Below are 1,112,471 nucleotides of genomic sequence, written 5' to 3'. Positions count from 1 at the left end.
GGGACAAATGGAGAAACCCCAAGCGTTTCCGTTTTACATGTCATGTGCTGAAAGCCCCATGTCTTACTCTATTTAGGTGTTTGTAACTGAGGCTAGGAGTGAGATTTGTTTGACAGAATACAGGGGTGTTCTGTACAGTTTTCCCATAAAGATTTATTTGAACATAGGTTGCATGAAAAAAATATGGTGATTTGTTTTAAACTTGGAGGTTCAATGTATGCTTCACTTTACTCTGCTAGGAAAATAGTCCCAGGAAAGGCTAATCAACCTGAAGTTTCCTGACTTCCTCCTGAATTACCTGCTAGCTTCTTAAACTGTGGAGTTTGACTTCCTTCTGAACAAAGCTTGTGAGTGAAATGATCAGCAGGAACACTGTTTGTTGTGGTGTGAGTCTTTGGAAGCAGTTCTGTTTGTGATCAACTAGTGATTGTGCCAAAAAGATTAGTATATTCAGAATGATGACTGATACCCACTTTAAAATATTAGAAGGAAAAATGATGCTTAGTGGAAAAAGGCACACTTTTACTATGGGGCATTGAAAGTGAGGAATACTCTTGTAGCTTAATATAAGTATATTTTAAAAGTCTGAAGTGGCTTTGCGGTGCTGTTTGTTAATTTCATCTGACTTGTAGTAAACCAAGGCTGGAATTCACTTAAGCCAGTTAGGAATGTGTAACTGAGAGATACACATTTGTGACTGGTTTGTATACATGATCCGTATGTGCCACATATCCGTCTCATACCAGCAATCTCTGATGTGAGGGGGAATTGCAACAGGGCCCTGCTTCTGGCTGTTGCACCAGAGAGCAGTCATGGGAGGGGAGGAACGTCAATCAACTGCTTTCCAGGCAGCAGCTGCTACCCAGTGGGGTTTGGAAGTATGGGATATGACACACTGTGTAGCTACATAACTATGATGCATTTGTAACTGCCTTAGTGAATTGCAGTCCAAATTCATAATTGGGTTCAAAGGAAGAGGGGGTTCCTTTTAAAGGAACAGTTAAAAGGGAGCTGCGTACCTACTTCTAGTTGTGGCAAAATTCTTCCCAGTGGGTCTAGGACAACCAATTAGGAGAGGATTCTGCACAACTCCCCATATCAGCATATATGAAGTCCAGTATTCCACATGGAAATTAAATAACTTTAACAGGCCAGTGTAAAAATATCAGGAAGATTTTGCCCTCCTGTGGGTTTTTTAAAAAATATCTCCCTATATCAGGTTTTTTTTTAATTCCAGCGGAAGCCAGAAGATACATAATGTCTTCCTTTGTTGTGTCTTGATCTTGTGGCCAAACAAAACGCTACCTAAAACACAAGAGCTGCTACCCAAAATAGTGCCCCTTTTCTCGCCACGTAATAATCAAATGTGTAATTTATTTTTCTCTCTGCACCTCTGTGCCCACTTGTATCCCACCCTCCAGTGACACATGGGTCATTTGGTTCATGACTACACATTTTTTAGGAGTAGGGGGATCTCTTTTGCATTGTAACTGTATATTTATGATCGTATTTCATTCTTTTCTTAGGAGGTGGGATTTTCAATATGATATTATTCCTTTAGGAACCACTGGGCATTTAAAGTATATGTATGCTCAGCAAGAGGACGCTGGTGCTATTTTTCTATTACTTGGTTTATACATACCTAACAACGAATACCAGATGCTGTAGGCTGTATTTCAGTGGAAGGAACTGGCAGAACCACCACTAAATATTCGTTGCCTAAAAAAACTCCATGAAATTCATGGGATCGCCATAAGTCGACATGTGACTTGAAGGCACATATACATACAATATCTTGTTTCCCAGTTGCTAGCCTCACACATTCAGCATAAATTCTCTGAATTATGTTTTTTATCATTTGGAAGCACAAATTTAAGATAGTTGAATTCAGCTTTGTAAGTGTGCTCCAAATTTTTCAGGACTTATATATAAACTCCTCCGAAGGGTTGGTGATCAGACCATGTACTGAGAGATGGATGAGAGAGTACTGTTTTACAATTTTGAATTAGTCCAAAGAGTGACTTTCACAATGGTTCTTCAAACAATTTTACTACTGGTTGTTGATAACTCGTCCCCTCCCAGATTATTCTTATGCTCTTCATTATTCATGCCAGTGTTTCCATATTCAGTGTACACATGAGACTTCAGTATGTCAGTTAATAGGTTACAAATGTCAAATTAGTCTGAACATTTTCAAAAGGATACACACTAAGACAAAATTGACTTTAGGACACAGAGAAGCTCCTGTTTGAGCGCATTAGCTTGTATTCCTTTATCACACATAATTGAGATAGAAGGTTTTTTGGGGAAGTTTGGAGATATATGAAATGGTGTCACAGAAAATTTCTAAGTACACGGTGCTTGTGATGTAGGCAGAGTGAGGTGCCTTCTTAGTCCTATTTGTAATCCCTGTCCTGGATGGGAAATGTCTTCATACTTGGAGCTATCCCATGTTAACAGTTTAGCATGCCATCCCCAAGGCACCAGTAACCTACTAGTGAATAGATCTGCACATATACAGCTTTGTCAAGCTGAGAAGTACCAGAACAGGTAAACTTGTGCTATTTCCTCTATACCCCTAATTAATACAACTTGGTTTCTCTGTATTATATATATATTTTAAAGAAGTAATAGGGCACTTTAAGTCAATTATTTTAAGTACCGTGACATCCCTTCTCCTTTCCCCATCTGCACTTTAAACTCTGTGGCTATTGGTAGGTGTTACATTTGGAAGGATTTGACTTAGATGGAAAATAGCAATGAGCAATGTTAACATTGGTGTTTCACTGCTGTATCTTGCATCCTTGGAGGCAAAAGTATTGCATATTCTTTCTCCTTGGTACACCCAAACCTCCAATAGTGTGAAAGCAATACTCTGTGTGTACTTGGAGCACCACTCATTTTTAACCCAGGCATATGTTACCTAGAAGGCTGGCATGCTGTGGTGGAATGAGGATGCTAGCATTTCTAGTATACACAGAACCTTAGGTTTTAAGGGCAATTAAGATAAATATCGAGGGGATTGAAATTATCTAAATTTAAAACTAATGCACATGTATTCTTTACTTATTTTGTGTCCCAGATTTGTTTCTCTTCTATTGGGCAATAACTCACTTATTCAAACTTGGTGTGAACTAGGATGCTAGCATCTTGAATACTACCAGACAAGCAAAACATATGTAGAATGACAGAGCCAATTAGACAAGGTTCTTAAGAGTGCTATGCTATTGCCTTGCATACATGCTTTATAGTCTTATATTCTGCACATGGCCATATCCAAGATGATAGCAGGATGGAAAATCTGGACTTTGAATCATAGTTGTAATACTCCACATGATGGCACCTAATCCCACCTTCTGGAGCCTAACTGTTGATGAAATAAGTGAGAATTTGAGAAAAGGACAGTTGGAAATGTCGGATTTATGGGAAATTCTCCCATCAATTCTTTTGGAAGTTTAACATTAACTAACATGTTAAATATAGTTTTGCTCTGTGTCAGAGGAATTTGATGTTGATTTCTCTCCCTCGTTCCCAGTTAAAAGCAAACGAAACACCATCAGGCACAACATTTTAAATTATTGCTCAGTAAGTCTGAAACAGTTAAGATTTACAATGATTAATTTTCTGTTGGAGTGCTGAACCTTTCTATTTGCTTTGTATTGTAGAGCAGAATTCATACTTCAATCTTGAAGCAAGCTGAAATATAATGCAGTTTTCTGCAGTGTTTGTTAGCAGAACTGCCCAGTATATATTTTAATAACCATTTTTCAAAACCTAGGCCCGTTACATTGTTTTAGTCTCCCAATGCTCTTCATGCTCATGGAGGGAGAAAGAAAGGGAGGCAGGAGAGCTGTGATTTTGTAGGCAGGTGTTTTGGTGTGGATGGAAGGAAAATAAAATAACAATGAAAATAAAGACATGTGCAAACATATTTAAAGCAGTTTAGCAAAAACAAAACAAAACCCGAGCACCTCTCATTGAACAGCTTTAAAAATGTGAATGAAAACTTAGCAACTTGGTTAGCACTCTGAAAAAGAAATTCTATAAATGTATACTTGAAATTCTGTTTGTATTTTAAGAAGAAATGCATTTCCTCTTTAACACTGTGTAAAAGAAATGTTATGCATGTGAGTGGTTTGAGAATTAAATGGTTTAATACCCAAAGCTGGAGAACACTCTCATTTGTCCTTGTCTGATTGTAGTCTTCCCCACTGCTTCTTCAGAATAAGTCACCTTTGAGCCCAAACAGACAGGCTTCTGGCCTTTTAGGACGCATGCATCATTTAAACAGCATACCTCCAAAGTGACTCGAAGCAGCTTTATTTTGGCCTGTCTGTTTGGGCCCTTAAACTCTTGTGAGCTCTTTTGAGCTTTTTTCACAGATTGGTGATCTCTGGTCTTTCAGGAGAAAAAAATCATCCCAGCCCTCTTTACATACACCTTCACCATCAGGGGTTGCTTATATTTTGGTAGGGCCTTTCTTGGCAGCTCACCAGCCAAGTACAGCTCTTACTGTGGGAGACGGCCAAACAAAGAACAACATATGACTGATTGGTTTTCTTTGTCTTAGTCGCTATCAAGTAGTTCAAGCCCACCCTTCTTGGTTATACAGAGGCTTTTTCAGAAACCCAAAATATTACAAATGCATGATGAAGGGCAAATGATATTTTTTTTTAAAATAGCAGGCTCCAGAATTTTCATCCGTAATTTGCAAATGATTTCTAAAAAGGCAATTCCACAGAAAAGAGATTTCACCTAAACATTAGGTGACAGTAAGAGCTGTTTGACCATGGAACACACTCGCTTGGAGAGTGGTTGAATCTTTGGAGGTCTTTAAACAGAGGCTGGATGTTCCAGTATGTCCTACATGTTCCAGTATGCCCTATAGGGTAGAAATGTAGGACCAAAATGTTCATTTGAGTAACAAACAAAAAAAGGGTTCTTTTGTGGGTTTTTCGGGCTATGTGTCCATATTCTAGGAGAGTTTCTTCCTGACGTTTCGCCAGCATCTGTGGCTGGCATCTTCGGAGAATGCATTTTCTCAAGATGCCAGCCACAGATGCTGGCGAAACGTCAGGAATAAATGCTTCTAGAACATGGACACATAGCCTGAAAAACCCACAAAAAATTATGGATGCCAGCCATGAAAGCCTTCAACTTCACATTAAAAAAGAGGGGCTTTGTGTCAGGGTGACGTGTCACAATACAATAGATATAAGGAAGCACTTTTATTAGCTAGACATGGACATGCCCAGAAACAGAAGGCAAGGCCATCACAAAACAACTAATGGATTAAGAGCATGGATCAGCAACTCTGCCCATAAAGAGGATTGAGTTGATGGCTACCTCCCGTATTAACACCATGAAAGGTCTGTTGGCATTGAAGACAAGTTTGTTCAAAGGAAACGAACGGCCTGTGATCATGACTGCTGTGGCAGCCGCTGCCTCACTGCCTTCCTCATTCACCTGCCAAATGAATAAAGATACACGTCAAAATATATCATTTTTGAGTTTGAAACCACTGAAGATGCCAGTGGAAGTAAGGTTGTTTTCCAAAAAGGTCCCTACTAGAGATCATCCTCATCAGGGTTGCAATTAATTGGTTACATTATTATAGCTGAAAAGGCAACAAGATGAGAAAAACCAAATGCTTAGGGGTGGTCAAGGCATGGTTATAAGGGGAGAGTAGGACTGTAGGCCAAACCTTCTCCATTATTTCTAGGGTGAACTGTCAATAGGCTCCTGGAACAGAGACATCTTGCAATCAGACCTGACCCTGATATTTTAGCTGCAAATCCATCATTCTGTCTTTCAGCACAGGTCTTCAGTCTTAAATGAAGTTGATATTTATTTAATTACCAAAGGGCTCAGAACTATATGGAAGTGCTCTAAGAAGCCCTGCTCCCTAATTTCAAATAAAAGGGACAAATGCATGCTGTTAAAACTATTGCTAAAATACCCTTGAAAAAGAATAAACTGAGTGGTGAAATGGTTTGACAAGACTGGAAGGATCTGGATGCAAATCCTCACTCAGCGCTCACATATCGCTCACCAGGGCCAACCAATCACCACACTTTTCTTATAGGTTTGCAGTGAGTATAAAAGACTGAGGGGAGAAGCACCATGAGCTCCTGGAAAGGATAAAATAAAATGTAATACTAGATATATAACAATACAATATGTGAGATTTTAATTTGTTTGATTATGAAAAAAATTAATAAAGATATTAATTTTTAAAATGTAATACTGGATATAAAATTCATAGTTTGTCCTCTTTGGTACCCAGTTTCCAGTGTTGGGGCATCTTATGGAGAGCTCCACAGTTGCACAGCTGGACTGAATTTCATGACTACTTGTATTTTAAACTCATCTGACATTCTGTCTTTTGGTCTCTATAGCTCTATAGCACAAAAAAAGAGAAGGGGTGGATTTGGACCTGGCTTTGCTTACCTCAAGGGAGGCTTTGTGGAACGCTTCTGATACATAAAAGTTCATTTGGGATCCTGTAATTATACCTGAAAAAGACAAGACAGGTAGAAGTAAATAGAAAATGAGCAAACTGTATTTCAGGAGAATATAAAGGGCCACCAGAGTTTGATGGACGAATGAAGATATCTCTACATGTAGATATCTCTACAATTATTCTGTGACGGAAATACTCTATTCTGGAAGTCTGTCAAAAGATGATGAAGAACATACACCTGGGACAGATGACAGGTTAAGCCTCTGGCAGTGCTCTTCTTCCACAGGAAAGGGGGGGGGGTGCTGAGAGAGGCTGCAAAGGGTCAACAGTGGAGAGGAGGCAGCTATAGGGCTTTTCTGCAACTAGCTAAATGGCAGAGCCAGTTGTTAACAAATGAAATGCGGGGAAGGTCAGAAGCAGATTTTGGCCTGCAGGGTATGGTTGATGGTGTCTGATCCCCCAACTCAGAGGGACACAGGCTGGACCTCTCCAGAGGACCTTGATGGATGTTTCTATGTCGATGGTCTAAGACTCTGATCTGATGGATCATACAAACTATGCTGTTGTTGCTAACTGCTGTTAAGACAACAAGACAACTTTGACTTATGGTGGCCCTATGAACGAGAGAGCTCCAAGTCACTCTATCAACAGCCCTGCTCAGGTCTTACAGGGCCTTGGTTCCTTGATTGAGTCTAATAGTGCATCTGCACTGCAGAAATAATGCATTTTGACAACACTTTAACTGACAGGGCTTAATCCAAGCCTGTTTTTCTTACAGTGTATTTTGCATACATGTAGAACAGATAGGGTGAAAGGTTGCAGCCTTGTCTGACCCCTTTGCCAATTAGGAAATAATCTTTTTCTCCATATTCTGTTCTAACAATAGCCCCTTGTCCTGAGTACAGATTCCCCATCAGCACTATCAGATGTGTTGGCATTCCCATGTCTTTACATGGATGTTCGGGTCCCATTAAATACATCAGCGCAGGAAAATGGTGTCCTTTAGATAAAATAGCAAAGTTAAGGGTTTGCTTTATGTAATTTTGTGTATTTTTAAAATATTTTCAAGCCATGGATAAGGAATCCGTGGAATTGGAGAGCCGACTGTATTAATCTTTAACTGTATCTTTAGTTTCTGGAGGGATGTATAAGCATAGCAGGAAGTGAAAAGATATGGCCTAAATCCTCTAAAGGCACCTGATCTTGTCTAATCTTGGAAGCTAAGCAGGGTCAGGTTAAGTACTTGGATGGAAGACCATCAATGAATACTAGGGGCTGTATATATTGCACATGAAGGAACTGCCAAAACTACCTCTGAGTGTCCCTTGCCTAAGAAAACTATATGTCAACAGGCGATTTGAAGACACATACATACCAGTGAGAAGATACAGGCAAATATAGGTACAGAGACAATATGATCAGCAAAATGGTGTTGCAGATCATGAAAAAGTGAAAATTGAAGCTTAAACTGTATGTGTGCTACAAGAAAATCAGTCAGCCTAAAGTGTCTGCATAACAACTGTGTCTAGAAATCCACAAATACTTGGACAACTTCAACAGGAAAGAAGAAATGGTGAAAGTAAACAAAGTTTGGCTACCAGTCATGAAAAACACAAAAATCAAAACTCAAGCAAACTAACACCAACCAGGCTCAAGGGGTTTCTCTGCAAACAACGGATTACCAATTAAATAGACGCAAATTCCCCTCCCCATAACACACCTCCAGGCTCTGCCATTCAACACAATGCAACACGCAAGTATCTCTGTCATTAACATAGAACCACTTCTCCCAAGAGTCCCACAGGTATATATACTCCACACACTTCCATGCCTCCAGCCTCTGAAGATGCCAGCCACAGATACAGGCAAAACATCAGGAATAAATTTGTCCAGAATGCAGCCACATAGCCCGAACCACCAGAGTCTGAGACTTTCAGTTATTACAACATTTGAGGTTTTTAAAAACTAGATGCCAGATTCAGATCTAAGCCTAGCTAAATTGATTGGGATCACTGCATACCCGCCAACTGTCCCAATTTGACAAAGACAGTTCTAATTAATCCCTGTCATCTCACTTTTTCAGTTGCTTTTAAAATGTCTGTTTCTCTCTCTTCCTTCAGCTTACCTCAATTGCGGCCAACTGAATTTTAAAGTACAAAGGTAGTTTGCATCAATTAACCCAACAATGAAGGAAAGGAGAGGAGGGAGCAGAGTCTTGCCCATCCCAGTTGGCCCAGGCAAAAACAAATTGCTGCAATCTCTCCTAGCTTGTGCCATCTTTACCACACTCTGGTGTAGATTTTCCACTTTTTTTGTCCTGGTTTTCATCTATGAAATGAAGGATACGCCACTCGTTGGCTGCAGAGAGGCACCCTCATGCCATCAGCTGGGTTCAGGTGTGGAGGAGGTGTGGAGGAGGAAGGAAGAGCTCAGCAAAAGAAAAGAGAGGATGATGTCAAGACTTTAGGCTGCAGTCCTATTACCAAGAGGGAGTAAAATGTGAGGCAATTCATGAAACTTCTCTATGTATCTTTTGTCCAGATGCAACTGGAGTTTCTGCAGCTGATAATATGAAGTATTGTGATAGGAGGGAAGGGAGAGAGAGAGAGAATAAAAATTGGGGTTGGAAGCTCCCAGGCACCATCTAGCTGCAACTGCACAGTCTGTAAAAGGAAACAGTCACCATCCTGGACACTGTAGATCAAGGAGGGCAATGGCTGATCCTTTCTTCAGGCTGTGTGGTCTCATTAAGAGGGGGGCCAGGAGCTCTCTGACCCCCGGCACTAGCTGAGAATTATACAGTTGGAACTAGCGGAAGCCCAGCTAAGATATTTTTGTATGGGTTTCCATTCCACCAGTAGATAAACAGGATATTGGCTTATATTATATCAAAACAGTAAAAAAGGGAAATAAAAGGACTGAAGGTGTTTTGGGCCAGGGGCCATTATGTAATTTCAAAAATGCAGAAAATGTAATTTTCAAATTAAAATAGAAATGTATTTCAGGAGTCATGCATTTGTACAGGTCTATGTACAGGTTTGCACTAGGCAGCAGCAACAACAATGACAACAACAACAACATGGATTCTTCAGGACTGACCTGGCAGACTGGCATGTTCAGGGTCAAAGAGATCCTTCAATCCCATTTGTTGTAGTTTTTCCTTCAGGCTGAAGCTGTCTTCTATTTGGAAGCGGGGCAAATGCACTGACAGAGAGACCTCCTTCAGGGAGTTCAGCCACCCTTCCAATATATCTGATGTCAGCTCCTGTTCCACCTGAGCCAGACGTGTGTGCATAAAGGGCAAGATGAGGACCATAGTAATATCATCCCCTTTGTAGGGCAGCTCCAGCACCTGCACCTGGGACCCTGGAATGGAGGCATAGCGGAAGGAAGCTTCCTGATACATTGTAGGCACTTGGCAGGAATCTGAAGGTGTTTTGAAAAATAGTTCTGCCTTTGTGTTTTCGATGGGGAACTTGGATTTCCAGTGGCCCTGTGACAGAGCAAAAGAAAATAGAACATTCAGACCAAAACATTCAGATCACTGGACTGCCCTGTGCAACTCAGTTCAGTTCAATTGTTACCTGTGTCATACAAACTCATGCCCTATTAGGAAATTGCTAAAAGTGTGGGGGAAGGATACCCCTCCTGGATCTATATCACAACTACTAGCACAGATTACGTCCTAAACAAAAATACCTAAAGATTTGTGGGGAACGCCACTCACAACTCCACACTGTGTATACAGGATGATTGGATAATACAGATTAAGAAATTGGTTGTGCTCATGTTCAAACAGCATAAGCAGACACCCCTAGAAAATGAAGCCGAAGGCTTTCATGTCTGGCATCCATACTTTTTTGTGGGTTTTTTGGGCTATGTGGCCATGTTCTAGAAGAGTTTCTTCCTGACGTTTTGCCAGCATCTGTGGCTGGCATCTTTAGAGAAAGATGCTGGTGAAACGTCAGGAATAAACTCTTCTAGAACATGGCCACATAGCCCAAAAAACCTACAAAAAACCCTAGAAAGATTTGGACACACAAATTAATCTTCTCCATCAATTTGTACTGAAGTGTACACTTATACTGGTGACCTTGGTCTTCCAGATGTTTTGGACTTCATCACCCAGAATTCCTGATTGTTGGCCAAGCTGGCAGAGACTTCTGGGAGCTGAGGTTCAAAACATCTGGAGGACCAAAGTTTGGGAACCATTGACTTATACCATGCAAGGTTGTGCAGAGATCCATCCAACTTTCATGAATGGGTCTTCCCCTCTGTCTTCTCCAACCTCACAGTGTTCCAGACAATGGCTCATGGGGGACAGAGTGGGCAAACCTGGCAGAGAGCTCTAGAAAGCACTAGGGCTCAAGCTTGGCATGAAGCAGGTATACTTTAACTGGGCCTGGAGGCTGTAATCTGAATTTTAAAAAAACAAAAAAACACAAGATTTCCCCTCTTCCAGCACAGAGCTGTGCAACAAGGCTCTCTTTAAGAATAGAATGGGGAGATTGGCACAATTTTTTCTAGAACTGGTAGTCAGAAAGACAGAAAATGCGGTTTCTTCTTCTGTGACACGTTCTCTAAAGGACACAAGTCCCAGAGTCCCTTCAGCCCTGTGCAAGCTTTCATAATGCCTGTCCTCCTTAAATATCTGTCCGCACTGGGCCTGCTCCCTCACTTCCTGTCCTTACTGTTTTGAGTGGTCAAGTCTAAAGACAAGTGGCCAAGTCCAAAGCTGTGGCATCCCTGCCTGGGGTGTCACCCAGTGTGGAGGTGGAGCTTCGAAAGATGGGCCAAAAGGGTGCCCACCACACTAGCCCTGTGCCATTCTACTCAGGAGAAGGTGGCATGGTGTGGGGGGCACTTTCTCTAGGGAGAAAGTCACAGCTGGAGAAGGAGGAATAGAAGCAGGTGTGTGCACATATCCTTGCTGGCTGCTGCATCCCAAACGTCCAGGAAAAAATCCTGGGACAGAGGAGGAGGAGGAGGAGGAGGAGCATTCACATACCCTTTCCAGGTGCTCCATCCTGGGCTTTTTCCCTGGAGAGGAAGCTCCAGACAGAGCGGTCTGCAAGGGTACATGTCTGCTCCTCCTCCTCCTTCTTTCTGTCACAGGCATTTTGGAGCAGCCAAAAAAAGGGGGGGAGGGTCCAACTGGGTGTCACCCCTCTTCTTGGTGTCACACAGTGTGGCTTGAAACCCCTCTCAACCCTCCCAGTGACATCACTGGACTAATGTTTCCTTCAGTGTGATTAGAGCTCTCATTTTGTTTAGGAACCTTGATTTTTCAGGGTCCTGAGTTACATGAAAAGTTCTGCTCATGTTCAGATGAACAACAACTAAGAAGCAGAGCCCTCCCTCCAGTCCATCTAGTGCCATCCAGCCATGGAGGGAGAAATTCAGCCCAGCTCCATCAAGCCTGGCCTAGATTAAGAAGCAGAGCCCTCCCTCCAGTCCATCTGCCTTGGTCCAGGCCTCAGAGGGAAAGAAGAAATGCTGGACCTGATCCCTTTCCCCGCCACCACCATTCCCTTCTCCTTTTGTGTCATGTCTTTTTAGATTGTAAGCCTGAGGGCAGGGAACCATCTAATGAAAAATAATTATAATTGTAAGCTGCTCTGAGAGCCTTTAGGGCTGAAGGGCAGGGTATAAATACTGTAAATAAATAAATAATAACAAATAACTCTTCAGAACTCCCTGTCAACATGGGGCAGTGAGGAACTGACTCAGGAGAAGCTCTGGCACATACAGTATGGACGCTGAGCACTGGGGCAAAGTGCAACAGCCCCATTCTCATCCCCATTACAAGCTCAGACAGGCTGCATCTGCACTGCAAAAATAAAACAATTTGAAGTCAAAGGCTTTCATGGCCAGCATCCATAGTTTTTTGTGGGTTTTTCGGGCGATGTGGCCATGTTCTAGAAGAGTTTCTTCCTGATGTTTTGCCAGCATCTGTGGCACAACAAACTACAGTTCCCAGAATTCCATAACATTGAGCAATGACAGTTAAAGTGGTGTCCAATCAGATTATTTTTGCAGTGCAAATTCAGCTGCCATTACCCAAACAGCAACTGAAGACAATTGCATAATGATCAGTAAAGGAGTCTCCAGAGCACAGCTAACTGGCTTACTTGATCCCAAGGAAAAGAACAATGGCTAAAAAGCCATTGTTACTCATGTATAAATGTTTAAAAAGTAAGTCAGTTCAGCCAGAAATAATATTCATACACCTTTTATAATTCACATTCTATAGTGTATTTTTCATACCTTAAAGTAGATGGTATTGATGAGTACCAAAACTGTGGTGGTATCAATGCCTCCTTCTGGAATCACTTCCATTATGTGTTTCTCTGTTTTATTTGCCACCCAGTTGTTAATGAATGCTCTAGACAAGTCTGGCTTCTCCTAAAAACAGGCAGCATGAGGGGAGGAAGAATGAAATCTCACAAGTGTCATCAAAAGAACAAATAATATAAAAAGAAGAAGAGGAGGAGGTGATGTCACCAAAAGCTCTAAGAGGACAACTTCTGTAAAATCTGAAATTGTACCTGACAAACAATTTGCATATTCTGTCCTCTGATTTTGCTAATTCTGTCCTCCACAGACTATTTCGCAGCAATGAAGAATTAAAGACAAACCCACCAACCTTTGGGGGGGGGGGGGAATCAGTGGCTGACAAGAACCAGTTTCCTATTGGTAATACACATAACCTGAGATTATGCAACTCTAAATCCTTTTCAGGATGTTGCAGAAAGGTGTTCAAGTGGTGTGTGTACTGGCTACAACTGCCAACCATTCAAAAATGTTCTCTGGCTTTTCTTCGTGAACGAAGATTCAGGAAGAACTTATCCCATGCTTTCTACAAGCGCGTTGATGACTAAAAAGGCCAATCCGAGATAAACAAGTCCGGTTGCAGAAAGCACAGCAGAATGTCTCCTTGGTTGATATTTCCAAGTTGTAGTTCTTTCTGTGTTTCTCTTCGAGACTCATTCGGCATGAGTTTTCGAAAAAGGCTGCAGCGTCATGGATTGTGCGTCTCCATGCCTCCCGGTGTGAGGCCAGGGCAGACCATTGTTGGTGATCAATTTGGCCAAGCCTGAGACGTTGTTTCAGGGAGTCCTTGTATCTCTTCTTTGGGGCACCCCTCTTACGCTGACCTGTGGCGAGTTCACCGTAGAATACTATTTTTGGGAGGTGATGGTCCTTCATCCTAGAAATGTGTCCTGCCCAGTGCAGCTGCGTCCTCAATAGCATGGCCTCAATGCTGGTGGTCCCTGCTTGCTCAAGGACAGCAACATTTGTCACATAGTCCAGTGTATGTTTAGAATTGTGCGTAAACAGCGCTGATGAAAGCGTTCAAGGAGTCGTAGGTGTTGGCGATAGGTGACCCATGTTTCAGACCCATAAAGGAGAATAGACAGTACAATGGCTCTATACACAAAATATACAGCCCAGCAAAAATTAAATTAAAAACCCAAGGAAATTCAGGCAGGGTAGGGGTTTTTTTTCTATATAAAATGGTATTTAATAAATATTTAATAAAACCTTTGCAACATTCTTGGGAAAAAGGCAGCCTAGCTGAAGCACAATGGAAGATACCAAGGTAGTTAGGAAGGAGTTTGGAGGGAATCCACAGACATGCTGCATTTGAGGAATATGGAGGGGGGGGGAGTTGAAGTTGCCAATACAGGCAGACCTCAATTAACAAAATAGATGTATTCTTCAACATTACTTCATTAACAGAATATTTGGTGCCAGAGTAGAAATAGCACGGAAAGAATAATCAGTATGTTTCATTTCAGTTTTTATTCCAAACTAACAGTATGCACATCAGTGGCATCACTAGGGCTGGAGTCACCCGGTGCGGTAAATCATTGACCTCCTCCCATATACCACACCCATACAGAATCCTTAGTAATGTTTTTGTACTAATTTATTCTTAAATTGTAATTTCCATGTATCTCTGAATAGCTGTGACATAAACAACTAGCAAAATTAAAATTATACCCTTAAATTACAAAATCATGCACATAGAGTAAAGGCGTTTACATATACAGAGTTTCATGTGGTTAAAGCGAACATTTGATAAAATGTGATGTGCTCAAGAAAATTTTTAAAAATCAATTTTTAAAAAAATGAGCCTCACCCCACTTACACCATCTCTTCAACATTTTAAAGAGATACAGGCAAATGCCACAGGTTGTTCTGCCAAAAGGCAGATGTCTGAGGAGCTATGGTGTCACCCCCTTTTAGGGTATCACCTAGTGTGGTCCACATCCCCCAGACCCCCTTGTAATGCCACTGGTGCACATGTGAAATGAAACAACCAGGTCAGGTAAGCCTAATATAAGTAAATAAAAACATTTTGAACCTCCTATAGACCACTTGAAAGTTTCTCCCAAAATGCTTCTAGGCATTCCCCCCCTTCCTTTCACTAGCTTCTGCTTTTGTTTTGATTTCCTTTTTTGGTGGCCAAACATAGCTCTATGCTTATTTTTAACATGCTAGGGGCAGCTGATGAGGAAGGTTAATTCGCTTCCTGTCTTTCTCTGTGTTTCCTGTTCCTTGTACACTCAGCAAGGAATTCTAGAGGGAGCTGTTGTTACTTTGCCAGTTGTAGGTGGGCACACATCTAGAGGAGGATTGGCTAAAAAGGTTCCCATTTCGCCCCACCTCAGGCTTTATTGCATAGTTTACCACTGACACTCTGTTGCAAATCAGTAACTAAACGTCTGTGTTTCTTCCATTCTTCACCCGACTCCCAATTCCAGTGTGTGTAAAAAAACAAACAAACTTCCAGCTAAATAGAGGATTAGGAAAAAAAGTGGTGGAGAGACAAAGACTTTGTAAAAAGGAGCTTCTTTGTCAGAGGCTTTGTTATCTGAGGTATGCTTGCAGTGAGTACACCAGTAAGTATCCTGCAATTACTACCTAAGTAATTCAAGATAAAGGTAAAGGTAGTCCCTTGACATACATGTCTAGTCGTGTCCAACTGTAGGGGGCACTGTTCATCTCTGTTTCTAAGCCAAAGAGGACTGCTCTGGTGATCATGTGGCTTCACTGAACGCTGTTACCTTCTCACTGAAAAGTGGTACCTATCTATCTACTTGCATGCTTTTGAACTGCTAGGTTGGCAGAAGCTGGGAATCATCCTGTTCAGAGAAGCCTTCCCAGGCATTGCATAATTGTCGCTTACTATTTGATGTTCTTTTGGTGCCTGTTTATCAAACCATTTCCTGTATTGCTATGTACTGTATATGCATTATCCTACTTGAGAGTATGTATTTTCCCTGGAAGAAGATTAACCATCCATTATGAAGCCAAGCCCTCCCTCCAGTCCATCTGCCTTGGTCCAGGCCTTGGAGGTAGAGAGGAACTGCTGGACCTCTTACCTTTTCCCTCCACCACTCCCTTCTCCTTTTGTGTCATGTCTTTTTAGATTGTAAGCCTGAGGGCAGGGAACCGTCTAATTAAAAAGATTGCATGTACAGCGCTGTGTAAATTTACAGCGCTTCATAAATAAAGGTTAATAATAATAATAATAATGACAGCAGATTTATTCACTGCTCTTAGCACCAGCAATCTAGCACATTTATGACTCACCTTGAAATTTAGTGGCCAGAGTTTGGCTCCATAAACGACCTCACTTATATTTTGGTAGGTTTCATTGAAAACGAGGGATTTCTCCCCAAAGAGTCGGTTGGCCGATATCAGTTCCGAGGATTTGTTGATTTTCTTGTAAAGTCGGCAGTTCAGTTTGGCAAAGAAGAAGTGGATCTGATCTGAAGTCTTCGCTGAAATAGTGTCAAACTTAAAAACCTGGAGAAGCACAAACCAGAAAGGCGGTTGGGACCTTTTTTGGGGATCTCAGAAAGATAGCAGGTTCTTGAATACAACTGCCATGGAGCCAGATTAATTCACTGCAGCACTTGAACAGAAAAGGGTACAATTTCATATTAAAACAACAGTTTGCTTTCCTCCCTTTCGTGAGGAGAGTTTAAGGGAATCCTAGACATGTGCAAGAAAACCAACTTAGCCAAATATGAGATTTGCCAAAGGATGTAGGAAGCCTAGAAAATTCAGCGAAGAACATGCTCTTTCCCTACTTGACTCTAAAGCCACTGCACTCACTCTGGCCATGGGTCTTATGTGAGAATGAGTGTAAGTAATATCAGGAGAGACAGGGAGGGCACAACCACCAGCAAGTTATCTTGAAATTAAAATAAATACTATTGAAATAAATAAGAGCTGAGTAAGGGTCCTGAATATTGAACATATCTTGTAAGCCTCAGAATTAGGTATGCCACGCCTCCTGATTTGCTCCAGAAAAATTGTCAGGATCCATAGCCATACAGAGAAGAAACCTCCTTTACTTTTGGTGATGGAGAGCTTGTGATTAAGAGTCAAAATAGACAGGACACACTCTCTCAGATAATGTGGGAGAAGATAGGATTTCCCCCATTCCACGGATAACTAGAAAAGTGTAGGGGATGCTTATTCCCTAGAATTAATTGATTTGACCTCAGGTTTAGAAATCTGAATGTGGGGGTCTGGGGAGGTGGAATCAGGATGCTCTGGGTAATAATCAAGATACAACATAGCATTTCCATTTCCAATGAGAACCATTTCCAATGAGAAAATACATTATAGTCAGTTACCTGAAGACATATTTGATTTTATTTTGCTGTCCCTTTACCTGCACATATACAAGTTTAGCCATGCCCACCCCTGAACTTGGTGGCTAAACAAAAGCTAAGCTAAACTGAGGGTTGGAGTCAGATTATTTCACACTTTTATGACAAAAAAAGTTAAAAGGATCGATGTTGTTCTTCAAGTCATTTCTGACTTATGGGGCTTTTTTGGCAAGTTTCTTTAGAGGGGGTTTGCCATTGCTATCCTCCAAGGCTGGGAGAGTGTATATTGCCCAAGGTCACTAAGTAGGTTTACATGGCTCAGCCAGGATTCAAACCCTGGTTTCCAGAGTCATAGTGCAATGCTCAAATCACTATACCATGCTGGTTACCCAATATGGGGATATAGGCCTGGGACAGATGGGCACTTTGTGGTGTGGTGGTGGCGCAACTAGGATTAGGGACCGTGTGGCAACCGCACGGTCCCTAACTGTAGCATGGACTAACAGGGCTATAATGGTGGTGCCATGTGTACATGGGCGCCACCATTATGATGTACATTATGACTTGCTGTGCATAACCTTAGGAACTCTGCATGGGACAGACAGACGTGAAACAATCAAGCAACCAGAAAACATCCCCACATTACCGTCATGAGCTGTTGAAGGGTGTTGCCACAGGCCCCTAACTTGGTCATGGCAAAGGCTGTGGAGATACTGATGGGTGACATGAAGATGTTCTCATTGGCATTCTTGGAGCTGATCAGGTTCTTGTAGAAAATGGCAGCAAAGCGGGAATTGGCCTTGGACAGCTCCCAGACACGGGGGTTGGTAAAGGTGGGGATTGTTTCTGGATCGGAACCAGAGCCTGGACCCTCTTGTGATTTCTTCTCAGGATCACGGTAGATGCAGATTGGATTTACAGGGATATCTTTCGGCTTGGCAGTACATATATCCTCCACTAAGCGGTGCTGAGTGGCTACAGGAGACCACACACAGATGAGAAATAGCAGTAGGAGCTGCATCTTCCTATAAATGGTGGTTAGAGAATAAAAACAGATATGAAGAAGAAAATAAACACACAATGAAACACCCCCCCACACACACACTTCTCACTAAAAAGGCCAAACAAAGCTTAATGGAGAAGAGTTGCCATGATACGGGAAAGCTTTAACTATTTAAATATCTTCATTGTTTAAAGTTATATAACTCATCCATGGTCATTACATTCGTTTTCTTGATCTTCAACTGTAAACTTATATTTATACTTTTCCCCTTGACTTTCTTCAGTAATAGTCCCAGGTCTTTGTTATTTCCTGCAAGTAGTATGATGTCACCTGCATATTTTAAATCATTGATGCTCCTTCCTCCAATTTTCATGCCTCCTTCCTCCCAGTCTGATCCTGCTGTACATTTTATATGTTCAGCATACAAGTTAAACATTTGCCTGACCCCCTTGCTAACAAAAACATTTTGCTCCTCCATATTCTGTCCTAATGGTAGCCTCTTGTCCCGAGTACAGGTTACAGGATAATCAAATGTTGTGGCACACCCATGACTTGAAGAGCAATCCATACTTTCCCATGATCTACATAATCAAAGGCTTTGCTATAAATCTATAAAGTACAAGCTGATCTACTTGATCTTTGCTATCATGTACAAGCACAAGCTGTTACATCCATTTTAAATAAGCTGTACCCTCCCTTTGTTTTTAGTGAAAGTAGCTATAAATTTTGCAGTTGTTTTCTGGCCATCTGTCGGGGATGCTTTGATTTAGATTTCCTGCATGGCAGGGGGTTGGACTGGATGGCCCTTGTGGTCTCTTCCAACTCTATGATTCTATGATTCTGCTTTAAAAAGTTTTAACACAGAACAGGAATCTCTTACCTCCTTCTTGTCCTTCTCTCCTGTGAAATATGACAAGCACAAGCCTGGTGTGTGTGCTTTAAAGGAAGATTATCCCAATCAACCAGTTGGAAGATTTTCTGGCTCAGTTTTCTGCTTTCTGCCAGAGCCGAAACAAGGACAGGGGAGGGAAAAGGGATTGAGAAGGCCATAAAGATCAAAGGCAAATGACCTTTAAATCAGGTTATGCAAATAGTGGAGCAAAGCAATGTTTAAGTTGAGAGCAGTTTTAATGTTCAACTTGGTGATACCAAATTGCAGAGCTCAATAATGCTGAAGAACTGGCAATGGGGAACAGTCATTTCAGAAGTAAGCTCTCTGCTTTGGCCACAAAATGTGTGCTGCAGTGGACCGAGCCCCTTATCATGTTGCTGCAATTTGGTCAACACTAATGTCTTCACGAGGCAAAAAAGAGCAAAGGAAAGAGCACTCAGCAGACCCGCTCTCTTTAAGGGCCCTGGCATTAGAATTACAACTCTGACTAAAACCCTATAACAAAAGTACTTCTTGTTTCGGTGGGCTGAGGACAGGATGAGGAGGGATCTAGGTGGAGTACCATAAGGTGTGGGTAAAACTGATACAGTCCGACTCTACTAGTAGTATCAGCTATACTACTTTAACAGTCGTACTATGATATTCCAGGGGGTACGGAGAAATGTACTGTGGGGCTGGGATGGGGTTTCTAATAATGTCCAGCCAAACTTCCAGCGTTTCACAAAACTATAACCCCACAATTCAGGCGTAAAGTGTGAGGGCAAATTATACTTATATACTTATAGTCCAAATGTTCTTAAGAATTTCTATCCCACTCCTCAAAAATATTTAGGAGATGGTTTATAAAGGTAACAGTTTCCTCTTAGACATGACTATCAAGTTGTGACCAACCATACGGGGCAGTGTCCATCTCCGTTACGTAGCCAAGGGAGCCAGCATTGTCAAAGACAACTCTGTGGTCATGTGGCCAGCATGACTTAATGCAGAGGTGCCACCAAAGTGGTACCTAGTCATCTACTTGCACTTTTACATGCTTTTGAACTGCTAGGTTGGCAGAAGCTGGGACTAGTGATGGGAGCGCACTCCATCCTGTGAGACTTGGGTCTCAAACTGCTGATCTGCCAATCCTGTGATCATCAGAGTCAGCATGTTAACCACTAAGCCACATAATAAAAATAGTCAATGTGCCAATGCAGCATACCTGTTAAAACAGTAAAGTGCCTACTTTGTTACTACTTTCACAGGTTTCTGGTGTGTACTGAATTTGTAATAAGCTTCAGAGTTTACTTGCCAATGACCCAACTGTAACAATCCTGCCTTACTGGGAAACAAATTCCAGAATTAATACTGGGATAGAGTGGATCTGTAAATATATTTTGTCTTTTAGAAGTGAGGTTTCATGTAACAGCAGAGGTTTCTAGTTGGTGGCATTTAACATGAAAAATATGCTGAGTTCTATGAGTTCTTTGACAGTTCAGAAATTATTTGCATTTACTAAACTAACATACTATGAGAGCCAGCATGGTGCAGTGATTTGAGCATTGGATAATGACTGTTAAGACCAAGGTTTGAATCCCTTTCTGGCCATGGAAACCCATGGGGTTACTTTGGGTAAGGCATACTCTCTCAGCTTCAGAGGAAGGCAAAAGCAAACCCCCTCTGCTTGCCAAGAAAACCCAGCAACAAATTCACTTTAGGACTGCCATAAGTCAGAAACAACTGGCACAAGGCAACAAACAACAATGAAAATACTGGGTAAGGTCACCCCATAGTTAGAAATACTCAAAGAGAAGGGAGGTCATGGTGCATGGGAGTTTCTTAAAGGTGACATATTAAATTCCAATGAGAAAGAAAAGTGGGAACTGTCTAAAGAAACCAGGATAGATATACAAAGAACTTAAAAGAGACGTGTAGGAAAAAGAAAAAGGGGGAAATCATTGAGGAGGAATACAAACAAATAGCCAGAACATATAGGGGGAAGTCAGAAAAGCTAAAGCTCAGAATGAGCTCAGGTTTGTCCAAAAGATTAAAAATAATAACTATAAATTATAAGATGATTGACTGATTGATTGATTGACTGATTGATTATATATTCGCAGCAAGAGGAAGAACAAAGATGACAGAATTGGGGGCATACTTATCAAATTTGTAGATGACACTAAAGTAGGAGGCGTAGCTAACACCCCAGAGGGCAGGATCAAAATTCAAAATGACCTGAATAGAGTAGAAAGCTGGGCCAAAGCTTAACAAAATGAATTTCAACAGGGAGAAATGTAAAATACTGCACTTATGGCAGAAAAATGAAATGCATACATATAGGATGGGGGACACCTGGCTGAATGAGACTATGTATGAAAGGGATCTAGGAGTCCAAGTAGACCACAAGTTGAACATGAGTCAACAGTGTGATGCGGCAGCTAAAAAGGCCAATGCAGTTTTAGGCCATATCAATAAAAGTATAGTGTCTAGTTCAAGGGAAGTAACAGTGCCACTCTATTCTGCTTTAGTCAGGCCCCACCTGGAATATTGTGTCAAGTGCTGGGCACCACAATTCAAAAAGGACATTGAGAAACTAGAGCGTGTCCAAAGGAGGGCGACTAAAATGGTGAAGGGTCTGGAAACATGTCCTATGAGGAACGACTTAGGGAGCTGGGGATGTTTAGCCTGGAGAAAAGAAGGTTACGTGGTGATATGATAGCCCTGTTTAAATATTTGAAGGAATGTCATATTGAGGAGGGAGCAAGCTTGGTTTATGCTGCTCCAGAGAACAGGACCCAGAATGATGGATGCAAGCTACAGGAAAAGAGATTCCAGCTCAACATTAGGAGGAACTTCCTGACAGTAAGGGCTGTACGACAGTGAAACAAACTCCCTCAGAGTGTAGTGGAGTCTCCTTCCTTAAAGGTCTTTAAACAGAGGCTGGCTGGCCATCTTTCGGTTATGCTCTGATTGAGAGTTCCTGCATGGCAGGGGGTTGGACTGGATGGCCCTCTTCCGATTTTATGAAAGAAATGGCAGGGCCACTGCAGAGATGGTGAGATGCTAGCAGAGGGCAAATAAGGCTGAATTGTTTCATACCTTCTTTGCTGCACAGATCCTCATGTAGCTGGCTCACCCCAAACCAGTTATGCAGCCATCCATGTAAGTGATGCCTTCACACTTCAAGGGATGGGTTGCCCACACTCCAGTCAGGCGGCAGAGATAGAGGCCCTCCAAGCGATCCTAGAATATGAGCCCCTTAACTATTCCCTAGCCATATATACCGGTTTGGACTGGACTGCCAATAACTGTAAACCCCTATAGACTCTCCCCCACTCCTGCTATTACATTTAGCTAACCTCCAGAAAGGACACTCACAGTTAAAGGAGCTGCTAGCCACTGCAGGCAGAAATTCTTTAGGGCACTGAGATAGAAAAGAGGGAAGGAATTATCTGGGCTGTAGATAGGCAATGAAGTCTCCACTGAGTAGTTATCATCGAGGTCTGAGGAGACTAAGTCAGTTTGTCCATGAGCAGGAACACGAGAGAAAACAGGCAACTTTAGAAAGGGTACAGGAAACAGGTTGGTAGCCCAACATGCATTTAGGAGGTGGAGCAATGGGTAGAAAACGTACCATGGTTAATGAAGACTACAGTGACACACACCTTGATTACATAATATTTGGTATACTGTAACATACTCTACATGAAGTTACCTCTGGAAACTGGTTGGAAACTTCAGCAAGCTGAAAATGCTGTGGCCAAGCTATTGACTGGTGCTGGCTGCTGGGATCATATGACCCTGCACCCCAACTCTTGTTGAAACAACTTTGCTGGCTGCCATTTCATTTCTGAGCACAATTAAAGAGTGCTGTTTTTAAATTTTAAAGTCCTACATGGCTTGGGTCCAGACTATGTGAAAGACTTTGGGACTTGACAGACTGCCCCTTTTAGCGCTGGACCAGGGCCACGATCTGGCCTTTCCATGGCACAAAAAAGGAGCTGCAAAAAGTGGATTTTTTGCAACACAGAAAGGGCACCATAGCCGCTAGTGTTGCAGCTTTTTAACACTCCTTTGGCACTGCACAGTATCATGCCAGTATGGGTGGAGAGGGGTGTGCATCATGCGGAAGCCATGCCCCAAATCCACCCCCAGGCCAGGGACGTGGCTAGGATTTTAGGAAGGGGGGGTCCAGGCTAAGTGCCACCATTATAATGGGGCTTGGGTGTGGCGGTGCAGCAGCACACACCATTCATTTTTCTAATGGAAGGGGGGGGGGTCCGGACCCCAAGAACACCCCCATTGGCTACGTCCCTGCCCAGGCTGGCTTTTATCTCCAGTCTGTACACCCGGATTATCTCCCTACAGAGGCCAGCACAAGCTTTAAGATCTACCGGGGATAGCTTTTTCTTGGACCTACCACCTTCATGGCATACCTGGTGAGGGAACAGGAGACACCTCTTTTCCAGGGATGCTCCCAGGCTGTCAAACTCCCTTCCAAGGGAAGTCTGGTTGGCCCCCTCCCTGCTCTTTTTCCTGGCAGGTGAAGATGTTTTTATTCAAGCAGTTTTAAACCAAGTAGTGGTTTTAAACCAAGTAGTGTCTATTGTGTGTTCTATTTTATTTTTTATATCTTTAATTAGTAATTATGTTTTAAATGTGTTTTTATCTATTTAGTAATTATGGTGTTTAATTTTTTAAAAAAACTTTTTAAAAAGACATATCTCCTCATGTTACCTGATGGGACTATTCCATATATTGCTCTGAAGAATGAATAGTATACTTAATTCATCTACATCATATTCAAGGACAAAGAAGGGACTGTATTCTCTATATGGACATATATTATTGTATGTATAGAATCATAGAATCGTAGAGTTGGAAGAGACCACAGGGCCATCCAGTCCAACCCCCTGCCATGCAGGAACACTCAAAGCATCCTGACAGATGGCCATCCAGCCTCTGTTTAAACACCTCCGAGGAAGGAGACTCCACCACTCTCTGAGGGAGTTTCTTCCACTGTCGATCAGCCATTACTGTCAGGAAGTTCCTCCTAATGTTGAGGTGGAATCTCTTTTCCTGCAGCTTGCATCCATAGCTCCGGGTCCTAGTCTCTGGAGCAGCAGAAAACAAGCTTGCTCCCTCCTCAATATGATATCCCTTCAAATATTTAAACAGGGCTATCATATCACCTCTTAACCTTCTCTTCTCCAGACTCAACATCCCCAACTCCCTGAGTCTTTCCTCATAGGGCATGGTTTCCAGACCCTTCACCATTTTAGTCACCCTCCTTTGGACATGCTCCAATTTCTCAATGTCCTTTTTGAATTGTGGTGCCCAGCACTTGACATAATATTCCAGGTGGGACCTGACCAAAGCAGAATAAAGTGGCATTATTACTTCCCTTGATCTAGACACTATACTTCTATTGATGCAGCCTAACATTGCATTGGCCTTTTAGCTGCCTCATCACACTGTTGACTCATGTTCAACTTGTGGTCTACTAGGACTCTCAGATCCCTTTCACACGTAGTTTCATCTAGCCAGGTGTCGCCCATCCTATATGTATGCATTTCATTTTTCTGCCATAAGTGCAGTACCTTACATTTCTCTGTGTTGAATTTCATTTTGTTAGCTTTGGCCCAGCTTTCTAGTCTATTCAGGTCATTTTGAATCTTGATCCTGTCCTCTGGGGTATTTGCTACTCCTCCTAATTTGGTGTCATCTGCAAATTTGATGAGTATGCCCCCAATTCTGTCATCCAAGTCATTGATAGAGATGTTGAATAACACTGGCCCCAGGACAGAGCCCTGTGGGACCCCACTGGTCACTTCTCTCCAGGATGAAAAGGAGCCATTGTTGAGCACCTTTTGGGTTTGGCCGGTCAACCAATTACAAATCCATGTAACAGCTGCCTTGTCTAGCCTACATTTCACTAGCTTGTTTGCAAGAATGTCATGGGGAACCCTGTCAAAAGCCTTACTGAAATAAAAATATACTATATCCACAGCATTCCCTTCATTTAACAAGCTGGTGATTTTATTTAAAAAAAGAGTTTTGTCTGGCATGACTTCTTTCTCTGAAATCCATGTTGACTTTTTGTGATTATGGCATTGCTTTCTAGATGTTCACAGACTCTCTGTTTAATGATCTGCTCTAGAATTTTTCCTGGTATTGATGTCAGATTAACTGGACGATAACTGTTGGGATCCTCTTTTTTCCCCTTTTTGAAGATGGGGACAACGTTTGCCTTTCTCCAGTCTGCTGGGACTTCTCCTGTTCTCTAGGAGTTCTCAAAGATCATTGCCAATGGCTCCGATATTACATTTGCCAGTTCTTTTAATACCCTTGGATGGAGTTCATCTGGTCCTGGAGACTTATATTCATCTAGATTAACCAGGTGTTCCTGTACTATCTCCTTACATTTCTCTGTATTATGTGATGAAATTCCTCATCCTCAGGTTGAGCACCCTTTGTCTTTTCTGAGAAGAATGAAGCAAAGGTGTTGAGTAATTCTGCCTTTTCTCTGTCCCCTGTTAGCATTTTGCTGTCTTCTCCACATAGTGGCCCTACCGTTTCCTTCTTTTTCCTTTTGCTGCAGACATATCCAAAAAAGGCCTTTTTATTGTTCTTAACCTCTCTAGCAAGTCTGAGTTCATTCTGCGCTTTAGCTTTTCTGACTTTACTCATGCTAACTATTCGATTGAATTCCTTTTTGGTGATTTCCCCCTTTTCCAATTTCTTATACATGTTCTGCTTAAAACTTATTAACTTGTTGTTATTGTTATTATTATTATTATTAGCTCAGTTGAAAGTTCCTTAGCCATTCATCCTGGGTTCTTGAGACATCTCCCATTTTTCTTCCTCATTGGAACTGTTTGTGCCTTCAGTATCTCCCTTTTGAGAAAGTCCCATCTGTCTTGAACTCCCTTCTCTTTTAGTATTCCTGACCACGGGATCATCATTCTTTAAGTTTACTGAAATCAGCTTTCCTAAAGTCTAGAATGCATGTCTGACTATGCACAGTGTCTGCTTTCCATTGTATAACAAACTCCAGAAGAACATGGTCACTTCCACCTAATGATCCCACCACTTGTATCCCATTAACCAAGTCATCCCTATTGCTTAGGATCAGATCTAACATAGCTGATCCCCTTGTTGCCTCTTCCACTTTTTGGAAAATGAAATTATCTTTGAGGCAAGTGAGGAATTTGCTAGACCTTGAGTATTAGGCTGAGTTTGACTTCCAGCAAATATCAGGACAGTTGAAGTCACCCAGTAACAAGATAAACAGAAGGGAGGCAAAGTCATCACCAAAAAGTGAAAGAGTCACTGATGAAACATTACAAATATCACGATACCTGAAACTGGACACAGGAGCTACACAAGGCTGAGGCAGTTTGAAAGGGGAAGGTGGGGCAAGAAACCATTTTGACATGTGCCATTTATTTACTACACAATAGTCATCAAGCACATAAAAGAACTCCAAAATGTACATTAAAACAACACTAACATTTCTTTGTAAAAGGGTTCATTCCTCTTAAACCATCACTTTCTGCTCCTCAAACTGACTGAGCCACCCCTTCAAATAATAATAATAATAATAATAATAACAACAATAATATATATCCTCCAAATCGAGGATCATTACACAAGGTCTTAGAAGGAGGAAAGGTCTGGGGGAAACTTTTTGTCTCAATCAGCAATCCAAACTTCTAAAAGACTGTTCGAGTGCATACCTCCTTTACTGTGGACTTTTTATTTCTCCATGAAAGTATACAGTATGTCTTTTGAGGGTGGGAGGAATGAGAGAGGCCTATTAGAGGACAATGACAGAGGGAGACAAAGGGTTAAGGGAAAGAATGCGAGATATAACAGTGGTAAAATCTGTGAACTTTAAGCAAATTCACCAACTTGCTTGAAATCTGTCTTGGAGTCTTTATTATCAGCATCACCTAAGACTATTTTTTTTAAAATTTTTATTTTATTTTTTGTTAAATATACCTCTGCAGGGCACAATCACATACAATCAATACGATTGGTAAATTACATGAGCTTTATCCCAAGCATATATGCACCAAAATGTCAAAAAAGTTATTTAAAAAAATGAACTCCACCCAAAAAGGTGATAATGACTTAAGAATGTCTCGGGGAGACTGGTACAATCCTAAAAAGACCAAAGGAAACTTGGCTTAATCCCCCCTCCCCTCATGTACACAGAGAACCATAAAGGATGCACACACATATAAAGAAATTCCACAACTGGAAATGGCCAGGGGGCTCTTGAAGGGAAAGCGGAGAAGGTTTGATGAACAAAAATAAGGAGCACAATCTAGATTACTGACTGCCAGTCTTTGAAAAGTAATAAAAATGCCACCATGCTACTGATAAGGTTGCCTTCAAGGAAAGGGGTACATGGTTAGCAAAGAGGCTGCTTACATAGCAAGCAGAGACTGCAAGGCAATTGTAAACTCACAATAGGCAGCAGAGAATCCCTTTATGGGTGTGTATAGAGCTTAAAACACAAAGCTGTAAAGACAGCTGGCAACATAGTTTGCATTACTAGTAAATCATGCTCCCCATCCCTGGCTGTCTTACCTAATGCTACACTTGGAAAGAGCGCCTATGTAAATCCAGTTGTGGGATTCTGATCCAGTTACACAATCTGGTTTTGGATGCCAAAGACTTGTGAGTATTGTCTGCCACAACAAACTAACATTAACAACAAGAGGGCACAGAGGTGGTCTTCTTGCACTCATCCCACACATTCAGTGGAACTTGAGTGGAAGATATTCCCACTTACAGTTGTGCCAAACAACACTTTACCATACACAAAAGCAAACAAATTTTGTTTATAGCAAACACCAAATACTCCACAGGATTTTGTTTTATAAAGATATGTATACATGTAACATCAGCATGTCTAATACTTTAATTTTCAGAGAGAGAGAGAGAGAGAGAGAGAGAGAGAGAAATTGCATTTTTAAGTATTACATTTTTTCTTTTAGAAAAAAACCCAAGCTGTTAATATTTTTCACCTAAAATTAGATAATTTTGTTTGTGAAAAAAAGCATCAAGGTGGCCATACATATGCAAGTTATTTAGACACAGGCAACTTATATTAGTCATCAGAACAGAAGCTATTCAGTCATCAATTAGTAACTGTAGCTATTATTAAAATCTTAATGTATCATCACAATGAAAACTGGGAGTGATCACTGCCTCTCAAAATCTCAAGGAGAAATGAAAATTTTTGAGCAATAATATTTCATTAAAACAGCCAAGACTCTACTGCCATATCCAACACAATGTATATATCACAGAAACCCCATTGCGGGGGACAATGTGGACCTAGTGATCTATCCTTCTAGTAAATACAGAACCATCTTTGGGCTGATTAGGCAAAATCAAAATTCTTGTCACTTTTTAATTTTAATTAATTAGCTGATGAGTACTCAACAAGTTATCCTGGAAAACACAGAGTGCTATTTTCAAAGACTTGCTGCTGAACGTTCAAACTGAATTCCAAAAAAACTCAAGGTCAGGCTATAAACTGGGGTGATGGTGAATTTGAAAGAACCCTTCTTTTGGTAGAGCTTTGTGGATTCCTACTCTATGACCACAAAATCTTGTTCTGCTCCCTCTAAAAAAATCTAGTTAGCTGCTATTCATGTCCTACAAATGCTTGACTAACTACAATTTCTAAACATTAAATTGTGGTTCATTTTAACCAACAATTCATTCAAAGAAGCTAGTATAATAAACTACAACTTGCAGCTGGCATTTCAACAAACCAGAGATTAGTCGGAGTTTTGCCAGGTTCACAGAAAATGACAAGCTGCATTTAATATGAAACTCAATTAAAAGCTTCCACTCTCATGGCTGGCTTGAGAGGGAAATGTGAGCCTGATTCTTGATGTGATTCATGTTTTTAACACTAAACCATGAATTACCAATATTGTCCAAATATGCTCAATGTGTAATTCTTTACTTCTGGTTTTCTGGAACAAATCATTGTGGAGATTGGATGTATAATATAACTGCTGGCAATAGTTACCTCAATGCCACTGAGTTTAATTAATAATATTAATTTTTGACTTAGTAAAAGATACTAAACCAAGCAAATATCTAGACATTTGATCTGGGTAGGTTTGTCAGATCATAATCTGGAGGTTCTGTCTGCCTCCATTTGTTCTGAGAGAAGGGGAGAAAATACACACCACTCCTATCCAATACACTATAGACTATAGGTGTAAAATTAGGAGTCCTGCTTACAGGAGCACGCAGGTTATGGGGACAGATACTGCTGCCTGCGTAACTTGAAAGGAATAGGCAGGTAGCAAGATTACAACCTGGCCAGTCTACCTCAGGAAACCAAAAAAAGGTAAATTCCATAGAAAGAATACAGAAACACATAGATCATAATGAAAGATATGGCTAAGACTGAGGATAATAGCTAGGAGAATAACTCCTTGAACTGTTTATTTTTAAAAACAACCCATGCTTTTAAAGTCAGCAGAACTGTAAATACAGTGCTTTTTCACTTAGATACTACTGTCTTTATGGTGAATACACTGATGAGTCTCTGAACAGATGGGCTGCTGTTAAGCTTGACAAGCAGATAGATGAGTATAAGATGTCACATTTCCAGGATACAACTTAGCACACTTTCTGCAGCAAAGCACCACAGATGTATCTGGGAAAATTAGCATGTAGTGTGTTTGTATGCATTTGTTTCTGCAAATCTCATTCCATTTAGAGGGTACTTCTATTTTTCGGTCTTGTTTCAGTTGTTGTTTTTTTTTAAATCCTTATATTAAGTTTACTGTGCTGCAATAGAAAATTTAAAGCAGGAAAAATGAAATTAAATAGACCAGTTTTTAGAAAAAACAAGCCCTTTCTCTGATAGTTGTAAACTGAAGTGGGAGAATGTTCGAGAATTGTTGAAAAATGGATAAAGGTATTAGATTAAATGGCTGCAAGTGTGCTGATGCTTAAACACATCATTTCTGAAATGTGCTTATAATTCACCATCACTATTTTGTAAGGCTTGACAGTCATGAGCTTTTACATTTTTCTATCACTGTTAATAGCTGAAAACATAAAACACCACAAGATTTCAAATTCAGCCTGGCTAGTCCAGTAAAATAGTAGAAAAGGAAAATTAAAACAAAAACAAACAAATAATGAAATACAAGTCTTTGGCTCTCCTTGAAGAAAAAGGCTATTTTCCCAGATTTATACAGACCCCCTCATTTGCCTACCAGTAGGGGCAATACCACAATTGTTCATCATTGAGTAATAACATCATTAGAAAAGGCAACTTCACAGAAGTTATTGGCTAAGCAAATTCATCTGAATGCTATATTTTGAGGCAGCAAGCTGTCAACAGGTATATGATCATGGAAGATGATAGGGCATGTCTGAAGAGGACATATGAAAGGACAAGAGGGAAGAATAGAAAAGTCAGAATGCATTCTGCAACCCCTGAGTGGCCAAAAACATTCAAGTGACTTTGATAGGCTAAGAACAAAAATGTTTTAAATGTGCATGAAAGGGAGCAGGAATTAAATTTCTGCATACACCTAGTCGTTGTTTTAATGTCATTCTGAAATCTGGGCCATTAGCTAATTTCTTTAAAATTTACCTGCAGTCTGTCATAAAACTTGCTTGACATTAAATCATCAAGCAGTTTTTAAATTAGACAGATTGCAAAGCCTACTTTACAATGTAATAGCAGCTATGTATGAGGGGCCACATCTCATTCATCTCAGTGCATTTTAGCAGTGTTTAAAGTGAATAAGGGATTTAAAAGAAAAATAATAAACACCACAGTGGAAAGAAAGTGTTAATCCTAAAATGCTTCACTAATCACATCTGTGAGTCTGATTCTAATTTTCTCACAGAACAGTGTGTCACAAACCTAGGCTCATATACAAAAAAGGTTAAGTAGTCACCTATGATCATGGCATAGACATGCACATGTATTATTTGTTTCAATCTTTCCTCACTGATTGAAGGCAAAGATTTTCTGAATTGTTCAGTGACCAAAAGGATAGGATTTGAAGCTGATGGCAAGACAAACAGATTTTGGAACCTATAGGTGGTTTCAAAAGCCAAACATGTTATGGACTTCATACATCAACCTGAATTCTACCACTGGATAGAAACCACAAATGAGGGGAAACATTCCTTTGATGCAGGGGGATCTCCAGCTGATTTTATATTTCTAAAGTTTATATACTAATTTCAATTCAAGATTCAGAAAATAGGAAGCCACTCAGTTATTGCACAGGAGTTGTTTCTTAGTATTTCTTCCATCTTTGTTCTTACATGGAAGAAAGGATTCCTATCTTGCCCACATATTAAATGGTACTGCAAAGTTTTAGTATATGGACACAAGAAAAAGATTACAGTAATGCCAGGTGGGAATTACATTAATACAGATTCTCTCACTTAAAAGACAGTACATTTCACCTAAACTTCTCTTTTCTTCATTTGCTATGTGCTCACCTTTACATTTCACCAAAAAAGGAGAAAGAAAACAGGAAACTAAGCCAATATCAATGGGGTTTACACAGGTTAAACAAAACTATTTGCTTGTGTAAACAGGACATTAACCTAAATAGAACACTGCACACAAAGTACAACTACAGGAAGGCAGTGAGACAAATACTAAGAGGTTTCATTTTCAAGCTCACATTGAGCACGTAATTTTATAGCAGAAACCTCTTCACTTGTGTCAATAATACCATTTTCACACATTCTCTTCATATTTCAATTAATAGATGTACAGTATGGAGTTCAGGAATGTGTATACCTGTATTATCCTTGCCCACAAATGTGCCCATACAGCATGCCTGTGCCAACTGTGAGCTTGCTATCTACAATTTGAACTTCTACAGACGGCAAGCCCCAGCTTTTTCAATGGGTGCAGTGCATGTGCATGTGAAGGTGCAAGCAGGCATGCACGCTAATTGAAAAGAACAGGATTTAAGTTCTTGGCTTTTTTGCTATCTACAGGGGGGTCTGGAACGGATCCCCCATGGATAGCAAGGGCGTACTGTATAATGTACAGCCATATGAATATTTGAAATGGGCTAATGAACACATGTAGGTAAGGAACAGCTGGGCTTGAAGAATGATCCTGCTCTATATAGTTACTATACATTAATATATATCTTTAAACATACACACCTTAGCAGTATGAAAATTTATATTCTCTCTTCCCTGTAGTTAGTAAACACTAATTAGAACAGAAAAACATCTCCTTTCTAATATATGAGGTTTAATTTTCTAAATAAAAAAAAAACAATATTCTGGACTAGGCCAATCATATTAAGAATAATGCTTTTGGTTAATGGAAAACATGTACTGCATTGTGAGAAAAGAGATGAAAAAGAATCTTTATAAAGAAAGTTAGTCAGATTGATTGTTTCATTGCTTTCTTGATACTATTTTGTTTGCCTCGTTAAGAAAGTGGAAAGTTGTGATGGACATTCTCAACCTAGCAGTTCTTATAAAGAAAAGTTATTCTACCAGACATTAATGGAAGGGTGTGGAGGTGATAGAATGAAGGGAAAGTATTTCTGATATATGATATAGTGTAGTTTAAGAGAAGTGGAAGAGAGAGAAAATACCATTTGAAAGTTCTTTTCAATGCCTCTACCTCCCAGGTGTTTTATAACAGCTGCCTTCATGTGAAAAATTATTAAAATACCCCCCTATATATGTGTATATACAGATATAACTGCATATATATGTTTGTGTATATATACATACATAGTTATTTATTTTTTAAATAAAAATGAATGCTCGAATCCCAAGCCACTATGTGTATCAGATTTTTAGTCAGTGAGATCTGCAGGGTAGAATCCAATTCAATGTGAAATAGTATATAAATGTGGTGCCTTGACTAAGCAAATTAAATAATCACTACTCAGAAGAGTGTTCTGCTTGGACTCTCCTACTGGTAGGCAACAGAGGACTGTATCCTCTCCCATTTTGTTTTATCATATAGATGCAAAACAGCTGAAGGATGTTTTTACTCTAAGGGAAGAAAAATAACCTAAAACAAGATTAATAATCTTCTGCTTTTACCCAACCAAAGCAATGCTTCAACTTATTACATAGCCAGTGTTTTCTGAGATTTACTAGTCCAATTAATATATAGAAACAAGTCTAAAAGATGCATGGAAGCTTTTAAAAAGATTTCCACTCAGAGTTTCTCAGCCCATATAAAAACAGGAGAGAATGAGGAAAAAGTCAAAATTGCATAGCCTGCAACAGTGGCATTTGAAGAGCAGTTATAAAAGCAATGGAATCTAGAGAAACAAGAAGATTTTCCATCTTATGTAGGTCCAGAAGAGTGTTGCTTTTAAGACAGAACTAGTAAAAATAGAAATTAGAACTTTGATTTTCTTGGAGGCCAACTGTCCCTTTTATCCAGAGAAGGCTCTGACTGTGCAATGAATTTCCCCTCAAAATGGGTCAGTAACGTCTAAGAACAAGTTTAGATACAATCAAGACTGTAAGAGGAAATGCAAAGTAGAAGGGGTGTGCATTTCTCATTTCTACGCTTTACCATCACATAAAAAAAAAAAATCAAACTTTTAACAGCTCTCTGCATGTGCTGATGACAAAGCTTCCTGACATTATAATATCATTCAACACCCACTCTCAAGATGCACTAAACAATGCAGAAGCTGTTTTGGACATACAAAAGAAGCAAGGAAAGTGACCTTTACTTCTCATCCTAATCCCCACATCTTTATCTCATTTAAATCCATCCTACACTTATTTCCAGATTAATCCTACTTAGATGGTCGTCGTCTTTCATCTACACATCAATGCAGCTACTATACAGGTGCTGCCTTTCAAAAGTGTATTTTATATCAGATGAACAGCTAAGCACTGCTACACACTTCAGAAATCAGTTAAAAATCATTTCAGCTCTGAGGGGTTTTTTTCCTGTTCTATGACATTTACTATTGCTGAGGTGACATAAAATGCTTCACAACCTAAAGCATCAAACCATTAAAAATATTATGGATAATGACAGGATCTAGCATCTATGAGGAGAGTTACTTTCCAAAATTCTGCTACACAGGAACAGGAAATTTAGAGCTTCCTACTTCATCTCGCATTTCCTATTTTCTTTTTAACTCACAGAAAGCAATGGTGAGTGAGCCTGTTATGGAGAGGAGAAAAGAGGCCTAGAAGGAATTATACACTGGGTATGTAATAATACCAAAATAAAAGAAAAAAATCTACCTCATTAAGATCATACAATTAATCAAACAGAGTGTGTGTGTGTGTCTATATATATAATATCTGTTTTTTAAAGCCCTGGCATCCAAGGCATCCAAAGTTATTAAAATAAAGTTCATTCACAGAACAAAAACAAATTTAATCTGAGTTGCTTGCAGATACTGCTAATTTTCATTTTTTTTTAATTAAAAAATGTGTTAATGTGAACTATGTGCAGGGTTTGTTTCTACTAGTGGTGTTGTGCACATTGTCTCAGGCCCTGCTGTTGTTGCAGTTCTTGCTCATTGTCTCCCATTGTCCCAAGGAAGGGAAGTTGTAACCCTTGACAGAAGTGGAGGGACATTTCTCATTCCTTCAGGGAGCAGAAGTGGGCGCAGCTCCAGTCCTCTGTGTGTCCTGGTCATCTCCTCCCCCTTCAGTATCCTCCGACAAGCTCAGAGCTGTAGTTTTGTTTGTGAGAAGGCCAATATTTTCCTGGGTTGAAGCTGATCCATTTGGAACATCATTGCTGAGGAATTAATTCCAAAAAGTGAAATGAACATCAATAGCAATGGAGTAAGGAGAGATGAGAGAGAAACTGAATAAAGTTCAGAACCTGAACGTGATTGGTTCTATTATGCCAGGTTGCCCCCATTAATAATAATATGGCTTTATCTATGATGAGAAGTTTGTGACACAACAGCAAACACAGCTTTAAGAGTCACAGTAAAGGCCCTAAATTCTCACTGAAGACAAACATGTATGTTGAAGTGAAGTGGAACTGGTTTCAAATCATATTTCTGACATTGTTTAATTTTAGGGTGAAGCATGTCTGTCAAAACCAATTTTATCAAAATTTTAAATGAATTTTAATATAGTAAAACAAGATCACACATAAAAAGAGGATATCATTTGCAAGTGTTTTGCTTGCATTGTAAAAGTGAGTGCATATTTATTTCCATTTCCTCAATTTGCCTAGTATGTTGCATCCATTTGGAATTTGTTTGGAACCTGTTTGCAATTACTTCCCCTTCAAAAGAGCTACCCGCAAGTACTTGAAAATGAGGATAGTACATAAGATATTTTACTATCCATGTTAGCTGATCAGCCACGCCATGGACAACAAGTACATAGAATCAACTTACACAACATGCAGCCCAATAAGCCAAAGGCAACCCATTAAGGCTTGCATGTGCAATTAATCTCCTGCAACTGAAAAACAGAAGAGCTTGTCAAGCATTTGGCACAACATGTGGCAAGCAGGCAAGTGTGATCAGAGGTTGTACTGCCCTGATATAGTATATTTATTAGTTTTAACACAGCCCCACATGATAATATTTCTAAAGTGCTAGAACCACTGTCATGCTGAGATTGCTAAGGCAGAAGGAATGGTACAACTAAAAGCAAGATTCAGTCTCCATGGGGAAAGTATTCTGAGGATTCTGATGAAGCAAATGCTCTTTCTTTCTTTCTTTCTTTCTTTCTTTCTTTCTTTCTCATCTTCCTGCAGCTTTGCAAGCTTCCAATCACACCTGCAAGTTTAAAGCATTAAGCCTAACATATAATATCACAATCTAAGTTAGTTCTACCAACAAGGCTGTTTTGTTACCTGAACGTCACTCCAAGATCCTCGGCTGGAACCTTGCTTTGTTGTCCATTTTCTGACTGCTTACTGGCACCTAGTTTGCTTTTGATATCCAGTGAGGACTGGCTTTCCTTGGGGAAGGAAAAGAAAAACAATTTACCATTTAGAAAAGCTTCTACAAACTTGATACACACCTAAGGGGAAAAAGATAACTGTAGTACACTAGATTAAATTATACAGCCTGACTCACACAAAAGCCACAATGCAGGGGAACATAAGCCTGGTCATACCTGTACTTATCTATTTCATCAAGATATGAAATTTTCCAAACACACATGTATGAAGCTGCAAAGACCAAGGAAGTCTAAATACTATTCCCCTTTAAAGGGTGTTGTTTCATTGCAACCTGCCACAGAGCAGGCATATGGGCTTATTTGTTGTCAATGCCATTGTCCACCAATATTCAACTGTATAATTCTTTGTTTATGAAGTTAAACAAAACTGCATAGGCTACCTAGGTCAAAATATTTTAAACAAATTATTTCAGACTCAGTAACATTGAGATGAGCTAACAGTGGCAACAGACATTTATCAGGACACCTCCCTATAAAGTTAAAAAAACAACAACATTACAAGTCACCAAGCAGCAGCAGCAGCAACAGCAGCTTAAATACTTTTTGCTCCCCTACAAAATACTCACCATGCTCAACTCTCGAGTTCTCTTCCCGATTTCTCTCTCCACCTGGTGCAGCTCCAAGCTCAGTTGTTCACTTGAGATTATTCCAGGCCACTTAGGAGGAGGAGGTGGTGGTGGTGGGGGTTGTGGTTGACCCGACAAGGTGTTTGCCTCCCTCTGCAACAGCAGCCTGTTATTAACAGCCTAAATGCACAAAGCCAAGCACATACATAACTGAGCACACCATGCAGATAATGGGAATCAGGCCAAACTTCAGGATTATTGCTTGGTTTCCAAAACAATTTGCAACCTACCTGCCTCTCATAAGCAATTTACAAATTGGCCATTATTCCAAAAAATGTTTTACTAACTGTTACTAGTGAATATCAAGGCAATTTCACATCAGAAATATAGGTTATGAAATATGCTGCCCTTTCGAAAAACATGAAACACCTCCCATTTTTCCTCTTCGTTGAAACAGATCGAAATTGTGCCTTCAGTATCTCCCTTTTGTGAAACTCCTATCCATCCATCCTTCCCTTTTACTATTCCTAACCATGGGATTACCCCCAGAATTTCCATGAGTTTACTGAAATCAGCTTTCGTAGAGTCTAAAATGTGTGTCTGACTATATCTGGCTTCTCCTTTCCACTGTATAACAAACTCCAGGAGAACATGATCACTCCCACCTAAGGATCCCACCACTTGCACCCCATTAACCAGGTCATCCCTGTTGGTTAGGATCAGATTTAAAATGGATGATCCCCTTGTTGCCTCTTCCACCTTTTGAACAATTAAACTGTCTTCCAGGCAAGTGAGGGATTTGCTAGATCTTGAGGATTTGGCTGAGTTTGATTTCCAACAAATATCAGGATAGTTGAAATCACCCATCACTACTATATCTCTCTTATTTGAGAGAGTGGTCATCCAATTCCTCTATCTGACTTGGGGGTCTCCCACAATGACATCCCTGTTGTTTCCCTCCCCTTTCATTTTTATCCAGATGCTCTCCACCTGGCTTCCAGGATTTAAGTTCTGGATCTCTTTACAGGTGTAGGCATCCCTGACATATAATGCTACTCCCCCTCCTTTCCTGTTTGGCCTATTTCTCTTTAAAAGGTTATATCCCTCTGTTACTACATTCCAATCATGAGACTCAACCCACCAGGTTTCAGTGATGCCTATTATATCGTATTTGCTATGTTGTGCTAGGAGTCTTGAATCCCGAGACATATATGTACCCAAAAGACATCTGAAGTGAAATGCCTGATTTAATATATAATTATACAAATGAGGATTGGTTTGAACAATTTCATCCTCAAGATTCTACTATCACTGAAGTATTTAGATGTAATAATTTAAAAGCATACTGCTCAATGTTCAGTGTCCAATCAATCATAATTATAACAATGGAATATAATAATTTAGTGGGTAATTTCAAACCATCAAATTCTCCTCTATTACAGCATCAGCAAAGGCAGGTATGCAAGAATTAACACAGCTTTGTCTCTTGTTGTTGAACAGGAGCACAAGAAATGTTGAGCAGAGAATACTGGGAATACCTGAACTGAAGTAGCTGTAGGCTCTCTAACAGACTGCCACAATCTCTTCAAAAGGATATTGCTATTATTAGATTAACAGGTACTATAGTGTCAGTACCCAGATTGTTGGGGGAAATTAGCTTAGACTTGGTAAACTGCTTAGGGAGTGCTTAAATTCACTGATAAGTGGTATAGAAATGTACTTGATTTTGCTGTAGTTATCACTATGGTTCATTGCTGTTATCAGAAATGTAAATCATCTCAAGAAATCAAATCCAGTTATGACTTCTAGGACAACTTTACAATAACTTAATTAAGAAGGAAGGATCAGTCAACATATGTAAGAAACAAACAAACAAATGCAGGAACTTCACTACCTAGTATCTCAGTACCTAACTGCTTTGGAGAACAGAGACATGAAACAAATTTACTAATTTCAGAAGACTGTGATTTAGAGCCCCTACACATGTGTGTGCGGGACAGAGAGAGAGAGAGAGAGAGAAATAATATGAACACAAGAGCAGGTGAGAGACAGTGCAGGTGCATGCACACATAGGCAAAGGAAATGTTGGACACATATAATGACAAACACAGAATTTGCAGTCTTCAAGCAACTGTTGTGTTACTCAGTTTATATCTACTGCATATACTCATGTATAAGCCTAGAAATGTAAGTCAAAGAATTGACCCCACAGGTCATATTAAGTACTGTATCTTAACCACAAGCCATCCACAGGTCATTTTAAGTACTGTATCTTAACCCTTATTTAAAAGAAGGAACCATTCCCTGGTGAAAGGGGTATAATCTGTAATGGAAGCATGACTCTCCCCCCTTCTCATCCATCCAGCCTTAAGAGTGAGCACAAACAGTGTCAACATTTTGTAACATCTTTGACATTGTTTTGCTTTGCTTCCTTCATTAGATCTTTTGTAATATGCTCCTAAATTTTACCCTCTACTTATCCACAGGTCATATCAAAATCCATAATTTCCCCCCAAAAACTTGCCCTCAATTTATACATGAGGTCAACTTATAGTTGAGTATATACAGTAATTATTGTGATGTAAAAATCACATTTCAAATTGCTAAACAACAGTGAAAAGGCCATCATTTTAAATGAAATAAAATTACTGAATATACAGTGCTCCCACATCATACGCGGGCGCACTATACACAGCTTTCAGCCTATGCTGAAAGCCATGTGACGGAAGAGGAAACAGCACATGTACCCATGGTGCTCATACCATGCCGTGTGCAAGAGCCCCACTGTTTTCAATGGGGCTCAAGCATACACGCAATCTGCCCCATCCGTTAGGGGTGGGGTCCTAACGGATCCCGTGTAAGGCAAGGGCACACTGTAATATGCTTCATTATAAATACAGTGTGCCCTCCCCTTATGCAGGGATCCCTCTGCGTAAGGGGAAATCAGTGTATGTTGAAGCACCATAGAAACTAATGGGGCTCGCGCTCGTGGTGTGTGGTGGCACGGTGGTACGGGCGCGTGCCCCATTAGTTTTCCCGGGGCGCACAATAGGCTCTTCCCGCGCAACTTTCAGCATATACTGAAACATGGGCGCGCTGTATATGCTTCAGAAAAGCATATATTTATATTTCCACTGCTATCTTTCTGTTTCACATCCAGTTCTTGATTTATAAAGGAAGAAAGGAAGAGAAATAGGGGGAGAAACATATATCTACCTCCAGTCCTCTTGTCTGTTGGCTAATCTGATGGTTTAATTGCTGCAGTTCAAGTCGAAGTTGTTGTTCTCTTTCAGAGGAGGGCAAAGGCTTCCCATGGCCAGCCACATCAGTCATAGACAATCTCTCTCTTTGGAGACAAAGAATTTTTTTGTTAATAAGCATGATTAGCTCTCTCTTTTCAAGGTATAAATAAAAGATAAATGACTAACAGGTTCAAATACTCTTACCTGTCACTAAGGCGTCCCTGAGAAGGTATGTTTTGATGGGGTGAATATGGCGAGCCTCCCCATGTATTGTGTGATCCATAAGGATTGTAATCTATAAGACAGTTGGAAAGGTGTAAATAAAAAGGGTTTATTAAAATTATTCATATTAAAATAATTCCAAAACAGATACTGATGCCGTATTTTTAAGACAGCCTTGTATGCAATGTTAACTTTGGAGAAAAAATGTTACAACAGAAGATCACTGTTATCTATCCATTTTCTTTTATCTTTTTAACACTGGAAATATAAAACAAAAATATTTGTGGGTCATACTTTTGATCTCTTTTAAACAGCAATCAAACAGTTGTTATTAAATATTTCATGTGTAAGGGGTGAGAAGGAATGACAATGATAAAGAAATCCTAATGTTCCAATGGGTGCATGAACAGGACTGAAAATGGCTTGAGAGTTTCAAAATATCTATTCAAATCTTCAACATAGAGTGAAGTTTGCAGAGTGAACAAGAAGACTGGCTGTCTACCACTATTGAAGAACTAAGGCCTGTTTCAGACTGCCAAAATAAAGCTGCTTCGGGTATCTTTAGAGGTATGCTGTTTAAATGATGCATGCATCCTAAGAATCCGGAAGCTGCACCAAAGCTGCACTTCAGTGCTTAGGAATGGAGTGTGGCTTTGGTGCGACCTCCGGACTCTTAGGACCCATGCATCATTTAAATAGCATACCTCCAAAGAGACCCAAAGCAGCTTTATTTTGGCAGTCTGTAACAGGCCTAAGTTAACTCACCAACAGAGGCTTTTCTTCATATTGCCTTCTGTACATAGGAAGTACATATGGAATTGGTACACCGTCATTAAATAAGCCATTTGCATATTTGTTTTTGTTAACTGCTGTCAAGTCAACTTTGACTTATGGCAGCTCAACGAATGAGACCTCCAAGTCACCCTATCATCAACCGCCCTACTCTGGTCTTACAGACTCAGGGCTGTGGCTTTTTGTGCCATTCATTGCCTTAGTACATATGGTGTGCCAGGATCATGTGGCCAGCTGCCAATATATGTATACAACATACACAATGGATATATGTACATGGGTTGAAATTTATGTTCTTTAGTCCTGTTTTGTGAATTTCAAATAGTATTAGAGAAAGAGAGAGAGAGATTTGGCAAACTCCTATTTTCCACTTTTGCAAAAGAGTTCCTCCACTTGCTTTGCATTTGTCTCTGAGATGACACAGGACAGCTCTAATCCAATTCACCCTGTAAATCAGTGGTTCCCAACCTGTCGGTTGGGACCCCTTTGGGGGTCGAACGACTCTTTCACAGGGGTTGCCTATGACCATTAGAAAACACATATTTGCATGTAGCAATGAAAATAATTTTATGGTTGGGGGTCACCACAACATGGGGAACTGTATTAAAGGGTCGCGGTATTGGGAAGGTTGGGAACCACTTAAAATGCTGTAATAAAGGGCTGAGATCCAAAGTTTAGCCATATCCAAAGGGACTGTGTTAACTAGGTGAGTGGTGTTTGTTTTAATCTGAATACTTGGCACATCCGTTTTTGGATTCTCCTCAATTTTTCAAATGATTTACTATGTAACATATGGGTTCAAGAAACACTTACTATACAGTTCTTTGGACCCTAGGTAAGAGTTTATATTAATATATTTCCTAGCTTGTTGCTATATTATTACAAAAATATTCAGTCTAAGGAAGAGGTGCATGAAGCTCAAAACTTGTAAATTACAAATCAGATAAAGAGTTGTTATGGACAAAAAAAATTAATGAAATTGGAGAAGTAGATTTGAAATTTGAGAAAATTGTTAAGTCAGAAGATAATCATAAAATTAGTAAATATTATAAAGCAATACTGAAATTAGACATGGAAGAAGATTTGGTCAAACCCCAAATGGTAAAATGGGCCCAAAATATTGGACAGAATATAAATTTGGAACAATGGGAAAAATCATGGACAAAAAGAATAAACTATACTTTAAGTTACAATGTAAGAGAAAACTTCTACAAAATGCAGTACAGATGGTACTTAACCCCGTACAAATTAGCTAAGATGAATAAAAATTTGAATAATTTGTGTTGGAAATATGAAAAAGAAACGGGCACCTTTTTATCATCTATGGTGGGAATGTAGGTATGCAAAGATTTATTGGAATAAAATTCATGAAAAAATGGAAGAAATCTTAAAGATAAAATTAAGTAAAGACCCTAAAAGATAATTGTTAAGTATTAACCAGTAAGAGGAAATTGAGAGAAAACATGGAAGATTAATGTTTTACATGGCAACAGCTGCTAGAATGTTGTATGCATCCAAGTGGAAAGAAAAAAATATCTCCAGATGTAAAAGATTGGTTATATAAATTGATTGATTTTATGGAAATGGATAAATTAACACAATTCTGCAAAAGAAATCTATTGAAAAATTCAAAAATGACTGGAATCCTTTGATTTATTACTTGAAAAACAAAAGGGGAGAAAACTGGGAATTTGGGCTGGATTAATAAAAAACTACAAAGTGTATAGATGTACAGGAATGAAAAACACCAAATTACAATTATGACACTATTTTTGTTCTGTTTAAAATTATGCAGAATTTTTTTTTCTTTTTGATACTCTATAGGGAGAAAAACCAATATTGTAATATATCAGTATAACTTGAAAAGTAAGGAAGATTTGTTTAAATGTGTAGTGTTTTTTATTGTTAAACTTTTAAATGTAATATGTATGGTTTGTTAGGTTGTATGTTTTGATTTTATGTTTTATACTAAATAAAGAATATTAAAATAATAAAAAATTGTAGATTACAACTGTATGATTTTAATAACACATAATTGCAAACTAGGGCCTAAATACGCTAATGGTTCCAGATTCTTTCTGGAACCATTTTGGAAGCTAAGCCGGGTCAGTCCAGATTAGTACCTGGATAGGAGAACACCAACAAATACTGAGTGCTGTAGGAGATACTTCAGAAGAAGGAACTGTCAAAACCACCTCTTAATATTCTTTGCCTAAGAAAACCATATGAAATTCATGGGCTCACCATAAGTTGAAAGCTGACTTGAAGGCACATACATACATACAGTAGTTGTAAACTACTGACCAGGGAGGTTGTGAAAAAACCTGAAACAACTCTGAAATAGGAGCAAAAGAACAAAGAGTAGCCAACTAAGAGATTAGTGGTATAAATCTATGTCTATGTCTATACACAGTAAACCCCATTCAATTTAAATTGTGCTGTGTATGGAAAAAGACACTATTTAGTTACAGTATGTATAGAAGAGAAGAATGACCTCCAAGTGAAAGGCTGTAGGGAGGAAGCTTCAAGATTAACTCCTAAGTTTATTATCTGTAGTTAGTGGGTAACTGGTGTTATTTCATACCATTCTCTCTTTTGTTCTCCACTTCTAGCTAGTTTATGCTTAAAGCAGTCCATTATCACAACTGAGCCAAAGTACTGGTGTGTGCTGGTGTAAACAATTATATTGGGGTGCAGGAAGACCTGGAAGGCATAAACTTTATACCTGAAATATTAACTGGTTTCGTAGAAGCCCCTTGAACTGTCATGGCTTGCATGGGACCAGGGTTCTGGTACATTGCTTTGGATGTACGTGAGATGGCACCAAACCTTGATACAGTAGGACGATCTCCAAATGGAATAAGATCATCATCACCAGTTTCTGCCGCTCTCCTTTGCAAATCCAGCCGCTGATCTCGCATCCCCTTGCTATCTAAGTTCTGGGTAGACAGACAGAAAAACAGGAGATATATAAACTTCTCTACTTTAGCTACATTTTTCCAGTTCTCATTTCACATTTACTGTACAAACAAGTATATTTTAGTAATTATTATAAGCAGTGAGACCCATCATTTCTTCACCAGAATGCAGCATTACCCAGACAGGTAGTGAGAGGAAAGAAAAGAAGACAGTCAATTATAAATTCACACCCTTCTTCTGGTTCAGCAAACACCTACCTAACTGCTGACCTCCTCCCCAAATCTTGTTTCCTGCAAATGGAGTGGCAAAGGGTATCATTTTAACTCAGCACTAAACATAAGCACAGGCTGAGTGGAATTTTATGAAGTGAACTGGCAGTTGCCCCATCCACCTCTGGCTACCCTATTTAAGGGACTTCCCACCAAAACCCGCCAGTTCCAATTAATGCTGATGCAGCCATCCATGTGAACCAGCAAGACACAATGAGATGGTGGGATTGAGTGAGTTCACAGATGACCACCTGAAGAACTATACTTACAGGTATACAACCTGTCCCTTTTTCTTTTTAGACTCTGTGACTTACACAACTGGGAGACTAGCAAGCTACAAGAAGTAGGATGCATGACTTTTGGTGCAAACAAGCTAACTTTACTGAAACAAAGTCAACATGCACCACAACCCCCTGCCCCAACAGTCATACAACAATCAACATGGTTTCAAAGGGAAAAAGCTCCAAAAATGTAAAACACAGTACCGAAATAAAGGTGGATTCAAAAGCATTCAGCAACAAATTACACAAGTAGAATGCAACAATACATTCATGTAAGGAGTGACCAAAGAACAGCTTTCCCAAAGACGATAATGACTCAAGACTTCGAGTCCACTCTGTAATGTGAAATAAAATTCATAGGTTGGAATCAAGCAGCTGCACAGCCAATGTCCTTGATCAAAACACCAGCCAGGAAAGCATGGGGGGCAGCAACTGCCCTTGAGGAATAAGCTCAAACTCGAGATGGAGAGTTGTGGGGAAGAGAGGGAAATTGGAGGTTTCTATTCCCTTTTTTTGCAAGCCTTGAGGAAACTTCTGGGGAAGGAAGGGAAATTGGAGGTTTGTGTCCACATTTTGCATGCCCAGACTGTGACCCTCGGGAGAGGTCCAGAGAGGGAGAAGGAGGGAGTGAAGTGATGTTTCGCCCCCTCCATTTAGATCCTTTGTTACATGCCCCTGAGTTTGGCCCTCAACTTATCCATGGGCCCTCAACTTATCCACTTATCAAAACTTGCCCTCGACGTATACATGAGGTCGACTTATACACAAATATATATGGTATGTCTTCCTTCCCCTGGCAAAACAAAGAGAACTCCTGTGAAAGGGTTGAACTGAAACATGAAAACAGGCATCTTTCAGTCCTGAGTTGTATACCATTTGCCAGGTTGCATTAAAGGAAGGAAAGAGTTAAGAGACACCACCCTGAAGCAACATGGACAAATGCACTGGTTTACGCCTCTCAAATCCAAAATTGGCCTCAGACCTCCATCATTTTTGGTGATGGTAAAGTACCGGGAAAAGAAACCTTGATGTTTCTATCAGTAGAAAACCAGCTCAAAACTTTTTTTTTTTGCAAGATGGTATCTACCTCTTGAAGTAGAACGATAGAAGTGGTACATCGGAAGAATCCTATTGGAGGATAGGAATCTAATTTGATGTCATAGCCTTGCCTCATCATGTTGAGAATCCAGGAATTCATGGTGATGGGGCTCCATGCTTGATGGTAGTTTTTGAGCTGGTCATGGAACCGAGGAGACGCCATTAGTGGTATAGTGGGCATAGGTTCTAGAACATTCAGGACAGGGTGCTGTGGAAAGTTCAGCTGCTGATGTGTCATCCAACAGAAAGCCAAACCCAGCATTTTGAGATGTCACTGGACTTTTTCTTCATCTGCCTGGATTCAAACTTCTGGCTTGGATGACTTCTGAGTAATTGGAGCAGCTTGTCAGCAACTGCAACAATATCTCAACCTGGAGGTACTGTAGGACCTTTTGGAAGACCATCTATACTTGTAGCTAACATACTTGTATTTAGAAGATGATTAGACCAGCAGGTTGAAACTGAACTTCCTTGCCGTCAACCACATTTTATGAGTGTGTTCCAACTTGATATTAGTCTCAGAGTTGAAGAAACTGTACCCATCAAAGTGAAGGTCATCTATAGCAGCATGGGCTTCACTGGAGAAGCCTGTTGAATGGAGCCAAGCATAGCAATAGAGAGCTACTGCACCAGGCATCATCTTACCTCCGCAGTCCATAATACGACAAGAGGTCATACTCTTGATGACCCACCAGTTTATGAGCTTTGGACTGCAGGAGAGAGCCACTCAATGATCCTCATTAAGAGCTTGTTCAGAAACAGAGTCATCTTTTGACACAGGATCTAAATGTATGCTCCCATACAAGCCAAGTGGTTAGAGATCTTGGAGATGAGAGCAGCCGACAAAAAGAATTTCCTCTTCAGAGCATCAAGCTTCTTGAATTCTTTGCCCACTGGTGTCAAATGCAGACAGTGTGAAGCTTAAACAATGATTGAATATGGTTTCAGATGCTGCCCCAGAGGAGGAAAGGTTGAATAATCCACTTTGTAATCTCTAACTTGTTTGACATGGATGGAATCAATGACGAGGTTGACCATGACTTATTAATAACTTGCATTAGGAAAAGGCACATCGTTAAGTGGTGGTTTGTGATTGAATCTGGTGAAAAAAACAATTCTCAATTGTAGTTTGTTGCTCTTGCACCTGAATGGCCATCTTAGCCATCTGAAGCAGCTGATCCACAAATACCTTGACATCATCTGTTGGCGAGGATGAGTCTATGGCACCAAATTTGTGGGCACAACCACAAAGTCTGAATCTGAACCTGACTCTGACGTTCCTGAAGTGGAGGAAAGCTGGACAATCTGGCTTAATACAACTATGGTTGAGGCAGAATGCAGAGTCTTGCCTTTGGACTTTGCCATAACATCCTGAACTGGAAACGCTCAGGATAGAGCTTGCTCCTGAGTAGTACTGGCCTTATTGGATGCTTGTACCTTCATTCTTTCACCTTGTTGAACAGAATGATGTCATCTACGCTTCAATCGGGTCAAATAAACCTCATTCCCACAGTGGCGACCATACTGCTCAGAACAGCTTACACCAGTTGAAGAACTTCCTGCAGAATAATAGGAATTCGAGGAAGGAGATCTTTACCTGTAGTAGCTATAATTTTTATGACCATGATCACTGCCATGCTGGGATTGTTGGTGTTGTTTACTCCAGTAATACAGCTAAGAGAAAGTTCTAACTGTATCTGAACACGAGTGGAACGGGGGCAACATCGAGCAGAATGGGGGCAATGTCGATACGGTGAGGGAATTGTAGGAAGAGGCTGAGAACGACCCAAGTTTTGGGCCAGAAAAATGAGGCCATTATTCTAATTATCAAGATAATCTCAGTAACTACTGTGCAATTCTTTGGAGAGACCGGCAGTGGGGAAAGAGCCATTTCTCTTTCCATCACCTGTGTGATGATCATTTCCTGTGAAAAGGGGAGGAACATCTAAATGTGGGTTGGTCTGTCCACTTCTCCATATGGGCCACAGCGCTTTTGCCAGATGGCAGCACAGGCTCCCCCAGTCTCTTTTGTCTTTCCGCTAGATCTTCCTGCTGGTCAGGGACTAATGAGATTCTCTGAAGGCCTCCTTCTTGTCCCGGCTGCAGAGAACAATCCTCTGCCACCAGTACTGATTATTGCTGTTCTGTCTCCAGCTCTGGCCCATGCCAGACTGGGTATGTGGGGTGTGCCTTAGCCACAGCATGGAAAAATGGTGCCTCACCCAATGGCTATGCAGACCCCCCCAGCTTATACTGCCCTCTGTTTTACCCTCCAGGGGCAGGGGGAGGTCAGATGACGCCTGCTTCTTCTTCAGCATGGGTGAACTACCCTAACTGACTGAAAGCTTCCTTTCATTGTACCCTTTACACATGGCCCTGAGTGGCGAAGGGCAGGAAAATGACCTGAGGCGAAGAAGAAAGCTAGTCTACAGGATAGGACTAGTTAGGAAGGGTGAAGGAGTTTTAGGACTTCAGGCTTTAAAGACGTTTGAGAGAGACTGAGAGAGAGAAAGAGAGAGAGACATAAAGGGAAAATCCTCATAATGGTAACTGGAATGGAGCAATGAAAATGTGTGCAAATGGAGAGAAGGCAGGAACAAAGACTGGTGAAGTTGAAGGCTTTCATGGCCGGCATCCATGGTTTTTTGTGGGTTTTTCGGGCTATGTGGCCATGTTCTAGAAATTTTCCTTCCTGACGTTTTGCCAGCATCTGTGGCTGGCATCTTCAGAGAATGCTTGCCTGGAAAAAAAGTGTGTGTGCGCGCGCACACACACACACACACACTGTGTGAGGGTGGGAATGCAGGAGTGATTTGCATGTGTATTGTTCTGTGCTGATGGCCGGCCTAAGGCTGGGAGGCTACTGCAAACGAGGATTAATGTCTGCTAATGATCCCCAATTAGCAGACATTAATCCTCTTTTGCATTAGCCTCCCAGCCTGAGGCCAGCCATCAGCACAGAACAATACACATGCAAATCACTCCTGCATTCCCATGCTCACACAGTATACACACACACACACATATATATATATACACACCCACTTTTTATCCAGGCAAGCATTCTCTGAAGGAGGTTTCTCTCACCTTCACAGGGAAAACCACAGCCTGATAAAAGGTGATTTCAGACGCAACTTCTTGGAGAGGAGTGGAAGCCTCCACAACCATAGTAGCTTCAGCATCAGAGGAAGAAGGTTGAGGAAAAGTGTGTTCCTTCAATTTCCTCTTCTTTTTGTGCTTGTGCACTGACTGCATCTCCACAACAATAGACCTGCCCAAGGTTGGTGGTTGATGGTGTGTAGACTTCTTGTCAGTACTATTGTGGGACTTTTTCATTGGTGTACAAATAGTCTCCACCATGAACACTTAGCCCTATGTTTGGAAGGCCCAACAGCTGTTGAGACTGAAGTCGGCTTCCTTTCCACACTTGTTGATGTTGTCCTATTTTGAGGTCGAGGGTTCACACCAAGAGTCTGAACATCCTCCCTTGATGTCAAAGGACTTGTCGACACACAGTCTCCTGCAGTTTCAGGGCCTGTTCATACAAGAGAGCCTTCAGCTGAAGATCCCTGCTACGTCTAGCCTGTGATGCAAAGGCCAAGCAGTGCACACACAAGCCAACAACCAGGGACTTGCCCAAACACTGGAGGCATTTCAGGTTCCCAACCTGATTTGGGATCCTGGTGCCGCGTTCAACACATTTCTTGAAAGAAGCCAGCAGTATTCAAGAAGACTGAAGGACTAGCTGATAATTCAAGAAAGGATGAAACTCTTCCAATGGAAGTACACAAATGCTGTTTCTGATGAGGCAGATGGATGTAAAAGAACTGGTGGGTTTTGGCAGGAAGTTATGGGTAGGACTACTGCCAAATGCTTCAGAATGTTTAGAATGTTCTGAAAGAGGCACGGTGCGATAGCAGGATAACCTCAGCTGTGTAAGTCAAAGAGATCACGAAGAACTTATTCTGTGCATGGGTAGTTTGAACTCACAAAAGCCTTTAAGTTATTTTTCACAGTACATCAGCAGTTCTTTTGCAATAGAGAGTTTAGAAAACACTACACTAAATTTTGACTCCATTTAGGTATCACACATCAGTTAGAACCCAAGCATTGCTTATAAGCTTTTAAACAGAAAGCTCATACTTTAGAGAAATGTCAGCAATTTCATCAAATGTCTCTCCAGATCTCAGCTTCATTCACTCCTCCGTTGTTCTTTTAGAAAGTGAAGTCATGGTGTAACTATAATTTGTTCATTCAAATATCAGAGGCTATGTGAGTGCAAATAACTGTTTTTGAATACACTTTAAAGTATACTTTCTAATTCTGATTTGCAAGCCAGGTAATTGAAAACAAATGTTTATCAATTCAGACATCACAGCTAAATTTCCTTATCTGTGGTTTAAACTATGAGTTCTAAACTGAGCCCTATGAATTTAGGGGAAAAAGGACACCTGAAACTTGGGTGTTGTTGTGTGTCTTCATTTTGTTTCCGACTTATGGCGACCCTGAGGCAAACCTATCACAGGGGTTTCTTGGCAAAAATTTGTTCAGAGGGGGTTTGCCTTAGCCTTCCTCTGAGACTGAGAGAGTGTGACTTGCCCAAGGTCAGTCACCCAGTGGATGTGGTATAGTTGTTTGGGTGGTGGACTAGGACTCCGGATGTTTGGGTCTGAATCGCTATGGAACCACAGAAACCCACTAGGTGACTGACCTTGGGCAAGTCACACTCTCTCAGCCTCAGAGGAAGGCTAAGGCAAACCCCCTCTGAACAAATTTTTGCCAAAAAACCTCTGTGATAGGTTTTGCTTCAGGGTCGCCATAAGTCAGAAACAAAATGAAGGCACACAACAACAAGAGATCTTTATACCTCTTATTAAAAATAATCACTCCAGGAATGGATGGTCTGCATCTGTAATTCTCTGTATGCACAGATTTATACCTTGCAATCTGCCCTTTTTGATCACAATATAAAATTTGGGTGATGTACTATCAACAACACACATTCTCTCTAGCATTGTTAGATCTTCGTTGCATGCTTACCACCATCTCGACAAGTCCCACTGCCACAATGTCTTTGGGTTTTGCATCTTTGGTTCCAATGTAGGAGCCAATGGTGTCACATGACCAGGGGGAGTACTGGCTGTAATCATTTCCTTTGTATTTGCCGGCTACCTTCAAATCTTCATCCATGAACTGCATAAAAACAGAGCCCAGCAATATAATTGAAGGAAAGGAAGCATTGTCTTGGCATTCAGAATTATTGTAATGGCAATAAAAATGAAAGAATACAAGAATAATACTATGTGGCTTTACTAAATATTTGAACTGGCTTCAAAATGCAATGTTAATACATACCTGTGATATGTCCATTTCCAGCAGAAAAGGCCCAAACATCCTACAGAATGGGTTGCAATTCCCATTTGCTCCTAATAAGCAGGAAAAAGAAAGACCCTCCTTGATCCCATGTGGGAGGGGCAAGCCCTCAGTCAATAACTAGTAGAGGCACACAAGTTAACATCGCCTAGAAAAAACATTAGCATTTATTTATATGATACAATGCAACAACACAACGTAACAGTACTAACTCAGAACGATGCCCAGGAATGTACCCTGCTTCTAGACTGAAGCAGACGATCCAGAAATGGTGTTTCTTGAATAACCTCACGGTGGTAGTACACTAGCCATGGATAATCCCTCTCCCATCTGTGTGAGTAGTGTTTAGTTAGAAATCCAAGTGTCCAGTTGCACATGGTAGATCCAAGGTTCTAATGCCAAGACCCAAGGATGGGTAAAGTGTTTGGGCCTTTTTTGCCGGCTATGGACACATCACAGGTAAGAACCAATATTCCTTTTCCCAGCAGAAAAGGCTGCTCCCTATAGAGCAGGATTTACCAAACCCCCCAACTGGGAAGGAAGTGCTGGTGCAGTAAGTAATGAACCTGAAAACACATGTTGTAGGATCCTTCTATCAAAGACGGTCTCTGCCAACTTATAATGCCTAATAAAAGTGGATGGGATTTCCATGTGGCCTCCTGAGATCTCTGTCATAGGTGTGCTGGTGGCCAGAGCTGCAGTGGTGGCTGCGCTTCTAGTAGAATGAGGAATCACCCTCTCCGGGGGAGTTAAGCACAAGAAATGATAACAAGCAGTAATGCATGCTCTGATCCATCTATAAAGAGTAGACAGAGTCACCTTTTTCACCATGGACTAAGGCTGAAAAGAAAGAGTTGGGAAGCCGCTGGTTCCCTTCAGGTAGATCTTTATGGCTCTATGCACATTGAGCATGTGGCATATCTTCTATAACTCCTTTGAAGGATAAGGGCAAAACAAAGGCAGGACCACATCCTGAGATAAATGGAATGCCGAGTTCACTTAGGGAATGAAGCAAGGAACTGGTCTCAGAAGAACTGAGTCCCATCTGATAATGGAAAGCTCCTTACACACTGACAGTGCGCTGAGTTTGGAAATCTGTCGAGCCAAGGTAATAGTCATGAGCAGGAGGACCTTTCATGACAAGTGCTTAAGTGATGCCTCTGAGGAGCTCAAACAGCTTCATGGTCAGAGCTTTGAACATTTGAAAATAGCTGTTCCCACTGGACTGTGATCATGACTGATTTTATTGACTATTTTATTGGGAATTGTTGTTTTAACGCTATTTTAGGGTGGCAGGAAGGTAGGGAATTGGATTTGATATGCTTGTTATATTTTTACTTGTCGCTTGTTGTGTTGTATTTTCATTATTCTTTTGTTTGTTGTTACCCACCTCGATCCAATACAGGGAGAGGCGGGATACAAATAATAATAATAATAATAATAATAATAATAATAATAATACATTGTATACAGGTTCCAAGATGGAAAACAATGCCTTGTAGGAGGAGCTTAAATAGCAACATCCTTGAGGATTCTTGTGATGTGAGGGTGTGAGGAGATTTTGGCCGCCTCTTTATGAGGCAAAATATATGTAATGGCAGTCACCTGTCGCTTGACTGTGTTGGATCAGAGGCCTTACTTGATGACATCCTAAAGGAATTGCTGCAGGTTGGCACTGAAATCCACAGGCAGTTGAACTGTTTGCACTTGCACCACCTGTGGAAAACTCTGAAAGTGTATTTATATATTCTCATGGTGGGTGGACGTTGACAAACAAGCATGGCATTCACCACCTCCAGCGAGTAGCCGTATTGCTTTAGCAATGCTCTGCTCAAACTTAAAGTGTGCAGCTGTAGCCAACCTGGGTAGGGATGGTGCACCTGATCCTGGGATAGTAGGTAAATGATAGTAGAAGACAGGCTGATGACAAGTTGACGATCTCCGAGTACTAGGCCTTCCACAGCCAGGCTGGAGCCACTAGGATCACCTCAGCCCTTTCCTTCTGGAACTTGCCCAACATGCAAGAGAGATTAGGGGGAATGCGTACAACAGGATGTGCGGCCAGGGAAGGTCCAGCAGGCCATGACCTGGGACCCTTCCGTCTGGAACCTTGAGAATAATGTCAGTATCTTGGTGTTTGCAAGTGATGCAAACAGGTCCTCTTGAGGCTGTCATAGCACAGCCATGATCATGTGCTAGACCTCGGAGTGGAGACTCCACTCCCCTTGGTTGATGTCTGTTTGACTCAACCAATCTCCCTTGGCCTTCTGGTCCCCCTGGAGGTATTCTGCTTCTAGGGAGAGAAGGCTTTTCTCTATCACAGAAGCAGCCTGGACTCCGCCATCAGGGCACGTGACCTCGTATCTTCCTCTAAATTCAGGTGCAATGTTGTTAGTTCTGATCAGGACTGTTTGGTTCTGGACAAGGTGCTGGAAGGCCAATAGCACGTCTGATCACCCAGAGCTTGAGCCAATTGATGCTGTGTTATTGTTCCTCTGGATTCCATTTTCGTTGTGCCAGGTGGGTCCTGCAATGAGCTCCCCATCCTCTCAGTCTCGAGTCTGGGGTGACTTGTACCTTCTCCGACTTCCTAATATTATGTCCTTTGGGCATGGCTGGGAAAGTTTGGCAGCTGAGATTGCTCAAGACATGACAGGGGTCATTGATCCTCCATTGACTCTTCTGAGTGATGTCTTTCTGGTGTGGAAGGAGCAGTCACCGCAGCGGCCTATAATCAAAGTGTGCCCAGGGAAGGCAGTCTATAGAGGAAATCATCAACTCCTGAAGATGTGCCAGGAACAAGATCCTGGCCTTGGGCTGCTTTGTGATGGTCTGGATGGCCTGGTAGTGCAATGATTCCTAAAGTGGGTGATATGACCCCCCCGGGGATGGTGGAAAAATCCAGGGAGGTGGTGAAAGAAAAAGGGGGTGGCAGAGGGCTTTCAGTCAAAGTACTGGTGCCCAAAAATATAAGGTGAACTAGTGGTCTTTACAACAATGGTGAGGATGAGGGTTGCGTGAAACATTTTTGCAGGGTACCTTAAAACCATCACACAGCCCCACTGATTGCTTTGTGTGTCCTGCTCTTCATTGCCCCAGATGAACTCACTCCCTCAACCAAGTCTTTCGCTAATACAGTGGTCCCTTGCCTTACGTGGGGATCAGTTCTGGACCCTGCCGCATAAGGCAAGTTCCGCTTATGCTCAACTCCCATTGAGGATAATAGGGCTCGTGCACGTGGCGACGCGGGTGTCGTGGGCACGCACACCATTCATTCAATGGTGCGGGGCTTCCAGCATAAGCTGGAAGCTTTGTAAAAGGCGCCTGTGTATAACACGGGCACACTGTAGAGGTGGCTGGGAAATTCTTGTGCAACTTGGGTACAGGGCATCACTTCTGTGGCTTGGATCTGCACCATTCTGGGACAGACTGACTGAAGTGAGACATTAGAGCATGTGGCAGTATGGGAGAAGTGCCAGCAGAAAGGAGCTTTCAAATTCGGGGCCCTGATTAAGCTTTGTTAGCTATGCCAGGACTTGGCTGGCAGATTGGAGTTGCATTAGTTTCTGTTTTCTTGAGTTGGACAGGCTGAAAGAAAATGTAGCAGAAGAAACAATGCTTGAAGCTGTGTGGGGAATGCATGCCTCTGGGGGAGGAGGAGGAGTATCTGGGGTCAATTCTTGGAAAGAGTATTTTGCCCTGGAGAAGCTCCTGTAGTTAAAATCTCTCCCTTTCCCCATCTATGCCAATCTCCAGTCCAGAGCATGTGGCATCTCTACCCCCCCCCCCCCCACTACACCAGCTGTACCCCTGTCCACTCTCAAGTACTTCCTCACCAGGGAGAAGCTTCTCTCTTTGCACCTGGTCACCTTTGGAAAAGCAACTGAGTACTGCTGAGCAGCAACCAAGAGGTCTCTTATCCACACTGGCCTTTGTTGCAATGCAGTGGCATCACTAGGATTGGTATCATCTGGTGTGACAACTAATGGTATCACCCCCCCCCCCCCAATAATAACCTCCCCCTACCAGACTATACTATCACTGAATGTAACATAATGTCACATAAACAACTCCTAACAGATTCATTGTCCTCATAACTCCCAAACATGGAAGCTGCTGTCCCCCATTCACACAGCTTTGGGAATGGGGTGCAAAGGGAATCCAGGTATTCTGCTTCAGGAGTTAGGAGACCAAAGAATCACTGGATCTCCACTGGATCCTACTCCCAAAACTGAAAGCTGCTGTCCCCCATTGACACAACACCCTCCTGCTTTGGGAGTTAAGAGGAGGAAGAATGGGAGACAGCAGCCTCCACCTTTGGTAGTGGGAGTCAACAGCCTAACAGCCTTCTGCTTTGGGAGTTAAAAGGAGGAAGAATCCTTGGATTCCTCCTGCATTCCACTCATGAAGCTGTAGGCTCTTGTGTCAGTGGCACACAGCAGCCTTCCTCACAATGTCTCCTGATTCTCCTGCCTGCGCCTCCCTCTCACGAATGGGGCCAGGCCATACCAGGAGAATGAAGGTATCTAGAAAGGCCTGCCCTGTCTCATCCTCTTTGCCCAGAGAGTGTTTGAAGGTCATTGGGCAGAGAAAGGACATGTTCTACTTGGGCCACTTTCAGGCCATACTGTCTCTGTTGAGCTCAACGTGTCTTACAAGGTACATTAATGTTATGCCCAATTTCTTTTAAAAGGGAGCAACAGTGGTGATACTTATGGTGTCACCCAATGTGGCCCACACCCCCAAGCCCCCTAGTCACACCTCTACTGCAAGGCCAGCATGCGTGACAGGCTTCTCAGCCAGCTACTTGTTTGCTGCTTCTAGGCTGACTGGGTAGCAAAGGGAGCAGCAACTAAGATGGGTTGTTTTGAGTGTACAGTAGAACAGTAGACCTATTATCAAGACATATGCGTTTGAGGGGGGAGAGTGTTAGGGTTGTCATCTAAGTTTGGGGATCTTTGCTGTAGATGGGGCAAAAAGACTGTATCCTGAACTGTATCCAACTTTGCCCCTAAATGCTGAATCTGTTAGGACAGGACAAGGGAGCTCTTCTTCCAGTTCACGAGGACGCCATGTTGCTTTAGGGATTGGAGTACTTTGATCATGTCCTGGTGGTCCTGATGTTCTAGTGTTGATCGAATCAGCACATCATCAAGGTAAGATGTTCAGGCGCAACTTCCTCCAGAGGCATCAGTGTTACCATAACCTTGGTAAAGACTCAAGGAGTCAAGGATAGATTGAAAGAGAGAGTCTTGTACTGGAAGTGACAATCGTTGTAGGCAAAGCAGAGATACTGGTGATATTCTGGGTGAAGCAGAATTTGGTAGTAAGCAGACTAAAAGTCAAACAAACCAGATAAACCCCGGCTGGATAGCTTCTAGGATCAACATGTCCATTCAAAATCTCCTCTTCCTGACAGGTTGTTTCAACCCCTCTTAGATTCAGTATGGCCTTCCATGCTCCATTTTTCTTGGGCACCAGGAAAAAGGTGGAATAGCAGCCTCTTCATCTTTGGGTCAGAGGAACTGGCTCTATAGCTTCCATGCTGAGCAGCTGATTGATGGCTTCCAGTAAAAAGCAGTGCTTCTTGGGACTGTTGGACCTGGGAGAGGGAATGAACCTTTTGTGAGGTGTTCAGAAGAATTCTATCCGGTATCCGAACCTGATTCATTTCCAGCACCCTAGGTACTGATCTGAGGTGGAACTCTCGCACAAACTCCCAAAGTCTGCCCCCTACTGAAGGCATCCTGTCACGCTTGCTGATTCTTGCGGTGGCATCTGCTGATGTTGTGCTGTCCCCTGGATGAGAAAGTCGAGTAGGGCTGTCTGACTGTAAGTTCGTATCTTTGCATTACTGTCTATAACATCTGGAATCCCTGGCCTGGAAGGAAATGGTTGGGGTAGAGGAAAGGAGAAATCTAGAGGGATGAAAAAACTGATGTCTGTGTCTGAATTGGAAGAGAAGAGGGGATGTGAAATAGAAGAAGGGTAAAAGAGGTTCTTTTGTGGGTGTATGTGTTACAGAAAAAAGCAGAATGGAAAAAGGGAGAGGAGAAAAGGCTAGGGATCCATCAAATATCAGACTGATGATAAGATTTGTGACCTACTAGGAGCATAGGCAAGAAAAAAGCCTTTGGAGGGCTTGTCCCTCCCACATGGGAACAGGAAGGTCTTTCTCCCCCTCCCTCACCTATTAGGAGCAAATGGAGGAGCAACCTAGGATGTTCCAACTCTCTCTGTAGAGACAAACTGTATGGTTTGAAAATGCTCAGAAGCTTCTAATCTGGCTATATCAATCAATCAGTTTTATTTACAGTATTCAATCAAAGTATGATCTGGCTATTTAAACTACTATTCATATAAAAGGTGTATAAAATGTACATAACTATTACCTGTAGAGCAAAATCTAGGTAAGCTCATTAAAATATTTAGCATTTAATGTAAATATGAAATACAGGTACTAATGCACATCACTTTCGGTCTGATGGATGGGTTCTCGTTGGATGGGCTGTGTGTTCTTTAAAGATTTGAAAATCCCATAGTGGATTTATAATTTCCAAATCCACCACGGGATTCTTTAACAAAGTCGGTAAATAATGAAAGGATACATTATTTAGATGTCAACTTGTGTTTTCTAGTATAAGAAACTATAATCTCAATATAACTGGATAACACAAAGTGTTCTGAGGAAGGCAACCAAGTTTTCCAAAGGTTTGGAAACCAAACCCTAGAGGAACAAGTTAAGGAGCTAGTTATGTCTAACATGAGGAAGAGAACAGTGAGAGATAATATGATAGCCATAATTAAATTCCTAAAGAGATGGCATGTACAGTATGGAGCAAGTTTACCATGGGCAGGTTTACTCTTATTTATTTTATTGTTTGTATGTACAGAGCTGTGCAAATCTAAAGCACTATAAAAATAAAGCATAATAAATAAGCATAATAATAAAGTTTGTTTTCTATTGCTCCAGAGACTAGAACATGAACAAATGGATTCAAATTACAAGAAACGAGATTCCGCCTAAACATCAGGAATTTTTTTACTGTAACAGATGTCTGACAGTGTAGTAGACTGTCATGGAGGATGGTAGACTCTTCTTCTTTGAAGGATTTTAAATAGACGTTAGATGGCAATCAGGAATGTTTTAGTTGTATATTCCTAACATAGATATTCCATAGCAAAGAATAGTTGTATATTCCATAACAAAGGTAGGACTTTGGGATCCCTTCTAGTTCTATGATTCTATGGGAGAAAAAACTAAAACCAAAACAATTACCCAATTATAAAATGGCTTTCAGGGAGAATAGAGTCAGTCAAAAACACCACTTTCCCCAGAAAAAAACATTGTTAAAGCCAAAAGAAAACTTGTTTATGAATCTGAGTATTAAGGAGAGAGCAGATAAAAAAATTAATTAATTAATTTTAAAAAATCAATTTTTTTGTCAAAAGGCTGACATTTCACAGAAAGGCAAATCAGTTATTTTTCTGAAATCACTTCTAAAGATCTGACTCCATAAATACACAATAATGCCTCCCAACTATGAAGAAAGGCGGTGAGAGCATACAGTCTCTCACCAATCTGAGAAATCCCTCTTGCCACTTGAGGCTACTGGATGGATCCTCAAAAATGTGGAGAGGGTTTACATGCTTAAAATGCATGGGCCCAGGTCATGTGGACAATTCTGAGTTAATCTCAAGTGTCAATCACACTTTTCAAGGTTACACACATATTCACTACCAGTGTTTCTCAAAAGCTTGATGATGCAGACACATCAAGTGGAAAAAAAAGGAAGAGATGACATCTCTCTTACATATGGTTATTTCCTGGTATTCAAACTGGGCATGGATTTCTCTGGGTCAAACTAGTCATATTTGTACTCTAATGAGCACACCTCTGAGACTACTATAATAATGTTACAAACTGTATTTTTTTTTAAAAAAAATATGCTCACCTCATCATTGTGTAAAGTAGGAGGAAGAGTTGGTGATGGTGCAAAAGGAGGAGGGGAGATGACTTTTCTTTCTTCTAGCTGGGCCATAATCTCCTTTCGTCGTCGGTGTAACTCATCTAGACTGGGATGTGGCTGAAGAGGAGGCCGGATGTAAGGCTCCTGTTGATTTACAGAGGCCCATTTATTTAAAAAAATGAAGATCTGAACAAATCTGTGTTCTTTAAGGATTTGAAAATCCCATAGTAGATTTATAATTTCCAAATCCACCATGGGATTCTTCAGCAAAGTGGGTAAATACACATCAATGAGGATGAACAAGAGAAAGCATTAACACTAAGATATCCTTGCATTCTTCTCTAAAATTAGCAATTTTTAGAACTCCTTTGGAGATTAGAATACTCCATATTCATGTTCCAAAGAAGGAAAGTCACTCTGTAATACAAATAGGTATACACTGTATTCAAGTTAAGAATACAGGTAGGATAGAATTATGAAGTTATGCTTTGTTTCAAGCCTGGATGCTTGTCACAAAAAACACAAACAATAAATTTGTATCAATTTCATGTTATTTATCTTCATAATTTTTGTGTGTGGAAAAAATGCCATCACAGGCAACATTTCCCATAAACTTTCCCCAAAGGAACATTTTAAGTTTGATTTTTGAAATCTATGTAGAGCAAATTGATTTCAACATACTTCCTTACAAAATGTAAAGCTTATAAGTGTCTTGCTGAGGCAATGTGTTTTAGATGCTAAATTAGCACTGTTGGAACTGCAATGCAGAATTGAATATTCTAATAATTGATAATGGATTTCTGTAAAATTTTAATTCGAAACATTTTCTCATTTCCTAAATTGACTGGAATCCAATTTAGCATGTTTGACTTATACTTCAACTGATACATGTAATTATTTTATTACATGCCTAAGTTATAGTTAGAGTCGGCCCTCCACTTTTGTGGGTTTAACATCTGCAGTTTTTCCCTGGTATGGCTGGGAAGGGAGCATGCGCTTCTCCTCCCTCCTGAGCTTTTCCCCTGGGGGGGGCAGGAGGGAGGGAGCAGCTAGGAAGGGCGCACCCTCCTGCCTTCCCCTGTGTATTGGTCGGCTTCCCTCAGCCACCCAAAGCATGAGGAGGGGGCAAGAAGAGAGCGTGTGCATGCTCTCCCACCCCTGTGCTTTGGCTGGCTTCCCTCAGTAGGCCAAAGCACAGGGTGAAGGCAGGAGGGGCATGCGTGTGCGCTCTCTTCTCCCCCTCCCCTGTGCTTTGACCAGCTTCCCTCAACCAGCCAAAGCACGAGGGAAGGCACGAGGGTTGTGTGCATTTGGGGAGGGGGAGCATGCACACATGCCCCTCTTATCCTCCTCCACATATTTGCTGTTTTTCTACTTTTGCAGGGGTCTAACGTCCCTAACCCCCACAAATGTGGAGGGCAGACTGTACTTTAAAATGGTATTCCCAATCTCCACCTCAAAATGGAGGAGAAGCACGAATGCTTCAAGTTCAGTGTTTTTTTTTTCTTATTATGTTAAACCATGGTTTAATTTAAACTTTGAACAGATAAATATTTAATCCATTAATTATATTTCTAATTTTATGCATCAGTGCATTTTAGAAATGGGATCTCTTCCATCTTCCAGAATTTGAGTAACTTTAAAGTAAAATTGTACTAAAGTGCAGAATATCCACAATATCCATAGAACTAGGATAAAACCCGTTTAGCCATTAACACACTTACTTAATCAAGACCATCTTTCTGCTTAACCCTCTCTGTAAAATGGCACTTCAAAGAGTTGCTATAAGGGTGAAGATTAACCATATAACATTCTCTAGTTAAAAAATACTAAGCAACAAAAACAAATTATCAACAACAAAATCCCATAGGAAATATCATATACAACCCATACTCTGTGATATGAAGGTCTGATTTGATTCAGATGTTGACCAACTGGATAGTAGCCCTCTACTTGTGGATATCTGTCTCTTGCTTCAGGTACATATGGTGATACTGCTGGTGGAGGAATTTCAATGGGTACAGGACTTCCTCGAATTATTTCTTCTCGTTGGTATGGCTGGGCAGGGGGATATACACGCCGGCTGTCATAGTGAGGAGGGTACACTGGCTGTCCCATAGGAGGGTATTGCTGTGGCTGTGCATTGTAATTCACCATGCGATCTTGGAGGTATGGTGGATAATGTTCTAAATAAGGAGGACCTGGATCAGGAACAGATGGTGGCGGTCGAACAAATCGAGACATACATTGTGAAGACGGAGCTGTAGGATAGTACACACCTAAATGCATGAAACAAGATATTGCAAAAGTGCTTGAGTTCAATTTTTTCATATATTTTAGAAAACTGTGATGCATTTATTTTCACAAGCTATGTCTGTTCTGGAAAAATATTCACAGTAAATGGTCTTTCTTGACAGACAAAATTAGTATGGAAAAACATCTGGAAGCTCTTCTAGAAGCCACTTTAAACAAAGGCTCAATTCACTTATTTATGTGAACCAGCTTCTGCATATACATAAGCCACTCCAGTCTTCTCAGCAGTGACAGTGTCATCACAGTCTACTCATCCTACATGGGACTTCCTGGTCCCTTTAGGTGGTGGTGGCAGAAGCAGCAATTAGCAACACACAGGTAAACTCAACGAAAACACAACTAATTCCTTGTCTCTTCTGTCTGTTGCCCCAAAAAACCACAGGATGGCAAGGGAGATGCATAGCCTAACTGGTGGTAACAATGCTGAGAGGGCTTTCTGACTGCTTGTATACATCAGACCTTACAGCTGCTACAACCAGCTAGAAGCTTCTGCATCTGCAAAGACTAATTAATAGGATTAATTATATATCAGTCACGTGTTTTCACAGATCTTTAGAGACAGGTATAGCTTCCAAACATGTTCTTATTTCTTATAAACTCTGCAGAAGTTTTAGTTCTATGACACCAATTTGTTCACCTTTTCCAGACTCAAACAATCTAGTCTCAATCCCCTTGAAAATCTATTCTTTTCTGCTTCCCAATGGACAAACATCTTCTTTGTTTCTTAATGTAATAGGCCTTTTCCCCTGATGTTTTCCCCCTCACCTTTCTTGGTCATAAAGCTACAAAAAAGCCCAGTGTTGAAAATATCCCCTTCATGAATTTCTTTCTCATGAACAATCCACATATGATATTGTTAGGAAATGAAAGCCATCTACTCTGTTTTAATGAAATGAAATACACAATCTGCATCTCTCATTTGGGAAAATGAGATTCAATACTCACCTGTAATCCTGAACTGATTATTGTAGTAATTTAATTCTATTTTAATATCCTATTTTTGTATGTTTTTAACTGTATGATATTTTTTAATGTTAAGTCACCCTGAGTCCCAGCCCTGGGATAAGCGTGGGATATAAATATAATAATAATAATAATAACAACAACAACAACAACAACAACAACTGCGCTTCTTAAGAAGATGAACAGAAGTGATTATGAAGAGGGCTGTCAGGTCCTTAGAATTCTTTTAATGCCAAGTACTCTTGGATGAATTAAAAATGTAGATTGTTGGAAAATCAAATTTTAATTTACAAAAAAGTATGTTGCTCTCATGGTTATATAGCATTTTTAAAAAATGTGCAGGTAATCTTTGCCAAAGCCTGCAGTGTTTGGAAATGAAATTTCCATTTCCCACATACCTGTTACAGAACTGCATAATCTGAGTTCTAGAACAATACTTTTCCTTGTCACTAAATTAAAAAAAAAATTGTTTCAGAAAAAGGACTGCAACTGAAGGACAGACACACATGTATACGTTGCGCTGATTTGTAGCTTTTTGAGTGCAGAACTGAATTCTTACTAAAAGCAAAATGAGACATGGACACAAAATGTTGCATACTGTATGTTAAAATGTTATATTGCATTTTTGACAATGAAATTAATTTTGACAATGCAATTAAGAAATGGGATTCAAAGAGAAAACAGATGGTCCTCCATATCCACAGATTCAAACATCCACGGATTGAAAATATTTTTTAAAAAGTATAAATTCTAAATAGCAAATCTTGATTTTGCCATTTTATGTAGGGGATACCATTTTGCTATGCCACTGTATTTAATGAGACTTGGAACATCCACAATTTTTGTGTGCATGGGGAGCCCTGGAACCAAACCCCAGCTGATAAAGGCCCATTATATTTCCTTTCACTTGACAAATGTGAAATCTGGGGAGACCTTTACCACCTAGTTTGCTGTGCAGTGGTTGGGTATTTTCCTTTAATTACTGAAGCCTTTCTCTAGCTTCTGCTCTTTTGATAAAGTTATACAGAGTGGTCAGCCAGTGCCAGCTTTGGGGAAAGGGTGAAAACTCTGGGCTGAAAGCCAGAGTATAGAAAGCTAAGCTACAGAGGGCCAAAGCCAGAGATGTAGCCTGTGTGACATCCAGCGCACACAGACAATAACATAAATGAAAGAGAAATACAAATCTCTATCCTTCAAGAAACTGCTTTGTAAACAGAATCCTTGACTGAAAAATGATACACTCCTTCAATCTTGGAGTGTGTAGTTTCAGAAGGGATGTGCATTAAATCCTGAGGGAGAAAGACGACACCTGCCAAGCCAGCCAGATCAGCAGAAACAACCCTGGTGATCAGTGGGGTGACATATGTTGCAGCCAGATCACCCTCACATCTGCAAACAGAACCTATTTTACAGTGGGTCTCATATTCTAAACTTTGATATCTTGCGCAAGGGAGGGATCAATATTGAAAAACAAAAACAACATTCTGTTTATCATTCTCAGTCCCAACTCCAACTTTCATCCAGATACCACTGTTACCTGGTTGGTATGGTGGGGGTTCAAATGGAGGAGCTGCTCCTCGAGCACCTGCATAAAGCATATCTGTTTGCTGAGCTGGATACAACTGAGAGACACGTGGCACCATCTGAAGTTGCTTGCCAACTGATATTGGAGGCAGATCTGCAGGACCGCGAGATGGTGCTGGGTGAGAGTTGACTGGTAAGGCAGATAGAGAATTCTCAGGAGCAGGTTCCAGCCTAGAAGAAACCAATGATAATGTCCGGACAGTTACAATGTACAAGACATGCCACCAAGCATAGTTGCATTAAAGTCTTCAGTTACTGGTGGTAGAGTGTGATTAGGAAGATTTTCACTCATTTGTCTAAAGTAATGCTGGATCTGAGATGGGCAGCAAAAGCACCAAAACTTTTACCAGTAGATGGCTTATACTTCAAATACTGAATAAATATGAAAAAAAAGCGCAACACTTTTCACATGTGAGAAAAGGTGGTTAAAAAAGTCAACTGTTAAAGGATGATTTGTATTGGTCTCTCTTATTCTCCCTCTTTCTTTCTTTCTTTCTTTTAGTTTTTGATGGGAGTTGGAATCATGTGGCCCTCTATCTTAGAAATGTGAAGGCCCCTAAATGGCTGCACCTAGATTTTCAAAGAGTAAAAACAAGATGAAACCATGCAGCCACATACCCACAAGCCTTGTCCCTTCTTCAAGCAATATTACAGAAACACAAGCAGAATTAACAGAGACTTCCAGTTTTGTTTTGGTGGGATAATACAGCCCATGATGGGTCAGAGATGGGGTGGGGGAGATGGACCATAGACCTTTTGAGTTTGTCCACTTCTGCTGTAAGTACAGTCAGCCCTCCACATTTGTGGTTTTGGCTTTTGTGGATTTGATTATTCACAGATTTGATTATTATGTTCTCTCTAGGAATTTCTAGTTCCTCCAGTGTGATTCTATGGGTAATGTCTGCCAGATGTCACACGGGAGGCCCTAGAAATTCCTAGAGAGTTTCTCTAGGCATTTGTAGGTCCTCCAGCACAATTCTATGGTCAGCTTCTGGCAGATGGTTCCCAGAGAGGTGTCCTCTCAGGTAAAAAAATAGTGGATTTTTTTGTCTGCAATTTTCCCACTTTCATGGGAGTCTCCCCCCCCAACCCCAGCAAATGGGGAGGGGCCACTGTATATTAGGAGGCATATGCAATTTAGGCAGTTTAAAACTTTTGAGCTTGACACTTTCCTTAAGAATTAAACTCATGTCTGTGAACATATGACAAATCCCCTTCACAAATCACAGTTAAAATGTTTTGCAGAACAATTAATAGTTTGTAAAAATCCAAGGATTTATTGTGTATGGTACCTATATGTTCTACCATTTGCATGCACTTTTACTAGCAGTTCATCCTTCTAGTCACTGAATCTTTTAATCTGAATTTGTGTTCACTTATTAAATTGTATGTGTCCATTTGAAATCACTGGCTGTCCAAAAGCCAGGGCTGAGTGTCCATTTGGCCACAGAACTAGAAAAAATATTGTGTCACTCTTTGTTTAGGAACAACAGGCATGATACCGTAATACTGATTCTATTTCAGTTCCAGTTTTAAATCAAAACTGGTTTGACTTGCCAAATACACAGATAGATCAATAAGGAGAAGCGTGCTTGTGCTCGTACATTAGGGCCTGCTACAGACCGCCAAAATAAAGCTGCTTCGGGTCTCTTTGGAGGCATGCTATTTAAATGATGCATGGGTCCTAAGAGTCCTGAGATTGCGCCAAAGCCACACTCCATTCCTAAGCACTGGAGTGCAGCTTTGGTGAAGCTTCCGGATTCTTAGGGTGCATGCATCATTTAAACAGCATACCTCCAAAGAGACCCGAAGCAGCTTTATTTGGGCAGTCTGTAACAGGCCTAGGAAACATAAGAAATAATCAATGCATATTTGAACAGAAAAGTGGCCTATTATTTTAATCAGGTAGATCAGATAAATCCAGGGGACAGATTTGAACACATACTCCCATCAACATTAGATACATATTATTATGATAATAATGCCATACAGAACCACTACCTCTACATTTGCTGGACCTGATCCCCTTCCCCACCACCTCTCCCTTCTCTCTTTGTGTCGTGTCTTTTTAGATTGTAAGCCTGAGGGCAGGGAACCGTCTAACTAAAAGATTTTATGTACAGCGCTGTATAAATTTACAGCACTTTATAAATAAAGGTTAATAATAATAATAATAATTTGAATGACATTTGCATGTACATCTAATATACTCACATAGATGTCACTAACTCTAGATTGGGAAGCTGCCTTACATTCACATCACATTCTGAATACTGTAAAGGAAAAGGCTTACAATTCAGGAGGTGATCCAGGGGCACTGCTGCTATGGTGGTCAATTTTTCCAGGTTTCAGGGCTGAATCATAGCTGGAATCAGTTCCACGAGAGATAAGTTGAGTCACTGCACTGCCCGTTGAAACAATCCCATTGGGCAAGGCAGAAGGTTTTCTGCTTGGCAAGTCTACAGCTCCTTCATCTGAGAGAATAGCTGCTGCTGATAGGCCCACTTCATTCAGTTGACCTAAGGAGGCACTCAAAGGTCTCCGAGGAACCAGGCGTTTGTTCATCTTACGAAATCTTCAGGAAAAAGATAACCAATTATAGAAAAATAAGAAATAACTGAAATTTAACTGTTATATTTCTTTCCCTAGACAGGTTAGAGAGCTAACTTTAATTCAGGCATGCCAATTACACCCAAGAATGAATGCTTTTAACAGGGTGAGCACAATGTGCTTCCCAGAGCTAGTTTTGTGACCGGGGGGAGGGGGGGATGGGACTTTTTTTTTTTGCAAGAACGTTTCCCCAAAGTATTCTTTTGTTTCAGAATCTCGCCAAATGCCTTCTCTCTAGGGCAGTGGTTCCCAACCTGTGCACCGAGAAGCTCTTAAGGCTCCGTGTGCACTTCCCAGGTGCTCCATGGCTGCTCCAGGAAAATGACCAAAACAGAACAGAGTGGGACTATTACTTCCTTTGATCTGGTTGATTTATGTAGTCACACATTCTATTTTATTTTATTTTGTGAAAAAGCCATAGAATTTTAGTTCATCGCTACTATTTTATTTATTCTTTGTAAATTTCCAAGTTCTACCCATTTCCTGTTTGGTTGATCTGAAACTTCCAGAATCTCATACCTTAAGAAAGATTAATCATTAAACAGATGCTCCACAGCCCCTAGCTATACCATGATAGTACTATGATAATTTTACAGTCTTTTAATGTATAAAAAGATACAGAATCTTACTTTTCTAGTTCTTCCTGTGAGTGTGCAAAGGTGCAGCTGGCCCCACGAGGACACCCTCCTCTCTGCTTCATGTCTCGGCACATATATGTCTTGTACTTGCTGTGTTGAGGAGGCTAAATGATATGATAAAATAAGTATGATGACATCAGAATATTGACAGATTGTTAAAAAAATAATATGTAAAGATTAGTATTACTAAGATTTATTTGCCCAGTGATTCCAGAAGTTTCCAAGCAGCACTGCTCAGGTGCAGTATAACCCATTTGTATGATTCGCAGAGACCACGAAGAAGAAACATATATACAAACATAAATGAATTTCATGTTTAGACTTGGTTATCTCATTATATATCTGCAGAAATTCCAAAATCCAAAACACTTGTGGTCCCAAGCATTTTGGATAAGGCAGAATCAACCTGTATTTCTTCTGCAACCATTATTTCTATTTTCTGAGCTTAAATTTTTGCAGACTCAAATCAGCATGCAGCCTGTATCAATATGTCTGTTAGGAAAAAAAGACCTGCATTGGAATTTTTAAAAACACTATCTTTTCTTTCAGTGTTCCATAATGACTTTCCACAGATTTACAGATAATGTAGTTATGTGACTTCAAGTCATCTCTGACTTAGGGCAACTCTACCAGAGGGTTTTCTTGGCAAGATTTGCTCAGGGAAGGTTTGTCACTGCTTTCCTCAAAGGCTGAGATAATGTGACTTGCCCAAGATTACTGTGGGCTTCCATGACTGCGTCAGGACTCCAATCCTGGTCTCCTACAGATCTAGTTTGTATTCAGTCTGCTACACCACACTGGCTCAGACTGCAGTCTGAGTATAATACTGATACTCAATAAATACATCATTTTTTGCAACTGAATACATTTTCCTGTACCACTATGATCTTAGGTCAATTTCTGGTGATACTACAGAAATCTGCAAAACATTTTTGCCCACAAACTACAAAAACAAAAAACCTATAAATAAAAAAACAGTAAACATGTAACATGCTACAGACAACAATGGTTTTATCAGAAGTTTTTCCAGTCCCTCAAAGATCATTTATTTCTGTATGGCTTCAAGGTACATTATTAACTGATATTTCAGGAGATGATACAGATGGACATAATCATGCCCTAATGTTTGCAAATAACATTAGGGAACTCAAAGTGTGCCAAGAATCACCATGTCTTTCCATGTCTGTTCCATCTTTGCCTTGCATTGCACAACCCAGTTTGTTTGTTTTAAATGGGTGGGGAGCACTCTGATGTAACTCTCCTTCTCAGCACCACCACGTCATACCTGTTGTTGGTCTGCTCCTTTCTTGCTGTGATTCTGGATGTAATCAACTAGTCCATGTACCACAGTCCGCACAGCAACCAATCCATTTTCAAGCTGTTCCCATGTGGGTGGTGGGGCATCTAGAATGTTAATTAAAAAGTGGATTTAATTTTCATTTTTAAATGATATATTCTACAGAAACAAGGTCTTCTGAATTGTATTAAAATGTACAAAATTTGTATCAGTTTTTAAAAAGAAATAAAATGGCCATATATCTAAATAACCGAGTCTGGAAAAATGGATTCTGATGTGTCAGATTCAAGAAGCAGCACTGTAAACACTCTGCTTGTTAGGCATGAGTCAAAGTATTCAAATTAGAATGCACAAGAGCACTTGATCACTCTGACATAATCCTGGAAAGGGAGAAAACGTTTGAGGACAGGAAACACTGGAGGCAACCAAAGAAAGGATCTGATGCAGGAAAGACAGGGTAATGATCTGACATGGAAATATTCCTTTCTAGGCCCTTGCAGAATCAATATTAAATGCAGAGGTGGACACCAGTGTCTTCTCAGGAAAGGTTAGGTAGCATTTAGCAAGACAGAAGTACCGGCTCACCACTTTATGGATCCAACAAAAAAGAGTGCTAAGGCTATGTACCACAGTTTGAAAATCTAAGAACGATTCATGCCATAATAAACATTTCCCGTGGCATCTAGTGCATTACAAAGTAGCTACTGTGTTAATTTTAAGATGCCCCAGGAATTTAACCAAATTTTCATATCTATATCTCTTTTATTTTTCTCTAAACTCATGGCTAGCATTTTTTCATTTCCCCTACTCCCAGGTGTGTATACTTCTACAATCTCAGGATGATATTCTGTGCAGCTGATGAAGTGTCCTCTCTGATCCATAAAAACCAATGTTATAAGAAATTTGCTCATATTTAGGTATCATTAAAATTCTACATGTGTCTTGTTTGTTTGTTTTACCTGGACTGGGATCAATATTTGCTAGGAGTTCTAGATGGGGTCGAAGCCTATTCAAATTGGCTGGGTCACCTGTCCTCTGGAGAGCAATGGTTAATTCCTGAACGCTCTGTGCAAAAGAGGCTGGGGTCTGCAACTGAATATATACATAAACACACACATACATATTAATTCAATCTGCTATTATTATTACTGACTGTAATGACCACATACATCTAAAGGTATATTTTCAAATTTTCTATTTCAGCTTCACGAAAGTTTTATGCCTTGATATAAAACCTCCTCCTCAAATAAAAGTTATAATTCAAGAGTTCTTGGCACTCCTACCGGTAAATCTCACTCCAGCAAATAGCCTGCACAACATTAATTGTGTATTCCAGTACAGAATGCATCAAGGTAATATGATGTTAAAACCCATGAAAGATAATTTTAAAAGATTACAGAAATAAAAAAAGAAACTATATGTAGTGCTAGCTGGGACAATGCACTAGTCTCCCATCATCAGTCATATGTAATCAATGGTTTAATCAATTTATTTCAATAGCATGATCTGTTTCTTTTCTTTCCCAGCCCACCATAGTAGACACAGAATCCTGAAGAGAGCCACTAAAGAGAAATGGATTAGGCATGGTCCTCTGGATCTTTTAAATAAAGGATGTATATATTTAGTAAGAAAAAACAGCTGCATAGTTAAGGAAGCTCAATTTCTATAGTCCTGAATATTAGAAAAATGTCATTAAAAATGTGACAAATGTTCCATGGAGGTTTATAATATGGCGAATTGCAGAAAAATCAAGGGAAGAGTTTTGTGTATTAATATTCTATTTTTATCTCAACCTTCTCCGAGAATACAGTTTTGCTTCATCCATGTTGTTGTTGTGTGCCTTCAAGTCATTTCCGACTTATGGTGGCCCTAAGGCAACCCTACTATAGAGTTTTCTTCATCAATGTTGTCCTCACAATAAGGCAGATTTGGCTCAGAGAAGAGACTGCTCCAAGGTCAGTCTGTGATCATCGTGACTGATCAGATCTATACAAAGATCTCTAAAATTTTGGTCTGCCACTCTGCAAACTATTCCACATTGGCTCTGAAAGGGCTGTTAACAACAGTTAAATTTTTGGAATGGAGTGGGGAGTTACACATGAGTCTTTTTCTGAAAACAAAAACCTTTAGGAAGGGAAGAGGGGCAGCTAGATAAAGAATGAGGAATTTGATCCTTTCCCCACCAAGTCATTTCACATCTCCTAAAATTGTAGCATGCTATAGCATTGCAGTAAGATGCATCCTACTGACGTCTGATTTAGTAGGTATCTTCTGCGTGTTCTCAAGTGTAGCATTGCAAAGGGGGGGGGGAGTTAAGCTGCATTTAAAGCATTACTTAATGAGAGAGTAATTGCAGATGTCTCAGGAGGGATGTTATCAAGTGAAAGTTAACGTTATTTTAAAGTTATCAACGTTATGAGGTATTAAATTTTTCATAGCAGCAATATGGGGAGCTTGATGCACACAAGCAGGCTGAAATATTTCCAAATAACAACACTATTGAGGTGAGATTCTGAAACGAGTAAGTAACCATCTTCCTACTGTAAATAACTGGGTAAAACTCTTCCTAAAATACTTTGTTGCAAATTTATAGATATTGTTCACTGAAGACAAAGGGAAGGTTACAAGGTTGCATTTTCTTTTGTGGTGGCTCAATGTCAAAGGGTAATTAATCACATATTCTTCTGCAATCATCTATGTGGTGACCTTTCCTGCACAGAAATATCCTTGTGGTAGCAGCAAGCATTTGTTACACTTACCAAAAGGATACTGAGACGTTATCCATAGCAAACAGAAAATTCCCCTTTCACCACTGTAAACAGGGAATCCACATTTCCACTTTCAATCAGCATTTAAAACAGAGTGCAAAACTGAAGGAAACAGGATGCTTTACCTTGTCAATAATGGACTGCATATGAGATTTGTGGGACTGGTCTCCATACAGTAATGAGGACCACTGATCAGGAGCAATGCGCAAGCCAGCTTCCATAGCAATTTGCACAATCTGGGAATCATGTTCTCGTCTCAGGGCTTCGTATGTTCGGAATTCTTCCTTCAGTTGCATCAAGGAGGAGTCCTCATCACGTTTAGTCACCTATGGGAGACATATCTATTTAGATCAGGTAAGGTGCCAAAGCACTATAGGTAATGCTTATCCAACTGAAGTCTGTTGGATCAAAAACAATAGACACTTTCTGAAAAGTGACAGTAAAGAATTAGCACTGGAAACCAATTCTTCTTGTCTGAAGGAACATGGGGCTTCCTACATGGACCAGGCGAACAATAGATTCCTCACAGGTCAGTTTGTATATTAAATAGATTTGACAGTAAAATAGGAGAACCAAGTAGAAACATTAGAATAGCATTACTAGGAAGATAGCCTTTTAACTCATTTTAGTCCTGAAGGCCTTCCTTCTTTTGGATCGCTGGAAGAGATGATGAGTAAATATTTACTGGTCTCTTCGAACTCTATGATGCTATGATTTTAATATGTTCTGCCTGTCGCTGTCTGAACACAATATCCATTGTGAGAGAAATACAAGGCAAGAAAAACAATTCTGCCTTCCTTTTGCTGTCTGTTAATACTGCACCATCTTATCAAGCAGCAGACTTACCCCCTTCTTTATTCTTTTTGTTGCTGTTGTTGTGAACTTCCCTTGAGTCAAGCTTGACTCATGGCGACCCTGTGGATGAGACATCAACAAGAACCCCTTGTCTTCCACTATTCTGTTCAAGTCTTGCAAATTCAGGGTCGTGGCCTCCCTGCTTGAGTCCATCCATCTGCTATGTGATCTCCCACTCTTTCTACTACCTTCTACCTTTCCTAGCATTATTGTCTTTTCTAATGCATCATGCCTTCTCATGATATGGCAAAAGTATGACAGGCTCAGTTTGATCATTCTGGCTTCCAGGGAGATTCAAGTCTTGATCTGTTCAAGGACCCATTTATCTGTCATCTTGGAGTCCACGATACTCTCAGCATTTTCCTCCAACACCACATCTCAAATGAGTTGATTTTCTTCTTTCCGCTTTCTTCACTGTCCAACTCTCACATTTGTATATGATGGGGAATACTATGGCTTGGTTAATTCTAAGTTTCATGCTCAGTTGTACATGTTTACTCTTTAGAATCTAGTTCTTCCATCACTGCCCTTTCCATTCCTAGTCTTCTTCTGATTTCTTGACTACAGTTGCCATTCTTTTTTAAAAAAATATTCTTTATTGATTCATACAAAAACTGTTGACCAGAAATCCATAACTTGATTAATACGCAAAAAGAATAAACAAAAGTTTCAATATTATCTTCTTTTTCCTTCCTTCGTTCAGTTAGGTTTGCTTGTAAGTTTGCATTATATTTTGATCACCCTCAGTTATCACATTATACACAGCATAAATTTCTAAAGCATATAAAATATAAACATACTTCCACTAACATGAAGTATTCATTGTCATAGCATGATTATAATGCCCTTTAATTAAAGTATGATGATTATCTATATATCGATTTTCCTTTTAGTTTCAGTTACTCCAGACCGATTGTAAATTCATCTCCCCATTTTGTTTTCAAATAATTTATCAGTCTCCATTGTTCTTCAAATATAGTCATAGATTTCTTTTTAATTAAATATGTTAGTTTATCAATTTCTATGACCTCATATAATTTCATCAGCCATTCATTTAAGTTCAGTACTATTTTCTGTTTCCATTTCTGTGCAAAGAACATTCTCCCTGCTGTAACCATATAAAACATCAATTTACCATATTTGTGCTCCAACTCCTCATTAAAAATTATATTTAATTTTGCTAGTTTTGGAACTAATGTTTCCATTAGATTTTCTTCTCTTCTTTCTACTAGACCTCTTATCTTTATGCATCAGTTGCCATTCTGAATCATGTTTGATCCAAGATAAAGGAACTCTAATTCTTTCAGTTTCCTCATTGTCTCAGTTGAATTTATGTAGCTCCTCTGTGATCATTATTTTTGTTTTTCCCCCCTGTTTAGCATTAAGCCTGTCTTTGCACTTTCTTCTCTGACCTTCCTTCATAAATTTAACATTTTAGTATTAGTATTTTCTGCTAGTAGTACAGTGTCATCTGCATATCTCAGACTGCTGATGTTCCTTCGTCCTATCTTTTTACAAGTGAGCCTTTTTGTTGCGTTATTAGTATATCTCACAAGTCTTAACCTTCTTGACATCTTCCTTACACGTTTGGGCTGCTCTTGTTATCCTTGTCCTTGGTTATATATTCCTCCTTCTACATTCTATACTAGCATGTCATTTTCAAGTAGGGTTTGGCAGCTCTTCAGTGGTTAGAAAGCCACTTTCCAATACTGTTTAGTCTGACTAAAAACAGCAATCCAAGATATCAGATAAAGGTTTATTTAGCAGCAATTCTTATTATTGGCTATCCCTGTTATATGTTTACCTGCTTAAGAGACATTCCACACAATAATCTCCTCTGTGTATGAAGCTTTCTAAATAGTTATAAATAAGAAATATGAAATATATATAATCATATAGACGTAATAAAGGGAGAAATCTTTCTGGATTTAATCAGCTCAGTATCTAGATCAAACACACTATAAACTTACTAGAACACCTCAAGCTCTGTACCTTGAAACAGGAGGCTCTGTAAAGAAGCTGGACAACATGCCCAATGCTAGTTTTAGAAGCCTGAGGAAATCGTGGTTCCAACCTCTGTACCACAAACAGAACCAAGACCTTTCGAGACAAAGCAGATCCATCTTCCAAAGCCAAAAGAACTAATTTAAGGGCTTCCTCTTGCATTGCTAGAAAATTAAAAGATCAACAGCATTAGTATTTGGGGATTTAGAGCACTTTGAATTACAGTGTGCTCTTTTGACTACATCTAAAATGATTTATAAAACATGCACATTAGGGATTATACTACAAATTCCAGAAAATATAGGTTTCTTACCTGTAACCATAGGCATCAACTGTTAACTTACACAAATTGGATTATTTACGCCTGCACCATGCCTCGTATGGAACCTTCTAGAGTTAGATAGAAGACTCTGGTTATGACCCCACCCTCCTCCAGGCAATCCTATCCCTTAGGTTCCACTTGAAACCCTCAGTTTTGTGGATGTAACTGTAGTGGCATCTGTGGAACCAAGGGCAGAGAGGACACAACAAGGGGAAGATGGAATATGGTTGTGTGAGTTCACAGATGACTACCCGAAGAACTACAGTTACAGATAAGCAATATGTCCTTCTTCATTGTGGTCTCTGTAACTCACACAAGTGGGAGACTAACAAGCTACTCACCAGAAGTGGAAGAGCCCTCCCAAAGGTGACATCAGTACTGAAGCGTGCATAGATTCTATAATGAGAGACGAAAGTCAAAGGCTGCAACCAGGTGGTTGGCCTACAAACGTCTTCCAGTGGGATGTCTTGTAAAAAGGTGGAGGATGTAGCCATGTTCCTAGTGGCTTGGTCATGAATCCAAGACAGGGAATCCTTCCTTGCCAGATTATAAGAGAGGGAAATGGTGGAAGAGAGTTCATTTACAAAAGCATTGGGATGAAACAGTTACATCTTTCTTATGGGACAAATAACAGACAAAGAGTATGGAAGAGGAACAAAATGATGCCATTTGGTCCATGTAAAATGGCAAGGGCACACCGAGGTCAAGAGAGTGAAAAGTCCTCTCAAAGTTTATGGAGGGATTCTGCATCAGGGCTGAGAGGACAATATCCTGAGTAAGATAAAATGCAGAAACAACTTTAGGTAAAAAGGGATGTTGGGATGGTGGTGGTGGAACTGCAATCATGGGAGGTGTGCACTGCATACGGAGAGCACAAAGTTCGCCAGCTCACCTTCCTGACATTATGGCCACTAGAAATCCAGTTTTCCAGGTTAAGAGCTGAATGACAGATGCTGTGAGAGGTTCAAACAGTTGACCCATAAGTTGGGACAGAACCAGGTCCAAATGTCAGGATGGAGTGGGTCCCATAGTCAGGGGATACAGATTTCTGTATCTGCTGAGGAGCTTCTTAAGTATGTGATGTTGAAAACAGGAGGGTTTGCCCAGGTCCTGCAAATAAGCAGAGATGGCTGCTCATTAGAGGAGGAGGTCAGCAAACCCTGGGCAGAGAGGGAGAAGAGGAATGCATGTATGTGTCGAATTCAAGCCTGGGGAGAGATTTCTAGTGGAGAGAGAAAGGAAAGAAAGCACTGTCATTGATATTGGTAGGACAGCTGTGTAGAGGAGCAGTGGGATGCCACAATAATCCACTGTACAAGAGGAGGAAAAAGTTTAGAGGAAGAGCTTATATATGGTGAGCAAAGGGTATGGAGATCTGCAGGACTACTGCTTATCCTCTTAAGGGCATTTTATAAGAAGGGAGGTCATGAATGAGATGGAGTGCAAGGCCAATGTCTTGGAGGAGATGAAGGGTAAATCAGTTCTGGAGTTCACGACTAACAGCCAGTCATTGATGTAGGGGTAAACAATGCCTCCCTGTTGTCTCAGATAAGCAATAACAACCATTATGCATTTGGTTGGGGGCAGAAGAAAGGCCAAGTAGGCCAACCATCCCACTGTGAAAGCTAAGAAATGCCTGCTGGAGGTCGGAGTGCTAGATGAAAATAAACATCTTTTGGATCCAAAGCAGCAAACCAATCTCCTTGTTGTAACAGGGGGAGGAGGATGGATGGGAGGATGATCATTCAAAACCACCTGGGGAGGAAGTAGGTATTGATTCCTTGGAGGTCTAAAATTGGGCAGAGATCTCTGAATGAAATAGTGGGACAAAAATTTCTTTGAAATATCTGACGTAGGGACGATTTCAATGGCGCCTTTCTGAAGGAGGATATTTATCTTGAAGGGGAATTCCTTCTGGACAGATAATGTAGCACATGTCCAGGGAAAAGAGGACATCTGGTTACCCTGTGAATAGTGAACAGAGTGGTCCAGGACTGCTGGCCACTTTGAGCAGGGATGGTTGTATAGGGATGGAGGCAGGCATAGGTACCCAGATGGCTCAGGATCTGGTTGCCTGTGGCTCAGTTCGAGAGCATTCACCATACGAACCATCTGTCTGGTAAAGGTTCTAATATCATCAGTAGGGACAGCAGAGTCATGATAGCCAAGGATTCATAGGGGAGAGCAGGAAAAGGAAATATTGGATCTGGCTGAGGAGGCTGGAAACTCTGGTCCCATTTTGACTGGGGACAGGGAACAACACAGAGGAAGAGAGGTCTGACAAAGAGACTGACCATGCAGAGAGTACATGCACTGTGACTAACAAGGCCCCAAAGGGGAGGGCTACCTGTGGAAAAGCCAAACAGTAGGCAGAAAGCCAAAGTCAAAACAGAGAATGATCAAAAACCGTCCGTTGATTGAAAAGGGTGCAAAAGTAAAAGCTCGGAAGTGTTCCTATGAAGCTGCTGCGGCATGAACACTGGGGGTTTCAGGCTGAAGGAGAGGATTGGCTAGAGCTAGGTAGGCCACAGCCAAAGTCTTCTATCTAGTGTGAAGTTGAAGGCTTTCATGGACGGCATCCATATTTTTTTGTGGGTTTTTCAGGCTATGTGGCCATGTTGTAGAAGAGTTTCTCCCAGATGTTTCACCAGCATCTGTGGCTGGCATCTTCATGCCAGCCACAGATGCTGGTGAAACATTAGGAAGAAACTCTTCTAGAACATGGCCACATAGCCTGAAAACCCTACAAAAAACTATCTTCTATCTAGCTCTAGAATGTTACAAACAAGGAACTGCACAGGCACAAGTAACCCTATTTGTGTGAGTCACAGAAACCATGATGAAGAACCTCTATGTCATGTCATGGTCACACTATGAAATATGACATCTACTGCACTATCCGGCTGCTTGAATAGAATCGTGATAACCTTTGGTTTTATTCAAACAAACATTTAGTCTATATGACACAGCAGAATCACAATGCATTTTATGCCAAATATAGCTTTTCATCAGGATAAACTAGTAATATTGTTAAGTTTCAACCTGAAATGGAAGGGACTTTATACTGGCTGGTTAGAAGGTAATGTAGAAATATAAGCAAATTTATAGTCGCTTACATATTGTTTTCTGGCCAAAAGCAATTGCGCTTAACTGCTGGCTAAACATGAAATCATTGTTTGAAGGAGTGAAAAAACAGGGCCGCCATTCGGCCTATCCTTAAGAAGAGCCCTCCCTCCATGGCATCTGACTCTATCCGGCCTGGGAGGGAGTGAAAAGGCAGGCCCAACGCCATCGGGCCTATCTCCTTCCCCACCACCATTTCCTTCTCCTTTTGTCATGCCTTTTTAGATTCTAAGCTTGAGGGGAGGGAACTGTCTAATTAAAAATCATAATTGTAACCCACGCTGATAGCCTTTAGGGCTGAAGAGTGGGGTATAAATACCATAATAAATAAATAAATAAATAAATTGCATGTTTGGAGTCAAGAATCTGATGTTGACAGTTCTCATTAAAAATATTTTAAAATCTCTGGCAGTTGAGATATTGTGCAAAATCTTTGTGTGATAATGATATATTTAAGCTAAGGGGAAGCTATGCGAATCCAGTCATTGAAAATGATATCGCTTGGGAACTTCATACAGTGGCCCCTTGTTATACACTGGGGTTTGGTTCCTTCTGGGGTTGGTGACTGCAGTGTGGTGCCATTTGGTTAAGGACAGGGAATATTCCCTCCTCCATCGCACCAATTCCTTTCAGGATGTCCATCTCACTGCACAGATGCCTTGCCGGCGCTGGAGATTGCAGTGGAGTGCATCTGGTCCAGGACAGAGGGATCTCCCTCCTCCGGCTGCGGCTGGGTTCTCTGGCCTTTCAGCCCGTTCGGCCAGACATGGCTGGGCTGTCTTTTTCTTCTTTCATGCTGGAGTTGGGCCTAGTTGCCTCACAACACAGCAGCTTCTGAACTGTCTCTCCCTGCCTGGCTTTGTTTTAGCCGTTACGAAAGTCAAAAGGATAGAGCAAGACTAAAGAAAACATAGCTGTTTTTGCAGGTAGCTGCCAAGGCAGGAGAGAATATAAAAAGAATAGAAGAAATATTAGAAGAAATATTAAAGTCTTTAAGACAAAGAAGGAGGAGAAAAAGAAAAACACAACCTACTCAGAGCGAGGCAGGAAAAAGACTGAGGGTTGGTGGGGGTTGCTCCCTCTGATGGCGACTCCTTCAAGTCTGTTTTTCCTGCCTATTTCGGAGCAAGAGATGGAATCAACCCATGTTATAGGATGTTTCCACCTCCATCGCTGGAAAATCCGAGTATGCTCAAGTCCCATTAAATATGACATAGTAAAATGGTGTCCCTTATAAAAATGGAAAATCAAGGTTTGATATTTGAAATTTATACTTTTTTTGAACATTTTCAAACCGTGTATACTTGAATCTGTGTATAAAAAATCAGTGTATAAGATGGGCTGACAATATATGCTGTCCTGTGTCCTGCAGCATTTGCCTCAAAGCATAGCTTCCAGGTGTCTGTCCCCGTCCTCAGAATTAAGGTATTCTGGGAAGATAGCTCAACAACAGCTTCTGCCATGGGACAGGCTACTGTATAAGCCACCTTTCCAAGAGTACCTTACCTTCAAAAGCACCCCTCCACCAGGGCCATGCCATGGTGAAACCCTGGGGAAACAGACTGCCCTGGGGAAACAGACTGCAAGATTCTGGCCTGTCAGTTATTCTTTACTCAACTTTGGGAGGTAAGTGGCAGGGCAGCTAGAAATTATTTTATTGCTGGTGCTGTTAAACTGTGTTTATAATTGTTTCAATGTTAGACTAAAAGATGCCTTGAACTTTTTGGATCTGCTAAAATCTCACAAGGAACAGACATTTTGTGTTCGATTCCATTTAAATCAACAAACTACTCATTTTCCTTTTTCCTTTAATTCTTGCTACCATATCAAAACACACAGTGTGGCTGGTATGTACCTGGCCCAAGGAACTGGCAACCCCTGGCTCTCACTGCAGCCCAAAGGTTGGAGGAGAGTTGTTGGGGATTCTGGTGCTGAAGGATAAGCTCTGTGACAGTTCTTTCACCAAGTGAACGTGCCGCACGCATAGCCCTGATTCGTCCTTCTTCCTCCACTAGTTGGCAGTGGACTAGTGTTACAAGCTTCCGCTGCATGGGACGACTAAGTACACTCTGAGTGGTGCTGTTCAGTCCCACACCTTTGCAAAGGGGGAAAAAAGTAGGAGTTATTTCTCAGTTTGACAAATGTTATACAGTGAGGCTAAGTTCATTTCTTGCTGATTAATGAAAGGATATTCCAGGAGTAAGATCTTCATGACCTTTAAAATGTTGTTGTCTATGGCTACCCCATCTCTAGATACCCAAACTCAGAATGAATAAGGTTACAAAGGAACCAGAAGTGTTCCAAGTAGGATTTAGTTGGTCAGTTATGAATATTATATATTAAAACATTGTATAATTTGCTTCATTAATTAAAGCAGACTATTTTCTCAAATGGAGAAAGTTCATTGGTTACAATTAGGGAAAATACATCAGCCACATTAAAGTGTTGGGAGTTTGAGTAGTGCTTTCAGGTTTTTTTGCTTTCTAATTATGTATTTATTTATATCCTGCCTTTCCCTCATGTAAAATCCAACATGGCTCATGTAGAGTAAAACAGAACACAACTAAAATCAATCATAACAGTAAAGAAGAATTAAAACAACTGAAAATTGATCGTATTAAAAGAGTACTGAAGTTTTTAAAATATAACAATAAAATAGTAAAGCACAAACACCTTATTAAAAGACTCTTCCATGACGACAATTAACAGTTAAGCAAGTCTGGTGAAAGGAGAATGGGGAGGGGCCATAACTTCCCTGGGAAGGTGTCACACCACCAAGGAACAACAATTGGGAAGACTTTTTTCTGTATCCTTCCCAGATGTGCTTGTGATGGTGATGGGACCAAGAGAAGGGCTTTCTCTCAAAACATAGGCAGGCTCTTTTTCAAAAACAGTCTGAAAGACAACAGCCTGTTGGTACTGTTGATGCATTCTTAAGTCTCCTCATGGCCAATATATACAAAGCTATTTGGTAGCTCCTCACACAATGCGTCTCCTCCTCTACCCTGCAAGCCCACTGCAAGGAGTAGTCATGGGCTACCCTGGCAAATCTGTGACCACGGGAAAGTGTGGGGCACTTGGGAAACATCTCATGGCAGCCAGACAAAAGAGCAGCTGCCTCCCACCTAGATTTCCAACAAATAAACTGAAGATGTAGGAGGAGGACAGCTGCTCTTTGCTGAAAAAAAAAGCATCTGAATAGATCCCAAGTGCCCTCCACCCTTCCCCAGCCACTGAATGACTAAGGGCGTTTGCCTGTATTTTGTGCAAAGCAGGACTGAACATTCAACTGGGCAGTATAATGGTGGAGAGTTACAATGCAGGAGCTTGGCTTATATATAACTGGCTTATATATAATTTACCTCTTGCACTGCTGAGTGGTTTAAGGTACAAGGCTAGGTCTTCCACACATTTCTTGGCTTCTTCATAATGCTTGGTATCTTCAGCCCCGCTGCGTAGAGTTACTGGCTGCTGTTCTGGCACCTTTGTAAATACAGCAAGTAAATTGCAAAAATGGAAAATAGATTGTCAGTTTGAAGCACGTACAGTCGCCCCTCCATTTTCACACGGGATATGTTCTGGACCCCCCCACAAAAAAAGGAAAATCACCAATATCAGAGTCCCTATTTACTCCAATGGTGGTGTGCTTATGTGTGTGCCGCCATGCATGCGCCTTGGGTGCGCAACCCATTATGTCATCCTCTGTTTGCCCCTTGCATATTTCCAAGGGATGTGGACTCCAAGTCCGTGAAAATGGAGGGGTGACTGTTCTTTGGATTTATTAAAATGTAATTTACTTGTAAAATTCTTCACAAATATAAAAATAGTGTATTTTATTATTTTTTATTAAACCAAATATTTGTTGTTTATCCTAAACTGCAGAATCTCAGGATAGCATAAACATAAAATTAACTGCAGTACATACATTTAATGTAAGAAAAAACAAATATTTAAACTTTAAGAATATGACACAAAAATTAAACTCTCTGGTCTAAATGCCATTGCTACTCCCAACTAGAGTACACCCGCTAAATGGATTTTATATAACTCTTGATTCAACTGAATCAGTGAATTATTCTGAGTCTCACAATTGGATTTAGGCTATAAACTTTTACAGTAACTCTATCAAATACTGCTGAGACTATAAAATTTCCTCTGTGCACCACAAGACAAATCATTTAATATTCTTACAAAATCAGAACAACCACCAGGTAGCCTTCTTTGAAAATTTATTTGAGCATGCTTTTTAATATTCAGAAGAAAGTTCAAAACATTGTTTAAATTTGCTTAAATGCTATTTTTGGTTCAAATTAATGCCTTAAATTATCTTATTTGTATATGAACATGTAAATCAATAATATACATTATTTCACAGGAGAAATGAAATATGAAGCAAAGAAATAATCTTTTTAAAAAACTGTAATGTTGCCCTGAGGAGGGAAATAAATTATTATTAATTATTATTATTAAACTTTATTTATATAGTGCTGTAGATTGACACATCCTATTACTGTAGATTTACAAATCATATTACAGCTACTGGCGTACAATGTAAACCTTCCATTGTTTAGTATCACTCTAGCATTTATTTAGAACATTACTTATTTAGAATATTAATTGGAATACTTTCTGTGTTCTTCTCCAGGATTTCCTGATATCACAATTATAGTTCCTAACAGTCCAAAGGATTCATTTTAAGATTATTGGTTTAAGATCATAGATATTAAGATATCCTAATATTTTTTGTGTTACATCTCTCTTTTTGGAATATGACACCAACTGCATTTTTTTGAAATCCAGTCTTATTTAAGAAGCCTGTTGGATCCAGCAGCAGATTAATGAGGAGACCTCCACTGTCAAGGCAAAGGAAAGGGCTGAGTGCACTCCTTCCGGCTTTGGTGTGGCAGCTGAGGGTTCCTCATGTGGAGACCTCTGCTGGTGCAGAAAAGGAGATACCTGAGCATGCCCCTTCTGGTTTTGCAGCAATGGTGAGGGAGAGGGACAAGTGCACACTTTGAGCCGTTGCTGCTCGCCCAGCAGTCCTCCCTGCACTGGGTGACACCAGGGATTGGGATGCCACTGCATGTGCATGTATGTACATGCATGCACACAGTGGAAGGGGAGAGAGTGTGTGCACGTATACCTCCCTCTTTGCACAGGATGCAGTCCACTGGGACAAAGTAATTCTGCACCTTCATATGGTTTCCACACTGTTCTGTCCAACACAATATATTGCCACCTGCTTCTAAGCATCTTTATTTTATTTTATTTTATTCATTTTTATGCCACCTCTCTCCTAGAAAGGAACCAAAAGGTGGCTCACAAGATAAAAACATTTTTAAAATGTATGGTAAGAATTTAAAATAAAATAATTAAATTAAAACAGTATAAAATTAGCATAAAACGTACAAAAAGTTAAAATATAACTAAAACACATACCCCATATAAAACCACCCTGTCATGATTATTATGTTAAAATGACTGCCTAAATAAAAACGTTTTTGCTTGCTGGTGAAAGCCAAACAGGGAGGGGGCCAGTCTAGCCTTCTGGGGAAGGGAGTTCCAGAGGTTGAGAGCAGCCACTGAGAAGGCTTTCTCTCATGGCCTCACCAGGCAAGGCTGGGATGGTGGTAGGAGTGACAGAAAGCCTTCTCCTGAAGATCTTAGGGCTCTAGCAGGTTTGTATGGGGAGATGCGGTCTCTCAAACTGTCTTAACTATTTTTTCTTGCAATGAAGAACTGTAGCCAAATAAAAATAAATATGCAAAAGTGAAGTCTACACGTTAGTGGCTATTTACTGCATTTTTCCTCAGTATACCAAATCATAATACAGTAGACGCTTGCCTTATGTGGGGATCTCTTCCGGACCCCCTTGCATAAGGCGAATAATGCATATGCTCAAGCCCCGTTGAATATAATGGGGCTTGGGCGCAGCAGGGCACGTGCGTCATGGGTGCACACACCATTATTTGTATTACAGCGCGGCTTCAGTGTAAGCTGAAAGCCATGTATAGTGCATCTGCGAATGGCGCGGGCACACTGTATATTTGAGAAATAAAAAAATAAACTATGCTGAATCTATTGACTTCATTTCCTTCATAAGAAGGAAATTTGTTCATTTTATTCATTTCCTTCATATGATTTTGTAAATATATGCTTGCTCACCCTGCAGTAAACAAATCTAGTGGAAAAAATAAATTAATCCTACACTTGCTGCCCCCAGCTGAAGGGCCAATAGATCAAAGCAAAGGTAGTCTTACCTGAGCACCCACAAGCTGCAGCAAGGCTGAATTCACAGGGAGGTGCTCAATATCTGTATTGATAGTGGTCTGGTCAAAGGGGCATGCCTTCCGGTGGAGCTTGTTCAGGCACATCTTGCAGACCGTGTGGCCACAGCCTAGGCTGATGGGCTTCCGGATTGTTTCGTCGAACGTTTGTGTGCAAATAGGGCAGGAGAGGAAATCCGTCCATTGTGGAGCTTGTACAGGCATTGCTTCAGGTGTTACTTCACAAGACAAAATCTAAAGCAGATTCCACTGGAATCAATTTTTTTTTGAAAAAAATGTTTTAAATTATCTTCTGTAAGTACAGACAGTCAGCACATAGTGTGAAATATAACCTGAAAGAGGGGAAAAAAAGAAACAATTAGCTATTATAATCATAGGCTTTACATTAAATGAGAGGAATAGAGTATGACCCATGGGATGCATGCACTCTTTAGGGCCATTTTTATGGCCTCCAGGGATCATTTTTTTTTGGGGGGGGGGGAGTTGTTCCCAAATTGCCGTTGGGAGTTATGTGAGGTATTTCACCACGTCTAGGTTTTAGGCGAGAAGAGCCTTTCATTAAAAAATGAGAGTGAACAGGACATGACCCCAGGTCTTTTCCTGTTGCAAAACAAGGCCATTCCTGGGCATGAAATGTCCCATGGAGGGCCGAAAATATCCCCCACACTACCAGAAGGCATTGAGGGTAAAAAAAAGGTTTTGAGTATTTTTGCAAGGGGTGGCCTTCCAAGGTCTCACCCTGTAAAGAAGCCAAAATCTGTCTCAAGAATCTTTCCTTGAGGTTTTGAAAGCTTGCAATGAACTAAATGGTGTGAAATATCCTCTACCTCTCCCACACTACAAATGCAGAGCCTTAAATTTATCTGAACATTTCTACTATATCTGCCATCCAAAAAAAAAGGCATTGGCATAGTTTGGAAACAGTTATAGTTCATCAGAATTATTTTAGACAAAAGGCATTATATAAGAATTTTCATCTGAAAATTTGGATCTGGAGACCAGCTACCCAGCAGTTCTTAGTCATATAGTTCTACAGAAACTGATATTTACTAACATTATTTATTATTCACAGAGGAAAAAAGATTCAATGTTCTTTGTGCAGTAGAAATAGAGGTAGAGTTGGCCTTGCTTGACATCTCCTCCATAAATGTTCCTCTGGTTGCCATTGGAAGACAATATTCTAGGGCTCCGGTTGCAACCACAACAACCTTGGCTGCATCCACAATGTGGAAATAATGCAGTTTGACACCACTTTAACTGCCATGCCTCAATGTTATGGAATTCTGGGAATTATAGTTTGGTGGGGGAATCAGAGCTCTCTGACAGGCAAAATATCTCACAAAACTAGAATTCTTAGAATTCCACAGCACTGAGCCATAGCAGTTAAAAGTGGTGTCAAACTGCATTATTTCTGCAGTGCAGATACAGGCCTAGTCACATGCTCTTCAAAAATACTTCTCTTACCTCAGCAGGGAAAAAAAGTCCTTTTGGGTTCTCAGTGCCTTCTTGTTTTCCTCCCTTTCTTCACCAACTTTAAAATGGGGGTGGTGAGGATTAGGAACACAGTTCATTCAAAAAGTCTCCATTTAAGTCATATTACTAAATCCTAATGGCTGTTAAAACGTGGAAACTTGCATGTCACTACTAGCATTGTCCAAGGCATCATGTTCTCCACTACCATGTACAGATGCCAGATGTGGACAGTGAAGAAAGCCGACTGAAAGAAAATAAACTCATTTGAGATGTGGTGCAGGAGAAGAGTGCTAAAGATACCATGGACAGCCAAAAAGACAGATAAATAGGTCCTAGAATAGATTGAGCCTGAACTCTCCCTGGAAGCCCAGATGATGAAATGGAGGCTATTGTATTTTGGCTGCATCATGAGAAGACATGAGTCATTAGAAAAGATAATAATACTAGGGAAATTGGAAGGTAGTAGAAAAAGAGGAAGACCCCACACCAGATGGAGATTCAATCAAGGAGGTCACGGGGCCTGAATATGCAAGACCTAAGCAAAGCAGTGGGGAACATGGGTGGATTAGAGATGTCACATCCACAGGGTCACCATGAGTCAGGGTCATAGAATCATAGAATTGGAAGAGACCACAAGGGCCATCCAGTTCCACCCCCTGCCATGCAGGAACTCGTAATCAAATCATCCCCGACAGATGGCCATCCAGCCTCTGTTTAAAGACCTCCAAAGAAGGAGACTCCACTACATTCTGAGGGAGTGTGTTCCACTTACTGTCAGGAAGTTCCTCCTAATGTTAACTCAAGGCAGTTAATAACAACAACTAGCACAAACACACCAGAACACCACATAGTATAACAGAGAGCTATCTTTTTTCCAATCACATAAAGCTTTTTTAGGCTTCCAGAGGCTAAATAAACTCATTTGAGATGTGTCAAAAGTGTGTCAGCAAAGCAGGCAAGCGAACCAGCATTCTGAATAGTCTAAGAATTTAATTGTAATGCAAAATGTTAATATCACATATTATATTTTTGAGCCACATGTGCAGATAGCAAACGGCTCAAAAATATAACATGTGACACTAACATTTTGCATTACAATTAAATTTTTAGACTATTTAAAATTATGAGTGCAGGATAAATTTCAACATTGTGGTCTAGGAAGAACAAGCTGCTTAACCATGTCTGCAGTAATTAAAGATACCAACATTTGTCTTGTACTGCTGAAACGACTTCTGTCATCCAGTGTCACAATACAAATTATTCACATTTTGTTTTGTACTTGTTGATCATAACATTGATTATAACTTTATAACTGTATTCAGTAAAACAATTATAAAGTTATAATCAACGTTATGATCAACAGATGCAAGCCTCAAAATCTCCAATACAACTAGACATGAGAGTTTTTACAAATTCTGAATCTTCTCCATATACACAAGAGTCTGGAAGAAGTAATAAGAATCCTAAAAGACTTGCTAGCAATTGTTAGGGAAAGTCTGAGCTCCAGTTCTGGTATAACTGTTTTCAAAACAATTGACAAATCCTTAAAGAAGCATTCAAACTGAAAGTAGATATAGGTCTGTTACAGACAGCCAAAATAAAGCTGCTTCGAGTCACAGTGGAGGTATGGTGTTTCAATGATGCATGCGTCCTAAGAGTCCAGAAGTCGCACCAAAGCCACACTTCAGCCCTAAGGACTGGAACATGGCTTTGGTGTGGCTTCTGGACTCTTAGGACGCATGCATCATTGAAACGCCATACTTCCACTGTGACTCGAAGCAGCTTTATTTTGGCTGTCTGTAACAGGCCATAGTGTTATTACAGGAAACCTATCTAGCTAAAAAAATTAATATTTCAATTAACTCCCTCCCCATTTTGATCACAATTCTGTGCAGAGGGAAATTTTAAATCAAAAGAAGAAGCAATACTCCTCACTGAATACTGTCTTTTCAATGTGGAGCAAATTATGAAGAACAAGGACAGAAGATACTTATTTCTCAGTAGTGTGCTGACAAGGCAGAAATATGCTACTGACACAAGTACACACCAAACAAACATCAAGTCCAATTTCTATCCAATAAATTGTTTATAAATTGTAAAAAAATGCAGAAGGCGTAATTATGTCTCATAAAAATTGTAGCCTAGTGGTGTGAGTTAGACAGACTGAATAGCAAAATGAATTTTCATCATATTAACAGTTCTGACTTTTATACTAAACAAGTTAGTAGATGCGTGGAAGCATACTCCTAGTTAAAGGAGCAACGACTCCTTTTATTCACCGAGATCTCAATCTTACACATGAATTGATCATGTATTTGTCTTCATGAATTTCATAAACAAAATAACAGAAATACTAAGGGAAGCAATCTTTTCATTCTTGACCACACAGTTATTTACATGTGTATAGATATAAACCAGTGGTGGACCAAGTGTAGCTCTCCCAGGCTGTTTTTGTGCCCCCATGGCACCCCAATTTTTTCTTTTGCTCCAAAATGACCTCTAGGGCCTGTGGAGGGCCTGTCCACACATCTGGAGGCCCCTTGCCCTCCACCCCCATAGGTCAAAAAAATAAATTTCATTTCCCCTCCCAAAAAGATTAAAAAATGTCAATTACAAAGCCATTAAAAGAACAAAAACAAAGAATAAGAATTTTCCGAAGGCGACAGTTTTTAATGGCATTTCCCTTTAATGTAACCTCTCCCTGTAACTAAAAAGTTGTTCTTCATTTTTTTGACAATGCTTGACTATGTGAGTGCAAATACTGGTCTAGTTTCCCTCATAAAACTACTTTAATGACTAATAACTTATTAATAAGTTGAACCACCAGCTGCTCAGAAAGATTCTTTTTCTTTTCTTTGTCCTGCAGCACAAAGAAAAGGGATGGGAGAGGAAGACTATCAGGTATTTGGCTGCTATGTTTCAACTTAAATCCAAGGAAGATGTTCTGTTTCTAAACCAGTGTTTGGAAGCTTGGATGTATCTCCGTACACTACCCTTTAAGACTTAAGTTTTGCAGCTTGAGTGTGCTCCTGGATTCAGCCCTGATCTTGGGATTTCCAGGTTTTTGCAGTGTAAAGACTAATACACCAGTTATGTCTATTCTTGTTGCACCAGGCCATGTCTTAGTTTGATATCATTTAGGAAACTGTAATGCGCTCTATGTGGAGCTGCTTTTGAAAAGGGCTTGGAAATTTCAACTAGACATGATTGCTCTGGCCCAGCTATTGAGCAGGGCTAGGTACAGAAATCACACAACTCCCTGTTTACAACAGTTTTGATGGCTACTGGTCTGTTTCTGGACACAACTCAAGGTGTTTCTTATAACTGATAGGCTTGAGAACAGGCTATTTGAAAAGCTGTCTTACTCTATGTAACTTAGGTTAACAAAGCAGATGTGTTCCTGTGCATTACCTCTTTAACATAAACGGTACCAAAGGTAGAAATAACAAGAAAAGAATATAGACAAGTTCCTGAACTACAAAAATAGGAATAGTTTAACATGTTTCAGCAAACTTTTTGTTAAAAACTAATAGTATGCACATGTGAATTGAAACACCCAGGTCAGGCAAACCTTGCATAAGTAAATAAAAAATATTTTGAACTTTCGAGAGATCACTTGAAGGATTCTTCCAAAACACCTCCCAGGATGATTTTCTTTTCTTTCACCAGCCTCCACTTTTCTTCCGATTTCCATTTTGGTAGCCAAATCTACATATCATTTTTTTCTTTTCTTTTTAAAGATATTGGGGGTAGCTTGTTAGGAAGGCTCATCTGTTCTCCCCTTTCCTCCCTATGTTGCGATGTATGTTCAGAAAGGGATTCTGGAGGCAGCTGCTGCTTACCTTGCCTGTTGTAGTCAGGCACATATGGCTACAGGAGATTCCACTAAACTAGAATTCCACTCTTTTACAGCTGAAGCTTGATTGCATTGTTTAATGCAAGCACACTGTTGCAAATCAACAAAATCAACAGACTGCAAAAAGCCTATGTTTCTCCAGCCCTCTGTCATCATCCTCCCAATGACAAAGTTACTAAAAAAACCCTTCTAGTTTGACAAAGGGCAAGGACGAAGGGAGGAACTAGGTGTCTGTAAAAAAAACATTGAAAGAAGGAGCTTCTTCATCAGAAGCTTTGTTAACTGAGGTAAGGCTCTATTTTTGATCATGCTAGCTTTCATTTAAAGCACACAACAGGAAGTATCAGACAAGCTTTGAAGACTCTAATTTAAACAAATTCAGCATTTAAAACCTACATGGGTTATCATTCTCCATAGTAAACTGATAATTCTGAAAGACAAAACAATACTGCTCACCCAATATAAAACACTATCACACACAGACACACACAGGACACCAAGAAATTAATTCTCCTGCACAGATCCTGTTTTATTGAAAAGGGCACTATATCTGCCTTCAGGGTACATCTCACATGCCCCACAGTGGCTGATCAGAGTCCTTGATATTCCACAAGAACTGACAGTCATTTTCCTCCAACCACAAATAATCCATCTCCCTGATTCAGCGCAACAGCAGTATGATAAGGAACTTGTTAGGATATTCAGAATGCCAGTCTGTCGTTCGTGGTATTGATGTTGACTTATAAAGATTACAGGATTGTTTGGAAAATTGAGGATAATGTTGTTGTTTTTTCAGGCAGGCAAAGTATTGGATTTTATCTCAAGCTGGCTGTTTTCCCCCTTTCCCTTTGTGTCCGTCGTTTCCAAGCCTATCATGGGAAAGGGATGAGATTTCACTTTAATGGCACTTGCAGAAGGAGGATACAGACTTTCTGTCATACCACCTTGGCATGAGCTTTTTCAGGGCATTTCTTACATCTGAGACGGTGACAGAGACATGTTGCTTTTTCTTCCTCACACGCTCAGCTGCTAGGGACACTTTTTTGTACAGGTCATGCACACAGAAGTGCAAGATGTGCTGGGCCCCACTAGTCATTCGAACAGTGTCAAATCGCAACTTTGGTATTTTCCTGGAAGGCCTTCTGGCAATGCGTTTCTTTCCATGACCACGTTTTGCAGGTCTCCTAGCTGTTTTCCCTCCTCTGGTTCTTCTCTTGGTCTTGTGTTGTTGCCTTCGGCACACCTGACTCTTTTTCCTACCTTGCTGGATGGTAGCTGCCATTGTTTGACTTTAAGATGACACAGCCAAGCTCCTTGCCTGCCTTGAAATGCCACTGCCTCCTTCCCCTGATGTATTCTTATAAAGGGTTGTCTATTCAAATAAGCAACCACATGCAAGCCAGATGATTGGCTGAAAAGAACAAAGCTCAAGTTAAGTGGCTCATAATGACTTAACTGTGATCCATTCCTCTCTCTGTGAAATGAACATCAGGGTAACAGCCCCATTACCATGCTGTGGGAAGTTATGTTTAACTCACAACTTTCAACATTTGAAACAATTAAAATTAAGCAGATTTATATGTGTTAACTAAGGCCCGGTACAGACCGCCCAAAAAGGTTTTTTGGTTTTGCTCCATGGGGAAGCCGCAGCCTCCAGACCACAGGACTTCCCCGTGGAGCAAAAAGAACCCACAAAAAGCAGGTTGTTCTTGCGGTGCCATTATGATACCGCAGTGTACCAATGGTGCACTCGCAACGTCATAATGGCGCTGCGACTTGCGGACACAAAACGTCCATCACATCAAAATGGCGGCGCCCATCTGTACAGGGCACCACCATTTTGACATACAAAATATGTGCTAGGGTTGCGGGGCGTCTGTAAGCACGTGCTAAAGGGCCCGTCTGGACCAGGCCTAAGATGTCCTCTTACTGAAACGTCTCAATACTATTAATCTTTAAAGGTAAAGTTATTCCCCATTGACAAGTTGTCAAGTTGTGTCTGGCCATAGGGGGTGGTGCTCATTTCCGTAACTAAGCTGAAAAGCCAGTGTTGTCAGAGACTGCTCTGTGATCATGTGGCAAGTATGATTGTACAGAATGCTGTTTACCTTCCCACTGGAGTGGTACCTATTTATCTACTTGCATTTGCATGCTTTTGAACTGCTAGGTTGGCAGAGGCTGGGACTAGTGATGGGAGCTCATCCTATCATGAGGCACCCAGGCCTTGAACTCTCAACCTGCCAATATTGCAATCAACGGAGTCAGCGTCTTAACCACTTGAGCCACTGCTATATACAACATACTACTTCATTCACATTTTCACTACTCTTTTCCAAGGCCAAAATACATGTGTATACTGTACAGCTAATTTACTGCCCAGGGTCCTTTTTTCCCTTTCTTTCTCCCCTTCATTCTCTCTCTCTCTCTCTCTCTCTCTCTCTCTCTCTCTCTCTTTTCTTTTCTTTTTCACCAGCTAATCCTTTTGAAAACAGCATTGAAAAATTAAGGGCAGGGAGCAAGTCATGTTTCTTTTCTTCTCATAAAGACTAATGAACTAATTTTCTTTATGATACTCACAAAAGATTACCACAAGAATGTAATTGTGTATGGGTGTCCGGGGCAAAGAGAAAACAATACCTGTGGCATCCAATACCAGCAGGGCCATCACCCAATTATAAACCCATACACAAACATCCCAATAATATATGGAGCAAGAAATCCAAGAGATCCAAGCTAGGTTCAGAGAAGGAAGAGGCACTAGGAGTCATAATGCAGACATACATTGCAAAATGGAGTATACCAAAAAATATTTTTTTTAAATTCAGCTTGTGCTTCATAAATTATAGCAAAGCCATAGACTGTATGCACCATGACAAACTATGCGCCTTCTTAAAGAAGGGTGCCAAAGTATTTTATTTTCATAACCTGTACTCAGGACAAGCTGCTGTTGTCAGGTCAGAATACAAAGAAACAGCGTGGATTCCAATTGGCAAGGAAATCAGGCAAGGCTATATTTTAATACCCCGTTGATTTAACTTGTATCATACACAAAGCTAAATTAGACCACGAGGAATGAGGCATTATAGGCGCGGTACAGACCACCCAAATTCATCGTGCTCCTAGTGATACTAGGGTTAGGGAGTGCGCACCAACCGCATGCTCCCTAACTCTAGTACATGTGTAGGTCGCCATGATTGCGTGGCCTCGCCTACACGTTGCACATGTTGGTGATGTTGCAGCTGCGCAGCATCTAAATAACGCTGCGCAGCTGCGATGTAACCACACTGTCCTATAGCACTTTGCTGCATTTCAGCTGTGCAGCGAACAGGAGCTGCTTCTAAGCGCTCCTTTTTTGCTGCACAGCGGTACCACGCCATTTGGTTGCTGGGGTGCTGAATGACCTTTATTAAAACATCTATTTTCTCTCTTCTATTAATTTTCTACTAAATTATGTTGAATAATAAAACTTGTACTATCCACTCTTAACAGTCATCTTTGAGCCAATTTCTCTCACTCGAAACTATTTCTCTACCTCATTGGTGTACAGCAGGGGTAGGCAACCCTTTTGAGCCGGGGGCCGGGTTGCTGTCCCTCAGACAACTGGGGGGCCGAAGCCAAAAAATAAATAATTAAATAATTTTTTTAAAAAATTAAATAAATAAATAAACCGGGACAAATGTAGGACAAAATTTTCAAGTAGAGGGCACTTTTTAAATAAAAAATGGAGGACACACGAAAAAATTTGCTCATTTTTTAAAAAATGTTAAGATAAATGCATGTTTCTGAGGCTTCTATAGACAATTGCCCCACTATGCCCCTCGCGCGAGACGTGGCCCAGCGGCAATCGGCGGCAGGACCAGGCTGGGGCCGGTCCCAAGGCCTCGCCGGGCCGCATCCGGCCCGCGGGCCGCAGGTTGCCTACCCCTGGTGTACAGTGAGAGATCATTTGTGTGTTCATGTCAGGAAGTAAGCTTGCTGCAGGTCAAGATGCCATTTATTATTTGTGTTGTTTTTTTTCTGCCCAGGGAAAAGTGAGGATTTTATTACATGCCATTGTTGTAACACTTAGTCTTAGGCCTGAAATGCACAGGCAAAAAGAAGTGGCTTCTGGCTGCTTTGGGAGTGTGGCATTCAGATGATGCACTTCCCCAAAGTGGCTGGAAGCCACTCTGATGCTGCGATCCAATCCTTTGGACTGGATCAAAAAAGAGCCAATTCAATCCATTTCCCTGCAGCAGCTGGCTTAGGACTGCAGCAGTCTCTGGCTGCTCCTGGTGGGCTGTCTGCTTCACCCCTTCATTTAACATAGTAATACTTCTTATTTTAACACAGATCCATCAGCACACACCAATGCAGTGGAATAAAGATTGCTAAAATACTGTAACATTTCCAAATAGTAATTCCATAATGATGTCACAGAGTAGCTGAGATAAATAACTCATTACAAAACAGGTGTCCAAGATCTTTTATGAACTTCAATCAAACACCAAATGACAGTATCTCTGTTAATTATGTTTCCATCATAGACTAGGAGTTCAGTCTTTTATGATAAGGAACCACACATTATTTATGGAAAAGAGATTAGGCAAAGCAATGCTCAATTGCATTTGGGTCACAACTACAGTCAGCCCTCCTTATCCACAGATTTTTTTATCCATGGTTTCAAGTATCCACTGCTTGAAAATATTCGAAAAAAGTATAAATTCCAAATAGCAAACTCTGATTTTTCATTTTATATAAAGGATGCCATTTTACTATGTCATTGTATTTAATGAGACTTGAGCATCCATGGATTTTGTTATCCACAGAGGGTCTTGGAACTAAACCCCAGTGGATAACAAGATCCCACTGTATTTCCTTGATCAGGCTTAGGTCTATGATAATTTGCATCACAATGGAGATGGAAGAGTGTAAGGATGAGTCTTAGAACAGGCAGCTTGCATTATGACTAGTGTGATAAGACAGGGGCATTATAGCAGAAGAATTTGGTAGATGAGCTGTGTATCAAGAGAGGTAAGAAAGTGGTGGCATTCAGCAGTGTCAGCTGGTGCCTAGTGGAAATGCCAGGGTTGCTCACCAGAGAGGGGGAAATGGAGTCACTAAAAGTAGGGACAGCTATACATATTTTACCACCAACCACTAAACTGCATCCATATAAGTGTTGCAAAGGAGAATAGTCTTGTGCTTCCTTCACCCAATGCATAACTTTTTCCACTTGACAATTGTGGAATAAAACTGAAGAACCAGGAAGAACCAGGAAGCAGTAAGTAATTTGGTTCTTCCTTTGGTTGGTATCTACAGGCAACAGATGTCAATACCCAGTGTTTCAACCCTAACTGGAGTTGCCAAGAAGACCTCAGGGTCCTCCCCCAGAACATACACTAACTAGGGCTTCAAATGAGCAAGAGAAGGGGTTTGTTACTGGTCGATCCCTTGGGCCCAGCTTGATTCCACTCTGGCTTCTAAAGGCAAAATGGAGAATGTCCACACTCCCACTATCTGCCATAGCTTAACCCTTGCTGTCTAAGTGGAATAGGGAAGATGCTGGTATCTCTTCACTCCCATCCTACCTGTAATGTAGGCTCATTGTGAAAATCCACATGCTCCATAATATTTATTGTTTTGACTCATTGAACTCTATCCTTGCAGACATCACAAATTCCTCATTACATTTATAACTACAACTCAGTCAACAGAGAATCATCTTGTGGGAATACCACACACTGGACAGACTGCACCAACTGAACACAGTGGAGCAGATGGATCTCGACGTGGTATGATTTGGTTCAGACATTGCCCCTTCTGCTAGTAGATATGAAGTATGTAAATTTTATAACTTACGTAGTCAGAGTTGGATCTTTGTCCATGCAACTTATTCACAATTTAGGATATTTTCTACAGGGAATGGACAAAGATTATGGATTCTATGGAAAGCCTCATGCATCCTAGCATTCTTCTTCATCGGTCCAAAACACACTGCAGAAATAATCCAGTTTGAGACCACCAGACTGCCCTGGCTCAATGCTAGGCAATTCTGGGAACTGTAGTTTTGTGAGACACTTAGTCATCTCTTTCAGAGCTCTGGTGCCACAATAAACTACAATTCCCAGGATTCCCTAGCACTGAGCTAGGGCAGTTAGAGGAGTCTCCAACTAGATTATTTCTGCAGTGTGTTTTGGATCGCAGTCATTCTAATGTCCTCACAATGGCAGATGGTTGAATTCAACATCCAGATGTCCAAACCCTCAACCTTATGGCCTGGAGACTATTTCCCTGACACCTCTATCCTCGTGGGTTCAGACTATCATCACAGCATCAAGCAACTCGACGCTCTTATTGGTACAAGTCGCGCCAATTCAATCCTTTCTTTCTCAACATATTTCTCCATCCCGAGCACAGATTCAACACATCCTTGAATTCATCTTTTGTTCATTCGCTGATCGCAACCTTTCCCTTTTCCATTCATTGCTATGTGGTGACCATATCTGCACTTCCAAGCCCTAGGTAAGCCTTCCTACTTTCAACACCCTTTCGTCAAAAGTTTCCTGAAGAGTTACAGGAATCTCCACCCTCCAAAGATTGAACCAACTCCCTCTTGGCAATTTGACCTCATTCTTGCTCAACTTACCAGGAAGCCTTTTGAGCCTTTAACCACGTTTATAATCTCTGCCTTCTCACATGGAAAGTAGCCTTCCTTTTGGCCATTACATCAGCATGATGCACAGGAGATCGATGCGCCTTAGACTTTGAGCCACCTTACTTCCAATTCCATCCTCATAAGGTGGTGTTTCACCTGGATATTTCATTTCTCCCCAAGATTGTCTCTTCGTTTCATGTCAACCAAGACATCATCTTTTCTACCTTGTTGCAAGCCCATTACCCCCTTCAAAAGGACCTTACAGTCCCTTGAGGTCAAGCAAGCCCTCGCCTTTTATATTGGCAAGAATGCTCAATTTCATGCCCCCTCCCCACATCTTTTTATTTGCTACTCTTTTCAACATAAAGGACTCCCTGTATAATTGCAACCATTTTTCCAAATGAGCGTCCTTGATTTTCTTGGTTTATAAGCTGGCCAGGAAGGCGCCCCCTCTTCGCATTTGCAGTCATTCTACAAGGGCTGTGGCCTCCTTTTCTGCATCTCTACAAGGGATTCCCTTAGAGGATCTCTGCAAAGCAGTCACTTGGTCCAAACCCTTGATCTTTGTTTTACACTAAAGGATTGACAACTGCTCTTTTGCTGATGCTGCTTTCAGCGGAGTAGTCCTACTCTCTTCCTTATAGTAATATTTGGCCTGTTCCTGTGGCCCACCTGCCAGCATGACACTCCCTCCTCCTAGGTGAGTAGCTTGTTCATCTCCCATGTTTGTCAGTCACAAAAACCACGAAGGAGGAGAGGTTTCTTATCTATCTACTGAGACTCCTAGATCCTTTTCACAGGTAGTCTCATTAAGCCAGGGCCCAGTACAGAACCCTGTAGCACCTCACTGGTTACTTCTCTCCAGGATGAAGAAGAGGCATCGCTGAGTATCTTTTGGATTCGGACAGTCAACCAACTACTAATCCATTTAACAGATGCATTGTCTAACCCACATTTTACTAGCTTGTTTGCAAGAATGTCATGGGGGACCTTGTCAAAGGCCTTACTGAAACCAAGATATACTATATCTTCACCTAAGATCCCACCACTACAGCATTCCCTTCCCACCTAAGGATTCCACCACTTGCACCCCATTAACCAGGTCATCCCTGTTGGTTAGGATCAGATGTAAAATAGCAGATTTCCTTGTTGCCTCTTCCACCTTTTGGACCATGAAATTGCCTTCAAGGCAAGTGAGAAATTTGCTAGACCTTGAGGTTTTGGCTGCGTTTGGCTTCCAGCCAATATCAGGACAGTTGACGTCACTACCACATCTCTCTTTTCTGAGTGTATTGACATCTGTTCTAGAAGGCATCATCCAACCTTCAGTTTGACTTGGGAGTCTGTAGTAGACTCTCACAATAACATCTGTGTTGTTTCCCTCCCCTTTAATTTTTATCTAGATGTGATCCACCTAGCGTCCCAGGATATAAGTCCTGGATAAGTCACAAGTGTAAACTTCCCTGATATATAATACTATTACTACTCCTTTCCTATTTGGCCTTTCTCTTTAAAAGGTTATACAGTGTGCCCGTGTCATACATGGGCGCGCTTTATGCGGCTTTCAGCATATGCTGAAAGCCGCGCAGGGAGGAAGGGGCAGCACGTCCTATAGGGACGAATGGGGCGCACGCCCAAGGCTCATGTGCGCCGCCACACTGTCACATGCATGAGCCTCAAGAATTTTTTGTTTTATGCGGGGGAGTCCAGAATGGATCCCCCGCATAAACAAAGGGCGCACTGTACCCATGAGACTCATCCCACCAGGTTTCAGCAATGCCGATAATATCATATTTGCTTTGTTGTGCTACGAGTTCAAGTTCCTCTCATTTATATGTGCCTTTTCCTTTTGCTGACTGTGTAATTTTTTTTTAATTTTTATTAAATTTTATCAAATAACAAACTTATAAACAATAGAAATAACAGACCTTGGGAATGAGTAAAAAGAATTTCCACCCAATAATACATTCTTTCAAAATTGTAAAAAGATCCAAAAAGGGAAACCATAGATCATTTTGTCACAGTAAGGTGGTCAGTGTCCAAGATGTCTTTCCAAAAAACATCTTGGTGTGAAGGTGGAGCAAAATGAGATACAGTGTGCCCTTTGTTTATGCGGGTGATCTGTTCCGGACTCTCCCAAGTAAAACAAATAACGCGTATGCTCGAGCCCCATTTAAATGAATGGGGCTCGTGCATGTGGCGGTGCGGCAGTGCATGCACGTCATGGGCGCACACCCCATTCGTCCTTATGGGACACGCCGGCCCTTCCTCCCCATGCGGCTTTCAGCGTATGCTGAAAGCTGCGTAAAGCGTGCCTGCGTATGACGCAGGCGCACTGTATATTGTTATTGACATAATCAATAAAAGCAAACCAATCCTCAATGAATGTGTGTGTGTTTTATTGTCTGAATCTATTCTTGAAGGAATAGGGAAGTTTTTCTGACAACCATGTGTCCCAGACCTTTTTCCACCAGTTTCACTACTCCCTTAAGGGGCTTGTGGGGACTTGCTCAGAGCAAGTGAGTCAGAGACTTGCTTCTGGAACTAGCTAGCAGCCAAGAGCTCTGTACATAACTAGAGTCCCAGTTGATTGAGCTCGTTAACAGAGTTTGGGACAAAGGCCAGGCCCACAGGGGTTCTTTACACTGGTATTTAGCAGGGGAAGCCCACAGTCTTGTTCAGTGCCTCCTTAAGACTTCTCAGTATGGACACTGAGGGACCTGCAGCAGTCACCTGCAACACTTGTGGGATGTTTGTCTTCTTGCCCACAGATGTGAGGAACTTCACCTGCACTAAGAGCAAGTTGGTGGCCCTCTTAGAAGAGAAAGTACAGCAGCTGGAGGCCCAGGTAGCTACACTTCAGCATCATAGGGAGCAAGAGGTTTTTCTGACCAGAACAGGCCAGATGGTATTGGACGGGAAACAGACAGAGGAAGTTTCTGGGGAGGAGAAGATCACTTCACACACACTTCACACCAACAGAAGTAGATATTTGGAAGAATTTCACACACATAAGTAGGGAAACCAGGGAACGTTAAGGGGTGATATGATAGCTCTGTTTAAATACTTGAAGGGATGTCATATTGTGGAGGGAGCTAGCTTGTTTTCTGCTGCTGCAGAGAAATGAACCAGGGGCAATGGATTCAAAGCAGAGGAAAAGCGATTCCACCTAAACATTAGGAGGAACTTCCTGACAGTAAGGGCTGTTTGACAGTGGAACAAATTCCCTCGGAATGTAGTGGAGTCTACTTCCTTAGAGGTCTTTAAACAGAGGCTGGATGGCCATCTGTCGGGGATGCTTTTAGATTTCCTGCATGGCAGGGGGTTGGACTGGATGGGTTTTGCGGTCTCTTCCAACTCTGTGATTCTATGGATGGCAGCACATGCTCGTCAGTGTGCATGGGCACACGCTCCATTTAGTCTCCCTCCGTTTGCCCCCCACGGATATGCAAGGGGCGTGGATTTCAAATCCATGAAAAGGGAGGGGGGGCACTGTATATTTAGTAGGATGTGCCGTGCAAAGGGGAGGACTTGCAACATTTGGAGCCAAGTGGGAATGGCTTGTAAAAAGGCACTGGACAAACTATCAGATCTCAGTTTTGGTTCAGTTGAAAAGCATGAAAATATGTCTTGAGTTCAGGAATCGCTACTCCACCTTCCTTACCACTGGTGAATTGGGCTGTTTTGGGAAATCTGGGGTTTTTTTAAACTTAGAATATAAAATTGGTAATTATTTTTTGCCAAACCTTAAATGTATGTGGGGACAGACTAATAGGAATAGACTGAAATAAGAAGAGCAATCATGGGGTTAGAAACATCTTTACCAAGGTGATCCTGCCATTTCCATTTCCTTATTTTAGCTTTCATCCACTTATTGACTGGGTTATAGTTCCTAGACACCAGCTGAGATAAATTCTTTGTGATGAGAATGCCCAAATAGGAGAATCCAAAGGACATGTTTGTAAATTAGAAATACATGACATTCTCTCTTGATCTGATTGAGAGATTTTTCATATACATTATTTTGGATTTGTGGTAATTCAACCTGAGCCCTGGGAATTTCCCAAAGGTATCTAGCATGTTCTTTATGGCAGGGAAGGATGATTCAGGATTCTGGACCACTAAAAAGATGTCATATGCATACATCATTATTTTGTGTGGATGGCCATTTTTCCAAGTTCCTAACACACTCAAATTTGATCTAATCATTTCAGCTAATGGTTCTATATAGATTGCAAAGAGTGGCAGCGTCGTTCTGCACAAGCTAAAGAGTTCTAGGTCTATTCCACTGACCAACACTGTCCATTCCGAGTGCCTGTAGAAGTGTTTTATTGAAATAGTAAACTTGTCTCCAAAGTTTATTACCTTCAACAACCCCAAAAGAAAATTCCATTCACTCCTGTCAAATGCCTTTAAGGCATCTAATGATAGAAAGGCTAACCAGGCTTTTGTTTTGGATGAATTATGAGTTAAATTAAGGACCCTGCGGACTGAGGCAGAAATCCTCCTACCCAGAATAAAGCCGACTTGGTCTGAATTGATATATTCTGAAATAAACTCGTTTATCCTGCTAGCCATGATAGACGGTAATAATTTAGTGTCTTGATTCAATAATGCTATTGGTCTAAATGCTAAATGCTATTGGTTTTCTTCTTGTGTTTTCGGAATAGGGATGATTGACCTGTGCCAGCTATGAAGTGGAAGACCCTCGTCTAAAACTTCACTGAATAGGTGGAGTAAATGGGAAGATAATTCCATACTAAGAAGTTTGTAAAACTCAACTGAATAGCCATTAAGACCTGGAAATTTGAATGGCCTCAAGTTACCTATCAACTGTTTTATCTCCTCCAATTCTATTGGTTTATTCAGGCGTGAGAGATGTGAAAGCTTCTTAATATTGAGGGATTTTATAAAGTCCTTAGTGGCTGTGTCACAAGCAGCTTCCGATGTGTATAACTCTTTATAGAATTTGCTGAATTCTTGGATAATATCTGTGAAAGAGGTAGCCAGGCCACCTTTACAGGTGGATGATGCAGCTATTACTTTTATGTTTACCTTCTTTTTCACCACTCTGCCTAGTAGGCACAAATGTTTGTTATTAAATTCATAATAGCACTGGTATATTGTAGTGCAATTGAGATTTTCCTATTATTGAGAACGGCAAGCTCTGTTTTCTTCTTAAGAAGCGTAGCATATGTGAATGGGCATTTATGTAATTGATGAATATCCTGCAATAAGGTTTTCCTAGATAGATCCACCATTTTTTTTCTTTGTGGCACCTTCCTGAATGAGGGTTGCTTTTAAAGTATCGCACAGTAAGGCCTCAGAGGTTTCTGTTGTTTTATTTTAGTATCTCAAATTAGAATCTCTAATTTGAAATTTATCATTTGCGAGAAGGGGAGGGTTAAACCTCCAGATCCGAGATCATTGAGACCCCTGTCCTATCCTCCAATTCATGGTTGGAGTGTGTGATGTAATTGATTTGGACATCAGTAACCTCAGGGAGGAGTGACTTAGAAATAAAGAAATAATTAATAAAATGCTTTTGCGGTGCTCCCTTGGTGCTGTGTTGCATGGATGCAGCACCAGAGGAGTGCAGTGATGCCATGCACCGTGTGGTGCAATGTGCGGCATCATGGCGGCCAGGGGCAGAGCCAGGGCATGCATTGTATGGATGCCACGACCTAACTCCGCCCCCAACCCAGCTTTTCTTGCCGGTCTGCACAGCCCCTCACTGCACAAAATGGAGGCCCAGGCAGCTCCCTTTGTTGGATGCTGGGAGGAGAGCAAAGAAAAATAAAATGGAGGCCACTTCATCCTGTACTTGTAATCACTGGGGCTGATCTCCTAATTCCCTTCCCTGCAGGTTGGCAGATCTAGTTATGAAGAGAAGTTCTGAATCCTAGGGCTGACTTTTTTTTTCCCCTCGCCTTTCCTGGACCATGCCCTTCAACTGGGAAAAGAGATGAGATGACAAGCTGTTCCTTCAGCTCTTTCAGCCTTTTACTCAGAGCTTCATAATCCCTTATGATATCCTGAAGGCTGTGCCTTGCAGTACCATGACCACTACATGCCTCCTCCGAGGCTTAGAAGCAGCCATTTCCTATGTCTATTCTACCACTATTTTCTGCACTGCCCCTGCTGTTCTGCCTCATCATCCCTGATAAGGGAGATGGCTACAAATCAATTCTGTAGCTGCAAGCTCCTAGAATGATCCTTGGTGTTCCTAGTTCTCTGTGTGGCATTCCTCCAACTACCTACCTCCTGTGTAAGTGAAGTGATCTACTCCCCAGAAACTTCCTGTGTGTGTTCCTCATCAAGAATACTCCCTTCTGTTCTGTCCAGGAAAACTTCTTGATCCCTAATATGCTGAAGTGTAGCTACCCAGGCCTCCAGCTGCTGGATTTTCCAACAGGGCTACCAACCTGAACTTGGTGCAAGTGAAGTTACCCACATCTGTAGGTTAGAAGACAAACATCCCACAAATTATGCAGGTGACTGCAGCAGTTCCTTCACTGTCCATCCTAAGAAGTCTTCAAGAGGCACTGAAACAGGACTGTGAGCTTTCCCCTCAAAAACTGCCTATTAAAAACCTAGGTAAAAAACCTCTGTTGGCCTGGCTTGTTCCCCAAGCTCTGTCACCAAGTTCAAGAGACTGTGTCTGTAGCTATATAGAGCTCCTAGCTCCTTCCTGAGGCAAGTCTCTGACTCACTTTCTCTCAGCAAAAGCCCTCCGCAAGCCCCTTAAAGAAACAAAACAGTTAAAAGTAAAGGAGAAGCCGTGAAACACAGCTCCCAGTCTTACGTCTCCCCTTAATGTGAAATTTTGTGTGCTATTAGGTTCACGCCTCTGGCATAAATTACAAATGCTAGGTTGCTAGGTCTGCCCCAGTGACTCACAGAAGCCCCAGCCCCTCAGATCATGTGCTCAGGGAAAGCACACTTTCAGGAAAAAAACACACTCACAAAGGTTTGCAGGGGGGGGGGGACCCTCACCCAGTCAAAATGGTTGCCCAGACACCGCTCTCCCTTTTCTCCCTGTTAAGAGACTGAGCTTGCAAGTCTCTGGCAGGTATTTATAAAGGCTAGGCTGCTGGGCCTGCCCCAGTGACTCACAGAACCACAATTCCAGGTGGGCAACCTGTTGTTACCCTACAGAGTAGTAAGTCCCCAACTATATCACACACAGAACATTGGACAGATATTCTTGGACATGAAAAATAGTATTTAATGGGATGAAGATGAGCAAAAGATACCGGCTATGATCCACTTTCTAGGCCTGAACAGACAGGCCAAAATAAAGCTGCTTTGGGTCACTTTGGAAGTATACTGTTTAAATGCTGCATGTATCCTAAGAGGCTGGGAGTCATGCCAAAGCCACTCTCTTAGTCCTAAGGACCGGAGAACAGCTTTGACACAGCTTCTGGCCTCTTAAGATGCTTGTGTCAATTAAACAGCATACCTCCAAATTGACTTGAAGCAGCTTTATTTTGGTCTGTCTGTTCAGTCAATTAGATATTCTGAACATTGTTAGGTTGGTGTCCTTCCCCACCCCCAACTGAGCATAGGAAAACACTCTAAAGCAGCCAACATTTCTCACTCGATTGCTGCTGAATATCTCCAGAAACCTAGCATGAAGTGAACGACTGACCCACACCATTCCTGAGCCCATTGAAGAAACTGGACAACCTGAGGGACTGCTTCAATAAATGGAACAGAAATAGTAGCCAGCCACCAAGGTCAACCTATGTTCACGAGCATGTCACATAAAGGATGCAAGCATATGTGTCCCATATTTTTAAAGCATAGGCAGTCAGAAATCATGAGTATTCAAACTCACATTAAGTGATGTCTCCTATTTTGAACATATAACTAAAGTGATTGTCTGTTAATTTTCCAAAAAAACCAAAACAAAACAAAACAAAACCCCCCAGATTTTTCAGTCTTGAAGTCTATATTAAAAAGCAGAGATTTTCACGTAAACTAAAAATACATCATAAATAATGCAACTATTACTAAACAGAATATTCCTACCTCTGAAATGCTGCATACAGCACCTGGTATTTCTTGGTGGTCTTCCATTCTAGTACTAATCAGGGCCTCTCTTAGCTTCCAAAACTGTATGGGATCTTAGGCCATCATTCACAACATTACCATCACAACTAGAGAAGTGCAATAAATAAATAAAATGAAAGAAATAAATCACAGCAAAGCTGTATTAGACTATACAGTCATCCCTCCGTTTTCACGGGGATCCGTTCCAGAACCCTCCAGTAAAAGTGGATATTTGCATATACTGAAGCCCCATTAGATTGAATGGGAAGCTGCAAGTGTGTGCCATGGCCATGCACCCCATTGTTTTCCCCTCCGTTTCCTGCCGGCATATATGCGAGGACACAGATTTCAAGTGCGTGAAAATGGAGGGGTGACTGTAGTTGCAAAAATTAATGGCTTGTCCCCTCGGGGCCTGTACACATGGGCCAAAAAAGCCTGGACTCCCCCCAGTCTCACATCATCCTGTAAGGCTAATGCAAGCAATTAGCCCAGAGTTCTCTGACAGACAAGGCTAAATGTCTCAAAAAACTACAGTTCCCAGAATTCCCTAACATTGAGCTAGGGCAGTCACAAACTGGATTATTTCTGCAGTGTACTGGACCTATGTGAATTTTAGTTTTTCCAGTCTGAAAAAGAATAAAATGGAAGATGAAAGCTGTCAATATAGTGGGCCCTTGGTATACACTGGGGTTTGGTTCCAGGATCTTCATAGATAACAAAACTCGTGGATCCACAAGTCCTATTATACATAATGGCATAGTAAAATGGTGTCCCTTATATAAAATGGCAAAATGAATGTTTGCATTTTAGAATGCATACATTCTAAAAATTTGTTGAAACTGTAGATGCTTGAATCCGTGGATAAAAAACCTGTGGACAGAGAAGGCTGACTGTATTGTATTAAAGAAAGGACCAATATTTTCTGGGTTTTGAAACAATGGTATGGTTTGAAAAATACAATACACCAGAAAATCTGCAAAAACTCTGGTTGATCACGTATTTATTTCCTCCCAAAAATGGGACATAGGGTGGCTCATAGTATAGTTTAAAGCACCATACAGCTATCTACACACACACTCTTTAAAAAATTTAAAACTAAGCTATCTCATTAAAAATGTACTTTATAAGCAGCATGACTGTTCCCGCACAACATTTGGAATGACAAAAGAAATAATGGAACTTTGCTCTGTGATCTGTTTAACATTTCACCTCAGTGCAGGAGAAGCTTACTTTCTAGTTTGTTTCTCCCTCAACAGAGAAGAAAGTCAGGAATTGTTTTAGTTTCTTTCTCTAGTTTGTTGAGGCATAAACAAATTGGAAATGAAGCTGTGTTGACATGGTAAGCAAACCACAGAGGTTCGTAGTTTGATTAATCTAGTAGTTTGAGCAACCACGCAGTGTGTACCTGTATGTAGGCACCACCATGGTGCCATGTAACCAAAAAGCCAGGGTTCCTGAAGATCCTTGGCTTACTGTGTCATCGAAACCAACCTAATACATAGATCTCAGCATTACTGTACAGGAACAGAGAAATATCCTAATTTTTCAAAAAAAGTGTTCAAAAATGAACATAATTGTATCATAATTCAGAGGTGGTAATAAATTTGGATATATGCAAAATGTAACCAAAATCACAGTCCCAGGCCCCATTCAGACTCACTATCTGCACTGGATGGAACTGGGTTGATCGAGATCCCCCGCCCCCCGAATCCCTCCGGAAGCAAGTGCCCACTATTTGCCTCAGGGTAATTTAACCCTGAATGCCATGCAGCTCCGGGGAGAGTTCTCATTTGCTGAACCGGTTTTAAAAAAGGCTCCTTTGATGTCAATCAAATGTATTTCCGCTTTCGTCGAGGTGACGTTTCCTACAGCGATTGGGCCACCGGATGTGTGCTTCCCCCCTCCTTTTTTTAAAACCAGGTGCCAGTATGTGCAGATGCTGTCAAATTTAAAAACCTCCAGGTGTGTATGTTGTGTGTATTTGGGTCACTACAGATTGGGGATCTCCGCTGCCTCCGTTTTCAACCCCCAAATGCAATCTAATGCATCTGCATCATTCCTCCTTGCCACCCCAATGCCTCATACATAATAATAATAATAATAATAATAACAACAATTAATTCCTCACCTCAGAATACCATCTCTGCATCCTTTGCTTTCTCTCAGCCAGCCCAATTCCTTACAGACAGTAGCAAAAGCATTCTGTATCAATTTGCCAAATTGAGAGAGAAACATTTGTAGCATTCGCATATAAAAAATAATTTAGAAAAATAGCCTTTTGCAAAGTGCGTGCTGCTGGAATCAAGCAAATGAAAGGGAAAGTAGCACAAGCGGACACATTCTATCTATATATGTGTCTACCTGTAGAACTATGCGCATACATTGTCAAATAATATAAAAATAAAAAGAGAGCTGCCTGGTGCGAGAGGGAGGCTTGTTCCGTTCTGTGCCCTCCCTTTGACCTACCCTTAACTTGACCCTTTCTCAGGCACCCCGATCGCCCTTTGCATCCTTCCTCCGGCGCCTGCCTCCTCCTCCTCCTCTTGCTCCGTTACCCCCAATCGCCCTTTGCACCCTTCCTCCGGCTCCTTCCTTCTCCTCCTCCTCCTTTTCCGATGAAGGGGGAGGGAATGTTCTGCCCTCTGCCCTCCCTCTGACCTAAATCCCTCCCCTGATCATGACCAGGGGCAAGTTCATATTCGCCGGACCCGTTTTTTTAAAAAAAAAAGATATAGCTTTTACCCCACTTCCAAATGACCCGCGCTAAGGGACATTTGCCCCGGAATGGGTGTGCAAGCCTCGGATTCGCTTGTGGGAGATTCGAGGCGAATATGAACTTCACGTGCATAATTTGGTTCCTGGTCCAGGGTAAAAGGTAGTCTGAATGGCCCACTAGTTACTCCCACTGCCTCCTCCTCAGTCATACACTGGGATAGCCTCCATATATAAGAATAAACTTCTACCCAAATCATTACAGAGAGGCTACAGGAGGAAGATAATGTGTCCTTGTTACAGTTAAAACTGACAGTCTGAAATTCCAGTTGATGACATGTTAATTATCCATTCGCACAAAATATCCCAATTTTAGTGCCCCTAAGAAAGAGCTGATTACAGTGGGACTTTGTTGTCCTCTCGGTTTGGTTCCAGGATCCCCCATGGATAACAAAATCCATGGATGCTCAATTCCCATTAAATATAATGGCATAGCAAAATAGTACCCCTTATATAAAACAGAAAATCAAGGATTGCTATTGGAGACCAACTTGTTCAGGGGAGCGTTCCCAGGCACTGTGTGATTATTTATCTGTTATTTGATAAAACTGTTGCTGTTGATGTTTTAATTGCTGCTTGCTTTTTAACTAATTCTATTTTATATAATTACCTATTGTTTTTATGTATTTTGTAGACTGTACACCATTGGCAGGTTTAATATATTTTTATTGATTTAATTATTTGTATGTACAGTGCTGTGTACATTTAAAGCACTATAGAAATAAACTATAATAATAATAATAATAATAATAATAATAATAATAATAATTTATACTTTTTTGCAATATTTCCAAACCATGGATGCTTGAATCTGTGGATAAAAAATCCGTGGAGAAGGAGGACTGACTGTACATACTAGGTATCCCTGTTATTGTTGCTGTTGTTGTGTACCTATAATAGGGTTTTCTTAGCAAGAGGGTTTTTTGCCAGTGCTTCCTTCTGAGGTTGAGTGTCTGTGACTTGCCAAAGGTCACCCAATGGTTTCCGTGGCTGAGTGGGATTTGAACCCTGGTTTCCAGAGTCATAGTCAATGCTCAAACCATGACATCATGCTGGCTCTGTACCACTCATCCCGCATATAGTAAAGTAATTCTACAGTTCTATATACACTTAATTGACAGTCCTACTGAACTCAATTAGACTCACTTCCACTGGTGTGGGTTTTCTGGAAAAGACAGAAAAAGGAAAACTTTCCAGTCCTCTAAATTTCTTGTATCTGATTCAGAATATTTGGCTAAATGTTACATTCAAACATGTTCACGGCTTGATGTGAAAATTACTGTATTGGATAGTTGTAATACAGTATAATGAAAACAACAGATACTTCCTTTATATTTAACAAAAATATTGCATCTGCTAGTTATTACCCAGAGAGCGGAAGATAATATTCCAAATTAAAATTATAACTTTATTTTGCTGGGGGAATAACTGTAGCACCTTCAGCTTCACCCACACGTTCATTTGTTGATCTATTCATTTCAGCACCATGGTTTGCCAATTCTTGTCTCCTCAGAATAACAAAATGTGCATATCCTATATTTAGTCCATCTAATATGACTGACTGTAATACAACAGACCAGGTAAGTGGGTATATGCGATTGTATATATCAGGGGTCGGCAACCTACGGCCTGCGGGCCACATGCAGCCCGCCGAGCCGTTGGGATTGGCCCCAGCTCGGTCCTGCCGCCGATTGCCGCCGCCTTGCCTGCCGCCAAAGGCCCCACGGGGCCTTTGGCCTGTCGCGCAAGCGCGCTGGGCCATTGGCCTCTCGCGCAAGCGTGCGGGGCCTTTGGCGGTGGGCAAGCGGGGCAAAGGCCCCGTGCACTTGCGCGAGAGGCCAATGGCCTCTCGCGGAAGCGCGTGGGGAGGAGGAGAAGGGAGGAAGGATGGAGGAGGAAGAGGAGGAGGGAGGAAAGAAGGAGCAGGAGGAGGAGGAGGAGGAGGAAGAAGAAGAACAGGAGGAGGAGGAGGAAGAAGAAGAACAGGAGCAGGAGGAGGATTTCCATTCCATTTTTACAGGTCTGCTTTGTTTTAACAATGATGATGGTGATGGTGATATGAGCCAGCTTCAGAGGCACAGCCAATGTAAGTTGCTGTGATTTTTACAAACTCATGCGCAGTGAAGAAAAACCACAGTCCCTTGACCAAGTACACACTTCTGAGAAGTACAGTTGAACCCGAGGGCAAATCACTTATGAGACCACCTTGACATGTTAAATATGCATAGCCATGTGAACCCATGTTCAGTGTGAAACCCAAAGAGTTTGGTTATGCAATAAGCCTCTGAAATATGCAAGAGGCCATCTTAAGTAAAGCCATGTTCAATGCCCAAATGTGCTGTTTGGAATGGGGGGAGGGGGGGTTGGCCAGAAAGGGAAGTACATTTCTGCCATCTGTCTAGGAATAATGCCCAAATGTCCTCCATTTTGATCATGCCTAAGAAACATGCATTTATATTATAATTTTTAAAAAATCATCAATTTTTTTCGCATGTCCTCCATTTTTTTAAAAAATGTGTCCTACATTTGAAAATGTTGTCCTATATTATTTAATTATTTATTTTTGCCCCCCCCCCCCCCCGGTTGTCTGGGGGACACCAACCCGGCCCCTGGCTCAAAAAGGTTGCCTACCCCTGGTATATATTGTGTAGAAAGTCTTCCACATAAAAATACAGCATTAAAAAAATTCTGTTTTCCTCTCCATTTCCACATCTACTTGCATAGGAACAGACTGGAATCATCATAGTATACCTGTATATAGATGTTGGCTATTGCAGGACCTATTTATACAGTGTAGGGACTAAATACCCTAAAAGCACCAGACCCTATCTGACCTTGGAAGCTAAAGTGGGTCTGCCCTGGCTAGTACTCGGATGAGAGACCACCAATGAATATCAGGTGTTATAGGCTATATTTCAGAGGAGGGGATGGACAAAACCACCTCCTGAGTACTCCTTGCCTAAGAAATCCAGAAGAAAAGTTCATGGGGTCACTATAATTCAACAGACAACTTGAAGGAACAATCCTATTATTAGGATTGATAATATATTTCTCTGTTATCTCTACCTGAGGGGAAAAAAGATGAATATGGTTTTGTTTTGTCTATTATTATAAAGGGTTGGGGAGAAAACAATCTAAAAAAAACCCCAAGGGGTTTTTCGGGTTTTTTTGGTTTAAAATTTTATCTTTTTTTTTTTTTTTGGCATTAATGTTGGAATAAAAAACCTGAATCCTGCTTATTATATTAACTGTGAAACGTTATTTTATTTATTAGAAAGCTTGATCAACCATGTTTTAATGCTTTTAAACATTACAATCTGTGGCACCTCCAGCTTCACCCACACAAAGTTATTAGGCTTTGATATGATTTACATCTTTCAATAAACTTTGGGAATTACATTGACAAGTTAGTATCCTATATAGAATATAGGACTGTTCCAATATAGGACTAAATCAGAAAATTAAGTAGCAAAATGCAGTTCAGATGTTATGGCTACTCATTAATATAATAATTGTTTTTTTAAGTGCTCTTTTAGATCAGGTTGTATTAACTGAAGGATTTGTTTCTGGATGGAATTTATTGCACTATAAAATAAAATGATTACTATGGTTTTACACTGTAAGCTCTGAGTCTCAAATTTGGGGGGAAAGCTGGATACAAATAAATAATTAGAGCAACAACAGCAACAAACCAACAACAACAGACTTCTTAATAAAAATATGAATGATAGGTTTTAAAAAACCAACACTGTTTTTTTTTAAAAGAAGTCATTTCATTTAAACGAACCTAATTTAAATCAGCTATATTATCACAGAATGTTGTTTACCTGCCAGCAAAAAATATAATGTTTTGCCTATGACAAAGGATATCCACCGAAACCCCTCTAATGAAGACTTTAAAATATTGGGAGGAACACACAGAAACAGGCAATCCTTGAAGTATCTTCATCCTAAACTTTAAGAAGTCAGAAACAACACTTTAAAATTTGGCCTACTAATAGACTGATTGTCACAACAACAGGCACAGCACCAGAAATAATGCAGTTTGACACCATAGCACTGAGCCATGGCAGTTAGTTTTGTGAGATATTTAGCCTTCTGTCAGAGAACTCTGGTGCCACAATAAACTACAACTCCCAGAATTCCATAGCATTGATCCACGACAGTTAAAGTGGTGTCAAACTGGGTTATTTCTGTAGTGCGGGTGGAGTCCTGGTTAAGGTATCTAGGTCCAAAACACACTGCAGAAATAATCCATGTTGAGACTGCTTTAACTGCCCTGGCTCAATGCTAGGGAATTCTGGGAACTGTAGTTTTGTGAGACATTTAGCTTTCTCTGTCAGAGAGCTCTGGGGCCACAACAAACTACAATCCCCACGATTCCGTAGCAGTGAGCTAGGGTAGTTAAAGTGGTCTCAAACTGGATTATTTCTGCAGTATCTTTTGGACCCTAGTCACCACATTATGAACTCTTCTTCTGTTTCTAAACCTTATTTAAAGGTAGATCCATTCAGAGTACACTATGGTACTGTATTCAAAAATGAAGTTTACCAGAGGATGCTAGAGTCTCTTTGCCAAGGTAGTCTGTCTATAATAGGATGTCTTTCCCTGAGTCCTCCCTCATTTCGCTCAGATCTGTGGTAATGAAGGTTAGGACCTGCAACCTTCTAGACCAGTGGTTCCCAACCTGTGGGTCGGGACCCCTTTGGGGGGTCGAATGACCCTTTCACAGGGGTCGCCTAAGACCATCGGAAAACACATATTTGCACGTGCAATGAAAATAATTGTATGGTTGGGGGTCATCACAACATGAGGAACAGTATTAAAGGGTCGCAGCATTTGAAAGGTTGGGAACCACTGTTCTAGACTGTCTTCCCCATTCAACTTGTACTCTTTCTTGAAACCAAGCTTTCTTTCTGTCCTTTGGAAATATCTAAGTAACAGCAACAATGGCCAGGGATTAAGGAAATTGGACTCCAGCAACATTTGGAGGGGTGCAAGTTTCCCACACTGTTTACAGACACATGGGGAAATGACAGGATTTTCCTATACTAGGAAGTACATGAGGAGACTCAAACGTTAAATCCAAACATAGGCCTGTTACGGACTGCCAAAATAAAGCTGCTTGGGGTCTCTTTGGAGGTATGCTGTTTAAATGATGCATGCATCCTAAGAATCCGGAAGCTGCACCAAATCTGCACTCCAGTGCTTAGGAATGGAGTGTGGCTTTGGCGCGACCTCCGGACTCTTAGGACCCATGCATCATTTAATGAGCATACCTCCAAAGAGATCCGAAGCAGCTTTATTTGGGCAGTCTGTAACAGGCCATAAATAAGAAGCCAAAGCCCCTTTTGTCTTGTGGGTTGTTGGTTTCCAGTCACTGGATTCCACTACAGAAGAATTCAGAGGCATAGCCTGGAATATCACTATGCAAAGAGATCTTGTAGCGGTAGGCTGTGAGAGTGTCAGTAATGCGGATCCCAACAGAATAAATCAGAACAAACAACATGGTATATACACTAGCATGAAGAAAGTGGCTCTGGGGAAGGGGAGCAATGAGGCGGGGTATTAAAGATATCCAGACAAATTGTAATAGAATGTAGGAATATATATATATATATATAGAGAGAGAGAGAGAGAGAGAGAAAAAGAACAATGTACTGTATAATAATCAATATGCAATGTATACAACTTAAAAAAAACTGACCTGAAGAGAAGAATAAGGAATATAATAAGTCAGGCTTCATTTGCTATAATAATGTATTATATACAGACCCTTGGTAAACTGTTACTTCCGGATCGAGATCTAATCCCTAGGGTCCCAAACACACTGTAGGAATAATCCAGTGTGAGAGGGCCTTCACTGCCCTGACTCAATGCTAGGGAATTCTGGGAGCTGTAGTTTAATGAAGCATTTACCCTTCTCTGTCAGAACTCTGGAGGACACACAGGCCTGTTACAGACTGCCAAAATAAAGCTGCTTCGGGTCTCTTTGGAGGTATGCTCTTTAAATGATGCATGGGTCCTAAGAGTCCAGAGGTCGCACCAAAACCACACTCCATTCCTAAGCACTGGAGTGCAGCTTTGGTGCAGCTTCCGGATTCTTAGGATGCATGCATCATTTGAATAGCATACCTCCAAAGAGACCCCAAGCAGCTTTATTTTGGCAGTCTGTAACAGGCCACAATAAACTCCAGTTCTCAGGTTCCCTCAGCCCTGAGCCAGGATAGTTAAAGCAGTCTCAAAGTGGATTATATCTGCAGTGTGTTTTGGACCAAAGTTGGGGGGGGGGGGGAAATAGGAACAAAAGATGTGGGAAAAGGAGCCCAATGGGCCCAAAGCGAGAGGCCGAAATAAAGCTGCTTCGGTTCACTTTGGAAGTGCGCCTAAGGACTGGAGCGCAGTTTTGGGGCGGCTTCTGGCCTCTTAAGATGTGTGTGGCATTTAAACACCTCCAAAGTGACGCGAAGCAGCTTTATTTTGACCTGTGTGTTCAGGCCCAATGCCTCCTTCCTTGGGGGTCTTTAAACAGAGGCTGGATGGCCATCTGTCACTCAGGGGGTGCTTTGAGGGTGAGTTCCTGCATGGCAGGATGGGCTTGGACTGGATGACTCCAGCTCTAGGGTGAATGGACCCTTCCTGCCTGGCCTTTTGCAAGTGGCTGCAAAACCCGTCCTTACAGCTACCGAGAGAAGCCCTGGTGACTCTGGAGCCCTTGCTTTAGGGCTAGCCCTTCCCACCTCTGGGGCCCTGGGCCCTTGGGCCACAGCCCTCTCTCTCAACGCAGCCCAGCCACGAAGAAGAAGGAGGATCCGGGGCTTCAATCCACCGCCATCATCTCCCTACCTTTGAAAGCAAAGCAAGCGGGTGTGTGTTTATACTGTAGGCCGCCCTGGCTGCCTTGGGGGAGAAGGGCGGGATGGAGCACATGAGCAAAAGTTGTGTTTGGTTTTCCAGGGCCAAAGGGAGCTGGGCGGCGACCCGCAAGTCGGCCTCGAGCCCTCTTCTCTCCTGCCACCGCCCCCCTCCCTCCACGGCCGGCGAGGGAGCCACCCTCCCGGGCGGAAGGCAAAAATCGAGGCCGGCAAAAGCCTGAGGCCTAACCTAGGGAAGCGAGAGTGAGGCCTGAACGGCGAAGGCCTGGGGCCTCTCTCTCTGGCTGCCTCCGAGGCCGAAGGAGAGGAGCCCGGCTGCTGGGGCAGCCCCCGCCCTATTGTTCCTCCGCTCACCTCCTCGCGGCTTCGGCGGCGGCTCCTTTCAGCTGCGGACCAGCGCCGTGGCGCCCTCCTCCGCCGCCGCCGCCTCCTCTTTCCCCCCGCGGAGCCAGAGATGGCCGGCGCCCACCCTCCGGCCCGCGGCTGCTCCTGCTTCCACCGCCGCCGCTGCCGCCGCCGCTGCTGCCTCCGCTGCCTCCAGGGCCGCCTCTGCAGCAGGGGCCATCTTGGGAGCCTCCTCTCCTCCTCCTCCTCGGAGGCGCTCCCTCCCTCAGAGCGCGGAGGAGGCAGGGAACGAAGGAAGGAAGGAAGGAAGGGGAGGCCGGACAAAGGCGGCTCCTAGTCCTCCGGGGCCTCGCCCTCGCCGCAAAATGGAGGACGCCAGCAAGCAGCCCTCCTCCCAGAGAAAGCCCTGCCTCCCTCCCTGAGTCCCCTGCTCAAAATGGAGGACACAAGGCTGGAAGAGAGGATGGTGGCCTGGAAAAGGAGGGCGCCCAGAGGAGGCTTATAAGGCTGCATCCATACTGGAGGAACAACCCGGTGTGGCACCGCTTTGACTCTTTGTCTGGCTCTTTGCTATGGAATTCTGGGAGTTGGAGTTTGTTGTGGGGCCCAGAATTCCATAGCAAAGAGTCAAAGCGGTGCCACACCGGGTTGTGACTCCATTATGGATGCAGCCCCAACAAAGGCCCTCAGCGTTAGGGTTTCACAGGGCCAAGAGGCCTACCATGGCTTCCTCAGGACCCAGACCAGGCCTGCTTCTGCAGTCAACATACATTGGCCTGCTGCTCTTTTTATTCTGTGCCTGTGCTTGCTTTGCATTCAAAGATATAGCCGTGTTAGTCTCTGGAATCAGGGCCTGGAGAGATCTTGGGGCGCCTTTGGGACTCACGCCAAGAAAGAAGTTGGCAGCATGAGCTTTCCTAGGCTTCAGTCTACTTCCTCAGATGCAGTTCAATATAATAATAATAACAACAACAACAATAATAAATGTAATAATAAATCTTGGAGCACCTTTGAGACTAACTGAAAGAAAGCAGTTGGCAGCAGGAGCCTTCCCTGGCTTCAGTCTTACTTCCTCAGATTCAGTTCGATATAATAATAATAACAACAACAACAACAATAATAATAAATGTAGAGAGATCTTGGAGCACCTTTGAGACTAACTGAAAGAAAGCAGTTGGCAGCAGGAGCTTTCCTAGGCTTCGGTCTACTTCCTCAGATGCATCTAGTGTAGGAAGCAGACTTCAGGGCCTGAAGCTGCTTTGGGTCACTGGAGGTATGCTGTTTAAACAACACACACGCTTCCGGCCTCTTAGCATTTAAGCATTCAGCATTTAAACAACATACCTCGAAAGTGACCCAAAGCAGCTTTATTTTGGCCTGTCTGTTCGGGCCCTGAAGTCTACGAAAGCTTATGCTGCCAGCTTCTTTCTTGTCTCAAAATCTCTCTACATACCGATTCCACAGACTAACACAGCTATATCTGTGAATTATATCATTTTAAGTAACCCTAAGTGCAAGCATCCAGTATAAAGACAATGTAATAATAATAATAATAACAGTAGTCGTCATCGTTGTAGTAAATGGCTAGCTAGCTCATATCTATTCTATGAATAGCAAATGATATGGGTTGTTTCAGACATCGTGCCTCCAGCCATCCACATGTCCTGGCAACCTTGGGAAGATATTCATTTTTTCTTCTGTCTATAGGACATCTTCCATTTCTGAAAAGCGAGTACAGTAACTGAACTATTTGGGGAACAAAGTCGTAACCATTTTGTATGTTTCCTCTGGATGCCTTCAGTGAAAGAGCGTGGTTTATGTTAAAATGCAGTCTCGCTGCACAATCGAGTGAAACCTGAAAACAGAAAACAACAATCTTCGTAAAGAAATTTGGGCAAGATACTATTTTATCTAATTATCACATATATGCCTCACCCTTTCTCCAAAATACTCAAGACAGTATACATTGGCCTGTTACAGACTGCCAAAATAAAGCTGCTTTGGGTCTCTTTGGAGGTATGCTGTTTAAATGATGCATACATCTGAAGAATCCGGAAGCTGCACCAAAAGCAGCACTCTGGTGCTTAGGAATGGAGTGTGGCTTTGGCGCGACCTCCGGACTCTTAGGACCCATGCATCATTTAAATAGCATACCTCCAAAGAGACCCAAAGCAGCTTTATTCTGGCAGTCTGTAACAGGCCATTGATCTAGGTTGTACTCCTGTATCCTCACAACAACCTACATGTTAAGTATCACCCAATGAACTTCCCTGCTAAGTGAAAAAATTAACCAGCCAGTTTCTGAGATTACATTTTTGGGTGAGGTTCTGGAGACAGCTTTGGTGGTCTTGGTAGATGGCTCACACTTCGAACTAGATGTGGGAGTACGGCCTTGTTGGTTCCTGCTGTACCTCTCAGCAGTTTTCGGTACCATTGAGCATGGTATCCTTCTAGGTCACTGCTGGGCTGGGACTTGGAGACACAGTTTTGTAGTGGCTCCTTTCCTACCTGGAGGATGAAGCCCAGATGGTGCTGGATGAGATTATATTTTTATTTTTCAGTATGCCGGCTTCAACTGTTCTAAGCTGTTCTGTTATTGTGTGCCTTCAAGTCTTTTCTGACTTATGGCTTTTCTGACTGATCCTTTAGGTTAGTGTGACTTGCCCAAGGTCACCTAGGGGTTTCATGGCCAAGCGGAGAATCAAACTTTGGTCTCCAGAGTTGTAGTCCGACATGCAAACCATTACGCCACGCTGGCTGACAGACTGTGGAGACCAGGATTTGATTCCCAGCTCAGCCATGAAACCTACTGGGTGACTTTGGGCAAGTCATGCTCTCAGCCTCAGGGAAATGCAATGGCAAACTTTCTCAATCCCATGATAGGTTGCCCTAGGGTTGCCATAAGTAAAAAATGACTGGGGCCCCATTCACACTGGGCTATAAAGTGAATCAAGAATCGGATTATAGCAGCATTGTTTCCATTTGAACTCGCTTTTGATCCTTGTTTAAGGAAAATCATTCCCATTTGAATTCGCATTTGATCCTACTTTGATCGATTTCTCCAGCAAAAACCCGAATCAGTGGTTGATAACCCGGGTTATCCTGACACTACTTTTCCAACTGTTTTTTTAGCAGCTGCCGTGTCAGATCTGAGGCAAACTAATGGGAGCGACAGGGTGTCCGAATCGGTATTTTAGGAGGGGAGGAGCAGTGTTCAAGGGGCTGTCCTGGGGGTGTCACCAGCTTTGTTCTCTTTTCTGCATTCCCGGCATCATTTCTCCCCGTTCACGTAGCCTTTCCCCCGATGGAGCAGGAAACAGGGCAAGGCGATTGCGTATGTAGACAATTTTTTTTAATTAAGGTTTTGATCACCTAGGCGCTCTGTCGGGTGTCCGAACATTGCAAATTGCTCCATTGGCTTCCAAATGTGGTATGTGCATAACGCCCCCCTGCAACCGCCCCCTGCTCCACATAGATCGATGTGTGAGGAGACGCCCTTTTTATAACTATTATTTCTTCTTTTTCCTTTTTCTATTTTTGCTGAGCACCTAAGCGCTTCAGCGCTCCAGCGTCTGGGCGGCAATCACTATGATGCCTAGCCGCCCAAGTGCTCAGGCACTTCAGCAATCCATTGACCGCTAAACCCCTCCCCAGAAAAACGGGTTTGAAAGACGCACGTGGAAATGGGGAACAAAAATAGCCCGCGTCAAAATGCATGAAAAAGAGAAGTGGGAGTATAACTGTGGTTCTCACAGGTCCTGATTCGACACTACGCACTGTATAACATGGCTAGAGTAACGACTGTGCATTGCTAAGTGGGAGAAGGCAATACTTGCCAGTCAATGTGATGAGGCAATCTAAATCTGGGCTTCTCAGGCTTTCTGATATAAGGGACCAGCATTTTTTTCTCCAATGTTTGAAGGACTATTACTATATTTTTGCCGATTGGCTAAATTGTTTCTCTTTCCTAGAAAGTCTCCAGGGATCAACAGCTGATGGCTCATGAATCAGCACAATAGATCACCACTTTGAATAGAACTGATCTAAATGTTCTTTGAATTATTGGCAGGAAGGAAGGACGGAGAGGCAGATATGGCCAGAAAGGAAACAGAGGAGGCTCAAGTAAGGAGGAAGATCAGAAGAAAGGAAGGCGAGGAAAAATAAATACAGTACTGTACTTACTGGATGTACGTTCAGATGGCACTCTGAGTAGAATAAAAAATTAAAAAATGGTGCAGGTAATCTGTTTTTTCTTCTTTTTTTAAAAAAAGAAGAAAGGCAGGAAAAGAGATAGAAAACTTAGGAGAGCGATAAGAGGAAAATGGCAAGGTCAGTAAAATCTGTGGATTTTGTCTGAGAGCAACAGACCTCATCCACAGATTTCACTAGGGGACCAGACAATGTGAGGTGGAGGTGAAAAAAACATTTTCTACTTTGGATGACCACCATTAGAGACAACGGAACTTAATGGTACCATGGCCACATGCACATGCTGCCATGGAACAGTGAGGGCTATCCCTAATGGTGGTCTGGCCACATGCACGTGCCACCACTGAGGAAAATGCGGGCTTGCCATCCACAGATGGTAGTCTGCAGATACTGAGGGCCGACTGTATATACTGTACAAGGGTTTTATAGGTCAAAACTAGCACTCCGAATTGTACCCATAAATATATGAATAGCCAGTGGAGCTCTTTCAACAAGAGAATTATATGGTCCCTGTACCCATGCTGCAGAGCTTTGGACCAGATGAAGTTTCTGAACACTCTTCTTTTTTAAACAGGTATTTTTTATTAACATTAAACTTTTAATAATATCAAATAACATACTGAAATTTATACCTACATACTACACCCAAATAACACACTACACAAAATAACAATATAATAAAGGAAAAGGGGGACTTTCAACTTGCTTAATGACAGCTGTAGTTATCCAATTATTCCTCCTCTAAATTTATATGTAAGATAAGCTTCTACCATTATTCTATTCTACTGTTCTTTAAATCCTAAAATTGTTATCTATCTCTAATATTTTCTCATAAAATGAATGATCAGTTCTCATTCTTTTTAAAAGTTAACAGACTTCTCTGTAAACAGATTAATCATTTAATCCACCATCAGAACCATACGCAGAGTCTTGCAAACATGGTACAACTTCCACTCTTTGGCATAGTTTTTAAGAGTCCAGGGTCACCTCCATGCCATCATAAAGTAACAGAGTAGGACCTTGTGGAGGATGTACTTTACTTTTTAAAAATTTTGCATTATCAAATGAAGTTGCAAGGAAGCTGGTTATTTCCCACATTAAAATACTGAATAGCTGAAGTATATCGCCAAGTCAATCTTGTAATATGCAAAGGACATTGTACTTACTAATGAAAAAGATATAAATACACCCAGAATGTAGAAAAAATACTTCACATCGTAAATAGACATACAAAACTTTCCCACATTATTGTTTAAGATTTTGAGTGATGTGTAAAAACACATCTGAGACTAAAATTAAGTAGTTGTTACACACCCATCCCAGGATATTGTATTAATTCACTTAACAATATTTGCCAAGTCAACTTAGTGGAGAAATGCAGGGAAGTACACTACACAGCTGGAATAAAAATGTAATTACTCTGAGATTTCCATGCTCAAGAGATAGTCTGGTGCCCTCTGCTGTTATATTTACATACCGTAGGTGACTATTTTATTTCTAGAAAAAATGTACTTCCAAAAAACACTGAAGAATGGGGGGATTTACAACAGCAAGCACAAAAATGTTTGCAAGGAACACCCTAGACATAATTTATTTTTGCATTTATCCAATTAATATGCATTGCATACAGCTTTCACACTTTCATTAAACTCTCCCTTCCCCTTGATTCAGTAGTACTATGTTATATACTGCAGATATAAAACCCTTCCTCTGGCTTGTACCTTATAGAAGCACAGACAGGAAATCTTCATAGGGTAGTAAGGGTTTTAAAACATTAAGTACTAGCCATTAGAACTGAGTACAGAAATTAGTAGGGCTACATCTGCACTGCAAAAATAATCCAGTTTGACACTGCTTTAACTTCATGGCTCAGTGATGTGTCCCAATTGCTCACACTAATATACATTCTGGTGAGGGTATTTCAAATCGCTTGTAGTTTGGGGACTAACCTAAAAGATAGCCCTGTATAAATAGCATTAAGAACAGGTTGCAAGCTGTTCTGAGCTTTTATGAGAGTATCAGAATGAACAACAGCAGAGAGCCATATAAAGTGAGAGCCAGCATGGTGCAATGGTTTGAGTGTTGGACTGGGATACTGGGAGACCAGAATTTCAATACCCATTTGGTTATCGAAACCTACTACGTGAACTTAGGCATGTCACACACTCTCTAGTGGGAGCGGGACTTCTGGTGCAGGACTTCCAATGGGTGGGACCTCTGGGAGTTGACTCACGCAGGCTCCCTTTTCCCATGCCACTCCTCACATGCGCCATTCCATGCCTAATGGGGATGAAGACCAGTGTGCATGTGGGGGATGGAGTGGCTTCTCATCCTATAAAGAAATTATTAGTGAGGTACCACAGGGTTCTGTCCTGGGCCCAGTGCTTTTCAGCATGTTTATCAATGACTTGGATGATGGAATAGAGAGCATGCTTATCAAATTTAAATATGACACTAAATTTGGAGGGGTAGCTAATACCCAAGAGGAGAGGATCAGAATTCAAAATGATTTTAATAGATTAGATAGCTAGGCCAAAACTAACAAAATTAATTTCAACAGGGAGAAATGTAAGGTACTAAACACATAAAAAATGTAATGCACAGATATGTGATAAGGGACACCTGGTTTGACAGCAGTGCTTGTGAAAGGTATCTAGGAGTCTTAATGGACCACAAGCTGAACATGAGTCAGCATTGAGATGCAGAAGTTTTAAAAGCCAATGCATTTCTAGGTTGCATCAATAGGAGCATAGTGTCTAGATTGAGGGAAGTAGCAATACCACTGTATTCTGCTTTGGTCACTTGGAATACTGTGTCCAGTTCTGAGTGCCATAATTCAAGAAGGATATTGATAAGCTGGAGCATGTCCAAAGGAGGCCTATCAAAATGGTGAAAGCTCTGGAAACCATGCCTTATGGATAGGGAGCTGGGTATGTTTAGCCTGGAGAAGAGAAAATTAAGTAGTGACATGAGAGCCCTGTTTAAATATTTGAAATCATGTTGAGGATAGAGCAAGCTTGTTTTCTGCTGCTCTAGAGACTAGGACATGGAGCAATGGCCATCTGTTGGGGGTGCTTTGATTGTACAGTCAGCCCTCCTTATACACGGGTTTATTATACACGGATCCAAGCATACACGGTTTGAAAAGGTTCCAAAAAAGTATAAATTTCAAATATCAAACCTTGATTTTCCACTTTTTATAAGGGACACCATTTTGCTATGTCATTATGTTTAATGGGACTTGAGCATCCACGGATTTTGTTATACACGGGGGATCTTGGAACCAAACCCCAGCATATAACAAGGGTCTACTGTATATTCCTGCATGGCAGAGGGTTGGATTGGATGGCTGTTGTGGTCTTCCAGCTCTAGGATTCTATGATTCTATGAAAACCCTATGAAATGCATGGAGTGCCAGAAGTCAATGGGTGACTTGAAAGCGCACACACATTTTGTAATCCCTGCAGCCCCTGAAGCCAGGTGGGCCGTTTCTGGCCCTAGGGCTGAATGTGCCCCTAAAGCACCAAAGGAGGGGCACTGTATACTCCTCAAAAAATATGCCAAAGTACCTTCCTCCTCCTTTGTGTGACACTGTATGTTTTAGGGCTGAGAAATGAATCCAGTTGAGGTGGGTGTTAATTTCCTCTTCCAAAGACAAGATTCTGCACCTGTGGAAGATGAATAAAAAACTAGGCAAGTAAAATGGATTGCTAAACTGCTGCCTAAAATCGAACAAAGTCTGGAAATCATGGAATACAGATCTTTGCAAAGCAGTAATCCATTTCAAATAGTCCTTCAGGACCCATCTACACCCACAGGGTCATTGGGAAGCAATACCAGTCTTACTGAAACTCTGCCTTCTTCAGAGAATATCATAGATTGATACATTCATTGACACATTCCATGAATAGAGTGCTAGTCCCCCAGACTGGAGAAGGCTGCAGAGAAAAGAATATGACCAAAGTGATGAAGTAATGAAGTATGTGGAAAGAAAACATAATCTTACTCTAGATGAAGAAAAGTATGAAGAATATGAAATTAGACTATGGCCTGTTACAGACTGCCAAAATAAAGCTGCTTTGGGTCTCTTTGGAGGTATGCTGTTTAAATGATGCATGGGTCCTAAGAGTCCAGAGGTCGTGCCAAAGCCACACTCCATTCCTAAGCACTGGAGTGCAGCTTTGGTGCAGCTTCCGGATTCTTAGGATGCATGCATCATTTAAATAGCATACCTCCAAAGAGACCCGAAGCAGCTTTATTTTGGCAGTCTGTAACAGGTCAAAATCTAAGAGAATGACATAAGGCTTTCCTTATCAAATGGTATTCTTTGGCGGGATACAGACCGCCGCTTTGCGGCGGTCTCCCTCCGGCGCCATTTGCTCCGCGAGGGAGCCGCAGCAGCCAAACCGCGCGGCTCCCGCGCGGAGCAAAAAAGAAGCTCCATTTCGGAGCTTCTTCTTGCGGCGCCTTTATGACATCGCGAGGTGCCTGGCGCGGACTCGCGACGTCATAGGCGCCGCGACACATCTGGACGCTATGCGTCCAGTACGTAAAGATGGCGGCGCCCATGTGGAAGGGGCGCCGCCATCTTGTACGTATTCTATACGTACTAGGGTTAGGGGGGTGCGGAAGCACCGCCCCTTCCTAACCCTAGTACGTATAGAAGACGTACTATATGGCGGTATGTATCCCGCCTTTGTCAGAGAGTACAATGGAGGAAAGAGGACATGGATCAACTGGAATCTAACTAAACTCTATTATCTGATGAGGCCAATGTAAAGTCAAGTCCTTATGATGATGAGGAAGCCCAAAGAAATGTGAGTGAGCCACAGTGTTCTACTGTGACTGCTTTTCTCAGTACTATACTCAATTTATATTCAGTACTTGAGTATAATTGAGGTGCTGGCGGGATAAGGAGGCTCTTCAAAGTTACCTCAGTTTGGGCATCTTGGTGAGAGGGAGGTGGTGTTGTAAAGGCTTAGAGTGGGCGGCTGGACTTTCTCGTCAGGTAAGTCTAGAGATGGCAAATGCATCGAGTTCTTGAGTCCCCGAAACTCAAAGCTGTCAGGTTGGTTGTGTTCTGGGTTTTTACATGTGTGGTAGTCTTAAAACTGGCAAAGGCTGCATCTGCACTGGAGAAATAACCTGGTTTGGCACTGCTTTAACTGCTCCATCCTATGGAATTCTGGGAATTGGTGTTTGTTTTCTACTGCTACAGAGAATAGGGCCCAGAGAAATATATTTAAAGTGCAGGAAAAAAAGATTCTACCTCAACATTAGGAAGAATTTCCTGACGGATCTGTTTGATAGAGGAACACATTCCATCGGAGAGCAGTGGAGTCTCCTTCTTTGGAAGTGTTTAAGCAGAGGCAGGATGGCCATGTGCCTGGGATGCTTTGACTGGGAGTTCCTGCATGGCAGGGAGGGTTGGACTGGATGGCCCTTGTGGTTTCTTCCAACTCTATGACTCTATACATCTTTTAATAAATTCAGCAGAAAACAATGAATTGTATTGTAGATCTCACCAAATTAAATCATTCCCTGTGTGTTCCAGGTGAATGCAATATAAAGATAGTGAGGAAACTGGATGCATAGGTCACACACAAAAATCCTCTTCAAGTGTTGCTTACTGAGGACTCTAGCACAGCAAAACATAATATGACTATGGCCTGAGACAGATGGGTGGGAAGGAATGGCCTGAGGCTGCTCCGGCCATAATTGGGTGAGTGCATGGCCCACTCCCAAAGCGGCCCACCACTGGCGGACCCAAGCCACACCTCCAAGAGCCAGATTATTCTGGCTCCTTTTTGCAGTATTGGAGTGGCTTCAGGCCCCTTTGGGGCATACGTCATGTAAATGCCATGCCCCCAAAGTGGCTGGAAGCCACTTCATTTGGCTCATCTGGTCCAGCCTGTGTATTCTACTTTCCTTTCTACATCCGAGCCCACCCAAGAGTGAGGGGAAAACAAGAAACAGCAATAGATTCTTACAACTGCCTCACAGAATTATAATTATAATTATAATTATAGAGGGAGAGATCAGGCAGACCCAGCAACATCTTGGACTGCCTGAAGGAAGAAGCCCCTCCCTCTTCAACTGTCATCTCGGCCTCAGAGGGAGCCATCAGGCAGACCCAGCAACATCAAGGTCTGCCTGAAGGAAGAGGCCCCTCCCTCTTCAACTGTCATCTCGGCCTCAGAGGGAGCCATCAGGCAGACCCAGCAACATCAAGGTCTGCCTGAAGGAAGAGGCCCCTCCCTCTTCAACTGTCATCTCGGCCTCAGAGGGAGCCATCAGGCAGACCCAGCAACATCAAGGTCTGCCTGAAGGAAGAAGCCCCTCCCTCTTCAACTGTCATCTCGGCCTCAGAGGGAGCCATCAGGCAGACCCAGCAACATCAAGGTCTGCTTGAAGGAAGAAGCCCCTCCCTCTTCAACTGTCATCTCGGCCTCAGAGGGAGCCATCAGGCAGACCCAGCAACATCAGGGACTGCCTGAAGGAAGAGGCCCCTCCCTCTTCAACTGTCATCTCGGCCTCAGAGGGAGCCATCAGGCAGACCCAGCAACATCAAGGTCTGCCTGAAGGAAGAGGCCCCTCCCTCCTCAACTGTCATCTCGGCCTCAGAGGGAGCCATCAGGCAGACCCAGCAACATCAAGGTCTGCTTGAAGGAAGAGGCCCCTCCCTCTTCAACTGTCATCTCGGCCTCAGAGGGAGCCATCAGGCAGACCCAGCAACATCAAGGTCTGCCTGAAGGAAGAGGCCCCTCCCTCTTCAACTGTCATCTCGGCCTCAGAGGGAGCCATCAGGCAGACCCAGCAACATCTTGGACTGCCTGAAGGAAGAGACCCCTCCCTCCTCAACTGTCATCTCGGCCTCAGAGGGAGCCATCAGGCAGACCCAGCAACATCTTGGACTGCCTGAAGGAAGAAGCCCCTCCCTCTTCAACTGTCATCTCGGCCTCAGAGGGAGCCATCAGGCAGACCCAGCAACATCAAGGTCTGCCTGAAGGAAGAGGCCCCTCCCTCTTCAACTGTCATCTCGGCCTCAGAGGGAGCCATCAGGCAGACCCAGCAACATCAAGGTCTGCCTGAAGGAAGATGCCCCTCCCTCTTCAACTGTCATCTCGGCCTCAGAGGGAGCCATCAGGCAGACCCAGCAACATCAAGGTCTGCCTGAAGGAAGAAGCCCCTCCCTCTTCAACTGTCATCTCGGCCTCAGAGGGAGCCATCAGGCAGACCCAGCAACATCAGGGTCTGCCTGAAGGAAGAAGCCCCTCCCTCTTCAACTGTCATCTCGGCCTCAGAGGGAGCCATCAGGCAGACCCAGCAACATCAGGGACTGCCTGAAGGAAGAGGCCCCTCCCTCTTCAACTGTCATCTCGGCCTCAGAGGGAGCCATCAGGCAGACCCAGCAACATCAAGGTCTGCCTGAAGGAAGAGGCCCCTCCCTCCTCAACTGTCATCTCGGCCTCAGAGGGAGCCATCAGGCAGACCCAGCAACATCAAGGTCTGCTTGAAGGAAGAGGCCCCTCCCTCTTCAACTGTCATCTCGGCCTCAGAGGGAGCCATCAGGCAGACCCAGCAACATCAAGGTCTGCCTGAAGGAAGAGGCCCCTCCCTCTTCAACTGTCATCTCGGCCTCAGAGGGAGCCATCAGGCAGACCCAGCAACATCTTGGACTGCCTGAAGGAAGAGACCCCTCCCTCCTCAACTGTCATCTCAGCCTCAGAGGGAGCCATCAGGCAGACCCAGCAACATCAGGGACTGCCTGAAGGAAGAGGCCCCTCCCTCTTCAACTGTCATCTCGGCCTCAGAGGGAGCCATCAGGCAGACCCAGCAACATCAAGGTCTGCCTGAAGGAAGAGGCCCCTCCCTCTTCAACTGTCATCTCGGCCTCAGAGGGAGCCATCAGGCAGACCCAGCAACATCAAGGTCTGCCTGAAGGAAGAGGCCCCTCCCTCTTCAACTGTCATCTCGGCCTCAGAGGGAGCCATCAGGCAGACCCAGCAACATCAAGGTCTGCCTGAAGGAAGAGGCCCCTCCCTCTTCAACTGTCATCTCGGCCTCAGAGGGAGCCATCAGGCAGACCCAGCAACATCAGGGACTGCCTGAAGGAAGAGGCCCCTCCCTTTTCAACTGTCACCTGGGCCACAGAGGGAGCCATCAGGCAGACCCAGCAACATCAGGGACTGTCTGAAGGAAGAGGCCCCTCCCTCTTCAACTGTCATCTCGGCCTCAGAGGGAGCCATCAGGCAGACCCAGCAACATCAGGGACTGCCTGAAGGAAGAGGCCCCTCCCTCCTCAACTGTCATCTCGGCCTCAGAGGGAGCCATCAGGCAGACCCAGCAACATCAGGGACTGCCTGAAGAGGCCCCTCCCTCCTCAACTGTCATCTCGGCCTCAGAGGGAGCCATCAGGCAGACCCAGCAACATCTTGGACTGCCTGAAGGAAGAGGCCCCTCCCTCTTCAACTGTCGTCTCGGCCTCAGAGGGAGCCATCAGGCAGACCCAGCAACATCTTGGACTGCCTGAAGGAAGAGGCCCCTCCCTCTTCAACTGTCATCTCGGCCTCAGAGGGAGCCATCAGGCAGACCCAGCAACATCTTGGACTGCCTGAAGGAAGAGGCCCCTCCCTCTTCAACTGTCATCTCGGCCTCAGAGGGAGCCATCAGGCAGACCCAGCAACATCAGGGACTGCCTGAAGGAAGAGGCCCCTCCCTCTTCAACTGTCATCTCGGCCTCAGAGGGAGCCATCAGGCAGACCCAGCAACATCAAGGTCTGCCTGAAGGAAGAAGCCCCTCCCTCTTCAACTGTCAACTCGGCCTCAGAGGGAGCCATCAGGCAGACCCAGCAACATCAAGGTCTGCCTGAAGGAAGAAGCCCCTCCCTCTTCAACTGTCATCTCGGCCTCAGAGGGAGCCATCAGGCAGACCCAGCAACATCAGGGACTGCCTGAAGGAAGAGGCCCCTCCCTCTTCAACTGTCATCTCGGCCTCAGAGGGAGCCATCAGGCAGACCCAGCAACATCAAGGTCTGCCTGAAGGAAGAGGCCCCTCCCTCCTCAACTGTCATCTCGGCCTCAGAGGGAGCCATCAGGCAGAGCCAGCAACATCAAGGTCTGCTTGAAGGAAGAGGCCCCTCCCTCTTCAACTGTCATCTCGGCCTCAGAGGGAGCCATCAGGCAGACCCAGCAACATCAAGGTCTGCCTGAAGGAAGAGGCCCCTCCCTCTTCAACTGTCATCTCGGCCTCAGAGGGAGCCATCAGGCAGACCCAGCAACATCTTGGACTGCCTGAAGGAAGAGACCCCTCCCTCCTCAACTGTCATCTCAGCCTCAGAGGGAGCCATCAGGCAGACCCAGCAACATCAGGGACTGCCTGAAGGAAGAGGCCCCTCCCTCTTCAACTGTCATCTCGGCCTCAGAGGGAGCCATCAGGCAGACCCAGCAACATCAAGGTCTGCCTGAAGGAAGAGGCCCCTCCCTCTTCAACTGTCATCTCGGCCTCAGAGGGAGCCATCAGGCAGACCCAGCAACATCAAGGTCTGCCTGAAGGAAGAGGCCCCTCCCTCTTCAACTGTCATCTCGGCCTCAGAGGGAGCCATCAGGCAGACCCAGCAACATCAAGGTCTGCCTGAAGGAAGAGGCCCCTCCCTCTTCAACTGTCATCTCGGCCTCAGAGGGAGCCATCAGGCAGACCCAGCAACATCAGGGACTGCCTGAAGGAAGAGGCCCCTCCCTCTTCAACTGTCACCTGGGCCACAGAGGGAGCCATCAGGCAGACCCAGCAACATCAGGGACTGTCTGAAGGAAGAGGCCCCTCCCTCTTCAACTGTCATCTCGGCCTCAGAGGGAGCCATCAGGCAGACCCAGCAACATCAGGGACTGCCTGAAGGAAGAGGCCCCTCCCTCCTCAACTGTCATCTCGGCCTCAGAGGGAGCCATCAGGCAGACCCAGCAACATCAGGGACTGCCTGAAGAGGCCCCTCCCTCCTCAACTGTCATCTCGGCCTCAGAGGGAGCCATCAGGCAGACCCAGCAACATCTTGGACTGCCTGAAGGAAGAGGCCCCTCCCTCTTCAACTGTCGTCTCGGCCTCAGAGGGAGCCATCAGGCAGACCCAGCAACATCTTGGACTGCCTGAAGGAAGAGGCCCCTCCCTCTTCAACTGTCATCTCGGCCTCAGAGGGAGCCATCAGGCAGACCCAGCAACATCTTGGACTGCCTGAAGGAAGAGGCCCCTCCCTCTTCAACTGTCATCTCGGCCTCAGAGGGAGCCATCAGGCAGACCCAGCAACATCAGGGACTGCCTGAAGGAAGAGGCCCCTCCCTCTTCAACTGTCATCTCGGCCTCAGAGGGAGCCATCAGGCAGACCCAGCAACATCAGGGACTGCCTGAAGGAAGAGGCCCCTCCCTCTTCAACTGTCATCTCGGCCTCAGAGGGAGCCATCAGGCAGACCCAGCAACATCAAAGTCTGCCTGAAGGAAGAGGCCCCTCCCTCTTCAACTGTCATCTCGGCCTCAAAGGGAGCCATCAGGCAGACCCAGCAACATCGGGGACTGCCTGAGAGCTGGTGGAGGACTACTTCTGCCGCTGCCCCCCCCCCCCATGTCACCTGGGAAGAAGCTCCCCAGAACTGCGGAGGCCTATCTTGCCGCTGTGGTGGCTTTTTACCAGGGGGGAGGGGTCAGTGAGAGAGGGGTGTTTTTATGTATTCTTAATTGTTTTATTGATATTTGCTGTGAACCGCCCTGATCTATGGAAGGGCGGTATAAAAATAAAAAATTTATTATTATTATTTTTTTATTTATAAGGGATAAAGGAACAGACCAAATATAGAAAAGGAACAGAAAGAAAAGGTAAATGGGTGTATGGGAGAAGACTAATATGGAAGTGTAGCAGCAGGAAAATATTTGTATTGTAATGACTACTCTGACATTAATGTTATTTTGGAATGAGTAATGGCAACATAATTTGGAATGCTGCTAGCACAATTGCTTTACTCAACACTTTACATTAAAACAGTCATGCAGACTCTTTTAATAATAATAATAATAAATAATAAAGTTTTTATTTATATACCGCACCTTCCTCAGATCAGGGCGGTTTACACAAGTTACAATTACACATACAATGCATTAAAAACAAACACCATACAGTATACAATAAAATAAAGGGAATGGTGAGGGGGGAGGGAATCAGGTCCAGCATTCTTCTCTCCCTCTGAGGCCTGGACCAAGGCAGATGGACCGGAGGGAGGGCTCTTCTTCTTCAGGCTAGCCCCTGATGGTGCTGGGCCAGCCTTCTCTCTCCCCCAGAGGCCGAAAGATGACAGTTAGGGAGGGAGGAGCCTCTGTCTTCAGGCTGGCCCCTGATGGTACTGGGTCAGCCTTCTCTCTCCCCCAGTTTTTTACAGTACAGCACGCCCACAACTACTGCAGGTTTGCCATCTGCAGATTTGAGCTTCCACGGATGTCAAGCCCTGGCTTTTTAAATGGGTACGTGCATGCCCACTGAAAAAAAATGGGACCTCTGTTTTTGGCTATCTGAGGGGGTGTCTGGAACAGATCCCTTGAGGATAGCAAGGGACTACTGTACTAGGTGTATTCTGATTGGGAAACTGGTTATCAAACAAGCATTCCCTAGACCAGCAATTCCCAAACTCTGGTCCTTCAAGTATTCTGGACTCCAATCCCCAGAAGCTCCAGCCAACTGGGTCAACCATCAAGAATTCTGGAAGCTGAAGTCCAAAGCATGTGGAGCTCCGCTTCAAGCTGGAAAGTGCAAGCTATTGCACTGGTATGCCGACTGCATGCCAGTTCAGAGACGGGAAAAGTGGCTGGTATGCAGCTGGTGGCATTGCTGCTCATAGGTTTTTTTTTGGTTGCCCACCTATAAACTGATAGCATGTGCACAAGAGTGGTCAGCTGCACCACATCAACCCATTGCACTCCGTGTGAAGTGGAATGACAACCAATACAAGGTGCCACCAACGATACAATGGATTTAATCGTAACATTAACAAACTGGCTGGTTCAACGTTTCAGCAAATGTTTTAGTCAAAACCAACAATACGTACATCTGAAATAAACAACCAGATCAAGTAAGTCTTGAATAAGTAAAAAAAATTTTTAATATTTTAATTAAAATTTTAAACATAAAACATACATAACTAAGAAACACTCCTTACCCACATAATTCTACACTAAACTACAAACTAACCCTAAAACAACTGATCTACACTACCTCCAACCAACTCCTTGTATACAAAACTATAATAGTTAACATAATACCCACTTAATACAGACAACATAAACTATATTTAACTTCCTACTTCCTAACCCTGATAATATTAACACTCAGCATGTATGATCTCTCAGTAATGGTGTTATTTTTATATTACGTCAAGACTCAATTTCCGCAACCACTGTTGTTGCTGTGTACCTTCAAATCATTTTGGACTCATGGTGATCCCATCATGGGGTTTAATTCAGTTCTGCATTTAAAAATACAGTGCATTAACTTTTCTATTTGTATCCAATAGCTTTTTGCTTTATCACAAGACTACCACATGTGATAAAAAAAATTCTTTCACATACACCACATTTCCCACCTTTAAGTCCTTTATACATCTCAGGCAATCTCTCTGATATCAACTGTCATCAATACATCTTGTAATTTTCTCTCTCTCATATGTTACCTCTTTCAGGCCTGTCTTCCATATTTTCCATCTCAGTATTATGGGCCCATTTAACCTGTTCATCTAATTCTATTTCCAGTAATGTCCATTCCTTTTCAAATACTAGTGTAAAAAGGCTTTGTAAAAGGGAACTTTGTTAATGATGGCATGCCAATACTCAACACATAAAAATATACAGATTTTGTGCATGGAATTTGCCAAGGGTGTGTGTGTGTGGCTCTCATAGATGCTCAGAAACTTCTGTTGGCCCATAGAGCTGCAACCAAATTGTTAACTGGAGCTGGCTACAGGGAGCACATAATTCCTTTATTGCAACAGCTCCATTGGTTGCTGGACTGTTTCCAGGCGCAATTTGAAGTGCTGGCTTTGACCCATAAAACCCTATACGGCTTGGGTCCAGATTATTTTAAGGACCATGGCCTGTTACAGACTGCCAAAATAAAGCTGCTTCGGGTCTCTTTGGAGGTATGCCTTTTAAATGATGCATGCATCCTAAGAATCCGGAAGCTGCACCAAAGCTGCCCTCCAGTGCTTAGGAATGGAGTGTGGCTTTGGCGCAACCTCCGGACTCTTAGGACCCATGCATCATTTAAATAGCATACCTCCAAAGAGACCTGAAGCAGCTTTATTTTGGCAGTCTGTAACAGGCCCATATCTCCCTGTACTAGAGGGTTGAGATCATCCAGAGAGGCCCTCCTCTCTGTCCCACCAGCCTCTCAAGCTCATTTAATGAGAACAGGCCCCACCTGGAATATTGTGTGTGTATACTGCGAGGTGTGTGTGCATATAATAACAACAACAATAACACAGTTTTTTGTGGGGGGCGGGGTTCGGCTGTGCGGCCATGTTCTAGAAGAGTTTATTCCTGACATTTCGCCAGCATCTGTGGCTGGCATCTTCAGAGAACGAAACATCAGGAATAAACTCTTCTAGAAGATGGACACATAGCCCCAAAAATCCACAAAAAACTATGGATGCCGCCCATGAAAGCCTCCAACTTCACAATAATAGCAACAATAATAGTAATTTCACACAACTGTTTGCCTTCACTGGGGTCCAAAATACACTACAGAAACAATCCAGTTTGAAATCACTTTAACTGCCCTGACTGAATGCTAGGGAACTGGAAAGTACAGACTGCCAAAATAAAGCTGCTTTGGGTCTCTTTGGAGGTATGCTGTTTAAATGATGCATGCAGCCTAAGAATCCGGAAGCTGCACCAAAGCTGCACTCCAGTGCTAAGGAATGGAGTGTGGCTTTGGCGCGACCTCCGGGCTCTTAGGACTCATGCATCATTTAAACAGCATACCTCCAAAGAGACCCAAAGCAGCTTTATTTTGGCAGTCTGTAACAGGCCAACGTTTTGTGAGACATTTAGCCTTCTCTGTTAGAGAGCTCTGGTGCCACAACAAACTACAGTTCCCAGTATGTGGAGAGATCTTGTAGCACCTTTGAGACTCACTGAAAGAAGTTGGCAGCATGAGCTTTCCTAAAGTCTATTTCCTACACTATATGCATCTGAGGAAGTAGACTGAAGTCTAAGAAAGCTCATGCTGCCAACTTCTTTATTTCAGTGAGTCTCAAAGGTGCCACAGTATCTCACTACATACTGAAAACGGTATAGAAATTAAATGCACATGGATACATTGCAGAGAGTCAGTATGATGTAGCGGTTTGAACATTGGACTATGACTCTGGAGATCAGGGTTTGATTCCCATCTTGACCAAGACCTCTCAGCCTCAGGGGAAGGCAATGGCAACCCCCCTCTGAAGAAATCCTGCCAAGAAAACCCCGTGAGATGGTGGCCTTAAGTGGGAAACAACTTGAAGGCCCACAACAACAAACATTGCTGCCAACTGCTTTCTTTCAGTGAGTCTCAAAGGTGTTACAAGATCTCTCCACATACAGCTGCAAAACATTTCCATTTTTCTGGATGAAACTATCTTATTGCAGGCGCAGAGGGAGGAAACTGAGACCAAGTGGTCACAGACATATCCTCCACCGAAAGCATCTGAGGAAGTAGACTGAAGCCTAGGGAAGTTCCTGCTGCCAACTTCCTTCTTTCAGTGAGTCTCAAAGGTGCTATAAGAGCTCTCTACAATCATCATCATCATCATCATCATCATCATCATCATCATCATCATCATCATCATCATCATCATCATATCCAACTGCATCTGAGGGAGTAGACTAAAGCTTAGGAAAGCTCCTGTTGCCAACTTCTTCCTTTCAGAGAATCTCCAAGGTCCTACAATATCTCTCTACATTTATTATTATTATTATTATATCCAAATGCATCTGAGGAAGTAGACTTTAGGAAAGCTCATGCTGCCACCTTCTTCCTTTCAGTCAGTCTCCAAGGTTCTGCAAGATCTCTCTACTTTCCTCCTCCTCCTTCTTCTATCCAAGTGCATCTGGGGAAGTAGACTGAAGCCTAGGAAAGATTCATGCCCTCAAGGTCTTTCTTTCCATGAGTCTCCAAGGGGCTGCAAGATCTCTCTCTGCAGACTGAGACTAACACGGCTATGTCTCTCAATCCTACACTTCCCAGGATGCCTCAGCACTCAGCCAGGGCAGTGAGGGCGATCGCAGCGTGGTTCCTGGGCCAGGGACCTCCACTCCGGGCCTTGGCTCTTCTTCTTCTTCGTTCTCTCTCTGGACGCCTCTCCTCCTCCTCCTCCTCAGGCTCGGCCCTAAAATGTCCGCCGCACCCCCTCCTGTGCGCATGCGCGGCTGTCGTTGTGGCGGCAGGGCTTCCCTCCTTCCTCGGCTGAGCTTCGCCGTCATCATCATCATCATCATCGCCTGCCTCCTCGGCAGCAGCAGCAGCAAGGAGCGGCCCATGTCTCTCTCCGCCGTCGCCAGGTAAGAAGCTTAGGGAGCCGAGCTGAGGGGAAGCAGGCGATAGACACACTCACCGCCTCTGTCCCACTCAGCGCCCTTTAAGAGAGTTTGGACTCCAACTCCCAGAAGCCTCAGCCGCGTTGGCCAACAGCCAGGGATTCTGGGAGATGAAGTCCAAGAATTCCCTTAAAGGGCAGAGTTTGTTGTTGTACTAAAAGGCTTAGGACTTTAGGTGCTAAGTTTGCCCTCCAAACTCAAAGCCTGACTGGTTTAGATGCGTGGCGGTCTGAAAACGGGCAAAGGATGCGTCCACACTGGAGGGTTAACCCGGTTTGATACCGCTTTAGCTGCTCCAGGCGGTGGGACTCTGGGAACTGGAAGTGTTGTGGCCCCCAGAGCTGAGACAAACCTAGTTCAGTCTTTTAAGCTTTTTAATAAACTATAATTGCTTTATACGTGGCAGAAATAACTGCAAAAGCTTTTAAAGGTCTTAATTACTTTTGTTTTTTTGCAACTTGATGACTATAGCAACCAAAGTCCAACACTTTCAAAGTTCAAGGCTGCCACATGGACCACTGATCCAGTGCCATCTGTTTTGACACTTGGGTCCAAAACACACTGCAGAAATAATCCAGTTTGAGACCACTTTAACTGCCCTGGCTCAATGCTAGGGAATTCTGGGAACTGTAGTTTTGTGAGACATTTAGGCCTGTTACAGACTGCCAAAATAAAGCTGCTTGGGGTCTCTTTGGAGGTATGCTCTTTAAATGATGCATGGGTCCTAAGAGTCCGGAGGTCGCGCCAAAGCCACACTCCATTCCTAAGCACTGAAGTGCAGCTTTGGTGCAGCTTCCGGATTCTTAGGATGCATGCATCATTTAAACAGCATACCTCCAAAGAGACCCCAAGCAGCTTTATTTTGGCAGTCTGTAACAGGCCTTAGTGAGACATCTGTCAGAGAGCTCTGGGGCCACAGTAAACTAAAGGGCAGTTAAGGTTATCTCAAACTGGGTTACTTCTGCAGTGTGTCTTGGACCTTGCCTTCCACCTTTTCTGCCTGTGGACCTTTGGACCAGAGATGACAGAGAATAATCTTCTGCTTTTGGGGTATCCACAACTGATATTGTAGCCTTGCTCCAATATAACTCCAACTTCACTTCTGGGAATTGGAGTTTGTTGTGGCCCCAGAGTGGAGCAGCGCCTCTGAGGCCGCAACGCACTCCAATTCCCAGAATTCCATAGCATGGAGCAGTTCAAGCGGTATCCAAGCGAGTTACGCAGCCAAAGAGAACGAAACACTTATAGGTTAGACTTGTGTATTTGTTTGTTTGTATCCCGCTCTTTTCCCTGGACTGGGGCTCAGAGAGGCTTCACAGCATTAAAGACAGCATTAAAAAAGTAGTTCTTTGTGGGTTTTTCGGGCTATGTGGCCATGTTCCAGAAAAGTTTCTTCCTGACCCAAAGCAGCTTTATTGTGGCAGTCTGTAACAGGCCAAAGTTTGGAAACCGCTGCTCTACATTATTTCTGCAAAGTGATGTGATACCCTTTTTTTTTTTTAAAGTTGCATTTCTAACCAACTTGACCAGGTTTGCTTCCTGTCACAAAACCAACTGAGAGAGGATATTTTATGCTTTTTGAAGCTGACGTGTTTTTTATTCTGCAGAAACAGTGTGGTTATACTTCAGCAATGATTTCTAAAGGATCCCACAATGCTTCAGTGCTGCAATTCTTGGCAGAGTTAAGACAGAAGAAAGCCTCTGCTGAGTTTTCCTTATTAATACCTTGGTGGGGTCAGTGCGTACTGTATAACCCTATGCTGCTTTCCTGTGCTAGAGTCCCCATATTAAGCAACACTTGAAGAGGACTTTTGTGTACTATTGTAAAACCGATTCACCCAGTTTCCTCACTATCTTTATCTTGCATTCACCTGACACACACAGGGAATGGTTTAAGATGACTTGTTGAGATGTCATAAACCACCCTCTAATTGCTATATGATAGCCCTGTTTAAATATTTGAATGGGTGTCATATTGAGGAGGGAGCGAGCTTGTTTTCTACTGTTCCAGAGGACAGGAACCAGGCCAATGGATGCAAGCTACAGGAAAAGAGATTCCGCCTCAACTTTAGGAGGAACTTCCTGACAGTAAGAGTTGTTCAACAGTAGCACACACTCCTTCGGAGAGTGGTGGAGTCTCCTTCCTTGGAAGTCTTTGAACAGAGGCCATCTATCACAGGGATGCTTTGTTTGAGAGTTCCTGCATGGCAGGAGGTTGGACTGAGTGGCCTTTGTGGTCTCTTCCAACTCTATGATTCTATGTTGAAACAGAGAGGATATATATATTAATGGATTTTCAAGTTATAGTGGAGCAAGGCTCCAATATCAGTTGTGCAGTACATACCCCAAAAGCAGAAGATTATTCTCTGTTATCTCTGGTCAAAAGGTTCACAGGCAGAAAAGGTGGAAGGCAAAACTCTGAAAATCCACTAAGGTTCAAAACACACTGCAGAAGTAATCCAGTTTGAGACAGCCTTAACTGCCCTTTAGTTTATCTTTGACAGAGAAGGGTGTGCGTCCATGGCGTGTGTGTGCCCCTGCACCGCCACAATGGGGCTCGAGCATACGTGGGTTTTTTTATGCGGGGTGGGGTCCGGAATGGATCCCTGCGTAAAAAAAGTGCGCACTGTACCGCACTTGGCTTTCAAGGTATATGCATTCCTATTCTAATCTGTAGCCGAAAATGTGTCCCCTTCATGATATATAATAGTATAATCCATGGCACTACCTTTCCACAGTGGTGAAATTGTATGCTCCTGTGAGGCAAGAGGCTATGCTCATGGTAGTTGTGCTTCTAGTAGGGTCTCTTGTGTCAGACAGGCTTTTGCTATGGAGCCAGACTAAATGTGCCAAGGGCTGGCAGGAGTGGGAAATGACACTGGCAGAGGATCTCTTAGAAACAGCAGCAATGGCATCATAGCTAAAACTTCTTAGTACTGAGCAGAAGGAGCCAAGGGAAACCCCCTTTGAATGTCTTTTACCATGAAAATCCTATGATCAGACAATTCAAAATGAAACAAGATACAGTGCCAGAAACTGAGGCTCCCAGATTGGAAGGCACTTAACCAACTACTGCAATGAGTAGTGCTGGACTCAAGCTGAAAGGAGGTTCAACTATTGATGTACTGAGAGATCACTGGTGTGCAGACCGAGGTCACTCACCTTATTGGCCATGTACGGACTGGGGAGAAAGGACAACTTATTATTATTGTTATTTTATTGATGACCTATTGACAGTGGAGCAAGCTTGTTTTCTGCTGCTCGAGAGAATAGGACCTGGAGCAATGGATGCGAACTACAGGAAAAGAGATTCCACCTCAACATTAGGAGGAACTTCCTGACAGTAAGGGAACGGTGGAACACACTCCCTTGGAGAATGGTGGAGTCTCCTTCCCTTTAAACAGAGGCTGGGTGGCCATCTGTCGGGGGTGTTTTGATTGTGAGTTCATGCATGGCATCGCAGAATGGGGTTGGACTGGATGGCCCTTGTGGTATCTTCCAACTCTATGATTTTATTCTTTTATTGCTTGCCTTTCTCCCAGTAATGTGGCTCAGGGTGGCTAACAATACATTTAAAACAATACAAATTTAAAAACTGTTCAAAGTATTAATTAAAGTATAAATATAAGATTTACAAACAACTACCGTAAACCATTTATATTAAAATGTATTAAGAGACTAACAGAAAAGGAACTTCTCTTGAGATTCATGCTGCCCTTGTCTTGTGGAAAGCTAACTAATGCTTTCTTAGTCAGAAAACATTGAATTTCTTAAGAAGTCCCTGTACTGTTACATCTGGAAAAACCTCAAGGTGCCATATAGGTAATACGTTTCCTGGTTTGAAGATTAGAGCCTTGGGCAGATGGAGCAAAAGGAGTGGCACAGGACTGCGGCAACCAGATGTTGCGATCTCGAGGCTGGCTGCCATCATTCTCCACAATGGATTATTGGCAAGGAACACTTTTTTTGTGCTCTTTTTTGCTCTGGGTTTGGACTGCCTTAGGCAGCTACGGGGCAGCTTCAACCCAATCCAGGGACCTGAGTCATCTGAATGCCATGCCCCAGATTGTTCCAAAGGCGGCACTTTTGACCTGTTTCAGGCCATAGTAACACCCCATTTAACATGGATTCATTTAACGCAGCTACTGTAATTCACAAAAACTCCTCATTCTGCTTCATGCTGCTTGTGCTATCTCATGTTCACTGATGATTTGCTGTATGCTAACAACCTTAAAGTGCTCATGCTGGTAAAGTGCTTGCTTTGCTTAATAAGGAGCCCTAAGTGCAAGAGTGGTGATGCTGGAAATCCAGATATGCCTAAGAAAAGGCATAAAACACTTTCCTTAATTGAGAAGGTGAAAGTTTCCTCTTCTGACAGTACATCAGAAGGTCATTCTTGACAGTTTTCGGCCACTGCAATGCCCGCGTTCCTCATTTCTAGAAAGAAATACGGCATTCATGTTCATCTTCAATTTTCATTACATACAAATAGCCCTGGATTTTATCCCTTACGCTAAATATATTACTGTACCAAATTTTGCTGCAATAGGGGAAACTTTAAAAAGAGGGAGCAATGGACTAAGACTTTTTTTTTTTTGAGGTTTTAACCTCTAACAAAATTAAAACGCTTTCATTTGGGCTACAGATGGATAGTTGGCAAGTTTTACCTATACAGGACCTAAAAGAACAGGATGAAGGCAGCTTGGATCTCAAGGGAAGTTATTTTTCTGTTGCTAATGGTGTTGAAAATCTATTTTGTTGAAGTTGTGTGCCTGCAACAAAAGGCGACCCAAGATGAGGTTGTCTGGGGCTGAGTGGGTAACTCACCCAAGTTCACCGAGTGGGTTTCCATGACCAAGTGGGGAATAGATGGCTGGCCTCCAGAGTCATACCCCGACACTGGCTCTCTTACCCATCTTTTACAGTATTAACCTTTGCTTGTGGTCCCCACATAGCTAACAAGGGGAGTGACCTTGCGCTGAGATCCCTCAGTACCATCTTAACTGACAGCAGTCTAACATCTGAGATAAAATCCAGGCCTGTGACTCTTCTTCTTCTTCTTCAATTTATTTATATCCCACCCTTTCCCCAAAACTGTGATTCAGGGCAGCTCACAACATTAAAATACTGTACAGTTAAAAGCATACAAAAATGGTGCATTAAAATAGAATTAAATTATTATAATATTAAAACAGATTACTTGTTAAAAGAATAAAATAACAGTTAAAAAGATAAAAATGTTAAAAATACTTTAAAACAATACAACACCATGGCCATTAACATTAACTCTTAACATCATCACCTTTCTTCTGTATGATTTGCCTGAAAAAGAAGCAGTGACTCTTTGAAAGCTTGCAGGATGATTTTTTTGCATTTGCTTGGCCAATAAAGATAAAAGTGGTTTGAGGATTTTGGGTTTTGTTGTTATTTGAAATGTGGTGCCGGAGAAGAGTTTTGTGGATACTTCGGACTCTTAAATAGACAAATAAATGGGTCCTAGAACAAATCAAACTGCCTAATTATGCGAAAGGCACCAGATCCAGTCTGTGTGATCTTAGAAACTAAGCAGGGTCAGCCTTGGATAGTACTTAGGATAGGACACCATGAACAAATAGTGCTGTGGATATATTTCAATGTAAGGACCTGGCAAAACCACTTCTGAGTACATCATTGCCTAAGAAAACCGTAGGAAATTCATGGGCTCGCCATAAATCAGCAGGTGACTTGAAGGCGCATATACACAGAGAGAACAAATCAAACATTGGCCTGTTACAGACTGCCAAAATAAAGCTGCTTCAGGTCTCTTTGGAGGTATGCTATTTAAATGATGCATGGGTCCTAAGAGTCCAGAGGGTGCACCAAAGCCACACTCTATTCCCAAGCACTGGAGTGCAGCTTTGGTGCAGCTTCTGGACTCTTAAGACGCATGCATCATTTAAATAGCATACCTCCAAAGAGACCCGAAGCAGCTTTATTTTGGCAGTCTGTAACAGGCCATTGACTCTCCCTAGAAGCCAAGATGACTAAACTGAGAGTGTCTTACTTTGGACATACCATGCAAAGATATGACTTACTAGAAAACACAATAATGCCTGGGAAGGTAGACGGCAGTAGGAAATGAGCAAGAGCATATTACAGATGGAGAGGCTCCATCAAGGAAGCCACAGCTTTCTATTTCTTCATGCTGTATGCCTTCAAAAACTTTGTATGAATCCTGTTGCCTTTTAAAATAGTCTACTGTTTGCTAGACAATGACAAGGCTAGCAAAAACTTGTAGAATGCTATTATGGCCATCATCATCTACTGATGAATGTTTTTCCAGAAAAAGCAGAACTGTGCTCTAAACTATATTACAGTATATCCTTCACCATGTTTGGTGTAAAGTTATATTAAAACACATTCAAAGCTTTGTGAAAATTACTATATTGGAATAGTTTTGTAGTACTGTAAAGAGAATAGTAAGTGCCTCCCTATTTAACAAGAAACAAAAAACAAATACATTCTGAAACAACTTTTTTTGGGTAGCACAGCTCTCTCTAATATATCTTACACCAACAGTTTAACTTTCTTTGCTGAGGTAGGACTGTAGTACTTTCAGTTTCACTTTGTGCATTACTACAAGTCCCATTTCAAGTTGAGAAAGAACTGATTTGATACAACTACAATATATACTTCTGTATAAGCTGAGAAATTTTGGTCAAAAAAATTGGCCCTCTCAAAACTCAATTTATACTGGACGGTTATGGACATGGGTGACTTCACTCTTGTGGTGCCAGCTGAGGAAAAGTGTTGTTTTGAAGTCGCTGCCTGAGTCAAGTTCTTAGTAGGAGGAAAATATGGAAGCAGAAAGCTGGAACTGGTACTTGGCATTGCTTGGCATCGTCTATTTTTTCAAGCGGGGGGGGGGAAGATATAGCCACTTTCTCTTGATCGTTTGCTTGGGGGAAGAAAGACCCAATCTGGGGTGGTGTGGAGGGAAAGAGAAAAAAACACAGAGGAAGAGGTAGAAAGAACAAGCTTCACCCTTTGTGGTTTGCTATACTCTTACTGCTATTGTGGCATCTTTAAGGAAAAAGCACAATCCAATAGCAACACAAAAATGTGACCTGAGGATGGATTTTGCCTTACTGCACTCACTCACTCCCCCTCATTTTTGTTTATGATACTGAGCCTGGGATGTTGGTATCTGCACCATATTAAAGTGAGATTGGGATTGATTTGCACATTTGTGCATGTGTATATAATGATAGTATATACACTTATCCCTCCACATTCACTGGAGTTAGGGGCACAGAACCTCCATGAATGTGGAAAAACTGCAGATAACAAAAACACTATGTTTTTACCAGAGGGAACACCTCTCTAAGACTCTCTAGGTCCTCCAGTGCAACTCTGTGGTCGACATCTGCCAGACATTGACCATAGAACTGCGCAGGAGGAGCTACAGATGACTAGTGTAGTGTTCTCCCTAGGAATTTCTAGATCCTTCAGTGCTACTTTTGGTTAAAAGTGACTATAGAGTTGTGCTGGAGGACCTAGATATTCCTGGAGAGAACATATTAATAAATCCATGAATAATCTAATCCGCAAAAGTCAAAGCCGCAAATGTGAAGGGACGAGTGTATATTTCCCCTGCCCAAAAAAGGCTTTAATGTGATGGCAAGCAATGCCAAGCACAACTCTCCAGCTGTGTGCTTCCATTAAGAAGCCAACCAGGACATCAACTTGGAAGCAATGCTTTTTCTTAGCCAGTGTTGCCGAAAGAGGGGAGCCCACCAGTGACCACTCTGAGAGGGAGGGAGGGAGGGAGGGAGGGGGTCCTTCCAGTGACCCTGAGAGCCAGCAAATGAGTGACCACCCTTCTTCCCTCTCTTCCTGCCTCAGATGGCAAAGAGGCACTGAAGGGGAGGCACATCCCAGGGAAGGCAATGGTGGTACCTGCCCCTCATAAGTGTTTGGCATTGGTGGGAACTTCTTGGGCAGGAGTGCCACAGAAGTGAGGTGCTGGTGGTGGTGGTGGGGGGGATAGGGTATCTGCAGGTCTTTTCCTGCTGCTGAGCCTGTTGCCCCCAGAGGTCCTCCTGGGAACCTAGTGCACGTAAAGAGTGGGAAGGGGGAGACTTTAACCACTCTACTCAGAGAAGGGAATGGTTCCATTTTTGATAAAAAATAAGGGACAGTATTAACTCTTATCAAAATGGAACCATCCCTGTCTCTGAGTAGAATGGCAAAAGGCTTTTTTGAATGCCTGGGCAGGAAGATGGCAGTAGTGGTGGTGGCCAAAGGCAGCTGGCCCCCTGAGGTGGCACTGGTGCTATTGCCTGTACATAGAAGGGATTCCAGGAGTCCCATGCTAAGTTTTATCCTTGGGTTTAACAACGGGTCATATCAAAATCCATAATTTTGGCCTTAAAATCTGCCCTTGGCTTATACATGACTATATACTGTAGTTGAAAATTGTATTTCACTAGAGAATTTATTGCACAGCCCACACAAATAGGAATAAGTGTGTCTAATGTTATGGAAAAAAATTTCCACAGAAAATTTTCATGCCACATCTTTGATCATGGATGGGGAAGAGAAACTTTCTCTGCTTCTTTTGCATCTATGAATTATATTGTGCCTTTGGATTTTTTTTTTAATGAGATGTTTTCTTCTGTTCAAGAAACATAGCCAAGCTTTTAGCAATATGGTATGACATATTTGCAAAACTTTTGGCAGGTAAATTGGTTAATATACATTCCGTTTTGGATGCAGTATAATTTATAGTACAAAGACAAAATGAACCTAGGGATCCATGGAAAAGTTATTATGAGAGGTGTGGCTATCTGCACAATTGTTGTTTCCCGCCTCGTCTAGTTGAATCCAAAATTCATTGTAAAGATCCATACTTAATTGAAAGAAATAATAGCCTTTGTTGCCCATTAATGGGCAACAAATGGAGGGGGACAAAATGGAGTGTGAGCCGCCATTCAAGCCAATGGGGCTTGAATATTGGCGATTTTCCATTTTCATGGGGGGGGGGCAGAACAGATCCCTTGCGAAAATGAAGGGGCGACTGTACATTGGATGGGACCCATCCACCCGATAAGCAGAGAGAGCCCTTAAGCTGATTTTCTTATTGCTGAGCAGAGGATGCCCTTGAGAGATTCACTACTATATGCCCCATGACCAATTGAATGAGAGTTACTCCTTAGTAAGTGTGCCTAGGATTTCAACTTTAAGAATTATACTGTGCATGAGCATTGATATTTTGTTGCCCTGGAAAATGGGTAGCATTAGGGGGTCTCCTTCACTGGTCCCACAGTATTCAAAATCAGGCTTAAGACCTCTGTTCCTTTGTACTTCATATTGTTTTTATTGTTGAATTCTTGCTCTCATTGGTGGTCCTTAATAGTTTGTACAGGAAAACACAGCTAACTGAATATGTCACACTTTAATACACTTTAATTGAATTACATTTTAATTATTTAATTTGGTTTGTTTAGGAAAAACGTTCTTGTTTTTTGTTTATGTGGACTAGTGATGAGAATGATGTAGCCCTCCAGATGTGGAGGTGCCGCTTGGGGGGGAGCAAGGACAAGGGCCAGTCCATTTCGCTTGTAGGAAAGGGTATATTTTATATTTTAATATATTTTAATGTAATTAACTGTATCTTGATGTTAGCTGTATTTTGATTAATTTAACTGTATTTAGTTAAGGTAAGGGGATGATTTTTTAGTTGTGTATGTGTTATGTAATTGTTTATGCATTTTTGTAAAACGCCTTGATCTGTTGGAAAGGCAGTATATAAATAAAATTTATTATTATTATTATTTGGTTAGATACAAGTCCAAGTGCTCAGGCTTTCCAAGTCAGTGATAAGGAATACTGGGATTTGCAGTCCAACACTTGGAGTGCCAGTTATATACTGATATATTACAGAAGCTGCACTATTATATGTGTGTGTGTATTCTTCGTGGTCTCTGCAAATCACACAAATGGGTTATTCTGCACCTATGCAGGAATGCTTGGAAACTTCTAGAATCTCTGGGCAATAGTTAGTTTACATCCTTTTGCAACTTTTTGGCAGTAGCTCCACCCACCCCATATATAGCCCCTAATGGTCCCGCTCTTCTCCAATTCCTTTATTCCGCCACGCTTAGCAGCTTGAGGAACTTCGCTAGCTTGGTTTACCTTGCTATCGGCCTTTCTTGTTGAAATCTCTGGACTTCTGACCAACAGAATTGCTCTTGACCACTCTCACAGACTATTCTTCAGACTTTGTTATCAATCTACGGCTTGACTACAGTATTCTTGACTATCCCTTCTGGCCATGGCCTCTTTTAAAGTGTGTGGTTAAAATCTCAATTTCAGATGGACATGAGAAATATGTCCTTTGCTTGCGGGAGTCTCATATCCCCAGGGATTGCCCCCACTGTAAGGCCATGACTACTCAGGCCTTGAAAAATCGAAATCAAAAGCTGAAGGCTGCCCTTTATGAAAGGGTCCTCCAACCTGCTCCAGCCTCTATGTCGGCTCCTCACCTAGAGCCTTCCACGAGGCCGTCCACTTCAGTGGCCCCAAAGGAAAAATCCCTAAGATCAGGGAAGGATCTTTCTGGGGATACTTCAAAGTCATCCAAGAGGAAACACGGAGACAAGCAAAAGTCCTCCAAGTCTTCTTCGACTGAACAAGACCACCTTAGATGGGCAAGATCAGCCTCCCCCTTGGCAAAATCCTGTCATAAGGACCCTTCCAGCATTGTCTCAGTGCCCCCACCAGACTTGGCGCCCACCACTACTCCAACCCTGATGACAGTTTTGGCTTCCGTTCCAACTCCTTTCGAACCAAGGGTGCTTCTGTCAAGCCATCTGACTTTGAAGAACGACGATCTGCAGATTATCAACCTTGACCAGAGCTCCGAATTGGAAGGAGAGATCCCAGATCCTGATCCTCCTATCCTCACTCAGAGAGATAGGTCTTGGTCCTGTTCTCCTCCACGCAGAGACCGGGCCACTTTCTCTTGAACTCCTGGTTCGTGACTCTGGATTTGAAAAATGCCTACTTTCATATTATGATTCAGGAAAACCATCGGAGGTTTCTCGCCTTTGCCATCAGTACCGAGATGTTCCAATACAGAGTTCTGTCATTCGGCCTCTCCACGGCTCCGAGAGTGTTAACAAAATGCATGGCACTGGTAGTCTCCTACCTCCATAAACAGAACCACAGTCTTTTTGGACGACTGGCTCTTCACGGCTCCATCGCTAGAGACATTGCTTCAGAACATCCACTTTGCTCTGTCCCTCTTGGACTCCCTTGGTCTCAAGATCAACTTGGACAAATCAAATCTGCCCCCCTCCAAACAAGTCAGAGTCATTGGGACAATTCTCGACTCCGAGACTTCCACGGCATATCTGCCACAAAACAGGTTCCAGTCCCTTCGCTCAGTGGTCCAAGCATGTCTTCCATGAAGACGCATACTGTACAGGTTTATCTTATTCAGGTAGTCATAGGACATCTGGCCTCGACCACCTTTGTCACCCCGTGGGCGAGACTCCATTTGAGACCATTCCAATCCTGGTTCCTTTCTGTGTTTGATCCCGTCCGGGACTCTCCCTCCAAGATGCTCACCGTTCCGAGACCAGTTCAAAGATCACTACTATGGTGGCTACAGCCCGACAACGTGTGTATTGGGATGCCTTTCCTGCCCCCGCAGCTGGACATCCCTCTCACGACAGATGCCTTTCTTCAAGGTTGGGGGGCCCACACCTTGAACTTCACCATCATGGACAGATGGACAATGACAGAAAGCCATCTTCACATCAATGCATTGGAGATGTTGGCAGTGGAGAAAGCACGCAGAGCCTTTCAGTCACTTCTCTCTGACAAGGTAGTACTCTTACTGACGGACAACAACACTGTCATGTACTACCTCAACAAACAAGGCGGCACAAAGTCCCAGACCCTACTGGACATCACTCTCAGAATCTGGAACTGGTGCATCAACCACAAGATCCTTCTCCAGTGCATAGACCTGCTGGGAGAAGAAAACCAACTGGCAGACCAGTTCAGCAGGACTTCCAATCCGTGCCAAGAATGGCGTCTCCATCCGGATGCTGTCGCCCTTTTCTTTCAACTGTGGGGGCAGCCAACGATCAACCTTTTTGCCCCACCTCTCAAGACACACTGTCTAACATTTTGCTCTCGGACCCGTGCTCTGGGTTTGTTGGGAGATGCTTTCCAGCTCAAGTGGACAGAGGGACTGCTATATGTGTTCTCTCCCTTCCCTCTCATCACGAAGGTAGTGGCAAACATCACATCACACCACTCCAACGTGATCCTGATCACTCTGTGGTGGCCGAGACAGTCCTGGTTCGCTCCTCTGCTGCATCTCTCCCAGGGGACTTATCTCCGGCTGGAGTTCCGACCCGATCTTCTGTCCCTAGTCGGTCTTGTTCTCCATTCCGACATGGAGACTCTCCCATTGGTGGCATGGAGGCTCTCGCCTTGACTTCTTTACCAAGCAACATTAAGGATGTTCTTTTGGCGTTCCAGAAGCCTTCAACACAGACGTCTTACCAGTACAAATGGGACAAGTTTCTTGCCTTTCTTCAAGACAGGGACATCCCTCCATCCCGAGCATTGGACCCGATGATTGTGGAATTTTTGATGTCCCTAGCAGACACGGGATTCTGCTTGACTTCTATCAAATGCTACCTCTTGGCCATCTGCTCTTGATACCATTTTGAGGGCAGGCCTTCTCTTTTCAAAGATCCCTTGGTAAAGAGATTTTCATGGGATTCAACAATCTTCATCCTTGATACCGACACTGGCATGGAGTTTGGACCTTGTGCTTTCCTGCTTGGCATCCAAGCCTTTTGAACCCATGGCCACCATAGACTTGAGATTGCTGACCTGGAAAACAGCTTTCCTTGTGGCCATCACCTCTGCTCGCCGGGCAGGCGAACTGTGTGCCTTACGGGTGGACCAGCCTTATCTTGGTTTCACAAAGTGGTCCTCCATACTGATATAACCTTCCTGCCCAAGGTGGTGTCGGCCTTCCACATGAACCAGGACATTGTGTTGCCAACCCTGGCCCCAAAACCCGACTACCAACATTGAGCGCCAGCTCCATGCCTTGGACATTCGGAGGGCATTGTCCTTCTACCTGGACAGAACCATTCAAGGTGCACCCAGCGGCTGTTTGTGTGCTACTCGGCCAAAAAGGGACTACCTGTGATGGCGCAGAGGTTCTTGAAATGGGTGGCCAACACCATCCACCTCTGCTATGAATTGTAGACCTCTTCCAGTTCAGGTTCGGGCACATGCAATGCAGGTGGTAGCCTTTTTGACTGGGATCTCTTTGGAGGATGTTTGCAGAGCTGCTGTCTGGTCCCAGCCACTAACTTTCATGAAACATTATAGGCTGGACACCAGAGCCAGACAAGACACAGCCTTTGGGAGGGCAGTGTTGCTTTCTGGTTTACGTTGACTGAATGTTGTTTCTTGCTTTTCACTTTCAGGTTTCACTTTCAGGTGATTGACCTATGCACTGCATATGGTCCGCTTACATGCTTGACAGATGATAATGACAAGTGCACTTTGATATGCACATCTTTATTGTGGTTAATAAATTCAATTGTTGAACTTGACAACCAGTGTCATGACACTTCCTCCTCCACTGACCTAAGCTTGTCAGTCTGAACCCATTTGTGTGATTCGCAGAGACCACGAAGAAGGAGGACAGGTTGCTCACCTGTAACGGTATTTCTTCGAGAGGTCATCTGGGAATTCACACAAATCCCATCCATCCTCCCCTTAGTGTCCTACTCACTTTGCTAGCTTTGCTGTCGCACGTTGTGCGGCTTATTCGGAACTGGAGAACAGCGAGACCATTAGGGGCTATATAGGGTGTGCGGAGCTACCACCAAAAAGTTGCAAATGGTTGCAAACTAACTTTTGCCCAGAGATTCTAGAAATTTCTGAGCATTCCTGCGCAGGCGCAGAATAAACCATTTGTGTGAATTCGCAGATGATCACTCGAAGAAATACCGTTACAGGTGAGCAACCTGTCCATATATATGTATCAGAATATCTTTCCTCTTTTTTAGAACTCCATATGATTTGTGGCCATATGATTTTCTAGCCATTTTAATCATTTGCCAACTATGTTTAGCAAGTTAGGAAGAGCCCTCTGCTTTTCAGGATATTATTCTAGTAGGGAGAGCCATTACGGCAAAGTGATTTGAATATTGGACTAGGACTTTTGGGAGATCAGAGTTTGAATCCACACTTAGGCCTGGAAACCCCTCTGGTGATCTTAGTCTAGGAACATTCTCTCAGCCTCAGAGGAAGGCAGTGGCAAATTTCTCCTCTGAATAAATCTTGACAAGAACATCGTAGAAGAGGTTTGTTGTAAGCCAGCATTGACTTGAAAGCACATAACAATAATAACAACAAATGCTAATAGAGAATAAAGGAACACTATCTAACAGAGTCAGATTGGAAGAACAACAACCAGAGCTTAACACTGATTGCTTTTAGTTTTTACCTAGCTTTTCTGTTATGTGCCACATCCTGTGTTTGGCTTTTTTTTTTTTAAATTCAAATGGTGTTTAATTTATTTACTGCTATTTGGCATGATGTATTGAATCCCTGTGAATAGTGTATTAGGAGAGAGGGTTAATTTGATGCTATTCTTAAATTATATAAGATGTTAATATGATTTTGAAAACTGTTCCGTTGTAATTTTACAAAAAAAATTAATTTTTTAATAATATAAAGAATACATTGATTTATTAGATGATGGTTTTATTTTGCATTTATTGTTTATTCATGTGGCAGAAACGATCATAGATCTGAAATGGATGTTGAATCTTCTTTAGAAAATGTCAGCCTCCCTTCTGAAACTGTTTCAGTATTAAATCATGAAGAATACTACTTGGTTAATAAGCACATAGAGGATCATTCTGCACAAGATGAGAAATTTCAACTGACGGTAACAATTCTTTGACTTTACGTAAAAGCTACACTTAACACTTTTAAAATCTCTCTTATGCCATTTGAGTCTCATTCTATGGTAAAAGCATGCTTAATCACAGAATGATGTTCTATAGTTAAACGCGAAGAAGGATGTCCAGATTTTCACAGTTAATTCTGCCTTGCCACCTTATATGGCATATATGCCTAAGGCAAATAGCTCTGAGATTAGATTCTGAAAGATTGCTAAATTCTTTATTTGCAACTTTGCATTATTTTTTATTATCATAATATTTTGAATAAAGATTAGGCATAATGGGAAAACATAAATATGTGCTTTTCCAATATGTGGTTGAACCAGTTTAAATGGAACACATTTTCAGATGTTAGTAGTTCAAAAGTATCTTTCCTTAGTAAAAAGAACTGTGATGCATCACAGTTGATTGCATTAAATATTATTGTGATTGGCAAAACTTTATTGTATCAGTATCAGTGAGTGTGTTCCTCTTATGTTACAGATGTTTCCCAATGAAGTTGCACAAATGGAGAAAGCCATGGAAGAGATTCCAAAGGATTCTGACAAAGGCCAGATATGTAACACTTTTGACTGTGTAGCTGTGACAGGTGACTTCAGGCAGTCACTTAGAAATGTATCTGTCATCCAGCCTTCTATTCACTCTCTACTTAATCCTCCCAACACAGGTACTAGTTTAAATTTTTAAAAATATATCTAAGGAGAACTATGGAAGGGAAGGGGAAAACTGAGGAAGAGATGAAAATCATATTTTGTTTCTGCATTGGAAACATTTTTTTAAGCATTTACATTTCTGTACTGCTTAATAGTCAACTCAGTATTCTCTAAAGAGTTTATCGACCTATGAAAGGATGAATGACTGAGTTAATTTTGGAGCCCTGGGATTGAACTCACAGTGTTGTGGCTGCAGTATGGGCATTTAAACACTGTGCCACCAGGGCTCCTATCAGTTATTTTTCCATGGGGTGACTTTACAAGAGATTTGAAACATTTTCTGAAAGTTTTTTTTTAGGGGGGATAGGTGTTGTTTTTACTTTGGGGGGACATTTTTGGTCAGAAAAAAGGTTTGTGCAAAATGCACTAACGTGGCTGATGGAATTGTAGAAGTGATCTTAAACCAATGGATGAAAAAGCTTGTGGACATTTTCTTCAGCACAGAGTGTGAGCTTGCCAAGGTACTCTTTGTTAAGAATGTTTGTGAATATTATTTTTATTGCCACTGGAAAGTGTGTCTTATTCTGTTCTAAGAGAAATGCTGAAACTCACATCATACCTTATTTTGTAAGTTTTTAAATGGTGTTATATTACTATCCTTTTAAAATATTTATATGTATAATCATATTGGTGTGGAATGGACAACACAAGTAGGTACAGAAACTTGACTGAAATATTCTTCCGTAGTATATGTGTTCTGTGTTCTGGATTTCATTGTATAAAATTGAGATTGACAAAATTACATGTTGGAAGAGAACCTGGGGAAACTATTAAAATAGGTTGTTAAAACCAATTAATAAGTGTCGTGTACAAGTGGTGCATTAAATACTGCTAGAATGTAATACAATGCATGAAAACTCACTTGGATCTTGGTCATTGCAGTAACAAATTAGGAAGGAGATGCCTGACAATATTTTAAGCATGCACACTATTTAAGGTTGTTTCAGGTGAAAACCATTATCATAATTTTTTACTTGAGATTTGGAAATCAGTGGAGAATTTGTTAGTAACAATCTTCAGGGCAGCTCAAGTTTGTTAAGATTATTCTATTATGAATGAAAAATGAGTGCAAGAAAAAATAGTCATTGGATAACACTTGCATATTATTGACTTCCAGAGGTTTTGTCAGAAAGACTTTGTTCCCCTGTTGTACCTTCAGAAGAGGATAGTGTATTGTTCAACAAACTGACTTATCTTGGATGTATGAAAGTTTCTGCTCCTCGTAGTGAATCAGAGGCCTTGTGTGCAATGGCAGCTATGAAAAATTCAAGTGATTCACCTTTTCCTGTAACTTTGTATGTTCCGAATATACCAGATGGCTCTGTTAGGTGAGCTTTTAATTTAATTTAATGATATGTATATACATTAATATAAGTCTTTAACTACAGTGTATCTAAAACGAACAGTACTGTATATATTTTATGGACACTCTGAAACTGACCTAGGATGCAAATAGGCATACATTTCTACTTACTGGAAAATCTGGCAGTCATATGGAAAGGACTTGTGTTTTTGTGTTGCATTTGCTAGATCAAGACTGCAAATACAAATGTCATGTGCACCAGCTGAACACAGTGCCACCTGTACCAACTGTGTATGATTTTCCTTAGTTTGGCTGGGATGTGGAAGAATAGTGCAGAGGAGGGAAGAAAAAAGAGTGGGAAATTTCCTTCCATGCCTTTCCTCTTTTCTTCTCCTTTGTAAGTTATTGTTTGGTGGAGCCCCACTGGTATATAACAAAAACCTGAGGACTGTACTTCAATTGATTTTTTTTTTTGTACAGACTAATAATAAAGGCTAAATTTTCATCTCTAAATGTAGATAGGATTCCCAGTGAAAAAGAAATAGTAACAGCATCAGTAGTAATAATAATAGTGATATAGTGAGCCCTTAGTATATGCTGGGGTTTGGTTCCCTGACCCCCTGTGGATAGCGAAATCTGTGGATGCTGAAGTCTAATTAGGTGTCCATTATATAAAATGGCAAAATCAAGGCTTGCTTTTTGGAATTTATATCTTTTAAAAATATTTTCAAGCCATGGATGCTTGAAGCTGTGGATAAATAAATCCATAAATGTGGAGGGTTGACTGTAATAATAAATGTTTGAAAATATTAGTCATAACTGCAGGAAAACTGGATAAAGCAGAAAGTAATTTTTGGAGAATTTTAACAGATAACAGTTGTACTATAAATGCAGGAACCAGCATGGTGTAGTGGTTAGACTAGGACTCTGGAATACCAGAATTCGAATCTCCACTTGGTCATGGAAACCAGCTGGGTAACCTTGAGCAAGTTGCACTCTCTCAGCTTCAGAGAAAAGCCCTAGGAAGCTCAATCTGAACAAATCTTGACAAACAAAACAAAACAAAACACAAATCTTGTCTTAGGATCTGCATAAATTGAAAGCAACTTAAAGGCAGACAGCATTGGAGTTATACAGTAGGTCCTACACGTTTGCTAGGGTTAGGGGCTCAGGACCCCCATGAAAGTGAAAAAAACCACCTGAGAGAACACCCATCAAGGAATCTTTAGGTCTGAAAATAGCTAAAATAGCAGGAGTATAGTCAGCCTTCCACATTTGCAGCTTTGACTTTTGCAGATTTGTTTATTCACTAATTTGAGTAATATATTTTATCTAGGAAACAAGTGGTCCTCCAGAACAACTCTGCCAGAAGGTGATCACAGAGTTGCAATGGAAGACCTAGAGATTCCTACGGAAAACATTTCTCTAGGCCAGTGGTCCCCAAACTCTGCTCCTTAACGGATTTTGGACGTCAGCTCCCAGAACCCCAGATCATTAGCCAGCATGACTGAGGCAAATCTGCAAAAGTCAAAGCTGTAAATGTGGAAGACTGACTATACTCCTACTAATTTAGCTATTTTCAGTGTTTAAAATATAACAGTATAAAATGTATTTACTGACTACAATAATAGTTTTCTTAAAGATCAACACTCTTATTATGGCATAAATTTAAATGGATTAGTGTCCATTCCACCAGATGAATGAAATACAGTACTATCTTCTGGTGGCCAAGGCCCAGAAAAGATGGCTGCTGCCGCAGTCCCAACCCATGCTGGCTGAGACAGGAGTTGATCCAAACCAACTCATTTTTAGGCCAGCTTTTCCTGGTTTGGCGCGTCGCGTGGCAGGAAGCCACCTTATTTGGCCCGTGTGTTTTGGGCCAATGGTATGTATACCATGTACCCGTGTTATACGAGGGCGCGCCTTATGCAGCTTCCAGCATATGCTGGAAGCCATGCCGGAAGAAGCAGCACCATGTGCTGGAAAAAATTATGGTGCACAAAGCGGGTTCTTAATGCAGCGCGTTTGTGATGCCGCAAAGCGCCAATGGCAAACTTGTGACATCAGAGACGCACCGGGACGTGTGAATGCTAAGTGTCCACCGCGTCAAAATGGCGACGCCTGTTTGTACAGGGTGCTGCCATTTTGATGCCCCCGTCACGTGCTAGGGGTGAGGCCAATATGGGCGGTGCGCCCTTGGCCAACCCCTAGCATGTGACGGGGGCGCCGCAAAGGCCTGTCTAGATCGGGCCTATGTTTCTAAATGTTTCATAATGCATATTATTTCACTGACATTTTAAGCATATTTTGATGGATAAGGATGGTTTTCTCTTCATCAGCTTGGTATCATAGACCAACAAAATTTCTATTTTATACTTAATAAGTTAACAGAAGTCTTCCATCTCTTTTTTTCTATCTCATTTAGAATAATAGATCAATCCAGTAATAAAGAAATTGCTTCTTTCCCAATCTACAATGTGTTGTTCTGTGTTCGTGGACAAAATGGGACCTTAGAAAGTGACTGCTTTGCATTTACTGAGAGTTTCTCTGGTGCTGATGTATTCCAGATTCATGTCTTCTGTTGTGAAATAAAAGAGGCAGTAAGTAGAAATCTTACTACTTATTCAAAACCTGAAATGGTTCCATCATTAACAGTTTTGAGAATTGCTCATCTTTCATATCAACTTAATGTCGTTTACAGTTTCATCAGGGTTTAGATTTTTAAACTTCTGAGTTCAGAATGTCATATTATACTGGAGCAAGGAACAGCTTGACTGATGAAACTTTTTAGCCTGGTGTAAAAAACACCATACCAGTTTCTCTATCCTATAGGAACTGGTGTCTTAGAACTGTGGACCATGGAAATTTTCCTAATGGCTGCTGCATCATGCCCCAAAGGGTATTGCCCAGTGCATCACAGAGGTGGAGAAGGGAAACAAATTGGGGTGGGTTTTTTTTGGTTGAATGTTTCTGTCAGTGCCCCCACTTGTTGCTGCTAGTGATGGTTTTGACCTATAAAACCCTATATGGCTTGGGTCCAGCTTATTTGAAGGAACATATTTCTCTTTATGAGCCCACTAGAGGGTTGAAATCTTCTGGAGAGGCCCTTCTCTCTGACCCAACGCCCTCTCAGGCTCTTTTGGTGGGAACAATTTATTATTTATTTTATTTATCTGGAGTATTTATATCCCGCTCTTCAGCAACAAAGACTCTCAGAGCAGTTTATAATTTTTTTTAATTAGACAGTTCCCTGCCCTCAGGATTATAATCTAAAAGGACATGACACAAAAGGAGAAAGGTATGGTGATGGGGAAGGGATCAAGTTCATTGTTCTTCTCTCCCTCTGGGGCCATGGTCATGGTAGTTGGGCTGGAGGGAGGGCTCTTCTTACTTTGGGCTAACCCTGATGGAGCTTGCTTGCCTCTCTCCTGCTTTGAGGCCAGATGGTGATGGATTGGAAGGAGGGGAGGGGGCTTTCTTACTTTGGCCGATGGAGTTGGAACAAGAGAGAAGGCTCCCGGGCTCTAGAACTCCCTCCCTAGAGAGGCCAGGATGGCTTCATCCCTGGTATTCTTTTGGTGGCAGATATTAACATTCTTTTGCCATCAGGCTTTTTCAAACTGACAAGCAGAGTTGATTTTAAGGATCGGGTAAGTACCCTAAAGGCACCAGATGCTGTCTCATCTTGGAAGTTAAGGAGAGTTGGATGGCCAACAAGTACTAGATACTGTAGGCTGTACTATACAGTAAAAAACCAACACAACCATCTCTGAGTATTCCTTGCCTGAGAAAACCCCATGAAATTCATGGGACCACCCTAAGTTGACAGGCAACTTGGAGGCACATATACATACACAATGGTAATGCATAATAATTTCAAAACTTCAGTTCTTTAAAAATGTTTATGGGAAAAGCTTGGATAGATTTGTAAATACAGTCACTCCTCCTTTCTTTATTATTATTATTATTATTAAGCTTTATTTATATAGCGCTGTAAATTTACACAGACATGAGGTCTGCGGTCTTCAATATTCACGGAGAGGCGACCTCCATAATTTTCAATGGGGTGTGCCACTGTGGCACGCGCCCTGTTCAAGCTTATGGGGCTTAAATATTGGCGAATCTCCATTTTCACGGGTGGTGGTGATCCAGAACGGATCCCTCGTGAAAATGGAGGGCCAACTGTAATCTAAAGCTAACCTGAGAGATCTTACATATGTCTACCATGTAGGTTTTGTTAGACCTCTTAAAATACTGTAGAAATTCTAAACAGTGTGATAAACATAATTAATACAATTATCTGGGCTTCTCCTGTTGTGAAGGGTGTAGAATACAGAACAGTAAGCCTGTAGTGTTTGTCAAGCTTCTCTTGTCAGTAGGATAATTCTTGTTCCATAAAAACATTTTAGTAATAGATACAGCCTATGCTAACTGGTGGACAGGGACTCTAAGAGGAGATAATTTGGAGTTTAGCATTTTTTTCTAAATCTGCACTTATTCTGTAATCCTCTGTGATTATTTGTGTGCGCATGTGCCTTGAAAGAAACATTCAAGTTGCCTGTTGATGTATGGCAACCCCATTAATTTTTCACTGGGTTTTCCTAGGCAAGGAATACTCAAAATGTGGTTTCGCTCATTCCTTCCTCTGAATATAGATTAGAGCAACCTGGTATTCGTTGGCTGTCTCCCATCCAAGTACTAACCAGGGCTGACACTGATTACTTCCAAGAACAGACAGGTCTGGTGTCTTTGGTATTTTAATGGTTGTATAATTTCTGTGCTTTTCTTTTTAGAAAATGAATAGATTGTCACTTGTTTTGGAAGATACAGAAATGTATCCTTATTTTTTTTTAATTCTTTTTTGTTGTTGGGGGTGAAATGCTGTAATAAAAGTTTATCTGAAATATGTGCTCCAAATATATTTCAAATATAATTGTGACTACTGGATAGATTTAATTTTATGCCTGTAAGAGATGGAAAATTCCTATCTATTTTACTGTCTTGTATACATTTTCGTAGAAATAAGGCCTTGTATTAGTTTCTAAGAAGAGTGCTTGGGATTATAGCTTAAATGTAGGTTACCATTTAAAAACTCTTATAGTGGCAGGTTTATCTGCTGTATAAGTGGGCATGGTTATGTTCCAGGTTCTTTGGATTGTTTCATAAGCCATGCAAACATAACATGCTAAGGTTGGAAGAGCTGTTAACAGGTTGCAGATTTTGTCCTGTTAGCAGGAATTGTCCTTTGAATAAAAACCATTATTCTGAATAAATTATGTAATTATGAGACTTTAGGCTAATATATCACAGTTATATCTCTAGCTACTTATAATAAATTATTGTTTTCTCTATACTCCCTTCTTGTCTCCTCCCTGCCCCAATTTTGTTCTCTTCTATCCCGTTTTTTAGGTCAGCCGAATTTTGTATAGTTTCTCAACAGCATTCAAACGTTCCGCCAAACAGGGATCAGATTATGTAAAGGACACTGTTATTCCAACATCTGATAGTGATACTTTCACATTCAATGTTTCTTTAGAGGTCAGAGAAGATGATGGTAAAGGAAACTTCAGGTACATGGAAGGAATGAATAAATTAAATGGGGGAGGGCATTCTGACCCATGCAGTTAAATTTCTTTTGCCCACCTAGTTAAGCTTGTTTTCTTTTCTCCCTCTGATGAGCTCAGAACAGTGTACTTTTGTTTGCAGACAGGGTGGGAAGGAATAATTATTCTTTAAAACAAGGTTGGACAAAGTGCAGATTGCAGGCTGCATGTGGCCTTCCAGAATCCCCCAATGTTTTGTCCCAAAATGCCCTCTAGGAGGTGTGGAGGACATTTCTGTCACATTTGGAGGCCTCTAGGAGTCAAACAATTTTTTCCTTTTTCCCCCCAAAACCCTTTTTGCCCCCAAATGTCCTTTAGAAGGTGTGGGAGATATTTTTACCATGTTTTGAGCTGACCGGGGAGGGGGGATAAGTTTAAGACCCTATATAAGCCCTTTTTGAAACAGGAAATGAGCAGGAAATTACTTCCATTAACTTCATGGTATTAGAAATGTTAGGAAATGACATGTATGTGACCACAAGGTGGAACTGTGGCGGAACCTATTACAGTTCCAGTGGCAGTTGACAATTGACACTTGCATTATGGAATGTTGATGCTGTCAGTCCTTCTGAGAGAGAGTGTCAGTTATGACAGTTGGTGTTAGAGTAACTGCCTCTCTGTTTTTGTTGTTATGGTTGTTTGGTTGGCAAAGTAACTTATTTATTAAAGTAACTTATTTATTAAAGTCCTCGTGTAGAGTGAAGGCTTGAAGTGCTCTTGTTGTTATTTCTCAAGCCGGGAGCTTAAGGCCATTTGCAGAGGTGAAGGAATATTTTTCTTCTTGGCCTGAATACCTTTGCAGACATTTCTTCAGATTCCTTCTCCCTGGCGTCCTGTCGATGTGGTTCAACTCTGTAGGTGGTCATGGTGGACACAGCGCGTCTTTCCACGCCCTAACAAGAAAGACCTCTCCTGGGCCTAAAATGGCCCAAGACAACACAAAATCATGGTGAAAATGCCCCATTATCCCATAGAGAGCATTTGGCAGCAAAAATTGTTTTTTGTTTCATTTTACACGAGCAGATGCAACAGCGGGTGTGCTGCCTTCCAAGGTCTTTTGTGGGGAGCTAATGCGACTCCCTAACCTTGCATAGTTATCTATCTCTACTTCAGAGGATGTTGATTATCAACTATGACCCAGTCCAGGTTACTATTGCTATTATTATATGGAGGAGAAGGTGGCATGGCATGTTAAGATGAGATGAAAGAAACTTGGGGTTTGCTGACCCAATGAGAGTATAGTTTTTATGGCTTTGTTGTGATGACTTTATAATACTTGCATTTCTCTGAAGTGAGTGAATTTACTTCTTAAAAATGCTCCAGATATTGCACTTGTTCTTTCCTTTATGAATATTAAGTTCTGTATGTGGTAATGGAATTTTATTCTTTTTTAGCCCAGTACCGAAGGACAGAGAGAAATTTTATTTTAAACTAAAGCAGGGACTTGAGAAAAAGGTTGTGATTACTATACAACAGATTTCCAACAAAGAATTAGTCATTGAAAGGTAATAATATAAACCACAAGTGTGGAAATTCTCTATTGTTACCATTTTTCTTGTGTTGTTGTGTGCCTTTTAGTTGCTTTTGAATTACAGTAACCCTAAGATGAACCTTATCATGGGGTTTTCGTCACAATATTTCTTCAGAGGAGGTTTGCCATTGCTTTCCCCTGAGATTGAGAGCATTTGATTTTCTCAAGATCACCAGTGGGTTTCATGGCTGAGCTGGGAATTCAACCCTCGTCCCCAGAGTCATAGTCCAACACTCAAATCACTACACCATGCTGGCTTTTTGAAATGGTATAAGCACTACAAAAACAGAACTGCAAGTCTATTTTGGCTACCAGTTTTGTTTCTGGTCCTGAAGTAGAATGCTAGTTGTTACTTTAAATCCCACAGTGGTATCAAACCAGATTAATGTTTAAAGGACTATCTGTACATGTATCTTGGTGAAGCCTGCGGGTTAAAAGGCTGTCCTGCATGACTGGATAAATCCACTTACAGTCAGGCTTGGAAGAGTCAGTCCAGTTGTGAATGTGATCCAAGGTAAAGTGGCAATGGTCATGGTGGAGATAGACACGAAAAGGGAATCTACTCTGTGAAAAGGATATGTTGGCATGGCTCAGGCAAAATTCTCCAGAGAGCTGGGTCCCACGTACATAGGACCTTTGTTGATCCAGTAATGGAAAGAACAAAAGTTAAAGTTTAAGTGGCCTGGAACTCCAAAGCCTCCCCACTCACCCACCTGACTATGTCAGCTACAGCCATTTGGACCAGATACTTTCTGCTCTTAAAAAGGTCCATATCAGTGAGAAGCCTTGATGCTTCATTCCTAAAGAGACTGATACATCTTGCTTTTTAAAATGTGCATTTTACTCATCCTCTTGATGCTAATATTTTCTTGGGGTGGGTGTCATCCAGCCTCATCTGATTCTATAGGCAAATCAACTGGTTTGAGACCCACATCAAAAATGGCTCCATGTCTGTTCTTGCTGAGAGCCATGATCTAGCATCTCAAGATATATAGGAGGGGGTATCTATTAGTCTGCTAGATGAAACCACCTGGGTATTGAAATGATTCCCAAAGACTGTGATCTGACACGAGGATGTGGCTACCAGGGGCAAGTCCTGTGGCAAAAAGAGAAACAGAATCCCAGGAGGTGTAAAAGATTTTATTTCTCAAAATAGCATTTCTGCCTGAAAATATTTGTATGGCTGTCTTCTGGGATTAGTAAAAGAAAAAGAAGAGGGGAGGGTACTCCCATTTAGTTAAGATAAGAAAACTTTGTGATTGGGTTGGACATAGTTATTTTCAGTGTGAAAAACTGGCTTGTCTTCTAGCACCTTCACGTAGGCCTGTCTGGTTTGCCTCTTCTAGAATGGCTGTTGGTAGTTGATAACCCATTCTTGTCTGTACTGTATTTCGGCTTAAGGGACCTTAGTCTTGCAATCAGGAGAGGACATTTTCTGTAGCCAGAAGGGTGTATATAAGTTGTTTTTTCAAGCTCCTGAGAGACGTACCATTTAGGGAACGTACCTGAAAGACAGATTTCCTGAGTACTGTTGCCTAAGATAGGAAGATGGATAAAATCTGAGCCATTTCAGTTAGAAAAAAAAGCTAAGGATCAGGCTGTTCTCCTCAGAACTTTTTTTTGTAAATGTGGAGTTCCACTTTTTGCCAATTTAACTTGTTTTTTAAAAAACATTAATTGGGTAATGTTTGGCTCAAGTTACATTTTTAATTGTGGAAGGGGGGCGCTTTTTAAACATTGGTACCATGTATCTCTTCAAGTAAGTTGTCCACATCAATGTGGCTACAGTTATTGCAATGTATGTAGATAGCACGAATACAGACTCCAATTCTCTTATTTAAATGTAAAATGATGGATAATATGTTTATACAAATCAACTTTTTAACAAGCATTTTTTCTTATGTGTACTTTTAAAATATCATTTGCAGGTGCTTTGGGATGCTGCTAAGTCCAGGTCGAAATGTCAAAAACAGTGACATGCACCTTCTGGATATGGTAATAATCCTCTTGTCTAACTAGTAAAGGCTATGAGATAACACAGGGGTAGGCAACCTGTGGCCCGTGGGCCGGATGTGGCCCGGTGAGACCTTGGGACCGGCCCCAGCCCGGTCCTGCCGCCGATTGCCGCCGGGGCCCGCTTTGATCTCTGGAAAAGCGGGCTAGAAATAAACAATATTATTATTATTATTATTATTATTATTATTATTTGTCTATAGACACCTCAGCAACATGCATTTATATTAACATTTTTAAAAATCAGCAAATTTTTTTGCTTGTCCTCCACTTTTTTTAAAAAAAGTGTCCACCATTTGAAAATGTTGTCCTACATTTGTCCTGGTTTATTTATTTATTAAAATTTTTTTTTGAATTATTTAATTATTTATTTTTTGGCTTCGGCCCCCCAGTTGTCTGAGGGACAGCAACCCGGCCCCCGGCTCAAAAAGCTTGCCTACCCCTGAGATAACACATCATTTTTATGATGGATTTTTCTGTATCAGCGTATCCATGATTTTATCTTGCAGATCCACTTGAATTTTAAATAGTCTTCTTGGACTCTGAAGTGGGAATGCTTATTACTCTGTGGGAAATATACATGTGTGTGTGTGTGTGTGTGTGTGTACATATATATATATATATATATATATACACACACATATATACAATACATACAATACATACATACATACATTCGCTGGGGTTAGGGGCACAGGGCCCCTGTGAAAGTGGGAAAATTGCAAATTTAAAAAAATACTTTTTTAAAGCCTGAGATAACACCTCTCTAGGAATCTGTAGGTCCTCCAGGACAACTCTGTCGCCAGCATCCACCAGAAATTGATTACAGCATTGTGCTGGAAGACTTACAAATGCCTAGAGAAGTGTTTTCCTTAGGAATCTCTAGGTCTTCCAGCATGACCCTATGGTTGACTTCTGGCAGAGCTGTGCTGGAGAATCTAGAGAGAACATATTAATCAAATCCACAAAAGTCAAAGCTGCAAATGTGGAGGGCTGACTCTGTACATAATCATTCATTGAACATGTGGGCTGAAGCAGAGTACAGTTTGAAATTCTTGTGCTTTTAATGCTGTTTGTTTACTCATGTATACCTCAGTTCTTGGCTAATTATCTCATTTCCAGGTTTTATTACATACAAATGAGTTGCTTGTTAAAAAGAGACTCATTTTCCATAGTTTTCATGTGATTTTCCAGCATGCATCACAGCAGGCTTTTTTTCTTGTAGGCAGTTCTACTGGCTAGGAGAGCTTCATCTAAACGGTTCAGGTAGTAGGTCAGAACTGTTTTGCCTTATCCCTTTCACAGATTTGCTCCAGGAAGGCTAAAGGTTTACAAGAAATTTTTGTGTCACTGATTGTTGGGTGGATACTGTATATGTGCAGTGTTATTATTGTTGCTACTATTTTCTGCATTCCTTTTTGTCATTGTTGTACAGACTCTATACGTTTTATTGCAAAAACTCAATATATTAATTAAAATAAAGAAATTAAGATAGGAACACACCCAGATTAATGGAACAAAGCAGATATAAATTTAATCGCCAAAGAAGGAAAAGATATAACAGACATGAAAAATTGCAGGCTGATATCTCTTCTGAATGTGGATAATGATAAAAAACTCCAAAATATCTTAAAATACAGGATTCATGAGGACCAAAATGGCTTCCTTCCCAATAGAGCAATAAAGGAAAATACAAGAATTGCAATCAGCGTTACAGAATATTACAAAAAATAAAAATTGGGAATAATATTCTTGGATGCCATGAAAGCTTTCAACAACTTAAATTGGGACTTCATGATAGAAGTGTTAAATAAAATAGATTTAGAAATGAATTTTATAAATTTGGTTAAGGCCATTTGTTAGAACCAATTTGCTCAAATTGCAATTATTGGTGAAAAAACTAAACATTGTGACCCTAACAATCAAACTTTGATAGGAATGGGGACTGCAGCCAGGAAATCAGAAGAAGAGTAAGAATGGGGAGGGCAGCTATGAAAGAACTAGAAAAAATCCTAAAATGCAAAAATATACAACTCAGCACAGAAATAGAATCATACAAACCATTGCATTCCTTATTACCATGTATGGATGTGGTAACTGGACAGTTCAGAAAGAAGATAGGAATGAAATTAATTCATTTGAGATGTAGTAGTGCTAGAGGAGAGTGCTGAGGATTCTGTGAACAGCCAAAAAGACAGACAAATGGATCCTAGAACAGACAAAGCCAGAAATAATAATAATAATTAATAATTAACAACCTTTATTTATCTTTTTAATTGGACGGTTCCCTGCCCTCAGGCTTACAATCTAAAAAGACACGACACAAAAGGAGAAGGGAGTGGTGGTGGGGAAGGGGATGAGGGCCAGCAGTTCTTCTCTACCTCCGAGGCCTGGATCAGGGGAGATGGACTGGAGGGAGGGTTTGGCTGCTTAATGGATGGTTAAGCTTCCAGGGAGGCCTGGAATCTCCCTGGAAGCCAGGATGACAAAACTGAGGCTGTTGTACTTTGTGTACAACATGAGAAGGCATGACTCATTGGAAAAAACAATAATTTTGGGAAAGGTGAAGGTCAGTAGGAAGAGAGGAAGGCCATATGCTAAATGGATGGACTCTATTAAGGAGGTCACAGTACGACTTTGCAGGAACTAAGCAGAACAGTGGAGGATAGGGAGTCTTGGAGATGTCTCATCCACAGGGTCACCATAGTTTGAGATTGACTTAGAAATTTAACAAGAGAAGTAGAATGGCTGGAAAGAGGGTATGCACAGAGAGACAGTTAAAGATGTAAATAGTCTGGAAATTTTAGGAGCTGAATTTTATTTAATGATGTATGGTAGATTATTAAAATAATCATATAGATGATTATGAAATGAGGATTTGTTATGTGTTATTAATTTTAGTGATTTATTAAAATGTGAAGTTAGTACAGTATTAAAGTTATTATAAAAGTAGGAATATTAAGATGAAGAAATTGTGTTACAAAAGATGTAAAAATGTACTGTAATAATATGATGTAAAATAACAACAATAATAAGGAATAAAATAAATATAAGGAATAAATATTAAAAAATATTTTGGGATACATATTATATATTATACCATACAATGATAATTTATCTTGGGTATGAACATCTGAAAAGTGATGCCAATTATTTTATCTAACACTTTGCTCCTGGTAATGGTCTTTGGACTGAACAGTCAAGATTGCTTACTGCAGGAGTTCCATACAAAAATAATGTGCTTCTGGCTGCCGGCTGCACGTATCACATGGAAGTTTTATTTATAAGAAAATATGGAAATCATCTGCCTGGTACCTTTATATAATCTAGCTGGACCAAGTGACATATCCTAAATAGCCCCATGATCTTCAGCATAAATGTTCATATTGTATGTTTAAGTTTAAAAGATGCATTAAATTTGGAATATGTTTTTCCTGAAGATAGTCCTTATCACTGTTGTTGTTTTCATAGACATCATATATGAAGCCAGTTGGCATATGTATGGAATTTTCACTTGCAATTTGCAGTAGGCAGTCAGAAGTACATTATTTTGGGTGCATTTGGGGTTATTTCTGTCAGTATTGGGAATAACCATATATGTAATTTCATTAAAATTAATGACTCTATGGGAACAGTTTCCAGTAAAAATCTCTGTAGGCATGTTTTGATTTTTAAAATGCCTCTGGTGTATTCATAGCTGGGGCTTTTCCAGACATAAAACTAGAAATGGAATATTAATCTTGAAAAAATAATATCTGTGTTTTTAGGAGTCTATGGGGAAAAGCTGTGACGGAAAATCTTACGTTATTACTGGGATATGGAATCCTAACATACCCACCTTTTTAGTTCTTAATGAAGAAACTCCTAAAGGTAATTATGCATTTAAAATTCTGTTTTTTTCACCAGGTGTTTTCTGTATTTATAGGACTAGAAGTGAATTTAAGATCCCATGCAGCCTTCTGCTCTGGCCAGTATATCTTCATGTGTTATATGTACAGCAGCATATAGATTTTTTTTAATAAACCTTGACAGTTTTAGAAGCTGTGTTGTGTGTCAGATTAAAAGGAACAAAACTGGTGCACAGCCTTCTGATAAGAAAAAGAAGAAAATTAGGGAAGGGAGGGAGAGAAAGGAAAAAGAGAGAAAGTTTGGTAGAGAAAATATTCTGATGCCATTTAGTTGTGTGGATGTTGGTGAGCTGTATAGAAAAGTAGAGAGGTGACAAGACAGAGTTATGAAATAATGAGCCACTTGCAAGTTTCTGTAAAAGACCATCACTAGATTAGAGGCATGATTAAATTGCTCTTAATTTAATAATTTGTTATTGTACATGCAACTCAGCTTGTTTTGTGTGCTACAGACAAACGCGTGTACATGACTGTGGCAGTAGATATGGTGGTCACAGAGGTGGTAGAACCAGTACGCTTTCTCATGGAGACACTTGTGCGTGTGTATCCTGCTAATGAGCGCTTCTGGTACTTCAGCAGAAAAACCTACACAGAAACATTCTACATGAAATTGAAACAGGTAATGTTTTTTTAAAAAATTAACAAAGGAGAAAAATTAAATATGATAACTTAGAAAGTTCTTCATTGTCTGCTGGAGTTTGGTTCCAGGAGCCCCAGAATACATGGATGCTCAAGTTCCATTATATACAACGGGGTAGAAAAATGCTGTCCCTTATATAAAATGGCAAAACCAAGCTTTATGTTTTGGGATTTATATCTTTTTGGAATATTTTCAAGCTGTGGATAGTTGAATGTGTGGATAAAGACTCTGTGAATATAGAGGGCCTCCTGTATTTGTTTCTGTATTTTCTTCTCAAAGTGCTACAAATAAGTATGCAAGTTAGGTTGGCATTAAATTGCCAACCTAGATGTGAAGAAGAGACAGTGAGGGACTGGCTATATAGCTTCTTTAATGATTTGGGGTTAGAGCCTTGACTTCCTCCTCAAAATGACTCTTCAGCAAAGCTAGTGTTTGACTGGGAGGAGTAAACTGTTTAAGTAATTCAGGCCCGAAATGCACAGGTCAAATAAGGTGGCATCCAGCTGCTTTGAGATTGTGGCGTTTACGTGACACATGTCCTCAGAGCAGCCAGAAGCCACTCTGTGGGTGTGGTAAGCAGAGAAAAGCCGGATCTTTAAGGAGCAAAAACAATCTGCTCCTGACAGCCCCTGGGTTGTGACTGTGGCAGCGGTCTGCTTCAGGAGTGGGCTTGCAGTTGCCACGGTCCTGGCCCAATCCTTCCAGGCTGTATGCTTCAGCCCTTTGTTGTAATCCAACTCAGGCAAACCAAATGTTTGGTTGGTTCATAGTAATGACAGCTTGTGATAAATGGGAATGCCTCCATTTATCAGGACCTTCTTCCCTGGGGGAGGAGGTACTGTAATATGAGGAGTGATGACATCACTGGTAATGTGAGGGCAACCAGCGGGCAGTTAAAAAAGAACCTTCTAGATGGTGGTTGGAAAAACACAGTTAAGGCAGTTGAGAGGGAGAAGGCCTGAGGAAGAGCAAGACCCTGGTTTCATTCCTTTTAATGGCCTTAGCTCGGCTAGTGTCTGTTCTAATTGTAGGTTAACAGTATAAGGTCCAGCATTGTCCCAATGCATTGCTGGGGTGTGACAAGTTAATCATTTGGCAGCGGGTTGTTTTAGAAATTAAGGTGGTCTCAAGGGTTCCCATCCAGGTCAGCAGGAGTGGAGTGGGGCCATAGAGAACCTTCCACCATGTTGGCATGGAGTTCCTTTGCTTCTGTCTTATTTCCTGGGGAGAAATTTAAGAGAGGGTAGGAAGCAGAGGAAAACCTTCACACCACTGTCATGGTTGTGGATGAAGAGACTGAGTTAGTGTATGTTACCAAGACCTGGATAGAAGAACTGGGAGGAGTAGACCCGTACCAGCATTAAGTTGTCTCCCTCAGGAATGAATTGTGAATACTTTTGGGAAATATTCAGTTAACCTGACAGATGCTTGTGTTAAGACCTTGAGTAGTTTTTCATAGAATCATAGAATCATAGAGTTGGAAGAGACCACAAGGGCCATCCAGTCCAACCCCCTGCCATGCAGGAACTCTCAATCAAAGCATATCCTACAGATAGCCATTCAGCCTCTGTTTAAAGACTTCCAAGGAGGGAGACTTCACCACTCTCCAGGGGAGTGTGTTCCCCTGTCAAACAACCCTTCTGTCAGGAAGTTCCTCCTAATATTGAGGTGGAATCTCTTTTCTGTAGCTTGCATCCATTGTTCCAGGTCCTGTTCTCAGGAGGAGCAGAAAACAAGCTTGTTCCCTCCTCAATATGACATCCCTTCAAATATTTAGTTTTTGCTTGTTCCAATGACACTAGAGGAATATAGAGATTAGAACTATAACAAGTATAAGCAGGTATGATATTGCATCTACATTGCTGCCTGTTTCCTTCTGAGCTCAATTGAAGCTTTGTGTTTACCTTGAAAACCTTTAATGCTTGAGGACTCACATCTCTGAAGTTGAAATCTGTATATCGGTTTTAAATATTTTTAAATATTTTCATAAAATAAATGAGCATATAATAATAATACTTATTTAATAATAATAATAATAATAATAATAATAATAGATTTTATTTATATACCGCCCAATCACTGGGAATCCGAGCGGTTTACAACAGAGGGGATAACAGATTATACCCCACTCTTCAGCCAAGGCTATCAGAGCGGCTTACAATTTGTTAATTAGACATTTCCCTGCCCTCAGGCTTACAATCTAAAAAAGACAAGACACAAAAGGAGAAAGGAATGACAGTAGGGAAGGGGAAAAGTCCAGCAGATCTGCTCTCCCGCGGAGGCCTGTTGGAGCTGGCTTGCCTTCATCTCCCTCTAGATGGTGGATAGAGGGAGGGCTTTTCTTCTTTCAGGCAGGCCTGTTGGAGCTGGCCTGCCTTCCCCTCCCTCAAGATTGTGGATAGAGGGAAGGCTTTTCTTCTTTCTAATGTTCTGAGGGGGTCTTTTGCAGACATTTAGCAGGCTCCTACTTTCCTAATTGTTGTTGTTTACCTTCAAGTTGTTTCCGATTCATGGCGATGCTACTACAGGGTTTTCTTGGCAGGGTTTCCATGGCCTTCCTCTTTGGAGGAGATAGTATCATTTGACCAAGGTCAGGTAGTGGGTTTGCATGACCGAACAAGAATTTGAATTGTGGTCTATAGTATTGTAGTCCAGTGTGTAGAAAGAAAATTAAGAAACCTTTTCAACAAGATCTGAGAAATCGAAGTGAAATTTAAACCAAGATTGGGAATGCCCTATGACAGGCAAGGGAACACATTATATGACCAAGTAGAAATGAAAAGATATGAAAATAATACATAGAATAACTATTTAAAAAAGAGATAAAGGGATGACAGATTCATTTCAGGAAGAATTGAAGATAAACATTCAAATTTAAAAAGTAAAGTGGAAGCTTCACTCAGAGAGCTTGAGAGAAACGAATCACCAGGAATGGATGACATAGCAGTAGAGTTGCTTCAAGTTACATAGACAGAATCTACTGTAACTATAACTAAAATTGGATTACAGTTGGAGTGAGGAGGCATGAAAATGGGAGAAAGGAACATCAAAAATTTAAGATAATTACTGAAAAAAGTCAAGGAAGAAAGTACTCAGGCAGGTTTACAGTTGGGCATTAAGAAAACAAAAATAACCACAGATCTGGAGCATAGCTTTGGTGTGACTTCTGGACTCTTAGGACGCATGCATAATTGAAACACCATACCTCCATTGTGACTCGAAGCAGCTTTATTTTGGCTGCCTGTAACAGGCCATAGTCTCTTGGGGTGTGGTGGAGTCTCCTTCTTTGGAGGTTTTTAAACAGAGGCTGGATGGGCAGCTGTTGGGGGTGCTTTGATTCCATGACAGGGGTTTGGCCTGGATGACCCTTGAGGTTTCTGCCAACTCTATGATTCTATGATTCTTTGACTAATTTTTTAAAAAATCAGAATTTAGTTCATAAACTAAAATACAAAAGGAAAGTGGTCCTTTCCCTGTATATTGTAATTCTACTAGACATGATAAAAAGAAAGAAGTTTAGAGATTTCAGAGTTTTGTTTTGTTTTTTGTTTTTAAAAAAATCTGTTTGCACTTGATGATGGAGCTTCTTTGAAAAGAAGACACACCTGGTTCTTTTTCTGTTGCCTTTTAAGCTCTAGGCAAAATTTGCTGTGTTCACACTGGCTTTTGCTAGGCTATTAGATTAAATATGCTTGTCGTTTTATACCTTTTGAACATGTTGCTGTTCTTCATACTAATGTTGTAAGGGTATTTAAATGGTATTTTTAAATTTCGCTTGTAGGCACAAATAGCTTTTGAACCGCATTGTTTAACTTTATGATATTTTAACCACCATGGGTGCCAACAGTGATTAAAATTAGGGATCTTAAAAACCAAAACTGAAGGAGTAGTCGTGAGTGGGTCATCCATGCTGACAACTACAAACTTAAGTTGGGTTGTGCTGATTCACTTTTCTACTTTTGTTTAATTCCTTGTTTTCCATGCAATATATTATGTTTACTTCTTTTTTCATTTTTATAATATAAAGCCCTAAATTTGCTAAGCAATGGCTTAGCAAAGTCAAACTTTTATAACCTTGTCTTTATCACTAATTTTTCAATAATTTGAAAAATTATTTTATTCTTATGTAGACCCCCCCCCCCCCCGTAGAACCACAACCAATGAAACATCTACAGTATTAACACTGATCAAAGAAAGAGTTGCTTAGAGCTTGAAATATGTTTACTGTTGCATATCTAGTGTGATGGGGAAAGCCACACAAACACTGAAGATGCAATTTATGAAGTCATGAGTCTTCACCGAGAGTCAGAAAGACAGGAAGAATCAGTCAGTTCCTCAAGTTGTATAGATCAAACTTCTCCACAAGATGATGATGCTGAAGAGGGTAAGAGTAAAATGAACCACTTTTAGTTTTATGAATTCATCATTATACAATGGGCCCTTCTCTTATGCGGGGGATTTGTTCTGGACTCCCCCCACGTAAGAGAAAAAACGTGTATGCTAAAGTCCCATAAGAAGCAATGGGGCTTGTGCCTGCGGCACACCACGAAACATGTGCCATGGGCGCACGCCCCATTATTCCTTCCTGGGTGTGGGAGGCTTTTTTCCGGCGCGGCTTCCAGAGTATGCTGGAAGCCGCGTATGGCGCACCCGCTTATGAGCACACTGTATGCTGTTGCTCATAATTGTTTTTGCTCGGAATGTACCTAAAACAGGAAAGATACACAATTTATTATCAATAACTGGTAATCAATAATTCACTAAATGTATTGTGTCACCTCTGTCTTTCTTCTTCCCTGACAGTGAAGAAGTATGGAAGCCTCTGGCAAATAGTGAAAATATCAGACCACTGTAAATGTTAATTCTGCACCTATTCAAATGAGGCCTCTTTTGATTTTTTTAAAAAATGTGCTGCCCTTTTATGTGCATATAGGGAACGAATGCACAAGGCAGCCAGGCCAGCCATTTCACTCAAAGAGTGAATTTTTTAGACTGTAAGTTAGTTAGTTAGTTGGCTAATTTATTTTACGGGCCAAAGACCAGACAGTCAAGCAGCAAGATCACAATGTTAAATATAAAAGAAAGAAATAGAAAATAAAACAACCAATGTAGTATATAGGTAAATAAAATATACTAAAATATAAATATACATTACTTGGTCTTGGCTCACTTTGCAGAGAAGTACTAAAGGCATATGTCCGACAGGGTCTTCAACACATTAATGGACTTAAAGGCCACATTTGATTCCTGGGCTAAATTGGAGTATTGATGGACATGAGACTCCTTGGCCTAATTAAGACACTTTGTAATAATAGCCAACTGTGAGTAAGCTGTGGACCACAGGGATACCTCTCTGAAGTTATACCTATGCTGAAAGGGGTGAAATAGGGATGTAGAGTATTGGCTTGTCTTCATCTTTACTCTCTAACTTGGGTAATGAGATGGCATTAAAATGGCATTAAAATGTATCAAACAAAGATTGTGCAATATTGCATATTGTGGTCTTCAGGCCAAGTCTGCCACATCTTGTTCACCCATTTCTTTAAATATCTGGTTTGTTGGACCCTTCTGATGTGCTGTCTATTTGACTGTGCCAAACTACCACATAAGTATTATTCAGTAAGGACAGAAACAACACATTCCCCTCAGAACTACTCTTTGGCAGATAAGACCAGAGAAAGTGAAGTATTAAAAACTGGCCAGGATACTGGTAATGTATCATAAGAAGAGTTCAGTCACACAGTGTCAATAGGGGAGAGCTTAATGAAAGTGTATTTCTCCTAACATTCCTTTAGAATGTAGTTAGAGAAGAAGAAAAGGAGGATTAGAATTCTTCTGCTTGCTGTCCATAAACATAATAAATTTTATCCCCAGCAACGACAATTGTTAGAGTTTTCTTGTTGGAAAAAGACATGGGTCAGAATGGAGGGAGGAACATCATGCATGTGGGCCTAATTCAGCCAGTGAACTACTCCAGGCCAGCCTGGAAAGGGTCTGAGGTGCCCCACACCCTGGTGATTTTTCAGCCTCATCCCAGTCTCCTGCATAATCAGGAATAGATTGGAGAGAGAGAAATCCCCGTTATATCTCAGATAACTGTGTGCAGTTTTGCTTTCTCCTCCCTTCCCCTCCCCTCTGTCTGGGGGACGGGGAAGCAGATTTGGGTACCAGGACACATCCCAATTTCTTTGATCTTGCATAGGCTGGATGATGTTGGGAATGACCTGATTTGACCCACACCCTTGATGTGACATCAACAATTGCAGCAGCCAGCTGCAGCCTCCAGCCAGTATGACAAGTCGGGGCCGAGCTTTGCTCTCTCATCACCTTCCCTTGGGAAGAAGAATCTTAATGTTAATGCCTTTTTCTCTTTTTCTGTCTTTGTCTTCCAACACACCAGAGATGAAATCCATGGTTTGTTGTAGTCTTATTTCTTGGGACAGAAACAAACCAGAGTGGCATTTCTGCTTAGGCGTGCTTGATGTGATAAACCTCTAAGTGAACCTCTGGGGTTTCTTTAGCTGTTTCTGCTACAGATAGGAGGCAGCTTCTTGTCCGCAGTAATCAAGCGTTCCCTGTAGATTTACTGGTTTACTGTGTTCACATGTGCTTGTTTTTCTGTTTCATTTGATTTTATTGTGGGCTTCCTCCATTCCAACATTAGAGAAAATGTGGTATAATCATTGAAAATAAACTTCAGAGAAGATGCCCATGTATCATTCATTATTCACTGTACAAACATTACTGTTTATTAAAGTTTGTTTTCTGTCTTGCACTTACTTGTACAAAGTGTGGAATATATTTTGACACTGATAAATTGTTGTTGTTCTTTGTGGGGGATCCTCTTCCCCCTACAGAAAGTGATAATGAACTTTCAAGTGGCACTGGTGATGTATCAAAGGATTGCCCAGAGAAGATCTTGTTTTCTTGGGGAGAACTACTAGGACGATGGTAAGGATAATTTAGAATATAATGATTTATAAGAGTAGTTTTAAAAAAACAACCTGTAAAACAATGTGAGATGTATTTGGTCCAAGAACTGTTTATACATTGCATCCATCTCTTTTTTGTGTCATTCAGTCACTTTCTTAATAAGCTAGCTTTAATTTAAAAATAGTTTGTAATCCTCATGATTGCAGAAATGTGCTTTAAAGAAAACTATATATTTTTTAAAAAAGATTTGGGACTTACTTTGTACACAGGGTCTTTGCTCAGTCCTTGTGTTTGTCTATCACATTTTAAAGCAGCAACAACAAAAATGTATGAAACTGTACAGTTGGCCCTCCTTATAGGTGGGCTTGCCAGCCATGGCTTTGAGCTCACGTAGAAGGCAAGTCCAGACAGAAATAATGGGGCACGTACTCGCGTCATGAGCTCTGTTTGCTGCCGCAAGCATGCACCCCATTATTTCCTATGGGGCTTGAGCATACGCTCTTTTTCCCATACATGGTGTGTGTGTGTGTGTGTGTGTGTGTGTCCCGGAATGGATCCTCTGTGTATGTTGAGGGCAGACTGTATTTGGAAAAAAGATTCTGTGTCATACTGCAAACAGTGGACGCTGCCCTCTTGAAGTGACTCTTAGTTCTCATATCCATGATTGGATGTTGCATAGCTGTGCCCAGTTTTGTTGTGGCTGATTGTTTTCTAAATATTTGGGGAATATAGACATATATTAATTTAAAAAATTATAATCGTAATTATGATTTGATTCTTTAAATGTATTAATGTCTCTCTAGATGTCAAATTTGCAATTATAAATTTCTTTTAAAAATGACTGAACTAGCATTTTTCTGTTTTCTACTTCTGCATCTATATATTTAAGTGTGTGCATAGCTAGCTAGATAACAGATACACAAACAAACAAACTCAGGATGAGCTCGGAGCATCTGATGAAATGGACTTGAGTCATGAGAGTTTGTTATATTATTAAATGTGTTCAAATTGTCACAACATTATTTGTTATTTTTAATGACAATGACATTTAAAGACCAATTTAACTTAGTGTCCATTGTCATTTAACATTATTGATGATACTGAAGTTTTAAAAAAATTAACTGACCCTCGCTAATTGACTTGAAAGGCAAGCAAAAGGCCAACACCTGATCCAGCCCTGTATCTGCATTTACATCCGTAAGAAAGAGTAAAATAGATCTGAAATTCAAGATTTTTAATGTCTCAAGGCTTAAATCTTTTGGACATTCTATTAAGGGGAAGTTGTTTGTTGGTGTTGTGTGCCTTTCAGTCATTTCCGACTCACCCTAAAGTGAACCTGTTACAGGGTTTTATTGGCAGAAGTTAACTGTTTTATAAATATTCTGTTATAAAAATCTGTTTTATAAATATTCAAACATCTGCCATCTGGGTTTACTTCAGCAGTCATTTCCCAAAGCTCCATAATGAAAAATGATTTTTGAGTTTCTGAAGAGCAGGTTATCTTTTTCTGCATAATTGAGTTGAGATATTTGTAAATTAGTCCAAACAAATTAGATTCCATTGTGTAAAACATTGATTAAAATCATACGCCAGAAACACACCCTACCACCATATGAAACTGACATTCTAGAAGTTGTAGCCATTATTGTGTCTCAGATGTAATGCTTTGCTTTTTCATTTCTTCATGCTATTTAACTATTTGTTTGCAATTTTCTCTGCAAATTAAAAAGTAACTAGAAATCAAAGAGGAGGTGGAATATGCATTTTGGAAGTAATAATAGCAATAAACATATGTTGGGGGAAATGATATTTTAAAATGCAAAAACAGTGGCACATGTAGCCTTTCCTATCCAACAAATGAATTTCCATTTACATATATGCTGCAAGCCAGTGTTTTCACTAATGGAGTACAGACACCCAGAGGGCATGTACATCCAGTGTGTGTGTGTGGGGGGGGGGGGGTACACTCAGTGGGACTGCCGTGGCTGCTAGGTGAGTGAGAAGGGGCATTGTGTCTCTTTCTTACTTGCCCAGCAACCATGCCAGACATTTGGAGACTGTAGCACTACTACCTCAAGTGGCAGCTGCTACCGAGGGCGGGGGAGTGCCTTCTGTTTGGGCTGCAGCATGGAGACGAAATACTTCTAGCACTGTTTGGTCTCTGGTGTGATACCAGCAATGTTGAACCTGAAACAGCCCTCTGAGGGTCGTATCATTGCCCAGTTAAGTTCTGGCTGCTGCTGGCGGAGCAGTGCCTCCCATTTGGTCTCTGGTGTGGCTGCAGCCACGCTGGACCCCAAAGGACCTCTGAAGGCCATAACACTGCCCCCTCAAGCAGTGAAGGGTGCTGGGGGTGACAGTGCTTCAGTTTTGGCTGAGGCGCAGCTACAGACGTGCTAGACCCTAAATAGCCCTATAGAGGCTGTAGCACTGGCCCCTTGAGCAGTAGAGGCTGATAGGGCTGCAGTGCTTTCTATTTGGACTCCGATGTGGCTCATGCCATGCCAGAGCATGACCTTCATGAGGCCATGGCAGTCCACCCCTTGGCCTCTCCCTGCACTAGGTGACACCAACTTCAAGCACACCACTGTTGCAAACTAAATGTTGTTAGAAACTAAACAAACATAAACATACCTGAGTTATTTAAATCTTAAATCTTTATATAGTGGGCCCTTGGTATGCACATGGATACCAATATCTGTTGATACTCAAGTCCCATTGTATACAATGGCACAGTAAAATAGCATCCCATATAAAATGGCAAAATCAAGGTTTACTTTTTGGTTTATTTTTTTGTGTTTGTGCGTGAATGTTTTTGAACCATGGTTGGTTAAATCCATGGATGCAGAATCCATGGATACAGAAGGCTGACTGTATAAAATAATGCATAAGAATATAGAACCTATGGCAGTTTCTTCTGTGCCTGGTATTCAGGGTCAGGGCAGAGGGCTGAGTCCGCAAGCTCATGTGTCTGTGTTGTGCTTTGTGTATATGCCTTCTGGAGACCCCATCAATTTCATAAGGTTTTCTTAGGCAAGGAATACTCATAGAGTAATAGATCCAAAGAGTTGGGAAGGGCCTCATGGGCCATCTAATCCAACCCCTTATAATATAATATTCTAACATGATGCTAAGGAAAGATATGAAATAGTGAATAGTCAAATTGTAGAAGAGAATGTAGGAAACGCTTAATGAGTTCCATTACTACATCTGTCCTTCCCTCCATGTATTTTTCTCTCACATATCAATTTTATCATCATCATCATCATCATCACCATCATCACCATCACTGTTATTGTTGTTGTTGTTGTTATTTCTTACCTGCTTCTCCCCATGGGGAACAACAATAATGAACAAGGTCCTGACAGCTTTCTAAAAATAATTGTAAAAAGGCAACATTAAATGAGCTTGTCTGCCTAAATATCTAAAGGCACCAGACCCTATCTGATCCTGGAAGCTAAATAGCGTCAGCCCTGGAAGGTATTTGAATGGAAAACGAACAACAAATACCAAGAGCTGTAGGCTGTATTTCAAAGGAAGGAACTGGCAAACCACTTCTTTAGTATCAATTTCCTAGAGAGGTGGTAGGGGCCTCTTTCTCTGGACATCTTCAAAAAGAGGCTGGGCATCTACTTGCTTGGGATGTTTTTAGCTATTATAAGCTAAATTATTATAAGGGGATTTATAAACTCATGAAAGATAGGCCCATCAGAAGTTATATGGGACATCTATGTTCATACACAGTGTGCCACTCAGTGCCAGTTGCTGGCGAGCAACAGTGGGAGAAGGCTGCTACCTTCAAGTCTTGGTTTGGGGGCTTACCAGCAGCATCCAGCATTCCTTTGTGAAAAGCAGAATGCTGGATTAAATAGATTCAGCAGAAGAGTTTTTATAATCTTGAGTAGGAAAGTTCAGAAAGTCTCTTGAAGTATTTCTGCCATCTGTAACAGATAATGTCTGGACCACTGGGGCGATGTGGTCTGCTGTTTCAAGCCAAATACATTTCAGGGAGTAAGCAGAGTAGAATGATAAGTATGGGGAGAAAAGAAAGAGAAATATCTCTCTGAAGTGTTGGTGTCTCACAGTAAAAAGAAGCAAAATAATATTTTGGTATTTTTTTCATCAGACATTACAATTTGTATGAAAGAAGATGTTTGTGTTTGTTCAAGTCTGATATAATAATCTCTTGTCACCCAAAATGCAAGAGTTCTGGGAGGACACCCACAATTAAAATTCAAATAGGGGAATTTTATTAGCTGAAATGATATCAGCCAAAAGGGCTTGGGCAACTAAAGTGGAGATCAAACCTGTGTATGACAGTTCCAAGAAACAGAACTCAAGAGCGCAGGTTCAAATGTAATTTTATTTATAATCAAAGGAAATCACCCTTCATTCAAAACACTCACTCACATACACATTCAAGAACTAATGATATAAAAGCTGGTAGCAGATAGCAACTTAAAGGGGTTGGCAGAGGGCAATACTGTACCGTTTCCAGATGCATACTTCCAACTAGGGGACAGTGTGAGGTGGGAAATGGCTCAGTAGCTGCCTTAGAATCATGGTGTGGTCAGTGTATGCTATGGAGTCAGGACAGATGAACATTAGATTTACCATTATTTTCTGTTCTGTTTTAATGATGGGAAAAGTTTGCTGTATCCAGTAGTTATTTAGTGCTGACAGCTCTTTTATGTCAACATGATCTCCTTGGGTTGATCTCTTTGGGTTGTTCCTTAACATGCGGCTTCTTAGTTATTTGAAGACCTTGTGGTTACATGCTCATTCATTGTCTCCTACTCCCCATCCAGTGATGTCTTGGTCAAAATCTTGCCTTTTAATGGCAAGATTAAGTTTAATGCATATTTCCTCCTAAGAAAGTTTCACTTTGGATTTAAGCACTAATAAATGTGTTCGGGATTACATCTTTAATAGTCTGGAAAAAAACAAAGGGACAGGTGGGCCTACAATGAAAGCTTTGGATTCTGTTTCTTTACTCCTGTTTCATACTAGGATAAATGGGAAATTTCCTGTTTCACAGCAAAATATTTCAGAGTGCTTCTACATTAGTTCTCTCTATAGTGCTGGAATGGCAAATTGTGGTCCTCCAATTTTAATTTATTTCCATAATCCTTCACTACTGGTCATGCTCAAAGGGACTAATGGAAGACCATAGGTTTCCCATACTTGTAATACAAGTTAAATGTGCATCCCAGTTATTGAATATGTGTATGTGTGTTTGTGGCTGAAAAAACTCACACTGTTTAAGGAAGTTTAATGACTGTCTTTTTGTAGGCATAATAATCTCAGCGCACGACCAAAAGGACTGTCTTCCTTGGTAAAGAATGGTATTCCAGAGGCATTAAGAGCTGAGGTATGGCAACTGCTGGCAGGATGCCATGATGACCAGACACTGTTGGATAAATATAGAATTCTGATTACAAAGGTGAGTCTGTCTTTTGGTTATCTTTAATAAGCTATTTGTACATTTCAAAGTAGTAGGAAGTTTGTTTGTTTTTTGGAGGAAGAGAGCTAGTTCTCTAATAATGGAATAAGAGCTTTTCTTAAAACATATTGAAATTGTAACTGGAATACTTTGCTGCCCACTGATTTGCTTCATTCAGGAGTGGAATCAGTGTGTGGTACTGCACAACTTCTAGGGCTTTGTATAGTTGCAAAAAACTCTCCAGCTTGGTCCTGAAGTACATGTGGGGTTTTTAAAAGACATTCTTTGAAATTTATTAGTTCAGGCCTATTTACCAAATTTGCCATTCCTCTTAAGACATTTTGTAAGAGTGCTCTTTAGTCTAGAACAATAAGGGTTTTGCTTACAAAATCTTACTCTCCTAGGTTCAGGAACCCAGAACAAAAATGTGGGTGCCACAGAGAACATTCTGTCTATCTGTGTATGACTCCACTACCACTAAGCAATATATCCATAGATGATACAAAGCTAATGTAAATAAATTTAGCATAATCCATGATAGAATTTTGTTACCAGCAAAATGTAGGAATTAAAAATATATAAATCAAATAGTTGCAATTTATGCAGTTGTAATATACAAGTTAAATCATGTGTGTAGCACACATATATACCCAATATATGAAGGAATGAAGTGTTTTAAAAACAGTTGATCCACTCAGTATATGAAGGAGTACTTAGCACAACAGAGACTCCTCTCTAATACATACCCACACATCCTCTTCTTACTCGTTTTCTTTTCTAATCCCTCCCTTCTTCATTTTCTTTCTTTGGGTCTTTTTCTTTTATTAAGAGCAAAGGTAGTGGCACTGGTGTCTGTGTGTATACCTGCAATTGTATGGTACCCTTTTCTTCCACAGTTATTATTGTTAGGTGCTGTCAGGTTAATCTTGATTTAGGGTGACCCTGTGAATGAGACCTCCAAGTCACCTCATCAACAACCTCACTCAGGTCTTGCAAACTCAAGTCCATGGCTTTCCTCTTTTACTACTCCTTTCTACTTTACCAAGCCTTATTATCATTTCTAATGAATCATGGCTTCTCATAACGTATTCAAAATATAATAGTTTCTGTTTAGTCATCTTGACTTCTAGGGAGGGTTCAGGCTTGATTGGCTCTAAGACCTTATTTGCTTTTTTGGCAGTCCACAGTATACTCTGAATTATGATGACATGGACAATCCTAAATTTACTATCCAACAATATATTTTTACAGTTCAGGATCTTGTCTGTCCTTTCATGCCCTAACATTTTTCTTTTTTCTTGACTGCAGTCTCCATTTTGATTAATAGCTGAGCCAAAGTATAGGAAATATTTATTTTAGTGTTACCACCATCATCTCCAAGAGGATGTCGTGATCTATTGTATCGAAGGCCGCTGAGAGGTCTAGAAACACCAGCAGGGTCACACTTCCTTTGTCAATGCCTAGACGAAGATCGTCAGGCAGAGCAACCATGGCAGTCCCCACCCCATATCTTGTAGTACCTTACCATTCTCCCTGTTGAAATTCATTTTGTTAGTTTTTGCCCAGCTCCCCAATTTTGAATTTTAATGTTAAGGTCATTTTGAATTTTAATCCTAATACATCCTCTGGGGTATTAGGTATTAATTTGGTGTCATCTTCAAATATAATAAGGATGTCCTCTATGGCATCATCCAAGTCATTGATAATAAAGATATTGACTAGCACTAGGCTCAGGACAACCCTGTAGCACCCCCACTAGTTATTTCTCTCCAGAATGAAGAGAAGCAGTTGGTTAGTAACCTTTGAGTTTGGCCGACATTAATCTAAAACATTGTGTGTGAAAAGCTATAAATAAGCATGCTATTTAGCACTACAGTGCTACCTCGGGTTACGAAATTAATTCGTTCCGCGGCGCCGTTCGTAACCCGATACATTTCGCAACCCGAAAAGCCGCTGGAAAGCCACTAGCCGCGCTTCCGATTTGAATTTCGCGCCGAAATTAATTTCGTAACCCGAAAAATCTTTCGTTACCCAGAACAGTTTTTTTAAATCTAACTTTTTCGTACCCCGGAAATTTCGTAACGCGGTCAATTCGTATCCCGGGGTACCACTGTACTAGTATATCTGGCACCATACAGCTGAGCAGTACCTATAATGACGCATCCATATAGCATTTTTGTCTGCTTCTTTGTGCCTGACGTGTATACAGTGCGCCCACGTCATACGTGGCTTTCACCAATGGAATAGGCTACTGTCAAGTAGCTCTTACTCACAGGAAATTCTTCCTGATGTTGAGGTAGAATATCCTTTCTTGTAATTTGAATCCATTGATTTGGGTCCTAGTCTCTGCAGCAGCAAAAGGTAATTGCACTCTGTCTTCTACAAGATAGCCCTTCAGATATATACAAATAACTATCGTGTCACCTTTCATTGTTCTCATTTTTCTCTTTTCCAAGCTAAACACATCCAGCTCCTTAGGCCATTCCTTATAGGACTTGGTTGCTAGATGTTTGACTATTTTGGTTGTCCTCCTCTGGACACATTTCAGTTTGTCAATATCCTTGTTGAACTGTGGTGTCCAGAACTGGACACAGTATTCCAGGTTAAATCTGATGTAAGCAGAAAGGAGTGGGAGTTGGGACTACTACATCCCTTGATCTGAATAGTATACTCCTGTTGAAACAGCCTATAATTACATGGGCTTTTCGGCTGCGGTATCACATTGCTGAGTCCTGTTTAGCTTGTGGTTTTCCAAGACCCCTAGATCCTTTTAACGTACAGTTTACAGGTGTCAAACCAGGTATTACTCATCCTGTATTTCTCCATTCCACTATCACTGTTTATCACTGTTCTGAAATCTCATGAGGACTTTGAATTATGATAAAAGTCTGACTCGTAACTGGAGAGTACAAAACTATGTAACAAATCTTGAAATGAATGTAATGTTTGTAACAAGAGCTGCTTTTCAGAATTTGAAGATAATTAAGCCCAAATAATGACCTTGTTTTCATATTTAAGAGCTTTAATATTGTGTTCTGTGACATTTAAGACTTATGTAATATTACTGCTTTCCAGAAAAAAAAATATCTGCAGGTCTTTTGATTGAAAGTTGAGTCATTGGTGTTTTATTTTAAGTTGGATGAGATTTGATTTTCTGCTTTTGACTGGTTTTAACATTCCTGTTGCTATAACAACTTTGCTACCTTCTTATTCCTTGAGCAAATCAGTTACCATAACAATAAAATATAACCTTATGGATGTGACCATGTTTAATTTTGCCATACTTATTGTATTGAAAAACCTCCTAGTATGATTTTGTATGTGTTTAAACATTTACCCTTCAAAGGTACATCATTCTGGTTACTCATGCATGGATCCCACTGAACTCCTTGAGACTTGCCCAAGTAAAACCTCAATGGCATGACTATACCCAATTATGTTTTCTTTTTAAACTGGTATATGGATATTGCCAAATAATTTTTTTCATATAATCTACTGGAATTTTCACAAAGAAGACATTAAAAAGTAATCACTGTGATTTTTGAATTAAAACTGGTTTGATAACACTTTAAAATATTTAAGATGAACAAATTCAAAACAAAATCATAACCATGAGGAATGCAATGCAAGGCATGATTCTAGGAGTTAGTTATGGCTTAAAAAAGCATGATTCTTTGAATGAGAGGAGCAGTTGGTAAAATGAAATGTTCCTTGAGGGTATGTATTATGAGATTAATGTTATATGAGGCTCTTCCAGATTTGCCCATGAAATGATGAAGTGTGGTTAATCTTTCTTTTCTGCCTTCATTTGTTCTGGACAGTGTCAATGAACAGAGCTGTCTCAAGTGTTCAGGGACTTTTCATGCTCTGCCCCAAAAGTGAGCAGGTAGATGATTTGGAAGGCCACTGTGAAAAATTTGAACATATAGCAGATAAAATCTCTGATATAGTCCAATTCTGATGCTGTAGTTAGTACAGATCCAATTAATCTTGGCTCCTGCTTGTCCCATGTTATTATATATGTCTCAGTTAGTGTAGCCTGAAGATATGGACAGGATTCTTGGAGAGGTGAGAACCATCACTTTTACACTCAACACGTGCCCTTCCCGGTTTATTAAAAGCAGCCAGAGGGAGACTGGCTGAATGGATAATGCCTCACTGGAGTGAATGCCTCACTTCAGCAAGGCAAGGTTCCATCCTATGTAAAAGATACTGTGGTGACACCTTTACTGAAAAAAACCAAAAGCTCCCTGAACCCAACTGCACTAGATAACTGCTGGCCAATCTTCAACATCTCTTTGGAGCACGTTTCCAGAGTGAATACTGGTTTACCAGCTGAAGAGGTTCCTGGATAAAATGGACTATCTAGATCCATTTTGATCTAGCTTCATACATTGGTAGATGACATATGCAGAGAAGTGGACAGATGGAGCGTTTCCCTGTTGATTCTGCTGGACCTTTCAGCAACTTTGAATACCATCAACCATGGCATACTTCCAGACCTTTTTAGTCAGGCAGGCCTTTGGCTTATGATTTATGTGGCACATAGGACTTAAAATGGGGAGTTGCTATTTTTAAAACAAAATTGTTTGATTTTTTTAAAGTCTTCGATAGAAATAATTTTTTTAGTTGTATCCAGTTTTTAATTATATGTTAGTTGCCTTGTACAAGGAGAAAGGCGAGATATAAATAATAAATAAATTGGACCTGACTTCTTAAGGGAGAACAAAAAGAGCTTTAAGGAGTGCCATCTATTAGAAATGGTTTAATTTGACAGCATGACACTAAGATTTGCTGATCATGATCATAGTATTATAGAATTTTCTGTTATTTTCTATTGTCCTATTCACTGTTCTACCACAGTCTCCACTGCTAGGTTTTGCTCCTGATGCCAGTGAATGTAAACATAGTTAAGGGCTTTCTTTGTACAAAGAACAGTAAGAAATTACTGACCAAATCTTGTAAAGAAAACCCCAATATTGGTTCACCATTGGTTGCCATAAATAAATTATTTGAAAGCATACAACAACAACCAGCTTCGACATTCCATGTCTCATTGGCTTGCTCACTTAGGATGGTCTTTTGTGTTCTCATTTTCCCCTTGTTTATACGTGTCCCTCCCCCTTCTCTGATTGTATCTTTCCTTCCCCATCAGTTTCTATTTCACTTTATTTCTCTGCTCTGTACCAGCTCATCCACAGTTATCCACTCTGCTTTCTGTTCCCATCTTGCTTTTTGTGCTTTTCTATTCCACGTGCTTTTCTCTGCCCTATAATCAACCATGTTTCCTGTGTTCTATTTTAGTGAAGCCTATCTGGGGCCTCTCTCCCTTAACCAAAGCATTTGTCTTCTATGCTAATTACACTGTAAGCCCGCCTCTCTTGTATAGACCATTGAATCTTAGAATTCTAGAGCTGGAAGAGATCCCCAAGGGCCATCCAGTCCAACCTCCTGCCATGCAGGGAGATACATTCAAAGCACCCCTGACAGATGGCCATCCAGCTGTTGTTTAAAAACCTCCAAAGAAGGAGACTCCAGAGGAGTGTGTTCCATTGTTGAACAGCTCTTACTGTCAGGCAATTCTTCTTAATATTTAAGTGGAATCACCTTTCCATACTAGTTCTATGTTTTGTAGCAGCAGAATGCTGACAAAAGAATTAAGATGAAACTGGGACTCAGTATGTTGTCTAAAATTCAGTCCATTGTCTAATACTGATATAGATTCTTTGAGTTTGGATCTATAATTGTTAAATATTATCGAGTCATGATCCATGGAATTCATTCAGAACTGTTAATTGCAACATACAATTATGTGCCTAGATTTTGATAATGAACGTATTTCAGATGACATCAGTGACGTGAGTACATAACATTAAGGTAGTAATGAGAGTGTGCTATTCTATTTGGTAGGTAATGAGAGCCGTTTAAAAATTTAGTGGCAGTTTTAGAACTTAAATACACTTTCACAAACCACCGAATAAGCATTAGTCACGAAATGCAAAATAAATCCCACAGACAAATTGTATTGCACTCAATAACTTTGCCTGAGGCATCACTAGTTAGTTCAGCTTCATTAGTCAGTTATTTTTACATGTACACAAAGCTCAGATGCTAAACGCTCTTAGTTATGCTGATGTGCTACACAAAAGAACTTAGTAAATATGTGTTCCTGAATATTCCATTCAAAGTAGAAAGTGTCCAAAGTGATAGTCAAATGCTATCCAAAAGGTGGTCTACTTCAGCCTCTCTGTTACAACCTGGTTACTAGGAGCTCTGCCATCTTTCTCTCATTTGAACATGCTTATGTTTGTTGACATCTCTAAATTGCACTTTCTGGAACAGGACTCAGTAAGCTGATGAAGTTTGACCAAAGGGGTACTGTTAAATTTCATGATCTGAACAGTGACATTGCTAGGTGGGGTGCGGGGAGTGTGGCCTGAACCAGATGGCACCCCAGAATAGGGCCCTCCTTCCGAGCATGCTTCTCTCTGCTTTACCACAGTGGTGGAAACCTCCTCATGAGGAGACCTCCACCACAGCGGTTAAGGAGAGTCCCGAGCTTGCTTCTCTCAGCTTAGCCACAGCAGTGTAAGCCTCAGGAGGAAACACCTGCTGCTACTGTGAAGGAGAGTCATAAACGTGCCTCTCCCAGCTTTGCTGTGGTGGTGGCATCTTCCTAACAAGGAAACTTCTGCTTCTGTGGTGAAGGAGAAGGGTAAGAGAGGGGCACTCCACCTGGCAGCCACCCCACACCAGATGATACCAGGAGTGGAGGCACCACTGGATCTGGATACTATGGGCAATATCTAGTAATGACATTCCACTGGAATAGTGGGATGTATCATAACTGGAAGACTAGTCCAGTGATCCTTTCCTGTCATAGCCCCTTGTGTACCTCTAAAACTGGCCCTGGACAGGTGGGAAATCGTATGAAACCAGTTTTCAGATGGCAGAGATGACCATAAGAGGAACTGTGCAGGAAGGAAGCTTTGCTGCAACTGGATGCAGAGCCGACATTTAGCCCTATGTGTTCTACAAAATTTGGCACATTTAGACAGGCAGAAAATAGTAAGGTTGTAAGGAACCAAATAGGCGTACGTGTTTAAAATGGGATGGAATGTGATATGTATAGGAACCAAGCTTTTAAAAGTGACATACTGTATAGCTGGCCCCAAATGCCCTTAACATTTCTTAAATTTGTGTATTCATGAATCAAAGCTACTTACCTTTAACATACCTTCCAATACTTTTTTCCACTTTGCAATGAAAAATGTTTGTCTCCCTTGTACAACATATACTGCATGTTATAGTAGAGGAGATTGATTCTAATCTACAGGTTGATACGTGTGGCTAAAATCCCATAAAATTTCACATATAGATATCTAAGACTTTGTAGATCCACTTTTGATTTTTATAATGGTTTACACATATAGATTCTAATGCTGGAAATGAAGAATATGTACTGCATGCTAGTTTAAAATATGAACATCCAAAAAAAAACTTTTACAGTTATTGATTGGCTACTGTACAGGTGAAATGATGGGACTCCTGCCTCAGTTAAAATAATGAATTTAAAATTCATGTGTGGTTTTGAAAATGTAAGTAAAGCACTTGATACATGTGGAATTAGAATAAAAGTTATTGCAGTAGGTAACTGTGACAGTGATGGACCACTAATTCTTGATTGAGACTCGAACCTGGGACTCTCTTAAGCGTCTCCTGCAGTATAACTCTCTTTAGATACCAGTACTTCTGAAATCACTCCAGTCAGCTGCTTGTTGAAACAAAGAAACAGATTTATTTACCAGTCAGGCTGAATACAGTCTCTCCCAGGGGTAGGCAACCCTTTTGAGCTGGGGGCCGGGTAGCTGTCCCTCAGACAACTGGGGGGCCGAAGCCAAAAAATAAACAATTAAATAATTTTAAAAAAATTAAATAAATAAATAAACCGGGACAAATGTAGGACAAAATTTTCAAATGGAGGGCACTTTTTAAATAAAAAATGGAGGACACGTGAAAAAATTTGCTGATTTTTTAAAAAATGTTAATATAAATGCATGTTTCTGAGGCTTCTATAGACAATTGCCCCCCAAAGTCCCCGGCGGCAATCGGCGGCAGGACTGGGCTGGGGCCGGTCCCAAGGCCTCGCCGGGCCGCAGGTTGCCTACCCCTGGTCTCTCCTTTAGTGGATGGTGTTCACAGTGTTTAAATGCTTTATTAGATACCCAGTTTGACAGTTTCTTTAGCTTGTCTTTGTAATTAGTTCTTTATAGCTTTATATATGTTCACTTACAAACTAAGTTCTCACAGAATGTTTATTAAACTTTTGTATTTTATAACCCTTCTGTTTACCTGTGACTCCACTAGTCACCAAACACTATATCTCCCGCAGGACGCTACCGCAATTTAATTAAGGGCACTCCTCGTCCACATCGCAGGTACCTAAAACCTTTTCTTACTGCCCCTGACAGCAGCCTATCCTAGCCTCAATGGTTCTTCATTGCTCAGGGCACAGTAAAACATCAACCCTAACTCCAAACATAGCTCTGTCGCTCTTTTTATACTTGCTCCTGGGAGCAAGCCACACATTTCTTGGTTTCGCTCCCATTGTCTATTGCCAAGACTCTAATCTGCCTGTTTTCTCCACACTAACACATTCTTATATATAAAAAAATTAATTTGAGTTGGCATACATAAATAATAATAATAAAAACTTTATTTATATACCGCCTTTCCAGGGTGATCAAAGCGGTTCACAACATGAAATATTCATTACAATACAGAATAAAATACAGTACCAAATAAAATAACATCTTAAAAACATCATATCTAATCGTGATCCAGCATCTAGAAGTAACTTTTATTGAGGAGGTAGTTTTCTCAGGAAGAGTCAGGAGGGTATGCTAAACGGAAGAGATGTGTTTTCAAAGATTTTTTGAAGACATCCAGGACGGAACTAAGGCGGATCTCTTCCGGAAGTTTATTCCAGTAGTTTGGAGCAACCGCTGTGAAAGATCTTTGGTGAGTTGATTCAAGTCTCACCTTAGGGTACTCCAATATATACTTCCCCGAAGTTCTGAGGGTGCGAGGCGGATTGTGTAGGGAGAGGCGTTCCCTCAAGTAACTCGGGCCCAAGCCATGTAGGGCATATAACATGAAGTAAAGCATGATTCTTTCATGCTTATACAAATTACTTTTATAATGAACTGTTTGTATGCCTTTATTATGGCCACATTAGTGATTTGATTACAAAAAGAAGAGTTGCAATTTTTACCAGTCATAAGAGTTGATGTTGACATTTAAAATGTCAAAGAACCATTTATCTTTATGGAGGTTTCTCCACTTTCTTGTAGTTTAATAATTAATAGATTTTCCTTGCCACTGGGGATTAGATTACTGCTGACTTGTCTTAGCTGCTGGTAGTTTATGGTAGAATGAAGATGTCTCTAGTGTTGTAAAATATGGATAATTTGGAAGAAACTAACCTTGCAAAAACACCCAGTTTCTTAAATCCTCAGCATATTAATTCGGATTGGTCACTTATATTGTCTTCGCTTGTCATTCTTATTCTCGGCTTGCTGTAGAAGGCTATAAGCCAGCATTGTGCTTGGCAACTGTTACCTAGTGACAGATTCAGCTGCAGTAGCCATTGGCTGTGCTTTTGATTGAGGGTGAAGGACTGAGTCACCTTTCGGATGGTGAGTTTTTCTGCATCAGCTATGGATGAAGAGGAGGGGCAGATTTAGGTGCAAGCAGTAATATCACAGGCGAGTGTGTGAGAAATAGCAAGAGCATCCTGAAAACCGATTACAGCAAATAGGATTTGTCTATACTACAGCCTTGGACAAAGCCAAATACACATGAAGGCATTGCGTTATTGATTTAACAAGAGAATTACATTTAGAGAGTATTAATTCTGTAATGGATTGAACGGTTTACTGATAAGTGAATAATGGGCAAGATTTGATGACTGTTAGAAAAAAAATATAAGGACCTTCAGCATTCCATGATGATGGTGAACATGAGGCATGAAACTTAAAGATGAATGCTTTCTGCCACACTGCTGCAGCAGAACCAGAGGCAAATCTTTTCTTCTGCATGTCATGAATTTCTCTTCAGAAAATACAGCAAGGAATATTAAGCAATGGCAGTGAGACCCCAGCGCTTTAAAAAAGGAAAGAAAAAGAAGCCTCCAGTGATATTTTAACACAAAATTGAAATGACCTTGGGTTTTTATTTTTATTTTTAGATTTGGGTTGATTAATTGCCTCCTGCATCTTTAAATGATTAAAGATGCATTTGATTTGGGTGTGGATAAGTGGGTGGGTTAAAAAGCAAGACTGCTGCATATGCCGAATGAGATTTATACAGTAATCAAATACCTGCTTATTAATGAGCGTTGAAACAGATTTCTTAAACAATGGATGCATCACAACTGCAAATGCAATGGAAGTACTGTATTAATATTTGGATTACAAGATACAGAGGTGGGTTATTCTTGTTGTTTTTGAAGCAAATGGCTGTTATTTTAATTGTTTAAAGAAAATGCATATACAGCAACCGAGACAATGAGGCTAGAAGACTAATGGCATTTTTTTCCTGCTAAATCAACATTAAATTATCTTCTTGGAAGAATTTAGATGGAAGTCAATCATTTTATTGTCTTGGTGCATACGAAAAGATTCGGACATTGCTATAGAGGTGAAAAATGACATGGATGGAGCTGTGAACTTCACTTTATTGATCCTCTGCAATTGCAGCTATGGCTTTATTTCTAAAGACAATGGTTTCATTTTATCATTCCTGGAATTAAATAAAAGTCAGTTTTGTTCTTTTGTGAGAACCTTGGATTATCCTACTGATATTTTAAAACTGCAATGAACATAATATGTTCCAAGCTAAATCGGCTGTTGCTGAAACTCCACCACAATGCCTTTGTGTGCCTTTTCTTATACACAGTGTTATTAAATAAATGGAGAGAACATCATGCATCGAAGATACGACTTTGCTTTTTACAAATAAATCATTGTTCTATCAGATTTTTTAATGTTACCAAAGACTATGGAACTTGCTTGCATTAATATGCCCAGTATTATACCACTGATGATGCAGAACAGATAAAGATCGGAGAAATGGCATTATTACTTGAAGACTGCCAAAAGATAACAGTATAATTGAAAGAGGATCTCACTGGACATATCAATTTTTTCTTATTCTAAAGCATTTCTAACAATGCTTTAGACAGCATTGTAAATTGGACCCACATTATTCCTTCTTTTTTAAAAAACTCCCTAGGAAAATACATTTCCAGAGATTTTTATCACAATGCTGGGGTTTTGCTTCTAATATTTCTGATATTTCGGTTTTTCAAAAGTACAGTTGGAATGACCTGCTTACTAGAGAAGTGCCTTGTGTTTTGCTAAGGAAGAAATAAGTACAAGAAGAAGCTGAATAGTGGCCTTTTGCCTCCTTTCTGCATTGTAATCTTAAACCATCATAAACAGTTCTAAAATCTACACCGAGAAATCAAGACAAAATTAACAACTGGAATTCACTAATTATTGGAGTTCTGACCACGTTGTTATGTAATACAAATCATGAACCAGTCCACGTGGATTGAGTGGAAGACTTTGAATATCACTAGTAGTGTTGTGAATGTATCTGATCATCACTCCTGCCCATTTGGATTTGGCCAGTACAATGTCATTGACATCTGTATTCTTGAAACTATAATTATTGTCTTATTAACATTTTTAATTATTGCTGGTAATTTAACAGTAATTTGTGTCTTTCATTGTGCTCCACTATTACATCATTATACCACCAGCTATTTCATTCAAACTATGGCATATGCTGATCTTTTTGTTGGAGTTAGCTGCTTGGTTCCTACCTTGTCATTGCTTCACTACTCTACAGGTGTTCATGAGTCCTTGACTTGTCAGATTTTTGGATATATCATCTCTGTACTAAAAAGTGTTTCTATGGCCTGCCTTACTTTCATTAGTGTGGATCGTTATCTTGCTATCACAAAACCACTTTCCTATAACCAGTTGGTCACACCTTGCCGATTGAGAATTTGCATCGTTTTGATTTGGCTTTACTCCTGCCTTATCTTCTTGCCTTCCTTTTTTGGTTGGGGAAAGCCAGGTTATCATGGAGACATTTTTGAATGGTGTGCAACCTCATGGCTAACTAATGCTTATTTTACTGGCTTTATTGTATGCTTACTGTATGCTCCAGCTGCCTTCATAATCTGTTTTACTTACTTTCACATATTCAGAATTTGCCGGCAGCACACTAAAGAGATAAATGACAGGAGAGCTCGTTTTCCTAGTCATGAAGTGGATACTGCTGCAGAAGCTGGGCATAGTCCAGACCGGCGCTATGCTATGGTTTTATTTCGTATAACCAGTGTGTTTTATGTGCTGTGGCTACCATACATCATATATTTTATGCTAGAGAGCTCTAGGGTGCTGGACAATCCAGCACTTTCTTTCTTAACAACCTGGCTTGCTATAAGCAATAGTTTTTGTAACTGTGTTATATATAGCCTCTCAAACAGTGTTTTTAGGTTAGGACTTTGGAGATTGTCAGAGACAGTGTGTTCATCTTGTATATGTAAAAAGGACAGTATTGTTCAAGACCCAGTTCCTAGAAAACGGGCAAATTCTTGTTCCATCTAAGGAGAACTAAGACTGTCAATCAAATACAATTGGATATATGGGCTAGGCAATATTTCATATTTTGAAATATTGCTAAAATAAAAATGCAACTAATATTTATTCTCTGTAAAATGTATTATTGGTTGAAAACTGACTCATAAAAGCATGTGTTGTTTCAAGGATATATTCTGGAAGAATATTGAAATGGTCAGAGATGGATCCTTGGTGAAATGTTGGTGTGTGGATGAGACTGATAAATGTAAAGGAATGCTTCAGCACAATGAATTAAACAATTCAGAGCTGAGTTTTCAACTACAATAGCAAAATTGTCACATATTATATATGTGGATGAATGTGTAGTAATCTGTTGTATTGATATAAATTTTGTTTAAGGAAGTAATTTATGGCATATCAATTATGTTTTTAACAGATATAAAATAAATGTTTCAGTATAAAACAGCTTCATTTTTGTAGTTTTTGTCTTTTGCACAGAAATGTTTTCAAAATGGCTGTAGTTTTGGAATTAAAGATACCCATTTCTTTGTAATCAAAGTGTATTTTATTTTTCTGGTGTAACATACATTAATGATTTATGCGTTAGTTTCTGCTCTTTTGGAATCTGTGCTGCTGTTATTCAGACACATGCAAATTGAGTCTCCTTTATCTGAAATGCTTGGGACCGGGAGTGTTTTGGATTTTGGATTTTTTTGGATTTTAGAATATTTGCACATGCATAATGAGATATTTTGGAGATGGGACCCTAATATAAACATAAAATTCATTTATGATTTGTATAGATATACCTTATAAACACAGCCTGAAGGTAATTTTATACATAACATTTTAAATAATTTTATGCATCAAATGTTTGCGTTCATTGAATCATCAGACAACAAAGGTGTCACTCTCTCAACCACCCATGTGGGCAATTTTGGATTTTGGAGAATTTTAGATTACAGAATTCTGGATAAGGGAGACTCAACCTGTAATTTATTTTGGAGCCCATCAATCTGTGCATTTTCCCTTCTTAACGCTCAGAACTGTTGGAGTCACAGCTGGAGCATGCACTAGGTGCACTGTAGGTGCAGCCTGAAATCTGACTTCTGCTCTCAACACCAACTGCAGTCAAAAACATTTGTGTGGATGCTAGGTTTTTGAGACCTTTTTGAGACTCAAGTAACTGAAACTGATTTACATTTTCTAGTGTGTGTTAAATTAGCACAAATTTGTGGCATCTTTTCTAAGTAATGTAATTGCTTCATAAGTTAAACATGCAGTAATAGTAGCGTAAATTAGTTGCTGTTTCAGCACGTGAATTCATAAAAGCAGGACCCATAATATTTATGGCAATTACTGTATGAATTTAGGATGTATAGACCACTATGCATTTTTAAAAATGTATGTGTTGTATTCTATGCCTAGCATATTAAGTCACTGTTTAAAACCCAGGATAAATAAATTATAAATAATGTTAAACATCTATTGGACACATTTCAATGTTAAATGTGTATTGGATAATCTTCTTAAGAATGTGAAAGAATATTAGTATTGGATCCAGGTAAGAATTTTGCTATTTTGACATATAACGATATGTGTGCTCCAAAAAGAAGTGATAGTATTTTGAAAGGTGTTTAAAGAAGCAACTTGTGGGGGGTCTATTAAATATGTCCAGCAGAATCCAATTAAAATTTAGACATTTTTTCATTTGTTTGATTTAATTGGAAGCATTTAATCATTCTCAAATGGGACTAGTTTGGAATGGATTGTGCTCATTGTTAACAGTAAATTAAATAAATATGGTTTTGGCCCAGGTTGTCATTTCCTAGCTGCATTCAGTATTTGACCCAGATACAAAAATAACTTTTTAAATATTTGCACTATAATTTCTTCATTTTACCAGAATGATGTAATGAAATGATGCCTACAACATTTTTGCATGGGATGCTTTTCTGAAGAGTATTACTGCTGTGCTCAGTGTTGAAGCAAAAGCAACAGAGCATGTTCTCAAAGGCACTTTTAGTTGTCTAAAAGTTCCATAGCTCAGTTTTTCAGATTCTGAATCTGGCATGACCTGAAGAAAATGCTGTGTTTTGGTATTTCCTGTGAGTACTGTAAATGAGAAAAAAGGAGAGAGAAGACGAGTACAGCAGCCTTAATGTACATTCAGCCCAGGATTCTACTCATGCCCTCAAGAGCCTTGTTTTAAATTGTTCTTGGCTCTCTAGCCTAGTTCAAAAGAAAATCTAGATTTGTAGAAGGAGATATGGAGTGGGGAGTAACATTATTTTCTTTGCTGCATGTTTGATTTTGAAATGAAATGAAAATTTATTTATATCCTGCCTCTTCCATTTTGAGGATCACGGCGGGTAACAGCATGATTAAACAGTATACATAAATAAGCAATAAAACCCACCAAATCCCCAAGCTAACCCTCCCTCCCAAATTTAAAATCACATATTAGAGAACAATTAAAATACATAGCAATACATCAAAATTACTACACAATTCGTGAATGAGAAAGATGGTAAGGGAGGATGGATTCAATCGGTTCTAGACATTCTCAGCCTGGGTAGGCCTGCCGAAAGTAGGGTTGCCATAATTCTCTACTATAAACCGGGACAAAATTTAGACCAAAATATAGGACAATTGTAGGATAAAATTAAGCCCAAAATGTAAGACATTTAAGAAAAATGGAGGACCTTAAATGTCCTACATTTTGGGCTAAATTTTATCCTACAATTGTCCTACATTTTGGTCTAAATTTTGTCCTACATTTTGTCCAGGTTTATAGTAGAGAATTATGGCAACCCTAGGCGGAAGAGAAGGGTTTTTTGAAGGCCTCCAATGAGGATAATTGGCGAATCTCTTCCGGTAGGTCGTTCCAAATTTTTGGAGCGGCAGCAGAAAAAGCTCTCTGGGAGATCACTGCTAGTCTGGCCTTTCTTGTGTGTAGAAACTTTTTCCCGGAGGATCGGAGTGTACGGGGAGGACTAAATGGGAGGAGGTGTTCCTTCAAGTAGACTGGACCCAAGCCATGTAGGGCTTTATAGGTAATAACCAACACCTTGTACTGTGTCCGGAAGCTAATAGGCAGCCAGTGAAGTGACTTTATGCTTTAAATAGCTCTAAAATAAAATAAAAAGTTTTATCCATAGTTTACTGACATGCATTTACAAGTGTGGACTGGCCTTTTTTTAAGGCAACTGGATTTTAAGTCACAGATTGATTTCTGGCATTACAGTTTCTCTTATTGCTTGATCTATTCAAGTAGCCCACTAAGACCTTCCTGAAACTAGCATGAAATACAATCTGTAGTCTGATTACTAAGAATTTCCATTTTGTTTGGAAATCAAAGTGAGAAGTTTAAGTAAATATTGTGTTTTATCAAATTTAAATCCTACTGTTCTTTAGAACTTAGGGTATTATACATTGTGTCCAGGTGGTCTCTCAGGAAGACTCTGACCAGATGGGTTTACTTTGCGAGGCTGCTGCACCACATGCCCTCAGATGTGGCCCTGAATTTAGACATTATGTACTACTGGTGCTTTAATGTATGTCTATTTCTTGATAATGCATGCTTTTTGATGGACAGGTTGTTTTATATATTTTGTAAGGTGTAATCAAACGTGATGAACAAAACATATAGAATGAAAAGAGGAAGGTACTTAATCCAATACATGTGGTTATTCTCTGTTCAGTGCAAAAATATATTTGCAAATATATTTTGAGATTTCTATATTTCTGTATAAATATATCAATTAGAATCTGTCTTATAAATAACAAGGAGGAGCACTTAAATATGTCCTCACTCCTCCTCATACCTTCTCCTTTTGTGGTTTGTAGAACACATGTTTATGAGATCATTCTATAATGTGAAGCAGAGTTGCTTGGGGTGGTGTATTTGGAACCGTGTATTCAGGTGACGTATATCTTTGGTTTGAAAGTCACCTTTAAAGTATATATTATTGCTTCAACTAAATCTAAGAAGAAAATGTTTGCGAGTAGTGGTGCATTTTAAATGTAGACTTTAAGCTTTTTGAGGCCTGTGTGGATGAGGATGAAAGTTTTGCTGTAAATAAATTTATCTTACAGATTTGTGTGGTTGTCATTGTCATCTTCATAGTAGTAATAAGCTGCAGAATCCTCTTTACTCCCTGATTATTCAGGAGGAGAATTTTCAATACTGTGAAGGAAAAGGTTTATAGAAAGGTTTATAGTTTTCTCTGTGTAAGGTATGGATCTTCAGAATATGTTATAGTGTTATCCAAAGTGGATATCCACTTTGAGAAGGATACCAATAAGATGGAAGGAGAGCCTGAGAGCAGTACTATCTTGCATTTACCCAATACTATTCTTGGGCTTTCCTCACAATTTGACACTACAGTGGAGAAACTCGCTACAGGTGATGCTCTGGTTTATGTTCAGCAGGTTCCTTACATGAAATGACAGGATAGCCAGCAGTGTGCAGAGTTTTTTCACTTGACCTGCTACTGTGCAGGGAATAGGGCTGCTGGGAGGCTGAGAGCAAAGAATGGGCATGACAGTGTCTCTGTCAGGCTTCCATATCAGTTTGGTATCATCCTTCTCAGTGCTATAAATAACTATACTCTCATGTAGATCACACCTTTGGATGCAAGAAGGTTCTTTGATGGAGTGGGAGGTTACATCTTGCCTGGACATTATGCAGATAGCAAATTATCATGTCGTATTGGGGATGAGTCTGTCCATTAGCTTGGTAGGATTTCAGCCAGTGATGATGAAGAAGGTCCTCCTTCTTGTATGACACATAAAAATATGTAGAAAATTAGGAGTAATTTTGTAACTGACACTATATTCCTAAACATGACTACAGTATTTAAACCTTATCTCGGTTCAGCTGAGTTCAATCAAGGTTAGTATGTGTATGAGAGCAGGAGGGGCTGTGCAGTATTAATTGATCCTCAAAGAGGCACTGAATATTTACAATTAGAAGACTGGATCTTTGCTAAGTACCTTTGGAAGATAATTACTATTGGTCTTACATTGTCAAGTCCTGTAGTACGATATGTGTTTTAATATGTGATACCCTGGAATTTTTACTCTAGTTTATATATAATAAATCAACAGTATTGTGATTATGGTGTTCAAAGATCTTATATCAATTGTTTCAACTGATGATGATGCCATAAAATTTTACATATATTCTAATTAGCAAACAAAGCCATATGAATATTTTAATTCAGTTTATAGAAGTATCATTGTGGTCAGAAATGGAATGTTGCACAAGTTTGTTGTGTAAATAAATCAGTAAGGGTGTTTGTTACCCCCAATGAATGAATGTGACCTAAGTCAATACTTACATAAGTCCCATTGATTCAGTGTGTTGTTCTTGTTGGGAATAATAGTTGTATTTAGATTTTAGAGATTTTGAAATTTAATATTATAAATAATATCAAGAACATTTATAAATATAAAGAAAAGGCTGTTCTTCCCATCTTCAGTTCTGCTCATGTTATCTTTGTACCTCCCCACAGCAGCCAGGATGATGGTCTTTTTTGGAATTAAACTATGAATAATAGGATTTTTTCTATGGTAATGTTAAAGAGAAACAAAATGGTGAGAACCAGTCAGTGGTTTGAATATTTTTAAATAAGAGATTTTGATAACTAAGGATTTGGGAATTTAAGACAATATTTAGTTTTTTAAATAATAATAATAATAATAATAATCTCTCACAAACCTGCTTCAGCATCTTTTGCAAATGATGTAAAAATGATGATATAAAGATGGTCATAGTAAAGTGCACATATTTGAACCTTACTCAGTGTCGTGACACTCCCTCCGCCACTGACCGAAGCTTGTCAATCTAACCCATTTGTATGATTTGCAGAGACCACGAAGAAGGAGGACAGGTTGCATACCTGTAACGGTATTTCTTCGAGTGGTCATCTGTGAATACATACAAATCCCGCCCGTCCTCCTCTCAGTGTCCTGCTCTTCATTGGCTCATTCTTATGTTGCTCACTCAGTGAACATTTCGGAACTGGGGAAAGAGCAGGAATGCAGGGGGCTTATAAGAGATGGGCGGAGCTACTGCCAAAAAGTTGCAACGTTAACTTTGCCCAGTGATTCTAGAAGTTCCTAACAGCACTACGCAGGTCCAGTACAACCCATTTGTATGTATTCATAGATGACCACTAGAAGAAATACTGTTACAGAACCTGTCCTTCTCTAGCACCACATTTGGCACTACACTTATCCTCAACAGAAGCTACAGTCCATTGCAGGAGGTGAAGGAGAGATTATATTGGCTTGATTTTCAGCATTTAACTTTGCAAGCCCTATTGACATCAATAAACCCTCTAGATCTCTGTGTCACTCCTGTCATCTTCCTCTTTCTCCTATAGCTCCAACATATAGACACATAGAATAAAGCTAACATCATCTGTCCTCTCCACTTCTTTTCCTCTTGACAGCAGCCCCTCCATGAACAGGTCTCCCACATCAGTACATTGATCTGGGCGATTTCTGTGTGGTGTGGATTGGTAAGAGGCGGGTGAAACTATTCTATCCCAAGTAATTGGAGTCCACATCTAGGGTGAACATCTTTATATTAATACAGTGATTTGTAAGATTTCTGTGTGGTATGGACTAGTGGAGGGGGGTTTCCATTGCAGTGACCTTAGGGTTTCTAAGCCACCATTGAGTCCCTGGTATGAGAGAAAGGTAGAATATAAAACAGTAAAAGCACAACAATAAGAATACAGATTGATTAAACATTTAGACATTAATGTTTTTAGTACACCCATGTGGGAAACTTCTGCATGCAGTGGACTAGTGTGGAGAGGAAGAGAAATGGAGAGGAGAAATGGTGCTGGCTTGATTCTCAGCTGTTGTTGTTTTTGTTGTTGTATTCATTTTTATTCCCACATTCTCCTAATAATGGACTCAAGACAGCTAACACCATATTTAAAATACAAATGAGCACTTTTGACTGAGTCACAGCCTGGAGCCCCTAGCTTTCTAGTTGTTCTATACCTTCCCTTCCGAGAGGGTGTGGTTTTATGGGACTGTGTTTCAAGCCTGTGGGTCAGATAAGCCAGCCCAGTGAACCAAATGCGGTCTGTGGACGATAGGTTTCCTTTCTCTGCTAGAGATATGATACATTTAATGACCTCCCCAACAATTCAAGCTGTGATTTGAGAGGACTGTATTTAAAATTGATCGAAGCATGAATTTTGCTCATTCTTTTTTCCTTGGGGGACAAAATAGCAAATGTTTTTAGCAAATGTTTAAGCTTCCAGCTTTCATTTGACTTCACATCAATTTTCCCCCTCATGCATAGTAACTACCTTAAACTGCTGTCTATATGCTTCAGTAGTTGATTATTGTGGCTTAGATTCAGAGCTCCTAGAAATGGAAGTCCACTCATGTGATGCTCCTTACTATGAGAAGGCAGTTTTTGCTCAACCCTCCTTCCCCCTGCATTCTCTCTGCATTTAGAAACCATCCAGAACATGTGGAATTGGTCTAGCAAAGATTGCAGCCCCTTATTTTACACATACTGGGCAATTTGTGAACGTGCATATATTGAGCTCCAGCTCCCATCAGCCTTAGTCTGCATAACCAAAGTTGTGGGATGATTGGAAATGCAATCTAGCAACATCTGGAGGGCTACTAGTTGGCCACCCTTGTATTAATAAAAGGATGGTTTTGTCTTATTTTGAGGAATTCTGGATCCAACCTGGTTATTGTTCCCTGCTGTAATATATATCGTTCTTCCTTATAGCAGAAAACAATTCTACATTTATTGTTAAAATGCCAGAGATTTTGGAAGATGTTGTATGGCACTTTTGCACTGTAAAATGTAGTGAGATTTTAAGAAGAAAGAAGTATAAATGTGTAATGGAGCAGATCTCCAATGTATTACTAGTCATTAACTGATCTAAAATGACTTTGATCTGCTATGTAGAAGGATTATTCACTTCAGATCTAAAAACTATTATGCTTAATAGGATGAATATTTTTAGGTAATGTGTCACTTCGATTAAGGGTGATTATCAAAATTACAAAGGAATGCAATTTATGTAAGTGAAATGTTGATACTAATCCTATTAATGTTCTGTTCTCTCTTCACATACTTATTATATTTAGTGTCATAATAAATCCTTGATATTCTTTTAATCTTTACTAGCTTTTCTAAACTTTAGCAACTGTGCACAAAAAGGCTGAGGAGAAAGATGTGTATTCAGTTTGTATTCTGAGAGAAGGCATGCTATTTCTGCTGGGAGGGAAGAAAGATGGTGATTTCCCCATAGTTCTCATATTGCAAGCGTCTTGCCAAGATACCACTGGCAGTTTGCCTCCCAGGTTATATTGGAGTGGTGCTCCAGTGTACTCCAGCACTATCCTTGCAAAGAGAAGCCTTGCTTTCTGTGTCCACTCTGCTTTGGTAAGAGCTTAACATGTTAAAGTGAGGCCATTTCTTTTGGCCACTGGGAGGAGGAGGAGCTAGAAGTTCTACAAAACTGCTGGTGGAGGAATTCTGGGATATCCTTGCAAAGGGAAGCCTTGCTTTCTGTGTCCACTCTGTTTTGGTAAGAGCGTAACATTTTAAAGTGAGGCCATTTCTTTTGGCCACTGGGAGGAGGAGGAGCTAGACGTTCTACAAAACTGCTGGTGGAGGTGCGTGCCTAATGGCGCGTGAATTTTTCTTTTCACACTCATTTTTATTTTTATAGTCTAGGAGGGTTTGGAGTACACAGGAGAAGGTCACCTTGGCACAGTGCTGGAGGACATCTCCTTCAATTTTACACTTTTCTGTTCACTGCTCCCTTAAGGGGCTTGTGTAGACTTGCTCAGAGGAAGTGAGACAGAGACTTGTCTTTGGAACTAGCTGGTAGCCAGGAGCTCTGTACATAACTATAGCGCCAGTTGATTGAGCTAGCTAACAGAGTTCGGGGACAAAGGCCAAGCCAGCAGGGGTTCTTTACACTGGTATTTAGCAGGGGAAGCCCACAGTCTTGTTTCAGGCCTCCTTAAGACTTCTCAGTATGGACAGTGAACGACCTGTTGCAGTCACCTGCAACACTTGTGGGATGTTTGTCTTCTTGCCTAGGGATATGGGGAACTTCACCTGCACCAAGTGCAAGTTGGTAGCCCTCTTAGAAGAGAAAGTACAGCAGCTGGAGGCCCAGGTATCTACACTTCAGCATCTTAGGAAGCAAGAGGTTTTCCTGACCAGAATGGACCCAGACGGTCCTGGATGGGAAACATACAGAGGAAGTTGCCGGGAAGGAGGAAGTCACTTCATATACAACAGAAGTAGATGGTTGGATGAGTGTCACACACAGAAGTAGGGAAACCAGGGAACGTTCTGTGAGCTTGCAGCTACAGAATCGATTTCAATCTCTCTCTGTTATCAAGGTTGATGAAGAAGAACAACAGGGACAGACTTCAGGGACAGAGCAGGGGACCCTGGAAGTCCCACCAAAGGGAACAGCCGCTGCTAAGCCTCAGAGAAAGTGGGTGGTGGTTGTGGGGGACTCCTTGCTGAGACGCACTGAACCAGTGGTTTGGGGGCCTGACAAGATGTCTCAGGAGGTGTACTGTCTCCCTGGGGCAAAGATCCGTGACGTGACAGAGAGGCTGAAAAGACTTGTCAAGCCTACTGACCATCACCCCTTTCTTTTGGTTCATGTGAGAACCAATGATACTGCAAGGCACAGCCTTCAGAATATCAGAAGGGACTATGAGGCTCTAGGTAGGAAGTTGAAAGAGATGGATGCACAGGTTGTCATCTCATCTCTTCTCCCAGTTGAAGGGCATGGTCCTGGAAGGGAGAGGAAAATAGCAGAGGTGAACAACTGGCTCCTCAGATGGTGCCGCCAAGAACGATTTGCATATTTGGATCATGGTCTGGGTTCCATGAGGAGGGACTTCTGGCAAGGGATGGGTTGCATCTCACACCAGTTGGCAAAAACATTTTTGCCAATAGTCTCAAAAATCTGATCAGGAGGGCTTTAAACTGAGTTATGTGGGGGAGGGAGACAGTACTCTGGAAGGCAAAAGGGCTGGAGAAAATAGTCAAACTGTCATAGAGGGAACAAGACAAACAGAGCAAGGACCCAAAAGTGAGAGGCAAAAAAACTTGCACAGGCAGCAAGTCAAGGGGACCCATGGTCTGCGATGTCTCTACACTAATGCACAGAGCATGGGAAATAAGCAAGATGAACTCGAACTCCTACTACAACAAAGTAAATATGATATAATAGACATCACTGAAACCTGGTGGGATGAGTCTCATGATTGGAATGTAGAAATAGAGGGGTATAATCTTTTTAAGAGAAATAAGCCAAACAGGGAAGGAAAGGAGGAGGAACAGTACTAGACCATACACTCAGAAAGGAGAGATGTAGTAGTGATGGATGACTTCAACTTATCCTGATATTTGCTGGAAGTAAAAATCAGCCAAATCCTCAAGATCTAGCAAATTCCTCTCTTGCCTGGAAGACAATTTCATTGTCCAAAAGGTGGAAGAGGCAACAAGGGGATCAGCTATTTTAGATCTGATCCTAACCAACAAGGATGACTTGGTTAATGGGGTGCAAGTGGTGGGATCATTAGGTGGAAGTGACCATGTTCTCCTGGAGTTTGTTATACAGTGGAAAGAAGAAGCCAGACATAGTCAGACACGCATTCTAGATTTTAGGAGAGCTGATTTCAGTAAACTTAGAGAAATACTGGGGTTGATCCCATGGTCAGGAATACTAAAAGAGAAGGGAGTTCAGGATGGATGGGAGTTTCTCAAAAGGGAGATACTGAAGGCACAATTTCAAACAGTTCCAATGAGAAAGAAAAATAGGAGGTGTCTCAAGAAACCAGGATGGATGACTTCTCAGTCAAGTTTCAACTGAGCTAAGTTTTAAACGGAATATGTATAACAAATGGAAAAATGGGGATATCACCAAAGAGAAATTCAAACAAATAGCTAGGGGTAAAGTCAAAAAAGCTAAAGCTCAGATTGAACTCAGGCTTGCTAGAGAGGTTAAGAACAATAAAAAGGGCTTTTTTGGATATGTCCACAGCAAAAGGAAGAAGAAGGAAATGGTACGGCCACTGCGTGGAAAAGATGGCAAAATACTAACAGAAGACAGAGAAAAGGCAGAATTACTCAACACCTTCTTTGCCTCAGTCTTCTCAGAAAAGGCAAACAGTGCTCAACCTGAGGATAATGGAACAGAAGACAGAATAGGGGAATTGCAGCACAGAATAAGTAAAGAGATAGTAGAGGAATACCTGATTAATCTAAATGAATTTAAGTCTCCAGGACCAGATGAACAACATCCAAGGGTATTAAAAGAACTGGCAAATGTAATATTGGAGCCATTGGCAATAATCTTTGAGAACTCCTGGAGAACAGGAGAAGTCCCAGAAGACTGGAGGAGGGCAAACGTTGTCCCCATCTTCAAAAAGGGGAAAAAAGAGGATCCCAACATTTATCGTCCAGTTAGTCTGACATCCATACCAGGAAAGATTCTAGAGCAGAGAGTCTGTGAACATTTAGAAGGCAATTCTATAATCACAAAAAGTCAACATGGGATTCAGAGAAAGAAGTCATGCCAGACAAATCTTATCTCTTTCTTTGATAAAATTATCAGCTTGAGAGAATGCTGTGGACATTGCATACCTTGATTTCAGTAAGGCTTTTGATAGGGTTCGCCATGACATTCTTGCAAACAAGCTAGTGAAATGTGGGCTAGACAACACATCTGTTACAAGGATTTGTAATTGGTTGACTGGCTGAACCCAAAGGATGCTCAACCATGGCTCCTTTTCATCCTGGAGAGAAGTAACCAGTGGGAGGGTTGGATGGGAAGAGGAGGAGGAAAGAGGGGGAAGAAAGGACCCAGGGGAGGAGGGAGGTTGGATGGAGCCTCAGCTGAGCCCAGGGAGGAAAGAGTTGCAGCTGGCGCCTGGAAGGTGGCTGGGGGAGGGGCCCCAAGAGGAAGCTGATATAGGGCCAGGAGGGGAAGAAGAGAGGAGGAGTGGGACACGTGGAAGAGGGGCTCGAGGAGGCATCCGGGGATGGAGAGAGGGAAGCAGGGGCCCACCGCCGGAGACGCCAAGCGCCAGCCTTAATTCTCCGACAAGGAATGGGAAGATAAGGGCCGGACCCTGTCACGTGTCCGTGCCGGTCAGCCCAAGACGCCGAGGCACTGAGAAGGGTGAGCCTTTTAACCCTGAAGCCGGGCGTGGCGAGGGGACCGGAGGGAGGTTAGAACCCACTTGGTGGGAGTGGAGGAGTCGGAGCAACCCAGGGGTGGCTGCGGCTCAAGCTCAAGGACCGGGGGAGGAACAGACACCGGCCGGGCTAGCATACCGCCCGACCCGCTCCGGAGGACCCGGAAGAGAGTGAGCGTGCAAGGAGCCCCAGTGGAAAGAGAGAGAGCTGTGCAGTTAACAGCTGCCACACACCCTAGTGAAGTAACTGGCATGTGGAAGGGGGGGACACGTTAGAAAGTGGAGACTTGCATAGTTGTTGGAAATAAAGTTGGACGTTTGTTGCCCGTTCCGCTGGACTGAGTGGTGACTTATTGGGAAGGTCGTTCCTCCGCTGCCATGGATCCCCAGAGGGTATTGCCACCTATGGGACCCCCGCCCCCGCCCACAACACCAAATTAGAAGGAGTAGCTAATACCCGTGAGGACAGGATCAAAGTTCAAATGACCTAGAAAGTTGGGCCACAGCTAACAAAATGACCTTGAAGAGGGAGAAATGGTACTGCACTTAGGGCGGAAAAATTAAATGCACAGATGGGGGACACCTGGCTGAATGAGATTACATGTGAAAGTGATCTAGGAGTCCAAGTAGACCACAAGAATGATTAATCTATTTCCTTTTCTTGTTAAAGCCAGCTGGAACTGCCCCAACACTATGGACAAAAGTACAGTTGGCCCTCGCCTTACGCGGGGGATCCATTCCAGACCCTGCTGCGTAAGGCGAATTCTGCCTATGCTTGTGCGCGGCATAATGGGACGTGCCGCCCCTTCCACCTCATGCGCTCCCCCACGGCTTGAGCACATAAGCTCAAGTCCGCGTAAAGTGCACCCGCGTATGGAGTGGGCACACTGTACTCCCACCCTCAATCTCTAGTGAGGTAGTGCATATCTAGAGCTGTCATGTACATTATTTACTAGTTCTTAGAAAGGCTTTTATATAGTTCTAATTAAATAGCTTATTGTGAAACAGGTACAGAGATCTCTGGCTTAACTGTTTGAGGCTTTCAGAAGGTACCTTTAATGATGATAACAAGGGAACAAAATATGAAGAGGAGGAAACAGTACTACAGTCAGATGTTGTTGTTCACCTAGCCACTCCAGAAAGAAGGGGAATGGGCAGAATGGAGTTTCAGTATCACTGCAACTAGAAGACTCTGATAGTATCGTCTAAACAAAAAGATTAAAATAGTTTTAAGTGAGGGATTGGGAATTAAAATGGGTTGGGGACTGGATTCTGTATGTAGGTTCTCCAGGGGTTGGATGATCTCAGGGTGTGATGCTCACTTGTGGAAACTGACTTCACTATGCACAGGAGCATTATCTGAGATGTGCCTCTCAGTGCCAACTAGACTTGTCTCCTCATGTGGGAAATAAACAGGGGAAATGGTTTACCCTCAATTGGTGCTCCTAAGAGTGCCATCTGAGAGAAACAGAGCCTCAATTCCCTCTGATCTAAAATAGCATCACACTCAGAAAAAAATGAAAAGAAAAAAATGAAATGCACAAATATAGGAAGGGGGACACCTGGCTTGACAAGACTACGTGTGAGAGGGATCTAGGAGTCCTAGTAAACCGCAAATTGAACATGAGTTGACAGTGTGATGCAGCAGCTAAAAAGGCTAACATGATTCTAGGCCCCATTCTCACTGGGGAATTTGCACTGGGTGGAACTGAGTTGAATTCAGTAAGCCGGTACCGAATCTCCCTGGAAAGACATTTCCATTATCCTTTACCTTGATTGATGCAATTTGCCCCTCTGAAGTTCACATTTGCAGTACCACTTTAAAATGGAGCCTCCTTTGTTGTTAATCAAATTCACTTCCGCTTTCGTCAAAGGTGACATGTCCTCCAACCGTTGGGCAACGGAATGGGTGCTTTCCCCCCTCCTTTTAAAAAAAACAACTGGCGGCAGCATTCAAATATTCTGTCAATTTGTCAAGTATGTATTTGCATGTGTTGTGTGCCTTTGGGTCATTTTAGATTCCCTCCTCTTTGCATCCTCTTGCTTTCCCTCCTTTTTGCATCCCAGAATGCCCTCTCCTTTTCTTTTCTTTGCACCCTCTTCTTTTCCCATCCCAGAATGCCATCTCTCCTTCTCTTTTCCTTTGCATCCTCTTTTTCTCCCATCCCAGAATGCCATCTCCTCCTCTTTTTCTTTACATCCTCTTTTTCCCCCATCCCAGGATGCCATCTCTCCTTCTCTTTTCCTTTGCATCCTCTTGCTTTCTCTCCTTTTCCCACACATATGTAGCACAAGCATTCACACATTGTATCAATTTGCCAAATTTGAAAGAGAAACATATGTAGCACAAGCATTCGCATATTATGTCACACAAACACAAAAAATCATTTTTAAAGAAATGCCACTTGCAAAGTGACCCGTGCGAAAAGGGAGGCATGTTCTGCCCACTACCCACCCTCTGATCTTTATCCCTCTCCCTGAACTTGACTTGATCATGACCAGGGCCAAGTTCACATTTGCAGGCACCCTGGAAGAAGCGGGTTTTCTCAAAAGAAACGGGGGGAACCGCTTTCAGAAAACCCACGTTGAGGGGGATTTGCCCCAAATCTGGTGTGCAAAACCCCAATCCTGATGTGTAAAAACTGATGCCAGTGGGAACTTTCCACTTTTAATCCGGTTTGGGATTTGGGCTAAAAGGTAGTCTGAACAGCCCCCTAGACTGTATCACATATGGTGTCTAGATCAAGGGATGTAATAATGCCACTCTATTCTACCTTGGTCAGGCCTCACCTGAAATACTGTATCCAGTTCTGGGCACCACAGTTTCTAAAAGGATGTTGACAAGCTGGAGCATGTGCAAAGGTGGGTGACCAAATTGGTGAAATGTCTGGAAATCATGCCCTATGAGGAGAGACATAGGGAGCTGGGGATGTTTAGTCTGGAGAAGAGACGATTAAGAGGTGATATGATAGCCCTGTTTAAATATTTGAAGGGATGTCATATTGAGGATGGAGCAAGCTTGTTTTCCGCTGCTCCAGAAAACAGAACCAGGAACAGTGGATGCAAGCTACAGGAAAAGAGATTCCACCTCAACATTAGGAGGAACGTCTTGACAGTAAGGGCTGTTTGACAGTGGAACACACTCCTTTAGAGAGTGGTGGAGTCTACTTTTTTGGAGGTTTTTAAACAGAGGCTGGATGGCCATCTGTCAATGGGGATGCTTTGATTGTGATTTCCTGCATGGCAGGGGGTTGGACTGGATGGCCCTTGTGGTCTCTTCCAACTCTATGATTCTGTGATTTTAATCTTCTTCCTGTACCTTTTCTTTCTTTTATTGCTCCTCATCCTCTTTTCTCTTAATTCTCAATATTTTTTCAAAAGAATATATTTGCTTGCAAATAAATAATTCTGGCTACTGGATATCACTTTTGGCCTATTCCTCTCCATTATAGAGTTGCTGGATATTTCTGTCTTAGTATTCAACAACAACAACAATGACACAGCCAGTGGATTTTGAGCAGTTTCAGATGGATTCTATCCTTCTTTCAGAACAGCCAATTAAATCTGGTTTCTAAGGCTAATACTTTTTCAGTTCATTGTCACTATATTGCTGCTGGATATGCAATAATTGGCCTGATGTCAGTGAAGTGTGGATTCAGTGCTATTGGAATGTGCTATTTGTAGCTCATACCAGTCTGCCTGGGGCTAGTGCTACTGAAATGGTTATTGGAAATGTTTTCCATTACTAAGGAGATATTGTGGGTGGGGGCCTCAGTAAAATAACTTTTCTAGATTTTTGTTTGCTGGGATCATTTTTGAGAAGAGTAAGGTAGCTCTTGAGTATGACAAGCAATTTTATTTTGCATGGTGTGGGTTCTTATATCCTGCTTCAATCAGCCTTTTGGGTTTAATATGGTGGTGCTATTCATGACTTAGTTTGAGGAATGTTTTGTTCTGAATGTATTTTGCTTCCATTGCAATGAAAGTATATTTAATTTCAATTATAGGACAATGAATATGAATGCAAAATTGATGATATCTATCTTTCTCAACATTATTTTGGTGCAAGTATATCCTGTCTCTTCCAAGGGGTTCGAGACAGCATACCTGGTTTTCTCTCCAATTTTATCTTCATAACAACCCTAGGACAGAAAAATAATGACTGCTTTGGAGACTCCCAGTGACCTTTATAGTGAAATGAAGATTTGAATCTGTGACTTATGGAGGAAATTTATTTACGGTCATAGACCAATAAAAGAAGATACCATTTACAAAATTTAAGAATCACGTTAGATTAAAACAGTATAAAATTAGAGTATAAAAACAGCATAAAAACAACTTAAAACAAGCTTCTATGTTGAGTATTAAAAGTTAATACTAATAGACATATAGACATATAACAGTTAGTAAGAATACCTTTCTATGCCATCTGTTCTCTAGTACTAATCATAGTTCTTAATATTTTAATTGCTGCTGTGCAGATTTAGACACTTTATATATTATAGCAAATCAGTATCTGCAAGCAGCAGAAAAGTAAGAGATTGTTCAGCACAACCAACATATCTCTGAAAAATTAGAAGGATGAGGTCAGAATATAAAGCCCTATAAAACAGATACACATTCCCAGTTACAATTTGTCCTGAGTCACGTGGGCAGTGTCTAAGTATGGAACTTTACTATATTGTCCTTCCAAGACTGCAGATATAACAGGTTGTATTTCTTTGTGTATTTGTGTTTGTGTATGTGTAAGGCCTACCTTCATGGCACTTCTGCTTCCCTCTCTAGCTGTTGCCTGCCTTTCTTCTTTCCCTCCACCCCCCTCTTTCTACAATTTATTTATGCTGCCTTTCCCTCAGAAAGGAACCTAGGGTGGCTCACAAATAAAAAACATTTTTAAAAACTTTGCAATAAAAGTTTTGAAACAATTAGAAGCATCAAAGTAAAAATAGTATAAAGTTAAAACAAAACGAAAATATGTAAGCCACTCTGTCATGAGTATATATTAAAAGCCTGCCTGAATGAAAATGTTCTTACTTGCTGGTGAAAGGCAAGCAGAGAGGGGGCCAGCCCAGTCTTCTATGGGAAGGGAGTTCCAGAAGGTGGAAGCAGCCACCAAAAAAGGCTCTCTCTCTTTTCAAGAAGGCCCTGGTGGTGCAGTGGTTAAATGCCTGTGTTGCAGCCACTCATTCACAAACCACAAGGTTGTGAGTTCAATACCAGCCAGGGGCTCGGGATCAACTCGGCCTGGCATCTTTCCGTAGGTCACTAAAATGAGTAACCAGTTTGTTGAGGGCATCTAGCTTACACTTTGTAACCCCCTTAATACATTTGTAAGGGAGTTCCAGAGGATGGGAGCAGCCATTGAGAAGGCTCTCTTTTGTGTCCTCATCGTGGTGGGACTAAGAAAAGCCTTCCTCCTGAAGTTTTTAGAGTTCTAAACACAACCCTTAGGGGTGTGATAAGCATACAAAATAGGAAACCCAGAAATATAAAGTTGAAATATGCTGCTTTAACAAACAATCATGAAAACATAACCTTTCTATAACAACATTCTTACAACTTTAGTCTTATTAATTCACTACACAATCATACAAATTCCATGAAAGCCAATATTCTTTAGATTTGAAACTGCTAAATTGTGATACTAAAATATTAAGGTATATGACAAGGTGGGGATAGTGTCAGGGTTCCTGAAGCCATCTCGCTCAACTACCCCTACTCAGTTGGACTGGCTGGCAGAAACAGAGCCCCAGAAGACACTAGCAATGTCCCAAGGAATGAAGAAGAGAAGAAGGATGGAACAACTGGATGGGGGGGAAATGCAGAGGGGAGGCCAAGAGGCAGGGCGAGGTGTTTAAAGGGGGGGGGGTCAGAGAAGCCAGGGGAGGCCAAGGGGCCACAGGGAGAGGCTGATGGGGTAAAGACCAGGGAGTGGGGACAAAGAGTACAGGCAGCCATGGAGAGGTACAGTGGAGGCAAGCTGATGGAGAAGGAAGTCTGGACATGGCCAGAAATGCCTGCAGAGACAGAGTAGTGGTGGACAGTAGTGGAGGAGAGGAGTGAGATTGCCCTTGCCAGTAGAGGAGTAGAGGCGCATGAGGGCTGAAGGTCCTAGAAAGGAAGTGCTGGGAGGTGTTGAGAGACAGAGGGACGGCTGGAAAGTGAGCAGGGGCCCAGAAGGCATGACACCCGGCTTAATGTGGATTCTACCTTGTCTTGACTTCCAGGTTGTTAGAAGTGGGCCTGCTGGGGCAGCTGGTAATGGTAGATTTTGCCAGCCGTGTGTTCTCATGCTGCATCAACAGTGTCTGATTCCCCCCTCCCACCTCTTTTCACAGGAGTCGTCTCAGGAAAGTGTCATTACACGAGACATTCATCGAACATTCCCAGGACATGAATATTTTAAAGATACTGGAGGAGATGGGCAGGAATCTTTATATAAAATCTGTAAGGTATGCCTAGATTTTTATGTAATTATCCTAAAAACATTAGGCTTTTTTCCTCATAAAAACATGCAGATATTTTTGATAGGCTTACTGATATGCTCACTCAAATAAATCTTGCCAGTAATTTGACAGGTAGAAGAATTTGTATTTAAGTAGAGTTGTAGTATGAAGAAAGAAATGAAAGCCTTTTTTGATTACCATATACAGTATACTCGAGAAATGTATGCCCCAAAATTGACCCTAACATTTTGGGTAGACTTATATAAGGGTCAGTACATCAGTAGTGCTTAGAAAGATCCTAAAGCAAGCAGGTCTGATGCTCCAATCTCCATTGAACACCAATGCCTTCCCCATCCAGTCAGTTTTGCAAGCCTTTGCTTCATATTGAAAAAAACTCTCCATTTAAATCCAATTGCTCCCCTCTCTGCTCCATTTAGCAAGCCATGGCTTCCTATGGAAAAAACTCCCTATATAAATCCACTTGCTTCCCTCTCTGCTCCGTTTTGCAAGTTCCTATGGAAAAATATCCCACTTGCTTCTCTCTTTGGTCCCTTTTGCAAGACCAGGCTTCCTATGGAAAAATCTCCTAATTTAATCCACTTGCTTCTCTCTCTGGTCCCTTTTGCAAGCCCTGGCTTCCTATATAAAAACAAAACAAAACTCCATTTAAAACCATCTCCCCAGTACCTTTTTTAAGACCTTGCTTCTTATGGAAAAAAACTCTCCATTTAAAACCACTTGCTTCTGTCTCCAGTCCTTTTTGCAAGACCTTGCTTCTTATGAAAACAACTCTCCATTTAAAACCACTTGCTTCTTTTCTCAATCCAGTGTTAAAACCTCTCCCCCAGCACCTGCGAATCAGTTGGGAGAGGTTTAGAGAAGGAGAAGGAGGGACAGAAGTGGTATTTCCCCCTTTCCATCCTTCCTTATAGCCCCCTATGGTTTACCCTCGACTTGTCCACGGGTCATATCAAAATCCAGCATTTTGACCCTGAAACCTTCCCTCGACTTATACATGAGGTCAACTTGTACAAGAGTATATACGGTAATTCCAGATCTGTGAAGGAAAGAAGAAATTAATGTATAACTATGTGTTTGTAATTCAAGAAGCAGAATTGTGTATTTTAATAATTAAATTAATTTTTAAAAACAAAACAAAACAATAAATCACCAAGAAACCACCGGGAGGGGTTTACCCTAGGGTCGTCAAAAGTCAGAAATGACTTGAAGGTATACAACAACGAATTAGCTACACTAGCTGTGACTGAGCTATAGTTCTCTCTGTGTGGGTGTACACACATCAGATCTTCTACAGTCTCAGAAGAGATGGGAGAGTGTAGTGGAAATACAGGAGGGCAACAGTTTAATTGTGGTGTCCTGTAGATGCCCTATAAAATGTGAGGGAATGAAGAGTGACAGTGTAAATATGGGAGCTCTGTTTCTGAAACTCCTCCAGAGTAACATTTGCCCCTCACTCAATAGCATGTTACTAGTATTTCATTATTTCATTGCCACACTTTTAAATCTATGATCTCCTTTTTTGAGAAACATTTTTGTTGCAGAATATGTATATGGACAATATTCTTCATGCTGTTATTGATAGAAAAAAGATGGATTTACGGTGCAATAGGCTAAATACAGTATTATCCAGTGTTTAATTTCCAGAAAAGGAGATGCTGGTTTTTATGACTGTTCACAAACACCACTCTTTAATTGTAAAGCCCTTCCCTTTGCTCTGGATGTGTCAGGGCTCTTTACTTAGTCTGTGGCAAGAGAATGCCTCTGTAGTATTGTTTTATTGCTTTCATCAGAAACAAATACCAGGGGAGAGCCCTAGCAAAAATTAAGCCAGATCCTTGTATACCCAGATCCAGCATTCCTGTGCTGATGTCAAGTGTTTAACACAGTTTATTTCTGTGGTTTATTTCTGAAATCATGTGATAACTGAATTGATAAACCATAGTTATAGACGTCATTCTGCCTCCAGAGGCTGCTTCACCATGGAGATGAGAGAATTTTGAAGTTGTGTGGGTGGAAAATGAAAGCAAACAAGTAGTTTCAAACAGTTATAAGTGATAGCTGACTTTTTTAAAGTTAGAAAGCATAAAGCGTGGTTTGAGTTCCAAACTTAGCCTCATAGAAAGCTATTGTTTAAGTTGTCTGAACCTCTGTGATATTTCAGTTAAAATGACAGGCAGTTTCTCTGGAATGTTTCAGAAATATAAAGGTCATTATTTTGTGCATCTGAAGCTTTCATAATGTGTGTGATGAAAAGAAGGCTTTGATGGACAGGTGCCTATAAATGCTATCAAATGCACTGATTTCTCCCCCCCCCCCACCTAAAAAAGGGCATTACATTCTGGAAGGGACAAGACTGGTATGATAGTGAATCACAGAAAGATTAACAATCTTTAGAACTTGTGCTTCTATATGTTTTTTGAAGAACAGCCTTGTGTTCTTGTATTTAATTTAAAAAAACATTTTCATAGACTTATCTCATACCCTTCCTTGTTCTCTCTTATCCCACACTCCACCCCATACTGGGGAATGGCAGCATTCAAGCAGGCAGCAGAGGACTGCTTGGAGCTTGCTCTTAACTCCTCCAAGGATCTCTTGGAGTTGGAGAGCTGTCAGAAGGGAGGGGAGGGGAGGCTGGCCATGGCAAGGGTCCCATATAAAGTGGAAGATGCTACAATGGGCATGGTGTTGATGTCATATTGAGAAGGGAGCAAGCTTGTTTTCTGCTGCTCCGGAGAGCAGGACCCGGAACAATGGATGCAAGCTATAGGAAAACAGATTCTGCATGTTTCTGTATGGCAGGGGGTTGGACTGGATTGCCCTTGTGGTCTCTTCCAACTCTACAAATCTATGATTCTATGACACATAGACAGTTTGCTCTGCTTTTCACTAACAAGATTGGTTGGCTGTAGAGCAAACCATTCTAGCTCTGACCTCTCTAGGTTTCAGTGCCAATAGGGGAAAGAACCATCTTCAAACAGTCTAGACAGTTCAGAATCTGTGAGTCATCATCAACATTAGCAAAGGAATCATTTCCCTCCTTATAGATGGAGTAGTGAAGCTCGAGGATTTCATCAGGTCAGTTCTATCTTATCTTCATTTAAACATCATAGCATCCAGGTCTCCCTGGTGACTTGCATCATCATAGTACTGTGAACCATATTCTGCTTCATGGAACTTCAGTGGCTTCTCCTTTCCTACCAACAGGAAATAGTTCTGCAGCAACAACTCCAGGTCTACATCCCATCTCAAGTGAAAGAGTGATGGTATTGGTAGCTCTCTCAGAGGTACCATGTCTAAAGAACAACCAAATGTTTAAGTCACAAGAAACACAAACCTGCAGGGTTGGGGAACCTGATACAACTGAGATCTGTCACAGGGGTTGTGGATCTCAGCAGAGAGATCCCAGAGCATAAACTGATTAAAACTCAGAGCAGCAAAACTAGCACTCCTTGCTACTATGAACTTACTTGCAGGGAAGAATCAGAACCAACAGCCTAAACAAAAGGAGTCATATCCTGGAGCTTCAGGTCGGGGCATGGCACCAGACAGAGCAAACTCCTAACGCTGCTGTGGGGAGTTTCTCGCCTAGCATGGTTTTGATCTGAGAAGTGGCAGCTTGGAAACCTTCCTGTCATGCAAAACTTGGATATGCTCTACTAGGGTCTGGAGCCCACTTCAGGATTAAATTTACAAGCCCTTAGAGGATAAGAAGCAGAGAGGATTGAGGAGCAAGTGCGGCCACGCCAGTGCCACCGTCGTTGATGGCCCACAAATGCCACCAATTATACAAAACCAAGAATCTATGGTAATCTTAAAAACCTTCAAACTGATACAAATACTTTCTGCAGAATTACACACTCTAACTGTTAAGGTCTCGGATGACGTTGATATTTTCCGTTTCTGACAAACTGAATGCTAATTAGAACTTTGAACTGTTATCAGTTACTAAGAAGTGATTTTTTTCCCTTTTTTGGAAGAGACTAATTGTCATAAAATTAGATGCTCACAAGATCGGTTTAAATTTTTGGATTTAAGGATCCTGAGATTAGGAAGGATCTGGAGGAGAAGAGGGAAATTCTCAATCTAACAGAAACAGAGGTGGGATTGTCCTTCAGCAATCCTCCCCAAAGAGACATTTTGATATCCTGTTACTATTTTGACATTTTGATACTTTGCTATTTTGTTGCCCTGTTGTGGTGAAATTGGAGGGGGAGAAGAGTTGAAGAGGATCGGAGTTGAGACTGAAGTGTGGAGGAGAAGGATAGAAGTTGTGAGTGAAGGACGGGAAGGATAGAAGTTGTGAGTGAAGGACGGGAGAATGGGAGCGGTGTCTGTGTGGAGGACTGGAGCTAACTGTGTCTGAGGGGTCTACGTGGAGGAAACTTGAAGGAGACGTGGAGAAGAGGGTCTGGGTCGCAAGACGGAGTTAGTGACAGAGAGGACTGGAGCCATCTGCCACTGAGTGATTGGTGCAGTGGAGGTTTGATTGGGATGAGGAGGAGAGAGTTAGAGCTGTGAGCGGAGAGACAGATCTGAGCCGGGGCGGAGAAGAGGATCGGAATCAGACACGACCAAGCCACAACTAAGCAACTTATGTGAAGAAGGTCTGTTTGAGAGTGGAGACGAAGGCGGAAGCTGGTTGTGAGGGTATCTGAAAAGTGGGAGGTGGGCTTGAAGGAACCCTATACTGCTGGGATAGGCCGACGGAAAAAAGGCAGAACTGGAGAAAGAAAAACTCATTTTTAAATTAGGTTCGAATGATCTGGTGATAGAACGGAAGTTTGAGACTTGAAACATGAGAAAATCAACTCTTGGTGGGGCCTGAAAGAGGGAAAACCCCACATTTCTTTGGGGGTTTATTTCTGGTTTGAAGTGCAAACACTCAGCATTTTCAAGATGGTTTGTAACAATACTAAATAGACAACAAAGATGACTACGACAAGATCACAGTCGTATAAAACAACAACAATGATTACAAATACAAAGAAGATCATCCACAGACTTAACAAAATCTAACACACAAGATATGAACTCAATGCTTTTGGAAGAAATAAGACAGATGCAACAAGATATGAAAAAGGATAAAGAAAAACTGAGAAATGACATGAGACGAGATAAATAAGATTTAAGATGTGATATGGAAAGAATGAAAGGAGAGATAAAAGAAGGAGAGAAGAATTTAAAGAAATCAATTAAGCAATAAAAGCCATAACCTCAGATGTAAGACAAGTGAAGACCAAAGTGAAAGTCCTGGAAAAGAAAAATCAGGAACTAGAAGAAAAACTGAAGGAAGAAATTGAGAGAAGGGAAGAGAATCAGGATGAAAGGACAATATGGGAACAGAAATGGAGAGAGAGATGCCTAAAAATTAGAGGATTGCCAGAAGTAGAGAATGAAAATACCTAACTGAGATCTTAGCAGAATTTATCGGGAGGGAAAAAGAACTGATGGAAATCGAAATAGATAAGACCTTCCGCGTAAACTCGTGAGTGGTGAAACAGAAAAAACTGCCAAGGGACATCGTTATTTACTTTGTCCGTATGCAAATGAAGGAACTCAAACTACAAAGGCACTTTGAAGCCAAGTTGATTGTAGATGAAGTAGAATTACAATTATTGAAACATATCCCAAACAATGTGTTAAGGAAGAGAAAGGAGTATGTCTTCCTAACAAAAGTATTTTTTAAATACTTTATTCATAATACAAAATACAAAATCTTGCAATCATAAAACAATGACATAAAAAAGTTTCATGTCATCAAAAACTTTCCTTATTAAAATTTTACACAATTGAAATCGTTTAAAATAAATCTGACCATAAAGAACAGTGGCTAGATGGAGGAGAAACGGATGTAAAATTTGTATTAATGTAATCTATAAGAAGAGGAAAAACTGGGAGGTGATACCCTAAACTGAAACAACAAGTGTGCAGACAAAAAGTCTACGGGAAATAGGAAACACTGTAATTTTATTAGAACAGTATGTTGCAATGGGTGCTAAAAGATAAAAGAAATTTAAAAAGCATAAAGTATATGCAATCCTGTAAACAAACAGGCTTATGCTGGCCCTAACAAACAAGACTAGTGATACCAATTAGTACTAGGCTAGTAAACTGCACATCCCGAATAGTAAAGCAAAACAAGAGGAGGTGTCAGACATACAAAATACCAATGCGATGGTAGATAAATATCTTTGCACCTCTCAGTAAAAAATATGTTTTTTGAAGTGAAAAATTTGTTGGTCCTAATGGACATTTGGAGGGTAAAGATGGGAAATACAAATGATTATACATATTATTCAAATTATCATAAATCTTGGTCCCGAATTGACATATATCTAATCTCCTCGATGATGGCTCCCAAAGTTTGCAAAGTAGACATACTCCCTAAAATATTATCCGATCATAACCCAATTACAATGGAAATCAAATTTGGCAAAAAAGAATATAATTGGAGATTAAATGAAAACCTGTTAAAAGATGAAAATATAGTGAATCAAGCCCAAAAAAATTAGTCATTTTTTGAAGAGAATTTGAATAAAGAGGTAGAGGATCGGGTGGTATGGGACACCGCAAAAACTGTTATGAGAGGTTTTTTATACAAAAAATACTGAATTAATGAAGACACAAGGACTAAAAACGAACAAAGTATTACAAGATATAAGACAAAAAGAACAATTGCTAAAAAAGAAACCCGGTAATAAATTTCTAGTTGAGGAAATACAGATAATGCAAAAACAATTGTCATTGATCCTAGTGGAGGAAATGGAGAAAAAATTAGGTATACAAAGCAAAAAAAATTCAAATTCGCTAACAAACCTGGAAAATGGTTGTCTTGGAAAATAAAAAAGGATAAAGAAAAAAACACTAGTTGGGAAATAAAAGAGGATGGGAAAACTTTTAAAGAGCAGAACCAAATTAAAAAAGTATTTCAAAATTATTTTTAAAACCTTTTTGCAGAAAAACCAATAAATAAAAAAGAAATAGAAAAATTTGTTCTAAATGAAAATATTAAATCAATTAGTAAAGAACAACAAGAGACATTAAATAAAGGAATTTCTGTACAAGAAATAATAGATACAACTAGAAACCTAAAACTAGGTAAAACACCTGGAACGGACGGCTTTCCCGCCCTATACTATAAAAAGTTAAACAACTTAATTAAACCTCTACAAACAGTAATGAATAGCATACTAGAAGGAAAAATACTAGATACATGGAAAACATCATCTATTACCTTAATTCCAAAGCAGGATAAAGAAACGGACGACCCTAGAAATTACAGGTCCATTGCACTACTTAATGTGGATTATAAATTTTTTGCAGCAATTTTGGCATTGAGATTAAAAAAATATATACTTAAAAACTGGATAAATAGAAATCAATGTGGTTTTTTACCTAAAAGACAAATTAAAGATAATATAAGAAATTTAATAAATTTGGTTGAAGTTTTTGAAAAAAGACCAGATAAACGTTTGGGCCTAATTTTTTTGGATGCAGAAAAGGCATTCGATAATTTGCGTTGGGAATTCATGATTGAAGTATTAAATAAAATGGAATCGGGAAGAAATGGTATAAAATGGATGGAAGCAATTTACAGGGAACAAGAAGCTAAAATATTAGTCAATGGTGAAAAAACAAAAAGCATTCAAATTCAAAAGTGTACTAGACAAGGATGCCCTTTATCCCCACTATTATTTATTACAGCATTAGAAATGGAAGATGAAACAGTGAAACAATATATGATTAATTGGGCACAGGACTTAGGCAAACCAATATTTATAGAAGACTGGGACAAATTAGAAAGTGAGATTGAAATATACTTTAAGTGCAGACATATAACAAAACTATCTACAGATTCAGTATAGATGGTACCTAACACCAGAAAAATTAAGTAAAATCTACCAAAGCAATAAAAAAGAATGTTGGAACTGTAATAAGAGAAAAGGAATTTTATACATATGTGGTGGGAGTGCAAAAAAGTTAAAAATTTGTGGAGCCAAATTCATCAGGTAATTGAAAGGATGCTAAACACCAAAGTCAGACATGAAGCAAAACTATTCTTACTGGAGATGTTGAGCAATGCAGATCTAGAGAGGAAATTTGGTAAAATTATTTTCTATATGGTAACAGCTGCCAGAATGATAATAGCAAAAAAGTGGAAAAATAAAGACGAATTATTATTAAAGGATTGGTATATAAAATTATATGACATGATGGAAGCAGATAAGTTTACAAATATGTTAAGAGAAGGAAGAGAGGAAAGATGGGGAAATGAATGGGCACCTGTTATGAAACACTTTGAAGAAAGAATAAAGAATACTCCAGACCTAACATAATAAGAGAAGATATGAAAGTGGGATTCATGTAATATACAACTGTGAGAATAAGTTCTTGTGAACGTACAGCAATCTGAGAATATTTTAATGATAATAATAATAATAATAATAATAATAAATTTTATTTATGTTTCCTTGCCTCTCCCAATGGATCGAAGCGGGGTTAAAATAAAAGCACGAAGTGTTTACATTAAAATTCAATTACAAACAGCTAAAAACAACAAAATATCTAGCATCAGGAAATAACAATAGCATCAACCAGCAAGGCAGGGATCATACACAAACAGTGGCATGTCATTCATATCAGGGGGGGTATTCATATCAGGTGGGGTATGCTCGGCTGAAAAGTTCAGTATTAACCGCTTTTCTAAATGTCTCTAACAAGGTCGCCGAGCAGATCAGGGAGACTGTTCCAAAGTCTCGGAGCCGTTATTGAAAAAGCACTTTGCAAAGTAGTGACGTATTTGGAAGTTGCTATTTCCAATAAGTTCTTACCCGATTTTCTGAGAGTGTGGGGCGGATTGTATGGGGAGATGCGGTCCCATAAGTAACTCGGGCTCAAGCCATGTAGGGCTTTATAGGTAATAACCAACACCTTGTACTGTGCCCAGAAGCAAATATGGAGCCAGTGAAGATCTTTTAAGATAGGTGTAATATGGTCGAACCTTGGTGACCAATCTGGCTGCCATATTTTGCACTAACTGAAGCTTCCGAGCTTGGTACAAGGGTAGCCCCATGTAAAGCGCATTACAGAAATCTAGACGAGAGGTTACCAGAGTGTGTACCACCGTTTCAAGGTCCCTTCAGTCTAGGTAGGGTCGCAGTTGGTGTATCAACCGAAGTTGATAGCAAGCACTTCTGGCCATCGCATCTACCTGAGATGTCAATTGCAGGGATGAGTCCATTTTACATTGATATTTAATAAATAATGTACATTATTCACAGAAAATAAAATACTGGATAATATAGAGTGCAAGAATAAAGAAAATATTATAGAATATAAGAAAATAGATACAATTATAGGATTAATATGCTAATATGCTAATATATAAGATTATATATGGATGTAGTGTGACTACAAAACAGATGGTATTTCTTAGTCAAAATAAAAAAAAGGAAAGAGTGTACAATATAACTAAAAAAGGAGTAGTTTAATTGGGAACTACATCAAGGAACATATATTTTCAGTTTGAAGGATGGGAAGTGATTTTAAATGTGTATGTAAATGTTAGACTATATGTAGACTGGTCTTTGTCTTGTTTTTGTGTTTGGATATTGTTTTTTGTATATGTTGTACTGTATTTTAACCAATAAAAATATGCCAAGGAGGTATTAGACCTTGCTCCCTGATGAAGAAAGTATTGAAGTGCACCTGAAGCTCATCACAGTACAGTAGCTCTGGGGAATATACAACAATACAACAATACAACAATAAGGTGGACTGGCTCACTGTGGAGACCTAGAACAGGGAGGTCCCTAAACCTACAAGTCTTCAAACTGGTAATAAACTGGTGATGAGAATAATGGGTCTAATCACCTCCATGACAAATTTTAAGGTTCCAAAGTTCATCTCTAGATTTCAGATATGGTGCCTGGAAGATGAATGTCCTGACATTAACATGGCCCAGGGATTTGTATTTTGCCTACACCTTTTTCCACTACTTCCCAAGGCACTTAGAAAAGTGAGACTGGAGAATGAATCAGATTGCTCACAGATGGCAAAGATAAGCCTGGTTCTCAAACCTACTAGCTTTGTCAATATGAGATCTCGTCAATATGAGACCTTCTTAATAGACCAGACCTGCTATGCCAGAAGAATTCCCTCCACTCCCAACCAGATTGATTGCAACTCCATGCTTAGAGACTGCAGGGTGAACTACTAGAATAGTGATATCAGGAGAAAGTAGTGGGTGCTATCTTAGCAGCCAAAAGGACTCTACCAAAAACAAAAACCCACAGGTGATTGCATTATCATCAGGGAACCTAAACGAATTGCTTTATCTAGGCACTCTCATGTTAAGGACTTCCTAGGGGGCATGATATTGTTGAGACCCCTGGTAATTCACTGTGATCTGCACCTGGTCCTTAATGCGCAAACAAGACTGCACTGGTCCCTGTAAAACTTTACTCTTTGTAGCAATTACTTGAACACAGTCTCAGAACCGGGAGCTCTTTCAGCAAGGCAAAACCTCTGACTTTGATACAGGCTCTGTTACATTTCACAGCATTTAATTGGGCCATCTTTCTGATGGCATAATCCCAAATCTGAAAGACAGAACCGATAGCACAGTTTAGCAGTAAAATACATGTTTAAAGATAAATCTGTCCAGAATTCACAATGCTCTCTTTGTTTGATGTTCTCTTTCTTGTCATCCAGTCTCCATGGGATATAAGACATCCACATCCACTGTGTCCAGGTGATTAAGAGCCTGCATAGCCCTCTGCTTTGAGGAGTCATTGACTATAGTACCCACTGCCATCCTGGCCCACAGCAGCACTAGCTCATCTGCCTTCAGTACCTCTGAATCACTAATTGACATATTTAAAGCAGTGGCCTAGTTCACTATGCCTACATTTGCTAGACATTATAAAATTGATAAGTATGTCATTGTGGTTGCAGTTTTCAGGCAAAGGGTACTACAGAGGGCTGTGATACTCTGAACCCTCACAGCAAGACTTCCTCATCTGGGCTTGATCACTTGCTACAAGTTACTCCAGTCTAATTTTCCCCACTAATATAAAATGGAAAATTGGATGTACCCTGAAGATCCTCTTTCACCAGTGGAATGAAGGATAGTTTGCCCATTCTAATATTGACTTGTAATGAAAAGAAGTTACTGGCCAGAAACTCCCCTTTACCCTTTTCAGCAGTGGTAAAATCTATATATAGTTCTGGGCATTTCTTTTTTTATTACCTGCATAATTAGTTTTTGATATTCAGAACTTGTTAACCTTCACTGAATGAGGAGCTACTCACCTCTCATTAAAATTCCTGGCTGGGTGGTCCTGTTTTTTGGAGCAATGAGGATGAATAAGCTACATTGCTCTCCATTTCCACTGCTGAAAAAAGAACTTGACTTGTCCATTTCGAGTTATCTTGACCTTGTTAAAAATGACAGAACCTACCTTATTTCAATCCCATTTTGTTATGCTTCTGTAGTTTTTTTTAGCATTTATCTGAACTCATATCCTTTATGATCCTATTAGTTAAACATTCTGTATCCTGGTTTGGTATGATGCCAGGTTTTTTTCCCATATAGAGTGCTTTTTCAGTTTAGGTTCTGAAAAGAAGGCTTCAAACAAAAGAAGATTTCTCCTATTTCACAGTTGGAACTGGCGTTGGCATAAATTTCAGAGAGAACCTGACTGAACATGGGCTAGAGCCTATTTGAAGGCTTAATCTGTGGCAGTACAGACAGCATTAAATGATTCTTTGCTGCCACCATTGCATCTGCAAGGAGCTGTACAGCTGAGCAATTTCAAATGGTCAGAGGTTTATTATGCACTGGTCCTCAGGTAGAAAATGGAGACTACTTTACAGCCCACTGTGTATAATTTGCATGGCGCTTTGCAGATAAAATCATTCAGATTCACTCTAACATGGATGCTAATAGTTGGTATAGTTCCAGTGGATGTAACCATGATTTCTGCTTTTCCTATGTTATTGGATTCTTTTCATTTTGTGCAGCCTGAGGATGTAGACAGATCCTTGGGAAAGAGAGACCCACCACATGTATGCTAGACCCTGTCCTTCCTGGCTTATCAAACAGGCCAGAGAGGAACTGGCTGAGTGAAGGAGGTAGTCAATGCCTATTTACAAGAGAAAGTTCTAACTTGCCAAAAGGAGGCAGTTGTGATCTTTGTTGAAAAGGACATTCCTGAATCCCTCTATAATAGATAATTATGGGTCTGTGCCTGACCTTCTTGGGCAAGATAGTGAAATGTGTGTGGCCTGTTAGCTCCAGGGATTCCTGGATCAAATGAATTATCTAGATCCATTTCAATCTGATTTCACGCCTGATTGTAAAACAAAGGCAGTTTGGCCATCTTGGTGGAAGACCTACATAGGGAGCTGGTTAAGAAAAGTACGTCTCTGTTGGTTCTGCTGGATCTCTCAGCAGTTTTCAAAACCACCAATCATGGTATCCTTCTATGCTGCCTCGCTGAGATGTAACTTGGAGGCACTGTTTTACAATGGCTACATTCCTTCCTGTAGTGGAGATCAAATTGAAACTTAATCCAGACTAAACAGGGGTGCTCTTGGTCAGCAGAAAGTCAAATCATGGAACAGCAATTCAGCCTGTGCTAGGAGGAGTTACACTCACCCTGAAGATGCAAGTTTGCAGTTTGGATATGCTCCTGGACTCAGCTTTGAGCCTGGAGGCCCAGGTTTCTGCAGTGGCCAGGAGTTCTTTTGCATATTTAAAGCTTGTGCACCATCTCTGCCTATTTCCTGAGATGCTGGATTTGGCCACAATGGTATATTCCTTTGTTACATCCTGTTTAGACTATTGTAATGATCTCTATATGAGCCTGCCTTTGAAAAATGTTCAGAAACTTCAGCTGGTCCAAAGAGCTGCAGCCAGAATATTACCTGGAGCAGATTACCATGCTACTTTCCTTTTACAACAGCTCCACTGGCTGCCATTTTGTTTCCTGGAACAATTCAAAGTGCTGGTTATTATCTATAAGCATTGGAAGGACTGGGTCCAGACTATCAGGTAGACTATATCACTCTGCCTGGGCCCTGAGGTCATCAGAACAGTCCTATCTCTTAGTCTCACCTCCATCACAAGCACAGTTTGGCGAGGATGTGAGAGTGGGCTTCCTTGGTAATTGTGCCTAGACTTGGAACTCCTTTCCCAGGGTGGTTAGTGAGGTCCCCTCCCTGCTGTGCTTCCATCACCAGGCAGAGACTGTTTTATTCCACTTTCAAAAGAATGAGTTGAGGCTGTCATACTGTTTTAAACAGGACTATTTTAATTGCTTAATTGTTATTTTTATATTGTAAATAGTTTAACCCCATTTTCATGTTCACTTTTTTGCAAGTTTTAAACTATATTATTTTTTAAAATTGTAAGCAGGATATGCTATAAATAGATATAAAGGTAATAGTAGTAATAGTAGTAGAACTCCTAGGAGGGCAAACCAGAGAACCGTGGGGCTTTCTGTAACATCAATTCAGTTTGTAACTATGTAATATATTAATTCACTGCTGTAATCACAGTTGTCTTTATATTGCAGGCATATTCAGTGTATGATGAAGAAATTGGTTATTGTCAGGGCCATTCATTTCTTGGTGCCGTTTTGCTACTGCATGTAAGTACATGATAAAACCACTGTTGTTCCTCAGTGAGACAATGTATTTGATACTATCTTTCAAATATTTGTAACGTGAAATCTCTTTTCACTGTTTATTCCTCTTTTCCCGTTATGAGAGTAGATGTAACTTACTTTTATCTGGAATAAAACTACTAGATCAGGAACTAGATCCTCTCCTTCTATTGAGTTTTTCAAATAGAAGTTGGATAGTCACCTGTCAGGCATGCTTTACCGGGGGATCAGGGGCTTGACTGAATGGCTCTTATGATCCCTTCCAAATCTGTGATTCTGTGATCCTTCCCTTTTCTATGTATACTTCCTTTTAGATATAGCTTCTGGAGGTTTCTGCTTGCTCAGAAAGCCATTTTACATAGGATTCATAGAATCATAGAATCATAGAATCATAGATTCTATGAATCCTATGTAAAATGGCTTTCTGAGCCCTTAGGCCAGTACTGTTAATTGGAATTCCTCTTGACCTCAAGATTCTATATAATTGACATCCTCGTTTGTGTTAGGAACCAAAATCTCACACAGCCGCTTGAATGGGGCGGGAATCAAAGACTGAATGCTGAATAGATCTTTGTAATAAAGCCCGTCTGGAGAAAGTGTGCACATATTACCTTCCAGGGCTCCAGCGCAGCCTTCCCACACTCATTTTTGGCAATTTTTAAAGAAAACATTTTTGGCTGACAATGTCCCTCACAAGCATCCACTAGGGGCTCTGAGAGGCAATTTTTTCACATTTTGCTTCCCACCAGCCACTTTTAAGTTATGAGGGGGCGTCTTTCCAAATTGGAAGTGACTTGGGAAAAGCCTCTCCTGCATATAAAATAGGTCAGAGCCCTCTCAGAACTTGACAGAATTGTCCCAAAGACCCAAAGGGTTTCTTCCAGCAATATTTTTTTTTTAAAACAACATTCTGTCAGAATTGGGGATGGGTAAGATATGACCCTCTCGGTTCTGGCAGGATGTGCTTATATCTGGCATAGCTGGATCTCAGTTGGATCTTTGCATAGTGGGATTTCAGTAAAGATACCCTGTTGTAATATCTAAATTCTCCCCAGAAGAGTACATGGGAAGGAGCAAACAAACTACACAAACTTTTTTTTTAAAAAAAATCTAACAAACACACAGACAACTCAGCCATAGTTGGCTGTTTGGTTTGTTGATCATTTATGAGGTAAGGTTATTTGCATTTACAATCCATGCCCTAAATGTGACAGTACAAATTATAAGAGATTTTTAGAAGTTCATTTCAGTTTCAACAATTAAAAGAATCATGCACAACCAGCCTTCTATACCTTTTTATTGCCTAGTTTGAGGAAAATAAAGCCATATAGGAACAGCATATTATTTTGTAATAATTTTAATTTTAAATTGGGATCAGAAAACCATCTTCATGGACATGAGAAATCACTTTGAAGTGCTGTTGTCAGGTAGGAAACTATGATTTGTCAGCCACATATTATTAAGCTTCAGTGGAAACACTAGTGCTTTAAATGGCAGACGAAGGGCATAAGACATAGAATAGTCTTTCCCAGCCTGGTTCCTTCTATATGTGTTAGACTACAGATCCCATCATCTCAGCCAGCATGCCTGATATGGCAGTTGTACTTCAACACACTTGAAGGTGCGAGGTAGAGAAAGGATGGCAAATAAATTTGCCCATGCTTAAGAAAAAAAATGATATTTTATCTGCAGGACTTCTAAAAACACTATTTGCTGCTGCTGCTGTTGGTTATTATTTTAAATTGGTACACTCATTACCTATAATTTTCTATGCAAAAGACATTGTAGGATTTAACAATTTGAAGATCTCACATTGTTCATTTAAATCTCACATTGTTCGTACAGATGCCTGAAGAGCAAGCGTTCTGTGTTTTGGTGAAGATCATGTATGACTATGGCCTGCGAGACCTCTATAAAAACAATCTAGAGGATCTTCGCAGTAAATTTTACCAGCTGGAAAAACTTATACAGGTAGGATTAAACTCACAAATTCATCTTTATTTTCTAAAATATAGGTTCATGAATGGAAGAAAAGCCCTACTATAGACATGCTTAGTAGGTTGTCATGATCCATGGTGTGTGTAATAAACAGTACCTGCTTCTTATATTACATACAATGTGCACATAACATTCCAATTAGCCATAAGTTAAAAAATTTACTATAGATACTACTGCATTTTTATTAGAAGATTCTGAGTTATTATTATTATTATTATTATTAAACTTTATTTCTAAAGCACTGTAATTATACACAGCACTGTACAAAATCAGTAAAATTAAGGAATATATAAAAGCCTGCCCGAGGCGTACACTCTAAAAGTAATAACAATTAGAATAGATAAAATTACAATGTAGGAAAGAAAAGACAAATTAAAAAACATTAGATATAAAAGCAAATCGCATCAAACGTTATCAGACAGCCAGATGACAATCATAAATTCCCTGAGAATGCTTCCCTAAACAATATGATTTTCAGCTCAGCCTTAAAACTGGTTAGGGAAGTGATGAGCCGTGCATGCGGAGGAAGAAGGTACCAGGAATGAGGGGCAGCAAGAGAGAAGGGATGGATCCGGGACGGGACGGAGAAAATCCTGGGTTGAGAGAGGAGACTTTGGCTACCAGAGCGGAGAGTGCGAGTAGGGATGTAAGGAGAGAGAAGATCAGTTAAATAAAGAGGGGCCAGCCCATGCAGGGCTTTAAAGGTGAGTAACAAAAGTTTGTACCTGATGCGGAAAGGAAGAGGGAGCCAGTGAAGGGAGGACAAGAAAGGGGAGACATGATCATAGCGGCGAGCGAGTGAAATAATGTGTGCAGCTGAATGCTGAACAGAAATTAATGGGTGGAGGTGAGAGAGAGGAAGCCCTGCCAGGAGGAGGTTACACTAGTCTAGTCGTGAGACCACTAGGTCATAGACCAGTGTTTTTGCGTTAGAAGCTGAGAGATATGGACAGATTTTGGCAATATTATAGAGAAAAAATCTACAGACCTTGGCTGTAGTCTGGATCTGGGGGATAAATGACAAAGAGGAGTCAAAAATGAAACCAAGACTGTGGGCTTCCTGGACCGGCTGGATAGAGATGTTATTGACAGAAATAGAAAAGGAGTAGTGAAGGGTGGGCTTAGGTGGGAAAACAAGAAGCTCGGTCTTGGACATATTGAGCTTCAGACGCCGATGGTGCATCCAGTGGGAGACAGCTGTTAAGCAGGATGACACTTGCTGTTCTAGCTCTGGTGAAAGATTAGGGGTGGAAAGGTACAGCTGGGTATCATCGGTGTATAAATGGTAGGAGAAACCAAACGAACTAATAAGTTTGCCAAGGGAGAGTGTGTATAAAGAGAACAAAAGGGGACCCAAAACAGAGCCCTGAGGAACTCCAAGAGATAAGGGGACAGAGGACGAGGTCTGACCACCCGAGACCACTGTAAAAGATCTATCTGACAGGTAAGATGTGAACCAATCGAGAACAAGGCCCGAGAAACCAAGGTCAGAGAGTACGTCTATTAAGAGACAGTGGTCCACGGTGTCGAAGGCTGCAGACAGATCGAGAAGGACAAGGCCATTCGCCTTGGCCCGCAAAAGATCATTCGAGATCTTAGTGAGGGCCGTCTCTGTGGAGTGCCTTGGGCGAAAACCAGACTGGAAGGGATCCAGAATGGAGTTGGTTTCAAGATACTCAAGACAGCGTTAATAGACAACTCGTTCCAACACCTTAGAAAGAAAAGGAAGAAGAGAGATTGGACGATAGCTAGTCAAGGAAGAAGGGTTGAGAGAGGGTTTTTTCAGAATAGGGGAAACTAAGGCATGTTTGAAGACTGAGGGGAAGGAACCTGAAGAGAAGGAGAGATTAAAGATATAGTTGATGACTTTTTTATATCCAAAGTTGCTGCCATACTGAAACATTGCTTTATCCTTATTATTATTGCTTTCCTTCTCTCTAAATAATATAACCTGAAGATTTCTTTCATATCTCATCAGTAGCAATGGGGCATAATAGGAATATTGAAAGCAATTCATTGAGATGCTTCCATTAAGTACGGTATATTTGGGAGGATACAATTTTGAACTGGTTCTCTATGCCTCTTTTTGATGCTCTTTATAACTAAGCTAAATGACCATTACTCTCAATTTGTTCAGATGTTTAAGCACAGTAGAGAATTAATTAGTGTAGATAGCATGGACTGATAATGATATTCCTGAGGAGGACTACAAAAAGGGAATACTTCTTCTTCATGGTCTCTGTGAATTACACATTACTGCGCTTGCACAGAGCATATTCAGAACCTACTGGCATAGCCTGAATTTTTGGCGGTAGCCCTGTCCACCCTATACATATTTCTTAGTCCATCCAATTAGTCTCAGTTCCTTTTTGTCTGCTGCATGAGCAGCATCTAGGAATCTTGCTAGCTTTCGGTTTCGACCGCAGCCTAGTTTTTTCATTGATGATTCTATTCTCCATTATGTCTTCTTCATCTTTCTTCAAATGGTGTGAGGAATGTACAATGAAGCTTCCTGCCTGTGGTGTCTACTCCTGGTGGATGCTATGTCTTGAGGAAGAGCAAAATGTGCATATTTGTGCCCACTGTAAGACCTTCACCCCTCAGGCTTGGAAGAACCAGAAATCGAGGCGCAAAGCCCTATTGTACAAACAGGCGCTAAAGCCAGCTAAACTTCCATGAGTAATAGTGTCTGCTCCACCAAGACCTTTGTCCAGGAGTGTATCAGCCCAAAGGACTGAAAAATGGTTTCTGAAGCTGGAGGACCTTTTAAGGGACTACGAACCAAGAGGCCCAGCTTGGAGAGACCAGGCCTGGCTGTACTCAGTATTGGTGCGCTCAAAATCTCTTCAGAAAGGATGTTGACAAGCTGGAGTGTGTCCAGAGGAGGATGGCTAAAATGGTGAAAGTTCTGGAAACTATGCCCTATCAGGAGACATTTAGGGAGCTGGATATCTTTAGCTGAAGAAGACAAGGATAGGTATTTGAAGAGATGTCATATTGAGGATGGAGCAAGCTTCTTTTCTGCATCTCTAGAGACTAGGACATGGAGCAGTGGATTCAAACTACACGAAAAGAGATTCCACCTAAACATTAGGAAGAACTTCCTGACAGTAAGCGCTGTTCGAAAGTGGAACACACCCTTTCAGAGTGTGGTGGAATTTCCTTCTTGGGAGGTTTTTAAACAAGGCTGGATGGCCATCTGTCTGGGATGATTTGATTGTGTCTTCTTGTATGTCAGGGGTTCGGCCTCTTCAGCCTTCCTTGATGATGAACTACTGGATGAAGTTTGCCGTGCAGCAGCGTGATCCCAGGCACTAACTTTCATTTCTAACTACAGATTGGATGCTTCCTCCAGAGTTGATGCATCTTTTGGGAGAGCAGTTCTGTCCACTCTCAAGTGACATTTCCCTGCCACTCCTTTTTGGTGGTAATAATTTTCTGACTTCTTCTCTTGTGGGCTGTTCAATAAAGTTTTACAATTATTTGCATACATACCTTGAGTTGTGGCATGACACTCACACCTCCATTTATCAGTAGCTTGCTAGTTACCCATATGTATGATTCAAAGAGACCATGAAGAGCAAGGACAGGTTGTTTACCTATAACTGTTTTCTTGCCTGATCATCAGTGACCTACCCATCCTCCCATCATTTTGTGTCCTGCCTCTTGGTCATTGGGATGCTGCTATGCATCGTCCTTTGGAACTAAGAGTTACGGGTGGGACTAAGGGATATATATATAGGTTCTGAATATGCTCTTTGCAGGCATAGTAAAAGCCAAATGTGTGGATTCACAGATGACCAGTCAAAGAAACTCAGTTACAGGTAAAACAGAATAGAAACTGTCCTTTTCTTTTCAAACAGATGAGGACATTTTGATAAGCAGTTGTCAAGCTTATTTTGATGCAGTCCCCCCGTAGTCTTCACCCACCACATCCCACCACAACCACCAAACAAGGAGACTACTTTGAAAATGCTGCTAACGGTGTGGGAAAGGTAGGAAGATAATGTTTCCTCCTTTCCATAGTGACATGGAAATGGTGATCCTCACCTCCATCAACAATCCTGAAGCAGTTTTCGCCCTATCCAGCACTGGTGATCTTGTGCAGTGTCATTGGGATAAGATCACCTCCCCAGTATAATAAAGTATAATACAGTATGAGATTAAAAGCAAACAGCAGTTCTGACAAATTTGTTCTCAATCCCAAAATAATGCACTTAATTATTAAGACATATATTTACTGGATAGATTACCAAACAAAGCTTTCATAAATGAATTAGCAGAACTTTTCAGCTTTTGCCTTCTCCAGTTATTAGGTTCTGCTTGCTTATCACTCTAATATATATACCCATACACACATGTTTGCACGCATGCCTGTGCCCATACATATGTGTTCGTGTGCATGCCTGTGCCCATACATATGCTCGTGTATGGCTCTAGCCACTTCTCACTGACAGTGATACAGTCCTCGTTTACCTGTCACTTAAAATATGTATTGTCGTGCAGCGATTTGAAAATTGGGCTTTATTGATAGGATTTTTTTTATTAATACATCATAGAGCAGAAGTTGTGTTCATCTTTCTCTTTCACTGTCTTCTTTAGGAGCAGTTGCCTGATCTGTACAACCATTTCTTGGAACAGAACCTGGAAGCTCATATGTATGCATCTCAGTGGTTTCTCACCCTCTTCACTGCCAAGTTCCCTCTCTGCATGGTCTTCCACATAATTGATTTACTCCTTTGTGAGGTAAAATAAAACCCTATTCAGTTGGACAGTCTGACTTTTCACTACATATTGTGTCACTTTTTGGGCATATCTTTGTTATTCTATGACAAGGAAGACTGCTCTTTTATTTTATATTACAGTGAGACCTCCGTATCTTGCCATCCACGGATTTAAACATCCACAGACATCAAGCCCCTATTGTACCCCCCGTGCCGCCATTAGGGACAGCCCCTGTTGTCCCCTATGGTGGTGTGTGCAGGCATGCTACCATTAGGGACAACAGGACTTCATCTGAAGTCCCATTGTCTCTAATCATGACACAGCTGCATGGACATGCCACCATGGAGGACAATGGGACATGGGGGGCAGAACAGATCCCCCATGGATACCAAGGTCCCACTGTAATGTCCTGGCACATCAGTCTTTTATCTTGAAAGAATGTAATTTTCTGCCCTTGATCCTACTGCGATTTAAAAAGAGTAATACAGTATGTGTATAAACTCTTCCAGAGTTTCTGTTTAGATTCTAAAATAACAGGACTTAGTGACATTGTTAGATGTGTTTGAATGTTTGTGGTTTTTCTGAACGTTAAAGAATAAAGCAGTTAAAAGTGTGTGTGTGTGTGTGTGTGTGTGTGTATAAAATTGTCCTACAGTGCCTTAGAAAGGCCACTCCTACACTATGGACTTTAAATCAATTTACCTTTTAATGTTAAAAACGGAATTCATCATAGGTCTGATTAAAAAGTAATAACAGAACTCAGATTGTTATTCCCTGTATGAGTTTCATGTTTCCTTTTTCCTTTCCCATAAAAAGTGAAGATTAATGTGTTCTCCATGGTTTGAACAAACTGTATTTTCATCTGATAGAAACTAGTTTGTACAGACCATTATTAGATAACAGACCATTATTAGATAATTCTGTTTGTATCATTAAGGTCATTGTCCCCAGTAGTTGGTGTCCTCCTGCTCTTTGGAAAAAAAGTGATTTGTTCATGTAAATAAGTAAATGTGGAATTTTGGCCTAAAGAGTGCTAAAGTTAAGACTAAAAGATTTTAAAATGGTCCAGATAGGTGAAAGACAATTCAATAACACCTCTTTTTCCCTTATGCACCAAGAAGTCTAAGGACAGATTTATTACTTCATCTGTTGTTTGTCACTATAAAATTTAGAACATGTCAGCTAGATTTAGGACATACAAAAGAAGCAGACAATGTCAAAAATCAAATATTTTCACGCAGAATGAAAAGAATAGCAATTAAGAGTTATAAGTGTTGTTTTATTCATTTATTTATTTAATTTATATGTCGCCTTTCTCCCTGGAGAAGTAAAAAGAAATTGAATTATATGACCAGACATACCATTAAAAACCCGCAGGATAAGGATACATACAGTAACAGTATTCAAAGGTAATGCTAAACCATTCCAGACCACTTGCAAGCCCTAACATTCACATAATCAGAAGATACAAATTGTTGGTAGTTTGTATAATTTGTACAAATTACAAGTTGCTCTGGAGACAGGACTGCAAACTATGGTTTTATTCTATCTATGAATGGACATTTATGAAACCAGTGTGCAATGGGAGAAGTAAGAATGGGAGTCTTGTACTTAATGTTAACTTTTACTTAGCATCAGCTTCAGTAAATTACACATGGCAAATTAAAAAAAAACATGATGAAAGGCAAGTCTTAGTTCAGAGTCAGACAAACTAAACCATACTTTGGAGATCAGCAGTGTCTCTCTCCACAGACCAGTTCTTATTAATCACAGTTTGCTTTCTTCTTGTTATTTGCTATCAAATTGGCTTTAATTGCCAGTGATCCATGGGTGTCAGGAGTATTTGTGATATAACAAATTGGAAGTTAATAAAGAGTTAAATGACCACATAATTAGACGATCATTAATAAGAATATGGAATAAGTGTAAAAATAAATTCTATAAGGAGTTACCAGAATGTGTATCACCACATGAGGCACCCATGAAGAAAAACATGTTGAGGAGAAAATAATGGTTAAAATATCAAGCTCTCTTAAATTGGAATGAAGAAAAGTTGAGAATAAAAATTGAAGATGAGCTGAAAAGAGAGGGAATACAATGTCAATGGTTTTTCTATAGGCAACTCTGGGAAAGAACAAATATAAGACCTTAAGAAGGTATTACAAAGGAAAAAAATGATCTTGATATGATTTTGTTGAACAAGAATGCCACCATATCTAAAGTGTATAAATTGCTGTTGAAAAGAAAAACAGAGATGGAAATGGTTAAAGAATGTACTATACAATGAGCACAAAATATCAGCCCCTCAATACTGCTGGAAAAATGGGAGAGCTTGGGTTCCAGATCTGAAGTTTACTCTTAGTATGAATGTGAAAGAAAACTTTTACAGAATGCTTCACTGATGCTACTTTACCCCAAGTAAATTAGCAAAGATATATAAAAATGAAAAGGGAATGTGTTGGGAGTGTGGTCAGTGTGAGGGAACCTTCTGTCATATTTGGTGGCTGTGTCCTAGAACAAAGAAATATTGGATAGAAATTCATAAAATAATACAGATTGTTTTCCAGATGAAAATTAAATTACAACTAATAATAATAATAATAATTTGTTTTATTTATATACCGCTATTCCAAAGATCATAGCGGTGAACAGCAAGTAAGCTAATTAGCAAGTAAGCTAATTTGCCCCCAACAGTCTGGGTACTCATTTTAGCGACCTCGGAAGGATGCAAGCCTGAGTCGAGCTTGGGCCCTTTTGCTGGTCTTGAACTCGCAACCTTGTGGTTTTGAGTGAATGGCTGCAGTACAGGCATTTAACCACTGCGCCAACTTCCTTATGATGAGCACCCTTTTCCTTTTGTGAGAAGACTGATGCAAAGAAGATGTTGAGTAGTTCTGGCTTTTCTTTGTCCCTATTAGCATTTTTCCATCTTCTCCACGAAATGTCCCTACTATTTCCTTCTTCCTTTGCTACAGACATAACAGAAAAGAAGCTCTTTTTGTTGTTCTTAACCTCTCTAGCAAGCCTGAGTTCATTCTGTGCTTTAGCGTTACTCACTTTAGTCCTATATATGCTAGATATTAGTTTGAATTCTGCTTTGGGGATTTTCTCCTTTTTCCATTTTTTATGCATGTCCTGTTTAAAAGCTCAGGTGAAAGGTCTTTAGTCATCCATCCTGGTTTCTTGAGACAGCTCCCATTTTTCCTCCTCACTGGCACAGTTTGAAATTCTGCCTTCAGTATCTCCCTTTTGAGTAACTCCCATCTGTCCTGAACTCCCATTTCTTTTACTATTCCTGACCACAAGTTCATCCCCAGTATTTCCCTAAGTTTATTAAAATCAGCTTTCCTAAGATCTAGAATGCATGTGTGACTATGTTTGGCTTCTTCTTTCCACTGTATAACAAATTCCAGTAGAATGTGATCACTCCCACCTAAGGATCCTGCCACTTCCACCCCATTCCTGTTGGCTGGGATTAGCTGTAAAACAGTTGATCTTCTTGTTGCCTCCTTCACATTTTGGACAATGAAATTGTATGTCAGGCAAGTGAGGAATTTGCTGGACCTTAAATTCTTGGCTGAGTGACTTCCGGTAAATATAAGAACAACTGAAGTCACCCATCACTACTACATCTCTCCTTTCTGAGAGTATGGTCATCTGTTCTAGAAAGGCATCATCCAGTTCCTCAGTCTGACTTCGGGGTCTGCAGTAGGAGACTCCCACAATAACATCCCTGTTGTTTCCATCCCCTCTAATTTCTATATCAGTGGTCTCCACCTTTTTCCAGAATTTAAGTCCTGAATCTCTTTACATGTATAAACATCCCTCACACATATATAATACTACTCTATTACTACATTCCAATCATGACACTCTTCCCATAAGGTTTCAGTGATGCCTAATTATATTGTACAGTGCACCCTTACTTTATGCGGGAGATTTGTTCCGGACTCCCCCACGTAAAGCAAATACCACCAATGCTCGAGCCCCATTTAAATGAATGGGGCTCGTGCATGCAGCAGTGTGGCGGCACAGCGCCATGTGCACCATGGGTGCATGCCCCATTCATTCCTATGGGACGCACCACCCCTCCTCCCGTGCGGCTTTCAGCATATGCTGAAAGCCACGTTTCACGCAGGCACACTATATTTGGTTTATTGTGCTAGGAGTTCAAGTTCATCTTGTTTATTTTCCATGTTCTGTGCATTAGTGTAGAGATACTGAAGATCATGAGCCACGCCCCCTTGCTGCCTATGTAAACTTTTTCCCCTCTTACTGTCTGGTCCTTGCACTATTTGTCTTGTTTTTTCTAAGCTCTTAAAGTCATTTTGAATTGTTCTCAGGCATATTAGTAAACTAATTTGGTATAATCAGATTTCATAAATGTGCCCTCTGTTCTATCATCCAAGTCATTTGATAAAGCTGTACAATATCACTGAGCTCAGTATAGAACCCTATGGCACTCTGCTAGTCACTTCTCTCCAGGATGAGGAGGAGCCATTGTTGAATCATAGAATCATAGAGTTGAAAGAGACCGCAAGGGCCATCCAGTCCAACCCCCTGCCATGCAGGAAATCACAATCAAAGCATCCCCGACAGATGGCCATCCAGCCTCTGTTTGAAGACCTCTAAGGAAGGAGACTCCACCACACTCCGAGGGAGTTTGTTCCACTGTCAAACAGCCCTTACTGTCAGGAAGTTCCTCCTAATGTTGAGGTGGAATCTCAGTTCCTGTAGCTTGCATCCACTGCTCCGGGTCCTAGTCTCTGGAGCAGCAGAAAACAAGCTTGTTCCCTCCTCAATATGACATCCCTTCAAATATTAAAACAGGGCTATCACACCAGCTCTTAACCTTCTCTTCTCCAGGCTAAACATCCCCATCTCCCTAAGTCATTCCTCATAGGACATGGTTTCCAGACCCTTCACTATTTTAGTCGCCCTCCTTTGGACACGCTCCAGTTTCTCAATGCCAAGTACTGGACACAGTATTCCAGGTGGGGCCTGACCAAAGCAGAATAGAGTGGCACTATTACTTTCCTTGATCTAGACATTATACTTCTATTGATGCAGCCTAAAATCATAGTTGAGTAGCCTTTGGGTTTGGTTGATCAACATTAGCAGTGTCTAGGCCATATTTTACTAGCCTTTTTGGCGATCTTGTCAAAGACCTCACTGAAATCAAGATACGGTACATCCATAGCATTCCCTTCATCTACCAAGCTTGTGACTCAAAAAAGAAAAAGAAATAAGATTACACTGGCATGACTTGTTTTTGAGAAACCCGTGCTGCGTGTTGTAAGCACAGCATTCCTTTCTAAGTGGTTATAGACTGTCTGTTTAATGATCTAGTCTAGAATCTTGCCTGGCATTGATGCCAGGCTGACTGGGTGGTAATTATCCCCCCCCCTTTTTTTTTAAAGATGCAGGTGCATTTGCTCTCTGCCAGTCTGCTAGGATCTCTCCTGTTTTTCAGGAATTCTCAAAGATTATTGCCAGGGGCTCTGAGATTACGTTAGCCAGTTCTTCTGATACCCTTGGAGACATGAACTCATTTAGAGTAGCCAGGTATTCCTGTACTACATCTTTAACTACTTTGCTGCATTTCTCCTACTGCATCATCTGCTCCATTTGCTCCAAGCTGGGCACTGTTCTGCTTTTCAAAGAAGACTGAGGCAAAAAAGGTGTTGAATAGTTCTGCCTTTCCTCTGTTCCCTATTAGCATCTTCCCATTTTCTCCTTGTTCCTTGTTCTTCCTTCTGCTACAGACATATCCAAAAAAGCCGCCTTTGCTCTTTTTTTTTACCTCTCTAGCAAGCCTGAGCTCATTTTGTGCTTTAGCTGTCCTGACCTTCCCCTACATGAGCTGGCTGTTTGCTTGAATTCTTTTTAAGTGATTTTCTCCTTTTTTTCCATTTCTTGTACATGATTCTTTTGAGTCTTAGCTTAGTTTAAAGTTCTTTTGACATCAATCCTGCTTTCTCCAGGCTTCCCAAAAAATGTTTTTTAGAACAAATACCTGTTAACTCTCCAAGCGCCTGGGTATCTATAGTTAGAACAATATTGCAGAGCTATGAGATTAATGTGGACTCACAAATTATGCCAACCGTAGAATCAAGCAACTGATTAAAGAGAAAATTTATCTTGCTTCCAAATGGGCCGATCTTCTTGCGCTCTCGAACTCTTCTTTTGATTTTTGGTACCCATTGTATAAGACATCGTTTTGGTTAGAGCATTACTTTAATAATCTTACTCTAGCCCCTGCTAGAAAAGCATTTATTGCTCTAAGGTACCAATGTATGCCTTCTGCCTATTTGACGGGCAAATATAATAACATTCCTGTACATCTAAGACTATGTATCTGCAAAACCAGGGAAGTGGAGAATATCGAACATTACCTTTTACATTGCCCTCTGTATATATCTCCTAGACAAAAGTTTCTTGAATGTATTTTAAAATCCCTTTCCGATAGATCTTGCCTCAACAGATTTGTGTCCTTTTGGCCGGCAACAATGTATTTATTACTTCTATGGTAGCAAAATTTGGTTTAGCTGCTAGCAAGATTAGAATCAGTTTTCTCGATGGGAATGATGGCTAGAACCATTCTAGTTTTATGTTTTTATTATTTTATCATTTATGATGTATTATTGTTTTTTGTTGATGGGTCCCTTTTACTAATTTTACCATGTTGTTTTAGTTGTGGTTTTTGTGCCTTGGGTTTTTTTTTAAATACTGTTTTTGTATTTACTGTTTGGATCTATTTTATATTGTGACGGCTTTTAGCTTTTAACAATAAACTTCTATGCTATGCTTTCTTTAGATACCTCACAGATTTCCTCCCCATTGGAACAGCTCAAAATCGTGCCTTCAGTATCTCATTTTAAAGAATTCCCTCAAGAATTCCCTTCTCTATTAGTATTCCTGACCATCGCCACCAGAATTTCCCTAAAGTTACTGAAATCATCTGTCTTAAAGTCTAGAATGCATGTTTGACTATGCTTGACTCCCACTTTCCACTGTATAACAAACCCCAGAAGAATACGGTCACTTCCACCTAAGGATCCTGCCACATCTACCTCATTAACCAGATGCTTAACTGTTGGTTAGGGTTAGATCCAAAATAGCTGATCCCCTAGTTGTCTCTTCTACCATTTGGACAATGAAATTGTCTGCAAGGCAAGTGAGGAACTGCTTGTCACCAGGGAGCTCTGGTGGTGCAGTGATTAAATGCTTGTACTATAGCCATTTACAGCCACAAGGTTGTGAGTTTGATCCCATGACTCCAGGGTCAACTCAGCCTCGCATCCATCCAAGGCCGCTAAAATTAGTACCCAGCATTTTGGGAGCAATTATGTTGTAAACCGCTTAAGGAGTGTTTAAGTGCACTGATAGAAAAGTACTTGCTATTGCTATTAACCATTTGGCAGAGTTTGACTTCCAACAAATATCCAGATAGCTGAAATCTACCATTATTACATCTCTCTACATCCTTCCCTTTGGGGTATTTGCCATCCCTCTAAATTTGGTGTCATTTGCAAATGTAATAAGCATTCCTTCTATTACGTCATTTAAGTCTGTGGTTCTCAAACTTAATGTCTACATGTATATGTCAGGGCTCCCCTCAGTGGGCCCTCAGATATGTGGGGGTTTGGTTCCAGCCTCGCCCCCACCCCCCATGGATACAAAAAACTATGGAAGTTCAAATCTCAAATAAGTGTAAGGTATTGCACTTAGGGCGGAAAAATAAAATGCACAGATATAGGATGGGTGACACCTGGCTGAATGAAACTACATGTGAAAGGGATCTAGGAGTCCAAGTAGACCACAAGTTGAACATGAGTGAACAGTGTGATGCGGCAGCTAAAAAGGCCAATGCTATTTTAGGCTGCATCAATAGAAGTATAGTGTCAAGATCAAGAGAAGTAATAGTGCCACTGTATTCTGCTTTGGTCAGGCCCCACCTAGAATATTGTGTCCAGTTCTGGGCGCCACAATTCAGAAAGGACATTGAGAAACTGGAGCGTGTCCAAAGGAGGGCGACAAAAATGGTGAAGGGTCTGGAAACCATGCCCTATGAGGAACGACTTAGGGAGCTGGGGATGTTTAGCCTGGAGAAGAGAAGGTTAAGAGGTGATATGATAGCCCTGTTTAAATATTTGAAAGGATGTCATATTGAGGAGGGAGCAAGCTTGTTTTCTGCTGCTCCAGAGAACAGGACCCGGAACAATGGATGCAAGCTACAGGAAAAGAGATTCCACCTGAACATTAGGAGGAACTTCCTGACAGTAAGGGCTGTTCGACAGTGGAATGCACTTCCTCGGAAGGTGATAGAGTCTCCTTCCTTGGAGGTCTTTAAACAGAGGCTGGATGGCCATCTGTCAGGGATGCTTTGATTTGGATTTCCTGCATGGCAGGGGGTTGGACTGGATGGCCCTAGTGGTCTCTTCCAACTCTACGATTCTATGATTCTATGATTCTATGAAATCATAACACCTGTGATGACAGCAGCCAGGCTGAGAAACAAATTTTGAACAGAAAGGGAGACTGTGGCTGCTAGTCCAGGCCCCAGGGACACATTTTTCCTGCTTCTGATGTGATCTGACACAACAACCAGCTGCTTTGGGTGTTAAGAGGAGGAAGAATCCCTGGATTCCTCCTGCACACCACTCCTGAAGCTGGAAACGGTTGCATCTCTTTTTCACAAAAGTGCTCTGCTTTAGGAATTAAGAGGAAGAATCCCTGGATTACTCTTGTACCTAAATCATAAAGCTAGAGCCTCTTGTGTGGCTTTTGTATGCAGTGGGAGAAAAAAATAGAGAGGGCTTAAAATCCTTTTTTGTCCCACTGCAGAGCACAGCTCTGCATTGCCTATTAAGAAGACTTTCCTCTCAACCTGTCTCAAGCTCTGAGACTTCTCTGATGAGTTTGTTCAGGAAACTGGATTTAAGCTACTTCTATTTTTTACCCTCCTACACACAGTGGGATCACTGCTCCTCTTTCCCCAGCTTGTGAGTCAGGAGGAATTGGGGGGAGCGACCTTTTCTCCAGTCATGCACACATAAACCTAAAACATCCCCATCACAGCCTGAGACTCAATTCCTTCTCTTCCTCGCTCACTCCCTTACATGTACTCAGACACTGAAGGGGATGTTGCACATTTCAAGTACCTCCCCTCTTTGGAGGATGAGCTAACAAGCGCTTCAGGTCAGTATTCCTGTCACACCTCCAAGGGGGGGCACATGCCCCACCATTTGAAAACCTAGGACCATGATGGTGAAGCTATGGCACGTGTGCCGGAAGTGACACGCGATGCCATTTTGCCAGGCACGGAGCAAGGAAGAAGGCAGAAGAGGCATGGGTGTGCCTATTCCTTCTCCTCCCTAATGAGACTCAAGAGAAGGAGCCAGAAGTGCGTGCATCTAGCTCCTCCTCCCAGCCTTCTCCCGGCCTCTCCCAGACAGTTGGAGGCCGGAAGATCGACTGGTGCATGCCACTGGCTCCTCCCCAGAGACCTTTTCTGGGTCCTGCTATCTGTACAGAGATAGCTGGGGGCCAGGACAGATCTGTGGGGAAGAGGGATGGGTCGCGTGCCCCTCGGAGCCCATCCCGGTGGAGGAAAGTCCCGGGGAGGAGAGTCCTGGGTCACGTGCCCAGTCCTCTTCCCCCCAGCTTGTCTTTCCTCTGCCCGAATGGGCCCTTCAGAGCCCGTTCCGGCAGAGGAAATGCCCAAGGAGGAGAGGACTGGGTCACATGCCCAGTCCTCTTCCCCCCGACTTGCCTTTCCGGCAAGAGCCCATTCCGGCGGAAGAAAGGCCCGGGGAGGAGAGGGCGGGCGGACAGCTCCTCCTCCCCGCGAGGCTTTGCCAGATCTGAGGTGTCCTTTGAGGGACACCTCAAGACTAGCAAAGCCCTGTGGAGGGAATCAAGAGCCACAGGCCAGCACCTCCTCTTCCCCGCGAGGCTTTGCCAGACCTGAGGTGTCCTTCGAGAGATACCTCAAGACTAGCAAAGCCCCATGGAGGGGTGCAGGGGCGACGGGCTGACGACTCCTCCTCCCCGCAAGGCTTTGCCAGACCTGAAGTGTCCTTTGAGGGACACCTCAAGACTAGCAAAGCCCCGCAGAGGGAAACAGGGGCCACAGGCCGATGCCTCTTCCTCCCCGCGAGGCAACCCCAACAGTATACTTGTACATCCAACACTCAGCTGGGAAAACAAAAAAGAGTAATAGTCATCAGATGATCAGTTTTATATTGTAGACCTCCTTGACACTGGCCACATAAGTCAGACTTCTTATACAGAATGTTCAGGAGGTTCTTCCTCCCTAACATAGGCAGGATGAAAAACTGGAAAAAGAGATAACCTTGATTCAGGGGTAATTGTTCATGATACATTAGTAGTAATGTTTATTTCAAAGAATACTAAGAATGCAAAATTTGATGTCATTTCTTTTTCTTTCTTTAGGGCCTGAATGTAATTTTTAAGGTTGCCCTGGCTCTCCTAAAGGTAAGGTTTATGTATTTATATATTATTCCAATTGTAGGGTTGTCCTCACCAACACTGCCAAGTAACTCTAGAAAGCTATTTGCTAGCAAAAGCTTTACTAGCCTTTGTTTTGTTAACTGACCTCAAGTAGTCTTTTTAGAAGTCCACCGTATCTGTAGAACTTTTTTCCAGCACCACATTTCAAATGAGTTGATTTTCTTCCTATCAGCTTTCTTCAGTGTCCCAACTTTCATATTTGTACAAGGGAATTAGAAGTACAATGGAGTGGACAATCCTAACTTAAATTTTCAGTGACAGACTGAACAGACAGACAGACAGACAGATTTCAGAATCTTGTCCATAGCTGCCCTTCCAGGTCTTAGTTTTCTTCTGATTTCTTGACTGCAGTCTCTGTTCTGACTAATGATTGAGCCAATAAAAGGAAAATATTGAACTATTTCAATGTCCTCATTGTCTGCTTTAAAGCTGTGTAAATCAAGCTTTTTTTCTGCTGTTCCAGACAGGAACCAATTGATTCAAATGGCAAGAAAAGAGATTCTGCTAAAATGTTAGGAATAATTTCCTGATATTAATAGCTGTTAGACAGTGGAATAGACTACTAGGGAAAGTGGTGGACTCTCCTGTATTGTAGGTCTTTAAGGAGAGAATGGCTGGCCATCAGGAGTGCTTTGACAGTGTATTCCTGCATGGCAAGGAGTTGGACTGGATGACCCTTGTGGTCTCTTCCAGCTCTACGATTCTGTGATTTTAGCATTTAAGAATATTAGGTCTTGTAAAAAGGCTATTACCAGGTGCAAAGATGTAAGAGAGCCAGCATAGTATAGTGGTTTGAGCACTGCACTACAACTCTGGAGACCAGAGTGCTTCATTTGTCAATGCCTATGTGGAAGGGAGTTGGATTAAATGGCCCTGTGTAAATATTTGAAGGGATGTCATATTGAGGAGGGAGCAAGCTTGTTTTCTGCTGCTCCAGAGAACAGGACCCAGAACAAGGGATGCAAGTTACAGGAAAAGAGATTCCACCTCAACATTACGAGGAACTCCCTGACAATAAGGGTTGTTTGACAGTGGAACACACTCTCTCGGAGTGTGGTGGAGTCTCCTTCTTTGGAGGTCTTTAAACAGAGGCTGTATGGCCGTCGTTTAGGTTATGCGTTGATTAAGAGTTCCTGCATGGCAAGGGTTGGCCCTTGTGGTCTCTTCCAACTCCATGATTCTATGATTGCTTTGAACACATGCAAAGTATGTGCAACACAGCATGCAAGTTTGGGATCCCCTTGCAGGCACAACAACCTTACTGCCTCCATCAGGGATGGTCTCATTGATACTCAACACAAAAATGGTTGTGTATCCCTCAGTCATGCCAGCCTTGGTACCAACCACCTCTTTTGTCCCGCAGATCCCCATCATTGGGCAAACCTTGATTTTAGCTTTCAGAAACCCCTGGACCCGAACAAATGGCATTTTGATTCTCCACTGTCTTTTCTCTGCACTCTAGCCCCACTGTTTTGACAACAGGCTCACCACTTATTACCAGGCATGGTCCTGCATAATGTCCAACACGTTGGTCCTCAATATTGTTTGTCAAGGATATGTGATCGAAGTCTGAGAGCTCCCTCCCACAGTAACTCTTTGTTTCACCACTCCATCATCTACCCTTCTTGAAGAAATTGCCACTCTCCTCCATGAGGGAGGCATTGAACCTGTGGTAGAACCAGACATTCCTCACTGTTATTTGTACTGTTACTTCTTTGTTTCAAAGAATGATGGTGGCCTTCGTTCAGTCCTTGATCTCAGAAGCATCAATGCATGTTATCACCCCAAGACATTTCCATAGGTTTACCATACCCTCCATCCTATCTCTTCTATAGCAGCTAGACAGGTTTCCCATCCTGGACCTCAAAGATGCCTATTTTCATTTCACAGTCCAACTGGCCACATACACTTCTTTTCTTCTCTTGACCTCTTTTGTGAGAGGACTGAGGCAAAGAAGGTGATGACTAGTTCTGGCTTCTCTTTGTCCCTATTAGCATTTCCCCATCTTCTCCATGCAGTGTCCCTACTATTTCCTTCTTCTTCCTTTTGCTATGGACATAACCAAACAAATATCTTTTTATTGTTCTTAATCTCTCTTATTGTTCATGCTACACTTTAGGTTTTTTTACTTTTCTTCTATACATGCTAGCTGTTTGTTTAAATTCTTCTTTGGTGGTTTCTCCCTTTTTCCATTACATGTGTCTTAAAATTTATGTCTGTTGAAAGTTCTTTAGTCAACCATTCTGGTTTCCTGAGTCAACTCCCACTTTCCGTCCTCATTGGAAGTGTTTGAAATTTTGCCTTCAGTATCCCCTTTTAAGAAACTCCCATCCATCCTGAACTCCCTTCTCTTTTAGTATTTCTGACCACGGGATCATAGAATTACAGAGCTGGAAGAGATCACAAGGACCATTAAGTCCAACCCCCTGCCATGCAGGAACTCACAATCAAAGCACCCCTGACAGATGGCTATCCATACTCTGTTTATAGACCTCCAAAGAAAGAGACGCTAGCACACTCAGAGGTAGTGCGTTCTACTGTCAAACAGCTCTTATACCCAGTATTTCCCAAAGTTTTTTGAAAACAGTTCTTCTAAAGTCTAGAATGCATGTCTGACTATGCTTGGCCTCTCCTTTCCACTATATAACAAACTCCAGGAGAACATAATCACTCCCACCTAAGGATCCCACCACTTGCACCCCCAACCATGTTGGTTAGGATCAGATCTAAAGTAACTGGTGCCCTTTTTGTCTGTTCCACCTTTTGGACAATGAAATTGTCTGCCAGGCAGGTGAGAATGAGCCTATAAGATCTGTGATATTATTTTATTTTGTTTTGCAGAACTAATAGAAGTTGGGGGTTTCACTGGAAAAATTGCAGACTGATTGAGCACTTCTACCATTATTGTAGCCTGGCTGCAGTTTTGGGAGACCTGCAGCTGCTTTTCAGGTTTTAAAAAGTCAGGAAATCCCATCAAAAATTTAATTTGTAGTATGTTGTTTGGTCTTTGGACACTTATATTGTAGTCATCAATTCTCAGAATCATCTGTACAGGTAAAATTCCCCTTCAGAAAACATTTACAGCAGTGGTTCCCAACATTTCTACAGTTCATGTTGTGGTGACCCCCAACCATAAATTTATTTTTGTTGCTATTTCATAACTTTAATTTTGCTACTGTTATGAATCGTATTTTCATTGTTATAAATTGAATATAAGTAAAGCATAGTGATTAATCACAAAAACAGCCTCAGAGGATGGCAATGGCCAATCCCCTCTGAAGAAACCTGTCCAGAAAGCCCCGGGATAGGTTTGCCTTGAGCCTTGGGCATGAAGCCATACTCTCTCAGCCTCAGAGGATGGCAATGGCCAATCCCCTCTGAAGAAACCTGTCCAGAAAGCCCTGGGATAGGTTTGCCTTGAGCATGAAGCCACACTCTCTCAGCCTCAGAGGATGGCAATGGCCAATCCCCTCTGAAGAAACCTGTCCAGAAAGTCCCGGGATAGGTTTGCCTTGAGCCTTGGGCATGAAGCCACACTCTCTCAGCCTCAGAGGATGGCAATGGCCAATCCCCTCTGAAGAAACCTGTCCAGAAAGCCCCGGGATAGGTTTGCCTTGAGCCTTGAGCATGAAGCCACACTCTCTCAGCCTCAGAGGATGGCAATGGCCAATCCCCTCTGAAGAAACCTGTCCAGAAAGCCCCGGGATAGGTTTGCCTTGAGCCTTGGGCATGAAGCCACACTCTCTCAGCCTCAGAGGATGGCAATGGCCAATCCCCTCTGAAGAAACCTGTCCAGAAAGCCTCGGGATAGGTTTGTCTTGAGCCTTGAGCATGAAGCCACACTCTCTCAGCCTCAGAGGATGGCAATGGCCAGCCCCCTCTGAAGAAACCTGTCCAGAAAGCCCCGGGATAGGTTTGCCTTGAGCCTTGGGCATGAAGCCACACTCTCTCAGCCTCAGAGGATGGCAATGGCCAATCCCCTCTGAAGAAACCTGTCCAGAAAGCCTCGGGATAGGTTTGTCTTGAGCCTTGAGCATGAAGCCACACTCTCTCAGCCTCAGAGGATGGCAATGGCCAGCCCCCTCTGAAGAAACCTGTCCAGAAAGCCCCGGGATAGGTTTGCCTTGAGCCTTGGGCATGAAGCCACACTCTCTCAGCCTCAGAGGATGGCAATGGCCAATCCCCTCTGAAGAAACCTGTCCAGAAAGCCTCGGGATAGGTTTGCCTTGAGCCTTGAGCATGAAGCCACACTCTCTCAGCCTCAGAGGATGGCAATGGCCAGCCCCCTCTGAAGAAACCTCCCCAGAAAGCCCCATCATAGAGGGGCAGAGGGGTAGTGGTTCAAAGTGAAACTGGAACTCTTTGGCTGTGCTATCTCACTTCCTTTTTGCAGAGCTCTATGTTCCTGGGAGAGGAAGGAAATAGGATGCTGTGGGCAGTTGCTAAGCAACTGAGGGGCCTGAAGGTGGCTGCTGCTTTGATGAGCTTAGCTTGGAGGCCGTTTGTTTGGAAGTGGTGCTCTGAGGGGGGGTCCCTGGTGACCCCTAGGAAACTGGAATTTGACCCCTAAAGGGTTCCCGACCCCCAGGTTGGGAACCACTGATTTACAGGCATTAAAACATTATTTTTTGCATTAAATCATTGACTGATAACTCTTCTCTCAGACAAAACCATTTTCAGTAATAAGGAAATGCATAAAATTATTCTTGCAAAAGTGGCCCTTCTGTCCTTTGCAGAAAAGACATTCTGTCCTTTGCAGCTTTTCTTTTTGAATAATTTTGGATAAAATAATCTCTGGTCGAAAACACACCACAAAAACAATCCATTTAACTGCTCTGGCTCAGTGCTAGGGAATTATGGAAACTGTCATTTTGTAATACATTTAGGCTTCTCTGTTGGAGAGCTCTGGTGCCACAGTAAACTACAATTCCCATGATTCCCTAGCACTAAACCAGAGTAGTTAGAGCAGTCTCAAACTGGATTATTTGTGCACTGTGCTTTAGACCTCCAGTATACATCTAGTAATGTTTATCTTCAAAACTAAGTTGGAATTATTCTATATACTTTAAATTAAATGACTCATTGGACATCCCAAATTCACCATTTGGGGTAATGAATTCACCATTCATCAGTGCAGCATTTCCCTTGCTAATGGTGACGTGACTCCTGTAAAACTGTGGTATGTTGGTATGTTGTGGCTATATGTTTCTCTGGATCATGGCTAATAAGCAGTTCAAGCAAAATCTGTGTCCAAGGGGAGAGACATTGGCCATTTAAGTTATTGTGGCAGAATGGCCTCTTTAATGGAGTATAGTATGCTTTTGTCTTTTCACTCTTTTTATATGCTTTTAACTTTTGAAATTTAGTGGTTTTAATATAATTCTATATTTAACACTGTTCAAAGTTTTGTATCAAATAGATTTTTAGTGTACTTTGTTCTTAACCTGATAGGAACCTCCTTGGCTCCCATCCTAAGAGAAAGACAGGTTATAAATAAAATAAATACATAAATCATGACAATATGCCTGGGCAATATGTGGCTCATATCTGTAGACCCTGGGCACTTTTGTGAAAATTATGTGTTTGTTATAAATAAGATAAACACAGTAGACAAAATGATTAGACAAACGGAAGAAAATGAAAATAAAATAAAAAGAAATCTGATAATTTTGCATCTAATGATCCTGTAAGTATATATACTATGGTTTTTTAGAGAAGGAGAGGGAAAAGACTGCTCCATGGCCCATATCTGGCCCAGTGCAATTTCTCCAGCCATTGAGGGGGGGGATTACTCATTCTTGTTGTAAACTGCCCTTGAGTCAAGTTCAACTCATGGAGACATCTCCATGATGTGTTTGAGACATCTCCATTACCTCCTATTCTCAGTCTCTCTGCTCAGTTCTTGTAGGTTCATGCTTGTGACTTCTTTGATGCCATCTAGTCATTTGGCCTTCTTGCATGAAGTCTTCCTCTCTTTCTACTGTTCTCTTCCTTTCCCAGCATTTTTGTTTTTTTCTAGTGTATCTTGCCTTCTCATTATGTATCCATAGTACAACAACCACATCTTAGTTATCTTGGCTTCCAGGGAGAGCTCCCATTTGAGTACCCATTTGTTTGTCCTTTTGGCTGTCCACAGTATCCTTAGCACACTTCTTCAGCACCACATCTCAAATGAGTTGATTTTCTTTCTATCAGCTTTCTTCACTGTCCAGCTCTCACATCTGTACACAGTGATGAGGACTGTGATAGCTTGAACAATCCTAATTTTGGTGTTCAGCTCGACATCTTTGCACTTAAAAATCTTGTCTAGTTTTTTCATAGATGCCCTTCCTAATCCTAATCTTCTTCTGTTTTTTGACGCCAGTCTCCATTCTGATCAGTGTTTGATATGAGGTATGGAAATCTTTATTTTGATTTCTTCGTTATCTGGGTTGAATGCTCCACATTTATTATTTTTGTTTTTCTTTGCACTTTCTTCTTTAACTTTCCTTAGTAATTGTTCCAAGTCTGTGATGTTTTCCACTAGTATTATGGTGTTATCTGCATATCTCAGATTACTGATGTTCCTTCCTCCTATCTTCACTCCTCCTTCTGAGTCTAAACCCATTCTTCTTATGATATTTTCTGCATACAAGTTGAACAAATAGGGTTATAGGATGCATCCTTGCCAGACCCCTAAGTACAGATTTCTCATCTGGACTATCAAATGTAGTGGCATTCCCATTTCTTTGAGAGCATTTCATAGCTTTTAGTGGTTATTTACATGCATACAGGTTAAAGAAATAGGGTGATAGAATGCATCCTTGCCCGACGTCTTTGCTGATTGGTAATAATAATAATAATAATAATAATAATAATAATAATAAGTTTTATTTATAAACCGCTGTTCCGTGTTGATCATAGCGGTGCACAGGTAAAAATTGCAATATCAAATACAAAATACAGGATAAAAATTGCAATATATAAATAAAACTTCAATAAAAACATTTCAAAATACAGATTAAAACCATACATCAAATCCAGGCCAGCTAAATGTGCTCGATAATGCTGTACATATAGGGGGGAGTCATATGTCATCAAGGAGCATCGGGGAAGGCTTGCCGAAACAGGAAGGTCTTAAGTCTCTTTTTAAAGAGATCGAGGGAGGTGGCGGAGCGGAGTTCCTCAGGAAGGGTGTTCCAGATCCCAGGCGCCGAGTTAGAAAAGGCCCTTTGTGAGGTTGATACATATCTCGTTATCAGGATCCTCAACAGAATCTTCCCAGACGACCTGAGTGTGTGGGGCAGACTATATGGGGAGAGGTGGTCCTCCAAGTACCCCGGGCCCAAGCCATATAGGGCTTTATAGGTTATAACCAACACCTTGTATTGTGCCCAGAAGCGAACAGGCAGCCAATTTAGATCATGCAGAATCGGTGTTATATGGTCGGCCCTGGGACATCCAGTGACCAACCTAGCTGCCATATTCTGCACTAGCTGAAGCTTCCGGGTTTGGTACAAGGGTTGCCCCATGTAGATCGCATTACAGAAATCTAACCGAGAGGTTACCAGAGCATGTACCACTGTTTCAAGGTCCCCCCGGCCAAGGTAGGGTCGCAGCTGGCATATCAGCTGAAGCTGGTAACAGGTGCTTCTGGCCGTCGCATCCACGTGAGAAGTCAGCTGGAGCGACGAGTCCAAAAGCACCCCAAACTGCGAACTGAGTCCTTCAGGGAGAGCGTGACCCCATTCAGGACAGGTGGACAAATTTCACCACCCGGACCGGGCGAGCCTATCACTAGTACTTCCATTTTCTCTGGATTCAAGCTGAGTTTATTTTTCCTCATCCAGCCCATTACCGACTCCAAGCAGGCATTTAGAGGAGAGATGCCATCCTTAGTCACTGCATCAGTCGGGGACACAGAGAAGCATATTTGGGTGTCATCAGCGTACTGATAACACCGCGCCCCGTGTCTCCGGATGATCTCTCCCAGTGGTTTCGTGTAAATGTTAAATAGCATGGGGGACAGAATAGCTCCTTGAGGGACACCAGATGTAAGCGCCCTCTTATCGGAGCAAATGTCCCCCAGCTGCACCATCTGGGGTCCAGGGAGGGCTTTTTTAGCAGAGGTTTTACTACTGCTGTTTTTAAGCTTGATGGAAAACGCCCCTACCTGGAAACCATTCTTTTTCTCCCTGTTCAGTTCTGACTGCAACCTCTTGTCCTGAGTACAGGTTACACATCAAGACATTCAGTTGTAGTGGAACTTCCATTCCTCTAAGAGCAAGCCATAGCTTTTAATGAGCTATGCAGTCAACGGCTTTGCTATAAAGCACATGCTGATTTTTTTTGTGGAACTCTTTGTTTCACTCCATTATCCATCGTATGTTTGCAATGTGGTCCCTAGTGCCTCTTCCTTTTCTGAACCCCATTTGTATATCTGGGATTGCTCTCTCCATATAGGATTAGAGTTTGTGCTGCAGAATTTTGAGCATATTTTTGCTTATGTGAGAAATTAATGCTGTGATTCTATAGCTGCTGCAGTCTTTTGTGTCTCCTTTTTTATGTACAGGATGTATATTGATTGTTTCCAATCTGCTGGCTATTGTTTTGTTTTCCTTATTCGTTGGCATATTTTAGTTACCACTGGAATTAATTCTGTTTGTGTGGTTTGAATCAGTTCAACTGGGATGTCGTCTGTTCCTGGTGATGTATTATTTCCAATTTCGCTGAATGCAGCTTCCACCTCAGTTTCTAAAATCTGGGGTTCATATTCATATGGTTCTTCATTTCATATGTTACTCATTTTATTATCTCTTTCATATAGTTCTTCTGTGTATTTCTTCCATCATCTTTTTATTTTGTCTTGATTGTGCAGTATGACCCATACCTTCCCTCAAATCCTTCAGGTTTCTATGGGTCATTCCACTACATTTTCAGCCAGTGGGCTCCCTCACATATGTGAGGCTTTGATAAGCATTCCCCCCCACCAAATGGCTTCAGGAAGTACTATGCAAAAACAACAACAAAAATGCAGCAATCTCCATTTTAAGGTGGAGTGGGTAGGGATTAATAGGGGGCCACCCACCCAAGTCCCATGGAGAGAGGCAGTGTAGCCCCTCTTTAAGAATATTGAATCTTTCATGTTTTTAATGTTGATCAACATCAAAAGGAAACAGAATATTATGGAAACAAGTCTTAAATGTCCCACATGCAACCATATATGCAAATAAGACATGTATGTATCTCTTGGGATGGATATGTGTGTGTGTGTGTGTGTGAGAGAGAGAGCTCTGTAGTTTTCTGTAACAAGTGTCCCAGTTAGTACAGTATATTTAGCCTAGCATGCTTATCTGTTTTTGTTTGTTATTGTGTGCCTTCAAGTTGTTTCTAACTTATGGCAACCTTATCATGGAGTTTTCTTGACAAGATTTGTTAGAGGAGGTTTGCCATTGCCTTCCCCTGAGGCTGAGAGCATGTGACTTGCCCAGGGTCATCCAGTGGGTTTCATAGCCAAGCTGGGAATTGGACCCTGAACTCCAGAGTCATTGTCCGACATCAGACCACTACACCATGCATGCTGTCTAAATGCTTATTTATAGCAATTCTTTTTAGTCACTGACATTTTCACCATCATTCAACAGCTTTGAAGTTTCTCACCTTAGAAACTGTAATTAGTGCTGTTCCAACGGCACAAACGCAGCCTGTGCTATTTAAGCTCATTGTGGTTCATTAGCACTTGGTTGTTATATTTTTCCACCTTTCTTCATCCATGCAGAATCTGGGTGGGACCAATGGGTCTCCCCTCACATCCTCTCCCAATTTCTACATGGCTAAACAGGATTGAATCTTGATTTGGAAGTAGAATGGACTGAGGCCAGTATTTTGATTGACTGTCAGTCTGACTTTCTCTGAGCAAAAGACACAAGGCTATATAGTGTCTGCAGGCTTGGGTAACTGTCAGTATAATGTAGACAGAAGGTGGATTTGGAGAGGGAGCTCATCTATCCAAGAGCTCACTATTGGCTTCTTATTACAGCATTCCCCTCCGAGACACCCTCTGCATGCTCATTCACCTACCCCGCCTCTCCCTCTTTTTCTACCGCTTCATTACTGATTCACAGCGAGAGGCGGCAGCAGCAGCCTAGCCATGCTCCTCACGAATCAGGGATTGCAATGAGCTCATCCTTTTTCTCATTGCTGCTTTACAACTGGCCTGGGCTTTTTGCTCTTACTGCCATTTCTGCCTGCTCTTACATATATTCACAAGCAAGCTGGGCCATCGCAGCCTTTTCTCTGCATCATCTCTGCCATTTTCTCTTGTTTTCAGGCTTTTTTAGATCCATGTCTTTGGCATATGTTTACAGCCTGCCTTGGAATACCAGCTTCTTCTGTGCTTCTTAGGAAATATGTTTTCTCTTTTTTTGAGGCCATCCCTGATAGTCCCTGGTATAGATAATAAATGTATTGGCGTTTAGGAGACTCCCCTAACGCGAGAGTACAAATTGGCTTAAGGGGCAGAGCTTATCATTCTGGATATTTGCTGTTTCTTTCTGATGGAAGAAGGGGTGCCTTGCCCAACCCCAGCTTCAAAGCTTGCACCACCCATCAAGAAGTCCCAGGATATACATGATGAGAGAAGCAAGCTTGTGAATGAGTATGCCTGTCGAGTGCTGGAACTTCTAGGGATGGGGCATCGCCTATTTGTACCTCGGCTTCTTGCGGTGAGATTCTCTTTTTTCTAGAAATGGATGTATAGCAAACAAGCCAACCTTCTGCCTCCGAGAGTCCATTGTATGTGGTGGTTGCTTGGGGATTTTCCAGTTTTACACAGTACCTTTAGGAAGTAATTGCTCTTGGCTGCTTTTCTTCTAGACATTGGGCAGGGAAGATTGGCTCATATTCCCTTTGGCTCATATTCCCTTTTGAGTCCCATAGTGCCACTCCTTGGTTAGCCAAAGATGTCACTGCTGGATCCAATTTCTAAAGGATGTTCTTGGCTTTCTAAATATTTATGTTTATTTTGTCATATCAAAAACATGATAAATGAAAAAATTACTTGCAAATTGCAAGTGCATCCAAAATGCTTAAAACTGAATATTATAAATTTTGATAATATTAAACACAATAAAATATCTTTATTATGCCCTGCCTTTCTACTAAGGTACAAATTATAATTTTATTTATGCTGTTATACAGTAATAATGCAGACCAAATGTTTTTGTGGCCGACTATGAGAATAGGGCTGGAAGGAAGTAAATAGCATAAAGTCTCCTGTATAAAAGTTTTAAAAGGTTTTCTTTTAACTGTAATATGTATTTTCATGTGATCCCTGGTTTGATGAATATGGAGTTCTTCTGTGTAAAAGGCTGATTGAGCAAGTCTGACAGAACCAAACCTATCTTTAAAACTGATTTAGTACATCTCTAAATTCTAATTGTTAGTACCACAGGTATTCTAGTCCTTCACCTTACTTAAAAGGCTGGCCAAATGTTATCAAATTATTTTAACAGAAAGTTGAACAAAAGTCCATCGAGATCAAGTGGCATTAGCCCCATGTTTCTTGAGATATGTGCCTAGGACTCCAAGGCATTTCAGTTTTCCATTCTCTGTTTTATAATCCCATCATATCTTCAGAATGGTACCAAAATTTCCTTATCACATACAATCACCTTTAGAAGTAGATCATTATTGTTGTGGTGATGATGCTGAATACTGCTGGATGAGAGAGTGCCTTTCCTGTTTTTTCTTTCCTGGAAATATCTAAGAATCTGTTCAGGCACTAGTTTTGTCAATCAAATATATACCTGGTTGATAGGGGGACATTTCATTAACTGCCTGTTAATCACCTACAAAAATTTAAAAAGCCAGATGGATTCTAACATTTTCTTGTTTACTTCAACAGTTTCCCCTCTGTGGATTTTCTGTTCAGTTGACATTTCAAATATAGAAGTTGGTAATATTTTTGTACTTAGTACAATATTACAACTTTGTGAATCTGACAGAAGAGCCTCCATAATCTTCATAAAGAGATACAAACTGATTATTGCAGATATTATTACAGATTGATGTGTTGTGTTTGGGCCTGAAGCAGGATCCCATGATGTGCAAGGCAGGCTAGACGTTGCAGCTCTCAGGAGAGTTCCAAGTGAGCAACTTGTTCAAATAAGTTCTAATACTCTGGTGAAGGCTTATTTCTCCAGTCCTGAAAATCCTATAGAACCTTTCCCTTTCTATAAAGAAGGAGAACCAACTAGCAAGGTGAAATTCTTTCAGTCCAAGGGCTGAATTCAGTCCCAGAGAAGTACATGAGGGGCACATTTCAATGGTGGGTGCAGCCAAAGATAAGATGGAGCCAAAAATGCCAGCAGGTTTTAGCTTAAAATACTTACAGTACTTATCAATAACTGATCAATAACTTATCAATGATTTAAAATACTTACAATACTTATCAATAACTGAGCCACAGGAGAGACATTTCAACATTTTAGAATGAGACTAATGCTGGGAATCCACAAGAAAAGTGGCATGGACATCTAGGCCAGTGGTTCTCAACCTGTGGGTTGTGACCCCTTTCACAGGGGTTGCCTAAGTCCATTGGAAAACACATATTTCCGATGGTCTTAGGAACTGAGACAATCAGTTAGGGGTCACCACAACATGAAAAACGGTATTAAAGGGTCCTGGCATTAGGAAGGTTGAGAACCACTGATCTAGGCAATCCAAGAGGGTGGTGGGCTAGATTCAGCCTTTGGCCCTGAGGATCCTCAGCCCTGCTTTAAAGAGGCCTTTGGGTTGGATCTTGTCATTCTCTCTCTTTGTACGAGCTCATACTTGGCATGCTGCTGACATTCCTGCATCTGCTGTATTGATTGTGGAACTCTTGGAAGTATGTGCACTGGCCTAGCACTGGAACTTTGCTTACAGGCCACCAATATTGTTCCAGGCTCAAAAGTCTCAGGTTTGGAGAATCTCTGCAATCTTGAGTTTGAATTATTTTCTAGTTTCACAGTGGTTCCCAGGATCAATGCCTTTTCAGTTGCTACCACACATTTTCTTCAGCCTCCAATGCTGCATTCATTTGTTTACTGCACTCTGGAATCATGGCATAACTTTTGTCTAGTTCAGTGTTCTGTTTCCAAGAGTACTCAGCCAGATGTTTTTGGAAGCTCATTGGGGAGCATGACTTTTCTTGCTGCTTTTGGTTCCCAACACCTCATATTCAGATATATCAAAGGTATTCACCATCTACAAATGGTGAATCCATTTAGCTGCCAAAACTAATAACTGTTGAAAGTCCTTTGTTGTTGTTGTGAAACACCCTCAAGTCGACCTCAACTCATGGCAGCATTTCCAAGACCCCCTATCTTCTACCGCTCTGCTCAGGTCCTGCAGGCACAGGCCCCTGGCCTCCCTGATTGAGTCTAGCCCTCTGGCTTGTGCTCTTCCTCTCTTTCTACTGCTATCCACTTTTCCTAGCATAATTGCCTTTTCTAATGAGTAATTTCTCCTCACGATGTGTCCAAAGTATGACAACCTCAATTTAATCATCCTAGCTTCTAGGGAGAGTTCAGGTTTGATCTGTTCTAGGACCCATTTGTTTGTCTTTTTGGCCATCCTCAGCACTCTTCTCTGGCACCACATCTCAAATAAATCTAGCTCTCATATCCGTACATGGTAATGGGGAATACAGTGGCTTGGATGATCCTCACTTTAGTATTCAGTGTTAGGTCTCTACACTTCAGAGTAGTTTCATCTCTGCCCTTCCCAATCCCAGTATTCATTTGATTTCTTTACTACAGTCTCCATTCTGTTTGATCCAAAGTATGAGAACTCTTTGACTATTTCTATTTTATCATTATCTAATATGAAGTCATGTAATCCTTCCGTGTAATTATTTTTGTTTTCTTGATATTCAGCATAAAGCCTACCTTAGCACTTTCTTCTTTGACTTTCTTTAGTAATTGTTCCAGGTCTTTGTTGTTTTCTGCTAGTAGTATGGTGTTTGAGTATCTTAGGTTTTTAATGATTCTTCCTCCAATCTTCATTCCTTCTGCCTCTGATTCTAAGCCTGCTCTGTGTACAATATTTTCTGCATACCGGTTGAATAATAGTGACAGAATGCACCCTTGTCTATCCCCTTTACTGATTGGGAACTATTTTGTCTTTCTGTTGAGGAGACAACAGGCAGATTATAACCTTGTCAGTAGCTAATGGGAGCAAAGCCAGGAAAAGGTGGGGACTGCTCCCAGGAGTGAGTATATAAGAGGGAGGAGCAGGTTTGAAAGGGGTTGGTGTTTAATGTGTCCTGAAGGGTGAAGAGCCATTGAGACTAGGTTAGGCTGTTTTGAGGGCAGTTAGAAAGGATTTTAGGTACCCAAGAAAGATACAAAGAATGTCCTTAATTGTTGTAGTGTTCTGTGGGAGACATAGTATTTGGTGACTAGTGGAGTTACAGGTACCCAGAAGTGTTATAAGATATAAAAGGTTAATAAAGGTCTGTAAGGGAACATATATAAAACTACAAAGACACAATTACAAAGACAAGCTAAAGAAACTGTCAAACTATGTAACTAATAAAGTACAGTGCGCCTGTAACTAATAAAGTACAGTGCGCCCATGTCATATACAAGCACGTTATAAGCGTCTTTCAGCTTACGCTGAAGCCATGCGACAAAAGTATCAATGGCGCGCCGCAAGCACAAGCCTTAATGGGGCTCAAGCATACATGCTTTTTGCCTTATGTGGGTGGGGGGAGGATCCGGAACAGATCCTCCACGTAAGATAAGGGCCCACTGTATTTATACAACGTATCCATTGTGAACACCATCCACTAAAAGAGATACTGTACTCAGTCTGACTTGCAAGTAGATTTCTTACTTTGTTTCAACAAGCAACTGTCTGAAGTGATTTCATAACCACATTAAAAATGCTGCCAACATTGAAAAATGTCTTTTAGGTTTGGGACACATTAGATAGTGGATGTGTGGCTGTCAAATAATAGCTGGTGCCAACTTGGGGGGAGAATTTGAAACCCAGAGTGCTGGCATCTAAAGAGAGCTAGAAACATAGAATCATTGAATCATAGAGTTGAAAGAAACCATGAGGGCCATCCAGTCCAACCCCCAGCCATTCAGGAACTCTCAGTCAAAGCATACCTGACATATGGCCTCCCAGACTCTATTTAAAGACCTCCAAGGAAGGAGACTCCACCACACTCCGAGGGAGTGTGTTCCACTGTTGAACAACTCTTATTGTCAGGATGTTTCTCCTAATGTTGAGGTGCAATCTCTTTTCTTGGAGCTTGCATCCATTGTTCTGGGTCCTATTCTCTAGAGCAGGAGAAAACAAGCTTGCTCCATCCTCAATATGACACCCATTCAAATAGTTAAACAAGGGTATCATAAGACCTCTTAAACATACCTAGCTCCCTAAGTCTCTCCTCATAGGGCATGGTTTCCATACCCTTCACCATTTTGGTTGCCCTTCTCTGGATATGTTCCAGCTTCTCAATATCCTTTTTGAATTGTGGTGCCCAGGACTGGACACAGTATTCCAGGTGAAGCCTGACCAAAACAGAATACAGTGGCACTATTATTTCCTTGATCTAAACACTATACTTTTGTTGATGCAGCCTAGAATCACATTGACCTTTTTAGCTGCCACATCACACTGCTGACTTATGTTGAACTTATAGTCTACTAGGACTCCTAGATCCCTTTCACGCATAGTCTTGTTAAGCCAAGTGTCCCCCATCCTATATCTATACATTTTATTTTTTTGCCCTAAGTGCAATACCTTACAGAGTTATAGAGCATGAGACACTTAAGAGAGTCCCAGGTTTGAGTCTCACAATGAAAAATTGGTGGCTATCACCGTCACATAATTGGTGGCAGTGGTGGAATCAAAAAGATCCATTCGGCTGCCATCCAAGAAAGTAGCTGGGTGGTGAATCTCACCATGACACCCGTATTCAGTTTTGACTGCAGCCTTTTGTCCTGAGCAGATATTATGCATCAATAGCACTCTCATTCATCTAAGAGCAAGCCAGAGCTTTTCATGAATTCTGCAGTCCAATGCTTTGCAATAGTCACTTAAGCACATCAGATTTTCTAGAATTCCCTGGTGTGCTCCATTATCCATTGTATGTTTGCCATGTAGTCCCTAATGCTTTTTCCTTTCCTGAAAACAGTTTGCAACTCTGGGATTTCTCACTCCTTATATGGTAGGAGCCTTTGCTGCAGAATTTTGAGCATGAATTTGCTTGCGTGGGACATTAGCACAATGATCCTGTAATTGCTGCAGACTTTTGTGCCTCCTTTTCTGTCAATGGAAATGTATATTAATCACTTCCAACCTGTGTTTTGTTTTCCATATTTGTTGGCAGATTTTAGCTGTAAGTGAACTTGATTCACATTTGTTATATGGCTCTTCTATGTATTGCTTCCATATTTTTTTTTTAAATTTCATTGTGGTCATGAATTATTTGGTTTAAATTTCCCTTTGAGTACCTGGATCTTGTGGAAGAGGTGTCTTCTTCCTTTTTTGTTGTAATAATATAAGTAATAGAAGAATAATTTAGATAGATAGATAGATAGATATTCAACAGAAAAACTTGGGTCATAATAGAATTATTATGATTGTCTAAGTACTTACACTAGTTCTGTATTGTGTTTCATTGCAGACATCCAAGGAAGATCTTCTACAAGCTGATTTTGAAGGGGCTTTGAAGTTTTTCAGGGTACAGCTGCCCAAGAGGTACAGAGCTGAAGAGAATGCTAGAAGACTTATGGAACAAGCTTGCAATGTAAAGGTGAGCTTGATCGTGTATGCCTGTAAATAAGGAAAAATTATACCCAAGAAAGACAGTTGAATTCAAAGTTGGATCAAGAAAATTAAGGGATGCTTTATGTCTTTGTTCTCTCTCTTGCTCTCCCCGAATATCAAATCTTCCCCATATCCATTTCCCCAATCTGCTTAGAATAACAAAATTTGTTTTATTAAGAAAATAATCTTATACTTTCTATCCAGCCCATTGTTGATAACGCCTAAATAGAAGTTTCAGCTGTACTGTCAAGACATAGGGCCAAAAACAAACAAACAAAAAAACCACACTGCAAAACTACTTTAACTACTCTGGCTCAATGCTAGGGAATTCTGGGAACTGTAGTTTTGTGAGACATTTAGCCTTCTTTGTCAGAGAGCTCTGGTGCCACAAGAAGCTACAGTTCCCAAAATTCCCTAGCACTGAGCCAGGGCAGTTAATACGGTCTCAAACTGGATTCTTTCTGCAGTGTGTTTTGGCCCATAGTCAGGTTTCCTCTGGAAGTGGGAGTTTCATAGGAGAATAGTTGTTATCAAAGTCTGATTGTGCAATTTGTAGATCAGCATAAGGCTGGCACTCAATACAGTATGGTAGTTGGAGCAGGAGAGAACACTGATGTACGAGAGTACTGTATATACTCGACTATTCGTCGAGAAATTTATGCCCCAAAATTGACCCTAAAATCCTGGGTCGACTTATATGTGGATCAATACGCTAATACTGGTTAGAAAAGTCCTGAAACGAACACCCTCATGATGTCCCACTCTTCCCCTCTGGAGGCAGGACTTTTTGTGCGTGCGCGCATGTGTGTGAAAGAGTTTCCCAATCCGATTTGAAAGGCTTCTCTTCCCATCAAAGAAACACCTCTTATAGCTCCATTTCTTTCCCTTCCCAATCCAATTTGAAAGGCTTCTCTTCCCATCAAAGAAACACCTCTAATAGCTCCACTTCTTTTCCTTCCCAATCCGATTTGAAAAGCTTCTCTTCCCATCAAAGACACGCCCTTCTTAGCTCCACTTCTTTCCCTTCCCAGTCCGATTTGAAACCTTTCTCTTCCAATCAAAGAAGCACCCCTTTTAGCTCCACTTCTTTCCCTTCCCAGTCCGATTTGAAAGCCTTCTCTTCCCATAAAAGAAACACCCCTTTTAGCTCCACTTCTTCCCTTTCCAATCCGATTTGAAACCTTTCTCTTCCCATCAAAGAAACACCCACTTTAACTCCACTTCCTTTCCTTCCCAACCTGATGTTAAAATCTCTCCTCCAGCAGCAGGAAAGTAGTGTCAGGTGGTTGGAAGAGGTCCAGAGAAGGAGGAGGGACGGAAGTGGTGTTTCCCCCTTTCCATCCTTTGTTATAGCCCCCTAAGTTTTACCCTCGATTTATCTATGGGTCAAATCAAAATCCATGATTTTTAGCCTGAAACCTTCCATCGACTTATACATGAGGTCAACTTGTACACGAGTATATATGGTAGATTTGTTTTTCTTACTATCTCTCTAATGTTAATTGGAATGACTGTTTCTCCCATGATAATATAATGAGATTCACGATGAAAGTTGTTTGTGTATAGTAGTGGTTCCCAACCTGTGGGTCAGGACCCCTTTGGGAGTTGAATGACCCCGTTCATGGAGGTCGCCTAAGGCCATTGGAAAACACCTATTTAATTACAGTTAGGAAGTAGCAATGAAAATAATTTCATGGGTTTGGGTCACCACAACATGAGGAACTGTATTAAAGGGTCACGGCATTAGGAAGATTGGGAACCACTGATATATAGGGTAAGAAAAGTAGTTAAGTCTCCCAACTCTTCTAAAGAAAAACTATAAATAAGAACCACAAAGTAATAACCAAAATAACCATTGTGGTTTTATATGTAGTTACTTATTTATGATATCAGAGGGTTGGGTGTAGAGATTTCATGAACAGAGTTTCACAAATAGAGTCTGCCAGTCATATGGAGAAGTGGGACATATGTTTCCTGTTGTATCCTGTATTCCCCTAAAATATTGCCCAAAGGAACAAAATTGGAGGTGGCTGTAAAGGAAAGGAAAGAGAAGCCCTGGTGGCTCAGTGGTTAAATGCCTGTACTGCAACCACTCACTCAAAACCATAAGGTTGCAAGTTTGATACCAGCAAAAGGGCTCAAGCTTGACTCAGGCTTGCATCCTTCCAAGGTCGCTAAAATGAGTACCCAGTTTGTTGGGGAATTAGCTTACAGTGGTAAACTGCGTAGACACTGCTAGTTCAGTATGAAGCAGTATATAAAAAAATGAAAGTGGCGAGGCAGCAAAAAACAGTTGAAAATGCCTCTTTCCCCTCTTCCAAGAAAGGGAGCCTCAGTTCTCCTATAAATGGAATAATCTGTTCTGTTTGTGGAAGGGCTGCTCTGAATTTCACCAATGTAATTCTTCAGTTTAGCCTAGTGTAAATTCAGTAGCTAGTATAACTTAATTATGTCTATTTATCATATGTGATCAAACAATAAACTTTTCTTCCTCAATGGCAGTAGAAGAATGGTAGGCTGAGTCAGTCTTTGTCATTAAGTCCTGAATTCATAGTCTATGTGGTGCTTGCACATAGTGCTGTTCTATGTTACTGTGATGACATGAAGATCTGTGTTTCAAGAAATCAATAAATGTGAAAGTATGGTACAAGCTGAATACATGCAGGCATATGTTTTTCTTAATGCATATTAAAATAAACTATTTTTCCACAGTGACTTTAGGAATCTCCCTCTCTCTTGCTTCCGATTTATGGCGACCCTAAGGTGATCCTGTCATGGAGTTTCTTGGCATGATTTGTTCAAAGGGGTTTTAGCCTTTGCCTTTCTCTGAGATTGAGAGAATATGACTTGTCCTAGGTCACCCAGTGGGTTTCCATGGCTGAGTGGGAATTTGAACCCCTGTCTCCAGAATCCTAGTCCAATAGGCAACTCATAGAGCAATGGAGCAAACCACAGAAAAAGAGATTCCACCTAATCATTATGCCTGTAAATATCCTGTTGTTACTCTCATAAGCATCTTGTTACAAAAGAGGATATTAGCAACCAGCTAGTAGTTATTGTGCCCTGTTGAGTCCAGGGTTGGTTTCAATAGGTGTAAGATAATTAATTGATTAATATGAATAAACATAAACATAATAATAATAATAATAATAATAATAATAATAATAATAATAACAGCAGTAGATATCACCCCCTTCTGTAACCACATGTTAACTACCCCCTAGAGCCACCCAGATGTTAGCTATTTTTAAATCACCTAAGAACAAGAATCAGGAGAGCATGTTGATTGTCACATTGCTGCAAGACATTGTCCACATCATCAGGCCTAATCAACTGAAACTAATTTTCAACTGGGATGGTATTGGATGCTCACAGCAGCTCACATTGAAAATGCTCAGAGATGACGGACATGGGGAAAGAATTGACTCTGTTGGGTAGACTTGGGTAGAGCCAAAATGCCTGCACCTTTTGCATCACTCCATTCCTCTAACCAGAGAAAAAGGAGATTTACTTCAATTCTGGCTGAAATGGCTAATGGATTACTGTATTTGCCTTGGCCTACAGGGAAAGGTAGCTGGCTCTAGGGCTTCCTTTGCTGTGACCTGACATAACTCAAACCAAAGTATAAAATACCTTGACAGAAAAGGAGGGGGAAGTAGTGTGTGAATTTGGGAGGCTCTCTTTGTTCTTGCCTCAGAGACACAATGATAATAATAATAATAATAATAATAATAATAATAATAATATATTTCTATACCGCTGTTCCAAAGATCACAGCGGTGTACAACAAGGATAAAAACAGATAAAAACATCACAACCCCACACCCCAACAGTATTACAAGAATAACAATAAAAACAATTACAAACAACAACATCCATACTAGTGGCTGTGTAGAATGGAATACAGCAGAACATTGTGAAGGGGAAGAGCATGACAACAAGGCTCACGGGGGGAAAGCCTGGCGGAATAAATAAGTCTTCAGGTTCTTCTTGAAGACATCAAGGGAGGTGGAAGTACGGAGCTCATTGGGGAGGGAGTTCCAGAGCTGTGGGGCTGCAACAGAAAAGGCCCTCCGAGATGAAACATATCTAGCATCTGGAACTCTTAAAAGATGTCTCTCACCCGATCTGAGAGTGCGGGGCGGATTGTATGGGGAGAGGCGGTCCTCCAAGTACCCTGGGCCCAAGCCATTTAGGGCTTTATAGGTGATAACCAACACCTTGTATTCGGCCCAGAAGCGAATAGGCAGGAGTCCCTTTAACTCTTCTGTAAGGTGGAGATAGTGTCCTGATTGTGGAGATTACCCCTGTAGTCATAGGGCAGAACACTTGTAATGTGCTTAAATTACCACATCAGTTTTGCTTGCTAATTATATGTTTCTTTACTTGGCATAATGCTTCTACAAGATAATTAGTATTTTCCTAATTAACTTTTTAAAAACTTGATCCGTATGGCAGTGCAGTTTTAATACATTATGAAAAATGCAGAGTGCTGTGCAAATCCAAGCAATCCAATTTGGCAATTACTCTGCAATAATACTGATGACTTTAATAAGAACACTCTGAAGTAATTTGACTATGGATTGCTCTTTGTGGCCTGGATACAAGGGAAGGACATATGCAGGTAGTTAGTGTTTCCTTCAGAATTGTTTTCACTGTTGAAAAAAAGTTTAACGAGAACATAGTTGAGTTGCCACCATGTTTTTGACTTCTGTTGACTAAAATTAGCATTATCTGGAACACTGGCATTTTGCCATAAACAGCAACAGAGAGCATGGGGGACCTCAGAAGAGTCCATGCACTAGCTTAACTACATACTGCTGGCCACCTTAATGAAGAAGACATGTGGCACACAACATGAAATGGCCACTGTTTTCTCTAGGCACAGTATGACTTACAGGAATTTGGTCAGTGCCTGATAGAGAGGCTTTAGCTACTAGCTGAGTTTCTGTGTGACATTTGCAATCCAGTCCATTCCAAGTACAAACCTGGAGAGCACTTTGTGGAAGCTGGCCCTCCAAAAAATTCCAGCTAAATTGTGATGTGGAAGCTGGCCCTCCAAAAAGTTCCAGCTAAATTGTGACAAAATGCCTCCTGGGATGGTGGGAGTTGAAAGGAGATTACTGCCACTTGAAGGAGCAGTTCCTCCGAATGCTTGCAGAGTTACAGCTGGTCCATGGGCTGCCCACTGTTGGATATTGACTAAATTACATCTAGACCATGAATGCCATAAGAGTTAATACATTTAAGAATGAAAGAGAAATAATACATATTCTCTTCACATGCACATGACACATGATCAGTTTATGATGTCTGCTCAAAATTTGGGTGCTTTGGCTCATAGTTAAAACAGAAGAAAAGAAGGTACAAAATTACTAGTGCAACCACTATTGTAAAATGTTAATGGTAAGCAGTAGCAGTGTTTAATTCAAACTGAAGGAAGAGGTTGTCATAGTGATCTCATTAAATTCTCCAGAAAGTATATGGAAATTTTAAAAGGATATCTGCACACTTGGTCAGAAACAGAGATTTGGCCTTCCTGGAAGAGGTCACAAACTATTAACAGACCATTGCTGGAATCACGTTGAGTCCAGCAAGAGTTGGCTGGTTCATTCAAGTATTGAATATCATGTCAACACAAAGGTAAATGCCAATACAGTGGCTCCTAGATATCCACTGGATTTGGTTCCAGGACTTCTCATGGATTTCAAAATCCATGGATGTTCATCCCATTATAGGCTATGATGTAGTAAAATTGTGACCCTTATGGGTGACAAAATTAAAATGGAAAAATTAAGGTTTGCTTTTTGGATTTTTTTTTTTAAAAAAAACACTTTCAAGCCTTGGATGGTTGAATCTGTTGATGGAGAATCTGTTCATACAGAGTTGCTGTTGAGAAAAGTGGGAAAGGGTTTCTGGAACCCAACATCAAGTTATCTAGTGCCATAGTTAGAAATTCCTGCTTCACTTCCTTTCTGTGCAACTTAGTAGGAGAGTGGAGAGAACCAGAAGACATAATGATTCTTGCCTCCTGAACTGACTCATAGGAGGCATGAAGAAGGAGCTAGGCATGTGTGGATGATAGCTAAATACGGAAAAAGACATTGATGTTGTAGCTATTGTTTCTTGCTGAGGACAAAGGAGAAAACATCACTTGTGAATCTACAAAGGAAGTTATTTTAAGCTTTACTTTCAACATCAGTGGAAAATACCATATTTTATGACTCCTATGGTCTTGTTGCTGTCAAATTTGATTGACACGTGTGTGTGTGTGTGCGCGCGCGCGCATGCTCTTTTGAAACTTTTTTTGGTTTAAGTGGAATCTTGCATTCCTGCTTCAGTCTTAATATAAAAGGAGCAAATGTCATTATAAAGTATATGTGCTACTCAGCTGTAACTTCATCCCTTCCTGGCAGCCACAGCAGGGAACAGGGTATCATGGGAAATTCCATTCTTTACTGCCTCCTACAACAGGTGTCTTTTGTTCACTCACCTTGTGCACATATTATCACATGTCCATGCTGAGTCACAGTGTGAGAGAGAAAAACTGCCAGTGCAGGAAAAGCCACTTTCATTTCTAGCAAGTGTTTTGAATCAGGAAGTTGAAGCCTGTCTGAAGAAGCCTATCTAAAAAAGAAAATGCCTGTTGTGAAGCGCTTCCCTGCATTAGGAACATGCTTATGAAGACAGATTGCAAGTTTCAGAACAACTAAATTTTGTTCACTGGAAGTCGGGAGGAATCAATTGTTTGCTGCTTAGATTTGAGCTACATTTTCTACTGAGAATGAAAACAAGTAAGACTAACAGCCGCAGCCTCACAAAACCACATTACTGAAAGTTTTAGTTAGAATGAACAGAGTTTTTTGTTATTGTAGTTTGCAGCTTAAATATGATCAGTGGCTGTCTTAATCTCAAGGATTTCTCCTTCAGGCTTTGCATTTTGCCTCTCTTAAGCCTATTAAAATTCTATGCTGTTTCCTAGCAATAGCATGTAATTTCTACTCCTCTTTTATTAAAATGGAAATGGTTTTTCATCCTGAATGCTAAAGCTGTGTCCCAGCTTTTCTGTTTAACTGCAAACACCTGTTCCTCTTGAAATATACATGTAATGTTTAGAGTGCGATTCATGAGGGAAAACAGGATAAGGTAAGGATCAAAGTTGGTCACATTTTGAGTTTGAAAAACAAGCATGTGACAGTGTTCTAAGAGCTTGGACCAGGAAACAGCATCTCATTTTTGCTTCAACAAAAACATATTTTTCAGGAATTGGGGGTGCATTTCCATCATTTCCCCTGTCAGGGTACAGTTGCAATTGAAAATGCTAAATTTTTCAGATATTTGCATTTTTTGTTTTGCTCTGTTAGTGGACTGATATGACCAAACCACTTTGCAGTTAAAAACAATAGCAGCACTGGATGCAGCTGTAAGAATTTGGATTTTTGCTCTTTTGTTTCTTGTGAATGGAGATCATTTTGATAAGATTCCATCCTTCTGAAATGTGACTTTGCTCTTGGACTGCAGAGGAAGACTTATTTCCGGTAACCATACATGTGTGTGAGGTTGTATGGAAATAAATTTGAAGTCTGAATTTAAACAAATTTAAAAGACTGATATAAAAGACAAATTTCTGCAGTTATATGATCTGGTTCCCCATGGTGAAAGAATATTGTTCATTCTGCGGATTAAGCGATTATTTTGAGAAATCTGAACTCCTCCAATAAAAGGAATCCTTAACATGGCAAAGCACTGCATTTCAAAAACAGTTGTGGAAAACTCAAGAGAGAACTCCATTGTGAACAGAGGTTTTTAAATATTTTCCTTCTTCTTTTGAACTTTTTTTCCCTATTGGACAATGACTTTATGAGTGAAGAAGATCTTATTGGATGGCAGTTCCAGTATCTGAGCGCTGGAGCAGGTGTTTTAGCTAAACATTTCCTGCACAGATAAGAAAGGTCCCAGAGGAAAGGACCATACAGTAGCAGCTTTGATTGGCTCTGGTGTGTTTTTTCTTCCTCTTTTTTTCCCTTTTGGTGATACTCCACCCGCTCAGTCTCTTCAGGTGGGTGTGAACAACTGGCACAGAGCTGAGCTAATTCTTTGCTGTTGGATACTGAGTCTCTTGCTGGCCACCACTAACAAAGTGCACTGACAAAATGATGGAAGAAATATCCATTGTAGTAGCCTACGATTCTCATGTTTTTAGCCAGCTGCATGAAGAAGACTTTCTGTCCAGCATGGTAGCAGTCAGCAAACCCAAGTACTTGGTGAGTGTGTAGATTGTGAACTACCGTTATTTCCAATTGATCTTTAATAGCTATAATAATGTAAATCTTGTTCTTACTCTCTTCTTTAGCCCTTTTTTTAACTTGGTAAAGATCCCAAATGAGTACCGTTGTAAAACCTTTCATGCTCTTACATGGATTTTTCTTTGTCAAGCACCTGTGAGAATAACCATGTACTTTAATGATCTTGTACATCCTTGGTTTTGCTAAACTAATAGAGACTCTGATGATGCCTCAAGGCAGCTGTTCTTACATGAGATTGGCCTGGCCTGGCTTTGCTTAACTTGTATGACTAGTAAGCATAATTTGCACAAGAACATCTTCCCCTTAGTTTTATTTTACGTATGTTATATAAGACAGGGGAAAGAGAGACAAGGGAAAGAGAAAAGTGATTTCACTTAAACATATTTATGCTATGTTTGATTTGGAAATGGAGGCATTAAGCTTCTAGGAAAAGGTGGATTTCCAGCAGAGACAGGGATGTCAACATGCCATATAATTAACAAAGGTACATACAGAATGGCTGTTGTGCCATTTGAGCTGCTTTGATTCCTACTTTGGGAGAAAGGTGGGATATAAATCAAATAAATAAATACACCAAGGAGCTGCTTGGCTAATTAGTGGCTTTGCTCTTGGGGAGTTTAACCCTCAATTTAAGTGGAATAAGACAATGTAATCTGCTGTTGATATACTCTCTACTTGTTAAAGTTTATTACTGAATCTGTTACGGAGTTAATAGGTCTCTGTGTGGGATAGATTAGACCCATAGCTGCCTCAAAAAAAAAAAATCCCACTGACCATTAACTGTATACATATATTCATACATATGATATGAAATAATTTATGAAACAGTGTGGAGTGCCAGGGTATTTTAAGGTCTATGATGTGGTTTTCCCAGAACAATCTGTCATTCCATTAGCATCCAGCTAATTTTTGTGGATGTTGTGCCATGATATTTGTGCACTGTCAGGCGCAAAACTGATTTCTGAATTATTCATGTAGTAGAATGTCTAACACAAATGCTGGTGGTTGAGGGCTATTTTTGGCGCATGTCCTAAACTGTGTATAGTTTAGGTTATTTTACTGAAATGCAGGAAACACGACTTGATTATAGACAGATCTATATCTATATCTATCTGAAAATTATCAGTATCCATATTTAAATACAGATGGAAACATTTAACCTGTGTCTTTGGTGCTCTTGCTCTCATCCCCTCCTTCCCACTTCATTGTCTATTTTCTTACGGGAAGCTTCCCCCCCCCCCCCCACTACCTCTGCCTGCTGCTTGCTACCTATTTGCCTTCCATGTAAAATTTCCTCTCCATAGATATATTCTGATTCTTCTCTCCATCCACACACAGATGTGAATGGAGGAGGCAGAGGTGTCATTTAAGAGTACTTTTAGATACAAAGACCCAGTGAAGTTAGGAAAACACATTCTTCTCTGTGTGGAGTATGTTCATTCCTTTCTGTATGGAACCTCAAAGCTTCAGTAGCAGTGACAAGGCCTAAATGATGGTGACAAGGAAGCCAGCTGATACTGTGTTCGCTTCAGCTTGTTAAAGCAGGCGATTGAGCAGTGGCTGGAAGTAGCCCCCTTCTCACTCAGCAGGCACTTGCAAATTTATGCCAGTGTTTACTACATATTTGTTCAGAGGTTATAAAGTTATTTTTGAGAAGGAACTCATTCCCATTTCTCATTGTAGTGATCAACACTATTATTCCACATAGTGTTTAAAGGTAACTCAAGTTTCTTGTTACTTTCTGCTCCTTTAAAAAACAGCCGCCACCACCACAATTTAGGATCGAGAAAAGAATGGCATTAAACCTGAAAGATTCCTGTCAGAATGCCTCTAAAAATACCTTAGTATGGCTTTTAAAAATAACTTTGAAAAATAATTTGAAAATGTTAACTTGTTAACACCTGTAAAGGACCCTTTTTCTCAGTCATCGCCTTATTTCTGAGATGTGATTTCATTGCTTCCTAGTTATGTTACTGTTACTTATTTGATATTTCCCTACTGTATTTGTTCCAGTACAGTGCTACCTCGGGTTACGAAATTAATTCGTTCCGCGGCGCCATTCGTAACCCGATAAATTTCGCAACCCGAAAAGGCGCTGGAAAGCCGCTAGCCGCCCGCTAGCCGTGCTTTCAGATTTGAATTTCGCGCCGAAAAAAATTTCGTAACCCGAAAAAATCTTCGTAACCCGGAACAGTTTTTTCCTATCTAACTTTTTCGTACCCCGGAAATTTCGTAACGCGAGCAATTCGTATCCCGGGGTACCACTGTATATACAAATGTCTATTTAGTCTGGTTTATGCCAAATTATCACTCATAGTTGAAACCTCTGTTTTTGTCCTACCCCTTTGCCTTGTGTATGTTTCGGATAATAATTGCAGGAATGTCTTAGGAAGGTCTTGTTAATCTTCTTGTATTAGAACAGCACATTTTAGTTCACAAGAAGCCACACAAAAGTAGATCTACAAAGTAGGTATTCTTCAACATAGTTACCTGCATAATGGTAAACAGCTTTCCCAATTTCAGCCATATGCCATGTGCAGGGTGCGTTTTGCCTGCAAACAAAAATGTGTAGGGCAGTTTTGCCTGCAAACAAAAAATGTCTAGGACAGAAAAACATTTTTGCTGCTGGGGTACTTTTTTTTTTTTGGTTTAAACAATCCAATATAATTGGAGCAAAAAATGTCACATGCTGATTATCAGTGACTTAAGAACCAGTGAAACAAATGTGATGTCCTGGTTGCAAGCAGTTTTGCCCCATTTGGAGGAAGTTGAAATTTCATTCATTGGACATGCACTGGAATTACACTCATTTCAGGAAATATATAATGAGAAGTGCACATTTTGTTTTATTTTATCTTGCTTTAGTTTAGTTTTATTTCACTGTGTTTTCTGGCTCAGAGTGTTCGTGTGAAACACCCTTGATTCTGTACACACACAAACTGTTTTGGCTATGAGGCTATGACAGGCCTTCCCAGAGGAGCATCTCAGTTACCTCCCACTGGCTACCCTGTTTTGTCCATTTTAATAATCCTAACTGTGTTGTTTTATTGTTATTGTTTATTGCTGTGATTTATTGGTTATTGTGGGTGGGTGAATTTATGGGGCATTGTTTTTTATTTTAATGTTTTAATATTGTTGTAAGCCACCTCAATCTCATTGGAGAGGCGGTGTATAAATAAATTTATTATTATTATTATCATTATTATTATTATTATTATTATTATTATATTGTAGCTAGTGTATAACCAAACTGTAAATTATTAGGAGCACACGCAGATTTCTTTGAAAGATTTTCCTCCACAAATAACCTGGTGTCAGTGGGGAAGCAACTGAAAAGCCCACTTAAACCAGTGCATTTGGCACCGGAGCTCTTAGCGTTTCTTTTTTTAAGAGCCACAATAATCTGCATCTTTGATAGTGTGATCATGCTACTGAATCGGTTTGGATCACGGTGCATTGTTATCAGAAATGGAGACGCTTCCATTTTAAATTGATTCGGTGGCAAATGTGAACAGCAACAGGGTTAAAAAGCATAAAGAGATTTGATTGTGGTAAATGTAGTGGGAAAACTGAATTGCTTCTGAATTGGTGCGGAGGTGCAAATGTCTTCATTAAAAAAAAAGTGTAAATGGCTCAATTCTCTTGAGGTTAAGGGTCTAAATCCTCAGGAGCTGATACTGTTCACAATGGCCCTTTTTCTTTTGGGGTTCACTTTTTTGGAACTATTTAAAATAATGACTTCCTTTCCTTAGGATTTAAATGCAGCAGTCATTTACCTTTCCATTTAATAATAATAATAATAATAATAATAATAATTTGTTTTATTTATATACCGCTATTCCAAAGATCATAGCGGTGAACAGCAAGTAAGCTAATTAGCAAGTAAGCTAATTTGCCCCCAACAGTCTGGGGACTCATTTTAGCGACCTCAGAAGGATGCAAGCCTGAGTCAAGCTTGGGTCCTTTTGCTGGTCTTGAACTCTCAACCTTGTGGTTTCGAGTGAATGGCTGCAGTACAGGCATTTAACCACTGCACCACCATCATAATGCATCGTAAACCAAAGGTAACTGAAACAAATTCAGTTCATCAAACAGTTCTTCATTTAAAATAACTGTATACCAGAACAAAAGAAAACTAGACCAATTGAGCATTTTAGATCATTTATGGACTCACTGAAACACATTTAATACTAAAACATTATACTAATTCAATTTCCATCCTAAATAAACAAAGTAACAAATTAGTGAAATAAATATGAATACAGCAATAAAATAGAAAAAAATAATTGATTAGTTCACACCAGGGGAGGGGGGAATAAAGCTAAAAACACATTTTCCCCGAGTCCAGTCCATGTCCTTCATGGTGAGTCCCTGTTTGAGAAAAAAAATAATGAGAGGGCCAGGCTCTAATATACATAATACATAATTAGACATTAACAGTGCAGAATGATGTGAAGTCGAAGGCTTTCTTGTCCGGCATCCATAGTTTTTTGTGGGTTTTTCAGGCTATGTGGCCATGTTCTAGAAGAAACTCTTCTAGAACATGGCCACATAGCCTGAAAAACCCACAAAAAACTAGTGCAGATAGTCAGCCATTCCTTCGGTTCCGTGAACTCATGTGCTGGATGGTGACAGAAACATAGCAAAAATTAGAGTCCCATAAAATAAAGAGGAAGTATACTGGTGGGACCCCTGAGGTTTACGAAATGTACAAATAAAACCATAAAATCTAAATCTAATGCAACAGTACAGCCCATTAGAACAGAACAGCCAAGTGAGAAGTGAGCAGGCTCTGTATCCAAGTAATGCAGAACACCTGTTTGAAATCAAGAAAAAGACAGAGCTGACTGACTGATTGGAATCCTGAACAGGGGTACACCTATTAGATTATGAAAATACATTGCAACATGTTACAGATTCTGTACCTAGTCTGTAGAAGTAGTTCAAAGATATAGCCATGTTAGTCTGTAGAATAAGTATGTAGAGAGATCTTGTAGCACCTTTGAGACTAATTGAAATAAAGAAGTTGGCAGCATGAGCTTTTGTAGATTTCAGTCTGCATATAGTAATAGTTGTTGTTTGAATAACAAGCCACCATAAAGGTAGGGTACCTTAAAAAATTAATCAAATAGTTTTATTTTAGAATAATTGTGTACTAAAATAAGAGAGAAGTAAACTATTAAATTGCCATTATCTTAAATGGAGATAATGTCTGTTGTTAAATGTCTTCAAGTCGACCCCAGTTCATGGCAACCCTATAGATGAGAAATCTTCAAGCTCCTATGTCTTCCACTGCTCTGCTTAGGTCATGTAAATTCAGACCTGTGACCTCCCTAATTGAGTCTTTCATCTAGCATGCAGTCTTCCTTCCTTTCTGCTTCCCTCCACCTTTCCTAACATCATTGTATTTTCTAATGAGTCATGCCTTCTCATGATATGGCCAAAATATGGCAGCTTCAGTTTGACCATCTTGGCTTCCAGGGAGATTTCAGGCTTGATCTGTCTGAGGACCCATTTATTTTTGTTTTTGGCCATCCATGGTATCCATAGTGCTATTCTCTAGCACACTCCCTCAAATAAATCAAATTTCTTCTTATCTGCTTTGTTCATTGTCCAGTTCTCACATCTGTGCATGGTGATGGGGTACAATGGCCTGGATGATTCTAACTTTAGTCCAATTCCAGTTCTTCACTTGTTTTCTTTCTATAATGATCTCCATAAATTTTTAGACGATCTTGATAAGTTACCCATTAATCTCTAAATACCATTTTTCTTCTGTAAAGAGCTTCAAATGGCAAGACCCATAAAGGCATTTTGAGATTTAATCATGTTTTATATTTGTTCCATATTCTTAACAAAGTTTTCCTAACACAATGATTATTAAAATCTGAGATGTTATATGTGCTCTCTGAGCATGTTTGGCTGCATGCGTACACACTTGAACACATCAATTCCTCGGTTTGATTTTGTTGTTGCACTAGTATGACCACTAAACAGAACACAGATGTCAGTGCATTCCAAGGCCAGCAGGAGACAGGGTCACTAAGGAAGACAGAGAACTCACTCCTTCACCTTGCCATTGTTATGCTGACATTCAGTGTGATTAAAAAGAAGGAAGGACTAAAGATGTGAAGGCCTGTGGATGGGGAATTTTCCTCTCCTTGCCTTCCCAGATCCCAGGAACATGATTTCCCCTCCAGTTTATTTTCCTTTTTTGGTTTAGACCATCACATCTCTCTGAGGTGTTTATAAATAATTTATGAATATTTAAATATAAATAATATATAAATAATTTATAAATAATTTGTGAACCATGAAAATGGTGTCCAGTTAATTAATGGATCTGTACCTTATGCAACCACAGTTAAATATCCTGTAGTAAGCAAAGGTAGCTAGAACTATAGCTTTGTTTGTTGTGTGCCTTCAAGTCATTTCTGACTTATAGTGACCCTAAGGTAAAGCTATCGTGGGTTTTTCTTGGCAGATTTCTTCAGAAGGGTTTGCCATTGCCATCTTCTTGAGACATTAAGGTTACTTTAAAATTAAACATAATTGTTGCAAAGCAGTCTTTCAAATTACATTTAGGATATGGACACTACAGTATATAGTATAATGTTTATTAAAACCCATGTCACAACTCATCAGTAGTTTTAAATAGTGACCCAGTGTATTTGGTTACCTTGCAGTCACAGAGTGATGGACAATTGATGTGTTGACTGTGGTGGTAGAGAAGCAATTTTCTTCTGTCATCTTTTCATACTTCTCATAGTGCTGTTGAACATAGAAACTATATGGCCAGCTGAATGTTGTCTCTCACAATGTTTAGGCATAGGGACCCCTTTGGTCTCTTGCATTCCCAGAACGCGGGGGGGGGGGGGGGGCAGATTCTAGACTATATTTATGTATGAATTGATCTTAATATTGGACTTGCTCTTTGACAAGTCCTGTAGTGACATAGTGCTTTTGATTAAGTAACTGTTCTCGAAAAAGTTGTTTAGATTTTCATCTGTGTCTCGTCTAGCATATTAGTTCTCCAGATTAGATTTCTTGTTTCTTAATAGGGGAATGAATAGGTCTATTGTTTGCTATTGAAATTTCACTTTGGCTTTTCCCTCTCCTTTGAATAGAGTTCTTATTTATGTAGCTTTGAGCCTAATGCACTGTGACAACTGACAAGGTATCTCTCTAGAGATGTTAGTAGTATTGCTGTTTCATTGAGAACAGGAAAGAGACATCCAAAAACATGTAGCAGTTTTTATATGTGACTTTTGCGTCTGATCCAAAAATAGAATTGTGAATTGTGAAGGTGTATTGTTTCTCTTTTACCTATACAGCTGTCCCTTCCGATTTGTGGAGGATCCGTTTCGGAACTGACCCACCCCAAATGTGAAAATGTGCCAATATTGAAGTGCCATGCATTTTAATGGCCATACGTGCCTCAGGTGCACACACCATTTTGTTCCCTCCCTGCTCACCATCTGCGAAGAGCAAGGCTGCGGATCCCAAGGCCATGAAAAGGGAGGGACAACTGTATTAATTGGCGCATCCTGTGTAAAAAAACTGGTTGTTAAGTGGAACAAACTGATAAATTAATAACTTGGAACATGAGCTGGTCAGCTGTATGTGATCCTAACTGTTGTCATAACATCAGGTCCCAATTAACTGCATACAGAATGCAGGTTAAATAAAGTAAGTCTAAAATATTTTATTTGAGAGAAGGAAGGGAAATATATGTCACCATTTTATACGGATTTACTACAGATAACATTAGAATGAAAATATTTGTTTGCTTGTTTTAAAGAAAGCTGAAGAAAGCCGTGCAGTTTCCTGTCTCTTTAGTAGAACTAAACTACTAACACCAACATGAACATTCATACAAAATCCAACTCATATCTACATTTATGCATACCATTTAATATGAGCCTTTCACAATTATGTAATGTGATACTTAAAAGTGGAAGGCTTTTTAAAAAGCATTTTAATGTGTATATATTATTTTACTTGCTCTTTCCTCAATACCCAACTTCATGGTTTCTAACACTACTTGTATAGTCTGCATCTCATGTTGTCTTGATACTGATTTGCTGACTGGCTCATGCTTTCCCCCCTGTGCCACCTAATGTTATCTTGGTTCTGTTGATAGAAAAGCAATGGCAAAGCATCAGAGAATACAAGATAAGCCCTTGCAGAGAGGTATCCTAGCAACTTACCAGGCTGGATGTCTGCTGTATCCCAAGTGCAAAGATTGTATAGGGAACAGAAGGTACTCTGATGTGCCTTAACTCTGTTCTTCAAAACTGTTTTTGGCTGTGTAATGAGGGTTTGAAAATCCACAAATATAAAACGGAGAGAAAATATGTCCTAGATACACCACTGCTTTTCCTTAAAGCGGATTCAACTAATGAAACATTCTTTAACTTGAAGTGTTCTTCCAATAAATTTGAAAGATATGAAAAAAATCACATTTTCATGCCACTTTGGGTCTTATATTGGGAGAAAGGTGAGGTGTAAATTAATTAATAAGCATCTGTTGAAGAAAGGTTTCCACCTTTCATTTTATTATATGTTGTTAAATGCTTTTGAGTCAGTTGACTTTGACTTATCATGACCCCATGAATGAGACACTGCCAAGACCCCCGTCCTTAACTGCTCTGCCAAAATCCCACATTGAGTCTATCTATCTATGCAGTTTCTTTCTCTTCCTACTGCCCACCTTTCCTAGCATTATTGTTTTTTCTAGTGAGTCCTGCCTTTTCATGATGGGGCCAAAGTATTACAACTTTAGTTTAGTCATCTTGGCTTCCAGGAAAAGTTCCAGTCTGATCTGTTCTAGGACCCATTTTTTGTCTTTTTGGCCATCCATGGTATCCTCAGCATTCTTCTCCAGCACTACATCTAAAAAAAGTTGATTTTCTTTCTATCAGCTTTCTTCACTATCCAGTTCTCATATCCATACATGGTGATGGGAAATATAATGGTTCATCCTAACTTTAGTGTTCAACTTTCTGTCTTTTCCCTTTAGGATTTTTCTATTTCTTTCCTCATAGCTGCCCTTCCCAGTCCTAGTCTTCTTGTGATTTCTTGACTACAATCTCTGTTTTAATCAAAATTGATCCAATATATGGGAAGTCTTTAACTATTTCAATTTCCTCATCATGTATATTGATTTTATATAAACTCTCCATGGTTATTATTTTTGTTTTGTTAATGTTCAACAGTTAACTTGCCTTGGCACTTTCCTCTCAGGCTTTCTTTAGTAATTGTTTCAAGTGGTTTGATGTATTCTGCTAGCCGTATGATGTAATCTGCATATATTAGATTGTTGATATTCTTTCCTGTGATCTTCACCCCTCTTTCCTTTGATTATAAACATGCTCTGTGTATGTTTTCTCCATCCAAGTTGAACAAATAGGGTGTTGGAATGTAGCCTTATCTGACCCCTTTGTCTCTGAGAACCACTTTGTTTCTCTGTATTATGTTCCAAGAATAGCCTCTTGTCCTGAGTACAGGTTCTGCATCAAGACAATCTCTCTCTCTCTCTCTCTCTCTCTGGCATCAGGACAATCAAATGTGATGGTATAACCACCCATTTCTTTAAGAGCAAGCCATAATTTTTCATGATCTATGTAGCGAAATGTTTTTCTGTAGTCTATAAAGTGCATACTTATTTTTTTCTGGAATTCCCTGGTGCATTCCATTATCTATCATATGTTTGCAGTGTGATCCTTAGTGCCTCTTGCTTTCCTGAAACCAGCTTGTCCTATATGGTAGAAGCATTTACTGAAGAATTTTGAGCATGACTTTGCTTGCATGGGAAATTAATGCAAGTGGTCCTGTAATTACTGCAATCTATTGTGTCTCTCTTTCTTAGGGATGGAAATGTATATTGATCGTTTCCAATCTGTGGGTCATTGTTTTGTTTTCCATATTTGTTTTAGTACTAAAATTGATTCTGTCTCTGAATTGTAGCCATTCCATTGGTATGTCATCGTACTGGCGTGCTTGAGTTTGACTTTGTGTTATATTCTTTGACTGATCTTGCTTTATCTATCCTCACTATTAACGCCACCCCTTTTTGTCTTCCTTGTTCATTTCCTGAGTAGTATACTGTATAGTTATCTGACTCAAAATATTTCATTGCTGTGTGCTTGCTCACCCCTAGTATTGCTGTGCTTATATGTTCCATTTCCTTTTTTTGCTAATAACTGCAAATTCCACATTGTGCTTAGAAGAAATTATCATTTCTTTTGAAGCAATCATTTCAAGGCATTTGAAACAGGAAGCACAAGATCTGGACAGCATTCATAGAATCATACCATCATAGAGTTGGAAGAGACCGCACGGGCCATCCAGTCCAACCCCCTGCCATGCAGGAAATCCAAATCAAAGCATCCCCAGCAGATGGCCATCTAGTCTCTGCTTAAAGACCTCCAAGGAAGGAGACTCCACTACACTCCGAGGGAATGTGTTCCACTGTCGAACAGCCCTTACTGTCAGGAAGTTCCTCCTAATGTTGAGCTGGAATCTCTTTTCCTGTAACTTGCATCCATTGTTCCGGGTCCTGTTCTCTGGAGCAGCAGAAAACAAGCTTGTTCCCTCCTCAATATGACATCCTTTCAAATATTTAAACAGGGCTATCATATCACCTCTTAACCTTCTTTTCTCCAGGCTAAACATCCCCAGTTCCCTGAGTCGTTCCTCATAGGGCAAGGTTTCCAGACCTTTCACCATTTTAGTCGCCCTCCTCTGGACACGCTCCAGTTTCTCAATGTCCTTTTTGAATTGTGGTGCCCAGAACTGAACACAATATTCCAGGTGGGGCCTGACCAGAGTAGAATACAGTGGCACTATTATTTCTCTTGATCTTGATTCAAAATCCCTCTCTCCAAGAGAAATTGCTGGCATTAGTTTTAGACATTATATTTAGTACTACTACTATAATATATATATATTTTGTATCCCACCTCTATAGAAGTTAGCCTAATACAGACATATCTCAGTTAATGGAGTAGATGTATTGATGAGCATTATGTCATTAACAATAGATTTGGTACCAGAGGTACAAATAACATGGGAAGACTAATGATAGGTTCCTGCACCACAGAAAAGAAGGGCAATTCAACATGTTTCAGCACACTTTTTATCCAGAATGTACAAGATATATGTGTGAACCAAAACAATCAGGTCAGGTAAACCTTGCATAAGGAAACAAAAACATATTGAACCTTCTAGAGATTTCCTGAAGGCTTCTTCCAAAATGCAGCCACAGATAATTTTTTCGTTCACCAGCCTCCACTTTGCTTGTGATTTCCATTTTGATGGCCACATTTATAGATCTATGCTATTTTAAACAGGCTGGTGGTAGCTGGTGAGGCAGGCTTATCAGCTCTCTTCTTTTTTCTCTTTATTTTGTGTTTACTGTGCATGCATGCTCACTAAGGGATTATAGAAGCAGCTCCTGTTCACCTTGCCTGTTAAAGACAGACACATACAGCTGCATAAGGATCAACTAGAGTAGAATCCCATTCTTTGCCTCCTCAAGCTTTATTGCACTGTTTACTGCAGACATACTGTTGGAACATGGCACCAAAAATCTGTAGCCTCCTTCACTATTCCGCCAATTCCAGCACTGCTGAAAAATTTTCAGCTAAACAAAGAACAAGTGGGAAGCTAGGATGATGACAACAAAAAGACTGTTAAAAGAGGCTTCTTTGTCAGAGACTTTGTTAACTCATGTGTTCTGTATATGTTAACAGCAAATGGCTGCAGATAAGGCATTAGTCCCCTGCTGCCTGCCTCTAGAAAAGAAAGCAAGTAGTATAAGACAGACTCCTGGCCTGAGACCCTAACTGATTTTTGAGGGCCAGTTTGATGCCACGGGCAAGTTCCTGGTTAGTTTGATGTCACTGGATCATGGGCCTGCTAACTTCCTCATTCTGGGCAATTCGTTATTGAAGAAGCCATCTGTTTTTCCAGCTGCACACCAAACTATTGCTCTGTTCAGGTAGCTTATCTTTAGCCTGTCTCCCTATAAGTTTGCCCTTTTGCCTGCTTCTGTCCTGGGTAATTTTCAGCCTTGAGCATCAGATACTCTTGTGAAAGAAGCTAGAGGTCACTTTGCTGTAGGTCCTGTTCCAATTAATTTTCCGTCCTACATCCATGTTGCTTTCCTTGCTCATATATGAGTTGCATACATTGCAGAGACATCCCAGCAACTAAAGCATCCCTGATCCACTGAATTGCTGGAGTTCAGTAGAGAATGGTTTGAGCTGTTTGAGCTGTGTGTATTTATGAAACAATTGTTCCCCTTATTCTGAGTGTTCTTTTAATACTGCTTGTGCTGTATGTTTATCCCCCGTAGGTGCCAACAAAGAAGTTGAAGAAATATGAGCGAGAGTATCAAATGATGCGGGAGAATCAGCTGCAGCAGGAAGACCCTCTGGACAGATACAAGGTAATGAGCAGTGCAAGGTATTTACACACCTTCCATTGGTTCAATTCCAGGACCATCACAGGCTGAAAGCAGTGATGCTTACAGTATGAACTGTATGCCATAGTCCATTTTAAAAATGCTTATTTCAGGCACTTTACAGTTACTTTATGCACACATTTTTATTTTGCTTAAAATCATAGCAAGACAACTTCCTCAAGCAGCCATGTGTAATATTTTTATTCTTTCAGTTTATATGTTTGTAGGTAACTCTTCTGCTATTGAACTTTTCTGGGGAACTGCATGAGATACTGAGAGAGAGAGAGAGAGAGAGAGTGATTCTTCTACCACTGACACACAAAGGAGGATATGCCTTATGTTTTTGACAAAACTGTGTGATTCACTACCATAGGTACATTTTGGAAGGTGAATGCTTCCAAGGCTGACTGATTACTTTTCCTTCTCTGTTGTACAGATATTCTTGAAGATGTGTTAACATTTGTAGGATTGGTTGCACAGAGTGAAAGGCACAGATTCGGTAAAACAATGCCTTTAATCAGGCCAAATGGTTATTCAGTTACATTGGTTCCAAGTAAGGATAAAATGAAATTCTTCAGTCAGGTGAAGCTTTGTCTCATCTGATTATTATTTTTGTTGTGTGTTTTTTTTAAATTGAACTTCCATGCCTGAAACATTTCCGGTGTAGCATGGTGGCTAAGTGAGCAAAAACCTCTGCAGTTCAAATCTCACCTTAGCCACAAATTTACTAGTAAGTTTTAAACAAGTCATTGTTCTTTCAGATTCATTATTCCATCTCTGATATTTTTTTACTATCTTACCTTACAGGGCTGTTGTAAGGATTATGAGATGGTGTGTGTAGCACTTTGAATTGTTAAAATCTGCTCTATCGGCAGTACGTGTGAAAACTTGCATTGTGTGAAATGACTAACTGATCTAATAAAATATACTTTTTCTGTACTTGCTGTTAATGTTTAATATTTGAGGCCTCTAGATATCGGGGTTGGAAAAAAATCAGATGTGTTTTTCCCCCCATCATTCTGAATGGCTGCATCTGCACAGCAGAAATTATCATGTTTGGCACCGCTTTAATAGCCATGGCTCAGTGGTATGGAACGCAGAGAAATATAATTTGTTGTGGCACCAGAGTAGAACTATTAAAGTGATGTCAAACGAAATTATTTCTGTAGTGCGGATGCAGCCTAGAACAACACCAGTATAGGAGTAAATAAGAAGATTAAGTAGCAAAAGACAGTGCAGATGCCACTACATTAAATAATAGTTCTTTAAAAGGTGCTCTTTTAAAGCAAGTTATTTTGTTTGAACTTGTGTTAATTTAAATACAGTATAGCATTTCTTGCACTATAAAATGAAGTGATTAAAAGAAGCAACTGACCCTGTATACTGGTGTAACAATGAACAACTGCCAGTAAACTGTTAAAATTTTAAAAAAAAATTAAATTCAAACAGTCATTGTTGTTCCAACAAGAGGGTTGGAAAATAGTAATACTAGCCAGACTTTATTATTATTTTAAAAAAAGAATAATCAATTAAAAAAACCAGGAGTATTTCTTTTTTAAAAAATCATTTGGTTTAACTTTGCTAGATAATGTCCAAAATGCAACAAATATTATAATTTCTAGCAACCTTTCTAAATAATATCCAAAATGCAACAAATATATATTATTTCTTTAAAGAGATCAAACAAATCCTCAAAAATAAGTGAAATGCAATTATGAATTTTGGATGTTATTGGACTTTGCTATACGGCCCACATGGCTACCCCTGGATATGCTTACTGTTCTGCTATTGCATTGATTAGAAACATACTGAATTCCAGGTTGGGATAATTTTTTCATGGGGAGGGCAAAGAATTGTCTGTTTTTAATTAAAGTATTGATCAGAAATGCTGGTTCATTAATTATTTACTTTAGATTTGTAGAATTTTAATCTGTTTCTGAAATGGGCTGTATTTGGATATACTGATCCTTCCAAATTTGTCTTTTATTGTGCAGTCAGTTTGCCTAATTCACATAATTCAAAAGTGTGTGTGTGTGTTTGAAGACTGGTGCTTTCTGGAGCTCACAGTTCCCCAGCTTCAATGGTAAACTTCAGTGACTGTAGGTTTACACCAGAGATGTTCATTGTCAGAACTGTATGAGTATAAGAGAAGCTTAAATAAACTACACAAAATTTCAAATCATCTCTACATATCCCATCACATATTTCAGAATCCCAGTTCATATAAATCCCAACTAACGTCTGTAGTGGGCAAGATGTATATGGATCTCCAGACACTCGGACCCCAAAAATAACATCCTCCTTCCCAGTCCTAATGTAGTATGTATATATAGGGGAAAAGAAAGCAGAAGCATTAGTTACATGAAATACTATTTATTAAAATAGTTTAATTTGTTTATTTCTTTTTATTTATTTCATTTATATGTTGCCTTTCTCCACAGACAAAACATTTAAAATCTCAGTAAAATTCCAAACAACTAAAAACATCTACACAAGATATAAAATCACATAAAAATATACAAAAGTGAAAAACATAACTAAAAACCACCTGCTCCATAAAAACCACCCTCCTATGAATTATGTACCCAATGCCTGCCTGCATAAAAACATTTTTACTTGCAGTGAAAAGTAGGTAGGGAAGTAGGGGGCCAGTCTAGCCTCCCACAGAAGGGAGTTCCAGAGGGTGGGAGCAGCCACCAAGAAAGATCTCTCCCATTTCCTCACCAAGCAAGCCTGGGATGGTGGCAGGGCTGAGAGAAAGCCTTCCCCTGAATATCTTAGGGGCCTATTAGGTTTGTATAGGGAGATACGGTCTCTCAGTTCGTCTGGACCTAAGCTGTGTAGGGTTTTATAGGTCATGATCGGCATTTTTAATTGTGCCCGGAAATGAACCGGTAACCAGTGAAGCTGTTTTTCAACTTGTAATCCCCTTTTAGGGATTGTTTGTAGTGATATCTTGGACCTGCATTAGGGCCGTTCCAAAAGGTTTTTTTTTAATGATCCTGTGGTTTAAAGAGCAACATTTCTCCTCTGAATTAAAAAAATAAATAAAAATATTTCTTAATGTTATAGTGCAAAAATACAATTTCACTGATACTATAAGATTTTTTTTAAGAAAAGAAAAGAAGAGGCCCTTGTAACGAACAGCCTTTCTATTGTATCACCCAATTATGTGAAGGCCCCGTCTAGTCAACCTCCACCCTAACGCTGCCACCAAATTATGTAACGCATACCCAAACCACAATCCTTTTCTATGATGGCAGGCACCTGGGAGTTTGTTTCCCACCGCTGCCACCCGTGTTTTGTATTGTGAGTAGCGTGGTATTAACTCAAGTCCAGGCGTGTCCTTCTTGAATCAAACAAATAAACTTTATTTACAAGAAGGTTTAACAGTGTTGGTTTTAATATGATATCTTATGTAATTGTTACTTTCTATCTTGTTATAGTTACCGTTGCTTTTATAAATCTTTAGCTAAATCACCAGTTTCTTATAACTAAGAGTCACTCAATCTTTCTATTAAGTTCCCCTCTTAAAATTAGACCTAACAGTCCCCAAAGCTAACACTATTCCGTAGGATATCACACTCCAGCCACTCTCTTTTCTAGAGTCCTGGAAGTATAATGGTAGGGAGCCCTTTCCCACTCAGACTCTGCCCCTAACCGTCCTTCTCTATCCCTGGAACCCCTCACTCTCAGGATTCCAAGCCCTAACTGACTATTCCCTCAGGAAGTCGTGGAACCCAGTCCTCTTTTGGACTCAACTGTTCCCTCAACTGTCAAATCCCAACTGTCTCTCTTCTCTAACAGCTCAAAATTTTCAAAAGTCCCAGCCCATAATCTATAGGCTGGTCTTCAGCTGCCCTCTGATTGGTCAGCTGGGTGTTCTTTGCAGCACAGGCCTCTCTTTAGGCTTCCCCTGGTGCAGCTAAAATAATAATAATAATAATAATAATAATAATAATAATAATAACAACAACAACAACAGGATTTATTTATATGCCACCCAATCACTGGGAATGTGGGCGGTTTACAACAGAGGGGATAATAGATGGTTCCCTGCCCTCAGGCTTACAATCTAAAAGACAGGACACAAAAGGAGAAGGGAATGGTGAGGGGGGGAGGGGATCAGGTCCAGCATTCTTCTCTCCCTCTGAGGCCTGGACCAAGGCAGATGGACTGGAGGGAGGGCTCTTCTTCTTCAGGCTAGCCCTGATGGAGCTGGGCCTGCCTGGTCAACTCCCTCATAGGCCAGAAGATGACAGTTATGGAGGGAGGAGTCTCTTCTTCCAGGCTAGCCCTGGTGGAGCTCGGCCTGCCTGGTCAACTCCCTCACAGGCCGGAAGATGACAGTTATGGAGGGAGGAGTCTCTTCTTCCAGCTAGCCCTAATGGAGCTGGGCCAGCCTATTCTCTCCCTCACAGGCCAAAGGATGACAGTTAAGGAGGGAGGAGCCTCTTCCTTCAGGCTAGCCCCGATGGAGCTGGGTCAGCCTATTCTCTCCCTCTCAGGCCAAAGGATGACAAGGAGGGAGGAGCCTCTTTCTTCAGGCTAGCCCTGATGGAGCTGGGCCAGCCTATTCTCTCCCTCATAGGCCGAAGCATGACAGTTAAGGAGGGAGGAGCCTCTTTCTTCAGGCTAGCCCAATGGAGCTGGGCTAACCTATTCTCTCCCTCATAGGCCGAAGGATGACAGTTAAGGAGGGAGGAGCCTCTTTCTTCAGGCTAGCTCTGATGGAGCTGGGCCAGCCTATTCTCCCCCTCACAGGCCGAAAGATGACAGTTAAGGAGGGAGGAGCCTCTTCCTTCAGGCTAGCCCCGATGGAGCTGGGTCAGCCTATTCTCTCCCTCTCAGGCCAAAGGATGACAGTTAAGGAGGGAGGAGCCTCTTTCTTCAGGCTAGCCCTGATGGAGCTGGGCCAGCCTATTCTCTCCCTCATAGGCCGAAGCATGACAGTTAAGGAGGGAGGAGCCTCTTTCTTCAGGCTAGCCCAATGGAGCTGGGCCAGCCTATTCTCTCCCTCATAGGCCGAAGCATGACAGTTAAGGAGGGAGGAGCCTCTTTCTTCAGGCTAGCCCCGATGGAGCTGGGCCAGCCTATTCTCTCCCTCATAGGCCGAAGGATGACAGTTAAGGAGGGAGGAGCCTCTTTCTTCAGGCTAGCTCTGATGGAGCTGGGCCAGCCTATTCTCCCCCTCACAGGCCGAAGGATGACAGTTAAGGAGGGAGGAGCCTCTTTCTTCAGGCTATCCCTGATGGAGCTGGGCCAGCCTATTCTCTCCCTCTCAGGCCGAAGGATGACAGTTAAGGAGGGAGGAGCCTCTTTCTTCAGGCTAGCCCTGATGGAGCTGGGCCAGCCTATTCTCTCCCTCTCAGGCCAAAGGATGACAGTTAAGGAGGGAGGAGCCTCTTTCTTCAGGCTAGCCCTGATGGAGTTGGGCCAGCCCATTCTCTCCCTCTCAGGCCAAAGGATGACAGTTTAGGAGGGAGGAGCTTCTTTCTTACATCCAGAAAACAAATGTGACTTTACCATTTGAAGTTGCTACCTCCAACAAAGGTAAAATGTTTTTCTTTTAAAAAAATTAGACTACATTTGGAATGTTTTTTCCAAAATTGCACCTAAAAATGTTTCCTAATGGAAAAACATGGAAGGCTTTGTTAGAAATTCAGTGCTCTGCCTTACAAAGGAACTTGTAGCTTCACAAAAGGTGGGGACAACTTGGATCTCAAGAAAAGCATCTCTTTTTGTCTTGCTAATGGAACTCAAAAAATTTCATGTCCTGGGGTACCCACATGGCCAGAATGAGGAGGGGCCCACCTGCATGAATTTTCCTCCTGAACCATCGGAACTGAGAACAGCCACATCTTGCCCAAATGCAGGCTTATGATTAACGTGATAACTTTTTTTCTCTCCTGTATGAATTTGAGCACCTTTGCTTCATGAAGAAGCCAGTCGATCTTCAAAAGTTTGCAACATGAATATTATACAGTTTGGTTGATCCAATGACAGTATTGCTGTTTTGTGGATTTTGGATGTTATTATACAATTCGGCATCATTTTATTTTAAAAAGAAGAACTTTAATTATGACATTCTGGAGGACTATAGGTTTAAATTTCTCATAGCAACAGACAACACAGTGGAAAAACGTCTTATTATATCCAAGCTAACTGAAGATTTTATAGCCTGGTGATGTTAGTGTCTTGCAGTAATTGGTTTTGCAGGCTAACTTTCTTTCTTTTTTTTCCTGCAAAATCAGACTTAATTTTTCCACTAGTATAAAAATGTATTTTTTTTTAACTGAAGCAGTTTGTTTTCCAAATAGTTGCTCTGTTGCAACCAAATATAGGTGTGTGACGTGAGTCACACCCAATGTTAAGAACAATCAATTTGCATCAGTTAAGCAAATCAGTCTGTTCTTTCTTCACTCTTGAGGAGGATGGCTGAAGGTGGAGTTTAGTGTATTACAGCCTTCGTGTTTTCTGGCTTTGAGCTTCCTTTTTTCAATCAAATGTTTGTTTTAATAGCTAAAAGCAGGAATAGATTCTGTGCTTTAAATATAAAGCTAATCCCAATACAGGGACTCTTTCAGGTTGGGATTTTCTTTGCCTCCTCGTTATTATTCGAGTTGGTACATAAATTTCACTGGATTAACTCTCTCTCTCAACTTTTTATCCATGATTGAAAGCAGTAGTTGCTCTGTGACTTTCCTGGAGGTAAGTTTTATCCGTGTGCATATTTTATGTTTTCCTCTTTATTTTGGAAATGCAGTATCCTCCCTGATGCTTCATAACAAGCAGTTCCCTTGTCCTTCTTTGTTGATTCCACAGAGACCTACAACTAGGAACTGTTCACAACACAGGATTAGGTTAGGAAACATCTGTTTGCAATATCATCTTACTTTTGGCTAGCACGGTTATGAAAGTTTGCCTCCAAAGTGTACCAGTATTAACAATTGGGTTATGTTTAAACTGAGTATGAAACTTTCCTGCCTTAAATCTTTCCATCTCAGATTCTGTGTTGCACAGGATTTAAGAAAAAATTGTATTATGTGAAGTAAATACTTCTTCCTTGTTGGAAATTGCAGAGAATAAGGGCTAATTCTGACATGATGACATTGTCACTTCCTGAAGGCATATTTGTTGAAGGAAAACAATGTGCTGGAATTGGGCTCTTGTCAATTAATTCTTATTTACAGCACAGTGGAGAAAAGCAGCTTGTTAGTGTCCATCAGTCAAAAAATAATAATGTATTGGACTGAAGAGCTTTCCTTCACTAACTTGATGTATACATGGGGTATGTTCATTTTTTAAAAATTGAAAGCATTTTATTCAAGGAAGGGGAGGACACTACAGTTCCTACCACACGGTCAGCTTGCCCACTCATCTGTAAATGCAAAGCCAGGAGCCTGAAGCTCATGTATGTTACTGCTTTGCAAACACTGAAGCTTTTGCCGAGCATATAGCAAAACCAACTACTGTTCAGACAAGGCTGCAGAGAGTTTGAGTTGTTAGTCACATTTCTATTGGCTACCCTCATTGTTCATGTCCATTTAGTAATAAAATACTACGCGGTGTGTGTGTGTGTGTGTCCCATTAACTGTGGCAGAAGAATGGTCAGCTTGGACCTCTTTGTTGTCAGCTAACTTTGTTTAAGGAAGTGTTCTTTTCTCCTTTTGTGTGAAATAGAGAACTATAAACAATCTTTACAGAGAAATGTAGATTACTATTGCATGTAATGTGTGCCTGGCTTGTACAGTCATCCCGTATCTCATAATGGAGATGGCTTTACCTCTGCTCTCTTGCACTTTGAATGCAGAATAATTACAGTTAACCCATGTTGTATTTTGAAATGCTGTCTCCTCTGAGATATCCAACTAGTTATCTTGCTGGATCATCCAATTGCACTGAGTGAAAAAATTCACTTCTAATAATAAAAAAATAAACTGCCTCAATCTGATATAGGGAGAAGCGGGATACAAATAATAATAATAATAATAATAATAATAATAATAATAATAATAGTAAATAATCAATGCAAATGCTTCATAGGGGTGGGAATCATGTTGTCTGCTAGGTGTTGTTGAACTGCATCATTTCTCACTATATGCTATCTTAGCTAGGGCTTGCAGTCCAGCAGCATCTGGAAGACCATATATTCTTCTTTATGGTCTCTGCGAAACACACATATGGGTTATTCTGTGCCTGCGCAGCATTTCCGGATCCTACTGGAATCGCTAGGGAAGACTTTTTGGCGGTAGCTCCGCCCACCCTCTATATAGGCAGGATGTATTCCTGCCCTTTCTCAGTTCCTTTTGTCCGCCGTGTGAGCAGCTTAGGAACCTCGCTTAGAATCGCTCCTTCCTTAGCTTTCGCTTTCGTTTTCTGCATTTGCTTTGACTTTGTTGGACTCTGACTTGGATTGTGACTTGAACTTGGTTTTGGACTCTGATTAACAGTAACGGCAACACTCAGACTTCTTGACAATTCTTTCTCTTCGTCCCTTGGCTTTGGTCTAAATATGTCTGTGCACTCTTTTAAAAAGTGCACTGAATTTGGAACGAACATCCTGGCACTCGACTGACACTCCTTTTGCCTCCTCTGCCTGGGCAAGGGCCACGTCCCTGCTTCCTGCCCTCACTGCATGGCCTTCACTCCACAAGCCAGGAACAATAGGGGGATGCGCCTGAGATCCATGCCCTACGCGCAAATCTTGAAGCCTCCCTCCACCTCTAGAACCTCTGCCAAGGCTGCGGCCGCCAAGGGCAAGCTCCCATCTCTGGTCTCAGGGGTCCCTGCCAAGGCTACTGCTGCTGAGGGCAAACCCTCTCTGGATGTTTCTAGGTCATCAACCCCAGGCAAATTGAGGTCTTTGGACCAGGATGTGGCTGGCCACCCATCCTCACCAAACAGGAAAAGGTCCTCAGACTCCAAACCGGAGAAGAGAAAGCACAAATCTCGGTACAAGTCCAAGGACTCATCCCATCACTCCGGAAAGAAGTCCTGTCGCTGTCTGGTCTCCGACTCCGACTGCTGGTCCTGTACCGACATGCCCACCCAGCCTGCTGACACTGAACTGGGCTCGGTACCGTGCACCCAACCAGCACCTCAACCTCAGTTTTCTCCTCATCCTGACTCCCGGGCCCGACCAGACACCTTTTTGCATTACTTGTCTGAATCCTACCAACTCTCGGAGGGTGAAGAGGAACCTTCTCTTTTCACCCAGGTGGTGATACTGGACCGACTCTCCCAGACTTCGGAGGTCGTTTGTTTCGAGGACGAACAGGACTGTGATGCATCCTCTGTCCTTGCTGAACCTCCCAGATGGGATGTTGTTTTTGATCAAGCCACAGACACTTATTTTTTGCCTTTTGATCCTTCTGAAGTCCGCAGAGGCTGTTTTTTTTCAACCTTCCAACCTGTTGAACCTCCCTTGCCTCCTCCAAGGTCATCGGCTGCGTCCATTCCACTTCGGTCTTGCCTCTTCTCGGTTTCCCGGGTGGAACCAGTCCGACCCATACAGTCGGCTTCTGCTGTCTCCCTGCAAGTGTGCCCCTTGTTTCCGGTACCGGTAACCACTCAGGCTCTCTTGGCCTGCACCAGGATCAGGTCAGGTTCCGCTGAACCCGTAGACCACTCCGTCTCTGACTGTTTCGGCTCAACAGTCACAGGCTCTCGCCTTTCTCGAGGCCCCCTCTCTTTCAGATGACATTTTTTTCCTTTTCGGAACAAATGATCCAGATGGGCAAGGCCCTAAACATTGTCCTCCATGCAGACTCTTAAGCTCTTCATCCCATTGATGAGAGGGTTTGGGACAAGGTCTCAACTCCGACCACCATTGCATTCCTACCATCGATGTCCAGGATTGCAAAGAGTTCTTGGCCCACTTTATCCATGGCTCAACCTTCCACCGAAAACCTGACAAATCTCTACCATATTACACCCTCGGAAGAGATTTGGCTCTTTGAACACCCTTGCCCGAACTCGGCAATAGTGGAAGCCTCACAGATTCACTCGGCCCTGAAGGCAGCTTTGACCCCTAATGACAAAGAGGATCGTAAGCTCGACACCATGTCACGGAAATCCTACGCCTCCGCGGTCCTGGACCTCAAAATCCAGAACTACTCAACGTGTATGGCTGCCTACCAACAGCAGCTTTGGGAGAAAGCTCTTCCCTTGTATGGAGACCTCCCTGAGAACAAGAGATGGACAGCCATGGCCATCCATGCCCGCCCAGCCTGCTGACACCGAACTGGGCTTGGTACCATGCGCCCAACCAGCACCTCAACCTCATTTGTCTCCTCGTCCCTTGCCCGAACTCGCACCAGATCTCAGGGGCTTGACATTTGGTTGACTGTGCTTCCTGACAACTCTCAGGCACCCTGACCCTCCAACGCCACAGCTGGCTAAGCTCTTTGGGCCTAATGCCTCAAGCCAAACAGGCCATCAAAAAGCTCCCCTTTGACGCCATGGGTCTGTTTCATAAGGAGACTGATGAGAAGCTCAACTTCAAAAATCAAACGAAGAAAACAGCCTATAAGTATGTCTTCTTCCTCCACTTCTCGCTCTCCTTTCTCTCAACGCCGTTTGGGATGGCAAAGACCTCCCTACCCCCTCCCCCCCAACCAGGGCAGATCCAACCAGTCCACGGACTACCAACAGCAGCGCTTCCCTCCCCAACAACAGAGGAAATGCCAACAAAAACAAAAATACAAGCAACCCTTCCATAAGAAGGATGCAGATCAAGGCAAGCACCGCTTCTGAAGTTCCCCAGCGCACTCCATTCTGTCAACTCCCTTTGGGGATCGCCTGGCCCACTTCCACCATTCTTGGGCCTCCATAACATCCGACTCCTGGGTGCTTTCCATTGTCTGTAGGGGTATGTCCTGGAGCTCCAATCCTCTCCCCCAAGGGGCATCATTCTCACCACTCAGACACCCTTCTCGACGAAATGTGCTCCTTGCTTCAGAAAGGGGCCATCAAGCCCGTCCCCGACCCGACATTGCCCTTCCTCCAGATACTTCATTGTCTCGAAAGCCACAGGCGGCCTCTGTCCCATCCTGGACTTGCGTTTTCTCAACTCTTTCATTGCATATAAGCGTTTCCACATGGTAACCTTGGCTTACATCTTGCCTCTCCTGCAGAAGTCAGACTGGTTCGCCACCTTGGATCTTCGGGATGCTTATTTCCACATCAGCATCCGAGAGGACCACCGGGACCTCCTCGCCTTCTCTGTCGGCCCCGACTGCTTTTGGTACTGAGTGTTACCTTTTGGACTTTCCACTGCACTGAGAGTTTTCACAAAGTGCATGGCAGTCGTAGCTGCATACCTCCACCAACAAAACATCATCTTTCCTTACCTCGACGATTGGTTGTTCGTGAACCCGTCCAGACAGATGCTCATCTCCCATCTTGAGTCGGCACTTTCCCTCCTTCACCACTTGGGACTCATGATCAACAGAGAAAAGTCCACCCTCTGCCCAAACCAGCGGGTGCGCTTCATAGGGGCCACCTTGGACTCCATGACCTGCAGAACATACCTTCCTCACAATAGGTTCCTCAACCTCAGGTCTGCAATTCTTCGCTGCCTTGCTTCCGACGCATCACTGCGCGAACAGTTCAGGTCGCCCTCAGCCATATGGCATCCACCACATATGTCACACCGTGGGCCCGCATCCGGATGCATTCCTTCCAGTCATGGCTCCTCTCGGTCTTCAACCCTGCCTTCAACGACCCATGGAAATGGATCACCATCCCAAGGCCTGTTGCCCACTCTCTCCACACAATGTCTTGGGCATTCCCTTTGTGCCACCACAACCACAGACCTCACTGACCACCGATGCCTCAAACATGGACTGGGGAGCCCATTTCGACAACCTCTCTGTCCATGGCAGATGGTCTCCCAAAGAACGCCAACTCCACATCAATGCTGTTGAGATGTTGGCAGTACAGAAATGATTGAAGACCTTCGAGCCCTCCATGCAGAACCAGGTTGTCGTCCTCCTCACGGACAATACGACTGTGATGTATTACATCAACATGCAGGGCGGTACCAGGTCGACTACTCTTCTCGGCCTCATACTTCAAATTTGGAACGGGTGCATCCGAAAACAGATCACCTTGCAAGACATACACCTCCCTGGAGAGGAGAACAAGCTTCAAGACAAGCTGAACAGGACTCCAGACTCTTGTCACAAGTGGCAACTGAATCCACAGGTTGCCCTCCACCTCTTCTCTCTGTGGGGAATGCCGGACATCGACCTTTTTGCCTCTCATCTCAACACTCATTGCGACCACTTCTGTTCCAGGATCCCTGCACTTTGGTCCCAAGGGGATGCCTTCCTCTTCCAGTGGTCTGGCAAAAAGTTCTACGCCTTCCCCCCATTTCCTCTGATCACCAGAGTGGTAGCAAAGCTACACACAGACAGATCGGACGCAATCCTGATCACCCGAGACAGCCGTGGCTTGCCCCTTTCCTTCATCTCTCCAACAACCAATTCCGGCCTCTGCTGCTCCGTCCCGACCTCCTGATCCTTCACCATGGTTGGATTTGCCACCCTGACGTGGACACTCTCCATCTTGTGGCGTGGAGGATCCAGCCTTGACTCAGCTCTCAGTACCAGTCCGAGAACTCATCCTGGCTTCTTGAAAGCCTTCCACCCAGCGCTCTTATGCCCTGTTTTGGAGTTCCAAAATTTGTTTTGTTTTGGAATTCGGAATACTGTATTTGCAAATACATAATGAAATAGTTTGGAGATAGGACCTAAGCATGAAATTTGTTTGTTTTGTATACACCTTATAAACATACTTGTGATCTCTTTAATAGAGTCCATCCACCTAGCATGCGGCCTTCCTTTCTTTCTACTTCCCTCCACCTTTCCTAGCATTATTGTTTTTTTCCAATGATTCGTGTCTTCTCATGATATGTCCAAAGTATGCCAGCCTAAATTTTGTCATCTTGGCTTCCAGGAAAAATACATACCATGCATATTTCCATTAACTCTGCATTTTTTGTGGATTACATATAGGTTGAGTGTCCCTTATCCAGAATTCCAAAATTTGAAATATTCCAAAAACCATAACTGTTTTATATGGGTGGCTGAGTGACCCAAAGTGATACCTTATCTTTCTGATGGTTCAGTGGTATGTCAGCTTTGTTTCATACACAAAATTATTCAAAATATTGTATAAAATTACCTGTAGGCTATCTTTATAAGATATATATGAAACTTAATTTATAAAAGGTAATCAAAGGTATACAATGGACCAGTATTACAATAAATGGAGGGGAAAGGGAAGCAAGCAATGAATGCTGTACAAAATAACAATGATTTGAAATTATTGTTAATTTTGTCAGACAGCCAAAGTTAAGTTTATAGAAATAACAGATGAGAAACAGTGCAAAAGTTAAAAAGAGGAATCAATACACTAGCACCTTAAACAGAAGTGAAATCTTGCTTTTGTCTTTAAAGAAAGTATATATTTACTTTGTAGTGATAACTCTATATTATCGACGGGAAATGTATCTGTTTCTTTTTTATTCTCATAAAGATATTTTTTTTAAAAAAGAAACTTAATTTTGTTTAGCTTGGGGTCTGTGAGAACTAGCTGAACTCATCCCCCCAGACACAGTCAATCAGGCTTCTGTGGATGATCAGAAAGCTCTTTATTGCTGGAGTCATAGATGATTAGGAGTTACCAGTAAGGCATCTTTGGACAGAACTGAATCATAGAACCATAGAATTGGAAGAGACCACAAGGGCCATCCAGTCCAACCTCCTGCCATGCAGGAACACATAATCAAAGCATCCTGACAGATGGACATCCAGCCTCTGTTTAAAGACCTCCAAAGAAGGAGATTCTACTACACTCTGAGGGAATGTGTTCCACTGTCGAACAGCTCTCACTGTCAGGAAGTTCCTTCTAAGAAACAAGGGAACACACACATCTAACAAAATAATTTGAAAGGCCTGGTGGGCTACACATTACATCATTCTCCAAACAATTGCTTCTTTGGTTGAATTTTCTTCTTTTCCAGGAAAGCTTCACTTAATTGTGCAAACTGCAATCATTAGCAGTAACAGAGGCCTTCAAGCCTTTAGAAGCTGCAGTGGACAAAACAAGCACTCCCCCACATACCTTTACCAGCCATCCAATACAAACTCTCTCTCAAGTTGTCTTAATCTAGGCAATTAACATGTTTTAAACATACAAAATATCACGTATATTATCACTATCAATCTAATCTACATAGCTGACGCAGAACAGAATTCCCCAGCACAACATCTTGGCAGGATTAGCCCAATCCTGACAGGGTACCATCTCCAAAATATCTAGTTATGTATGTGTATGGAAATACAGGTATTCTGAAATCCAAAAAGAAATTTCCAAAATCCAGAATACTTCTGGTCCCAACCATTTTGGATAAGGGAGATTCAACCTGTAGCAGACATGTAACATTACCAAAGGAAGCTGCTTATATATTTCTTTAAAACAATGTTTTAAAGAGGAATACCACATTACAGGTGGATTCAAAGAAGCCACAATTTGCAGGATCTGAACATGGCTATTAATAACAGTGTCTCTTGGAGGTCTCTTTTATAGAATTAAAATCAACTTGATGGATGGTGCATAAACAACACATTTCTTTGTATCAAACTCATAACGCAGGAATAATACAAATATGGCAAGATTGCTAGAAGCAATCTAGCAATTTTAAAATACCATCAGACAAGGTGTGCTAAAGAGACAGAAACATACTATTCCTATAAGTGAGTATTGAAAGGTAGCAATTCCATTTCATTCCCCATGAGTATGTACTCCTTTTCCCATGTTTGGTTATTAAAGTTCAGAAAACCAGGAATGAGAATGATTTCAAACTTTTCATGATAAAAGTAAAATTATTCTGCTTCACAGAATCAGGACGAGTGTTGAAGAAAATACTCACATGCAGGACAAGATGTTATGGCAATAAATAATGGCTAGAAGAACTTAAATGTGCTCTATTTCACCATCTTCTGTAAGGATATGGCTAGTGAAACAACCTATCATGCTTTGCTTCTGAGTGAACAGAATTTTTTTACATCTCAGTTCTGTAGGTCAAATAGCTTGCACTTCCTCTGCTCTCTGTGTTGCACACTGTAGATAAGAGTTAAGACAGTTCCTGTTTTGTTCATTCCTCTTTTTCTGCAGAGAGAGAACCGCAGGCTTCAGGAAGCCAGCATGCGACTTGAGCAAGAGAATGATGACCTTGCCCATGAACTTGTAACAAGCAAAATTGCTCTACGAAATGACTTGGATCAGGTGAGAAGAGCCTTCATCTGCAACCAGACCTGACAAAAAAGTAGAGAAATCACTGTTGTGTTTGCAGCTAGGGAACATCCATTAGGTTTTCAATTGGATTTCAAGTTAATGTAGGAAACCGGATATTATGTGTTCTGCGGGATGTTACTACAAGCATATATAATGACAGAAGATGGCAGGGAAAAAGGTTGGCCTGTAGCCATCCATTAAGGACTGGAATATGGTTCTAAACACTGTTTGCCACTGAAATAATTTTCTAAATGTACTTTAGACTCTGCTAAATTACAAAAGTAAGTCTATACTCTGATAGTCCTTTGGATCTCAACTTCTGCATATGCTTTGCCATGACATCATTATCATCATAGCCTACCCTTACGTCTCAATAGAAGTTAGCATGAGCCTAAATTCACCCAATAAATATAGATCTATTATGTAATAGAAGAGTCAATGCTCTATAACACAGGAACTTGCCAATGGTTCAGTACAAGTGCCCATACATAGTGCCTGACTATGCTTAGATACTTGTTGCAAAGATGTAGGTATGGACTTTGCAATCCTGGTCCAATATTTATATGGAGTCTGCATACAGACAATAATACAGTCAGCCCTTAGTATCCGTGGGAGATCCATTCTGGACCTCCCTCCTCACATGGATACCAAAAGCCATGGATGCCCAAGTTCCGCTGTCTCCAGGGATGGTGTGTGCGTGCGGCCGTGCCACCATTAGGGACAACAGGGGCTGTCCCTAATGCTGGTGTGGTCACGTTCACGTGCTGCCATTGGGCATAATGCAGGCTTTCCATCCGGGGATACTTGAATCTGGGGGTGGCAAGTCTGTGGATACCGAGGGCTGACTGTATGTTATAATTGCATTGCTAACCATTTATTTTAAATCCCGCTGGGGTGGGATCGACTATATGTACAGAGACACTTGCAAGAGGCCATGCATCTACAGGAAAATTCACTGCCACAGCTGCCGCACCTGAGCTAATGCTTTAGCAGCAAGAAGAGATTTTTTTAAAAACACAACTCACTTACCTCATACTTCAACCTCACACACCATCAGTGTTAGGAATGTTGTCTTTCCCCGGGTGCTTGCACACCATCTATTAAAAGTAGATTTAAGCTTCAAACTTCTTTGGGTTATTACTTTTCTCACAGGCTTTCATGATTTCTTTTATATTTGATATTCTACTGCCACACTAAAACATGTATTTCCTCCTTTCAGCTTTGTCACAGCCCTTCATGGCTTGAGTAATATTGAGGTGTGGTTGAATGAACAATTATTAAATAATATGTAATAATAATATAGTGATGTGTCAAAACATGTTTTCATAGCATGTAGTTTGTTGACTGTCCTCTGTGATTCACAAATATCCTTATACAAAACTCTAACCCACCCACCCCACCTTCCAAGCTTTTCATCCCTCACACTCCCTCGTGCCCTCCTCTCTCCCTCTCCCTCTCACATTTCTACCATCAGCCAGACAGCATCCTTGGCCACCCTGCTTCACTCACTCACAATTCATCTTCTTTACTCTTAAGGAGGGACTTATAATACAAGAATGCACAAACTTTCCAAACACCCCAGTTAAATTCCACTAAGGTTCCCTGTGAGATAAATTGCATTGTCACTGTTTGTATATATGAGTCTTCCTTGGTATTTCAGGCTGAAGACAAAGCAGATGTTTTGAATAAGGAGCTGCTCCTGACCAAACAGAAACTAGTAGAAACTGAAGGGGAGAAGCGAAAACAGGAAGAAGAAACAGCCCAGGTAAAATTAGCTACTGTATATTGATCCATGTGGTGAGAGGCAGGGGCTACCAACTTGAGTACAAAACATTTAAATACAGGATATCCAAAAGGAAGAGGTACAGAGCATTGACTAAAGATCAAGCAAACCACATGAAGTTACAGACCACACAGCTCTGCCATGAAGCCAAGCAAGAGAGGTGGTGTGTGAGAGCCAGATTAGAGTGAGGTTAATTGTTTGAATGCCATTAACATGCATGTTGATATTTGCATTTCAAGGCAAGCCTCTGTGGATCTCTAATTAGAACTAGTTTACTGTACAAATAGTCAAGAATAGCAAAGCAAGAATTGGATGTATCTGGCTATGTGGTGCCATCCAACGGAAAGTTCTCTTTGTACAGTTGCCAGTTGTTTTCAAGTGGATTATCTCACAAGTTCATTTGTGAAAGGAAGTGACCATTGAAATTTTGTCCTCTGTCGCCAGAGTTTTGGGTTTGACTCTGTGCTAGAGACATGTTTCTAATGCTTTGATCAGAGGCATGTTTGTAGTACTTACATTTGGTAGCTTTACGTCAGCTACATTCAGTTTGTTTTAAGTATATCAAGCCAAAAAAGGATTTCTAATTAAGATAGTTCCTTTTATTCTTGGTGAACATGAATTAACATTCCAGATTAATATGAATGAGTTAAATGGATCAATACCTTGTAATGTGGTCCTGCAGGGTCCTCTGGGGGCCAGTCCAGCATTTTGACCCCTGATAATGGCCCAGTGAATAGTGCTGAATTTTGCTGATCTGTCTTCAGGTACCCTTTAGGAATGTGGCAAACTTCCATATTTTATTTATAATGAATAAATAAAAGCAAAATTATAGAGACATACTCAAACCATAACAGATTATCAATCTGAGGCTCAGATTGTCATGCTATTAACATAAGAACTGAACAGAATATTGGGCGCTCCATCAAATTTGTGAAACAAATATGCGCCTAGAGAGGGAAAAACAGAGCTGAAAAAAGAGTCCATTGTTGTACTTCTTATTGAAATACTTCTTATTGAAATACTTCTTATGGAAAGTTGCAGATTCTATCCCAATAGCTGCATAGTAGTCTAGTTATCAGGCTTATTGTGTTCATACACAAATGTCATATATGAAAATATTACATCGCATAATGTTCCAATGATGTCAAAGTCCAGAATAAACAGATATAACATTTTTAGAAACATATGCTTTGGAGTGTTACATTTGACTGTAGAAAATGTTGATATAGTTATTTATACTATTATTAGTAATAGTAATATAAAAATAATTATTACTTTTTAATACATAATAATAAGATGTGATATAAGAAAAAGAGAAATAAAATACATAAAGCATTAAATTATTTTTCTACTACTGCATTATGTCTTTCATTCAAGTATTACATAGAGCAAACCTGTCCATTATCAACAAGATTTTTTTGCATATTCCCTATTACCCCTGGATACCTAATTGATGCTGACTTTGGTCTGATTTTGAGGTTAAAACGTGGCTTTCTATAACAGCCTTTGGGGCTGAATGGCTGCATGCAACAGTTTTAACTTCATATTTTTAATTGATGCAGTTGTTTAATAAGCTTTTAGATTTTTAATTTTTTTTTTTTGTCGTACATGTTTTACATTTTAAATTGTTTAACTGATTTTATTGTAAGCCACCCAGAGATCTTACGATATGGAGTGGGATAGACATTGTATAGAGACCCAGCATGGCATAGTGGTTTGAGTGTTGGACTATGAAAACTAGGGTTCAATGCTCTCCTTGGCCATGAAGCCCACTGGGTGACTCTAGGCAAATCACATGTTCTCGGCCTCAGAGAAAGGCAGTGACTGCTGTTGCACTCATACAAAGCAGCATCTTTCCTTACCTTCAGTTGCTGTCTCCCTCAATATTACTTTAAAATATTTGCTAGTAATTTGTTAATAATTTGTTAAACTCAGTGGTCACATTCAAATGACATACTAAAACCTGACTCTGGAACTCTGGGCAATTTGTGTGCTGCTTCAGCTTTGAAGGACTTTAATATCTTTAACTGATAAAAAGACAGAAATTGCAGTTTCCTGGATAACCCCTGGATAAGCTGTAGTGGCTGAAAAGCTATATGATTATTTTACTAAATTGTTCCTCAAAGCTGACTGCTCCTCTTTTTTCTCTCCTATATACAGTTGAAAGAGATTTTCAGAAAACAGTTGGAGAAGGCAGAATCTGAAATAAAGAAGACAACTGCTATCATTGCAGAATATAAACAAGTAATATTTTAAGTTTGGAGTTTTACTGTCTCAACTCTCCTTTCAGTCTGTATAATTTCCTGTAGAGCAAGAATTATCTGGGCATGTTTTTCTCCAAGTAAAATCCACTGATATCTTATATCAACTCACAGTACTTGGCTGCCTTCCAGCAGAGTCCTGCAACAAGCTTGTGCTCTTCCTACTTATAGCTATTATCCACAAGCTATTGGCCAATTATAAATTGCCAATTATATCCTTCACATAACTGGTTGGAGAGTTTCTCAACTAATGTTAATTTTTAAATCTTAGTGATCAGCCTTGCAATCAAAGTGTGAGAGAACAAGTTGGGACTGTCAACATTTGCTTTAGGCTGTAAGAGGATGAAATGTTAATGGTTCCTTAAAATATGTTCAGTTTTCTTTGTAAAGTGAATTATATTGAAATCCTGTTATTTCCTTCTAGATTTGCACCCAGCTGAGTAGTAGGCTGGAGAAACAACAGGCAGCCAGTAAAGAGGAACTTGAGGTTCTAAAGGTGAGAATAGCCTGCTCAAATAGTTGTACGGTACATTGTTTTAGGCTGTACATTAATTTTAGCTCTTTTTTGGTGTTCTTCCCCAACTGACTCTTTGGTGCTATTTTTTAACAGAGAGAAAGTAAGTTGTTACACTTGAAAAGGTCTGTAACACCACATTGTGACTCTGTGGAAAAATATCCATGACCAGTGTGTGATCTGAGACACGCTTTTTCAGGAGCTGTTGCTCTTACATATCATTATTAGTGTCTTAATGAACACACTGTTAATTACAGTCGTCCCTCCCGTTCTGGAGCCCCCCTTCTGTGAATCAAAAAAACTACAAATATTCAAAGCCCAAAATGGGTACATGCTCCTGTGCACCGTGCTGCGCGTGCACCTCATTTTGTCCCTCCCCACTTGCCATTCACAAAGAAGCAAGACCGCAGACTCTTAAGTCCGCAAATGGGGAGGGACAAGTGTAGAAGCCTAAGCTTTAGTATAAAGACAACCAGTTTTCTTCCTCTTTTAACAGTTTCATGATTATCTAGCTGAAGAGGCAACTTTTCAAATACTCTGTTAAGTACACCTGGGTACCCATCTTAGGTGTGCCTGCTTTTGTTCTTTTGCTTGACAGTTTAGGAGCTCTAAATTTGGATGTCTGGCCTGCCTAGAAAAATCCAGAACATACCCTAATTTGGAGATGCTCTGGAAAAGGTCTTGATTGATTTGTTGATAATATATTTCACACGATAGACAAGGAAAGCCCTCTGTCTGCTTCAGTGGTGGGATATTTTCTTGTTTCAACTAATTTCAAAGTAGCTTTCGATTTTTATGCACTTTCTGTCATATATATCCAAACAAAGTAGGCGATCATTCTTAGCATCTCTATCTTTAAAAGAGCTTTCTATTCACAGAAAGTGTGAATCCCCCTCTCTAAGTATGATGGTATATGAATTGATGTTTGAAGATTTTAAGGAACTAATAGGGATGTATAATTCAGTATTAGTATTAGTATTTTATTGACTGTTCAATTGCATTGTATTATTTTAATGATGTAATCCCACTTTGATCCTTGGGCGGGACATATAAATAAAAAACCATCATCATCAATTTGGAAAAGTCTGTTTTTGGACTATAACTCCCAAACTCTATTCTACAAATATGAGGACAACCAATGACAGACAGAGACAGGGTTCTAGGGGTATGCTTCATAGTCGTATAAAACTGTCTCTTCAGAGAACTTATCCTCTCAGGCTTTAATTTCTGCAGAAGTATCCTCAAGTAAAAAGAGCAACTGTACACTTGCTTTTAAAAGCAACCAGTATGTGTCGCTGCAGAAGTTGTTAGAACAGTGCCTAAGAAAAAAGGGGGAAGGCAAGTAAATTCGGTCAGGAAATGGTTGAACACTTTCTGTGAATAGAAAGCTCTTTTAAAGATAGAGATTTTTAGGCAGGCCAGACATCCAAATTTAGAGCTCCTAAACTGTCAAGCAAAAGAACAAAAGCAGGCACACCTGAGATCATCATCTCTATAGCAAATCCGATGGGAAAGCCCACCGGAAGAGATCCGTCTTTAGTGCCTTCTTAAAGGATCTCCTCCAGCAGACTATTCCATAATTTAGGGGCTGCTGCAGTGAATGCTTTATGGGAAGTTGTGGTTAATCAAGTATTACAATGTCCCAACAAATTCTTCCCCAATGTTCTGAGTGTGCGGGGCTGCTTATGTAGGGAAGGTGTTCCCGCAGGTAACTCTGGCCCGAGCCTTGTAGGGCTTTAAAGGTAATGACCAACACCTTGTATTGTGCCCGGAAGCTAATTGGCAGCCAGTGTAGAGATTTTAACACTGGTGTTATATGGTCAAACGTAGAAGTACCGGTGACCAATCTGGTTGCTGCATTTTGGATTAGTTGAAGCTTCTGAACTTGGTACAAGGGTAGCCCCAAGTAGAGCGCATTACAGAAATCTAAATGAGAGGTTACCAGTGCATGTACTACTGCTTCAAGGTCCTTTTGGTCCAGATAGGGGCGCAGTTGGCGTATCAGCTAAAGTTGGTACCAAGCACTCCTGGCCATTGCATCTACTTGAGATGACAACTGTAGTGATTGATCCAGGAGTACTCCCAAACTGTGAACTTCGTCCTTTAGGGGAAGTGTGACCCCATCCAGGACTGGTTGACAAATCTCCATCCCCGGACCCAGGGTGCCTATTGCGAGTACCTCTGTTTTCTCTGGATTCAACTAGAGTTTGTTTTCCCTAATCCAGCCCATTGGTGAGGAATCTCTGATGTTATGCACAGGACTGCTTCAAATACTAAGCAGAAGAAAGAAAGACATTGTGACATTCACTCTGAAACCATAATATTGGCTTCAGGCTAGCAAGGCAGATTTATCTGATCCACAGCCATAACACTGATTTGTAGATTAGAACATAATGTGCTCAGGAATGCACTACGCTGTCAGCCCATGGATTTCATTTTGCATTTTTTATTTCTTTTTTCCTAGAAACTTGAACCTCTGAGAAAGGGTAGTAGTACATCTTGAAATGAATTTAAAAATCCCTCTGGGAGGGATGATACATCATGATCTACTTTTCCTCAGACAGAGTTTATTGGTGGGTAGGTGAGTGGGAGTGGATAGCTGTCGCCTCCTGAGAATATTCACAGAATAAAAATTCCAGATAGTTTTGTTTCAAAGGAGGGAGGAAAAGAGAAGGCTTTTTTTACTGGGCTATCTAGAATGAGCAGGATATAGCTGAAAAATATGGTAACCAGTCAAACTTGATGGTACTACACGAGGGGGGGTGGGTGGAAGCTTCAGTAGAGTTTCAGAATGTGAGCATGATTCAATCTCTTGAGTATTTCAGTCTCTTGAGATATATTAGAGCAGGGGTAGGCAACCCTTTTGAGCCGGGGGCCGGGTTGCTGTTCCTCAGACAACTGGGGGGCCGAAGCCAAAAAATAAATAATTAAATAATTTTTAAAAAAATTAAATAAATAAATAAACCGGGACAAATGTAGGACAAAATTTTCAAATGGAGGGCACTTTTTAAATAAAAAATGGAGAACACGCAAAAAAATTTGCTGATTTTTAAAAAAATGTTAAGATAAATGCATGTTTCTGAGGCTTCTATAGACAATTGCCCCACCATGCCCCTCGCATGAGACGCCAAAGCCCCCGGTGGCAGTCGGTGGCAGGACCGGGCTGGGGCTGGTCCCGAGGCCTCGCCGGGCCGCATCCGGCCCCCGGGCCGCAGGTTGCCTACCCCTGTATTAGAGTATCTGATATCGAATTCCATGTAAATTCAATATCTTGTGATGGGTTTTGCTACTGCATTGTTGTAGAAGGAGGTACTGTCTTTTTGGTCAAAAGAGCCACATAGAAGCTACCTGATTCTATCTGCTGAATAACATTTCTTTTATCACCAAGAAAACATCCTTGCCTCTTTTTTAGTTTTTAGCTATGGCTATTACTTATTTTTGTGACTTGCTGTTTCAGGGGAAAGTGATGGCTTGCAAACACTGCAGTGAAATATTTAGTAAAGAGGGAACATTGAAAGTGCCTGCAGTGCCTAGAGAAAATCCAGGTACAGTCACAGATGATGAGAAAGATGCCCTTAAAAAACAGCTAAGAGAGATGGAGCTGGACCTGGCACAGACCAAACTACAACTTGTAGAAGCCAAATGCAAAATACAGGTATCTGGATATATAAATATTTTGTTCCATTGCTAACTATAGCTTGCCATTGCATCCTTTGGTGTAGCAGAAAGAGTAATTATACCATCTTTGTGGTTTTTATAATTCATGTGAGTCTTGCCCTGGGCAGAGACAGTTACACAAACATCTAAGGGGATAAGAATTTTGACAGTAGCCTCTCCCCGTGCACCCAACTGTATGCACACATCCGGGCACACTAAAGCTTCTCCCCTCCATTACTTTTCATCCACTTAGTGAGTAGTAACTTAAGAACCTTTCCCTTAAAGAACACTTTTCCCCAGATGGCTGAGTAGTCATACTTCTTCCCTCTTTCTTCTGTTTTTAATTTCTTTTTTCTTTTTCTTTTTGCTTTATTCTGTTTAACTTATTTACTTGTTTCCATGCTTTTCACCCTATTTTATGCACGGTTCTCAATCATTGTTTATAATAATAATAATAATAATAACTTTATTACGGCCAATTGGCCAGCACGATTACAAAATTCCAGTTTAAAACACAACATAGGTTCATGTACAGATTGGAGAGTATAAAAAATTGACGGTCTATAAAAAGTAAGGATAAAAAGCAAGGATAGGACTGCACGATCAGGCAAACACACAACAATAAGTAGGCTGCCATCACCTCGCAAACAACTCTATCATATTGTGTAATAGAGCACCACATTCGAGACATATAAATTCAAAATCACAATCATATCCCCTGTCCAAGCAAGAGTTAAACTACAAAATGCCATTAATCAGATGCAACTGATTGGGGTAGCTTCATTAGACTTTAGTCCCCAACTAGATTAGTTTGACGGTATGGTAAAATATGGCCATGCCTCCTCATTTACAAATTTTACCGTTAAATTAAGCCATCTATACAGATTTTGAGATTATATTATAACATATTACATCTGTTTAACAAACTGTTTACGATTTGCAATGGCAGCTGTAAAAAATTGTGCAACTGCTTGCGTTATACCTTCCTTCTGATCTGCAAGTAGAAAATTTGTATAAAATTTCTCTTGTCTGCCTGGAAACTGCAACACAATTGGTGTTATATATAAAGCACGTATTTCTGTATACAAAGAACAGCCAAAGAGAACATGATTAATATTTTCGATTTCCTCCGAGCCACAAGGACAGTATCTGTGTTCATAAGGGATCTTTTTAAATCTGCCCTCCAGGACTGCTGATGGTAAGATGTTAAACCTTGCTGACATGAAAGCTCTTCTGAATTTCAGGACATTCAAATTCTCAAAATATTTTGCATATTTACCAGGTCTACTGGATTCCCTAACAGGGTGTAAAGTCAGTTGGCTTATATGAGTCTGGAAATCAATATCCTTGATGCGTTGAGAAATAACAGATTTTGCTTTATCATAGCCCAGTACAGTTATTTCAGATAGTGAGAGTCCAAGAGATAAGAGTTTCAAGGTCAGCGTCTCCTTCCAGGGAGACAAAAAGGAGTCTGTTAGAATTAATGGCACTAAACTGATCGGAACAAAAAACATTTTGAGCCATAAATTTAATTTACGTATCCATACACGCGCCTCAACAGATAGCATCCCTATTTCTAGATGGAGAATGGGATTCGAAACACAATTTGGGACACCTAAAATTGTTCTTAAAAATTTTGTTTGAACTACCTCAAAGGTTGTAAAGCCATTGAAAGTACAAATCTCAGAACCGTATAATAATTGTGCTAAGATCTTAGAAACAAAGACTTGGAGAGCTGCTGGAACGTATTGGCCTCCCTTATTATAATAGAAAGAACATAAAGCTTTAATACTTCTTTGTGTATTCATTACAGCATTGTTTAAATGCTGTATTATTTGTTGTGAAAAGATTGCACAGTCTAGTGACCATTTCCTGCATCATTTCTGCCTGGGAGATAGTCAAGGTATTTACACCAGCTCTATTGGTCAAGGATTTAGAAAGCAGTTTGCATAATCATTTTTCCTATCTCCAGGCTTAGGAAGAAGCACTCGAAGGATGAATAAAGTGGTCAGAAATTGCCCCTTGGTTCCTGTTCTGTGATCCAGGTCTCTCTGTGTGAATAAGTCTAGCCAAACCATGAAGAACTTGCATCACATATAACTTTGTAACATCTGACCAAAGCATCAACAATAGTGCCAACACTGATATTAGCTTTAACAATATTAGGATCACTATCTTGACCTGACATGCAATGACTTTCCTTGTTGGGACAGATTAATTCTGCCCTTAATGTATCCACATCTCTGGAACACAGAAGATCTAGCTTAGCACTGAATCCTTCAGAATGGTTTACACCACAGCCTGCAGCCCCAGGAGGACTGTTATTAATCCCAGTGGAGATACAGGTGACATGCTGACATGGTAAACCTTCTAAGAAGACAAAGTCCATTTCTGCCAAGATGGAGGACATACTGGACCAGTGCCAACTGGAATCTTCCTCACCTCAACAATTTGACCTTGTGACTTCACAAGATTGTTGACCTTAGGCTTCACAAGCATAAGACGATCTGGATATATATTGTTGTAGGAGAACTTACTCTTCTGCGGCACTGGCAATCTATATACCTGTAGATCCTTTCTATGACTTGCTGTTGGCAATCCTGTAGATAGAGAACTCAAAAACTTAAGATGTTTTTTGGAGGAGAGTTAGCTGGGAATGTGTAGCTGGTTACCAGCAACTTTTTGTGGGAAAAGGTGGCTCCACTGCCACAACAACTACCAAATAATAAAAGAGCATAGCTCTTTCATGACACACAACACAAGGTCACAAATTAGCTAGCCAACAGGTGAGATCAGCTCACATTGCTGTCTCCTGTGCCTGTAAGATCATTGTTGGCACAATTGCCTTTAAACACTGCATACAGCTCCAATCCACAGCAATGATTGATAGTCATATACTCTGTTGGATAGAAGGCCTGTCCTTTGCTGAAAAGGGATTTAATGCCAAGACAGATGCTGCAGTGGAATGCAAAGTATAAGGCTAGGGCGGAAGCAAACAAAATTCAATAGCCTACAAGCTCCTACAGGTCTCAGTAGGTAAAGCCATCCAGATTATAAAGGACAATTCTCAGCAATCCTCTCAGTCTAAAAAACAGTACAGCTAGTTTAAATTTCATTCCACCTTTTTGAAACATCCCTCTGACACCAAATCTCTTTTGACTATAATATATCAGGTCACCAATTCACTGTGCCTATCCCATCACAAGTGAGGATGTTTCAAGCATGACCACAACATCTGGTGCACCATTACCAATGAGAGCTGGCTGCTCACCATTCTTTGATTTAGCTGTGTGATAAGATTTTGAGATCTTCTAAGAGGCTTCAGGTGCATTGTCCTTTCACAGCTTCTGGAGGAAGAAATTGCTACACTTCTCCAAAAATGTGCAATGCATTCTTCACTGTCAGTCCAGTTCACTTCTGAGCACTCCAATTCAGCTTAAACAGCACCTCATGTATTAATGAGAAGCATGGCATTTGTAGTGGTTTTCCTTCATACAAGAGGAACAACAAATCTTCCTCCGATCTGGAAGATTGGCTTTTGGTAGCATCCTCACATAGAAAGTTGACATTAGACCTCAGGTACACATTGCACCTGCTGGTGCATCTGAAATTATATGTGAATATCAAAAAGTCACAGTTTACATCCACTCAGAAACTCTTCTTCATAGATGAGGTCATAAGGACACAACAGATATGGTAATAACATCAGCACATTCCATGATACGCAAGGACATGGCTTCAGCTCAGTCAAGTTTAAATTCCTGGGACTGAAGGCTTCAACTACAGAAGTGGTGGAGCAGAGGGTCCCTTCATGGACAGTTGCCTTGTGCCAGTTATGTAAAACCTAGCAACGGAATTGCTAATCAGTATTTGGGCCATCTGTCCAGTACCCACTTGTAGGGTTCACAAGGCTATGAAAACTGTGAGTTCTGATACATTTATGTGAATAATGTGCTCACTAGAGAACAATGTCCTATTGATTGAGCCACAGTGGGTTCCCCAACTGATGCATCTGTAATGAGAGCATGAAGATTGCAGCCTCCCTTTCCAGACATAGGGACCATGTGAATAGTTTTAGTTAGAACAAAGCCTTCTACCCACAAATCCTATATGGGGAAATAGCATGAGTTCAAGGACTTTACAGCTGCTCTCCTCTGAAATGTGATGCAGCATTGCTACAATTTCTTCCCTGCTGTTCCTCAAAGTTTATATTGTGCAGCCATCTCAGCTTTTCATGAGTTCACCACATCTGCCTCTTCAGTGTTCAAGGAACCACTGGGTTCATGAAGGTCCTCTCTCATCTTTATCTACCAGTTCAAACATCTCTGCCTCTTGGCTCTCTGCACTACTTTCCATATTAATAGACAAGCTATGGACTTAGATGGCAGTAACCTGTGTTATGACAGCTGGTTAGTTGTCATGCAAGTGCATGACCTGCACAAAGTTCCCTCACAAAGATAAAGTTGTGCTTTCCCTGGATATCAGTTTCCTACGAAAAATGGTTTCAGCTGGGGCAAAATATGGTTCTTCCTGCTTTCTTTTCAAAACCTGAATGTATATTCACGTTTTTTCTGGGTATTTGTATAGTGCTGTATATCTAGCACATTGTAGAAATCAACACATTTACCAATTTAGTGATGTACAAATAGATATAAATTATCTGTAAATGTGACTGTTAGTTGACAGTGGCTTCTAAGTGGTTAATACAATAATTTAACCAAAAATTACTCTGAAGTACAGTAGTTCTCAGATCTCTGTTTGATTGTTCTTTCTCTTTCCTTAGGAACTAGAACACCAGAGAGGTTCACTTATGAGTGAAATCCAAGCTGCCAAAAACTCTTGGTTTAGCAAAACCCTGAACTCAATCAAAACAGCTACTGGCACACAGCCACTACAGCAGCCTCCGTTGTCATCCTCTCCCAAAGAGGGCAGCACATAGTTCCAGTTGGATGCCAGGCACCAAGAGCACAATGGACTAAGCAGCTGAAGCCCCTTGAATTTTCCTCCAGAACATCCATTCAGGGGTAGGGGAAAGGTTGGGGAGCAACCCCAGAAGCAAATTCCTTCAGTGTCTTTCATTAGTTCTTATGTGGCCCTTTTCAAAGGGAAGTTATTTAAAGGATCCTGTTTTATGTAGAATACTCTTTCCTGCTGCCTTGCCAAAAGCCACACCTCAGTACCTTCATATTTTACATGTTATTTTGTATGCTTAGATGTTTCAAATATAGGTAACAACTAATTCAGAACGTGTTCCATATGTTGCTAAAAATTATTCATAGTTTTTTAAAAACTTGCATTTACTTTTTTCTTTTCCTGTGAGACAGGGCAGAGTAAAGTAGTGAAGAAAAAGCACATCTGTCATAATGCCATGCAGTTTTCTGGTACAGTGCACCCTCCCCATACGCGGGGATCCATTCTGGACACCACCACCCACTGCGTATGGGGAAAAACACATAAGCTCAAACCCCATTAGTTTCAATGGGAGAGCGTTTCTGCGTCTGGTGTGGCATGCATGCCATTCTTCTTATGGCGGCTTAACCTTCTGAGTAAGGTTAAAGTTGCATATGGTGCGCCCGCACTGTATTTGAAAACATCTCAAAGGTTACAGCTGTCATTGCCCACTGCAAAAATGCACCTGTTGTTTTAAAGCCTGAGTCTTGAACCACATCTACAGCATGTGGAACAACTGTAATTTGGTAAAGAGGAACTTGCCATAAAACTATGTCTCCTTCAATTCTGCTTGTAAGAACTCCATTCCATATATTACAACTAAGGGAGCGATCCCACTGCATCCCTCCCCCAGTCTTTTTTGTCAGTCAGCAGACTTGGACATACGTTCTTATGAGCAATCACCTTTGAAATTAATAGGGACTAGTGGAGGTGAGCCTGCCTGGTGAATTGTGCTCTTTCTGCTGTTGCACCATTTCCATTGATGTTAGCAGGGCTTGTGCAAGAGACAGGAGACATTCCTGGTAAAATGCTTAGATGGAAGGTGATCTCACCAATGATTGATAGGGCAAATTTTTCAGATGATTCCTGTGTCTGTTTGGAAATCATACTTGTTTTATAACTTTATAAAGTACAGAAAATCATTTGTTACATTTTTGAATTGAACATAAGATGTTTATAGAAATGCTTATTTCATTGAGAATTAAACTATTGCTTAAATTGATGGAAATATTTTTTTTATTATATGTAATGTGTATAATAACGTCTGACAGGTCAACATCACTACTGGATGAAAAGTTAATTGTGTATTTGGTTTTCCTGTTATGAACAGTGTTCCAAGGACTTTGTCCTACTGATTTTAATCCAAATGAATGCAATAGCCTATCAGTCAGTTCTGTATAATAAAGTTTAATGATGTTCATTTTGTGCTTCATTGTCCGGCATATATTGCAAGTAAATTTTGCAATTACAATGCAACATTTTAATTGCCATGACAACTAATGGTTTGTTGACATGGTTCCTCTCAGTATCAGGCACAGCTGCCATTTCTTCAAGGCAGAGTTCCAAAGAGAGACTGAATGACCAATTAATGAAATACTTAAGACTAACAACTTTCAGCACATTTAAACCTAAAATAGTTCAGTAGCATGAGAAAAGCCTGTTTAACCTTCATAAATTCAGTTCCCCAATCCTGTATCTTTGAAATGTGATGGACTGCAGCCCCCATATCCATGCTAATGGAAGATTATGAAAATTGTCTTCTAATACTGTACATCTGGAAAATAGGTTGGGGAAGGTTGGGTTAAAACCACTAGTAGTTTATCCCAGGTTTGATGTACTCTTGACAACTCGCCACCATGATAAGACAGTCTGTGACATTTCTCTATCAGCTGCAACATCAAAGGAGTTTTCTAGGCTAGCTCTTGTTCTTATACATTAGTACAATAATGAAGAGATAGGAGAGATAAACCACATCCCTGCTACCTTCCATCCAAGGCTGTACCCTTTATTAGGCAGTGAGGCCAATCTTTCAGGTTGTAGATGATGGGAACAGCAAAGCCCCTGACCATTTCCCTGTTTAAGGGCATGGGTATTATCCTATTTCCCTAACTTGCCTACTGCCTTTGGGATGGTGGAGGAACTATTCCATTGCCAGTCAGTGGAATGGGGGTGGGGGTGGTATTGCCATCTTGCCCTTGATCTCAAGGTCGTATCCACATCTGCAGTATGTGGATAAACAATAACACCCCATAGAATTTTTTAGTATAGATGTCATGGCCAGCCAAGAACAGCTCTTGGAGGATGAGGATGAGGACGAGCCTCCTCCAGAGCAAGAGCTAATTGAGGCTACACCAGGTGATAATCCTGCTCTGCCAGGTCCCAGCTCTGCTCTCCCAGCCCCAGAGGAGGAGACCCAACCAGGTCCTAGAGAGGTGCCTCCTGTGGTGCAACAGCCTAGTGGTGACTCTGGGGAGGAAGATGTGCCTACTTACAAACAGAGGAGGGCTGAGAGTGCTTTCAGGCGCGGATCCAGGAGGATTGCAGAGAGGCAATTAGCCAACCAGCCTCAGGTGGCACGGGGGAGCATTTCCCTTACTTAAGCTGTAGAGAGGCCTCCACTCAGTGCTAGAGTTTATTGCATGATCCTCTGGTGTGATTGCTTCTGGCACTGGCTCCTTGTATCTTGACTCCTTGTTGCTTTGACCTCGGAACGGACTGGACCCTTGTTATCTTCTGGCTGCTTTGACCCTGGACTGACTGACTACTCTGACTTCCAGTATCCTGACTTTGGCTTGGCTTTCAGACTGCTCTGACTTCGGCTTGGCTTTTTGGACTGCTCTTACGCTTACTCCCTGCAAGGTCTGTGTGCTGCTTCCACTTGCTGGGCTAAGCCATTCTTATCGGCCTGTGTCTGTGTGTGCTGGCTGCAGTCCAGGACAATAGACAACATATGAAGCATTTTGAAGTGCTATGCTAAATGCTTAATATTAGCTTATATCGTACTGAATCAAATTAATCTACCAACCTTTCTTCTAATCTTCAAAGTATTCTAAGTAATTCCATTTTAAGCCTCACTCCCACCATGGGTTCTCATCCCAACAAAAAAAAATGAGGGGAATCTGCAGATGGAAAATAGGTTGAGAATGGTGTTGGCTGCAAGAAAGACCAGTGTTGAATGGCTGGTTAATATCTCCACCACCACCACCACAACTGGTTGTAATTGTGACCAGTTTCACAGCTCCAGAACCTTAATTCTTCTGATGAGAAAAATGGGAGGTGGATCACTTAATCTCCTGGCTAATGGAGTGCACCAAGGAATTTCATAAGAAAATGAGTATGTGCTTCATAGGCTATAGCAAAGCCTTTAGCCTTTGACCTCACCAAAAATGGGACTACTACTCTACTTAGGACAAGAGGCTACTGTTAGAACACAATATGGAGAATCAGAATGGTTCCCAGTTAGAGTGTCAGGCAAGGCAGCATATTATCACCCTACTTGTATGCAGAAAGTAGAAAAAGAGCAGGTTTAGACTTAGGAGGAGGAATGAAGTCAGGAAGAAGGAACACCATCAATCTAAGATATGCAGATGACACCATATTAACAGTGGAAACTATGGGCATGGACCAATTACTAAGGAAGGTCAAAGAATAAAGTGGGGAGGCTTAGTGCTGAACACAAAGAAAATAATAGTGACCATGGTAGGGTTGCCATAATTTGCTACTACCAAACTGGGACAAAACATAGAAAAAATAGGACAAAATGTAGAGCAAATGTAGGACAAAAATTTGCCTGGGAATGTAGGACATTCAAGAAAAATGGAGGACACAACCAACTAGAAGCCAAAAACATTAAACAAACATAATACATCTCAGGAAGTAGAATTCAAAGTTATCGAGATTGTACCTGTGAGACTAATGCATCTGAAGCGGACTTTGGTCTAGGAAAGCTCATGCTGCCAACTTCATTCTCCTTGCTGCGGGAGCTCCGCGCGGCTCCACTGCCGTCAGAGGAGGCCTTGCCATGGCGGCCTTTTTTGGGGCCTAGCTGGCTGGCTAGCTCCTCATAGCTCCCCCGCTGCCAGAGAAGGCCGTTGCCACAGCAGCGGTCTTTTGTGGGGCTTAGCCAGCCGGCTAGGCCCCTCACAGCTCCCCCCCACCATAGAAGGCCATTGCCATGGCAGGGGACTTCTTTGGGGCCTAGCCAGGCAGCTAGGCCTCCTGCCGCCATGGCAAATGGTGGCGGAGGCCCCAGCCTTCCAACCCTAAACCATGGGGATCTACATAAATTCATCCTAGACATTGAGGAAATCAAAATAGTTAATAATTTTCCATACTTTGGATCAAACACTGATCAGAACTGAGATTAAGCACGGCGGTGGCACAGTAGTTAATTGCAGCCATTCACAGTCACAAGGTTGTGAGTTTGATCACAGGCAGGGCTCCAGGGTCGACTCAGCCTTGCATCCTTCCATAGGTTGCTAAAATGAGTACCCAGCTTGTTGAGGCAATTGGCTTAGACACTGTGTACTACTTAGGGAGTGCTTAACTGCACTGAGAAGTGGTATAGAAATGTACTTGCTATTGCTATTGCTATTACAGCTAAGAAATAAGAAAAAGACTAGGAATGGGAAGGGCAGTGATGAAAGAACTAGACAAGATCCTAAGTAGAGCTATGCAACTGAGCACTAAAGTTAGAATTGTCCAGTCCATTGCATTTCCTATTGCTGTGTATGGATGTGACAGCTGGACAGTGAAGAAAGTAGATAAAAAAGATTAATTTGAGATGTGCTGCTGGAGAAGCATGCTGAGAATACCGTGGACGGCCAAAAAGACAAATAAATGGGTCCTTGAACAGATCAAGCCTGAAATCTCCCTGGAAGCCAAGATGACCAAATTGAGGCTGTCATACTTTGACCATATCGTGGGAAGGCATGACTCACTAGAAAAGACAATAATGCTGGGAAAGGTGGAGAATAGTAGAAAGAGAGGGAAGACTGCATGATAGATGGATAGACTTAATCAGGGAGGCCAGAGGCCTAAATCTACAAGACTTAAGTAGAGCAGTGAAGGACAGGAGGGCTTGGGGATGTAGTATTCACAGGGTCAGCATGAGATGAGTTTGACTTAAGGGCAGCTAAAAAATACATAGCAAGGATGACAAAAAACTGACAGACATCCAGGTTAACTCTGATGAACAGTGTGTGCATATGTATATGTCCCTTCAAGTTACTGATTCACAGATAAGTGGTATAGAAATGTACTTGCTATTCAAGTCACCTGTCAATTTATGGCGATCCATGAGTTTCATAAGCTTTTCTTAGGCAAGGAATACTCAAAAGCGGTTTTGCCAGTTCCTTCATTTGAAATACAGCCTAAACACCTGGTATTCATTGGCGGTCTCCCATTCAAGTACTGATCAGAGCTGACACTGCTTAGCTTCCAAGATCAAATGGTGCCTTTACTGTACTTAAGCCTGATGAACGGCTCAGTTACAGCTAGTTGAAATTTGGCCTCACTTATTTTTTTTTATTATTATTATTTTATTGTTACAAATATACATTAAAATCACATATAAACCAAAGAATAATCAGAAATTTATACAAAATATTTCCCTCTATTTTAGCCTTTATCATCCCCTTCCTCAGGCTTCAATTCCAAAAACCCTTCATCTTTGAGTGTTTATCTTATTACTAACTCTAAATCTATTACTTAACCATTCCCATAGGAACCTATTGTGAAGAAGATAAAAGTACCTAGCTATTATATTTCATATTACATTTAATCCTTATATCTAGTTGATTGCTATCATAATTTAATTTTTACAATTCCAATAGTTTACACTCTTTCTTTTCACTTTGTATGTATTTTTCCCATGGATTCCAAACCTCGTAATATCTGTCTAGTACCTCCTCACTTAATAAGTTAGTTAATTTTTGCATTTCACATATTTCCATCACCTTTAATCTCCAATCTTCTACATTTGGGGTTTCTTCGTTCTTCCAGAATTTTGCAAACACCATTCTTGCCGCTATAATAAGGAAGAAGAGAAGTTTGTCTTGTTTTTTGTCTAAATTTAGTTTATCTGAAATGTTTAGAAGATACAGCCTTGAATCCGGTTCTCCTCTTAAGTCAATCATCTTTTTAATTTCTTTATGTATATTTTCCCAGTACTTCTTGGCTTTCTTACAGTTCCACCAGCAGTGCAAGTATGTGCCAATTTTTGATTTGCATTTCCAACAATTCTGACTTGTGTTTTTATACATCTTGGCTAATTTGTAGGGTGTCAAATGCCACCTGTACATCATTTTATATAGGTTTTCTTTCAATACGACACATGGAGTATATTTAGATCTAACTTGCCACAATTTTTCCCATGATTCCAATTGAATTGGTTCATCACAATCTTTTGCCCATTTAATCATGTACATTTTGATAGTCTCATTCTCCAATTCAACTTTCCTAATCAAATTATATAATTTCGATATTTGTTTCCTAGGATCTTTCAAAATTTTCTCAAATTCTTGTTCCATAGGGCCAATTCCGTTTGCTTTTGCATCCACTAAGAATCGTTCTTTTAATTGCATGTAAGTGAACCAATTACACGTAAAGCCATCTTTATTCAATTCATCCTGTGTTTTCATTATTATTTCATTGTCTCTTGACTTCAATAAGTCTTTGTAAGTCACCCAGTATTCTTTTTTTAAAATCTCCCTTTTATATAAGGCTTCATTTGGAGAAGTACAAACCGGTAGTTTAGTGCACCATATTTTCTTGTATTTGTTCCAAATCCTCAATAAATTTTTCCTTACTATATGATTGTCAAAATTTCTGTCTAATTTCATCTTATCGTAAAATAGATAGCCGTGAAGTCCAAATTTTAATTCAAATTTCTCTAAGTTTATTGTTCTCCTTTTCTGTAATTTTATCCAATCCATTAGCCAATCGAGTACACATGCATGAAAATACCATTTTAAATTTGGTAAGGCTAAACCCCCTTTATCTATGGAGTCTTGTAATATCTGTGTTTTGATTCTCGGTTTTTTATTTTTCCATATAAAATTTGAAATGTCTTTTTCCCAATTTTTGAATATCCGAGTATTATTGATTATTGGGATATTTTGAAACAAATATAAAATTTTTGGTAATACCATCATCTTTATTAATGCCATCTTACCACTCCATGAAATATTCAATTTTCCCCAATTTTGTAAATCAGTTTTTATCTTTTTCCATACAATTTCATAGTTATTTTTAACTAAATCAATATTTTTACTCGTTAAATTAATTCCTAAATATTTAATCTTTTTAACTATTTGGAAGCCTGATTTTTCCCTCAACTCCTCCTTTTCTTCCTTCTCCATATTCATTGTAAGAATTTTTGTTTTATCTGAATTTATCTTATATCCTGCCACTTTTCCAAATTTTTTAAATAGCTTTAACAAATCCTTTATACTTTCGTTGGGGTTTGTAATGGTTAATACCAAGTCGTCTGCGAATGCTCTTAATTTATATTCTTCCCCTCCAAATTTGAAACCTTCGATGTTTTTTTCTTGTCTAATTAAGTTCAATAACATCTCCAAATTTATTATAAACAATAATGGTGATAAAGGACATCCCTGTCTAACCCCTCTAAATATTTCACATATTTCCGTTTTTTCATCATTCACTACAAAGCGTGTTTCTTGTTTTCCATATATTGCTTCAATTCCCTTTATAAATTTTCCGCCAATATTTACCTTCTTTAAAATCTCAATCATAAAATCCCAGTTTACATTATCGAATGCCTTTTCCGCATCAATAAAGTAAAGAGCCAATTTTTTATCAATTCTTTTAGTGTGTATTTCTATTAAATTTAATAGGTTTCTGATATTATCTTTATTCATTCTTCCAGGTAAAAAGCCGGATTGGTCTAAATGTATCCAGGTATTCAAAACCTTTTTTAGTCTTTCAGCTAGTATAGAAGCAAAAATTTTATAGTCAGAATTTAAAAGAGCTATAGGTCTATAATTCTTTGGTAACGTTAAATCTTTACCTTCCTTGGGGATTAATATTGTTGTTGATTGCGACCACGTAGGAGGTATTTTCCCTTCCAATCCCTCATTCATCACTTCCACCAGAACTTCTTTCATACTTTCTTCACATACCCTATAATATTCGTTAGTGTACCCATCTGGGCCTGGAGTTTTCCCTTTTTTACTCTTTTGTATGGCCTGGGATATCTCAGAAGCAGTAATTTCCGCATTCAATATATTTTTTTGTTCTTCCGAAATTTTTTGAATTTGCAAAGATTCTATAAAATTTTTTATTTTATTTCCTTTGATCACTGGTTTTTTAAAAAGATCTTTGTAATATTTAAGGAAACAATCTTTGATTTGTTTCTGACTTACCATCGTTTTTCCATCATCATTCAGTTCTATAATAGCACGTTTTGCTTTTTCCTTCTTTACATAATGGGCTAATAATTTCCCCGATTTATTTGCAAATTCAAAAAATTTTTGTTTGGTATATTTAATTTTCTTCTCTATTTGTTCCACCAATACATTCGAAATTTGATTTTGTATGTATTTTATTTCATATAAGACCTTCGAGTCTTTAGGATTTCTTTTCAAAATCTGTTCTTTCTTTTTCAATTCTTCATTTAATTTATCTATCTTCTCGTTCTTTTTCTTTTTGATCTCTGTTGTTTTCTTTATTAACCATACTCTCACTACCGCTTTATGAGCATCCCAGACCATTTGTAGATTTGTACCTTTGTGTAAGTTGTCCTTAAAATAATTTTGAATATTTTGCTTTAATTCTTTAATTAATTTTTCATCTTTTAAAATCCTATTATTTATCCTCCAATTGAACTCTTTATTACCTAATACTAAATTAATTTGTACTGGGTTGTGGTCTGATAGTGTTCTTGGGAGAACTGTAGCTTTATTCACTTTAGAGATCAGATGGGTAGATACTAAAATCATATCAATACGTGACCAAGATTTATGTGGGTTAGAAAAGAAAGTGTAGTCTTTGTTGGTTCTATTTTTACATCTCCATACATCATCTATAACTAACATATCCATCATTTGAAAACATTCGTTTGGTAATTTCCCTTGTGGCTTCTTGTATTTTTTTTCAGAAAATTTATCTATCCTAGGGTCAATCACTCCGTTCCAATCTCCCAGCATGATCACTGAGTCAAATTCTATATTTAATATTATATTCTTCAATTTTTTGTAAAATTTATTTTTATTCTCTAATGTTCCGTATACTCCTACTAACAAAAATTTTTGGCCTTTACAAATTAATTCTACTATTAGATAGTGTCCATCTGGGTCATTATATAATTCTTTCGCTTCATATTTTGTGTTTACATACATTGCCACTCCTTTTTTCTTAAATTTGGATGCTGATATGAATTCTTGTCCTAATTTCACAAATCTGAGATATTTTTTATCTTTTTGTTTAATTCTTGTTTCCTGCAGACATATCACATCTAAATTAAGTTTTTGGAGGTAGTGACATATTTTTTTCCTCTTTTGCGGTGTATTTAAGCCCTGTACGTTCCATGACATTAGTTTTAACTGATTTGCCATGTTCAAGCTGTATCCTCCAAACAAAACAGCGAACCAATCAAATTAATTTGTTTATTTCAGATTTATTTAATAAATTTTAAAATTTAATATTTAGTAGGTTAATATATAATAAATCAAAGAATGAGGAGGGTTCTCCAACAGTTTTTTTTTGTCAGAATATTTTCCCAGCGTCTTCCCTTATTTCTTCTCTTCTAATTCTTTCTTCCTCTATTGCTTCTTCCTGTGTTTCTATGTAAGAGTTGATCGGAGGATCTAAACCCACCTCTTGGTTTTCTTCTTCACCTAATTCTCCTTCTTCTTCTTCGTTCTCTTTGTGTCCTATTTCGTCTAACAAATTGCTCAGGTCTTTACCACTTTTCTTCAATTCTTTAGTTGTTTCTGCAGTTCTCCTCACGAATGCCTTGGCCTGTTCTGGAGAAAGAATTCTTATTCTTTTTTGTTTCCACCAGAATGTCAGACCTTCTGGGACCTCCCAGCGGTAGGGTATATTTTCTTTCCTTAGAAAAGACGTTAAGGAAATATAATCTTTTCTTTTCTTCAGCAGCCTTCCAGGAACATCCTTCAGAATTTTAAGTTCCAAATTATTGTATTTGAATGGGGTATTATTATGTACAGTTAAAAAGTGATCTTTGACCCGTTTCCGTACGAAATATACTGCCACGTCTCTGGGCAGAGCTTTTTGTCTGGCAATAGTTGAATTAATACGATAAATTTTATCTATTTCTTCCTCAAAAAAAATCGGGTCCTTTTTCAAAAAATTTGCAATTTCTTTTATTAATTTTGCTGCCAAATCTTCGTTTTTTTCCTCCGGAAGACCTCTAATTTTTAAGCATTTTTCTCTCAGTTTCATTTCCCACACCGCTTTCTCGTCCAAATCTTCTTCTCTTCTAGCCGAGAGTTTGGCAATATCTGTTTCTAGTTTCTCCGTTCTAAATTCTACTATTTCTACTCTTTGTTTAATTTTTTGATTATCCAAAATCAAAGTGTCCACTTTATGATTTATTTCTTTCAAATCTGAACGTATTTCCTGTTTAATTTCTTTTTTGAAATTATTCATTTCTTTTGCCAGGCTGGCCGAGAGATTGGCTGAAAGGTTATCAATTTTGTCCAATATGAGCTGGTTCATTTCTGGGGGTTGGAGTTTGTCAATGGAGAGTTTTCTTTGACTTTGTATTGCTTGGTTAGCTTTTTGTGTTTGTTGTCTGGTGTTCATTATACTCGTTTCCTTTAAAGCAAAAAGGATAGGGACCTCCACCACTCAGAGAAAAAGGCTTAAGAGAGAATAGCGAAGGGATGAAATATGTAATTAGGACCACTGGTAGAGCAACAGTAAATTACCCAAATATCTTTCAAATATTAGGTATTATCTTCCTTCAAATCTAAATATAATTAGTTGTTTTCTAACTATATTCACCATTCAATTTCAATGCAAATCTTCTTTAACAAATAATTCTTCCCCTCTAGGAGTGTATACCCCTTTTAAGTGTTGGGATATCTTTACAGTATTTTCTTTTCTTTCTTTCTTAGTCTTTCTACTGAGTTTTAATAACCTCTGTCCACTTTATTTCTGTTTTTTCTCAATTACTATATGACCTCTTTCCCCAAATTCCTCCAATGTTCTTCCTTTCTCTCCTTTACTTGTTACTTCCCTTCACTTCCCAACAACAATAAATCCTCCTTTTATCTCTTATACTCCTATTATTTACTCTTCTATATTCACCACCGTTATTTCACTTTGTTTTAATTCTTATTCCTTTTGTCCATTCTTCTTAAGTTGGCTCTACAGTGTCTCCGTCCTCCTTAATCCTCTTTCCTCCTTCCGTCTATTTTCCCTTTAAATATATCTTTTAACTCCTCCAATCAACCTTTGTTTCTTTATCTCTCTTTCCCCCTCCTTCCTTCTCCTCTCACCCTGTATTCACCCCCTTTTTTCTCTTTGTTATTTCTTATATTGTCCTTTAACACTCTATCCCATCCGTCTTAGTTCCTTGTCAGTCCTCCAGTCACATTTGCTTTACCCCTCTGTCCGCTCCTATTTTATTCCTTGTCAGTCCTCCAAACACGCTTCCTTTATCCCTCTGTCCGCTCTTACTCAATTCCTTATCAGTCCTCCAGTCGCGTTTCCTTTGCTTTTCTGTCCGCTCCTTCTCGATTTCTTGTCTGTCCTCCAGTCGCGCTTGCTTTGCCCCTCTATCCGCTCCTCCTCGATTCCTTATCAGTCCTCCAGCCGCACTTCCTTTGCCTCTCTATCCTCTTTTTCTCAATCTCTTCCCCTTCCTTCTACCTCACTTCCTTTGCCTTTCTATCCTCTTCGTCTTCGTTTCCTCTCAGTCCTCCAGGGGCACTTCCGTCGACGCTCTTGTCTTCTCCCTCTTCTATCTTCCTATTGTAAACATCCGCTTCACTCCTTCCTTCCCCCGCCCTTCGTGAGGCCCCGCGCCGCTGCACAGTCTCCTCTCTGCTGCTGTCTATCTCCCACGTTTCTTTATCTTCTCCCAGGTGGGTGCTCAAGGTCGGTGTATTAACTCCTTCGTCTCTTATATCCAGATTGAAGTTTAGTATTTCATGGGAAAAGTGAGGTCATAGATTTCCAATAAGTTCAATTAGTCCAAAAAAAGTTCAAAATAATCCAATCCAAAGGTATCTTTTCAATTCTATATCTTCTTCGCAACTAGATATTTGTCTTTATATCCACAAGATATTTAACATAGAGATCTCTAGGCGCTTTCTTTCTGTATCCTCTGTTCCCATGTGTGTTTTGAAGTTGTTGTTTGAGGGGGATTTGAAAGCCTTAGTACTAAAAGTTTTTCTTTGAAATGTTGTCTAATTATTAGATTGGTGGCAACTCTGTGCGATCTAGTCGCTTCTAGCCCAAAACTTGCGTGGATTGCTCTCACAGACCCCTGTTATGGTTTCTTCAGTCTTGCCCACGTAGCGGTCAGACTTACTTCTTCTGAGGAAATCCTCAGTCCATACACAGCAAGGGTCCTCCATCGAGCCCCCTCTGATTGCCCTGACAGTCAGGGCAATTTCCTAGACTTGCAGAAGAATCTTCCTAAGTCCAGGGCACTGTTTTGGGTGAGACGTCTCTGCAGCTGCCTCAGAGATCGTCTTAGCGAGGCGCCATCACAACCGGAAGTCCCGAAATTTGGCCTCACTTATTAAGTACGTAACACTGGCCTCTATTGTCATGTGCTCTTTCTGATTAACCTCCAGCTGCACCACAGAACCATTTGTAATAGGGAAACAACACTGGACAGTAATTTTGCTATTAACCCAGCACTGGCAGTTTTTTAAAAATGGCACTGTTCATACAAAATCTGGCAATAGTTAGAAACGGTTTCAATTTGGTTTTGTGTCCATAAGTGCCGACGACCAATCAGCTATGAGAAAGTCTTCCTTCCCTACAGTTTGTGGGAAAGTTTTCATGTATTGTCTTGTCAAAAGACAGGGATAGGAGACTTCCATTTTCAGATGACAAAATTATCAGTCCAATGGTGACGGTGGTGGGAAGCAGTGATCCATGCTAGCAAGTCAAAACCCATTTGTTCTGCTGGTTAACCCCCACATGTCGACCAGGCCACCAAAAACAGAGTAGATTAGACTGGATTGTGGATGTGCATCCTCAAATGATTAAATTGCCACTAAAATGGGAGACAGTTGCTCCAGTGTGGTAAAGGATGGGCCCATGGAATTGTTTTCCAGTTACTGAACAGTTACAAGACTGGTACTTGGTTCAACAAAATACATACATTGTTCCTATACAGTTAAGAGCAGATTAAACTCCCTTTTCTAACTTTCACCTGAATTTATGTTTCAGCCAACACTCGCTTGAGGGAGAAAGCACTAAAACACCTGCACAGAAGCCAATAGAGCATGCATAAAAGAGGGGGGGAAAAGGAGCGGTCTTATGGTACTTCTAAATTGAGGTTATATGCATTAGAACCTGCTTCCTCAGATGCTTTTGCATATTAACAATAGCAATAGCAAGTAGATTTCTATACCGCTTATCAGTGCACTTAAGCACTCCCTAAGCATTTTACAAAGTGTAAGCTAATTGCCCCCAACAATCTGGGTACTCATTTTAGCGACCTCCTCGGAAGGATGCAAGCCTGAGTTGAGCTTGAGCCCTTCGCTGGTATTGAACTCACAGCCTTATGGTTTGTGAGTGAGTGGCTGCAGTACAGGAATTTAACCACTGTGCCACGGAGCCAAGATTTGAAGCTTATAAGGCTGACTTTTGGCTGCAATGTCAGGTATTTTGGGGTGAAATTTGGGGCACAAACAGAAATGGATGAAGTGGCCAGTGTAATAATAATAATAATAATAATAATAATAATATAGTTTATTTGTATTTCCTGCCTCTCCCTATGGATCAAGGCGGGCTGACAATTATAATAATAAAAATACAATTTTGTATAAAATACAGCATAAAATCATGACATCACATTAAAATCAGTATATCATCATCTAGTCCATTTAACATTCTCTCAGTGGGATGTCCCTTTATGTTTATTTACAGAAGATCTGGGATGTAAGCCCGCCGGAAGAGATCCATCTTAATTGCTTTCCTAAAGGCTTCTAAGGTAGTGATAAGTCGGCTCTCTTCTGGTAGGCTATTCCACAGTTTAGGGGTCATGACAGTAAATGCTTGGTGGGAAGTTGATATCAATCTGGTATTTGGATAATCCAATAGATTCTTCCCAGATGTTCTGAGAGTGCGGGGCGGATTATGTAGGGAGAGGTGTTCCTTCAAGTAACTCAGGCCCAAACCATGTAGGGCTTTAAAGGTAATAACCAACACTTCGTACTGCGCCTGGAAGCTAATTGGTAGCCAGTGAAGAGATTTTAGTACAGGTGTAATACGATCAGACCTAGGTGTTCCTGTGACCAGTCTGGCTGCCACATTTTGCACCAGTTGAAGCTTCCGAACTTGGTACAGAGGTAGCCCCATGTAGAGCGCATTACAGAAATCAAGACGAGAGATTACCAGTGCAAGTACTACTGCTTCAAGGTCCTTTCGAATCCAGGTAGGAACACAGTTGGCATATCAACCGAAGTTCATATCAGGCACCAGGCATCTACCTGAGATGATAACTGTAGAAGTACCCCCAAACTGTGTACTTCATCCTTTAGGGGAAGTGTGACCCCGTCTAGGACAGGTTGACATATCTTCGTCCCTGGACTTGGCGAACATATTTCTAGTACATCCATTTTCCCTGGATTCAATTTGAGTTTGTTTTCCCTCATCCAGCCCATTACTGACCTAAGGCAGGCATCCAGAGGAGAGATGGCATCCCTAGTTGCTGCATCAGTCGGAGACATAGAGAAGTATACTTGGGTGTCATCAGTGTAGTGATAACACCGCATCCCATGTCTCTGGGTCATCTCTCCCAGTGTGTTCATGTAAATGTTTAACAGTGTGGGGGACAGGATGGCGTCCTGAGGGACACCAGATGTCAGCTCTCTTTTAGCAGAGCAGCTGCCCCCCCAGCTCCACCATCTGGAATCTACCCAAGAGGTAGGATTGGAACCACTGGAGCACAGTGCCCCCAATGCCTAACTCCCTCAGGCATTCCAGAAGGATACCATGGTCAATGGTATCGAAAGCTGCTGAGATGTCCAAGAGCACCAACAGGGTCACACTTCCCCTGTCGATGCCCAGACGGAGGTCACCGACTAAGGCGACCATGGCTGTCTCAACTCCGTATCCCGTCCTGAAGCTGGTTTGAAATGGCTCCAGTGAACAAGCAAGAGAAGCAGAAGCAAAGTTCCCAAAGCAGCTAACGCAGCGGAAAGAAGGAACTGGGGAAAGAGCGGGAACGCAAGGGGCTTATAAGGGATGGGCGGAGCTACCGCCAAAAAGTTACAAAGTTAACTTTGCCCAGTGATTCTAGAAGTTTTCCAAGCAGAACTGCGCAGGCACAGTACAACCCATTTGTATGTATTCGCAGATGACCACTCGAAGAAATACTGTTACAGGTATGCAACCTCTCCTTATTTATACACACACTGTATGTATGTATGTGCATGTGTATATATATATATATATATGTGTGTGTGTATTTATATATAAACATATATATATAAACATACACATTGTATGTATATGCATGTGTGTGTATATATACACTGTATGTATATATAGATGTTTGTGTGTGTGTATATATATATATATATACATACTGTGTTATATATATGTGTGTGTATATATATATAAACATATATATATAAACATACACATTGTATGTATATGCATATGTGTGTGTATATATACAATGTATGTGTGTGTATATGTGTGTGTATATATACACTGTATGTATATATAGATGTTTGTGTGTGTGTGTGTATATATATATATATATATATACACATACTGTGTTATATATATGTGTGTGTATATATATAAACATATATATATAAACATACACATTGTATGTATATGCATATGTGTGTGTATATATACAATGTATGTGTGTGTATATATACACTGTATGTATATATAGATGTTTGTGTGTATATATATAAACATATATATATAAACATACACATTGTATGTATATGCATATGTGTGTGTATATATACAATGTATGTGTGTGTATACACTGTGTATGTATATATAGATTTGTGTGTGTGTGTATGTGTGTATATATATATATGTGTGTGTGTGTGTAATATATATATTTATACACACTGTATATGTATGTATGAGTGTGTGTGTATCTACACTGTGTGTGTGTGTATCCATTGTGGGCTTTTGAGATTCCTATCCCCTGCTGGGTCTGTATGGCTTGCATCCCACTGAGGGAGGAAAGTGGCATAGGAATCCTGGGAATAAATAAACAAAGACACTGGTTGCAATAAAGTTTTTTATTCCCTTCCCATAAATCTATGCGTTTGTGATCAAGACCCCGCCGTTCTTTCGCAGAGTCACGTGACTCCGGATTATTTGTCTTTAAAAGCTTTGAGAACTGCCTGCTTAAAAGGAAAGCTTTTAAAAAAACTGCCGCGACCCTTGAACCCGGAAGGAATCCGTGGCGCTGCGGCCTGTGTGGGCCTCTCCACTCGGAAAGCGCACCCGGAAGTTGCCCAGAGGAGAGGCGCCTCTTCCATTACGTTTCTCTGAAGCTTCCTGGAAGAGCGCAGCTCCCTATTGCCTAGGAGCGGAGGGCGATAGTGACGGAGGCGGCGGGGAAGGGAGAGGGAGGAGCAAAGCCCGGTCTAGGACTGCTCAAGGGGCGGGGCCTGGACATGCTCCTCCCACCAGCCAGCAGCAGCAGCAGCAGCAGCATCAGGAACCCTCCCTAGGCCCCGCCCACCGCGTCGCGCCACTCTGCTGCTCCTAGGATCCAATATCAGCCCTCGGAATGGAGGAGGTGAGGAGAGGGGCGGTTGGGCCCCCGGGAGCCTCAGTGCGCATGCGTGGGTTGAGTTGAGGAGAGGGCTATGGCGCCTTGTCTTCATCTGAGGCCTTTGTGAGGGGAATAAGGCCAGGAGGGGAAGCAGGGTCTTGCCATCACCGGAAGAGGAAGTTGGGGTTGGTAGCCTCCAGGGCTGCAGGAATAACCCACTTCGATGCCCCTTTCACCGGTTTTATTAATATGATCTCTCTAGGAATCTCTAGGCCCTCCGCCAGTGCAACTCTGTGGTCAACAGCCTCTGCCAGACACTGACCATAGAGTTGCGCTGGAGGAGCTACAAATGCCTAGTGGAGGGCTCTCTAGGAATCTCTGGGTCCTCCAATGGAACTCTATGGTCAACCTTAACCAAAAGTGGCACTGAAGGGCCTAGAGATTCCTAGAGAGAACAGCCCACTAGGCATTTGTAGCTCCCCAGTGCAGCTCTATGGTCAATGTCTGGCAGATGTTGACCACAGAGTTGCACTGGAGGACCTAGAGATTCCTAGAGAGGTGTCCTCTCACATAAAAACCTGGTGCTTTTGTTATTAGTGGTTTCCCCACATTCGTGGGGGTCCTGTGCCCCTGACCAAAGGTGAATGTGGGGGACAAGTGTAATGAGCGCAGAGGGGGAACATTTTTGGAGACCTCAGTTTTCATATGGATACTGAGCACTAGTAGCTCTATGTGCCATTAATGCTAACTCTAAATTAAACTATGGCCTGTTACAGACTGCCAAAATAAAGCTGCTTGGGGTCTCTTTGGAGGTATGCTGTTTAAATGATGCATGCAACCTAAGAATCCAGAAACTGCACCAAAGCTGCCCTCCAGTGCTTAGGAATGGAGTGTGGCTTTGGCGCAACCTCCGGACTCTTAGGACCCATGCATCATTTAAATAGCATACCTCCAAAGAGACCCCAAGCAGCTTTATTTTGGCAGTCTGTAACAGGCCTGTGTGTTCTATTGTACTTTGCTACAAGGCCAACACAGCTATCTCTGAATATGTTTTCTGGGTGTAAGATAACTCATTTTAGCTGCATCGGGGGAAACCTAAAGAGAGGGCCAAGGGAATGGGACTTGGCTATTTGAGGTTTCTACCTCCAACAATGACCAAAATAAATTATTGACGATACCTCCAACAAAAGTAAATTTCACATGTTTTAGCAAAAGAGCACGTAATAAATGTTTCCTCATGCAAGAACATGGAAGGCTTCATTAGAAATCCAGTGCTCTCTGCCTATCAAGGGAACTTGTAGCTTCATCAAGGATGGAGGCAACTTGGATCTCGAGAGAAGCGTTCTTTTTTGTCTTAGTGGAACTTAAAAATTATTTGTTTCTTGGAGTACCTACAAGGCCAGAAGGAGGAGAGGCCCATCTGCATGGATTTCCTTCCAGAACCATTTGAACTGAGAACAGCCACATCTTGACAAAATCCAGGCTTGAGACTAACATTGCCATAACCCCCCCCCACCACCACCACTCCTGTCTGGTTTTAACACCTTGCCTGATGAAGCAGCCAATGGAGCTTTGAAAACTAGCAACATGTATATTGTGTATTTTGGTTGGCCCAATGAAGGTATCACTGTGACGTTGTTGTACCTTGCTATATGGCCAGCATGGCTAATCTGGATATGTTTTATGTGCCATTGTGAACACTTAATTGGTCCTAATTAACACATGATATTACTGTCCCTATGAATTTAGTTCTAAAATACCAATATGGCAGTCTTGTTTTTGAGCAGTGTAGAAAGAAATAGTATCTATCTATCTATCTATCTATCTATCTATCTATCTATCTATCTATCTATCTATCTATTTTTAAAGCTGTTTAGAGGATAGGCGGCAGATAATATGTTCTCTTTGGGGATGTCACCTCTAAGATTTAATAATAAGGCATGACTGGCTTAATATATATTACGTCATCAAGTCAAGAAAGAGGTGCAGATTTTTGCTCTTTCAGTGCATGTTCATTTTTGACCCATCAAACTGCATTTGTTTGCAAACAAAACAGCCTTTAGCAGTGTGGTGCTTTTCTGGATTCTTCTTTAAATAAGAAGCATCGCTTTGAGAAAAGGAGCTTTAATCACTTTTGTGGGTCACGTGGTAATGAATTCTCATCCAGAACAGATGCTTTGGACTACAGGTAACACAGTCTCTTACTATTGGCTGTGTGGTCTGGAACTCTGGGAGTTGAAGTCCAAAATATCTGAAGGGCCAGAGTTTCCCCACTGCTCTCTTTGAAAGGAGCATGCAACTATCTGCATTGAAACAGTATTTGCATTATAATTTTGTGCATTCATATGGCTCAATAGCTGGTGCGGTTTGCTGACATCTGGTTTGTTGCAATGTGCAAATCTGTCTCTGCTTATAATGCATTGCTGATTGAGCAGCAACATTGTTGCTTTGCACAATTTGAACACATATGCCAAGATCCTGCATCATCAGTATAAATATGATAATGAACTTCTGTCATGCTCTGCATGAAAACTTATCTTTCAAGCTCAAATAAAGTTTTTCTAAGCCACTAGAGATCAGGGCTGTGGGAAATGATATCTCCTGTGGTGTCCTTTCTCAACTGACATCTTACTGCTGGAAGGGGTTGGACATATCATCCTTCAGCACCCTACTTGCCATTACTCCAGACATTCTTTTGGTTGGTGTGGCTTTTCAGATGGGCCTCTGGGTGGTATTAGTGGTCATGACAATGGTGGCATGGTTCTAAATGTGAATTGCAATATTTGCTGCTGCTGCTGTTGTAGTTAGCTACCTTCAAGTCAATTTTTGACTCATGGTGCTCCATGAATGAGACACCTCCAAGCCCCTCTGACCTCAACTGCTCTGCTCAGGTCCTGCAGGCTCAGGGCCATGATCTCCTGAGTCTATCCATCTAGTCTTCCCTCTTTCTACTGCCCTCCATCTTTCCTAGCATCATTGTCTTTTCTAATGAGTTGTGCTTTCACATGATGTAACTGAAGTTTGACAGCCTCAATTTAATTATCTTGGCTTCCAGAGAGCATTTGAGCTTGAACCCCTGACTTTTTGTCCCTCTACGGTATCCTCAGCACTCTTCTCTAGCACCAGATCTCTTCACTATCCAGTTCACACACATCCATACATGGCTATGGGAAATATGATGGCTTGGATGATCCTAACCTTGGTGTTCAGTTTTAAATGTTTGCTGTGTCTTAAGTCTGGCTTTAATCCATATGGTGTAGTGGTTTGTGTATTGGACTAGAGCTCCAAGAAACCAGATTTTGACTCCTCACTCAGCCACAAAAATCCACTGGGTGAGTCACAACCTCAGAGGAAAGCATGGGTAAATTTCCTCTGAACAAATCTTGCCAAGAAAAACCCATGCTAGATACATCTTAGAGTTGCCATAAGTCAGAAATGACTTGAAAGCACATGAGAAATGGCTTATGACATTGACATCATAAATAGGAACCAGATCCCAGCCAGTCTGTAGAAACAACATTGGATAAGGGCAGTAAATTGCTTCTTTCACACCCAAGATTGGGAAAATTAAAGTTGTAATTATTTTCTGAATAAACCGTACTTCTAATATACAAAACAAGATAATGTTATGCCAAATTAAGTTATATATGTTGTATTTTACACGTCCAAAGTAACAAAGTGACTTTCAGTGTGTAAAGGGTGCTAACGTTACACCCCCACCATTTTTCCAATTTTTTTTCCTTTTAAAAAATGGGAATCCCCAGCCACCAGTTCAAAATGTCCAGAGGTTCTACATTTCTGCATGGCAGAGGGATGAGTGACTTTTGCAAGAGCCCACTTGCTGAGAGCTTTTGCAATCCAGCTTGAAGGCCATATTGCCAGCTGCCCTCTCTAATGCAGAGAGAGAAATTATCAGCTCTTCTCTTGACCGCCTTAGCTGAATGAAATCGAGCATCTGGACATATCCTGTAAATTGAATACATTTTTATTTGTGTTCTTTACTGCCCTGGAATCAGCTGCTGATATGATTTATATAGGTGAGTCACAGTTTATGCCAGGGTTGTGTTCCTGGACTCATAATGTAAATTGAGACATAAATGAGTGGCGTACTTCTGTAGGGAATCACTGGAGACTAGAGAGATGTGTTCTGGCAACAGAAGTAGGTGCAAAGTTAGCAATTTTACTCACCTCACCAGCAGTTTTAGAGAAACCCTTTCCTCCCAGCTAATAAAACAGCAGTTGCTCATCCCCACCCCACCTAAGCAAGGAGGAAAAAAAAAAGATTCCAGTTTCTTCCTCCATGTTCAACTTCTAAGCAGGCAAAGGAAACTCCTTCCAGCAGTGCCAGGACTACAGGTGCTTTCTTCCTGTATGCACTGTAGATGAGATTTTTATTTATTTCTGGAGAAAGGTAAGTGCAGTGTTGCACTTGGGGAATTGGGGAAACACAAATTGATATTTGCATGTACTTTTTATGATACAAACAGATCAGTATTTAATGAGGTTGTATGCCCACTGTATTCCATGCAGCTACAGAAAGATTTGGAAGAGGTGAAAGAGCTTTTGAAAAAGGCATCACGAAAGAGACTTCATGATGTTTTGCTGGCAGAAAAGAGTAAGATAGAGCGAGAAATCAAGAACCAGCCACCAGTTAAACCAAAAACAGAGGCATCTGAAGAAGAAAAGCCATCACTCACAGGATACACAGTCAAAATCAATAATTATGGTAGGAGGGATTTCCATATGCTCTTTATATTGATGCAGAATGTCATAGCCGTCAGTTCCCAGTACATTGCTTATATATTATTTTATTGTTACCTTTCAAGGAAAATGCTACTTCTGATGGTTAGCATTTTTTTAAAATCCATGAATCACACTTAATTTATGAAAAGGTAAAATTGATGTGCAGAAGAGATGGCCATAATATTATTAATAAAATATTGTATTCCTATGTCATTCACAAGGTTATTGTGTATGGCGGGGTACAGACAGCAGAAAAGGGGCGGTCCACAGCCGCCCCTTTTCTTGTTGGGTTGGAGGCAGGGCAGCCTCACTGGCAGCCCCTGCAGTTCCAACCTGGCACTTTGCCAGGCTGTGGGAAAGCTTCTCTGTGGCCTGGAAAGGGGTTGTCCATGGGGCTTCATGCCCCATGGACACCCTGACAGGCACAGCCAGAGGAGAAAGGGGCCACTCGGCCTCTTTCTCCCTGGCTTCATTCCTGCAGCAATCTAGTTGCCGTGGGAACGAGGCACCCTCCCAGAAAGAGCTCCGTTTTGGAGCTCCTTCTTGCGCCGCAAATAGGGCGTCGTAAGCACCCTCCAGTGGTGCAGTGACATCAGGCGCGCACCAGTCCACTTGGATGTGGTGCACACGTGACGATATTGTTGCGTGCTGCATATGGACGCGCCATGCCAAGATGGCACCCTCCATACATAGTAGGGCTGTGGAGTGTGCGGTTGCTGCGCGCTCCCCAGCCCAACTGTTGGCCCCAGCACGGCGCTTTCGCGCTGTCTGTACTAGGCCTATATTTGAGATGCCAGTGAAATTACCAAAAGTTCTAGTAGTTGTAGTAGAGCTTCCACATTGGCTCTCTGACTAGCAAAAGCAAAATAGCCTTTAAAAGCTAAATTAAACAAATAACATACCACATTTATTTAATGTATGTATGTCAGGTTGCAGAAATCAATACAGAACTTGGATTTAAAGTTCATACAGTCCTCATGAATAAGCATTACCCTGTTGATACTTCAATTGATTTTTATGGTTCTTCTATTGAAGCTTAAGTAGCTGTTGAAATAGTTTAGGAATAGTTCATGATTATCTGCAAATCAAGAATAAATGGAGGTGAGAACTGGTATTCCCATGGTACATCCTTGTACAATGAAGGAATTATCATATCTAAGGTTGAGAGAGGAAGCAAATTTGTAAGACCCCTGAAGTGGGGTGCAAGAGCAGGAGTAGGTCTTTTAGTGAACATTAGAACCCCCTTCCTTTCCCAGAAACAAGTTTGTTATATTGGATTAAGTGGGGACGCTGCATGAGGCACGTGTGTGGCACTTACTCTCGTTGTAATAGACCAATGATCCCCAAACTTTGGTTTTCCAGGTGTTTTGGACTTCAGCTCCCAGAAGCCCCAGCCAGCTTGGCCAACAGCCAGGGATATTGGAAAGGGAAGTCCAAAACATCTGGAGGACCAAAGTTTGGGAATCACTATAAATAGACTTTAGTTTATTATGCTTAGAATGTGATATCTGGGCTGGCCCTCAGACATACATTAATAGTTGCCATATTCAGACAGTCAAATGCAGTTATGTGAAATTAGTGTGGTTTCTACCTTGCATTTCTGCTCAGCATTTCATTGCTTCTCATACTTCTGAAACTGATTTTAAATGTATTTGTGACCATGGTGGGATCTTTATAGCTTACATGTAGATTGGAAAGGAACCCCCAATTTTCTTCACCTAGAGAGTACCTTTAGGATTCATGTATGTAACATATGGCTTTCTTTTAATCACTATAGCTTGGGATCAGTCAGACAAGTTTGTGAAAATCTACATCACTTTAAGTGGAGTTCAGGATCTTCCAGCAGAAAACGTGCATGTGCAGTTCACAGAAAGGTGGGTGCTAAACATCACAAAGAACAGATCTGACAGTTCTGATAATGTTTTTATTCGTTTTCTTTTCATTCATACTCATGAGATTATGTTTCAGAAGCTTATGAAAACCTCAATTTTTCCCATTCTGATATTTGTATATGTGGAGAATATCAATTTACAAGGTCATTCATCATGGTCACAAGATTTGGCTTGGCTTATTAGCCAAGTCATTACATTAATTGTCACTGACCCTTCTATTCTCCACGTCTGATAACATGTGCAGAGAAGTGCTGGGGCAGGGGGAGTCCTCTGGCTGAAGGTCAGAAGGGTAAGGATCCCTATTTCTCCATGGCAGTGAGACAAAAGAGAAGTGGATTCCATCTTACAGGCCATGTTATCCAACTCCTGCAGCTGGAGTCTCTGTCAAAAGTGCAGTGGGAGGTGTGGACCTCCTGCTTTCCATGGGAGGAAAAAAAACTGATTTCAGTCACCCCATGGCGTGCGTGCTCCTGCGGCGTGCACACCTATATTCAAGCCAATAGGGCTTGAATATATTTGAAACTCCATTTTCACAAGGGGGTCCAGAATGGATCCCCTGCGAAAAAAGAGGGGTGACTGTATTTCACTGCTCCAAGAATTTTACAGGAGCAGCTGTGATATACAGTGGATCCTTGTTATACGCTGGGGTTTGGTTCCAAGATACCCCGTGTATAACAAAATCCGTGTATGCTCAAGTCCCATTAAGTATAATGACATAGCAAAATGGTGTCCCTAATAAAAAATGGAACATCAAGGTAAATTTATACTTTTTTGGAACAGTTTCAAACCGTGTATGCTTAAATCCGTGTATAAAAAATCCGTGTATAAGAAGGGCCGACTGTATTGCTAGTACTTCTGCAGAAGCAACACCACTAGCAGATTTATCAAATCCTGGTTGTTGTCTTGTTCCTGGGGTGGATACTATTGATTACTAGTAAAGACCAGAAGATACAAATAGAACTTGGATTTATTCTGATTCTGTTCTTCAACTCCATGGTAAATCCCTTTGGTAATGTTGGAATGGAAAACCCTGGAAAAATAATTTTAATACATCCATAATTAGCTGACATTATCTCAAATAATATGGCTGGGCTTTCTAGGTAATGTGAAGTACTTTTCAGTATTTTTCCAAAAGGTTTGCTTTTTCCAGTGGAATAAACTGGATTTTATATCTTAATTAGGTTTCCCTCTCATTTCATGTCACTTTTTTGTGTTTTGTAGGGGATTTTAACAGTGCATTCATGCCCCCCCCCCCCACCCTTTTCTTCCAGGTCATTTGATCTACTGGTAAAGAATTTAAACAACAAGAATTACACCATGACATTCAACAACCTTCTGAAACCCATCTCTGTGGAAAGCAGCTCACGGAAGGTTGGTGCATCTCATCCTGTGAATGCTAGCAACAGCGGAGCGTTGCTATGATTTTAACATTTTTGTTTCCTTTATATATTTCTCCTGGCAAAAACACATTAGGCTCTTACTGAAACAGAGGGTGACCTCTCTCTAAAAGCCCCTTACAGAAACATTCGTTTTCTCATTTCAGTAAAGACAACAAACAAAAAAGGGGTAATAATGGGCCATGATTCTTACTGAAGTGATAAACCAGTTGAGACTGCTGGGTCTCATTGGCTCAGGTGTTTCCCTCGCAACAGAAAGATTACTTCAGGGAAAATGGGTCTACCCTCATTCACATCACTTAGGTTCTTAGATTTTCACAGACATTGTTGGATTGGAGAGGGATAGGAGGGTTCCTGCTTCCTGGGTGCAGAAAAATAACATACATTTGTCAGTAACTGCTAGAACTTGTTGATGCTTTCATGTTTCAAACATTGTTTGATGCAGAGATGATCCTTAGGATATCTGTATTGTAACCTTGCATTTTCACTAATTAATACCACCTGTGAACTTTCCAAAAACAGAAACGGACGTTTACATACAGAGCACGTGTTCTGTACTGAGTATTAGCAGTTGAAATAAATGTTTTAGTAGAAATAAAGCCAAAATGCATTTTTAAAAACCTGAAAGCACTGTATTCCATTTCAAGGCATTAATAACCACTGCACATAAATCCCTTGCCCTCCCTTTGATATACTCTACTTCTTTCAACACCTTTAAAAAATAAAGGTATTCTGAGTCTTTCAAATGTAATAGACATCTATTGTAATTCCCTCATATCTCACTTGTTTGAAAACTTGTACTGCTGCTTTCCTTCTCTTTAAAGGTCAAAACAGATATGGTCTTGATATTATGTAAGAAGAAGAAAGAGGAAAAATGGGAGTGCTTAACACAGGTTGAAAAAGAGACTAAAGAGAAAGAGTAAGTGTATCTTCACTTTTGTTACTTCACAAAATGGCTAGAAACATGAAACCTTGCTAACTCAGTATTCAACTAGAATTGTATAAAATGCTTGGAGGCTAGTCAGGCTTTTGTTGTCTTGCTAAGTGTAGTGATCTAGAAACTACATAATTTCTACTTGTAATATTGCAGAAATATTTTTACTGCTAGTTTTATGCCCCTGAGAGATGCAAAAGCTGGTAGCATTTATTGCTGCATGTGAGGAGCAGAGTGCTATCTACACTTAAGACTGTGCTGAATTCTAGATGGTAAGAAACTTGTTATGTGTCCTGAGAAGATCATTAGCTTCCCAAAACCTGTAAAAAAAATACATGGTTTTCAGTAATGCCAACTTTTTGTTCTTTGTGTGGCATTGATTTTTGAAGCTGTCAAATGTTTTTAGAAGTGTTGGCAAGACTGTCTCAAAGGAACTTTAAAGTATATACTGTCCTGTGCATGGTAGTCTTTTCCCACTTAAAGATGTCTAGGCATTTAAAAATCTGTTGTGTTTGACTGGCTTGGAATGTATTATAATATATATAAAAAGATCAAGTTTATATAATGTCTGAACTTCCCCCATTTCCTTTCCTTGTTAGATGTAAGCTCCCAGACATGGGAGTAGCTCGGGAATCGGACCACAAGAGAAGTTGCAAAATTGGGAAGCAGGGTTGGGGGAAACAAGTCTGTAATCCAATCCTAACCAACTTTTAATATAAATCTTGCTAATTTTCCAATAAAACTTATTTTGATTTGCATATATGCGGGATTATACCATATTACTGAAGAGTAACACAGTGCAGTACAACCCCTGTATCCACTTCACTGGTACCTGCAGTTTGACTTATGCACATCTGAAAAAATTAAGTTCTCTCTAAGCATTTTTGGGTACTCCGGTGGGATTCTGTGGTATGCTTCTGGTGAAGTTGACAATAGAGGTGCATTGGAAGACCTAGAAATGCCCAAAGGTGTTCTCTCTAGGAATCTCTAGTTCCTCCACTGTGACTCTGTGGTCAGCTTCCACCAGAAGTCACTCAATAGGGTTTCATGCTTCCACACAGTTCAGGAATGTATCCCCTGCGAGTTGTACTGTACAGTAGGCCCTCCATAGCAGCTGTCTAGCTGTCTTTGGCTTGGAGCATCTGCCGCTAGCCCCACTCTGCATAAGTCAGAGGCAACATGTACATGCAGCCATGCAGATGCATGCACATCACTGTCCATAGACTTATATGAACTTGAGATCCCACAATATTTTGTATTGGCATATATGCCAATGGAGGGCCAACTGTAGCCTTTGTTTGTTTTTAAATCATGTGAAGCATGCCAAACTGAGGGTATAACCAGTTATAATTTTCTGTGAATATATCTGCTTTAGGAAAGCTTCCTATGACACATCAGACCCTAGTGAGGGATTGATGAACCTTCTCAAAAAGATGTATGCAGAGGGAGATGATGAAATGAAGAGATCAATTAACAAAGCCTGGGTTGAGAGCAGAGAGAAGCAAGCAAGAGAAGAACTACCAATGGATATCTGAACAAGAAAAAGTTAAAAGACAAGGCTAGCCATCATAATGTGCATTTTTCTCTTTTGATGCAATGAAATGAAAGTGTTGTGTTTACAAAACCATCTTCAAAACAAAGACTTTTAAGTTCTACATTTCAGGTTGGAGATGTGGAAATAAAACATGCTATTAATATGTTATGCTATTCTTAAGGCTTTGGTTCTTGGTGTTTTTGAGAAACAGCCAATAATAAGTTAAATTAGCTTGAATGCATGTGTATATTGTGTGAAACTGATGTCAACTTGAGTTCATTACAGGAAAAGGTAGCATATATATGTAAATGATAAATAAAAAGCTGAAGCAGAAGAAAGTTTCAACTCAGACTTGTTAACAGAAAAAAATACATTTAAGGACAACTTTGAGTTGCAGTGTTAGACCAAGCAAGCCAAAACACTGCTTATCAGATTCTTCAGCCACTGAGGGTTATAGTCTGTTGAAGCTTCTTGACTAGATGACATTCAAATAAATACAAGGGTATGCAGTCCCATCACCCCTAACTGTTGGCTATGCAAACTAGAGCATTTGGCAGACCAACCCACCCCATTAAGCATATGACTTAAACTCCTGCTGAAACGGATAATTACATTGGATAATAGTTTCTTGGTATCGCAAAGAGCGAAACAGATCATTCTTATTCTGATACAGCGTGGTGATATAGCATGGGAATGCTCGCAGGCTGAACAAAATGTGAGTATCCCTGCCATAGTCAAAAATTATACTCCCCTTAACCAAGAACCCTGCATTTTAGGGCTTGTAGTTGAACACTGCTGCTGCTTTGGTCTTTTACTGAAAAAATCATTAGCAAAGTCCCTGCTATACTTAACCCCTTATTTCTAATCACTGTTCTTGTACTGTGCTCTATGACATGTGAGTGCTAGCTCCTTCTGTTGCCCTTTGAATAACCTAATCAGAAAGATGTAGTAACTAGAGTTATCTGAATATTCTGTATGAGCTAGTTTGATTACATGTGGTGTTCCTTTTTCAGGTTTGTTACAGCACATTGCCCTGAAATACATACATCTAGTTTACATCCTGACATTTAAACACAGACAAATTTGAAATTTATTTTTGTGTCACTTTTATGATATAACTGTGGTTTGACAAGTCTTGACAAAATTGAACAAGTCCATTTCGGTATAGCAGTTATACACCATGGTGTAGTTGTCATTTCCTTCTCTTTGTATGCTGCAAACTAGAGATTCTGGGAGTTCAAATGGAACTTAGTTTTGTCTTCTTTGAAGAAAAGGATTGTTTGTAGCTCACCACATCGCTCTTTGTACTCCAGAGAGCTGGCCATGGTCAGCCAGATGACGGAAGACAATTCTGCTGAGCCGCCATCGCCACACCACACCACGTGGACGGGATGTCAGAACACATCTATTGCGTATCCTCACAGGGCAGCTGTCACGGGGCAAGGCAGCAATCTCTTTATCTGCAACTTCCTGGGAGAAAAAAAAATTAAATGACAATGTAGAATTATTATTAGTGTCTGAATAGCTGGATCTCTTTAACACCATAGCAAAGAAATATGATGCAAAGTTACTAGCAAAAATGAGCTTTCTGTTCCTCAGCACACAAGTTTGAGTTGAATCCGCTATAGGTTAAAACTGAGCGAGGTACTTTTTATCCAAAACTGGTATTGTTCATTGTGGTCTTCAAAAAGTTTCTGTTCTAGTAAGATTCTGGAATTTCACACAATTCTAGACTGCCTGTATTACATGGCCTTTTAGGATAGCCTACCCCACACAAGAACTAAAGCACTCCTTCTCAATGAAAGAGAGCAGACCACAAGCTAAATATGAGTCAAGAGTGTGATGAGGCAGCCAAAACTGTCAATGCAATTCTAGGCTGCACTGACAGGAATATAGTGTCCAGATCAAAGGAAGTAATAGTGCTACTGCATTCTGCTTTGGTCAGTTCTCGATGGAATACCATGCCCAGTTTTGGTCATCACTGTTCAAAAAGAATATTGACAAGTTACAACATGTCCAGAGAAGGGGCAACCAAGGGGTAATTCACACTTACTTTTTTTTAAAAAACAGATTCGTATCTCCGTACCAATTCAGAATCGGTTCAGTGTTCCCACTACATTTATAGCAATTGAATCTCTCCCTCCCATTTTAATACTGCTGCCATTCACATTTGCCACCATATCAATTTAAGATGGAGACACCTCAATTTCCGGGAACAATACAGTGCGATCTGAATCGATTCCATAGTGTGGTCACACTACTGAAGATGCAGATCTTTAAAAATGAACAGCTAAGGGGTCTGGTGCCAAATGCACCGGATTAAGCGGGCTTTTTGGCTGGTCCCACCCAAAATGCACTGAGTGCAGTTGGGGTGAGTGTGAACTTCACAAAAATAAACTGGTTCCACACCATTTTTTTCCCCGTAGAGTGAATGGGGCCCAGGATGACCAGAGGTCTGGAAACAAAGCCTTATGAGGAACTGAGAGTGTTTAGGCTGGAGACTCTCCCAGGAGGTAATGTGACAGTCTTACTTAAATATCTGAGGGCTGACCTATAGAACATAAAGCAGGCTATTTTACTGCTCCAGAAACTAGAGTATGACTAGAATATGGATTTAAATTAAAGAAAAAGATTCCACTTCAATGCTAGGAAGAACTTAGTGACTTGTAAAAACAGTTCAGCAGTGGAATGGACTGCCTCAGAGGATGGACTCTCCATTGGAGATCTTTTAACAAAAGGTGGGTGGCTTTCCCTCAGGAATGCTTTATTCCTGTATGGAGGGTTGGATTAGATTGCCCTTCCAATTCTGTTCTTATGAAAAGGGCCTGCTGTGAAACAACATGGACTCTCAGAGTAAAATATAAAATAAGATTCCCAGGCAACTGGTAGGTTTCCACCAATCCACAATGCTGAATCCATTTAATACCTACACCATTTTTACACCTACCTGGATATATCCACACGGATTACATTGCAGATTGTTGCTTACTCAAAAATCTTTTTGTCACCTATGTTGTACTGCCCAGTCTATGGAATTAATAGTCCACTAGAACACTATATTCCACACAGATACTGGAAAAACTTGTTAAAAGATGCAAGATTTTATTATTATTATTATTATTATTATTATTATTATTATTATTATTTCTGTGTTGGGAACACTTTTATGTTGCTCTGTTTTTTGCAGGTAAAATAGCAATCACTACTATTTCCTTCAAAGCCAAAAACAACGGTGTGGTTGCTTAGGTTTTGTGAATGTTGAAAACTGGGTAAACGGGATATATATGTAGTTTGTAGTGGAAAATTAATAATGGAATAAAGAGATGTTAATCGAGTGGAATACTAATTCCTGTTTAACAATATTGGAATGCAGTTTTTTGCAATCTGTAATATACACTCATTCCTTCATATTTGCGGATTTGATTATTCACAGATTTGATTATAAGAATTGCCTGAATCCACAGGCAATGTTCCCTCTAGGCATATCTAAGTCCTCTAGAGCAACTCTATGGTCAACGTTAGCTAAAAGTTTCACTGAAAGACCTTGAGATTCCTAGGGAGAAGACTCCACTAGGCATTTGTATCTCCTCCATTGCAGTTCTGTGGTCAGTGTCTGTCGGACGTTGACCACAGAGTTGCAGTGGAGGACCTAGAGATTCCTAGAGAGGTGTCCTCTCAGGTAAAAACATGGTGTTCTTTGTGATTTGCTGTTTTTCCATATTCACAGGGGTCTTGTGCCCATAACCCTAGTGAATAAGGGGGGACAATTATAGTTTTATTACTGGGGGGCAGAGGGAATAGCTCCACTCCTGGCATTTAGAATACCTTGAGCAGAGCCCTTTTCTTCTTACCTGCAGTTCTTTAGGCAAAATCTTGTTTTTCCGAAGGGCGTTCAGCCTCAGCCTCTGGTCTGCGTATTCAAAGGCCATTTTCCTTCGCTTCACGTCGCGGAGCATCCGCCAGTCCACATAGTAACTCCTTACTTGAGCAAAGCAGGGCAGGGAAAACACCTGTTAGAACAGAACAAGTTTAGGGCGCAAGTTTGGCACAGCTTGGTTCAAGAAACCGAGGGTCCTCCAGACATTCATTCAGGCAGTTTTCGTTCTTAAAAACCCATTTTGTTGTGTACCTTCAAGTAATTCCCAATTTATGGCGACCCTAATTTGGGAATGGCTTGAAGGCAAGGTCTACTCAAAGGGGGGCTTGCCTTTGTCTCCCTGTGAGGCTGAGACAGTGTGACTTAACCAAGGTCACCCATTGGGTTTCCATGCCCAAGCAGGGATTTGAACCCAAGTGAGTCACAAATCCTTTACTCATGAGTCTGACAACGCAGCCTGGGACACAGGAAGCCAAAGGAGGGCACCTTAGGGAGAGGCGAACTAGAATTCCCAGCCAGAACTACAAATCCCAGAATTCCACACGACACTCAGGTTGCGTAAACAACCCGTTATTTAAGCAATGCGCGCACAGTCTACATAGCAATAGCGGCATCCCTCACCTTCCTGGAAGCCAAAGCTCCCGCGGCCGCCATCTTAGCTGCTACTTGCAACTGCGCATGCGCCACAGGTACACAGCTGCCCTATGCGCCATAAGTGGGCTGGAAAAAAAGGGGAGGAGGCGAGTGCGCCTGCGCGGAGAGTGGGGGGGGGGGTGGCTGAGGTAAACAGTGCTGCTGCTGAAAAAGAGCAAGGGCTGGCTCAGTCCAGGAGAGCTTGAGGGGATTCCAGAGACAGAACGCACTGCAGGAATAATCCAGTTTGAGACAGCTTTATTTGCCCTGGCTCAGTGCTAGGGAATTATTCTGGGAACTGCAGTGTTTGTGAGACAGCCTTCTCTGTTAGAGAGAGCTCTCTGGTGCCACAATTAACTACCATTCCCAGGATTCCCTAGCATTAAAGCAGTCTCAAACTGGATTATTTCTGCAGTGTGTTTTGGATCACAGTATTCCTGCACTAAACCACATTGAAGAGGGAGGTCCCTGGAGGTTTATAGGCAATAATGTCTCCCCACATCCAAGACCTAGCCTCTTTTTCTTTTATGTAATCTTTAAAGTATAACATAATATCTGTTCCAAAAATCCATTCCATATGACACACATACAGTCACATCCACACCGGTCATCTCCACCCTCTTCCCTATTCTCTTCTCCCTCTTCTCTGTTGCTTCTAATACACGGTTATTTTTATCCACAGATTCAAGAATCCACAGCTTGAAAATATTCAAATAAAGTATAAATTCCAAATAGCAAACCTTGTTTTTGCCGTGTGATATAAGGGGCACTGTTTTGCTATGCCGTTATATTTAATGGGACTTGAGCATCCACGGATTTTGTTATCCACTGGGGATCCTGGAATCAAAACCCAGTGGATAACAAGAACCCATTGTAATCATTTCTGTCTTCCATTCTCCTTCAAATACCTTTCCTTGTTTCCTTTCCCTTCCATCTTACTCCTACCTTCTCTTGCATGACCCTCTCTTCTCTTCTTACCTTTTATTCACTACTCCTGAGGACCTGTCCTCCATTTCAGCCTTCTGCCCAGCAGGAATTCCAAAATGTCCTCCATTTTGACCACAGCTAAGAAGCAGGAGTCTTTCATTTCTAGGAGTGTTTTTAGCTTTTATTTAGCTACGTCCTACTTTTTTTCTTTCTTTAATGCCTTACATTTTGCAGTGCCTGGACCTCTTTGGGGTGAGGACATCTGGCCACCCTGCCTCACATTCCCCTCCACAGAAGTCAGTCCCATTGGGTTCAATGGGAGTAATTCAAATTTGTACAGAACGGGTGCCAGATGGAGTTTCAGGGGGTGCGACAGTGATACTTGTTTTAATCTGGATTCAGTGCTCTTTGGTCAGTCAAGACAAATTATAGGAATTGCCTGAATCCACAGGCAGATGTGAAGCTGAAGGCTTTCATGGCCAACATCCATAGGGGTTTTTTGTGGTTTTGGGGGGCTATGAGGCAATGCTCTGGAAGAGTTCATTTCTGACGTTTTCCCTGCAGCTGTGTCTGGCATCTTCAGAGAATGCTGGCATGGAAGAGAGAGGGGTATATATACTGTTGGCTGAGAGGAAGCGTTTTACATGTTAATCTGTGCATTGTTCCATTGTTGAATGGCAGGGTCTCAGGGTATGTATTTAATTAATGATCCTTGGTCTGCTGGGACCCCCCCCCCCCCCACCCTGGGTGGTTTTCATTTGCATTTGCTGGCTCTTGATTTTGGTGTTTTTCAGAACTGGTAGCCAAACTTTGTTTACTTTCAGGGTTTCTTCTTTCCTGTTGAAGTTGTCCAGGTGTCTGTAGATTTCAATGCAGAAAAATCAGCAGTAGCAGAACACATTATAAACCATCCTGGGCATAAAATGCTATTTGAAAACACTGAAATTCTGGACCATGTCAACAGCTATCAGGTCAGAATGCACAGGGAAGCCATTGAAATCCACAAACACCTAGACAACTTCAACAGGAAAGATGAAACTCTGAAAGTAAACAAAGTTTGGCTACAGTCTGGTTGCCATTCAACAACAGACCAACAGACAGATTAACATGTAAATCACTTCCTCTCAACCAACAGTATATATACTCCACTCTCTTCAATGCCAGCATTCTCTGAAGATGCCAGCCACAGATGCTGGCAAAATGTCAGGAATAAAGGTCCGGAACACAGCTACATAGCTTGAACAAACCACAAAAAACCACAGTCACAGTAACAGTCAGCAAACAAGTTCCACATTTTGACAAAATTATGGCTGAGAAGCAGGAACAAAGAAGCCATTGAATTTTATATTCACAGCTGGGATTGATTTTACTGTTCAGCATTTCCCCCCCTAAATACATTAGAATCTAATCGCTCAACTCTGATTTGCAGTTGTTGTTGTTGTTGTTGTTGTTGTTGTTGTTGTGTGCCTTCATTTCTGACTTACAGAGACCGTAAAGCAAAATTATCATGGGATTTCCTTGACACATTTTTTCAGAGGGAGTTTGCCATTGCCATCCTCTGAGGCTGTATCAGTCTGAGCTTTTATGCACTGAGTTAAAAGTTGTTATTCAGTTTCTTCACCCACAGTATTGTGTGTGGCTTAATTTGTGGTTCAAAAATTAGAAATTACACTCTTACTGCTAATTATTACTTTTGTTGAGGGTGCAAGTCTAATCAAACATTTCCTATGGGTGTAAGGCATGGAAAAAGGTTGTGAACCAGTCCTGTACAGGCTTGCAGCCCTAAGTCCTTATGGGACAGCCAGACTCTCATACTGCAATTGGCAAATCTTTCTGGAAGTGTCCATCGTGGTAGCAATAGTTAATGAAAACATGGCCAAAGGAACTGTATGTGCTTGTACCAGCTGTCATTATTTCTTGGAATGTGTGCATTAGTCATTCATTTGGGTCATTACAAAGAACAGACACAATGCCACTGTTTACGGCATTGCATTCCCTGTGTTTGTTCTGAAACATACCAGGTTCCAGGAGTGCAATGATCACATAAACAGAATATGGTCCCTAAAGTCTTTCTGACATTTTAGGGTCCTCCCCATATGTGTTCTGAGCATATGTAGGGGCAGACAAAAACCCAACATCCACTGATCAGAGAAGCCAACAAAATGCTCTTATTTTTGGTTGCTGTTTCCTGCTGTCAAGTTGACTTTAACTTATGGCAAACCTATGAATGAGAGACTTCAATGTTACCTGATCATCAACCACTCTGCTCAAGTTTTGCAGACTTAGGTTGAGTCTATCCATCTGGAATGTGGTCTTCCTTTTTTCCTACTCCTATCTTACCAAGTATTCTTGTATTTTCTAGTGAGTTGTGTCTTCTCATGATTTATCCAAAGTATGACAGTCTCAGTTTAGTCATCTTGGCTTCTAAGAAAAGTTCAAGTTTGATTTGCTCTGGGACTCATTTCTTATGTTTTTAGCAGTCCATGGTATCGTCAGGACCCTTCTCCAGCACTACATTTCAAATGAGTTGGTTTTCTTCCCATCAGCTTTCTTCACTGTCATACATAGAACTACAATGCCATGGACCATCCTAACATTAGTATTCAGTGAAAGATCTTTATACTTCTGGATCTTGTATCATTCTTTCAGACAGTGGCCATATGGCTATAGAAAGACAAACAATTTGTATCATTTTTTAAGGGAATGTTCTTTGTATTTAGTACCTTGACCGTCTCATTGTACATATTCCCTAAAAATATATGATATTTTTATTATCAGAAACTGATTACTACATGTCCTTTCGAACAACCAAGTACATCAAGTCAACTCTGACAAAAAGAGAACTTTTAAAATTAACCAGTGACAAGATGTAATCTTATTTTGTATATTTTATTACTATTTTTCCTGCCCCATTTTATCTGTGTTTTAATATGGTATTGGATTGTTTTATGGTTGTATGCAAAAGCCTGGTCAGATATGTAAATAATACATTGTGTGTCTCATTCTTTCATAGATGCCCTTCTAAATCCTAGTTGTCTTCTAATTTCTTGACTGCTGTCTCCCCTCTGATCAATTATTGAGCCAAGGTATGGAAAATCCTACAGTATACCCCTTCATTGTGGCATCTGAGGAATCCCCACTGCCACCATGATCCTCCTGCTTGTTTTGTCACTGTTTCTGCAGCAGACAAGGTGCTCTCCCACAAATTGGTAGAAACTTGTGTAATTTGCAGAAGCAATCTGAAAATGTACATCAGGGGGCACTAGTACGTTAGGGAAAGCTTTGCCTCCATCTTCATTCTTATATAAACAGTTGTCTTCATTCTCTAGCTTGCTGGTCTGTATATAACTAAAATTGACCCTATTCACACACAAAAGGAGGAGGGTATATTAGCAGGCTAGAGGAAACCTCCAGATTTGCAAAATCAAGGGAAACCCCCAAAACAATCTCGTTGTTTTGAAGACTGAACATCAGCTGACATGGCATGCTGATTGACTGTCAGATTGTTTAAATATTGAGAGTGGAAAAGAGCAGTCCTAAGGTTAGCTATTGCTGAGTGATGGTGGCAATTATTGTTTTCCAGTGTGCCATGGACTGACACTAAATTTGTGACCATCAGGTACAATGATTTTTTTTTCTTTCTTTCCTGGAAACATGTTAGGGACTAGCAGCTAATGGTTTTGAGATTGACATAATTCCAGGAAACCATCATTAGAGTAGCATAGAATAGAGTATTCTGAAATGAAATGTGTACATATTTTAATTTCAATTACATTTACAAGTGTATATTTTATACTCATAAGTGGGTATAGATTCAGTGCTATTGGGACCAGAAATCACTGCTCTCTTCAAGACACAGTTTCTTGGCACCCCATAAAAATATATAGAACAGGTAGAATAATAGAATCTTATCATTGGAAGAGACCCCAAGGGGCATCCAGTCCAACCCCCTGCCATGCAGAAAATCACAATAAAAGCACCCCCGAGAGATGGCCACCCAGCCTCTTTTTAAAGACCTCCAAAAGGGACTCCACTATCCTCCGAGGGAGGGTGTTCCACTGTCAAACAGCTCTTACTGTCAGGACATTCCTCTTAATGTTTAGGTGGATTCTCTTTTCCTGTAGCTTGCATCCATTGTTCTGGGTTCTATTCTCCGGAGCAGCAGAAAACAAGCTTGCTCCATCCTCCATGTGACACCCCTTCAAATACTTAAATAGGGCTGTCATGTCACCTCTTAACAAGAATATAACGATAAGGTAATACAAGAATAAAGTACCGTATATGCTCGACTGTAAGTCGATCTCATGTATAAGTCGAGGGCAGGTTTTGGGGCCACAACTATGGATTTTGATACGACCTGTGGATAAGTCGAGAGTGAAACCTAGGGGCATGTAACAAAGGATCTAGAAGACGAAGCAAAAGGAAAATGATGCCAAAAAGTTACAAAATTCCAGCAGGTATAACAGTTTATAAAGGCTGGATAGATGAGCAAGAAGAGGGAAGTCATTGCTTCCAGGATAGATTACGCTCTTGCCTTTCACCAGTTTCTATTTATAAAAGTACAGAATTTACATTGATGTGTGGATAAGTCGACCCGGGTTTTTGGGGTCAATATTTTGACTAAAATTTCTAGACTTATACATGAGTATATACAGTAGGTTAATGTTAAAATTTCATTCACATTTCCTATTTTTGGTAGTAGCATCAACAACTGCAGTAGGGCCAGGAAATAAAGCTAAGAGCAACATATTCCATGTTATAAGCAGCAGTATGTCTCTCTTCCTAATGCATCAAAAGTGACACCATCCTTCTACATAATCACAGAATCTGAGTTGGAAGGGACCACAAAGGCCATGTAGTCCAACCCCCTGCCATGCAGGAATAATTTCCCATTGTTGAATCCATTGTGCCATCTATTGGTGTAAACACCAAGCCAGTATGGGTCAGTTCACAGGAAGATTCCCCTAACACAAGTGAGCAATGCTAAGTAGTCTGGGGACAATCTTCTACCCACTTTTCCTAACCCTGCTTGAATAGTACAGCTGAGTTCAGATTCAAACTACCTGATACACATTGTGTCATTTAAGATCCCTGTTTTCTTGCTGTTGTGTGTCCTTAAGTTGTTTCCAACTTATGGCGACTCTATCTATCACAGGGTTTTCTCTGCGAGATTTGTTCAGAAGGGGTTTGTTTGCTTTTACCTTCCTCTGAGGCTGAAGGTTGTGACTTGCCCAAAGTCACCCAGAGGGCTTCCCTGGCTGAATGGGGATTTGAACCCTGGCCTCCAGAGTTCTAGTCCAACACTCAAATCACTATGCCATGCTGGCTCTTTCCTTTCTGTTTTACCCTAAAATAAATATCTAGAGCAGATTGTTACTGCAGGGTCAGACCTCCTCTCATATTTGATATCAATTTAATATCAAAAGGGGCGCTGAGATGGGTAGCCTAAGGTAACCCCACTCTGGAAAACTGTAAGACCTTATTTGGAAAACTGGTTGGCTCTAGCAAAGTAGAAGCAAGAGCAACCACCACAGTGAGGTCAGCTAGGACTGACCTCAGCATAATCCCTTCTCTGTTGAGGGCGATGATAGGTTTCTGACATGAGGCAGCTATGCATACATGAACAAAAGGTAGTTCTTTAGTGGATGGAGTTTTCTTTTGTTTTGGCTATTCATGCCAAGTGTCTGAACATTTTCACAGTCTCCTGACCATTCTTCTCCCCTGGGCAAGCCATTTGTTGAAGAGGTAGTCTATTGATCTCAAGAATACGGAAGTGATTTTGACTATAAATGTCACTGCCTACATGCTAGCAATTTGGCTGAGTTTGGAACCGGACAGACACTCTGTTTGATTTTAGCTGGGCACTTGAATAGCTGGTCTCCCCACATTCCATTGGCAGCCACTGAGCCACTTCCAATAGAGCTGTTCTGAAATTGGAGCTGCGCTTCAGGAAAGGTGCAGTATCACCTCTTAGCATCCCTCAACGTCACCTTTCTCCCAGCTTTGCTTCATTAATTCTTGTGTGTGTGCATGAGAGTGTGTTTGCGTGCATGTCGATTCTTTCATTAATAAAACTAAAAATCTTATTTGGAATTGCCTCTGGAATTCTGCATGGTTTGGAACCATTATACAAAGGATAAGATCTCAGGCTGAACATTGCCCCAGCCAAGGTATAATTTTAATTGAGCTATATTAATTTCCATATTAAATATTATTTGTGGGTCCCAGAAGGGTACTAGCTTTTTGGGTAACAATAATTAAACAGACAGTCTTTAAGCACTTAGAAAGGAATGCCATGATCACTAGAAATCAAAGTGGGCTTTTAAAAAATAATTCATGCCAGACTAATCTGATCACTTTTTAAAAATAAAATTACCATCTTGGTAGGTGAAGGGAATGCTGTGGATGTAGCCTATCTTGCTTTCAGTAAGGCCTTTGACAAGGTCCCCCATGATATCCTTGCAAAAACAACAACAATAACAACAACAAACTAGTAAAATGAGGGCTAGACAATGCTACTGTTAGGTGGACTTGTAGTTGAGAGACCAAACACAAAGAGTGCTCACCAATGGCTCCTCTTCAACCTGGAGAGAAGTGACTAGCAGGGTGCCACAGGGTTCTGTCCTAGGTCCAGTGCTATTAAACATCTTTATCAATGACTTGGATCAAAGAATAGACAACATGCTTATGAAATTTGCAGATGACACCAAATTATATGGGGTAGCTAACTTTCTAAAGGACAGGATCAGAATTCAAAATAACCTTAACAGATTACAGAACTGAGCCAAAACTAACAAAATGAAATGTAGGATACAGTTGGCCCTCACTATCTGTGGGGGATCCATTCTGGACATCCCCCTCCACAGATACCAAGCACATGTAGTCCTCAGTGGTGGCATGTGCACGCAGCCATGCTGCCATTAAAGACAACCCTCATTACTCTGTGGCCACTATTGGGAACAATGGAATCTAATTGCAGCACAGCCACTTGCACGTTCTGCCAAGGGAGAATGGGAACTGTCCCTAATGGTGCCACGGTCACGTGCATGCACTGCCATTGGGGACAATGCAGGCTTGCTGTCTGTGGATGCTTGGATCCCCAAATGGCAATTCCATGGATACTGATGGCTGACTGTATTACACTTACTAAGGTGGGTAGGGGCGGAAATGAAACACACAGATATAGGATGGGGCCACCTGACTTGACAACAGTACATGTGAAAAGGATCTAGAAGTCTTAGTTGACCACAAACTGAACATGAGTCAATAGTGTGATGAGGCAGCTAAGACAAGCCAATATGATTCTAGCTTGCATGATGATGATTATATTTCTTACCCACCTCTCCTATGGTGGGATCATGGTGGGAACCAGCAACATATATTGTTGTATACAATATACAACATTAGTTAAAAACAGACAACGTCAGTTTAAAGGAACAAATAAGACAAATACATATCAAAAAAAGCAATTCATATTTAAAATTCACAATTTAAAATTCATAATTTAAAAATCATTTGGATACTGTCATGCAATATATTCCAAGATGTGCAGCTGTGGGTCACCAGGTGCTGTTGGACTAGAAATCCCATCTGCTCTAGACAGCATGTCCAGTGTTGATGGATCATGGAAACTGTAATCCTAACTGTTTCTGAAGACATATGGTTGCCCACCCCAGTTTATATGACCAAAGGATTCCCAGGACTCTGATGGGCTTCATGATTCAGTCAGTCTTTTCTCTCTGAAAGCATATCAACCCAAGATGTACTACTAATCTAGTTAGCAACAGCAAACTTCCACTGAAATTAATGGAACAGTTAACTTGTCCCATTGATTTCAGCTGTTCTGAAGCATGATGAACTTTCTCTGGTTTGGGCCAGACTGGTATAGTGTCTAGGTTGAAGGAAGTAATAGTGAAGCGACGTAGGGAGCTGGGTATGTTTAACCTTGAAAAGAGAAGATTAAGAGGTGACAGGATAGTCATGTTTAAATATTTGAAGGGATGTCATGTTGTGTCTGGAGCAAGCTTGTTTTCTGCTGCTCGGGAGACTAGGACCTGGAGCAGTTAATTCAAGCTACAGAAAAGTAGATTCCACCTAAATATTAAGGAGAACTTCTTGATGGTAAGAGCAGTTCAACAATAGAATATACTGCCTTGGAGGGTGGTGAAGGAAACATAGGGGATTATTACACGGAGGCACTTACCGTGCTTAAATTGCCAGCAAAATGCTCCGGAAACACAGAGGTGTGATAGCCAGTTGTGCTCCTGGAGCATCACTGAAGCATCTCCTCTCCTTTCCTGTCATCAAAGCATTCGCGGAGCAGCCATTTCTTCATAACAGAAGTTCCCGTTATTGAAAAAATGGCTGCTCTGCAAATGCTTTGTTGATGGGAGAGGTGAGGGGATGCTTCAGTGATGTTTCAGAAGCACGGCTGGCTATCACACCTCTGCACTTTTGGGGCATTTTGCCGGCGATTTAAGCATGGTAAATGCCTACGTGTGATAATCCCCATAGAAAGAGAGGTAATCCCTCTCAATGTCCCAATCCATTTAAGATTTAAATGTCATCACAAACACCTTGAGTTCAGACTGGAAGCATCTTGGCAGTCAGTGCAATTTTTTAAAGATTGGCAGGGAGCCCTGGTGGTGCAGTGGTTAAATGCCTATACTGCAGCCACTCACAATCATGAGATTGTGAGTTCAACTCTAGCCAGGGGCTCCAGGGTCAACTCAGCCTGGCATCCTTCCGGGGTCACTAAAATGAGTACTCAGCTTACGGGGGGCAATTTGCTTACATGTTATAAACCTCTTAGAGACTGCTTGGTTCAATATGAAATGGTATAGAAATGTACCTGGTATTGCTATTGCTATTGCTATTGGCACTGACATCACTGTGCTGTGAACTATCAAACATTTTAGCAATAGGTGAGCCAGGATGCATGCGTTATCATTAACATTTGAGCAAGATCAGCAAAATTACCAGTAGTTCTGTGGTACTTAAAAGGCTAACAGATGGATTATGGTACAATGCATGTGTTAGTTTTTAAATGTATTAGTTCTTAATGTGTTGGCATATCATAGCAATGTCTTTGAAATTTTTACAGTTTTGTAAAACTTGTTGCTGACCAGAGTCTTAGATCATTTGGTTTCAAAAATAAAGATCCCAAATCTTAATTGTGCACCTTGGACCTACCATCCAGCCTCTGAAGCTCCTGCGCACAGCCATTCCATGTGATGGGGCACGATCAGATGCTAAATGACTACAGCAGCACTGAAATCTGTTGGGGTTCTCCAGAGGTCTCAGCACTCCTGTAATCATTTTGCATCTGGCTGCAGGGACACAGACAAATGCTCACCTTATCTTATCCAGGCCTCTCCCAATAAGGCATGGAGTTACCAGGGGATGGGTAACTTTAGAATAAATTCAAGGGGGGCTTTGGGCATTGCAGGAAGAAAGGAATACCAACCTCCACAGCAGTACAAAAAAAAAGGGGGGGGGGACATATGTAAGCGCGAAGAAAGTTTATACATACATATGTTACTCACAGGATCCCAGCCAGAGACTTAATCATAGAATCATAGAATCATAGAGTTGGAAGAGACCACAAGGGCCATCCAGTCCAACCCCCTTCCATAATGCTACAGTTATTACAATCTATCAAAAACTAAACTCGACAACTGTGCCTAAAGTATATTGGTTGGTGGAGAGGGGTGACTGAAGTTTGAAAATCTCTAAGAATGTATTTTTAAACTAAAGGTAGGAATTATGCAATCCTGATGTTGAACTGCAGCTCCCAGCATTTTTCATCATTGGCTATGCTGGTCAGGGTTGCTAGGAACTGCAGCCCAACAATATCTGTACGATCACATGCATCCCATCCCTGTTTTTAACCTTTCTGAGAATCTCACACAACACTAAAAAGTAAAGCACCCCTTCCAGCAAGTGTTGTGTGGCTTAAAACGTTCTTCATTTATTTGTCTATTTATCTCAGCCCTCCCTGCCTCTGTGGCTCAGGTGGGGGTGGAAATACTTTTGTTTCAAAAGTTTTTGAGCAATCCTTTGAACTAAATCAGTATAAATTCCCAGGCTACAGAGACAGAATTGAGGGTGGAAGAGTGACTTTCTCAATGGTAGAGGTTTGATAGTGGCATATGCATTCTTGGAGTGTGGTTGGGGTTCTTTGGAGGTTTTAAATAGAGGCTGGATGGTCATGAGGTAAGCTGGAATTCTGAGGCCAGGTCTCTTCTGATAGTCCCTGTTTTTAGTAAATTGAGCCCTAGTTCTTGCTGATTTAATGTGGCAGACATGTGAACCCTACAACCCCCTTATTAGTCACATATTAAATTCCACAGTAAACTATCCTGTATTTTGTACTATTTGCGTATAGGTCTGAAGAAAGTCCTTGAAGCATCTTCATGGAATGAGATCAAGTAGTGTTTACTATTATTGGGTTATGATGTACAGGGATTTCATCCCACTGCTGATGTCAGTGCATATAAATGCCCTTCACATCCAGATTCAGCGGCTGGTAGCCATTGCAAAACTCTCAAGTAAGCACTTCTGCAGACCACAAGGGTCTGGTGGTTGGGAGGAGAGCCCTCATAAAAATTCATGTGGAATGGAGTTCCAGGAGGAAAATATGATGCTATGGAAGATTCAGATAAAGCATATATGTGGTTGCTTTCCTCTGAAGCATGTCTGCCTATCCTGAAGTTCCTAATTACTACACATTTGGTTTCTCTATTAGTCCTTCTTCCTTCTGCTTCTTTCTCTCTGTCTCTGCATATGAATCAGTCTGCCAATATAACATTTCACAGCTTCTCAGTTGCTTCCTAATGATGATTGAGTTGTGTGCCACTTACCCCACTTTTAAAACTTATGAGGCTTACACCAACTGATAAACAGTTGAAAACCCCACTTGCACACATGTACGTTGTTGCATAACTGTACTACATTCTTTTCTTGCATTGTGACAAAGCCTATCTGCGCTACTGCAAAAATAGGTTTTCATCTAGTAAATTATTAGCCACAGGATATTCTGTTGCTTGCCAGCAAATTTGGTAAGTGAGTGTGATGCAGTGTTAACTAGTAAATAAATATCTTTGCCCTCTAAAAGGTAAGAGCAACATAAGGAGTGAGTGTGTATATTATTTATCAACATAAGGAGTGAGTGTGTATATTATTTATCCTCACAGCAGTCCCTGTAAGAGAGGCTAGTCTGAAAAAGAGTGACGGATCCAAGCTCAGCCATTGGGCTTTAGGGCTGGGGAAGATTTAAACCCAGTCAAAACTCATTTGCTATCCTATTATAATCATTTTGCATCTGGCTAAAGGGACATAGTCAAATCCTTATTCTAAACTGCCCACTCCCCAGAAGGCAGAGAGCTCAAAACAGGCATACCGTGGGCCCTTGGTATCCAGTGGGGTTTTGTTTCAGGATCTCCTGTGGACACCAAAATCAGTGGATGCTCCAATCTCATTAAAGGCAATGGCACAGAAACGCACTGTTTCCTTATATAAAATGACAAAATCAAGATTTGCTTTTTTGGGAAAAAAATTATTTTCCAAATGTGGATAGTTGAATCTGTGGATAAGGATATGGAGGGCTGACTATATGCAAGTATAAGGGAAAGTTATGTCACTGTGTGCTTTTAATAGTCAATAGGTCCCTGGCTGGCATCCTGTTATGCATGCATATGCCACTAAGAAGATGCCAGCCAGGGACCTACTGACTGTTAAAAGCACACAGCGGCATCACATGCAAATCTTGGTCAAAAACAGTGCCATCTTTGAGAGCATTTTTTGTAAAGTTTATATGACCTCTAATTAGCTTACCCAGTAAAATATGGCTTTATTAAGAATTTCTGAGTTATAAGCAATCAAAATGTTATATGTCAAATAACCTCCTGAAATAAGTGGCATCTTGTGATGAGTTCATGCTCACACTATCAGTTTCCCAAGAGTCCATGACTTTTATGTAGGCCATCACAGTGGCAATGAATTTGCACTCCTTATGTTTGATTCAACTGCCAAGGTTATTTCCAAGGGCAGCTGATTTTCTTGTTTAGAATGGTGTTATAATTATCCCTGTAACTTAGGGGCCATTCAGGCTACCTTTTACCCTGGATTAGGAACTGAATCTTGCACATGAAATTCATATTTGCCCCGAATCTCCCACAAGCGAATCCGAGGCTTCCATAACCATTTTGGGGCAAATGCCCCTTAGCGTGGGTCATTTGGAATTGGGGTAAAAGCCTTATCTTTTGAAAAAACCCGGGTTCGGCGAATATGAACTTGCCCCCGATCATGATTGGGGCAAGTTCAGGGAAGGGATTTAAGTCAGAGGGAGGGTGGTGAGGAGGGGGAAATCACCCATCCGGTGGCCTAATCGCTGTAAGAAACGTCACCCTTGATGACAGCAGAAGAGAATTTGATTGACAGCAAAGGAGCCTTTTTTTAAACCGGTTCAGCAAATGAGAACTCTCCCCGGAGCTGCATGGCATTTGGGTTAAATTACCCTGGGGTAAATAGTCGGCACTTGCTTCTGGAGAGATTTGGGGGGAGGGCATCCAGATCTACCCAGTTCCATCTAGCGCAAATAGCTCAGTATGAATGGAGCCTTAAAATGTTTCCCATTTGCACTAATTTTACTCTTCCTGTAAGTGTCCCACACTGAATTCTAGTGAGTACAGACATATTGGAAAAAACTGGATTTAATAAGAACACAAAGAAGTAAACTCTGCTGAACATATGTCTTACTTCTGAGTAAGCATGCCTGGGATTATGCTGTAAGAGTGGGCTGCGAAGTCCCTTCCTAAATCTTACTCCAGGATACAGTTAATGTATATTCAAGCATAAGTTGATTTGGAGGCTAAAATTATGGATTTTGATATGACCCGTGGATAAGTGTAGGATAAATTCCAAAGTCTGGGAGCAACCATGGAGAAAGCTCTCTCCCTAGTCCTCACCAACTGCACTTGTGAAGGAGGTGGGACTGAGAGAAAGCCCTCTCCTGCTGATTTTAGCACTTGGGCTGGCTTGGATAGGGAGATACAGTCCTTCAGGTAGTTTGGATCCAAGCCATTTAGGGCTTTAAAGGTCAAAACCAGCACCTTGAATTCTGCTCAGAAATGGATCAGTAGCCAGTGTAGTTGTTTCACCAGGGGAGTGGCATGATCCTTGTAACCCGCCCCAGTCAACAGCATTTTGAGCCCGCTGCAGTTTCCGAACAGTTTCCAAGGGCAGCCCGATGTAGAGTGCATTACAAGTCCCATCTCAGAAAGGTGGCCCAGAAGGATAGCATGGTTAATGGTATCAAAAACCACTGAGAGATCCAGCAGGATCAACAGGGACACACTCCCCCTGTCCAGCTCCCTTTGTAGGTCATCCACTAAGGTGACTAAAGCTGCCTCTGTCCCATAGCCAGGTCTGAAGCCAGACTGAAATGGATCTAGATAATCCATTTCATCCAAGAGCCCCTGGATTCAGTTTGGACATGCCAGGTGGTGAGAGGGACATATTTTCCAAATGTAGATCTGAGTATCGGGAAGGGACGTCTCCCACTTAACCCAATGGGAGGGCATATAGTAATCCAACCTTTGGCCTGGTGTAATCCTAGGTGCTGAAAATGGGCAAGCCCCTAGAAAAGAGAAGTTTGGGTGCAGCATATTTGTTCCCCATCCATGACAGACTCAGCCCTGTATGCTTCCGTCAGCCCTGCCTCAAGATAGAGTGGCTCTGCAGGTTCACCAGCTCAGTTCAGAAAGCTAAAGGAAATGTTCCACTACCAATTGCCTCATCCAAACCCCCTCCAGATGATGGAAGTCCAGCTCAAATTAAGCTTTCACTAATCCAGCTTTTGCGGAGAGCATGGCCCCTTCCTCCCTTCCTTTGATGCTTTCAAAAGGAGCATGTAAACCACAAACCTTCAGACTAATTATAGTTTTGGGCAAATCGTTCGTAGATGACCTGATTCTGGGCAGGGTTTTGTACATAGCAGAACAGCTCCTTCACTGAGATCTATTGAAAGTCAGCCCTTGACACAAGCAAATTACAGTCCTGGAAGCTAAAGACATGTATTTGAGTCAAGTCGAGCAACCCACCAAACACTATGCTTTGCAATATCTATTATTATTATTATTATTATTATTATTATTATTATTACAAGAACAAGGGTAGAGAAGGGTGTCTTCTGAAGTGTCTTTTCTAAACAAAGGTGTAAGAGATCACATGCCAGCAGTGGGTGGTGGGGCCACAATTTTTAATTTTTCTATTAAAATAGTAAAAAATGAAGTAATCCCCCTCCTCCCCCCCCAAATAAGTAATACTACCTATAAAAATGAAATGAGCATCCAAAAACCACTCAGCAGCCTGTCTCTACTTACATTAGAGGACCCTTCTAAAGCTTTTCCTAGGAGTGGTGGGCAAGACTTGCCCCTATAGCATGGAGCGTGTTTGTTGGAGGGAAACAGCTAAGATGGTCATAAAAGCATGCCTTCTGCCAAATGGATTTCCCCAGCACAACAAGAGACACACTTTTACAACCATCTTTCTTGGAAAGAGAATGGAAATGCTTCAACAGCATGCAGGGAGGCACAGTGAAAGATGCTTCTCTCTCACTGCCTCTTGGCTTTCTTTTGTTATGCAATAAGGCTCTAAGAGTGAGGAAAGATAATACAAAAACAATCAAAGGATATAATGCAAAGTCTGACTTAATAATATCAATAAGATTTCAGGAAGGCCCCATCAGTATAACCATAATCCAAGTTTCTACACCAACTACAGAGGTAGAAGAAGAAATTGAAAGATTCTACGCTGGAGTTCAGGACAAACCCGTCCGCAGCCCAGATCCCAGCAGCGCTTATCCAGCGGCTTTTCAAAAACAGGAGCTTGTTGTTTTTGAAAAGCTGCTGGATAAGCGTGGCTGGGATCTGGGCTGCAGATGAGTTGTACTCACCTGACTGCGGCTGAATGCAATAACACCTACTTTTAAAATTAAATGCAACTTTATCCCATTGGGGATAAGTCAGTTTATTTTCAATTGTTTTTATATAGATTTCATAATGTTAACTTTTGTTTTTTGTTTCTCCAACCATTCCATGATACTAGTTAGTACTTTTTAATTTCCATGGTTTGTATTCCCCTGATTTCTATCTAAGTCTATTACTATCTATATTCTTTATTGAAGTATATAACACAAACACAAATTTGTTGTTGATACGCTGTATTGTTTTGATTGTTGTTCACCGCCCTGATCATGGGAAGGGCGGTATACAAATAAAATTTTTATTTTATTTTATTTAACATTTCTTTTAATTTATGTATATCACATCTCTGTTACATCTTAAACCCTTATGTTGGTTTTACTCCAAATTGTAAGATAAAAAATAAATTGTGATCCTTTTAGAAGGCATAGTTCATAGTTTCTTACTCTGGCTGAACAACTTTGACTTCTGTAATTATTTTTCTATTCATTCTTCTTACATATATATTTACATGCTTGTCCCCTTTGGGATGTTAAGTAATCTGTAACTTTACCCCAGTTTTCTAAATAAGTTTCTGAACTTTTGTAAGTTGGTTTAAATTGAATGCAATAATCTCCCATATTGCAAACATACACTGGATAACGGAATGCACCCAAGGCTTTCAAAAGAAAATGAGCCTGTGCCTTATAGGTTATAGTAAAGTCTTTGACTGTGTAGATCGTGAACAACTATGGATTGCTCTTAAAGAAGTGTGTGTGCCACAACATTTATTTGTCCTTGATGTGTAACCTACAGCACAAGAGGCTACCGTCAGGACTGAATATAGATAATGATTTTCATTTGGCAAAGTAGTAAGGCAAGGCTGCATTTTATCACCTTTTCTGTTTAACTTGAACATTGCACATATTGTATTGAAAGCAGGATTAGATTCAGAGGAAGGAGATGTGAAAGCTGGATGTGAAACATCAGCAATTTAAGATATGCAGTTAACTATTACCATACTATTAGCAGAAAATAGCAAAGACTTAGAATAATTACTGAAGAAAAGTTAAGGCAGAAAGTGCAAAGTCAGGTTTATAGCTGAACATTATGGAAACAAATGGCTTTTTGCTGACACTTTTCAGCCATTGAAAAGCCGGCTTTTCTACCACCGGCATGGCTTTGCAGTGTTCCGGTGGTGTGCAGCGTATAAACACTGCACCATCAGAGCACCACAAAGCTGGCCACCATTTGATCAAGCGGGTGGCATGGTGCCAGCTTGGGGGTGGCATCAGAGTGTGCAACATCTAAACGCCACACTCTGACGCCGCCCCGAAGACGGCGCAAAGAGGCAGTCTGTTTCGCCCCTCAGTCAATTAGAACTGAGACTGCAGTCAAGAAATCAGAATTTGGAAGAGCAGTTTTGAAGGAAGTGAATAAGATTCTGATGTGTAAAGGCAGATAATTGAATACTAAAGTTAGGATGGTCCTTGACATCATATTTCCAGTTTCTATGTATGGTTTTGAAAGCTGGTCAATAAAGAATGCTAATAAGAAGACAATCAACTCATTTGAAATGTAATGCTGGAGGAGAGTCCTACAGATACAATGGAATACTAAAACGACAAATAAATGGATCCTAGAGCAAATCAAGTCTGAACTCTCCCTAGAAGCTAAGATGATTAAACTGAGATTGTTGTACTTTGGACTTATCATGAGAAGACATGACTCACTAGAAAAGACAAGGTAGAAGGCAGTAGGAAAAGAGGATGACCTTATTCTAGATGGATAGACTCGATCAAGGAAGCCATGACCCTGAGTTTGCAAGACCTGAGCAGGGTGCTGTTGATAGGCTGGGAAACGGGATTTAAACCAGATTTAAAATTTTAAAAACCCCGCAAATGCGGGAAGTTTATCACACCACATTCCTGCCAAAGTGAAATAACGTGAAGTTAAAGTGAAGGCAAAAGGGAGAAAAATAGCAGCTTTTCATTTTTGGGAAGTTCTGAAAGTAAGAAGCTGCCATTTTTCTCCCTTTTGCCTTTGCTTTAACTTTGCATTATTTCACTTTGGCAGTAATGTCATCTGATAAACTTCCCACATTTATGGTTTTTTTTTTTTCTATTTTAAATCTAGTTTAAACCCCGTTTCCCAGCAGGATTTTGCTAGTGTGATAAGGTCCAAACACTTCTTATTCAGTTTTAACATACAAGGCATTTGATGAGTGATTGAAGTATACATACTGGTGGGGGTGGAAAGAAAAGTGAGGTGAGGAAGGGTACCAAACTGAACTAAAAATGTTGTAAGATGAGATCCTATAATTTAAGACAACATTTTCAACTGGAGAGTTCTCAGACATGTTGGCCTCCCACCATTCCTAGGCAACAATCATATTGGTCCAAAACATACTGTAGAAATAATCCAGTTTGAGACTGCTTTAACTGCCCTGGCTCAGTGCCAAAGAGTCCTGGGAATTGTAGTTTGCTGTGGTACCGGAGCTCTCGTCACAGAGAAGGCTAAATGTCTGACAAAACTATAGTCCCCAGAACTCCTTAGCATTGAGCCAGGGCAGTTAAAGCAGTCTCCAACTGGATTATTTTGGCAGTGTGTTTTGGATTTGTTCTTTCTTCCTTCTCACGCGCCCTCTCTATGGCAAAACAGAATTATTACAAATCATTGATCTCCGCCAATGAGAGGTGCCCACAGCGTTTGTTCTCCACCTTCAACACTTTGCTTAAACCTCCCTCTCCTCCTGTCTCTTCATCATTCTATCCTAATGACTTTGCTAACTATTTCATCTCTAAGATTACCACTATTCGCTCTGAGATAGTCCCTCCTGATTCTTCTTCTGCTCTTAATCTTCTATCGCCTTCGCCTAACAAATTTTCTGTGTTTCCTCCTGCTTCTTTGGATGAACTCTCTACACTTCTGAACTCTGCCAAACCTGCAGCTTGCTCTCTTGATCCAATTCCTACTCGTCTTCTAATCTCTATAGCTCCCTCCTTTCTGCCCTCACTTCTCCATATCTTCAATCTCTCTCTCTCTACAGGCTCCTTCCCGTCGGACTTCAAACATGCTCTCATTTCCCCAATTCTGAAAAAACCTTCTCTTGACCCCTCCTCCTTGTCTAGCTATCGTCCGATTTCTCTTCTTCCCTTTCTTTCTAAGGTTTTGGAACGGGTTGTCTATTCGCGCTGTCTTGAGTTTCTTGAAGCCAATTCCATCCTCGATCCCTTTCAGTCTGGCTTCCGCCCAAGGCATTCTACAGAGACAGCTCTCACCAAGATCTCGAATGACCTTTTACAGGCCAAGGCTAATGGCCTTTACTCTGTTCTCACCCTTCTTGATCTGTCTGCAGCCTTTGACACCGTTGATCACTGTCTTCTAGTTGATATCCTCTCTGATCTTGGGTTCTCAGACTCTGTTCTCGACTGGTTTAGATCTTATTTGTCTGGCAGATCTTTTGCAGTGGTCACAGGTGGTCAGACTTCATCTCCTGTTCCCTTATCTGTTGGAGTTCCCCAGGGCTCTGTTCTGGGTCCCCTTCTGTTTTCTCTCTACACACTGTCCTTAGGAAAACTCATCAGCTCTTTTGGCTTTTCCTACCATCTGTATGCCGATGACACCCAGCTGTATCTTTCCGCCCCTGACCTTTCTCCAAGGCTTGAACAGCAAGTTTCGTCTTGCCTCACAGCTGTCTCGCAGTGGATGTGCCATCGGCGTTTGAAGCTCAACATGTCCAAGACGGAGCTTCTTGTCTTTCCTCCTAAGCCCATCCTTCAACACCCCTTTTCTGTCTCTGTGGACAACATTTCTATTCAACCAGTCCAGCAAGCCCGCAGTCTTGGTTTTATCTTTGACTCTTCTCTGTCGTGTATCCCTCAGATCCAGACCACAGCCAAGGCTTGTAGATTCTTTTTATACAATATTGCCAAAATCCGACCATATCTCTCCGCCTCTACTGCCAAGATCCTGGTCCATGCCCTAGTGGTCTCACGACTTGATTACTGTAATGTCCTCCTGGCTGGGCTTCCTCTTTCTCACCTCCGTCCTTTAATCTCTGTTCAGCATTCAGCTGCACGCATTATCACTTCCACCCACCGCTCTGACCACATCTCTCCTGTGTTGGCATCCCTTCACTGGCTCCCCCTCCCTTTCCACATTCAGTATAAGCTCCTGCTGTCCACGTTTAAAGCCCTCCATGGACTGGCCCCTCCCTACTTATCAGACCTTCTTTCTCCTCACCTTTCCACTAGGGCCCTCCGTTCTAGTAGTCAAGGTCTGCTGTCTCAGCCCAGGATTTCCTTTGTCCCATCCCGGATTCGCCCCTTTTCACTTGCTGCCCCTCACTCCTGGAACCTTCTTCCCCCACAAGCAAGAGCCATCACTTCTTTAACCAGCTTCAAAACGGAGTTGAAAACCATCCTGTTCAGAGAAGCGTTCCCAGGCATTGCATAATTGTCGCTCACTATTTGATGTTCTTGTGGTGCCTGTTTATTGAACCCTTTCCTGTATTGCTATGTACTGTATATGTATTATCCTACTTGAGAGTATGTATTTTCCCTGGAAAATGATTAACCATCCATTATGAAGCCTCCCCCTCCCTCCAGTCCATCTGCCTTGGTCCAGGCCTTGGAGGTAGAGAGGAACTGCTGGACCTCTTACCCTTTCCCTCCACCACTCCCTTCTCCTTCTGTGTCATGTCTTTTTAGATTGTAAGCCCGAGGGCAGGGAACCGTCTAACTAAAAGATTGTATGTACAGCGCTGTGTAAATTTACAGCGCTTCATAAATAAAGGTTAATAATAATAATAATAAAGTATGGGCTTTGTAGTGCATGTGAGAAATTGTTTTTGATCAGAGTAAGAACAAGAAGAGCATGTCTGAGGGAGACAATTTACAGCGCTTCATAAATAAAGGTTAATAATAATAAAATGCCCTAAAGTCAACACTAACCACCTCTGTGCCATACTCTGTACATCCCAGTCTGGCCCAACATGACATTTAATAAAAAGTTAATGAAATAATTAAACAATGTCAGTTGTTGGTGTTTGTAGTAGTAAATGAACTTCCTAATATCTGTTGTTTAGCATCATCAAATTAATGTTCACACCTAACCTTCAGCTCTGGGTCAACCAAGCCACTCTCTGTACAAGGAAGCTCTTGTAGTTCTCAGATGGAATCCAGCCTTCCCCAATGGACCTAATTTCTCCAGCTAAATGACACACTATCAATCATGTCTTTTTCCATCCCTCAAACCACAGCTATCCATCAGAGGCAAATGAAGAAGGAAGGAGAAGAGAGAGAGAGAAAGAGAAAGAGAGAAAAGAAGAAGAAACCACAGCAAAGAACCACCCACATATCTCTATTGGTCCTTTCCTCTCATCCCAAAGCAATTTAAACCCACAGAGAAGAAGAGGATAGCCATGCCCTGGCCTTTTTGTTTGCTTTCCCTTTCAGCAGGTGCTGCTGGCCACGCCAAAAGATTCCTGCTACTGACCTGAGCGCAGAATAAAATATCCAAGGTAAGGTTTTTATCAGCAAAATTTAATTTTGAGTGCCAAAGTAGAGGGATGCTCAGGGAGTTGCAAGTGTCTTTTCCTTTGCATGCTTTCAAATGGAAGAGCAACCTCAGGAGGCTGCAGTAATACTCTTTAATCCTTCCTTCCCTTGCCACTTGCTTACTACAAGTCATACCCATACCTGGATCCCCTTGGTTACATCCACACTACAGAAATAATCCTGTTTGACACCACTTCAATGGCCACGACTAAATGCTATGGAATTCTAGGAATTATAGTTTGGTGGGACACAAGGGCAAAGGTTTTTAGGTGGAAAATAGTTGCCCATCTTTGTACCTGCTTGCATTGCTAGATGCATCGAAGTATATGCACACCTTGCCTACCAATGTAATAGCTGTAATCTCTGTCTTTAGACTGAGTGGAATCTTACAGTCACAACAACTAGCCTTATTTTTAGATTTTTCTCTTTTACTCTATACTATTATATGTTTTTTAAAAATAATCACTTAATCCCGATGAAGAGTTCAGCAGAATTTACAAGCTGCGGGTTTTGTGATTTTTTTGGGTCAGTCCTGATACAATTATTGTCCGACTTGGAAAGTCTAATATTAGTTAGTGGAATGAGAAAAGTTAAACACAGCTTTCTCAAACAAGACTTTATTGAATACAGAACCGATTTATAAGTAAATATAAGACCGGGCTGCAATCTAGGTTGAAAGATGTATACATATATATTGTTTCTGTAGAAACATTTAAAATTTATCAAAAATTGAAGCATTGTATGCTTATGTCCAGCTAAGATGATAAAACATCCCTGTTCAGAAAATACTTCTGTTAACTTTTTTTAAAAAACCACAAAAACCTTCTGGCCAGTATGCAGTCAAAGAATGGACCTGTTCAGCACTTTTCCTTCAAACAAGAACATTTCTAAGCCTGTCTTGCTTTAACCCAGTGCTTTGTTTCATTATTATATTTCAATTAACAGTTTAAATATTTCTGAAGAAGTCCATAACATTGTGTTCTCATACTCTTTTGTGTAGTTCCTGTTTTAAACACTTGTTTATTATAACCACATTAGTGTTACTGTAAGGTTAATTTAGTAACGAGAATTCTAAATCTTGCATATATATATATATATATATATATATATGATCAAATAGTCCCAAGAAAAATGTTTTGTGCTTCGAATTTAAAAACATTCTAATTTTCAAGCAACTTGAAAATATTAATGCGGTAAAGCTGGAATTTAAAGCAGCAAATCACACAAAACAAAAATGTACTTTAAACCATATTTTATTGTCCTGGAGTGACTGACAGACTTGTTTAACATTCAGTCTATATACAGAGTTTTGGTGAAGTAAATTATTACTTCATTAAGCTGCGTGATTTAATGAATATGAAAATAATGATAACGATGTAATTTCAGTGCTTTTTTCTCTCACCTTCCTTCTGCCTTTCTTCTTGAACTGTTTTACCCAGGCTCACAATTTCCAAGGTTGACATATGCTCTGTTGCACTTATCTGCTTCTCTGAGAGATAGTCAGCTTATTACTTTAATAGGTAGCATTCAGTTGACACCACTTGTGTTTTCACTCTCAAATAAGTGGGCAGTGTCTAAGCCTAGACAGTAATACAGTCAGCCCTCAGTATCCGTGGACTTGCCATCTATGGATTCAAGCATCAACAGATGGCAAGCCCTCATTGTCCCCATTGACAGTGTGTGCATGTGGCTGTGCCGCCATTAGGGACAGCCCTTGTGATGGCGCCTGCTTGCAGCCACACCATCATTAAGTCCCATTGTCCCTAATGCATCCACGCAGCCACTAGTGACAATGGGGGCTGTCCCTAATGGCGGTGTGGCCATGTGCATGTGCCACCATTGATGGTTCGTTGTCCCTAATGGCAGTACAGCCACAATCATGCTCCGCCATTGGGAGCAGTGGAACTTGGGCATCTATGGATTTTGGTATCCACGGTGGAGGAGGGGGGGTCTAAAACATATCCCCCGTGGATACTGAGAGCCTATTGTATGTGGGCATTGAAAAAATGAATGGTCATCAATGGCTGGATTGTTTAGACACCCCAGTGAGTGGTAGGTGCAGGTGCAAGAAAGGCGCACCATACAAAACAAGATACTTGTGAGATTGTGGAGTGGAGAGCCAGCATGGTGTAGTGGTTTGAGCACTGGACTAGGTTGCTGGGAAACTAGGATTCGAATCCTGGTTTGCTCATGGAAACTCACTGAGTGACCTTGGCAAATTCAAAGTATCTCAGCCTCAGAGGATGGCAATAACAAACCCCCTCTGAAGAAAGTTGAAGAAAACCCCATTATAGGTTTGCTTTGGGGTTGCCATAATTCAGAAACAACTTGAAGGCACACAGCAACAAGCTAATAGTGGCCTACGTTTGTTTCAGCACCAAATCAAACCAAACTTCACCCTGTTTAATGTGCCCTGCATTTTAACTCTTGGTCTTCGATTCAAGTTGTGTTTTTTTGTCTGATTTCACAGACACTCCTAACTTACATCTGTCTTGCGGCGAGGGGAGTGTGTCTCTGTGTTTGCTCCATTCGCAGGACTTGTCATCCTGTCCCACAGTATTCATTGCTTAAAATTGTAATCTTTCTTTCTTTCTTTCTTTCTTTCTTTCTTTCTTTCTTTCTTTCTTTCTTCCTTTCTTCCCCTAATGCTAATCAGTTGAATTTTGTCTTTGAAAATTGCTCAGGAATATTCCTGAGCATAAACAGAGTACTTTACTTTTCTACTGCATTTAGATAGAAGCTCCTGCAAAGATTGAGCCCCAGCTCCTCCCTGAAGGGATGTCATATTCAGGAGGGAGCAAGCTTGCTTTCTGCTGCTCTAGAGAACAGGATCCGGAACAATGGATGCAAGCTACAGGAAAAGAGATTCCACCTCAACATTAGGAGGAACATTATGACAGTAAGGGCTGTTCGACAGTGGAACACACTCCCTCAGAGTGTAATGGAGTTTCCTTCCTTGGAGGTCTTTAAACAGAGTCTGGATGGCCATCTGTCAGAGATACTTTGATTGAGAGTTCCTGCATGGCAGAATGGGGTTGGCCTGGATGGCCCTCTCTTCCAAGTCTATGATTCTATTATTCCTGTCTCTATCTTTCTACTTGTAAAAGTTACCAACTAAAAAGTCACTAAGTAGTAACTTTTAGCAATTATTTTAAAAAATCCAAATGGAACAAGCATTCATTGGTTTAAATGTCCAGCTCATTGTCAACCAGCACCCACAATAGAGCATGAAGCCCAGCTTAAACCAGTGCTGGAACCATGTGATCTTGTGCCAGTACTATTTAGTGTGGCCACACCCTGGTTATAAAACTAATTAAAATTATAGTTACACCCCAAAAGAAGTGATGAAGTAGCCTAATTATACCTTAATTATGAGGAGGAGGGTTTACAGTTAACAAATTGTTTCATATTTAGGTAAAGGTAAAGTTTTCCCCTTGACATGAATGTCTAGTCGTAACTGATTGTAGGGGGTGGTGCTTATCTCTGTTACAAAGCCAAAGAACCAGCGTTGTCTGAAGATGACTGGTCATGTGGCCAGCATGACTGCATCGAATGCTGTTACTTTTCCACCAAAGTGGTACCTATTTATCTACATGCTTTTGAACTGCTAGGCTGGCAGGAGCTGGGACTAGTGAAGGGGAGCTCACTCCATCACAAACCGCCGACCTTCTGACCTTATGATCGTAGAATAGGCGCTTTAACCACTAAGCCGCTGAACCCTGTTGGTTTCATAACTGGTTTCATAATTAGTGAGTTTGAGATATCTTCCTGGGTTGGACAGAAGAGGGGTTAGGAAATGGTTTCCACAGGCCCCAGAAAAGGAAGGAAAGAAAAAATTTGTTTCTAGTCCCTATGGTGCAAAATAGCTCCCTATCCCCTTGGTGTCAGGTTGCATTTTAGGGAAGATAATGGTGAAGTGATGTGGAAGAGGAAGGGGGTGCATCTGAGCATGAGCACAATACATTTGTTCCTTTACTATGGGCCTACTACAACTGTAATTGCCAAAGAGCTATTAGAACAAATGCAGTCTGTCCAGATTCATTCCATTGCCTCTGTCTTTTTTGCTGGCATTAATCTTCTAGATCAGGAGTAAGTTCTGGACCAACTTGAACCACAGATCTTTCATGTTTGAAATACAGATGCATGTCTACCAAGTCCCAGAGTTCCTTAGTCATGCTGACCTTTTCTGTGCATGAATCAGCCAATTGATTGCAGGAGAAAGAAGCATTCGCAAGTAACTCTAGTTAAGTTTGGAAGAAGTGATTTCTACTGGCAAATTAACTGGCCCCTGGAGGTATATGAGTAAAAAAGTTTTTGACTGAATTTGCAAGTTTATAAACCTATCACACATTTTTCCTCATGAGATTATATAATAAAGATATTTCGGTGTTTTTAGAGTACTGTTAAACAAGACTGGTGGCTTTCCCTGCTTTCCTTGCTGCCTAATCAGCCGGGAGCTGTTTCTGAGCATGTTCCAGATGTGCTCTAGAAGTTGGAGGCATCCAAGACCTGTCCATACCAGAAGCCTTGAAATGGAAGAAAGCTGGAGAGAGGGTAAAATATCAAGCAAGGTGCAGTGCAACTGAAGAGTCAGATCTTGCAAGCCTTTCAGTTTTAAATGTACAAGAGATGACTTGCTATGTTTCGTTCTATCAGCAAGATAAGCTAGACTGCTCCTAAAGCTAGGTTTTCTGAGACGATCACATATCATGTTAAAAGAAAGAAAGAAAAGTATCACAATATTTCTTTATTGGAATAATCATTTAAAAAAAAAAAAAAGGCTAAGCCTGCTGCTCACAAAAAGCAGAGTGGCAGATCCAGTCATAAAGTGAAGGCTGTTGGAGGCAGTTTGCCACCGTCAGATAGCAATTACTGATGTAATTTTAGATTAATTAATCTGTCTTCAGAAATGGGTATGTTTTGCCACTGTAATTTCCTTTTAATAGTAAATTCCATAATCGTTGATGCAAGTTAAATATAGATATTGACTCTGAAGGATTCTGGGGGATGAGTGTGTGGTTGATCAAACCTACTAACACGATTTCTGGCTAAACTGTACACACCTGGACTTCTCTCTAGAACAGGACCAGGATTTATAATATATTTATAAATATTACACACACACACACACACACACACACACACGTACGCACACAGAGGACCAGGATTTATAAAAAAAAGGCTCAAAATATTTATGGTTGATAAGAAATATGTAGAGAAACCAGGACATACCCTCCAACATGAAATCATGTATGCCCAAGAAACATCTGAAGATGTATCCACACCACAAAAACAAAGCAGGTTAACACCACTTTAGCTGCCATGACTCTATTCTTTAAAATACTGGTATTTGCATTTTGCTGAGGCACCATACCTCCCTGACAGACCAGGCTGAATACCTCACCAAATTACAATCCCAGGATACAGGATGGAGCCATGACAAAGTGGTGTTTGACATTTTTATTTGACTGTATTATTTCATTAGTATGGAAGAGCTGTGATCAAGATGATAAAATTTATTAATGAGGAAGCTAGACAAGGCTGCAGTAGTTTGCTTTTGCCTGAGCCTACAGGGAAGGGAAGATCCTGCACACTTTTCCCTCTTGCAAACTTGCAAACTCATTTTGCATATTGAACCTCAGTTTGTTGGAAGTGAAGTAAGCTGCGAACAATGGGGGAAAGTTTGAGGAGAGAAAGAAACTAGGAGCCTTAGCACATTATTAAACAAACCTGGCAGACAAGCAAAAAGGCATGTTGTTCTCTTTTGTTATCTTCCAGCTATAAAACAATGAGAGAGGGTCATAAAAGTGTCCCATTTGCCAAGTTGAACTAATCGATTTGGCAAAATAACACTTTTTACAATGCTCTCTGATGCTTTTACAACCTGAAGAACAAGAATCATGAAGAGAGAGAAAAAAAACACAGTCTTTTTGTTTGCTTGCCAAGTTTGTTTAATAATGCAATAAGGCTTTAGAACAGTTTAAAGGCATCTGAAAAAGTGAGGTGACAGAGGATTAATCAGGACTGTCCCTACCAAATCAGGACAGTTGAAGGGTTAACCTAGTTTAACAGATGTAGCAGGAATGAATGAACCCATTCAAGAGCAATACAGTGGGACCTTCCTTTATACAGGGGATCCATTTCGGATCCCCTTGCATAAGAGGAATTCCACATATGCTTGTGCCCCATTGCAAACAATGGGGGGCGTGCGTGCGGTGTGGCGTGTGTGTGCCATGGGCACATGCGCCATTTGTTTCATTGCCATGTGGCTTCAACGTATGCTTGAAGCCGTGCATAGTGTGCCTGCGTATGGTGCAGGCGCACTGTATTTGCCTTTTATTTTCATGCTATAGCTCTTTACTGGGAGCAGGAAATTATCAAATTTCTTCTCAGTTCTGTCCTGGTTTCTCTCCATATTTCTTAACAATCTAAAATATTTTGATGCAGTTTTTATAAATCCTGCTCCTGTGTATGTATATGTATCTCTCTGTGTATAACATTTATAAATATATTATAAATCCTGGTCCTGTTCTAGAAAGAAGTCCAGGTGTTGGCCCTTCTCCCTGGAATTGTCTTCCACCTCTCTGTATTCGGTCTCCTCTATCCTGGCCACAAGTACTACCTTAAGAAGTCCATAGGAAAAAGTGGGCCCAGTTTCCCTTAAAATAAAAAAGCTGCAACTATCATAATCTTCTGTTACTAGTAATACTGCCATTACTGCTAGGATACTGCCAGGGCTGGCCCTATGCCATAGCACAGAAAGGCAGCCATATCGGACAGCAGATTTTGGTGCTATTTTATTTTATTGGATTGTTGCTTTCATGGAAGGGGAAGGGTGCATGTGGGACTTTCTGCTTTGTGCGTAAAACTAATTTTGACAGGTTTAGGTAATGTGGACCTTAACGGGAGCATAAGATAAGCCTCACTTGTTCCTTTGGGCCAGGAAACTTTGGTTTAACTCTTGGAATCCTACCTAGCACAACATACTGTTCCCTGTACATGTGGAAAAATAAATTGGCCTGGAATATTTAACCCCAGAAATATCAAGGCAGACAAGACCAGTCGGGTTACTGAAGGTCACTCATCCAGTTTTAAAGACCTACAAATAAGTTATTTCCTTTGTGTCTCGAAATTGACACAGACCATGTTCAAACTGCCTTCTACATTTCTTAGTTTCAGTTCATCTCACAATTAGCTTACATGGAAACATATTACTGGCAGGTCCCCTAATAAAAGAGGAGTCTGTCAAACTTTCCATTAAGAAAAGAGCATTTGCAGCTGTTTCATCCTCTTCTGTTCAAGCTCTCAACAGTGATATGTTACAAAGAATGACAGAATTTGTTGAATCAAATGTTGACATTTCAGATAATGTTTGGTTTGTGTTGGTATTGAGTTGCCTCGCCTCTGGATTGATACATACCACACTGTCATAGCATTATTATTATTCCCCTTTTAAGTGCCGTTGCATCATCCTGGTGAATCCTGGGATTTGCAATATAGACTTAGAGAAACTTAGAGAAATACTGGGGTTGATCCCATGGTCAGGAATACTAAAAGAAAAGGGAGTTCAGGATGCATGGGACTTTCTCAAAAGGGGGATACTGAAGGCACAATTTGAAACAGTTCCAATGAGAAAGAAAAATGGGAGGTGTCTCAAGAAACCAGGATGGATGACTAAGGAACTTTCAACCGAGCTAAGTTTGAAACGGAACATGTATAAGAAATGGAAAAATGGGAAAATCACCAAAGAGCGATGTAAACAAATAGCAAGCACATGTAGGGGTAAAGTCAGAAAAGCTAAAGCGCAGAATGAACTCAGGCTTGCTAGAGAGGATAAGAACAATAAAAAGGGCTTTTTTGAATATGTCCACAGCAAAAGGAAGAAGAAGGAAACGATAGGGCCACTGCATGGAGAAGATGGCAAAATGCTAACAGAAGACAGAGAAAAGGCAGAATTACTCAACACCTTCTTTGCCTCAGTCTTCTCAGAAAAGGCAAAGGGTGCTCAACCTGAGGATAATGGAACAGAGGACAGAATAGGGGAATTTCAGTACACAATAAGTAAAGAGATAGTAGATGAATACCTTGTTAATCTAAATGAATTTAAGTCTCCAGGACCAGATGAACTACATCCAAGGGTATTAAAAGAACTGGCAAATGTAATATCGGAGCCATTGGCAATAATCTTTGAGAACTCCTGGAGAACAGGAGAAATCCCAGCAGACTGGAGGAGGGCAAACGTTGTCCCCATCTTCAAAAAGGGGAAAAAAGAGGATCCCAACAATTATCATCCAGTTAGTCTGACATCAATACCATGAAAGATTCTAGAGCAGATTATTAAACAGAGAGTCTGTGAACATCTAGAAGGCAATGCCATAATCACAAAAAGTCAACACGGGTTTCAGAGAAAGAAGTCATGCCAGACAAATCTAATCTCTTTTTTGATAAAATTACCAGCTTGGTAGATGAAGGGAATGCTGTGGATATAGTATATCTTGATTTCAGTAAGACTTTTGACAGGGTTACCCATGACATTCTTGCAAACAAGCTAGTAAAATGTGAGCTAGACAACATAACTGTTACATGGATTTGTAATTGGTTGACCAGCCGAACCCAAAGGGTGCTCAACAATGGCTCCTTTTCAACCTGGAGAGAAATGACCAGTGGGGTCCCACAGGGCTCTGTCCTGGGCCCAGTGCTATTCAACATCTTTATCAATGACTTGGATGACAGATTGGGGGCATACTTATCAAATTTGCAGATGACACCAAATTAGGAGGAGTAGCTAATACCCCAGAGGACAGGACCAAAATTCAAAATGACCTGAATAGACTAGAAAGCTGAGCCAAAGCTAACAAAATGAAATTCAACACAGAGAAGTTTATCGCACCGGGTTCTCGGCCCGGCCCAGCAGGAAACGGAAATGAGTGGGGGACGGATTTTACCGCACACACCCGTCCCTCACTTGTTCCGTTCCCCCTCTCTTTCCTGCCCCTTCCGTTCCAGAGGGGACGCTTTTTGAGAACTGTTCAGAACAGTTCTCAAAAATTTCCCCCTCTGGAACGGATTAAGAACGGAAGAGAGGGGGAACGGAATGAATGAGGGACGGATGCGTGCGGTAAAATCCGTCCCCCACTGATTCCTCACTCATCCCTACTCCTTCCGTTCCATTCTCAGAACGCGTGGAAGGAACGCAGTGCGATAAAGTTCAGAGAAATGTAACGTACTGCACTTAGGGTGGAAAAATGAAATGCACAGATATAGGATGGGGAACACATGGCTGAATGAAACTACGTGTGAAAGGGATCTGGGAGTCCAAGTAGACCACAAGTTGAAAATGAGTCAACAGTGCAATGCGGCAGCTAAAAAGGCCAATGCAATTTTAGGCTGCATCAATAAAAGTATAGTGTCTAGATCAAGGGAAGTAATTGTGCCACTCTTTTCTGCTCTGGTGTCATGGCCAGCCAAGAGGAGGCCGAGGAGGAGGCCGTGGCTCCTCAGGTGCAGGAGGAACTTGAGGCCATGCCAGGTCCCAGTTCTGCCCTGCCAGGTCCCAGCTCTGATCTTCCAGCCCCAGTGGTTGAGGCTCAGCCAGACCTTAGCTCTGTGGGGTTCCCTCCAGATGCTCAGCAGCCTAGTTTGCCCCAGTGGAAGAATAAAGCATGGAGGTTCCTTCCTTCAGTCAAAGGAGAGCTGAGAGGTCTTGCCTGTGGAGATCTAAGAGACTTGCAGACAAGCAATCTGCAGATAAGTAACAGCTGGCACAAGGGAGTGTGTCTCTGATTTAAGGCAGCTGGAGAATGCCGGCCCTTTGCCAGAGTTTATTGCAGAACCATCATATTGGATGCTGTCGGCACTGGCTCCTTGAACTCCGTGTTTCTTGAACCTTTGTCTGCCCCTGAATATACGACCTTGGAACAGACTCAGCTACTCCTACCTTCCATGACCTCGAACTGTACTGACTTCGGTGACTTTTATAATCCTGCCTCAGCTCTGTTACCTAGCTTAGACAGGGAAGAGGTCTGTAATCTATTGGGTGTTCAGCATTAGTTTCTACATTTAGCCATCCTATCAGCGTGTGTGTGCATGGGTGCTGGCAGCACTCCTGCACATCTGGTCAGGCCCCACCTGGAATATTGTGTCCAGTTCTGGGCACCACAATTTAAAAAGGATGTGGAGAAACTGGAGCATGTCCAAAGGAGAGCAACTAAATGGTGAAGGGTCTGGAAGCCATGCCCTATGAGGAACGACTCAGGGAGCTGGGGATGTTTAGCCTGGAGAAGAGAAGGTTAAGAAGTGATATGATAGCCCTGTTCAAATACTTGAAGGGATGTCATAGTGAGGAGGGAGCAAGCTTGTTTTCTGCTGCTCCAGAGATTAGGACTCGGAACAATGGATGCAAGCTACAGCAAAAGAGATTCCATCTGAACATTAGGAAGAACTTCCTGACAGTAAGGGCTGTTCGACAGTGGAACAAACTCCTTCGGAGCGTAGTGGAGTCTCCTTCCTTAGAGGTCTTTAAAAAAGACTGGATGGCCATCTGTCAGAGATGCTTTGATTGTGATTTCCTGCATGGCCCTTGCGGTCTCTTCCAACTCTATGATTCTATGATTCTTTTAATATTTTTTCCTGCTATGATCCAATTTAATATTTTTTTCTTCTTTCACCTCAAATCTCTCTGAGCTATGCTCTTTTTATAAGTTATACCCAGCAAGTTATTGAGGTTATTATGTAATAGGCCTTTGCTTCTCCTCGGTTTCTTAAAACAGAAAACCTCCTGGATGTTCTACGTCTGCCCTTTGAAGAAAGGCAGAGTCTCTTATTAAGCTACTCAAAAGAAGTGGGTGCAGAGCTTTTACTCTGAGGCACTGGCCAACAGAGGCAAACCTGGAATCAATTTGTGGTTTGGGAGATACTTTCATTACAAACTAAGTCCTTTGTGGTTGAGAATGGCATGCTGCAAATCTGACAGGAGTTTAAGAAAACAAACCAGTGGCTTTTCTGGATGTCTTGGCACATAGCACTGCAAAGCAAGGTCTTGAACAATCCTTACTGAGGTTTTATGGTGACTGTCTGGAGAGTTTAAGTGCAAAGCTTTGACATAATCTTGATTCGTTCATTGGTCTGGGGAAACTAGGGATTGGAGGTGCACTGAATGGGCTAATTTCTGCAACATTTTGGTAAAGAAAAGTGTGGAAAAATGAAATGGCTGATTATTAAAAATGTCCCTTGCCTGTCAGGTGGCCAGACTAACTACAGAATGACAGGGGAGAAAGAAAGGCTGTTTCAGCAGAGTAGTGTATTCAGAAATAAGGGAGGAGGGAGATTGTTTTTTCATCCCAGTATTTCACTACCGGAACTACCAAGAACGGTCCCTCCAGATGAATCTGTTTTCCTACAATTGCCCTGCCTCTTTCACAGAACTTTCAGTTGCTTGATGTTTCCTTCTGTTTCCTTCATATTTTCCTACTGCTTCTTCAGTGAGCAGAAACTATTGTTCAATAGTTGTGTGATTTTTAGATATAAAAACAGATTTTAGAAAAGTCCACACCATTGTTTTTGTTTAAGTTGTCTTCTCAATGTGCTTCTTTTTTAAAAGAGGAAACCTTTAGAGGAGTTACTGTAACCACATAATCCCACACATGCTTTTTCACATGTATGTGCCATTGAATTCAATTGGATCCCCCTCCCCCCAGGTAAGAGTCTGACACTTGTGCCAAAACTCAGCTTGCCATTCCACCTGATCAAATGCTTTGGAGGCATCAAACGATATAAAAGCAGCTAGAGGTTTTTTTTAATAGTTACAGTTGTATATGATGGTGAGTGTTCCTTTAATGCATTCTGCAGTTTGTCTTGTGGGTATGAATCCAAATTGATCTGGGTGAATTGGTGTGTGTGTGCTTGCATGCATGCATATGCCTTCAAGTTGCCTGTTGAATTCTGGCAACCCAATGAACTTCATAGATAGATAGATAGATAGATAGATAGATAGAATGTACTGCATTATAAATGCATTTATACTTTTAGCCAGGTTTGCCATTAGAAGTTTTAAATCCTGGTTCAATAGTGAAATTAGTCTGTAAGCAGAGGCGTGTGCCCAGTCTTTGTCAAGATTTGGGTATTGTAACCATTCTTGCCTCAAGCCAAGATCTAGGAATTTTGCCATGTGATAACACCTTATTGAAAAGTCACTGAAGGTGAGATGTTAGGGTGTCCCTTAGTGCCTTATAGCGTTCATTTGAGAAACCATCTGTTTAAGGTGATTTGCCAGACTATAAGGGGCTGAAATAGACTGAATTGCCAATCAGTGTAAATGACACTTGTTCCCATTTGAAACCGCTTCCTGTCCAATGTGATCAAATCCTGTTGTGATTCAGCCGGGCAAAGGCAACCCCCCCATTTTTTCCAGACAGTAGTTTCAAAGTGGTTCGTTTCCGAAGACTTGATTCTGAAGTAAGTTCAATGAGTGGGAATGGCAGATCAGAATTGATTCATTCTGGAGGGGAGAGACTATAGCAGAGGGGTGTTTACCATCCCTCTTCAGTTTTTGACAGATCCACCATCCCCCTCCCTCTGTCAGTGCTGCCTATGTACTTGTTGTGCAACCGATGGGTGCATGTTTTTTTTTAAATTCATCGAAAATTTGATTCATTGATGTTGCAACTATTTGCAAAGGCAAGTAGTTGCAAAACCAATAAATCAATTTTTGATGAATTTATTTTTTTTAAAAAGCCCCCTATCATGCTTGGATTGGGCGATCCATGCTTGGATTGCCTCCCAGCCCCCCCTTCCTCAGACACACACACACACACACACACATCCTCAACACACTTCTCCTGCTGTGATGATTGACATTTATTTTTGAAGCGGCACAAACTAATGGGGACAACAATTGTGCCAAAATCCCCTGATTACACTGGTATAAGGAAAAGATCCTGTTTTGTAGTGGGAACGAGGGACCTTTTGGAATTGATTGGTGACACGCAGCAAAGCCGAATCAGAAATTGAGTTATACTCCTAGTGGGAATGAACCCCAAGTTTTATATTGATGTCTTTATTTCATCTATAGGCATGATAAGGCTGTTTAGCATATCTCTTTGTTGATTGGAGATGGGGTTTAGCTGGAGAGATATATGTCCATTTTGTCATCTAATTCTGATTGAGACAGCTTAAAATGTTATTGTTAACTACCCTCGAGTCAGTCTTAACTTGTGTCCACTTTGTGGATGAGATATTTCCAAGCAGCCCTATCCTCAGCCTCCCAGGTGGTAATCAGCAAACCTCATGATTAAATACTCCCTTTCCCAATCCCTCTTTGTCTGCACATAGTAAACTAACTGGTCAAAGAAAAGGGTTCTGGGGAAGCCTTGGTTTACCAATTCCTTTTGTACACAGAAGATTTGGTTTTGTTTAATATAGAAAAAGCTTAAATAAAATTATTGCTGAATTTGTAGAGTTGAGGGACATATGCAGTCAGAATCAACTCTGATCACCAAAGGTTACAAAATACCACAAAAGCTATGCCATTTTATTATTGACACTGTATATGTAGATCTGATATTATATAGTGAGTTCACAGGTAAGGATTATTAAATTCATGTCTTTACTGTAATGTTAAAATAATATTGAAGATTGCTTTAATTTAAAGATTTTGTTCATCTTTTTCTTTTACATACCTCACCTTTTTCTTTTTCTTTTGTGGTAATCACAGAAACAAGATGGTAACTTTGAATTTTCTTCTGTGGATTCTACTGCACCACTCACTGCCTGAAGCCTTGGCACAGTTAGCTGCTCCACCTGAAAACTGCTTTGGCAAAAACCAGAAGATTTCGTTCAGCCACTCATACAAAATTGATGTGCCCAAGTCGACTCAGATCAAGGTGGAGCCAGACCCACGACCCCTCCAAGATGACAGCCACATCCTCTTGGCTACTGGTGAAATGGATGAAGAGCAAAACATTATATTCAGGCACAACATTCAGCTCCAAACTCCCAAGGGTGACTGTGAAGTTATAGGGCAGCTCAAATCTTTATTGGAAAGAATGGAGAAGATGGAGATGGAAGTGGTACGTCTGAAGGGACTCTGTAGTCCTCAGAGGTGCTGTGGGAGAGGCCAAGGTAAGAACTGTGCGTTGTGGCTATGGCATGTTGGTACAGCTTGCACCCCACCAAGCCAATGCAGTCCACTAGTTATTGTGGCCTGTTGGGCACTTGACAACACCATGTTCCCTCAGTCTTAGACAAACAGCAAAATGAAGAGGCTGCTTCAATGCTTACAATATGTGGGCGGTGGATTAGATTCAGCTCAATGGGTCACTGTTTATGTTTTATTCTGAACTACAACTATGTGCATGAATTGTTTGGACTTTTTAAATGCAGGTTTCCCACATATCTAAATATAAAAAAATTAATCTCTCCTCCCTAATGTACTATGACTGTTATTGTTGATTGTTCTATACCAACCACGGTGTGTGATGTTTTACAGCAGGGGTAAGCAACTCTGGTGGGTCCAGCATACAGTTTTGTCCTTGAGACCCTCTAGGGACCACATGAACTGCGAATTAGAAAAAAAAATTCAAGTATCTATTAGTCCAATTTTTGTTCTGAAAAATGGGTATTAATAGTGCAGGAAGCCCTGCAACCCATTTAAAAATGCATTGCTGCTCCAGCAAGTTTCTAGAAGAGGCAATTTATTTATTTATTTACCCAGGAACAGAGTGGCTCAGAAAGTCATAGAAGGGTTCGGAGCCACAAAAACAACCTTGGGGATGCTTTTTGCCTGCCTCCTTTACAGAGTAATAAGAAAAAAGTGAAACAGAAGACATAAAAGACTAATAATAATAATAATAATAATAATAATAATAATAATAATAATTTTTATTTCTGTCTTCCCTCCTCTCCCAATGGATCAAGGCGGGATCACAGCAGAGTTAAAATTACACTTACAATATTGCAGCATTAGTTACTGCACAATTAAAACCACAGCTAAAAATATAAAAATATAAGAACATAAAAGTATAGCAACATAAAAACATAAAACATAAATCAATCACGGGGTCAGCTGCTCTCGTTTCATACTAGTGGTCTTCATAGGAGGTCAGGAGGGTATGTGCAGCATAAGAGCTCTGTCTTTACCGCCTTCTTGAAAGTTTCCAAGGATGTGACAAGGCGGGTCTCCTCTGGGAGTCCATTCCATAGTCTAGGGACAGCTATACTGAATGCCTTTTGGGAACTAGAAACATCTTTGGATGCTGGTATCTCCAACAGGTTCTTCCCACTTGTTCTAAGAGTGCGGGGCGGATTGTATATGGAGATGCGTTCCCGTAAGTAACCCGGACCCAAGCCATGTAGGGCTTTAAAGGTAATAACCAACACCTTGTATTATGCCCGGAAGCTAATTGGGAGCCAGTGTAGATCTTTCAAGATAGGTGTTATATGGTCAAGTCTCGAAGAACTAGTGACCAACCTGGCTGCCGCATTTTACACTAATTGAAGCTTCCGAACTTGATACAAGGATAGCTAAATCCAATAGACATAAAAGCCTAAATCCTATTGTTTGTCCAGATCAGGGCAGGGGCCAGTGGTATCACATGGGGTGCATGGCCAGCACTGGGTGACACCCAGAAGAGGGGCGACACCTGGTTGGGTCCCCCTTCCCTATGATGCAGGAGAGGTGAGCCTGCGCTGTTTCTGGATGCTCTGCCCTGGGCTTCCTCTCAGGGGAGAGAGCCTGGGAACAGAGCAGCAGAAGGGGCACATGCACCCTTCCCACACTGAGTGATACCATAATTAGCAACACCACTGGCAGGGCCATTGAATCACTGTGGTTTCATTGGTATTGACTTGCCAGGTCTCACTTGTGGGCAGTGTACCCTGGCCCTCAAATGAACTGTAGCGCCTACCAGTCCTAGTCACAAAGGATGGAAGTTGCAGTTCAACAACATCTGGAGGGCCATGCACTTTGGCCACACCTAATTTAGGCCAAAGAGAGTAAGTCTTCTCTCCAAATGTAACATTTGTCTTGCTGTGCTCTTGTTAGGATTATTGCCAGGTTTATTAATGGGTAGTCTTCCTAACTTTTCTTTTTTGTTTTCCATTTGCTTGATTGCTTTGCTTCTGGCCCTCATGTTGGGCAGGTGTTTCTTCCTGCAGCGGCCATGGATCCTTCAGCCAAGAGACCTGTGGCTGCAACTGTGATGAAGGCTGGGAAGGTCCAGATTGTTCCCGACCTACCTGCCCAGGAAACTGCAATGGTAATGGGCGCTGCATTGGCGGCCGCTGCATTTGCCATGCTCGCTATTCTGGTGAAGACTGCAGCCAGCTCCTATGTCCTGAGAACTGCAGTGGCAATGGGGTCTGTGTCAATGGTGTGTGTCACTGCTACAGAGAGTTCATTGGGGATGACTGCAGTGAGAAGAGATGCCCCAATGACTGCAGTGGCCATGGATATTGTGACAGTGGCGAGTGTTACTGTGAGGATGGTTTCACTGGCCTTGACTGCTCTAAAGGTAAGAGGTTCTTTCTTGGCTTGAGCAGACACATCTAAGCAAGCAGAGAGACTACAGATTACTAGGCCACAAAGCTTAATGGGACTCTTTCAGATTTGAGGTGGGCCATGTCTGCACAGTTCTACCTATTCATTTTCACAGCCTCACTCTGGGAGAGAAACAAACCACTGAGTACCTATGCTGTACTTCAAAAAGGGAAGTGAAGGCAAGCACAAAACATTTTAGAATTGGAAGGTAGAGATATGCAGAAGAAGGCTTTTAGGACTGTTATGGGGATGGAGGACTGCAACAGCATATTGAGCCTGGGCAGCCTTGGTTATAGTTATAGTTCCCTTGTGGATGAGAGGTATAGCAAATACAAAAGAAGAAATATCCAATACTTGATTCTGAATGAGTGTCGTGACTTGGTTTGTATCATGGAGACCTGGTTATATTAGACAGGGGTGGGAGTGATGGAACTAAATATCTTCCAGCTCTGCCCTTTTGGGATTTCTATAGAGCGGCTGGTGACGGGAGAAGTGACGTTCCAGTGATCTATGATTATGCTTCTCTGGACATGAGCACCACCACACACCATTCATATTTTCAATGATCTTCAGGACAGAGTAGGCCATCTACTGCCACTGTCCAATGGTCTCCCTGCAGGAACTAGATGGGATTTAAGCTACCACAGGCCATGTACCCTTGCCCTTCTGTCTTAACTTATAGAAATGTCCTGAAGGAGAATGTTGTTTCAGTAATACTGAATGTTCATAATAATTTCTTATTTATATACACATTATAGCCAGAAATAGAACTTGGCAACTTTTGTGTGTTCATTTTAAGCAGAGCTAACATTTAGCTCATAGCAATGAAAGAAGAGTGGGTTGTGGTAGAGTGGAATAAATAACCCATTTAACTCACTTTGAGAACGAAATTCCTTATAAATAAAAATAAGGATCAGTTTCTCATGACACTGGATGTCAGAGTATTTAACAATGTCAGATGAATTAATAGTGGTTGTTGGAGAAGGTTTACTGCTAGATATACACTACTAAATAAATTGATTGGTAAGTATTGTAAATTCTTCTCAGAATAGTTCTAATTTATTTTGAAGATGCAAGAAAACCACATTAAATTTTAGCCACAATTTTTGTTGCAGTTTTGATGTTTTATAAGCCAGGCTATGAAGCAGATAGAAGTAACAGTGACAGTTTATGTGTTCTTGGGTTGCTACTCTTTGCTTGACAAGATAAGAATAAGTGATAAGAAGCAAGAAACCTAATGTTTTACAATACTGCCCACAATATTTGTTAATGATTTCTTTATTATCAAATGCCACAAGACTAATTTTGACTTTGGCTCAGATTTCAGATCTTAAGCATTCATTATCTTAAGCAGTCCTCACAGCTCCACATTCTTTTTGCAAAATCCTCAAAGAAAAGTATTCCAGCACTGGTTGCCTTAACTGTGATCTTAAATAACTCTACCATTTACAAAATTATGGAGTGTGCTGCCAAGATGGGCTGGCAGCACAAAAACATAAAAAGTTAAGGTTGTGGTGTCAGCACCCCAGCCACTTGCACAGTGCATGAAACCACAAGGATGTAGTAATACATACAGATGATGACACACATATTATATCGATGCATTTCAGTTGGGCTTCATTCCTGGCTCTGGAACTGAAGTGGCCTTGTTTGTGCTGATCCTTGACCTTTGCCAGGAGAATGACAGTTATTGTGTATCCCTGCATATTCTCCTGGCCCCTTGTCAGCTTTTGATACCATCAATGGTGGTATTTTGCTGAAATGGCTGCAGATTGGCTAGAAACTGGGATCATGATTTAAACCTGCCAGGATTTGAGACATTTGCTTGCCTCCATGGAAGATTTGCTGTGGTGTCCCTCAGAGTTTCATTCTACCCTCCATGTTTTTGAGCATCTGTATGGGGACAAGATATCTGAAGGAATTATTCTCCTTGTATCAGCCTGCCCATGTTCTCAGATCTGGTGGAGAGGAACCCGGGGCCTTCTCTCACAAAGCCTCAGGTCCGTGACGAAACCAGGAATTGGCAAAGGACCCAGAAAGTTGAAAATTCCAAAGTTTTATTCTTAAAACCGGCAAAGAATAATGTCCTCAGTGGATTTCAAAATTCCAAAACTGAGAGACCCCGAACAAGACAAGATGGCCTAATCTTATAGTCAATTACACAAAGAAAGGTTTTCATCACTTCTCATTGGCCAATTATAATTTAAACATCCAAAAATCTTACAATCAAGACAGAGATACATGCATATATTAAAACTGCATTTCTTACTCTTTACTCCACCCTTAGGAATTCATCAGCCTTACAGTAGCCTTCAACAGTTGTATTTTCTTATCCAAAATATGTGTTATGTCTATTTCTGCTGGTGCCAGCTCCTTGCAGGTCACGATGCACTCTCCATGCCTTTGCTCTAGTTCTTCTCTAACTTTCAAACCTCAATTTAAACTATTTTTCTCTTCTAACCAAAGTGACTCCATTTTTCTATAGCTTTCTATTATAACAGGAAAATTCCACCACTACAGTAGGACAAATTATTTAGCTCTCCTCACCCTGCCAGACTCTCTTGGGAGGCATTTCAGAATGCTGGTTAACAGAACAAAAAGCCTTCACACCCTGTGCTGACTTGCTAAAATTTAGTCAGCAGGCGCTTGAACTAGGACTTCAAGGACTGGATGGAGTATTAATTGTTGTTGCTGCTAATACTACTGTTAGCAATCACTATAATCCTCTGGTGCAAACTCTGTTGAAATGAATTACAGATGTAATGTAATGAGGTTCATGTTAAAGAACCTTCGGTTGTATTGTGCTTTTTTTTATTGGACAGCAATAGTATGCTAGGTCAACAATATGAGTTATTTCCCTTATCCAAAATGCTTGAGAACAGAAGTATTTTGGATTTTGGATATTATTATTTTTTTGGATTTTGGAATATTTGCAAATACATAATGGAATAGCATGGTGTAGTGGTTTGAGAGTTGGATTATGACTTTCAAATCCACGCTTGGCATGAAAACCCACTGGGCAAGCCACAGTCTCTCAGCCTCACAGGATAACAATGACAAGCCCGCTCTGAAGAAACCTGCAAAGAAAACTTTGGGGTTGTTCCCACTTAAGATTTGAAACGATTTAAAATACAACGTTTTTAATAAAATCGATTCAAAATAACACTGTTCTTATCCCGCTATCCGAATCGCTTTGTTCATCGTTCCCATCTGGTTATTTAAATCGAAGTTTTTACCTGCAAGCGTTCCTACTTGGCATGAAATCGGTGTTTAAATAAAGCGATTCTTCTCCTCCATACCTTATTTGGAGCTGTCAATCAATAGTACGTCAGAATGACGTAACGTTAATCCGGAATATTTGGAAGCGATTTATCTTTTGGCATCGTTTCCATTTCATTGACAGCCAGGGAGAATCCCTTCAGAGAGCACAGAGATCAATGGGAGAGGCTTCTGGCAAAAAGCGAAGCTCTTTCCAGAGGAACTATGGGATAGGTTTTGGAGGGCAGCATCCTTTCTCCCAAGACAGCCAGGGAGAATCCCTTCAGAGAGCACAGAGATCAATGGGAGAGGCTTCTGGCAAAAAGCGAAGCTCTTTCCAGAGGAACTATGGGATAGGTTTTGGAGGGCAGCATCCTGTCTCCCAAGACAGCCAGGGAGAATCCCTTCAGAGAGCACAGAGATCAATGAAGGAGGCTGCTGGAAAAGCAGGGAGGGAGCACTCTTCCCAAAGATTCTCTTTCCAGGGTTGGAGGAGAAGGCAGATTCCATTTGAGAAATGGAGGGAGAAAGGCTCTATCCCCCCCCCCCCGCCCCATTGATCAGAGCCCTTCCTTGCCTGGGCGAGATCAGATGCCTCCTCGCGAGGAGCCTTCCCTTCCCTGCCTGGGCGAGATCAGTGCCCAAGCGGGCAGGGAATGCCTCTTTGAGAGGAGCCTTCGCTTCCTGCCTCTCCTCCGTTAGAAATGGGCTCTCCCCACACAGAGGGGAGGTTGCAATCCACCGGGGGAAGCCTTGTACTCCTTTGGCAGATGCAGGCGCTTGAGCAGCCGGGACTTCAGGCGCTTAAAGCGCTGAAGAGATTAAGCGCCTGTAAACCATTAAAATAAAAAATAAAAATAATCCTTATCTCTTATTGAAAGACCACAGCGGACAAAGGGGTGAGGGAAGCAAAAATGGCGACAGCCAGACGGATGGGGACAGAAAGGGCAACTCCCCCAAGGACAGCCCCATCGCAGTCCGCTCCTCCCATTCATCTAACGCAATTTCAAAGGCTGTCGTTCCTATTTAAATGCTCCGGTTCCTAAATCGAATCAATGGAAAAACGTAGGTCGGACCCTAGTGTTTTTTTAACACGCGTTAAATGAGGAAAACTCGATTCAAAATTTTATTCCGCTCTACAATTCGATTTGTAGTGGGGACGATTGCGGGTTGCTCTAGAACCGTTCTAGGTTTAAATCGGATCCTAATAGGAATGCCACTCCTTGGATTCGATTCAGAACGCGGGGTTTCACCTAGTGAGAACAACCCCTTTGTGATAGGTTCACCTTAGGGTCGCCATAATTTGGAAACGACTTGAAGGCAAACAACACCAACAAGGAGACATCTTGGAGATGAAACCCAAGGGTAAACATGAAATTCATTTCTGTTTCATATACACTTTATAAACATAGCCTGAGGGTAATTTTATACATAAAATTTTAACTAATTTTGCACATGAAACAAAGTTTGTGTACACTGAATGGAGCTGAAAATGGCTCCAGACAAACTCACACTGTTCCATGCCCACCTTTCTGTATGCATGAGATGGCATGCCAGCCTTGGTTGCTCCAGAAATCCTTTAAGTGTGATATAGTTCAGCTTGGAATTGCTACAATTTTGCTAGATTCGCATACCTTCACTTCACCCAAATCCAAGCTATGGAAGAATGTGGCACAGTGTTTCCATTAATGAATGTAACATAATAATGACAGTAAATATTGTTCTCCTGACTGATCATTAAAATCTAGGGAGTCTGTACTGTAGCCTAGGCATTACTCAGCAGAAAAGCAAAACTTTTTTTGGTTTGAAGCCTTGTGTGGAATTCATTGGCTGCTGCCTTTCTTTGGTTGTTTTGGCTCCAGTGATTGCTCCTTGGAATGCCCGTCTCCTCAAGACCACAGAGGATTCCCTGGCCATTGGATGGGATAAGATGATGGAGGTGGACTATTATATCATCACCTACTTTCCCATTGGATCTGAGACCTCTGTGAAGGAAGTACAAGTGCCCAAAGACCAGGTCAGCTATGAGATTCTGGGCCTTCTTCCTGGCACAAAGTATGTAATAGCACTTCGCAATGTAAAGAAGGGGGTTTCCAGCGACCCAGAACTCCTGCAAGCCAGCACAGGTAGGAGTGCTAAAATACCACTTATCCTTAGATAAGCATCATCCAGTAAAATTTGACAAAATAATTAAAGCTCCGTTACTCCAAACATTTTTGAAGAAATTTTACTATGGTTTGGTTTTATGTCTGAATTTGCAAACCATAGCTGGTGGCTGCAAGTTGCAGTTGGAAACCAAGTTTGGAAGTGAGTGTACCATTCATGGTTTGGTATGATTGCTGAATTGGTGAGGAATAATAATAGCCTCACTTCCTCTGCAATTAGAGCAGTGGTTGGCAACTGTCAGAGATTAATGGGAAAATATATTACCCCAAAGGGCCTTGGATGGTTGGCTCACTTTGCAGCATCCCACCCTGAAAACAAAAATTGTAATTTCTTTGAAGGTGCCAGCCACAGATGCTGGAGAAAAATCAGGAAAAAATTCTTCTAGAACATGGCCACATAGTCCAAAAAACCCACAAAAAACTATGGATGCCAGCCGTGAAAGCCTTCGACTTCACAATGATAATATTTATTCATAAGAACAATTCATAATTTATTATTTCTCCCCAAGATTGGGACTCAAGGCAGCTTACAGATTAAAACAGGGCAATATAGTTAAAAACCTACCAAAGTCAACATTGTGATAGAATCAAGTTAATAACACTGTTAAAACAATTTAAAATATATACCTAAAATGGATTTTAAAATTTCAATTAAAAGAACATCACACTCTCCAGAACCCTTTCTTTAGAAACTTTCAGTGCTAAAAGCCTGTCCTAAAAATTCAGTTCTGTTCAAATTTTAATTGCTTATAACGGTAAGCCATCACAATATAAAGCAAAGAGATTATACAAATGTCAAAAAACAAATTTAGAATATAAAAAAATATATACCATAGAATTTCAAGCGCCATGACTAAACTTACCAATAAGAATTACATGTACAAAATGAAGTCACAAGAGCAGTAAAACCTCAAAGCCTGTATTAGAAGGTTTTTTTTAATTTTTAAAAAAAGTATTTACCTGTCAAAGGAAGAACAGCCATTCTGATTTATTATTAAGATTATTATAATTTAAGATAAAGGTGCTGCTGCTGATTTTTTAAGATTAAGATTATCAAAAATTATTACAGCACGTGTTTTAATGAATTGAAACCCATTTAATCATTGCATGACCCATTACCCTCATTGGCAATACATATATTCAGAAACGGACAAAGAAAGATAAAAATATCATCAAATGCAAGAAATATATGTGGCCTATGACACGTCTGCAGAATTCAATTATATATAAGCTAGGCACTATAACCATTCAAACCAGCACTTGCTGATTATAGCATCCATCTTCCTAGCTTTGCTATGATAACTTAGCAGCTATAGTGGCATGTATTTTCAAATGCTTGTTGTATTCACTGGTTGCAGTTTTTCATGTACACTTAAAAATCTGTGTGTCCGCGTTGGAATGGCTGACAAGACAGAAATATTTGTTATAGCAAAATATTTCAGCTTCTTCCATGAAGTAGGTGGAAACTGAAATGGTTTGCAGTAATGATTCTATATATTTTGGTGTTATTAGTCAGTCTAATAAATATATGGTTTAAGCAAGTGTCTACATCCTTCTGTGTTGTTTAAGATTTGTCTGTGTAATGGCATCATTGTGATGTTTTAAGAGTGCACTGTAGCTCATCTTTCTACCCTGCCTGCCTTCTTCCCAGTGGTAGTGTGTCTTTGCCTAAACTTTAAATGAGGCATCCAAAGCAACACAGGTGTAGCTTGGATAGTTATTTAAAGGTTAGATTAAAACCTGGAACAGACTCACCACCCCATTGGCAGGGAAACTACCAGTAGATGCTACTGTCTCCTCCTATATTGCTATGAAAAATATTATCAGCCTTTATTTCATATGTCTGAAACATCATTCAACTTAAGATGTGTTTGCACTAACCTGCTTCTTACCTTCTCTTCACGTGCACACAGATTTTATAAAAGAAATTCAGTTTAAATCACACTGTTGGTTTCAGACAGAACTGGCCTACAGAATCAAAGAGATTTTAAGTTAAGAGTTGACTCACCAGGTTCCCACTGATTCTCTATGAGAGCCACAACCAATTCTTGAGCAAAATACAGCTCTCCTACAAGCTCTGGGAGGTTGTATTGACCTACATATCTTAAAGAGCTATTTGCTCACAACAGGACACAATAGGGCAAATAACACAGGGACAAGATCCTGTATCTGGATCCTATTACATTTCATCCCACTTCCACTACTGTGTATATGTGCTTTATTCCTGGGCATTTATCATCACTCTGTACTGCATCTAAAGGAGTGCCTTTAGAGCTCAAGTAAAAATAATCTTAATCTTAAAGGGGCTGTTGCAGCCCTTTATTTCATTCCCACCCCTTCCTATTACTAACACAATGCAAAGCACCTTCTTTTAACAACAATCAGCCAAACACAGTAGGAAATTTCCCCATGCAAGTTCTTTTCTCTCTTGTATCAAAAGAGTTGCATTCTTATGTTCCATGTCCACAGTTTTCTTATAATTAATACCATGCAAAAAATATTGGTTTTAATAATATCCTGTTCGTGTTATGCTAGTGGAAATTCCCTTCTTCCCCCCTAGCTGTATCTGCTGTTGGTGCTATCTGGGTGACAGACGAAACAGAGAATTCACTGGAAGTAGAGTGGGAGAATCCTGCAACAGAGGTAGATTATTACAAACTCAGAGTCAGTTCATTGCTTGGGGAGGAGAAGGAAGTGGTGGTCCCCAAAAGCAATGATGCCAAGAGCAGATACGTTATCACAGGTAAGTAATAAACTGGTAAAAATGTGTTCATAGGGAATTAGAGAGTGGAGGACAACAGCTGAGTTTCTTAATATTGAAAAATCTGATCTGTGTTTGTTATATTTTATTTGTTTTTATACTTTCCACATTTGCTGAGGGTAGGAGCACAGCACCACTGTAAAAGTGGGAAAACCACAAATAAAACACACACTATTTTATTAACCTGAGAAAAAACCTCTCTAGATCCTCCAGTGTAACTCTATGATCCACACCCACTAGCGGTTGACCATAGAATTGTGCTGGAGGACCTACACATGCCTAGAGAAGTGTTTTCTGTAGGACTCCCTAGGTCCTCAAGTGTCAACTTCCAGCACAGTAATTCTAAAGAACCTAGAGGTTCTAAGAAATAACATATTTATCAAGTCTGTGAATAAACAAATCCACAAAAGTCAAGGCTACAAATGTGGAGAGTCTACTGTAGTACCATCTGTGAACTTATAGTCCTGAAATTAATTGCTATTTTTAATTTAGAGTACAACCACTGAATCAGTAGGGTTTACATAAATTTACTATTCAGTAATTGATTTAATAATTCGACTCTAGTTGTTACTAGCAGCTTCGATTTAGGCCATGTCCTATGAGGAGTGCCATAGGGAGCTGTTTATGTTTCGCCTGGGGAGGAGCAGGTTGAGAGTTGACATGATAGTCCTGTTTAAATATTTGAAGGGATGTTATATTGCAAGTTTGTTTTCTGCTTCAGAGACTAGGACACCAAGCAACGAATTCAAACTACAGGAAAAGAGATTCCACCTAAACTTTAGGAAGAACTGTTTGACAGTAGAATACACTGCCTTGGAGAATAGTAGAGTCTCCTTTGGAGGTTTTTAATGGCAATCTGTTGGAAGTGTCTTCCTGCATGGTAGGAAGTTGGACCAGATGGCCTTTGTGGTCTCTTCCAACTCTTTTGAGTCTATGGAAATAATCACACTCCTTACCTTCTGCTCTGCTGCCATCGTGTAAACGTCATCGATCTGCGACGGGAGCCTCCTAATAGGATTGCAGATGGCAAAAAACTTCTGTTTTTGTCATGGAAATGTTATTGTAAGTGTTTAAAAAATGACCCTTTTTAAAACACTTACGATAATGCTTCCGTAATGAAAACGGAAGCGTTGCACCATCCATGATCCCACCAGGAGGCTCCCGTCGCAGATCCGTGACATTTACGCAACGGGAACAGAGGGAAAGGTAAGGAATGTGATAAACTCATATGATTCCATACAGTTGATGGAGAAAATTTGTTATATGACAAAATACACCTGTTCTTTCTTGACATTTTAAATAATGTTCATTTGGGATACATTTCCATACTGGTTCTACCTTTATTAAGTCAGCAGAACTGCACAAAAATGTGTGTATTGTCTTTTGGAATCAGGCAAAGATATTTTAAAATGATGCAGGAAAAGGGCTGCAGGGTGGGAGGTGTGGTTGCGTGGTCTACATCTTTTTTTAAAATATTATTTTTAACCAAAAAACCCCCTCACTAATCAGTACAGCTATTTTAAAAAAGGAACAGAAAACAAAAGAAAAGACAAAAACAAAAAAGAACAACACAGTCTGCCAGATATTATGGGCTTTGATTTTAATTTTAGCTTCTTCCAAAAATGATTACACAGTATCCCTTTAATAACATAAGTGACGAAACTCAAAATATTAATGGATGAGGGGTGGACCACACTATGGCGCGTTGCAGACCGCCCAAAACGGGTGGTCTCGCGCCTCTGCCAGTTGCTGCGTCCGGGAACCGCAGCAGCCAAACCGTGTGGTTCCCGGGCGCAGCAAGAAAGAAGCACCAAAATGGAGCTTCTTTCTGTGCCCTGGAAGAGGCGCCGTAAGGCGAGAGGAGCGCACTCGCGGCACCACTTCCGGCGCCATTTTGACGTACTCATTATGTGCAAGGGCCTGTCCAGAATGCGCCAACGATTCTTTCCCATTCGTTAGTGAAATAAAGTGAGATCTAACTGTAGCAAGTAAGTCTTTTTCCAGTTTTCCTCTAGCCATTTGAATTCTACAAGTTAGATTTTCTGTAAGAGCAACTGCTTTCACATCATTCAACCAGAACTGAAATGGAAGCTCTTTCAGTGGACTTTATCACACAAGGGAAACCGGGGAATTCAAAAGGCATTATCCAGAGAAAGTTGTGCGATTGTGGGTAAGATTATTACATGATGTCGCGATTAGAGAGGACTGATCCCAGGAATAACCAGAGAATACACCAGCAACAAATCATTAATGGGGAAATTCCATGAATTTGTAAATTTACAATTTACAAATTTGCAAGAACTTTTCATGTAATTTCTAACCATGTTGGTACTATAGTAATAAGGTTGAAATATAAAGACTTTAAAAAATGTAGCAGAATATGGAAGTGATGACTCATGCCACAAATGAGGACAGACATAAAAATAAAAATATAGAAATCAAAAAACAAAACTAAAACAAAACCCACAAGGATCTTGAAAATGTTCAATTGCCACTTCTTGAAGTGTTTGCAAAAGTTGCCTTTTGTGTGAGTAGACTGTGGGAATTGTTACTGATTGTTGTGTGCATCACACAAAAAGAGGTTTAAGTGTGAATTTAACAGCACATGATCAAGCACAAATGCTTTCACCATATTTGGATTCTCCTAGAACCATCTCTATCTTGTTCAAAGCTTACAGGATCCTTATTTGAAAGCAAGGTGGGTTTCTCATGTAGTCTTAGTATTGAGATGAATTTGAGTGACTTTAAAAACATCTTTGCCTAATGAAAGAAGGTTAGTTCCACGAACTAGCATCCCCCACAACTGTAAAGCTATCCAGATTAATTTCTGTTTACTTGTTTTGGTGATCCAGCAAAGGTTACCTTATCCTTTTAGAATTGCAAACCCAAGAGAAAAGTAATTTGTCAGAATGGTTAGTTATACATGTGCAGTGCTTTTCTGACCACGAGAGCCCTGAAAACAATGTAAACTTTGACATAATACTTTCATAAAACAAAAACAGAATAGCTTCAAAAGAAGAACAAATATGTTAATTAAAGCTAACCAAAATAATAATAGAATTCCTCAAAGTCCTGATGAAACGGTTCTTGCTACCCACTGGAAAATCCAGAGACAGAGCAAAATTTTCTTGGGTGGAAAGGCCACAGTCAGGCTGCATCTAAAGCAGACCTGAACAACTTGGCAGTTGGTAGGGGCCAAAATTAAGTAGGCTAAACTTGTTCAGGCTGTAGATAGGTTTTTAGCAGGTCACTTTCCAAGTAAAGGTATAATTAATGAATAAACTATTTTAATCAATGATTGATCAATTATTATTATTATTATTATTACCATCTTCCTCCTCCTCAGCCTGGTCCTTTCCTGGAGAAAGACTGGCTGTGGAGGAGGCTTAGGTGATATGTGTTCACCCATCCTCCTCCTCCACAGCCTGGCTCTTTCCCAACAGAAAGCCAGGCAGCAGAGAAGCCCTGAGGAGTGAGCATTCCTCTGTCCTCCTCTTCCATAACCCAGCTCTTTCCTGGGAGAAAGCTGGGCAGCAGAATTGTCCGGACTATCCAAAATTCTTTGCAGGCTGCAAGCAGCCCATGGGCCATATATTGTGCAAGCCTGATCTAGAGAAAGTGTCCTGTTTTGTATATGCCCCTGCCTAGCCTCTCATGGCAGTAATAGATACAAGTGGGCTCCTTATGAAGAACAGAGGATGTGAACAGGCTCATACAGAAAGATGAGGTTTTTTGGGGGTTCCTAGTCTCAAGCTGTTCAGGGCTTTATAGATCAAAACCAGCACCTGGGAAACAATAGAAGCTAGTACAGTTGTAAGAAAGAATTAGTTGTAATTTTGCATTTCCACTGAGTATCATTTCAGAAGATCATCTTTCCTAGGTATCTTCTACAGATGACAAAAAAGAAGACTCCAAAACACAAGTCCTCTACAAATCTTGACAGAAGAGGAAACAAAGGATTTTTTAATTCTTTCTCTGTCCCCCATCCTCTTTTATTACAGGCTTGAAACCAGGAACACAGTATAAGATCACTGTCATTTCTGTGAAGGGTGAAGTAGAAGGGAAGCCATCCACAGTGAACGGCTGGACAGGTATAAACAAAGATCCTTAGTTATTGTGTAATGAGATATCAATCATGATTGTTACTGTGAAGTGAACAACATTTGGCTACCAGTCCTGAGGAATAGCAAAATAAGGACTCAGCAAATGCAAATGGGAAACCACTCAGAGTCAGGGGCTTTCCCAGCAGATAATGATCACTAATTAGCAGACACTAATCCTCTTTTGCATTAGCCTCTCAGCCTGAGGCCTGTCATCAGCACACAACAATACACATGCAAATCACTCCTGCATTCCCAGGCTCACACAGTGTATATATATATATACCCAACTTTTTCCAGGCAAACATTCTCAGAAGATGCCAGCCACAGATGCTGGCGAAAGGTCAGGAAATAAATCTTCTAGAACATGGCCGCATAGCCTGAAAAACCCACAAAAACCCATGATTGTTACTGTTTGTCATAACTGTCACAGCAATCTGGCAAAAATGTTATATAAATTTTCAAAATTGCCCTCAGTCCACTCTTCAAGGCTCCCATTGTAGCCTTGTGAAACAAGTAACATGTGTGTACGGTCAGTGTATGTGTGTAAGCAAATGGGATTGTGCTCACTGATTCTACTCAACATATTGAGCAGAGAGCATGTTTGTACAAGCTATATGTGCATTATCTCTCAGTGCCAAAGATAGCCACTGTGGAGATCTTTCCTCCTAGGCATGGGATGTAAACTTTAACAGGCAGATTTTATTACACACCTCCATGCCCAGGCAGGAGGCATCCCATACCCGATCTGGGCTTCTCTCGCACCATGCAAAGAATGGGACTTTCCTGTTCATTGTAAGGTGTGGGAGATGCCCGGAATGGGTACTGGCTTCCTCCTGCCTGGACATAGAGATGTGTGATAAAATCTGCCTATTAAAGTTTATATCCTGCATCTAGCATGGGAGGAAAGGTGGTGCGATAATCTCCTATGTGTATACTCACAAAGCCTCCATGTGTTAAATAAACCTGTGGGGGCATGGATTCCAACTCCATGTGTTAACTATAGATATAGTGTAGTGATTTGTATTTAGATTGCTACAATAACTGAATGTTTTGCCCTATGAATCTGTCAATTCACAGAGAATCCTCACACAGCATGGAAAAGGCTGTGTATGTGTATGTGCGTGTGTGGTGACTGTGAGGAAAAAATAGCAAGCCATAATGGAAAATTTCAAAATCTATTTGAAAACTGCAAATCTGAGCCTCCCAAGATTATTTCATATAAAATAATCAGAACTGACATGGGGATGGAAGAGATGGGCAGGAAAAAGCAGCTCACTCCCACCTTTTCAAAAAGCTGGTCAAAACCCCGCTGTCCCCATGGCCCACTCCCAAGGCAGGCCAAATATGCATGGCCTGACTGCACGGTGTGGTGTCAAACCGCACCCCTGGATAATTGGTTTTGTTGGCCCCCCACCATGCATATGCACTGTCGTATAAACACACCACCTGCAACTTTCAAGTACCTCCCACATCCTTCCAGATGCCCTTCTATTTGATGTGTACCTCTTTGATTGGCCACACTGTGCAGGGCATCGGTGCATCAGTGTGTGAGTGATACATTGGCAAAGCACAATCATGGAGGGCCCCTATGCATGCCCCCTGTACCCCATACACCCTGTGGACTGTCTGGTTTGTGTATGTTGTATGTTAATTCCACTGAAGTTGTTGCACATTCATTTATTTGCTTTGCTGTAGTGCTTTGCACTTGTGTTGGGGTGTTTATATGCGGGCACAAAGATGCACATTTTCCTCACTAAACTGGAGTATCCTGGCTTCCTTTTGCTCTGATTTTTAGCCCTAGAGTGCAGTTTTGTTTCAGTTTCCACCCACTTTGGAGCTGTGTATCACATAAACCCCCCACCTTCAGAGCACCTGGAAGCCACTTTATTTTTGTCCATCTGTTTCACCCCATAGAGAAATTACTGTTTTGTAATGTAGACCCACCAAATTGTGTTGGGTGATACAAAATCTCTAAGTGTGGTATTTGATCATTGATGCCCATTTGAGTTTTACTATGTTGGCCAGAAAATCATGTTTATTGATCAAATGATGAACACACAGAAGCCTAAGGCTATTCTGTGATTTAAATCTAAATCTGGTCTCAAACTCCTGGATTACACTGGCTCTCCTAAGAGATGTATTGCTTTTGGCCTTCTGTTGCTTTGCTGACAGGCTGGATGTGTATTCATAGTACAGTCATACTGTGTATTTTGATTGCTATACACTCTCCATTTTCCTAAGTGGTCAGAAATTTCAGGGGCAGCACTATAGAATTTGGCTTCTTTGGAAAGACTGGATTAGACGAGTAAATACTAGTAAATACTGTAAATACTAGTTGCTGACTATCTCAGCCTACTGAGTGAATCTTCATCTGCCAGCCTTGTGTGGAAATTGGGTTTGTCCATATAGATGTTTGAAGGTGAATTCCACTGTGACATCAGCTATATTCTCTGCTATAAACGCTTAGCAGGGCCTGCCATGTAGTTTAGATGTGGAAAGAAGAGGATAATTCATGGGACAAATCAGCCAACATTTCCTAAACCCATGTAAAGCAATCACCTCTTGCTTCCAAAGTTATGAGGAAAGACTAGGAACTCTGGACCACCAATTATGCTTCTAGAACTGTCTTCTAGCTACTATGTCAAAGCAGTCTGCCATCTAACAATGTATGTTGGGTCTTAATTAGTTCCTCATTGCTCTTTATTTTTAATCTTGCAATGATACTTCTAAATTTAGTGATGATATATCTCTGAATATCATTTGCTATGGTCAAACAGGAAGGGAAACCCATCTCCATGCCCTGTTTGTGAGTGGCCAGACCAATCAGTTCAGAGCAGATTTGAGTGATCATTTGGAAACCAAATTGCTGGAATAGATGGTCTGATAACCAGCAAATGTATTCTTATGTTTGTTCATTGCTCATTTATTTCTTTAGAATATACCCTGCCTTTCTTCTAGCATAGGATTCAGTGCTGATATTTTTATATTTATTTTACTTCCAAGTTTTTACACAGGTTATTTTTGAAAGCTTTATGCCAGTGATACCTGTTACAAACAATAATATCCATTTTAAAATATTGAAGTATCCTTTACAATAAGAATTATCCTTTACAATAAGAATCCTCAGATAGTGAAAAAGTTATTATACTTATTTGGGACTATTAAACAATAGACTAAAGGAGATGTGAGATGTTGGACCTTTAGAAGAAATAAATTAGCTAGAGAGGAAGATGATATGGAGAATATAATCCATGAACTTCAGATTTTGTCCTTGTCATACAAAAAACAAAACAAACCCCCCCCCCAAACAAACAAACAACATCAACAAAAAAATCAATAAGAGCCTGCAGAACTGACCAGAGTGGAGAAGAGGGTAAACTTGGAAATATGCAGCTAATTCTGGTAGCAGTCTTTCCTGTTCTCAGGTTGAGCAGCTGACAAAGACCTGAGATACCACATTCTGGATTTTGGTTTGCAATTGCGTTTTATATCTTCCTCTGGCGCATCCCTCTCCTTGAGACCATGAACTTTATCGCACACCATTTTTCTCCTGTTATGGGAATTGGATGAGGACTCTTGGGGCCACGTGCAACCTGCAAAAAACAGATTTTATCGCACAGTGAATCATCCTCAAAAGGGCCCCGTTCTGTCCCCCAGCGCTAAGCCGTCCCTGTTCAGTGCTGAGGGGCACCATTTTCCTTGTTTGGAAGACTTCCGACCAGAATATTTAACGTCCCTCAGCACTGAACGAGGACAGCTTGGCGCCGGGGAATGGAACGGGGCCCTTTTGAGGATGATTCGCTGTGTGATAAAATCCGTTTTTTTCAGGTCGTGCGCATCCCCGAGCGTCCCCTTCCAGTTCCCATAATGGGGAAAAAAGGTGTGCGATAAAGTTCCATGTGGATGGTTCAGTTTCTGCTTTTCTGTCAGTTCTCCACATGAACAGTCTCCCATCAAGCTTTAGAACAAGATAGGCCACACAGTTTTGAGCTAGAGCTTTTTGGTTTCATTCATGAATTAAGGCTCTGATGTGATGTTATTCAGACCATGGGAATACAGGTCTTGGTCATACATTGTGAGGTCTTCCATCTGCCATCAGTAATAAGTTTCAAACAAATGACAATGTTAGTATGAAAGAGGCCCTTTCATGTTACCTCTTGGCAAATTCAAACATTACATTTTTAAGTTAATAGCTTAATTTTCCCCCAGCAGTTCACTTGAAAGTGTAAACCTTGATCATTATTAGCAGCACACCTGTGCTTTCTAGGATTGTCTGTGGCTCCTTTGGTGGGTGCTTTCAATGGTTCTTTAAGAAACATATGAAATGGAGCTATGTTACAGCTCTCTCCTACTGCAGTAAAATTTTCAGGCCACAGTTTTTCTTAAAGCTGGGTGAATCACAGAAGTTCCTTTCAGTGTCTTCTGCCTGCATCACATTCCTACTGTTTGGAGCATTGACTTTGGCTTTGGATCACTGCTTTTATTTTCTTCTGCCTTCAGAATTATCTTGGCCTGTAGGAAGAAGGAGGGCTGCTGCCCAGAAATTCTGCTTTGCTTACAGCAGTAGATCATTGCTGTGGAATGTCTTCATCTTGCAGATGGTGTGGCCTTTTAAAGAACGTTGATCAGAACATTTTGTGCTTTGGGTTGGTCAGGAGAAGGAACCTCCTCAGCACCATTTCTTTTATGTTATGGTAAAGCTACTTCCAGAAACTGGGAAGGCAATCGGAAGGGCATACACAGAAAGCCAACTGAATAGTATGCTGCCCAAATTCACAGTGTCCAACATTTTATTGTAAGATCACAAGCTGCTGGGATCTGTGTGGGCTCTGCTTCAGTACCTATAAAGAGTGCACATCTTCTAATATACTTTGATATTATTGTTATGGCCCTTTAAGTCATTTCTGACTGATGGCGACCCTGTGGCAAACCTATCATGTGGTTTTCTGAAGATAAAAATGTGTGACTCACCCAGTGGGGTTCCATGGTTGAGTGGGGATTCAAACCACAGCCCCTAGAGTCGTTGTACAACACTCAAACCACTACACCACACTGGCTCTCAGCCTGTACTAGTACATATTGCACTATTACAAAATAGCCATCCAGTTATATGAATAACTATTGAGTATTAATTAGTGCCTATCCTCCTTGTTATCTTAACTCTGTATTTGTAAAAGTTACCTGAGACCTGGTGCAGGAAAAGCAACATCAAGTGAAGTCCAGGTTATTTTATTGTTTTAAAATATAGGAGTATGAAACAGCCTTACTTGAAACTCTTTGCTTTTCTTAAAGTCCTTTCTAAATGAAATCAACATCCTTCCAAGTCTTAGTGACTTGAGCATGTCACAGAAAATACAGTTGTAATTTCCCTAAACAAGAACCAGCCTCTCACAATGCAATGCAGCACTGGAGATGATGGCACTGAAGAAGCATTTGTAGGCACAGATAAAAGTATTACTATCAACCTGACAGGTTGGGGTCCTAGCAGGAAATGTATTCTTTACATCTGGGCTCAAAAGAAGCTGCAGCAGAGGGCAAGCACTAGATGTTATGATAGATCCACACATTGTAGCAAACTTAAGCTGGTCTCCAGTAGTCGGGACTTGCTATTGAGCCACTATCCCATTTCCTGAAGAGTAGTTTTTGAATTATGTGATCTTACAACAACTGATCAGGTAAAATTATTACTCTTTTGCCTTTGTTGTCTGCTTCTGAAGCTTCATCTTTAGAAATCATTACCAGACCTGGAAGGTCTAGTCTGTGACTTAGGAGACAGTAGATACCGTATTTTCTGGTGTATAAGACGACTGGGCATATAAGATGACCTCCAACTTTTCCAGTTAAAATATAGAGTTTGGGATATACTCACCTCATCCAATGCACACCAGATTTGATTTCAATATGGTAATTTTAATTCAAATGCTTATGACATGCAGGTACTTAGCAGGAAACCTTGTTGTATACAAAGCCTACTTGGATTGGTCAGCTCTCCCTGCCAGCCCAGCCCTCCCTGTCTCCAAGACTATCAGAGTGGTAGCTGCTTTCATACGATCACCGCATACAGCGGGGATGCGTCTTCAGCCGTTTTTAAGCTCCCCCCACTATATGTGGTGACCGCAGATTCTCCAGTCTGGCTTGGAATTTTCAGCACCTGCTCTATAAGATGACACCCAGCGTATAAGATGACCTCCGACTTTTGAGAAATACTTGGCTTGAAGATCCTCTGTTTGGTCTTCCCAAGAGTTCCTTCTCAGATGATATAGCACCTGTCCAAGTACAGTGTGCCCGCGTTATACGCAGGCGCACTTTACGCAGTCTTGAGCGTACGCACTCAAGCTGTGGGCACGCGTGGGGCGCAAGGGGCGGCACGTCCCATTCAAATGAATGGGTGCACGCGCCCGTGGCACCCCACACGCTGCCGTGCCGTCGCGCACGAGCCCCATTGTTTTCAATGAGGCTCGAGCATAGGCGGAATTCGCCTTACGCGGCGGGGTCCGGAATGGATCCCCTGCGTAAGACAAGGGCGGACTGTACTGGGACTTCTGTGGTTGCTGTTGCACAGGCTCTCTATATTTGCTGATTGTTGCTAATGTGGATTTCGTTTGTTGCTGTACATCTGAGTCCTGCAGCCCATTGTCTTAATATTATGGAAACCCAACTGTGCTTCTGTCTCAGTACTGCCAGAGCAGGAGCCTTCTGTTCATCCAGGGAATAGATGAACTGCGAGTCTAAAGAAATGAAATGAGAGAAAGACAACAACTTGTGATTCCAGCCATAGGGGAGAAATGTGCATGTCAGATAAGCATTCTGGGGCCCTTTCACACTATGCAATTTTAACACCATTAGTCCACTTTTAACTACTATTGCTGAATCCTGTGGAATTCTCAGACTTGCTGTTTGTGCTAGAGTTCTCTGGATGTGAATTTTAAATATGCCACCCTAAGCTTCAGATGCTACAACATTCAGGATTCCCTGGGATGTTGCCATGGTCCTTAAAATATAACCATAGTGCTATAACTGTGTAGTGTGAAAGGGCCCCAGAAAGCCTCAGGGGCAAAATGTTGTAGCAACTACTGAACGAGATTGATGGCAAGCAGGCATTTTTACCCATTTCCTTCCTTTGAGATCCTATTTCACCTGTCTTAAACAGCTGCTAAATTACATGCATTGGTACAAAATGTTGATAGACCTTGAAAATGGGCACAATTCTGAGGACCATCTGCTTTGCCTCTTACTGATTCGTAGGAGGCATGGCATGCACAATTTCAGCCAGAAGCTTGGGTCCTCAGCCTTCCCTTCCCTTCCCTTCCTGAGAGTCTTCTCAGTAGCTGGTCCCACCTGCTGGAACTCCCGTCCACAGAAGGCTAGGTTGGCCACCTCCCTGCTTTCCCTTTGCTGACTTGATGCAGATACAGCCCAAGACCTTTTTTAAAAAAAAGACTTTTATATGTAATATTTAATGCTATCAGGGAGGCTTCTTATTGGGGAGTTGCTTTGTTTATTTATTTTTAAATTTTTTGTATCCTTTTAAAAATTGTATACTGCTTTAAATGAATTGATTTTAATTATTTCTAAAATTATATTGTTGTAATTTCCTCTGAGTTGCCTTGGGTCCCACTCTGGCAGAAAGTTGGCATATAAAATAAATAAATGAATTTCCTGCTTTTCCCTCTGCATGTATATGCTAACTGGTAGCAGAGGGTTTCTGTTCCATGGTGTTCACTAGTATCTACTTTCCTTCCCATCTTCCTCTTTACCAGAAGCCTGCCATAGTTTTGCATACCTTTTGCAGGGGCAAGAAGAGTGGTAAATTGGCACTGACTGGAGGTGGGGCTGCCCCGGAAACCAGGACAAGGGAGTTTCTTTTATACAAATGGATCTTTTAGCATCTTTGAGGATAACAGAGAGAACGAATGAGACTTGTAGACTCAAAGCTCATACTACCAGCTTCTTTCTTTCCGTTAGTCTGCTACAAGAACCCTTTGCATACTGATTTGGCAAAGCTATGTCTTTGAGCAATGTTTCCGGTCTACCTTGCTGGACAAGTTTAAAATGGGTCTTCCAGGGAACAGTCTGCATTTGGGCTTTGAAGTTCATGTGTTTTTATTCTTAATCTGTTTAACTTTTAGTCAGTGCATGATTTACTTTTTTTTGGTCACAGATTTGGGTGATTTGAGCATAAGGCAGGATGCAGTTTGGAAGGAACTGGGCTGATGTGCCCATTATCTTCACCTCAGGGGTCACCTTAAGGAATGTTGAGGTGGGGGAAATAAGGACACACTCAGATGGCAGAAGAAAATCACACAGTGGCTTTTGTGGGTTCTTTTCATATGTGTGTGTGTGTGTGTGATTCTAACTTTTCCTCTGCTTTCAGACTGGGGTTTGTTTCATTTGTTGGCAGATGAGTCATCTGGTGCTTGGACCCATGCCATGTGGTTAGCTGTAACCAATACAGTTCTGGTTGTTCATATGCCAATCATATGCTTTGTTGATACTGCTTTATTGCCTGCACTTGATCTTACCTTTTTCTGCAAGGGTCACAAGCTGCAAACCACTGGGTTTCCTTTCCATGCTTGTTTTTAATTGCAGATGAGGCCCTGCAGGATAGAGTTTCTTCCATCTTCCTGGGATTGTTTTGGGCTGCAGCCACACTGCAGAAATAATCCAGGACTGTAACTGCCATGGCTCAAAGTTTTGGAATTCTGGGAATTATGGTTTTGTGAGACATTTAGCCTTTTCTATCACAGAGGGCTGATGCCACAACAAACTACAGTTCCCAGAATTCCACAGGATTGCTCCATGGCAGTTAAAGTGGTGTCAGCCTGGATTGCTTCTGCAATGTGGATGCACTTTTAGTGACAGACTGAGCAATACACAGAGGAAAGAAATGTCATTTGGTTGACTCTCAGAATGGAGTCTGAATGCTGTAAAATGGCTGTAGCCCCATCAACTCACAATAATCACAACCATCCAGATGATGCAGGACAACCTTATTCTAGCACCATTGTTCAACTTTTTGGTTTAAAATCTCTTTTTTAAAGAAATCGACAGCCCCCAAAACCTGGTGGTAGAGCAAGTGACAGAGAGTGTAGCTTCCCTGTCTTGGAGTGAAGTTGAGTCTCTCATTGACAAATACATGATGATCTACGGTTCTGCCAGTGGGGACTCTAATGAATTATCTTTGGGCAAAGACAAGAACGGCACAATCTTGAAACACCTGAAGCCAGGCGTGGAGTACTTCATCTACCTCTGGGCTGAGAGAGGAGCCCAGCAAAGCAATGGGACAAGCATTATAATGGTGACAGGTAACATCAGGAAGCCTTGGGCAGTATAGAATATGGAGACACATACTAAAGTCCAGGAGAGGTGCCGTCATTTCAGAACTACTAAAAATACCTGCTATTGGGATATCTAATCTCACCCCAGGCATAATCTCTCACTGGGTGACACCATTAAACAGGGTGCTATTTTTTCAACTTCAGCCCACATATCTGCAATATGGAGATAATTCTGAACCACTACCATTTGTGTATATGTGCCTTCATCGTGTCAGTTTATGGCTATCCCATCAATTTCATAGGGTTTTCTTAGCCATGGAATAAGCACAGGTGTTTTTGCCAATTCCTGTGAAATATAGGCGCGTTACAGACCACCCAAAACGGGCGGCCTCGCGCCGCTGCCGGTTGCTGAGTCCAGGAACCGCAGCAGCCAAACCATGTGGTTCCCGGGCGCAGCAAGAAAGAAGCACCAAAATGGCGCTTCTTTCTGTGGCCTGGAAGTGGTGCCGCAAGGTGCGCACTCGTAGCGTCACTTCCACCGTGCGACGTCTGGACGCTGTGCGTCCACGATGTCAAAATGGCGGCGCCCATCTGTATAGGGTGCTGCCATTTTGATGCACTCATTACGCGCAAGGGACAAGGCGCATCAAGAAGCACTGCCCCTCGCACGTAACAACAGTGCCTCTATGGACCCGTCTGTAAGGCGCCATAGTCTACAGCACCTGGAAGTCATTGGTGGTCTCCTATTCAAGTACTAACCAGGGATGACCCTGCTTAGTTTCCAAGATCAGACGAGATCTGGTATTTGGGTCCTACCCACAACCATACAGATCTTTTAAAGGCTTACTGAGGCAATACATTTCAAGAACCTCAAATACCTAAAAAGGGCTATTCAGTTAGATTACTGATGATCTTCACCCTGAGGATTAGCTGCAAATATACCTCTCATATTTCCAAATTGGATCATGAAATGTATAATTATGAGATTGTGGAGCTTTTTAGTCTTGAAGTAAAAAACTATGCTGCTTCAGTTGACCTATGTGAAATTTAGAACCCAGCTGTGTCTGGTGTTTTTTTTATAAATGGTAAAATGTTTATTTTTGATTTGACCTTATAAAGTAAATTGTTTCTTTCCGTTACTGTCAAGCTCTGAAAGAGCCTCTTTACTACTCTGTTTGCTAAAGCGTTATCCTGTTTGTTTTTATTCAGAAATAAATCCAACACTCATTGTTCAGTTGGCTTCTTCTAAAGTTGGTTATATAAGATTGCAGTCTTAAATGTTTTTGCTCAGACGCGAAGCAGTAGTGATGCAGAGTTGAAATGTCATTAAATTATTCTTTAACCAGCCCACTGTGGAAATACTAAAACATATTTATTTAACTTAGATTTTGCTTGGTAACAATTATTAAGTCAGCATAATAATTCAACATGTGAAATTCTTAATAATCCATTAAATTAGCAGCAAGATATATTTCTAATACATTTGCATGTTAGATCTAGCCCTTCAATGCTTTCCTACATGCCCCTTCTCATACAATACTGATCTTATTTGAGGTTGTTTCCTTCTTAGTTTAATTTTTAGATCTTCAGTTGCTGTAAGCCTGTTGTTAGCTACTTCACACATCTAGTCAGAATTGTGATTCACAAATGCAATGTCTAAGAAGTATGGTTTTTTGTTAGTCCTGAAGCATTAGCTCACCCATAGCTGATCCAAAGCATTTATTTCTTCTTCCAGCCCTGTCTTTCTGTTGCTCTCATTCTGCTGTTTCTTCAGCTGAAATCCCTTCTTCTCTTGCCCACGTAGCTGTTGTGACACACTTTTTCTAGCAAATACAGATCACAAATGGCATTTTGGTTGTGGGCTCCAAATAGAACAAATTATTTCACCCAGCAATGCAATCTTAGGGTCCGAACAGACAGACCAAAATAAAGCTGCTTCGGGTCACTTTGGAGGTATGCTGTTTAAGTGATGCATGGGTCCTAAGAGGCCAGAAGCTACGGCAAAGCTGTACTTCAGGCCAAAGTGACCCAAAGCAGCTTTATTTTGGCCTGTCTGTTCGGGCCCTTAGTTCTCTTCAGCACCCTAAAAGAAGAAAGAGAAGTGTTTTTCTAGAGGAACTGCACTGAAACAAACTTTTTTGCGCTGTGAAATGTCTGCAATGGCTTTTCCACTAAGACATAAGAAGAGCCCTGCTGGATCTGGTTTCATCATACCCAACATCCTGTTTCAAGCAGAGCCTGTCCAAAGGTTTTGGGGCACTCTCAAGCAGGGCAAGAAGACAACAGTATGGTACTGAAAGTACCCTGTTTCAGAAATTGGAAGCCCATTTAGCTGTAATGGCAAACAGTTGTGGATGGACCCCAGCTGTCCTGCCTTTATTGTAAAAACTGAGGATGAGATAATGCATGCAAATCAGTGCCCTAGCAGAGTATAATGTTCACATCAAATAATGGCTCTGCACTGAAGATATGCAAGGCTGGGCCATCTCATGACAGACCCAGGATCTGTAGGGGAAGGGAGGGCAGACCTGGGTGGAGTGTTGGCTACCACAGTTACCACTTCATCTGAATTGGTGCCAAGTCTTCCATGGTAGAACTAAGACTTGCTAGTTGCTATCAGCATGAAGGGGCATCTTTATTCAGAAGAGGACTGTCCAAAGCATGCATGCAAACACACATATATAGTGGTTTTGCTTGCACTTTAAAAAAGAGAAACTGCAAACTTTTGGAAATATGAACTTCAGTGGTAAACTGCATTCCTCTTTGGGGTTAATTTCGCTGAAGTGACTATCTTCTAAGTTCCCTAAATATTAGTTTCTGTAAGGTTGATTTAAGCCATTTTTAATTGGTGAGAGCAGGGAAGGTGTTATATCTTTTATAGCCTCTCTCTCTCTCTCTCCCCCTCTCTCTCTCTCTCGCACACACACACACACACACACTCGGGAAGGCTATCTTGCTAGAATTAGTGTTCTCCCCAAAACCTTTTGTTCCTTTCACAGAAATTGATGGCCCAACTAATCTGAAAACCAGCCATGTGACAGAAGACACAGCTACCATTTCGTGGAATGGGGCCCAGGCTCCCATAGACAGATACATAGTGAGCTACACTTCAGCTGATGGTGATACCAAAGAGATGTCTGTAGGCAAGGACAAGAGGACCACTACACTGATGGGACTGAAACCAGGCACGCAGTATACTATCTACATCTGGGCCATGAAGGGAACCCAGCAGAGCAGGAAGGCAAGCACAGAAGCAGAAACAGGTAGCCCATGTTATATCATGAAATCCAATGCGATTTTCATTGCTTTCTTTCCTACTGTGCTATCTTTTTTTTAATTTTGTTTTGTTTGATACGTAGCCTTTTTCAGACATTTCATTCTGTTGTTGTTAACTGCCCTCGAATCAGCCCATACTTACAGCAACCCTGTTGATGAGATATCTCCAAGTCACCCTATCCTCCACTGCTCTGCTTCAGTCTTGCAGATTCAGGCCCATGACATCCCTCATTGAGTCTACCCATCTGGTGTATAGTCTTCCTCTCCTTCTGCTGCCTTCCACTTTTCCTAGCATTATTGTCTTTTTGAATGAGTTGAGCCTTCTCATGATGTGGCCAAAATACGACAGCTTCAGTTTTGTCATCATGGCTTCCAGGGCGATTTCAGGCTTGATCTGTTCCAGGGCCCATTTATTTGTTTTTTGTCTGCCCACAGTATCCTCAGCACTCTTCTCCAGCACCACAGCTGAAAGGAGTTAATTTTTTTCCTTTCTTGCTTTCTTCACCGTCTAGCTCTCATATTCGTTCATGGTGATGGCAAATACTATGGCTTGGACAATTCTTACTTTAGTGCTCAGTTGTATAGTTTTGTATAATAAATACATGTAAGGGGATGACAACTGTGGCAGTTGGTGTGTGCTTTCAAGTCATTTCCAATGGGTAGCAACCCTAAGGCAACCTTGTCATGAGGTTTTCTTCACAGTACTTGTTCAGAGGTGATCATGTGATGATGACCTCATTCCCATAAAAGCTTCCTGTGCAACTGTAATCACTGGTATAATTTGTATGAGCAGCATGTGTGTCTGTGAACATTTCCTTGACATCGCTTTGGTTTCACAAATGTTCTACAAAGATTGTTTATTTGCATGGACAGTTGTCAGTTCTGTCTTCCCAGATTCCTCATTTTAATCATTCAGATTCCTCAAGAATCAAAGTATGACATTTGAGATACCTGCTGGCAAGTCTGCCCATAGTGGTGCAATTTTTTGTCAGTAAAGACCTGTGATCAATATAACAAGATCGCTTACAGTGAAAACAAAGCCAATCTGGAAGTCTCAAAAAGAAAATACAGCTGGGCCTTGGAACTTGTGGACGATTCATTCTGCCCCCCTGCCCTGCAAGCTCCAAAATGGTTGTGCATACATGCAGGGTGCGTGCCCCATTGGCATTAATGGCGGTCGCCCCTCTGCAGATCTCAAGTCCACGGACTTGGAGGGATGACTGTATATAATCAATTAACAGTGAAAGAAAAAGATTATTAACAACTACATTTTGTTTTATAGAAATAGATGGCCCTACAAACCTGAAAACAGATCAAGCAACCGAGAATACAGCTACTATCTCTTGGAACAAGGCTTTGGCTCCCATAGACCGATACATAGTCAGCTACATCTCTGCTGATGGAGAAAATAGAGAGATAGCTGTTGGGAAGGATAAGACCAGCACCACCTTAACTGGACTGAAGCCAGGCATGGAATACGTTATTTCCATCTGGGCTGTAAAGGGAAGCCTGCAGAGCAAGAGGGCCAGCACAAAAACTGTGACAGGTAATAAGATGTCTTGGTTGCTCCATTTTCTTTTTTAAAAATTCCAGTGTTCTATACACAATATAATTTTTCTGGCAGCTGGGAGTGGCGTTGCACTACTGTCACAGCTTATTCAATACCTATCTCTTTTTCCTTGGCCTGCTGTGATTGTTGGCCAAAACATTTTTGTTTACTGCTTCTAGCAGTACCAAAGCTATATACCATCAGCATAACCAGCAGTGCTGAAACAGTTAGGCATATGTTTGGATGGCATGAGGTCCCCACTGGAAAGGTTTCTGGTGAAGTGAGTATCATATTAATGAATGGGAGTAAAGTGGCATTTTGATTTTTTTCCCCCTTAAGCATCAAGAACAGCACTGATAATGCTGATCACCTTCTGGTATGCTCAAGTCTAGCAAAACCTAGTATTTGGTGCCTTACAGCTCCCTCTGCTGTCCAAATTACAATAACCATGCCTTGTACAGGTCTCCATCAATTAATTCCCTGTCAATAATATTGGCCTGTTACAGATTGCCAAAATAAAGCTGCTTTGGGTCTCTTTGGAGGTATGCTGTTTAAATGATGTATGCACCCTAAGAATCCGGAAGCTGCACCAAAGCTGCACTCCAGTGCTTAGGAATGGAGTGTGGCTTTGGTGCGGCCTCCAGACTCTTAGGACCCATGCATCATTTAAATAGCATACCTCCAAAGAGACCCGAAGCAGCTTTATTTTGGCAGTCTGTAACAGGCCATTATGTATTTTTGCCAACATGTTTCCTTCTCCCACAGTTCCTATCACTCATGGTAGGAGGGGGAAGGCATAGTTGTTTTTTTTTTAATGCTGAAAGATGGGTTCTCTTTTAAGACACTGTTGGGCTGTGTAGAAAAAGACAGGAGTAGCTCATGATTTCTTTGAGAGATGGTAACATATTGGGTTGTTAAAAAGTGGGTACTGGGTGGTGAGGAGAGTCAAAGCTAACTGTCCTGATTTGGTTGGGACAGTCAATTAATCTTCTGCCATCCCACTTTTTCAGCTCTTTTTAAAATGTCCCAGTTTCTCTCTCTTCCTTCATCTTTCCCCTTTGCCCCCACAGCTTGCTTCCATTGGTGTGAAGTGAGTTCAAAGTGTAAAAGTAGTCTACATTCCATTAACTCAGCTGGGGGGAGAGGAGAGGAGGCAGCAAAGTCATGCTCTTCCCAGTAGACTCAGGCAAAAGCAAAGTGCTGTAGCATCTCCTAGCTTTTCTATTTTTCACTGATGATTATCTTTTGCCATCTTGCCCATACTCCTGATGTTGCTTGGTCACATATGTCCCAATTTTCATCTGTGAAATGTTGAAAGATATCCACTTATGCTCAGGATACATTTCCATGCTGCAGGGTTGCTTGCCCAGTTCCACATACTTTAACCATCTGAAAGGTTCCTGCTTTTCACACAAGTGTTCCCAATTTCTTTTGCTGACCTTCGGGTCTGTAAAGTCACTCCATAAGTAGCTCCATGATTGTTCCTGTCTTTCTTTATGTCTCTCTTTTTTGTGGGCCCATTGGCCTCTTTCAGCATGTTGTTTCTAAAGTGACTCTCATAGCGCTCCATGGGGTTTAGCCTCAAGTGTGTGTGCACTGTAGTCTTTACCCTCCATAACAGAGGTAGAGAACGTTTGACCCTTTATTTCAGAAGCCTTAGCCAGCATGGCCAGCAGTACAGGATTATGGAAACTGTAGTTAGAAGCAGATGGAGGTCCCAAGGTTCCCAGCCCTTGCCCTGGCCTATAGGATTCAAACCTGAATATATAACTGAACTGAGATCCTAAATGTAACTGGAATGAAATGTGGGCTTGGAGAGACTGCTATTGTGCGACAGGTGTACTGATTTTCCTTTAAATCAGTGGTACTCAGACTTTTTACCCTTGGAAGGACTCCCCTTTACATATGGATGTTGCACCCCCACAATCTAATATATGATGTTAGTCTGTAGAATCAGTACGTAGAGAGATCTTGTAGCACCTTTGAGACTAGCTGAAAGAAAGAAATTGTCAGCAAGAGCTTTTGTAGACTTCACAGACAAATGCATCTGAGGAAGCAGACTGAAGTCTACAACAGCTCATGCTGCCAATTTCTTTCGGTTAGTCTCAAAGGTGCTACAAGATCTCTCCATGTAATGAATAAAAATAATTTATTTTGTGTTCATATTTTCATTCACTCATTTGTGTATATTCATATTTTAACATCTGAACATCATACAGATTAGAGCAGTTTTTTAAAAATTAAATCCAATGTTTAACTCAATGCATGAGTAAATTTTACACATAGAAAAGTTTGAGAAGAGGAGAAGGGACCAGGGCCTCCAAAGTCCAAAACACACTGCAGAAATAATCCAGTTTGATAATCCTGCATCAGTGCTAGAGAATGCTGGGAATTGTAGTTTATTGTGGCACCAGAGATCTCTGACAAAGAAGGCTAAATGTCCCACAAAACTACAGTTCTCAGAATTACCTAGGACTGAGCCAGGTCAGTTAAAGTGGTCTCAAACTGGATTATTTCTGCAGTGTGTTTTGGACCCTGGGACTCCCATCCCACCACTTGAGAACCACAGCTGTAAAAAGCAAATCACTGCCTCCTTGGAATTTACTCTTTTTGAGCAACAGATATTACTAATGCACCAGAGGCATCTAACAGTTTATTCTAACAGCTAACAGTTAGAATTTCCAGCTGCCATGGAAATGGGGAGGAGGAAGGGAACTTCCAGCGCTTTGTCTAACACTTCTTTTCAAACATGGGAAAGACAACTCTCAAAATAAACACAGTTACTCTCCAAACACAGCCCACCATTTGAATACTGAATTGGCCCCTGCTTTTTGTTTGGCCTAGAAATTGACCCTCCCAGGAATGTCCGTGTATCAGAGGTGACACAGTCCAGTGGAGTTGTCACATGGACAGCACCTGATGCCGAGATCAGTGGTTATCTCCTCACCTATCGAGAACCAGATGGCACCACCAGGGTAAGTCTGTGAATTGCTATGTGAATGCAGAGGAGACTAGCCAGGCCAGCAGTTAAAAGCATGTGAGATTTTCAGTGGATAGGTCTCACAGGGATATTTCAGACATTGCACAGTAACACACCCAGGTGTGCCACCAGGATTACACTCAGCAGGGAGCCACAGAGCCAGTCCATACTCTCTGACAAGAGTACATATGTGAAACATGCAGCATTCAAATCTGTTTCTGCATTTCTACTTACGTAGGTATATGCTACTTCTCTCCAAATTACACTCCTGAAAGATGTAACGTATAGAAAATCCCATATAATGAAGGGATTAATCTTCAGGACTTTTCTGAAAAGTCCGTTTTTGCATTGACTTTCTGTGCTAGGAATGGAAAAAACAATGTCAATGTTTTTGAGATTCTTTGTGAAATTATGGATTTTGCACCTCCTGTTGATGTGAGGCAGAACACAACTTTCCTTGGACAAAAGGAAAAAAACCATTAAAAGTTAAAAACAAATAAAACACACAAATGAATAAATTTACTTGCATTCTGCCTGTGCATCCTAAACCTTTTTGAATACTGGCTGGATTTTATTCAACACATAATATACATGGATTATTGACTATTTATCTTACTTGTATCTCTGGGGAAACTGAATTTTTAAAATCCCCCTTTGAGTCACAATGCTTTACTGTTGTTCTTTCTGCCACCTTTCCCTTTGCAGTTCTCACAGGTAACAGATCATTAAATGGAAGGAAGGAAAGGATGGGCTGGAGCAGAATTTTTAGTGAAAAGTAATCTTTAACCTCTCTTTCTTTTTTTTGTGGCAGGAAATACAGCTAAGTCCCAATGACCAAATGTTTGTGTTAGAAAACCTTAGTCGGGGGACTAAGTACACCATATATATTATGGCCTTTAAAGGAGATCGATGGAGTAAAAAAGCAACTACCACCTTTACTACAGGTAGGCCTGGTTATTACAGTAAAATTTCCATTATTTCAGGGCAGAACTTAGAAATAACAATCTAGAAGTAATACTTGTAACTTGGTGGGGTGGGAGACAAGTTTGTGATAAGGTCATATTTCTAAAGCAATGAGTAAGAGTGAATTTACACTATTGGCATACCAAATAATAGCTTCTAGTTACTTTAAAAAGATATTTTAAAAGCATTTTGACAAGAATTTGTCATGTTTTATCCCTTTTTCTTACCCATACTGATTTTTTTTCTTCAAAAGAAGTAATAGAAAGTAATGGATAATCAATGCAACAGGTTGATTGAATGAATTATATTTCCGGCATTGGAGTGATTAATGGCAACAGGCTACTTTTCAAACACAGTAACAGTAACAAATTATAAGAAGTAATAGTTCCAACTGTGCTTCAGAGGGAAACAACTGTGAACCTCCAGATGTTGTTTATCTGAAACTGATGATCCCTTATCACTGGCTATGCTGACAAGGAGGATGATGGGAGTTGCTTCCTGGGTGACAATAGTCACCCATCTCTATACTATACATAGCTTACTCTCAAAAGAGTCAGGATAGTTCAGAGTTGAATGTGAATGAGTCATTGTAGGAGCAAAAATTAATGCATAATGGAGGCCTTGAGGTCAGGGAGTTAGGTTGTCTGGTCTATGCTATCTGCTTTACACAGGGTGCGTTCCCACTATGAAATAGAGCGAATTGCCAATCGTTGTAAATGACCCCTGTTCCCATTTGAAAACAGTTTCTGCCACAATGTGATCGATTCCTGTCGTGATAAAGTGAAGCAAAGCCAAAACCCCCGTTTTTTTCCAGACAGTAGATTTAAAGAGGTTCTTTTGAGAAGAATCGATTCTGAAGCGAGTTCAGTAAGTGGGAATGGCAGATTAGAATCAATTCATTCTGGAGGTGAGAGATTAATGGCAGAGGGGTGTTTACCATCCCTCCTCAGTTTTTGGCAGATCCACCATTTCCCCTCTTCTCAGTGCTGCCTTTGTACTTGTGCTGGTGCATTTTTAAAAGTAAAATTGATAGAATATTCGATTGATTGATCAATCAATTGATTGATCAATTGATTGATTGATTGATCAGTTGACAGAAGGAGGAAACTGGGGAATGGAGGGAGAAGTCTGAAGCCAGGGATGGAGGGAGAAGCCGGGGAAGGAGGCAGGAGGATGAAGGGGGGGGGGGGGGGAAGACAATGATTTTTTTAAAAGTAAAATTGATAGAATATTTGGCTGATTGATCAATTGATTGATCAATCAATTGAATATTCTATCAATTTTACTTCATCCTCCTGCCTTCTTCCCTGGCTTCTCCCTCCATCCCTGGCTTCCTCCTTCTGTCCCCGGCTGGCTCCTTCTCCCTCCATTCCCCGGTTTCCTCCTGTCCCCAGTTTGCTCCTTCTGTCCCCAGCTGGCTCCTTCTCCCTCCGTCCCCGGCTTCCTCCTCACCCAGAGTCAATTTGAAGTGATACAACTAGTGGGGACTATAACCATGCCAAAAAAGTGCAATTACACTGGAAAAAAAAATACCGCTTTGATAGTGGGAATGAGGGACCTTTGGGAATCGATTTTCAACACGGAGCGAGGCGGAATCAGGAATCGGTTTAAACTGCAAGTGGGAATGAGCCCACAGTATCATCCTATATGTTTCTACTTGGAAGTAAGTCTCGTTTACTTCAGTGGCACTTACATCCAGGAAAAGCCTCTTTCTCCAAGCCCCTTTTTCACATTAATGAGAAAAGGGGGCAGAGTTTGGATTTTCATCCAGTGGCCAAACACTGTGAGGATGACTGCTGAAATTCCCTGACCCTCATTCACCTTTCAAACTCTAGATGTGAATAGTAGCTGCAAGAAAGACATTTGGAACCTCACAAAATATTGCAATGGAAGGCTTGGAGTCTGACTTGTCAGAAGGAGCCTTTGACTGCATAGATAATGAAAAGCTATGGATGACGCTTAAAGACATGAGAATGCCACTACACCTGACAGTCTCGATGAGAAATCTGTACTTAGGAAAGAGGCTACCATTAAAACAGAATATAGAGAAACAGAATGGTTCCCAACTGGCAAAGAGGTCAGGCAGGAATTGCATTCTGTCACTCTATTTGTTCAACTTGTATGCAGAAAACAGCATAAGAAAAGCAAGGTTAGACTCAAAAGAAGGAGGAGTGAAGATAGGAGGAAGAAATGTCAACCATCTTAGATATGTGAATGACACCATATTACTAGACAAAACATCACAGACTTGGAACAATTACTAAAGAAGGTCAAAGATGAAAGTACAAAGGCAGACTTAATGCTGAATGTAAAGAAAACAAAAATAATGACCATGGAAGAAATTCAACCTAAACAATGAAGAAATTAAAATAGTTGGATTCCCGTACCTAGGCTAAAACATAGATCAGAATTATGATTGCAGTCGAGAAATAAGAAGAAGACTAGGAATAGGAAGGGCAGCTATGAATGAACTAGAGAATTAGTGGGATTTATGTACTTGTTGATTTACCCTCCAGCATTTGATTTAGTGGGTCTGCTCTGTTTAGAACTGCTGGTTGAATATGACCAAACCCAGGAAAAGGTGCATTTTTGCTCTTTGAAGTGTTAGCTGAGCCTCTGATGAGAATTAAAGCCAGCAAAATGTATCAATATACTTAGGAATTAAACAGGCAAGCACAAAATGCTTGTCTAATAATTAGATGACAGCCTTAAAATGGTGCTTTCTTTCATGATTACTTCTGCAGCAAAACCCATCCCTCTGACTTGAACAAGAAGTATTTTCTGTCAGACTGATTGGCCTTTATGCTTTCATGGCTAAAGTCAGTTTTGAACTGGCACATCCCTGGCTCATTACTTGTTGGGTTATCCACTACCCTGTGTCAGTTCATGTGTACATTCAGAAAGGCTGTTAGGGACATGGATACGATAGTGGATTGTCAGAGGGGGAAGTGGAATAAGCTGTCTTTTCTGTAGCTTCTGTTGGGATCAAACTGAGATGTAGTCAAACATTTATATCCCAAATTGTTCACTTCTCTGTCTGACTTTAAAAAAGAAAACAAAAATCAAACACTTTTAATCTGCTTTGTTCCTGCAGTCAGCTTGCGCTATCCCTACCCTGCTGATTGCAGCCAGCTCCAGCAAAATGGGCATTCTACCAATGGCATGTACACCATCTACCTGAATGGGGATGTCAACAGGCCTCTAGAAGTGTTCTGCGACATGATCACAGATGGAGGTGGTTGGATAGTGAGTGTTGCTCTGTCCCTGAAAGATGCTGATATTTTGAATGCTTTTAGAACTGGTTTCTTTTTGGTCTTTTCCCAAAGCACTCCCACTTCTGAGTTTGCTCCTTTCATTCTATGGATACTGTAAATCAGGGCTGACACTATAAGCAACACATCGAAAGTGATCTTCTTATCTCTGTAAACCTGCGGAGTTGCAGGTTAAGGCACAGGTTCAGTGTGCCTTGGGAATTAACACTCATGAGAAGAATGCAACAGTTCATGCAGGACCTCAGTATATTTATAGAACTTTATTTTGAATATCCACTGTTAGGTATGAATGGATGTTCTCTGTTTTGTTTCATTATTATTCCCCAAGCCCTGTATATTTCTCTGCCTGTCTTCTGATTTAACCTACAGAATGTCTAAGGTGGGTTACAAATGGCCCTCAAGGGGCCGTTTTCCCGCCACCGCCATTCGCTGCGTAGGGAAGCCCCAGCGGCCAGACTGCGAGGCTTCCCTCAGCAGCGAAAAAGGAGTGCCGAAATGGCGCTCCTTTTCAAAACGTGGAAGTGGTGCTGCGAGGGGCGGAGCGCACCCTCGCAGCATCACTTCCGCTGCGACACATCTGGACACACAGCGTCCAAGATGTCAAAATGGTGGCGCCCATGTGGATGGGCGCTGCCACTTACGACGCGCTCCGCGCGTGTTGGGGACAGGGCAGGTTAGGAAGGGGCAACTCTTCCTAACCCTAGGACGCCCCTTCCTAACCCTAACACTCACAGAGTGCGTCGTTAGTGGCGGTGTGTAACCTGCCTAAGATTCTTTGAAATTTTCTTTGAACTGTTCAATTTTCCACAGTCTGAATGAAGTTGATTGGAGGCGATGATGGAGATATTATGCAATATTTTGAACTCAGGTTTTTTTTTTGTTAGAACTCGTTTCCCTGAGGACAAGGTGGTGGTGCTAGGAGAAGTAGACATACATCCAGGCTAAACACTCATCCACACCTCCATACTGGTGAACAGGCAAAAAGAACATCAGAACAAAAAGAAAATCTCTGTCTCTTCATTTTACCACCAGCTTCTCTAGCCCTTCCCCTCACAAGATGTTCCCTAGCATTTTTAAAAAACATTTTTGGAGGGCTAGGTGTGCTTCAAATCAAAGTGTTTCCTGTAACCATCAACAACAACAACAACAAAAACAGTTTATATCTTACCTGCCTCACTCCATGAAAAAATTCCATAACCACAAAAAGAGGAATGCTATAATTGCACAAAGTCTCAAAAACAAGTCATGCCAGGCTCTCTTCTTTTGATAAAATTACCAGCTTGGTAGATGAAAGCAATGCTGTGGATGTAGTGTAATGATAATGATAATAATAATAATTTTATATCCCGCCTCTCTACAAAAAGCAATCGGGTGGGATAATAATAATAATAATAATGCTACATTATTATGCTACATATTATGCTATCTTGATTTCAGTAAGGCCTTTGACAAAGTCCCCCATTATATTCTGGCAAACAAGGTAATAAAATGTGGGCTAGACAATGGAACTGTTAGGTGGATTTTTAATTGGTTGACCAGTCGAACTCAAAGGTTACTCAGCAATGGTTCTTCTTCCTGGAGAGAAGAGACCAGTGGACTGCCATAGGGTTATGTCCTAGGCTCAGTGCTATTCAACATCTTTATCAATGACTTGGATGAAGGCATAAAGGGCTTGCTTATCATATTTGCAGATGACACCAAATTAGAAGGAGTAGCTAATTCTCCAGAAGACAGGATCAAGGTTCAAAATGATCTTAATAGATTAGAAAGCTGGGCCAGAACTAACAAAATGAATTTCAACATGGAGAAATGCAAGGCACTATACTTAGGGAGAAAAAATGAAATGCATAGATATAGGATGGAGGACACTTGGCTTGACAACAGTACACACAAAAGGGATCTAGGATTCCTAGTAGACCACAAGTTGAGCATGAGTTAACAGTGTAATGCAGCACATGAAAAAGCCAATGCAATTCTAGGCTGCATCAATAGAACTATAGTGTCTAGATTGAGGGAAGTAATAGTACTACTCTATTCTGCTTTGGTTGGACCTCACTTGGAATATTGTGTCCAGTTCTGGGCACCACAGTTCAAAAAGCTGGAGCATGTCCAGAGGAGGAGGATGAAAATGGTGAAAGGTTGAGAAACCATGTCCTATGAAGAACTATTTAGGGAGCTGGGGATGTTTAGCCTGGAGAAAAGAAGGTTAAGGGGTGATATGATAGCCCTGTTTAAGTAGTTGAAGGGGTGTCATATTGAGGAAGGAGCAAGCTTGTTTTCTGCTGCTCCAGAGAACAGGACCCAGAACAATGGATTCAAACTACAGGAAAAGAGATTCCACCTCAACATTAGGAGGAACTTCCTGACAGTAAGAGCTGTTTGACAGCGGAACACACTCCCTCAGAGAGTGGTGGAGTCTCCTTCCTTAGAGGTCTGTAAACAGAGGCTGGATGGCCATCTGTTGGGTATGCTTTGATTCAGATTTCCCACATGGCAGAATGGGGTTGGACTGGATGGCCCTTGTGGTCTCTTTCAACTCTATGATTCTATGAAATCAGTGCACAACATCAATTAAAATACATTAACTAAAACATGCAACAGTTCAAAAGGATAAGTAAGACCTACACATTCTAAAACAATCCACATGTAAAATTCGTAATTTAAAATTCATAATTTAAAAATCATCTGGATAAGCCTGCATGAAGTTCCTGGCCTTTATTACTGTTTTAATCTGGATAGAGTAATTAGCTGTCAAATCTCTTCTGGCTGGTAATTCTACAATCTAGGAGCAGCAGAAGAAAAAATGTCTCTAAGGTCCCATATTTTGCTTTGCTTTGCTTTGCACCTATTTGCACATTATTATTACTATTATTATTATTTGAGAAAGGAAGGGACATCCAGATTTATGGTGCCCAATATAGAAGCCCACAGATATATCATTGCCCACAGGGACCATGGAGGCCAGAGGCCAATAATCTGTAAATTGGGTAGAGCGGGCGAGAGGTGAGTCCAAAACTGCAGTAAACTTGACAAGTGAATCAGCTGAAGAAATCATAACAGGAAGAGAAGTTAATGCTCCGCAACACATTTAGAGTTCCAAAATGTAAAAGGAAATCCAGATGGGGATAGTTCTTGAAAATTATAGTAATGGTGCTTTTTAGTCTAGGGGGTCCTACTCTGTTATTATTCAGCACCATATCTTTTAATCTGTTATCTCACTCAGTACTTAGAAGTCATTGTTCAGGAAATCAGATAAACCACCTGGCTTCTGCTTGCTTCTGCAGGTGTTTCAGAGGAGGAATTCGGGACAACTGGATTTCTATAAGCGCTGGAGGAATTACGTTGAAGGCTTTGGAGACCCTAGTGGGGAATTTTGGCTTGGTACTGTATCTGTATTTTGTGTATAATTTGGGAAGAGTGAGCAGACTTTGGAAAAGGGGCAACAAATACATGCATTTCTGGCTAGCACTAGTTGGCTGATGTTTTTCCCACCCCAGGCTTAATATTTTCAAACAAACCCAAACTTATTCCATTTCCCATGAAGCTTCCCTCTCACTACAAGCTCTCTGACTTCCAGCCTTGGTTTCCCCATCAAACTCCAATGAACAGCTCACTTGGCACTAGCATCAACAGCAGTTTGAAAGGAGCAAGATTTCCCCCTGTTTCTCTTGTCAGCAGTGTTGGAAGTGCAACAGTGTCCTAGTGACAGGGGAAGGACAGAGGCTGGATGGCCATCTGTCTGGGATGCTTTGATTGAGAGTTCTTGCATGGCAGGGGGATGGACTGGATGGCCCTTGTGGGCTCTTCCAACTCTATGATTCTGTCTCTCTCAATCTGCCACACATCCCCAACCTTTGATGTACTTACTCTTGGCAGGATGAAAAGAGGCTCTTGAGAAATCCACTTTCCCAGGGTCCACTTCTTCTTTTGAATCTTCTGCTCCCAAGCACATTCTCTTTTGCTGTATCTCCATGTTTTTACCAGTGCAGGCTCTCTCCCTTCTTCCTTATATTGCTTCTTCTTAAACCCATGGTATTAATTCTTCCTCCCTCTCTCTGCCTTTGCTCGCCCTCTCCCACTTTATTAAGCAGGAATAGAATGGATAGCACCTTCTTTTTCTTTCTTTGCTTAGAATTTAAAGAAGAATTTTGTTATGTTGCAAAGCAAAGCTGCTGTCTTGCCTGATGTCTTCCTCAGAGTGACTCTGGGTTCATTTGCGGGGAGGGAGGACCCCAGAGCCCTCTGGAGAAATGAAAATGCTGGTTTTGTACATTCTAGCCAAAGGCCAAGTTGGTTTTGTAAGTTGTACAAAAGATGCGATGGTAGCTTCTCTGAGACACCTTCTAGGCTTTGGGGACCTAGTCTGCAGCCAGTAGCTGTGCCACTGAATCAGAGGCTTGGGGCAAAGCTTGACTGATTTAAACTGAAATGTTCTATGTGTTCAATGATATCAAAACCAGGAGAGGACAGCAATAGCCTTCCATATATTTGGATTACAGATCCCATTATATCTCACCATTGGCTATGCTGGCAAGCGCTGATGGGAGGTACAGTCCAACAACTTGTTCATTTGTGCTCATTCTAGATCATCAGCCAGGAGACTGTTTGCAAGTCTGCAGTAGGGATTATTTAATTGATACACTAATTAATTGTATTGTTCTTTTAAATTGTGGGCTGCTTTGACTCCCAATTTTGGGACTAGCGGGATACAAATAAATGCTGCTACTACTACTACTACTACTACTACTTTGTGTCTTTTAGGTCTTGAAAAGCTGCATGAACTCACCACTTCTGCCCCTTATGAGATGAGGGTGGATTTACGAACACACAATGAATCTGCCTATGCTGTCTATGACCTATTCCAAGTGGGCACGAGCAGAGAGCGATATAGGCTCTCTGTGGGAAAGTACAGAGGCACAGCTGGTAAGAAAAGCTTTTTACTTTTGCTAGACGTGTTCTGTGTTACAAGGGAATCAGCTAGGGTCCCTTTTTTTCGCACTTTGTGGGGCTGATTCATTAAATAGGACCTGGGTCCAAAGAATTTATCAGCATATTCCTAATGAAAACAACTGATAACCCTTTATTCCCCCCATCTCTGCTCCATAAGTTCATTTGATGAATTTATTATATTAATGTATATTAGTGACTAGGGGGGCTATTCAGATTGTGAAAATAACCCAGGATGAATCTGGGTTGAACCTCCGTTGTTCACATGCAGCCCGAATGCACCTGATTGAGTTTGGGCAGGGCAGGGGGGCTGCAAAAAGAATCACTTAACCCAGGATAATCAGTACTGGATATTTCTCTGAGTTTTTTCAGAAGATTTGCATCATCGGCAGTGTAAATAATATGTGAATAGACCCGGGATTAAATCCTGCATGCCTGGCTTCATCTTTCCCCTCTGGTGAGGGAGATGAGGACTCTCTCTCTCTCATTTCCCCACTCCTCCCACTGTCTCATGACAGCTGGCAGCTCCAGAGAGATGTTGCCACTGCTGCCACTGCCTCGAAACGCCTGGCTGGGGACAGTTTCTTCCAGGGGTACCTAGACCAATGACAGTGTAGAAGAAGTCTCATATACTGCTGACCATCTGTGTAACAGAATAAAAAGAGCATAGAATGGACAATTACACAAAATTAGAGTATGGTCCTGATATTTAAAGAGTAATTAATATTTATTTACCTATCCAACCAAAATAATTATTCAATAGGTAAGAGATACAGTGGCGTCATGGGGGGGAGTGCGTACCTTACCAGGTGACACCCCAGAGGAGGGGGGACATCTGGTTGGGTCCTCCTACCCCTTCAGTGCAGGATGGGCAAGTGCGTGCCTTTCTTGGCTGCTCCATCATGGGGCTTTCTCCTTGGAAAGCAAGCTTCAGCAATAGAAGAGAAGGAGGGGTGACACATGTCCCTTATGTTTCCCATGCTCCCTCACCTGCCTGGCCACCCTGAGCAGTGGCTGGGGAGGGGAAGTGGCTGCAGAGAGGGAACTGGCCAACCGTGGGGAGGGGGAGGGAAGCTGGGGGAGGGGGTGTAGATGAACAAATTAGCAGAAGGTGGAGGGGCAGTCCACCGCACCAGGTGTCACCAAAGATAGTGACGTCACTGAATAGATGGTTATGACAAAGCCTCAGACATCTTTGCTAGTCCTGTATTGCAGTTTGCCAATTTCTACAAATCACTTTTCTGCGAGAATAGAGTTACACAGTTTCCAGCACTAAAGAACTCAGTGCTGCGTGCTACTAAAACATTTTTAAAGTGGGCCCTTGTTATCTGCTGTGGTTTGGTTCCAGGACCCCCCATGGGTAACAAAATCCATGGATGCTCAAGTCCCATGAAATAAAATGACATACAGTGCACCTGTGTTATATGCGGGTGTGACTAATGCGGCTTTCAGCATATGCTGAAAGTCACGCTGGAAGAGGTCTTGGTGCACCCCGGAAAGGGGAATGGTGCGCGGGCTCAAGCATATGCGAAATTCCCCTTATGCAGGGGGATCTGGAACGGATCCCCCTGCACAAGGGAAGGGTCCACTGTAGTAAAATGGTGTCTTTTATATAAAATAGAAATATCAAGGTTTTCTTTTTGGAATTTCTATCTTTTTGGAGCATTTTCAAGTCATGGATGGTTCAATCCATGGATAGAGAATCTGTAGATATGGAGAGCCCGCTATTTACTAACTATAACTAACTATTCCCAAGGGGAAAAAAACTGATGTTACTAAATTCTGTGGGAGCAAATACTTTCTGGAATACTTGTTGTTTTAATTAACTCTATCTTGTATTGTAATTTGTTGTTTTATTTAACTGTGTCTTTCATTCCAGTGTTTTTCTATAATCACTCATGATTACTGGCAAGGAATAAAGTTTGCCATCAGGTATCCACAGTGGGGATCCTATTAGAGGCTGTATTATGCTGGAGGGCGAGAGGTCCTTCTCCTTCCCTGACTCTGGAACAGCAGCAGGAGAGCACCTAGGTGCACTCCACATAGCCAGTCTGTGGCTGGAACCATCAGCAGATGTCTGGGAGGGCAAAGTCTGCTCTTCGTACCCAGTGGTACAGTGGCAGCTAGACAATGCCTGGGTACAGCTCTGCCACCCGCATCTGGCCACTGGTTAGCTGCATGGGTGTGCCTGGGGGCTCTCTGGCTGCCATTGTGGAGCCTTGCACAAAGGTGTTGCACACAAGGAGATACTGTAGACTTCCTGGTAAAAGGCCCATAAGAGTATTTGCAGCCCAGAGGATTTCAACCAATACTTCCCCCTTTCATCAAGACAGTTGCTCATTTTGATAAGAATAGCTAGTATGAAATATAATTTGTGCTATCCTCTGAATCTATTTTGCTTTCAGATGGCTAGAGCAGAATATACGGGACTGTGAAATGTGCTCTGTTATATTTCTGACATCTCTTATGGGTATATCTTCTCAGTTCTTATGTCAGGAATAGCAAGCAATAGCAATAGCAACTACATTTCTATACTGCTTATCAGTGCACTTAAGCACTCCCTAAGCGGTTTACAATGTGTAAGCTAATTTCCCCCAACAAGCTGGGTATTCATTTTAGCGACCTCGGAAGGATGCAAGCCTGAGTCGAGCTTGAGCCCTTGGGTGGCATTGAACTCGCAACCTTGAAGTTTCTGAGTGAGTAGCTACAGTACAGGCATTTAACTATTGCTCCACCAAATGTGTTCAAGAAGTAAACATGGTTCTAATGTTTCTTTTCTCCTCCCAATTAAGGGGACGCTATGACGTACCATCATGGTTATAAATTCACAACCTGGGACAGGGACAATGACATTGCAATCAGCAACTGTGCGATGACACACCATGGTGGTTGGTGGTATAAGAACTGCCACCTGGCCAATCCCAATGGCAAATATGGAGACGACAAGCACAGTGAGGTGAGTACCAGACCCTGTATTATTAGTCCTTTTGTCTGCACTGGGCACCCTGCTTTTTAAGTGCACAAGAAACCAGACAGCAGTTACCAAGGAAACTCTGTCTAGCACCATGGTTTACTTTGCATTAGGGTTGCCAGAGTGAAAACCGAAGATGGCTCTGATACTTTAATGGTTGTGTAGAAGAGAGAATTTCTGCAGGAGTAGTTTCTTACCTGGTTGTATGATAAGCTATACCAGCTGAAATTTTCATTCTGTGCAACCTTTTAAGCGTTCTCCAGTTTTTACTCTGGTAATCTTATTTTGTGTAGTGATGCAATGTATCATAGAAGATGCAAAATAAAATGTGGTGCTCAGCAGATGTCAGCCTGTGTAGTGTATTGGTTTGAGGAGACTAAGGTTTGAATCCTCACTTTGCCACAGAGACCCACTAGGTGACCTTGGGCAAGTCACACTCTCTCCACTTTAGAGGAAGGCAAAGGCAACCTCCCCCTGAACCCCCATGATAGGTTTGTCTTATGATCTCCATAAGTCAGAAATGACTTGAAGGCTTGCAACAACAACAACAACAGCCCAGCAGATTGGGAAGAAGTGTCTCCTTGATACTGGCCTTCTGGTTTCTTGTGCTTTACCAGAGGGCAGATCTCTATATGATGAATGCCTTACTTGTTAAAAATAAGAAACAATTCACTTCATATTAAGCAGTGACAGCTGTTTAGTTGCTTAGATATAAGGTTCGTTTGGTTCTGTGGACATAATGCATCTAGCTGTGTACAAACTTTGAATAGTTCAAATTTCCCTAGCAGTGGGAAGAGTTTTCATCTTCTCCACCTCTCATTGTCATGACATCAGGTTGTGATGTTGTTGTAATGATTTTCCACCAGGTGGCACCTGAAATCCCAGCCTAGGGAGGAAGCTGGGATTCAGAGCATTATGGAGCAGCATCTAAAACCCTAGTTTAGTCCCTCGGGTGGCAGACAGTAGCAAGAGCACGGCAGAGCAACACATCAGATACCAGCTTTGCCCCTTAGGTGGTATGAGAGGGTTGGGGTATTTGCTCTCCGTACACTATTGCCTGCTTTATCCATTAGGGATATGTTCCAAGACCCCCAGTGGATGCCTGTAACCATGGGTAATACTAAACCCCTATACCAGTGATACTTTAAGACCATGATTGACTGTAGGTAACTGAAACTGCAGAAAGCAAAACTGCGGATAAAAGTGGATTACTATAGCAGCAAAGGTAGGACCCATGCTTAGAAAAAACAACTCTTTAAAATACGGCCTCAGAAGGAAACATTCAAAGGGGAATGTGATATGCAAAGAGGACAGTGAAATGGGGGAAATTCAGTTTGGTGTGACTGAGGAAATGTTGAGGGGAGGAATAAGAAATGAAAAAAAAATGATAGTAGTAAAATAAAGTAATGCACACAGAAGGGAAATTAAAGGAAATAATAAATGCATCTATAGGTTGAGTCTCCCTTATCCAGAATTCTGAAATCCAAAATATTCCAAAATCCAAAATAGTCCACAGAGGTGGCTGAGATGGTGACACCTTTGGTTTCCGATGATTCAGTGTATGCAAAATTTGTTTCATATACAAAATTACTAAAAAATATTGTGTTTAAAATTAACTTTGGGCTATGTTTATAAAGTGTATATGGAACATAAATTAATTTCATGTTTAGACTTGGGTCCTATCTCTAAGATATCTCATTATGTATATTCAGGTAGTCCAAAATCAGAAGAAACTTCGAAATCCAAAACACTTCTGGTCCCAAGCATTTCTGATAAGGGAGACTCAACATGAACATACTACATAGTACAAAAATAAATAATAAAAATACATAAAAAGGAAAATAAGAAGACATATAAGGAAATTTAAGGCAAACAGTCATGACAAACATAGTTCCAACAAGATGACAGGAGATGACAACACACCAAGACACCACTAAAAGGTAGTCAAATAAATAAGAAGAGACTTCAAAGAAAATTAATGTAAACCAATGCATAACAAATCAAAACAGACCTAGGTGGGTCTTTGGGGAAATGTTGCTGATTGAGGGGATGGAAGAAATGCAAAGAAAGGAGCCCATGTCAAAAATATGTGATGACTTGGAAGCTATAATTGATATAGATCCAGTGGGTGTAACTTTGGCCTTTGATGGTCCAAAAATCTTGGGTACATTTAAATTTATACAGCCTGAGATGGACAGGATTCTTCGGAGAGGCAAGGACTGCCACATGTGTATTAAACCCTTCCTGGCTTATTTAAAAAAAAACTAGAGGGGAACTGTCTGAGCAAGGAGTGGATGTGGTCAGTATATGCTAAAACAAGGTAGAGTTTCATCTTGCCTGAAGGATGCAGTTTTATGGCCATTGCTGAAAAAGCCCTCCCTGGATCTCACCATATTGGATACCTGTGATAAGAAGTGCTTGGCAGTGGAACATGCTGCTTGAGAGACTGGTGGACTCTCCTCCTTTGGAGGTTTTTTTTTTTAAATAATCTTTATTAAAGTTTACCGTACATATATATAAAAACATACATGTCTACATGCAAATCCATAACAATAACAATAACATACAATACAAACATTCAACACTACCCCTCTCTAAACAACCCCACAACACCAAGTACAAAGACCACATTACTACAAGAACATAGTGACTTCCTACGGAGGGGTTGAGACATGATTTAGCCCAACTATTTTCCTTAATACAAAAATGAAATCAAATTCTCCACTCTTGCGTAATTAATGATTATTTTTAAAATTAAAACTTTTACTCATGCTCCTTTGGAGGTTTTAAAGCAGAGCGTGAATGACCATTTGTCAGGAGTGTAAGGATGATTGCTCAAATTTGGGGAATATTAATTAGCTCAACTCATCAGTCATGGGGCTCCTTACAAGTACCCCCTTTTGGACCAGATCCCAAAGTGTTTATGGAGGGGTCGGATATTCCAATGAAACAGCGCAGAGGCAGACTCTTTCAATTATATCTAGTTTATTAATGGGAAGGGGGCACACACATATAAAACACAAGCATTCACATGATCATGCAAGACTAATGGAAGATAAAAGTGAGTAGCATGGGACAGAATACAATGGGCCAAACTAATGGAAATACTCACTTGCTGGTTTCCTTCAGATCTTCACCATGCAGCAACACAGTAGATAGACAGGGGAAGGAAGAAAAAGGGAAGGAATTTGGTCCTGTAACACAAACTGACAAAGAGTCCGTTTGAGTCAGGGCGCAGAACACAGGAGATGGGAAAAGGAAAAGGGGAGGGGGTTTGGAACTGCATCGAAACTCAGATGACTAAGAGCCATCTGTATTTCAAGGCAGAGCAGAGAGCAAAGGACTTGCAATGGTTTTTATAGGGTTTGTCTTTGCTTTAGCGGAGGTTGTTTTCCTACTTCAAAGCAAAACCAAATTTATACATCACTTGATCTATAGGCATCCTCTGCCATGGGAAGACTATCGATACTGGAATGGTTTGTATCTCTGAAACATCTCCTAGTCATCTAGGAGGAATCTTCCTGTTTGCAACTCCTAATTAAGGCTTGCTGCCTACATGGTCTCTCCACTTTCAGGTCATGGCAGCCGAGGGGCATCTCCCATAACGCCTTTCCATTAGGGTCATAAGGAGACATACCGTCACACTATAGATGCAGGACTTGCTTAGAAGCCTCTATGATTAAGCGATGCCAGGGAAGAAGGAGCACCTGATTACCTCTGCAGATGCATTTTGGGATAGGGATTTGTGGGAGTGTTTTTATAAAATTCCAGATTCGATAACAGGAGTGCTTTGATTGTGTGTTCCTGCATGGCAGGGGGTTGGACTGGATGGCCCTTGAGGTCTCTTCCAACTCTGTGATTCTGTTATTCTACTAGCCAGTTTCCAATATCCCATGGCGGGCAGGGAGAGTATGTAGTGGCTGTCCCAGGGATTTCTGGATGAGATGTATTATCTAGATCTATTCTAATCTGGTTTCAAACAGAATCAGCCTCCATTGCCTTGGTGAGTGGGCTATGCCAGAAACTGGTCAAGGAGAGCATGTCTCTGTTGGCTGTGCTAGACCTCTCAATGGCTTTTGATATCATCAACTATGGTATCTTTTTGGGCTACCTTGCAGGGATGTGACTGAGGCACAATTTTACAGTGGCTCCTTTCCTTTTTCAAGGGATGAACTCAGAAGTTGATGCTGTATGATAATGGCTGTTGACCTGTGGATTGAACTTGGGATTTGGTTTTGTACTCAGTGATTTTTTAAACATACACATGGAAGGATTAGGCGAGGTCATCCAGAGTTTTGGGGTTCAGTGCTATCAGTATGTGGATGACCCCCAACTCTGTTACTGTATATACTCATGTAAAAGTCTAAAAATTTTAGCCAGAAAATTGACCCAAAAAAACCTGAGTCGACTTATCCATGGGTCAATATAGGTACTGTAAGAAGTGTAGTTCAACACTTATTTTAATAAAGGAACAATTCCCTGGTGAAAGGCAAAAATGTAACCTGTCCTGGAATCACTAGTCCTCTATTTTTTCATCCATCCAGCCTTTATTTGGAGCACCAATAGTTATGCCTGCTAGAATTTTGTAATTTCTTTGGCATTGTTTTCCTTTGCATCATCCTTTCTATCCTTTGTTACATGCCCCTAGATTTTACCCTCAACTTATCCGTGGGTCATATCAAAATAAATAATTTTGGCCCCAAACCTTGCATTCGACTTATACATGAGGTCGACATAGTTGAGTATATACGGTACTCCTTTTTACCTCAGTTCAAGGAAGCTGCCATGGTTCTATAGTCATGCTTGGATGTACTCCTGAACTAAACACTGAGCCCTGAAAGCTCAGGTTTCTGTGATGGCCAGGAGTCGTCTTGCACAGTTAAGGCTTGAACTCCAGCACTGCCCATTTCTTGAGACATTTGGACACAGTGACATGTGTCTTAGTTACATCCTTTTTGCATTACTGTAATGTGTTCTATGTGGGGCTGCCTTTGTAGAGCATTTGGCATTTTAAGCTGGTCTAATAGCTACAGACAGATTGTTAACTAGGGCTGTCTACAACACAGCTCCCTTATTGCAACAGCTCCACTGGCTGCCAGTCTGTTTCTGGGCATTGTTCAAAGTATTGGTTATGACTTAGAGCCCTATATCGTTTAGATCCAGATTATCTGAATGACCACATCTCCCTTTGTGAGCCTGCCTGTGTTTTGAGATCTTCTGGAGAGTACTTCCTCTCTGTACCATTGCCCTCACAGTTAGATCTGGTGGAAACACAGCCATTGAGAGGCTTTTTCTGCTTCCAACTTCTGGAACTCCTTTCCTAGAAAGCAAAGACATGGAACCTTATCACACTAGCGGAATCCCGTTGAGAAACGGGATATAAACTAGACTTAATTTTTTTAAAAAACCCACAAATGTGGGAAGTTCATCACACGACATTCCTGCAAATGTGAAATAATGCGAAAATAAACCGAAGGTTAAATGGAGAAAAATGGCAGCTTTTTACTTTCGGGAAGTTCCAAAAGTAAAAAGCTGCCGTTTTTCTCCGTTTCACCTTCGGTTTATTTTCGCATTATTTCATGTTCGTAGGAATGTCTTATGATAAACTTCCCACATTTATGGGTTTTTTTAAAAAAAAATTAAAAATCTAGTTTAAATCCCATGTTTGAATTGGATTTTGCTAGTGTGATAAGGTCCGTGGTCAGGTTATTCTGTACCAGTATACAAAGGGATCTTGTAGCATCTTTGAGAGAAAGATGCTGGTAGCATAAGCTTTTGTAGATCCAGTCTACTTCATCAGATTTCTAGAGAGATTTTGGTAAGCAAGTTAATATCTCTTTGCTTTGGCAAACCTTTGAGTGCGGAATGAATGAATGAATGAATGAAAATTTATTTACATCCCGCCTCTTCCGTTTTGGGGATCGAGGCAGGTAACAACATGATTATACAATACACAATGATAAAACAGTAAACCCACAAAACCCTAGCCTAACCCTCCCTCCCGGTTTAAAATTAAACAATAAAACATAGGTAAAATATATGTAACAATACATCAAAATTTTGTACAACCCACGAGTGAGAAAGTGGTGAGGATTCTGGACATGATCAATCTGGGAAGGCCTGCTGGAAGAGAAGGGCCTTTTTGAAAGCCTCCGATGAGGATAATTGAGTGGACCGCTCAAGGGAAAGGGCCTTTCATGTGCTCTGTTGCTTATATTTGTTATTGTTACTTTAATGATTATGCTTTAACTGGTTTTATTTTTATTGATAGTTACATTTTTAACCTTTGTATGACACAAATTTTGTCACCTGTATCTGTTTACCTTTTGTAAGCTGCCTTGATTCCCAGACTTGGGAAAAGGCAGGAAATGATGCTGCTGGTGATGATGATGATTATGGCAGTCAGATATCTATTATAATGCTTTGCAATACAGGACTTTGCATGATACAAAAGAATTTAACTCTGCTACAGAACTTTTAAGTTCTTGCTTAAGAAATCATTTACAAAGTTGCTGTTCTGGGGAAAAAAGAACAGAAAAATACTGCTGTGTGATGTTTGCATTGTATAAGCAGCAATTAAAAATTCAACTCACAGAAACAGAAACTTATAGCATGTGTACGTCTGCCCAGAGACAGCCCACTGAGGCAATGACTGAAGATATACTGCAATATTCCTGAGGATGAGGTAATGAAACCATAACTCTCTATATGAGCCTGCCCAAAGCTCTAAGACAGGGGTAGGCAACCTTTTCGAGCTGGGGGCCGGGTTGCTGTCCCTGAGACATCTGGGGGGCCGAAGCCAAAAAATTTGTCTCCAAACCGGGACAGATGTAGGGCAAATGTAGGACTTTTTTCAAATGTAGGATATATTTTTAAAATGGAGGGCATGCGAAAAAAGTTGCTGGTTTTTATAAAATGTTACTATAAATGCATGTTTCTTAGGCATGATCAAAATGGAGGACATTTTGGCATTATCCTAGACAGATGGCAGAAATGTACTTCCCTTTCTGGCCAACCCCCCCTCCCCCATTCCAAAAAACACGACAGCACATTTGAGCATTTCATATGGCTTTATTTCCCATGGCTTCTTGCAAATTTCATAGAATCATAAAATCATAGAGTCGGAAGAGACGCAAGGGCCATCCAGTCCAACCCCCTGCCATGCAGGAACTCTCAATCAAAGCATCCCCAACAGAGAGACTTATTGCATAACCAAACCCTTTGGGTTTAATGCTTAACATGGGGTAACATGGCTATGCATTTTCATAGAATCATAGAATCATAGAGTTGGAAGAGACCACTAGGGCCATCCAGTCCAACCCCCTGCCATGCAGGAAGTCCAATTCAAAGCATCCCTGACAGATGGCCATCCAGCCTCTGCTTGAAGACCTCCAAGGAAGGAGACTCTATCACCCTCCGAGGGAGTGCATTCCACTGTCGAACAGCCCTTACTGTCAGGAAGTTCCTCCTAATGTTCAGGTGGAATCTCTTTTCCTGTAGCTTGCATCCATTGTTCCGGGTCCTGTTCTCTGGAGCAGCAGAGAACAAGCTTGCTCCCTCTTCAATATGACATCCTTTCAAATATTTAAACAGGGCTATCATATCACCTCTTAACCTTCTTTTCTCCAGGCTAAACATCCCCAGCTCCCTAAGTCGTTCCTCATAGGGCATGGTTTCCAGACCCTTCACCATTTTTGTCGCCCTCCTTTGGACACACTCCAGTTTCTCAATGTCCTTTCTGAATTGTGGCGCCCAGAACTGGACACAATATTCTAGGTGGGGCCTGACCAGAGCAGAATACAGTGGCACTATTACTTCTCTTGATCTAGACACTATACTTCTATTGATGCAGCCTAAAATAGCATTGGCCTTTTTAGCTGCCGCATCACACTGTTCACTCATGTTCAACTTGTGGTCTACTTGGACTCCTAGATCCCTTTCACACGTAGTTTCATTCAGCCAAGTGTCACCCATCCTATATCTGTGCATTTTATTTTTCCGCCCTAAGTGCAATACCTTACATTTCTCTGTGTTGAATTTCATTTTGTTAGCTTTGGCCCAGCTTTCTAGTCTATTCAGGTCATTTTGAATCTTGATCCTGTCCTCTGGGGTATTAGCTATTCCTCCTAATTTGGTGTCATCTGCAAATTTGATAAGTATGCTCCCAATTCTGTCATCCAGGTCATTGATAAAGATGTTGAATAGCACTGGGCCCAGGACAGATCCCTGTGGGACCCCACTGGTCACTTCTCTCCAGGATGAAAAGGAGCCATTGTTGAGCACCCTTTGGGTTCGGCCGGTCAACCAATTACAGATCCATTTAACAGTTCCTTTGTCTAGCCCACATTTTACAAGCTTGTTTGCAAGAATGTCATGGGAAACCTTGTCAAAGGCCTTACTGAAATCAAGATATACTATATCCACAGCATTCCCTTCATCTACCAAGCTGGTAATTTTGTCAAAGAAAGAGATTAGATTTGTCTGGCATGACTTGTTTCTCTGAAACCCATGTTGACTTTTTGTGATTATGGCATTGCCTTCTAGATGTTCACAGACTCTCTGTTTAATGATCTGCTCCAGAATCTTTCCTGGTATTGATGTCAGACTAACTGGACGATAATTGTTGGGATCCTCTTTTTTCCCCTTTTTGAAGATGGGGACAACGTTTGCCCTCCGCCAGTCGGCTGGGACTTCTCCTGTTCTCCAGGAGTCCTCAAAGATTATTGCCAATGGCTCCGATATTACATTTGCCAGTTCTCTTAATACCCTTGGATGGAGTTCATCTGGTCCCGGAGACTTAAATTCATTTAGATTAATAAGGTGTTCCTCTACTATCTCTTTACTTATTCTGTGCTGAAATTCCCCTATTCTGTCCTCTGCTCCATTATCCTCAGGTTGAGCACCCTTTGCCTTTTCTGAGAAGACTGAGGCAAAGAAGGTGTTGAGTAATTCTGCCTTTTCTCTGTCTTCTGTTAGCATTTTGCCATCTTCTCCACGCAGTGGCCCTACCGTTTCCTTCTTCTTCCTTTTGCTGCGGACATATCCAAAAAAGCCCTTTTTATTGAGTTCATTCTGCGCTTTAGCTTTTCTGACTTTACCCCTACACATGCCTTCTATATTTTTGAATTCCTTTTTCGTGATTTCCCCCTTTTTCCATTTCTTATACATGTTCCGTTTCAAACTCAGCTCAGTTGAAAGTCCATTAGTCATCCATCCTGGTTTCTTGAGACACCTCCCGTTTTTCTTTCTCACTGGAACTGTTTGAAATTGTGCCTTCAGTATCTCTCTTTTGAGAAACTCCCATCCATCCTGAACTCCTTTATCTTTTAGTATTTCTGACCATGGAATCGCCCTCAATACTTTTGAACATGTCAAGGTGGTTTAACAAGAAGTGGATTTGCCCTTGGTTAATAAAAATACAGAAAAGGGAAAATGAATTAAGGCAGACAGAGGGGCCCAAAAATCCAGTAACTAAAAATGCAAGGGAGGAAAATAAGTGAAGGCAGACAGAGGGACCCCGAAATCCAGTAACTAAAAATGCAAGGGAGGGAAATGAAGGAAGGCAGACAGAGTTGAACAAATGAATGTTGGAAATGGCTACCTACCTACTTCTCCTCCTCCTCCTCTTCTTTTTCATTTTCGGCGCCAAACAGCACCTGGAAATGGCCCTTTTCCCTCCTGCTCCTCCAGAACCAGAGGCTTGAGTTCAGTGCTCCTCCTCTTTCTCCTCCTCCTCCTCCTCCTCCTAAGCCTCGCCTTCCCATTGAGGCTGGCCAATGGTCGACTGGGGCTGGAAACAGCCACGCCCCCGGCCTTTTTCTATTGGCCAGCCAGCCTCAAGGGAAGGACTGCTGTTTGTCAGCCCCGTGCGTGCGTGCACACACAAGCCAGGCACGCAGCAGCTGCTTCCGGCCCCAGGCAGGGAACTCCCGGGGGCTGTGCGGCCACAGTAGAGGCGCAGGAGGAGGCGGAGGAGGCAGAGGAGGTGGGTGGATGGCCTGCCGGCTGGCAACATCAACAGCCAAAGGCGCTGCCACAGCAGCGCACTATCAAAGCCCGGGGGCTGGGGCAAACCTGGGCCAAATGCCAAATGTTATGGCAACGCTGGCGGCGGTGGCGGTGGTGGCGGCAGGACCGGCCTGGGGCCGGTCCAAAGGCCTTGGTGGGCCGGATGTGGCCCATGGGCCGTAGGTTGCCGACGCATGCTCTAAGATCTTCAAAGGAGGTCCATGGAGAAGGGCTTTCTCTTGGTTCCACTGCCATCCAAGGCATGCCTGGTGAGGTCCCAGAAGAGAGCCTTTTTTGTGTTTGCTCTCGAGTTGTGGAACAACCTTCCCTGGAGGTCTGATTGGTCTCTCTTTGCTGTTTTTCTGCAGGCAAGTAAAGACCTTTATATTTAAGGAGGCATTTGGTTTTTAATATGTTGCAGTATAGTACTGTTAATGGGAACATTGTGTTTCTATTTTATGTTTTAAATGTGTTTTTAAAACTGCTTTAATTTGTGTTAACTTGTGTTTTTTTAAATATAAGTTTAATTGTGTTCTGTACTAAGATTTTTTTAGTAGTTGTATTGTGTTTCTAAAAGGCTGCACACCACCTTGGATCCCTTGCTGGGAATAGGGTGGGCAGTAAATACAATAAATAAATAATAGTGAAAATCATTACAAAATTTGGTGAGGAAAGGGAGGACTTCCTAGATGCTATTAAACCTTGCAACTGTGGTGTGCCAAATGCAGTTGACAATCCCTGCAGCAACACAGTTTCAGCCAAAGTAACTAGATAGCTCTTCATGTGTGTATCCTCCTTGGCCACAGGTGGAACCATGAAGTACTTGGTATTTAAATAATATACTGTTCATTTAAAGTTATAAAGACTTAAAGATAACAGCAGTCTTTTAATTTTTGTTTTATTTAGCTTTTTCTTACTTGTTTTTAGAAATAATCTTTTAAAAGCTAATATCAACAACTGCACAAAAAATCTTATTTTCCACTGCACAAAATATATCCAGTTACACCTTAGAATAATGACTACTAATTACTGGCAACAAAGGTAGCTTTGCTCTGGTGATAGTATATACTGTATTTGGAACCTCTTTAATTGTGGATGAATGGAACATGGTACATTTCCATTCTATAATGCCTTATCCTTCTTGAACATGTCTTTTAACACTGTCCAAATTGCTAGGTATCCTTGCATCACGCAGGGAGGAATTTATTACAGCCCTTAAAAACAGGTTGATGGCGACCTCCCAGAGGACATTCTCTGCAGCCGCTCCCAACTTATGGAATGGCCTGCCGGATATCAAATCACCAATCTAGAGAGCTTTACAAAGGCCATTAAGACGGATCTCTTCCAGCAAGCCTTCCCAGAATAAAATGCTCGGCCACAAATAAGACTTCCCATCCAGTGAACTCTGCCTGTGATGATTTTTATTTAGCTTAGTCGGTTTTAATATGTAGTTTTTAATCTTACATTGTTTAATCTTGTTTTAAGGGGGGGGGGCATTGTGTATATATGGATGTATTTTAACCTGTTGTACGCCACTTTGATTGCCTGGCAAAAAGCGGGATAGAGATAAAAAATTTATATTTAATTTTAATTTTAGTACTGAAATTTATAGTTCAGTTATGTGCTATGGGAAGAAGTATGCCATTTTATCTGTGCTCTCTCACAAGTGAGTTTCATTGGCTGTCTGTGGTACTAGTCTTGTGATGGAGAAAATTTCTCCCTGTACACAACATATACAACTTTGTGCACCTGACATCGAAGTCTCTGGCCACCTGGGGTTGCAGTAGGTATATGTTACGGTACTTAATACCAAGGGTCGTATCCCTTCAGAAATAACTTATTTTGCAACTTTAGGCAAGCCACCCTCCACCTCTCTTGAAGGAGTCCTCCCCTCCAATAGAACGCTCATAATGCTTGGCTGATCAGTAGGATTGTTGTAAGGAATACAGGAAAATAATGTACATGAACTACTTCAATCACTCTGAAGCACTATAGAAATATGGTGATGATGGTTGCTATTTAGAGACTGATAGGGGAAAGGTTTTGACAATAAACCTAATCCACAAATTAGGTGTTATGAGATTATTTGTTAGTATCAACATGACCAAGCATTTGAACATTTCTCTATAGATTCAAGAAATTGAATGTATAACATCACCCATGTCCTATATATTTTTGCTTTCCAGGGAGTGAACTGGGAACCATGGAAAGGGCATTTATACTCCATTCCTTTTACCGAGATGAAGATCCGTCCACGGTCGCATAGCTTTGGCCCAATTTTTGGCAGAAAAAGGAGATCTCTTGTGGAGAAGCGGAAGGAGGCTGGAATTTAAAACTGCTTCTTGGCAGTGCTGTGTTTGCCAACCCAAACACAAAAATGCATAATCATGTAACAGCATGTCAGGCCTTGGGTGGCTTATTTTAATACCTGTATAATCACATGAACTGGTTTAAGGCTTCAGAAATATTCTCAGGTATAACTGGCTGAGAACATCATATAACATGTGCTACACTGTGAGTGAGCTAGAAAAGTCGGTGAGAACTAAGAGCCAGACCATATCTTACACTCTTGATGAGGGGAACTAACAGAGCTTGTAAACTGCAGCTCCCAGAATCCCTCAGACAATGTGAACCTACTGGCTGAGCTATGCTGGCAGTTGTACTCAGAAACCCATCAAAACAGTGCTTTTCCTTTTCCTCCTGTGCTTGTATGTGTCTGTCAGCTCAGGTGCAGTTATGGCATTTCCTTGTGTGGGAACCCAGAGCAAAATGAACGTTGCAAGGCTTAGTTTGCTCCAGCAGCTGGAATGAACAAGGACCTGGTCAGTCTGCTGTGCTTTGATTCCTGTGATATGGATTTACAAAACCAAAGGTGTTGATTCAGCGGTATTTTCTGTAACCTGTTTTCTATACAACAAGCTAGCAGTTACCACAAAATAGCCAGACATTTCAGACTGTAAAGTGTTTGAGAAGATGTGGTCCCATTTCAAAATATATTTCTACTTAAATCAACTCATTCAGCGTTTGTGTGTGTGTGTGTGTGTGTGATATACTCTTTGCTGCATTTGGACTTTGCCTTTCTCTCTGCATGACAATCTCTGCACCATACTGTCTGTTAGAAGCATCACTGAGTTAATGTAGGGGGAAATGGGGCAGTATAGCTAAGCTGTTTCCATTATAAACAGCGGTAACATTGTGCACCTGTGGCAGAACTTGGAAACATCGATTTGGACTCTGCCACTGTTCTCAAGCATATATGGCAACTGTGATGCTAGCTGGGGGAATCTGGGAGTTGCAGTCCAAAAAAGTAACTTCCTAATTCTGAGATCCCCCATCCCCATGCTCTTCTCTCTGAGACTTCATTTCTGCTGTACTTAGGAAACTGAGCCTCTGCTTCAATTGCAGCAGTAAGTTTGTATCTGGGCTATATGTTCTCACACACAAAGAGGCCCCTGTTGAAATCACACCAATCTTTCTGAGATATTTAGTGTTCTGACTTCAGGGATGTTTTTTTATGGAAAAGGAAATTCGATTATCTGCAACTTTAGGTGGGGCAACCCAATTACTTGCCTTTGTAATTACTAAGCTTTTGATACATTGCCATCTAGTGTTAGCTTTCATTAAGAGTACCTGCAACATATATATTGTGCATTTTGGTTGGCCAATAAAGGTATCACTGTTTGGTGGATTTTTCATGTTATTGGAATGAGTACAGTGATGTGGAATCTGTAGCTGTCCATGTGTTGTGAACTACAACTTCCATCATTCCTGATCATTGGCTATATAATTATGAGTGATGGAAATGCAAGCCAAACAACATTGGGAGCATAACAGGTTTCCACCCCTGCTCCATGTTATCATTTATAAAGCACAGCTTCCTTTGCGTTTCTCATTTTCCAGTAACAGAATGCTTCAGAAAGGATGCTCTTGAATGAGGAAAAAAGATTCATTTTCTCCCTACAAACTGAACTCCTTTCATAAATATATACATTGTATATATTGACTATATTTTGGTGCAAGCAAAGGTGATGGATGTATACTTAGCAAGCTGTATATGTGTTTATATGTGTTTAAAATCCCAATCAATCTCTCAGCTCAGCTAGAAACTCATAGGATGGCCCAAGAAAAGTGTCTCAGGGCCGGAACAGACAGGCCAAAATAAAGCTGCTTCAGGTCACTTTGGAGGTATGCTGTTTAAATGACACGTGTCCTAAGAGGCCGGAAGCTGCACCAAAGGCACACTCCAATCCTAAGGACTAGAGCGCAGCTTTGGCGTAGCTTCTGGTTTAAGATTAGGGATGCCATATCCCGGCAGCCCCCGGGACAAACCCGCTTTTGGGGGGGCCCTGCCCGCCCCAGCCCGGTTCCCCCCCAATTCCGGCCTTTGTGCCGGGCCCAGCCTCCGGGCTGGGCACGCTCATGTGGCCATTACTGCGGCTGTTAACGCGGCTGGCCGGCCACTCACCTCCTCCTCCTCCATGGCTGCACCACGCCGCCCTCCACCTCCACCGCTCCTCCTCCACCTCCCCCCCAACGCAGCTTCTGCGCAGCCCGTGGCGCTTGCCTGGGCCACGGCCGGCAGCAGCGCGCGCTCGCCCCTTTTGCGCGCTTGCGCACAGGGCTTAAGGGGCAGCGCTTGCCTCCTAAGCCTTATGGCCAATGGCAGACGAGCAGGGGCTGGCCTAGTTTCCAGCCCCAGTCTGCCATTGGCCAGTGTCAGGAGCCTTGGAGGAGGAGGCAGAGGCAAAGGAGGAGGATAGGCCTCTGGGCCAGGGGGAGGGAAAAGTTTTTTTTATTTTTAAATATATACAACCCAGCCTTGGTTTTTTTTTTTTTTAATTTTATTTTTAAATATATACAACCCAGCCTTGGTTTTTTATTTTATTTTATTTTATTTTATTTTATTTTATTTTATTTTTAAATATATTCAACCCAGCCTTGGTTATTTTATTTTATTTTTGTTATTAAATAACAAAGTGTCCTCCATTTTGACCATGTCTAAGAAACATGCATTTATATTAACATTTTTTTAAAAAAATCATTATTTCTTTGGCGTGTCCTCCATTTTAAAAAAAATGTGTCCTACATTTGTAAATCTACATTTGTTCCGGTTTGGAGCTCCTGACTTATGGCAACCCTACTTAAGATGCATGTGTCGTTTAAACAGCATACTTCCAAAGTGACCCGAAGCAGTTTTATTTTGGCCTGTCTGTTAAGGCCCTCAGTTTCCATTTTAAAATAGATATTTTTGTTAGGTTGAATGAATATAACCATTGTCTCTATATTTTTAAAATCCTACATTTTATGCTAAATGTTATACAAGTGCTAATTAAGTACAAGAAAAGTATAGTTTCCTAAATTTTTGAAGCATCAGTTTCTTTCCAACTTCTTGATAGTAGTTTTGCTTTAAAGAAAGTTTTAGCTTCAGTTCACCTGCCACCCCTGCCGTGTATCAGATTTTTTTGATCTGCAGACTGCTCCGAATTTATTTTTGATTTAGCTAATTAGCTATGTGAGTAAGAACAAATGTATTTGTATACACTTTTCTATGTTGGTGCTTCCTGTAGATTTTGTAATATTTTAATATAGAGATTATTTAGTAAAGTCATAATTTATTCACCAAATAACCTTGTCAACACTTGCTTGGAGGTGTCATTGAACTCAATGAGACTTTTGAGCAAATATGTAAAAGATTGCTATATTCAAGGATGTTTATATAATGTACTAAAACTGCATGTATGTCATTAAATGCATTTTAAGTTCTTGCATCTCTTGCACACGTAGTATTTCTTAACTCGAAGAGTGAGGATTGCTGACATCTTTAGGAAAAGACACTCAGACGGAGTTGGCCAACACATGTCCTGGGGTGAGGGGACATCAGTCTCACAGGGAGTACATTGTGCAGGCCTGGATCGGTTGAGAACAGTTTCTTTCATGATTGTCACATGATTGAGGCACAATCTACATTTCATTTCCTCTTCATCTCTAAGCAAACTGCATCCCTGTACTTAGAAAAATATTCCATTTTGTCTTTTTCATCCAGTAAAAGAAATAGCTGCAATTGGGACAGAATATAAAAACTACTCAGGTTTATTTCATTAAAATAAATTTATTTTAAAATAGAATTCTGTTGGGTTTCATTTTTTAAATAACCCGTGCAATAAAAAGGCAATCTTGGAATGCAGATATGAAGGCAGCAAGTCACATCTCCTCCTAAGCCCAGCATAAAAGAGCTTCTTATGAACGTGTAAAAATATACAAGCAGTTGCCTTGCTGGGGATGACCCACAGGAGGTTGTCTGTTTCTGAATGGTGTGCTGATCACAAGTGTTGGTCTATGCTGGAATTTCTTCCAAATTCATAAATACAATGATTGGCATAAGGAGGAGCATTTGTTATATGGCTCTATCCCTTTGCCGAAATGAGTTTCACAGACCAGCCCTCTGAAGCAAGTCCCACTATAATCATTGGGGCATACTGCTTGGTAATGGTGCATTTTCCTATGTAACTTGGAGAATTACTTCTAAAAGCAAGTTCATGTTTTGAATTGATATACATGCACACAAACACCCAATAACTTATTTATTTTTATTTATTTACGGTATTTATAACCTGCCCTTCAGCCCTAAAGGTTCTCAGAGCAGCTTACAATTATTATTTTAATTATTTTAATCTACAATAAAACTTGTTGCCATTATCTCTAGTAGTTTTTAATACGTTTTGGTGCTTTTTAGGCGGAAAGTCATTTTTAAAAAGTATGAAAAAATTATCTAATTTGGGTGGAATGGGAAAAGTCCCCCAAACACTCCCCAAAGCATTTTTGCCCCCCAAAATGACAAATACTGAATACTTACTGTGCACATAGGGAAAAATAATGCCCCTGTTAATGCCAAAGGACTACAAGAAAAGCTGTTGGGGGATCGTTGGCAAGTCACAAGCTCCCAGCTTCAGGAAACCCTATCATTTTGAAGGGATAGGAGAACCTGGAAAAGCAAGGTTTTACAGGATAACACTACTTTTCATTTCTCACGCTCTGAAAGGATTATAGTCAAGTATTGCAGGACATGGAATACGGAGAGCCCTCCATATTTGCCGTTTTGACTTCTGCGAATTTGATTGTGTGTTCATGTACAGCACTTGTGGTCTCTTCTAACTCTTATGATTCTATGATTAATATGATTTCTAGGTCCTCCAGCACAACTCTGCTGGAGGTTGACCACAGTGTCGTGCTGAAGGACCAAGAGATTCCTTCAGAGGTGTTCTCTCAGGTAAAGATAGTGGTGTTTTATTTTCAGTTTTCCCACTTTCCCCTGTGTTCCTAATCCCAGTGAATGTGGCGGGTCTTCTGTAGATGTGAAATCAGGCTTTGCTGCGCTGCTTAGGGCCTGGGAAGAAAGGAGGTTTCAAGATGACAGAAGAGAGGAAATGTTGGGATGAGGATGCAATGGAGGTTTAGAATTCAAAAATAAAAGGAAAAGGAGAATGAGAAAGAAAGATGAAAGGGCAGATCTTGTCTCAAATATAAATGAGCAGGAAGAGGAGATGCTTATACTTGTGGTCATGACTTCACTGTCCAAAAGGTAACAAGGGCGCGTTACAGATGCGCCTAAAGTACGTACCATGTACATACTAGGGTTGCCCAGGGACATCTCTTCCAGATGTCCCCAACCCTAGTACGTACACGGCACGTACAAAATGGCGGCGCCCATTCTAGATGGGCGCCGCCATTAGGACATCACAAACGTGTCGCCTCCAAATGGGGCAGCGCGGACATGACGTTCTCACGCCATGCGAGGATGCCTGGGGCGCTCTTTCCGTGGCCCTGGAAGGAGCTCCGAAATGGAGCTCCTTCCAGGATTTGCATCGCTGGTGCAGCCTTTAGAAGGCTGCGCCAGCGACGCAAGGCAGAAAGGGGCCGAGAGGTCCCTTTCTCCTCCTCTGTGCCGCCGTCGGGTGTCCTTGGGGCATGAAGCCCCAAGGACACCCCTTTCCAGGCCGCGGGGAAGTGGCCTTTTGCCGCTTCCCCGTGGCCCGGAAAGCAGTGGATCGGGGCCTGAGAGGCTGCCATTGTGGCAGCTGAGGCCCCGATTCAGCAGGGAAAGGGCCGGATACAGGCTGCCCCAAACGGGCGGTCTGTAACGCACCATGGACTGTAAGTTCCTGTGAATTTGATCAAGATAATCAGTTGCATGGGTTTAATGAATATACAGAGGGAGCTGGATAGGTTAACTCCACGCTCCACTCATGAAAGAAAAGAAAAGCCCAGCATCTCCCTCTCTTCATTCATGTCAGGATGCTGTTCATGAGAGGACGTTCTCCTACAAGCATATACATGTATAAAATGAGCACTGTTTCTTGGCAAGGATTTCTCACTGGGGTGTGTGGCAGCACTGTAATGGACATGGACAGCTTGCACCTCCCAGCAATACTTTCTGCACATTTACTGAGTATATGGAGGAGATTGTATGGTCCCTTATAGCAACAATGGGGGGGAGGAGGGCTTCTAGCAACTAAATGCTGAAGCTTGAGTGCAAATAACACAATGGCAGAAATAGATGTACTAGCACGAGATTGTGTCCCTGGATTCCAGATACACGACTCCACTGGTCATTTTGCACAGCTTTTTCTGTTTTTGTTAGTTGTGGAAAGAGGCAAAGAGGTAGGAAAGACTCTGAAGTTTCAACTCATACAAATCCTTCTCCTTTTCCTAATTCACTTAATATTTGATCAGACATTACCCATACACCTTTGATTCAAATATGCCTAGAATCTTGGCATATTTGAATCTTTTTATGCTGAATTCTGCAGCACAATCAAAAGCTCTGATCAGAAAATATATGTATTGAAATGATCTTGTGGCAGGTTTGTAATATTCAGCTTCAAGATTTCCTAATGAAGGGACCTTCTTATTAAACAGTCCTTGCTAGATCAGATCATGGGTCCATTTAGCAAAACTCTCTCTTTCCAATAATGGTCAGATGGAGGCATCTAGAGATATGAAGACCACAGGAAGAAATCAGGGGGAAAAGCCCCCCCTTCCCCTTCAGTCTTTTTTCTGGAAAAAAAATGAAAAACTGGATTATGGACTACGGGGGCTGTATCAATATAATTTCTAAAAACTACAAAAGATGATAAACTATGTAAAATTATGTACACGATTAGATCAGTACTTCTAGTTTCAGCTTCCCTTTCTCTGTTCTTTTTAGAGAAATGAATGTGTTATGTCTGCTTGAGACTATGGAGGACTACTACTTGCAGTTCAGAATGCAGCTCTACTTATAACAATTTTTTTAAAAAAAGGTCAATCTGTAATTATACTTTGAATAAACTGTATTTTTAATATATCAAAAATAATAATTTTATAAACCTATTTACATATAATGTCTATTTCATATTCTTACAGCGACAAAGTGACTTTCAATCTGTAGAGGGTGTCAATATTGAAATTTTTACTTTTTCTGAAAATTTATGTTTCATCTAAGCAACAGCAACAAACAAACAAAAAGGCTGTTTCCCCCCATGGCTTCAACACTCCCAGGAAACCCACAAACCCAGGGTACAAAGGTACAAAATTGCTCGTTCCCCTGCACCTGGAATTCCGAGGCCTTCTGAATTCTGAAGCTATAGATTCAATTTAGTTATCAAGACATCCATGGTTTCCTCAAATCACCTTTTAAAGCCACCTGTGCTACTGTCCATATAAAATTACTTTAAGCTTACTCATCTGGAAGCAACATGATTTGTATGGGTGTGCATATGACAATGAAATGTTTATATGTGTATATGACAGTGTTGCTTTCTAGTGCACATAATGGTGTCAGTGCAAAGTTTGTAAGAGCATATGCATCTTTCAGCCTGAGACCACAGAGGTCTATCTGTAATGCAAAAGGTGCTGGCAACTCTGTACTCGTACATAAGCTGAAATGGGTGTTAGTTCATTCTGGCCAGGTTCAGTTAGCAGTGCTTTTGTACTGGGCCTAGCTAGAAGCTTCCCAGCACAATCCTGAGAGCATTTCTTTTCAGAAGCTTTTTAAAAGGAAGCTGTGCTTGTCCTTCAGAAGGACACAGCCAACATGATATGCCCTTGGCCTGAACTGCTACGAGACCCTGGTAGGAGGAGGGGAATTGCTCTTGCCCACACCTCTTTCTTTAGGCCAGCAAGGAGGGCCTCTTTTCTAACAGGAGCAGCTTGGGCTGGGCTGATATCCACAGATCCTCTTCTTTCTTCTTCCTCATCATCTTAATTCTTTTCTTCCCCTGGGGGGGACTTCTCCTGCTGTAGCTGCCATTGTTCTTTTGCTGCTGGCCACAGAAACAACAGTGGCAACATATAAAAATGCCAATGAGGAGGACCAGGGCAGGCAACCCCAGAACCACAGCCAGGCAGATGGTGTTGTAGATGCCCTCCTGATGCTTAGAGAGGATGAAAGTCCAGATGGAGTTGAAAAAGTTGCTGATCTGTTCCATACTGGCCCTCACAGTCTGAAAAAGTGGCTGGTGGGAGGTTGAGGACACTTCCCTTGACTGCTGAAGCTTACAGCAGGAACTTTTTTTGTAGATCTTGCCAGGTTTTGAAGGGTATGCAAACGTCTCCAAATAGTCTCTGAAAAGATAGAAACACATGACTGTTTACTTAAGAACATTTCTATAGCAATTTTAGCTAACTGATAATGGTCCTAAATAATATAGGGCCTTTGGAGGCCCCTCAGAGGCCGGCGCGCGCGCTCTGGGGCTGCTGGCCTCTCAGGCCTCCGGAGGCCTGGGAGGCTGGCAGCCTCGCGCCGGCTTCTGAGGGGCCTTCGGGGGCCCCTCAGAAGCCAGCGCGCGCGTGCACGGCTGGTTGCCATGCTACTCAGGAGGAGGGTAGCCTTATATGGTGAGTATAGGCTAAACCCTAGATTTTTATTTAAAAAGTTGGGGTTGTCTTATACGCCTGAAAATACGGTAAGTCCAAGAGAGGACTGTGTTCCAGAAGTTCCAGAGGGCAACAGGAAAATTTCGTTACAGCAAGTATTTTGAGAAATGAGAAGAATTGGGCTATCAGTTAGAATACAAAGAAGTGGGTCTCAGCTTTCAGAGATTTGAAAAGCACGGCTTCACCTATAGTTTAAAGTATGCCCCTCTTGTGAGTAAAGGTACATATAAAAATAATGTTGGGCTGTAGTTTGGAAATTCTAAATTTCAGGACAGGGAGGATCAATTTCCTTCTTCTCTATTTTGAAGGGAGGAGGTAAGTTTCAGAGGAAGGGAAGCAGTCCTTGCTGTTTTAATTTGTTACTGCTGAAGGTGCTTATGTCTTCTTAAAATGCCCCTGGACAGCACAAGCCCATGATGCGGAAGGCCATTCCAAGCAGCATTTGAGCAGGAGGAAATGACAGTGGCAGGCCTTTCCCACTCACCACCACATTGACATGGCAAAACAACGTATGTGTTATTCCACAGGATTTTAGGGACAGAAATGGAATGGTGGTTGAAAGCAGAAGCAGGGAGTCCATGGCGCATGCTGATATATCCCCCGGGGGGAAATATGTTGCCCTTTTGTGGACCTCAAAGCTGGATTCAGAACCTGAAATATTACCTGTAAGAAAAGAACTAGTTATTACGGTTGCCCCTTGGAACTTGTGGGGGATCAAAAACTTATGCATATTCAAGCTCCATAGGCTTGAATGGGGTGCACGCCCCATTGTGGTTAATGGCGGTTGCCCCTCCACAGATTTTCAAGTCCGTGAATTTCAAGTCTGTGGACTTGGAGTGGCGACTGTACTTTGATCACCTGGGGTCAATTATTGTTCCTTCAGTCCAGAAAATGGCTTGCTGAAATACTTGTTACTAACATGTTATCATTGCTGCCACTACTGTGCCACTGGTAAATGCAGGAAAGTTCTCTCAGATCCCCACTGTCTCTGCTCATCATAATCCTGAGTTAACAGCCTTCTCTGGAATCCCGCATGCCATTCACCTACACAGACGTAACAATAGAGCAGATCAGTTATAGATATATACAGAAGTTTGGGGCAGAAGCACTCACTCACTTAATCCATTATCTTCTCATACCTGAAAGGATGTACAGAGAAATACCCCTACTCCCCTGAACTCTTTCTTGTGGCTCACAGCAATGCCACCTGTCTTGGTGTGTGCCCTGTACTAGTATTTGTAGCAGCTCCCTGATGCCTACTCCTGCATGTGCTCACACCAATTCTCTCTCTTTTTTTTTTTCTGGCAGCAGGAACAGACCCCTTCATTTGGGAAAAATGGAAGAAGTAGGCAAAGCCTGGATAATTGTTTAAAACCTTTTTTAAAATCCAGGTAAACCTACGTTCTAGTTTAGATAATATTTTCAGTCTGCTCCCCCATCTCTCTCTCTCCCCTTCCCCTGCTTTGCTGCTGGCTCCTCTGCTCCTGAATACCTGCACAACATCCCACAGGGAAGGTTTCCACAAGTTGCCACCCATGAGGTGGCCCTCCTATTCTTTGAACTGAGGCAGAAACACGCACAGAGATGAGATGGAAGCCCCATAATGTTATAGTAAAAAACAGTGAATTACAGCCCTGGCCATAACAGGCAGGAAAAGAAAGAAAGAAAGAGAGAGAGAGAGAAAGAGAGAGAGAGAAAAGAAAACTTAAAAGGCAAAAAAAATATATATATTTTTAGCTTATTACTGTAAGTGTAACAAAAATGACAAAGTAAACTCGTCCCTCTCCCCGTTTGCGGACTTGGAATCTGTGGTCTCACTTCTTCACAGACAGCAAGCAGGGAGGGATAAAATGATGTGTGTGCCTGAGGAGTGCCCACAGTGCCATGCACAGGAGCACACACCCATTGTAACCAGTGTGCTTTGAATATTTGCGTTTTTTCTGATTCACGGGGTGGGGGGTCCAGAATGGATCCCCCGCAAATCAGGAGAGATTACTGTATTTGACATATCACCAAAAATGTACTAAGTTGCCAAAATACGTGACTTGCTAGTAAAAAATTACAAGTAATATGTTACTCCTAGCTAGTTCTTGAGAAGAGGCCCTTCTCTCTGTCTCACTTCATTCTCAGGCTTGTTTTCTGCTCCCCGACTTTGGAACTTCCTTCCTAGGGAGGCCAAGAGCGCAGGTCAAAACATTTTTGTGCCACTAGGCTTTACAAACTGACTAAGACTGGGCTTTTAATGCTGTGCGGTGCTGTTTTTAAAGTTTGTATAGACAGTCAGCCTTCCATTTTCATGGGGGATCTGTTTGGGACCCCTCCTCTCCACAAAAACCAAAACTCGTAGACTTGAATGGGGGCCCATTTAACCCTCCCCATTTGCTCCTTGTGAATAAGTGAGCATGTGGATCTGAAGTCTGCAAAAACAGAGCAGCAACTGTAGTTTTTTTAAAATGCGCGCGTACACACACACACACTTTATTGAGTTTTCACAAAAAACATACTAAAACACCACAAACCAACAAAATAAAACCTTATTCTGCCCCCCCAATTATATACATGACTTCCCACATCCCGAAACCTAAACGTGGATGTATATCTTTTATGTACTTCTTCATTAGTATTGTATATAGTGATTTAATGAATTAGAATTCATTATACAATATCATTTTAACACCATAAATTGTTTAATTATTGTTAAAACATGCAGGGGGTTGCTGTGTTGGCCACTGAGTAAATTCAAACAAAAATCCACCAGTAATTCCTTTTGTTGGCCAACCAAAATGCACAATACACTTTTTGCAAGCTTTCAAAGCTCCACTGGCTTCTTCATCAGGCAAGATGTTACATACCAAACAGATTTTTTTTTTAGAGATGTTAGTAAGATGCCTGCATTTTGTTGTTTCTGTCCTTAGTTAAGATGGTATGGGGAGGGTATCTTTAGCAGGTTAACCCCTCCTATTTAAACTCTATTTGCATATAAACAGGGACTCCTCTTTTGCAACCCAATATGTCTCAATTTCTGTGAGGCCATAGGTCTCTTTGTAGGCAGAGGATAATGGATTCCTCAAGAAGTCTCCATGTTTTTGCATCAGGAACATTTTGTTAGGTTTTGAGGTAAAACATGCCAATCCAGACCAAATTTGAGAGAAAAAAATGTTTTACCTTGGTTGAAGGTCCCAGCCAGCTTGCTCACTCATCAGGATTCCCCTTCCCATACCATCTTAACTAAGGACAGAAACAACAAAATGCAGGCATCTTACTAATATCTCTAATTTTTCTCCTGCTTGGTATGTAACATCTTGCCTGATGAAGAAGCCAGTAGAGCTTCAAAAGCTTGCAACAAGTATATTGTGCATTTTTGTTGGCCAGTAAAGTATCACTGTTTGGTGGATTTTTGTTTGAGTACACTCAAGAATGATTTACTGGTTATTATTTTTTTTCCTGCAGCACATTGTTTCTTTTACATTTACAATGCAATGATAAACCTATCTACTCTGAAGTAAGCCCCAATAAATTCAGTGGGACTACTCCTAGGTAAATGCAGGGAACTGATCTGATTTATCCATGAGCACTGGGCAGAGGGGGTGGGTGTGAACACAGAATTCATTATTGTGATAATGGATCTGGGAGGAAGCTGTAATTCTGAACATGTCTGATAAGGCATTGTGATTTTACAATAATGTATTACGGTGGACCCTCCACCTTTGCTAGAGTTAGGGCTGAAGGACCCCTGTGAATGTGGAAAAAATGCAAATAAAAAGCCACTATTCTTTTTACCTGAGAGAACACCTCCCTAGGTATCTCCAGGTCCTCTAGGGCACCTCTATGGTTAACATCTGCCAGAGGTTGATCACAGAATCATGCTGGAGGACCTACCAATACCTAGAGAAGTGTTTTCTCCAGGAACTTCAAGGTTCTCCAGTGCAACTCTATAGTCAACCTCTGGCAGCATTGTGTTGAAGCACCTAGAAGGTCCTAGAGAGAATGTACTAATCAACACAGCAAATAATCAAATTTGCAAAAGTCAAAGTCGCAAATGTGGAGGTCCAACTGTATATGGTATTTATTTTTAATCATGTTGTATATATACTCCCTATCATTAATAGGATTCTATTTATGATTCAGCCTGCCCCCTTGCCCAGCTTTCCTTAACTCAGTACATAAATTCCATGGTTTCCCTACTTAAAGTTTTTTGTATTGTTTTCCATTAATAACCTTTGCCCTTGCCACACCCTTTTGATCCCACTCTCATAGGTCCTGGTTTCCATCTGTGAAATGTTGAACGGTATGATCATTTAGTTATCTAGGCATATATTTATGTCTGTCACACTTTAAGTGGCAGGGAAAGTAAGTAGAATAAAATTTTAATACCTTGAAGAACTTCTAGGTGGAGTAAGAGGTGGGATGTCAGTGGTTTCCAGTCAGTGCTGTAGACAGCTGTCCTGTAAACATGCAGAACTGGTTTCTCTATCTGGGAAAGAAGGTTACAGACTTAACCAAAATGCACCAAAGGGCTTGCTTAATACACAAGTTATGTATTTCTGTATGTGTTAACTGTTTTTTTCACATGCTGTTTAAAGTGTCCTGGACCACACAGGGTCAGAGAATGCTTTCAGGAATAGCAATGGGGTGGTGGCCCAGATGGCATAAAGAGATGGCAGCAGAACAAACATCTTTGGTATTTGCACTTCCTATGACCCACACACGGCTCAGGCTTACTTGAATGCGCTTTAGCTTACTAAAAACAGTACTGAAAGTGTTGCTCATTGTTGCATCACTTCTTGTGGTTGCCAAACCATATGCCATTTTGCTACTGACTTGTCTGAATCATGTTTTATTCTTACTTCCGGGACTAATATAGATATGCAGGTGCCTTCGGAGAGTGGGGGTATGGGTCTCGATCTCAATCTCCCACAATTATACAAGGTTCTCTGTAAGGATGGCTAGAAGGTATTGTTGTGTTGTTACAAAATGGTTCCACTGAATTCCATCCAGCACAATGGCTGGGACCTCAGAAGCAAAGTAGAGGAAAGGAAGTAGACATTTGGCTGCTTAGCCTCTCTGAAGGGGTCCCAGGGCTGGGTGCTGATTAAGGCAGCTTTTCAGAAACTCTATAGTAGACAAAATCATGGAAGACAGGTGAATTAAGCGCTATTAGCCATGATTGCTAATTGAAAACTCAATGTTCAAATGCAGATTTTGGGATTATTAGAATAGATATTAGATTTCAGGAATAAACAAGAAGGAATTACCATCACCGAGATATTTTGCTTACAAGTTTTGCGAGCTAGCTCTTGCTGGGAAGAGAATGCCGAACTAGCTGGAACTCTCTCTGAAGCAACAAGGTCATGCTCACGTTCCAATAGGAACATGATTACCATAGTGATCACATGCCATTTCCATAATTTCAGTGACAATAAAAGATAACATGTGGAAACCCAAGAGCACAACAATTAGGTGTCAGCTGTAGCACATGAATGTGGATACATGGCAGATTGGTATCCATGTGGTTTCATTTTTATTTTATCTTTTCACTTTATCATACTGAACAGAGATAGGCATTTGTAGCCTTCCTGATGTTTGATTCTGATCTCCATCATCCTCCCATCCAAGTACTGCAACCCAGAATGCAATCACCCATATACATGACAATGTATCCATCAGCTCAACACAAACCAGAAATGAAGCTCCAGATAAATAATCGCATGTGTTCTGAAAATCTCTCTCTCTCTCTGGCTTTTCTTCACGAACGAAGATTCAGGAAGGACTCATCCCGCACTTTCTACAAGCGTGCTGATGACTAAAAAGACCAATCCGAGATAAACAAGTCTGGTTGCAGAAAGCACAGCAGAAAGTCTCCTTGGGTGATGTTTCTGAGTTGTCGTTCTTTCTGTGCTGTTGTTTCTCTTTGAGACTCGTTCGGCGTGAGTTTTCGAAAAAGGCTGCCGCATCGTGGATAGTGCGTCTCCATGCCTCCTGATGCGAGGCCAGGGCGGGCCATTGTTGGTGATCAATTTGGCTGAGCCTGAGATGTTGTTTCAGGGAGTCTTTGTATCTCTTCTTTGGAGCACCCCTCTTACGCTGACCCGTGGTGAGTTCACCGTAGAATACTATTTTTGGGAGGTGATGGTCCTTCATCCTAAAAACCTGTCCTGCCCAGCGCAGCTGCGTCCCCAATAGCATGGCCTCAATGCTGGTGATTCCTGCTTGCTCAAGGACAGCAACATTCGTCACATAGTCCAGTGTATATTTAGAATTGTGCATAAACAGTGCTGATGAAAGCGTTTGAGGAGTCGTAGGTGTTGGCGATAGGGTTCTGAAAATAAGGGACATACAAAGACATACTTCTTGCCCCTTACCCTAAGTCGTACCCCTAATGTAAATGCACATTTGTTTCCCACTCATAAAGAGGTTTTTTGGTACTTTAGGAATGGGGTGTGTTAACCTTCTGCACAGCCTCACCTCACAAGTCTATCAGAAACAATGTGTCTCATTGCAAATGCATTCTCTGCATTCCTGGATATGATTAGGTCATCAAATTCAATGAAAACAAGAGAATTACCCTGTGTACACTCCAGTCTTCAAGAAAGTGGATACGAGGAATTGCAGTAACCACAGGACCATTGCATTAATTTCTTATGAAAGCAAAGTGAGGTTCAAAATTTCTAAAACAAAGACTTTTACTACATATGGAGGGAGAAATGCCAGCTATCCAAGCTGGGTTCAGCAACAGAAGAAGCACTAGGGATCATACTGTAAGTATGTGCTGGATAATGGAGCACACCATCCAATTTCGGGAAGAAAATCATGAACAAATTAAGGAATGTATGGTAAAATGAGCTCAGAACTTTGGATATAGTACATAAATAGAACAATGGGGAGACTGTGGTCTAAGGTTCTGACATACATTCTGTGTTATGACCTTAAAGATAATTTTTACAAAATGGTTGGAACGAAAGAAAATGTATAAAAGGGTGTAGAGTTTATGGTGAAAAAGAGAGCAACAAATTGGGACTTTTTACTATATTTGATGGACTTGTCAGAAAATAAATATTGAAAGCAGATACTAATTGAAATAGTCAAAGAATTTCCCTGCCTAGGATCAAATATTGATTAGATTGGTGACTGCAGTCAAGAAATAAGAAGAAGACTAGGAATGGGTAGGGCAGCTATGAAAGAACTAGAAAAGAGCCTGAAGAGTAAAGATATACAACTGAGTACTAGAGTCAGAATTGCCCAGGTCATTGTATTCCCCATCATCCCCATGTAGGGACAGTAAAGGAAGCATTCTAGATGTGGTGCTAGAGAAGAGTGCTTAGAATACCATGGACAGCTAAAAGATAAATACAATGGGCCCTTGCCTTACGCGGGGGATCCATTCCAGACCCCCCAGCGTAAGGCAAATTCCGCCTATGCTGGAGCCCCATTCATTTGAATGGGGCTCGTGTGCGGCGGTGCGGGAGCCTGCGGGGCGCCATGGGTGTGCACCCCATTCATTGGAATGGGACGTGCCGCCCCTTGTGCCGCGCGCGCTCCCCACAGCTTGAGCGCATATGCTCAAGTCCGTGTAAAGCGCGCCAGCCTATAATGCAGGCACACTGTAAATGGGTCCTCAAATAGCTTTCTCCTTGGAAGCTAGGGTGCTGGATAGACGGGTCCTATGGGGCGCCGTCGTGACGTGCAAGGGGTGGTGCTTCCAAACGCAACTCGCCCCTTGCATGTGACGAGGATGTCAAAATGGCGACACCCTGTACATACGGGCGCTGCCATTTTGACGTGACGGGTGCATAGTGTCCGCATGTCCCGGCGCCTTTGTGACACCGCAAGTGCGCCATTGGCGCCTTGCGGCATCATAATGGCACCACAGAAAGAACCCGCTTTTTGTGGTTTCTTTTTGTTGTGCAAGGGAGCCGCGCAGTTTGTCTGCTGCGGCTCCCTTACGCAGCAAACCAGGGTGGTGGCAGACTGCCCTTCTTGGGCGGTCTGTATCCCACCTAAGATGATTAAATTGAGGCTGTTGTACGTAGGCCACATAATGAGAATGCCTGGATCACTAGAAAAAAACAATAATGCTAGGAAAGGTGGAGAGTAGAAGAATGAGGAGAAGACTGCATGCCAGATGGATGGACTCAATCAAGGAGGTGACAGATATGGGTTTGCAGGGCCTGAGCAGAGCAGTGGAGGATAGGGAGTCTTAGAAATTTCTCATCCGCAGGGTGGTCATGAGTCGGAGTCAACTCAGGGATAGCTAACAACAAAGAGCAAATCAAGCATGAAGCCAAGATGACTAAATGGAGACTTTTGTACTTTAGACATATCATGAGAAGACATGACTCACTAGAAAAGACAACAATGGTTGGTAAGGTAGAAGACAGTAAGAAAAGAGGAAGGCTATATTCCAGATGGAATATTCTCAATCAAGGAAACAATGGCCTTGAGTCTGCAAGACCTGAGCAAGGCTATTGATGACAAGGTGACTTGGAGGTCTTTCATTCAAAGGGTCACCATAAGTCGAAGTCAACTTTATGGCAGTTACCAATAGCAATTTGTCCCATTGATTTTAAAAGGTTTTGGACATAACACATTTTCTTTAACTTAGACTCACATGTTCTTATCATAACCCTCCTTTACAATAGCTATAACCTTAGGTGAGAACAACTGTACTAGTAATTAATGTTTCAATATGTAATCCAGCAAACTAGAAACATACAGTATATAAAGCCAAGATCCTTAAGCCCACATGGCTATTGGGAGCCTATTTTGTTAACAAGAGGTCATCTCCCCATTCTGGGACTGGAAATGATCAGATGTTACTTGAGGTCATTGAGAACAGCTCGGACGCCTAAATAGACAAAGGATGTCTCAAAGGCTGTGCCAAGGCGCCCCCCCCCCCCCATTAATACAGCTGGGAATCTGAGTTAAAGCACAAGGAGCATGTGACTTGCCTGCGATTGCTCAGGAGGTTTTAGGCATAGCCAAGAACGGAACCCCTTTCTGTCCTGTTTTCTTTGCCTGAAGCACAACGGCCTCCTTCTCCAAGTAAACTGCCTCTTGAACTCATTCAGTACTGCCAAATAAAATGAAAACAAAACAGCAACAACATTCATTTCCAGTTTATAAAGCTTCTCCCTCTCTTAACACTGGAGAAAAAGTTTGGAAACTTAGAAGGGAAGGTTTGGAAAACCTTCTAAAGAGCCACGTGAAGAACAATCAGATTAGATTTCTCTTCGGACTATCTTTGGTTAAACATCATACATGGCACCTGGGGTCCAATGGTTCTGTGAGTATAGGTTAACTACAAGGGATGCATGACAAGGTACCAAGCTGAAGATGACTACACTTCATACCTTCAAGAAACCCCCAGGGTGCTTTTAAGTCTGTTGTCTGTCTGGTTAAGTCTTCTGTTCTGTTTTTGTATAACTGCACTAAACAAAAGGATACAAAATACAATGAGGAAGTAATCTGATGAACCTTTTTCATGTGTAAAGCTTCCTAATGGAAGTCAACATCAGCAAAAATTAAAAGCTAGTGATGAAAGCAAGGTTGTGTACTGGAGAAAGAAGGCAGATAATCTGAAAGTGCAACACCTTAGAATCATAGAATCATAGAATCGTAGAGTTGGAAGAGACCACTAGGGCCATCCAGTCCAACCCCCTGCCATGCAGGAAATCCAATTCAAAGCATCCCTGACAGATGGCCATCCAGCCTCTGTTTAAAGACCTCCAAGGAAGGAGACTCTATCACCCTCCGAGGGAGTGCATTCCACTGTCGAACAGCCCTTACTGTCAGGAAGTTCCTCCTAATGTTCAGGTGGAATCTCTTTTCCTGTAGCTTGCATCCATTGTTCCGGGTCCTGTTCTCTGGAGCAGCAGAGAACAAGCTTGCTCCCTCTTCAATATGACATCCTTTCAAATATTTAAACAGGGCTATCATATCACCTCTTAACCTTCTTTTCTCCAGGCTAAACATCCCCAGCTCCCTAAGTCGTTCCTCATAGGGCATGGTTTCCAGACCCTTCACCATTTTTGTCACCCTCCTTTGGACACGCTCCAGTTTCTCAATGTCCTTTCTGAATTGTGGTGCCCAGAACTGGACACAATATTCTAGGTGGGGCCTGACCAGAGCCTGACCACCTTAACTAGTGACCTGAGACAATCATGGAAAACACCTACTGTAAACACAGATTTGGTACCCTGGTGTTTTCACTGTACATTGTTATTGATATTTTTAAAGTGGAATGAATACAAAACAAAATAAGCAGCAAGCATGTATAAATAGTTGTATAAGAAGCAATTTCATACCAGCTTCCAGGGATTCTGGAACAATTATTAAGGTGGAAAGACTCAAGACAGGCAAAATTCAGAAGGACCCGCTTGCCAATATGCATGTCTGCTTTTACAAAACAGCAAACACACAAAATACAATACATTATAAAAAGTGCCACCAATGCCACTGTTTGAAGCAATCGACCATGACTACCATGAAGATAAAATAATAACAAAATAAGAAATATTACAAAAGTAATAAAATATAATTAATATATCAAGCAAAGGGGAAAAAACATAATATGCTCTTAAGTGAATGCAAAGATGGGTACGAGGTCTACTAACATATCTACCCCTCTGTCACACTGAAAACAAAAACTGTGGGTGTATGTTATGTAAAGGACTGAAAACAAAACTCTCAAAAGCAAAAGCAAAAGCTATCCATCTGCATGCTTGAGATGTACAGATTATTGCCACTCAAGAGATGGAGTTTAGTGAGAGTATTGAAGTGTACTACATGATTTAGGGTAGGAAGAGCCAAAACAGTATATGAAGCTCTCCAAAAGGATCTCTCTAATCTGGGACAATAAACTTTATAACAGCAAATGAAAATTCAATCTCAAGAAGTGCCTGGAAGGTCCAAAATGCATCAATTATTGTTCTTTGAATATGGTTTTCCAACCAATTATGGATCCATCTGACAATGTTAACCTCTATTCCACAGTTTGCTAATTAAAAATATCATGGGAGACTATCAACTACTTTGTTGAAATCCAAATAAACAGCATCTATAGCATCTGGAGACTGCAGCTAGAAATGTAGAGCCTAATATTATCAATGAGTAAGAGAAAAAATGTTTTATAAAAAATTATCAATCCAAGAGTTCAAAATCCATTTCTGGAATTAAATTGAAAGGGGAGAGTTCTCTAACCATCCCTTGTAATATGTAACAGCAGCTCTCAACATATCCTTTGAAGCACTACCAGTGGCTAACAATTTTAGCCACTGAGATTTACAGTGCAGCCAGGTATCTCATTTTCTGTTCCTGGAACTACTAGAGAGACTATATGCATCCTAAGCTCAAAACAACTATCTTTTCCTACTGCTTAAAATAATTATTTATATCATTTGTTATAGTTCCAATACCATCTCAAATATGTCCTTTTTGGCCCCCTTGTTTAAAGAAGCTCCAACAGGTGAACATTTTCAAAACTGGGCAGAAAGGGGCTCACATTCAAAGTAAAAAGACATATTCCACTAACAATTTGAATAGATACATTCTTTCCTAGTTGATGCTGAGAAGTCCCAGTTTATAATACTTCACGCACATATTTTCGTAAAACGAATAAGACATATTGAAGCCATCTCCCCGCCCCAAGAAATAGTGAGGTATTCATATGTCTCCCTTTGTGTTGATATTTTGGGTTGATATTGCAGGTAAGCTAATACAGTTGGCCCTCCATATCCATGAATTCAATCATCCACAGCTTGAATATATATATATATATATGAGAGAATTTCCAATAGCAAACCTTAATTTTGCCAGTTTATATAAGGGATACCATTTTACTACCCCATTGTGTTTAATGGGATTTGAGCACCCATGGATTTTGGTATCTATGGACAGTCATGGAACCAAATCCTAGTGGATACTAGAGGGCACTGTAAAACTGAATATTAAAAAGAATATTCATTTGCATCAAAAAGAAAAGAATAGATGTAGCAGCAGGGGGAAATTATCCATTGTTCTATTTGTCTATGTCATTTTTAAAAAACAGTACGGAATTAATAAATGGCCTATTTCCTAATATGGGAGGTCAAACAAACAGATCCGGCAGAAAATCCAATGATCAGTTTATAAGCAAAGAGTTCCAGGAATAAGTGCCAGCAACATCTCCTCCCACCTCTTCCTATTTGTCTTGCCTCTTAACCCTGAGCAGCCCTTTTCTTAGTGTTCAGTTTTCCCACAGCAAAAAACAGCGTGCCACAATTGATATAGCACACAGACCTTTTGTTGGCCTTTTAACAGGGTGTTTACAGGAAGGGGAGAAGGGCGGTAGTGTTCTAGGAGGGTTCCTGTATAGAGAAACATTAATCTCCACTGTCTATATGGTGTGTATCTTCCAGAAACACATCAAAGCTCTGAACCTCAAGCTGAGCAGCCCCACTCAATTTTATGGGTATGGAGCTATGGCCAGTACTCTTGCTTCTGTCTCCGTAACCATCTGTAGGTTTTCAAGTGTGTATGTGTGCGCCTACATCTTCAAGTCATCTCTCTACTTATGGTAACTTCATGGCCTTGTTTTTAGGCAAGGAATACTCAGAGGCAGTTTTGCCAGTATGGCCTGCAGCACCTGGTATTTGTTGACCGTCTCCCATCCAAGTTCTAACCAGGGACGACCCAGATTAGCTTCCAAGATCAGAAGGGATCTGGTGCCTTTGATAAAAACAATTTTTAAAAGCCTACAGCTGAAATGTAAAACTAATTAAATTTTCCATATAATCAAAAATGAAAGGTGGAAGTCACTCCCCCCTTTAAAATTAAAATGGGCGGCAAAGAAAGCTCTCAGGCAGGTAAAGGTGTTAAGAAATGAGAATTGTTGCTCCTGATATGCATGCCCATCTCCATATTTCATTCTGGTAAACTCATTTTGAAGGATCTCTATTGTTTCTAAAACTGTTTGACTAGTGGGACTAAAAAAAAATTCCAAATTTACTTTGAGAAGTAAATTTCTTTCTCTCACCAATGATTTTCAGTTCTTTGTGTATTATTGGGTTTCAGTTGCACTTTTATCCTGTTTTTAATCTATTTTTATGTTTGAAATTTTATGTCCTTTCAACATTGTTCTGTTATATTTGGCCAATCATCAAGATATAACTAGCTCCAGTAATGTCTACTGCCAACCTGCCCACTGCTATTATTCTGCCAACCTGCCCACTGCTATTATTACTTCTTCTTCTTCTTCTTCCTGATCCCATATCCATGCTAGGAAAAGGTCCCTCTTCTAAATTTCTCTGTTTCCAGCATCTGGTGCAGGATCAAGGCTAAGTGGGAACACCCTGCCTCCCCCCTCCCCTTTTTTGCAGGAGGAAAGACATAATTTTAGAATGTGAAGAAGCTTCACCTTCTTGCCTTTAAAACATTAAACGTGCTGGCACTTTTGGATTAGGAAAGGAAAATGACTAAACTGCAGAAAAATTGTGTGAAAACTGTGCCCCAACTCCAAGATGTTTATAACGTCAAGGAATGTAACCAGTGGAAAACTTGAGTTCTATGAGTATTTACATTTTGGCAGCCAGAAAGTGCATCTGCTGGCTAGGATGATGAATTGCCAATAGAGCAATTCCATTTTTAAAATCAACAATGTAAGTCATGTTTGCCCTACCTAGGAACGTGCTGTGAACAGTGTGTTTTGCATTTGCATGTCCAATCTCTGATGGTGTGGAGTATCCTGAGGTTGAAAAAGAGCCAGGGGCATGGAGAGGCCAGCAGAAAGGCCTTGCCATGTTGCAGGTTGAGGTGGGAAGAGGTTCTTGAGGAGAATGAAGCATCCGGCAGGAGGTCTACCCTAAGGTCAAAGTACCAAAACCTAGGTGGAATGATATAACTGGCAAGGGGTACAAAATGAGAACTAAAAAATTATACAACATAATTGTTAAAAAGAATCCTAACTTTGGCATACTTCTAAAATGGTAGATGAAAATCTGGATTTCACCTTGGCTTTGAGGCTTATTGGGAGCAGAAGGCTGGGCAGAAGCAACAATGGCTTTGTTGCTTCAGCCCTTGGCTTTGTGAACCTGAGCAGTAATCCTATACATACTTACTCAGAAATAACTCCACGAAGTTTGTGGGACTTCCTCCCACTTTCTGCAGGTGAGGGAGAGAAGGGGTAGAAAAAACACCTGGTGACATGCAAGAGTAGGTAGCACAGGAGAAGAAAGCAACAGATTTTTATCTTCTTGTGCCACAATACTGGAGGAAGAACATCTTATGCAATCAGGATTTGGAATTTTAGCTACAATAACCTTGAAAGTAGCCTTTCCTGATCTGGTGACCTCCTGATATTTTGGCCTACAGCTTCTAGCAGCCCTAGTCAAGTCTAGACCCAAACATCTGGTAGCTACCAGGCTGAGAAAGGATGCCTCAAAAAGAGCAATTTCAAAAAGAGCAATTTGAAATCACTGCAGTGCCAGTTCCTGGGATGGAGACACAGAGCCTGGTGCCTGACCTAACCCTAGAAACCTGCAGAATGGAGCAGAACAAACAGAAGCAGATGTGGCCATCAGTTACTGAGCTGCTCACTGCTTAGAGAACAGCAGGGAGGAGGTGGTTAAAGGGCCGGCAAAAGAGTTTCACATGAGCCAAAGAGCAGTGCTGGGTCTCTCCTGCACTTTGGCCACCACTTTACCCTCTTTTTGTATCAAAACAAATATCTGTTAGAGAGGAAGAAATGGTGACAGGAACCATTTCTCTCTGGAAGCACAATGTTAAATGCGTAACAAAAATGATGGCACGCTTGAGCACTTTTGAGGCAGGGATCCCTGTGGAGCCAGCCTTGATATCAGAAAGATGATGGTGCTAGGAAAGGAACTGAATAAAGGCAAGAAAATAATATCCTATTATGTGGGGGAGGAAGTAAGAGAAGACTATCATTTCATTGGGAAGAAGAGCCTGAGGACACCTTTTAGAAGGAGTTACACAAAAACTGCCCTCCATCCCTCCTGCCTCTCACTATGTAGACTGCTGTGACTTTTGGAAGAGTTCCTGTTCTTGGTTCATAGCTTTGAAAATTTACTTTTGGGGGCTACAACTTCCAAATTTCCCAGTGAGGGTGCTCAGTGGAAATTACATTTTGGAATAATAACTGAGAAAGTTATTTGTGTCTTCTGGAAACATTGAAAAACATTACTTGTGTAAAGTGGAAGTGTTGCTTTGGGACTACAACTCTCAGAATCCCCTAGCCAGCAGCTAAAGAAGTGGACATGCCATGGCTTCAGTTCTTCCATGATCCACCACTGTGGCAGAGTGTTCTCTCGGAATGTAGTGGAGTCTCCTTCCTTGGAGGTCTTTAAGCAGAGGCTGGATGGCCATCTGTTGGGGATGCTTTGATTGAGAATTCCTGCATGGCAGGGGGTTGGACTGGATGGCCCTTGCGGTCTCTTCCAACTCTATGATTCTATGATTCTATGAGAGGTAAAGAGGGGCAGGAACTGCAGAGGTGAGGCAGGTTGGGAGTGACACACAGATTTCAAGAAAACAGCCAAATATTTGGCTGCAGGCAAGAGGAATTAATGAGACAGAGTTTACATCACTAGCCAGGCATGAGTAGGAGTATCTGCAAGGGTATACTTGTGAATCTCTCTGCTGATTATATCTTTGTGGTATACATTTATCATTCTCTTTCTTTCAGCAAAGAAAGCTCTTGTTCAGACAATATCTCTGTTGCAAAATAAGATGCTGAAATTCTGAGTAATGAAAATATACAGAATTTTATTGCCACCAGGAGATTGGCTGGCACCCAGATCATTACACAAAATACCCAAATGTAAAGAGTTTCAGCCTTTAATTAAAATTGTACTCAAGAAATCAGAAGACTAAAACTTGGAAGGGCAGCTATGAAGGAACTAGATAAGACCCTGAAGATACATTACACCAAAATCACGATAATCATAAATACCATAGTATTTCTAATTTATGTGTGTGAATGTAAAAGTAGACAGCGAATAAAGCTGACAGAAAGAAATCAACTAATTTACAATGTGGTGCTGGAGGAGAGTTCTATGAATATCAAGGACTGCTCAAAAAACCAAATAAATGGGAGCAAGAGCAATTCAAGCCTGAACTCTCATTTGCAGCCAACATGATTAAACAGAGGAGATCATACTATGGAGGTATCATGAGATGACATAATTAACTGGAAAAGAAGGCAATAGGAAAAAGAGAAAGACCCTAATATAGGTGGATACAATCAAGGAAGCCATGGTCCTGAGTTTGTAAGACATCAGCGGGGTGTTAAGAGATTCCACCTGAATATTAGAAGGCACACCTTTAATGTATGAAATGTCTGGCAGGGGAAAGTTGGTGGACGCTCCATCTTTAAACAGATATCGAATAGGTATCTTCCAGGAATGCTTTAGTTGTATTCCTGCATGGTGGGATTTGGACTAGCCAGCCCTTGTGGTCCCCTACAAATCTAAGGCCTGTTACAGACAGCCAAAATAAAGCTGCTTCGAGTCACAGTGGAGGTATGGTGTTTCAATGATGCATGCGTCCTAAGAATCCAGAAGCCACACCAAAGCCACACTCCAGTCCTTAGGGCTGGAGCGTGGCTTTGGTGCAACTTCTGGACTTTTAGGACGCATGCATCATTGAAACACCATACCTCCACTGTGACTCGAAGCAGCTTTATTTTGGCTGTCTGTAACAGGCCTAAGATTCTGTGATTCTTGTGGAATGGATTTTGAAGTTAGTCCAAATGCAGGAATACTGAATGGGGTGGAGACACTGACTGGGTAGCTTTGATGTAGAACTGTGAAGGTTCCAATGGACTTTTCCTGAGAGATCTCAGTTAAGAACAAGATATCTTAGGAAAGAGTAGGTCTAACATGTTCCAACATCTGATAGGAGTTTATCACACTAGCGAGATCCTGTGGGAAAACGGGAGTTAAACCAGATTTAAATTACATTCAAATTTAAACAAAACTTGCAAATTCAGGGAGTTTATCACATTAGGGGACTGCCCAAGTGAAATAATATGAAGTTAATCTGAACGCAAAGCAGAGAAAACCAGCAGCTTTTTTACTTTCGGGTTGTTCCAAAAGTAAAAAGCTGCTGGTTTTCTCTGCTTTGCGTTCAGATTAACTTCACGTTATTTCACATTAACTGCGATGTCATCTGATAAACTTTGGGCATTTCCAGATTTTCTTTGTTTTAAATCTCGTTTAATTCCCGTTTTCCCACAGGATCTCACTAGTGGGAGGGCCATCCAGTCCAACCCCCTGCCATGCAGGAACTCTCAATCAAAGCATCCCCTGTGAGAGATGGCCATCCAACCTCTGCTTTAAGACCTCCAAGGAAGGAGACTCCACCACTCTCTGAAGAAGTGTGTGCCACTGTCAATCAGCCCTTATTGTCAGGAAGTTATTTGTAATGTTGAGCTGGAATTTCTTTTCCTGTAGCTTACATCCATTGGCCCATGTTCTAGTCTCTGGAGTAGCAGAAAACAAGTTTGCTCCATCCTTAATGTGACACCCCTTCAAATATTTAAACAGGGCTATCATATCACTTCTTAACCATCTCTTTTCCAGGCTAAACATACCCAGCTCCCTAAGTCTTTTCTCATAATGCATAAGCTTCCACCTGTGAACTGTCTACTCCTTACCTGTGAGTAAGCTCCACTGAATTCATTGGGGCTCACCTTTGAGCAACAGCCAGTGTGGTACAGTGAGTTGAGCATTGGACTATGACTCTGGACACCATTCAAATCCCCTCTCAGCCATAGAAACCCATTGGGTGACCTTAGGCAGGTCACATTCTCTCAGCCTCAGAAGAAGGCAATGGCAGTCCTCCTCCCGCAACCAATCTTGGCAAGAAAACCCTGTGATAGGTTCCTTTGGTCACCATAAGTCAGAAATGACCTGAAGGCACACAACAACACTTTTGAGTAGTTATATATAGGATGACACTGCAGTTGGCCTTAAGAACACTTTACATAACTGTGGGCCCTACAGCAATACTTGGTTAAATGCAAGATTTAATTTGCATGGGATTTAATGCCCTGCAAATAATTTAATAAATATAGATAATGGTACAGTTAAAGGTACTCTGAAAGAGCTCTCTCACGCTTGTTCTCTTCATATCAGTGGTAAGATTTGCATGCAATGAATTTTGTCACCAGATGTTGGAAGTCTCTGGAGATTGGCAGCCCTGCCTCACCCATCCTGCCTGGCTTTATGGCTTGTCAGGCCTCACTGAGTCTCCCACACTTGTATTTGCAAGTGTATCATTTTTCTCTATGGCAGGGGTATGCAAAGTGCTGTCCCCAGATTAATGTTGCATGTGCTGACTGTGATGGCTGGCAGTTGCAGTCCAATAACATCTGGAGGGCTACATTATTCCCACCTTTGTTCTACGATGACAAAAACTGCATTTCAAAGTCCTCTCTGCATTCCTCTCAGAAATTCATAGAAATTTTCTGCCATTAATGGGAACTGGAAGCCTACAATTGGCTGCCCTCACCTGTACCAACAGCCATAGCCCTGGGGCTAAACAGATTTGAAGAACTATCAAACACTGTAATAATAAGCCACACATTATAATAACAACAGAGGAGGAGGCAACAAAGAATCCACATAATTGTTGAAAGGTATATATAAAAGGGAAGCAGTTGGGGTAGCTTGGGGTTAGGGGCAAGATATGGGTATGGGTGCCCATGGGCATGGATATATGCAACTTTTGCAAATAAAGCAGGAAACTGATTTATTTGAGAAACATAACAGATGCTTACATCCATGCCATGAGAAGTCCTCTTGCTGATTAATGCAGACTCAACTACGGCTTAAAGGCACAGGAGCAGGCCAGATCATTTTCCCCTTGTTCACTGGTAACCTTGGCTTTTGCTAAGCAGGAAAAGCATATGCACGAAGAAAGAGTCCTCCGTGGAATACCATCCTAGGAAGCCATTTAAACAGAAAACAAAACAAAACAAATTTATTAGTGACGCTGATCCTGATCTGGTTGTTTCTCCAGGACTCTACACTGATTTTCAAGTGTATTTTAATTTCTTGATTACAGTTTCAGTATTATTTTAAATGTGTGATTTCACAGAATTATAGAATCGTAGAGTTGGAAGAGACCACAAGGGCCATCCAGTCCAACCCCCTGCCATGTAGGAAATCTCAATGAAAGCATCCCCTGTGACAGATGGCCATCCAGCCTCTGTTTAAAGACCTCTAAGGAAGGAGACTCCACTACACTCCGAGGAAGGAGTGTGTTCCAATGTCAAACAGCCCTTACTGTCAAGAAGTTCCTCCTAATGTTTAGGTGGAATCTCTTTTCCTGCAGTTTGCATTCATTGTTCTGGATCCTGTTCTCTGGAGCAGCAGAAAACAAGCTTGCTCCCTCCTTAGGGTTGCCATATCCTGCCTGGGGGCGGGACTTTCCTGATTTGGGGCGGGTCCGCACGGTCCCGCCCTGGTTTGGCCCCGCCCCCAGGATTCCCCCCCCAGCGAGGCCCTGGAGGCGGCTCTGCGATCGCGGAGTCCTCCCAGGCCTGGCCGCGGCTTGGGAGATGCTGTCTCCCAGGCCCCGGCCAGGCCCTGGAAGCGGCTCCGCGATTGCGGAGTCCTCCGAGGCCTGGATGGGGCTTGGGAGACGCTGTCTCCCAGGCCCCAGCGAGGCCTTGGACAAGGTTTAAAAATGTAGGGCCTTTTTTTTTTTAAATTTCCTGGCCAGGAAATTAAAAAAAGGGAAAAAAAAGTCCTACATATTTAAACCTTGTCCTACATTTTTCCTGGTTTCGAGGTCCTCAGGGATGGCAACCCTATCCCTCCTCAATATGACATCCCTTCAAGTATTTAAACAGGGCTATCATATAACCTCTTAACATTCTCTTCTCCAGGCTAAACATCCCCAGCTTCCTAAATCATTCCTCATAGGGTATGCTTTCCAGACCCTTCACCATTTTAGTCGCCCTCCTTTGGACATGCTCCAGTTTCTCCACATCCTTTTTTAATTGTGGTGCCCAGACCTGGACACAATATTCCAGGTGGGGCCTGACCAAAGCAGAATAGAGTGGGACTATTGCTTCCCTTGATCTAGACACTATACTTTTATTGATGCAGCCTAAAATTGCATTGGCCTTTTTAGCTGCCATGTCGCACTGTTGACTCATGTTCAACTTGTGGTCTACTTGGACTCCTAGATCCCTTTCACACGTAGTTTCATTCAGCCAGGTGTCCCCCATCCTATATCTGTGCATTTCATTTTTCTACCCTAAGTGCAGTACCTTACATTTCTCCCTGTTTAAGTTCATTTTGTTAGCTTTGGCCCAGCTTTGTAGTCTATTCAGGTCATTTTGAATTTTGATCCTGTCCTCTGGGGTATTTGCTACTCCTCCTAATTGGGTATCATCTGCAAATTTGATAAGTATGACCCCAATTTGTCAGCCTCTTGACTGTGTGTGCCTGAAAGGCAAGATAAAAACACTGAAAATAAATAATGAACAAATCTGCCTCCAATTCCCACCTCCTTCACGGAACTATTCTGATCACAGAAGTGCTCCGACATGGCAGGAACATCCCAGTTTTGGACCACTTTAACTGCCATGGCTCAAAGCTATGGAATTCTGGGAATTGTAGTTTGGTGGACACACTATAGGATAGTGTTTTGCTCTGGTGTCCCATCAGAGGACAATTCCCAGAATTCCACAGCATTGAGGCACAGCAGTTAAAGTGGTGCCAAATTGTGTTATTTCTGCTGTGCGGATATAGTCAAAGAATTTAACTTGACTATGGGGAGGGGGGATTTAATCATTTAGTGGGGCTTTCTAAAAACAGTTCAGTTTAGCTTTCTATTAATTATTGTGAGTCCTCTGTATCCATGGATTTTTTAACGGATTCGCGCATCCACTGTTTTGAAAATACTTTTAAAATGTATAAATTCCAAAAAGCAAAATTTGATCTTGACATTTTATATAAGGAACAGCATTTTACTATGCCATTGTATGTAATGGAACTTGATCATCCATGGATTTTGGCATCCATAACATGGGGGTGGGGCGTCCTAGAACCAAACCAGAGGATCCCAAGGGCCCACTGTAGTTATGTCTGCCTCCTTTCAGCTCAAAGGAACTACACTATCCTGTAGTGTGGCGTTTATCACTGGGGATCCCCAAAGAACCAGCCCAGCCACAGCTAATTTCAAAAGTGAAGATGTTTTTTAAGGGTGTAAGGATTACATCTTGTCCCTTCATTAATCTTATGCACAGCCCGAGGCACTAGATCTAGCATAAAGTATCAGGTGACTGTGCAGAACTATATTCCTCACACTAGCGCCAAGCATGGGTGATTTGTTTTAAATGGAGAAGTGAGAGGTGTCAGGGCTAGAGATGGGGGGGACAGGAAGGGAGGAGTGATAACTCTTTCCCCCACTTCAGATCACACCCAGAAAAGCACACAGAGAGGGCTGCTATTTGTGAGCAAAAATATGAGGACACTCTAAATATGTACTTAAAGCCATGTCTAGACTGACCACTCCACTCTTGACTTATTTAGAAAAGGCACCTGAGCCAAACAGTGGGAGACTGATGCTAAATGAGTATGGTTAGGCTGAGAAAGGGAAAGGATACAAGACCAGCATTGTCAGCACCTACAAGAAAGATTTTTCTGCACATACCATTGCTCTCCCAAAGAGCATTGAAAAGTTACTTTTTTGGCTAGCGCTCCATTGAGAAATCCAAGTGTTACAGTCCACAAAGTAATTTTTCACGAGCCCAGCTTTTAAGTAAAGTGGTTTAAGGATCAGACTGCAAAATAACCAGTGCAGACAAACACTAAAACAAACATTATGGACCTGTGTGCCCTCTCCCTGGAGAAGATTTGGAAATGTAAACATTTTTTGGCAAGCACATGTCTAATTCCTTAAGGGTAGACAATTTGATTTTTCAACAGATCTCTTTGCTCCAACCCTGTTCCAAGCCCCCTGAGGGGAAATGACAGTGTTCATAAACAATGCCATGACGTTTTGATGGGTATTTGGCTACTCAGCCAAAGATTCTTCCTCAAGGTTTGCTCTGGCTCTGCTAGAGGGTTTTCAGATGCTTGTCCTCTGAGGAATGCTCTTGTTTAGGAGTGCTGCACTCCATAAGTAAGCTTGCGTATGTCCTGTGTGTGTGTTTGTGATTGGGATGCCTTCAAGCTGCCTGTCTATGGCAGCCCCATGAATTTCATAAGATTTTCTTAGGCAACAAATATTCAGTGGTGGTTTTGCCAGTTCCTTTGAAATATAGTCTACAGCACCTTATTCATTGGTGGCCTCCCATCCAATTACTATCCAGAGTTGACCCTGTTTAGCTTTCAAGATCAGATGGGATCTGGTGCCTTTATGACAGTGGTTCTCAACCTTCGGTCTTCCTGATGTTTCAGACTTCAATTCCCAGAAGACCAAGCAAACACAACTAATGGGAAGGGATTCTGGGAGATCAAGTCCAAGGTATCCAGAGGACCAAAGGTTTAGAACCACTGCTTTAGTGTATTTAGGCCTACAAGATCCAAAATGGTAAAAGGGCTCCCATTTTTTAAGTGAGCAAGAGTTGGAGAGCCAACAAAACTGTCTCTACTCTCTTGAAGAAAGGGAAAGGGACTGTCCAAAACACACTGCAGAAATAATCCAGTTTGAGACCGCTTTAACTGCCCTGGCTCAGTGCTAGGGAATCCTGGAAACTGTAGTTTATTGTGGCACCACAGTTCTCTGACAGGGCAGTTAAAGCGACCCCAAACTGTGTTACTTCCGCTGTGTGCTTTGGACCTTTGTTGCTGTGTGCCTTCAAGTTGTTTCTGACTTATGGTAACCCTAAGGTGATGCTATCATGGAGTTTTCTTGGCAAGAACTGGTCAAAGAGGGCTTGCCATGGCCCTCCTCTTAATGCTGAGAAAGTGAGACTTGCCCAAGGTCATCCAGTGAGTTCAACAGCCAAGCGGGGATTCAAACCTTGGCTGAGTTTTAGTCCAGTGCTCAAACCACTACGTCACACTGGGCCTCTTATTACCTTGCCTCCACCTTTAGCACAGAGATCTTCCTTTGAGCAAGTACAGTACAGTTGGCCCACTAACCACAGATTCAACCTTCCAGGGCTTGGAAACATTAACTCTCTCTCTCTCTCTCTATATATATATATATGTGTGTGTGTGTGTGTGTGTGTCTGTATATACACACACACACCAAAAAAGCAAACCTTGATTTTGCTATTTTATATAAGGAACACTAATTTATTACACTGTTGCATTTAACAGGACTGTCACAGATCATTTGTCTTGTATCTGTAAGTAGACACTAGGCCTAAGTGGTGTAGTAAAATGGTGTTCCTTATACAAAATCAAAGTTTGCTTTTTTGGAATACACACACACACACACACACACACATATGATATTTTCAAACTGTGGAAGGTTGAGTCTGGGGATAAAGAGTCTATAGATACTGTGAGAACAAATAGTCTGCTGGGAAAGGGGCATAAAAATCGACCGACGTATAAATACATACTTTATGACCTAGAAGGGACTATAACCAATTTGCTATTAAACCCAGAAAGGTTCCAGAAGATACTCACTTCAGTCCCCCTCCATCTAGAGTATTATTGGCCTGTTACAGACTGCCAAAATAAAGCTGCTTGGGGTCTCTTTGGAGGTATGCTCTTTAAATGATGGATGGGTCCTAAGAGTCCGGAGGTCGCACCAAAACCACACTCCATTCCTAAGCACTGGAGGGCAGCTTTGGTGCAGCTTCCAGATTCTTAGGCTGCATGCATCATTTAAACAGCATACCTCCAAAGAGACCCCAAGCAGCTTTATTTTGGCAGTCTGTAACAGGCAATTGTTACTACTATTATTATTATTATTATTATTATTATTATTATTATTGCATATCCCGCTTTTCTCCCATTATAGGGACTCAAGGTGGCCAACTCCCCTCCTACTCAATGGATCTTATCTAATAATACCAATACTTTTCAGATCTGCCCCTTTTTGACTGACAAAGAGCCTACACCTTCCAAGTAACACCATTTTGTCCTCCCCGCCTCATCCTTTCTAAACTCTTGCATTCATCTCTCTGTAACTACTCTCTCTTGCTCCAGTCAAAGTAAGGGCCATTTCCCGCCTTTTCTTTCTCTGTAGCTCTATTGCTTCCAAAGGTGTGCTTCCTAAAAGCCCCCCAATGTCCAGCAACTTCTCTCTCTCTCCTCTTCTGGGAGCCCCAAGAACAGGCTGCTGGGCGCCGTCTCGGGGAAGGAAACGGGGAGCCCTGTCAAGCCTTTTCCAGGGCTGCTGCTCATTTTGCCCGGAAGGGGACTCCTCAGAGGCAGACTGCCCCTGGCCAGGGAGGCTCGCCTACGGGCTACTACTACTACTACTACTAATACTATCCTCTGGGAAAATGTATTTCGGAGCCGCACTTAAGGCTTGGGAACCTGGTTTACGAGGAGGGGAGGAAACCAGCCTGGTGGCAGCTTTGGCGACGACTTTGGGGACCTTGCCCAGGTCACACTCTCTCAGCCTCTCAGCCATGCCTTGGACGTGAAGACACACAACACACACGTCCTTGGCTTCAGGGCCACGTTCTGGGGGGGAGTCTCCAGGACCAGAGGAACGACATCCAAGGATATTAAAAGAGCTGGCCAATGTCATCCCAGAGCCATTGGCAAGATGGCTCTGAAGGCTCTGCCCAAGAAGTCACACTCTCTCAGCCTCAGGGGAAGAAGGCAAAAAGCCCCTCCGAGGAAACCTTGCCAAGAGGACCCCCAGGAGAGGGTTGATCTTAGCGTGGCCATAAATGGGAAAGGAATGGAAGCCCCCTCCAGTTACCTCCAGGCAGCCCAGCCCTTGCCTCTGTCTGGGGGATCCTGGGAAAGAAGGGTCCAACTTTCCCAGCCAAGAAGCCCCAGGAGCCCCCCCTCCAGCCTGGCTTGGACCAGGGCCCAGGGCCCTCTTACCTCTGGCTCCTGCGGGGCTGCGATCAAGTTTCCAGGCGGAGAGAGGCTGGCTGGAGTGGCCCTTCCTTCCCCCTTCCTCCTTCCTTCCTTCCCTTCCCGCGTTCTCTCTGCCGGCCCTTCCCCGCCCGGCTCCTCCTCCTCCTCCTCTCCCTCTCCAGGGGCTTCTCTGTCGGGCCCCAGCCCCGCAGCCCTCCCTCGCTGCCCAGGCACAGAGTCACCGGAAGAAAGCAGTTGGCAGCAGGAGCTTTCCTAGGCTCTTCAGTCTACTTCCTCGGGTATGCGCTTGGTGGAATGGAAAGGTTAACACTGGACATGCCACTTCATTTCCATACCCATGTGGATTGGCATAGAATCCTAGAGTCCTGGACTTGGAAGAGACCCCAAGGGCCATCCAGTCCAACCCCCTGCTGCCATGCAGGAACTCTCAGTCAAAGCATGCTTTAAACAGACTCTGTTTAAAAACATCAAAAGAAGGAGACGAGGGAGTGTGTTTTTCCACTGTGGAACAGCCCTTACTGTCAGGAAGTTCCTCCTAATGTTCAGGTGGAATCTCTTTTCCTGCAACTTGCATCCATTGCTCCGGGTCCTGTTCTCTGGAGCAGCAGAAAACAAGCTTGCTCCCTCCTCAGTATGACATCCCTTCAAATATTTAAACAGGGCTATCATATCACCTCTTAACCTTCTTTTCTCCAGGCTAAACATCCCCAGCTCCCTGAGTCGTTCCTCATAGGGCATGGTTTCCAGACCTTTTACCATTTTACTTGCCCTCCTTTGGACACACTCCAGTTTCTCAATGTACTTTTTGAATTGTGGTGCCCAGAACTGGACACAATATTCCAAGTGGGGCCTGACCAGAGCAGAATATAGTGGCACTATTACTTCCCTTGATCTAGACACTATACTTCTATTGATGCAGCCTAGAATCGCATTGGCCTTGTTAGTTGCTGTGTCGCATTGTTGACTCATGTTCAACTTGTGGTCTACTCCTAGATCCTTTTCACATGTAGTTTCATTCAGCCAGGTGTCCCCCATCCTATATCTGTGCATTTCCTTTATCCACCCTAAGTGCAATACCTTACATTTTTCTGTATTGAATTTCAATTTGTTAGCTTTGGCCCAGTTTTCTAGTCTGTTCAGGTCATTCTGAAGTTTGATCCTGTCCTCTGGGGTATTTGCTACTCCTCCTAATTTGGTGTTATCTGCAAATTTGATAAGTATGCTCCCGATTTTGTCATCCATGTCATTGATGAAGATGTTGAATAGCACTGAGCCCAGGACAGAGCCCTGTGGGACCCCACTGGTCACTTCTCTCCAGGATGAAAAGGAGCCATTGTTGAGCACCCTTTGGGTTCGGCCAGTCAACCAATTACAAATCCATGTAACAGTTACTTTGTCTAACCCACATTTTACAAGCTTGTTTGCGAGAATGTCATGGCGAACCCTGTCAAAGGCCTTACTGAAATCAAGATATACTATATCCACAGCATTCCCTTCATCTACCAAGCTGGTAATTTTATCAAAGAAAGACATAAGATTTGTCTGGCATGACTTCTTTCTCTGAAACCCATGTTGACTTTTTGTGATTATAGAATTGCCTTCTAAATGTTCACAGACTCTGTTTAAAGATCTGCTCTAGAATCTTTCCTGGTATTGATGTCAGACTAACTGGATAACTGTTGGGATCCTCTTTTTCCCCCTTTTTGAAGATGGGGACAACGTTTGCCCTCCTCCAGTCTGCTGGGATTTCTCCTGTTCTCCAGGAGTTCTCAAAGATTATTGCCAATGGCTCCGATATTACATTTGCCAGTTCTTTTAATATTCTTGGATGTAGTTCATCTGGTCCTGAAGACTCCCCAGAACTAGTATCCAAAGGTGGCCCTGTAGCAAAGTATGTATGTGTTGTGTGCCTTCAAGTTGTTTCCAACCTATGGTGACCCTAATGAGAGCCTATCATGGGGTTTCCTTGCCAACTTTATTCAGAGGAGCTTTAGCCATTGCCATCCTTTGAGGCTGAGAGAGTGTGAATTGCACAAGGCCACCCAGTGGGTTTCAATGGCTGAATGGCCCTTCACCATTTTGGTTGCCCTCCTGTGGACACACTCCAGCTTCTCAACATCCTTTTTGAATTGTGGTGCCCAGAACTGGACACAATATTCCAGGCTAATCTCAGACTATTCTGTATGGCCAGATATCCCTTTAAGAATTATACAAAAATTGAATATTTTAGATTTTAAACTATAAGAAAATCTGGATTTGTTGACATTTCATCTTGTTGTCAATAAAGAAGGAGGCGGAACCTTGCCTGCCTAAACATCTGGTCAGCCTCCGCATCATAGCCAGGCAGGGCCAGTGGATGCACTGTCCTGTCTACTCCTACACCACAAATAAGCATCCATTTGTTTGTCTTATACAATAGGCTTTTTAAAATAAGGGGCAGCAGCTTCTATGTAAATAATGGGAGCTTGTTTTTGGAATGGTACAAATTCTAGTGAACAAGGACAACAAAAAACCCTTAGTGGTGGCTGGTGCTCCTCTCCTGCCCCAGACGTGTCCAAATTCTACCCACCCAGGGAATGGTCCTTGGAGGGGAATAAATAAAAATAAAATAAAAGTTTTATTTTTATCCCGCTTTTTGTAATGCAACAATCAAAGTGGCTTACAACACTAAAAACATTCTAAATACAGCACCACCCACTTCTTCATACAGTACTTGCCTCATCCTGAATTCTTCCCCTTCTAACAGCTACACTTGCAAATACAGATGCAAGTTATTAAGGAGGGAATAGGTGAATGCTTCCGTACAACTGTTTTATTCTGTGTACACATTTGTGATACTGACAGTTCATAGACACTTGGGGTTTAGCTAGCGAGATTAAAGCATTACTGACAAATCCAATTTACCTCTTCTGAGTTACATACGAATTCAGGATGCAGCTGGGTATTATAGCATAGATTTTGCCGCCATTGCTGCCTCCTGACTGCATCCAGGCAAAAATCCAGCTAAAATCCACCCTTAGCTGGCTGATTTGCAAAGCCTGGAAGTTCCCAAAAGTGAAAAGCGGCTGGTTGAGGTCAGATTTTAGCTGGATTTTTGCCTGGATGAAGTCAGGAGGCAGCAATGGTGGCAAAATCCACGCTATAATACCCAGCTGCATTCTGAATTCATATGTAACTCAGAAGAGGTAAATTGGGTTTATTAGTAATGCGATAATCTCCTAGATATGAGCATTCTCTCTTTTTAAAAATTATATTAGCCACAGAGAGGGAGGGCAATTTGGATCACAACTGTTTTTAAAACACTTCTTCATCACCTTTCCCCTGATTTGGAGCACTTAAATTATTACCTAACTGTAAATTTATGGACACTTACACAGCACCTGAATATTCCCACTGCAACATGCATGAACATGTATGGACATACACCAAATCTACTTTACACCTCAGCAGGGACTTGCACTTGGAAAAATTTCCTGTCTGTCTCCTCCCCTGAAATCAGGCCACATCTTTTTCTTTAAAAAGTGATCTAGAAACATGATCTATCACATCAGAAGTCTGACTTGCACATAAATAACTCAGAGAGTTTTTAAACTTGAAGTGGGTAATAAGGAAATAATTGATCCCACTCCATTATTACTTTGATAGCCCATCCAGAAATGTGCCAGTTCTTCCTTGAGAGAAAGTCCCTTGGTGGCCTTGGTGGCCTTGCCCACTTTGCCTGTAAACTGCATTCCTCACTACGGTCACTGTAATGCCTTGGAGTGCTTAAAATATCCAGACTTCACAGAATTAGTATGTTAGTGATGGAAAGCAGTCTGAATATATTAAGAAGAATAGAAGTGACAAAAAGTAAAAAGCAGAACCGCTGATCAAATAAAAAAAATACCTAAAATATAAACATGAAGGTGGGGTAGTTGGAGGAAACTAGGAAACAGGAAGCTCAGGAAAAGAAGGACAAGTGAGAGCAGATACTAAGCGTGTACGTTACACAGTGCCTAATGACAATGTGTACATATATATATAAAAAGAACAATACTGAAACATGAGTCTCATCGTCTCAAGGAGAACAGGAAGTGGTTGGAGGAGTATACCTTGCTAGTTGCTTCCTCTTTCAGAACTTTGAATTTTATTATAGTTTTTGGTAAGAGACACAAGTTTTTTTTAATCGCAGTGTTAACTTATTGAAAATTTTGCTTCTCAACACAACTCTGTGTTTGTATATAAAGTCAATTCTCGTTGCCACTTGGACCCAGTACAGACTGCAGAAAAGGGGCGGTCCGCAGCCGCCTCTTTCTGCGGAGGATTGGGGCCAGGGCAGCCATACCAGCAGCCGAGAGGTCCCAATCCAGCACTTTTTCAGGCCACAGAGAAGTGGCAAAATGCCTCTTCCCCGTGGCCTGGAAAAGGGGTGTCCTTGGGGCTTCATGCCCCTAGACACCCTGGGTGCCAGAACCATTCAGCCTTTTTCTCCCTGGTGTCATTCCCGCAGCCGTTTGGTGGCTGCAGGAACGAGGCGTGCAATCAGTTTTGGAGCTCCTTCTCGCGCCGCAGCCAGGCCGCCGTAAGCGGCCTGGGGTGGCGCAAAGATGTCACAAACACGCCGTGCCATTTCGATGCAGCGTGTGTGTGATGTCATAACGGCAGTGCCTGTGTACACAGGGCACCACCATTATCGCGCTGCCAGCACGTATTAAGGTTAGGGAGCGTGTATATGGTGTGCGCTCCCTAACCCTAATACCGGTGCTGGTATGTCTCTTGTTGGCTATAATGCTGTTGGCATTTGGAAACAATTCTGAGTGTGGTGTGGCAAGTTAATAACTGTGGTCCTATGTCTCAGCACATGACAGATGAAGTACTTTCTATCAGAATATACACACACACATATACAGAGAGAGAGAGCATACACACAAAACATGGTCCCTGAAGTCTCTGCTGCTCTGAAAGACACACCTCTTAGTGAAACTGACAACAGTTGAAAAAAGATTCAAAATTAAATGTTTTATTAATCTTTTTGGTAAGTTAGATATCAAATGTGATGCTTTATGATTGCAGTTCAATGACCTACATTTTGTAAGACTACACTCAAACCGTGCTGCCAACAAGCCTCGAAGAATTCCCCAGATTGATTCCCCAGAATTCCCCCAAATTACCCAGAAGAGGGCGGGACTTCTAGGATGGGGGGTCGCAAGGCACTATGGGAAGGCCTAAAGGGAGCGGGACTTCCGGGACAGGGGGGTTGCAAGGCAGTATGGAAGGCCTAAAGGGGGCAGGACTTCCAGGATGGGGGGGTGTCACAAGGCAGTATGGGAAGGCCTAAAGGGGGTGGGGCCTCTGGGATGGGGAAGGTAGTTCCCCGGGATTTCTGGGATGGGGGGGCTGCAAGGCAGTATGGGAAGGCCTAAAGGGGGCGGGACCTCTGGGACGGGGGGGTCTCAAGGCAGTATGGGAAGGCCTAAAGGGGGCAGGACTTCCGGGATGGGGAAGGTAGAGCCCTGGTGGTGCAGTGGTTAAATGCCTGTACTGCAGTCACTCACTCAAAACCATAAGGTTGTGAGTTCAATCAGGGACGTAGCCAGGATTTTGGGAAGGGGGGGTCCAGACTAAGTGCCACCATTATAATGGAGCTTGGGTGCAGCAGCGTAGTAGCACACACCATTCATTTTTCTAATGGAAGGGGGGGGTCTGGACCCCATTTTTCTAATGGAAGGGGGGCTCCAGACCCCTTGGCTATGTCACTGGTTCAATACTAGCAAAAGGGCTCAAACTTGACTCAGGGTTGCATCCTTCCGAGGTCACTAAAATGAGTACCCAGCTTGTTGGGGGCAATAAGCTTACAGTTGTAAACCACTTAGACACTGTTAGTTCAGTATGAAGTGGTATAAAAATTAAGCTGTCTGTATGTCTTTCATCAGGACTTCTTGATCACTTTCTATTGGCTGCAGGTAGAGAGAATGGCCACTGCTTGGGCAGGAAGGTTGAATTCCCTGGAAATTCCCTGGAAATTTTGCAAACATGGAAATTAAATGGAAAGTGATTAAATTCCCCGGATACTGAGGAATTCCCCAGAAATTGGCAACACTGCCCTCAAAGCCCTCTCATAGGACCCAAACAAGATGAGACCTTGGGGCTCATGATGGGATTTCCTATCTGCCTGAATGTTTAGTTAACTAAACAAAACAGAGTAATGGGGGCCATTTTTGGAGTTAGCAGAAACACACAATAGAACATACTTTGCAGATTCCACCTCAGAAGAACACTTGTGTGCCATTGTAATGCAAGTGCACCCTTTACCCTTCTGGCCTGCATCCTGCATAAAAGGCTAGAATTCCTGGGTTATTGTATGCCTTCAGGATGAGCTTGTGCTTCCCTGTACTTTCTACTACCATTTAGCCCTCTGAGCATCTCCTTCAATCCTGATCTTCTAAATTTATCACACACTAAACATACACACAAATCTGAGGGAAGGAGAAAATTTGTCAGAAGGAGAACAAAAGCTAGAAAGAAGCTGATCTTGGAAAATTTATATTCCGAGACAGTCCCAACTAGTTATTCCGACTGGGGTTCTCTGGGACCTATGGAACAAAAAGAAACCTTATTTCAGGAGGAACAACAGAGGTATGGGAATGGGTCACTGCCTCAGGTCAGACATGGATAGTTTGGGCAGGGCAGAAAGTGCTGACTTTTCAGCTGAGGCGATGGGAACATGAACAAAGTTCTTCAAACTAGGAAAACGCTATCTGTGGGCCCATTCACATTACAAAAAAAATCGGTTCTGAAACCGATTCAATCACGTGAAGTTCCTACTCACCCCGAATCTCACACAAGCGAATCCGGGGCTTGCACACCCGTTCCGTGTTAAATGGCCCCTAGCGCGGTGTTTTTGAAATCGGCGCAAATACCGTTTCTTTTGGAAAACCCCGGGTCCTGGGAATGAGAACTTGGCCACGATCGAGGCAAATTGAGGGAGGGATTTAGGTCAGAGGGTGGGCAAAGGGCAAGGCATTTCCTCCCCTCATCGGAGGGGAGGGGGAGGAGGAAAGAGCCCTGGGAAGAAGAGAGCAAGGGAAGGCATTCTTTAGGAGCCTCTTTTCCCTGCATCCCCTGCCCAAAGCCCTCTGTCGCTGGGCATTCCTTCCCTTGCAGGAGGGAAAAATTCAAGTCACGAACGGAGCTCATGTCAGGCAACCCCCCCCCCCTTTTCAAATTCAAACAATTTTTTTTGAGCAAATATGCGCATTGAATACATTATGTTTGTATTCCAGAGGCAGATGGAGCTGGGCTTGCACTTTATATCCTTGGATCTCCTTGCCTTCTGCAGAGGGGGAAGCTACAAATGTTGCAAACAATCAATGTTACATTTTTAACAATTTTTTTGGAGCAAATATGCGCATGGTTTGTCTTCTTGAGCAGATACAGCAAGGGAAGCAAAGGGAAAGCTAATGTTGCTTTTAAAAGCATAAAAAAAATGCATGGCAATCCCATCCTTTGCCTGGGACAGGGGCAGATCTGACCCCAAAGCCCACAGGTTTACAAAAAAAGGGAGAGAGAGAGAGAGAGGCATCTCTCTCCCTGCTTCAGCCGCTGAAACCCCTGTGCCTGGCTCTTTAAAAAGGGAGGACACTTTCCCCGATGCCCTGCAAACGTCACCATGACGATAGCTTGATTGGCAGCAGCCACCTCGCCAGCAGACACAGAATACATTCGATTTCTAATCTGCAGGTCAAAATGCATTCGATTTCAAATTTGTAGTGGGCACTTGCTAACGGAGCGATTCGGGGGAGGGGCATCCGGATCAGCCCAGTTCCTTCCAGGTCTTTTAGACCAGTATGAATGGGGCCTGTGATTCGTGCTGGGTGCTGCATACATCTCTTTTAGTTCTGTTGCCAGGTTTCAGTCTTGTTGCTTGTTTTACTAGTGCTACAGGGAGAGAGAAAAGAATTTAGTTTAATAATAATAATAATAATAATAATAATAATAATAATTTATATTCCGCCTTTTCCTTGCGGAATGAAGGCGGGTTTGTGGTTTAATGGTGTTTTGGTGGTTTTCAAACTATCAGTTCTGCGGTGGGATGGGGACACAGAGACTATTTGGGAGAGGGGCACAAAGTTTGAGGGCAAGATGGGATCACTGACAAGTGGGACTTTCTTTTCCTTTCCGGCCAGGTGGCTGAATGCTCTTTAGCCAAGTATTACTGGATATTTTACCCAAGTATCATCACCTTATAACAGATAATACTGTTGTCTCTAGCTGCATCCGCACTGCAGGAATAACCCAGTCTGACACCACTTCAACTGCCATGGCTCAATGCTATGGAATGCTGGGTATAGTAGTTTTTGTGGCACAGCTGCCACAACAAACAACAGTTCCCAGAATTCTGTAGCATTGGGTTAGTAGTTAAAGTGGTGTCAAACTGGATTATTCCTGCAGTGTAGACACAGCCTCTGTCCTTATCTACTCTGATAGGCAGCAGCTTTCAAGGATCCCAGGTTTCTCCCCTTTCAAATCAGCTGTTTTTTAAAATTCCTTTCACTGGAGATGCCAGGAATTGGATTTGCGACATACTACTTGTAAAGCTTGTCTTTAGCACTCAACTATGATTCTCCTTTTACTAGATTTACTAGTCTGAATTTAGAACAGCTTTGGGGAACGTGTATGTAACTTGCACCAAGAATTTGCCTTCTACTGTTGCCTTTGCAAGGAAAAAGAAAATAAGGCAAGATCTGATCCTGCATGTCAAAAGTCCTGGTTCATTTAATCATAGTGAACTTGACCCACACAGTTCACTAGAGCCTTTTCTTGAAACCAAATCCTGAATATAATATCTGAGTAAGAACATAAATGGTCTCCTTTCTATTTGCACTTCTGACACTTAACACATCTTGTACTTCTTTAGCCTAAAAATACTCTTTTAAAAACACACAAGCATCTTCCAGGCTGTTAGAGGCTACAGAAGAAAGTGAGCAGGGACAAAACATTTCCATGTTTCCCTACCAGTTATTTTTCCAGCCTGCTCCTCTATGCACATATTGACTAGAGTTAAACTGAGTAATGGAAAATCTTTTTCCTCTAACAACATTCCTTTATAGAGTATTTTCCAGGATTGCCTCCTCTTCTCCTACCCACATTCGCCACTCCGTCCTCCTCAAAAATAGTCCAGTTGAATGCTAAAAATAAACCCTGCCAGAAGTAGGCTGCTTAACAATAGACCATTTATTTGTTGAGGGTTTTTTTTGTTGAATTTTCACTGCAGCTCTATAGTATAGCTGGAAACCAAAGTTAAGAGGACATGGAAGTGACCTTTTTGAAGGGCAGCTTCCCTTTCTCCAGAATTGTCCACATTGGCCCAAGTCTGCTCAGCTTAGCTGAGTCCATTGGCACTGCCAATCTGACAGGTATTTGCTCACCCAAGGCATTTTGCACTGGTCCTGTGAGCACTGGGCCAAAATCTACTTCCCTGGACTCAGCCTCAGCATTCAAAACATGCTATTAGCATAGGGTTGCCATTAATTGTCTGCCTCCAAACAGGGACAAATGTAAAAAAATGTAGGACAAAATTTGCCCCCAAATGTAAGACTTATTTTGTAAATGGAGGAAATGAACAACTAAAAAGCAATAATAATAATAATAATAATAATAATAATAATAATACAGTCATCCCTCCATATTTGCGGCTTTGATATTTGCGGATTTGATTACTCACGGATTTCATTAATATGTTCTCTCTAGGACTGTCTAGGTCCTCCAGTGCAACTCTGTGGTCAACTTTAACTAAAAGTTGCACTGAAAGACCATTTGTAGCTACTCCAGTGCCATTCTGTGGTCAGTGTATTTTGGACATTGACCACAGAGTTGTATTGGAGGACCTAGAGATTCCTAGAGAGGTGTCCTTTCAGGTAAAAACAGTGTTTTTGTTATTTGCGGTTTTTCCATATTCATGGGGGGGCTTGTTCCCCTAACCCTAGCGAATATGGGGGGACAACTGTAAATTCAAAAAGCATTAACATAAACGCATGCTTCTTAGGCATGCTCAAAATGGAGGAGATTTTGACATTCTTCCTGGATAGAAGTTTGGGATGTAGCTTTGTGTGGTGGACTAGGATTCTGGAGACCAGGGTTTCATTCCCTGCCTATTGGGTGACCTCAGGCTAAAGCAAGTCACACTCTCTCAGCTTCCTCAGCAGAAGGCCATGGCAAAACTCCTCTGAACAAACCTTGCCAAGCAAACCCCAGGATAGGTTTGCTTTAAGGTATCCATAAGATGGAAAACAACATGAAGATACACAACAATAAATAACAACTGAGTACTGTACTTTTAAGTGCAGAGGGTCCAGCAGCATGGTGTAGTGGCCTAGGACAATGGGAGACTATGGTTCAAATCCCAGCTTCGCCATGGAAACCCACTGGGTGACTTTGGGCAGCAAGTCACACTCTCTCAGCCTCTCTGGGGAAGCTAAAGGCAACCCCCCTGGAAGAAACTTGCCAAGGTCGCCATAAGTTGTAAAGGAGTTGAAGACACATAATGACAACAACAACAGAGGAGGAAGAAGGGGGAGAAGAAAAATGAAGAAGAAGGAGAAAAAAAAAGGATGAGAAAGAAGAATAGGAAAAAAGAAGTTAAAAATAAGAGGAGGAGGAGGAAGAGGGGAAGAAGAGGAGGATGAAGACAAGAGGGGAAGAAGAAGAAGAGGAGGAAGAGGGGAAGGAGGAGGAAGAAGAAAAAGAAGAGGAGGAACAGAGGAAGAACAGGAGGAGGAAGATGAGGGGAAGAAGAAGAAGAGGAGGAAGAGAGGAAGAAGAAGAGGGGAACAGGGGAAGGAGGAGGAAGAAGAAGATGGAAGAGAGGAAGAAGAAGAGGAGGAAGAGGGAAAGGAGGAGGAAGAAAAAGAAGAAGAGAAAGAGAGGAAGAAGAAGAGGAGGGAGACAAGAGGAGAAGAAGAAGAAGAGGAGGAGGAAGAGAGGAAGAAGAGGAGGAGGAGGAAGAAGAAGAGGAAGTGAGGAGGAAGAAGAGAGGAACAGGTCCCACCCCCCCCCACCCCCCAGCCAGTGGAAGGCCTCTCTCCACCCGGCCCTCGGAGCCCAAGAGGGAAGGAGAGCCTTGCCATGGCGAGGCTTCCTTCTCCTCTTGGGCTCCATCCTGGGACCAGGCAGCCACTGGCCCTGCTCTCGCGCTCCAATCTCAATGGAGGAGCAGAGGATCAAGCTCCTCCTCTTCTTCAGGCTGGCCAATTGGAGGAGACTGAGCCTCTGCTCCTCCATTGAGTGTTGCTGGAGCGCGTGCACTGAGCACACAAGGCAGCAAGGACACAAGGCAGGGCCAGGAAAGACTCGGGAGCTGGAGCCCTGGCCACCCAGGTCAAAGAGGGAAGCGGGACGGGACCGTGCTGCTTCCTCAAAAAATGTGAATGTCCCGCTTGTTCCCTTTGTCTTCCAAAACTCATATGGCCAAAAGCGAGTACAGTGTGCCATTTCTTTATGTGGGGGAATCAGTTCCACCCCCTCCCCATGTAAAGAAAAAATGCATATGCTCAAGCCCCATTAGAAATAATCATAGAATCATAGAATAATAGAGTTGGAAGAGACCGCAAGGGCCATCCAGTCCAACTCCCTGTCATGCAGAAAATCCAAATCAAAGCATCCCCGACAGATGGCCATCCAGCTTCTGTTTAAAGATCTCCAAGGAGGGAGATTCCACTACACTCCGAGGGAGTATGTTCCACTGTCGAACAGCCCTTACTGTCAGGAAGTTCCTCCTAATGTTGAGGTGGAATCTCTTTTCCTGTAGCTTGCATCCATTGTTCCGGGTCCTAGTCTCTGGAGTAGCAAAAAGCAGGCTTGCTCCCTCCTCAATATGATATCCCTTCAAGTATTTAAACAGGGCTATCATATCACCTCTTAACCTTCTTTTCTCCAGGCTGAACATCCCCAGCTCCTGAAGTCGTTCTCATAGGACATGGTTTCCAGACCCTTCGCCATTTTAGTTTCTCTCCTTTGGACATGCTCCAGTTTCTCCACATCCTTTTTGAATTGTGGTGCCCAGAACTGGACACAATATTCCAGGTGGGGCCTGAGCAAAGCAGAATAGAGTGGAACGATTACTTCCCTTGATCTAGACACTATACTTTTATTGATGCAGCATAAAATTGCATTGGCCTTTTTAGCTGCCGCATCACACTGTTGACTCATGTTCAACTTGTGGTCTACTTGGACTCCTAGATCTTTTTCACACATAGTTTCATTCAGCCATGTGTTCCCCATCCTATATCTGTGCATTTCATTTTTCAGCCCTAAGTGCAGTACCTTACATTTCTCCATGTTGAATTTCATTTTGTTAGCTTTGGCCCAGCTTTCTGTTTAGGTCATTTTGAATTTTGGTCCTGTCCTCTGGAATATTAGCTACTCCTCCTAATTTGGTGTCATCTGCAAATTTGATAAGTATGCTCCCAATTCTGTCATCCAGGTCATTGATAAAGATGTTGAATAACACTGGGCCCAGGACAGAGCCCTGTGGGACCCCACTGGTCACTTCTCTCCAGGATGAAAAGGAGCCATTGTTGAGCACCCTTTGAGCTCGGCTGGTCAACCAATTACAAATCCATGTAACAGTTACCCTTTTTGACCCACATTCTACAAGCTTGTTTGCAACAATGTCATGGGAAACCTTGTAAAAGGCCTTACTGAAATCCAGATATACTATATCCACAGCATTCCCTTCATCTACCAAGCTGGTAATTTTATCAAAGAAAGAGATAAGGTTTGTCTGGCATGACTTCTTTCTCTGAAACCCATGTTGACTTTTTGTGATTATGAAATTGCCTTCTAGATGTTCACAGACTCTCTGTTTAATTATCTGCTCTAGAATCTTTCATGGTATTGATGTCAGACTAACTGGATGATAATTGTTGGGATCCTCTTTTTTCCCTTTTTGAAGATGGGGACAACGTTTGCCCTCCTCCAGTCTGCTGGGACTTCTCCTGTTCTCTAGGAGTTTTCAAAGATTATTGCCAATGGCTCCGATATTACATTTGCCAGTTATTTTAATACCCTTGGATGTAGTTCATCTGGTCCTGGAGACTTATATTCATTTAGATTAACTAGATATTCCTGTACTATCTCTTTACTTATTCTGTGCTGAAATTCCCCTATTCTGTCCTCTGTTCCATTATCCTCAGGTTGAGCACCCTTTGCCTTTTCTGAGAAGACTGAGGCAAAGAAGGTGTTGAGTAATTCTGCCTTTTCTCTGTCTTCTGTTAGCATTTTGCCATCTTCTCCATGCAGTGGCCCTACCATTTCCTTCTTCTTCCTTTTGCTGTGGACATATCCAAAAAAGCCCTTTTTATTGTTTTTAACCTCTCTAGCAAGCCTGAGTTCATTCTGCACTTTGGCTTTTCTGACTTTACCCCTACATGTACTTGCTATTTGTTTGAATTGCTCTTTGGTGATTTCCTCATTTTTCCATTTCTTATACATGTTCTGTTTAAAACTTAACTCAGTTGAAAGTTCCTTAGTCATCCATCCTGCTTTCTTGAGATACCTCCCATTTTTCTTCCTCAGTGGAACTGTTTCAAATTGTGCCTTCAGTATCTCCCTTTTGAAAAACTCCCATCCATCCTGAACTCCCTTCTCCTTTAGTATTCCTGACCATGGGATCACCCCCAGTATTTCTCTAAGTTTATTGAAATCGGCTCTCTTAAAGTCTAGAATGCATGTCTGACTATGCCTGGCTTCTCCTTTCCATTGTATAACAAACTCCAGGAGAACATGGTCACTTCCACCTAATGACCCCGCCACTTGCATTCCATTAACAAGGTCATCCTTGTTGGTTAGGATCAGATCCAAAATAGCTGACTCCCTTGTTGCCTCTTCCACCTTTTGGACAATGAAATTGTCTTTGAGGCAAGTGAGGAATTTGCTAGAGCTTGAGGATTTTGCTGAGTTTGACTTCGAGCAAATATCAGGATAGTTGAAGTCCCCCCATCACTACTACATCTCTCCTTTCTGAGTGTGTAGTCATCTGTTCTAGAAAGATATCATCCAATTCTTCCATCTGACTTAAGGGTCTGTATTAGACTCCCACAATAACATCCTTGTTGTTTCCCTCACCTTTAATTTTTATCCAGATTTTCTCCACCTGGCTGTCAGTATTGATGTCCTGGATCTCTTCACTGATGTAAATGTCCCTGACATATAAGGCTATTCCTCCTCCTTTCCCGTTTGGCCTATTTCTCTTGAAAAGGTTATACCCCTCTATTCCTACATTCCAATCACGAGACTCATCCCACCAGGTTTCAGTGATGCCTATTACTTGTTGTACTAGGAGTTCAAGTTCAGCTTGCTTATTTCCTATACTCTGTGCATTAGTGTAGAGACATTTAAGACCATGTGTTCCCTTTACTTGCTGCCTGTGCAAACATTTTTTCCTCCCACTGTTGGGGCCTTGCACTGTTTGTCTTGTTCCGTCTGTGACAGTTTGGCTATTTTCTCCAGCCCTTTTGTCTTCCAGAATACTGTCTCCCTCCCCCAAATAACTCAGTTTAAAGCCCTCCTGATCAAATTCTTGAGACTACAGTGGTGCCTCGGGTTACGAAATTAATTCGTTCCGCTGTCAATTTCGTAACCCGAAAGGCTTTCGCAAGCCGAATCCCCATAGGCGCTAATGGGGAAAAGCCGCGATTCCGTGTGAAATCGCGCAGAAAAGCACCAAAAGTTTTTTCGTAACCCGAAAAAACTTTCTTAACCCGGAAAATTTTTTTTTAATTATTTTTTTTCGTATCCTGAAAATTTCGTAACCTGGGTATTTCGTATCCCGAGGTACCACTGTATTGGCAAAAACATTTCTGCCAACTGGCGTGAGATTCAACTCCTCCCTTGCCAGAAGTTCTTCCTCATGGAATCTCAGACCATGATCCAAAAATCCAAACCGTTCTTGGCGGCACCATCTGCGGAGCCAGTTGTTTACATCCGCTATTTTCTTCTCCCTTCCTGGACCATGCCCTTCGCCTGGGAGAAGAGATGAGATAACAACCTGTGCATCCATCTCTTTCAACTTCCTACCCAAAGCCTCATAATTCCTTATGATATGCTGCAGAGCGGGAAGCAGGGTAAGGCGATCACGCTATATTGAGCTCCAAACGCAGTAAACACATTACACCCCCCTGCAACCTCTTCCCTGCTCCACATTCATAGACTGACGTGTGAGGAGACCTATTGAACACAATTTTTAAACTATTATTTTTTCTTTTTCTTCTTTTCTTTTTCTTTTTTGCCTCTGCCTGAGTGCCGGAGCAGCAGATTGGCTTTGCAGTACATGCCTGCTTGATTGCCTCCCAGACAGCCCTGAGAGCAATGGGGGAGGCAAAGGGATTTGGGGTGAATAGAGACTCCTTCTCTCTTCCAGAAGGACTATAGGAAGACACAGAAGAGCCTGGGATGCAAAGAGATTTGGGGCGAATAGAAGCTCCTTCTCTCTTCCAGAGGGACTATGGGAAGACACAGAAGAGCCTGGGACCTAAAGGGATTTGGGGTGAATAGAGGCTCCTCTCTTTCCCAGAGGAACTATGGGAAGACACAGAAGAGCCTGGGATGCAAAGGGGTGAATAGAGGCTCCTTTTTCCCTTTCCCGGAGGGGAAAAGCACCTAAGTGACTGATTGGCTGTGAGGGCAATGGGAACGGGGAGCAAAATAACCTGCTTCAAATTACCACAGGGAAAATACCAATGGGAATGAAAACAGGGGTAAAAAAACCCGGGTCTGTTATGCACCTGTTTTTAATGGGAATGATGGGTCAGATTCGATTACGACTCTGAAAAAAAATCCGAGTCAGAATCGCAGCGAGATACGTCACGTTATATGCCCAGTGGGAATGGCTTCAAGGTGACAATGCTACACCTACATAGTAGCAACTGGAGCCTGCAGGGTGGATGAGGCTCCCACTTCTGCCAGTCTTCTTGGACGGTTTCCTGCTTGTGGCAAAGGAGATCTACTGCTTCAACTGGTTCAGCTTGCCGGCCAGGATAGCTTTTAGCTCCTTCATTTTCCCAGTTTTCTCGGACAAATGGCAACCCTAGTTGGGGCTAGGATCCTGATCCTATTTAACTGAAATTAAATTGCTTTGAAATTAACAGAACTCATTTCTGAGTAAACATGTATGTGAAAACAGATTGTTTTGAGGAAATGAGCATAGTTTATCTATTTTCAGTTATGTACAAGAGTGCCCTCTTGTGTAGACACCCATCTTGGAAGAGCCATTCCCGCCTATTGATGATTTTTATACCACTAGTTTTTATAAACACCTTTGCTTAAAATTAGTGAATATAACTTAAATAGTCAGGGGCAAATTTTTAGTCATTTAAAAAGTTTTTGATCTGTGAATCTAATTAACTAGCTAAACAGTTTCAGCCCAAATGGAAATGAAGCCTACATATGTGCATCTGTGCTTATCCATAATCATATTAATCATATTCCAAACCCCACTCAACCTACCTCTGTTTCCTCCTGTATTGGGAGCCCTGGTGGTGCAGTGGTTAAATGCCTGTACTGTAGCCACTCACTCAAAACTATAAGATTGCGAGTTCAAGACCAGCAAAAGGACTCAGGCTTGCATCCTTCTGAGGTCGTTAAAATGAGTACCCAGATTGTTGGGGGCAAATTAGCTTACAGTTGTAAACCGCTTAGGCGGTATGAAAGCAGTATATAAATGAAGCTTGTTTTTTTATTGAATTGTTATATGCCATCACTGCACCTCTCTCAATCGTTTGGCTGGTTAGCTGCTCCCATCTTGCCTTTTTCCTGACCTCTTCCTTAACCCTACAACTCAGCCTGCCTTTAGAGGCTTTTGTTTATTTCTTTTTGGTTCCCCCCACTTTCCACACAATACCAGAGCTCTGATGCCATAAGTCTTAAAAAGTAAAGAAAAAAATAAATAGAAAAAAAGAAAAGAAAGGTAGTCAGGATGCTTTGGAACAGTGAGAGGGCGTGAGATCGGGTAGTAGGGGACACTGACACCACATGACTGGCAATCACACAACTGCCCTTGGAGCAATATTTTGCACTTGGGGACATGCACAGTTGATAGGTCATTCATGGGTTTCCCCTGTGAATGGAAAGGGGTGGGTCAAGGATAGGGTAGCTATGGGTTGGAGGTGTCATCATGGGATGAATATCGCCAAAGCTGCTCCTTTCTTGGTGTAATCACAGTTTAAAAATCGTATGGAGTAATGTCCTTAGATTGTATGCCCTTTGACTTTTTAATCTGCAGTCTTATTTTTATTATGCAAAATGCCTTGAGGAGCGATGCCCCTTTTGAGCAGGAGAGGCAGCAGCTTCACCACCAGTAACCATAACTCACACTGACACTTTAAGTTGCATCTGCCAGGTTTCAGCAAAAATTATTGGAACTCCGTATACACCTTAAAAGTAGCCTCATTGATTCCTCTTCCTTTCTTCTCCAGATCCTTGGTGCATTTACATCAGTGTGAATATTTATCTGACTGCTCTCCACTCTGTAATTGTGCAACAGTCATACTGATCCCTGGGCAGGGGGGCAACATGAGTAGGAAAGTTCTTGTCGCAGCTGCCAGTGATGACATTTGAGGGACCCTGTTGGGGATGTTTGCAGGTTGTCTCTAGCCTACTTATATGTGTGTTTGAGTGCATCAGTTCTGGTGTATGACGAGATCGCTGTTGCTTTTCTTATCTACTATTGTGAGACTTTCTTGTCTTTGTAATTTCTTGGCAGCAACCCAGAATTCCTTCCTGAGGAAATCCCCAGAGTGCTAAGGATGTGGAGACTGACCAAAAGGCCTTGGAGCAAAGAGAGGAGACAACAGAACTGACCAGGGTCAACTGGTGCTCAGAGCCCTCTTCTCCCAAAGACCTATCCTCATGTCCCCTGCACTCATGTGCAGAAGAGCTTCTGACTTCAGCAAGGTGTGAGTTTCACCCACACCACAAAGAAGGATATTTCAGGGAAAAGCTAGCATCACTTTCTAAAGTAAGTAAGCAAATGTTATTTCTGGCAACCAGAGCTCAGAGGAGGGAAAACATTACAAAATGCAGGATGCCACTCCTTATAAGGGTTGAAAGCAGCTACTGCTCCGTCACTTGGAAGATGTGGCACAGAACAAAAAACCCTTTCAGCTATGCTACTATAACTGACTGTTCTGAATAATTTCCCCCTACTAATATTTAAAAATGAAATGGAACTCCTAGAACTCCAATAAAGAGAAGAGGAAAGCAGATAGGAAATAGAGTGATATCCCCCCACATGTGCATTTTGAGTTTAAATCTCCCTTCAGATAATTTTCTCTGTCCTGGGGAAACACACACTGAAGAAAGAGAGGCTTGTTTAGTAATAGGAGTGGAGAGAATTAAGAAGAACTGTGTTCTATGTGTAATTTGGATTTAAAATACATTGATACATTCATGTTCACGAAGAACCAACCACTAAAAAACAATCTAGATGTATGTGTATGTACGTATGTTGTAATCTGCCTTGATTCCCTATCGGGAAAAGGTGGAATAGAAATAATAATGATAATTATTATTATTATTATTATCATCATCATAAGACAGTTTCTGTTATGTAAGTAGAAGCTATGCGGGAAGCCTAATCAGCTCCAGGACCATGGTGTTAGCAAATGGGAGATCACAGAAGCAGAACAAACAGCAAGAGGCATCTAGTTCAACCCCCAGCAGGCAGAAATACACAACTAAAGCACTCCTGAGAGATGGACATTCAGACTTTAAAGATGTCTGGAGAAGAGTCCACAACCCAGTCTACCCCACTGTTGAACAGCTCTTAACAATAAAGATATTCTTTCTAATGTTTAGGTTTCTTTTACTGTAATTTGAATCCATTGGCTTGTGTTTTGTCTCTGGAGCAGCAGAAAATATGCCCATTCCATCATTTACATGACATTCCTTCAGAAAAATGCCTTCCGATATTTAAATATCTGAATATTACTTCCTTTCATCATATTGCCTCTTCTCTTCTCCAGGCTAAACCCATCTCCCTATGTCATTCCTCACAGGAGTCAGTTTCCAGATATTTTACTGTGTTGGCTGCCCTCCTCTGAACACATTCCCAGCTTGACAGTATCCTTCTTGAACTGTGGTGCTCAATACTGGACATGTTATTCCAGGTGACATCTGAATGAAGCAGAGCAGAGTGGGACTATTACTTCCTTTGATTTGGATGCTATACTCCAATTGATGCAGCCTAGAATTGCATTGGCTTTTCTTTTTAGTTCTCCAACCTTTTAAGGATATATAAATCTCAACTCATGGTTTCTTTTGGCTTCTCTTTTCTTCCTCATTAGAATTATTTGCAATTGTGCCTTAAATATCTCATCTTTCAGAAACCTGTCTGAAATCATGCATGCCCTTCCCCTTTGATTATTTCTGACCAAGGGGGTCTCACCTACCATTTCCCTAACCTGACAGGAATCATCTTTCTTAAAGTACAGAGTGCATGTTTCACTATGGAGATTATCATACTAGCAAAAAAAAAACCCGGGAGCATAGTGGTATGCTCCTGTCAATATCGCACAATAATGTGATGATTGCCACACAACATCGTGCAACGTCACAATTATCCTGTGAATAAAGAGCAATTCTAGAGCTGCTTTTAATTCACAGAAAATCCCCATGAATAAAAAGCAGTGCTAGAATTCCTCTTTATTCATGGGATAATCACTATGTCGCTTGACATGGTGTGATAATCATTGCATTATCATGCAATACTGATGGGAGCATATTGCTATGTGCCTGTATTTTTTCTCCTGAGTTTGATTTTCCCTTTCCTATGTATAACAAATTCCAGGAGCATGGAAGCACTCTCACCCAGGTATCCCACTACTTCCGTCCTGTTATCTGAACAGAGTTCTGATAATTGAACATAGAATCATAGAATCATAGAATCATAGAATCGTAGAGTTGGAAGAGACCACTAGGGCCATCCAGTCCAACCCCCTGCCATGCAGGAAATCCAAATCAAAGCATCCCTGACAGATGGCCATCCAGCCTCTGTTTAAAGACCTCTAAGGAAGGAGACTCTATCACCTTCCGAGGAAGTGCATTCCACTGTCGAACAGCCCTTACTGTCAGGAAGTTCCTCCTAATGTTCAGGTGGAATCTCTTTTCCTGCAGCTTGCATCCATTGTTCCGGGTCCTGTTCTCTGGAGCAGCAGAAAACAAGCTTGCTCCCTCCTCAATATGACATCCTTTCAAATATTTAAACAGGGCTATCATATCACCTCTTAACCTTCTTTTCTCCAGGCTAAACATCCCCAGCTCCCTAAGTCGTTCCTCATAGGGCATGGTTTCCAGACCCTTCACCATTTTTGTCGCCCTCCTTTGGACACGCTCCAGTTTCTCAATGTCCTTTCTGAATTGTGGCGCCCAGAACTGGACACAATATTCTAGGTGGGGCCTGACCAAAACAGAATACAGTGGCATTATTACTTCTCTTGATCTAGACACTATACTTCTATTGATGCAGCCTAAAATAGCATTGGCCTTTTTAGCTGCCGCATCACACTGTTGACTCATGTTCAACTTGTGGTCTACTTGGACTCCTAGATCCCTTTCACATGTAGTTTCATTCAGCCAGGTTGAACAGAGTTGATCATAACCAGTCATAGCTCTGTTGATCATAACTGACAGAGATAAACTGGTCAAAAGAGTGGAAATAGTGGGATCCTTGGGTGGGAGTGACCCCATTCTCCTGGAATTTATTATATAGAGGAAAGGGAAAGCCAAATATAGTCTTAACCTATCATAATGCATAACTCTGTTTATCATAACCAATATTAAGCAATTAAATTGTCTGCAAGGGAACTGAGGAATTTTTTGGAACTTACCTTCTTGGCAGAGTTTGACTTCCAACACATATCAGAGTAGTTGAAGTCTCCCATTACTACCAGATTTTTCCTTTTTGAATGTTTGGGTCATTTAATTTACAAAAGCACAATCCATTCCAAGCAGTCAGTCTGTCTTGGGGCTCTATAATTTGACCACCATAACTATAAAAAGGAAGAAGGAAAGTAGCTTTACCTTTAAGAGTAACGGATTTTTATTTTTAAATGAACTTTCATGGATATAAACCCACTTATTTTGATAGTGATATTGGGATGGAATGTAATAGGATCCAGAAACATGCAAATCATGACCCTTGCTCTAAATTTTCAAAGAGCTAGGCAACTATGATATAGGTTTTTCAAATCTTTACAGTGGTCAGTTAGGTCCAGAACACACTGCAGAAATGGCTCAGTGCTCAGTGCTAGGAAATCCTGGGAACTATAGTTTATTGTAGCACTGGAGCTCTCTGACAGAGAAGGCTAAATGTTTCCCAAAACTACAGTTCCCAGAATTCCCTAGCCTTCACCCAAAGCAGTTAAAGTGATCTGAAACTGGATTATTTCTGCAGTGTGTTTTGCACCTTAGGGGTCATTCAGCCTACCTATTGTACCGAATTGTTACCCGGATTAAAAGTGGGAAGTTCCCATTGTTGTTGGTTTAAACACATCAGGATCAGGGTATTGCACACCTGATGCAGAGCAAATCCCCCTTAGAGTGGTTTTTCTGAAAGTGGATTGATTATTTTCCATTTCTTTTTGGAAAACCTGTTTCTTCTCTGCTGCTGGCAAATGTGAACTTGGCCCCAGTCATGATCGGGTCAAGTTCAGGGGAGGGATTTATGTCAGAGGGAGGGCAGTGGGCGAAACATGCCCTCTCGCAGGCAGCTCTCTCTCTCTCTCTCTTTAATTTTTATTTTTGACAGATTATGTGAATGCTTGCTGAATCAGAAGGGAAGGGAAGGACATCGGGCTTGGAGAGAAAGATGCGAATCAGGAGGGAAGGGAAGGACATCAGGCTTGGAGAGAAAGAGAGGCAAGTTTACAAGTTGATAGACTATGCGAACACTGCCGCCAGTTTTTTTTAAAAGGAGGGGGGAGCACCCATGCTGTTGCCCAATGGCAGCATGACATTCACCACTGATGACAGCGGAAGTGAGTTTGATTGACAACAAGGAGGCTCCATCTTCAAGTGCTACTTTTGTGAATGAGAACTTTTCAAGTGGGGTAATTTGCACTGGGAAGCTTCAATCAGTGCAAAGGTAGTATGAACTTCTTTCCGGAGAGATTTGGTAATGACATACCGAATCTGAACTGGAACTAACCAGGGCAAATGGGCTAGTATGAATGGGGCCTTAGTGTTGATGTGTGAAAGCAGTAAATCAGCTTACAAAAAGTCAGTTGCCCAGGGCTAAAAACTCTCTGAGATTACTTTTTGTTATATGTGCAGTAGTGAGGATTCTTGTATTAATACATGTAGTGTCTCATGTTTGCACATTGCTTGATTCCCAGACTATTTGCATCTGCCACATAGGCTACCAGGCCAGGGATCGTAAAATGTCCCCCACATACCTTTTAGGGTATGTGGGGAGCATTTTCATCACATTATGGAAGATGCCATTTTAAGTACAAGAAAAGCCTTTTTAAAACCAGAAATAAGATGCAAGTCACTGCCAGTCACTTTCTGATTTTAAAAAAGGCTTCTCCTGAGCCTAAAAAGGGCCAGAGAAACTTAAAAACATGGCAAAAATGCTTTGTCCCACAGCCCCTTAAGGGCATTGAGAGGCACTGGGAGGCATTCTTTTTTTCAGTCTGCCAAGGTCTCCTAGGGGGCTAATGTGGCCCCTTAGCCTCCCACAGTTGTCCATCCCCGCTGATTTAAAGGATGGTGTGTTAGGCATACATATCATGACATTCTGGAGGTTATACACATGTTTTTCTTCCGAGCTGGGCACAGGCTGGTTATGGGCGCAAACTGCTTAAAAACAGATCATGTACCTGATCCAGACTTCACAAAGAATGGGTTTTTTCCTGTTCTTTGCGAAGTCCAGGAGACGTCCAGATGGGGCAGGTGATACCTTCAAGCTGGGCACAGAGACATACAATAACTTCTGTTTTTAGGTGGTTTAAGCCCATATCCAGCTCAGGAGAAAAACATGTGCGATAATCTCCCAAATTCATTCACATAGTATCCTGATACTGTCTTATGAATTAACATAGAATCCTCTTAGAAAAGCATTAATGGTTTTCTTTCCAAATGATGTCCTCAAGCTTTTGTGGTTTCAGGTTTGATTGAAACTTGATTGAAATGTTGAGAAATAAATATATTTATCTCTATCATCAGGAAGATGTTAAGGATATGTTCCATGACATTTTGCACTCACAATTTTTGATGTACTCATGGAGATTTATGTAAGGGCATTATAGCTGGCATATTATTATTATTATTATTATTATTATTATTATTATTATTATTAACTTTTATTTATAAAGCGCTGTAAATTTACACAGCGCTGTACATACAATCTTTTAGTCAGATGGTTCCCTGCCCTCAGGCTTACAATCTAAGAAGACACGACACAAAAGGAGAAGGGAGTGGTGGTGGGGAATAGGATCAGGTCCAGCAGATCTTCTCCACCTCCGAGGCCTGGACCAAGGCAGATGGACTGGAGGAAGGGCTTGGCTTCTTGATGGATGGTTAAAAGGAGGCTTCCTGGGTCAGAGAGGGGCTCGCCTCTGGGAACGCTTCTCTAAACAATATAACTCAGTATTGATAGTGTATGTCCATTTCTGATAAGATTTGCCTGTTTTCTTTTCTTTTGGATCAGGATACACAAGACCCATATGACTTATTTATTACAAGAGCTACATAGAAGATTAGGTGTTACTTTGTTGTTATACAACGTAAGTTTCCAATTTACAATAATCCTAAATTGAACCCATTACAATGTTTTTTTCACAAGATTGGATCAGAGGGAGTTTACCATTGCCTTCCTCTGAGAATGTGACTTGCCCAAGGTTACCCAGTGGTTTTCTATGGCCAAGCGGGAATTCAGACCAGGTCTCCCAGAGTCCTAGTCCAACACTCCAATTGCTACACCCTACTGCTTTTCATCCAAACAATTGCTGAAATTTGCTATTTTGATCATTTCAGGAAACTCCTCTGAACTGTCGGGCGGGGGGGGGGGAGAAGAGAGTCAAGAGGGTCAGCACTAAAGAGTTAAAAGGACAATAGGCCAGGGCCTCAAACTGTGAAGTTGGGAGGCAACTTTGTTGGTTGGAATAGGATCATAGGATCACTTGGTCTGTGTAAATGATAAGGCAGAGGTGAATGCAAAATAAATAGGAGGACAGAGAGATGTGAAAGGAGAGTTGATTACAGCTCTTCCAATATGCCTCCTCCTTGTTGCTTTTACCCCTCCCCCCCCCAAAAAAAGCTGCATTTCCAGCCCTCTTCTCAACTGATATATTTCTTAAAGGTCCAGCAGTCTCATTTGCCTTATCTGGCTGCTGGTCATGTTGTGTAATGCATTTTGGCTTTAAAACTATCTGGCCTTAGTCTCCACCTAGTATTACACCTGCCCAATTTCATGCACTAGGCAGATTGATCTAGGATACTTCTTCCACCTTTCCCAGTAGCTTCTTCATTACTGAAACTGTTCTTGGAGATGTACTATTAGCAAATATAAAGTTTGATTCCTGTGGTATCCCTTTTATAAACCAAGCACTCTGAACAAACAACCATGAAGTGAGCTGTCTAGACTGCAGATTTTTTATAATATCAGTCATGCTTTCCTCATGTGGTCTGAAGGCAAAAGGCAGTGTTTTCTTATTCTTTTAATTATATCAACCAGACCTTCTTTAGCAATAGATTAGACAAGACACAAGCCAAATTTCTACTGTGACTCACTGTTTCTCCTAGTTAGCATGAAGAGTTGCCAAGAACTGGATGCTTGCAGAATTCTTCCTGTCTGCTTGTGACACACTGAAGTTTAGGTTGCACCAGTCAGCAACTGGGGAGGGCTGTTTTTGATCTTAATAATAATAATAATAATAATATAAAATCTCCCAGAACAAGAAGCCTGGAAGTTTGAGCTCTTCCAGGGTTATGATTCCTCTACCTTTTCCAAACACCCTGTAGGAGCTCTCATGGCTTTCCCTGCTATATTCAATGTATAGTCCTTGGTCCACAGACCTGAGGACGACGAAGGTAGTGGTGGCTGAGTAGGACTTGCCTTTCTAGGAGGGTGATTCCCTGCTCTTGGTCAGCCGCAGCCCAGCCCAGCACTCCTGAGGCAGTGGCGATGGAGTTGGGACCCCTGCAGGTGTGATTGGTAGTTAATGATGGAGTGGCCCTGTGCACATGCTGCCATTGGGGACAAAGGCCTCGCTGTACTATCTACATATCACTTTATAAAAATTCTCTTTCAAGTCGTAACTCATAGTAAATTGTAAAGGTTTTGCCAAAATCTTTCCCCATTGCTCTAGATGTATTTGAGTAGCAATATTTTGTGCCCATTTTATCCTACATTATTTCACTTGTTATTCTATCTCTATTCTTAATAATATTTTGTATATTTTCACAATTAATGATAATCATCTGAACAAAGTTGAATTTCAAATTTTGATTCTTTCAATTCAGTGTCATAAACCCTTGCAGACAAATTAATTGTCCAAAAGTTGGAAGAGGTAACAAGTGGCTCAGCTATTTAGCAGTCATTCACACTACCTTTTATACCAAATTGCAGCCCAGATTAAAAGTGGGTTGTTCCCACTGGCACCGGTTTTTGCACACCCGGATTGAAATTTTGCACACCCGAACTGGGACAAATCCCCCTCAGCACAAGTTTTCCGAAAGCGGGTTTCCCCCCATTTCTTTTAGGAAAACTCAGTTCTTTCATGGTGCCAGTAAATGTGAACTTGTCCCCAGTCATGAGCAGGTCATTTAGGGGGAGGGATAAGGGTCAGAGGGTGGGCAGTGGGCCTAACATGCCTCCCCTCTCACACCGGTCGCTTTGCAAGTGGCTTTTAAAAAAAAATTGTGACAGATTATGCGAATGCTTATGCTACTAAGTTTCCCTTTCAAATATGACAAATTGATAGAAAGTGTGAATGCTTGTGTTACATATGTTTCCCTTTCGCTTGCTTGCTCCCACCACTGCAGCCAAAAAGTTCACTTTTTGCTCCAATGTCGCGGTGTGACTGGGACCTCTGCTTCTGCTTTCCTGCCCCCTGCTCCTCCTCCTTAGCCTCCCCCTTTGCTTTGGGGACTGTTTGGTGGGGACTGGGAGCCATTCCCTGGCCACTCCCTTTGCTTCTTTTCCTCCCCCTCTCCCCCCTTTACCTCCCTCAGCAAGGCTCAGTGTGGTTCCCTTTCCCATTTCCATCGAAGGGTGCAGTAGGATTGAAGGGGGAAAAGAAGGAGGGTGGCAGGGGGAAGAAGGCAGCCATGGGCACCTAGGAGTGAGGAGTGGGCTGAGGAGAGCATGAGGGGAGAAAAGAGGGAGGGAAAGATGAAAGGAAGGGGGCATAAAGTGACCTGGGTACAAAGCTGGAGGATCACTGTTCACCCTACGTTTTTTTAATTTGACAAGTTGAAGAATATGCAAACATTGGTGTTTACCCTGCTTTTTTTATTTGACAAGTTGACAGAATATGCGAATGTTGCTGCTAGATTTTTTTTTTTTAAGGAGGTGGGAAAGCACTCATACCATTGGCGAATGGCTGCATGACACATCACTATTGATGACAGTGGAAGTGAATATGCAAATCATTTGATTGACAACAAAGAGGCTCCAGCTTAAATTGCTACTTTGTGAAGTGTGATCATCAGCGGGGTAAATTGCACCGGGGAGGTTCGATCAGCGTAAAGGTAGTGGGAACATCATTCCGGACAGATTCATAGGAAACCAAGAAACCCATTCAGAGGCTGGGGTATATCAGCCAGTAAGCTCCTAAATACAGGGTCTACATAGCTGTCATGCAATCAGTCTCAGATTGTGTGATGTGGCAATAGTTATGGGCAAAACTGCTGAGAGCCCAGCTTGATATGAGAACAAAGGCTATGTTCCCATATTGGCTCTTGAGGTTCAGAATCTGGGAGATGGTAACGGGTGAAGGGTAGGAGGCTGCTTATAAAGACTGAGAACTGGGAGACTGCCTTGAGTGTGAAGCAGACCTTGGGGACAGGGCCACACTCACTTTCTTCCCCTCTGGGTCTCTTCCAGGAGGCATTTCACAATGAAGGATCACCACCCCCTTCATACTGATCAAACACACAGAATTTTCTCCTTTGGAATCTTTTATTAACGTATAGAAAATGCATTAAAAAAGGAACTATACAGAGCCTAAGAGCAATCAGGACTAAAAATACTAGTTAACAATGGTTAACAAGCGTATATCCCATTCTCTGAGCTACAGTTCCATCACAGGACCATTGGGAGGGCAGTCACTTTCCTTTTCTTTCTCTCTTTCTCCCTCCTTCTGTTCTACTGGAAAAATTTAGTTCATCAGAATCTCTCTGAGGGAGTTGTCACCTCATACATTCCCCTCCCCATTAAGCAATACACACAGTTCCAGAATAATGCATATACAAAGGGTGTGTGTGTCCCAAGTTTTAAAAATGTTTTTGAATCATCCTTCTGACAAAGCAATAGTGACATTAGCCCAGATTTAGATATTAGTATGCATTCTTATCTTCTCCCCTGAGATCTGGTCTTGTTTTTCTCTGCTGCCTCCCATCCCAACTCGACACAGTAATGTCTGAACTAAGGTAGCATTCACCAGCCTTTAGGCAGTATTATTGGAGTGCCATAGGCACTGTGGGTTGAAGGGTTAATGGAAATAATCAGTAGAGCACCTAGTTACATCCCTGGACAGGACCAGAAGGGGGGGAAACCCCAGGCAAGAACATCATAGACAGGCAGGGGGCATGCTGTTGTCAGCATTCCCATTAAACTCCAGCATCACAGTGGTTTATCACAGAAGTTTACCTTCTATCTGGAAAGGGTATCTCTGTTTTTAACAATATTTGGCCCATTTTGCCTTTCAGGAGGTTGAAAAATATATATATTTTTTAAAAATGATGGAGCAACACAGAACCACGTCAACTAAATAGCTTTTGTGGAATAATTGATCAAGAATAAGGTACCACTCCCTGGTTGGGTAGTCGTAGGCTGCATAATTCAGCCAGCTTCTTTTGTCAGGCAGTGCTATAGAACTCTGCACTTTTCTTTTCTAACAGCAGTTCTATGTGCACTGCATTGTAATTCACTTCAGAAATTGTCCCAAATTCAAAAGCAATCTGACTACTGTTAGAGGAAAAGACACAGAAGCTTTTCTCTCCAGAAAAGTCTCCAAGGACTTTTATAATAGCCACACTGTTCATGCACCTCTAGAGGACACATAATCATTCAGAGCTGGTTCAATATCCACCTTCCATACATGGATTACACTGATTTGTACATCCAGAGGGTTAGATGGTTTAAATTGGATTTTTCAGGATTTAATCCACTTAATGTGATTTTCTTAGTGTGTCCTAGATCACTTTTGAAAAATGTTCTGTTTTAGATGGCAGAAGATTCATATTCTATAGTTCCTTGGGGAGGGGGGCATGTTCATGTATTGTTTAGTCCTCATTTGTCTGTGTGCGTATCCAGAATAATGACATTAATCACTTGTACCACAGAGGAAGGCAAAGGAAGATTCCTCTGAACAAATATTGTCAACACCCCCCTGCCGCCCATGATAAACTTGCTTTAGGATCACCATAAGTCAGAAATGTCTTGAAGGCACACAACAATCATGAGCACCTGGAGAGTTCTATGGTATCTTAATTGTGGCAGTGGCATTCAAAAACAAGAGCCTAGTTTATACACTTCAGTACATTTCCTCACCTTCAGTCCTAAACATCCTTACTATGAAGTAAGCTCCATTGGACACACTGGGATTTACCCCTGAGTAAACATGTACATGATTGGATTGCACTCTTGGTTCCAACCATTTTTATGCACACATATGTGTTTGAGTGCTTCTTTCCTTCCCAGCAGAGTACTCTTTCAGAGTGGAGTCCCAGCAGACAGGAAAAGCTCTATTGGGAAACTTGTGCTCCTTCCCAGGTGCACTCATGAGATGTACTCTGAGCCTATTCACACCCACACAGACTCTTTGTGGATCCTAGCTTTTAAATAATGTGTAAACTCCCCCTAATTCTTCAGTATGAATGGGCAACAAATATGAATTAAGTTGCTCTAGTTGATTGAGGTGTGTGCATGTGAAATGTCTACAGCGCTATGAAAAGAGAATAGATAAAAGATAGTAGAGTCTTTGGACCATCCAAATTCCACTATAATTATGAAAGACAGATTTTTGAGAAAATACTAGTAGCTACATTTGGAGTTTTCACTATTCTTATAAGTAGTTCTAGGAAGAACACCTTTTAGGATTAAAATTTAGTCTCATAATTACCACTCTGCTCTGGCTTACCACAATGACTTTTAGAAACTCATGGGAAAGGCCACCTCACAGTGCATGGGTCTTCAGTCTATTTGTGATCTATGACATAATTTCATCTACATGAAACAAAGACAAGTTTCCTGGAAAGGCTATATTATGTCCTTCACAGAAACAAAACAAAACAAGAAGAGTGAGAGAGGCTGAATACTCGCTGCTTTGTGTTTTCAGTCTGCTGAATTTAGACGTTTAATTTAGCTTCCATGTGGTCAGGTAACATAACCGGTTTATTTCAGAGACTTTGGCGGGTTACAAACCGCCACTTGGGATGTCCGCAAGACGTTCCATTTTAAAAAAGGGGTGTCTCTTCTAGACGCCCCTGGCTCTAGTACAGACTCTGTCCGTACAATATGGCGCCGGCCGTTCCACATGGCCGGCGCCATCTTTACGTATCGGACACTGTGCGTCCGAACGTGTCGCGGCATCTGTGACGTGAATGCGCCCCTGGCGCCTCGCGACGTCACAGAGGTGCCGCAAGAAGAAGCTCCATTTTGGAGCTTCTTCTTTGGTCCGCGCGGGAGCTGCGCGGTGTGGGTGCTACGGCTCCCGTGTGGATCAAGCGGCGGCGGCAGCAGACCGCCGCAAAGCGGCGGTCTGTAACCCACCTGTTTCCTCATTCCCTGGCAGGACTCAAAAAATAGTCTGGCTTGACAGCTTGGGTGATTTGGGACAGCATGTTTAATCCACTGTGTCTAAATACTTTTTGCTGAGAGAATTTTCTAGTGCCTGTTTTGGCAATAGTCATATCAATGGAATTTAATACAACCACCATCAACAAAATACATGAGGGATCTCAAGCACCACACTTCAGATTAAAATAGAAGTGGAAGCCTGCTAAACTGAATGCGCTATTTCTGAAACACTTTGAATCCATGATTCTGCTCATAACTGTAAACAGACTCATCCTCAGATAGATGTCATGTTATATATATTTCTCTAATAACACAATATATCATCTTTTTGATACATCTTTCAAATTTTGTCCATATCTTTTAAAAAAGTATTTCCAAGTAACCATCCTCCCTCCCTCCCCAATATTTTTCAATGCTGTATACATATTCCATCTCTGAGACACATGTTATCTCATCAAACACATCCCCAAAACCTACATTTTTTATAGTTGGGTGTAAGAGGAGATTTCAATAGGTGTAGCTATGGATTACAACAGCTGAAATCTCCTGTACAGCTATTATAGGCACCGGAACCTTGTCCTCTTCTGCACCTGACCACCCTAACTGGGCAGTGGGTGGGATAAGTAACCCTTTTGCACAAGCTGATTCCTCTCCAAGTGCTTTAGGAACAGAAGAGCAAGACAGTTAGGGTGGCTAGATGCAGAAGAGGACAAGGTTCCAGTGCCTATAATAGCTGTACAGAAAATGAGATTTCAGTTGTAATCCATAGCTACACCTACTGAAATTCCCTCTTACAACCACCTATAGAAAGTGTGTAAGTTCTGTCCCTTTTGCATCTGGCTATGAACCCTTTGCCTTGCACACTGCAGATGTGGATACAGCATCCTATGGGTAGTTATTACTATGATACAGTCATATCCTGCTCTTCTGTTCCTAAAGCACTTGGAAAAGAATCAATTGACTGTATCATAGTAATAACTACCCATAGGATGCTGTATCCACATCTGCAGTGTGCAAGGCAAAGGGTTCATTCTTTTTTTCATACTGATTGAACTGATAGTATTTCTAAATTCTCTGTTAGGTGGGCCTGTTCCCCCTTCCTCGATATGCAGGGAGCTGAAAACTGTACTAAAATATCCCTATAAGGGATCAGGCCTGCCCTCCATGACTGGGGAACCTGTGGGCCCTGTGGATAATAAAGCCCCTGTCATTAACTGACCAAAAGCAGAAGACAATGGTGCCTGCCACCAATTGCATTTTGCAGCTCCTGCCACAGGGCAGCAGTGTTGCGCTGTTCTACTCTTCAATTTAAAACTTGCTTTGGCTGATGTGTGTCTACAGTATTTGCTTTTTAAATGTCCAGCATAAGTCATTGTTACTGTTATGCTGGGGCTAAATAGAGTGAAGCGCTTCAGGCTTAATTATAGGGAATATAGGAAAATGTTCAGTTGCAATTCTAAAACTTTTCATCGTTGATTTTAGGCTTTCCTTTTCAACTTGTTTGGAAACATCTCAATTTAAACTTTATATTCTCTTCTTGGATTTCCAAATGTCACACATACAGACACATTCTGTATAATTTAACCAAACAGTGCACAGGCTCACTCTACAAAACCATTTTTAGGCCAAACCATTATCAGGTAGGAATATAGTATGTGTTGGCATATAGAGAACTGTGCCAGTAAAGAGAAGTCCAAAGGCTTCTGCACTGGAAGAGACTGGCCAGCCACAGAAATTATTCTGTAGTTAGCATCAGTTTGTTGTACCAAGAGATCTGACATGCAGACAAAATAATAAGGAGCCTTGGTGGCACAGTGATTAAATGCCAGTACTGCAGCCACAACATTGTGAGTTTGATCCCAAGCAGAGCTCCAAGGCTGACTCAGCCTTCCATCCTTTCGTAGGTTGGTAAAATGAATACCCAGTTTGTTGGGGGCAATTGGCTTAAAGATTCTAAACCGCTTAGATCAGTGGTCCCCAATCTGTGCTCTTTAAGGAATTTTGGACTTCAGCTCCCAGAATCCTAGATTATTGGCCAATGTGGTCGAGGCTTCGGGGAGCTGAAGTGCAAAACCTCTTAAAGGGCACAGTTTGGGGACCACTGGCTTAGAGGGTGCTGAGTTCACTATTAAGGGGAATAGAAATGTAAATGCTATTGCTGTAATCCTAAATATTTCAAAGTGAATAAATCCACTTGTTGCACTTATTTTACCAAGGTGGATTAAATACCCCCATTTCCCACCCTATACATTAGAAAAGTAGATATCAAGGTAGAGGTTCTAGTACAGCCAATTCTCTGATGTGCTGGTTTTCAATGTGTGAGACTTTTGTTTTCTTTTGTAGGGGAACATTTAATGATATTATTATGCCCCCAACACATCTGAAATGGGGCAGCCCATTATTTCTACAGTGTTTTACCCTCTTATGCTGCATCTGCACTGCAGAAACAATCCAGTTTGGCATCACTTTAACTGCCATGGAGTAATGTGGTGGAATTCTGGGAACTGTAGTTTGTTGTGGCACCAGAGTTCTCTGACAGAGAAAGCTAAATGTCTCCCAAAACTACAATTCCCAGAATTCCCTAGCATTGAGCCAGAACTGTTCAGTATGTATAGTGCTCAAGTGGATGGCCTTTGTTTGTTTGTTTGTTTTGTTTGACACATTCACTGAGCCTGCATTTGAAAAGGCTTGATTGTGAAAATAGCATGAAGGGACAGTGCTAGACACATAATAGATCCTTATTGCTGTTCCAAAGAAGGTGACAGCACCCCCTTCCCTAGATGTACTATGCTAAAAAAATTAATACGATTGTTTAACTAGTCATTTTGTTCAACTTCAGTACTTCTTACTTTTTAAACTTTTAATTGTATGCTATTTTGAGGTACCGTGATATAGGGTAAGATAGATATAAGAAAAACTAATGAAATAATAAACATAAAGACTAGGGGCTCCAGTCTAAGATTCCTCACATAACGTTTAGTTTGGTCCTTCAAGGCTGTGGTCAGAAAATAGGTGCAACTACACTTGAGAAATAATGCAGTTTGACATAATTTAAGTGCTCTCGCTCTATCCTATGGAATTCTGGGATTTGAAGTTTTACAAAGTCTTTAGCCTTCTCTGCCAAAGACTTGTGTCAAAAAACGATAAACCCCAGGATTTTGTTGGATGGAGTTGTGGCAGTTAAAGTGGTCTCAAAACTACTGCATTATTTTTACAGTGTAAATGAACCCAATGAAAAATGACTAATATTACAGGGGCTTGGGGGGGGGGGGGAATGGTTAAGCATGATATTGCTGTACTAGTTAGGCTTCAAAGCCCAGGAGAACATACAGTAGGCCCTTGGTATCCCCTGGTGTTTGGTTCCAGGACCCCTGTGGATACCAAAATCCATGGATGCTCAAGTCCCGTTAAATAAAATGGTGTAGTAAAGTGGTGTCCTTTATATAAAATGGCAAAATCAAGATTTGCTATTGGGAATCAAGCCATGGATGATTGAATCTGTGGATATGGAGGGTTGACTGCATGTATAAGGGGCCTATTCATACGACAACATTACAGTTGTCCCACCATATTTGCTAGGGTTAGGGGAACAAGACCCCCGTGAATATGGAAAAACTGCAAATAACAAAAACACTTGTTTTTACCTGAGAGGACACCTCTCTAGGAATCTCTAGGTCCTCCAGTGCAACTCTGTGGTCAATGTGCAACATACACTGACCATAAAATGGCACTGGAGTAGCTACAAATGGTCTTTCAGTGCAACCTTTAGTTAAAGTTGACCACAGAGTTGCACTGGAGGACCTAGACAGTCCTAGAGAGAACATATCAATGAAATCCGTGAATAATCAAATCTGCAAATATCAAAGCCACAAATAAGGAGGGATGACCGTATAGTGCTGTTACTACACCTTAACTGTCATTGGTCTATTGTGTGGTTTCCTGGGATTTGAAGTTTAGGGAAGGTCATATGGAATTCTCAGCCAAAGGGCTCCTTTAATGCCTCTGACCAAATTACAAGCCCCAGGATTCCATAGGATGGAACCACAGCACAGAAAGTGGAATTTGTTTTTGTTATGTGCCTTCAAGTTATTTCTGACTTAGGCAACTCTATCACAGGGTCCAAACAGACAGGCCAAAATAAAGCGGCTTTGGGTCACTTTGGGGGTATGCTGTTTAAATGACACACACATTTTAAGAGGCCAGAAGCTGAGCCAAAGCTATGCTGCAGTCCTTAGGCTTTGGCGTGGCTTCCGGTCTCTTAAAATGCATGCATCATTTAAACAGCATACCTCCAAAGTGACCCGAAGCAGCTTTATTTTGGCCTGTCTGTTCAGGCTGACAGTTTTTTGTGTTTTTTTGCAATATTTGTTCAGAAAGGGATTGCCACGACCTTCCAATGAGGCTGAGAAAGTGTGCGGGGGGGGGGGGGGGGGGAACAGACCGGCAAAGTGCAACATCTTCCTGGTGGCTTGGGGCATGGCATACACACAACAAAGGCCCCAAAGACACTGGGAACATGCAGTGAAGCCACTGCACTGCCCACACAGTGGCAGTTTTTTTGGTGCTCCAGCGGCATGACGTTTAGATGCCTCATGCCACTGGAGCTCCAAAAAACCGCAATGACGATGACGACAAAGGTGCCTTTTTCCTGGTGCAAAAAGCAGCGGCTTTCTGCCACTTTTTGCACTGGGAAAATGCTGGGTTGGGGGCATGGTGTGGGGTTGCTGCGGCTTCACGACATGTGGCTCTGCGGCAACCCCAATCCAGCATTTTTGGGCCATCTGTTTTGGCCCTGACTTGTCCAATGTCACCCAGTGGATTTTCATGGCTGAGTAGGGATTTGTACCCTGGTGTCCAGAGTCATAGTCCAATGTTCATAGTCTACTCCACGCTGTCTACCCTAAAGTGGAATAATAGCACTAATAACTGTGCAGTGTGAATGGGCTCCAAGTTTCTCTTCACTGCCAATGCTATGTTTTTATGACAAAAAGCAACTGTCATAGAGAGTTGCCTCACAGAGGGCAGGTGGGTCAGGTTGGACTCTGAAGCATTTTCACAAATGGGCTGTTGAAGACTACAGATGTGAACTCTTTAAAGATTCTGTTAGTTTTTTGCTTAAGCTCCTCTTCAGAAGCAAAGGTTAAAAATCATGCTAGCTTATTTGAAATAAATGTATGCGTAAAACCTATTTTGGAATGGTGCATGATGAGAATACAAGAGGGAGGTCTTTACTCATATAGAGTTACCTCTACAGAGTAATTTGCCTTTGTTCCTGTGAACCTCACCTGGGGAAATTACTACTTTGAGAGGGGGAGAGGACTTGAGTTTCTTGCATGAGGGGTTTCCACATCATGGCATGTGAGCAGGGTGGCCAACTGTCAGGCTTTAAAATGAACATGCTTGTGAAACCCTTGAAATTGGCTTAAACTAGTATCCAGATTTGGAATCCCCTTCCTAGCTGATGGGCATAGGCTGAATCAGGAGCAGGTAGGCGTCAGTGTGAAACCATCACTCAGTTAACAGCTCTGGGAGCCTCCCTCTGTACCCTTCCGCAAGCTGGCTGGCATGTGAAAGGAAGCACCTACAACAGAAATTGGGTTAAGAAGAAAACCTTAAATGAAGCCATTTTCTAACAGCTTCAAGAGGAAATAAAAAACAAAGTGACTTTTCTTGTCAGGAGGTGGGGACGGGCAGGAACTCTATAAAGTCACTGGGAATGACAGCAAAGCATCAAGGTGGTTCTCTCACAAAAGCGAGCCAGCCCTCAGGGCATCATGGCTTCCCCTCAGCCACTCACATATGGAGCAGGCTGCTACCTCAGAATTACTTTTGTTCTTTCTTTTTCATATTATAAAATATAAACAAATGGTGGAAAAGGACTTCTTGTCCAGACAGCATCCCTGCCACTTCACTGCTGCATAGACCTCCGTTTCCTTCCCAAGGTGTTGCGATGGTTGTAGGGTCGCATCTTCATTTCCACAAAGGGTATGGAGAATTCATGTCCTTTCCAGTGATACCAATTAATTCCCTGCAGGCCAAACAGAGAGAAGTAATTGCCAAAGAATTAGACTATATGGACTCATTAAGCTTTTTACAACCAAGAATGTTAGAAGTGAAAATGTCATATGCACAGCACTCCTTGTTGAAATATCTAAGACAACAGGATTTTTTGGAAGGGGGTAATGAAGAGGCAGTTTATAACCATGACAGAGTTATTGTATAATGTTAGAGTATTCAAAAAATGAACATGCCTTAGGGTTGTTTACATATTTAGAATAATGTTGTAAGAAGATGTTTGAAATGAAAAAATGAATTTATTTTGCAGCCTCCATATAGGGGGGTTCAATTTCTGAAAGGGCATTTCAACAAAAAAAATCTATAAATAGAAAATTAGCATTGTCAGAGGAGGACTACACAGACAATCTTTTCCTCATCACAATGTATTTCTAGGCATTTTAAAATTATATTTTTACAGATTTTCTCCATGGGCTAATGCATATTTGTGTATGCTTTCCAAAGAAACATTTTTAATTGTATGCATGTGCAGATTGAGCTTTCGAACTGCTAACTGCTAGTTAGCAATTTGAAAGCATGCAAATGCAAATAGCTAAATAGGCACCACTTTGGTGGGAAAGTAATAGCATTCTGTGCAGTCATGCTGGCTACATGACCCACAGAGCAGTCTTTGACAACGTTGGCTCTTCGGCTTAGTAACAGAGATGAGCACTTTTCCCCTACAGTCGGACACGACTTGACAATCATGTCAAAGGAGAAACCATTTACTATTAAATTATTAGAATATTAAAACAAATTACATATTAAAAGAATAAAATACAGTTAAAAAGAAGAAATGTTAAAATACTTTAAAACAATACAATACCCCAGCCCATTCTTTAATTTTTTTTTATTTTAAATGCCTGTCTGAACAGGTAGGTCTTAGCCTGCCAGTGGAAGGTCATCAAAGAGGGGGCAATTCTGGTCTCCCTGGGAAGGGAATTGCAGAGTCTTGGGGCAGCCCTCTCTTGTGTCCCACCAACCATGTTGGGGATGGTGATGGGATGGAGAGAAGGGCTTCTCCTGAGGATCTCAGAGCCCGGGCCGGTTCATACAGGAAGATACGGTCAGCTGAGTAGCCTGGACCAGAGCCATATGGGTCTTTATAGGTCACAACCAGCACTTTGAAGTGGAAACAAACTGGCAGCCAATGGAGCTGTTTCAAAAGGGGCATTGTGTGGTCTCTGTAACCTGCCCCCGTTAACAGCCTGGCTGCAGCTCTTTGGATCAGCGGAAGTTTCCAAATACTCTTCAAAGGCAACCCTGAGTAGAGTGTGTTACAGTAATCCAAATGGGATGTAACCAAGGCATGTACGACTGAGGCCAGATCCGACATTTCAAGTGATCTGCATTTTCTAGTTGAGGGTGTGTGTACAAGAGACCCCTGACCACTTGGAACAACTCTTCTGGATGGCTCTGTCCAGATGCAATGTTTGCAGTAAAACAAACAAACAAACAAACAAAAAATCTTTGCTGCCCAACTGCCATGGAGTAGGCCTTAACATAGGCTCTAACCTGTGTTTGGTCAGATTCGCTTCGAGTTTTCCACCAATACCACTCTAGTCTCCGTCTTACTCGCTTCTGATGGTTCATTGTATACAAACTTTGTTTCATGCACATCTTTTTTTTTAAAAAAATATTGTATATATTTACCTTCAGGCTATGTGTATAAGGTGTATATGAAACATAAATTAATTTCTGAATTTTATAATTTATGAATGAATTTCATAAATGAATAAATGAATTTCATATTCAGACTTGGGTCCCATCTCCAAGATATCTTGTTAAGTATATGATCCAAAAAAAGAAAAAAAAATCCAAAATCTAAAACACTCCTGGTCCCAGGCATTTTGGATAAGGGATACTTAACTTGTTCTTGCAAATAATTTTTTTTTAGGGGGGGGGGGGAGGGATCTGATGATGGGAAACTGAGATATGTGTAAACTTTCTTGATAACCATGCACTCAATACGTGCATGTGTGCTCTGCCTAATGTGGATTCCCTTCTGTTGCTGTTTCTTTTTTCCCCTTTTTAAAAAGAGAAAACCACTTACATAAGGCCGGGAGAAATGATCAGGCAGTTGACTATACTCAGGCTAGCAGAAATGGCCCAAAACATGAAACAGAAATCCAAACAGCACTGTAATGATATTGTTGTTATGTACTTTCAAGGTGACTCCAACCTATGGTGACCCTATCCTAGTCTGCATCTACAGTGTAGATTTAATGCAGCTTGACACTGCTTTAACTGTTATGGTTCCATCCCATGGAATCCTGAAATTTGTAATTTGTAGTAGCACCAGAACTCTCTTATAGAAAAGGGTAAATATCTCATAAAACTATTAACCCCAAGATTCCATAGAACTGTGCCATGTTAAAGCAGTGTCAAATCTTGGCAGGATTTATTCAGAGGAGGTTTGCCACTGCCTTCTAAGGCTGAAAGAATGTGACTTGCCCAAGGTTACCCAGTGGTTTTCCACAGATGAGCAGGGTTCTGAATCTTGGTGTCCCAGAATCCTAATCCAACACTCAAACCATGAATCACACTGGATCCTCAAAATAAGCTAAGTGACTCACAATGTACTGACTTGTAATGGTATTCAGCACCTGTCACCTGAAGGCAGCCATCTCATTCTGATCACCAAAAGTAGGGCTGGCACTATGCAAAATTTATTACCCGATTCTGGAATGTGGGTGGAGGTGAGGGGGAGAAAGAAGTGTTTCCCTAAAACTGCCTACTGAGCTCATGACTGAAGTGAGATTTGAGCTGGTGACATTGCTAGGCTCCCAGCTCATGCTTGTAGTTGTTGTATTGCACCAGCTGTCCCTTTGTGAGGAAATAGGCTCACAAAAAGATATTGCTTATAAACAGAGGAATGAAGCTCATGTAAGCAATTCTGCATTTATCCTTCCCTTACCTGGCTGTGTCGAGACTCTCCATACTTGCCGTTGAGGTTGGTCCGGTGGCAATTCTTGTACCACCAGGCCCCTTTGTATGACATGGCACAGTTTGTGACAGCGACATCATTATCCCTGTCTTTGGTGGAAAATGGACGTCCCTGATGATAGGTGAGTGAATCCCCTGTAACAAAAGACATAATCTTAGGCCTTGTCTCCTTTCCCTTATAAAGGGACACATAAATCATTCTTGTTTGCTTGTCACCCTGTGATTGCAACAATATCCAACAATGCATATGACCTGAATCTTGATGCTGATCCTCAACAAAAAGATAATTATGAGACTCATCCCCACCATAATGACTTGAATATTTTAACATTGAAGGAAAAGGATTAAAGCTTATTCTTGTGAACGTCTAAAGTAGTAATTGATGTCTACCGCTTTGATGGACAACAACCTAGCTGGAATTCAATCTCAAGAGCCAATAAAAACCTTCAACAATTTTTTAAAAATATAAGATTACCAAACTTATTCAGCAGAAATGCACTTTTCATCTAAATATTTTCAATAATCTAATTCTAGAACATTTGGCAGTTGACAATCGGCCCACATTAAGAAGCAGTAACAGCTCCTGGGTTTATAAAATGAGCTGCTGTATATTTTACAATATAGCACACTACTTGCTATATTGTAAGCAGCTATCGTGCTGATATTTTTTGTTGTGCAGATGACCAGAAAGGGTTGTATTAAAGATCTGCAGCTCAGTATTTTGGGTAGAAAAAAGGGGGTGGGTAGTATTTGTCAGAGAAGCTGACAATTACTAAATGCACACAAAATTTTAAAGCTAGCTGAAAGCATCTTTACTGCTAGATTGGCATCATTTTCTCACCCATCCACCTTCCAAACAAGCAATGCCAAGTTGCTAATCAGATTTGATTACACTGTAATGGTAACTGAAGGCAAAGGAAGTCACTCATTGCCCTTATTCTGAAGGGGAGGGAAAAGGCAATGTATCGTCACTGCTTTGGCCAAGGGGGTTTGCTACCTGCTCTTAACCATTGGGATGGAGGTAGGGTAGGGGGAGGTTTGTACCAGCAGTGCCATTGTAGTCCCCTATCCGGAGCTTGTAAAGACTTCTGGCATCTCCAACAGTGAACTTGTCATAATATGCATAGGCTGTTTCCTGACCATCTCGCATATCTATCCGCAGTTCATAACGTCCTTGTGAAGTGATCTTGTGCATATTATCTAGCCCTAGAGGGAGAAAAAAAAACTGTTAAAACTGTATACCCAGAAATCACATGAACAATATGGAATAAGAATTGGTATTCGAGGTCATGACTGCAGATAACCTATATTATCATTTAAAGTGTTTGTTTTTTAAAAATAATGCTACATACATCAAAGGCAAGGAAGTAGCCAAGGGGGGATCTGTGGAGTCTGGACCCCCCTTTCTGTTAGATACAATGAATGGTGTGTGCTGCTGTGCCGCTGCACCCAAGCCCCATTATAATGGTGGCACTTAGTCTGGACCCCCCCTTCCCAAAATTCTGGCTATGTCCCTGTCAAAGGGCTTGATCAAGTATGGTGTGTTACATAATGACTACAGTAAGGTTGTTTTGACTCCATTATGTAACATATCAAGACTGCATGCAAAGGGATCTTGTAACATCTTACAAACTAACTGAAAGAAAGAAGTTGGTAGCATGAGCTTTCATAGACTTGAGCCTACTTCCTCAGATGCATCTACTTCTTTCTTTCAGTTAGTCTCAAAGGTGCTACAAGATTCCTTTGCCAACTGATTTTCCAGACTAATACAGCTATGTCTTTGAATTCTAACACCACGATTGTGTGATCAAGCTTGGTCCCAATCCTTCAGTTATTTCATACACCTCTTCAAAACCAACGAAAACACACTTTCGGTGTCAGTATATTTTGCTCTGGAATGCATGTCTATGAACTTTATTTTAACCAAACCCGCTTTTACACTCAAGTCAGCACCCTAAACATTTTAATACAAGTTCAGGCCTGTCAACTTTTATTGGAAAACCGCTGTACTGGAGTTGTTTTCAATGGACTTTGGTATGAAGTGATCAACGTCAACCCAGACAATGCCAGGTAAAAATCCTAATTGTAAATACAAGTAAAGCAGAAATCTGTTGTGATCCTTGAAAAGAGGGAGGGAATCACTGCTCTTGGGCTATATTTTGCTGTATTGGTTTAGCATTAGTTTTGCAGGGTTGTGGCAAGATATAAAGCAAGAGATCAGGGCTTGAAGCACTATGTTACGATCCATCAGAATCTTAAGTCTAAAGATAGAAAGCTATTTTTTTGGACATGACAGTCTAGTTTATCATAAGGGAGGGATCAAGTGCAAAAATGGGATTTAAAGTGAACCCCCCCCCCTGCAAAAGCGGATTTATTATTAGATAACGTCTGGGTTAACCCAACATTAACCCTGAGAAAGTAGAAAAGATACGCAAAGGCACAATTAATTTTCAGATGACGTTGCTGTTAAGGTGCATTAACACGTCATTAACGCAGCTAAAAAGTATACAAAACACAATTCTTTTTACTTGCAGAAAATCCTGAAAGTAAAAAGAATTGCGTTTTGTTGACTTTCTCGCCAGTTTAATATTGCGTTAACCCCGGTGTGTCTGAAAATCAATCACACTTTTGCGTGTCTTCTTAGTTTTTTTTTTTTTTGGGGGGGGGGAGTTTTTAAACCTTGTTTCTGCACAGAATGCCTTCTGTGTGATAAACTCTAGATGAAAACAATGGCTTTGCACCTTCTGAGAAAAATGCAAGAAAATGCACATCCTATCTCATGTATCTGAATATCTGCACAGCTTACAGCAAGGCAGTACAGTACACTTAGAAAACATAACCTCTCACAACCCAATACAAAACAAAAATGGGAGGAAAAGGCAAACTGAATTAAAAGAAACTGAGCTGAAAGATTTTCTCATTCCTATACCTGACTGTCTTAATTCTCACATACTGGACATAGAATAGAATAGAAATTTTATTTTTACCCCGCCTCTCCAGCAGGATTGAGGCGGCTTACAACACAATAAAATATAACAATCAAACAGTAAAATACAGTAAAATACAACAATATGGAGTAAAACCCATTATCCCTCCCTCCAAACAACAACCTTATAATTCACACAAACAATAATAAAATATCATCTAGGTTAATTAAAACAATCATACCTGTCTACTGAATATATATCGTCTTCCTTCTCTGTGCAAATGTTTAATGTAAGTTGGCAGACCAACACAGCAATGAATACTGGGGGAAAACCCTCTATAAACTAATTTCCATGCTTATTGTTCTCATAAACTTTTGCCTGTGCTTCAGTCTACATGGCTCTGCTGTGGTTCTTTGACTGGGACTTATTCCATGAATGGAATAAATTCCTGACACTTACATTTGGCTCCTCACTTGTACATATTCCTACCTTCTGGACCAATTCTGCATAGCTACTGTTTGCCAATGATACCATTCCTATTTCTTCTTTTGAAGGGACTGCAGGAGTATCTCCACTTTATCAGTTTTACTGGAATTTAACAATCATGTCCTACCAACTTTTGATAGCAGAGCAAAAGCTGTATCTTTTTTGGGGGGGGGAAATGGGTCTGGCGAATATTAACTTGTCCCCGATCATCGGGTCAAGTTCAGGGGAGGGATTTAGGTCAGAGGGAGGGCAGAGGGCAGAACATTCCTCCCCTTCATCAGAGGAGGAGGAGGAGGAGAAGGAAGGAGCTGGGGGAAAGAAGGGTCCCATGGAGGGCAGCATCAGAAGGAGGAGGAGGGGGAGGAGAAGGAAGGAGCCGGAGGAAAGATGGAAAGGGCGATTGGGGATAACTGAGCAAGAGGAGGAGGAAGAAGCTGGAGGAAGGGTGCCAAAGGGCAATTGGGGGTAATGGAGCAAGAGGAAGAGGAGGAAGGAGCCTTGAAAGGGTGCCAAGGGAAAGCAGGATAACGAGCAGGAGGAGAAGGAAAGAGCCTTGGAGAAAGGGTGCCAAGAGATGGAGGAGGAGGAGGAGGAGGAGGAGGAGGGAGGAGCCGGGGGGAAAGAAGGGGGCCATGAAGGGCAATTGGGGTAATGGAGCAGGAGGAGGAGAAGGAAGGAGCAGGACAAAGGGGAGGGAATTAGGTCAGAGGGAAGGCACAGAACGGAACAAGACTCCCTCTCGCACCAGGCAGCTTTCTCTCTCTCTCTCTCTCTCTCTCTATTAATTTTTGACAGACTATGTGCATGCTTTTTCTACAGGTAGATACATATATAGATAGAATATGTGTCTGCTTGTGCTACTTTCCCTTTCATTTCCTTGCTCCCAGCATCACTTTGCAAAAGGCTTTTTTCTAAATTATTTTTATATGCTAATGCTACAATGCGAATATTACAAATGTTTCTCTTTCAATCTGGCAAATTGATACAGAATGCTTTTGCTACTGTATGGGTCTGTAAGGAATTCTGGGGTGGCTGTGGGAAAGCAAAAGATGCAGAGATGGCATTCTGAGGTGAGGAATTTATTATTGTTGTTGTTGTTGTTGTTGTTGTTGTCTGTGTATGAGGCATTCTGGGGTCGCAAGGAGGGAGGATGCAGAGATTGCATTAGATTGCATTTTGGAGTAGAAAACGGAGGCAGAGGAAGATCCATAATCTGTAGTGACCCAAATACACACAACACACACACACACCTGGAGGTTTTAAAATTTGACAAAATATGTGCATACTGCCACCTGTTTTTTTTTTAAAGGAGGGAGGAAGCATACTTCCAATTGCCCAATGGCTGTAGGAAACATCACCTTGACGAAAGTGGAACTGAATTTGATTGACAGCAAAGGCACCTTCATTTTAAACTGGCTCCGCAAATGTGAACTCTCCACAAGAGCTGCAAGGGCATTCTGGGTTTAATTACCCTGACTGAGATAAATTATTAGTGGGCACTTGCTTCCGGAGGGATTCGGGGGGGGGGGGGGGCGGACCGATGGCTGAGGTACTACACAAATGTGACCAGACCCAACTCTATAACAGAAGTGGAGCCTGTTGGCTCTGTTCCCTGCTACTACAAGAATGCTTCTGAGTAAGACCAATGTTTTGTTCTCAGTCAGTTCCCTTTGGGAGCTTAATTAGGCAGCACTGATAAATCTTGCTCATATATTAAGAATACAGCTAATTTTATTGCATATCACTTTGAGAGGGCTGGTGGACCCAAAATCAATTTATAAATATTTTTAACAACAACACCATTAGCTGTACAAGTGCCTGTTGCAATTAACTGGACTTTTCCTACAATAAAGCCTCCCTTGCAGTCTGAGACTCTCTCACCAGAAACTGCCAATCATGCTGAATGACAGCCTAACTGCAGTGCAAAAAACTCTGTAGGAATGCAATGAAATGACTCCATCTAGCTTCTTTTGTGAGCAAAGAGATGTTTGATGACCACTGTTCCAAGAAGGCAAAAGGGCAGTTAAGCTTACCATGCTATCTAACAAATAAATTAGAAGCCAGGCCCCAGTTAAATGCCTTTCATGCCACACAGTCCATCATTAATGATAGGCACAGGCAGAACAAAGAAGGAAGAAACTGGGCAAGGTAAAAGGTAGATTGACAGATAATGCAGGAAGAGTTAAAGAGGTAGATAAACTGTCTGTTGATCCAGAGACAGCAAAGAATGAATGGAGAGAGGGAAGGAGAGAGAAAGAGACAGTGTGAGAGAGACGAAGTGTGCCTATGAGAGGATATGATGGGCAGGTTTCTGGCTTCTTCAGTGATAGTGTAAAGGGCCAAACAAAGGGCAAAGATTTTGTTTACCAAGCCAGAACTCATCCTCTAGGTTTCCAAAGCCAATGCGATACTCTGCCCACTTCCGAAAGAAATCTGTCAGCCCATTCAGCCGCCTTTGGAACACCTGCAAAGAAAGAAAGAAAGAAAGAAAGAAAGAAAGAAAGAAAGGTCAAAGGTGAAGTGTACAAATCCCTGCAACAGAGAGCCTTTCTTGCAGGTGAAATGGCAGGAAGATGTGTGACTCTTCCATAGGAAAACATGAAATGAAAAAAACATCTGAGTTTTCAGAGACACAAAGCTCTTGGGGTGTCTCACAGATGATTATACTTTTACTTTTAATCTTTCAAGGCTGAGTGGGTGGCCAACATGCCTTGCTATCCTTATGGCTTTGCCATTAGTCTTACACAAGAATGAAAATATAAAAAAGAGGTTGGTGGGGGAGAAGGAAAGTCCTTTAAGGACTTTACGGGAGGGAGCAAGCTTGTTTTCTGCTGCTCCAGAGAACAGGACCTGGAAGAATGGATGCAAACTGCAGGAAAAGAGATTCCACCTCAACATTAGGAGGAACTTCCTGACAGTAAGGGCTGTTCCATAGTGGAACACACTCCCTCAGAGTGTAGTGGAGTCTCCTTCCTTAGAGGTCTTTAAACAGAGGCTGGATGGTCATCATTCAGGGATGCTTTGATTGTGATTTCCTGCATGGTAGGGGGTTGGACTGGATAGCCCTTGTGGTCTCTTCCAACTCTACGGTTCTATGACTTTATCACACCAGCCTTTTGTCTCACAGCAATTGCATTGTTGAAGCAAATGAAAACATACTGCTTTAAAAACAATTATCACATTTCTCTGCTATTATGCTGCCTTAGTGATCCATGGTTCAGCACTTGCTCTTCTGCAACTCCTTGCTAACCTCACTTTCCTTCTTGTATTTGCCCTATCGAAAGCAAAGAATGCCTCTTTTTTATTAATTATTTATTCTTGCTGCAGTTGGACAATTATGGGGAAATGGTTAAAAACATTAAAAGAAAAAGAATAGAAAAGGCCACCCAGCCTCTGTGTAAAGACCTCTAAGGAAGGAGACTCCACTACACTCTGAGGGAGTTGGTTCCCCTGTCAAACAGCCCTTACTGTCAGGAAGTTCCTCCTAATGTTGAAGTGGAATCTGTTTTCCTGGAGCTTGCATCCATTGCTCCGGGTCCTAGTCTCTGGAGCAGCAGAAAACAAGTTAACTCCCTCCTCAATATGAAACCCCTTCTGGAATATCAGAATTGCAGTGGAAGGGACCTATCACACCAGAGCACTTGTGAAAAACTAGTTAAATTGGCAGCCTTGGACAGGTTTTCACATTAATGAAAAGGTGCACTGTAGCAACAATTGAAATGCAAAACACCAACAGAAGAGACATGACATTGTGTGATGAGTACCAGATATTATTATTATTTTATTGGCTTACCGATTGTAAACTGCTTAGAGAGTCCTGAGTTCACGATGATGTGGTATAGAAATGTAAATGTGATTGCTATTGCTATTATCCTGCTGTAATTGTGATTTTATCAGACTCATGTGATAAAGTCCTAAGACTAACTGATTTTTCTTTAAGTTTAAGCTTTCATGGATATAAACTCACTTCTTGAGATACAGTACTGAATGGATTTATAGCCATGAGAGGCTCATGCTAAAATAAAAACCAGTTAGACTTAAAGGTACTGCTGCAATACTTTCCCCTCTCCCTTTTTATGCCGAAAGAGGCAATGGTGGTATCCAGACCGGCGCTTTGCGCCAGCCTGGATACATGCTAGGGTTGCCTCAGGGTGTGCAGGGTGTGGTGTGCAGTTGCAGCGGCCCTGATCCGGTATAGGGGCGGTCTGTAGAGCCCCAATGTCTCCTGGACCACTTTTCAAGACAACCAGTATGCTTTGATGGTGGATATTATTTTGAACAGGGCCCATCCTTGCTCATCCATGAGTGTCAAATAATCAACCAACAAAAATAGGGTCTTTGGTTTCAAGTTTACCTTCCTGTTCAATTAAAGGCTATGCATGTTCAAGTAAACAGCTTCATAGAATCATGGCATTGGAAGTGGACTCACAGGTCATGGGCCCACTCCCTGTTCAGTGCAGGATCTCCAGCTAAAGCATCCCTGACAGGTAGCTGTCCAGTCTCTTTCTGAAGATGTCCAGAGAAGGAGACCTCACCACCTCTCTATGCATCTAATTCCATTGCCAAATAGCTCTCACTGACAAGAGGGTCTTTCTAATGTTCAGTTGAAGCCTACTCTCCTGTAACTTAAAACGTTTAGACCTTGTTCTACCCTTTGGGCCACCAGATGACAGGCCTGTTCCCTCCTCTTTGTGACAGCCCTTGAGGTATTTAAAGAGTACAACCATCCCACTCTTCGCTCTTCCCTTCATCAAGCTGAACATGCCCAGCTCTTCCACTTTTTCCTCATATGTTTTGTTCTCCACACCTCTTATCATCCTTGCTGATCTTCTCTGAACCAGCTCCAACTTGTCTATATCCTTCTTAAAATGAGGGCCCAGAACTGAATGCAGTATCCCAGATGAGGCCTGACCAGCACAGAATATAGTGGGACTATTACTTCTCTGAATGTGGAAATGAGGCTTATATTAAACAGGCTTAAATAGCATTTGCCTTCTTTGCTGCAATATATACACTGCTGGTTTATGTTCAGTTTATGTTAGTAATAACCCCAAGGTCCTTTTTGCATGCAATACTGCTAAACCATATATCCCGCCCCCATCCTACATCTGTGCATCTGTTTTTTGTGGTCTAAATGTAGAATTTTGCATTTGTCCCTTTTCAATCTCAGTTAATCAGTTTCTGCCCAATTTTCTATTTATCTAGATCCTTTTGAATTCTGTTCCTAGCTTCCAATGTGTAAGCCACTCCTCTTAGGTTTGGACATTTCACAGACTTGATAAGGATTCCAATATTGGGCAGTTTCATGGTGTCAGTCTCCTCTTTCCCCTGTCTTCCCCTCTCCCTTGCTATTCCTAAGCAGCCTATTTCTTTCTCCCCCTGACTTTTTCACTTTCTTTTATTTATTTTCTTATTTTTTTACTACATTGTATTCCCATAACTCTGGAATTGTAATAATAACAACAACAACAACAACAACAACAATACCACCACCACCACTACCATTGCCAGCAAAAAAGGCATATTGGGTAGAGCATAGGGCAGGAAGGCAGAGTTAAGGAGAAATGCAGAAGAGAGAGAGAGAGAGAGCGACAGTTGATGGCACAACATGTCCCAGTCAAACTATTGAAGAGACGTATTAAAGCTCCAAAACTGGTATGATTGCGGCAAGACTGATGTTAGTTAACTCCTTTATTATTCATCTAAATGGTTCTAGATTACGTTTAAGGGCATATAATATTTGTGTTTGATCCTGTAAAGGTCACATCTTACAGGGAAATTTCAGAACAAATGAATATTTGTATGCCCAGCTGTCCAACTATCCTTGTCTTCCATGAGTGAATGTGCCTAAGCCAGTGAGGGCCCCTAAAGTGAAAGGTAAGGAAAAAGTGACATATATGCCCAAAACAGTTAGTTCTACTCCAGAGGTGGCAAGGAGTAAGGGTGAATTAGCAGAAGACAGAATGAGGGTCAGGTTTTAAGGCAGACAGATAGGCAAATATCAGAGGGATCAGAGGCTAGTGAAGATGGCCAGGGCAGGGAATTTAGATAAAAACTACAATAGGCGCTTAGGCTGAGGAGTAAAAGCTGACACAGGAGTTATGAAGCTGGGAGTGCCCTACTGACATCTCAGATCACCAGGTCTAGCTTGGCTGACAAATAAGGATGAATAAAGCAATTTATTGGCTTTTCATTTTGATAATACCTTTTCCCATTCACACATCCCAGAGCTAAACATGGACTTGAAGGGATTTTTGTGGCCATCAAATTGGAATTGATTCAGGGATGTAGCTGGGGTACTGGGGGTAGCAAAATGAGGGCATCCCCCTCCAAATAAGAATTCTGCTCTCCCATGAAATTCTCCTTCAGTCTCCACATTTCTAGCATTGCAGAGAGTAATACATTGACAATTGTTCACACGTAGAACTCTTTTATCTGCTGTGTTCATATCCCCTTGGTAACAGCCTCCTGCTCTTTTTTGGATGCCTAAATAGTTAGTTGATGTTTTAAGTTGTAAATTTGGGGACTGAAGGGGGAAAAACAGTGCCACAGTTCTTATGGGGAAGAGTAGGATATTCTCATTTTCTCCCTCCCTGCAGCTACACCTCTGATATGAATTTATTAGCTAAAGGTGTTGGGGCGGGGTGGGGTGGGGTGAGATAGATACTGAAAAATGCAGACAGTGCAAAAACAACAAAAACAATCCATGTGAGAAAAGCAGTTAGTACTGAGAGTCAGAACAAGCTCTGAGGGAGACTCTCAGCAAGGTTGAATTTGGTAGACCTGTGTAGAGAAGCTGCTATAGATTTCCCAGTTATTATCAGGATACTTTTGTAAGGTAGTAAAAAGATAAAAGTCTGTCCATTTACCGCAATTAGTTGCATGGTGCAGATGGGAAGTTGTTGGAGGCCCTGTTGCTGTTATTTTCCAGTTTAAATTTGCTGGGGCCTTACATCAGGAATTGATCATGTGATCACACAATGAATGGCATTTCCATTTGAAATCCTCATCCTGATGTGGTTTTCTCTTATGCTCAGGTGCCAAAATATCTATTGGTCACTTGGGAAAGTCTGTTATGGATGGTAAAGCTCCGTTGGTAGGAATGGCTTCAGAAACATGGAAGGTTATCAACTGGACATTTATAGAAATGTCCTTCCTGAGAGGGTCTCTCAAAAGTTACATTGACAATTTTTCCAACTTATGGCAATCCTAAATTGAACCCATTATGGGGCTTTCCTGGCAAAAACTGTTCAGATGAGTTTGCCTCTGAAGCTGAGAGAGTGTGACTTGTCCAAGATCACCCACTCGATTTCCATGGCCAAGTGGGGTTTGGACCCTGGTGTCCCAGAGGTGTAGTCAAGCACCCAAACCACTACATCATGCTGGCTCTCTATAAACTCCCCATAACTGCTGCCATATGTTAAGCCGTGAATGTACAAATTTCAAAAGACACTGACGATTTATTTTCTTGATAGTATCATGAATCAGTGCTAGCTTCACTTTGAAAAGGAGTTGAATGTAAGTGTCAAATAAATCACAGGGGATCTCATGGAGTGTAACTATTATTAACTTAGCCCCAAGACACAGAAAATGAAGTACGCTGGCAGAATTTTTCTGGTTTTTGACCAGGGCTTTGTTTGCATTCTTTCAAACTTAATGTAAAAATCCAGCTATGTGTAACATGTAAATCTATGTATACCTTTTTGTTTTCTAAAGAGAAAAGTGCTGGGGGATGATATGAAACTAGTCCTTGCTGTGAGTGATGTGAAACTGGCCCAACACCGTGTATTGCTAAGGCCAGCGTTAAGTGCCATCATCCCCAGCAAGTTAAAAGGGAAGAGCTTACAGCCTCGTAGAACTCGGACTACTTCTATAGGAAAGTTGTCTTCATTTATGTTGTCATAATCTGCTTGTTATCATTTGAAATCTTTTTTTTGGAAAAAAACCAATATTTGTCTAGAATCAGCAAATTCATTAGCTACAATGAAGCAGCAAACTATAAATTATGTAAAGCTAAGTGCCTTTATGTCCATGAGAGTTTATGCATCCACTTTCCCCTGCCCACCCAGGTGATTTCAATAACAGAGGCAACAAAGTGAATCACAAAGAATGAATAACCCAAATCAGTAATTGTAACAGGGAAATATATAATCAGTGATTTATATCAGGATTACCTTTGGTAAATAGGTACAGATAGAAGGCATGTCACCATTCGCCAACCTATGGGAAGCTGTGGGATTGCCATCTGTTTAGGTTGGCATGTCGAAGATCTGGTCCTCTGAAATTTTAATTTTACTCTATTTTTAACTCTTCGTTTTTAAAATGATTGATTCTGAACTGTGCACACTGATAGAATCAATTTAAAAATCATAATGCATGTATGAAATAAAACCATTAGGTCTTTAAAGCCATGCAGATACATGGACTTTCATGGTGTTGGGAAGGAACTGGATAATATGCAGCCTTTTTCGCTCACTTACAATCCATCCACCGCCATCTGTGGTCATATCACAGTACACTTGTATTCTCTGGCTGAGGTCCCCATTCAGGGAGATAGTATAAACACCGCTCAGTGTGTCACCATTCATCAAATGCTGGGCACAGTCCTGAGGATTCATAAATACGCGGCCTCCTGCAAAATTAGACCAGTAATGTATCAGAAAGGCGATTCATGTCATGTGTAATGTCAGCAGACACAATTGTTCACAATAAGCCACAAACACGACAGGAAAGGAAGGTGCTGAAAGTTGACTGAGAGAGGAATAAACTGTACCAGTTTTACAGGCATAACTCAGTTAACAAAGAAGCTCCTTTCTACAAAGTCTTTTTATACCCACCCACACTTTTCTTCCTTATTCTCTATCTAGCTAGAGGTTTTTCATCTGCATTGCCATTTGGAGGATGGTGAAGGATGTCTGGAAAGCACAGACTTTTGGTGTCGGTTGCAGCAGTGTGTTTTCAGCAAACAATGCAATAAACAAAACTTGTGCTGGGAAAAAGTGGGATGCTACTCTAGCAAATCTTACTGTAACCATGTGTGTCCACCTACAACAAGTAAGGTAAATAGCAGCTGCCTTACTGAGTATGTGTGAAGGCCAAACAGAAAGAAAAGTAGTGAGCAGATAAGCCTGCCTCACTGCCACCATCACCCCCATCCAGGAAATGTAGATCTAGAAGTCTGGCCACCCAAACAGTAATCATAATGAAAATTAAGTTTTTATGTGCTCTCTAGAATCATAGGTGTTTATCTCACTAGGAAAAAAGGTGGAAGCATAGCGAGATGCTCCCGTCAATATCTCATGATTTGGCAACATTGCAAATATCCCACAATTATCCCGTGAATAAAAAGGAATTATAGTGCCGCTTTTTATTCATGGGAAAATCCCAGTGTGATAAACTCCATAGAGTTAATTAAAAATAACAAGTGTGTGTCACGGAAAAGCAGAACAGATTCTAATACAAGACCACATTACTGGACATAGAACACAGATAAACCTAAACTTTCACTTCCCTGGCCCTGATTACTTTGCTACAACTCCATAGAGAGTACACTTGGTTTGCAGATTAGACGTTAAAGCCTGGCACATTTTAATGTTCACTCCTGTGCCAACACAGTCCAAATACCATCTTAATTCCTTTGCCAACACAGTCCAAATACCATCAGAAGTCCCCAGGGCCAGTGTTAGGATAAATAGCATTCTGGTTAGCCTTGCAGAGCCATCTAGAGGGTTTAGGGTGCCCAAGGCAGGCGTGATATTGTGACTTTGAGGGTCCTTCTGCTGGCACATACAAGAACCCATGCCTGTATATACAAAGCTGGAGACCTCATGTGAAAATTTTCACTTGCAGTTCCTCCTTGCTCTGGAATTAAAGGGAAATTATAGGTGTGCTTCTTTTATCTTTCTTACACAGAGAAAAAGACTCTTCTGGAGTACCTTCTCCCTATTCCAAACCTGCTTGTGTTAATTTAGCTGTTTTGGCCTTATCCCATCTTTCTTTGGTAAAGAATATTTGGAATATTCTCATGGGTGGGTTACAAATGGCCCTCAAGGGGCCGTTTTCCCGCCGCCGCCATTCGCTGCGGAGGGAAGCCCCAGCGGCCAGACCGCGAGGCTTCCCGCCGCAGCGAAAAAGGAGCGCCGAAATGGCGCTCCTTTTCAAAACGCGGAAGTGGCGCCGCGAGGGGCAGAGAGCGCCCTCGCGGCGTCACTTCCGCTGCGACACGTCTGGATGCACAGCGTCCAAGACGTCAAAATGGTGGCGCCCATGTGGATGGGCGCCGCCATTTACGACACACTCTGCGCGTGTTGGGGGCGGGGCGGGTTAGGAAGGGGCAACTCTTCCTAACCCTAGGACACCCCTTCCTAACCCTAACGCGCACGGAGTGCGTCGTTAGTGGCGGTGTGTAACCTGCCATGGTGACTAATGCCCAATGGTCCTGTTTCTTTTAAAATCTTATTTCTAGTCCTCAGGTCTGTGAAGAAAACCCTGAGAATGTGTGGATAATTACTGGTGAAATTTCAGGAAGTAGTAGGGACACGATGATAGAATGGATACAGGATGAGATTTCAGTGTCTCACAGAGTTCTTTGTTTCTTCATAGTGCTAGCAAAAGCAGACAAAATATAAACAAAATAACCACATATATAGAAATTTGCTCCATATATATTATGAAGTAGTAGTAATCAGCTTATCTTGGTAGAAAAGTGTTGTTATTTTTTTATAGTAAAAGTGGGGAAGGTACACAAATGTTGTTCAGAAAAAGTTTTGTAGTATTTTAGAGAGGAACCATTATATTGTGTTAGAGGTCACTTCAACAGCTTTGTGAAGGAACGCATATCATAATCTGCATACCATAATGGTAAATCTTTCTTTAGTTTTTAGGGCAACATACTCTGGACTGAATCTTGCTCTTTTTTTACTACTTTCCTGTCTTCAAGATTTACCCTGCGAAGGGACTTATTTCAGTTTCATAAGCACTGCTGCTCTCTCCCTTTCCTATAGGGATTTTTTCTTTCAGTTTGTATTCAGTTTCAGTTTCCTTTGTGCTGCTTGTACTGCAATTTCCCTAGAGCATTATGTAAATGTGAGTGACAAAGGACAGCCAAGTATTAACATGAAGGAAGGCATGAAAGCTCCTTGTCATGTCTCCAGTTGACATGAGCAGGATCAGCGCTTTCACTATACAACTGGAAATCCCCCTAGCTTCCCTCTGTTAATCACAATTTATTGTTCTCTAGGAAAGCATTACTAGAATTAAGTGAGATTGGTGCCTTGATTATTACCTTTCTTAGGGCCAAACTACATGTTACATGGGCAACTCTTTGCTCCAGCAGGTCTCTGAACAGTGCACAGAAGAGGAAGAGGGTGCAAGGGGAAAAGGTTAACTATTCTTTAACGAAAGTCCCAAGCTCTCTGATCTTTAATGAAGATATTGCATGACCTTTAGGATGTGGATGTTAGGGCCTCCTCCAGGATCTAGTATATCACTGCTTCCTGTGTTAGATGCTGCTTAGGACATGAGACAAGGCCCTCTCCAAGAGAAAGCTTACAAACCTCTGTTTTAGATGGACTGAAAGTCAGTAGTCAGAATGTTTAAACCAGCAGGGTTTCAAAGTTCTTGCCTTCAAGGAACCCATGGTACACCACCTTCACTGTTAGGTAACTCCTGCATATTGAAAAAATTCTGGAGCACATTGTAAGGCACATGCAGTTGATCCTGACCATTGGCCAAGTCTGTTGGGACACCTTATTGCTGTGTGTGAGATGAAAGTATCTGATGGTGCTTGTGGCTGTGCTTTGTAGGGGAGATTGGTAATGCTGAAGACACTGTTTAACAGAGGTGGGTCTTCTACCATTGATTCTTTTACTGAAGAAATCATTAATCACCTTCTGGGGAATTCCATGATCTCTCCCAAGCTCTAGCTGAAAAATCACTAGACTAAACATCTGCTATTTGATTAATCACCTGCCTTTGAACTGATGGATTATTAATGCATCACATGTGAATAATAAATCTGAGTATCCTTCAGTGTGCTTCAAAATAGACACCTGTTTGAGATAGCCTACAGTTTAATTTTCCAAAGCTACCACTCATCTTTAAGACTTTCCGCTCCCTGTATAGCACTGTAATACTGTGCAGGTCAGCAAAAGTGATTTCAGTGGTAAAGATGGCTTTATACTATATATTTTTTTCTTCTTCTGTATATTCCTTTTTATGCTTTTTGTCTGATCTTGTTTTGTTTTAATGGAAGTCCAAAGAATGTATGTTATTGAGTGGCAATAATAAAACCCTGTTACAGTTCTCAACTGTATAGCATACAGTATGGGAATTCAAATGTGCCTCAGATGATAAACAAGTGAGCTCTTATCTCTCAGGTCTATTAATAAGAAATTAAAGTTGGTGTCAATCTATTAATCACAGAAGGCTTCAGTGAACTTGTCTAGCAGAGAAGGTGGGGAACAGGAAAGCCACATGGACAGAAGTGGAGGTGAACTGGTTCAGAAAAGGGCTGCAGAAGAAAGACCTTTCAAGAAAGGCAATGGAGGAGTGGGCTTTGCAGATGGGGTGAAGGTAGTCTTCTAGACAGAGGAAAGCAAAGGAGAAAAGCACATGTCAGATTAATGAGGCCTTAGCTTCTCCTAAATCCTAAGATCAAAACAAAATACAAGTATGGATGTAGCAGCAGGGGTGCTGATCTGTGATTGGTGAGCAACCTTTGACCATCCAGATGCTTTGGCATACAGTTCCCATCAGCCCATCAAGCATGGCCAGTGGTAAGGGGGCTCATTGGCCATAACATCTGGATGGAAAAATGTTTCGCTACCTCTACTTCAAATTTAAAATTAACATTTGAAAGGATTATGTTTCATCACATAGCTGGTAATGAGTGGTTTTGGGTCAGACGAAGCAGCTGAGAAGCAGTGGGGGACTGCATGAGCTTTTAATTTACAAATTAGACACTAGCTGTTGGGGAAGGTGACTAGAACTTGGCTGTATTGAAACTTCACATAGGGTAAACCCCCCCCCCCCCCAAAGCACAAAAAGGAAAGAAAGATGGGTGAGGAAGGAAGGAATCCTTGCATGGACTTCTGTCCTATAAAAATGTGGAGAGGGATAAAATAAGCCAGAAACTGTTTCAGGAAAACCTGCTCTCTCTCTCTCTCTCTCTCTCTCTCTCTCTCTCTCTCTCTCTCTGTTTTTAACTTGAAAAGCTTACAGTAAGCAGGCTGATGGAAAATCTGTTGATACATGCCATTTGAGGGAAATCTGAGACAGATGAATCCATGGGTCTAATATTGCCCAAGGGTGTATCCACACTACAGAATTAAAGCATTGGTCATCACTTTAACTGCCCTGATTCCATCCTGGGGAATTCTGGGATTTTGAGTTTGGTGGGGCACCAGCGCTCTCTGACAGACAAGGCTGAATACCTCACCAAACTACATATCCCTAGATTCCACAGGATGGAGTCATGGCAGTTAAAGTGGTGTTAAACCTCTTCATGTCTGCAGTGTGGAAAAGCAGCAAGAAACAATTTTATCATTTGTGTTCAATGGGTCTGTGATAATGGTTTATCCCATCATCTAGTCAACACAGATGAGAAGTATAGCCTCTCCTTCAGTTAAATGAAGGGGTAATGATGTGATGGGTTAGGTTACATTTACAGGGAGTCACCATCACAGTAGGAGCATCGTGGAGGAACAACGTAGGAGATCACAAGAAACCAATGAGGATGATCAATTTGGGCAGAAGTGTGGAAGCTTTGAGATGCTTCCTAGATGAGAGGTTATCAAAACATGGGGGCAGTGAAGTACAAGAGGGACTTGTGACTTGAGAGACTTTGGGATTGATGTAGGGGTGCTGCCTGCCTTGCCATCACTAAGGAAGCTTGGCTGTAGGCTGGACAAAGAAGTCCAGACTTCCAGCTTTCCATGAACATTCAAAGACTCACAACAATGTCTGTATTGTGAGTAGATTTAGGAATGTTCAGTTAGTAATGTTAGGGTTTATGTTTCTTCCTAACTTTGTATGATTTAATATGACTTAAATTGTTTTGTAACTTTGGCCCTTTCCAGAAGGGCACCCTAGTATGTACTATGTATGTACTAGGGTTGCCCGGGGGCGTCTCTTTCCTGGAAAAGCGGCAGATTGGGGCCTCAGGGCTGCCGCTGTGGCAGCTGAGGCCCCGATCCATTGGGGAAAGGGGCAGGTACAGTCCGCCCCAAAGGGGCAGGCTGTAAACTGCCTTTGTAATTATTCCTCAGCCTGAAGGAAGGTGTCTTCATGTACAACATATCCTTTTACTAATGTAAGATCGCTTGCTTAGAATAAAAGCTTTCCTTAAAAGATATCATCTTTTCCACTCACAGCATCATAGAATTGGAAGAGACCACAAGGGCCAGTCCAACCCTCTGCCATGCAGGAGCTCACAAAGCACCTCGACAGATGGCCATCCAGCCTCTGTATAAAGACCTCCAAAGGAGACTCCACCATCCTCCAAGGGAGTGTGTTCTACTGTAGAACGGCTCTTACTGTCAGGAAGTTCCTCCCAATGTTCAGGTGGAAGCTCTTTTCCTGTAGTTTGCATCCATTGTTCCAGGTCCTGTTCTCTGGAGCAGCAGAAAATAAGCTTTATCCATGCACTTTCTTCATGTACTCTTGCTTAATGTGTGTGTGTGTTGGATTGTCATTTCCCACTGAAGGGGAGGGAAAAGCTCTGCAGTCAGAGTTAGAAAAAGTGCAAGTCAAGCCCCTCTGTAACTTCCTACCAAGTTACTGAGTCGTGTGGGATTATTAGTGGGTGGATAGATAGAATCTGGCATTCTCCTCTTCTTCTCAAAAGCAGGAGATGAGGCCACCAGTACATTGCACAGTGGAGAACCTTGAGAGTGCGAAATCAAGTGAAAAGGAAAGTGTGTGCAGTATCTTTTTAACTTCTCATGTCTCCCTGTTCCTACTTTTGTGAAGATTGGGGACAGGTTAGGAGAAGGGGCCATGTGAGGGAGCCTGCCTTTATTTCTAAGTCAGGACCTGGCATTGTGTGTGCACATACAAGGAGGGTGCAGCCATTGTTTTCCTTCTGTGCCTTCTGTGTGAGAGCCTCTGTTTTCCCTGTGCTTGATACCTTGGAAGAAATGCAAAAAGCTGCAGTCATGCAGAATAGTTTCTGTGTTGCTTCCTTGTATGACTTCTGAAGTGGGGAGGTTCCTTCATGTGCAGGAGAGTCTGTGCATGGAAGTGCAGCTTGTACTACTTTAGTGGGGAATTCCCCCCCCATCTTCAGGGGTGTGCGTGTGTGTGGGGGGAGGGGAGATGGTGCTGAAGGACTGCCAGCTTGCTTGCAAAAGGGAGTGGTGGCTGGCAGCATCAACTCTGTGTGTGTGCACATAAGATCGGTTCCCCTCATTCTATCTAGCAGGAGAGCTTCTTTCTGCTTAGTTTCTCTCTGTCTCTTCTCTAAGGAGATTATTACACCGGCAATATTGTGCAATAACATGAACATTATCACACAATGTTGCACGATGTTGTGATTATCCTATGAATAAAGAGGAATTCTAGTACTGCTTTTTATTCGAAGGGATTTCTCATGAATAAAAAACGGTGCTAGAACTCTTTATTCATGGGATAATCGTGGCATAATCTCGACATCATGTGATAATCTTCACATTATCGTGTGATATTGATGGGAGCATACTGCTATGCTCCTGTCTTTTTTGCTGGTGTGATAATCTCCTAAGAGTGGCAAAAGCAGGTGAGTGCATTTTGTCAGTTCATCCTTGTTCAGCCTGGGTGGTGGCAGCTAGATAAGAGTCTGGGGACCTCTTTCCTACAAGAGTTCATTATTGGGCCTTAATCCCTGAAATGTCTGTTTTGAATTTCAGCTTAAGCCACTCATGGTGGCTCACACATTTAAAACAGTATAAGTTAAAACCATATAAAAGTTTAAAAAACAATTAAGTAATTCAAGCAATTAAAAACATTACGTTATTAAAATTTAAAAATGTTCAAGTCTTTAAAAGAAAAACAAAACAGCACTCATATCAATATGTGAAGGCCTGGTGGCATAAGATGTTTTTATCTGCTTCCAAACAGAAAGCAAAGATGGAGCTATCCTGGTCTCTCTAGGGAAGGAGTTCCATAGCTTGGGAGCAGCCACTGTTCTTGTTCGCACCAAATGCACCGGAGAGGGTAGTGGGACAGAGAAAAGGGCCTCTCTGGATGGTCTCAATACTCTGAGGGTCCTTCAAATAGCTTGGAACCAAGCCATATAGGGATTTTGGTTTGACCACATAACACCAATCTTAAAAGATCTTCACTGGCTGCCTATTCGCTTCCGAGCACAATACAAGGTGTTGGTAATTACCTATAAAGCCCTACATGGCTTGGGCCCAAGTTACTTGAAGGACCGCATCTCCCCATATAATCTGCCCCGCACTCTCAGAACAACCGGGAAGAACTTGCTCGAAGTTCCTACTTCGAGATATGTTACTACTTCTCAGAGGGCCTTTTCAGTAATGGCCCCCAAGCATTGGAATAGTCTTCCCAAGGAGCTCCATCTCATTACCTCCCTTGAACTGTTTAAAAAGAGACTTAAAATCTTTAACCAAGCATTCACCCATGTTCACTGAAGTTATGTTCAATCCCCTTTTCTCCCTCTCACTTACATACACCTATGAATTGGATTTTAATTGTATATTGTAATTAATGTAATGTGGTTTTAATTTTATGTTGTTTTAATAATTTTACTATGTACTTTGATCACTGCGGAAAAGCAGTATAGAAATAATAATAATAATAATAATAATTATTATTATTTATAGGTTAAAATCAGCACTTTGAATTGTGCCTAAGGCTCATTGGTGTGTTAATCACAAAGGCAAATTTCAAACCGAGGGGTATTTACTAATTTGTAATTCATTTGCCTATCCATTACTTTACTTCAGCCCTGTGCCCATAGCCTTGAAGCCTTTATGGCTTGTCAATGATGTTGGTTTTATTACAATGCCTGACCTCATTACAGCAAACTATATTGTCTGGCAAATACTATATTGTCCCTAAGAGCACAGAATCAAAAGACACCAACCAAGTAAGACCAAGCAAGCAAACAAACAAAAAGCCTGACTACACTGCATTACACAGGGAGGAATGATATGTTTTTCATCTGCCAGAAAGATCAGTCTAAAAGCCCTGCCTTGATTTTCATCCCTTGCAACACACTCACTCTAATCCTTTACACTAACTGAAGTGGAAGGGAGAATAATGCAAAAGCCACAGATCTATAGCTGTGTGAGGCAAGTGGGGTTTGTGGCTATTGATAGCTGCTTGTTGTTAACTGACATGCATTTCAAAAGCCCTTTTCATGTGCCTCAGTGAAGAATATATCTGCAGTGAGTTCAAAGCATCTCTTTTAGACTACTAGATACAAACAGAGAGAGTGATTTCATTGCTATATATGTGGACGGTTCCTTTCTGCCTTTTTGCCATTTCTTTTGAACAACCTAGATACAAATGTAATTGGATCCAACCCCTTTTGAGCATTCCTCTCTGAAGAATCAATTCCACCCAGGAGATCCTCTTGTGTTGCTTACATTCTTAAGGTATTTACAGAAGAATGTTCTTCAAAGATACCTGCATCTCCCAGTTGCACCAGCACCTGGATGATAACAATTTGTTATATAAACTGGTCTAGAATTTCAGCACAAAGGGAACATTCAGGCTTTGGAGTTCCACACTATTTTGAATATGTGGCTTATTCTGTCATTAATAGATAGACAGGGAGAGCTCTTGACTGAGCTGTTTGTGTTTTCTGACTCAGGATAGAATCACAAGTTGTAGTCACCTCCCCCCACCCCGCCACCCAGGAATTACAGTCCAAAGCATGTGCTCCATTGTATCTTTTAAGGTCTAAATAGACATATCCCATGCTGTGCAATTAGGTGTTATTCCTCAGTTCTACTGGCAGAATCATGGAATATATATATATATATCCCGCTCTTTTCACAGGACTTGGACTCAGGGCAGCTTCACAGCATTAAAAAACAAACAAACAAACAGTACAATTAAAAACATTTAAAAATAATTAAATAAATGACGTACATTAAAAAGAATGATTAAACTAGTCCAACATTCCAGTCTGTCCCTATAATAATCCCTTAAACGCCTGTTTGAACAGGTAGGTCTTCACCTGTTGGCGGAAAGCCATCAAGGAGGGAGCCGTTCTTATCTCCTTGGGCAGGGAGTTCCAGAGTCTAGGGGCAGCCACCGAGAAGGCCCTCTCTCGCGTCCCCACCAACCGTGTTTGTGAAGGTGTTGGGATGGAGAGAAGGGCTTCTCCAGAGAATTTCAGAGTCTGGGCCGGTTCATACCAGGAGAAACGGTCTGCCAAATAGTGTGGACCTGAGCCATGTAGGGCTTTGTAGGTTATAACCAGTACCTTGAATTGTGCCCGGAAACAAACTGGCAGCCAATGAAGCTGTTTCAACAGGGGAGTTGTATGGTCTCTGTAATCTGCCCCTGTTAACAGCCTGGCAGTGGCTCTTTGAACCAGTTGAATTTTCTGAACACTTTTCAAAGGCAGTCCTATGTAGAGCCCATTACAGTAGTCCAAACAGGATGTAACCAAGGCATGTACCACCATGGCCAGATCTGGCTTCTCAAGGAACGGGAGCAGTTGACGCACAAGTTTTAAATGTGCAAAAGCACTCCTGGTCACAGTAGAGACCTGGGCCTCCAAGTTCAAAGCTGAGTTCAAGATTACCCCCAAACTGTGAACCTATGTCTTCAGGGGGAATGTGATCCCATCTAACACAGGCTGGATCCCTATTCCCTGATCTGCCTTCTGACTGACCAGGAGAACCTCTGTCTTGTCTGGATTAAGTTTCAACTTGTTTGCCCTCATCCAGTCCATTACTGAAGACAGACACTGGTTAAGGACCAGGACAGCCTCCTTGGATTGAGGTGGGAAGTAGTAGTAGAGTTGAATGTCATCTGCATATTGATGACATCGCACCCCAAAACTCCGGACAACCTCTTTCCCAGAGGTTTCATATATATGTTAAACAGCATAGGGGACAACACAGAAGCCTGAGGGACCCCACAGATCAATGGCCAGGAGATTGAACAGGAGTCCCCCAGCACCACCTTCTGGGTTTGCCCCTCCAGGAAGGAACTGAGCCATTGTAGAACAGTACCTCCAAGCCTCATCCCAGAGAGGCGATCCAGAAGGATGCCATGATCGATGGTATCAAAAGCCACTGAGAGGTCCCAGAGAACCAACAGGGACACACTCCCCCTGGCTAGTTCCCTGCGTAGGTCATCCACCAAGGCGACCAAGGCTGTCCCTGTTCCATAGCCAGGTCTGAAACCAGATTGAAATGGATCTAGATAATCCGTTTCATCCAGAAACCCCTGGAGTTGGTAAGCCACCACACGTTCCAGAACCTTGCCCAGAAATGGTAGGTTACACACTAGCCAATAGTTATTCGTTATTGTGGGATCCAATGATGACTTTTTTTAACAGAGGCCTCACAACAGCCTCCTTTAGGCAGGATGGAATTTTACTTTGTTGTAGGGAGGCACTGATTACCTCCTTTACCCACTGTTTAATAAGCCAAGAAGGACAAGGGTCCATGTCACATGTGGTGGCTCTTACCTTTCCAAGGATTCTGTCCACATCATCAGGCTGCACAAGTTGAAAAGTATCCATTAACACTGGACCGGCAGGAGCCAAGGTTACATCCACTGACACAGTATTAACTGTAGCATCCAATTCGGACTGAATCTGAGTGATTTTATCTGCAAAATGCCATGCAAATTCTTCACAGCAAGCCTTTAAGTGGTCTGCATTTTCTACTTGAGGGTGTGTGTGTAAAAGATCCCTGACCACTCGGAACAGTTCTGCTGGCAGGTTCCTTGCAGATGCAATGCTGGCAGGAAAAAATAATTTCTTTGCTGCCTGCATTGCCATAGAGTAGGCTTTCAAATAGGCTCAAGCCCATATTCGATCAGATCCACTCCGAGTCTTCTGCCAACGTTGCTCTAGTCTCCGCCTCATTCACTTCATCAGCATCAAATCCCTAGAGAACCAGGGGGCTGGTTTGGCTCCACTCCATGAGAGGGGATGCTCAGGAGCGATTGTGTCCACCGCTTTGGCTATTTCCCCATTCCAAAGGCTGGCTAGGGCTTCAACAGAATCTCCTGCCAAGGTGACAGGAAACTCCCCAAGAGCCCTCAGGAATCCATCCGGATCCATCAGCCTCTTGGGGCGGACCATCCTAATCGGTCCCCCACCCCTGCAGAGGTTCTGAGTCCCAGTAAGTCTAAACCTGACCAAATAATGATCTATCTATGATAATGGAACTGTGGAGAGTTCCACCACACCATGATCATCATCATCTCACCCAGCACAAAAAAACAAGGTCCAGAGTGTGCCCAACAGCATGAGTAGGGTCAGATACTACTTGAGATAGACCCATGGTTGTCATGGAGTCCATGAAGTCCTGAGTCACTCCTGAAAGGGAAGTCCCAGCATGGATGTTGAAGTCCCCTAGCACTAATAGACATGGAGATTCCAATACCAACCTCGAGACCACCCCAGTCAGCTCAGGAAGGGAGACTGCTGTGCAGTGGGGTGGGCGGTACATTCTGTCCCAGCTACTCAATTTTAAATAAACACATTTAAAACCCGTAGATTGTGTGAGGGGGCATCTGGTCAGGGGGATGGAATCATGATATACCACTGTAACTCCACCTCCTCGCCCTCCAGATCTCGCCTGATGCTGCACAGAGAAACCTGGTGGGCAAAGCTGAGATAGATTAACTCCTCCATCCTCATCCAACCAGGTCTCCGTTATACATGCCAGGTCAGCTTGCTCTTCCAGGATCAGGTCCTGAATGGTAGCTGTTTTACCTTTCATTGACCTGGCATTCAGCAGCAGTAGCTTCAACCCAGGGAGACTGTCATCAAGGCTATCCATACTATTTAGACTGGGAGACAGCTTGGGGACCACAAGCACCCTCTTGAGCTCCCCTCTTCCTTGGTGTTTTAATTGTCTCCTCTCTCCGTATCTACCTCTGCCTTGAATGACACCAATGGCTGTCCCCTGACTCTGTATATGCCCATCTCCCTCAGGACAAAACATGCTTCCTATTAAATTGACAGGAACAGGAAAAGAAAAACAAACAAACAAACAAAAAGGACAGGTAGCTAATAAATCTGGATGTTGTCTGGTGAGTTTCCTGTAGAAGTCCCAGCCTTATACCTCAGGCAGGCAAGGCAACTGTGCTGGATGAAACTGTCAGGATATAGCAGAGCAAACTGAAGTATCCTGGAAGTTGTTTCCAGCTTCTGTGTAGCAGTGCAGCTGTCTTCCAGAAAGGATACAGGTCACCGGGAGCTGTCCGACCTCACCCAGGCCTTGGATGATAAACGACAGACAAGTGGAGCTCCCAAACAGTGGTTATCTTTATTTACAAGTGAGCTAACCGCAAACCAATTATCCAGCGACTTTTACAGCTTTAATTATCCAACACCAAACTAGCAACTCCACTCTAACAACCCACAACCACTCACAGTAGATTCTGAGCTTATATAGACCCAATGCCATGCGGTCCTAAAACCCAGCCTCTTCCGTTCATGGCTGTTACATGTTTCCTGTGCCACCCAGAAAACTGTCCCCGTGTCTAGGCAGACACATGTTTACATTACAGGCTTCCTGCACTCTGGCAGTAGAATGACCTTGTACACTCTGTGTTGCCATGCTGCACAGCTGAAACTCATCTGCTTCTTCTCCGGCTGCTAATTGCTCATGGCCACCACACATCTAAACATTTCTGTCAGCTATTAACCCCTGACAGAAACAGTGCCTGCTGAGTCAAGGCCCAGTCCTGAAAGAGCTCAGTCCAGAAAGGGAAGCAGGGGTCCCTTAGAAATGTCTGATGGGACATCAGGACATGGGGTAAAGTAAAGTAGATGTTACTAGGAGGGGGTGGAATGAGAGGAGAAGCTTGAAATGCTGTTGCTATTTTTGGCAGGAGTCTTTTATTCTTGGCTTACCCTCACTTTGCAGCAACTTCCACCTAACTTCTGTACAGGCTGTCTGAGTGGGGTGCTGCATTATAGCGGTTCTCCTCCTATTTTGATGGCTGGTGGTCCTAGGGCTGTTCTGTGGTGTACCACACTTTTTTTCAGTCTCCCAGGCTATTCAACATCTATATGAAGTTGGCCAATAGTAAGAGATGGAGGGGGTGGCAGCGCAAACCATTTGGAGGGGCAAAGGTCCCTATCAAATTGCCTGCTTGCATATGAACCTGCATAGGCATTCAGATTGGTCTCAGAGGTCTTGCCCTGTGCCATGACCCCATGCCATATGAAGGCATTTGTGATGGGGCCTTTTCTTTTGAGGCACCCCATCTCTGGAGCTCTCTCAATTTGCTTTGCAGTGCCAAGTGTAAGCCCTTTAATTTGCCCAGGTATAGTTTTGTTTTGTGCTTTTATGGTGGATTTCAACCACCTGCTGTGATTTATTTGTTTTTTTAAAGCTGATTTTTGTGTAGCATTTTAATGTTTTATCTGCACGCTGCTGTTGAAACCATATGTGAAGTGTGGCTGACAGATGTTTTAAATAACAATAAATAAAAGAGTAACAAAAAGGATCCCTTTAACATCCATGCTGTTGAAATATATTTGTACACATGTAAGTGGTTTGTACAAATAGCTGAACAGCATGCCAGCCTCTTCCTCAGGCTGTCTGTGAATCCAATTGCTAATCATAGTGCCACTATCTACTCTGGTAAACTTCTGGTTTGAATTCCATCTTTTTATCCCATGTTTACTTTTACTTCACTCTCTTTGTCTTGGTCTCTTTCTGTCGTTATGTGTGAATGTGAGGGGTGTGCATGTATGCAAGGTGTGTCAGTTATCAAAAACAAGTCTGTCCCAAGAACATGAGTGTCCATGGAAGTTCTAGCTGTATGTTAAGTTCTCAATTGATTCATCTATGTCACAACTGAAACAAGCCAAGTTATTACTTCTTTAAATCTTGAAAATAAATCTGTACAGTCCCTTTTAAAAAGTCAAACTCCTCATGAGATCCCAGTGGAAAGTAGTTGTGGCTATCATTGCTACAGTAAATAATGAAAGAACACATGTGGATGATGTGGATGTCTCACCTGTTGTGAATATGGTGGAAGTGAACCCACTCCTTACAGCATCCTGGGCTGCTTGCAGGCGCACTGTATATTCTGTGTTTTCTGAAAGCCCTTCTAGGCGGATCCAAGTGTCCTCTGCATCCACAATCAGCTCCTGGATACAGCCATTAAACAAGATGGGAAACAAAGAGATCAGCAGGGGAGAAGTATGTGGAGGAATATAAAGAATCAGGAAGTAGAATGTGGAAGTTGTTATTATTATTATTATTATTATTATTAGGATTTCAGTCTTGAGTTTACAATGTATCAGGTAGGAATTTGGCTTTGACAAAAAAAGACAGGATTATTGGGAAAACAAGCCACATCACTGAAGATGCTACTTCCTATAACAGTCAGAACAGATAGCGTGGGCTTCTTAATTTCTATAAAGATCATGAAGCAGGGCATATGTTTCTCCAGTCCACCTCCTGCCTAGGGGAGAGGTTGCCTCCTGCACGCTTTAGTGGGGGAACTGCTTTGTGCCACAGACCAGTAAACTTGAAATTTTTGTTGGAATTTAAAGTCCTACAAAATTCTCAAGCTCCCTGGTCTGAGCAATGACGAGATTTCCCTGCTGAAGCCCTGTGGGAAGCAACCCCTCCCCTAGACAAGAGATGGATTTGGGAAGCATACAGTCTGCTTCATGATCTTTATACAAATTAAGAAGCACACACTATCACTTGTAAGTAAAAAGTGGTTCCTTGAGTTCTTTATGGAGGCTCTGCATTCCTTGGATTTCTTTCTCTTTCTCTGTGCCCACCACTGAAGTTCTATGAGACTGTGCTGGTCTGACAAGCTTGTAGAAAAGCTCCTAATAAGAAATATATTTTGGTGCTGCATTACACAGTCTGACCAATAATCTGAGTTCAAATTGGCAACAGAGTTAGGAGATTATTGCATTGCCCTTTCCCATCATTTGCTGCTGATCTAGGCACAGGATGTAAACTTTTAAAGTTTTTAAAACTAGTCACCCACTGTCTCCATTGAAATATAAGAGTTTATTGCACCGCGATGGATTGGGGATGGAACAAAAGGGGCCGGAAATGAGTGCAGAACGAGTGGGGGGACACATTTTACTGCACACAAAAGTCTCCATTCCCTTCCGTCCCCCATCCATCCCACAGGAGGCAATTTTTGAGAACGCTTGCTGAACAGTTCTCAAAAATTGCCTCCTGTAGAACGGATGGGGGATGGAAAAGAAGGGAAGGAAACGGAACGGGGAGTTACTGTGTGCGGTAAAATGCGTCCCCCACTCATTCCAGCCCCATCCCAGCCTCTTTTGTAACGCACACATCCCATTCCAGGGGCCTGTGCGATAAACTTCATAGTTTCTATTACCCTCACCAGTCATCCTTCTGTCTCATTCCTGTCCTTCTGTCATGGACTCTCATGTCTATGGGTCATATATAGGCCTCCGCATAGTAGAAATGATCCCTGAACCCTTGCATTGGGTGTGCCACTAATTGCACACTGCTCATATATCTTACAGTATTACGTAAGTGTTTGTTTTGTGATCCAAGATTAGCCAGAATCACTCATGTGATCTAAAGCAGCAGAATTACTTTCACTCTAACAAGTCAGCTGACCATATCAATGGAATACAAAATACAATATATAAAATACAAGATAAAAAACATCAAAATATCTGAAACAGAGGTAGAACTGGATGACACTTAAAACTCATACTTTCACTCTAAATCGGTTTCTTATCTCTTTGAGATGTCAGCAAATAACCAAATCTAATCTCTTATGTAGTTGTATAGCTATATTGAGCCAAATGTATGATTCTTTATTTCTGGGATCACCAGTGATTAAATGGAGGTGGTGGTGAATGCCTACTACATTAACATGGGGAGAAGCAAGTATGAACAGCGAGATGAAGCTCTCCCTAGAATTACTACCCTCTAATGAAAAACAAAAAAGCAGGAAGCCCAAGCCTAAAGATCATTTGACTGAGTCCTCCCCTTCAAAGAGTTCCTGGAGTAGAGGCTCACCTTGCGGCTTCCGTCAGGTGACCGATAGGTCATGATGTAGTTCTCAATCTCAGCTATAGGAGGCAGCCAGGAAAGAAGTGCACTCCTCCGAGTCACTTCAGTTGCTGTTAGATTTGATGGAGGATCCAAAACTGCAAAAATTGGGAAAGAAATCAGAATATCAGCATACTGGTATATATTGTATGCATGAATGCTCTTTTAAAAACAATTGCATAGAGAAGGCCAAATTCTGGACAAAAAAGTTATTAACCAGATTCTTCAGCTTCATGGAGAGCAGCAAAAGCCCCAAGTCAGTCCTGAAGAACTTGGCCAGTTCTACTGTGAAGCACTCTTCTTTGATGGCTGATGAAATAACTCCTGAATAAGATTCATGAAATACAAAAATTAGACCAGAGGCAGCAAGATAGAAGCAGCTTTCTGTTTACCTCTCTGCATGCCCTCAAAGCACTTCTGTTCTTTTCCCAAAGGAGACGATAGTAAAAGCATGCCTTCTGTTGTGCTGGAAAAATCCATTTGGCAAAAGGCACGCTTTTACAACCATCTTCCTGTGCAGGGAGAATAGAAGTACTATGACATCATGTGGGGGGCGAGGCAGAAAGCCACTTCTATCTCACTGTGTCTTGTCTTATTTTTGAATTGCAGTAAGGCTCCTAGAAATGCAGCAAAAACAAACTTAAGACTTGCAGCAAAAAAAATTGTGAAACAGTGAATTATCCATGCCAGCCAATAGTTATTCTACACACTCCTTCTTTGGAAACAATTTGTAAATTGTTAGGAATGTATTCCCCCCCAAGCAGAAAGGTATGCTGTACTTACAAGTGGTAAAATTAGTGAAGATGGTTCTGCTGATGACAGGCCCATTGGTGGCATACATGGTGACTCCATAGCTAGTACTGGGGAGCAAATTGGTAAGCTGATACTCTTGATTGCTACCATCCACTAAAATAGTCTCTCCTGCAACTGAAACAAAAGGTGGATAGTGCTAAATATGAGATTTGTTTAACTTTTTTTTAAAATGTGGGCTCCATTTGGAATAAGAGAGGCTTTCTTGTCAGATAATCCATGCAAATGTCACTGGGAAAAGCGATAGCCTGAGGGTGGGATTACAGAGGCAGTGTTCAGGCTTCAAAGTGAGTTTTGACAGTTGCTGGAGATTCCAGTTCTGTCAGCCTCCAGGCAGATCATAGCCTGACCCAAATTGTGTTTATCATGTAACTTACAAGATATAAGTTTTAAAAATCAGGTGTGCTGAATTTATAATGAGTAGAACTATTGTATGAATCATTCATAAAATGGGGACCATTGTGGAGGTGGCCAAAGACTAGGAGGTATTCCAAGGTAAAAGCAAAACATTACTTGGTGGTGGACAATAAATGACTATGTTTAGAGAAGAGGACAATGTGTCAGAATAACAACAAAATGTTAGACATTGTTGGTCCTTGCCTTGGTTACATGTTCGTATTTTTTACAAGCAACAGTGTTAAGTCAAAGGATAAAGGCACTAGATCTTATCTAATCTTGGAAGCTTAGTAGCGTCAGGTTTAGTACTTGAATGGGAGACTGCCAACAAATATGCCAGGTACTGTAGGCTGTATTTCAGAAGAAACTGGCAAAACTACCTTTGAATATCCCTTACCTAAGAAAACCCTATGAAATTCAATAGGTTTCGATCAGTCAACAGGTGACTTAAAGGCACACATGCACACATTCATAATGGTTTGGTGCTTACTAATAAGCTGCAAAAGACTTTTCTTTATATACAGTGGGCCCTTGTTATCTGCTGGGGTTTGGTTCCAGGATCCCCCATGGATAACAAAATCCGTGGATACTCAAGCCCCATTAAATATAATGGCATAGCAAAATGGTGTCCCTTATAAAAAATGGAAATTCAAGGTTTGCTATCTGGACTTTATAATTTTTTTGAATATTTTCAAGTGGTTGCTTGAATCTGTGGTTAAAAAAATTGTGGATACGGAGGGCTGACTGTAGTCATATTTGTATCTCTTCTCAGTATAACTTTAATTCCATTTTGTGACAGGAACAGGAGGGCTTTGATCTCCTTTGGAAAAGTGGGCTATAAATAAACAGTATTATTATTATTATTATTATTATTATTATTATTATTAAAAGCCAGAGTGAGGTTAATTTTCTTCCCACTTTGCTGGAGACTCATAGTTTGCACTGCTATTCCTCTCTTCCAAAGGTTTCTCTCACCACTGTTGACTGATAGTCTGGAGGATAATCATGTATTAGATGGCTGCACAGGCAAATATGAGTACTCTAAGAGCAACTGAACTACACTAAACAACATCAGATAGGCTGAAGAGAGTCAGGACTGAAGCTGAGGTATTCAAGAGCATGATGGATCCCTTCCGTTTTGTGACTCTTACATGCCACCTGTTCAGTGATAGCAGAACTTTTGAGATAAATTAAATGGACAGCAGGCCAGCAGCTCACTCTTCTGGGAGAGAGAAGAAAATGGTGGCTACAATCTCTGGTTTGAAATGTGATTCCCAATAGTCCATCATGGTGCATTACACTGTCACCTTCTTGCTGCTCCTGCTTCTTTTCTCACCAGTAATGCCACTAATTGGCATCTCTACCTCTTTCCATTCTCCCCATGTTGCTCCTTTCATGCCCCCCCACCTCCCAAGATTGGATAAAAGGCACCAACATACCTGTGTCATGTGTCAGCACAATGACATAATTCTCAACTTCAGTCATGGGTGGATCCCATTTCAGTAGGGCTTCTGTTGGGGTGATGTTCATGGCAGTCAAACTCTCTGGATTATCCATGGCTGGAAAAGGTGCAGAAAGACAAGGCATGGGAGTTGGCATTTACTAATTTCATCCATTATTCACAGAACAGGATAAAGAAATCAAAGCAAAGGAACAGCTTAAAGCTATACAGACATCTGAAGATCTCAGTACAGAAACAAAATAGACAACTAGTGTATCATATGTCAACAATTCACTAGTTTCAAATTAAGTTCAACAGCGGCTATCCAAATTGCATCTGTTACATGTGAAGGAAATAAATGTCGCTGTTGTTTTGAATAAACGAAAGCAAACATTGTTATGGTTGTAGGTCTTGAAGCATCAGCCAAATGAGAATAGATAGGGCATCCACATTTATGATCCATGTATCTGACCCATTCACATGCAAATCAGGGAGTGAGATCTGTTTTTTTTTTTTTTAAATGGACACAGGAAAACAGGGGTGCTCCATCACATTGAGGTGTTCCTTATTTTTAACAATCCAAATAGAAGTCTGTTCATTTAATACCATCAGTATAACTAGTAAAGAAAACATTTTTCTTGGGATGCATGTTCAGAATAAACACAGTGAAACATGTAATGTGTATGTATGTGTTTTCAAATATCTCCTCTTCCCATAAACAATGAAATAGAATAAGAAGCACTTTATGATCAATTGCTGCCCATCCAAACTGGCATAAGGTGCTTGCATGGGTAGGGTAACTACTGCTCAGTATATTTGGTTGGCTATGTAACGATTATTTTGTCATGTTGGATTTAATTTTGAGCTGATGGACACATCTGTGCTTCTGTAGCAATCACAAAAGCACTGGAAGAGAAATGACTTGATTTTGGATCAGTAAGTAAAATGAATTCATTCTATTGAGACCATCACTTATTCTTTACTTATTACCATTAATCTCTGCTTTATCACATTCTTTTCAGTAAGTAATCTTTGAAGAGGTTTGTCACTATAAAAAGATGTATCATTTATCATTCCAGATAATCAGAACCTTCTTCTGAAATGTAGCATGTGCAGTTTCCAAATTAATATATCAACATCTGTCTCTTGACTTTGTTAGTGCCAACAGTTACAAGAGCTCCTGAAATGGGAATCCCAAGTATTTGATCCCAAGTAAATCAGCAGAAATTTAGTTTTTATGTCCAAATATTAGCTCTGCATGGTTTTGCAGTGCAGGGCTTGTACTTTCCTGCAGGGCATGGTGGAGACACACAGATGACATTAATTGAGAACATGTTTTCTCACCTTCCAACTTTGGCATCCATTTATTTGCATACTGCAAGTGTGATGGGAGCAGAGAGAGGCTCAATTAGACAGTGGTTTGCCTTAAAACCAACAAGTGTGCTTATGGCAGCTATGAAACCTGAATGAGGAACTTCCTGGGTCACAGCTAAATCTGGGCTGGGCATTGACAGGGGAAGTGTGACCCTGTTGGTGCTCTTGGACATCTCAGCGGCATTTGATACCATAGACCATGGTATCCTTCTGGGGTGCCTGAGGAAGTTAGGTATCGGAGGCACTGCACTCTAGTGGTTCCATTCCTACCTCTTGGGCAGGTTCCAGATGGTGATGCTGGGGGACAGTTGCTCTCGTAAGAGAGAGCTGACATCCAGCGTCCCTCAAGGTGCCAGCCTGTCCCTCATGGGGCTTGGTGTTATCAGTATGCTGATGACACCCAAATCTATCTCTCCATGTCTCTGACTCAAGCAGTGACCAAGGAGGGCATTTTGCCTTTGAATGCCTGCCTTGGGTCGGTAATGGGCTGGATGAGGGAAAACAAACTCAAGTTGAATCCAGAGAAAATGGAGGTACTTGTGATAGGTACCCCTGGTCCAGGGAAGGATCTGCCATTTAGTCCTGGATGGGGTCACACTTCCCTTGAAGGATGAGGTAGCAGTTTAGGCGTGCTTCTGGATTCATCTTTACAGTTGTCATCTCAGGTAGAGGCAATATCCAGGAGTGCTTGGCACCAACTTCGATTGATACACCAGCTGCATCCCTACCTGGCCCAGGAGGACCTTGAAACAGTGGTACATGTGCTAGTAACTCCTCGTTTAGATTTCTGTAATGTGCTCTACATGGGGTGACCTTTGTACCAAACCCGGAAGCTTCAATTGATTCAAAATGCTGTGGCCAGACTGATCACTAAAAGATCTAGATCAGAACATATCACATCGCTATTAAAATCTTTACACTGGCTAACGATCAGCTTCCAGGCCCAATACAAAGTGTTGGTTATTACCTTTAAAGCCCTACATGACTCAGGCCCAAGTTACTTGAAGGAACGCCCTCCCTACACAATCTGCCCTGCACCCTCAGAACATCTGGAAAGATATTACTAGAGTACCCAAAAACCAGACTGAAATGACCTATGACAGGACATTTACTGCTGCTGCCCCCAGACTTTGGAACAACCTGCCTGAGGAGATCCGTCGCAGCAACACCCTAGATGCTTTTAAGAAAGCACTTAAGACGGATCTCTTCTGGCGGGCTTATCCATTTGATCCACCATAATGGAACCTCGGTAATACCCTATCTTCCGCTAATTTTATATAGGTATGGACTGTATTAATTTTATGAATTTATCTTGTTCATTAATTGATGTAATTTTAGATAATTTGTGCTTGTTGTAATGCTGATTTTATGTGTTGTGCTCCCTCCTCGATCCATGGGGAGAGACGGGAAATATAAATAAAGATTTTATTTATTATGATTATTATTATAAATCTTGCATGTACTGTACTCTTGTAATTGGAAGTTCTGTGTTATCTATCCTACTACTAGCTACTGATGCTGCTCCACCATAATGCCATCTGTGATGACACAGAAATGTTTTCTGGTTTTTAGAGACATTCCATACCTGTATACATGATGCGTGAGAGAGGTTCACTTTCCTCTCTGCCTCGTACACTCTTCAGGAGAACCTCATATTCGGTAGCAGGCTGCAGGTGGCTGAGGTTGTATTCAGTGACACCTTTGGCAACAACTATGCTGTCCACTCGTCCTGTTTGGATTGAGAAAATGGCCCCATTACCTCTTAGCAAATTTGGCTGCTCTAAACACAGTTTCATTAAAAGCCAGCATGGGCAGGAGAGACATGCCAGTCTTGGTTACCATGAAAATAGTAGGGAGACCTTATCATGTGGGCACTTCATTCCCTTGTTTATTTATTTTACTGTTATACTACCCTCTTACCCAAGCTATTTGGGTAGTTTACACAAGAATGGTACAAGATAAAAACAACAAAGGTATTAAGAAATTCTACCACACTGGAAAACCACAGTAGAACCACCAACCAAGCCAAAAATGGTGCAAAAACTAAAATATGACAATAAAAAGGTCTTAACCAGGTACTGAAAAGATCATAACATGTAGTCCAATTGAGCTTCCTTCTCCTTGGGTGCTGAGGGGGGGGGGGGGGGCTTCAGCAAACAGGACACCACTACTGAAAACACCCTGCTCCTTCTAGCAACTTGTCTCCTTTTTTCTGTCTCATTTGTTCAATTGGCCATGTGGAAGACCTGAGAGGCAGTCATAAGGAATTCCCTGGAGTTTTCTGTCTCAGAAGGAAATGTATAGCCTAACTCATGGGCCAGTGCTATGTGTGATCGAAATAGAAAATCTAGAAAATCTGCTCCAAAATTGGGCTAAAAACTGGTAAAAAGCCTACCAGCAGTGTTGCTTGGTTTTCAAAACAGTGATAAGCAGCAGTCAAAATCCCTGACCTAAATGGCTGATAATCAGAAAATGCCTATTAATAAGTTTCTGTTCTACCTAGATATTAAGTGGAAGTATTGATTTCAGTTAACTATGGTGCGGTAACAAAGGGTATAATTCCCTCTGGAGAGAAGCCGCAGCTGCCAAACCGTGCGGCTTCCCTCCGGAGTAAAAAGAACCCAGAAAAACTGGGTTCTTTTTGCACTGCAGGGCGGATGTCACGAGTGTGCCAATGGCACATTTGTGACGTAAGCGACATGCAGCGCTTACGTCACTGGTGGCGCCCATGTACACAGGATGCCGCCATTGTTATGCCACCATTCTGTACTAGGGTTAGGGATCATGCGGTTGCTGCACAGTCCCTAACTAGTATTGCCGCCGCCACGCCACAGAGGGCCCATCTCTACATTTCTGTGTAAAATGAAAATATTGTCTACATTCTTAAATTACATTACACGCATATTTTTGTTTTTATGAAGGGCCTACACCACAAAATATAAGATTTTCTATGGCATCTTGTTCAGTCTATGTAAAAGAACAAACTTTCCAACTCTCAGAAAGACGACATACCTTATACATCCCTTATAATAAGGGACACCTGCCAGTTCTATAAAGGACAAGTTTCCAGACCTTAAATAAAGGATATCTCTTATAATAAGGGACACCTGGCATTGGCAGTGTGAGAGAATTCTTAGCCCACATGCCTCTTGCTTCCACGTTTAGCTGGGCCCACTAATGGTACTTTTTCCTGACACCTTTGTTTTACTCATTTAGAAGTAACTACTTCATCAAGAGTGAAATCCATATTAATGAGCTAGCGTTCTTCTATTTCAAGCTTAGTGAAACAGTAACTGAAAGAGTAAGAGAGCATACACAAAGATAATAACCTGAACATTTTTCCTTCTTTCCACTACAGCAATATTGTAATAACTATTGGATACAGTAAGTAAATAAACAGTTAAATGAGATATTTAAATTCAAAAAAATTCAAAACCTCTGCTGCAGTCAGTGAGGACCCAAAGCTTGAGTAAGTAGCTAGGTTTTAATTTAGCAGCAAAATGAAACCAGCAGTGATGCGGTGGATCCACAGCTTGGAGGGTCAAAGCTCTTTTTCATTAGTATCATTAGCATCATATACCATGGATTTTGTAGCCCTTTAGGCCTTTAGTCCTGAGATGAAAATTGTTCCCCAACAACCAAAATCTGCCAATTACCTTCCAGAAATGACAATTTTCTTTTAACCCCTATATATCCTAAATTTAGAGGTTGTGATTAAGAGCCTTATCACATTACAAAAGTAAGCCAACATGCAGCAAGAAAGTAGTGGCTTTTTCCTTACCTCGCCACATGCCCTCAAAGCACTTCCATTCTCTTCCCAAGGGAGATGGTAGTAAAATAGTATTATTTGTTGCACTGGGAAAATCCGTTTGGCAAAAGGCATCTTTTTATAACCATCTCCCTCTGGAAAGAAAACAGAAGTGCTACAATGGCTGCATCCACACTGGAGAAATAACCCGGTTTGGTCCCGCTTAAGTGCCTTGGCTCAAGGCTATGGAATTCTGGGAATTGGAGCTCTGCTCTGGACCCCAGAACAAATTCCAGTTCCCAGAATTCCATAGCCTTGAGCCAAGGCACTTAAAGTTGGACCAAACCGGGTTATTTCTCCACTGTGGATGCAACCTTAGCCTTCTCTGTCAGAGCACTCTGGTCCCACAAGAAATTACAATTCCCAGGATTTCATAGCATAGAGCCAGGGGGCAGTTAAAGCCGCCTCAAACTGGATTATTTCTGCAGTGTGTTTTGGACCCGTGTCATGTGGAGAGGTAAGCAGAAGGCCCCTTCTTTCTTGCTACATGTTGACTTACTTTTGTAATGTGATAAGGCTCTGAGTGTAGATCCAGATACAGATCTAGTGTAAATGACCCTTGCATTGGCTCATCCCTATAGATGATAAACGGCACTGGAGACAGACTTGAGCCCTCTATTGTCCCACAGCTTAACAGAATGGGGAACAAACTGGAGCCTTAATATAACCTCCATTAACCAATCTAACAGTGATCCACAGCACCTTTTGAAAGAGAAAAAAGGTGAAATAAACCTTTGCAGAAAGAATCAAGAAAGCCTACAGCAGGGACGTAGCTAGGATTTTAGGAAGGGGGGGGGGTCCAGACTAAGTGCCACCATTATAATGGGGCTTGGGTGCGGAGCACAGCAGCACACACCATTCATTTTTCTTATGGAAGGGGGGGGTCCAGACCCCAAGAAACCCCCCCCCCCGTCTACGTCCCTGCCTACAGTGGGCAGTAGTGATACATAGAATCATAGAATTGGAAGAGATCACAAGGGCCATCCAGTCCAACTCCCTGCCATGCAGGAACTCACAAAAGTGATGTGAGAGCTGGACGTTGAAGAAAGCAGATAGAAAGAAAATTAATTCATTTGAGATGTGGTGCTGGAGAGGAGTGCTGAGGATACAGTGGATTGCCAAAAAGACAAACAAATGGGTCCTTGAACAAGTCAAACCAGAACTCTCCCTGGAAGCCCAAGATGACTAAACTGAGGTGATTATTAGATGGGGGAAAAGAGCTGTGAGTAAAAGGCATACTCCTGGCAAAGTCATGCGATTGCGCTGAAGATTTTCCGACACATTGAGCTTATCCAGGACTTAACCCATGAAGATCCAGAAATGCTCCAGCAACAAACCATTTACAGGGAAGTCATGGAAATGCTTTGTTGCTGGAGCAGTCCTGGATCTTCATGGGTTAAGTCTTGAATAAGCACAATGTCATCTGAAAATCTTCAGTGTGATCACACGACTTTGCCAGGAGCATGCCTTTTTCTTCCCCGATTTCCCCCCGTCTGATAATCTCCTGAGACTGTCATACTTTGGCCACATGATGAGAAAGCATGACTCATTAGAAAAGACAATGATGCTGTGGAAGGTAGAAGAAGTATAAAGTAGAGGAAGACTGCATGCTAAATGGATAGACTCACTCAGGGAGACCATGGGCCTGAGCAGACAGGTAGAAGATAGGGGGGCTTGGAGACATCTTATTCATGGGTTTGCCATGAGTTGAGATCAACTCAAAGGCAGCTAACACGTACACAGGTCCCTAAACTGCAAAGAGATTCAGGAGGATCAAACAACTGGGTTGCACTCCTTCATCTCTCACTCAGAGCAGGAAAACATTTAACCCATAGTATCTAACTAATGGTTATAGGGGATACTGGTCTATTCTAAAATATTTCAGTGAATTAAGCCCAAAGGTAGGAAACTTTTATTTTTACTTTGCAGAAGTAACTGTGAGTGGTGCATGCAATTCAGCCACAATGAAACCTGTATGTGACAACACCACAGAAGATTCTCTGGCACGCTGTTGGCATTGCAACCAGGATGTACACAGCACTCTCCTGCAATTGCATGTTGTGACTGAAGATGATCTGTTGTAGGCAAGCTGACTCAAAGGAGCTGTAATGACTGGGGCCTCCAGTCATTTGAGGACTCTTAGCAAACCACAAAGGGTTAAGCTGAGGGGAGGTACATGCTAATGAGAGCTTACATCACATGCTAATGAGCAGCTACATCATAGCTGACGTAAGGTCCAACTGACCAATCAGCAGAGCTGGACCGGGCTTTTCAAGAACATTCCATGCGAAACCTTTAAAAGGCCCTTGGGGACCATGTGCTCCTTTGTCTCCCTTTCTTCATCTTGGGGGAACCATGTGTTTTTTGTTCTCCATCTCGGCATGTTGTTGTGAGAACCAGCTGTGTGCCTGCGCTGAGGCAGGCCTAAGTGATGCAATGAGAGCCAGCTCCTTGCATCCGAGAACTCAACAAGGACTACAAATCCCATCACTGTGTGGGTAGCTAGGAAATGTGTTAGCTAGTGCGTTTAGGCTTTTGTTATGTCATCTAATAGCTTGCCTGAAATGGACATCTTGTAACTATGCATTCTGCACCTGCAAGGCAAGGAGGCCTTGCATGAGTGATATCTTCTTGCTCTGTTCTGTCTATTTAGAATAAATACTTTTCTTTAAAAGTATCTGCTGTCTCTGCTCCTGTACATGTGCCTTAGTTCGGTTATTGATTGCTTAAGTTAGCAAGGAAAGGAAACTAGGGTGCGTTCTGGATGGGCCATATGGGGTGCTGTCGTTATGCGCGAGGGGCGGCGCTTCCTGATGCGCCTTGCCCCTTGTGCGTAACGACTACATCAAAATGGCGTCACCGCATACAGATGGATGCCGCCATTTTGACGTCGCAGAGGCACAGCGCCCGGCTGTCGTGCACTGGAAGTGGCGCCGCGAGTGCGCACCTCATGCCTTGCGGCGCCTCTTCTGGAGCACAGGAAGAAGCCCCATTTTGGCGCTTCTTTGTTGCTGTCCCCGGGAACCGCGTGGTTTGGCTGCTGCGGTTCCTGGACACAGCAACTGGCAGCAGCATGAGACCACCCGTTTTGGGCAGTCTGTAACGTGCCTAGGAGTCCTTAGCAAGTCCCAGTGTGTGCTAAGGGGGGGTTCATTGGAGGATCACTGGGTGGTGGCAGTGTAACTAGAGGATCTCAAGGGGTCTCATTCAGCTCAGCAGGGAGCGGGAATGGAGACTTAGGAGACTCTAGGAGGAATTAAAAGGGATCCCCTGCGGGGTTAAGAGCCAAGAACAGGGTGGCTGTGTGGCTGCTTGGACCCCTGGGATCACCACAGGAGCATATTCTTTTTTTGTGGTTTTATTGAGGAGACACTGATAAGCTTCCAAATAAATGTGTAATTCCTTGGGAAAAGTTTGCAAATCTGATCCAAGGAGATACATACTGTACTTGGAACATTTTCACAGAGGCTTGCCCAAGGTTTGCTTGAAAACATTCCAAACAGGAAGTTTCACAGCACTTTCCGTCCAGCAGCCTGGGTAGGACATTATGGATTAAATCCTATTTTAGTTCTAATTGGGACAGACCCACTGAATTATACAAGATTTACATAAGTGGTAACTCAAAGTTCTTTTAATTGTAATGCCTCTACTGTAGTTAGGACTAACATTGGATTTAGCCCTATGATTGCTGGGGGAAGACCAGTATCATACCAGTAACTTCCATAGTAAATATGTAAAATGTAGAAGTAGCATATGCGTATATTCATAATCTGTTCACATGTGCAGTTAAAAAGCATGTTCCAATCCATTTTTTTTTTGGGGGGGGGGGGTTACAACCAAATATCTATAAACATGCCTCCATAAAAGTGAACTGACAGGATCACATACACTGTGAATAACTTTTGGGAAATATGTATTTCAAATTAATTAGAAAATATCATCTGGTACAGAAGTCACTTGTGTAATATGCTTGTGAAATGCAAATGAAGGTCTCTTGCCAAAATATTTACCCTTTTTTTATTTTAATGTCCCATCTGTTCTTTTGAAGTGACAAACTCTAAATGTCTGAACTCTTTAATCTTGTGGAGACACAGATGAAGAATACTTTTAGTCCATTAAGGCTGTTATTTTATGCACATTTACGAAGGATAAGCCCCATTAAATCTACTGGGTTTTACTTCTGAGTAAACATGCACAGGATTCTGTTCTTCATCCACCTTCAAAGAAAGCACTATTAATATACCTGATGGAAGAGGAGGGGAGAGGCTCACTCCTGACTTACATCTCAGTATGTTCAGTTCTCTTGAATAACAAAATCATGGAAGGTGATTCCCTTCCTTTTGAAAGTTGATTTTTCTGCCTAAGGAATAAGGGAAATTTCCACTCATTCCTGGGACCTTTCTGGATTATATTTCACAGGTAATTATTGATTTAACTCATCTGAAGATAACAGTGTTGGAAATTCTTCCCAACCATCTTCTAAGTCTTAGAACCAGCTGAACATAATGTCATCAGTGTAGTGTTAACTGAAAAAATTAGAAACAATTGCAATTAGCATTCTTCTTCTTCTTCTTCCTTTTTTGTCCATCATGTCTTTATTGGGGGAAAAAGATGGTTACAATATCATAACAGATCAGCTATCAAACAGTTTTCAAACAAACAATGGCATGAAATGTGAATCACTGCCTAATACAATTCTCTTGTCCACATTGTTCTCAAAAATGTCAATCTCCCTCTCAGATACCTTAGTGACAATATACGTAACATGTTAAACATAATTGAATATTTTGAAAGACATAACAAAAAAAACCCTTGCACTTATTTTTGTTGATTTAGAGAATGCCTTCGACAACATAGAATGGGATGTTATTTGCGACACTTGAAAAAATTGAAATAGGACCTGTGTACTTAAGATGGATAAAGGCAATATGCAAGGACCAAAGAGCTAAATTAATTGTTAATTATGAAAAAAACAAAATAATTTAAGATATCTAAAGGCACACAACAAGGTTGCCCACTATCACCCCTTCTGTTCATTTTGATCCTTGAAGCATTGAATAATAGGATAAGATCAGAAAATAAAATCAACAGGATAAAAATAAAAAAAAATTGAGTTTCAAATGAGAGTATTCGCAGATGACATCCTAGAGAACCCAGAAAAGAGCATAAAACAACTGATGGATATATTAAGGGAATTTGAATAAGTTTCTGGTCTAAAAGTAAATAAAGACAAAACAATAGTCATAACAAAAATATGAAAAGAAAAGAAGAACAAACTCTGGAAGAAATTAGTGGATTAAAAGTGGGAAAGAAAGTTAAATATCTCGGAATAAACTTAACAAATACAAACTAAGATTTATTTCACAATAATTACGAGACGATATGGAAGGAAATTAGAAAAAACTTAGAAAAATGGGGAAACTTACATTTGTCGCTAGTAGATAAAATATCATTGATTCAAATGACTTTATTTCCTAAAATATTGTTTTTGTTTCAAGCAATACCTATTATCCACAATGAAAAACCATTGATTCTATGGCAAAAGGAAATTTCAAAATTTATTTGGAATAAAAAAAGAGCCAGGATAAAAATGAAAATACTTTGTGACAATAAAAGTAGAGGAGGGCTGGGTTTACCAAATTTAAAATTGTGTTATGCTGCATGTTGTCTGGCTTGGATTTGAGAATGGGTCATGTTGGAGAATGAGAAATCGTTATGCCTGGAGGGAGAAAATCTAAGATTTGGTTGGCATGGATATTTAATTTACGGTATAGAAAAAGTCCATATTGTAATACATAGATTGTAATTACATAGATCGTAAGCCTGCGGGCAGGGAACCGTCTAACTAAAAGTTTCTATGTACAGCGCTGTGTAAATTGACAGCGCTTTATAAATAAAGGTTAATAATAATAATAATAATAATAATAAAGAGAACACAAATCATTTTGTAAGAAAAGCTCCACTGAAAATCTGAGGGAAAATATAAGGGTAGAATCTGTCCTAAAATACCTTTATAGTGTTCACTGCATGAAGCATTTTTTGGGAGGGAAAGCATTCAGAAAACTAAATGGTTAAGATACAAGGATTTAGTGAAAGAAGGGCAAGGAAAGTAGAAATTAAAACACAAGATGAATTTAAATAATCTGTTTTAGAGTGTGACTGGTATCTCTATTGTCAAATGAGAGAGAGAGATTTAAAATAGATGTGAAACTAGAAGGAATACAAAATGAAAAATCAGAATGGGATGAAATTGTAGAAAAAGGAAGGAACAATGGTTTCTAAATTGTATAAAGTTCTGCTAAAATGGGATACGGAAGATGAGATAATAAGACACAGTATGGTTAAATGGGCACAGAACGTAGGACACAACTTGGATTACCAGCAGTGGGAGAAGACTTGGAATAGAAGACTGAAATATACTGTAAACCATGAGCTGAAAGAAAATGTTTATAAAATGATATATAGATGGCACTTGCCACCTCAGAGAATTGCCCATATATATAAGAACACCAAACCTAACTGTTGGAAATATTCCTATATTACAGGTTCGTACTTCCACCTTTGGTGGACCTGTCCAGAAACAAAAAAATTTGGTTAGAAATATATAGAATTGTGGTAATAGATTTAAAAATAGAAATAGTCTTTTCTCCAGAAACTTTTTTGTTAGGAATGATAGATAGTAAGTTAGGAAAAAAACACTATGGAAAATTACTTTTTTATTTGTTAACGTGTACCAGGATAATATTTGCTATAAACTGGAAAACAAGGGAAAACCCAACAATAGAACAATGGTTATTTAAAGTGTTTGAGATGGTGGAGATGGATGTGATGATGTGTTGGATGACAGGAAAAACTGATGATAGTGTTAAAAAAGATTGGAATGTATTTTATGACTTTATAGAAAATCGGTGGAAAGATGTTATAATAAAGAAGTAAAGAATTATATGTTAGATAAAGGCTAGAAAAATATATGGTACAAATGAAAAGTGCACAAGGTCTGGGTAGATTGTAGAAGTCGTTTAATAATATCAGATAATATATACTAGTAATAACAGTTGTTTACTCAAGGAAACAGCAAAAGAAAGTCTAGAGAATATAACCAAGTGAAGGAAAAAAGATATTGTAAAGTAAGCAGAAATCAAGGTAAAAAGATGAAACATTTATTTAAATAGAACAAATACGAGAGGTGTTCCAAATAGAAGGAAGTTGTGTTGTGGTCTATGTTATGTGTTTTTATAAAATAGGTGTAAGGATGTCTTATTTGTAATTTTGTAAATGAAAATTTGTTTGTCTGTAAGTGTTATACAGTATATGTTGAAAAGCAAATAAATATTAAATAGAAAAAATTCAGTCGAAAGAAAATAATCACATTATTACTGTATATACTCAACTATAAGTTGAGGATCATGTAAAAGTCGAGGGCAAGTTTTGGGGTCAAAGTTATGGATTTTGGTATGACTCATGGATAAGTTGAGGGTAAAACTTTGAGGCTCTTCAGCATTTCCCTGACAGTAGACGGGGAGAGAAAGTGTGTGTGTGCGTGTGCATGCTGGACTAGAGAAAGTGGGGAGGAAGGTGTGTGTGTATGTTTGTGACTGGATCTGCTGTTACTCCCAAAGTAATAAAAATTGCCTTGCACTCTCTCTTCTTCCAGCAGCCCATTCCCAGGCCGGGAGGGAACGTAAGGAGAAAGGTGTGTGTGTGTGTGTTTATGACTGGATCAGCTGTTGCTTCCATAAAAATAAAAATCGCGCTGCACAGCAAGTGTGTGTGTATATGGGGGGGGGGGGGGGGAAGTGCGCTATGCTATCATAAAGCACGTCTAAGTGTTCAACAGGTCCCTACAGAGAGTGGGGTGAGTAGTAAAATACAATGTATAAACTGTGCTGGAAAGACAGAAAGGAAAATCACCAATATGGCATCCTGCCATCCTCTCCCCTGGGGCTGCTTTAATGAACAATCATGGTAGCGCCATCTTGAAGATAAAGGAAATCAAATCCATTTCACCATGTCATTTCAGCACAATCTGTTTCCTCCTTTAAAAACCTAACAGTTCAAGATTTCAGAATCACAATTTTGTTTGCTTTTTGTTTTTTTAGTTTTCCTCAGATTAACCACCTTCTAGCCAGAGGTCTGTTGATTACTGTCTTCCTATGGGATAGATGTTCCCATATTTCTTGCCCTAATTCTTGGGGAACTTGGATAGCCTCACATATGTCAAGCATATGCAGATTGATCCTTGTGGTCATTATAGTGTTTCCTCATATAACTATTAACTTGTAATGGGATCCCCATTTGTCTTTTATCCCTTCTTGCTGTAGGAGCACCAGAATTTTTTTTTAAAGATGCTGTTTTCTCCAGCAAAAGATCTTGAAATTCATGCACACGAGGGCATCACTAGGGAGGTATGGACCACACCAGGTGGCATCCTAAGGGGGTTGTCACCATTGCTCCCCAACCTTTTGGCAGAAATGGGTTCTGGCATTCACCTACATCCCTTTAAAACACTGAAGAGATTGTGTGAGTGGGGCAAGGCCCTAGTGGGAAGAGAATGGAGAGGCCTCACTTTAAAAAATTAAATTAAAATTAAATTAAATTAAAATGTTTTAAAAAATTCTTAAAAGACATCACATTTACAAAATTTGCACTTGGAAGTTTGAAACTATGTACATGTAAATACATTTAAGATGTGTGTATGATGTTGTAATTTAAAGACATCACTTTAATTTTGCTAGTTGTTTATGTCAGAATTATTATTATTCAGTGATATATAGGAATTGGGATTTATGAATAGCATAAATACAAAAAGCATTACTAAGGATTCTGTGTGGTGTGGTACAGGAGTTACCATACAGGGTGACACCAGCTCTAGTGATGCCATTGCTTGTGCTTTGTGGTTTTTGTATGTCAGGTCTTTAATGTTGGAAAGTTTCATATGTACTTGTGATTCTCTTCTGATAATGAACAAATGTAAGTATGTCCCTGGGCAACGCACCTGATTTTGGATTGACAGGACAGAGTGGTGAATCTGCTTGTTATTTATATCTTTGAGATCCAGGTCCGTGCAGAGATCCTTAATCCAGGTAAGGTTTAGTAGATCACTTTTCTCTCTATTCCCTAGGACCTTTGCTCTTTTTCACATTTCCTTTATCTGTCTTTCCATTATTATCCCTCCCCCCCCCAAAAAAAACCCTCTACAATGAAATGATGTATACAGTCTGTAAGTTTTAAAAGTACATTTGTACCCTAAGTGGTTCTGTAACATTACTAATGCAAGATAAATTGAGATATGGATTGGTTAGAGAGAGCAAATTATCTAACACATCCTTCTATAGGTCACTTCTAACTAGGAACAGATTATTAAATTATAAAGAAGGTGGAAATTTTTTTGAAAAAAACCTCTGATGCATAGCTTAGGCCCTAAGAAATAAGCTTCATCAAAACATGCAAGGCTGTTCAAAAGATACTTTTCAACTTCTTAAATTAGCTAACAATATGCCATTGGGGAAACTGACAAAATTAAGAGATTAACCAACAATTTGAGTAAATGTCAGGATATCACAATTTGTAATGGGTTATTTCTGCTCCTGCATCCAGTTGTGCCCTAAACATACTGAGTCAATGGACCTGGTTTATTGTCAGTGGAATCACTAGGGTTGGTGTCACTGGTGCGGTAACATATGGTGTCACCCCCCATGGACCTTCTTTCATACCATACCATAACATACAGAAACCTTAGTATTGTTTTGTGCACTAATCATACTCATAAATCTTAATTCCCATATATTGCTGAATGTAATGGTAGCAGTTGTGACATTAATAACTAGTAAAATTAAAATCATACCTTTAAATTACAATATCACACACACAGCCTAAACCTATTTACATATATCGCACCTCCCTAACCCTAGTAAGCGCTTCGCACGTACTTTAATGGCTGTGTGTAACCCGCCATAGTTTTATGTGGTTAAAGAGAAAATTTGGTAAAATGTGATAATTTTAAAGAAAAATTTAAAAGACTATTTTTATTCCCCCCCCCCCCCCCCAAAATGTTACTTTTGAAAGTTGAAAATTTATTTTTTTAAAAAAACCTGGGGCTTCTCTTTGCTCCTTCCACTGGGCCTCAACCCAGTCACACAATCTCTTTAGCAGTTTAAAGGGAGATAGTCAAATGCCACAATCTCTTTCTGCCAAAATGCAGATGTCTGGGGAGCAGTGGTGCCATCTCCCTTTGAGTGTCTCCTGGTGTGATCCGCACCTCACAAGTGACACCAACTGTTTGTTGTTGGTTGTAGCAGAGTTTAGCATTGCATGTTTCTTTACAACTGCTCTTTTCTCACATTGGTGGTGTGTCTAAACTCTGGTGTGGGTGTGGTTTCCCTTCACTACATGGAAACACTTGCCCCTGCATGCATATCCTCATTTGCTGTCTCAGCTATTTTTTTGTTTTTGTTTTTCGTTACAGTCACATAGCTTTATAATTCTAATAAAAGAAAGACAGAGGGAAAGTTCAGTCAGAAATGTAACGAGGGAACTAAGATTAGCTGAAAATGTCTGTGTCACTTGCAGTGTTGTATGGTTTCTCTCCATCTCCTACATTAACACCTAAACAGGCTGTACAGACAGGCATCAAAGGCCAGCATGTAGGTGGAATGGGGGTGTGGTGTCTGTATGACCTGACTCTACCCCCATGCCAGTGTCATGCCACTTGTCCCACAGTGTCATGGCGCTCCTCTGGAGCTGTGTCCAGAGTGCCAAAAAGCTGCAGTGCCAGTGGCTATGGCGCCCTTTCCATGGCACAAAAAGGAGCCATTGTGGCTCCTTTTTGCGCTGCAGAAACACCAGATTGGGCCCGCGGCATGTAGTTGCCGTGGCCCTGATCCAATGAAGAAAGGGGCAGTTGCAGGCTACCCCTTAGGTGTGGTCTATTCAGCCCCATAGTCCTATTTTTGGGGGAAAGGTGTGGTATAAATAAAGTGATGGATTGTTGAATTCAACACTTCTCCCCATGCTCCTCCTCCAGGTTCCAGTTCCCAGTTTTGCATATTAATTTCACCCCCAATTTCTACTATATTTATAGAAAAAAAGATCAATGTGGTAAGCAGACATATAATGGGGGAGCAAAGGTCAGTGGGAAAACTCATAGAAAAGGTTACATCCCAATTCCAAGTGTCATCAGTGGGAATGCCCAAAAGTACAGTGGGAAGAACTGAGATAATGGATACAGATGTATGACATTTATCTTAGAGCTTATCAAAAACTCCCTAAATAGAAAAAATAAAACAAACAACCCCACATTCTTCAATGGGTTTTAAAATTTCACATAAAAAATATTGGTACAATATCATATGGCTATCAGACACTCCCTTATAACTCCTGCCAAATCTCAAGGCATTTGGCCTGTCTGGAGAAGCCCTAAGTAGCACTTCCCCAGTTACTTGCAACAAGTCATTCTGCCTTGTCACTGAACAGCTCCTTCAGTAAGGAAAATCTTGGTAATAGTTAATCAGAATTGATTTCCCCCCAGTTTAAACCCCTTTATGTACAGTGGGACCTCGGTATCCATTGACTTCCCATTCGTGAATTTAAACATTTGGGGATGGCAAGCCCCTGTTGTCCCCAATGGCAACTCATGCACGTGGCTGCGCCACCATTAGGGGCAGCCTCCGTTGTCCCCAGTGGCAATGTGTGCACACAGCCATGCTGACATTAAGAACAATGGGACTTCACTTGAAGTCTTGTTGTCCCTAGTGGCGGTGCAGCTGTGTGCATTTGGGATAATGGAACTTGAGGTCCCACAGATTTTGGTATCTGTGCTGGGATTCAGAATGGAACCCCTATGGATACCGAGGTCCCATTGTATTCATTTCTGGAACCTAGGATTCCAGCATAGGACTTTGTGCTGTAGGTCACTTACCTTGAGCAGATTTGCAGGCTATCCTATAGTGGTCAAAATGTGCAATAGGAGGGGCCCAGTGGAATGTCACAGAATCTGTAGTGACATTGTCAATGGTCAGGTTCCTAGGTGGATCAATCCCTGTATGAGGCAAAATACAAGACAAAACATTGTCAACAGTCCGTATGTTTGGGTGATAATGTAGGGTAGTGATTAGGTTTTGAGAAATGGCATATAAAGAGAATGCTTCTATGAGAAAACCAGTGGTTTCTTAAAAATATTATTACTTTTTAATTCCATTCTCCCAACCAAAGACAGTATCTTTCCATTTTGTATTTGTATAAAAATGCATTAACATTTGTTATCTTCTCAGACCTTAACTAAATTTCTAATATTCTGTATAATCCTTTGTACGTTTATTTAAGTCATGATTTCCTGCTATACCATAATCTTTTCCAATCCTTTTTAACCAGTTAATCTTCCTTGTAATCTACGGCTTTAAACTTAAATTTCTACACTATCAATAAACCTGTTTGAATATACTTCACAGCAAGGACCTTCAATTATCACTATAAGTTAGAGAGAGAGAGAGAGAGAGAGAATGAGAGTATCAGTGTATTTATATATGAATGTGTACATTAAATTCAACTGTTGCCATATAACTCTTTTCATTTAATTTTTCTAGACTTAAGACTGCTATTGTCTCCCATTTCTCTTTTAAAAATAGTATCAGTTCCTTCCAGTGGTCCACAAACCTTGCCAGGGGTTTTCCTTTAATTAATATAATTAATTTGTCCATATTTATCATGTCACAGAGTCTTGTAGACCAACTGAGGGTATATCCTTTGTCTTCCAATTCTTTGAATAAATTATTCTGGTGGCCATAATCATATATAACATGGTTCTGCAGATTCTCTTATCAATTTTTGTCTATCATATTAAGAAGATATACTTCAGGCATCATTTTGTAATTAATTTTAAATAATTTTATTATCTTTTTTTTAATTTTAAAATTATAACAGTGTTACAATAAAATCCAAGAACAAAACAATCCCTATACCTCCCCCCCCCCCCATTCTCAATGTTAAAACAGGATTAAACAGTCATAGCATAAAAGCATTCAAAACTGTAAAAACATTAAAACATTCAACTGTGTAAATGTTCTTGGAGGCCTCTATTGATATGGGGAAAGTTCATGGCAAGGGAGGGGAAGCTTCCAGGAACTAAACACTAAAAAGTTATAGATAAAAGGTGTGTTCAGGGATCCTGAAAGACATCTTTCCATAAAAATTTAGCTAAAATTGGGGGATGTCTAGAGACTAAATCTTGCTGGATGTATTCAATAAATGAGCGCCAAATCTTGTGGAAGGTCAATCCAGAGTGTAAGCCTCTCTGCCATTTTCTCCATTAACCACAAGTCCCATTGATTTGTTTCCAAAATTTCTTTGCTTTTGTGCACATCCACCAGATGTGATATAATGTTCCCTTCTGTTTTTCATACTTCTAATGTTTATCTTTCATATTTTTTGCCATCTTAGCTATTTTCATCACTGTCCAAGGTCATCCCTTGGATGGGAGACTGTCAATTACGACGATGAATGTTGGAGGCTACATTTTCAGAGGAATAATAGAATCACAGAATCGTAGAGTTGGAAGAGACCACAAGGGCCATCCAGTCCAACCCCCTGCCATGCAGGAACTTTCAATCAAAGCATCCCTGACAGATGGACACCGGCCTCTGTTTAAAGACCTCCAAGGAAGGAGACTCCATTACACTCTGAGGGAGTGTGTTCCACTACACTCTGAGGAAGGAGCTTGCCAACTACCTCTAAATATGTCTTGCCTAAGAAAACCCTGTGGAATTCATGAGGTCACTGTAAGACCACAGGTGACTTGAAGGCACATGCAAACATGCAATAGTATAGTTAATTAATGAATTATGCATATTTAGTTGTTATTTAGAATCAGGAATAATTTACTAATGTACTATTATGATTCAACCTTATCAGTGCCTCCTACATTTAGCACTGAAAACAAGGGCTGACTTGTGTATTTGCGACACCTCACACCACAGATCAGACTATATGTGCCCATCTCTTATTACACCTTACTCAAAGTTCTTCTTTATCTGCTGTGACAATATTAATTTACCTTGCAAGAGGTTGTTGTGCTAAGGCATCTGGAATAGGGCTTGGGATGGAAAGCCTTCCAATTTCCATTAGGAGAGGAGGTTAAGGTGAACTAGTTGGTATAGAAAGAGACTGGCAGATTGACACAGGCTTGCTGGATGCCCCATGTTTCATTCTGCCCTGAGTTGTTGTTGTTTTTTTTTTGGGGGGGGGGGCGAAAGGAGCATGCAAATATACAGATATATTTTATTCAAGATGGAATCATACAAGCACTAAAAGGCAATGCTGGAGGCACAAGCACCTTTTGAAGTACTTAATACAAATAAATCTATTTAAATAATCACTTTGATTGATAATAAATAAAATAAAATAAAATTTTTATTTATATGCCGCCCTTCCTACGATCAGGGCGGCTTACAACAAATTAAAATACATTCCATAAAAAATACATAAATACATAATTAAAATCAGCCAACAAGCAGAAAAACCCCATAGCCCAACCTCTTGGCCACGAAAGAGGAGGGAGGCCCACAGGATATTTATTCGGGGAATGCTTGTTGGAATAGGAAGGTTTTAAGATCCTTCCTAAATTGGGCCAGGGTAGTAGACGAGCGGAGCTCTGTGGGCAGCGCATTCCAAAGGGCTGGGGCAGCTATGGAAAACGTCCTCCGAGTGGTGGAGACCAACCTAGCCCCAGGCACCTTCAGTAGCTGCTGCCCAGATGTTCTGAGGGTGCGAGGCGGAATGTACGGGGAGAGGCGGTCCTTTAGGTATCCTGGGCCCAAGCCATTTAGGGCTTTATAGGTAATTACCAACACCTTATATTGAGCTCGGAAGCGAATGGGCAGCCAATGGAGATCTTTTAAAACCGGTGTTATATGGCTGGTCCTGGGAGCGCCAGTGACCAGCCGGGCTGCCATGTTCTGCACCATTTGCAGCTTCCGAGTTTGGTATAAGGGTTGCCCCATGTAGAGTACGTTGCAGAAATCGAGTCTCGAAGTTACCAGAGCATGTACAACAGTTTCTAGGTCCCTCTGGGCCAGGTATGGGCGCAGCTGGCGAATCAGCCGAAGCTGATGACAGGTGTTCTTGACCGTCGCATTCACCTGAGCTGTCAGGTGAAGCGACGAGTCAAGAAGCACCCCCAGACTGCGTGCGGAGTCCTTCACAGGGAGCGTGACCCCGTTCAGGACAGGTGGAACCACCGCCATGCCTGGACCAGGAGAACCTATCACTAGTACCTCCGTTTTCTCTGGATTCAGCTTGAGTCGGTTTCCCCTCATCCAGCCCATTACTGACTCTAGACAGGCCACGAGAGGAGAGACGCCATTCCCAGTCACTGCATCAGTCGGAGACATAGAGAAAATGATTTGGCTGTCATCAGCGTACTGATAACCCCGCGCCCCATGTCTCCGGATGATCTCTCCCAGCGGTTTCATGTAAATGTTAAATAGCATGGGAGACAGAATGGCCCCTTGAGGGACCCCGGTTTTAAGGGGCCTCTCGTCGGAACACACGTCTCCCAGCTGCACCATCTGGGACCTCCCGGAGAGGTAGGAGCGGAACCACTGGAGCGCAGTGCCCCCGATCCCCACCTCTGCCAGGCGTCCCAGAAGGATACCATGGTCTATGGTATCGAAAGCCGCTGAGATGTCCAAGAGCACCAGTAGGGACACGCTTCCCCCATCGATGCTCAGACGGAGATCATCGACCAAGGCGACCATGGCCGTTGATGATTGGCATACACATGCTGAGTCCAAAATGGCAGACAAAGCAGTTCTGCTCAGTGTCACTTTTCACCAGTGGTGATAGCTTACTCTCTAGAATTTTGCCATTTTTTAAAAAAAGTAATCTGCTAGCTGTCACTATTGATAACAAGACCTTTAAATGTGCTCCTAAACATAATTATATGTGCATCTGTAGAGGTCTTATAGCAATAGCTTTGCTTCATTTATCAAAGTAATTGGCAAGGCAGTTAACATGATTATACATTTCATTCCTCATTTAAGGAGCTGGTTTTGATGCCACAAGGGGATCATGGTAAGGAGAAATATTCCAGCAGTGGTGGAAGAGCAGCAAAAAGGGACAGTTCTCCCCCATATAGCATCTGTATGTACACCTGTATGTTGCTTCATCCACTGAGACTAGGGACAGAACCTTATTGCTCTATTCTGTCTACTTTGAAAATACCTTTCTTTAAAAGTATCTGCTGTCTCTGTGCTCCTGTACACGTGGCTTAGCTCGGTTACTGCTTGCTCAGGTTAGCAAGGGAAGGAACTATAAGTCCTGAGCAAGTCCCAGTGAGTGCTAAGGGGAGTTCATTGGAGATTCACTGGGTGATGGCAGCTTGACTAGAGGATCTCAGGGGGTCTCATTCAGCTCAGCAGGGAGCGGGAACAGAGACCCAGGAGACTCTAGGGAAAATTAAAGGGATCCCCTGGGGCTAAGGGCCAAGAACAGGGTGGCTGTGTTGCAGCTTGGACCCCAGGCATCATCATATGGTGGCAGCGGTTGTTTTCAGATTTGGGAGCATCACATGGTGGCAGCGGTTGTTTTCGGACTTGGAAGCATCACATGGTGGCAGCGGTTGTTTTCAGACTTGGGGGCATCACATGGTAGGCAGCAGCATTTTTCAGACTTGGGAGCCATAGTTTTGGCTAGATGCTTTAAAGAAAAGTCTTGGATTCTTGGATTCTTTCTTTCTGTCTCTCTCTCTCTTTTGCCTGCCTAGGGGTGGGAAGGGAGCCTGTGGAGGGGAAAACTGCAGTGTTGGGTTGCTCCTTTCAGCTTGGGTTTTCTTTCTTTTCTTGAGAGGGGAATTCTTTTGTATTTCCCTATGTGGATTTGCTGTCGTGTGACGGAAAGGAGAGTGGACTCCTTTGAAGCAGATAGCAGGTTTTGGGTTTGTTTTTCCTCTGACACCAAAAAGGAAAGGAGGGGGTGCTGTGGATTTTCCCTTTCCCTGTCTCCTTGGTAGGAGAAGAGGGGGGAAAGGCTCCTGAATCTTGTGGACTGTAAAGTTTTGAACCATTTGCCTGTGTGTCCTTTTGGGCTATTTGCTGTTAGAAGAGGAAGGGGAGGCAGGTCCTTGCCCATAACACCCTTTGGACCTAATAGCTGGACTACCTGCTGTTGCAGGAGGATTTTCTTTTGGGCTGGGAACCAACAAGAGGAGGTTGAGGATCAAGCTTTGCCAGGCAGGGATCATCACAGTCATTATGGGGCATTTTGGAGCAAGCAAGGGGGTGTTTGGCGGGGGGGGAAAACATTTTTTGCCTTTTTTATCCCTGGGGGCCACAAAAATAACACTTTGCCCACCTCTTCCCTAGATGGTGGGTGTAGTTGGAGCTGAGCTGTTCTGCAGTGGCATGAACAGTTGCCACCTTCAATTTATGTTCTCTATACACTTATAGTAAGTTATTCTGGTGGTGTGGAGGATCCCAATTAAACTGGTTTGGCCCACTGAGGAAGTAACTGCTTGTGTGGCAGGACCACAAGATTACTTGTTAAGTTTCTGGCCTACTTTCACCAAGGTAGATACTTAGACAAGGGATACACATGCCTATTTGCCTATACCTATATGTAGAAAGCTAGATGTCTGGGAGAAACATTCTAGCTTAGTCTTTTCTCTGGCATGCCAGTTCTCTGGCATGCCAAGGCACAATTGCAGCTAAGGAGGAGGAGGAGGAGGAGGGGGGAGCCGGAGAAAGGGTCAAGTTCAGGGGAGGGATGGTCAGAGAGAGAGAGCAGAGAACGGAACATGCCTCCCTCTTGCAGGCAGCTTTTTCTCTCTCTTTTTATTATTATTTTTATTTTTGACAGACAATGTGAATACTTTTTGCTACAGGGTGATACATATAGATAGAATGTGTGTGTGCTTGTGCTACATTTCCCTTACATTTCCTTGCTCCCTTCAGGGCACCTCACTTTGCAAGAGGCTTTATTATTATTATTATTGTGTAATATTTGAATGCTACCATAATAGAATGTGTGTGTGTTCTTGTACTACATTTCCCTTTCATTTCCTTGCTCTTGTCAGGGCACCTCACTTTGCAAGAGGCATTATTATTATTATTATTGTGTAATATTTGAATGCTATAATAATAGAATGTGTGTGTATGCTGGTGCTACATTTCCCTTTCATTCCTTTGCTCTTGTCAGGGCACCTCATTTTGCAAGAGGCTTTTTATATTATTATTTTTGTGTAAGATGCGAATGCTACAATGCGAATGTTACAAATGTTTCCCTTTCAATTTGGCAAATAGATACAATATCTGAATGCTTTTGCTACACACAACACACACACACCTGGAGGTTTTTAAATTTGACACTGCCACAAGTTTTTGTTAAAAATGAGGAGGAAAGCACCCATTCCTTTGGCCAATGGCTGTAGGAAATGTCACCTTTGACGAAAGTGGAAATGAATTTGGTTGACAGCAAAGGAGCCTTCATTTTAAACCGGTACTGCAAATGTGAACTTCGGAGGGGTAAATTACCCCGATTAAGGTAAATGATAGTGGGCAGTTGCTTCTGGAGAGATTCGGGATGGGGGGACCCGGATCTGCACAGTTCCATCCAAGGCAAATGGGTCAATGGGAATGGGGCCTGAGATAACAGAAGGATGGACAGACAGATTACTGTTGTAGTAGCCCAGGACAAATTAGCTGGCTAGAACAATGAAACCTTGGAATCTATTGGGTCATTATAGAATTTGCTGGTGAGTTAGTGGTAAGGTGGAACAGCCGGAATATTATAGATGGGGAAGACATGAAACTAGCAATCCCTTTAATCAATCCATTGAGTGACCAGATCGAAGCAAGGTGTTACTAGTAGCACAAGCCGTTAGAGTTTGTAAGATGCTTGGAGAGGAAACAGGACAAACATATATTTCTGCCTGCCTCTGTTTTGCTTGCCTGCTGCTTACTCTGACATGTCAATGTGCCTGGGTCAGAGTGCTGAAAAGTGAATTTTGTAAACTACAAATCCCACAGCCAAACAAATACATCTGAGTAACAAATAAAGAAGTACTAGTCTTGCTGGTTAGCAGATGCTGGAAACTAAAGTCCCCAAAATAATCTAAGTTCTATCAGAGATTTCAATCCATCTAGAAGAATACACAGGAAGAAAATGTCATGGCAAAACCTGCCTTGAAAATCAGCCCTTAATGAGTCACACCAACCTTTCAGGAAATTGGTTCCCAAATTTCTGATAGCTAAGCTGTAGTTTTTCTGAATTAAAACTCAAAGCATAACTCATGTTTGCAGAGCAAAAAGGTTACTTCTGAAATCTGCATAATCAATAATCCCCTCCCACATAAGAAGAAGCCCCCTCTGTGCTCCAGCTATGCCTTCTCAATGTACTCAAAACAGAGACTTATGCAGAGACTGATTTGACAGCATCCTCTAAAATTAACACCTTGCACTTATAGGAATTTTCTCTTTGGGGAATCAGACTTTGTAGACACTTTATAGTTTTGATTTTCAGTGGCTTAAAACATTAAAAAACAAGGAATGGGAGTTGTTGTCATGGCCAGCCAAGAGCAGGACGAGGAGGAGGCCGTGGCCCCTCAAGTGCAAGAGGAGATGGAGGCTATACCAGGTCCCAGTCCTGCCCTGCCAGACCCCAGCCTTGATCTCCCAGCCCCAGGGGTTGAAGCTCAGCCAGGGCTTAGTTCTGTGGAGATCCCTCCTGAGGCTCAGCAGCCTAGTGGTGACTCTGTGGAAGAGCCAAGCCTGGAGGTTCCTTCCTTTAGGCAGAGGAGAGCTGAGAGTTCTTGCGTGCGTCGATCCAGGAGGCTTGCAGAGAGGCAAGCTGCTGATAAGCCACAGCTGGCACAAGGGAGGGCATCTCTCATTTAAGCAGCTGGGGAACACCGACCCTTTGACAGCAATTATTGCAGAATCCTTCATTGTGACTGCTGTCGGCACTGGCTCCTTGTTTCCTGAACCCTTGTCTGTCTTGTATCTACGATTTTGGAACAAACTGGACTATTGCTACCTTCTGGCTGCCCTGACCCTGGCCCAAACTGACTTCTGTGACCTCTGGTATCCTGACCTTGGCTTTGTTTGTGGCTTGCTTCTCTTGGACTCTAGAAAGGTCTGTTTCCCAGTTCCTAGTTAGTTCTCTTGCTGAGCCATCACTATCAGCGTTGGTTTGTGTGTGTGCTGGCTGCAGTCCAGGACAGTTGTGAAGGTATCCACACGCTGTTCCCAGGAGGCCCAGCCAATGACCAGGAATGCTGTAAGGTGTATTTCAGTAACATCTGTAAGCCTGCATGATCCCCGCTAAAACATTAAACAATTACAGTATTGCACATTACCTACACACACTGAATCCTCTACTGTCAGAACACTGATTGTATATTGATGTGGGGTGTCATTACTGAAAAGAAAATATTTATTATACCTTTTATGACTTCACTTTCCTGCAAAGAGTTTTGCCCTCCTTGGAAATGGATATCTCCTCTTTCATTTACTCACAGACAAAGAAACACTTCATATTCCAGGTTTCTCAGAATATTTATGAATTAATTTGTGGTTGGTTTGAATCCAGACATAATTTGATGTTGGTGGTAATTTGATGTTGGTGAAGGGTTGGGGATGGCATTATTTTGATTATGTTATGTTCTATATTTTATTTCCTTTTACTGTAACCCACCTTGATCCATAGGGAGAGGCGGGATAATAATAATAATTAGATGTAGTGTGATTTCAAATTTAGATTGCACCATTAATAATAAAGTCCCTCCTGATGCCCTAAGTCAGGACAAGAAATCATATGGACTGTGGGTCACATGCAATCCCACTCATTTTTGTAGGCCTTCTGGGTGCCTTCTGTATCAACACCACTGAATGTTTGGGTGGGTTTGGAGATGTAGAAATGATTGTTACTTATGGAAGCCACAGAATAAGGTGTAGCTACAAAGCCACAGCCGTATGCCTGGTCCCTTCCTCATGTAGCACTGAAGAAATAGAAGTAGGCTTCACAGTCACTTCCAGTTTTGTTTTGAGGGGATGGTGAGTCCAGGGATGTATGGACCCCTCGAATTTTCCCATCTCTACTCTAAATGCATTTGGAGGGCTGGCTTCCCTTGCCACCACCACTCGGCCACAAATAAATATATATTTATATTTATTTGTCTGTATATTAGATCAAATCTATATATATTAGATCAAATTAAACAATGGGGTTTAATGCAAAGTAGGGAATTTTAAACTTTAAGGGAGAGAGTGGGATGTAGTGGTTTGAGTCTTGGACTATGACTCTGGAGACCAGGGTCTGAATCCCTGTTTGACCATGGAAAACTACTAGGTCACAGTCTCTCAGCCTCAGAGGAAAACAAAGTCTAACCCCCTGTGAACAAATATTGCCAAGAAAACCCTGGAACAGATTCATCTTAGGGTTGCCATAATAATGCCATAAGTCAGAAACTACTTGAAAAAACACAGCAACAACACACTTTTGAACCCTGGCATTTACCTTGGGAATTAAACCCTGACCTGTGAGGTTATGACAAATTCCCTCCACAATCACAGTGTACAGGGGAAAAGGCTTATTAAGAGGATCTTCAGAAAAGATCGGCGATATCTAAAAATCTGAAGAATTATTGTGTAATGTGCCTCTGTGTTCTACTACTTGTATTTTACTTCAATGAAATTGTATTTCCTGAGCCACTATTTCAGTAGCTTCTAATCTGAGTGTTTCTTTGTTCATTGGTTAAACTGTTTGTCTCCATTTGTCTACACTGGGGGTTCAAAAGCTAGGGCTACACCATACCAGAGTGTAGTCAAAATGGCAAGTTATTAATGAGGAAGAACAGACATACTAGGAAAGGCTGCTGAAGCCTGAGCCTACTGGGAAGGATACATTTCTGACTTTCCTCTTCTCTCCCTTTGTGGAATTAATGGAGTGCAAACTAATTTTGCATTTGAACTTAGTCTGCAGCAATGGAAATAAGCTGAGGGCATAGGAGGAAAGCGAGAAAAGGAGAGAGAAACAAGGACATTTTAAAAGCAACTGAAAAAGTGGGGACAACAGCGGGTTAGTTGGGACTGTTCTTGTCAAATCAAGAGAGCTGGAAGGTATTCCATTAGGACACACAGCTATTACTTTAAAATGTTGGATTTAAGCCTATGTCAATCTGCTTTGGATTTAATGTCATTTTTTAGACTGAATGAAGTCAAACAAACAAACAAAAAGTCTGGGTTTCAGCAGCTAGCTTTAACTAGCATTTCTTGTTCCCTATTCTTAGTGTTTTGGGTTCATGGATTGAGAACATAGACAGTAAACCACCATGGAAACAGAGAGAGCCCTTCCTTCTCCTGTTACCTGTTGTGACGGAGCCAATGATGGGCTCAGAGCTGACAGGGCCATGCACAGCCACCAAGGAGACAATGTACTCTGTGGAGGGTTGCAGGCCCATCAAGGCAGCATGTCTCTTGGTAGGATCCAGCATCACTTGCTTGGTTTCCTCTTTGTCTCTCGGAGTGTAGTTCAGGATCAGCTTATCTGCTGGAGGAGAGGGATCACTCCAAGTGATGTTCACACTGGAGGAAGTCACATGAGAAAAGTGAAGCTGCGTGATTGGTCGGAACCCTGAAAATAAGAATGCAGAAAGAGAGCTGCAAACCTGGGAAAGACAGGTCAGGTCTTTTTCAACCATGGAGTGCAAGTGAGGAGTGCACACCCAAGTACAGTATTTGCAAAGTGCTCAGGGACTAATCTGACCTCTTGTTAGGAAAGATGAAAGAAAAGGGAGCCAGCTATGAAATGTGACAAGTGCTCCTAAGTTCCAGTATCTCTCTCTAGAATGGAAGCATGGTCCTGCTACTGAATTCCGTCCCCCTCCCCCCTTGCAGATCCTAAGGAGTAGTAAGATGAGGCAAGGGGGGAGGGGGGTAGAAGGATCTTACAATCAGGACTGCCAGAGCACTTATTATCACTTAGACTGCATCTGCACGTGGCATTTATGAAATTTCATACTTACCAACCCTGTGGACAAATCAGATGTGTCCTGGGAAGCCTGTGTGTCAAATCTCCTGTGATTTTTATTTTACTGACTGCTTTGGAGATTTTGAGACTGGTGCTGTGGGGAAAGGCATTTAATGCTTCCCTCCTCCACTCCTTCCTAAGTCTCAGCCACACACCTGCATATCAGAAACTGTTTTTCATTCATGATGCTAGCAGAATTAGAAAATGATGCAGCATCTGTCTTCCTTGTATCATGGCTTAAACAACCTCTTACAGAGCATCGCTTCCCTGATCTTCAAAGCAACCAGATGGACTTAAATGTATGTGTTTGTGTCTGCTTTAAATGAGGACTCTAATAAAATATTTCCCATGTCCTGTCTAGTGTGGCCGTTAGTTAACCAGGAGAGAGCAGCACCAGACCTTCAAGTAACCTGAGACAACCCACAGTACCTGTAAAGGCATCCACTGTGATCTCAAGGCTTTGCTGACGGCCTCTCTCAGCAGTGACAGAGATAGTATATTCAGTCCCGGGTTCCAAGTCTGACAGTGTAAGCTCAGACTTGTCCTTGGCAACGGTAACCTCAGATGCCATTCCTGAAGCAGGGATGATGGTGACTCGATAGTGATCAATGGGGCCCTTGGCTTTCGTCCAGGACACAGAAATGGATGTCTCCGTGGATGCTGTCACTATGAGTTCATGAGGGCTGTCGAGCTCTGTGGCAGCAGAGGAAGATTTTAAGAGGGAACATTGTAACAGTGGTGAACAACTTGGATCATGTATGTCTGTGTTTAGACTTTTATCTAAATCAATCAACCAAAAGAAACAATGGATTCTTCTTGGATCAAGAAGAGAATTTCCCTTCACCTGAAGGCTGTGTTATGCTCTATGTAATGGCAGTTTGGCAACACCAGCAACTACTGAGAAGCAGTTGGAGTGGACTGAGATAAGAGGTGTTGGCTAGTTGGCATCTCCATGTGTTCAGGAACCTCTGCTGATGAAAACTCAAATAGCCCTTCATAGGTCAGTATATATCACTATGAAGACATGAAGCTCATGAGAGTATGCAACTGGACTCTTGTATCTCCTTAGTTAGTCCCTCTTCCTCTTGAAATGGAACTGAGTTCTGTCAGTTACAGGCCCTTAAAAGAATAGACTTAGCAAGTTTAATGATACCAGCGCAGCTTCACTGAAAGCTAAAACAGAAAACAAATCGATTTGATTGAGCAATATGTTCTAAGAATCAATACCCCAGAATTTTAAGATTTGGTATTTGCAGTTGTAATCACTGTACAAATATCACATAAAGGCAAATGCTATTTGCATTTTTGTTTAAATGCTGGCTGTAACTACTTCTTCCTGTGCAAAATGCCAGCCTGCTAAAGTGGCTATAAAAGCTGACAGATTTTCTCTATTGACAATGATGCTGGATTGATCTTTTCAACCCTATTCCCGCTCCTGTTATATTCAGTAATGGAGGCCTTAAAAGAGCTTTCTTACTCACCTGTGCCTCTATCCAATGTGCTTCTGCAGTTTATTCCAAGACAGAGGCAAAGAAAGAAATCTAAGCGTTCTTTCACCATTGTGAACCACAACAACAGAGGTTTTGACACAGCTACTCTTTCCTGTTTGCCCTGGTTCACAAAGAAGTGAGCAAATAGGATGCAGAAGATAAGAACTTTCGCACTGAGGAAACCATTTCCCCTGATTTTAACTGTCTTCTTCTTACTTGTCAAATTTTTTAATGTGCTTTTACTCTGTTTCAATATTTTCTTACTGTTTCATATTTAAACTGTTTTACTGTCTCTCATCCTGAGATAATATGGTATAGGATGGAATATGAGCAAACAAACAGTAGAGCACCTGCTGCTGTTTATATAAAACAGGGAGAGCAAGAGGAGAGCCAGTTAAAATACTCCTTACATGTGAGCCCATATTGCCAACATTCAGACTTTTGCTTAGTTCAGTATATGATGTGTGTTAAAAATCAGCTATCCACCTGGAGCACAGGTGGCTCAAAAAATAAATTTTACTAAAACTCTAGCAGGCCCTCCTAAATTGGAAACAAGATGTCATGATGATTCTTTTCTTGCTGGAGCCCTTAAATGAACCTGAGAATCCTGAAATTAGCCTTCTAATTTTGGTGCATAATGTTTTGTTTTTAAAATAAAGACATTTGCAATTTTTTGCAATGCAGAGAAGAAGGCTCCAATGCAAAGTCCAAACTGATTAAAAATAGGTCCTGGCACATGAGTGCACCATGATTTGCAAGTACATAAGCAGAGCAGGGCCTCTTGGCATCCTAATTTAATCCCTGCCAAGGGACTGATCTTCTATTCCAGCTGCAAACTGTTGTCATTAGGGAAGCCTCGATCCCTGCTTTTTACAATTTAGCCTGTATCAAATCTAGAATGCTTTGCTAGCAACATACAAAACATTGTGCTTCCCATAATGACAAAGTCCTGCTTATGGTCACTAAACTGAGCCTAAGGAGCTCTTAGATTTCTTTCTTTGTCTCTGTCTTAGAATAAACTGCAGAAGCACATAGGAAAGAGGTACAAGTGAGTAAGAACTAAGGCACCCTCATTACTCTGCTTCATTATCATTATCATTTTTACTAAGCAAGTTGTTTTCCATTGTTCAGGCCTAGCCTGCTTCTCTCTCTGGATCTAATCCCATGGAGGAAAATCAGGGGATTCAAAAGGCATTATCCAGGGAAAGTTGTGTGATTGTGGCTAAGATTGTCACACACATTGTGATTAGAGAGGGCTTATCCAGGGAATAACAAGCAACAAATCATTCATGGGGATTCCCTGTGAATGCTTTGTTGATAGTTATTCCTTGATTATTCTGGGATAAGGCCTCCCTAATCATGACGTCATGTGATAATCTTAGCCACGATCACGCAACTTTCTCTGGATAATATATTTTGAATCCCCTGATTTCCCCCAATGTGATAAAGTCCTCTGTGTTTTTTATGTGCCTTTAAGTTAGCAGGGGGTGCATGGCAGAGGTTTGGACTGGATGGCCCTTGTGGTCTCTTCCAACTCTATGATTCTGATTCTATGATTCTAAGTTGCCTGTCAATTTATGGCAATCCCATTAATTTCATAAGGCTTTCTTAGGAACAGAATACTCAGAGGTGTTTGCCAGTTCCTTCCTTTGAAATATACCCTGCAGCACCTAGTATTCATCCAGCTACTAACCAGAGATGATTCTGCTTAGCTTCCAATATCAGACACAATCTGGTGACTTTGGGGTATTTAGGGTTAGGAAACTGAAAATTCTAGTCTATTCCAGTGTTTAAATATCCACAAGTCCAGGTTTTTAGAAAAACAACAACAGCATTTGGACCTCTGTGAATTTCAATTAGTCCACATTCAATGCAGAAAAGAAGAGGAAGACTCCACTATCTTTAATTCATCCTGATGTGATTTGTTGTACACACATCTACCTCTTGGGGTGCATTCCTTTAAATTGAAGCTCTTAAATGGGAAGCAAGTCTGCTTCTTGCTGAAGGCAGGACAGTTTGGTCTTAATGATATGAACTTCTGGGCAAGATCCATGTGACATCACTGTAGCATTTATTTTCATCGCTTGTCAAAGCCTGTTACACAGCCCATTTTATTCCACTTGGACTCTCTCAGTGACAGGCTACTATATCAACTAACAAGGAAGCCAGTTTGCCAAGTGTAAATCCATGGGGAGCCAAAAGATACTATTCACGCACAAGAAGGGAGGTATCAGGTTTCAAGAAACCCAAAAACTTGTAGAGGTACATATTTTAAATAGAAACACAACAAACAAAAAAGGAAGAGATAAACTATGTCTGTGTGAGGGAGTGGGGGGACAACCTAAGCAGTCTAATGAGGACTAAACATGTTCAGGTGGGCAGAGTATCCGAATACTGACTGTTGGCAGCAAAAGGCAAAAATGGGGGTGGTAGGGAGTATGGGGCTGTACAGACCAGCCAGTTGGGGCTGGCTTGGGAGCGGAGTTGGGGCATAGCGTCTACATGATGCATGGCATGTGGCATCACAACACTCCTCCAGTGCTATGTACATACAACACAGCACCAAAAGAGTGTAGCCAAGGTGTGGCAAAACAGTTATTGCGCCCTGCAAAGGCCAGATCAGGGCTGTGGCATGTGGTTGCCATGGCCCTGATCTGGCTGTAACAGGGGAGGCTTCAGGCCACCCCTTCAGAGTTGTGTGTACTATGTTGGGAAATGGGGACAGCTGGCTGGAACTCCAGATGATAGCAAAGATTTTGCTGTAGGGGTACTTGGAATGTATGTGTCACTCACCTGTCCTTGCATTCATAGTAGCTGGAACACTTTGCTTGCCATCCATTACAGCTGAAATCCCAACTCCATATTCGGTACCTGGTATCAGATCTGTATATGGACAGACAATATGTCATGAGAAATTCATTATGATTAGCCAATAATGCTGCGTTATGTACTCTGTATTTTAGAAATCAAAAGCTGAAAGAGGTACATTCAAGTTTTCCAAGTTTTAATAACACAGTCATTAATTATTCTTGAGTCATACTCTTTGCACCCTGTTTTTGGAATGAAGATTCTTGCATTCCTGTTTGAATTCCTTGAACACTTAAAGTGCTTAAGAAGAATATCAGGATGGCTCATTTCTCTGATTTGTTAAGCAGTATTAAAGCCACAGTTCCCTGGTTTGCATGTTAACAAATAGCACCAGCTGAACACTAGCCACAATCTTTGCAGAAAAGTCATTATGCACATAGAAGAGGGGAGGGTACAAGAAAGCATATATGTCCATGGCTTTATAAACTGCATTTAATAAAGCTTTGGAAGATGGCCTAAGCATAGCTACTTTAAAATGCTTGTTAAAATGACTGTTTTGACAGCCTGCTCTTGAATTTCTGCATCTTATCATTCACAGATTTTAAGAAATTATAATTAAAATGTCAGAGAGTTGTTGATTCTTTTGGGTCATTTTATCCATTTTAAAGCCAGATTATTTTTGGAACACATAATTGCCTTTTCTTGGCTATTACAATTTCTTTTTGCAATTGCCTTTTATAAAGCTAAAATTTAGAGGAAGAAAGAACATCCAGGATAGCTTTATTTGTTATCAAACTGATTTGACATCTAACATTTTCATTTGAGTTTCTTATTTATGAGGCATAAATGAAACACTCAATAATTAATGAAAAAAACCCAGCTTCTCCCTGCGTGCCACAGAGCTATAAGTATTCAGTTGCCTGCAGGAGGCATGCCCTGTGGTTTCTGGCTCATCAGGGGAGACAGCAATTTAGTTAATTTCCAGCCAATCTATCACCTATTATCATTATTGGATCAAAGCGGATACCAGTGGCTCTTTTTGTTGGAACACTTTGAGCTTATTTATTTCCTCATTGAACAGATGTTGGCAATTTCTTGGAGCTATGAGATCCAGGATGATAAAAATTCCTCTTCCAATACAGTCGGGTCTATATCTAGGCCTTTAGGGACCCTGGGGCAGAAAGAAGGACTCGGTAGGGCGGAGCGTTCGCACGCTCCTAAGTCCTACTGTGTGCCGCAGGTGCCATCTTGGCACACTGCCGTTTGGGGCCCCCTTTGTCTGTAACCTGCAGAAGGGAAATAGGGAATTTTCCCCTCAACCTCTGAGGCACGGGGAAAGAAAATTTGCCATTTTTGGTGATTTCTTTCAAATTGAGTAGGAGCGAGGGGACCTTTGGCAGGGCACAAAAAATACCCTGTGAGCTGTGCCTTGGCAATCATTGATCTGCATGCTGCAAGGCAAGAGAAGTTGCAATCTGTGAAAATGGGGGAAATAAATGATTACATTATGGAATGTATCATGTGACATGTAGAAACTGTGGTAACTGTATGGCAACACTTGAAATAAAGGAGGGAGAGATAGATAGATAGATAGATAGATAGATAGATAGAAGTGAAATGAGAAAATCCCAGCCATGCTAAACAGCAACATGTGGGAGTCAGGACTACAGTGAGGGAAGAAATGGTTAAACGTTTTCACCATATGTCTTGTGTCATGGGATGATCATTTATCAAGGCCCTATCAAGGTGCTAACTTCAAAACAGCATTAAGGACCAGTGTTGGCAGATTTACCCAGATGTTTTTATAGTTTTTTGTGGGTTTTTCGGGCTATGTGGCCATGTTCTGGCAGAGTTTCTTCCTGACATTTCGCCAGCATCTGTGGCTGGCATCTTCAGAGAATGTTAGCCTGGAAAGGACTTGGCTATATATATTGTGTGACCTAGAAACCAGATGATTTTTAAATGTGGATTGTTTTAATATGTGTACATCATCTCCGTTTAAACTGTATGCATATCATTTTAAGTTGATGTGTATTTAAATTGATGTACTTTGATGTGTGTCTGTTAATTGTTGTTGTTCCCTGTCTGGATCCATGGGGAGAGATGTGTAAGAAGAAATAACAACAACAACAACAACAACAACAATTATTTTGGGCATCAAGCTCAACATGTGGATTACTCTTTTAACATTTGAGCTAACAATCCAGAGCAAGATTCAGCACCCCAGGACCACAGAAGCTATAAGTCACCACCGCATGGAGTTGTGTGAGCAAGGAACATTCTCCTCTTTGTCTTCCCTTTCCTATTGTGCCTGTGGGCCATTGATCAGGATAGCTCTACCTTTGTGTTTTTACACTGATAAAGAGGCCTAGGAGCTGCGTGCATGTAGATTTGTCCCAGAAAACCTGGAAAATCCCAGATTCAGGAGACCAAAAAATGTCCCCACTGGCTGGGCCAGTTGAACCAGTAAACCTCAATGTTTCCTTCCTTGCAGGGCAATGGGTAGGTTAAAATGTGGCAGTGGAGATGAAGTAGGAAACTATGCAAGAAGACTGGCACTGGTGGGAGCCTCATCCTAGGTGTTGCATTGCCACTTCATTCTTCCATTCCATTCCTCCTTCCCCCATGACAGGCCCAGAAGGCAGGAAAGGAAGAGAAACCAGGAGAGAGGCCTTGTGTTGTGTGATGATTGTGTTGGTGGCTTGACTGTAGCGCTGGGCAGCATGGTGGAACTTTGCTTCCAAACAATCTCCAGAGAGTAAAGGGAAGCCCCTTTATTCTCTGGGTCTGCTTCAAAGCTCCTTTCAGACCAGCCCCTGGCAGGTGAGGGGGGGGGGGGAGAGAAGGGGAAAAAGAGCTCTTAGTACTGAGGTTGAAACATAATGGTAGAAAAAGTGCAATGATTAATATGTTGAATTTGCATAATCAGAATGAAAATTAATAATATGAATAATTAAAATTATTTGCATAATATGCAAATTAGATGCCCAGATATGAGGGACTGGAATATGGCAACCCTATATGTATGCAGTTTTTACTCTGCTTCTACTCTCACCTTGCCTTGCTCTGTGGCCATACTTTGAATTACAGCATTCTCCCTGATAATCTCTAGTACCAAAAGTGAACTGGATAGGGATGAAAATGCAGTTCAAAGTATCAATTTCTTTTTTGTTTGTTTGTTTCAAAGTGAGCCTTGGGGCTTCCTGCTGTCTCACTTGGAGATGCTTCAAGAACAGCAAGAAAAGGTTTGGAAGTGAGTGTATCCTCCTTCCTTCCTTCTTGAAAATAATTGGGGGAGGACAACCAGATTAGCAGCAGCAGAAAAAGGAAATAATTACTTGGTCAGGAATCATCAGAGGATTCCTTAAGAAGGAAAAGAAATGGGAAAGATCATACTATACTTTTAGAGTTTCCACTAGTATTTCACCCTTCCCCCCTTCTTTTAATTTTTTGAAATGATTTTCTGCATAGAGGAAACCATGGAACAGTGTATAGGGAAGCACTGATTAATTACACAAGTGAGAGTATGCCTCATCCACAATAAATACTTCACTTGGAAGAGCTCTCTTTGGAGTCTTTTCCCCCCAGACAAATTGAAAACTAAAACACCTATCCTCCTTCCAGACAAATCCTGCGTGTGTTTACTTGAAAATGAGCTATCACTTGATCTGAATTGCTGGTATCTTAAGAAAAATATGTTTTTGTTTTATTTCATTTTCCAGTGTCAGAACAAAGGTGATAATTTCTTGGATACTAAAGTTTAATCTTAGTTTCATCTGCAGTCTTATTCATGCTTATCTGATAATCATTCCAACTGATTTGTAGGGGGACTTACACCGCTTTAAATGGGAAAACATGAAGGGAATTGGGTTGCCCAATCAATTACAATAATGTTTACTTAGTAATGTGCCTCATACTAAATCTAAGAGCAAAGCAGATGAGTGAATTTGCTCTGCTGCAAGGGTTTAGTTTCCACAGGAAAAAGGGCAGAACAGAAACAGGGACTTGATACTCCACTTTCTAAAATAATACAACCCGGGTGCTGGGAACAAACAATAGGCTAGTGCAGAGATAGGCAACCTTTATGAGCCGGGGGCCGGGTTGCTGTCCCTCAGACAACTGGGGGGCCGAAGCCAAAAAAAAATAATTAAATATTTTTTTAAAAAAAATTAATTAAATAAATAAACCAGGACAAATGTAGGGCAAAATTTTCAAATGGAGGACACTTTTTAAAAAATGGAGGACACGCAAAAAAAATTGCTGATCTTTAATTTTTTTTAAATATAAATGCATGTTTCGGAGGCTTCTATAGACAATTGCCCCCCTTGCCTGCCGCTTGCCCCCCCTTGCCCGCCTCCTCCTGGAAGGCCAAAGGCCCCATGCCCTCACGTGAGAGTCCAAAGGCTCTGGCGGCAATCGGTGGCAGGACCGGGCTGGGGCCGGTCCCAAGGCCTTGCTGGGCCACATCCGGCCCACGGGCCGCAGGTTGCCTACCGCTGGGCTAGTGCTTCCATGCCCTGTTTAGAAACTTCTAGAGCTAGAGTTGGCTGGTTCTTACTGGAGAAAAACCAATGTTAGACTAGGTCATTTTGTGGTGGCATCCACTGTGGACCTCCAGATTGTGGGTTTTTTTTTGGCGGGGGGGGGGGAGGTATATAGTTCCCAGCAGACCTAGTCAGCATTGCCAATGATGATTCTGGGAGATGCAATACCCATTTGGAAGACCTGGTGTTCATTACTGGGGTAAATGGACACTTGGTATGACTGAACAGTCCTCTACTTCATGGCACCCAATAATGCAGTGTATTGACAAGTACCATGCAGTGTCTTTTAATACAACCAGAACACTTATAAAAACCTCCAGCCAACACTAAGCACTTGAATGCTACTGACTTCAATTAGAGATTTACATTTGTACCAACACTTACATTACAATCAATGGGACTTAAAACACCTCCTACTGGCTGAGTTGTGCCCTTATCCCCCTCCACCCAGTACACAAAATATGGTGGCCTCTTAAAAGAATCTGTTGTTGAATGGGACTCCCTGCAGGTCTCAATGGAAAGGAATCCAAAAAATCTGGTTGCTAAATACAGTGTCCCTCTTCATTTGCGGGTTTAACATTTGTGGATTTGATTTATGGTTAGTTTAATCGCAGAGGGGGCAAGGAGGAACAAAAGCAAACTAAAGAGAGAGAAAGTGGGCTCTCTTCCTCCATGTGTGCCTTTGGCCAGGGGAGAAAGAGGAAGGGAGGATGAATAGTCAGGCAGAGAAAGAGACAAAGAAAGAGGGAGGGGGAAATAGAAGAAGCAGCGAAGGCTAGTGGGCACAAAAGAAGGCAGTGAGGGAGAGTGGGTGAGTAAAGGAAGAGGCAAGGAAGGTTAGCAGGCATGAAGAAGATACAACAAGAGAGGGATAAAGGAAGAGGCAGCAAAAGGTAGCAGGCATGGAAAAAGAGGCAGCAAAGAAGCAGTGTTGCCAATCACCCTTGAAGATATTCCCTGCCATCCCTGGATTGGTTCCCCAGAATCCCACCAAATTCCCTGGAAGGGGGTGGACATCTGGGTTGGGGTGGGACCTCTGGGTCGGAGGCCCATAAGGCACTATGGGAAGGCCTAAAGGGAGCAGGACTTCCAGGACGGGGGATATGTTTGGGCGGGAAAGGTATGTTTGGGTGGGAATGGGAGGTATTTTGTGCGGGAAGGTTGAATTCCCTGGAATCTCCCCAGAAATTTGACAAACAAGGAAATTAAATGGAAAGGTTTTTAATTCTCTTGTTTCTGGGGAATTCCCTGGAAATTGGCAACCCTGAAAAGGAGGGCCAAGGGAAGAGGCAGGGACAGACGCACCCCTCATCTCCTCTCACCATCCCCAAGAGGATCCTCCTGAGGAAGGAGGGTGCTGCGGATATTCACCATTTTTCCACTTTTGCAGGGCTCCTGCACCCCTAACCACTGAGAATGTGGAGGATAAATTGTATTAAGACCACACTATGGCTACATAGAATAGTTAGGTATAAAAGGAGTAAGAAACCTCTGCCTTGACTGTTAGTTTAAATGGGTGTGAAGCTCTTCTAAAGATTCCCATCTCATAAACAGCTGCCAGGCTCATAGCAGAACTGGGCATCTTGCTGCTGTTGGGGACCCAGTCAAAAGGCTCTAACTGGACATGAAAACAGGCAGCAGAGGTGGAAGCTGTACTTCAGAAGGCCGACAAAGCAGACACTAAAGATAAATCCTCCCAGGGCAGAACGTCCTTGCTGGTGGAATTAAGGAAAACCTGTTTCATGCTCCTTTGTAGCACAAACCCAACCATGAAATCTCTGCAAACAGCAGCTTTCAGAAGAGGTTAAGAAGAGAATGGAAAATGTTTTCACCTTTGATCCCTGCTTTCTTCGTCTTTGACTCTAGCAATAGGCTGCAAATCTATGCATGCTTGGAAGAAAGCATTATTGAACTCAGGCCTCTTGGCCTGAAAGTAGATTTCTTTAGAATGTCTCAGAGCATGCAGTACTAATAGGTTCTGTAGGTTTTCCAGGCTATGTGGCCGTGCTCAGGAAGAATTTATCCCTTACATTTCGCTTGCATCTGTGGCTGGCATCTTCAGAGGGTGGTGGCATGGAAGTGTGGTGTGTGTGTTTATATGAAAGTAAACAATGTTTGGCTACCAGTCTTGAAGAACATCAAAATCAAGACTCAATACATGCAAATGAACACCTTCTAGGATCAGGGGCTTTCCCTGTAGACAATGGATTTCACATCCATCTTGCATATCCTCCTACCCTGAGGCCTTGCCATTCAACAACAGACCAATACACAGATTAACATGTAAATCACTTCCTCCCAACCAAGGTTCACACTAACACACACACACATCCCCACACACACTTCCATGCCACCACCCTCTGAAGATGCCAGCCACACGTGCAGGTGAAATGTCAGCAATAAATTCTTCCAGAACATGGCCACATAGCCTGGAAAACCCACAGAAACTATGGGTGCTGGATGTGAAAGCCTTTGACTTCACAGTAGCAGTAATAAGGTTAGATATAGTCTGAGTGATACAGAGTCCCCATACAGACAGGACAAAATAAAGCTGCTTTGGGTCACTTTGGAGGTATGCTGTTTAAATGCTGCATGTATCCTAAGAGTCCAGAAGCCACGCCAAAGCCATGCTCCAGCATGGCTTTGGTGTAGCTTCCAGACTCTTAGGACGCACACATCATTTAAACAGCGTACCTCCAAAGTGACCTGAAGCAGTTTTATTTTGGCCTGTCTGTATGGACCCAAAGTTTCCTTCCTCCTCGTCTATTTATCTTGACCCCTCTGTGATGTAAACTGATGCTCTCAGGGATGCCTCTCTACCTCATCTCTTCCAGTTTAGTTTAGATTAGCACCCAGAGCAATTTTCCTATCTTAGAATGGAGTTCCTATACAAAACCTTTGGTTTGTTTCTCCAAGCCATTGGTGTCCTGAATCTCTAACTGCTACAGACACTTTCTAAGTTATGGAAGCACAAACTTTCATTACTTAAAGAGACCCATGAAATGATTAAGGTATATGTGATTAGTTTCGTACTTTGGCAGCCAATATGTGAGATGGTCTCGCAGAGTACCAAACTGATAATTTCCAAACTCACATAATGGACAAGCCTAGTAGGAGGCAAGCAGCAACCTTGTGTGTGCTTGTGCTCATGCATGCATGTGCTTCATTCAGGGCAACAGAATCATCATCACAATCTCTTGCCTAGCAGTGGCTTCATTAAGGGGTGTGAGGAGTGTGGACCACACTGGGTGACACCCAGTCATGCTTCTTTCTCAGCCAACACTTTCTAAGGGGAATGGCCCATGGTCTTAGATGTCTCTACACTAATACACAGAAGACTGAAAATAAACAAGATGAATTTGAACTCCTAAGCAAATATAATATAACAGGTATCTCTGAAACCTGGTGGGATGAATCTTATGATTGTAATGTAGCAATAGAGGGGTATAACATGTTTAATAGTAATAGACCAAACAAGAAAGGAGGAGGAACAGCATTATATGTCAAGACAGATTATAGGAGATCCATGACTTAAATCCTAGAAGCCAGGTTGAGAGCATTTGGGTAAAAATTAAAATGGGGGGGGGGGGGGAGAAACAACAGAGATGTCATTGTGGCGTACAGACCCCCAAGTCAGAGTGAGGATGTGTCAGGATTGGGGTAATCTTGTCATGATTTTTGTGCTGGGAGACCATGTTATGTATCATGTGTAGCCTATGTATGATCCAACTGTGATGTATCATATTATACTATGTATGGTTTCAGTTGGAAGTTATGTCATGATGCTTTCCTTAGATGCTTTTTCTTATATGACTATGCTGTGGGCTGAGAAGAGTATAAAGAAGGGTTTATATCATATGTGCTAACTGATATATGTTTGATAGAAACCTGGTCATCTGATGCTTTGTGTTGAACTTCTGATATGTTTGTTGACATGTGTATGCTTTTGATATATATAGTTATACATAGCTATAGATTTATGATGATACTGTTCCTATTAGTTGGTATGGTGTGTGGAAAGGTTGTATTACCTTTGGAGGGGGGGGATGAAGGTTTCTTATATATGTTAAACAAGCAGGTAAACAGTTGTTGTTAGTCCTATTTTATAAAAGGCTGATCATTGGATATATAGCTGGTTAACTGGCAAATGATTTTATATATTCTAATCATGGTAATAGTGCAGCTTATACAGGGACGTAGCCAGGATTTTAGGAAGGGGGGGTTCCAGACTAAGTGCCACCATTATAATGGGGCTTGGGTGCGGCGGCGCAGCAGCATGCACCATTCATTTTTCTAATGGAAGGGGGGGTCCGGACCCCAAGAACCCCCCCTTTGGCTACATCCCTGGCTTATACAACGCGGCCGCGCCATACGCGGCCTTGAGCATACGTGCTCAAGCCGCGGGGCATGCGCGGGGCAGAAGGGGCGGCGCGTCCCATTCAATTGAATGGGTGCGCGTGCCCATTGCGCCCCACGCGCTCCTGCACCGCTGCGCCGCCGCGCACGAGCTCCATTGTTTCCAATGGGGCTTGAGCATAGGCAGAATTCGCCTTACGCGGTGGGATCCGGAACGGATCCCCCGCGTAAGGCAAGGATGGACTGTAGTAACTTTAGGGAGAGGGCTTGAGAGGGCCATAGATGATGGCTCTCCTCTGTGTACTGCAGGTGTGCAGTGACAAAAGCAAACAAAAACTAGGTTCAAACAGTGGTGCCAATGTTGAACACTGTCTGAGGTGATTGACCTAACAGTAGCTCAAATACAGCAGGGTTCAGTATTGCAGTATTTGGCAACAAGGCACTGTCCAGCCTGAAATCAGGCACAAAGTTGATTTCTTCCAAAGTCTATGATGCTATGATTCTATGATAAGATTAGATAAAGTTAATCTGGCAAGGCTTGATTTTGAGAAACCCATGCTCACTAATGTTCAATCCCGGAATTCTTTTCTAAGTGCTTACTGATTATCTGTTTTATGATCTGCTCTAGAACCTGGTACTGATGTCAGGCTGACTGGGTAATTATTTGGGTCTTCTTTATGCCTCTTTTTGAAGATGGGGACAACATTTGCCCTCCTCCAGTCTGCTGGCATTTCTCATGTTCTCAAGGAATTCTTGAAGGTTATTACCAGTGGCTCTGAGATTACTTCTGTCCTGGGTGTAATTCATCTGACCCTGCAAATCTGAATTAATTTAGATTAGCCAGGTATTCCTCCACTGCCTTTTTACCTATTTTGTGCTGCATTTTCCCTACTTCATCATCGGCTCCATTTTCCCCAGGATGAACACCATTCTCCTTTCAAGAGAAGATTGAGGCAAAGAAGGTGTTGAGTAATTCTGCCTTTTCCCTGTCCGCTGTTAACATTTTTCCATCTTCTCCATGCAGTGGACCTACATTTTCCTCCTTCTTCTTTTTGCTATAGTCAGCTTTCCTTTCTCCCTACATATGCCGGCTATTTGTGTGAATTCCTCTTTGATGATATTCCCTTCCCCCCATTTTTGTACTTGCCCTTTTAAATCTTAGCTCAGTTGAAAGTTCTTTAGTCATCCATCCTAGTTTCTTAAGACACCTCCCATGTATTATTATTATTATTATTATTATTATTATTACATTTATGTATATAGCACCATAGGCTTTACATAGCGCTTTACAAAGGAGGAAAACAACAATCCAAAAATAAAAACAAAGCCTGCCTACAGCGCACAGTCTAAAACCACAAACAATAAAATTAATAAAATATTACCATAACAAGGTTAAAACAATACTATAAAATGTAAATTAATACAATTAATATGGACATAAAATCAAGATGAAAGTTGGAATTTTTGCTCATCATTGGAATTGTTTGAAATTATGCCTTCAATATATCTTCTGTGATTTTACTTCCTATCTCTTTTTATTCTTGCCTTGAGCTTAGGAGAGAAGGAAACAACTGCACAGATTTTTTATTTTATTTTAAAAAATTCATTTCTCATGCACCCCTTTGAAATCCCCTTTCTTGCTGTGAAACCATTTCTGTACCACAAAGTGTGACCCCTGAACCAGGAGTCAGCTGTTTGTCTTAAAAATGGCCTCTGAAAACTGACATTCCTTTCTCCTTCCCTTATAACCACATCCCCTCACTCCATTTTGTTTATTTAACTTATTCCCATATAGAGTCCAGCAAATCTCTGAGTTTAAGGGCTTCAGTCTCTTCAAACAGATGAGGTATCTCTATTGGGTGCTCAATGTACAAAACGGGAGGCCAGTCTGGATGCCTTCATCAGCTGCCCTTATTACGTATGGGTCCAAAATCTTTTAACCTTGGAATTTACTAGTTGCATCTTAAATATGAAATAAAATAAATACTTGCACTGACAATAGTTTCAAAGTTGTGACCTACAGTACAGGGTAACTGAGGAGCTAACAAAAAGGCAGTTTTCAAAAAGCCAAGAGAACTAGGCTTTTTAGATAAAGAAATGGCTGGGAAAGGTGAAATTCACTGGCATTATAAAAAGGTGCCTCATTTAACTAACTAGTTATTTATCCAACGTTCACTGGTTAATAGTGAAATTCTAACATAATTCAATCAATTAAGTTAAAAATAAATGTAAGTTGTCCTTTTATCTTAACTGAGTTTAATTAGTTCCTATCACTGGTCTCATTTTTATCAAGCAGCTGTTAAAACTCAAAGCCTTGTTTCCTTTGGTAGCTAAATTCCAACTGCCAAACTGTGTCTCTTCAGTCCTCCCCCAAGGCAGGTAGGGAGTACTCAGTAGTTAATAGCCACTAGCCATTAAAAGCTAACAGTGGTCATTTAAAGATAGAGCCATGTTTGTCTGTAGAATAGTATGTAGGGAGATCTTGTAGCACCTTTGAGACTAACTAAAGAAAGAAGTTGGCAGCATGAGCTTTTGTAGACTTAAGTAGACAGAGCATCTTCTGGCCATCAGCATCCATTTAAAAAAACATTTTCACCAGTAACTGCATAAAAATTCAAAGGGTGTGTGTGTGGTAGTGGTGAAACAATGGCCCCATACAGACAGGCCAAAATAAAGCTGCTTCGGGTCACTTTGGAGGTATGCTGTTTAAATGTTGCATGCGTCCTCAGACTCTGGGAGCCGCACCAAAGCCACGATCCAGTCCTAAGAACTGGAGCACAGCTTTGGCACAGATTCCAGACTCTTAGGATGCATACATCATTTAATCAGCCTAACTCCAAAGTGACCCGAAGCAGCTTTATTTTGGCAATCTGTATGGGGCCAATGAATTACTATATATAAAAAGTTTAGATCTTTCAAAAGCATGTTTAAACAGCCATGCATAACTCAGAAGCAATTACAATAGCTTTCCAGTTTGAAATTCTACAAGAAAAACAAATGCCCATGCCACTGGGGAGAAAGGTTTACCTGTGAGAGTGGTTCTGGTTGTGATGCCTGGACTCCGAGGCACCAGAACCTCATGGTACTGTTCGCCTGCCAGAGTGCTGTACACTACCTTGAAGGTCGCCACCTCTGCCTCACTGTTATCCCATTCAAGCTCTAGGCGGTCTGATGTCCGAGAGACAACATGCAAGTTCTTGGGAGCATCGATTTCTAGGTTAAAAATAGGGAAACAGACAGTGACCATGATTCTCTTTCTTTCTTTCTACAACTGCAATCCAGATACTCTCCTAAATCATGAACAGCCTTGCCAAGTGCAACATAAATATGGCATTTTCAAATTTACTGTATTGCTGTATGTTTGGAGAAAAGTGCTATGCAGGTGGGTCTTGCTATCATGTATTCCTGTGCAACTCCAGGCAGAGAATTTAAATCAATAATTCTTGCACTAAGCCAAGTAACTTTATTCATTAAGCAATACTAATGATAACCCTTATCATTTATGTAATACATTAAAGTATGCATGGATTTTATCTAATTAGGATAGTAGGAAATATTGTTCAGTGAGACATCCAGTTTATATACATATAACTTCCAGGTTTGAGAGTATAACAAATCAGCCATATTCCCTAATAAAGTTTTGGGTGGTTAATTGCTTTGGAATGAAATCAAGTGATGGAAAGCCAACTGATTAGATTTAAAGCTGAAGCATATTTGATTCGTAATTAAAGGTTACAATGCAGAAATTCCAAAATGTGGTTTAAAATAGGTATTCACATGTAGCTGCCTTATATTGAGACAGATCATTGGTCCATCTGGCAGCGGACTGTCTGATGTCCCCAACAGGGTGACCTCCAGGTTACACATCCATCACCCACAGCTGGTTCATCCACTGACCATGATGGCTAGGGATACTGGGATTTATAATCCAACAGTTGAGATGGCCTCACAGTTGAATGGGCTGGTTTACTGTGACTGGCAGTGCATCTCCATGGTTTCAGAAAAGAGAAAACATTCATAGTCTTACTGTGTGATAGCCTTTAAAATTTAGGAATTGAACCTTTCTACATGCAAAGTATATATTCCACCTTTAAACTGTGCTTTCCCTAAAACTAACGAGGTGCTTTGTATGAAGTTGCCCTGCAGTGACTCGGCCTTTTGATTCCTCTGCCTCAATCCTGCTTGCTGTAACTGGCAGATGCTCAGCAGAGGTATTTTCCATCCAGTTACCTGAGTTCCCTTTTGGAACTGAGATACCAGGACTTTGAACATACAAAACATGTACTCTGCCACTGAACTCTGTCTCCAATTATGACATGAGGTAGCGAAACAAAGGATTTTTCATCCAAATGTACACTTTGTCAAAAAACAACAACAACAACCATGCACAGGTCACATTTAAATTCAACGCACTGCATAGTTTTTCAATTTGTGCACATTTTCACTACAGAACTAGCCAGACATCCCTAATTGAGACCTCAGTAGATGATATTCAGGGTCACTGACACTGCATGCTTCTATACAAAACAGAAGTGTAGTGCCAATAAAGAAAAAAGAGAAAGAACCAAAAGCAAGAGCAAAAAAGGAAAAGAGCAAAAACGAACAAAAGACAATGGGTTCAATGTTGATTCAAGATAAAATCCTCTGTTCATTAATTTGACAGTAAAACACATTGGACTTAGTGGGGCTTACCTTTGAGAATACCTGTATTGGACTGTGGTATAAAGTAGCTACACTTAGTTCCCACTGAAATTGATGAGACTTAAATCTTGACTAACTTGTCCCATTGATTTGTAATGAAACTAATTAGTTTGGCCAACCCGCATTACTGCTTGATAAATAAAGGTAGAGCTATTCTGTAGGGCTGATTCTGATTCAATGATTCTGATAAGGTGATCTAGGTTTCCTTGAAAATAGCTGAATTAGAATCAGTTCTGGGAAAGAATCTCAACTTGATGCATTTGTTAATACATTGCACTTTGTTTTGAGATCTTCTTCCCTTTATTTCTGGCCAAGTGCATTTCTACCATGGTAGTTCTGTAGGAATTTTATTTTATGTTTTTAAAATAACAACAGTCTTATGCTCTGTAAAACAAGAGTGACATATTTATCCTGCAACAGTTTTGCTTCTTTATTTGCTTTTTTAAAATTATAACATTTCATCAAAGTAACTCAGGGAATGAACGACTCAGCAAATCAATAACTGCACACACCCTTTACTCTTAAGTACAGTCAGCAAGATATTATCATACAGATAACTGAAAGCAATAGTATCCATCTGTAATCTTTATGACAGGCAATATCAAAGCCATAAAACAGCTCCAAAATCTGCTTTCTACTTTCCCCTTTATGGAACTGTAAATTAAACCCGTTAACTGTCTATAGTGTTTGATCTATTTAAATTTTCCTAAGTACCCATATGTGATACTAGAATGCAAAGTACATGTACTATTACTTGGATATACTCCTAGCTATTGCTAGAAATTTCTTCCTTGTGTCCTCAACTCAAAGTCCTTCCTAGCATAGGCAAAGGGCTCCCTCTGTCCAATATCTTATGTTCTCCCTGGGCACCTTATGAATTGGGTCCTTGTCCTTTTATTTCAGAAATACATAGATATTCTTAATAATAATGCTGCCAGTGTGATGCCCTCCAGTTCTTTGTAGATGAGGGGAGGTATGGAAGAATGATTATGCAGCAGGTATAAAAAGAGTAACATGCATCCAGCATGATGTCTACTATCTGAAAGACACCTAAATCCAATTCAGAGTACTGGCTTGGTTGGTTTCTGCATCTCATGGGTGAGCAACACATGGTCCATGGGCCACATGCAGTACCTCTAAACATGTTTGCTGTCCCTGCCAGTCAACTCTCATAGTGCGGCAGTAAAAGAAGAAGAGTGTATTCTTTGGAAAGTTATCTGTACCCCCAGAAGCCTCCAGGAAGCACATTCTAAAACAAGCTGTGGACTTTCTGTGTGCTTTGTTTCCCCCCCAACCAAAAATGGGGAAAATCCAATCCTACCTACTGTTGCACTGTCAGTAGATAGGACTGGCTTTTGGTAAGGGAAGGGATGCATCCTGCAGCAAGTTCTCCAGGATATCAGACAGCAATCTCTCCCAGGCTCTGCTTGTGAGAGAGGCATTTGCAAGGCCTGCTTGCAGGTAAAAGCCACAAACCACCACCGAACTTTGCTGTTCAGCTGTGAGGGGGCTCTGCCTGCAAGAGAGGTATTTCCAAGGCCTGCTCAATCTGGGATATGGGAATGAGTATGTTTGAATGTTTGTTTATTAGAGTGGTAGTAAACTGAGATAGGAACACCTAAATGAAGTTTACCCTCCCACTCCTCACAAGTTGAAACTTCTAGCCATAAGATCTGAACTATGCTGGTAGCTTAAGTCACACGAGTTACAAGAAGACAGCCTATATCTATTACTGTCTAGATTAGCTGGCCTTCATCTCTAGTATTCAGATTGAGAATTTAACCGCAAATGAAGCCTCAACAGATCCTTTTACTCATGACATCTGTTATTATAGCTACCATGGATCATGAGGAGATTATGAACGGGAGGGAAACAATTGTCGAAACTGAGGGGAACCACTTGATTGTGAACTCTGGTTATAACACACCCATTGGAGTAGTGTGGGGCAATGGGAGATACAGCGTTAGCAGGGTGAGCATGAAGTATAAAGGAAGACAAGATCGATACTTAATACCTATCCCGTCTTCCACTTACCATGTTAACCCAAAGAACTGAGGGTCATCCCAGTCATACCACAAACCCTCAACTTCCTCCTTTGTAATGCCAGGTCAGTGAGGAACAAAGCCCACATAATTTATGATCTTCTGGAAGATGAAAAGGCCAACCTGGCCTGTATCACAGAAACCTGGCTGGGGGCTGAGAGTAACGCAGTCTGGGCCCAGGCCCTCCCAGCCGGTTATACTGTCAAGGAGCAGGTTAGGGAAAGTGGGCGAGGGGGAGGGATTGCCTTAGTCCATAAAAACATCCACTCCCTGACTAGAAAACCTGTCTTCAAAATAAGCCACATCGAGTGTATTTACCTGAGCCTGAAACCTAAGGACAGTGTGGGGATTCTGTTGGTCTACTGTCCACCCCGTAGCCTAACAGACTCCCTGACCAAGCTAACGTAGCTGGTTTCGGAGGTGGCGCTGGAGTCCCCCAAACGGCTCAACAGATCTATCAGGTGCCGCTCGGGAGTTCATGGCTTCCATGACAGCCATGGGCCTGTCCCCCATGACAGCCATGGGCCTGTCCCAAGTAGTCTTGGGTCCGACACATAGTGCTGGTAATACATTCGATGTGGTTTTTAGTACGGAGCAGGAACAGCTGTGGGCAGAGGTAACTCAAACCTCTGCTCTGTCATGGACGGACCATTTTCTGGTCAAAGTGGGACTGAAGGCGACTACCTAGATCCCCCTCGAGGGTGGAGGACCTATCAAGATGGTCCGTCCTCGAAAGCTAATGAAACCCAAAAGGTTCCAAAAAGCTCTAGAGGGGCTTATGATTGGGACTGACGGCGACTCTGTCGATGCCTTGGTTGATACCTGGAACAACATTACCAAGGCTATAGACAGTATCGCTCCCGAGCGTCCTTTCCGACCCGCTTCAAATAAAAAAATCTTGGTATATGGAAGACCTTTGAAGGATGAAGCAGGCTGTGCAACGACTAGAGTGCCACTGGCAGAAACATCAGCGCTTATCCGACAAGACACTCCTTGAGAACTTATTGAAGTCTTTCGGAGTGGTGATAGGTGCAGCAAAGAATTCCTCCTATGCTGCTCGTATCGTGTCTGCAGAGTCTTGTCCAGCAGAGCTGTTCAGGGTGGTTAGAGAGCTGATCCAACCACCTCCTCCCTGAACCCTTTGTTGCAACCAACTAAAGCCTGATGTGACGCTTTTAATGACTTCTTTGCAGACAAAATCTCTCAGATAAAGGCTGATCTTGACGCCAGCATTACCACAGAAACAGTAAGAGTGGTGTCCAGAGACTCCGTGGACCATGTTAGACTGGATCACCTTGAGTTTGCAAGTACCGATGAAGTGGACAAGCTCCTTGGAAGTTGTAAGGAGGATGACATGTGCTCTCAATCCCTGACCATCGTGGCTGACCGTCCAGGGAGGGAATGCTATGATTACATTATTGCAATCTATAATCAATGCATCCTTTAATGAGGATGCGACGGCCAGAAGTGCTTGGTACCAACTTCCGCTGATACGCCAACTGCGACCCTACCTCAACCGAAAGGACCTTGAAGCTGTAGTACATGCTCAGTTAATCTCTCGTCTTGATTTCTGTAATGCGCCCTACATGGGGCTACCCTTGTATTAAGTTCGGAAGCTCCAACTAGTGCAAAATGCGGCAGCCAGGTTGGTCACGAGCTCTTTGAGATTTGACCGTATAACACCTATTTTGAAAGATCTACACTGGCTCCCAATCAACTTCTGGGCACAGTGCAAGGTGTTGGTTATCACCTTTAAATCCCTATATGGGTTGGGCCCGGGTTACTTATGGGAACGCATCTCCCTATACAATCTGTCCCGCACTCTTAGAACAAATGGGAAGAATCTGCTGGAGGTACCAGCATCTAAACATGTCTCTATTTTCCAAAAAGCATTCAGCATAGCTGCCCCTAGACTATGGAACGGACTCCCAGAGGAGACTCGCCTTATTATATCCTTGGAAATTTTCAAGAAGGCGGTAAAGACAGAGCTCTTTCGTCGCGCATATCCTCCTGACCTCCTATGAAGACTATTGGTATGGAATGAGAGCACCTGACCCTGTGATTGATTGATGTTTCATGTTTTAGCTGTGGCTTTAATTATGTGGTAACTAATGTTGTAATATTGTAATTGTTTTTAACTCTGTTGTGATCCCACCTCGATCCATTGGGAGAGGCAGGAAGGTATCAATAAAATTATTATTATTATTCTTTTCAGTGGAAATGTTAGAACCATAACCTTCTGAAAACTAAGCAAATGTTACATAACCATGCTATGGACTTCCCCTCTGTTAGGAATCTTCATATGCAAGGCATTTGTGTATGAATGTACTTTTGGTTGTGGACAAGAAGTGCTCTACTAACACACTTTTGTCTTGGACATACCTGTTACAAAGTGGGTGACCGCAGCATCACTTTCATTGGTCCCACGGACAGCAGCAATAGAGACTTCATATTTTGAGCCCGGTCGTAGGGCCTGCATAGAATACTGACTCAGGGGAGGCTGTAGCCGGAAGGTGGTCTTTCCTCCTTCCTCATTCTCTAGGCCATACTTCAGAAGAATGTAGTCAACTTTAGCCCGAGGTGGAGTCCATTCAACAAAGGCCACTGTGTCTGAGACATCTCGCACCAATATCTGGGTAGGCCCATCAATTACTAAACATGATAAATCCATAGAGAAATGGAGGGGGTGGGGGAGAAACAAATTACAAGAAAAACAGATGAAGATGAAGAACAGCTTTAATAATAATAATAATAATAATAATAATAATAATTTTTATTTATATATCCTGCCTCTCCCTATGGATCGAGGCGGGAGAACAGCACATATATAAATTTGCACATAGTTAAAATACATTCTTATTATACAAAACAAAATTTAAAAACACATTAAAATACCTGTACATGTGCAATATCAAATTCTGGTTTATCATCAAGTTCCAAGTGGAGTATCGTCTTAAGCTGTTAAAGCAGGTCTGGGGGGTAGGCTCGCCAGAAGAGATCTGTCTTGATTGCCTTCTTAAAGGCATCTAAGGTAGTAAGGAGATGGATCTCCTCCGGCAAGCCATTCCACAATCTGGGAGCCATCACAGTGAATGCCCTATGGGAAGTAGATCTTAATCTAGTCTTTGGGCAGTCCAATAGGTTCTTCCCTGTAGTTCTGAAAGTGCGGGGCGGATTGTGTAGGGAGAGGCATTCCTTCAAGTAACTCGGGCCCAAGCCATATAGGGCTTTAAAGGTAATGACCAACACTTTGTACTGCACCCGGAAACTAATCGGCAGCCAGTGAAGAGATCTTAAAATTGGTGTTATATGGTCAGTCCTAGGTGTACCGGTGACCAGTCTGGCTGCTGCATTTTGTACTAATTGAAGTTTCCGAACTTGATACAAAGGTAGTCCCATGTAGAGTGCATTACAGAAGTCTAAACGAGAGATTACCAGTGCAAGTACCACTGCTTCAAGGTCCAGGTAGGGATGCAGTTGACATATCAACCGAAGTTGGTACCAAGCACTTCTGGCCATCACATCTACTTGAGATGATAATTGTAGTGATGGATCGAGAAGAACCCCCAGACTGCGCACTTTGTCCTTTAGGGGAAGTGTGACCCTGTCCATGACTGGTTGACAAAAACCAGGGGAATAATAATTTGCATATTGAAATATGTTATTAGAACAAATATTGCTGTTAAGTGAGATGTACAAATGGGTTGTACACTAAACTTTTAATTTCAGACTAGCTTACACAAGACTTTCTGTATCTATCAACCAGTTTACCACCAGGAATCTGCCAGGAAGGTTTTTTCTTCCAAAAGAAGAAAGTCCAAATTTGACCGAAAGCAGTTTGGGACATTTGTCCACATCAGCAGAAGAATATTTTGGACAGAAATCAAAACCTCTGGATTACAGCAATGTTTTTAAAATACACCAAGCATGTAAAGGAGAAGAAGAGTCTGTGTGGTATAGTGGTTTGAGCAGAGACTACAGTTCTAGACAACAGGGTTTGAATCCCTACTTGGTCATGGAAATCCCCACTTGGTCATGGAAAGAATATAACTTGCCCAAGTTATATTCTTTCAGCCTCAGAAATTTTGCCAAGGAAATCCTGTGATAGGGTCACCTTAGGGCAGGGATGTAGCTAGGATTTTAGGAAGGGGGGGTCCAGACTAAGTGCCACCATTACAATGGGGCTTGGGTGCAGCGGCACAGCAGCACACACCATTCATTTTTCTAATGGAAAGGGGGGTCTGGACCCCAAGAACCCCCCCCCCCTTGGCTACATCCCTGCTTAGAGTTGCCACAAGTTGGAAATGACTTGTAGGCACACAGGAGGAGGAGGAGGAGGGGGAATACTTTTTAATCACTTGTGTCAAACTAACATGACATTACTGTTCTTGCCATCTATCTAATCTTAGGCTTACTTCCTGCATAGGGAGCAAGTGGCTATCAATGTAGCAGGTTTTGCCCTGCCTCCATTTCAATTTCTTTTTTGTAGTAGTGACAAAGAATTTATGAGTTTCAGCAATTCTTCTCATATTTGATATGGGGGGGGGGGGTGAATAAAAAAATGTTAATCACTGTGAGATTTTTATTTTCGTATGTTGAGATTATTGTGAAAATCCCAGCGATCCCGCCATGTAACCCATCATACTTTGTGCAAAATATTGCATTATGTGTAGAGAAACATTTTGCATTTTTTTAAAAAAAGGTATCACAGTGAGAAAATCATAACCTTGTCCAGGACGGAGAAAAACTTGCACAATTTTTCATTCCTGTGTGTAACAACAGAGTAAGACATTGTTTATCCCTATAAAGAGTTACAGCCTAAATTGTTTTAGCACATATACTAACTATTCTAGCATTGTAAGTTCCACTTTGTTAATGGCGCGTAAAAATCTTTTTACTCCATATGCCCGGTATGTTTTTTGTTGCTAAAAATGCAATACAAATATATATTTCTGAAAAAATAGTAGAGGAAATCAGAGGACTGCCAAGGAGGGGGCCGGGGCGTGGTGGCGCTTCATAGTTTGCTTGCTATTACTTAACATTTGTTAGAGCAAATGTGTTAAAAATTGCAAAAAATGGCAAAAAATAAAGATCCATGGGACTACAGACTAGTCGTCTTAACCTCAATACCAGCAAAAATATTAGAATGTTATTATAAATGGATCTCTTTGAAAATAGCTAAATGACAATGCAGTAATTAGTAGGAACCATTATGAGTTTGTCAAGAACAATTGCTGCTAAACTAATTTCTGTTTCTTTTCTCTTCAGGTTTACTGGGTGCTGTGGATGTCACTTATCTGGATTTCAGCAAAGCATTTAATAAGTTCCTCCATACTGTTTTCATAAGCAAACTGATTAAATATGGAATACAGTCACTCTTCCTAACTTGCAGATCTGAGATCTGTGACCTTGAATATCTGCGGAGGGCAATCTCTCCTATTTTCAATAGCTCACGTGCCCAGTGCATGTGCCTGGGCCACGGGCACGAGCCTCCATTTTCATGGAACAGATCCCTGTGAAAACGGAAGGCTAACTGTAGATGGAAACACCATCAGATGGTGATCAGAGTCACTAGCAATGGCTGCACTTCAACCTGGAAGGAGGTCTCAAATGGAGTGCCTCAAGTTTCTGTCTGAGGACCATTACTTTTCAGCATAACAGATGGGCAGGAAAAAGCAGCTGGAACCTGCCTTTTCTAGAAGTAGGTTGAACCCCCACTGTCTGCGTCGGCTGCTCCCAAGGTGACCCAAATGCACATAGCTTGACCACACAGTGCAGCATCAAGACATGCTGCTGGGTAATTTTTTTTTGTTGCCTCCCCACCATCACACAAACACACCACCAGTGACTGCTGTCTAGATGTGATCCCATTGGATGCACATCTCTTTGATCAACCACACAGTCACACCTGTGATCCTTTACCAGTACGGGGCATCGGGGCATCGGTATGCCCAGTAAAACACCAGCAAAGAATAATCACACACCCTTCTATATGTCCACTTCATCTCCCTTCACCTCATGCCCCCTCTTGGACTGTCTGATTTGTGTATGTTGTACTTATATCCATTGGAGATGTCACACTTTCACTTTTTTGCATTGCCGCCCCAACCACTTGGGTATGGTGGCTCTGTCCTTTTAAAATGTGCACCTGCACCAGTGCATTTATATATAGCTTTAGGGTTAGGGTTTGGATAGATCGCTCTTTTAGAACAGCTCTGGCATTGGGGCGTTTATATGTAGCTGTGAAGATGACCATTTTCTGGGCTAAGATGGAAAATCCTGGGTTCTTTTTTGGTTTGGTTCTTAGCCCTGGGGCATAGCTTCAATCTGGTTTCTGCCCACATTGGAGGCATGTGTCATCTAAATGCCCCGCCTTCAAATTGGTTTGAAACCACTTTATTTGGCTTGTCTCTATCATCCCAGTGACTTTGATGATGGGTTATACTGGGAATCCTTCTCAAATATGAGGATGATACAAGACTGGGAAGGGGAACTCAAAGACGTGGATAAACTAGAAAACTGGGCTGAAATTAATACAGTGAAATTCTACAGAGATAAATGCAAAATTCTACACCTAGGCCACAGAAAACATAAGCACATTTATTGGATGAGAAATACTTGGCTTAACATCAGTACGTGTGAAAAGACCTTGGAATTATTGTTGATTAATAGTTGTGAACAGGTACTGAAAAGCATGTATTATATTCCACAGGCAAAAAAAGACAAGTCTCCATATGCATAAGGATGGAGTGTAATGCATTCTTTAAAAGTCTTGATAAATATCCTGTTTTGTAAAAAGCCCAACATCGTACGACCTATATATTAAATTGGCTGTCCTTCTTCAAGGGCTACACAGTCAATATATCAACAGTAGAAATTTCTGGAGTTGGGGGGGGGGAACTTTCTCCAAAAACTGGACTGTTATACTACATTGCACAGATCTATCTATTCTATATATCCCAGATAGCCAAATAAGCAATGAAGAAAGTCAACTGCAGAACAGCAGAACAGTGCAGACAGAATAGTGTCTCCACATTATTCTAGCATGGTCTGGGAGGGAGAGAAAATTCTTTAAGCATGTTTGTACACGTATTAGTTTACTATTTGTTTGTTGTTGGTCATAAGATGAGGGGTTGAAGATGTACGGTATAGCCCAGTCTTGGGGACTCTTGCCAAAAGGGGAAAAAGCAATTTAATACAAAGCTGGAGATCCCTGAAAGGTGTCCATCTATCCTCTGCTTAGAAATCTCCAATAAAGGACAATCCACCATCCTTCATGGTAGCCCTTGAAATCTCCTTTTGTGCAAAGATAGACAGAAGACTGCATTGTATGTTAATATGATATGCATAGTTTCTTAGCCTCTTTAAACATTTTTTTTGTTCTGTAATTATTATGATAGCCTGATCAACCAAAATACGAGCAATTTTCAGTTGGGCTCCCCATGCCCCTGAAGAACAATATTTTCATCCCTCTCTGGACCATTTTAGTCCAGGAAAGGATTTTTTTTTTCCCTTTCTGGGATTCCATATACAATGGGATCTTGTTGTCCGCTGGGGTTTTGTTCCAGGATCCCCCGTGGATAACAAAATCCATGGATGCTCAAGTCCCATTAAATATAATGGCATAACAAAATTATTTCCCTTAAATAAAATGGAAAATCAAGAGTTTTTTTTAAAAAAAATATTTTCAAGCCGTGGATGCTTGAATCCATGGATAAAAAATCTGTGGATAAGGAGGGCTGACTGTATTCTATTTGACACAATGGTAGGGACAGTCCTGATTAAACTTTTGCTGTTCCACTTTTTCGGTTGCATTTAAAATGTTCCATTTCCTCTCTTCTCTTTTCACTTCCTTTTTTGTCCTGAGCTTACATCTATTGCTGCAAACTGAGTGCAAGGTACTAAAGTAGTCTGTACCCCGTTAACTCAGTGGAGGAGAGGGGGAGCAGAATCTTGTCCTTCCTAGTAGGTTCAGGGAACAGGAAACTGCTGCAGCCTCTCTTATCTTGTGTATCCTTCCTCATTAAAAACTGCATCCATCTTGATCACATCCTGATGTTGCTTGACCACACATCCCAGTTTTAATATGTGAGATGTTAGAGGATATGAGCTTCCTATTGCAAAAAAATGCCTCTCTCAGGCATAAATGGCACTCAGGGGAACAAGAGACTGACAGATACATATGTAGATACATATTGCAGTTTTTAAAAAGTATTTTGTCTGAAGAAATCTTGGAAATGAAAGACGGAAATATGGCACTGAAAGCAAGAGACAAATTAAATAAAGAAGGATGGGATATTACAGTGCGCCCTTGTTTTACGTGGGGGATCTGTTCCAGACCCCCTGTGTAAAACAAAAAACACGTATGCTCGAGCACCATTGCAAGTAATGGGGCTTGTGCTCGTGGCGGCATGTGGCGCATGAACACCATTGTTTCTTCTGCTGCGCGGTGCTGGAAGAAGCAGCGTGTAATGTGCCCACGTATGACGTTTACACACAGACAAATTTTGGTTTACATACAGACAAATTTTGGAAAGGTTCAAAATGGATACAAAAATGCATGGATTTGATATGGATGAAGAAAAATCAGAATTGGGAAAAATACTAACTAAGAAAAAAGATAAACTAATTGGGAAATTTTATAAATTGCTTTTAAAATTTGATACATAAGATGAAACTATTAAAAAACAAATGATAAAACTGGCAAGAAACATAGGTCATCCGATTAAAATATCTCAATGGGAAAAGGTTTGGAGGAATGGTTATAAATATACAGTCTCTCAGAACTTAAGAGAAAATTTCTATGAAATGTTTTATTTAAGGTATCTCTTACCTGCTAAAATTGGGAAAATTTATAAATCAGGTAACCATACTTGTTGGAGGTGTAAAAAACAGAAAGGTACTTTTTCCATTGTTGTTGGACTTGTAAATGGGCCAAAGATTATTGGGAAATGATAAGGGATTCAATTCGTGAGATATTGGGGGGAAAGATACAATTAAACCTGTAAGTTTTTCTATTAGGAATATTTGATGATGAATTCAGAGGTGAATATGTAAAGATTGGATTCTATATGGTCTCATTAGCTCGGGTAAATTTTGCATAGAGATGGGAAAATGAAACCATCCCATCAAAAGATGAATGGTTATTAAAGTTATATGATGGGATAGAAATGGACAAATTAACGTAAATAATTAGAGGAAACCACAAAGACCAATATATGGAAGAATGGAGAAAAGTAATGGAATTTTTGAATGTAAATGAGGAAAATAGCAGTAGTTAATTTCAATTGATTGATTATAATAAATTAATTTTTAATTATGGTATCTAGAGATTGGATCTATGTAAGTAGATATCAAAGTAAGAAAGTCTAACTAACAGGACTGATATTGGTAGGAAGGAAGTCAGTATGAATGAAATAGTATGACTGAATATGTAGAGATAAGAAGATAGCTAGAGAAATCTAGAGAAGACCTAGAGAAAAGAAGTAGAAAGAAATATAGGGAGAAGAAGGTTAGGTAAGTGAAGAAGGTTATGGGTACGTAGGAAAAAGCAGGAAGAAGGATATCAAGGATGATTTAAGAGAGGAGTTAAAGACTAAGTAGATAGGAAAGGAAGATGGGGAAGAGGAAAAGAAAGGAAGGTGGAGGTAGGGAAGAAGAAAGATTTGGGAAGGTAATAAGTAGAAGGTTTAAGAAGAAAGGAAGAGAAATTATAGATAAGAAGTAGAAGAGGAAGGATATATAAAATAAAAAAAGAATTAGGCAATAAACAAAGGTTGGTCTTTTTCTATTGATTTAGTTGGTTACTTCTTCACTCTTAAGTATATGTATATAAGAACTTAATGTATTGATTGAATGCAATGGTGTGTATGTTAATAATTGTATTGGATTGTTTTTTAACAATAAAGTTTATTTAAAATAAAAAAAGAAAAAAGTATTTTGTCTGCAGTTCTGTTTCTTTGAATGCATCTCCATAGCTTTTGCCCCTGAAATAGTGTAATGGAGGTGCAGATGGTTAGAAGACCTTGAATCCCATTGTGGGAGAAGGGTGGGATATAAATCCTTTAAATAAATGAATGGATGGATGGATGGGTGAATGACCTTATAGGCAACTTTGCTTTCATTTAATAGGGCCTTTCATATTTATTCACTTTGCTTAATTGTATTGATTCATTTTTATTTATTCAGTTACGGACAGTATTATTCCTTTATTATTTTTCCATTGCTCTCATAGTAGCCAAATTGCCACCTGCTTCAAATAGATTGTTGCTGCAATGCAATGTATTTTGTGTTTTCTTCGTTTTGTAAAAATGTACTTGCAAGTAGTCAAAAGGAATAATGGCCTGCCTGTCCAAGTTGAGCCCCCACAAACCTAAAACAATTCTGGGGGCCCTGTCCCATACATGTCTGAATTGTGTGCTTCCAGAAATTAATCAAACGATTAAGGCCCATAGTAGGCTACTCAGAGAGTAGGCTGGCTGCTGCATCTCTGCAAGATTAACTGCTCGTATCTTTTCATGTGTCACCGCTGGGGCCCGATACTGTTCTATTATCCAATCCTGGTAAACTGCATGAATCTTTTCTTTGAAGCTTGATTCTTTCCATGAAGGAGACAAGGCCAGAAAAGTGACTCATACAGGGAAATGGGTTTTGTGGAGAGTGGCTCCTTCTTACTGTTTCACAGTCTACCATTTTGAGCATGATGCCATGCCTTCACAGTTGAAGGGAGGGAGGGAATGTTCCTCAGAAGACTTGGGAAACATGTCCATTAAAAGCTCACTTTAAATATGGGGTCATTGCGTAGCATGGTCTGTAGATGTCAGTAGCAAACTACGTCTGACATAATGCTCTCAAACAGCAACAGAGACAAATCTGTAAAAAATATTGGGGGGGGAGGTGGACGGAGGAATGTGTTTTCTGGCTGACATAATGTGAGGGTGAACAAGATCTGTTTCAGGACTGTAGATTATTGTGTAGCACACCCTCTTCTGTCAGAGGGAAAAGCCTACTTGTACTAAGTTGGCATGCATTTCTGGCCTTGGATCCAAAGCCTACTGATGGCTTTATAATTATCAGCTTTATTGGTGCATCTCCACTTTGACAGTTTTGCAAAGCTGCTTGTACATTTCTTTTTCCTAAAGATGGGCTTTAATGAATGGAACCATTAAATGTGATTATGAGGAATGAAGGTGCATACATGAAATCCTCTTTGCTGCATAGGTCAGACGTTACTCAGCCACTCAGCTATGAACAAACACAGGCTGAAATTAATTCACTGGTCATATCACAAGCACTAGCAGATCAGACCAAAGGTCAGCCTAGTGCAGCATACTTTCTCAACAGAGGCACAGCCAGACAAACACTTGTGGAAAACCCACAAGTACAGAATAAAGATAAAGGAAACAGATGTTCTGTACTGTTTGTCTACATCTGACATCCAGAGGTAGGAGTATCATTTTCCTATGCATGACATAGAAGGTTGCTTTTAAAAGTAATTGGTTATAGTTCCACGGCCTGAAGAAATTGTTACTACAATAGTTAAAATTGTTAACAACAAAATCCTTTCCTGTTCCCTAAAGGTAACAAAATTGTTACTTTTAGTTGCATCAAAAAACAAAAAAACAAAAACAAATCAGCATAGTGCAACCCTGCATGTTGTGCTACACAATATTCCTGCTGCAGTAAGTGAGGCTGCAGTCAAAAAATCATAGAATTGGCAGAGACCAAAAAGGCCATCCAGTTCAACTGCAAGCATTCAGGAACACACAGTCACAGCACCTCTTACAGCCTCTGTTTAAAAACCTCCAAAATGGAAATATGGGCGGGTTACAAACCACCATACAGTACGCGTTCTGTGTGTACTAGGGTTAGGAAGGGCCGTATTAGGGTTAGGAAGGTTCTTACCTTCCTCATGGCCCTTCCTCCCAGTACGCATGGAGCGCGTCGTAAATGGTGGCGCCCATCCACATGGGCGCCGCCATTTTGACATCCTGGACACTGTGCGTCCAGACGTGTCACAGCGGAAGTGACGCCGCGAGGGTGAGCTCTGCCCCTCGCGGCGCCACTTCCGCATTTCGAAAAGGAGCGCCATTTCAGCGCTCCTTTTTCGCTGCACGGGGAAGCCTCGCGGTCTGGACGCTGGGGCTTCCCTACGCAGTGAATGGCGGTGGTGGGAAAATGGCCCCTTGAGGGCCGTTTGTAACCCGCCTTAACCACACTCCGAGGCAGCATACTCCATTGTTGAACAGCTCTTACTGTCAAGACATTCTTCCTAATGTTTAGGTGGAATCTCTTCTTGTAGTCCAAATCCCTTCCCCATGTCCTTGTCTCTGGAGCAGCAGAAAACAAGTTTGCTCTTTCTTCAATATAACATCCTTTCAAATATTTAAACATGGCTATCATATCACCTCTCAACCTTCTCTTCTTCAGGCTAAACATACCCAGCTCCCTAGGTCTCTCCTCATAGGGCATGGCTTCCAGACCTTTTACCATTTTGGTCACCCTCCTCTGGACACATTCCAGCTTGTCAATATCTTTCTTGAACTGTAGCACTCAGAACTTGACACAGTATTCCAGGTGAGGACTGACCAAAACAGAACAGAGTACTACTATTACTTCCCTCAGTCTAGACACTATATTCTTATTGATGGAGGCTAGAGTCACATTGGCGTTTACAACTGCTGTATCACACTGTTGCTCAGCTTGTGGTCTGCTAAGACTCCTAGATTCCGTTGACATGCACTGACATCAAGCCATATGTTCCCCATCCTATATCTGTGCATTTCATTTTTTTTCCCTGACTTAATGTAGTACTGTATATTTCCCCATGCCGAAATTCATTTTGAATTCTCATCCTGTTCTCTGGGGTGTTAGTAATCTAATCTGGTGTAATCTGCAGATTTGATAAGCATGCCCTCTATTCCAACATTCAAGTAATTGATGAACTGATGTTCAAGAGGACTGGGCCCAGGACAGAACCCTGTGGTCACTTCTTTCCAGGATGAACAGGAGCCACTGGTGAGCATGCTTTGGGTTTAGCTGCTCAACCAATTACAAATCCACCTATCAGTAACATTGTCTAGCCCACATCTTACTAGCTTGTTTGGAAGACTATCATGGGGGAACTTCTTAAAGGCTTTACTGAAATCAAAGTATGCTACATCCACAGCATTCCCTTCATCTACCAAGTTTGTAACTCCATAAAAAAAGAGACACATAAGATGAGTCTGGCATGACTAGTTTTTGGGAAACCCATGTTGACTGTTAGTGATCACAGCATTCTTTTCTATGCGCTTACAGACTACAGTTTTTTTGTGTGAGTTTTTCTGGCTATGTGGCCATGTTCTAGAAGAGTTTATTCCTGATGTTTCGCCAGCATCTGTGGCTGGCATCTTACAGACTGCTTGTTTAATGATCTTCTCTAAAATCATTCTTGATACCGATACCAGGCTGACTGTTTTTGTTGTTGTTTGTTAATTGTTTGTGCCCTCACTTTTCCCTTTTTGAAGTTGGGAACAACATTTGCCCTTTTCTCCTGTTCTCCAGGAATTCTCAAGGATTATTGCCAGTGGTTCTGAGATTAATTCTGCCAGTTCTTTTTTATGGCCTTAGATGAAGTACATCTGGCTCTGGAGACTTGAATTCATTTAGCGTAGCTAGGTATTCCAGTACTACATCTCTGTCTATTCTGTCTTGCATTCCCCTACTGTGCAATTTCCCCCAGGTTGAGCACTGTTCTCCTTTTGGAAGAAAACCTAGGCAAAGAAGGTATTGAGTAGTTCTGCTTTTTCTCTATCCCACCTTCCCCATGCAGCAACCCTATCTTGTTCTTCCTTTTGCTATTGTCAAAACAAAACAAAACAAAACAAAACAAAATAAACCCCTTTTTATTGCTTTTAACCTCTCTAGCAAGCTTGAGGTTGTTCTGATTTTTAGCATGTGTGACTTTCTCCCTAGCGCTAATCTGCCGGAAATTTTAGTGTATTCATATTGGACAGTTTTAAATTTTTTGATGTTTAATCTTTTTTAGGGGTTGATCACTGTTTTTATGATGGGGGTTGGGGTCAGATTTTGGGGTTTTTAAATTGTAATTTTAAATTCTTTGATGTTTTATTTATATTGTTGGAATCTGCTTTGATTACTTTGCGAAAAAACGGAATACAAATAAATAATAATAATAATAATTACATATGTTGGCTATTCATTTGAATTCCTCTTTAATGATTTTCCTTGTTTTCCATTTCTTGTACATGTCCCTTTAAAATCCTAGCCCAGTGGAAAGTTCTTTAGTCATCTATCCAAGTTTCTTAAGACACCTCCTCATTGGAAATGTCTGAAACAACTATAAACCTAGTTAAGAGTTACTCTACAAAAGGAGTGAAGCTGTCCCCTTGTTATGTTAAGTGACTTATTAATACCTTCATCATCAGAAAAAGGAAATGATGGAAAGTAACTTATTTAAGAGTGGCTTCTTCCAAACTTGCTTTCCATGAACAGCCTTCAGTAGAACCTATTCCGACCATGGAAGGAAAATGCTGTTAATATATAAACTGATATAGGAATGATAGCTTTTGGTTGCTCACAAGTTGACACACTGGCTGAGGTGGGTGGACTTCGGGCTTGTTCCTTGAGGGCTATCACATTGACTGTGTACTCCTCACCCGGTTTCAGCCCCGTCTGGTTGAAGGTTGTCACACTGCTAGGAAGCTGTGCAATTACACCCCCTTCATTGTCCTGAAAACATAAAATAGGTAGGTTCAGATTTTGAAAGAAGCAGTGATATTGGTGATACAAATTTGGAGTCGTTCTTCTCTCTTCCTCTTATATATGGCTGGATTGTTCTGTTTTCACATGCAAGTCAAATAAGCCCCAAGACTTCTCAACCTTTGATTAATTTCCTTAGCATACTCAGTTTGTCGAACATGACTCATTTTTCTTAGTCCTTCGGGCCAAACTGCATGTTATGACAGAGATGCATGAATGCATCCCGATCTCTTTAAATATTCAAGTTTAAAGCTAGGGTGGGCAACTTAGGATGGAATGTCTGGGACACCATCATTTCAAGTGGCCTAATTTTAAAATCATTCTGCAAGCCATCAGTTCAACCTCCCTTCCATGAGTGAGTTGTCTCTATTCTAGCAGCCCAAGAGTAGAAAATGAGAATGTGTATGTATGTGTGTATGAGTGTGAGAGTGACAAAGTCAGAAATCAAGGTTAACATAAAGAAAAGAAAAAAAGTATTTCTCTTTCCATGGGAGAGGAGACAGACCTTTACTGCTGATTTTGCTCCCATCTAAATGCAACCTAGAAGGTTCCCCTTCCTTCCTTTACATTCTTTTGAGAATTGTGGGCTCCAAATTGGGACTGTGGAGTAGGAAAAGGTATGCTTGTGTGTGTTTAAGGAAATTTATCTCCTCTATAAATAGCTATTTGCCCTGTTAATCAAAACATACGGGCAGTCTGCAAACTGGTTTCTCACCTCTATGCTAAAGGGGTCAGGCAAAATACAGAGCAATCTTCTTCTCCAGTTTATGTTCAGAATACAGGCATACTCCAGTTAACAAGGCCTCTGACAAAAAAGTTTCTTTTTAGAAAATCTTTTAATGCTTCTCCTGCCCACCTTTTCTTCCAGAAAGGAAGAGTGAGAGAGTGGTTGACTGGTCCAAGGTGACCCAGTGAGTTTCATGGCTAAACAGGAATTGAATCCCACAGATCCCAATCTATGGTAGCTGACAGGTTAGACTCTTTCCCTAGCAGTGGATGCAGTCCTCCTGAATAAGTACCCACTGGTCCCGTATGAACTGCACTTGTGAAGAGTAGTTTTTACATCTTAACATATCAATAAGGATCCTCCTTGTGCTGGTAAGAAATCAGCTGGTCTGAAATCTCAAAGTACAACAGTGTCCCCCCCCCCCCTCTCCTATTTTTTCTTTGCTTTTTTGCATTTTAAAAGAAATGTGTGAAGTTGAGTATCTGTCTATTCTCCCATTGTCAAATGGCATCCATGTCACCCTCACATCTTGGTGCAGGAGACATTTGGACTTCGTAAAGAACAGCAGAAAGCTTGTTTATCTGTGCCAATAGTTTACATCTGCTTGTGTTGCTTTCCCACCAAACAGGATTGCCAACTACTCAATCTGCTCCCGCAGCTATGCCTTTTCATACTAGCTTGATGTGCCAATATTAATGGAGTTAAAGGCTGAGCTCTGCTAATCCCTACTGCTCAGCCAGCTGTTAAAGTTAGAAGAGTAGGCCAAACCAATCTTCTGGTCATTTGGGAACTCTAAGCTACCCTTGACATCAGGCTATTAGTCTATTCATCCATTCCCATCCAAATATAAAATAGATGTATCTAGTCTCACCCCCAGAGATTTGTTTCATTATTATTTGGAAATGGGTGTGCATTTTACTTATTCATTGAATCCTCAGGTAAGATTTGCATTATAATTTGTTCTTTGTAGACTGTCTTATCTAGCAAGAATGTAACCTTGATTTTGAATAGAATATCTTGGGGCTTACAGATTTAAAAAAACAACTTTTGCTTATAAGAAGTGTGTGTGTGTGTGTGTGTGTGTGTGTGTGAAAGAGAGAGAGAGAGAGAGAGAATGCTAAAGCGAACAAGCAATCAATAATCAAGAACTTGTAAAATGGTCCCCCTCCCCCTCCCCCACACTCCACCCTCTGGCCATTTAAGAACCAATGTGAAACTCAAGCTATCTTCATCAGTTCTCAACCTCTTGTTTTTGTTCTTCTGCTGATTTTGTCCTTTTTTTCAGCCTTAAAGCTATTGCTAATACTGTTGTGGGCTTTCACACCTCTATGACTCAGCTATGCTGGTGATTCTTGGCAGAATCACCATTAGCATCAACCCATGCTTCCTTACTGCAAACAAAACAGGACTTGTCTTAATAAGTAATTATGGTCTGTTACAGACTGCCAAAATAAAGCTGCTTTGGGTCTCTTTGGAGGTATGCTGTTTAAATGATGCATGCATTCTAAGAATCCGGAAGCTGCACCAAAGCTGCACTCCAGTGCTTAGGAATGGAGTGTGGCTTTGGTGCGACCTCCAGACTCTTAGGACCCATGCATCATTTAAACAGCATACCTCCAAAGAGACCCGAAGCAGCTTTATTTTGGCAGTCTGTAACAGGCCTATGTGTCTAAGGGCCTGAACAGACAGGCCAAAATAAAGCTGCTTCAGATTACTTTGGAGGTATGCTGTTTAGATGATGCATGTGTCCTAAGAGGCCGGAAACCATGCCAAAGCTGTGCTCCAGTCCTTAGGACTGGAGCATGGCTTTGGCATCGCTTCCAACCTCTTAGGACGCATGCATCATTTAAACAGCAGACCTCCAAAGTGACTTGAAGCAGCTTTATTTTGCCCTGTCTGTTCAGGCCCTAAGTTTCATTTTCATTCAACACATTGTTTGAACCTATGGCTTGAACTAGGTTAATGAAGAACATGGGCTGTGATGGCCAAAACCAGCACCCTTGTACTATTGCAGCTCTAACATGCAATAAAGGAATACACAAAGATCTGCTATTACCTCACACAGTTCCCATCCTGTATTGCTGGCTGCTAATGTGGGGATGGATGAGTAGAGCAGTACACAATATGATGAAGATCATACATTTAGCCTGGAATTGACACCTTTTCTTCCCTGATTTTTCTGGTGTTTCAAGGGGATGTTTTTCTCAGCTTGTTTTATTCCAGTATATTCTGTGTTGGCTTTTCATATGATTTTTCTTAAATAACTGATTGGATTTCTTTCTGACTTAAAATATAATCATAGCACCTGCCAGTTGAATGCATAGTGGAAAGGCACTGTTTTGAAAAAGGTCAGCCAGTATTCCAATTATGACTGCACCATGTTTTTGTTTTTTACAAAGACATTCCAATATTGGCCATTTTCAATGCATTTCAAAGTTGATCCTTCACACAGAATTTGACATTTTTTTCTACCACGTTAGAAGCATCCCACAATAGAAAATTTGTGATAATGGCAGCTTCCTGTAATGAAGGTATCAGTTAGAGTCATTATTGTGGGATATCTTGAACCAGCCCAATTTTAGGCAGAGAACCATATTCTCTGGGAACAGTTTTTAAGAGAGGTGGTCTGAATGACTAAGCACTGCCTGCAGTCTGCATGTTCACACGCTCATTTTGCCCTGCCTTACTATTCACTCAGATAAAGAAGTCTTGTGTAATGCTTCCACAATATCCCAAAATTTGATCAACGACGATGGATTTAAAAGCCATGCTAGGAGGCATATAGAATTCATTATTTTTAGACTGCCCTCTTTTTCCCCTCAAACCATCCAGACTTAACATTTATACTGTAAGCCTATTTCCAACAAAGGTGGATACGGAATAAATTTCTGTAAGCCATCCTGGATTCACAATGTATAAGATGGAATATAAAGATAACTTTTTTATTAATAATTTTGAACATGACCAATGGTTACTAAGAAAATTAACATGGTTGCATAGAAAAATGATACAACAAAACTATTAAATAAATAAAATGAACACGTAGTCCAAGAATGATGATTCTTCAACCTTGCACTAATTCATTTTGGAGAATTCAAAGGTATAGCTGTGTCAGTCTGTAAAACCAGTATGTAAAGAGATCTTGTAGACCTGGTAAAGAGACTAACTGAAAGAAAGAAGTTGGCATCTTTCATACACTTCAGTCTACTTCCTCAGATGCATTCGGTGGAGTGGAAAGAGAAAGAGCAGAATTGGAATTATCCACAGACTACAGACCACCAGCAATAGATTGAATGGGCACTATGCCCATTTCAGCATTATCTAACCCCATCCACATGGGGCACCCTTCACCTGTTCGTCACATCCTTCTCTGTTATCCACACTCATCCACTCTTCTTCAGGTTTTAGCTTCCTTACTGCTTTTGTCCATCAACGACCATCATTGAAACTGGATTTGCCATTTCCATACACAAAGGATTTTGAATTTGAATTGACATTCTCACACACAAATGGCATATATAGGTCTTTCCCTGGCTTTCCACTCCATCAAATGCATCTGAGGAAGCAGACTGAAATCTACAAAAACTCATGCTGCCATCTTCTTTCTTTCAGTTAGTCTCAAAGGTGCTATAAGGTCTCTTTCCATACTAATTTATGTGACCAAGGCCTGTTACAGACTGCCAAAATAAAGCTGCTTCGGGTCTCGTTTGAGGTATGCTGTTTAAATGATGCATGCATCCTAAGAATCCGGAAGCTGCACCAAAGCTACACTCCAGTGCTTAAGAATGGAGTGTGGCTTTGGCGCGACCTCCGGACTCTTAGGACCCATGCATCATTTAAATAGCATACCTCCAAAGAGACCCGAAGCAGCTTTATTTTGGCAGTCTGTAACAGGCCCATGTTTCCTATTTGGCTGGAGTAGAAATCATGATGTAATACGACTGTGTTAAATTTAGCTCTCATGGGAAGTTTGTGCTAGTATCTTGTAAGTATTGAGATTCTTCAGAAATACATTATGGGTGGGATAACAGAATAATACTGGCATTCATGCTAACAATGCAATGTCCAAATTAGCTTTCACTATATTAGATTCCTACAGATGGGCAGGACCAAAAGGCTGTGTGGTCAAGCCATGGTAGCCAAGTAGGACCAGCAGCCCACCAGAGTTCCATATATCAAGTCATGGTATCCAGATCACACAGTGACACAAGTACAGAGTGGTAATTTTTTTAATATGGGAACTTGTTCCAGCTGCTTGTCAATCTCTGACCTTGCCTATCTCCAGCTGATCTGAATGATACTGCCAGTGGCCAGGGCAGCTCACACTCAACTCTGGAAACCAAGCACTACTACCTACTTGGGCCCCAGTTGTTGAGTGGGATGGTACTCCTGATGGAAGAAAGAAAGCTCAGAACCATATTGTTACCTTGGGAATGAAACTGATCTCCCAGCCATCAAACAAGAAGGAAAAGGGCTCCCACTGCATCTCCACGGTGGTCTCTGTAATTGTTTTGAACTGCAGCCCTTGTGGAGTAGAAAGTTCTGGAACAGAGCGATGAAGAAGGGCATGGGGTGGGAGAGACTGTGTTAGCTGGACTTCAGTTGTAAACATATAGTCAATATCAATACTTTCCACTATCTGAAGAACTGTGAGGAGCAGGCTGGGTATAATGAAAAAAAACTTTCTACACATGTTGAACACACAAAAAATACCTACTCTAGTTTGTATACTGATTGGTTACCTGCTGTACAGGACTCAGAGTAGGGACAAAGCCTTCTGCCTCAAGTAAAGTGCTAGTTGCAGAAGAAAGGACTATCTGTGAGAATCAAACTCCTCCCAAGGAAGAATGAGAACATGAATCTCTGTTCTATTAGGAGAACTACAGCAGTGCCTAATCTAGTGATTTCACTGAACTGCCTTGCAAAGTCTCTGTGATGGATTGTTGTGTGTCCAGTTAAGCAGCAGTCACCAGAATGTAATCCTCCCAGGCCTGCTGAAGTGGAACTCCTAATGGCCCTAGTAACTACAGCCAATGATAAGGAATACTGGGAGTTGAAGGTCATTCTTGGCCATCCTGGAAGAAGTGCTGGAGTTTGTTTTGGTCCTGGAAACAGTGTAAGTTCCAGTGGTTCAGACTAAATGGAGTGTACAAACTATACAAGCTGTTGATATCCTGCTTCTGCAGCCACATTTTATTTTCTAACTTTTAAATTGTGCTCAACAAAAAATAGCCTTTTTTCCCCCACATAACAGCCACATACTGGGTTTTCCACTGACAATATTTTGATAGACTTTGCTAGCCCATCTTGGCTCCCTAATGAGTATACACATAATTGTATATGCAAGATTTCCTGTCTGTTGTTTATACTTTACATTTTCAAACATATGCTTAAAACCTCTCAAGTGTAATGTGTGAGTCTGCTCTGAGAATGGAAGCCATTGCCTGCTTTTGTGTTAGCTTAATTGAGTGAACTGAACAGATGTCAGCTGAGACCTCTTTCTGCTGCCTTGCCAGTAGTTCTCAGGGAGGAAATTCAGGGACAAAAAGGTACTGGGATTTCTAAGGTGCAACCAAAAGCAAAGTGGATTGGATGCTGCAGGCCTGCACAAACAACTGTCTCATTTTTTGTTGCTTCTCCTCTGGTTCACCCAGTTGAATACTTGTTTCAATTAAGAAATAGTTTTCAGGCCTGCTGATTCACAAGTTATATCTCACATCTCTGCACAGGCAAGGTATTGCAAAGGCCTGGCAATGCCAGCTTTCCAACCAGCTCCTATGGCTGTCTTTTTCAATAGCAGCTTGATGTATATCTACGTGGCATTGGTGACGATGCTTGTCACCACACTTGGAAAAGATTCTTTACACTACAAACTGCTGTCAAAGCCACGTTTTGTACCATATCTGAGCTTTTGTACTATCTGATATCATCTAGTGTGGGCTTGGAGTGGATTCTGGGTTGTGCTCACTTCTGCATTCTCCAGGTAATTTATTATCCATTTTACTTATTTACTCTCCCAACTTTTTCTCAGCCCTGGGACTCAAAGAAGCTTACAAAGTTAAAATAGATACAGATCACATCTATAAAAACATAAAAGAGTTAAGATATAAAAGTAATTTCAAAAACAAATCTATTAAAATAATGCAGCAGAAGTATAAGTCCTTTCTCAATAAACAATCAGTTCCCTAAAGTCTATCAAAAACAAATAACCTTCTGCTGGAAGGATATCCTGGAATAAGGCAGTTTAGCATCTCTAGGATTTTATATTCCAAAACCTGTGAGTTAGTACCAAGAAGGCCCTCTCCCTTGTTCCCTTCGCACATGTCTGTTAGGCTGGAGTGGTAGAGAGAAAAGCCATCCCCTTGACAGGCTCGTAAGGGAGAATAACAACCTGAATCCAAGCGTCATATGTGTAACCTGAGATTTCAGTCATGTTCATGATCATTTTCAACTTGAGATGAAACAGAACAGCATCTAAATCCCTGAATTAATGTACAACTCACCTCAAAGTCTCTGGACAACTTTTTAAATTGTTATCTCAATCAGTGCAAGCAAACTGACAGTGCAAGCAAACTGCAATCACACTAGGATTCAAATTATTTTCTCAATTATACTAACATGTCTGCTTTTGGAAATGAATATTTCAGTTACTGGTGTTTCATGATGAATATAGGAAAGCTTAGAAGAGGCATCTACTTTGACTTGTGGAGGCACAGTATAAAGTGCTGGTTTTTTGCCATGGTATACACATGGCACTGTTTGAAGCTATAATTTGCATTTGCCATGTTCTCTTTTTGGAGACATCAGCTCTCTCTCTATAAACTTCTCTTTTTCTGAACAGTGCATCTCCTTGACTGTCTGGAATCTCTGCTTGCCTGATGCTTCAACCCAATGAAACTTAGTTGTGTAACTCTAACCCTATACCAACCCTACAACAAAAAAGGCCAGTCTTGTTGCAGCAAGGCAGTGGAAAGAAATGCCTCCAATCAGACAGAGGTTCTGGGTATCCTGACCGGCATCTGCACCTTGGAATCTGTACATTTATTTATCTTTCAACTCCCCACTGCAATTGGCAGTGGCTTTACCCAGTTGTTTTTCTTCTCTGTTCATTGATTCTTACTGCACCAATGGCAATGGAGTAGTTTTTTTCCAGGGCTGCTGGGAGCAGGCTGGAGAGCTTGTGAACTTTTAAAACCCTCCCTCTCTTTGCCAGCTGCAGGTCTGTCCAGCTGGAAGTGCAAGTACATTTATCCTTTGCTCCCATGGCCAGAAAGACAAAAACATATGTAACATACTGTATCCTCGTCTGTACGTCTAAAATTATGCCCCAAAATTGACCCCCAAATCCCAGATCAACATATTTATGAGGCAGTATGGTAATGTGATGGCAGCTTTTTCAGATTTCCCCATGCAGTCAGGAGAGAGTTTCCTTTTCTCTTGAGCCAAGCAAAAAGAGTCCTGGGTGATTAATTGCTGTTAAAGAAACAGAGTCCTTCTCCTGCCTGCACTGTTTGCTGCTGTCTGGGGAGTCAAGGGTGAAACCAAAGTTGAAACGCTGAAGCAAAAAACCTCAGTTAGAGTCTCTCTTGCTCTGCACATACATACACAGACTGAAGTAGCCTCCAAGTTTTACCCTTGACCTATCCATGGGTTATGACAAAACCCATACTTTTGGTCCCCAAACTTGTCCTCAACTTATACACGAGGTCAACATATAATTGAGTATATACAGTAGTTGGGTCGCAGACCTCTTTCTGGGCTGCTTGGCCTGGTTAATCTGTACAAGTTTCCTCCTGTCTCAGCCCTGGTTTAGTCCACACATGGGGGTGGGCAGGCTAGTGTAGAGCATATAGATGTCATTGCTGTCTCACAGCATCAATGTACTATTTGAGGTGCCTGGTCTCCTATCCTTTGGTTTAAGGAAGGGGAAGAAGAAAGAGGAAAGGTTTTAGCACCCACCTAAAATTGTAATTAAGAAAAGCTCTATACTTGCCTTAAACCCAGTTGAGAGATTTTGCTGATTTCAGTGAAATGTTTTAAGACATCCCTATCAGTATTTCTCCTTCCAAATTTGCTTTAGCAATTTTTTTTTGCTGACAACTAAGCCTGAAGCACAAAAGCCTGTCACCTACCAGTGAAGCCAAATGCACTGAACTGCCCAGGGGGTTCTCTTGACTGATAGGTTCCTTTCTGCCAAATAAACTAGAACACCTCCATCCATGTAAGTGAAGACACAGGCTACTTTTAAGCAGTTCCTCTTCAATTCCCCAGCCCATTACAGATCACATTATCTTTTAAGAGCACTCTCTGGTTATTTTGAGATGAAACTGGCCCATAATAAATGATCTTCAAACACAGTCTCACCCCCCTTGTCCATTTTGTTTTGTTTTTTCAAAATTCAAACCTATATATATGAGTTTTCCTTTAAATAAATGTGAAGCTTGGCCTCTGACTCATAAAATCTCCTTGCTTCCATGAACCAATCCTTTCAGGTTCAAAACCTGAAATGGCATGTACCAGCACAGAGCAATCATGCAATACTTACGGGTGGCCACCTTGACACTGACAGGGGCACTGAGCACGTCACTGATAACAGCAAAGACACTGATGTTGTATGTCAGGCCTGGCTCCAGCTCCTTGATACTGACACTGCTCCAGTCCCCAGGTACCCGTTGCTGAAGCTGCAGACCCCCTGGCACTGCTGGTTGGTAGGAAATCATATATTCAGTCACTGCCATTGGCCCATCCCATTCGAGGTCAATGGACCTGTCACCGATTGCAGCCACACGCAGACTCTCTGGTGGAGCAACTGGAAGAAGAGGCAAATTTCAAAGTATGAGGTAAGGTGATAAGCCAATTTCACCAAAAACAGCAATATGTCCTTGAGTTGTGCTCCCTTCCATACTTTTCCTGTATATCTAAGCATACTAGAGAGGTTTCAGAGAGTAAGTTCTAACTAATTTATTGGGTTCTGTTTCCATGTAAACTTCCATAAGACTGGGTGCCCCAGATCATTTCATGCATTACACTGTAAGCCGCCTTGATGTCTTACCAAGGGAGCTGAGGTTGGCTTCTGCTCTTAATTAATGTTCCTGCATGACACACATATTTTCAAGCACTTTTCTTTGTCATCACCACACTTTAAATTTTGGTGTATTCACTTAGCTGTACAACACTCTCAAACTATTTGTGCCAGCTTTGGAAATAAGAAAGTTGCTTTTATGAAGTCAAAGTTTAGAATTTTAGGGATTCCAATTCCACATGACTTGGAGGGCATACAAATGATCCTGATGTTATTCCATTCATCATCCCTGTGAATCAGAGAAATGTCATTCTCATTGCTCTACAACAGAAGGGGGCAAATGTGGAAGGATTGGGGGAGGCGCGCGTGCATTAGCACCCCAGGAGACCTTGGAGAGCTGCACACCCTCATCTCATCTACTACTAAAAATTAATAAATAAAATTATATACAGTGGACCTTTGTTATACGCTGGGGTTTGGTTCCAAGATCCCCCATGGATAACAAAATCCGTGGATGCTCAAGTCCCATTAAATATAATGACATAGCAAAATGGTGTCCCTTATAAAAAATGGAAAATCAAGGTTTGATATTTGAAATTTATACTTTTTAAAAAACATTTTCAAAGTGTGGATGCTTGAATCCATGTATAAAAAATCTGTGTATAAGAAGGGCCAACTGTACATTAAAAATGGTCCTGTATACCCTCTAATTTAGGAGGATACAGGGGAATCTTTATCACATTTTTGGATTTTCCTAGACCATTGTTTAATAACAGGAACGAAGCAGGAATCATGTTGTGTGTGCTGTTTTTTAAATGGCTCTCTTGGACCTACATTGGCCAGAGGTGGCCCTAAAACATGCTGGAAATGCCCGCCACAACCCTTAGAAGGCATTTTGGGGTAGATCTTGTTGAATTTTTTTTTATTATTTTTTTTTTTTTTGCAAAAGTTGGAAGCTTAGGGTCTCAAAATGTGATGGAGGGCCTTTGGAATTTTTTTATCCTCTCGGTGGGCACTGCGGGCTCCATGTGGTCTATGGGCCCCACGCTTCCCACCTCTGCTCTACATGTTATGTTAACATTACTGTGAGGAGGAGAAGAGAAAAATCCTGGAGGTTGTGAAAGAAGTCTTCTCCTAGCTTGTAAAGGTTAAACTGAGCTGAAATTTCTGACATCTTTTTCTAATAAATTTTCTGAGATTATTGTCTTTACTCACTCAGGTAAAACTTTACAAAATTTCCCTCAAATATGCTCCACTATCTTTTTGTGGTGGTCACCATCTTTTCTGTACAATGCCCTAAAACAATTCTAGATCTGGGGCACTGTGGAGAAAACAAAAGGGTGGCCAGGTTGTGAGTGCACTTGCTGCAATTGCCACATACAGCAATAGCAAAAATAGCTCTGGGCCACAGTGGAGATGAGTGAAGGAAAAGACAAACTACTGCCATTGCTAATAACCAGTCCACTGTCCTAAGAACTGCTGGAGTATTTCTACAACAGAACTTCCCCTGCCTTTAAACATCTCCCCCATGCTGCCCCCAGTTTCTTTGCTCACAAATAAGGTGGGGAAATTTTGAGAGAGGATCTGTGCATAAATGGAAATGAAGTAGAAAAAGGGTATCTATCTGTGGTTGAGAAAAGCACAGGAACTACAAGATAGTCTGGAAATGGCCTTGCATTAAAAAAAAAAACGAATTTAAGAAGATGTGGAAATATTTGAGCTTTCTCTCTTTTGAGAAACCTTTGGCACAACAAGGATTAGCTTTAATAACCAATGGGCATTTGGGATTATAAAATCCTGCGTATGTGCAGACTACTGTAAATAGTAAGATGGGAAAGAGTGCCTTTCTTGGTCTTTCCTTGTGTATGCAGGAAAACAAATATCAAAAATGTCATTGTCAACACTGAACAGTACAGCTTTTTAATTAGCCAGAGCAAACTACTCTTGTCACAATAACTTCTAAACTCTGGGGCACGCCACTGTGTTTGCTCATGGCACTGCCTCCCATAATCATATTCTCATTAGGTAAGAGAGAATGGCCCACTGCTGCTTCTTAAGACCAAAATTTTACCCTAACACGAACCCCCTAAAGTAAACCAGAACTTTCTGCAGCCTGGGTTCTCTTTGTGCTCAGTAACACTATCACACCTGTGACAGGGAAGAGATCATTGCTTCCACTGTTCCTTCTGGAGCAAAATAAAATGAGAGCACACAATATTACATGTGCAGAAAAGTAGCAGTAGATGGCAAGACTATACAGTGTCTGTCTACTCAACAATAAGCCAACTGGATTGTGCAGGACTGCACAATGGCAAATAGGCACAGAGTTGCAGCCTCTTTGTCTTGAAATGAACTTCATGGTCATTGGGCCAGTGAAGTAGTAAGTAATAGTTATATTTACCTAAATGAGTATAGGGGTCATCCCTAAAGCTGTGAGGTTTATTATTATAGAACATCCTGGTCTTTGTTAGAATAATTAAGGCTGCCAGATCTTAGGATGCTAGTTGAAGTGTCAGGGAACTGCACAGCTTTTTGGATTCTCTGGTGAGGAGACAAAAGGATGTATCTTCACTGCACAATTATTGCAGGTTGATTCAACTATAATGCCATAACTCCCTCTCGTGAACTCTTGGGATTTGTAGTTTGGTGAGGGACTCAGTTCTCTGTTTAAAAACATAGGACTGTATTACACGGTGAAATTGGAGGAAAATTGGGGGTTTAAACAGTGATTATCCTGCGAAAATCACACGATCATGATTTGTTGCTGGTTATTCCCTGGATAATGATGCTTTAATTGTGATGTGTGTGAAAATCTTAATTGCGATTATGTGATTTTCATGGGATAATCCCTGTTTAAACCCCTGATTTTGCCCTGTGTGATAAAGTTCTTAGTGCCTACCTACAGAGACTTCTGAATAGCTTGCTAAGCTACAAACCTCAGGATTCCATAGGATACTGCCATAGTAGTTAAAGTCATAGGGGATTGATATACAGTGCGCCCATGCTATAGGCGGGCGCCCCATACACGGCTTCCTGCTTACGCGGAAACCGTGTGACAGGAGAACTAATGGTGTGCACACCAGTGGTGTGCACACTCTCCCGTGCCATGAGCATGAGCCCCATTCAATCAAATGGGACTTGAGTTTATGCATTATTCGGCTTACGCGCGGGGGGGATCTGGAACAGATCCCCTGCGTAAGCCTAGGGACCACTGTAGTTGTACAGTGTAAATATAATCAAGGTTTGAGTCCAGTTTCAGAATTATAAAGTGTGGCTTCTTCATTCATCTGTTTCCACAGATATTATATTGTTTTTTAAGTATGTTTTATGTTTTAAATTTTACATTGTTTAATTGTATTTTAAGGGTGGGTGGGTTGAGGGTTTGAATTGTATATTTTAATCATGTAAGTCGCCACGATTGCATTTTGTAGAGAGGTGGGATATAAATAAATTTTATTATTATTATTATTATTATTATTATTATTTCCATTTTTACTTGTTACCTCTATCTGCTGTGTTTAGAAGACCTGAATAAATAAATATGTCTATAACCTTTTATACATGTAGACTTATGGGGGGAAATACCTGCCACCAGGAAAGGCAATAGAGGGTTTATGGCAAGGATTTGCACTAGGAGAAGTAACTTAATTTTTTTAAAAAAGAATATCACTCTTGTTTATGTGTATGATAGTCTAGGTTTTTAACCTTAGTTAAGTTAGATAATTTAATGGTCCAGAACATCTAAAGCACAGGATGACTTCCCCCCCAAAACAGCATTTCCAAAGCATTATCTTTAGTTACCAAGGAAAATGAGAAGGGAGAGTGTAGCTTTTGATTTTCTTTCCTCACCCTGGTTGCTACAATATTACACAATACCCTGAACACAACCAAACCTGTGTGGTGTTGGAAACTAAGAAGGGGCAGGCCAGCTCAGTACTTGGTAAGTGAAGGATCTGCAAGTAGTCTAAGAAAGAATTTGGCTGATTTCCTGGAAAGTGATTGCCGGTCAGAGTTAGCAGCACAGGACTAGATGGACCAGTGGTCTGAGCCACAATAAGGCAACTTCTGATGTTCTCTTAGGTCAGAGAAATGTCACCTTATACTCTGTAAAGCACCTCTGACTTTGATAATACTGCATAACCAAAACTAATAGATCACAAATCTATATTCTGACTTAATAAATTAAAATTGTTAATCAAATTCTTGGGGCTTCTCTTCAGAAAAACAACAACAACCCCAGAGCCTGCAAGACTGAAATTAGTTGTCCTGATATAGACATGTCTGGATACTATGATTTCAGAAATTCCTGTCACAAACAGCCTCCTCTTCTCTCTCCCCATCCCTTTCTGAATCCTATCACAACTGTCAATATTTTTGCTGGACTAAGAACCAAGAACATACTGGGTAATTCTGCAGTGTACGTGCAATTTTCTGTGAAGGGTTCTTCCTAATAGTCAGTCCTGCTGTCTCCTCCAAAATTGTATTGCTAAAGAAACAATTACAGTGACATGCATCTCATTGGACAAGTAGAAAAGTCAATTGGAAGTCTAACTGGCAACAGAAAATTTACTGAACTGTCCAGAACCAGTGCTACTGTAGTTGTATCCCTGGGAGGCATTTGTATGTGAATTCACACCCATAGGATGGCTACAATAACTAGTTTTAAAAAGCTCCAAACCCAAGTATGTGACCTTTACTATTTACTGACTTTCAAATAAGCTTTTGGTCATTCTTAGAAATACTATTTATTTTACATTACTTTTATACCCAATTTTTCTTCCTATGAGCTCAAAGTATCATGCATGGCTCTTCTCTTAGTTTTATTCCCACAACCACCCTATAAGGTAGTACGTAAAGAGATCCTTTGAGACTAACTGTAAGAAAGAAGTTGGCAGCATGAGCTTTCATAGACGCATGCCTACTTCTTATGAGGTAGGTTAGGTTAAAAGTGAGTGACTGGCCCAAGATAACCCACCAGGTTTCATTGATCTCTCAAGTCCCAGGTGCAGCCCATGGAACAAGTCACCCACCAAATGATCCAAACCATCAGCCACCAACTCCTAGTCCTGAACTCTAGCCTTTACACTGCTCCATATCTATAATGCCACTCTTTAGAAAGCAATAGGCCCCAGACATGTGTTGTTCCTGAAAGTATAGATGCAGTTGGGGAGAATTAGTCTGAATGAGTATGAATACACAAATGAGCCAGGATCCAGGGCTGTCACAACAGTTGCAGAAGCAGCTCTGTGGGTGCAAGTGAGAGGGGCTCCTCTTCCCTTCTGTAGTCCAAGGCGCACCCTAGAAACCTGGGAGTGCATTGGTTCCACCAACCTGAAGAGGTCAGGGGTCCCAGCAATAATGGAGACCAGCCTATTGTTGTCATGGTAGCCATGAAATCCTCAGCTGTCCCCGATGAGGATGTCTCAGCATGGATGTTTTAAAAAGCCCCCACAAGGCTGCTAGGGAGTGTGTAGGGCATTTTAAGCATAGGGGCATGTATGCCCAGGAGCAGTCCTTTTGAGAAGACGTTACTTTTTGTTTGTTTCCTATTTTAGAAAAAGGCCTCTTCTGGGCCTAAAAAACCCCCAAAAGGTGGCAAAAATAATAGCTCCCAGAGTTCTGGGGGTAACAAAAATGACTCTGGGGAACTGCATATGGACAAAATGCAAAAATGGCACTCCAGGTGTGAGAGGCTTTATTGAATCACAGCACTTTGACTATATAGCCCAGGGGAGGACAAAGCACATCCATCAAGAGATGTTGAACTGCAACTCCAATCAGCCATAGCCAATATAGCTGTGGTGAGAAATGCTAGGGGTTGTAAATCTAACAACATCTGGAGGACCAACTATATAATGCCTACCCTTACAGTAGGCATTCACCAACCATTTTGCTTGGTCCATTTATTTCTAGGCAGAAGATCAGAATGTTCAGGACTCTCTTCCCCAGAATATGTTTTCTAAAGCATGGCTTAGCCATGGAATGGATAATGTCCTGATGACTAAAACGCCTCTGAATAGCTTCAGAGATCCTTTCTTTGTACAACATCACAGAATCCCTGCATATACCAGATGAGAAATAGAAGTTCCCAAGTCTTATGCAGCCATGAGCTTCTCCAGCTGAGTTTAAGAAGAGTAAAGAGCTCTCTCCCTCCCTAGTTATAACATTAGGGCTCTAATCTTCTGAACGATTGCAAAAGAGGCAATGTATATGGGATGCCTTTCCTGATCAGAATAACTGCAGCTGCCTATCAGACATGTGGGATCATGGAATTCCAGATCATTGGGTATGATTACTAGTTAACCTTGAAACTTGGAATCTGTGCAATTTGCACCCTTTTTGGAGCATCTCACTATGCGCAATCACATATGCATGGTTCAGAGTTTGAGAACCACTGATCCTAAAACATAGCCAAACTTTTTTTATAGAAAAGATCCCTTTATATAAATCTTTTCTTCCCTACCCCTTCTCTGCCCTTGACTGCAGCTGGGACAGGGGCTAGGTGTGGTCTCCCTAGGCACATGAAATAGGAGAGGGAATATGGCAAATATATGGAAAAGGATACAGTTTCATCTTTAGCTCATTTGACCCTGGAGGCTGTACAGTTTCTTTGCCCTTACGATGCAGAAGCATCTCTGGGCTTATTTAGGATTGCACAGTCCCTCAGAGCCTTAAAAACCAGGCTTTTATGCTTTTGGACAGCTGTGTCTGAGCTGTGATACATTTTTCGGAATTTAATAAAGGACAGATGGTATTTTGAGGAGATAGCTGAAATCACTCAGAAAACTTGAGGCGCCTTTTGACAACCATGAACATCATGACAATGAAACTAAAAAAGCTGTTAGGGCTCAGCTCTAATCCTAAATGCTTTTGCTCCCAGGCTTCCTTTGTTAGCCTTACCTCTCCTGCTTTCTTTCCCTCTCCCTTTGGTTCATCTGCTCTCAAAATTTAGAGTGTAGGCCTTCTACAACAGGTATATTCCCCCCCTCCCTAATTTACATTACTCTGTACAAAAAAGCACCATGGAGCTATGTAGAATAATAATAAGAAGGGGCCAACTTTATTGGCAGTCTAGCCATCAATTGACTCGAGTATCCACAGACTGCCCTATCCCATTATTGCCAATGGCAGCATGTGCTGCCCAGTGATTATGATGTGGCATAAATATGCACATTTTTCTTATCCATGGAGGAGCCCAGAACTGAACTACTGAAGATGGGAAAGGGGTACTGTATTATTATTATTATTATTATTATTATTATTATTATTATTTTGTTTTATTTATATACCACTATTCCAAAGATCATAGCGGTGGACAGCAAGTTATTATTATTATTACACAATAGAATAAGTTTCAGGACAATGCAACAGACGAGTAATTAGTCTGTTGCATTGTCTTGAAACTTGTTCTAACTACTCTAACTCTGAATTACCTTTATGGTTTGGAGGCTTTCCTTTAATGCTACACCTAAACCTGTCTCATATCACCCGACATTTCACAGATGAAAACCAGGACATGTGTGGCCAAGCAACATTAGAGTGTGGCCAAGATGACAAAAGGAATTAATGAGGAAGAACAGATAAGTTAGGAGAGGCTGAAGCAGTTTACTTTTGCCTGAGTCTACTGGGAAGGACAAGATTCCATACCTTCCTTTCCTATCCTCCACTGAGATGAATGTAAATTACTCTTGTATTTTGGGCTCAGTTTGCAGCAACTGAAGCAAGCTGAGGACAAAGGGGGGGAAATGAGAGGAGGCTGAAAAAGGGGGATGTCAGTGGATTAATCAGTACTGTCCCAACCAAACTGGGACAGTTGTATGGTAACCAAGGAGATGGTTTCTTTCTCACATCACCCAGGTCTTCTTTGTGTGTTACATCCTTATTTTGAGTTAAATATGTGTAAATTTGCAAGTTAGTCAGGAGAACAAAAAAACAGCAACAAACAAATGTGAACTAAAACTACAGGCTCATCGGATGAATGTTACTATCAAATAAAACTGTCCTTCAGATTAATGAATCTAAGCTTTATTTGATCTGTAAGAGAGTCAGTATTAGCTGGTCATGGTAACATTTTTAGATGGGCCTGTGCTTCAAATTCACACTTGTTTGTTGAGGCTACCTTAGTATGTTACTATAGATAGGGGGCTTAAAAGTATTACTTTTACTAATTAGTGTTATCTTTCGTTCAATAAAATATACATTAGTATATACTTCCTTCAGATTCTTCCCCCAAGTCAGCAAATTTGGCCTCATGGGATCTGCACAGACTGTCCCAAATGCCAAAAATATTAAATAATAATAATAATACCAAATTCAAACTAGAAGTGGTCAGAAATCCACTTCTGTTTTTTGAAAAAAAGTATTTTAATGTTAACTGTGGTATAATAGTTTGAGCTTATGCCTCTGGAGACCAGGGTTTAATTCCCAGTTTGGCCATGGAAATCCACTGGGTGACCTTGGGCAGGTCACATGTTCTCAGCCTCAGGGGAAGGCAATGGCAACCCTCCTCTGAACAAATCTTGCCAAGAAAATTCCATAATAGGCTCACTTTAGGGTTACCATAAGTTGGAAATGACTTGAAGGCACACAACACACACACAGTGTTACACAGCTAAGGAAGGCCCTCTGCAACTGATTTCAAAGATAAAGTGCCAGAAATGGGGCAGTTTCTGTTCATCTGGGGGAGGGGAGTTGAATGTTGTCAAAAATAATTTTAGGAGTAAATGCAGTTCCAGGGCCACGCTTTGCCCACACCAAATAATATTGAAATGCTGCTGCTATGCAGGTGCATTGCAATAAGTACATTGATTTTTTCCAAAAAAAAGGCAGAATAACAATTCTTCAATCAGTTAATATGCCCATAACTCACAAGATCTTATTAATAAAGATCCATCTTCTATATTTGTGATAAATCACTTATTCCCACATGGAGGATCCCTGCTGTGCCCCTCCATGATTACACACTGCTAAGGCAGTTGCCTTTCCTCCTTACTCTGTAACCTGCCTTGCACATTATGTGAAAAGATCAGTCTGCTTCCACTTCCTCTTAATTTTGCATGGCTTTTTCCTTTTCATTTCTGTGCCAGCCTGCATCTACTAATGAAACAAAAATGTTTTAGACCTTGTTTTCTTTATACATATTATCCTAAAAAGATGCCTTTTATACACACTTTAGTACAGAAGAGCGTGCAAACCAAAGGATGATGTAATTCCAGTTGGTCTAGGAAGTGGAAATCAGGTCAGTTCTCTTAAAAACAAGAGTGAACAAAATTCTCGGGCATCCTTCCTGTACTAATTCTGCTCTCAGAGTGTCCAAGTACTCTGGAGATGACAGTTTCCCCATTTTAAAAAAAATGTAAGGATATGTAATAGAATGTCTAATTTCACAGTGCACCTGGTTGCACTAATGCTGTGACTATAACTCCTTCACCAGCAAGCATGACTGTTTAGAGAAATAATAATAGATTAGATGGGAGATGGAAGGAAAACTAGTGCAGTCTACTTCATTGTGCACACGACCTTTGGAAAAGGCAACACAAAATCTCCAGCAAAGACAAAAAGGGGAAAGTAATTAGCAGGGGCAAATGCCAGGAAATTTAGCCTGTTCCTGGGATTCTGTGCATGTATACCCTTACTTTCTATATTTCATATGCTATACCTGCTGAGCAGTCTTGCCCCTGGTAGCCTTCTTCACAAGAGCACAGGCCCTCCTGGCAAGATCCACGGCCACTGCAGGCATTGAGGCATCTCAGTTGTCCACAGTCTTCCCCTACATAGCCCTCCTGGCAAATGCAAGTCCCATTGGCACACTTCCCCTTCCCTGAGCAGTCTGCAGGACATCTGAGTTCACTGCAGTCTTCACCAGCAAAGCCCTCTTCACAGATGCATTCTCCATCTACACAGAGCCCTCGGAAGCTGCAGTCAGTTGGGCAGCGGGCCTCGGAGCAGTCTTCCCCACTATAATCGCCATCACAGATACACTGGCCATCCACGCACACACCCCGGCTGGAACAGCCCATGGGGCAGAGGGGCTCCGAACAGTTCTTCCCAGTCCAACCTTCATTGCAAATGCAGCCACAGGACTCCAGGCTAAAGTTCCCATGGCCACTGCAGTGAGGGATGTAATCCAGCTGCCCTAGAAGGGTGAGGAAAAAAAATTATTAACAACACTTTGCACATTCTGTAGAGTTAATTTCAATAATCCTTACAATAGCTTCAAAAGTGGATAGTATTCTCTCCCTCCTTATACATCTGGGACAGTGCAAGCACTTGCTGTTACTTAGTGACTTAGGCCGGTTACACACCGGCACTTGGGACGTCCGTAGGACGTCCCATTTTAAAAAAGGGGCGTCTCTTCTAGACGCCCCTGGGTCTAATACGGACTCTGTCCGTACAATATGGCGCCGGCCGTTCCACACGGCCGGCGCCATCTTTACATATTGGACGCATAGCGTATGAACGTGTCGCGGCGCCTATGACGTCGCGAATGCGCCAGCGGTGCCTCGCAACGTCATAGAGGCGCCGCAAGAAGTAGCTCCTCTTTGGAGCTCCTTTTTTGCTCCGCACGGGAGCCGCGCGGTGTGGCTGCTACGGCTCCCGCATGGAGCAAGCGGTGGCGGCGGCAGACCGCCTCAAAGCGGTGGTCTATAACCCGCCCCAGGCTTCAGCACAACTATCTTGGACCCTAACCCCACCAACACACTTCTATTTGCTTTTTTTTCTGCCCTTGTGGTCTGAGCTGGTGGCTGGTTCTAGCTATTTAAATTTTCCACAATACTGCCATACGCTGCATCTACACTATAGTAATAATCCAGTGTGATACCACTTTAACTGTCATGACTCAGTGTTATTCTGGGATTCTGGGAACTGCAGTTGTGTCACCAGAGCTCTGTCAGAGAAGGCTAAATGTCCTGCAATTCTCAGAATTCACTACAATTCTCAGAATTCCATAGCATTGAGCCATGGAAGTGAAAGTGGTGTCAAACTGGATTATTTCTGCAGTACAGATGCATCCATTGGGCCTGAACAGACAGGCCAAAATAAAGCTGCTTTGGGTCACTTTGGAGGTATGCTATTTAAAATATGCATACATCCTAAGAGGCTGGAAGCCACACTAAAACCATGCTACAGTCCTAAGGACTGGAGTGCAGCTTTGGTGCAACTTCTGGTCTCTTAAGATGCGTGTGTCATTTAAACAGCATACCTCCAAAATGATCCGAAGCAGCTTTATTTTGGCCTGTCTGCTCAAGCCCATTGTTTCTATCCACTGTGTGCAATGAAAATGGCAGCCACAGCCTGGCACTGTCTGGAGTACTTTTGCTGACTGCCGCTGCTGCCACCAGGAGAGCCAGCCATGGCCTTTATAGACAAGGGGCTTCACTATGCTGAGAAGCACTCACACCAGGAGCTTATTTTGGTATGTATCTATATATGTGCCCCCCCTCAAATTCCCCTTAATTCCTATAACTCTGGTTCTGTGCATTGCAGCACCAACCTTTTCTTTTGCCTTAAGCAAACTTTGTCTTCTCTAAACTTACCTGGAGGAAGTAGGAAGGTATTTTTGAATGCCTCTGAGAAAAATCTGTTTTCTCTCACAGCATTTGAAAGGCTGCAATGACATCATTTCAGAAAACAGAGGCTACTTGATTCTGAAAGAGATCTGTGTTCATAATATGGACTCAGGTAGTCCCAGAAAATGGCATTTTTCTTGGACTTGGAACATTGGTTTTGCAGTATCCCATGTATTAGTGTACCTGAAAAGCATAGTTCTTCAGATAACCTAATGCCAGGATATTAATAATAGTAAATAATAATAAATTTTATTTTTACCCTGCCTTTCCAAAATATGATCAAAATATGATATAGTTTAGTTAATTTAGGTACCTTGGAGAATAATGTTTCTATAGGAGTTTATCACACTGGGGCTGATTTTGACATTAAAGAGAGATTAAAGCGCATTTAAAGCATCCCGCAAATGCAGTGGAAATGGTGAATAACTGCGCAAATGATTATCACATGCAATTGCGCAAATGAAGTGATATCAGAAATGCATTGTTGCTGAAATCCCAGAAGTAAAAAAGATGTACATTAATGCTTCTTTGTGACCACTTTAATGGCAGGTTTTGTGCAATGCTGAGTGAAATCATTACATGTAACTATGTGATTTTTCTAGGATATTCATGGGATAAACTCATGTGTGATAAACTAGCTAATCCTCTTGGTGCTATCCCAGGCTTCTCCACAACTGAGAATGCTTAGGTATTTCTGTTTGAAGAGTCTAAATATAAGAAAGGAAGAGAGGGAAGCCTCATTGCAGTTGAAAGAAAAAATCCCAAATGAACCATGCTGAATTTAGATGGTTCTAGTATTGGGGAAACACTCCTGAAACTGGAGGAGTTTGTATTCTTAACTCACTTTGTTCAAAAGTTCCTGTATTGCTTTTTCTTGGTTTTATGTTAATCTCTACATCAGTATAATACTAGAATAGTTCTTATGTGGGGCAATTTTGAATTTTAGAACTGACCTGACACCCACTGTATAATAGCAATGTTGCTAACACTGCTTTTTTTCCAGTCCAGCTTGTTATGCCCTCTTTTATTACAGACTAAGAGCCATTACTCTGAGTTCTCACTTAGCTCAGATTTTGTTTCTCTGTGTATCTCTCTTCCCCTTTTTAGTGCTTAGTGGTGATGGGAAATCTGAGAAATCCAGTTCATTTAAATGAACATAAGAAACTTTGAACGTTATCCGATAAGGGAAATTGGAAGTATAATCCAATGGCAATCCGAATGTAATCATGGGGTTTAACGTTATTGCGTGATACACTACCACACACAATTTCGGGCAATGGGAAGTCAGTCCGAACGCAATCATGGGGTTTCATATTATTGTGTGAGAGGTGATCACATGCAATTTTGGGCAATGGCAAGCTATTTTTGGGCAATGGGAAGTCAGTTTGAATGCAATTCGAATTCATGTAAATTCGCTGAACTAGTGAATTCACATGAATGCGTTCTGGCCCCACTTTCTTTTCATTTGAAATTAAGAGAAATTGCTCCTGTATGATAAACTCCATTGTGTCCCAGGAGTCTTTCTGTCAGAGAAACTGTCAAGAGCATGCAACATAGCACTGCAGGCACACGCAACCATAGGACTTGTATTTTCCAGGCCCCTGAAAGTTCATACTCAGTCACCCTGGAGAATGAAACTTCCCAGAGCCTATGGTACCTGGAATGCTGCCATTGAATTGAAGGAGGCAACACAAGACAAATGAAAACTCACAGAAAAGCTTCCAAAACCTTGCAGTAGCTGCTGCCTTCAGATAAATGGGAAAGAGTTGGGAAGACAGGGGTCAAGAAGAGTCTCATGGGCAGGGATTATTCAGACTGCATTACCCCTTACAGGTATGACACTGGAAATGGGCTTTGAAAAGTATTTTCTTCTTATTTCCTGAATAAAACTGTACTGAGGGCTTTAAGCAAGATCTTTAGACTGTGCCATTTTCTGGTTATCTTTTACAGCAAAATGTACCTTTTCATGGAGTGTAAAAAGGTCTCCAAAAGATCACTGCCCCCCAAGGGGTGGTGGCTATGGAGCTTATCCCATAGCGTTTTCATTCAGTTTACCTCTATTCTGATTAAATCTTAATTCAGGCAGCATCCTGATTTTATCAGATGGTTTTTGCCACTTAATTTGCTGCCTGAATACATCCCAGGTCCACCCCTGCTTCCACTGCTGCTCCTTCCAGCTCTTTTCAGATCTGGGAGTTTTCTGGCTTGAGAAAATGGCCAGTGGAGTGCTCCTGGAAGTGAGGAAGGACCCAGGCTGTATTTGAGCGGCAAATTAGGCAGCAAAAACTGTCTTATAATATCAGAATGCAACCCAAATTAAGGTTTAAATTGGATAGAGGTAAGCCAAATTGAAACACCATGGGATAAGGTCCATATCTTTTGTTCAAAGCTGAGCAAACCTGCACTCTTCTATTTTGCAAAAGCTAAGAATCATCTGTCACTTTAATGGAGGTGTATGTTTTGGCTCTGTTTGTATGTGTACCTGTTTACAAAAAGCCCTCTTCCCATCTTCTGAACATTGAAAAGACACAATCAAAATGGAAAATACAAAATAACCATATTAAATTAAAGGCATGAGACCAAAAAGGAACATACATTGGATAAATGGGGCCGGTAGGAACAAAGCTTCCTTGCTGCCAAAGTTCATTTCCATGACCAGAATACTGTAGCAGACATATACTTGTGAAACTCCCAATTACACTGGCATATATATTTTAAGGGAAGATGTTTCGTAAGGAAGCATTCTGTACCTCCTTACTTAACACTCCTTTCCCCAGTATCCAGGATTGTACTGGTCACACTTTGTCCTGCAGCCACTGTTAAGCACCAGGGGAAGAAGGAGCAGCTTTATGCTGGGGCTGGCAGCTGCTCTATCATCCCTGGGTATGCAAGGACAACTGGAACACACCCTGCCACTGAAGAATGGCTGATAGACAGAGCTGAGAGACACCCCTCCCTGGTTGCTTTTCTGCAGCTGGGGAGGAAGTGGGTCAAAAGATCAAATTCTGCCCCTCCTGATGTTGGCATAGGTACACTGAGAAAGACTTTCTCTCTGTTAGTGTAATTACTGAACCTTGTTCCATGTGTCAAGGACAGCCTGAGATTCCAGGGAGGGTGGATTGGATGGCCACAGTCAAGATTCTTCAATATGAGTTTACACACCTTCCAGCATTTCATGGATGAAAATGGCACCCTTGTGTACTTGTTCTACACCAGTGGTTCCCAACCTGTGGGTCGGGACCCCTTTGGGGGTCGAATGACCCTTTCATGGGGGTCGCCTAAGACCATTGGAAAACACCTATTGAATTACAGTTATGAAGTAGCAACGGAAATAATTTCATGGGTTTGGGTCACCACAACATGAGGAACTGGATTAAAGGGTCATGGCATTAGGAAGCCTGGGAACCACTGTTCTACACCCTTGTTCCCACTCCAAAGATCATTGTCTCTTGCTTCAGGCTTTTATCCTTCTGCCTTACCACCATCTTCCTTTGTGTCAGGAACAGTCTGCTTCACACTAGTTTCTCAATGTGGATTTCCCAGCAGAAATTTGTGAAAGAACTGCACCTTAGTCAAACATGATCAGCAATGTTTGCAAGCTAGATCAGCAGTTGGTGTCTGTTAGGTTCATACACCAGGGACACACATTTTTTCCGCTTAAGGCATCAAAACATCTCCACAAAAAGACAGTCTCTGGACAATATGGAAATAGTGAATTTACAGGTACAGGTACAAGAATTTATCCCTAGGGCACTGGGACAGTTGACTCCAACCAATTTTGATTCAGTTTCGACTCGGAGATCTCCAAAGCAGTTGCTGCTCAGGGCTACTCCCCAACTGGGAATGCTAGCTTTGATGAATTGCTCCGTGAGGCTCATTGGGATTTTGATGGGCATCAAAGGTCCATAGGAAAAGAGCTGCTCATGGACACAATTCCTTATTTGTCATCTATCCATAATTCCTCCTCCCTCTCTCTCATGTTTGAAAACAAACAGGAAAGGATGGTGCATTTGGAAATAACAATTAGCCAGGATGGATCTGCCTTGCAATGCGTTGCAGTCTTCCCCCACAGCTCCCAGCAGCAACACTCCTGCTCAAGATTTCTTTAGTCTGGTACAAGAGAGTTCTAGTGCTGTTCAGCACACACAGTTCAGTGCCATTTCAGGAGAACAATATTGGAAAATATTTCTGCATGCTTCTAAAACTGTCATCTGTGATACTATATAATGTTAAATAGAGAGCTAAAAATATAGTCCCAAACCCAAGCACTTCATTGTGTACAGTGGGAAGGGGAAATTTCCCCCTTTCTCCCCAGAAACACTCCCACCCATATAGTGCAGATAGGCATGATTTTCCCCCTATGGCCCATATGCTCCTAATCCTAATCCCTACCTCCAGCGTGATCTCAGCAGTCCCACTTCTCCCCCCATTTCTCCCCACCTTCACTCTCATGGTTTATTTAATTCCTGTTCCATAAGTTCTAAAAGCAAGCACATGTTTGGGCCATTTGGGGATTGTAAATTCCCCCCACCCACTCCATTAAAAAAAAAAGCAAATATAAATGAATATATTGCTATGTACTAGATGCCTTCCAAGTATGAGTAAATTACTACTTTTTAAAGTGTGTTTGACTTTTAAATATGTTTAAAGAGCAAGGCTTTCAAAGTGTCTTTAAATAGCTTTGATCTCCAATAACTGATCACAGATAAATGACTAGGGCCTGTTACAGACTGCCAAAATAAAGCTGCTTTGGGTCTCTTTGGAGGTATGCTATTTAAATGATGCATGGGTCCTAAGAGTCCGGAGGTCGCACCAAAGCCACACTCCATTCCTAAGCACCAGAGTGCAGCTTTTGGTGCAGCTTCTGGATACTTAGGATGCATGCATCATTTAAATAGCATACCTCCAAAGAGACTCGAAGCAGCTTTATTTTGGCAGTCTGTAACAGACCAGAGTTTCCCAGCTTGGCTCTGCAAGCATCTTCCCCCTTCTCAGCCTACCTCAGTGTAGATCATGGCAGTAGCAGTCCAGTTGAGCATTACAACTACAGGGAAAGGTGGGCAAGGATTAGACAAGGGCTGGGTATTGCTAAGAGGCTGTGCACTGAGCCCTGACTGAATGAATAGATTCACATATTCCACCCAACTTCTGTTTCTTTTAGATGTTTTTCTCTGTTGCCAGGACAGAAATGAAAGCAGGCCACGGAAAAGAATACAAAATCCAGGTCTTTACACCCACCTGAAGGTACTATTGGAAGGGATGATAATAACAATGAAGAAGCCCCTTTTGATAAGTAAAAGACCGGATCTAGATTCAAAGCAATGGTCAAAACTAAAGAGATAAGAATTAAGAGAGATAAATTAACATGTTGGGTTTAGAAGAAACAAACCAGGTATTGGATATGGGAGACTGATTTGGCAGCTGTAGATGTGAAACAGAGCCAAGGTGATATAGTGGTATGAGTGCTGTATTACAACTCTGACATACCAGGGCCTGATGCACACTACATAAGAAACTGATTTTTGAGTGAAATCAATAAAGCGATTTAGTGCTGAATAGATGTTCACACTATTCAAACCGCGATAGAATCTGCCCGTTTTAATTTACTCCACTTTGTGTTCACGTTCATAATAAGATCAAATCAAAATGGAGTTGCATCACAGGGATGACCATGCCACAGGGAACCGAATCCAATTGACAGCGTGTTCACACTTGTGCTGGATTGATTCATTTAAAAAGATATGAGGAATGCCATGGATTCGGAAGAACTGGTTTAACTGGGTTTAGCGCTGCGCCCCCCCTGGGAAACTGTCCCAGCAATTTTGCGCAAGTGCAAACAAGGGCCCTTTCAACCAGTTTACACCCGTTTGAAAACCAGTTTATTATGTAGTGTGAATGAGGCCCAGGATTTGAATTCCTGCTCAGCCATGGAAATTCACTGGGTATCCTTGGATAAGTCACATCCTCTCAGCCTCAGAGAGAGGCAAAGGCAACCCTCCTCTGAACAAAGCTTACCTAAAAATCCAAAATAAACCCATTATATGTTCACCTTAGGGCACTATAAGCTAGAAATGACTTGAGTTTGCACAACAACAACAGATGTGAAATGGCTCTAGTTATCCTCAAAGGTCACAAGCTGAATATGAAGCAGCAGTGTGATATAACTACATAAAAAGATAATACAATCTTGGGCAATATTAGCAGAAGCACAGGGTCCAGATTTCAGGAACTAATCACTGTGTTACATTCTGACGGTCAGATTTCACTGGTGTACTATGACTTGCTACCTTCTGAGCATCACTTTTTAAGAAGTCTGTTGACAAATTATACTGTGAGTACAGTGAGTAGAGCTTTCATTTTGCAAGATTTTGTAAGATATATGGCTGTGGGAGGAGGGCTCTGAAAACTAAGTTCTGCAAGAAACACTTGAAAGAGCTGGATCTGCTTCACTTAGAGGAGAAGAGAGGAGAGGAAAGAAGATTAAGGGAAGGCATGATTGTGGTATTAAAATGTCTGAAAGGCTGTCATGCAGAAGAAGGAGCAGAATTATTCTCTATTCCTTCAAAGAACAAGCAAACAAGTGGGTGGAAATTGAAGGGTGGTACATTTCGACTAAACTTTAAGATAAATGTACTAAGAGTGAGAAATGCATGGCAGTAAAACAAAATGTCTTAGGAAGTGATGAGCTTTTCTTTGCTGGAAGTATTTGAAGTAGGGGCTGGATGGCCATTCGTCCGAGATGCTGTATGTAGCTTCATCTTGGATTGCAGAGCCTGCAACAGGCAAGAATTGAAATATATCAAGAATGAACAACTTGGGAGCTGAGTGTGTTGGATTGCTCTCCCTGAACCACTTGGGGGGGGGGGGGGGGGCAAGAGACTACTACTACTGATCTGCCACTCTCATCTGATGAATTTTAGTGGCACAGTGAGGGGGGCGGGGAGAAAGTAAAGATATATTTTCTAAATAAAGATAAAGCAATACAAAACAATTCACAAAGGGTTAAAAAGCCTGTGAAAATAAAATAGACAATTTTTTCCACTATCCTTCAGGTTACTTATATGGTAGTTATGTTTTCCCCTATGGTGGTAGTGGCAGAACAGAGTTTAAGTTGTGAAAAACAGAGGGAATATTTTAAGCAATTTACACACACACACACACACCAGCCTGCAGCTTTCAAATATCTCCCTTATACCTCACAGAAGATTCAATCGTTGTGAATCTCCCATTATCTTCTCTACTGTAGCTCCTCTAACTCAGACATAGTGAAGTTCACCTTAACTGATTTGCTGTGGAGCTCACATTTTTCAAGATGTTCTGGTCTACCAACATAGGTTCTGCAGCACTAATTTTAATTAGCTAACACATGTCTTGCTAATGGTAGGGATTGCTATCTTGGTAAAAGACTGGGCTTTGATCCAGGAAAATCTTTCCAGTTCAGTCTGATTGTTAGGCAATGAGCAAATGTAAAATGTGAACCCACTAGAATTAATTAAATATGATATAGTGTCTATTTCATGACTTTGAGGTGAAGTTTTCAAACCTAGGAAGCAAATACCATTTCTAAGACAGTAGGGCAGGGATGGGAGGCTTGTGGCCCTCCAGATGTTTTTTGAGTACAACCACTGGCTAGTGCTTCTGGAACTGGAATTCCAACATCAAGAGGGAGCTGCTTTTCTTTCTCCCCCTCCTTTTTAAAATCCCTTTGTATTGCAGGTGCTGGCTGGTGGATGTCCATCAAAAATTCTCTGAGGCTCTGTGTTTTCCACCTCCTCTTTTTTGGGATTAGTGTAGTGCCACCAATCAATAAATAGTTTATTTGGTCATTGACCAGTATAAATATAATAAAAATATAAATACTGAGATAATAGCATGATCAAAACAGTACAATTATTGGAACAAAAGTCAGATGGGCAAAAGGGTAAAATCAGATCAAACTTCATCAACTATCATCAATTGCTATCAGCCAGTTGGGAACGTATTTTACACATGGTACAGTGGAGCCTTGCCTTACGCGGGGATCCATTCTGGACCCCTTTCCACGTAAGGCAAATATTGTGTAAGCTCAAGTGTGCCACGGGCATGCACACCATTCAATGAATAGCAGCGCAGCTTCCGCGTAAACCAGAAGCCGCATATGGTGTGCCCGTGTATGGAGCAGGCACGCTGTATAACAAAATTTTGCTACCTTAAGTACATCACTTGGGTTCTGATTATCCAGCAAATAACATAAATAAAGAGTATCAGAATGTCCAGTGTATTTAGTTATAAGAGGAGTAATCAGTTGATGATGAATGTCCTTATAGAATTGACAGTACTGAAGAGCATGAGCAGTGGTTTCTATAGCTCCAGTATCGCAAGAACAAAGTCGAGATTCATAAGGTATTTTTCTATATTTCCCTTCTAATACTGTTGTTGGAAGGAATTAAGCCAAGCATGAGTACTGTAATTTCCAATTTTTTCCCCCCTCCTGTTTGCTTCGTAACATCTTGCCTGACAAAGAAGCCCAAGGAGCTTCGAAAGCTTGCAACAAGTATATTGTGTATTTTGGTTGGCCAATAAAGGTATCACTGATGGATTTTTGTTCGGATTTATTAAGTGGCCAACACAGCTACCCCTGCATATATTCTGTAATTGGGTAATGTTTATAGTTTTGAACTTGAAACACAGAGATACAAGTTCAAATCCTTATTTTGTCATGGAATTTACTATGTGACCATGGGTTATCACTTTCTCTCAGCAAATCTACCACACGGGGCTTTTGAGGGGATTACTAGCAAGACAGGAACCATGTAAAGTGGTTGTACATGTTCCTGGTGTGGAACACCAACAACAATCTTTCGTCATGTACATGTATTTCTAATTGTTGTTGTTGTTGTGTGCCTTCAAGACATTTTTCCCATTCCCTTTCTCTGCTTTATAAAATGTGTGCCATTTGAACAGGCTGTCTTCCTGCCCACCCTCTCAATATCTGTATGGAGTACATGAGATTGTGGTGGCACCACTTTGATTTCCCCTTAAATATTCAGGGAGAGAGAGCCAGTGTGGTGTAGTGGTTTGAGTGTTGGACTACACCTCTGGAATTGTTTTTGTTGTGTGCCTTCAAGTCATGTATGATTTATGGAGACCCTAAGGAGTTTTCTCAGCAAGATTTGTTCAGAAGGGTTTTGTCATTGCCACCCTCTTAGCTGAGAGAGTGCAACTTACCCAAGATCACCCAGTGGGTTTCATGGCTCAGCAACGATCTCCAGAGTCAGAGTCAAACCACTATGCCATGTTTGCTTTCTGGAGACCAGGGTTCAAGTCCTGACTCAGCCACAAAACCCCACTGGGTGACCTTGGACAACTCGCATTCTCCTCAGCCTCAGAGGAAAGCAAAGGCAAACCCCCTCTGAGCAAATATCGACAAAGAAAATCCTGTGATAAGCTTGCCTCAGGGTCACCCTAAATCACAAATTACTTGAAGGCACACAACACAATTTAGGGCCAAGCCTACTACTGCTACTGCTAGAATGAACCAAAGTGTTCAGTGAGACTGGAAACCTGGGCAGAAAACTTAAGTAGAATCATTTAAACCTGCCATCATTTAATGATGCTTGTGTCAGCAAATATTGCACTTAATGCCAGTGAAAGGGTACCATCCTCCTCTGTAATTCAGTGGCTGATCTATTGTGGTGATGCTGAGAAGGAACTCCAACTTCCAGTGTATAATCGAGGATGCATTTTAATTTTTTGCTCTGCTGGCTGTCTACATATCATAATAGCAGGTCAAACCTGCAAAGCAGAAAGTTTTTGAAGAATGCCTCTCCTTTTGTGACATTCCCTCAGGTGTAAAATATTTTGTATGCTCTGCTTCTCTCTTTTGGGACTAAGATTCATTATACAAACAAACCCTTCAAAAACCATCTTATTACAAAAGCATGCTGTTTCTTTGGTTTTGAAGAACAGATTTGGAAAGATGCCCAACTGAACCATGACGTTTGAAAAAACTAAACTTGATGGCAGGTTTACAGTGAGCTCCACAAAGATTTGCTCTTTGTTATTCAGATGAAAACCTGTGTGGATAGTCTGTTTTCATTATGAAAGGTTTGGTTGATAGCATTCCTCCTGACTGTGTAGATATCCTCCAGGGCATTTTAAGTACATATACAAATGCACACATATGCCTCTGATTTTTACAGACACTACCAGTGTAATCCTAGGCAGTCTATTCAGAATTAAATTCCCTTCAGTTCAACTGGGCTTATGCCTATACAAATGTGTATAAGATTGTACTCCTATTCTTTCTTCACAGTTTAATTAGACTTATACATGCTTATCACCACACTTAGAAGGCAGGAAGTGCTGCACTCCTTCCTTAGCCTTATTCAGGTATCCACCTGCACTGGGTAAATAGAAAGAATGAGGTTTGGATCGCTGGCCTGTCACCCTTCCCCATTACCTTCCATAGATGCTGCTGGTGGTGGGAAAGTCTGATTGTACGAGTGTGGTTCCCCTACAAATAGGGCTCAAAATTGTCTGAGGAACACAGTCCCACCTTCGGACCTTTCTTTTCCAATTCATGGAATGCAATAGAGACACAAGACAGTCAAGCCACCAAACAAAGTCCCAGTCTCCACAATCCCTACTCTGATTGTAGTTTGGTGAGGGAGAAAACCCAAGCAGGTCTCTTGATTTACTTCTTTCAGATACGAGATCTTTTTGGAAATGATCAGTTAAATCATCTCATTTTTCATTGGGTTACTATAGAGGAAGAAACAAGTTGCGTATTTCTGATCATAACTCCTTCCCATGTTTAATTTTATATTGTGGCTTTGGCTTTATTTTATTGTTGTTATTGTTAACTGCCCTCGAGTTGATCTCAACGCATGTCAGCCCTGTGGATGAGACATCTCCAAGACTCCCTGTCCTCCACTGCTCTGTTTAGTTCCTGCATATCCGTGACCTCCTTAATAGAATCCATCCATACAGCATACAACCTTCTTCTTTTTCTACTTCCCTCCACCTTTCCCAGCATTATTGTTTTTTCTAATGAGTCCCCTCTTCTCTTGATATGTCCAAAATATGGCAACTTCAGTTTTGTCATCTTGGCTTCCAGGGAGATTTCTGGCCTGATCTGATCTAGGACTCATTTGTTTGTCTTTTTGGCTGTCCATGAAACTCTCTGCACTCTTTTCTAGCACCATATCTCGAATAAACTGATTTTCTTCCTATCTTTTTTCCTGAACTGTCCAGCTCTCACATCCATACACAGTAATAGGGAATACAATGGCTTGTATGATTCTAACTTTCAAGTAGGGAAAAATCTCCTGAAGCTATTTACTGATGCCAGAGATTGGCAGTAACTTTTTACACCCATGTTTGGAAATCGGCTGGCTGAGCACGGCTGGGAGACAGGATGCAGCCAGAATGCAGTCATCCAACAGCATGGGCAGCATTTTAATGTGATAATTCCATACTGCATCCCATAAATAACTGAATCCCGGCAGGGATAAGTCACTATTTTTTTTGCCATGCAATAATCTCCTAAGTCTCTCTCATCAGCTCTCCTCACAAATTAAACAAGCATGGATCCCTTTGGCCACCAAACTGAAAATTTTAAGAAAGGGGAAAAATCAATCCTGGATATATTTTGGAAAACGCTTTCTGATGATCTCCAAAAGGTTCCAAATGTTTTTCTTTACTTATCTGACCTGATTATTTCATTTTGTATGTACATATCTTTAGTTCTGAATAAAAAATCTGCTGAAACATGTTCAAGTTGCTTTGTTTTTTTGTAGTGCAGGAACCTATCCCTATTTTTTCCATGTCATTTCTGTCTCTGGTACCAAATTTTATATTAAAGAAGTAATGTCTGGGAACACATCTATTCTATTAACTGAGTTATACTTAAAATGAATTACAGTCGGCCCTTCTTATACATGGATTTTTTATACACGGATTTAAGCATACACGGTTTGAAAATGTTCCAAAAAAGTATAAATTTACCTTGATGTTCCATTTTTTATTAGGGACACCATTTTGCTATGTCATTATACTTAATGGGACTTGAGCATACACGGATTTTGTTATACACGGGGGATCTTGGAACCAAACCCCAGCATATAACAAGGATCCACTGTACTTTCCCCAATAACTAAGGTATAATTGGTTGCGAGTTCAAGACCAGCAAAAGGGCCCAAGCTTGACTCAGGCTTGCATCCTTCCGAGGTCACTAAAATGAGTACCCAGACTGTTGGGGGCAAATTAGCTTACTTGCTAATTAGCTTACTTGCTGTTCACCGCTATGATCTTTGGAATAGCGGTATATAAATAAAACAAATTATTATTATTATTATTATTATTATTATTATTATTGTATTACACTGTGAATGGAATTCCTTCCCTTCTTGTAGTGTGATTTTCTTTTTATAATTTCTTTTATAATTATGTGGGTATTGCCTCAGTGGCTGAGAAAGGATACTTCATGGGTCACGTGTTTTTAGTTCAATCAGCTGACTGATTGGATGTTGAGGCCGTGATGGGAAGGAGAAAAGTGTGTTTTGTACCACTGGTCAGTGGCTTGTAGAATTCAGGGTTTAAAAAAAAGGAACCACAAAGTAATTATTCTAGGGGCCATTCAGACTATCTTTTGTACTGAATTGTAACCCGGATTAAAATAGGTAAGTTCCCACTGGCGTCACATCAGAATCAGGGCCTTGCACACCCGATCCAGGGCAAATTCCCCTTAGAGCATTTTTTCCAAAAGTTGATTATTTCCTGTGTCTTTTTGGAAAACCCGTTTCTTCCCTGCTGCTGGCAAATGTGAACTTGGCTCCGGTCATGATCAGGTCAAGTTCAGGGGAGGGATTTAGGTCAGAGGGAGGGCAGTGGGTGGAACATGCCTTCCCTCTCACAGGCAGCTTTCTCTCTCTCTCTCTCTCTGGTAATTTTTATTTTTGACAGATTATGTGAATGCTTGTGCTGCAGGTTGATACATATTGATAGAATGGGTCTGCTTGTGCTACATTTCCCTTTTGCTTGCTTGTTGCTGGCATGGCAGGTCACTTTGCAAGTGGCATTTTTTAAAAATTTTTTTGTGTGTGTGACAGAATACGCAAATGCTTGTGTTTCCTTTTAAATCTGGCAAATTGATACAGTGTGTGAATGCTTGTGCTACATATGTTTCCCTTTCAATTTGGCAAATTGATACAATGTGTGAATGCTTGTGCTATATATGTGTGGGAAACGAAGAGAAAGCAAGAGGATGCAGAGGAGAAGGAGAGAATCCATTCTGGGATGGGAAACGAAGGGAAAGCAAGAGGATGCAAAGGAGGCGAAGGAGAGATTGCATTCTTGGATGGGAAACGAAGGGAAAGCAAGAGGATGCCAAGGGGAGGGAATCAGAAACGACCTGAAGGTACACAACACATGCACCTACACACACAAGTTGACAGAATATGCAAATGCTGCTTCCAGTTTTTTTAAAAAAAGGAGGGGGGAAAGCACCCATTCCATTGCCCAATGGTTGTAGGATACGTCACCTTTGACAAAAGTGGAAGTGCGTTTGATTGACAACAAAGGAGGTTCCATTTTAAAGTGGTACTGCAAACTTCAGAGGGGCAAATTGCATCGATCAAGATAAAGAGTAGTGGGAACTTCTTTCTGGGGAGATTCGGTACCAGCTCAGCGAGTCCGGACCGGATCTACCCAGGACAAATAAGCGAATGGGAATGGGGCCCTAGTTAGCTTTGAAAAAAGGCAAAAAGTTGCATTTAAAAACTGCAGCTACAATGAAAGCTAAGTACTTTGGTTGCCTTGGACCTATCACTCTAACTCTTCACTTCTGCTGTTGATCAAACTATCTAGTGCTGTACATGCCAAACATTTTGAATCATTTTTTCAAACCCCTGCCTCCCAAACTCAGCAACAACTTTCCACACACCTTAGGAACATTTAGGTTCAAAAAGAAGGCTGATCTGGATTGAAGATTCTTGCTTCAGGACCTTCAGCCTCAAATGGTATGGCTGTGTACATGCAAACTCTGGGAAGGCTGGGAAATGGGAAGAGTTTGTGGGAAAGGACTTACAATTCAGTGTTGATTTAACTTTATCCTAACCCCCCCCCCCCCCCACACACAATCAGAAACGTCTTAGGTGTAGGATAATGGCTGTGTATGTGTTGCAGTCACCATATTTCTCCCACGATGCCCTGGAGTGATGCTGGAACCTTCGGGAACATTTCTCACTACTGCACTATTGGCAGGGATAGCATTATAGAATCACAGAATCCTAAAGTTGGAAGAGCCCACAAGGGCCATCCAGTCCAACCCCTTGCCATGAAGGTGTGAGAATTGCGTATTCTAACCAGACCTTAACAACAACTATTGTAAGAACAGAATTTTATTATAAAGGAAGGTAGAAATACACTGAATCACATCTTTGCTGAATCTGGAGAACTCCAGATAGAGACAGCACTTTAAAATCCCCCAGACCCCTCCCCTTTGGTTGCTTTCTCCAAAGGCACTTTCTTCTGTTCAGCTTTGATGTAAAATTCCTCCCTTTGTGCTGAAGGGGGGAAGAAGGGGGGAGTAACCATTTGGTTCCTAGTTCCTTTGACTAGGAGAGATCTAAGGATGTATGCATCTAGGGTATCTGTTACCCATCCAGCCCTCATAAAACTGCCTGTTTGCGATACGTGACCATCCAGCCCATTCCCCATGGTGGCAGTCCTCCTTCCCAAAAATGCCTTTCTATCTATATCACTACTCCCTCTCTATATATGCTTATCTATCTCTATCCCTATTTGTGTGTGAGAGCCTATTCACTGGCCCCCATTCTGCAGTCTGTCTGTCTATCTATCTATCTATCTATCTATCTATCTATCTATCTATCTATCTATCTACCTACCTACCTACCTACCTACCTACCTCATGGCAGAATACACCCTGAATGATTGAACATGCAATCAAATTACCACTGACAGATGGACATCCAGCCTCTGTTTAAAAGCCTCCAAAGAAGGAGACTCCAAGGGAGTGTGTTCCATTGTCAAACAGTTGTTACTGTCATGACATTCCTCCTAATGTTGAGGTGGAATCTCTTTTTCTGTAGCTTGCATCCAATGTTCTTTGTTCTATTCTCTGGAGCACCAAAAACAAGCTTGTTCCATCCTCAATATGACACCCATTCAAATATTTAAACAGGGTTATCATATCACTTCTTAACCTTCTCTTCTCCAGGCTAAACAGACCCAAGTCTCATCGGACATGGTTTCCAGACCTTTCACCATTTTGGTCACTCTCCTCTGAACACTCTCCAGCTTGTCAATATCCTTTTTGAATTGTGGTGTCCAGAATTGGATGCACTATTCCAAGTGAGGCCTGACTAAAGCAGAATAGAGTGGCACTATTACTTCCTTGATCTAGGCCCGTTACATACCTGCGAGAAAGGCCGGACTGGACGTGGCCTGTTTTCCTGCGGAGGGACACTGCAGAAGCCAACCTGCGTGGTGTCACTCCACCTCAAAAAGAACCCTGAAAAACTGGGTTCTTTTTGGGTCACCGCGTGCACATCATGAGTGCACCATTGGCACACTTGTGATGTAAGCGATGCACAGCAATGTCTATATGCTGCATGTCACTTACGTCAAGATGGCGGCCCCCGTGTGGATGGGAGGTCGCCATTAGGCCGCTGCCCACACATCCTAGGGTTCTGGAGCGTGCGGATGCTGCATGCTCCGGAACTCTAATATTGGTGGCAGCACAATGCTTTTGGCCCATCTGTCTTGGGCCCTAGACACTATACTTCTATTGATGCAGCCCAAAATTGCATTGGCTTTTTTGGCTGCCACATCATGCTGTTGACTCATATTCAACTCGTGGTCTACTAGGACTCCTAGCTGTCTTTCATATGTACTGCTATTAAGCCAGATGTCCCCCATCCTATATCTATGCACTTTGCTTTTCCGCCCTAAGTGCATTACCTTACATTTCTCCATGTTGAAATTCATTTTGCTTGCTTTAGTCCAGCTTTCTAATCTATTAAGGTCATTATTAATTTTGATCCTCTCTCCTGGGGTATTAGCTACTTTTCCTAATTTGGTGTCATCTGCAAATTTGATAAGCATGCCTTCTGTTCCTTCATCCACGTCACTGATAAAGATGTTGAATAGCACCTGGGCATAGGATAGAATCCTGTGGCACCCCACTCGTCACTTCTTTCCAGATTGATTAAAACAGATGGGTGGCTTGGAGTGGCCTCTGGCCCCAAGTGGCCTGGAACCACAACAACCAGGTGGCCTGCAGTGGCAGTCCCAAATGGGCTGCTGGCAAGGAGCAGATAAAAGATGCTTCTTTTGCCAACAGCTTTGGTCCAATTTAGGTGGCCTCACTGTAGTTTTCAGCTGCTCTGGGTGCATGCATTATCTGCATGCCCTACCTCTGAAACAGCTGGAGGCTGCTTTATTTGGCCCATCTGTTTTGGGCCATTGATAAAGATGTTGAACAGCATTGGGCCCAGGACAGAATCCTGTGGCACTCCACTGGTCACTTATCTCAAAGATGAAGAGGAGCTGTTGCTGAGCACCCTTTGGGTTCAGCTGGTTGACCAATTACAAGTCAATTTAACAGTTGCATTTTTAGCCCATATTTTACTAGTTTTTCGCAACATTCCAATGGTGGACCTTGTCAAAGGCCTTACTGAAATCAAGATATGCTATATCCACACCATTCCCTTCATCCACCAAGCTGACACACACACACACATACACACACACACACACACACACACACACACACATAGAAGGGAGTACCGTAATCACAAAAAGTCAACATGGGTTTCTGACAAACACATCATACCAGACTAATTTGATCTCAAGAGATCAAATTAGTCTGGTATGATGTGTTTGTCAGAAACCCATGTTGACTTTTTGTGATTACGGTATTCCCTTCTAAAGGTGAACAGACTCTCTGTTTAATGATCTGTTCTAGAGTATTTCCTGGTATTGACATCAGACTAACTGGACGATAATTGTTAACATCCTCTTCCCCCCCCCCCCTTACTGAAGATTGGGACATTTGCCCTCCCCTAGTCAGTTGGGACTGACTAGTGGGGTGCCCCCCTTCAAGCCTGCCTGTGAATGTGGTGGTGAATCTGATTCATTCTTGTTTCTGATAACTACTTAACATATCCTGCTGTGTATTTAAAGCAGATACACATATACATATCCTTTTGACTTTTTAACAAACATTAAAGTTGTGAGCCTGCTCTGTATACACAGGTCAATTAAGCTTATTTATACAAAGATATGCTTTCTTTTGATACTTAAATGTGTATATTTTAATGCCCTTTTCCTAATGTGCACATTTATTTGCACAGTTTATCTAATTCATGCAACATATCCCCTACAAGTAAAACATACATGTGAATATTATGCATACTTTAGTCATTCAGATTTTAAAATATGTACATTGTTTTGTGTGCACAATATTTTTTTGAAAACACCATGTGAACCAATAGGCGCACAATCTGAATATTTGGAAATGTGTAGATGCTCGAGACAAGGTGTGCATTTTCTTTCAGCCAATCCTGGGAGGTGTACAAGTACTGCTTTCAGTGAAAATTACTGAACCAAAAGAAATTTATTTCCTTTCCTTTCCTAGAGGCTGTTGCCAGGATAATATGGAAGAAGCCAATATCCACGACCTTGACTTCATTGAAGAAACAGTTGGACAAAATTTAATAAATAACTCAACAGTTATGTAGCTGTCTCCTTGGCATGCTAGTACTGTGAAGAGTTTAGGAGAAATGCTTTCACATTACTTCCATGTTAGTTAGGAAATTTTGAGAGCTGCAGTCCAAAATGTAACTTTTCCAGGTATGCAAAGATCTTTGCTTACAGTCAGATGTGTTAAGGCCAGTACTTTCTATCCCTAAATGTCTCTATCTCATCCATAACACATTTTTTGCATCTCCCTCAGCATTACTGTTGTTAGCTGCAAACTAAGATGGGTGATAATTGCATAGAAAGTGGAATTTCAGCAAATGCTGTTGTCAAATAAGCAACACCTGCTGATATTACCTCTTCTGCACAGCCATTAAAGAGGAGCCTTGCCATATATATCACCTGGCAAACCTACTCAGCTTGGAGATTAAATCCAATGCAGAGATCAGCTTGTACACATCTTTCCAAATTCTGAGTGTTCATGTTACCTGCTGCCCAGCTTCTCCATCATGTTTGAAGACTTCTGCATGGATGATTTCCCGTGTTTTTCAGATATAGTAGACCAGGGATGGGAACAGTGTTTTGGTCCCTCTTTGCCATCATGGCCACCCACCCACCACCAAAACCAAGAGGCACCCTTCTAGTCGCTTATCTTTAAGATGAAGAGGAATCATGTGTGTTTACACTTGGGATTTGGTCCATCACCCAGTTATATATCCACCTAAGAAGACTGCTGTCTAGGTGATATTTTACCAGTCTGTTTGCAAGAATATCATGGGGGAGTTTGTCAAAGGCCTTACTGAAATCAAGATATACTACATCCACAGCATTCCCCTGATCTACTAAGCTTATAAATCTATCTCTGCAAAAAAGTTTTAAGATTGGAAATAGCCTACATTTACATTTCTATACTACTTAATAGTGAATTCAGCACTCTCTAATTAGTTTACAATCTGTAAACCAATTGCCCCCAATAAGCTGGATTAGTCTGGCATGACTTGATTTTGAGAAACCCATGTTGGCTCTTAGTAACCCATGCGTGTTGTTGGGGATATGGGATAGGGCCTTCTTGGTGGCTGCCCTTAGAGTCTGGAACTACCTTCTGAGAGAGATTAGAATGGCCCCCTCCTTGTCACAGGCAAAAGCTTTTTTACTTTTTTTACAAACTTTTAATATAGAAAGTTTTTAAAGAGTGGGCTAAGAGGTGCTGCATTGTATTAAACTCTCCTCTTTTTAATAGTTATTTTTAAAAAAATATTTAAATTGTATTTTATTAAGTATAGAATCATAGAATTGGAAAAGACCTCAACAGCCTTCCAGTACAAACCCTTGCCATGCATCAATGCATCCCCGATCGATGGCCATCCAGTGTCTGTTTAAAGAACTTCAATATATTTCTAAACTGTTTTAATATTGTGATTAGTTTAATTCCATTTTAATGTTCACCTTTTGTATTTTGTAAGTCATATTATTCTTAAATTGTATGATGCTTTGCATCCCATTTTAAAAAATCTTTTGTTGATATTTTTTAGGATAAGAGAAAAGGGTAGAGGTGGATTGAGACAGAAACACGCATAGAGGGAAAAGGGGTAAATGGTAAAAAATGACTAAAGCATGGGTGAATATGATATTGTTGGTTAGAATTAAAAACCAAAATGGGCTCCTGGTCTGGAAAGTTAGAAAATACTTATATACGCATTGCTGGAAATTTGGAAGGACTGTGGAGAATTCTGCCCATTCAAGCCCTAAGCAAATGACTCCATGTTCATTATTCTTCATCTGTCTTAGTTCTCAGCAAGAACCCAAGGCTCAAGTTACTACCTGTGGCTGCATTGTCTTGACAGCAATTGGAGTTGCACTGATCCCGGAGAATGGACACCTCCCTCTCCAGCATCTCAATTCTGCTCAGCAGCTCCTGTATGTTCCGGGAGGAAGCGGCACACCTGCAAGTCTGTTTGGGAAGGTTTATCTTGTGGGTAAAGGTGACCTGGCTCTCACTGTCAGAGGTCTGCTCCGTGTATTCTGTCATCCGGTCATCTTCTGAACTCACCTCTGGATCAGATGAAGCCTCTAGTGATGTTGAACAGAGACTTTCCAGAGGCACATTAATGTTGTATATATGGCTGAAGACCATGGGTTGCTCTTTGATAGGTGTGGTGTAGTTGACAAAGCTGCTTTCCTCATCAGCCACCTGTCTTTTGACTCTTTCTGTCATCACTTCAAGGCGGCACTCAAAAGGCCTAAAGATGGATCCAAGGAGCATTAAGTTGAGACCAACCAGAATATTCCTTAGAACTACATTTTCACCATCCACCCCCATTTTCTTGAGAAGAAGAGGAAGCTTCTATGCCGTCCTGGGATAGGAGAGCTCTGGGAGAATCTGAAACAAGAAACAGAAGGTTATGATACAAGTGTTGGAGGGAGATACTGAGGGAATTAGATGAAAAAGATTATAGCATCAATCCTGTAAACATTACTTGAGAGCTATAACTGTTATTGAAGATAGAGTGAACTTGCTTCCAAGTAAACAGGCATAGGACTGAGTTGTAAGAACTAAGGTTGAGCTGGAATAACTAACAAAGCACTATCATCAGTTTGTCTTCCAGTTGTAATCCAAAGGTAAGGAGAGCAGAAGGACGGCCAGCAGCTGTTGCTCCTAATACTACTTTGTTGCTCATTTTTGTCTAGGTGATTTCAACTCCTGGTCACTATGAAAGAAAGACCCCCAAACCATCTTGTCATGGACTGCCTTTCTCAGGTCTTACAGATTCAGGGCATAGCTTCCTTGTTTGACTCTATCCATCTGTACTGTGGTCTTCTTTCTTTTCCTACAGCCTAATCAAGAATTATTGTCTCTTCTAGTGAGTCACGTCTTCTCAAGTATATGCAGTGTACAACTGCCTCAGATCAGTCATCTTGGCTTCTAGGAACTGTTCAGGCTTGATTTTTGGAGCCCTTTTCATGTATCCTACTGCTACTACCAGCGACGTATACACATCTTCCAATGTGGAAAGTGCTTTACAAACTTAAATGAGTCAGAGACATCCTGTGACTTTGATGAAACAGACAGAATTCTCACAAAATATCTAGACAGGTTGATTTAGCATGGAAGTTAACAAGCAGCATCCCTAGGGACAAATCTGGCCCCTTGATTGCTGTAATCAGAACATATACAGTATCTGCCCACTGCTTATATTTTCCTCCATCTTCATCCTTCCATCTGTTGCCCCCTGTATATTGCATTATTAAATGCTTAAAATCCTTGCAGGAGCAACCTTTATCTGTAATTTTAATATTTAAAATATAATGCACACCAATACCTTAAAAACTAATAATAATTGTAATAATAATAATTAATAAATTGCCATGGTATTCTTGAAAAGCACTTGGAGTTTCAGACTAACCCCCTTTCCCTGGGGTAGTCATATATATTTATTTCTATAGTCAATACATTTCATATTAAACTCCTGCAATTCAACTCTCTTGGTTTTTGAGTACAAAGTTTCTTTAGGCATTCCTTTGCCTTATGAAAAAAGCTTGATATTTGTTAACCTTTGGTGGCTAATTCTTTGACAAACTGGGTCTCTCTCTCTCTCTCTCTCTGGATAACTGTTTTGCTCAAGAGTTAACAATTTATTCTGCATATATTAATCAATACTGAAAAAATAAAATAATAAAGAGATAAAAATATGGTTTGTGATTGTTTCAAATAGCAATAAGCCATTATCTCAGACCATATAATGTTCCCTAGAAAGGTAGAATTAGTGGGGGTTTTTCTGCAGCCTCCACCACTGTATTAAATATAATTAAACTGCACTGCACTGTATTAGGCTTATTTATGTTTATGCCTAGGATACGCAAATATTGCTAGTTTAAAGTCATTTCACCCCCCACTTACAGACAGAATTATGTGGTAAAGTGTCTTTATTTGCAACTCGGCAACTTTCCATTTTAGTATTGATTTGTAGTCTCTGGGTGGTAAATCCAAACTATGGGCCAAATTCATACTGTCAGAAAAGCTTTTTTACTTCGGTACTGTTACACCAGATGTTAGACCTGCTGATTTTTTTATCGTTGTTGGCTTGGGGAAAGGGGGAACACTAAATATTGTTCAGAATTTCTCTCCAATACCTTGGCTTTACAGAATTACAACGGAGACTTTGCAACCAGCAGATAGACAGAGCTGTAACTCCATACCAAAGGAACCTCATTATTCTCAGTACAGCACAGGGGTCAAGCTGAATGTCTATTGCTTACCTGCTGCCAGGAAATTTGTCTTGCATTTAGTTTTTATTGAAGCTCTAGCTTATAGCAGAAAGACACCTGTGCATTTTGAATGCAGTTCTCTCAAAGATAAGCAGCTTGGAAATTGGTGCAGAATTTATTGTTTGTCTGGAATAATTTCATATTAAATTCCTCGTTTGATCGCTTGAATAATTATTCTAGAGGTAATTCCCCTCCTTCCCCCTTCTTTATGAACTTTGTCTCTTTTGCTTTCTGGGCTAAGAATTGCTGTCTCATACTTTCTCTGCAGTAAGATATTATGCTTATGGGTGCCAGTGTGGTGTAGTGGTCTGAGTGCTGGGCAACGACTCTGGAGACCACGGTTAAAATCCTTGCTGAGCCATGGAAATTCACTGGGTGACTTTAGGCAAGTCACATGCTCACAACTTCAGAAAACCCCGTGATAGGGTTGCCTTAGGGTCACCATAGGTTGGGAATGATTTTGAAAGCACACAACAACAAGAAGGCATTATGTTCAGTCAAAATGGAGGTTGATGTTTATGCCCTGAAAAATTTCCCCTTCTTTCAGCAATTGGCGGAGTGGGGGTTGGAAGCATGAGAAAGTGTCATGTCAGAGCAAGGGTAATGTGATACAGGAAGTGAATTTTGCTCTAAATTTGCTTCATTTACCCTAAAGCAGTGATGGAGAACCTTTTACAGACCGAGTGCCCAAACTGCAACCTGGACCCCACTTATTTATTGCAAAGTGCCACGTCCCTCTGGCTTTCTAGTAAGAAACTCTGGCAAACTCTGTCCTAGGGCAATAGCATGTGTGCCCACAGAGAGGGCTCTGAGTGCCACCTCTGGCACGCGTGCCATAGGTTCGCCATCACTGCCCTAAAGGCTGATCTCGGAAGTTAAATTGGGAGAGCCCTGGTTAGTACTTGGATGGGAGACTGCTGGTGAATACCAGGTGCTGTGGGCTGTATTTCAGAGGAAGGAACAGGCAAAACTACTTCCTTGCCAAAGAAAACCCAATGAAACTCATGGGGCAACAAGAAGACGCGAACACACACACACACACACACACACACACACACACGTTGTTGCATAGCCAAATATAATTGGCTTTGCAGCATCATGTTATCACATTCATTATGTAATTCCTAGCAGGTTCAGGTTCAGAAGAAATGAGATGCTGAGACCATATTTGAAATAGTGCTCACTTAAGCAGTAAAAGCCATTTAATTATAAATGCACATTCTTTCCCTTATATTTGATTGTAAATGCAAATTCTTGCCATCCAGTACACATGAGCTTTGAACAACAGAGCCACTTCTTTCTCCTACCCCTGTTCCCATGCTTGCTATAACTTAGTTTTTGTCAAAGTATACTGACAGAGATTTGCTTTAGTAATATTCTCGTTTTATTTTATTTGTAAAATGAAGACTTCCTACCTAGAGCAGAGATTCAACACCTACAGAATCAGTTTTCACTTGCTCAGTGTGTGGGAAGGGCTAAAACTGAGGGATATAGGATTTGGGGCTGAAGCTGAAAGACCCGCCTAACCATGATGTTTTGGATAATAACAACCTGTATTGCAGGATTAATCCCACTTGCAGTTAGAAGGACATTCTGTCTGGTAATTGAAGACATCTTCCCGTCTAAATAAATGGTCAGAGCAGATGAATATGTAGAATGCAGATTTACAAAACGATCTCCCCTGGTCTGAAACAATTATTTCTCTAGGCACATACCGGTAATATCATTGCCAAGTTTCATTATTTATATCCTCACGTGTCTCTTAGAACTTTGTATTTATGCTAGAAGTGAGGGAAGAAACCTCATTCTGCCTCATTTGTTCCCCTCATCTAAACCTGTACCATGCAAGGAAAAATAGATTAATCCAAAGGAATGAACATTCCCCATACTTGCCTAGGTTTCTGTAGAAGAGGTACTAATTCCTCCTGTACCATTATAATTTAAATCAGAGAACAAGTAAACTTCCTTCCTCTATAGTCCACAATGTATTCTCAATAACTTTGATTAGAGAAAGATGTTCCTTACTACTGTAGGAATAAAAGCTACTATTCATGGTGAATCTTTTATTCCCTGTCTTCACAAAGATAATCAGACACAACACATAAAAACACATACTTCCAAGTGTGAGCAAACAGATTGTCTGTGAAGAAAAGCCCCATTGAGGGTGATAGACAGACAAAAAGACGATTATAGAATTATGGGATACTTAGAGGAGCTTACCTGAGAAATGGGATTATTCTTTGGCAGGTAAACATGGGCTTAATTTTCAAATTTGACTGCCCAGGCTTGAATTTCTAAAGCAATTCTGTTATGGAGTGGAAAATGTGCCAACTGCCTCTAATTATGAGCCCAGCATCTTGGATCCATTTTGTCCTTCAAAATGCCATATATAGACAGTGAATCAGTGACTGAGAGAGCTTCAGCTTGTTGAGACTGCTATATAGCTGCAAATGCTAATGGGAAAAACGGAACAATGGTAGGGGTAGGAGAAAATTTTGATTCAATTTGTTTCTGTAAGAATTTATCATTCTTTGTATATTTCTCCACAGTCAGAATGGAAATAACTTGAGATTTTTAAAAAAATTAAAATATGGGAGAAACAGCAATTGCCAGTTTTACCCAGCAAGGCCCAGTTTGAGTACTTAATTCGTAAAGTTTTAGACTGAATCCCTGAGTAATCAACCATATTAGCACTATTGCAGAGTAGTCTGGATCAAATTCTGGGATCATATAGATGGATTTCATGCGACCTAGAACATGTGATACATTAATAGTAAAGTCATGATCTCAGTATATATTCTTCTGTTGCCAAAATGACATCTTCCCAACACAAAAGGGAAATATCAGCAAGTAGGCCAAAATATATGAAGCAAAAGAGAGGGGGGTAGGAAGGAGAAAAAGTGAGAACACCTTGTTTTGCTTTGTTATGTGGAGTGAGAAATGCCAAATATGCAGGCTTTGTTCAGGAAAGGAAGAGGCACTAAGGATCATATTGCAAACATATGTTGGATAATGAAATGCACCAAAGAATTTCACAAGAAAATCAGTCTGTGCCTTATAGATTATAGTAAAACCTTTGATTGTGCAGTTCATGAAAAACTGGATTGCTCTTAAAAATGAGTGTGTCACAACATTTGATTATCCTGATGCATAACCTGCACTTAGGACAAGAGGCTACCATCCAGGCAGAATATGGAGAAATGGAATGATTTCCAAAAGGTAAGGGCATCAGGAAAAACTGCATTTTTTCACCCTATCTGTTTAATTTGCATGATGAATATTTCATATGTAAAGCAGGATTAGAAGGAAGGAAGAAGGTGTAAAAACAGGAAGAAGCAGCACCAGCAATTTAAGATTCCAGATAACACCATAGTACTAGCAGAAAATAGCAAAGACTTGGAATGATTACTGAAGAAAGTCAAGGAACAAAGTGCAAAGGCAGATGAACATTAAGAAAACAAAAATAATGCCAGAAATGATTTACATAACTTTAATGTTAGATTGGCTCAGTCATTAAGAAAAATAATGACTGCAATCAAAATTTAGAGGAAGAGCAGGACTTGGAAGGACAGCTCTGGAGGAACTAGACAAGATCATGAAGGGTAATAATATATAATTGAATATCAAAGTCAAGATTATCTGTATTGTTGTATTTCCAGTTACTATGTATGGCTGTAAAAACTGGACATTTCTCATCTGAAATGTGGTGTAGAATAACAGTTTTATGCATAATATGGACTGCTAAAAAGGCAAATAAATGGGTCCTACAGAAAATCAACTCTCCCTAGAAGCCAAGATGACTAAACTGAAACTGAAGTGAATTCACTCTGCATCCACCGCATAACAACTTCTTGCATAAATGCAAGCAAGCTATATCATAAAAGGCTTTAGCCCTAGCCTTTCAAATTAACAAAAAGTTAACAAGATATCATATGAAGACCAAAGAATGTATGAAAAAGACATTATGTGAAGATGAAAGAATATGAGAAAAAATTAGCAGGTGTAGGTGCCAGAAACTGGGACTGTCCTGCAAAAAGAAGGACCTCAAAATGCTTACTTTTACAGAATACTACTTTCAGAGAATACTACTTTCACCATAGCTGTGAAGGACAGGCACTGTAGTATAGTTTTTTGAGCATTGGAATAGGACTCTAGAAACCAGGGATTGACTCTCTGTTCAACCATGGAAATCCACTGGGCGACCTTGGGCAAGTCACACTCTCTCAACCGCATAGGAAGGGAAAGACAAACTCCCTCAGAGAAATCTCGCCAAGAAAACCTTGTTATAGGTTCACCTTAGGGTCATCATAAATCAGAAATTACTTGAAGGCACACAACAGCTAGTTGTGAAATTAACCTCAGTATATATTGTGTTGTGAGAAGGGTGTCAGGTTAAGCAACTTTGTCAAGAGTTCAAGTGGAACAGAGAACTACTTCCATGAATTTCAAAGAGATAGCCTTGTTTAGTCTGTTTCAGAATTAAAAAGGTGGGGAGGCAGGGGGAAGGTGCAGGAAAAAAATCTGGTAGTAACATTGAGATTTCTTTCTGGATGAGATTTTTTATTTTATTTTTATCAACCCACTCCTGCAGATGCAGTGATGGAGTATAGTACAGTCCCTTCCGATTCACAGGGGATCTGTTCTGGACCCCCCTCCTGCTAATTGGGAAAATTGCCAACATTGGAGCCCATTGATTACAATGGGGGTGTGCTCCTGCATGCGGCACTGCTTGTGCACCTCAGATGGGCACACCATTATGTCCCTCCTGGCTTGTTGTCTGTGAAAGACTGGGGGATGCGAATGGCAAGACCGCGAACAGGGAGGGACAACTGTATTAACATCACAGATATTTAAGATCAGGTACACAGTTGTAGGAGTGGGACAGAATGTAATAGGATAGAAAAAGTTGCAACTCATGACTGCTACTTATTAAGGCAGAGATTGTATGTCCAGGAAGTACACAGATAGATCCAGGAAGGCTATGAATACAATGTCCTACACATACAAGTAGTGGTTATTGAACAAAACAATGAAAACGAGGAGTGAAACCCCTCCCCAAAAACCAATTTGGGATACAGTCACAGATTGCAATCCATTATCAGATGTATGAAAAGAGATAATAGTTTTTGGCACACTACATGTCTTAATATAAGAATACTCATAACTTCTCCTAACTAATACATTTTCTCAGAGTAGGTTTTGACTTCAAGGAAACGTAGGGCTGGAACAAACGGCCTTATAGGGGTGGCTTGATGCCACCCCTTTGAGTGCTGGATTGGGGCAGCATGGTCCTGATCTGGTGTTTTTCCAGCCCAAAAAGAAGCGGCAAAATGCAGCTCCTTTTTGGGGTGGAAAAAAGCCACCCTTTCCACTGCTGCTGTGGCTTTTTGGCACTCCTGAGGTGCATGGCGTCTAAACACTGCATCACCTGAGTGCCGTGAATCCAACCCATGTGTCGGCAGGCAGGTGTCATCGGGGTGTGTGTCATATGTATGCCACACCCACATGCCAGGCGTCAGTTTTTGAAAGCAGACTTAATGCTTTCACACTTCCCTACTAACAGTGCATCTAGTTGAAAGACCTGTATCAATTTACACAACTCTTTGATCCAGCTTGGATCCTACATAGGGAGAAAGTGGATATATAATATCAAACCAACCAACCAACCAACAAACATCTTTGAAGATTTATTAACAGGGACACAATGTGCATCTTTCTGTGTCTTAATACATTCTACGCCACTCCCACAACCATGGGAAAGTGATTAAATATCTGTCTTTAATATTGTATTCCATCAGTGTATCTAATGAAGTGAAGTGGTATCCACAAAAGCTCCTGCTACAATGAATATATAGTCTCAAAGCCTCTGCTAGACATTTTCCCCATCCCCGCCTTTTCCTTTTTTCTTTTAACTTCTAGTGATGTTGTTGGGAACCGATCTTAAGATCACTCCACTGGCTGCCCATTAGTTTCCAGGCTCAGTACAAGGTGTTGGTTATCACCTTTAAAGCCCTAAATGGCTCGGGTCCAACCTATCTTCGGGACCGCCTCCTTCCATATAATCCTCCCCGCACACTTAGATCCTCAGGGAAAAATCTGTTACAGCCTTGTAAAACAAGGCTGTCCATGACCTCCCAGAGGACCTTTTCAGCTGTAGCTCCCAGACTGTGGAATGGCCTGCCGGATGAGATCCATCATATTACCACTCTAAACAGCTTTTAGAAAGCTATAAAGACGGATCTCATCTGGCAGGCCTTTCCTGGATAGTTCTCCGGACATTGGAAGGAAAATCTTAACTGCTGACCTCCGACTTCACCACAGTTATTGTATTGTTTTTTAAGTATGTTTTTATGTTTTTAATTCCACACTGTTTAAATGTATTTTAAGGGTTGAGGGTTTGGACTGTATATTTTAACTTTGTAAGCCGCCCTGATTGCTTTTGTAGAGAGGCAGGATATAAATAAATTTTATTATTATTATTGTTGTTGTTGTTGTTGTTGTTGATGATGATGATGAATTCCATAGCACTGCTAGGAGAGACAATTCCCTTGGTTTTTATTTAACATTTATTAGATGCCATAAGAAGACATGGCTTGAGAATATAGGAAAGAACCAATTTTCCTGCAGCTGAAGCAGAAGGTTCTTCTTATTGTGCCATGATTGTGATATAGCATCACTGGGCTCTGTCTAGTGCAAATGAGATGTCTTCAGGCCCATTGATTTTCATGTTGTTATTTATTGGTGTCTTTTATCTAAAGGGGTGTAATTGAGAGAATACTATCCAATAACAAAGGGTAAGTAACTGCAACTGGATGCATAAAAGAGAAACATCTTTATTATTTAGTTAAATTGGCTGGGAGGTGAAAGCTTACAAAACAGAATTTTATCAAGAGGAACAGCCCTGGGTAGCTTATGACATCCAACATAGGCTAGCAGTTTCTGTACCCACCCTGAGCAGAGCTTAAATTATTTGGCTAATTGTAACAAGTCTACAACTCAGGAAGGCATTCATCTCATTTTAATGCCTCAGATTCCATATTTCTGGAAAGGAAGCATTGCATGGTTCCTTATCAGCAGCACACGTGTCCTTGCAATGGACAAAGAGTGAAAACTCTTGCACATGTTCTTTTTCATTCTTAATTTTGTTGTGAAATTTGCTGTGTTCTTACTGGCCCAAGGTTTCTTCACCTAAGGTCCAGGACCATATTTATAAAGGAAATAACATAATAAGCATAAATATTCTGATCCTTTGGGCCACATTTAAAAAGAAAAACTATAGTGGTATACAACATGTATTTCTTCATTATACAGTTTTTGTATAATGAATGTTTGCTTTGTAACTCTAGGTGTATAATTCCTCTTCTTTAGGGCCTGAAAGGAGAGTTGTGGGAGGAATGAAGGGTGAGGGCTTAGGTTCCTCCCTGCTGTCCAGTGCTTCTTCATTAGAAGTCATGTCCCCTGTTCCCATTTTGCTGGTGAGTAGTGAGAAGTACCCCGGCCTTGCACATGCATTCCTGGGGGAAAGCATAGTAAGCATAATGTGAAAACAGAATAAATAAAAGTTCAAAACAGTTTATGTCCAGGAAAACTCCCAACCTCCTTATATATTATTGGATCATAAAGTCTGTACAGCTCTCAGCCTAGTTAGGACTAACATGTTCTATCAGCCTAGAAATAGTTACAAAGGCCAATCAAATAATAAAAAGGAATCTTCTGAGGACTCTGATTTTCCACTAAAAATAATTTTAGTATGTTTATTTTAATGCGATGATGCTAACCTCTGTTAATAGTTAGGAGCTTAGTGCACAGCAAAATAAAGCGGCTTACTGCTCCTGAATTCAAGCCAAATTTGGGCTGCCCCCTGGTGTTATTGCATGGCTTTTGCCCCCAAAACTGCCATCCAGGTACAGCCCGGCTTCAATACTGGTCCCTGAACTTGCTTTGGCAGCCATTTTTCAAAGTCGGAAAGCTCCTGACTGTCAAATGTAGTGGTACACTCACGTCTTTAAGAGCATTCCATAAGATATATATATATATATATATATGCAGTCAAAGCCATTGCTATAATCTATAAAGCACAAGCCAATTCTGGAATTCTTTGGTTCACTCCATTATCCAACTTATGTTTGCAAAGTGGTCCCCAGTGCCTCTTTCTTTCCTGAATCCTGTTTGCATCTCTGGGATTTCTCTCTTAATATATGATTGGAGTCTATGCTGCAAATTTTTGAGAATAATTTTGATTGCATGGGAAATTAATGCTATGGTCCTATAGTTAATGATTGAATCAACAAGTCTACTCTAGCTGGAACTAACCAGTAGCATCCATGCCACTCCATGCTTGTTGTAAGCTTTGAAGTACTGTATATGTTTATTGACTCACTTTATTGTAGAACAGTGATTCCCAAACTTTGGTCTTTTAGGTGTTTTGGACTTCAGCTCCCAGAAGCCCTAGCTAAGGTTGTCCTGTTGTCAGGAATTCTGGGAGCTGAAGTCCAAAACATCTGGAGAACCAAAGTTTGGGAACCACTGTTGTAGAACCTTACAACTGTAGAACAATTGTATTGTAGAACATTATAGCATTGTTTATTCTTGAGTACTATGTTTGCTGCTGTCTCTTGCTGTATGAATTCAATAACCTAAGTGTTTTGTGTGGGAATACATGCATGTGCACACGGGCACACACACACAAATGGTATGTTTTGTAGTGTTCTGTTGGGTTTACAAGTACAGTATAAACCTTTTGTTTGAATAGATTTGTTTCAAACCACAACTTATAGATAGCAGATACTGCTATTGTTTCAAAGTGGTATTAGATCCAGAGCTTAGAAAAGTTCCTTTTTTTGGACAACAACTTCCACAACTACATAGTCAGTATTGCTACCGGCCAACAGTCATACTGATGTGGGAGTCTTTGAGTTATCATCCGAAGAATAACTTTGCCCTGCTCTAATCAGAGCATACATTTTAGCAATGACAGTGTGAAATTGCCTGTATAATTTGTAACTATGTTCTGTACCTTGCACCATCTTTTTCATTCCTCACAGGACATGAAATATCTTCCTCTTTTCCAGCTTTCTGTGTTAAAGCAGCTGTTTACTAGAATCCTTTTTTTTCCTTTTTGCAGACCTGTGACATACCTGAAAACACAGTGATTGCTTGTTCAGCTGTGTATGCAGCAGTTATAGGGTCATTATCTTAACATTTCTTTAAAAGTGCTGCTTTACTTTATCTCCTTAATTGGTGACTGATACTGCCTGTTTGATGTGACATCTGTGGGTGCCATCTCCACTTCTGCTTTAAAGGGAGAAAATACATATAACATCAGTGGAAGTCTGCCAATGTCTTTGGCTGAGGGAATGGGCAGTGCAGGTTGCAGGTGAATAGGGCTCAAATTCTGAGTTTAGACTTTCACAAAGATGAGGTTCTTCAGTGGCATGAGTGTAGGAGGTCCCCTCTGGGTATCTCTACTAAGCCATAATGTTGCTCAGGTTCTTCAGCTGCCTGAGTGCGTGCATGCATGTGTGTGGTTGTGTGCCTTCAAGTTGTTTCTGACTTCTGGGAGCCCTAAGTTGACCCTATGACAGGGTTTTCTTGGCAAGTTTCTTCAGAGAGGGGGTTGCTATTGCCATCCTCAAGAGGCTGAGAGATTGTTATTTGCCCAAGGTTAACCAAAGGGTTTACATGGTCAAGCCAGGATTTGAACCCTGGTCTCCAGAGCCCTAATCCATTTCTCAAACCACTACACCAGGCTGGCTCTTGAGCATTGTATATAAGCGTTAGTATCAGTGAAGCAGTGGGTCTAAGAAAATCATTACTAAACCAAGCCAGCAATGTTTTTCCAGACCTTTCACACCAGCCTGCAACATGGAACCCATGTTGATTTGCTGATTGATTTACTGTGTCATTTGCATAAAATGTTCAGAGTCACTTACAATAAATTCTGTGCAAGCTTTCTTTTTCTTTCACATTTCTCACCCTCCCTTTCTCTACAAACTTTCTCATCACAAATAAAACAAAAGATAAAAGATAATAATTGTCCCAGATGGTGCTGTCCAGCTTCAGTCATGGCATGACTTGCTCATGGATCTTAACTGACTGTTTGAAAACCAGTGAAAATTAGCTCAAGTCTCCTTGGAATATACTGTATCATTCTATAGTGCAGATTCCTTCCTGGGATAAACAAATCCCCTACGAACAGAAAAGCAGATGTCATGGAGAAGTATTTTAACCTAATCTTCTCCCAAATATCATCTTTTGTATAAGCAGGTTTGCACTTGCACTTTACAGAGTGAGTCTAGGTAGCCTCAGAAGTGAGTCTCTTCTAACTTGCCAAATGAGCTTCTTTATTCTCATGACAGCAAATGGCTCCAAATAACCTGCCCTGACTCTGGGTTACTAAGCTGGTCCCAAGCAATAGCAAGGGTGAGGGTGTACTACTCATTTGTGACCCATTAGCTTCCACTGGTTTTGAAGGACTGGTGTTAGGCAGGCCCTGTATTGTAGGTTATCAACTCCTCTTTGGCCCTTCTGTACCTGCCCTTTTCATGTTGGTGTGTGAGGTGCAAGGTGGCAGCAGAGAAAGAAAGGCACTTCAAAGCAAGCCTGATGCATTGTGAAGATTATAGACTTTGGCATAGATATGTGAATATGAAATTCCCTTTGCACTTTTTTTTATTTATTTTGGAGCTGAATGCTTCTTTTGTTCCCTAAGAACAGAAGAGTCCCTTTATTTGGAAGAGTAAACAGAGATTGACCAGCTGAGGAAATGAGAGTGCAAGAGAGTGTGTGTATGGAAAGATGGACAGATAAGGGGGGAGGGGAAGAAACAATGCAAGGATACAGAAAATTCAATAGGATAGAAGGATAAATGTGCTGTTGAAACAAGAGATACAGGATAGAGAAACCACTGACAATATACATATTAGCTAGCAGTCACATAAATTAAATTTGACAAAAAGATACTTTGGGGATCTGTACTGCATTGCAAATCCCATCCCCTTATCAATATAATTATATGGCAACCTTCAGCAGCTAAGGTAATGATGTCCTATGGTAATTTATAAGCACTGGATAATGGACTCTTCCTGCTGCTCCATTTGCTAATGAGGTGAACTGGGGGCTGCACCCAGCCAGTGGAATCACACAGTCCAATTGTGCTCAGCACCCTTTGTTCTTGCAAAGCCTTGCTGTTAAATGAGATAGCCTGGGGTTGACTGTGCTACTTTCTTGGCTTGCCCTCAGTTTCTTTTCCCTGTATATGCTGCCATTGCCAGTAAGGGATTTTCAGGTATGCAGAAGAGTATTTGTCATAAGTCACACTATAGCAAAGCCTTGGACTACATAGATCATCAAAGGCTATGGAATGCCCTTAAAGACATGGGAGTGCCAACACATCTGATAGGCCTAATGAGGAATCTATACTCTGGACAAGAGGTACTGTCAGAATAGAACACCGAGAAACAGAATGGTTCCCAACTGGCAAAAGGGTCAGGCAAAGGTGCATCCTATCACCCTACCATTCAACTTATATGCAGAACATAAAAGTTTGGGACACGCAAGAGGGAGGAGTGAAAATAGGAGGAAGAAATATCAACAATCCGAGATATGCTGATGACACCATAGTACTAGCAGAGAACCTCACAGAGCTGGAACAACTACTAAGGAAGATGAAAGAAGAAAGTGCAAAGGTAGGCTTACTGTTGAACATAAAGAAAACAAAAATAATGACCACAGGGAACTTGTACACATTCAGTTTAGACAATGAGGGAATAGAAATAGTAAAAGAGCTCTCATATCTGGGATCGAACATTGGTCAGAACAGAGACTGCAGCCAGGAAATCAGGAAAGGAGTAAGAATGGGGAGGGCGACTATGAAAGAACTAGAAAAGATCCTAAAATGTAAAGACATACAACTCAGCACAAAAGTCAGAATCATACAAGCCATTGTTTTCCTTATTACCATGTATGGATGTGACAGCTGGACAGTTAAGAAAGAAGATAGGAGGAAAATCAATTCATTTGTGATGTGATGCTGGAGAAGAGTGCTGAGGATTCCATGAATAGCCAAAAGGACAAATAAATGTGTCCTAGAGCAGATCAAGGTAGAAATACCCCTAGAAGCCAAAGTGACAAAACTTAGACTGTTGTACTTTGGACACATCATGAGAAGGCATGAATCGCTGAAAAAAAAGTAATGTTAGGAAAGGTAGTAGGAAGTAGAAAGAGAGGAAGACCACATGCTAGATGGATGGACTTTATTAAAGAGATCACAAATATGAATTTGCAAGAGCTGGGCAGAGCAGCAGAGGACAGGGGGAGCCTGGAGATGTCTCATCAGCAGGGTCACCATGGGTCGAGATCAACGCAAGGGCAGTTAACAATAAAACAACAGTATTGCAGAAGCTAAGAATGGATATGTGCTGGGAACCATCTTGATCAGATTGTACTTGAGCCTTCCAAATGTACTTATTTTTGTACCTCTACAGGGTAAAAGTAATTCTGAGAGGATGGGAATTGGAGGTGAAGAGTAGCAGAAAGGGCATATCCCATTGCCCAGGGGCAGCAAATATAGTTTGAGAGTATCTCTGTCTTTCTTGTTTCTCAATATGGGAACTGTGGCAGGGCAAGTAATGGCAGAGACAACGCGCTCTCAGTCCACTAGGCATTATGCCCCTGTATGGCAGGGTGTGCAACACTGCTCCACTTCAAAGTGCCTTTCATGAAAAGTCTTGTCTGCTAAGATTTAATTACAAATATTTATGTGGAAGATGTAGTTAGGCCTTCATTAGGTAGCATGGGGCAACCCACTATTCTCTGCATCTAGAATATATATAGCTAGCGTAGAATACTGACCTGCCTTTTAAAAATGGTGGCTCAGTTATTGAACTAATGTAGCTGTTAAGGATCTTCTGTCTCTTTCCCTCATAAAAAAAGTGCTGATTTCAAATTGTGTAAGCCTCACTTTTTAAATTGGTCAGGCTCAGGGAAAGTAAAATGTTCCCCATCCCTCTACCACCCAGGTCTACCAAAAATGTTCAAACCAGCAAAAGAGACTTCACAGAGAAATAATTTGCCCTATGAATCTGAAATGTATTCCTTGTAAGAAATAATATACAGAATATGCCAAGACAATGAAAACACTATGATAGGAAATAGACCCTGAAATGTCAATGAAATCTGATGGGCTTAGACTAGAAATATATAGTAATAACAATGAAGCTAGACCACTAGAAATGACTGTGTGATGTAAGGACCCTCTGTTCCTCAAAATGCATAACAGTACAAACTAGGTGATTTGATTCTATTTATGAATCAAATAAAGTAGTTTGAACTGTTATGCATTTCATGAGTGGGAGAATTCCTTACATCACACAGTCATTTCTCATGGTCTAGCTTCATAAACCTGCTCATTTACTCTCCCATTATACATTTCCTGAAATTCCACTATTGAAGAGATACTAAATCTAATATTGATGTTAATTAACCTATTTGGACATTACCATTATCCACGAATGGGAAGGTGAACTAGAGGAAGTTCCAGATAGATACAATTAGCTGATCATGACAAAAAAGAAACAAACAAACAAAACCCTTCAATCCCAGAGGTAAAAGTATGTGGTTGAGAGGTGGTGTCTATACTGCCCTCCTTAATTTGGAGTAGGATATAGTATATCTTGATTTCAGTAAGGCCTTTGATAAAGTTCCCCATGATATTCTTGCAAACAAGCTTGTAAAATATGGGCTAGACAAGGCAACTGTTACATGGATTTGTAACTGGTTGACCGACCGAACCCAAAGGGTGCTCAACAATGGCTCCTTTTCATCCTGGAGGGAAGTGACCAGTGGGGTCCCACAGGGCTCTGTCCTGGGCCCAGTGCTGTTCAACATCTTTATCAATGACTTGGAGGACAAAATTGGGGGCATACTTATCAAATTTGCAGATGACACCAAATTAGGAGGAGTAGCTTATACCCCAGAGGACAGGATTCAAAATGACCTGAACAGACTAGAAAACTGGGCCAAAGCTAACAAAATGAAATTCAACACGGAGAAATGTAAGGTACTGCACTTAGGATGGAAAAATGAAATGCACAGATATAGGATGGGGGGGACACCTGGCTGAATGAAACTACGTGTGAAAGGGATCTAGAGTCCAAGTAGACCATAAATTGAACGTGAGTCAACAGTGCGATGCGGCAGCTAACAAGGCCAATGTGTTTTTAGGCTGCATCAATAGAAGTATAATGCCTAGATCAAGAGAAGTAATAGTACCACACTATTCTGCCTTGGGCAGGCCTCACTTGGAACACTGTGTCCAGTTCTGGGCACCACAATTAAAAAAGGACATTGAGAAACTGGAGCATGTCCAAAGGAGGGCGACTTAAATGGTGAAAGGTCTGGAAACTATGCCCTATGAGGAACGACTTAGGAAGCTGGGGATGTGTAGCCTTCTTTAATTTAGAATTATATAGTTCTCTCAGACATCATGCAGCATCAAAGCTGTTTTGTGCCCCCAAACATCCTCTGTGACTGCAAGAAAACATCCCACAAGATGAAGTGGTAAATGTTAAAGGGGTGTGTAGGTGGGACTCAGCAGATGCAAACACCATAGGTCAGTGGATGCCATCCTTTAGTGAGAAAATATATAATGGCCTGTGAAACATTATGAAGCTCACATAGTAATGTAGGATGCACATATATTGTATTTTACTTTATTTCTATGTCCCTTGTAATACCTATGTAATTTCTATAGATCCTCATAGAATGTTCTATTCTGTTTTGAGGTATTTTGAGATGGTCCAAGGGCTAATCAATAAACAAATATTGCATTGTATTGTAGTAATTTAGAAAAAGAAAGAAAAAACAAGAAAAATGTAAAAGTTTAGAACTAGGGATCCTAATTTTCAACTCACGGAGTATAAAAACAAGCCCTGGAATGCCATGACAGCATGTCATGAAGTGTATTAATGTATCCATTTAGTATTCTTATATAAAAACAAAGAAGTTCATATCTGCTTGCTTTGGAAAGAGTTCTAATGTACTCCTTTTCACATCCTGCTCTGCAATTCATGAGGAATCAGTGCTATAGCTTACTGCAGTGAGGCATCCATTATAACAGTGGCTGTGGGCCGTTTCAGTGAGGTGACTGGAATTCATCAAAGGTTGAGACAATGGTGTCACTAGGGTTGGTGTCACCCGGTAACTCATGGTGTAAACTCCCCCCCCCCCCCCATTGACGTCCTTCCATTTCACACCATACAGAATCCTCAATAATGCTTTTTTGGCACTCATGTTACTCGTAAATTGCAATTCCCATATACCACTCAAAGTAAAGCTAATAGTTGTGAATAAACAACTAGCAAAATTATTATTATTATTATTATTATTATTATTAAGCTTTATTTATATAGCGCTGTAAATTTACACAGCACTGTACATACAATTACAATACCATATGCACAACCTAAATATATTTACATATACCTAGTGAAGATTTGGTTAAAATGTGATATTTTTAAAGAAAATTTCAAAAGAATAATTTTTTAAAAATTCATTAAAAAATAAAAAAATGAAATTTGAATTTTTAATTTTAAAACATTCTGGGGCTGCTACTTCCTCTTCTCACTGAGCTTCATCCCACTACCACAATCTATTAAAACATTTTAAAGGGAAGCAGGTGAATGCCACAGCCTGTTTCTGTCCAAAGGTAGGTATTCGGAGCAGTGGTGTCACCTACCCCTTAGGATGTCACTTACTGCAGTCCGTATCCCCCGCACGCCGCACCCCTCTAGTGATGCCACTGGGATGGAAGCATGAAAAAAGAGGGGAGGGAGAATTTTGCATATGGGATGTTATCCACAGAGAAATCAGACCACTATGACACCACAGCTGGACATGGAAGTAAGTTTGTGCAACTGTGAAATACATAGAGACCAGTAAGCTGTAGTTGTGACAAAAAAACTGGAGTTGAGACAATCTAAACTTATTGTCTTTATTGTAAGAAGGATAAAGTACTGTGGATACAAGTAATGACTGCTGGTATATTTGAACGAGAGCATGCCACATGTGAATTGGACATAATAATGCAGGGAGGGCTATATGTAACATACAATTAAAACTCTAACCTGTACCCACCCTCTGCTCCCAGTCTGGATTTCACTCTAGCTGAAAATTAGTTTCAGTTTCACTTAGCTCTTCTCCAGCCCCTGGCAAAATTCCCTAAGGTTTTGGAGGCACAGGAAATATATTTATCTATGAATCTCTGGATGTGACAAAAACTAAGATGGAAAGGAAAAATCAAACTTGGGTGAAGGTGATAAATAACTTTTTACAAGATTCTTTTTATGTAAGTGTGAAAAGGAAAAAAGTAAATTTTAAAATGAAAGAAAGAAAAAGGCAGCTGGTGAGAGAAGGGCACAATTAGCTTGTTCACTCTACAGCAGTATAATGGCACATATCTGGGGACTAGAAGTTGTTAAAGTAATATCTGAGCATAAAGAGAAAGGGCAGTGAAAGTCTCCACTGATCAACTGCTGTACATGATGCCCAGCTGGACATCTGTGTAGAGAAGAGCTGGGAATTATCAATTCCTTCCAATGCTGTTGTCCTGCATGTTCAGGAACCAATCGGGCAGAATACTGGGGATTGAGGTCTAAAAAAAGCTGATAGGCTGCATATTGAGGAGGGAGCAAGCTTGTTTTCTGCTGCTCCAGAGAACAGGACCCAGAACAATGGATGCAAGGTACAGGAAAAGAGATTCCACCTCAACATTAGGAGGAACTTCCTGACAGTAAGGGCTGTCCGACAGTGGAACACACTCCCTCGGAGTGTAATGGAATCTCCTTCCCTGAAGGTCTTTAAACAGAGGCTGGATGGTCATCTGTCGGGGATGCTTTGATTGAGAGTTCCTGCATGGCAGGGGGTTGGACTGAATGGCCCTTGTGGTCTCTTCCAACTTTACGATTCTATGATTCTATGTTTCCCATGCCTAGTATAGAGAGTTGCTAGATTTTCTGTGATTCATTTTGCAGTGAGGTAATGTAATATGGGGAAAGTAAGGATAAATGGGACAACCTGTGGTTCACACATATTCATTCTGAAATCTGTTCTATCATGTTTCTGCATTGCTGCATGATTTCCACCACACAGAAAAGGGGCTGCATCAAAATCCCCATATAATTGTAGATGTAAAAACTTAATTTTGAATAATTTCCTCATAAAATGCATCTATAAATGCATCTTATTTAAATGTACACATTTTAAAGCTTTATTTGTCTTAAAATGCAGAGTTTAAACACATTTTGAAAGGTTTGTCAGCAAAATTGACAAGTGCAAAATGCCAAAGGATAATTGAGAACTTTATTGCACAGGCCCTGGAATGGGCCTGTTGCATTCTAAAAGGGAACGCGATGGGGACGGGAGGCAGGAAAGAACGCATCTTACCGCACAGGTAGCACGCTGCCGCTGCCGCCGCACTTTCCCATCGCGTTCCGGATGTGTTCCCCAGGGGGCGATTTTCAGGAACGCTTCCTCTGGGACACATCCAGAATGTGATGGGAACATCTGGCGGTGGTGGCAGTGTTCTCCCTGTGTGGTAAGATGCCTTCTTTCCTGCCTCCCATCCCCATCACATTCCCTTTTAGAATGCGACAGGCCTGTTCTAGGACCTGTGTGATAAAGTTCAACGTCTCAGTTCTTAATTAGTCCTGAAGGTACTGATAACGTCTTTTCACAATCGAATTTATAAAGGCAGAATTTCTCAGTGATTTATAGTAAAAAAAAAATAAATCATCTTTTCGGTAGCTCCAGTAGGTGCCACTAGTCTGACTACAATAAAACAGTTTTATATGGTGAGATGTTTTAATTTGTAAGCCACTTTGAGTCCCAGTTTTGGGGGAGTTTTGGGGGAAAGTTGGTGGATAAATAAAATTCATTGTCATCATCATTATTATGATGATCATCACCAGCAGCATAATGGGAACAGGCTCTTCTTCCTTTTCCTTCTCTACAAGAGGTTCTGAAGTGGCTTTCCACCTGACTTTATTGGCCCCAATACATGGCCATCAAGTGACAATCTTTAAACTGAGTTATATGGGGAAGGGAGACAGTATTTTGGATGACAGGAGTACATCAAGGGCTGGAGAGAATAGTCAAATTGTTATGGAGGGAACAAGCCAAATAGTGCAAGGATCCAACAGAGAGAGGCAAAAAAACCTTACACAGGCAGCAAGTGGGAAGGACCCACGATCTTAGATGTCTCTACAGTAATGCACAGAGTATGGGAAATAAACAAGATGAACTTGAACTCTTAGCACAACAAAGCAAATATGACATCACTCAAACCTGGTGGGATGAGTCTCATGATTGGAATGTAATAATACAGGGGTATAACCTTTTTAAGAGAAATAGATTAAACAAAAAAGGAGGAGGAATAATCTTGAGCAGTAGAACCTTCATCTGAGTCTTTGAAAAGCCACAATCAGTAGCATTCTTCAGTAGGTGCTACTGTGATAGACAAGCCACTATTCTGACTACCCATAAGACAGTTTTATATGGTGAGATCTACAACACCTATTTAATGCACATGTAAACTTGACTGAACTTCCTAGAAGATGCCCTGGAATCATTGTAATACAGAAATATGTTATATTATACAGAAATATTCCTTATTATGTACATATTTTGTCAGTGTGATAAGATTTCCACCACTGCAAATAGTTTGTACCATAAATCATGCAGATGAATTAGACCTGGAGGGGATTCTGGCACCAGATAATGGCTCCTTCCCAGACCTGAGTAGCTACAGGCCACTACACCCAATGCAGACCTTCTGTAAGATGAATCACCACCTCAGTCAGAGCCAATGGACACTGAGGAATCAACACTGTCATTTTCCAAATAGCAGCAAGACAGAAGTGCAAAAAGAGCCACCACCTCTTTCGAAAGACTTAAATAGAAAATTAGCCACCTAGCATGCCAAGATCATGCTGCTATAAATCTCCCAGCAGCTGGGGGTAGTTTTTGTTGAGGACAACCATTCAGCAAACTGGTGTATGTTCTTGAGTGCTCTCTGATTATTTGGATTCCTGACCTCTGGACTGGCTTTAAGTTGTGCGTTGGGTCTTCTTCTCTTTTCAGCTTTGTTAATCAAGTCTGCTTGCTTACAGTGATTGACCTTGGAACACTTGAGACCTTGCCATTATGCCTCCCCTCATTTTCAGATCTCCTTCTAGACTATATGTGTATGACCTGGCCTGACCTGAATTTCCTGTGACTGCTTTGTCTTACTGCAGTCTTACTTCTCTGGCACTTCCTGCTTCTAGAAACAGGGTCACTGGGCAAATACAGTTTAGATAGTTATCTGGGTTTTTCTAATGAGAAATATGAAGTACTGCACATCAATTAGACAATATATATGTGAGACATAGCACACCTGCACTGTGAAAACAGCCTACCCAAACTTGTGATATGATGCCAGTGTGCAGGAAGGTGAAGATATTAATGCAGAAGAAAGGAATGGGCTTTGTGTTTCACAGTTTCAATGACTGAGAGACCTCAGCTGACCACAAACAATATTAAACAGAAAGATCAATGCCTGTTTCCATCATACTGATTCTAGCTTGGGTAGGAATGTGAAATCAAGTAAATGTGGCATTTTCCTGTATTGTTGGTACTTTAAACTTATGTTGATGTCCCAAAGGGGGGGCAATAAAATATTCATTAGAAACAAGAGATTCTTCTTTGGGGAATACTGTATATACTTGACTATAAGTCAATCTCACGTATAAGTCGAGAGCAGGTTTTGGGGTCAAAATTATGGGGTTTGCCATGACCCGTGGATAAGTCAAGGTAAAACTTGGAGGCTCCTTCAGTGTGTCTATGTGTGTGCATGCAAAAGAGACTCTAATCGAGGCTTTTTACTTCATTGTTTCAGCTTTCATTTTGTCCTTGATTCTGTTTGTTTGTTTAAAAACAGTTAATTTCTCAGGACTCTTTCTGCTTGGCTCAATAGAAAAAGAAGCTATCTTCCCACCACATGGGGAAATCTGAAAGAGCTGCTATCATATTAACATACTGACCTGTAAATAAGTCAACCTGGGATTTTGGGGTCAATTTTTGGACATACATTTTAAGACATATAGACAAGTATATACGGTAATTGTATAAAGATGGCAAAAATCTTAACATTATTATTCCTGGTTGGGAAGGATTGCTCTTGTGACCTGCTTAAGATGTGCATAGCATTGGGGGTTGATCTTAGAAAGTGGTACTGTAAAACCAATGTTCACACTAGATATTTGTCTTATGGTGTTGCAGGTTTTCATCTTCTCTTCCTTCATCTTCGACACCTACATGAAAGTTCTTAGTTAAATCACTCAAGGTTTGCAATGAGTACTGTTGGTGACATCGAGTTCTGTTTTTTTCTTCTGATGGTTTCAGGTAATGTGGCAGTATGCATGGGTACAGGTAGCCTGCCCATTGTCCACGTCCTAAGAATTTCTACATTGGATTAATGAAATGCATTAGGTATGGCACTACTTTTGAAGACTCCCTAGAAACATTGGTTAGTACAGATTACATCTGTTTGCTAGGCTACTAATGGGTTGCAACTACGGGGATTATGTGTTGCCAGTTCTTAAACAAAAGCTGGTACTTAAAAAAAAGAATTCTCTCCCCAGGGAAGTGGTGAATTGGAAGTCCCTTTGGTACCAAATGAAGGCCTTGTGTCTCGCCCAGACTCAAGCTCATTTTAATTGATGGTTTATCGGGTCTTTTGGACCTATATCATTTTCTTGTTTGTTATTGTATGTCGGGTCTTGCATTGTATTTCATTGTCTTTAACCACTGGGAAAAAACACTTTTTTCCAGCTGCACTGGGAATCTTCAGTTGAAAGACAGAATATAAGTTGTCTAAACAAACAAACAAACAAACAAACAAATAAATGACCTCAGCCTACTTGAAGCAAGACAGCAAGTTTGCATTAGTTGCTGAATCACAAGAAACAGATTCTCCACTTCCATACTCAGCTGGCATGAAAACTGCAATGTTTTCCCGATATGGTTTTTCATTTGAATGCCATAGCAGCAGTCCACCTTCAAGAAACTTGGTCTTGTCTTCCATTTGCTTCTCAGCTGGGATTACTGAAGCTCACTTTGGCCTGTTTAGGCCAACTCTAAAATTCATGGACTCTAGCTTTAGAGCAAAATGCTGGAGGTTTTAGGTTTGATTTTCACTTGCCTCTGGCAAGATGCAAACTGTAAGCAGTGACATATATTTTTAATACTGCTCCCAGGGTATCCTTGGAGCTAGGCATGAATTGCTTTCAGTGAGATCTGTATTCTTTCCATCAGTCAGAGAAATCTCATGTGAGTTAAAAAAAAACCATAGCTGTTTATTACATTTCTTGAGGAGACATTGGGACTGTTTACATTAAAAGTGGAATGGAATTGTGTCCTGAGAATTTTAGGTCCTTAGAATGTAGCACAACACATTGAAAAAAGCCTGCAAAGTGACTAAGAGTTAAGAGATTGTTTTCTTCTTGTGAAATTTTGTGAAGCCTAATTCTTTAGGGTGTCCTCACCACCACTTACTTATCTGCATCTCACTTACAGAGACAAACAGGTCTACTGAGGAAGCCAGCCATCTTAGTTTTATTTTGGGTGTACCAGAGGTAACTTTTAAATTTTCCCAGGATTTGAATCTAGGACAGTGGTTCTTAACTGTGGTCTGCAGACCCCTAGGTCTGAGGCCCCAAAGGCTGGAAGGTTGCTCAGACCACCTTCTCCCCACAGCAGAGCAGCCACATTACAGGAGCTATGGCAAAGTTAGGTTGGGTGGTTGGACCTGTGCATTGCGTCATGTGCCCAGGTGGCACAGTGGTTAAATGCCTGTACTGCAGCCACTCACTCACAAACCACAAAGTTGTGAGTTCAATCCCAGCCCAGGGATCAGGGTTGACTCAGTCTGGCATCCTTCCAAGGTCACTAAAATGAATACCCAGCTTGTTGGGGGCAATTAGCTTACACATGTAAACTGCTTAGGGAGTGCTTGAGTGCATTGATAAGCGGTATAGAAATGTACTTGCTATTGCTATGTGGCCACTCCACTGAGGGGGGCTGAGTAGCTGGTGCAGTGGGATCATTGGGGGGGGGGATACAGTAGTATGAACCACACCAAGTGACACCACAGAGGAGGGTTGCATCTGGTGGGGAAGTACTCTCCAGGGGGAGTGGCAGGCTGCCTTCTGGGTCCCATGTGGCCATGGCCACGCAGGACCCGGAAGGCTGGGTGGGAGGTGGGAATGAGGAACCTTTTGGAATCGATTTTGGAATCGGTACGGAGCCAAATTGGAAATTGGATCATACTGCAAGTGGGAATGAGCCCTAAGTAGGGTCAGACTTGGTTAGTACTTGGATGAGAAAACAGCAATGACTACCAGGTGCTGCAGGTTATATTTTAGAGGAAGGATCTGGCAAAACCACCTTTGAGTATTCTTTGCCTAAGAAAGCCCTATCAAATTCATAGGATCACTGTAAATCAACAGGCAACTTGAAGGTACACGCACACACACACACACACACCATAGACAAACCTAAGCCTGCTGTTTTCTCCCTCTTGTTTTTTCCCTTCTCCCAATCTCCTCCCTTCCCCATCTTTTGTTTCACTATTTGTCCCTCTTGTATCTGACTAGTGATTTTTCTGTGAATCAGCACTCACAAAGTTGAGATACCATTTGTACAGTGGGTAGAAGCTGGTATCATCTGATAAGATGAGAAATAGCTTTAATATGCTTTCTTTTATATTTATTTGTTTGCTCTCCAGCAACAGAAATTATCACACATGGAAGGGAAAATTCTTGTTCCAACTGGAAGTGTATGGAAAAAGAACATTTGAGAAGGTTGTACACACCCTCAATGTTGCAAAATTGTACCACAGAATCCACTGGAAATGATGATTATTCTGTAGCAAATGTTTAACAATACCAGGACAAGTCTGAGCAGCAAATGTTATTGAAGTGTAGAAACAATTGAATTGGTTAAAGGGATTTGGACTAATTTCACAAAGGAGATTGCTTAAATGACGTGAAGTCTTCTGTGTTTGGGTCCTTACTTTATGGGTGGTGCAACTATTTGGAGAGAGTTTGGAAGGACAGTTGGGGCTCCCTCCCTCAGGTCCTTGGTTTAGGTGTCTCATCATTCCCCTGTAAATAAGGGGAGGCAGAAAGAGAGAAAGAAAGACAAAGGCAGGCTGGCTGTCACCTCCACTGTTGCTCTGCTGCTCAGTCCCCAACAGCAATAGAGCAGTGGCCACATGACAGGTAACATCCAGGCCCAGCCATCCAGCCAGCCAGCCAGCCTACCTTTGCCTTGGCTCCTGTCATGTGGCCACTCTGCTGCAGGGAGGAGGTGGTCTGAGCAACTGTCAAGCCTTTGTGCCCCGCTTCTGAGGACATAGAAGCCTCTGGGGGTCCATGGACCACAGATTAAGAACCACTGTACTAAGCAACTAGCTTTAACTCCCAGTTTCCCACTTCTGTACTTCAGATCGCTAAGAGATTTGACACATCTAAAATTTGGATTGCAAGCTGCATTGACAGATACCTGTCTTTTGCTATTTAAAAAAACAACAGCCAAAAGGGCAAGGATTCTTGACAGTTTTATAAAAAAACAGACAAATGAAATGGCAATTGAAACAAAAATGAAAGTTAAGAATAATGTATTTGTGTGCCCCTTTAGTAGGGGGGCATTTTTTGCATTCAGATGTGATCTATACTTCACAGTCTATTAACTCTGTTTTTCAACATACCACAAGCCACCTTGGGCAATTTTTAAGATGCATTTTCAGGGATCGGTTGAAACAGACTGTGTATCAAAGCTCATGCTGGGGAAAATAGCACCTCCAGTGTAAAGGGCATTTTATTTAGAAGAAAGAGCAAGAAAAGAGAAGAAAATAGTTGGGATGGTAACAACTGTTTTAACCCTGGCACTCACATCTAGAGTTGTAATCTTAGGGTTTCAATCTCCTTTTCATGTTCCCTAAGAGAGAATCAAAGAGTGAGAGACCAGAATCAACTGGGTGTGCGTTGGGTAAAATAATAAAAGACTAGATTAATACTTTTATGCTTAATTTGTGAACTTTTGACATTTGTTCCTCAGCCACCAAAGGACTCCTCCAGAGCAAGACACCTTGCAGATGGCTGCCCTGGGGGGCCTGTCCACACATTTTGCTCTCCTGCTGTGGCATTTGCCCCAGAGCAGGTTCCATAGTGCCTCTTTGTGGCTCTGGTAGTGGTGGGAGATTATGCCAGCAGTGCCAAAGGTTGCAATCTCCCAGTGGCATCACTAAGGGAGGTGCAGTGGTGTGGGCCGCATCAAGTGACACCCCAGAAGAGGGGTGACACTTGGTCGGGCCTTCCTCCCATTGAGGTCAGGTGCCCTCAGCTCTGCTTCTCTGAGGGCACCTCACCCTGCTTCCTGGCCATGCTGGCAGATTGTCATGTGAAGACCGCCATCCCTGCAGGAAAGGCCAAGGCCAAGGGCACTCGGCCCTGTTTCCCTGCCATGGTGATGGCCTCCTCATGAGGAAGCCTCCCTCATCACGGTGAAGAAGAAGGATGAGTTTGGCCTTTTGGCTAGGCTTGCTACACTGAGTGACATCAAGGCTAGCAACACCACTGCAATCTATCATCCTTCCTTCTCTGCCCCTTGACGTGGAAGCTCCAGACCACCCTAAGGCCTGGACATAAGCTTCAGGGGATCTGCCAACCGCCTTTGTTCAGGGCATCCACTCAATGCATCACTCCCACCTTTGCTCACCAGATGAGAATTTATATTTCTCAGATGTTTTCCCAGAGACTGTCTGGGCAGGATGAATGGTGGAATGAGGCCTTTTTAATCACATCCCAAGGCAAATAAGACAGTAGGTGCGGTGAGCACCCTATCTGTGAATGAAAGAGTTTCCATACATGAGCAATCACTTTCCTTGGACACAGAGTGTAAAATAGGTTCATATTTTTGTGGCTTGAAAAATGGCCTTTCTTTTTGAAAGCTCATAATAGGTGTGCAATGGTTTGTGAAGACAGCAGCAAAATTCACCCATATAGATTTACGTGACATTTCATGCTGACAGCCCATTGCTTTGTTGAGCACTTATTTTTCAAGAGGAGCATATTCTTTAAAAGATTAAATAGCATACATTAATAAAAGTAATTTAATCGCTTTTGGTTGTGAGGATTTTGTGTATTACATAAATAACACTGGCACTCTGTTACCTGTCAGAACTCTGCCATTGTGTCCAGAATAATCAAGTGTAATTGAAGATATGGGTATGATTATGGCCAGGCTGGTCTGTGAATAACATGGACACTCTTTCTTTTCTTTGAAATCCTGTTTCTTTTGGTATTGACATTAAAGGAGACTTTTTTGGGCTCTATCCTGCTTGAGAGTCACATCCTGGATACAAAAATCTCCTGTCCCACATGTGAGGCAGTCCTCCTTCCTGGACCTCTGCTTCCAGCAGGTGAGGGAAGGGAGGATAGGAAGGAAGGGAGAGAAAGAAAGGGAGAAAGATAGGGAAAGAAGAAGAGATGGAAGGAGAGTGGAAAGGAGGGAAGGAAAGAAAGAGATGTGGAGGGAGAGATGGGGAGAAGGGAGAATGAGAATGAGAAAGGAAGGGTGGGAGGAAAAGGAAGAGAGAGACAGATGGAAGGAAAGAAAGGAAGGAAGGAAGAGAGGTGGAGGGAGGGAGAGAAAGGGAAAGGGGAGAATGAGAAAGGGAGGGGGAAGGAAAAAGAAGAGAGAGATGGGTGGAAAGAAGGAAAGAGATGAAAGGAAGGAGAGAGAGTGGAAGGGATGGAAAGAAAGAAAGAAAGAAAGAAAGAAAGAAAGAAAGAGCTGTGTGGAGGTAGAGATGAAGAGAAGAGAGCCAGGAAGAAAGAAGAAAGGAAGGGGGAAATGAAGGCGAGAGGGATTGAAAGATGTGTGGAGGGAGAGATGGGGGGGGGGGAGGGAGGAAGACAGACATGAGGGAAAGGGGGATGTGAAGGGAGACATAAGGAAGGAAGGAGAAAGAGAAGGGGAGATGGGAAGGAAGAAGGGATGGACCTCTGCCTCCAGCAGGAAGGGAAGGAAGGAAGGAAGGAAGGAAAGAGGTGTGGAGGGAGAGATGGGGAGAAGGGAAGGGAGCTAGGAAGACAGGAGGGAGGGAAGGAAGAAGGAAAGAGGAAGAGAAAGGGAGAGGGAAATAAAGGAAGAGGTGGAATGGAGGGAAGGAAGAAAGGGGAAATAAAGGAAAGGGAGGAAGAAAGATGAATGGAAGGAAAGAAAGAAAGAGTAAAAGAGAGAGTGAGAGAGGGGGAATAAAGGAAATGGAGGAAGAAAGGCATGGAAGGGTAGTAAGAAGGTGAAAGGGAAATAGAAAGGGAAGAATAAGGAAAAGGGAGGAAGAGAGAGATGGATGGAAAAAAAGAAAGGAAGGAAGAGAGGTGGAGGGAGGGAGAGAAAGGGAAAGGGGAGAATGAGAAAGGGAGGGGGAAGGAAAAGGAAGAGAAAGATGGGTGGAAAGAAGGAAAGAGATGAAAGGAAGGAGAGAGAGTGGAAGGGAAGGAAAGAAAGAAAGAAAGAAAGAAAGAAAGAAAGAAAGAAAGAGCTGTGTGGAGGTAGAGATGAAGAGAAGAGAGCCAGGAAGAAAGAAGAAAGGAAGGGGGAAATGAAGGCGAGAGGGATTGAAAGATGTGTGGAGGGAGAGATGGGGGAGGGAGGGAGGAAGACAGACATGAGGGAAAGGGGGATGTGAAGGGAGACATAGGGAAGGAAGGAAGGAGAAAGAGAAGGGGAGATGGGAAGGAAGAAGGGATGGACCTCTGCCTCCAGCAGGAAGGGAAAGAAGGAAGGAAAGAAAGAGGTGTGGAGGGAGAGATGGGGAGAAGGGAAGGAAGAAGGAAAGAGGAAGAGAAAGGGAGAGGGAAATAAAGGAAGAGGTGGAATGGAGGGAAGGAAGAAAGGGGAAATAAAGGAAAGGGAGGAAGAAAGAGATGAATGGAAAGAAAGAAAGAGTAAAAGGGAGAGTGAGAGAGGGGGAATAAAGGAAATGGAGGAAGAAAGGCATGGAAGGGTAGTAAGAAGGTGAAAGGGAAATAGAAAGGGAAGAATAAGGAAAAGGGAGGAAGAGAGAGACGGATGGAAGGAAAAAGAGTGGGAGTGAGGGAAGGAAGTGGGAGAATGAGAAAAGGAGATGGAAGAAGGAAAAGGGTGGAAGAAAAGAGAATGAATGTGAGATGGGGGGGTGGCAGGTCTGGCAAAGAGGGCCAGGCCTCTAGCGCTGGCACCCGCCGTTGGCTTTTTTACGGGCCCCTCACGGGGCCTGGGGCCCGTCAGGGGCCCGGAAAGAGGGCGAGGCCTCCAGCGCTGGCCCCGCCCCTGGAGGGTGGAATCTCCACCCCCAGTGTGTGGCAATGCCCCCGGAGGGTGGAAGCTCCACCCCCTGGCTTCGGCCCCCCCAGTTGTCTGAGGGACAGAAACCCGGCCCCCGGCTCAAAAAGGTTGCCTACCCCTGCTGTAGACTCTACTTCATAGGGTTTTTTTTTTGGGGGGGGGGGTTGGGCTGTATGGTTGTATTCTAGAGGAATTTATTCCTGGTGTTTCACCTGCATCTGTGGCTGGCATCTTCAGAGAATAGTGGCACAGAGGTGTGTGGGGAATATATATACTTGTCTGACCCTTGGTTGGGAGGAAGTGATTTACGTGTTAATCTATGTGTTGGTCTGTTGTTAAATGGCCAGGCCTCCGAGTGGGTGGATATGCGAGGAGAATTTGTGTCTATTTAATTAGTGATCCATTGTCTGCTGAGAAACCCCTGAGCCTTGGTTCATTTGCATGTGCTGAGTCTTGATTTTGGTGTTTTTCAGGACAGGTAGCCAAACTTTGGCAGTTTACAGACTGCCCAAAAAGGGCGGTCTGCCGCCGCCTCCATTTCTGCTGCTGGGAAGCCTCAGCCTCCAAACGGGGAGGCTTCCCAGCGGCGAAAAAAGAAGCTGCAAAAAGCGCACTTGCAACACATGAGTGCACAAATGGCACACTTGTGACGTTGCAAGCGCAGGGAGACATGCGGACACTAAGCATCTGGCACGTCAAAATGGCAGTGCCCATGTTTATAGGGCGCCACCATTTTTACACCCCCATCACGTGCTAGGGGTGAGGCCGGTATGGACACTAGGTCCTCGGCCAACACCTAGCACATGACGGGGGTGTATTAAAAGCCCATCTAGAACAGGCCTTTGTTTACTTTCAGGGTTTCTTCTTTCCTGTTTAAGTTGTTCAGGTGTTTGTAGATTACAGTGGCTTCCCTGTGCGTTCTGACCTGATAGTTGTTGGCATGGTCCAGAATATCAGTGTTTTCAAATAGCATTTTATACCTAGGTTGGTTTATAATGTGTTCTGTTACTGCTGATTTTTCTGGCTGGCCCAGAAACCAACCTGCAGGGGAAGTACCAGCCAGGAAGAGTGCATGCATGCATGCTCCTCTTCTTCTCCCCTTCTCATCCTTTAATTGGCTTTCCTGATCCAGTTAAAGGAAGGCAGGAGGCAAGAGGAGCAAGGGCATCACTCCTTTTCTTCCTCCCATCCTTCAGCTGGCTTCCCTGAACCAGTTAAAGTATGAGTGGGAAGATGAGGGATTCATGCATGGGGGAGGGAAGGAGTGCATGCTCACGGTGCTACTACTTCTTCACTTATTTGCAGGTTTCCCACTTTCGTGGGGGTCTTGCTCCCCTGATCTCTGCAAAAGTGGAGTACTTTATTTGGCCCCAGAGACTTGAATTCTTTTAGATTAACCAGATATTCCTGTATTACCATTTTACTTATTCTAGTCTAGCTTTTCCTCTACTCCATTTTCCTCAGGCTGAGCATCCTTTTCCTTTTGTGAGAAGACTGAGGCAAAGAAAGTGTTACGTAGTCTGACTTTTGTCTTTCCCATTAGCATTTTGTCATCCTCTCCACACAACAGTCCTACCATTTCCTTCTTCTTCATCTTGCTACAGAAATAACAAAAAAAATCATCTTTATTGTTCTTAACCTTTCCAGTAAGCCTGAGCTCATTCTGTGCTTTAGCTTTTCCAACTTTCCCCTACACGTGCTTGCTATTTGTCTGAATTCCACTTTAGTGATTTCCCCCCCTTTCCATTTCTTATACACATCCCTTTTAAAACTTAACTCAGTTGAAAGTTCTTTAGTCATCTGTTCTGGTTTCTTGAGACACTTATCATTTTTCTTCCTCATTGGAACTGTTTGTAAAGTAAAAGAGAAGGGAGTTCAGGACAGATGGGAGTTTCTGAAATGGGAGATATTGAAGGTACAATTTACTTTCAGTATCTCCCCCATCTGTTCTGAACTCCCTTCTCTTTTACTATTCCTAAACATGGGATCACCCCCAGTATTTCCCCAAGTTTGCTGAAATCAACTTTCCTAAAGTCTAGAATGCATCTCATCCTGGGGTTTTCTCTCCTCTCCCTACTGCTAAGTTAATAGAGTCCAAACAACTTTTGAATTTTGAATTCAGTTTGTAATAACTGAGGACAAAGGGGGAAAGAGGGAGGAGGAGAGAGAAACCAGAATATTTTAAGAGAAGCTGAAAAGTGAGATGCAGAGTATTTATCAGGGCTGTCCCTGCCATATCAGGATGGTTGAAGGGTATATGCTTCCAGACCTGTCATCAATAGCCACACCTTCCCAAGGTGGACTAAACTATCCACGAACCAGGTATCCTCTGAAATAGTTGGTTTGAATTCCTGTGTATTCAACAGATACCCAGGTAACTAGTCCAGTTTTCCCAGACTACCTATAAATAGGCAAGGGACACTCATTTCCTTTCACAGGAAGAGTCAAAGGTCTACTCTTTTACCACATGGAAAATCTTTCTGCCATGAAAATGTCATTGTTAGGCCTTTTGAATTTGGAATATGTAGGGTTGCATTGTAGATCTGCTTTTGGTGGTTTTGATGTCAACTGACTAGCTACAAATTCAAGGGTAAAAGACTTGCTGATTAGAGTGTCTCCATATGGAGGCTGAAAGCTGTACTTCCCTTGACTGATTGTAAATCCTATTGACTCAATAATTCATGCTTGCTGTTGTGACGGGAGCTGTGCATTATGCTACTTTCACCGTATATTCTTCATGGTTTTATTGAATTTTCACAGCACACTTCAATAAGGCCATGGGTGTTCCCACAGGAAAGAAGTTGGTGGCTTAATAACAAAGGTTCTGGATGATATAATTTCATTTATGCTCTAACAGGTAAGATTGCTCCGCTCTTGAAATATTTGTCTTCTCCCCAATATTAAAAATGGCTTGTTAGTTTGCTCTTCTGTGCATTGTTTCTGCATTTTGGTATATAAATAGGCTCACAGTCAGAGTTTAACCTTCTGATCAGCCTTATCCAATTTCATGCCAGCATTTTAGCAGATCCTTAAAAAAAAGGAACTCACTGTTATTATTTATGCATATTTGCAAGTAGTGTAATATGAATTAATTGGCAGGCCAGTGTGGTTTGTTACATCAAATAGAAACAGGTTGCTTGTGTATGTCTGTGGTGTGTGTGTGTGTGTGTATGTGTGTATGTATGCTATCCATTTAGAAAGTCCAGTGAGATCCAGGAGGATGGAGGAGGCATTGTCCCCAGCGTGTAGCTCAGCTGTATGGGTTATTCCTTCCCACAGAAGGTGACTAGAGGGAAGGGCCAGCATGTGCTGCACTAAATGTAGGGATGAGCAACATGTGACATTTAATGTGTCTCTGCATATCACATGAAGAATATGAGAACAAACATGGGAGACAAGAATTTAACTCCTCCGTTCTCTGGTTTTCTTTAGAAAAATAATTCATTTCATTTTTGCATTTCTTTTGCTGGAATATCCCCCCCCCCTTTTTTTTTTTTTTAACCAAAGGGCGATTTTCCTCTCAATGTAAATGGAAGCTTCAGAGGAAGGATTTTCTTCAAGGCCACAAGAGAGGAAGATTTGGTAAAATTGTGCTTTGATGCCCGCTTCTTATCCAATCATTGAACAGCCTTCTCCATGCAATGTGCATTTTTAAAAACCCGCAAGTTACATGCAAAGACACATTTAACACTAGCTCTAGTTTGGCACTCTGACTGTCAGTTTTCTACAATCTGTTGTTGGGTGTCCATGGAAAGATGCTGCTTCTCAACATCTGCTGTTGTTGTGCCTGAGTTCTCAATATTTTCTGTAGGTGTATGTTTTCAGTTTAAAAGTAGAGCCTCACTTCACACTTACACCCCAATGGGCTACTTTCAGACTGTGAATGAACAAGAATAGCTAACATCAACAGAAGCTGTAACGATAAGCTTTTGTGCGTGGCATTGCAGCAGAAGTTGCGTGCTGTGTTTCTCATTGACCTTATTAATGGAGCTTTGAAACTTTTCTTTTTAACGGAGATCTTGCTTTTGCAATAGAGACCTTGTTAATTCTATCGTTCAACTTTTTTAGGTGAACAATTTCACCACCCCCGCATGAATTTTTCTCTTCTTCTTTTTCTTTGAAAAATCACAGCAAATTTATTTGTGTGTGGGTGGCTGCCATTGTGAATGCTCCGTTCAATGGAGCAAAAACAAAGTTAAGTGTAGCTGGGGCGTGCATATGTGCAAGGCTTGTTATTTCCCCTTATATTCTGTTTGTCTGCATTACTGAATATGTCTTTACTTTTGTTATTTGTTTGTTACAAACACATTTGGGTTTTTTTTTAACAATCACTTTAGTATTTACGTTTGCTTGTGTTCTCTGATGCCCTTTTAACATTGTTCTTTGTTTCCACAGAATAGCTGATTTTGGTGGCTGTTCCTGGTGGCCACAATTTTATTTCCCTCAAATGCTCTGGGTATTGCCTCATTCTGGAACACCTGAAGGTGGATGGAGGAATCGTATACCTAATTTTCCCTTGAAATAGCTTGAAGCAATGTCAATTAAAGTCTGGGAAAATAAAATACAGTAGTAGTACCCACCAGGAATAAGTGCCAACATCAGCTCTCTGAATAGTATGAATGAGTTACAAACAGGAGTAATGAAAACCCATCATTTGCCAATATATCTGTTTCAAAATCAATGTACTCTCATGTCCAAAGCTGCAAATCTGAGGGCCATGAATATTAAGGGTCCTCACACAGCATAGTCATTTTTTACTTTGCATTGTTTTATCTCCAATGGTGTAAGAGGGATCTTGGTTTACTGTATCTTCTTTCTACATTAAGGTTAAATATGTCTCTCACCAAGTGCCTCATGTTCCCCAGAATCCTGAAGCTAGAAATAGGATTGGGTTTAGGACCTGAGGAGCACATCCACAGTGAGTTAGAACCGGAGGCTCCAAGCAATGGCAGAATCAACTGAAGGCAAGAATTTGAACCAAGCATAAGCTGCTCAGGGCTGTGTGAATATGACCTAGAAAAATAATGAGTAAACAGACCCATGCACATATGTGCATGGGTGTGTGTGTTTGGGTACATTTTGCAGTAATATTAACAACAACATTAGCTCTTGAATCCACATTTCATATTTAGGAACCAGTGATCAAACTTGACATTGACATTTAGGTTGACATCCTGAACCCAGGGACGTAGCCAGGATTTTAGGAAGGGGGGGGGGGTCCAGACTAAGTGCCACCATTATATTGGGGCTTGGGTGCGGCGGCGTAGCAGCATGCACCATTCATTTTTCTAATGGAAGGGGGGGGGGGTCTGGACCCCAAGACCCCCCCCCCCCCCTTGGCTACGTCCCAGCTGAACCCTTTCAGGCAAGTTCAGAACTGACTGGAAAAGTTCATCATTTCAACAGGGGTGTGATTTTTGTTCATTTTGCATGGAACGTGATGTGAAACAGATTTTAAAGATTGTAGATGCTCACATTCAATTTTCATCATAAGGAAAAACAACAACCTGGACAACATGGAGTCAATTTCCTAGTTACATATGCCACCTGATAAATTTATGACATAATTTCTATAACGTATGGAGCACATTGAAACAAAGTATGACAGTTTATTAAAATGTCAGATTGGCAAAGTTCTCTAGTTTACAGTGACTGCAAATTATTAACTCATATGCTTTGCAAAAAATATGTTAGAATGTCATAGGGGAAAATAGAAAATTCTCATCTGCATATATTAATTCACTCCAGTAAATATTAATTTACAATTGCCCAGTGACCAGCAATGATTCTGAGTGTATAAACCTATGCGCATTAATGTTGAGGATAAGCTCCGTTAGAAGCCATTCTGATGTCTGAATAAACATGTATAGGACCAGAATGCAGATAAGGGAAAAAAATAACCACACAAGGGAGAAAAGTCTTGTGTGAAAATAGGTTGAAATAATAGATGTAGGATTGACACTAGGCACAAGATATTTTGCTGCTGGAGAAAAAAAAAAAGGCAACTTGGAGTTTCTTCTTCTATTCCAGGAGCACAAATATTGATTGCATGTGCTGACAGCTGAGCTTTACTTCAACTCTGGTGCTGAGAAAAGGTCCTCCACCACACCCAAGGGCTGTGGGACAGTTTAGAATCATAGAATCATAGAATTGTAGAGTTGGAAGAGACCACAAGGGCCATCGAGTCCAATCCTCTGCCATGCAGGAACTCACAATCAAAGCATACCTGAGAGATGGCCATCCAGCCTCTGTTTGAAGACCACTACATTCTGAGGGAGTGTGTTCCACTGTCGAACAGCCCTTACTGTCAGGAAGTTCCTCCTAATGTTGAGGTGGAATCTCTTTTCCTGTAGCTTGCATCCATTGTTCTGAGTCCTATTCTCTGGAGCAGCAGAAAACAAGCTTGCTCCCTCCTCAATATGACATCCCCTCAAATATTTAGACAGGGCTATCATATCACCTCTTAACCTTCTCTTCTCCAGGCTAAACATCCCCAACTCCCTAAGGTGTTCCTCATAGGGCATGGTTTCTAGGCCCTTCCCATTTTAGTTGCCCTCCTTTGGACATGATCCAATTTCTCCATATCCTTTTTGAATTGTGGTGCCCAGAATTGGACACAGTATTCCACATGGGGCCTGACCAAAGCAGAATAGAGTGACACTATTACTTCCCTTGATCTAGACACTATACTTCTATTGAAGCAGCCTAAAATTGCAGTTTAGGAGGTTCAGAGTGGTTATGGAAGCTTTAAGGCCAGATAGCTCAGAAGGAACAGTTGAGGGCTACAATTGCTGTCTCTAACATCTTTCTTCTGCAGGGATTATCCTTACGCTACATGATGGGAAGGGCTGTCTCTCTGCCTGGTAGAAAGATTTACAGAGTTAGGACCTTGAACAAGATACCAGTCTTTACCAACTTAAGACCTAGAACTCCATCAACCTTATCCAGTTTCACCAGTCTCTCCTCATCTAGCTCCAAAACTACACCGGCTCTTGGGATCTTTGTAGATACAGTTTGAAGTGTTTTCATGTGGCTTGGAGCCACCACAAAGCTGCCTGTACAGTGAAAGCGGTGCCAGAGGGTGTCTCCTGAGTACTTGTGTGACCCTTATGTGTGTGTGGAGAGTCAACTGGTGATGGGGGAGAGTGGACTTTAATCAGTAGTGAGGCTCCCTCTTTGGGGAAGCTCACCTGACACCTACGTTGATGTATTTTTGGTACCACTTGTGCCCTCCGGGTAGTCAAGGTCTGCTGTCTCAGCCTAGGATTTTCTCGTCCCGAATTCGTCCCTTTTCACTTGCTGCTCCTCACTCCTGGAATCTCTTTCCCCCACAAACACGGCTCATCACTTCTTTAACCAGTTTCAAAACTGAGTTGAAGACCATCCTTTTCAGAGAAGCGGTCTCAGTCATTGCGTGACTATTATTTGTTATTTGACATTTTTAATGTGTTGCCTGCTTTATTTTATTGTAACCTTTCCTGTATTGTTATGCATTATATATATGTATTATGCTATTAATTCTTAGATTGTATGCCATGGACAGGTTTTTTATCTATTTTATTGTTTGTATGTACAGCACTGTGTAAATCAACAGCACTATATTAATAATAATAATACCAAGCAAAGGCCTTTTGTGTGTTCGCAGCCTTCTCAACAAATTTCTCCTTGCTTCCTTTTTATACTGCTACTACTTGCTATTCAGTTTTTGATTCTCTTGTTATTTTTATCCTGCATTTTATTTGTTTTTATGTATCTTCCTGAGAACATTGTATGTGGAAGGGCAGTGTATAAAAGTTCGAAAAAGATACATAAATTCCACTGTTATTGCTCTGTACTCCTGGCCACTGCACAGGAGGTGGGCTTGCTGGCCTTTACTGTATGAAAGCGAGGAGAGGAAAAAAAGTTTCCTCTCAGCTGTCAATATGCCTCTTCCGATGTGTTCCAAGTCTTGGACTTCATTTCTGTTTCTTCTGTGTTTCAAACAACTGGAGGGTGATGAAGAAATGGAAGACGAAAATCAGGTCAGAGGTAGAAAGAAATAAAAGGGAAGGGAAATGCATGTGGTTGAATGGGACATTGGATTTTGTGCTTTCAGTTTTTTGTTGGCTGCTCTCTCTCTCTCTCTCTCTCTCTCTCTAAACTTTCCTTGCTTTTATTCTTGTTAATTATGTTTTTACAAATTTATTCTCTTTTTTTTTACATTTGCTTATAAGCAAATTTATTTGGTTATTTAGTGAAGAAAGAGAAAGTAAGCAGCCAGGCAGGCATCTGTTGGGAAACTGTGTCATCATTAACTGGTAAATTAAATGGTATAAAGCTGAATTGTGCCATTGTGCAATGTTTGTATTGTGAGGAGAGCAGCAGAGATGTAACGTTATAGTTTCTGTAATATTATGTTTTTTTTAAAATAGAAATGTCATATATTTTCCCAAATTTCTTTTGAACCCACTACATTTGTATCTTGGCTGTGCATACATGTTACATATATCAATTTAATTGTTTAAAACAATAGATACTCATTATGGAGGACTGAAGTTAGACACAGAGGTACTATTGGCAGTCAAAGAATAACTATGTGGAGAGTCTCCTCTGCCATGGAACCATGCTTTCCGTGTATATCACTGCATCATTCAGAACAAAGTGTTAAGGTAACTGATATAACTGAGTCATCTGTCTGAAGTAGAAAAAAGTCCAAGAAAGCAATTTACTTCAGAGCTCATTCAGGGCCATATCACATCAACAGAGCATGCCGCTTGTCCCGTAGAAGGTCCTAGGTTCAGTTTCTAACATCTCCAGGTAGACCTGCCAGAGATACTTGTCAGAGACACAACCAGCCTGGTTTTGGATCTCAATATTCAATTACTTGAATCCATTAAGTTCATACTTGAGTGTATTTTATTTTTATTGAATCTTGAGATCCAAAACCAGGTGCTGGCTCAAAGGTAGAGGCACTGATGTATATCCTGTGTGCTGTATGCTGGGATGATCTGTCTGTCCAAGTGCTACACTACACCTGAGTTACTATGAGTCAGGGATTCTAACACCTTAATCCTGTGAGCGGAAGGGATCTGTTTTTGTTAATCACATGGAAGTATCCTAATGATCTACCAGTAAATTTTGATTTCTCTTCTACCATACTGTCTAGGCAGGTTGATGATCTGACTTGTTCTAGTACAGCATCCTATGTTCCCTTTCTACAAAGTCTGCTAACAAAGGATGGCAGGAATGACATGGTAATCATCCAACAATCAACCTGTGGCCATGATTTTCCAGTTAGGACTTAATTTAAGAGAGAATTTCCTTCTCTCTTGCTTTCTTATTATTCGGCACAGGTAAAAGTAACATGGCCTTGTCCCCACGTATCTAATACATGGTTGTCATGTTTCATTACACATTTTGAGGCATCTTAGACCTCTGCGGGGCCTTTCCACTTAACCCAGACAGTGTGCTTCCTGTCAGAAGCAAATTACACAGCTCATGGTGCTTCCTTCCAGGCTCCATCAAAACACTATCATCTATTATCCATATGCAGAGCACATGCTGTGTCAGCTCAAATCTAACAGCACGTTTCAGCTTTGTTTTTTTTTAATTTACAGCAATGTATGAAATGTACTGGAAATATCAAAAACACCAAGACTTGTTATTGTGATGAGTATAACATAGCCAGAGGAGAAAATCCAAACAAACGCAAGACAAGTTTTAAATGATGTGGCACTTCACCACCAAAAGAAACAGGGAATGGCACAATTAGAGATGGTGGCAGAGAAGTCATGGGCACAGTTGACCTAACTCTCTTCTCCCCACCATCAAGATTTGAAGTATAAAGGTCAGCTGGTTTGAGACAATGAAAATAAGGGATTTTGTCACATTAATGGTCTGTTTTGCAAATCACATGTGTATTGGGAAATCAGTGCAGACTCTTTGAGGCCTAGCCCATCCCAGGTGCGCCACAATCCTAAAAGCTCTGTAATTATAGGTTTATCAGAAGGACATGGACATTTCACAGGACTTTTCTGAACTCTTTAGTGAGTTTTTAGTCAGGACCATCATTCAGCAAGGGACTGAGAGAACATTCAGGCTTAATGACAGAGTAACAGATAAAGCCAAAATGCTCACTATCATATTTTGTTTAGCAGAGGTATTTGTGCATTTAGCATTTCCAATTAGCTGTTTTTATTTGCTGTCCAATTGGCTTCAGCATTTTGACCCTATGGCTAAGAGACTCCAAAGAGCCCCAGTTACCAACATCACTAATGGTTTGAAGTTATAGGAAGGTAGATTTTGACTGAACATTAGAAGGAACTTGTTTACAGTAAGAACAGTTTGGCAATGGAATCAATTGTCTAGAGGGATGGTAGGGTCTCCTTTTCTGGGTATTTTCAAGAAGAGACTGGACAGCTACCTGCTGAGGATGTTGTAGCTAGAGATCTTGTACTGAATGGGAGGTTGGACTCAGCAGCCAATGATTCTATGATCTCTGCCCGGGTCTTGCCAACCCAGGGCTGTGGCTTCCTTTATTGAATCAGTCCATCTGTAATATAGTCTTCCTCTTTTCCTACTGTCTTCTACTTTTCTGAGTATTATAGTCCTTTCCAGTGAGTTATATAATCTCATTATGTGCCTGAAGCATGACAGCATCGGTTTAGTCATTTTGGCTTCTAGTGGGAGTTCAGACCTAACAAGTACCTAATTCCTTTTACTTGTTTATAACAAGTGGTCACTCTGTAGAACTGTATAGACCCTGTACATCAATAAAGGATCAACATGGGAGTAGGGAGGACAGAGACAGACATGCTGTTTCCACAATCTCTTTTGCCAATGCTGTTGCCTTCCAAGAGCTGGAGTAATAATTTCCACAAGAGGAAGCCATCCCTTCTTGAATATAATCAGGATTCAACATTGTGCAGAATGTGTATGTGCAAGGTTTCTCATCTGTACATATGACCCCTTCATCTCATGAAGAATGATGGTGCTAGTGAAGAAGGTGGAAACTGTACACTTGCCTTGACTCTGCCTCTTGTGTGTTTATTCTACAAGTAACTAGATGGGCCGAATGGGCTGGGTGTAGATATAGAGATATAGTTCTGAGGAATGATTACATAGGGCCTAATGAGAACCTGGAAAAGTTACTTTTCTAGACTACCAGAATCTTCCAGTCTCAGAATCCCTAAAAGCCCTGAAAGTATTCAATGTTGCAATTATGGATTTGTAACCCACAGTTCAAAACTGATCTGTATTGGGTAAGACTTTGTAGTCTTACAGTTCACTACATAAATATGACCTCAATTCATCTTAAGAACCAGCCTCTGGATCGCCTGAAGGAGGTCCATTCAGCTGCAAGGAAAAGGAGGATGTTTCCAGCTCCTCTTGTCAGAGGGTGGCACAGTGACCATCAAAAGCAGGCGCCCTGTAACAAACAACAGTGGAAAAGTCATCCTTCTTGCCAGCTGAATAGACCACCACTCCTCTTGTACAGTGCCAGCTGCCCAAATGACACCTCTGTAACGAGGGCTGAAATTGAGGCATAAGACAGGGCATTCCAGCACTTGTTCAAAGGGGCTGCAATCTACAGGGCAGAACATGCCAGGGAGCACGCCAAAGATCTTACTTAATTGAAAATATTGATCATTCCCCAACTCTTATTTCTATGTCAAATTATTTGGAAACTATGGCCCAAAACACACTGTGGAAATAATCCAGTTTGCTTTAACTGCCCTGGCTCAATGCTAAGGAATCCTGGGAACTGTAGTGTCTGTGAGACATTGCGCCTTCTCTGTCAGAGAGAGCTCTGATACCACAATAAATTACAGTTCCCAGGATTCTGTAGCACTGAGTCAAGGCAGTTACAAGGAGTTTCAAACCGGATTATTTCTGCAGTGTGTTTTGGATTTATCTCTGCTTATGTTTTGTAAGTCTCTTTCTACATTAATGCTCAACAGCTGGCAAGCTACCAAAATAAATTGCTTGATTCAGTTCTGACAAGGATAGAAGGGATAGAAAGCTAGATATTGGTTGGGAAAGACTGGCTCATGGGAGGGAGGGAACCCCTCCCCACCAATCAGGTATAAAAAGACTTGTTCTTTTTCTATTTCCTAGGAGAGCTTTTAATGTCTCATAGCCAGCGATGAGCCATTTTGGGCCAACCAATTTGCAGCAAATAGGTGGGCAGTCTAAGCACTGCCACAGGACTGCAAACAGAATGGAATTCTACATTAATCTAAACTGAGTTGTTTGTCTAGTAATCCACATCAATAGGGCTGTTCACCTTTTCCAATCCTTCACTTTTACATGTATTCTGGAACATGTTAAGGATCCCACTATAGTACTTATTTGAGAACTGGTGTATCAGTTTTCATTAACTGCTTCCTCTCCTTTTCATTTCTTACCCTCTGCTTGGAAGATGCCTGCATTTAGTAACTTTCCTGCTTGCCCCAGGAGAAATCTTGCCCTTCAGTGTTTACTTACCTTACCAGAGGAGAAAAATGTTAATTGCTACATGTAGATTCACTATTTAAAAGTAAAAAAACCCCAAACCTCCGTTTGTGCATGCTTGTTTAGCTCAGTCTATGGTATGCTAATAATCCAGGACATGTGCAAAAAAATAGACTTAAAACATTGGTTTTGCCTGCTTGTTTTATAGTCTGGGTCGGAGATAAATGTCTTGAGGAACTGATATATATCTGAACATTTCAAGCTGAGAAAATTCATATTCTTACTATATAATGATGTGCAATGGCAATACTATGCAATATTTATTCCCCATTTGCTTATTCCCTTGAGAGTAGAGATGTAAACATTGGCTTATTTCACTTTCACACCTGAGGGGGAAAAAATCAAAGCATTTTCCTTGTTGGTTGAGATAATGAGAGTTCTAGAACTTTTGATGAGACTTAGCTGCAATTTTTTTTTCAAAGACTTTGGTCTGTTACAGACTGCCAAAATAAAGCTGCTTCGGGTCTCTTTGGAGGTATGCTATTTAAATGATGCATGGGTCCTAAGAGTCCGGAGGTCACACCAAAGCCACACTCCATTCCTAAGCACCAGAGTGCAGCTTTTAGTGCAGCTTCTGGATACTTAGGATGCATGCATCATTTAAATAGCATACGTCCAAAGAGACCCGAAGCAGCTTTATTTTGGCAGTCTGTAACAGGCCTTTGTCTTTTTCATAAAAGTTGCATTTTGTGAAGAAGTAGTGTTTCTTTTAGTAAAATGTTATTTCTTTGCCCCCAACAAAAAAATGCTCCAAAGTTGGGGGGGGGGGGGATGCAGAAAATCAATGCATCAAGACATACTTTTTTATGGGCAAGAAAATTTGTAAATATTCTTGTTATCTTTCCTTATGAACACATGAATTTCTGTATATTCTGATGTGTGTCTTCTAATTTCTTGATCAAAACCAGTAGAAGAATAAGGAATCTCCCAGGTTTTGAGCTTGTTTGCAAGGAACTTGTTTCCTTCTTGTGGATTTGTAAATGTTCATTGATGTGCTGCAGCCAAATCTTTATTGTATCTTAGTGATGTATGTTAGTGGACCTGTGGGCTAAGAATGACACTCAGGGTGGTTGACTTTTTAACAGTAGAAACCTCCCCAAATTTGAACAATTTGATCAGGTAGCCCTGTGATAGCAAACTTTTACATGGAACACTTTGAAAATCAAGCCCTGGAGACAGCACTCAAAAGCCCACAGCATGGTTCTGATATGTGGATGTCACTTTCACCATTTGGAGTCAATGGTGAAGAAGATCTGGCTGTGTTTCTGAAACATCTGGAAAACATCCACCCAAACATGCAATTCATGATGGAAAAAGAAAAGGAAGGAACCTTGCCCGTCTTGGATGTCCTGGTCGTCCACAAACTGAACCAGTGTTTGGGCCACACAGTATACAGAAAACCTACAGATAGCTGCACAAGAACTCCAACCATCACCCAGGACAAAAAAGAAGCACAATAAAAACACTGTAGACTGGGCAAAATGGATCTGTGGACCCAACTTCTTGGAGGATGAACTGAAGCACCTAGACTGGGCTCTACAGGTTAATGGTTATTACAGCTCAGACATCAGAAGGGCTGCCAGACCCAGAAAAACCCACAGGAGTGAAGACAAAACAACCACCCAAAAGGAAGGTATTTTTACCATACCTCAAAGGAGTCACAGACAGAATAGTGGAAGTGGTGAGGAAACACAACCTCTAAATGGTTTACAAACCAACCAAGAAAATCCAGCAAATGCTGCACTCAGCAAAGGACAGGAGAGCCCCTCTCATGGCCACAGGAGTTTACCACATACCAAATATACCCGCAAACAAGTCTACATGGAGACCACAAAACACAGTGTTCAAACACGAATCAATGAACACGAGAGACACTGCAGACTGGGTCAGCCAGAAAAAACAGCAGTAGCAGAACATGTTATAAACCATCCTGGGCATAAAATGCTATTTGAAAACACTGAAATTCTGGACCAGCAATCAGATCAGAATGTTCAGGGTAGTCATGGAGAGCCACAAACACCAAGACAACTTCAACAGGAAAGAAGAAACCCTGAAAGTTAGCAAAGTTTGGCTACCAGTCCTGAAAAACACTAAAATGAAGACCTAGCAAAATGCAATTGGAAATCACCCAGGGTCAGGGGTTTTCCCAGCAGACAATGATCACTAATTAAACAGACACTAATCCTCTTTGCAGATCCTCCCACCCTGAGGCCTTGCCATTCAACAACAGAACAATACACGGATTAACATGGAAATCATTCCTCCCTACACAGTATATATATATGTGTATTCACACACACACCCCACTCACTTCCATGCCAGCATTCTCTGAGGATGCTAGCCACAGATGCTAGTGAAACATCAGGAATAAACTCTTCTAGAACATGGACACATAGCCCACCCCCCCCCCCCCCAAAAAAAAAAGCCTATTGAACAATTAAATTTAAAAGCAAACTAGTATTTGGCCCAACATGGATCAGAAAGGATTCTAGAAGTCTCATAAATTAAAACATTACAAAATTGTGGCCAATTTTGTTTTCAGCAACAGCACACAATTTATACCAAATATGTCAAGTAACTAAATGTGTTAGCACAAAGGATTATATGATGTGTAATGGTATATAAACCAGCATTGTTATGACACTGAGAAAACTGAAACCTAAAAATCCAAAATGGCTGCCAAAATAACTGTTGTAGTTGCTTGCCTTCAAGTCATTTCTGATTTATGTAATTGTAAGGCGAACCTACCGTGGGGTTTTCTTGGCAAACTTTGTTTAGAGGAGGTTTGCCATTGCCTTCCTCTATGGCTGAGAGCATGTTACAGTCGGCCCTTCTTATACACGGATTTTTTTATACACGGATTCAAGTACACATGGTTTGAAAATGTTCCAAAAAAGTACAAATTTCAAATATCAAACCTTGATTTTCCATTTTTTAAAAGGGATACCATTTTGCTATGTCATTACATTTAATGGGACTTGAGCATACACGGATTTTTTTATACACAGGGGATCTTGGAACCAAAACCCAGCGTATAACAAGGGTCCACTGTACTTGCCCAAGGTCATCCAGTGGGTTTCATAGCCAGGTGGGACAGAGTCCTAGAGCCTTACCGCACAGGACTGCAGTGACAGTCTCAGAACGGAACGGAGGCGAACGAAACGAATGGGGGACAGATTTTACCACACACAGCAGTCCCTCACTCGTTCTGTTCCCCTCTCTTCCGTTCCAAATCCATTCCAGAGGGGGCGATTTTTGTGAACTGTTCTGAACAGTTCTCAAAAATCGCCCCCTCTGGAACAGATTTGGAACAGAAGACAGGAGAACGAGTGAGGGACTGTGTGCGGTAAAATCTGTCCCCCACTCGTTCTGCACTTGTTCCTGCCCATTCCATTTCGTTCTGAGACCATATCATGGAGGACCTGTGCGGTAAGGCTCCTAGTCCAACACTCTACTACTCTCTACTCCAACTACTATGCTACCCTTGCTCTCACCAAAATAACATCTTTTAAAAAAAAGAAAAATTGAATAATTTTGGCCTGAAACACACGGGCCAAAAAGATCGGCTTCTGGCTGCTTTGGGGTCATGGTGTGCCCATTATGCACACCCCTGGATTGGCTGGAAGCCGCCAGCAAAAGGCAAAAGTTCACTCCTTCTTGGCGGCCCATTCAGAACCACAGTGGCTCATGCGGTCCCCATAGTCCTTGGTCGAACAGGGGCCAGTTGGGGCTGGAATAGCCAGAGGCTGCACCAAGCTGCCAATCTGTTTCACCCCTTTGTAAACAGAACAATAGTGAAGATTTACAATGACAGGAATACTGTAGAATCTAACATTACCCTACTAAACCTCTTCATCACTTTACATTGCTCTTATAGCTGCCTTTTATAATTTTATTTGGCCATGATCCAGCATCAGAGGTGTAGCTACAGTATTGTAGCTACTGTCCATCTTCTGATCTATAACCCTATAACCTATAACCCACCTTAAAAGTTAGTCAACAAGCCTAAGCAAATGAGTTTGGTGTTAACTGGCAAGCAGGATTCAGCAAGATAATGTGACCAGCCCCCTCCTACCAATAAGCAAGACTGAGAAGTCACATCCTCACCCAGTGGCAGGAGGGGGCTGGTCACATCACCCCACAGTGCCCCATTCCCCATTGCTCAGGATGGTTGACTGGCTTTTAAAGCAGTACAGTGGACCCTTGTTATACGCTGGGGTTTGGTTCCAAGATCCCCCGTGTATAACAAAATCCGTGTATGCTCAAGTCCCATTAAATATAATGACATAGCAAAATGGTGTCCCTAATAAAAAATGGAACATCAAGGTAAATTTATACTTTTTGGAACATTTTCAAACCGTGTATGCTTGAATCCGTGTATAAAAAATCTGTGTATAAGAAGGGCCGACTGTATTTAGAGGCATTTTGCAGTTGTGGGAACTGAGTCATGTCTGTGAATATGAATGACAACAGTTACAAGGTGGGCAGTTTAAGTTAGGATATCATAACTGTCTAACAGGGTACCAGCCATTATATTGACATGCCAAGTATTTCTGTTTAAGATTTAGTAGAGGCATAATGATTGGGATGCATGACATAAATAAAACATAATAAACAGTTTCCCTAATTTATATCAAACAAATGTTTATAACCCCTAATTTTTGACAGAATGCATACCCCGAAAAGGAAAAAAGGAAGTAAATTATTGTTGTAAAAATAAATAAATTCAAGCAACCTAATAAAACATTTTAAGAGAAAATTCCAACCATTTCACAGCTCTTTTTAAAAATATCTAATCATGTTATATCATGATAGCTCTCAGCATGGACGCTCAGTATGAGATTTGACGAATTTGTGTAATTACTGTAATTTTAAAATTATTTTACTTATTTATACCTGACCTTTCTCCTGATATAGGTACTCAAGGCAGTGTAATCATCATTTTCTGCCATGATCTCCCCAAGCATACCTTAGTTTGGAAATCTTTTCGTTAACAGAGGTGGGAGAATCTGTCAAGCTTAACTTCATTCACATTCTCATTTTTCTATTGTTAAATTCAACCTAGCCTATTTCTGAAATGGCAGGATTATTAGAATTCAGTTTTGGAACTGCAGAATTTGGAATGAGATTAATTAATTTTTGGATCCACATGCAAGTTAGAACTGTTTTAGTACCTGTTTCCCAAACTATATACACTTTTAAAAAACAATATTTCCTTTGCGCACTTTTTTCAAATGCAAATGCACAGATTTTTCCACTGAATAAAGCATTTTGCAAACATGCATAATTCTGTGTGCACTTTCTCAAAGTATAAATATTTTTGCATTTAAAAAAAAATACTAAAGAAACCTCAAGAAAATATGGTTTACAAGCTCTACAATTCATAGCTAGCTTCTGAAAATGTTAATTTTATTATTGTGCATTCAAATACAAATTGAATAAATTTCTCATACATCCTTCTTCTCATTGTAGGCTTCTGTTAAAGCATAGAAAATATGGGAAAGCTTTTAAACAAGACTGGAGGAGGTGCTTGCTGCTTCTTACCATAAATATGATGAATGAAACACAGAAAACTTCCTGCTTGCTCCACAACCATTCATCCCATCCAACCAACAAGAAGCCAAAGATATATAGTTTCCCCGCAGTTAAGCTATCTTTCCCTTATTTGTTAGGCTGTTTACAGTGAGAATATTTCAAAGAATATGTTTGCGAATGGGACAGAAAGTGCAACATGTTGTACAGTTGGCCCTCTGTATCCAGAGATTCTTTATCCATGGATTCAAGCATCCACAGCTTGAAAATATTTTAAAAATACATAAATTTCAAAGGCAAACCTTGATTTTACCATTTTATATAAGGAACACCATTTTACTACCCCACTGTATATAATGGGATTTGAGCATCCACGGATTTTGTTATCCATGGGGGGGGGGGTGGGTAGTGGACCCAAACCTCAGCGGATACCAAGGGCCCACTATATATAGTCGCAGTTAATATTGCAGAAAAGTTGAATTCTTGGTTAATTCTGAAAGCCAGCTTTACATCTGGCTGCAAATGTAGGAGATGGTGCAAACATTTATATTAAATGAAACTTAGCATTGAAGATATCCCAGAAGGTGGGTTCCCTGCATGCTAACTCCCTAGAGAAAAAAGATCCTGAGAGAATGAAGTGAACCAATGTGACACTTCCTTGGCATGTCTTGGAGTCTCCTTCTTTGGAGGTTTTTAAACAGAGGCTGGATAGCCATCTGTCAGGAGTGCTTTGATTCTGTGTTCCTGAATGGCAGGGGGTTGGACTGAATGGTCTTTAGAGTCTCTTCCAACTTTTTGATTCTATGATATGACCAACATCCTCATTCAACATGGCTTCCTGAATCAGGGTCCTTAGTTATAGAATACAGCCCCTGTATTCAGGGGGATATGTTCCAAGACTTACTATGGAAATGTGAAACCATGGATAATAGTGAATCCTATTGAAATGAATGACCTGTAGTGGCAGTTGACCCTAGAGTTACACTGGAGAACCTACACAAACCTAGAGAGTACAGCTCTCTAGGCATTTCTAGGTCTGCCAGAACCATACCATAGAACAGAATCACAATGAAGGATCTAGAAAATGCCTATAGAGAGACCTTTCCCCCCAGAAATGGGGATGGGGGGGGGTCGTACTGTATAGTTTAAGGTAGGACCTGAGCAGAGCAGTGGAGGTCTTGGAGATGTCTCATCCACGGGTTGTCATGAGTCGAGATTGACTCGAAGGCAATTAACAAAATCAACAGCTGCTTACAGGTCTACAGGTCAAAGCAGGGAAGCTAGGGAGGGCTATATCTTTAAAAACACATCAATGGGCCAGCACTTACTGACAGAGTATATATATATGCTTTTGGTATGCATGGTATCTCAAGCTCATTTATTACTTCTATATTATCTTCTGTTTAAAAAAAAATCATATCTAGATGAGCCAACAGTCTGCTGCAGTGCTGCAGTATCATATGCTTATATTGTAAATCCATTGGTGCTTTCAGCAGTTCCCTTTCTAATCTAATGATTTGTAATGATGTGATGCCAGATATTAGATACTGCACAGATCCTACAAATCCCTCAGTTTAGATTAACAACAAGAATAAATCATATCATTTGGTGCAATGATTTCCCTTACCTCCGACTATGACACAGTTTCCCCTCCTCCTGGCAGCTACTTCTTCCTCCTCTTTGGATTAATCACCAGGTAATCCTTCCCAATTAGGGATCCTATAAGTGAATGATGATACTACAATCCTAAATTAACCAAGCAGAGCGCGCCATAGGGAGACCCCACTGAGTCTAGTTTAAACAACGAACAAACATTTTCATGAGGAATACTGAATAATTTTAAGGAGGAGGATACTTTCTATTCAACTAGCTGAAAAGGTAATGAAAATAACTTCTAGGTTTTGTTTAATCCTTTTCTACGTATGACGTCTGGATTCTACAATGATACACTTAGATTCCACTGATGGCAATGAAATGCTCATTTGCTTGAGAGACAATGCTGGCTAGAATGGCGGCAGCCTGTTTACTCTGCTTATTTTCTAGCCCAAGATGAAGAGCTCACATCATGCAAATAAAGCAGTCATTTGATATACTTTGAAACATATGCTTCCTTTGCTCTGTTTTAAAACTGATGCCAAGGCACTGTCCTCTGGAGGACCTTTGTTTATGCCAAACTGACAGCCTCCTAGTTGCATCTCCTGCCACTTTTTCCTGGGCAGCTGGAAGGCTGGCCTTCCCATGGTTTGGAAGTTCATGCAAAAATCCCCTCTCATGCTCCCTCTGAAACTCTCCAGGGCCAGGCGCTCCCTTTGGAGAGATGGGTCACCTTGCTCCAAGGAGCTATGAATACCACAGGAGGCTTGCCCCTCTCCCAAATTGCTGCAAATTGTTTTCTTCATCTCCTGTTGAAACAGTGGCACAAAGGGAAGGGAGGACAGGAGATAGTGGGGGATCGCAGAGAGAAAATAAATTGTATTCCTGCTGCAGAGACTTCATTTGATAAATAATGTATACAGAGTTTGCAGTAATAACTGTTCTTTTCCGATTCGGCTGGTTAGGGGTATGCTTTGACACAAACTGTATGTATTTCTCCTTACAGACGGTGAATGATTGGAGCTGTATCCCAAGTTGTGAAAGGGAAAAGCAGGCTGTTAACATTCTAGTCCATGGCAGATAGGTTAATCTAGCTTTGCACCTGGGAATGTAAATGGGCCTAAGAAGCAGAGACCAAGACATTTTTCTCCCTCTCTCATAACAGAGGAACTCAGGTGAGAGGGTCACTCAGTGAAGCTGATAAACAAAAGGAATAATTATTACACAGGGAATAATTAATTCATGGAATAAACTACAAGGTCTAGCTTTTTATGAAAGCATATTAAAAGCTGTTACAAGAAGCATTTATTAAAGCTGTTGCAAGTGTAGCATTTTATTAAAGGGCAAATGGAAGTACCCATATTGTCTTGGACCGAAACCTGCCATCCCACCTACAGTGCTATTTTTCTATGCCAGAACTTTTTTCAGTTGAATCCAGCTTTAGCTGGTTTAGAGATTCCTTAGTCCCCACCCTGAGCCTTTTCTCCTCCCTCTTGTTTTCTCTTTTCTTCTCTCATACCCAAATTCTTCTTTGCTGCCCCCGCAATAGTCATTCAGCTTCCTCTTTCTCCTCCTTTTCTCTCTTTCTTTCCTCTTGTCTTTCCAGATATATTACTTGCTGGGACAAATTTGCTATGGGAACAGAATGATTTGTCCATTCCTCCTGCAAATTCCCAAACTGAGACCCACAATTAGGAATCTGTGAACGAAAACACTGTCACTATCTTTTGCTCTCTGCAATGAGTAGTTTCCCCTTTCTGTGTTGCTTTGTATTGTCATGGTATCCATCAGTGGCATTTGCGTTAGTCTTCTTCCATTAGTCCATGATTTCCTATACATACCAATCACTAAAAATCAGCAGCCATTCCAGTGTTTAAATTAGCCTCTAACAAAGTTCCCATGCCCACCCCCCTTTAAAACTATGGATTAAGTAAGTAGCAAGATAGATTATGAAGTAGGTATGACATTTCAACAGCCTTGTCAGCAGAAATATGCATAGATTATGAGACTCGGATGGAAAGATAATCTTATCATGTATTCCTTTAAAAAAAAAAAAGCAGAAAGAGAGAGAGAGTCCAAAAGCTCATGGAGAAGGAGGGTGGTGTTAAGGCATGAATCAATCTATGGATGGAAAGATTTTGTGCTTGCAAGATTGTCTTTGTTTTTTCACTGTAGATCCACCAACAAGAGCCTAATGTTGTTGTCGCTGTGTGCTTTCCATTGTTTCTGACTTATGTAATTCTAAGGTGAACCTATTGTGGTATTTTTTTTTGGGGGGGGGGGCAAAATTTGTTGCCTTCCTTCCTCTGAGGCTCAGAGAGTGTGGCTTGCCCAAAGTCATCCAGTGGATTTCCATGGCTGAGGGGGATTTGAACCCTAGTCTCCAAAGTCATAGCCCAGTGCTCAAACCACTATACCATACATCAATATGGTTAATATTCAATATACACGGAGAGTAGCCTATTGAAATTGAGTGGTAGCACTTGAGAAAATTTCTCTTGATGAAACTCAAAAAATTATGCTGGAGAATACTGGTTTAAGGCAAAATGTGCACATAAACATTCACATCCTGGGTACCTAATATGTGTGGAGTTAACGGATAAGGGACAAAGCTTAATGTCTCTGAGTCCCGTTATAAATGTATAGTGCTCAATCAAACTCACTTGCTATGTGCAGGACTTTAGTTTACAAGGAAACTTTTGACTCATATAGTGCTTCATGACTATAATTTGTGCATATTGGCAATCCACCTGTACATTTTCTTCATGTCACACATGCTTTTTGGCTTAGAGATACACTGAGTCTAAGACAGTGGGAGCCCTACACAGAGTGGCAGAAAGGCCTCAGAATTGAGAGTTTGACAGCATAGGTGCAGAAGAAATTGATATTAATCTTCATCCAAGAGCCACAATGAACTCTAAACTTTGTTTGGTGTGAGGGACATTAACAAATAAAGAAGGGAGGTATCTGATGGGCAAACATACTATAAAAATCTTAGGAATCTACTGGGTGTTTTATGGCATCACTGACATTATCATGACACTAACAACTTCACATGGTAATGAATGAAAAAGGTCTAGTATAATTTGCTTTGTTTTGGAAATACTGGTGTCTTTGGAAGAGGCTGGAGGTGTGGGTCTGGGGTTGTTCAATCTGGACTGGGCCCTTTATTTTTCACTTTATTATTGTTATTTATATATTAGTAACATAGTCTAACCTTTTCATGATTTGAATTTTACAGCACACAAATGTTTGGAAACCACAGAGTTTAGCCACAATCCTATAGAATGTTGGCACAGTATAGCTTACAACAGTGTAAATACACCGGGTGCCACAGTTGCACCAAGATCATGAGCATACTCTTTGTGTGATGGCTGAACAGCACCCAGCATTCCCAGTCATACATGTGAGAGAGGGCAAGGTCTGTGCATTCCAAACTATTGGCAACATTAGAGATGAGATTTACACAAGCTCTGAGAAAACACAGTTCCTTGTCCCACTTTTTAAATGCTAGCCTACTGTCTTAAAGGGATTCCAACAACTGTATATGCTTGTACACATATGGGTGTATGCATGTGTGTGCACATGTGTGCATACACCTGCACACAGAGGGAGAAAACTCTGCTACACAGAGACTCAATAAGACCTTCCACACTGAATTGAGACTTGTAGAAACAGTGCTTGGTACATCCTGCTTGCGCCATAGAGCCATGGCAAGCCATGGCAAGGCTGTCCAGTACATTGTTTTCCACTATTGTTATTGTTATTAACTTTCTAGAAAATTAAACAGTATCATCTACTTGTACATCAGGCTCCACTGATCCACATAATCCAGACCACAGTACAGCTGTGCCACAATCAGGAAGTAGTGAATTGCCTACATATAGGTATCGACAGCTCAGGAAAGTAAGTCATTTATAGATGTCATACATGACATCTTGTATGATGAAACTGAAGATCTTCTAGAAAATGTTTAACTGGTAAGGTACATCACACCTAATCCCAAGAGATGACAGTACATATACCCTTGTTTCTCATGCATACAGATAGCTTATGTAACCAGCATGAACCTTCTCCCTCTCCCTCCCTGTCTGCCCACTTTGAACACTAGTGCTGTGAACAAATAACACTATCTGGAAAGCCACATTTAGACAACCAGTGTTCTGCTGCAAGTTGAACACTCATTTCATAGGAAACAAACCAATTACTGCCACTAAATCACTGCTAAATTATTTTCCCTAAAATTAATTTATTTCCCCAATACTAGGAAAATCACTGCCAAATCAGTTTTCTTCCACTTCATTATGAGATGATTATCCAAAACACTTCTTGTTCTGTTAACGGGCCCATACAGACAGGCCAAAATAAAGCTGCTTTGGGTCACTTTGGAGGTATGCTGTTTAAATGATGAATGCATCCTAAGAGGCCAGAAGCTGTGGTCCAATCCTTAGGCCTCTTTGGCCTCTTAGGATGCATGCATCATTTAAATAGCATACCTGCAAAATGACCCAAAGCAGCTATATTTTGGCCTGTCTGTATAGGCACTCAATTAATTCATCTCTCCTCTTCCAAACAAATCACCCCCTCCTCTGTTTTTCTGTCCTCAGGATCATCAACGATAGAGAAGTGCACTACACCATGTCTTCCTGCAAAGATGATCAATCAAACACACACTGAGTTTACTCTAGCCAGTAGAGTAAGAAAAGAACAAAAATGTTTTTCATGAACCTGATAACATATTTTACAATATTAAAATCTGTTTTAAAATACATACTATATTTTAAATGTATAACAATGCAAACACAAACAAAATGTAAAACATTTTGTAACTCTCATGTAAAGCTGGGCTGGTGACTGACATTACTTAGGTGCACTTAGGTGGAATGGGAGTGTAAACACTGAGGACTAAAAGGCATTTGGTACATCTTTGTTGGCACCAATCTTACTATTTCATGTGTTGTAGCATTTTAAAAGAATAGCAAATCCCAGTTGCTCACATTTCTGTAAAGCCTTAATCTATTTGATGACCTTCACCTATTTTCTGTTCCTTCAGGTTACAGGGGGAGGCACACATGATATAATATCTCTCCATGTGTCTAGGAAATATACAAGTGAAGAGTTCTGGGCTGGCCTAATTTTATCCTTGATACCTTGGTTTTCTATGGAGATTGTCACATTAGCTTCAGCGCCAGGATAGACCAGGATGTAACTTTCTTAAGGCATATCTTATTGCATTCACCAATTGCCGGGCAATATGCAGCCTGTATGCAACCCAGATGTCCTGCATCTTTTCAAGAATGGGAAAATCCCATTCTTGAAAAGTTGCAAGAAAAGCCCACACTGCATATGGGCTGCATACTGCCCGGCAATGGGGGAACGCGATAAGATCTGCCTTAAGAAAGTTACATCCCAGGTCTATCCTGGCAGTGAAGCTAATGCAACGATCTCTTTAGTGTAGGGAAACTGTTTGAATGGAGCAGTATAAGATTATATGAATCACCCTCTCTACTCAGAACTGGCACAGCCCATCTCAACAAGGCAAATGCCCCACTGGGCTTTATGTTAAAATAGGGTGGGAAACTGGATGGCAGTTTCCATCAGTTGAAACCAGAATAGCTAAACGTTAGCATTGAAGTTGTTCTCCAGCAACAGGTGTAGGCCATGGTTACCCATCCCCATTTTAGAGAAAAAGCAGACAATTAGGAAAGGAGAAGTGGCTGCTAGAAGGCAGTGCACTCCCTTTCACTGTCTACCAACATCTCATATCAAATCACCATGAACTATTTTATCTCTGTAGGGCCTTCAGATACATGTTGTCTTTACAAATGTATTTTGATACACCAAATAAAGTGAAGTGTGTGTGTGTGTGTGTGTGTGTGTGTGTGTGTGTGTGAGAGAGAGAGAGAGAGAGAGAGAGAGAGAGAGAGAGAGAGATTCAGTTGGTATGGAAAAATTTAGACACATTTCACTTCCCATTCCTTCTTTCCCACTCTGAGAAGTTCTTAAAAAAATAAGGCCATTCTAATTTCACTACATTCAGATGTTTCATTAAATCTTTATTCACTATTTGAACCTAAACAAAGCCTCCCTGTCTCATAGGAACTGAAGAGTTCCTGCTATTCTTGTAGATGCTGAAAAACCTCCATCCTCCATTATAGCTGGAGAGACTCCAGCAAAATTGCAAATCCAGGAACAATTCCCTTGTGGAATTTGAACTAAAATGACCTTAATCATGCAATGCTTCAGGGGATGGCCTTAAATAATTTTTTTATCACAACTCCATAGCTTTTAGCGTCGAAGCAATTGGGTGAAAAATATCTTTGTTCAAGCTAGCCTTGAAGAAAAAGACTTTGGCCAACCGATCTCCCAGGGCAATGGGTAAACAGCAATCATCCATCAACATTTCATAGAGCTTTGAAACAATTAGGACAAAGCTCAGGCCTTTATTATATGCCCTCCAGATCATCAGCTAGTAAAGTCAATAGCATTGTTCTGACTCCCACACACAGAAAATCTAAGTCAGGATTCATTACTTTGTATATACATGATCTGAGGCTGAAAGCAAGATACCTACAAAGTTGGAGCATGGTCTCTCATCACAAGCTGTCGTACGGAAAGAAGAGGTTGTCTGATCATGAAGCAGTGTGGTTCCCTAGCTACTAAGGGTAGCAGAGTCAAAAGGGAAATCTGAAATGTGGGTGGTACACTCCCCTAAGAACAGTCTCGTCAACAAAGCTCACTGAAACGAATTGAATATGTGTAACAGTGCTATTTATTATAATCTATCACTACTAACTGTGCTGGTAACAAACGTTCATTAGTCCAGTCTCAAATGGCAACAAGGTCTGAGACATGGAGGAGGAGAAGGAGGCAGCAGTGGTAGTCTGGTCACATCTAGTTCAACTGTGCCATCTGTAAAGGCATGAGACTTACGATCCGGACACCAGGGCTGGCTCAGCCATATAGGCCACCTAGGCAGCTGCCTAGGGCAGCAAAAGTTTAGGGGAGGCACTGGCGTGGAGGCTGAGAGAGTGCGCACACAGCCCAGCCAATCCCTGGGGCGCCACTTGTGCTCCTGCTGGCCCTGCCCCCTTTTGCTCTTTGCAAAGAGCAAAAAGGAGCTGGGCCAGTAGGAGGGTGAGTGGCACCCTAGGATTGGCTGGGCTATGCGTGCACGCCGCAACCAGACGCCCTCTGCTCTTCCCTGGTCCTTCCCCCTTTTGCTCTTTGCAAAGAGCAAAAGGGGGCAGGGCCAGCAGGAGGTGATTGGCACCCTGGGATTGGGTGGGCTGCGCGCGTGCCCCAACCAGGTACCCTTCGCTCTTCCCTGGGCCTGCCCCCTTTTTCTCTTTGCAAAGAGCAAAAGGAATCAGGGCCAGTAGGAGGGTGAGTGATGCCCCGGGATTGGCTGGGCTACGCACGCACACACGCGCCCTTTGCTCTTCCCTGGCCCTGCCCCTTTTTGCAAAGAGCAAAAGGGGGCAGGGCCAGCAGGGGACAAGTGGTGCCCTGGGATTGGCTGGGCTGCGCGTGCGCACGCCCCAGCCAGGCACCCTTCGCTCTTCCCTGGCCCTGCCCCCTCTTGCTCTTTGCAAAGAGCAAATGGGGGCAGGGCCAGCAGGAGGACGAGTAGCACCCTGGGATTGGCTGGGATGCATGCGCATGCGCGCGCACCCCAACCAGGCGACCTTCACTCTTCCCTGTCCCTGCTCTCAGCCCAGTCGAGAAGGGCAGGCAGTCAGGGCTGCCTGCTGGCACGCCAGGTGGATCCTCCTTTTCCAGAACGCCTCCTTCTCCTTTTCTGTCCCAGCTTTCCCTCCAAGAGCAATTTATTTATTTAACTGCCCTGGCTCAGTGCTAAGCAATCCTGGGAATTGTAGTTTATTGTGGCACCAGAACTCTCTGACAGAGAAGGCTCAATGTCTCACAGAACTACAGTTCCCAGAATTCGCTAGCACTGAGCCAGGACAGTTAAAGTAGTCTCAAACTGGATTCTTTTTGTTGTGCACTTTGGAACTTGGCTGCCTTCGCACATTGTGGTTGTTGCTCTTGTGTGCCTCCAAGTCATTTCCACCTTATGGTGACCTCATCCTGGGATTTTCTTGGCAAGATTTCTTCAGAGGGGGTTTGCCCTTGCCATCCTCTGAGGCTGAGAGAATGTGACTTGACCAAGGTCACCCAGTGGGTTTCCATGCTCAGCCAGAATTCGAACCCTGGTCTCAGAGAATGCTCCAATGCTCAGAATGCTCCAAGGCTTCCTTGCATGTGCTGTTGTTTTTCTCTCTCTTTTTCTGTCCCCAATGAATTAATAGTTGTGAATTTGGGTCTTGGAGTTGTGCTGATAGGCATGTCAAAATGTCCTCCATTTTGAGCATGACTGAGAAACATGAATTTATGCTGTTTTTTTTTATTAATTTTTTGGCTTTTAGTTGGTTGTGTCCTCCATTTTTCTTGAACGTCCTACATTTTGTCCTAAATCGTGTACTACATTTTTTCACCGGGGGGGGGGGGGGGTGTGCCAAAATATTTCTTGCCTAGGGTGGCCAAATACTGCACTACACTTTTATAATGTTGCTATTCCACTTTTTCTGCTCTGGCTGCCTCCTGTTGCATTCTGGGGTTTGTAGTTCAGTGAGGCCTAAGAGCTGAGAATTCTAAATGCCCCCCCCCCAACTGCAAATCCCAGAATGCATCAGGAGACATCCAGAGGATGGGATACAGAGTTGAGACTGCCCTGGTCACCTTAGTCGATGATCTCCATCTGGGCACCAACAGGGGAAGTGTGACCCTGCTGGTGCTCTTGGACCTCTCAGCAGCCTTCGATACCATTGACCATGGTATCCTTCTGGAACGCCTAAGAGAGTTGGGTATTGGAAGCACTGCATTGCAGTGGTTCTGGTCCTACCTCTCGGGCAGGTTCCAGATGGTGTTGCCTGGGGACAGTTGTTCAGCCAAAAGGGAGCACAAATCGGGCGTCCCTCAAGGCGCGATTCTGTCCCTAATGCTCTTTAACATTTACATGAAGCCGCTGGGTGAGATCATCCGGAGACATGGGGCGGGGTGTTATCAGTATGCTGATGACACCCAAATATATTTCTCTATGTCTCAGACTGAAGCAGTGACTAAGGATGGCATCTCTCCTCTGAATGCCTGTCTTGGGGCGGTAATGGACTGGATGAGGGAAAACAGACTCAAGCTGAATCCAGGTAAGACGGAGGTACTCGCTATAGGAACCCCGAATCCAGGAATGGAGTTGTGTCAGCCAGTTCTGGATGGGGTCACACTTCCCCTGAAGGATTCTGTTCGCAGCTTGGGGGTGCTCCTTGACTCGTCGCTCCAACTGACAACTCAGGTGGATGCGACAGTCAAGAGCGCCTACTATCAGCTTCATCTGATATGCCAACTGCATCCCTTCATGGAGCCGAGGGACCTGTAAACAGTAGTACATGCACTGGTAACCTCTCAACTGGACTTCTGTAATGCACTCTACTTGGGGCTACCCTTGTGCCAAGTTCGGAAACTTCAGTTGGTACAAAATATGGCAGCCAGATTGATCACGGGAGCTTCTAGGAATGACCATATAACACCGGTCTTGAAGTCCCTGCACTGGCTGCCTATTAGTTTCCGGGCAAAGTACAAGGTGTTGGTGATCACCTTTAAAGCCCTACATGGCTTGGGCCCAGAGTACTTGAGGGAACGCCTTCTTCCCTATTGTCCGCCCCGCACACTAAGGTCCTCTGGAAGAAATCTACTACAGCCAAAAAAATCTAGGTTAACATCAGTTTCCCAGAGGGCCTTTTCTATTACTGCTCCTAAACTATGGAACGACCTGCCGGAGGAGATCCATCACATTTCCACTCTGACAGCTTTTAAGAAAGCACTCAAGATGGATCTCTTCTGGCAGGCCTTTCCAACTTAGTTACCCTCCCCAGATATAGAGATATTGTCCCCTCATTTGTCTATTCTTCCCTGCCTATGTTTCTGCCTTTTTAAAATGCTTTTAATGCTTTTAATGTTTTTTTATACTATTATTGTTTAATTCTGTTTTAGTCCTGGGTATGGGGGGGGCGGTAGGTCTAGGGTTTGATTTTTAACTCTATTGTAATTGATGTATTTTATTGTTGTAACCCACCCGGATTCTTCGTGATTGGGCAGGCTATAAATAAATCTTTATTATTATTATTATTATTATTATTATTATTATTATTATTTAAAGTGGAATAGCACGCTGTAAGAGTGTAGTGTGGCAGTGACATTTTGCACTGGGGCATCATCCAGTGTGGGGGGTGCAGGGCTTGGAGGGGGGCTTGGGGCAGAGCCCAAAGAGGCCCTTCCCTCCTTGCCCCACGCAGCTTTACTTTAGAGTAAAGTCACGCAGGGCAGAAACTGGGGACATCGGGTCCTCCACCTCCCTGCCTTGCAAGGCTTGGAAATCAGCTCTGCATGACAGGAACTGGGGACACTGGGTCCTCCATCTCCCTGCCTTGCGAGGCATGGAAATCCAGCCTCTCAAAGCAGGGACTGAGGATGCTGGGTCCTCCATCTCTCTGCCATGCACCATGGCACATGGCAGGGAAGGGATGGTTGCTGGGTATTACCCCCTTTGGTGGTTTCACCCAGTGGGGTCCACACACCCCTGTACTCCCCTAGTGATGCTACTATAGTGCAGTAATCTAGGAAGGCACACAACAATATATGAGAGCCAAAAGAGAAAGCAGAATAGGCACAGAGATAAATAAATAATACAGTACAGATGGGAAACCTTTGGGAATTCTGAGGTAAGCTACTTCCAGTGAAGAAATCACACCAGTTGCATTATTGGTTGGGATAGGTGACAATTCATTCCACAATCAGGAGCATTGTATGTCTACAAGAATATTCCTTCTCTCACTTTTTGGGCTGAGAGATGGAACCAGAAGTGTGTCAATTACACAGAAATGTCTCTGAGCACACCAGCTAGGCTTCTCACATCAAACTTTCCTTACATGTGAAAATCTTTTGACACCTGGGGAAAATGTGCTATTCCAATGGGCCATGGATGTCAGCATCCTGGCCACAAGATGACTGTGGTGTTAGAAAGGGATAATGCTCACTGTTACAGAGCAATACTATTGCTTTCTCCTAGTGATTTGTCCATGGTCCTGAAAACTTCAAGACAAAGGATACACAGACAAACCCTTGCTTTCAAGGAGCTTACAAACTAAATTTAAAGGGAGGAAAATAATAAGGAAAGGGAGGAAGGGAAACAGAGAGGTGTTAGATTAACAGGGTAGAAGGAATGTGAGCAAATGTTGTTTCATATACTAACTTTTGGTTGAAGACAGATGTTATATTTTATGAGTGAAGACATATTGTGTAGGTGAACTTATTTGAACACACATTCACTCTTTTGGAAACACATGCAGAATGCAACACATCCCTTCCACACAATTTTGGAATGTACAGTCCTACCTCTGTTCTCATGGTTTTGGAACTCGCGTCCCTCACTTATGTGCGAGGGATGAACAGAGGGGGAAATAATGGGGTGGATGCCCAAGGTGCATGCAAGCCAATGGAGCTTGAATATAGGTGAAACTCCATTTTCGCAAGGGGGTCCGGAACGGATCCCCCATGAAGAAAGAGGGGTAACTGTATATTTATTTCAAAATTGGTCATACAACCCCATACCTTTCCGTTTGAGGTGGAACTTCCCAGCTCTGCCCTCCTTCATCTGTGTTTTCATCACTTTCCATGTTCTGAAGATAACTGTCTATAGAGGACAGCTTCCTGTACTAGTTCACTTTCTCCACATGAACTTGATGTTCCATCTTGATTTTCTGGGGTTCTAATTAATACATGGACATAGGTAGTTCTCCTTCAGCCAGCCTCTGAAGAGTGACTATAACTGGGACAGAGAGGACTAGAGCAAGCACCAGAAACTTTTAAATGCTTGAATTGGGCTATTGCATCCATTAACCGATCCCAGCCTTCAATCACTAATCTAAAGTTGTGAACAGTCTGACTGCATAAAACATATACATTTGGAGACTCTGTTTGCAGCTTTCACTCAGTAAATGGTGGCCATGGACTGGGTGAGGACTGATCTTACTCTCCGCTGTTAGATTCATGTCTGTGGATGTGCTGTGTGAACATCACTTCTTTTGCTGCTGAAACTGGAGGTAGCAGGATTGAATGTGAATGCTGGTTGTGGTTTTAAAGCAGCCCTTGATTTGATACCCTGCCCTGTGTCAAAGATCTCAGAGTAGCTTACAAAAAGCATTTAAGCAAGTTGCACAATTTAAAACAATAAAATAATTAAACAACCTAAAAACATGTGCATTTCTTCCTGTCTTTACCACTATAGTGCATAAGTCATATGCAAGTTTTCTTTTTAGACATTCTCCCACTGCACCTTTCCAACTCAAATTCTTCTCTTTGGACTTCTCCCTTTGCCATATGCTCCCTCACAACTATCATTGTCCAGCTCTCCCACCTTCCCTGGCCTTTGTAGCCACTAGCTTTCATTTCCTTCTTTCCTTCCACTAGATCCATGACCCCTTCTTCTCTAGGACCTCCTCTTCTGCCCAGTACTTTCTAACATCAGAATTGTGCAGACAAATAATGCTGTGGCAAGATTTAGGAATGTCAGGTCTTTGATTCCTATCTGAAGATTCAAAACCTTAGGCTTCATTTTTGTATTCACCAAAGGAAGAGCTAAAATTTCATGGTAAATGAACATAGAGTATTTTTTTTAAAAAAAATATTGGCTCAGAGGTTTGCTTATAGCTTTGCCTTCATGCTCATCCAAGCTGTACAACACGGAATATTTACCCCATCATCGTGCGCCCACAATTGTTTCCACCACTACCGCCCCCACCTCAATTCCCAGGTTTGAATATAGTCTTGAAACAAGCGGCATGCTAAATTGAGAAATTAAATACAGTGTGTTGGACATATGTAAAAAAAAAAAAACATTTTCTGTCTCAAATTCAATAATTTGAAAGCTTTAAGAAATAATGGCTCAGTCTCACTTCTCAGAAATCAATAAGAAAAACTCCTACTGTTTTCACTGGGAGCATTTCACCAATGAGAGTAAGGTAAATTTGAAAAGCTGTAATTTCTGAGTTGGCAGCATTTGCAAAAGAACATAAATATTCACAATGGGGTTGTAAAACTCTTCCTTCTGAAAGATGCAAAAGTGACCAGTAATTTCATCTTGTTGACTAATCATATTGTGTTTTTTTTTCTGGAAAGGTAACAGGAGAGGGGGGACCAAGCTGCCACATGTGGCTTTTGCAATCTGTTTCCTCAGAACATTTAACAATGCATGGATTCTATGCCACATCAACCAAAGCAATGGTTAAAAGCATAGCTGTGCTAGTTTTGCTTGATTTAAGTCCAAGCAGGGGGACCTGTCACCTTCTAGATGCTGGTGGACTCTAGTTGTCATCAGTCTCAGCTAGACTGGCCAGGAATGAGGAGCATGCCTGCTATGCTATGATGAGCATAGGAGTTTATCAAGATTGCCAAAGGTTCCCTACCTTTGTTTTAAAGAATGGATTAGCTCATAAGCAAGGCAAGGAACATGAAAGTAACTTTACATGGATGGAGTGGAATGGAAGAGAACAGGAAAGCTACAACTTGCTACATTTCCCAAGTACTTTTTGAAATTATATAAAGAAGGCATGAAACAAGGACCTTCAGATCTCCAGAGAGGTATTCCTCAGATCTATTATATTTGCACCAAGGATCAGTGGTGGCAGGTGCCCGATTTGGGAGAATCACCACAGGCAGAGCTAAAAGGTCAATGGAGGAAGAGCCTGTACACTCAAATAGAGTGAAAGTGTTCTGCTGAAGACTATAGACTCAGCATCTCATGCCTGCAACTCTTGTATGTTCTCTGTTACTGATATCATTTAGTCATTCTACCACCAGAACCACCACCAGCTACTACTGCTTTTCTACTGTTAAGAGACCAATGCATGACTGATTAACTTTTCCATTTTCTTGCCACTGCATTGAAGGAATGGGTGTGACAAATTATTTAATAAAAACAAGACATATTTCTACTCTCACTTGATCCTAAATACTGTAATTAGGCTCTATACTTCTTTTCTTTTCTCACACGGATATGTTAGATGAAGGATGAAACTATCAAGGCCAGGCAAACAAGACAAAATGAAATAAAATTCAAGTTGTAGGCATAGAAATGGAAAATGCCTTTGGAGGTTATCACATGGGGGACAGGATGTCGTTGTCCCGTCTCTCTCCTGTCCTTCCCACGTGATCATGGGAAGGACTTTCAGACAGCGTTATGCTTATCCAGACATTATTCTGTCCAGAAAGCGCAAGTGACAGCAATTGTGTGAAAGCCTTTCAAATGACATTGCACTGATCCTGTCACTGTCCCGTCACTGAAGTGGCATCGCCCAACATTTTGCACTAACAGGAGTTCATGTTAATGCAATGCCACTTCAATGACAGGATCAGCACTACTTTATAAAAGGCTTTTGTGCGATCACTGTCATGGACGGGATAAAGACAGGGGAGTGATCCCATCCCTATCCCATCTGTGTATGATAATTTCCTTTGTCCTCTTTACATTCTATACTAGCTTCCTGAAACAGAATCTATGTTTTTCAAGCAATTAAGCAGAATAATGTTTTTATCAGGCATCTTGACAATGTCCACCATGGAACTAACCTTTCCGTGGTGGGATTTTGTGCTCCTGTGAGACAAAAGGCAATGCTGATGGTAGCAATGCTACTGATAGGGTCTCTCAACTCAGATAGGCTTTTACTGAGGAGCCAGACTAATTGTGTGGGCAGCAGCAGTAATGGCTGCTGGTGGTGATAACGCCGGTGGAGGATCTCTCAGAGACAATGGCAGTGGCATTGTAGCTAATACTTGTTAGTACTGCACAGAAGGAGTCAATAGCAAACAACTTCTGAATGTCTTTTACCATGAAAACCCAATGATGGGACCATTCAAAATGAAACAAGAGACAGTGCTCGAAAGTGAGACTCCCAGGTCAGAAGGTACACAACAAGCAACTGGGGAAGAGCAGAGGGCAAGTACAAGTTGTGCTGTACATTTAGACTCAAGATGAAAGGACATTAAGCTGTTGATGTACTCAGAGGCAAAAAGAAGAGTCAAGCTGCACATTATATGAACATGGAATGTGAGAAGCATGAATCATGAGAAGCTAAACATAGTAAAATAAGAAATGAAACGTATAAACATTGCAGTACTTGGAGTAAATGAGCTAAAGTGGACAGGAGTGGACAGTTTCAGTCAGATAATTACACAGTGTTTGACTCACAAAATGAAAATCCAAGAAGAAATGAAGTGACGTTAATAGTGAGGAGAGCTGTCACAAAAGCAGTCAGGGGATATAACATAAACTCTGACTGAATAATATGAATAAGATTTGAGGGAAAACCCATCAATATAATCATAATTGAAGTTTATGCTCCAACTGCAGCGGCAGAAGGAAAAAAAAGTGAAAGATTTTATGATAGAATCCAAGAAGAAATTGATCACACGCCCCACATGTTGATAATGGCCTGTTACAGACTGCCAAAATAAAGCTGCTTCGGGTCTCTTTGGAGGTATGCTATTTAAATGATGCATGGGTCCTAAGAGTCCGGAGGTCGCGCCAAAGCCACACTCCATTCCTAAGCACTGGAGGGCAGCTTTGGTGCAGCTTCCGGAGTCTTAGGATGCATGCATCATTTAAACAGCATACCTCCAAAGGGACCCGAAGCAGCTTTATTTTGGCAGTCTGTAACAGGTCAATGATAGGTAATTGGAATTCAAAGTTAGGAAATGGAACAGAATCAAAGAGTGTTGGAGAATTTGGCCTAGAATGAAGAAATGAAGAAGAGTGACTAATTTTTTTGAGGCCAACAGATTGTTCATTGCAAATGCATTTTTTCCAGCAGCCAAAGTGGTGACTATATACATGGGTGTCATCTGATGGACAATACAAAAATCAAATAGACAATGAACATTATTACACCAGGTTGCTAAGATGCCACATATGGCTTTGGGGTCAGTTGTTTTTGCACAGCTCTTCAAAAGTGTCATGGTGCTGCTATAGCCCTGGGCTCTGTCTTCTGCATACTGGCCTTCATAACCCTGCCTTCCTGACCCTTCCTAGAATGCCTTTCAGTCTAGATTTTTAAATTTTTAAATTGTTCATTCACACCAATTGATTAAGTTTTTAAAAAGAAAAGAAAAGGAACTGGGGAAAAAAGAAAGAAAAACAGCCTGCTCAGGAATAGCCAGGAAGAGTGAGGAAAGAAGGAGAGGAGCTTAATCATGTCCACTCACACCACATGACTGCCTGAATATCAGAACTGCAGTAAGAGGAACTTATAACACATTAATGAATAGTAGAACAACAGTACAATTGGAAGGCATTAACGGATTTGGCCATCAATGAAAAGAAATGCTCCAGGAATGGAGAGAAGATGCTCCTGCTACAGGACAGACATGGATGCTGCTATCCTGCTGTAATTCCACTTTGACATCCTTGTGTGATAAAGTTCTACATAACTGGAAACAGAAGATAAAGAACTTCATCCTTTTTACAAAAGCAAGACAAGGAGCACATTGTGGCAATAACCATGAACTGCTAATATTAAAAATTAAAGTAAAGCTAAAGAAGAACACTAAACCAACCATCATGCCAAAATACAACCCGAAGAACATCTCCATGGAAATTAAAGATAATGTAAAATAAATTTGCACTATTAAGTCTAATTGACCTGAAGCCAGAAGACATTGTGGTCTGAAGTCAGGGACATTGTGAGGGAAGAATGCAAAAAGACACTATCTGCTGCCAAAAAGAAAGAGAAACTTCTATGGACAGATTAAAATCTTCAAGCAGGTAAGGACAGACTAGAAACAAAGGTAAAAGGGGACAATAATAAACTCATAATCCCAAATGGAAGTGTTAAATTGCTGCACAAGGACAAAAAAAATCTACCCACTATAATCATCTACCGTATTTTCCGGCGAATAAGAAGACTTGCCGTATAAGATGACCCCCAACTTTTCCAGTTAAAATATAGAGTTTGGGATATACTCGCCATATAAGACTACCCCTCTTCCAACGCACATCAAATAAAAAATTTGAAAACATCAGATTTGATTTCAATATGGTAATTTTAATTCAAATGCTTATGACATGCAGGTACTTAGCAAGAAAACATATTGTATACAAAGCCTGCTTGGATTGGTCAGCACTCCCTGCCTGCCCAGCCCTCCCTGTCTCCAAGACTATCAGAGCGGTATTGCAAACACGGCTCTTTTTTTCATACCTCGGGCGTCCCGGACGCCTGCAGCTTGCTCCGCCCTTCAGTTACATATGTGATGACTGCAGATTCTCCAATCTGGCTTGGAAGTTTCAGCACCTGCCCTATAACATGACACCCGGCGTATAAGACGACCCTCGACTTGTGAGAAGATTTTCCTGGGTTAAAAAGTAGTCTTATATGCCAGAAAATACAGTATTTGTTGTTGCTCTCTCTCTTTTTAACTTATGGCAACCCTAAGGCAAACCTATCATAGTGTTTTCTTGGCAGGTTTCTTCAAAGGGGAGTTGCCATTGTCATCCTCTGAGGCTGAAAAAGTGTGACTTGGCCAAGATCACTCAGGGTATTTTTATGCCAGAGCGGGGAATTGAACCCTGATCTCCACAGTCATAATTCAATGCTCAAACCACTACACCATAATTTAGGGAGATAAATAAAGGATAACAACAAGCAAAAAGGTAGTCAAGGAACCTCTTCCACAAGAAATCAAAGGGAAATTTAAACCAAGAGTGAGAAAGCTATACAACCAGCAGGGGAACATGCTACATAATCAAGTAGAAATAAAAAGACGATGGAAACAATACACTGAAGAACTATATAAAAGAGACGAAAGAATGGTAGATTAATTCAAGGAAGAACCATTTGAATATGAATCTACAATTTTAGGAAGTGAAGTGGAAGCTGCACTCAGAGCACTTGGGAGAAATAAATAGCAAGGAACAGATGGCATACCAATAGAGATGCTTGAAGCTACAGAGACAAGTTCTAACTCAAATTCTAACAAAATTTCTATACACTCACATTCTAACCAAAGTCTTTTAACAAATATGGAAAACAAAACAATGCCCCACAGGCTAGAAACACTCAATATACACAGAGCCAGGACAGCAGTAAGTACCAAACCATTTAATTTATGCGAAGTCGAAGGCGTTCATGGCCGGCATCCATAGTTTTTTGTAGGTTTTTCAGGCTATGTGGTCATGTTCTAGAAGATTTTCTTCCTGACATTTCGCCGGCATCTTCTAGAACATGACCACATCTTCAGCCAGCCACAGATGCTGGCGAAACGTCAGGAAGAAAATCTTCTAGAACATGGCCACATAGCCTGAAAAACCCACAGAACACATTTAATTTATATTTCCTGAAAGCAATGTGATGCTCAAAATTGACTTCTGACTTGGAGCCTTCTTATTCGTAAGATCACCTTAAACTGAAGCCGACTTGATGGCAACTAACAATAAGAACAATGACAATGACAAGGAGCCAGTCTGGTATAGTGATCTGAGTGTTGGACAGGGACTCCAAGAGACTGGGGTTAAAATCCCCATTTAGCCATGGAAACCCTTGGGCAAGCCACACTTAGCTCCAAGGAAGACAAATAGCAAGACCACCACCATCCAAACATAGCAAGAAATCTCCATGATAGGTTCTGCTTGAGCAGTCACCTGAGTTGCCATAAATTGGAAGTGACTTAAAGGCACATAGCAGCAATGACAATAAAGCATATGGCTTGAACTGAATTGAATTGTGTTATGAGTATCACCTGTGGCCTTATCCACTTGGGCTTCCCTCTCCATACTTGGGCAAGGAAAGGAGGTTGAAACATTCTATTATCAGTTTTAAATAAACCAGCTTGGCTTTATGTCTGAATCTTGTTCTCAATTCATTTAAGGTTTCTGTTCATAAAGAGGCCATGGCTTGGCAAGCTTGGTGAAGCACCCAGAATTGTCAGCATTCTCCAAAGGTCTTGGGATTGCCTCCTGGAGTTCTTTGTGTGATTAGAGGGTGCTGAATGCACCTGTGGATTCACAGTGGAAACTGGCCACAGCCAGAAAAGGGCAAACATTTTATTATGTCAGGACACACGAGTTAGCATTCAGAAAAGAGATACATTTGCTCTGTAGAGAATTTGTTTTTGCATTGGTTAATAGAAGCTGTGCAAAATATTATGTGGCATGAGCTCATAGGCTGTAATGGTTAACTTATGTACTGTACCTCTTTACAGTAAGAGCCAAGAATTGCTCCACAGACAAATATCAAATGGTGATCAGATTTCAGATTGGAGTGGGTTGAGATGATATTGAGGGTCATAGCCACACTGTTATGATTAACTCGTCACATTACCTGCTTCAGCAGCCCAGTCTTTCAGAGGATACATCTGTGAGATTGCAACTCCTCATACTGTAATTTTTTCTAATCAAGAGGAACAGGAATACTTGCAATCTGAAGCAAACCCTGACTTTTACAGGCTATGCTTTACACCCCTCCCTCAGATTTACCAGGAGTAGAAGAAGCCTCCAGGAATAAACAGATAAGAAGACAAAGACACAATCTGCATTTATTGACTGACCCCAAAGGGTGCTCAGTAATGGCTCTTCTTCATCCTGGAAAGAAGTGACTAGTGGGATACCACAGGGTTCTGTCCTGGGCCCAGTGCTAGTCAACATCTTTATCAATGATTGAATGGAGGAACAGAGGGCCTGCTTATCAAATTTGCAGATGACACCAAATTAGGAGGAGTAGCTAATATCACAATGGACAGAATCAAAATTCAAAATAACCCTAATAGGTTAGAAAGCTGGGCCAAAACCAACAAATTTCAACAGGAAGAAATGTAAGGTACTATGCTTAGGCAGAAAAACGGAAATCCACAGATATAGTATGGGAGACATCTGCCTTGACAACAGTACATGCAAAAGGGATCTAGTAGTGGACCACAGGCTAAACATGACAGCGATGTGATGTGTTGACTAAGAAAGCCAATGCAATTCTAGGCTGCATCAATAGGGCTACTATACACTTTAGATCAAGGGAAACAATAGTACCATTCTATTCTGCTTTGGTCACCTGGAACATGGTGCCCAGTTCTAGGCACCACAGTTCAAGAAGGATGAGGACAAACTGGAGCATGTCCAGAGAAGGTGACTAAAATGGTGAAAGTTCTCCAAACCATGCCCTATGAGGAGTGGCTTAGGGAACAGGGTATGTTTAGCCTAGAGAAGAGAAGGTTAAGGGGTAGCATGATAACCATGTTTAAATGTTTGAAGGAATGTCATATTGAGGCTGGGGCAAGCTTGTTTTCTGCTACTCCAGATACTAGGACACCAAGCAATGAATTCAAACTACAGGAAAGGAGATTCCACCTAAACCTTAGGAAAACCTTCCCAACAATAAGAGCTGTTCGACAGTGGAATAAGCTGCCTCAGAGGGTGGTGGAGTCTCCTTGTTTGGAGGCTTTTAAACAGTCTGGGTGGTCATCTGTTGGAGGGGTGCATTGATTGGGTATTCCTGCATGGCAGGAGGTTGGACTGGATGGCCCTTCATGTCTTTTCCAATTCTATGAAAGTTAACAATCTCTAAGGTGGACTTCATTTTGCACAGAGTCTGTTCAGCAAAGACTAGAAAAGGGAGGTTGTGTGTTTTTTCATATTTGAGCAACTTCCATGGTTTGCTTTCAGATTTAGGAAGGAGTGTGCTTTGGTGCCAGTTCTTCCCAGCTAGTGGACCCAACCAGCTACATTTGAGCCCAAGCTCCCCAATGAAGCTCTCTGGGTTTGTATTCCACCAGTAGAGGGGTGGTGGTTAAGAACTGTTCTTCGAGGGGGGGCAACTGGGGCAGCTTGTGTCAAGCACCTTCCTGTCTCAACTTTTTTGTGAACTGTTGGCATCCTCACTGGCCAGTCCAGACTACTTAGCACTCCTACCCACCTGGTTACTGTAGAGGGCAGAAGCAAGGCCTGCAGACTACATCTTAACTAAATGCTGTAAGTGTTCTGGAAACTGGAATGAGTCTAGAGGAAAAATTGTCTCAGATTCATTCATTCTGTAACACACTCACCCAGAGGAATTTACACATACATTAAACTGCCTGTGCTGCCAGCACTTTGAGCTTCTCCCAAAGGATTTGTGGAACTCCAGCCATCCCAGGAGGCTGCCTGTGTGAAGCACCTGTGATCAACCAGTGTTCAAGCTAATTGGGAATTGCTGCAGTACAGTAGAGGAGCAGGAACTAGGAAACTCAGCCCCCTTTGAGCATCATGGTAGTGACAGAGATTGTGAAGAGGCTGTTTAAACTTATTCTGCCCATGTCTCCCCACCCCAGTAGTTGCAAAGGAAATTGCTAAACTGCAGCAAAAAAGCAGCTGCTCTATTTTCAATTGCCGCCTTGAGGAGAATCTCTGAGAAACATAACTTGAAGGCACCCCAGAAACCATTGGGTGGTGATTAAAATAGAGCTAGTTTCCTTCTTCCCCTTCTCCTGTTTGGGAGGGAGATTTCAGGAGGGAGAAATCTTGACCAGGCCTTCTTGGCCCTCATGTATGTGTATGTGTGTGTGTGTGTGGGGGGGGGGGGTAAGGCTATGTCCTGCCTACAGGGTGGAGGTTCCTCATCATCATACCATCTAACTGACCTCTGAAAAATAAGATCAACCAGAATCCTCCCCTTGCCCCCCCCCCAAAAAAAAGCCCAAACTCATGTGTTCTGTGTTGAAAAGAGAGTATGATAGAGAGTGCTCTTTCAACACTAAATCTAAGGCCCCATTCATACTATGAAATAACCTGGTGTGAAACCTGAGTTATTTCATAGGCGTTTATATTGTCCCTGACTGCACTTGGTGCAGTTTGGGGGGGGGGGGCACCATTTGACCCTGTGCATTTGACACCAGGTCAACTAGCAAGGTTTTTTCCCCCTTGCACTGTAAGGATCCAGATCTTTGGTAATGGGAACTCCTGATCTGGATCTACGCTGCTACATCCTCCTCCCTCCCTCTTTGTAGATCGCTAAGCTATCTTTGGCCAAGAGTGTACTAGGTCCCCTCCAGCCTACAGACTGTAAGAGACTTATTTAGGCAAATCACCCTTCAACACTTGGATGCCTTGAGACATCCATTAATTGAACCTGCTCTCACACAATGAATCTGCCAAGTGGAGCCATTTGCCTTATTTCCTGTGTCGTACTAGAAACACAAGGCAAAAATAGCTCCCTTCCCAAAATGAATGAAGAGTGGGACCCCCCCCCCCCCCCAGCAGACAGCCAGAATATTCCTTCTTCGCACAAGTTAGGGTGGGAATGAGGGATGCTGCAGCTGTTTCAAACTACTGCCCAGGGAGGGCAGGAATAATGTCTTTAAAATACCATGAATACCCAGGCTCCTATTGACTTGGCTGCATATGGATTGAGTCCAATCTTACCCCAGCCTCCCCTTTCCACTGTAAACAGGTGAAAACAAAAGAGGCTGCTGCTGACACAGGACAGTTAGGATGGGCCAGAAATTTACATTCCCCTGTTCCGTCACTCAGAATGCTGGGCTTTTCAGCCAGGTGTTCACAGAATTTCTCTAGAACTGTCAAAAAGTGTGTATTCTCCTTTTTGAAAAACACACCAAAGTGAACTTGACTATACTGTCATTCTTAGTTGTGACAAAGGTGGATGCACATAGCAATTCAGGCATATGTGAATTCAACAGTCATCTGAATGTGAAAAAAAGGGACATCCAGCTCTCCGTCTACAGATTCCGTTTGGGGTATACATCTAGCTTGATTGTCAGTTGCAGGTCCCTATCAAACCATTAGTAAACGTAATAGAGAATTTGCCCTTCTTTTGGTAGGATGCACTCAGGATGCACTGCAAACCAACTTCTGCCATTTGACAATAGCCCCAACATGCTAAATTCTTCTAAAGCACTGGTAATGAGCTGAGTGAGAATGGGATGAGTTGGAAATCTTTTGAAACTTAGGGCCAGAGTAGATGGCTTTTAAAAGCCACTGTATGGTTGGCTTGGGAGCATAGTGTTTCTATGCTGCATGCTCCCATGCTGCCCTGGCACTGCCCAGAAGTTGAGCAGCTGCCGAAAAATGGGTGGCTTCAAGACGCTGCAGCGGCATGGTTTTTACATGCCATGCTCCACCCCAGTGTCCTCAAGCCAGCTTCAGGCTGTGGTGGGGCCAGCAAAGCTGCCTCTTTCCTGGCACAAAAAGGAGCAGATCTTTTCCACTCCTTTTTGGGCCGGGTTCAAGTGCATATTTGGTGGGCCAGCTTCAAGCTGCACCCTCTTATTGGTCTGTTCCTGCCTCAAGGCTAAGCTGAGATTGTTCCCACTTTGCAGGATCATTCATTCCCCTGGAAAGGGCCAGGGAAGGAGTAGGCATTTGGGAGTACTACATGCAATGCTAGGGGGCTGCCAATTCCCAGGAATTTGGGATGGGGGTGGATGGGCCACTGACCTGCTGAGCACACACTACTTGCCAAGTGATACAGTATGGAAGCTTTTTTCTCCATGTAAAAAATTAAAGGGTTTTTTAATAAAAGAAAAGAAAAACCCTCAGTCTCAAAGTTCTGAGTTCACATCCCTCACCCCCACTAAATCTCTCCCTCATATAAACTGGGCTGAATATTTCATCCCAGCAGTCACTGAAAGCATAACCATGAGACTGAAAAAGCACTCCATCTGTGAATGCTATAAAAATGAACTGAAGAAAGATGTATTTGTTTTGTTTTGTTTTATTATTATTGTATAGTATTTGCTGCAGTTGTAAACATGACAAGATCCTGGTGTTGCATTCGGTTTTATTTTCTTGGAATATGACATTCTAAGGCCTGTCTCTGTTATTTGCTTCGATTTTTGTTTTAGGGATGCTCAACATTTCAGCCTTTCTTTAATGAATCCTGTTTAGCATTCCTTAATGATCTTCGCACATTTTGCCCAAGTGGGAGCTGCCAAATTCACCTCAAAGTTTCTCTTTAGGCAGAATTCTGGGGCAACTCTACTTGTCATTCAAGATAGTGCTTTTCAAGAGAGCTCATTAATTTCCAGCTGAAGCGGCTGCTTGATCTGTTATGGAAGTACTTACATAGCACAGTATGCAATCATTACATTATGCTGTGATAGAAGAGTGCTATTGTTTGTAAAACTGTCTTGGGGGAGATATGAAAAGCTAGATGAGTTACAAAACAAACGCAATTATTATTAACACCTTAGCCACAGAGGTGATACTAACTCTGCATGTATCCACACTGCAGAATTAAAGCAGTTTGACACCACTGTAACTGCCATGACTCCAGCCTGTAGAATTTGTAGTTTAGTGAGGCACCAGAGCATTCTGACAGACCAGGGTGAATGCCTCATCAAACTACAAATCTCAGGATTCTGTAGGATCGAGTCATGGCAGTTAAACTGGTGTCAAACTACCTTAATTTTGTAATGTGGCTACACTCTCTGAAGGCAAGGCTACTGAAAGTTCTCCTTCTAGGATTCTGGGGCAGTGACCATCCTACCATCACTTCACTAGCCTATGATCCTTACAAGGATGACAAGCCTATGTGGCAGTTGCATCTGTAGCTTCAGAACTAGAAATTTATTTTGATAAAATAATTACTTACAATTTATAGATCCAAACCCCCCCTCCAAAAAATTTTATGAAACAACAACAAACAATAAAGACCTCCGCCTAGATAGTTAATATTATAGCTGCATTTTCAAAAATTATTATTATTATTATTATTATTATTATTATTATTATTAAGCTTTATTTATATAGCGCTGTAAATTTACACAGCACTGTACATAAAATCATTTAATTAGGCGGTCCCCTGCTTACAATCTAAGAAGACACGACACAAAAGGAGAAGGGAATGGTTGAGGGGAAGGGGATCAGGTCCAGCATTCTTCTCTCCCTCTGAGGCCTGGACCATGGCAGATGGACAGATGGAGGGATCTGTATCTTAAGGATAAGTGTGTATTTCCTAGTTCTTCACAGTGGCATCACTAGGGGGGGCATGGGGAATGCAGACCTCACCAGGTGACACCCTAAGGGGGGGGGTGACACCACTGCTCTTCAAACACCTACCTTTTGGCAGAAAAGGGCTGTGGTATTCATCTGCTTCCCTTTAAAATGCTTTAAGAAATGACTGGAGTGTGGAAAAGCTGAATGGGTGGAGAACGGAGAGGTCCCTGAATTTTTGAAAATGAAAATGAAAATTTCAAAACTGTGAACTTTTTTTTTAAAAAAAATTAAAATATTTTTTATTTTTAATTCTTTTTAAACTTTCTTTAGAAACTTCACATTTTAATGAACTCTTCCCTATGTATATGTAAATGCATTTAGATTGCGCATATAATATTGTAATTTGAAGGTTTAATTTTAATTTTGCTAGTTGTTTATGTCACAACTATCAGCATTACATTCAGTGGTGTATGGGAATTATGATTTATGAATAACATTAGTGCAAAAAAGCATTACTAAGAATTCTGCATGGTGTGGTAACAGGAGGAGGTCAATGGGGTGTGTGTGTGTGACATGACAAGTTCCTGTACCAGGTGATACCAACCTTAGTGATGCTACTAGTTCCACAAAAGTTATTTGTAAATACATTTTAAAAATATAATGCTCTAAGCTTCTTACAAAAAATACTCCTCTCTGTCCACCTTGAAGTTACTTCAGTACCAGCAATAGAGCAGGTAGCAGGAGTACAAGGCACAGAATAAGCCAGCACTTGAACCATGTGATATTCCTCCCACATAATTTAATGAGGCCACATGCCTGTAACTATAAAAATACCTAGAAAGTTATATGGTGGTAGAACTCAAAGGCATAGCCATGTTAGTCTGGAAAATCAGTATGCAAGGGGATCTTATAGCACCTTTGAGATTAACTGAAAGAGAGTATAGCATGAGCTTTTGTTGATTGAGCTCATGACCTTTTGTAGACTTACATGCATTTGAGAAAGTAGACTCAAGTCTACAACAGCTTATACTGTCAGCTTCTCTCTTTCAGTTTGGGCCTCTACAGACTGGCAAGAAATGCCAGCATCAGGAGTGGGAGCGTAGTGACTGCATGCTGCATGCCCCACCTCTGCTCTGATGCCAGCACACACACTGCCCACCTGTTGGGCAATGTCACACCATTTCTTTGGCACAGCATTTAGATGTGCTGTGCCAAAAAACACCCAAAAAGCCTCTGTTGTGGTGGCAAGGGCAGCTTTTTGCTGCTTCTTTTTAGAGTGGCAAACTTCCAGATTGGGGCCGCAGTGTGTTGTTGCTGCTGCCCCAATCTAGTGCACAAAGGGGCAATACCGTTGTGTAACTATGAAAAGTATATGGTGAAAAGAAATATGAATTAGATTTAGATAAACTACTAAAGAATGGGATATAATGTGATATATCATATATATGTGGAATATGATGTAAATGTTTTCATATATTATTGTAAGTAGTTATAATACTAGTAAATATTAAAAATAAATAGAAAGTGTAAAAGCTAATGTTCTAAAACATCTTTTTTGCTTTTTTATTAAAGCAAATGTTACAGTCTGCAATTGAAATGAATCAAATAAAGATGCAACATATAATGAGCGTGAGCTAGTTGTAGCTTTTTTTTGGTCTTTTTTTGGTAAAATGTTCAGTTTTAAACACTAAAACTGCTTTTACTGATCTGCTGGAGATAAGGCATTAGGACACAGAAAAACCACAGTGGCCAAGGTTAATTGGCATTTAACTTCTGCATTTAGTTTTCTAGCCCATTAAAAAAAAATCAGTGTTAATCTCAGGAGGGAGAATTATAAGGATTATATACTGCTGTTTATAAAGTGCCATGCAGCTGGAGAGGAGCAGCAATGAGGAAGAGAATACAATGGAAATTTGCTGTCGGAAGCCTCTCTGTCAGAACGATGTATTATCATCAACCTAATATAATATTATTCTTCCCAGCAAGATGCCAAGTCTTCTAGAATCTCTCATGCTGCTGCTGCAAAGATACTGAAACATCAATGGGCATATGCAATCTTCATCTGAGAAATATGTCTCCCAAATTCTTCATTTGAACCAAAGGGTCATCAAGACAACAGGTCATTACTGGATCAGGCACATATGGTATGATGCAGCATAGAGTGAGAGGACTGATGTGTGAGGAACTGGTGCATGGTTCTTCCCATATGAGACCATATAGTGTGGCAACCCAAGCTCTCCTGCCACCTGAGAAAAACTAGCACTCCCCATTGCTCCTTGGCATTGTTACTGTGGCTCACATTCTATGGAAAGCAAGACTAGTCATACAATATGACTGGTGCTGCTTCCTACAGAGCCAAACAGGCCCAAATGCCTGGTTTTAACAGTACCTTCCTAAGAGCCAGACTTTTGAAACCTCAGCATTAACTTGGGCCAGCAAGGTTCTCTGATACAGCAGATGCCCACTCAACAGTTTTGCAGGGTGTGCAATTTAACGCTGCTCATGCTCTGTCACCTTAGCCTAGTACTTTATCTTGCCTAATGGAAAGGTCAATTTTTTATCCATTTTGCTGTTGTTAACTGCCTCTAAGTCAACTTCGCCCTATAACGATCCTATGACTGATAGACCTCCAAGTTACCCTATCCTCCACCACTCTGCTCTGCTTTTGCAGATTTATGGCCATGGCTTCTCTGATTAATTCTATCCATCTGGAATGCAGTCTTCCTTTTTTCCTATTGCCCTTAACTTAACAAAGCATTATGTAGTCTTTTCTAGTGAGCACTTTCTTCTCATGATATGGCCAACATACAACAACTTCAGTTTAGTCATCTTTACTTCAGGAAGACTTCAGCCTGATATACCCTAAGACCCATGTATTGGTCTATTTAGTAATTCCACGATATTTGCAGAACCCTTCTCCAACATCACATCTCAAATGAGTTGATTTTCTTACTATGAGCTTTCTTCACTGCCTATAAAAATACATTAAAATTGGAAATGTGATGGAATGGACAATCCTGTTTATTGCCCCAAGTAGTGCCTGGATGTCTGCAATTACCCAAAATAAGGAATGCTGGAATGTCATGCTGAGCCAGTGAGTGAAAACAGTCCCGATAAGAGAATCTATGGAGTACTTTCAAAATGTATATTTTTAATGACCTATGTAACCAGTCATTGTATACCTTGGAAGTTCTTTGTTTGAATCCCTATAAAAAGCTATGTCACCTGTGGATCAGGGCTTCAGAGCTTTGGAAAATATTCCTCTGAAGCCAGCCGACTAATAAAAATTGCTTTCATTCACTTCTTGGGCTCCCTGGCTGGGTTTTTCTGGACTGTCTGCAATACTTCTGGCTCGCCAGCCAGGAGAAGGGGATTTTCCCCCAGTCTGATTGCCTTGTCAAGGATCGGCCGGTGTGTGTGTGTGTGTGTGTGAAACCGCTGAAGTAAATACAGGAAAAAGAGATGTGGGATGGACATTATTGGAAAGAAAGGTGTGGATAATGTGTGACTGGCTGCCACATTTCCTAAATCAGACTGTCTGATTTTCCGGCTGGTCAGGTCGGTAACAGTGAAAGTTGTAATGTTATAACACCCTGCTGTGTCGGATCTGTGATCCCTTATCCAGTTTCCAAAAACTCCCCATTCCTTTTGTGTACTATTTTGTCTTGGTGTACTGGAAAGAAAACATGGGTGAAGGCAGAAGCAAACAGACTCCACTGGGTTGTATGCTAGAAAAATTTCAGGAAAGGATTGAGTGGAGACTTCGGAGTTCCCAGGGAGGCTTTGTGTGAAGTAGAATGGCCATTTTTCAATGTTAGGTGGCTTCCCGGGAGAAGTTTGGATTAAGAATAGTGAAAAAGAGGGGGGGGGGGTTGTATTCTGTGTACTGTGTGCAAGCTTAGACAGCCTTTCTAATTTTCATACTCATGAGAGTATGAAATCTTCCCCCCATGGCTGAGAAGTGTGAAGAAAATTGCCCTTTGTAGTGCAAAATATGATTGTTCAAAAGGGATGCCTGTTAGGATGGCAAAGATAGCCCTAGAAAAGAAAAATAAATGCAACAACATAAGTCAAAGATCAAACAAGGCTGACATCCCTCCTAGATGCTAACAGACATTACAAACCTTTTAATCCTGAAGACCCTGAAAGTCAGAAGCTAGTTAAAGGATAAAAGAAAGAAAAAAATAGAAGCAGGAGGGATTCCTGGAAAATGAATCTTATCCAGCTCCCTGGCTTTGTTTGTCTGGAATATCTGCAATAGTGTCATCTTCATATTTTAGATAGTTGATGTTCTTTTCTCCAATTTTCACATCTCCTTTCGCCGAGTCTAATCCCACTTTTCATATCATATTTCGTATGATATTTTTGGCATACAATTTAAATAGATAAGGTGATAGAATGCAGTATTACCTAGCCCCTTTGTCAATTGGAAACAATTCCATTTCTCTGTATTCTGTCCTAACATAAGCCATCTATAAATCTGTGAACAGATCACAACAGCTGTTCTCTGTGTTTATCAAGGCAATAAAATTAACTTTGGATAAAATGTTTAAATAGGTATACTTTAACTATCTGGGACCCAAGAAATACCTATAATAGGGAATGTGCATTTGTCTTCAAATCACCTGTCAACCTATGGCAATTCCATGAATTCCATAGGGTTTTTAAAGGGGGAGCATACTCAAAGGTTGTTTGCCATTGGTTTCCCCTGAAACTATAGCAGTCCTAGTCAAAGTGGGGCCAGTCTTCAAGCCATTTGCCACCAGGTCCTGCAGAATTTTCAGGAATGAAACCACTGTAGCCAGTGGGAACAAATATGGTTTCAGTCCCTGGCACTCAGGGAGAAAAAATCGTCAGTCCCCCATCAGATAGCTTAAGGACTGCTGACCTAGAGCATCTGGTATTCCTTGATGCCTGCCCTTATCCAATACAATCCAGGCCTGACCCTGCTTAGCTTCCAAGATCAACATGATATGGTACTTTCAGTTATTTGCTTTTTTAAAAAAATTACTACATCTGTCTGTCTACACATCTTTCTCCTTCTCCCCACCTTTCTTTGCAGTGTCTCCAGTACAATTCATTTTAACTAAGATTATGGCACAGCTAGTACAGGTATGTGCATGTGTGGGGTTTGGGCATGTCAGAATCAAAAGGAGAACTAATATTTGGTGATTTATTTCCCAAAAACAATTACTAAAGTGCTGAGAAACCTCTTGCATTGATTCATGAGATGGTTAGGATTGCTCATATATGGCCAATATAGGTGGTATTTCTACCATTCTTTATTTTTATTTGCTTATCATCATAGAGCTAAGTGATGCCATTCTAGATGGCTGGGAAAGGTGGAAAACGGGGGGGGGGGGAAGGGAGAGGAGAGGAGACAAGCATGAAAAATGGATTAAGGGCATCTGCTCTTCTCTGCTTTATGAAGCTTTGCCCATGTTGGAAGCCAGGCTGAGTCAGCATTTGGATGGATGACCACCAGGGAATACATGTGGCAGCCTATTCCTGGTCCAACCTCATTCTGTGAATGTCTGGAACTCAGGGTAGCCAGGACTTTGTATGTGAAAGCTCTCTCAGTATGAGACACCTTCCTGCATTCCTATATATGCTTCCCCCCTCCCCCATGCTAAAGGAAAGCCTTAATACCTAAATCCCATTTGATCCTTAAAGTTAAGCAGAATCAGCCATAGTTAACACTTGGATGGGAGACTGTCAACAAAAACCAGGTGGTGTAGGCTATATTTCAGAGGAAGGACCAGCCCTGAGTATTCCTTGCCTAAGAAAACCCTATGAAATTCATGATGTCACCATAATTCAACAGGCAACATGGCGGTAAACATACAATTTTGGATTTTGAGGTCTTAAATGCTTTCACTTTTGTGTTTCTGTTTGGTTCAGGTACAAGATAGAACCTGAAGACTGAAATATTACTTAGCAGCTTATCACTCACCTTTTTAAACCATCTCCAGCCTTCTGGGCTGAAGCCAGGATGGGGGATGGAGGCGGGGATTATCACTCACTAAATCTCTGCTGGGTATGCTTTGATTGAGAGTTCCTGCATGGCAGGGGTTGGACTGGATGGCCTTTGTGGTTTCTTCCAACTCTATGATTCTATGATTGGCCGCCATCAGTCAAGGTCCCAGCTGGGTCCCAGTTGCATTCTGCCAGCAGCTTTTAGATGTTAGAAAGCTGACTTCTAAAAAGTGCTGGTGGACCGTGGCTTGGACCTTGCTTGGAACTGGGCTGATGGCGGCCGGTGGTTTGGTGGCCATTTAATAATAATAATAATAATAATAATAATTTTAATTTTTCTATTTCCCACCTCTCCCTGCGGATTGAGGCGGGATCACATCAATATCATAGATACAAGATACACAATAGTTAAAAACAGCAAATTTAAAACAACCTTATATAACAACCTTACACAATAAATACAATATCAATATCAATATCAACAATGCCAGTCAGCCAGGGTGGCGCAGTATGGGAAACCGCAGATCTGGAGCATCTGTTTTTCCATATTATCAGACCAGGTCGGATGGGTACGCTCGCCGGAAGAGATCCGTCTTTAATGCCTTCTTAAAGGCGTCTAATGATGTAATTAGGCGGATCTCTTCCGGTAAGCTGTTCCATAATTTTGGGACTACGGCTATAAATGCTTTTTGGGAAGTAGTTACCAATCTGGTTTTTTTGTGTTCCAGCAAATTCTTCCTGGATAATCCCCACCTCCATCCTATGTCTCGGCTCCAGCCCAGGAGGCTGGAGCTGATTTAAAAAGGTGAGTGATAAGCACCTTAGTTTACATCAATTGTTTGCAAATCTTGCTTTTACATTTCAGCTCCCAGAAGCCTCATGTCCAATCAGGGATTGTGGGAGATGGAACCGAAAACCTCAGAGTGATCCTCTGTGCTATGCAGACAAGTGGTCTCAGGAAAAGGGCCATGGTAGATTTATGATAGAATCTCAATATTAGCTCCAGTTGGAGTAGATGTATTCAATCAATTGTTGCATGATGAATCAACTCATAGGTAAATTCAGTTGGTCTACTCTAGTTGGGCCTATCAATAAGATTTAGGCCTCAGGATCATAGGGAGTAAGCAAAGCAGAAACAAAACAATAGAGGGAAAGTGACTGAGGAGATACAAAAGGGTGCTCAGCATCACTCACCCTAGGCCTCTCTTTGTCTTGCCAACTTGCCTAGCCTGCTTTCTGTAGAGGGGCTCATCTCCCATCTTCTTTAAGTCTTTCTCTCTTCAAAGCTCTCCTAGATTCTTCAATTCTTCAAATTGATCAGGCAGGCTTACACAAGTCTTCTGTTCTCATCCAACTCAGGTCCCAAGCAGAAGTCTGCACCTCTGTGTCACTTTAGCCATCTTACAGCTTGTGCCTTCTATGTACTCCCCTTCAGAACCTGTCAGTGGTCTTTAATTGGTCTCTTGTCTCTCCCCTCACAATAGAGGCTCTCGTTGAGGCCAGCAGCTGGCTCTTATTCACTCCTTAAACCACAGGTCAGGGAGCATGCAAAGTGGTACTTCTGTTGAATGCTTCCTTTCCACACCCCATCAATCAATCAAATCACACATTTTATTCATTGATTTGACAACATAGATCCAGAAAAAACAAATAATACCCTTGGATCCAGAACTATCCTATTTAATTGAACTTGAGATGCTGCCATTAACCAAAATCCATTCCTTACATTGCCGAATTGCTCTTATCATCCGGGCATTTTCCTAATTTTTAACCTGAATGTACTGTCTTGCAATTTTAGCCCATAAGATCTAGCTCTCTCATCTAGAACGGCAGAGAATAAGGCATTGACTTGCTCTGTATGACAGCCCTTCATGTATATGGAAAGTGCTGTCAAGTCTGTATGCAGCCTTCTCTTCTTCAGGCTAAACATTTCCGTCACCTTACCCTAATGGGGCTTCTTTTCCATACTGGGGAACATTGAATCATGAAATATTATATTTTAAGTAGATAAACACACAGAGGTCAGGCAGATTGTATCAAAACTGCCTGCATAACATGTCGATATAACTGAGTTAACTGTAGATAGATACAAAATTCATTTACTGTCTGTAGTGTGGAGATGGTATAGGTTAGAAATAGGTTTATTCACCAGGCTTGAGAAAGGCCTTCATGTTCACTCCTTCTCCAATGAGAAGATCTGCTAGAAGAACACGTGGAATCTTAACCTAAGTTGGCTAAAGATTTATTCTGGTGTGTGTGTGCGTGTGTGTTTTAATATTAAAGCAGAGCAACCTTTAGTGAGAACCAGCTGCTGCCTGTAAACTAAAGACTTTAGGGAAAGAATAAATTACTGACATACACAGTTGTACAGAATGAAGTGAGGAATGCAATAAATTGCATAAAATCTGAGTAAACCCAGAGCCCTGGAGAAAGGTTATAATGAGGAGCACATTGTGTTACCCTAGAGCTCAACTGTTCAGCCTTCTTATTTTAATACAAAGCCTGTAAAGCATGGGAAGTAGTTCTGGCCAAATTGACCACTACTTTATGAGACAAAGCCAAGCGCAGACTGTAGCTTTCTTTGGCTGCAGGCATTCTGGAACTGGATTTTAATACCCCAGAGGCCAACTCTAGATGTATGAATTGCTGTAGTTTTCAGGCAGTGGTGGGGTGGCATCATGTTCATTGCAGACACAAATTCCAATCTGAAAATGAATGCCATTCTTCCATAAAATATGAATCCTTCTATTCAAGAGATATAAAGCAAGAACCCTGCGTCCTAAATACATATTTTCATCTATTCAAGGGCAAGATATGTCTAAAAACTGTTTCTGCACAATATTAACTGGGATGGAACGGGCTTTGAGATTAAACTACTGAGGGTTGCAGGGGACACGCACTACAAATGAACCAAAATAGTCCTTTGGATAAAATAAAATAAAATAGAAAACATAGTCTTGACTGCATATGTTCCTGTCTATATATTTACACAAAAAGTCTGCAACATATTTTATTTATGACATTAAAATGAAGTCAAGAAATCAGAAAAGACTTAGACTTAGAAGGAAAGCTATGAATGAACTAGATGAGATCTTTACGTGTGAAGATATACAGTTAAATAGAATCATCCATTGCATAGTACCCCAATTTTTAGGTATGACTGTAACAGCTGGACAGTGAAGAAAGCTGACAGAAAGAGAATCAATTCATTTGAAATATGGTGCCAAAGGAGAGATCTACAGTTATCATGAATTGCCAAAAAGTCAAATAGGTGGGATACAGACCGCCCCTTTGGGGCAGCCTGCACCCACCCCTTTCCCCAACGGATCGGGGCCTCAGTTGCCACAGCGGCAGCTCCGAGGCCCTGATCCGCTTCCCCATGGCCGCTTTCCCACAGCCTGGAAAGGGGTGTCCTTGGGGCTTCAAGTCCCAAGAACACCCTGACAGTGGCAGGGAAAAGGAGAAAGGGGCCGCTTGGGCCCTTTCTCTTTGTATCGCTGGAGTGGCCATTTAAAGGACACGCCAGCGATACACGCGGCCAAAGGAGCTCCGAAACGGAGCTCCTTCTGGCACCACTGAAAAGGTGCCACAAGCGCCCTTCAGTAGCACCAAGACGTCACATCTGTGCCGCCCCATTTGGAGGCGGCGCAGCCATGACGTCGTAATGGCGGCACCCATGTAGAAAGGGCGCCGATATTACAATGCCGCGGCAACATGCTAGGGTTGCAGGGCATCCGGAAAGGACGCCCTGAGGCAACCCTGGTACGTGTGCAGGCCAGCGCTTTGCACCGGTCTGTACAGCACCATAGATAGGTCCAAGAGAAAATTAAGCCTAAATTCTCTAGAAGCCAAAATGACTAAACTGAGGCTTTCATCCTTTGGATATATCATGAGATGATTGACTCAGGAAAAGATGATGCTGCTTGATAAACTTGAAGGCATTAAGGAAAAGAGGCCATGCCCCTGGTTTTGCAAGACCTGACCAAGATTGCTTATAACTGAGGGTCTCAGAAGTCTCTCATTCACAGGGTTGACATAAGTCAAAGCTAACTTGACTGGAAACAACAACAAATAACAAATGTTTGAAATAAACATGGGTTTGAGATCCAAAATCATGGCTGTAAAATAGATTATAATGTCACAAACAGACATATTTTCATAATTTAAAGTGTATCCTGTTTAGTGCCAAATAAAAGCTATTGACCCAAAAAAGATACTTTGGATATTTATTTCACAATGAGCAATGAAACCTCATAGCTGTAAGTCACATTTTAAGGCATGATTTCAAACACCATAAATGAGTACAAGATGAATGGGTAAAAATGAGCTAACACAGAGAAGAAGGGGGAGAAAGAACTAACACACAATAAATGAAGATGGAAGGTGATAATGCTAATCAAACACCATACAGCTGGCCTGTGCAAGAATACAAATATGGAAAGGGGTCATGGGCATGCTATTGACACTGTCATTATACTATGGCACATAGCTGCCAAGGAACTAAAGATGCTGACAAGTGCAGAACTTGTGTAACACAATGAATATGATTATTGCAATGAAGGCAATCCCTGAAAGAACAGATCTGCAGCTCTGCCACAGAGATAAAGAATGAAAAATACCATGCAGTAGTGATGTAGACTCAACAGTTTATAAGTGTGCAGATGAAAATATGTTCAGACTGATTCACAAATTCCAGCTAGTGGGAATTCTCACATAATAGAAACACTACTTCAGCTGGGCTAGCAAATTTGGGAAGTTTTTGAGTGCTGTTGCCCATAGATGAATGCTTTGTGATAAGATCAAGAAAAACTGGGGAAAAGCTTACTGCACCCAGTGGTGTATCATCTTCTTAAAAAAGAGAAAATCTTCTTGCCTCCATTGCCTATCACTAAGTATGCTATCATGGACATGTGATAGCCAAACTGGGATAGATTATACATATATATCTCTGACCATGAGGCATTCTCATGGAAGAATAGCCATCGTGGATGCTTTCTGGAATGCCTATAATTTCTGGTAATGTAGCTGAGATGTGAATAATTTGGAATCAGAACACATGAGTGTTTCAAATCTTTGGCACTTCATGTTTCAATGTTCAGAAATCCACTGGTATAAAGCATAATATCATGTCTTCCAAGAATATCCAAGAATATCTCCCTCATACTAGAGGTATTAGAAGTTCCCAGAATGATTTTATCAGCTTAGTGGAAGGGCATTCCATGAAATGCCCTCATGGGCTGTTGTGTGGAGCGTGTTCATTTGAAGTTAACTGAGATTAACTGAGGGCACCACAATTCAAAAAGGACATTGAGAAACTGGAGCATGTCCAGAGGAGGGCAACTAAAATGGTGAAAGGTCTGGAAACATTGCCCTATGAGGAACGACTCAGGGAGCCTGGAGAAGAGAAGGTTAAGAGGTGATATGATAGCCCTGGTTAAATATTTGAAAGGATGTCATATTGAGGAGGGAGCAAGCTTGTTTTCTGCTGCTCCAGAGAACAAGGACTCGGAACAATGGATGCAAGCTACAGGAAAAGAGATTCCACCTCAACATTAGGAAGAACTTGCTGACAGTAAGGGCTGTTCGACAGTGGAACACACTCCCTCGGAGTGTAGTGGAGTCTCCTTCCTTGGAGGTCTTTGAGCAGAGGCTGGATGGCCATCTGCTGGGGATGCTTTGATTTGGATTTCCTGCATGGCAGGGGGTTGGACTGGATGGCCCGTGCGGTCTCTTCCAACTCTATGATTCTATGATTCTATGAGATATTACTTAGAGTGCAGTGAAGGACAGATTACTGGTCATCCTATGTACACCCCATGCACTGCTGCCTCTTCTGAACAGGTTACATACTTTTATAATTGCTTTTACACTGTTTCAAAATCCTATGCATGCAGTTTGATCAGATCTGATAGTAGGATAAAAGAAAAATAGGTCTACTTTATGAGAAACCAAGACTCACTTAAAATACATGATCTGTCTCAAGTCTCAGACAAAAATTCTTGGCCCTGTCATATGCTGTGGTGGGACATGTGTTGAATAATTTCCCAAGGGACTGTATCTTTAATACATGTAAAACGGATTGCAAGGGAAGCATAGGAACTCTGCCAATAACCATAAAACCCAACTCCCAAAACAGCTATTCAGAATTGGAACACTATTTCCCAAAAAGAGGTGCCTATTGATTCTTGTCTCCTTGCCACAGTTGTATGCCTCTATATAACCTGGATCCTGGCTTTGTGCCCATTCTCCAGTCTAATTAATTTCCATTCCTCCCTGTTTGTCTAACAATGTAGAGTCACTAACATCTTTGGAAAAACAATGGTATCGAAGGGAGAGAGCTGCAAATCAAAGCTGGGAGGGTTAGTGAGGGTGGTGGGCAAAGCAGTAACAGGACGGAGAATTATCCAGCCCTGCCCCGTCCTCTGCTTTGTAAATTGTGTCTGGTTTTGTTTTGTTTTTGGACACCACATACCACAGGAATGCTAAGCAGCCATGCTCTGGCACAAGATCCCCTTTCACATTACAAACCTTAGGATTTATTTATTTATTTATTTATTTATTTATTTATTTATTTTGCAAACCTCCTTGCTGTCACTTAAAGCCAATAGTTGCTTATCTGTCTTATCATAACAAGCCAAGCTTATTCTTCAGTTTAAAAAGATCCTCTGTAACAGCTTGTGAACACCCTCAGTTTTCCTCTCTGCTTCTTTTCTTCTACTTCACAGTTTGTTGTATGGTTATGTATTCATAAGAGCACCCCTCCCCAGAGTGTGCCAGCCACCAAATTTTACATGACATGGGGGCCACTGGCCTTGGCAGCTGAAGTAGCTCCTGAAATATTTATCTGGTGTCTGCAGGTGGAGGGGAAGAATGAATGAATGGATGAATGAATGAATTAGTGAACAAATGAATGAATGACTAAGAGGCTCAGCATGGCATGGCCTTAATCTTTTTAAGCACCTCCAAAGAAGAGCCAGACAGCAGAGCAGTGCTTGCAAAGTGTGTGTTCTCTCTCTTAACAGGTGGCACAGAAATCTGTGTAAAGTGCTGATACTAATTGGTGGATGGGTGTCCCCAACTGGTGGATGACAGCATCCCCAATTGGTGAATTCATTGCATATGCTGTGGATCCACTGGGAGATTTACACACATGAGAGCTTTTGTTTTTTTGTGGGTTTTTCAGGCTATGTGGGCCATGTTCTAGAAGAGTTTATTCCTGACATTTCATCAGCATCTGTGGCTCACAAAATATAATAAAATCAAATACAGTACTAAATGAATGGCATAAAAATCAAGGTACAGTTGGCCCTCCATGTGTAGAGCTTTTTATCCACAGATTCAATCATTCACAGCTTGAAAATATTCCAAAAAGATGTACAGTTGCCTCTCTGTTTGTGCAGACTTCATATTCGTGACCCTTGCTTACTTGTGAGGAGCAAATGGAGGGAATTAAAATGGGGTTTGAATATGTGCGGGTTTCCATTTTTGCAGGGGGGATTCTGGAATGGATCCCCCTTGAAAATGGAGCGCTGTCTGTACTTTATATAAAGGACACCATTTCACTTCATTATTGTATTTCACAGAATCATAGAATCACAGAGTTGGAAGAGAACCCCAAGGGCCATCCAGTCTAACTCCCTGCCATGCAGGAACTCACAATGAAAGCAACCCCAACAGATGGCCATCCAGCCTTTGTTTAAAAACTTGCAAAGAAGAAGATTCCACCATTCTCCAAGGAAGTGTGTTCCACTGTCGGACAGCCCTTACTGTCAGGAAGTTCCTCCTAATGTTGACGTAGAATCTCTTTTCCTGTAGCTTGCATCCATTGTTCTGGGTCCTGTTCTCTGGAACAGCAGAAAACAAACTTTCTCCATCCTTCAAATACTTAAACAGAGCTATCATATCACCTCTTAACCTTATCTTCTCCAGGCTAAATATACCCATCTCCCTAAGTCTCTCCTCATAGGGCATGGTTTCTAGACCCTTCACTATTTTGGCTGCCTTCCTCTGCACATGCTCCAGATGAGACTTGATTTAATTGGACTTGAGCATCCATGGATTTTGGTATCCATGGATGGTCCTGGAACCAAACCCCAATGCATATCAAGGGCCCACTGTTTGTAAAACCTTACAAAATCTGACAGAGAATCCTAGGTCCAAAACACACTGCAAAAATAATCCAGTTTGAGAGTCCTTTAACTGCCTGGTTCAGTGTTAGGGAATTCTGGGAACTGTAGTTTTGTGAGACATTTAGCCTTCTCTATTAGAGAGCTCTGGTGCCACAATAAACTACAGTTCCCAGGATTTCCTAATACTGAGCCAGGACAGTTAAAGTGGTCTCAAACTGAATTATTTCTGCAGTATGTTTTGGACCTTAGTCACTGAAGGTGGGAATCTCACGATTCTTACAAGCAACCTAGGCCAATAGTTTGGCTGCAGCATTCTGAACTAATGGAGGTTTCCAAACTACCTTCAAAGACACTGCAAATGAGATGTAAATATGGCAGGAACCACTGAGAGCAGATCTGATGTTTTGATCTGATATTTCACAGAAACTGGCTGTAGCTCTGCAAAAGTGTTCTAGACACCACCAAAGTCTTAGGCATCACATTCAAGACGGAACCCAGAAGTACATCCACACTACTAATTTGTGTCTTCAGGGGAACTCTGAACTCTCATCCAAAACAGGTGAACATCTATTCCTTGATCTTTCTTCCTTCTGTCTGGGTTCAGCTTTAGAATGCTTGGCTCTTTGGTACAATTCCCTCCTTGGTCGCTACTTGTTCATTCTTCCTGGATTAATCATGTCTGTGAACGCACACAGTCAGTCATCATCATGTTGATGGGATAATATCACAGTGCTATGTGGTCATGAACAAATAGGAAAAAGGGAAGCATTTTGTTCTCAATACATATTATATAGTTTTGTCTTTGCCACAATTCTTCACAATTATTTCCACTGTGGGACTCATTGTAAATTTACATTTGTGAAAGAAGTACTTCATCAGACTAGACCTTTGCCTCCAATAATTGTGTTTTCCTTCTTTAATTTATCCAACGTGCCACACATGTTGAAGAAAAAGCATATAGGAAAATGTCATTTAACTCCCCTATTTTTAATTAGTTGACCCATTTCCTTGGAATTAGGAGAAGTGGGGTGACTAGGGGAAGAGCTTAATTTGACATATTAGTGCATCACAGCTGTTTTTGGCAATAACAGCTTTTCTGTCTACATTGTCAGCTGGAGTGAACAGAAAGCCATTCTCCTCCTTCTGCAAATTGAACATGATGTATTTGGTGATTACTACATTCTGATTAAACAAGAAGGATACGCTCCAGTGCCTAGCAGGTAGCATTCAATCTGGATGACTCAGCTACTGGTATTATTTATGCTGAGCTAAGGCTTGCTCTTGGTGCATTTATTTCATATGTGTTTTCATCTCTCCTTTTATAGGTCACCCAAGAGGTGTTTTGACACTCAGGGAATGTTTTCCACGTGTTACAAGTGAGGTCCTGAAATATGACTCCAAGAAGGAAGAGTGGTGAGCTATCCTTTCTATTTTGCATGCATAGAGTTTTAATGAAAGCATTTGGCCCAGGATTTTCTTTGGGGCGGGGAAGGTCAGATTCCCTGAATTAGATTGTTTACCAGTATTGCCAATTTCCAGGGAATTCCCCGGAATCTGGGGAATTTAATCACTTTCCATTTAATTTCTGTGTTTGCAAAATAACCGGGGAATTTCCAGGGAAGTCAACCTTCCCGCCCAAACAGTGGCCATTCTCTCTATCTGCAGCCAATAGAAAGTGATCAGGAAGTCTGGATGAAAGAACTACCTTCCCTGTCCCAGATGTCCCGCCCCCTTTAGGCCTTCCCAAACTGGCTTGCGGCCCCCCCGTCCCAGAAGTCCCACTCCCTTCCAGGTAATTTAGGGGAATTCCGGGGAATCAATCCAGAATTTGAAGGTGCTTCTGTATCAGTTTCTTTCGCTTGGTGACCTCAGTGATCTAGAGTGCCCATTACCAGCTCTAGTGCACAAACAACACCTGCTCTTGGATAGAGATAACTTTGTCATTGTGGTCCATGTAGTGGCAACCTGGCTATTGGTCTACTGTATTGTGGGGTCTTCCTTCTGCCTTGCTCAAGAGTTGTAGCTGGCACAGAATGCAGGTGTGAGGGTACTCATTGGAGACACATATTCCACCTGTGCTCAAAGCCCTGTATTTTCTTTATGCTAGCTATAGAGTCTTGTTCAAGGTTTTCTTAAGCTAAAGTTAAAGGTTTTCCCTTTGACAAGAAGGCTGTTACCTTCCCACTGAAGTGGTACCTATTTATTTACTTGCATTTTTACATGTTTTCAAACTGCTAGATTGACAGAAGCTGGGACTAGTGATGGAAGCTCACTCTGTCACATTGCACTTGGGCCTTGACCTGCCAACCTGCTGATCTTGCAATCATCAGAGTCAGCATCTTAACTGTTGAACCACCACAACCTTGCTGAAAGTTTTCTTATTTGCTTAAATATCTTAGGTCCAGTATACCTAGCAGACTCCTTTCCCCTATATATCCAAAGGTGACTGTAAACAAATGAGACAGTATCTCGGGCTGCGTGAACTAATATTAAAAATTATTTAGACTCCCTGATTACAGCTCCAAGGTTTACTCAGCCTTCCATTCTTTCGTAGGTCAGTAAAATGAGTACCCAGCTTGTTGGAGGCAATTGACTTACACATTGTAAACAGCTAAGGAAGTGCTAGTTCACTGATAAGCAGTATAGAAATGTACTTACTATTGCTATTGAGTACTCTATCTTTGGGTGTTTCATTCCCAGTAACTACTCACAGAAGAATAACTGCTCATCAATCTGGTCTATTGCTCAGAAATGTGACTTGATCAGCTTCTAGTGGAAATGTGTACTAAAAAAAACAGAGTCTCATTCTAATCCAATGCATAAGTTATACTTGGGGAATCAAGCTAAGAAAAGGAATAGGTACTTACCAACATTTATACAAAAGTTCCTAATAGGGATAAAAAAAAATCTGTCTATATCATGCTTAACAAGGCAGGCTATCTTGACACTCTGAAAATCCACAAAACAGTGATACCTTTATTGGGACCATAATGCATAAAATATATGTTGCAAGCTGGTTCTTCACTGGCCGGTTCAGGGCCTTGGCAACCTCATGCCGTGGCCCTGATCCGCCTCTAGAGAGCGCAAAAAGGAGCCGCAAAAAGCGGCTCCTTTTTGGGCCCTCCAAGGGGTGCCATAGTGTGGCAGCACAGCTTTATGATACTCCTTTCGGTGCTGCATCATGTGGATGCAGCACCGGAGAGGCATCATGATGGCATGCGCCGTGTGGGCTAGCATGGGCCAAAATGGTGCCCTGGAGGCTAGGTTTCGGCATTCAAAGTGCCAGTCTGTATCAGGCCTTAGAAACAGGTGGTTAAATAATACAGGAAGAAAAAAAAACCTGGTGACGTTAGATGGAATTTAAATTTCCTGGACTTTAAAATGCTTCCTCTCTCAGTACCACATGGCCACAAGGAGGAGTGGTCTGCCTGCACAGATCTCCCTCCATACTCAGAAAAACAACACCATCTTGACAAAATGCAGGCTTGTGAATAACATCATTTCTCCTCTCCTGTATTATTTTTAACCCCTGATGAAAAAGCCAGTGGAGCTTCAAAAACTTGCAACATGAATTTGTGCATTTTGGTTGGTCCAATAAAGGTATCACTGGATCCATACAGACAGGCCAAAATAAAGCTGCTTTGGGTCACTTTGGAGATATGCTGTTTAAATGATGCATGCGTCCTAAGAGTCTGGAAGCCGCACCAAAGCCACACTCCACTCCTTAGGACTGGAGTGTGGCTTCCGGTCTCTTAGAACGCAAGCGTAATTTAAACTGCATATCTCCAAAGTGACCCAATGCAGCTTTATTTTGGCCTGTCTGTACAGGGCCACTGTTTTATGGTTTTTGGATGTTATTGTACTTTTCTATATGGCCAACATGGCTACCCTCTGGGTATATTTCCTTGAGACAACATGCCAAGAGTTCATTAACCCCAGTGAGATTTCTCCTCTCCTAGGTGAGAAGGAAACAAACATTCTCCTTCCACACCAGGGAGTAAAATTTGCTCAAAATGTTTCTCTGCAAATTAGGTTTTTTTTTTCATTTTGTAAAACAAAGGAGCAACACAGTAAGCCCAGAAGAATGGCTGTCGATCAAAAAGATGCAAATAATATATCCGCACAACAAGGTAGCAAACTACTATAGTTTGCAATCTGTTCAAAAATCATTATTGCAAATGCAAAAACTCTTGTTATCCAACTGAAAAATCCTACTGCCTTTGAGTTTAGGAGGGGGAAAAGTGGTTCCATTCTTGCATGTGAAAATGACACAAGCAAAAATGAACAACATCCCTAGTTCAAAGCTGTTGCATTTGGGAATGTTTTCTCTTCTCTCTTCTGGAGAGGAGGAGGTGTGAGTGGGATTTGTTATCATTTACTCCCCTATCTCTACCACCTTCAATTTAGTAAATGTGTAATTGTCTGTTCTTGAGGGAAAGGACATTCACCTGCTTTATCTTCTGGGAGTGTGATAGGTCAGTCTGGGTTCACATTTTTATTGTAAAACTGTTTTTCATTTTCAGCCTGTGACCAAAATAACCAAGAACAAACTTCTGGTGTTAAAATGTGTTTCTTGGCTAATCTCAGAGGGAAGAACAATCATCTATTGTGTTATTCTTTTTCTAGTGTTTCTTCGTTCCCTTGGTTTTGCTACCACTTATCTTCCCTGCTTTATTTCACAGTTGTCTGAGCGTTTAAAAGAACATCCACCTACCTTCTCAGCCATGTGTATCAAAGCACCATAACCTTTGCACATTCCTGTCTTAACTCTTGGATGACTCTAAGAGAATCACAAATACCCACTAAGCTCAAATATTCAAGTGAAACCTTGATGTCATTTTAAAAAAAAATCAGTCTGAGACACAGATTTTTCTTTCTGCTGCACACAGTAGGGGTTTTGCTTTAGCACATCTTCAGTATGGAAGTCAAAAACAAGCTCGTGTTAAAAGCACTCAGTTTTACTGAAACATCTAAAACAAAAGAGGCTTGCATTATCAGTAAGTGTACCACATATTAAATCAGAAGGATAACACTGTGCCATACTGTTACATGCTGAATGACATGTGCCTCCGCCAGGTAGCTAGCGGTACAGCTAATCTACTGAGCAAGGGAATAACAGCCTCCTGGGCCTTCATGAGGTGGCAAAATGGACTACTGTCCTTCAAACTGGGTGAATCACATTCTTTTTCAACACTATCCAACACTAAAACAAAACAAAACAAAAACAAAACCTGAACACATTCTGCAAGTAGAAACCAAACTGTGAGGGGACAGTTCTCTGAATTATTTTATTGGTTTTATTTTATTGATTTTATTTAGCCAGTAGTTTCAGCATTGGACTATGATTCTGGAGAACAGGGTTTGAATCCCTACACAGCCATAGAACCCCCCTGCATGACTGTGGACAAATCACACCCTCTCAGCCTCAGAAGGAGGCAAAGAGGACCCCAGTATGAACAAATCTCGCCAAGAAACCTCCATGATAGGGTCACCTTTGGTTGTTGTTGCTGTGTGCCTTCAAGTCATTTCTAACTTATGGCAACCCTAAGGCGCACCTATCACAGGGTTTTCTTGGCAAGATTTGTTCAGAGGAGGTTTGCAATCCTTGAGGCTGAGACAGCGGGACTTGCCCAAGGTCACTTAGTGGATTTCTATGACCGAGCAGGAATTCAAACCCTGGTCCCCAGTGTCATAATCCAGCGCTCCAACCACTATGCTATGCTGCCTCTCCAGGTTTGCCTTAGGGTCACCATAAGTCAGAAACAACTTGAAGACATACAACAACAACACTAGTGGTTTTTTTTTTAAATGTTATTTTGCATTGGAATATTTGGGTTCATGCTCAGGAGCTAAATGTAATTTCTTGTTAAATACAAGTAAATAATTGAAAATGAAAGCACAATTTTGTATATAAGTGAGCCAGGTCTAGGAGTTGTGGTTGGTAAATAAGAGAGCTGGGGGGGAAGGGAAAGGTGGAAGTGAAGCTGTAGGAGAACTGAAAAGAGAAACAAAGAAGAGAGAAGGCATCACAGAGAGACAGAAGGATGCCAACAAGAAAGAATCTCAAAAAGGAGTCAGATGCAGATAAATAGCCAAGGCACACTGTTTGAACTGGGAGAGAACAATTTGGGGAGCAAAGCTTGCCAATAGGCCTCTGTAAAGAACTGTTTGCTTGCAACTGAGAGGAAGAGAACAGGAGAAGTGTGAGACCAATGTATCTTAGGGACTGTTATTAGACTAGGAGGAATTCATTTATTTGTAAATGTGGCTCATTTTCAAACAATGAAAAAACATTTTAGGAACTGTGAGCTCTGACAACAGAAAAAGGGGATTGGCAGTTGTTTTTATATTATATTAGCAAACTTTTAAAAACAATATTAGTGTTGTGGCTTGCAGTTATTGGTTGTTCACTTCATGCCTAAAGCTTTACCACTTTACAAAAAAGGGGATTACAAGGTTGGGGCACTGATGTTGGAAACATCCGCACAAATAAAGACATGCACCTTGTGGCAGTGGAAGAATCTCTGGAGGAGGGAGCCTGAGCCCAAGTGCAAAGCCTTACAGACCCTCTTTTTGGCCAGTCTCAACCCCCCCACCCCACCCTGCGCTGAGACAAGGCTGTTGGGAATTAGGAGTTTCCCAAGGAGTTAGATCCTTTGGGGAACAATATGAAAGGTGAGACTCTTAGGGATCAGCCATCTTTTAGCAAAGTGACAGTAAAACACACCCCAATCTCATGTGGTTTCCCCAAACTGAAGCTAACTCAAAATAAACTAGGCAGCCAGTTCCAAGTTACAAACTGAACTGCCAGAGCAGATAGGCATGAAAGACTGGTTTGAGTCCACTCTTGGCTGGAAGCTGGTCAGGATTCTATGGCTCACTCCCAAGGCCAACTGGCATCACCAGGAGTCAATTTATCCCAACTCTTTTTTGCTCCAGTCTTAAGGACCATAGGCCTGTTACAGACAGCCAAAATAAAGCTGCTTCGAGTCACAGTGGAGGTATGGTGTTTCAATGATGCATGCGTCCTAAGAGTCCAGAAGTCGCACCAAAGCCATGCTGCAGCCCTAAGTACTGGAGTGTGGCTTTGGTGCGGCTTCTGGACTCTTAGGACGCATGCATCATTGAAACACCATACCTCCACTGTTACTCGAAGCAGCTTTATTTTGGCTGTCTGTAACAGGCCATAGAGTTGGAAGAGACTCAAGGACCATTGAGTCCGGAACTCTCAATCAAAGCATCCCTGACAGATGGACATCCAGTCCCTGTTTAAAGACCTCCAAAGATGGAGACTTCACCATCCCCCAAGGGAGTCTTTCCTCATAAGGTATGGTTTCCAGGCCCTTCACCATTTCCTGAATAAAAGTGCCCGGCCACAGAATGACTGCCCCTCACATCATGTATTAGCCCACTTCTCTGTCCTCAATATATTTTTTAATTCTGTTTTAAATAGATATTTTAATTGTAACATGTTTAATCTTGTTTTAAGGGGGGAATTTGGGACATAATGCTGTGAATGTGGATATTTTAACGTGTTGTGAGCCGCTTTGATTGTCTAGTCACAGAAAAGCGGGATAAATATAAGTTTTATTTTTATTTAATATTTATTGTTTGGTCATCCTCCTCTGGACACACTTCAGCTTGTCCACATCCTTTTTGAATTGTGGTGCCCAGAACTGGATGCAGTATTCAGGGTGAGGCCTGACCAAAGCAGAATAGAGTGGCACTATTACTTCCCTTGATCTAGACACTATACTTTTTAGAGTTTGATCATGTTTTTATGTTTGGGGGGAGGATTGGGGACCTTGGAATTTTAATGCAACTCTTTTTAACTGTATGTTTTTTACTGTTGTAATCCGCTTGGATTCCATGAGATTAAGCGGAATATAAATAATAATAATAATAATAATAATTTATTGTTGTTGTTGTTGTTATTATTATTATTATTATTATTATACATCTATTGATGCAGCCTAAAATTGCATTGCCCTTTTTAGCTGCCACATCACACTGTTGATTCATGTTCAATTTGTGGTCTAGCAGGACTCCTAGATTACTTACCAGGTGTACATCCCCTCTGTCCCCCCCCCCCCCCCCGGGACACTACTGACTCATCATCTTGTTGATGGAGAAACAAAAAGAGTAGTGAAGCATGGCTGAAGGAGAAGAGAGGAAGTAGAATGGGAATAGGAACCCAGAAGCTGATGAGTTTAGGAATTTTTCCAGGTCATGTAGGCATGTTACAGACGCGCACAAAGTACGCGCTCTGCATGTACTAGGGTTAGGAAGGGGCGTGCTAGAATTGGGAAGGGTCTTACCTTCCTCACGGCCCCTGACCCTAGTACGCGCAGAGCGCGTACTAAATGGCAGCCCCTGTCCACACGGGGGGCGCCATTTTGACATCTCGGATGCATAGCGTCCGGACATCTTGCAGCGGAAGTGACGCCGCGAGTGCGCAACTTGCGCCTCGTGGTGCCACGTCTGGCTCCGAAGAAGCGCCATTTCGGCGCTTCTTTTTAGCTGCGCTGGGAAGCCTCGCGGTTTGGCCACTGGGGCTTCTCGGCGCAGCTAATGACGGCGGCGGCAGACTGCCCGCTTTTGGGCGGTCTGTAACGCGCCATAGTTTAGTTACTTTGATTCATATAAGTATTTATGACCATGCTTTCAATGGATTGGAAGAACAAAGACGGGGACTTTAGATGTGAGAAAGCAGAAAGGTTTCACATGCAGGGAATTCTGTTCTATCTAAACCCCAATTGCTGTAAGAGCAAGAGAGGTGGGTGGGACAGAATGCTGAATTTTTCCAACAAAGACTAGTCTGGTTCAAGACACAAGCATAAAAGACAACATGTTGGGTCAGAATCTTTCACCCTGATTGTGCTAGCTTTCTATTTACAGGCAGTATAGGGAAACATTTAAAAGGAAAGAGGAGGTGGTGGCTTTAAATCAACCAAATGATCATTTTGTCAAAATATACATCAAGTAGCAAAGATGTAGGCAAGGGGGTTATGTTGTATCAGCCAGTGCTATTCAAGGTATCTTGGGGGGGCGGGGGGAGGGGGGCGGGAGCTGAGCTGGACTGACGCCATATTTGTGCCCATTGACTCCAAGTACCCACTCTGATCATTTAACCACGTTTTATTGTTTTGTCCTTGCTTTGTTTCCTAATAGCCATGGATGTTTTTTTTTTTTTTTAAAGTCTTGTTGGATTAATCAACCATTCCCAATGCAGAAACACAGCAGAATCTGCCCACCGGCTGCCAGTGGCATCTCTGCATGGCTTTCTTTCTTACTTACTTGCCTAAATCATCAACTTCTGCAAAAGGACACTTACTTGAATGAGACTTGCCTGCATAGACAATGGTCTATGCATTTTAAAAAGAACCCTTTTCAGCGACATGTGACTCCAGTCAGAAGAAAAGCCATTTGGAAAATGCTAGGTTAGTACTTCTTCTGGGATCTGTTGACATATAAACCAATCAAGGCTAGTACTTTTTGTTTACGTGAAACTACACTGCCAGGAACACAGTCATGTTGCCCTAGTGATTGTCTCCATCATCAGCTGACATAGGAAGTATAATTTTGATACCTCCTTGTCAACCCTCTTATTAAAATAACTGTTTTTCCTAACATGGCCGTCACCTCATTATAACTCCATTACCTTGCTACATCCCAGCTCCATTACCCTTAACAACAACTGCCTTACAATCCATTATCTTCCTTATCTCCTTTGCAGTTGTTATCCTCACCTCCTCATTTGCAATCATCACCTCACCACAATTACATTCCCATTATCTTTATCACTACTCTCTTACAACCCTAATTATACCCATTACCGTTTTGCTGTCTCTCCCTTTCTTGTAAATTTGTATCTTCTTCATTTTTTTTAAAAAAAATAACTCTCATCTCTATGGCCATCCCATTGCAACTCAGACATGCTCATCTCTATATATTGCTCCTTATGTACATGATGCCTTCAAGTCCGGTACAGTATTCATATTTGTAATTATTTTCTTATTGCAAATTCACTGCCTTTCATTGTCAGAGCTGTCTTCATCCATTGCAGTTCAGCAAGTTGCACTCCTGGTGTATGAGAATTAGTATGAAAGATGACAGGGCATATTATCCATTTTATACCAGTCCCTTTTGGTGTTCTTTCCATTTTAATAATCTCTTCCTCTTCAATGTTATTGACTCCACCATAATCCACCATTATCGTCACCTCTATTACGGTCGTAATTATCTCCATTATCCTTCCATTATCCTTACTCTTATCTCTGTGGCAAATTTTACAACTCTCAGGACCAGTCCTTTAATAATAATCTGTGTTCTGTTTCTGCCCATTTACTCTCCAGTGTAATATGACAAGCACCCACTATCTCTGTGTTACAGTGCCATTTGTTGAATCATCAATGGGTCTCAACTACTCTGCCATTGTCATGCCATCCCATTCCCTTATTATCTCTGTTATTATAACCAGCTGCTCCTGCATGACAATGCTATTCTTTTCATTAATATCCATGTTACTAATTTTCTCTGACTGCAATGATAAACATCTTCAACACTCATTGTTTTATTACTTAGTACTTTTAATTGCACATGTCTATCAGATACCAAGTGTTACCATAACTATATTTATATCAGGCCTAATTCTCAGCATACTCAAGGGAGTCTGGTGTCTCAAATGTACACCATTACTTTTGCAAATGCCTTAAAACCAATCATCTTTCTCATCTACTTAGCTCTTGGGTCATTTTCACTGGCATGATGTTATGTAACCAGTCAGATTTGGCTACACTCTGCCACTTCATTCAGTGCATAGTTCATTCCCAAAAGCAGCTTACTTTTGTTATTTTAAAGCAGATTCCAAGTTTGTACCTGTGGCCATTGCCATTAGGAGAGTCACACGCCAGGAGAAAATGAACCTTCCTTCTTCTCTCGCTCCTTGTTGCTTGTCTGTAGAATGACCTTCATTGCAAGACTTCAGAGCAGAATACAGTGCTTTTAACTTCAGAGGAGAATTACCTATGTGCACTTTAGAAGTTATATAGCTATACTGTGACACAGCTGGGAAATAACTAGTCACTTATGATGAGTTCCTTGCACCAGTTCATTTTTCTAGTAACAAAGGTATAACTAAAAGTGTATCCACAGTACAGAAATGAAGCAGTTTGACACCACTTTGACTGCTATGACTCTTTCTCCAGAATCCTGGGATTTGGAGTCTGATGAGGCACCAGACCTCTCTGACAGACCAGACTGAATATTTCACCAAACTACAAATCCCAGGATTCCACAGGATGGAACTATGATAGTTAAAGTGGTGTCAAATTGCTTTATTTCTGTGGTGTGAACGAGCTGCATCATAGAATCATAGAGCTGGAAGAGACCACAAGAGCCATCCAGTCCAACCCTCTGCCATGCAGGAAGATGCCATCAAAGCACTCCTTACAGATGACCATCAGCCTCTATTTTAAAGCTTTCAACAAAGGAGATTCCACCATGCTTCAAAAAAACACAATCCACTGTCAAATAGCTCTTACTGTCAAAAAGTTCTTCCTAATGTTTAGGTAGAATCTCTTTTCCTATAGTTTGAATTCATTGTTCCATGGCAGAGGTCCAAAATATACTGCAGAAATAATCTAGTTTGAGACCATTTTAACTGCCCTGGCTCAATGCTAGGGAATTCGGGGAACTGTAGTTTTGTGAGACATTTAACCTTCTCTGTCAGAGTGCTCTGGTGCCATAACAAACTACAATACCCAGGATCCCCTTGCGCTGAGCCAGAGCACTTAAAGCGGTCTCAAAACTGGATTATTTCTGTAGTGTGCTTTGGATCCTAGTCTCTGGAGCAGCAGAAAACAAGCTTGCTCCATCCTCAATATGATATCTATTAATGCTTTAACTTGGTTATCATAAGCTCATTGTAGGACATAATTATTTGACTTTTTATCATTTTGGTCACCCTTCTCTGGACAAGCTCCCTCAGCAATGGATTGAACAAGGATAATGGCTTCCTGGCTCATTTCAACACTATCTGACCCCAATTCTCAGGGAGGCGCCCTACACTCATGTATTCTCCCCATATACAGACTAGTTCCCAAAGCCAAACTGGTCTTGCCACTTCATTTCCATACACAATGGCTAGTGCCCAGTTTCTTTGTTCACTAATGACCATAGTTAAAACTGGATGTGCTACTTCATTTCCATACACAAAGGATTTTGAATACAGTATATCAATAACATACATATGTCTGTCCCAGGTTTCCACTCCACTAAATGCATCTGGGAAAGTGGACTGTAGTCAACGAAAGCTCCTGCTGCCAACTTTTTTATTTCAGTTTGTCTCAAAGGTGCTACAAGATCTCTCGACATACTGATTCTACAGACTTTGGGGTCATTCTCACTGGCAGGATGAATCGCTTTGTGATTCACTCCTGCCCCAGTTTGGAAAGCAATTTCAAAAGACCCCTAGTTCTCATTATGAAAGGTTTTTTTCCCCCTTGTGATCGGCGTTTTTTTGAGGAGATTGTGGTTCCCACTGGCAGCACCGCTTTAAACTCCCCTGTCAATCATCTAACGTAAGCCCGGCTTGGACATTTGGGGAGGGGGGAATTGGAGGCTGAGAGAGTGTGTTCTGAGGCTGAGAGAGTGTGACAAGGAGGATGGCAACGGAGCAAGGCAAGGCGAGAGGAAGCAGAGAAGAGGAGGAGGAGGAAACAGAGGCAAGGCTGGAAAGGGAGCTTGGGGGCTGGGGAAGGGACATCACCAGGCCGGGAAGGGAATATTGTGTCCAGTTCTGAGCACCACAATTCAAAAAGGACATTGGGAAACTGAAGCGTGTCCAAAGGAGGGCGACTAAAATGGTGAAGGGTCTGGAAGCCATGTCCTATGAGGAATGACTTAGGGAGCTGGGGATGTTTAGCCTGAAGAAAAGAAGGTTAAGAGGTGATATGATAGCTCTGTTTAAATATTTGAAGGGATATCATATTGAGAAGGGAGCAAGCTTGTTTTCTGCTGCTGCAGAGAACAGGATCCGGAACAATGGATGCAAGCTACAGGAAAAGAGATTCCACCTCAACGTTAGGAGGAACTTCCTGACAGTAAGTGGAACACACTCCTTCCTTGGAGTGCAGTAGAATGCCCTTCCTTAGAGGTTTTTAAACAGAGGCTGGATGGCCATCTGTTGGGGATGCTTTGAGATTTCCTGCATAGCAGGGGGTTGGACTGGAAGACCCTTGTGGTCACTTCCAACTCTATGATTCTATGGTTCTAAGAGGAGGAGGACGAGGACGGAAATGGAGGGCACTGGGACCCAGAGAGGCTTGTGAGGAGGAGGAGAGGGCATGTTTTCTTTTCTTTCTTTCTTTTATTGTAAATACAAATAAGCACTTAAGCGACAGAGTGGTTCAGCACCTTTGCAAGTAGTTGCTAAACCATTTAGTTTTTTAAAAAAAGGAAGCAAACATCACACCAATAATGACAAGACAGCACTGGGGGGGGGGGGGATGACATCTCCCCAAAAATGGAGAGGGATGATAAACACCCCTCTCCCATCAGTCCCTCCCCTCCAGAATGCTGTGATTCCAATCTTTCGTTCCCACTTGCTCCACAAGCTTTGGAATCATATTTTTTCAAAAGAACCTCTTTTTAGCTGGTGTCTGGAAAAACCGTTTCTTTTGCCTTTGCCTCGCTTCATCATGACAGATTTGATCACATCGCGATAGGAACCAGTTACAAATGGGACATTTAATTCGCTCAGCAATCCAATTCTTTTGATAGTGGGAATGAGGCCTAACACAGTTATATCTTTGAATTCTACAAACCCACCTAGTAGTTGCATAATCTACTCCACATTTTATTAGCTTGTTTTTAAGAATATTTTGGGGAACCTTGCTGAGGGCCTTACTGAAATCAAGATATGCTACATCCACAGCATTCCCTTCATCTACCAAGCTTGTAAATCTATCAAAAAAGGAGGATGAGATTAGTCTGGCATGACTTGTTTTTGAGGAACCCATGCTAAGCACAGCATTCCTTTCTAAGTGCTTACAGACTGTCTGTTTCATGATCTGCTCTAGAATCCTGGTATTGATGTCAGGCTGACTGGGTGATAATTATTTGGGTCCTTCTTTTTTTCCTTTTTTGAAGATGGGGACAACACATGTCCTCCTCCATTCTGCTGGGACTTCTCCTGTTCTTCTGAATTCTCAAAGATTATTCCCAATGGTTCTCACTATCTCTTTACCTCTTCTGTGCTCCATTTCCCTTACTGCACTATCTGCTCCATTTCCCCCAGGTTGAGTACTATTCTCCATTTGGGAAAAGACCAAAGCAAAGAATGTGTTCACTGGTTCTGCCTTTTCTCTGTCCCCTGTTAGCATTTCTCCATCTTTTACACACAGCAGTCCTACCGTTGCCTTGTTCTTTCTTATGCTATTATTGTATGCCTTCAAGTCATTTCCATCTTATGGTGACCGTAAGGCAACCCTATCATGGGGCTTTCTTGGCAAGATTCAGAGGAGGTTTGCCATTGCCTTGCCCTCAGGCCGAGAATGTAACTTGGCCAAGGTCACCTAGTGGGTTTCATGGCTGAGGGGGAAAATTAACCCTGGTCTCCTGAGATGCAGTCAAACATTCAAACCAATACTCCACATTGGTCCTTTCTATTGTGTCTAACCTCACCAGCAAGCTTGAGCTCATTCTGCGCTTTAGCTTTTCTGACTTTCTGTATATGTTGGCTATTTCTTTGAATTCTTCTTTGGTGATTTCCCCTCTTTTCCTTTCTTATACATGTCCGATTTGAGTCTTAGCTCAGTTGAAAGTTATTTAGACATCCATCCTGATTTCTTTAGACACCTGTCATCTTTCCTCCTCTTTGGATGAACTGATTGAAATTGTGCTTTTTAATGTTTTACTTCTAAGAAACTCCCTTCCATCATAAACTCCATTCCCTCTTAGTATTCCTGGCCATGGGGTCACCCCCAGTAATAATAATAATAATAATAATAATAATAATAATAATAATACATTTTATTTATAGCCTCAAGGTGGGTTCCAACAGACAAAAATAACAATAAAATACAATATACATTAGAACCCAAATTTAAAAATAATCCCCTACCCCAACCCCCTCCTGATCTTAAAAACAAAATACAACAACAACAATAAAAATAAACAACAATATAAAATATTAATTAAAATTTGGTTAAAATTAGAGGTAACTAGAGGCGAGACATCTTCCTTGGGGAAGACAGGGGCTATCAAAATCAGTGGAAGTGGAGGCTAACCTGGAAAGGTTTACTGAAATCAGTTTTCTTAAAGTCAGGAATCTGTATCTGACTATGCTTGGCTTCTCCTTTCCATTGTATAACAAATTCAAGGAGAACACTGCCCCTCCCACCTAAACAACCCACTACTTGTACCAGATTAACCAGGTCACTGTTGTTGGTTAGAATCAGATGTAAAATAATAATAATAATAATAATAATAATAAGGATTTATTTTATTAGTTCTTCCAACTTTTGGACCATGAAATTGTCTGCAAGGCAAGTGATTAATTTGGTGGACCTTAATTTCTGGTAGAGTTTGACTTCCAACAAGTATCAGGATAGTTGAAGTCTTCCATTACTATTACATCTCTCCTTCTGGATGTGCAATCATTTGTTCTAGGAATGCATTATTCAAGTCCTGGTCTGTAGTAGCCCCTCACAATGACATCCCTGTTGTTTCTCTCCGCATTAATTTAAAACTGCAACTATAATCCTAATTAACTACTTTACTCTCCCCCAAGATTTTTGGATTGTAACTCTCATAATCTCTCACCATTGGCTAGGGTTGCTAGAGATGATGAGAATATCCATGCAATGTCTGAAGAGCTAAATATCTCCTATCCATGCCCCAGGACAGTACTATTGAAAGTGGTGATCTCTGGACCAGTGCTGGACTACTGATTTGCAGCAAATTTTCAGGAAAGAATGGTGAGTGGGCCAAATATGGTGCTGGTCTCTGGCACATGGGGGAGGGGATCAGTTTGTTCTCCACATCAGGTAGTTTAAGAAGCACTGCCCAAGGGATTGGCCACTGCCCATTGCATCAATGGTAGATTACTAGCTCAGCTGTTCTGATTTTACAGGGAAGAATGTTGGACTCATGATCTGATTCATGAGTATTATGATATCAGAACTCAAGTACCATGTGGTCAAGCAAGACTTGTTATTTGTTGCTTTCTGCAATCAATGGATCATATCAAGTTGTTTTAATCAAGGTAAATTTTTTAAAGGAAAATTTACAGTCGATTAGAGCAAACTGTGCATCCTCTAACTCTGCAAAGAGTTAGAAATTATCTAAGGCCCTTATCACACGAGCAAAATTTGAAGTTATCCCAGGGTCAGTGAGAAGGCAATGGGAAGGCAATGCAGGGGCAATCATAGAGTTTCAAGTTTGTTTATCACACAATGCCAAATGCAATCAGGAGCCATCTTAAATACAATGGGGGGTCATTCCAGGGTTAGGTAAAGTTTCAAGTTTGTTTATCACATGATGCCAGGAGCCATCCTAAACACAATCAGGGGTCATTCCAGGGTCATTCCAGAGTTAGGTAAATTTGGGGAGAAAGAGGATTTACCTAACCCTGGAATGACCCCCGATTGTGTTTAATATGGCTCCTGATTGAAACCCCATGATTGCCCCTGCATTGCCTTCACATTGACCCTGGGATAGCTTCAAATTTTGCTCGTGTGATAAGGGCCTAAGTGTAATCATTTCTAGTACAGATGACCCTCCACTTTCATGGGGTTAGGGGATCTGCTCCCTGTGAAAGTGGAAAAATGTGAATATCTCTGCCCCCCCCCCCCCACCAATGCACCACTCCCAAAATGCACTGGCACTGATGGACAGTTCGTTCCCCTCACCCTGCTCTTCTCTGGCCAAAAGCCCCAGCACCAGGCCCCCAGTTTTATAGACAGAAGCAGCAGTAGCAGTAGCAGCCACTGCAGCCACCAATCTTTCTCTGAACCCCTTCTTTCTCCTTCCCCTCTTCCCCCAGGAGTTTGGCTCTGGGGCTGCGGCAAGGAGGAGGGGAAGGAGAAAGAAGGGTTGTGGAGAAAGATTGGTGGCTGTAGCGGCTGCTACTGCTGCTTCTGTCTATAAAACTAGCGCTGGGGCTGTTAAGGAGGAAGAGAGGATGAGGAGGGTGACCTAGTTCAACTGCAGCTAGTGCAAAAACATGTGAATAAGCAAAACTGCGAAAGGGAAACCCACAAATGTTTCCTACTGTACTTTTCTTCGAAGACTGCATTGACACTGCAAAATAATGCAGTTGAACACTGCCTTAACTGCCATGGCTAAATGCTATGGAATTCTGGCATTTGTAGTTTTGTGAGATGCTTAACCTTCTCTGTGTCAGGATCATAGATGCTACCACGCTTGCTAGCCATGTACTCTGTATATGCTTTATAATACTGGATTATCATAGGCTACATAATTAGTAAAGATGGGTGGGAAGATTGTTTATCTTCTTTGGAGTTGGCTAATAAGCAGATGTGAGGGAAGGAAATAGGTGCTGTGAGCTATCAAGGCCAGTTTGGTGGGAACGCTTGGCACGAAAAGAAAGGGGAGGGTAGTCCTGGGAAAAAGAATATTTTGCTTTAAAAACAGATGAGGTGTGAGTGTGTGAAAGTATTTGAATTGCTTCTGCTTTTAATATACTGTATAACCGACAAGTGCTTCAGTCCTGACAACATTATTATGCTGTGAACACGTTTAGTTGTCTAAATAACATTTTTTTGAACTTGCTGAAGCTTGTATTTCTGAACTGAAGCTAGACAGTATATAACTCTGTCAGAGAGCTCTGGTGCCACAACAAACTACAAATCACAGGATTCCATAGGATAGAGCCATGACAGTTAAACATGATAGACAAACTACATTATTTCTTGTTAGAACCAGGCTTAACCTTCTGGTCTGTCAGTAGTTGGGGTTGTTGGTTAGAGATTCATGGGGATACTGGGTTAGGTTTAGTTTGCTTATAGTGCTTAGGGTAAGTTTACTTATAATGCTTGGAGGATGGGGTTGCAGGTGGCTGGCTGTTTTAGATATGTAGCCTTGAGAAGCTGAGCATCTGGCAGATAGCTTTGCAAGTGGCTTGAATGTGAGGGTGGTGTGGGATAGCTTGGTAGCACTTGGGTTAGAAAGAAAGGGGGGTTGGTGAGTGGATTAGATCATGGGACTAATAGGAGGGGAGCTATAGTTCACGCCAAAGGGAGAGGGGTGTATTTGTGGATTGGTTTTTTTCTTTTTAAATATACTGCTTGTGCTTTTGGGGGGGCAGTTCCAGCTTAAACACTGAATGGAGAATTTCTGGCATTGTGACTTCAATAAAGTTTTGTTCTGGTTCATCATACAAGACTCATTGCTTGCACAAAGACTCTGATTGTTCTGACAATTCTTCAGTAAGGCAGCAGTCTCATATACCATGATAGTGATTATCACCATATCACCATATGCAGCAGGACAGAGTATCATTCCCTGCTAACATATTCATATATGTTGGACATAGAGCAAAGTACAATAATATCCAAAATCCACAAAACAGTAATACCTTTACTCGACCAACAAAAAGGCATAAAATGCTTGCATCATGTATTTGTGTATTTTTGGTTGGCCATGTAAAGGTATCACTGTTTTGTGGAGCCCTGGTGGTGCAGAGGTTAAATAAATAAATAAATGCCTGTACTGCAGCCACTCACTCGAAACCATAAGGTTACAAGTTCAGTACCAGCGAAAGGGCTCAACCTCAACTCAGGCTTGCATCCTTCTGAGGTTGCTAAAATGAGTACCCAGATTGTGGGGGGCAATCAACTTAACAGTTGTAAACCACTTAGACACTTGTAGTTTGGTATGAAGCAGTATATAAATGAAGCTGTTTGTTTGTATTGTGGATTTTGTTTGTTATTCCCTGCTAAGGTGAAGGTCCAGTCATAAATGATCCTGCAGGCACAGGTGTAAAAGACACTTGTGTTGTCTGACCATACTACTTGATTACAGAAGGCCTAGTAAATTAACAACAGTTGGCCCTCCACATCTGCGGCTTTGACATTTGTGGATTTGATTATTCATGGATTAGATTAACATATTCTCTCTAGGAATTGCTAGGTCCTCCAGTGGAACTCTGTGGTCAACTTCTGCCAAAAGTCATGCTGGAAGATCTAGAGATTCCTAGATAGACCATTTCTCTTGGCATTTGTAGGTCATCCAGTGCAATTCTATGGTCAGCTTCCAGCAGATGTTGACCAGACAGTTGCCTTGGAGGACCTAAATATTCCTAGAGAGGTGATCTGTCAGGTAAAAGAAAAAAATTATTTGCATTTTCTCCACTTATATGAGGGTCATGTGCCCCTAAGCCTAGCAAATGTGGAGGGTCCACTGAAATTAAATGTCTGCTCTGAGGCTGCTACGTTGTAATTGTCTGGTTTGGAATATGAATTTGGCATGCTTATAAAAAGTATCGACTTTCTGATATCTAGTTCAAATCCCACTTGGGCAATAAATGGGGGCTTTTTGTTTTTGTTTTTGTTTTTGCTTTTGTTTTTATTGTATGATTTATGTAACTTTTGTATGGTTTTAATGAATATTGTGTATTTTAATTGTTGTAAACCGCCCTGATCTTATGGAAGGGCGGTATATAAATAAAATTTTTATTATTTATTATTTTATTAAATTTCATTGAGTTGCCTTGAGTAATCCAAAAAATTTAAAAGAACTTTACCTTCTTGGTTTATAGCTTCCACAGCCTTTCAGCCAGCAAGGATGATCATGCTGGCTGAGACAAGGGGGTGATGAGGAGCTGTGGTCCTCAAAAATAGCTTTTCTAAGCTCTGGGTCAGTCACACTGTCTCTCAGCCTGCCTACCTGAGATGGTGGTTGAGGATGCAGAACCATATTCACTGTTTGAGATTGAATGGTTGAGAGTGCAGAACCATGTACATTGGGAGGGGGGAGCGTGATGTAAATGCAAACAAATTACCATACATTTCAAACTTATTCAGTCATTGCATCCCAAAGATTTTCTCTTAGCATAGAATGCAGTGTGAACCAGACAAGAACTGGATATGTTCTGTGAGGCTTTTATGGCAGAGTGAATGGCCATAACAATGCAAAGGTGTTGTTGGGTGCAGTTCTCAGCATTCCTTGTCCTTGGCTATGCTAGCTAAGAATGTTGGGAGCTGCAGTTTTGCCAGTCTCTTAGTAATCCTGTGGCTAATGTTTTAAAAAACGAGTGCTGTGTATGTGTGAAGAGCCACTCAATTCCCATCCAAGAGTTGTCTTACCTGCAAACAATGAGAAATGTCCTTTGATAAATACACAGCTTTCCAGGATGCATGTATGTGTGTGTTTCTGCAGTAGGTGAGGTGTGGGTGAGGGCTGAAGTCTCTGAGAGAAAATACTCTCTGTGTCTGCACTGAAGACGTATCATTCTTTTGTTGTCTTCACTATGGGATCAACTCTGCAGATGATCCCAACCCTGCTGGAAGATAAAGGGTCTGGACGAGAACTCTACACTTCCCCTAGAGATAACTAGCATACCTGAGGAAAAAGGCACCCCAGACTATGGGCTTATCCAGACAGGGGAAAAGCCTCTGGGTGTATCGAATCTTTGTAGTTCATTTTGTTTTTATTTTACCTGCATATTCATATTTTTCCCATCCAAACTCTTTCTTGAAACATCCTGGGTTTCCCTCGCTTCCCCCTCCCTTGGGTTTCCCCCCCTCCCATTGACCATGTGTCATATCTAGTCAGAAAATGACTTTTGCCATCTTCCACTGAGCCCTTTTAATTATTATCCAGGAGTTACAGTCACAGAATCATAGAAATGGAAGAGACCTCAAGGGCCATCCAGTCCAACCCCCCGACATACAGGAAGACAGAATCCATGCACTCCCGACAGATGGCCATCCAGCCTCTCTTTAAAAACTTCCAAAGAAGGAGACCCCACCACACTCCAAGGCAGTGTATTCCATGGTCCAACAGCTATTACCACCAGGAAATTCTGCCTAATGTTTAGGTGGAATCTCTTTCCCTGTAGTTTGAATCCATTGCCCCATATCCTAGTCTCTGGAACAGCAAAAAACAACCTTGTTCCTTCTTCAGTATGACATCTGTTCAAATATTTAAACATGGTACTTCTTAACCTTCTCTTCTCCAGGCTAAACATCACCAGCTCCCTAAGCCACTGCTCATAGTGCATCATGGTTTCCAGACCTCTCATAATTTTGGTTGCCCTCCTCTGGCCATGCTTCAGCTTGTCAGTATCTCTCTTGAATTGTGATGTCCAGAACTGGACTTAGCATTCCACATGAAGTCTGATCAAAGCAGAACCGAGTGATAGTATCACTTTCCTCAATCTAGACACTACAATCGTATTGATACAGCCTAGGATCATATTAGCTTTTTTTAGCTGCTGCATCACACTCTTGACTCATGTTCAGCTTGTGGTTTATTAAGACTGCCAGATTCCTTTTGCATGTACTGTTGTCAAGATGCATATCACCCATCCTGTATCTGAGCCTTTCATATATTTTGGGGGGCAATGTGTTAAAGTGTTAATCAAAGTGTTAAAAGTGCTCAATCAATATTACACTAGTTAAGCATTAGGATTATTTCTTTTATTGCTAATGCTCCCCTTTGCCCCACTTGAGCTTTGTTAAATCTTCTGTCCTGGGAACAATCACTGCATTTCTTGGAAGCAGGCATCTTAGCTAATTCTGGGATAATACAGCTAGCCAACCACGGGGGGCAGGGGTACATTACATTTTGGAAAATGCTGGACTAAGTTAAACTGACCTGGGGAGTGGGAGAAAAAAGTCATAGTAAGTGCCAGGAATTCCCTGGGAGTACTTCATGATGGGAAAAATGTTGTGTAGATATAAAAACCTCACCAAAAAACCCAAATAAAATGGAACAAAAACATTCCAGTCCATCTGGATGAGCCCTTTGTTTTGAGCTACTTTGATTGCATTCCCCCCCCCCCCCAATATTTAACATGCTAGATAAACATAAAAACAAGAGTTTGCTTTTATATTGCATTCTTTCATATCCAAAGGTTTCATATCTCAGTAAACTATAAAACAGTCCTGTAAGGTGACCAGTATTTTCTACGTAGCGTGTGGGTTGTTGTTGTTGTGTGTGTGTGTGTATGTGTGTGTGTGTATTAAATTGAGAAAACTGTGGACTATGCCAGCTATCCTCCAGATGTTTTTGCCTACAGTTGCCAGAAACCCCAGAGAATGTGGTCCAGAGTCAGGGATTCTGTGACGTGATGTTCAAAAATCATGAGTGACAAAGTTTGATAACCATTCATCTATGCTCTTTGCCAACCTTGTGGGTTTGTGCTGTGGTGAGATTTGAACTGAGACCATAGTCCATACATACAGACAGTGAGCTGAATCAATTTAACAGTATTAACTGCCTTCAGAGAGGGAGTCACACCTCAGCTCTATAACATCCCAGCTCTGTGTTCAACTGGTTGCAGTCCCCTATACAGGGCAGCTCATCCATATAGGCGAACTAGGCAGCTGCCTAGGGCCGCAAAATTTAGGGGCAGCTTGGGGGCTTTTTTGTATATTTTTTTGCATAATTAAACAATATCAAAGTGAAAACTCATTACAGCAAGTATTATGTTTCTTTGTATAATGGCCAAAACATAAATGTGTGGCCCCCTGTGTCCATTTCTTGCCTAGGTTGGCCAAATACCTAGAGCTGGCCTTGAGGCCCAGCAAAAAAATACCAACATAGGATGACAGGAGAACGCATGCATCGGCTTCATGCAGAGCTAGTACATGGGGCAAATGCCCCCTTTGCCCTCTAAGTGGACTGAGATATAAGCACCAACTTTAACACCACTTTGCAAAGGTTACATTCCTTTGGGTTCTGCCATAGAAACTTCTTAAAGGAATAAATTAAAAGTTTCTTTGGAGAACATTGTGCGTGGAGTGGTGGGCAGGGGAGAATATTTAAAAGAGGAAAGCATGCCAGCAAAATAACTAATGCTAAGAAGAGTTTTGCACACTCTCAACCATTTATCATATCCACAGTGGGCATCTCACACAAAAAAAGAAATATGGAACATCTGGAAACCTCGGAAATTAAAAGAAAGCTCAAGTTTCTTTTTTCCTTCCACCACACCAAGAGTTATGGCAAGCACGGTAGGGATGTGAGTATGTTTTATGATAGGCTTTTGAAGCTCAGGAAATGTTCAGTTAGGTTAGTAAATAATTCAAAAAATGATTTGTGCTAGCCCGTCAGAGAGCAGGTAATGCAGGAATAAAGCATGCACCCCCGGCATGAGTGAGCACAGTAATATGCTTTTATTACCAGTCACGTAATAACTGGCATCCTTAGGTACCTTATTAAAAATAACATTGTTAGCACTATTGCCTCCAGATGTCAGCAGAATGAATCCTTCAGTTTTAACCTTAACCCCAGCAAAATCCAATGCTGGAGCTAGCATTAGGGAGCTGTTGCCAAGCTCCAGTTCTCTGCAAGGATTTCCCAGAACTTTCTGGCCTGCCATAGCTTACTTGCCCATGCACTTGGAGATGAGCAGCAAAGGCCATGAGGAACAGCCAACACTGCCCCTTTTGTATCTCAGCAGCATTAGTTCCCACAACTGCTATCTGAGCACATTCCACTGGAGATTATGTGGCCTGGTGTTGTGATCTAAATGTACAATGATATTCAGTGTTGGTCTCCAATAAAGTTAAACTGGCCAACTTCTCATCATCAGATCTCCTCTGTTTTTGGGTGGCAGGAGAAGAAGAGGACATTGCACCTATAATACCAGTCTTGCACAATTTGCCATCCACCAAGTTGAATTCAAATTTGACAGGCATGCATTTCAGTCTTTGCAGAGCTTGGAAGCAAGTTAGTGTTGCCAAAGAGAAAATTGGGGACAGCTTCTGTCCCTTTAGCGATTGTGTAGAAGAATTTTTACTCCGGCAACCCTAAAGTAAGAAGTTCCTTGTAATTAATTACACCAACAATAATCATGATATACTATATATACTTATGTATAAGTATAGACGTTTTAGTCATAAAATTGACCCCAAAACCTGAGTCAACCTATCCACATGTCAATATAAGTACTGTACTTTAACTCTTATTTAAAAAGGAACCATGTCCTGGTGAAAAGCAAGAGCATAATCTGTCCTGGAAGCACTGACCCCCATTTGTTCTCTCATTCATCCAGCTTTATGATGACAACAAACAGTTGTGCCTGCTGGAATTTTGTAAGTTGTTTGGCATTTCTCTGCATCATCCTTTAGATCGTTAGTTTTAGCCCCTAAGTTTTACCCTCGACTTATGTATGCGTCATCTCAAAATCCTTAATTTTGGCCCTAAAACTATCTTCAGATTATACATGAGGTCAACTTATAGTTGAGTATATACAATAACTACAATTATATTACAAGGTTATATTTTCTGTGGTGGGTGCCGAGGGAACAAAGAAGAGTCAAGGGGAGAGTATATTTTATGCCTCAAACCAATGTCATCATGACATTCAGATGCTTCCCTCAAAGTAACTTAATTGGTTACTTCTGAGAAGCTGCAAAATAAGGGACCCTTTTCCAAAAAATTATAATGATATTAGTAACTAACTGATGAGGGAGCTTGGAACTAAAAAAAAAACCTTTTTAAAAGTAGTTTCTAAGCTTAGATCCTTTGTAGGTGTTTGACACATCCTCTACTTAATTCCCAATTTTTGTAGTTTTGCACTTATACTATCACGTATGTTTGGCTACTTGTGTTCATTGTGTCACAATTTGCACAAAGCATTATGCACAGATAAACCTTCGGCCTTTACAATACGCCAAAAAACAAAAACACTGAAGAGACAAGAACGTTGCAGCTAAAAAGATGGGAGTCCTCTGCTGGAAGTGAAGTACTTTATGGAGAGAAAAGAGTTGTCTACTACTTGTTCCGTTAGGACTTTTCACTTGAACTGAAACTGTAAGTCAATGCACACTCTGTAAGAATAAGAAAGGGAAAATCAAGAAGGCTCTGTACCTGCTGAAACAGTCTGTTTGATGTTCACCTCTCTGACACGCTTCTTGATTCAGTTCCACAAAGCAAGCAGATTCTTTATCTAGTCAACACTTCCGAGCCACCTGGAGAGAGCAAAAAGACAAGGAAAGGATTAAATCTTTCTATTCATACTTTGCATTTTGGAAATGTTTTCTTTAAAAAACAAAATCACTGTAACAACCAGAAGAATTTTCAAAACTGCTATGGCCCTCCTCCTTATAACCTGCAGTAAAAGTAAAAATTATACATTTTGGTTTCTGAGCTAACTTCCCTGATGACATTTGTCCGCAATTCAAGAGGGTGGTTAGAAACGTACTAGTGACCTTGCACTGTCAAAATGAGAGCATTTCGGTTGGGAACAGAATTACTAAGTACATGAAAATGCTGACTTTGAACTTTATTGCACAGGCCCTGGAACGGGCCTGTCAGTATCTAAAAGGGAACATTATGGGGATGGGAGGCAGCAGATAATGCTGTTTACCGCACAGCGAGAACGCTGTCGCCGCCACTGATCGTTCCCATCACATTCCAGATGCATCCCAGAGGGGGCGATTTTCAGGAACACTTCTCAAGCATTCCTGAAAATTGCCCCCGGGGAACACATCCGGAATGCATGGGAATGATTGGCGGTGGCGGTGGCGGCACCGTTCTCGCTGTGCAGTAAACAACGTTCTTTGCCGCCTCCCGTCCCCATAATATTCCCTTTTAGAATGTGACAGGCCCGTTCCAGGGACTGTGCGATAAAGTTCTAAGTGGAAAAAATATACATTTCCTTCTGAAATCAGTTTGAGAGAGGGTCAATTTGGCCCTAGGTCACAGCTGGAGTACATAGCAGGCTTGAACTCACATATCATGGTAAGAAGGAAACTACAGCTAAATTATCCTAATTTATCATGTATTTTAAATAGGGATAGACCTGAGCAGGTCACATATCTGTCCTCATAAAACCGATGGGCAGGGTGACCGTCTCTGGGAACAATTCATATGGGAACAATGCTTGGGGACTACACATCAGTGATACTTGGGAACTCTGATAGGAAGGGTCAAATCCTCTCTTGTGCCCCACCTCTACGGGGAATAGTGAGAAGCAAATCTTGGAAGAGTGATCTTTTCTGCTGTGGGCAGTAGGATGATATTTACAGTCTCTGTCCATCAGGGATCTCCATTGGAATGAAGAGTTGCAATAAGGACTCTTCTGCTTGTTAAAATGCAGCTTGCTGGCAGGAGGAGGCTGGAAATATTGGGAGATTATCACACAGGAAATCTGTGGTGGGATAGATGTGGGCTGTAAGCATCTGGAATGGATCTTATTGCATGGCTGGGAGCCCAGGCAGTTGGCAGCCCATATCCAACTTCTTGTGCAGCTTTTCATGAATGGGAAAATACCATTTTTGAAAACCTGCAGGACAAGCCCGGAGAAGCCCGGATTGCATAAAGGTTGCCTACTGCCCAGCCATGGAGCAATGTGATAGGATCCATCTTTGAGATATAGATCCTATGTATATCTTGGCGGGACTTTGCTGTATGATAATCTCCCGAGCAGAAATACATCTGAGCATATACAAAATATTTTTCTGCCAACAGCATCACTGCATCCTCCCTGCCTCTCCACGTCCTATGAAGACAGAAGTATAGTCTGCAAAGATCAGTGATGGAACACATATTTTGCATGCAGCGCTTATTTTATGTAGAAACCAAGGATTTTATTTCAGTTTAAAAAACTGAATTATGGCTGCCAAATTCAATTTGAATTTGGGATACATCCAGATTTTATCACATGTGTTTTTGTCGCCAATGCTGCCGGGCAGGTACATCCTAGGGAACATCCGAGTTCAGCTGGCTGATTTGCAAAACCAGGAAGCTCCTGGCTTTGAAAAGAGGCTGGCTGAACTCAGATTCTAGGTGGATGTTACCAGGAAAGCACCCGCCCAGTGGTGGCAGCAGCAAAAACGTGTGCGACAAAATCCGGATGTGTCCCAAATTTGAATTGAATTTGGCAATGGTAATTCGGATTTTTAAACTGTGTGATAATCTCCCCAAATAGTAACAAACTATGTTTTGAACATTGGACTACAACTGTAACAAATTGCTTTTAAAAAAAATATTTCCCCAAACTTTGGCTGTGCTTAGTATCTGAGTGGATAATGCCTGGTGAAGTCAGATGAGGAGCAGAAAACATAGGAGGAAATAATGCATTGTTATTCCATCATTTTGGCCCCTCAGTTTGAGAAAAAAGTGCTTTTCCAGAAGAATCTGGAATGGAAGAGTCTAAATGCTGAACTGTGAGATTAGTCCATGAGACCTAGTAATCTCTAAAATCAATTTCATCACATTTTTGGATGAAGAAAGCTGATCCTTTACGATGATGGCAGACCATCAACAGGGAAAATTCTTCATCCCACTCATCCCATCTTGAAAAATAGATATAGATAAATACATATTCCCTTTCTCATCCTCTTTCCCATCCCTCACTTAATGTACCTAAACTTGATTACAGCATATGTTCCAAAAGCTACAAACAGGCATAAATCAGATGCTCCTCACCATCTGGCATAAGCAGAACCATTTTGCCTGCTCCTTGAATATATGCATCTACCAGTTTCCAGACCCACCACAGTACACTGGCTCTTTTAGAAGTGATTCATATTTGATATCACATTCCTGCAGAAGGCCAGAAATAGAAAGGAACCTGTTAAACTTCTAATAAGATAATTGCTTTAGAGTCCCAGAGGGATTATAATATGCTAAAGGATGAAAACATACATACAATTCTCTTGTAAGGGAGGCAAATGTTATTTGCTTCATTTTACCCATGAGACTGTGAAAGCAGAAAGAAGACTAGCCTGATAGAGAAAAGTGTCCTAAACTACCCTGGTGAGGCTGTTGATGGAACCCTTTTGGCAAGAAAAGCTATTCCGTAAAACCTCAGCCATCCTTCTTTACCAAAGGCAGTTCATATTTTCTGGTACCTGGGTTGAGCGGTGCTTGGAAACAGAGACTGTAGCTATAAAATAGCAGCTGTGCTACTAATGGCTATGGCTTTTAATCACACCAAATGTGAGGGCAACTGGTTGCTGCTGCTCTGCTGTGATGTACGGCAAGGTACTAAATCACAGGTAAAACATTTCTCCATCATGCAGAAAGGTGTATGAAGTAGTGGCACCAGAAAACTGCAGCAACAATGGGCCCAAACAGACAGGCCAAAATAAAGCTGCTTCAGGTCACTTTGGAGGTATGCTGTTTAAATGACACATGCATCTTAAGAGGCCAGAAGCTGCACCAAAGCTGCACTCCAGTCCTGTAAATGCATCATTTCAAAAAAGGGAGGACAATGAGCGAGTGATTGTCTTAACAGCTCTGCCATCTAGATATTTGTCTCCCCCTAAAAAGTGCCAGACCTCCTCTTTGTGTATCCATTGTGTAAGTTTCAGCTTAGACAAAAGATAGCCATCATTGTTTGCCAGGTAGCCATAGCCTGAGGATACGTTCAGGGGTATAAAAGGACCCCCGATTCCCCTGAGGCTGAGAGAGATTGAATTGCCAAAGGTCACCCAGGGCTCCTTCCCACTTACTGTATACTCTGCTTCCTGATTCGCCCTTGCTCCTTGTTGGAAATCAGTTCAAAAAAGTCCCTGGTTCCCTCTATAAAGCAGATCTTTTTCTTACCCCAGTGTAATTGTTTTCTTTTTTGGCACGGTTGTCATCCCCACTACTTGCGCCACTTCAAAAACTCATCAAGGACATAAGTGGCAGCCTAGACTCTAGGTGGGAGGGGGGCTCTGGCAGGCACCTTTTGACAAGCCTGTGCTGGGGGGCGGGAGTGCCAGAGGAGGAGGAAGGGAAGGACAGGGATGAGGGGGATGGAGAGGCAAGGCATGGCATGGGGGTGTCAGAGGAGGAGGAGGAAGGGAAGGATCAGGCTGAGGGGAATGAAGGCAAAACAAGGCATGGTTGGCGAGGACGGAGAAAAGGCTGGGGAGCAAAGAGCACGGGCTGGGGAGGGGACACCACAGCTGACATATTCATTTCCCCATCCCCACTGGTCCCTGATGGTCTAGCCAGGGGTTCGGCTCAGGTGCTTCTGCATAAAGGAAAAGAATTGGGAGGCGGAAGAGGAAGGGGGATACATTTTTTAAAAAATAAATAAATAAAAGTAATTGATAAATTGATAGAATGGTTGAGCAATCTAGCAATTCATCGATTAATTTTATTTATTTAAAAAAAGGCAGCACTCTGTGTGTGTGTGTGTGAGACATCCCTGGAGAGGGATGGTAAACACCCCTCTGTCATTTGTCCCTTCCCTCAGAAAGAATCGATTCTGATCTGGCGTCCCCACTTATTGGACACACTTCAGAATTGATTCTTCAGAAAAGAATCACTTTGAAACTAGTATCAGGACCCCCCCCCCTTTTTTTTTTTTGTATTTGCCCTGCTTTATCGTCAGTGAAATCGATTGAATAAGGATCAGAATCGATTTCAAGTGGGAACAAGGGTCACATACACCCATCTGAGATTTGCTGAAAATTGTAGTGGGAATGAGGCCCCAGTGGGTTTTATTACCGAGCTGTGAGTCGAACCCTAGTCTCTAGAGTTGTACTCCAACACTCCAACCACTGCACCATGCTGGCTCTTTAGGAAATCAGCTTCTTCAGCGAAATATTTAACATGATGATAAGAGCTCCGCCCCACCTTATTTCATAAGAGGGGGAAAGTTGTGGCAATTGTAAGTTGGCAATTTGTTGTGTCAACTAGCACAACAATCTGCCACAAAGCAAAGTAGCAGAGATCTCACTATAGTTGAATGTCTTGGCCAGCACTAGATTTCAGAGCCAAAATCCTGTGTGAGATATGTGAGAAATTACATCTTATAAATTGAGTTTTGTAGTAGGCCTATATAAGCAACTCTTAAACAAGCTAAATGTTATTACATCACAAAAGGTGTTGAACTACCCTTGATAAGTTATAATTGTAATGTTATAATTGTAATACCTTGAATATTGAAAAAAGAAAGGGAATAAATTAGAAATGACCAGGCAATTGCAAATAGTTACTTCTAAATTCTGCTCCAAAGGTGATATTTACAAAGCAGTACACAGAGCAGTGGAAGATATTTGAGCAGACTAGGGCTGTTTCCCCATTTTTACTGAGGGAATACATTTGCCCAAGGCTCTTTTCTTAAGAATCTCAATAAAGTCTCAGTTTGAGTACTTTTTAAAAGCTGAGATACTTGGAAGATGACAGAATAAAGTATTTGTTATCATTGTTATCAATTCATTGTTGTTGTTAACTGCCAACAACTCAACTTCTACTTAAGGCAACCCCATGAGACTGCAAAGTCACCCCATCCTCAGCAGTCCTGCTCAGGTCTTGCAGACTCAGGGCCATTGCATCCTTCAGTCTATCCATCTGCAATTCAGCCTTCCTCTTTTCCTACCGCCTTCTACATTGTCAAGCATTATTGTCTTTTCTAGTGAGTCATGTCTTCTCATGATATGGCCAAATTACAACAGTCTCAGTTTAGTTGCCCTGGATTCTAGGGAGAGTTGATTTGCTCTAGGGCCCATTTATTTGTCTTTTTTGCAGTCTATGGTATCACAAAATTCTTCTCCAGCACCACATTTCAAATGAGTTGACTTCCTTCCTATCACCTTTTTTCACTGCCCACCTTTCAATTCATATCGTTGTAAAATTGTGCTCTGATCATTATTTTCTGAAGTGGCATAGGGTCTATGGTATTTTTTTACCTATTGAACACTGTTTATAGATTTCATTAAATGATTAATTCAACACCTTGAGCTATCATAACATCTGATTCTTTTGTAGCATATTGATCTGGAATCTTTGGTGTATGCTTTGGTGCATTTTTAGAATATTAATATTTGTCTGGCTTATACAGTTGATGGATTCTGTAAACATAATGAAGAGATCTTGATATCTCACATTTTGGTTGCTTAGATTTAATTCAGGTATTTGCTCATTTGACTTTTGACAATGAATTAATGTCCTTGGAATGTTGATTTTAAATATAAACCACATGTATACAAATATTTTATAAATTTAAAGCCACATCCCTTTTGCACAGACAAAATATTGTGATGGGATGTAGGGGATAGTCCAGGCAAATAATGATCATTTAGAGGAAGAGTTAGACAAGTTACCTCTGACATGAATTTAGCCAGGTGAATCCCAAATCAAGAAGTTCAGTTCATTTCCAAGTCATGCCAATTTTTCCTGACTTGATCATCCAAACCCTATCCTGAAGAAACACCTCTTCCACCATCAGTCCTGCCTCTATTTCCTTCAGTCCAGTACCACTGGCTGGGCTTGAATGGTGGTCTGGATGTTGCAGAACCAGTTGCAAAGTACAAAGCAAGGGAAGATTGGTAGATCTCTTTTCTGCTCTGGAACCTGAGACTCTTCATGGTACTGGGTCAGTAGGTTATGTATGTCACATTCACAACTGAGGGAAATATAGTTTCCCAAAGGGCTTCTATGATGTTAGTAAATTAAACTTTTCAAGAGCTGCTTGAAACCTGATGGACTGATATGCACTTCCTACCCTTTGCCATACTTCCAATTATTACTAGTGTACCACTAAAAAGTGGGATTTAAGGGAAGCGATGAGAGCTGGAGCAATGTGAGCGGGCACTTTGATTGCTGAGCCTGGTTGCGTATGTGTGCAGAGGAGGTAGAAAGGGTATTGGAACTCATTATTATTTCACATGGATAAAATTAAAGTCAGAAAAAAAAACTATGTAAGTGACTTGCAACTTACAAGTCTCCATTAAACTTGTCCTTATCTACCCTAAATATACATTTTGGTGACATAACTACTTTGTGGTCAATAATGTTATCATGTCTCAAGATTGAATGAGTCTTCTCTTTCACAGGCTGTCCAGAAGAAAGAACTATATCCCAGGATGAGAGAATGACTTCACTGTGTCATACTTCACTTGAAATCTACTCTGCCCAATTACATGCCTGCCACGTTCCAACTTGTGATCTGCCAGGCATCAAGCTGAAGCACTCAATAGGCCTAAGAATTCTGGAGTGGTAGCAGCAAGAAGAAAGGTAATGTGGCATAAAGTCCTAAAATGGAATGGGCAACTTTTGTGGGTTCAGGGGCCAATTTCCTGGACCTGGAAAACTTGAGACCCTACGGACTAGGAATAAAAAACCAAATAAAAAGTGGCCAGAAGCCAACTCCTTGTTTAGCATTTTTTAGAAATCCTAAACAGAACAGAATTTGCCTTCATAGAATCATAGAATCGTAGAGTTGGAAGAGACCGCAAGGGCCATCCAGTCCAACCCCCTGCCATTCATGAACTCTCAGTTAAAGCATCCCCGACAGATGGCCATCCAGCCTCTGCTTGAACATGTTTAAAAGTGGAACTGCTGGTCAAGGAGGCCTCCAGGCATGGCAACTTACCATTTTGCTAGGAGAAGGGGGTTGGGGTTTGGTTTCCTGGGTTCTTCCTTAAGCCATACCCTGCACCACCCACTTTTTGTGCCAAAGTGGTAAACGTGATTAAAAGGAGCAGGATACCCCATCCCCTATAGATATTTGTACAGCTTTTATCCATTGGCCCTAGCCAATTAGTATGTTTCTCAGTTGAAGATATTTTTAGCTATTTGCATTTTTTAAATGTGCATATTATTTTATGTGTATTTCATCTGTCCAAAATATATTCCCAGCCCTGCAAATGCATGAAGGACTCAGACAAATTGCCTGCTGTTTCACAGGAAATCTCAGAGAGGTTCAAAGTAGATACCTGAATTGAGGATCTCAGCTCTAATAAAAGTAATTCCCATTCCTAGATCCTGATTTGCAGTGTATATGTGTGTGTGTGGTGTGTGCATGTGTGCATGCACACACATATGTGTGTGTGTATGTATGTATAGTTGCCTCCATTCAACCCTGATTCATGGCAACCCTGTGAGGGAGACATCTCCAGGGACATCTCCCATGTCCTCCATGACTGAGTATGTCCATTTGGGAAGCAGTCTTCCTCTCTGCTACCCTATACCTTCCCCATCTTTATTCTCTTTTCTAAGGAGGCATGTCTTCTCATGATGTGGCCAAAGTACGACAGCCTCAATTTAATGATCTTGGCTTCCAGGGACAGTTCAGGCTTGATCTAGGACCCATTTATTTATCTTTTTGGCTGTCCATGCTATTCTCAGCACTCTTTCCAGTACCACATTCCAATGAGTTAATTTTCTTCCTATCCACTTTCTTCACTGTCCAACTCCCACATCCATACATGGTAGTAGGGAACACAATGCTTTTATGATTCTAACTTTGGTGTTCAGATGTATTTCTTTAGTCATTAGGATATTGTCTAATTCAGTCATATCTGCCCTTCCCATTCCTAGTTTTCATCTGACTTATTGACTACATTCTCCATACTGAACAATGTTTGATCAAAGTTATGGGAACTCTTTAACTATTTCAATTTCCTCATCTATAGGCTGAATTTATATAGATCCTCTGTGGTCATTATTTTTGTTTTCATTATGTTCAGCATTAAACTTGCCTTTGCACTTTCTTCTTTGACCTCTCTTAGTAATATAGTAATATTCCTCAGTAATATATATGTGTAGGGTGTGTGATAAATCTCCTCTGATCTCTGTTGATCTGAGCAGTACCGAATAAAACCCCTTCTCAGTGGGCCGTTTCCACTACATGTAGCTGTTGATATACAGTATTAGAAAAAAAATTGCAGTGAATTTATATGAGCTTCATGAATTTAGCAGAATGACTTTCTGCCAATTTGCTTCCGTTTCTGGGAATCTGCTGGGCCTGTGGATGTCATATCTATGCAGTCCAACCAGAGGCCTGGAGATGCTTCTAAATGTCTGATTCCTGCCCCTGCTTGTTTTTGTCAGATCCCTAGGGGGAAAAATTATGCCACTCTGCCTCATCTCAAGCTCCTTGTTGTAACATGGTTCAAAAACCAGTTTTATGATCACCAGCTCTCTCTTGCATTAAAAAGCCTCTGGTGTAAAGTGGTTACAAGACTGCAAAATGTGAAATGCCACATTGAAAAAGGGAAGACCTCGGAGAGCACTTAAATGCAGTTTAATTACATTCGTTCTACACCAGTCAGGGGGGCAATTTACCATCCAGAGTCATATGCTTTGCTCAGAAAAGGGAAACTAAACACATGCTTTGCCAATGATGATTTTTCCCAAGGATACAATCTGGCTACGTCTTAATGTGTTTATCATACTTGTTCAGATGCTCTGAATAAAATGTCGCTTTGAATACAGGGTGTAGGTTTTGTACTTCCATCATGATAAAAAACAATAAAATCCAAAATCCACCATGCTACTCAGGACCCATATACATATGCTTATTCTTTTCTCTCTCATAACAACCCTGTGAGGTAGGCCAGCTTGTCAGATAGGTTTATTATTATTTACGGTAACCTTGCCCAGAGTCACCCACCAAGCTTCATGGGTGAGGAGGGTTTTGAACTCATTCATTGCAGAAGACTGGCTATCGGGTCTAGGCTCATTTTTAGAGATGATGGGTCTCTGTTCTTGTTGCCTCAGCTTCTAGAAAAAAGATTTCTATTATTTGAAATTAATTATACCAATTTGCAATGGTGTTGGTGGCTTCCATGTCAGGGGTGGGACCAATGGTTCCAGCTGTTAGTCCAAACTTGCAACAAGCTGTCCAAGGTTTTGAATTTATTCTAGAGAGAGCATTCACCACTTTGGGTATCTCATTTAAACTTGATTTCTAAAATCTGGATTCACCAATCCACAGAAGGTACCATCTGCCACTGCAGTTGGAGAATGAACTTGATATTCCACTCCTGCCTCCACCTCCGAAAGGTGAAGAAGAGTAATCTGGCCCAATCCTGTCTTATAAAAGCTCTTTGGCAAAATAAATTGCTGGCCAAAGGTCAAAGCAAGGTAGTTATGTCATACTTGAAATGGAAAATGTTAAGAAAAGATCAATTGCTACTCTTAGCTCTACTGGGACTCCACATGTTCACTGCCAGTAGATGTTGGATGCCCATCTGTGGTCACTTTTCTCTCTCTCTCCACAACACTTGGTTCTTGAAATGTCATTTTGAAAAGCAATTTTTTTTTAAAAAAAGTCTAAATTGATATATCAGGATCAATGAGTGCAGCCAATGGAATTTGCAACATACGTCAAATAGCTTCCAAATTACTTTCTTGCTTAGAAGACTTGGGAGGAGAAAGGACCTGTACCAGTAATCCTCACAAGAATCCCCTTACTATGATAGCTGCTGATTCTAAAAAACAAAACCAAACCAGCAGGCAATGGATAAATAATAAAAATGGGTTCAGTTGATGGTTCACAGAATGGAAATAACTATTGTAAAATCTAATAGACATTACTGTCAAGCATGAAGAGACTCTGCAATGGGCAGTTCTGGGCTACATGGAATAGTGGAATGACCCAAACTCAAATAGTATATGTTAACAAAAATGGAGTCCCATGCTTCCCCGTCCCCGGTATTGTTCTTGCTTTAGCCAGATCAGGTGGAGGAGTGATGCTTGTTCCTCCTCAGGTTGTTCTTCAGCTCAAAAGCACACCTTTCATAGCCACCCCAGCCATGCAAAAGCTACCCTGTCCTAAAGTTAATGGGACTAATATCCAAAGTGCTTTGGTAGAAATCTCACAAGCAACTCTTCCTTGCACATAATAATGCAAAAATGTAATCAAAGTAATGATTTTGAAAAGATCAATTTGCTGGCCCACGAGCTGCATGAGGTGGCTGCTGAATTCTTTCTCCATCTGTTTGAACTTTGTTTTGAGACAACGTTATGGACTCACTGAATGCATAGTGGTCTGACCCAGGTCACAACAAACTTCATTTGCTGGGAATAGACAAGAAGGGTGAGCCCTGTTGGTGGTTGACGTGTCTGTTCCAATCACTAGCAACCGGTGCATGTGGAGCTAGGCGAACTTGCTTTTACACTAAGACACACACTGGGAGGAGAACTGGCCTCTACCATACCACCTTCCCTTCCCTCTTTTACTACAGGTATTTTTTTCAGTGACTGAGTGGAGACAGGAAATGCTTCAAGAGATCAGGTAGGATAGGGAAGAGCCTTTTTCTCCCCTTTTGTGTGTGTGATGCTTGTTATATTAGCTCAACCTCTGTTCTTTGGTTTGTATCATAATGTGTCAGATCTGTGAGCAAATTCATCTTTTCCCTACCGCCTCCCATTTTGAAGTCTTGTTTCCGCCACAGTAATAAGTCAAGAGTCATTTCCTGGTCTGTACCTACTCCTGTGCTCAAGTGGGGGAACTCTTGATGTAAGAAGCAATACAGCACAGTTGATGACTTCCCATCCATCATTCCTGCCTCTGTTTCTATTCCGCTCTTCCTTGGCATTTCCAGAGTTTCCCATTCATTTCCCATCCAGGCATGGAACAGGTCAGGACTTCTATACCAGACCATTCCTTAGGCCATGCTGAATCTTTGTACTGATCTATGACTCTTTGTGTAGCTTTTGCATATAAGGCATCTCTGCCTCTTTGACTTCCATGCCAAATTTATGAGAACAGACAATGTTTGGAAATGGTTTTCTGTAGGAATTAATTCATTTTTAATCAGCTGAGCATAATGATTTGATATAAATGATCTTTCTGAACAGAGGTTAATCAGCACTGAATGGGCCTTTTTCATTATGTTATTTAGAGAGGTATATTATAGAAATACTGTTATAGGCCTTAGTTAATCATCTGTTTGTTTCACTGTGTACACAGTTTTAATGGACTGCTCAGGATTTAATGCATGGAAGGTTTATTTTTATTATTTGTAGTGGATTTAGTGCTGCCAATAGGTGCAGGATTGATAGTGCTGAAAGTAGAAACCATCTATTTACTCATATTCTAGCCTTCCCTTAGCATTCGCAGCTAACAAAAACAAATGCTGCAAAAAGCCAGCCTTAAAGGAGCCTTTTTTGTCTCTGTGCTACCAGTGGTATGATGAAACAGTCTGAGACTTTTATTTATGCCACTAAAAAAAACCCAGAACTTTGAACATGTTGGGAGTGCTATTTGAACAAATCTTCCTCCTAAATAGAATTAAGATTTCTGTCCTAATGCATAATATCTAAAGCACAGAAGTATATAAATAATTCTAGTACATGTCATAAATTGTGAATTTCAGAGGCATTTCCCTCCTCACAAGCCTTAATTTTTCTAGTTTTCTCCTTAAATGCTAGTTTCTGTTTCCCAGGGTTGTGGACATTGTGTAAGCAATGTTCATAAACGTATCTACTTCCTGACTCCCCCAATGGCCTCTTATTGCTTGTTCCTCCCTATACCTTCCCTCACTCAGCCAGCCTAATGCCCCCTGACTCACATGACCCACACTCCACTTTCATGTCTATTCCTTGTTTTTAAATAATGAAAGCTCACAAAAATCTCCAAGAGGGATTTAGAAACAAGCATGAAAATGGAGAGCATTTATCCCAAATGTCCATGTACACTGCATGATGTGGTTTCAATAGCAGCCCTATTGTGATCACAGCCCTTTCATTTGCTGAGCACAAAGTAGAAAGGATGAGGCCAATCCTTTTTCTCCCCCCGCCATCTCGGCTTCCTCCCCATGTGCTGGGCAGGTGAGGTTGACCTCACTTCCTCAGGTAGCTGGCACCCCTACTACACTGGGGTGGGATGAGGTGCCTCCTGCAGCACTGCAGGGTGTAGGTTGAAGCAAGCTGGTATCCCATCCTTGCATGGTGAATGTTTTAATGAAACCTTGTTTCTCTTGCTCACGTTCTACTTGTTCATTCTAGTTTATAAAAATAGATTCTCTTTTTGGTAGAGGATCCTTTCCATTAGAAATAATCCATTAATGGCCTCCCATCTATATACTGTTTAGATATCATTTGGGGGTCAAATGCCTTCTTCCAATTCATGACAATATCGGATGGTTAGGTGGTACTCTATGGGCATGCTGTGTGTGTGTGGTTTTATTGCCCCTTCCTGGGATTTTGTCATGGCCAGTCACGAGGAAGATTTGGAGGACGAGGAGGAGGACTTGGCCCCTCAGGTTCAGGGGAAACCTGAGGCTGAGCCAGGCCCCAGCTCTGCCCTGCCAGGTCCCAGCTCTGCTCTCCCAGCTCCTGGAGAGTTGGCTCAGCCAGGCCTTAGCCCTGTTTTATCATCTCCAGTGGACCCTGTAGTTCAGCAGCCCAGCCTTTCCCTAGCAGAGGTTCCAGGCCTGGGAGACATAGAGCAGCAAGATACTGAGGTACCTACCTTCAGACAAAAAAGGACTGAAAGGGAGTGCCTTTGGCATTCCCGAAGGTTAGCTGAGAAATGCTCATTAATCACCCTGCAGCTGCGATAAGGAGCTGGCCTAATATAAACACTTGACAGATGCCGAGCCTCTTTGTCAGAGTCTATCTGCATTCCTTTGGTGAAAGCTCCCTCGGACTTTGTTGCCGGATTCCTTGCTTCTTAGACCTCAGATAGACCTAGACCTCTTGACCTTGGACTGGACTCGTTGACCTACTCTCTAGCACTCTTGACCCTGGACTGGACTTGTGGAACTGCCTTCTGGAACCCTGGACCCTGGACTGGCTTTTGGTTTTGCTCTATCAGACCCTGGACCCTGGATTGTGCTTTTGGAACTGTTTCTTTGCTGCTGTAAAGCTTTGCTTCTGTTTACCTTTGCCTGGTACACTCTTATCAGCTGTCTGTTGGCAGCTTTCTTGGACAGATTTCCTTGCAGGGCAACCTCAATCTATTTCCATTGGTTGAGCCAGAAAGGTGCTGTGTGGAGTCATGCCTGACCAGAATCTCCCCCCCCCCAAAAACAAAAAACAAAACAAAAAAAACACCCCTGCTCTGATCTTTCCCTTCTTTTTCCATTCCCTGGTAGAATTTTTAAGTTAAATTTTAAAGCTTGGGTAGTGCTATACCTGACATACTGGGGATATCATCATTACAACAGTGAGTGATCATTTGCAAGCTGAAGGAAGCACATACAATGGACGTTATCAGACAAGGGAAATTGGAAGTATAATCCAATGGCAATCTGAACACAATCATGGGGTTTAACATTATTGCATGATAGACTACCACACGCAATTTTGGGCAATGGGAAGTGAGTTCGAACGCAATCATGGGGTTTCACATTGCGTGAGAGGTGATCACACGCAATTTCGGGCAATGGTAAGCTATTTTCGGGCAATGGGAAGTCAGTTCGAACACAATTCAAATTCACGTAAATTTGCTGAACTAGTGAATTCACATGAATGTGTTCTGGACCCACTTTCTTTTCATTAGAAATTAAGAGAAATTCCTCCCGTGTGATAAACTCCAATGTGTGTTCTGCTCTCCAGCATTTCTTCCATGACTTCCATGCCACCAGTGCATGTGTGCAGATAGACTTTGGAGCATACAGGAGTGTGGGGTGTGGCAGTGTTGGGCTACATGTCAACAGAACAGCAAGATCTTTCTGATGGTGGGGTGAAGACTCTGGGGATATGCATTCTATGTTAGACTGAGAGTCATGGGTTCTTTCTATATTGCCCAGGATACTCTGAAGGCAGCCTGGAGTATCCTGGCCCCAGGGCTGCCCCACCCTTCCCCTGTAACCTCAGTCCCTCTGTTCTAATGCCAGGTGGCTGTTTATACACACATCCACTGTGCCATCTAGTGCTGGCACTGCCTCAGCATGTCACTCACTCATGGCTCAGAACAAAGTGGTCAGCCAAGGTTGGGCACCTTGTCCTGACCTCAGAGTGAGAGATGCATGGCAGTGGCTCCATTGCCAAGCAGCACAATGGGATGTGTTCTAAACAACTGCCTGGTATCACAACAGAGGGTCCAGATATTCCAGGAAGATCCAAAGCAAACAGGGAGTTTGTTTAGTCTGTATTAAAAGGGATATACTTAAGAGGGGTATACTGTCCAGACTCTGGAATACTGTGTCCAGTTGTCGGCACTTCAGTTCAAGAAGCATATTGAGAAGCTGGAGCGTGTTCAGAGGAGGGTGAAGTGAAGTGTCTGGAAACCAGAGAGGAACTGCTGGACCTCATCCCCTTTCCCTCCACCACTCCCTTCTCCTTTTGTGTCATGTCTTTTTAGATTGTAAGTCCGAGGGCAGGGAACCGGCTAATTAAAAAGTTACAGCGCTGTGTAAATTTACAGCGCTTCATAAATAAAGGTTAATAATAATAATAATAACTATGCCCTATGAACAATACATCAGATGTATTTTGCTCCCCTGCAGAATGTCTGGAAACCATGCCCTATGAGGAGCTGGGTATGTTTAGCCTGGAGGAGAGACAGTTAAGAGATGATGTGATAGCCCTGTTTAAATATTTGAAGGTATGTCATGCTGAGGATGGAGCAACAGGTTTCTCTGGAAGGGCCAGCAGAGAAGGTGGGAGCCTTGGGATCCCTTCCCTCCATCAATTCACCCCATCCCCTACCCTCTGCTACCTCATAGGCCTCCCATCCTCCCTACTAAAAGTGTGGATTCTTTAAGACAATTTGCAGACTTTCCATGGTTATCCATGAGTATGAATATTGGCAAGTCCTTCCTTGAAAGGGATTCATTTTGGAAAGAATATATCAGGTGTATTTTGCTCCCCTGCAGAATGTTATTCTGTATTTCTACAGCTGCTCAACAAATCGGTATATTTTTTACAGAGATGGATATATGCACATTTTAAACCCATTTTAAACTGTGATACACTAAGTTGATTGTGTTCTTTGCAGACCATGAATGGATAATTATAAGGGACTCAGGGGGCACATTGGCTGGATGGCTGGCTTCCCCTACTGTATCTCCATAAAACACTCTTTTTTTTTTTGGCCCCAAATGTCTCCAAAACATCCTCTAAGAGAGATAGGGACAGTCTCTCCATGTTTTGATCAGCTCTGGGCCATTTTAGTCCCTGTGCCTAAAATGGCTTGGGTGGGTCAAAAAGATAATAGCAAAATTTCCCTCATTCCTCCTAGGGATGTTTCAGGTCATTGGCAGAAAACAATTTTTGGACCCTGGGAGGCCTTATAGATCACTTCAGTGTAAAGGGAAGAATACCATTCTATGGAAGGAAGGAAGGAAGGAAGGAAGGAAGGAAGGAAGGAAGGAAGATCATACACATACAGATAGTAAGGCCATAAATTCCATTTGTGGGAGCTATGAAGTGCATACCACCATCTACCCTAGACAAAAAAACTGGACATTTTGATTGGTGTCTGGTGACCACTAAAAGGCCACATATGACAAGCTCTCTCTGCGTGAACAAGTACATTCAGGTTGGAGTTGAAGAGACAGCCAGACACTGAAACTCTGGAAAAGCAAAACAGAATACTGCAGATACAGAGAGTTTTCATACATCCCTAACTTTTCAGTGCATTTAGATCTCAATGGAGAACAGCTGCCACGTGAAAATTTGTACAAGATACAATCAAGAGAAAGCCCAAACAACAAATGCTGCTTCCTTGGTTCCCATCACATCATTCATCACAGTCAATGAGTGTTTCTTTGGGAATAAGGGCTTATATTAAATAAGTAAATATATGCCTACAAGTGTTTAGCTTTGGGCTCCCAGTATGGAAACTGCAGGCAGTGAATTTATGCAGAATCTCACTTAGTATTCCAACTTGTAGAAGAAATATAATGCTATGTAATACAATAAGCATTATGCTTTGTTCAAGAGCTCTGCTTTCTGAACCTGGTAACTGCAAACTTTAGTGATAGCGTAGGTGATTCCTCCAATCATGTTATTGGTTTGTTGCTGCTATGTGCCTTCAAGTGAACTTCAGCTTATGATAACTCTATCAAGGGGCTTTATTGATCAAATTAGATCAGAGGGGATTTACCACTGCGTTCCTCTGAGGTGGAGAGAGTGTGACTTCCTCAAAATTGCCCACTCGGTTCCCATGGCTACATCACTAGCTGAACCCCAAGGCAGTGGCTTTGGGCAGCAGACAAAGGGCATCACTGGTTTGGTGCCCATTCAAGTGTCTGAATGGTGTCCAAGGAGCACAAAAGTTCAAAAGAGAGACTAATGTGGAGGTTCAAGCTGAAGAGCTGAGAGTTAGTATCACAGCTACTATCTATCCCTACAGGGTGGTGGACTTATTAAGACTGTCTGTATTCGAAGGCTCGTGAATCCATCAGGGTCCTAGAAAGCCTTAGAAGGTTTTAGGGCTAGCATCACCAACAACCCACTTCAAGCCCTGGCCGATAAATGGAGTCAAGAATTGACTAGGGCTATTGATACGATTGCTCCCAAACATTCTCTATGATCTGTTACTAGCCAGACTCCTTGGTATGCAAAAAGCCCTCCCTGGATCCCTTGGACTTAACCATAGAACAGTATCAAATCTCCCTTCTCTGGGTCAGGTGACTGAGATAGTTGTTGCCTCCAAACTCCAGGGAGTCTTGGATGACACAAGTTATCTAGACCCATTTAATACTGTTGACCATGGTATCCTTCTGAACCACCTGAGCGATCTGGGAATTGGGCTCACTGTGTTTCAGTGGTTCTGGTCTCAGGTAGATTCCAGATGGTGACGCTTAGGGACAGCTGTTCCTCAAAATAGGAGTTTTTATATCGCATACCACAAGGTGCAGTTCTATCCCCAAAGCTTTTTAACGTCTATATGAAACTGCTGGGAGAGATCACCTGGAGGCATGGGGTGGGCTCCTATCAGTATGCTGATGATGACACCCAATATATAGTTATCCATGCCTTCAATACAGCCTCAGCTAAGGATAGTGTGTCTCCTCTGTATGAATGCCTGGACGAGGTAATGGGCTGGATGAGGAAAGACAAATGAAAGTTGAATCCAGACAAGACCGAATTGCTTACTGTTAATAGTCCTAACATGGGTTCAGAGGTGTGTCAACTGGTTCTGGATGGGGTTACACACCCCTTGCAAACTGTGATTGTAAGCTGGGAGTGTTACAGGCATTTAACCACTGGCGGCGCAGGGGTTAAATGCCTGTACGGCAGCCAGTCACTCAAACCCACAAGGTTGCAAGTTCAAGACCAGCAAAGGGGCTCAAGCTTGCCTCAGGCTTGCATCCTTCCAAGGTCGCTAAAATGAGTATCCAGATTGTTGGGGACAAATTAGCTTACAGTTGTAAGCCGCTTAGACACTGCTTAGGCAGTATGAAGCGGTATATAAATGAAGCTTGTTTTTTGTTTGTTTGTTTGTTTGCATCACTTCAGATGACAGCTTAGATAGATGTGACAGCCAGGAACAATATGCCAGCTGTGCCCCTTCCTAGAATCAGAGGAGCTAAAGATGGTAATGCACATGCTTGTAACCGTACGGCTGGACTTCTGCAATGCGCTATGCATTGGACTACCTTGGTACCAATTTTGGAAACTTCAGTTAGTTCAGAGCATAGCAGATACATTGGTTACTGGTATATCTAGGAGTGATCAGATTACACCAACATTAAAATCACCCCTCTGGCTGCTAGTTAGTTTCCGGGCAAGGTATAAGCTGTTGGTTATCATCTTTAAAGCCCTACATGGTTTGGATCCAGGTTATCTATGGGATCACCTCCCCTTACATAATCTGCCCCTTATACTTAGGTCCTCTGGAGGACATTTTGGCAACTGTCACCCAGAGGACCTTTGCTTCAGCTGCTCCTGGACTGTGGAATGGCCTATTGGAAGAGATTTGACAGTTGAAACTACACTATCTGAATTTAAAACAGCATTAGCGGCCAGTCTCTTCTGGCAGACTTCTCTGGTTGATATTTAAATCGTGAATTTTAAATTATGAATTTTAAACTATGGGCTGATTGCTTTAACATGTATTTGTCTTATATGTCCCTTTAAACCAATGCTATGTGTTTTATTTGAAACAACAACAACAACAATTCTTAGCTATAGCGAAGACCTCACCATCCAAAGTTCCCTTTTGTACTTTCTGCTATATTATTCCCTCTTCAGCAGCCCAGGTATCCACAGTGATACTGCCTGCCTACTTGCCCACCCACCTACATGTGTGCATGGTGTTTTCTGTTATCTGTCATCAGGACTAACAGTGACTGATAGACTATGCGCTATCCATGTATTTATCTCATTCCCCCTTTAAAGCATTTAGACTATCAGTGTATCCATAACAATTTACTAAAGGAACAGAAAGGCTGTTATATTGAAAGAGAGAATGACCTGACTGAAGCAGAAAGAGCCAGGAAATGGACATAGCTCTCCAAGGGTTTCTCCTAGGCACAAGCTCAGTTGAAATTAAACTTATATATCCATATAAATGAAGATTGTGCAGAAGCACCTCTCCACCAGTTCTGTCCTGTAGATGAAAAGGGGGATCTGGTAGCTGGGAAGGAGAGCAGCCCATAAATAATCTTGTAATGCAAGAAATCCTCTCTGGGTTTTGCAAAGGCAGCCTCCTTTTCATCATCTGTCAGTTAGCATGTATGTATGGGCCCAATTCAGCCCCTAGAGGTGTCCAGTGATAAAGGTTAGGTATTTGCGTGATGAGTTATAAAATATTGAGACTGTTTCACCTGACTGCACACAATGCATTTAAAAACAACTTCCCAATGGGAACAGGGTATTTGTCTTCTGTCTTCCTTCTTTAGCAACAGAAATGTCTCTGGGCAATCCTGTCTGAATGTTCTGTCCTGCTTCCTTTTTTACTTCTGTGAAACCCCCCCTCCCCACTTTGTTTGGCTTTGTATGTTACGTATGCATTTACATCATTGTTTCAGTTTGACACGGAGCTTAAAAGTAATGAGTTACAAGCAACACAGTGACTAGTAACAAGCTACTGGCAATAAAGGCATAACAAACTTGCAGTGTAAAAATAGTGCAATTATGGGAATATGACTTGATGATGTTGTTTTTGTTGTAATGTGTAATGTTTCTAGTTACCTTTAAGTTCCTTTTTTTTTTTTTTTTGGTTCCCTTACTGGGAAATTCATAGGAGAATGGCATAAACCTACGAAAACATCTGCTCTAAAAATGCCCTAAAATTCATAATCTAAAAGTAACCTTTAAGTTATTTTTAAAATGTAAATTTAGGGCATTTTTAGAATGGAAATTTTCCTAGGTTTATGCCATTCCCTTATGAGTCCTAAAGTGTGTGTGTGTGCGTGTGCATGTATTAATGTAATGTAAATGTAATTAAAAGGTAATAAAAAATTAAAAAGGTAACAGGTAACAGTTAGGTATCTATCTATCATCTATCTATCTATCTATCTATCTATCTATCTATCTATCAACGTGAACTATAAGCATTTGGGGAAACTTTGTAAAAAGTTGCATAGTTAATTTTTTTTTTAATAGTAAAAGTTCCAAGTTTTGCTTTAACAGACCTATGATTTACCAGTGGGGCCTCCATGTATAGATGCAGTGTGCCTCTGAATACCAGCTGCTGGGTCTTCCTGGCCTGCTTATGGGCCATCTGAGAATTTCTGGTTAGGACCTAGTAGAATTACAATGATAGACTGGATGGATCCATGTTCCTAGTATTCAGAAATGTCATCTTTGTTTTTCCATTGTTCCCCATAGCCACAGTACTTTCCCCTTTCTGTTAGTCCTTCAGCAAATTAAGGATCACATGTGTGTGCTATATCATGTGTGTCACTACACAGCCCATTTGACTTCACTCTTTACCATTATCACCAAGGTCAAGTGGAGCTACATGGCTTCATTGGAAGGAAAGCAATCTGTTTCCATAGTAAACTGAAGTACTTTCAGTCCTAATTTTCAGAGGGCAACCTAAGTAATTCGGTTGCCAAAATTTAGGATAGCACACATATTTTGCTCCTATTTCCAGCAGCACCAAAACAGGGGGGAACTTCACAGCTTCCAAATAGGACTGGCACTCAAGGGGTCAGCAAGTCTAGTGAATGCTGGTATAGTTTTATATGATTTTACCTAACAGGATCTACTTTGTGAGGGGAAAAATCATATATAAAGACTGCAGTCTTGAGGAAATAGGTCTCCTTGGGTTTTCTGGGATTTTTTAAAAATCAAAGTAGACATAAAGAATAAATTAGAATAAAGCTGACACAAAATCAGTCATCATGCCAAAAGAATGATATGGTAAAACATTTCAAAAGTATGGAAAAGGGTTAACATGACTCTCCAGATAATCTCTGCTTATACTGCACCATTTTGCATGTTATTCCATCTGTTGGTTGGACCAGAGATTCATTTAGAAACAAAAGCAGCTTTTTCAATGAAGAAAAATAATCAACAATATAATTTAGAAGAGTATCTTTCTCTCAGGACTTTTTAATGCTTCCTCTCATGACTAATGACTCATATATGGTTCATTCAAAATGTAGCTTTTAAGAATTGTTTGTGGTTCCTCTTAAAAGAAGGAAAGAACTTGATTCATTTATGACTGCAAGTGTAAGGGCTTATGCTGAGACTAATTGTAGGCTCCTTCTGCAGTCTAGAGGCTTCATGTGGGCAGAGATCTTTCTACATACTTAAGAACGGGGTGCCCCATAATGTGATCAGCAAGGAGGAGATCACTGTGTCTCCTCCTTGCTGATCACATGGGTTCTCCATTCTGTTTTTTGCAGAAGTGCCAGTGTGCCTGGCAGGCTTTACAGGGAGCTCCTGTCCTGCCTGCAAGGAAGCAGGGACAGTGACACTGAAAATAGGCCATCCCTTTTTCCCGTGCTACTCAGTGTGGGAGGGAGGATGGCACAATTCTTGGCATCTGAGCAACCAATTGGGTGCAGTTGGACCTCTGAATAATCTCTTCTCCAGGATAAACATACCCAGCTCCCTACGTCGCTCCTCATAGGGCATGGTTTCCAGACCCTTCACCATTTTAGTCACCCTCCTTTGGACACTCTAGTTTGTCAACATCCTTTTTATAATTGTGGTGCCCAGAACTGGACACAGTATTCCAGGTGGGTCCTAACCAAAGCAGAACATAGCGGCACTATTGCTTCCCTTGATCTAGATACTATATTTCTATGGATGCAGCCTAGAGTTGCATTGGTCTTTTTAGCTGCTGCATCACACTGTTGACTCATGTTCAACTTGTGGTCTGCTAGGACTCCTAGATCCCTTTCATACAAAGTCTTGTTAAACCAGGTGTTCTTATGCAGATCTTTGCATTTCATTTTTTTGCCCTAAGTGCAGCACCTTACATTTCTCTGTGTTGAAATACATTTTGTTATCTTTGGTCCAGCTTTCTAATCTATTAAGGTCATTTTAAATTTTGATCCCATTCTCTGGCATATTAGCTACTAGTCCTAATTTGGTGTCATCTGCAAATTTGATAAGCATGCCCCCTATTCTTTCATCCAAATCATTAATAAAGATGTTGAATAGCACTGGACCCAGGACAGATCCCTGTGGGACCCCACTGGTCACTTCTCTCCAGGATGAAGAGGAGCCATTGTTGAGCACCTTTTGGGTTTGGCTGTTCAACCAATTACAAATCAATTTAACAGTTGCATTGTCTAACCCACATTTTACTAGCTTGTTTGCAAGAATGGCATGGGGTCCATCATCTTTTGAAGCTAAATAAAGATTATTTATTTGAAATCACATGTGTGTGGGTGAAGGTGTTGGTATGCAAGAGAGAGAGAGAGAAAGAGAAAGAGAGAGAGAGACTGATTCATGTTTGACCATTATACTACTATTATTCCTCTGCAGGAGAGTTGTCTTGGTTGCTTTCCCCACTGGCCATATATGAAAGCTCTCCTTCTACATCACCACTGCACTTATCCACCCAAAACTTCATAGCTTTTTTATTTAGGACTACCACTATGCTTTCTGACTTTTTACAGAACAATTGTCTGGAAGGAAACTGAGGACATATTTATCCTTTAAAAGTACTTTATAAATGTAAAAGCTGCTCTTGCGCCAAAATTCTTGGACCTATTCAGCTGAAACTGGACAGCCTAGATTTCTCAGAAATGATAACCACGAGTGCACACTTCTTCCACTTCCACAAAAAGCAAACAAACATAATTGAAAGTTGCATTGTTGTTGTTTTTAACCATACTTTAAAGGTGACAAGCACACATCTCCTTGCAACTATGTGTTAGCAGTATGGTATGTGTAATGCCTTCTGAAGAGGCTACTGTGCCTGAAAATATAATCCAATTCTTACAAACATGTGTCTGCAGACAAATAGATAGCTTTTGTTTTGCCTTCAAATGAGAATCAGTGGGAGTCATGAACCTCGGGATTTCTGAATCTATGTTTGTAGTTAGAAGTTGGCTGGAAATCAGTTTAAGCCACAGTGGGCTGAAGCAAGGTCTGAATTGTCCAATCCATGCCTCTTATATAGCCCTCCTAAAATCTCATTCACACTGCTACACACACAACGTGGAACACAAATCTTGGTCCAAAACACACTGCAGAAATGATCCAATTTGAGGCTGCTTTAGCTGCCCTGGCTCAGTGCTAGGGAACCCTGAGAATTGTAGCTTATTGTGGCATCAGAGCTCTCAGAGAATGTCTCACAGAACTGCAGTTCACAGAATTCCCTAGCATTGAGCAAGAGCAGTTAAAGCAGTCTCAAACTGGATTATTTCTGCAGTGTGTTTTGGACATTAGATAGGTTCTCTTATTTTTATGTAAGACGCTAAAACTGTTTCCTTTACTGCAACACCCTAGATGTCATGTGCTAGGCAGAACATTTATCACGCGTGGCTACAAAGACCTGGGTTTTTTGCACCTGTCCTATGGACATTTCTATGACAAACATGACACTTGGTAGGCCTAGAATCAGTTATACAGATACATTTAACCTGAAATGTGCCTGTTTTTAATGTGACATTCCAATAATTACTTACCAGAAAATTACCCACTCACCAGTGATCTAAAATCACAGCCTCCTAAATCTGTTTTTCATTAAAATAACCCCATGGTTTTTATGTGCATTTCTAAGTAAGTTGTGATTGTCTTTGGAGAAATGTTCAAATACAAAGGGCATAGTAACCAATGGCTCCATTATACTACATTTTTGCACAGACCTTGTATAGGAAAGAAGTTATGGAGAAACAAGCTTGAACATTTATGTGTCAAAACTCATTTTTCCGTATAGCTATTAAATATATAGGACTGTTACCTAATGTTGAAGCTGGGCTGTGACTCCCATCAGCTCTAATGAGCTTATCCAATGGTGAGGGGAATGGAGGGCTATATGCCTGATCCCAAAAACTACAGTTACAATACAAATGGCCTAGACTGAGAAAACCACTGCTATGCTGCTCTCATGTATTTTCCAGCTGAATCTCTTGCATATTCAAATCTTGCATGTAACATCTTTATCAAGATCAAAATGTTGGATATCTCCTGAAACAAACTGTATTCCTTTGGGAGAAAATGCTAACAGAGGAACTATGCACACCTCTTAAAAGCAAGAATTGCACTTTATATAAAAAAAAATTAAAATGAGGAAAATATATGGAATGTGGTAGCTTAGCAGCTTATCGCATCAACTTTAAACTATAGCTGGGATGCTGAATGGAGGCAGGGATTATCGCATGCTAAATCGCCACCTAATCGCCACCCACCGTCAGCCCGGGTCCAGGCCAGGTCCCAGTTGCACTCTACCAGCACTTTTTCGAAGTTGGAAGCGTTCCGGCTTCTAAAAAGTGCTGGCAGAGTGTGGCTGGAACCCAGTCTGGTGGCGGGCGGCAATTCGGTGGCGATTTAGCATGCGATAATCCCTGCCTCCATCCTGTGTCCTGGCTGCAGCCCGGGAGGCTTGAGATGTTTTTAAAGTTCATGTGATAAGCTCCTTAGTTTTTCTGATGTGCTCTACAGATACATGTATGTGGATAGAATCATTTGGTACATTCTCAAAACAAACATAAACATCCATTAATAAACACAAATAAAAACAACAATAAATAAATAAAAAACCTGTATTCATTCATTTTGATAAGACCTCTGTTGCTTTGCTTTTTAATTTTGCTCTATAAAAAATGTATGCTCTCCTCCTTGTTTTTCAACTTCATTTGCTCCTCCATACTTATCAGAAGTATTTATCATCACCACCACCTCACCACGACCACCACACTGCATCCATCATTATCATTATCATTTCACATTTGCATTACCTGTTTTGCTTCACCTTGTAACCACTAGGTGAGACCCCAGTCACTCTCATTGTATTTGGAATGTAAATGAATATCTGCTTTTCTCCTTCTGGGAGAGAGATAGAATCATATAGTTGTCATTTTGCATTGTTTAATCTTGCTGAAAACACTACAGTAACAATAGAAATACATCAGTATTTCAACATGTCCTTGAGTGATAAGACGTTCCAAGAGATTTCCAATGTAATCTTATACAAGTCTTGTCAGAATTAAGTCCCACTTAATAAAATAATATTTACTTTCAATAAGTAGTATAAATTGTTTGAAGATTCGATTCATTGGTTTTGCAACTACTTGTCTTTGCAAGTAGTTGCAAAATCAATCAATCAAATCTTCTATAATTTTTTTTTAAATGCACACCACAAGCACAAAGGCAGTGCTGAGTGAAGGGGAGGGGATGGTGGAGCTACCAAAAACTGAGGAGGGATGCTAAACACCCCTCTGCCATTAGTCCCTCCCCTCCAGAATGATGCGATTCAGATCTGTCGTTCCCACATGCTCCAGAATCAATTCTTTCCATAAGAACCATCAAAGAACTAGTGTCAGGAAAGAGTGGTTTTTTTGCATTTGCCTCGCATCACTGCGATTGAAACTGATCACACTAGGATCAGAACCGGTTTCAAATGGGAACAATGGTCATATAAACCGATTGGCAATTCACTTTAAAGCATAATGGGAATGAGCCCCTACACTACAAATTCCCACAGAGCTTCCCCCTCCACCCATTCTTTACTTCCAGACAACTCACAGCTTCAAAACTCTTTCCTTCTTAAAGTTTTTGAATTTAGATTGTAGATCTGGCTTCAATAAGTTTCTTTGTCCTTATCTCTACCCTCCCTTTTTTTTTAACCTTCCCAAGACTCCAGGCTATTGAGAAAAACATTTTTTTCCAGCTGCAATTTTATGGGCCATTTGACTGGTTCACAGAGCCTACTGGAAATCAGTAAAGTACTAAAATAAAATGAAATATGTCAATTGCATTATGCAAAGTTGTAGCTTATAGAGAAATCTTTCCCCTTTCCCCTAAAACAGGCCCATCTTCTGTCCTCTTAACTACTAATCCACTAGCTCTGAGGCTTTTACTAGCTGTTCCACTGGAAAGAAGGCCATCTCTCCTTAAGCAGCAAAGAAATCCTGACCATTTCTCCTAATTTGGGCAGGATACAGACCGCCCAAAAAGGGCAGTTTGCCACCGCCTCCATTTCTGCCAGTGGGAAGCCTCTTTTTGCGTCGCCTTGCAACACCTGAGCGCACAAATAGCGCACTCGTGACGTCACCAGCATGACGGGACATGCGGACACTATGCGTCTGTAGCATCAAAATGGCAGCACCCGTGTGTACAGGGCATCACCATTTTGACGCCCCTGTCACGTGCTAGGGGTGAGGCCGGTATGGACGCTGTGTCCTCAGCCAACCCTTAGCACATGATGGGGGTGGCACAAAGGCCCGTTTAAATCAAGCTTTAAATACTTACATTAAAAAAACAAATATTGTGATCAGACAAGGATGTAAATCTTTTTTTTTATTTCTTGCATGTAAGAATGAATAATGTAAAATGTTTTCTTCCTGTTGGTTATGATTATGAAAGTTTTTGCACATTTTCCAATTATTGTCCTGTACTTTGGGACTTTTTGCACAAAAAAAGCAAATATTTTGGGTTAAAAATGTATTTGACACAAAAGTATTAGTTTTTGCACAGGAAACAAGGGTTAACATAAATGATTTATTAACAAAACACTTTCACAACATGAAAAAAAAAATCCTCACAGTGGTTGACCTTTCTTTCATTGAGAAAGTTTCATGCACTGACATCAACCTTTTTCATTAGGCATGAAAAAACCTATAAGTAATGTTTTCAACCAGAGCCTGGATACAACCAACCCTGTTGAAGTGCTGAATAGTCTCCTGTGGTGATGACAAATGATGCTGTAATGTAACCAAGGAAAGGAGTTTTGCTATCAAAGGGAGGGCCCTGGAAGATAGAAGGATGGGATTTCTTCCTTCCAAAGTGTGAGATATCCATTCTAGAGTTTTAACCTTGGAAACATTCTTGAATTCTGCCCAGAAATGTAAAGTGTTGAGAAAGTCTCAGCTCCTTCTGATGCTAGAAGTCTGTATTTGCATGGAAAGAAATGTACTCTTCTTTTGGCTGCACTTTATGTTATGTTCTCTCTTGACTAATGATGAAAGCCCACTGGTACTTAGTACTGTAATTCTGATCTTAAGGGAGGGCTGTACATGACCATACCCCTTGGGCTAGGAATCTTTTAGATGTCAGTTCCCAGAAGCTCCAGTCATCATTTGTTGTTGTTGTGTGCCTTGAAGTCATTTGTGACTTATGGCAACCCTAAGGAGAACCTATCAGAGGGTTTTCTTGGTGTGTTTGTTCTGTGTTTGTTCAGACAAGATTCGCCATTGTCTTCCTCTGAGGCTGAAACCCTGACACCTGCCCAAGGTCACCAAGTCTAGTTGGGTCTAGTTGGGAATCAGCATAGTCTATGATAATAGATTGTGGGATTTGTTGTGCAAAACATCTGGTGGTCTAATGGTTTCTTACTCCTGAGTTTGTCCTTGCACAACAGTGCAGGGGGCTCTCACTGAAACGCTATACGGTAGTCCTGTGGACTCAGTAGTTCTGTGCACTCAACCACAGCTTCCTTGTACCCTTTGATCAGTGTTAAAGCTAACTGAAGAAAAGATAGATTTGCAGAGCCACATTTGTAATAATCCCTTCAATAATAATAATAATAATAATAATAATAATAATAATAATTTTTGCAAGTAGTAAGCGAATGTAGGATAGCATAGGTTGAAATACAGAATTCTTTCCTGTAACAGCATTTTTTCCCCCCAAAAAATGTGGGGAATACAACTGCAGGAAGGCCTATCGTATTTTACATTAACTGAATGGTAAAAGGCTGTGTCACCAGTTCCTCCATCCGTTTTTGTCCCTACAAAAAACATGTGTACCAAGCCCATAAACTGGCGGGACCTCAGTTTGGCTCAGAATGTGACATAGAAGTACTGTAATTTCTTCACAGTTAAAACTTTAGATGCTTGCCCTCTTCCTTATAATGCTTCCCCATTCCTTCATGAGCAGATCAGCTTCCTGCAATCAGCTGCCCTTCAAAAATGCTCCAGAACACATTTGGAGTCCTGTCTCTGTAGGATAGCAATAGTGAACATGGATGCTGCTTTGATATACCTTATTACTGTTTGATTAGCAATGTCCAAGAATGCGAAATGTGAAAACCACTGCACAGACAAGCTGAAGTGATTGCCTGGGTGTAAATGATTGTGTAGCACTACTAGCCGTCTACGCAGGGACCTGCAGGATTTGTTTTCCTGCTCCCAATCTTCCTATTTCGAGGCCAGTTGGGACAATTTGACATTTATGTACAAAGAGAACGTGCCTGCTGAGAAGCTTCGTTTCAGCTACATTTTCTTTAAAAATGTGTTCTGCAGTGTAGTTTAAGGGATTCTAATTGCTGCACTGCAGCTAATTACAAAAGGGAATAGATCAGCCAGCATGGGGACATTTTTTACAGCATTTTTCAATATTATAAGACTAACAATAACAGCAAATAATTAATAGGCAGCTCTTGATGCAGCACCAGCAGGCTATATTTTGAGATGCCAGAATGCAAGTCAGCATTTGGTGTTCCCGGAAGACATAGGTTGCTTTTGGAGTTACTTGAAATTGATGTTTCTTCAAAAAGTTTCAGCATTATAACTTATTCAATATTACCAGACCAACCATCATTTGAAGATCTCAAAGATGGAAACCTGCTTTCCTTTTAAACAGCATGCATAATTAGCAACCTTGCTCAGTGGCAAATAAGCCCACCAGCAGTTACTCAAAGAACCAGTTGGGGGCAGGGACAGGACTGGGGTTTGCCTTACAACACACACAGAAGATCTGTGGCCCTCCAGATGTTTTGGCCTTGAACTCCTGGATGGCCCAGTAAGCATGGCCAGTGTCAGGCGACTGCAGGAACTGTAGGCTTTGAAACCAGGGTTTCCCAGCTTCAGTCGCCAGATATTGTTGCTGGTCATCAATTTCCAGAAGTTTCAGCCACCATGGCTGCATTTGTATGTCTTAAAGGCTTGAGAGTATAATTCTCATTTTCATATAGGCATACAAATAGGGCTGCCTCTGCTCAGATGAATGGGAGAAGCAGGTGGGTGAGGAGACACTTGTTTCTGCAGGAATTCCATATAGTCATGACAGGACTTCAGATGTGGTGTGCAGGATCTTAAATGCAGAATCTGTCATCAGGGGTTCAATAAGGAATCTACTTGGTAGCCTGTGTGCATTTGAAATTTGATCTCAAACTTTTCAGGGTCTGGACTACCATGCAGAATTCTCTCTGTGTCTCTCTTTTCACATATGCTTTTGATATGCATATACCTGCATGACCATCTCACACAGAAAGTATCATGGTGGACACTTACTAGAAAAGAGGGCAGTATGTACTATAAACTTTGGAAAAGAAAGAGATGGCCTGGGATGGACCCTAAGGAAAATATTTGGCTAGTCTACTCTGTACCAGAGCTAGAATGGTGTAGTGGTTTGAGTGTTGGACTAGGGCACTGGGAGACCAGGGTTCAAATCCCCACTCGGCCAGGGAAACCCACAGGGCAAAACCTTGGGCAAGTCACATTCTCTCAGCCTCAGAGGATGACAAGGGCAAACCCCCTCTGGACACATCAGCCAAGAAAACCCCGTGATAGGGTTGCCATAAGTCAGAAGTGACTTGAAGGCACACAACAATATCTCTGTGTATGCTCAAAGGCATTTGTGATCTATATCAGAATCCTGGGATCCAAGGTAAAGCCATGCTCTGTTTTTGCTTATGGAAAAAGAAAAAGAAAAAGAAGCAAACTCTGTGATTGTAAAGTAAACTTCATGGTCAAGAAATAAAGCTGTTATGTTGTAAAATATTGTGTTTTCTGCAAACCATGATCTAGAGACTACAGAGTGTTTGTTGGGGAATTAAGCAGAGTTATCAAGTTGGTTCATTGCTTTTATAAATGTGTACATACCTAATTTAACTTTCATTCCTCATCTTGCGAAAGCAAGAGCCTCGCATTGAAACGTACAAAACGTTATTGGGATGATGATGTATACATGTATGCAAATATATATCCTCTTCGTAGATACTGAGCTTTATATTTTACTGTCTTGTAAAAATTTAACAATCTTTTAAGACTGTTAACACTGAGGAACATAACTTACTTGAGAAATAAGAAATATATACTGTGGATACTTAGTGACCACAGATATGGGCAATTATTTCACAGAAGTGCATTATTCTATCAGTGTAATTTTTCCTTGTTCCAATAGTATGAAGAGCTGCACCAACTAAAAATATGTTTTCTGCACTAGCATTAAAAGTGCATAATTATGTACTCCATTAGGTTAGGGTTGCTATAGGCAGATGGGCAAAATGCAGCCCTTCAAATGTGCTATGTCTTCCATCTTTCTTCTCAGTCATAGCCACCACTGGCTATGCTAACTAGGGCCATTGGTAGTTGAAGTCCATTAATATCTGGATAAGCACCCTTTGGACTTCTGATATTTTCTATCTCAGCTCCCAGAATCCTCAGGCAGCATGGCCAATGAGACTAAAAGTTTAAAATGTCTGGAGGGCCAATAGTTATATTATAAAGACAATTATTCCTATATTACCTAGACCTATTCTGTTAGGAAATGTAGTGTGGTATAGTGGTTTGAGTGCTGAGAAACTCTGGAGACCAGGATTCAATTCCCTGCTGTGCCATGGAAACCCACTGGGCAAGTCACACACTCTCACCCCAGAAAACCCCCTGATAGATCTGCCGTAGGGTCACCATATTGACCCTATGGAAATTGCTTGAAGGCACACAACAACAATCAGCAATTCCATTATACATTCCAATGTATAAAGCAGATTTGAGGTGGCAGTGTAGGAATAATACAAAACTTGTTTCAGACCAGTTTGAGTCTGAGCCAATATTTGTCATAGAAGATTCCAGCTCATAGATCAACATTCATAAAAGCTGTGCTGTATCAGCTCTGGATTTTTTAAAAAGTGTTCTGTATGATAGAAGAGATATTTGTATGGCTGTTTTGTGGATTTAGACGTTGTTGTATTGCATGGCCAACACACCTACCCTAAACATGTTTGCATGTACTGTCATGATGTTAGCAAGAAAGATTTACCAAATGACTGAGTCCCAAGTGAAGACTTGGGAAAACATAAAATTACTTAAGCTATAAGATGCACAGAAAGACATTGCAAATGCTTATAGAGAACATTTTAGGCACCTACAGTACCACTTAGTTGGTAGGCAACATCACCCCAGGCTTTTTACAAGGCTCCAGATTTTGGATGACACGTACTAGTGCTTGTGCTAACTGCTGCAAAACTCTAAGAACAAACTGACCATTAGAGGTACTTTTTCTGTTGGGTACCTACAGCTGCTGACATTAAAAACAAAACAAAACACCTTTTAACCTTAGTTCACATGATTCTTCTTTCTGTCCTGTAAATGGTATTTAGAGTTTCAGCTCCAGAAATTTCTGAAGTTAAATTTCAAACTACTATGTATAGGCCATAGAGAGCCAGTGTAACATAGTGCTTTGAGTGGAGACAAGGGTTCAATTCCTGGCTTGGACGTTAAACCCACTGGGTGACCTTGGGCAAGCCATACTCTCTCAGCCTCAGGGGAAGGCAATGGCAAACCTCTGAACAAATTTTGACAAGAAAATCCCATGACAAGTTCACCTAAGGGTTGCTGTAAGTTGGAAACAACTTGAAGGCACACAACAATAACAAGTATGCCAGAGGCAGTGTACAAATACATTAATAATAATAAATAAAAGTTTTATTTCTATACCGCCCTTCTTGCAATCAGGGCGGTGTACAACATTGTGCAAACATTAAACAAAACATACCACATACAATAAAAACTTTACAATTAAAAAATCACATTAAAACCAATTCTGGCCAGCTTGCCACTGCTGTCAGAGGGGGGGAAGACTAACTGGAGCCTGTGTCTGGGAATGCTAACTTCAACAAGAAGGTCTTTAATCCCTTCTTGAACTGGGCCAGGGAGGCGGCCGAGTGGAGCTCTACGGGCAGCGAGTTCCAGAGAGTCGGGGCCGAGGTGGTGAAGGTCCTCCTAGATGTGGAGGCCAATCTTGCCCCTGGGACTCTCAATAGCTGCTGCCCAGATGTCCTGAGAGTGCGGGGTGGATTATATGGGGAGAGGTGGTCCTCTAGGTATCCTGGGCCCAAGCCATTTAGGGCTTTATAGGTTATAACCAACACCTTGTATTGCGCCCGGAAACATATAGGCAGCCAGTGCAGATCTTTAAGCACTGGTGTTATATGACTGGCCCTGGAAATTAAGGATTTCATACACTGGAAAATTATGCTTTGCTTTATTATGCATTTATGTACAGTATGTGTAGTTTTTCTTTTCATGGTTTTATATAGCTCTGTACTGAAGAATGGCTTTGAGAGAATATACAAGCTGAAATCTATTGGGCTTTTTATTAATAACTTGATCATCCATTGAGCACCTTGAAATATTTCTCCTGCTGATCCAGAATGGGACCACTGCTTTTTGCAGCCAGGAGGTAAGGAGTGGGTATCAGCAGAAAAGTAGTTCAGAACTTGATCTGGACTACATTCCATAGTTGATGGTGGAACTGTTCCCCCCCCCCCCCCACCTCAAAATAAAGCCAGCCAAGTTCAGTGCTCATGTTCAGACACACTTATCTCACAAGTCATTTGCCCCTACTGCCAGAGAGATTATAATTCTGAATTGTCATAAAAATTTAGATGTTTAGAGCATTAATAATGCTTTTTAAATGATAATTATCACTTCAGATTCATTAGGTTCCAAATTCTGGACCAGACTGGATTGTTATGCACAAAATTCCTCCTAAAGAGAGGCCCAGATAACAAATGCCCTGCTAATTGGAATCTGAAGCCTTGCTTGTGCTAATTATAATGCAGAAGAGCCAGGTGACTCTGAGGATAATGACATAATATCATTTCTTAGCACTTGTCTCTCTCTTTCTCTTTTCACAGCTCTGAACTAATTAGTGTTCTCTGTGCTTTGGGGGAGGTACAGAAGTTCAGGCATTAAAAATGACCTGATGGAGCAAAGGTAGGTTTGAGCTTTGTTTTCCTATTCCACATAAAACCCCATAAGAGATTTTGTTTAAAAAAAAAACCCAAAGAAACAAAAAAGCTCTCTTTCAGCATATTGCATGTTGAACTTTATCAGTTCAAATCTATTGGCGGGATACAGACGGGCAGGGGAAGACGTCTTGGAGGTGTATTCTGCTGAATACGGAGCCTCCGGGGGCGTGGCTCAGGTGATGGGGCTTCCACATGGGGGGCAGTGAAGACGCCTCACCTGGGGCCGTTTCTGACCCGCAGTTTCCAAACCGCCGCCTCGGAGGACGCTGCAAAGAGAGAGGCAGCTTCCTCACGGGCGGCCAAAAACGGGGCTTTTTTTTCCTTTGCCGGCTGGCGGGTGCGCAGCTGCGCAGCTGCAGCGCTAAGCAGCGGCGGCAGAAAGCCTATGGGCACATTTAAAGTGCCCAAGCCCCTTTAAAACTTTTTCCCCCGCTCTGCCCAAGAACAATGGTGGTCTCCTGCCAGCTGGTGATCAGCTGGTGTTGGCATCCTTGTCCGCTTGCACTTTGCCAGTGTCACCAGCATCATAGATGCCTCCTCTCCTTTGGTCCCCGCGCTCTTGCTGAATCTGCAATGCACAGCTACAGCTGTCTCCGCTGCCACCGCTGTCCCCCTGCCATCCCCCATCACCTCCCTTGTATATATGTAAATATTTACAGTTTTAGCGTTTTTTATTGTTAGGTGAAAATGGTACAGGAATGTGTGTAGGGGTTCACTTTAAAGTCCAAACTTTCCCCAATTCTAGCAGCGCATGCGTACATGTTGCTCTAGGGTTAGGGTTAGGGTTAGAGTTACGAGTCTTAAAATGCGCTGCAGTTGTGCTGCAGCTTCCACACCTGCATGGCAGCTGACGCTGCAATTAAAGCCTGACTGCAAACTGCGCATGTTCCAGGACCCCGACTCATTATGCGACGCAGCAGACACGGAGCTTTTAAATGGGCAACTTAAATTAGCGGCGTAGCAATTCTGGCGTACCGGTGCAGCAGCTTACAGACGGAGCTGCGCAGCTGCGCATCAAACGGAAAAGAAGCGGAGAAAAGCAGCACCTTTTTAATGCCGCTTCTTCCTGCTTGGGGCGTGCGGGGGGCGTGTTCATGGCGGCATTCAGGTAAGGCCCGTCTGAAGGCTCTACCTTCATGACGTCATGAATACACCCCTTTTTGCCCGTCTGTATCCCGCCATGGTCTCCAAAAAAATTCTGTCCCACATATTAACAGCAGAGTATCAATCCTTGTATAGCCATGTCCAAGAAAGAATTATCAGCATAGCTTAGGGGTCTCTGTATATTTTGCACAAATTCTAAGTTGGTGGAGTTGCCTAAAATCCTGACCACCACCACCCCTCCCAATGAAGACTGAACATGGTGAGTGTATTGCAGACAGATGTAAAGGGGCAAATGGAATACTAGGAGGGAGAATGAACTGAAATAATGAACAACTTCTGAAGATTCAAAATTGCAACATTTTAGCCCTATTCATGTTAATAAAGCATGGTTACTCAGCATGCTGGGGGAAGGGGGGATGCCAGTGCCACCTCCTCCATCACCATCACTTCCATTGCTCGTGATACATCAAGGGGAACAGATCTGAAGAACAGCCCTATATTATCTGTGGAGGCCCTTAATGTGAACTGGAACCCTGGAAAACCAGAGTTCCAACTGGTGTGAAGAGCCTAGACAGACAGTGTCAATATTCTGTGCTTCAAATGATAGAACCGGGCTTGGCTAGCACACAAACACACACCACTTTATTATAAATACATCAGTTGCAACTGAATAGCGCTTTTCTTGTCTGAGCCACTTGTAAGATGACTGTTGATTCCAAATGGACAGCTTCTAGCCTTAGCAGTCAAAAAGTATCGTGCACATTTTATTTGTGCCTTTAGTGATTTTCTTCTTGCAAGGAAGAAAAAAAGATGGAATAAACTGCATGAAAACACTGGAAGCTTATAGACTGAAAACAAGACTGTGTCTCAGGGTACATCTATGTTGTAGAAATAATGCAGTTTTACACAATGTTAAGTGCTGTAGCTCTATTCTATGCAATACTGGGGTTTATACTTTTTACAGAGTCTTTAGTCTTCTCTGTCAAAAAGTGCTGGTGCCTTACAAAATTACTAACTACCAAATAGTTCTACTATTTGAACTTGTAAATTTTATCTGTTTTTGTGAGGGTACATCTACGTTGTAGAAAAGTGTAGATGTACCCTCACAAAAACAGCTAAAAATTACAAGTTCAAATAGTAGAACTAGGTAAGATTTTTTAAAAAATTATCTAGTGGCCATGAGGGTATGGATAGAATAGTGCGGCTTTCTCTTATTCAGCTTAATTTTTAGAAACTGAAGACAAACTACGGATGTAAAATTACTTGCTATTGTCTTCAGAAAAGCTTGTCGACATCTTAGCATAGCTAGGACTACACTGTGTCTCCACGCAATAGAAATGAGCATAGAGAATGTAGGATAGTAGTGTTCTGAAAGACAACTTTCTGATCCCCTATGGCAATGATTCCCAGACTTTAATCCTCCAGGTCCCACTTGGCTAACAGTCAGGAATTCTGGGAGCTGAAGTCCAAAACATCTGGAGGACCAAAGTTTGGGAACCACTTCCCTAAATGCTAGAGATGGAAAGACTCAGCTGATTGAAAAATAAAGACTGGTATCTACAGAGAGGTTGGCTACGTTACTTACAGTGTCCACAAAATGGGGCATAAAGAGGTCTGAGGTAGAGTAAGAAAATGAAGTATCAGGAATGATACTACAAGAGCACCAGGCACAGCACCAGCACTTAGCTATGACATGCAAAGTCAGATGCAGCCCTGCTTCCTTGTGGGACGCAGCTGGGACCAGAGGCAGGTGGAGCTGCAGTGGTCTCACAGTCTTTCTGCATTCTGAAGCCACAGATGAGTAGAAGGGCAACCAGGAATGGGACTTCCTATCGGTTGCCACCCTCCTCCCTAGTATCTCACTTCGTAGCTTCCCAAATTATAACAGAGAAGATGAAAGAACTGAAAAAGGCTTCCACAACAATCTGTTCCACCTACTTACATGCAAAGATTCCCAACATTTAAAACATAGCTCCAGGGAGATTTATCCACATTTCTAGATTTGAAAAGTAAAAATAAAATTAAAAAATCCACCTCCTTAGTATGAACAGACCAGCTGAACAGATGCAAGACAATTAGATTGTAAGCCTGCGGGCAGGGAACTGTCTGTTATCCCCTCTATTGTAAACCGCTCGGATTCCCAGTGATTGGGCGGTATATAAATAAAACCTATTATTATTATTATTAAAGAAAAGGAAGAACTTTTTCACACAGTACAGTACCTAGTTAAATTAAGATGTAGTAACATGTAGTAACCAACATGAATAGTTTTAGAAGAGGGCTTGACAATTCACAGAGGATGCAGCTGTCTATGGTGACTGATCACAAAGACTGCATAGTCCCTTCTGTATCTAAAGCACATACAGTATAATAGTCCCTGGGCCAGATCATAGTTGAAGCTAGTTTTCTGGGCTAGTATAGATGAGACTGTACTTCAAGGCTTGCTCATTTGGGCTGGAAAAAGTTTCACATACTGATAATCGTTTCCTTGGGACCTTGAAAAGTAAAAGTCTACATGTGTGATGCTTGACAACTGAGAAACTGGATAAAAAAAGAGATCTCACCTTTCTATTTTTGCATACCATCTGAATAACCCTCAAGAACAAGGATAGATGTCTCCTGGCTGGAAAACAGTACATATGAAGAGGATTTAGGGGTCTTAGTAGGCCACAGGCTAAATATGAATAGATTGGACACCAGCTTTATGAAATTCTACTTCATAAAAATAGTCAAATTTTATAGTGGAGCTGCACTTTTGTATTAGATTTTAATACTGTGGGGTCCAATATTAATTTAAGATTGTGGGGCAAGTAAGAATCATGGTGTGTGTGTACTGAACGAGTTTTACCATTAAAATGTGACTTTAAAATATTGTGAAATGAAAAGAAATAAACATGAGGATTCCGCTCAGTTCTAGAGCACCTTCCTTCCTTTGCCGAAGCAACTCACTTCACTCCCTAGGGCCACTTCATCAAATTGAAGCTGACTATTTTGTTCATTCTGTTGGCTGGCCAAATGTGTGCTTGGGTCACAAGATAGTTTTCCCTGTGCCTTGCAACAGCACAGTGGACTAGCTGTGGCAAGAATCTGTGAAATGAGCAAGAAATTAGACCACAAAGCATTGGCACGCCCTTTCAGTTTTTATACTGAAATTAAACCTAGGTATATGTAAATACCTAAGTGCCTCTTCCTCCCTTGATGGCTCATGAATTTTAGACAATAAACTCCATAGGGGCAAGGACCTGTCTTTTGTTAATTAGTACCATGCACATTGCTACATACTGTGGTGTACACACAGATGCACACACCTAGCTATTGTTTCAGGAACCACTTACATAGTTTGTGGCTCGTATAAACGTATACTACTCAGAGCTGGGAAAATTACCTTCTTGAGTTTTTAACTCTCAGAATCTCTTAGGGTCCGAACAGACAGACCAAAATAAAGCTGCTTCGGGTCACTTTGGAAGTATGCTGTTTCAATGACACAAGCATCTTAAAAGACCAGAAGCACTCCAGTCCTTAGGATTGGAGCATGACTTTGGCATGGCTTCCGGACTCTTAGGATGCATGTATCATTTAAACAGCATACCTCCAAAGTGACGTGAAGCAGCTTTATTTTGGCCTGTCTGTTTGGGCCCTCAGCCAGCATATCCGTTAACTGTCTCCACCTTTCTAGTGTGGATGGGGATCATCTGCAAGCAACTTTTACATCCTGTATACTCTGTTGCCAGAGGCTAGAGTTTTAGCTATGAGAGCTGTCAGAGCACAAGAGAGGTTTGGTCTGTTTGGTCCTTTGAAAGGGTATGTAACTAATATCTATACCTTTGTGCAAATGGCACTTCTGAAGGAGCAAATGTTCAGATCACGTCTATTTGATGAAGGAAGGAAGGATTTGTTTATGCCTGGTATCTTTCTACTGAAGAAAATTAGCATGATGTGAATCCTGCTTTTAGAAGGAATATATCTTTGCATCTAGGTTGTAAAATAAATGTCAGGGTAGATGGCTCTTAAAAAACCCTAAATAAAATAAAATAAATTGCAGAATAAATTTCAACTTGGCTGAGGAATACAGATGAAGCACTTTACATGAGCAAATCTAAAAAGTGCTAAAATGACAGGGGAAAATTTAAATTGCTGGGGGAAAGAGAAGATATGTGCGGAAAGGAGGGAAAGAGCTCTCACACTGCAAAAGGGTTGTATTTACACTAACCAGTGTGGGTCCAGTGACTTGCATATCAATCTGACTTAGGGGTCATTCACATCTTGTTTTTAGTGTGATTATGTGAATAATTTCACCCACACATTCTGGGTTTGTTGTTCACACTATGAAACCACATCTATGCGAGTTTTGTTGTTCACACATGCCAGCACTTGAATAAAGATGGAGTTCATGATGTGAATGTATTCAAAGCATATTCAAGGCTTGCAGAGTTTTATCTTAATTTATCCTGGGTCTTTTTGCATCAATTATTCACACAGCCAAGAATCCAAAAATTGTAGAAAAACCTGGAAAAAAAATCCAACATCGATGATCCCAGGTTAAGTGGGGTTTTTTTGGCAGCCCCCCCCCCCCCCAAACTTAATTGAATTCATTCCAAATGCATGTAAGCAACAAAGGTTCAACCCAGATTCTACCTGAATTATTTTTACCATCTGAATAACCCTTAATAACAAGGATAGGTGTCTCCAGGGTTGAAAACAGTACATATGAAGAGGATTTAAGGGTCTTAGAAGTTCACAGGCTAAACATGAATCAGTAATATGATTCAGCAGCAGAAAAAAAACAACCCAGTACAATTCTGGGCTGCATCAAAGGAATATTGTGTCCAGATCAAGAGAAATAGTAGTCCCACTCTATTCTGCTTTGTTCAGATCTCATCTAGAATATTGTATCCAGTTCTCGGAACCACAGTTTAAGGATCATAGTTAGAAGAGACCTCAAGGGCCATCTAGTTCAACTCCTTGTCATGCAGCTCACAATCAAAGCACCCCAGAGAGATTGCCATCCAGCCTCTCTTTAAAAACATCCAAAGAAGGAGACTTTACCATGCTCTAAGGAAGTGTGTTACACTTTCAAACAGCTCTTATTGTCAGGAAGTTCCTCCTAATGTTGATATGGAATCTCATTTCTTGCAGTTTGAATCCACTGCTCTGGATCCTATTCTCTGGAGTAGCAGAAAACAAGCTTGCTCCATCCTCAGAGTGACACCCCTTCAAAAATAGGGCTATCATATCACCCCTCCACAGTCCTTGTCTCTGCTGAGTCCCTCATCTCTGAGAGAGCTAGCATGGGCATTGCCATGCTGATGAAGATAAGAGTCAGATTTATTCCTGTTATGAGGAGGAGAAGTGGTGAAGGCATGCTGCCTGAAGTGCTTTGATGTGGACGACCTCTCTTATTAATAAATCGCTTAACACAAACTGTTGAACAAATTGCTTGCTGTGGACATAACATAAGTATTATTGGGACTGATAATAATCGTTTACATTCTATGCGCCTTCAGACTTTCAAAATGTTGCAAAGGAATAAACTGTAACTGCTGCACAGTGAATGTTATATTGTGATGCATTATAATTACTGTATTTTATTTAAATAGTCTATTCTGTGAATTGCTTTGAGCACAAATATATTTCTGGGAAAGTGCAGTATGCAAATAAATTGACTACAGTGATGAATGTGGCTGCTCATACAGTCAAGGTCTGTTGTCAATGTGTTGCTATCCCCAGTCAGGGTCAATACAAGATTTTTCATCACCTGGGAATAATAAGAGGGCAACCCTTGTTTTTGCTTAAGACTGGACAGCATCCTCCACTTCACCTGAAGGCAGAATGTGAGCAGGGGAGGAAGAACAGCAGTAGGGAAGCCTATTGATATATGCTCCTCTCCTCTAACACTTTGCTGCTCTCTTCCAGATGAAAGCCAAGCCTTAGGTCCAAGTCTTGTTGAAAGGCTGGGATATAAATTAAAGGAATGAATAAATGGACAAATAAATGTATGCCCCATTTTGTCCTTCTAATGTGTGACAGAATATCAGAAGCCAACTTTTAGCTGGATATGTGGGTGCATTCTTCCTTCACATTCCTCTCACAGAGAGCCAGACAGAGACTGACTAGAAAGGAACTATATATATATATAGGTCCTCTGGGCAATGGTGGCATTTTTCGTATCAAGCCACTGAGAGCACAGAACCACCATCCTGACAGATGTCATTTTTAAAGAGCATTACATACAATCCTGAACCTTCTGTCTTCATGCCAAAATGTCATTTTTAAAAATCTGCTGGATGGAATCTTTGAGTCAGTTCCAGGGACCTCTGAGAGCACTGTTGGGGATCAGTTTGCTCCGGCATCAGCAATGTCGGCAAAGAAGCTCTTCCTGAAATCTCAATTTGCTTTCCCTTCCTTCCCATTTCCTAAGAATAAACACACAGGAGAAAGGGTAATGACAGGCAGGTACTGGGAATGAACTAGAGCTGAGAAAATCACCTTTAGGCTATCTAGTATATCTAGCATATCACTTGCCAAGGCAAGTTCTTGGCCTACAAAACATGACAGTCCTGAGAGTACAAAAACAAAGGCCACTCGGTTGGTTGCCCCTTGTGGGACAATACAAGCAGACTGAATCCACACCAGCCTGCTTGTATTGTCCCACATCTACAAAGAAAGAGTAAATAAGCCTCCACACAATCTGGCTCTGATGTAAGAAGAGGGAGCCAATGTGCCTCCAGTGCATTGCTTTCTGCTTATGTCCCCAATGTTCCACCCTTGCATTGGTCTTATGAAAGAGGATGCTGGGAACTGCTCTCTCATTTTACAGGTATTGTATATCTCAGTTAGCAAAGCAGATTTGTTCCTGTGCATGACTTCTTGAACAAAAACTTTGATACCAGAGGCAGAAATAACATGGAAAGAACAGGAACAACTCAAAGGCACTCTTTCAGGGCAGTCTGTTTCACCCCTAAGTCTTGATTCTTTAGGAAAGCAGAGTTAGGCAAAGTCACTTTTGCTGTTCTGCTAATGAAAGCCAGACTCTAACAGGTTTAGTTTTCATATTTGTATATTTTTGTTTCCTTTAAATGGTTAAATACCTAGGAAACTGAAATTACCCCACACAATCCTCCATGAAAGTTTGTGTTTCTTCAGTCCCCTTTCACCATACCCGCAATACCAATATTGCTAAAAATACCTTCCAGCTAGACAGAGGATGAGGAGGAAAGAAGCTAGGTTGGCTGGAAGCAGTACAAGAGGCCAAAGCTTGGAAAATGTACTCCTAGAATCCTTCTGGCAATGCATTGTGCATGCTGGGTGAAGGAGTCAGGGAGCTGTAGTCCAAAAACATAATTTTCCTAACCTCTCCAAGAGATTTACTCACTATAGCTTTCCTGTTCACCCAGCCATAGTGAAGACCATGCCATTTGGAATTCTTTGGGGCCATTCAGACTACCTTTTACCCCAGATCAGGAACCAAATTATGCACATGAAGTTCATATTCGCCTCGAATCTCCCACAAGCGAATCCGAGGCTTCCACACCCATTCCGGGGCAAATGCCCCTTAGCATAGGTCATTTGGAAGCGGAGTAAGAGCTGTTTTTTTAAAAAAAACAACAGGTTTGGCGAATATGAACTTCCCCTGATCATGATCAAGGCAAGTTCAGGGGAGGGATTTAGGTCAGAGGGAGGACAGAGGGCAGAACATTCCCTCCCCCTTCATCGGAGGAGGAGGAGGAGAAGGAAGGAGCCTGAGGAAAGATGCAAAGGGCGATCGGGGGTAATGGAGGAGGAGGAGGAGGAGGCAGGAGCCGGAGGAAGGATGAAAAGGGCGATTGGGGGTAACGGAAGAGGAGGAGGAGCCAGGAGCCAGAGGAAGGATGCAAAGGGCAATCAGGAGTAACGGAGCAAGAGAAGGAGGAGTCAGGAGCCAGAGGAAGGATGCAAAGGACAATCAGGAGTAACGGAGCAAGAGGAGGAGGAGGCAGGAGCCAGAGGAAGGATGCAAAGGGCGATCGGGGTGAGCAAAGGGCAGTCGTGGTGCCTGAGAAAGGGTCAAGTTAAGAGTAGGTCAGAGGGAGGGCACAGAGTCTCTTTCAGACTCCCCTAAACATCCCTGTGCTTCTTTATCCTGTCATGCATCTCTGTGTGTGAACTTCTTAATTTAGAAATATTAAGAAAAAAAGCCAGGCAGGTGCATAGGGTTTTTCATCCCAGCTTTGTGTCTGTTATGGGCTCAGTCTCTGTGTGCAGTCAGCCCGGATGTATTGCATATATTAGCCATAGGCCACTGCAATCAATAGAGGAGAAATGTAACATGCATCAAGAAAATGTGATGCAGCTGTCATTCCAATATATCTTCACAGCAATCAACTACACTAGTTTTGACAACCTTGTCCCTCTGCCTTGCTGCTGTCACAGCAAGCAGTGCAACCTTGTGGGTGACAGAATGGTCTTTCCCATCAAGAAGTAAGACAGGTTCCTGATAAATATACCAAAAAGCAGAGATGCCACAATATTATGGCATGTTAGATTTCTAAATTGGCTATTGTTAGTCTCCTGCTTTGGACAATTACTCCGAAAGCTCTGTCTCCTCACTTTTCTTCTTTATATTGTACTTCCTCTCAGAAAATATCATCCACATTTTCACACAAGCTAGCTGAGACTGGGTTTTAAGAATTATGTATTCAAATATAATGGGCAGCATCTGTATTTAAATTCACATTCCAACATATTTCCATTTTGGTGAACAAGAATCATGTGCTGGTATGGTTTCCAGATCTTAGGAATTGGCTCCTCTTCTCCACCAGGGGAAGGAAACTCAGGGAGATAGCATGTTTTAAAAAGTGTATCTATGGCGTGTTACAGACTGTCCCTTTGGGGCAGCCTGTAGGCACTCCTTTCCCCACCGGATCGGGGCCTCAGCTGCCAGAGCGGCAGCTTCCGAGGCCCCGATCCACCGCTTTCCAGGCTGTGGGGAAGCGGCAAAAGGCCGCTTCCCCGCAGCCTGGAAAGGGGTGTCCTTGGGGCTTCAAGCCCCAAGGACACCTGATGGCCGCTCGGCCCCTTTCTCCCTTGCATCGCTGGCGCAGCCGTCTGAAGGCTGTGCCAGAGATGCAAATCACGGAAGGAGTTCCGTTTCGGAACTCCTTCGTGCGCCACAGAAAGGGCGCTCTATGCGCCCTCGCACGGCGCAAAGACATCACGTCTGCACTGCCCCATTTGGAGGCGGCGCGTTCATGACATCGTAATGGTGGTGCCCACCTAGAATGGGCGCCGTCATTTTGGATGCGCCGAGCGCGTATTAGGGTTGGGGGCATCCAGAAAGGATGCCCCTTTCTAACCCTAGTATGCGCTCCTCGCGTACTAGGGTGCCCGTCTGTAACAGGCCTATATTTTCCTCATTACTTAGACTTATTTTTTGATATTTGAATGGCACACACTCTGTGCAACTGTGGTTGTTCTTCAAGGTATCAAGCATTCTTGTGGTTTGTCCCTTGCAACATCACCAGCCCCTTCCTCTCCTTTGACATCAGAAGTAGTGTCCCTCGATCTCAGGTTTTGGCCCTGAAATTTCAGGGCCTGGGATAGTTCTGTCTTGGCAGCTCTATGTGCTGGTGGTATGGAGTGGGACTGACTGAGATCTTGTTCACAGATACAATGCCCAAATCATAATCACTGTTATATTGTTATAATACAATGGAATCCAATTGACTGTATCTTCACATCCAAGCTAACGTGAATGCTTTTGCTTTTGGACACTTGTTTACTCCCAAGGTAACATAAAGGGAACATCTCTTCCTGGCTGTATCCATGGGAGTTTATCAGATGAACTTTAAAACCGGCTCAAGCCTCCTGGGCTGCAGCTGGGACACGGGATGGAGGTGGGGATTATCACATGCTAAATCGCCACCCACCATCAATCCAGGTCCAAGCTGGGTCCCAGCTGAGCTCTGCCAGCACTTTTTCGAAGTCAAAACCTTTCCAGCTTTGAAAAAATTCTGGAGGAGAGAGGCTGGGACCTGGGTTGATGGTGGGTGGCAATTTAGCATGTGATAATCCCTACCTCCATCCCGCATCCCGGCTGCAGCCCGCAATGCTTCAGGCGGTTTTAAAGTTCATCTGATAAGCTACCATATCAGAGCCTGAAGTTGCTTTAACAGTCATTCATTCTATGCTAGAAAACTCTCCAGATTATCCTTCTGAGACAGGGGTAAATACCAGGCCTCCTCACAGTGGAGAATTTTCTGCATCCTCTGCAAACTATGGTTCCCAATATTATTTGGAACTAGACCTGACCATTCAACCACTGTAAAGTCGATATATGTTTGTAGTACAGATATGCAGTCCTGTGTCCACATGCTTGGCTGGTAGGCCCACTGAAATGAGTGGAAATTCCTTCTCAGTGAATAAGCAGGCTACATTTGCCACCAGTTCAAAGCTGCATTTCCCATTATGATATGGTGGAGAGAGGAAAAGACCCCATTCTCAATAATGTGTCCCTTTTATTTTAGTTCTGTCCCAATTAGCTAATAAATAATCCAACTACATACCATGCCAATTAGGAGTTATATATCTCTAGCAGGATATTGTTTGCTTAAGGGTTTATGCTTGCTTGATGTCTATCATTCTGTTTCCTCATTCACACAGGTTACTCATCTTCCTATGCCTCCTGGCAGCTATGTCTCCCCTGTGAATGTTTTCTATCTGTCTTGCTACTTATTTAGCCATTTTGCATCTCTGTCTCTTTTCCATACTGTGTTTATCTGTTTGCCTCCTTTTATATCCAATATTCTGTAGCATATTTCCCACCTTCCCCAGTCTTCCTATTTATATTCTTGTCCCTTGCCTATTCACCCCCCTTCCCCCAGACACTTCAATCCATTTATCAATCTTGTTTACTTTCCCTGCCACTCTTTGGGCTCTCTTGTTAGTAAAACTGCACATCCATCCTTTGTCTCCTGGCCTTTCTGCTGCCCATATCAGCATGGCTACACATTAATAGATCCGATATTTCTGCCTAAAGAGTCTCCAGGGCTGCTGTTCTCTGCTCAGCCATAGCAAGGCTGAAGGCAAAGGTGGAGCTGCCCTTCCAGTCCCTATTATTCTGGAATGTAACCTGCCAGGTAAAAAATGATGCAGAGATTTGATAGTGTCTGCTCTTGCTGCAGCAGTTGTTAAATAGAGAAGGAGGAATTATTGGTTGCCTTTGACTTTTGAGCTACCTGTCTGAAAATGTGGGTGAGCTGAAAAGTTCAGACCTTTTGAGGCAATTTCAAATGGGATAGAATGGAAATGCTGGGTTTGTCATGGCAAGATGTTGCCAACCAAGATTAAAACATAGATATCTCCACAAACTATGAATTTTTTAGAAATAATTTCTAGCTCACAGAAATGGTTAGTGCTTACTTGCGTACATATGTGCCTTCAACTTGCCTGTTGACTTATGGCAACCCCTTGAGTTTCACAGGGTTGTTTTGTTTTTGTTTTTTTGCAAAGAATATTCAGATTTGTTTTTGCCAGCTCCTTCCTCTGAAACACTGCCTACAGCACTTGGTTTTCATTGGTGGTCTCTCATCCAAGTACTAACCAAGTCTGACCCTGCTTTAGCTTCCAACAGCAGATGGGGCTTGGTGCCTTTAGGGTATTTAGGACCTACACTGTATAAAGAGGTCTCATGATAGCTTCCCTCCTTAGGCTAACACCAGCTACTGAAGCAGGGTAATTTCAAGTGGGACTGGAGGAAAAGATTAATGTGCCTCCCATTACAGTGAAAACTGACCAACTCATCACTATTTTTTTATAAAGATGCAACAGCAATATCTAGCTTTGTTCTCAGTCACTGTTTTGGGCTTCAGCTTTCATCAGGCCTATCTAGCTCAGCCAATGGTAAAAGATTAGTATAAAATACACCTGGAAGCCAAGGGTTTCCTCTCCTGTTTGTGAAGTCAAAGGGGACCCTTTCTTCCCCACCCTGAATGGCAACAGAGGCATTGACCAAAGTCTTACTCTCATGCATATCAACTAATCATCTCTGAAACTCAGCCTTGAAGGTAAATGGGAAGAATAGTGGAAGGACAGCATCGGAAGTCTCTGATCATGCCCCTTTTGCTCTTTACAAAGAAGGTAAGAGGTCTATAGAGTCAATTCCTCTGTTATTTGGCTTAGCAGTAGGTTTCCAAACAGTTGCTGGCCCTTCACCCCTTCCACATTTCATACATTATCCCTGACAAAACATAGATGTTCTTCAGATCAATTTAGCACACAAACATTTACTGAATCTCCATGACTCATGCACCATCCCTGTCTACTGCAGTGTGCTTGCTGATAAATAAGGATCCACATTCTGGAAAAACTGAATACTAGACTCAGTAAAAAATATTCTCAGATCATATCTGTTGTCTCTATGTTTGTCCACTCCCTTAATGTCTGCTCCCCTAATGTCTCTTCCCCTCCTTCCTTTGCACCTCCTCTTTCTTGCCATCAGCAAGTGGAACGTTTTGTGGTTCCAGCAGTGGGAACTAAAGCCTTCCATGCCAGTGAGGTGGGAAATTTGATCTGGGTTGCAGTTTGAACTGAGTTCTTCCCTTGAAACAGATTAAATATTCAGAATAGCACTATAAAAACCCAGATCTGATTCAGACAAAGAAACCAGCAGCTGCCACTAGGTTCTAGGGGAATGCTTGTTATATTGACCTAGCTTTCCAGTCTGTCTTCATCCCAATGGCACATCCCCAGTAGGGCAAGTGTCTTGGAGCACCCAGTGACAGAAATGCCAGTGCTAGTTCAGATTGGTGTACATCATAACCCATCACATCTGGAGGACAGCACCTTTTGGGACCATCCTCATCTTCATGGGATGTTCTCACAAGGCTGTATCCTCACTGTCTTCTGGAACCTGGAGTGAGTACTGTCGGAATTCACAGTTTTTCACAAACATTTTCAGGAGTGACAAAAACATAATGAAACAAGCAAACAAAGAAACATGCAAATCTAAATGCAATTTCAGAAGCAAAAATATTTACTTATGAATGTTGTCCTTTAAAAACATCCTAGTATCACTTAATCTGATTGATTATGTGATCCATGGCCTTTTTTTTTGGAGGGGGGGAACAAATATAGGTCACCCAAGGAGAAGGAGACAGCAGTAGCCAAGTGAGGTGAGGGGCAGAGAGAAGAAAAGGGACAATGGCCCTGAAGCAGCACCAGCTACTCAGGGAAACAATGGTGTTAACTAAACTAAGAAATGGCTAGTTGCAAAAACCTAGGTATTTTTCAGGAATAATTCCCACCCCACAGAAAAGGCTAATTCCTGCTGAATTCAGAAAGTGAAACTGAATTATACTTGTCCGACTGCTACCTGTACTTCCCCTTCCCCTTAAACCCCCCCTCTCCCCAAAGCCTGCCATGTTGCCATCCAGGCTTTATGGGCTGAGTGAATCCTATTGCTGTCTCAAGCTTGTTTTATCCCAGCCGGCAGCTTTCCAGCCTCACCATCTGTACTTGACAGCCAGCAAGCAGCTTCTTGCCAATTTCAGCATCAACATTTGCACTGCTCAGACCTGGAGCTGTGCCAGCCTCACAGACGGCAGCCTATGATCCATCCGCAGCTCTGCCAGGTTTAAGGTTGGAAATTTATGGGTTCCTTTATTAACATTTATCAAGTTTACAGTGGCTAATCCTGGAGCCCTTGCCCACTTAGCAGAAAATAACCCATTAGTTTAGCTACGGTGTGTGCTTTTTAGTTCCCCCACCATCATTGCTCTGTCATGGTGGATTTGTCTGTCTTCTCAACTAGTAGGATACTGGCACCTGGGTGCAGATGATGGAAATTGATTCCTTGAGTGCCCATGGAACAGCCTACTAAAGATTTAATGATGGACCACTGTGTACATTTATAATACCAACTCCCCAAAGTTTGGCAGATGGACACATAGGAAGAAGAGCCACTAGTCGTTTCTTTACACAGTCAGCAGCCAGAACTCAGAAATATAGCTCAGTGGTTTTGTCAACTGAATTTTTTTTGGGGGGGAGGGTCACCAAATTTGTGAATAAAATAAGCAAATAAGTCTTACTTGAATTTAATTTACTAGAAGGCAATGGTCTTGGAAACCTATATTAGTCAATTGCTGGAATCTGAGATTCCAATTTTGCTTGTTACAACAGCTTTGTCATTTTTGGAGTACTGATCTTACTTTCTTCTCCCCCATCCCTCTTTTCCCCTTTTCTTTTACACATGCACATAAACACACTCATAAGTTTCAAACTTCTGTAAAAATCCTTCATTCCCAAGACAGGTGGAAAATGTGTGGCTCGGTCCCTGCATACTCTTTCTTTTGATGCTGTAGGTTTGGCTAAGGTTTTTTTTTTTTTAGAGGAATTAAAATATATTTTCCCTTGCAACTTACTCTTGATTTAGGTACTGCCAAATGAGCTGGCAAAAATGAAGATTTGATATCTCCAGAATATGGAGGATGCATTGGGAAATAAGTCTACTGGAGAATTTTAACAAGTCTGTAGCTGGCTCTGAAAACAGAAACCAAAGTCCTAGTTGCTTCCTTTTTTAGGGGGCATTGTAGGAACTTTGCTCTTAGCAATCATTTTTCTCACCCTAAAGTATTTCTGTTTTATTCCAGGAACTTCCAGAAGTTATTTGGGAATAAGAATATTTTGTGTCTGTTACAGGAAGATCTCTAGAACTGATAGGTCAGCCATGAAGGCATATGGCTACATTGCACAACTAATAAATGCAGTCTAGTGGGATAAACTTTTGGACCTGCAAGAAGAGTCCATATCATACTTTCTTTGAAGGAATTAACTCTTTGTTTTCATAAGGTAAGGCCAACCTAGTTGTTTCTGGATGAGACGGATTATCTAGATCCATGTCAGTCTGGATTTAGGCCTGGTAATGGAACAGAAACTGCTTTGGTCACCTTGGTGGATGACCTACGCAGGGAACTAGACAGGGGGAGTGTGCCCCGTTGGTTCTACTGGACCTCTCTGCAGCTTTTGATACCATCAACCATGGTATCCTTCTGAGTCGCTTCTCTGGGAGGGGGCTTGGAGGTACTGTTTCACAGAGGCTCTGTTCTTTCTTGGAGGGGCGCTCTCAGAAGATTGTGCTGGGGGATTTCTGTTTGACTCCTTGGCCATTGGCCTGTGGGGTCCCTCAGGGCTCAGTCCTGTCCCCTATGCTTTTTAGCATCTACAAGAAACCGCTGGAAGAGGTTGTCTGGAGTTTTGGAGTAAAGTCTCACCTATACATTGATGAAACCCCACTCTATCACTCCTTTCCACCTAATTCCAAGGAAGCTGTTCCTGTCCTAAACTGTGTCTGGCCGCTGTAATAGACAGATGGGGCAAACAAATTGAAGCTTAATCCAGATAAGACAGAGGTGTTTCTGGTCAGTCGAAAGATAGATCCAGGAATAGGGATTCAGCCTGTGTTAGGTGGGGGGGGGGTCACACTCCCCCTGAAAACTCAGGTTTGTAGTTTGGGGGTACTTTTGGATTCAGCAGTGAGCCTGGAAGCCCAGGTGTTGGTGGTGACCAGGAATGCTCTTGCACAGCTAAAACCTGTGTGCATTCCTGGAGAAATCAGAGCAGGCCATGGTGGTACATGCCTTGGTTACATCCCATTTGGATTACTTTAATACACTCTATGTGGGGCTGCCTTTGAAAAATGCTCAGAAACTTCAGCTGGTCCAAAGAGTTGCAGCCTGGCTGTTAACTGGAGCTGGTTACAGGGAGTATAGAAGTCTCTTGTTGCAACAGCTCCACTGGCTTCCAGTCTGTTTCCAGGCAAAATTCAAAGTGCTGGTTTTGACCTATAAAGCCCCATGCAGCTTGGGTCCAGGCTATTTGAAGGACCATATCACCCTGTATGATTCCACCAGAGTATTGAGATCATCTGGAGAGGCCCTTCTCTCTGTCCCACCACCCTCTCAGTCACGTTTGGTGGAAACAAGAGAGAGGGTCTTATCAGTGGCTGCTCCTAACCTTTGGAACACCCTCCGTAGAGAGGCCAGGATCATGCCATCCCTGCTATCCTTCCAACACCAGATAAAGACATTTTTGTTCAGTCAGGCCTTTTAAGCTGATAAGGGTTGGGTTTTGAATATTGTGCTATATAAATTTTAATTGTTTATATTTTAACTTGTTTTATTTAATAACTGTTTTAACTCTTAAAATGTTTTTTAAATTTTAACATTTATAATAATAATAATAATAAATTTTATATCCTGCTTCTCTACAAAATGCAATCGGGCAGCTTACAAGATTAAAATATACAGTTCGAACCCTCAACCCACCCCCCTTAAAATACAATTAAACAATGTAGAATTTATTTTTTTTTTTTTATTAAATTTATTTAGAATAGAACATTACATAAAGAGTACAAAAAAAGAAGACAAAGCGCCAAACAAACAAGCAACGTAATACACAAACCAATGGACATCTAACACAAGCACGACAACTTACATCACTTAACATTACCTTCTAACCATATATAAACAAATAACATATAGACTATTTACAGAAGATATTTGAATTCTTTATCTCTCTAGTCATACTTCCTTTACACTTGAGTATTCCCATATCATGAAATATTTAACTGTTTACTCCTGATATTTATGTTTCTATATTTATCAGTTCCTGTATTGATGTAACTTTATCAGATAATATTCATTTGTTATTTATCCTTTATTATATGTCATCCCTTTCTTCATTAAGACATTTCCATTCTTCTTCTATCTGATTTCTATCCTTTCCTCTTAATGAGGCAGATATTATGTCCATATTTTTTGCCTCGTGTATTTTAATCAACCAATCTTCTATTGATGGATTAGAAATGCTTTTCCAGTACTGGGCATATAAAATTCTTGCACATGTAATCATGTACAAAATAATTCTATTATTTTTTGTGGATTTTATATTATGTGTCATATTCAATAAAAATAGCTTTGCTTCAAATGGTATACTAATTCCTAAGATCTTTTGAATAGTTCCGTGAATTTTTTGCCAGAATACTTTTGTTATAGTACATGTCCACCACATGTGAAAAAAATCTCCTTCAGGTTTTCCACATTTCCAGCATTTAGTATCACCTGATTTATATATATAGTGTATTTTTTGGGGGGTTAGATACCATCTATATAGCATCTTGATGTAATTTTCTTTATAATTTTGACACAGGGTAAATTTATTTGTATCTTTCCATGATTTTTCCCATTCGTCTGTTGTTATTGTTTTCTTAATATCCTGTGCCCATCTTACCATACTACTTTTGATGGTTTCATCCTCCAGATCTCTTTCTTTTAATATTTTGTAGTATTTTGATATATGTTTTCCTTTTTGATCCAACATTATTTTATCTATCTCATTATTTTCCATTGTCAGTCCAAGGGTTTTAATGTCTGCTTTAAAACGATTATTTATTTGGTTATATAAAAACCAATCTTTAATTTTCCCTTTTCCTTTCAACTCCTCTATAGTTTTCATATTATATTTACCTTCTGATGTTTTATTTATTATGTCTCCATATCTTAACCAAGAAGCTTCTTTATCTTTAGTTCTACTGTAATAGGCTTCTTGTATGGATACCCAAGGAGGAATATTCTTATAGAATTGATGTCTGATTTTGTACCAGACTTTGAGCAAAGATTTTCTTATGACATGGTGATTGAACAAACTATTATTCTTGGGTTTCATGTACCACATATATGCGTGTATTCCCAAATTCAAATTATCTTTTTCAATGTTCAACATATTCTTATTCTCCAGTTTGAACCACTCCTCTAGCCACTTGAGGCATACCGCATAATAGTATAACTTAAAATTTGGCAGGTTACATCCCCCTCGTAGCTTATCTTCCGTCAAAAGTTTCCATTTAACCCTTGCTTTTTTACCTTCCCACAAAAATTTGCTTAGCTCCTTCTGCCATAAAACAAAACAGTTTTCATTAACAATAATTGGAATATTGGAGAACAAGTACATAAATCTTGGGAGTATATTCATTTTAATTAAGGCAACTTTGCCCAAAAAGGATAATTTATATTTAGACCATTTTTCTAAGTCTTTTTTAATCTCTGTCCATGTTTTTATATAGTTATTCTGAAATAGTTCGGTGTTTCTTTTGGTAAAGTAAATACCCAAATACTTAACTTTGTTTACGATATTAAACCCTGATGTTTCTTTGAGTTCTTTTTCTTCATTTTTTGGAAGATTTTTTGTAAGGATCATAGTTTTTTCTGCGTTGATTTTAAATCCCGCTAACATTCCATATTCCTTAATTGTCTGAATTAGTAAATTTATGCTTTTGTTTGGGTCATCTAGAAAGAGAATTATATCATCGGCAAATACTTTTAGCTTGTATTCAGTTTCTCTAATTTTAACCCCTCTAATTGATTCTTCTCCTTTTATTTTATTAATCAAAATTTCTAAGATCAAAATAAACAGTAAGGGAGACAAGGGACATCCTTGCCTTGTTCCCCTTTTAACCTTAAAGCATTTAGATTTCTCCTCGTTAATGAGTAAGTATGCTTTCTGTTCTGTATATATTTTTTTTATCCATCTCCTAAACTCTTCTCCCAAATCAATCCTTTTGATAACTTTAAATAAAAATTTCCAATCTACTTGGTCAAAGGCTTTTTCTGCATCAAGCAGGATACATGCCAATTTTTTTTCACTATGCTGTTCATAATGTTCCAAAATGTTTATAAATGTTCTGATATTATTCTGTCCATAACGTCCAGGTATAAATCCATTTTGGTCTTCTTGTATGTATTCTATCAAGACATTTTTTAACCTGTTTGCCAATATAGATGAAAATATTTTATAATCTACATTAGTAAGTGAGATAGGTCTGTAATTCCTTATATCAGTATGATCTTTTTCGCCTTTAGGGATGACTGTTATTAATGCTTCCTTCCAGGTTTCAGGTACGCCATGCTTATTTATTTCGTTGAATGTTTGTTTTAGTGGTTCTAACAGTTCCTCCTTTAATTTTTTATAGTAGATTGCTGATATCCCATCCGGACCCGCAGCTTTTCCCAATTTTTGCTTTTGTATTGCTTCCATAATTTCTTTGTCTGTAATTTCTTTATTCAAATTTTGTTTTTGGACTTCGTTTATTGTTTTTAGGTTCATTTTATTTAAATACTGTTTAATTTTAATGTTTTTATTTTCCATATCTGTCTCATTATCATATAATTCTTCGTAGTACTTTGTAAATTTCTCTATAATTTCATTTTGTGTGGTATATCTTTTATCATTATATTTTATTTCATTAATTATCTTTTTTCCTCTTATTTTTTTAATTTTTTGTGCCAATAGTTTCCCTGCTTTATTTCCAGATTCAAAATTTCTTTGCTTAATTGTTCTTAATTTAGCTGTGATTTCTTGAATAGACAATGCTTTTAATTTTTCTTGTAATATTTCCACTTCTATTCTTAATTTTTTGTCACCCTTTTCTTTCCATTCTTTTTCTTTTTGTTTTAATTTATTTTGTAAATGTGTCTCTTCCATTTTCTTTTTCTTTTTTTGTTCGCTATTTATCTTAATGAAGATTCCTCTCGCTACTGCTTTGCTTGCATCCCATATAATTTTCATTGGTATTTCATCTGTTATGTTTTCTTTGAAGTACCATCTCATTTCTTCTTTTACACGTTTTGTCAGTTGTTCGTCATTTAACAGGTCTCCATTTAATCTCCAAGTGTAATTCAATTTTTTTTCTTGTAGAGTCAATATAATAGGATTATGGTCTGAAACTGGCTTTCCTAAAATTTCTGATGACTGGATATATGGAAGTAAAGTTTTTGACACTAAAAATAGATCTATTCTAGCAAAGGAGTTATGCACTTCTGAAAAAAATGTGAAGTTTCTTGATTGACCATATTTATATCTCCACACATCCAAAAGATTTAGATCTTCTATCATTCGAAAAAAGGTCTTAGGTAGCTTGCCTTGATTCTTTTTAATATTTTTACCGTCATTGGATTTTCTATCAATAATCGGATTTATTACTCCATTAAAGTCTCCTAGTACTATAATATTTTCATAGTCAAGCTCTTGAATTTTCTCCTGTAATTTATCAAAATATTTCTCTTTATTTTCATGTGGCGCGTAAATTCCTACAACCAGTGTTGTACAGTTCCTTAATTTCACTTCCGCTGCAATACATGATCCATTTTCATCATGAAATACTTCTTTAGAATTATATTTTTTACTGATATATAATGCTATCCCTTTTTTCTTCTTATCCAAAGTGGCTGTATAACATTCACCTAATTTTGGATTTCTTAAATATTTTATTTCTTCCGTTTTAATTTTTGTCTCTTGTATACAAATAATATCACCTTTTAATTTTTCGAGCTGGTGGAAAATGATGCTCCTTTTGTATTTAGAATTTATTCCTTTCACATTCCACGAAATTAGTTTAGTTGTCATTGTTATGTTGTGATTGTTCCACCCCTTCCACCCCTTTTATTTTGTATATTTAATTACAGAGTGATATAAAGTATACACTTATTTTTCCAGAAGTTTCTAAAATAACTGTTAGTAATCTTAACAATGCAGTTCTTTCTTATGATATCTCTTGATTTCAAGACAGCAAGTCTATTTCTGTTCTTTCTAAAGGAGTAAATCTTCCTATTTCTTTTTCTTCTTGTCCCTGTTTTTCTGTGTCTTTTTCCTTTTCGTTATGTTTCCTCGGTTTCCACTCTCTTGCTGGATATTCTCTTCCTTGTTTTTTTCCTCCATTCTCTTTGTATTCTCTTTTCAATTTTATTTCTATTTCATTAGCTTTGTCCAATGTGTCAATTCTGTATCTCTTTTGTTGATAGTAAAAGGATAATCCTTCAATTCTTTCCCATCTGAAATCTATATCCAAATTTTTTAGGAGCTGTGTTAATGGTTTGTATTTCTGTCTATTCAACATTATCTGTGGTGGAATGTCTTTAAATATTTTAATCTCTGTATCCTCAATCTGTAGTTTTGTTTGATAATTTTGTTGGATAAATCTATCTCTGATTCTTGATCTTGTGAAACAAACCGCTATGTCTCTGGGAATATTTTTATCTTTGTTTTGGTAGGAATTAATTCTAAAGATTTTATCAATTTCTAACTCTAATTCTTCTGGTGTTATTTTAATGTATACAGCCAGAGCGGGTATAAGTCTCTCGTATAAATCTTCCTTATTTCTTTCTGTTAATCCTCTTAGCTTCATACATTTTTCCCTGTAACGCAGTTCATTATTCCATTCCATGCGTTTTTGTTCTTCCTGTTGTTGATTAAGATCTTTGGAGGATTTTTCCAATATCGTAGTCCTTTCCTTTATCTGTTCCACTTCTTTCTGAGTATTGTTAAGATCAGTTGTTAATTTGTCTATCTTTTTCCCAAAGAGGTCCAATTCTTTTTTAACATCTTTCCTTATTTCGGATCGTGTATCTTTTATTTCTTCTCTTAGCTCTACACAAGCGTTTCTTATGTCCTCTTTGGTCTCTAGTCTTGCGTCTTTTATCTCTTGTTGTAATTTCCGTATTTCATCCAGGATACGAATATTCGGATCAATAATCTTAATTGTATCTTCCATTGATCCTCTTCTAGCTGTCGTTAATACCAACTGAGATTGTGTAGGTCCTTTATTTGTTTTTGCCATACTTTCCTTTTTCTCTTCCTATTTAACAAGTATATCGCAGGTTATACCTATATTTATGTTAAACTAAATAGTCCTTTAAATAGTAACAGTTTTTACCAAATAATACCTTATTGAGGGCTAATACCTTAATCAGACACTCAAACTACATTTCCTTTCTTTTTTACCCCCTCTTTTCTCTTGTTTTAAATAAGATAAATTTATAGTAATGTCAATTAAAGCCCTTAGAAACAAAAGCAAATACAAACAGTAATAGACAGCTTTCTAAAAAAATTCAACCTCTATTACACCTCAATTCTTAATATTTTATATTCAATGATATAACAGTCCTCTTACTCTTTCCTTTTCCTTTTCCTTTTCTTTCCTTCTTGTAGTTTCTCTTGTTTCCATATGAGTTTTTCAACTATAAGAAGTCTTCTTCCCAGTATGTTCTTATTCTTCCTTAAATTTTTTTGATTTAAATGTCTGTTTTAAGCTTTAGTTCCATTGAGCTCTCCTTGTTGATCTATGCAAAGAATAAAGTTATGCCAACCAAATAAATTAATAATACTTTCTTATTTTACAAACTTATATTCCTTTAGCTTAAATACGGTAACTAAGCAATAATAAAGTCCTTCTATTCTATTTTGTTAATTTAACTTTATGTTTTCCCCCTTTATATACCCAATGATTACAGTTATTTGTTCACTTTACTTATAATATTTTGTAAGTAATACTTATCTTGAGTTTCTCATCTTCCTATAAGTTTGTATTACTCTTCCTTATTTCTTCCTTCCTTTGTTTAGTTTCTATTAGTTCAATCCTTTATTTTCTTTATTTCTTCTATGATTCTCTTCTTTTTCAATCTGTTCCTCACCTCTTGGTTCCTCGTTTATCTCTTGTTAAATATTTCCTTCCAAATTTCTCTCCCTTGTGTATCCTCTTAGCTCTTTTCGTCCTTGTGTCTTATTTGCTTCTTCTCCGCCTTTTTCTCTCTCCCTCAGTCTTCTTTGCTTCCTTTTAGCTCCCCCTTACGCTTACTCTTTTCCACCTGTGTCTTCCTTCTCTCCCAGCTCCCCCTTCAGCTTCTTCTATTCTCTATCGCACGTGTCTTCTTTCCCCTCCTCCTCTGTCTCTCTCCCCGCGCACGTTCCTGTCTGCTTCTATCCTTCCTCTACTCTCCGTCGTCCGTCGCGCGCACCTTCTTCCCCCCCGCCTGTTTCTGTCCTTCCTCCTTCTCTGTTCTCCGTCGTCCGTCGCGCGCGCCCCTTTTCACCTCCTCCTCTGTCTCTCTCCCCGCGCGCGTTCCTGTCTGCTTCTGTCCTTCCTCCTTCTCTGCTCTCCGTCGTCCGTCGCGCGCGCCCCTTTTCACCTCCTCCTCTGTCTCTCTCTCCCAACGCGCGTTCCTGTCTGCTTCTGTCCTTCCTCCTTCTCTGCTCTCCGTCGTCCGTCGCGCGCGCCCCTTTTCACCTCCTCCTCTGTCTCTCTCTCCCAACGCGCGTTCCTGTCTGCTTCTGTCCTTCCTCCTTCTCTGCTCTCCGTCGTCCGTCGCGCGCGCCCTTTTTCGCCTCCTTCTCTGTCTTTCTCCCAGCGCGCGTTCCCGTCTGTTCTATCTGTTTCTCCCTCTATCCTCTGTCGCGCACGTCCACTTTCACCTCCGTCTCTCTCACCTTTCACTCTCTCTCGTCGCGCTCCCCGTTCGTTCAGTCTTTTTCTTTTTCTTTCCTTTTTCTTTTATTTTAGGTTCTCATTTTATCTTGTCTTGTCCTATTTATTTATTTATTTATCTTCGCCCCTATAAATCCATTCCTCATTATGCCAAATTCACTCCTTGTTCTCTTTTTATCTCTCTGTACTCCCACCTCCAATTTCTGTCTTTGCAGCTTGCTTCTTTAAGCAGAGGCTTCTGGGAGTTGTAGTTTTAGCTTTACTTTAGCGTTTTTTCCGTTTGTTTTTGTTTCAATGCTTTCAGCTCAGCTTATTGGCAACACAGGAATGCAGGAGCATTTATATATGTGGGTAAGCTCAAGTGACTGTTGTTTATATAAGCAGCTTTTGTTGTTGCCTTTTTTATACACAGCAGGCGTCTTCCCCCCCGGAATAACGGTTACAACAACAGGTGTCCACAACTCTTCGGTCCTTTGGGGTGGTGTACCACCAGGTCTCCCCCTTGGACCCCCCTCTGAGTTGCCAGGCTATTCTTACCTCCCAGTAAGAATATGGACGGGTAGTTTGCAATCCCGTTCCCCCAAGTACTGTTGTTGTGAAGGCTAGGTTAGAGAGCTCTTCTAACCCGTGACCTCCTCCTTCGCCTGCTGTGCCGGAAGTCAGGATAACAATCAAACAATGTAGAATTTAAAACATAAAACATACTTTAAATCTTATATGTTTTAATATTGTTGTACTGTTTTAAAACTGTATTGTTTTATACTTGTTGTTTGCCACCTTGAGTCTCTGTAATGGGAGAAAGGTGGGATATATGAAAATAACAACAACAACAACAACAACAACAACAATTGGAGGTGGCCATAATTACTGCTCTTCTAGAATTCTCCCTGGCATTTATCTAGTCAGTAAATATGATTGAAGCAGAGCAAAGGATAGTTTTTTTTTAAATAATAATAATAATAATAATAATAATAATAATACTTTTTACACCTTGCTGATTAGTAACTTGTACAACTCGAATAAAACCATGAAATGGATGGCCTGACCACCCTGCAGGACAGATGGAGTCTGTAGACATAAGTCATTACTCTTTAAACAATTGTAAAATTACTGGGTATGTCTGTTATTAAGAGCAATGGGGACATCTGAAGGGCAGAGTGGATTTCCTGCGTGCCTCCTCCCTGCATGGAATCTGATGTGTTAAATTCATTAGGCCTGAAAACAGCAGCTTAAGGAATGTGTTCCTACCCTTTATGGTTACAACAATATTTCTTGAATGCCAGGAAATGGAAACCCAAGAGGAACTTGGAACAACAGCAAGGGAGTACATGAAATTACCTGCAGCCTGAGAAATGTAGCAACAATGACTGCCATGGCACAGTAGAACATATCTGGTCCTGCCAGCTAGTAGATTATGGAAGCTGTAGTCTAAAAGGTAATATTTCCAAGCTTTGACCAAAACATCAGAAAGAAAGCATTGTGTTGCTTCACTCTTTTTGCTGGCTGGCTGGTACCAAGAGGGAGAACACGGCTGCCTGCATATGCACTAACAGCCTGGATAAATACCATTGATCTCAACACTATTGTGTAGGTCCAGCCAACCCATCTGCCCAAGATGTCTCATATCAGTCATTATGTGAGGCAAAGCTCACAATAAAATATCCCAAGAACAGGCAGCACCAGAGATTGTGGGTGGGGGAAGCCCTTTTGATTACATTTCCCAGTGTTCTTTAACTTTCATGACTACTGGCAATACTAGATGTGGGGCTCTGGGAGGCCCATAGCTAGACTGGGGCAACTGGGGCACCTCCCAGGGCCCCCAGCCAAAGGGGCCCCAAAGAGACGTGGCTCCTTTGTCCACCACAACAGAGGCAGCATAAGTGCTCTGGAGTGGTGCTGTGATGTCCCTTCTGCACTGCGCCACTTGGATACACACATGAGCCACGTCATAGACGTGCGCCCCGTGTAAATGATGGTGTGCCAAGATGGTGCCTGCAGTGTGCCGTAGGACTCGGAAGCGTGCGAATGCTCCACCCTGCCGAGCCTAGAATCAGCCACAAGCTCATCTAATTTTAAGTATGTACTTTCTGCTCTAGGGCCCCTAAAGGCCAACTATGGGCCTACCCAAAAGAATGTTTCAAGCTTTGAACATCACAGATACATCTGTGTAAATGGCATATGATCAGGTATCCTCACAGATTTGTTCTCCCAACAGTAGTGGGCTGGGATGGCACTGGGAAGATGTTGTAATCAGTCCTGAAAAGGGCAGGTTGGAGTTCAAAAAGTTTGGGAATCAGTATGTGCTCCAGAGCCTGGGTGGGGCTATACTTTCCTGTTTGGGATGGAGGAGGGATGATTCCTGATCCCAACACTGGGGCAATCTTCTCCACACTGTGCAATTCTCATTTATCTCTGTGGGGCTAACCCTCATAGTAAACACAGTTAGGGTCTCTTCTTTCCCAGGATCCAGTCATCTCTCTTCTCCTGCCTATTGTTTTCCCATGTCTCGTGCCCTCTTCCCTTTTGCAGGTCCAACATTTTTCCAGTGATGACAACCCATTGTATCTGGCAAACTGAATAAATATTTCAACTGATGCTGATTGGCATTTGTGTCCACAGTTAAATAATATTTGCATAATATGTGCTCTTTACATACTTCCCTTAATTCATGGTCATCTTTCAGATTCTGGATTTCTTGGCCACTTAATTTTAATTCATGACTTTCAGTAACTTCCCTTGATTTTCACATGTAATACACCTTAATAGACATTCAAATTAGAATTGTTTTGCTTGAATACAATGTGTTTATTCCAAAGCTTTCAAAACATCAGAACAGGAGGAGAGGAAGATGGGGAAGAGTCACCACATCAGAGAAGGCAAAGTCAATTACACTTTTCAAGAGTCTCATCTCGAGAGTCATTGCTTTAATATCCTTTACTAAACTTGAAAAGTGGGGCTCTGGCAATTAGCAAGCTCTCTGTACACATTTTCCAACTCTGCTAAGGGCTTGCCTGGGCATTCAGTATTTCTGGAGCAATTCCTGCTGTCCTTGGGAGCTGTTCTAGGTCTTGCTATTACTGTATCTTGGCCAGAAAATTGTTCAGCACCTTTGTTATTGTTGGGCTAAGCTACAGGCTGTGTTAAATACATAATGTACAATTAAAGACCGCATCTTTCTTTAGCACACAAGTATGTGTGTGCAGCTCCAATCTAGTCTGAGACTATTGTATAGGGATTACAGAAAGAAAGAAGGAAGGAAGGAAGGAAGGAAGGAAGGAAGGAAAGAAAGAAAGAGAAAGAAAGAAAGAAACCAATCACAGGTGTTATTTTCCTCTCTCTCTTATGTCTTATATATGGGGTTTCTAGATTTTTAAATAAAAATCTGTTGGAGTGAGAAAAAGTTGAAACTCTAGATCGGGGCCACACACATTTACTGTGTGGATTAAAAAAAAGTGGGAGGAGGACCCTTAACTGTACAGCATGTATTTAACTTAGTATGAAGTTTAGTTCCTAGACTAGTATTCTTGTACCTGAACTTGCCACAGGTTGTCCTCACTTCCCCAAAGATAGTGCCCAAAGCTGAGTAGACTGTCAGCCCATCAAAAAGAAAAAAAGAATATATTCTGAGTAAAATAGTAATGCCACACAGTTGCTAATGCAATAGGTACTATCTCTACATCAGGTCCTAGCAACTCCAGCTGCTGCATAAGAATGAAAATACTAATTTAGCATGTTACTGTTTCAGATATATTGGTATATGTTACTTTGCTGGTATTGGGCATTTCTGGAACTCAGCTGGGAGCATTTGGATCTGTAATTAACTATTCCATGTGTAGAGGCACACAACAGCCTGTTGTTGCATTTGTACAGGTAATTTAGTACTCTCAGGGTTGGCCTGGATTGACCCCATTCCCCATTCAGGGCAAGAAATGTTACAAGAAGGCTTCATATTCTGTGTAAGTCTTTCTGAAGAAACAAAGCCTTTCCAAGCTCTACTGTGGTCCTATACCCTTTGGTTATTCTTTCTTGCTTTTTGTACCTGACTGTTGGCCTGCTTCTTCATCCTGCCTCTGATTTTTCCTACAGCTCTGACTGCTCTGTGGTTGTGACCAGAGTTGCTGCATTAGCTGGTCAGCTAGATTTTGCCTAGTTTCTTGGCCGAGATTACAAGATTTCATTTTAAAAAGGAAGTCTCTAGCTCTTCTGGAAATTGAGATAGAGGTCAATAAGTGCAACTCTATAGTTTTGTGAGAAATAAGCTTGCTACTGGCTTTCAGCATTAATGAGTGAACTCTCACAGCTTTGTTGGAATTGAAATTGACACCCTCCCTGTCCCTAGGTAAATGTTTTAATTTGGGGATGAGGTGGGGGTGGGGGAAGAATAGTCTGTTGGCAGAAAGCTGAGGTTTGAGCTACTGGCAAATACTGCCTGTGAAAGTAGAAAAGATGAGCTGAGAGGACAGATAGAGTCTTGCTTGTGGACTTTCAGATTTTGTAAGTGGTTCCCAATTCAAAAATTAGACCCTTTTGGAAGAACTAATTCATAGAAATATAGAATCATAGAGTTGGAAGAGACCTCACGGGCCATCATGTCCACCCCCTGCCATAGAGGAATACCCAACCGAAGCACTTCCAACAGATGGCCACCCAGCCTTTGTTTAAAAACCTCCAAAGAAGAAGACTCCACCACACTCTGTCGAACAACTCTTATTGTCAGGAGGTTCTTCCTAATGTTGCGGTGGGATCTCTTTTCCTGTAGTTTGCATCCATTGTTCTGTGTCCTAGAAGGTTAACACACTGTCAGTTTCCACCAGGATAGATGCAGGTTGTAACACACGGATCTTATCGGACAGCCCCGTGGCCAGGCAGTAGGCATCCCGTATCAAATCCTGTTCTTGAAATGTTGTGGGGAAAGCCTGGATTTCATGCAGGCTGCCTACTGCCTGGCCATGGGACTGTCCGATAAGATCTGTCTGTTACTGTTACATCTATCCTAGTGGGAATTGGCAGAGGGATAGTCTCCCTAGTCTCTGGAGCAGCAGAAAACAGCTTTCTCTATCATCAATATGAAATCTCTTCAAATATTTAAATAGGGCTATCATATCACCTCTTAACCTTTGTCCAAAACACAGAGCAAAAATAATCCAGTTTGAGACAGCTTTAAGTGCCCTGACTCAATGCAAGGGAATCCTGGGAACTGTAGTTTGTTTTGGTACCAGAACTCTCTGACAGAGAAGGCTAAATATCTCACAAAACTACAGTTCTCAGAATTCACTAACATTGAGCTAGGGCTGTTAAAATGGTCTCAGACTGGATTATGTCTGCAGTGTGTTTTTGACCTTTCTCTTCTCTGAGCTAAATGTACCTAGCTCCCTAAGTTGCTCCTCATAGATCATGATTTCCAGACCCTTCACCATTTTGGTTGCCCTCCTCTTTTGTGTTGCAAATGGATGTTCCGTTTTCTGGACTTTGAGACTCTCCCAGTAGCCACATGGCCAGAAGGAGGAGGTGCCAGCCTGCAAAAGGTACTGAACTAAGAACAAAAACAGCAAAATGCAGGCCTATCAGTCCCCCCCCCCCTTTTTTATGGTTTTTAATACCTTGCTTAATGGAAGAAGTCAGTGGAGCTTTGAAAGCTTGCAACATGTATATTGTGCATTTTGGTTGATCCAATAAATATATATCACTGCTTAGTGGTTTTTTGATGTTATTGGATTTACTATATGGCCAACACAGCTACCCCTGAATGTTCTCACACTGCCAGAGCATGCTGGAGAAATTTTCAGAGAGAGTACATAAGTAGGTGCGGTAAGTAAATATTTTTAAATTTTTGGTGGCCTGCAGAAGGCATAAGGGGTGCATCCCTCTGTGATCCAGTGGAGGGTATGTACAGCCCCTGGACCTTGATAGCTGATCATCTTTGCTGTAAACTCTGTAACCAAGCAGGGATTTGAACTTTGGTCTCCCTGTCTGAGGTCCAGCATTCTATTACACTATATTCTGAATATATATATATATATATATATATATATATATATATATATTCCACTTGTATATTATACACATTTGCATAATGTGCAAATTATGCTGCCTGGATTTGTCAACTAGAATGTGGCAATCCTGATATTGACTGCTCAGACTCTGGCTCTTGACTTATCTCACCCAGATACCTATCAAGGTCCAGGGGCTGTACATACCCTCCATTCAAGAAAGACAGAAAGGTGCACGGATTCTGAAAACTAGTTCATTGGGGGCTGGAAGTATGGAAAAATGTATGGAGAATCAGGGCCACAAAAGAGCATTCAGAGAAAGACAAGCCATTGAAAGAAAAGAGGCTAACTTAGGGCCTGAACAGACAGGCCAAAATAAAGCTGCTTCGGGTCAGTTTGGAGGTATACTGTTTAAATGTTGCATGCATCCTTAGAGGCCGGAAGCCATGCCAAAGCCACGCTCCCGTCCTAAGGACTGGAGTGCAGCTTTGGGGCAGCTTCTGGCCTCTTAAGATGTGTGTGTCATTTAAACATCATACCTCCAAAGTGACCCGAAGCAGCTTTATTTTGGCCTGTCTGTTTAGGCCCTACGAAAGCCATCACTGAGAAGACATTGCAACCAAATCACCCAGTGAGGGAATATTCATAGACTGTAAGCAAAATTGAGCTAGAATGAGGCACAAGTAATGAGTGGTCCAGGTTCAAAAGAAACTCAGCAGATCAGATAAATAGGGCTGAGAAAGAAATTAGGTCAGGGCTGGAATACAGCACACACACTGGGATACAAACTGAGCTTGTTCCTTTTGGAAGGTGATGAGAAATAAAGGGGCTTTGGATCTCAAAACATTCCTCTGAGGCCAGATGATGTAGCATTCAATGCAAATTCCTGCCTCAGAAGTCTGCATTTTTATATATGGTTGGAATGCTCTGGTTGAAATTAGGAAGCCAGTGCCTGGGAAGTACTGAAAAGCAAAGGAACTGGAAAATAGGATTTCTGTGGTCAAAGGCTGGCCTAATCAGTGGCCAGTATAATTTCTTGTCTTTCTTCATTAATCAACAGAAATGCAATTATGTAGAATATTAAAATGTACAAAAAAGGAGTGGCAATTGGTGGGTCACATGTGAGTGGGGCAGTAAGTTAATTCCAGGTTATAGTATAAACTGCTCCAAGGTTCCAAATCAATTCTGAGGATAGAGTTAAACAGTTGGAATAGCACCCTTACAGTTTACACTAAAACCCAGAGCAGATGGACCATCTCACTGACATTGGAGCTACCAGCCACCATTAAAAATAAGTTATGCAAAATAAGAAATAACATGAAAACCCTTATTTTACTTGATACAACAAGTTGCACGATTTGAGTTACAGAACTTTGCTACCATTCCTGCTGTACCTCACCCGGCCTGCCATGCTCTCTTCATGAATTTCCAGCTTGTGCTTCCTGCTCTAGTCTTGTGGAGCCCCCCTACCTTGCCAAGTGCTGCAGTGCTTGGATAAACCCTGCAAGTCAGATTTTGTCTCTTTGCATGTGGAATGAATGAGACCATTGGTCCATCCATTCCAGAATTGACTTTGGTGGCTGGCAACAGCCCTCTAAAGTCTCTGGCAACAGAAGCCTTTTTCTGCTTGACTTCCTCCAGTTCTTTGACTGAAGACATTGAGGACTGAACATGGGACTTTCTGCATATTAAATGTATGCTGTGCTGCTGAACTATGTCCCACTAGGGCTGCTGTTTTGAGGAGGGAAGCATGGGCACAATAACCCACAATCTTCCTGGCTGTGAGAATCAAGTCACCCAACCTGAGCCATGTTATGATATAAAGCCTTCAGAGCTGTGCTTTTTCCATAATCTGAGTAACAATTACTGAAGGTGCTGGCTTCTTCTGTGCCACTAGAATGACCACCCTCAGCCAGCCAGCCTGAGCAAGGAGGTTGTCCATATTGTGGTCTGACTGTCTGATAACATGCTTCTTTGCCATTGAGTCTCCCTGGCAAACTCTGCTGCACAAAACATAGCAGCAGAGTGAGATGGGGCCTGGTGGATTCAATCCTGCTTGGACAGGAAGGTCCTTTGATTTTAGATTACTTTAGAATGCTTTAGGATTCACTTTACCTGCACCCTGCTCAAGTTTTGTGGATTCGGTAAAGAGGCTTTAAGTGTGAATGGTGTTTATCACATGGAGGTTTTTGCAGTTCAGATCCAGGGTGACTCCTGGTTCAGCTATGCGAATTCACGTTATAACGTGAATGTTTTATCACACCTGGTTGCCCTTCTGTTGCCCTTCTGAATCAAGGGGGAATCAAATCCAAGGCAAGGCACGTGATGCGGATTCAAGCAAAGTGGAGTGAGTGCAAATTGTACTACCATATAGTGGGATTCAACTATTCGAATCGGCACCTTTACACATGCTCAATGGGGGCCTGAATGCATCATGACCTTGTACGTTTCTGGGGTGAAAAGGGGTGCAAGTTCTTGTTCCCTGTTTCGCATAATTGCGTGATTGCATGAATATTTGCCTCATCAATATTTCTGTGTCTTCTTCATCCCTCTTTTTTATTTTCCCTTCCATTTCAGCAATTTCAACACACACACATAGATAGATAGATAGATAGATAGATAGATAGATAGACATACATATCTGTATATTCACATTCATGCACATACACACATATAAAAAATGAGTTTCCCTGAAAGTTGTCCTGAAAGTGAAAGGACCACTGAAAGGAAATGGGGGGAAATTGCAGTGCTGCATCATGGGAAATTGGCAACCCGGCGGGTTTGCGGTGGTGTACCAGAGAAGAAGCAAAGTTGCATTCCACACCAGACCAATTCAGAATGAAATCGAAGTGAGCTTGAAAGAGAATTCTGTGAATTCACTTTTTCCGAATTCATCAAAATGAGGAGTCAATTTGGATTCACTGTGGAAGTGCCTTGGAAGGAGCTCCTATAGAAAGGAATCTTGTCTGATAACACATTCATGTTATAATGTGAATTCGCATCGAACCCACAGTCACGTCAGATTTGAGCTGCAAAAACCTCAGTGTGATAAACACCAATGTAAACTGAGATGCAGCTAGTGTCACTCTTCCAGCTTTGTGCTGATATGGAAACTTTCTTCCCCCCTCTATTTCTACCTGAAGCAGGAATCCTATTCCTCCCCTGGTCTCTCAGGGCAGAAGTGGGGAGAACTGCACTTTTCCTGAAGCTGGGGATGTCATCTTAAGCAGTTAAGGAATATAAGGAAAATAACCCACAACATTTAAGGAATATAATGCCCACCTGTGAGGGCTCCCCATCATCTCTGTCTCAAGAACACTGCTGCCTTTGTATGAGAACTTGAAATACCCATTAGAAGCAAAGAGGACAATATAATGTTTGAGCAGCGTAGACACAGTAATCATCTGCACTTGAAGCTGTGTCAGAGTTCAGATGAAGAGACATGAGAAGACTTTCTTTGTTTATGTTTTCAGTAGCTGCATCCTTTCACCATCTACGTGTCGTCAATAAAGCTATAATATGTACTTAGTCAAGAAAGTGGGTCAACAGCAAATTTGGGTTTCAGACAGATGAGGACAAATCCCATTGCTAGCTTGGAAATAACTTTTGTGCGCATGCTCCAAACTGTCATTTCCACAAGTGCATCCACACATACACTCCAGAGAGGGAAGGGAAACGGGGACGAAAATTCTCTTTGCACCAGAAGCTGTTTCAGAGAAAGGAAGGCTGAGGTTTCCCTTTGCAAACTCCTGTAAGACCACACACATATACACATACACATACACACACACACACACACACACACACACACACTAGAGAGAAAGAGGACGTGGCTGGGCTATAAACATGCCTGATTTCAGCGAGGGCTGAAACTCCCACCAGCTGTTCCCTGCTGCAGGAAGAGGAGACCAGCCGCGCAAGGGAAAGAAAGGTATGTGTTGTGTGCCTATCCCTTTAAGAACAAGGTTGCCTCCTCTCCTTGGCACAGCAAGGAACCGTGGGAATTCTGGGAACAGGGAGAATTGGGGACATAGTTTTCAGACTGCTGCAATTACATGAAGAGAGCAAATTTGTGAATGAACTGGACATGAAAACACAGTATATTTGCAAAATGCTTATTCCCTGATTCACGTCACTTTCTGTCTAGAGTCTGACCTATTTGTGCACAGCGTTGTCTGAAAAGCAATTGCGAAATTGTCCCTAATGTTCTGGATGACCCTGCATTGTGACCAGTTTAATCTTCCAATTTTCCCCGTGTGAAAAAGTCCTCTGTCTCCTTTGCTGCTAGGCTCTGCCATCTCCATCTGAACTAGCCACCCTCATCAGGAAGGAATAGCAATGTTTGTACATATATGGAATCTCTTGTAGAGCAATGACTGTACCTGTACAATCAAAGGGAAGTCTCCAGCTTCTTAGACCAGCAGCCTACAATTTGAAACTAGGCCTTTCTCTGATATACAGTAGGACCCTACATTATGCGAATTCCTGTTATGTGCTTTCACTTACATGCAAAGAGCTGTGGGTCCCTCATTAGTTGCTTTGGTATGCTGTCCCAATCAACTTCCACGTGGAAGCTGTCCATTGAGTCGGACAGGATGACTTAAAAAATGCCAACACTTTGTCATTCATTTTAGGTTTAAAAAAAAAAGCATTCCAGATTATACACAAATGTTGTACTCCATGCTGGGTTCTGAAACAGGACACCTGAGACTTAAATGAGCAAATACGTCTATGAACCGGGGCCTGGCTCCACTAACTCTATATCCAAATTAAAGATCTGGAAAGGAACTTGGAGGTTTTTAGTCCACTCCCTGGATCCCTGCCAGGGAAAACCCTGGGGGGAAAATCCTGCCAAGAAAACCCCATGATAGAGTCGTCACCTTGGGGGTCACCGTAAATCGGAAATGACTTGAGGTCACACAGCAATGGCAACTGGGCACGCCCACATGGAAGTGGTCCAAATTGTTTTAAAATGGTCAATCTGTACATAAAATAGAATGAGATGTCAGACTGACATGTTAAAATTCTGGCTTGTTCCAATTAAAGATGGGTGTGGAGTACAATCTAAATTGTACTATGAGGATGGTGAACTCTGTCACTTATTGGACCAACTGGCACTGCCCAGGAAGTGATAAAGTCCAGGAGTATGCTATCTTGAGTTTACCACTCCTTTATTTGTAACATAAATATATAGTAATATAATTTGTATATCTTAAACAGACTAGTGAAAAATAACATGTGATATCATAATAACTACAAATATAGAAAAGATTGTTTTTAAAAATCCTTGAAAATAACTAAGATTTGTTCCTGTCACTTGGTTTAGCATCACTACTTTTATTGTAGCTCCTTTATATATTCCCTTGGTTTTATCTTTGAAAACAGAGACGTTAAAAGATTTTTAAAAAAATCTAGGGAGGGAATGGAAGGAGAAACATTGAGAGAGAAAGAGTGAATGAAAGAGTGTGTGTCTGGGGAAAGATGGGGGAATGTAGGAGTGTATCACTGATGCCTGAAATCTGACAGCCATAAACCCAATTGCTGTGACGAATGCCCCATAACATAAAATGCAGTTTGAATGCAACACTTTGGAAAGGGGGTTGGTCAATAGACAGGTCTTTTAAGTTGCTAGCTGAGCATTTCAGTCCAAATGCTGTTCCCTGAAATACCATGTTCTTCTTCTCAGCAGGCACTCACAAAGAGAGAGATGGGATAATTCACACAGAAGGCTGTGTTGACATTGACACTGAATTCTTTTTATTGGACTCTCTGTTTTCTACAGTAATTGCCCACTGTAAAAGTAGCTCAATAGAGCTTCTGTCTGCTATGGAGCTATGTATATTACTCCAGTATAGCTCTTCTGGAGGTCTTTCAGGGTGCGGAAGAGTCAGGAACTTGTGATCTGTGGAACTAGACACGGTGTATGGAACAAGTGAAGTGTCTCCTGGTGTGTTCTTTTGAAAACTGAAATGGTCATTGAGAGAGACTCTCTGGATTTGATCTGAACTACAGTGGCACAGGGATAAATGCCTAACCCTTTTTGTCTTTATTCCATCTGCTTCTGCACCTGCAGCAGAAAATACATCAAAGACCTTATCACACTAGCGAAATCCTGTTCAGAAATGGGATTTAAACTAGATTTAACTTTAAAAAAACCCGCATATGCGGGAAATTTAACACACAATATTCCTGCAAATGTGAAATAATGTGAAAATAAACCGAAGGTAAAACGGAGAAAAAAGCTGCCGTTTTTCTCCGTTTTACCTACGGTTTATTTACGTGTTATTTCACATTTGCAGGAACATTGTGTGATAAACTTCTTGCATTTGCAGGTTTTTAAAATTTTAAATCTAGTTTAAATTCCATTTCTGAACAAGAGTTCACTAGTGTGATAAGCTCCCAAGTCCATATACCAACCTTTTCCCTTGGAAAGAGAATTTTATTGGAACCTTGATGTATTTTACTGTTGTAACCTGCCCGGATTCTCCTTGATAGGGCAGGCTAGAAAGAAATCTATTATTATTATTATTATTATTATTATTATTATTATTATTATTATAACTTCTGAAAGATTTTAAATGGAAAAATGTCCTCCACAGGAAAAGGGGGGGAGTGTCAATTCAATTTTTCTGTTCTCTCATTTTTTTTACCATTCTTTCCATACTGCCTTACTGCCTTCCTTTTCACTTGTATTGTCACACCACTATCTTCTTCTTGGTCAATAGGAATTCAAGTTCAGTTTTTTGTCCTCATGAGTGGGCTTTCACCCTCCTTCTTCTATAGTAATACAAGACTGTCTCCATAAAAAGTACAGTATGCTTTGAAAAGTCTCTATTAAATTAGCAACCTTTGTTGTAAACCAGTATCATTTGCCACAAGAAAGTGTAGAGAAGACAATGGTTTGTTTTACTCTAACTACCTACTGCATCCTGTTCAGCCTGTGGCTTGATCAATTATCCCTCCATACTCAGCTATCCCTCCATATGTCCTAAGTGCAGTACCTTACATTTCTCCCTGCTGAAATTCATTTTGTTAGTTTTGGTCCAGCATTCTAATCTATTAAGGTCATTTTGAATTTTGATTCTCTCCTCTGGGTTATTAGCTGCTCCTCCTAATTTGGTGTCATCTGCAAATTTGCTATGTATGCTCTCTATTCTTTCATCCAAGTCACTGATGTAATTTAAAGAATGTTGTTGGAATTACAGCATTCCCAAGAGAGAACTGAGAGAGCACCACAGATGTGTGGTATTCCAATGTACATAATTGGTTGTGGATATGAAATACCCTTGGGGAGGTAGAATCTACTGTAAGAGTGAATTTCTTCATACATGTTTAAAAAAAAACGTAATGGCAAGAATGACATTATAATCAGTGCATCTCTGCCATTCAATGATGAAGACCAGATGATTTAGAAGGCCAAAGTCTTGAAGAAAATCTGTGAGTTTGGGCTATATCGGTAGCCTACAATCAGTACGATGCCAATCAGGGCACTGAGATCTCTGTGGTCTGATCTATTCCAAAGGTTAAGTTCCAGAATTCTGTACTTGTAACTTCCAGTGTAAAGTGCAGCAGATGGTGGAACAGAAATCATGCATATCAAATTTGCAAATAAACCCAATTGCGAGTGGGGGATGACAGGATCAGGAATCAAAATGACCTTGACAGATTGGAAAGCTGGACCAAAACTAACCAAATTAATTCCAACAGGGAGAAATGAACGGTACATCTAGACAGAAAAAAATGAAATGCATAAATAAAGGGTTGGTGACACCTGGCTTGAATGCAGTACTTGTGAAAAGAATCTAGGGGTCTTAGGCGGGTTACAGACCGCCATTTCGGACGTCCTCAGGATGTCCCAGTTTGAAAAAGGGGCATCTCTTCTAGATGCCCCTACTCCTATTACGGAGTACGCTGCCATTTTGACGTAGCGGACGCTGTGTGTCTGCACATCGCGCACCGGAAGTGACGCCATGAGTGCACGACTAGCACCTCGCAACGTCTTTTCCTGGGCCCAGGAAGGAGCACGATTTTCGTGCTCCTTCCTCGGAGCATCCGGGAGCCGCACGGTTTGGCCGCGCCTTTGTTATCCACAAGCTAAACCTGAGTCAACAGCATGATGCAGCAGCCAAAAAACCCAACACATTCAAGGCTGCATGAGTAGAAGCATAGTGTCCAGATCAATGTCTAAATATTCTAAAGGCAGCAGATCCCTCTTGAAAACTAAGCAGAGCTTAGCAGAACTGCCCTGGTTAGCACTTGCACTGGAGTCTGCTAATGAATATCAGGTGCTGTAGGCTTTATTTGAGAGGAAGGAACTGGCAAAACCACCTTGGAGTATTCATAGAATCCTAGAAAACACTCCGAAATTCATGGGGCTGTCATGAGCCAGCAGGCAACTTGAAAGCACACATGTTCAAGTCAAAATTTGAAGATTCTATAATTCTAGGATTTCCAAAGTAAGAAAGGACAAGAAGTTAGCTTCAGTTCATTTTATATAATCCTTTACCAAAATTGGCAAATTTCTTCATATTTGAAAGAGCAAGGAATTCTGGAACAGTCAGATTTATCCATTTTGGTCTGGAACACTGATTGCTCAACCTTTAAAAGTCTTGCTTTGAATCCTTGTATTTTTTTTTACCATATTAGTGCTGTTTTATGGTTTATTTCTTGAGGCATTCCTTTATTTCTTCAGATATTCCTCAACTTAAAAACATATATGGCAAATAGTTACAACATGGTTCCCTCTGTATTGAGAATTGCTGTAGCTGGTACAAATGGAAAAAAGTAATTTTTTCCAGTTAATTTTTAAAAGATTTACCTAAAATCCCCTATTTAACTCAATATTTTATTTTATTTTATTTTATTTTATTTTATTTTATTTATGGTATTTATATCTCACCCTTTAGCCCTAAAGGCTCTCAGAGTGGCTATGCCTGCATTGATCTCCCTTTAGTGTCTAGACCATGTTAACTGACAACAGAAATAAATAAACATTTACCATAATGTTTCATGTTTGAGAGAGAAGAACCTGAAGTATAGCAAATCCAAAGAAAGTGAAACTTGAGTGAAGCCAGTTGTTATGTTTAGCGTGTATTTAAAAGCAGTGCTCTACAGCCAAGAAATAACAATACTAGGAACGGGGAAGGTCAATTATGCAATAACTACACAAGATTCTAAAGTGTAAAGATATACAACTAAGCACTAAAGTTAGAATCATGCAAACCGTTGTATTCCCCATAAGTTGTGAGTGCTGGATGGTGAAGAAAGTGGATAGGAGATTCCACCCCAACATTAGGAGGAACTTCCTGACAGTAAGGGCTGTTCAACAGTGGAACAAACTCCCTCAGAGAGTGGTGGAGTCTCCCTCCTTGGAAGTCTTTAAACAGGGGCTGGATGGCCATCTGTTGGGGACCTTTGATTGAGAGTTGCTGCATGGAAGGGGATTGGACTCGATGGCCCTTGTGGTCTCTTCCAACTCCAACAATTCTATGATTCTAGGAAGAAAATAAACTCATTTGAGGTGTGGTACTGGAGAAGAGTGCTGAGGATACAGTGGACAACCAACCAAAAAGACAAACAAATGGATGTTACAACAGATCAAGCCTGAACTCTCCCTAGAACCCAAGATGATGAAACTGAGGCCCGTTACAAACGGGCACCCTAGGACGGACTCAGTCTGTGCTAGGGTTAGAAAGCGTCTCTTCCAGATGCCCCTAACCCTAGCACGGACTGAGTCCGTAACAAATGGCCGCCGCCATCTTGACGTAACGGACGCTCTGCGTCCACACGTCGCACCCCAGAAGTGACGCCATGAGTGCGCAACTATTGCCTTGTGGCGTCTCTTCTGGGGGGCAAGAAGGAGCGCGATTTTCACGCTCCTTCTTTGCTGCATCCGGGAACGCGTCATTTGGCTGCTGCGGTTCCCAGACGCAGCAACCGGCGGTGGCAGCAGACCGCCGCATTTCGGCGGTCTGTAACCCGCCTGAGTCTGTAGTATTTTGGCCATAACATGAGAAGAAAGAGAGGAAAACTGCATGCCAGATGGATAGACTCAATCAGGGAAGCCAGGGGCCTGAGTCTGCAGGACCTAAGCAGAGTGGAGGACAAGGGGGCTTGGAGATGTCTCATCCACCATGTCACCATGCGGCAGGGATGACGTGAAGGCAGTTAACAACAGCAACAAGCTCCCTCAATTGATAAAAGGCACCAGTTCGTCAGCATACTTGATTATCCTCAGTAGACCTTGAATTATGGTGCTTTTTGTTCTGTTGTTCCTTGGAAGGTAAACAAAGGCTTAATTTTCAAACCTGAGGCATTCCGATTTGAGGAATCCATGTTATGATGGAGACATTTTAGTCACAAGGCATACACATTTCCCTTAACATCTAGTTTGTCACTGACAGAATTTCCCATCTGTATACCCAGCTTAAATCTTTCCTTTCTTGCTGAATACTTCTTATTTTCTGTGGCCATAATGGTAGCAACTCTGTTAAGTTGGCCTGGTGAGTGAAAGAACTCCCTTGCCTAAAATAGGAGCGTTTTCATTACAGGCTCCTGATATTATGATTACTGCAGTTGCATAACTTAGTGCAAGGATTACAAAATGTATTCAATTAAAATCCTTTGCCATGCATTGGCCTTGCCTATTTTAATGCCATCTTGCAAGCTTAATGCATGTAATGGCTTGTTTCCATTTGTAGCTAGAAGCAATTAAGAAACTAAATACTGCTGTTGGAAGTCTTTGCTACAGAGTGAGCTCTCCATCAGGCTGCAGCCCTGCCACAAGCTCTTTGTGTAACCAACAGTTTTCTTTTCTATTCCTAGTAGCAGAGAAATATGTCAGGACAAGGCAGAAAACCACTGCCAGACACTTTGGATAACAGGCAGAGAGAGCTGGGAGTCAGAGGCTAAGGACAACTGCAGCTTTTTGATTTCATTTTAAAAGAAGCCTTCACATGCTTCTTCAGTTGTCATTTAAGATGGTCTAGAGGAATATGCCTGCATTGATCTCCCTTTAGTGTCTAGACCATGTTAACTGACAACAGAAGTAACATCTGAGACAGAATGTAGGCCTGTGACTCTAATATCATTGCTTTTCTTCTCCTCTATGATTGTTATGATTTTTAATCTTTGCCTGATAAAGGAGCCAGTGAAGTTTCAAAAGCTTGCATGATGTATTTTCTGTATTTTGACTGGCCAATAAAGGCATCACTCTTTTGATGATTTTCAATGGTGGTCAGAAAAATTTACCAGCAAGTAGAAAGTGAAAGCCAAAATCTATCTGGCCAAGGCATATAGGCCAGCTGTTCCCATTTATTGAACTAGAAGTGAGAAGCATCTCAGTAGAAATGGCTCTGGCAAGGAGACTTTCTTTGCAAGGACTCCAAAGGATGGCAGAGGAGGGTCATTTATGCTTAACATTCTGTGCATGAGGTGGGTGTTCCACTTCCCAGATGCCATGTGGTACCTATACATGCAGATACAATGAGATGTGGCCAGAAGACTACATTTCAAAAGATTTCAATTGCAGATTTTTAGTGGAAATTTTGTTCCACTGAGTAGAATATGGGTGAAATCCCCTCACTAAATTTTGAGTTTATCACACTAGCCAAAAGCCATGTCCAATGCTTTAAAAATAGATACAGAAAATATACAATATACAGCAAAATCTACAATTTTATTTATACTGTATTATGACCTTTGAATATAACTCTAAAGTCTATTTGGGGGCAATACATGTGTTTAGGGGGAATAGAGATGGTTTCATTCTGAATATGCAACTGCATATTTTCCAGCAACAGATTAACAGCACTGTCAAGAGTTTTCTCATGCTCCTGCTGAATGCAAAGTTTTATAAGGCATATTTGTTTCTGTGCAGCATATGTTTCTTCCTATCTTGTACATGTGTGTATTCCCGAAGGTGCCTAAGAACACATAGCACTTGGTTCTTGATTATATCACAGCTGTAAAATGAATTTTTCTGAGAGATATTGGAACAGTGCTGGGGATACACAAGCTCTACTGAAAATGTGACAAAGCAATTTAACCCAGAGGCTAGAAATGTGTAAAACTCTAAAACCGACAAGGTATTTGAAAAGCATATATAGATAATAAAGCCAGCCAGTACAGTTGGTAGAGACAAGATCAAATGACCTAAAATAGTTTTGCAAGCACAAGGATCTCTACCACAGGAAGGTATGAGATAAGCTGGCTCTTGACCAATTGGTAGAAATGAAAGACAAAATGGCACATCATGCAGCAGCCATAAAAACAAAAAACAAACCAGGAGCAATGATTCTGGTTCAGCCCTTTGTCCAATGAAGATGTAATCCCCTTGTGACATTGTTATGTTGTGTGTTTCCTGGGTTGGCGCCATGTGACTGGTTGCCACCTCCAGGCTGGGTGAGTGTTAGGGTTGCCAGATTGAAAGCTGGGAAGGGCTCTGGTTTTCACTCTGATGATGTTAGCATTAAGTGCCAACTGATGATGTCACAAGACAGGACAAGGGAATTTAAATTTTATGGGACAAAATTGGGAGACATTGTCATGGGAATGCCTTTTTCAGGAGGAGAACAGTATAGTAAAAAAAATATGACCATAAATTGACCCTAAAATACAGGTCCATATAGAAATGCCACTTAGAAAGGTCCTGAAAGAAGCACCACCCCAATGCCCCACTCATCCTGCCTCAGCAGTGATTTCTGAGAGCTGCCAAGGCAGGACGCACACGTGTGTGTGTGTGTGTGTGTGTGTGTGTGTGTGTGTGTGTGTGTGAAAGAGGTGATTCCCTTCTCAATCTGATGTTAAAACCTACCAAACACCCCATTTAACTCCACTTCCTTCCCTTCCGAATCAGATGTTAAAGCCTTCTCCTCAAGCACCAGGGAAGCGGTGTTAGGTGGTTGGAAGAGGTCCAGAGAAGGAGAAGGAGGGAAGGAAGTGGTGTTTCCCTCTTTACATTCTTTGTTTCATGCCTCTAAGTTTTACCCTCGACTAATCCACGGATCATATCAAAATCCATGCTTCTGGCCTCCAAACCTGCCCTCGACTTATACACGAGGTCAACTTGTACACAAGTATATCGAGTATTCCCTGTGACCTATAGGTCTGGCATTAGAGACGCTTCAGAAATTAAAGCTTTACCTATCCAGCCAAAGCCTACTTCTCACTAAGGCAGTAAAATGAGTTCTGGAATGTACCACTAAAGGCAGCATGTGAGCGGTGATTCAGTCAAACCTTTGCATGCTGAATATTTCCACATGAAAAAAATCCTCACCATTGGATGTGAACATGTCAGTGAAAACATCTATGCTTGTTCTCTCATTTCTTTGCTTGTTTCGATCATTACGAGTCCCCACCCCCATGTGCAGGTTCTAGCAATCCAGTTCTGACCACAGGTTCACTGTAGAAATTTTGAATTTTTTTTAGAAAACTGTAGTCTATTTTGATTTGTGTATTGGCCATCAGGTGATGTTTATATATACAGTTGCCTTTCGTTGCTTAAACAATGTGTTTGTGATGAACAAACTGTTGGCCTTGCAAAATTCAGTCAGTCGGTCTCTTGCTTCATTTCTTGATCCTAAGCTAAATTTTCCTAACTCTTTTCCTGTTTTTGCATTTCAATTGCCTGTGATTAACAAGAACTCATGTTCTGATGTGTGATCAATTTTCTCCTGGACTCCAGCACTGTATCTTTCAATTTCTTCTTTTTCTGGCTGGTAGTTGGAGCATAAACTTGAATTAAGGTTATACTGATGGGTTTTCCTTGAGGTCTTATTGACATGATTTGGTCAGAGTTTGTATTATATTTTTTTTACTGCTTTTGCTACATCTCTCCTCACTACAAATGCCTCCCATTTCCTCTTAGGATTTTCATTTCCGGAGTTCAAAACTGTAGTTATGTGACTCAAAATAGCTCACCCAAAAACTGCAATGTTTATACCTTCAATTTCTTGTTTTATTATGTCCAGTTTCCCCTGATTCATGCTTTTTACATTACATGTTCCTATAATATGTGTTGTGCAGTTTCAGACTTTCCTTTCACCTCTGAGCATGTCAACAGGTGAGTGTCCTTTCCGCCTGAACCCAGTTGTATCATTAGCCATAGTGCTACTTGTAGTTGTCCTCTGCTCTGCCCCAGTTAAGAACTATCCAACCTGGGAGTCTCACTTTCTGGCCCTATCTATTGTTTCCTTTTCGATTGTCTCATCAGAGTTTTCATGGTAAAAGCTTCAAAAGGAGGTTTACCAGTTCCTTCTTCTGTGTAGTACTAACAAGTGTTAGTTATGATGCCACTATCATTGTCACTGAGAGATCCTTCAACAATGTCACACACACACACACACACACATAAACACTCCTGCTGCCACTCAGTAGCTGTTTGGCAATTTAAGGGCTGAACAGACTAGCATAAAATGCTAGCATCGGGGTGGAGTGGGGGTGTGACGATTGCACACTCCGTCCCAATGCCAGTGTCACACTTCCCACCTGCTCACACACCACTTCTTTGGCACAGCTTTTAGATGCACTGCGCCAAAGGAACATGGAAAAGCCTCCACTGCGATGGCTAGGGCACCCTTTTGCTGCTCTAAAAAGGAGTAGCATTTTGCCAATTCTTTTTGGTGCAGCAAAGTGCCGGATTGGGCCCACAGTGTGCGATTCCTGCAAGTCTGGTCTGGTGCTGAAAGGGGCAGCGCCAAGCTGCCACTTTGAGGCTGTCTGTTTTGCCCCTTAGTCTGGCTTCTCAGTAAAAGCCTGTCTGACATGGAAGATCCTACAGCTGTATTGCTGCCATCAGCATAGCCTCTTGCCTCACAGGAGCATGCAATCCCACGACTACAGCATTGTTGTACCACTGGTGGTGGCTGGGATGCTAAGTTCCAATTTCTCCCAGTACACCCACTACGAGAGTCCATACTTGTGCCACTCATGTGTGGAATTGTTCAATGTGCAGAGGAATTCCATAGGATACAGCTGCATAGGTACAGCCGGCCAGCCAGCCAGCCAGCCAGCCAGTCAAGCAGGTGAATAGCTGATGAGACTTTGAAAGCTCTGTAATGAGAAATGTTTGTGCAGGTCTGCACTAAGGAAAAGGTTTGTGACCCCTGAAATAAAAAGCAGTGAGTGGTGCAGTGGGTTGCCGCGGAAACAACGAAAGGAATTGTAATGCCAGTCCTGCAATCCACATCTGTTCTGGGTTGCCACACGAGAGCCATGAGCAAGGGAGGAACTTTTTACTTGAAATCTGCAGTATGATTATGGTAGCATTAGTTCATGTTCCTCTCTTCGTGACATGACAGCAAGCAGGCTGTACTCTGGAGCAGTGCATCTGGGCTGATTATCTCTTGCTCTCAGTGAGAGCAAATATTGGATTCACTGCTCTATCTTTCTCAGTAGCAGATGGGGAGCTGTAACCCCCTGCCTATTCTTTTACCTGCTGAGAAGAGAAAGAAAAAGGGCTGTGAGGCAGAGGCAGAGCTGCTGACAGCCACTAAGCAGCTGCACTTCAGACCCCCTTCCTGCCCCCCTCACGGGAGTGGATGATGGATGAACAGTTTAACTGGCTGCTTGCTAAGGAAACCAAGCAGGGGCAAGGAAGCTTTCCCCCTATTCTTGCACACTGGAGTTTAACGTGTGTGTATGGGGGTGGGGTGGGGGGGAATGTGGTGTTTGAACAGTGATTAACCCATGAAAATCATGCAACAATAAAACACATTTAAAATTAGATTAACACAAGAGCCATTATACCACAAATAACCAGGCAATAAACAGCAAAAAGTCATTCACGAGAAAATCCCGTGCATGATTTGCTGCTGTTTCTTGCCTGGTTATTCACAGGATATTGGTACTTTGATCACGTTTCATCTCAACATCGTGGGAGAACCATTAGCACATTTGCAGGATTATCATGGGTTAATCACTGTTTATACTTCCAATTGTCCCCCATGTGATAAACTTCATTGTCTTGCAAGGCTTCCCTATTTTGTTTCTGATTTTTGGTGTTCAGAGCTTGGGTAGCATCTGGATTTTGGTTGCCTGCAAATTCGCCTGGGGCTGGCAGGCCAGAAAAAGAAAAATTAATAGAACTGCATGGTTATAATGGAGGGGAAAGGGGGCATCATACTTTGTGCACAAAATCTTGTCAATGGTGTGACAAAGTGTCCAGAATTGTACAAAGTATTAGTGTTTAACTTTTAAAGGGAGAGGTGTTGGGCTGTCATTCAAGCACACCTGAAAAACCCAGAGCACTTTGTAGCACACAAAATGTGCACTTGCTGTTGATTTAGTGTATGGAATACAGGCATCTTTCAAAATGATACTTTTGTTGTGTGGATATAGCATATTATGTGCTTTCTCAGTATGCTAACCATCATGTTAGTAGAGATGATAGTTATATTATTTACTTTTCCATTCTACCTGGACAGGGTTCAAAATGGCAATAAGAGACTAAGTAATAAGGTAGCTTCAAAAATAACATGTATAGCACAATCTGGTACATGTTTTTTCCAATGTGTTAAAATGAGGCTAGAGGTTCCAGCCTAAATTCTGTAATGTTGCTTTTTCAGCATTCCTTCAAAATGTTAGGAAAAAAGTCAGAGAACATCCTGGTCAGTGGATTAGTGAGGGCAGTTGGACAGTAGGAGTGGTATTTTTATGTTTCTCATTTGCTGCTTTTCCCCCCTACAGACTAACACTGTAAAGCAAATTAACTCATTGATTGCTATGGGTGGGAGAAGAGACAACTGCAGACATGTGGGACTGATGCTGTTAGCTGATGGTTCAGTTTCAGATCAACTACTGAAGCTTACGTAGTAAGAATCCTGAATTTTATTAGCTGGATCATTATGGATATGCAGTCGTAAAAGACCACATGCTTTGCTCAGGCCCATGCCAATTCCTGATGTTTAAGTCTTGCCCTCAGTATTGAAATAACTGAAATATGTGGTTACAAGAAGGAGGTGGTGGGGAAGAGAAGCCACTGCTGCCATCTTTGTTGTTATTATTATTATTATTAAGCTTTATTTATATAGCGCTGTAAATTTACACAGCACTGTACATACAATCTTTTAATTAGACGGTTCCCAAACCGGGGCTATGGGAAGCCTGTTTTCCATCCCTTCCACATTTTGATATTAGGTCAGGGCTAAAATGGGTCAGCATGAGCTAATAGGGTGTTGTAGTTTGAGTGTTGCACTAGGTCTTTGGGAAACCAGGCTTTAAATCCTTGCTCAGTCCTGGAAACTTACTTAGTGACTTTGGGCAAGTCACACTGTCTTAACCTCAGAGGAAAGAACTGATTTAGACCTCCTCTAAATAAATCCTGCCAAGACACCACTTGATAGATCCACCTTAGGATCACTACAAGTCATAAACAACTTCAAAGCACAAAACAACAACAACAACAACAACAACAACAACAACAACAACAACATGGAATAGCACTAATGATAACATTAGGAGTGCTAATGAGAAATATAATATTTTCAACTGACTTTATCTTTTCTTTCCAGACCAATATAGTCCACATTGCCCAAATGTCCTAATAAAGTTCTACTATAAAAATACATTTAGAATACATCTTGTTAGCAAATTAAAATGGTAAGCAGCATAGCCCCCAAGTCATGGACCTTTCCATTGCTGTCAGAGAGCTGGTTTCCTGTAGCTGGATGCACTGCAAGGAAATCATCAGCAAGGGCATCCTGAGGACTTCCAGTGGTCTTTGCCTTTTCCCGAGTGTCCATCTACTGGAAGAAAGCTGGATCCATCCTTGCTCATCTCACACTCTCTGACCACATCAAAATGGCTGTTTTGAGGAGGCAGGCTATGCTGCTTATGAGATGAGTTTTTTGGGTGGCAGCATCCGGAAATACAGCTATAGAGGCTTAGCTGTGTGACAGATGTACATCCCCTGGTGCAGGATCTTGATGCATCTCCTAATGCAGGTCTGCATGTTGAGAAATGGGTATTTTGGGAGAAATTATTTGTAAAAGGTATTGTTTAAATAGGATTTAAATGCAGATGTTCAAATTATTTTTAATTACAGAGAAATGATCAACACAGGTGAAAGTGCCACAAATGCAAAATAGATGGGCTACCCATCCCTACATAAAATTCTTCTATTTTAATCCCCAGGCAAAGCTCAGACTCTATTTTTTGAACCAAAGATTATGAAGATTATCACACGGGAAGCTTAGTGTCCTCCTCCTGTCATTAAATCAGCTTTAAATCATCCAAATAGCACGATCGGGGTTCACACCCCCATGCACTTGTCCCATCAGTAAAGTGTAATGGAGCTGCCATTTAGTAATAATGGGAATTTCTGTTATTTCCAAATGATGGCTCCGTTATGATTTACTGATAGGACCAGCACGCGGGGACGACTCCATTGCGCTTTAAACATGGAAGAAGGATGGGAGAAGCGTGCAGGGGTATCAACCCTGATCATGCGATTTGGACGATTTAAAGCTGATTTAATCACGGGAGGAGGATGCTAAACCTCCCATGTGATAATCTCCACAAAGAGATTACAGTACATTAGTCCATGGTCAGGGAAGCACTCTTTGTGTGCACAAATGAAAGAAAAAATTTCTTGATGACCCTGTTACACCTCTTGGGAGTGAAGATGAAATCATAACAAGTTCTGAGGACAACTTTGAAGGAACCATGGTGCTGTACACACGGGCCCTTTAGCATGTCCAGGCAACATGCTAGGGTTGCCTTGGGGCACCTTTTCCAGATGCCCCACAACCCTAGGACATCACCAGGATGTCACAGCTGTGCGTATACACGGTGCGCACAGCTGTGACGTCACTGCCGCTTGCCTTCCAGGCAGTTTGCAGCGGAGCTAAAAGGAGCCACTTTTTAGTGCTCCTTTTGTTTCTGCGTAGCCACGCCACGCAATTTGGTTGCTGCGGCACGGTTACATGGAAAAGAGAGGCGGCCACCAGCTGCCTCTTTCTGGTGGTCTGTACCCCCCCCCCCATGTTATCTGAAGCCTTGACTTTGACAAACATGGAAACATACTTGGTGGCGGCAACAGCCAGAAACCATATATTTTGGAATGAAGGTTAAAGGGAGGGAGGTCTTAGGCCTCATTCCCAGTATGAAAAAAATTGCAGCAGGATTCGAGGTAAATGACCCTAGTTCCCATTTGAAATCAATCTTGATCCTTATCAGATCAATTTCAAATGGGAAAACATGGGTCAAACCCAAAAACCTCGAGGTTTCCTGACACCACTTCCAAAGTGGTGTCTTTTGGGATGAATCATTTTATTGTAAAATAAATCGATTTATCCCAGTGGAAACCAATGGCGGATTCGCATCTGCCACCAGTGACAGGAAAATGGCAGGGGAAGCTGTAATGGCCCCTGCCATCTCCCTGTCACCGGCCTTCCCTCCCTCCCTCCCTCCTCCTCCAGAGGACCGGAGGAGAGGGCTGCTGCTGCCACCACTGCCAATCCCCAACCACCAGCACCCACGTAGGCAGGGAGGCCGGGGGAGGAAGGGAGGGAAGGAGGAGGAGGCAGCGATCTAAGGGAGGCAGTGGAGAGGGAGACCCATTGGGTTCCTCTGGGTCTTCTGCCACCCTGTATCGCTGGATCTTAAGGTAGGAAGGGGAGGAGGGAGAAGGAAAGGGATGGCTGCTTGTCTTCCCCAATGGGAACTACAGGCGTACCAAAAAAAAAAAAAAAAAAAAAAAAAAACCACAACCCTGATCCCAAACAGCTCCCCTTTCCATAATGGGGATGAGGGGGCTTTTGGAATCAGGGTTTTCCCCATAGCAGACCCTGACACGGATGCGGGTTATTCCCTCAGTGAGAATAGGCCCTTAGAGATACCATGAGCTTCTTTGATGGTCTGTTCTAGTTCTCTGTTTCTGTATTTCTACCTGTGATCCACCACCACCACACACATGTGCAGAGGAAATGGTCCAGGACTTACAATTTCTCTCTTCAGCTGCCAATTAAAAATATCCCCAAGGTTTCAGTGACACCATTTCTTTTTTGTTCTCTTGCAGGCAACCATTTCTTCTGCTGCCAGAGGTGGTAGCTTTGCTGTACATTTTTTCCTAAGGAGGTTCTCAGATGACTTAGAGATTGATTTTGAGTGAGTTGATCTCTGCGTTAATAACATTCTGCTGTGGTAGTAACCCCTGTCAATCTTTTTCTTCCATTAAACAATCACATCTCTTTCTTCATCCTCCAGTTTTCCTCTTTTAAGTTGTGTAAACAACTGTGCTATGTTTGCTGTAGGACTTATTGGTGCTTTATAAATGCCATTTCCCTGCTTCTTTGGGGTGAGGCAGTGACAATTGCCCTGTAGTAAGAAGGGCTTAGAGTATGCTCACTTTTGCTGGCTTAATGTAAGCCAGGGCCCCTAGTCAGATAGTCTGGTTTTATATTAGGATTTAGCTGAAGAATTTCTCCCTAACACACAATCCCAGTTGTTGTGTGCACACAACCTGAGATCTGGGCAGGAGCATTAGGAGTTGAAGGGTGCAAGCACACTGCAGTTTTCAATTAGGTTAATAGCCATTTTATTGACATTCATGGGAATCATACCATCTGAAATTTGGTGAGGAATGTATGAGTATAGGGACGGATCTCTAAAAATTATCACTATGCTCACCAAATTGAGTTTCTCAAGTTTCTTTAGGAAAAGGCACGACAGTTCATCTGGTATAAAAAAGATACACATTTGAAGCATAGGTTTATTTACAGGCTGCAGACATCTAGACAACTCACAAGTTACTTCACAATCTCAGCTCTGTTACACTGTCTTCTAAGCTGTTGTTGAAGTACAATAGAATTTATTAATTTAGTATTTTGATTTAATTGTATTCATTTAGGTATTACTTAATTTTATTATTAATTTTATTATGTATAGCTAGTGTTATTTATACAATTCTGGTCGGGTACCCATGTTAGTCTGCTGCAGCAAAAGAATTAGCCAGTGTGATACAGTGGTTGAGGTGCTGGACTAGAACTCTGGAGACTAGGTTTCAAAGCTCAACTCAGTCATGGAAACCCAATGGGTGACCTTGGACAAGTCACACTCTCTCATCTTCAGTGTTTTCAATGGCAAACCACCTCTGAATAAATCTGGCCAAGAACAACTCATGACAGGTGCATCTTAGGGTCATCATAAATCAGAAATGACTTGAATAATAATAAATAAATAAATAAATCATTTATAGCCCGCCCAATCACTAGGAATCCGGGTGGGTTACAACAGGAAAGATACATTACAATAAAATACTAAATGGTCCCTTCCCAACACCCTCCCCAATATTAAAACTAGAATTAAACAATCAAAAGTTTAAAAACAATAAAATGCAATACAGCATTAGGTTAAAATTAAAAAACAATTTGGCGGGCACAGAGACATACATCAGAAAACTGAGATCATATTCATAAACATACACAAGGGAGGAAATCAATAGGATTTAACTATGTGTTGACTCACCATTCAACCATTGATTCAGTCAGTGGCATCTCTAGTACTGGTATCACCTGGTCACACATCCACCATCTACCCACATGCCCACCCAAGGCTGCTGGAGGCCAGGCAAGTGAGGCATCAGGAAAGACCGGATAGGCCATGCACTGCCCTTCCTTCTCCAGTGCCTTGGGTCCCTTGTCTGAAAGAGCCACAGCACCAGAGAAGACAGGAGGGGGCATTCACATGTTCAGCCCTCTTTTCCAGTGCCTTGGCTTCCTTGTGCAAGAGAGCCATGGCAGCGGAGAAGGCAGGTGGAGTGGGAGGAGGGCCCGGCCAGATGACATCACTCCTTGGAGGGGTCACCCAGTGCGGTCCACACCCTTAATGATGCCACTGGATTCAATGAGTCTACTCTAGTTGGGATTGACCTATAGAATTTTGCTAGAATCCTAGCTCACAGCTGGATGAGATTAGCTAGAAAATGTGATGTCAGAAATACTGAATACAAAAGAGAGAGGGGAACACACACACACTTTTCTATTGCTGTGTGCCTTCAAGTCATTGCCAACTTATGGTGACTCTAAGGTGACACTATCATGGGGTCTTCCGAGCAATATGTTTTTAGAGGAGGTTTGCCATTGCCTTCTTCTGATGCTAAGAGCATGTGACTTGCCCAAGTTCACCCAGTGGGTTTCCATGGCCGAGTAGGGAAGTGAACCCTGATTTTCAAAGTTGAAGTCCAACACTCAAACCACTATGCCCCTCCCTCCCTCTCTAATATATATCCATATGAGAGACAGACCTCCCACTTTGCTAGGTTTCAATTAAATGCTAAGTAACTGTATATCAAGATTTTTCAATAGTGGACTTAAATGCTTCATATTTATGGGGAGCTATTTCAAGATAACTTCATTGTACCTGTGCATGGAAAGGAGGGTAAAGAGAAAGGTTTCCTGCCCTAGTGTACAGTTCGGTCCTATACAATTCAACTCAGAATTCTAATTGTTCTCAATGGAATTTACTTCAAAATAATTGTGTATAGGACTTGAAGCATAAAAGCCTATCCTTCCCTATTTCCTCAGGATTCCCACTGAACAGGGATGGACAATGGTGATCCCCCAGATTGTGACTCCCATAATTCTTCATCATTGGCTATGTTGGCTAGTGTTAATAGAAACTGTAGGTTAAGGCCTGGTCTATATAAGCCAAAAGGCCATTTTCTCCCTTCCCCAATCCTAGTGTTGTCTTTATCAAATGACACACAGCCCAAACTCCAGTTCGACTGTGGGCAGTCCATACAGCATATGGCATCTCCCACACCAGAACTGAGGTATAACAAGGTTAATATGAACTTAAAAAACTAATCTATAAAGAGAAAAACCTGATAGGGGTTATAAAGGACAAAACAGGGAAAAAATGTATGCTGATGAAAGAAAAGATAAAGATATTTGAAGAATACTACAAAGATTTATATACAGCAGGGGATAGTTCAATTGACAAAATTGAGGAATATATATAGAAAAATTGGAGAAGAAAGATAGAAGAAGAGGATAAAGAAATAATGGAACAACCAGTTTCGAAAAAAGAAATTGAAGAAGTGATAGATAAATTAAAAGGAGGGAAATCACCAGGAATGGATGGATTAGGACCAGAATATTATAAAACTTTTAAAAAGGTTTTAATACCTAAATTAGAAGTGTTATACAATAAAATTTTAAATGGAGAAAGGATCCCACCATCATGGGACCACTCAATGATAATACTGATTCCAAAAACGGATAAAGATTTGTCAGATCCAGGCTCATACAGACCTATATCCCTTATCAATCAGGATGCTAAAATATTAACAGCCATAATGGCAAAAAGAATGAATAAGTTTATATATAAATATATTCAAAATGATCAATGTGGATTTGTGCAAGGAAGACAAATGTCAAATTTAATAGGAAGAGTACTGAATAAAATAAATATAATAGAGAAAAGAAAGCAGAAAGCAGGAATAATGGCATTAGATATTTATAAAGCTTTTGATTGTGTGGAATGGCCAGCATTAAAAATAACGTTAAAGAAATTAGGTATGGGAGAAAAGTTTAGAGGATTGATAGATCAGTTATATTTAAATAATACAGCAGTAGTAACAATAAATGATGGAATAACAGAACAAATTTCAATTTCTAGAGGAACAAGGCAAGGATGCCCTCTTTCCCCGGTTTTATTTGCAATAATTATTGAAATATTAGCAAATATTATTAGGGAGGATAAAAATCTGGAAGGAATTGGGATGAGAAAATTGAATAAGATAAGTTTATTTGCAGATGATACTCTATTAACAATTAGAGACCCCTTGGAAAAAATGAATAATGTGAAAAACCATTTAAAGGAGTTTGGACAAATGACATGACTAAGAGTCAATTGGAATAAATCAGAGCTAATGTTGTTCAATTATCCAAAAACGGAAGAACAGGAATTTGTAAAGGATGGAAAGATAGATATAAAGGTAAAAGATACAATTAAATATCTAGGAATAAAAATTACAAAAAATCTACACAAATTAGAGGATCAGAACTATAAAAAATTAAGAATAGAAATTAAAAGGAAATTAGAAGAATATAAAAATATAAAATTATCATGGTTCGGTAGAATCGCATTAATAAAAATGAAAATTCTGCCTAAGATTAATTTTTTGTTTAGGATGTTGCCAATACAAATATCAGAGGTTGAAATTAAAAATTGGCAAGTATTAGTGAATAACTATTGTAATGGGAATAAAAAAGCAAGGATTAATAAAAGATTTTGGTATAAACCCCCAAAAGAAGGAGGTTTGGGTCTCCCAAATTTAAAATTGTACTATAATGCAAACCAAATAAGATATATTATAGATGGAATCATAGAGAAAGGGGAATTAGATTGGTTAGAGATGGAAACAACAGGAATAGAGGAAAAATTGGAAAATATATTTTTTAAAGAACTTACTATGAAAGAAATGAAGGAAATAGAAAACCCCTTTTTAAAGAATATATTAGAAATTTGGAAAAAAAATAAAGAAAAACTAATGCCAGCTATTTCACCTTTAACACCAGTTATAATGCTAAAAAATTTTCCAGTAAATTTAAAGGAAGAAGTAGGGAAATTAGTAAAAGGTCAAGAAATATATAGGATAAGAGAATGGATGAAGACTATGAGGGAGAAAGGGAAAATAAAGGAGAAATTGCAAGGATCAAAATTAACTTGGTATAATTGTATTCAATTGGAACAATGGATAAAGAAGTATGAGAAAAATATAGGAGAGATTAGAGAATACACAAAATTTGAACAGTTGATTAGGCAAAGAGAAAGTATAGAGGCAAATGAAACTTTGAAAGGGGTTACAAGTGAAATATATAAATTATTATTAAAATATAATGAGAAAGAAGATTATTTAAAGACAACATGGGAGGATGATTTAGTACAAAAAATAAACGTCCACGAATGGGGGAAAATTTGGAATCAACGCCATTTAAAATTTTATTCTATACGAATAAAAGAGAACTATTACAAAATAATTTGGAAATGGTATTTAACGCCTGTAAGGTTAAGTCATATAAATAAGAATTATTCAAGGTTATGTTGGAGAGGGTGTCAAGAGATAGGCACTTATATGCATATGTGGTGGGGTTGTAGAACCGTAAGGAGATTTTGGCAAATTGTATTTGAGGAGATAAAAGAAATAACAAAAATTGATTTAGAATTTAGTCCAAAGATAGCGTTATTATCTTTATATGATAAAATTAACTGCACCCAAGTTATAAAGGATCTAATTACAAATTTATTAACAGCGGCGAGATTAATGATAGCAAAAAAGTGGAAAGACCAGGGAGATTTACAAATACAAGATTGGTATAGAGAGATTTGGCAAATAGCAATTAATGATAAGTTAACTAGTGAAATTAAGTTTAGAAGAGGAATAATCAAGAGAAATGATTTTGAAGCAATATGGAAAACATTTGTACAAAAAGTTTTAGGAAAAGAAGGAGGTGTTTTACCACCAGAGGAAGAGTTACAATTCTGGAGATAGAGTAATAAGAAGACAGGCTCGGGTGATGGGGAGCACTTGGGGGAAGGGGGGAATTATGAAAAATATATGATGAAAAGAAATATGAATTAAAGTTAGATAAAGTAGTAAAGAATGGAATATAAAGGGATATATTATATGTATGGGGAATATAATGTAAAAGTCTTTTTTATATATTATTGTAAGGTGAATTTAATCAATATTTTATCAATTTATTATAATAACATGTATCAATTTCATTCTACCAATAAAAAAAACAAAAACTAATCTATGCCCTCTATTTCTGTGCTGTGGCAGCTGTCTGCATGGGCATCCTCTAGACCACCTGCATGTCTGCCCCTGCCACAAATCCCTCATTCTGAGGTCAGAATGAGGTACCCAGCTATGTGCTCATAGCTGGGCTCCTCAGTCTGGTTTTAGAAGTAAGTAGCCCAAGGTGGCGGCGGCGGACATGCCAGGGAGCCCAGCCTACAGCCATGGCAGTATGGGACATGCCAGGGAGCCCAGCATACAGCCATGGCAGTATGGGAATGGGGCAGAAGGGAGCAGCTACAGGGCCAGGATACTCTAGGTGGTTTCTGGAGTATCCTAGCCAATGCAGGCAAAGTCTTTGAAAACACCTGAAGGGCCACAGTTGCCCATCCCTGCCAGAGGGTGTCTAAGGATCCAAAATGCTACATGAACTACCCGGGCCCCCATGTGCACTGGAATCCTTTTGAGGTACATAATTCACGCTGCCACATCTATAAATGTCAACAGGATATTGCTGAAGATTTGCCTTGTGGGCAGGATATAGTCCTCTTTTTACAAGGTGGTGCTGTGCCCCATCATCAGATCATCTGAGCTGGAACTGATTTTGAAAACATTGAAATAAAAAGCAATTTCATGCTGCAGCAGGAGGAGTGTGTATGTGTGGGGAGTGAGCCACAACCTGAAACAGTTTCCATTTTGGAAGTTTCAAATTAGACATAAGACTTCATTTGACTTCTTCTATTGCTGGCATCTATCTAATTTAATCTATTAATTGTTGGGGAAGAATCCCTTCCTAGATAAAGAATGGCATTGATTTTTGCAAATGGATTCAACAGATTGTTGCCCTTGCAGCCTCGCCAGGCTCTCTTTAATCTTTCAGCGGGTGTCTCCAAAATTCCCATCTCACTAATGAGTTTTGAGAGAGAAATATTGCTAACGGTGACTGAATTTACAGCCTCGGCTTTTATCTCTGCAAGTTAAAAAGATGTCAAAGCTCTACCATGCCCACTCAAATATGTCCCTGCTTGTCAGGCCAGAAAAGCCAAAGGTCTCCCAATCAGATTCTAGAAGGGAGAGAAAAAAACACACACACCACAACAGAAAAGAAAACTGCTGCTGTAAGATGTTGTTGAGATAAACACTTTCCAGATAAAATGTATTTGGTGCTTAATTTGATTTCAGAAGGTGCTGAAGGGGTCATGCTGAAGTAGAAATTGTGTCTATGTCTAAGAGAACTAGAGCCAAAGATTTTTTCCCCAACTGTTCCAAATATTCTCTGACTTTTCATGCATTTGCCATAGTATATTTGGTTTCAGTATGTGGAATTCAATCCAGTTCAGCATGAAAAATTAACGTCAATAGTCATGAAGAGAGCTAGGTCTTATTGAGAAATCGAAAGCAATCAGACAATCAGATAGTGTCAATCTCAAATTTCTTTAATGAAACGTAAAATAGCTGATATTCTAAGAAAGATTAGCCTGGGCATCTGAGGACTGAAAAATCGCCAATGTAACAGTTTTAAAAACGAATCCAGGGGGATCTAGGACAATGTAATCATTGTGTGTCTTCAAGTCCGTTCTGATGTATGGCAACCCTAAGGTGAATCTATCATGGGATTTTCTGAGGTTGAGAGTGTGTGACTTGTTCAAGGTCACTCAGTGTGCTTTCATGGCAGAGCAGGGATTCAAAGCCTGTGAAGACATAGTCCAACACTCAAACCATTCTGTAGAATGAGTACTCCAGAGTGGCTCCTTCTAGCACTTATATTAGATTACAGGACACTTATATTAGAATACATTCTTCCCATTCTTGGAAAACCATTGCTTGAAAGAGGAGACTGACAGAGCTTCTTGAGAGGGAAGTCTTGTTTCAGTAATCTTCTAGCATTTTCAAGAATGTTAAGAAGCATATGGATAGAGTAAGACAATAGATATTTCTTAGGCCCCATTCCGACTCAGCTATTTGTGCTGGATGGAACTGGGCAGATTCGGTCCCCCCCCCCCATCCCTCTGGAAGCAAGTGCCCACTAATAATTTACCTCAATCAGGGTAATTTAATCCTGAATGCCCTTGCAGCTCTTGTGGAGAGTTCACATTTGCGGAACCGGTTTAAAATGAAGGCGCCTTTGCTGTCAATCAAATTCAGTTCCACTTTCGTCAAGGTGATGTTTCCTGCACCCATTGGGCAATTGGAAGTGTGCTTCCCCCTCCTTTTTTAAAAAACAAACAAACAGGCAGCAGTATGCACATATTTTGTCAAATTTATAAACCTCCAGGTGTGTGTGTGTGTGTTGTGTGTATTTGGGTCACTACAGATTATGGATCTTCCCCTGCCTCCGTTTTCAACCCCAAAATGCAATCTAATGCAACCTCTGCATCCTCCCTTGTGACCCCAGAATGCCTCATACACATACAACAACAACAACAATAATAAATTCCTCACCTCAGAATGCCATCTCTGCATCCTTTGCTTTCCCTCAGCCACCCCAGAATTCCTTACAGACCCCTACAGTAGCAAAAGCACTCTGTATCAATTTGCCAAATTGAAAGAGAAACATTTGTAACATTCGCATTGTAGCATTCTCATATAAAAAATAATTTAGAAAAAAGCCTATTGTAAAGTGCCGTGCTGAGAGCAAGGAAATGAAAGGGAAAGTAGCACAAGCAGGCACACATTCTATCTATATATGTATCTACCTGTAGAAAAAGCATGCACATAGTCTGTCAAAAATAAAAAATAGAGAGAGACAGAGAGAGAGAGAAAGATGCCTGGTGCGAGAGGGAGTCTTGTTCCGTTCTGTGCCTTCCCTCTGACCTAATTCCCTCCCCTGAACGTAACCCTTCGTCCTGCTCATTCCTTCTTCTCCTCCTGCTCCATTACCCTGATTGCCCTTCATGGCCCCCTTCTTTCCCCCAGCTCCTTCATCCTCCTCCTTATCCTCCTCTGTCTCTTGGCACCCTTTCTCCAAGGCTCTTTCCTTCTCCTCCGTTACCCTGCTTTCCCTTGGCACCCTTTCAAGGCTCCTTCCTTCTCCTCCTGCTCCTCCTCCGTCTCCAGTTCCACCCTCTGCCCTCCCTCTGATCTAAATCCCTCCCCTGAACTTGCCCTGATCATGATCAGGGCCAAGTTTATATTCGCTGGACCTGGTTTTTTTTCAAAAGATACAGCTTTTACTCCACTTTCAAAAGACCCATGCTAAGGGGCATTTGCCCCTCAATGAGTGTGCAAGCCTCGGATTCGCTTGTGGGAGATTCGGGGCGAATATGAACTTCCCGTGGTTAATCCAGGTTCTGATCGGGGGTAAAAGGTAGTCTGAATGACCCCATAATTGGTACTTTCAAAAGTTTTTGGTGAGTTCTTCATAAAAAGCTTTTGAGTAAATCTAGCCGTTATGGAATAAGGAAAGGGTAAGCCAACGGTAATAGGACAGGTGGCACATGCCATCATGGACAATGGCTGAAGAGTGAAGTGGTTGTAGATATGATCACCATCTCCTTTACCTTCCCAATCTATCACTTCTCCTCCCTTTTACAGTTCCTTTTCTCCCAGCCCACCAAATGGGTGAGTGAGGGGCTGGAGAGGGAAATTGGAGGCTGGGCATGGAGAGAAGAAACAGTGAAGCCCTCTCAGGATTGCATGCAGCCTGCAACCATGGGCTGCTCAACTGTGGGATAAGGTGATGGGTCCCCAGTTCTGCTGCTGCAGCAGCAATACCCAGAGTTCACTCTTCTGATGTCAAGAGTGATATAACTATGTTGGCACACTTGGTTTTTAGAATTTCCTCCTCTGAGTTATTGGCAAGTTTTGAGGAATGAATGCATACATCACACATCTTCACTGGCTACACAAACTCAAAGGCATTTGGCATCTTGCCATCTTGCTGCTCTTTTAAGTAAGACAGCTGCAATCCACTGCACAGCCATGTTATTCAACCATGAGGACAATTATCAAGTAATAGCTTTGCCATCTCATCATGTGCAGGAAGTCACTGTCTGTGGGAGGAAGGCTTATACTTGAATGCCTTCATAATTGTTTTCATGACTCAGTTCTTGGCTAAGTTATAAAAGTATCAGAGATATGCTTCTTCTAGCAATTAATTGTGTATAAAGGTTCCTGGAAGCTTCATGGGGGTAGGGTTCCAATATTAGCAAACTGACATGAAATCCCAAAGCTAGAGGGCTAGCTCAGGCCCTCAAGAGACAGGGAAAATAAACAAGAGAAAGATAGACCCATGAAGTACATCTGTACAGAGTATATATATACACGCACACACACACACACACACACACACAGAGAGAGAGAGAGAGAGAGAAGATGGGCATTTTTATTATTGAAGTTTATCCCATGGTCCCTAAAACAGGCCTGTTGCATTACAAAACGGATGGGGCTAAGAACTGTATTTTACTGCACAAGGGGATGCCGCCACTGCTGCCGGGTGTTCCAATCGCGTCCTCCCTCCGTTCCAGAGGGCGCGATTTCTGAGAATGCTTTAGAACAGTTCTCAGAAATCGCGCCCTCTGGAATGAAGGGAGGACGTGATTGGAACGCCCAGCAACAGCGGTGCCGTTCCAGTGTGCAGTAAAATACAGTTCCTAGCCCCATCCCATTCCGTGCGCGCACACATTTTGTGACGCAACGGGCCCATTTCAGGGCCCGTGCAATAAACTTCATTGACTCATGACCTATACTGCCCAGCAGCAGGCATCTGGATGTACCTGTAGTACCCAAGACATTCCTCACCTCCTACCTCCAAATTCCAGTTGTGACTACAGGTCCACAACATTTGGGGCTTTCAGGAATAGACATGTGCATCTTGATGTCTTCCCCAAATTTCATGACATTTATATTAAGGGTTCAGAAAGGAAAGGACACAGGAAGGTGTTTCTGTAGATGCCTGAGGCCATGCAGTGGAAAGGGTTTTTTTTTTAAAAAAACAACCACAGCAATAAATAGACAGGTTTTGCATATTATTCATTGCATGAGCAGGAGAAAAAAAAGAAGAGTGGATGCAACTGAGGGCCAATTCATATTGCCCATTCCAGTTTGGCATACAGGTCATGAATCCTGTATAGATGAGAGCATTTACACAATCTGTGCCTATTATACCTATCCTATGGTCATGCATAGGGCTGCTGACTCATACCAGATGTATGGCCTCCATACATGCAAATATGCCCTACAACATCAGTGGTTACTATTAGGATAGGCCTGAAACAGGCCTTCAGTGTTCCTCTCCTTTCTAAGAGTACTCATCCTTTCCTCACTCCTTTATTCACAAAAGCAAATGGAAAGATGACATCCCAGCAAATTGCATTTACTTTCCAGTATTGGTTTCCATGTTGAATCTTCCCAGCTTACACTAAAAGGCTGAATGTACAGGGAATATATATCCATCCCCTGCAGCCTCTGTATCTGAAAATCAGGCTGTTCTCTGTCTGCTTCTGCACATCATTTATGACACTATCCTGGAATCAGAACACAGGACACAGCACTTTTCTTTCCTCTAGCTGTTCTGGGCTCAGCAGTGCTGACAGCAGTAACAAACTTCTTACTTGTCAAGGAGCTAAGCAGACCAGACTGGCCTCAACCATAAAGAAAGGAAGCAGATTTCAAGCCCAAGCCTGATATGTGGCTTTCATCTCCTGAAGGGGTTTTGGGATCACTCCCACTCTTTTCAGATGATGGCTTTCCTTTTTAGTTACCAGATTAAACAAAAAAGGCATGGGGATATCTAGAGGGAGTTCTGGCTCGTGCCAGGTAACCATCCATCATTTCATGAAATGCCAAATCCCTCACACTGGAGAGACCTGGAAATAATGACAGGGTAACCAGCCAAGCAATAACAAAGCCAGCATGATGTTCACTCCTTCTCATGCACCTGCAGTATTCAATTACAGGGGAAATTGTCATCGGGCTCATTCTTTCCCAGAGAATGGCGAGGAGTTTGTAATTAGAGTAGCATTAAGTGGTGGGCTGCAGAGTAACAGATCAGTAGTTACAGTGTAATTAAACAATAATGACATATTAGAGCCTCTCTCCCATAGGTTAAAACAACAGTAATCCCAACTGCCTCCAATTAAATGTGAGCATTCCTTGCGGTGTTGAAGAAAAACCCAAGCATTTGCCCTTCTTCACCTGGAACTTGACTCCTGGTTTACTATAGGATGTGCCCTGCTGCCATATAATCGGCACTTGACCAATAGTAATGGGGTGCACAATTACTCCTGATCCCCTGGGAGGCATTTCGAGAAGGTTGTGGAAATAGGCTTGCCAGCTGAATGCTTTCTGTTACTGTTTTCCTGGACCTCTTTCAGAAAATAGCTGGGAAACAGCCTTTTTTAAAGTACTCTTGCTGCTGCTCAGTGCAACTCTGCCTTACACATACAAGGCTTTGTTTAAGAATTGAAGAAGAGCTCTGCTTTCTCAGACCAGAGTCCTATTTTGGCAAGGATGATGAATCCCATTTCCCACCATGGTTAAGTAGACACCAGTGAGAAGACTCCAAGCAGGCAATGAGGAAGAGGAAGCCCCTTCCCACTGAAGTATTCAATGCTTGATCTTAGCCAAAAGACCATGAAGCGATTCCCGAGAGTAGTATTCAGAGGCATTAAAGTGCAGTTATAAGTAATCATTGATCACTGTTTCCTCCATGGATCTGCCCAATTCCTTTTCAAAAGCTAGATTGGTTGCTATCACTATATTTTCTAGAAATGCAGTTAATAATTTATGTGTTGTGTGAGATGGTACTTCCTCATTATACACTGTGAGCCTTTCACTGGCCAGGATACACTAGGAACAGCCCAGAGTATCCCAGCCTCACAGCTGCCCAATGCTGCCCCTTGTTACCTTCCCCTCTGTTCCCCTGCTGTAGCAACTGTCTGCACAGACATTCTACTGAGGTGTGTATCACCTATTTCTGAGGTCAAAATGAGCACATGGCTGGGTGTCTCATTCTGAATTCAGAATGAATGACCCTCAGCAGCAGCAGATATGCCAGGTGGCTCAACAAGACACCCAGGCCAACAACTGCAGTGGCACAGGGATGGAGGGCTCTGAATTTTCTTGAAAGATTCAGAACAACAGGTATAATATTTTAAACTGTTTTAGAATCATAGAATCAATGAGCTGCAAGAGACCACAGGGGCCATCCAGTCCAACCCCCTGCCATGCAAGAACTCACAATCAAAGCACCCCCAACAGATGGCCATCCAGCTGGTTTAAAGACCTCCATACGTGTGGCCACAGAGCCATGGCAGTTCTAGTCCCCCCCTCCTCCCATGCATGAGAATGTATGTACTATATTTCTCATACTGGTGTCACTATGAGTGCAGTCCACATGCCCATGCAAATATCTGGATTTTCCACTCAAAACTAGGATAAATCACCACTTTTTCCCCTTCCAGATTAAATCTCTAAGGCAATGAAAAGGCACAGATTTGGCTCCAATTCTTTTGTACGCTGTTTGGACAGCTCACTGTGAAAACTAGGGGAGATCATTTTATTTGGCCCATCTAGATGCATCCTACGTGATAATTGTAAGGATAGATGGCAGTGCAAAATATTTTGAATGAATAAACACTTTCCCTTGTCTGTCTTGAATCTCCTACCATTCATTTAGAGTCACTGGATGCTCTTGGACACTAGTATTCCATCAGAGGGATGAAAGCCTCTCACTATTAACTTTCTCCATACCATGCTCAAATTTGGCATGTCTGTCTCCTCAACTGTACTCACTTTCCTCAAAAAACAAACAAACAAAAACAAAAAACCATAAGCGGCATCAAACATTGGAATCATTCTGTGCAGAAAGGTTTTTCTACAAGTCCTCTGATTGTTTTGATTGCACTTTTCTGCATGTTTTCTAGCCCCCCAAATGTGCTTTTCCAGACTACTGCAAAGAAGCAAGGACTCTCACAACAGAATGGGTTATTTATTATCACTTGTTAACTCTTGATGTTGCTTTTGTGTCCATTTGGAGCATCTCCTGTAGAAGCTAGGTTGAAGGAATCTGCATGACATGGCTGGCAAATTTGGTCAATCATCATTCAGATTTCATAACATTTAAGGTAATTGTAGCCAATTGTCATTCAGATATCTTCAGTGCCTTTGCTCACTATTTTTTGGTTGTTATGCCTGGTATGTGCTTGCCTCATTTTTTAAGGAACAGTGTTTTAAAATTATTAAGGGACTACCTGTGCTTCCCTGTCTTCCATCCAGCAAGGAGGAGGAATAGGAATTGAAAATACTGAAGCATGCTGGTTCTTTGGGGATTCTTTGTTTTTGTATATGCTGCACTATATTCCACCTGAAAACTGTAGTAGTAAACACACAGCCAACAGCAACATTTACTCTCCAGCATCCCTTTCAGAAGTGCAGTGTTCAGAATTACAAATGCAGTATTGCAAATGTGGCCAAATTACAGATTTATATGGAGACATTACAAACTGGTAGTTTTATTTTAATCCATTTCATAATAATAATAATAATAATAATAACAACAACAATAATAATAATAATTTGTTTTATTTATATTCTGCTATTCCAAAGATCATAGCAGTGAATAGCAAGTAAGCTAATTAGCAAGTAAGCTAATTTGCCCCCAACAGTCTGGGTACTCATTTTAGCGACCTCGGAAGGATGCAAGCCTGAGTCGAGCTTGGGCCCTTTTGCTGGTCTTGAACTCTCAACCTTGTGGTTTCGAGTAAATGGCTGCAGTACAGGCATTTAACCACTGCGCCACCAGGGCTCCATAATTACTATTTCATAATTACTATTAACATGGAACGTCCCTTTTTCATAGTAGTTACATACTAAGTTGGCATTTACATCAAGTGGGAGGGGCAGCCATGAAGGAACCAGACAAGACCCTAAAGAATAAAGATATACAACTGAGCACTAAAGCTGGAATCATCCGAGCCATTGTATTCTCCATTACCATGTACTGATGTGAGAGCTGGACAGTGGGGAAAAAAGCTGGCAGAAAGAAAATAAATTTATCTGAGGATACCATACACAGACAAAGAGACAAACAAGCGGGTCCTTGACCAGATCAAGCCTGAATGCTCCCTGGGAACCAAGATGATGAAATTGAGGCTATTGTACTTTGGACACATTATGAGAAGGCAGGAGTCATTAGAAAAGACAATAATGCTAGGAAAGGTAGAGGGAAGTAGAAAGAAACAAAGGCCGCATGCCAGATGGATAAACTCAATCAAGGAGGTCACAGGCCTGAGTTTATAGGCCTTAAGCAGAGCAGTGGAGGACGGTATGTATGTATGTATGTATGTATGTATGTATGTATAGTACTGTATTTCTGTTTCATTCCCCAGCCCACAAGGGCTCCTGAGGTGATGAAAAAATAAAAACAAATTAAAACAATACAAAGATAAAACATTTTAAAAACATATTAAAATATTCTTTACAAAAAAGTAGTCTAAAAATAATCATAGAATCTAGTTTTGAAACAGTTAAAGCAGCAATTTCAAACACTGAATGCCACGTGGAGCAGCACTGTTTTAGCTGCACACTGGAAGTTTAAAAGAGATGGGGCCAGCCTAACTTCCTATAGGTGCTGCTATAGAAAAATCCTTGTTACATGTACTCATCAACCTAACTTCATGAGGTGCTGGGACACACAACAGGGCCTCCTTTGAAAACCTCATATTTCTGGCAGGCTCATAAGAGAGGAGATGGTCTTTCATATTTCTTGACCCCAAGTCCTTTAGGGCTTTGTGGGTCAACAGAAGCACCTTGATTTGTGATTGGAAGCCCAGTGGAAATCAGTATAGTTCTTGCTGGAACAGAGTTATATGGTCTCTAAAATGCACCAGTCTGGCTGCTGCATTTTGCATTAGCTGCAGCTTCCCAACAGCCCCATGTAGAGCACATTATAGTAGTCTCATTGGGCCTGTACAGACAGGCCAAAATAAAACTGCTTCGGGTCACTTTGGAGGTATGCTGTTTAAAGCACACACACAACTTAAGAGGCCAGAAGCTGTGCCAAAGCCGCGCTCCAGTCCTTAGGATTGGAGTGTAGTTTTGGCACAGCTTCAGGCCTCTTAGGATGCATGCATCATTTAAATAGCATACCTCCAAAGTGACCCAAAGCCTGTATTTTGGCCTGTCTGTACAGACTCATTGAGAGGAAACAAAGGTGCTGGATAGACGGGCCCTACGGGGCGCCGGCATGATGTGCAAGGGGCAGCGCTTCCAAATATGACTTGTCCCTCTCACATGACGAGGGCATCAAAATGGCGCACCCTGTATATACAGGCACCACCATTTTGACATGACTGACTCGTAGTGTCCGCACGTCCCAGCGCCTTTGTGATGCCGCAAGTGCGCCATTGGTGCCTTGCGGCATAATAATGGCGCCGCAGAAAGAACCCGCTTTTTACAGGTTCTTTTTGCTGCGTGAGGGAGCCGCGCGGTTTGTCCACTGCAGCTCCCTCACACAAAGGGTGGTCTGCATCCCGCCTAAGATTGCTGCCATACTGCAGAACTAATGCAGTTTGACACCACATTAACTGCTTCCATCCTATGGAATCCTAGGATGTGTAGTTTTGTAAGATGGCTGATATTAGCTTGAAAATATGACAGCAGAAATACCAAAAGAGGAGATGACACCCAGCCGTTTCATGTAGATGTTGAAAAACATATTGACCCCTGTGGAAGCGCACAGGCTAATGGCCAACAAACTGAACAGCAGTCCTCCAGCACCACCCTTTGAGAAAAGAGACCAGAACCACAGCAAAGCAATGTTCCCAATCCAACTGAACTATCTAGAAGGATACCATGGTTGATAGTATCAAATGCCACTGAAAGATCCAGGTGGACCAATAAGGACTCGCTCCCTCTGACCAACTCCTGATGTAGGTCATCCACTAAGGAGACCAAGGTTGCATCTGTCCCAAAACCAGGTCTGAAACCAGATTGGAATTTGTCCAGGTAATGCATTTCATCCAGAAAAGACTGGATTTGCGTTGCCACCGCTGAATCTATGACTTTACTTACAAAGGGGAGATTAGAGATTGGCGGATAGTTACCTAGGGAAATGGGGTCCAAAAGATTTTTTCCCCAACAAAGGTCTTAAAGTTGCTACTTTTGGAGAGGTTGGAACATCCCTCTTCCAAAGAAGCATTTAGAATCTCCACTACCCAACTGGCCATTTCTCCTCTGGTTTTAATTAGCTAGGATGGGCATGGGTCTAACAGACAACCATTCAGCCTTACCTCTCTAAGCAACTTGTCCACTTCATCAGGTGCAACAGCCTGAAACTCATATTTTGAAACTGGACAAGTATGTGCCTCAATTACCTTCCTAGACTCTATTATCAATGTGGAGTTGAAATCAGAATGAGTCTGAGCAATTTTCTCTGCAAGTTATTTAGCAGATTTGTCACAGATCTTTTCTGGGGGCTCCTTCTCAGAAGTCTGCACTCCAGGATATAATAGCCCATTGGTTACCCAGAACAGCCACAATGGATGAGACTGAGCTGGCATAATACAGGCAGCAAAGAATAATTAAAGCTTTCACAGCTGGCATCCATAGTTTTTGTGCATTTTTCAGGCTAGGTGGCTGTATTCCGGAAGAGTTTATGCCTGACGCTTTGCCAGTATCTGAGATGCCAGACACAGATGCTGGTGAAACGTCAGGAATAAACTCTTCCAGAACACAGCCATATGGCCTGAAAAACACCAAAAAACCTAATCATTTCTTTGCTGCAAAGTAGGTTCTAAAATGGGCCTTAACCTGTACTTGGTTGGATTCATCTTGAGTCTTTCTCCACAGTTGCTCCAGTCATCTGCTTGAGTGCTTCATTGCCCTGAGCTACTGAGAAAACCAAGGAGCTGCATTATAGGGTTGTTCTTGTGTGTCTTCAAGTTGTTTCCAACTTATGGTGATCCTAAGGTGAACCTATTGTGGGTTTTCTTGGCAAGTTTCTTCAGAGGGGGTTTGTCATTGCCATCCTCTGAATTTGAGAGAGTGTGACTTGTCCAAGGTCACCCAGTGGGTTTATAGGATTGAGACAGGATTCAAACCCTGGTCTCCAGAGTCGTAGTCTAACACTCAGACCACTACACCACACTGGTAGATAGATGCATTCAAGGAAGTCATGGCTTCTCTGAGTTTGCAAGCCCTGAGCAAGGCAGCTGAAGGCTCTTGGAGGTCTATCATTCATAGGTCAATGGTGAATTGATGGCAAATAACAATAACAAGAATTTAGAATTCTGAGACAGAGCGCTCCTCTTTTACCTCCTCAAACTACAAACCATAACAGTTAAAATAGCATCAACAGTGCTAAAACTGTGTGAAAAGGCTCCCAGTGTGTGGAGCTTTGAAGAGGCCAATCTTCATTTGCATACACACAAACACACACTCAGAAGGAACTTTCCTTTCTAGCTTATTTACTATCTAAGAACAGGCCAAGCTGTAAATACATTTAGGCTGTGCATACGAAATTGCAATTTAAAGGTGTAATTTTAATTTGCTTGTTGTTTATGTCACTACTATTGCCATTACATCCAGTGATATACAGGAATTACGATTTATGAGTAACATTAATACAAGAAATATTCAAGATGTTACAGACAGGGATGGGAAAGAACAAAAACCACATCATTTTGCAAAAATAAATGAATAAGGAATGGGTATTCTGTGAGAGGTGAGGGTGAGTGGTTCTTGATGCTGTGAGAAAACAGATGCCTCTCAGAGGTTAAGCAGTAGCAGAAAACAGTAGAATCACTGTGATATCCTGACTCATTTCCCCCACTCTGTAACTGACATGAGAGAACAAAGGTAAACCTTTCTCTTTTGGATTATAATTGGCTGAGTTTTACCTACACAGCATCTAAAGATTTTTCCAGATGTAGCAGTACATAGACATCTTGAGAAATTATGTGTTCTCTGCTGCCTAAAAAGTGACCTCTGATTTCACAAAAGACAGAGACAACCTGTAACCCAAGAGGAGCTCATTTACTGTGGCTAATGGAGTTTAAAATTTACTGTCTTTTACACTGAGATACTTCTAAACCAACTGAACTACAGCAGTGACAACAACAAAATTAGGCCTCTGACTCTGCCATTGGCACTTTTCTTCTCCTGTATGGTTTTTAGCATCTTTTGCTGGATGAAGAAGCCAGTGGAGGTTTGAAAGCGTGCATGACATGTTTTGTGCATTTTGGTTGGCCAATAAGTTATTGTTGTTTTGTGAATTTAGGATTTTATTTTATTCCTCTCAATAAGTGTTATAGGTTGTTGCATAATCTCTTAATTCATCAAAATCCAGGATCTTTGGAGAGCTAGGACCATGTTAACCTAGACTTCTAGTGAAGTAGATGAGCAATTTAAATTCAACTCACCATCACAGAGATCTGAGTAGACAAGTTGAAGCATTTGCAGCAGAACTGTGGAAACCTTCTCAGAATGGCAATTATGGTGCAACTCTGACACAAATGCTAAAGGATATGCTAGTCCAGAATTAATTAGGAGAAAATGTAAGACAAGACTACTGTCTGAACCACAGTTAACCTTTAACTCTGTTCTGCCTTGGCTTTGAGATCTGTAAATAAAAGCATATGACATGTTACAGGTGTCATTCCTAAGAATTGAGGAACAGGAGGGCACACAGATGACACCAGCAAATATTTTTCCATATAGAAAAGCATCTAAGGAAATGTATATACCTCTGGAGAAATGTTACAGTTGTGGAAGAAAGCATAAACCAAAGCTACACAGATGTTAAAAAGTAAATGTGTCACAATAAAGGTCTGAATGGTCACATCAGAAGAGCATTCAGCCTAAGAAAAATGCTGCAGCTGTGCACAGAGTATAACCAAACATTAGAGTTTATCGCATTGCCCCTGGGGACATATTGGGGGTGGAATGAAAGGGAGCAGGATGGGAACAGAAAGGGGCAAAGGACGCAATTTACTGCACACCAGAACACCACCAACACCACCGGAAGTTCTCATTCCGTTCTCGATCCATCCCAGAGGAGGCAATTTTCAGGAGAGTTTCTGAACAATTCCTGAAAATCACCTCCTCTGGGACAGATTGGGAATGGAATGGGAACTTCTGGCGGCAGCGACGGCATTCTGGTGTGTGGTAAAATGCGTTCTTTACCCCCTTCCATTCCCATCTCACTCCCTTTTATTCCGCCGCCATCATGTCACCAGGGGCAATGCAATAAGATTAATTATAATCTTTTCCAGTCTCATGGTATGTCCAATGTATGACAACATCATCTCATGATATGTCCAATGTATGACAGCCTCAGTTGAGCCATCTTCGTTTCTAGTGAGAGTTCAGGCTTGATTTGCTCTTTAACCAATTTATTTTCAAATGGGTTAACTTAAAAAAAAAGAGATTCCACCTAAGCATTAGGAAGACCTTTTTGACTGTAAGAGGTGTCCAACAGTGGAATAGATTTTTTCAGGAGGTTTTGGGCTGTTCATCTTTAGAGGTCATAAAACAGAGGCTGTATAGCCATTTTTGGAAATGCTTTAGAAACTGTGGTTCAGCAATTACAGAATGTAGGCAAAGGTAGAAAGTGCTAGAAGTGAGGTTGAGGAAGCAGTCCACATCATCAACATCATAATTCAGGGCAAGTAACTATCTTGGAGTGAGGACCATTTTTAATTCCTTCCCCAGTGGGTTATGATGTAGCATCCCATATGCTTGTCTTTGTGGATGGTATTGTGCGGTCACGAACCAGAATGGTGTAGTAATTTGAGTGGAGACCAAGGTTTGATACTCCACTCAACAATGGAAATGCATTGGATGATCTTGGGCAAGTCACACACTCTCAGCCCCCAAAAATCCCATGATAGGATTGCCTTAGGGTTGCCGTAAGTCAGAAATGACTTGAAGGAACAAAACAACAAACTGTGTGCTCAGCCAACCACATCACAGTACAAACCCAGACAATATATTATTTATCTTTTGGTTTCATTTTTCATATTTAATTATTTTACAGCTGATTAGGTGAGGAAGGACCAAAATGTTGCATGTTAAAATAAATTGGGATCCTTGTTGGTGATGTGAAGCCCCAAAACTAGCCATTTTTTATTTTAAATTTGTGGGTTCTGGCAGCTTGTTGTGTCTAATCTTGTAGAGTTCAGGGGCCACAAGGCACACACATATCCATTATAAATAGAACAACAAATCATAGGTTGATTCCCACTGCCATTACACTGGAACTTTCAAATTAGATGTGAGATGCAATGTGACTCTTAGGAATTTATTACTATTTATAAATTTCTAATATCTGAACATATCAAAACTGTGTAAAATAATAGTGACAGATAATATTAAACAATAAATAAAATCAACACAATTGAATGTATATGTCTCCAAGTCACCTGTCACCCTGTGGTGCCCCCATGAACTTCATTGGAGTTTTTAGGCAAGGAATGCTCAGAGGTGGTTTGGCCAGTTCCTTCCTCTGAAATACAGCCTAGAGTCCAAGACAACTGAATTCACTGAAATGGACAAATTGACAGTTTTGATCAGGGAGAAATTCCTGACAAAGTCTTTAAAAGATTGAGAAATGTTTATCTCTTTTTTACAAGCATATAGAGGTTATACATCAGTTTTAGGTTTTGTAAGATGAAATGAGAAAGTAACAGTATAAGCAAAAGATATATAACTCTTTAGAGCAGCAGTTCCCAAACTTTGGTCCTCCAGATGCTTTGGACCTCAGCTTCCAGAATTCCTGACTGTTACTCAAGCTGGCAAAGGCAACTTGGAGATGAAGCCCAAAACACCTGGAGGACCAAAGTTTGGGAACCAATGTTTTAAATAAAGTGTAGAACTCAAGGAGATGTAACTATTTGTTAGGGAAAGGGAAATAAGTAGGGCTTATGTTTAATAGGATTATGTTAGATATGTTGTTATGTCTTGGAATGTGATGTTATGTTATATATTGTTTGTCGTATGTATGTAGATTTATATTTTTTATAAAATTTGTTTGTGTGTTATTGTTTTGATATGTGTTTAATAAAAAAGAAATAAAATTTTGTTTGATAAAAAAATAAAGAAATATAGTTTATAGCACCTGGTATTCATTGGCCGTCTATCCTCCAAGTACAACCTCAACGGAACAGTCCTGAACAGGTCATTGGGTACAAGAAGATGGTTCCTGTAGAATTTTTGTGGCTTGTTGCATCACTCTCATCTAGTTTTATACAGCTGGTTCCTGTAGAATTTTTGTGGCTTGTTGCATCACTCTCATCTAGTTTTATACAGCTAACTACCGCTGAAGTGGGTACGCCCTACTCACACATTGATGTTCTGAGCCATTTTATTCTGTTCAGGATGGATTGAAATGCTTTGAGTTTAAAATATTATTCTGAAGCAAGATCAACACATCTCTATACTTTTGATATAAATCTCTCAAAAATGGCCCATTCTGTCCCTTTCAATTCAGGTTTTTAAACGCAGGCTGGGAAGGAACAATAACAGTTCTTCATAAAATGGAATCTGATTCCCATCCCCCCCCCCCCCCCAAAAAAAAAAAGAATTAATAAAATGCATAATATTTTAACATCACAAAAGTCATGAAAATAACAGACTTCACGGGAGTCTTACGTTCTAATAATTGTGTTCCAGTTTCCCCCCAGCTCTGTTTCAGCCCTGCCCCTTCACTCCAGTCCAGTGGTTCCATTACCTTCTGTTCAGGCTTTGTCAGGAGCTCTGTGAAACCTACTTCAGCTAAGAGTCTCCTTAAAATACTAGACTTTCCTGTAAATTTGAAACGTTGACCCAGGAAATAGAAAGAGTTGTATATAGAGAGAGTCTTGGTAAATGCTTTAACACTACCATCAGTGTGAGTCTTCATTCATTGACTAAACACTTTTAAAGGTAGGGCAGGTTTGTTTCTTGTAAAAATGTTGGACAGATTGAGTGTACATTTTGTTCAACAACTTTGCTCTTACAAGGGCAAGGGACTTGTGTGTTTTTTTAAATGAAATATTTGAATCTGGGTTAGATGATAACCCAAATAGGCCCTGGAAGGCATGCTTAAAAACAAGATTAAACCCAGCCAAACTGAGGATATGGCAACCCTAACAAGCAGGGGGCAGACATACCCCTCGGAGAGTCTACAGCAGCTGCCCTGAAGTGGTGGCCAGCAGCACACAGTACAACCTGTTTTCAAAGCAGCATTCTCACTCATTTCATCCCTTTGTCTTGAGGTCTGGACAAAATGGACCATAGAGCTGAGAGCTAGAATTTAATCATGCCTCACTATGTCCTTCCCATAGTTAGATTTTCAAAACACCCAAATAGAGCATTTGTGTATGGTTTCACATACTAAATTGGCCTCCAGATACATCAGCATTTCTTTAACAAATGAATACATAGATTCCTCAAAAGAAATAAAAATGGATATATTCTGAAGTGAGAGTCGGAGTGGTGTAGTCATTTGAGTGTTGGACTGGGAGACCAGAGTTCAAATCTCCATTGGCCATGGATACCCATTGGGTGACCCTGGGCAGGTCACACTTTCTCAACTACAGAGGAAAGGCAAAGCAACCCCCCCCCCACACATATCCCCCCCCCCGCCCGCTATGTTAGGGTCTCCATAAGTGAGAAATGACGTGAAGACACACAACAAGAACAATATTCTGGGGTAAGGACAGCATGACTATTTACGTACTTCAGAATTCTAACACCACCTCACTCTTTATGTCAGCAAGCTCAAAGCACTGCTGTATCAATTGGTGACAAAATTCAGGATGGGACATCATGGCTTTAGCTCTTGTCCCGACTTACTTCATTTCTGCAGAACAGAGACAATTCTACATTGCTTGCTTGCATATTTATTGAACCATACTGAGAATGTGGATGATGACTAGCCAGTAATGTTTTTATGCACAGAATTAGACTCCGGGGCTTCTTTGGCACCACGCTCTTGCAACTCTCTATTCTTACCTTAGTTTGTTCTGCTGCTGATCTGACAAAAATGCAGCCACCTTCAACAGCATGAGGCATGGGTGTTTTAAGCCCTGTGAATGTGGGGACTCCCTGCTGGAGTTGGCTGGAGAGAGCAGCTGTGTAAAAATCCTATTACAGATCAAAGAGACAAGGCCCTCAGGGAATGCAAGTCCACCACAGGGGAGCAGCATGAAAATGCTAAAGATGGTTGAGTTACTGAACTGTAGTCAGACTCATCCATGGGCTGTGCCCCTAGCCCCCCACCCATGCCCCACACTCTTAGAACATCAGGTAAGAACCTATTGGAGATAGCAACCTCTAAGTATGTTGCTACTTCACAAAGAGCATTTTCAACAATGGCTCTGAGACTCTGGAACAGTCTTCCTAAGGAGATCCGCTCGGCGACCTCGCTAGAGACATTTAGAAAAGCCCTTAAAACCAAGCTTTTTAGCTGAGCATAACCCACCTGATATGAATACCCCCCTGATATGAATGACATGCCCTGTCTGTGTATGATCCCTGCCTTGTTATTGTATGATGCTATTGTTATTGTATGATGTTGGATATTTTATTGTTTTTAGCTGTTTTTAATTGAATTTTTATGTAAACACTGTGTTTTTATTTAGTCTGTAACCCCACTTCGATCCACTGGGAGAGGCGGAGAAATATAAATAAATTTTATTTTTATTTTTATTATTATTATTACAGGTATCTAGTCAAAGTTGATTTCTTTTTATTGTTAGCTGGCTTAGTAATATGCTGCAGGAAAGACAGGATAGAAACATTTTTAAATCAATAAATAAGTATGTACATATTCAGGAATATCATGTGTCAGAGTCTTCCTGTCACTACACCACTTCAGATTGCACAATGCGATGCTCTCTTATGTAAGGATAACTGAAGACAAAAAAAAAGAACAAAGCTTCTCTGCACTTAGAAAACTAAAACATCAAGACAGTGGCGTGTCTAGAACCACTTCCTCTAAAAAACAAAAACAAAACCCCCCCAAACTTCTCATTATTTCTAACTCATCTTCATATTTGAAGATCAACTAGAATTAAAATATAAAATGGGTATTCTTCTCTCTCCCCTTCCCTAGCCCTGCTATCTGCTCTGTCTGCTGTACAGAGTTGTGGCACAGTAAGCCAGGTCTAGGTGGGAGGTGAACAATATTAATGCTGCTGCTTGTGGTGGGGAGTATATGCAAGGGAACTGAGCAGCGCCTTCAATTCTGATTCAAATGAGTATTTAAAACTAGGGGGAAATATCTTAGTTGCTTTAAGGCAACTCTGCTTTGTCTTTGTAAGTTTGATTTACACTCCTTCATTTCTTTCCTGCCCTTTCCCCCAGTCCTAGGGCTCAAGTCAGCTTACAAACATTAAAACAGGTGCAGATAAAATGCAATCATATAGAAGTTAAAATATGCCTAAAATGTCAACAGAATTAAAAGCATATCCATTAAAAAAACAATTATAGACAATACACACATTCATAAAGGTACTTTCCTCAAGAGCTCAGTCCTCAAAGACTTGGCAAAACAAGTCTTTTACTTACCTATGGAAGGAAAGTAAGGAGGGTGTCAATGTAACCCCTTTAAGAAGAGAGTTTGAAATCCATGGAGCAGCGACTGAGAGAGCCCTCTACCATACTCTAAATATATCTGTGAGCGTGGTGGGACAGAGAGAAAGGCATCTCCAGAAGGTCTCAAAGTGCAAGTAGGCTCATATGTAAAGATAAGGCCCATCCATCACATAGCCTAGACAAAAATTTTCCAACAAATGGACCAGCAACCACTGGAGCTATTGCAACATGTGATTTGTATGCTTCCAATAGTCACCCCGCGCATTAACAATATGACTGCAGCTCTTTTAACCAGCTGAAGTCAATACAGGAATCCAACCAGAGAAACAGAACCACTAGCAATAATCTGAAAACTTCCACAGAACAAGACAAGTCCCAGCAGACTGGAGAAGAGCAAATGTTGTCCCTATCTTCAAAAAGGGGAAAACGGGGACCCAAATTGTTTATTGGGGTTTTTGGGCTGTGTAGCTGTGACCTGGAATAGGTTATTCCTGATGTTTCACCGGGAATAAACTCTTCCAGAACACAGCCACATAGCCCCCCAAAACCATAAAAATCTATGGATTCCGGCTGTGAAAGCCTTCGACTTCACATAGTATAATTACTATACAAATAATTATCACCCAGTCGGCCTGACATCAATAACAGGAACAATTCTAGAGCAGATCATGAAACAGACAGTCTGTTAGAAAGGAATGCTGTGATTACTAAAAGTCAATATGGGTTTCTCAAAAACCAGTTATGACAAACTAATCTTATCTCTCTTTTTAGATAGAGTTACAAACTTGGTAGCCCATCTCACTTGTTTCATCACTCCCAGCTCCCTGGGAAACCATAGATCTTATCCAAGAGAAGATTGAGGTCCTAGATTCCATACAGCTGTCCAAATCCATCTTCAAAGTCAGAAAATTTCTTTCCTTGCTGATGCTTCTTGGCAGCCTATATCAAGTTGCCATCCAAATGGATGAACAGTTTAGATCATTATATTTAGTTTTCATGTATTTGTCTTTGTATCAGTTTCAATAACACCTTCCTAAAACCTGACATTAATTTGGAAACTCAGGCCTGTTACAGACAGCCAAAATAAAGCTGCTTTGAGTCACAGTGGAGGTATGGTGTTTCAATGATGCATGCGTCCTAAGAGTCCAGAAGTCTCACCAAAGCCACGCTCCAGCCCTAAGGACTGGAGCATGGCTTTGGTGTGGCTTCTGGACTCTTAGGACGCATGCATCATTGAAACACCATACCTCCACTGTGACTCGAAGCAGCTTTATTTTAGCTGTCTGTAACAGGCCTTAGTTGGTTTTGGAAGGAGAAAAGATTTATACTGCTTCTTACAGTTTCACTTATAAGGCTGCAGGCCTTTGATAACACTACACATAAGCATCATTTGGTTTCCTCTTTGAGTCAGGGAAGTGTCTCTCCAGCCATCCTCCTTGTTCTGCTCACATCCTCTTTTGCAAACACCGACTTCGGAGATTTGCAGCTTCCCTCTCCACCAAAACATTTGGCTTCTTAGCTTTGGCCTTCTTTTTGTAAATAAAACAGATCCCATCCTTGACGCTCTCAGATCTATTTCACACCAAATTTAACTGTAAAATTAACTCTCCTTCACTATATTTCTGGTTCATCCAGTGCTTTTTTCTTAGAGCTAAGCTAGCTGGATGGCTCCACTCCACTGAGCATCATCCACAAGGCCATCGCAGCCAGTTCAGCTAATGGTGCATCAAAAAAAAACACACCCAAAAACATTCCTATTATTTCACAGCCTTCCCACTTCAAAAATATACACTTGAAACCTGATCAAGGAAGGTAGATTCCAAGAAAGTATTGCCACTCTCCTTCCCTCAAGCTGAGTCTGTGTCTAGGCAGAAAACCCTGATGGATATCTTGGTTTATTCCCACCATGTTTTGGATTCTGTGATGGAGGAAAGATAAACATAAATATGCTAGACAGATAGATACATAAATAGACAGAACGGGAGAAACTCTGTTTGAGTAGTATGTTGTCTAGTTTACATAAACATGTGAGGAGGGGAGCTGATTAATTTCAACTCCACAGTCATTGCTCTCCAACTATGGAGAGGATTGGCTGAGTACTGCATCTGTGGTAGCTCTCCATGTGGTTGGGAACCCTGACAGTTCACAAACATTAGGCAAATTCAGGGCTCTTGAGAACGTGGAAAGCCTTGGTGTGTAGATGGAGGTCTTCTCTTCAACCATCATACTCCACCCATGGAGCACAGTAGTAGAAGTGATGGCACCACAACACTTCTTTTTCCTTTCTTCTTTTCTTTGCATGTTTACTTAAACTACACAATGAAACATCTGAGTAGGGTTAGAGAGATAGTGAGACCTTCCCATGTTTTCAAGAGACATATGACAGGTAACTATTGAGACAAGAATGCTAAGTTAGATGGATTTTTGATCTGTCCCAATAGGACTATTCTTAAATTATGTGCGAAAGGTCACATCAGTCCCTGACAACATAATTTGTTTTTCAAGCACCACAAGACCCTGTTGCTTTTTATGAAAAGACCAGTACACAGTTGCCCTTCTCTAATTAGAAGGAGGGATGGAACCTAAATCTTCCAGATTTCAAATCCATTTTTACACCAGTAAACAACTGTTAGCCTGTGGATAACCAAGCATGACAGATAGAAGGCAATTTCTTTTCACAAGATGTGCTTCACAGCCCAACTCAGGCTGCCCTCTTAGTTGATCCCCTGTAACCTTCTTTGTGCTTCCCAGAGTCCTATGTACTCTTGTCCATTAAGCTATCATTTTGCGTTTATTTTTTTAGCTGTCCCCATGGAGCATGGGGAAGCAATAAACAGAGAAGAAAAACCCATAACCTTGGCCTATGTGCTGTGGCTTTCCTTCAACAGGTTTAACCTGGAGTCAGACATTCACTTAATAGGAAGCAAGAGAGAGAAAGGTTTCCCCTGCCTAGCCAACACAAGCTTTAATTGCTGTGCCTCTGCTCTATTTGTTGTGCTTGGACCACATGGCCCTGGCAGTAAGAACACTGGCTTTATGAAACTGAGCCGTAGAGAAGCTATGCTTGCTGCCATCTTGCCTCCAGCATGCCAAGGTTTAACTGGGTGACTGCAGTTGTCTTTTGGTTAGCAGATGAGTGACTTGACAGGGGCATTATTTTCCCTATTCCTATCTGACCTATGAAGTCAGAGTTTTTGACTTGGAAGCTCTCACTTACAGTACTGGTGGTGTGCTGGGGAACACACAGCTTCATAGTTTAGAGGCCCCCAAACCAATTTTGGGTATCTCTTGATTAGGAGAACCAGTGTGGCATAGTGGCTTGAGTTTTGGACTATGACTCTGGCGACCAGAGTTCAATTCCTAAATTGATCATGAAACCCACTGGGTAATCTTGGACAAGTCACAGCCTCAGGTGAATGCAATGGCAAACCTCCTCTGAACAATTCTTGCCAAGAAAACACTATGATAGGTTCAATTTAGGATTACAGTAAGTCAAAAATGACATGAAGGCAAACAACAACAACAACAACAACAACAACAACAGCAACAACATATTGATTAGGACAAGAAGCAGAATTCTCCTATCCTACTTCATATTCTGATTATTTCTGTACCTTGTGGAGTTTATACAATCCTCCTTGCTGAACTAATCCATGTGTGTGCATGCATGGGCTGGGTGGAATCACTTTACAAATGTTTTCCAACCTCATGATAACTCAGAAACATCTATATTTTTTCTTGAATGAACATACAGACGTGTGATGCTTGCTTTTTAGGTGTTCAAGACTATGAACGGCCCACCGGGCATATCTCTTCATTAAAAGTGCAGAGCAGTAATTCATGCAGAGACAACAGGATGCACCCAGTTCTGGGTAGAATCATTCTCCTGCATCTTTGCATCACAAATGAATTAAGAATCCAAATACAGTTTTCACAAAGGAGTTTATTACACGGGAGGAATTTCTCTTAATTTTGAATGAAAACCCCATGATTGCATTCGGATTGCCATTGGATTATACTTCCAGTTTCCCTTGTCTGATAACGTCCAAAGGCTCAGCAGAATTATGTGTTCTCTCTGCCTCCCACCTGCATTGAGGCCACATGAAAGAGGTCAGGGCCAGACTAAAGAGCACAAAATCATGCAGAGATGCACTAAGCATCCTCTAATTAATGTGAACTAATACAGGTGGAGGCAATATGAGATTCTCCAGGTGCAACACTCTCCAGCCTTAGCCAATGAGTAAGAATCATGGGGAGAGCCAGTGTGGTATAGTGGTTTGAGCACTGGAATACAACTCTGGATACCAGGGTTCGAATCGACCATGTAAACCCACTGGGTGACCTTTGGCAAGTCACAGTCTCTGAGTCTCAGAGGATGGCAATAGCAAACTGAAAAAACTTGCCAAGAAAACCCCAAGATAGGATTGCCTTAGGGTCACCATAAGTGAGAAATTACTTGAAGTCACACAACAATAACAACAACAACAAGAAGAGTCGTGGGAATTGTAGTGCAACAGTATCTGGAAAGCTACTCATTCCCTGTCTCTGGGCTAGCAGGAGCCTTTAATTACTTCCTCGATGCCACTACTTCATGTAGCTAATCACTTAGCGAGATGCTGCTACCTTGAAGGTACATATTCAGATTTCATATAACTCCAAATTCTGCATTTTCCTATACCGACAGAAGTTGGCTCAATGAAATGTATCACGAAATCTCATTTGTATCTCAGTCCCATTCTGGAATTCATTTCAAAAAATGGAACAGCAGATTTCATTGGGCCCTTTTGCCAAAATGCTGTTACTGAGGCCCGTCAGATTAATTTCCAATTACATTTGTCATGGGTGCAGCATTGGCAAAGAAGTGGAAGATTCCATCGTGTGCCTTTTTAGCACTGATGCAGCAGGGGGTTGAGGTGGGAGGCTGGCAAGATGATGGCCTATGTAATTGCAGTTAATTAAATATTCTGTAACCCAAATTATTTAATTACTGGGGCTTCCCACAGTAGCTGAGCTGACTTAATGAGGAAGGCTGTAACAACTAGAAGGGGAGAGATTGCTTCACAAATTGTGAAAGGAAGGAAGGAAGGAAGGAAGGAAAGAAAGAAAGAAAGAAAGAAAGAAAGAAAGAAAGAAAGAAGGGCCTTGAAACCTTGATACCATGCAACAAAGACCAGAGGGAAGTCTGTGGCTAGGAAGTGTCTAATTTTAGTCTTGTAAACAAGTATCGTGTGTGTATAAGTAATTTAAGGTTAATAATAACAATAAATAATAATATTGCTGTGTTGATTCAAGCCACCAAAACTTTAAGCGATTTCTTCGTCATGCTCAGGAAACCAGCAGTTATCATATTTGCAGTTAACAGTGCACCCCTATGAATGGTCACTCAGAAATTCCACTATGTTCATCTTAAGTATGCCTGCAAGGACAATAGCTTAAACTGCATTAACTGGGACTGTACCAGAGCCAGTGGAGAGGTCAGTGGTATACTGGGAGGGGCAGGCTGCCTTAGCCCAAGGGAGGTCCGTTTGGACACCAGTGCAGTTGTAACCACACCAAAGACCAAACGGAAGGCACTGACCCTCCTCCAGATGACACAACACTGGAGAGGGCAGTGCTAGTCCCCCAGAAGCCCATTTGGGCTGTGGTGTGTGGCTACAGCCATACTGAAGCCCAAACAGAAGGGAATGCCATGGCTGTTGGGCAAGCAAGAAAGGGACTCAATGCCCTTTCTCATTTGCCCAGCAGCTGCGTCGGGTGTACCACCTCACTGAATGAAACCCCTCTCTGGAGTGTCTCACCCAGTGTGGTCTGCACCCCCTAGTGATGCCACTGGGTGAGGCAGTAAATTTTCAAGTGGAAAATCATATCATTAATATAACAACAAACCTAATAAGCCACGGAATCCAGAAATACTGGCATGCATATAAGCAGCCAGTTCTAATCATTTTCATCTCTGCTCTGAGCAGGTTTTTGTAAAGCTAATGAATCTTGACTGGTTTCACAGCTCCCTCTGCCTGATTCTTCTGAGCTGAGCTGAAACTGCCCAGTTTTTCATAAATGCCTCTTCTTTTTGAAGACTATCCCACAATTAGATTGATAAAGGCATCATGCTTGCCCCATCCTTGAGAATCCTCAGGTGCTATCAGTGACCTCACTGCAAGCCAGATCTGACTGGCAATGCACTGGTGTGATTCCCATCTGTTCACTGCATGGTGTCTGGGGCCCATTCACAAGAGAATGGAAGACTATATAAAACATAATTATAGCAGTATCATTCCACTTCAACTGATATGAATGCATCCTGTGGAATCCTGGGGCTTGTAGTTTGGTGAGGCACTGTAGTTTTCTGGCTGAGAAGTCTAAGGTGGGTTACAGACCGCCCATTTGGGGCGGCCTGTACCTGCCTCTTTCCCTGGTGTATCGGGGCCTCAGTGGCTAGACCGGCAGCCGCTGAGGCCCCGATCTGCCGCTTTCCGGGCTGCAGGGAAGTGGCAAAAGGCCGCTTCCCCGCAGCCTGGAAAGGGGTGTCCTTGGGGCTTCAAGCCCCAAGGACACCCCATGGTGGTGGGGAGGAGGAGAAAGGGGTCGTTTGGCCCCTTTCTCCTTTGGTCCGCTGGGCGCAGCCGTCTGAAGGCTGCGCCCAGTGGACCAAACCAGGAAGGAGCTCCGAAACGGAGCTCCTTCCTGCTCCGCGCTCAGGGCGAACTATGCACCCTGGTGTGGAGCGAGGACGTCACGTCTGCGCCGTCCCGTATAGAGGCGGCGCGGCCGTGACGTCCTCATGGCGGCCCCCATGTGGAAGAGGAGCCGCCATTTTGTACGGACTCAGTCTGTACTAGGGTTAGGGGTGTGTGGAAGCACCACACCTTCCTAACACTAGTACGGACTGACTCCGTACTTTCATGGCGGTTTGTAACCTGCCTAAATGTCCCTCCCTAAATGGCCAAGCCCAGGATACCATGGGATGTTGCCATAGCAGATAAAGTGCAATAATAGCACCATGATTCTGTTGTTTGAAAGGTCATTGCATGGGAATGGTCCCAGGAGAAAGTGAAATGCCTAGGAAATGTCATCAGGACAAACCTTGTCATGTCAATGTGATTTTTTTTAAAATGTGAGGGAGTAAATATCTAAGTATTTCTATTTGGGTCTGTCTTGCAGAAAGAGAACATCAACTGACATATCCAACTCCTCCTAGAGTGTGTTCTCCAATGATGCTCAGTATCCCTCCCCCTTTGTAGTGTAGGATTCTGGATTATTTTCAAACCCCTTCACTGCTGATGTTGAGGAAGGCCTTTTTGTTTGCAAGATTGAATGTACACCCCTCAAATGTGACCAGGGGCAGATATTTGCAGACCACATTTTTGAATCGTGTATGTCACTGTGATCAAGCTCCAGATGTTCTCCATCATATTGCATCACTTTGTCAATTGTATATAATTCCGAGGGGGAAATTGTTAAGAATGTTATTGGGAATGAATATCTGTTTGGATGGGTTATCAGTGAACTACATATTGGAAGATTGGAACCCGCATTATTACTAGGCGAATGGTCAAATTTCTGTTGGAGGCAACAAGATTATGGCTTAAATTTTAATAACGACCCTGAAGTTTTATTGTAAATGTATGCTGTCATTGTATGCTTAATAAAGGTTGACTGACTGACTGACCGACTGATCTAAGTATTTTATGAAATCACTTTCTTGTTGAAGTTGCTGGGTTCGAATAGAAAATCCAAAAAAGAGAATAAAAAATAAACCCTTAGTTTTAACAAATGGAGTCTATTTTGGCACAAGACAAACAAATTAAGATTATTCCATAGTACCATTATAAGGTAAATACTCTGCTGAGCCAGGGCATTTTTTCTTGTCATACTACTTGATCTGGATAGTCTCAGTTTATGCACAGGTTTTTGCAAGTTTATGATGTAGTGGCTACTGTATTTAGGAGATAAAGGTTCTTGTTCCCTTTCTGCTATTATGTCCTTGCATGCAAGGATAAATAATTTCCACAGTTTTCTTAATGAGTATTTCTGTACAATATTCTCCCCATATTTACATCTTCTGGTATTCTTCAAAGATATACACACAATTTTCTGTGCAAGGAACAGGCTTTTTGGAGAGAGAGAAATGTGTATTTCTGCACAGAATAATTCCATAGAACATTTTAGGGTATTTGAACATCAAGAGAAAAGTGCACAAAAGTCTTGCTACTGAGTTATTCTTTCCAACATTTTTTCTTCAATGTAAGGAAATGTTTTTCTTGGCCAACATGCAGAAGGAACTTGTAGCACCTTTGAGACTAACTGTGTAAAAGAAGTATAAACTTTCATAGATTAAGTCTATTTCTTTAGGTGCATGGAATGAAGTAGCTCTAGTCTATGAAAGCTACGGAAACTATGAAAACTTCTTTCACACCGTTAGTCTCAAAGGTGCTACAAGATTCTTTTGCATACTAATATTCTCAACTAACGCACCTATGCCTTTGAATTATTTTCTTGGCCATGAAATGCATAACAATGACTATTCCTTCCATCCTAGTCACTGAGCCATGAAAATCACTGGACTGCCTAAAAGGGATGGTTTCTCTCCCCTCACCTTGTCCAGCTAACCTGACAAGATAGTTGTGGGCATAAAAGTGGGGAGGAGAGAGACACGTATACTTTGAGCTCAATAGTGAAAAAATGAGATATAAATGTAACAAATATTAAGTAAATACTCTACAGTTAGACATGCTTAAGTCAGACCAAAAATCAATGAGGTAAATTTGTTATAATAGACTAAATTATACAATATTGTGCAACTGCAAAATAAATCACATTGACCTTGAAGAGACATGGGGCGTGATACTTCTAATTGGACTGGGACCAAAGGGCTTTAAAAATCTTATTTAAAAGTATAACTAAAGCTGTTAGTGGATGTTTAGATACCAATTTGTGCAGGTGCAAGTCCTTGGCTTTTATTAAGGGCAAGATGCAGCATGGTAGGTGGAAAAAATGTCCAGAAAACCATGCTCAAAACAAGTGATGTAGAAATACAGCTAGTAAATAAACACAGAATTCTGAGGGCTTTTGTTTTTACTCTCCAATGCAAGAGATACAAAGCATTTATGAGTTTGGTCCAGAGGGGCTGATTCACAACATGCAAAATAAATAAATAAATAAATAAATAAATAAATAAATAAATAAATAAATGTAGTGCTTACATGGGAGCAAGACCCAGAGAATATAGCAGGACTTCACCTTTTGAGTAAATATGCCTAGGGGTGTACTGCAGATCTTGCAACCAAAAGAGTTCATTGTGAACAATACCAATAAGGCAATTTACATCACCATCGATATTTTAATAGTTTCTCTATGAATTTCTGAACAAAAGCTCTGTTCAAGTGACAACAGCTTACCAGAAACTGTGCTTATTCTACATTAAATCATTCTATATTAAGGACTTTATCACAGGAGGCACTAAAACACAATTGGAGTCGGATAATCGTGTCTTTGGCTGGGCTAATCATATGACATTGGCCCCTTCCTGTCATTTGCCCAGCAGGATACTATTTGGAAAATGTTTCTTTTTATTAATGCAAAAAACCTGTTAATGACCTCATCTCCTGCTACTATTGTGCTACTATTGACAATACATTTGCATTGTGATGATTCAATTCTGCTTTAATGCTGGTTTTGGGTGATCAAGGGGTAGTCAGTTGGTGGGATTTAAGTGTGGTTTAGGTACCCTTTGCTTACCAGTGATCAAAGGGGAAGGAGAAGGGGGCAAGAAGAGCTAAGTGACTCAAAAGAAGGCTCTAAGCCAGTGGTTTTCAAATTTGGTCCTCCAGAGACTTGGACTTCAAGTACCAGAATCCCATGGAGCTTAGATCAAAATACTCAGGTCTTTATCACACAGGAACATATGTACATCCATCCCACAAATGGTTAAATTGCTGTCATCCCAGAAAAGCAAGCCCATTTGCTATTGGTTATCACACACAGAGCACAACAAGGGGTTAAAGGCAGATTAAGGTGGGCCCAAGGCGAATTTGGCTATCAAAAGGAGACAAACAAATCCCCATTGCTTGCTTAGAAATACTTTTTCTGTGCATGCTCCAAACTGTCATTTCCACAAGTGCACCCCTCTCCAGGAAGGGAGAGGTGGCTGTCTTACTGGGGCTCCCATGTCCATGGTGGTGGGGAGCCTTGCCAGAGTGCTCCTGGGCCCTCCTTTGCCTCCTCCTCCTCCCTCCAACTTGGCTGAGAGAGTGTGACTGTCTCTCTGCCTCTCCTCCTCCTCCTTCCCCTGCTGGCTCTCTGGCAAGCCTGGCTTTCCCCTTTTCCCGTCCTCCATTTCAAACTTCTGTCCAGCAGGAATTCCCCAAGGTCACACACACACACACACACACACACACACACACACACACACACCTACACCTATTGGGAGCAGGACTCAGAAGCATGGATGCATCTGTTTCTGAGTGTTTTGAGCTTTCATGTGGTCATATCCTCCATTTTGTCTTGGACGTCCTCCACTTTGTGGTGCCTTGTCCTTCTTGGTGGTGAGAACACCCGCCCCGCTGTATCTGAAAGGAGGACAGCTCTGCCATTTGGATCCTATGTTTGGGCCTGCCCCCTAGGCCCTCCCTCCCTCCCTTGGCTCCAAAAGAAGAGATTTGGAGAAGCTCTCCCTGCCGACTCTCTGGCAAGCTGGCCTTGGAGGAGTCCATCCCCGCTGCCCTCCTCCTACTACTATTCACCCTAGATTCACTCCGGATTGGGTGCCGCATCATGTGGAAAGCAGCTGTGAATTTGTCTCTAAAGCCCTGAATGACCCTGCATTGGCCCCACTTTAACCCTACAATTTCCCTCTCGTGATAAACCCCTCAGAGAACCAAGAGCTGAGAGCCATTGACATAGGCCAGAGTACTGGCCAGAGTACCGCTAGCTGGTCCCACAGTTTGTATATGGTCAGTTGACTTCTCATGACAACAGAAACACACCAGACCTTACAAAATGTCTCCTTCCAAAACAGCTTCTCATACTGAACAACTCATTGCACTGAGTAGGAATGTCAAACTTGCCTATCCCCCTCACTTGCTTGCTTGTCTGTCATGAACACAAACATTTGCCTATCTCCTGGCACATTTGTGCCATCACTTTTGTCAACCCTGGCCCCTCATGAGCATTTTGCAAGCCTGGCCATGATAAACCCTCCCCTTAGGCTTTCTGAAGACCTGCTCCAATTTCCCTAACTTTCAGTTCCTGTTTAAAAGACAGTTTAAAAGACAGTTGAGATTCTCAGCCATTGGGTGCACTTGGTGCAATGTCAGAAAACAGACAACACATTTTACTATTGGTATCACAGCTGTGCAGTATTTCTTCTCACATTATAGCTATCATAAATATATGGGTTAATTGATGTTTTTTCCTTCTGAAAAAATTGTTGTTATCTCCATACAAGCCTCAGTATCCATGCACTTTAATGCTAAGTGTTTGATTCTGTAAGCAGTTTGACATTGATGTGGATAATAAGAATATCTGCTGTTACATACTACTGGATGAAGTATGAGAATGGGGGGGGGGGGGCATTCTTGCATTGGAAGGTGACTGACTAATGCTCCTAACAGTAGATCTCTACTTGTCTTTGATTCAGTTTAATTTAAACCTGGCCATGCATATTAAAGCTGTGTGAGCAGAACACATAATTAGCACATCATACTGAAATGCTGAAGATGGTTGTAAGTCACATACAAAGTTCCCAAATAACCTATAACTATTGATTGACTCATTATTAAACATCTATTAATCATTTATCTACCCCTTTCAAACTGTTTTATAAATGGAATTTAAGATTTTATAATAGGTGATTCTCATCCAACATTTAACCCAAATCTCTTTCCTTGTTTCAAAGTGTTACTTACCAACCTCTCCTAATTGTGTATTCAGCATTCACACAAAGGTTCTTGATAGAACTGAAGGGAGTCATGCTGTAGGTTTTTGTGGGTTTTTAGGGCTATGTGGCCATGTTCTAGAAGAGTTTCTTCCTGATGTTTTACCAGCATCTGTGGCTGGCATCTTCAAGATGCCAGCCACAGATGCTGGTGAAACGTCAGGAAGAAACTCTTCTAGAACATGGCCACATAGCCCTAAAAACCCACAAAAATCTATGGATGCCGGCCATGAAAGCCTTCGATTTCTCATGCTGTAGGGTTTTCTTTCTTTTTCTTGATTCTATGGTCTGTTTCAGATAACGCTGTAGCTTTCTGTTCTTAAAATATCCAGAAAAACAAGCCCAGCAAGATGAAACACTAAAAAAGAGAAAGCCTAAGTGCCAGATTGTTTTAGGCTCTAGGCATGACTTTTCCACTTCAAGATGTCATAATCCAGTCTGGAGGCCACTGTTAGGCTAGGTCAGGCAAGGCATGGCTTTCCATACCCATGTCTAGCTTCACTGTTATCACTGCAGGTATCCTCGCATGGTTCAGATACCATAGCCAAACTATAGTTTCATAATGCAGGATCATAATTTCAAGCTCCATCCTGCAGTTGCCCCTCTCTTTTCTTCTCATTCTTATCAGTATCTTTCTCACTTTCTGGTTCATAGTTGGCAAGTTGAGGAGCTTGTTGTCTGAGTTTGGGAACACTATGTAACTTACTTTGCCTCAGAACCAGAATTAGAGACCCAATATACCTTCTGGTTCTGGTTTGGGAGAGAAATACAGTCCTATTCAGTTATTATAGAAGTAGGTAGCCTAGAAGCAAAAAGCAATGAAAACTGTAGCCTGCCCTGAATTTTTATTATCCTCTCTTCATAAAAGCCAATATCTGTGGAGGTTCTCCATATGATTTGGGGCATTGGGAATTATTTTGGTAACATTTGAGGCTGAGCAATCTAAATGTTGGTGCCAAATGATAAAATGCTAGGAGAAGGTCATGTTTTCTTGTGCCAGTATCCTCACCCTAAGTATTTATTTAATGCCACAGCATGTCAGTACTTGGCCAAAAGATGCCACAATTCCAGATAATTGAGGAGCTTTTATTTTTAGAGATAATGATGAGTGACTGATTCCATTTGCATAGTTGGAAGAATGGCAAAGAACCATTTCAATCCATATGAAACAAGGCTATATGGAAGCTCCCTGAAAAATACTGCTGGTCTTATCAACACCCTTTTCACTTTCTATAAAATTCCTTGTATGTGTTATCTAAGCAACAACCCTCCTTCAAATAAATCCACTTTGCATTTTGCTTTAGGTGAATTCAGTGGCAAGTTCAATATTAAATAAAGTGCAACTGACTCTTTGTGCCATACCATATAGAAGAATTTAGCACAGAAAGTGGAGAAAGCAGATAACAAAGCTAATTGAAAAGGCCAGAAGAATTTCAAGTAGGCAGAATGAGATCATGGAATGGCTAATGTCTCCAGTTGCCCTCCAACCAGGGAAAGACACACATTGTAATGATTCATCTAATAGCAATGCCCTAAGACCTTCAAAATCAGAAATCTGGGTAATTCATTCAGGATGTGGCTATTCTGGCAAAATTCTCTTGTCAGCAGAAATTCAACTGGGGCTATAATGGTACAGGAAGGAAGGAAGGAAGGAAGGAAGGAAGGAAGGAAGGAAGGCCATATTAAAATCAGACATTCCCAATGTTTATTGCATGCTATGATAAATTAAACAAAGCAAATTAAAGAAAAAAACTTGTGATGGACTAAACCAAGCACAACCTGCATGCCAAATGGCATCAACATTTTCTCTTTCTGATGTCTTACTGTGATTACAAAAGTTGACAGACACTTGAGAGGACACATACTGCAGGAATGTTGGGTTACATTCACCTTGATGGATCACACATTTTGCTGGCCTGTGTCAAGCAGAATGCACATGACATCTATATTCAGATACAGGAGCTGCTATTAGCATTTTAGATTGCTATAGGAAGAGCAAGTAACCAGAAAGGGAACAAATACCACAGTATTAGAGGGAGCAGTGAAATCTACTTTAACTGGAGTTTGAAGAGACCTTGGAAATTCTTATTGGATAAAACTCTAGCAAAGCTAGAGGAGTTTTGATAAGCTTAAAAACATTTTCAAGTTTGGTAGTGAGGGACCATGTATATTTTTACCTGAAGCCCACAGAAAATAGTAAAGTAGATTGGTAGATCAGTTGTGCTGTGGATTTCATCATCACCATCACAACCACCTCTCCACTACTATTGTTATGACTGTCATCCAGCAGCTTAATTCCCCTATTTAGGAGCTTATCGCATGGACAAAAACCCTGACTTCACCGCAATGGGATGCAGCAGGGTTGCAGGATGCAGGTGGGGATTATCACACATAATTCACTGCCAATTCTGCTGGCTGCATCCTGGGTCCCAGGAATGCTTCAGAGACTGCTTTTCAAAGCTGGGAGCTTTTGGACTTCGAAAAGCAGCCTCCCAAGTGCACTTGGGACCCAGGATGCAGCTGGGCTGCACTCACCTAGCAAAATTGGTGGCGAATTACCTGTGATAATTCCCTCCTGCATCCCACAATCCGGCTGCATCTTGTTGGGATGCAGTTGGGGGTTTTGTGCATGAAATAAGCTACATAAAGTCTGTCTGCTATCCTAATGTGAAAGGAGGAAAAAAGTGTAGCTATACCCCCTGTTACTGGGATGACAACATTTTCTCCAGATCTGTTGTGAAAAATATAAATGAATGAAGTACCGTATATACTCGACTCTAAATCGACCTCAGGTATAAGTCGAGGGCAGGTTGTGAGGTCAAAATTATGGATTTTGATATGACCCGTGGATAAGTCAAGGATAAAACCTAGAGGCATGTAACAAAGGATCTAAAGAATGAAGCAAAGGAAAACAATGCCAAATAACTTACAAACTTCTAGCAGCCATAACAGTTTGTGCTCAAAATAAAGGCTGTATGGATGAGAGACTAGAGGTCAGTGATTCCAGGACAGATTACATTTTTGCCTTTCACCCAGGAATATTTCCTTTTTCTAGAAGTTCTTGTAAATCTTTTAATTCTTTTTCTCTTTTCCTTTTCCTTTCACTTGCTATTTTTAGGAATAGGCCACAAATTGTAGCTTTTGCTGCATCCCATACTATGTGGTCTGTAACTTCCCCATTCATATTTTCTGAAAAGAATAGTTTTCTGATTTTTTAAAATTTTCTCAACATTAGACTTGACTCTAAGAAGTCCAATTCCTTTTCTTTTGCCATATATTTTATAGGGTTTTATAGGGTTGTGGTCAGAAGTGATTTTAGGTAGTACCTCTATTTTCTTGATTTTTGAATTCAATATACTCAAATTCAAGAACATATCCAATCTAGACCACATTTTATGTCTTTCTGAATAAAAGGTGAATTCTCTTTCCTTATCCTGTTTCATCCTCCATGTGTCTTCCAGTTTTAACATATCCATTAAGTCAAAAAAAGATTTAGGGAGTTTTCCTTGTTTCAAATAACTTTTATTGTTTGCTTTTTTGTCAACAGAAGGGTCAGTCACCCCATTATAATCTCCCATTAAAATTATCTTATCATAGGCAAGTTCTATTATTTTTTCAGCAAGATTAAAGTAAAATTTGCTTTTGTTCTCTAAAGGCATCTAAATTCCCACTAACAGCAGTTTAGAAGCTGCATTTGTGATCTCTATGCTGACATAGTGGCCTTTATCATCTACAAAGAGCTCTCTTGTTTCAATTTCTTTTTTTACATATGTTACTGTCCCCCTTTTCCTTTTCTTGGCTAAAGATACAAACTCCCTTCCTAAATTTGCAAATTTTAAAAGTCTTTCATCTTTCTTTTTGATATCTGTCTCTTGCAGACAAACTATTTCACATTTCTGTTTTTTGATCCATTGAAATACCTTCTTTCACTTTTGAGGGCTGTTCAAGCCTTTGACATTCCACGATAGTATATTAATTTCCCGCATCTTTGTCTTCTCCTTCTGTTTCATCTCCTGACAGGACTACCACAAGCTCTCCCTCTTCTGGTGAGAAATCTCCCAGCTCAAAGTTTCCTTCATCCTCCTTTGTTTTGTTCTCTACTATTTCTGTGTCGTCTTCTTCCTCCAACTTGGTGTGTTCTTCCAAATCTTTAGTGGGATGGTCCTTCTCGCTTTTTGTTTGCTTCATCCTTTTAGCTTTCTGTTTGTCCTCTCCTGTTTGCTGATCTTGTGATCTCTCTCTATCTTTTTTTAATTGTTCTAGATATATTTTTGCGTTTTGTATTGTTTTCATCACGATTCTTTTCTGCTGGTATATGAAGGAGAGGCCTGTAGGGTTCTCCCATCTATATGACAGACCATACTCTCTAAGATATTTTGTAAAGAAATGAAAATCCTTCCTTCTTCTAAGAATCTCCCCCGGTAGATCTTTAAACACCATGATCTCTGAATCTTTAATCTTTAGTTGTGTGGTAAAAATTTTCTGTAATATTTCCTCTTTAATTTTTGATCTAACAAAATAAACCACTACATTCCTCGGGAGATTCCTTTGTTTCGCCACCCTTGAATCTATCCTGTAGATTTCATCAATTTCTAAACTGATCTCATTTTTTAAATAAGAGTTAAAGTACAGTACTTACTTTGACCCATGGATAAGTCGACTCAGGTTTTTTGGGTCAATTTTTTTACTAAAATTTCTAGACTTATACATGAGTATATACAGTATGCATGTGTGCGAAGAACAGGTCCAAGACATTTTGCTGAAGCCAAGAACTAGATGGAATCCTTCCTTTTCATTTTGCAGAAGCTGAGCAGATTAGTCATTGAATCTTTTTCTAATGCTTGCAAAAAAACAAACAAAACAAAACAAAAACAAAAACAAAAACAAAAAAACATTGTTTTCCTCTGCACCAGACAGTGGTAAGTTAACAGAAGGGTCACGGGGCAGGTGAGATGGTGCAGACATCTCTGTTCTCCAACATTTGCTCCCCAGTTTCTGCCACTTGAGGTTGTTACTTCCCTGAGCCTAATACTTTGCCTCAGAGCTGGCCCCATGGAGGTATCTGTTATACACAACTGTGCTTGAGTATATATGTCTGAGGACAATTGTTCTGCATTTTGGGAACCAAATGCCTCAAGTACAGTAAGCCTTCCCTTCATCCCTAGTCAAACTCTCATAATCCATATATCGAATGTGACAAGCAAAAGGAACTGAACTGGGATTATTTTCCTGGCAGAAAATAAAAATATATTTTCAAAGCAGAAGATGACAAACAAACATGAAGTGCTTGTGAGCTAATCCTGCAGAATCAAATACGTCCTTACTTGTATGAAATCAAGATATGTCAGCTTCATGTGACAAACGGTATGACTTTTGAGTTGGTACCCATCTATCCTTCATCCACTGTTTCTCTAACCTGTTTCTCCAGATATCCTTGAATATGTCTCTCATCTCACTTCCTGTCTGTCTTATTTCTCAACCAATGCTGTTTGTTTGTCCTGTCTAAGACATGGTTGTCATCCTTTATCTGGTCTATTCATCTCTTGCATAAACTAACACAGCTTAAGCTTTGTGTAATTGTCTTACTGTAATTTAGCAGGGCATGGTCAAGTGGAGGGTCATAAACCATGTCCAGATTCCTCCAGTACTATTTTGTTTGGCTCATGTGAGTTTGAAAATTATGGGTTATGGCTCTGGCAGTGTGACATTGGATTGATACTATGAAAACTATTTCGGAGATACTTATGCAATAGCTTTTGAGAAAACTGAGCATTGGCCAGACTCTGGCTATAATTTACCATGGTGTTCCTTCAGGCGGCCATATGTCCTACTTTATAGAGGACAGTGTGTCATCTATATAGAGTCCAAAGAGTGTCCAGTGGCTTTTTGTGCATTGCTCTAAGCACTGGAGGGCTGTTAGTGCTTGGTTCCTTCGGAGTGATAGCAAAGCTATATCTGTTTTTCTTCAGACCCAAGTTTGGGAGCCAGTGGTACAAATTCTGAACCACCATCTATCTGATGTCAGTGATGGACAGGATGGGTAAACAAACTGGACTTTAATCCTGGCAAGATGGGACACCATTCAGGGTTAAGTGATCTGCTGAAGTGGGTTTTGGTGTATACTTTGGTGCATAGATAGGCCAAGAAGACCAACCTCCTGGGCCTCAAGCCAATTGGGACTGGTGGAAGTCAACCCACCATCATGGAAGGAGAAAGAAGAACAAAAACACATCAGTGGTAGCTCTAGTACTTCCTGCATGCCAAAAAAGAAAATTTTTACTACTGCTTTCTTTCCCTTCTCTTACTTCTGTGTCAGAGAGGGTATAGGTATGCATGTGCACATGCATAGTTGCACATGTTGGTGGTAACTAACACTTAAGACTGGCCACAACCCCTGCATGAAGTAGAGGGTCCATTTCTGCATTTTGCTTTTGGGCCACTGGCCATTAATCTTCATGATATGTAGTATTTATTGGATGACGTTGCAGCTCATCTGAAACATATGGTTTATGCTTTACAATTTGTATTCTTTCAAAAATTATGTTTTAACAGTTAAAAATAAAAGCTAGGTCATTAACAAGGAGTTACAATGCTCTCCTCCCAAACACTGTGATTTTAACCCCATCACTTCCACAATGTGGTTTGGCTTTGGCCTTGCAGTGAGTCATACAAGCACATCACAGGGAGCATGGCTCTTTTCTGATAACAATAATGTCTTTACAGTACCAGGAAGAAAACAGTAGAAACAAGCACTTATTGAACACCCTGGGGAGCCCTTCCTGCTCTAAATGACTCACCCCTTCTGACAAATACTGTAATTGTTGCACAGACATAGAAGATGAATTATGCAGACTTGTAAAGAAAGGAACAAAATATGCATTATGTAGCAGCTAGAAAACAATGATCTTCAGTAGGTGATGGTTTTTTAGACCACAATATATTAGACAATGTAGCACCTTGGGCTTTCCAAATTGGTCCTGATATCTAGGGGACAAAGCAGCCAGGCAGCCAGGAGGGGCCTCAGGATGCTCCAGCTGCAGTTGTCCTGGGACCATGGCAACCTCATAGCCCTCTTCCAAACCGGGCCACCAGCAGAGTCCCAAACCGGGCCACTTCCATTCCAGCATTCTCTGAAGATGCCAGCCACAGATGCTGGTGAAACGTCAGGAAAAAAACCTCTTCTAGAACATGGCCACATCACCACATAGCCTAAAACCCTCACAAAAAGCGAATGACTGTTTTCTTATCCTTTGCTGCCCATGTGCAATCTAAGAATAACAAAACACCTTGACTTTCATGGCTGTTCCAGTGATTGCAGACATAATGAATGCTAAGTGCTTTGAATACTTGAAGTATGCTATATTAATTACAACTCCTTGTCTGTCTTTCATTTCTAGGAAAAGCAGCACCAATACATGTGAATACATGTAAATGTTCTTAAACAGCATGGTGTATTCCAATCCTACTAAACTGGTGTAGGTTTGTGAATGTATTTTATAGGAAACATGGGCCATCTTCGCTATACTCCAAAACTTTTTCCTTCCTGGAAGTTCATATCTTTCTCTGTCTCCCTTATTCTAGGACTCAGGCTAAACAGACCAGCACTAAATGTCGGCATTGGGCTGGAGTGGGGGTGTGGTAACTGCTGGCTACCCCAACTCCTCCCCAATGCTGGCATTATACTGCACACCTGACCGCATAGCCATTTCTTTGGCACAGTGTTTAGACATGCTGCACCAAAGAATCAGTGAAAAGCTGCTGCTACAGCAGTAAGGGCGGCTTTTTGCCACTCTAAAAAGGAGCAGCATTTTGCCGACTCTTTTTAAAAGGGGCAGACTGCCAGATCAGGGCCATAGCGTGCGGTTGCTGCTGCCCCAATCTGGTGCTAAAAGGAGCACTGAGCTACTGCTCTATCGGGGCAGTCTGTTTGCCCCTTGGTCATTCTAACAGGTAGGATTTACCTGAAATTGTATATGTGGTTTTCAAGGAAACAAATAAAAACATCACTCTACTCAGAGGGGGTTACTTAAATCCATTTGCAACAAACCCTAAACACATTACACCTTCTGAAATGCGATCAAGTGATGCTTTCTTACATAGCTTTCATGTTTTCCTATACAAATTGAATCCATGATCAGTATATGGGAAGAAGCGGGTTCCTTCATTGAGTGCATCAGCTCTGCAGAGAAAGATATCAAGAGAGTGTAATTAAGCAAGGATGAGCCTGCAGGAGCCAGGCCCAGCTGAAGGTTTTAAGCAATGACGAATGGCACTTCTGCTCCCCCACTGTATTAAGAACTTATTTATCCTGCCATTAGAAAAGCTCCCTTTGTGAAGCAATATTCTGCAGGTTGGCACTGTGCGTGTATCTCCTGCCTTCCAACTGACAGCACTGTATAGACATTGGTTAGCTGAAAGGAAAACACAGCCATAGAAATTTAAGATCAGACAGAGATGGATGTGGAAGGTGCTGAAGTGGAACCTTATTGTGAAGGTTGAATTCTGTTCTCCAGTTGTTCCTCCAGCAGGGGAGCCAGATTTCACTTGTGTCCTCCCCTTAATGGATCTGAAATGCTACTGCAACAAGGGAGCATTTCAACCGTACTGAAGAGTTAAAGGAAAACATACTCTGCCTCTGCCCGAAGACTCAAGGGTCCTATGACACTGAGGCTCATCTGTCCAAATCAGATGATACTGACTGTGGAACTTCCAGAACTGATACCTGAATTTTCTTCTTCTTTTTCTTCTCTCCCGATTCCATTATATCCTTGAAATTCCTCAAAAGTATTTTCTGAGTACAGATGCTCAAATTTCTCTTGAAGTCCTATGATAGGCAAAACTGAGTGGACACTCTAATGATCTTCTCAGCATTACCTGTTAACACAAGACAGTAGCCACCAACCTTGAGTCCCATCAGTAAAGTTGGGCTTCAACTTTAGTGGGCTTAACTTCAATGGTTTTGATTATTTGTGATTTCATAGATGCTGCTTAATTAGCCACCGCTGGAGCTAGAAAAGTCCTAGAAAAGGTACTAGATCTGAAAGACCATGCAGGGCCAGGTTGTCACCACCAGTTCATCCTCCTCTCCCTCTTCCTTCTCTCTGACTCTTTCCCAACAACAGCTATAGCCAGTACCTTCCTTTCCCACCTTCGCACCACGACACCTCCACCTCCTTTTAGACTGTTGCATCTCCATCATTTCTACTGCCCTTCTCCAAGCCCCTCTGACTTGGAGGGGATAAGGCATCTTTTTTTGCAGAAGCAGCTGCAGCAGAGCTGGACCAGTAGTACTTGGTCCTCCTCACCATCCTCCTCCTCTCCATCTCCTTCCCTGTCAATAGACTTGGCCCATACCTCTCTTTCTTGCCTTGACAATATGAAGCCTCTATTTCATATTAAGGCTGCCTCCACTGGACCTCAGATCCTCTCACTCTACCTCTTTTCTATTTCCCAGTTCATTTTAGATCCCATCAAAACATTCTGAGGCATATGTTAGAATCATAGGATCACAGAATCTTGGGGCTGCAAGGGGAGCAGAGTTATTGACTTCCATGTGTACAAGTAACTTTTTTGAAGGTACTCCATGATCCCCTGTCTGTTGTGGGTTTGTTTGTGTTAAGATATTTGTTGTTTTTCTACTTGCCCAAGGATCTTGCTCCCCTAACCCCCACAAAAATTGAGGGCCATCTGTATATTCTTTCCTCTGGTGGACAGTTTTTCCAGCTAAAGGGGCAGAGAGTACTATCTTTTATCTCAGTTGTAGTATCAGTGAGTAAAAGCAAGTTTTGGTTCACAAACTGTGGATTGATGTTTTAGAAGCAGAAAAACCATTTCAAGACTCTGGAAAGTCTCCAGTGCATTTTGTCAGACTAAAGATTTCAATATAGGCATTGGCAGAAAACTGCTATAGTGATTAGGCCAGGGTCATTCTATATTAGCCCCTACCTCCATGAAGAAGCTGGCTGTGTTCTTTAAAGGACCCTCATGCACTAGTTCCTTTGAGGTCAGAAAGATGGAATTCATGCAAAGGGTTTAGCCTCTGAGACCAAGAATGGTGGTAGAATTGCACCTTCTATCTGAGAAGGCTTAAAGTAAGGTATTAATGGGCCCGTACAGACAGGCCAAAATAAAGCTGCTTTGGGTCACTTCGGAGATATGCTGTTTAAATGATACATGCGTCCTAAGAGGCCAGAAGCTACGCCAAAGCCATGCTCCAGTCCTAAGGACTGGAGTGCAGCGTTGGCACTACTTATGGCCTCTTAAGATGCCTCCAAAGTGACCCAATGCAGCTTCATTTTGGCCTGTCTGTACTATCCCTGAGTCAAATAGTCTATAGTTCATCCTTCTTGAGGCATTTCATAGCTGTCTGTGGTATAGCCACTATGTTTTCAGTTACTTTGATATGACTGGTATGACCCCCATATAGAATACTCTATGGACCCATCTCTTTGTATTGCTTGTTTGTTTTAATTGTTTTAATAATTGGTGTTATTTTATTGCTATAAGGGAATTTTGGGAGGAATAATGGATATATTATTATTATTATTATTATTATTATTAGCAATAATTATTGACTAGGTCGCCCTAGTCGATGATCTCCGTCTGGGCATCGACAGGGGAAGTGTGACCCTGTTGGTGCTCTTGAACATCTCAGCAGCATTCGATATAGTGTGTTGTAGTGGCTTGGGCATTGGAGATCAGAGTTCAATTCCTCACTAGGCTATGGAAACCCACTGGGTGACCCATATATTCTCAGCCCCAGAAAACCCTGCAATAAGTTCGCCTTAGGATCGCCATAAGTCAGAAATAACTTGAAGGCACACAACAGCAAGAAATGAGTTTTGTGAAACACAATAAAAATGAACAGATAAGAGTAATGGGCTCCACAAGCTTTGTGAATACATTCTGAGATATCTTACTTATTATTACATATTGTTCAGAAATATTGGTTTGTTCAGGCCATGCCTGATCATTGCCTAAGCTATTGAAGGGTGTGGCAAGGATGAAAGAAAGATATATAGGTTTTATAATGGCAGCAGAACCTCTCTTGCCCATTAGGAGTGAGATGAGTGAAAAGTTTATGATAGCAGCATGCCTGTCTGAGAGCGAGAGGAGAGCGGGTGGAATGTTCTAAGAAAGATATTTTTAGCTACTGTTTTCAACCTACAAGGTATGAGTAATACACCAAGCAAATGGTATCATTAAGATACTACATGAGTCAAAATCAGGGAGAATTTTTGTGATTTATTTATCAGGCAATGTTAGGCACATAAGGGATCAAACATGCTCAGTTGCCTTAAGGGATGTTCCCTTGATTCTTGAAAGAGCTTTCCAGCTGTCCTGGCTACCTTTCCACTTGATCCATATGGTGTAACAACACTTTCTAGTTTGTTCACACCCAGCAATTCTTGACTAGCTGAAAACAACCACAATTGAAGCTTGCCTCCTTACCATTTACTTCACAGCTACTATCACACTTGGATCCACTTTTAAGGAAATAACCGTAAGAACAAGTTTTGCTTAGGCTATCCTTTTTAATGATTTGTTTTGGCTTGTGTGCAGAAATTTGGCTTGCAGTATAAACCCCCCCCCCTTCGCCCCCTAGGATTGTAGGATTTAGGGAGAGTGAGTGGGAACAAAAGGAAACAAACTTCCACAATTGCTTTGGGAAGTTTTTCAGGTATAAAAGCAACTGAAAATTGCCATACACATTTTTTGATACAAAATGGGAGGTCTGGGGGATTTGAGGATAGAAAAGTAGGGCTCGAGGGTTGCATCTGTACCCACTCACCCCCAAATCTATATCCAAACAGATTTCAAAGTTTGATGTCTTTAATAATTCCTTGCTTCTAGTAAATGAAGGGATTTTTACATGTGCTACATTCTAGGTTTGTGGGCTTTTAAATAGTTAAAAATAACTTTCAGTGATCTATAGAGCCTTTGATATATCTGTGATTTAAACAGCTGCGGAAAATTCAATTAGTCATATTAGATTTGGTTTATTCTGTCTTGTTGTTTATACTGTATTTAGTGTTTATGGTTTTAGCTTTTTACATGTAACTGTCTTACTTTTATTGTAAGCTGTCTAGAGAGCTGTCATTATTAGGTGGCATATAAAGATAGCAAATAAAATAAATTTCCTGGGCAATGAGAATTTGCTGCCACACTACTACTACAAGGCTTTTACTTGGCTAGATAAGACCACACTGGGGCTTAGGGTATCTTTGTAATATTTACTTGCTTTAAAAGGTACACAGGCAGAGTATAATGGAGACAAATACAAGAAGATAACGCAGCTGCTAATCCTGCTCCAGATATCCAAAAAGCAGCTGTTGCAGCCACTTCCAAAGCTATAGTCTGATTTTTAGCAAACTCCAGCTATAAACACTCAGCTGCCTCATTGCTCTCTGACTGCAGGCTATAAAGAGAAAGAATGGTAGTCAGAGAATCCACTTTTCCCAGAGAGATTACCCATGCAAGAGGAAAATCACACTTATTAAAAGAACATTAATGGAGGTCAAATCCCTCAATTCCATTGGGTGAAGCTTGGAACAGTCCAACATGTACAGCAAGACTTTGAGAAGCCAAGTGAACTAACTGGTTCTTTGAGAATGCATTTTTTTTAATGTTTGATATTTTCTAGAGTGGAATGTTCTTGTGGCTGTCCCATATGGGAGGCCCAAGTATTGCCACTTCTTAAAATGCTGGCTCACATTCATGCGATACAAAACCTCCTAACAGCAAACATTAGTGCACCACCAGGACTTGTGGCAGTGCACAGGAGTCCTGGTGATGCAGTGGTTAAGTGCCATTGCTGCAGTCAAACTGTTGTGAGTTCCATCCTGCAGGGCTCCAGATTGACTCAGCATTCCATCCTCTGGTAGGTCAGTAAAATGAGTACCCAGCTTGTTGGAGGCAATTGACTAACACATTGTAAACTGCTTAGAGTGCTTAGCACTATAGAGCAGTATAGAAATGTAGGCACTATTGCTAAGCACTATTTCTATGTGTTCTCCATTGTTTAATGTGCTTCCTGTCAGAAAGGGAGTATGTACTGAGTATGCTCAGCCATAGGGTTGCCATCAGTCGGAACTGATTTGAAGGTACACAACAAGACAAACCCCTGCTCTTAATTATCTAGCAAATTTCTTTTGTTCTCCTGGAGACTCACTTTTGGTATAGTCTCTACACTGTTTTTGGTGGGAACACGGGAGACAGCCTTCTCTGTGGCTGTTCCCAAGCTCTGGAACCCCTTTCCTAGAGAGATTTGCTTGGCACCCTGCTTCTATCTTTTTGTAGGCAATTGATGAATTTTTCATTTCAGGAGACCTTTAAGGGTGGACTGCTCAAGAGAAAGGGCCTTTCACATACTGTATTGCTTGTATTTGATGTTTGCTTTTAACTGCTTTTAATTTTATTGATGGCTTAATTATACTTTAACTTATATATGATGAAAATTTTTAGCTGCACCTGTTTTAATTTTTGTAACCTGCCTTGAGTCCCCGAAAGGACAAAATGTGGCAAATAAATAAATAAATAAATTAGTGGCTTTGAATCCATTGTTTTTAAAAGGATAATTGGTAACCTTCTTAATAGATTAACTAACCAACTAACTTTAGACAGGCAGATATTCATGAACTGTAAGAAATCACAGCACTATTCTCTCCCTTGCATATCTGAATGCAGACTTTAGGAACTAGGAATCTCATTAACCATTGGTGCCTCCGTGGCTTGCTGTGCATTTGCAAACAGCCAGGATGTTCACCTTGGAGAGTTGGCTTCAAGCCAGTTGGATTAACTACATACTTTGCTTAAATTCCCTTTGCATTTTAAATAGATACAGTATTATTCACTCCTCTGCCTTAATCTGCTGTGCAGCATAGCTCTGCTCTCTTAATCAGGCATGCCATCTCATCACAGAAGTGGTTACATTCGGTTGCCAGTTGATGAAGCATAATTCAGGACAAACTGCTCAGGGATATTTTTGGATGAATGCTACATATATGACTGCTGCACACTACACACTTTTACCAATTTGCTTTTACTTTGAATGGGGTTTAAGCAGAAAAAAGGCTTCCTTGGTGAATCGTACTCAATATCTTTTATTATTATTATTGGTAACTGCAAACCCCACACATTTCTTTACAGCATATAGAACAGGGATGGTTAAGATGAACAAGCAAGTCTGTGCTCTGAAGCTGTGTGGAAGCTAATGCCCATTTCACACTTTCCCTCCATTCAAGTATATGTGGAGGGGGATGCTGCACTTGCTGGGCCTGGCTTCCCTGCATACAGCAGGATGTGCCAAAAAGGCCCTTCATGATAATACAGAAAGGTTTAATATGTAATAGATGGAATGGCCACTGAGGTGGACCATGCTAGGGAAGGAAGAATCAAACAACACACTGTTTCAGAGAACTGAACTGATGGAATGGGTTATTTGTTGTGGTGGTGGTGTGGTTTCACATCATTTACTGTCTTTCTTTTCCCAAAGATTGGCAAATTTAATATTTGGGCTTCCCCACTACCAGGATCCATCAGACAACAAGAACAGCAGCTATGCTGCCTGGGGGATTCTTGGAGTTCTGATCCACAACAATTACTTTCCAAAGTGCTATCCCTTTCCCATGCTGGAGCCATGTGGAATGACTGCAAATAGAATATAGTTCTAACAAAGTCCTCAATTCTGGGATCACAAAATCATGTATGTGGAAAATTTCAAATGGTTCCAATTGCTATTTTTTTTTAAAAAAAATCATTGTCTAAGTGCTTCATGACTATAAAATCATAAAGTATTTAACCATAGTATCTCATAGTACTTACTAGGAAATGGCTAAAATGAACATTTCCAACAAAGTGAAATGCAGTTCATGAATATAAATGTTAACTCGCACATTTCTATTGAAACATCATTTAAAAAACCTCTCTGTGTGGGAGAGAAATTTGGCTCTTGATACAAAACTCTGAGTTTCCTCTCACCCACCAGGCCCCTAAACTCAGCTGAAATAAATCAATTCTCATTTTGAAAGTTGCAGCTCAGACATGGGTTTAATGGGTAGCTGTGGGCAAATCAATTGCTCAGCATCAGCAGTTCCCAGATTGTCAAATGGATATGATAATAACTCACCTCATATGGCTACCATGAGGGTGGATGCATTAAGGACCATGGTTTATAAATCTGCATTGTATTAGTAACACGGAATCACCATATTGAACAACACACCTTGGAAATACCTGCCTCCAGTGGAAAATCCATGCTGACAGCAGTAGGAGACATTTCTGTTTTAGGAACAAGGCTGCATATGCAGCAGCAAAGTCCTGAAATAGGTGTTTAAAATAGGGATGTAAATCCTTGCCTTGTTCTTATATGCAAGAAAAAGAAACAATTTCCTCTTGCCTATGAGCCAATGAGAGATTTTCTATCTGTCTGGATGAGAATTTGCACATTTGCAATAATGATTTTTGTGCAAATGGCCTAAATTTTGCAAATTGGATATACTGTGTATATTGAGCCAGCTGCACAAATTGCATCGCTAAGTGATCACAGCTCCTGCTATATACCTTATGCCTTAGAAGTAGAGAATAAGTTATCTGAATCTTTTCTGTCCATCAGTTAGTCCTTTTGTGCTTGTTTTTATGTGTGACCTTTCCTTCTTACAGGGGGAAGACACCTATTTTTCTCGGAGACAGTTTTTACAGAGCCCCACCCAACCAGCCAAAAAAACAACCCTCAATTGTCTCATTCCCATGCTGGAAGTGAGAAATCTCATTGGGTTTAACTAACTCTTGACAGGTTGTCTCAGTATGTCAGGACAGCCTGTCTCATTGAGAAGTAATTTGGTGAGGGTTTTTCCCCCCTTTCATATCCCCTGTTCAAGCATTCTCTTCAGTTTTCATTTGGCCTGATTCACACGTCTTGGAATAATACACAAATTCTGCCAAAACTCTTCAGTTTTTGCAATTTCTCCATATCTGCGATATATTTCTCAGTTCAACATATGTGCCGAAATGCATGCAAAACATATCTTCAGACCTTTTCGGGTAAAAAGGACACAAAGATAGTTTTCAAAAAAATAATAAGCCCCTGTGTGCATAAGCATATGCACACAGTTTTTTTTTAAAATGAAAAATGAGACAGAAAAAGGATGGAGTGAAAGAATCATAGAAAGCAGGCAGGTCCACCAATATAGGGATTTCCAAAGGACAGGGGAACAGGCTGATGAGTGGGAAAGGGTCTGGCTAGCATTGCTCTTTGCAACAGGCAGCTTCATGGATTCACAGTCTGCTGCAGGTCTCTTTAGGAAATTGATAATGGAATTTGCCGGTATAGTCGTAATTGTATGATTCATTGACTTTACAGAATTAATGTATGAGTATGTAGCTGTCTGTCTTGTCTTTTTCTTTCTGTTTGTATCAGAGGGATGTAACAAAAGAAATCTACAATTCCTTATTGCTTGTAAACTTGGCTTTCTTTCCATTTGTGTGAGAAAGAGGTGGGGGTGGTAGAGACCTAATGTTCAGGTATGTGCTTGGTCAGTGAACAGTAATATCTCACTCAAAAAGGTGCAAAAGAGCCAGGGGAGATGAATCATGTCTCTAGTTAAATAGTAAAAGCATCAATAACGCCCTGTTAGCTAAACATGTAGGCTGTGTATCTGCCTCTCTCTTTACTCTTGGGATACAATATAGATGAACTGTCTTCTTTGATTACGTTGCTGAAGCTGCTTGTTTCTCCCTCCTCATCCTGCTTCCCACTGGGACTTTCTCCCTATCTTCATCCCTTAGCAAGCAAAATGCTTCTTGCATCCCAATGGCAGATGAGGTCCAGGTGAAAGAGGGGCTCTGTGTGAGGAGGGGCAGGGGTTACTCTCAGAGGTAAAGTCCTGGCCCTCATCCCAAACACCAAAATCAGGGAGGTTCACCAACAACTCTCCTAACTATATAATGTATAGCCCCTTTGTCTTCACCAAAGGAGAATGGCTCTCTCTCCTCCATGATTATGCTAAATCTAAAAAATTGCACTTAGATAAATAAATGCAAGCAAAAGGTAAATATTCCCCACCCTCCAAGCCAGCAATTCTTTATGTTTCAGTGTCTGCTCTGTTTATAGAATGGAAACTTTGATTAGAGCACGACTGGTCAGCTGTGTAAGCATCGGACCCAGTTTCATCCTTTGTCTCCCCATGCTAGGGAACACAATTGGCCATAACATCTCCAGACATCATTTCTTCATTTGCCACCTTCATAGCCATTCTGATGATCTTTGGGCTGAGGTCCAGGGCTGCGGTCAGGGGGTCTGCCATCATGGGACTAGTGGCTGGAGGAAGCCAAATGCAAGAAAAAGTGGTCCTTGTTCCAAGTTAACAAGAGCAAGACCTCTTTGGGGTAGCCATGTTGGCCATGCAGCAAAATACAACAAAATTGAAAATGCACAAAGCAGCAATACCTTTATTGGTTCAACTTCAAAGCATAAATTGCATCATGCAAGCCTTTCTAAGGCCTGTTACAGACTGCCAAAATAAAGCTACTTCGGGTCTCTTTGGAGGTATGCTGTTTAAATGATGCATGCATCCTAAGAATCCGGAAGCTGCACCAAAGCTGCACTCCAGTGCTTAGGAATGAAGTGTGGCTTTGGTGCGACCTCCGGACTCTTAGGACCCATGCATCATTTAAATAGCATACCTCCAAAGAGACCCGAAGCAGCTTTATTTTGGCAGTCTGTAACAGGCCCCCGTTTTACTGAAACCTGTCTATTAACTTCTATTATATTACTCCATAAAGTACCTCTGGGAGGAGGGAATGGGGAAAAGCGCTCTCCGAAATTTTTGAAACAATTTTTTCCTGTCTTCTTTCACATGATACTGGGGAGCACATATGTGTTCCCTCCTTTTTACCTCTGAACTATAGTTTTATTACAGGACAATGCTCCAGCACCAGCAGCCTTATCAATGCTCCAGCCCCAGCAGCCTGTGGCATCGCCAGAGCCCTGACTCACAACATCACCACATCTTGCCTTGTGGCATCACCAGATCTATCTTGATGATACCAGAGTCCTGGGCTCATGATAAAGTCTGCAGCAGTTCTGTTTTACACCTGAAAGATGTAAGTATAAACCTAAGATGGACAACTGCTCATAATTTATATGTTTGTAGTTCAGGAACTCTGTCCAAAATAATAAGAAAACTTATTGTGGATCATGCTTGTCTATATTTTTTATTTATGTCCTGAGACAGACAGAAAATAACGGTTCAGTCCAGGAACCGTCATTCACTCTGACTTTTGCTTCAAAAGTGAGCTTGTGTGCATTCATGATGGGAAGAGTATGAGTCTGCAGTTTACAAAAACTATGTCAGTTTTTGTAAACATAATAATAGTAAGTACCAGCTTACAGGACTTTGGCTGTATCCAGGATGGACCCAGGTGTAATAGGACCCGGCTACCTCTGAAGCACTGAATTCAGGAAAAGTAAGCCACTGTTTTAACCCCATCCGATAGGGCCCTATAACAGCAATATGGCAGACAGACATAACATGATCCTCTCTTCCTCTGGATATCTATTGAAACTGTAAAATGTAAAAGTATAACGATTTTATTAGATTAGTCATAGATAACAGGATGTGCACATGTCTTCATAAATGGGATGGGAAGAATTTGAGATTAAAAAGATTTTTTTAGGGATGTATCTCTCACAGAGATTCAGTCTATTGCTTTCGGTGGGATGTGCCTTTGGAGCTATATCCAGCTACTAGCATCCTCTCTCCCTCTCATGGAAATAAACTGGATGGACTCAGAGAAAATATGAGTTCAAGATAGTTGTTTGCAGTAACATAATTGTAATATCTGTGTCAGAAATTGAACCTTGCAGATTATCACAACACTCCTAACATTAAAAGGAAAACAAAGAAAAAGAATACAACATATCATTTTGTTTACAACAGATGTTTGGAATGAAATGTATTTGGTAATAATGTACTATTATGACAATTATACATTACTGGCCTACTCTGTATTACTGGTTGTACTTGAATTAAGTATAAACTGGAATGTCCTACACATTTAGTGAATCAACTCAGGGAAACAGGTGGGTTGTGGGTAATCTGTCTGATCAGCTTCAGTGGTATGACCCAGTGCAGAGAGTGTCATCTGGGAAGGATGTGTGTTTACTCTTCTTCTCCTCCATCTCTGGGCCTCCTCCCTAAGGAGAAAGCCCAGCGACAGAGCAGCGGGAAAGGTGACACTACTGGTCAGCAGACAGTTTTTATACAGTGACCCCTCCATGATTCTGTGGTCTTGAGTGCATGGTGGAGAGCCAGAAGCCACTGCTGGGTCCCACAGAATCATAGAGTTAGAAGAGACCACAAAGGTCATCCAGTCCAACCCTTTGCCATGTGGGAAATCTCAATCAAAGTATCCCTGACAGATGGCCATCCAGCCTCTGTTTAAAAACCTTAAGGAAGAAGATTCCACTACACCCTGAGGGAGTTTGTTCCACTGTCGAACAGCCCTTACTGTGAGGAAGTTCCTCCTAATGTTGAGGTGGAATCTCTTTTCCTGCAGCTTGCATCCATTGCTCCGGGTTCTAGTCTCTGGAGCAGCAGAAAATAAGCTTGCTCCCTCCTCAATATGACATCCCCTCAGATATTTAAACAGGGCTATCATATCACCTCTTAACCTTCTCTTCTCCAGGCTAAACATCTCCAGCTCCCTAAGTCGTTCCTCATAGGACATGGTTTCCATATCTTTCACCCTTTTGGTCGCTCTCCTTTGGACACACTCCAATTTCTCAACATCCTTTTTAAATTGTGGTGCCCAGAACTGGACACAGTATTCTAGGTGGAGCCTGACCAGAGCAGAATAGAGTTGGGACTATTACTTCCCATGATCTAGACACTATACTTCTATTCATGCAGCCTAAAATCACATTGGCCTTGTTGGCTGCCACATCGCATTGTTGACTCATGTTCCATTTGTGGTCTACTTGGACTCCCAGATCCCTTTCATACGTAGTCTCGTTCAGCCAGCTGTCACCCATCCTATTTCTGTTCATTTCTTTTTTCCACCCTACGTGCAGTACCTTACATTTCTCAGTGTTGAAATTCATTTTGTTAGCTTTGGCCCAGCTTTCTGAAGTTTGATCCTGTCCTCTGGGGTATTTGCTACTCCTCCTTATTTGGTGTCATCTGCAAATTTGATAAGTATATACCCAATTCTGTCATCCAAGTCATTGATAAAGATATTGAATAGCACTGGGCCCAGGACAGAGCCTTGTGAGACCCCCACTGGTCACTTCTCTCCAGGATGAAAAGGAGCCATTGTTGAGCTCCCTTTGGGTTCGGCCGGTCAACAAATCCATGTAACAGTTATGTTGTCTAGCTCACATTTCACTAGCTTGTTTGCAAGAATGTCATGGGAAACCCTGACAAAAGCCTTACTGAAATCAAGATATACTATATCCACAGCATTCCCTTCATCTACCAAGCTGGTAATTTTATCAAAAAAGAGATTAGATTTGTCTGGCATGACTTCTTTTTCTGAAACCCGTGTTTCTCTTATGATATTCTGAAGGCTGTGCCTTGCAGTATCATTGGTTCCCACATGAACCAAAAGAAAGGGGTAACGGTCAGTAGGCTTGACAAGTCTTCTCAGTTTCTCTGTCACATCACGGATCTTTGCCCTAGGGAGACAGCACACCTCCCAAGACATCTTGTCAGGCCCACAAACCACTGATTCAGTGCCTCTCAGCAAGGATTCCCCCACAACCACCTCCTCCGAGGTTTAGCAGCGGCTGTGCCCTCTGGTGGTACTCTTAGGGTCCCCTGCTCTGTCCCTGAAGTCTGTCCCTGCTGCTATTCCTCTTCATCCTTGATAATAGAGAGAGATTGAAATCTATTCTGCAGCTGCAAGCTCACAGAACATTCCCTGGTTTACCTACTTCTGTGTGTGACATTCCTCCAACTATCTACTTCTGTTGTGTGTGAAGTGACCTCCTCCTCCCTAGCAACTTCCTCTGTGTGTTTCCCATCCAGGACCATCTCAGTGATACAATGAATCCACTCTTAGTTTTAGTCTGAATTTTAAAGGGGCTGAATGTGTTTTGGAGGCAGGGTTCAGTGTCCTTAAATGTTCATCATTAAAGTCCAGATTAAAATCTGGAGCAAATTCACCAGCGCACTGACATGGAAGCCACAGTTGCTCATGTGGACACAGCTTAATGAAAAGGTCAGCTCAACGTGGGAAAGCTATGAAAGACAACCCGTTCTATGATAGCTATCATTAGGGAAGGGACTGAACCCCCCCCCCCAAAAAAAAAATATGGTAATCTCTTTATAAACTGTGATGCACTGCAGTTGGAAAACACTATACTGTGTTGCATGTCCCATTCAAGAAAAAAAAGGACAGAAAAGGCCTAGTAAGTAGGCAATATAGAACACAAACCAAGGTGGTGAAGGTTCTGGAACATTTTCATTACAGCGTTTGGACTTAATTGGGGAGGGGTGAAGATGACCAGTGAAGAGCACTATAGAGGTATGCCAGATATAAAGAAAAGGGCTAGTACAAAGGTGGGAAGCGTGTGACCTGCAGTCTATTTGTGGTCCTTGGGGGGTCTTCTAGAGTGCTTGGGCCTCCTGGAACCACCATTTCTCAAAAACAAACAAATAAACCTGGAAGACTTTTTTTGTTGCCACCAAAATGCTTTTTTAGGTTGGAAAAATAGCTTCTGATAAATGCAGCTATGGGTAAATTGTTGTTTTGATCCCATCCCACTCAAAAGCAATCTAAAAGGTCAAAGGTCACTTTCAGTCACTGCCAAGCATGCATTTGCTGTCTGCTAAGGCTCATGCACTGCCCAAAACAGCCTTCTGGCTCTCAGCACATGCTCTTCAGCTGGATTTGTCATGCACATACACAGACTGTAAAACCCATGTGAAACTGTCTGGCAGAGGGTCCAGGACAGGCAAAAGAAAGTACTCCTTCATACAGCATGTAATTAATTCATGGAATTCGCTGCACTGAGATTCGGTGGTGGCCAGCTGCTTAAAAGTTTTGGAAAGGGAATTACTCAAATTTTGGAGGATTGACCTGTCAATGGATTTTAGGAGTGGTTTGAATTCAATTGCCTGAAGATGCTTTTCTCTTTTAGCCTGTACCCATCAAAACTATAACATTTTGAGAGTGACCTTCTGTTTGCTCTGTACTCACTCTACCTCTGGGCACACTGACCTTTCCTTTAGATATCTTAGGCCATCCCAGGCTAGATATCCAGTTGCCCAGAATTTTTAACCATCTGTTTTTACCTGGAGCAAAGAAAATATGGCACCTGCCTTCCATGTGCAGAGGTTGACAGATTTGGCAGTTGCATCTAATTTCAACCCTGGCAATAAAACAGTATGCTCTACTGCACCCAAGGGCAGCAAATGAGCTTGGGAGGTGCAAGGCAGCTTGTATGGTGCACATGATTCCAACCATTTGCTGTCCTACACTGCCCATCAATATCGGGTGCCTCATCATTTTGCCTAAAGGTTTGCATCTGCTTTTTCTTCTGTAATCTTGAAAAGTATACTTAAATTATTCTACACTGAAAAGAACATCATGAGTGCAACTATCCAAATATAAGTAGGTTCAATTCTCTCTGATATCAGAGAGAATGGCCTGTTACAGACTGCCAAAATAAAGCTGCTTCGGGTCTCTTTGGAGGTATGCTATTTAAATGATGCAGAGTCCAGAGGTCGCACCAAAGCCACACTCCATTCCTAAGCACTGGAGTGCAGCTTTGGTGCAGCTTCCGGATTCTTAGGATGCATGCATCATTTAAACAGCATACCTCCAAAGAGACCCAAAGCAGCTTTATTTTGGCAGTGTTGCTTATATTCATAACACCATTCATTTAATAGGATTCTGAAATGCTTAACTCCAGTTGGACCCTGCCCTATTCCATTTAATGTTAAATTTAACTTCAATAAGCTATCACAGGATTTTGTGGCATCTAGTTTGGACTCCTCTCCAGTTTGCTCTCAGGAAGCTTGTCATCCTCCTGAGTTATATTGTTTTTATTCAGTCTGAGAAACCTGGTGGCTTCAGCTTTTGCACATCAGGGAGAGGCCATCCCCAAACAGAAGCCAAGACCACCAGACACCCCAATTTTCTCCAGAAAGGAAACCCTATTAAGGCTAAATGACCAGTTCAGGCTCGGCTGTCACACTGTACTGGTTTTTCTCAGGCTTGGAATTACTCTAGGGCACATGCTATGCATTCCCGAAGTCTTGAATCGGCCTTCCTGCCCCACAGCCACTACCAATGTTATGTCTTCACCTAGGTGGAGGAGCTCAGCCCCTTCCTCCTTCAGTCTGTTAACGCACTGGAAATAAGAGAGCAAATGCATTTCTATAGCAAGTGATTTAGCTGCAAATCCTCAATCAATAAAGAGAAATTTAAAGGGATTATGCTTTTTCAACCTGTGCTACAAATGAAATTCTCTCTCTCCCCCTCTCTCTCAGGGTGATGAGGTGGGGAGGGGGAGCTTTGGTTTCTTGAATCCTTTCCTATATCAGGCTATTGACCGTTCCCTATGAGTTGCTCTGAAGGTGTTTCCAAAGACTGGTGACTTTATTCTTAAGCACAGGTGGAGACTGGGCATAAAGAACAGATCTGCCAGTAAAATCACTCCCCTGTTGCAGGGCAAGGCAATGAAAGTATTTCCGATTTTGGCTTGGTCACAGAAGTGTCCTATATGTTCCCATTGTCTCTATTGATTTCTGTCTGTCGGTTGTCAGAAGGTATCAAACATAGATCACTACTGCAACAAAATCATTGGACAGCAAACACTCAATGCAGTTGCACACTTGCAAGGTATTTTAAGAGACTGGCGGCTGGTGGCTCAGACTTCAGTGACTTGCTGGATCCATTCCAGGTTTCTGTTCAAACTTGAAAGGAGCTATTGATGGTGCTAAATCCTAGCCCCAGAATAGGTTCGGCATCTTCCATGGCTCATTAAAAACAACATGAGCAAAGTGTAAGTCTCAGGGGTCCAACCTTTTTTGCAAAAAAAAGGGGGGGTTCCAGTATGCTCCAAAATGTTCTCTGGAAGGCATGTGGATATTTCCACTATGTCTGGAGCCCCCCTGGACTTCCAGGGGTCAAAATGAAAAAATGCATATATATATTTTTAATATTACCCTCCGAATCCCCCCAAATGTTTTTTAGGGACTTGGGAAAGCCCAAGAACATGCCTCCATGTCTACAGAGCATATTTGTGGACATTTGGAGGCAAAAAGAGATTATTTTGTGGGAATGGGTGCAATGGAGGGATGCCCACTGGTTTCCACAGTCTCCCCTCTGTTCAATTTAAAGTTTAGGTTAAAACTAAATTGACAGCCAAACTGACAGTTAGTTGCTACTGTTTGGGAATTATTCATGATCAAAATTCAAAAGGAATTTAAAAGGGATGCACATAGGATCCACTGTTGCTCACATGGCAGCTCTATCAGTACCCCTTTCATCCCCTCTTGATACCAAGGGAAGTAGTGGCACTTACTTCTGTGCCCCCATTCAGAGCACAACACGGTGCATAAATGCCTTGACACTTCTTCTAGCCTGTATGTTAGTATTCACATATTTGTTACACATCCTAAATATATGAGCATTTATTTGATCTTTAAACCATTGATTTCTCCTAAAAATGGAACTGGGGCTGGCTAACAATAAAATGGAGAGAGACAGAGAGAGAACAAGCCACAATTGCAGGTGAAAGATATAAATCAGGTTAACTAAAACAGCATATTCTTTTTAAAGCAGTGAACAACAGAGGAATATTTTAAAAGAAATTGATGGAAGTAATTAATTAATTAATTAATTGGCTTCAATGATGTTTGCTGGCATAACTACACCAGTGTAGGAGGTGGAGGTGGGAGTGGTTGGTATAGGTGGCACAGCTGCAGTAGCAGCAGGGGGGGAAATGGATGTGAGCAGTGAGGCCCTGGTGGAGATGGTGGCATAGAAAATGGTCTCTGTCAAGAGAGAGAGCTAACCTGCTGGTTCCCAAGCTGTTCAGGAGCTGGAAGGGTGGCTTCCTCTGGTGATGGAGATGGCCTTTTTTCCTCTTCCCCCATTGCCATTCCACATTGCTCCAAAAAGTGCCTTATGCTGCCCTAATAGAGCATTGTGATGGCATAACCCATCAGAAGAATTTTGACAATAGCTTCTTGCCCTGAGGAACTTGCAGTTTAAAATCTGACACAAGGGAGGCAACAGAGAATAGGTTGGGAAGTGAAGCTAGGCAGTTATGCAGGGGGAATGGGAATCAGAGGAATGCAGAGCTTGTAGAAGTTGCTTTTCTCAATGAAATCTCCCAGAATCCCTCAGCCAGCCAGGATTCTGGAAGCTGTAGTCCAAAAAGTTAACTTCTAAAGTTCTAGCTGTGCCAAAGGCATCAGAAAAAAAGTGGGTTTTAAGGAAGGATTGGGATGAAGAATTGTAATATCATGTAATTGTTCTGGGAGGCAGTTCTAAGGATAAAGGGGGCAGAGGCGGAAGGGAGGGTGAGCAAATGAGAATGTTTCACATCTTTTGAGGAAGGAGGCAACCTTTTGAGTGTGGAGGATAAGAGGCAAAGGTTTGCTAGGATATGAGTGCATGGAGATAAGTGTGGTGAGGCCAAGGAAGGCTCTGAAGTGAGATGGCACTTGTGCAGTTTCAGGGAGCAGACAGGGAGCCACTGTAGGGATTTAAAGAGGTCATCATTTGATGTGTGACACCAGGGTAGTGCTATTCCTTTCCCCCATGCCATTATTAAAAGTAAGAGAGACCTGTCATCTTTTGCATCTTAGGAGCCAGGGGCAAGTAAGTGAAATGGTTTTGACTGCAGAGTGCTGGACAGACATGAGGAGGCCAAGATGAGACAATAGATGACCAATGAGGGGATATTTCCAGGGAATAAGCCAAATAAGGTGTTATTTGTAGACCACCTCTGTGTGTGTGTGTGTGTGTGTGTGTCTGTCTGTCTGTCTGTCTGTCTGTCTGTCTGTCTGTCTGGGTATATGTTATGTGCCTCCAAGTCACCACTCATCTTATGACAATTCCATGAATTTCATAGGGTTTTCTTAGACAAGCAATACCGAGGTGGTTTTGCCAATTTCTTCCTCTGAAATATAGCCTGCAGCACCTGGTATTCATTGGCCATCTCCCATCCAAGTAGTAACCAGGGCTGACCATATTTAGCTATCAATGGCAGGATTATGGTGCCTTTAGGGTATTTAATCCTCCCATGGGACACTTAGCATGCTTTAAATAGCATGCAGCTAGGTTATGCTGCTGCCCATAATCAGGATCACATTACCTTTTTGTCAGCCAGGGAAATTACCCCAAATCCTTTGTCCATAATGTGGACCTGACATTGATGACAATTCTAGTCATCTGGAAGAAGTAAAACAGATTTGAAATGGCTGTGTGAGTGATGGACAAGGGTAGGATTTCAGCTAATAGCCTGGTACTGATAGCCTCCATATCACATTTTTGATCTATTGATTCAGACTGATTGCCTCAGCCCCAAGCCATTTCCATAAATCAACCCATTCACAAGTCAGACAAAAGGAGCTTCTGGTGACTGCTGAGGGCTAGGAAGGAAAAGAGTAACACTGACATTAGTGCTCCATGCCTAAGATGCTCAAAGAATAAAGCAGTTTCCAAGGTAGCTGTAGCATAATTGGCCAATTTTTGTTGTTGTCCTTGTATGGTGTCAAGTCATGGGATCTTCTTGGCAAGATTTGTTCAGAGAGATTTGCCTTTGAACTTCTTCTGAGGCCAAGAGAGTGTGACTTGCCCAAGGTCGTCCAGTGGGTATTCATGGCTGAGCAGGGATTCGAACCCTGGCTTCTAGAGTCATAGTCCAACACTCAAACCACTACTCCATGCTAGCTGTCACAATACACTGTATCTGTTTTCTTTTACTCTTGTACAGGAATCCTCCTGTCTTTTAAAATTGGTTGTTGGATATTTCTGAGTTTTCAAATGTGAAAAATCAAATAGTTTACTTCTGTTTATTTTCTTTATAACTCTCCTATTGCCAAAGCTCTGGACAGGTAGAAACATTCTGCTATCACCCCACCACAGAGTTATATAACAAAAACACCACACAGTTATATAACAAGGACATACATGATGGGGAAATTCTCATTATCTCAGAATATGCATGCAGAGGCAAAACCTGTATAGGTAGAATCCCTGTCACTGAGAAGCTGAGCTACATATGTGCAGCATGATAGGTCGGTTTTACCTCCTCTGCAGTCTTGTGCTCCAAACATATGGATTGCATCCCAGACTCATAAGTGGAAGCCCTTTACATCTCTTGGAGACTGCACTATTGCCATCATTTCATTCATTAAATAACCTCCTTCAGTTTGCTGGCATTGCTCTTAAATAATCCATGGGACTGGCATTGAAGGAACCTCAGGCAGAAAAAAACCACAAAAAAACAATAGTCTTGAACAGAAATTTAGGCAAATATTGAAAATTCTTGTCCAGAGTTTTTCAGGGAAAGACTATAACTTCTCTTAGTTAATGAAAAAGCAACAGAAAAATATATGGGATACATCAGGTGTGCCAAGACTAGTGATCAGTGTTAGAGGATATTGGTTCTCACTGTATCTCAAGAGGCAACAGATAGGTAGCATGTATTTCACTAGTCAAGCAATGGGTGGCAGGTGGAATAAGTTACAGCCATCACTAGGGTTGATGCCACCCGGTGTAATAACTCATGGTGTCACACACACACACCCCTGACCTCCCTTACCACATGATACAGAATCTTTAGTAATGGTTTTTGTACTACTGTTACTCATTAATCATAATCCCTGCATATCACTGATTGTCATGGTAATAGTTGTGGCATAAAACAACTAGCAAAATTAAAATTAGACTTTTAAGTTACAATATCATATGCACAGCCTCAGTGTATTTACATATGCACAGTTTCATGTGGTTGAAGTGAACATTTGGTAAAAGTTGATGTTTTTAAAGAAAATTTTAAAATAATATTTTTATTTTTATTTTTTAAATTAAATTATTTTTTAAAAAATTAAAATGTTAACTTTAAAAAATAAAAATAAAAAACTGGGACCTCTCCTTTGTCCTCCCATTGACCCTCACCCCAATCATACCATATCTTTAGCATTTTAATAGTAGCAAATGGCGACTAAAATGGTGAAGGGTCTGGAAACCATGCCCTATGAGGAACGACTTAGGGAGATGAGGATGTTTAGCCTGGAGAATAGAAGGTTAAGAGGTGATATGATAGCCCTGTTTAGATACTTGAAGGGATGTCACATTGAGGAGGGAGCAAGCTTGTTTTCTGCTGCTCCAGATACTAGAACATGGAACAATGGATGCAAACTACAGGAAAAGAGATTCCACCTCAACATTAGGAGGAACTTCCTGACAGTAAGGGCTTTTCGACAGTGGAACACACTCCCTCAGAGTGTGATGGAGTCTTCTTCCTTAGAGGTCTTCAAACAGAGGGTGGATGGCCATCTGTCGGGGATGCTTTGATTGTGATTTCCCGCATGGCAAGGGGTTGGACTGGATGGCCCTTGCAGTCTCTTCCAACTCTAAGATTCTATGATTCTATGAAAGATACATCCAACAAATGTTGGAAATATGTAGATAAAGCAGGCTTCCATTGTTGGTGGACTTGTAAACAAGCAAAATGTTTCGGGGGGGGGGGGGAATCCACGGCTCAGTGCAGAAAATATTGAAAAGAAAATGGGACATAAAACCAGAACTATATTTGTTAAATGTAGTTAATGAAGAGGATATATGAAAAGATATTGCAAAGCTGATTCTCTACATGATAACCGCTGTGAGATACCTTATGCAAAATATTGGAAAAAACCAAAAATACCAATGATAGAAGAGTAGTTAGCAAAAGTGATTGGGTTGATGGATATGGATAAACTTACTGGATTGATGAAGGAAAGGAAAATACAAGAGATAGAAAAAAGAATGGGAAACATTGGAAGGATATCTGGGACAGTTAAAATCTAAATAGAATAGATAAAGGGAGATATAGAAAGGAAAGTGGAGAAGGAATACAAGTTGAGTAATTATGATTAAGAAGTTAAGCATGGTATTACATGGAATATTTAGAAGCCAAGAAACCAAGAATAAGTAAGAAAGGGTAAAACCGGGAGTCATAAGGGTTAAAGAACAAAAGATAACCAGCTTCGGGAAGGAAGGAAGTCATTTTTGAAGGAAGGAAGTCATTTTTAAGAAGTATAAATGTGATGAAAGAATGTGTTTGGAAGTGTGGGGTTATGGTTTGTCTTGTTATGTTTATGTTTAACTTGTTACGTTTTGTTTGGGGGCTAGATATTGTCTATGTTTTTCTTTTCTTTTTTGTTTTTAACTAATGGAACATGAAATAAGGTTTATTAAAAGAAATCAATGTTCTTGTTTTGCTCAGTCATAACTTTCCACTCTGATTTCAACAGGAGCTAAATGAAGTTGATTTAATTAATCTTGATACATGAAAGGGGGCACCACACAGTTACAGGAAAGCTGAACCAACTCAGATGTCAACTCAGGTCTTCTCCCCAGATCTCCACATATTGATATGCACCTCAGTATTGAAGTACCTATGGTGGACAGCTGTTTCCACAAAAGCTTTCGTGACAGTATTTACTTTCATTCATTCATTCATTCATTTGATTTTTATCCCATCTTTCTCCCAAAATGGAACTCAACAAGCCTCATATGAAGGCTTCTTTGTCGTAGAAATCCATATATGTATGGTAGGGACAGATGGATCAATCTAATTTCAGTCTGTGCCCATTTCTCCTCCTTTTATCATTTATAGTTCCTAATCATGCATTCATTTGCAACCACTGTGAAATCTGTATTACTTGTGTTTTGTTAAAAATGTATTTGCATGGAGGGCCATACTCTAAAGGGGTATGATCTTGGAAACTAAGTAGAATCAGTCTTGGTTAGTACTTAGATGGGAGACTGGCAACGACTACCAGATTCTGTAAGCTATATTTCAGAGGAAGAAAAAGAGGAACGAGGAAAGAAGGAACTGGCCAAACTACCTTTAAGTATTCCTTGCCTAAGAAAAACCTATGAAATTGTCATAAGTCGACATGTGACTTATAAGCATATTTAAACACCATGGCCTCTTCCTCTTTTAATAAAGAACTGTTGCTTGTTAGAAAGCATACCTGCTGCCACATAGCTGCACAGGCCCCTGGGGTTGATGGGACATTATTATGTGTCATCTCTTGCAAGCATACTATACAAGAAGTGGAAAACCCATGGCAGCCATTATTGTACCATGTATCCAGGAGATTCCAAGGGGCATAACTGGACTCTTCAGGCAACTATTGTTTTTTAACCCACATAGTGTCCCTGGGATGAATGACATTCCATCACTGTCAATGGAGGATATCACACGACTGAAATTGGAAGTATAATCCAGTGTCACCCTGAATGTAATCATGCGTATTCACGTTATTGCACGAAAGGTTACCACACGCAATCAGTGGCAGTCCGAACGCACTCCAAACGCAATCGTGCGTCAATCCACAGATAAGTAAATTCAGTGAACTAGCAAAGTCACAAACCCTGTTCCTAGGGAACTTCGCACTCAGTGTGCTGTTGATTGGTGTGATGTGCATGTCTCCTTTGGTCCTGGTTCCCCCCACTCAATCTGGAAGGGGGGGTTCCCATTAAGCCATGCTGCAATTCCGCTTCAATTTTGCTTCCACTTGTCCTTCAGCATTGCTGAGGGGCGGGGGGGCTGCTGCCTGCTAATTAAGAGGCATGGACCGGGAGCTATTGGATAACCATATATTCATATTTTAATGTGACAAAAGTGAATATATGCTTGTTTTAACGTGAATAAAGCATGTTCTTTTAACCATTCTTCCCTCCCCCCCCCCCCCCGCCAACCTCTTTTGTAAATTGTGAGGTTCCTTGGTTCCTCTCTCTCACTCGTCTAAATATGCTATGATCCAGTCATCTGGAGTCTCACTGAGCATGCGCAAGGGTGCCAATTCACAATTAAGAACCCACCAATGTGATGGCTTACTTTGCACAGAATCTGGGTCGCGTTCAGGAAGGCCATTCCAGCGAATTTAAGTAATCATGTAATTGTGTGAATTTTCAAATTGACTTCGTTATCTTCTCTTTCAAAATTGAGAGCCTCCCGTCCCGTTTGAAAAACTCCAATGCTAGGGTTTGGGGGAAGAGCTCTGCTTTCAATTTGTCTCTAGTCATTCCAACCCAGAAATGTCTGTCTGTCTGTCTATCTGTTTGTTTGTTTGTAGAAATTTTTTACAAGGCAGCCTTCAGACTACTTGACAGAAATTTGGAAAGTGGGATCTGAAGATGAACATGGTCTCATCTGCACATTAATCCAGGAGGTATCAGATGAGGCGTGCTCCTTCTGGAATGTGAATCCCTTTAAAAATCTCCTTCATCATGAGATTCATGCATGATGCAGGTTAGTCTCTCCCTATAACAATCCATTCTTCCAGTATTACTTTGAATTTCCAGATGGTAGCACAATGATGTGTTAGTATTCTTGGGTGCTAAAATGAATGGTAATGATGCATCATCCCTCACAGGTGGAAGATGGGGTTCCATTTTTTAATCTTTCTTCACATTTCTGCTCTGACAGGACATTTTTAAACAGGCCCATTTGTTTTATGTTGCTCCCATGCTGCTGCTTTAATGAGGTGAAATAATGTTGTTTTTGTTTTGTTTCATTTTTATCTCAGTTTTAATTTAATTTTCTCATTCTTTTCAGTTTTTAAATTTCAAGCTACTTTGGGGTGGGGGCTTTTAAAGGAATAGATGGGGTACACATTTACTTTTTTTAAATGCGTAAAATAAATTTTAAAAAGCTTTCTGAATGGCACCAGGGGAGAATGGTTTCAATCTAGATGGTTGCCTCTTATGTGCTGGTTTTCTAATTGAAACAGCAATTAGAAATGTGGGGAAGATATTTGGGGTAGCCATTTTGACAATGAAGCAAAATAGAACAAAATGCAAAATCCAGACGCATAGATACCTCTATTGGGACAACTCCTAAGAATAAAAATACATATGCAAGGTTTCAAAGCTTCACTGGTGTCCCCATCAGGCAAATATGTTAAAAATCGTATAGAAGAAATAAAAGGTGGTGGTGTTAGAGTTACATTCTGTCTCAGATGTTACTCTCTTCTCAGTTAAGATGGTATTGAGGGATTTCAATGCAGGCAGATAACACCAGTTCTTGGCCCTTTAAGGCCAAAGGGCAATAAAATTTAATTCCATTAGCAACAGAAAGATAACTTCCCTTGAGATCCAGCTGTCCCCAGCAAAGCTGTCTGTTCCTTTCTTAGTTTTATAACACTGAATTTCTCAAGGAGTCTCCAAACTGTTACATCTGCAAGAAGTTTTAGGTGCTGTATAGGTACGTACCATATATGGAACGAGAACTGCCAGGTCCAAGTATGGTTCCGGAAAGGCAGAAGCACTAAGGATCATATAGCAAACATATGCTGTATAATGGAAATTACTAAGGTGTTTAAAAAGAAGGTCACAAGAAACTATGGATCACTCTTAAAGAAATGGGTGTGCCACAACTTTTGATAATCCTGATGCATAACCTGTACTTAGGACAAGAGGCTATTGTTAGGGCAGAATATGAAGAAACAGAATGGTTTTCAATTAGAAAGGGGGTCACTGAAGGCTGCATTCTTCCTTCATATCAATTTAACTTTATGCTGAAAACATCATACAAAAACCAGAATTGGACTCAGATGAGGGGGGCCGGAAAATTGGAGGAAGGAACATTAACAATCTAAGGGCTGGTACACACTGCCATAAAGTGGTGTGCTCCCGGTGATACTAGGGTTGGGGAGCGTGCACCAACCACATGCTCCCTAATCTTAATACGTGTAGGTGACACCATCGTTATGCAGCGCCGTCCACACGCCATGCAGAATGATGACATCATGCACAAGCCACATCCAAATGGTGTAGCGTGCACATGATGTGCCCGCGTCACCCCAGGCCACTTATGGTAGCCTGGCGGAGGCGCAGAAAGTAGCTCCAAAACGGAGGTCCATTTGGGCCCCTGGATCATTGCCATGGCAACGAAACAGCCATGCCAATGATGCAGAGGAGAAAGGGGCCATGGTGGCCGCCCCTTTCTCCTCTTTAACACCGGGGTGCCATTGGTGCCTAAGGCGCAAGGGCACCCCTTTTCCAGGCCAAAGAGAAGCGACATTTTGCCGCTTCTCTTTAGCCTGGAAAAATGTTGGATTAGGGCCGCAGGGATGCCAGTGAGGTTGCCCTGGCCCCAATCCAGCGTGAAAAGGGGCATAAGATATGTACCAGGCCTAAGAGATGCAGAGCATACCATAACGCTAGCAGTAAATATCAGAGATATGGAAAGATTGTTGAAGAAGGTCAAGGCAGAAACTGTATAGGAAGGTTTATAGCTAAACATGAAGAAAACAAAATTTTGACCACAGATGATCTACATAATTTTAAAGAGATCGAAATAATTCAGGATTTTCTATACTTGGGCTCAGTCATCAATCAGAGTGGATAATGCGGTCAAGAAATCAGAAGAAGAGTTGGACTTGGACGGGCAGCTATGAAGGAACTATACAAGATAATAAAGGGATAAGATATATCATTAAATACCAATGTTAGGACTGTCCATGTCATCGTATTTCCCATTTCTATCTATGGTTGTGAAACCTGGATAGGAAAGAAAGCTGCCGGGTAGGGGGGGGGAACTAATTTGAGATGTTGTGCTAGAGAAGTGTTCTGAGAATGCTATGGATTGCTAAAAAGACCAATGGATGGGTACTACAGCAGATCAGTCCCAAACTCTCCCTGGAAGCAAAGATGACCAAACTGATGCTGTCATATTTTGGTCATATAATGAGAAGAAAGGACTCCATAGAAAAAACTATCATGCTTAGGAAGTAAAGCTGGGGATGTTTAGTCTGGAGAAGAGAAGGTTAAGAGATGATACGATAGCCCCTGTTTAAATACTTGAAGGGATGTCATATTGAGGGTAGACATGTTGGCCATGCAGCGAAATACAACAAAATCCAAAATCCACAAGCAGCAATACCTTTATGGGCCCAATTCCAAAGCATGAAATAATTATGCAAGCCTTCAAAGCTTCACGGCTTCTCCATTAGGTAAATATGTTTCAAAGGTCTCACGTGGCCAAGAAGGGAAATGGCCTCTACCTGCATTGAAATCCCTCAATACCATCTTAACTGACAACAGAGTAACATCTCAGACAGAGTGTAGGCCTGTGACTCTAACATTGGCTGGATACAGACCACCCCAAAAGGGCGGTCTCCCACCGCCCTGGTTCGCTGTGCAAGGGAGCCACAGCGGACAAACTGCGCAGCTCCCTTGCACAGCAAAAAGAGCCCACAAAAGCAGGTTCTTTCTGTGGCGTGGCTGTGACACTGCAAGGAGCCAATGGCGCACTTGCGGCATCACAAGGGCGCTGAGACGTGCGGACACTAGGTGTCCATCACATCAAAATGGCGGTGCCCGTATGTACAGGGCAACGCCATTTTGACGCCCTCGTCATGTGCGAGAGGAGAAGGGCGTCTGAAAGCGCCGCCCCTCGCACGTTATGACGGCGCCCCATAGGGCCAGTCTAGCCAGCGCCATTGTCACCTTTTTTCTCCTGTATGCTTTTTAACATCTTTGTGTGTTAAAGAAACCAGTTTAGCTTTGATAGCTTGCATAATGTATTTTATGCTTTGGACATGGTTCAATAAAGGTATCTCTGCTTGTGGGTTTATGATTTTGTTGTATTAAGAAATGTGGTTAACCACCTCCCAATCTCTAGAGAAAGCTAATGCAGCCTATTTACCATCTCATGGAAGAATTTCCACCACTTTATTCAGTGCCACTGTATTGTCCAGGCCCCAGGGAACTTCAGTTAAATATGTCTTGGGTGTTATTAGCCCACCCGCATTGTTCTGTTGTTCAGCACAGGCTTTCCAGCTCAATGAGCCTGCCATGCGGGTGTGGAAAATTTAATGTTGTCAGGAAATCAAGGGTTGGTTGTCAATTATTCCATTAGTGAAGCCTGTTTGCCACAGGCTGAGCAAAAGTCTGGAGGCTGCCAAAACTGGCTGAATAAATACTTCTTTTTAGCCCATGACAGGAAGCTTGGAAGTGTGGCATGCTGGCAGAATGTTGTCTCTTGCCCAAAGCCTAGTCAATCAAATATGATTTTATATTAAATCACAAAATCAAATGTTTGCATAATCAGTTAGTTTCCATTTTTTTAAAATACCTATCTTCCTTGAATGCAGGATTTTGGAATTCTACAGCAAATGAGCATCCCACACCACGTTTTCAATTGCATGGTGGTTTTTAAAAATATATTTTTTGAAGCGAACTCGGATTTTGAAGAGAATCTGGATTTAGCATTTTCAGCTGCAGCAGGTGGCACAAACAACATTAGCTGAAAAGAGAGATTTCCCATGATGTAACTGGTATCAGGGCACAGCAATCTTAATATCACTTGGAGGCCAGAAAGGGAAGGCAGGATATCTGTTTCACTGCAAGAGAAGTCACAGCTGACTCAGTTTAAAGGAAAGAGGTGTGAACAGATCACACGGGGACTGCTGTAATCTACTGGCAGCAGCTTTACAATAGGAAACCTGGCAAAGGGCACCAGGAAGAGCTAAGCTGTGCTGCTGAGACCATGCTAAGCTGAACTCTGCTGGAGGTGGCTTTTTTTTTGCAGATTTAATAGCCATCGTGCAGCCTCAGCAACGATAAAAGGCAAAAACATAGAAAAGACCTCAAAGAGCCTCCTAGACTGAAAACTATACAGTACAGAATGCCAAAATATACAGCCTACCTTCAAGAACATTTCCTAGTAACTCATACTAAGGTGAATTTTGGAAAATTGTTAACACAGTTATGAAACTGCATTAAGCCAAGAAGAAAAAAATGCAAGTATTATTTCAGTAGGGGAAATATGCCTTCACTTTTGACTCCCAAAGGTAATCTCTGTCAATGTCAGTGGACACAATCCAAATATTCACTTTGTTGCCCAGAAATCCAGCCATCTTGTTTCTTATACAGACTTTGTATTTTGTTAGCATCATCCTAACATCATGTCTGGTATGTCTTTATTTCTGGGAGACACAAGAGCAAAAGGATCTTAAGAGCAATATGCTAGTTACCCACTTTTTTGTAATTAATATTTATAAGCTACGCTTCTGCTGCTGTAACTGAACTGGTAGGAGTCATTCTTGTGGGAATAGATAGGTAATGAAACACAGTAAAGGTGCAAATGCCTACAGGACTTCAGAAGCAGATGTGTTTATCACACAGGAGGAATTTCTATTAATTCTGAATGAAAAGAAATTGGGGTCAGAACGCATTCACGTGAATTCGCTAGTTCAGTGAATTCACATGAATTCTAAATGCATTCGAACTGACTTCCCATTGCCCGAAAATAGCTTGCTATTCCCCGAAATTGCATGTGGTAGTCTATCACGCAATAATGTGAAACCCCATGATTGCATTTGGACTGATTTCCCATTGTCTGAAATTGCGTGTGGTAGTTTATCACGCAATAACATGAAACCCCATGATTGCGTTTGGATTGCCATTGGATTATACTTCCAATTTCCCTTGTCTGATAAACTCCAGAGACTGACAACCCTCAAGGTTACCTACAATCTGCTAAAACTGTTCTGATCTCTATGGCTGCATCCATGCCACAGACATAATCTGGTTCAATGCTATGGAATTCTGGGAACTGTAATTTGCTGTGGCACCAGAGCTCTCTGACAGAGAAGGCTAAATGTCTCACAACACTACAATTCCCAGACTTCCATTGCATTGAGCCATGGCAGTTAAAGTGGTGTCAAACTAGATTATTTCTGCACTGCAGATGAAGCCTAAGTCCCAACTGTGGTCAAGCAAAACAGAAAGCAACCTGCCAAACACCTAGTCTAGGATCTGCTGCAAATTTTGCTCCATATCTTGCCCTGTCTTCACCTCAAGCCAAATTAGTAGGGACGATTTCACACTACATAGTTACTGCGCTTGGACTTCACTTTAGCTGCCATGGCTCCATTCTACTGAATCCTTCGTGAGTTAGTTAGAATTCTCTGCCAGAGAGCTCATCCAAAGCCTCGCCAAACTACAAATCCCAGGATTCCATAGGATGTAGCCGTAGCAGTTGAAGTGGAACCATTGTGCTATAATTGTGTAGTGTGAAAGGTTAAAACACCCCCTAGGAGGTATTGCTCATAGCTTTTTTTTGCTCTAGGAATGTGTTTACCCTACAGAAGTCTAACTCTTATCACCCTTAATCAGCTAGACCAAATATAACCAAGATGCAATGAACCTCTGGAAGGCTCCTGCTCATTCCAGGAGCCAAGCTACTGAAATGTTTATTTCCCCCCAACCCTGGGCACACCCCAAACTATTGTCCCTTGTAATGTTACCCTGAACCGTAAAGTTGCCCTTTGAGTCATGTTCCTTATGCACTCAAACCGTGTGCAAAGTTGTGTGTGTGTGTGTGTGTGTGTGTGTGTGCAGTCAGTTTGCAGTCATTGAAGCATGCTGAGGACAAAGTGGGGGAGACTGGGAATTGAGGAGAAAAACCAGGACATTTTAAAAGCAACTGGAAAAGTGGGGCAATGAACTGTTCTTGCCAAGACTGTTCTTGTCAAACTGGGACAGTTGGAAGGTATGGCATTGTGCTAGCTAGATTTTTGTGTGGGTTCAGAACAGGAGTGTCCTAGCTTCCCTGCTTTGGTTACCTCCCCCTCCTACCCAATCTCTCTGTCTTGGTCATGTTCCACAGTTGTTACATCCCTTGAGGTAGTCAGCAACGAGGAGAGCTTTATTGCTCATTATTCCACATTTGATTTTTATTACTGCATTCCACACTTGTGATTCCCCACATCACCTCCTGTGGTGACCTATGCCCATTTCAGAGCAAAAGCTCATCCTCAAATGTTTGTCCAAGCAAGCAAGCGATGCTCATATTTCAAATTTATGACCAGAAGCCCTGAAAACTCTGGGCAGCCTCTGATCACTGTGATTTTTCAAGTGACTATGACCAACGAGGAAGGGAAACTCTTTTGTGTTCCTTTGAAATATTGCTTTGGTTTTATTTTTCTCTCATCCTCCTGTTCTCATTCTAAATCTGTCACCTCTGTCCCTCATTTGGCCTATCACATGTCACTTCCACTTCTGGGATTTTGAGGCATTTGCTCTTAGCCTTCCAACTACCAACTCACCATTTCCCTAGCAACCTTCCCACTCCTTACTCGGCAAAACGTAGCTCTCTGCCTCCATCATTTTTTCACTCTGTCACTATTATTAGAAATAGTCTGCTAGTTAAAAGGGTTTCATTAGTTAATGCTTTGCTTTCTGTAAAGATCTGCAATACTATAAACATGATGCTTTCAATCCATATGTGGGCAACTGCCAATCCTCTCCAACATGCTTCCATGTGTAGCGGGACTGTTTGGGTGATTTCAGGGCAAAGACAGCTCCCAAATCACCTTTTTAAAAAAATGGAGAGTTGGGAGCTTCAGGAGCCACAAAAGTCCATGTTCTTTTTAGACAAGTGTTACCATAGTGTTTAAATAGAGTGCATTATCTATGTGCACCCTGTGCCTTTGCAAAGGATCCTAAAATTGCCCTTTTGGTGGAGAATTGGCTTATAAATGCAAATTTGGCTAAGCGGTTTATCACACGAAGGAGACTGAGAGTTTATTCCGTGAATATCCTGGAAAAATTGTGTAATTACGTGAAACAATTTCACGCAACGTTACATGAAACCCTTGGTCACAAAGAAGGATTAACACACATCTTTTTACTTTCAGGATTTCAGTGACAATGCATTTCTGATATCACTCTGTCCAATTATGTGTGATAATCATTCATGCAATTACTTGCCATTTTTGCTTTATTTGTGGGATGCTTTAAATGCACTTTAATGCGGAAATTAGCCCCACTGTGATAAACTTGTAAGTGTATGAATAGGGCAATATACTAGTAACTTTTTAAAATTATGATGTTTCTTGTTGCTATTCATTTGACCTGAAATACAAAGCTTTCTAGGAATCAAATACAGATATGTTAATCAAATACAGATATATCTATATACTGACAACTTTTTTTTAAAAAAAGGTAATCATTTCTCAGAGCCTCTGGTTCTTCCTCTTTCCTGGGTTAGTCACATGGATTATCTGACTCCATCTGCAATAATTCATGGAACCTGATGATATCACAATGCAATGTAGCCTAGCCAATACGCTTATTTAATGATGACATCAAGGACACTCAAGAGCGAGGGCTACGTAAAGGAACATACCAGTGTTTTCAGAATGAGTGTCCATGTTGACACGTATATCGAAAGCTGTATTTCCAGCACAGCTCAAAACCCAAATGATAACGCTAATGTTCAGAATACGAAATATGAACATACTGCAGAGACTACACATGTTTACATTACAGCACTGCTTTCAAGATTACAGTATCGTTCATATTTTCTGAAGTGTTTCAATAGAGCCATTACAAGTAGGAAAATAAGTGTAGACTCAAATGTGTGGAGATTAGATCAGGCATTCACAATTCCTACCTGTTGCCTAGGCATAGGGACAAATTGCCTAGAGGTGCTATTCAGTTTCTTTTTGTGAAGGAAAGACAAGAAGAACAATCTACTGTCAATTTCTACAGCATGAGCCACTGAGATGAATGGTATTATTTTTCCATTCTTTCAGCATAAACAAACTCTCTGAAATTCACCATCTATGCAGAGGTGGAAAATGCCGACAGAGTTTTATCCAAGAGGGAATTGGTACATTTTGACAGGGGGAAACTGCTTGCTGGGCATTGAGGCAAGGAATGGGTCTTTCCCCAGAAGCTCTATTTCTGTTGCTACCACAAATGGTGGCCACAGCAGAGATCCCTTTGAGGGATGACTCCTGGCCACTGCTATTTTCTTGCCTCCCCGACACAAGCAAGGTCCCAGGGAATGATGATATGATATATTATCCTTGGAAGGGACTATTGTGAGGACCAGGATGATGGCTTCCATGATCCAGACCTCCAATTGAGTTTTTCTGCCTTTTTATATTTAAGAAAAATGTGTAGGGAGCCCTGATGATACCAAAAAGTTAGAAAAGTTACTTTTGGTAGGCTGCAACACTCAGTAACCCCTAGCCAGCATGGCCAAAGGCCCCTTGCTTTGCTTTATGCACCTTCTGACTTATGGTGACCCTATCATGAGTTATTTATTTATTTATTTATTTATTTATTTATTTATTTATTGGCAAGATTTGTTCAGAAGAGGTTTGCCATTGCCTTCCCATGTGGCTGAGAGAATATGACTTGCCTAAGGTCATCCAATGGGTTTCATGGCCAAGATGGGAATCAAACCCTGGTCTCCAGACTTGTAGTCCAACACCCAGACCACTACACCATGCTGGCTCTCACCAAAAAGACCCATAAAACTCCCTTTGACATTTCACAAACTCCAGTCCCTTCTTATAAGGAAAGAAGCTAAATATTCTCAAATAATTGCTTTGGGCTCAAGTCTACTTCCTTTGATTTCCAAAATTTGTTAGTGATTCCCTTTGTGTGAAACACTATGGCTGGAGCTGCACTAAATGTTCACTCATTTGGATTTTGAGGTTGTAAATATTCACAATTCACAGTGGGAGGAACATTTTCGCCCAAACCCCTTAAATATTCAAATATTCACCTTGTATTGCTAATTACAGTTGTTCTTTTTATCATTTACTATTCTAGTCCTTTCTCTTCCCTGGTAATGGCTTCATATTCCTTCCAGACAATTAGGGATCATGCAGTGAATAAGCTGAAGATCAGCCTTAGGAGCCTTTAAAATTGACTGGACTAAAAAGATTTTGCTTCCCAGTACTTGTGATTTGGTGAACAATTTTTATGGGCAGGGTAGATAACTGTAACGCTACAGAAATATAGGTGCAGTGGTTAAGTGAGTTATAATCAAAAGGAAATTTGAATAATTAATTAATGGTTGCAATCCTTTTGCAACCACATTTGGAGTTGGATATTTTTGTCTGACACAGAACATCGGTATCCAGAAGCAGAGTTGGGCATGTGGTGGCAATGTGTGTGAAGATGCAGAGAAGCATGCAGATATGGATGAGCCTGTGTGTACACATTTGAGTGTGATTTGTACTGCCATTCAACACAAGGGTTGCATAACACAATCAATGTGTAATCTCATATGCAAAGATTTATGCTATGCCACCAAAAATATAGGATCTTGGCTAATATGTACAACTACTATTTAATAGTTTTTATGCTCATTATACATCTCACCAAGGAGTTTTTGTGCTGAAAGGCATTCAAAAAAAGTTTAACACAGTAGGAAAAGAATGTATGTTGAAGCTGATTTGGCAGCAGTTAACAACAAAATGGACATTATATACTCTGTGTCCATGTGCATGGTTTTAAAACACACACACTCTCTCTATCTATCTATCTATCTATCTATCTATCTATCTATCTAATCTATCTATCTGTTGAATTAGAAAGAAAGCAAGAGACAAAAATAGAGAATCAGGCCTACAATGCATACCACCAGAACTGAAGGTAGCAGTCACGTTGCCAGTATTTACTTAATAAAAACAACTAACACTAAAGACAGACTCAGACAAAACAGCAACACTAAAGCAAAAGTAATAAGGATTGAATTTGAGGAAACAATGAGAATTTTACAATCAGACTGGACTAGAAAAGACTGGTTGAAATGTGGGCAGAAACTGCTTTGCGAATAGGAAGGATATGTACTAGTATGAAATACAAGACAAAACCATTATAAATACTCCCGCAATTGTAACAATTTCTGCTCATGTTGTATTGATGTATCACTCAACTTGATATATGGCTTCAATGTCCCACCCGCAAAGAAGTGTGATTGGAAAGCAGTGTTAAAATCATTCCCTGGGATAAGAGCTGTCAGTCCCAGTCACCCACCCCCACTCCTTCTCAGCACCCTCATGTTTTCTTCACATAGGAAACATGGTGAGAAATGATGCAGTTTTTTACAAATATACTCCCTGTGTCTCTCTGCCTTTCCCTCCAAACCACTCACAAAGCTTCAGGATGCCAATAGTTGGAGGGTGCGGATTTGCAAAGCTTGTGCGTTCCTTCAGAGAAATCTTGAAATCTCTCTGAACTAAATCAGTTCAGCATTCAGGATTCATCCAAATCCAATGCACATCCAACAATGTAGCCAATATCAGATGGGGAAATATGTCAGTTTTGGGTTGTCCAATGCTTGAACTTATTTTAGCCATCCCAAATGTGAATAAAAAGATATATTTTGATCAATTCTTCAAATAACAGATTGAAATGAGTTTCTTTCCCATTTGCAATGTCAGTCTTCAACAGGTACAGATATTATGAGCACGAGGAAGATCATGCTGTGTACCTGCTTGCCATGTGTTTGTTAAAGTGGAAGATATATTCCACAAAGCAAACCTTGATTTTGTTATTTTCTATAAGAGACATCATTTTACGATGTCCTTGAGCATCCACAGGACTTGAACATCCACGGATTTTGGTATCCACAGGGGGTTCTGGAATCTGGAACCAAACCCTAGCCTACTGGAACAAAGCCGTTAGGTCTGAACGGACAAATCTCTCAGCTTTCGTTTCTTCCACATTTCAATTTTCAAAAGCTGCTTGTCATCCTGAATATGAAGAAATGTGCAGAATTTGATAAATTCTTATTAACACCAAACTGAAAAAAAAACATCTTTCCTCCTTCATAGCTAATCAGATTTAGCTACATGCCAAATCCGTGGCAAAATAAAAAAATGGGGAGGGGGGGAGGATTTGCAAATTTTTGTAAATTATTATCCACACCAGTCTGAAACAAAATTATCACTTAGCCTGAGTAGCCAGAGTTAACTACATGCCAATTTCACTGGAGGAAAAATAAGCCTTCTATCTATCTATCTATCTATCTATCATCTATCTATCTATCTATCTATCTATCTATCTATCTATCTATCTCTTGCGCACACGCACACACACACACACACACACACACACACACAGAGAGAGAGAGAGAGAGAGAGAGAGAGGCCCCTACTTGACTTATCAAAATACTTTTGACATCCCTCAAAATTCCTTAGATGTTTTGCCTGAGGAGAAATATGCCTACTCCATTGAGTTTAGCTTTAAGCAGAATTTCAAGGGAACTTTACTTGAAGGACTTCTTTTGCTATTCTTATAAAAGCTGGAGGATAAGAGTCTCTGTCACCTCAGGCCACTCACAAAGTTTTGCAGTGGTTTGCAATGAAGCTAGCAGAGAGTGGAAGGGAGGGAGACAACCAAAAATCAAAGAGAAGAATCAGAGATGTTTCTCACTCCAGGGCTAATGGCAAGATGTCTCAGGAGTGCAGGCAAAAGTGCAGCATTATATGGGACATTCATGTTTATGGAGAATTATGAGGGGTGGCACAGGACATCTAATGCAAGTTGGGTACAGAGTAATGTAATGCAGATGTAATTTAGTGCCACAAATGCCAGGCAAGGAGTAATCCACATTGATGAGGTCCTAAATTAACTGTGCGTGGGGAAAGAGAAAAATGATTGGCAACCCAAAGCACGTTTTGGGATGTACTGAGGGAATGGAAAAGGAGTTGAATGACATTATATAAATCAATAGAACACCATCTTCTGTAATACAGTGTGTGAAAGTGGTCCATCTCCTCTCCCACTTCACTTCTTTCTGCTACAAAGGAGATGGCAGAAACTGAAAGGGATGACAGAAAGGCAATGAATATTATGAGTCCCATATGGGAGAGCCAAGGCAGCCATGTTGTAGAGAGGAGATGGATGGCAACAAAGTGATCATGGTGGAATAATAAATGAATAGTGCAGGCAGGAAAGGTTTGGAAGCCTGCTCTGCCTTCTCTAGACACAGAGGAGACGGGATACCTACTCCTGTGGCATAAGATGACAATGGGCAGGAATAACAGCGGATAAAGTTTGCTTCTCAAATGTTTGTTTTCTTGGACAATACAAAAGCTAATGTCAGAATAAGACAGAAAACTAGCAGCTCAGCAACCTAATCTAGCCTCTGTCTAGAAGATTCCACTTTGGCCATTAGTATGGCCCTGGTCCATTTAAAAGAAAGTCATTGCTTTCTCTCAGCCTGAGGCAAAAGGTTCTTTCACTTCCTCTCCTAATATCTGAACAGTAATAGGAGCTCCAAACTAGCACTCTTAATGTGTATACTAATTGCAAGCTTTCTAAGCACTTCTTTACACTGTCAGTTTTGCTATATCTATTCATCACCAGTAAGCACAAGTTAAGAATGCACCACCCCCATGCTGACTTGACCTTGGGTATCACTGTTTTTTGGATTTTGGATTTTATTGCACTTTCCTAGGGTATTAGACATGTTGACTTTCTTTCCCAGACATCCATACCTAGATCATGAATGATGGAGCAGGAGAGGCAGTATGATATATCTCAGAGTAAGATCAGCAGTCCAGAGTCACAGTCCCATCATGAGCATGAAGGGAGCTCTTCACACACATGCCCCAGCTTCACTGTAATTATGTGATTTCATAACTTACTTCATTAGTACTGACAGCATGCTACTTTTCCTCAGTCTTTGGTATGTAGGAATGCTATACAGTTCAGGAAAACAGGCAATGAACTTCTCTGACTATACCATATTAGAAATTACTTTGGGTTTTTGAAAATGTGGTTAAATGTACATTAAAACTTTGCTGAATCCGTGAATTGTCATATTTAAAGTACAGTCGGCCCTTCTTATACACTGATTTTTTATACACGGATTTAAGCAGACACGGTTTGAAAATGTTCCAAAAAAGTATAAATTTACCTTGATTTTCCATTTTTTATAAGGGACACCATTTTGCTATGTCATTATATGTAATGGGACTTGAGCATACATGGATTTTGTTATACAGGGGAGATCTTGGAACCAAACCCCAGCGTATAACAAGGGTCCACTGTAGAGTATCCAATGTAATGCATAAATATAGGAAAAGATACCTAACTAACAGAACGATCACATAGATTGATTCTGCTGTCTTCTGTTTTCTTGACTATTGCTTCTTCTGAGCACCATTTTTCCTCACTTACATAACCCTCACTTCCCCTTATTTGTGGTTTTATTTTACTAGCTGTGGTAATTCATATGTCACCCCCCCCCCGCCCCAAGTGATTTGTGAGGTCATCTTGTCAGATACAGGGCTTCTCTGCACTGGCCAAGATATTCCAGGGGTAGCCCAGAGTATCCTGGCCCCGGAGCCACCCTGACCTGACCCCACTTTATCACCCTCCATTTTTGCACCATGGTGGTCATCACCACAGGTCAGAATGGTGGTTACATGCTGGGTGCCTTGTTCTGTCCTCAAACTGAGTGACCTGCAGCAGTGGTGGATGTTCAGGGTGGCCCAGGACGATGCCTGTGGAGGCAACTATTGCAGTGTGGCAGTGGAGAGCTTCTTGGAAGATCCAGAGCAACAAGTAACTTATTTTAATTCATTTTAATCTTGTTATGCCCCAGTTTTGATGCGGGACATACTGGGCATTGTCTGGTCTGCCCACATCAGAACCGGCGTTTGGGCCATGCATTGTCTGAAGAAGATGATGCCAGAATGTGGGGAGGGGGACAGGCCTTCTGGTCTGTGCAGATGCGGCCATAGGATCTTGTCACACTGCTTAAATAACCTGTCTTACCTTTTCCAAACTGAAGTGTAATTCAGACTGCAGCCAGGTTTTTGCCACTGAAGCCACTGGGCAAGTCCAGCCCAGCTGCAGCCCGGGTCCCAGGCGTGCTTTGGGAGCCTCATTTTTGAAATTGGGAGCTTTCTGACTTTAAAAAAATGGCCACTGAAGTGTGCCAGTGACTCACCCGGAGGCTTTAGCAGCAAAATCCTTGTGATAGGACCCAGCGCAAGTCTGAATTACACTTCAGTTCGGAAAAGGTAAGACGGGTTATTTAAGCAGTGCAATAAGGTCCCTATTGTAGCCAAACTAGTGACAGTAAGAGTAAGAAAATGGCGGAAATGAAAAATCAGCAGCCAGGAGATCAAAAGAGAATTGAATACCCTCAAAGCAACAATCATAATTATACAAAAAGAATTAAGCTTTTATCATAGCATTTATAAACTTTCCTTGTTCATTCATACATTTATTACATAATTTAATTAAAACAATTTTGAAATACTTTAATGGCAGTAATAAAATTAAAATAATGAGTAACATTAATCTTTAATAAATAAATAACTAAATAAATAGGTGACTACTTTTACAAGACTGTAAGTCCAGATCCAGTGGCTAGGTGTGAAAACCCCAGGTCCCTCTCTACAAATACACCAGGAGGCTCATGCAAGTTTCTCAGCACAGGACCACAGCCGGTGTTAAGGGTTTACAGCCTGACCAGAAATCATTCCAATGCCTCTCCACTTCAGGTGCAAGGTCTTAGAATCATAGAGGTGGAAGAGACCGCAAGGGCCATCCAGTTCAACCCCCTGCCATGCAGGAACTCTCGGTCAAAGCATCCCCAACAGATGGCCATCTTAAAGTGCCATTTTGACCCCATTCTCACCGGGCATATAACACTATGTATTTTGCTGCGATTCTGACTCGGATCTTTTTCTGAGTCATATTCGAATCTGGTCCCTCATTCCCATTACGAAAGGGTGCAAACGGACTCCGGGTTTTTTTTACCCATGTTCTTGTTCCCATTGAAATTTTCTTGGTTGTAATTTTTTGCTCCCCATTCCCAATGTCCTTCCAGAACCTCTTTTTTTAAAAGCAGCTGTCAAGCCTAGGTGCTTGAAGTCACAACAAATCAATTGCTTAGGCGCTTTTCCCCTCTGGGAATGAGAGAAGGAGCCTCTATCCCCCCAAGTCCCTTTGCCCCCAAGCACTCCTGTGTCTTCCCAGAGTCCCTCTGGGAAAGGGAGAAGGAGCCTCTATTCCCCCAAGTCCCTTTGCCCCCCCCCAGCTCTTCTGTGTCTTCCCGGAGTCCCTCTGGGAAAAGGAGAAGTCCCCCAAGTCCCTTTGCCTCCCCCATTGCTCCCTGGGCTGTTTTGGGGGGCAACTGAGCAGGCATATAAAAAAAAGAAAAAAGAATAGTTAAAAATGGTGTTCAATGGGTCTCCTCACACATCGGTCTATGAATGTGGAGCAGAGGGAGGCTGCAGGGGGGCGTAATGTGTTTACCGCGTTTGGAGGTCAATGTAGCAATTTGCTATGTTTGGACACCTGACAGAGCGCCTAGACAATCAAAAGCTTAATTTAAAAAATAAATAAATTTGTCTACACATGCAATTGCCTTACCCTACATCCCACTCCACCGGGGGAAAGGCTATGCAAACGGGGGGGGGGGGGATGGTGCTGGTAATGCAGGACAGAGAACAAGCAGGTGACACCCCCAGGCCAGCCCCTTGACATTGTTTCTCCCATCCCCAAGTTCCTGAATCAAACACCCTTGTCATTCCCATTCATTTGCCCCAAATCAGACTCAGGAGGTGGAAGAAAAACCTCTGAAAAAGTACAGTCAAATTAACCCGGGTTTGACCCCCCCCCCCCCCCGGATTTGGGTTTTCGATTACATGGGGATCAGATCCAAATTCCAAGGGGAACGAAATCGGCGTAATGAAGATCGAATGTGCCCTCAAATGGGAACGATGCCCCCATAATCCGAGTCTTGATCCGCTTTATAAGCCTGTGGGAATGGGGCCTTAATGTATCGTTGGCTTCTGCAGGTGGGTGAGGTTGAGTTGCAGCAACTGAGCTGAGGAATGCTTCTTGGGCCATTCTGCTCTTTGGGAAACTCTGAGACCCACTTTACAGCGTGTGACGTAAAGCGGTAGGGCTAAATAAATATTATTGTTGTTATTATTAGTATTATTATTAGAGCAAGGATTTCAAAACTCTGGCCCTCTAGCTGTTTTGAACTTCAGCTCCCAGAATCCCAAACCATTGGCCAAGGTGGCTGAGGCTTTTGGGAACTGAAGTCCAAAACACCAGGAGGGACAGAATTTGGACATTGCTGGTCTAGAGGATTCAGTGAATAGGGTACAGGACTTGTTGCTCTACTGCAGTATTTCCCAAACGTTGGTCATCCAGATGTTTTGGACTTCAGCTCCCAGACTTCTTGATTGCTGGCCAAGCTGGCTAGGGCTTCTGGGAGCTGATGGCCAAAACACCTGGAAGACCAAAGTTTGGGAATCGCTACTCTACTGGGAACTGGGGACTTGACTGACCCCTGCTTGAAGCTGCTGCTGTTGTCACTAAAAACATTCCACATAAGCAGCAGGGCTTGCCTGCCAGCTCATTTCTCTGCTTAACCTCTCTGTCAGCCTTATTTCCCCTCTTGCAGAGTTCAAGTCAGACCTGATAGTATACTATTGCCATTTCATAGACACTCAGTGGCTAAAATGGAGATGGAGATCTCAGGTAAGTGTGAAGAGGAAACATGAGTATTTTCCTTTGGCGACCTGTGAAGGAAAATGAAACCTATCGCTTGCCTCTCACATCTGTCTCCATTACAACTCCCAATTGGTTTCCTTGCCTGCCAGCTGCACCTCTCTTTCTGTGGAGGTAGCGGGAGAAGGCAGGAGGAAAGATCGTAAACACATCACATCAATCTGCAATGACTTGGAAAAATCTGCCCCATTGAGATGGATTTTTTAATTGGATTGTGACAAACATTTAATACCTAATAGAGTGTGCACTGGCACAGTTAATTAAGAATATGACTAAGCCAATTCACTAGTGGGAACTTGAGATGAGGGAAGGGACTTCAGATGTAACATGACGGGAAGCAGGGGCAGGCCACTCACCCACCATATTGCCATTGCCGTTAATAATTTCCAGGGAATGTGGAAACAAGAAACTACGAAGATTGGTGGTGAGCAAGCTTTCATCTCCCCTCTTCACTACTTCTTTTTATAAATACAGCATGTCCATGTGAAGCAGAACAAGAGTCTGTCCCCTAAGAATATTTTTTGCCTCAACTTACAATGTCTTTAGTTACCTGCAGACAGCTGAATTGGTGGTGCTATTTTCAGGGTGACTCCATATGAGAATGACAAGTGACCAGGAGCCATCAGGAGATATGGATTACTGAAAGGACATGGTTCCACAGGGCAGTGCAGGGATTAACTTGTTCCCTGGTTACAAAAAACAATGACTTCCTCAACCTGCAACCCTAAAATACCAAACACTGATACAGATATCAATTATAAAAAAATAAACAAATAAAATAGATAAAAACAAAATATTTAGCTAACATCAGGAGAATGTAGATACCAGTAATAGAGGTAGGGATCCATAGATTATTATCCCCTCCCTTTCTACCCCACTTTCACTGTGCTGAACCTTTTTGGCAGTATGGAGCTCAGTTCCTTTTTAATTGACTGATCTGCCATTGGAGAACCGGACAGATCAAATTTCACTCTATAGGTCTGCCTGTCAATAATAACACCAGAATACCACATTCTCTCCAGTTGCTTTTGTCTCCCAGCCACTGTGCTATACATTTCTGTTCTGGGTTGTTATTGAAGCACTACATGTTTCAGGGTTTCCACAGGTGACCATCACACTGGCACCAGCATTGCTGCTGTTTTCAAAGAAAGGTGAAAGTTCAATACTTGAATGACTTGGATGACAGAATTGGGGCCATAGTTATCAAATTTGCAGATGACACAGAATTAGGAGGAGTAGCTAATATTCCAGAAAAAAGGATCAAAATTCAAAATGACCTGAATAGACTAGAAAGCTGGGCCAAAGCTAACAAAATGAAATTCAACACGGAGAAATGTAAGGTACGGTACTTAGGGCGGAAAAATGAAATCCATATATATAGGATGGGGGACACCTGGCTTAATGAGTCTATGTATGAAAGGGAGTCCTGGTTGACTGCAAGTTGAACATGAGTCAACAGTGCGATACGGCAGCTAAAAAGGCCAATGCAATTATAGGCTGCATCAATAGAAGTATAGTCTCTAGATCAAGGGAAGTAATAGTGCCACTCTATTATGCTTTGGTCAGGCCCCACCTGGAACACTGTGTCCAGTTTTGGCACCACAATTCAAAAAGGATGATGAGAAACTGGAGTGTGTCCAAAAGAGGGAGACTAAAATGGTGAACAGTCTTGAAACCATGCCCTATGAGGAATGGCTTAGGGAGCTGGGGATGTTGAGCCTGGAGAAGAGAAGGTTAAGCCTTGTTTAAATATTTGAAGGGATGTCATATTGAGGAGGGAGCAAGCTTGTTTTTGGCTGCTCCAGAGAACACAACTCGGAACAATGGATGCAAGATACAGGAACAGAGATTCCACTTCAATGTTAGGAGGAACTTCCTGACAGTAAGGGTGTAGTGGAGTCTCCCTCCTTGGAGGTCTTTAAACAGAGGCTGGATGGCCATCTGTTGGGTATGCTTTGCCTGAAAGGTCCTACATGACAGGGGATTGGACTGGATGGCCCTTGATGTCTCTTCCAACTCTATGGCCTGTTACAGACTGCCAAAATAAAGCTGCTTCGGGTCTCTTTGGAGATATGCTATTTAAATGATGCATGCATCCTAAGAGTCCGGAGGTCGCACCAAAGCCACACTCCATTCCTAAGCACTGGAGTGCAGCTTTGGTGCAGCTTCCGGATTCTTTGGACGCATGCATCATTTAAACAGTATACCTCCAAAGAGACCCGAGGCAGCTTTATTTTGGCAGTCTGTAACAGGCCCATGATTCTGTGATTGTAAGAGTCTCAAACAGAATGAACAAGGACTGCCCACTGCTTCCTCACCATTACCACCAACAGCCACTCGAGACACCAGTCTGACAGTAGGCCAGTCCCTATGATGTTTCTCATGCATTGGATTTTGAAAGACAATGAATGTGAAAACTCATAAGTATCTATACTACCAATGTTGTGTGATGGCAAATAAGCTGGGCTGCAGTTTAGCAAGTCCCTTGTGTGAATCTTATCTTTGTTTTACACACTTTGAATGGCATTAGATAAGCTGTTTTTTCCAGGCTGCAATCCTAGACACAGTGAGTTTACTCCTCAATAAGCATGACTGGGTTACACTCTCAGTCTCCTATCTGTAATGTTAGGTTGGGAGGAATACTGAACCAGTTCACATGGTTGTTACAAATAAGCATTTTAACAGTGTAGAACACATATGCTGAACATGATTCCCAACTGCTGTTGTCTTCCATGGATAATTTCAGTATAACATACTTCAAATAATTACATTCCTGAATTAAAACAAGCAAGAATCAAATACTAGATATAGTCAAATGTTATTATACCATGTAGAATACATTTAGTCTTCCACATTCACTGGTGCTAGGGCCCAAGACCTCTGCAAAAGTGGGAGAATCACAAATAATGGTAGCCCCTCCTCCCACCAAAAGCCATATTTAACACACACAAAAAGTATCTGCAGATTCACCCCACCATGGATGCCTTGGAGGAGGCGGGGCTCCTCCGCAAGGCAGAAGTTGGTGGCTGGTGGGGCTTGCTGCTGCCTCCGCTGCTGCCCTATACCATTTTTAACAGGGACTTACAAGCCTTGTTTGCAGTCAAAAGGCTTCCAGTGCCCATTAAAAAATGGCATAAGGCATCAAGCAGAGGTGCAGCAAATAGTCTGTGAATAATCAAACCCACAAAAGTCAAAGCTGCTAATGTGGACGGCTGACCATACTGTCAGGTGTGAAGTACCATTGCATGTCAGTACTCTCATGTTACATCCTTATGAATAAAATACTGACGACATGAAATGGTAGTATCACTAAAGTGAAATACTGTTAAATACCAAGGAATGTCAGAGACAAACTATTAAGTACTGAAAACAAATGTTATTTGATATCCAATAATAATATGAGATTTTCATGAATATTCAACAAATGTTTGGGCATTCAGAAAATACGATAGAAGTCTGAATGTAATATTTCCAAAAGAGAATTTTGAAAGCAAGCCCATATTATCTGCTCTATATATACTTCAATATTTCCTAGGGCAGAGCACAAGCCATGCAAGTGGGAAGTGGCTACAGAGTCTCCTCGCAACATGCCTCACCAGTCTGGTATATACATAAGCGGTTCCTCAGATTCCAGACTCCACACTATTGTTAGAACTAAGGAGGTCCTAGGGGCAGTTGATGATTTTATTCATGTACACCACTTCAAGCCAAGTTAGACATGACATAGAAGTTTCATGATCTTCCCAATATTGTTGTTTGTTAGTTTGCTTACTTAGACACCAAAGTGATCAGATAGAAAACAGTCAGATTAGGACTATAGCATTAAGGGAGAAGACCTTAACTTTGCACTATTTCTTTAAAATTTAAATCCCACCCCTCTCAATGGTGCCCTTTGCCACACAATATACTGTACATACTGAACTATTGCACAGTATGAATTGATTTGGTACTATTTGTTTATTTGTCACTTATAGTCTGTCTTTCCTCCAAAAAGTGATAGGCTGCATGAGCCAACACACATAACCTTGTGAGGTAGTTAGGCTGAGAGAGAGCAACTGCCCCAAGGGTCACCTAGGGAGCTTCCTAACTGAGTAGGGGGTTTGAACCCAGGTTTCCCTTGGGCAAATAGACAATACTGAGTGATGAGCAGCTCACAATAAGCCAGCAATGTATTCTAAAACTTTGGTTTTAACGCAACAAAAAAGCAACCATAATTACTCTGCAGAAGCCCAAAAGTAAATAGTTACTTTTAAAAATGTTAAATAATATAATGGCAATGTCCGATTATTTTGAGCCTTTGAACTATAATGGTAACTTACATTTAAACAGTAACTTTCCAAGATCCTCATCTTTTCAGGTGGGCCAAATGTGTGTTGGAGTTTAGGGAGCAAGGTAACTTCCCACTCACCATTACAGAACTACTTGGCACTGCAACTAGCATTGCCAAGCTGTCTGGTATTTATTCCCCACTCTCTTGTTTTCTTTTTATTCCCCCTTTTTTCCTCCCAAGCTCACTTACAAAAAAGGATCTGAGGTTCTGCCCTGATGTGAGAGCCACCTTTTTCATTGTTATAAAATGAAGTTTAAAATGAAAGAGCATTTGCACAAATGTCTAACCCTTCAATGTACAAAGTTCTGGAATGAAGAATGTGTTACCTTCTGATTTCTCTACACAAAATATTGATACTTCTTGGTGAACTATTGAGTAAAAGTTATTAAAAATACAAGTGGGGATAGTCACGCTTCACTGTTGTTAGCCCACACAAGGCTGTTTTTACTTTTCACATTCTGTCCCCTTTTTTTCTGTTCCTACTAAATATCTTCCAACATTTCACAGATGAATATAGAACATACTTGTAACATCCAGGTTTTCATATCAAGAATTAATGACTGATTCCCCCATCCCACGCTCACCCACCAGACAATTACAACACTACAGAAGCTTTCCTTTGCTTTCCGTATGCTAAATTCTGCCATTTCCAGTCCTCTATCAGTCTAAAAGCATTTGTTACTTTGGATACATATTTATAACATGTCTTATATATATATATTTTTTATTTCTTACATTTATATTCTGGTCTCTTCCAGGTAGAATATATGGTTTTCCTCCTGCACGCTTCAGCCCTACAACCATGTGAGATAGGTTAAGCTGACAGTGAATGGCCCAAGGTCATCCAGTGAGTTTTATGGCTCCAAAAGGCCTGGAATTGGATATCTCAAGTTCTAGTCCTGCTGTCTAACCACTACATCACATTGACTCTACAGTGAGATAACATTTCCACAACATACCATAAGTAGACACAGTGTGTGAGATGGCATGAGGCTGTGTACTGCAGCCAGGTGCCTTAGGGTCTGTACCCATGCCCTGATGCTGGAGGTGGTAGTTCTGTTCCCCAGATTCAGATCTAAGTTCTCAAAGGTTGAACCCTGAAGATAAGCAGTTGTACTATTATGCACATTCACCCATTTCAAAGAGGTGGGAGGCTTAGTTGGTATCAGCACTTCCCATTTACTTATTTATTTATTTCAAAGAATGTATATCCCACCTTTCTCCCACAATGGGATTCAAGTGGTTTTACTTCTGTGAAAAGAAGCCATAAGACATGCATGGCATTTCTGTGCTATAGCATTTTTTTTACACACATATGCAGTTTCCACATAAGATGAAGGTTCACAGTATTAACACCCCAACAGATTCTAGTTCCACATCACATTTCTAGGGGAACCTATAGTGCCATAGAATTTCCTGCAAAGTCGCTGTTGCTTTCACATCTTGCTCCAGCATGGACTGCTGCCTAACTCAATTGCTTACTACCCCAGATTCAATTAATGAATTTGGAGAAATGAGGAGTGAAGACCCTAGCACAGCCATGCTTCATTCAGTCAATTTTCAGAAGTATGTCCAAGAATTCCTGGCCAAGCCAGACTTTCTGTTGGAGGATTTCTGGGCCATCCCCTGAAAAGGTCATTTATACCACTCTTCAGCTCCAGTAAGATCCAATAAATATTTTTAACAAGACAAAAATAGGCTTATCAGGGGGAAATAGCAGTGCAGCTAGGGAACGCACAATTGCATCATTTCATCACAGCTAGTTATCAATACTTCATTTTTTGAAATATCTGACTGGGCCTTAGCTGCCACTTGTCAAAGAAGGCTCTGAGGAGCTGAAATGCATCACCTATGGTGTAAACTGAAAGCTGAATTAAGAGCTGCAAATGGAGTTGCTAGGAAAGGACTACCCCAAGCCCTGAGATTTCAAGGGCAAAACTTAGGGACTATTTCTTGTGATGTCAAAGGAGATGGATCTTGATGAAGTTAGAAGGGGAAGCCCCGATGTTGTTATCAAGCATGATACATTTAAGTTGAACAAAATATGGCATTTGAGCAAAGAACACCAAATCTAATAAATGAAAGTATAGATAGATCCAGGGGACACAGTAGCTCAGCAGTTAAGATACTGATTCTTGACGATTGTAGGACTGGCAGGTTGGCAGTTTGACACCCAAGAGCTACATGATGCAGTGAGCTCCCATCCCACCAGCTTCTGCCAACCTAGCAGTTCGAAAGTATGTAAAAATGCAAGTAGAAAAATAAGTACTACATCAGTGGGAAGGTAACAGCATTCTGTGCAGTCATGCTGGCCACATGATCATGGAGTCGTCTTTGACAATGCTGGATGTTCAGCATAGTAACAAAGATGAGCACTGTCCCTTAAAGTTGACATGATTAGACAATCTTGTCAAGGGAAAACTTTTACCTATACCTTTTATAGATAGACCCACAGTTCAAGATAGTACATCTTGAGAGATTGCTCTCCCTTTGACTAAGGACCATAGAGGATCTGAGCATTCTAGATGCCAAAAATAAATGAGTGCATCTAAGAGTGTTTCTTATGTTTTCCCTAATGTTTGCCACTGCAGCTAAATTGCATGTGGTGGTGGTGATAGTGGCGGTGGTGCTGGTGGTGCTGGTGGTGGTGCTGGAGGAGGAGGAGGAGGAGGAGTTTTCCCAATCACAGGCAAAAAGGGGAAAAAAGACAATGAAGGAGACTGAAACACTGTCAAGAGCAAAAAGAACTGATATGTGTGCATAACATTCGTATATCAGACAGGATGGATTGCCCTTTTTCTAACAATAGAAGCATAAGTGTTTACAACAGACATCTGTGAGAGTTTTTCCTTTGTGTTATCAAAAAGGATAAATGTACCCAAAGGAGAAAATTTCTAAAGATTTGTGTAGGTTCCCTGTGGGCTCTGCCATCAGGAAGGTGTTGTTCTAGGCTCTGCACACCATTGATAAAATAAAAAGGATGCCGTTCAAAGAAAGGCTGGGGAATCTCTGCTGGGGAAACTGTCTTGAACTGGTCTTATATTCATCATGATTGCTGCGATCTGGCCAGCTTCCATGTTTTTCAGAGCCTGGAAAAATTACCTTTTTAGATGATAACTCCAATCATCCCCCATCTAGCAAACTCACTATAAATGCTGTAGAATCAGATACCTCTACTGTGAATGCAACGAGCGGCCACCCGCCTAACCGGGCAGGCCGCTTTGCCGCCGGGACCGTGGCGCGATATCGCCACAGCATGCTGCTGGGGCGATCCCTCCGCCCCGATTGGTCACGCGGGGTGGAAGGGGTGGGCGCTTCTGCTCCACGCCGCTCTAGGCGGGGCGGACGACTACTCTATGGCTGGGAGTTCCGGTCCTCCAGGGCAGCTCATTGGTTGAGCTGCCCTGGAGGAGGAGACTCCTCAGCCACGTAGTGGGCCGGAGCCAGGGCCTATATATACACCACGTGGTCTAGCTCTGGCACCATTCATCAATTGGCTCTGCCACCCTCCCTCCCTAGGGTTTGTGGGTTTTGTCACAACTGTGGGATGGCAGCATATGCCACGGATCTGGTTGGTGTGGTACCAGGGCTACGGAGCACTGGTTTGGGAGTCATTCAGGACCCGGGGGCAAGCAGGGCAGATGTTGTGGCCATTGCGGGGGCCACAAGGCGGGAGCTCCTCCCGGTGACTAGGGGCTTAGAGAACAAGCGAGCGCCTGGTGTCATGGCAAACAGGTGGCTTTCCTTAGCCCCTCGGTCATCCCAACGTCTGGCGGATACCAGGCATGATGCTTATCAAACAACCGAGGGGATGTTTGATATCTCAGATCCTGACCTTATGCTTTTGGCCAACCCTACCAATTGTTTGTTTGCTGTTGCTAATAAAGTTGTGGCCTTTCCTCCAGCTTTGCTTCATGTGGTTTTTAGCAGCGGCCTCCCAGGCAAGGGGGTTGGACTAACTACTACATTATATCCTTTCTGGTTCCATCCAGCCAAGAATCCTTTGTTCAAAATGGATTTCCAGTAATATAGACCAGTGATGGGCAAAACTGAGGACCTTCCCCAGGAATGTTTTTATGACTCTTGTCAACACCTTCCCAGACTGCCCCTTTTCTGTCCAAAATGAAAGTGTCAATTGCCTATCCTGAAAGCCTCCAAGAGCAGTAATTCATCTTTCAAAGATGTTGCAGGCCCCTCCTGCACTAACATTAAAAATAGCAATATGCACAGGGATCTTGTAGCACCTTTGAGATTATCTGAAATTAAGAAGCTGGTAGCATGGGCTTTTTGTAGACTTGAGCCTACTTCCTCAGATGCATGTTTGGAGAATCCATTCGTGTATGAGTCTCACACACAATTCCTCACTCCAAACACGCATCCAAGGAAGTAGGCTCAAGTCTACAAAAGCTCACAGTACCAGCTTCTTTCTTTCATTTAGTCTCAAAGGGCGAGAAGATCCCTTTGCTTACTGATTTTCCAGACTAACATACCTAAATGTTTGAATTAAAAATAGCAGTTATTCAAAACCAGGATTGGACTCCTAATCACTTCCAGATTTATTCACTTCCACATGCTCTAGCATTTTAGGCAGTATATCTGGCCCCTGGAAGGTCATAAGTGCAGAAACCTGACTCTTAGGCCTGCCACAGTAGTCTATGCCTGATATATCACTACCATCAAAAAGAGTTCATGGTGGGGCACTGATCCAAATCAACTTGTGGGCAAAAAAAGTCTGTATCTTCAGGTGGGCAATGCTAGAAGCTGAATTCTGTCATTGCACACTATCTATATTAGGGCCAGGAAAAATAGTACACTTTTTGGGTGACATTTTGTTTGGTCTTAATAAAAGATACTGTAGCACTATTGAGTTTGGCTCCACTAGTATAAGTCTCTTTATGTGATTTTTCACAAGCCTTGTTTCTTCTTCACTTGTCCAATAGTTTCATGTGCACATGCTGGGGTGGGCACCAGGTACTCAAACCGAAGAGCCCCCCCCCCCCCAATCCCTCATCTTTGGTGTATTTTTTGAACCCCACAGAAATTCCAATGTGTTTCAGTGAACAAAAAAACTGCATAGTCTACAGCACTGTTTGAGGCTGTAGAATTAAGGGCATTTCACAAAACCAAAACACCCTGAGCTAAAAAAAACCATGTTCCCATGATGCACTGCATACTTTGGTTTAAGTGGCTGACAGACCTCCTTTGCTGAAAAAAAAAATGTAACCAGAATAATTTCCATATCCTAAATATCCTACCACTGTTATTTCCAAATGAGAATAAACAATACAGTACATACATACATACCTTGTGGAAAATCAAAAATTTAGGAAATGGACTATAACCCCAAAGGAAAATAGCATTTTAATGGTTTCATGAGGTGTGGCAGAAAGGGGCTCCTGGGAAAGGCACACACAAATTAGCATTCATCATTCATCATCCTTGCAAAGTTTACTCATGTCCACTGGGAGGTGTTTGGTTTCCTTTTCCTTAGGAGAAATAATTCCAAACAGCCAAACAATGGACAAACATTGCAATTCCTTATAGACAGAGCATCTGAAATGAGACTTCTTTAAAACAATGAATGGAAGCAATTTTAGCATGTCCCCCGACTGTCCCAATTTCTTTTTAAAATGTCCTGGTTTGTTTTGCCTCTTCCCATTTGTTCTTGACTTACTTCAATCACTGCAAACTGAATTAAAAGTGCAAAAGTAATAGCATTCAACTGATTCAGTGGTCTCCAACATGTTTGGGGTCAACACCCCCTTTCTTCTTGGGTGACCACCTAGTGTCCCCCAATGCCAATTGATTGACATTAGGTCTAGTGTTCTACTGAAAATTTAAAACAACCAATCTTGTCACTGCTCTTTTTGCACCAAGGCTCCTTGGGAGCAGTAACTGAGCTGCTAGGTTAAGCAGTGACCAAGAAGCCTCTGTGACTGCCTTTCAATAAAGGCTGATGCAGGCGAGAGACTTCCCAGTAGCTGCTAAACTGGATGCTTGGTCACTGTTCCCTTTGCACCCACACAGCAGCAACTGTACAGCTGGCTCAGCAGTGGGAGACAACCCTCTCACCCATTGTGGCCTTGTGGCAAAGATCACTGTGGGCAAAAAGGTTCTTGGTCACTGTTCAGCCAATTGCTCAGCCAAGGTGACCAGGTGCAAAGAGAGATCCTTCTCCCTGGTGAGGAAGGACTCTCAATCCTTCATTGGGGGGAGAAGGGTGTAGCCAGTGTGTGTATAGCAGATACCCAGGCCTCCCCAAAGGAACTGAGCCTTTCCCAGAAGGCTTCTGGCTCCATCCTCCACTCCCTTCCCCTTTTGTGTCATGTCTTCTTAGATTGTAAGCCTGAGGGCAGGGAACCGTCTAATTAAAAGATTGTATGTACAGTGCTGTGTAAATTTACAGCGCTATATAAATAAAGCTTAATAATAATAATAATAATAATAATAATAATAATAATAATAATTTAAAGAAGCCGCAGACAGGGAAAGAGAGATATTTTAACTACAGGGGCTGCTCCAAGACAAAGGACTCTTTCCAAGAATCAGCCCCGAATATTCCACCCCTCCTTCCCTAGAGACATGTCTTCCTCACACACAAACATTGCTTTTCCCTCTACTACTTCTCTCAGGCTGTCTGATGAAAGAAAACATAGTTCAAACCTGCCAGCCAAGTCCTGGCAAGGTGACAAAGCTTAAGCAGTGTCTCAAATTTGAAAGTTCCTTTTTGCCAACACCTCTTCTCCACCAGCACTCAGTCTGTTCCAAAAATGTGCTGCTCCAAGCCACAGAAATTATGCCCTGTGTCCATGCCTTGCAAGAATTTCCTGCCACTACAGCACAAAATCCAGCTAAGAGAGTGAACTTGCAAAGGCAGGTGAAACGCGGGAAACACCATCCCATGAAGTGACGCTGTGTTGTGGTTATAAGGGACCCTGACAAGAAGTTTCATGCAACCAGGCTGCTGGTTGCCCTTGACTTTCTTGTGCACCAATACTTTCACACCAATACTGAATGCCCCCTGATGCATCCTTGTGCTCCGCTGCTCCCCGCTTTCCCCCTTAACAGCCCCCAGATCGGTCCACCACCTCCAAGGGTTGTGTACTACCCACATTATAAATCACTGAATTAATTTTTCAGGAGGGAAAGGAGAAGGAGGGCTGAGTTTTGCTTTTTCTGTAGTGGGCTCATTTGCACACACACATACCTTTTCAGGCTTTCCTAAAATCAGTGCATGTATTCCAGGGTTCATTGGCTTATAATAATAGTTTTTGTGTGCCCTTCCTCATTAAAAACCTTTTGCCTTCTTGTTGCCTGGCTGTACTCTTTTGACCACACTCTGATGTTGTCTAGCCATGTGTGTCCACATTTTCATTTGTGAGATGTTAGAGGTGGTAGAACTTACATAGTAACTAATTTCTGTGGCAAATTAGGGGTGCCCAGTGTGTAGCAGTTTTGCAGCCTGTGGTGGCAGGAATTTCTCTTGCTCCATTGCTTCCTGCAACATGTTATTGGCATGCAAGGCTTTTGTCTTATGCCACACTAGCCGCAAAAGGTGGCTGCCATTGGTTCACAATAAAAAGTGGCAAGTGAAGTCCCACCCATCTCCATTCTAACATGGAATAGACCCTGCTAAAGTGAACAACTATAGATTTCAAGTAAGTGTAAAATGAATTCAAGGCACAACACCACCAAGATATCATTTTCTGTAGATGGTTAACAAGGGACCAGCATAGATTCTTTAGGGCTTTGAACCCAGGTTTCCCCAGATCATAATCAGCTTTTGATCCACTCAATGGCTCTAAAGGCTCTTTGTAGGCTCCCTTGTAGTGATTGTCTGTCCATGTTCTGACTGTTATGATAACGCTGCTATTTTCCAGAACTACAGAAAGCATCAGCTCTGATCCTGAGAGCGGATTTAGCAAGGGGAGGTTGGAAAAAATTGCCATTAGAGACTCAATTGTTTGGGGGGGGGGGTATAGAAAGAAATTTTAAAAAGACATATTGAGAACACAGGATAGCTATTGTTAATAGCTTTCTGGCACCTTGAGGTCACTTAGGTGTGCTAGGTCGCAAGCCAGAAAATGGAGGTCCATCATGATGCTCAGTCACATGTATTGTTCCCAGACAGTTCTTCACCTCTCCTTGGCCAGACCAAAAGCAGCTATGGAGGTATACCCCTGAAAACAAGGTGGGATAGGTAACCTTTTCAACTCAAATTTAGTTAGTTTTTTGCTTTCTTTCTGCTACTGATGGGACATCATAACCTGCTGCATAGAGTACAGTAGGCTAACCAAGAACAGATTGCCTAGAGCTGAGGAGAAGAGCCATGGAAGTAGCTGGTATTGCCCTCTGCCTCACCCAGCATCTGCCACCAGAAGTGACTTCCCTTTCCCACTTAACCATAGGGCCAGCTCTCTGCCCCCCCATCCCATCCACTTTTTTCTTGACAGGGATAACTGAGAAGAAGGTATATATCTTCTTTCAGCTGTTGTTTGGCCTTAAAACAAAGCAAACTAATGTGGCTGTTTAGTCCTTTGAACAGTAAGTAGATATGATGTGGTGCCGAAACTTTGTTTTAAAAGTACATAGAAGAGATAATCTAATAAATTATAATTAGCTTACAGGCTTCAGAGGTATGCTAAATGGCAAGCAAAAGGTTACCTGCAGTTATTGTTGTACATGATAATTATGTTTTATTAAATGGCTATTTCATTTTTTACTGCAGCTTTTATTTCTTCCCCTTGAAAATAAATCCAAAATTTAAAAAAAGCATTGGGAATTTTTAAGAATTAAAAACCCTTCATTTTAAAGTATGGATTGGCAATAAAAGAATTTGGCCCTGATTTAGCCAATGTTAAGCAATATTAAGAACCACTTGTTCCAATGTGGGAGATTAAGCATATTCTTTATTCTCTTCTTGGAACCGAAACAAATGAGACTGAAAATGCTTAAGCCTTAGCTGCACTGCAACCTGTGCAATGTTTTCATTTTTCCATAATACAGACACCTACAATAATCCAGTTACTCAATGTGCAGGTGTGGGGGGGAAATGTCTCCCTGGTGTTGCCACCATTCTTGCAAAGTAGGCTCCTATTGCAGTGTGAATGGCAATAAGGATAAAATGCCACGGAAAAATTCCATCGTGGTAAACGTAGTGAGAACTTCAATTCAGTTTCACATTCCCAAGGAGATCTGGATCTCCTCAGTACAAAAACATGAGTATGAATGAGCCCCCAGAGTCCTCAGCCCTAAACCAGTAACAGCAGCAGAAACCAAGAAGATGATGCTGGTTTCAGTTATAAATGGGAAGTAAGTACCTGCACAAAATTAATTAGCTTTGTATTAATTATAAGGGGAGAAACAGGAATGTACAGTAAACTGGAGTAATGTCTCCAATATAGGCCAAAATTCTCCATCAAGCTGGTGTAAGTGTTTCACCATTGCTGTCCCACGTTCCCACATTCTTCCCCTTCTCTGTTAGTTGTTAAATCCTAGGAGGGGCCACTGCAGCTGCTCCTCACTGTTGGGGAGGGAAAGGAGGGGAAAAAATTCAGACGAGGAAGATGCCGTTGTTTGGCCTTGTTGTTGTTGTTGTTGTTGCTGTTGTCTTCAAGTCACTTCTGACTAATGGCGACACTAAAGCGAACCTATGGCATTTGCATCTGCCTTCCTCTGTGGCTGAGAGAGTGTTGCCCAAGGTCACCCAGTAGGTTTCCATGGCCAAGCAGTGGTCCTCCAGTTTCCCAGTCCAACATTCAACCACTACACCTCATACAGAGGGGTAAATGAGAGTAAACTGTTCATTTCTTTCCCCTTGGAATGTAGACTGGCCACTTCTTCCCCCTCTGAATTGTGTCCCCCTTCCTTTCCCTCGCAATTGGAAAGCAGTAGCAACAGGAGTCACTCCTGAGACTTGACAGTCATTGGCAGGGTTTTTTTAGATGGGGAACAAAAGGCAAGAAAATAGTCCTCTATGTAAGGCACTACCAGGAGTCTACTTATATGCAGACCGGAAAAATTAAACATAACTAAAGCTAGCCATATCTCTCAAAACTGGACATTATTAGATGTCACCAAGGGAGAAATTGTGATGAACACAATTAACACCAGATAAGGATAAGAAAAAAATGTGAAACAGTAAGGATACTATGAGGGCACATGTGAGCCACGTGGAACTCCTTTTTATCCAGAAGACCCAGAGAAATCCAAATGTTTCCAATCACAGGCTGTAAAAGCCAGAACTTGCGCATTCTAGTTCTCATGCAAACCCTGCCAAAATTACTTGCCTAAGTAAAAGGATTCACAGTCAATCCCAGTAAATCAAAGGATAGTGCATAAATTTCCTTTGGGAAAATTTAGCCTATCAGAAAAATGAAACTGGCCAGAAGCACAAGCAGAGAACTTGAATTATTCCATCAGCACCCTCTTCACATACCTGGTGCACAGTCCTCATTCGGTTTGCTGCTGTAATTCACCAAATATCCACATATAATACAACCCCCATATTAAGTAGACATGGCAGATTTGTGTTGGCTGCCAACCTCCACACAAACTTTGCAGTGCACAGGATTTCTAGTCAGCTTGCAATTACAGTCCTCTAATAGTCATTTGTGTGAACTAGAACTCCACAATTGCTATGATGGCAGTGGCAGTTTTTCTGAACCACTAGAATGGTGCAAGCCTCGGTGTCCCACATATATAGGGACAAAAGAGATCCTTCCTTTGGGTCCATGGTACTCAGCCTTGCTGAGTTCATTGAGTGCCATTGCCACTGAAAGGAAAAACAGGAGCCCATGTTTTTCATTATCATTTGAGCTTGGAGGAATCACATTTTTGGAATGCAGCTCCAAAAATTCTTGGCATTTCTGGGAGCTGTAGTTCAAAACAATTTCCCCAAACTCTGGTTATAAAGAAATACCAGCAGAGAGTTGGACATGGATGAGCACGGGATTCCCCTCATTTATCAGTGCCAGGAAAAGATGCAGGTCTACTCCTGTTACCCACAGTACCCCTGTAAGCCCTTCATATCTGAGAGAGCTTTGAAGCAGGAATGGGGAAATCTCAGGCCCTAGAGCCAAATTTGGCCCTCCTGGGGTCCACGTCTATCCCTCTTGTAGTCCCATACATGGCTACAGATCCTTCTCTATGATAGTATCATTTGGTGGCTCCCCAGATTTTATAAGGTTTTCCTTCCCCCGGACAGGCTGGGTGGAGTATACTGGAGTTTGTACTTCAAAAAAAACTAATGTAACTGAGCTACAGAAGTAACACTCTTCACAGTTTAAAAGGTCCCACTGTGGGGCATCATGCCCAAAAGCAATCTCACCCACGCCATCATTCACTCTGTTCCCGGAAAAAATAGGAACAACTTTGTTCTACTTTCCTGTCAGGGTTTTTTATTCCAGCCATTGAGCCCTTTATACACTTATGGTAAAGACACTTGGATCAACTGTCCAGACTGTCAGTGGGAAAATGATGAACTTTGCTGTCAAAAGGGCTTGTGCAGTCCCCTTCTGGTGAGTCTGAAATCATTGGCAAGCCCTGTGTACCAGGACGACAGCACCAGCTGCAATAACATCTGTATTCTGTTCACAGCACCCCCCTCCCAGTTTATAAATAAAACAAGTGAAGTTATTTTGGCCCCAGACATGGCAATGTCTCTTGAAACACAGAGATGCTCTTTTGCAGTGTCCTTGCAATGTTCCAGTTCATTGTTATTTTCTAGCAGCAAACAGGACTTGGATTGAACAAGGTACCCATCTGCAGCGACCGGAGAAAGAGAGTCTCTCTTCATATTACTGTGTGTAATGTAATAAATAGGGGCCTTCAGATCATCCAAACAGGGAACAAAAGAGGAAATGGAGACAGGGAAGGACCAGGGAGCCCAGAAGATGGAGTCTGGAGTGAAGACAGTGGGAGAGTAGATGTGAGAGACTTATTTCCAAAGTTGCAAGATGATTTTTAGTGAAAAGATGTTGAAACTCAGGAATGCAAGAGAGACTCTTGTCGAAGCATAAGGAAGAGAGAATGTAGAGAAATAATGAAGTCAATCAAGCATTTTCCCACTTTGACTATTACATTTTAGTAGAATACAATAACATCCAAAATCCACTAAACAGCTAAATGATTTTAATACCTTTGCCTGATGCAGAAGCCAGTAGAGTTTCAAAAGCTTGTGTGATGCATTTTGAACATTTTAGGTTGGTCCAATAAAGGTATTGCTATTTTGTGAATTTTGGATGTTGTTGTATTTTGCTGTATGGCCAACACAGCAACCCTTGCATCCATTTTATTAGAGATATCCATTCATTAAAGAAAAGGTAGTTTGATGATCATCTACAAGAGCTGGGAAACGTTATTTTTATAGACTACAAGATTGAGGATTTACAAAATCAGTATTTTAAATGTAATGTTTCCAAGGTCTGGTGAGAACTACAGTTTCAGTACTTTAATTGGAAGTAACGTTGAACTTAGGACTTTATCACACAGAGGCAACTTGGAGGCAAACTAGTTAAATCCCGTACAGAAACGGGGTCTTAAAATCTGCAAAACACCCACTTTTGCTTGCAGGTTGTTTTTCAGATGCGTTGGCATCAATGAGAAATAACGCAAATTAAGTTCCCAAAAGTAAAAAGGAATGGGTTTTGTCAACTTCGCATTCCCATTAATGTCACGTTATTTCTCATTGATGCAAATGTCGTCTGAAAAACTACCCACTTTTGTGGGTTATTTCTAACTTCTGTTCAGCTTAACTGATGTGAATCTTCAGTTTCAGACATATTCTTCACAAAATTAGCAGGTGATTGTTTTGCGCAGAAAATATAGTTTCTGTATTGAAATATTATTTTCTGTGCAGAAAATGCTGTTTTCTTACACAGAAAATTTAACTGTGTGCAGGTTTTATACAGAATAAGTTCTGAACTGCAAATAGCCATTGAAAACTGCAATTTGGACGACTTTTCCAAAAGGAGAAGAAAACTACTAAAATTGCTCATTGAAGAAGAGAAGAAAGGAAGGAAGGAAGCTGGGCTGAGATCATGCCTCTTTGACTATGGCTGTCAAGGAAAAAGAAGTGAGATGGCCAAAATAAACATTTTCTTTGTTTCTTTAAAACCAACTATATCAAAAGTTACCACTTTTATTCTGGATTTCCCCCCAGTCCACCTCCACTAAAGGTATGGGTATTTCTGCCATAACCCAGAGGGTCCAGCTCCAGAAAATTTTGTTTAAAGAGTTGAACACCCTGCCGTAGATCTAATTTTCCATGTACGGTTAATGTATTTATATGGGTAAACAGATCAAGATGCAATCTCCTATACACTGTCTAAAGTGGTTCAGTCAAATTATAGTTTAACCATGTGACTAGTTTAACCACGTTCAGCTATGTCAGGCCCCCCCAAAAGAAAAGTAAAAGCTGCATTAGTCATCACATTAATAGTACAACCATTTTGAACTCAGCGGCCCATAGGGAATCATATGTTTTATTTCATTTACTCCACTCTTTTCTGAAAGAATTGAGATGCAACCTCTTCAGCTCACAATTATATTGCCCAGAGCTCAGAAAACTTATTTTTTTTTGGATGACAGAATAGAATTCTGAAGAGAATACTCCAAACAGCATACATGAATTTGAATGCAGCTTGTAAAAGAACCCAGTGTCTCCCATATCACTTACTTTGTTGTTAACTGCCCTTAAGTCGGCCCCAATTAATGGCAACCCTGTGGCAGATGATCAGCAGCTTCAAAGTACAGCACCCTTCACATTAATAAGGGAACTATATATTTTGTCATGATTCATCATATGCATTCTTCCCTGCCTAATCTAGACTAGAGGACTGGGGAGAAGAATTCTAACCTCACCTTTTCCCAGGCATGGTAGTTGTGTGCACAAAAGAGGCTATGGCAGTGATGGTGAAGCTTTCAGAGACTGACTAACTCAATGGCGTTCCTGCACCAAGTGTCACTCAGTGCTAGAGGGGGAATTTCCATGGGGCGGCACTTCTGGCGCTGGACTTCCGGGGGTGGGACTTCCCCAGAGACAGAAACTTCTGCAGGCAGGACTTCCCTGGAGACAGTTAAAGACACAGGAGGTCAGGGAAACAGGCACTCCTGTGCCTTCAACTATTCCCGCATGCCCTCAGAGACAGCTTCACATGCAGAGAGGGCACACATGGCATAGCTTCATCACCACAGGCTATGGGTTTTTTTAAAAGTGGAAATATTGAAACACTTTATAGTCCTAAAGATGGTAATGTGTGTGCTGGTAACCTCAAGGCTGGACTTTTGCAGTGTGCTATGCATTGAGCTACCTTTGTTTGAAGTCTGAAAACTCCAACTGAGGGATATGGCAGCCAGATTGATTACAGGTATATCCAAGAGTGATCAGATTACTCTTAACTGGAATCATTCTACTGGCTGCCAGTTAGTTTCTGGGCAAAATGTTGAAGTGTTGGTTATTACCTTTAAAGCCCTATATGGTTTGGGTACAAGTTACCTATAGGATCATTTTCTCCCATACAATCCACCATGTACACTCAGGTCCTCTGTGAAATGTTTGCTCCAACTGGCCAGCATTAAACTGGCAATGGTTTCTCAGAGGACCTTTACGTCTGCTGCCCCCAGACTGTGGAATGACCTGCCAGAAGATATAGGACAGACGAAAATGCTGACTGCATATTTAAAACAGCATTAAAGACATATTCCAGTCAATTTTAAATCATCATTTTTTCAATTTGTATATGTGCTCTTATAAGTGTATTTTAATGATTTTACAGTACTGTATTTTAACTGTGGGTTTATGTGTTTTTAATTGTGTTTTATATTTTAACGTGCTGTATCCTGTCTTGAGCTTTGAGGAGAGGCAGGAAAGAAATAAAGATTATTATTAGTAGTAGTAGCAGTCTCCTCTCTCACTGCTGGCAGTTTGAAATCAAATAGCTAAGGAACGGATCACAGGAAGCTACAGGTTTTATAGTTTTGTTGATACTGGGCAGCAGTAAGTGCAGCAATATGTGCAATACTATGTGGAGCATTAGCATCCAAGTTCATAATAATAAATTGGTTTGGAATACTCCTTTGTCCAGCTCACAAAATTCCAAAGAGTTCCTGATAGGACTTTGTATGACTTTTGTTAAGAGTCCAGACTATTTGGTGGCTGTTGGCAATCGAGTGTCAATTCTCAGAGAACTGCTTCCCTGAGTCAGAATGTTAGACAAGTTTGGCACAAGCACCAAGAACCAGTAATCAGCTGCTGGGCCTCAATGTGGACGTTCTTCAATCAGTGCATGGAATGGGGGGAAAGAGACCTTTGGTGATTAGGCCTAACTCAGATGTGCATTCCTAGAGAAAAGCAGAATGGTTACAGGCAAAGCCTGGCAAGTGGTAGCATGCCACTATACCTGGATCAGTTTTGATGCCAACCTGCTTTTCTCAGTGAAACTCTCTTTGGTAGCTATGAACCCAGACACTTTTCAGTGGGCACATATGACCATCCCCAAGCCACAAGATACTGTGTGAATATATGAACCGGGTAAGCTTTGAAATAAATGTATATTTATAAATAAACTGGGTAAGCCAGGAAAGAGCATTCAGAAAACAGACACACTTGCCCCATATGCCCACCAAGAGATATGGTGCCAATTCCAAATAAAGTCAAGGTAAGCCCACCTTTCTGCACATGGTACTGAAGCAGCAGAGTGCTATCCCAGGGCATGATTATAATATGAGGGAGGACTGTTCCCTGGCCAGAATGAGGAGGCGAGAAGATGATGGAGGCAGTTGTAACAGTAGAAGACTTGTTAGTACTTATCTATATTTCTCTTCAGAAATAGGAAGGATCATTATACCCTCAGGTACCACTGGCACCCAGCCAAGGAAGTTACTGTCTTAGTGATGAGCTGCAAAACACAATGTGAACTTTCCTGAGTGTGTCATTAAAATCCCTGGCACTTTTCATAAATATTTGGAGCCATCAAACTGGCCACACTCCAAACTAGGTAATTACATTTTGTCCACCAAAGCTTCCTTCGCAGTTCCACCTGGCTATTCTGTACTCTGCTTCTTAGCCTGCAGAAGAATTCAGCATGGATCAGGAGAGGAGTCTGTTGAAGAACAGCTGCGTTCTCAATATGTACAAGGCAGGGTGTGATTTAGCATTCATGAGAAGGGACTACAAGCGAATGTGAGTTCCTCTCAGGGGCGATCTCTCCAGGTAAAGTCATGTTGAACTAGTCTGAATTAAGGATGGAAAAGAAATTTGCTGGGGTCACACTTCCACAATAAAAAAATATCCAATTTGCCCGTTTTGAGACTCGCAATGGGATAGGAACATGAAAACTTCCCAGTATTGAGTTTTTCTGAATCCCACATGTATATTCTTTCCATCTTTTTTTTTTCTGTCATATTGAAAAACATCCCCCCGCCCCCATTTCTGAATTTATTTGTATAACTTATGCAACTTCCCTCCATTGATTATGGACTGTTTCTGCATTTTTAAAATTGACATTTTATCCATTTACATGGCAAAATAAGCACTTTGGGCATATGGAATTTTTCCAAAATGACCTCTAAGCTTTGCAAGGAGTGTAGATGGGTGGAAGGTAGAACAAACAGATAGATAGGGAAAAGGTGGACAAACATTGTTTAATCAGAGTGAAAAAATATATAGAAACACAAAAATTATTTTGGAGATTATACAAAACTGCATACATTTTTGGGAAAGACTGATTTTGAATATCTGTGCTGGAAAGAAAAAGAAACACACACCTCACAATCTGACAGGGAGCCGAGATTGAAGAAGAAAATCATTTTAAGAACTGCAACAAAAATTAGGCTGGTAGCGTTTTTTTAGCCCCCCTGTTCTTGATTTTAACATCTTCAAATGCCTTACCTGCCTGCTACCTACCTATTGCAGGGAATTTTACCCAGTGGGATTCTTGCCCTTCTTCCACCTGCATTGATTCTGTAGTTTCAGTACTGCAAATCATAGGCAAGGATCAGGAGTCAGAGTGAGCAAACACCCAAGCGACTCACCAATGGGAGGGGGGGGCGTATCTGTTGCAAGTCTGATTTGATGTCTCAGGGGCTGGAGAAATCAGCAACATCCAGCCTCCCCTTTACTTGCCAGATCACATGCTGCGGCATCGATCCGGCCTCTAGCTGGAAAAACGTCTCCTTTTTGCACCCTCTAAAGGGCATCATAGCTGTGGTGGCATGACTTTGTGATGCCCTTTTGGCGCTCCATTGTCTAGATGTAGTGCCAGGACCGAGCCATGATGCCACACACCATCTAGAAGGGCACATGTCATTATGATATGATAGGGGTGGAGTCATGGTGTCCAGCGTGTGGCCATGGCTCTGCCTACAGGCTGGAACAAAGTGCTGGTCTGTAGAGCCCCTCAATTAACAATCTATAGTCCTTCTGGTTGGGGAAGTCAGGTAACTTTGGACAGTCAATCTGGTAGCACTGACAAATATGAACACCTCCAGATCAGACTCCTTAATTCTGGGGAAGTTCACTGGGGGAGGGCATCTCTCATTTACTAATCTACTCAACAGACTCATGGGCTGCATCTACACTGCAGAAACATCAACAATAGCAATAGCAGCTACATTGCTATACTGTTTCATACTGAACCAAGCAGTCTCAAAATCATTTAAAACATGTAAGCTAAATGCCCCAGCAAGCTGGGCACTCATTTTAGCGACACTGGAAGGATGCCAGGTTGAGTGGACCCTTGAGCCACTGGCTGGAATCAAACTCACAACCTTGGGGCTGTGAGTGAGTGGCTGCAGTGCCAGCATTTAAGCACTGCACCACCAGGGATCCAGAGTTTTGCTCTGGTGCCACAACAAACTACAATTCCCAGAATTCCATAGCATTGAGTCATGGCGGTTAAAGTGGTGTCAAACTGGATTATTTCTGCAATGTGGATGCAGCCCAGGTCTTTTGCCAGCCAGTCAGCCAACTTGCCTACTGGTAGATTCTCCCCAGCTGTCCCTTCCTTATCTCCAGCCTGCCTGCCTGCCTGCCTCCCTGTATTACACAAGTTCTGTTCACTACCACACTGCAATTATGCTGCGGACCTTTAAAAATTTCAGGACTGAGGCCAGTAATTCCTTTATAAACCCAAGGGCAGGGACCATCTTAGTGCTGCTGTTGTTGTTATTGATCCATAAACTGCTTGGAGGCCTTTTCAGTTGAAGAGCAAGACAAAAAAAAAACAAGCTTTAGAGAAAATTTATTTATTTATGTATTCATTTATTTATTGGATTTCTATCCTTCCTGAGATGGGACTCAAGGAGGCTTATGATAATTTAAAAAACATAAAGCCAAAACATTTGCTTACAAAAGTTTTTAAAAAATATTAAACAATGATAATATTTTTTAAGGATTAAAAACAGTTAAAAGGATTTAAAACAAAATTACCAGCAAAAGATTAAAAAATACAGCATCGCTTCACAAAGACACTACTGCTCCATAGTTAAAATGCAAAGGCCTGCCTGAATAAAAACATCTTCATTTGCCATCAAAAAGAGAGAAGGGGCCAACGAGACTTCCTGGGAACAGCCACTGAGAAGGCTCTCTCTGGAGTAAATTAAATGTACACATATATGTATGTTCTGGCACTTGACCCATGCAAAGTGAAAAGACAAGCAAGGCTGATTTTATGTTCTTTAGGTGACAATCTAATCCCTTGGTCTTCTGAACCTATTAAAATTTCCACTTCCTTTCTCCACTCCATTTTGTACATTTTGTAAATTTATCTGAAAAGTCCACCTTTCCTCCTTCAACCCCACTCCAAATACAAACCATGCCCAAAGCGGCCACATAAATGCAATGGTTTGTATTTACACTATGCGTTTCACATGTTGTTTTTCATTTCTCTTCACCCAGAAGGAAATAACACCACATGTTAATCTCTGTTCTCCTGTCATTAGTCTTTATTGTGCAAGAAGGAATACAAGGAAATTACTCCTTAGCAAAAGAGACAGAGCACAGATTCTCAAGAAACGAGACTGTTTGTTGAAAAATGACTGCTATGGTTAGAAGACTGCCAGGTTCAATACTGGCCTGTTTGCTTTTATCAGTACAGAGAGTGAAGGGCAGAGAAGTGGCACTGGACAGAATTCTCACAGAATACAAGATTCAAGAATTGATTCTGATATGCAAATCTGTCTACTCCATTTGCACAATGAATTAGCACCTGAGATTGACTTAGACAACTGAGCTAACACAGGCAAGTTAAAATAGGGTTGGTATAGTCTTCATACTGATGCATCTAATTTGTGTATTGTGTAAATTATTATATTTATGCCTATTTATTTCATTCTAATTATGCAAATGCAACACACTAACAAACACATTTATTTTTACCACTATGTTTCATACTTGGTGCTATTTTTACAGCAACTATTCTTGTGACTGAACAAGTAGCGTCATTATAATTCTGAACTCAAAATGGAGAGGAACAAGCTCAAAAACGTGGTCATGGAATTTACCATGTGACCATGGGCTATCACTACCTCTCAGCACATCACCTTATAGGGTTGTTGTGGAGATTAACAGCACAACAAGATCCATGAAAAGTGATTGTGCATGTTCCTGGTTTGAGATATAATCACCACCACAGTCTTTTCTCATGCACAGGCACATCTAACTCTATTGTATTGTTTACAAATCACAAGGTACAGTTTGTTTGGGGGGGTTGCCATCTGTGTTCTTACTGATGGGAAAAAAGGGGTAGATTCATGAAAAGATTACAGGAAGCCTTTGAAACTGGCCACCATTTGATTCCTGGGAGGAAATGCAGAGGAAATTTACAAACTGCACCTTCCAACTTGCAACTTCCTTCCTTCCTTCCTTTTTCTTGCCTTATTTCATACCTTCACAATGCCTCCCTTCCTCATTCCACAGCTTCACTTCTCTCTCTTCCTTGTCACACTAAGCACCTTTACCATGTTCCCTACCTTTGCTTCTTGCACTCCACAACATGCATCTCCAACCTTTCCTTCCCATTAAGGCTACCACTCCTTCCCCTCTTGGACCTTATTTGGCCACCTTATTCCTATCTCTCTAGTGCAGACCTGCACAACTTGGCAGTAAGAAGGGGTCAAAATTAAAATATTTATTTATTTATTTATTTATTTATTTATTTATTTATTTATTGTTAATTAAAATCCATGGACGCTCAAGTCTCATTAAATACAATGACATAACAAAATGGTGTCCCTTATATAAAATGGCAAAATCAAGGTTTGCTATTTGGAGTGTGTGTGTGTGTGTGTGTAGAATATTTTCTAGTTGTGGATGCTTGAATCTGTGGATTAAAAAATTAGTGGATAAGGAAGGATGACTGTATAAGCTGCTATATTAAAAAAAATAGTACTCTCCTCAGATTCTGATGTTCTTTTTGGCCTGTTACAGACAGCCAAAATAAAGCTGCTTCGAGTCACAGTGGAGGTATGGTGTTTCAATGATGCACCATCCTAAGAGTCCAGAAGCCACACCAAAGCCATGATCCAGTCTTGAGCGTGGCTTTGGTGCGACTTCTGGACTCTTAGGACGCATGCATTATTGAAACACCATACCTCCACTGTGACTCGAAGCAGCTTTATTTTGGCTGTCTGTAACAGGCCATTGTTTCTCCTCATCCATATCCCTAAAATATAGGCGAGGGGATACCATTTTAATGAACTGCATGTACAAGTTAGATACAATAGCTATGGAAAAATATAGTTTAATAGTACATTGGCAGTAACAAAATTGTTTCCTTGTTTATTATTTGTTAGACTCAAATGACGAAGAGAAAATACATTTAAAACAAATTAAAAATACAAAAGATAAATGATACAACTGAATACAACACAGACATCCGGAACTAGCACAGACTAAAACATAATGGCCACCACAGACAAATCACTGAGGACTTTATAACATCCAAGTGTTCAGATGTTTAAAATTGTGTTCCCCCCCCCCCCCCTCTGCAAAAGTGCTATGCAATCGGGGCTGTTCTCTTCTTTATCAAACCTTTGTAATCTTTCTGGTATTACAGCCTTCATTCACATTAATATCTAATCACATGCAATATTTGACACTACCCACCCAGTACCACCCAGTAGTGCCCAGTGTGTGCTTAGTTTGGCACACAGACATGACAAAGAAATATAAATTAAAAGAAAACGTATCTTTTAAAAGGCTTTTTTTTTCCCTGGGGAGGGGGAAACTAATCAGGTTAAGCTAATCGATAGCAGATGAAAGCAATTACTTTGCCAGTGATTAATCTTGTCTTCCTAGCGCAGGAATTCACAGGCAGGCAAAGGGCAAGCAACACCTAGAGCTTATCCACAGACCACCCAAAATCGGGATTAAAACAGAATTGAGTTCTCGCACTGCAAATGCTAGCAACATGAAAGTGCAAAAGCATGGAGGTTTTGTGTGAATGAAAGGAAACCCCTGGCAAACATTCTCCCACCAAGATAACAAGAGAAAAGAGACGAGATCGTGTAATAAGTCCCAGCAATCAGCTGGTATTGTGGTGTATTGCCTGGTGTGATAAAGTCCTGAGTCACAAGGCCAAAAATCTCACTGCTAGTCCCTATTATAATATGATTACTGAATGGTAAATCAACCCCAGGGGTTTCACTAGGGGAGTGCTGATGCACCAGTTTACAACTCAGAGGGGGGTAACATCCAGTGGAGCAGTTGCCCTTCTCCATCTGAGGACCCCCTGGCCTCCTCCCTCCAGCAACTAGGGTGCTTTGCAACCGCTGGTGGGGAAGGGGTGCAGCTCCATCCAGGACTGGTGGGACTGCTGGTCAAATGAGAAAAGGCTGCCATGCAGAGGCAGCAGCTCACCTCCAACAGCAGCCGCTGGTAGGAATGGGATGCCTTCTGGGTGTGGCAAGGCTCCTGGCCAGGTGGTAAAGAGAGTTCTCTCCCTTTCCTGTTTGCCCATCTTCCCCACCAGACCTAGGAGTGGTCTGGCTGGCAGGCAGGCAGGCAGCTCAGGGATGTGCCAGGCAGCCTGGGGGATGGCAGCATGAGTTACCACACCAAGATGACATCAACCCTAGTGATGCCACTGATCACACTGTATGCAAATCAGATGAATGCAATGTCTACACTAACTGGGACCAGCAACTGAATTAAGATACCACAGAAAAACTTCATAAGGGCTGAAAAGATGAGGACAGCAAGGATGGCTGGCTGCTAACATCAGGCATCCTCTACTTTCTTTCATCAGACATGCAGCATAAACCTATACATGTTTACCTTGTTGATATTTGGGTAATGAACCTTGCCTATGATTCCAGTCCGGTGGCAAATGGATGAAGACGTAGGTTATCTCTCCAACACAGGAACAGAGTGAAGCTCCAAACACAAGCTTTCGGCTTGCTTGGAAGAATGCCTGGAGAAACAGCTGCTAGATCAAAGAATCACTCTCCAGCAGTTCACTCCTAAGAGGGCTTTATTGCTTTGTTTCAAATAAACACAAGCTAATCACCACTATACAAAAAAACTCTTACCAACCGACACACCACACTATCTCAAACTCCCATAATCCACAGCACAGCGTTTTTGCTTATATACAGAATTACCATGAGGCAAACCACTAAGCCCAGCCTCTTCCTATACAAGTTGCTATGCACCATAGACACCAATCCATCTTCAAACTGAAGACATAGCATATTTACATTTAGTCCAGCTCGGTTGACCTTGAGCATCCGGCTGCTGCTCTGGACTCCAGCTGTAGCCAATTTAGGCTTCTGCAACCATTGCCATATCTGAACAGTTTCACCTTCAATACATTAACATACCTGACTGAGTTTTGTATAGCGTATGCCCAAGTAAGGGTGTATAGGACTGCAGCCTAACTGTTGAGTCTTTGGTAGCTGCTTTTGTGGATGTCTCCCTGTGTTATTTTGGGTGATTGCCAGCACACAGAGGGTGAGGCACATGGGGGAGGTTATCTCTTCTAGATCCTCCACAGTCGTAGAGCCAGTCCTGATGGTTATTCAAATGTAAATCCCACTGTGTTATGTGCAGCATGTTGGATATATAAAGGACATTGTTTCCAAACAATGGAGATTATGGGGGGCAATGACATCCTTATTGCATGACCACGAAAAGATTACCAGCCACATGGCATTTATCCTGGGATTATCCCTTCAATGAAGATGAATTGTCCCTACACTTCGGTATTAACAAGATATCCTGTTATTAAGAAATAGAAGTAAATGACAGGACAGTTCCTCATCATTGACGGGATAATCACAGGATAATCGCAATGTCGTCTGATAATCTTCTTGCACTTGCACAATAAGGATGGAAAGATCGTGCTTTGCTCCCGTCCTTCTCCTATCATTAACCCCCCCCCCTCCGGGTCTGATAATCTCCTGATAATGAATTTGTTTGCTACTGTCAGAATGACGTTTATCATCTAAATGGAAATGAAGGGGCTCAACACACTGCCCCTTTGGAGTGGCCTGCAGCTGTTCCTTTCCTCGCTGGATCGGGGCCGCAGCAACTATGCACCATGGACCTGATCTGGCCTTTCTGCAGCATAAAAAGAAGCCGCAGAAAGCAGCTCCTTTTTGCGCCATGGAAAGGATCATGGCAGTGGCTGTTCTCCGCTTCTTCAGCACAGCACTTGTAAATGTGCCAAAGACATGGTGTGGCACCGCCTGTTCAGGCGGGTGGTATGGGGGCAGAGTCAGGCCAGCTGGCTAGCAGTTGCCACACCCCCACTCTTTATGCCGGTCTGTAGAGGCTCCAAGTGACATGTCAATCAAAATTATATGAGGAAGCCAGAATATGCTGAGTATGATCCAGCCAACTCTAAGTGCTTTTTAAAAGCGCCATTGATTGCAATGGAAGAGTTTAAAATAACTTAAATCTTTCCTTCTGAAATCAATAAAACTTTTAAAAAGTTTAAACAGATCATGCACATAATTAACAAAAGTGACTCACAATGTACAGACAAGGAGCCAAACAAAAAATTAACTTTTAAAAATTGACTTAAAAGTAGAACTATTAAGTGGGACAAAATATTTGTAGAAGTATTACTTAAAGATGTATTAAGAAGTAATGTTGGGTTATCTAACACACTTTTCAAATGTCTTCTTAATATATCCCTCTATCTAGATATCTAGATATAGATATTACATAACAAATAGGATATGCTGCTTTGTAGGTCTATATGATACTCTTTTGTGCTACCCCATATAATTTAATGAAACATTTTGATAATTCAATGATGTGATAAGACCACCTCCCCAAGCAGCCAACTGAGTCTCTTTCTGATTTCTTGCACATATCTTATTTACTTATTAAAATAGGTGGTATAGCCTACCCTATATTAAAAGCTCTGAGGATTCTGTGCAATAAAATCCACATAAACAATTTAATTTTAAATTAGTAGAATATAATGTAATACAATAAATATAACATAAACAATATAAACAGTACAAAATATGTTAAAATAGTTTGAAAACATGTGCATTGAACTGGATTAGACCCCAAAAGCTCCATTAAAAAGGTTGACACCAGAAAGAAGCCAGAGTAGTGCCAATCAGACTTGAGGGCATTCCGCAAACCAGCAAGCCCTCTCCCATTTCCTCCCAAAATGTATTGCTCTCACTCATGGGGGACAGAGACTTCATTTCTCAGGAAGGTGTATAAAGGAAGAAGCATCTAAAAAGGCCAATGCAATTTTTGGCTGCATCAATAAAAGTATAGTGTCTAGATAAAGGGAAATAAAGATAAGAGCCAACCTGGATGCCGGGATTGCAGCAGAATCGACTGATGAGGTGTCCAGTGAACCCATTGTTGAGGTTAAACTGGATCGGTTTGAGCTTGTGAATACCGATGACGTGGACAAGATCCTTGGAAATGTAAAGAAGAAGACATGTCCCCTCGATCCCTGCCCATCATGGCTGGCCGTCCAGGGGGGTGATGCCTTGATGGCATTTCTTAGAGATGTCATCAATCCATCCCTTAGGGAAGGTTGTGTTCCAACTTGCTTAAAAGAGGCGGTTGTTAGACCGCTCCTGAAAAAACCTTCCCTGGACCCCCTGGATATGAAGAACTACAGGCCTGTATCCCATCTTCCATTTTTGAGCAAGGTGATCGAGAGGGCTGTCGCCCTTCAACTCCAAATCATCTTGGATGAAACCGATTATCTAGACCCATTTCAAACCGGCTTCAGGACAGGATATGGGGTGGAGGCTGCCATGGTTGCTCTGGCTGACGATCTTCGTCTAGACATTGACAGAGGAAGCGTGATCCTGTTGGTGCTTCTAGACCTCTCAGCGGCCTTCGACACAATAGATCATGACATCCTCTTGGAACTCCTGGGAGAGTTAGGAATCGGTGGCACTGCACTCCAGTGGTTCCGGTCCTTCCTCTCGGGTAGATTCCAGAGGGTGATGCTCGGGGACAGTTGCTCCTTGAAAACGGAGCTCAAATGTGGCATCCCTCAAGGCGCCATACTGTCCCCAATGCTATTCAACATTTATATGAAGCCGCTGGGAGAAATCATTTGCAGACATGGGGCAGGGAGTTATCAGTATGCTGATGACACCCAAATAAATTTCTCCATGTCCCGAACAGCAGCTATGACAACAGATGGCATTTCTCCCCTCAATCAGTGTCTTGAAGTGGTAATGGCTGGATGAGGAAAAACAAACTCAGGCTGAATCCAGACAAAATGGAGGTACTTACAGTAGGGGCCCCCAAACCAGGTATAGGGTTGCAACCTCCAGTCCTAGATGGGGTCACGCTCTCCACAAAGGACTGTGTTCGCAGTCTGGGGGTGCTCCTAGATCCATCGCTTCACATGACGAACCAAGTGAATGCGACAATCAGGAGCGCCTGCTATCAGCTCTGGCTGATACGCCAGCTGCGCCCTTTCCTGGAAGTAAAGGACCTAGAAACTGTTGTACATTCACTGGTAACTTCATGACTTGATTTCTGTAATGCGCTCTACATGGGGCTACCCTTGTGCCTAGTCTGGAAACTTCAACTAGTGCAAAATATGGCAGCCAGGCTGGTTGCCGGAAAAACTAGGAGTGACTGAATAACACCCATCCTAAAATCTCTTCACTGACTGCCTATTAGTTTCCGGGCATAGTACAAGGTGTTGGTTATAACCTTTAAAGCCCTACATGGCTTGGGCCCAATTTATTTGAGGGATTGCCTGCTCCCACATAATCCGCCCCGCACCCTCAGGTCCTCTGGGAGGAATCTATTGCAACCTTTTAAAATCCATACTAACTGCTACCTCCCAGAGGGCCTTCTCTGCAATTGCTTCCAAACTATGGAACGGCCTGCCGGATAAGATCCATCAAATTGCCAGCTTAGACAACTTTAAAAAAGCTGTCAACACGGATCACTTCCGGCAGGCCTTTCCTGAATAAAAGTGCCCGGCCACAGAATGACTACCCCTCACATCATGTATTAGCCCACCGCTCTGTCCTCATTGTATTTTTTATTGTGTTTTTAATAGATATTTTAATTGTAACATGTTTAATCCTGTTTTAAGGGGGGAATTTGGGACATAATTTTGTAAATGTGGATTTTAATGTGTTGTGAGCTGCTTTGATTGTCTCGTCACAGAAAAGCGGGATACAAATAAAAGTTTTATTATTTATTTATTTAAGTAATAGTGCCACTCTATTCTCCTTTGGTCAGGCCCCACCTTGAATATTGTTCTGGGCAGCACAATTCAAAATAGGTGTTGAGAAACTGGAGCGTGTCCAAAGGAGGGCAACCAAAATGGTGAAGGGTCTGGAAGCCATGCCCTATGAGGAACGCCTTAGGAAGCTGGGGATGTTCAGCCTGGAGAAGAGAAGGTTGTGATATGATAGCCTTGTTTAAATATTTGAAGGGATGTCATATTGAGGAGGGACCAATCTTGTTTTCTGCTGCTCCAGAGACTAAAACGTGGAACAATGGATGTAAGCTACAGGAAAAGAGATTCCACCTCAACATTAGGAGGAAATTCCTGACAGTAAGGGCTGTTAGACACAGGAATGCATGTGCTCAGAGTGTAGTGGAGACTCCTTCCTTAGAGGTCTTTAAATAGATGCTGTATGGCCATATGTTGGGGATGCTTTGATTGAGAGTTCCTGCATGGCAGGGGGTTGGACTGGATGGCCTTTGTGGTCTCTTCCAACTTTATGATTCTATGATTAGATATCAAATTAAACCAAATTACAAATCCTGGGAGGCAACACACACACAAACTCACTCACAGAATACAGTGCGCCCGCGCCATACGCGGGCGCGCCATACGCAGCCTTGAGCATACGCGCCCAAGCCACGGCGCACACGCGGGGCAGAAGGGGTGGCACGCCCCATTCAATTGAATGGGCACGCGCACCCGTTGTGCCCTGCGCGCGCCTGCGCCGCCGCGCCACCGCGCACGAGCCCCATTGGAAACAATGGGGCTCAAGCATAGGCGGAATTTGCCTTACGCGGAGGGATCCGGAACGGATCCCCCGCGTAAGGCGAGGACGGACTGTAGTATGGGCCAGTAGCAATTTCTAAACCTACACTTTTTGCCTCTTTGACTGTTTGTATATACTGAATTGGTTCCAAATCAAACTGAAGGAGTTGATTGTCTTGGGTTTTCAATTTTCACCACAATATTGTGTAACTATGAGTTGAAGTGTAAAAGTGCAAGACGAGTTAAGGACAAAATTCAAGTCTCAGAAACCTTGAATGCAATCACCCTTATGTCTCTCTTCTGTAGTAATTATATCTTCTTATTTCACTACACCAGGGACTGAAAGCAATTCTGCATGTACATGTTTACCCATTTAAAAATTGTGGTGTCTTTGCTGTCAGCTTTGGCCAGCTTCAGGTCAAACACTGAACAGGCCACCAAGGCTAAACTGTCTTCCCATTCATCTAGAGGTACATCTATTTCAGGAAATAACTGTGCTAGTTTCTCCAGTAATAATCATGTTAGACTTGCTTTTCCTTTCAGTCTCTCAAATTGGATTGCACATGTTGTGAAATGTTAGGTGCTCTTTCGAAAATAACCCATTAGTGTACAGGCTATTGCAGGGAATTCTGAAAATGCAGAACATTTTCCTGGATTTGTGTCATTTTATCCATTTGGATCTCCTTCTTTGGGCAATGGCAAGCTATTTTTGGGCAATGGGAAGTCAGTTCAAATGTAATTCAAATTCACGTAAATTCGCTGAACTAGTGAATTCACATGAATGCGTTCTGGCCCCACTTTCTTTTCATTCGCAATTAAGTGAAATTCCTCCCATGTGATAAACTCCTTAGAGAAATACTGGGGTTGATCCCATGGTCAGGAATACTAAAAAAGCAGGGAGTTCAGGATGGATGGGAGTGTCTCAAAAGGGAGATACTGAAGGCACAATTTAAAACAGTTCCAGTGAGAAAGAAAAATGGGAGGTGTCTCAAGAAAGCAGGATGGATGACTAAGGAACTTTCAACTGAGCTAAGTTTTAAACAGAACATGTATAAGAAATGGAAAAATGGGGAAATCACCAAAAGGGAATTCAAACAAATAGCTAGCATGTGTAGGGGTAAAGTCAGAAAAGCTAAAGCACAGAATGAACTCAGGCTTGCTAGAGAGGTTAAGAACAATAAAAAGGGCTTTTTTGGATATGTCCGCAGCAAAAGGGAGAAGGAAATGGTAGGGCCACTGCGTGGAAAAGATGGCAAAATGCTAACAGGGAACAGAGAAAAGGCAGAATTACTCAACACCTTCTTTGCCTCAGTCTTCTCGGAAAAGGAAAAGGGTGCTCAACCTGAAGATAATGGAGCAGAGGACAGAATAGGGGAAATTCAGCAGAGAATAAGTAAAGAGATAGTAGAGGAATATCTGGTTAATCTAAATGAATATAAGTCTCCAGGACCTGATGAACTACATCCAAAGGTATTAAAAGAACTGGCAAATGTAATATCGGAGCCATTGGCAATGATCTTTGAGAACTCCTGGAGAATGGGAGAAGTTCCAGCAGACTGGAGGAGGGCAAACATCGTCCCCATCTTCAAAAAGGGAAAAAAGAGGGTCCCAACAATTATCGTCCAGTTACTTTGACATCTATACCAGGAAAGATTCTAGAGCAGATCATTAAACAGAGAGTCTGTGAACATCTAGAAGGCAATGCCATAATCACAAAAAGTCAACATGGGTTTCAGAGAAACAAGTCATGCCAGACAAATCTAATTTATTTCTTTGATAAAATTACCAGCTTGGTAGATGAAGGGAATGCTGAGGATATAGTATATCTTGATTTCAGTAAGGCTTTTGACAAGTTTTCCCATGTCATTCTTGCAAACAAGCTTGTAAAATGTGCGCTAGACAAGGTAACTGTTACATGGATTTGTAACTGGTTGACCGGCCGAACCCAAAGGGTGCTCAACCATGGCTCCTTTTCATCCTGGAGGGAAGTGACCAGTGGGGTCCCACAGGGCTCTGTCCTGGGCCCAGTGCTATTCAACATCTTTATCAATGACTTGGAGGACAAAATTGGGGTCATACTTATCAAATTTGCAGATGACACCAAATTAGGAGGAATAGTTAATACCCCAGAGGACAGGATCAAACTTCAGAATGACCTGAATAGATCAGAAAGCTGGGCCAAAGCTAACAAAATGAATTTCAACACGGAGAAATGTAAGGTACTGCACTTAGGGCGGAAAAATGAAATGCACAGATATAGGACGGAGGACATCTGGCTGAATGAAACTACGTGTGAGAGGGATCTAGGAGTCCAAGTAGACCATCTAGTATAGCCATATGATTTTATATCCTAAATGTTTTTTATCAGTATGTTTAGAAATCAGAGTGAACATCATCACCTCTTCCTTCTACACTTTAATTTAGACTAAGACATATTTACATTTCTTAAGGAATGCAATTATGACTATTTGAGAATCTTGATGTACAGAGACCTACTCATTTTTAAAGATCCCAAACCTATGGACTAGGGTGTATTTAACACACTGTGCAAATGAGGATCCAATTTTTCAGGTCCATTAGAACAAATCTCTTGTGTCTATCGTATAATATTTCAATAGAAAACATGACAGAAATGCCAAGAGTCAAATATAATTTTCTTGCACTGCATGGTAATCCCACCTCTCTTCATCTCTTCCTGTCTTATAGTTCCTACCAGAGGCCACAACAAGCTGAGTACAACCATGTGTGACTGCTCATCAGTTCCAAATAAAGCTGTCTTTGCGGCTTGCATGAAATTGTAAAAAACAGAGACGTTATCAAGCAGGAGGAGATCATAATGTATTGCTAGTTGGCTGCATTTCACATAGTACATTACAAATTTCCCTGTCCCCCTACCCTCACATCTCTTTACAGAACTTAGTGAAGGCATTCAAGTGGAGCATTTTTGTACAAAATAGCTCTAACATACATGTCACTTACACACATACTTGATCCTGGACAGAGAATCTGGATGTACATGTCACATAACAAGGAAAAGCTCTCTTTTAAAGACACAAAGGATGACTTTGAGAGACCACTTAGCAAGGGACTGGATACTCGCTAGTCTACTCTGCTTCTGCATCTGCAGTGCTTTTTAGGGCTTAATGAAATAGAATGGGCAGCCAAGGTACAGGGGCTGGAACAAAGTAGCAGCTGGTGCCCTTTCATTAAGAAGTGACTTATGCCTGCCAGCAACTCACCCTTAGCCAGAGCTTCCCAGAGAAATGTGTGATGGGGTGTGTGTGTGTGCAAGAGAGAGAGAGAATCAATTGGCTTGATGTGACTTTTGGATTCTATTCCAGGAACTGGCTCCTCTCCACAGGCGGACATCAATAACCTTTCATTTGCTGCTGTTAACTATGGTCTTTCTATTTTTTTTAGAAGAGAACACAGTATTGTTTATGCATATTGGAATAATATGACCAATCACATTATTGTAACAAGCCACCAGGTCCTGCTCTACCCATATCCTGAAAAGTGTGTTTTGTATTTCCAAACTCTCGCTCTCACACAGTACTGCTTTAGATTCAGCTCTGTTTCCTTGCCTCCCCAGCCCACTTCTGTCAGTCTCATACCTCCCGGTATTTTTTGCTCAATCTTATTTCACTCTTTTCTCCTTACTTCCTTTATTTTAAAGAGGCATGAGTGCTAGTGCAATGTAAGGCAGTGGTGAAGTCAGAACATCTGATCAGCACAGTTATTTTCTCTACAGAATTTGTAGTTTCCTTCTACAAAATGTACAAGATTTCCCAACAACCATGCCCATAATCAAATGAAACATAATTAATTAATCTAACCCTGGGGAGTACTTACTGTCAGAAAAATGAAGAAAGAGGTTGGATAGATAATGATATTACTTTTTGGGAGTGAATTCTATTAGGTAGAATAATGATGTAGCATTCCCCAAAGGCAAAGAAAACATACTTCTGTTAGACTTGCTACTAAGCCTGAGACCTAACCATTGTCAAAAACCAATGTAATCTGCCAAAGGCCACGTTTCATGTTATACAACAGCAAACCTACGATTGCCGCTTAGTATATGCTTGACAGTGCATTTGATTCAAACAAAGCACCCTAATGTACATGCCTATATGATATATCGTAGTGGGTTGACACATACAAACAAGATAATGCTTGAATTTTATGCAGGTTAACATGAATTAAGTGAGTTGCAATTTTACTGGAAATTCAGTATGCATAAATCTTTGGAATGGGGCCAATGTATAAATCATCCACTGGCAGCTAGTGAGTTAACTAGATAAAATAACCAGTGATCACTATGTGGAAGTGAAGAATGGATTTCCATTTGTATCTTTGGGTGGTTGGGACAATGTGGTAGAGGCAGGAGACACTTTGAGGCTTATCCAGAAAAGAAACTAATCCATGGAAGAATGAAGACATTCCAAATCTTTTTGGTTTGATTTCAACTTTTGCATCCAAATTCTTCCTTCAAATACCCCAGCTTTCTCTCAGTCCACCCTCCCTTGAGTCTTTCACCAAGTATAACTCAATAGCCAGGAACTATTTGTACAATGTAGATTTAGGTGACTGACACTTCTGTCTATACTTCCGGGTACTTAAAAGTATGAGCTGGAATTCTCTCCCCCTCCCACCACCATGCAATGCTTTCTGCCAGGTTTGCCTTGCATACTGCCACACCAAGTACATGAAACATCCCTCAGTCACATTTCATAATACTACAATTTGGCTTTTAAAACACGGCAGTAATGGCAACAGGCCTAACCAATGGCCTCCTTTGAACCTGCCATGCAGTGTCAGGACAAATTGCAACTTTGCATAATCAGATTCAAAACATCCCCAAATGAAAGATACCAGCAGCATATGTATAAACCGCCACCAATGATAACTGTTGCATCTATAGTTCTCACCCTCCCAAAAAAAGAACCAAAATAAAAACTCTAAGGCAAACAAATATTTAACCAAGTGTTTGTTTTTTAAATAAACTTTACAAGACACCACATATTGCTGCTCTCCTTACTGGCCGCTACAATAGAATCATAGAGTTGGAAGAGACCCCCAAGGGCCATCCAGTTCAATCCCTTGCCATGCAAGAAGACACAATCAAAACATTCCCGGCAGATGGCCATCCAGCCTCTGTTTAAAGACTTCTAAAGATGGAGACTCCACCATTCTCCGAGGCAGCATATTCCAATATCTAACAGCTCTTACTGTCAGGACATTCCTCCTAATGTTGAGGTGGAATCTCTTTTCCTGTAGCTTGCATCTATTGTTCTGGGTTCTATTCTCTGGAGCAGCAGAAAACAAGCTTGTTCCATCTTCAATATGCCATCCCTTCAAATATTTAATCGAGGCTATCATATCACCTCTTAACCTCCTCTTCTCCAGGCTAAACATCCCCAGCTCCCTAAGCCACTACTCATTGGACATGGTTTCCAGATACTTCACCATTTTAGTCGCCCTCTTTTGGACATACTCCAGCTTGTCTATATCCTTTTTCAATTGTGGTGAGCAGAACTGGACACAGTATTCCAGTAACATTTAACCTTTCTATATAATTCACATGATGGTTTCAGAGCAAGGCAAGGTGTACTGTGAACAATATCACCCTTATCCTTCATTACTTCTGGTTCCATTTTTTTATTTTTTATTTTTTGCTTCTCCTGTGGAAAGGCAAGTAAAGTGCAATATCATGATTTTCTTAAAAGCAAGCAATGCATGAAACAACGAAACAAGCACTCTGGCTAAAAGCTGACATGAAAAGAAAGGGATCAATGCTAATTTTAAAAGCCTAACAGTAAAGCTCAAACTATGTTAGAGGGGAAAATAGCCTCTCTCTCAATCTCTCCTGCTCTCTTTCTATGTGTGTGCTTCAAGGGCTGCAATGAAACCTCTTCCCCTCATCACCCCTTTCATGGGCATTGCTATAAAAATCTGCAATTGGTTGAACTTTCATATGTCTGATCTTCTTTTCTCTGTAATTATTATAATGCTTTTGGACATCTTTCTTGCTTACTCATACAGATTATAGCACCACTGCCAAATTATAGTAGATCCATACCACTTTAACTGTCATGGCTCTATCATATGAAGTCTTGGCTTTTGTAGTTTAGTAAAGTATTAGAATTCTCTGCTACACTCTTCTAACTACAGAATCAAAGGTCTCTAGTGTCCCACCAAAATACAAATCCTGAGATTCCATAGGATGTAGCCATGGCAGTTAAAGTCATCAAACTGCTATAATTGTAAAGTATGCATACATTCCTGATATCTGTAATGAAGGGCAGTTTAAACATATTTTAAATATGTTAATGCACAATAATAGTTCTAGTTCCACTGTCGTACAATATATGCTCATACATTTCCAACAGCTCCGTTTAGCTCCTCCTATATCCCTGATGAAACATCTACCAGTCTTTTTCTCCCACAGCCTAGAAAATGTATTTCAAAGAAACAATAAAACCAAGTAGAGTGTATGCAACCATGCATTAGACACTAGCGAGGAAGACATCTGGAAATGAGAGAAAGAGCTTTTACCAGATTCCTTCACATTCAAGTCCCTAAGTCCTAAGAATCCAAAAGCTAATGTCCTTCAACTTCTTCCCCAGGAGCTTTTTTTGTCCCTTGCAATATGTTGAAGGCTATATCTTTCAGTATCATTTTTTCACACATGGATAAGAAGGAAGGGCTAATATTCGGTGGTCTTGCTGAGTCTTGGCAGCCTTTCTGCTCATCATGGATCTTCACTCCTTGGAGACATTACATCTCTCAAGACATCCTGCCAGGCATCACACCACTACCTCTGCTCTTCTCAGCCAGGAATCATCTACCAGATGTCTTGTTGTGTTCCTCTGGGAATGGGCAGAAGCCTTTCTATCCACCAAACCTCCAAGGTCACCTCCATGTCCCCTTGTGTTTGCTCATTGTGTTCCCTCGTTGTTCATTAGGGGGAAAGCTGACTGTAACTCTGAACTCTCAACACAGTTTTGATGTTTTTGCTTCTGTGTGTCTCATTTTTCTATGTGTTTGCCTCTGGTGTTTCCTTTGCATACTGATATTCCAGACTAACATGGCTAAACCTCTGGATGATGATCATGTAATTTAAAAAGTGTACAAATCTCTTTTGAAGTTAGAGACAGAAGATTAATCTGTAAAAGAGTATATGTTAAGGTGGGCCCAAAATTTTGGGCATAATATATAAATGGGTGTTTGAGGGGAAATGGGGACTTGAGGAAATAAAATTCACTTTAGCTAGTAATTTGAAAGAAAAATATGTATAAGATGATGTGAAGATGGTACTTAATGCCAAACAGGTTGTCAAAATATCCATCAAAACACCAAAACACCAAATACATGTAGGAATTGTCATGATAAGTAAGAATCTTTCTTTCATATGTGGTGGACTTGAAAGGAAGCAAAACAATATTGAACTAACATATGTTAGTTCAAATGCTATTAACGGTGGACTATGTGGGGCTGGGTATATTTGATAAAGATTTAGATAAAGAATTCTTGCTGGGTATATTTGATAAAGAATCAGATACTAAATATTGACTACTTATATGTTATATAATAACAGCTGCAAGAATACTGTATGCTCAGATGTGTAAATGGACAGAAACATTAATGACTAAAAAGTGGGTTGTTAAGGTTGCAATAATAGAATCATAGAGTTGGAAGAGACCACAAAGGCCATCCAGTCCAACCTCCAGCCATGCAGGAACTCTCAAAGCACTCCGACAGATGGCCGTCCAACCTCTGTTTAAAGATGGAGACTCAAAGAAGGAGACTCAACTACACTTTGAGGTAGTGTGTTCCACTATCAAACAGCCCTTACTATCAGGAGGTTCCCCCAAATGTTGAGGTGGAATCTCTTTTGCTGTAGCTTGCATCCATTGTTCCGTGTCCTGTCCTCTGGAGCAGCAGAAAACAAGCTTGCTCCCTCCTCAATATGACATCCCTTTAAATATTTAAACAAGGCTATTATATCACCTCTTAACCTCCTCTTCTCCAGATTAAACATACCCAGGTTCCCTAAGGCGTTCCTCATAGGCCATGGTTTCAAGACCCTTCATCATTTTAGTCACCCGCCTTTGGACACGCTGCAATTTCCCAATGTCCTTTTTGAATTTCATTTTTCTGCCCTAAATGAAGTACCTTACATTTCTCCGTATTGTTAGCTTTGGCCCAGCTTTCTAGTCTATTCAGGTCAATTTGAATTTTGACCCTGTCCTCTGGGGTATTAGCTACTCCTCCTAATTTGGTGTCATTTGCAAATTTGTTGAGTATGCCCCCAATTTTGTCATCCAGGTCATTGATAAAGATATTGAATAGCACTGGGCCCAGGACAGAGGCCTGTGGGACCCCACTGGTCACTTCTCTCCAGGATGAAAAGGAGCCATTGTTGAGCATCCTTTGGGTTCGGCCGGTCAACCAATTACTAATCCGTGTAACAGTTACTTTGTCTAGCCCACATTTTACCTGCTTATTTGCAAGAATGTCATGGGGAACCCTGTCAAAGGCCTTACTGAAATCAAGATATACTATATCCACAGCATTCCCTTCATCTAACAAGCTGATAATTTTATCCAAAAAAAAGAGATAGATTAGTGTGGCATGACTTGTTTCTCTGAAACCCATGTTGACTTTTTGTGATTATGGAATTGCCTTCTAGATGTTCGCAGACTCCCTGTTTAATGATCTGCTCCAGAATCTTTCCTGGTATAGATGTCAGACTAACTGGACGATAATTGTTGGGATCCCCTTTTTTCCCTTTTTTGAAGATGGGAACAACGTCTGCCCTCCTCCAGTCTGCTGGGACTTCTGCTGTTCTCCAATGGTTTCGATATTACATTTGCCAGTTTTCAAAATTCTAGCAAGTGGAACTTAATTAAACCCGTAATGGTAGAATAACCATTACAATTTTACATTACATTAATGCTTTTGTTTTATTAACTGGTTTTCTTAACTGGGGGGCAGAGTTCACGGTATTTCTGTTAGTCTGTGTTTAGTTAGGTTGTGCTTACTGTAATCGGTTAATGTCTTAGTACTGTGGTGTTGTTAGTTTAATAAACAGTATAATTTAGTTATACTATTGTGTGTGTGTGTTTGCTATGTATGTATAGCTTTTTATTTTATTTCATTTTCACTTTTTCTTTTATTCTGCTTGTACATTGTTTATTTTATGGTGAAATACCTTGTACGTGTTAAAACTAGGAAATATCAATAAAAAACCATCTGCCACTAATGATGCTCTTTTGTCAAAGCTATAGCAGCATCCAGGACAGTGAGCATCATACTGAAGCTTACATTCCATGGTGCTTAATAGAGATTTGGGTGAAGAATATGAAAAGGAGCCTCAAAGTATTGCCAAGAGATGGGCAGGAGGCACAAGGGAAGGAATGACAAGCAGGAGCTGAGGTAATGAAGGGAGATTTTCTGTATTAGATTGGTCTCAGAAGGCATTTTCCCTGCACCTAGAGGGAACTCAATTTTCTGTAGACACTGAGGCTTTCAAATAGATTAAAAAATTTTTTCCCTGAGTTGTAGCTGTTTATACATAAACCAGTCATTCAGGCCAAGATGTGCCTACAAGGAGACAACCATGAAGACTGAGAAACAGCACCTTGCATTTTCCTAAAGAGCAACCGTGGAAGCAGCAAGAGTCTTTTGATAGCCGCAGAGTAGAGAACAATTCATGAGTAGCTTTTCATCTCTGAAGAAACGGATTTCAGTGCAAAGCCAAATTCCAGAGGATGAAAACAAGATAAAAATTAGAAGAGACTGAGAGGCTTATCACATTGATTATTAAATTGATTTACCTCTATCTGGTTTAAAGCCGAATTCAGGCGGCACATTGATCTTATCAGATGGGGGGTTTTTTGCTACTGAATCTGCTGCCTGAATACAGCCCAGGTCCATCCCCACTTCCAGAGCTGTTCCTCCCGACTCTTTCAGATCTGGATGTTTTCTGACTTAAGAAAATGGCTGGTGGAGCAGCTTTGGAAGTGGGGATGGACCCGAGCTGTATTCATACGTCAGATTCAGCAGAAAAAATGTCTGATGAGATCAGGATGCCGCCCAAATTCAGCTTTAAACTCGAGAGAGGTAAACTGATTTAATAAAAAATGTGATAAGCCTCTAACCTACTAGTCAAGATGTCCTGCTCTGGAATGAATCTCACTAGCTGGTCTTTGGCAACTCACTTTCTTTCCAAGACCTTCATGTGAATTGACTACCTTCCATTGCACGCACTTACCCTAAGCCTAGTATGTTCCCAGGACGTACTTTACGCCCATTTGTAACAGGCCTATATTATGTAAAAGATCCAACTTATGAAGAAAATGCAAAGCATGCTGAAATGATTGCTATTTACTGATATTTCCATATAAGACATGTGAAAAGACATTTTGTGAACTCCCCAATATATATATATATATATATATATATATATATATATATATATATAATATTTTAGGATATATGCAAGCAGATGCTGATCATCATACTTAAGTGACTGTTAGCATTCTTGCCAGTGTTCACATGTTCACATATTCCTGGATTCATCTGTTACAGGAAACCAATGACCTTATTGCATGGACAAAAAACCAAATTGCTCCCCAACAGGATGCAGTTGGGTTGCGGGATGTTATATTGCACATAATTCACCACTGATTATTTGCCATCAGTACTTCAAGAGACAAGGATACATCTAGCCAGGTTTTTAAAAGGTGGATGTGTCTGGGCTGAGAACTCCGTAGCTGGGACATCACTGCAGAAAAGTCCCTGTTTCTTATTTACACCATTTCCAGAATGGAAGATACTGGAAGCCAGACCTCAATATCTGATGATTTTAAGAGACATGCTGGTTTAAAAAGTGACTACATCAAAACTAATCTTGGAAGCTAAGCAGCCCTGGTTAGCACAAGGATGGGAGACTTCAATGAACACTAGGTGCTGTAGGCTATATTTCAGTGGAAGGAACTAGCAAAACTGACTTCAAGTATTCCTTGCCTTAAAAAGCCCTATGAAATCCATGGGGTTACTATAAATCAACAGGCAACTTGAAGGCACATAGACATACAGTCTGGGGAACACTGGCACCCAAGATGGACAAGCAAATTGTAATTTCTCCTTCAGTCCAGTCAAAGTTAAATTATTATATCATCTTTCCCCGTTCTTGTACATAACAATGCAACATTTAATATGCAAAAAATATGCTAAAAATGCAACAACAATTAACTAAACAACTAAGAAATTGTTGTCTTTTCAAGAAACCAGATGCTTGAGGCGGCTGCTTCATTCTGCCTAATGGTCTGGTTTCTAAACCAATACCCCAGTCTCTGATATTTGCAGGAGGAAAGCACCTGAGGCTTGTTCATATCCATAAACATTTCACAGATTAAAAACTGCAAACATCAGAGTGTGGTTAAGATGGGAAAAGTTATTAATGAAGAAGAGCACACAAACTAGGAGAGGCTGCAGCAGTTTGAGTTTGCAGGGGAGTCACTTCTTTTGTGGCATGATTGTCATCTCCACTAGTTTGCGCTGCTTCAAAATGCATGTAAATCATCTGTGTATCATCAGTGACATAAGCGGCAGCCAGGGCAGCCCGGCTTGGGAACTATATATATATAGTCAATGAATCAAATCAATGAATCAAATCTTCTATCCTTTTTTTTTTTTTTGTTATTAAATCATGTGTCCATTGGTCACACCACAAGCACAAATGCAGTGCTGAGAGGGGGGAATGGTGGATATACCAAAAACTGGGGGAGGGATGGTAAACACCTCCCTGCCATTAGTCTTTCCCCTCCAGAATGATGCAATTCAGATCTGTCGTTCCCACTTGTTGAACATGCTTCGGAATTTATTCTTTTCAAAAGAACCACTAGGAAACTAGAGTCTGGAAAAAACGGTTTTTTTGCGTTTGCTTCGCTTTATCGTGAAAGAAATCAATCAAAGTAGGATCAGAACCAATTTCAAATGGGAATGACGGTCATATAATCCAATCAGTGATTCACTTTAAATTATAGTAGGAATGGGCCCAATGATGTTCAAACTACTTTAGCCCTTTAAATTCAGTTTACAGCAACTGAAGTGAGCTGAGGAGAGAGCAGCTGCGACATTTTTAGGCAGTTTTAAAAACAGAAGCATTTATTAAGAAACTATAGATCCTGTTTAGTGGCTTTCATTGTCAGAACTGACCAGCAAAAATTACAACCACCTAATTAAACTGTGCATAATTCAAGTACCAGGCAGGTTTCATTCTAATTGGTGAAAAATAATGAACACATTTCTCCTGCTTATTCCCACACCACCTCTCTGCTTGTTGTTACAGACAGATGGGCTCTCTCAAACTACTTGGGTCATGATTACCTCCTTTCCTGGCTTATCTCAGCACCTGGAATGCATTCACAGTTCTAAAACATAGTATCAAAACACTGTTAAAACAAATGACCTTAATAGATTAGAAAGCTGGGCCAAAGCTAACAAAATGAATTTCAACACAGAGAAATGTAAGGTACTGCACTTAGGGCAGAAAAATGAAATGAAGGGGAGAAAGAGAGAGAGAAGATATGCATACATATAAGATTGAGGACACCTGGCTGAACGAGAAATTGATCTAGGAGTCCTAGTAGACCACAGGCTGAACATGAGTCAACAGTGTGGTGCGGCAGCTACAAAGGCCAATGCAATTATAGGCTGCATCAATAGAAGTATAGTGTCTAGATCAAGGGAAGTAATAGTGCACCTCTATTCTGCTTTGGTCAGGCCTCACCTGGAATATTATATCCATTTCTGAGCACCACAATTAAAAAAGCTTGTTGAGAAACGAGCGTGTCCAGACAAGAGCGACCAAAATGGTGAAGGATCTGTAAACCATGGCCTATGATGTGAGACTTAGGTAGCTGTGTATGTTTAGCCTGGAGAAGAGAAGGTTAAGAGGTAATATGATAGCCTCGTTTAAATATTTCAAAGAATGTCATATTGAGGATGGAGCAAGATTGTTTTCTGCTGCTCCAGAGACTAGATACAGAATAATGAATGCACGCTCCAGGAAAACAGATTCCAACTCAACATTAAGAGGAGTTTCCTGACACTCAGAGCTGTCTGACAGTAGAACACATTCCCTTGGAGAGTGGTGGAGTCTCCTTTTTTGGAGATCTTTAAACAGGGGCTGGAGAGCCATCCGTCAGGGGTACTTTGCTTGTGAGTTCCTGCATGGGAGAATGAGGTTAGACTGCATGGCCCTTGTGGTCTCTTCCTTGTGATTGATACTATCACTATTATATATTCCATTACGAAATTATGTAAAGACCAAAGCATATGCAACTCCTGACAATGACAGAAAATTAACTGAGACTGTCCTTGCCAAATCAGGACATTTAGAGAGTATGGTTGTCCAAATGTCATTCCTTAAGTTTATGATCTGAAAAGAGGTTTTAACCACACAAGATAAAAGTATACATTTAACTTTAATCATAGAATCACAGAATTGAAAGGGCCCCCCTAGGTGCAAGAAATCCAGCTAGAATATACCCAATAGGTAGCTCTCCAGCCTCTTTTTAAAGATGGCCAGAGAAGGAGATCGTATCATCTCCCTAGGTTCTCATGGTTTTGAAACTTGCATCCCTCTCTTATGCACAAGGGATGAATGGAGAGGGGAAAAATGGGGCACATGCCCAAGGCATGTGGCTGTGCGCTCCCGTGGCTGCACACCTATGTTCAAGCCAATGGGGTTTGAATATAAGCAAAATTCCGTTTTTGCTAAGGGGTCTGGAACAGATCCCCTGTGAAAAAGGAGGGGTGACTGTAGTTCCATTGTCAAACAGCTATTGCTGTTAAGAAGCTCCTTCTAATGTTCAGACAATCTCCCTTCAATTTAAATCTATTAGATCTGGTCCTTCCCTCTGGGGCAGTGTTATCAAGTTTGGTTTTAATACAATTTTGGGTACATGTGGTATGCACTATGACCCCTGACTGACCTCATAGAGGACCTGACATTAACCTAAAGGCGAGGAGACCACGTTGGCAACTTGCCTTGCAAAGTCAGAGTCCCTAGTAAAAGATGGAATTGGAAATTCCTCGCAGGAAGTTTGGGAGTCGCCAAACCAGAATCGCCACTGTTTGTCCAAGTAAGACAATAGACTTGGCTTCTCACCTGATGAGCCAGTGATCAGCTTAACAACTCAGTAATCAAGTTGGATGCCCCTCCGAATTGTGTCCAGACCTAAATGCATTGTGCAACACATTACTTGCTCTTGGCTTAACAAAGCCCAAGCAATCAACACCTTTGTCTAGCAAGTCCCCCTAGCCTCCAGCTACATTTCGCTCTTACTGACTTTGTACAGCGCTGTGTATAATTACAGCGCTTTAGAAATAAAGTTTAATAATAATAAGAAGAACCCCAGGTTTTTGGACCCTCCTTGTGCTATCACCAGGTTGCAAGCTGGTCCACGCCAGTTTTAACTCTGATCTTAGCTCCCGTGGCACTTCTTCCCCTGCTCCTGCGGCCGTGATCCACTATCCATCCAAGCTTCATCAGACTTCCCGGAGAAGACTTCTAAGGTAGTATTCCCTAGTGGTGCCTCTCTTTCTCAAACCTATCTCCCTAACTCACCCATCCCCTGCTGTAGCATTGAATGTGTGTGTGTATGCTCCCCTATTGCTGTGTGGTTTTCCCTGTGCTTTAATAAACGTTACTCTTTTAATTGGACCTAGTTGGTATCAGCGTCTCTTTCTCTTGGGGCTTGCTGGCGACCTCTGGTATACACTGTTGGGACCCGATTCCTGCACGTGGCGTTGTTACGGCCACCTCTCGACTATATTTGAGCTAATTAAAATTCCCCTAAGGGAGAGACTTCCTAACAGCAAGAGAGAACAAACCTGCCCCCTCCTCTCTATGAGCACCTATTAGATATGTAAAGAGTGCAACTATGTCACTCTGCAGTCTTCACCACCCTGAACATGCCAAACCCCTTCATTATAAAAAAACAGTTGCATGTTCTGGAAGCAGAACATAATTTTACCCAGCGTGAATTCATTTGTGATTTGAGAAAGTGGTTTGCAACTGCTACAAAGATGACTGCTGGGAAATTGTGGGGGAAAGACTGAAGCCCTCTGGTTTAAGCAGTGGGACAGCTTTCCAGAAAGAGCCATAGTAGCTTTTCCCTCCTAGAATTGCTTCAGTTGCTGTAAAAACTTGGCAGAACTTGTAACTACATTGCCTCCCTGTGGTGCAGGAGGATGACAGAGTTCCCTCCCACACCAGAGAGTGGATCCTCCCCCTCTGCTTTGACTTTCCTGATTTGCTGAAGCACAGAGACAACTGGGGAAGGGGGCAGTAGGTGAGGTTTCAAACATGCCCAAGTTGGCACAGGGCCTTCTCCCTGTTTAAAGGGATAGACCTGCCAAGATGTAATGTGCTGAGTACAGCAGCAGCTTGCCATGTGCAAAGATGCCACCACAGGGAAAGAAGGCTATCCCAGCTCCTTGTAAGAGACTGCTCTCTTCCCATGTGTCCTCTGGGGAAATATGGAAAATTACTGAACAGATATTTTGTTCTCTTTTACCTTTTAAAGTCAACTGTGATTTGTTTGTATAACGTAATTAATTGGGAATTATGGAGTGGGTCCATTACAAGGCTATGGATAAGGAAACTCAAAGCACTCAAGAAATGTCTTTCTTTCGGTAAATAATTACCCAAGTAAAAAATTATTTGCTGAATCAAGTCATTCTCTGCATTCTTTCTCAGTCCAAGTAATTTGGCTAAGCCTGTTCTCTTGCTAGTGCCACACACTGAATTTACTTTGTAAACAAGGGTAAATTGAATGCAAGCATTCAAAATGGGCATTAGAAACAAGTATGCATTTTCTTACTTCTAGTCCTGCAAGTGTAAGCGTCAAGATCTTGCCACCTCCAAGAAAGATGGAGGAAGATGTAGGAAATCCCTGCTGAGAGACAGGCAAGGCAAGAAATGAAATAACTATTTGCCCACTTTTGCATACACTGAACACAGTGGGTGAAAAACATATGCTCTGTGGACAGTTGACGGCTAGAAACAGCTACATCAGCACAACCCTTTGTGGCCAATATATTAACTTGTGATTATGGGTCTACAATGGATATTATTGAGCAGCACAGGATAGTTTGCACCACAGGGGATTTCACATCAGCAAAACCTATTTACCCTCACTGTCTCCCTGTGATTTATAAAAAAACCTTGCTTATTCACTTGCTTTTGTTACCATGTTGGGGGACCCATGGGCTGGGGGAGAAGTCTGCTTGCAGAGGAATGGGCAGAATACCATTCTTCCTGGCCAAGACAGAGAAGGTTTGCATTTTTCACAGGTGCTGTGGATGAAGCTGCACCTTTAGGCTCTCTTCAGCTATTAATTTCCCTCTGTGCAGGTGCCAATGTGTAATAGAATATGTTCCTTTTAATAATCTTTAAACTCAATTGCTCTTTCTTTCAAGCAATGTGCTGCAGCAAATGAGACCAGAAGAGCCTTTCTGGAAATAATGATTGCCATCACTGAAAATAACACTACAGCTACACTCATAACTTGGGTTGGTCCCTGGGCTGGCACAGGGAAGGGCAGGTGTTTACATGCCTACTCACTGGTGCTCCATGGACCCACTACACCTCCTCTCTATGAGTAGTGATTACATATTTAAAGAGTGCAACCAGTCACTCCTCAGTCTTCACCAGGCTGAACTTGCCAAATCCCTTTATAGAAACAGATGCATGTTCTGGAAGCAGAACATAATTTCTCTCAGCATGAAATTCATATGTGATTTGAGAAAGAGGGTGTGCAACTGCTACAAGAATGATCAATGCTACACTAATGATTAATGATTGCTCTCCTCTGCCATCACTGCTACTGAGAAGACTCATGTTGCTGTGTCTGACATGGAAATGAGGTGCCTGGTTATACCCACATAGCCAGGGCCCCCGTTTCCACATCAGAAACAGAGGTGGGGGTCTTCTCAGTAGTGGCAAGCATGGAGGAAGATAAGGGGTGTGCAAGGCCATCCAGTCTGCTGGGGATTGCTGCATAGTTTCCAAGAATGTTGGGTCATTTGGACTTGTTCCCTTTGTGGTGGGTCCCTTTATGCTTCCAAATTGGTGTCCAATGCATCCAGTCCTGGCCCAAGGGTACTGGCCTGTGTCATCCGAACAGGACAATCAAGGCCAGGGAGACACAGTCCTTTTTGCCCCTTTTGACAGCCCCTGAGTGGAGCCAAATTTCACAGGGCAGGAGTGAGCAGAAGGGAGAATGTGATCTAATTATAGATCTCTTTGGAGTCTCTGGTGGGTCAGCAAGGGCTTCTGATTCCCAACTTTAATAATAGCAAGACTAGTAAGACTTGACTCCCTCACTGAAAGGGACTGCTACAATGAAGGAAACCATGAAGAAATTTGAAGAGACACTCTGGAATAATGCAGAGACTTTCAGAGATTTGTAGTAAATGAATGAGTTCACCTCAGTGAGAGGACAAAGGGAAGTTTGGGCTGGGGCTGGCCTGGTCTTGTGCTTGTTTACTGAGGGGCCATTCAGACTACCTTTTACCCCGGATCAGGAACGAATTATGCATGTGAAGTTCATATTCACCCCGAATCTCCCACAAGCGAATCCGAGGCTTGCACCCCCGTTCCAGGGCAAATGTCCCTTAGTGCGGTCATTTGGAAGCGGAGTAAAAGCTGTATCTTTTTTTTAAAAAAATGGGTCCGGTGAATATGAACTTGTCCCTGATCATGACTGGGGCAAGTTCAGGGGAGGGATTTAGGTCAGAGGGAGGACAATGGGCAGAACATTCCCTCCTTTTCATCGGGGTGAAGGAGGAGGAGGAAGAAGGAGCTGGGGGAAAGAGGGATGCCAGGCAATTGGGGTGACTGACGGAGCCAAGGAGCCGGAGGAAGGATGCAAAGGGCAATTGGGGTGAGCAAAGGGTAATTGGGGTGAGCAAAGGGCAATTGGGGTGCCTGAGAAAGGGTCAAGTTAAGGGTAGGTCAAAGGGAGGGCACAGAACGGAACAAGCCTCCCTCTCGCACCAGGCAGCTCTCTTTTTATTTTTTATATATTTGACAATGTATGCGCATAGTTCTACAGGTAGACACATATATAGATAGAATGTGTCCGCTTGTGCTACTTTCCCTTTCATTTGCTTGATTCCAGCAGCACGCACTTTGCAAAAGGCTATTTTTCTAAATTATTTTTTATATGCGAATGCTCCAAATGTTTCTCTCTCAATTTGGCAAATTGATACAGAATGCTTTTGCTACTGTCTGTAAATTGGGCTGGCTGAGAGAAAGCAAAGGATGCAGAGATGGTATTCCAAGGTGAGGAATTAATTATTATTATTATTATTATTATTATTATTGTGTATGAGGCATTGGGGTGGCAAGGAGGAAGGATGCAGATGCATTAGATTGCATTTGGGGGTTGAAAACAGAGGCAGGGGAGATCCATAATCTGTAGTGACCCAAATACACACAACACACACACACACCTGGAGATTTTTAAATTTGACAGCATCTGCGCATACTGGCACCTGGTTTTTAAAAAAGGAGGGGGGAAGCACACATCCGGTGGCCCAATCGCTGTAGGAAACGTCACCTCGACGAAAGTGGAAATACATTTGATTGACAGCAAAGGAGCCTTTTTAAAAACCGGTTCAGCAAATGAGAACTCTCCCCGGAGCTGCATGGCATTCAGGGTTAAATTACCCTGAGGCAAATAGTGGGCACTTGCTTCCGGAGGGATTCGGTGGGGGGGATCTCGATCAACCCAGTTCCATCCAGCGCAAATAGTGAGTCTGAATGGGGTCAGAGAAACTAGTCCTACTGATGACAATTCTCCCAGGTGTGAAGAGATTTCCCCTCCAGCCTTCCTATTCAGTAAGAACTTCAGGGTATTTGTTCTTCCTTTACAACCTAATGAAAGGTGCTTTTGAGCATCAATGTAGTAGGTATGAAAATAAATGCATAATTACCAATCCCAACATGTGTGGTTAATTTTTAATGTAAAATTAAGCAAGGCCGCTATGATTCCTAATAAAGCAAGTGCCATTGTGTATTACAGCTACACTGAGACCAGCACAAAGATTCAAATAAACCACAAAGATAAAGGATAAAGTATAGGACTGGACTGGCAAAGGATTTGAAATATCACCTACTGATAGAGTGAAAGAAGGAAAAACAGCAGCTCTAGTAAATACACAACTGGCAACAAACTACAACATTTTCCCCCAAATGTTTCTGTTCCTAGCACAGAACTATCTGAAGATCAGAAGAGAAGGGAAGGTAATTTATTGTGCAGTTGTCACCATCCCTCTCAGCAAGTACAATGAACTGGGAGTGCTGGTAAGATTCTCGTCCCCCATTGGATGCTGGAACTATCAACAAGAGAAGTCCAGTTCCCCTGTTCCCTTCCCCTTTCCTTAGCATTTTCCTTATGTGGTGCTACCTGTACTTTGTCTTTTTTTAAAATACATTTTCAAAGGGGTCAAAAATCACACATAGAATTCAATAACACATTATTCACATAATATTCCATAGATCAGAATGTTCATATTTATCTCCTTCTCTCCCATTCTTAGCTTCCCCTGCTCTTTCTCCCTCCCCTTCAGGAACAGCCTATTTATTTTAATATCCATTCTCTTTCATGTGGAAGATCATTTTAATTGTATTTTTCAATTCCTTGTTCACCTCTGTGCCATTCATAAAAACAAGTTTCCCCTAGTATCTGGTCCATGCATCTTCATTTCTGTGACCGATATATATTGCCCTTCTTTCCCAAATAAAGTCAAACATTGTATACTTTGCTCCATATTGTTTCCATTTACATATATCTCACTTTTTATTACCTTTTCCCAACTATACTTCTTCTGCAGCTTTTAAGAAGTGGATAGTTAAATCTTCTTCTTTAATTAATCCCATATTTTATTTATTTATTTTTAGTTGAATTTTTTTTATTTAGTTTTAAAACCCAGATATCATCACTGAGTACCCTCCGCATACAAAAATAAAAAAGACTTCCAACAGACAATAATAATAATAATAAAATAATAAAATGTTATTTATATACCGCCCTGTGGTGAACCAATCCGGGCGGTTTACAACATTAAAATAACATACAGCATAAAAACAATATATTTCCCTCCCCCCTAAAAAGTTATTAAACTGCATATCTAAATTAAAACCACAATAACTATAGCGAATAACAAAGCGAAACAGCACAACAAGATTAACAAATATAGACACTAACATCCCACTATCTATGCAGGCGCTATCTCCCCAGCCCCTACCTATTCTTATAACATTGAAATAGGGTTTTTGGAATATGGTAGGTATGATGATTGACTATCTTCAGAAGGGCTAAACAGGCAGAATACTGCTCTAACTTGCTGTGCTGATTAAAAGAGGCTTTAAAGCAAAAACAGCGAGGGAAGCTGAAGAAAGGTGTTCTTTTTTTGCAGGACAGTGCACCTGCTCACAGGGCTGGCAAGATGATGGATGTTTTAAAGAATCTGGGGTTTCAGTACATAGACCATCCAGACTATTCATCAGATCTTGCTCCATCTGACTGTTTCCTGTTTCCAAAGAAGAGTTTGAACAGAAGGACATTTTGAATGATTCAGAGATGATAACAGCAGCAGAGCAGTATTTCAGTGACCAGATATCAGAATATTTTTGGAAGAATTGAAGAAACATGAGAAACAATGTACATTGTATGTAAGCATGTACATTTTTTGGCTCTAGGTCATCCCCAAGAATATTTCAGTACTCCCTTGTACTTCTTCAACTCATCACCACACCTACAGTTTTTGTATTTCTATGGCTATGCATACAGTCTGATGATAAAGGTCCTTCCTGGGCATCAATTCATTTCATGCATCTGAGGAAGTAGACCAAACAAAAGCTTAGGCTGCAACTTCTTTTGCTCAGTTAGCCTCAAAAATGCTAAAAAAACCCCCGCTGCGTATTCATTTGCATTATGTTCAGATATTTTTAGCTTTTCCACATCTGGAACCACATAATTTAAAAAAAGACCAAGGGCCTGCTCAGTATGGTTCATCTTCTAGTGTACAGAGGAAGATGGTAGGTTCTGCTTCTCCGATATATACACTCAAAGTATAGAATCAGCCATATAGGTATGGCACTAGCAGTAATCCATGTGTTCAGGAGCCCTAGAAGAAGCATTTGTTTGTTGTAGGTACGCCGAGTACTGTCAGCATAGTGGGTATAGTATGGGGTTGAATCTAATGTATTTGCTGTTGTGTGTTCACTGTATCTCAGTCCCTGAGTAGTATAACTGGACGATTTCTTGTGCCAACCTCGTTGATTCTATCAAATAACATGGGGTCTTGCACATAAACATGCAACATTAGATTCTGACCTCCCAACATCTCTCTAGTTGAGCTTGCTACTGTGAAGGAAGATTTATTATTTTATTTGTTTATGGTATTTATACCCCGCCCTTCAGCCCTAAAGGCTATCAGAGCAGCTTACAATTATTATTTTTAATTGGACGGTTCCCTATCCTCAGGCTTACAATCTAAAAGACAAGACACAAAAGGAGAAGGGAATGGTGGTGGGAAAGGGGATGAGGTCCAGTGGTTATTCTCTCCCTCTGAGGCCTGGACCATGGCAGATGGACTGGAGGGAGGGCTCTTCTACTTCAGGCTAGCCCTGGTGGAGCTGGGCCTGCCTGTTCACTCCCTCACAGGCCAAAGGATGACAGTTATCATGGAGAGAAGGCTCTCTATCTTCAGGCTAGCCCTGGTGGAGCTGGGCCTGCCTGTTCACTCCCTCACAGGCCAAAGGATGACAGTTATCATGGAGAGAAGGCTCTCTATCTTCAGGCTAGCCCTGATGGAGCTGGGCCTGTCTTTTCACTCCCTCACTGATCCCTTCACTTGTTCCCCACAGATCAATGTATGCGGTCCAGACAATAATGTGCCCCAGAGAGCTAGCCCATAATGTTCATTAAGGGACTCAAAATCAGAACTCCATGACTACTGATGTCTGACTGAAAATATCCCTACCCGTCTTTTTCCCCACAGAGAATAATTCTCTGTAAAGGTGTCTCTCTTTATCTTCCTGCTGCTTTCTTTCCCACTCTGTCAACACCATTCTGGACTTGTATTTATCACTCTTTGACCATCTCCCCCCCACCCCCCGCCTAATCTGTATGCTGCCCTCCATGCCACACTAATGTTTTTTTTTATTTGGAAAGCACATAAGATGGGGAAAGGACTTGATTACTTCCACTGACATTGCTCACATATAGATAGTGCTGTTGCGGGAAGTGACTATTTATTTATTATAGCCCTCCTTTCTCCTGGCATGAGACCCAAAGTGGCCATCTCACCATCTCCATCTCATGGCATTCTTAAAAAGAAACCTTTATGGGGCACCAGGCTTCAATAACCAGACCAGTCCACCACCACCACCCAAGAAACTTGATAATCAGTTTCTGGCACCATTAAGAAGAGGTCTTAACTGAATTGAATTGAATTGAATTGGGTAGTGAAATTCAAATCATATCAGCAGCAAAGGGTGCCATACCAGTTGCAGGGAGCGGAAGTAAAGTTTTATATGGAAAGGCAGCATTGTATGGGGTGGGATGCAATTCTGATGAAAAATCTGAGATTTTGTCCCTTTTCTTGGCCAAGCCCTTGGCAGGAGTGTGCAAGAAGCTTATTACGCAAGGCCAGTAAAGTGCCAGAATAACAGCATGTTTGATTCCCATTTTCCGCACGATGCCGTTGTTCCGTCTTTACAGCAAGGTAGACCATTGTAAAAGCATTTCTTTTCACTAAGAGAAATAATTCAATAATAATCTCCTGTAACACTTCTGTTGTGCTATGTTTGCCCGTGAAAAACTTCAATAGTGCTTTTCTGCTTATTTTGGTTGTTCAGAGGCTGGTCAGTGGCAATAGTTTGGGTGGGGAAATGTATGTCATGAGCAGGGGAGATCCAGCTCCTATCCAGAGTCTACCACTGCAATGCTACAATGAAATGTTGTTTTAATGCCTTATTTCTACCACCACCCCTCTCACATAAACATACCAGACTGTGAAGGTGTCTCTCATGGTGGTTTGGGTTTTTTTGGTTAAAGTTCAGAGACATCAACTGCCATGAAAGGGGAGGAATACGAACTTTTTTCTACTAGAAGGAAAGAGCAGGGGAGCTGTTTCTGGAGTTGGGTGTCTATGAGCTGAGCTGGAGCCCACCACAGTGCAGGGAGGGAGATGGGGAGGTGGAGGGTCCCCAACTGGTTTTTTAGTGGGGCTGGGCAATTATAGCACCATGATTCTTCTACAACTGCCACACGTCCACCCAGGAGGCTGCTCAGGTGTGCTCTCTTCCTCTTCCTTCCCTCTATCCCCAGTGTAAAAGAAACAATGCACAGGGGCAGGGATAATGGCCTGGAGGAAGATTAGTGGGGATGCTATGTGTGAATGCTATTTTGCTGTAATCCCAGGATGTTTTTGAGGTGTGCAAAGTAAGAGAGCAATCCCATTTAATAGTGTTTTTACAGAGAATAAAATTATAGCAGGGTAGGGTCCCTCTGTAATAAGCCTTGAAGAGTACACATTACAGAATTATAGCATTTTAATTGCATTTTAACTGCTGTGGCTGCATCGTATGGGATCCTGAAGTTTGTAGTTTGGTGAAACACTAGAGGAGCTCTATTGTTTTTATGTTTACATTATGTATGCCACAAATAGGCATACCATCCATATCTCATGTCAGCACCTTCAAGCTGTAGCAGTCTTCTGTCTTCTAGTTTGACCCATTCTCTCACCCATGGGATACAGCAAGCATGGTAATACATTTTAAAGTTTGGAAGGTCAAAGCCCTCTGTCTCTTTAACATCATGTAATAATCTTCTTCTAATGCTGGTTCTTCTGGCTGAAAATTCTAGATTGTCTTTCCTAAACTATAAATTCCAGGTTTCCATAGGATGGAATTATGGCAGTTGTAGAGGAATCATAGTGCTATAATTGTCTGAATACCAAGGCAGACATGATATGTGTGTGAATAGGAATGTCCCAAATCCCAGGGCAACACAAGATTGAGTGTGCATGTTTTGACTCAGCCTTAATGATCAGGTAATCATTTTAATGGGTCGCTATCCAGACCAAAGCAGGACTCTAGTTTATGTATGTTGTATTCCCTGTGTGTGTGTATGCATGTCCATGTGCAGTCAAATATGCATATTTACATGTGTATGTAAGAATAATGCAAGAGAGAGACAGGAATTCAGGGACAATCTGCTCCCACCATTCCACTTTTCATATAATTTGCACAGCTTTTAAAAATGCAAATAGTTCCATGGTGTGTGTTGCAGCGGGAGGCGTGAAACAGAAAGATAATTAATAGCATCAGAACAGGCTTGAAAGGGGAATTTAACCTTTCTTCTCATGTAGTGGTCTCTCCTTCCTCTGATCTATGCAATATATATATATATATATATTAGAAGTTGCCACCGTATTGGCATCCTTTGGAGATTCCAGCCCCACCTACAGCAATGAACAGCTTCAAAAGAGAAATGTTTCCAAGGACTACTGCAAGGGATGAGAGGGTTAGTCTGCTCTGATCCCATAAAGTATCTATCCACTGTTCAAATTTGCATTAAACATCACATTTAGTTTGGTCTGTAGTTGTACTTTAGTTTGGTTCCCCCACCCCCATACACATACACCATGATACTATTTGCATTTTTAAAAGCTGTGCAAATTATATAAGAAGTGAAATTCTGGGAGCTATTTCAGAAAACTGACTTCTAGTGTTCATTTGTTTGGAAGGGACAGTAAGAGCTGGGTTCATTGCTTCATCTTCCAATTCTGCTCCAGTCAGCTGATCTGCATGGTTCCTGTAGGACTACATGCACATAACACTTAAATGGACCAGAGCTTCACCTCAGAAACTAGAACAACAGAATTGCCTCAGACAATAGCGGCCCCTGGCTCTTGGCCTCTATTATTAGATGAACCATTGAGAAAATATTATGCCTTCTTATCTTCCTCTTTTCTGTTAATAGCTTATTGATTTGGAGGTTTCTGTTATTGGGTGTCTCCTCCTAAAATAAGATATCAGAACACCCACTTTTCAGAAAGATGAAATGCCAATCCATTTCATCTGGGATTGTCTGGTGCCTGACTTAACCAGCAACATCCACATCATTAACAGGAAATACTGCTGTTCATATCTGAAGTTTCCAGGTGGAAATTGGACGTTTCCTGAAAAGCTGATAGCCTTTGGTTTATGCTTTGACCTCTTCTTACTTCTGGCTCTGCAAAATCAGGACCTGCAAGAGCAATAGTTCTCAAACTTAGGTCCACAGATGTTGGATTACAATTCTCAGAACCCTGCCTACTGGCCATGGTGGCTGTGGCCTTTTGGAGCACAGTAATATCTGAGAACCCTAGTTTTTCCAAGCCGGTTGATACCTTCCTCTGGTGTGCAGATGTTTGTTTGTATACACTGGGGCCCTGTTCCCCAAAAGTGTTTCTTCTTAATGTGTGTGTGGGGGGGATGCATACACAGACACCATAGTATATATTGCATTATATTCTCTCTCTCTCTCTCTCTCTCTCTCTATATATATATATATATATATATATATATATATATATAGTCAACAAGAGAGGCATCTGGTGACTCCGTTAATGAGGTTAGCTTGGATCAATTTCAGTCTATGAGTACTGATGACGTAGACAAGCTGCTTGGTAAGGTAAAAAAGACCACCTGCCCTCTCGATCCCTGTCCATCTTGGCTGGCCATCCAGGGAGGTGAGGCAACTTTGAAGTTGCTACAATCCATAATCAGTGCCTCCCTCAGGGAAGGTTGTTTCCATCAAGTCTGAAATTAGCAGTGGTGAAACCCATTCTAAAGAAACCTTCCCTTGATCCCCTGCACAAAAACAATTGTCGGCCAGTATATTCCCTTTTTGGGTAAGGTGATCAAGAGGGCGGTTGCAAACCAGCTCCAAGCAGTCTTGGATGACACCGATTATCTCGATTCATTTCAAACTGGCTTCAGGTCGGGATACGGAATGGAGTCTGCCCTGGTTGCCTTGATCGATGATCTCCATCTGTGCATTGACAGGGGAAGTATGGCCCTGTTGGTGCTTGTGAACATCTCAGCGGCCTTCGATACCATAGACCATGGTATCCTTCTGGAACGCCTGAGAGAGTTGGGAATCGCTGGCTCTGCTTTGCAGTGGCTATGTTCCTATCTCTTGGGCAGATTCCAGATAGTGATCCTGGGGGACAGCTGCTCCTCTATGAGAGAGCTGACATCTGGCGTCCCTCAGGGTGTCATTCTGTCCCCCATGCTTTTTAACATTTACATGATGCTGCTGGGTGAGATCATCTGGAGACATGGGGTGGGGTGTTATCAATACACTGATGACACCCAAATTTATTTCTCTATGTCTCGGACTGCTTCAGTTACCAAGGAGGGCATCTCCCCTCTGAATGACTGCCTGAAGTCAGTAATGGATTGGATGAGGGAAAATAGACTTAAGCTCAATCCAAATAAAATGGAGGTACTTGTGATAGGTAACCCCAATCTGGGTATGGAGATAAGTTCGCCAGTTCTAGATGGGGTTGCATTTCCCCTGAAAGAGGTGCTCCTAGATTCGTCGCTTCAACTGTCTTCTCAGATTGATGCGACAGCCAGGAGTGCCTGCTATCAGCTTCGGCTGATACGCCAGCTGCGCCCCTACCTGGAGCAGTGGGACCTAGAAACGGTTGCACATGCTCTAGTAACCTCTCGTCTTGATTTCTGCAATGCGCTCTACATGGGGCAACCTTTGTGCCATGTCCGGAAGCACCAATTGATACAAAACATGGCAGGCAGACTGGTCACCGGAAAATCCAAGTTCGACCATATTACACCTATTTTAAAATCACTACATTGGCTGCCTGTTAGCTTCCGGGCACAGTACAAGGTGTTGGTTATTACCTATAAAGCCCTACATGGCCTGGGTCCAGTCTACTTGAAGGAATGCCTCCTCCCATACAATCCTTCCCGTACACTCTGATCCTCCGGGAAAAACCTCTTACAATCTAGAAAGACCAGACTGGCGGTGACCTCCCAGAGGTCCTTCTTGGAATGACCTGCCGGAAGAGATTTGCCAATTATCCTCACTCGAGGCTTTTAAAAAGGCGACAAAAACCTTTCTCTTCCGGCAGGCCTTCCCCGATTGATAATGTCCAGAACCAATTGAATCCCACTCCTTTTATTATTTTTCTTATTTGCAGTTTGTTTGTTTTTTTAATTTTGATCTATTGTTATACTTTTTAACCATGTTTTACTGTTTAATTTTATAGTTGGGTGGGAGGGCTGGGCCGGGGTCTTGTGGGGCTTGTTGTTTTTATTGTTGCATATTGTATTAACTCTGCTGTTACCCACCTCGATCCTCAAAGCAGAAGAGGTGGTATATAAATAAATATTTATTATTATTATTATTATTGTGTGTGTGTGTGTGTGTGTGTGCTGAAACTGAGGACATCTGAGTTGCTGAGACTGTTTGGCTCCTCCCCACTAAAGGTGGCACGCACCTAGCCAAAGGGTGAGAGCATGAGGGCTCTTGTTTTCGATCATGGCCTAGGGTGCAAAGGAGTCCTACTTTAGTTTTTTGTGAGTTTTTCAGGCTATGATACCCTGTTCTAGAAGATTTTATTCCTGACGTTTCACCAGCAGCTGTAGCTGGCATCTTCAGAAAATGCTGGCATGGAAGAGAGTGGGGTATATATAATGTTGATTGAGAGGAAGCGATTTCCCTGTTAATCTGCATATTGTTCTGTTGTTGAATGGCAAGGCCTCAGGGTGTCTATTTAATTAATGGGCCGTTGTCTGCTGGGAAACCCCCCTCACCCTGGGTGGTTTTCGTTTGCATGGGCTGGGTCTTGATTTTGGTATTTTTCAAGACTGGTCGCCAAACTTTGCTTACTTTAAGGATTTCTTCTTTCCTGTTGAAATTGTCTTCAACTTCACACGAGTCCTATTTTGTTTACTGAATCCAAATGGGATGGGCAGTGGAGCAAGACAAGCAACTATATATTGACCATGGGAATTTTTTGCCAGAACAGCATGTTTGCTCTCTAAATAAGAAAATGGAGTGCCTATTGAACAGAATTCAATAAGGCCAACTTTGGCTAAGTATTGACAGTTCTTTGGGCTAAATTGACCTGTTTGCTTATGGCAGTTTGTTTGTTCTGTACTTCTGGTCAGCCAGTTGTTTGTTCAGAAAATACAATGGATGCTACCATTTCACGCTGGAGGAGATATGGTAGTAAGATAGGACAAACCAATGGCCAGCTGGGAGTAGAAGTTATAAATTATCATTTGAAAGAGGACTATGTTCCAATCTCTTTAAAAGAAGCAATTGTAAGACCTTTGTTGGAAAAAAAAATCATAGGACCCCACTTCCCTAGATAACTATCAGACAGTCTTTAATCTCTCATTTGTATGTAACATCCTAAAGTAAGCGGTAGCATTCCAAATCCAGGATTTTCTGGATGAAATGAATTACCTGAACCCATTTCACTCTGGGTTCAGGCCTGGTTATGGGACTGAAACAGCCTTGGTTGTCTTGGTGGATGACCTACATTGGGAGTTGGACAGGGGGAGTGAGTCCTCCTGAATCTTTCAGCAGCATTTGGTACCATCAGCCATGGTATGCTTCTTGGTTGTCTGGCTGAAAAGGGACTTGGAGGCATTGCTTTACTGTGATTCCAGTTTTTCTTCGTTGAATGTTCCCAGAGGGCAGTGCTAGGGGACTGTTGTTCATTCAGCCTTTTAGCCATTAGCTTGTAGGGTTCTACAGGAGTCACTACTGTCCCCTATCCTTTTCAGCTCTACATGAAACAGCTGAAAGAGGTCATCCGGAGCTTTGCTATTGGATGTCAACAGTATGCTGATGATACCCAACTCTATCTCTCCTTTACAACTGATGCCAAGGACACTGTGTGGCAGTACTGAATCGTTGTCTAGATGCAGTAAAGTATTGAATGCAGGTGAATAGACTGACACTTAATCTGGACAAGATGGAAGTGCTGCTGGTAATAGGAAAAGCAAACTCGGATTGGGATCACAGCTTGCTCTGGATGGAGTTGCTCTCCTTCTGAAAGATCAAGTTAGTAGCTTATGACTATTCTTGGACCCACTTGTGCTTCTGGAAACCCAGGTTACTGTCGTAGCCATGGGCACCTTTGCCCAGCTTTGGCTGGTATACCAGCCTCACCCCTTCTTGGGGAAGACAAATTTGCCACAGTGGTTCATTCCTTAGTTTCTTTTCCATTAGACTACTGTAATGTGCTCTACATGGGGCTGTCTTTGAAAAGTGTTTGGAAGCTGCAGCTAGTATAAAATGCAGCAACCAGACAGGTCTCATGTGTGAATTTTAGGGACCATGTAACACCAGTCCTGCAAGAACTAAACTGGCTTCTAATTTGCTTCCAAGCTCAATTCAGGGCACTTGTGTTGACTAACATGACTTAGGGCCAAGATATCTGAAAGACCATCTTCTCCTATATTAGTCTGCCAGACATTTGAGAGGCAGGCCTGTTGTGTGTTTCAACACCTTGTGAAGTTAGGTTGGAGGGTACCCATAATACAGCTTTCTCTGTAGCAGCACCTTGACTGTGGAGCTCTCTTCCCATTGAAGTGTGGCTAGCCCCATCTCTTTTAAACTTCTAATGGGCAGCCAAAACAGTGCTGTTCCACATAGCATTCAGTCCTTGAAGTTGTTGTTTTAACTATTTCAAAACTGGATTCTAGGATAGTTTTTAGGCTGTTTTTAGGAGATTGTTTTAAAGAGTATTTAATATGTTTTTTAAATGTTTTTACATTTGTATTGTTTTAATTGATTTTTAATTGTCCATTGCCTGGGGAGACCTTGTGCACTGGGAGGTGATAAAAATATTTTAAATAAATAAATAATGACATACAGTTAGCCTTTGGTATCCACTGGGGTTTGGTTCCAAGACCTGCAGTGGATACCAAAATCCATGGATGTTCAGGTCCTATGGAGCAGTGAAATGGTGTCCCTTATATAAAATGCCAAAATCAAGATTTGCTTATTGGAATTTATATATTTTTATAATATTTTCAAGCTGTGGATGCTTAAATCTGTGGATAAAAAAATCCGTGGATACAAAGGGCTGGCTGTAATACGTTGATGAAATATGAAGTAGGCTGCAAAGGCTTGAAAAGGATCTCATTGAATTAGAGAAACGTGTAACAAAATTGCAATGAACTACATTATCAGTAAGTTGTACAAATGATATACAGCAAGAGAAAGAAGAAATATCTAGCCTTACAAATATATTAATGGACTTTGAACTAAGTGTGTCTACCCAGGATTGAGCTGAAGACAACAGCTCAATAAAAACATCAATCAAGAGTCCAGTAAGAAAGGAAACTTCCACAGGAGAGATTATTTGGAAAGGGAAATTACTCTTAACAATCAGTATAATAATTGCTTGTGAGCACACGTAGAATGTACTGTGTGTACAGTTCAAGGCATCCCACCACCAAAGGGATATTGTGGAGCTGAAAAGACAAAGAGGCAGATAAGATGACCAAGGGATTAGAGCATCTGTTCTCTGAGGCTACCAGCCACACTTGGGTTAGGGAAAAAAGTGATCTGAGCAGGGGAGCATGAAATATAAAACTATGAATGGAATTGAGGAAATAAATAGGCACTTTTAAACAGCTCTAGAATTCGGGATCAGATGAGAAAATTAGCAGGCTGTAGATTTAGTTCACACTACAGAGAGAACTTCTTCACAAAATGCAAACTTAACTTATGATTGTTTGCTGCCACAAGATGTGGTGATGGCTGCTATCTCAGGCCTGTTACAGACTGCCAAACTAAAGCTGCTTCGGGTCTCTTTGGAGGCATGCTGTTTTAAATGATGGATGCATCCAAAGAATCTGGAAGCTGCGCCAAAGCTGCCCTCCAGTGCTTAGGAATGGAGTGTGGCTTTGGCGCAACCTCCGGACTCTTAGGACCCATGTATCGTTTAAATAGCATACCTCCAAAGAGACCCGAAGCAGCTTTATTTTGGCAGTCTGTAACAGGCCTCAGATGGCTTTACAAGCAGAGATGTCACAGAGATGTCTCTTTTCAGGCTCAAATATATGAGTGGTACCACTATCCCATCCTCTTCCTAATACCCTGTGATTCTTTAACGTTTCTCTTCTTGGTGCTCAAGTCTTGGCAACAACAAGACAGAGGACGTGGGGAGTCTCTTCCCATCTCTCCAATAACTATGATGTTGCCAGGTTGCACTCTGAGTACGAAGGATATCTGGAAAATACAGTTTGCCAAAGGACTACTGTATCTCTTGGGAAAGCTACATTTTTCCCTTGGCAATGGCATGATGCCTATTTGCCTTCATTTATCCCATTTTCTTCCACCATTATTGGAACACCTCCAGTAGCTGGGTAACTGAACTGAAAAATGAACAGTAGTTTTAGGGGACCTGTGGGAGGGTGGAGAAAGAAGGACATCTGAAAATTGAAAGAATCCTGTAGGCTAAAAGAAATTGGTCTGGCTTGGAAATGAGAGAGGTCTATTGGAAAATTTTCTAGACTTGCTCCCTGAATAATAAAGTTCAATTTAAAGGAGTTTGTCCATCTTTATTTAAAAGGTAAAATTCATGGAAACCTACATATATCTGCTATTATAGTCTAATGTACTCCGCCACTCAGTTTAGAGACAATGTACCATAGGGCAATAAGTACCTTCATATCTGCTTCTAGGCTTTCCAGAAATATCTGGCTGAACACTGTGGTAAATCAGATGCTGAATGTATGGGACTCCTTATCTGAGCAAGCAGATAAACCTACACATGGCTAATCTTACTTACTTAAAGCATTTTGAGTGAAATATCCTGAAATTTGTGAATTAGTCCTCATGGCCAATACAAAGTCAGGCCTTCTTGCCAAATCACTTTGTCCTCAGCTGCATCCCATGTGAAAAGCCCATTGATGAATGTCTATCCAGGGTCAACAGCTGTTTATCAAGGTGAAGAATGGTAGAGCAATGCTTCTAGCACCACCTTAAATCAGGGTGTTAGAAAGTTCTATTGACAAAAACACCAAATCTTTATTTCAGTGTTGCATTCGTTGTTGTTGTTTTTTCTTCCTTTTTTTTTCTGGACTAGCAAAGTGGCAGATCAAAGGTATCTTTCAGGATGTTTTTATTTGGTTTAGGCGCTTCCAGGTGAGGAACACTATTTACATCAGGGACAGGGGGCATGTGCGGAACTCCAGATGAGGATGGGCTCCAATCCTTACCAGCCTTAGTCACCATGGCTAATGATGGGAATGATGCAAAGTGTAGTCCTGAAACATCTAATGGGCCATAGATTTCCCCTTCCCGGATTTATATGGCAAATAAATTCCATGTCACAAACAAAGCTGGAGCACAAAAGGAGAATTCTCAGCTGGCAGACATGTAATGGCATGATTCTCTCCAATTCCATCCAATCAACTGATCCCCTTCTAGGAAAAAAATTAGATCAATGACCACTTTTCAAATTCTAAGCATCCAACAACATGACGAATGATGGTGTCATCCCTTCCCCCTGGCCCCACATTCTGGGCAGCAAGCTAAATTGAATGAACCGCCATTTACTGATTATATTCCTGAGCTTGTTTATTCCACCTCCCACCTTGTTGTTTCCACTGATAGGAAACTTCAAAAAGTAGGCAATCAATAAGTATTTTAATTACTGACCTCAAATTCATCATTGTTTCTGTGGTGGTAATTACCATCCTTGTTCTAAAGAAGAGGAAACTGGAGAGGCAGTAGCTGAATGTCTGCACACTAAAGGGGGATTCAGGATGAGAATGGCAAATGGATCTGCCGAGCCATTTGAGGCGGATGCAAGGGCACCAAAACATGGCTTCATTTTTTAATCTAGCAGGTTACTTCTTAGAGAGTAAATGAAGCATTTTAGCTGGCATTTGTTTAAGGAGAGAGGAAGAAAACACAGGGATGGTCTGAGGGCCATTCCTGGGTCATTCACTAGCTGAAAACTAGCTGAAAACTGAGATGGCCAGAAAGCCATCCCCTTCCTTCTTGTGCGTACCTTCGATGTGCAAATTTCCCTCTCTCAGGCATAGAAATTCTCTACAGTCTGTGAAGTGAAGAGCAAAAAGCAGGGGTTGAATATGCTGTGGGTCACACATTGGCAAGTGGGTGGGAGAAGAGCCAGATGTGAGTGAAACCTGAAACATCATAGGATTGTTTAGCCCTCATAGAATCACAGTATCATGGAATCACAACGTTGGGAGAGACCACAGGGGCCATTGAGTCCAAAGTGCTGCCGTGCAGGAACTCTCTATCAAAGCACCGCCAACAGATGGCCATCCAGCCTCTGTTTAAAAACCTCCAAAGGAGGAGACTACACCACTCTCCAAGGGAGTGTGTTCCACTGTCAAACAGCTCTGACTGTCAGGAAGTTTCTCCTGAGATTTAGGTGGAATCTCTTTTCCTGTGGTTTGAATCTCTGGAGCTGTGGAAAACAAGCCTGTTCCTTCTTTGATATGACATCCCTTCAGATATTTAAACATGATTCTTAACCTTCTTTTCATTAGGCTGAACATTCCCAGCTTCCTAAGCTGCTCTTCATAAGGTATGACGTCCTGAACATTTACCATTTTGGTTGCCTTCTTCTGAACACTCTCCAGCTTGTCAACATCCTTCTTGAATGGAGGTGCCCAGAACTGGACACAGTATTTCAGGTGAGGCCTGATTAAAGCACAATACAGTGCTTTAATAGTACTGTCACTTCCCTTGATCTAGGACTTTATCCTAGATTGTACTGCCTTCAGTGCCTGATTTACCTCTTCCGAATTTGAGCCAAATTCAGAAAATACGCTGATTTTACTGCACAGACTTTTCCCTCAAAATGGCTTCCTGTTGCTTCCAGTGTTAAATTTGGGCTTCGTAAATCGCTTCAGTGGCCATTTTTTTCAATTCCAAAGCTTCCGATTTGGAAAAAATGGCCACTGAAGTGACTTATGGGGCCCAAATTCAATACTGGAGGCAACGGGAAGCTGTTTTGAGGAGACAGTCCATGCGGTAAAATCAGTGTTACTTTCGAATTTGGCTCAAATTTGGAAGAGATAAGTCGTGCGCTGGAGACAGTGCGATGAAGTCCCTACATATGATACTCCTGTTGATGCAACATTGGCTTTCTTGGCTGCTGCATCACATTGCTGACTCATGTTCAGCTTGTGGTCTACTAAGACTCCTAGATCCTTTTCACATAAACTGTTGTCTAGCCAGGTGCCTCCCATCCTATATCTGTGCATTTAATTTCTTCTGCCTAAATGTAGTATCTTACATTTCTCCCTGTTGAAATTAATCTTGTTAGCTTTAGCTCAGCTCTCTAATCCGTCAAGGTCAATTTGGATTTTAATCATGTCCTCCCTCCCTCCCAGTTATGGACAAGCCATTCCTTTGTGCTACACTACCTCTGCATCTTGCATGGAATTTGGGCTACAAGAAACTAGGCCCAGGGTCATAAGTTTATAACCCCTGGCAAGAGGGGGTTTATCTCAGGGAAAGTGCACTGCCTTCAGAGGAAAAAAAATAACATTGTGCTGGTGGTTGGCTACATTTGAGTGGCAACTGTAAACCTTGCAGGTCATCCATTTGACCACCATCTTCCCTTCTTCTGTTCTTTCTTCTCCTTTTAACATTCATCAAACCACAATTAGAAGCAGAGCAGAGGGACAAACTGGCGGATAATGCCATTCTACAGTGGTACACATGAATACAATTCAAAGGACCTTATCACACACACAATTTTAAACGTTCTGGGGACCGAAGGAGGATGCTGGTGTGTGCGCACGTGCTGCAGAAAGCAGAGTTTATCGCACACGAATATGTCCTCCAAGATGCCCTGTTCCGTCCCCCGGCACGCACCCGTTCGCGTCCAGTCCCGACGGGCGTGATTTTTGCCTGACGGAAGGTCCGTCAGGCAAAAATCACGCTCGTCAAGACTGGACGCGAATGGGTGCGCGCCGGGGGATGGAACAGGGCCTCTTGGAGGATGTATTTGTGTGTGATAAACTCCGTTTTCTGCAGCATACGCGCGCACACGAGCGTCCTCCTTCGGTCCCCAGAATGTGTGTGCGATAAGGTCCAAAGACAGGTCCAAAACACACTGCAGAAATAATCCAGTTCAAAACTGCTTTAACTGCCCTGGCTCAGTACTATGGAATTTTGGGGATTGTGGTTTCTTGTAGCACCAAAGCTCTCTGGCAGAGAAGGCTAAATGTCTCACAGGGCAATTAATCTGGTCTCAAACTGGATTATGTCTGCATTGTGTTTTGTACCATAGCTGGGTTAGCCTAGATCAGTAAGCAAAGGGATCTTGTAGCACCTTTGAGACTGAGAGAAAGAAAGAAGTTGGTAGTGTAATCTTTTGTAAACTTTCACAGATGCATCTGAGGAAGTAGACTTAAGTCTACGAAAGCTTATGCTACCAATTTATTTATTTCTCTCAAATGTACTACAAGATTTCTTTGCAAGCTGAATAAAGTGAACACTTCATATTATTAGGCTGGTAATTCAGTTTTGACCACCTGCAGATTGTATGACCATCCACATTTTTTTGCCATCTTTGGTGGGCCTGGAACTGAACCCTCATGGATCGGACAATGTTACTCAAATTAATGTGGCCTTCTTCCCAACTACTGAAGTCAGATACTAAAACCCCACATCAGCAGCAGTTGCCTCATGTCACCAAGAGCCTTATCACATGAGAAAAGAAAGCCAAAATGGAGCTGGAGTGAAGCAGCTTTCTCCTTGTCTCTCCACATGCTGTTGTGGCACTTCTGTTCTCCTTCCCAAGGGAGACGGTTGTAAAAGTGTGCCTTTTGTCAAATGGAATTTTCCAGCATGACAAAAGCCATGCAGAGAATTTCAAAATGAGCCCAGTCTTACTGAAGAGATTAAAAATAATAAGAGATTTTGCAGAGCTATTTTCAGAGCAAGAGGAAGAACAAGGAAAAGGCAGGGCTACTGTATAGAGAAGATGATGAAATTCCAGCAGAGAGAAGGCCAAACAATTCAATACCTTCTTTGCCTTAATCTTCTCCCAAAATGAAAACAGTGCTCTAATTGGTGAAAATAGAACAAATGATGCAGTAAGAAGGCTGTAGCCCAGAATAAAGATGTTGTAAAGGAATATCTAGCTCCTCTAAATAAATGCACGTCTTCAGGGCCAGATGAAGTTGGTTTTTAAAACTAGGTTTTTAAAAGCTAGGTTTTTAAACAGAGGCTGGATGACCATCTGTCGGGAGTGCTTTGATTTTTCTGCATGGCAGAGGGTCGGACGTGATGGGCCTTGTGGTCTCTTCCAACTCTATGATTTTTTGATTCTATACATCCAAAGAATTTGCAGTTGCAATCTCAGAGCCACTGCAGATCACATTTGAGAATTCCTGGAGAAAAACAGAGGTGCTCCAGCAGCCTGGAGGAGGATTAATTTGGTTCCCATCTTCAAAAAGTGAAAAAGAGAGGTTGAGCAACTAACAACCTGTCAGCTTTATGTCATTATTGCTTAATTCAACAGTCAGTCTGTGTATACTGTAATACTGAAATACAATGGAATACTGTGATTACTAAGAGTCAGCAGGGGTTTCTCAAAAACAAATAATACCAAATTAAACTTATTTCTCTCTTTTTTTACATATAGAGTTGCAAACTTGGTAGATCAGGGGAGTCCTGTGGATGTAGTACATCTTTAGTTCAGTAAGGCTTTTAAACAAAGGGGCAAAACAGACTGCCCCGATAAAGCGGATCCGCCCCACCCCTGGGAGCACTGGATTGAGTCTGCAGCAACCACATGATCTGGTGCTTTGTTGGCCCAAAAAGGGTCAGCAAAATACCGCTCCTAGTTAAGGCAATGAAATGTCACCCTTGCCGCCACCACCGCAGCTTTTAGGAATTTATTTGGTGCAGCACATCTAAACACTGTGCCAAAAACACACTCTTTCATTGCCCGCTGTGCGGTCGGGTGGGTGGTGTGACACCAGCGTTGGGGTGGCATTGGAGTATGCGGTATGAGGACCCACACCCCCACTCTTCCCCAAGGCTGGTGTTAAACCTCAGTCTGTTTAGCCCCAAAGTTCCCTATGATGTTCTTGGAGGTGAGGTAGTAAAGCTTGGGCTAGACAATGATGATGTTAACTCAATTTGTAATTTGTCATTACCTGTTAATCTTCATTCTAGAGAGAAGTTCTGTCCTGGGGCTAGTTTTGTTTAACATCTTTATACATGATTTTGATGATGGAGCAGAATCACGTTTATTAAATTTGCAGATGACACCAAATTGGGACAGGGGATAGTGAATACATCAGAAGACAGGCTCAGAATTCAAAATGACCTTCAGAGACTGGGGAGCAGGATCAAAAATTACAAAATAAATTTCAACAGGGATAAATGTGAGATACTACATCTAGGCAGGAAAAATTAAATGCAAAATCTAGTATGGGTGGAACCTGGCTTGAAAGCAGTACATGTGAAATGAATCTAGAATCGTAGAGTTGGAAGAGATCGTAGAGTCGTCTCTTCCAACTCTATGATTCTATGACATGACTGCCATCTTTACGTATCTAAAAGGATGTCTTGTGGAAATTGAAATAAGTTTATTTTTTGTTGCTCCAAAGATCAGGACATGAGCCACTGCATTCAAACAGCAAACAGGGAGTCCATCTAAATATTAAGAAGAATAGTAATAAGGGTTGATGTTATTAAAGAATGGCCATCACCTCTTCTTTTGTTGTTTTGGGTGCCTGCTTCCAGTTGGAGGCAAATACTCTAGGGGTGAAATGCTGCTAGCTCTTAACTTAATGGATCTTGGTGTGTTAATTAAAGACCTACCGTAACCAGGGACACAGCACTCCGGATTCTGCCAGCAGCCAGTGTTTCATGTTCAAATGCACTGTTATCGACCAGCCAATCAATTTTCAAATTCAAGGCAGCCAGACAAATGAAGAATAATTATGTCACCCAATCACATGCCCTGGATAATGCAAATGGAACAACTCGGCATTTCTAAAGTGCCTTCCTATAATTATTTATTGGGCTCTTTTTGTTTTCATATACCAAGCATTCCTAAGTGGAAAATCAATGGGGCAAACTTCAGAGGTCGACGGTGATATTTTACACATAAACAAGGCAAGTAAACAAAATTGTTGCATAAAATGGTTTTCTTTCAACAATGTATGGTATGATATCAAATGTATTTTGATAGACAGATACACTTTGTTGTAATGGTGTAAAGACTACATTATCTTGGTATTTTTGCATAATAAAAAGGGTAGCTCTTTGAAGGATTTCCATTCCTTTTATGAAGAAGGTGGAGCCTAGGAGTTAAAGCCAAGGCCTTAGCCGGAGCTGTGAGTTTATTAGTACTGCTTGAGGTCTGTTCAAGCTTTGTATCTGGCCTTCACTATTCTCCAGACCCTAGATCTGTGTCTGCAGTGGATTCTGTGGTCTATCTGTTATTCTTATCTTTCAGTTTATTGATTCCAGTTCTCTCCAGGACCTAATGGTCTGCTAACTAGACTACCTGCTTCCCTGGATGTCTGTGGCTGCTGCCTTTGTCAAGATGTGACAAGGTAGACACCACCTTCTAGGTCAGACTCAATGATCTACAAATAGAAATTGTGTGAGGACACATCAGATCTGTTCTCCTGCCCACTGTTACCTGCAGCATATCCAGGGTGGTAGGATGGACTGGCAAAAAGAGAGGCAAACAGGCAAGAGGGCTCTGTTTTCTTCTGTGATTGTACTAACTCTTCAGAGTCTCACACTTCTTTCCCAGATCAGTCCTGACATTTTTTAATTGGAAATGTCAAGTGCTGGATCTAGAACTTTACATATTTGTTCTAAAATGGAGGGAGCTATGGACTTCTGAATTAAATCAAATTATTTACCTCATCAAAGCATTTGACTTTTGATCTCTCCTCAGTGTAGGACTTAAGGATACAGGACCTAATATAGTAACCATTCACACTTCACCTTTCAATCACAACAACAAATATAAAGAACTAGTTCACACAGGAGCTCTAAACAGAGAGTTCATATCACAAAAAGCTTCACATGGGGGGAGGGGGGGAGGGCAGATTTGGTGATCCAGATGGTGGAATACATTTTCCACCACCCTTATTGACAGAGGTGGATTGGAATTGGAGTCCAGTGATACCTGGACAGCACATACTTTAGTGTTATCCTGAATACTGCCCTGACCATAGCCAGAGGTCAGTTTTATGGTCCTCTCACAGTGCTGATCCTTGGAAGTAAGCAAGAGCTACTAGTGGTTGGCGGTTTCTATGTCACTGGAGCAGTGACTCTACTGTGTAATTTATTCCAGAAATTAAAAGCGCTAACAAAGTGTGGAATGCATTTTGAGGATAGGGTGCAACACCTTGAGTAGTTTGGACAAAAAGCTGATGCAGGTTCACCACCCCGCAGACATGGAAGCCACTGGTGACCCCAGCAAGAGCAATATTATGCAGTATGTCTGTAAGAAGTCTCTCCCCTCTCAGCTACAGTAATTGTCAGAGCAAACAACTGCTACAGTCTCTTGCATCCTTCTCTGTACTGGACTGTCTGTACATGACTCTTCCATGAATTGAGTTAGCCTGCTAGACACAGAAGTCAGCTTCAGGGCCATGTTTATAGTTCATGCAGGCAAAGACATATTTATGTAAGCCATAAATCTTGTAGACTATAGAACACAGTTCAGCATCTTGTATAACCAGTCATTTATCCAGCCTCTCCCAGCCAAATAAAAGAACCAAAGCATGTAGTCCAGAACATAAGAGGCACAAAGAAAGAGCAGAAGCCCTGCAGGCAGGACAATGACTCAATAGAAAGGAGTTCAGGAAAGCAAAAGAACCTTAAGGTTTGATCTTGCCCAGACTCCACATGCTGTTGGATGAAGCTCATAGTCCAGGGGTCGGCAACCCCCGGCCCACGGGCTGGATCCGGCCCCGCGAGGCCTTGGGACCGGCCTGAGCCCGGTCATGCCGCCGATTGCCGCTGGCGCGGGGCCAAAGGCTGCTTGCGCAAGAGGCCAAAGGCCCCGCGCCAGTGGCAATCGGTGGCAGGACCGGGCCTCCCTTGCAGGGCCTTTGGCCGCTCACACGAGAGGTCAAAAGCTGCTTGTGCGAGGGACCTTTAACCTCTTGCGTGAGTGGCCCTCAGCCGGCGGACAGGCAGAGCCAAGGAGCCTCGCTTCAGCGAGGCTCCTTCGCCCTGCCTGGCCCCCTCCAGGCAGGGAAGGAAGGGGGCGGGGGTTGCCCTCCTCCTTCCCATCCTTCCCTACCCGTGGCTGCCAGGCAGCTGCGAGGAGGGAAGGAAGGGAGGGCGGGGGTCGCCCTCCTCCTTCCCATCCTTCCCTACCCGCGGCTGCCAGACAGACACGAGGAGGGAAGGAAGGGGGTGGGAGAAGAGGAGGAGGAGGGAGGAAGGAAGGGAGGAGGAGGAGGGAGGAAGGAAGGAGCAGGAGGGAGGGAGGAAGGAGGAGGAAGGAGGAAGAGGAGGAGGAAGGAGGTGGAAGAAGAAGACTCTTTCTGAAGGTGAGACAGCGTGACTTTCCAAAGTGCATTTCTGTGTATTTTCGGTGCTTTTAATGCTAAAAGGTCTGCTTTAACAATGATAGTGGTGGTGGTGGTGATGATGATGATGATGATGATATCAGTCAGTTTCTGAGACATGCACTCACTCTTTCTGAAGGTGAGACAGTGTGACTTTCCAAAGTGCATTTCTGTGTATTTTCGGTGCTTTTAATGCTAAAAGGTCTGCTTTAACAATGATAGTGATGATGGTGATAGTGATGGTGATGGTGATATTGATATCAGCCAGCTTCTGAGGCCCAAATGTCCTCCATTTTGATCATGCCTAAAAAACATGCATTTATATTTACATTTTTAAAAAATCATCAAATGTTTTCGCATGTCCTCCATTTTTTAAAAATGTGTCCTACATCTGAAAATGTTGTCCTATTTTATTTATTTATTTATTTATTTATTTATTTATTTATTTGCTTTGGCCCCCCAGTTGTCTGAGGGACAGCAACCCGGCCCCCGGCTCAAAAAGGTTGCCTACCCCTGCCATAGTCAGTGTGCATATTTTATTGCAAAATGCAGAGAGCCAGCATAGTGTAGTAGTTTGAGTGTTGGGCTACAGCTCTGGAGAGCAGGTTTCAAATTCCAATTCAGCCATGGAATTCCACTGGGTGAATTTGGGCAAGTTGGATTCTCAGCCTTAGAGGAAGGCCAAGGCAAACCCCCTCTCAATGAATCTTGTCAAGGAAACCTTGTGAAAGTTCACCTTAAGTAGTCATAAGTCAAAAATTACTTGAAGGCAGAAAACAGCAACAACAAAAACAACCTAAGTGCAAAACACTATCCACAAATGAGGTCAGGCTTGATCTGTTTCCTGACATTATCCTGCAAACAAACAAACAAACAAACAAACAAACAAACAAACCTGTTTATGCATAGTTTCTGAACCTGACCATAAAGACATGTACACATTCTCTAATACCAATTCCAGTTGTCTAAACTATCAAGAAAATTCAATGAAACAAAGTTCCTATCTCCTTTTTCTCTCCTGTAGATACCTTTCACAGTGCAGTATCAAGAAAACTGATGAAAGGTGTCTCTTTCCATGTAGCACTCCTGCAGTTTACAAATGTACCTTTCTTAATGCTCACTGCCAAACAATTTTCCTAAAATGTTTTGTGTCTCATCAGATCTCAATAACAGGTATACCTACAAACTCCAAATGATCTTTTCCTGAGTATAAGTGCTTTTTGGAGTGGCACTAAGGGGAGAGATGTTGGAAAGTGAAATGATTTAGGGGAGTGTGTGGTGGCAAAGTAGAGATTTATTCTATATCTTAAAAGCATTTTGGCAAGTTTGCTCTTCCTTTGGGGAGTGATGGTTACCTAAGCAGGATTCTTAACCCTCAGATGCTTCTTGGCTATAATAGACTACAGAAGAGTGTAAAAGTGCAGACAGTTTCAGTTGACATTTAGCTAATTCTGGGACATCTGGAATTGATTACTTCTAATCCTGACTTACTCAGCAGTGTAGAATAACTTCACTTCTTCTGGCCACAAAGTAGGGTTGCTATATTGGTCCTCCCTGACTTCCCTCAAGAAATGTATAGTTGGGTCAACTTTACCTTACAAATGGCAGTATCTGGGGCAAAACAAAGGTTAAACTGGAAGTGTTATTAAGAAATGATAAAGTGTAGGCAAGTCAGTGATCAGGGCCAGAGTCCTGGTGGCACAGTGGTTAAATACCTGTACTGCAGCCACTCACTCACAGACCATAAGGTTGCGAGTTCAATACCAACAAAAGGGCTCAAGCTCGACTCAGGCTTGCATCCTTCCAAGGAGGTCGCTAAACTTGAGTACCCAGATTGTTGGGGGCAATTAGCTTACACTTTATAAACCACTTAGGGAGCGCTTAAGTGCACTGATAAGCGATATAGAAATTGAATCTTGGTTGACATTTTTTCTTTCAGATACTGTCCCCTCCCTGATTTTAGGTGATTTTAACATCCACCTCGACGATCCCAAGAATTCCTCAACCTCTCGCTTCAGCTCTCTCTTAGCTTCCTTCGGTCTCCAACCCCATTCCAACTCTCCAACCCATTCCCTTGATCACTGTCTCGACTTAGTTCTCCCCTCCAAGTGTGTCGTGTCCGACTACTCGGCTTCTGATTTCCCACTATCTGACCATCACCTACTTTCCTTTACTCTTACCTACATCCCACCTCCCCATCATACCGTCCTCCGCCAGTTCCGCGATCTTCATTCTCTTAACCTTAACCATCTCACTCAGTCTCTGGACTCATCCTTAGCTTCTCTCAATCTTGGGGACTCTGCTGACTCAGCTATGTCTTTACTGAATTCTACTCTCTCTTCAACTCTTGACAGCTTTGCCCCAGTATCTATGCGCGTGTCTTCCTCTTCCTCTACGACTAGGCCTCAGCCCTGGATCACTCCCACTGTTAGATTTCTCCGGTCCTGCTCCCGAGCAGCCGAACGTCTCTGGAGAAAGTCCAGGGAGTGGGCTGACTTTATCCATTTTAAGTTCGTTCTTTTATCCTTTTCACGCGCCCTGTCGATGGCAAAACAAGACTACTTCAAATCATTGATCTGCGCCAACGAGAGGCGCCCGCAGCGCTTGTTCTCCTGTTTCAACACACTGTTAAAACCATCTCCTCCCTCCGTCTCTCCATTATTTTCTCCCTCCGACTTTGCTAATTATTTCATTACAAAGATCACCACCATTCGTTCTGAGTTAACTCTTCCTGATTTGGCTCCCACCATTAATCTCCTCACCCCTCCTACTAATAAACTCTCTGTGTTTCCTCCTGTTTCTTTGGAAGAACTCTCTTCGCTGCTGAACTCATCCAAACCTACCACCTGTTCTCTTGACCCACTTCCCTCTCGTCTTCTAATCTCTATAGCCCCCTCTTTGTTACCCTCCCTCCTCTATATCTTTAATCTCTCTCTCTCTTCGGGTTCCTTCCCCTCAGTCTTCAAACATGCCTTAGTTTCCCCTATCCTGAAAAAACCCTCTCTCGACCCCTCTTCCTTGGCTAGCTATCGTCCAATCTCTCTTCTTCCTTTTCTCTCTAAGGTGTTGGAACGAGTCGTCTATTCACGCTGTCTTGAGTTTCTTGAAACCAACTCCATTCTGGATCCCTTCCAGTCTGGTTTTCGCCCACGGCACTCCACAGAGACGGCCCTTACTAAGATCTCAAATGATCTTTTGCGGGCCAAGGCGAATGGCCTTTATTCTATCCTTGTCCTACTCGATCTGTCTGCGGCCTTCGACACCGTGGACCACTGTCTCCTAATAGATGTACTCTCTGACCTTGGTTTCTCGGGCCTTGTTCTCGATTGGTTCACATCTTACTTGTCAGATCGATCTTTTTCAGTGGTCTCGGGTGGTCAGACCTCGTCTTCTGTCCCCTTATCTGTTGGAGTTCCTCAGGGCTCTGTTTTGGGTCCCCTTCTGTTCTCTTTATACACACTCTCCCTTGGCAAACTTATCAGTTCTTTTGGTTTCTCCTACCATCTTTACGCCGATGATACCCAGCTGTACCTTTCCACCCCTAATCTTTCACCAGAGCTAGAGCAGCAAGTGTCATCCTGTTTAACAGCTGTCTCTCACTGGATGCACCATCGGCGTCTGAAGCTCAATATGTCCAAGACTGAGCTTCTTGTTTTCCCTCCTAAGCCCACCCTTCACTATTCCTTTTCTATTTCCGTCAATAACATCTCGATCCAGCCGGTCCAGGAAGCCCGCAGTCTCGGTTTCATCTTTGACTCCTCTTTGTCATTTATCCCACAGATCCAGACTACAGCCAAAGTCTGTAGATTTTTTCTCTATAATATCGCCAAAATCCGTCCATATCTCTCAGCTTCTACCGCAAAGACACTGGTCCATGCCCTAGTGGTCTCACGATTAGACTACTGTAACCTCCTCCTGGCAGGGCTTCCTCTCTCTCACCTCCACCCATTAATTTCTGTTCAGCATTCAGCTGCACACATTATTTCACTCGCTCGCCGTTATGATCATGTCTCCCCTCTGTTGTCTTCCCTTCACTGGCTCCCTCTTCCTTTCCGCATCAGGTACAAACTTTTGCTACTCACCTTTAAAGCCCTGCATGGGCTGGCCCCTCTTTATTTAACTGATCTTCTCTCTCCCTACATCCCTACTCGCACTCTCCGCTCTGGTAGCCAAAATCTCCTCTCTCAACCCAGGATCTCCTCTGCCCCATCCCAGATCCGTCCCTTCTCTCTAGCTGCCCCTCATTCCTGGAACCTTCTTCCTCTGCATGCACGGCTCATCACTTCCCTAACCAGCTTTAAAGCTGAGCTGAAAACCATATTGTTTAGGGAAGCGTTCTCAGGGAATTTGTGATTGTTATCTGGCTGTCTGACAATATTTGATGTGATGTGATTTGTTTGATATTTGATGTTTTTAATCTGTTTTTTCCTTTCTATATGGTAATTTTATCTATTCCTCTTTTAATTGTTATTATCTTAGAATGTACGCCTTGGGCAGGCTTTTATTTACTCCTAATTTTACCGACTTTGTACAGCGCTGTGTATAATTATAGCGCTATAGAAATAAAGTTTAATAATAATAATAATAATGCTATTTCTATTGTTAAGCAGAGCAAGGCACCCACCACAGGCAGCAGATATGGGGAATCAGTGCTACTCAAAGCGGTGATCCTTGGACCAGAGCCTTGAACCATTGGCTACTGGTCCTGGCAAGCTTCCTCAAAGGTAAGAAACAATCGTATCCAGTGGCACAAATATGGTGCTGGTCCCTGGCACATTAGCAAAAATCACTGCCAGTCCCCAATACCAGCTAGTCTGAGAAGCACTAGTCTAAGCTACTTCCCCACCCTCAGGTGTGATGGAGAATGCTGTCCCACCACTACTGCTGAAGAAAGATTTAACTGCCAATATGCTTGTTCTCTGATTAAGGAATTGAATTCTGGGACATCATTTCATAGTTTACCTTATGTAACAGAAAGTATTTAGCCAGACCTGTCAGAATTAGCCCCTGTTGTTATTGCGAGGGTGGTGTTGTATGCTGATTCTTCTAGAATTCATCCCTTGTGCTGGATAGAAGTGGTGATGTAAGAAAGACAGAGACATAATGCTGGATAGTGACTAGCATGATGTACTTAGAGAGAGCAGACCTGGGTGCACATGATTTCTTAGCCATGATGTTTTCTGGATAACTTTAGACTTGCTATTCTCTCTCAGTCTCATTGTGAGACAGAACATGGTAGCACCACATATGCTGTCTTGCCATCCTTGGAGCAATGGTGGGATGCCCATTTAATATTCACACAATCTAGGTGTGATCTATCTGGTACTGGAAATGAATATGAATGGATAACCATACTACCAAGTCATTCAAAAAGATGATGGGAGGACATGAACAACTTTCCAGGAAAGACCTCTCTCCACCCACCCACCCCTTTTTTTTTTGGCTTTGATGCCACTAGGATTTTCCTTGCAGCAAGGAGGAATTAGCTGGAGAAGTAACCAATGAAAACTTGGAGGTATGCATTAGGTACCTCCTCAGGGATAAAGAATCCTGGATTTATACTTCCAAACTCTCAAAGGGCCCGAACAGACAGGCCAAAATAAAGCTGCTTCGGGTCACTTTGGAGGTATGCTGTTTAAATGACACACGCACTTTAGGAAGCCAGAAGCTACGCAAAAGCTGTGCTCCAGTCTTTAGGACTGGAGCATGGCTTTGGTGCAGCTTCCGGCCTCTTAGGATGCATGCATCATTTAAACAACATACCTCCAAAGTGACCTGAAACAGCTTTATTTTGGCCTATCTGTTCGGGCCCAAAGTTTCCAGCAGATATCAGGAGTCACTATGACTTGTATCACAAGCTGTTTTCAGGTTGTAGCATATAAGAATGAAAACCCAATAGATGGGAATTAAAATACTTGTGCAAGGTACTTATTTCATTGAGTTTTCATTCTGAGACATGTGGTTTCCTCTCCTGTTCAAAAAAAAAAGAGAGAAGAAAAATATCCAGCTCATTGAAGAATAGGGCAGGTGTATTGATTTGGAGGGCCTAGTTCACTCAGTCCAGATCAATTTATGTTTAACGGATACACTAAAGTGAAACTAAGACACAAAGTATACCTTTACTGATGACAAATAGGTAAAAAGGGATGCAATAACAGGAAATATAAACAAAGAATATGTTCTCAGTTCCATTCATCCAGTACTCTGAACAGCTTCAAGTGTGGTGACCCTGAGACTGGGGGGTTATTGACACTAAGGTCATGCACCAGACTCATCCTGGTCCCCATGCGATCTGTCCAAATGACAAAAGGCCACATTCCAGGAAATTTTGGAATGCATCTGGTTCTCTTGGCTGTCTGGTCAGCAGGATTGAGTTCAATATGGCCCAATCAGTGTACCAGACAGCAGACATAGTACCATCTCCCTTACCCTGTATTGAGTCATGCAAGGAAGGGGATGAATTTTCTTTGAGCCACCACCATCACTGCTTCACTGGCCAAATGGCTCCTTGCAAGAGCTTGGCCAGCACTGTTGCTTCTGCTGCTGCAGGAATGGGGTGTTCATGCAATCAACAAGGAGAGTAGAGCAACCCCCTTCTTGTTGATCACAGAGCAGGGTTCCCCATTCTGACCTCAGTAGAAGCAATGGTGATGGCCAGGCTCTCTCAGGGAGCTGCTTGGCCAGCGAAGGAGTGGCGGTGGCGGCAGTGGCACCGAGGGGAACAGTCCAGCAGGACCAATGTGGTGTCAGTCAGGATGGCCTGTGTGCACAATGATGCAGCATCATACAGGATTTGGCCATCATGTGAGGGCAGTCCATGCCATAATGTTCCAGACTACCCCCAGATTAGGCAACTAGTGTAGACATAACCTGAGAGAGGAGGATTTCTGCTCTCGGTTGTCGAGGGGAGCTTATTTATCAGCACCAGGATTAGGTCAATTATCCTGGCTATATCGCCGTTTACCTTTACGCTTAAGATCTCTTTACTAAGTAACTCAAGCAGAGTACAATGAAGCTATGGAACATTGGCTTTAAAGTAAGCTAGTACATATACAGATGTAGTGATATTGTAATACAGATGTATGAGAGGTAATATGAAGCCTAATTACTAGACTCTTTTCTGCTCTCTCACAAATGCAATCCATAACAGTAGGATGCAAATTTAAACAATTGTTCTCGGAGTCTGAGACCACAACTAGATGCAGATAAATTCCTACTGCACTAAACACATATATTGTTTTCTGACATTTTGTTGTGGATTTCTCCAGAGAATGTTGAGTTTTTTGTTTCAAAAAGGGTTCTGTTATACACACAAACATACACACATAACCGTCTGTAATTTCACAGAAGTAAAACCTGTAAAACCTCTTTGGCTTCTTGCAGGAAAGAAATAGCAGTTTGAATGTTTACTTGAGCATGCCCAGATTATAAATTACACAGAAACCAAGACTTTTAGAGTTGTCACTTTCCAGCCAGAAAAAAAGAGCTCAAAGAACCTTCATGGAGATGTCTTTACATGCCTCCAGGTTGCAGAGGCTCATTGCTTCCTCCATCCTTTCTCTCTACTCATTTAGCAAACACTTTCACAGCTTTAGGTCTATGAGGTGAGGTGACCAGCTGACTGACTTCTGACAGTGGTGGCATTCTACTAGAAATGCCTTTACTGCTGGTACAGAGTATTGCATTTTCTTTCTTTTCTGCCCTCAAAATGCTTTGAGGCAAGGTCAAGCAAAATGTTGTGCAATGACATAGCAGGGTTTCCTCATCCCCTTCAAATTCTAAGTTGACTGCCTAGTTATTAGGGCAGCCTCAACGTGAGGGTCTGAGCCATTCAAAGCTGAATGAATCTACACATTGATTCATGCCCAGTTGAATTAGCTATTTGGTAGAGACACACGCCTGTACAACCGTTGATCCCATCAACATGATGTAGAGCAGCAACCATTCACAGTACTCCCCCTCCCCAAAGCAGAACCAGTCCTACTAATAGGTAGACTGAGGGGGTTGCATCTGGTGGTAGGTGCAGGATCAGGCGGAGGGGACAGTACACCCCTCCCAGCTATTCCTGTCTGTTGCACAGCACTGTGCTTGAAGCACTCTGTCTTGCAGGCCCAAAGTGAGTCTCCTGCTCTCAGTAAGGTTCAGCTGCCAGCCTACCTAGATTCTTCTCATTTTTACTTCAAGCAGAAGAATGTATTTGAAACTTCTCAGGCCGTAATACATGGCTTTTTTTAATTGCATTTTATGTCCAAAACATAAAAGTTACTTCTGACCTACATGTACGACAATCTCTAGGTAGTAATTCAGGAAACTGTAATCCATATTTATTTCCCATGTTGTGTGTGTGTGACATGCTTTGTATTAGTTACCAGCTCAGGGTTGTCCCTGGCCCTGAGACCTAGGGATGGTGTCTGGTGATGTCATTAAGCTTTGTCCATTAAGTATCAACCATAGTTTCAAATGGCCTGTCATTCAAATACACACACACACATTTTCCTGTTTTTAAATCAAGACAAAATTCTTAACTAAGGACTATCACACCAGGTTTATAAGTCACCACAATGGGTTAATCTAGGAAACACAAAAATACCAGGTTGAGGACAGTCATTATCACACAGCTCTTCGAAACTGCCATGGTGCTGCTTCTGTCCCAGCCTCTGCCTTCCTGATGCTGGCCTCCATATCTCCACCTCCCTGCCCTATGCCCCTTCTAACATGCCTTTCAATCTGAATTTATTTTTATTGATAGCGCAACTGCACAATTATGGAAATCCACTAAGTGAAAGAGAAGGAAAGAAATGGGGCGGGGGGTGGTAAAAAAACAACAACAGCCTGCTTGGGAATAGAGAGGAGGAGGGAGAGAGGAGAAGAGGAAGAGAATCACTTGTATTATGTGATTGCCTGCATATTGGAACTACTGTAGGAGGAACTTATGTGCATCATCAGTGGAAAAACAGTGGGATTAGGAGGCACTGACAGGTTATGACCATCAATAAGCATTCCAGCAATGGATGGACTCCAGACCAGCTACTGGACAGACACAGCATCGAGTGATAAGGTACACCCACAGATGATACTAATCTGCTGTGATTTCACTTTGCAAGCCTCATGCAATAAAGTTTTAAGAAGCTGTTCCCAGATCAAGATGAAATGGGAGATTATTCCTTGTCAACCACATGGGGAGTTGGGAGAAGGAATACTTAAACTTGTGGAGCTAGGAGAAGGAACACTTAATCTATATGGCATGCTTCTACTTAGAATATGGAGGCAGAGCCCAGATGCCTCAATGACTGTGAGGGGAACAGGAAGCTAACTAGGTAACTACATAGGAGTTTATCACATGAGGAAAACCAGGAAAGATTCTAGACAGAGCATTAAACAGAGAGTCTGTGAGCATCTAGAAAGCAATGCCACTGTCACTAAAAGTCAACACAGGTTTCAGAGAAAGAAGTCATGCCAGAAAAATCTCATCTCTTTTTTTTAAATAAAATTACCAGCTTGGCAGATGAAGGGAATACTGTGGATATAGTATATCTTGATTTCAGTAAGGCTTTTCACAGGGTTCCCCATGACATTCTTGCAAACAAGCTAGTGAAATGTGGGCTACACAATGTAAATGTTACATGGATTTGTAATTGATTGACCGGCCGAAGCCAAAGGGTGCTCAACAATGGCTCCTTTGCATCCTGGAGAGAAGGGACCAGTGAGGTCCCACAGGGTTGTGCCCTAGGCCCAGTGCTGTTCAACATCTTTATCAATGACTTGGATGAAATAATTGGGGGTGTACTTATCAAATTTGCAGATGACACCAAATTAGGAGAATTAGCTAATACCCCTCAGGATAGGATCAAACTTCAGAATGACCTTAATAGATTTGAAAGTTTGGCCAAAGCTAACAAAATGAATTTCAACACGGAGAAATGTAAGGTACTGCACTTAGGGCAGAAAAATGAAATGCACAGATATAGGATGAGTGACACCTGGCTGAATGAAACTACGTGTGAAAGGGATCTAGGAGTCCAAGTAGACCACAAATTGAACATGAGTCAACAGTGTGAGACGGCAGCTAAAAAGGCTAATGAGATTTTAGGCTGCATCAATACACATACAGTGTCTAGATCAAGGGAAGTAATAGTCCCACTCTATTCTGCTCTGGTCAGGCCCCACCTGGAATATTGTGTCCAGTTCTGGGCACCACAATTTTAAAAGGATGTGGAGAAACTGGAGCGTATCCAAAGGAGGGTGACCAAAATGGTGAAGAGTCTGGAAACCATGCCCTATGAGGAATGACTTAGGGAGCTGGGGATGTTTAGCCTGGAGAAGAGAAGATTAAGAGGTGATATGATATCCCTGTTTAAATACTTGAAGGGATGTCATATTGAGGAGGGAACTAGCTTGTTTTCTGCTGCTCCAGAGACTAGGACCCGGAGCAATGGATACAAGCTACAGGAAAGGAGATTCCACCTCAACATTAGGAGGAACTCCTGACAGTAAGGGCTGTTTGACAGTGGAACACACTCCCTTGGAGTGTAGTGGAGTCTCCTTCCTTGGAGGTCTTTAAACAAAGGGTGGATGGCCATCTGTCGGGGATGTTTTGATTTAGATTTCCTGCATGGCAGGGGTTTGGACTGGATGGCCCTTGCGGTCTCTTCCAATTCTATGATTCTATGATTCCCCTGAGCCAGAGTTGTTAAAGAAACAGCTACTTGGGGAAGGCAGAGACACACAGAGAGAGATTTGTCGCGACCTACATGTGAAAATCATTTGTGTATTTGATCACTTTTTTGGGATGCACATACTTTTATCATTATTGGGATGGAGGCATATTTGGTTCCATCGTGTGAAAACCATTTGCACAATTGTGAGTTAATAATGGGTTCTTACCATTTTAAACTTCCAATTTCCCCCTGTGTGATAAACTCCATAGACTATTTAGAGAGTCTTTGAAAATTGCAGCAACAAATCCATTAAGCCTTGAAAATTGTAGCAAGCTGCCGCTTTACTAGCTGAGCTGGGGGATTTACATACGGCCTTTCCTCTTCCCCAGAGCTGAGCCCACGTTAATTGGAGCATTTGTACCCTTGAGATGACTCATGAAAACTGGAGACTCAGGCTCATGCCATGAGATCTGGCAACCCTAGTAAGCATGCTAAACCTGGGGAGAGTACAGAATGACAGGTTTTGCCAGGAGGCAAAGATCAGACTTTCCTTTTCAGCTGGGAAGGATGTGGTTGTGGCTGACTGCCAGTCCTGAAAGGAGAGAGCTGCCATGGAGTTAATTTCATAGGACAAAATAATTCCTTTTCTGTTTCATTCAGAAAAGTTTAAATGATTAAAAATGGAAGGGACTTTATGTAAAGCAACCTCATTCATTTTTTTACCAATTGTGTCTCTCACAGCCTTGGTATGGAAGATGTCTAACTGCATTTTCAAGCATGTGCTGAAGGAGCTCACCTGAGACTGGGGCTAAAGGCAGGCTGAGTCAGGCACAATCCCTATTTTCTGGTACTTTGTATCAATTTTGTCCTTTATTTTGTTTCTGAATTTTTGTGGAGGTCTCAGGAACATATTTTTAACTAGATATGTTAGTGTGTATATGTGCTAGAGTGTTCTAGCTCCCTTTCCACCTTGTATAGCTGCCTATATGAATAATACATGTTTGAGTTGCAAATATTCATCTGGAATGTGGTTTTCCACTTTTCCTACTGTCTTCTATCTTAGCAAGCATTATTGTCTTTTTTAATGAGTCGTGTCTTCTTATGACATGTCCAAAGTACAACAGTCTCAGTTTAGTCATCTTGGCTTCTAGAGAGTTCAGGCTTGGTTTGCTCTAGGACCCATTTATTTGTCTTTTTAGCAGTCCATGGTCTCCTCAGAACTCTTCTCCATCACCACATTTCAAATGAGATGATTCTCCTCCTGTTCGCTGTCCAGTCTTCACAATCACACATAGAAATGGAAAATATGATGACATGGGCAATCCTAATTTTAGTATTCAGTGACATTTCTTTCAGGATTTAATTTCAGGATCATGACTAGTTCTTTATAACTGCATCCAAATCTCAGTGCTCTTCTGATTTCTTGTTTGCAGTCTTCATTCAGATAAATGACTAAGCCAAGATACGGGAGACTGTGAACTATTTCAATATCTTCATCGTGTTCTTTAATGTTATGTAAATCATTTGTGGTCATTACCGTATATACTCGTGTATAAGTCGACCTCATGTATAAGTCAAGGGCAGTTTTGGGGGCCAAAATCATGGATTTTGATATGTCGAGGGCCAAACACTGGGGCATGTTACAAAAGATCTAAAGGGGGAAACAAAGCACCACTTCCCTCCCTCCTTCTCCCTCTCTGGACTTCTCCCAAGGGTCACAGTCTCAGCACGAAAAATGGGGAAACAAGCCTCACTGCTCTCTCCCTCCCTCCCTCATACTCTCTCTCTCTCTCTCTCTCTCTCTCCCCCCTCCCTTTACCACCAGGATTTCCAAGGCTCATGCCTCCAAAAAGGGGTACAAACCTCTCTCTCTCTTCCCTTCACCCCCAGGATTACCAGGGCTCATGGCTTACAAAATGGGGTACAAGCCTCAGCATACTCTCTCTCTTTCCCTTGCATCACCAGCTGTTAGCTCTGGCTGTGAGGGAAGGCTGACGGATAAGACACACACAAACACAGGAGAGAGCACATGGGGACTCAAACAGGGAGCTGTTTAAAGATCCCTGACTTCAAAGGAAGGGTGGGCACTTCTTTTAGGAACTTTATAAGCGGTATTAACGTATTGCCCCGTATATAAGTCAATCCATGATTTTGGATTCCATTTTGGGGCATAAATTTCTTGACTTATAGTCGAGTATATATAGTATTTCTGTTTTCCTAATGTTCAACTGTAAACCTGCCTTTTCACTTTCTTCCTTGGCTTTCTTCAGTAATCATTCCAAGTCTTTGCTATTTCCTGCCATAACTATGGTGTCATCTTCGTATCTTAAATGGTTGATGTTTCATCCTTTTCATACCTCCTTCCTCTGAGACTAATCCCGTTTTATATATAATATGTTCAGTGTACAAGTTAAACAAGTTAAATAAACTGGAATGTATATTGAGCATATGCAACACGCCTTGTTTTGTTTTCCATATTTGTTGACATGTTTTAGTAAGAACTAGAGTATATTCTGTCTCAGTAACTTAAAGCAGCTCTATTGGCATGCCATCTATTCCTGGTGATTTATTTTTCCCAAATGCTCTGAGTGAAACTTCCATTTCACTTCTAAAATGGTAGATTCATCTTCAAATGGTTCTTCCTTAAATGAATCTGTCATCCTTTAATCCCTTTTATATAGTTCTTCAATGTATTGTTTCCATTGCCTTTTTATTTGTACTTGGCAATGCAATGCGTTCCCCTGCTGGTCTTATAGCATCCCCACTCTTGGTTTAAATTTCCCTTTGGTTTCCCAGTTCTTGTGGAAGAAGTTCTTGTTCTCTCTCCTCTTTTCATCTTCTATTTCTCTGCATTGATTATTATAGTAGTTTTTCTTATCCCTGTGCATAATAATAATAATAATAATAATAATAATAATAAACAACTTTATTTCTAGCCCGCCTTTCCAAAGATCAAGGCGGGTTACAAGACGCTGAACAGTTGCATTCAGGGTTCTGACACTATTTCTGTCCCCTTTCACTTTTGCTTCCCATCTGTCCTTAGCTGCTTGAAGGGTTCATCTGTCATTCACTGAGGCATCACTTTCTTTCTTTCTTTCTTTCTTTCTTTTTTTGCTGCACGTAGTGTCTTTTTGCATTCCTCCCCTACAATGTTCAATGTTTTTCTGGCATGTCTTTGGCATGCAACATCTTTTTTATATAGTTCCTCCATGCCTCTATCATCTTTGAATGATATACCAGCTCTAATTTCTAGCTGTGTAAAATCTGCCACCACACTTGTTGGAGTACAGTGATTGGCTTCAGGTTTCTGTTTATTGTATACTCAGTGGCCAATCCACATTTGAACCAGATTTAGCAAAAATGACTAGTTGTCAAAAACAGCACCACTCTGTCCTATTAAGGATCTTCTCTTTTTGTTCTAATCAAATGAAACATACGAGCTTTTCAACCCAGTGCTGGAAGACTCTTTCAGCACTGGATTGAGGTAAAGGGTGCTGATGTATCCGTTATCTCTAGTCTAACACAACTCAGCCAGGCTCAGGGAAAATACTGGGACAGTAAGATACCAGGTGGAACTAGAATGTCAGATAGTATTCCATAAGAGCCCAGCATGCTGTAGAGCAGAAACTGCATCTCTAAAATATCTCTCTAAATTGCTTTTTCTAGCCAACTTTGCTAGAAGACAGGTGCCCTTATGCCAAGGTCCTTTCTCCAAACATACCAACCTTCCTGTTTTAATATGTGCAACACAATTTTTAATTTTCTGTTTCTAGTCAGCAATGCTTACTGAAACCTCAGCCAATAACAGGCTGAGACTTCAGCACCACTCATACCTACTCATCTTTTATGAAGAACTGTCTCCCTATCTGAGGTAAGCAACACCACCAAGCTGGAGAGCTGACTTCACCCAGGCTACATTTTTGCTGAAGGTATATGATGAAACTGGAAATGGAAGTATAGTTTCTCTTAAAACTAGCAATAATGGTCCATTCATCTATTACTGTTCTAACCTGCTTTCCTTCAAAGGACTAAAAATGCTGAGTATATAGCTCTCTCTCAAAACTTTATTTGCAACCAATGTGTCACATGGATAATGCTGTGACTGCTTACACATTAATCTTCTTGGTTTAGTGTGGATTTTAACTCGGGTCTTCCAATTGGCCTAACTAACATTACTCTATGCTGCCAACTCTGTCCTTTTAAAGAAAATGCTGTCTTTCTAATCTCTGAACAAGATTTCCCTCAGTCAATGAATACCCAGTAAGCGAGGAAGGAACAGTAAAATGTCCGTGTGTGTGTCTGGGGTCCGAGGCCAAACTCTTCCTCATCCATTTCACTAGCTGGGGGTGGTGACTATGGATGGCTTACAAACTGAACAGCTGCCACTGGAATCAACTCTGAAATTGAAGACTTATAAAAATGGGAAAAACTAGTTTTGTGGCCTACTTTTAGTGCATGAAAACCAAATGCACATGGGGGATACTTAGTTTAACAGTACTGCATGTCAAAAGAACCTTGGGGTTATTGTTGATCATAAACTGAACATGAGCCAACAGTGTGATGCTGCAATAAAGAAAGAGAATGCTGTTTTAGCCTACATTAACCGAAGCATAGGTTCCAAGTTGAAGGAAGTAATAGTCCCACTGAACTCATATGTAGTACTCAGTTCAGTTCTGGGTGCCTCATTTTAAGGATATAAGTTGGAGAAGGTTCAGAGACAGGCAACAAGGGTGATACGAAGCATGGAGAACAAAACGTATGAGGAAAAATTGAGAGAGCAGAGCTTTTTGAGTCTGTTGAAGAGAAGACTGAGGGATGACCTGATTGCATTCTTTAAATTCCTCAAGGGCTGTCATAGAGAAAAGAGTGCAGGTTTGTTCTCTGCTGCCCCAGATGGTAGGACCAGGTCTAATGGTTTGAAGTTACAGCAGGATAGATTTCCAAAGAACATTAGAAGGAACGTCTTAACAATAAGAGCAATTCAGCAATGGAACCAATTGCCTAAAGAGGTTATGGGGTATCTTTCTCTGGATGTCTTCAAAAAGAGGCTGGGGATTAGGTTGAAGATCCTGCACTGAGCAGTGGGATGGTTTCTATGGTCCATGAGGCCCTTTCCAACTCTGTGGTTCTGCAAGAAACAAATTTATCCTTTCAATAACAAATTTCTGTCTATGCCCTCAAATCCAGTGCCCATATACCTAAAGTCAAACTACAAGTGCTGGGATGTGTTCAACAAAATAAGAATTAGTATCTAGTCTATGTTGGAGAATTAATATATATTCCACTTGCATAGAATCTATTCCACTTTTGGAGAAGGAAAATAGCCTAAGAGTGTAGAGTGCATGCTGTGCATGTTAAAAGTCACAGGTTCAATCTGTGATATCTCCAAGCTGGAAAAGACCTTTGTCTAAAACTCTGGGGAGTCAATGTCAATCAAAGAACATCATACTAAAGCTGGATAGACCAAAGGTTTGACTTGTTTTAAGGCAGTTTTCTCTCTGTGGACCTAAGAGAGGTGGATGCTGCATTCTGGCAGAGTGAGAACTTGAGACTGCTGTCAAATATGACAGTCCTCTTGCTGAGTGCCCCCCTTTTCCTCCACAATGTCTAGTGTACAACTTGTATTTCAATGACCATTTTCTCACCACTGACAGTCATGACAATTATGTGAAGCAGAGACATGGAAAGGCAAAGCATAATAACGGCCCCATACAGACTGCCAAAATAAAGCTTCTTCAGGTCACTTTGGAAGTATGCTGTTTAAATGTTGCATGCATCCTAAGAGTCTGGAAGCCACGCCAAAGCCATGCTCTAGTCCTAAGCACAGCTTTGGCACAGCTTCTGGACTCTTAGGGTGCATGCATCATTTAAATAGCATACCTCCAAAGTGATCCAAAGCAGCTTTATTTTGGCAGTCTGTATGGGGCCTTGATCAGAATACAGGTTACATAGGAGAGGGAGAAGAAAGTGAAGGGATGTGTGTGCCATTTTCTGTAGTAGACCCATATTCCTTATAAACATTAGAAAAGGTGTGTGGGTTTTCACCTCTTTTATAGTAATATCACTGTTTTACCATTTCCCCCCTGTTGTTGTTCAGCTGTTCCCCTATCTTTCATCCACCTCCCTTTTCTTAAAGCTATAATTTAAATTTTTATTAGGTGTTCAGGCACAGTATAAATACCCCATTTGAACTGCTGACATGCAAATCAATAGGAGGAAGATCTGGCAGAGTGGCTTTGCTGGCATTAGGGAGTGCAGCTTAGAGATGCAGATTCTTTTCAGATGAATATGAGTTGAATAAACAGAAGAGACAATTTCCTTAAATAAAGCTTGTGACAGCCTCTGCAGTCAAGCTGCATAGAACAAGCATTTAGAGGGCCTTTCTTCTCCTTGTTCTCATTAAACAGAGCTTCTTTGGGCTTTTTACCCCTTCCTTTATCATTTTGGAGCTTTTGAAGATGAACTGTCCAAGAAATTGCAAGTGCCTGGGTGCTAGCCCAAGGAAATTCACTAACGGAAAATATGTCAGTCATTTGGCAGAAGAGGATTTTGTGAATGTGTCCAGGTTGGCTGCACCTAGAACTGAGCTGGAGGTATTTACAGCTGAGCAGGAAAATACTACACACAGAAAAGGGGGGGGGGGTGTCTTTCCACCACTGACCCAAATTGGCCTTTGCTTTCAGATTTGGTTCAGCAGGAGGTCTGACATGTTCACCCATTTTCAGTGACCTATGTTTCAACTGTCTTTGGCCAGCACTGCCTCTGCAACATAACAGTGTCATAGTTGTACATCATGCCAACACAAAACAGTGCTGCCTGATAGCTCCCATGACGATAGAGCAGTGAATCTGTACTGAATAGCTCTTTTAATCCAAGGTGCCAAGCCCTATCCTTGAATAGCTATCTTCTTTAATATTCAGACTAAAATCCAAAGCAAATCCATCGCCCTGCTGACACAGGAACCACCACTTGCTGTTTTCTCTCTCAGTCCTCAGTAACTGATATTTTGCTGCTTACTAATGCAATGACATAATGCACCAGCAAATAAACATTCCAGACTGTAACACTATGTCTTGATGTCTCTTGCATCTTGCCGTATTGGTTGTGTAAATCATGTGTAATTTTTAGAGAGACAGATCTTGCAATAAGAGCACATATGATCTCCCGAAGGAGGGTAAAGCAGCCATTAGGGAAAGTGCCATTTTGAATGATGAGCCAAAAATGTTAGAATAAAAAACGATTTTGAAAAAAATAAGTAGAATGCTCATCATGGGATGTTCTCCTTTCCCAAAATAGTATTTTTCAGTGCAAAAACAAAAGATGATGAATATTTAGCACAGCACTACTAAGCTTTGATTATGCTTATCTTGAAAAATGATTACATTTTCCATAGATGTTTCTACTCCGTTTTCTTTAAGCATTTTGCTAGTTCTGAAGTATTTGAGCAAAAGTATGCAAAGCTGCCCCTGTCTTTCTGTGCACATGTATAACAATAAGATACCTCTGAGGCCCCTCCTCCATCAAAAGGGCAAGGTTTCAGGTGAATATCAAAATATCAAAAGGTACTATGTCTTCATGCAAGGTAGAGTTACAACGTACTAGAAAAGAATTACAGTAATTTCTCATGATGCATTCCTTCTTCTGCTTTACATTTAAAAAATCCTAAACCTAAAAAATCATAACTTAAATCCAGTTACTAGTCCTAACTAGAGTTGCTAGCACCACTGAGTCAATAGAACTTACATATGTTTTAATTTTCCTTCTAGCAATTGATTGAGTGGCTCGCTGGTACCAGCTATTGGATTTAGGCCATAAATTCAACATAATTTTTTTCTTTTTAGTGAAGTATCCATCTAACCATGGAGTTTGGTTAGATTTTTCATGCAGTGTCTAGGGATTGTTCATGCAGTGCCCAGGTCTCAGGATACTGACTGGAGTCTCATAGAATATGCCACTAAAAACACCAAGTCAAATAAATGAACAATACACATCCAAACACACATTTTTCATAGTAGCACTCTCACCTTGAGATTCCTCTCCCTAACCCTGAGGCCTGGAGAAGAGTTTCTGGGCCCTGTGATTTGGGAACCTTAGACTGTTATTGCATATACCTGAGCCCTTCGTGCCATTAGGAGCAAAGCAGGGAGCACTGTGGCTCATGGGCCTTCTTACTGGGAGCAGCAGCATAGGATCTAGAAAAATACTCCCCAAGGGCTGGCAGTGAGCCTTCCACATCCCTCAGCAGCAGAATAAGGCCTAGAGAAACTCCCCGCATGTCATGTGTGCTATAATTAAGGCCATGTAGGATGCAAGACCTAAAGGATATGGCAGAAACTGCTCTAACCAGTGTTGCATTTTGTTACCAGCCTGGTCCTTGAGATATGCCCCCTCTTTTTGGTTACCGACTATTATATATTTGTTGTTTGGGTTTTACCCAAATTCTAGGTCCACTACCCCCACTCATATGACTCAGAAGCAATTCCAGGCTGCCTTCCAATTCTTTTCTGTGGCACCACAAGGACCCCCCCCTGCTGTGGTATCAAATGGGACCAACCATGACATCACAAGGATCTGCCCACTTGGCTCAGAGGTTTCTTGGACTAGGATGCTGCTGACCTGTCAACCTCAGCTGTGTGTAATTCTTTATCCTTCATCTGTCCCTACTCCCTTCCTTCCCTCTGCTATAACCTAATGGAATATTTTATCTGTATGCTCTTTTACTGGATTGTTTTGTTGGTATATTAATGGCAAACTAGTGGAAAGTGTGTAAAAATGTGGGTAGAGCTGGCCACTCTCCCCTTCTTACTGACCCCTTCCCACTATCCACAGTCACACCATTCTACCTGCAACTTCACATAACTGCTTTCTTTTCTCTTGTCTTCATTTCTGATTTGCAAGAGCTCACTCCTCCCTGGGCTCATGGTTCAAGAAGATGTCCACTATGTCTGTTAAACATGTCAGTAGCAGAAGGGAAAACAGTGCCTTTGTGCCATCAACAACTATTCCACCAACCCAGAGCTCATGGCTCCAATGTGTTTGCAGTTCTTCAGATTCTCAAATCCAAGGTGTGGATTGGTGTGATGAAGCTGCTGTCATGAAAGAATTGCTTTTTCCTTTAAGCAGGAAGCAATAAAAACATTCTTAAGGAACACTGGTTGAAATATTCTAAATTCTGCATAAAAAATCTCATCAATCCTCACAGAAGTTGCAAGTAGTGTTACAGTGATGTTACTAATGCATCAGTAATTTGTCTTTCTTTAAATAAGGAGCCAGAAGTAATGCCAATGAGCTACTTTCCCAAAGTATTAATGAATAAGCAGTGATTTGCTTTTAAAAAGAAGTCCCAAAATCTGATCCTTCATCATTGCCTGTGCTAAGTAAGAGTGATAGGAATTGCAATTCAATAACTTCTGGTAGGCCACATGTTTCACAGCCCCGCCTTCTTCTCTAGAGAATTAATGCTAATTCTTTGAACTGACACCTTCAGCAAAGTGATTAGTTCATTGCTCATGATTCAATAACATGCAATTGATTAACTAGAGTCACATAAGGTGGGTTATTAGACTAGATAAGTGAATGTTAACAAGTTCAGATATTGAACTAACACATATTTAACAGATGAATATTAGACATGCCTTCTGTAATTGTAAAGTACCTTTCACTATACTTTCAGTTGTAAAGTACGTTGTTTATTTTAAAGTTGTAAAGGATATTGTTCAGGTCACCTTTGTTTTGGGTCTGCTTGTTATATGCCAAGCCTGATACTTAGGTTGAGAGACAATGAGGAGCATATTGCATGTATTTCCTATGAACAGCAACAACAATTTTCCATCTGACGGAGTCTTTTCCAGGCAGCAGATTCCTTCCTTCCCCTACTCCCTTGATCATTGAGCTCATAGACCAGTCCAATCCAACTCCTCTGTCCTCTCCCTTCCCCTGTTTTCATTCAGGGTACCTCCCATATGTGGATATAATGAACTACAAGACAGCAGTGGGAAAAGTCAGGTCTGAGGGTGGTTCTGACAGATTGGTAGGATTCCCAGAGTGAAAACTGGAGAGGGTTCTTGTATATTTAACCATTGAGTTGTAGAGGGAATATCAGCAGGTGTTGCTTGTTGCCTTGTTGTGGGAGAAACTATACTTGCTCAAATTCCATCTTCTACACAGCCTTTAAAGTTACAGGAGCCCTCTCCGGGTTTCAATCTGGCAACTTGAAGGAGATACATTTTTAGAAATTAAAAAGAAGAAGAAATCTCTTCCCCAGACCTATAGGTGGGAGGCAGAAGGATGTGCTTATTATAGACTGCTCTCAAAATGCCAGCTGATGTTGGTGCCCAAAGCAGCACCCCAGAGTAAGCCCATAATCAATGCAGCTGGTAGTTAGGCCAAAAGATTTTTTTTTCTCATTAGTCTGGAGTCCAACAGCGTGTTTGTGGGGGGGCTTGGGAAGTAGCCATGAGGATTGTGTGCATCTTTCCCACCAGTAATGGACCTGAATACATGTAGCCTCCTCTCAATGCACAGCTTTCCAGGGCTGACATACTGGGATAAGTGCACTGCATACAATTAGTCTCCCCATTTCCCTTTAAATGTGGAGTGGCTCGATGCACTTGGATCTAGACCGCAAGGGAAATGAAAACAAATATAGCATCTGCCTCAGGAAATGGGGTTTAAAGTGGTTCATAATGTGGATTCTCCAGGAGGCACTGATTAAACCAGTATATTGATGATATAGTCTTCAGCACACCTTGGGAAGTGCCCATACTGTCTGAGGATTTCTGATTCAACAGGCCACATGGTATGTTTGAATCTCTGCTTTGGGGAATGAGGGGAAGTCCCTCCACTAAGACATCCTCCATAGGACAGGAGCATGTCTTTCACTTGGGGAAATGAGATGGACCAAGTATGGAAAAGCAGACCTGTCCTCTTACTCTGCCTGAGTCCACTGGGTGATAGGAAGGGTGTGGAAAGAGAAGGGAGACTGGCAAAAGGGCTGGAACTCTTCACTCTTCTTCTGTCCATCAAAATTAAAAACTTAAAGAGGATAAAAATTCCCTAGTATTATATTTCCACTCCAAAACAGGAAAAGAAAAGATTAGAGGATCAAAAATTTATTTTTCTTCATTTCTTAAGAATTCAGAAACGACTCTTGTTTCTTTTCTTCTTGGAAGACCAGAACACAGCTGATAACATTTTAGAAATTAAATACAGAAAAATGGAGGTGGGTGGGCTACCTAGGAGGGTGAGTTGACATGTCATCCCATCTTCACAGAGACCCTGGCAAACCCTTGGCAAAACCCAGAGCTGAAGACCACAGACAGCTTCCCCAGTTCCCTGTCTGGGAATATCTGTATCTGGATAACCAAGCACAATAGTCTTCATGCTGGGTAGAGGACCATGTAAAGGCCAGGTGGTTTTCCTGCCCTGCGCATCATAATCACAACAGGAAATGAACAGAGCCACTGGACCATGGGGTCTCTTCACCCAGGGCTGCCTCGGAAGCTCAGCTGTCAAAACACAGAAGATGGGGCCTGATGGAGACAGAATGATAGCCACAGCGTCAGAGGAAGAACTTGGTTGTGTCCATTTACTACAGGGGGAAAGGTGACATATTTAGTAATGGGGAGTAGGTGGAAAGAGCTCTCAAGCTAAGCAGAAAGAATTCTATCTCTCATCCCCTAGATCATCCCCTGGAAAATCCAAGAAAATAGTAAAACTCTTAAGCATTTAGGCCAAATTCTGAAACCCAGAAAAGTTACAAACATCTAGAGGTAGCCTTGTTGGCCATATAGCAAAATCAATAACATCCAAACAATGATACCTTTATTGGACCAACCAAAATGCACAGTTACATGTTGCAAGCCTTCAAAGTCACACAGGCTTCTTCATCAGGCAAACAGAAGGAAAAAAAATTGAAGATGTTAGTCATAGGCCTGCATTTTCTGTTTCTGGTCTTAGTTCAGATGATAAGGAGGGCTCTCTGCAGGCTGGCACCTCCCTCTTTGTCCGTGCGGTCACTGGTAGATTTTCAAAGTCAAGGAATTTTAATGTCCATTTGCAATTCAAAGAAGATGTTTTCTTGGAATCCAGCATTTCTCCTTCCTTTATGAAGCCACAGGCTCCTGCTTTACCTCTACACCAGCTAAAGTTTTCCTGATGCAAAACATGAAGACTTCTTGAGAAATTTAGTGTTCTCTACCTACATCGGTGCCAAAGATTGTCCAAATATATGTATATGTATGTATATATGTATATGTGTGTGTGTGTGTGTGTATATATATATATATATATACAAAAATGTTAGACTTCAATATATATATTGCAGTGATGTGGTTTGCCAGTGGGGCAAAATCTGTCCCCACCACGGTTACCCACCCCTGTAATACACAAATCATTCCAAATAAAAATGACCCAATCTGTTCTATTGTATTATAGCATTCATGGAGCATCAGCACATGCTGTGGGTCTTCTAGGATGGTGAGCTGTGGGTCACAAGTATTGAGGGGAATGTAGACAGGTCCAGGGGCTGCAAAAAATGCCCTGTGCCCTCCTGCAACCCTCCTCCCATCATTTTTTCAGGTAGTTTTTTTATTTATTCATATCTTAATACTATATTATATTATATTAATATTAATATCCTGCCCTCTATCCAGATATCTCAAGCTGCCATACAATAAAGCCATTACGACAAATTTAAAACTGTGTGAGCAATAAAAATGATTTTAAAAGACTAAAAAGATTAAACCATTTAACAAATTGAGAAGCCAGATCAAAAGAGCAAAAAGAGTTTAAAATGAATTAAAACCATGTACATGTAAAGGTTTTTGTTAAAACCAATTAGGCCCCAAAAACTTGCAATGAAACAGAATTTATATTCCAAACGGATGGAGTTTTTGAATAGCTATTTCTGCTTCTGGGAGGCTTCAGGAGTAGCAGTATTACCTTAAAAACAAGGTACAGGGTTTGCCTTGTCTTGGTTTGACTCAAAATTCCAAAAAGCTTCATTCTATTCATATATCATGGGAAGTTGGTTTGAAGCCACATCAGGTTTTGTAGGGAGGGGCTGAGTGTGTTTTGGGGGCTGAAATGCTCCCCTAGAATTCCAGCTCTTCCCACCTTAATCTCAGAATAGGAGCACAATCAAGTTGTGTTCCTACCATACAATGGCTGCTTTTAAGAATCACAAAAAAGCATGGCAACATGAACTTTCATGTTATTAACATTCAAAATTTGTATTGTTTCAAAACTATTCCCCTTCCAGAGTACCATTTTGTAAGCACCCAGGGGGGTAGAGCTGTGAAATGTCCCAACAGTGTCCTCATTTCGCTGTATGCAATAAAGACCTTTCAACCTCTCCCTGTCCTGGCTCTATTTGCTTTGATCATTGTGGGTGTTATGTATATAGAAAGGGCAGGCCTCCACATTATCTGCTGCCAAAATGCAGGCATGTTGCCTGCTGCTACATTGATCTGTGCATGATGTATAGACCTGGATGAAGTCTTTAGCTATTTTACAGTGACTTCTCAAAGGCATTAAACCTCATTTATATGTCTATAAATATATATGTGGCTGTGAATAGGAGGCTTTATTGCGCCTTTCATAAGCTCCATCCATTTGGGATACAAATTCTGCTTTGCTGCAAAGACAGTCTATTATAGACCACTAGTGCAATACTCATCATTATGATAGACAGGATGTGTGAACTGGAAAGGCCTGTACTCTGCAGGAACCCTTCACAAATGGGCATCGCATGCCATGCATGGGCAATCGTTCTCACTGGAAGGGGTGGGGGGTAGGACTATCTAGTGTCAGAAATAGTGAGCAGAATCTGTCCTCTGATAGAATTTTCAGTGCTTTACTTCTTCCATCAGACTGAATGACAGTCATTGAGAGGAAGTAAAAGGGGAAACTTAATAAAGATGTACATCTTCACTTATGTAGTGCTCACATGCCAAACAAAGGATTCCGCATGTTTTCTTCCCACTGAGTTATTGCATATGGGGGGGAAGCATTTCAGGCAAAAAATAAAAAAAAAGTGTTTAAACAAAAAGCAAGCAGAGAAAACACAGTCTTTTGCACCAACTACACTGCATTCTGTGCACCAATGGTTGTTGTTTTTTTACAAATTAATTTGCAAAATTTGTAAAATGCAAGTACCAATACACATACACACACACACACACACACACCTCACAATAATTGATCATTATCTTCATTTTCAGTGTGCCAAGACATCTATTCCAACTAAGGGCAACAAAAGTTGTGACTATTCTATACATCCCTAATAGATGCACCATTACTGTAAATATCAAACATGTCCCCTGCCCCTGGCAACCCCATTAAGAACCAAGAATTGAAGGAGGAAATTGCACTCAAAAAAGGTAGACTTTCCAATCTCTGTAAATCTCCCTCCTGGCCCTGTTGGTATAGTTCTTGCAATTACAGCAGGAATCAAAGTGTTCTGCTAGTACATCAGCTTTTCCTGACCTGAGCCTTTTCAGAGTTCTTGGCCCCCAACTACCATCAGGTTAATATCTCTGGTGCAGGGCATGGGATGTGCCATAGAGAAAATCATTGGGCAAAATGTAGGGAATGGGGAAGATTTCCATTGAGAAAGAAAAAATGAATATTTAGCAGACACTTAAAAACAATAATAGAGCCAGTGTGGTGCAGTAGCTTTGAGCGTTGGACTAGAACTTGGTTTGAATCCCTGCCCAGCCATGGAAAACCATTGGGTAATCTTGAGCTAGGCAGACTCTCTCTGCTTCAGAGGAGGGAAATGACAAATCCCTTTCAAACAAATCTGGCCAAGAAAATCTTATGATAAGGTCACCATAATTTGGAGCCAACTTGAAGACACATGAAAACAGCAAAGAATAGCACCAGTAAAGATCTCTGTTGTTATTTGAGCCAAATGTTTACAGGAAGAAAGACTATGTAGATTGAATGGCTGGAACCTGGTAACGAAAGGAGTAACTGAAAAAAGCAACATTGTTTTTTAACAGAGTGTAAAGATCAAATTTTCTCTTGTTTCCTCTCGTTCTTGATAAGCCAAAGGATTAAGAATCTTAGAACCCAGAGCGTGTCCAGAGGAAGGTGACCAAAATGGTGAAAGTTTTGGAAAACCATGCCCTATTAGGCATGACTTATGAAGCTGGATACATTTAGCCTGGAGAAAAGAAGGTGCCATGATAACTGTGTTTAAATATTTAAAAGGATGTCATACTGAAGATGGAGCAAGTCTGTTTTCTATAGCTTCAGAGAACAGAACCCAGAGCAATGGATTCAAACTACAAGAAATGAGATTCCACCTCAACATTAGGCAGAACTTCCTGACAGTAAGGGCCATTCGAGAGTGGAACACACTCCCTCGGAGTGTAGTGGATTCTCCTTCTTTGGAGGTCTTTAAGCAGAGGCTGGATGGCCATCTGTCGTGGGAGCTTTGATTGTGAGTTTCTGCATGGCAGGGGGTAGGACTGGGTGGTCCTTGTGGTCTCTTCCAACTCTATGATTCTATGATTCTAACTATAGAGTTGGGAGGGTCCCTATGGGCCATCTAGTTAAAACCCTTGCTTAGTGCAGAATCTCCAGCTACAGCATCTCCAGCAATTAGCTGTCCAGCCTCTTTCTGAAGACACTAAGAGGAGGAGACCTCATCACTTCTCTAAGCAGTTGATTCCATTGCTGAACCACGCTTACTGTCAAGAAGTTCCTTCTAATGTTCAATGAAATTTACCTTTCTGTAACTTAGACCTGCTTCTACCTTCTAAGACATTCTTATGTCTGAAAGTGGCAAATAAAGTCCACATGCCCCACATTTGGGTTTGTTTGTTTTAACTTATCTCTTAAACTTTTTTGTTGTGGGATGTTAAGAAAAGTTTGAGGAATGTTGTGTTCCAGGATGCAAGGAACATAAGAATTCTAAGGGATAGCAGCAGTGTATTCTTCATTTCAGTCTCTGCTGGCACCATTTTATACGATTTGCTTCTTGGTCATGGAAAAGCATATAGAAGTTTTGGAAAATGTGGAAAGTGGAATAGTCAGAAATGGCGTGTTATTATATGAAGACAGATGGGTGAGACTGCCTTGAATTCTCATTCTCTGCTTTGAAATCCATAGTCCCAGGATACAACAAATGGACTGAGTTCATTGCTCCACATATCAGCAGTGTGCACAAATGTGATACCCAGTTCTCCAGTGACCTCCTCAGAGGGCTACTTTGAGCACAGTCTGTAATAATTTATATTCCTTATATGTAAGCCTCGGTCTAGATTTAAGTCCACAAATCTAGGCTGGTGGAAATGGAGTTACTAGCCACATCTTCCTTCTCCCTGTAAAAACTTTCTGGCACATAAACATGTTAAAAAGGGGGGGAGCTACAGATGCAGTTTGAGGCACTGCTGAATGGAGTAAATGGGGTGAAATGGGAGGGGAGGATTTCCCAAAATGATGCTGGGGAATCTTTAGCAAGTGGGCCTGCAAAAATACAGGGCGGTGCTTTTTATCTATAGTAACACTCTCTTTGGAACTGGATGAAGAAGCAGACATCAGAGATGAGGCTCATAGGCACAAAACCAAGCAACTAATATGCACACATGAAAACACACACAAACACACATCATGCCATAAGAACAGAGTTTGTGTTCACTCTAAAAGAGAGACTAGGGCCTGTTACAGACTGCCAAAATAAAGCTGCTTCGGGTCTCTTTGGAGGTATGCTGTTTAAATGATGCATGCACCCTAAGAACCCAGAAGCTGCACCAAAGCTGCACTCCAGTGTGGCTTTGGCACGACCTCCGGACTTTTAGGACCCATGCATCATTTAAATAGCATACCTCCAAAGAGACCCTTAGCAGCTTTATTTTGGCAGTCTGTAACAGGCCACGGAGATTATTGCACTGCCTTTCCTCCCAGCCTCAGCACAGGCTGAAACTTCTACAAACTTTTTAAAAAGGGTTGTTATCACACACCTTCATGCCCAGTCCAGAGGCACCCCATACTATATAAATTACATTATTTACACAGTCACCAGTCTCTATAGAGATTATTGTACTGCCTTTCCTCCAGCCTCAGTGTCAGCTGAAACTTTTTAAAATGAGTGTTATCATATGCCTCTGTGCCTAGTTTGGAGGCATCCCTACTGATCTTGGCATCCCGTACTCAATCTGTATTTCTCTGGCATGTTTTGAAACACAGCTCTGTCCAGGGGGTTTATCAGGCCTGGAGCAGGAGATGACCTGCCACTTCCCCCAGAAGCAGTCATGGATGCACAGTGAGCAATGTGGAAGTGCCTGTAGCAAAACTAAGGGGAACATGGGATAAATGACCCCCTTGCTCCAACTGACCAACATTAGATAGCAGAACCTTCATAAAGACCATATGAATCTGGTTATGGCGTAGAGGGTGGGCATTAGGGTACCCTGTGCATGAACTGTTGCAATACAGAAGATTGCTTTGATAGCACTAGGAGATCGAAATATTTTGTCGTTGTTGTGGAAATAAATAATTTCTGTCTCAGCTTTCTACAAAAGTACTCAAGGCAAGATGTTGATTCCAAAGACAATCCTTAATTTCTTCCCATTGAAAAACAAAAGGACTGGAAGCTGCTTCATTTTGTTAGCACTTCCACATTGCTTTGCCTCCTTAGTACAATGGCTACAACATTTGAAAAATGCCAAGATGCCCTCTTCCCCTTTAGTCTTCCCTTTTTGTTAGCTAAGTGGATTTTGTTGCTACAGTCAATCATACAAGTTGCCTTCCAGACCATATATCATCAGCACAGTTCCCCTCTGAGTCCTTTCCAGTTTTTCAGGATCAACCACCCTGAAATGAGGAACCCAGGTCCAAGCAATTTATTTCCTCTGGGAAGGATTATCAATCTACGGTAAGACAAAGTGCCTTCATTAAAGCCATCTGCAAGGACCTTTTTGGCCACAGAACCACACTGTCTGTTCATGTACAAGGAGCTGCCCACTGTAAGCCTTAAGTGCCTCACAGCAAATATATTTGAATGCAACATCCATCAGTGCTTGGGAAAATTGCCTTTTTGGACCAAACCTCAAAGAATGACCATGTTAGCTAGGGGATTGTGGGTGCTATAACTGAAAAGCAACATTTCCAGTCTTATAACCAGCAAAAAAAAACCTTTACGTATCGTTCAGAGATTTGTATGTATGAAATGTAGCATCAAAGCTCTAACACTGAACATATTACTCATATGTCACCTCACATTTCCTGAAATGCAGAGTCCTTCAGTGGAGTCATGTCATGTATTCAGCTGCAATTCATAATCTGAAGAGAAACAGGTTATTGTTTGTTTTAATTGCCTCTGTACCACCTTGGCTTGTTTCACAAAGCTGGAATGAAAATTCCTGAAATTTAAAAAAAATACATGCTGTACAATGGAATGAATCTTTTTGAGTTTAGGTGGGCTTACCCACAGGTAAATGTGCTTAGCATGGGTTCTTAGATGTTCTTAGAAGGGTGTCCATGAACTGGGCACAAAGAGTTTGTTTCCTTTAGTTTCCATTGTGTTACTTTGAGAATAATTACTTTGAAAATAATTCTTAAATGCATTTTTCAGAGGAGAGGGTTCATATTTTTCAATAGATTTTCATAGGGAAGCACATCCTAATTTAAGAACAAGTAGAGGACTACAGCCTAAGTAAAGTACCGTATGTGTATGTATGAAGGATGTTTTTATTTAACAGCAATGATATGGAGATGGAAAAACCACGCTACCAAATTCCATATTTTCATCTTTCTGGATATTTACCACATATTTACATAAATCACATATTACTTCTTTAAAAAAAAACAATCCTCAGATTACTGAGGCCCCATTCCCACTGGGCAAATAAAGCGGCTTATAATGACACGATTCTGACTTGGATTTTATTTCCGGGGCTATTCGAATCTGTTCCTTCGTTTCCATTATGAAAGGGTGCAAATTGACTCGATTTATTTTGACCCCTGTTTTCGTTCCCATTGGATTTTCCCCTGCTGTATTTTAAAGCGGAGAATCTAATCGCTTAGGCGATTAGATGTCACAGTGACGTTAGTTGCTTTGATGAATTTTGGTGTGGGCTATTTTTGTTCCCCATTCCCATTTGTGTCTTTCAAACCCATTTTTCTGTTTTGTTTTGTTTTTAAGCAGTCCTCTGGGGAAAGGAGAAGGAGCCTCTATGCCCCCAAATCCCTTTCCCTCCAAGACCCTGGTGGCGCAGTGGTTAAATGCCTGTACTGCAGCCATTCACTCAAGACCACAAGGTTGCGAGTTCAAGACCAGCAAAAGGGCCCAAGCTTGACTCAGGCTTGCATCCTTCCGAGGTCGCTAAAATGAGTACCCAGACTGTTGGGGGCAAATTAGCTTACTTGCTAATTAGCTTACTTGCTGTTCACCGCTATGATCTTTGGAATAGCGGTATATAAATAAAACAAATTATTATTAAATTATTATGTCTTCCCAAAACCCCTCTGGGGAAGGGAAACGGAGCATCCATCCTCCCAAGTCCCTTTGCCTCCCCCATTGCTCCCTGGGCTGTTTGGGGAGTGATCAAACAAGCATGTAATGCAAAGACGATCTGCTGCTCAGGCGCTCAGGTGCTCAGGCAGAGGCAAAAAAAGGAAAAAAGGAAAAAAGAATAGTTAAAAATTGTGTTCAATGGGTCTCCTCACACATAGGTCTATGAATGTGGAGCAGGGGGGAGGTTGCAGGGGGGTAATATGTTTACCTCGTTTGGAGGTCAATGTAGCAATTTGCTATGTTTGGACACCCAACAGAATGCCTAGGCAATTGAAAGCTTATTTTTTTAAAAAAATAAATTTGTCTACACATGCGATTGCCTTACCCTGCTTCCCATTCCACTGGGGGAATGGCTATGCAAATAGGAGAAAATGGCGCCAGCAATGCAGGAAAGAGAACAAGCGGGTGACACCCCCAGGCCAGCCCCTTGAGCACTGCTCCTCCCATCCCCAAGTTCCTGAATCGGACACCCTTGTCATTCCCATTCATTTGCCCTGGATCGGACTCAGGAGGCACAGGAAAAACCTCTAAAAATGTGCACCCTTTTTAAACTGGTTTATCCACCACTGATTCGGGTTTTCCAAGGAAAAATCGATTACATGGGGATCAGATCCGAATTCCAATAGGAACGATATCAGCACAATGAGGATCGAAAGTGTGCTCAAATGGAAACGATGCCCCATAATCCGCAACTTGATCCGCTCTATAAGCCAGTGGGAAAGGGGCCTAAGTATCTTTTGGCATGCCACTGCTTTTTGCTGCCATTTCGTTCCCGTAACTGAAGATTCTGAACACTCTACTTTCCTTCTCCTTTATCCTTAGCTGCTTATGCTTTAATTTAATTTGGTTGTTGTGATGAATCTGACTGTTTGGTATACAAAAGGATACGGTATTATCCTGTCAGACTGAAACATGAAACATATCACCAACAAAATTATATTGGCATTCAACATAGCCAGTAGGATTAAAGGTCAATAGGGCCAAATGAAACCAAGAACAGTAAGAGTAAAATAGTGAAGAGAACATGGATGTGTTTGCAAGAAGTACCAACAATAACATCTTTTTGCCACAGCTCAACCCTAATATTCACCATCTATCTCACATTCTATGGGCCCCTCATGCTGTTATTGCCTGGCCTGAAAGAGAGCAGTAGAAGCAGAAGGAAGAAAACAAGCAAGGCAACCAGTGGCCACCTGCTCCCCTTCCCTGCTCCCACCCACCAGATTAATTTTGCCATTGAAGATAGGAAGTGTCAAGCAACTTTGGCTGTTTGTGCACAGAATAGACAAAATGCCATCCAGGAAGGCCTTAGTGCCAGGCAAACAGAAACCCAGCCAAGCCGGCTTGGAAATGACATGGTTATATAAAAAACCAGTCAAGCATCATTAGCTATGGCAGGGAGATAGAAATGCCAGCCAGACTCCAGTATTATCTCCAGCTGCGGCCTTAATATCCTGGAAGGCAAGCCTTGTGCATAAGCAGCAACCGCTGGACATGGCCAGAGGAAAGCAAGAGCATCCAGCTGCAAGTAGAGTGGGGTATCTTCTGCAACACCCTCCTCTTTTTTCCTGCTCAGTTCTAAGCCCCAGATAAGTGGCCAAGGAAGTGGATTCTTCCTTTGCTACTATTCCCAATGGCAGCACATGCATACAGCCACACTGCCATTATGGGCAACCCCTGCTTACCTTTAGTCCCAGCCATATGCATGTGCCACCATGGGGACAACAGAACTTGAGGTCCTGCAGTTTTTAGTATCCCCCGAGGATACTGAGGTCTCACTGTACTCCCAAATTTCTCTGAGACCAGTGGCAAAATGTGGAGTTATATATTTAAGAAGGATGCTGATTCTACCCATCTCATAAAGTGGTGTCATTACAGTGGGCATCACCCTATGCAGTAACTTATGGTGTCATTCCTCACATTGACCTCCTCCCATCCCACAGCAGAGAGAATCCTTAGTAATGTTTTTTTGTACTAATGTTACTCATAAAGCGTAATTTCCATATATCGCTACATGTAACGGCAACACTTGTGACATAAACAACTAGCAAAATTCAAATTATGACTTTAAATCACAGTATCATACGCACAAGCTATATGCACAGTTTCATATGGCTAAAGTGTAGTCAAATATTCTGTTTTTAAAGAAAATGTTAAAATAATGAAAAAAAACTAAAAAAAAATTAAACATCTGAGGCCTTTCCTTTCTTCTCCCATTGAGCCTCACCTTATTCATACCATCTCCTCTGCTCAGCTCCAGCATTTTAAATGGAAGCAGGCCAATGCCATGGCCATCATCATCATCATCATCATCATCATCATCATCATCATCTATTTACAGTCATAGACCAAAGTATAAAGTACAATTACTTACAGCTAAAATTCATAAAACTCAGGAAGAATAAAACTCATAAAACATACATATATCAGATCCATGGCTGAGAAATTTGACAATTAATTCCCAGAGATTAACATGAGAATAATTAAAATCACCTCAGTAAAAAAAACATTAGGCAATCTAAATCTAAAGATCTTAAAAATCTTAGTCTAAAAATCTCAAGTTTTATTTGTCCACAGGTAATTATAGCAGAGACACAGAATCTGGAGACCATCTCTGTTATTAATGAATCTGAATCATCAAGCAGTAGTGATAGGTAATTTTTTTCTGATCTGCCTGGAAAATCTTGTAGGATTGGGATGATTAAATCAGAGTGGATGCCTTGATAAAATGGACAGTATAACAAGACATGGGCTAGAGTTTCTATGTCTACATTTGTACAAGCACAGCTATGTTTATCATATTTTTTGTTTCTTTTTACGCCATACCCTGTTTCTATCAAAAGGCAGATATGTGCAGAATCAGAGATGTGTGTCACTTGGTGCTACCCGCACCCCCTCAGTGATGCCCCTGTTCATAGAATCCACAGCTGTGAAAGCATGTGGTTTCTTTTCTAGGGGCCCAAAATAACGTACCATTTAAAAATCAAAATCTAATACTTGTTGCAACAATACTGGAGTCAAAATAGATTCAGAAATAAAACAGTATGAGAAACAGAAATAAAACAAAAGAATATAAAACACACAATAATAAAATAATAATCCCAAGTAAAACATGATTTTTAAAACAGATATGAAACAAGATTTTGAGCCCAAAGATGCTACTGAGCCCAATGTTGACATAGGCCCTAAAGAATGTGCTGAATTAAGCCTAAAACAAGCCTAGGAGATACTTAAGGAGATATTTTCAACAACAACAAAAGTGCACAGCCTGCAGAGACTAATGACTCTATTTCTCTCTAAGGTTCCCTCTGTTCAGCAAAAGGGATTCAACCCTCAAAAATTACGCTTAAACTAAATGTTGAGGAATAGAAAGTGGTGGAGAAAGGGAATGAATAGAAAGTCTTTAAATAAAGGTCAAAGAAAATTGTCATCTGAAACTCTGGGATTACTTTTAAAATGCTGTGCTCAAGCCCAGTATCAAGGAGTAAGTGGTACACAACATAATTACAGAGCTCAGTGTCCTGAGGCCTAACTAGAGAGCGGTGCTTTGAGAGAAGGTCACATAGCTAGAAAAAACAAACTGCTGGCTCCCATCTCTGGTGTCCTGTTCCAAAAAGGGGCTTCTTCTATATTTTCCCCAGGCTGCATCTAAACTGCAGAAATAAAGCAGATTGAGACCACTTTAACTGCTATGGAATTCTGGGAATTGTAGTTTTGTGAGACAATTAGGCTTCTCTGTTAGAAAGTTCTGATGCAATAACAAACTACGGTTCCCAGAACCCCACAGTATTGAGCCATGGCAGTTAAAGTGATGTCAAACTACTTCATTTCTGCAGTGTGGATGCAGTCACCATCTTCAGGAAAAAACTAAAAGGCAGTGATGCCTATCCTGAGTAGGATTGCCATAATTTGCTACCACCAAACCGGGACAAACGTTTAAAAATGTAGGACAAAATGTAGGACAAAATTTTCCTGAAAATGTAGGATGTTCAAGAAAAATGGAGGACACAACCAACTAGGAGTCAAAAACATTAATTATTTTTTTAAAAAGGCACACAACAATAGAATTTAAAGATATGGTGATGTCGGACCTGAGTCCTGACTGAATGATGCATCTGAGGAACTAGACTTGTTTATGAAAGCTCATGCTGCCTAGTTGCTGCCACTCCGCTGGAGCCTGGAGGAGGCCTTGTCATGGTGGCCTCCTTTTTGGGGCCCAGCTGGCTGGCCAGGCCCCTTGCGGCTCTGCCACGGGTGGAGGAGGCCACGGCCAGAGCCCCGACCACAACGCCAAGGCCGGAGGAGGCAGCAGCCAGGGCCCTGACCGCAGTGCCACCTCCAAGGCCTCACTGGGGCCAGAAGAGGCAGCGGCCGGGGACCCAACTGTGGTACCGCCTCCAAGGCCTTGCCAAGGCTGGAGGAAGCAGTGTCCAGGCCCCCGACCATGGCATGGCATTCAATGGGGGCAAGGCAGGCAGAGTGGTAGAGCCTGCCACCTGCCTAGGCTGCTGCGCAGCGCGCGCACACTCACCCTCTCCATTATAAAAGGATAGAGAGGATGGAGCCCTGCGCGGTTGTGCCCCTAGCCAACCGCGGGTGGCCACCTGGGAAATTAGGGCAAGCCGGGATGGGACGGCCCTAAAAACCCAGGATGGTCCCGGTTGTTCCCAGGATATGACAACCCTAATCCTGAGGAAACACAAACTCTTTGGTCACCTCTTTCAGGACTGTCCCAAGGCACTTTGCTGCTATCTCACACCTACACATTCCATTCAAGGGGAACGATACTCAGAGCAAGCCAATTTATAAGAGCCCATAAAACCCAGATTCTGCAAGACAACACCCACAACCACCAGATGTGCATTCATAAAAACTATGCAGGCATCTGCATAGGCAGATGCACCTCTGATCATTTTTAACACCAGCACTTTAGGCCCTGACATAATTTTCAAAAGCAGTAATAGATGTGGGTACAGAGAAATTACCCCTGGGCCAATGTTGCTGGAGGGAATGACCCTTTAATGTCTTTGAATTTCATGCTTGGATGGAAGACTCATGGGAGTTGCAAGGGTCGCTGTGGCTTAGTCTTCGAGTGGCCTGCATGTAATCAGTTTGTTTGCAGTAGTCATCATGATGCAGGACAGGTCTATCAATGACTGTTAGTGAGATCGCTCAATGGTCCTCTAGCAGGTAGAGAGGCCACATAGCTCTTTTTACTCTCTGCTGGCAACAGAGATAGCCCTTGCTTGTAAGCTTCTATATAGTCCCTAACTCCATGACAGCCCAGTATGAAGGGGTGCCAAAGAGAACCTCAGAACTCAGCCGTGGGTTTTAAAGCTATTATAAGTTGGGGCTTGTAAAAATTTTTAGCCATGGTCATGCTACATAGAGAATTCTAGCACTTCTAGACTTTAAAAATTAATCTTGAGGAATCCAAGCGGATTACAGCAGTAAAACAAGATACAGTTAAAAGAGAAATGCATTAAAAATTCCAAGATCCCCATCTCTCCCCCTGTCATAAAAACATAATTAAACACTAAAAAGAGATTAAACCAAGAAGAAAGGTTTAAAAAAAACATTAGTGTAAAATAAAAATTAAAATGAAGTAAAAAAATTTCAATCAGAGTGCAGGTAGAGTAAAAGATAAAGATGGAGGATAATGGGAGAAAAAAGAGGGGGGGGAGGCAGGTCAACAAGGATATTCTAGTCTGGAAAGGCCTGCCGGAGGAGAGTCGTCTTAATAGCCTTCTTAAAGGTTTCCAAGGTGGTAATCTGATGGAGCTCATCCAGCAGGTCATTCTAGAGTCTAGGAGTGGCTGCTGAAATGGACCACTGGGTCACTGCAGAAAGTCTAATCCTCTTCGATTGAAGCAGATTCTTCCCAGCAGAACGAAGAATGTGGGGAGGATGATATAAGAGAAGGTACTCCCGCAAGAAGTCAGGACCCAAGCCATGTAGGGCTTTAAAGGTTAAAACCAACACTTTGTATCTTGCCCAGAAACTAATAGGCAGCCAGTGAAGGGATTTTAAAACTGGTGTGATGTGGGCAGATCTAATAATAATAATAATAATAATAATAATAATAATAATACCGCTTTTCCAAAACTGATCAAAGCGGTGCACAACAAAGAATACAAAATACAATAATCAAAAATAACAACACGGTATATACATAACATTAAAACTTGACAATAAAAATTCAATCGCAATTTAAAACCATAAAAACCATATCAAAGCCAGCTGTGTCAGTAACCAGCCTGGCTGCCATATTCTGTACCAATTGAAGTTTCCGAGCTTGATATAAAGCCCCATGTAGAGTGCATTACAGAAGTTGAGCTGAGAGGTTAGCAGTGCATGTACCACTTTCAAGGTGTTCCCGCTCCAGGAAGGGGCGCAGCTGGCATATCAGCCGAAGCTGATAGCAAGTGCTCCTGACTGTCGCATCCACCTGGGCCATCAGATGGAGAGACGAGTCTAGGATCACCCCCAGACTGCAAACTGAGTCCTTCAGGGGACGTGTGACTCCGTCCAGAACTGACTGACATAACTCCATTCCCAGATTGGGGTCCCTATTGCAAGTTCCTCTGTCTTACCTGGATTCAATTTGAGTTTGTTTTCCCTCATCCAGTCCATTACCGCATTAAGACAGGCATTCAGAGGAGAGATGCCATCTTTAGTCCCTGCATCAGTCTGAGACATAGAGAAATATATTTGGGTGTCATCAGCATACTGATAACACCCACCTCATGTCTCCGGATGATCTCACCAAGCAGCTTCATGTAAATGTTGAACAGCATTGGGGACAGAATTGCGCCTTGAGGGACACCCGACCTGAGCTCCCTCTTAGCCGAATAACTGTCCCCAAGCGACACCATCTGGAATCTACCTGAGAGGTAGGACTGGAACCACTGCAAAGCAGAGCCTCCAATTCCCAGCTCTCTCAGGCATTGTAGAAGGATATCATGGTCAATGATATCGAAGGCCGCTGAGAGGTCCAAGAGCAACAGCAGGCTCACACTTCACCTGTCAGGGCCCAGACAAGTAAGTTTCACAAGCTCTGTTAGGAATGCTATGTAAGATACATTGACACAGCTTGTTTGTGTGTAGCCTATGGAAGAATTTTTTTGCAGTCACATCGACAAAAAGCTGGGTTCTATCACAGATCCCTGTATATTTTTCTGTAGTTTAGCAGAACCACTGGCAGTGCATAAGCCACACATAATGGACTGCAATAAAAATGACGAGGCTGTATATAAATAATAAATAATCATAAATTAGTTGGAAAATATGCTCCTTTCAAACAAGGCAAGAAAACTGGCATAATATTTCAGTCAAAATCAGTAAATTTGTAAATACTGTAAAAGTTTCCCTTTGGAACTCATTGCTGCAAGATGCAATTGTCACGTTTGAACCAAGTTTAGAAAAGGATTACATGAAAGAGATGTCTATGAGGAAGCACAAACAAGAGCTCCACATCATTACTGACTTGAAAATTCTCCCCAACAGTGAATGCTGAACTGGCCCTACATTGTTCTATTGCAACAGTCTGTGGGCTACAAGCCAGTGGTTCTCTGCTTGTCACACTGAAACCAATGATCCTGCCAAAGTTCTTGTGCCTATAGCTGCAGACAGACAGACAGCTATGGATGGACACTATTAATTGCATAAATGCTTTTTCTTAAAAAACTGTCAAGCCAGAGTTTGGAAACATTACGTCTTTAGATGGTAACTCTTAGGGGGGGGGGGGGGAATCCCCCAGCCAACATGGTGCCTGGCCATCCTGAATGGGGAATTCTGGGAGTTGCAGTTACACAAGTAATTTCCTGCTGAAGCCCAGAGAGTCAAGTAACTAGCCAGTTCATGTGGAGAATAAAATCCATCTCCCTTCCAATTTACCCCATGTCTAAGAGCCCCTTCACAAATGACAGTGATTTTGCATATGCTTTGCACTTCCATTTCAGACATTCCAATCGAACTACACATAGATGCTCAGGCATAGTTCTTTCTGGGCATAGAAGCCGAATGCCTGCTGTGGGGGAGCAGGTTGTTGACTGTGGCTTCCCACAGTGTATACATAGACCAAAATAGATGCCTGTGCAATCCTTGTATGCATCAGTTTTTCTGTGTGGAAGTAATATCCAGGTAGGGGATTGACAATATTTTGTATTAATGGGTGACTGGGGGTGGGAGAACAAAAAATGGATGAGGTATCAAGAAAGCTCTGTTTAGATGCCAAGAGAAAGTGCAGCTGCCAACTGAGAGTTGAAGATGCTTCTTCTATTTTTAAAGCACTGGATATGTAATGTTTTTCAGCCCTGTCAGTGCAGGAGACAGCCAGTCTCCCCCCAACTATTTCTCCAAGAACTCTGTTTTAACCACTTAGATTGGAGGGAGTCTGAATACATGTCAACACATAATCACAGAGCATCTGGTGCCAACATTTCTATTTTTCTGAGAATTACGTTACACTCAGATACACCCTGCCAAGATTTCAATCAGCTAAGAGCTGAGTGTGCATGCAAGTTTATGGCATTTGTAACACAGAATCCCCTGCACCTCCACTTCTACAGACATGCCTCTTTTTCCATCAACAGGAATCAGAAACCCACACAGGCAAAAATGAGGAGCCTTTTATTTGACTTAAGAGGAATGGAACTGGCCACATTTCTTCTTGTGCTATTTTCTATCATATCACTTGAGGAGAGAGATCTGTCCATGTGTGTGTCTTCTTGCAAATAAAGAGGTAAAATCAGCACTATAGTGACATCAGGGCTTACAGGGTTAGGAGCACCAGGAATCAGTGATGGTTGTTGACTTCATTTGCCTTCTCCCTTTGACTTTCCTGTTCCCTCTAACTTTAACTATAGTCCCCACAATGATTGGAGTTGTATGTGAAAGGAAGACATTTCTTCAGCAACCATCATTGCTGCAACTTCTACCTTTATACTTTGGGGAGTGGGTGCGGGTTGCTTGGTCTTAAACAGGTCATTAAGATCCATTAGCCTTTCATTTAAAAAAATCAACATGGTTCTGATACAGATGAACACTGCTGTAATTGGTTCGTTAATATACTAGACCATATACACTTCTAGACTCTTCTTGGGGTGAGCCTATTAGGGTTGTCATGATGAGCACTTGCTTATCTTTAGAATTAACCATTAGGAAAGACTCCTGACTAATTCAAATGTGTAGCCTCCTTAACAAGCATGCACACAAACATTTTCTGATATCTGGATACTCTATGGCAGTGATGGTGAACCTTTTCGAGGCCGAGTGCCCAAACTGCAACCCAAAACCCACTTATTTATTGCAAAGTGCCATGTCTCTCTGGCTTTCTAGTAACAAACTCTGGCAAACTCTGTGCAAGGACGATGGCACATGTGCCCACTTAGAGGGTTCTGAGTGCCACCTCTGGCACACGTGCCATAGGTTCGCTTCACTGCTCTATGGTAGCTGATATTTAATTGTCCCGGGAGAGATGCTAAAAGGGCAAAGTGATACAAACCAGAAAAACAATCCTCACTTTTTCTTACAACTTGTTAAGCTCTGCCTCAGCAATCCCACTGGAACTATAAGTGCCAGTTTTCCATAACAACTTAAAAGAAATGGGGACTCGGAGAATGTTTGAGAAAGTGTCACGGGTGAGATTGACACCAATTATAATATGGTGGCACATTTTGAATTTTTGAGAAATCTTTCATTCCGTGCTATTCATATGCGAGCTGTTTCATGTTACACTCCTTCCCTACAGAATGTGAATGTTGCAAAGGTTACCAAAATGCCAAGTAACAAGTTTTGAACCATTTACACTGCTATACATTACCATCAGTGGTTTTTCAAATTTTTGCTTTCGAGAAAACATTTTCCCATGTAGGCTTATTGGCTAAGGAATCTCTGCCATGGATTCTACATAAATTGCAGAGAATCATAGGAAGAGCTCTACAGAACAGGCGTGATTCATGTGGGAGGCGAGTCAAGATTGCTGAGTTTTAGCTGCCAGAATGCAGCCCTAGAACTCTTCCAAGTCTCTCCTGCTCTTGTATGTATTCATGCTAGAGGGAGACCGGCCACAGTGAAGGAACTGTCTGTTGTGGAAGCTTGATTGCTTTTACTGAGTTAATTAATTAATTATATTTTTGATCCATTCTCTGGTGAAAAATTGATCCGCATAGCAGTGTACATCAGTGGTTCTCAACCTTCCTAATGCTGCAATCCTTTAATACAGTTCCTCATGTTGTGGTGACTCCCAACCATAAAAGTGTGGTGTCTCAGTTCCTAAGACCATTTGAAATATGTGTTTTCCGATGGTCTTGGGTGACCCCTGTGAAAGGGTTATTTGACCCCCAAGGGGGTCGTGACCCACAGGTTGAGAACCGCTGGTGTACATCAATTAAAACCCATGCCAAAAGCATACACAAATAACATAAGACAAATAGCTCATCTTTATATTATAATTCAAAGATTTAGCCATGTTAGTCTGTAGAATCAGTATATATAGAGATTTTGTACTACCTTTGAGATAACTAAAAGAAAGAAACTGGCAGCATGAGTTTTTGTAGACTTCAGTCTACTTCCTCAGATGCATTTAGTGGAGTGGAAACCCGGCACAAACATATATATACCATTGGTATATGAGGGTGTCAGTTCAAATTACAAATCCTTTGTGTATGGAAATGAAGTTGCAGGTCCAATTTTAATGATGGTTGTTAGTGGACAAAGGCATAGGAAACTGGTCTTTGTGCATGGAGATGAACTGGCAGATCTGGTTTTGAAATGGGACTAGACTGTGGTGAGAGGAATAAATGATGTAGGGCATCCCTGAGGATGGGGTCAGATAGTGCTGAAGTGTGTGTAGTGTGTCAGGAAACCACACTACACACACTTCAACATTATCGGACCCCTTCAGCACTATCTGACCTGCCAATTTCGTTCTCTCAGTTAGTCTCGAAGGTGCTACAAGATCTTTCTTCGTACTCATTTTTATATTAGATAGCATGTCATAAAATTCCATGTAGCACTACTTGCTTAATACATGTGACCTCTAACAGGTCTCCTACCCTGATTTTACCTTATTCAGCTCAGGATTTCATCCAAATGAGGTACTTTAAGAAACAGCATGAGACAGTATGAAGGATGGAGTGGAATGAAAACAATGGGAGAAAACATACTAGTACATCTTAAGTAAACAAAAAGCCTTTCTATGAAACAGACAAATCAATATCAATTAATTACCCATCAGCTGAATACATAGCCCAGCATTCTACAGAAAGGATATGTGAGACGTTACAACCTCTTCTTTAAGATACCTGCTAATCTTCGGGGGGGGGGGGGGGGGGCAGGGACGTAGCCAGGATTTTGGGAAGGGGGGGTCCAGACTAAGTGCCACCATTATAATGGGGCTTGGGTGCAGCGGCACAGCAGCACACACCATTCATTTTATCTAATGGAAGGGGGGGCGGACCCCAAGAACCCCCCCCCCTTGGCTATGTCCCGGGGGGGGGGGGGGACATAATTCTCTGAAACACAGCCGGAAAGCTACTCCATGACTACAAATGAATGAACATTACAAAAGAAAACCCCTGATTTTTCCTGTCAAGACTTGAACCCTGTGTTTGTGGTATCCAGTTTTCTGCATTCAGTTTCGACTTAAAACAGAAATGCTGATAATTATATGTGTTTTCCCTCTTCCTGTGGAAAGATCTCTCCCCAGCCAAAAGACCCAAATTCTAATCTGATTAAAAAACATTTCTGGATCTATTCTGGCTTCCTTTAGCTACTAGGTTTTCAGAACACTGTTGCAATGTACTCTTTCTCATTAACTGTTTCTCTTGTTCCAGATACATAAAGAGAAGTTTTCAAAGGGTGGGTGAAATGCTATGCCCCACACAAAGAAGCAAGTGAACGCCCAAAAGGATACACACTGTCACTATGCATAAGCTCCTGATCTGGAGCAGAGTCACATTCTCTAGCTTTCCCTGATGAAGTCAGCTCTTGCCATGGAAGACTATGGCATAATAAATTGGTTCTTTTTTCCAAGTGCCCCACAAGTCTGTTCTTTTTGCTGCAGCAGAGTACTGTGTCTATTCCTTAAAAGTCCTGCCTGCTCTGTATTTATTGCCTGCAGAAATGTACTGTGAGAACACTTAGCCCACAATAAATACTGATAGAATGGAAAAGTGACCACAATGGGAATTATACCTGTTGCCTTCTGGAACCACAACAGAAGCACTGCATATGATATCATTTGCACTGTGAAAGTTTCATAATGGGACAGAGGTTATTATGTCAGAGTCAACAGCGCTGCAAGTATTATTTTTTAAAATCCATATAACTTTTTTCCGACTTGAATGTATAGTTGTGCAAGTTTCTGGATGCAGGGTATAACCTAAATTCAGAAGCATGCACAACTACAAGTTCAAGTTGAAAGAAAAGTTATATGGAAAGTCAAAGAAAAGGAGCTGATAATCAGCTGCAACCCAAAAGCTTACTACGTACCACTATATTAAGCATATTTCAAAGCATTTAGGGTTGGGGTTGATTGAATTGTTTCCAGTGAAGAAAGAGATTTTGGAATCACCCCAGATCAATTCAACAACATAATGTCAAACAAAATGTGAAAGACTTCATACAACATACTTCCTCCCTCCTATGTTTTTTTTTAAATGCTTTCATATAAATCACTATTTGGCCACACCATCCCTAAAATGCATTAGTCTGATAACCATCTGGAAAAGGTGTGGAGATCGACATTGATAAGCAGTCTGGAGACTTTTCTTTGCTGGAGAATGCTAACACATCAGAACAGCGTAGGGAAGAGGTTGTTAACTAAAAGGCAGCAGAAATGAGGCATATGAAATTATGAACAAGTCAGTAAACACAGGCAAGGGAAATTAGCATTTCAATTTACATAATACCAGGATTCCTGATACATTTAACTCACAAGTTTAAAATGCAGTGGGAGAGGGGAGTTTCCAAGCAAACCCAATTGATTTATGAAACTCCTAGTCACTAGATGTGGCAACTGGTCAAGCAGGTAATAATAATAATATAAACACCAATGAAACTGTTTCCACAATCCCAACAGAATTATTATTTTTCTTCCTTGATCAGCAGTCCCTGCAAAATGGTACACAGCAAGCTCCTTTGGCTTCAGGGTTGTAAAGACCGGGTTAAATATAACACAGAGGGGAAAGGGCTATGGCACAAGGCATGACCCTCTCTTTATCTATGAAAAAGCAGCTCTTTTAGTTGGAGTGGAAGAGGGAAAAGAAAAGAAAAAAGAAAGACAGGCTGTGCATAAGCAACCCATGCACTTGCAAAGCATAATACATTTTCCAATAAAAGGGCCCCAAAAAGGGGGGGGGGGTCTGAACATGATAGCAAAAGGGTCTGATGTCAAAGGCCCCTTACAACCGATGGGACTGAAAACTAAGTAGCAAAAGGGAAGGTGGTTACGATGCCTGTGTCCTGCCACCGCCTTCCTTGCAAGAAAGGACATTGCCTATGACATTCCCCCTTCACCTCAGGCACAGGGATGAGTTGAAGGGGCCAGTAAGTTGACTCTTGACAGCAAAAAAAAAAGTGCAGCAGGCCACCCAACACCCTGGAAAGAAGGCAGATATTCAGCCTTCCCTGGTCCCCTAAGGAACCCCCTTCCATCCACCCAACACCATCTGGACCTCAGAAAGGTGGTGGTGGTGGTGGGGGCTGTGAAGGTTTTTCATAGATGGGTGCCAGCAACCTTATAGGAAAGGACCCAGTGCAGGAGATCTGGCCCTTTGCCCATCCTGATTCCTCTGCAGGGGAAGACACTACCAAAAAAGCAGGGAAGGAGCCACCTTGGTGGACTTCCTTGGAAGGAGCCCACAGGAGGAATCGCCTTGGCCACAGCCAGGAGATCTTACTGCTCCTCTATACATCTGGACACAGAGAGACAGTTACTGCCGGCGAAGGACCCCTACCTTTCTTCCAAGGGGCAAGGGAAGCTCTCCTGTCCAAAGTCCTCAAGGCAAGGCAAGGCAAGGCAAGGCCAGCAATTAGCTCTGTTCCGTCGCTCTCCGTGGTGCTGAAAGAGGCGAAGAGACGCCGGACTTACCTGGGATGAAGCCCAGCTCCTTCTCTTTGGCACTGCAGAGCTCCCAAAGGCTGTAGCTCCTCGGCTTCTCCCCCTAGGAAGGGTTGGCAAGGCTAGGGGGGGCTTCTAGAGGGGGATCAGGGGCTGGAGGGAAGGGGATCAGCCCGCATGGAAGGATCACTGGGTCCGGAGCAAACCCTCTGCCTCTTCACTTGGGCTCCAGAGCCTTGGGCGATCGCCCCCTTTGCTTTCGGTTCAGTTTCAAGAGCATGCAAAGCCCCCCTCCCCTTCCATCAACACAGCCTTCAGTCTCCAAAGAGCCACCTAGTGGCCAAATCGGGGAATGGCTCCCCTGCCTAAAGTGGTCTCTCAATAAAATAAAGTAAAATAGAACCATTGGTGTTCATCTCTGCTGATCCAGTTTGGCATCCCTTTAATCGCCAGGGCTCCATGCCATGGAATTTTCGGACCTGCAAAACGGGATGGCTAAAACTGACCTACCTCGCAGGGCTGTTGTAGAAAGCACCAGAACAAAATGCCTCTGGCAAATGTTTTTTGCGGCCTTTTGCTAAGTTATATTATTATGATCCCTGTTGTCAGAATCATGGCTTCTCATTTTAATGGGATATTACGAAATGCAGGCCATCATTAAGAATGGATAGTGGTGCAGAAGAAAAAAAGCTGCAGTATTGCAAGGATCACTGCCGGCAATGTCTGAGACGGTCATTGCCGGCAATGTCTGAGAGTCAATGTCCCAGGCTCCAATCCTTTTACTTGTGTCTACTTTCCACAAGCAGGAGATAGAATCATATAATCATAGAGTTGGAAGAGACCACAAGGCCCATCCAGTCCAACCCTATTTTGCCATGCAGGAATTCTCGGTCAAAGCATCCCTGACAGATGGTCATCCAGTCTCTGTTTAAAGACCTCCAAGGAGGGAAACTCCACCACTCTCCGAGGAGTGGAAACCTGATTCTGATGTGTTCCATCTCAGATTGGAGGTAGGAAGTCAATTCTTCCATATTTAAACACCCACATACACACATCTTCCAGTGTGAAACATGAAGCCCACATGATGAATCGCTTAGAGTCCAGCTTCAGTTCTGTCAGCTCTGTAGGGAAAATCCCTTTCCTCTGGTAAATGCCAGATTTGGTCTGAAAGGCCTTGATGTGGTCCAGTTGAACCTGTTGCATATCCCTGTGGCTCCTGAAAAACTAGATACCAGGGATGAACATTCTCTTAATGTGTTACATCATCAAGTGAGCGCACTGTTGTTGCCTCTGTGCCCTGCCTGTGCCTTTTCCAGAGGCATCTCTCTGTCTGCTGCTGGAAATATAGTGCCCTAGGCAGCTTCCCCCTTCCTGCCTTCAACACCCCTTTGCTGCTTCCCCTGTCCTAGGTTTTGACTCACTCAGCTTCTAGTTTCTCTCAAGGAAACCAAAGTCCTGCCCAGGCCAGATTGGCATCCGCTCTCCTCACAAGGGCTATTATTATTATTATTATTATTATTATTATTAAGCTTTATTTATAAAGCGCTGTAAGTTTACACAGCCCTGTACATACAATTAAATTAAAAGAATGAAACAGAAACTTGCCATAGGCATACATTCTGCCAAAAAGAACTCAGTTAAAATTAAAGCAGTAAGATTGAACAACTCAGATTAAAGTAAGTGTGAATCATGACTGGCTGCCACCATTCTGCTCCTATCCTTTCAGGATCGCTTCACACACTGAGCCGAAATGAGGATGGCCTTTGTGGTCTCTTCCAACTCTACAATTCTATGAGTGAGAAAGCTGTTCCAGAACGGCAAGGCTTCCAGTTGCAGGTGCCAAAATGCATGTGTCGCTGCTTCCGTTGGACAAGAGGACCCATAGGAGTGAGCAACATGTGGCCCTCCACATGTTTCTGGACTGCAACTCCCATTGTCATTGGCTATGTTGGCTAGGGATGATGGAACCACTGGCTAGGGCCCCTGCAACCTCTTGGAGCCCACATATTCCCCCTCTTCATCCTACTTGCTCAGTCCAATGAACAAACTTTTTCATACGAATAAGAAAAGATCACTTGGCTCCTTCTGGCCTGTTGATGCATGGCGACTTCTCTGACTGGCCTGGCTGCCATTGCATGCTCCAGAATGTGGTCTCTTTCCTCATCTAAAACTTTATCTGTGCATCAATAAAGCTATATTCTCAAGAAGTCAGATCCCCATGTCATGGTTAAAAAAAATCTGCTTCTAAATGAAGATATTTTTTTTCTCCACTCATTGAGAAGTATTTAAACTTGAGATCTACCACTTAAAGCATGAAGTGATCGAGTCAAGCCTGGTTTTATACTCTCCCAAGTCTCTTCCTTCACTTACATGTTCTTAAATTTCAATTACAGTGTCATAGATCAAGAAATAAGAACAGTTATCATATAACATCTTATATGAAATGTGTGGTGGGGAACATCTAACGGTATATGTCATCTGGAAATATTGTTTCAGTACATGTCTATTTGCCAGCTTTTTATGCAAACAGAATATTTGCATAATGATAAAATTGTTTATCCATCTAGCTTCTTCCATGAATAGGACAGTATCTCAAAAATTTTAAAAGCTAATTCTAAATATTTTCTTTTCCATTATTAGCATTTTAATTCTTTCATGGTTTTGCTGTTAGTAACAGATTAGTTACCATTCCAAATGCAATTTAGCTATATGTTTAGAAATTATGATTACCTGTCCCAAATACTTGCTCATCAACTAAAGGGCTAATTTAAAACCTACAAGGGAACTGCAGTTGTTTTACCACAATTCCTGTATTTTGTTGTAGATTTCAGTGCTGCTGTTCTTGTGGAAAACAAAGCACAATTGGTATAGAAGACAATGAACAGGAACAAGTAGCTGTTGCTGGGAGGGAAGAAAGAAAAGGTGGTTCAATTCCAGAAATGAAAGGGCTGAAAACTTCAAGGTCACAGTACAAACTTCAAGGTCCTTGCCTTATTTCATCTTTGCAACAACATTATAAGACACATCATTCCTACGGACTCTCCCAAAGACTGCATGAATTGCTCTGTAAACCAAAGGTCCATATAGCCTTGCATTATATTTCCAGCAGCAGACAGACACCTCTGGAAAACTCACAAGCAGGGCACAAAGGCAACAACAGTGCTCTCACTTGGTGATGTAGCATAGTAAGAGAAAGTTCATCCCTGGAATCTAGTTTTTCAGGAGCCACAGGGATATGCAACAGATTCAAATGGGCCACATCAAGGCCTTTCAGACCAAATCTGGCATTTACCAGAGGAAAAGGGTTTTTCCTACAGAATTGAAGCTGGATTCTAAGTGATTCATCATGTGGGCTTCATATTTGACACTGAGAGATACGTGTGTGTTTAAATATGGAAGAATTCACTTCCTACCTCCAATCTGAGAGGGGACAGGTCAGAATCAGGTTTCCTGCTTGTGGGAAGTAGACCAAAGTAAAAGGATTGGAACCTGTGATATGACCATGAAGACAATGGTGTCAGACATTTCCAGCAGTGATCCTTGCAGTACTGAGGCTTTTTCTTCTGTGCTACTACCCATTCTTAATTATTCCATAATATTACATTAAAAAGATAAACCATGATTCTGACAGAAGAAATAATAATAATAATAATAATAATAATAATAATAATAATCTTAGCAAAAGGATGGAAAAACATTTGCCAGAGACATTTTGTTATGGCAATCTTTACAACAGCCCCATGAGGTAGGTCAGTTTTAGCAATCCCATTTTGCAGATCAGGGGCTGAAATAAAATGTTCACTAAATCCAGCTTACCGAGGTCATGACAGAGAATTGTCTTGTGCAGGAACCGTTCCAAAATGCTTGGCCATGATGCTAACAAGGACTCCAAAACCTATCTGTCTGGTGGCGGAGGCCCAGATCATTACAAGAATCAATACCAAAGATTCCTGATTCATAGTTCAGTATCCTAACCATCCTGCTACATTCATACTCCTTGGTACTGAGGCACCTTTCTCTTTATAAGAGCTTAATTTACAATGGACGATTTGACAATGATGTCCTGCTGCAACTCATCTGCTGTGCATTTTCACACTTCGTTGCAAGAGAAAATTTGCTGCAATGTTCCCCATATACACAGCCCTGGAGGGGTTCCACACAAACCTGTAGACAAAACAGCAGCAAATTGTCACTGGAAGCAATTAGCAGCATTGCCTGAAAGGCCGCCACATCAGTGAGATGAGTGAAGAAGGAGGCCTCCTGGAACCAGCTGGACTGAAAAGAAAGCTACTTGGAAAAAACACAGGAGCAACAAATCCCAATGCAGTAATCATCCAGAATTTGGGCAGTTTGCTTCTGGCTTTGCATCTGGCCCAACTGCTTGCTGGCAGATCTCCTTGTTGGACAATTGCCAGGGAAAATATTTGCTCCCCTTGATCTATCTGCAGGCAGCCCACTTTTCCACGGCATTGCTGTGTCTCCCACTTTGCACATCCAGTATCAGAAGCAATCCTGGGTAACAGTTCAACTAACCAGAGTCACATTTAGCATTTCTACAGCACTTTCAGCATTTGAGAAACATGTCATGGCTTCCATCCCAGAAGAAAGGTGAGGTATTAAACAATCAAATCCTCCCACCCTGAGGCCTTGCCATTCAACAACAGAACAATACACAGACTAATATGCAAACCACACCTCCCAAACCAGGGTCACACAGTATATATATACCCCACTCAATTCCATGCCAGCATTCTCTGATGATGCCAGTCACAGATGCTGGCGAAACGTCAGGAATAAACTCTTCTAGAACATGGTGACATAGCCCCAAAAAGCCTCACATAAAACTATGGATGCCAGCCGTGAAAGCCTTCGACTTCGACAATAAACAAATAGATTGATAGTTTCTATATATCTGTACTGGCATAAAGTGCAGCAGTCATTTTGCCCTTGTCTTGTAGGTGGCGTATGTGTGTAAGTTGGCTAAAGCTGAGGGAGGAAGAGGAAGGGGGAGAGGGAGAGAAAGGTTTGCCAGATTTCCCTAAAGACTGAGCAAATGGGGTCAGAGCTGCATGGCTGCCTGCGGTAGATCACAGTTCTATCAGTTAACCACTAAGCTATACCTATAGCAGCATAGCAGTCCTGGGGCAGGCTAAGAGTTCAGTTACACCTCTCATCCCAGGGCCAGTTTTGAGGGCAATTCAGAATGGCTCAAAAAGTTTAGGGTGATTGAATGTAATAGTCACTAAGCAGATAGGTTTCTCCTGGTCAGAAGTTGGAACACCACAAACAAAAATACGAACAATATTATCCAGTATTCTGTTAACCAAGTGAATAAAATAATCTGGAGAATGGGGTGGGGGAATTTGTTTAGCCCTCTAAATATTGTTTAACTACACATACACACCAGAAGTCCTAGCCAGCAGAGCCAGTAGCAAAGAATGCTGGGAGCTGCAGGCCAATAACATATGGAGATCCATCTTTGAGTTAGGAAGAGTTTTTAAATAACTCCAGGCAAAACTGTGCTTTAGACAAAGAAAAAATATCATTAGAAGTGCAATCGGGCAGATAGGTAAATACTGTAAAAAATAATGTTTGGCTGTATGCTCACCTGCTCTTCCAAAAATGGCTAATAATAATACACACAGAAATAAGTGTGCTGTATTGTCTAAAGCTCTGGTTTTCTGGTAATTGTTATTTAAGGGAAAGCTTACTTTGATTTCTAAGACTTTGGACAGTTTGAAATGCAAGTAGAATTCATTGATTGGATTAAGCCTGGGGCTGTGCCAAATGTTCATTACATACTTTGATTTAAGAGGTGGGCTTTTAGAGGGTCCAAGATGTTTCCACAAGCCCTGTTTGATGCTCTTTGCAGCCTCTCTCACTTGCTGTTCCATAGCCTATCTTTCTTTCCTTTCTCGCCAATTGAAAGCTTGCAAAGCAAAAAAATAAAGAAAGAAAGAAGAAAAGAAAGAGTGGAATAGGCTAGAAAACTCTTTCTTTTTTCCCCTTGCAGTACATTTTTAATAGGAGGAAGTTTACAGAAATTGCAACACTCCCCCATGCACTCTGATGTGGTATACTCACCCTTACTCTCTTGTGCATGTAGAATAGTCTCTAGCAATGGTGAAAAGTAGTTTTTCAGATACTGTGGGATTGCAACTCCCATTGACTCAAGTCAGCATGGTCAATGGTAAGGGGCCAAGGGAGTCCAGCAGCAAGGCGACACATGTCTCACTGCTGGGCCTGTTGTGTTCAGGATTGTTTCTTTCCGTGTGATAAGTGCAGGCAGAGTGTCAGTCTCCTGGCTGCTGTGCTCTTTGGTTTCTTCGGCCATCACCAAAGACCTGTTCACTCTCTCAAGACACTACAGGAAGTCAGGGTGCAGCATGGGGAGAGGGGAGGATAGAGTCAAGGACAGAGGGAAAGCATGGGACTATTTCTTGGTAATAGTATTAGGTAGTACATGCAACATTGTCAGTTCTACTGACAATTGTCTATTCCAGTCTTCTACAACACAGTACTCTTCAGATTGTTAGCCTAAAACTGCCATCACTCCCAGACAACATGACCACTGTGTGTGCTGGCTGTGGATGATAGGAGTCCCAATGGATTTGGGGGCCATTCACACTATGCAATTATAATGCTTCAATTCCATGTCAATTGCCAGGGTTCCATCCTGGAGGATACCAGTTTAGAGAAAAACAGGCCTGGTTTAATTTCCTTTGTGCCGTTTTTCTATTGTCAGCAATATGCTCAGCTCTTTCTTGCTGTCACGAAGAACTGTTAAAATTTTCTTCTCTTTTGTTTTCTTTTTGAAAAGCAAACTATCAGGAGAGTAATAAAGCTCAGATGTGGCAAAGCAGTCAATCAGTGCACAACAATGGTAGCCAACTCCTCATTGACCAGTTGCCACCCTCCTGGCTTCAGCTGGGGACAAAATTGGTTCTAACTGGATGATCAGAGTGGAGCAATTCTAGGAGCTTGCTAATGACGTTCCAGTACAGAGGACCCTCTATGTCAAGCTAATACAGCTTGCAATGATAAAGACACACAGAGCGCTTCAGAGCTCAGAGCCAAGCACCGAGGAACCAGTCCAATGGAGGGGGATGCCATTTCAGCCACACAATTGCATGCGCTGTGCTCATTAGCCAAGTGAATATATTGAGACTTGGCACCTCCTGTTGCTAACACACAGGCTGCCTGCCAGAGAGTGAGTCAACGGAATGGATCCATTCATTCCACTGGCACAGAGGAATGTCTGAGCTAATTTGTGCACGGAGGCAGCAATGCTTGCAACATGCAGGACATGCAAAGATGCCTCTCGTCATAGAAGACATTCTCATCTCCCTTAAAGAGTTTGTGCACACCCAAAACCTATTGCACTGTCAATATGGCTGTGAGCACATAGGACTCACCCAGAGGAACAACTTGTGACATCAAATTCCTCACTCCCTCCCTCCCTTCCTTCCTTCCTTCCTTCCTTCCTTCCTTCCTTCCTTCCTTCCTTCCTTTTTTTCCTTCCCTTTCAGTTTCTAAAAGGCTCTTCTCCCTCCCTGCTGTATTTTTCTCTTTTCTCCCTTCCTTTCTCCCTTTCTTCTTCTTTTCTCTTTTATTTATTTGTTCCTTTCCTTCCCTCCACCCACTGTCTCCTTCTCCCTTGTTTTTAAAAGCCTTTTCTGCCCCCCCCCCCTCTTTATCAGTGACGGTCCTCAAAGCACTATACAACAATCAAAGACTCAAACAGTTCAAGCTATACAAACAAATAAAAACACCTTGGCCACTGCACACACAAACATGTTCTTGCATGCAAGTTTAATATGCCCATGTTTACTGCTGCAGACTGAGTCTGAAAAACAAACACAAACCAAGCTAGCTGACAATGTAGATTTCAAAACACACAAATTGCTTGTGTTGGTTTAAAACAACCCATCTGGCAACTAACAGCAAATAAAGAAATCTTAAAAGAGAGCAAAGATTTCTCTTTCTACTCCAAATGTATTTTGGAGCAAGTAGCAATCACTTCATTCTTAGGGGTTCCAGATTCAGCCTGGAACAGGAGATTCTATGCTTTTAATAACCATGTAAAAGGAGGGTCTTGTAAGCTGCTTTTTCATCCAGTTTTCATGCCTTACAATGGGAGGACTTGCACTTTCAGGAATTTACCCTCTTATTTCACAATTGAGTGAAAGAGTATTGTTTCATTTTGCTCATGGAAGTCTTAGATATCCCAACTGTGACTGAATGTGCCCTGTGAAGAGTCCTTACAGGATATGTTTCTGGGGCAATAGAGAACTGCAAGTGCAGATAGGGGTCAAAAGAGCTCTTGGGATCCCAACCCCTACACATGAGCCATTTCTGCTGTCATTTCTACAAAAGTTCCCACAAAACCAGAGTTTGGAAATGCTCCTTTTTTTGGACTACAGCTCCCAAGTTCCCCTCATTAGCATTGTCATTTTCCCAGGCTCTTCCTTGTGATGGCATACGTCATTTTGGCTGATGAATTCTGGGGGTTGTAGTCCAAAAGCATACATTTTCCAAGGTCAGCCAAAGATGATAAGGGAAGGATTAATTAAGGGGGCTGTTAATTAGTCTAGGGAAATTCTAAATGAGGCATGGACAATCTCTTGAAATGCTTTATTTACCCTTACAAATAACAATAGGGAGCTGAGCTGAGGCCTTGTGGGAGACCTCTGAGTCTCCGCTAATCTCTCTTCCCAAATTAAAGGCTTTGTGGGTGGGTTTAAGACTGGGAGAGGCAAAGCCATGATAGAAGTCAAATGCAAGGCATAAATTATTACAAAATGCCAAGCCTGAGCAAATTGTGATCCATGAAACTGAAAGATGTCTATCAGCCACATGTTATGGCCTGCCACAAATGTAATACTCTTATCTTGTTGGCAGCTCCAGGCAGGAAACAGTATCAGGAGGTTTATGGATCCCTTGATCCAAGATATGGGGCTGGTCAGCTGTGTTTGGACTATAAAAGTATAGTGTCTAGATCAAGAGAAGTAATACTGTCACTCTATTCTGCTTTGGTCAGGCCTCACCTGGAATATTGTGTCCGGTTCTGGGCACCACAATTCAAAAAGGACATTGAGAAACTGGAGTGTGTCCAAAGGAAGGTGACTAAAATGATGAAGGGTCTGGAAACCATGTCCTATGAGGAATGGCTTAGGGAGCTGGGGTTGTTTAGTCTGGAGAAAAGAAGGTTAAGAGGTGATATGATAGCCCTGTATAAATATTTGAAGGGATGTCATATTGAAGAGGGAGCAAGCTTGTTTTCTGCTGCTCCAGAGACTATGACCTGGAGCAATGGATGCAAGCTACAGGAAAAGAGATTTCACCTCAGCATTAGGAAGAACTTCCTGACAGTAAGGGCTGTTTGACAGTGAAACACTCCCTCAGAGAGTGGTGGAGTCTCTTTCTTTGGAGGTCTTTAAGCAGAGGCTGGATGGCCATCTGTCAGGGATGCTTTGATTTAGATTTCCTGCATGGCAGGGGGTTGGACTGGATGGCCCTTGAGGTCTCTTCCAACTCTACGATTCTATGATTCTAGACAAGGTCCAAGAGAACTATGTGCCTACATTAAATCTCCTATGCTGTTTTCACCCATTATATCCCTTCCCTTCAGGACTGTGACACACTCAAACTTCATAGAGGATGTCCAAAGTACTGCACTTATTTGGTAGATAAGGATCAGCATCTCAGAAACTGGACTAAAACCCCCACAGATTCACCATGTCACTTCCATAGAAGGCACCAACCATAACTGCATGCAAGCACAAGTATCAGCAGGAGCTAAAGAGAGCAACACACACGATGTCTCACATTCTAAGGAAGAAAGTTTTGGGGTGAATAAAATCACCCATGTATCTGAGGAAAGGTTAACAAGGATTTCTGGAGCCCTGTTCTCAGAGTTCTCTAGCTGCTCAGCTCAAGGAACATGCGTAGGAGTTTTTGACAGGAATTTATGTTTATATGGTTGTTTGGTTTCCCTCTAACAAGAAAAGCTAAATTTAGCAGGTGGAACAGAACATATTCCTCGGGGAGAACTTACCCTTTATTGCAGTGACACCAGAGAGAGAAACCGACCTGCAGCAGCCAGCTGAGGGGGAAGCCATCATGATGATGATGATCACAGTTCAGGACATTGCTTCTCAAGCAAAAAGGACAGGTCAAGGATATCTGGCAATAAACATCTTCCAGTCACATGCACAGGAATATGCTCAGACTCAGCAAGATTTCTGGTGGGCACAAAAAAAACAGAAGGCCAGACAAGCCCGGAATTTCCAGAACTTGGAAACACCACTTTTTGGACCTACAACTCCCAGAATGGCTGGGGTCGATTAGAGGTATTGTAGTCCAAAAAGAAGCAATTCCAATGAAGGTGTAGCACAACCAAATGCATCCAGCCAGCATTACATTTGGGGTGAAAGGGAGCCTCTTTACAAATGGGAGAAAACTTTGGCCCTCCAGATGTTTTAGACTTTAACTCAGACAAGCTCCAGACACCATGGTCAATGACAAGAGATGGGGGGGGGGGGCAATCTAGTGGGATAGTTTCTTCAGCCCAGACATAGAGGGCACTCTCTTGGAGTAGCTATTTTCTGACACAGGTAAATTCAACTATCATGCTCAAAGTATCTTTTTATATTGCCAATGGATGTTAAATTTCCTGGACTTTGAGAATCTCCCAGTAGCAAGAGATACCCCTCCATGCCATCTGAACTAAGAACAAAAACAGAAAAATGCAAGCCTATGCCTAACATTTTCAAGTTCTTTTTCCCTGTATAGGTTTTAATACCTTGCCTGATGAAGAAGCCAGTGGAGCTTCGAAAGCTTGCAATATGTATATTGTACATTTTGGTTGGCCTAGTAAAGGTATCACTGTTTGGTGGCGTATTGGATTTATCATGTTCAACTATTATGATCCTAGGAGGGCCAGGTGCTGGGGATCCATCAGCTTCAAGACCTGCTTATGAGGGAGCAGGGGCATCTGGCTGACCAGTGTAAGAGCTGCTGCACTAAATGGCCATAGTTACTGTACTTCTAAAGGAAAAGGAAATCTTTCTCAGGGGAAAGCAAGATCACTCAGTAGCTTAGGTGAGTGGGTGGGCATCAAAGCCAGTGCCAGTGCTAATGTGAGGCAATGGAGGAGGAAGTCCAAGATACCAATAGCAGAAACAGAGTCTCCTTTTTCTCTGAACCACCATAGCAGATTGTTTAAGTGAGCTACCAGTCCTTCATGTTATGGCAACCTCATTGTTTGGTGCCAAAAGGAAGTCCTACCGCAACCAACTCAACATGAATCAGGTGACATCAAGAAGTGCCAATCTGTTCTTTCAAAACTGCTGGCTCTGCCTTATCTTTTCCATCAGCTCATTGCCAGGAATGGACTGATCAGCCCTTTGACAGGCTATTCTGGCTTACAACTTTACCTTCCTCTAGACCGGCAGCCCTGACTGTTATCTTTATTTCTAAATAAGAATGAAGACCTGAGGAGGAAGAAAGAGAAGAAGAGCAAGGAGAGGAAAACAGAGATGACTGCTCTCAATGGGAAATGATGTGATGCACAGCTTGTGTATCTGTTTGTCCCCAGCAGCTCCAGTGGTGATACAGTCCAGCTTGGCAGCACTTTGCTCTTTCTTCCTTGTTCCTGTGTGACAAAAATGGGCTTTGGTCAGAGAAAAGGGTGCTTCTGAAGGACTCTTTATCAATGTTTCACCTCAGATTTTAGAGTTTGCATTTTAATTTGTCTGTAGTAAAGTAACCACCCAGAAGACAAAGGCAAAGGCTCTCCTGTGTGGGAGAATGGTGGGACCAAAAATAGCACCTGTTGCCTGCTATTTTTGCATATTCATGCATGAAAAATAAATTTCTTTTGTAACATAAATAAGTTGCCTTATTCAATCAACTGAATACTTTTAGTTAGGGACTGTGCAGACTAGCCCTAAAGGGGCGGCCTGCAGCTGCCTCCATCTTTGCCAAATTGGGGCCACAGCAACTGCACACTGCAGCCCCGATCTGGCCTTTCCACAATGCAAAAAGGAGCCGTAAAAAGTGGTTCCTTTTTGCACAGTGGAAAGGGCACCATAGCTACTGGCATAATGGCTTTATGGCGCTCTTTTGGCATTGCATCATCTAGATGCAGCACCTGAGGAGCACTGTGATGCCATGCACCATGTGATGCGGCGCACGGCATCACACTGGTCTGGAGGTGGAGCCGCAGCATGCATCATGTGGATGACACACCCTGTCTCCTTCCTCAGGCTGGCCTTTCCCACTGGTCTGCACAGCCCCTTAGCTAATTAAAATGCTTAGTTGACCACCATACTATATCACCCGAAACACATCTCATCTCATTTTACTAGTTAGGCAGAGTCAGTCCTGATCAATACTTGGACGACAGACCACCCAGGATCTCATACTAGGTATCACCAGCTAAGGCTAGGAAAGAATTCTCGGAGTGTGGCTGTCAGACTAGATATATAAAATATATATAAAACTTTATTTATATACCACTTTTGCAAAATGATCAAAGCGGTTCACAACATCAAAAATGGCTAGATGGACTAGGGAGCAGATTCAATATAAAGCACTTCCTATGTTTGATCATTTCCTATGTTTGATCACTGGATACACTTGGAAAACTATTAGAAGGTGCCTCTCATCCAGTCTTTCCTATGTGTTCCAAACACTTCACATACATTGTCTCAAAACACCATCAGAACTATGCTGGCAAGAAGGTTAGCTGTATTATCAGTGCAAATAGGATGGTGAGGGCTGAGATTAAGGGTCTGTAGCTTTCCTCAGGCTGCCTTATACGTTCATGGCTGAGGCAAGATATGGTCAGGGTCAGGGGGAGATGCCTCCTTGCACATTTTACCTGAATGAAGCAACAGGAACAAGAGCTCCACACATGGGATGTATAACTTTTTCTATCTCCTGCTCTCAATCTACATTATAAATGTCATATATTTTATCTCACTTGTTTGTTAATTATACCAGCCAAAGATAACTCTTGAGAATTGTGGTGGTTTATTTTGGATCCTGAAAATTATAGAATCATAGAATCATAGAGTTGGAAGAAGCCACAAGGGCCATCCAGTCCAACCCAACTCCATTGTGCCATGCAGGAGCTCACAATCAAAGCACCCCCGACAGATGGCCATCCAGCCTCTGTTTAAAAACTTCCAAAGAAGGAGACTCCACCATCTCTAAGGGAGTGCACTCCACTGTCGAACAGTCTTACTGTAAGGAAGTTCCTCCTAATGTTGAGGTGGAATCTCTTTTCATGTAGTTTAAATCCATTGGTGTGTGTCCTATTCTCTGCCGCAGCAGAAAACAAGCTTGCTGCATCCTCAGTATGACACCCCTTCAAATAATTAATCAGGGCTATGATATAATCTCTTAACCATTTCTTTTCCAGGCTAAACATACCCAGCTCCCTAGGTCTCTTTCCATAGGGCATGGTTTCCAGATTTTTAGTGTTCCCTAGGATAGAACTTGGAAAACTGTTTTCGAGAAGAATGAATACAATGACCTGATGAAGCCACCTGTAACTGAGCAATGGTAGGATTATGAGCTCAGTTATTCAATATCATCCTTCCACTGCTCCGTTTTGGATAATATCAACATGCCATTATATTAATGCTTCTTAAAAGTAACTTTCAAAGATTGGTCCCAGTTCCCTGCATCTTTCCCACATTACCTCCCAGTGAAAGCAATTCTGTTTAAACCACTCTGACTCTGTTCTGGATGAGTTTCTGGTGTATTTTTGTGGTATTGAAAGTTTTGGGGAAAGCATTTCCCCTGGATTGGGCTTATCACAGCAGACTCCCTCCTTGCTGGTTTTGGTTCCCCTTGCGTCTTTTGTCCTTGTTTCTTGCCACTCTCCAAGGACTGTGCTCTGTCTCAGTTAATAAGATTAGGAACGCAAGCCACTAATGTTCTTTCTTCAGAGTGCTGCAGGCTGGAGACATAACACAGACTTAAAATGGCATCTGCAAGTTGCTCTTTGTTTCATCTATCAAAATTTCTAAGCTGAAAAATGAGAAATGCCAAGAACATCCATTGTCCTAAAAAGGTGGATAGCAATATTTTTACTCTACGTGCAGCACCCCAGTTCCAATCAGCAGTTAAGGCTCGAACAAAGAAGCATGCTGTGGGGGCTGGATATAACATAAGGGTGGATGTTGCTCTTTTATGTTCGTGGCACAGGACCTTGTCTTGGAGTATTGTATAAGCTTTTATGCTGAACTCAGTTCTAGTTGACATCTTTGCTTGGTAAAGTGAGGTACTTGTACAGTGGGCCCCTGCTGTTGAATGGGGTTTGGTTCCAGGACCCACTGTGGATACCAAAATCTGTGGATGCTCAAATACTATTAAATACAATGGTGTATTAAAATGGTGTCCCTTTTATAAAATGGGATGTCAAGCATCATCGTCTAAACAAAAATTCTCTGCATTTATTCCTGTCTCTTTGGACGAACTCTCTATGCTGCTGAACTCTTCCAAACCTGAAACTTGTTATCTCGGTCAAATTCCTTCTTGTCTTCTAATTTCTCTCACTCCTTCTCTTCTCCCTTCACTTCTTTATATCTTTAATTTTTCTCTACTGGCACTTTTCCTTCTGTCTTTAAACATGCTTTAGTCTCTCCTGTTCTGAAAAAACCTTCTCTTGATCCTTCTCCTCTGTCTAGCTATCATCCTATTTCTCTTCTTCCTTTTCTCTCCAAGGTTTTGGAATGAGTTGCTTATTCTCAGCTTCTTGAGACTAACTCCATTTTAGATCATTTTCAGTCTGGTTTTGGCCCACGGCACTCTGCAGAGACGGCTTCACAAAGACCTCTGGTGATCTTTTGTGGGCCAAGGCCTTTTGTTCTTGTCCTCCAAGATCTGTTTGCTGCTTTTGACACTGTTGACCACTGTTTTTTAGTTGATATACTCTCTGACCTTGGATTCTCAGACTCTGTTCTTAAGTGGTTTAAATCTTACCTGTCTGACATCTTTCGCAGTGGTCACTGATAGTCAGGTTTCGTCTTCCGTTCCACTCTTTATTGGAGTTGCACAGGGCTCTGTTTTGGGTCCTGTCTTTGTTTTCTCTTTACACACTGTCTTTAGGTAAGCTCATAAGGGGTTTTTTTGTGGGGTTTTTTGGCTATTTTTCATCATCTGTATGCTGACGGCACCCAGCTATATCTTTCCATCCCTGATCTTTCCTTAGGTCTTGTACAACAAGTATCTTCTTGTCTCAGTGCTATTTCTCAGTAGATGTGGCACTGGCACTTAAAGCTCAATATGTCCAAGACTGAGCTTCTTGTTTTTCCTCCAAAGTCTACTGTTCAATACTCCTTTCAATTCTTGGAGCCCTGGTGGTGCGATGCAGTGGTTAAATGCCTGTACTGCAGCCAATCACTCAAAACTACAAGGTTGCGAGTTCAAGACCAGCAAAAGGGCTCAAGCTTGACTCAGGCTTGCATCCTTCCGAGGAGGTTGCTAAAATGAGTATCCAGATTCTTGGAGGCAAATTAGCTTATAGCTGTTTAAAAATAATTACGAGAAAATATGGTTGGAAATTAGAAAAGACATGACGAGATGGAATAAACTAGAACTCTCCTGGATTGGAAGAATGTCGGTCATCAAGATGATGGTACTACCTAAGATGTTGTTCCTGTTTCAGAACCTACCAATTCTAACAAATGATGCCCCTTTTCAAAAATGGAATAAAGATATGTCAAATTTCATTTGGAAAGGAAAAAAAGCCAGAATCAAACTGAAGTTGCTTCAAGATTCAAAAGAAAGAGGAGGTCTTGCACTACCTAATTTAAAGTTATACTCTTACACTGCAGTGCTAACATGGTTATTAGATTGGATAAGAATAAAAAAGATCAAAACAATAAATTTGGAAGGTGCAGGACTGATCTATGGACTACACGGATATCTATTCTACGAAAAAGATAAAATAAACAAGGAATTTACTAATCACTTTATAAGGAAGGCAATATACAATGTATGGAATTAAATAAGAAAGAGATGGTTTCCCCAAATTCCCTTATGGGTTTCTATAAATGAAGCTCTATTCAAAAATGAAAAGTTAACATGTGAAAAATGGCCAACCTATGAAGACCTGACTAAATTAGAAAACAAACAAAGAAGACTAAAAACTGAAGAAGAACTATACCAAGAAGGATATATCTGTAACTGGTTCTTATACAGAAGAATAAAAGAAAGGTTCAACCAAGACATGAAAACAAATGGAATAGGGAAAGGAGAATTGGAATCTGAAAAAATTATATTACAAGAGGGAACCCGGGAGATTTCAAAAATTTATCAGTTATTATTAAAACAGGAAATGGAAAAGGAAAATATAAAAAACTGCATGATTAGATGGGCCCAGGATTTAGGACAAAATATTCAACTGGAACAGTGGGGGAAAAACTGGACAACAAGAATAAAGTACACAAAGAACTACGCCATACAAGAAAACCTCTTCAAAATGCAATATAGATGGTATATCACACCGGAAATAATATCTAAAATGGTTAAAAACTCTCAAAACAAATGCTGGAAATGTATGAAAGAAAAAGGAACCTTAATTCACTGCTGTTGGAAATGTAAAAAAGTTAATCAGTTCTGGTCGGAAATACATGAACGGATCCAGAAAATAATTAAAGACCCCAAAATGTACCTCTTAAACATGATAGAAGATAAGGATCTTGAAAGAAAATATGGTAAACTAATATTCTATATGATCTGCGCTGCCAGGATACTATTGGCCTCTGTGTGGAAATCAGATCAAATTCCTGATATAGATATGTGGACAATTAAGATATATGAATACATGGAGATAGATAAATTAACGAGATGGATTAATAAAAGTCCAATAAGCAAATTCAAGAAAGATTGGGAACCATGGATAAATTTTATGAGAGAACAAGAAGGAACCTACTCAATTATTATTTATAATTAAGCAAATGGAAAAGAAGTTACGAAGTTAAGAAAAGAAAAATCATTTCACTTGAAAATAGTGGGTAATAATTAAAAATAAATATAGATTAGTATGGAGGAGTTTGTTAAGTTGAAAAGATCAAGAAATAGATTGTGAAATTTAGGCTTATATTTATAAAGAAGGTTGGAACAAAAGGGAAAATAGAAAGCGATAAAATATTGTTGTTGTAAATACGACCTTGATGGAAATTCGAGGAAGGATATAAATAGAAAACTCTAATATTACGAATTGAAACAGTTGTAAACAAGATGTATTTTATAATTTGAAAGTTTAATAAAAAATCTACTTTAAAAAATATCCCAGGTTTTTAAAATGTAACAGTATAAGCATAGGTCATTTTAAACATCATTTGCAAGCAAGATGGAACATTTGGTTGTATTACCTTGAATTTTATGTGGGATTCATGTAAGCACCACCACCATCAGCAGCAACAAGGCCAACTTGTCATCCATACATGACAAATGCATGTATGGTTTTGAGGAAATTTCACTACTATGAGCAAAACTGCCCTCTGTTCTCTGTTGGGAAGACATGTAAAGAGGGTAAAGTCTGGAGTGCCTTCTCTGTTAGGGAAAGCTAAAGTAGCTGGGCAGGAAAACTCAGAAAAAGAGAAGTAAAATTGGAACATCATGAACAATGTGAAAAGAGGGATTTCTCCCCTCTTTCATAACAATTAGGATATAGGTTACACAGTAAAATATAGGATCAGAAGTGACAAAAACAAAGTGTGGTTATGCATTGACTACATAGACGTGGCAATAATAGCCACTGTTGGCTTTGAAAAAGTATTCATAATAGGCTATTGGTCAGTCGGTCACCCAGAATCTAAGAACACTAGCTGCTAAAGCATACTAATGGATCCCCCCACCCCCAAATCATTGTATGTCAAACAGAAGCATATGGGGGGGGGGGTGTTCCACTCATTGTGATTTTTCCTCTTTTCAAAGTCCAGCAACAGCCAGAGGAGGACTCAGGTGCAGATGGTTTACAGATTGTCTTCCTTGTAACATTCTAGCCTGGGAATACCCTTTCAGCTTTTATACCTCTGCAGCTTCTCCCATTCCTTACCTCCACTCAGGGGCCCATGAGCCTCAGAAATTTGAGACTACAGAAAAGATCATGGGCCTTTACGAACCATTGCTTCTAGCAGGAGTGAAGCCAAAGGAAGACCAAGCTCTGCCACCAGCCTCAGTGGATTTTGGCCTTTGTTGAGACCTCTTTTTCCAAACTATCTGACAGCTATCCATGGTCTTGGCCAGTCTTGTCCTGACTGACTTATTTATTTCACCAAGATCTGTCTGACATAAGTTGCAATGTGAGAGGGAGCTACCAACTTCTTGCACCTTGTTCCATCACTTCCTACTACTGAATCCATTCCATTCAGTTGCAGCCTGCACCACACAAAACATATATCAGCCATGGGAAAAGACAGACCACAAGAAGGAAGGTGAGAGCCCAAGGACAAAACTGTAGGCCTGATTGGGTACAGATAGGATTGCTGTATCCCGCCTGTGGGCGGGACTTCCCCGGTTTTGGGCGGGTCCACACAATCCCTCCCCGGTTTGGCCCCACCCCTGGGATTTCCCCCGCCCCCTGGGGCTGAGGGGAGGATTCCCTCCCCACTCGGGCTCCGCCGCCGCTGCAGCAAGGCCGGGGCCCAGGCCGGGAGGGAAAGCCTCCCTGAAGGGAGGATTCCTTCCCTGCTTGGGCTCCGCCACCGCCGCCGTCGCAATGAGGCCGGGGCCCAGGCTGGGAGGGAAAGCCTCCCCTCAACGAGGCTCCTATTCAAATGTAAGACACAAAAAAATGTGTCCTACATTTGAAAATTTTGTCCTACATTTGTCCCGGTTTGGAGGTTGTGACGTATGGCAACCCTAGGTCCAGAGAGCCTGAACTCCTTTAGTCACAAAGGAATATAGACATTTGGGTGCCTCCTTAAATATATCCCTCCTATACTTCAAAAGCCAGTATGGTGTGATGGTTACTCTCTGCTCATCTACAGAAACCCCCTGGGTGACCTTGGGCAAGACATACTCTCTCAACCTTAGAAAAAGGCAATGGCAAACATGCTCTGAATATATATTTCTGAAGACCCTATGATAGGATGGCCATTAGTTGGAGCTAACTTAAATGTTTGTAACAGTGACAGCAACACTCCATTCATATCTGTGATCCTACTGTGCTGCTAGATTATCATGTCTGCTACATGTCTGCTAGAAGCAAAGCCTTTTCAGTTGTGGCATCAGTACTATGAACTTCAGCTACCAACTCCAAACTGCCTTGAATCTCATATTGGGCGAAAGGTGGAATATAAAAAAAATGAATGAAGTAAATAATGAAATAAATAAACAAACCCTGGCTCTTGCTCTTCGTTCCAGATATCCATGTGTCAGCTTCTGATTTGCTAGATTAACTCATTTACTTTCTGTCTGGAGTATATTTTTAACCCAACTGGTTAACATTTTTGGTTTTATTTGTTTCCTGCCATGGTAGGTTTTTTCCAATATACTTTAATGTTTTGTGGCTTTAGGGGTTCTTTTCACATTTATTTAAAAAAACCAAACAAATAGATGCATGGAGAAATTTCTGTGAGAGGACAGGGAAGATAATACTGACCTCCTCAACCTCTCTGCATAGTTGTCTCTATCAGTTGTGGAGAAGTGTAGGCTAGGGAGAACATCCAGCCCAGTTCAGGCAGAAAAATCTGAAAGGGAAAATAGCGACAACCAGTTAGTCAGTTCACTCCAGTGGGGCAGGATCTGCTCCAACTGAAAGCCACCATAGGAATTTTGTAAATCCAGAATAGGCGACATGCAGTTCTCCACTTGGTTCTTGGACTACAATTACCATCAATAGCAATAGCAAGTACATTTCTATACCGCTTATCAGTGCACTTAAGCACCCCCTAAGTGGTTTACAAAGTGTAAGCTAATTGCACCCAAAATCTGGGTACTCATTTTAGCAACCTCGGAAGGATGCAAGCCTGAGTCAAGCTTGAGCCCTTTCGCTGGTATTGAACTCGCAACCTTGCGGTTTGTGAGTGAGTGGCTGCAGTACGAGCATTTAACCACTGCGCCACCAGAGCTCATAGTAGTCTCAACAGTGATGAAAGATGGCAGGAGTTCTAGTTCAACAAACTCTGAAAGGTCACCCAGTCCCCACCTTTGTTGTAAATAAATACATTTAGGGCTGCAAGGTGCTGAGGTAGCCCTGCAATGCAGCTGACAGGGTGTTTAGGGCTGCAAGGTATGGAGGAACCTGTTGGTGCAGAACAAAGCAAGCTCAAGCCTTCTAAGCTCCGTAGTTTTCCTTCTCACTCAATTTGGTGATGTCCTGGATAAGAAATGCCGATATTAATACTGCATCATCATTAAACTGCCGTCACCATGATGGGTCTCCAAACTCACTCATCCATTCTAGACAGCATTCAAGCAGACAGCAGCCTCGTCTTCAAAATAAATAGCCCTTAAAAACGGAGACAGGAGACAAGCAGCCTCCTGGGGATTTGAGATGTCGGCGGATGCAGGGCTGCACTCACCATGCAAAGCTGGAGAGTGCAGTGCTCAGGGAGGAGATGGCACTCAATATGCTCATCAATTCACATCTCTTAAAAGCTGCAGTCTCGCCATCAATAAAGCATGCTCCAGCCAGTTTCATTAAGTACCAGGGCCCAGCTGGGGCCACATATGAGTACCTAAATATGTAGACCTGGAAGCCTTGAGGACACTATCTTCAACTGAGTGAGCAGAGCACCTTAGGCAGAAAATACAGAGTTGCTGACCAAGCCACAACAGTAGGCCAGACTAGCCATCCAGGGGCTCCATCATCTTGCCTGCTGCTTGCAGGTAATGGTGTTCCATTTCTAGTGGAACTGAAAGGGCCTTCAGGCACTGAGCATCCACTAAGTATGCAGGCTTTCAGCCTCAGGCTGTTCCCAGTTCAGGTCCTTGGTTTCATTTAGCTTACTTTAGGAAGAAATGATGGCTGCATTTGTCCCACTTACCATGATCTTGTGTTTTACCATTGAATAATCATGATTCAGGGTCTACTTTAGCTCTAAGAATGCAAAATTGGGTAACGTCCTCCCTTAGGGCCCTTAAAATACAGTCAGCCCTCCGCCCTCCATATCCACAGATTTTTTATCCACCTATTCAAGCATCCATGGTTTGGAAATATTTTTAAAAATATATAAATTTCAAAAAGGAAACCTTGATTCTGCCATTTTATGCATCTTACTGTGCATTTGTATTTAATGGGACTTGAGCATCCAGATTTTGTTATCCACAGTGTCTGTGTGTGTCCTGAAACCGAACCCCAACAGATACCAAGGGTCCACTGTATAACAAAAGTGGCACATAGGTGATATGAGCTATTGGGTTCTCCAGAACTCTTGATTGGGCATGACACTACAAAAATTATGGGACAAATAAAGACACAAAAATCGGGCCTGATGTGTTGGCCGGTGTGTGTATCTGTAGCTGCAAGGTACAGAGTGTAGGAATGTAGGATGAGAGTTTATCCCCCATTGACTGGATTTCTGGCTGAGACTCAGGCAGTTGCTTCTCCTAACTTAACTTTGAACATACTTATCTATACTTCAGCACAACGGAAGTTGCATGGCTGGTTTTTTTTTTAAGTTTTGTTTTATTTATAGCCACATGGCTAGTTCAATTTTTTAATCACACAGTGGTAAGTCTCCATAGTCCCCTATGGGACTATGACATAGTCAGGACCAACTTTTCATCTCTTTCTAAAGTATCCAGTCTTTGATTTCAAACATGCAGGCTTGATTTTAAACTCAACCCCCCCTTTCCCCTACCATTAGGCAGCTTTAAGCAACCACCCCAGGTAGAAAATGTTGGTGGGGCCTGCTGGGTAGAAACATCACTCCTTTGGCTGCTTCTCCTAACCCACTAGCCATACCACTCTGCTGGAAGACAGTGCTTCATGTGCCATGCATCATGTCCTAGGTCTCTTTCGCACTACACAATTATGATTCCACTTTAACTGCCATGACTATGTCCTCTGGAATACAGGGTTCTGCCATTTGGTGAGATTCTAGGATGAACTCTCTGGCTGAGCATTCGAAAGACCTCTCCCTAAACTACCAATCCCAGGATCTCATAGGATGGAAACACTGTAGTTAAAGGAACCATATTGTCTTAAAGTGGCACAATGGCCTCGCGTGTAGGAAAGTTGTTATTCTATTATACTCTAGAATCTATTATACTCTATGATTCTAAGTGAGAGATGGGCTGCTCTCTTTCTGTTTGCCCCTGCTACCCACTGCCCACTCCTTCCCCCAAGTCAAGGTAGAGGCCAGCCCATTTATTTTAGCATCTGTGACTCTGTCTACTCCCTTCATTGGGTGTGGCACACCATGGGCCTTTAACTCCATCACTTTTCAAGGAGGACTTTACTTGCTCCAATGCTTAACAATAATCATAAGTTCCTCCAGCACTACCACCTGAAGTTAGAGTTGCAAAGGCCCTCAGAGCTGGATTCCCAAAAGAACTTAGATAGACCATAAGCTCTAGGTTATTTTGGGCCCCATTGGTGACCACAGGATAAGTTGGTACTTCTGGGTCTTTTCTCTCTCTCCCTTTCCTTGGGCAAGACTGGAAATCCTTGGGAGATGGTTCCTTCTTCGCTCACCTGGGCTTCCTTCTAGGACTAGCTTCTTCCCCAATGATAGGTCCAGCACCCCTACTACAGGCCAGCCACTTCTTCTTCCCTCTCTTTGGCTTCAGTGCTGCTTTTTGTAGCTGGATTACCCCACCTTCTTGCCTGTTGGGCTTCTGCTGTCTCCTGATACTTAACAAGGGATCTTCAATGCAATCGTCCATCCTGTCTTGATGCCTGGTCAACTCTGCAGCTAGGAGTTTCCTCAGAAGGCAGAGAAGGAGGGTGGTAGCATAACAGTCACTGATACTGTCTCACAGCATCGAAGGAAGAAAATCTCATAAATACCTCTTTCTCTACCTGGCAGAACAGAATGATTTAATAACAATTAAGTCATGAACACTCTATCTTTCTTATGACACCCACAATTGCTGCCTGAAGCAGCTGCCTCATTTTGCCTTGTGGCAGGGATGAGTTGCTGAAGGAAGAAGGAGGCACAGAAAAGACAAAAGAAAAACCAACAATGGCAAAGGCAACATAAAGATAGGAGAAGACAGGTTTCCAGGTTGTTGAGGCTCAGACCTTGAAGATGGATTCTGAGAGTATGAAGTCAAACCTGAAAGTCCTTAGAATTTGAGCATAAGATTTAAGATCTCATAATACTCTATCAGCCTAGTTCCAGTCTAGAACTACTACACTGTTCTCTCATGTGTTTTCAAAAGAGATTTATTACAGCACTGTGGGTACCCACCTATCAGAATCTAACTTCACATGCTGTTATATATGTGATCTGTAGCATTACATGGGTTGTTGTTTTTAAAGATTGGTAAGTTAAGGGCACTTTGAACCAACACTACAGTGCACTGGGCCAACAGGAGCTTCTTTTTTGATGCTAACTGCCACACTGGTGTGCCATTTATTCCCTTTGTTCCTTTTTAAAAGAATTCTCTGCTCATCAGCTGAAAAGATCATCAGGGTGGCTTAATAACAAAATAGGCAACTTCCATGAGCTTACAGTTTAAAGGCCCTCATACAAAAGGAAGGGGGGGGGGGAACACAGAAGAAAAAAGCACAAACTCATGCACTAGTTCATAGATTGTCAGGATCACAAAGGGAGTGGGAGAAGTTAGGTTTTCTGCAGGGCTTAGACAAGTCTGTCTCTGTCTTGACTGTGAAAAAGAATGGATACTGATACTGAAAATTCGGGTGCTGGGACCAGTAGAACAAGGGGGTCTTGATTTCACTTAGGTATAGCTAAGCATATATGGCTAGAAATTTAGCCTGTGCTGGATAAGTTACATAGAATTATCGAATCATAGAGTTAGAAGAGACCACAAGGGCCATCCAGTCCAACCACCTGCTATGCAGAAAGGCACAAAGCTCTCCCAACTGATGGACATCCACAGCATCTGTTCAAAAACCTCCAAAGAATGAAAACCTCCAAAGAACTTCCACCACACTCTAAGGCAGCCTATTCCACTGTCAAACAGCTCTTACCATCATAATGTTCTTCTTAATGTTGAGATGGAATCTCTTTTCCTGTTCCTGAAATCCATTGTTTCATGTCCTAGTCTCTAGAGCAGCAGAAAACAAGCTTGCTCCATCCTCAACATAACACCCCTTCAAATATTTAAACAAGACTATCTTTACCTCTTAACCTTCTTTTGTCCAGGCTCAACATACTCAGTTCCCTAAGTCAATCCTCATAGGGCATGGTTTCCACACATTTCACCATTTTAGTCACCCTCCTCTGGACACGTTCCAGCTTCTCAACTTCCTTTTTGAACTATGGGGCCCAGAATAGTATTCCAGGTGAGGCCTGACCAAAGCAGAATAGAGTGGCACTATTACTTCCCTTGATCTAGGTACTAAACTTCTAGAGGCCTCCCCCATTACCTATGTAAAGATTTTTCTCTCCCACTGTTGGGTCCTTTAACTATTTGTCTTTTCCCCTCTGTAACAGTTTGTCTATTATCTCCAACCCTTGATGTACTGCTGCCTTCCAAAATACTGTTTCTCTCCCCCACATAACTCATAAGGTTATCTCAAGGGGCTTGGAGAACGGGAATGGAGCAGAACAGAACAGAACAAGGGGGGATGCACATTATTACATGGGAGAATGCTACCAATGCCTCCGGGAGTCCCCAATCCGTTCCCCATCCATCCCACAGCAGTCGATTTTGAAGAACTGTTCAGAATCGTTGTTCAAAATCCACTGCTGTGGGACGGATGGGAAACATATTGGGGACTCCCAGCAGCATTGGCAGCATTCTCCCATGTGATAATATGCATTTTCACCCATTCTGTTCCCTTCCCATTCCCTTCCGTTCCGCTCCATTCCCGTTCTCCAAGCCCCATGCGATAAACTTATCAGTTTAAAGCTCTCCTGATCAAACTTTTCAGACTATTGGCAAAAACATTTATGCCAACTGGTGTGAGGGGTAACTGATCACTTGCCAGAAGTCCCCCCTAATGGAATCATAGCCCATGATCCAAAAATCCAAATCATTCCTAGCGGAGCCAGTTATTTACCTGCTATTTTCCTCTTCTTTACTGGACCATGCCCTTCAACTGGAAGAAGAGGTGAGATGACAACCTGTACATCCAGCTCTTTCAGCTTCCTACCCAGAGCCTCATAACCCCTTATGATATTCTTGAGGCTATGCCTTGTAGAATCATTGGTTTCCCCATAGACCAAAAGGAAGGGGTAATGGTCAGTAGGTTTGACAAGTATTGCCAGCCTCATTCTCACATCACAGATTTTTGCTCCAGGGAGACAACACACCTCCTGAGACATCTTCTCAGGCCCACAAAACACTGATTCTATGCTCCTCAGCAAGTAATTCCCCCAATCCCTCCTCCAAGGCTTAGCAGCGGCTGTTCCTTGTTGTGGTACTCCCTACTTCTGTGTGTGACATTCTTCCAACAGTCTACCTCCCATGTATGTGAAGTGACTTCCTCCCCAGCAATTTCCTCTGTGTGTTCCCCATCCAAGACCATCTGTTCCATTCTGTCCAGGAAAACCTCTTGCTCCCTAATCTGCTGAAATGTAGATATCTGGGCCTTCAGCTGCTGGACCTTCTCTTCCAACAGGGCTACCAACTTAATAATAATAATAATAATAATAATAATAATAAATTTTATTTGTATACCGCTTTTCCACAGATCAAAGCGGTTTACAGCCATAGAAAACCATTACAACATGCACTTGGTACAGAAGAAGTTCCCCACATCCATAGGTAAGAACACAAACATCCCACAAGTGTTGCAGGTGACTGGAGCAGCTCCCTCAGTGTCCATATTGAGAAGCCTTAAGTAGGCACTGAAATAGGACTCTGGGCTTCCTCCTCAAAAACTCCCCATTAAACACCCACATAAAATACCCCTGTTGGCTGGGCCTGTTCACCATGTTCTGTCACCAAGCTCAAGAGGCTGGGGATATAGCTATATAGAGAGCTATTGGCTGCTAGCTCCTTCCCCAGGCAAGTCTCTGACTCACTTCCTCTGAGCAAAAGTCCTGTGTATTCAATAGGGAGGAATAGAACAATAGAGTGCTAAGGAGCACAGAATCACACTTCTTAGCTCACAAAAATGATCAGCCTTGACCCAACAGGCAAAGGTGGCAAAGTACACTAGAATAATAAACACTACCACACACCCCAAGCAAGCCTCCACTAGGCCAAACCGAACAGCCATCTCACAACTGACCCTCACCCTTGACTGAACAAACTTTCCTAAAAATGTGAAGTCGAAGGCTTTCATGACCAGAATCCATAGGTTTTTGTGGGTTGTGTTCTGGAAGAGTATATTCCTGACGTTTCGCCAGCATCTGTGGCTAGCATCTTCAGAGAATGCTGGCATGGAAGAGAGTGCGGTATATATATATACTAAGTAACCCTTGGTTCCGAAGAAGTGATTTACCTGTTAATCTGTGTGTTGGTCTATTGCTGAATGGCAAGTCCTCAGGGTGTCTGTTTAATTATTGAGCCATTGTCTGCTGGTGTCAGACATGAGTAAACTCAAAACCAATGTGCATCAAAGAGTCCAAGTTTTTGAAACAGCAAAGAACTTTATTGAATACACATTGTCAGTAATTCACCAGTCAGTGTTTAAGCCAAAACTGCCCCTCCCCAACAACCAAGCAGTAAATTAAAAGCTCCAAACTCCACCCCAATCCCAGTTGGCACCAAAACTAGCACCCACTTCCAGTTCCCACAGCTTAGTCTTCCCCTACCAGCCAGCCTCCCTTCCAAACCTTCTCACCAACTCTATCTCTTTCAGACTCAGGCATTTCCACCATCCACCCCCTTCTGTTACTACCAGACACCAACACAGCCCACATCTCACACATCCCAGACCTATCATTCCTGAAACTATCCTAGCCAGCTGCACACATCCCATCCCTCCTATGCCAACTAGCTATTCACTTACCCATAAGCAACTATTAACCTACCCATCAACTCCCAAGCAAGCAAGCAAGCATATAGCATATTTTATTAATTGGAAAACCAACCCTCCTCCATCTATTAATCACATATTCAGAACTCTGACAGAATCCATGCATGCATGGTTCTGACAACTGGGAAACCCCCCTGACCCTGAGTGGTTTGCATTTGCACTTGCTGGGTCTTGATTCTGGTGTTTTTCAGGACTGGTACCAATTCCAATAGAATGGATAGGATGTGATATTTAGAGGAGTGATAAGATGATAAGATATATCCCACTGCAGTCTATATGACTTGGAAACTCAGTAATGTCATGTTTATATAAACTATATGTTTAATATAGGTGGTGGGTGGGTGGGGTTGTAGTAGGGTTTTTTTAAGGTTTTGTTTCTATTTGTGTTTATTTTGTTCTGTTTTGTTTTGCTTTCTTCTTTTATTTCTTTTATATGTTCACTAATATTGTAATTGTTAAATAAGTGTTTTGTTGAAGCACCAATAAAATTATTATTCACAAAATGCTGTGGTCAGATTGCTGACTGGAGCTGGTGAAAATGAGCACATAACTCCCATATGGTAACAACTGCAATGGCTACTGGTCAATTTCCAGGCAAATTCAAAGTGCTGATTATGACCGTTAAAGCCCTATATGGTTTGGGTCCAGATTATCTGAAAACCCATATTTTGTAGGAGGCTGCCCAACTTTAAGAAGAAAAGCCTTCTCGCTGTCCCACCCCCACAAAAGGTACATCTGGGGAAGACAAAGATGGGAGCCTTACCAATGACTGCTACCAATGGCTGCTCCCAACATATGGAACTCGCTCCCACAGAAGACTCAGTAGGACCCCATCTGCTCTACCTCAGCCTTTTTATTTAGGCAGGCTTTTGGTTCCTAAGGTACTGTAGCAGAATGGTCTTTTTAATGGGGTAAATTATACTTTTAGGAGCCACAACAGTGTAGTGGTTTGAACATTGGCCTATGACTCTGGAGACCAGATTTCAAATCCGGGCTTGCCTACTAAACTCACAGGGTGACCTTGGGCACATCATATTCTCTCAGCCTCAGAGGAAGGCAAAAACCCCTCAGAAAAGACCTTGCCAAGAAAACCCTGTGATAGGTTCTCCTTAGGGTCACTGTAAGTCAGAATTGACTGGAGGGTACACAACAACAATGATACTTTTATCTTTTTACTGTGTTTTAATGGGTTTTTAAGCTGTTGCAATTTAGTGTTTTTAATATAACTGCTTTTTAACTATTTTTGTATCAAATAGGTTTTTAGTGTAATTTTTTTTTCAACTTGATGTGAGTCGTCTTGGGATCTGTGCTGGGAGAATGACAAGTTATAAATAAAGCGAATTAATTGTTATTATGGTTCATTTCATTTATATCCCATTTTCTCTGCAGGAGCTAAGAGCTGGGGGAAGGGGAAGTTGTAGGATATCACCAGTTTTAGTTTCCCAGGGCTCTCCAAGTCTCTCAGGACAGTTTGTGGCTGAATAAAGCTTTGGTCCCACATTTTCAAAGCCAGACACCTGTGTGGTACTCTCTTTCTTTTGAGTAGCATTAACTTTTCTCTCCCTTGTATTATATGCTGTATGGAGTTAACTAACTTCATGCAAGAGCAGAGGTGAAAGCAAAAGCGGGCATCCTCATCACTGCTGCTTTACTCAAGGCATGCTAGATTTGGATTTGAATGCGATGGAGTTATTTTGAGTACCTCTTTCTTTCCAGCCATGTTTCAAACCGCCACAAACAACTGTAATGTCACACATTTTGTACAATACCCACAGGGTGAGAGGTGCACCAGGTTTGAAGGCCCCGGGGAGGGAATAGCAATTTCCCATAGTTCTTCCTCTCCACAATTCCCCAGTTATTTTGCCTTTTAAAGAGGCTTTTAATGTATGTTCCTCTACAGTATAGTGTTTTGTTGGAACTAGTCATATATTTCTATTTTTGTGCTCTTCTTTCAGTCCTCAAATGAATAACATCCCTGTTGTTTCTTTCTCCTTTAATTTTTATCCAGAATGCATCTACTACAGAGTCTACTACAAACCCCCAGGTCAGACTGAAGAACTGGATTATGCCTTTCTAGAACAGATAACCACATACTCAGATAGGAGAGGTGTAGTAGTGATGGGTAACTTCAACTGTCCTGATATTTGCTAGAAGAGGCAGCCAAAAATTTAAGGTCTAGCAAATTCCCCACTTGCCTGGAAGACAATTTCATTATCCAAAAGGTGAAAGAGGCAACAAGGGGATCAGCTATTTTAGATCTGATCCTAACCAACAGGGATGACCTGATAAATGGGGTGCAAGTGGTTGGGATCCTTAGGTGGGAGTGATCATGTTCTCCTGGAGTTTGTTATACAGTGGAAAGGAAAAGTCAAGCTTAGTCAGACACACATTCAGGAAGGCTAATTTCAGTAAACTTAGGGAAATACTGAGGGTGAGCCCATGGTCAGGAATAGGAAAAGAGAAGGGATGGATGGAGTTTCTCAATAGGGAGATACTGAAGACACAAATTCAAACAGGATCAACAAGGAGGAAAAATGGGAGGTGTCTCAAGAAACTAGGATGGATGACTAAAAAACTTTCAACTGAGCTACATTTTAAATGGAGCATGTATAAGAAATGGGAAAAGGGAGAAATAACTAAAAAGAAATTCACTCAAATAATGAGCACATGTAGGGGTAAAGTCAGAAAAGTTAAAGTGCAGAATGTACTCAGGCTTACAAGAGAGGTTAAGAACAATAAAAAGGGCTTTTGGGGATATGTCCATAGCAAAAATGGTAACAGCGTTCGGCGTAGCCATGCTGGCCAGCCACATGACCACTACAGTTGGCTTTGTAATAGAGTAATAGTAAGAGAGATGAGCACCGCCCCCTACAGGTGGTTACGACTAGACATTCAGATCTTATAGCAAAAGGAAAAAGAAAGAAATGGTAGGGCAATTCATGGAAAAGACAGTGAAAATGCTAACACAGAACAGAGAAAAGGCAGAGCTACTCAACACCTTCTTTGTCTCAGTCTTCTCACCAAGGGAAAAGGGTGCTCAGCCTGAGGAAAATGGAGTAGATCATGTAGTAGAGGAAATGCAACAAAGAATAAGTAAAGGGGCTGTACAGGAATACCTGATTAATCTAAATGAGTTCAAGTCTGTAGGGCCAGATGAACTACATGCAAGGTTATTTTAGAAAGAAAAAAAAACACCTGTCAGAAGTAATCTCAGAGCCACTGTCAATAATATTGAGGATGAAGCAAACATGTTTTCTGCTGCTTCAAAGATAGGACACGGAACAATGGATGCAAGTTACAGGAAAAGAGATTCCCCCTAAATATTAGGAGGAACTTCCTGACAGTAAGAGCTGCTTGACAGTGGAACACACTCCTTCAGAAAAAGGTGGAGTCTTCTTCTTTGGAGGTCTTTAAACATAGGCTAGATGGCCATCTGTTGGCAGGGCTTTGATTGTGAGGTCCTGCATGGCAGAACGGGGTTGGACTGGATGGCCCTTGTGGTCTCTTCCAACTCTATGATTCTACGATTCTATGATTCATTCACCATCTCTTCTTCCCTGTCAGTAACCCAGGCCTTTTAGTTCAGTGAAATGATTCTCTTGCATTAGACTGTTAAATTAGATGGTTCTTGCAGCACTTTTGTCCCTTCAGGGCTCCAAGGGTGAAAAAAATGGTGTATTCTAATGTACAGTATGCATATAGAAGCTTCATGGAGCAATCCTCTGCAAGTTGACTTAGCATTATATTTCATAGGGTGAATTAATGCACAGGTAAATAAGCAGAGTAATAGCCATACTATGTAACACAACTCTCAAAATAATAATAATAAGAATAATAATAATAATAATAATAATAAGAAGAAGAAGAAGAAGAAGAAGAAGAAGAAGAAGTCCCAGTGAATTAAGTGGGGCTAGCAAATGCAGCCTTAATATATCTTTATATCAATGTGTGTGTGATATATGTCTATATCTATGACATATGTCTATGTCTGTGATCTGTGTCATCTATCTATGTCTATATATCACGATCTCTGTCTCAATATATATGGACAAGTAGATTCTAAATGAGTAGCTTAGCCAGCAGCAATTCTGCTGTATGTGCAGCAAGCTTATGAAAATAACCGCACACCCTTGCTAGTTACTCGCTGCAGCAAATACTGTATACAACTTCTTGAGTGCCATATTTTTTTTTAAAAAAAAACCCTCAGACACATTCATATTTAACTGCAAAAGTAGCTTGCAGAGGGAACAAAACCACATAAGTCAGTTATGCTAAAACCAATTTGGTAGTAAACAAATGTGTGTTTTATAACACCAACGGCAGCTGCAACTGCTACTGCTTCTGCCCATGCACCTTCCACATGCATGGGAACAGGTGAAGAAACTGATCATCACTTATGCTTGGCATTAATCCAAACAAATGGCCAACATTCCGGTGCATATTTATTTACTGTACATTTAATTTACATTTTTCTGTCTCTTCATCAGAACATCTGTCCTAGACATATAGATTTATACTGGTTTAACAACAGACCTTGGAAAAATTTCTTTTTGGAGTACAGTACAACTCCCAGAATCTCCCCATGCTGGCTGGAGGATACGTGGAGTTGTGGTCCAAAAGGTAATTTTTCCAAGTTCTGCTGAACAGCCCTGTCATCTGTCAAAGAATAAACACAGTGATAATCTGATGAAGGTGCTCAAGTTGTGAGTCCCTCTCCCAGAGCTGATTTCCAAGGTTCCCTGGGGAGAGAGAATCACTATTTCTAGACTGTGGTACAGGTCAGACATATATTGATCTTTGGATTCCTCCCTTTCTCTGGGCACCTGTTTGCCTTTGTTCTTTTGTTGTTGTTGTTGTTGTTGTTATTCTTTGGTCTGCCACATTCTAAGCATATCCCTCTGTCTTTACCACCACCAACCTACAATCATTATGGTTCTGTCCATTCTCTTCATATGGTCCCCCTCACACTGTAGTACACCAACCCTGTAGTGTTGGGAGGCCCCCTCTCCATGAAATGAACAGACTTTCCAACACCACAGGGTTAGCGCACCACAGTGTGAGGGGGAACCATCTGAAGATATTCTTTCTGTCCTCCACAAAACCATTATACCTAGAGCAGTGATTCCCAAACTTTGCTCCTCCATGTGTTTTGGAATTCAACTCTCAGAAGCCCCAGCCAGTTTGGTTAACAGTCAGGAATTCTGGGAGCTGAGGTCCAAAACATCTGGAGAACTAAAGTTTGGGAATCACTGATCTAGAGTCTAAATTACTTAACTTGGACCCTACGTATTGAATCAAGGAAGAATTTGATATGAAGTAACTGGGCAGGTCTGGAATAGAACTAGGATATAGGCACTAGGCCAGTTGCAGTAAAGACAGAGGGATAATCTTAAAGTGTGGCGGGGCTTAGAGCCTTGATTACACCGCTGCATTCACCTAGCTAAGGAAGCGTTGTATTTGAAACCAAAAGTTGGCACCTCTAAATCTGGTTAAAAGCCTATGGTTAGCCTAAAGTAGAGTTGCTGCAATGGCTGGATTTACCTCTATGCTGATTCACCATTTACCATTCAACAGTTCATTCAATGAGTTTACTGTAGCAGGGACTAACCAACAGGATTCCAGCATCTGTCACTTTTGTTATGGGGAGATGAGGAGGGAAGGAGATTGGCTAGCCTACAAGTATATAAGGACTCAGTTCAGTGTTTCATTTTGATTGCCCAAAATCATGCTTCAGGCTCTGTTTCACTTACTGGGGATGGTCTCTAGACTCTAATTCTTCTACATGAGGTAGCTGCCGGCAGAGAGGAACAGTGGGGTTGTTCCCACTGGCTTATACACCAGATTAAAAATCGAATCCAAGGTGTAGCGTTCCCACTCAACCCCGAATTAACTCTAGAACAGTTCTAGATTAACCCACAATCGTTTCCACTACGATTCGAATCTGAATCAAATCGCAACATTTAACCCAGATTTTAAGCCTATAACCCAGCGCAAAAAAAATACAAGGGTCTACCCTAGTAATATCCCTTGATCTGAGATAGGAATCGCTTTATTTAAATGGGAACGTTTCGGCGTCTGATTCGGGTTCCACAGGATGGGAGGAGCAGCGCTCAAGGGGCTGGCCTGGGGGTGTCACCCTCTTTGGTTTCTTTCTGCATTGCCAGCGCCATTTTCTTCTATCCGCATAATAGCCTTTCCTCCGGTGGATTGCAACCTCCCCTCTGCTCCTCATTCATAGACCGATGTGTGAGGACAGCCATTGAACACCATTTTTAACTATTCTTTTTTTTTTTTTTTACTTCTGCCTGAGCACCAGATGGGCTTTGGAGGACAGCCCAGAGATCAATGGGTCAGGCAAAGCGAATTTGGGGAACCAAGGCTCTTTCCAGAGGAACTATGGTATGGGTTTTGCAGGACATATCCCCGCTTCATGGCTCTACAGACAGCCAGGGAGCCCTCCAGACAGCCCAGAGATCAATGGAGGAGGCTGCAGGCAAAGCGGATTTGGGGAACCGAAGCTCTTTCCAGAAGAACTATGGGATTCTTTCCCCAATGGAGCCCTCTGCCTTCTCCTCCTTGATCTGATTTGGCGAAAACACAGTCACACACACTATATAGATAGATAGGTAGGTAGGTAGGTAGGTAGGGGTGTGTGTGTGTGTATTTATACACACACGTGTTTATATATGAATGCTCTCACACACATGCATATATGGAATTATGGGAACTGTTGTGTTTGTGAGACATTTATCCTCCTCTGCCGGAGAGTGCTGGTGCCATAATAAACTACCATTCCCAGGATTCCCTAGCACTGAATTATGGCAGTTAATATGGGGAGACACAGAAGAGGATGAATAAGCGCCTCCTCATTGGCTCTTTTTTAAAAAAACAAAACACGAAATTTAAAACAAATTAAAAACGGTCAGGTAGTGGGAACGCAGGTACAGGCTACATTGGTCCATGTTACTCCGAATTATTGTGACATCATGATGACGTCGCTTTGATTGACAGCCAAACATAGTGAATGTGAACAAAAAATCAACAAAACCGATTTAAATATACACCAATTCACCCATGAATAGGAACGAAACCGGGACAATTACAGCGAATCAAAATAATACGTTACGTAAATGAGAACGATACAAATATAGCGAATAGAAAAGCGGGATAACAATCGCTGTATTTAGAATCGCTTTAAAACAAACCGCTGTTTTTTAAATCGTTTCAAATCGCAAGTGGGAACACCCCCAGTATTTCTCCTGATACCTGATTTCATGGAATGAGAAAATGCTGTATATCTACAAACCAAAACGAGCAGCAGGCTTACAATATAATTGACAAGGAAGGAGGGAAACAAGGGTAAATTGTAAAAATAATTGGAATAACTGAAATAAGGATGTGCCTAATTTGCAATGCATGTGTGTGTGTGTGTGTGTGTGTGTATGTATGTATGTATTATAAATACTAAATTCCCAGTGGTAAAAAGTCTAGCAACAGTATACAACAACAAGCTAGCTATGGGAAATGACTCTTCTGAATCCTTTTGAATATCAATAATAGTCCAAACATATGAGTAGTGTCCAAAGTGTCAGCAGTAGAATTCTTCTGCTGTTTCACCAAAAATATCCAATCAAAAATCTGGGAAGAATCAATAATGATACTTGTAGTATGGTGGCATGAAGATAAACAGTGTAATTTTCACTGGTAGTAATGTCCTTCAATGGTTGTACTCTTTCAATAGTGGAGACGGCTACCTCCGGAGTAATATGTGGCCGTTTCGACTCACAGAAGTCTTCATCAGCATTACAGAAACATTCTATGCCGGATTAATATCTCAATCTGCTATTCCATGCTTCTAAATGCACAAGGTTGACAGAAATTAGTAAGGCAATCTACATAGGTTACAAAGTACACAAATGTAAATAACTTAAAGTAATCCACATTATTGCTTACTCAAACCATTGGTCAGCTTGACTTAACAATAGAAAAGTTTCTGGTGAGGAATTAACAGTGACTGTATGTTATACTCTTCCTATTCAATAAGCTACAGGTGACTAACTAGTACATTCAATCTCTTAAAGGTATATATATCAGAATTGTAATGTACTGTATCTCCCAATACGTAAGCCGGATACACGGCTGAATGTGCTATATCTATACATTATTCATACAAACATGATAACATGTATCATACCTATACATTGTAATTGAAAACAAACTGACATCTTGTGTGATAAAAAACATGTTATAAATACATCTTAAATAAAGATATAACTTCATGTTATCAAATTGACCTCCATCACACATTACTGACTGTCTCTGTTGATTACAACTTTATATATGTGCAGTAACTACCTAGTAATTCAATCTCAACAATTTCATAGAAAAGCAGACAAATCTAAACGTTCATTTAGGCCCTTGGGTATACTTGATGCTAACTTATGGATCCAAAATGATTCTCTTTGTAACAGTTTGGTTTGTATGGTACCACTATAAAAGGGACCAAATTTATCCTCCAACATTTCATAGATGAAAACGTGCTTGGCTGAGCAACACAGAGCAACTTAGCCGGGCAACAAAAGAACAAAAGTTATAAGAATAATAGAATCATAGAATCATAGAGTTGGAACAGACCACAAGGGCCATTCAGTCCAAACCCCTGCCATGCAGGAACTCTCAGTCAAAGCATCCCCAACATATGGCCATCCACACCTCCAAGGAAAGAGACTCCACCACACTCCGAGGAAGAAGTGTGTTCCACTGTCGAACAGCCCTTACTGTCAGGAAGTTCCTCCTAATGTTGAGGTGGAATCTCTTTTCCTGGAGCTTGCATCCATTGTTCCAGGTCCTAGTCTCTGGAGCAGCAGCAAACAAGCTTGCTCCCTCCTCAATATGCCATCCCTTCAAGTATTTAAACAGGGCTATCATATCACCTCTTAACCTTTTCTTCTCTGCAACACTGCTATTTTAAGCAGAGAAATCCTAGAATTTATGTACTGACATCACTGCATATTAGGAGGAGATTACCCTCTGTTACAGTATATGGCTGTCTCCCTTTTAATATCAAGAAACAGGGTGAAATTCACCCCTCCGTGACCCCTACATGTAGATGCCATGAACTTCAAGCATGAGGGTCACATCAGCTATCTTAGTCGCCAGAGGGATGTTACTCACCCACACACCTCAGGGAAGGTGCGGCAAAGTCTATCAAGGAACAATATACCATTGTGATGTAATATTTGTCCTTGTCTGCCAGACCCAGCGGATTGTCTACTGCAAGAATCTTCCTATTTACATCCCAGTTCTCATCGCAGAAGTCCCTTTGCCCAAGGTTATCCCATACAATAAGGATTATTGGTCTTGGGATACCTGGACCTTGCCCCAGGTTACAAATTCCCTATTTATACCCCAACTTTTCTCTGCTCAGTGGGCTAGTTGGTTTGCAGGCAGCCACTCTGTCACTTGTTTCTCTACTAGACCTCTCAGCGCTCACCACTCCATGCAGTCCAGGACTGAGTGAGTCCCACTATCCATCTATCAAGCTGCATCTACAGGAGCAGCATCGCTACTACTGGTAATGTATGTGTTAGTAAAGCCTCAAAATCTATTCCACACTAGCTTTTTTGATGCTCAGCTTCTTGTATGCTTCTGTGCATGTGTCTGTGTTCCATGTGTGTGTTATATCCCTTAATAAAAGTATAAATCTTAAGAGAGTTTGCCTCTGCAGTCCTTTGCCTCCTACCTCCATAAACATAGAGACAAGATCCTGAGGCTGATGTAACCCAGCCAGTCTTGAGCTAATTTAAATTCCCCTGGATTCTTGGTTACACATCCCTTATTTCAGTATACATGGAGGTGCAGTAGGGCAGGTGGTGACCCTTTCTTTGTTCAGATAAAGTCTAATTTGGACTTTACAACTGGGAAATTTAAAAAAAATGTGACAGTGGTAGAACCCATAAGTCGCATATTTCTGTTGTTTTAGTATAACTTGTAACATTTGCACTTTATACAAGCAAGAAAGCTGCAGTGCAGTTAGTTAATTTCAAGCCATGGACTTAACACTTTTATGGGGCCACCTTCTCTTTAGATGGCAACCTGTATTCCTTCACTTTCTTCAAAATGTGGTAAGGCATCCATGCAGTTTGAGGGACTGTCATACACATTCCGGTGTGTGAAGCTGTTGGTTTCTGCCCCAGAGACCTGCCTGGACAGCATGACTATAGGTAAGGAAAAACAGATTTAATCTTTTGGGCCTTCATCTGGAATATGTTTTGATCCAGTCCTCAACAGCTTCTTGAAGTGGACCCCCCACTAGCTCAGCTTAGTGTTCTTCTGCTAAGGATACTGATATCTTCACAAATGAAAAGGAGTAAGAAAAATAGATTTCTGAAAGGCACAGTCAGTGGTTCAGTACCTACCTGGCAGTGGCTGAAATTAGAAACTGGAACTGAGAACTTAATTGGGGAACTTTAACATATTTTTCTTTTGCCACCATCACTTTCTCTAGTCATCTCTGTACCTCACCAGTCATCTCCACTGAAATCACATGGGGATATAAAAGAAGCACTTTCAGAATGCCAGCAAAATAGATTGATTAAAAAAAAACACCCATGGTGCTTTCCAAAGAACACATTTAAAGTGATGAATTCAAAATGAGGATTTGATTGCTGACAAACTAGGCTTTTCCCTGCCTGATCTTTAATATAATTTATCTTCTTTGATAATGTCAGCCTTTTTAATATCCATTCCTTCAAGTCTTGAGAATAGCAGTTGGGGAGGGGGACAGAGTCAACAGCAGCTTCTTTAGAATACAATTGTCCCTCCTGATTTGCATAGGATCCGTTCCAGACTCTCCTCCTGTGAATCAGAAATATTGCAGATATTCAAGCCCCATTGGTTAAAACGGTGTCATGCGCCTGCACACACTGCTGTGGGATCACACCATTTTGTCCCTCCTCACTTGCCGCCCATAAAGGACCTAAACCGTGGATTCCAAGTGCACCAATGGGGAGGGAAGGGCCTGCCCACTATTGAAATAATGATTCATTTATTCAAGTCATGCAGTCAAATGGGCTGGCAAACAAACAAACAAACAAAAGAGGGGGTACAAAGAACCAGGGAGGAAAACAGGAAAGCAGCTAATGTTCTGGAGTGGAGATGGGGATGGCTGCTGAAACTCCCGGTTAGCCTGTTGCCAGAAAAAAAGAGCTTGCTGAACGGAGTCTTGCTGTGACACATTCACTGGACACAGCAATGATTAAAGAACGATTTAGCAATGATTTAAGAACACTAACAGCCTCATGTGAAAACCTTTTGGAATCGTCTATCTGTTAAGACGATTCCACTACACTTTGGGACGATAAAGGAACGATATAATGATGCTGTGTGAAAATCTTCAATATTTGCACTCTTCCAATCTGCTGTGACTTCTGTTTTCCAAGAATTCTCAAAGATGATTGACAGTGGCTTTCAGATTACATCGGCAAGTTCCTTTAGCATTCTTGAATGGAGCTCATCCAGCCCTAGAGACTTGAAATGTATAGGCCCCACCCCTGCTCTCCTCTCTTTGGTGAGAAGTAGCCCAATGTTTGCACAAGTGGAATGTGGGAGTGGTGGCTGACTTCCCATCAGGAAACAGCAGTTGAAGGAAGAAGGCTCAAACTTCCCCTCATGCTACAAAGAATGTATAAGGGGCCTTTCCCCCACTTGATATGGCTGTAATTACTACTTGCATAGGAGCCCCAAGAAGAACTTGAATTGGTATAAACATTAGGAATCCACCTTGGATTCCATTCCTGGAGAAATGTGGGGTATAAATCCAAACAGCCAATCACATAATCAATAATTCTCGGCTCATCTGTACTATCTGGGTGTTTGTGTGTGTGTGTATGTGTGTGTGTGTGGGGGGGGTAATCTACAGTTCTGCTGGGGTTAAACAAAAGAAACAAAAGGCCTGAGATGGGGCTCAGAGAAGCACCAGGGAGTGTTTGGTTCTTCTGCCACCTCTAAAAATTATGAAAGTGAATGCTAACTTCAGTGGTATCCTATCAGTGATCTTAAGTGGGTCCACAAAAGGAGTTTGCCCCAGCGCAAGTAGCTGCTGGGCTCTTCCTTTGATCTATGAGCAGACCTGGGGCTGAAGCACTCCTCTTAGGCTGCTAATGTGGAGGTTCATGGACCAAAATTTGGGTGGGGGTTTGCTTCCTTTTACTATTTTGGGATGAGGCACCCCTTATGCAAAATCCCTGAACCACCACTGGAAGGCCCACATCTGAATCCAAATTATCTCCACAATTGGCTATACAGATATTTGCAGAGACAGCAAAAACACTGGGGAGCAATACTTGACAGTGCCATATTGGCAGTTATATGTTCCGGTTCCACGATGCCCCTTCTTCTACACCAGCACCTTATCCAGCAAGATCTCCTTGTATTTATGTGGAAAGTTCCACATTCTTTCTCTCATCATCTCCTTCTGGCATTATTTATTGTTATCACTTTGTCTGTGACCTTTACTGTTCCAGCTCTACCATTCTCTTAAATGACAATGGAATCCCATTCTCCTTTTCTGCTTACACTTCCTTGGATTTCAGGATAGAGTCCCTTCCCACAAAAACACTGGCAGTCAGCTCCTGGCTCCAGTTATTTGGTCTCTGGGTTCTAGAAAACTGGAGCAGATTGTTCTGTCCTAGCTCTGGACTGGCATGGTTCAAGAGTTCACTCAGACTTCACGTCACACATGGCAAAACTGCTCCTCTACAGATGTGATTGACTGCTGCATGATCTAGACAAGCTCAGAACAGCAACTCACACAGAGAAATGGGGATGGGTTTCTCATAGAGTGAATAATTATGACCCACACTGGAAAAGTGGTATGTGCATCTCATTTTAATCAGAAGAGTGTGGCTCAGCAATCAGATATTTGGGTAGCCTTGCTCCCATTTTGCTCTACTTCTATATTAAAATCCTCGCTCAATATCATTGTTTACCAGGTGATCTTAGATCAATCACATATTAGGCTCAACCTGCTTCACTGATTAAGAGGGGAGGGGGAAAATAGTAGACTATCAGGGTGTCATTTTATGGGGAACTGACGCAATGATACAGTGGCTTGGTTAAGAGCAACCAGTAAATACAGCAACTATACATTTTCTATTCAGAAAAAATAAAATGCATAGATATAGGATGGGTGACACACGGCTGAATGAGACTATGTGTGAAAGGGATCTAGGAGTCCTAGTAGACCACAAGTTGAACATGAGCCAACAGTGTCATACGGCAGCTAAAAAGCCCAATGTGATTCTAGGCTGCATCAATAGAAGTATAATGTCTAGATCAAGGGAAGTAATAGTGCCATTCTATTCTGCTTTGATCAGGCCTCACCTGGAATACAGAGTCCAGTTCTGGGTACCTCAATTCAAAAAGGAGGATGATAAGCTGGAGTGTGTCCAAAGGAGGGCGACAAAAATGGTGAAGGGTCTGGAAACTATGCCTTATGAGGAATACTTTAGGGAGCTGGGGATGTTTAGCCTGGAGAAGAGAAGGTTAAGAGGTGATATGATAGCCCTGTTTAAATACTTGAAGGGATGTCATATTGAGGAGGGAGCTGACTTGTTTTCTGCTGCTCCAGAGACTAGGACACATAGTGATGGATTCAAACTACAGGAAAAGAGATTCCACCTCAACATTAGGAGAAACATCCTGACAGTCAAAGCTGTTCAAGAGCGGAACACATTCCCTTGGAGTATGGTGGGATCTCCTTCTTTGGAGGTCTTTAAACAGAGACTGGATGGACATCTGTCAAGGGTGCTTTGATTTAGATTTGCTGCATGGCAGGGGGTTGGACTGGATGGCCCTTGCGGTCTCTTCCAACTCTATGATTCTGTGATTCTATCTGTCAGGGATGCTTTGATTGAAATTTCCTGCATGGCAGGGGGTTGGACTGGATGGCCCTTGTGGTCTTTTTCAACTCTATCATTCTATGATTCTAACTTGCTTCTGTTTAAGGAATTAAGAACACCTTATGTGTTCACATTCATTTGATCATAGAATGTTGTTGCTGGAAGAGACTGGGAAGTCATCTGTTCCAAATCTTCCCAAATCTGTTGCCTTTCACATGGTTTGGAATACAACAACCAGTATTCCTGGCCACTGACTAACTGGAAGGGCTGATGGAAGTTGACGTCTTTAACATCTGAAGGGCATCATGATTGGAAAGGCTGATCCAGTACAATAGTCCACTCAGTGTAGAAATGGGGATGTCTTATTTTACTATGTGGACTTGTGGCTTCAAACATCATTATGTTTTTAAGTGCATTCAAATATCATTGTTTTTTTAAGATTCATTAACTGTACTTCTAAAAATGAAAGGTGTGAATGTGACTAAACAAGTTTGGAAAAGAGGGCGTCATAAAAAGTGTAATATTTAGAGCTTCAGTTTTGGCTACAGTCCCTTCTCTGTAAGGTCTATGTATGATGCAAAGACTTGGAGATTTTCCTATGCAGTGTGTGAGAATATGTTAGCAGTGATCAGCTGTTAATTGATTATTTCAGACCTAGCTTGGAAAGAGAGGAGAAGCAAATAGAGCTTGGCTACACCCCCAACTGTGCAGATATCTTGCCTTCAGCATCATGTTAGCCTCATTCCTGTTCCCAACTCCATCCCAGAATGTGTGGTTGCTGTTGTTTTTAAAGGGAAAAAAAAGTCTTGCTTGATGAAGAGATCTGGAGATCTTGCAACTTGCCAATTCTGGAATATCTTTGGAACTGTCCTCATAAAGGTATTACACTGATGTGGATTTTGGAACGTAGTTAAGCTAATATTAGTTTCCAAGCTGAAATGCATAACATCCAGACAAGAAAGAGGTGAGATTGAGGTAGAAAAGGGCACTGAAGAAAGGGCAAGAGAATTTTTATGCTCCTTCTCAGTGGTGGGTAGCACCAATGTTAATGACACAAAATTATAGCATCAGGGATGCAGTGGTAATTTATGGAAAAGCAGAGAATGGCCAGCTTTGACACCCACAAACAGGAGATGTCAGCTCGACATCTGTTCCTGACACTTCAGCAACTAATTATTTCTCCACACGCAGCGGTCAGGTTGCTGGAAAAGCCCCGAGGTGGTCTCAGCTCTGTCAATAAATCCACATTGGACTCGCTAAAACAAAAATAATAAAAGGCTTCACGACTGACATCAAACAATCAATTGAACTTTCTGAAGGTCACCCACAGCCAGAAGGAAGGGGAGGGGAGGGGAAGGGAGAAATGGAAATGACTTTGAGGAGATTTGGCCTACTCAAAGGAAAATTTGCAGAGCCAAAATGAACATAGCCAAAAACCCAAGTGTCCTCAGAGAAGTGTCCCTGAAAAGATGAAGGGTCAGAAGGCTTGATTGTGAAGAAACTGAGGGAGGAAATGATTACAATAATTATATTCATTAGAAAGAGAAAATGTCACAAGAACAGGAGAGATGCAAAACTTAAAACCACCCACTGAATTATCCACCGCCAGTAAAAGCCTGAAGTCTGGCACTCAGGGAGTGAGGACCCCTTCACACATAGGGGCAAAGCACTTAAATCATGCCTGTTGAAGACATCAGGTTTCAAAAGGACTTAGCTTTATGCCCTTTTCTTTTTCACCATATGGTTCCAAATATAAAATGTTTGCATGCAGCTACATCATGCAAGTTGCATTCCTCAGGGAGGAGTCTAGGACGGGGTCCTGAAGCTTGTGAAACAGACCCCAAGTCTTCCCTTGAGATTCTACAGGGGCATCACATGTGAATGTATGTGTGTGTGCTTGCATGCGGGGACTGCAGGCTGCACTGGATGACAGACTAACAGGAGTGACACCACAGCTCCTTATATATCTGTCTTTTGGCAGAAACAGCCTGTAGTGTTTGCATGCATCACTTTAAATTACCAAAGAGATAATGTGAATGAGACAAGAATCAATGGGAGAAGAAAGGAGAGGCCCTCATTTTGTTTTGTTTTTTAAACTAAAAATAAATATTTATTCTTTTAAATTTTTCATTAAAAACATCACATCTTACCAAATTTTCACTTTAATCATGTGAACCTATGTACATGTAAATACATTTAGGTAGTGCATATGAATGTAATTTAAAGGTAAATTTTTAATTTTGGTAGTTGTTTATGTCACAACTATTGCCATCAAATTCAGTGATCTATGGGAATCATAAGGTATGAGTAGCTTTAGTAGGGGAAAAAATACTAAGGATTCTGTATGGGTGTGCTATGGAAGGAAGTCAACGGAGGTGTGTGTGTGTGTAAGCATCAATAAGTTACAGCACCAAGTGATGCCAACTATAGTGATGCCACTGGATCTCAACAAGGAGCCCTGGTGGTGCAGTGCTTAAATGCCTGTACTGTAGCCACTCTCTCAAAACCATAAGGTTGCGAGTTCAATACCAGCAAAAGGGCTCAGGCTTGCATCCTTCTGAGGTTGTTAAAATGAGTACCCAGATTGTTGGGGGCAATTAGCTTACAGTTTAAACTGCTTAGACACTGCTAGTTCGATATGAAGCGGTATATAAATGAAGCTGTTTGTTTGTCTAGTGTCTAGTGAGTGAAGAATGTCATTTTCCAAAAACACCTCTGCTGCAAAGTCAGAGATGGGGTTCAAGTACAGCCCCCCCCCCCCCCCCGCAGCCTCCTAGGCATTAAAATAAGAAAACCTGAAAAAGCTATGAAGTGCTTCTCTTCCTAGAGTGTCATTAGAGCTAGACTTTCAAAACAAATGAGAATTCCAGAACACAAACCATTATATCTCAGAGTCCTTCATTTTACATGTTTACAGATCACACTTTGGCCTGTTACAGACAGCCAAAATAAAGCTGCTTCGAGTCACAGTGGAGGTATGGTGTTTCAATGATGCATGCATCCTAAGAGTCCAGAAGCCACACCAAAGCCACGCTCCAGTCCTTAGGGATTGAGTGTGGCTTTGGTGCAACTTCTGGACTCTTAGGACACATGCATCATTGAAACACCATACCTCCACTGTGACTCGAAGCAGCTTTATTTTGGCTGTCTGTAACAGGCCTAAGAAATCAGTGCTGAAACCTACATGTATATGCTTGGTGAATGGTTGACACACACACACACATCACAATGAGATTTTTTTTCCCCGGTTTTTCATTCTCTCATGTTTAGAATTTTTAAAACCTCAAGTTTTTTTTCCATTCTGAATATGAAGAGGTTTGCATATTTGGGTAAATTAATCAAACATGAATTGAAATCTTCCTCTACTTGCACCAGCCAACATTATTATTATTATTATTATTATTATTATTATTATTATTACACATAATTTCAAATACCAGTACCTAAAATATGTTTTAAATGAAAAAGACACAAGGAAAACAATAACCTCTCAAACATACAGTATACGCACAAAATAATCATAACCAAAATAACTATATTAAATTCAAAGCCGGACTTTAAAGAGTTAAATGCCCAAGGTTCTGATGAACAAATCTGAAAATTTTGCTTTCTCCCATACTTTTTTACATTTAAAAAAAAAAAAAAAACAGTTTCTCTCCATCCCAGAACTCTGAGGGTGTGTGTGTGTGTGTGTGTGTGTTGGTGTGTATGAGAGAGAGAGACTGAAATTAAATTTTCACTTGTCCTATACTCAGTTTTCTCTGGACCCTAGTGGATGCCCAGCTCTGCCCTCTGCTGTCATTAACCACCATAAACTCAGCCTTGTGGGAACTTTGTGCAAGCCACTATTCTTTCAGCCATGGTGCTTTCAAAGGTATTAGAATATGGACATATGGGGCCAACTTTTTAAAAACTCCTCCTCATGTTAAAGAGCCTAATTCCTCTGCCAGTACTCTTGTGGCTCCATTTACACTTTTATTTTTGTAAAGATGGGTATCATGGATCTCCAGCATATTAGGAACATTGGAATCTACATTATACCAAGTGAGACCACTAGTCTATCTAGCCGAGTGCTGTCAGCACTGCCTGAGAGGCTATGATCCTTCAGGATTTCAAGCAAGTGTTTTCCTGTGGATGCCAGGGACTGGACTTGGGAGACTGTATGTGTAAATCAGGTGTTCTGCCAGTGAAACCCTCCCATTATGCCTACTTTGGCCCTCCCAATGTTACCATAGGCACATCTATTTCTCATTATCTAGGGAGTTCTGAGGGTTGTACTTCAAACAGTTAACCCTGCCTTACTCTCCTTTCTTTCATTCTTCCCCTCTATCTAAATTTAGATGGTGAGATCATCAGAGATGTGAACCTTTTTGGGTTTTTTACTTATATAGCACCACATACAGCAATGGTGTGTTGTTATTATTACCACCACTACTACTGAGATACATTGATTTGGGACTTAACATAACACAGGAGTTTCCCAACTGATGTTCTATTTTATTCTGAATGAACAACAGTGCCTGTTCACTTTCACTAAATTTGTAGAGCAACAGTTGATATGAGTTTGATGGATGATAGTCTCATGATGATGGCTCTCTTGGCTAACTGGATTATCTACACAACTAGCAGAAAGAGGGGAGGACAAAATGGTAACATTTTGGTGTTAAAGATTGGGCAGTTCACAGGTAGTGGATTATTTATTTAGTTAATTTTTGAAATGTTACTTGGCATATAAAACATGCCTGCAAATGAAAAACCAGAAGGCCAAAGAGCATGCAAGGTTAGAACCTATCATACACAGGTGTTTGCTTGTAGGCACTTGGATTTAACACTGGTCAACATTCATGAATGGCATCCCTCTTACTACAACTGGGATTTGGTTGATTATCTTTTGCTGGTGTAAATGCTGTTACACAAATAAGTTTGCTTTTTACCATGCTGCAGCAAAGTGGCATTCTAATTAAAGCTGTGCAAACAGTATTATACCATCTTACCCATCGCAAAAATGGTTGTGCTGTTGTGTCATGACAGTTCCTAGCATAGGCAAGTATTTTGCATCTGCAACTCACAGCCCAGAAATTACCTGTCAAATTTTTGTACGCTCGTTGTAACTTCAGTGTAACACTGCAACCAGTGAGCAGGATATTGGCCTAGGTTTGCAGTGGTGCTCCCATGTCCACTGTCACCTCGTCACTATACTCTGCTACCTGGGAGACCAGGTTCAAGATAAGATATAGAGCAAGTGATTTTCACACAATTGTTTTTAGTTCCCTCTTCACCTATTTTAATCTTGTTCATTCTGAATACATTTTTAGTGGATAGTGACATTTGGTTATCCAGAGATGAGAAAGGTGTGCTCCCTGCCCCCAAGCTTAGCCAATGGTGAGGAAGACCATGGGGAACTGCTGTGAAACATTCCTCAGGAAGACCACACAGCCCCATTTCTGCCATAATCTTTTCTTTTGTCATGGCCAAAAAGGCATTTTCAAAACATTCTTTCAATGTAGCAGTGTCATACAGATTTGCTATATTTATTATGCCCGTTCATTCAAACCGATCCATTTTCCAGGATTTCAAAATGCCAGGCCTTAAGAGGAAAGGAAAGAGGCAAGAAATCAGATTTATGAGTTCTTCAAAATATTAACCCAGTAGGTGAAGCGAGGTTCAGTAAATCTTTTTGTGTTGCTGCCAGTAAAAAGAAAAAAGAACCAAAAAAATCTAAAACTTGTTTCAGGTTCAAATGCATCTCTTCCCTCTTAGATACATTGCAATTTATATAGTAAAACAGTCTCTTTCATAAACCAGGGAAAGACGTTCAACACCCAGAAATCCTGAAACAGATGTGGAAAGGGGCTTTGGGAAGATAATCTAAAATCTTGGAAGTGGCAGCCGCCCGACTCCCCTGGCAGGCTGAGTTGCCGCCGGAGCCCGGTGACACGAAGCTCTGCGTGCCCCAGCATGCCTTGCTGGGGCGCGCTTGCTCCCTGTTTGCTGGCGGGGGGGAGGAAGGGGCTTCCGCCTCCAGAGAGACGGTCTAGGAGGCGGGAGGTCCCTCTTGTTGGTCGCCCCAGTCCTCCAAGGCAGCCAACTGGCTGGCTGCTCCTGGGAGCGGGGTGACTCCCCTCCTGGCCCCCACCTTCGTGTCTGGCCTATTTAAGGCCACGCGGTGTCCTCTCTGGGCACCATTATTGCTCGGCTCTCCCACCCGCCCTCCCTAGGGTGCGTGGTTTTTGTCACAACTTGGGGCGGCAACAGAGGTTATGGATTTGGTAGGCATGGTCTATAAGGTTGCGTAGCACTGTATCGGGAGTCCCCATGGGACACGGGAGCGATGAGGCATGCATTGTGGCCATTGCAGGGGCCATAACGTGACACCACTTCCCAGTGACTTGAGGCTTTATTATTAAATGCAGTCAGTAGGTTGCATAGATACGAGAGGGTGTTATTTAGCTCCTAGCTCATCCCGATGCCTTGCTCTATATGACATGCTCTTTATCTTATAACGGTGGGTTGTACGATGATCCAGACCTCATGCTTTTGGCCAACCCTACCTTTTTTGTTGCTGGCTTGCATTAATAAAGTTGTGGCCTTTCTTCCACATGCGGCTCTGCATGTTATTGTGGTGCCGCCCTCCCAGGCAACTTCTCCACCCATATCACAAAGGTTTTCATTTCTATTGTCATCAAAGCCACTTCAGGGTGTCAAAACAGTAATATACAAAAGCGCTGCTTGTTTATTTATTGGGTGGTAGTTAGATGATAGCATTGGGCTGAACTCTGAAGACCAGGGTTCACTTCCCTGTTAGGCTATGAAACCCACTGGGTGACACTGTGCAAGTCACACTCTCTCTGCCTTAGGGGAAGCCAATGACAGACCTCCTCTAAATAAATCTTGCCAAGAAAACCCATGATAAGGTTGCCTTAGGGTTGCCATAGGTTGGAAATGATTTGAAGGCACACAACATACAGTTAGATGATGGTCATGAAGCTGCTGATGGAGCAATGGATTGAGGAACAAGAGTCTGAACGGTAAGTGGAAAGTGAAGGAGAGTCCTTTGAGGAGCAAACAAGCGGAGGAACAATGAGACAAATGGATGGATAGCACAAGGAAGCAGAAGCAGCCTAGGAATGGAGGTGGCAAAGGGCTAAAAGAATCAAGAGGATTATAGAGCAACAAGTCATGGAAACTGAGGGAAGAGGAAGAAGAAGAGAGAGATAGTCAGGGAGGGAAAAGCCTAATGGGGCAGAGGGAGGAGCCAGAATTAGGAAAGGAGGACCCAAAGATTTAGTGATGGACACAAATAAAAGAAATAAAAGTGCCAGTCTTCAAAATTATTTAAAATCCTTCTTACTGTTGGGCCCGACATTCATGTGTGTTCAACAAATGTGGTACAGAGAAATATATACACAAAAAGGTAGAAAGTAATCTCCAGGAAAGGGAGGAAATGGTTGATGCTTTATAGCAGCAACTGTTCAGTACAGTTCCAACGTTGCCATGCATATCATCGGTGCTTGTGCAGATCTTCCTAATAAATTATACCCAGTTCTTTTCATTTCTTGGAGTTCTGTTTCAGCAGACACCCCACAAACATGCCATGATGAAACCATGCTTGCAAACTATTAAATGACCAAAAAAATAAAATAAAATAAATCTAAGTAATGATTTCATATAAAAGGATGGCTGAAAGGAACAGGTTCAAACTTCATTCAAATTCCCCACAGTGCCATCAGTATTCAGCGGGGTGTGATAAATTCATTTCCAAAAGTGCCAGCATACCCTTTTAGTGCTGCTATTATCAAGTGCAATTCATTTAAATGTTACCACATTATTAAAGGGCATATTAGAGCAATTAAAACCTACATTCAGATCCTGAATCTAATACTAAGAAATAAAAATCTGGCAATGGATGGTGGAAGTAATAAATACACTCTTCAGGCATAAGGACACAGTGGCACTAGTAGTTTCTGAAGCAGCTGCCTCATACAAGACCTGGTAGCTCTGGCTTTTCTAGCCTGGCAGTGTCTACTACTTATGGTTTGTCAGGATGGATTCCCAGAGTGTTAGGACAGCTAGACATGACACTTAATAGAACAATCAAAATAAACACTTGCCATATGTAAAATATTTTAAATATCCATTGCATTTCACATTCATTATTTTAGTAATCTTTATAAGCTACTCTTTAATTAGTAGAGATTGAACAGCTAACTTTTTGGACTATGGGTCCCAGAATCCCACAGCAATGATCACTGGAATTTTGGGAGCCTTAGTCCAAAAAAGTAAATTTTCCAAGTTCTGGTTATTATCACTATAGTGTGCTGGGACTGGGGAGAATTTAGGGATAAGAGATCACAGCTTCCCTAAAGCCACCTAATATGTTTATGGAAGAAGCTAGGTTTAAACTATTGTACACTGTGAACACAGCAGACTTCTTCCAAAGAATGGATGATTTCTAATTATAACAGTGAGAAAACTGGAGAAAACTTTGACTGAATAAACTGGGGAATAGGGACAGAAACATACAGGAGAAATCCAACAGTGGGAGGGGGAAAAATCTGAAATAGGCAGCTATAAAAGTCAAGTTTTCTGCCATCTGTACGATAGTCATCATCCTTTCATTTCAGTTCCCTGAGAGTCTCTGTATATCAAGGACCGTGGTTAATAATGGATTGGAGAGGACATTTGGGAGTGATCATGTCAATAGCCCTGGTTAGATTTTGATTCCACCTATTGACCAGGGCTTTAATAGGATTATCAGTGATATCAACCATAAAACCCTATAGCCTCCTGGAATCTCAAGGGCTCCATTAGCCTTTGAGGATGGACCATTTTAATTGGTCCTCCACTCCTGTAGGTTGTTATTGTAGCCCTGACCAGAAAATGATCTGTCCATGACAACTCAGAGGAATTAGTCACCTCTGCCCACAGAGTCACTATGTTCCAGGACGAAAATGCATCAAGGGTGTGGCCTGCCAAATGTTTAGGGTTTGAAACCAATTCGGATATGTCCATATTTGTTATGATACCATGAACTCCCAAGCTGCACTTGACAAACTGGGCTCCAATGGCATGTTTTGGTCACCCAGGTACACTACATAATTGGAAACTTCTTCTAAGAAGCTCTATTCTTGCAGCAAAAATTGATATCAGGTTTATATTGTAGCATATGAATTACTAATATCAAAAATTGGAATGCCAAAGTATGATATGAAGAACATCCCAGAATAATTTTAAGATAAAGTGAAAAATAGATTTGCACTATTAAGCTCAATGGACCAGGAACCAGAATTATGGACAGAAACCAGGGACATAGTCAAGGAGGAATGCAGAAAGGGACTATCTATGGCCAAAAGGAAAGAGAATAAACAACGGATGGTAGACAAGCAGTAAAGGAAAGAAGAGAAGGAAAAAGAAAAGGGAGACAGGGACAGAATCAAAGCTATGAATACAACTGTTCAGTGACTAGAGTGCAGAGATAAAGAGAAATGCTGCAATAATCAATGCAAAGAAATAAAAGCTGGCAAGAACAAATGGAAGAACAAGACACCTCTTCCACAAGATCTGAGAAATCAAACACGGGGATACTCTACAATCAGCAGAGAAACATAATACACAACGAAGAGGAAATAAAAAGATGATGGTAGCAATCTACAGAACAATTATATAAAAGAGATGAACTGATGAATGACGCATGGGAAGAAAAATCATATGAAGTGAAAAACGAAGAGAAAGCTGCACTCAGAACAATTGGGAAGAATAAATCATTAGGAACAAATGGCATACCAATAGTATTTCTACAATCTACAGAGACAGATTTGACTTTTGTTCTAACTAAAACCTGCCAACAATTAAGGAAAACAAATCAATGGCCCATGAATTGGGGGGGGGGGGGGGAATCAGTATACATTCTCATCCACCAAAAAGGAGACGAAAAAAGACTGCAGTTAACTACAGAACCATGACACTAGTTTCGCATGCAAGCAAAGTCATGCTCAAAATTATACAACCAAGATTCCTACTATATACGGAATCAGAAATTCCAGAGGTGCAAGTTGGGATCAGGAAAAAAGAGGCACTAGAGATCACACTGTGAACATACTGTGGATAATGGAATGCACCAGGGAATTTCAGAAGAAACTAAGCATGTGCTTTATAGATTACAGCAAAGGTTTGACTGCACAGACGATAAAAAATCTGGGCTGATGTTAAAGAAATGGGGGCACCATTATGTTTGATTGTCCTGATGTGTTATCTGTACTGATGACAAGAGGCTACAGAGCAGAATACAGAGAAAATGAATGGTCCCCAATTGAAAGGAAGGTCAGGCAAAGTTAAATTCTATCTTCCTGTTTGTTCAACTTGTGTGCAGAAAACGTCATATGCAGAACAGGTTTACACTCAGAGGACGGAAGGATGAAAATCAGATGAAAGGATATCAACAACCTAAGATACGCAGCTGACACCATAAAGCTAACAGAAAAAAACAATGACTTGAAACCATTACTAAAATCAAAGAAGAAAGTGCTGCTGCTTCTCTTCCCTTTCCACCACACCAGCAAAGGACAGGTTTCCTACAGAGGTGCCATGGGATGAAGCTCCCCACAGGAATTCAGCCAGGCATTTGATGACACCAGGGGAAGGAGCCACCATTGGGTCATCCAGCCTGTCGTGAGCTATTGCATGCTTCTCTGTGTGTCTTCCCAAACAGAGGGAAGGAAAGGTTGTTCCCACATTTTTCAAGACAAATGTCTGCTCCAGTAATTGCTAGTTTCTCCTTGAATCCTGAAATGGAAAACTCACTACAGCTCTAAATATGTTTTATACAACTGCATATGCTACTGCATACCAAAGACTCATACCTGTTTGCATAATCACTTATTCTGAGGAGAGAGAGAAAAAAGACTGGATACCTGTAATAATTATTGGTCTCTTTGCTTTCAGCTTTGTTCCCAGCTACTGAATAACATTTTGTAGACTGTGTGAAGAAAAGTGGAGTCTAAAGACAATCTCTTCAGAATAACCAGTTGCATAAAACACACTCCCAGGGAGATTTATACAGTCATTTAACAAACAACAAAACAGTAGGCAGCTTTTAAATCCCTCTGGGATATTTTTTTATTATTATTATTATTATTATTATTATTATTATTAACCTTTATTTATAAAGCGCTGTAAATTTACACAGCGCTGTACATACAATCTTGACTGGTAAAGTCTTCCAGCACAGCAGCCTGCCACAGTCCTCCCTTGATATTGTGGCATTCATTTTTTTTTTCTCTGAGGAAAAGGGTGCTTCATGAAGAGCAATTATTGTGTAATTGTTTTGCCTCACTTTTGGAATTTGTCTAGGTCAGAGGTGTGTGTGTGTGTTCAGATAATAACATCTTTCACTCATAATCTGTCTTTGTTTCCCAGCCACTTCTTCCATCCCACCCCCAGAGCAGCAGGGAAATGGAAACATTTGCAATTGTCATTTGAATGACATTCCTAGGATCTTTCTATATGAAGACACCAAGTCAGAGCTTAGAAAGATTTGATTTTTGGACTACAGTGCACACTGCCTTATTGATAAGATGATTCTGGGAACTGTAATCCAAACACCTAATTTTCCCAAAGTCTAGCAGGGGTCTGCACTCAAAACCTTTGCCAAATGTAGGGGGAGTGTCAAAATGAATAATATTGAATACAGGGTGAATGAGGGACCTTCCATCAACAGCTCTGCTCACGTCTTGCAGACTCTGGTCTGTGGATTCTTTAACTGAATCCATCTGGAATGTGGCCTTCCTCTTTTCCTACTACCTTACTGTCTTTATTATTGTCTTTTCCAGTGAGTCATGTGTTCTCATAATATGGCCTAAGTACAACGTCTTCGCTTCTAGGGAGAGTTCAGGCTTGATTTGCTCTTGTTGCCATCACTGTGGGCCTTCAAGTCATTTCTGACTTATGGTGAACCAACCTATCATGGAGTTTTCTGTGCCAAATATTTTCTGGGCCAAATATTGCCTTTGCTTGCCTTTCAAGCTGAGGGAGTGCAACATGGCCAAGGTCACCCAGGTTTCCATGGCCAAACAAGGATTCGACCCTGGTCTCCATAGTTGTATTCCAAACTACTAAACCATGGTGGTTCTCTTGATTTTCCCTAGGACATTTGTCTTTTTTGGCCATCCACAGTATTCTCAGCACTCTCCAGGAGCACCACATTTCAAACGAGTTGATTTTCTTCTTATCCGCTTTCTTCACTGTCAAGCTTTCACAACCATACATAGAAATGGGAAATAAGATGGCATGGACCATCCTAACTTTAGTTGTCAATGATGTATATTTACACTTCAGGATCTTTTCTAGTTTCTTCATAGCTGCCCTTCCAAGTCCTAGTCTTCTTCTAATTTCTTGATGGCAATTTCCATTCTGATTAATGACTAAGCCAAGGTATGAAAAATGTTGAATTATTTCAATGCCTTCATTATCTACTTTAAAGTTATGTTAATCATCTGTGATCATTATTTTTGTTTTCATAATGTTTCACTGTAAATCTGCCTTTTCAGTTTCCTCCTTGAATTTCTTCAGTGGTATCATCTGCATATCTTAAATTTTTGATGTTCTTTTCTCCAGTTTTCACCCCTCCTTCCTCTGAGTCTAATCCTGCTTTACATATGATACATTAATCATATAAGTTAAACAGATAGGATGACAAAATACAGCCTTGCCTGACTCCCTTGGAAATTGGAAACCATTCCGTTTCTTTATATTCTGTCCTGGTTACATATTAGGACAATCAAATGTTGTGGCACACCCATTTCTTTAAACTTTTCATTATCTATGCAGTCAAAAGCTTTAATATAATCTATAAAGCACAGGCTGATTTTCTGTCAAAACCAACAGTTCTGATCTCCAATGCCCCGTCAATCAAGCTTTGTAGGTGAAACAAAAGGCTTTTATTGCACACATCAGAAACAGCAACTATCAGTACCATGTCTTGGTCAGAACTAAAGATCCATGGGTGGATGGGAGTTTCTCAAAAGGGAGATACTGAAGAAACAATTTCAGACTGTTCCATTGAGGAGGAAAAATGGGAGGTGTCTCAAGAAACCAGGATAGATGACTAAGGGGCCATTCAGACTACAGAAAAACCTGGGTTTCAAACCGATTCTTGCATGTGAAGTTCATATTGGATCCGAATCCTTCACAATCTATGTCAGGGCTTGCACAAGGAAATGCCCCTTACCCCAGGGTATCCAGATTCGGGCCAAAATCCGTCTTTTCCCAAAAGACTCAGGTTGCCTGAAATTTGAACTTGCCCTCGATCATGATCGGGGCAAATTAGGGAGGGATTAGGGCCAGGGGGCGGGCAGAGGTCAGAGCATTCCCTCCCATCGTCAGAAGGGAGGGGAGAGGAGGAGGAGGAGGAAAGAGCTGAAAAAAGGGGAATCGCTGGATGCAAAGGGTGACAGGAGAAAGGGGGAAATCAGGGGTGACTTTTGGGCTGCAGAAGGCTGTCAAAGAGAAGTGGGGGTGGAGAAAGTGATGAAGGAGGAGGAGGAAGAGTAGGAGGAGGAGAAAGGGGCTGTGGGAAGAAGGGAGCCATGGAGAGGATCCTAAAACGGAGCAGGAGGAGGAGGAAGATGAAGGAGCTGGGGGAAAGGGTCAGTGGGCATCCCCGAGGAAAGAGAGGGTCTGAAGGAAGGAGGAGGAGGAGGAGGAGGAGGAGGATTTCCAGGGGGAATTGGGTTGTGGGGCTGCGCTGGGGCATGTAGGGAAATCAGGCTGCTTGTTCTACTTTCATTGTCAGAGGGAGGTGGGGGCTGGTGGAGAAAGCTCAAAGGGAGGTGAGGGTCGGAAGGAAGGAGGATTGCCCAGGGAAGTAGGGCTGTGGGTCCAAGCTGGGGGATGTAGAGACATCAGCCTCTTTTGACAATTTATGCACATTTTTTGGGGGGTGCTTGCTTGTTCTACTTTCCTGTTGCTCCTGGATGATGATGATGATGATGATGATGATGATGATGATGATGATATGAGGATGCTACAGGAATGCCTGCGCTGCATTTCCATTTTATTCCCAATTCATTCCATGAGTCTACTTTAGTTGGAACTGACAGGTCACACTCTCTCAGCCTCAGTGGAAGGCAATGGCAAAGCTCCTCTAGCAGGAGGAAAAAGTTCAGGTCAGATCAGGTCAAAGGCAAGGCACGAACGGAGCTCACATCAGGCACCTCTCCCCCTTTTCATATTTTTTAAAAATTATTTTTGACCAAATATGTGCATGATTTGTTTTCTTGAGGCAGATAGAGCAGGGCTAGCAGCTTGCGCACTTTCATCTGCTCGCTTCCAGCAAAGGGGAATGTTAGAAATGTTGCAAAAGGCTAGACTTACAATCACATTTTTTGCTGTCAATGATACATGCTTTTGCTACTGAATTCAGAGGCAGCCCTGAATTGTTTTTAAAAGCAAAAAAAAAAAAAAAAAAAAAGAATGCATGGCAATTGCATCCTTTGCTGGCATTTCCGAGGTGAGGAATTTATTATTATTATTATTATCATTATTATTATTACATGTGTAAGAGGCATTCTGGGGGGAGTGGGGGATGCATTAAGTTGCATGGGATTGAAAATGGGGACAGGGGCAGATCTGACCCAAATGCCCATACATACACACAACACACAAAAAAGAGGTTTTAAAAAAATTGACACTGTGCATGGCTCTTTAAAAAAAAAGGAGGGGGGAGGACACTTCCGATGCCCCTGCAAAACGTCACCATGATGATCGTTTGATTGACAGCAGGCACCTTTGGCAGCAGGCACAGAATGCATTTGATTTAAAATGCCCCTCTTTTTGTTGTAGGCACTTGCTAACGGAGAGATTCAGAGGAGGGGCATCCGAATCAGCCCAGTTCCTTCCAGATCTTTGATGCCAGTCTGCATGGGGCCTAAGGAACTTTCAAGTGAACTGAGTTTTAAATGGGACATGTATAAGAAATGAAAAAAGGAGGGAAATCACCAAAGAGGAATTTAACCAAATACTAGCATGTGTAGGGGTAATGTCAGAAAAGCTAAAGTGCAGAATAAGCTCAGACTTGCTAGAGAGGTTAAGAACGACAAAAGTGATTTTATGTGTATGTCCGTAGCAAAAGGAAAAAGAAGGAAATGGTAAGGTTAAGAGGTGATATGATAGTCCTGTTTAAGTATTTGAAGGGGTGTCACGTTGAGGGTGGAGTAAGCTTGTTTTCTGCTGCTCCAGAGACTAGAACACAGGACAGTGGATGGAAGCTACAGGAAAGGAGATTCCAGCTCAACATTAGGAGGAACCCCCTGACAGTAAGAGCTGTTCGACAGTGGAACATACTCCCCCGGAGTGTAGTGGAGTCTCCTTCTTTGGATGTCTTTAAACAGAGGCTTGATGGCCATCTGTCAGGGGAGTTTTGATTATGTGTTTCTGTATGGCAGGAGGTTGGACTAGATGACCTTTATAGTCTCTTCCAACTCCATGATTCTATGATTCTATATTGATGGGTTTTCTCTGCTATTTGTATTATTTGGTCTGACTTTGCATTATATACTGTAACTGCTTTTGCTACATCTCTCCTCTCTATTAATGGAACTCCGTTTCTTCTCAGATTATCTGACTCAGAATGCCCTATTCCTGTCCATTTTAGTTCACTCACCCCACATTTTGCAATAATATGTGTTGGGCAGCTTTAGACTTTGCTTTAACCTCTGAGCATGTCAAGAGTTGAACATCCTTTCAACTTGAGTCCAGTTAGCCACAGTGCTACTTATAGTTGCCCTCTGCTCTACCCCAGTAGCTTGCTGAGTGCTGTCTGATCTGGAAATTTCATCATCTGGTATTATCTTTTGTTTCATTTTGGACTGTCTCATCATAGGGTTTTTGTGGCAAAGGATCTTCAAAAGGATGTTTACCATGCTTCCCTCTGTGCAATACTAACAAGTGTTAGCTATGATGCCTCTGCCATTGTCTCTGAGAGATCCTAAAGCAGTGTCACCAGTGTCATTTCCCATTACTGCTCTTTTGCCTCATGCAATCCAGCCACTACAGAAAGGTAATGCCATTGGTGGATGAATACAAGTTATTGGTATAAGATTTAGAGGTTCCAGGGGAGTATACCTCTGGATACCAGTTGTTGTAGATTAGACAGGGAAAGGAACTTGTTACCTTCATGCCCTGCATTTATGGATTTCCAGAAACACCCAGCCATTAGTAATAGCAGGCATGGCTAACTAAATTCATGGTTAGTTTTATTAGTAGGGCTCTTCTCAGAGCCATAACCTAAACGATCAACATCTGTAGAATCAGTATGTAAAAAAATCTTGTAGCACCTTTGAGACTAACTAAAAAAAGAAGTTGGCACCATGAGCTTTCATAGACTTAGGTCTACTTCCTCAGATGCATTTGGTCATCAAATACATCTGAGGACGTAGACTTAAGTCTACAAAAGCTCATGCTGCCAACTTCTTTCTTTAGTTAGTCTCAAAGGTGCTATAAGATCTCTCTACATACTAAGCTGTAAATGTTAAATAGCTTTGGTGGTGGTGATACAGCTCCACACTTTGGCTAGCTTAAAGGTCCTGTAGGTAGGGATAGTTGTTTCCCCATACCTTCTGACGAACACAATTTTTACACATGTTGTCGGCCCCTCTCCACCTCTCCCACTTCACAATTCTTGTTCTCTGCCCAGTCTATGGGCCCAAACAGACAGGCCAAAATAAAGCTGCTTTGGGTCACTTTGGAGGTATGCTGTTTAAATGCTGCATGGGTCCTAAGAGGCCAGAAGCCATGCCAAAGCCATGCTCCAATCCTAAGGACTGGAGCGCAGCTTTGGCACAGCTTCTGGCCCCTTAAGATGTGTGTGTCATTTAAACAGCATACCTCCAAAGTAACCCAAAGCAGCTTTATTTTGGCCTCTCTGCTCAGGCCCTATGTTAGCATTCTTGAGCTGCACTGGCATGATGTAGTGATTTGAATGTTGTACTATGACTCTGGAGGCCAGAGTTTGACTCCCCATTTGGCCATGAAACCCAGTGGGTGACATTGAGCAAGTCACACACTCTAAGCCGCAGGGTAAGGCAATGGCAAATCTCATCTGAACAAGCCTTGCCAAGAAAACCCCATGGTAGGTTCTCCCTAGGGTCATCATGAGTTGGAAATGACTTGAAAGCACACAACAACAGAAACAGCAACAACAACAACAGCACATGCAGTAGCAGGCTCCATTCTCTTTGCATATGATTTGGCGCAAGACCTGGGACTGTTATCTCCCAGCTTTCATGTTATCAACATAGGAAGACAACAGAATATATTATATTGTAGTCAAACTGTATATTTCTTGAAAGAGGCTCAACTGAAAAGTGGGGTGGGCAGTTAAAAGCCCTTGTGTTTTGCCCCACTGACTGAAGAGCCTGAAAAGGAGCGAACAGTTCTTCAGCACACAGTATTTTCCAGCCAGACAGGCAGGCAAGAGGGGAAGGGCAAGAAAGACAAATGGGAGGGAGTAAGCCACAGCAACACCCGTTCCATCACTCCTGCCCACCCACACCTTTTATCCTTAAGCAGATCAAATTATAACCTGAAATCACTGACTACATATTTTATTAGGCAGGTAATTTAAAGGATGAGGCTGAGTTGGGGCATTCATAAACCACAGTCATATCAGAAGACAAAGTATTGCCATTAGTCTCTTAAAGTAGAAATGGAAGGAGAGGGGGTGAAAAGAGAAAGGAGGCCAGCAATAACAACAACAACAACAATAGATGCTCCTTTCCCTTCCTCCCCCTTCCTTTGCTCCTGGGGCACACTTAGAAACAAGACAGGCCATAGCTCCAAATAAGCTTCATTTGCATTGCAGTGTTCTCTCTGGCGCTCCCCCTTCTTCCTCCTCCCCAGCAAGCAATTGTGTAAATAACAAACGGTTGGTCTCCCAATGTGTTTATGCAAGTAACTTGCAGATTTGTCATCCCTCCTGGAAGCCTTTCCAAGTCCCCCTGCACCAGAGGGAAGGAAGTTATCCTGACTCTTCCTAGAAGCTTATCGCATACATTATTTTCCCCGTTATGGGAACGGGAAGGGGACACTTGGGGCCTTGCGTCACTGAGAAAAAATGGATTTTATTGCACACCAAAGTGTCCTCAAAATGGCCCCATGCCATTCCCTGGCCCCAAACCATTCCCATTCAGTGATGAGGGGCATTAAATGTTCGGGTCGGAAGTCTTCCGGCCGAGCAAAATGGCGCCCCTCAGCACTGAATGAGGATGGCTTGGGGCCAAGGAACAGAATGGGGGCATTTTGGGGACACTTTGGTGTACGATAAAATCCGTTTTTTCTCAGTGATGAACGGCCCCAAGTGTCCCCTTCCCATTCCCATAATGGGGAAAATAATGTGTGCGATAAGCTTCCTAGTCTCCTCTCATGAAAACAAACCACTGTAAGGCAGCTTTCCCTGGCCTTCTACTGCAGTTGAGGCTGGATGGGAGACTGGTTCAGTTCAAGCCTAGCAGGGTAGAGGTCTGTGGTTCCCTCAGTAGAATGAACAGGAGGGCTAGAGCCTAGACTCCCACTCTTGGAAGAAAATTGGGATCTAACTAAAGTGATTAATTGATTGATCGATGGCATCTGAGCACAGTAGCACTGGTTTGCCACCAATTTGTTGTTGCCTTATTGTTGTCATGTGCCTTCAAGTTAATTCTACCTTGGTAGATTTATTCCAGAGACGGTTGCCATTGCCACTGCCTTTCTTGAAGACCCAGATTGCTGTTTGCTCAAGTTCACTCAGTAGGTTTCCATAGATGGGTGGAATTCCTATTCACTCTTTTCTTTAAGGGGAACTGCTACAAGGCCAGTAGGTTTAGAGTTTAAAACTACCAAACAGCACAACTGATGGGGGAGACAGAAGGTATTCCTGAGTACTACACTGTAAGAGTTTGGCATTTTTCATCTGCAAAGGAGTTATTGCTTTGCTTTGTTTTATCATAGGATTGTAGTGACATGAAGAGATGCTGCAGGCAGTTTCTTGGGAGGGCAAATTGTTCTGCTGTGGCTCTGTATTTGGAGAGGTTGACTGATCCACTCAAAAGTGTGGAACTAAAGCTGAGTACCCTGTGGCGGCTGATGAGGCAAGGACAGAGAAGTGTAGCAGGCAGCCCCTTCTCTTAGTAGGGAGTTCAGATCCATAAGAGCATTTTATTAATTTACCTAGCATAGCTCACTTGTAATTCCCTCAGAACACACTAGTTTGCTCCCATCTACAGTTTGGCAATTACTGCTGAAAAGATACAGAAGTCAGCTTCTGAAATCTCTCTGGTGTTTATCACATGGAGGTTTTTGGAGCTTTTTGCAGCTCAGATCCGACATGACTGTGGGTCCAATGAAGTGAATTCACATCATAACATGAATGTGTTATCACATGCGATTCCTTTCTATGGGTTCTCCTTCCGTGGCACTTCCGCAATGATTCCAAAGTGACTCCTAATTCTGATGAATTCGAAAACAAGCAAATTCACCAAAATCTGCTTCTAAGCTCACTTCAAATTGGTCTGGCGTGGAAGACCACTCCGATGTGGCCCCCCCTTGGCCCCCTGTGCCCTGCTCCTTCATCCCCCTCCTTCTACTTCATGCCGTCTCATCCTCTCTGCCACCCTGCCACCCATCCCATCATCCCCCGACTGCTCCTTCATCCTGATCCTGGCCCCAGTGACCTCCTGCGACCTATCCCATCACCCCCTGACTGCTCCTTCATCCTGATCCTGGCCCCAGTGACCCCTGTGACCTATCCCATCATCCCCTGACTGCTCCTTCACCCCGATCCTGGCCCCAGTGACCCCCTGCAACCTATCCCATCATCCCCTGATTGCTGCTTCATCCCAGTCCTGGCCCCAGTGACCCCCTGCAACCTATCCCATCATACCCTGCCTGCTCCTTCAGTCCGATCCTGGCCCCAGTGACCCCCTGCGACCTATCCCATCATCCCCTGCCTGCTCCTACACTCCGATGAAAGATGACAGCAAAGGAGGGGGCAGGGAAGGAGGACAGTGTCCAAAGAGTCCCACTGAGCATGCGCAAAGGTACCGATTCGAATCGTTGAACCCTCAGAGTATGTTCCGGTATGGTAATACAATGTGCACTCACCACGCTTTGCTTGAATCTGCATCATGTGGCTTGGCAGGAATCGAACTGACTCCACTTCCCCCTCGATTCGGAAGGGCAATGGAAAGGCAACCAGGTGTGGTAAAACATCACGTTTTAACGTGAATTCACATTGCTAGACAGGAGTGACTCCAGATCTGGTGTGAAAAAACATCACGTTTCGCATTGCGAGAACAGGAGTGACTGCGGATCTGAGCTGCAAACCCCCCACATGTGATAAGGCCCCCTGTCAACCCTCTCTACTCCTGTTAAATTTTTTTTTTTAAAAAAAAAACCTAACTATCAGAGGGATAGGAAGCATGTTTTCAGCCCACAACATCTTCTCAGTCAATGCCAGCAAATTTTAGGCTCAGAGAGAAACAGAGAAAAAGAGATTAAGGCACAAGACAAAAGATGTATTCCTACATGAGTTACTCAGGGGTATGAATACTGTGTCTCAAGGGGAGCTGAGGCAATGATGTGAAAAATGTGCTGGCTTTTACAAAACGCAGGTGCTCACCTCAGTGAGGAGATAACATGTGTAAATCTGGCCTGCCCTGGGCTAGAACTGATGGCTCTTGAGCATCAGAGATCCAAGGCCATTTTTCAAGTAGCCAAGAACAGAAGGAATTATCTGCTATCTTTACTCATCCAAGAAAAATGTCAGAAGGAAAGGCAATGCCACATGCAACTTGGCAGAAGATTTTTGCTCTTTTGCCACGTTTGGAAAGTATCCGGTAGAAAACATTTGGAAAGTTGCACATGCACCAGAACATGAATATCAGAAATGTGTGAGAGCCAGAATCATGTCCTAGATAGAGTGTAATGACTTGGTCTTGGGCTGCCTGGAAGATACAGTTAACCAGGTTAGGAACAGCTTTTCAGAATCACAGAATCATAGAGCTGGAACAGACCACAAGGAGAACTGGGAAATCCAGTCCTAAGCTATGGGGTTTTCTCAAAGCTTGGTAGCAAAGTGTTACAAAGACCAGCTGCTGCTGCTGCTATTACTACAACTATTTTGTTTTTCTTTCTTCTCCTTGGGTAGAAGACATTTCATGTCAGGAGACATTTGAAGTTTTCTCACTTAGCCACTGGGATGCAAAGGAGGGAAGGGGATTGGATGGAGGAGGGAAGGTGAGTGGTAAGACTGATAGAAAAACAAGAAAGGCTGTTGGCATTGTTCAGTACTGTTTGTTTTATTTATTTATATACCGCTATTCCAAAGATCATAGCGGTGAACAGCAAGTAAGCTAATTAGCAAGTAAGCTAATTTGCCCCCAACAATCTGGGTACTCATTTTAGCGACCTCGGAAGGATGCAAGCCTGAGTCAAGCTTGGGCCCTTTTGCTGGTCTTGAACTCGCAACCTTGTGGTTTCGAGTGAATGGCTGCAGTACAGGCATTTAACCACTGCGCCGCCAGGGCTCCGTACTCAGTACTGAAGTGGAACTGTACAGTCCAAAATGCCTTGGACCAGGCTAGAGATCTAGACATTAAAAATAGGCAGGAAAAACACAGTGTACTTCACCAGATAAAGAAAACATCAACATGGTTCAGTCTAGGGGCAAGGATCTTGTCAGTAGGCATTCTGTGCTATCATTGCAGTTATACAGTCAACTGTCCTCTCTGACATCTCTTCCTTCTTTGTTAGTAGCTGGTACAACAGCTCAGCAGGAACCACCAATTGGTCTTCCTCAGGACAGAAGCAGAAAAGTCCCAGCAGCCAGGCGTAACCCAGAGAACATGAACAAAGGCTGATGGCAACAACAGCAAGGGCTCTGTCTTCCTGCCTCAACCCAAGAGGCTTAGACAAGCAAAGTTGGAAAAGATTAGGTATGAAGAGCATAGGGCCATGAGAAGGAAGGTCACCAGTCCAGCCCAAATCACCAAATGCTTTGAGGGGATCAGTGGGATTCCTCAGGGTGATCTCACCAGTTAGAGTGCTTGTAAAAACATTCTTCATCATCCTTCCACCTTCCCTATGCTATATCATTGAATTTCATCAGACTACTAGGAGAATAAAGCAAAAAAGCATCATCTACTCAACTTACTTTACTCAAGTAAGTTATCATTTCATTATCATTAATCATTATATTATGTTTTAGTAAATCTTTTGATATTCCAAGGGACAACACCAAAAAAGCTTGAGCTGCAAATTTGAGCAGTAAACAGCATTTAAAATTGCTTTAAAAAAAAACCCCAAACAAACTGGTAAACCTGGCTAGCACAAATTCCGTGATGTTAGCTTTCTGATATTTGACTGGGTTAATCTTTAGGTATGAAAAATAGCCTTATTTGGCTTCCCAAAGCAGGTGTAAGGAATGGTGATCCCTGTTCTTGATTCTCAGTTTGGATTCAGGGCCTGGATTGGAACAGACTGGGCTTGACTGATCCAGACCAAACGAGGTCCAGATTTGAATCACTGAACTGGACTCTAGGCCTGATCAGAGGGCTGTGCAGACCCCATGCTATACCTTTAGTTCTGAGGCAGAACTGGACATGGGTCTGTGCTTTCAGAGGACTCCATATCTGAATGGTGAAATATGAGCAAACAGCACAATCTGCATTTAGCCCAGTGTTATATGAGCAAAGGGGCCCTACTAGCATAGACCTTTCACTGGGCTGACTGATACTTCTGGAAATCCAAATCAGCCTTTTGGTGTAATGCAGCATAGTACCGTGCCTGGAAATCATAATTGGAAGGGTTTTGTTCTTTAGCCCTACTACTACTGTGATGCCTTCATGGAGACCCACTTTGTTTGACAAAACTGCCATCCTGCAACATGAATGCATGAGTCCTTGTTAGCAGTGGCTCAGCTTGCTTTCATCTGCAAACAACTTCCCAGTCAACATCAGCTTGAGACTGCACTGAATAGTTAATTCTTCCCAGTTCTGATGCATCAAGGAATCCTGCTTTCCTCGGCTCACAGCAGCATATATTGCCACAATTTTGATGGTATGGGTCTGTGATATAGATGTTTGCTTTCTTCTCAGCACTCTTTTAAACTGTACTCTGAAAGTATAAAAATGTAGATGCTTGACTATTCAGTCTATTCCATACCTCCAAGCAAGGCTTTTATCTTCAGCGCTTAGACTCCCACAGTGTCACACATCGCTATCAGTATCAATACCGCATCTCATCTTGCTTTCTGTAACTAGGAAAGGCTCTTTCCCAATTTTAGCAAAATGCAATAGTGGCAACAGACAAGGAGTCTTCAGCCTTTCTGGAACTGTACAGCTCCCAGATCTTGAATGCCACTAGGTATGCAAGACAAAGCCTTCCTTGTGGTGGTACCTCGACTTAAGAAATACCCTGGGAAGCCTCTTCACCCTTTTGGAATTCCAAGGAGATAATTCCCATTAAAATATCCTTTTAACAGTTAAAGAATTCATGTTTGATGCAAGTCATTTCTGGTTGCTATTTTAATATATTGCTTTATTGACAGGTTTTGGTTATTTAAAATTATATAAAATTCATTTAATATTGACTGTAAGCAACTTTGAGTGCCACTACGTGATAAAAACCAGGCAGTAAAAATAATAATAATAAAGAAATAATAAAACCCAAGCACTTATGTAGACTAGCTACAATTGCTTTGCAGTTTGATATTAAAGATGAGTATGTGCACTGGCTTAGTAGTTAATTGGCTAGATGTCTGCTGATAATCTGCAAATCAGTCTGATTTATTGGAGAATCTCAAACATGGAGAACAAAAGAAAGTGTGCTTTGTCAACTACAGCTCTGAGTCTAAGTCTGAGTCTACAGATGGACGTTTTGCGCTAGCCTGGATCCGAACTAGGGTTGCACAGGGGCTGAGCGTTTACACGCTCAGCAACCCTACCACACACCCTGGCCATCATCATGTGCCACGCCCGACCATACATGGTGTGCTATGATGATATCTGCATGGTGCAGCACCCAAACAGCACTGTGCCATGTACATATATCATCATGGCATGCAAGTGCAGCCTCAAAAGATCCTGCCAGGGAGCAGGTTCTTTTTAAGCCTTCTGGAGGCTGTGGTGGTTGGTTGCTGCGGTCTCCATCCAGGGCAGAAAGGGGCAGCATCTCGTCGCTCCTTTCTGCCAATCGCTACCCATCCCTCTGTTAGCACAAACAGAGACCAATTATATTATCCCCCCCTCCAGTAAAGGAGGTCTCTGTGCTTGTTCAGTGAGGGCTAATGGGACTTGCTGGATCTACAAGACTCTCTGGAGAAAAGATGGGGAAAATACAGCCTCTGGAGTATAGCAGTATGTACCTCTAAAGACTGTTCTTATGTCCCCACCTAGGTCCCGTCCCCCCAAAGAGTTTTGGAGTATATTGGGCCGAGGAGCCAACTAAGAAGGTATCCCTGCCACACATACACAAATCCACAGGAGTATTGGTTGGAAGGATACATGGCAATATCACTGTAATATTTTCCTATATTATATAGTCCAAGCAATAACTCCCAAATGACTCCAACTTCCTACGCAGCCTGATTGTTATTTTCCTCCTTAAACACCTCAGTTGTTTTATGGGGATTTTGACAAGTTACATTAGGTCTTATAATCAAGACAAACTAGTTATTTAAACAAGGTCCTTGCAGACAAATCCATATTCCTGAATTCTCATTTGTTGCCTTTTCTCTCTTCCCGCTGGTTGATTATATGTAATTTTTTCATTAGAGTATCTTCTTTCTACTTTGTCACCTGCACAGCCCCATTTAATCAATTTTTGATATATCATTTGTTACCTTTGCTGTCTGCAATGTCCTCTCTGAAACATGCATCATAGCAGCAGCACTAATAAAGCTGCTTTTTGGATTTTTGTTTGCTTGTTTTCAGGTAGGTATTATATGAGTATGTCGCATTACTGGTGAAATGGGCAATTAATTTATTTTAGCTCTGCCAATGCTGAGAATAGTGCAAGTACAACCATATGTAACTAGTCTTCCCTTGCTCAAATATAACCATAAAGCTTCTCCTGTGACCACAGACTAGATGTTGAAACCTACAGATCAGAGAATATCACCAGGGAGTCCTGGCCATTTTATGACGCACGTGTATCTAATGTCCTATCTCAAAGTAGCAGTTCAGCAGAAATCTCGATCTACATGTACCTCTAGCTTCTTTCTCATTGTGCAAGTCTAATGTGTGTGTTAACTCCAGAGTTACAGAGGAGGAGAGAATTCTGGAACTATGCACACACACACACACACACTGAACAAAGTGGGGCTTTGACTTCCCCTTGATACACAGACATGAATGGATATCAGATACTGATAATAACTACTTGCTATCTGTTCAGTGAGTTTTTATACATCCAGAGAACATCTGGTGATATTCAACATCAGAGTTTAAAGAACATAATTCCAGGGAGCATATTGGTTTCAGCTGCAACTCTCAAAATATCTGGAGCATCAATTGATAAGAGCCCATGAAAGTTAACTATGAGAGCCAGCATGATGTAGTGTTTTGACTAACACTCTGGCGTTTGGAGTTTGATTCCCCCAGGGAAACCCACCCAGTGACTTTGGACAAGTCACACCCTCTTCTCCCCAGAAAATCCATGATAGGATCACGTTAGGGTCACCATAAATTGGAAACAACCTGAAGGCACACAAAACCAACATGTTAACAGTGGATAGATTGAATATAATTTTGTTGTGCATCTCATTGAGAGCTTAAGAAACACAACTGAAAAAAAGCTTAGAATTTCTAATGTGTGTTTTAATTTTTATACATTTATGCATTCAAAATAGGTCACTGTAACTTCAAAGGATGCATGCATAACATTTAAAATATTAGGCTGGATTAAAATTGTTTAACCCTCTGGGTGAATGCTCCCATTTTCATGTTTAAGACCAGCAGCCCTAGAAGGCAAAGCAGTGTTTATAAGCAGCTGCTATTGTTTCACTGTGAGACACACCTGGCTTGCAGATCAGCTAGACACAAAGACAGGTGACCCTCTCCTCCTCTGACAAAACTGTTTTTTTCCCCAGACTAACAGACTACAGGCTGTTAATTGTACTGTCTATTTCTGCATTCTGCCCGAATTATAAGGCTTGCTCTGCTGCAACAACATCTGCATGATGGGGTTTGAGCTTGGGTCCAAGAAGAGGATACAAACATACATCACACACAAAACTTATCAGCAGTCCTTGTGGTTCTGGCTGATAGCACAAATCAGTGTGTCCATCCTTTCTGATCTGAGTCCCAGGCTAGCTTGCAGTTGAAGCAGTGTTTCTTTCTGTTGAGGTGGCTGGAGGGACCAACTTCATTGCAGTGACTCCTCTTAGACCATGGGATGCCCTTTGCTGGCCTTCCTTAGTCACTTCCTTCTTCCAAGGAGGAGGTAGAGAGTGCAACTTCTCAGTGGCCCTTTCTGCTTTGGCTGCTGGTGTAGGCTGGAGTGTACCTTATAAGAACAAGAGTCATGCTGGAGCAAATTCAAAGGCCTCCTTCACCCTGTGTTCTGAAGTTGCAGTCTGGGGTGGTAAGTGGAAGCCAGGAGGCCTCCCATGGCTTATTCCCAGGGAAGGTGGAACCGTTAGGATGGGCAGCCAGTGAGGAGCTTCAACCTCATTGGCTGCTCCAAACTGACCATGTAAGTTTGCAGTCTTCACTCTGGTCTGGCAGGGTGGCATATATTGCTCTGTGCTTCTGGATACCAGCAGTGGAACAAGATGGTGGCAGCAGCAGGCAGCAGGCAGCGGTGAGGGCAGCAGAGGACAAGCAGCGGTTGGTGAATGAATCGCAGGCAGGTAGCAGCATATGGCTGCAAGCAGTGGCAAGTGGCAGAACACCATAAAAACACTGAGGAACAAAAAGAAGCTGTGGGCTCCAGCAGCAGCAGTGAGACCAGTAGCAGTGATGGGGAGAGCCCTTTCTCTTCGGAACAGGAGTCATCCAGGACAACCCAGTCCTGGAGAAAAAAGCATGAAAGTAAGAAAAAGCACAGAAGGACATGATCTGATGAGGAATCAAAACCGATAGAACATGCACACTATAGGGAGAATTATTGGAGAGCAGGAAAACATATGCTGGGTTTGCCCTCCTGGACATAAAGGTCAGAAAACACAGCTGGAACATGGCAAAATAATGATAAGTTCACACTTTTGACCACACTTCTCCTTTTGTGAGCATGTGGGCTTCCTGGCAAAGAGCAATATCCAGCCAGCCTTCAGGGTCATCCCTATTCATCTGGACAACTTCTATCTTTTCAGAAAAGGGATCTAGGAGTCCAAGTAGACCACAAGTTGAACATGAATCAACAGTGCGATGAGGCAGCTAAAAAAGCCAATGCAATTTTAGGCTGCATCAATAAAAGTATTGTGTCTAGATCAAGGGAAGTAATAGTGCCACTCTATTCTGCTTTGGTCAGACCCCACCTGGAATATTGTGTTCAGTTCTGAGCACCAGAATTCAAAAAGGATGTTGAGAAACTGAAGCGTATCCAAAGGAGGGTGACTAAAATAGTGAAGGGTCTGGAAACCATGCCCTATGAAGAACGACTTAGGGAGCTGGGGGTGTTTAGCCTGGAGAAGAGAAGGTTAAGAAGTGATATGAGAGCCTTGTTTAAATATTTGATGGGATGTCATATTGAGGATGGAGCAAGCTTGTTTTCTGCTGCTCCAGAGAACAGGACCCGGAACAATGGATGCAAGCTGCAGGAAAAGAGATTCCACCTCAAAATTAAGAGGAACTTCCTGACAACAAGGGCTATTTGACAGTGGGACACTCTTCCTCGGAGTGTAGTGGAGTCTCCTTCCTTAGAGGTCTTTAAAAAGAGGCTGGATGGCCATCTGTCACAGGGGATAAACTCCCTCAGTTTGGTAGAGGGGTTTTTTTGGTGGGGGGGGAGGTCTATAAGCAGAGGCTGGATAGCCATCTCTCGGGAGTGCTTTGACTCGGAGTTCCTTCTTGGCAGGAGGTTGAACTGGATGGCCCTTGTGGTCTCTTCCAACTCTGTAATTCTATGATTCTATGTCTGTTGGACGTCAGGTTCTAGGGGAAGTGGTATTTTGCTTCATGGTCAACATAGCTGCCCTTGAGTATGTTTCCTAGATTTGCAGATACTAAATTTTGCTCTAACAGAGCAAATGTTAAGAAGAGGGAGCTACTGGGCTGTGACTTAGCTTTTATAATTTTTTTTTCTTCCAACAAAAGTAAAACTCTTTCATTTGGACTACTGTTGATAACTTTTTCCTATATAGCTCCTTAATATATTACAAGATGGGAGAACAGGGACTTCTTGAGAAATTCAGTGTTCTCTGTCCAAGAAAGGTGCACAGGACAGGGACAAGCTTGATCTGAAGGGAAGTTACTTTTCTGTTGTTAAAAGAGTTGAATTTTTAATTACCTGTTGTTGTTGTTGTTGTTGTTGTTGATTTCTTTGTTCCTGATCCCCACATGGCCAAGAAGTGAAGTGGGCTCTGCCTGAATTAAGATCCATCCAAAACAACTGAACTACAACAACAACAACAAAAGTTTGATAGAAAATGTAGGCCTCTGACTGGTACTACCACCATCATCACGTTTCTTCTCCTGTTTGATTTTTAACATCTTTGCCTGATGAAGAAGCCAGTTGAGCTTTGAAAGCTTGCACGGTGTAGTTTATTTATTATTTTATTTCTTTGTTTATTTCTATGCTGCCTTTCTCCCAAAAAGGGACCCAAGGTGGCTCACAATATAAAAGTACATTAAAACAATTTCTGTGCATTTTGGTTGGGGCAATTAAAATAACACTCTTGTGGATTTTGGATGGCCAACACGGCTACCCCTGACTGTGGCTATTCATTCTGACTCCATATTTGTTGTCTCCCTGTTAGTACCTTATGGGGCACTCTGCTTCCCAGACTTAAATTAGCTACCCATGTTTAGCATCATGTGTTATACTTAAAGTCTACTAGCTTGCACCAGCTTTATATCATCTAAACATTTCCTCTGTCATTATTTCTATTCTAAAAGGATGTGTTCCCTGGAAAAAGAGAATTTCTCTGCATATGTGTTTTTTAAGGCATGTATTCTAAGCAAATGTGGTACCTGAATATCAATGTATTCATTTGAAGAGCTTCTCTGGATTTACCTGGATGTTGAGAAGGGGGATAGAATCTTCTCAGCTGACATGGTGACGTTGTTGTTGTTTAAAGTAAGTAGCTTTGGAAAATTCTTGGAATCTCTTGTTCTCTTTTCTGAAAACAGCTGTCTTGCCGACTTCCATTCCCACATAAAACTATGAAGTGCACAACAAGAAGTTCATGTCCTTTTCACTGGCTTTTCATGCAGCCACATGAGGAGTCAACAAGATGGAAATGCCTGCAGAAACAGGCACTTGCATAGAACAGAAATACATTTTGGGGTGATCGTTCTTTTTTGTTTTTGCTCTGACCAACATCATACAATCACATCCATAATGTGAAGCAATAATCATGGAATCTGACAACTCGCAACCATGCATTACCTCTCCACATAACGCACTTTCTTTCTTTCTTTCTTTCTTTCACCTGCTAGTGTTTATTGTTAGAGAAAATTATTAGAGTAATCATAGAAGAGGAGGGATGGTACAGTCCAAGACCTTTATTCAAATCTATCTAAAACCAGATAGGCTGCTCACCTCTCTTCAATGGATGTCATCTCTTTCCACTATTACATTCCCTCCTCTTGGCTGCTGTTCTTCCCTAAACTTCAGGGGACTCACAGCATTGAATTCTTCTTCATTAGAAACAAAACTCCACATAGAAAACTAGCACGTTAGGGTAAAGTGTTACATTTCTATGGACAAGATGTTTTTATGAGGTAAATTCAAACATGTAATACTTCTGTAATCTAGAGTGATAAAGCCAGATGGCAGATTTTCCAGTCACCAGTGGTTTCGTTATAAATTTTGAAATGCAGTTGCTCACCATACTAGTCCCTAAAGTTAGACCTCAAAGGAGAGTCCACAATATACCCAACTGTGTCAATCTATATATAAAAAGCAGGTTTTAACTATTTCTCTCTCCACCAGGAGCAAGTCTGTTAAAGCTGAAAGGGCATCTTAATTGTCCTCTCAAGAGCAAGACATTCCTTGGCACTCTGCATTGCAACAGGTATTGTTGTTGGGAAAATTCAACCTCCTTCCCACACAGTGGCTAAACTTAGAAGTAACAGAGAAATCTAAAGAGTGACACCATAGGAGAAGGTGGAATTATCTCTTTCAATCAAGAAGTCCTGGCACCTCAAACCTTCCAGTCATGGCTCCATCACATTACCATGAATCAGTGAAAATGAGATTTGAGCAGTTTGCTACCTTTGCTTTATATTAATTCTGCCACCTAAGGCTGAATCAATTCAGTTTTTCTGTGGGAGAATTTAAAAAACAACAACCCTAAAGCACAATGGCACTTTAACAGTAGCATATTACCCCGAATATGCCAGTCTCTTCTGATGATAGAAGATGAGCAGGGCCTCACTTGGATGGGAGACAACTGGGTAATGCCAAGGATCTTCAAGTTGGGTTAAGAAAGAATTCTATCTTGGAAAGCTGCCACCAGTCTGAGACAATATTGAGCTAGATGGACGAAGAGTCTAATTCAGTATATGGCAGTTGACTATGTTTTTACATGGACATGCCCTTGGGCAGGCCCAAGGTGACTTTCTTTTGGAAAGAGAATTCTTCCACACGTGCGCAGTGCCTTTTGGCTTGTTGTGGAGCCTGCCATCCTTGGTTTTATTTGCCTTCTTAGCTCGGGTTATGGTGGCCTAGGGTTATCTGAGATAAGATCTACTGGTGGAACACTTGTTTATCTATGATAGATATACATGAATTTGTTATGTTTAATTGTCTAACAATAGCAACATTGACAATTTCCACTGTAAATTATACTAGTGAGATGGAGAAAGCTCAGGGCAATCAGGAATGGATACTTTATAAATATGCAACGTGCTCCTGCTTTAAACAGTTTTCAAAATTCTTGTGAATATGTTATTATTTTTAATGCCATTCTTCTGGCTTCGTTGCCACTTTTTTATTCTTTGATGCACTGCTGTTTAATCATATGCCTGTGTGACCTGTGCACATTTGAGGAAGTCGCAATAGAACAACTCAATGATGTTACAGAGTCGTAACAAAATAATATAGATATTTGCATATAGATTCAAATGGTTACTATAGCTAAACTGATTTTACAGGCATGTAAGCAAATTAGGCAAAGACAATGGAATGAAGAACAGTAGTACTGTGAAGAAGCAATAGCCAGAGGAACAGATGGAGGCTCAATAGCATCATAACAACAAAAATGTTCGGCAATTTATTTTTATTTTTGGGACTTTCCCATCTTGACAAACATCAAAAGAATATTTGGTGTAGTTCTATCTTAAAATGCAAGGACTACACCCTCTCAAATCTTACTGTGCCAATAGTAATGCCAGGTTTTCTGGTGTAAACTTTAAACACAGTGCATACAATGAATGTAAGGAATAGAGAAAGCAACTGATGCTACCCAAGAGACAAATCATGAGTCAAAAAATATCTACTTCAAGAACCTTAATGGTAACCTGCCACCACAAATCACTGGAGCAAATAGAATAATAGAACAGCTCTTACTGCCAAGAGGTTCTTCCTAATGTTGAAGTGGAATCTCTTTTCCTGTAGTTTGTACCTATTGCTCCATGTCTTAGGGGCTGTATAGACCGCAGCCACCTCTCTCTGTGCTGGATTGGGGCCACGACAGCCGCATGCTGTGGCCCTGATCTCGTCTTTCTGCAGTTCCAAAAGGAGCCACATAAAGTGGTTCCTCCTTTTTTGCACCCTGGAAAGATCACCATAGCTGCTGATGCATGGCTTTCCCGCACTCCTTTGGTGCTGCGTCATGTTGACTCAGCATCAAAGGAGCACTATGATGCCACACGCCATGTAGTGCGGCACACAGTGCCACCCCGACCTGAGGGCAGAGTCGGGGCATGTATCATGTGAACGCCATGCCCCAACTCTGCCTCCAGGCCAGCCTTAATCAACAGTTTGTACAGCCCCTTAGTCTCTGGAGCAGCAGAAAACAAGCTTGCTTCAGGCTCAATATGATATCCCTTCAATTCAAAGGGCTATCATATCACCTCTTAACCTTCTCTACTCCAGGCTAAACATACCCAGCTCTCTAAGCAGCAGCTCATAGTACCATGGTTTCCAGACCCTTCACTATTTTGGTTGCCCTCCTCTGGACACAGTTCGGCTTCTCAACATCCTTTTTGAATTTGTACTGGGCGCAGTAACTTCAACTTTCAAACTTCAACTTACAAAAAATGCATAGAAACATTTACGTAAAGTACAAGAAATTGATGGAATAGAAATGAAAGACTAACCATTTCTTAAAAAATGTTACCACTTTGCACAGGGAGTGCTACATTTCTAATTAAAGTAAACACGAAATTTGAACATAGCTTGACAGAGAATAGAAATGTAGTTGAAAATAAAACTGCTTTCCATTTAATTTGAATGCCTTAGAATGTTTTATAGTTCTTTTCTTATTCCAAGGTTTTTCTTTTTAAAAAGTGAACATTAAATAAAACACTGGGGAAGACAAAAAATGACGTTGCAGAGCTGGAGAACAATTAACATTTATTATGTGCACATTACAATTTACCACTATGAAAGCCATGAAACACACAGTGTTACACCCCCAAAGTTTATTAAGGAAATAGCATTTGGGTACTAGTATTTAGATAAGAAATCTCCAAAAAACTAGAAAAGGTCAAGAAGAGCTGGCTTTCCACATCATGATTCCTTTGTCCATGGGAGAATGCATGTAAAGCACACATGTATAAAACAGTTATTAAGGTGTGTGTGTAAATGGAGGGGGGATGAAAATGCCTGAAGTGGTTATACCTGCGCAAAATATTTTGAAGAGTGTCTATCATACAGAGATAAGTAGATGATTTCAACAAAACTTCTTTGTATCCATGTTTGGGGGACTATTTTTCTGGGTGCCCACAAGTGAGCTAGTGTGTTCTTATCACAAATCTTATCACAAGCCCAGTATGAGGAGTTGGTGGCCTTTAGGCTGCATGGTGTTTACAAATAATCCATAACTGGAAGCTAAGAAGGAAAGTGATTCACTTGCATCTTTAGCATTTCCATCCCCTCCCTCCTATTATGCGTTGAAGTATCTGCCCCTCTGTACAGTTCTCAGAAAAGGCAAAGGGTGCTCAACCTGAGAATAATGGAGCAGGGAACAGAATAAGGGAATTTCAGCACAGAGTAAGTAAAGAGATAGTACAGGAATACCTGGTTAACCTAAATGAATATAAGTCTCCAGAACCAGATGAACTACATCCAAGGGTATTAAAAGAACTGGCAAATATAATATCAGAATCATTGGCAATCATCTTTGAGAACTCCTGGAGACCAGACATCCCAGCAGACTGGAGGAGGGCAAACGTTGTCCCCATCTTCAAAAGGGGGTGGGGGGGGGGGAGAGGATCCCAACAATTATTGTCCAGTTAGTCTGACATCTATACCAGGAAAGATTTTAGAGCAAGTCATTAAACAGAGTCTGTGAACATCTAGAAGGCAATGCCATAATCACAAAAAGTCAACATGGGTTTCAGAGAAACAAGTTATGCCAGACAAATCTAATCTCTTTCTTTGAAAAAATTACCAGCTTGGTAGATGAAGGGAATGCTGTGGATATAGTATATCTAGATTTCAGTAAGGCTTTTGACAAGGTTTCCCATGACATTCTTGCAAACAAGCTTGTAAAATGTGGGCTAGACAAGGTAAATGTTACATAGGTTTGTAATTGGTTGACTGGCCGAAACCAAAGAGTGCTCAACAATGGATCCTTTTCATCCTGGAGAGAAGTAACCAGTGGGGTCCCACAGGGGTCTGTCTTGGATCTAGTGCTGTTCAATGTCTTTATCAGTCTCTTGGAGGACAAAAATGGGGGCATAGTTATCAAATTTGCAGATGACACCAAATTAGGAGGAATAGCTAATACCCCAGAGGACAGGATCAAACTTCAGAATGACCGTAATAGATTAGAAAGCTGGGCCAAAGCTAACAAAATGACCTTAAACAGGGAGAAATGTAAGGTCCTACACTTAGGGCAGAAAAATGAAATGCACAGATATAGGATGGGGGACACCTGGCTTAAGGAGACAACATGTGAAAGGGATCTAGGACTCCAAGTAGACCACAAATTGAACATGAGTCAACAGTGCGATGCGGCAGCTAACAAGGCCAATGCAATTTTAGGCTGCATCGATAGAAGTATAGTATCTAGATAAAGAGAATAGTGCCATTGTATTCTGCTTTTGTCAGGCCCCACTTGGAATATTGTGTCCAGTTCTGGGCACCCCAATTCAAAAAGGACATTGAGAAACTGGACCGTGTCCAAAGGAGGGCAACCAAAATGGTGAAGGGTCTGGAAACCATGCCCTATGAGGAAAGACTTAGGGAGCTGGGGATGTTTAGCCTGGAGAAGAGAAGGTTAAGAGGTGATATGATAGCCCTGTTTAAATACTTGAAGGGATGTCATATTGAGGAGGGAGCAAGCTTGTTTTCTGCTGCTCCAGAGACTAGAACGCGGAACAATGGATGCAAGCTACAGGAAAAGAGATTCCAGCTCAACATTAGGAGGAACTTTCTGACAATAAGGGCTGTTTGACAGTGGAATAAACTCCCTCAGAGTGTGGTGGAGTCTCCTTCCTTAGAGGCCTTCAGAGGCTGGATGGCTGTCGGGGATGCTTTGAGGTAGATTTCCTGCATGACAGGGGGTTGGACTGGATGGCCCTTGCGGTCTCTTCCAACTCTATGATTCTAGACACCTTTAGAGGTGGAAGAGGATCTCTCTCTTTGAACACTGGTGGTCTAACAGTTGATGTATCAGGTGGTACCAGAGATGGTGCAATGTCACTTAGAATCATAAAATCATAGAGTTGGAAGAAACCACAAGGACCATCCAGTCCAACCCCTTGTCATGCAGGAACTCTCAATCAAAGCATCCCCGACAGATTGCCATCCAGCCTCTGTTTAAAAATCTCCAAAGGAGACTCCACCACACTCCAAGGGAGTGTGTTCCATTTCCTGGGGTGTAGGATCTGATGAGTCAGTGGAGTGATAGGTGCCAATGTGCTGGCATGTTTCAACTCCTGTGCCAGCATCCTTGGTACCAATGATGGTTCTTCTTGAAGAGCCTAACCAGAAACAGGAATGGATGTGGTCTCTCAAATGCCTGCCAAAGAGCCTTATTTGCGGCAGCAAACTACATTGATTGCAGCCCCCACAACCAAGGCCCAAAACCTTGAGATGAAATTCCTCTTAGCCTGAGGGGGTCAAGACTTGGCAGTAGCTGCAATAGTTCACTACATGAACTTCTTCCAAGCTGGGAAGACAACAGGAGTGGCCATCAGATTAGGAAATCTTCTGACTTCAGCCAAAACACTTCTTGAAGAGGTCGGCAGATGCCATAAATCCATGACTGGACTGGAAGAAAGAATGTCCAAGTTTAACAAACAAAAGAACAAAGAAAA

The 1,112,471-nt window shown here is 41.6% G+C and overlaps 9 protein-coding genes and 1 pseudogene across 17 annotated transcripts; 4 read left to right on the top strand and 6 right to left on the bottom strand.

Annotated features, from left to right (window-relative positions):
- Nucleotides 1-5,213: 5,213 nt before the first annotated feature.
- LOC149316647 (antithrombin-III-like) lies at nt 5,214-19,040 on the bottom strand. Its single transcript, XM_089518743.1, has 7 exons — nt 18,981-19,040; nt 17,744-18,122; nt 16,067-16,282; nt 12,731-12,868; nt 9,563-9,956; nt 6,451-6,515; nt 5,214-5,466 (listed from the first exon to the last, which is right to left on the bottom strand). Exons 2-7 carry the CDS (start codon nt 18,116-18,118, stop codon nt 5,293-5,295), a joined length of 1,362 nt encoding a protein of 453 aa, XP_089374869.1. The 5' UTR covers nt 18,119-18,122; nt 18,981-19,040; the 3' UTR covers nt 5,214-5,292.
- A 7,895-nt stretch (nt 19,041-26,935) lies between these two features.
- RC3H1 (ring finger and CCCH-type domains 1) lies at nt 26,936-113,849 on the bottom strand. Of its 4 annotated transcripts, XM_089515982.1 has the most exons (21): nt 113,458-113,846; nt 110,056-110,183; nt 83,409-83,767; nt 80,511-80,631; nt 79,004-79,243; nt 73,692-73,867; nt 70,970-71,170; nt 69,036-69,168; nt 68,065-68,183; nt 66,771-66,883; nt 65,825-66,106; nt 63,485-63,702; nt 60,565-60,950; nt 58,657-58,815; nt 50,369-50,521; nt 43,487-43,700; nt 39,952-40,042; nt 39,722-39,851; nt 36,506-36,685; nt 35,830-35,936; nt 26,936-34,749 (listed from the first exon to the last, which is right to left on the bottom strand). In XM_089515982.1, the coding sequence occupies exons 3-21, from the start codon at nt 83,637-83,639 to the stop codon at nt 34,596-34,598; spliced, it is 3,408 nt and encodes a 1,135-aa protein (XP_089372108.1). In that variant the 5' UTR covers nt 83,640-83,767; nt 110,056-110,183; nt 113,458-113,846; the 3' UTR covers nt 26,936-34,595. The 4 variants fall into 4 exon arrangements, with proteins under 4 accessions (XP_089372108.1, XP_089372109.1, XP_089372107.1 ...); XM_089515983.1 differs by lacking the exon at nt 110,056-110,183 and having other exon boundaries at nt 36,506-36,658; nt 113,458-113,848; XM_089515981.1 differs by lacking the exon at nt 110,056-110,183.
- A 19,292-nt stretch (nt 113,850-133,141) lies between these two features.
- Nucleotides 133,142-306,096, top strand: RABGAP1L (RAB GTPase activating protein 1 like). The gene is made up of 26 exons (XM_089515979.1): nt 133,142-133,225; nt 148,088-148,241; nt 148,741-148,924; nt 150,088-150,298; nt 152,699-152,873; nt 155,683-155,843; nt 157,271-157,381; nt 159,336-159,402; nt 163,188-163,290; nt 163,781-163,947; nt 168,208-168,352; nt 170,826-170,919; nt 176,194-176,344; nt 207,567-207,680; nt 221,276-221,350; nt 223,211-223,336; nt 227,966-228,109; nt 238,547-238,588; nt 255,288-255,416; nt 276,098-276,190; nt 291,392-291,502; nt 293,172-293,276; nt 295,455-295,538; nt 295,980-296,051; nt 299,527-299,724; nt 304,510-306,096. The coding sequence occupies exons 1-26, from the start codon at nt 133,203-133,205 to the stop codon at nt 304,663-304,665; spliced, it is 3,195 nt and encodes a 1,064-aa protein (XP_089372105.1). The 5' UTR covers nt 133,142-133,202; the 3' UTR covers nt 304,666-306,096.
- On the top strand, nt 185,939-189,567 carry GPR52 (G protein-coupled receptor 52). Its single transcript, XM_089515978.1, has one exon. The coding sequence runs from the start codon at nt 187,942-187,944 to the stop codon at nt 189,025-189,027; it is 1,086 nt and encodes a 361-aa protein (XP_089372104.1). The 5' UTR covers nt 185,939-187,941; the 3' UTR covers nt 189,028-189,567.
- A 15,322-nt stretch (nt 306,097-321,418) lies between the features above and the next one.
- LOC149316643 (calcyclin-binding protein-like) lies at nt 321,419-332,274 on the top strand. Of its 3 annotated transcripts, none has more exons than XM_089515976.1 (6): nt 321,419-321,630; nt 326,137-326,332; nt 328,127-328,223; nt 329,513-329,612; nt 330,463-330,557; nt 331,172-331,286. In XM_089515976.1, the coding sequence occupies exons 1-6, from the start codon at nt 321,622-321,624 to the stop codon at nt 331,284-331,286; spliced, it is 612 nt and encodes a 203-aa protein (XP_089372102.1). In that variant the 5' UTR covers nt 321,419-321,621. The 3 variants fall into 3 exon arrangements, with proteins under 3 accessions (XP_089372102.1, XP_089372100.1, XP_089372101.1); XM_089515974.1 differs by lacking the exon at nt 331,172-331,286 and adding an exon at nt 331,948-332,274 and having other exon boundaries at nt 321,439-321,630; XM_089515975.1 differs by lacking the exons at nt 321,419-321,630; nt 331,172-331,286 and adding exons at nt 323,004-323,227; nt 331,948-332,274.
- LOC149316642 (small ribosomal subunit protein uS14m-like) lies at nt 330,249-336,684 on the bottom strand. Its single transcript, XM_089515977.1, has 3 exons — nt 336,605-336,684; nt 335,958-336,116; nt 330,249-333,576 (listed from the first exon to the last, which is right to left on the bottom strand). Exons 1-3 carry the CDS (start codon nt 336,635-336,637, stop codon nt 333,394-333,396), a joined length of 375 nt encoding a protein of 124 aa, XP_089372103.1. The 5' UTR covers nt 336,638-336,684; the 3' UTR covers nt 330,249-333,393.
- A 35,101-nt stretch (nt 336,685-371,785) lies between these two features.
- Nucleotides 371,786-429,068, top strand: TNN (tenascin N). The gene is made up of 14 exons (XM_089518742.1): nt 371,786-372,185; nt 374,204-374,575; nt 379,722-379,985; nt 382,585-382,767; nt 386,787-386,876; nt 399,166-399,429; nt 400,725-400,988; nt 403,836-403,966; nt 404,783-404,915; nt 408,029-408,180; nt 411,491-411,587; nt 412,968-413,129; nt 415,946-416,109; nt 428,319-429,068. Exons 1-14 carry the CDS (start codon nt 371,786-371,788, stop codon nt 428,463-428,465), a joined length of 2,823 nt encoding a protein of 940 aa, XP_089374868.1. The 3' UTR covers nt 428,466-429,068.
- Nucleotides 429,069-435,443: 6,375 nt separating this feature from the next.
- On the bottom strand, nt 435,444-462,120 carry KIAA0040 (KIAA0040 ortholog). Of its 3 annotated transcripts, XM_089515972.1 has the most exons (5): nt 462,021-462,106; nt 455,822-455,985; nt 441,421-441,520; nt 437,966-438,090; nt 435,444-436,734 (listed from the first exon to the last, which is right to left on the bottom strand). In XM_089515972.1, the coding sequence occupies exons 4-5, from the start codon at nt 438,043-438,045 to the stop codon at nt 436,281-436,283; spliced, it is 534 nt and encodes a 177-aa protein (XP_089372098.1). In that variant the 5' UTR covers nt 438,046-438,090; nt 441,421-441,520; nt 455,822-455,985; nt 462,021-462,106; the 3' UTR covers nt 435,444-436,280. The 3 variants fall into 3 exon arrangements, with proteins under 3 accessions (XP_089372098.1, XP_089372096.1, XP_089372099.1); XM_089515970.1 differs by lacking the exon at nt 455,822-455,985 and having other exon boundaries at nt 462,021-462,120; XM_089515973.1 differs by lacking the exons at nt 437,966-438,090; nt 455,822-455,985 and having other exon boundaries at nt 462,021-462,120.
- A 34,201-nt stretch (nt 462,121-496,321) lies between these two features.
- Nucleotides 496,322-1,035,973, bottom strand: LOC149316638 (tenascin-R-like). Of its 2 annotated transcripts, XM_089515968.1 has the most exons (23): nt 1,035,886-1,035,973; nt 749,726-749,826; nt 636,038-636,596; nt 614,602-615,078; nt 604,467-604,730; nt 600,348-600,463; nt 595,014-595,164; nt 582,814-583,083; nt 576,716-576,901; nt 564,774-564,863; nt 560,920-561,183; nt 559,828-560,094; nt 549,392-549,511; nt 535,252-535,395; nt 532,291-532,410; nt 530,429-530,572; nt 529,613-529,743; nt 527,601-527,733; nt 512,909-513,060; nt 506,796-506,892; nt 502,060-502,221; nt 500,987-501,150; nt 496,322-498,043 (listed from the first exon to the last, which is right to left on the bottom strand). In XM_089515968.1, the coding sequence occupies exons 3-23, from the start codon at nt 636,534-636,536 to the stop codon at nt 497,924-497,926; spliced, it is 4,071 nt and encodes a 1,356-aa protein (XP_089372094.1). In that variant the 5' UTR covers nt 636,537-636,596; nt 749,726-749,826; nt 1,035,886-1,035,973; the 3' UTR covers nt 496,322-497,923. The 2 variants fall into 2 exon arrangements, with proteins under 2 accessions (XP_089372094.1, XP_089372095.1); XM_089515969.1 differs by lacking the exon at nt 560,920-561,183.
- LOC149316639 (uncharacterized) lies at nt 524,485-525,406 on the bottom strand (annotated as a pseudogene).
- Nucleotides 1,035,974-1,112,471: the final 76,498 nt, after the last annotated feature.

The sequence above is a fragment of the Sceloporus occidentalis genome, unplaced genomic scaffold, assembly GCF_023333645.1.
Source record: "Sceloporus occidentalis isolate IW3139 unplaced genomic scaffold, rSceOcc1.0.p SCAF_3, whole genome shotgun sequence".
Lineage (NCBI taxonomy): Eukaryota > Metazoa > Chordata > Lepidosauria > Squamata > Phrynosomatidae > Sceloporus > Sceloporus occidentalis.
Note: the sequence above shows the minus strand (reverse complement) of the source record. Positions and strands in the feature narration are given on the sequence as shown.

Coding starts and splice junctions, on each gene's coding strand:
- KIAA0040 (XM_089515970.1), bottom strand. CDS start 438,045: ATGATGAGCAGAGACAGTGGGGATCTGAGAGAACTTTCCTGCATTTAC. Junction 436,735..437,965: donor AGTGGCAGCAATGATAACAT/GTTAGTAACAAG, acceptor CTATCTTTTCAG/AGACTATTTGGAGACGTTTG.
- RC3H1 (XM_089515982.1), bottom strand. CDS start 83,639: ATGCCTGTACAAGCTCCACAATGGACGGATTTCCTCTCCTGCCCTATT. Junction 68,184..69,035: donor AAATATTGATCCCAGTCCAG/GTAAAACAAACA, acceptor TTAACATTCTAG/ATGCCCCACCACCCACATGG. Junction 34,750..35,829: donor GATCTTGGAGTGACGTTCAG/GTAACAAAACAG, acceptor TTAATTCCTCAG/CAATGATGTTCCAAATGGAT.
- LOC149316647 (XM_089518743.1), bottom strand. CDS start 18,118: ATGCAGCTCCTACTGCTATTTCTCATCTGTGTGTGGTCTCCTGTAGCC. Junction 6,516..9,562: donor TGAACATGCCAGTCTGCCAG/GTCAGTCCTGAA, acceptor TGTCTTTTTCAG/GTATAATTACAGGATCCCAA. Junction 5,467..6,450: donor TCCACAAAGCCTCCCTTGAG/GTAAGCAAAGCC, acceptor TTCATTTGGCAG/GTGAATGAGGAAGGCAGTGA.
- LOC149316638 (XM_089515968.1), bottom strand. CDS start 636,536: ATGGGGGTGGATGGTGAAAATGTAGTTCTAAGGAATATTCTGGTTGGT. Junction 604,731..614,601: donor GGGGCAAGACTGCTCAGCAG/GTATAGCATATG, acceptor CTCTTCTTCCAG/TTGCTCCACCAGAGAGTCTG. Junction 564,864..576,715: donor AACCAGAACCACTCTCACAG/GTAAACCTTTCT, acceptor GTCCATATACAG/ATCTGATACCAGGTACCGAA.
- GPR52 (XM_089515978.1), top strand. CDS start 187,942: ATGAACCAGTCCACGTGGATTGAGTGGAAGACTTTGAATATCACTAGT.
- TNN (XM_089518742.1), top strand. CDS start 371,786: ATGGTAACTTTGAATTTTCTTCTGTGGATTCTACTGCACCACTCACTG. Junction 379,986..382,584: donor ACTCCTGCAAGCCAGCACAG/GTAGGAGTGCTA, acceptor CTTCCCCCCTAG/CTGTATCTGCTGTTGGTGCT. Junction 399,430..400,724: donor AAGCACAGAAGCAGAAACAG/GTAGCCCATGTT, acceptor TTTGTTTTATAG/AAATAGATGGCCCTACAAAC.
- LOC149316642 (XM_089515977.1), bottom strand. CDS start 336,637: ATGGCGGCCGCGGGAGCTTTGGCTTCCAGGAAG. Junction 336,117..336,604: donor GAGCTTTGGCTTCCAGGAAG/GTGAGGGATGCC, acceptor CTGTTCTAACAG/GTGTTTTCCCTGCCCTGCTT. Junction 333,577..335,957: donor TTTTGCCTAAAGAACTGCAG/GTAAGAAGAAAA, acceptor TTTTTCTCCCAG/GAAGTTGCAGATAAAGAGAT.
- LOC149316643 (XM_089515974.1), top strand. Junction 326,333..328,126: donor AGTCAAAATCAATAATTATG/GTAGGAGGGATT, acceptor TAATCACTATAG/CTTGGGATCAGTCAGACAAG. Junction 330,558..331,947: donor AAAGAGACTAAAGAGAAAGA/GTAAGTGTATCT, acceptor TATCTGCTTTAG/GAAAGCTTCCTATGACACAT.
- RABGAP1L (XM_089515979.1), top strand. CDS start 133,203: ATGTCTCTCTCCGCCGTCGCCAG. Junction 159,403..163,187: donor ACATGCACCTTCTGGATATG/GTAATAATCCTC, acceptor CTGTGTTTTTAG/GAGTCTATGGGGAAAAGCTG. Junction 295,539..295,979: donor TCATTGCAGAATATAAACAA/GTAATATTTTAA, acceptor ATTTCCTTCTAG/ATTTGCACCCAGCTGAGTAG.